Source organism: Scyliorhinus canicula, chromosome 1 (genome assembly GCF_902713615.1).
Source record: "Scyliorhinus canicula chromosome 1, sScyCan1.1, whole genome shotgun sequence".
NCBI classification, from domain to species: Eukaryota; Metazoa; Chordata; class Chondrichthyes; order Carcharhiniformes; family Scyliorhinidae; genus Scyliorhinus; species Scyliorhinus canicula.
Genome location: NC_052146.1, coordinates 164,443,123 through 165,374,443, shown reverse-complemented (window position 1 = coordinate 165,374,443; position 931,321 = coordinate 164,443,123). Strand labels below are relative to the sequence as shown.

General features: G+C 47.5%; 1 protein-coding gene across 3 annotated transcripts; it reads right to left on the bottom strand.

The window, feature by feature from the left end:
- Positions 1–118,581: 118,581 nt before the first annotated feature.
- Positions 118,582–872,854, bottom strand: LOC119969006 (potassium voltage-gated channel subfamily KQT member 4-like). 3 transcript variants are annotated; one of them, XM_038802117.1, is made up of 15 exons: positions 872,091–872,854; positions 440,732–440,822; positions 401,116–401,242; positions 354,818–354,993; positions 341,903–342,028; positions 304,570–304,680; positions 294,204–294,299; positions 263,116–263,204; positions 249,704–249,856; positions 234,887–234,943; positions 198,795–199,012; positions 196,619–196,721; positions 134,288–134,419; positions 126,117–126,252; positions 118,582–120,472 (listed from the first exon to the last, which is right to left on the bottom strand). In XM_038802117.1, exons 1-15 carry the CDS (start codon positions 872,423–872,425, stop codon positions 120,260–120,262), a joined length of 2,163 nt encoding a protein of 720 aa, XP_038658045.1. In that variant the 5' UTR covers positions 872,426–872,854; the 3' UTR covers positions 118,582–120,259. The 3 variants fall into 3 exon arrangements, with proteins under 3 accessions (XP_038658045.1, XP_038658056.1, XP_038658061.1); XM_038802128.1 differs by lacking the exon at positions 234,887–234,943; XM_038802133.1 differs by lacking the exons at positions 234,887–234,943; positions 249,704–249,856.
- Between the last annotated feature and the right edge of the window lie 58,467 nt (positions 872,855–931,321).

Sequence of the window (931,321 nt, the reverse complement as noted above, 5' to 3'; positions counted from 1 at the left end):
CCATTGTGCTATCCACAATGCTACCGTGCTGCCCTAACCTCGAACCTCTGGAAATGAATGGACAAAAGATTAAGCTCCAGGAAGATGGAATGCTCTTGTGATGTTCAACAGGACCAGCTAAGGTGTTAGGCTCAGTACCGCATGAAATCTGCCACCTTTACCAACCAGCATGGGGTTAGATACTTACAAATTGCTAACAAAGTGAGAAAAGCAGAAAATCTTTAACAAGCTCTTGAAAAGACAGGAGGGGCTTCAGTTTAGTATCTCACCTGACTGACATCACTGGCGACAGTGCAGCACTCCCTCAGAAAGGGGGTGCAGACCAAGGAGTACTGATGAGGCCTGCTGGCAGTAGTCTCATTCACCCCCTGCTGTGTGTCTGCTGCCCACAACCTTCTTAATTGGGGGTGCTCGTGCTACCAGCTGATTCAAGGGGCTCCATTTGTCTGACCTCCATCACCTGTAGGAAGGTAGATGTGTTGGAGAGATGGACATGATACCAAACATTTCATAAACATGAGTCTATTGCGGCCTATCTGGCTTTAGCTCCAGGTCCTGCTCAGTATTTTATGTGGCCTCTGAGCATTCCCAGTTTTAACCAATCTATCACTTGTGGACATGCTTCCAGCTGCAAGACCCTAAGCTCACTAAACCACTCCATTGTGCCACCCCACCCTCCCCCTTAAAACCTTTGTCCAAATATGTTCCAATGTGTTCTTATTCCCTCACTCACTTTCCGTTTAATAAAGAGCACATTATTGTTTTTTTTCTTCATTCTTTCATGGGATATGGACGTCGCTGGCAAGGCCAGCATTTGTTGCCCATCCCGAATTGCCCATGAACTGAATGGCTTGCTCAGCCATTTCAGAGGGCTGTTAAGTGGAGACCACATTGCTGTAGGCCTACATGTAGACCAGATCAGGTACAGGTGACAGATTTCCTTCCCTACAAGATCTTAATGAGCCACAAGGGTTTTTCCAACAACCAATGCTAGTTTCATGGTCACCTGGTTACCATCACTGAGACTAGACAAAGAGTCAGCTTTGACAAAGATTCATCCAGACTCAAAACATCAGCTCCCTTTTCTCTCCACAGATGCTGTTAGATCTGCTGAGATTGTCCAATATTTTCTGTTTTTGTATCCCTGAGACTAGTTTCAGATTCCAGATTTATTAATTTAATTCAAAATCTACCAACTACTGTGGTGGAATTTGAACCCATGTCCCAGATCATTGGCCACCGTCTCTATATACATCAATCCCTGTGATACTAACAGTTCCAATACTTGTTGACCTCCCACCCAGCACCTATATCAGTGTCAAATGATCACTCCTTTTGCTTTGTGTCTGCCAGCTTGTACATGGTATGTACATCCACAAGTGACGACCATCGCTGAAACAATCAGATATGTGTAAAAACTAGAGAACTGAGTCAGCATTGGTTGACTCAGAGTCAATAGACAATGTGTGAGACACGAGACATTTGTCCTGCACACTCAGCAATTTCCTAAATCCAAAAATATTCATGATTAATTGAAGTTCAGAAGTTAAAGAGTCAATAAGACCCACATAATTATACTGGTCTCCTCCTTTATCTTTGGAGCAGACCTCAGTACATAATACAATCATTCATTTATTGCAGTTTGGAAATTAAAGAGAGGCTTCACAATGATGAGTGAATTCAGGGAAATCCTGATAATGAAATGGTCTGGTGAGAAGTAATTGGAGAAAATGAGAGAATTGGTCCTATTGTTTTGTCCTAACTGATGTAGCCACCTTCATTACTCAATAACCGAGTGCTGCAGCTGATGACTAACCTGGAGACTATTGTTAACCATACACTTCCCACATACGAGAAACCAAGGGCAGGGGAGGGGAGTCCATGACCTTCACTGACTGACTACAGTAATTGTTTAAGCTGCGGAACAGATTTAGTTATGTCACATTACTGAGTGGGTTCTGTTTAATTAAGAATCATTGCGCTCAATGTCAATTCACATGAATACACAAAAGCAAGGGGCTGGGAGGGTGGAGGGAGAATACAAGTCAGGAATGTCGGGAGTTCAGAAAACAATATCAATGACATCTCAGATTACTGTAACTGTTTTCGGAGATGGGCCTTGTATTGAGCTGTAACTGAGCTGATCATGGAGTGGCCTGGAGTTCCTGCAAAGCGCCCCCCCCCCCCCCCCCCCCCCCCCCACATTCCACTACCCTGGTTTCCACAGAGCAATTTATCAAAAATTGATCAAACCAACACTAAAGAGCAAGAAGTTTCAAATCCAAGTTAGATCCAGCCCAAATCTGTGAACTTTGGTGTTAGTTTAAAAAATATTTAATTCGGGACATAACTAGTGTGCACAATGAAACTGGGGAACTATTCAGTCCGAGTTTTATTTGTTCATTTCATTTATTTAAAGTCAGGTCACTTACAGGTGATAGACAAAAGACTCTGATTATGAGTGAACATTTTGTGAAAAACCCAGATTGCATCAGGTTATGACACCTAATACAGAAATATATGGCGCGATTCAGTGGAGTCAAGTTAAACACGCTGAATGGCGCGTTTTTCGGGGTGTTTCTCAATGCCTGCAGCGTCAAGAAAAACCCCACTATTCAGCGGCACTTTGCCGGTTTTATTGGCCTTGGCGAGTTTGAGGCCACTCGCCAGTGCAGGAAGATTGCTTGTGCAACTGGGCATGTTTTAAAGGCAACCCCAATCTTTTAAGCCCCCCAGCCACAGCCACGTTACCCAACCTACCTCTTTCGGGGTCCTCGAACCCGCCTCACCCCAGCTCTTATGGGCAAGGCATGGGCAATCTGATACCTTGGCAGTGCCCATGCAAGCCTGACAGTGCCACCTGGGCATCCTGGCAAAGTCAGGTTGGCACTGCCAGGGTGCTTGGCTGGCAGTGCCAAGGTACCCAGGTGCCAGAGGATGTGTCAGGGTGGCACCTTGTCCAGTTCCCGACCAGCCGGGGGCCTCGATCCCCCAGCAAGACCCCTGAGGTGCCATCACAACTGGTTCTGAGTTTGTGAACCAGTACCAAATGGCACCTGGTTGAAGTCTCATTTGAGAGGGCGGTGAATTCCGGGTCAATTGGGTGAGCGCATATTTAAATGAGCCTAATGGATCATTTAAATTTGTGTGTCTGTATCTCGCTCAGTGAGATCCAGATTGCAATATGCGATATGATTCCACTGAATCTCGCGAGATGTTTTGAGCATCGCGAATCTCAAGGCCTGTCGCAAGATTCAACACCAAATCTGGCGTGGCGCGGCCGCTGAACAACGGCCATAGTTTAATACAAGGAAAAGTTAAATCACGTACATTTGAAAACATTTCCCAATTGTACTGCTTCGTTCTGCATCCAGCAATATGTAAATGAGTTTGAGCAGAAGCTTGAGTTTGAATAAGAAGGTTTGAGCTCCCCTTTAGTGTTTTCCGCACATCATTATAGCTGACCATCGAGGGCAGTGGTGAGGTGCTGCCATGCTGTCATTACATTGATATAAAAACAGAAAATGATGGATAAACTCAGCCTGTCTGGCAGCAGCTGTGGAGAGAGATGCTGCCAGACCTGCTGAGTTCATCCAGCGTTCTCTGTTTTTATTTCAGATTTCCAGCATCTGCGGTATTTTGCTTTAATGTCATTAAATTGAGATTCTTGCTGCTCTGAGGTGAACATTAAGTATCCCACAGGAACCTGTATTTTCATTGCACAGTTGTGGGTTTGTGTTTTTTAAAAATTCTTTCACAAGATGTCGGTGTCACTGGCTGGGTCAGCATGTGTTGTCCTTAATTGCCCTTGAACTGAGTGACATGTTCGGCCATTTCAAAGGGGAAGTTAAGAATCAACCACATTACTGCGGGCCTGGAGTCACATGTGGCCAGACCAGGTAAGGACGGCAGATTTCCTTCCCTAAAGGACATTTGTGAACTAGATGGGTTTTTATGACAATCGATAATGGTTTCATGGTCACCATTACTGAGACTAGCTTTTGATTCCAGATTTATTAATTGAATGTAGATCCCACCAGCTTCTCGTGGTGGGATTTGAACCCAGGTTCTCAGAGCATAAGCCTGAGCAACTGGATTTATAGTCCCATGGCATGTACCACCATTTCCCCTTTTTCTTCGGGATCTTGCCAGTTATTACATCTGGAGTGATACATTATGGTGCAGTGGGTAGTGTCCCTACCTCTGGGCCGGAAGTTCCTGGTTCAAGCCCTGCTTCAGGACCTGGTGGCATATGGAAGTTGTGTTCATAGCGAGGCCAAACAGATTGAATATCAGCCTGCAAATCCTTCTGATACGCCCAATGACAAGTGGGAGAGTTTCCTGGTCAGCTATGCTCCAGGAGGCAATAGCAAACCACTGCAGTAATTTGCAAAACATAATCACTGGTGAGTCCAATGAAAGTCCATGGACGCCAAGGACATTACACGGCAACATCTCAGGACATTGCTTATGATGAAGAGCTTTGGTTTAGAGTGAACATTCTGTCAGAAACTGCCACTGTTGTTGCTGCTGGCTGCAAGCAGTTTAATTGCTATTTAATAAAACTTCAGCTAAATATTATGAATGAGCCCTGCAGGTGCAAAGCTTCATATGGTAGGAGTGCGTATCAGGAATTTGAACACAAAGGTCAGTTGCAATAAATTCTTTACTGGGGGAGTGTTTATTTTTAAACATTTCCTTCCATTCCCCTAACACATGCTGCTTCCAAACTGTTGAAAGCCCAAGGCTCACAGTGTAGATCATCAGGAAAGCTCACAAGAAGAAGAGTGAAGATAAAGAAAACAGGATTTGAGTTCAATGATACCAAGTCTGATAATCCCACTACATTGTAAAGACAAATTGCTGGGGAGAATCGGGAGACGCAGCTTTTGGGTTCTGAGAAAGAGCACAGTGAGGCTGCGGTGGGAAAAACTATTGGTTGGCTGACAACGAGTTAATGAAGAACAGGAGAGCTGAGAAATCACCACAATATAATATTTGTTGTATTATGCTGCTACAGATAACACAGGCTGCTACTTGATGCAGTCTTAACTAAAGGATGCTCCAGACTCTGAAATGAGTTCAACGTGTTTATTGAACTATTAACACAGTTCTCAAATGAGTTCCACTCTCTGCTAATCTAACTGTAGTAACTCAGTCTAACTGTACCAGCTTGCTCGAAGCCACGTGCTGGGGTGTGATGCTGCTGATCAACCCTATCTAACTCTCTAGATGTCGGTCTGTGGAAAGAGGCAGGATGTGAGTGCCTCATCCCTTTTATAGTGTTTATGTCATGCCCCCTTGTGGTGATGCCACCTCTGAGTGTCCTGACTGCCCATTGGTTGTGTCCTATTCTGAGTGTTCATTGGTTGCATGTTTGCATATCATGACAGTATTAATAACAATGGAGCAGACAGGAGGCGCAGCGAAACAATGGTGTTCACAGGAGAGAGACTGGAAAACAGCAAAGAATGCATTTCTTTTCATACTGCACAATCAAAGCCTCGGGGAGTTCTCAACAAACCAATCAGCCACAGGTTACTATTTCCCCAGTTGGAGCAATTTGCAGCTTGCAGCTGACAGAAATGGGTTCAGAATTATCACTGAATCCCCCAAAATTAACAAGAGCCTGAGTCAATTACTCCAGAAATGAATAGGCGACTGGAAGCATTCAACTCAATATCCTGTGGAAAGTTACAGAACAGGGTTAGACTCAGATTAAAGTTCACTCGATGCTGTCCCCAATAAACACTCCCAGGAACGGTACAGCACAGGTTTAGATACAGAGTGAAGTACCCTCTGCACTGTCCCCATCAAACACTCCCAGGACAGGTACAGCACGGGGTTAGATACAGAGTAAAGCTCCCCCTACACTGTCCCCATCAAACATTCCCAGGACAGGTACAGCACGGGGTTAGATACAGAGTAAAGCTCCCTCTACACTGTCCCCATCAAACACTTCCCAGGAGAGGCACAGCATGGGGTTAGATACAGAGTAAAGCTCCCTCTACACTGTCCCCATCAAACACTTCCAAGACAGGTACAGCACAGGGTTAGATACAGAGTAAAGCTACCTCGACACTGTCCCCGTCAAACACTCCCAGGACAGGTACAGCACGGGGTTAGATACAGAGTAAAGTTCCCGCTACACTGTCCCCGTCAAACACTCCCAGGACAGGTACAGCACGGGGTTAGATACAGAGTAAAGTTCCCGCTACACTGTCCCCATCAAACAATCCCAGGACAGATACTGCACGGGATTAGATACAGAGTAAACCTCCCTCTACACTGTCCTCGTCAAACACTTCCAGGACAGGTTCAGCACAGGGTTAGATACAGCGTAAAACTCCCTCTACACTGTCCCCATCAAACACTCCCAGGACAGGTACAGCATGGGGTTCGATACAGAGTAAAGCTCCCTCTACACTGTCCCCATCAAACACTCCCAGGGCAGGTACAGCACAGGGTTAGATATAGAGTAAAGCTCCCTCTACACTGTCCCCATCAAACACTTCCAGGACAGGTACAGCACAGGGTTAGATACAGAGTAAAGCTACCTCGACACTGTCCCCGTCAAACACTCCCAGGACAGGTACAGCACGGGGTTAGATACAGAGTAAAGTTCCCGCTACACTGTCCCCGTCAAACACTCCCAGGACAGGTACAGCACGGGGTTAGATACAGAGTAAAGTTCCCGCTACACTGTCCCCATCAAACAATCCCAGGACAGATACTGCACGGGATTAGATACAGAGTAAACCTCCCTCTACACTGTCCTCGTCAAACACTTCCAGGACAGGTTCAGCACAGGGTTAGATACAGAGTAAAACTCCCTCTACACTGTCCCCATCAAACACTCCCAGGGCAGGTACAGAGATTTGAAGATTTTCCAGATTACCAAATTAACAACATGGAGTCGTTGAAGCCAACAAAGGGTCTCAGCTTTCATGGCAATGTGGACAGTAACTGGCAAGTGTTTAAGGGACAATTTAATCTGTTTCTTACTGCTGTGAATTTAGGAGATCAATCAGATTCACGTAAGGTAGCAATGTTCCTAACAAGCAGGGCCCCAAGCAATTGCTGTGTTTAATACGTTTAAATTTGCAAATGGTGAAGGTAGTAAAGCATTTTAATGGAGTACTTTGAAGATTTGATGCCCATTGCAGCCCCAGAAAGAATGAAATTTATGAACGCTTTGTGTTTGGATCACATTTACAGAAGACAGGAGAGTCCATAGGTCAGTTCATCACTAATTTAATGTTAAAAGCTAAAACGTGTAATTTTCTGCGATGGAATCTTCCATGATTTGGGACCAGATTGTGTTTGGTGTGAATGAGAATAAGCTGAGGAAACGGTTGCTGAGGGAATCAGAGCCGTCTTTGGAACACGATGCTCCCTCAGTGCTTCTCCCCAGCAACAATTTGTCTTTACAATGTAATGGGATGACCAAACTTAGTATCATTGATAAGGCTCACGAGCTAGCAGCACTGCATTCTGAAAAGTTTCTCAGTAATGGTGGCGTCTTCTTGGAGTAAAGCACTCTGGTTGCTGCCCTTTTTGAAAAAGGCGGGAAACCGAAAAAAGGCGGGAACGTTCCTGCGGCTCCTGTCTTGCTCAGAATTGTTACTTCCAGCTCAACCCCAGACCAGTCAGCTCAGTGAAAGACAGTCTCCAGTGATAAAACATCATTGTTGGTTGGAGTAATAACACAGAAGACATCTGTTTTGGAGACATCAAAAAATTCTCCAGCACTTAAAATAATGCAAACTGATACTCCATTTAAAATAAATGAGGTTGGTGAAGACAAATAGTTGCTACCACTTGAAGTTAACGGTACAATACATAGAACATAGAAAAATACAGCACATAACAGGCCCTTCGGCCCACGATGTTGTGCCGAAATTTTGGCCTAGATTAAGAACAAATTAATGTTTCCGACTCAACTACTTCCACGGGCAGTGGAAGTGCCCCCACTACTCTCTGGGTAAAGAACCTACCTCTGACATCCCCCTATATCTTCCACCATTCACCTTAAATTTATGTCCCCTTGTAATGGTTTGTTCCACCCGGGGAAAAAGTCTCTGACTGTCTACTCTATCTATTCCCCTGATCATCTTATAAACCTCCATCAAGTCACCCCTCATCCTTCTCCATTCTAATGAGAAAAGGCTGAGCATCCTCAACCTTTCCTCGTAAGACCTACTCTCCATTCCAAGCAACATCCTGGTAAATCTCCTTTGCAACATTTCCAAAGCTTCCACATCCTTCCTAAAATGAGGTGACCAGAACAGCACATAGTACTCCAAATGTGGCCTTACCAAGGTTTTGTACAGCTGCATCATCACCGCACGGCTCTTAAATTCAATCCCTCTGCTATGAATGCTAGCACACCATAGGCCTTCTTCACAGCTCTATCCACTTGAGTGGCAACTTTCAAAGATCTATGAACATAGACCACAAGATCTCTCTGCTCCTCCACATTGCCAAGAACCCTACCATTAACCCTGTATTCCGCATTCATATTTGTTCTTCCAAAATGGACAACCTCACACTTTTCAGGGTTAAACTCCATCTGCCACGTCTCAGCCCAGCTCTGCATCCTACCTATGTCTCTTTGCAGCCGACAACAGCCCTCCTCACTATCTACAACTCCACCAATCTTTGTATCATCTGCACATTTACTGACCCACCCTTCAACTCCCTCATCCAAGTCATTAATGAAAATCACAAACAGCACAGGACCAAGAACCGATCCCTACGGTACACCACTGGTAACTGGGCTCCAGGCTGAATATTTGCCATCCACCCCACTCTGACTTCTATTGGTTAGCCAGTTCGTTATCCAACTGGCCAAATTTCCCACTATCCCATGCCTCCTTACTTTCTGTAAGAAGTCTTACAACACCAGGTTAAAGTCCAACAGGTTTGTTTCAAACACGAGCTTTCGGAGCACGGCTCCTTCTTCAGGTGAATGGAAAGGCTTGTTCCAGAAATGTTTATATAGACACAGTCAGAGATGCCCCGGAATGCGAGCACCTGCAGGCAATCAAATCATCAAAGATGCAGAGAGAGAGGTAACTCCAGGTTAAAGAGGTGTGAATTGTCCCAAGCCAGTTCAGTCGGTAGGCCTCTGCAAGTCCAGGCTTGTTGGTGGGGGCCGAATGTAATGCGACATGAATCCCAGATCCCGGTTGAGTCCGCATTCATGCGTGCGGAACTTAGCTATAAGTTTTTGCTCAGCAATTTTGCGTTGTCGCGTCTCCTGAAGGCCTCCTTGTAGAATGCTGACCCGGAGATCAGAGGCTGAATGTCCTTGACTGCTGAAGTGTTCCCCAACTGGAAGGGAACAGTCCTGCCTGTTGATAGTCGCACGATGCCCGTTTATTTGTTGTCGCAGTGTCTGCATGGTCTCGCCAATGTACCACGCTTCGGGACATCCTTTTCTGCAGCGTATGAGGTAGACTACATTGGTCGAGTCGCACGAGTATGCGCCGCGTACCTGGTGGGTGGTGTTTCCACGTGTAATGGTGGTGTCCATGTTGATGATCTGGCATGTCTTGCAGAGATTACCCTGGCAGGGTTTTGTGGTGTTGTGGTTGCTGTTCTGAAGGCTGGGTAATTTGCTGCAAACAATGGTTTGTTTGAGGTTGCGCGGTTGTTTGAAGGCCAGTAGTGGGGGTGTGGGGATGACCTTGGCAAGATGTCCATCCTCGCTGATGATGTGTTGGAGGCTGCGAAGAAGATGTCGTAGTTTCTCCGCCCCAGGAAAGTACTGGACGACGAAGGGTACTCTGTCAGTGGTGTCCCGTGTTTGTCTTCTGAGGAGGTCGGTGCGGTTTTTTGCTGTGGCGCGGTGGAACTGTCGATCAATGAGTCGAGCGCCATATCCCGTTCGTACGAGGGCATCTTTCAGCATCTGTAGGTGTCTGTTGCGCTCCTCCTTGTCTGAGCAGATCCTGTGTATACGGAGGGCTTGTCCATAGGGGATGGCTTCTTTAATGTGTTTCGGGTGAAAGCTGGAGAAGTGGAGCATCGTGAGATTATCTGTGGGCTTGCGGTAAAGCGAGGTGCTGAGGTGACCGTCCTTGATGGAGACGAGTGTGTCCAAGAATGGAACTGAATTTGGAGAATAGTCCATGGTGAGTTTGATGGTGGGATGGAACTTATTGATGTCATCGTGTAGTCGTTTCAGTGATGTCTCGCCGTGGGTCCAAAGGAAAAAAATGTCATCGATGTATCTGGTGTATAGCATCGGTTGAAAGTCCTGTGTGGTGAGGAAGTCCTGTTCAAACTTGTGCATGAAGATGTTGGCATATTGAGGTGCAAATTTGGTCCCCATGGCTGTTCCGTGCGTCTGGATGAAGAATTTGTTGTCGAAGGTGAAGACGTTGTGGTCTAGAATGAAACGGATGAGTTGCAGAATTGCGTCTGGAGATTGGCAGTTGTCGGTGTTGAGGACTGAGGCTGTTGCAGCAATGCCGTCGTCATGGGGGATGCTGGTGTAGAGTGCCGAGACATCCATTGTGACGAGGAATGTTCCTGGTTCAACTGGTCCATGGGTGCTGAGTTTCTGTAGGAAGTCCGTCGTGTCGCAACAGAAGCTGGGTGTACCTTGTACGATGGGTTTCAAGATGCCCTCGATGTGGCCAGAGAGGTTCTCACACAGGGTCCCATTGCCTGAAACGATAGGACGGCCTGGTGTGTTGGCCTTGTGTATTTTCGGGAGGCAGTAGAGATCTCCAATGCGGGGATTACGTGGGATGAGAGCACGTAGGGTGTTCTGAAGGTCTGGATCTTCGTGCGACTCGACCAATGTAGTCTACCTCATACGCTGCAGAAAAGGATGTCCCGAAGCGTGGTACATTGGCGAGACCATGCAGACACTGCGACAACGAATAAACGGGCATCGTGCGACTATCAACAGGCAGGACTGTTCCCTTCCAGTTGGGGAACACTTCAGCAGTCAAGGACATTCAGCCTCTGATCTCCGGGTCAGCATTCTACAAGGAGGCCTTCAGGAGACGCGACAACGCAAAATTGCTGAGCAAAAACTTATAGCTAAGTTCCGCACGCATGAATGCGGACTCAACCGGGATCTGGGATTCATGTCGCATTACATTCGGCCCCCACCAACAAGCCTGGACTTGCAGAGGCCTACCGACTGAACTGGCTTGGGACAATTCACACCTCTTTAACCTGGAGTTACCTCTCTCTCTGCATCTTTGATGATTTGATTGCCTGCAGGTGCTCGCATTCCGGGGCATCTCTGACTGTGTCTATATAAACATTTCTGGAACAAGCCTTTCCATTCACCTGAAGAAGGAGCCGTGCTCCGAAAGCTCGTGTTTGAAACAAACCTGTTGGACTTTAACCTGGTGTTGTAAGACTTCTTACTGTGCTCACCCCAGTCCAACGCCGGCATCTCCACATCATCCTTACTTTCTACCATGCCTACCATGGGAACCTTATCAAATGCTTTACTAAAATCCATGTACACTACATCCACTGCTTTACCTTCATCCATGTGCTTGATCACTTCCTCAAAGAATTCAATAAGACTTGTCAGGCAAGACCAACACCTCACAAATTCGTGCTGACTATCCCTAATCAAGCAGTGTCTTTCCAGATGCTCAGAAATCCTATCCCTCAATACCCTTTCCATTACCACCGAAGTAAGACAAACTGGCCTGTAATTCCCAGGGTTATCCCTACCCCCTTTTTGAACAGGGGCACGACATTTGCCACTCTCCAATCCCCTGGTACCACCCCTGTTGACAGTAAGGGAGAAAAGATCATAGCCAACGGCTCTGCAATTTCATCTCTTGCTTCCCATAGAATCCTTGGATATATCCCGTCAGGCCCGGGGGACTTGTCTATCCTCAAGTTTTTCAAAATGCCCAACACATCTTCCTTCCGAACAAGTATCTCCTCGAGCTTACCAGTCTATTTCACATTGTCCTCTCCAATAATATGGCCCCTCTCATTCGTAAATACTGAAGAAAAGTACTCGTTCAAGACCTCTCCTATCTCTTCTGACTCAATACACAATTTCCCGCTACTGTCCTTGATCAGACCCACCCTCGCTCTGGTCATTCTCATATTTCTCACATATGTATAAAAGGCCTTGGGGTTTTCCTTGATCCTACCCACCAAAGATTTTTCGTGCCCTCTCTCAGCAATCCAAATCCCTTTCTTCAGTTCCCTCCTGGTTTTCTTGTATCCCTCAAGCGCCCTGTCAGAACCTTGTTTCCTCAGCCTTACATAAGTATCCTTCTTCCTCTTAACATTCAACCTCTCTTGTCAACCATGGTTCCCTTACTCATCCATCTCTTCCCTGCCTGACAGGGATATACATATCAAGGACACGTAGTATCTGTCCCTTGAACAAGTTCCACATTTCAATTGTGTCCTTCTCTGACAGCCTATGTTCCCAATTTATGCACTTCAGCTTTTGTCTGACAACATCGTATTTACCCTTCCTCCAATTGTAAACCTTGCCCTGTTGCACGCATCTATCCCTCTCCATTACTGAAGTGAAAGTCACAGAATTGTGGTCACTAACTCCAAAATGCTCCTCCACTAACAAATCTATCACTTACCTTGGTTCATTACCAAGTACCAAATCCAATATGGCCTCCCCTCTGGTCGGACAATCTACAGACTGTGTTAGAAAAGCTTCCTGGACACACTGCACAAACATCACCCCATCCAAACTATTTGATCAAAAGAGTTTCCACTCAATGTTTGGGAAGTTGACGTCACCCATGACTCCCTGTGACTTCTGCACCTTTCCAAAATCTGTTTCCCAATCTGTTCCTCCACATCTCTGCTGCTATTGGGGGGCCCATAGAAAAATCCCAACAAGGTGATTGCTCCTTTCCTATTTCTGACTTCAACCCAGACTACCTCAGTAGCCAGATCCCCCTCGAACTGCCTTTCTGCAGCTGTTATACGATCTCTAATTAATAATGCAACCCCCCCATCTCTTTTACCACCCTCCCTAATCTTATTGGAACATCGATAACCAGGAACCTCCAACAACCATTTCTGCCCCTCTTCTATCCAAGTTTCCGTGATGGCCACCACATCGTAATCCCCAGTACCGATCCATGCCTTAAGTTCACCCACCTTATTCCTGATGCTTCTTGCGTTGAAGTATACACACTTCAACCCATCTCCTTGCCTGCAAGTACTCTCCTTTGTCAGTGTTACCTTCCCCACTGCCTCACTACATGCTTTGGCGTCCTGAATATCAGCTTCCTTAGTTGCTGAACTACAAGCCCGTTTCCCATTCCCCTGCCAAATTAGTTTAAACCCTCCCGAAGAGTACTAGAACCCCCCTCCCCCCCCCTTCCCCCCCAGGAGATTCATCCTCTGAAACTCAGATGCAACCCGTACTGCTTGTACAGGTCCCACCTTCCCCAGAATGCGCTCCAATTATCCAAATACCTGAAGCCCTCCCTCCTACACCATTCCTGCACCCATGTGTTCAACTGCACTCTCTCCCTATTCCTAGCCTCGCTATCACGTGGCACCGGCAACAAACCAGAGATGACAACTCTGTCTGTCCTGGCTTTTAACTTCCAGCCTACCTCCCTAAACCCGTTTATTACATCCACACTCCTTGTCCTATCTACGTCGTTGGTACAAATGTGCACCACGACTTCTGGCTGTTCACCCTCCCCCTTCAGGATCCTGAAGACATGATCCGAGACATCCCTGGCCCTGGCACCCGGGAGGCAACATACCTTCTGGGAGTCTCGCTCGCGACCACAGAATCTCCTATCTATTCCCCTAACCACTAAATCTCTAATTACTATTGCTTTTCTATTCTCCCCCCTTCCCTTCTGAGCCCCAGAGCCGGTAGGTCATCCCCCGATAGGTCATCCCCCCCAACAGCATCCAAAATGGTATAATTGTTTTGAAGGGGAACGGCCACGAGGCATCCCTGCACTGTCTGCCGTTCGTTTTCTTTCCACTGACTGTAACCCAGCTACTCTTGTCCTGTACCTTGGGCATGGTTACCTTCCTGTAACTCTTCTCTATAACCCCCTCTGCCCCACGGATGATCCGAAGTTCATCCAGCTCCAGCTCCAGTACCTTAACACGGTCTCTGAGGAGCTGGAGTTGGGTGCACTTCCTGCAGGTATAGTCAGCGGGGACACCGGTGGTTTCCCTTACCACCCACATCCTACAGGAGGAGCATGCAACTGCCCTAGCCTCCATCCCTTCTTACCTTACAGAATACAGCTGCACTGTGGACCAACTGGAACTCTGCCCTCCGACTCTGCTCCCAGTCAGCTGTACTCTCCGTAAACCCCCGGCTCCCTTCATGCTCTTTGAGGAAATGTAGGAAATGAAATGAAAAGGAGCACCTTGCTTCCTCCTCACCTAACTCCCTCAGTCACCAAACTCTCACTATAGCACTCAAATGCACCCAAATTCAGCACTCAGTGCAAACAAAGTCTGCACCGTAACCAGCTCAGATTTATACTGTGAATCTAGCCTCTGAAAACTGGCCTAATCCAATTAACTAATTAACAAGCTCCAGCTGCAAGTAGTTACAAGTATAACCTTTGTTTAAAGCTGATTGAAAATTCACCTTCTTCTCAACCAAACAGCAACTTTTAAGTTAATTAACTAAATAATAGAAAGACTAGACTTTAGATAAAAATAAAAAATAAACCCTTAATATCCCTCAGTCACCAAACTCTCACTATAGCACTCAAATGCACCCAAATTCAGCACTCAATGCAAACAAAGTCTGCACTGTAACTAGCTCAGATTTATACTGTGACTCTAGCCTCTGAAAATGGTCCGATTGAAGTTAGACACTGGTGCCAAAGCCAATTTAATCAGCATGACTCACAGCAAGAATCACAAAGTATCTCTGACAGATTATAATGGTTAAAGCATTAAATGTTATGGTGCTTGTGCCTGAGTATGGTGGTGAAGAACACAGTTTATTCCGTCTTGTTTATATTGTATCCGAGGGCTTGGATTCATTAATATCATAGATAGATAGAATCTACAGTGCAGAAGGAGGCCATTCGGCCCATTGAGTCCACACCGGCCCTTGGAAAGAGAACACCACTCAAGCACACACCTCCTCCACCCCATTCCCTTAAACCATTGACCCCAATTAACCTTTTTGGACACTAAGGGCAATTTATCATGGGCAATCCACCTAACCCGCACATCTTTGGATTGTGGGAGGAAACCGGAGCACCTGGAGGAAACCCACGCACACACAGGGAGAATGTGCAGACACTGCACAGACAGCAACCCAAGCCAGGAATCGAATCTGGACCCTGGTGCTGTGAAGCAACAGTGCTAACCACTGTGCTACCATGCTGCCCTGATTAGGTGATCAGTCCTGTGGAGAATTAGGTTCAGTGCAGTTGGTATAAAGCATCCACAATGGATTGAATCCACACTCCAACGATTTTGAGAACATTATCACCAAATTCAGCGATATGCTCACTGATTTTAGTGCACTACCATTCGCCAACGGGATACAATTAAAAGAAGATGCATTGTCTAAAGCACCGATACAAACTATTCGTAGTGAAATTGCTGAAGATGTAGGTCTAATGACAGTCTCATTTCTACCCTACCACCTCTATCAGAAACAAAAGTTATCAAGAAGGTGTAAGAACCTATCAATGATGTAAGTGCCATGGTATATGTGAAACAAAAAAATGGTGATGCTCGTATGGGCATGGATCCCAAAGATCTTAACGAAAAAAGTGTACATATTGTGAAACCATCATTACAGAAACATATGGACAGCCAATCTCATCTATATCTCGCAAAATCACATTACAAAGCGTTACCATTGTCACATGGCAGAGTTACTCATGAATAGAAGGTTACGTACCATGCTTCCATACTTGGAAAGGATGAGGAGAATGCAGTAGTACTGCAGGAAATGCAAAACATTAAAGCAAAACAAAAGCAGTCATATGATAGAGCGTCTGGAACTTTACCACCTCTGAGTAGTGATGACATTGTGAGAGTAGAAGGTTCAGGCAACTGGTCGAGATAAGCTATTGTACTTGAAGAAGTAGCACCTCGTTCCTGCAATGGACAGACAGAGGACGGGTTGCTTTTAAGAAGAAATTGTTGCACACTCTTGAAAACCAGAGAAGATTTTCACAACGTGATGGATGGCGAATCTACATCAGAATCAACATCAGCTGCAGTGTCAGATAGTTGAGCAGTTCCTGAGCATGAGACTATCACGGAGAACATTGAATCTACAAGTTCTGAGCAGCACGGTCAAACTTTGAGAAGATCAACCAGTCAGAAGAAAACCTGATCGACTCAATTTGTAGATTTGGATTATTTGTACATACGAGGCTTGCTGTTCTTGTATATATTTGTTAAACCAGTTTTTAAAAATTTAAAGAAATAAATAATACTGTTAGACTCACATGCTAATGATATCACTTGTAAATATACTGATGATACTGTATTAATTTATTCCTTCAAAGGAAAGTGGATGCAGTAATATCATGGTTGTGTTGTAATTCACTTACTGACCACTTGGAGTCTCAATAGTATATAAGTGAATGTCAGAATCAATTGACCTCAGACTGACTCGTGAGCTGGAAGAGAGAGGTTGCTTGTGCAAGTTCATACTGTTATTCATCTGTTGTTTTGTATATAGTTGACCCACAGTTAATGTTAATAAATGATTTATAGCTTTAGCTACAGGTGCTCTTGTAATATAAATCAGGCCTCCAACAAGTACATCACATACACTCCCAGGACAGGTATGGGGTTAGATGGTTAGCAGTTTCAAATTCCTAGGGGTGCACATCACCACAAATCTGTCCTGTTCCACTCACGTCGACACTATCACCAAGAAAGCACAACAGCGCCTATACTTCCTCAGGAAACTAAGGAAATTCAGCATGTCCTCATTAACCCTTACCAACTTTTACAGAAGCACTATAGAAAGCATCCTATCGGGCTGCATCACAGCCTGGTATGGCAACTGCTCGGCCCAGGACTGCAAGGAACTTCAGAGAGTCGTGAATACCACCCAGTCCATCACACGAACCTGCCTCCCATCGATGGACTCCATCTATACCTCCCGCTGCCGGGGGAAAGCGGGCAGCATAATCAAGGATCCCTCCCACCCGGCTTACTCACTTTTCCAACTTCTTCCATCGGGCAGGAGATACAGAAGTATGAGAACACGCACGAACAGACTCAAAAACAGCTTCTTCCCCACTGTCACCAGACTCCTAAATGACCCTCTTATTGACAGACTTCATTAACACTACACCCTGTATGCTTCATCCGATGCCAATGCTTATGTAGTTAAATTGTATATCTTGTGTTGCCCTATTATGTATTCTCATGCATTTTCTTGTATTTTCTTGAATTTTGTTTAATTCCCTTTTCTTCCACGTACTGAATGATCTATTGAGCTGCTTGCAGAAAAATACTTTTCACTGTACCTCGGTACACGTGACAATAAACAAATCCAAACCAATCCAAGATGCAGACTAAAGCTCCCTCTATACTGTCACTATCAAATACTTGCAGGACAGGTAGAGCGCAGCATTAGATACAGACTAAAGCTCATCTGCACGTGCCCCATCAAACACTCCCAGGATAGGTATAACTTGAGGTTAGATACAGAGTAAAACTCCCGCCACACTGTCTCCATCAAACACTCCCAGGACAGGTACAGCATGAGGTTAGATACAGAGTAAAACACTCTCCAAACTGTCCCCATCAAATACTCCCAGGACAGATACAGTACAACGTTAGAGACAGTATAAAGTTCCCTCTACGCAGTCCCCATCAAACACCCCAAGGACAGGTACAGCCGGGGTTAGATACAGACTAAAGCTTATCTACACTGGCCCCATCAAACACTGTCAGGACAGTTACAGCATTGGGTGAGATCTAGAATAAAGTTCCCTCTACGTGGTCCACATCACACAGACCCAACACATGTACGACACAGTGTTTGATACAGAATAAAACTCCTTCTACATCAAGCACACCCAGGATAGGGCAGCACAGTAGCATTGTGGATAGCACAATTGTTTCACAGTTCCAGGGTCCCAGGTTTGATTCCCCACTGATTCCGGCTTGGGTCACTGTCTGTGCGGAGTCTGCACATCCTCCCCGTGTGTGCGTGGGTTTCCTCCAGGTGCTCCGGTTTCCTCCCACAGTCCGAAGATGTGCAGGTTAGGTGGATTGGCCATGATAAATTGCCCTTAGTGTTCAAAATTGCCCTTAGTGTTGGGTGGGGTTACTGAGTTATGGGGATAGGGTGGAGGTGTTGACCTTGGATAGGGTGCTCTTTCCAAGAGCCGGTGCAGACTCGATGGGCCGAATGGCCTCCTTCTGCACTGTAAATTCTATGATAATCTATGATAGGTACAGCAAGGTCTCAGACACAAATTAAAGTTCCCTCTACTCTGTTACCATCAAAAGCTCCCAGGACAGGTACAGCACGGGGTTAGACACAGAGTAAAACTTCCCCTACACTGTCCTCATCAAAACTTTGATGGGGACAGGTTAGATACAGTGTCAAGCTCCCAGTACACTGCCCCAAAGAAATCCAGGTACGACCTCCTCAAAGGTTAGGTGGATTGACCATGCTAAATTGCCCGTAGTGTCCTAAAAAGTAAGGTTAAAGGGGGGGGGGGGGTTGTTGGGTATCGGGTGGATACGTGGGTTTGAGTAGGGTAATCATGGCTCGGCACAACATTGAGGGCCGAAGGGCCTGTTCTGTGCTGTACTGTTCTATGTTCTATAAAGGTTTCTGTCCATTAATCGAGCCACTGTTGGGGCCTAGTCTGGGATTGTAATACTATCCAGAAAAAACAGCCCACTTGATTGGCACCTATTCCACTAGCTTCAGCATCCACTCCCTTCACCACCGAGGCACAATAGCATCCAGGTTATCATCTGCACGATGTACTGCAGTAACTCACCAAGGGTCTATCGAAAGCAGCTTCCGTTTGGACCAAACAGTGTGACCACTACCATTTTGAAGGACAAGAACAGCAGACACAAAATCGCAGAAATGTTACGGCACAGAAGGAGGCCACTCGGCCCGTTGTGTCATGGGATCACTACCACTACCTGGATCACAAACCACTCACCGGCCTGACTTGGAAATGTATCACCGTTCCTTCATTGTCGCTGGTTCAGGATCCTGGAACTCTCTCCCTGACAGCACAGTGGGTGTACCTGCACCACATGGGCTGCAACGGTTCAAGAAGGCAACTCACCATCACCTTCTCAAAGGCAATTAGGGATGGACAACAAATGCTGGCCTAGCCATCATCTCTTGAAAGAATAAAAAAATTGGACAAAAGACTGCAACAAAAAATTGTAAATTTGTACAGTACACTTGATCCAATTGAATTCTGAGCCAAACTATTTCTTGACAGATGAGGTCCAGCCTTATCTCAGAGACTGACTGTAATTGGAACCTGATGGGTCTTTGATGATGTAAATTAAAATAATGCCAGCAATGGCTAACATTAATCCTTATCGTCACATAGTTAGACTGTGAGTCAGTGAATGAGTTGAAGGTAGGAGATTTTCAGCATATCTCAGCCAGTCATAAGGGACCCAGGCCAATAAATATTTGATTGTAACTTTGCTTCTTCCAGTCAGCTTTTCCTTTTGATTTGTTTTATAAACTTCCCCTCTTCTCAATAAGGAGTCATGGAGACCTTTGACCCCCCATATTTACACTCACTTAAATGATGCTTCATCCAAGAGTGCATAGCAACCAAATCCTGATCGTTGTCTAATCCAAGTTAGTCATGGAATCTCACACAATTTACACGTTGAATCTGAAATGGTTCTCCTGTAATCTCACATGGATCACACATGGGGCTGGATTCTCCGTGAGATGACGGCAAAATCGCGAAACGCGATCGGCCGGAGAATAGGCTCTGACTCCGAAATCGAGCCTGACGCCGATTTCACGTCGAATTAGCATTTTCCGCCCTCCCAAAAACGACGAAAGCACGGCCCGAAAGTACAGTACGCATCTCATTATCGGTCCTGAGGACCGATTCACCAGGGCCTCAGCGATTCAGCGTCTCGGATGGGCCGAATTCCCAACGGCGTGTTTCTAATGTGGTATAAAAAAACCATGAAGCTGGCGTACTGGCTGAGGCAGCTGAGAAAGGAAATAGGAGGTGGCGTGGGGGACAGCGGGATTCCGGAAAGGACACTGGCCGTGCTTCCTGCGGTGGGGCGGGGGGGAGAAAGGCCGAGCAGCCGGGGAGCCCCCAACAGGACCGAGGCGGTGCCCAGGCACAGACCGCCATTACGATGGCCATTTTGCTGGCCACCCACCCCGGCCCCTGGGTGCACAGAGTGAAAACAGCCGTATGGGCGGGTGCCCCCCGACCAGCCCACCCAACAGGCACCACCCATCGGGGGAACCACCCAGGGCCATGCCGATGGCTGCCCCCAGTAATGGCAGTGCCATCAGAGGGTGCCCCTGGCAGCATAGACCCGCATGGTCTAATCTTCACACTCCAGCTTTCAGGCTCCTGGTCTGCCACTTCAGTGGAGGCAGCTGGTGATGTAAATGGTCAGCTGCCTTCATGAATTGCACATGTGCAAACCATGGCTAAACTCCATTCCCGCCGTGCGAAAATGGACCATGCAGGGTTCAGGAATGGGATTCAGCATTTTCGCCCATTTCGGGCATTTTTCCCATCACATCTCAAATATCTCAGCTAAAATATTTGCTTAGTTTCTCTGCCATTTCCTTATTCCACATTTAAAATCCACCTGTCTCTATCTGTAATGGGCCCACATTAGTCGTTGTGAATCTTTACCTTTTTAAAGGAAGATTTTACAGTCTGTTTTTATGTTTCTCACCAATTTACATTCATATTCTACTCCCTCCTTCTTTATCAGTTTCTTAATCCTCCTTTGCTGAACTCTGAAATTCTAATCTTCTAATCCTTGACAACATTCTTTGATCAAATACAATTGCGAACTTCTATTGTTAGTCACAGTTGGATCACCTTCACTGTCTAGTTTTGTAACCTCAGTGGAGTGTATTGCTTTGAACCATGTAAAATTCTTTAAATATTGGTCATTTCCTGTCCACTGTCATATCTTTTCATGTCATTTCCCAATTTGCCACAGCCTATTGATACTCATTCTTCCACAGTTCCCTGTGCTAAGATTGAAGACCCAAGTTTCAGATTGAATTACATCTCTTTCAATTTTAATGTAAAATTCTTACCTATTATGGTCACTCTTCCCTAGAGGGTCCTATGCAAATTAATAATTTTTTAAAATGATTTCATGGAATATGAGTGTCGCTAAGAGAAGTTGTCCTTCTTGAATGGCTGCAGTCCATGTGGCGTAGGTATACCCAGAGTGCTGTTAGGGAGGGATTTAGCATCATGCTAGATCTAAAATGGCCCATTCTTTAATTTGTTTCTCAACATACTGCTCTAGAAAATGATCCAGGAAGTAATCCATCACAGCATTTGTGTCAATTAAGTTTACCCAGTCGGGGCAGCTGTTATAACCTGTCTGCTTACCATTGGCTGGGGACTAATGACAATCCCACAATCCTGTGGGAGTATGAGCTTCCCCAATGAGGGGGGCGGAGAAATCATTAGCAGACACCCTGCATAAATAGAGCTGGCCAGTTTGGAACCAGCAGAGAGAGAGAGGAGTGAGATGCAAGGGAAGTTGCTGCTGTTGTATATATATGTTATTGTAAATAAATGTTATTTCTTTGTATCCTGAAGACTCGTGCTGGATTCTTTGTGGCCCTCAATTAAGTGACAGTACGGGTCAATGGTCACCTGCTTGAGATGGAGTTGGACACTGGCGCAGTGGTCTCCGTGATCACCCAGAGGACATTCGACCGCATCAAGTAGGGTATACAGACCCTTACATTAACCGACCCACAGGCCAGGTTGGCCACCTACACGGGGGAACCATTGGACATTGCAGGAACTATGATGACCCCTGTTGTTTATGGACGCCAGGAGGGGCGTCTCCCACTTATCGTGGTGCGAGGCCATGGGCCCAGCCTGTTGGGTCGGGACTGGTTGCGCCATTTGCAGTTGCAGTGGCAGCACATCCTCCAAACAGTTTCTGGAGGGTTGACTGAGGTGCTAGGACGATACCCAGATGTATTCCAGCCCGGTTTGGGGAAAATAAAAGGGGCTGTAGCCCGTATCCAAGTCGAACCAGGAGCCACGCCGCGCTATTTCCGGGCGCGCCCAGTGCCTTACGCACTGCTCGAGAAGGTACAAGGGGAGCTCACTCGTTTGGAGACTTTGGGTATCATCAGGCCCGTCCGTTTCGCTGACTGGGCAGCACCAATTGTACCTGTAATGAAGCCAGATGCCACAGTTCGCTTGTGCGGCGACTATAAACTTACAGTGAATACGGCTTCCCGACTTGACCGATACCCAATGCCTCACATAGAGGATCTCTACGCGAAGCTTGCAGGCGGACTCTCATTCACTAAATTAGATACGAGTCACGCCTACCTACAGTTGGAGCTGGACCCTGCCTCCCGGCCATATGTAATGATTAATACACACCGGGGCCTGTATGAATATACACGTTTGCCCTTTGGAGTATCCTCTGCCTGCACTATTTTTCAACGCGTTATGGAAGGCATTTTGAGAGGTTTACCGCGTGTTGCTGTCTACTTATATGACATTTTGATCACAGGGACGTCGGAGCAGGAACATCTGGAAAATTTGGAGGCTGTCCTTAGACGCTTTTCGGAGGCTGGAGTCCATTTACGGCACACAAAGTGCGTTTTTCAGGCGAAGGAAGTAGTCTACCTGGATTATCGGGTGGACCGTGAAGGTTTGCACCCCGTCACAGAGAAGGTGCGCGCGATTCAACATGCCCCCGCCCCGACTGACACTTCGCATCTTCGCTCGTTCGTCGGCCTCGTAAACAATTATGGAAAGTTCCTCCCCAATCTGGCAACTACGCTGCTAAAGAGGAATCGCACCTGGGTTTGGGGTCAGCCGCAAGAAACCGCTTTCTGGCGGGTAAAACAACAATTGTCGTCGTCTGGGTTACTAACCCACTATGATCCTGGAAAGCCTTTGCTCGTCACATGTGATGCATCCCCGTATGGTATTGGGGCTGTCCTGTCCCACAAGATGGAGAACGGGGCCGAGCGGCCGATAGCTTTCGCCTCCCGCACACTGACTGCAGCGGAAAAAAAGTACGTGCAGATCGAGAAGGAGGGCCTGGCAGTGGTCTTCGCAGTGAAACGTTTCCACCAGTACGTGTATGGCCGCCACTTCACTATCGTGACTGATCATAAGCCTCTGCTGGGACTTTTCAGAGAGGATGAGGCAATACCGCCCATTGCTTCCGCACGGATCCAGCGCTGGGCTTTGTTACTCGCTGCATACGAGTATTCTCTGGAGCATAAACCAGGAACCCAGAGAGGGAATGCCGACGCCTGAGCCGATTGCCTTTATCGACCAGCCCCATGTCGACCCCCACGACCGGTGAGGTGGTTGCAACCCTAAATTTTATGGACACCTTGCCTGTCACGGCATCACAGATCTGTGAGTGGACCCAGACGGAGCCAGTCCTGTCAAAGGTTCGGCACATAGTCCTGTATGGTAGGCAGCATAGACAGCTCCCAGGCGAGTTGCGGGCATTTTCCTCCAAGCTGTCCGAATACAGCGTGGATGACGGCATCCTTTTGTGGGGGACGCGTGCGATTGTCCCGGAAAAAGGACAAGATCTGATACTGAGAGACTTGCACGATGGGCATCCAGGTGTGACCAAAATGGAAATGTTAGCCCGGAGTTATGTCTGGTGGCCAGGCCTCGACACCGACATTGAGAAGGTGGCCCAAAACTGCTCCATTTGCCAGGAGCACCAGAAGCTTCTGCCAGCTGTGCCCCTACATCACTGGGAATAGCCAGGGCGGCCTTGGGCGCGCTTGCATGCGGATTTCGCCAGCCCTTTTCAAGGATCCATGTTCCTGCTATTAATCGGCGCCCAGTCTAAATGGCTAGTGGTGCATAAGATGGGAGGCACAACATCCTGCGCACCAATCGAGAAGAAGCGTTTGTCTTTCAGTACAATGGCCTCCCCGAGGTGCTGGTCACGGACAACGGCACTCCATTTACAAGTGAGGAGTTTGCGAGGTTCATAGAACATAGAACATAGAACAGTACAGCACAGAACAGGCCCTTCGGCCCTCAATGTTGTGCCGAGCCATGATCACCCTACTCAAACCCACGTAGCCACCCTATACCCGTAACCCAACAACCCCCCCCCCCCTTAACCTTACTTTTATTAGGACACTACGGGCAATTTAGCATGGCCAATCCACCTAACCCGCACATCTTTGGACTGTGGGAGGAAACCGGAGCACCCGGAGGAAACCCACGCACACATGGGGAGGACGTGCAGACTCCGCACAGACAGTGACCCAGCCGGGAATCGAACCTGGGACCCTGGAGCTGTGAAGCATTTATGCTAACCACCATGCTACCCTGCTGCCCCATGAAGATGAATGGCATACGCCACATCCGCACTGCCCCTTAACACCCGGCTTCAAATGGGTTGGCGGAGCGCACAGTGCAGACATTCAAACGAGGCCTAAAGAAGCAGTCTTCCGGGTCGATGGACACGAGACTGGCTCGTTTTTTGTTTTCCTATAGGACCACCCCCCGTGCGGTGACTGGAGTAGCCCCCACAGAATTCCTAATGGACCGGAGACTTCTCACCCGCCTTAGCATGGTTTCCCCGGACATTGGCGCAAAAGTACGCTGCACACAAGAACGGCAGGGACATGATTTTTCTCGGCATCGGCCGATTCGGCAGTTTACGCCCAGTGACCCAGTATTTGTTCGGACTTTTGCTGGTGGTGCCTAGTGGGTCCCTGGCATAATTTTTCGCCAAATGGGCCCTATCTCTTACCAGGTACAAGCCCAGGGTCGTCTCCAGCGCCAACATATAGACCATGTTCGGCCCAGAAGACTTTCACTTCCAAAGTTTCCCCGCCCCAGGAGCTCATTTCTACAGCCACAGAGACCAGACACAATGGAAAGTATTCCTCACAATCTTCCTCTGGTGCCTCACTCAAAGCCTGCGCAGGTCGTGACAGAACTGCATGGAGATAAAGACGCCGAGATGACGGAGGCAGCAGACTCTGACTCCGAGATGGAGACACAAGACACCTCAGAGGGGGAACCTCGGGCCCACGGGCCGTGGATGGACAACCGTTGCGCCGTTCATCACGGAAGTGCCGGTCTGCATCTCGTTACACGCCGCCCGATCCAGCGCCTCGTGCAAATGGGGTCCGGCCTGCGGCAAAACGAGTCTGACGCCCTCCTCTGCCAGGGTCTTCGATGGATTCCTTGGACTTTCGGGGGGAGGGATATTATAACCTGCCTGCTTACCATTGGCTGGGGACTAATGACAATCCCACAATCCTGCGGGAGTATGAGCTTCCCCAATGAGGGGGGCGGAGAAATCATTAGCAGACTCCCTGCATAAATAGAGCTGGCCAGTTTGGACCCAGCAGAGAGAGAGAGGAGTGAGCTGCAAGGGAAGTTGCTGCTGTTGTATATATCTATATATATATGTTATTGTAAATAAATGTTATTTCTTTGTATTCTGAAGACTCGTGCTGGATTCTTCGTGACCCTCACAAAAGTAGCACAGTGGTTAACACTGTTGCTTCACAGTACCAGGGACCAGTTCGATTCCTGGCTTGGGCTACTGTCTATGCGGAATCTGCACTTTCTCCCTGTGTCTGTGTGGGTTTCCTCCGGGTGCTCCGGTTTCTTCCCACAGTGGGGTGTGCAGGTTAGGTGAATTGGTCACACTAAATTGTCCGTAGTGTCCAAACGTTAGGTCCCCATTGGGGATAGGGTAGAAGTGTGGGCTTAGATAGTGTGCCCTTTCAGGGGCCAATTTAGACTGGATGCGCCAAATGGTCTCCTTTTGCACTGTAATTCTATGATTCTATCTGTAGATAACATCTTTCATTCTTACTCTGTTACTCTTTGGCGGCAGCACGGTAGCATGGTGGTTAGCATAAATGCTTCACAGCTCCAGGGTCCCAGGTTCGATTACCAGCTGGGTCACTGTCTGTGTGGAGTCTGCACGTCCTCCCCGTGTGTGCGTGGGTTTCCTCCGGGTGCTCCGGTTTCCTCCCACAGTCCAAAGATATGCGGGTTAGGTGGATTGGCCATGATAAATTGCCCGTAGTGTCCTAAAAAGTAAGGTTAAGTGGGGGGGGGGGGGGGGGGTTGTTGGGTTACGGGTATAGGGTGGATACGTGGGTTTGAGTAGGGTGATCATTGCTCGGCACAACATCGAGGGCCGAAGGGCCTGTTCTGTGCTGTACTGTTCTATGTTCTATGTTCTATGTTACCTTTGTTACATGCACCTCTAATTTTCCGATTTATATAATTCCTCACATCACCATAAACGCTTGTTTTATGTTATTATTTCACACTACGTGGGCTTCACTCGCTAGGTCATCATTTATTACCCATCTTTAATTGCCTTTGAGAAGGTGGTGCTTTCTTGAACCACAGCAATCCATGTGGTGTAGGTACACCCACAGTCCTGTTAGGGAGGGAGCTCCAGGATTTTCACCCAGCGACAGTGAAGGAATGGTGACATATTTCCAAGTTAGGATGGTGAGTGGTTTGGAGGGGAACCTCCAGGTAGTGATGTTCCCATGTATCTGCTGCCCTTCTCCTTCTAGATGGTAGTGGTCGTGGATTTTGAAGGTGCTGTCAAAGGAGACTTGGTGAGATCCTGAAGTGCATCTTGCAGATGTTACACATGGCTGCTACAGTATGTCAGGGGTGGTGGGAGTGAATGTTTGTGGAAGGGGTGCCAATCAAGCGGTCTGCTTTGTCCTGGATGGTCTTGAGCTTCTTGAGTGTTGTTGGAGCCGCACTCATCCAGGTAAGTGGGGCGTATTCCATCACGCTCCTGACTTGTGCCTTGTAGATGGTGGACAGGCTTTGGGGAGTCAGGAGGTGTGTTAGTCGCTGCAGGATTCCAAGCTTTGACGTGCTCTTGTAGAGACAGCATTTAGATGCCAAGTCCAGTTCAGTTTCTGGACAACTAACCCTGAGAATATTGATTGAGCTGGATTCAGCAATGGTAATGCAATCAAGGGGAGGTCTCTCTTGTTGGAGATGGTGAATTTTACCTGCCACATAACAGCCCTAGTTTGGTGGCCTATAAACAACTCCCACTCATGTTTTCTGCCCCTTTCCCAAACTGGTTCTACATCTTAATGTTCCGATCAATGATTCTTCCCCACTAATGTACTAAGTCCATTCTTTATTATCTACACTACCCCACCTCCCTTTCCTTTCTCCAATCCTTCCTAAATGTTAAATACCCTTGAACATTCAGTTCCCATTGGTCACCCTGCCGCCACGTTAATTTAATAAATATTTCCAGCCAACAATTAGGAAGGAAAATGGCACGTTGGACTTGATTGCATGAGGGTTTGAGTACACAAATATAGAGAGCTCTGGTGAGACCACACCTGGAGAATTGTGTACTGTTCCCCTCTGCATATTTAAGGAAAGTTATACTAGCATTGTTTTCAGTACAGCAAAGGTTCACTAGATAGGATGGCAGGGTTAACACAATCAGAGACTGAGTAAATTGTTGTAGACTGGCTGGCATTTAGAGGAATGAAAGGTGATCTTATTAAAACAGATAAGATTCTGAAGTAGCTCAACAGGATAGATACTCAAAGGTCATTTCCACAGGGCAGTCTGGGGCATGGTCTCAAACATTTCAGACTGAGATGATGAGAAATGTCTAAAAGGTTGTGAATCTTTGGGATTCTCTACCCCGGAGGGTTGTGGATGCTCCATTGTTGAATATATTTAAGGCTGCGTTAAATAGATCTTTGGTCTCTCAGGGAATCAAACGAGTGGGCAGTATAGTGCACAGTGGTTAGCACTGCTGCCTCACAGCACTAGAGACCTGGGTTCAATTCTAACCTTGGGTAATTGTCTGTGTGGAGTCCACACATTCTCCCTGTGTCTGAGTTTACTCCCACAATCCAAAGATGTGCAGTCCAAAGGTGTGCTGGTTAGGTAGATTGGCCATGCTAAAGTGCCCCTAGGTGGGATTACGGGGATAAGGTAGGGGATTGGGGCTAGGGAGGGTGCACTTTTGGAGGATTGGTGCACACTCAATGGGCCGAATGGTCTCCTTCTGCACTGTAGGAATTCTATGATATGAAGAGTAGAAGCAGGCTCGATGGGTGGAATGGCCTGCTCCCATTTTTAAATTTTAGTAGATGACCATAGGCTGCTTTCCCCTTTGAGGCGGAGAGCTGACTGGTGGTGATTTAACCTGAGGATTACCACACCTCATGCTAGGAGCAAGGTTGAGAAGGCGGGATCTCCATGAATAGCTTCAGTCAGCACGGGAATTAAACTCGTGCTGCTGGCCTCAGTCTGCATCACCAACCAGCTGTCTAGCCCACTGAGCTCAACCGGCCCCTGTTTTATTCCTATATTCTAAATGGCTGCTATGTGGTAAAACAAAAAGTGCAGAGGATACCATAGAACATAGAACATAGAACGATACATCGCAGTACAGGCCCTTCGGCCCTCGATGTTGCACCGACATGGAAAAAAACTAAAGGCCATCTAACCTACACTATGCCCTTATCACCCATATGCTTATCCAATAAACTTTTAAATACCCTCAATGTTGGCGAGTTCACTACTGTTGCAGGTAGGGCATTCCACGGCCTCACCACTCTTTGCGTAAAAACCCACCTCTGACCTCTGTCCTATATCTATTACCCCTCAATTTAAGGCTATGTCCCCTCGTGCTAGCCACCTCCATCCGCGGGAGAAGGCTCTCGCTGTCCACCCTATCTAACCCTCTGATCATTTTGTATGCCTCTATTAAGTCACCTCTTAACCTTCTTCTCTCTAACGAAAACAACCTCAAGTCCATCAGCCTTTCCTCATAAGATTTTCCCTCCATACCAGGCAACATCCTGGTACATCTCCTCTGCACCCGTTCCAAAGCTTCCACGTCCTTCCTAGAATGAGGCGACCAGAACTGTACGCAATACTCCAAATGCGGCCGTACTAGAGTTTTGTACAACTGCAACATGACCTCATGGCTCCGGAACTCAATCCCTCTACCAATAAAGGCCAACACACCATAAGTCTTCTTCACAACCCTATCAAACTGGGTGGCAACTTTCAGGGATCTATGTACATGGACACCGAGATCCCTCTGCTCATCCACACTACCAAGAATTTTACCGTTAGCCAAATATTCCGCATTCCTGTTATTCTTTCCAAAGTGAATCACCTTACACTTCTCCACATTAAACTCCATTTGCCACCTCTCAGCCCAGCTCTGCAGCTTATTTATGTCCCTCTGTGACCTGCAACATCCTTCCGCACTGTCTACAACTCCACCGACTTTAGTGTCGTCTGCAAATTTACTCACCCATCCTTCTGCGCCCTCCTCTAGGTCATTTATAAAAATGACAAACTGCAACGGCCCCAGAACAGATCCTTGTGGTATGCCACTCGTAACTGAACTCCATTCTGAACATTTCCTATCAACTTAACTCTCTGTCTTCTTTCAACTAGCCAATTTCTGATCCACATCTCTAAATCACCCTCAATCCCCAGCCTCCGTATTTTCTGCAATAGCCGACCGTAGGGGAACCTTATCAAACGCTTTACTGAAATCCATATACACCACATCAACTGCTCTACCCTCGTCTACCTGTTCAGTCACCTTCTCAAAGAACTCGATAAGGTTTGTGAGGCATGACCTACCCTTCACAAAACCATGCTGACTATCCCTAATCATATTATTCCTATCTAGATGATTATAAATCGTATCTTTTATAATCCTCTCCAAGACTTTACCCACCACAGACGTTAGGCTCACCGGCCTATAGTTACCGGGGTTATCTCTACTCCCCTTCTTGAACAAAGGGACCACATTTGCTATCCTCCAGTCCTCTGGCACTATTCATGTAGCCAATGATGACCTAAAAATCAAAGCCAAAGGCTCAGCAATCTCTTCCCTGGCTTCCCAGAGAATCCTAGGATAAATCCCATCAGGCCCCGGGGACTTATCTATTTTCACCTTGTCCAGAATTGCCAACACTTCTTCCCTACGCACCTCAATGCCATCTATTCTAATAGCCTGGGTCTCAGCATTCTCCTCCACAATATTATATTTTTCTTGAGTGAATACTGACGAAAAGTATTCATTTAGTATCTCGCTTATCTCCTCAGCCTCCACACACAACTTCCCACCACTGTCCTTGACTGGCCCTACTCATACCCTAGTCATTCTTTTATTCCTGACATACCTATAGAAAGCTTTTGGGTTTTCCTTGATCCTACCTGCCAAAGACTTCTCATGTCCCCTCCTTGCTCGTCTCAGCTCTCTCTTTAGATTCTTCCTCGCTTCCTTGTAACTATCAAGCGCCCCAACTGAAACTTCACGCCTCATCTTCACATAGGCCTCCTTCTTCCTCTTAACAAGAGACTCCACTTCTTTGGTAAATCACGGTTCCCTCGCTCTTCCCTTCCTCCCTGCCTGACTGGTACGTACTTATCAAGAACATGCAATAGCTGTTCCTTGAACAAGCTCCACATATCCAGTGTGCCCAACCCTTGCAGCCTACTTCTCCAACCTACACATCCTAAGTCATGTCTAATGGCATCATAATTGCCCTTCCCCCAGCTATAACTCTTGCCCTGCGGGGTATATTTATCCCTTTCCATCACTAACGTAAAGGTCACCGAATTGTGGTCACTGTTTCCAAAGTGCTCACCTACCTCCAGATCTAACACCTGGCCTGGTTCATTACCCAAAACCAAATCCAATGTGGCTTCGCCTCTTGTTGGCCTGTCAACATATTGTGTCAGGAAACCCTCCTGCACACATTGTACAAAGAATGACCCATCTAATGTACTCGAACTATATCTTTTCCAGTCAATATTTGGAAAGTTAAAGTCTCCCATAACAACTACCCTGTTACTTTCGCTCTTTTCCAGAATCATCTTCGCCATCCTTTCCTCTACATCCCTAGAACTATTAGGTGGCCTATAGAAAACTCCCAACAGGGTGACCTCTCCTTTCCTGTTTCTAACCTCAGCCCATACTACCTCGGAAGAAGAGTCCCCATCTAGCATCCTTTCCGCCACCATAATACTGTCCTTGACTAGCAGCGCCACACCTCCCCCTCTTTTGCCCCCTTCTCTGACCTTACTAAAACACCTAAACCCCGGAACCTGCAACAACCATTCCTGTCCCTGCTCTATCCATGTCTCTGAAATGGCCACAACATCGAAGTCCCAGGTACCAACCCATGCTGCCAGTTCCCCTACCTTATTTCGTATACTCCTGGCATTGAAGTAGACAGACTTCAAACCACCTACCTGAACACTGGCACCCTCCTGCGAAGTCAAATCTGTGCTCCTGACCTCTATACTCTCAATCTCCCGTACCCCAAAACTACAAACCAGGTTCCCATGCCCCTGCTGAATTAGTTTAAACCCCCCCAAAGAGCACTAACAAATCTCCTTCCCCAGAAGTCTGCAGAGAGGTTTGGATAGGTTAAGTCTGGCAGATGTCTTGACAAGTGTGAGGTTATCCATTTTGGTAGGAATAACAACAAAAGGGATTATTATTAAAATGATAAAATATTAAAACATGTTGCTGCGCAGAGATACCTGGGTGTGCTAGTGCATGAGTCGCAAAAAAATGGTTTATAGGTGCAACAGGTGATTAAGAAGGAAAATGGAGTTTTGTCCTTCATTGCTAGAGGGATGGAGTTTAAGACTAGGGAGGTTATGCTGCAATTGTATAAGGTGTTAGTGAAGCCACACTTGGAGTATTGTGTTCAGTTTTGGTCTCCTTACCTGAGAAAGGACGTACTGGCGCTGGAGGGTGTGCAGAGGAGATTCACTAGGTTAATCCCAGAGCTGAAGGGGTTGGATTACGAGGAGAGGTTGAGTAGACTGGGACTGTACTCGTTGGTATTTAGAAGGATGAGTGGGGATCTTATAGAAACATATAAAATTATGAAGGGAATAGATAGGATAGATGTGGGCAGGTTGTTTCCACTGATGGGTGAAAACAGAACTAGGGGGCATAGCCTCAAAATAAGGGGAAGTAGATTTAGGACTGAGCTTAGGAGGAACTTCTTCACCCAAAGGGTTGTGAATCTATGGAATTCCTTGCCCAGTGAAGCAGCTGAGGCTCCTTCATTAAATGTTTTTAAGATAAAGATAGATAGTTTTTTGAAGAATAAAGGGATTAAGGGTTATGGTTTGCAGGCCGGAAAGTGGAGCTGAGTCCACAAAAAAAATCAGCCATGATCTCATTGAATGGCGGAGCAGGCTCGAGGGGCCAGATGGCCCACTCCTGCTCCTAGTTCTTATGTTCCTCTGAGCTCTGTCTTTATTTAGATTGTGTGGGGCGCTCGCTATCAACTGATTGGAAGTAAATCATGGGATGTGACCTGATTGAGTTACTAACTCTGGACATTTACAGTCAGCCATTTGTTCTCTTTATGGAACAGAGTCCACTGATTCTTTAAAGATAATTTGATAGTTTCTTCGAGAAATGTAATATTAGTGGGTATAACGAATGAACAGGAGAGTTGGTTTAGGCTGGGTGGGATATTAAAGGATTTGGAAGTGAGCAGGAGAGTGGGTAGGTTGAAATCAGCAATGGTCAGCTCCTAGTGGCTCCACAGTGGGAAAATTAGCTGGACAATTTTACCTGTTCTGTATCTGTGGGTTAGCAAGGTTTATACACCAGCGAACTTACCCAGGAGCACTGGTCATGCAATATTCGCCTGCTAATCATTCACAGCCTTAGTCTCCACCAGGCTTCAGTCCCAGTACATTCCCCTCCTTCCCCATACCGCTGTGACTCTTGCACAACTCCATACAATAGTTAAGATCATTCATTGTGTTTCAGCGGACACAAATTCTCAGGCATTACATCAATTCCATATTGAACAAGGCTACTCTGAGGCAAGGGCAGCCCCAAGTTGTGGAATTTAATTATTTCCCTGCTCAAAATAGTCACAGTCTGTAAATATTACTTTGGTGACGTTCTAATTTGGTTACCATGGGAGTAAGATAAGTGATCTTTGGATACTCAGTTTGGAAAATTACAAGAATTAAGGAGAAAGCTTTGACACATGCAGTCACCGCCTCTGCCTGAACTTGGCACAGTCACTCCAATTCTCTCTCGTCCTCCCTTTAATGTCCCTCCCACCCAGGTAGTGTCTGCAATGGACACCAAAAATATCTAAAATATAAACCTAGCACCAAAAGAGCAATCAACTTTCCCCATTAGCCCTGGACAGATTTATCCTTGGACTGTGAGTGACCATGAGAAGGTTGGGTTGATTACCCCGTTTACCGGCCTTAAGGGATTGAAGAGTTAACCATGTGGTGGCAGATTGGAGTTGTGTCTTGATCACACCAGGTGGAGGCAGCAATTTCCTTTCCCTGAGGCCATTAGGTAGGACCATCATTGCAGCTTTGGGTTTGGATTAGAATTAAGATGCTGAGGTTATTTTGTTTGTGTTTGAAATTGGGGTTCGGGGTTAGAGTGTTAGGGTCAGAGGTTATTGTTTAGGGTTAGGGGTTAGAGTTTTCTGATTAGTGGGTTAGATCTTATTGGTTAGAATCTTGGGGTTAGAGTAAATTTTGGCAAGATAAAGTATGGCACAACATTAAATGTGAATTTCAAAATGAATTAAGTATGAAGATAAAATCTTGCTGAGCAAAAATAATGCAACATCAAAGCAATAAATTGATAATTTTTAAAGAAACAATTAATAAACATCTCAATTAGCGAGTGAAAGGGACAGTTTGTCAGCTCACTCCCAATCTCTGGATGTTCAATCGCTCACCTTTACCTACTATGTGTGGGTGTAATCATGTGTCAGTGTCTGGGGTAAGAGTGAATGGATATCCTGAGATCTGCGAGTGAGCCTGACTCACACGCAAGCAACACTCACTTACTTTCTCATGCTCACTTTCGCTATCACACATATTCATTCACTCTCTCTCCCAGGTTCACTCAATTTCTCATTCACTTACTCTCCCACACTTACTCACTCACTTTCCTACACTCACTCCCTCTCCCTCTCCCCCATCCCTGAGCAGTGAGTCTTTTCATCCTCACCCACAGCTCCTACCCATCCCATCACCTGCACCGTGACATCCAGCCTCTTCCAGCCCAGCAGCAAGTCTCTCCCTCCCACACCCAGCACGGAACCTCTCTTCCTGTTTCCCTGCCTCTGCCTCGCTCTTCCTCTCTGTCTCTCTCTTTCTGTCCCTCTGTCTCCTTATCTCTCACTGTCTGTGTGTCTCTCTCTCTGCCTCTGTGTCTCACACTCTGTCTTTCTCTCTGCATCTCTCTGTGTCTCTGTCAAAGAACAAAGAACAGTACAGCACAGGAACAGGCCCTTGAGCCCTACAAGTCTATGCCCATCATGATTCCTGTCTAAACATAACCTTCTGCACTTCCAGGGACCATGGGCGGGATTCTCCGGTCTCCGACACCAAAATCGCGTTCGGCGATTGGCGTGAGAATCCAGGTTGGTGCCGAAATCTTGGCGTCAGCGCTTTTGCGAAGCTCCGCCCCCTCCAAAACGTTATTCTCCAGGAGTATGCCACACACCGTCAGGACGGCCTCAGGATGTTGTAGTGATCTCTGTATGTAGTAATACATGATCAAGTAATGTTAAGCAAGTCTTGGCAAATGAACACTAGATGGCCACACAACAAGACCTATAAAAAGGTTTTTCCGCTCTTTCTTCAAGGAGAGGGTGTTCGGAGTGTGGAGGGTACAGAAGGGAAACAGCTAGAGAGAAGTTAACAGATCTTAGTATATAGCATTATCTTATTGAATAGTTTCATCTATAGTTATTTGTTTGTTTACTAGGTTCAGTATTGAAGTGAAAAGAGCTCACTAGTTTATTTCATATTGCTCATTAAATTATTTTGTCATCACCGGGAAGACTACATCTATATTTCAACAACTCGCCTGGACATAAAGAGTGATATATATATTACAAAATCATAATATAACATGGTACCAAGTCAGAATAAGCTTTAAGAAAGACTAATAAGTAAATTCAAACAAAGAAGATAAAGTTCCGATACTGACTATTCGACTGGTGAAGTCATCGCAGCAAACAAATCCTCGACAATAAATCAATTTTGATGGACTAAGGCTCCCAGACAGCTGAAGCCAACTGGTAACCTTAATTATAAATTAGAAACTGTTTAAGCAACAAGTCCAGCTTTATCTTGAAGCTAAAGATTTAAATATTGCTTCAGAAGCTCGACGAATCGCTTTGCTTCTGTCCCTAGCAGGACAGCAGGCTATTGAAATCTAGAACTCATTTATTTTTTGCTGCAGGTGAAGATAAAACTAAATTTGAACTGATAATCACTAAATTCGATGATCATTGCAGAATGCAGACAAACAAAATATTGGAGCGATTTAAATTTCATAAGTGAGTGCAAAAGATTGGAGAATCTGTTAATAACTTCATAACTGATCTAAAACTCCTAGCTCAGACCTGTAATTATGCTGATCTGCATGACTCTCTAGTGAGAGATGAAATTGTCTATGGTATAACAGATGAATCTTTAAGAGAAGCCTTATTACGTCAAAATGATCTTACGTCATAAATAGCTATTGAAAAATGCATCTCCAGTGAACTAAGTAAAAGTCAATATGGGCACGAAAGTCTACCACGAGACTGAGAAAATTAAAATGGTGTCGCAGGCAGCAAAGAATCCCGTTCGGGATGGCAGCTACCCAGCGCACGCATTTTCCAACTCGGGACATGTGCACTTCGCACAAAAATGCGAGACTCCACAAAAGAGGTCGACGCATGCGCAAATGTCACTGATGAGTCAGAGAGACAATGCTATGACGTGGTACAGATGTGGTAACGTCCATTTAAAGGTGAACTGTCCAGCTTTTGGAAAACGCTGTTTGGGATGTTCAAAAATGAATCATTATGCTTCTCAGTGCATCATCAGTGAATTATCTCCCACCAACGCACAAAAAGAATTATAACGTAAGAGCAATAGAAGAAAGATGAAAAAGTCAATTCACCACAAGATTTTTCCCAAGATGATGAAATCTTCTCCTTGGAAAATAGATTCTTTGTCGTAGCGATTGAAGCATCAACAAAGACAGATCTTCAAGCAACAAAGACAGATCTTCAAGCATTAAAGAAAGCTTTTCACGCAACTAAGAAAGCTCTTCAAGCAACAAAGAATCAGCAAGTCAACATCGTCAGTAAGAATGGATCACAACAGTACGTATTAACAATAGCCCAATAACATTTAAGCTAGATACAGGCGCTTCAGCAAATTTACTCATCTCTAAGGACTTGTCTACTATCACAGGTGACTATGACATAGTGCCTGTGGAATGTTCACTGAAAGATTACAATGGAAATCAAATCATTTTGCATAGTTTTGCTGGTTTAGCTCACTCGGCTAAATCGCTCGCTTTTAAAGCAGACCAAGAAGGCCAGCAGCACGGTTCGAATCCCGTACCAGCCTCCCCGGAGCCGGAATGTGGCGACGAGGGGCTTTTCACAGTAACTTCATTGAAGCCTACTCGTGACAATAAGCGATTTTCATTTCATTTTTTTCATTTCATCTAAATGCCAGCAACAGGGGCATTCAAAGAACACTAAGATTTGAAATAGTGGATCATCACCGATCTTCACTATTGGGTGCTCAGGCATGTAAAGAATTACAGCTGATTCAGGAATCTTCGTGAATACTTCTGAGACATCTACAATAGATGATGACATCCAACAATTATTGAAAGAATACCCTGATGTTTGTCATGGCATGGGCACACTGCCATATCAGTGTAAAATTCTTCTTAAAAAAGATGCCAAACCAGTTATACATCCACCAAGACAAGTCCCAGCACCTCTGAGTGAGAGATTAAAAGCTGAACTCATGAGACTATAGTCTCAAGGGCTAATTTCTAAAGTTACACAACCAACAGACTGGGTGAGCTTCCTAGTTTGTGTAAAGAAACCACCTGGTGACATAAGGATACGCATGGATCCGAAAGACCTCAACAGAAATATTCGTCAAGAGCATTACCTGATACCTAAAAGGAAGGAAAGTACCTCAGAAATGCCCAATGCCTAAATATTCATGAAATTAGATGCCTCACAAGGATTTTGGCAGATGCAGCTTGATGACTCCAGCAAGCTCTCCGGTACCTTCCACACACCTGTCGGGATGCCCTTCGGATAATTTCTGCATCAGAAATGTTTCATCGCATACTGGAGCAGATGACAGAGAACATTGAAGGTGTTCGTGTTTGTATCAGCATTATCATCTGGTCTACCACAGAAGATGAACACATGACATGATTAAGAGAAATATTCAAGAGAATACATTAGTATGGTTTATAGCTCAACCAATCGAAGTGTATGTTAGCCATGTCATCACAAAAATTTCTTCGTGACAACATAGCAGCACATGGTATCAAACCTGACGATGATAAACCCGACGATGATAAAACAATGGAGCACCGAAAGACAAGAAAGCTGTACTAAGATTTCTTGGGTTTGTGAATTTCCCAGGAAAATTCATATCAAATCTCTCATCAGAACTACTGCATTGCATCAGCTCATCAAAATAAACATTGATTTTGAATGGATTCAGCATCACAATGAAGAATGGTTCGATCTTAAGCAACAGCTGATTCAGGCTGCAAGCTTGACATTCTTCGACCCGCCAATGCCCACGAAAATATCGACTGATGCCAGTCAGAATGGCAGAGGTGCAATTCTGTTACAGCAAGGTGACCACAACAACTGGGTTCCAGTCGCGTAAACATCCAGAGCAATGACATCAACTGAGTGCAGGTATGCCCAAATTGAGAAGGAATGCCTTGGATTCGTTACAGGAATTTCAAAATTTCATGATTATGTATACGTCTTAACAAAATTTAGATCATCGTCCTCTTGTTATCATTATAGACAAAAATCTTAATGAGTCTGCATGTCCTCTCTGTGTCAGCGTGGGTTTCCTCCTGGTGCTCCACTTTCCTCCCATAAGTCCCGAAAGATGTGCTGGTTCGGTGAATTGGACATTCTGAATTCTCCCTCTGTGTACCCGAACAGGCGCCGTAATGTGGCGACGCAGGGATTTTCACAATAACTTCATTGCAGTGTCAATATAAGCCTACTTGTGACAATAAAGATTATTATTAAAAAGGCATACAAGACCTGAGACTATATAAATAGAAATATCTGGCACCAAGCAAGTGTGGTACACTGGAGCTTCCTAAAATATTGGTTAGACTCCAGTTGGAGTTTTGTGTTCAATTCTGCACACCACACTTTAGGAAAGGTGTCACGTCTTTGAGGAAAGAGCAGGGGAGATTTACTGGAATGGAATCAGGGTTGAGGGAGCTCGGTTATTCAGAGAGGTTGAAGAAGCTGAGAATCCTCTCCTCAGAACAAAAAGGTTCAGGAGAGACGTAATTGAAATGTTAATACATTTTTGCTGGATCATTCTATGATGTGTAAATTATCTTGCTGAGTTAGGGAACTTTCTGGTTGTGTTATGATTGGTTTGAAAGCACAGTTCCCTAATTCAGCAAATCAACTCCAGATGTGTTTCCTGCAATGGAGAAATAGTGGCTGCAGGAAATGAACAAGGGAGAAACCGTCAGGCTCACGTGGGGCCACGTAAATATTTCAAAACTCAATGAGTGTTCCTGGTCTGGTGACACATTGGGTTGTGCCCCTATATCTGGACCAGAAGCTCTGAGTTCGGGTTCAACACCAGGACGAGTTGGTCATAAAGGAGTGTTAATAAAAGGGTTCAACGGGCTGATAATCAGCTCAGGAATCCTTCCCCTACTTCCCCAACTATTCCCCAAAGGAAAAGACTTGGGATTCTCGGTTTGAGAAACACTGGGGACGATTTAAAGGCCGTGCTGTGGTTAAGCGGGAGCCCAATGAGGCTGTTAAATGGCAGGGGAGGCCAAAAACAAGGGGGTAGATTCCCCAATTCTGGGGCAATGTCCCCAGGTCGGTGTGGGAACGGTGGCATTTTATAGCAGAACAAAATGGGGCAAAACGGCCACCGATTCACCGTTTTGCTGGGGGCTAGCAGGGAGGCAGTGTAAAGCACCCGGCTTGAGCTGCCGCCATGCCCCGGAGAATTGCCGGGTCCGTGGTCTGCACATGTGCACTGCAGCGGCCTACAGCGGCTACGCCATGCTACATGGCGGAGGCCGCTCGCGGACCCGGCCCGCAAAATAGTGCCCCCCTTTCGGCCGGCTCATGCCCCCAGATCACACCCCTACAGTTCCCCCAGTCCCGAATAATTTCCCTTGCTGCTCGCAGATCGGTGCTCCTCTGACTGTGGCGGCGCTGGACTGAGTCCGCAGCCGCCACACCGAATTCCCGACGGATGAAACCACATGCGGCCCACGTCGTCCGGAACTCGGCTGGTCGGGGCAGAGCATCGGTTGGTGGGCGTCAGGCCATGTCCTGAGGCCGTTGGTGCGTGGCTCTCCATGTATGCTGCATTGAAGGGGGGCGGATCATCATGCAAGCGGTGCCGCCCCCATTTGGTCGGAATCGAGTATTCTCCGGCCTATTGCCCAACGCGATTTTGGCGTCGGCGACCGGAGAATCTCACCCAAGAACTGCGCTGTGCGCCAATCTATGTGCTATCTAACCAGTCCACTCCCATTGAGCACTCCACTCCCTCCACACACCCATCCCAGCCAACAGATGGCTGCATGAAGAGAGACACCCCAGTCGTCTGACACCGAGCTGGAGACCCTGCCAGACGCCGTGGAGGTAAACCGGGCTACCCTGCTCTCCAGGGTGGGAAAGAGGCTGCCACCCACCGCCATGCACCGGCCTGGATTCAGGTATCAGAGGCCGTGAATGCTGTGGGCCCCACCGCCATAACCAGGCAGCAGTGCAGGAAGAAGCTATATAGCCTCCTCAGAGTGGTTAGGGTGAGTAGCCATCACATTGCCCCTGGCACAACCCCCGTACCACACGCCTGTAACCGCCACCCCCCCCCCCCCCGACCCCCACACGAACACAGAGGTCGACTGAACCCCACCAGCCAGCAGTGTGCACGTTTCCCACCCTGCACCACATGCTAGCACCCATACCAGCCACCATGACCGGGTGCCCTGGCCTCGAAGGCCACCAGCTGCCCACCCACTGGGCTGCCCGCATCCAACTATCTGACACTGTACGTTTTCTGTCTCCCCCAACACCCAGCAGAAGGCAGTCCACAGCCCCTGGGAGAGAGAGAAGACCAGAGGGGGACCGACGGACCTGTGGTCCCTAACTGTGGCAGAGTGGCGGGATCTGAACCTGGTTGGTGAGCGCTAGAGATGGCAGTCGCCGAGGCGGAGGTCAGCATCAGGCCACCAAGTGAGACCCCGTTGCATTGAGGTTTCCCATGGCATGCGTGGCACAATACCCACTCCACCCTCCCCCACAAGGGCAGCATGGTAGCACAACTGGCTAGCACTGTGGCTTCACAGCTAAAAGGTCCCTGGTTTGATACCCTGCTGGGTCACTGTCTGTGCGGAGTCTGCACGTTATCCCCGTGTCTGCGTGGGTTTCCTCCGGGTGTTCCGTTTCCTCCCACAGTCCAAAGACGTGCAGGTTAGGTGAATTGGCCATGCTAAATTGCCCTTAGTGTCCGGAGAGGTTAGGAGGGGTTATTGGATTGCGGGGATGGGGTGGAAGTGGGGGCTTAAGTGGGTCGGTGCAGACTCGATGGGTCGAATGGCCTCCTTCTGCACTGTATGTTCTATGTTCACAACCCCGCCACACAACCCCCTCACCACCCCCTCGCCACCACCCCAACCGGCGCTCCAATCATGCCATGCCTTGTGTCTTGCAGCAGAACCTTGCAATGAGGTGGGCCCTTCTGGTGGCTCTCCTGCTAACCAAGAAGATTCCAGCGAGGAGCAGGCAACAGTCAGTGAAGAGATCCCCCAAACACCAACCCGAGACACCCCAGAGAACCAGTCCAGAGACAACACTGACTTTCTGGCACAGCTGTCACCAGGACAGGACTCACAAAAGGCCAACTCCACTCCTGAAGTACCATCTGGGGATCCACCTTGACGTAATGATAGGGCCTGTAAGGAAATCCAGTGGTAGAGACCTTAAGATGGCACATAGGATAGCATTAGGGGCTAGGGCACAGACCATTAAAAATATGTTCTTTGTAAAATAAACACCTGTGTACAAATTTTCCAACCTGCCACAGTGCTCTTTCAGAAGAGTGAGACGGATGAATTGATGAAATGAAAAATGAAAATGAAAATCGCTTATTGTCACGAGTAGGCTTCAATGAAGTTACTGGTGAAAAGCCCCTAGTCACCACTTTCCGGCGCCTGTCCGGGGAGGCTGGTACGGGAATTGAACCGTGCTGCTGGCCTGCTTTATAAGCCAGCAATTTAGCCGAGTGAGCTAAACCAGCCCCTGGTTGGGCTGAGGTGGCTGCAGAGGAGCCACTTAGGGCGGGGGAGATGGGCAGATGGTGGAGGTAGTCTTGAGCGGGGGCTCCTAGGTCGCACCCTACACATCGACCCAGTATCCGACCCTCCCCCTCCCGCTCACCCAACCCAATCCCTGCACCCATCCCCACCTCACCCAGCCCAAGGGTTCAGTGGGACCGTGTAATGGAATTGCCTGCTCACATATAGGGATCACCCAGGCGGACGGTGGATAGCACTGTGGGCAGGAGTCAGGCATTGTCAAACGTCATGGAGCACCAGAGCTCATTGCAGGGTGAGTCGTCATCATCCTCCGTCCCATGGATTGCTGTTACTGCCACCCCACCGCCCATTCCTGCAGGTAGGCATCATGGAGGAGGTTGCGGAGGGTGGTGTAGAACAGGTGGTTATGGGAGGGGATGGGCGGCTGGGGGAAGGGGTGGGGGAATGGGATATCCGTGCCGTCAGCCAGGCCCCCTAGTCGGTAAACCTGGAGGCGATCAAAGCGCCCCATGTATGGCGGCCCTGCTGCACACGTTGTGCGGCCTCCTGTGCCTGCCCGGGATAGGCAACAGGTTTAGATAAAGGATCTGGATCGGCGCAAGCTGGGAGGGCCGAAGGGCCTGTTCCTGTGCTGTAATTTTCTTCGTTTTTTGTTCTTTTTTTTCTTTGTGTAATGTTCTTGTCGGATAGCCTGATTTATATTCCAAGAACATTTGTAGCTAAAGCTATTAATAATTTATTAACATTAACTGTGGATCAAATATATACAAAACAACAGATGAATAACAGTATGAACTTGCACAAGCAACCTCTCTCCCAGCTCCCTCGTCAATCTGAGGTCACCTGACTCTAACATTCATTTATATACTAATGAGACTCCGAGTGGTCAGTTGGTGATTAACAACACAACCATAATATCGCTCGACCCTGGTCTGGCTTACATGTGACTCCAGACCCACATCAATATGGTTGACTCGTAACTGCCACCTCAAGGGCAATTAGGGATGGGCAATAAATGCTGGCACAACCAGTGATGCCCACATCCCATGAACAAATAAAAAAAATGGTGGGAAAGTGGAGTTGAGGATTATCACATCAGATCAGTCACAATCTCAATGAATGGTAGAGCAGACTTGGTGGCCCAAAAGGCCTATTTCTGCTCCTAGGTCTTATGGTCTAACTGCTCAAGGTCATAACAAAGGCTAACATTGCAGTGTAGGTCTGAGTGAGTGCTGCACTGTTTGTTAACAAAGGCTAACATTGCAGTGTACGTCTGAGGGAGTGCTGCACTATTTGTTAACAAAGGCTAACATTGCAGTGTGCGTCTGAGGGAGTGCTGCACTGTTTGTTAACAAAGGCTAACATTGCAGTGTAGGTCTGAGGGAGTGCTGCACTGTTTGTTAACAAAGGCTAACATTGCAGTGTACGTCTGAGGGAGTGCTGCACTATTTGTTAACAAAGGCTAACATTGCAGTGTAGGTCTGAGGGAGTGCTGCAGTGTTTGTTAACAAAGGCTAACATTGCAGTGTACGTCTGAGGGAGTGCTGCACTGTTTGTTAACAAAGGCTAACATTGCAGTGTACGTCTGAGGGAGTGCTGCACTATTTGTTAACAAAGGCTAACATTGCAGTGTACGTCTGAGGGAGTGCTGCACTGTTTGTTAACAAAGGCTAACATTGCAGTGTACGTCTGAGGGAGTGCTGCACTGTTTGTTAACAAAGGCTAACATTGCAGTGTAGGTCTGAGGGAGTGCTGCACTGTTTGTTAACAAAGGCTAACATTGCAGTGTGCGTCTGAGGGAGTGCTGCACTGTTTGTTAACAAAGGCTAACATTGCAGTGTAGGTCTGAGGGAGTGCTGCACTGTTTGTTAACAAAGGCTAACATTGCAGTGTGCGTCTGAGGGAGTGCTGCACTGTTTGTTAACAAAGGCTAACATTGCAGTGTAGGTCTGAGGAAGTGCTGCACTGTTTGTTAACAAAGGCTAACATTGCAGTGTAGGTCTGAGGGAGTGCTGCACTGTTTGTTAACAAAGGCTAACATTTGAAGTGCCATCTTTAGGCTGGGTCATTAAACTGAGGTCCTGTCGTCCTTTTAGGAGAATGTGAAAGATCGCCTGGCACTGTAAGAGCAGGAAAATCATTCCTGGTGTATTAACCAATATTTATCACTCAACCCAAGTCACGAAAACAGATTATCTAACCATTTCTCACATTTCTGTTTGTGGGATAATGCTGTGCACCTTTTCCTGAACTATCGCAGTGACACTTCCACAATAATACCTCTTCATTCACCTGAGGAAGGAGCTGTGCTCCGAAAGCTAGTGATTTTAACAAACCTGTTGGACTTTAACTTGGTGTTGTAAGACTTCTTACAATAATAGGAGGTGGTGGTACAATGGTATTGTCACTGGCCTAATAATCCAGAGACCAGGATGATTCTCTGGGGACCCAAGTTCAAATCCCTCCACAGCAAGTGGTGCAATGTGAATTCAATTTTAAAAATCTGGAATTAAAAGTCTAATGATGACCTTGAAACCATTGTTGCAAAAACTCACCTGGTTCACTAATGTCCTTTAAGGAAAGAAATTTGCCATCATGTGTTTAATGACCTAGGAAGCAAAAGATTTATTTTACTTTTAACGCTAATTTGCCCACGGCAGTAACTATCTACAATCACAGTCTACGTTAGGGAAACCAACACGCCGGTCCCTGCTCAGGCCGGTTTTTATACTTGGTTCTAATGAGCCCCAGCTGAGTGGGCCACCTGGGAAGCTACCTGGGAAGCTCGGACTCTATGAGGCCCCACGGGGAGATCGATAATAGTTACCCCGTGGGCCCGTGACAATGTGACTCCAGACCAATAGCAACGTGGTCGACTCTTAACTGGCCGCTGAAATGACCCAGTAAGCCACTCAGTTCAAGGGTGATTAGGCAATAAATGTTGGCCCAGCAACATGATGGATTCAGATAGCCAGGGTGGAATCTCTGTATCTGGCCCTGTCTTCAAAGGTGAGCCTGCACCAGCTTCTCAGTTTCATCAGTGAAGCAGTTCATTGTCGCTCCTTTGAAGACCGAGGCTGAAGACAAGAAATCTTTCAAAAAACTTAGACGGTGAAGAAGGTGTCTGTCATGGTTACGGGACATTCACTCCCCTTAGGGTCATTTACTGTCATCTGTACATTTCCTGGGGCCCCACAGCATCAGTGGAATGAAGAGAGTGAGAGGAAAACTGTGCGGCTTCAGAAAGTTACAGAGTTAGAGAGAGGGAAGACCATGGAGGAATTGAAATACAAGACTGACAATATAAATGTGAGGCGTTGGTATTTCAGAGCGAATGTAGGTCAGTCAGCACAAGGTTGAATGGCATCTGATGCAAATCAAATAGGAGCAGCAGATTTTTGGACGAGCTCAGGTTTACACAGAGTGCAGAATAGGAGGCTGGCAAACAAAAGGCAGGTGGCGGGATTCTCCCATCGCCTGCCGTCGAAATCATCGGGCAGCACGGTAGCACAGTGGTTAGCACTGTTGCTTCACAGCGCCAGGGTCCTGGGTTCGATTCCCGGCTTGGGTCACTGTCTGTGTGGAGTCTGCACGTTCTCCCCGTGTCCAAGTGGGTTTCCTCCGGGTTCTCCGGTTTCCTCCACATGTCCCGAAAGACGTGCTGTTAGGTAATTTGGACATTCTGAATTCTCCCTCTGTGTACCCAAACAGGCGCCGGAATGTGGCGACTAGGAGATTTTCACAGTAACTTCATTGCAGTGTTAATGTAAACCTACTTGTGACAAAAAGATAATTAAGATTATTAGAAACACACACAAAAACACAGACACACATGCACAGACGCACAAACGCATAACCACAGACACCCAGACATGCACAAACACGTAAACACAAAAACACACTCGCAGACACACAAATACACAAACATGCAGACACGCACAGACACACACACAATGACACACACACACACAGCTATATAGGCCCGTAACTTTGAGCTAGGGGTGCAAAGCCACGGGCCTCCAATTCTAAAAGGGAAAAATGCGCATTTGCTTGCACTCGGATATCACGTCCAACCTTCCACCCGGTGCGGCAGCCTCAGGCCTCTTGCGCCTGGGTCTGCACAGGCTCCAGCGCAGGAGGAGTGCAGCCCAGCCGTGACGTGACCTGCTTGGCAATATGCGCTGAGGACACGCATTTAAACTGCAGATTTAGGTAGAAAACAACAGGCAACTTTTTCAAGAAATACTTTAAAGGTATGGAGACGTTTTTAAAGGATTTATTTGAGCTCTTCCTTTAATACAGGCTTGATGCTGTTGATTTAATTTTAAAGTAATTTTTAATTCATTGTGATTAAATTTAATTATTTCTAAGTGAACATAGGTTTAGTTTTTTGTTTTAAATTTGTTTTAAATCTGTGAAAGTATTTAAATCTCACTATATTATTGTTATATACATACGCCATGCTCAAAAATGTTTGCATGTTTTAATTTAGATTATGGTCATAAGATTTTTACTGTCCTTGTAACATCTAATTTCTTTTGATTTGTGTTTAGAGAATCATAGAATCACTGCAGTGCAGAAGGAGGCCATTTGGCCCTTCGAATCTGCACTGACCCTCCAAAAGAGCACCCTAACCAGGCCGACACCCGATCCCCATAACCCACTTTGGACACTATGGGTCAATTTAGCAAGGCTGAGCCACCTAATCTGCACATCTTTGGGACTGTGGGAGGAAACCAGAGCACCTGGAGGAAACGGCAATGGCACAGTGGTTAGCACTGTTGCCTCACAGCGCCAGGGACTCGGGTTCAATTCCAGCCTTGGCTAACTGTCTGTGGACTTCTTACATTCTCCCTGAGTCTGCGTGGGTTTTCACTGGGTGCTGTGCCCGTTAGTGTCCGGGTATGTACAGGTTAGATCCCAGGGATAGTGCGGGAGTGTGGGCCTAGGTAGGGCACTTTTACATAAGGTCGGTGAAGACCCGATGGGCCGAATGGCCCCCTCTGCACTGGTTCTATTCCCTGGTTCTAGGAAATCCATGCAGACATGAAGAGAATGTGTAAACACCACACATTCACCCAAGGCCCAGGTTTAACACTGGGCCCTGGTGATGTGAGGCATCAGTGCTAACTAGTGTGCACCATGTTTAATACATTTATGCCTTGTTTACTTCAATTATCTTATTCTTATATAATTATTTCAATTAAATATTGTGTTTTGATGTTTCAGTAAGGCATTTGTAGAAGCTTGTAAAGTTTAATGTTAAACATTTTTGAAAAATAATTTCATAAATTTCGTAAAAACTGAAATCAGTTAACATTTAACTTAACGGTTAACCTGATCAGGTGAACAATTACACAAAACTACCTCAACTTTGACAAATTTCTTGCAATAAAATATATTTCCCTGCATAAGCACAATGGTTCTGCCTATTTGTAAAAGGCGAGGGGGGAAGAGGAGGGATTTGGCATATTAAATGTTAATGTTACAAGCTCAACGTCCGAAAGCAGCAGCTGCTGGAGTACAGTGTCCTGGCACACATCTCCTCTGACATCATTTTGGGATAGCCTTTGGCAGTACACACTCTTAGGGTTAGGTGATTGATTTGCTGTGATACCTGCCAGACAGATAGTTCACATTAGTTTACAGGAGGCTTGCATATATATCAACTAAGGCATTAAACTTTGTTAAAACACTTGAAGCAATCACTGAGGCTTCTAAGGATGAACATTACATCAGGCAGACCCTTAGAAAACACAGCTTAAACGACATTGCAAATCCAAATGTACTTTAGGTTTGAATCAGCAGGAAGGACAGGCATAGTAACATTAGTGTCCTTGAAGGTGTCAAGAGCACCAGTATCGACCACTCCATAAGTTCTTTATAGATTTCCGATATCTTCCCCTCCCCCACTCCCATTCTAGAAACTACCTTGTCTTGTAGCCGCTGTGGCGGTAGAAGCGGAAAAGTCGAAACCTGCCTTTGCACAAAATCCCTCACCTGCAGATAATGAAACCCATTTCCTCCCGGCAATTCAAACTCCTCCTCCAGATCCTCCAAACAAGGAAAGCTTCCATCAATAACCAGATCTCCCAGTCTCTCAATACCTGCTCTCTTCCACCTCCGAAGCCCCCCATCCAGCCTCCCTGGGACAAACTGGTGATTGTGCCAAATTGGAGCCCACACCGACACTCCCTTCGCTCCCACATGCTTCCGCCACTGTCCCCAAACTCTCAGAGCCGCCCCCTACCACCGGGATTGTGGAGTACCGGGCCGGCGAGAACGGCAGAGGTGCAGTTACCAGTGCCCCCAAACTTGTGCCCCTTTATGATGCCGCCTCTACCCGCTCCCACACCAACCCCTCCCCCACTACTCACTTCCTAATCATGGCTATATTTGCCACCCAGTATTAGTTCCTAAAGTTCAGCAGCCTCCTACCCCTAGGCTTCACTCCCACAGCACTTCTTTAATCCACTTCTTTAATCGCGGGGTTTTACCCGCCCATACAAACCCTGAGATCACTGCATTCAGTCACTTAAAGAAGGCCTTTGGGATAACAATAGGGAGACACTGGAAAACAAACAAAAATCTTGGGATAACTGTCATCTTTACGCTCTGCACCGTCCCCAGTAGTGACAATGGGAGCATGTCCCACCTCCGAAAGTCCTCCTTCACTTGCTCAACTAACCGGGCCAGATTTAATTTATGTAGCTGCTCTCATCTCCGTGTCACCTGAATTCCCAAATATCAAAAACTCCCTCCCACCAGTTTAAACGGCAGCTCCCCCAGTCTCCTCCCCCTGCTCCCTTGCCTGGATCACAAAAACCTCACCCTTACCCATGTTCAATTTATGCCCTGAGAACCGGCCAAATTCCTCTAATATCAGCATAATCTCTCCCATCTCCCCAAGCCTGTCAGAAATATACAGGAGTAGGTTATCCGCATACAACAAGACCCTGTGCTCCACCCCCCAACCCCCCCCCCCTCCCCCAGACTAGCCCCTTCCAGTCCTTTGACGCTCTCAGCGCCATCGCCAATGGCTCTATAGCTAAGGCAACAAGAGTGTTGAGAGTGGACACCCCTGCCTCGTCCCCGGTATAGTCTAAAATAGTCCGAACTCACCCGGTTGGTCCGCAGACTTGCCGCCGGTGCCTGGTACAGCAACTGGACCCAGTCAACAAAGCCTGCCCAAAACCAAACTGTCCCAGAACCTCCCAACGATAATTCCACTCCACCCGGTCAAAGGCCTTCTCTGCGTCCATAGCGACCACTACCTCCACCTCCCTAGCCTCGGAGGGCAACTTGATTCCATTCAAGAGCCTTTTAACATTGGGCATTAACTGCCTGCCTTTGACAAACCCCATTTGGTCTTCCCCTATCACCCCCGGCACACAGTTCTCTATTATCGAGGCCAAACTCTTGGCCAGCAATTTGGCGTCAACATTTAGTAGGGAGATTGGTCTGTATGACCCACATTGCTCTGGGTTCTTCTCCCGCTTCAGGATCAATCAGATCGAAGCCTGTGACATTGTTGGGGGAAGAACACCCCACTCCCTTGCCTCATTAAATGCCCTCACCAGCAGCGGGCCCAGAAAACCTCTTGTAAAATTCCACTGGGTAGCTGTCCAATCCTGGGGCCTTACCCGACTGCATGGCCTCCAATCCCTCTACTACTTCTACAATCCCGATCGGGGGTCCCAAGTGTGGGGCATTGTCCGACACAACAATCGCCGAATACTCGGAGTCTACCACCCCCGCCAGCAAAGCCCTGTCCAAAATGAAAAAATCGATCCGGGAGTACACTTTGTGCATATATTTTATTATAGATAAAAGGGGTTAAAGGAAGAAATTATTCAAAGAAATCATAATAACTAAGATTTTAAAAGTCTTATATTAAACATAACAGCAGAAAATGCTGAGAGCTTGTGAAAAGATCCAATAACGAAACTGCAAACGTTTGCAAGGCCGAACACAGAGAAAGGCTCTTTGTGTTAGAGCGATGGACTAGCATCCAGTTCCATGTCCGTGGTAACCACAGAATGACTCCATGGAAAGGATATTTTGCTGCGTAAGCTTTTCTCCTCGTGGAAATTTACTGAAATGTTGCATTTCTTAATTTGACAGACAACACATAAGTCGAATTAAAAGAATTATAGATTAGTCAAAACCAATCACTACTGTAGAGGGGACGAAACTTTATAGATAATGATCTTCTTAAAAGTTTAGATATCAGGACGAGAAAGTCGTTCTAGAATCAACGCAACCTATTCTCTAAACTCTGTTCTATCCTCTTGCTTTGCAAATCTATTTTAAACTGCACAGTCCTTTGTACTGCGTATCTTGGCTTGAAGAAATTACTACAAGCAGTCATTGTATTTTGAATTCAACTTATCTGTATTTGCTGAGGACAAACAATCGATACATCTGACTAGCTTACTGCAGAGCTAGTCGGACCTTCCTAAATTTGTACTTGTGTGAAAATTGAAACTTACCAACAGACACTAGAAGCTGACAAAAATAAAGTTGGCAATTGTCTTTAACCCAAAAAGCCGGTCTTGAATCTCTGTTATTTGGTATATGGTACGGCGTTACTGGTATATGAAGACACAGAGATCCAATAACGTGGGAAAAAAAGAACTCCTTCGCTCTTGGCCGTCCGAAGCTCCACGGATCTACCCCCTCCCATTTGCTCCATAAACCCTTTTAGTTCCTTCGCCGCGGCTGGCACCCTCCCTGTCCTTGAACTTGACCGATCCAACCTTGGATCAATGACCGTGTTTAAGACCGCCCTCTTGTCAGCTTGTGTGAGTCTAAGTCCGGGATCTTCCCCAACACCCGCTTCATAAACTTCGCGTCATCCCAGTTTGGTGCATAGATATTCATTAATCCCACCGGCATCCTCTCCAGCTTCCCAGCTACCAAAACGTTCCTACCCCTCCCCCTCTCACCCCCCCCCCCCCCAACCCGGAGTCCGCCACTATACTCCCTACCTCAAATGACATCTGCTAATTGATCAAGATCGTTACCCCCCTAGTTTTAGAGTCTAGCCCTGAATGGAATACCTGCCCAACCCATCCATTCCTCAGCGTAGTCTGATCCACCACCCTCAGGTGTGTCTCCTATAACATTGCCATGTCCACCTTCAGATTATTGAACATGCGAGCCCTCTTGTCCTGCCCATTCAGTCCCCTGTTGTTCTATGTGATCAGCCTGGTAGGGGGGCACCTTCCCACTGCCCTTCCCTCCTGCCAATCAGCCATCACCCTTCTTAGGCCTGCCTCCAGCCCGCATCCCGTGCCTCCTCTGGCCCTCCCTCGGGTGCACACCGTCATCGATCTCCCATTTGTCTCCAAGCCCTGTCAGCAGACCAATTCCCCCCCCTCCCAACACCTCCCCCCATAACAAAATAGCAATCGCAACCCCCTCAACAAACTTATCATCTGGTTGCCCTTACATAAGAACATAAGAACTAGGAGCAGGAGTAGGCCATCTGGCCCCTCGAGCCTGCTCCGCCATTCAATTAGATCATGGCTGATCTTTTGTGGACTCAGCTCCACTTTCCGGCCTGAACACCATAACCCTTAATCCCTTTATTCTTCAAAAAACTATCTAATTTTACCTTAAAAACATTTAATGAAGGAGCCTCAACTGCTTCACTGGGCAAGGAATTCCATAGATTCACAACCCTTTGGGTGAAGAAGTTCCTCCTAAACTCAGTCCCAAATCTACTTCGCCTTATTTTGAGGCTATGCCCCCTAGTTCTGCTTTCACCCCCCAGTGGAAACAACCTGCCCGCATCTATCCTATCTATTTCCTTCATAATTTTATACATTTCTATAAGATCCCCCCTCATCCTTTTCCAACGAGTACAGTCCCAGTCTACTCAACCCCTCATAATCCAACCCCTTCAGCTCTGGGATTAACCTAGTGAATCTCCTCTGCACACACTCCAGTGCAGTACGTCCTTTCTCAAGTAAGGAGACCAAAACTGAACACAATACTCCAGGTGTGGCCTCACTAACACCTTATACAATTGCAACATAACCTCCCTAGTCTTAAACTCCATCCCTCTAGCAATGAAGAACAAAATTCCATTTGCCTTCTTAATCACCTGTTGCACCTGTAAACCAATTTTCTGTGACTCATGCACTAGCACACCCAGGTCTCTCTGCACAGCAGCATGCTTTAATATTTTATTGTTTAAATAATAATCCTGTTTGCTGTTATTCCTACCAAAATGGATAACCTCACATTTGTCAACATTGTATTCCATCTGCCAGATCCGAGCCCATTCACTTAACCTATCCAAATCCCTCTGCAGACTTCCAGTATCCTCTGCACTTTTCGCTTTACCACTCATCTTAGTGTCATCTGCCAACTTGGACACATTGCCCTTGGTCCCCAACTCCAAATCATCTATGTAGATTGTGAACAATCACAAGATGGCTGCCCCCATGAATCGCACATGGCCGGCTGGGAGATCTCATCAGGCGATATATGGCCAGCTGAGTCGGGGTCCTGAGACGTCATCCATGATGGCTGCCCCCATGAATTGCACACGGCCTGTGAGGAGAGGAATGGCAGCGGGCCTGGTTCGCCGGTGGAGACAGTGGCGGCGGACTGGGCCTGGCATACTGCCACGAGGTGCCCCTTCTTCCCGCAGCCCTTGCAGATTGCAGATCGGGCTGGGCAGCTTTGCCGGGGGTGTTTGTTTTGCCCGCAAAAATAGCATCACCCCCCCCCCCCTCCCCGGGTTTCCTGGCTGCCGCACTGCACAAGCCTGTGGGGAATTTAGGGGTGCTTTGGAATCGGCCGCAGGGTGGGGTCCATCCTGTCCATGCGGGTACTGCGCGGTCGGTAACGTAGGTCTGGGCGTTACGGGAGGCTACATCTAGGGAGTGCGCAAGTTTCCGTGCCTCTTTAAGCCCTAGCGTGTCGTTTTCCAGCAGTCGCTGGCGGATTTTAGAGGACAGCATGCCCGCAACAAAAGCATCCCGTATTAAGAATTCGGTGTGGGCATTGGCTGAGACTTGTGGACAGTTACAGTTTCTACCTAACACTAACAATGCGCGGTAAAAATCGTCCAGTGATTCCCCTGGGATCTACCGTCTGGTAGCTAAAAGATGCCGAGCATATACCTGATTCACAGTGCGGATGTAGTGCTCTTTTAACAAAGTCATTGCGTCCTCGAAACCGTCCGCGTCTTCAATAAACGTGTAGATTTCTGGGCTCACCCTTGAGTGGAGGACTTGCATTTTCTGTTCCTCCGTGGGGGTAGTCCTGATGTACCCGTTGAAACATGCCAGCCAATGTTCAAAAGTTGCTGCTGCATTTGCCACGTGGAGGTTGATTTGTAGACACTCTGGCTTGATGTGGAGAGCAGCCATTCTTCACTTTTGTTCATTAAATTGATGCACGATCAATCACTACTGAAATGAAAATCACTTACTGTCACGGGTAGGCTTCGATGAGGTTATTGTGAAAAGCCCCTAGTCGCGACATTCCGGTGCCTGTTTGGGGAGGCTGGTACGGGAATTGAACCGTGCTGCTGGCCTGCTTTAAAAGCCAGTGATTTAGCCCAGTGTGCTGAACCAGTCCCTGAAGTGAGATTGTAGTCCAATTGAAGGCTTTAATGAACAAGTAGTTAGCCCAGCAGCTCCGGTACAGAATGACTGCTGTGGGTGAAACACAGACTCTTATGCTCCGCCTGCTGGGCGGAACCAGCAGGCAGGTTCTACTACTCATACTACAGTAGAAGGTACATCGCACCTGGGTACCGCGATACCCCTAATATAGCCTACCACACTCCCTCTCCCCCTCCGTCTGTGTCTGATACTCCTTCCCTTACCCTCCTCCTGCCACATCTTCAATCCTCACTGCATGGCCGTTACATCCTGAAGCTGCCCAGGTCTGCCAGTCAGGTACCTTTCATCATCTCCAAGGAACCAGCCGCTAAAGAAGCAGATAATTAGGACTTTCCATATTTAAATGATCAACCAACCTGCCTGACTCCTGTTTATTTTCATATTCACTGATGGGATGTGGGCATTGCTGGCTAAACAGCATTTATTATTGCCCAACCCTAATTTAAGAATCTCTAGGTCTGGAGACCCATGTAGGCCGGACCAGGTAAGGATGGCAGATTTCCTTGCCTAAAGGGTATTAGTGAACCAGATAGGTTTTTACAATTGACAATAGTTTCATGATCATTAGACTTTTAATTCCAGGGACTGGATTCTCCACCCCCCGACACCGAAATCGCGTTCGGCGACGGGCGGAGAAACCGTCTTGGCGCCGAAATCGGGAGCGGTGCCTGTTTGTGAATTCTCTGCCCCTTGGAAGGAACCGTACTCTCGGAGTACGCCGTGCTGATTATCCACCGCCACAGACCATTGCCTGAGACCCGCCCTGCAATGCCCCGACCGGCTGAATTCCCGACGGCGTGGGACTCTTCTGGTCCCAGCCGTTCGGGAACCTCGCAAGGCGGCTGCAGAGTCAGTCCAGAGGCGCCACAGTCGGGGGAGGACCAATCAGCGGGCAGGGGGTCTTCATTTGGGGCAGGGGGTCCGGGGTGCGCGAGTGGCAGATGAGGGGCACTACTTTGCCGGTCCAGGTCCGCAGGATGAGTTCACCATGGAGCACGGTGCGGCAGCTGCAGGCAGTTTTCCTGCCGTAAAAGACCACCATTTTCACGATTGCGTTAGCCCCCAAAATGGAGAATCCAGTCCCAGATTTTTATTTAATTCAAATTTCACCATCTACCATGGTGGGATTTGAAACCTGGTCTCCAGAGGATTACCCTGGGTGTCTAGGTTATCTGTCCAATGACGGCACCACTACACAACCTGATTGCACTCAGGCTAAAGGGGGAAATCAGAATGTTTTTACACTCTCTGTCACAAACCCACCCCAATGGACAAAGCTTCATTGCCTCAGGCTGGCAGAGCCGAACATCGGCTCAGAAGCACCCTCTAGTGAGTGACCGAAGAACAACATCACCTGACGATTGGGAGTTGCTCTCAGTCTGGACTGGACAAATTTCAAACTTTCAAACTGAACGGTCTGACAATTGGAAAGATTGATCTGCCTGTAAATGGGTCATTAAAACACAGGCCAGTCCTCAAAACTGAACTAAAAACATTGAATGTTGTAAATCCTCAGCAGGCCTGGTGGTATCAATGTGGAGAGAGTACAGTAAGAAGTCTTACAACACCAGGTTAAAATCCATCAGGTTTATTTGGGATCACTAGGTTTTGGAGCTAAATTAACTATTTTAATTCATATTTTCAACACATTTACATTTTTACAAATACATCAGACGACAACCAGGTCCCCACAATGTGAAACAAACAGGCCCTATATTGGGCTGAGTGGGCAGCATGGTAGCACAAGTGGTTAGCACTGTGACTTCACAGCGCCAGGGTCCCAGGTTCGATTCTCTGCTGGGTCACTGTCTGTGTGGAGTCTGCACGTTCTCCCCGTGTCTGCATGGGTTTTCTCCGGGTGCTCCGGTTTCCTCCCACAGTCCAAAGATGTGCAGGTTAGGTGGATTGGCCGTGCTAAATTGCCCTTAGTGTCCAAAAAGGTTAGGAGGGGTTACTGGGTTACGGGGATAGGGTGGAAGTGAGGGCTTAAGTGGGTCGGTGCAGACTCGATGGGCCGAAAGGCCTCCTTCTGCATTGTATATTCTATGTTCCATCCCTAATGGAGCCCCTCATCCGTCCCTCCCAGATCAACTTTCATCTTCTCCAAACACGGGAACTCCATTTTATCCCCTGCCACACAGAGGCACGGGGGGGGGGGAGCTGACCTTGACCCCAACAGAACCCTTCTGGGGGAAATCAGTGAGGCAAAGGCTAAAAGGTCTGCTCCACACCCATCTGCAGCTCCGGCCCGTCTGACACCCGAATATGGCCTCCAGGGGACCCAGCTCCAACCTCAGACATGGTGCTGAAAAACAACCACCAACATTTCTCCAACTTTGGATAGGGCCAGAACATATGGCCATGTTTGGCTGGGCCCTTCCCACATCACTATCCTCCACCCCCTCGGCTCATCCTCACCTTCGTTATGTGTGCCCAATACACCACTTTTGACTGAATCAATCCCAGCCTCACACACGAGATCGAGGCATTACCCATCGCACCATAATCCTTCTTCCAGCCCAATCCCCATCCCTTCCATGGACTCCTTGTCCTCCTCCATAATCCTTCTGTATAGCACTGAAACAACCTCACACTCCAGCCACCTTCCACCTCCAACAACGAGGAGGACGGTGCCAACGAGAGGTATGGTGTCGTGTTCAGCCAACTGAGATAACACGGGCTGCAACCGGATGCAACAATAACTAAAGTAGATTCCAGACCTTGAAGTTAGTTGAATTTGATTTATTGAACCTGTCACGCAGTTAGACACCTGGTAAAAAAGTCTACTGCCTTTGCGTGGCAGGCAGCTCAGACGTGGTGTGTGATGCCAGGTTTGGGATAAACTTGCCCAAGACGTTCGCCATTCCGAGGAAGCGCAGCACCGCCTTCTTGCCTTCAGGGGTCTTCATGGCTTCAATGGCCTTGATCTTGTCTGTGTCCGGGCGCACACCCTACTGAGATATCTGGTCACCCAAGAACTTCAGTGTTGACATGCCAAAGCAACACTTTGCCCTGTTCAGCTTGAGGCCATTGGCATGGAAATGGCAGAATACCTGCTGGAGACGAGAGATGTGCTCTTCGGGGGCTGTGGACCAAATGATAACATCGTCCACATACACACGAACCACTTCAATGCCCTCTATCATCTGATCCATAATTCTATGGAAGATCTCCAAGGCTGAGACAATGCCGAACGTCATACGATTATAGCACTCACTGCCAAACGGTGTGTTGAAGGTGCAGAGCCTTCTGCTGGATGGCTTGATCCCTCACAGTTGAAAGGAGAAGCACGATCTTTCTTGTATCAGAGGCACCCTCGAGGTCTGAGGCCTTGATGTACAGCAGAAACCTTTGCGTGAAAGTCCGCCAGTTGGCACTGAGATTGCCGGAGGTCCGCAGCAGTTGAGGAGGCTGGATCTTCTCCATGGTGCCGGGATGTCTTTGCTGGTCGTCACGGAACAGATTGAGGTAAACCACCTAAGGATAGCAGACTACTGGTACCATGTCATGTTAAGCACACTGAGATAACACGGGCTGCAACTGGATGCAGATATAACTCAAGTAGACTCCAGACCTTGAAGTTAGTTCAATTTGATTTATTGAACCTGTCACATAGTTCGCACAGTTAACTGTGAGTTCGACTCTCTGCTAACCTAAGTGTGATTTCTCTATCTAGACTGAACCAGACTAGCTCTTAGCCACGTGCAGTATGCGTTACGTAATGTATACACCGGACTCACTCTGTAGATGTCCCCAGTGGAAAGAGGCGGAGTGTGAGTGCCTCGTGCCTTTTATAGTGGGAAACCACCCCCAAGTGTTCTGCCTGCTGATTGGTTATGTCCTGTTCTCTGTGCTCATTAGCTGCCTGTCTGTATCTCATTAAGTGCATGTCTGCATGTCATGACACATGGGAAAGCCTTTCTTGCGAAATTCCGCACCTGCATAGACCTGAAGCCCTCCTCACACTGGAGCCAATCCTTCACCCTCAGCTCCTCCAAACTTGCCAACCACCCCTACAGAAACAGATCCTTCATCTCTCTTAGCCTTTTCTCACACCATCCCCGGAACCGCACATCCATCTTGCAAGGTTCGAACCCGTGATTCCCTCTTATTGGTATCACCCTCGACCTTGTCCTCATCTTGAAGGTGTATCGACATTGCCAGTAAATATTCAGCATGGCTACCACTGCAAGATTATCTGAATATTTCCCCGGGGAGAGCGGTAACAGTGCCGTTGCCAGCGCCCGCAGCCTTGACTCTTGACAATAACCTGCCTTCATCCACACCCACAGAGCCTCTGCCTCCTTAATCCAGCCCCGCACCTTCCCCGCATTCACGGCCCAGTAATAGTGTAACAACTTCAGAACTGTCGTCCATTTTGGAGCACCGCCTTCCTTATCCTGGCCACATTCCCTGCCCACACAAACGATGAGACCAGCCTGTCCAACCCACAAACGAGTGACTTGGGCAAAATGACCATGTAGTAGGAAAAACGGAACCTCAGAGGTATACTTAGGGCAGCAAGGAAAAACCTGCCTGGAAAGGGTTAAACCGACAGTCTCCAAAAACCTAATCAAATTAGCATAGTACAAGGCAGCATGCCACATCTTCCAATTCAGCGACAGGAGCTAATAGGAAAGTGATCAGCCTGGCTCCGGCCTATCTAGGAGAGACATTGTACAACCAGCTACACGCAAATATCAGGGACATGGAGCAGTTACCACCACAACACGGACCGATTGTTTTGACACAGACCGGGATTCTCCGAGCCCGCGCCGGGTCGGAGAATCGGCGGTTGGGGGGGGGTGCGAACATCCCGCCATGCCGCTCCGACGCTGGGCCGCCGAGTCTCCGCCGACCGGAGAATTGACGGCAATCGCGCCTGCATGGTCGCCGCGGCACCGGTCGGGGGCCATTGAAAGCAGCCCCCCCGCGGCGATTCTCCGCGCTCGACGGGCCGAGCTCCCGCCGAGCCCCACCAGCCTGGTTTACATACGGTCTCACCCGGCGGGACCTCAGCGTTCTGGTGGGGGAGGGGGTGGGGGGTCGGGGAGAGCCGACTCCGGGGCGGGGCTCCACGGTAGCCAGCCCCGCGATGGGGGGCTACTGATCGGCTGCCGTGCTCATTCCGGGAGGGAATGCTCTTCCGCACCGGGATCCTGTAGGGCTCCGCCATGTTGCCCGAAGGCCGGTGCAGAGACGGCCGTGGCGCGTATGAGTGGACCCGCGCCGGCTGTGTAGGGCCGGCTTTCGGCGCTGGAGCAGCGCACAGAACTCCGCCACCGTTCTAGCCCCCAAAGAAGAGGAGAATGGCTGGGCCTGGATACCCGTTAATGCCGGCGTCGCTCACGCCGGTTTTGACGCCAGCGTCAACACTTGGCCAGGATATCGGAGAATCCCGGCTGTAATCCTTTTGTATTACAAAGCAGGTGGGCAAAACGATTAGGAGCAATTTATGTAAAACAGTGTACCTGCGTGATATAATCGGGAATGACTGTAATCCCATCACGTTGCCAGTACCGATAACCGGCTGCATTGTACTAGTTGAATCATTCATATCATGTTGAATCATTTTGAATCACTCTGCATCGAGCCGAAGCAGTATAAAGAATTGCGTGGGGGCTTTGTTCGGGGAGGGATGCTTGAACCAAGCTGTAGTTAAGACGGCTGAGTTTCATTCTCCCACTTGCATGTGGCATTAAAAGACGTTTTGTTAAAGTTTCATACGGTGTGAAGAACTCAACTCATTAACTCCGCTGACAGAGCAGCAGCAGCAGACACTGGAACAGAACCAGAAATCGTGGCAAAATATTCATTTTTCCTGCCTGCCCGCGACCTGCCAGTGACAAGGGGAGACTGTCCCATCTCACCAAGTCCTCCTTCACCCTCCTTACCAGCTTGGGAAATTTAGCTTACAAAGTCGTGCCCAATCCTGCGCCACTCGCACCGCCAAATACCTAAAGTGCGTTGCCACTATCCGAAATGGCAACCCTCCCACTCCAAATCATATCGGCCGCCATGACCGGGTGCTCTAGCTCCACAACACTGGGAGAAGGAAAAGATTGGATGGGGACCGCCGGACCTGCGGCCCCTCACTGCACTGGGCACTGGACCTGATCAGTGGGCCCAGAAAGAGGGAACTCAACAAGGCAGAGGTCAGCATCAGGCGAGTAAGTGTAACCCCACAGAGTTACAGCTCCCGATGGTTGGTGTGTCGCCACCCTTACCAACACCCACACCAACACCCCTACCCCACCCTCACAGACCCCACCCCCACCAACACCCCACCTCACACAGACCCCACCCCCACCAACACCCCTACCCCACCCACACAGACCCCACCCCCACCAACACCCCTACCCCACCCACACAGACCCCACCCCCACCAACACCCCTACCCCACCCACACAGACCCCACCCCCACCAACACCCCTACCCCACCCACACAGACCCCACCCACACCAACACCCCTACCCCACCCACACAGACCCCACCCCCACCAACACCCCTACCCCACCCCCACCCCCACACAGACACCACCCCCACCAACACCCCTACCCCACCCACACAGACCCCACCCCCACCAACACCCCTACCCCACCCCCACCAACACCCCTACACCACCCACACAGACCCCACCCCCACCAACACCCCTACCCCACCCCCACCAACACCCCACCCCACCTCACACAGACCCCACCAACACCCCACCTCTACGCAGACCCCACCCACACCAACACCCCTACCCCACCCACACAGACCCCACCCCCACCAATACCCCACCTCACACAGACCCCACCCCCACCAACACCCCACCCCACCTCTACACAGACCCACCACCACCAACACCCCTACCCCACCCACACAGACCCCACCCCCACCAACACCCCTACCCCACCCTCACACAGACCCCACCCCTACCAACACCCCACCCCACCTCTACACAGACCCAACCCCACCAACACCCCTACCCCACCCACACAGACCCCACCCCCACCAACACCCCACCTCACACAGACCCCACCCCCACCAACACCCCTACCCCACCCTCACACAGACCCACCCCCACCAACACCCCTACCCCACCCTCACACAGACCCCACCCCTACCAACACCCCACCCCACCTCTACACAGACCCACCCCCACCAACACCCCACCACACCTCACACAGACCCCACCCACACCAACATCCCTACCCCTAACCCACTCCCACAGACCCCACCCCCGCCAACACCCCTACCCCACCCCTACAGACCACACCCACACCAACACCCCTACCCCACCCCCACCCCCACACAGACACCACCCCACCACACTCCCACACAGACCCCACCCCCGCCAACACCCCTACTCCACCCCTACAGACCCCACCCACACCAACACCCCTACCCCACTCCCACACAGATCCCACCCCAATAGAAGCCATGGAACTCGCTGAGGTCAGGGGACCCAAAGACACCATAGGTAGGTGATCCTTCATGATTTCTCATGAGAATCACAAGGAGGGTGTAGCCACCGAAGTTGGCCATTCCCTGAATACAAAATGGAGGAACGCAAAGCAGAAAGGATAAAATGGACAATGTTTGCAGCGCCAGCAGGCTGCACCTAGCAGGTGTGGATTATGTCTGCTAAGAAAGCAGACAGCACCGAAACAAACATTCCGCATACTAATGAGGCAATCTCCGAGATAGTTAGCATGTTAATGGAACGATTCCAGATACAATGGACACAAATGGGGAAGTAACTGCAACATTGTAAAGGATACCAGACACTCAGGCACCAACAGGGTTTGAAAACAAAGAGCCTGAAAGCCCGCCCAGTAGCTAAGGAACAGCCTCAGTATTGGGGTGATTCAAACATATCGATTGGGAAGAGACCCAATCGATTCCGAGCAGGTAAGGGAGTCCACCCAAAGGGGTGCAGATCCCTGGGACCTATAAAAGACAGGTCCCACACATGGTTCAGTCTTCTTGTCCAGCCCTCCTCTCTCTTTAACCAGCACTCCTCCATGGACCAGCACCTCGACCAGCTTTTGCCAAGAAGACCTTAAAGGAGAGAGAGAGAGGCTTGGGACAGCAGCCACCAGCAAGTAAGTGTCTCACAACGATCGCTACCAGTGATAGACACTCCTGACCCCTTTTAACTTATACCAACCTGAAGTCTGCAGACCAGAGCAGAGCAAGAGGCCTTGTTCCCTGACCCGGCAGTTCCTTCGAGATAAGTATTAGTTTATTTAGCGGTAGGAATAGCTTAATCCTTTTAGCGTATGCATGGTTAGTTATTATAATTGTATTATAATAAACTCAGTTGTTTGAACTTACTAATTGGTGTATGGTTTTATTGCTTTGAACTTGACCTTGAAGCTTGTGGCGGTATCTTAACGATACCTGGGGACTCCAGAGCTAAGTAAAGAAACAGAGCCAAATTGAGTGTTAAGCACACTCACCCAGAACGACCAACACCCCACCCACACCAACACCCCTACCCCACTTCCACACAGACCCCACCCCCACCAACACCCTACTCCCGCACAGACCCCACCCCCACCCCACCCACACCAACACCCCTACCCCACCCCACCCCCACACAGCCCCACCCCGCCAACACCGCATCCCATCTCTACACAGACCCACCCCCACCCCACTCCTGCACAGACCCCACCCACACCAACACCCCTACCCCACTCCCGCACAGACCCCACCCCTGCCAACACCCCTACCCCACCCCCACACAGACCCCACCCCACTACCACAGACCCCACCCACACCCCTACCCCCACCCCCACCACTACACAGACCCACCCCCACCCACCCCACTCCTGCAGACCCCACCCACACCAACACCTCTACCCCACACAGACCCCACGCCTACAGACCCCACCCCCGCCAACACCCCTACCCCACCCCCACACAGACCCCACCCCCACCCCACTACCACAGACCCCTCCCACACCCCTACCCCCACCACTACACAGACCCACCCCCACCCACCCCACTCCTGCAGACCCCACCCACACCAACACCCCTACCCTACACAGACCCCACCCCTACAGACCCCACCCACACCAACACTCACACCAACACCCCACCCCACCCCCACCCCCACACAGACCCCACCCACACCAACACCCCTACCCCCCACAGACCCCACCCCTACAGACCCCACCCACACCAACACCCCTACCCCACCCCCACACAGACCCCACCCACACCAACACCCCTACCCCACCCCCACACAGACCCCAGCAACACCAACACCCCTACCCCACCCCCACACAGACCCCATCCCCCACCCCCACCCCACACAGACCCCACCCCCACCAACACCCACATCCCACCCCCACACAGACCCCACCCCCACCCCACCCCTCACAGAACCCACCCACACCAACACCCCTACCCCACCCACACCCCTACCCCACCCCCACACAGACCCCACCCCACCAACACCCCCATCCCACCCCACACAGACCCACCACCACCAACACCCCATCCCACCCCCACACAGACCCTACCCACACCAGCACCCCTACCCTACCCCTACATACCCCACCCCCACATAGACTCCACCCCACCAACACCCACATCCCACCCCCACACAGAACCCACCCACACCAACACCCGTACCCCACTCCCACACAGACCCCACCCCCACCAACACCCCCACCACACTCCTGCACAGACCCCACCCCCACCAACACCCGTACCCCACTCCCACACAGACCCCACCCCCACCCCACTCCTGCACAGACCCCACCCCCAGCACCCCTACCCCACAGACCCCACCCCTGCCAACACCCCTACCCCACCCCCACACAGACCCCACCCCCACCCCACTACCACACAGACCCCACCCCCACCAACACCCCTACAGACCCCACCCACACCATCACCCCACCCCCACACAGTCCCCACCAACACCCCACTCCCGCACAGACCCCACCCACACCAACACCCCTACCCCACTCCCACAGAACCCACCCCCGCCAACAGCCCCACCCCACCCACACACAGACCCCACCCCCACCAACATCCCACCCCCACACAGACCCCACCCCCAGCCCACTCCCTCACAGAACCCACCCACACCAACACCCATACCCCACTCCCACACAGACCCCACCCCCACCAACACCCCCACCCCACCCCTACACAGACCCCAGCTTCACCACCCCACCATCACCCATACACCCCCCTCCATCAACACGACCCCAACCCCACATCCACACAGACTCCACCTCCATGTCCATCACCCACCACCCCGTACACATCCCTCCACCACTACCCACCACTCCAGCGATCTATTCTTGGTCATGTCTTGTGTCTTGCAGGATCTCCAGGCAATGAAGCGGGCCCCTCTGAAGTCTCCCTGCCCCGACCCAAACCTCAACCCCAACCCCAAGTGGATAGCAGCGAGGATGAGGACACGGGTAGCGATGGGAACCTCGTTCCGCAACCCAAGACATCCCAGAGCAGCAGTCCGGGATGACACAGACTTTCTGTCACAGCTGTTTCCAACACCCTCCACCAACTATCACCTTGGTTGGGCACTTTAGTGAAGTGGCTCCTGGGGCACTATCTAGTGCGCATGACACACATGCTGTGGTACAGCAGTGGAGGTAGGAACCCCTGAGGGGGCGGACGGTCAGAGGGCGGCTCGACCCAGGGACTAGCTGCCGTCCAGATGGATTTCATGCAGTCACAGAGACAGGAACTACATGAAGGGGTGTCAGCAACCATCCAGCGCCTGCAGGCGCTGTCGGAGAAGCCCAACCGCCTGCACGAGTAGGAGGTGGTGCCGACCATGCGGGCCACCCAGGCCAACAACACACGTGTCCACGGTGGAGGCCTTGGGGGTGAAGGTTTCGGCAATGCATCAAGATGTCCAAGGCCTGGGACACTCCGCGCGGGCAGTGTTTGAGGCTCAGGGCAGAGCTGCCCTGTCACAGGCAGCCATGCTGCAGGGCGACCTGGACATTGCAGCGGTGCTACAGAGGTGGGCCAGTCACAGCGGGCCATGGCTGTGGGCATCTGCGGCATTGCCTGGGCACTGGCTGATGTGGCACAGACCCAGAAGGTGGTGGCACAGTCACAGCGTGATGTGGTGCAGTTCCAGAAACCGGTGGTCCACTCCCTGTGCTCCATGGCCGTGTGCAATGAGACCCTGGTCGTGACGGGAGCCGGTCTCCAGGACTGGCCACGAGGGGGCGTGCCTCAGCAGATAGCTTTTCTCATATCTCCTCCTAAGGAGTAGTCCGGGGGGGCATTGGGCACCCCGAGGGAGGAGGAGGTGATGGAACCTGTGCCGGTAACTCCCCTATGAAGGTGCCAAAACACCAAACGGACTCCAGTTCTCCTGTCCATGGAGCATCTGATGGACAGCCAGGCCCATCCAGGCCCAGTTGCCCTGACGAAGGCCACGAAAGGGAACCGCAGCAGTTCGCCTCCACTCCTGATGTACCAAAGAACAAAGAACAATACAGCACAGGAACAGGCCCTTCGGCCTGCCAAACCTGTACTGGTTGAAGTGTTGGCTAGTGTAGACTTGAGAGATGAACAGACACTTCCAACACAGATGAAGGTTCAACTCAATTTTATTAACTACTTCTAACTAACTAACCGCAGCGTCGGGACGTTCGTCGCGGCACCGCGCATGCATGGGGCGATCGAGCGTAGCACGCACCTGCGCGAAGCGGTCGGTGACTTCAGCACGCTCGCTGCGTGTAAGCGCGGGACTCCGCGAAAAGCACGCAAAATGGCCGCCATCGTTCAGATCCAGAAAAGATTTAATCATTTGGAGCCGTTCTGCCTCGTAAGGGGCTTGCCGCACCGTCTCAGCAGCCTGGATGCAAGAGTGGCGCATGGAGGCAAGTTCATGAAGTACACAGGTCTCAATGGCCGTGGAGAGAGTGAGCTGCTTTACGTTTAGTAGCTGCTGGCGCAGGGGCTCAGATTGAACACCAAAAACAATCTGGTCACGGAGCATGGGGTCAGAGGTGGACCCGTAGTTGCAGGACTGCGCAAGGACGCGGAGGTGGGTAATAAAGGACTGGAAAGGCTCGTCCTTTTCCTGAATTCGCTGCTGAAACATGTATCTCTCGAAGCTTTCGTTGACCTCGACTGCACAGTGGCTGTTGAACTTCAGAATTATGGTCTTGAACTTCGATTTGTCCTCCCCGTCATCGAAGGCGAGCGAGTTGTAAATGTGTAGAGCATGGTCACAGGCTGTGAAGAGGAAGAGAGCAATCTTCCGTGCGTCCGAGGCAGCTTCCAGGTCCCTGGCTTCGAGGTACAGCTGCAAGCGCTGTTTGAAAAGTTTCCAGTTCGAGCCCAGATTCCCTGCGATGCGGAGAGGCGGCGGCGGGCGAACGGAGTCCATTCTGTAGGATGGCGCGAGACTGGTGGAAGGCAGGTCACTGAAGGGTAGGTCTCAGAAGTGCGAGCATCCCTCAACTCCTGGTATCATGAAGTGTTGGCTAGTGTAGACTTGAGAGATGAACAGACACTTGCAACACTGATGAAGGTTCAACTCAATTTTATTAACTACTTCTAACTAACTAACACACGATGACTATGGGTCTAAATGATGCTAACTTAAACTAGAGACCTAAGCCTTGTCCGAACCAGTTGATTCTCTCAGCACGTGGTGTGAGTCTGTGCTGGGCTGGATGAGTTCTTGTTACACTCAGAGGCAGCACCCAGAATGAGCGGGAACCATGGTGCCCTCTGCCTTTATAGTGTGTGTATTCTAACTGGTGATTGGCTGCGGTGTTTGTACATGTTGATTGGTCCCTGTGTGTGTCTGCACCATGATATACTGGTATATATTATGACACTGGTCTTGATACCATCCTTGGCCAAACCCCTCAGCACTTCTTTGTGCCGCATCCCTCTATACCCATCCTATCCATGTATTTGTTAAGATGCCTTTTGAATGCCGTTAATGTATCTGCTTCCACAACCTCCCCTGACAGCGCGTTCCAGGCACTCACCACCCTCTGTGTAAAAAAACTGCCTCACACATCTCCTCTAAGCTTTTCTCCACGGACCTTAAACCTATGCCCCCAAGTGACTGACCCCACCACCCTGCGAAAGAATGCCTGCCAATCCACTCTATCAAGGTCCCTCATAATCCTGTAGACCTCTATCAGTCTGCTCCTCAACTTCCATCATTTCTAATGAAAACAGTCCGAGTCTATTCAGCCTTTCCACATAGCTAACCTCTTCTAGAGGTGCAAATCTCTCCACAATCATTGAAGAAAGCAACCCAAATGTAACTTATCCTTCCACACCAGGCATTTTTCAAGTGCGGCCTTACCAAGGTTCTACACAACTGCAGCATGACTTGCCAGTTTTTATACTCGATGCCCTGTCCAATGAAGGCAAGCATTCCATATGCTTTCTTGACTACCTTTTCCACTTGTATTGCTTCTTTCAAAGATCTATAGACCTGCACGCCTAGATCTCTTTGACTTTCTATATTCCAAAGAGTTTTACCATTTACTGTATATTTCCCCTCTATGTTAGACCTGCCAAAATGCATTACCTCACATTTGTCTGGATTAAACTCCATTTGCCATTTCTCTGCCCAAGTCTCCAACCAATCCATGTCCTGCTGTATCCTCTGACAATCCTCAACACTACCTGCCACTCCACCAACTTTGGTGTCATCCGCGAACTTAGTAATCAGACCAGCTACATTTTCCTCCAAATTGCTTTTGGACCAAAGCATCGGTCCCTGTTGAACACCACTAGTCACAACCTTCCATTCAGAAAAACACTCTTCTACTGCTACCCTTTGCCTTCTGTGACCGAGCCAGTTCTGTATCCATCCTACTGCCTTGTTATGCTCTTGATGTAGCATAAGCTGCTTCCTTGGTGTTCACTCTGACAAAGGAAGGTTCAGACATGGAGATAAGTTCAACACTTTTATTGAACTATTTACAATTCTCCTACTTGGGTTCGCCGCTACTGTGTGTATCGTGAATGCCCATTGGTCGTGTCCTATCTTACTGACCTATTGGTTGAGTGTCTGTGTGTCATGTCTGTGGTGCTCCCTCTAGTGTCTAGCTAGTCTATGTGTACTTACATTAACCCCTTGTGTATCTACAGTGATGCACATCACCACATCCTCCCTTTTTTCGTGTTACATGTTTTCTGTACACTAATAAAGAAAATTGAACAAAAAACTGGAAGATAAGCGATGCTCTGTACAAGTTATGATAACAGTCATTAAACAATAAGTCAAAATCATATGTGTGAGTCCAAAACCCATCAATTATCATGGTCGAATGTCTTTCTTGTTGGGTTGGTGAGTTGGTGATTTTGATGGTGGCATGTCCTTGTGAACGCCATCAGTGTCCCTGTGCATCAGGAACCAAGAAGTGGTCAAATCACTTTGTTGTCTGATTTGGAGTCTTTTTTTCTTCCGATGCTTGTGATAGCGACGTTGGATGGCATCTGTCCTGAAAGCCAAGTTGCCTGTTGGTAGTGCAGCACACGTGAATTGGGAAGATGCATTGTCCTGCCATGGTGTGTCATTGTACTGAGCTGAGCGGTAACAGTGTCCCTCATGGGCAGAGTTATACCATGTCGTATCAGTCGTTGTTCCAGTGTTGTAGTCTTTGTCCTGCTTGCTGTCGACGATGTTGTCTTTGGTACGTGTCGTGTCGTTGTCTTTGATAGGTTTTCATAGGTTGTGATGTTGTGTTGGATGGTTCTGTTGTTGTGTTCGCTGCGCTCAAGTAACACACCCTGTGGATAATACGAGTCCTTCACACAGTTACTCATGTCAGCGTGCTTCGTGGCATCTGCTGCCATCTTGAGCGTGCCGTCACTGAGTTGGTAGCGCTCCCCGTCTGGAGTCATGTCCGGCTTACTTGAATCAGCTTTGGCTTGTGGTTGCTCCCCATCTGGAGTCTGGTCTGTGTCACCTGAGTCGCCAGTGGTCTCACTGTGATCGTCGAGTGCCTCTGTACACACTAGCTGAGGTCCGTCACATTGCACATCTTGTATGGGAAGTGGGATGCCGTTGTCATTTGCCTCACATACAGTAGGTAGAGCCTCAGTAGATTCTTGTTGTTCACTTGAGCTGGGTAGACTGTCAGAGTCTTCTTCGTGTGGCTCAAACAATGTGGGTGGACTGTCATAGTCGCTTTGTTGTTCACTGGAGCGTGGTAGACTGTCATAGTCTTCTTGCTGTGCACTTGAGCATGGCAGACTGTCATAATCTTTCTGTTGTTCACTTGAGCTTGGTAGACTGTCAGTGTCTTTCTGTTGTTCACTTGAGCGAGGCAGACTTGCATCGTCTGCTGCTGGTTGCTTAGAGGAGGTTGCTAGACCCTCATGGTCTTGTTCATGCAAGGACTGCGCTTTGGAGTCTTGCGTTGCTTCTGTCATGGAGGCTGTCCACGAGCTCGCTGTGGAGGCTTGTGTCACTCGAGTCACTTCTTTTTTTTTTTTTTAAATAATTTTTATTGAGAAATTTTGATTTTATACAACATTGACGCACCTTAGTAAAATACCGAAAATAACAATAATATTAACAATCATATACATTCGCCCCATCCCCAAGAACAACCCAGCATTTTAACAACAACGCAAATTAACACACTATAAAGTTACAGAATAAACACTACAATAATGCACCCCCCCCCCCCCCCCCCCCCCCGGGTTGCGGCTGCTATTGACCCAGTTACCTATCTCTGAGCCAGGAAGTCCAGAAAAGGCTGCCATCGTTTATAGAACCCTTGTATTGATCCTCTCAGGGCAAATTTGACCTTTTCCAATTTTATAAATCCCGCCATGTCACTGATCCAGGTCTCCACACTTGGGGGCCTTGCATCCTTCCATTGTAACAGAATCCTTCGACGGGCTACTAGGGACGCAAAGGCCAGGACTCCGGCCTCTTTCGCCTCCTGCACTCCCGGCTCTACCCCAACCCCAAAAATCGCGAGTCCCCACCCTGGTTTGACCCTGGATCCAACCACCCTCGACACCGTCCCCGCCACCCCCTTCCAGAATTCTTCCAGTGCTGGGCATGCCCAGAACATATGGGCGTGGTTCGCAGGACTCCCCGAACATCTGGTGCACCTGTCCTCACCCCCGAAGAACCTACTCATCCTAGTCCCGGACATATGGGCCCGGTGCAGCACCTTAAATTGGATGAGACTAAGCCTCGCACATGAGGAGGAAGAGTTGACTCTCTCCAAGGCATCCGCCCAAGTCCCGTCCTCTATCTGCTCCCTGAGTTCCTCCTCCCATTTAGCCTTCAGCTCCTCCACTGACGACTCCTCCACCTCCTGCATTACCTTATAGATGTCAGACACCTTCCCCTCTCCTACCCACACCCCCGAAAGCACTCTGTCCATCGTCCCCTGCGAGGGCAGCAAAGGGAATCCCTCTACCTGTCGCCTAGCAAACGCCTTTACCTGCAGGTATCTGAACATGTTCCCCTGGGGAAGGCCAAATTTATCTTCCAGTTCCCCCAGGCCCGCAAACCTCCCGCCAATAAACAGGTCCCTCAATTTGCTGATGCCCGCCCTTTGCCACCCCCTGAATCCCCCATCCGTGTTCCCCGGGATGAACCGATGGTTGCCACCCAGTGGAGCCTCCATCGAGCCCCCTGTTTCCCCCCGATGCCGTCTCCATTGTTCCCAGATTCTTAGGGTCGCCGCCACCACCGGGCTCGTGGTAAACCTCTTAGGGGAGAGCGGCAACGGTGCCGTTACCATGGCACCCAGGCTCGTACCTCTACATGACGCCATCTCCATTCTTTTCCACGCCGCCCCTCCCCCCTCCATCACCCATTTACGCACCATTGACACATTGGCTGCCCAATAGTACCCCAGAAGGTTGGGCAGTGCCAGCCCACCTCCATCCCTTCCTCGCTCCAGGAACACCCTCCTCACTCTCGGAGTCCCATGTGCCCACACAAAACTCAGAATACTGCTAGTCACTCTCCTAAAGAAGGTCCTGGGGATAAATATGGGCAGGCACTGAAAAAGGAACAAGAACCTCGGAAGCACTGTCATTTTGACGGACTGCACCCTCCCCGCCAACGACAATGGCAGCATGTCCCACCCCCTGAACTCCTCCTCCATCTGATCTACCAGCCTGGTAAAGTTATGCTTGTGGAGAGTCCCCCAGTCCCTGGCCACTTGCACCCCCAGGTACCTAAAGCTCTCCCCTGCCCGCCTAAGCGGGAGCCTACCAATTCCTTCCTCCTGGTCTCCAGGGTGCACCACAAACACCTCGCTCTTGCCTAAGTTTAATTTATAACCTGAGAAGGTCCCAAACCCGGCTAGTATCACTCCCGGCATCCCTCCCACCGGGTCCGCCACATACAGTAACAGGTCGTCGGCATACAACGACACCCTATGTTCCTCTCCACCACGCACCAAGCCTCTCCACCTCTCTGAATCTCTCAATGCCATCGCCAGCGGCTCGATTGCCAGTGCAAACAACAAGGGGGACAGGGGGCAACCCTGCCTGGTCCCTCGGTAAAGCCGGAAGTACTCCGACCTCCTCCTATTCGTGGCCACGCACGCCATCGGGGCCTCATATAGCAGCCTCACCCATCTAATAAACCCTTCACCAAATCCAAACCTCCCCAACACCTCCCATAGGTACCCCCACTCCACTCTATCGAAGGCCTTCTCCGCATCCAGTGCCACCACTATCTCTGCCTCCCCCTCAATCGCCGGCATCATAATGACATTCAGCAATCTCCGCACATTCGTGTTCAGCTGCCTTCCCTTCACAAAACCTGTCTGGTCCTCGTGCACAACCCCTGGCACACAGTCCTCTATCCTGGTGGCCAGGATTTTTGCCAGCACCTTAGCGTCCACGTTGAGGAGAGATATGGGCCTGTATGAACCACACTGCTGGGGGTCCTTGTCCTTCTTTAAAATTAACGAGGTCAGCGCCCGTGACATCGTCGGGGGCAAAGTCCCCCCCTCCCACGCTTCATTGAGTGTTCGCACCAGCAAGGGGCCCACTAGATCCACAAACTTTTTATAAAATTCCACCGGGAACCCATCCGGCCCCGGTGCCTTCCCTGACTGCATCTGCCCGATCCCCTTAACTAGCTCCTCCAGCTCAATCGGCGCACCCAACCCCTCCACCTTCTCCTCCTGCACCTTCGGGAAAGAAAGCCCGTCCAGAAACCTCTCCATTCCCCTCCTCTCCCCCGTTGGCTCCGACCGGTACAGTTCCCCGTAAAAATCCTTGAAGACCTCATTCACCTCTACCCCCTTCCGCACCACATTCCCACTCTTATCTCTCACTCCAGCAATCTCCTTAGCCGCATCCCGCTTACGCAGCTGATGAGCCAGCATCCTACTCGCCTTTTCACCATGTTCGTACACTGCCCCTTGTGCCTTCCTCCACTGTGCCTCCGCCTTTCTAGTGGTCAGCAAATCAAATTTAGCCTGCAGGCTGCGCCTCTCCCCCAACAGTCCCTCCTCTGGTGCCTCTGCATACCTCCTGTCCACCTCCAGCATCTTTCCCACCAGTCTATCCCTCTCACTCCTCTCGCTCCTCTCCCTGTGTGCCCGGATGGATATCAGCTCCCCACGAATTACTGCCTTCAGGGCTTCCCAGACCATCCCCACCTGAACCTCCCCGTATCATTCACCTCAAGGTACCCCTCAATACTTGCCCGGACCCTCCTACACACCTCCTCCTCCGCCAACAACCCCACATCCAACCGCCACAACGGACGTTGGTCTCGCACCTCTCCCATCTCCAACTCTATCCAATGCGGAGCGTGGTCGGAGATTGCAATGGCCGAATACTCGGCCTCCTCCACTCTCGGAATCAGTCCCCTACTCACCACGAAGAAATCTATCCGAGAGTAGACCCTATGTACGTGGGAGAAGAAAGAGTACTCGCGTGCCCTCGGCCTCACAAACCTCCATGGATCCACTCCACCCATCTGATCCATAAACCCTCTCAGTACCTTGGCCGCCGCCGGCCTCCTACCCGTCCTAGAGCTGGACCGATCCAGTGAAGGATCCAACACCGTATTAAAGTCCCCCCCTATGATCAGACCTCCCGCCTCCAGATCCGGGATCCGTCCCAACATACGCCTCATAAAGCCCGCATCGTCCCAATTTGGGGCATACACACTAGCCAGTACCACCTTCTCTCCTTGTAGCCTGCCCCTAACCATCACATACCTACCCCCCTTATCCGCCACCACCTCCGATGCCTCAAACGACACATTTTTCCCCACCAGAATCGCCACTCCCCGGTTCCTCACATCCAACCCCGAGTGGAAAACCTGCCCCACCCATCCCTTCCTCAGGCGGACCTGGTCCGCCACCCTTAGGTGGGTCTCCTGAAGCATTGCCACATCCGCCTTTAGCCCCTTCAGGTGAGCCAGTACCCTCGACCGCTTCACCGGCCCATTCAACCCTCTCACATTCCAGGTGACCAACCAGATCAGAGGGCGTCCCGCCCCCCTCCCCCGTCGACTAGCCATAGCCCGTCGACTGCCCGCCCCAGGCCAGCACCCCCTGCTCGACCCCGTCCCCATAGCGGCAACCCCTCACCTCTGTCCCCCCAGCCCCCACCAGCTCCTTCTTGAGCCTACCAGCAGCAACCCGGTATTCCCCTTTCCCCCCCTCCCTTCCCCCCCAGGCTAGGAACCCTCCCAGCCGCGAACCGTCCTCCATTGTACTTCCGTGGGTCAGCTAACTTCTGCTGACCCCGGAAACTCCCGCCAATAGCCCGACCCCTCCCGAAGTGGGATCATCCCCCAATCTATCCCTCCTCCTGGCACCGCTCCAGCGCGGGGAAGAACCAGTTAAGGCCCCGCCTCCCCCGTCACCGTCTCCGCCCCCCAGCCCTGCAACGCGGGAAACCAGAGGAAAGCCCGCGCTTTCGCACTTCCCCACCACACCCTTCTGACGCAGCTCCCAAATATCAGCCCCACTCCATACCCCCACTCCGGCATAGAATACAACATACCCCCCCGACCCTCCCCTCAAGATACACAGCCCAGACAATGTCCCACAGCACAAAAACAAAAACATAGCAGAACAACCCCTCCGTAAATAACCATATCAAAATTGCAAAAGTACTAAAACAAGAAGAAAACAACAGAAGAAAAAGAGAACACAGCAACAGCAGAATCCAGCACTAATATCTTACAGCCGACCTCGCAACCCCCAACCCCTAGTTCAAGTCCAGTTTCTCCGTCCGCACGAAGGCCCACGCCTCCTCCGGGGAATCGAAATAATGGTGCCGGTCCAAATAATTTACCCACAGGCGCGCAGGCGGCAACATTCCGAACTTTATCTTTTTTCTATAAAGCACCTCTTTCGTCCGATTAAATCCGGACCGCCGCTTAGCCACCTCCGCACTCCAGTCCTGGTAGATCCGCACTACCCCATTCTCCCAATTGCTGCTCTTCACCTTCTTGGCCCAGCGCAGCACGCACTCCCGATCACTGAACCGGTGGAACCTCACCAGCACCGCACGCGGGGGTTCATCTTCCTTGGGCCTCCTGGCCAGCACCCTGTGCGCTCCCTCCAGCTCCAAGGGCAGATGGAGAGATCCGGCCCCCACTAGCAAATTCAGCATTACAGCCACATAGGCTGTCAGGTCCGATCCCTCCAGCCCCTCTGCAAGGCCCAAGATCCGCAGGTTTTTCCGCCTCATGCGGTGATCCAGCTCCTCAAAGCGTTCCTGCCACTTCTTGTGGAGTGCTTCGTGCCCCTCCACCTTACTCACGAGGACCACGGCCTCCTCCTCTCGTTCAATGGCCTGCGTCTGCAACTTCTTGATGGCAGCACCCTGGGTGGACTGAATCTCTGACAGCCTTCTGTTCGTTTCCTGCAGAGAGCTCAGTACTTCATCCTTGAATTCTTTAAAGCAGCGCAGGAGATCAGTTTGTTGCTCCTGGGCCCACAGCCTCCAATCCTCTGGGGCTCCTCCGGCGGCCATCTTGGATCCCTTCCCCCGTTTTTTCTGAGGAGCTGCTGCTGTTTTTTCCCCCTTTCCACTCCGAGTTCGAGTCATGGACTGCAGGGAAAGTCGTTCAGCACACCTTCCCCCACCGGGAGACGTCGAAAAATTTCCGTTTTGGGCTCTCAAAAGAGCCGAAAAATCTCTTTAAAACGGGAGCTTCCAAATGTGTGGCTTACTGATCCATCACAGCCACCGGAAGTCCTCGAGTCACTTCTTGTTCATGCAAGGACTGTGGTGTGGAGTCTTGCATTCCTTTTATCGTGGAGTTTGTCCACGAGCTCGCTGTGGAGGCTTGTGTCACTGGAGTCACTTCTTGTGTGGAGACGTGCAGTTGTCTCGCTGTTGAGTCTTTCATTGCTTTCTGTGTGGAGTCGGGGACCCTTCGCGGTGCGTGGACCACTCTCTGTGTGGCAGCAGGCCGCTGTCTGTGGGCTTGTACCGCTCTCTGTCTCTTGGTGTCAGGCCACAGCATAATCCTGCACTCACGAGTCGGGATGTCATATATGCTGGGCTGAAGATTCCCCAATCCGAAGAACACATCCGCGTCTGTGCCGGATTCTTCACTGTCGAACACATCTCATTGTGGTTCGGATTTGGTACTGGGGTCGCCATCTCCAATGATGAAACCTTCGTCTGAGTCGTAGTCTTCGAGGACCATGTCATCACTGTTTGTATCGGAGCTGGCATTGGGCTTGTGATGTCCAAAGAAGAAATCAGGGTCGGAGTCGTAGTATTCAAGGGCTGTATCATTTCTTTGGGCGGTGTTAACTTCATGTTGCAGGGTTCTGCGGAGGTTACTTTCAGCTACTGGTTGAATTTCAGGCATTGTGCTGTCGTTCCAGGTGAAAGAATCGGATTTTACGGTTTAAAATTTTGTTTTGTGTGTTTTGGGACATTTCCCCTTTAAGTGGGCATGGTCTGGGGCCTCTGGGCATTTCGCCTGGGTACTGTTGCTGGTTGTCACTGTTTGCTGAGTTGTAACTATATGGATTGAAACAGCCACTCCTGTGTACCATGTCTTGTTATGCTCTTGACGTAGCATAAGCTGCTTCCTTGATGTTCACTCTGACAAAGGAAGATTCAGACGTGGAGATAACTTCAACACGTTTATTGAACTATTTACAATTCTTCTATTCGGGTTTGCCACTACTGTTAATCCTTCCATAGCTACTCAGACTGACAAACCAGTCTGCTACAATCCACGTGGTGGGTGTGATGTTGAATCAACCCTGTGTCTGTACTCACTGAGTGTCTCCACTGGAAAGAGGAAGATCATGTGTACAGTGTCCTTTAAATATGGGTTGGTGTAATGCCCCCCCAGTGGTAGTGTCAGTCTACTAGTGGTAGTCTGCCATGAGGCACCTTGTCAAAGGCTTTACTGAAGTCCATGTAAACAACATCCACCACCTTCCCCTCGTCAATCATCTTTGTCACCTACTCAAAAAACTCGATCAAGTTAGTGAGGCATGACCTCCCCTTCACAAAATAGCTGTACACGCAATGAGTCCATTTGTTTCCAAATGGGTACATATTCTGTCCCCGAGAATTCTCTCCAATAATTTACCTACTACCGACATGAGGCTCACCAGTCTATGGTTTCCTGAATTATCCCTGCCACATTTCTTAAACAGCAGTACCACATTAGCTATTCTCCAGTCCTCTGGGATCTCATCTGCAGCCAATGAGGATACAAAGATGTCAGTCAAGGCCCCAGAAATGTTCTCTTTTCCCTCAGTATTATGGGATAAATCCCATCTGGCCCAGGAGACTTATCCACCAGAATGTCTTTCAAAACACCCAACACCTGCTCCTTTTTAATGTCAACATGACCCAGACTATCCACGCACCCTACCCAGGAAGCATCTTCCACAAAGTCCTTTTCTTTGCTGAACACTGTTGCAAAGTACTCATTTAGTATCTTGCCTATTTCCTCTGACTCATAGAATCATAGAATTTACGGTGCAGAAGGAGGCCATTCGGCCCATCGAGTCTGCACCGGCCCTTGGAAAGAGCACCCCATTTAAGCCCATACTTCCAACCTATCCCCGCAACCCAGTAACCCCACCAAACCTTTTTGGACACTAAGGGTAATTTAGGCCGGCCAATCCGCCTAACCTGCATATCTTTGGACTGTGGGAGGAAACTGGAGCACCCGGAGGAAACCCACACAGACCACGGGGAGAACGTGCAGACTCCGTACAGACAGGACCAAGCAACTGTGCTAACTACTGTGCTGCCCAACACATAGATTCCCCCCACTTTCCTTAAGTGGTCCAATCCTTTCTCTGGCCACCCTCTTGCTTTTTACATATGAATAAAAAACTTTGGGATTCACCTTAATCCCACTTCCCAAGGACTTTTTATGACCTCTCCTTGATTTCCTAATTTCCCGCTTACGTACCTTCCTACTTCCTTTCTGCTCCTCAAAGATTTTGGCTGTCCCCACCCTTCTAGACCGCACAAACGCCTCCTTTTTCTTTTTCACAAGGTTCACAATATCACAAGTTATCCAAGGATCCCTGAACTTCCCATACTTATCCTTTGTTCTCTCAGGAACATGACTTTCCTGAATCCTAATCAATTGTTGCTTGAAAGACTCCCACATGTCCAATGTTGATTTACCCTCTAACAGCCGCGCCCAATCCAAATTCTTCAATTCCTGTATCATATTATCCTAATTTGCCTTACCCTGTTTAGCACCTTAACTGGAGGGTTACCCTCATCCCTGTCCAAAAGTACCCTAACATTTATGGAATTGTGATCACTACTCCCAAAATGTTCCCCTACTGAAACCTTAACCACCTGTCCAGGTTCATTCCCAATACCAGGACCAGTACTGCCCGTTCTGTAGTTGGACTATCGACATATTGCATCAAGAAGCCAACCTGGATACACCTTACAAACTCTGCCCCATCTAAGCCCTCAGCACTAAGTGAGTTCCAGTCAATATAGGGGAAGTTAAATTCTCCGCCCATAACAACCCTGTTACTTTTGCACCTATCCAAAATCTCTCTACCTATCTGCTCCTCTATATCTCGCTGGCAGTTGTGGGGGGGGGGGGGGGGGGGGGCTGTAATAAACCCCCAACATTGTGATTGCCCCCTTCCTGTTCCTGAGCTCTACCCAGATTGCCACATTGTATGAGCCCTGCGAGGTGTCCTTCCGCAGTACCACTGCAATATTTTCCTTAACTAGCAATGCTACTCCCCCATCCCTTTAACACCCTCCTCTTTTTCTCCCTGAAGCATCTAATACTCCAATATTCAGAGTTTGTGGCATGTGTACAGGGATTGTGTAGAGTCTGGTATGTGTATAAACATGGCGCGTTTGGAGTCTGGTATGTGTATGTGTGCAGGGCATGTGTAGTGTCTGGTTTGTGTGTGTACAGGACATGCGTAGAATCTGGTCTGAGTATGTCCAGGGTATGTGTGGAGTCGGATATGTGTGTGTACAGGGTGCGTGTGGAGTCTGGTATGTCTGTACACAGGGCGTGTGTAGAGTCTCATGGGTGAATGCACAGAGTGTGTGTAGAGACTGGTGTGTGTGTACAAAGCATGTGTAGAGTGTGGTGTGTGCGCGCACTAGGCGTATGTAGTTGCACAGGGTGTGATGAGTCTGGTATGTGTGTGAACAAGGCCAGTAGAGAGCATGGCATATGTGTGCACCACGGTGTGTGTAGAGTCTGGTATGTTTGTGTACAGGGTGTGTGTAGAGTCTAGTATGTGTATACAGAGCGTGTATAGGGTCTGGTATGTGTATGTACAGGGTGTGTGTAGGGTTTGGTATGTGTACGTACAGGGCATGTGTAGGGTCTGGTGTGTTTATGTACAGGGCATTTGTAGGTTCTGGTATGTGTATGTACAGGGCGTGTGTAGGGTCTGGTATGTGTATAAATAGGGAGAGTGTAGAGTTTGGTATGTTTATGTACAGGGCATGTGTAGGTTCTGGCACATGTATGTACAGGGCATGTATATGGTCTGGTATGTGTATGTACAGGGCTTGCATAGAATCTGGTTTGTGTGTGTACAGGATGTGTGTAGAGTGGCATGTCTGTGTGTGCAGGGCGTGTGTAGAATTTGGTATGTGTGTGTCCAGGGCCTGTGTAGAGTCTGATATGTGTATGTACAGGGCGTGTGTAGAGTCTGGTATGTGTCCGTGCACAGGGTGTATGTAGAGTCTGGTATGTGTATGTACAATGCGTGTGTACATAAGAACATAAGAACTAGGAGCAGGAGTGGGCCACCTGGCCCCTCGAGCCTACTCCACCATTCAATGAGATCGTGGCTGATCTTTTGTGGACTCAGCTCCACTTTCCGGCCTGAACACGATAACCCTTAATCCCTTTATTCTTCAAAAAACTATCTATCTTTATCTTAAAAACATTTAATGAAGGAGCCTCAACTGCTTCACTGGGCAAGGAATTCCATAGAATAACAACCCTTTGGGTGAAGACTTTCCTCCTAAACTCAGTCCTAAATCTACTTCCCCTTATTTTGAGTCTATGCCCCCTAATTCTGCTTTCACCCGCCAGTGGAAACAACCTGCCCGCATCTATCCTATCTATTCCCTTCATAATTTTATATGTTTCTATAAGATCCTCCCGCATCCTTCTAAATTCCAATGAGTACAGTCCCAGTCTACTCAACCACTCCTCGTAATCCAACCCCTTCAACTCTGGGATTAACCTCGTGAATCTCCTCTGCACACCCTCCAGTGCCAGTACGTCCTTTCTCAGGTAAGGAGACCAAAACTGAACACAATGCTCCAGGTGTGGCCTCACTAACACCTTATACAATTGCAGCATAACCTCCCTAGTCTTAAACTCCATCCCTCGAGCAATCAAGGATAAAACTCCATTTGCCTTCTTAATCACCTGTTGCCCCTGTAAACCAACTTTTTGCGACTCATGCACAAGCACACCCAGGTCTCTGCACAGCGGCATGTTTTAATATTTTATCATTTAAATAATAATCCCTTTTGCTATTATTCCTACCAAAATGGGTAACCTCACATTTGTCAACATTGTATTCCATCTGCCAGACCCTAGCCCATTCACTTAACCTATCTAAATCCATCTGCAGACTTCCAGTATCCTCTGTACTTTTTGCTTTACCACTCACCTTAGTGTCGTCTGCAAACTTGGACACATTGCACTTGGTCCCCAACTCCAAATCATCTATGCAAATTTTGAACAATTGTGGGTCCAACACTGAATCCTGAGGGACACCACTAGCTACTGATTGCCAACCAGAGAAACACCCATTAATCCCCATTCTTTGCTTTCTATTAATTAACCAATCCTCTATCCATGCTACTACTTTACCCTTAATGCCATGCATCTTTTTCTTGTGCAGCAATCTTTTGTGTGGCACCTTGTCAAAAGCTTTTTGGAAATCCAGATATACCACATCCATTGGCTCCCCATTATCTACCACACTGGTAATGCCCCCCAAAAATTCCACTAAATTAGTTAGGCACGACCTGCCATTTATGAACCCATGCTGCGTCTGCCCAATGGGACAATTTCTATCCAGATGCCTCGCTATTTCTTCCTTGATGATAGATTCCAGCATCTTCCCTACTACCGAAGTTAAGCTAACTGGCCTATAATTACCCGCTTTCTGCCTACCTCCTTTTTTAAACAGTGGTGTCACGTTTGCTAATTTCCAATCCGCCGGGACCACCCCAGAGTCTAGTGAATTTTGGTAAATTATTATTAGTGCATTTGCAATTTCCCTAGCCATCTCTTTTAGCACTCTGGGATGCATTCCATCAGGGCCAGGAGACTTGTCTACCTTTAGCCCCATTAGCTTGCCCATCACTACTTCCTTAGTGATAACAGTCATCTCAAGGTCCTCACCTGTCATAGCCTCATTTCCATCAGTCACTGGCATGTTATTTGTGTCTTCCACTGTGAAGACCAACCCAAAAAACCTGTTCAGTTCCTCAGCCATTTCCTCATCTCCCATTATTCAATCTCCCTTCTCATCCTCTAAAGGATCAAGCCACTCTTTTTTGTTTAATATATATGTCGAAACTTTTACTGTCTGTTTTTATATTCTGAGCAAGTTTAGAACAAGAACAAAGAACAAAGAAATTACAGCACAGGAACAGGCCCTTCGGCCCTCCCAGCTTCGCCGATCCAGATCCTTTATCTAAACCTGTCTCCTATTTTCCAAGGTCTACTTCCCTCTGTTGCCGCCCGTTCATATACCTATATACCTGTCTAGATGCCTCTTAAATGATGCTATCGTGCCCGCCTCTACCACCTCCGCTGGTAAAGCGTTCCAGGCACCCACCACCCTCTGCGTAAAAAAATTTCCACGCACATCTCCCTTAAACTTTCCCCCTCTCACCTTGAAATCGTGACCCCTTGTAACTGACACCCCCACTCTTGGAAAAAGCTTGTTGCTATCCACCCTGTCCATACCTCTCATAATTTTGTATACCTCAATCAGGTCCCCCCTCAACCTCCGTCTTTCCAATGAAAACAATCCTAATCTACTCAACCTTTCTTCATAGCTAGCACCCTCCATACCAGGCAACATCCTGGTGAACCTCCTCTGCACCCTCTCTAAAGCATCCACATCCTTCTGGTAATGTGGCGACCAGTACTGCACGCAGTATTCCAAATGTGGCCAAACCAAAGTCCTATACAACTGTAACATGACCTGCCTACTCTTGTACTCAATACCCCGTCCGATGAAGGCAAGCATGCTGTATGCCTTGTTGACTACTCTATCAACCTGCGTTGCCACCTTCAGGGTACAATGTACCTGAGCTCCCAGATCTCTCTGTACATCAATTTTCCCCAGGACCCTTCCATTGACCATATAGTCTGCTCTTGAATTTGATCTTCCAAAATGCATCACCTTGCATTTGCCTGGATTGAACTCCATCTGCCATTTCTCTGCCCAACTCTCCAATCTATCTATATTTTGTTGGATTCTCTGACAGTCCTCCTCGCTATCTGCAACTCCACCAATCTTAGTATAATCTGCAAACTTGCTAATCAGACCACCTATACCTTCCTCCAGGTCATTTATGTAGATCACAAAAAACAGTGGTCCGAGCATGGATCCCTGTGGAACACCACTAGTCACCCTTCTCCATTTTGAGACACTCCCTTCCACCACTACTCTCTGTCTCCTGTTGCCCAGCCAGTTCTTTATCCATCTAGCTAGTACACCCTGAACCCCATACAACTTCACTTTTGCCATCAACCTGCCATGAGAAACCTTATTAAACGCCTTACTAAAGTCCATGTATATGACATCTACAGCCCTTCCCTCATCAATTAACTTTGTCAGTTCCTCAAAGAATTCTATTAGGTTTGTTAGACATGACCTTCCCTGCACAAAACCATGCTGCCTATCACTGATAAGTCTATTTTCTTCCAGATGTGAATAGATCCTATCCCTCAGTATCTTCTCCAACAGTTTGCCTACCACTGACGTCAAGCTCACAGGTCTGTAATTCCCTGAATTTTCCCTGCTACCCTTCTTAAACAAAGGGACAACATTAGCAATTCTCCAGTCCTCCGAGACCTCACCCGTGCTCAAGGATCCTGCAAAGATATCTGTTAAGGCCCCAGCTATTTCAACCCTCGCGTCCCTCAATAACCTGGGATAGATCCCATCCGGTCCTGGGGACTTGTCCACCTTAATGTCTTTTAGAATACCCAAAACTTCCCGTTTCCGTATGACAACTTGACCTAGAGTATTTAAACATCCATCCCTAGCCTCAACATCCGTCTTGTCCCTCTCCTTTGTGAATACTCTCATAATCTATCTTTCGCTTCTTTATTGCTTTTTTGGTAGCTTTCTGTTGCCCCCTAAACATTTCCCAATCCTCTCGTCTCCTACTAATCTTTGCCACTTTATATGCTTTTTCCTTCAATTTTATACTCTCCCTTATTTCCTTAGATATCCACGGTCGATTTTCCCTCTTTCTACCGTCCTTCCTTTTTGTTGGTATAAACCTTTGCTGAGCACTGTGAAAAATCACTTGGAAGGTTCTCCACTGTTCCTCAACTGTTTCACCACAAAGTCTTTGCTCCCAGTCGACCTCAGCTAGATCTTCTCTCATCCCATTATAATCTCCTTTGTTTAAGCACAACACACTAGTGTTTGATTTTACCTTCTCACCCTCCATCTGTATTTTAAATTCCACCATATTGTGATTGCTCCTTCCGAGAGGATCCCTAACTATGAGATCATTAATCAATCCTGTCTCATTACACAGGACCAGATCTAGGACCGCTTGTTCCCTCGTAGGTTCCATAACATACTGTTCGAGGAAACTAATGTGGATATTTTCTATAAACTCCTCCTCAAGGCTGCCTTGACCGACCTGGTTAAACCAATCGACATGTAGATTAAAATCCCCCATGATAACTGCTGTACCATTTCTACATGCATCAGTTATTTCTTTGTTTACTGCCTGCCCCACCATAATGCTACTATTTGTGTAGAGTCTGGCATGTACGGGGCTTGTGTCCAGTCTGGTATGTGTATGTACACGGTGTGTGTAGAGTCTGGTATGTGTGTGTACAGGGCATGTGTAGAGCCTGATATGTGTGTGTACAGGGTGTGTGTAGAGTCAGGTATGTATGTGCACATGGTGTGTGTAGAGTCTGGTACGTACAGGGCTTGTCTACGGTCTAGTATGTGTATGTATAGGGTGTGTGGGAAGTCTGGTATGTGTGTGTACAGAGCAGGTGTAGAATCTGGTATGCGAGTGTCCAGGGCATGCGCAGTGTCTGGAATGTGTGTATACAGGGCGTGTGTAGAGTCTGGGTTGTCTGTGCACATGGAGAGTCTGGCGTGTGTGTCCACAGGGTGTGTATAGAGTCTGGTATGTGTGTATACAGGGTGTGTGTAGAGTCCGCTATGTGTGTGCACAGGGTGTGTGTGGAGTCTGACACACGTGTGCATTGGGCATGTGTACAGTCAGGTATGTATGTGCACTGGGCATGTGTAAAGTCTGGCATGTATGTGCACTGGGCATGTGTAGAATCTGGAATGTGAGTGTACAGGGCGTGTAGAGAGCATGGTACATGTGTGCACAGGGTATGTGTAGAGTCTGATACATATGTGTGTAAGGTGTGTGTCGAGTCTGGTACGTGTATGTACAGGGCGTGTGTAGGGTCTGGAATGTGTTTATATAGGGCTTGAATAGAGTCTGGTACGTGTATGTACAGGGCGTGTGTAGAGTCTGGTATGTGTATGTACAGGGCTTGTGTAGAGTCTGGTATGCACAGGGCTTGTGTATGGTCTGGTATGTGTATGTACAGGTTGTGTGTGGAGTCTGCTATGCCTGTGCACTGGGCATCTGTAGATGGGCATGTGTGTGTGTGTGCAGAGTCTGCTTTGTGAGTGTACAGGGCGTGTGCAGGGCCCGTTGTGTCGGTGTACAGGGTATGTGTAGAGTCTTGTGTGTGTGTCCACAGGGTGTGTGTAAAGTCTGGTATGTGTATGCAAACTGCATGTGTAGAGTCTGGTATGTGTTTGTTCAGTGTGTGTAGAGTCTGGAATGTGTGTGTACAGGGCATGTGTGGAGTCTGATATGTTATTGTACAGGGCGTGTAGAAAGCATGGTACATGTGAGCAAAGGGCGTGTGTAGAATCTGGTATACGTGAGTACAGGGAGTGTGTAGAGTCTTGTATAAGAAAATAAGAACTCAGTTCCACTTTCTGGCCCGAACACCATAACCTTTAATCCCTTTATTCTTCAAAACACTATCTATCTTTATCTTAAAAACATTTAATGAAGAAGCCTCATGGTTTGCGGGAAGCTAGAGGGCATGGCAGTGGTGAATATATATGCCCCAAATGGGATGATGTTGCGTTTATCAGGAAGGTGCTGGGGAAGATCCCAGACCTTGACTCACACCGGCTGATCATGGGGGTGACTTTAATATGGTCCTGGACCCGAGGTTGGACCGGTCGAATGCTAGGTCGGGGACAAGACTCTATCTACGCCCTGTGCACACACATACCAGACTCCACAAATATCCTGTATGCACAGAATACCAGCTTCCACACACAACCTTCCACACCATTTACCTTCGGGAACTCTAGCCTCCCCAGGAATTGATTCATGTCCTTCTCCAGTCCCTCCAAACCCCCAAGTCCAATCAGGCCCCCAGAGCCTCCACCAGCTCCTCATTTACCTTCGGGAACTCTAGCCTCCCCAGGAATTGATTCATGCCCTCCTCCCCAACCAGGAGTTCCGACTCGTATCGCTGGCTATAAAATTCCCGGAACCTTCATTCACCGCCCCGGGTTCTTCCCCCTCATATCCTTTATTGTCCCTATTTCTCTCACTGCCTCCTGTTTCCTCAGCTGATGCGCCAGCATCCTGCTGGCTTTCTCCCCATGTTCATATATTGCCCCTTTTACCTTTCTCAGCTGACCCTCCACCTTTCCTGTGGAAAGGAGCCCAAACTCCATTTGAAGTCTCTGACGTTCCTTCAGGAGCTCCTCATTTGGAGACTCCGAATATCTCCTGTCCACCTGTAAGATTTCTCCTACCAACCTGTCCAGCTCCGACCGTTCAGTTTTATCCCTCGACCGGTCCAATCTCGGGTCCAGGACCGTATTAAAGTCGCCCCCCATGGGCTCGAGTCGAAATGCATTCCCCTCTAATAACCACTTTGTGCATCCCAGACCACCCCAGCCGCAATCTCTCCCGTGTCATTGATCTTTATGTACTCCCAAATGGCCTCTCTCACTCGCTCACAGATCTCCTCATCCACTAACAGTCATGTATCTAGACTCCACTGTGGGCACTGGGACATTCCAGTGTCTGCCCGTAGGTCTATCCAGTGTGCTGCATGATTTGAGACCACAATTGTTGAGGACACAGTGTCCTCAACCCCTGCTAACAGTGTTTTATCTAACATGAAGAAATCTATTCTGGAGTACGCCTTATGTACATGGGAGTAAAATGAATATTCCTGCTCCTTGGTCTCTCAAATCTGCACGGATCCACCCCTCCCTGAACCCCCGCAGTTCCTTTGCTATTGCTGATAGCTTCCCCGACCTAGCACTCGACCGGTCCAATCTCGGGTCCAGGACCGTATTAAAGTCGCCCCCCATGATCAGCCGGTGTGAGTCACGTTCTGGGATCTTCCCCAGCACCTTCCTGATAAACGCAACATCATCCCAGTTTGGGGCATATATATTCACCAGCACCACTGCCATTCCCTCTAGCTTCCCGCTAACCATAATAAATCTGCCTCCCGGGTCTACCTCTATCCTCCACACCTCGAATGTTACCTTTTTATTAATCAAGATAGACACCCCCCTTGTTTTAAAGTCCAGACCTGAATGAAGTACTTGCCCGACCCAAATCTTCTTTAATCTAATTTGGTCTCCCAGCTTTAAGTGTGTCTCCTGTAACATAGCCACGTCTGCTTTTAACTGTCTCAGGTGTGCGAACACATGAGTTCCCTTAACCGGCCTGTTCAGTCCAGGAACATTCCATGTAACCAGTCTGGTCGGCGGGGCGTTTGCTCCCCTCCCATGTCGGTGAACCGTGACCTTTCCTCGGCCAGTTCCTAACCCGTGTTCCGGACCTCATTTGATCCGCCCCTCGGCGGCGACTGCCATCTGATCTCCATCTCCAGTCTCCTAACTGTGCCTTACCCGTCAGCAGTAACCCCCCTCCCACCTCGTCTTTCCTCAGCTCTCCCCCCACTTTGCTCCCATGGACCAGCTCTCCAGCTAGATCAGCATCACCCATCCTCTGGCATCAAAAAGCCTGCCGACTGCCAGATTCTATCAGATCTAGCAATAACACAAGCACTCAACACAGTAACAACAATCCCAAAAAGCAAACAAACCATCCCCAACGCGCAGGCAACAAAGCAAACCCCTCCCCCTTTAACTGATACTTATTAGTCCTATCACCTTTGTAGTGATCGTCGCCTGAGTGTGTACAGAAGGGGCTGATGGGAAATAGAAGTACCACCAGGAGGCAGCGCGGGGACATATAAGAAGGACACCGAAGGCCCGCCCTCGCCCACTTGGACTGGAGAGTCAAGGAGGCAAGACGCAGAAGTTGAGCTCAGGGCTGCAAGTCTTTTGGGCCTAGTTGCAGAGCATAGAAAAGCAGTATATTCACAAGTGCAATTCTGTACGTAAAAGCCAACAAAGTAATTTATTGTGGAGCACAATAAACCATCCTTCAACTTCTAAACGACTTTGAGCATTCTTTCAAGAAACATAACAACCTTCAAACAGAATCAAACACAATAGAAGAAGCTTCAAGCAGCTGAAGCAAAATTATGCAGCAGCATATTAGGGGCAGCAATTAGGGGCAGCAGGGTAGCATGGTGGTTAGCATCAATGCTTCACAGCTCCAGGGTCCCAGGTTCGATTCCCGGCTGGGTCACTGTCTGTGCGGAGTCTGCACATCCTCCCCCTGTGTGCGTGGGTTTCCTCCGGGTGCTCCGGTTTCCTCCCACAGTCCAAAGATGTGCGGGTTAGGTGGATTGGCCATGCTAAATTGCCCGTAGTGTCCTAATAGAAGTAAGGTTAAGGGGGGGGGTTGTTGGGTTACGGGTATAGGGTGGATACGTGGGTTTGAGTAGGGTGATCATGGCTCGGCACAACATTGAGGGCCGAAGGGTCTGTTCTGTTCTGTGCTGTACTGTTCTATGTTCTATGTTCTATGCCGGCAAGAATCAACCATCCTTCTTGCAGAAACTAAAACACCCCGTCACATCTTAAAAGTTCTTCCCTCTATCCAGTACTTAAAACAATAAATCAAAACCAAATCATATTTCTCAACATAAGTTGATCCAAGGGAGAGGAAAAGGAATTGCAAAGAGAGGAAAGATTTTAAAAAATCAAAACACCAAAACCCTTTTCTTCCCGAACATCGCAACTTAACTCAGAATTAAAAGAACAAAATTTTAAACAAGACTGTCCCTTCCCCCAAACTCAGACCACCACAGTTTGAGTTTAAAAGTCGTTACACCAGATTGCCAAGTTCTCCCCCTTTGACCGATTCTTATAAAGTCACATCACCTTCAAAGAGAATCGAACACAATGGAAGAAACTTCAAGCAGCTTAATCAAAATTATGCATGCAAGAATCAAACATCTTTGTTACAGAGAATAAATCTAAATCAAATCACACAAGACGAAAGAAAAGAAAAGCGAGAAATAAAAAAAAACACCCAAACCCTTATCTTCCCTAACATCGCAATTTAACTCATAGAATTAAAAGACTGAAATTTTAAACATGCAAAGCAGAACACAGAACCATTTTTCTCTCCTCCCCGCCACTCCATCTCAAACTCAGCCCACCACAGTTAGAATTTAAGAGCCCTTAAGACAGATTATTGTCATTCATGAAAGTAACCTCCTCTTCTGGAGAATTAAATTACAGCTCCCGGTTCTTGCAGGTCACCCAACGACGCTCCGGGTATAACAGTCCAAATTTAATGTCTTTCTCAAACAAGGCCACCTTAACTTTGTTGAAACTTGCTCTCCTCTTTGCGAGTTCTGGTCCCCAGTCTTGGTGCACCCAGATCTCTGATTCTTCCCACATGTACCGTTTTGTCTGCCTGGCCCACTTTGTGATACGCTCCTTGTTGAGGAATCGATGTAGCCTCACTACCATGGCCCTCGGGGACTCACAACCATGGGGCTTACGTACGAGCACCCTATGTGCCCGGTCCACTTCCAGCGGCTTGTCAAACATATCGGCCCCGACCATCTCCTGCAACATCTTCCCCACATACGCTCCCGGATATGATCCGTCCTTCCCCTCTGGCAGCCCGACGATTCGGATATTTTGCCTGCAAGACCGGTTCTCCAAGTGTTCTACTTTATCTAGCAGTCGTTTCTGGCTGTCCTGCAGTATGCTAATTTCCAAAGCCATTGCAGTGGACTCCTCCTCTCGTTCAGTCGCCAGTTCCTGCAACTTTAGAATCTCCTGTCCCTGCGTCGTCATTTTCTCCTGCACCCGGTCAGCCATCTCCTTAATCGAGGCTCTCATCTGGGTTATGTCTTCTGTACACTCCTTGTGATGCCGGGCGATCTTCTCATCCAGGTACACGACCCATTGCTCCATCGACCGGTGAGCTGGCGTGGACACGCTTTGTCTTGTTACCATTGATCTCGATGACCTCTGATTCCTGCTTTCACTCATCTTTTGGTTTCTCCTTTTTTGACTCTTATGTCGACACGATTCCATAAATTGAGGGTCACCTCCACCGGAAGTGGCAAATGCAATGTTAGCATTCATGTCGAGAGGGCAAAAATACAAAACCAGGGATGTACTTCTGAGGCTGTATAAGGCTCTGAACAAACTCCATTTGGAGTATTGTGAGCAGTTTTGGGCCCCGTATCTAAGGAAGGATGTGCTGGCCTTGAAAAGGGTCCAGAGGAGGTTCACAAGAACAATCCCTGGAATGAAGAGCTTGTCATGTGGGGAACAGTTGAGGACTCTAGGGGCAAAATTCTCCCCCCCCCACGACGGGTGGGAGAATAGGGGGAGGGCCTTCCCGACTTTTTTGACGCCCTCCCGCTATTCTCCCCCCCCCCCCGCCGAAATCCCGACAAGAATCGCTGCCGCCGTTTTTTTTACGGCCGGCAGCGATTCTCAGCTGTTAGAAGGGCCGAAGTCCCAGCCCTTTACGACCTTTTTACGAACGGCAAACACACCTGGTCCTGCCGTTCGTAAAAACGTCGTGACAAACTCGCAAAAAATAACCATGGCACCGATTGGCACGGCAGTACCACGGCCGTGCCAAGGGTGCCATGGGCCCGCGATCGGTGGGCACCGATGCCCGCGCACTATTTGTCCTTCCGCCGCCCCGCAGTATCAATACGCGGGGCGGCTGAGGGGCAACCCGGCCCGCGCATGCGCGGGTTTCGCGCAAAAACGCGATGACATCACCCGCGCATGCGCGGGTGGAGTCTTCCCACCTGCGCATGCGCGGCTGACGTCATATGACGCGTCAGCCGGCGCTAACTCCGGCAAGCGGGCTTAACGATTTTCGTTAAGCCCGACTTGTCGGAGCCTCCGACGTCGGGCTGCTAGCCCCGACGGGGGACCAGAATCGGTCCCCCGTCGGGAAGGGGCGCGCTGCCGTAAAACCCGCCCGGGTTTTACGGCAGTTTTACGATTTCTCCCGTTTTGGGAGAATTTCGCCCTGGGTCTGTACTTGTTAGAGTTCAGAAGGATGAGGGGGGATCGTATTGAAATTAACAGGATACTGCGAGGCATGGATAGAGTGGATTTGGGGAGCATTTTTCCACTTGTATGAAAAGCTAGAACCAGAGGACACAATCTCAGACTAAAGGGATGATCCTTTAAATCAGAGATGAAATGAAAATGAAAATCGCTTATTGTCACAAGTAGGCTTCAAATTAAGTTATTGTGAAAAGCCCCCAGTCGCCACATTCCAGCACCTATTCGGGGGGGCTGGTACGGGAATTGAACCGTGCTGCTGGTCTGCTTTCAAAGCCAGCGATTTAGCCCTCTGCTAAACCAGCCCCTGCAGGTGAGGAGGAATTTCTTCAACCAGAGGGTGGTGAATCCATGGAACACTGATCACAGAGTGTCTTTAAGACAGAGAAAGATAGGTTCTTGATTAATAAGGGGATCAGGCATTATGGGGAGAAGGCAGGAGAATGGGGATGAGAAAAACATCAACCATGATTGAATGGTGGAGTAGACCTGATGGGCTGAGTGGCCTAATTCTGCTCCTATATCTTATGGTTTTGTGGTCTTACGAAGCTCAACATCATTCAGGACAAAGCAGCCTGCTTGATTGGCACCTCTTCCACAAACATTCAAACCCTCCACCACAAACGCACAGAAGCAGCCGTATGTACCATCTACAAGATGCACTGCAGTAACTCACCAAGGAGCTTGGGCAACACCTTCCAAACCCATGACCACTACCATCTAGAAGGACAAGGGCACAGTTACATGGGAACACCACCACTTGGAAGATCCGATTTAAGTCACTCACCATTCTGACTTGGAGAACTATCCCCTTTCCTTCACTGTCGCTGGTAGAAAATCCTGGAATTCCCTCCTTAACAGCACAGGCCCTCTACACACAGATACCGGACTCTACACACACACTGTACAAACACAAAACATCACCACATGGACTGCAGCGGTTCAAGAAGCAGCTCACCACCAGGTTCGAAAGGGTAATTAAGGATGGGCTGACTATCCAGCAAAACCCACATCCCATAAAAAATATATTTAAAAAGCATCCTGATTACAAGCATAACAGACTCTACACACCCGAATTACACATATCAGACTTTACACATGCCCTGTACACACATACCAGATTCTAAACGTGACCTGTACACACATATCAGACTTTACACTCTCCATACACAGATACCAGACTCTACACACGCCCTGTAGACACATACCAGATTCTACACACACCCTGTAGACACATACCAGACTTTACACTCTCCATACACGGATACCAGACTCTACACACGCCCTGTACACACATACCAGACTTTACACTCTCCATACACGGATACGAGACTCTACACATGCCCTGTACACACATACCAGACTCTACACACGCTGTGTACACACATACCAGATTCTACACATGACCTGTACACACATATCAGACTTTACACACACCCTCTATACACAGAAACCAGATTCACGACACACCCTGTTCATAGACATATCAGACTCCACACACACCCTGCACAAACACACCAACCTCTACACACATCCTGTATGCACACATACCAGACTCTACACACACACATTGCACACATACCAGACTCTACACACACCTTATACACTCACATACCAAATCTTACACACTCCCTGTGCACACACATACCAGACTCTACACAGGCCCTGTGCACAGACATACCAAACTCTACACACATCCTGTATACACACATACCAGACTCGACATACGTCCTGTACACACATACCAGAATCGACACGCATCCTGAATGCACACATACCAGACTCCATACACGCCCTGTGCACACACATACCAGACTCTACACACACTGTCCACACACATACCAGAATCTACACATGCCCAATGCGCACACATACGAGAATCTACACATGCCTTGTGCACACACATACCAGACTCTACACACACAATGTACACTCACATACCAAATCGTGCATATGCCCTGTGCACACACACACCATACTCTATACATGCCCTGTACACACATATACCACTCTACACACATACTGTACACACACATACCAGACTCCACACACATCCTGCATGCACACATACGAGACTCTACACACACCCTGTGCACACACATGCCAGAGTCTACACACGCCCTGTGCACACACATACCGGCCTCTACACAAGCCCTGCGCACACACATACCAGACATCCTGTATGCACACATACCAGACTCTACAAATATCCTGTATGCACACATACCAGACTCCACACACAACCTATGCACACACATAACAAACTCTACACATGCCCTGGGCATGCACATGCCAGGCTCTATACACGCCCTGTACACTCACATACCAAATCTTACTCATACCCAGTGCACACATATACCAGACTCCATACATGCCCTGTGCACACACATACCAGACTCTACACACACTGTACACACACATACAAGTCTTTATACACACCCAGTGCATACACATACCAGACTCTACACACATCCTGTATGCACACATACCAGAGTTTACACATGCCCTGTGCACACATATACCAGACTCTACACACACAATGCACACTCACATACCAAATCTTGCACATGCCCTGTGCACACACACAACACACTTTACACACACCCTGTGCACACACATACTAGACTCTACACACAATGTACACACACATACTAGACTCTACACACACTGTACACACACATACTAGACTCTACACACACTGTACACACACATACTAGACTCTACACACACTGTACACACACATACTAGACTCTACACACACTGTACACACACATACAAGACTTTACACATTTGCAGATACCCAGTGCACACAAATACCAGAATCTACACATGCCCTGTACACACACATACCAGACACTACTCACATCCTGTATCCACACATACCAGACTCGATACATGCCCTGTGCACGCACATTCCGGACTCTACACACACACATACCAGACTCTACACACACAATATACACTCACATACCAAATCTTGCACATGCACTGTGCACACACACCACACTCTGCATACACACTGTACACACGCATACCAGACTCTACACATGCCCGGTACACACACATACCAGACTCTACACACATATCAAATGTTACACATGCCCAGTGCGCACACCAGACTCCACACACCCTGTGCACACACATACCAGACTCTACACATGCCCTATGCACACACACCAGACTCTATACACGCCCTGTGGACAAGAACACCAGACTCTACACACGCCCTGTGCACTGACACACCAGACTCGATACAAACTCTGTACACTCACATACCAGACTCTACACACACACTGGACAAACACATCCCAGATTCTACACACGCTCTGTACACACACAAACCAGGCTCTACACATACCCTGCACACACACACACACATACCAATCTATAGACGCCCTCTATACACACATACCAGACTCCACACACATCCTGTATGCACCATCTGGAGTCTGGTCTGTGTTAACCGAGTCAGTGTTGGTTCCTTGGTGTTCCCTGTCTGGAGTCTCGTTTGTGTCACCTGAGTCAGCTGTGGTTTGTCAGTGCTCCTCATCCGGAGTCTTAGCAGGTTCACTGGAGTCCGCTGAGATGTCTTGAAGCTGCACGTCTGGAGTTGGAACATGCAGGAATGCGTTGATATGTAGAGAGGTTCAAGCGAATGAGGTTGGAAGTATCGTGGTGTCACGGGAGTCACCAGTGGTGTCACAGTGATGGTCGAGTGCCTCTGTGCACACTAGCTGAGGTCTGTCAATTTGCACATCTGGCATGGGAAGTGGGATGCTCTCGTCACTCGTCTCACATACCATGGGTAGAGCCTCAGTAGCTGCTTGCAGTTCACTTGGGTTGGGTAAATTGTCAGATTCTTCATCTGGTGGCGCAAACAATGTGAGTGGACCATCACTGTCTTGCTGTTGGTCTGCACTTTGGGCTTGGACCGTCACCGTCGCCCTGTTCTGCACTGGAGCATGATAAACTGTTGCTGTTTGCTGGAGCATAGCAGACTTGCATCGTCTGCTGCTAGCTGGTCAGAGGAAGTTGTTAGACCCTCATGGTCTTGTTCCTGCAAGGAGTGCGCATTGGAGTCTTACGTTGCTTCTGTCGTGGAGTCTGTCCACGAGCTCTCCGTGGAGGCGTGTGAGACTGGAGTCACTTCCTGTTCGTGCAAGGACTGTACTCTGGAGTCCTGCGTGTCTGCAATTGTGGAGTCTGTCCACGAGCTCGCTGTGGAGGCTTGCGACACTGGAGTCACTTCTTGTTCAGGCAAGGACTGTGGTGTGGAGTCTTGCGTGTCTTCTTTCGTAGCATCGGGAGTCCTTAGCGGTGCTTAGACCACGCTCTGTGTGGCAGCAGGCTGCTCTCTGTAGGCTGGTACCGCTGTCCATCTCCTGGTTTCAGGCCGCAGCATAATCCTGCACTCACGAGTCGGGATGTTGCAGAAGCTGGGCTGAAGATCCTCAAATGCGAAGAATGAATCCGCGTCTGCGTCGGATACAGTATGGGGGTAGCCTCCCAAGGTGAAAGGTTCATCATTGTCTTCGAGGACCATATCATCACTGTCTGCGTCGGAGCTGGTATGGGGCTCGCAAGGTCCAGAAAAAATATACAGTTCGGTCTCGAAGTATTCCAGGTCGGAATCATCAGTTTGGGTGTAGGTAACTGCTTGTTGCAGGGTTCCTTGGAAGTAAGTTTCATGTTCTTGTTCAAATTGAGGCATTGTGCAGTAATTCCAGGTGAAAGAGGGTTGCTTTACAGCTTTAAGAGATTTTTTCTTCGATTTCGAACGTTTCCCCTTTAAATGGGCGTGATCCGGGGACCTCTGACGTCATGACGCATGTGACGTCAGACGTAGGAAGCGTCTGCGCAAATCGCTGTTCTTGGGTCAGTTTCCGCCATTGCGCATGCATGTGCAAGCGGACCTTCCCGCTCGGTGCGCAACTGAGCATTTGCAGTTCCTTCACAAAGATGGCCGCCGATCAAACTATTTCTCAGCTCCGGGATCTCGTCCTCGTGGTAAGTACAAACGCTTTTCTTCCAGTACCGGGTAGTGGGGGAGTGGCTGGTCTGGGAGCGGATGGAGGCAGCATCCTGCAAAGGTTTGGAGGCTGGACTGACGGCGCTCCTGCCATTCCCGCCGGCTTGGTATTCCACGAGTCCTGTGGTGTTGGCAGTAATGAGGGTGTGGGGGCAATGGAGGCCGCATATGAGACTGGAGGGGCGTCAGTGTGGTCACCGATCTGTGACAATCACTGTTTTTTCCCGGGGGGGGGGGGGGGGGGGGGATTGCTGGATGGGGGCTTTAAGGCATGGCAGTGGGCAGAGATTGAGAGGTTTGGGGATCTATTCATCCAGGAGGGCTTCCCGACCTTGGAGACATTAGAGGAGGAGTTTGATTTGCCGGGTGGGAACGGGTTTCGGTACCTTCAAGTGTGGGACTTTGTACGGAGACAGGTCCCAAGCTTTCCTCGCCTCCACCTGAGGGGACTACAGGATAAAGTGCTGTCAAAAACAACCCAGAGGTGGGAAGGTTTCGGACATATACAGGGAATTGTTAGAGTGGGAAGGGGCTTCTATCAGAGAGGTGAAGAGGAAGTGGAAGAGGAGTTAGGAGGGCAGCTGGAAACTGAAATGTGGGAAAAAGTCTTGAAAAGGGTAAATGATCCCTGGCCTGTGCTAGACTTAGCTTGATTCATTTCAAGGTAGTCCACAGAGCCCACATGACAGTAGGTCGGATGAGTGGGTTCTTCCAGAAGGTGGAGGACAGATGTGGGCAGTGTGGGGGTAGCCCGGCCAAACATGTTCATATGTTTTGGGCATGTCCGAAACTGAGGGAATTCTGGCAGGGATTTGCCGATGTTATATCGGAAGTCCTGGAAGGTAGCGTATCTCCAGAATTGGCAATATTTGGCGTGTCGGAAGATCCGGGGGCAAAGGGGGGGGGGGGGGGGGGGGAGGGAAGCCGATATCATGGATTATCATAGAATTTACAGTGCAGAAGGAGGCCATTCGGCCCATCGAGTCTGAACCAGCTCTTGGAAAGAGCACCCTACCCAAGGTCAACACCTCCACCCTATCCCTATAACTCAGTAACCCCACCCAACACTAAGGGCAATTTTGGACACTAAGGGCAATTTATCATAGCCAATCCACCTAACCTGCACATCTTTGGACTGTGGGAGGAAACCGGAGCACCCGGAGGAAACACACGCACACACGTGGAGGATGTGCGGACTCCGCACAGACAGTGACCCAGCCGGGAATCGAACCTGGGACCCTGGAGCTGTGAAGCAATTGTGCTATCCACAATGCTACCGTGCTGCCCTTCTGGCCTTCTCCACTGTGTTGACCCGGATCTTGCTGAGGTGGAGGGACTCGGAGCCCCCAAAATCAGGAGTGTGAGTCAGCGATATGATAGAGTTTCTCAGTCTGGTAAAAATCACGTTTGCTCTGAGAGGATCAATACAGGGATTCGGCCGGAGTTGGCAGCCGTTCATCGATTTCTTTAACAAAAACTGAAGTTCAGCAGTAAGGGGGGGAAGGGAACAACGGGAGGGAGGAAAACAGGGAGGCATGGTAATATTAAATAAGGACAGGGAATTTAGTATACGGGTAATTGGGGATAAGGTGGGAGAAGTGGGGTACGTGGTTTATTGTTTGATGTTATTTTAGGGGGTATTTTGTGCGTCGACCCGCGCGGTTGTTTTAGAAATGTCAATATGTTAAATTGTGAAAATTACAAATGCTTCAATAAAATATTTTCCAAACAAAACACATTGTATTTGCCTTCCTAATTGCTGACTGAACCTGCACATTAACTTTAAGAGAATCGTGAACAAGGACTCCCAAGTCCCTTTTGTGCTTCTGATTTCCTAAACATCTTCCCATTTAGAAAATAGTCTATGCCTCCATTTCTCCTTCCAAAGTGCAAACCTCACATTTTTCCACATTGTATTCGATCTGCCACTTCTTTGCCCGCTCTCCTTGCCTGTCCAAGTCCTTCTGCAGCCCCCTTGCTTCCTCAACACTACCTGTCGCTCTACAGATCTTGGTATCATTGAAAACTTAGCAACAGCGCCTTCAGTTCCTTCTTCCAGATTGTTAATGTATATTGTGAAAAGTTGTGGTCCCAGCACAGACCCCTGAGGCACACCACTAGTCACCAGCTGCCATTCTGAAAAAGACCCCTTTATCCCCACTCTCTGCCTTCTGCCAGTCAGCCAATCATCTATCCATGCCAGGATCTTACCCTTAACACCATGGGCTCTTAACTTATTTAACAGTCTCCTATGCGGCACCTTGTCAAAGGCCTTCTGGAAATCTAAAGAAATCACGTCCACTGGTTCTCCTTTGTCTAACTTCCTTGTTACTTCCTCAAAGAATTCTAACAGATTTGTCAGACATGACCTCCCCTTGACGAAGCCGTGCTGACTCAGTCCTATTTTATCATGCACTTCCAAGTGCTCCGTGATTTCATCTTTGATAATGCAATCTAAAATCTTACCAATGACCAATGTCGGGCTGACTGGCCCATAATTTCCCGTCTTCTGCCTCCCTCCCTTCTTAAACAGCGGTGTCACATTAGCCACTTTCCAGTCCTCTGGGACACTTCATGCCTGCAGTGATTCCTGAAAGATCACCACCAATGCCTCCCCAATCTCCTCAGCCATCTCTTTTATAACCCTAGGGTGTAGTCTATCCGGTCCAGATGATTTATCCACTTTCAGACCTTTAAGTTTCCCCAGAACCTTCTCTTTAGTAATGGTCACTGCACTCATCTCTGCCCCCTGATTCTCCTGGAGCTCTGGCATCCCACTGGTGTCTTGCACAGTGAAGACTGATGCAAAGTTACTATTCAGTTCCTCTGCCATTTCTTTGTTTCCTATTATTACTTCTCCAGCCATGTTTTCTAGTGGTCCAATGTCTATTTTTGTCTCTCTCTTACCTTTTATATATTGAAAAAAAACTCTTCTTGTCTTCCTTTATATTACTAGCTAGCTTGCATTCATTGTTCATCTTTTCCCCCCTTATTGCTTTTTTAGTTGTCCTCTGCTTGCTTTTAAAGGCTTCCCAATTCTCTGGCTTCCCACTAATCCTCGCCACTTTGTATGCCTTTTCCTTAGCTTTTATGCTGTCCTTGCCTTCCCTCATCAGCCATGGAAGCCTTATCCTCCCCTTAGCATGTTTCTTCCTCCTTGAGATGAATTTCTGTTGTGCTTCCCGAATAACCCCCAAAAACTCCTGCCATTGCTGTTCCACTGTCTTCCCTGCTAGGCGCTGTCATGTTATTCACCCTGGGGTAACACAGACTGCACACGATGCAGTTAACTGATCAAGTATACACCAAATGTGGGCGTCGGTTCAATAAGATTTATTGAACTTCAGCAACGAAGCAGACAGCTGCTTATGTGTTGACTCTCCACTACTCTAAGTAAACTAACATTAACTATCCAGACCAGGCTTGCTCTGATCCACGTGTAAACCATGTTGAATGATTTGTACACCCTGACTGTCACTCCAGTTGACACCAGTGGAAAGAGGCAGAGTGCTGATGCCTCGTGTGTTTTATAGTTGGAAGCCCCCCCTCTGGTGTTCTGTCTTGTGATTGGTCGTGTTCTGTTCTTGGAGCGTGGATTGGTACTTGGGTCTACGATGTTGTGGCCATTACGGAGACATGGTTAGAACAGGGACAGGAATGGTTGTTGGAAGTTCTGGGGTATATATGTTTCAGTAAGAGTAGGGAAGGTGGTAAAAGAGGTGGAGGAGTACCATTGTTAATCAAGGGCCAGACGGCAGGGCAAGGTTTATAATTGGGGGAGGGGTAACTGTGATTCGATTAGGCAAGAATTAGGGAGCATAAGATGGGAACAGAAACTGTCAGGGAAAGGCACAAATGAAAAGTGGAGCTTGTTAGTTTTTTCCATGTCGGTGCAACATCGAGGGCCGAAGGGCCTGTACTGCGCTGTATCGTTCTATGTTCTATGTTCAAGGAACAAATACTGCCTGTCCTTGATAGGTATGTCCCCGGCCAGGGAGGAAATGGCCGTGTGAGGGAATCGTGGTTCACAAAAGAGATTGAATGTCTTGTCAAGAGGAAAAAGGAAGTGTATGTAAGGATGAGAAAACAAGGTTCAGTTGGGTCGCTTGAGGGTTACAAGGTAGCAAGGAAATAGATAAAAAAAAAAGGGCTGAGGAGAGCTAGGAGGGGGCATGAGAAGTCCTTGGCGGGTCGGATCAAGGAAAACCCCAAGGGTTTTTACTCTTACGTGAGGAATAAAAGAATGAGCAGGGTGAGGTTAGGGCCGGTCAAGGACAGTAGTGGGAACTTGTACATGGAGTCAGAAGAGATAGGAGAGGCGTTGAATAAATACTTTTCTTCAGTGTTAACCAAGGAGAGGTGCTATGTTTTTGAGGATGAAAGTGTGATACAGGCGGGTAGGCTGGAGGAGGTAGATGTTATGAGGGAAGATGTATTAGCAATTTTGAAAAACCTGAGGGTCGACAAGTTCCCTGGGCCGGATGTGATATATCCTCGGATTCTTTGGGAGGCAAGGGATGAGATTGCAGGGCCTTTGGCTTTGATCTTTGGGTTCTCACTGTCCACGGGGATAGTGCCAGAGGACTGGAGAGTGGCGAATGTTGTTCCTCTGTTCAAGAAAGGGAATAGGAATGACCCAGGTAATTATAGCCCAGTTAGCCTTACTTCAGTGGTTGGTAAGTTAATGGAAAAGGTCGTGTGGGATAGGATTAATGACCATTTGGAAAGATGCAGCTTAATCCGGGATAGTCAGCACGGATTCGTGAAGGGTAAGTCTTGCCTGTCAAATTTGATTGAATTCTTTGAGGAGGTAACTATGTGTGTAGATGAAGGTAGAGCAGTTGATGTTGTATACATGGATTTCAGTAAGGGAAAGTTCCCCATGGTCGGCTCATGAAGAAAGTAAGGAGGTGTGGGATAGAGGGAAAATTGGCCATTTGGATAAGTAACTGGCTATCACATAGAAGACAGAGGGTGGTGGTGGATGGAAAATTTTCAGACTGGAGACCAGTTACCAGCGGTGTACCACAGGGATCAGTGCTGGGTACTCTGCTATTTGTGATTTTTTATAAATGACTTGGGGCTGAGGGGTGGGTCAGTAAATTTGCTGATGACACCAAGATTGGTGGAGTAGTGGATGAGGTGGAGGGCTGTTGTAGGCTGCAAAGAGACATTGATAGGATGCAGAGCTGGGCCGAAAAATGGCAGATGGAGTTTAACCCTGATAAGTGCGAGGTGATTCATTTTGGGAGGACAAATTTGAATGTGGATTACAGGGTCAACGGCAGGGTTCTGAGGAATGTGGAGGAACAGAGAGATCTTGGGGTTCATGTCCACAGATCTCTGAAGGTTGCCACTCAAGTGGATAGAGCCGTGAAGAAGACCTATAGTATGTTAGCGTTTATTAACAAGGGGCTTGAGTTTAAGAGCCATGGGGATCTGCTGAAACTGTACCACAGTGTGGTACCTTGGGATACCACATTTGGAGTATTGTGTGCAGTTCTGGTCACCTCATAGAAAGGATGTGGAAGCATTGGAAAGGGTGCAAAGGAGATTTACCAGGATGCTGCCTGGATTGGAGTGTAGGTCTTATGAGGAAAGGTTGAGGGACCAAGGGCTTTCTCATTGAAGCAAAGGAGGATGAGAGGCGACTTAATAGAGGTTTATAAGATGATGAGGGGGATAGATAGAGTGGACGTTTAGAGACTATTTCCTCGGGTGGATGTAGCTGTTCTCAGGGGGTATAACTATAAGATTCAGGGTGGGAGATATAGGAGGGATGACCGAGGTAGGTTCTTTACTCAGAGAGTGGTTAGCATGTGGAATGGACTGCTTGCTGTGATTGGGGAGTCAGGCACTTTAGGAACTTTCACGCGGTTATTGGATAGGCACATGGAGCACACCAGAATGACAGGGAGTGGGATAGCTTGATCTTGGTTTCGGACAAAGCTTGGCACAACATTGAGGGCCAAAGGGCCTGTTCTGTTCTATATTGTTCTATGTTCTGTATGATGATTGGCTCACCTGGGTGTCTGTCACTGCCTGCTTTTACCTCATGATGTGCATGGGTGTATATTATGACAGGCGCCTTTTTCAATGTATTCTGGCCAGCTCCTCCCTCATGTCTTTTCTCTCTCCTGATTTATTTTCTGCCCCACCTCCTGACTACTGCTAGGGGGCCTGTACATAACTCCCATCAGGGTCTTTTTACCTTTGCGATTCCTCAACTCTACCCACAGAGATTCTATACCTTCTGATCCTATATTGCTCTTTGCTATCAATTTAACTTCATTCCTTATGAGTGTTATTGGAGCTGCCTTCATCCAAGCAAGTGGAGAGTATTCCATCACACTCCTGACTTGTACCTTGTCGATGGTGAACAGGCTTTGGGGAGTCAGGAGATGATTTAGTTGCTGCAGGATTCCTAGCCTCTGACGTGCCCTTGTAACCACAGTATTTCTATGGCTAGTCCAGTTCAGTTTCTGATCCAAGGTAACCTCAGGATGTTGATAGTGGGGGATTCAGTGATGGTAATGCTATTGAATGTCAAGGGATGATGGTTTTATTCTCTCTTATTGGAAATGGTCATTGCCTGGCACTTGTGTGGCAAGAATGTTATTTGTCACTTGTCAGCCCAAGCCTGGATATTGTCCAGGTCTTGCTGCATTATGACATGGACTGCTTCAGGTATATCAGGAACAAAAGATTGACTAGAGTAAGATTAGGGCCAATCAAGGATAGTAGTGGAAAGTTGTGTGTGGAATCAGAGGAGATAGGGGAAGCGGTAAATGGATATTTTTCGTCAGTGTTTACACTGGAGAAAGACAATGTTGTCGAGGAGAATACTCAGGTACAGTCGACCAGGCTGGATGGGATTGAGGTTCACAAGGAGGAGGTGTTAGCAATTTTGGAAAGTGTAAAAATAGATAAGTCCCCTGGGCCAGATGGGATTTATCCTAGGATTCTCTGGGAAGCCAGGGAGGAGATTGCAGAGCCTTTGTCCTTGATCTTTATGTCGTCTTTGTCAACAGGAATAGTGCCGGAAGACTGGAGGATAGCAAATGTTGTCCCCTTGTTCAAGAAGGGGAGTAGAGACAACCCTGGTAATTATAGACCTGTGAGCCTTACTTCGGCTGTGGGTAAAATGTTGGAAAAGGTTATAAGAGATAGGGTTTATAATCATCTTGAAAAGAACAAGTTGATTAGCGATACTCAACACGGTTTTGTGAAGGGTAGGTCATGCCTCACAAACCTTTATTGAGTTTTTTGAGAAGGTTACCAAACAGGTGGATGAGGGCAAAGCGGTTGATGTGGTGTATATGGATTTCAGTAAGGCGTTTGATAAGGTTCCCCACTGGTAGGCTATTGCAGAAAATAAGGAAGTATGGGATTGAAGGTGATTTAGCGGTTTGGATCAGTAATTGGCTAGCTGAAAGAAGACAGAGGGTGGTGGTTGATTGCAAATGTTCATCCTGGAGTTCAGTTACTAGTGGTGTACTGCAAGGATCTGTTTTGGGGCCACTGCTGTTTGTCATTTTTATAAATGACCTGGAAGAAGGTGTAGAAGGATGGGTTAGTAAATTTGCAGATATGGAGGGAAGGTCTTACGAGGAAAGGCTCAGGGACTTGAGGTTGTTTTCGTTAGAGAGGAGAAGGCTGAGAGGTGACTTAATAGAGACATATAAGATAGTCAGAGGGTTAGATAGGGTGGACAGTGAGAGTCTTTTTCCTCAGATGGTGATGACCAACACGAGGGGACATAGCTTTAAAATGAGGGGTGGTAGATATAGAACAGATGTCAGAGGCAGTTTCTTTACTCAGAGAGTAGTAGGGGTGTGGAACACCCTGCCTGCAACAGTAGTAGACTCGCCAAATTGAAGGGCATTTAAGTGGTCACTGGATAGACATATGGATGAAAATGGAATAGTGTAGGTCAGATAGGCTTCAGATGGTTTCACGGGTTGGCGCAACATTGAGGGCCGAAGGGCCCGTACTGCGCTGTAATGTTCCATTCTATGTTCTATGTTCAGTGTCTGAGGAGTCGCGAGTGTTGCTGAACATTGTGCAGTCATCAGCTAGCATCCTGACATCTGACCTTATGTTGGAAGAAAGGTCATTGATGAAGCAGCTGAAGATGGTTGGGCCTAGAAACTAGCCTGAGGAACTCATGCATGTTGTCTTTGGTTCCTTGCGCTTTATGAAGTAAATCACCAAACACTTTGATATGTCCAAAGCAGGATCCTTTTATTGTGCCTTGTGTGGTAAGGTGGCAATCTGATACAGAGCACGTTATCATGGAGTCTCTTTACCCCTCTAGAACTTGTACCTACCACTGACCAATTGTATGTACGTCTTGTTACCCTCTTAATCTTAATCTTCTGAAGAGGCCAGGTGACTCCCTTTATATCCGGGTCCCAGGTCACATGACCTTAATCTGGAGATGGCATGGTGTGCCTGTACCACCACTTGCTGGTTGGAGGTCGTACACCATCCAACTATGATATAGCCTCTAGGAATATCACCACAATGTAGTGATGTCCCGGAGCTGAGGTGACTGAACTCCAACCACCACGAACAGAATCTGACATGTGTGTGCACAGGGTGTGTACAGAGTCTGGTATGTGTGTGCACAGGGTCTGTGCAGAGTCTGGTATGTGTGTGCACAGGGTCTGCACAGAGTCTGGTATGTGTGTGTACAGGGTACGTACAGGGTCTGGTATGCGTGTGTGCACAGGGTGTGTACAGAGTCTGGTATGTGTGTGTTCAGGGTGCGTACAGGGTATGGTATGTGTGTGTGCACAGGGTGTGTACAGAGTCTGGTAGGTGTGTGCACAGGGTATGTACAGAGTCTGGTATGTGTGCGCACAGGGTGTGTACAGAGTCTGGTATGTTTTTGTACAGTGAATGAATGTGCCCAAATGTGAAAATATTAGGTCACATTGAAGACTTTTGATAATAAAGACGCAATAGCCAACAATGGGTGAATCACAAGAAACTGGCAAATTCTTCATAAAAGTTTATTGTAATAAATAACATTTCATTTTCTGAGTGAGGTCCTCATTTTTTTTTGTTGAGCAAAACTGATTAGAAGCTGGTTAGGATTGTCTTTTTATGATGTATAATCATGGGTTCTTAACTCTGATTGCAAGGGGGCATTACATTATTGGAAATTGCTGTAAATGAAACAACTTGCAACTAAATGGCATTTTGAAAAAACATCTCCCCTAATTCTGTTAAGACTGACGTGCCGTGTGCCAATAATATTTGCTCAGCACTGGCCGGAAGGACATGCATCTCATGCAGACGGTGTCACTGAGATATAACCCTTCCATGACATGCAGTTTCGACGTGCGATTGGTGTGATGATTGCATATAGTACACCTTTTTCATATACCTTACATTCCAGCCCATCTTAAGGTCATCTAATGGAGCCAGGCCTAGTTAGAATTGGGCTAATGAGAATAGTATGTTGGTACCTGGCTTACTAATTAGTATTATTATTAATTAGCAATCATTAATAATAATATAACAATAATATGCTTAAATATTGTTGAATGGGTAATTTCCCACAAGAGGAAAGGCCTTCTCTGATGCCATGTTTAGGAATGGTTAAACATGCAATGACATCATTGAGATCCAACAGAGATCCGGCCCAACAGAAACTGGAAAGGGTTTTCATTCAGTTAATAATTACTCATTTCTTAATACCAACAGAGGAAGTTTGAACAGCAGGGGAGGAGAGTGCCAACACCATTGTGCCTTATCTCCACAAACGTCTGGTGAAGGTCAATGCAGAGAATTCAGCGTGTTCACAAGTTTGTATCCCCGAGAGTGCAATAAAACATCCACGTGGATGAACACCTAAGCGATAGCATTTGTGGAAACAGCAAAGGAGCGAGGTCACACACTAAAACCAAGATCTGGCGATGGAATACTGAGAGAGGTGGAGGGAAGGTAGGGGGGGGGGGGGGGGGGGGGGGGGGGTTGATTTATAAACTATTGCACCCTGTGTACATCCACTCCACCAAAGCTCATAGGTGTGAAGCAACGTCAAATGACTTGCAGTCAATTATGGGAGAAAAACTCAAGTCATTGACCTGCTGCCTGGAATTTCTCAGCAGTTACAACTCTTCACTGATTGGTCCAGAAGTTTATATGCAGCTATATTTCCCTGCGGATTTTCAGAATCAGAGTATGGAGCTGAAAGGATAGTTTACTGCTGAAACCCACAACTATGTTTCATACCTTTGATTTCTATTGTGTAAATGTGAAAATAGGTCGAACTGGCCTGTGTCAGCGCTATCCTCCCCCCAACGTTCTTATCCCAGCTTCCAGGTTAGGGGTTCTCTGTTCTCAGTAAATGAGAAGTTTGTGGATGACTAAAGTCAGAAACCCCACGAAATGAGTAAATTATTGCTCTGAACAGTTTTAATGGGCTGGGTTTTTAATCTTGCTGCCGTCTTTAACACAAACTGAAGAGGAATACAGTCAAAGCCACTCATCCTGTACCTCCATGTGGTGACACCACTGAGGACAAGGGATAATAACAATTCAATAAAGGAGCAGGGATTTTGAAGGCTGTTTTTCTGTGTGCTTTGAGGAAACACAAAGACAATTTGAGGAAATGAGATGTTGACCATGGAATTGGGCTCTATCGATAATGGAGATCTCCTTTCAGTCTGATTACTGGGGCATCATTCTGCCCCCACAATCTCAATTTCTTTCCACAGTCTCTGTTATCCCTGTCCACCTTGGGAAAGTGGACCATATGGGGTGCAGAGGAATTGAACCCAGTTAACTTCAGACTGCCTCCTGTGTCTTCCTAATTTGAGTTCATTTCTAACCTGCCTTATTACAACATGGCCTGTCTGTCAGAATATAAGAGAACAAGAGATCATTAATGCTCACTGCACCCTTTTAACAGATGGCACCAAGTTAGTTAGTGTCATAGATTCTTTATAATATATTAATAATGAATTCATGATGGGATACACCAGAGACTCGCTCTCTGGGTATGTGTCTTAGTAATTGAGTGCATGTCGGAAGCATACTTCGAATGCAAAGATGGAGATAGAGCTCTTTCCTCAGTTAAATAACTGCTAAAACTGCTGAGATTTCGGGAAACCCGTTCCCAGCACCTTACCATTTAGAGCCCGCTGGAATGTCTGACAGGGCAGAATCCCAGTCCACATTTCCCAATCCAGTCCCACCAGTCATCCAGACTAGCCATTCAGAGGGAAGCAGTTCAACACAAAAAGTGCGATGTGAAGGAGTAGTTTCCCAGCATTGCACACTGCATTTCTCCAGTATGTGCAAGGCCCTCCCCATGCCTTCGTCTGGCAACATTTACCCTTAACCATCATTTCTGGCAAGTGGGAATGGGGCGGGTGGTCGGTTAGCGGGAGGAGGTAGGTTTTGTCAGGGGCAGGATAAAACCACCTGCAAATCACTCAATTCAGTTTTAAATTCCTGATTATTATTATATATCGGTTTTGACGTCATTGAAGGACACAGTTTGTCAATAAAATGTGTCAAACGAGACAAATGCACATTTCAGATAAAAGCAAATTAATGCGGATGTTGGAATCTGAAAGAAAAACAGAAAACACTGGACAATCTCCAGTGACTTTGACAGTCATCCAGAGTCGAAACGTTAGCTCCCTTTTGTCTCTAGATGCTGTCAGACCTGCTGAAATACACACTTCAACCCAATCCACCCTTGTCCTTTGACTTTACCTTCTACCCTGTAAATAATCTGTCAATCCATATTTGTGATCATGGCTGGTAATTTTTGAGAAGGTATGCACTCTGATCGCTGGAGCTGAAAGTGGGACAGACCATGCCCAGGGGGGCAGTGGGACAGACCATGCCCGGGGGGCAGTGGGACAGACCATGCCCAGGCGGGCAGTGGGACAGACCATGCCCAGGCGGGCAGTGGGACAGACCATGCCCAGGCAGCAATGAGACAGACCATGCTCAGGCGGCAATGGGACAGACCATGCCCAGGGGGGCAGTGGGACAGACCATGCCCAGGGGAGCAGTGGGACAGACCATGCCCAGGTGGGCAGTGGGACAGACCATGCTCAGGCGGCAATGGGATAGACCATGCTCAGACAGGCAGTGGGACCTTGGGCAGTCTTTTACCTGTGGTGGCCAATTAAAGAAACACTGCTTGCACCACTGTCGAGCTGAGCATGGCAGCAAACCCCCCGCAGCTGCCGGTCTAATCAGCAAGCTGCCAGCTCTGCACCATCACTCATAGAGGTATCCTCAAAGGAAGGTGAGTTTTATTTTTCACCAAGCCAGGATTCGTATCCTCCATTAGCAACTTACTGCCCAAGGGGAATGCTATTACCCTGCAGACTCCTCTATTAAGCCAGCACATCACATTAGTCATAACGGAGGTCACCCCTCCAGAACATGCTGGGTTTACCCGCTGTTCTATGTGTCGGTGCCCCTCCAGCGCTGGCTAAAATGCCGGTGAGAGCTGGATGTGGCTGATAACTGGTCAGTAAACTGAATTAATTGGTCGCTATCTTCTGATTGGTGGGTGACCCAGCACTGAGCTTTCTGCCACAGGTAATATTCCGTGATATTAGGCTCTCCTCCGAAGCTTTCTGCTTACCAGACCCCTTGCCTCTCAGTGCCATCTCCTGAGAATGGGTAAAATTCATTCTCACTTGTGCTCCATTTTTAAATGGGAAATCTCATTAAAAAACATGTTTCAAAGCATTCAGTAGGGAGATTCTGGGACCTCTCCCCAGTTCGTGTTGAGCAGGGACATCAGCAAAGCAACAATGAGTCAATCCAATTAACTGTGAGGGATTATGCTCCTGAATATTTTCTGGTAGTCTCGGCTGGAAGCAAGGGACAGGAAATGTGTCAAATGTCTCATTAAATATCTTACTGTGGTGTGGGCATTTCCTGTTCTGCTTTGTGCTGACACTGTTCTTATCGACTTGTACATTCCAAATTCTGATATGCTGCTTAATTCGAATCTCATCCGTGTAACAATATTGGAGCAGTTTTTATTCGCCACGCTGACTTAAAACTAGCCCATGTCAGGCAGCTGTAGCAGTTGATATCTTGGTGGCAAGTTGAAAATGTATCCCACTACGTCTCTCTTTGGAAGGACACAAAGACAAGGAGAGGGTACATAAGAGGTAGATTTAAATTATCCTAGGGATCAGAGAATGAATTTATAAGCAGAGAATATAAAAACTAGGTACTTTTTAATAGAACAAAGAAATTTAGGTGTAAATCTGAGAAAAGCACGAAAAGCTAGTTTCTCTGGACGATATCCTTTAGAGGCCATGAAAGAGCAAGATTAGAGAACAATTTTTACGTAAAGGGCTATTAGGTTATGGAACAGTCACACTATAATACAGGTGAATAAATTATTTGAAAATGTATGTATTTTAAATTATGGTGGAAGGGCAGGATATTGGGACAATATTGACACTTCATTCAGAGGGCCAGCGCAGGAATGTCAGATTGAAATGAGTAAAGGGTGTGAGATTGGGACTTTGTGATTGAGTAAAGGGTGTGAGATTGGGACTTTGTGATTGAGTAAAGGGTGTGAGATTGGGATTTTGTGACTGAGTAAAGGGTGTGAGATTGGGACTTTGTGATTGAGTAAAGGGTGTGAGATTGGGATTTTGTGATTGAGTAAAGGGTGTGAGATTGGGATTTTGTGATTGAGTAAAGGGTGTGAGATTGGGACTTTGTGATTGAGTAAAGGGTGCAAGATTGGGATTTTGTAATTGAGTAAAGGGTGTGAGATTGGGACTTTGTGATTGAGTAAAGGATTTGAGATTGGGACTCAGTGTTTAGCTGAAGATGATGATTTTGATATATTGCTTTTCATTTGCTCGTTTCTCAACATCAATGAATTGATCTTCGAACTCCAACATTGTGAAGCCCACTACCAGCAGCTCTTACTTGGGTGATGTATGTGCCCTTTGATTAGGGGTGGGGGGGATAAGATAGGCATAAAGGGTTGGATATCGGAATCAACATGGATAGGATGCTATTGGAGGGAAAAGGGCCAGAGACTCCACCGAACTGTGTCCTGCCTCAAGCTTTCTCCTGACCAACCATTTTAAATTCACATAAGCAATGATATATAAGTGAAGCAGAAGAGTCTCACCTGTGGCACTCTCAAAATTAGAACAAAGAACAAAGAAAAGCACAGCACAGGAACAGGCCCTTCATCCCTCCAAGCCTGTGCCGACCATGCTGCTTGTCTAAACTAAAATCTTCTACACTTCCGGGGTCCGTATCCCTCTATTCCCATCCTGTTCATGTATTTCTCAAAACGCCCTTAAATGTCACTATTGTACCTGCTTACACCATCTCCCCCAACAACAAGTTCCAGTCACCCATTACCCTCTGTGTAAAAGAACTTCCCTCGCACATCTCCTCTAAATTTTGCCCCTGGCACCTTAGACCTATGTCCCCTAGTAATTGAGTTTTCCACCCGGGGAAAAAGCTTCTGACTATCCACTCTGTCCATGCCCCTCATAATTTTGTAGACTTCTATCAGGTCGCCCCTCAACCAAACCAATGTGAAGAAATGTTTTTCCACCCAGAGGGTGGTGGGAGTGTGGAACCCACTGCCTGAAGGGGTTGTGGAGGCAGAGACCTCCATAACTTTTGAGAAGTATTTAGATGTGCACTTGCAATGCCAGGGCACACAAGACAATGGACCTTTGTGCTGGAAAATTGAATCAGAATGGTTAGGTGGTTGGTTTTGACTGGCGCGGATGTGATGAGCCGAAGGGCCTGTACTATGCTTTAGACCTCTATGACTCTAATTATAGAGACTGCACCGGCTCTTGGGGGAGATAAATACACACATGAGGGATAAAGGCATAGAAAGATATGTTGGTGGGTTGAGTGAAGTTGGGTGGGTGGAAGCCCATGTGGAGCAGAAACACTCATAACTGAATATTTGGATTGAATGGCCTGTTTCTGTGTTGTAAATTATTGCTGAGACCAGTCAAGAAACAATTTACTACTATCAGAAAGACAAATCTCCATTTAAAAAAATCACACTCAGGATGTGGGTGTGCTGACAAGGTCAGCATTAACTGCTTGCTGGGCCATTTGGGGGGTAATTAAAACTTAACCAAATCAGTCACAGGCTGGATTCATATAAAAACCAGGCTGAATAGGAGTTTTAGGCTTCCTTCCCTCAAAGACACCAAATAAACTGATTTTTACCAATATATTAATGACAATCCAACAGCCTCATCATCATGGTTATCAATTGCAACTCTTTTAAAAAATTCCAGATGTTTTTAAAACAGATTTGAAATGTTCAAACTGGTGGATTTAACTCTGGTCTCTGCATTACTGGTCTGGTAACATACGCTACCGTACCATTACATTACATAAATCCTGCCACACGAAAGTCACTTCCTGCCTATTCATTTGTTTTGGTCACAATAATCTTTGATCTGATTGAAAGTCTGACCGATCCCCTTTGAAAAGGCCTTTGTGCTGGTTAACCTCTGACCCAGATTAATCTCAAGGTTGTGTGTCTTGGTGAGAATGCGATGATTTTTGATCCTTCTCTTATTGCTTCTCTTTTCCTCCTCAGAAGATTCAGATATAAGACACGGGGACTGCTGAGAGGAATGAAGCTACATGGTGGGTTCAGTGAGCTAGCATGGCTGTGATGGCCAAACGGCCTCCTGCAACATCAGGTTAAAACCTAAACATGGCTTCACCTAATTAGCTCCCACATTCTCTCCCACTCTTTTCAACCAGGGAAGTGTCTTGCATAATGGCTCAAGCCATTCTCAAAGCCCTTAGTGTTGAGTGGGGTTGCTGGGTTACAGGGACAGGCTGGAGGTGTGGGTTTGTATAGGGTGCTCTTTCCAAGAGCCAGTGCAGTCTCGATGGGCCGAATGGCCTCCTTCTGCATTGCAAATTCTATGATTCTATGATTCAATAAAGTAAATAATTCAAACTGCTTGGTTTTTGAAACATACAAGAAGTCAGTTTTATCACTGAAAATAGAGATCCCAACCGCAGAGGTGAGTCAGAGAACCACAAGCTAGTGGTTAGCATATGGCTTCACAGTGCCAGGGTCCCAGGTTCAATTTCTAGCTTGGGTCACTGTGCGGAGTCTACACAATCTCCCTGTGTCTGCATGGGTTTCCTCCGTGTGCTCCGGTTTCCTACCACAAGTCCCGAAAGACATGCTGGTTGGTGAATTGGATGTTCTGAATTCTCCCTCAGTGTACCCGAACAGGCATTGGAATCTGGCAACAGAGGGCTTTTCACAGTAACTTTATTGCAGTGTTAATGTAAACCTTCTTGTGATAATAAAGATTTTTAAAGCGCTTTGTGTATAGTTTTGATCTTCTTACCTAGGGAAAGATGGAGGGAGTGCAATAAAGGTTCATTCAACTCCAAGAGGGACAATGAAACAAACTGGGCCTTTATTTTCTGGAGTTTGGAAAACTGAGAGGTGATCTCATTCAAACATACAAAATCTTGACGTAGGTCGATAAGGGAGGATGTTTCCCCTGGCTTGGTGGGGGGGGGAGGAGGGGGAGGGGAGGCGAGGTAGATTTCTACAAACAGCAGACTCAGTGTCAGAATAAGGAGCAGATCATTTAGGATTGGGATGAGGCGGAATTTCATCACTCAGAGATCAGTGAATCTTTTAGAATTCTCTACCCCAGAAAGTTATGGAAGAAGTTCAGTTTTTGAAAATTTTGGGATAGTGCAGGAAAATGGTGTTGAAGCAGAAGATCAACCATGATTTCATTGAAAAGTGGCAAGGGCTTGAAGGGCTGAATGGCCTACCCTCGCTCCTATTGTCTATATTCTCAAGAGGCCTCACATTTCCTTTGTTAAGGGTTAAACATAAACTCCTTATCATTTTTCTGTCGAAATCTATATGAAGTCTGGAGGTGATGCAGTGAGTAACACTGCAGCCTCACGTCGCCGAGGTCCCAGGTTCGATCCCGGCTCTGGGTTACTATCCGTGTGGAGTTTGCACATTCTCCCAGTGTTTGCGTGGGTTTCGCTCCCACAACCCAAAAGTTGTGTAGGGTAGGCAGATTGGCCATGCTAAATCGCCCCTTAATTGGAAAAATGAATTGGGTACTCTGAATTTATTATTAGGGCAGCACGCACGGTAGCATTGTGGATAGCACAATTGCTTCACAGCTCCAGGGTCCCAGGCTCGATTCCTGGCTTGGGTCACTATCTATGCGGAGTCTGCACATTCTCCCCGTGTGTGCGTGGGTTTCCTCCGTGTGCTCCGGTTTCCTCCCACAGTCCAAAGATGTGCGGGTTAGGTGGATTGGCCATGATAAATTGCCCTTAGTGTCCAAAATTGCCCTTAGTGTTGGGTGGGGTTACTGGGTTATGGGGATAGGTTGGAGGTGTGGACCTTGGGTAGGCTGCTCTTTCCAAGAGCCGGTGCATACTCGATGGGCTGAATGGCCTCCTTCTGCACTGTAAATTCTATGATTAAATTTCTATAATTGTTTACTCACAATGCAATATGTACAGTTTAGTACATATTATTATTGCACATTATTGTACAGTTGTCTCAGAAGTGCATATTCCCTTCCCAAAAAGGGAAACTGCAATTTTCCAGAAACTGATCCTTCACCATGTGTGTCTACCTGCTTGCAATGAGCTCTAGAAAAATAAAGTCTGCCATCTTGGAAGTACAAGACTAAGTCTTAAAAACATTATCTCCTTTCAGCCACTACGCCTTGGAGTTATCTGTGAGTGAGAAATTTCAATAAACTATAGGTTCCTTTATCTGGCCTTGTCAGCTCTCTTGTGCAGCAGTTTAATTGGGCTGAGCACTTTTGCAAATGCTGTATTAGCAACTGCTCAAATGTTTGGTGATATATCTTTTTGCAATTTGTCCAGTCATTCTTTTGACAGGAACTGGCTATCTTTCTCTTCAACAATCTTGGTGGCTCACAATTCATGGAATAGATGCAAAAGTCAAAACAACATTCTGGGCAAACAACTGATATTCAACTGCAAGTCAAGAGAGTGTGACATTTAAAATCATCTGAAATATAACAGAAATGGATTATTGGTTGATGCACCTACTGAGCTCAGACTGAAGTCCCACTTGATATTATGGCTATGGGCCCAAGATAAATGTGACAAGAGCATCAGTAACACGTTCATCAGTAACACTGCTGTCCATAATAATGCAATCAGTAACATTGCCATCAGTAACATTGCCGTCAGTAACGCCGCCGTCTGTAACAGTACCATCAGTAACAGTACCATCAGTAACTCGTTCATCAGTAACACTGACATCAGTAACACTGCCATCCGCAAAACTGCCATCAGCAAAACATCCATCAGCAACACTGCCGTCAGTATCACGGCCGTCAGCAACACCGCCGTCAGTAACGCCGCCGTCAGCAACACCGCCGTCAGTAACGCCGCCGTCAGCAACACCGCCGTCAGCAACACCGCCGTCAGTAACGCCGCCGTCAGTAATGTCGCCGTCAGTAACGCCGCCGTCAGCAACACCGCCGTCAGTAACACCGCCGTCAGCAACACCGCCGTCAGCAACACCGCCCTCAGTAAAGTCGCCGTCAGCAACACCGCCCTCAGTAAAGTCGCCGTCAGTAACGTCGCCGTCAGTAACGTCGCCGTCAGCATCACTACCATCAGCGACACCGTCATCAGTAACACCGCCGTCAGTAACACCGCCGTCAGTACCCCTGCCGTCAGCATCACTACCATCAGTGACACCGCTGTCAGTAACACCGCCGTCAGTAACACCGCCGTCAGCATCACTACCATCAGTGACACCGCTGTCAGTAACACCGCCGTCAGTAACACCGCCGTCAGCATCACTACCATCAGTGACACCGCTGTCAGTAACACCGCCGTCAGCATCACTACCATCAGTGACACCGCTGTCAGTAACGTCGCCGTCAGCATCACTACCATCAGTGACACCGCTGTCAGTAACACCGCCGTCAGCATCACTACCATCAGTGACACCGCTGTCAGTAACACCGCCGTCAGTAACACCGCCGTCAGCATCACTACCATCAGTGACACCGCCGTCAGTAACGCCGCCGTCAGTAACGCCGCCGTCAGTGACACCGCCGTCAGTAACACCGCCGTCAGTAATGTCACCGTTAGTAACGCCACCGTCAGCAACACCGCCGTCAGCATCACTACCATCAGTGACACCGCCGTCAGTAACGCCGCCGTCAGTAACGCCGCCGTCAGTAACGCCGCCGTCAGTGACACCGCCGTCAGTAACACCGCCGTCAGTAATGTCACCGTCAGTAACGCCGCCGTCAGCAACACCGCCGTCAGTAACGCCGCCGTCAGTAACACCGCCGTCAGTAACGCCGCCGTCAGTAACACCGCCGTCAGTAACACCGCCGTCAGTAACACCGCCGTCAGTGACACCGTCATCAGCAACAGCGCCATCAGTAATACCGCCGTCAGTAACACCGCCGTCAGCATCACTACCATCAGTGACACCGCCGTCAGTAACGCCGCCGTCAGTAACGCCGCCGTCAGCAACAGCGCCATCAGTAACGCCGCCGTCAGCAACAGCGCCATCAGTAACGCCGCCGTCAGCAACGCCGCCATCAGTAACGCCGCCATCAGTAACGCCGCCGTCAGCAACAGCGCCATCAGTAACGCCGCCGTCAGCAACAGCGCCATCAGTAACGCCGCCGTCAGCAACGCCGCCGTCAGTAACACCGTCATCTGTAACACCGCCATCAGTGACACCGCCGTCAGTAACACCGCCGTCAGCATCACTACCATCAGTGACACCGCCGTCAGTAAAGTCGGCGTCAGTAACGCCGCCATCAGTAACACCGCCGTCAGTAACGCCGCCGTCAGCAACAGCGCCATCAGTAACGCCACCGTCAGTAACGCCGCCGTCAGCAACGCCGCCGTCAGTAACGCCGCCGTCAGTAACACCGCCGTCAGCAACGCCGCCATCAGTAACGCCGCCGTCAGCAACGCCGCCATCAGTAACGCCGCCGTCAGCAACAGCGCCATCAGTAACGCCGCCGTCAGCAACAGCGCCATCAGTAACGCCGCCGTCAGCAACGCCGCCGTCAGTAACACCGTCATCTGTAACACCGCCATCAGTGACACCGCCGTCAGTAACACCGCCGTCAGCATCACTACCATCAGTGACACCGCCGTCAGTAAAGTCGGCGTCAGTAACGCCGCCATCAGTAACACCGCCGTCAGTAACGCCGCCGTCAGCAACAGCGCCATCAGTAACGCCACCGTCAGTAACGCCGCCGTCAGCAACGCCGCCGTCAGTAACACCGCCGTCAGTAACACCGCCGTCAGTAACACCGCCGTCAGTAACACCGCCGTCAGCAACGCCACCGTCAGTAACGCCGCCGTCAGTAACGCTGCCGTCAGTAACATCGCCGTCAGTAACACCATCGTCAGTAACACCGCCGTCAGTAACACCGTCATCTGTAACACCGCCGTCAGCAACAGCGCCATCAGTAAAGTCGCCGTCAGTAACAGCGCCGTCAGTAACACCGCCATCAGTAACATCACCGTCAGCAACAGCGCCATCAGTAACGCCGCCGTCAGCAACGCCGCCGTCAGTAACGCCGCCCTCAGCAACGCCGCCGTCAGCAACGCCGCCGTCAGTAACGCCGCCGTCAGTAACGCCGCCGTCAGTAACGTCGCCGTCAGTAACGCCGCCGTCAGTAACGCCGCCGTCAGTAACACCATCGTCAGTAACACCATCGTCAGTGACACCATCGTCAGTGACACCGCCGTCAGTAACACCATCGTCAGTGACACCGCCGTCAGTAACACCGCCGTCAGTAACGCCGCCGTCAGTAACGCCGCCGTCAGTAACGCCGCCGTCAGTAACGTCGCCGTCAGCAACACCGCCGTCAGTAATGTCACCGTTAGTAACCCCGCCGTCAGTAATGTCGCCGTCAGTAACGCCGCCGTCAGTAACGCCGCCGTCAGCAACGCCGCCGTCAGTAACACCGCCGTCAGCAACGCCGCCGTCAGTAACACCGCCGTCAGCAACGCCGCCGTCAGTAACACCGCCGTCAGCAACGCCGCCGTCAGTAACACCACCGTCAGCAACACCGCCGTCAGTAACGTCGCCCTCAGTAACGTCGCCGTCAGTAACACCGCCGTCAGTAACACCGCCGTCAGTAACACCGCTGTCAGTAACACCGCCGTCAGTAACACCGCCGTCAGTAACGTCGCCGTCAGTAACACCGCCGTCAGTAACGCCGCCGTCAGTAACGCCGCCGTCAGTAACGCCGCCGTCAGTAACAGCGCCGTCAGCAACACCGCCGTCAGCAACGTCGCCGTCAGTAACGTCGCCGTCAGTAACGCCGCCGTCAGTAACGCCGCCGTCAGTAACGCCGCCGTCAGTAACGCCGCCGTCAGTAACGCCGCCGTCAGTAACGTCGCCGTCAGTAACGTCGCCGTCAGTAACGCCGCCGTCAGTAACGCCGCCGTCAGCAACGCCGCCGTCAGTAACACCGCCGTCAGTAATGTCGCCGTCAGTGTGACACCACCAACAATGTGCGAAAAACATCAATGTTATGCCACTAATTATGTGATAGATGTAACAATGTGATACTCACAACAGTATTTTAGCATTAGCTGTGTGGTATCTCCAGGTGTGATACTCTTGCTAGTATGATACAACCAACAAGCTGATGTTATCAATAGGATCGAGGTCTCTTGAGTTTTTGACCTATGTCAACATTTGGGCTGACATTATGAATGTGGTGTCCCCAGGAGGAGAGCCATATCAGTTCAGTGCATATATGGAGCACACTGCTCATGACTTTTCAATATCCCAAGCTGGTGAGCGTGGCTCCATCCTGTGCAGCACATTTGTGAGAATAAACTTTGTTTAAAACAGCGTCATCCCAAGCCTATATTTCTCAGTAATAACTTCACATTAGATGGTAAATAAATATCAAAAAAGATCAGCCATGATCTAATTGAATGGCGGAGCAGGCTCGAGGGGCCAGATGGCCTACTCCTGCTCCTAGTTCTTATGTTCTTATGTAAAACATGATGTACATTAACTTGTCACACATTGCTGAATGGTGCTTGGGGAGTGCATAGCCTTCTTGTCCTCAATAGTTAAATAGTAAACATTGAAATTTGAATTTCCCGTGAAAATAATCTGTGCATTTAACATTGAGTGATAGTTACACATACAAATTGGGAACAGGAGCAGGCCACTCAACCCCTTCATCGTGCTCTGCCATTTAGTAAGATCAAGGCTGATTTGATCATATGTAACCTCAACTCCACATTCCTGCCCACCACCTTGCTAATCAAGAATCTTACCAAGCTCTGCCTCAAAGACTCTGCTTCAACTGCCTTTCGAGGAGGGGAGTCCAGAGACTCACAAGCCTTAGAGAGAATTACATTTCTCATCCCTGTCTTAACTGGGAGACCCCTTATTTTTAAACAGTGACCCCAATTTCAAGATTCTCCCACGGATTCTCCCTTTCCAAATACACCCTGTCAAGACCCCTCAACATAGAACATAGAATTTACACTGCAGAAGGAGGCTTTTCGGCCCATTGAGTCTGCACCAGCCCTTGGAAATAGCACCCTACTTAAGCCCACGCCTCCACTCTATCCCCATAACCCAGTAACCCACCTAACTTTTTTTTACACATTATGGGCAATTTATCATGGCCAATCCACCTAACCTGCACATCTTTGGACTGTGGGAGGAAACCGGAGCACCCGGAGGAAACCCACGCACACACGGGAAGAACGTGCAGGCTCCACACAGACAGTGCCCAAGCCGGGAATCAAACCTGGGACCCTGGCATTGTGAAGCAACTGTGCTAACCACTGTGCTACCGTGCTGCCCTAAGATCTTAAAAGTTTTGATAAAGTTGCTTCTTACTCTTCTAAATTCTCCAACTTTTCCTGAGAAGACAACCTGCTCATTCCTAATATTAATCTAGTAAACATTCTACAGTTGCAAGGAAGGGAAAATGGTTTCCAGGTTCTTTCATCGTGCTCTGCCATTTAGTAAGATCACTCCCCTCCTCGAAAGGGGCAGCAGGGTAGCATGGTGGTTAGCATAAATGCTTCACAGCTCCAGGGTCCCAGGTTCGATTCCCGGCTGGGTCACTGTCTGTGTGGAGTCTGCACGTCCTCCCCCTGTGTGCGTTGGTTTCCTCCGGGTGCTCCGGTTTCCTCCCACAGTCCAAAGATGTGCGGGTTAGGTGGATTGGCCATGCTAAATTGCCCGTAGTGTCCTAATAAAAAGTAAGGTTAAGGGGCGGGGGGTTGTTGGGTTACGGGTATAGTGTGGATACGTGGGTTTGAGTGGGGTGATCATGCCTCGGCACAACATTGAGGGCCGAAGGGCCTGTTCTGTGCTGTACTGTTCTATGTTCATAAGTTAGGGCATCAGATATACTACAAACCCCTCTGTCTGGTTCAGGATTTCCCCTGACCACTGGGTAGGTTTCAATTAATCATTTGCAACAACAGATTGTAAGACTGGTTTCCATGTTATTCAACTTGCTCTGGGGAATTGTGAATTGCGAACTGGGGCCTTCTGAATTGGTTATAAAATGCAGCTGCCCGTGAACTTTCTAATCTCTTCATCACTCTTTGTGCTGTGTTTTATGCAATAGGACAGTAGTCGTTTGGGAGCTTCCTGGGAGCATATATTAAAACTTCCCCTGCACAATATCTGAATGTTTGGTTTCACTGACCTCATGAGTAGACTCCAAATCCACGATCCACAGTGTCCACTCATGTGCCATGAGGGTAGTGTAATTTACCATATTTCAGCATGTCACTCAGTCACAAGATTGTTGGCTTATATCACATACTAGTCATAGCGACAGCACAGTGCACTTCTGAGGGAGCAAACGGCCCTTTCCAGTAGTTTTTATGGACATTAAAGATCCCAAGGCACAATTTGAAGAGCAGGGGGTCCTCCCAGTGTCCTGACCAATGTGTTTCTCTCAGACAACACCACCACAGAAACAGATTAACATCTTATTGCTATTTGAGTTTTTTTGCTATGTTCTAAATGCCTGTCAGATTTGCCTGCATGACAGTTATTGTACCTGAAAGCAAATATGAAGCAACCTGAGACATTTCAGAAATGATGATAACTCTTTCTTTGTGGGCCCAGTCTGCTTCAAACCAGTTCAAAAGCATAAAACACAATAACATGACATAACTGAGGGGCACAGATATAATTTGGCACTCTTCAGAACATTTAAAATGTTAAAATGATGTGATGATTCAGTATACATTCCACTTTAAACACTTCCATAAGGAAAGGCAGGAAGGCCTTTATGATGATTAGCAAATGATGTTCTAACAGCAGCACTGCCAACTTCTGCAACTTTATAAATAATGTGTTGGCTTGATGCCAGTTAATTACAAGGGGGAATTACAAGGATTGAGAGAAGTTCAGTCTTCTCTCTGCTGTTTTGTTTCTATTTGTGTTCTCTCTTCTATCAACTGCATTAGAATAGTCACAGATTTGTAAGTGTTGGTCTCGCGGTGAGACGAGTTTGTATGTGATCTATGAAGGCTGGCACTGCCCATGAGAATGTGCATTACTGGGATGCCACCATCGTACAGCTTCAATATTTAACTAGGGTTTCTAGTTATCTACTTTTTCCATCTGTGTGTAAGATTACAGCTGTTACCCGAATCATACATAGGCTCACAGTTCGACAGACAGTTAGTAATAATGGCTCTCAAATACTGCATTTCGAAGTATGGCCAGTGGGGCCCTTATTTTCACTTAGCATGAGCCATAGGACTAGGTTAGATCTCTCTTGCATTTTACACTCCAGTGAGAAATGTCATCCTGCTCTGAAGTTTAATGTGAAGATTGCACTTGAGTTTTGTGCGTTTGCGTTTGACAGCTTTTCATTTTACAGCCCTTCATTTTGATGGGAAGACAATCACAGGTCAATATACACAACCATAGAAAATCACAGCCATAATGCATAAGAGCATTCCCATCTTTATATCTCCAACCTTCCAATAAAACCCTCTCAAGACAGGATTTGATTCAATAGTTCCTCAAGGATCTTTAACATTTTCCCAGCTAACCTAACTCTTATTGAACATCCTGCCTTGCTTCAGAGATAGATGTCACTAAAATACTGATGACCAAAGATAAATGGTTACATTACTGCCCTTGGCCAGAGTCCTGAGAATATTGAGATCTGTCTGTGATCCAGCTTCTATTGATATGATGCTATACTGTGTTGAGCCTGACCGTTCACAATGATTCCTTTGTTGCAGAAAACTAAGTGAAAATCAGGAATCTCAGACACACCTCAAATACGATAAACCATTTGCTGGAATGTTCTGAATAAAAAATAGGAATTACTCCTTAATCTGGAAATCCTATTAGCTTTTTTGGCCAACTTTACATCTTTTACTATGGATTGCCTTGTGCTGATGCACTCTTGAAGTTGGGGTTGGAAGATGGCTACAAGCCTTCTGTAAAAACATTCACAGGCCAGGCTGATGAATTGCGTTGTCTGCAGTTTTGGAATCACAGGAGATGTCACCCAATTTTATTCTCACTTTGGGTTTGTGATGGTCCTCGAGGCCATAGAAGATATTCCTTGAAGTGTTGAGATCTGTTCTTCAAAAGTTGATCATTAGTACAGAAAAGACATAATGAAATTAAAATGAAAAACAATAATGATGGCTTTTAAATGTCTTCTTTGATCTGTTAGTGCCAATCCACATAACTACATTCAGTGAGGTTAAAAATCAGCCTGGGTCACCTGGACCTTCTAATCACCTTATTCTAGATTTGTAGAGGCAGATATGTTCAATGTCTGGGTAGACATAGAGATATCTGTAGTGTCCACTGGGCTGTGATAGTCAGAGGTCAGGTCCTGGTCAATTAAAGGAATGTTCATTGCAGCCAGAGTCAATGCTGTCACTGAGCCTTTGCTTAAACACTGGGTGTAGATCATCAACAACATATCGAGCTTCTGTTCTATGGACTGCACCTGAAATATACAGAGAAAAACTGAGTGTAAATAACCAGAAATGGAATGAAACAAGGATATAGTAAAATAAAACTATAATGTCTATGGTATTCAAGTTATATTAAAGTGTGGTCAAATATCAAACTGGAAATATTGTTGGTGGCATGACTGGTGATGTGCTGATCTCTAATCACATCTTTCTTGAGGGAGATACTAGGAAAATAAGAACAGAATCCTCTTGGGTTGATCTACTATTCACTAAGACCATGGCTGATCGGTGGTCACGTTCCATATATCTTTGCCCCATCAATCGCAGGTTTAAAATTACCAATCAACATCAACTACCATTTGTGGAAGAGAATTACATACTTCTAATATCTTTTCTCTGCATCGATATTTCCTAATTTTACCCCCTACTATCTGGATTTAGATTTTAGCCTATGTCTCCTTGTGCACAACCCTTAACCAGTAGAAATAGCTTTTTCTTCAGCTGTTCAATCATCTCCGCTTAATATCTTGAAAGGTTTGATTAAAACACAGTTTACCTTGTAAATTCCAGGGAATGCTACTCTAATTCATCTAGTATCTCACCTTAATTTCACCATTGAAGTCTAGGTATTAATGATGGATTTTACTGTTGCTTCAGCGGATGGGTGTTCATCGCATATGTTATTTTAAGCCAAATATTGATTTGTAGCTCCATTTGCAAATAGTCCATATGATGTCACTGTGGGAGAGATGAGTGAAGGCACTGGCTTTTCACTTTGCTCCCTTACTCCCTTATCCTGTAGGAAGCTCACTCTGTTCATTTTGAATGTTGCGATTGCTCGATGGCAGAGATTTCTTCACATGGAACTGTCCAGCAATTATTTTTCCCAAGTAGCAGGGTCCAAACAGTATAAAGCCCATCACATTGCTACCCCTCCTCAATTCCAAAGAAGAGTCATATTGTGCTCAAATCATGAGCTTCGGCCCAGATTTTTACTCCCGGGTTGGGTGCACTGAGACAGGAGAATTTAAATTTGAAAAAGTTTAGAATAAAAAATGGGTCTCCAGCCCACGCCCCTCATCCACACTCAACCCCTCATACACACCCCATGCCCCAACCAGGCCAAACCACCTCCTATGGACCTTCATACCGCCCAAGCAAATCTATGCCCCTTTATTCACCCCCTAATGGCCTCTCATATTCTCATACACCCACATCCCAAAGGGTGAAACAACCCTTATGCCAACTTGCCGCCAATTCCTGTAAACCCACAACTCAGCACCCATTACTTTTACCTCTGCCATGTAAACTCACATAGTATCCTTTGACAGTTCCTTTACAGCTTTGACAGTTCCTTTACAGCTTTGACAGTTCAAATGAATGTGTGCTCTTTTTACATACAATCATGTTTACATTTAACAATTAGTCGTTTAGCGGTGCAGAACGTGAGCATTGCTGAAAAATACACTTTGTCGAAGCTTTTCATTTTGCATTAATCAGGACAATCACAAGAATACCAATGTCAGGGGAAACAACAACTTTATACTGTATGAAAAGAGGGGACCGATTGGTTGGCAAGTGGACTCGGAATGGTAAAATTACCTGGCCTAATCTGCACATTCTGAGTTTCACACTCCTGGCCTATCAAATCCCACTTCAGTGGAGGCAGCTGAATGGCCAGCTGTCTCTTTAAACTACACATGTATGAACCCCGGCCCAACTCCAGCCCATGACAATGCCTATATCAATCAGGATACCTTTAAGAGAGCAGAACCTCGGAACTACGTTGAGGGCGTATTTTTGATTATGACTACGGGTTCTTCAAGTTTATGATCGGGGCCAGGTTGGTACAAAATCTCTGTATTTTTCAGACTTATTGAAAGGATAAAGTATTTTGAGGTTCCGCTAAAGCAAACAAGTAGCTGGATGTTCTCTGGAGTATGTGCTTTGAGATCACAGTCTTCAGCAAACAAGAGCTCATTTCACAGAATCAGAATCTAAGAATAGTACAGCGCAGAGGAGGTCCTTCCAAATTTGTAAATTGAGTGACAATCCTGTCACAATCTAAAGATTGTTTGGGTCACTTTCTGTGTGGAGTCTGCACATCCTCCCCGTGTCTGCGTGGGTTTCTTCCAGGTGCTCTGGTTTATTCCACAGTCCAAAGATGTGCAGGTTAGGTGGATTGGCCATGATAAATTGCCTTTAGTATCCAAAAAGGATAGGTGGGGTTACTGAGATGTAGTGGATGTGTGGGTTAAGTGGGGTGCTCTTTCCAAGGGCCGGTGCAGACTCGATGGGCCAAATGGCCTCCTTATGCACTGTAAATTCTATGGGCACATGTTGGATCCAGAACAACAGAGACACCTCAAGGAATGCGCCTTAGAGGTGCTAAATGCTGGTCAGGTCATCGACTGATCAAGAGCATCGTGTCCTTGAACATAACCAAGAAAGTGCTATGACAGAGTCAATCCATAAAGGAAGCTTGATGTAATTATCTTAAAAGACTCAGCCAAGAGACAGGAACAGGAACAAAAATTAGTTGTATTCCAGAAGATACAAAGATATTGACGATTCTTGAAAGAAGTTAAGTGATTTCACTCATATCATGGCATTTGAGGTATTTGTCAAACGAAAGCACCAAGATTGGTTCCACACGAATGACCAAGATACTGCTGAGCTAACAGCAAGAAAAGCCAGACACCATCAAGTAAAATAGACACTGCAGCACAAACTAATGGAGATGAAGAACTGATGATGGAAGAACAAGGTCCTGGAAGCTTCCACAAAGCATGACCTACAGGCTCTCAATGAAGGTCCCCGCTTTGTCTGTGGGCCCAAAACCAATGCTACCACACTCAACCTCTCAGCAGATGGCAATCAGCTCCTCACAAACAAACATCAAATTCTCTCCCATTTGACAAAACACTTCACAATCTCTTGAACTAAGAATCGGCAGAGTGCAATGACGTCATTGAAGTACTTCTACAGCATCACATTATGGAGTAGCTTGCCCTGTCCAACTGAAGCTACAGTCACCAAGGTCGTAAGACAACTATGGGGAGATGTTGGGGAACCGACTGAATTATCCCTGGAGTATTCAAGTTGGACACTTTAGGAACTTTCAAGCGGTTATTGGATAGGCACATGGAACACACCAGAATGACAGGGAGTGGGATAGCTTGATCTTGGTTTCGGACAATGCTCAGCACAACATTGAGGGCCGAAGGTTCTGTGCTGTACTGTTCTATGTTCTATGTTAAGTACGAAGGAGCTCATATATTGGGAAGCTCACTAACTTACTCTAGGTGTGGATTTGTGTGGCTCGAGCAGAACTTCTATCCCCTTTTGTTTTAGTCATTTAGATTTCAGGGCAACATTCCATTAGCCTTTATGATTATTTTCTGATGTATTATTATGATGTATTTCATGATTTGTGTTCCTAGACCCCAGGTCTCTTTGGATCTCCACTTTTTCTGGCTTGTCATCATTCAGGAAGTACCCTGTTTTATCCTTTCTTAGATACAAATTGAACGACCTCACATTTTCCCGTACTGAAATTCACATGCTGGTGGCTTTGCTCATTCACTAAATCTGTCAATATCTCTTTGTAATTTTAATTTTTCAAGCACATCGCTTTATGCTGCTTATTTTTGTGGCCGAGAGCTTGTAGGCAGCCTGTCTGTAACCATTTTTTATTCTTTCATGGGAGATGCTGGCAAGGGCAGAGCTATTGGGCAGGATTCTCCGTTCTGCCGCACGAGATTTTTGGTGCAGTGCGCCCCCGGGGATTCTCCGTCTAGCCAGCCGGCCAATGGGGTTTCCCATTGTGGGCAGGCCCACGCCATCGGGAAATCCCCAGGCTGCCGGCGCAACAGAGAATCCTAACAGCGGAGAATCCAGCCCATGATCTTTTCCTAATTGCCCTTTGAGCTTTCTAGAATGCAGCCTATGTGGTTTAGGTACTCCGACAATGCTATTAAGGAGTGAGTTCCAGGATTTTGAATCAGCGACAGTGAAGGAATGGCGATATATTCCCAAATCAGGATGGTGAGTAGCTACAAGGGGTACTTTCAGGTGGTGTGTTCCCATGTGTCTGCTGCCCTAGTCTATCTAGATGGTAGTGGTCGTAGGTTCGGAATGCGCTGCTAAAGGAGCCTTGGTGACTTCCTGCAGTGCATCTAAGTACACAATGCGGTTACTGTATATCAGTGCGAGAGGGAGTGAATGTTTGTAGAAGGGGTGCCAATCAAACAGGCTGCTTTGTCCTTAGTGGTGTCAAGCTTCTTGAGTGTTGTTGGAGCTGCACTCATCCAGGCAAGTAGACAGAATTCCATCACACTCCTGAACTTGGTGTCTTGTAGATGGTGTACAGGCTTTGAGGAGTCAGGAGGTGAGTTACTTGCTGCAGGATTCCTGGCCTCTGATCTGCTCTTGTAGCCATAGTATTCATATGAAATGAAAAAAAATGAAAATCGCTTATTGTCACGGGTAGGCTTCAATGAAGTTACTGTGAAAAGCCCCTAGTCGCCACATTCCGGCGCCTGTCCGGGGAGGCTGGTACGGGAATATGATCAGTCCAATTCAGTTTCTGGTCAATGGTTACCCCCAGGATTATTTGTTAATGGGGAATTCAGTGATGGTAATGCTATTGAATGTCAAGGGAGAATGGCTGTATTCTCTATTGTTGGAGACAGTCATTGCCTGGCACTTGCGTAGCGCAAATGTTACTTCTCAGCCCAATGCTGGATACTGTTCAGGTCTTGCTGCATTTGGACATGGACTGCTTCATTATCTGAGGAGTCGTGAATGGTGTTGAACATTGCGCAGTCTTCAGAGAACATCCGCACTTCTGACTTTAAAATAGAGCAGCTGAAGACTGTAGAGCTGAGGACACTACCCTGAAGAACTTCTGCTGTGATGCCTTTGAATTGTGACAATTGACCTCCAACAACCACAACCACCTTCCTTTGTGCTTCCAACCAGCAGAGAGATTCCCCCTGATTCCCATTAACTCCAGTTTTGCAAGGGCTCCTTGATGCCATACTTGGTAAAATGCTGCCTTAACATCAATGGCAGTCACTCTCACCTCTCCTCTGGCATTCAGCTCTTTTGTCCATGTTTGAACCAAGGCTGAAATGACATCAGGAGCTGAGTGACCCTGGCGGAACCCAAACTGAGTGTCAGTGAGCAGGATATTGCTGAGCAAGTGCTGCTTGATGGCACTGTTGATGACTCCTTCCACCACTGTATTGATGATTGAGAGTAGACTGATGGAGCTGTGACTGACCGGGTTGACTTTGTCCTGCTAATTGTGTTTAGTACATACCTGGGCAATTTTCCACCTTGCCAGGTAGATGCCAGTGTTGCAGCTGTACTGGAACAGCTTGGCTAGTGGAGAGGCAAGATCTGGAGCACAGGTCTTCAGTACTATTGCTGGAATATTGTCAGGTCCTTCGAGTGAATTGAATCTGCTGAAGGCTGGTAACTGTGATGCTGGGACCTCCGGAGGAGGCCGAAATGGAACATTCACACGGCACTTCTGGCTAAAGATTATTGCACATATGATTTGCATGACAAATTTGGATGCCTGCTCCACAGATTCCAGTGTAGGCATCAAGTAGACTATCATGGGGACCAGGTGCTGCCAGCTCCTGCTCCTCTCCCAAAGGAAATTACCTGTTTTTCCACTTTTATTACCCGTCCCATCATGCTCATCTCATCAAAGGGTTCCAGTTCTGCTGGCACTTTCTCTCCTTTCTCACGCAATTTCTTGTCTGCTGGCATCTGACCTTTCCCAATGATTTGGTCAACTCTACAGAAAGGTAAAACATCAAAATCAACAAAAAACAACAGTTATGTTATATTCTGTCTATTAGGTTAATTTTTTGAAAAAAAGGGCAGTCTGTAGAAACAAAGTACCACTGCTAAGCCTATTACAGTTGGCAGTTTATAGAAAATTAGTGAATGTTGATCATGCTATTCTCTATTTATTGACTGTATTGGTCAGGAAGTACCGGGAATTTTCTTGCGAGCTGCCAGCTGCGTGCTGAACAACACTGGTTGTGAAGAGCTGGGGACATTACCCCCACGTCGTGATCAAGTAATGCAGACAACAAAGGTGGAAGGCAAAGTGGCTTAGGGAGGGAATTCCAGAGCTTCGAGCCCAAGTTGCTGAAGACACGGCCAGCAATGGTGGAGTAATAAAAATTGGGAATCTGCAAGGGGCCAGGATTGGAGGAGTGCAGAAATATCGGAGGGCCTTTGACAAGGTGCTAAATAATATAAGAGCCCATAGTGTTAGGGGCAAGGTACTGGCATGGTAGAGGTTTGGCTGATTGGCAGAAGGCAGAGAGTGGGGATAAAGGGGTCCTTTTCAGGATGCCAGTTGGCGACTAGTTGTGTTCTGCAGGGGTCAGTGTTGGGACCACAGCTATTCACGATATACATTAACTATCTGGATGAAGGAACTGAGGCATTGTTGCTAAGTTTGCAGATGATACAAAGATATGTAGAGGGACAGGTTGTGTTGAGGAAGCATGGAGGCTGCAGCAGGACTTGGACAGGCTAGGAGAGGGGCCAAAGAAGTGGCAGATGGAATACAATGTGGAAAAGTATGAGGTTGTGCACTTTGAAAGGAAGAATAGAGGCATAGACTATTTTCTAAATGGGAAAAGCCTTAGGAAATCAGAAGCACAAAGAGACTTGGGAGTCGTGAACTCTTGGGGACTCGTGGGGACTCTTAAGATTAACGTGCAGGTCGGAAGATTTGGCAGATAGGAAGGCAAATGCAATGCTACCATTCATGTCGAGAGGGCAAGAGTACAAGAACAGGGATGTACTGTTGAGGCTCGATAAGGATCTGGTCAGACCCTATTTGGAATATTGTGAGCAGTTTTGGGCCCTATATCTAACAAAGGATGTACTTACCTGGAGAAAGTCAGATGAGGTCCACAAGAAATTGTCATATGAGGAGTGCTTGAAGACTCTGGGTTTGTATTCGATTAGAAGGATGAGGGGGGGTATGTATTGAAACTTACAGAATACTGGGAGGTCTAGATAGAGTGGACGTAGAGAGGGTGTTTCTACTAGTGGGAGAAACTAGAACCCGAGGGCACAGCCTCAGACTGAACGGACGAGGAGATGAGGAGGAATTTCTTCAGCCAGGGGGTGGTGAATCTGTGGAACTCATTGCCTCAGAAGGCTGTGGAGGCCAAGTCACTGAGTGTGTTCAGAACAGAGAAAGATAGGTTCTTGATTAATAAGGGGATCAGGGGTTATGGGGAGAAAACTGGAAAATGAGGATGAGAAACATATTAGCAATCATTGATTGGCGGAACAGACTGGATGGGCTGAATGGCCTAATTAGAACATAAGAACATAAGAACTAGGGGCAGGAGTAGGCCATCTGGCCCCTTGAGCATGCTCCACCATTCGATTAGATCATGGCTGATCTTTTGTGGACTCAGCTCCACTTTCCGGCCCGAACACCATAACCCTTAATCCCTTTATTCTGCAAAAAATTATCTATCTTTATCTTAAAAACATTTAATGAAGAAGCCTCAACTGCTTCACTGGGCAAGGCATTCCATAGATTCACAACCCTTTGGGTGAAGAAGTTCCTCCTAAACTCAGTCCTAAATCTACTTCCCCTTATTTTGAGGCTATGCCCCCTAGTTCTGCTTTCACCCGTCAGTGGAAACAACCTGCCCTAATCTATGCTATCTATTCCCTTCATAATTTTATATGTTCTATAAGATCCCTCCTCATCCTTCTAAATTCCAACGAGTACAGTCCCAGTCTACTCAACCTCTCCTCATAATCCAACACCTTCAGCTCTGGGATTAACCTAGTGAATCTCCTCTGCACACCCTCCAGCGCCAGTACATCCTTTCTCAGGTAAGGAGACCAAAACTGAACACAATAGTCCAGGTGTGGCCTCACTAACACTTTATATAATTGCAGCATAACCTCCCTAGTCTTAAACTCCACCCCTCTAGCAATGAAGGACAAAATTCCATTTGCTTTCTTAATCACCTGTTGCACCTGTAAACCAACTTTTTGCGACTCGTGCACGAGCACACCCAGGTCTCTCTGCACAGCAGCGTGTTTTAATATTTTATCATTTAAATAATAATCCCTTTTGCTGTTATTCCTACCAAAATGGATAACCTCACATTTGTCAACATTGTATTCCATCTGCCAGACCCTCGCCAATTCACTTAACCTATCCAAATCCCTCTGCAGACTTCCGGTATTCTCTGCACTTTTTGCTTTACCACTCATCTTAGTGTCGTCTGCCAACTTGGACACATTGCCCTTGGTCCCCAACTCCAAATCATCAATGTAAATTGTGAACAATTGTGGGCCCAACACTGATCCCTGAGGGACACCACTAGCTACTGATTACCAACCAGAGAAACACTCATTAATCCCCACTCTTTGCTTTCTATTAATTAACCAATCCTCTATCAATGCTACTACTTTACCCTTAATGCCATGCATCTTTATCTTATACAGCAACCTTTTGTGTGGCACCTTGTCAAAGGCTTTCTGGAAATCCAGATATACCACATCCATTGGCTCCCCGTTATCTACCGCTCTGGTAATGTCCTCAAAAAATTCCAGTAAATTAGTTAGGCACGACCTGCCCTTTATGAACCCATGCTGCGTCTGCCCAATGGGACAATTTCTATCCAGATGCCTCGCTATTTCTTCCTTGATGATAGATTCCAGCATCTTCCCTACTACCGAAGTTAAGCTCACTGGCCTATAATTTCCTGCTCTCTGCCGACCTCCTTTTTTAAACAGTGGTGTCACGTTTGCTAATTTCCAATCCACCGGGACCACCCCAGAGTCTCGTGAATTTTGGTAAATTATCACTAGTGCATTTGCAATTTCCCTAGCCATCTTTTTTAGCACTCTGGGATGCATTCTATCAGGGCCAGGAGACTTGTCTACCTTTAGCCCCATTAGCTTGCCCATCACTACCTCCTTAGTAATAACAATCCTCTCAAGGTCCTCACCTGTCATAGCATCAGAAGCTTTCTGTTGCCCCCTAAAGATTTCTCAGTCCTCTAGTCTCTCACTAATCTTTGCCACTTTGTATGTTTTTTCCTTCAATTTGATACTCTTCCCTTATTTCCTTCGATATCCACGGTCGATTTTCCCTCTTTCTACCGCCCTTCCTTTTTGTTGGTATAAACCTTTGCTGAGCACTGTGAAAAATCGCTTGAAAGGTTTTCCAGTGTTCCTCAACTGTTTCACCATAAAGTCTTTGCACCCAGTCTACCTTAGCTAGCTCTTCTCTCATCCCATTGTAGTCTCCTTTGTTTAAGCACAAAACACTAGTGTTTGATTTTACCTTCTCTCCCTCCATCTGTATTTTAAATTACACCATATTGTGATCGCTCCTTCCAAGAGGATCCCTAACTATGAGATCCTTAATCAATCCTGTCTCATTGCACAGGACCAGATCTAGGACCGCTTGTTCCCTTGTCAGTTCCATTACATACTGTTCTAGGAAACTATCACGGATACATTCTATAAACTCCTCCTCAAGGCTGCCTTGACTGACCTGGTTAAACCAATCGACATGTAGATTAAAATCCCCCATGATAACTGCTGTACCATTTCTACATGCATCAGTTATTTCTTTGTTTATTGCCTGCCCCACTATAATGTTACTATTTGGTGGCCTATAGCCTACTCCTATCAATTACTTTTTCGCCTTACTATTCCTGATTTCCACCCAAATGGATTCAACCTTATCCTCCATAGCACCGATGTCATCCCTTACTATTGCCCGGATGTCATCCTTAAATAACAGAGCTACACCACCTCCCTTACCATCCACTCTGTCCTTCCGAATAGTTTGATACCCATGGATATTTAACTCCCAGTCGTGACCATCCTTTAGCCATGTTTCAGTTTCTATGTCTTGTGGTATTATGGCATTAGTATGGGCTCTGCAAATCAATGAATTTGGAATCCCGGATTCTTTTCTTAAAAGTACCGGAGACTGGGTTACCAAACTTAAGATTTGAAAATTATGAAGGTAACTGACAGATCTGCTTCTCATAAATGGGAAACCCCTGTTGTGAGGGGTTCAAATCCCAGAGTGTACAAGGTGTCATAATATACACACAAGTATATGATGGTGCACAGGCAGGCAATGATTGACACATAGGATGACTGATGAACACACATAACACAGCAACCAATCACCAGACAGGACACGACCACTATAAAGCCAGAGGGCACTAGTTTTCCCGCTCTCTTGGGATGCAGCCTCTGAGACAGTCAGAGCCCGTCAGCAACAACTAGAACATACACCATGTGGTAGTCAGTTAGTCTGGTCAGGCTAGCCTCAGGTCTCCAGTCAACTCAGCATAGTGTCAACCCACAGTTAAAGTATGTATGATAGTTAAGAGTTCAATAAAATAGAGTTGCATTTATTCAGGTATTGGAAGCCTGTCTCTCTCATTGCTGCAAGTAAAGATGTGGGGATGCCGATGTTGGACTGAGGTGAGCACAGTAAGAAGTCTTACAACACCAGGTTAAAGTCCAACAGGTTTGTTTCAAACACTAGCTTTCGGAGCACTGCTCCTTCCTCAGGTGAAGTAAATGCAGTCCTCGCAGACCCAGCTTACCCAACACATCACAAGGCTCTTATGAAAAGAATATAAGTTTGGGATCTTTTTCGCCAAATGGTAACAGAATTGTGGAGTAGGTTACCAGGGAAGGGCATTGAAGTTGATGGCATAAAGATAACGGACAATAGACTTTGGGGCTTTTCACAGTAACTTCATTGCAGTGTTAATGTAAGCCTACTTGTGACACTAATAAAGATTATTATTATGTACCTATATGTATAAATCCTTCATTTTCATTCTTTTCACATGCATATCTGAGTTTGCAGTAACAATGTCTCATTTGATATTTGCTTTAGTTTTTCACCATGTCTTTGTCTCATGCAAATACCCTAAATCTAGAAGTTTTGTACAAATGGTTCTGCAACCCTCGTGGTTTTGTTCAGAGTGCACATCAAAAACCTCCTGGGTAGCTTCAGTATGGGTTAGATACTGTAACTAGGTCTACCCAGTGAGACATCCCACTATAACCGAGACTGCCCAGGGGCTAATTGTAACTGCCAAGGATAGTGGGAGGTGAGATGGGGGTGGGGGGAATAACTTGACAGTAGTTGGGGCTGGGGGGGGGGGGGGGGTGGCTTAGAGGAGAAGATAGCAAGGTGTTAAAAGAATTCAGAAATCTGCAGAGGCAGATCCCTCTTTAAATAATTTGAAGGTACATACACTACATACTACACAGGGGCTGGTTTAGCTCACTGAGCTAAATCGCTGGCTTTTAAAGCAGACCAAGCAGGCCAGCAGCACGGTTCGATTCCCGTACCAGCCTCCCCGGACAGGCGCCGGAATGTGGCGACGAGGTGCTTTTCACAGTAACTTCATTGAAGCCTACTCGTGACAATAAGCGATTTTCATTTTCAAATGTCGCCCATTTTTCAGGTTTAATGTTGTCTAGCCTGCTTTACCAGACCTGGGTAAAATTCTGCAGCTGTAGGGGAGTGTAGAAGGCGTGTTCCCAGATGTAAGTGCTGGTTGGGGATAGGCTTAAGAAGAGCACAGGTTGCGGTGGACTTAGTCAAATAGGCATGAAAGGTAATTCATGAGCAGTGATATTGGAGAGGTCAAACACATCTGGCAGGGCTGTAGAGCCGGAACGGCTTTAAAGAGTGCCTGGAGGAAGGGTCCAGTTATGAAGGAGACTGATCCTTAACTGGTTTGCTTAGGATAGCCAGGAAGAAACACTCCACCTCTTTCTGGCCGATAACCAATGCTGGAAAGGCACTTACATCTGGGAACAAGCCTTCTACACACCCCTACAGCTGCAGATTTTTACCCAGGTCTGGTAAAGCAGACATTAAACCTGAAAAATGGGCAACATTTAGTGTATGTAACTTCAAATTACTTAAAGAGGGATCTGCCTCTGCAGATTTCTGAATTTTTAACACCTTGCTATCTTCTCCTCTAACAACTACTCCCCTACTACTGTCAAGTCATTCCCTCACCCCCCATCTCTCCTCCCACTATCTTTGGCAGTTACAATTAGCCCCTGGGCAGTCTCGGTTATAGTGGAATGTCTCACTGGGTAGTCCAAGTTACAGTATCTAACCCATACTGAAGCTACCCAGGAGGCATTTGATGTTCACTCCGAATGAAACCACGAGGGGTGCAGAACTATTTGTACAAAACTTCTAGATTTAGGGTATTTGCGTGAGACAAAGACATGGTAAAAAACTAAAGCAAATATCAAATGATGGGACAGCTTTTAGAAATGATAATATATATATTTTTTAAATAATCTTTATTGTCACAAGTAGGCTTACATTAATGCTGCACTGAAGTTACTGTGAAAATCCCCTGGTCGCCACATTCTGGCGCTTGTTTGGGTACACAGAGGGAGAATTCAGAATGTCCAAATTATCTAACAGCATGTCTTTTGGGACTTGTGGGAGGAAACTGGAGCACCCGGAGGAAACCTACGCAGACTCTGGGAGAACGTGCAAACTCCGCGCAGACAGTGATCCAAACTGGGAATTGAACCTGGGACTCTGGCGCTGTGAAGCAACAGTTCTAACCACTATGCTAATATGGGACAAAATGAATAGGCACATATACAAATGTAGATTAATTAAGAAAGACCAACATGGATTTGTTAATAGAAAACAACTTTGGATTGGAGGAAGCACAGTGTTGCTCCCCAGGCATTAGAAACTAAAGAGAAAATGCTGAAAAATCTCAGCAGGTCTAGAAGCATCTGTAGGGAGAGAAAAGAGCTAACAAAGGTCTGACAAAGGATTATCTGGACTCGAAACGTCAGCTCTTTTCTCTCCCTACAGATGCTGCCAGGCCTACTGAGATTTTCCAACATTTTCTCTTTGGTTTCAGATTTCAGCATCTGCAGTAATTTGCTTTTATCCACTGCTCCCCCCCCCCCCCCCCCCCCCCCCCCCCCAGGCCTCGGTCACTGCTTTTCTTGATACAGACTGATGTCCTACACTTGGCTATACAGGATGCGATTTCAAAATCTACAGATGACACAACATTTGGAAGTACTGTAAAGGTGCCAGGACAGGTTAAAAAAGTGAGTTAAAAAGCCATAGATGATCTTGGACTTTGAAAAAGAGGCACAGAGAACCAAAACATGGAAGAGATGGTGAACTTTCATTCAACACTCGCTCGGCCAGTTCTGGGCACCACACTTCAGGAAGGATGTGAAGGCTTTTGAGAAGGTGCAGAAAAAACTTACCAGAATGTTCCCAGGGATGAGGGGTTTCCAGGGATGAGGGGATAGTTTATAGGAGAAGTTGGGACTGTTCTCTTTGGAGGAGAAGGTTTAGAGGAGATTTGTTAGAGGTATTCAAACTCTAGTGGGGTCTGGATAGTGAAGATACAGAGAAACTGTTCCTATTGGTAGAGGGGTCAAAAGCGAGAGGACTCTGATTTAATGTTAATGGCAACAAAACTGACGTTGACAAGAGTAAAAGTAAGTGTTTAGAATCTGGAATGCAATGCCTGAAAGCGTCAAGAGAGAATGAGATAGATCCTGGAAGAGAAAAGAAAGGCTACGGAGAAAGTGCAGTGAGTGGGTCTCGCTGAGTTGCTGTTGCAGAGATCTCACAGCAAGCCGAATAGTTCTTGTGTTGTTACTAACTATTCTATGATATTAATCATTTTTACACATTCACTGATCCACCATCTGAGGAAGGGATATTGCCTGACTTGCTGTGGCACCAGACACATTGACTCAGATGAGAGAAGACATACCGTGACTGGAGGCTTTTGATTCGGCCAAGCATGTCCAGGTGTCCAGCAGAATATTGCTCTATCACATCTTTCACATCGTATGGTCTCAAGGTTTCTTTAAATTTCCTCTTGGCTACAAGAAATTTCAGGATCCTGCAGAGAAGAAGAGAGCAAAAACGCATTTGGAGAATTCAGCATTAGGTGGGTTTCAGCTTGTTTGATGTCTGTGGGTTGGTCTATGATATGAAGTTTGCAAGCTGACACAGAGCAGGAGAACTGCTGCTATGTACATATAGGTAATACCTTGAACATAAACATTCTACACCAGCATGTTCCCTCCTGTGATTGCTTTCCGCAGCTTCTGAGTTTTCCTGTTGGACTGGGTTGCTCAGCACAGAACATCACTGATCCAATACTGAGCCATTGTGGAAATGGATTTGAGTGCTTCTTTGTGGAAAGAAACTGGTCTGTGACAAGATAACAGCCTGTGATTAAGTGTGATCCTCATTCACTGTTGCCAGGAGCTGAGATTCAATGCCATGGAGCAGTGAAGGGCCGCATGAGTGGCTCTCCTTCATCTCAGTGGGCCGGAAGATTGGAATCAGGTCTGTTCACTAACCATGGCCCCATGAATAAGAATATGGGAAACACAGTAGCACAGTGGTTAGCATTTCGGCCTCAGGGCAGCACGGTAGCATGGTGGTTAGCACAATTGCATCACAGCTCCAGGGTCCCAGGTTCGATTCCCGGCTTGGGTCACTGTCTGTGCGGAGTCTGCACGTTCTCCCCGTGTGTGCATGGGTTTCCTCCGGGTGCTCCGGTTTCCTCCCACAGTCCAAAGATGTGCAGGTTAGGTGGATTGGCCATGCTAAATTGCCCTTAGTGTTGGGTGGGGTTACTGGGTTATGGGGATAGGGTGGAGGTGTGGGCTTGGGTAGGGTGCTCTTTCAAAAGAGCTGGTGCAGACTCGATGTGCCGAATGGCCTCCTTCTGCACTGTAAATTCTATGAAATCACTGCGCCATGGACCCCATTCAATTCTGACCTTGGGTGACATTCCCCCCATGTCTGCGTGGGTTTCTTCCGGGTGCTCCGGTTTCCTCCCACAGTCCAAAGATGTGCAGGTTAGTTGGATTGGCCATGCTAAATTTCTCCTTTGTGTACAGGGATGTGTAGGTTAGGTTGCAGGGATGGGGCAGGGGAGTGGGTCTAGGTCGAGTGCTCTTTTTGAGGGTTTGTGCAGTCTCAATGAGCTGGTTGGCCTCCTTCTGCACTTGTAGGGATTCTATGATTAAGTACATGCCAAATATTTCATAAGTTATAGAAAATGTTTCATCATTTATATATCAATAGAACTATCATCAACTTCAAATGGTGAAAACAAAACAAACATTTAAACTTTGGACATAGAGGGAGCGCACAGCTCTCACAGTCAATGTTGTGAGCAGTCCGAATGGACCTCACTTCATTTACCCCTGTTTTACATGCAAATCATTTCAGTCACATCGAGAGGAAAAAAACGACACGTATGTAAATCAGCGGAATGTGACAACATTGCATGTGGGCAGTGGTCAACAAAATACCTTGTGGGAATTGGCCGTATGTAGCCCCCGGGCCCCAGGTTGCCCAGCACGGCCGTGGAGCAATTACAAGCCAAGAGTGTAACTGATAGGTTCACATCAAAAATAGAGAGAGAATGGCTTGCTGAACTAGAACATCAAGAGCACATTACTGACCTGAAGTCACCCAGTACATCAGTTATCCAGAAAAAACAATCTGTTCACTGATACAGCTGAAATGATTTAATCTTACGTCTTTTGGGATTTTGTTAGCTAACTGTTGCAGTGTACTCTGTGCTCTATCAGAAATGATGGTTCCTGTCTGACAGGGGTTAAGGCAGGAAGTTCTCTGGAGGACATTACATGAGAGAATATTTGTGGAGATAGGGCAATAAAATGTTCCAGTGCAGAAATAGTGACTTGGTCCATCAACCCTGCGCTAATGATTCTCCTCTATATTGGTCTCTTCATCACACTCCTGCCCATTCTCCATACAATTTTATATTCCACTTTTTAGTCAATTATCTAATACCATATTGAAAAATTGTCTTTGCTTCAATAGCTTTGTGGCAGACGATTCCATATTCTAACCTCTGAAATAAATTTGCTCTAACTTTTTCTTTTTTTATGATCATTTTAAATCTGCGCTGTCTCATCACCGTCTCATTGTTGGAAACAACTTCTTACACTCTTGACAATTATGATGACTTCCATTAGGACAAGTTTAAATCTTATTAGATATAGAAACATAGAATACAGGAGCAGGAGGAGGCTATTCAGCCTTTAGAGCCTGCTCCGTCATTCATTATGATCATGGCTGATCATCCAACTCAATAGCCAATGTTGAAAGAGCCCTAATATCTCAAGTCTGCCTTCAAAGTTGTCACCCTGCAAATCTTCATAGCTTGTAATATTCTAGTCAACCTGCACTGCATCTTTCTCACTGCTTTCACATTCACCCTGTCATGAAGATCCAAAACATGTGCACAGTACTCCATCTGCAATTTTTGTTCATCAATAAATTCAACATTATCTCAGAAGATGCTGCAAATGTTCACTATGTCCGATGGAATCTGTGGAGATAGAAATTGTGTTAATGGGCGAGATTTTCCAGCCATTCATATTAGCAGGGTCTTCAGGTCCCACTAACAGTGCAGTTCACGCAGGTTCCTGGCGGCGAGGGGAGTGCGGGACCCCAACTCTGAGGGGGCCTGCAAAGCGAGACACTCCCCACCGTCCCCCCCCCCCCCCCCCCGCCGCCACCTTCCTGCCCGAGATGTGGAAAAGTGCAAATGTCACATTCCTATCTTCCCCTCACCTGCCAGCCTAAATATTGAAGCTGGGCAGCATTAGGCCTTTAGATTGGCCACTTAAGGGCCTTAATGGGTGAATGGGCGGGTTTCCCGCCCTAGGCCCTGCCTGCCCAAGTGTGAATTTGGGTTTGGGTGGGTGGGCTCCCGGAGAATCAAGTCCATTCAATTTTATGTTCTCCACTGTCTTGGGGGAGGAGGGAGTGTAAAATTCTGCCAAGCCTCTCTGAAAAGGAATTTCTGCTACCTGATGTGGAAGATTTCATTTCTTCAAGATTTATTATGTTTTGAGATAAGGGTGCTCCGCTGTGAGTGAGTTGAGTGCCTTTATTTAAAAATTTATCTTTCTATACTCAATCACTGAGAGCTGGAAATAAAACAGAGTTTAGTGGTCGTGTTTCTTTCATCTAAAGTAGTCAATTTTTAGGATATTGCTACTGTTGGTGAGATGGGATATTCAGTCGGCTCCACCTAAAACAACACCATTCAGCTCATCAGTTTAATGCAGCAAGTCATATAGGCCTAGATCTTCTGTTTTCTGAAGGTCGAAGCCAAGAAGAAATACCTTGGATGTTCCCATGCAAGGGCTACACAGGATTGGCTAGAAAGTTTCCTTTGCTGTCGGTCAATCGCCCTGCGTCTGGAACCCTCTGATGCTCCAATTTAAAGTCGGAGATTTGGATGGGTCCGACTCACTTAGCAGAATAGTTACCCAGGATAACTTCCGGTGGCGGCTATGAGGGAGTAGGTCGCACATTTGGTGGCTCCCGTTTCGGTCGGACTTTTGGACCTTTTCCCCTGACTTTTTTGCGCTTTTGAGCACAGAACTGGAAAGCAATAGTACTCAGGTGCTGAACCCATACAGAGTTGTATGGAATTAAGAAGCCGGAGGGACCGTAAACAGCAGAAGAAGTGGTCAAACAAGGGCACGGGGGGTGGCTGTGAGAGAGACCAATATGGCCGGTGTCCAGAGCAAGGCGCATACAGCCCAGCCTACAATGGAGCAGCTGCTACAGGCCATGCAGGAGGGCTTTTTAGCTCTGAAGCGCGAGAATTTGGAGCCACTCCAGAAGTTGATTGTCAGATTGGAGAAAAGGCTGGATGATCAGGCTGAGCAGCTCCAGAAGCTGGAGAAGACTGTCGAGGAGCAGGCCGACTTTCAAACGGTGGTGGACGTGGCGATTCGGAGGTTGAGGGATCAGCAAAAAATGCTCCTGGAAAGGCTGGAGGAGCTGGACAACAGATCTCGCCGGCAGAATGTAAGAATTGTTGGCCTCCCGGTGGGGGCTGAGGGGCTGGATGCTGCCACGTATGTGGAGGGTATGTTTCAGAAGCTGCTGGGGAATTAGGTGTTCCCTTGCCCATGGGTGGTGGACAGGGCACACCAAGTGCAGGTGAGCCATTCGCGACGAGGGGGTCCCGCACGAGCGATGGTGGTCCGGGTCCACAGGTGCCTGGACAAGGAGTGGGTTCTGCAATGGGCCAAGAGCACACAAAGCTGTACTTGGGACAATGGCACCCTGCGTGTTTACCAAGACCTGAGTACTGAGGTGGCCAGGAGGAGAGGAGGCTACAGGCAGGTGAAGGAGATTTTGTATAAGAACAAGGTGAAATTTGGGCTGCTTTTTCCGGCGCGACTGTGGGTTACATAAAAGAGTCAGCACCACTATTTCGAGGAACCCGAGGAGGCGATGGTCTTTGTTAAGAAGCAAGGGCTGGCCCTGAGCTGAGGACTCTTGGACTCATGGTCGAACTTTTAAATCTATTTTGTTTCTCTGTCGCTGTGAGAGATGCCTGCATGCTTGGGTCTGTTCTTTTCATTTTTTCGACCTTTTTAGGTTGATGTATTTTGTTTGCAATGTGTTTTTCCTGTTCTTCTTTGTGGTTTCCTTGAATATTTCCTTTTTGGGGTCTCTTGTTTGGTTGGAGTTTTGGTAGGGGGAAAATATAAAAAAGAATATAGTTAAAAAGGTGTGGTTATAATGAGGGTTTCAGGGGAATTTTTTGCAATCTTTTTCTGTGTTTGGAGGGGAAGGGCTAAGAGTGCCTGGTACTACATATCTCTATTTGTTTGATTTAAATTGTACTATTGTTGGGGATGTTTCTGACTTGTACAGATTTTTTGTTTAAACAGGGCTGGTTTGGGGAAGTGGTATGGATGGGCCGAGGGGAGGGGAGCCAGGGAACAATAGGTGAGAGACACGCTGGCATCAAAGCTGGGAGCCACCAGGCTAGCTGGGTGGGCTAGTCAACGGAAGCCAGCTGGGGGGTGTTCATATAGTTAGATTAGAGCAGGTGTTAGGTGGTAGTATGGTGTTGCTCGGGGGGTGGGGGGGGGAGGGGGAGGTTGATCTGCTGATGAGGATGGAAATTGGACATGGCAACAGTGAGCAGGTCATGGATGGAGCCGGCCAGGAGGAGGGCCAGAGGATGCGCGACACATGGCTGGGGGGCTGGCCAAGGAAAGGGGATGGCTGATTGGCAAGGGGGGTGGCGAACTGCCCCCCAACCAGGCTGATCACCTGGAATGTTAGGGGGCTAAACGGGCCAGTGAAGAGGGCGCGTGTGTTCGCGCATTTGCGGGTTCTGAAGGCGGACATAGTCTTGTTGCAGGAGACGCACCTGAAAGTGGCAGACCAGGTTAGGCTAAGGAAGGGCTGGGTCAGTCAGGTCTTTCATTCGGGGCTTGATTCTAAGACTAGGGGGTTCGTGATGCTGATTAATAAAAGGGTTCAATTTGAGGTGGAGGGCACAGTTGCGGATGGGAGCGGCAGATTTATTATGGTTAGGGGTAAGCTCGAAGGGGTGAGAGTAGTCTTGGTGAGTGTGTATGCCCCCAATTGGGACGATGTGGATTTTATCAGGAGGTTGCTAGGGAAGATCCCCGACTTGGACTCAGACAAGCTGATCATGGGTGGGGTCTTTAACACAGTCCTGGACCCGAGCCTGGATCGGTTGTCTTCAAAAACGGGCAGGTTGCCAGCGATGGCAAAGGAACTGAGAGGGTTCATGGAGCAAATGGGGGGAGCTGATCCGTGGAGATTTAGCCGGCCATCCGCAAGGGAGTTTTCGTACTACTCCCACGTACACAAGGTGTATTCCCGAATTGATTTCTTTGTCATGAGTAGGGACTTGCTGGCCAGGATGGTGGGGGCAGAATATTCGGCAATTGCCATATTGGACCATGCTCCGCACTGGGTAGATCTACAGATTTGCAAAGATAGCTTCCAGCGCCCACAATGGAGGCTGGAAGTTGGGCTGCTGGTGGACGAGGTGGAGTGTGAGAGGCTGAGGAAATGCATGCAGAATTACCTGCAGGTAAATGATACCGGAGAAGTCTCAGCAGCAGTGCTCTGGGAGGAACTGAAGGCAATGGTGAGAGGGGAGCTGATCTCAATCCGGGCTCATAGGGACAGGACAGATCAGGCAGAAACGGACCGACCGAAAGGAAATTTTACGGACGGACAGGAGCTACGCGGGGTCCCCGAGGCCAAAGTTACTCAGGAAATGACAGAGGCTGCAGGCCGAGTTCGGGGTGCTGACTACAGGCAAGGCCATAGGGCAGCTTAGAAAGGCAAAAGGCGCAATATATGAGCATGGAGAGAAGGCCAGCAGAATCCTCGCGCAACAACTAAGGAAGAGAAAAGGGGCTAGGGAAATAGGGAGTCTAGTGGATGGGGAGGGAAATCTGGTGGGGAACCCCGCAGGGCTGAACAAGGTGTTTAGGGACTTTCATAGTAAGCTTCGGAACCCCCCCAGGGGACCGGAGGGGATGAGGCGATTCCTGAACGGACTGACCTTCCCAAGAATGGGTAGGGGGTTGGTAGACGGACTGGGGGCCCTGGTCAGGATCGAAGAGGTATTAGGGGGCCTGAAGGTCATGCAGTCGGGTAAAGCCCCGGGGCCGGACAGAACTTTTAATAAAACTTCCGGTGAAGTTTTATTAAAAGTTTGCTGAGATAGTGGGGCCGGTGCTGGTCAGGGTCTTTAACGAGGCAAGAGACAGAGGGGCTCTACCCCCAACGATGTCGCAGGCCATTATTTGGCTTATTCTAAAACGGGATAAAGACCCGGAGGCTAGTGAGTCTTACAGGCCAATATCTTTGATTAACGCAGGCGCTAAGTTACTGGCCAAGATCTTGGTGACTAGAATTGAGGACTGTGTACCGGACGTAATTGCAGAGGACCAAACTGGGTTCTTAAAGGGTAGGCAACTGGTGGCCAATCTAAGAAGGCTGCTTAATGTGATCATGATGCCCCGGAGAGCAGGGAGGCAGAGGTAGTGGTAGCTATGGATGCGGAAAAGGCTTTTGACTGGGTCAAGTGGGACTATCTGTGGGAGGTGCTGGGACAGTTTGGGATCGGGGAGGGGTTCATTGACTGAGTTAGGCTGTTATATCAGGCCCTAGAGGCTAGTGTAAGGACAAACAGGTCGACATCAGATTACTTCAGACTGCACCACGGGACAAGATAGGGTTGTCCTCTCTCCCCACAGCTGTTCGTGCTGGCCATAGAGCCGCTGGCAATTGTTCTTAGAGCTTCAAGGGACTGAAAAGGGCTGGTCCGGGGGGAGTGGAACATAAAGTCTCGTTATACGCGGATGACCTGCTGTTATACGTATTGGACCCAATGGCGGGGTGGACGGTATCATGGAAACCCTGAGGGAATTTGGCCGGTTTTCAGGATATAAATTGAACATGGCTAAGAGCGAGTTGTTCGTAATTCAGGCGAGGGGGCAGGAGAGTAGGCTGAAGGAGTTGCCATTCAGGCTGGTTGGAGAAAGCTTCAGATACTTGGGGATACAGTGGCACGGGACTGGGGCAAGTTGCATAAGCTCAACCTGTCCCGACTGGTGGAACGAGTGAGTGAGGAGGTTCGGAGTTGGGATGCACTCCCGCTGTCACTAGAGGGAGGGTGCAGACTGTTAAGATGACGATTCTCCCGAGATTCTTGTTCATATTTCGGTGTCTCCCCATCTTCATCCTGAGATCCTTCTTTAAGAGGCTGAATAAAATTATCCTGGGATTTGTCTGGGTGGGGAAGTCCCTGTGGGTGATGAAGGTGATGCTCGAAAGGAACAGAGGGGAAGGGGGGGCCGGCGTTGCCGAACATCAGCAACTACTACTGGGCTGCCAACATAGCGATGATAAGGAAATGGATGGTGGGTACGGGTCGATTTGGGAGCGGATGGAGGCTGCTTCGCGCAGGAGCACCAGTTTGGCAGCAGTGGTTATGGTGCCTCTGCCGCTCCTGCCGGCACGATACTCCACCAGCCCTATAGTGGTAGCGGCTCTGCAGATATGGGGCCAGTGGAGGAGCCATATAGAGGAAGTGAGAGCATCGGTGTGGACCTCAATCTGCGGTAATCACTGGAACATGGGAACATGGTAATCACGGGAACATGGATGGTGGGTAACGACTGTGGCAAAGGGCGGGGATTGCGAGGGTGGGTGATCTGTTCTTAAAGGGAGCTTCCCGAGCATGAGGGCGTTGGAGGAGAAGTTTGGGCTGGCGGGCGGGAGTGACTTTAGATACTTACAGGTGCGGGATTTCATGTGCAGGCTGGTGCCGTCGTTCCCACGCCTCCCGCCAAAGGGGAGGCAGGACACGGTAGGATTGAGAGGAGGGGAGTGAGGGTAGAGTCTCAGATATTTACAAAGAACTAATGGGAGCAGAGGATACACAGACTGAGGACCTGAAGCTTAAGTGGGAAGAGGAGATCGGGGGGGGGGGGGGGGGGGGGGGGGGATGGAGGACGGTATTTGGGCAGAAGATCTGAGCAGAGTAAACATCACCGCAACATGCGCCAGGCTCAGTCTGATCCAGTTTAAGGTCGTGCACCGGACGGACATGACGGTGGCCTGGATGAGTAAATTCTTTGGGCTGGAGGACAAGTGTGCCAGATGTGCCAGTGAGCCAGCTAATCACGTGCACATGTTCTGGTCATGCCATAAACTCAGGGGGATTCGCGGACATCATGTCCCGGGTTTTGAAAACTGGGGTGGTAATGAGCCCAGAGGTGGCAATCTTTGGGGTGTCGGAGGAACCAGGAGGAGAAGGAGGCCGACGCCTTGGCCTTTGCTTCCCTGGTAGTCCGGCGATGAATACTGTTGGCATGGAGCGAGTCAAGGCCCCCGAAGACCCGAAGTATGGCTATCGGACATGGCGAACTTTCTCGGTCTAGAGAAAGTTAAGTTCGCCTTGGTTCACTATCGGGGTTGGCCCGGAGGTGGCAGCCATTTATTGACTTCTTCGCGGATAATTAATTGTCTGCGGGTGGGGGGGGGGGGGGGGGGGGGGGCGGGGTGGCTAGGGTAGGGTAGAGTAGAGTAGAGTAGAGTAGGTTTAGGCAGGTCCTTGCGAGAATGGAGTTGTGGTTTGTACTGTGCGTTATTTGCTTTTCTTTTTGTACAGTACTATACAATGTCATTGTTTTTATGTGCCAAAAATACCTCAATAATATTGTTTATTAAAAAAATAGTTACCCAGGATTAAAACTAGTCTCAACCCTGGGTAACAATACTACGGACAGCCCCAATCCCCTACTGGACCCCAAACTAACACTCCACCCCCAATTACCCACACATTCCCAACTAATCCCCACCTCCTGACTAACCCTCCAACACCCCAACTCTCCCCCACCCCGAGTAATCCCTCAGCTACTTACTTTACACACTCTCCGAGCTTGTCATTCTGGTTGGGACATGTAAATTTCCCTGAGATACACAGCTAGTGCTGTGAATAGAGGGCAGGATTTTGTGGTGTTCTTTGTGTGGCTAATTTTAGGATGATTGGCGTAGTGTTCACAAAGACCACAAATAGCTTTAAATTAGACAAAGCTATAAATTTATTAACACTACTTATTTGGATTCGACACTTACTCCTATATAATACGTAGTTGATAATAAACATATAATCTACACTCATCTTCTACTAATCTCCACACCGGCACGGCGGCACAGGGAGGCACAGTGGTTAGCACTGTTGCTTCACAGCTCCAGGAAGCCGGGTTCAGTTCCGGACCCCAATGACTGTCTATACAATGTCATTGTTTTTATGTGCCAAAAATACCTCAATAAAATTGTTTATTAAAAAAATAGTTACGCAGGATTAAAACTAGTCTCAACCCTGGGTAACAATACTACGGACAGCCCCAATCCCCTGTCTATGTGGAGTTTTATTGAGGTATTTTTGGCGTTTGCACTTTTGTGGAGTTTGCACTTTCTCCCCATGTCTGTGTGGGTTTCCTCCGGTTTCTTCCCACAGTCCAAAAGATGTGCAGGTTAGGTGAACTGTCCATGATAACTTGCCCTTAGTGTCCAAAAAGATTAGGTGGGGTTACTGGGTTATGGGGATAGGGTGGGGCATGGGATTAAGAAGGGTGCCCTTCCAAGGGCAGATTTGATGGGCCAAATCAAATGGCCTCCTTCTGCACTGTAAAATCTATGATTGCATTAACTATGATCTTCTCTCACTCACACTTTCGTTCAGTCTGTACTCTAGCCTTCTCCTCAACCTCTCACCCCTAAGGCTTAGCATCATAGTTGTACATCTAGCTCCCTCTAGTGGTAGAGTTAGACATTTCATTAACCCTTGCAGTTTTTACATTTATGATAATATCACAGGTTTCACTTCCCCTGATGATTCTGTACTGCTTCGTAGGCCATGAAGAGATTTGTAAACAAGGACGGGAATTTTAAAATTGAAGCATTGTTTGACCATGAGCCAATGTTGGTCATTGAACACAGGGATGAACAAGAATTATTGAACATTAGTACACAGGCATCAAACTTTTTAATTACTTCATCATTATGGTGGGGGTTAGCTCGGTAGTTTTAAGGTGTCTGCTCAGCTGCCCAGCAAGTTGAGTATTGAAGTAGCTGAGTCTTGTAATAATACATATTTGGATGAACACTACAGCAGCAGGTGAGCTTAGGTAGTAGCAGAGAGAGTGATGTTAGGGAGGTAGAAGTAGGCATTCTTGGTGATGGAGCTCAGGGTCAAATAGGAGGCCCAGACTGCAAACTGTGGCCAGGGAGAGGGACAAATTCTATGGCTGAATCCAGGGACCACGGACCCTAAACCGACTTGTACATTAATACCTGAACAAGACAAATGTCTCTCTAGCTTCATGTTGATGCACCAAGTCTACCCTCTGGTTCTATTCAGCACCTCTGAGTGTTTGGCCTTGTGTCTATTAATCCATCCAGCTCAATCAGACTCAGAAAGTGTGAAACCATGACATTTTGTTCAATTGTGAACTCCATATCTTCTCCAAATCGTCACCTTTATCAAAATCATCTTCTGCAACATTATCAGTCCCTTGAGCTGATGAAACCTAATCTTCACCTTCATCATCTCCCGCCTTTACATCTCCAACACCATCCTAGCTGGAATTCCTGCCTCAAACCTCCACAAACTTTGACTCATCCAGAGTAATCTCTCCAAAAGCTCAGTCCTCTCTGAGCTCTAGTGGCCACCCAGTGCCTCGGTGTGTGGATTTCAAAGTTCCAGTCCTTGTTTACAAAACCCCCTCAACCCGAATAATCATCATCTCCTGACAGGGGTCCTCTTGTTTCCTCTACTCCTCCAGCAATCAGCCCTTTTCCACTTTGCTCCCTTTGGCGCCATACCAATTTTTTTTTGTCCCACTTCTCTAACACGGGCAGCACAGTGGTTATCACTGCTGCTTCACAGTTCATGGGTCCCAGGTTCGATTCCCTTCTTGAATGCATATTCTCCCTGTGTCTGCGTGGGTTTCCTCCAGGTCCTCCGGTTTCCTCCCACAGCCCAAAGACGTGCAGGTTAGGTGGATTGGCCATGCTAAATTGCTCTTAGTGTCCAAAAATGTTAGGTGGGGTTACTGGGTTACGGGGATAGGGTGGCGGTCTGGGCTTAAGTAGGGTACACTTTCCAAGGGCCGGTGCAGACTCGATGGGCTAAATGGCCTCCTTCTGCCATGTAAATTCTATGATTCATCTATGATTCACCAGACTTCACCTGCTCGTCCTGCCGCTCGCTCTTTTCGGCCACAAAGCTCCTGGAATTTCTACCTTCTCTCCACATATTGCCAGCTTCCAGCATTGCTTTCTAAACCACCCCAAATATATTTTTCCACTGCCCTTGCTTTCTGTTTCCCACCTTGCCCCTGCTCAGTATATGTCTCCTGTCTCTATGACAGGATCTCAGATGACATTCTATGCAAAGATTTCTCTAAAAAAGACAGTTGTATATTTGCCAAAGTTCAAACACGAAGGATGAACACTTCGATAAAGCACCAGAGAATTGACAATGCCCGGATAACCTGCATTTCCAGAATGAGTTAATGCTATCAGAAAAATAGAAATGAAATCCTTGACTCCACACCATGTACCCGAATGCAAGCACAGGGTTAAATCGCTGGCTTTGAAAGCAGACCAAAGGCAGGCCAGCAGCATGGTTCGATTCCCGTATGAGCCTCCCCGAACAGGAGCCGGAATGTGGCGACTGGGGGCTTTTCACAGTAACTTCATTTGAAGCCTACTCGTGACAATAAGCGATTTTTCATTTTTTCATTTTTCATACAGGCAACTTGCAAACATTGCTCCACCAGCTCCTGTGTCCATCACCAGGAGGTGGCGATCTCTACCAGCAACTATGGTGCTTGGGCACTTCAAAACACAGGACTGTGAGTGCTGACCTACATTCCTCAGCAAAAAGCAGGTGTGAAGCAGAGTATTTATAAGTGACTTTGACAATAATGATCAGTACACTAGTTCCAGCTAACAGGCAAAAGGTAAGAAAAAAGAACAACTCTGGGAAAAAAGCCAACACAGCAAAACATGGCAGCAGACAGCTCTCTGCTCCCAACAACATTATAAATTACTTCACTTCACAAATCTTTGACAGCAAAGACCAAATCACATTCTATAGAAAGCACAACCCTGTCTAGAACTGTACTGAGACTTCATTACAGAACACTCAATCCCAGCTCTGTCCTGATGGACGCTACACTCATTTTCAAGCAATATTTAATTTTTTTCAAAGCTCAAAGAGCGATTTATCTTTCCTGTATATTGTGGGCTATTCCAGCACAGTGCATCACAAAGCTAAACTTGGTACCAATATCTAACATTGAGAGAGGCAGCTCCCAAGACAGAGCACTGTATACCAATCTGAAGGAGTGTTTCCAGTAAAGTTGAATCCATAGAATCTCTACAGGGCAGAAGGAGGGTCCATTCAAGTCTTCACCAACCCTCGGAAAGAGCACCCTCCCCAGGCCCACTCCCCTGCCCTATCCCCATAACCCTACCTAACCTGCACATCTTTGGACACCAAGGGACAATTTGGCATGGCCAATCCACCTAACCTGCATATCTTTGGACTTTGTCAAACCGGGGCAAATGGTAGCACAGTAGGGGGGCAGCACGGTAGCATTGTGGATAGCACAATGGCTTCACAGCTCCAGGGTCCCAGGTTCGATTCCGGCTTGGGGCACTGTCTGTGCGGAGTCTGCACATCCTCCCCGTGTGTGCGTGGGTTTCCTCTGGGTGCTCCGGTTTCCTCCCACAGTCCAAATATGTGCAGGTTAGGCGGATTGGCCATGATAAATTGCCCTTAGTGTGCAAAATTGCCCTTAGTGTTGGGTGGGGTTACTGGGTTATTGGGATAGGGTGGAGGTGTTGAACTTGGGTAGGGTGCTCTTTCCAAGAGCCGGTGCAGACTCGATGGGCCGAATGGCCTCCTTCTGCACTGTAAATTCTATGATCTAGTATCATGGTTTATCACATGCTTGGCTCTGATTTGAAAGATCAGATTCACACTCATTCTTCAACTATGAATCTGAGCTGCTGTCCTGTGGAGCCAGCCCAGACCTGGTACACAGGGGAGACGGGCCCTTTGTGGGAGTGTACAAATTTGCCCCTTTTATTTAATAAAGACGTTAGAAGCAGTTCAGAGAACACAGGAACATAGAGGAACATAGAACATACAGCGCAGAAGGAGGCCATTCGGCCCATCGAGTCTGCAATGACCCATTCAAGCCCTCGCTTCCACCCCATCCCCGCAACCCAACAATCCCTCCCAACCCCTTGGTCACTAAGGGCAATTTATCATGGCCAATCCACCTAACCTGCACGTCTTTGGACTGAAGGTTCACTTGACTGATTCCTGGGATGAGAGGGATATTCTATGTGGAAAGGTTGGACAGGCTGTATCTGTATTCATTGGAGTTTAGAAGAATGAGAGGTGATCTTATTGAAATAAGATCCTGAGGAGACATGATGTGGTGGATGCTGAGAGGATGTTTCCCCCTGTGAAACTTAGTTCAACAATGAGGGGAAATTAGCAGAATTTGTTTCTTTCCAAGGGTTAGCACTGCTGCTTCACAGCACCAGGGACCCAGGTTCGATTCCGACCTCAGGTGACTGTGTGGAGTTTGCACTTTGTCTCCATGCCTGCGTGGGTTTCCTCCGGGTGCTCCAGTTTCCTCCCACAGTCCAAAGTTGTGCAGGTTAGGTGGCGTGACCATGCTAAATTGCCCTTAGTGTCCAGACATGTGTAGGTGAGGTGGGGTTACGGGAACAGGACGAGAGAATTGGGCCGAGGTTGAGGGTGCTCTTTCAGTGGGTCGGTGCAGACTCGATGAGCTGAATGGCCTTCTTCTGCACTGTAGGAATTCTATGGTTTTCTGTTGAACTCTTCCCCACAGACAGAGATAGATAGAATCTTGATTCATAATGGAGTCAAAAGGTACGGGGATAGGAAGTAAAATGCAGTTGAGGCCACAATCAGGTCAGACATGAACTTACTGAATGCTGGGGCAGGCTTGAGACGCCAAATAGCCATAACTCATCTGTTCATGTGTAATGTAGTCGGCTGCTGGGAAAGTGAAACTGTAGCTGGCTTGCTTGTGTCCTCTCACTCGGTGTGACTCAAAACATGAGTACACAACCCATCCCTGAAATAGGCAGCTGACCCAGGCAGAGGGCCCATCCAGCCACTCTGCCCCATGGCACGTCAGACCACTGCACAGTGGTTAGCACTGCTGCCTCACAACTCCAGGGACCTAGGTTTGATTCCAACTTTGAATGTCTATGTAGAGTTTGTACTTTCTCCCTGTGTCTGCATGGGTTTCTTCTGGATGCTCTGATTTCCTCCCACAATCCAAAGATGTGCAGGTTAGGTGGAATGATCATGCTAAATTGCCCCCCATGGTTCGGTTGGGTTAGGTGGTGTTATGGGATAGGCCAGTGTTTGGCCTAGGTAGGATGTTCTTTTGAAGGGTCAGTGCAGACTCGTTGGGTCGAATGGCCCCCTTCTGCACGACAGGAATTCTATGGTTCCATGTGTTTATCTGCTCAGGACATGGTGCTCAGACTAGTGAAGTGTATCTGTCACAGGAAGTGCAAGTTACCTGGGATACAAGTCACAAGTGGACTAAATTTTTAATAAAATCCACACTTTATCGTCTGCACGTTGTTATGGGCCAGGGTTTAGAGAACCCCAAAGTATATCATGGAGTTCACCTGACCCACAACTTTTAATAGATTGTGGTATGGGGAGCACACGGGTGCACTCTGCAGGTGTGGTACAGCAGAAATGGAAAAGTATTTTTTAAAGAAAAACAATGTTTATTCTATGAACTCAAGTTAACCTTTTTAAAACATACAGTGAACGTCTTAGCAACCATCAATTCAAATACAACCCCCAAAGACTACAACCCCCAAAGACTAATCCTTTGAGCTTTCCTTTTAACATCCATACAACTTAAACCAAAACCTTTAACAGAAGCACATCAGGTTAAAGTCACTATTGAAAACATTTATAATTCTGAATTCACCAAATGATCAAGAGATAGTCTTTTGATGGCAGAGAGAACAGTAGTCCACCTGCTTAGTCTGGCTTCAGCTCCAACACTGAAAATGAAACTAAAACACACCCTGCAGCAAACAGCCCATAATGAAAGTAAAAAGCTGAGAGACAGCCCAGCTCCGCCCACTCTGACATCACTGCAGTAGTAAACACCCATTTCTTAAAGGTACTCGCACTGCAGACATTTATAGACACACCCATTTATAAACACCCATTTCGTAAAGGTACTCTCACATGACAACATTATGTCCTATAGTTCTCTTCTGTTCCAACCTGACCCTTCGAGCTCCAGAACTGCCTTGGTGCATTTCAAAATAAAATTCAGATTGTTGTTATGAGGCCATGTTGAAGAAACCTGGCTTGTAGTCCTTTGAGGTTAGATGGTGAAAGTGCTTAAAACGTTAAAAGGATTTGATAGGGAAGACACAGAGAAACAATTTCTTTGTGTGGGAATCAGGAACAAAGGTCTAGGTTTCCAAGGACCCTATTCTCCACCCAGTGGGTGACAGGGCCCATGACCTTGTCTTTCCCATTTTCTGCACTTTTTCCTCACCCCTTTCCCTCCATCCCAGAGTTATGATAGGGTTCCCCTTGTCTTCAGTTTCCACTCTACCAGCCTCCCCATTCAACTGAATTACAGAGGGGTTCTACCCCCGACGATGTCGCAGGCCATTATTCTGCTTATTCTGAAACGGGATAAAGACTCAGAGACTTGTGGGTCTTACAGGCCGATCTCCTTGACCAACGCAGACGCTAAGCTACTGGCCAAGATCTTGGCGACTAGAATTGAGGACTTTGTAGGGACGTAATTACAGAGGACAAAACTGGATTCGTAAAGGGTAGGCAACTGGCGGGAAATCTAAGAAGACTGCTTAATGTGATCATGATGCCCCCGGAGAGCAGGGAGGCAGAGATAATGGTAGCTTTGGATGCGGAAAAGGATTTTGACCGGGTCGAGTGAGACTATCTGTGGGAGGTGCTGGGAAGGTTTGGATTCAGGGAGGGGGTCATTGATTGAGTTAGGCTGTTATAGAGTGGAACATAAAGTCTTGTTATACACGGATGACCTGCTGTTATATGTATTGGACCCAATGGAGGGGTGGACGGTATCATGGAAACCCTGAGGGAATTTGGCCGGTTTTCAGGATATAAATTGAACATGGCTAAGAACGAGTTGTTCGTAATTCAGGCGAGGGGGCAGGAGAGTAGGCTGAAGGGGTTGCCATTCAGGCTGGTTGGAGAAAGCTTCAGATACTTGCGGATACAGTGGCACGGGACTGGGGCAAGTTGCATAAGCTCAACCTGTGCCAACTGGTGGAACAAGTGAGAGAGGTGGTTCGGAGTTGGGATGCGCTCCCGCTGACATTAGCGGCGAGGATGCAGACTCTCCCGAGATTCTTGTTCATATTTCAGTGTCTCCCCATTTTTATCCCGAGGTCCATCTTTAAGAGGCTGAATAAAATTATCCTGGGATTTTTTTGGGTGGGGAAGTCCCCGCGGGTGAGGAAGGTGATGCTCAAAAGGAACAGAGGGGAGGCGGAGCTGGTGTTGCCTAACTTTAGCAACTACTACAGGGCGGCCAACATAGTGATGACAAGGAAATGGATGGTGGGCATGGGTCGTTTTCGGAGCGGGTGGAGGCTGCTTCGTGCAGGGGCACCAGTTTGGCAGCCCTGGTTACGGCGCCCCTGCCGCTCCTGCCGGTGCAGTACTCCACCAGCCCTATAGTGGTAGCGGCTCTGCGGATCTGGGGCCAGTAGAGGAGGCACATAGGGGAAGTGAGAGCATCGGTGTGGACCACGATCTGTGGTAATCACCGATTTTCCCCGGGGAACATGAACATTGGGTATCGACTGTGGCGGAGGGCGGGTATTGTGAGGATGGAGGATCTGTTCCTGGAAGGGAGCTTTACGAGCATGAGGGCGTTTGGGCTGGTGGGAGGGAACGCCTTTAGATACTGACAGGTGCGGGATTTCGTGCGCAGGCTGGTGCCGTCATTCCCACGCCTACCGCCAAAGGGGAGGCAGGACAGGGTAGTCTCTAGGGGAGAGGTAGGTGAGGGTAGAGTCTCAGATAAATAGAAAGAACTAATGGTAGCAGAGGATACACAGACTGAGGACCTGAAGCTTAAGTGGGATGAGGAGCTCGGGGGGAAGATGGAGGACGGTTTCTGGGCAGAAGCCCTGAGCAGAGTAAACACGACCGCAACATGCGCCAGGCTTAGTCTGATCCAGTTTAAGGTCGTGCACCGGGCCCACATGACGGTGGCCTGGATGAGTAAATTCTTCGGGCTGGAGGACAAGTGTGCCGGTGGGCCGGCTAATCACGTGCACATGTTCTGGTCGTCCCCTAAACTCGGGGGGGTACTGGCAGGGATTTGCGAACATCATGACCCGGGTTTTGAAAACTGGGGTGGTAATGAATCCTGAGGTGACAATCTTTGGGGTGTCGGAGGACCCAGGAGTCCAGGAGGAGAAGGAGGCCAGCGTCTTGGCCTTTGCTTCCCTGGTAGCCCGGTGACAAATACTGTTGGCATGGAGGGACTCAAAGACCGAAGCATGGCTATCGGACATGGAAAGCTTTCTCGATCTAGAGAAAGTTAAGGTCGCCTTGAGAGGTTCACTATCGGGATTCGCCGGTGGTGGCAGCCATTCATTGACTTCTTCGCGGAGAATTAATTGTCAGCGGGGGAAGGGGGGGGGGGGGGTAGGACAGTGTAGAGTAGGGGGTGGTTTAGGCAGGTCCCTGCAAGACTGGAGTTGTGGTTTGTACTATGCGTTACTTGCTTTTCCTTCTGTACAGTACTATACAATGTCACTGTTTGATATGGCAAAATACTTCAATAAAGTTGTCTTTAAAAAACCCCAGAAAAGGCTGGATTAGTTCAGCAGGGTTGTCAGCATCTGTGGAGAGAAACAGAATTAACGATTCGTGGCAAAATGATTCTTCTACACAACTGAAGAAAGACAGAAATGTAAAGAATTAAATAGTTGGAAAGGATGTGAAGAAGATGGGGCAGAATAGAAGAACAGGGATAGGTTGGGACAAATAGATACCTCACCATTAGCCACTATTAGCACTCTTCATCCCTAAACGGCACCATTAACACTCCCCTTTCTCTTATGTCTATGCCAAATGTGTCCATATCTCCTTCGGCCCGAGCTGTCCCTGTTCTTCTATTCTGCCCTATCTCCTCCGCCCCCTTTCCAACTATAAAATTCTTTACATTTCTGCCTTTCTTCTGTTCTGTAGAAGAATCATTTAGATCCGAATCGTCAACTCCGTTTGGGGTTCATGTCCACAGATCTCTGAAGGTTGCCGCTGAACATAGAACATAGAACAGTACAGCACAGAACAGGCCCTTCAGCCCTCAATGTTGTGCCGAACAATGATCACCCTACTCATCCACCCTATACCCGTGACCCAACAATCCCCCCCTTAACCTTACTTTTATTAGGACACTACGGGCAATTTAGCATGGCCAATCCACCTAACCCGCACATCTTTGGACTGTGGGAGGAAACCGGAGCACCCGGAGGAAACCCACGCACACAGGGGGAGGACGTGCAGACTCCACACAGACAGTGACCCAGCCGGGAATCGAACCTGGGACCCTGGAGCTGTGAAGCATTTATGCTAACCACCATGCTACCCTGCTGCCCCTGAAGTGGATAGAGCCGTGAAGAAGGCCTATAGTATGTTAGCGTTTATTAACCGGGGGCTTGAGTTTAAGAGCCGCGGGGTTATGCTGCAACTATACATGACCCTGGTGAGACCACATTTGGAGTATTGTGTGCAATTCTGGTCATCTCATTAGAGGAAGGATGTGGAAGCATTGGAAAGGGTGCAAAGGAGATTTACCAGGATGCTGCCTGGTTTGCAGGATAGGTCTTATGAGGAAAGGTTGAGGGAGCTGGGGCTTTTCTATTTGGAGCAGAGGACTTAATAGAGGTTTATAAGATGATGAGGGGAATAGATAGAGTGGACGTTCAGAGACTATTTCCTCGGCTGGATGTAGCTGCTACAAGGGGGCATAACTATAAGATTCAGGGTGGGAGATGAGGGAGGGATATCCGAGGTAGGTTCTTTACTCAGAGAGTGGTTCGGGTGTGGAATGGACTGCCTGCTGTGATAGTGGAGTCGGACACTTTAGGAACTTTCAAGCGGTTATTGGATAGGCACATGGAGCACACCGGAATGACAGGGAGTGGGATAGCTTGATCTTGGTTTCGGACAAAGTTCGGCACAACATCGAGGGCCGAAGGGCCTGTTCTGTGCTGTACTGTTCTATGTTCTGTGTCTCCACAGATGCTGCCAGACCTGTTGAGCTTATCCAGCACTTTTTTGTTTTTATTTTGGATTTCCTTGAGGGGTGAAGTTGTTGGTTAGAGAAGAGTTATTATCGGGGACCAATTACAGTGGCTTTATTCTGCACAATGTTTCATTGGAGGAATTTTCTACTGTACTGGATGTTGGATAAATAAACAAAGTCTAGCAACAGTAGAGGAGTAGAATGAGGTGTGGTGAGGTAGTGCTGGGTGTCATCAATGTACATGTAGAAATTGTGCTGTGTTTTTCGATATTATTGATGAGGGCAGCATCTCGGTGAGGAAGAGGAGCAGCCATTTCAAGTTATTTTCTGGATTTGATTAGATCTATGATAATGGACCCAGGTGAGTGCAGTCACATCCAATGAGAAAATGGTGGAGGGAGATTAGAGGAGAATGGAATGGTCAAGTGTTAAAAGCTGCACACAGGTTGAGAAGGACAAGGACAGAATGTTTACCGTTGTCCCAATCAGACTGAACTCCGTCTGTGTCTTTGATAAGAGCTGTTTCAGAACTGTTGCAGGGGCAGAAACGGATTCAAACATGGAGTTCTGGAAAACATGGGTACAGATTTGCGAGGCGACAACACACTCAAGGACTTTGAGAGGAAGGGGAAGTTAGAAATGGGCAATAATTTGCAAGGGCAGTGGGATTAAGGGTTGGTTATTTGAGGAGAGTGTGATGACAGCAGGTTTGAAGAAGTAAGGGACAATAGCTGAAAAGAGGCAGCCAAGTTCAATATCCTCATAAGTATTGGGATTTGCGTCTCATGAGGAAGTGTCTATTGATGAAGAAACGCAGCCTGGTTATGAATAATGACCAAAAGCATCCATGAACAATGCCTTTTCCAGATACCCATGTTCCTTGTTGCCTGGCTTTTTCCTGTCTGTTTCCAGTGATGGCTGTACCACAGAGGATGGGAGCCACAGGGAGATTCACAGGTCCACCATGATGTTCTCTCTGGCCCTAACATTTGTCCTTGAGAGGTGCTGTAGCCTCTTTCTGCTGGATTTGCACTGTATGCAGCTTAGACCAAGATCGGAAAAGCACTCTGTTCCACTGATTGGCTCTCATCAGAACCACCAGTCAAGTAGTTCCTTGTACCATCCACAATTTGTGCTGTTCAGAGTCTCACAGAGAAGTGGAGGTGCTATTTCCTTATCACCCTTCATAATGGTGGGTCACAGTTGCTATTAACACAGGCGAGTCAGTGAAATGGTTAATATGCCGATTCTCGACCCCAACTGTACCATGTGTACGTCATTGCAAAGAAAGCCCTGTTATCTTTCCCTACATATCTTGTCTCAGTAATAACTCTCCAGTTATTACGTTGATGAATCTGCAAGAGACACACATAATGATATTCTCTGCTCACAGATGGATAGTGCACATTGCAGATTTTATTTCTGACGTTAAAGGCATTTTTCCAGGTACTAGCACATTGCTGCTGCTCCCCCATCAGGTACATGCCTGCGTGAAGTTCAGGTACCAAATACCAAACCATCTATTTCTGTCAGCTTGTTCCAGAAATATGCTGAATGAGCAGAAAAATTATAAACACGCTCTGCTCCATTAAATGTGTTTGTTTCCAGTGTTCTCGCCTGAAAGTGCAGACTCTAGCAATGTACAGGTTCTACAGGGAGACATAATGCCGCTTAACGTTGTCTTCATATGTGAACCTATTCAACTGTGGAAGGTACCCCTGCTGAACCCAATCCTCACCTCATCTAATCTTCACATGCATACACCTCCCAGGACAGGGCCACTGGATAACAATCTGGAGCAGGCATGCTAGGTGATTATCTTCTTTCTAAACCAAGGTACTGAGGCCATTACTACAGCCACAATTAGAACATAGAACATAGAACAGTACAGCACAGAACAGGCCCTTCGGCCCTCGATGTTGTGCCGAGCAATGATCACCCCACTCAAGCCAACGTATCCACCCTATACCCGTAACCCAAACCCCCCCCATTAACCTTATTTTTTAGGACACTAAGGGCAATTTAGCATGGCCAATCCACCTAACCCGCACATCTTTGGACTGTGGGAGGAAACCGGAGCACCCGGAGGAAACCCACGCACACACGGGGAGGACGTGCAGACTCCGCACAGACAGTGACCCAGCCGGGAATCGAACCTGGGACCCTGGAGCTGTGAAGCATTTATGCTAACCACCATGCTACCGTGCTGCCCCAATTGCTGGTCCAGGTGAGATAATCAGGTTACAGATCCAGTTTCGGACAGTAGCACATATATCCTCTGATCCAGTGAGGGGCTTTGTTCCGTTGTATCTGTAACACATTAAGTTTCTCTTTCATTTCAGGGATATTGATTGACAGTAGGGCGAGAGCAGGGTGTGCTCACTTGGCATTAGGCACTTACAGATTCATGCCTGTGATTTTGCTGTCTTGGAATGTGTTCTTCACTCCAGTTACCGTCTGAAAAATGTTGGTTGTGGCTGAGTCTGATAACTGGCAGAGTAATGGTAGATGAAAGAAAACGGAGCAGTAAGCAGCCCAATCCAGTCCTCAGCTGATGCTCACACATAAGGTCAGGGCAGGAACTGATCACTTGGCGATATTACTCTAATCCTACCTGCATTGTCAGATTTAGCACTGGTAGCATTTTAGTGGTTGCTGAGACAGGTGATTCTGAAAATTCCACCTCATATAGTCAGCTATTATTTCATGCGGTGACTTTGATTTTCAATCCTTGATGTTTCAGGGGTGGCAAACACAACGTGGGGAGTGAGGGGTATTGCTGAACTTCCAACAAATGTTTAAATTACACAGTTAGGTAAATTTCAATGTGCTAAAAGCATCAGGAAATGTAGCCCTGTTGGGAAAGGTGTGAGGTTGGTGGTTGGCTGGAGAGGGACCCTGAGGCGTGATGCTAGGTCCGTGTTCTACCAGTGGCAGGGACCCTCCAAGGCTGCAACTCTGCGGCGAGAAGCTAATTGTGTTCATTGTGCAGGTTTTAACCTTCATTTAAATGCTGCCAAATGTGATTTAGCGCAGGATTCAAATTAAGTGAGCAGCACGTGGGGATCACAGGAAAAGGAAAGAGGTCATTGCCAGAGTGAGGCAGGGGGCTTGTAAGAGGTGGGCAAGAACCTGTGCTCATGCTCAAAGGAGCTGAGAAACACACTGGGATTCTGGTCTCTCAGCAGAGTACACAGTGAGCCAGTGTTACTGAGTCTGAATGACAGCAGTGTTCAACATTGCTTCTGAGGGTAACACACAAGAAAAGGAGAGACCACCGGCCAGGGGTCTCACCCACTGGGTGAACTCTCTTGTGAAAAAGGAGTAGCGCAGAGGGAAGCTAGATCAGGCTCCGGAGGCACTGGCGCAGCCACAGCAGCAGCAACAGCCCCTGCCTGAGAAAGTCACAGTATAGTGTAGAGTGGACAGGCAGCAGAATGTCAGGTCAACCATGATCCAGTGTCTTTGGACTTTCCTAAACTGTCTGCATATGTCTGTGCAACATTGTCAACAAAGACTGCAGCTGGCGGGGAAGGCTGCCACAGACCGGTTTAGCATGCTGCAGGATGAGCTGCAACCATTTAATCCAACTCAAGGACACCCATTGGTTGTGCACTGAATTTTTACAATTCGGGCTCTTTCCAGAAATTCACCAGGGACATGTGTGGGATCTCCCAGGCAGCTGCTCATGTCTGCATTAAGGGGCTAACAAATGTGCTGTTTATAAGAGCTGAAGAGTTTGTGCATTACCTAACCAACCCTGGAGACAGGCAGAGAGGTCTTTCAACTTCAGTGCCATTGCAGAATTTCCTCAAGTGCGCAACACAATTGTACGTGGACATCAAGACTTACTCAGACCAGACAATGGCACTTATATACAACTGGAATGTGACCGCTGAAAGCACAAGTGTGTGCTTGGTACCCAGCAGTCATGATGCTAATATGCAGGATCACTTTTTGGCAAATCTGCATATTACAGCTAGCCTTACTCTAATATGTACATTCCCAAGGCACTTGAGGCTTTGGGATTCGACCCCTTTGCCTCACAGACCTTGGGCGACGCTGTTCAGCACTGGTCCCACAAACGGGGAGAACCGTGAAACCCCTCTTTGAGTCTCCACATCTCTGGTGGGAAGCAATCAAGGGGAACATCAAAAGGTTCTTCATCCTCAAAGGCGTACAAAAGGTGAGAGAGAGACGAGGGGTCATGTCCAGGCTCCAGAAAAGCATGCAAAATTTACTCCAGCTGCAGTCGATGAGGGTTGATGTCAAGGAGGTGAAGGGCCAAGAGGTGAAGGGCCAGCAAGCCTCGCTCTACACCTCAGAGGCCTCCAAGGTTATCTTCCGGTCCAGAGTCCGCTCCGTGGAGCAGGATGAAAAGTGCTCACGCTTCTTCTTCCAGAAGGTACACAGAGAGACCTCTGTGATCAGCAGCCTGAAGGAAGAAGATGGCTCTGTAAAGACATCGCAGTCTGACATCCTGAGGATCAGCCAATCCTTTTATGCCAGACTGTATGATCTGAAGCCAACAGACAGTACTGTTACCCAGACCTTCCTGTCGTCTATCACGGAGGTCTTGGACGACAATGAGGGGGAAAACCTGGACAAACCATTAACTCTGGACGAGCTGACAAAGGCCGTCAAGTCCTTTGAGATGAGTAAAACTCCCGGAAGCGACGGCTTACCGGCTGAGTTGTATTTGGCTCTGTGGGACTGGATGGGCCCAGACCTGCTGGAAGTGTACGCGAGTATGCTTCTGGAAGGCAGCATGTCAGAATCCATGAGGAAAGGCATCATCACCCTCATCTACAAGCAGAAGGGGGAAAGGGAAGAAATTCGAAATTGGCGACCCATTTCACTGTTAAATGTGGATTACAAAATCTTAGCCAAAGTCATCGCCAATCGGGTCAAGTCTGCTCTGGAGTCGGTGATCCACCCCGACCAGACCTGTGCTGTACCCGGCAGGAAGATCTCTGACAGCCTCGCGCTGCTCAGGGATACGATCGCCTACGTGCAGGACAGGAGGGTGGACACCTGCCTCATCAGCCTTGACCAGGAGAAGGCCTTTGACAGAATATCGCACACCTACATGATGGATGTGCTCTCCAAAATGGGGTTCGGGGAGGGAATTTGCAATTGGATCAAACTGCTCTACACAAACATCTATAGCGCAGTCTCAATCAATGGGTGGGAATCAGAAAAGTTTCAGATCAAATCTGGAGTCAGGCAGGGCTGCCCTCTCTCCTCGGCCCTGTTTGTATGCTGCATAGAACCTTTTGCCGAGTCCATCAGGAAGGATCCGGGTATGAGAGGAGTGACGATCCCAGGCAGTGGAGGCACGCAAGTCAAGGCCTCCCTGTACATGCACGACGTCGCCGTCTTCTGCTCGGACCCCGCGTCTGTACGCAGGCTCTTGGACACCTGCGACCAGTTTGAACTGGCCTCAGGAGCCAAGGTAAACTGCGACAAGAGCGAGGCCATGTTCTTTGGGAACTGGGCCGACTGATCCTTTGTCCCCTTCACGGTCAGGTCAGATTACCTGAAAGTGCTGGGGATATGGTTCGGAGCGGCTGGGGCATGCACCAAAAACTGGGAGGAACGCATTGCTAAAGTAAAACAGAAACTGGGCTGGTGGGAGCAACGCTCCCTCTCCTTTGCGGGCAAAACACTGGTCATCAGGTGTGAGGTACTCTCAGTGTTACTGTACGTGGCGCAGGTCTGGCCCATCACTCAGACCTACGCCGCAGCAGTCACCCGGGCCATCTTCAAATTCATTTGGAGATCCAAGATGGACCGGGTCCGAAGAGACATAATGTACAAGCCTCTAGATAAAGGAGGGAGGAACGTACCCAACGCCGCCCTCATCCTGATGGCCACCTTTGTGTGCAGCTGCATCAAGCTGTGCGTAGACCCCGGGTATGCAAACACCAAGTGTCACTACATACTGAGGTTCTACCTGTCCCCGGTGTTACGAAGGATGGGTCTGGCCCCATTGCCGCGGAACGCTCCAAGTAGTTGGACCGTGCCGTACCACCTGTCCCTCGTGGAAAAAGTTTTGAAGGAAAACACCTTTGACCACAAGGCAATGAAGCAGTGGTCAGCACGTAATGTCCTCGAGGCCCTCAGGGAAAAGGAGACTGTGGAGGACGTTGGATGGTTCCCTGAGCAGACTGTCAGAGCCATCTGGCAGAATGCCTCATCACCAGAACTTTCAAACAAGCACCAAGACCTAGCTTGGCTGGTGATGAGAAGGGCTCTCCCTGTCAGATTCTTCATGCACACCCGAAGGCTGAGCGCTGTTGCACGCTGCCCTCGGAGTGGCTGTGGGGGAAATGAGACGGTCACCCACCTCCTTGTGGAATGTGCCTTTGCAAAGAAGGTCTAGAGAGAGATGCAGTGGTATCTGTCAAGGTTCATCCCGAGCAGCTCTGTAACACAGGACTCTGTGCTCTACGGACTGTTTCCAGGGACACACACCGAGACAAATATCAACTGCTGCTGGAAGGTCATCAACTCGGTGAAAGACGCTCTTTGGTCTGCCCGAAACTTGGTGATCTTCCAGTGCAAAGAATTGTCCTCGACCGAGTGCTGCAGACTGGCACATTCCAAGGTTCAGGACTATGTGCTGAGGGACGCACTCAAGCTTGGGGCAGCTGTCGCCAAGGCGCAATGGGGAAAGGCCACTGTGTAAGGTCTTACCAGCAAATGTACACCGAGGGGTGGGTAACAGTGTAAAACCCCTCGGTCCGGGTCTTCAATACCACAATGTACGAAAGAAACAAAGCAATGTAAATATTTAAGAAAGAACTGTAACTTATAGTAGGATACGTGTGTAACGTTATCCCAATTGAATTGGAGAAAGACAAATGAATGTAACTCAGATGGAAATGTACAGCCAAGATAATCTGAAATGTTCTGTAAAGTTTATGATAAATTTTATGAATGAAGTATATTTTTTGGAAAACAAAACTGGTCCCACAAACGGGGACCAGACGGAATGGCACTCATGGGGCTTTGCCAGGGGATTGGAGGCCCCTAGCTGCATTCCCTTTGGACAGGGTGGTGCCCTGGCAATGTGGGTGCCTCCTGGGCACCTTGGCTGTGCCAGTTGGCACCTTGGCAGTGCCAACCTGGTACATTAGCAGTGCCACCTGGGTACAGCTGGGCACTGCCAAGATTTGCAGATGATATTGCCAGCTGACATTGCTACTATCATGTTGGCACTGCCAAGGTGCAAAGCTGGGTGGGGACCTCCCTTGGCACGTTCGGGCTGGGGTGGAGGGGGTGGTCGAGGACTTTTGAGGGCCTCGGAAATTGATTTGTCATTTAAAAATGGCGTCCTGATCTCTCGCTATACTGAGAAGTTCCGGAGAGCGAGCTCCCCACTGTACAAAATGGTGCTATATGCAGCCTTGGCACGCGTTTTCCAATCAGGCTCCTTATACAACACGAGTCACGTTGAATAGCCATGTGTTTCTCGGCACTGCGGGTGCCGGGAAACACACGGCTAAACGTGCTTGCTCGGGGACTTTGTTCCCTTTTGTGAGAATCGAGGACTTAGTGAAAAGCTGAAGCCACAGTACATGTCCCTGGGGAGTATCACTCACAACTTCCTGCATGTTGAGCACATACCCAGTATGACTACTGTGCCTCCTATTCCCCAACCTATTCCATATTGAAGTCCCACCATGTAATAAAAACAATCTATCGCTTCCATACAGGCCTCAAACAGATTTTCCTCCTCAACCCTCTGTTGCTGTATCTGCTCTCCTCCTCCAAGTACTATGCCCTATGAGGGTGTTGGTGACCATGAACACCAATTGAATTATGCACTGCAGTGGTTTGCTGTTGCCTTCTGCAGTTGGCTGACCAGGAAATTCTCCTGCTCTAACTACCTGCCATCAGGTGTATTGGAAGGATTTACAAGTTGGCAAGGAGACAACAAATCCTCCATCCACATACTGACCAGAGTGAAGAACCTAATTGGACACAACTATATCCTTAACACTGCATAAACTGACCGTCTCCCAGGCTCGAAAAGAAGTAGTCACTCCAGGAAGCATGGAAAACGTGCAGGCCTGCAGGTGAGAGTGAAATAACGTGGCCCCAAAGCCCCTCTGCCCAGCTTACTCCAAGCTAATGTCCAATCTCTGGAAAACAAGCTAGATTAACTTTTCAAAGATAACTGAAGGACTGCTGTGTGCTCTGCTTCACTGAGACATGGCTCACTCCTGCTTCACCGGACTGTGCCCTACAACCAGAGAGCTTCGCAATCCATCGAATGGACCGTACAGCGGCCTCAGGCAAGGCTAGGGAAGGTGAGGTCTGCCTCCTAATCAACACCTCCTGGTGCCTAGATGTAGCAACACTGGCGTGTTTCTGCTACCCGGACCTAGAATACCGGATGCTAAAATTCCGCTTCTGCTACCTTCTGTGGGAGTTCAGCTCCGTTATCCTGACGGCAGTTTACATCCCACCCCATGTGGATGTAAAAATCGCACTGGACGAAATATACACCACCACAAATAGCCTTGAAAGGAAACATCACAAGGCCTTGTTCATTGTAGCTGGGGATTTCAATCAGGACAAGCTCAAGAGCGTACGACCAAGTTACCACCAACACGTCACCTGTTCCACCAGAGGCCAAACATCCTGGACCACTGTTACATGAATATCAAACATGCCTCCCGATCTATCACCCGCCCACACTTTGGCAAAACTGACCACAAGGCTGTGCTCCTGCTCCCGGCTTTTCAGCAAAAACTGAAGCGGGAGAATCCGTCAAAGAAAGTTGTGCAATGTTAGTCTGAGGAATCGGATGATCTCCTACGGGACTGGTTAGAGTCAGTGGACTGGTCAGTATTTAAAAACTCTGTGACCAGCCTGAACGAGTACGCCACTACAGTAACTGATTTCATTAGCAAGTGTGTAGAAGAGTTTGTGTCAAAGAAGCAAATCCGCGTGTTTTCCCAACTGGAAACCTTGGATGAACAGGGATATCCACTGCTTTCTGAAGTCAAGGTCTGAGGCATTCAAGTCAGGCGACCCTGACCTATACAAGGAAGCCAGATATGATCTAAGGAGATCCATCAATGATGCCAAAAGACAACATGGTACCAAGCTCGAGTCCCAGGCTAGCCACACGGACCCCGGCCGACTATGCCAAGGTCTGCAAGACATAACAGGCTACAAGATGAAGGCATGTAAAATCGTCAGCTCCAACGCACACCTCCTTGATGAGCTCAACGCATTCTATGCCCGCTTTGAGCAAGAGGTCAGCGAGAGCACGCCTTCCACCCTGGATGATCTTGTATCTGAGGTCACCATTGTACATGTAAGAACATAAGAGCAGCCTTCTCAATGGGCAACCCACAGAAAGCCACTGGTCCGAATGGGTACCCGGACGAGCACTCAGGTTTTGCGCGGATCAACTGGTGGGGGTATTCGCAGACATCTTCAGCCATCTTTTAAAAAAAATTTAGAGTACCCAATTCATTTTTTTCAATTAAGGGGCAATTTAGCGTGTTCAATCCACCTATCTTGCACATCTTTGGGTTGTGGGGGTGAAACCCACGCAAACTTGGGGAGAATGTGCAAACCCCACACGGACAGTGCCCCAGAGCCGGGATTGAACCTGGGACCTTGGCGCCGTGAGACTGCACTGCTACCACTGTGCCATCGTGTTGCCTATCTTCAGCCATTTTGGTCTGAGGTCCCTATCAGCTTCAAGGAGTCCACCATCATCCCTGTACCAAAGAAAGGCCAAGCAGTGTGCCTTAATGACTATCGTCCTGTGGCTCTCACATCCATCATTATGAAATGCTTTGAAAGGTTAGTCATGGCACGAATCAACTCCAGCCTCCTGGATTGCCTTGATCCACTACAGTTCGCCTGCTGCTGCAACAAGTTCACAGCAAACGCCATCTCCCTGACCCTACACTCAACCCTGGAACACTTAGATAACAAGGACTCCTATATCAGACTCCTATTTATTGACCACAGCTCAGCCTTCAACACCATTATTCCTACGGAACACATCTCCAAACTCCGTGGCCTTGGCCTCGGCTCCTCCCTTTGCGACTGGATCCTAACCTTCCTAACCCACAAGCTGTCATAATATCCACTCATGTATATCATGAGATGCAGACAGGCAGTGATTGACACACAGGATAACCAATGAACACACACGGCACAGAACAACCAATCACCAGACAGGACACCACCACTATAAAGCCCACAGGGCATTAAGGCTCTCTCTCTCACAGGACACAGCTAGGGAGATAGTCGCAGTGCACAGGCCAATGAACATCATCACCATGTGATAGAGAGCTCACCTGGTGAAGCCAGTAGGAGGTTATCAGTTAGGTTAATAGAGTGTCAACCCATGGCAGATTATGTACAGCAATCAACAGGTTCAATAAAACAGTGTTGGACCATCTCCTGTGTCGGAAGCCTGTTTCACGTTTTACTGCATCCAGCTGCAGTCGATGTTAGAGCAACACAGATAACACATCATGGTACCAGAGAGCTATTAACTCTAACGAACCTACCTCGAGTGAATCTGCAACGACCAGCACGCAGCCATCCAGCGGCATGGAAAAGTTCCAACCTCCTCTGCATCTCCGGATCTCCGGTAACCTCGGCGCCAACTGGAAAATCTTCAAACAGAAGTTCCTCCTATATATCGAGGCCTCCGACCTTGAGGCAGCTTTGGATGCCCGAAAGATCGCGCTGTTCCTGTCGACTGCGGTGGACCACGCCATCCACATCTTTAACTCGCTCACGACAAGACAAAGTTCAAGACGGTTGTGCTGAAATTCGACAACCACTGTGACATTGAGGTGAATGAGAGCTTTGAACAGTACATCTTCCAACAGAGGCTTCAGGGTAAGGATGAACCTTTTCAGTCCTTCTTGACCCATCTCAGCATCCTAGCGCAGTCATGTAATTATGACTCAACAGCTGATTCCATGATCCGGGATCAGAACGTTTTTGGGGTCCAGTCCGACTCCCTGCGGGAGCAGCTCCTCAAAATCAAACAGTTGACCCTCTCCGTTGCCATCGAAACGTGTGTTGTCCATGAGCTTGCCAGGAATTGTTACTCCCGCATTAGGGCGGCAGAAAATGCAAAACTAGTCTCCCACGAGGCAGAAAAGGTGCGGGCCATCACAAACATGCAAGGCCTGAGCATCGAGGGGAGTGGCCGTTTCACGCGCTTTTCCCGGCTCCCTACGCATGTGCGCCATGACCGGATGGACGACGAGGCCGATGACCCTGATGCGAATGCGCGAACGTCGGCCGACCGCACTGCACATGCGCAATGGTGCACGGAATGCGCGAACGTCAGAGTAATGACGTGTCCAAATTGTGGCTCCGCCCATTTAAAGCGGCAATGTCCAGCCAAAGGAAGGCGATGTCTACAGTGTGGAAAGCCTGGGCAGGTCTGCTCCACCGACCAACAGCCTGCGATCCCAGCTGCAGCACAGACGTGTCCGCTGCGTACAACAAGGCATGCAGGAATCGGATCCCAACAGCCCAACGGACCCCGACGTTGACTGCCTCGAGTCTCCATACCGGGTGGGCATAATCACCATGTGCGAGCTGGCCTCCACCGTGCCTGCAAACCGCCTTTCAATCCTCACTGTGGATCCTGACGATAAGTGGTGTGCTGTCATCACGGTTAACCAGTCTCGCATCCGATTTAAATTGGACACTGGCGCATCTGCAAACCTCAGATCACAGTTGGACCTCGACAGCATCCGAGACCAACCTAGCATTCTTCCACCAGCTTGCCAGCTCCTTGACTACAATGGCAATGGTATAGCTGCCAGTGGATCATGTCAGCTAGGTGTATCTCACAAGGCAATCAAAGTGAAGTTACGATTCGAGATCGTCCGGCCTAACAAGGCATCCCTGCTCGGTGCTCGTGCATGCAAACTCCTAAATCTGGTCCAGCTTGTCCATGCCATATCCTCGACACCAGCGACTGCTGCGCCCAATGTAAATCTCCAGGCTGAGATAGACGACATTCTCACGCAATACCACAACGTGTTTGATGGAATGGGCATGCTCCCATATCGTTACAAGATATTGCTCAAACCGAATGCCATCCCAGTCATCCATGCACCACGCCAGGTGCCGGCTCCTCTCAAGGATCATCTGAAAACGCAGCTATGAGAGCTCCAAGACCAGGGTATCATCTCAAAGTTCACAGAACCAACAGACTGGGTCAGCTCCATGCTCTACGTCAAGAAGCCCTCTGGTGAACTCCGCATTTTCATTGATCCCAAAGACCTGAATCGCAACATCATGCGCGAGCACTACCCGATCCCAAAGCGTGAAGAGTGAGATGGCTCATGCCAAATTCTTTACCAAGCTGGACGCCACCCGTGGGTTCTGGCAGATACAGCTGGACGAGTCCAGTCGGAAGCTGTGCACGTTTAACACTCTGTTCGGCAGGTATTGCTACAACCGCATGCCTTTTGGTATCATATCAGCTTCCGAAGTATTTCATCACATAATGGAGCAAATGATGGAGGGCATCAAGGGGATGCAAGTCTATGTGGACGACGTGATCATCTGGTCCACGACGCCCGAAAATCACATCGTTCGCCTCAAACAAGTTTTCCAGAGTATACATGAAAACAGCCTCCAGCTCAACAGGGCCAAATGCTCATTTGGTAGGTCTGCTATCAAGTTTCTGGGTGACCACATTTCACAGCAGGGTGTGCAACCTGACGTTGACAAGGTGCTGGCAATCAATGCCATTAAGACCCCAGAGGACAAAAAGGAGGTCCTCCGTTTCTTCGGGATGCTGAATTTTCTCGGGAAATTCATTCCCAACATGGCATCCCACACCAGAGCCCGCCGGCATCTTGTCAAAAAGTGTTCCAGGGGCTTCCCGCTCATCAAGCGGAGTGGCGTGAGCTAAAGGCGAAGCTCACCACAGCCCCAGTACTGGCGTTCTTTGACCCGACCATGGACACCAAAATATCCATAGACACAAGCCAGGACGGCATTGGGGCGGTGCTCCTCCGGCGAGACGACTCCTCGTCCTGGGCTCCAGTGACATTCGCCAGTCATGGCCATGACTCTAACCGAACAATGGTATGCCCAGATCGAAAAGGAGTGCTTGGGTCTCCTGACAGGAATAGTCAAGTTTCATGACTATGTATACGGCCTGCCAAAGTTCACGGTGGAAACAGACCACAGGCCTTTAGTCTACATCATCCAAAAGGATTTAAATGACATGACACCTCGGATGCAGCGAATTCTTCTTCGTCTGGATTTCAGTAAAGCGTTTGATAAGGTTCCCCACGGTCGGCTATTGCAGAAAATACGGAGGCTGGGGATTGAGGGTGATTTAGAGATGTGGATCAGAAATTGGCTAGTTGAAAGAAGACAGAGAGTGGTAGTTGATGGGAAATGTTCAGAATGGAGTTCAGTTACGAGTGGCGTACCACAAGGATCTGTTCTGGGGCCGTTGCTGTTTGTCATTTTTATAAATGACCTAGAGGAGGGCGCAGAAGGATGGGTGAGTAAATTTGCAGACGACACTAAAGTCGGTGGAGTTGTAGACAGTGCGGAAGGATGTTGCAGGTTACAGAGGGACATAGATAAGCTGCAGAGCTGGGCTGAGAGGTGGCAAATGGAGTTTAATGTGGAGAAATGTGAGGTGATTCACTTTGGAAAGAATAACAGAAATGCGGAATATTTGGCTAATGGTAAAATTCTTGGTAGTGTGGATGAGCAGAGGGATCTCGGTGTCCATATACATAGATCCCTGAAAGTTGCCACCCAGGTTGATAGGGTTGTGAAGAAGGCCTATGGTGTGTTGGCCTTTATTGGTAGAGGGATTGAGTTCCGGAGCCATGAGGTCATGTTGCAGTTGTACAAAACTCTGGTACGGCCGCATTTGGAGTATTGCGTACAGTTCTGGTCACCTCATTATAGGAAGGACGTGGAAGCTTTGGAACGGGTGCAGAGGAGATTTACCAGGATGTTGCCTGGTATGGAGGGAAAATCTTATGAGGAAAGGCTGATGGACTTGAGGTTGTTTTCGTTAGAGAGAAGAAGGTTAAGAGGTGACTTAATAGAGGCATACAAAATGATCAGAGGGTTAGATAGGGTGGACAGTGAGAGCCTTCTCCCGCGGATGGAGGTGGCTAGCATGAGGGAACATAGCCTTAAATTGAGGGGTAATAGATATAGGACAGAGGTCAGAGGTGGGTTTTTTACGCAAAGAGTGGTGAGGCCGTGGAATGCCCTACCTGCAACAGTAGTGAACACGCCAACATTGAGGGCATTAAAAAATTTATTGGATAAGCATATGGATGATAAGGGCATAGTGTAGGTTAGATGGCCTTTAGATTTTTTCCATGTCGGTGCAACATCGAGGGCCGAAGGGCCTGTACTGCGCTATATCGTTCTATGTTCTATGTCTCCGCCGATATAACTTCGAACTCATCTACACACCGGGTAAGGAGCTGATCGTCGCGGATACCCTATCCTGATCCATCACCACGCCATATGAACAGGGTGACTTCATTCGCCACATTGAAGCACAGGTGCAGCTGTGTGCCAGCAACCTCTCAGCAACTGATGAACAAGTTATCCAAATACGCGAAGAAACTGCCAAAGATTCCCTACTGCAGCACGTGATGAAGCACCTCGCCCATGGCTGGCAAAAGGGGCAATGCCCCCAGTTCTTCAACGTTTCGGACGAGCTGATGGTTGGTTGTGAGGGGATCCTTCTTAAACTAGATAGAATCGTCATTCCCCAAAGCATGCGAAACATGGTGCTCAGTCAGATCCATGAGGGTCACCTGGGGGTCGAGAAATGTCGACGCAGAGCTCGGCAGGCAGTTTACTGGCCTCAGCCAGGACATTGCCAACACAGTCCTCAACTGCACAACATGCCAGAAGTTTCAACCAGCTCAGCCCAAGGAAACGCTGCAACAGCACGAGATTGTAACCTCTCCGTGGTCCAAGGTGGGGATAGACCTCTTTCATGCCAATGGGCGTGATTACGTGCTCCTGGTCGACTACTTCTCCAGCTACCTGGAAGTGGTGAAACTGTCGGACCTCACGTCCAAGTCTGTCATCAAAGCCTGCAGAGAGACGTTTGCCAGGCATGTGATACCACTCACGGTAATGAGTGACAACGGTCCATATTTCTACAGCCAAGAGTGGTCCGACTTTGCACAATCCTACCACTTTAGTCACATCACATCCAGTCCCCGTTACCCGCAATCAAACGGGAAGGCCGAGAAAGGAGTCCATATTGTCAAGCGGTTGCTGTGCAAGGCTACAGACCCGGCCTCGGATTTCAACCTGGCGCTATTGGCATACAGGGCAACCCCTCTGTCAACTGGTTTGTCTCCAGCGCAGTTGCTCATGAACCGCAACCTGAGGACGACTGTTCCAGCCATCCATGTTCCAGACCTTGACCACCTCACGGTGCTGCAGAATGTGCAGCGATCAAGGGACCAGCAAAACATCACGTATGTGCTCATGCCACTGATCTGCCTGTGTTGGCTCCAAACGATGTTAATAGCGTTCAGCTGCCTGAGGCAGGTTGGTCAGCCCCAGCTGTTGTCGTCAGACAGGCTGCTCCCAGGTCTTTCGTTGTCCAAATGGCAGATGGCTCCATTTTACGGCGCAACAGGAGGGCGCTGCGTAAAGTTCCCTGCCCATCACCCGACTGCACTTCTCCGAATGCCATCATGCCTCCTCCGGACATCTTGCACCATGAGGCCACCGATCTGGCTGCAATCCTGCCTGTCCATAAGGCCACCGAGATGGCAACCATCCCGCCTGTCCAGGTGCCGGCATCCCCCCCCCCCCCCCCCACCTCTGTGGCGATCAACAAGAATTTGTCGCCCACCACAAAGACTGAATCTATAGACTTAAATCTTGTAAATTTTGTTCAGTTTGCTCTGTATCTACACGATCGACACCTTCCCATGTACATATGTTCATTCATTCCCCACTTGCACATGCATATACAGTCACGTTCCAAAATTTATTTTAAAAGGGGGGGATGTCATAATATCCACTCATGTATATCATGAGATGCAGACAGGCAGTGATTGACACACAGGATAACCAATGAACGCACACAACACAGAACAACCAATCACCAGACAGGACACTACCACTATAAAGCCCACAGGGCATCTCACAGGACACGGCTAAGGAGATAGTCGCAGTGCACAGGCCAATGAACATCATCACCATGTGATAGAGAGCTAGTCTGATGAAGCCAGTAGGAGGTTATCAGTTAGGTTAATAGAGTGTCAACCCACAGCAGATTATGTACAGCAATCAACAGGTTCAATAAAACAGTGTTGGACCATCACCTGTGTCGGAAGCCTGTTTCTCGTTTTACTGCATCCAGTTGCAGTCGATGTTAGAGCAACACAGATAACACATCACAGGCCATAATCAGTGAGATAGGCGACAACACCTCCTCCACGATCATCTTCAACACTGGTGCCCCACAAAGCTGTGTCCTCAGCTCCCTACTGTACTCCTTATACACCTATGACTGTGTGGCCAAATTCCCCTCCAACTCGATTTTCAAGTTTGCTGATGACACCATCGTAGTGGGTCAGATCTTAAACAATGATGAGACAGAGTACAGGAATGAGATAGAGAATCTGGTGAACTGGTGGGATGACAGTAATCTCTCCCTCAATGTCAATAAAACAAAGGAGATTGTCATCAACTTCAGGAAGCGTAGTGGAGAACATGCCCCTATCTACATCAATGGTAATTAAGTAGAAAGGGTCGAGAGCTTCATGTTTTTAGGTCTCCAGATCACCAAAAGCCTGTCCTGGTTGCTCCATGTTGACACCAGAGGTAAGAAAGCCCACCAACGACACTACTTTCTCAGAAGACTAAGGAAATTTGGCATGTCAGCTACTACTCTCACCAGCTTTTACAGATGTACCATAGAAAGCATTCTTTCTGGGTGTGTCACAGCTTGCTATGGTTCCTGCTCTGCCCAAGACCGCAGGAAATTACAAAAGGTTGTGAATGTAGCCCAGTCCATCACGCAAACCAGCCTCCCATCCATTGACTCTGTCTATAATTCTCGCTGCCTTAGAAAGGCAGCAAGCATAATTAACGACCCACGCACCCGGGACATACTCTCTTCCACCTCCTTCCGTCAGGAAAAAGATACAAAAGTTTGAGGTCACGTACCAACCGACTCAAGAATCCCGCCCGCCGCTCCGATGTCGGCTGCCGAATTCTCCGGTGCTGATTTTTTGGCGGGAGTGGGGATCACGTCGCATCGGTCGGGGGCCGTTGGCAGTGGCCCCCCAGGTGATTCTCCGGGCCCCGATGGGCCGAGCGGACACCCGTTTTCGGTTGGTCCCGCCGGCAAGAAATACACAAGGTCCATACCGACGGGACCTGGCTCTGAGGGCGGTTAGCGGAGTCCTCGGGGGGGGGGGGGGGGGGTGTCGCGGGGGGATCCGGCATAGCCGGCGCGGAGAGGAAACTCCCTGCGCATGCGCAGGGATCACGCCAGCGGTTCTGCGCATGCGCCAGAACATGCTGCTGTTCCCGCACATGCACCAACTCGCGCCGGCCGGCGTAGGCACTTTAACGCCGATTGGCGCGGCGCCAACCACTCCAGTGCCGGCCTAGCCCCCGGAAGCGCGGAGGAGTCCGCAACTTACGGGCAGCCCGACGCCGGAGTGGTTCACGCCACTCTTTGTCAGCGGTACCGCCCGCCCGCCGGTTGGGGGAGAATCCAGGCCAGCTTCTTCCCTGCTGCCATCAGACCTTTGAATGGACCTACCTAGTATTAAATTGATCTTTTCTCTCCACCCTAGCTATGACTGTAACATTGTATTCTGCAGTCTCTCCTTCCTTCCCTATGTACGGTATGCATTGTCTGTATAGCATGCAAGAAACAACACTTTTCACTGTATACTAATACATGTGACAATAATAAATCAAATCAAAGCTGTTCATTGTTTTGTAGTGTGGATTTGGTTTTGGGTAATGAACCAGGCCAGGTGTTAGATCTGGAGGTAGGTGAGCACTTTGGAAACAGTGACCACAATTCGGTGACCTTTACATTAGTGATTGAAAGGGATAAGTATACCCCGCAGGGCAAGAGTTATAGCTGGGGGAAGGGCAATTATGATGCCATTAGACATGACTTAGGATGTGTAGGTTGGAGAAGTAGGCTGCAAGGGTTGGGCCATCTGGATATGTGGAGCTTGTTCAAGGAACAGCTATTACGTGTTCTTGATAAGTACGTACCAGTCAGGCAGGGAGGAAGGGGTAGAGCGAGGGAACCGTGGTTTACCAAAGAAGTGGAATCTCTTGTTAAGAGGAAGAAGGAGGCCTATGTGAAGATGAGGCGTGAAGTTTCAGTTGGGGCGCTTGATAGTTACAAGGAAGCGAGGAAAGGTCTAAAGAGAGAGCTAAGACGAGCAAGGAGGGGACATGAGAAGTCTTTGGCAGGTAGGATCAAGGAAAACCCAAAAGCTTTCTATAGGTATGTCAGGAATAAAAGAATGACTAGGGTAAGAGTAGGGCCAGTCAAGGACAGTGGTGGGAAGTTGTGTGTGGAGGCTGACGAGATAAGCGAGATACTAAATGAATACTTTTCATCAGTATTCACTCAGGAAAAAGATAATGTTGTGGAGGAGAATGTTGAGACCCAGGCTATTAGAATAGATGGCATTGAGGTGCGTAGGGAAGAAGTGTTGGCAATTCTGGACAAGGTGAAAATAGATACGTCCCCGGGGCCTGATGGGATTTATCCTAGGATTCTCTGGGAAGCCACGGAAGAGATTGCTGAGCCTTTGGCTTTGATTTTTATGTCATCATTGGCTACAGGAATAGTGCCAGAGGACTGGAGGATAGCAAATGTGGTCCCTTTGTTCAAGAAGGGGAGTAGAGATAACCCCGGTAACTATAGGCCGGTGAGCCTCACGTTTGTTGTGGGTAAAGTCTTGGAGAGGATTATAAGAGATACGATTTATAATCATCTAGATAGGAATAATATGATTAGGGATAGTCAGCATGGTTTTGTGAAGGGTAGGTCATGCCTCACAAACCTTATCGAGTTCTTTGAGAAGGTGACTGAACAGGTAGACGAGGGTACAGCAGTTGATGTGGTGTATATGGATTTCAGTAAAGCGTTTGATAAGGTTCCCCACGGTCGGCTATTGCAGAAAATACGGAGGCTGGGGATTGAGGGTGATTTAGAGATGTGGATCAGAAATTGGCTAGTTGAAAGAAGACAGAGGGTGGTGGTTGATGGCAAATGTTCAGAATGGAGTTCAGTTACGAGTGGCGTACCACAAGGATCTGTTCTGGGGCCGTTGCTGTTTGTCATTTTTATAAATGACCTAGAGGAGGGCACAGAAGGTTGGGTGAGTAAATTTGCAGACGACACTAAAGTCGGTGGAGTTGTAGACAGTGCAGAAGGATGTTGCAGGTTACAGAGGGACATAGATAAGCTGCAGAGCTGGGCTGAGAGGTGGCAAATGGAGTTTAATGTAGAGAAGTGTGAGGTGATTCACTTTGGAAAGAATAACAGGAATGCGGAATATTTGGCTAATGGTAAAATTCTTGGCAGTGTGGATGAGCAGAGGGATCTCAGTGTCCATGTACATAGATCCCTGAAAGTTGCCACCCAGGTTGATCGGGTTGTGAAGAAGGCCTATGGTGTGTTGGCCTTTATTGGTAGAGGGATTGAGTACGGGAGCCGTGAGGTCATGTTGCAGCTGTACAAAACTCTGGTACGGCCGCATTTGGAGTATTGCGTACAGTTCTGGTCGCCTCATTATAGGAAGGACGTGGAAGCTTTGGAACGGGTACAGAGGAGATTTACCAGGATGTTGCCTGGTATGGAGGGAAAATCTTATGAGGAAAGGCTGATGGACTTGAAGTTGTTCTCGTTAGAGAGAAGAAGGTTAAGAGGTGACTTAATAGAGGCATACAAAATGATCAGAGGGTTAGATAGGGTGGACAGTGAGAGCCTTCTCCCACGGATGGAGGTGGCTAGCACGAGGGGACATAGCCTTAAATTGAGGGGTAATAGATATAGGACAGAGGTAAGAGGTAGGTTTTTTACGCAGAGTGGTGAGGCCGTGGAATGCCCTACCTGCAACAGTAGTGAACTCGCCAACATTGAGGGCATTTAAAAGTTTATTGGATAAGCATATGGATGATAATGGCATAGTGTAGGTTAGATGGCCTTTAGTTTTTGACTTCCCATGTCGGTGCAACATTGTGGGCCGAAGGGCCTGTACTGCGCTGTATCGTTCTATGGTCAGGGTCTAGATAGGGGTTTTGGGGATTGTCTATTCTTCTAAAGTATACTATTCAAGTCTGTAGTTTCTCAAAACCATTACTCTTTATTTACAGCAAGTATTCACACATTTGGACATCTACGCGAGCTTCTCCTCCTTCCAGATCTCTCTTACTTTCAGTCGTTACCTTACGTTATTATTAAAAGCAGCATCACTTGTGCTTCTGATGTTCACACTTTATTCTACATTCCCTCCCCCTCCCATTCTTTATCCCCAGCATATTTACATCCTCCACATCTCCCACCAAAGTCTCAGACTTCCCAGGGTTAATCTCTGAGCTGCCTTGGCCTCCTTCTGATCACCTTTTGAGTTTGAGGATATTTTGTATTCTCCCTTCTGTCGATGTGAGCGCTCTTCTCTGCATGGGTGGATGCAGAACTTGTAGTAAGTCTTTCCTCTTCATTGTCAGGATCTGAGTCGTAAGCCCATGTTCCTATTAGCTTTCGCTCCAAGGATATTAAGGCACTGCAATTTTTCCTATGGTACTCTGGTCTGTCTGAATTCTGTATGATCTTGATTGTGGGGTTCATTTGTAAATTATTCTGCCTTCCTTCTTTGGTCCTGGATCCATACTCTTTCCCCGGGCTTCAGCACTGGTAACTTGCTTGCTCTACGCCTGTGATGAAAGTTCTGAGTCTGGTTGTTTCGCTGTCCTTCTTTGTGCTGTTTTACCATCTTTCCATGGTCATTCCTGGTGATATCAGCCTTGAGTTTTTGTTTCAGAGATAGAAGCTGAGTTCTCAATCTTCTTCCCATTAGTAACTCTGATGGTGAGAAACCATTTTATGGTGGAGAGATTCGATAACTCAGAAGAACTAGATTAAGGTCTTTCTTCAATAAATATTTGACAGCTCGTACTGTCTCTCAGCTTCTCCATTCACTTAACATAAGAACATAAGAACTAGGAGCAGGAGTAGGCCATTTGGCCCCTCGAGCCTGCTCCGCCATTCAATTAGATCATGGCTGATCTTTTGTGGACTCAGCTCCACTTTCCGGCCCGAACACCATAACCCTTAATCCCTTTATTCTTCAAAAAACTATCTATCTTTACCTTAAAAACATGTAATGAAGGAGCCTCAACTGCTTCACTGGGCAAGGAATTCCATAGATTCACAACCCTTTGGGTGAAGAAGTTCCTCCTAAACTCAGTTCTAAATCTACTTCCCCTTATTTTGAGGCTATGCCCCCTAGTTCTGCTGTCACCCGCCAGTGGAAACAACCTGCCCGCATCTATCCTATCTATTCCCTTCATAATTTTAAATGTTTCTATAAGATCCCCCCTCATCCTTCTAAATTCCAACGAGTACAGTCCCAGTCTACTCAACCTCTCCTCATAATCCAACCCCTTCAGCTCTGGGATTAACCTAGTGAATCAACGATACAGAATTAACGATACAGTAAGAAGTCTTACAACACCAGGTTAAAGTCCAACAGGTTTGTTTCACTAGCTTTTGGAGCTCAACTACTTCCTTAGGATTCACATGAGGAAGGTGAACCATAGTTCAAAGTACCATAGTGCTATCGGATGAGTGGGGATATAGTCTGATCATCCTTCCAGACAATATTTGGAGGCATTCTTCATCCCATTGCTGGGCTTGCTCTATTTCCTGCAATGTTTTACAGTGATTGGTCAGTGTGGAGTGATTAAAGATGTATCTGCTTCAACCTCCTTGATAAAGTGTAAATTTTCTTGTTTGGTTCCTTCTGGTGGTATTCATGACAGTGGGCGTGATCTTTCCAAAAGGGAACAAAGTCCCTTAGTGAGTGCGTTTAATAATAATATTAATCTTTATTGTCACAAGTAGGATTACATTAACACTGCAATGAAGTTACTTTGAAAAGCCCCTCGTCGCCACATTCCGGCACCTGTTCGGGTACACTGAAGGAGAATTCAGAACATCCAAATTACCTAACAGCACGTCTTTCGGCACCTGTGGGAGGAAAGCGGAGCACCCGGAGGAAATCCACGCAGACACAGGGAGAACGTGCAGATTCCGCACAGACAGTGGCCCAAGCCGGGAATCGAACCTGGGACCCTGGCGCTGTGAAGCAACAGTGCTAACGACTGTACCGCCCACTCGCAGTGCCGAGAAATACGTGGCTATTCAACGTTACTCGCTTTGAATAAACAGGGAATGCACGGCCGAGATTGCACATAGGCCCGTTTTTTTACAATGGGAAGCTCTGCTCGCTGGAACTCCAAGTTGTAGTGAGAGATCGGGACGCCATTTTCCCGATCTCCGAGGCCCACAAAAAAAATCCCCGACCTCCCCCCAGCCTAAATGCAAGCGGAACTGAAGAAAGTCAGTGTCAGGAATGGTGCTCGAGAAATTAATGGGGGTTAAAGGCTGACAAATCACCAGGGCCTGATCATCTACATCCCAGAGTACTAAAGGAATTGGCCATGGAAATATTGGATGCCTTGGTGGTCAAAATTCTATAGACTCTGGAGCAGCTCCTACAGATTGGAGGGTGGCAAATGTAACTCCTCTATTGAAAAAGGGAGGGAGAGAAAAAAAGGGAGAATTGGACGAGCTAGCCTGAAATCACTAGTGGGAAAGATGTTGGAGTCAATTACAATAGAGGCGATAACAGAACATTTGGAAAGGATCAACGGGATTGGACAAAGCCAGCATGGGTTTATGAAAGGCAATTCATGCTTAACAAATCTAATGAGGTTTTTGAGGATGTAACTAGTAGAATAGATAAGGGAGAACCAATGGATGTGATGTTTTTCGCCTTTCAGAAGGCTTTTGATAATGTCCTTCACTAGAGGTTAGTGGCTAAACGTAAGCACATGGGATAGGGGATAATGATTGAAATGGATCAAGAATTGGTTGACAGACAGGAAACAGAGGCCAGGAAGAAATGGATCTTTTTCCAAGTGACAGGCAGTGACAAGTGGGGTACCACAGGGATCACAATATATATAGACATATAAATGATCTGATGAGGGACCCAAATGTAACATTTCCAAATTTGCTGACAACACAAAACTGGGTGGAATTGTGAGGAGGATTCGAGGAGGCTTCAAGGTATTTAGACAAATTGAATGAATCGGCAAACACATGGCAGATGCAATACAATAAATGTAATATATTGGGAAGTGTGGATGTACAAAGGGATCTAGATGTCCTTGTACACAAGTGAATGAAAATGGACAGGCAGGTGCAGCACGTAATTAGGAAGGTAAATTGTATGTTGGCCTTCATTGTAAGAGGATGAGAGTTTAGAAGTAAGATGTCTTACTACAGCAACAGAGAGCATTGGTGAGACCCCACCTGGAGTATTGCATGCATTGTCTCCCGACCCAAGAAAGGATATGCTTGCCATGGAGGAAGTGCAGCAGAGGTTCACTAGGCTGATGCCGGGGTTGGTGGGACTGTCCTATGAGGAGGGATTGATTCCACTGGGCCTGTATTCACTGGAATTTAGAAGAATCAGAGGAGATTTGATTGAAACATATTCAATTCCAACAGTATGGGCAGACTAGATGCAGGAAGGATATTTTCCCTGTTTTGGGAATCTAGAACCAGGGTTCACAGTCTCAGGATACAAAGTCAACCATTTAGGATTAAGATGAGAAAACACTTCTTCAAAGGGTAGTGAAGGTTTGGAAATCTCTACCACCGAAAGCTGTAGAGGCCAAGTCACTAAATAAATTTGAGAAAGAGATGTTGAGAAGGGTGACTAGTGGCTTTTGGTCTATTTTAATTTTGAAACGCAATCCCATAACGTAGTTTGTAAACCTTTTTTCACACCCACATTGCTCCAATGCTTCTTCTTCTATTGTGGCATATCATTCTTCTGTTTCTGTTAGTGATCTAAAGGCATAGTAGACTGGTCTACTCTGGCTGTCTCGTTGCACTTGAAATAAAACTACCCCCAGAGCTGTAGGTGATGTATCTGCTGCCACTGTGATTGGTAATTCTGGATCATAATATGCCAAGATTCAAACAAAGAGATTTTAAGTTGTTTAACCCTTTCAAAAGCATTTTGCTGACCCACAGTCCAGCACCACTGTTTCAACAGCTGTCTCAAAGGCCTCTTGACCTCTGCTAAATTTGGTTGGAACTTGCCCACTTGACCATCCTGAGGAACTTTGAAGCTCAGTTATGTTCCAGGGTTTCGGAAATTCTGATTACTCTCATTTTTGTGGATCAATTGTGATTCCAGTGGTTTACACTAATTGACCTAGAAACTTGATCATAGGTTTGGTGCACTAACATTTTTCATTCAATGTGAAGCCTGCATCCAGCAAGGCTCTCAGGCCTGACTCTCAGACTCTCGTGGAGACATGTAGAAGGATGTTGTCCATGTGGCATCTCGGAGCCTGTCATCCAGGTTGTCGGACTCCCTTTCGTGGGGGTGACCAGGGACCCTTTGCCTTGTGGATCCACTGACTCGCTCAGGCACTGCTCTTGCCCTTTCCCACTATTTCTGGCTCCCCTGCGGCCTCTTGAGTTACTGTTTGCTGGCATACTACTTGTGGTGAACGTATTGTATCAACCATTCACCATGTATTATTCTGTATCACGCTGTTGCCCATGTGGGCTCCACCTATGGACCATTGTACGATATTACATAGGAGGTATCATGTTGGTGCCCTTGTGGGCTCCGCCCCTTGAGGGGAGGTTTAAAGAGCAGCAGCTCTGTAGGCGGCTCTCTCTAGCAGATCAGTCGCAGGCAGGCACTGTTCTAGTCGATTACATTGATGCAACCATCAATTCACGCGAAACAAGGAGTAGAAGTAAACTGTGGCTTTAACCGCCTACAGAGCTGCTGCTGTTTATACCTCCTGTCAAGGGGCGGAGCCCACAAGGGCACCAACATGATACATCCTATGTAATATCGTACAATGGTCCAGAGGTGGAGCCCACATTTGGCCCATTATGTTCTGACCGACTCTCCAAATGAATGTTCTGACTTAGTGCCATTCCCCTGCCACTTTCCCATACCCCTGCGCATTGTTTCTATTCAAATAATCATCTTTTGCCTTCCTGAATGCCACAATTGAACCTGCCTCCATTATACCTCCAGGCAGCGCATTCCAGACCCCAACCATTCGATGTGTGAAAAAACTTTTCTCACATCAGATTTGTTTCTTTTCTAATCACTTTTCATCTGTGCCCTCTCGTTCTTGATCCTTTTTACGAGCAGGACCAGTTTCCTCCTAGCTACTCTGTCCAGTCCACTCATGATTTTGAACATCTCTATCAAATCTCCTCTTGGCTTTCTTCTATCCAAGGAGAGCAGTCCCAACCTCTCCAATTCATCCTCATATCTGAAGTTTCTCATCCCTGGAACCATTTTTGGAACCTCTTCTGCACTCTGTCCAATGTGTTCACATCCTTCCTATAGTGTAGCACCCAGAACTGTGCACAATGTTCCAGCTGAGGTCTAACCACTGACTTGTATAAGTTCAGTATAACCTACTTGCTTTTGCACCAAATGCCCCTATTAATAAAGCCCAGAATACTGTTTGCTTTATTAACCCAGTTAATTATTTTTACTCTTAACATAGAACATAGATACAGAGTAATATATGGTGAATGGTTAATACAATACGTTCACCATACTACTCTTCTTCCTTGCCTTTTTAGATGAGGAGCTGAATTAATTCAAATTTTTCGGCTACTTTTGGCCAAAAGTGCCTATTTTGCTGTATTCTGGAGGAGAGCCACCTGATGTGCGACTACTCAGCACATCCCCGTCACTGGAAGTCTCAAATTCACATCTCTGCTTTTGAATTCTTCCATGGCCTCATTCCTCCCAATCTCTGTAAATCCCTTCATATCCACAACCCTCAGAGATGTCTGTGTTCCTTTAGCTTCTTGACCATTTTCCAATTCTAATCACTCCACAGGGAGGTCTTTTGACACGGTGGGCAGCACCCTTATCTGGACCAGAAGCTCCAGGTTTGAGTCCAATGCCAGGACTTATTGGCCATAGAAGGATTGCTCATAACACGGTTCAACGGGCTGATAATCAGTTTGGGAATACTTCCACTACTATTCCCAAAAGGGAAAACAGCATGTGTATGTGACAACACGCTTAAATTAAAAATAGCTCCACCATTGGCCATAAAGTCAGTTGCCAAGGCCCTAAGCTCTGGAATTCCCTCCTTGAACACTTTGCCTCTCCTTCCTCATTTAAGATGCTGTTTAAAATCCAGCTGTTTGACCGAGGTCATCTGCCCTGATATCTCCCCATGTGACAAGTAGTCATATTTAGCTTCATAACATTCATGTGAAGTACTGTGGGGAAATTTTATTATGCTAAACATGCTCTATATAGTTGTTGGGTGTAACATTGGTATCAGGTACAAACATTGTGACTGGGTAAAAACATGCCAGCATCTACCGAACAATGGCATGGCGTAAAATCCAGGGCATTTAAAAAAAATTCATTTATGGGATTGTTAGCTCGACCAGCAATTGTTGCCCATCCCTTGAGGAGGTGAGCTGCCTTCTTGAACTGCTGCAGATCCTGAGGTGTAGGTACACCCACAATGCTGTTAGGGAGGGAGTTCCAGTGAAGGAACAGAGATATATTTCCCAGTCAGGATGGTGAGTGCCTTAAAGGGGAACTTCGAGGTGATGGTTTTGCCATGGCCTTGCTGCCCTTGTCCTTCGAGATGGTAGTGGTCTGGATGAAAACATATTGCCACTGAGTTGCAATCACTGCCACTTATAACTTAATGAACATTAACATTGAAAATACAAAGGGCTGTAATCAGTGAGTCTATCACGGAATGTTCTAGTTTCTTAGATTCTAATTTTGCTGATTAAGATCACCCGTAAGTTTGAAGATGACAAAGTGAAATCTGAGTACATTCTGTAAGTCAGTGTGCAATTCAGGAATAAAACTCCTGGCAGACGATCAACTGCCTCACATTTCACTCCCTCGGTGATATTTGAGATACAGTTAAATTCAAGAAATTGACTTTAAAAATTCATCAGCCGTCTTACAGAGGAATTGTATTTCTTGAAATTCCACACACTTCTCAACCTCACTAACGAAGCTCTCTCAGATCGTTTTCGAATTCTACAATTCCAACTTTTAACTGTTGCCCCTATTCAGACAAACAGGGGATTACCTTGGTTCGATCACAATCTCAAACATTCCACATAATCGATATTCAAAAGGTGTGCATGTGTCAGCAGCTCAGCCTTAAATTCATGAAACAAATCTTAGTTTTTGCTCATTTTGTTCCCCAAACAGGGAGGAAGCAAGAATTTTTGGGGGCAAAGGAGGATGAGGAATGAAGAAATCTCTGCCATCTTAGAACATAGAACAGTACAGCACAGAACAGGCCCTTCGGCCCTCAATGTTGTGCCGAGCCATGATCACCCTACTCAAACCCACATATCCACCCTATACCCGTAACCCAACAACCCCCCCCCCCCTTAACCTTACTTTTTTATTAGGACACTACGGGCAATTTAGCATGGCCAATCCACCTAACCTGCACATCTTTGGACTGTGGGAGGAAACCGGAGCACCTGGAGGAAACCCACGCACACAGGGGGAGGACGTGCAGACTCCACACAGACAGTGACCCAGCCGGGAATCAAACCTGGGACCCTGGAGCTGTGAAGCATTTATGCTAACCACCATGCTACCCTGCTGCCCCTCAATCTTATCTCAACTGAAGCCTTCCACTCTAGCTCATCAGGTTCCTTGCTGCTGACAAACACATACTGATTAGCTTCCAGATTTTTGCACTACAGTTTGAACTGACTTGCAAACCAACTGTCTCAAACTTCTGAATTAAAGGCTATTAATAGTTTGAAAATCATACCCTTAGATCACAGAATCAGGTGGAGGCCATTTGGCCCATCATGTTTTGACCGACTCTCCAAATGAATGTTCTGACTTAGTGCCATTCCCCTGCCACTTTCCCATGCCCCTGCGCATTGTTTCTATTCAAATAATCATCTTTTGTCTTCCTGAATGCCACAATTGAACCTGCCTCCATTATACTTCCAGGCAGCGCATTCCAGACCCCAACCATTCGATGTGTGAAAAAAACTTTTCTCACATCAGGGGCGGGATTCTCCCCTACCCGGCGGGACGGGGGGTTCCGGCGTAGGGGAGTGGCGCCAACCGCTCCGGGGTCCGGCGTCCCCAAAGGTGCGGAATTCTCCGCACCTTTGGGGGCTAGGCCCGCGCCGGAGCGGTTGGCACCACGCCGACCGGCGCAAAAACCGGCACCAGCGCCTACCGCCCGGCAGCGGGGCTGGCCGAAAGGCTTTCACCGGTTCGCGCATGCGCCGGCGGTGACGTCAGCGGCCAGCTCCCACTGACATCACCGCCGGCGCATGCATGCTGTGGGTTTCTCTTCTGCTTCTGCCATGGCGGAGGCGGAGGAGAAAGAGTGCCCCCAGGGCACTGGTCCGCCCCCTGATAGGAGGGCCCCGATCGCGGGCCAGGCCACCGTGGGGGCACCCCCCAGGGTCCGATCGCCCCGCGCCCCCCCAGGTCCCCTGGGGCCCAGTCGTGCCGCCGATCCCGCCGCCACCAGAGGTGGTTCAAACCTCGGCAGCGGGAGAGGCCTCCCAGCGGCGGGACTTCGGCCCATCGCGGGCCGGAGAATCGCGCAGGGCCTCGCCGATCGGAGTGGCGAGATTCCCGCCCCCGCCAATTCCCGGGTGGCGGAGAATCTCTGCCATGGCGGGGGCAGGATTTTCGGCGGCCCCAGGCAATTCTCCGACCCTGCTGGGGGTCGGAGAATTTCGCCCCAGATTTGTTTCTTTTCCAATCACTTTTAATTTGTGCCCTCTCATTCTTGATCCTTTTTACGAGCAGGACCAGTTTCCTCCTAGCTACTCTGTCCAGTCCACTCATGATTTTGAACATCTCTATCAAATCTTCTCTTGGCTTTCTTCTATCCAAGGAGAGCAGTCCCAACCTCTCCAATTCATCCTCATATTTGAAGTTTCTCATCCCTGGAACCATTTTTATAAACCTCTTCTGCACTCTCTCCAATGTGTTCACATCCTTCCTATAGTGTAGCGCCCAGAACTGTGCACAATGTTCCAGCTGAGGTCTAACCACTGACTTGTATAAGTTCAGTATAACCTCCTTGCTTTTGTACCAAATGCCCCTATTAATAAAGCTTTATTAACCCAGTTAATTATTTTTACTCTTAACATAGAAAATAGAAAATGCAGCACAGAACAGGCCTTTCGGCCCACGATGTTGTGCCGAACTTTTGTCCTAGATTAAGAACAAATCAATCTACACCCCAGCATTCTACCGTAATCCATGTACCTATCCAATAGCCGTTTGAAGGTCTCTAATTTTTCCGACTCAACTACTTCCACATGCAGTGCATTCCATGCCCCCACTACTCTCTGGATAAAGAACCTACCTCTTACATCCCCCCTATAACTTCCATCATTCACCTTAAATTTATGTCCCCTTGTAATGTTTTGTTCCACCCGAGGAAAATGTCTCTGACTGTCTACTCTATCTATTCTCCTGATCATCTTATAAACCTCTATCAAGTCGCCCCGCATCCTTCTCCATTCTAATGAGAAAAAGCCGAGCACCCTGAACCTTTCCTCGTAAGACCTAATCTCCATTCCAGGCAACATCCTGGTAATTCTCCTTTGCACTTTTTCCAGAGCTTCCACATCCTTCCTAAAATGAGGCGACCAGAACTGCACACAGTACTCCAAGTGTGGCCTTACTAAGGTTTTGTACAGCTGCATCATCACCTCACGGCTCTTAAATCCAATCACTCTGCTAATGAACACTAGCACACCATAGGCCTTCTGCACAGCTCTATCTTTCAAAGAACATAGACCCCAAGATCTCTCTGCTCCTCCACATTGCCAAGAACCCTACACTTAACCCTGTATTCCGTATTCATATTTGTTCTTCCAAAATAGACACGCTTACACTTTTCAAACTCCATCTGCCACTTCTCAGCCCAGCTCTGCATCCTATCTATGTCTCTTTGCAGCCGACAACAGCCCTCCTCACTATCCACAACTCCACCAATCTTTGTATCATCTACATATTTACTGACCCAGCCTTCAACTCCCTCATCCAAGACATTAATGAAAATCACAAACAGCAGAGGACCCAGAACTGATCCCTGCGGTACGCTACTGGTAACTGGGCTCCAGGCTGAATATTTGCCATCCACCACCCCTCTCTGACTTCTATCGGTTAGCCAGTTCATTATCCAACTGGCCAAATTTCCCACTATCCCATGCCTCCTTACATTCTGCATAAGCCTACCATGGGGAACCTTATCAAATGCCTTACTAAAATCCATGTACACTACATCCACTGCTTTACCTTCATCCACGTGCTTGGTCACCTCCTCAAAGAATTCAATAAGACTCAGTTCAATTTGTGCTGACTATCCCTAATCAAGCAGTGTCTTTCCAGATGCTCAGAAATCCTATCCCTCAGTACCCTTTCCATTACTTTGCCGACCACCGAAGTAAGACTAACTGGCCTGTAATTCCCAGGGTTATCCCTATTCCCTTTTTTGAACAGGGGCATGACATTCGCCACTCACCAATCCCCTGTTGACAGTGAGGAGGAAAATATCATTGCCAACAGCTCTGCAATTTCATCTCTTGCTTCCCGTAGAATCCTTGGATATATCCCGTCAGGCCTGGGGGACTTGTCTATCCTCAAGTTTTTCAAAATGCCCAACACATCATCCTTCCTAACAAGTATCTCCTTGAGCTTACCAGTCTGTTTCACACTGTCCTCTCCAACATTATGGCCCCTCTCATTCATAAATACTGAAGAAAAGTGCTCGTTCAAGACCTCTCCTATCTCTTCAGACTCGAGATTCAATCTCCCGCAACTGCCCTTGATCACACCCACCCTCGCTCTAGTCATTCTCATATTTCTCACATATGTGTAAAAGGCCTTGGTGTTTTCCTTGATCCTACCCGCCAAAGATTTTTCATGCCCTCTCTTAGCTCTCCTAACCCCTTTCTTCAGTTCCCACCTGGCTATCTTGTATCACTCCAGTGCCCTGTCTGAACCTTGTTTCCTCAGCCTTACATAAGTATCCTTCTTCCTCTTAACAAGACGTTCAATCTCTCTTGTCAATCATGGTTCCCTCACTCGACCATCTCTTCCCTGCCTGACAGGGACATACATATCAAGGACACGTAATATTTGTTCCTTGAACAAGTTCCACATTTCAGTTGTGTCCTTCCCTGACAGCCTATGTTCCCAACTTATGCACTTCAGTTCTTGTCTGACAGCATCGTATTTACCCTTCCCCCAATTGTAAACCTTGCCCTGTTGCACACACCGATCCCTCTCCAGTACTAAAGTGAAAGTCACAGAATTGTGGTCACTATCTCCAAAATGCTCCCCATTAGCAAATCTGTCACTTACCCTCGTTCATTACCAAGTACCAAATCCAATATGGTCTCCCCTCTGGTTGGACAATCTAGATACTGTGTTAGAAAAGCTTCCTGGACACACTGCACAAACAGCACCCCATCCAATAAATATTTGGGAAGTTGAAGTCACCCATGTGACTTCTGCACCTTTCCAAAATCTGTTTCCCAATCTATTCCAACTCATCTCTGCTGCTATTGGGGAGGCAATAGAAAACTCCCAACAAGGTGACTGCTCCTTTCCTATTTCTGGCTTCAACACATACTATCTCATTAGGCAGATCCTCCTCGAACTGCTTTTCTGCAGCTGTTATACTATCTCTAATTAACAATTCTCCCCCCCACCTCTTTTACCATCCTCCCTAATCTTATTGAAACATCTATAACCAGGAACCTTCAACAACCATTTCGGCCCCTTTTCTGTCCAAGTTTCTTGATTGTCTATTGTCCTTTTCTATCAACATTCTAATCTATACAAAACAATGATCACTGTCTCCTCAATGTTCCTCCATATTTCCCCACTTTATCTACTTGGCCCACCTCGTTTCCAAGAACCAGGTCCAGCCATAGAACATAGAACAGTACAGCACAGAACAGGCCCTTCGGCCCTCAATGTTGTGCCGAGCCATGATCACCCTACTCAAACCCACGTATCCACCCTATACCCGTAACCCAACAACCCCCCCCCAACCTTTTTAGGACACTACGGGCAATTTATCATGGCCAATCCACCTAACCCGCACATCTTTGGACTGTGGGAGGAAACCGGAGCACCCGGAGGAAACCCACGCAGACACGGGGAGGACGTGCAGACTCCGCACAGACAGTGACCCAGCTGGGAATCGAACCTGGGACCCTGGAGCTGTGAAGCATTTATGCTAACCACCATGCTACCGTGCTGCCCCCTTGTATCATCTCTTGTTGGACTGGACACAAATTGCTGTAGAAAATCTTCCGGAATACAATTTAAGAACTTTTGTCCCTCTCCACCCTTTACACTATCTCTGAGCCAGTCTATATTTGGGTAATTAAAGCCGCCAATGATAATTACTTTTCCTGTAATTTCCCTGCAAATTTGTTCTTCTACATCCTTCTCACTTCTCGGTGGTTTATATACTACACCATGCATGTCATTGCATCCTTTTTGTTCCTTTGATCTAGCCGGTGTGGTGAATGTAGAAATTGTTAGATATTGCATTTTATATTTGTGGGATTGGGGAGCCAGTAGATTGGTCCATATTCAAGAAATCAGCAGCCAACCTAGACAAGTAAGCCACTACCATGACAGACTTCATCAGTATGTGTGTCGAGGACTGTGTGCCGAAGAAGGTAGTACTCGTGTCCCCCAATCAGAAACCTTGGTTTAACCAGGAAATCCACTCGCTACTGAAGTCCAGGTCTGAGGCTTTCAAGACGAGTGGCCCTGACCTATACAAGAAATCTAGGTACGACAACCGCAAAGCCATCAGAGGTGCCAGGAGACAATACCAGACTAAGCTAGAGTCCAGACCAATGATACAAACTCTCGTCGCTAGTGGCAAGACTTGCACGACATAATGGACTGCAAAGCAAAGTAGAATCTCTGGCAATATAGAACCCTTCCCGATGAGCTCAGTGCATTCTGTGCTCGTTTTGAGCAGAAAGCCAACAAACCAATGTCACCTGCCCCGAAGGTTTCGGACACATCACACCTATGCCTGTATCAGCCTCAGAAGTCAGATCGACCTTCTCGAAAGTGAATCCAGAAAAAGCAATCGGTCCTGACGGAGACCCCGGTCGTGCACTCAGATCCTACGCAGTCCAACTGGCGGGTGTGTTCGCAGATAACTTTTACCTCTCTGTACTGCGTTCTGAGATTCGCACCTGCTGCAGGAAGGCCACTATCATACCGGTGCCAAAGAGGAATCAGGCAGCGTGTCTCAACGACTACTGACATCTATTATTATGAAGCGCTTTGAGAGATTAGGCATGAGGCACATCAACTCCAGCATTCCAGACGGCATTGATCCACTGCAATTCGCCTACTGCCAAACCTGGTCTACAGCAGATGCTATGTCCCTGGCCACACACTCATCCCTGGAGCATCTCGACAACTATGACACTTACATCCGCTCTGCCTTCAACACCATAATCCCAGAAAAGATGGGTTTTGGAGTTGCATGAGAGTAATCAGAGTAGACAATGGGAGATTAACAGCGAGTGGAGTGAGTGTAATCAGAGTGCACAATGGGAGATTGACAGGGAGTGGGGCTAGAGTAATCAGAGTACACAATGGGAGATTGACGAGGAGTGGGGCTAGAGTAATCAGAGTACACAATGGGAGATTGACAGCGGGTAGGGCTGGAGTATTCAGAGTACACAATGGGAGATTGACAGGGAGTGGGGCTAGAGTAATCAGAGTACACAATGGGAGTTTGACAGGGAGTGGGGCTAGAGTAATCCGAGTACACAATGGGAGATTGACAGGGAGTGGGGCTAGAGTAATCAGAGTACACAATGGGAGATTTACAGGGAGTGGGGCTAGAGTAATCAGAGTACACAATGGGAGATTGACAGGGAGTGGGGCTGGAGTATTCAGAGTACACAATGTAAGACTGGCAGGGAGTGGATTGAGAATAATCAGAGTACACAATGGGAGATTGACAGGGAGTGGGGCTAGAGTAATCAGAGTACAGAATGGGAGATTGACAGGGAGTGGAGTGAGAGTAATCCGAGTACACAATGGGAGATTGACAGGGAGTGGGGCTAGAGTAATCAGAGTACACAATGGGAGATTTACAGGGAGTGGGGCTAGAGTAATCTAAGTACACAATGGGAGATTGACAGAGAGTGGAGTGAGAGTAATCAGAGTACACAGTGGGAGATTGACAGGGAGTGGGGCTAGTGTAATCAGAGTACACAATGGGAGATTTACAGGGAGTGGGGCTAGAGTAATTAGAGTACACAATGGGAGATTGACAGGGAGTGGAGTGAGAGTAATCAGAGTACACAATGGGAGATTTACAGGGAGTGGGGCCAGAGTAATCAGAGTACAGAATGGGAGATTGACAGAGAGTGGAGTGAGAGTAATCAGAGTACACAATGGGAGATTGACAGGGAGTGGGGCTTGAGTAATCAGAGTACACAATGGGAGATTGACAGGGAGTGGGGCTGGAGTGATCACAGTACACATTGGGAGATGGACACAGAGTCAAGGAAGAGCAATCACCGTTAACACTGGGACAGTGACAGCGAGTGGATTGAGAGTAATCAGAATAAACAATGGGAGATTGACAGCGAGTGGATTGCAAGTAATCAGAGTACAGAATGGGAGATTCACAGGGAGCGGAGTGAGAGTTATCAGAGTACTCAATGGGAGATTGACAGGGAGCGGAGTGAGAGTTATCAGAGTACACAATAGGAGATTGACAGCGAGTGGAGTGAGAGTAATCAGACCACACAATGGGAGATTGACAGGGAGTGCAGTGAGAGTAATCACAGTGAACAATGGGAGATTGACAGCGAGTGGGGCTGGAGTAATCAGTGTACACAATGGGAGATTGACAGGGAGTGGGGCTAGAGTAATCAGAGTACACAATGGGAGATTGACAGGGAGTGGGGCTAGAGTAATCAGAGTACACAATGGGAGATTGACAGGGAGTGGGGCTGGAGTAATCAGAGTACACAATGGGAGATTGACAGGGAGTGGATTGAGAATAATCAGAGTACACAATGGGAGATTGACAGGGAGTGTGGCTAGAGTAATGAGAGTACAAAAAGCAGATTGATAGAGAGTGGTGTGAGAGCAATCAGAGTACACAATGGGAGATTGACAGAGTGGAGTGAGAGTAATCAGAGTACACAATGGGAGATTGACAGAGTGGAGTGAGAGTAATCAGAGTACACAATGAGAGATTGACCGGGAACAGTGAGTGATCGGAGTACACAGATTAACCATTTGTGTACAGTGTGCAGTCCAATCTAAGCTGTGGATATAACCATTCTCAAATTAAAACCGTAATTTATTTTTAATTCACACTAATTCCTGGTCCTCTTGATAGCCAGCTTTTCAAACAGAATGGCTCCTTGATAACGAGGAAATACGTATAAAGGCTAGTTTATATTACATCCTCGCATGTCATGGGATAGTTAAGTCTTTTTGGAATTTTCAGAGCACTTTGTCCATTTTGTAGAGGCAGAAATAATGTTTGTTAATTATTTTTCACTGACAGGAAGACTGAAGTTAATAATAATAGTATTTAATAATAATCTTTATTGTCACAAGTGGGCTTACACTAACACTGCAATTAAATTACTGTGAAAACCCCCAAGTCACCACACTCCGGCGCCTGTTCGGGTCCACTGAGGGAGAACTCAGACTGTTCAGATTACCTGAACGTCTTTCGGGACTTGAGGAAGGATACAGGAGTACCCGGAGGAAACCCACGCAGACTCGGGGAGAACGTGCAGACTCTGCACAGACAGTGACTCAAGCCGGGAATCGAACCTGGGGCCCTTGTGCTGTGAAGCCATAGTGCTAACCACTGTGCTACCGTGCTGTCCAAATTAGGCTGCCTTCACTGTTTATTGGCCCTGGCAATGTCGACACCATCCCCATATGTAACTTTGGGAATTCAGACTAATCTGTGAGCTGTAGTTAATCCACGTAATCACCGCCGTAGCTGGTTTCCCAGTCTGAACTATTGTTTCTGTGAAAAATCATCATTTATGAATCTCACCACTGACAGCGCACTTCTCCCATTGCCAGTATCACAGACTGAACCAGACAGATTGTAGCCTTAAATGCTCGTTCAATGTCAAGTTGAGCTACAGATGCAATATGTCTTTCGTCACAAAGGCTACCTAGTTCCATGTGTGGAAATGTCTTCCTCCATTTCTACCTCAGGCAATGTGTCCCTGGATCCCTCATCCATCTGTTTGTCAGGTGAAGACTGATCTCCTGGCCGGCCTCCCATCCTTCATTCTCCATCAACCTCAATTTATCCAAAATGTTTCTGGCATTAATGTAATCTGTACAAAGTTCCACTTACCAATCAGTCCTGTCCTTACTACCCTACATGGACTCTGGTTCTCCAACGTCTCAAATTTAAATTCTTAGCCTGTGTTTAAATCTTTCCATCTCCTTTTCTCACCCTGGATCTGTGTTCTCATGATTCTGGTCTTAATGCATTCCCTCCGCTTCACCCAATACATGGCAGCTCTGCCAGCATCATCCAGGCCCATATGTTTAACATACTTAAGTGATTTCATAGGGTAGTTGCAAGGATGCTACTTCCTTTGTTTGGGAATCTCAAGTTATTAAGGTGCAAAATCAAAAGGAATTTTTCACACAAATGTCATTGGAATTTGGAAGTCTCTCTCAAAAAAAGGATGTAGATTCTGAGAATCAATTAAAATGAACATGGCTGGTCAGAGCCCCATGTTGTCTCTTTTCAAGAATGTCACTTGTGTCTTATGATGCTCAGGTACTTCACAGGCCAGGTATCAAGAACCCCGGGATGGAAATCCCATTTGCGAGAGGCCAGCAGCTCTTTTGTGTTCAGCAATGCAACTTAGGAGGTGGTGGCTGCTACTGGTGCTACACCTAACCAAGGTCTCAGATTGAAGAGAGATCTGGAAAAGTATTGATGAAAGTGATAATAATAACAATTGCTTATTGTCACAAGTAGGCTTCAATGAAGTTACTGTGAAAAGCCCCTCGTCGCCACATTCCGGTGCCTGTTCAGGAAGGCTGGTACGGGAATTGAACCCTGTGCTGCTGGTCTTGTTCTGCATTACAAACCAGCTGTCTAGCCCACTGAGCTATAACACTAAGTGGTGTTATAGGACACTAAGGACTGCGCAGGAGTGGGCTGAAGGTTGAGGGGGTCAGCAGAAAGGGAGTGGGATGGTACTCGGCAGGCCACCCCTGTCTGATGCCGGGTCCCTGGATCAGACATTGCGTGCATTTGAACGAGGGATAGCCCCCTCCACACCATCAGAGTTAAGACTTGCTTGTTGTGCTCCCCACCCATTAATGTCTTTGGTTTTTAAAACTCAGCCAAATACTTAGGCTGACCAAACATAAGAAGAGTTTACCAAGGCAAATGCTATGTTAACCTTCATAGAGAGAAGATTTGATTATAGCAATAGAGATGTTTTACAGCAATTGTATAGGGCATTCGTGAGGCCAGACCTGGAGTATTGTGTACATTTTTGGTGTGTGCACACACGAGGAGAACATGCAGGCTCCGCACAGACAGTGACCCAGCCGAGAATCGAACCTGGGACCCTGGAGCTGTGAAGCAATTGTGCTAACAACTATGCTACCATGCTGCCCACTTTTTCTTCCCCACTGTTACCAGATTCCTGAATGATCCTCTTATGGATTGAATTGATCTCTCCACACATCTTCTCTACTGAGTAGCACTACACTCCATGGGCGCGATTCTCCGCTGCCCACGACGGGTCGGAGAATAGCGGGAGGGCCTTCCCGACAATTTTCACGGCCTCCCGCTATTCTCCCCCCCCCCCACCCTCCCCTCTGGCCGCCCCCCGACACGAATCGCTGCTCGCCGTTTTTTACAGCGAACGATTCTCCGCAGGCCGATGGGCCGAATACCGCGGAGTTTACGGCCGTTTTCACGTCCGCGATCACACCTGCTTTCAGCGTTCGTGAAAACGGCCGCAAAGTGCCCGTCCCGGACAACCATGTCCCGGACAACCATTGGCAAGATCCTCCGCCCCGCCGGCAGCGCGTTTCCCGACAACGTGGGATGGCCTACAATGGGAAACCCCATTGGCTGGCTGTGGGAATGGCAGCAGGGAGACGGAAAATCCCACCCTCTATGTTTCCATGTTTTCTCCGGGTGCTCCAGTTTCCATCTCCAGTCCAAATATGTTAGATTATAGGTGGCTTGGCCATGATAAATTACCCCTTAGTATCAAGGGATGTGCAGGTTAGGTGGGGTTATGGTGATAGGACAGGGGAGTGGGCCTGGTAGGGTTGCTCTTTTAGACGGTCGGTGCAGATTCGATGGCCTACTTCTGCACTGTTGGGATTCTATGATTCTATGAGGGGTTTTAATTACAAGGTTAGGCTGAACAGGCTGGTGTTTTTCTCCTTAAAGCCAAGGAGATTGAGGGAAGGATTGTTCGAGGTGCACAATGTTAGGACAGCCTTAAATAAAGTAGACAAGGAAAAGCTCTTCCCATTGGCTGATGATAGAAGCCGAAGAATACACAGTTTGAGATTTTGGGCAAAACCTACGAAGGGAATGTGAGGATAAACTTGTTTTATGCAGTGAGTGGCAAGGACCTGGAACTCCGTGCTTACAAAGATGGTGGAAGCAGATGCAATTAATGATTTCTAAAGTAAATTAGATAGGCACCTGAAAGAAAGAAATTGCAGGACTCTCGGGATCGAGGGTGTTTGACTGGATTCCCTTTGGGGAACTAGTATGGATTCAATGGGCAGGGTAGACCCTGTGATAAATAGCTGCATTAAAAACAGATCTATATCACAATGTAGCATCTAATAGTGACATTTGAAGGTGTTAAAACATTTTAACTTACATTTCACAGTGTTGCCGACTCCTCAGCAGGCTTGCCCGTGGCCACAGAATCTCCAAGGAGGTGTGCTTTTTTTAGGGCTTCCAAAAACCGCAACAGTACAAGAAAAATGGGTGGAATTTACCGGCTGTTCACGCCGGTGGGATATTCCAGTCCCACCGGTAACGCATGGGCCTCCCAGTGACAAGGGGTGCAGTCAATGGGAAATTCCATTGACAGAGACAGGACGAGAAAACCCCGCTGGCAGGCCACCTCCGCTGTCGAAAAACAGGCGATGGGTTGTTCGGTAAATCCCGCCCATAGTGTGCCGGAGGAAATTCCTGTGGTCCTCACAATGGGGACCCTGACCTCTGATGCGGTGAGTGTACATTTTGCACCCAGGATCTTGCCAACACATGAAATGTTAACAGGAAAATGGTGTGGGATCGGGAAGGCAACGAAAAATTATTCCTCTGGCAAAACAATATCCAGTGTTTCATGACCTCATTCCCACTGGGAGACAAAAATCTAGCCCAGAGATTTACATTTGCAGTATTCAGTATTACATGGTATAATATATTTATATCTCACTGATTTATCTTCACATCACATAAATGTTTTGAGACACATTAATGAATCTTCATGTGTCACATATGTACCAAACTTTATAAAAACATGGCGAAGAACAAAATGCAACCATTTCCCTCTACTTTTTCCCTGTCCTGAGACGGTTTAGGAATACCTGTTATTCTACAAAGGAACATTGAAGGCAATAGAAAGTATTTTCTGATTGGCCACAAGATCTATTGACATGCAAATAATCTCATTTGACCCCAGGAAGAGAATATCTTTCACAACAATCAGGACTTTGTGCTTTAAATAAACAACTTCAACAGTTCTAACTGAGCAACAGAATAAAGTGTGTGTATCTAATCAAGAGGTTTGTTAGTAACTGAGCAAATATCCTCCATCTCCTTGTAGTACTGGATTTAACTCTATGTCTGTTATATTTCGGCTGGTGACAAAAAAAGCCCCTTGATAAAGTTAGAACATAGAACGATACAGCGCAGTACAGGCCCTTCGGCCCTCGATGTTGCACCGACATGGAAAAAAAAACTAAAGGCCATCTAACCTACACTATGCCCTTATCATCCATATGCTTATCCAATAAATTTTTAAATGCCCTCAATGTTGGCGAGTTCACTACTGTTGCAGGTAGGGCATTCCACGGCCTCACCACTCTTTGCGTAAAAAACCCACCTCTGACCTCTGTCCTATATCTATTACCCCTCAATTTAAGGCTATGTCCCCTCGTGCTAGCCACCTCCATCCGCGGGAGAAGGCTCTCGCTGTCCACCCTATCTAACCCTCTGATCATTTTGTATGCCTCTATTAAGTCACCTCTTAACCTTCTTCTCTCTAACGAAAACAACCTCAAGTCCATCAGCCTTTCCTCATAAGATTTTCCCTCCATACCAGGCAACATCCTGGTAAATCTCCTCTGCACCCGTTCCAAAGCTTCCACGTCCTTCCTATAATGAGGCGACCAGAACTGTACGCAATACTCCAAATGCGGCCGTACCAGAGTTTGGTACAGCTGCATCATGACCTCATGGCTCCGGAACTCAATCCCTCTACCAATAAAGGCCAACACACCATAGGCCTTCTTCACAACCCTATCAACCTGGGTGGCAACTTTCAGGGATCTATGTACATGGACACCGAGATCCCTCTGCTCATCCACACTACCAAGAATTTTACCATTAGCCAAATATTCCGCATTTCTGTTATTCTTTCCAAAGTGAATCACCTCACACTTCTCCACATTAAACTCCATTTGCCACCTCTCAGCCCAGCTCTGCAGCTTATCTATGTCCCTCTGTAACCTGCAACATCCTTCCGCACTGTCTACAACTCCACCGACTTTAGTGTCGTCTGCAAATTTACTCACCCATCCTTCTGCGCCCTCCTCTAGGTCATTTATAAAAATGACAAACAGCAACGGCCCCAGAACAGATCCTTGTGGTACGCCACTCGTAACTGAACTCCATTCTGAACATTTCCCATCAACTACCACTCTCTGTCTTCTTTCAACTAGCCAATTTCTGATCCACATCTCTAAATCACCCTCAATCCCCAGCCTCCGTATTTTCTGCAATAGCCGACCGTGGGGAACCTTATCAAACGCTTTACTGAAATCCATATACACCACATCAACTGCTCTACCCTCGTCTACCTGTTCAGTCACCTTCTCAAAGAACTCGATAAGGTTTGTGAGGCATGACCTACCCTTCACAAAACCATGCTGACTATCCCTAATCATATTATTCCTATCTAGATGATTATAAATCGTATCTTTTATAATCCTCTCCAAGACTTTACCCACCACAGACGTTAGGCTCACCGGCCTATAGTTACCGGGGTTATCTCTACTCCCCTTCTTGAACAAAGGGACCACATTTGCTATCCTCCAGTCCTCTGGCACTATTCCTGTAGCCAATGATGACCTAAAAATCAAAGCCAAAGGCTCAGCAATCTCTTCCCTGGCTTCCCAGAGAATCCTAGGATAAATCCCATCCGGCCCCGGGGACTTATCTATTTTCACCTTGTCCAGAATTGCCAACACTTCTTCCCTACGCATCTCAATGCCATCTATTCTAATAGCCTGGGTCTCAGCATTCTCCTCCACAATATTATCTTTTTCTTGAGTGAATACTGACGAAAAGTATTCATTTAGTATCTCGCTTATCTCCTCAGCCTCCACACACAACTTCCCACCAGTTATGCAGCAAATTTGTCCTCAGATGAAAATATCCAGGGGGTGATGTTCCAAGTGGCTCTCTTTGCTCATCCACTGAAACCTCAATGGATAAACCACAAAACCCTGTGGGCAAGCACAAGAGTTCCTCCTGTGGAGACCTACTGCCCAACAGACTCAGCCAATCGCAGCCTTGAATTTGGTCTATCAGTAATCTTATTTTCTTCACTGGCCAGGGTGTGCTGGCGTTACTGTAGCTCGAAGAGGAGTTACCTCCGCACTTTGCAATGAAACACTGACCTAATGGCTCGGATGAGGGTTTTCACAACAGGTTTTACATCTTCCATACTGATGTCACAGTGAAATGCCTTTTCATCATAGTTGTCATCACCCGCATTCTCAGCTTAATTAGAAAAAAAGAAAGAGTTATCACAGTATCTAAAACACAGAAAGAAAATAAGCTTGCATTTCCACAGCACCTTTCATGACCTCAGAGCATTACCAGGCTCTTTGCAGCCAAAGCAGCAATTAGTCACAAAAGAATTAAAGGGTCCAAAACAAAAAAAAACTTAAAACATAATTCCTGAGTCCCTAATTTCTGCCTTCCTTCCCATAACAACTGTGTGAGATTGGCCATGGAATAATGATAGACTTTACCACCATGGGGAGAGCATCAGTGAGAGGCCTGCCTTTATCCAAAATCCATAGGTTTTCGCCAACAACAGGCAAATACCCGGAAAGGGCACTCTTGTCCATCATGTGGATCGTTCTTTGGGCTCTCATTGGGGAAGTAAGGCACATTTGGTTTATGGCCTCATGCCACTGCACCTGGATTAAAGGGGCACCCCAACAGAGCTTTTGTGCCTTCACATTTTTCTGAAGGGATGTTGGGGGTGAAATTGATTAAGGCCAGCAATGTGAAAGGGCTCACAGTGAATTGGCAGCTGATTTTTCAACACATCAGTTTGATATTTTCCATTGAATTGGAAAATATTGTCAGGACTTTTAAGTTCAAACCAGCTAAAAGCAAAAGGGAGTCTAATAAATGAGTCTCAAAGAGTGATTCTGTGAATTTCAGTGGAAAGAAGTCCAGGTGCAGTGAGAAATGGGCAGTGAATTTGTATAATTTGTTGGTGGTTTAGAACAATTTCACCACCATAGTCTTGGAGTGAAATTAGCACAGTTCGACCTCAGTATTAATGGAGAAACACTAGCCAGACGTCCTGCTTCAGGGAACCGTTCAGTGACCTGGACTGTATGGGCCGTTAGGATGAATGTACTTTAAATAAGAGCTTGATTTGATCTTATTGTGATATTCTCCATACAGAATAACTGGCCAATATTCATTGTCTAGGTCAACCCTTTGAAGAACAGACATTCAGTTGACAATTAGTATCCAGAGTGTGCAAGGCTCACCTCGACCCAAAATGAAGCAAATGAAGAGCTGTCCCTGCAAAGAATCCAAGCTGCCAGAGCAGCAATCGAAACATAGTTCCACTCAGAATCAACGCTGAAAGAATGGCCCTCCCATTTCTCCAACAATGTTTAACACCATAGCAGCCTTCTCCTGCATCACTCTTTAGTTGTGGTTCTGTCGACTTGTCCTTTAGCTGCCAAATAATTACAAGGTGACTTGAGTCACCATTGATCCCAAAAAAATATTTAGGGAATTAAATAATTATTTGTAAAAGAGCACAAAAAATGTAAGGAGAAATGACAGTAAGATGTGATTAAAGTTGGTAGCTTTGGTTACAGCTACCAACAGACATAATGGACTGAGGGGCTTTTTAATGCTACAATTTCTATGATGCTATCATAGTGAAATGGAGACTTAGCATTTCAGAGAGTCAATGTTGCAACACTCAACAGGCCAGGTTCAGCGTGGTGAGTTACAGAATAACGATGTCTCTTCAATGCCCCAATGAAATCCCCGAGCTTCACTCTCAGAAAAGCATCTCTATGTTTTCATTCCGTGAGACCATGCTGTGTGAAAGGTTTCATAATGCCTGAGACCTAACGCAACTGTCCAGTGCCAAGGCTTCTGGGAGCCAGTCAATAAATTGTGCATGAAGCTCATTAGGGATGTAAAGATTGGTTAAATGAAAGGACCTGGATGGCCTTACCACCATCCCTCTTAGGTCACATCACTTTCCTCTTATTTTGCACTATAGCTTCAAAAGGCTGCTGCCCCGGACCCCACCCTCGATGAATAGGTATTTGACATCTCGAAGGGCTGGAGAACGACCAAATACCAGCCCTTGTATTGTGTTCCTTCCCTCCTCCACTGACCATCCCAGTGCATCAAGCATGGGCGGGGCCAGCAAACAACATCATTATGGAGCGAGGTTAGCTCATGAAATGAAATGAAAATCACTCAGGTACTAAAGAGTGTCTAGGTAGCAGTGTTATTGGCTCCGGGGTCTAACTTAGTAACTCAGATAATATTTCCACACCATCTTTGAGATTTCTCTCTTACTTTCCACTGTTGTTCTGGGCTTTAATCGGAGTGATGCTCGGAAACGGGTTCTGTCATTGAAACTCCAGCTCTTCTGCACCTTAGTGGGGCTGACCTGTGCCGCGTTCTCTGTACTGGGTGAGCGTTGGATACTTGGGGCTGATGCTTGCTTGTTCCTCATGCTTTGAATCCTTGGGCTATTCATCTTCATTCTGTCTCTGAAGCCTAGCTTCTGGTTACTGAAACATGGTAGAAAAGCATGAATTTCCTTGTATCCACCATTACAATGCCAAAATATATGTTTATATGTTTAAAATATATTTATCCCATTTATAGAAATAAGAACAAAATAATTGAGGAACAGGGGAAGTTCATGACCATCAAGGAGTCTATCCTTGTTGTGATTAATCTCACCCACCTATCTTCTCAACATAACTCTATTAGGCCAGAAATACATCACATTGTTTGGTAATTTATGACAAAGCTGAATCACTTTTTGTGTGAAAACGTTGCCCATGATTTCCCTTCTTACTCTAAGCAACGTTATTTTTAACTTGTCTCCATCCGAGAGTTTAACTCTTTCCAATCAACTTCACAACCTTCAAATCTTCAGTTGGCCCAGCTTCCAGTCCAATCTCTTCCAAACAAAGAGAGCTCCAATTTTCATAACCTTTCCCCAGGACTTAAAATTCCTTAAATAAATTGTTGATGGTAAATTTCTTGTCTTCATTTTGTTGATGCCGAAAACAGGTCAACTTGTACAAAAATATTTGAAATCTGTGCTAGAAGTAGCAGAGAATCTGGGTAGCCAGGGAGCTGGAATATATATATATTTGCTAACAGGAAAAGCTGGAAAACTCAGTAGATCTGGCAGCATCTATGGCGAAAGAAACAAAGTTAATGTTTCAAGTCCGTATGACTCTTATTCAACTCTAAAGAAGTCATGTGCACTTGAAACATTGGGCAAGATCTTTCAGCTGTTCACGGTGGCGGGATCTTCCAGTCCCGTAGATGGAGCACCACCTCCGGGGATTTCCCGGCAGCATCGGGTGGATTCAATGGGAAATCCCATTGACCGCGGCAGGATCAAAAGATGTTTCAAAATTACAATTTTGTTCAAAGCTTTGAAATCATAATTTAGTTGTTTTCCTTTGTTTATCTTATCGAAAATTGCTGATGGAAAAAGCAAGAGGGAACAATAGGTTTCTTAGGCTTCTGGATAATTAAAAAAAATGGTGCAAGGTTTGAACATATCTCTTTTGTTTTTGGAAAACAGAAACAAGTGTAAATGAGTCACGTTTTGAACTTGACTGATAACCTTAAATTGACAGTTAGTGCAGTTATTATCACACTCTGGGTTGTTCAGCAAGCACTGCTGAATCGTGGTTGTTTGTAAACAAAAGGAATATATTCACGCCTTGCATCTTTTCTGAATTACCTGAAAGCATGGGGAACCTCTCGTTACACATTGCTTTCTCCATTGTAATGTCTTAGTCAATCAGAGTCGATGTGCCAACCAATCAGCATCCCTTTCTTCCGGTCCTACAAATTGGCTTGATTGTTTGAAATTTGGTATTCTTGTGCTTGTCCTGATGACGGTGTCATGCGAGTGTCCCTTTAAGAAATGTTTTGTATTATCAAATGGCTTCAGTGATGTCATTGTGTGGCTGGAGCTGGGGCTCTTGGTTTTTAGTTTCGTTTTTGAGCTGGGAGCTAGCTCTGGCTCTGAGTTTTACTTTCATTTACACATTTGGAAGCTGGATTCAGACAGAGAACATAGAACAGTACAGCACAGTACAGGCTCTTCGGCCCACGATGTTGTGCCGACCATTTATCCTAATCTAAGGTCAACCTAACCTACACCCCTTTAATTTACTGCTGTCCATGTGCCTGTCCAAGAGTTACTTAAATGTCCCTAATGACTCTGACTCCACCGCCTCTGCTGGCAGTGCATTTCACACACCCATCTTGTGTGTGTCTCTCTCTCTCTGCATGTTAAGAGGTGTCTCCAGATCACTTGATAATTTAACAGTGATAACTGTTTTCTGGAAGGAATTCAAAACTACTGTTTTGGTAAAAGGGTTTTCTGGTTTATATAATGATAATGATAATAATAATAATAATCGCTTATTGTCACAAGTACGCTTCAATGAAGCTACTGTGAAAATCCCCTAGTCGCCTGTTCGGGGAGGCCAGTACGGGAATTGAACTATGGATGCTGTTACTGAATTGAAACAATTAAGGGAAGTTATTATGGGTTATATAGTACTGTAGCTGTGTGAGGTATTTATGTTTGTAGTTGATAAAAAGGCTTACTGTGTGTGTTTATAAAAATGCTAACTGAATTTGTAGAATACACTTTGTTTTAGATTAAAAGTGCTTACGGCCTCTGTTGAATAACACCTGAAAGGTAGACCCTTGTGCTCCTCATAACCAAAATCTATAAACAGTTGTAGGTCAGGGAAACTCCATGATATACTTTGGAGTTTTCTAAACCCTGGCCCATAACAACAGCAACATGTTGCTTTTCTGCAATATTTAGTTCTGTACTATGTAAGGGCCTTTCCTGTTGATTCCCTTAGATCCTATTACTTTAACTTTGTCCTAATCATTTTTGGTCCATGGATTGTCAATGGAGACATACCTTTAAGTCAAGCAGAGAAAGTAAGTAACTCAAAGTGTCAAAATAGTAAACTATGTTGTAATGTTTGGGCAGAAGAACCCAGACTTTGTGGCACCCAAGAGATAGGAGGGGTTTGTTTCAATTGGCTGGCTGGTGGCCAATGGATTGCCAGGGACAGTATTCTACCCAGCAGCCGACAGTGATTGGTTCCTGTTAGGTCGGGTTTTTCGTAGGGAACCCAGTAGAAGCCACCCTCAAGGTGGAAGCAGCTCTCTCTCTCTGCTCTGCTGCCTACTGTCTGATGGCAGAAACCTCTAGACCCTGAAAGAGGAAGCTGTCTGTCTCTCTCTCGAATGCTGTCTGCCTGCTATTTCTGTGAGTCTACAATGAAAACTATTACAAGCTGAAAGAAAGAACATCCATCTGAAAACTTCGACTGAAAAAGAAACTAACTGGAAGACGTCCATCTGAAACAAATGGCGCGATTCTCCGCAAATGCGGAGAGTCGTAAAGGCTGCCGTGAAACTGGCTGTGTTTCACGGCAGCCTCCGCGCCCCCTCCCAGGACCCGATTCTCCCCCCTGGGCGGGGCTAGCAGCGCGGCCCCGTGAAGCACGGCATCGCAGGCTTAGCGACCGTCGCTAAGCCCGCGCGGCAAGCGTCACGGCGGCTGACGCGCACGATGACGTCAGCCACGCATGCGCGGGTTGGACGGCTCCAACCCGCGCATGCGCGGATGATGTCATGACGCAGATGCGTCAAGCGTGCGCGGGCCGTCATGCCCCTCAGCCGCCCCGCGGACTGATCCTGTGGGGCGGCGGAGGAACAAATAGTGCGCGGGTATTGGGTCCGCTGCCCGCGATCGGTGCCCACCGATCGCAGGCCCATGCAACCCTTGGCCGTGCCAATCGATGCCATGGTTGTCCGGGACGGCACTTTGCGGCCGTTTTCACGAACGGTGAGAGCAGGTGTGTTTGCGTTCGTGAAAACGGCCGTAAAGGCCTGGGAACCCGGCCCATCGGCCTGGGGAGAATCGCTGTTCGCCGTAAAAAACGGCGAGCAGCGATTTGTGTCGTGGGGCGGCCGTGGGGGGGGGGGGGGGGGGGGGGAGAATAGCGAGAGGTCGGGAAAAATGTCGGGAAGGCCCTCCCGCTATTCTCCAACCCGTCGTGGGCAGCGGAGAATCGTGCCCAAAGACTCTTATCCTTTTACTTTCATCAGTAATTTACTCCCCTCTTTCCTGTCTGTGTTTATTTGCCTGTGTGTGTGGAAGGTGGGGCGAGCTGGGGGTGGTGGGAGGGGTGGGGGGGTGGAATTTAGAGATTACATAGTAGTTAACCAGTTGTATGTATTTAAATGTAATAATAATAATCTTTATTAATGTCACAAGCAGGCTTACATTAACACTGCAGTGAAATTACTGTGAAAATCCCCTAGTCGCCACATTCCGGCACCTGCTCAGGTACACAGAGGGAGAATTCAGAATGTCCAATTCACCTAACAGCACGTCTTTCGGGACTTGTGGGAGGAAACTGGAGCACCCGGAGGAAACCCACGCAGACAAGGGAGAACGTGGGGAATCCGCACAGACAGTGACCCAAGCCGGGAATCGAATCTGGGACTCTGCTGCTGTGAGGCAGCAGTGTAACCACTGTTTTTACAAACCTGGTGCCTGCAGTTATTAGACAGCTGAAGACCGCGGGTATTTTAAAATAAAAGTTAATTTCAACTGTGTTGCAACTTTGGGTGAAGTGGGGCTGGAATTAACCGTGCACTGGCCCAGGGTGTTGTAACAATTACCAAGTGGCTGTTTGTTGGAAATGTATGGTAGGAAGCACCTTCTGCTCAATCAAAAATTAGACAAAATGAGGGAATTATCACTGTCATGTGTGTAAAATAGTTCAACTATACATACACCAATCAGGAGAGAGTCTGAGTCACACACACCAACCATTAGACCATAAGGCATAGGAGCAGTAGACCACTCAGCCCATCGAGTCTGCACCCCATTCAGTGAGATCATGGCTCCTCTGATATGATCCTAAACTCCACTTTCCCGCCTTTTCCCCATAACTCTTACTGATTAAAAATCTGACCATCTCAGTCTTGAACATACTTAAAGACCCACCCTCCATGGTAAAGAATTCCAGAGGTTAACCATGCTCTCAGAGAAGTAATTTCTCCTCATCTCTGAACAGGTGAGATTATACCCTCTGGTCCCAGACTCTCCCACAAGGGGAATTACCGTTTCATCATTTATACTGTCAAGCCCTGAGAATCCTCATTCTTCTAAACTCCATTGAGTACAGGCCCAACCTACTCAACATCTCCTCATAAACAAATCCCTCCATACCGGGAATTAACCTAGTGAACCTTCTCTGACTGCCTCCAATAGCAGTAGATATTTCCTTAGATATGGGGTTAAAACTGTTCACAGTATTCCAGCTGTGGTCTCACTTGTGCCTTGTTTTGTTTTCGCAGGACTTCCCGATTTTTATACTCCATTCCCTGTAAAATAAATGTCAACATCTATTTGTCTTCCCAATTACCTGCTGAACCTGCATGCTAGCTTTTTGTGATTTATGCATGAGGACCCTAAAATCCATCTGTGCTGCACCTTTCTGCAGCCTTTCTCCATTTAAATAATATTCAGCTTCTTTATTCTTCCTACTAAAGTGCATAACTTCACATTGTCCAACATTATATTCCCTCTGCCAAGTTTTTGCCCTCTTGCCTAATCTGTCTATATCCCTTTTGTGTTATCCTCGCCACTTATTTTTGTGTCTTCCGCAAAGTTAGCAACAGTACATTCACTTCGCTCATTCAAGACATCAATATTGTGAATAATTGTGGCCTCAGCATGGATCCCTGTGGCACTCCACTAGTTACAGGTTATCATCCTGAAAATACTCTGTCTTCTGTCAGTCAGCCAATCTTCTAGCAAGGCTAATATATTATCCTCAGTAACTTCATTGCAGTGTTAATGTAAGCCTACTTGTGACAATAAAGATTATTATCATCAACACCATGGGTTCCTATCTTGTTAAGTAGCCTTTTGTGTGGCAGCTTATTGAAGGCTTTTTTGGAAATCTAAGTAATTGGTTCCCCTTCATTTACCCTACTTGTTACAACCTCAAAGAATTACAATAAATTTGTCAGGCATGATTTCCATGCAGCCATGCTGACTCTACTTGACTATATTATGCATTTCTAAATGCTCTACTATTGCATCCTTTATAACAGACTCTAACATTTTCCCAATTACAGAAGTTAAGCTAACTTGTTTTTGTCTCCCTTCTTTTTTGAATAAGGGTGTTACATTGGCAGTTTTTCAATCCCATGGGACTTTTCCAGAATATAAGGATTCTGGGAAAATTCCTACCAGTGCATCGACTATTTCTGTACCTACTTCCTTTAATATCCTACGATGCAACTCATCAGGTCCAGGGGACTTATTGGTCTTCGGAGAAAACCGAGAAAACCCACAGAAGGGCGGGAAAAAGACTGGCAGGGCTATAGTCATAGGGGATTCAATTGTAAGGGGAGTAGACAGGTGTTTCTGTGGTCGAAAACGAGACTCCCGAATGGTATGTTGCCTCCCGGGTGCTCGGGTCAGGGATGTCTCCGATCGGCTGCAGGACATACTGAAGGGGGAGGGTGAACAGCCAGTTGTCGTGGTGCATATAGGCACCAACGATATAGGTAAAAAAGGGATGAGGTCCTGCAATCAGAATTTAGGCAGCTAGGAGATAAGTTTAAAAGTAGGACCTCAAAGATAGTAATCTCAGGATCGCTACCAGTGCCACGGGACAGTCAGAGTAGAAATTCAAGAATAGTCAGAATGAATACGTGGCTTGAGAGATGGTGCAGGAGGGAGGGGTTCAGATTTTTGGGACATTGGAACCAGTTCTGGGGGCGGTGGGACCATTACAAACCGGATGGTCTACACCTGGGCAGGACTGGAACCAATGTCCTAGGGGGTGCTTTTGCTAACACTGTTGGGGAGGTTTTGAACTAATGTGGCAGGGGGATGGGAACCAGATTAGGAAGTTAGAGGTCAGTAAAGAAGCAGCAACTAAAGCCAGTAAGGTACGAGACAATAAACTCAGTGTGACTAAGGGGAAGAGTAGACAGGGAAGAGATGATGAACGCAAAGGTGGTCTGAGGTGCATTTGTTTTAATGCGAGAAGTGTAGCAGGTAAGGCAGATGAACTTAGAGCTTGGATCAGTACCTGGGAATATGATGTTATTGGTATTACTGAGACTTGGTTGAGGGAAGGGCAGGACTGGCAACTGAATATCCCAGGGTATAGATGCTTCAGGAGGGATAGAGAGGGAGGTAGAAGGGGTGGAGGAGTTGCATTACTCGTCAGAGATGATAACACAGCTGTGATTAAGGAGGGCATGATGGAGGATTCGAGCACTGAGGCAATATGGGTGGAGCTGAGAAATAGGAAGGGTGCAGTAACATTGTTGGGACTTTACTACAGGCCTCCCAAAAGCGAGCATGAAGTAGAGGTACAAATATGCAGACAGATTATAGAAAAATGTAGGAGCAATAGGGTGGTTGTAATGTGAGATTTTAACTTCCAACATTGAATGGGATTCATGTAGTGTTGGAGGCGTAGATGGAGCAGAGTTTGTAAGGAGCATCCAGGAGAGTTTTTTAGAGCAGTATGTAAATAGTCCAACTCGGGAAGGGGCCAGACTAGACCTGGTATTGGGGAATGATCCCGGCCAGGTGGTTGATGTTTCAGTCGGTGATTACTTTGGGAATAGCGATCACAATTCCGTAAGTTTTAGAATACTCATGGACAAGGACAAGAGGGGTCCGAAAGGAAGAGTACTAAATTGGGGAAAGGCAGAGTATAACAAAATTCGGCAGGAGCTAGGGAATGTGGATTGGGAGCAGCTGTTTAAGGGTGAATCCACATTTGAAATGTGGAAGTCTTTTAAGGAAAGGTTGATTAGAGTGCAGGACAGACATGTTCCTGTGAAAATGAGAGATAGAAATGGCAAGATTAGGGAACCATGGATGAGGGGTGAAATTGTGAGACTAGCTACGATGAAAAAGGAAGCATACATAGGATCGAGGCAACTCAAAACTGATGAAGCTTTGGAGGAATATCAGGAAAGTAGGACGAATCTCAAACGCGCAATAAAGGGGGCTAAAAGGGGTCATGAAATATCTTTGGCTAACAGGGTTAAGGAAAATCCCAAAGCATTTTGTTCGTATGTAAGGAGCAAGAAGGTAACTAGAGAAAGGATTGGCCCACTTAAAGACAAAAGAGGGAATTTATGCGTGGACTCAGAGGAAATGGGTGAGATTCTTAATGAGTACTTTGCACCGGTATTCACAAAGGAGAGGGACAAGACGGATGTTGAGGCTAGGGATGGATGTTTAAATACTCTCGGTCAAGTTGTCATACGGATGGGGGAAGTTTTGGGTATTCTAAAAGACATTAAGGCCGACAAGTCCCCAGGACCGGATGGGATCTATCCCAGGTTACTGAGGGAAGCGAGGGTCGAAATAGCTGGGGCCTTAACAAATATTAGAAGGGGTGGAGGAGTTGCATTACTCGTCAGAGATGATATCACAGCTGTGATTAAGGAGGGCATGATGGAGGTTTCGAGCACTGAGGCAATATGGGTGGAGCTGAGAAATTGGAAGGGTGCAGTAACATTGTTGGGACTTTACTACAGGCCTCCCAAAAGCGAGCATGAAGTAGAGGTACAAATATGCAGACAGATTATAGAAAAATGTAGGAGCAATAGGGTGGTTGTAATGGGAGATTTTAACTTCCCCAACATTGAATGGGATTCGTGTAGTGTTGGAGGCGTAGATGGAGCAGAGTTTGTAAGGAGCATCCAGGAGAGTTTTTTAGAGCAGTATGTAAATAGTCCAACTCGGGAAGGGGCCAGACTGGACCTGGTATTGGAGAATGATCCCGGCCAGGTGGTTGATGTTTCAGTCGGTGATTACTTTGGGAATAGCGATCACATAGAACATAGAACAGTACAGCACAGAACAGGCCCTTCGGCCCTCGATGTTGTGCCGAACAATGATCACCCCACTCAAACCCACGTAACCCATATCCCAACAATCCCCCCATTAACCTTACACTACGGGCAATTTAGCATGGCCAATCCACCTAACCCGCACATCTTTGGACTGTGGGAGGAAACCGGAGCACCCGGAGGAAACCCACGCGCACACGGAGAGGACGTGCAGACTCCACACAGACAGTGACCCAGCCGGGAATCGAACCTGGGACCCTGGAGCTGTGAAGCATTGATGCTAACCACCATGCTACCGTGAGGCCCCGTAATCACAATTCCGTAAGTTTTAGAATACTCATTGACAAGGACAAGAGGGGTCCGAAAGGAAGAGTACTAAATTGGGGAAAGGCAGAGTATAACAAAATTCGGCAGGAGCTAGGGAATGTGGATTGGGAGCAGCTGTTTAAGGGTAAATCCACATTTGAAATGTGGAAGTCTTTTAAGGAAAGGTCGATTAGAGTGCAGGACAGACATGTTCCTGTGAAAATGAGAGATAGAAATGGCAAGATTAGGGAACCACGGATGAGGGGTGAAGTTGTGAGACTAGCTACGATGAAAAAGGAAGCATACATAGGATCGAGGCAACTCAAAACTGATGAAGCTTTGGAGGAATATCGGGAAAGTAGGACGAATCTGAAACGCGCAATAAAGGGGGCTAAAAGGGGTCATGAAATATCTTTGGCTAACAGGGTTAAGGAAAATCCCAAAGCATTTTGTTCGTATGTAAGGAGCAAGAAGGTAACTAGAGAAAGGATTGGCCCACTTAAAGACAAAAGAGGGAATTAATGCGTGGACTCAGAGGAAATGGGTGAGATTCTTAATGAGTACTTTGCACCGGTATTCACAAAGGAGAGGGACAAGACGGATGTTGAGGCTAGGGATGAATGTTTAAATACTCTCGGTCAAGTTGTCATACGGATGGGGGAAGTTTTGGGTATTCAAAAAGACATTAAGGTTGACAAGTCCCCAGGACCTGATGGGATCTATCCCAGGTTACTGAAGGAAGTGAGGGTCGAAATAGCTGGGGCCTTAACAAATATTTTTGCAGCATCCTTGAGCATGGGCGAGGTCCCGGAGGACTGGAGAATTGCCAATGTTGTCCCTTTGTTTAAGATGGGTAGCAAGGATAATCCAGGGAATTATAGACCTGTGATCTTGACGTCAGTGGTAGGCAAACTGTTGGAGAAGATACTGAGGGATAGGATCTATTCACATCTGGAAGAAAATAGACTTATCAGTGATAGGCAGCATGGTTTTGTGCAGGGAAGGTCATGTCTTACAAACCTAATAGAATTCTTTGAGGAAGTGACAAAGTTAATTGATGAGGGAAGGGCTGTAGATGTCGTATACATGGATTTTAGTAAGGCGTTTGATAAGGTTTCCCATGGCAGGTTGATGGAAAAAGTGAAGTCGTATGGAGTTCAGGGTGTATTAGCTAGATGGATAAAGAGCTGGCTGGGCAACAGGAGACAGAGTAGTGGTGGAAGGGAGTGTCTCAAAATGGAGAAGGGCGACTAGTGGTGTTCCACAGGGATCCGTGCTCGGACCACTGTTGTTTGTGATCTACATAAATGAGCTGGAGGAAGGTATAGGTGGTCTGATTAGCAAGTTTGCAGATGTTACGAAGATTGGTGGAGTTGCAGATAGCGAGGAGGACTGTCAGAGAATACAACAAAATATAGATAGATTGGAGAGTTGGGCAGAAAAATGGCAGATGGAGTTCAATCCAGGCAAATGCGAGGTGATGCATTTTGGAAGATCAAATTCAAGAGCGGACTATATGGCCAATGGAAGGGTCTTGGGAAAATTGATGTGCAGAGAGAACTGGGAGTTCAGGTCCATTGTACCCTGAAGGTGGCAACGCAGGTTGATCGAGTGGTCAAGAAGGCATACAGCATGTTTGCCTTCATCGGACGGGGTATTGAGTACAAGAGTTGGCAGGTCATGTTACAGTTGTCTAGGACTTTGGTTCGACCACAGCACGGTAGCATGGTGGTTAGCATAAATGCTTCACAGCTCCAGGGTCCCAGGTTCGATTCCCGGCTGGGTCACTGTCTGTGCGGAGTCTGCACGTCCTCCCCGTGTGTGCGTGGGTTTCCTCCGGGTGCTCCGGTTTCCTCCCACAGTCCAAAGATGTGCGGGTTAGGAGGATTGGCCATGCTAAATTTCCCGTAGTTATCTAAAATTTAAGGTTAGGGGGGGGGGGGTTGTTGGGTTACGGGTATAGGGTGGATACGTGGGTTTGAGTGGGGTGATCATTGCTCAGCACAACATCGAGGGCCGAAGGGCCTGTTCTGTGCTTTACTGTTCTATGTTCTATGCCGTACTCCCTGAGTATCTCCCTGGTGCCGTCGGGAGCGGCGCTGTTGCTCGTGCCTTCAATCCCGACCCCCTACACAAACTCTCCTCCATTCTGACCCACTGGGAATCAACCCCTCTGACACAGCTCCGTACCTTCTCCACATTTGCCGCCCAGTAATAATACATCAGGTTCAGAGGACACAAACCCCCTGCCTGCCTTCCTCTCTGTCGTAACACCTTTCTAATTCTGGCCACCTTCCCTCCCCATATGAACGAGGTAATCATCCTTTCAATCTCTCTACAAAATGCTTTGGAAGAAAATCGGCAGGCATTGAAAAATAAACAGGAATCGCGGCAACGCATTAATTTTAACCACCTGTACCCGTCCTGCCAGTGACAGTGAGAGACCATCCCACCTTGCCAGATCAGCCTTCACCCTCCCCACCACTCTAGAAATGTTGAGCAGCTTCAGATCTTGATGGGCTCCTGATATAATAAGTCTTACAACACCAGGTTAAAGTCTAACAGGTTTGTTTCAAATCACTAGCTTTCAGAGCACTGTTCCTTCCTCAGGTGAATGAAGAGGTGGGTTACACAAAAACATATGTAGACAAATTCAATTATGCAAGATGGCACTTTGAATGTGAATCTTTGCAGGCAATTAAGTCTTTGCAGGTCCAGACGGCGCGACTGGAGAGAGGGATAACCGCAGGTTAAAGAGGTGTGAATTGTCTCAAGCCAGGACAGTTGGTAGGGTTTCGCAAGCCCAGGCCAGATGGTGGGGGGGAGAATGTAATGCGACATGAATTCAAGGTCCCAGTTGAAGCCGTACTCATGTGTGCAGACTTGGCTATGAGTTTCTGCTCAGGGGGAGGGGGGGAAGGGGGGGGGGGGGGGGGGGAGGGAGGAGGGGGGTTGTTGGGTTACGGGTATAGGGTGGATACGTGGGTTTGAGTAGGGTGATCATGGCTTGGCACAACATTGAGGGCCGAAGGGCCTGTTCTGTACTGTTCTATGTTCTATGTTCTATGAATACAGCGTGCAGTTCTGGTCGCCACATTACCAGAAGGGTGTGGATGCCTTGGAGAGGGTGCAGAGGAGGTTCACCAGGATGTTCCCTGGTATGGAAAGTGCTAGCTATGAAGAAAGGTTAAGTAGATTAGGATTGTTTTCGTTGGAAAGACGGAGGTTGAGGGGGGACGTGATTGAGGTCTACAAAATTATGAGAGGTATGGACAGGCTGGACAGCAACAAGCTTTTCCCAAGAGTGGGCGTGTCAGTTACAAGGGGTCACGATTTCAAGGTGAGAGGGGGAAAGTTTAAGGGAAATGTGCGTGGAAAGTTTTTTACGCAGAGGGTGGTGGGTGCCTAGAACGCTTTACCAGCGGAGGTGGTAGAGGCGGGCACAATAGCATCATTTAAGAAGCATCTAGACAGGTATATGAATGGGCGGGAACAGAGGGAAGTAGACCTTGGGAAATAGGAGACAGGTTTAGATAAAGGATCTGGATCGGCGCAGGCTGGGAGGGCCGAAGGGCCTGTTCCTGTGCTGTAATTTTCTTTGTTCTTTGTTCTTTGACACGGGGAGAACGTGCAGACTCCGCACAGATGGTGACCCGAGCCGGGAATCGAACCTGAGTCCCTGGCGCTGTGAAGAAACAGTGCTACCATGCCACCCAATCAAGTGTTTGTTAATGTATTTATTTCCTCTCCCATTTCTGCCCTTGACTATTAGTATTTTTTTAATTTTACTCATGTCTTCACCGTGAGGCATGATGCAAACTATTTGTTTAAGTCATCTGCCATTTCCTGGTTGGCCATCATTATTTCCACAGTCTCATTCTCCAAGGGACTTATGTTCACGTTGGCCTCTTTCTTCCTTTTTATATATTTGAAGAAACTCTTACTGTCCATTTTTCTATTACAGGTTGAGCATCCATTATTTGAAATTCCGAATTTCAAATAGTTCTGAAATTAGCACGTTTTTTCGAGCACCATGAGTGGAAACTTCGACAAGGCTCAGGGAAGGTTCCCAGGCGATACACACCACGGACGGTTCCAAGCCCTAGGTAGGGCTGCTTTGACGCTAAAATGTCAATTTGTTTTCAGCAGTCATCATATTCTGTGCTTTGTGGTATGAATATACTGTTGAAAATGCCAAAAAGGCCTGCAGAAACCCCTATGGGTAATAGTGGAAAGAAAATAAATAAACATTTGTGCATATCTATAACTCAGGACGTCACGTTATTGTAAAACGTTGACCATGGGGTAAGTGTGAGTCATCTTACAGAGGAGTGTGGTGTTGAAATGACCACGACCTTTGATCTGAAGAAACAGAAATTGTGAAAGTTCTATGCTGAAAGTGATGAGCAGAAGCTAATGAAAAATCGAAAAACATTGCATCAGGCATTCTGTGATCCTGAGGCTAAGTGTTGACGCCGTCGGAAACGCCATCGCATTTCCCGACAGTGTCAACATGGCCTCAGGATCAGCAATTCTGGCCCCTGCAGGGAGCCAGTACGGCGCTGGAGCGACCCACGCCGCTCCAGCTGCCAATCCCGGCGTCAACTGGATGCGCATGAGCAGTGGCACCGGTGCCAACGTGCAGATGCGCAGTGGCTCCCTTCTCCGCGCCGACTCCGACGCAACATGGCGAAGGGCTGCAAGGGCCGGCGCGGAAGAAAGGAAGTCCCCAGCCCGAGAGGCCGGCCCGCCGATTGGTGGGCCCCGATTGCGGGCCAGGCCACAACGGAGGCCTCCCCAGGGGTCGGATCCCCCTCGCCCCCCACAGGCCGCCCCCGGACCCTTCCATGCCGAGGTCCCGCCGGCTGAGAGCAGGTTAGAACGGCGCCGGTGGGACTCGGCTTTTTTGTCGCGGTCGCTCGGCCCATCCCGGGCCGAGAATCGCCCGGGGGGGGGGGGGGGGGGGGGGGGGGGGGGCCGTAGAGCGGGCGCAGCGCCAATGGGGCCGATTCTCCGCTCTGCAGAGAATCACGTCCCGGCATGGGGGCGGCAAACACGATTTGCACCGGTTGCAGCTATTCTCCGGCCCAGCCCTTGGCTGAGAGAATCCCGCCCCCTGATCGTGTATTGAAAGAATGGATTCATCAGCGTCGGAGAGAACAAGTGCTGCCTAACAGTAAGCTTAACATGAAACCAGCAAAGATCAATCATGAAGAACTTAAAATTGAAAGCAACTCTGTAGAATTTGTTGTAGAAATTTAGATAATGATTTGGCATTAGACCTTTAAAGATTTGTGGTGATAAAGCTTCTGCTGATCACGAGACAGCAGAGAATTTCATTGATGTGTTTGCTAAGATCATCACTGATGGAAATCTAACGGCAGAACAAATCTACAATGCTGATGAGACATCGTTGCTCTGGTGTTATTGTCCCACTGATGAGAAGGCCCCTTCAGGTGTTAAGAATGCCAGGGACAGATTGACTGGGCTGGGATGTCCTAATGCAGCAGGCACACTCAAATGTAAACTTGCTGTCATAGGCAAGAACCTGTATCCTCGCGGTTTTAAAGGAGTGAATACCGTACCAGTCTTATCATTACGTAAACATGAGAGCATGGTTCCCCAGGGACATAATTTATGATTGGGTTCACAAACTATTTTTTTACCAGAAGCTTGTGCCCACAGCAGGGAATCTGGACTGAATGTCGACTGCAAGATTTTATTATTCCTTGGCAACTATTCTGCACATTCCCCAGCTGAACGTCTTGTCAAGAATAATGTTTATGTCATCTACTTTCCCCCAAATGTGACTTCATTAATTCAGCTATGTGACCAAGGTATCCTTAAATCAATGAAGAGTAAATTTCAAGACTGTTTCTTGAACAACATGTTGGCAGCAGTGAACTGTGTGGAGTCTGCACGTTCTCCCCATGTGTGCGTGGGTTTCCTCCGGTTGCTCCAGTTTCCTCCCACAGTCCAAAGATGTGCAGGTTAGGTGGATTGCCATGCTAAATTGCCCATATGTTAGGTGGGGTTACCGGTTTATGGGGATGGGGTGGAGGTGTGGACTTAAGTGGGGTGCTCTTTGCAGGAGCCAGAGCAGACTCGATGGGCCGAATGGCCTCCTTCTGTACTGTAAATTCTATGAACACATGCATAGGTGTGGGAAGCTTCCAAAGGAGTAAAACGTAAAGAATGCTATCTATGCCGTTGCTAACCCATGGAACACCATAGATAATGAACACTTTTCCATGCCTGGCACAACCTGGTACGACTATGTTGAATGATGATGATGGACAAAGTGATGAGTTTCTAAGATTCCGTGTGACAAGTGAGGAAAAGATGATATTGGAGTTCCTTAAATATGCAAAAGGAATACCCTCAGATGCCATCAATAAGCTGGAGGAAATGGACATCGAAGAAGTTCTCAACATTGATAATGAGGCTTTAGTATTTCATTCAATGACTGATGGTGAAATAGCTGAAATGGTTCTGAACCAAGGTGATTATGATGATGAAAGTGAAGATGAAGAGGACATTGTTAACACAACGGTAAAAGTGTTCATAGACGTCATGGTGAAAATGTGTAACAGACATATTGAAGGACTAGAAGAGCGTGCATTCATAACAGAACAAGAAATCATGTTTGATTATAAAATAAAGAGAGACTGCTACGACAAAAACCATTGTTAATGATGCAGATGAGGCGTGAAGAAACATTTAAGAAAGCCGCCTAGCACAGTGTTTCTTTATCGTTTTGCATGAAATCTGAAATTAATCTCCACGTAAATTAATTGAAGTTGTGATGGTTCAATGTACATCGTATTATTTAATTAATAAAAATATTGCATAAAACTACCTGAAGGCTATTTATCTATATCTGAAATGAAAATGAAATGAAAATCGCTTATTGTCACGAGTAGGCTTCAATGAAGTTACTGTGAAAAGCCCCTAGTCGCCACATTCCGGCGCCTGTCTGGGGAGGCTGTTACGGGAATCGAACCGTGCTGCTGGCCTGCTTTAAAAGCCAGCGATTTAGCTGAGTGAGCTAAACCAGCCCCTATCTGTCAATGGATTTTGTGCTTAGACTTGGGTCCCAACTAGATGAGCTTTCACGTTATATAATTTTACCAGTGTTCCAAAATTCAGAAAAATGCTGGATCTGTGACACTTTTGGCCCCAAACATTTCAAATAAGGGATGCTCAACCTGTACTTGCTAGTTTGCTCTCATAGTTTATCTTCTTCCTCTTTATTTTTTTGGTCATTTTGGTTTTTAAAACCTTCATGGTTTAGCACTAATCTTTGCCATATTATTGTTTTTTCTTTCTGTTTTAACATTATCCTTCACTTCCTTGGTTAACCATGGTTGATTTACCCCCTTCCTAGAATTCTTCTACCTTACTGGGGTATATCTTTGTTGTGAGTCATGAACTATTTTCAGAAACGTTTGCCATTGCTGATTAACCGTCTTTCCTGTTAAAGTCTTTTCACAGTCCACTCCAGCCAACTCTGCCTTCATTCTTTTATAATTATCCTTACTTAAGTGTAGCACAGTTATTTCTGACCCACGTTTCTCACTCCCAAATTGAATGCTAAATTCTACCATGTTATGGTCACTGCTTCCTCGGGGATCTTTTACTCAGATTGTTTGCTGCCTCATTACACAGTACTAAATCCAAAATAGCCTGATTCTTGGTTAGATCCAGAACATATTGTTCTAGGAAACTATCCCGAATAAACTCTACAAACTCTTCCTCATGGCTACCTCTGCTACCTTTGATTTTCCCAATCGACATGAAGATTAAAGTTGCCCATGATTAAAGTACAGCCTTTTATACATGCGGTTAGTATCGCTTGATTATTCTGCACTCTCCATATAGTTATTGTTTGGGGGCCTACAGACTATCTCACCAGTGTTTTCTTCCTCTTGTCTTAGCTCCATCCATATGGATTCGGCATCTTCCGATTCAAGATAATTTCTTGCTATTGTACTTATTCCATCTCATATTAACAAAACTACTCCTCCACACTTTCCTTGCTGCCCTTACAAAAAGTCCGATGCCTCTGAATATTTTGTTTCCAATTTTGATCTCCTTGTAACCATATCTCTACCTGGTTGGTGTGCTGAGAATTGCTTTTCGGTTTGTGGGGCACAGGCAACAGTACTGAGGAAATTGGGGGCTGTACTGTTGAGACGGCCTACATTTGAACCATGCTGGGACCAGTGTTCTTGCAGACTATAACTAGGGAAGTAGAGAGGGCTTTAAACTAAATGGGGGGGCTATCAGTTGGCTATCTGCTCATACCGTTAACCTCACTTTGCGCCGTTAATTCATTTATTTTGTTACGTGAATTTAAGTAAAGAGCCATTCATTTTGCCTTGTTACCATCCTTCCTTTTGACTCAATTTTTTGCTGCTTTTTAATGTTTGTACATTCTGTCCCTTCCTGTCACACTCTAGGTATCATCACTTTAGTAGCTGCCTTGTAATGATGCCATATCCTTTTGCTTTGAAACTTACATATACCTCATATGGAGGCAGCCCCCCCCCCCCCCCCCCCCCCCCCCCCCACCACACACACATTTAGTTTAACGCCCTCACTTCTTCCCTAGCTATGTGGTTTGCAAGAACACTGGTCAAATATAGGCCGTCTCAACAGTACTGTTTCCTCAGTACTGATGCCTGTGCCTCACAAACCGAAAACCAATTCTCCGACACCAGAAACACCAGCACACCAATCAGGAGAGCCTGACTCAGACACACCAACCAGTAAAGAAAATCTCAATCATACTCAACTGGAACAGCATGAATATTTGAAATGGCCTCAATGACATGTGGACCAAGCATAAAAGAGATTCAATCACAAAGGGATAAACGCTTGAGTGGATCGGAGACCAATCCTTGATTCAGTCATACACATAGGCAGAACAGGAAAGAGAATTGAACATGCTTGTGAAAAATAAGAAAGGCATTTTTTCATATTTATTTAAAATGGCACGTGGGCTGCAACAAATGCCAAATTGACTCAGTTATAGTGGGGGTTGACAGTTGACAGCATAGGTTTCCTCCGGGTGCTCCAGTTTCCTCCCAAATCCAAAGATGTGCAGGTTAGGTGGGGTTATGGGGTTGGGGCATGGGAGTGGGTCTAGGTAGGGTGTTCCTTCGGAGGGTCAGCACAGACTTGATGGGTTGAATAGCCTCCTTCTGTACTGTAGAAATTCTATAATTCTATATGATTGAAAGGGGCAACATGTTCAATCATAGATAGGAAACACAACACAGGCTTACCAAATGTGGAATTCTCTGCGACTAAATGTCACTGAATAAATTCATAAATTATTTCAAAAATAAATGCTAGTTTCTTGCAAAATATGTAAGGAAATAGGCAGATAGAAGAAGAGTGGGGCGAGGCTAAATTGTTTGTGAAGAAACTCACCACTCCAGTTTCACTGGGCTGAATGGCCAGCTCCCATGTTGGTACATTCTATGACTCTATAGTATATAGACAGAGCCACGTTGAGTACATAGCTGGCAACTCACAAACACAGCCAGTGCTGGAATAGTGCACGGCAAGTCCCAAAATGATACAAAGCCAGTTCCAGTATGGAGCCTAGTTAAACCCAGAATGCTACAAGATGATATACCTACAGGTAGTGCTAGAATGGTACATTAACCAATATATAGTTGTACATCCAGGATTATAGATTGCACTAAGTTTAGTACAGTTACTAGACTTCAGGAAGGACAGAATGTTCATGAAGGGAGTGCAATACAGAACTGCCTGACCAAACAATGTTTAACTTTAGATTAGGGAGACTGAACATTACTGGATATTGTTAAACTCCTTGAGTATTTTTACAGCTGCATTCACCCAGTGCCTTTAATGTTGTAAAATGTCTCAACGTGATTTTCAGAAAAGACAATAAGACAAAACAGGCGCCAAGTTAAAGAAGTAGGTATTAGGATCTATAACTCAGAACCTGGCTGAAGAGACAGATGGAGAGAGATGTGAAAAAGCAGAGCTTTGAGGAGGAAATTCCAAAACTTAGGGGTTAGAAATCTGAAGGCACAGCCATCAAATGGATTGGGGTTGTTCAAGTGATTTAAGAGAACTGTAGGGTTAGGTGAGATTTCATAGGTGTGGCAGCAGAGTTTGAATAAGCTCTGGTTTCTGATATCTTGTGCGATATCACTCTTTGTCATTCTTGGCCTATCTGCAGTCTTTCACATAGTTGACCACATCATCCTTCTTCCAAAGTCTCTCCCTTCATTTGGCTGGGCAGAAATCTCTCCTGGTTCCACTAACCATTATCTATCTAATCATAGCTAAAGAAAGACCTGCAAAAGTTTCTCTTCCTGCTCCTGCATAGTTCAGTGAGGTGGTTTGCGCATCCAGTGTCAGATTTTATTTTGTAATGTTCCTGTAGTTACGATTCCATCCAATGTGAATGGCGCCAGAGCGTGGTGACTCTGCGAGTTCTCTCACTCAGATCAATTTTTACAGATGCACCATAGAAAGTATCCAATCTGGCTGCATCAGAGCCTGGTATGGCAACTGATCGACCCAAGACCGTAACTACTGAGATTCGTGAACACAGCCCAATCTATCATGCGAACCCTCCTCCCATCCATTGACTCTGCCTACACCTCCCGCTACCTTGGGAAAGCAGGCAGCATAATCAAAGACCCCTCCCACTCAGCTTATTCACTTTTCCAACTTCTTCCGCCTGGCGGAGATACAAAAGTCTGAGAATACGCACAACAGATTCAAAAACAGCTTCTTCCCTACTGTGAACCAGATTCCTGAATGACCCTCTTATGGACTAAACTGATATCTTCACACATCTTCTCTACTGAGTAGTATTACACTCTGTATGCTTCACCCGGTGCCTGTGTCTATGTATTTACATTGTGTATTTATGGATGTCCTATGTTTTTTTCATGTACAGAACAATCTGTCTGAACTGTATGAAGAACAATACTTGTCACTGTACCTCGGTGCACATGACAATATATCAAATCCAATTCAATCTAATCTGAATGCACTGCCTGAGAGTGTGGTGAAGGCAGGTTAAATTAAGATATTTTGATAGTTTTCTGAAAAGGAAGAATGTGCAGGACAATGGGGTCAAGGTGGAGGGGTGTACCGTTACTCCTCAGAACCAGTGCAGACACAATAGGCCAATTGGTCTCTTTCTGTGCTGTAACATTTGTGTTTTTGTGAATCAATTTTAGATAATATGGGCTCGTCCTCCAGCCCCTCCTGGTCCAGCACCTCCTCCTGCTCCTCCTCCTCGGAGGTGACCGCATGTTCCTCCCCCTCCACGTCCAGCACGTCGCCCTGCTTCAGTGCAGTGGAGGGAACAGCAGACCACTACGGTGTGGGCGATGTACCACCAACAGTGCGTTTGAGGCATTGGAACCACATTTTAAGGGGTCCGATGCACCGCTCAATGACAGCCTGGGTGGCCTTATGGGCCTCGTTGTTTTGGGTCTCCGCATCGGTTGCCACCCTCCACACAGGAGTCATTGGCCAGGTCCTTAGTGGGTACCCCTTATCCCCCCAAGAGAAACCCGCCATCCTGTGGTAGTCCACGAAGAGACGGGGGATGTCCGAATGCCCCAGGATGTAGCTATCGTGCACACTCCCTGGGAAGGGTACACATGCGTGCATGATCTTCATCGGGTGGTTGCACATGAGCTGAACATTCAGGGAATCCCTTCCTGTTGATGTAGGGCACTCCCCGACGGTCCAGTGTGCATGCCATCTCTTACCCCCTGGACCTGGGGCATCCCTGTGGTGAATCACAATCCTAATAATTCACACTGTTATATTGTATGTGTTGTGTCTATGTAAGCTCGGTATACGAGCAGTTGCGCGGCTCTGCCCATAGGGGGAGATGAGGAGTTTGTACTGGGCTCCACCCTTGGCTCCGCCCATGGCTCCTCCCACTAACCGGAAGTATAAATATCTGCAGTTGTGAGCCTGCTGCCAGTTCATATCATCGCAGGCAGGCTCAGTTGAAAGACTATTAAAACCACTGTTCACTTCCAACCACGTGTCTTGTGAATTGATGGTCACATCAATCCCGTCATTAGCAAAGAATCCTGCTGCCTGGGCAACTTGTTGGGCCTGATCCATGTCAAAGTTTATATAGTTCGCTGCCTGGGCAAACAGGGCACCCTTGACCCCTGGGATGCACTTGTGGGCTGTAGCTTGTGAGATGCCACACAAGTACCCGCTCCAGTCCTAGAATGATCTTGAGGCTTAAATGTTCTAGGCTGCGGCAACCTTGACGGCAAATGGGAACTCCTCCTGCACGTGGTGCCAAGTCTGTTGAAAGACCAGGGACGCCTGTACACCTTGGGCTATCGCTGGCCTCCCCCTCTTGGTCTCTCCCTGGCTAGGTGGACGGCCGGGTCCTCAAGCTGTGACGCTGGGCCCTGCACATGGGCTACCGCCTCCTGCCTCTGTGGACACTGCTGCCGCTGCTTTCTCCGACGCCTGGCCGACTGGCCTGCTACCATTACCGCGAGGGCAGCCTCCATGGGGTCCAAGACTTAATCCAACCCATGCAATATCTGCAAGGAATTGGAGAGGGTGAGAGACTGACAACCAGTGGTGCCTTCCATCCAAGGACCCTCCATTTCCCCCACCCCCCCCCCCCCCCCCCCCCCCCCCCCCCACATCTCCTGCCATTCCCTTCACGGTGATGGAGCCCAGCCCTTGGTGTTCGAATGTTGGCTGCTACGTCCGTGGTGTTGCTGCCTACAGTGTTCAGGCACAGTGTCCAGGCATCGTAGTCTGATTGGGTGCTAGGCTATAACTCCAACATGCTACATGGCCCACCTACCACAGGAATCCACTTAGGAGTTGTGAAGTGCTCAACTAACTATGATTGCTAATTCCCTATTAGCAATAGCCTTCAGCCACGTGGCCAGAGGCACCACGGCCAGTGGGATTTATGGGTTGTTGGTGGGATGGACAGACAGGGGCTGGGGTTGTCCCCTTTAAGGGTACACATGATCCAGGGTGTGGCATGGCAGACCGACAGGGGCTGAGACACCCCCCCCCCCCTCAGCACAGGGACAAATTTAACTTCCCCATTACTGCTGGTTATGCATCATGTGATGTATAATGGCATTAGCAAAGTGTTTGCACAAGTTTTAGGCAAATGAACCATCTAAAAGCTGCTGTGGAAATTGCCATATCAATGAACTTGTTATGAGAGAAGCTTTGCAGAAAGGGGCTTGAGCGAAGATACACAAAAAGGATACCTCAAAGAACAAGGCTGCAAATGTACAACCATGTCACTGTTGTATTCATGTTGGAAACTGAGTTGGGGAATGCTGGAGTAAATTGAATACATGAAAGAACTGCGGCAAGAAGGACCATATTGTCAAGGCATGTTGGGCTCAGAAGACTTCTACTCCAAGAACATGCAAGTAGAAAAACAATATTAAACAATCTACCCATTAAAATTAGTCATAATAATAGTCATGATCATTCAAAATGGGTAATCCCAGAGCTGAAGGGGTTGGATTATGAGGAGAGGTTGAGTAGACTGGGACTGTACTCGTTGGAATTTACAAGGATGAGGGGGTATCTTATAGAACATAGAACATAGAACAGTACAGCACAGAACAGGCCCTTCGGCCCTCGATGTTGTGCCGAGCAATGATCACCCTACTTAAACCCACGTAACCCGTATACCCGTAACCCAACAATCCCCCCATTAACCTTACACTACGGGCAATTTAGCATGGCCAATCCACCTAACCCGCACATCTTTGGACTGTGGGAGGAAACCCACGCACACACGGGGAGGACGTGCAGACTCCACACAGACAGTGACCCAGCCGGGAATCGAACCTGGGACCCTGGAGCTGTGAAGCATTGATGCTAACCACCATGCTACCGTGAGGCCCCAAGCATTTAACATTTAAAATTATGAAGGGAATAGATAGGATAGATGCGGGCAGGTTGTTTCCACTGGCGGGTGACAGCAGAACTAGGGGGCATAGCCTCAAAATAAGGGGAAGTAGATTTAGGACTGAGTTTAGAAGGAACTTCTTCACCCAAAGGGTTGTGAATCTATGGAATTCCTTGCCCAGTGAAGCAGTTGAGTCTCCTTCATTAAATGTTTTTAAGGTAAAGATAGATAGTTTTTTGAAGAATAAAGGGATTAAGGGTTATGGTGCTCGGGCCGGAAAGTGGAGCTGAGTCCACAAAAGATCAGCCATGATCTAATTGAATGGCGGAGCAGGCTCGAGGGGCCATATGGCCTACTCCTGCTCCTAGTTCTTATGTTCTTATGTTCTTATAAAAGGCAGCAAAACCGATCGACAAGAGCTAAAGCTTTAGCTTCCAGGCTTCCTGTCAGAAAAACACATCTTGTTCATCACCCTCTGCTTCCTGCCACTCAGCCAATTCTGGATCCAATTTGTCAAATTTCCTTGGATCCCCTGGGCTCTTACCTTTGCCATCAGTCTCCCATGTGGGACCTAAGCAAAAGTCTTTCTTGAATCCAAGTAGACAATGTCAAATGCGTACCTGGACTACACACTTGGTCGCCTCTTCGAAAAATTCAATCAAGTTGATCAGATGTGACCCCCCCCCCCCCCCGCCCCGCCCATAACAAAACCTTGCTGACTGTTCTTGATTAATCCCTGCCTCTCCTAATGCACAGTAAGAAGTCTTACAACACCAGATTAAAGTCCAACAGGTTTGTCTCGAATCACTAGCTTTCAGAGCACTGCTCCTTCCTCAGGTGAATGAAGAGGTGGTTTACTCTTCACCACCTCTTCACTCACCTGAGGAAGGAGAGGTGCTCAGAAAGCTAGTGATTCGAAACAAACCTGTTGGACTTTAACCTGGTGTTGTAAGACTTCTTACTGTCTCCAAATGCAGATTAATTCTGTCCCTCAGAATTGCTTCCAATTGTTTCCCCACCACTGAGGTTAGACTGACAGGCCTGTAGTTTCCTGGTTGATCCCTTCCTCCCTTCTTGAATGATGATACCACTTTGGCTATCCTCCAGTCCTCCGGTATCTCTCATGTGGCTACGGGGAAATTGAAAATTCTTGCCAACACCACTATTTTGTCTCTTGCCTCACTTAACAGCCTGGGGTACATTTCATCTGGCCCTGGAGATTTATCTATTTTTAAACCTGCCAGACCACTCAGAAACTCATTTCTATGTTAATTTCTTTAATTTTATCACAGTCCTTCTCCCTGATTTTTACACCCACACTGTTCCTCTCATTAGTGAACACCAACATAAAGTAATGGACCCTCTTCTTTCCCTAAGTATCCTTTTACACTTAATGTACTTAGACAAATAGAGTCATAGAGATCCACAGCCCAGAAAAAGCCCTCAGCACATTGAGTCTGCACCGGTCAAAAAACTACCACTTAAGTATCCTAATCCCATTTTACAGCTCATCGCCTTGTACGCCTTGGCATCACAAGTGCACATCTAAATACTTCTTAAATGTTCTGAGGGTCTCTGCCTCCACCATCCTTTCAGGCAGCGAATTCCAGACTCTCACCACCAGAGGGTGAAGACGTTTTTCCTCACATCCCCTCTAAACCTCCTGCTCCTTACCTAAAATCTATGCCCCCCGATCATTGGTCCTTCCAACAAGGGGAAATATTTGTTCCTGTCTACTCTATTTATACCTCTCAAATTTTTATACATCTCACTCATGCCCCCTGCCTCCCTCAGTCTCCTCAGCTTGAAAGAAAATAACCCAGTCTATCCAATCTCTCTTCATAACTAAAACTTTCCAGCCGAGGCAACATCCTGGTAAATCTTCTCTGCACCCTTTCCAGTGCTACCACATCCCTCCTGTAATGTGGATTCCTGAACTGCACACAATACTCTAGCTGTGGGCTATACACCAGCCCGTCTATATCCACCTGTAATCTAAGGCTATCCTCCTCACTATTTACCACCTGACTAATTTTATGTCCCCTTTTTTCTCTCCTAATTTCCTTTTTAAGTTCCCTCTTATACATCCTAAACACCTCCAGGGCTTTTGTTGTTTGATCCCTCAATGTCTGCCGTAAGGCTCCCTTCTGTTCTTTATCCAATGCTCAATATCCCTCAATATCCAGGATTTGTTGATCCCACCCTTTTTCTTTATTGGACCATGTTGGCCCCGTACTCCCCCTATATCCTTTTTGAATGCATCCCACTGTTCTTTCACAGATTAACCTAAATGAGTCTGCTCCTTGTCCACTCTGGGAAAAAGAAGAACCAGAAAGATTCGTAGGAATGGGAGTCATTGAACCAGATGCTATAAGTGATTGGGCAACACTAATATTTCCTGTATTAAAACGCAATGGCTTAGTGAGAATTTGTGGAGATTTAAAAAATACTACTAACCCAGGATTGTTTACAGATCATTATCTACTGCTGCTGATTGAAGACTTGTTTGCTGGACTTTCTGAAAGGCAGAAATTCAGTAAAATTGATCTTTCACAGGCAAGGATGCAGTAGAATGTGGCTGCCAAATCACAGCCACTACTCACCATCATAAAGGTCTGTTTCATTACAGAAGACTTCCTTTTGGAATTACATCAGCGCCTGTTCTTTTTCAAAGATCCATGGATCAAATCCTAAGTGGGTTGAATGGAGTGCAATGTTATTTAGATGATATACTCACCACTGGTTCAAGTGAACAGGAACACTTGCAGAATGTGGAAGGTACCCTGAAGCTGTTACAGAGCCACAACCTGAGCATTATAAAGGAAAAGTGTGACTTTTCCAAATCATCCATAAATTATCTTGGTCATATTATCGACAAAGATGGCTTACACAAAGTGCCAAAAAATGTCAGCAATCTCAGACGCGCCACGTCCTCAAAACGTGACACAAGAGGTAATTTATAGGATTGATCAATTATTACAACATAATTGACGTCTTCACACACTTTATTTTGTGTCAAACAGGCATTGCTCTGGTCAGAAGAGTGTGAGAAATCATACAATGAAGTGAAAGAAGCCAGAGCTGTTGGTTCATTATAACCCCAAAATGAAATTGCAATTAGCTTGCGATGCCTCACCCTCTGGGTTTGGTGCAGTTGGCTCGCACATATACCTTCAGGAGAGGAACAACCGATAGCATTTGCTTCACACACTCTTACTAGCGCAGAAATTAATTACGCTCAGATAGAACAAGAAGCTTTGAGCATAATTTCAGTTCAAGAAGGTTCCGTCATACCTTTAGGGCCGTAATTCTACGTGTTTTGACGGATCATCGACAATACACTCCAATTTTTGGGCTGTATAAATGTATACCTCTTTGGTAGCTAGTAGATTGCAAAGATGGTCATTGGAGGCACAAATATCGCAAATCAGAGCAATATGCAAATGTTAATGCTTTGTCACGATATCCGTTACAAGTCAAGCATGACCCTGGAAAACATTTAGTCAATATTTTGTAGTTTTCGCTCGTGAATTGTGTATTTGATTTCTTCTCAAGTTCAAAGATACACAAAAACTGATCCAGTGATGGGGAAGGTGATGGCAGCTCCATAATCATCCAAGGGCAGCACGGTAGCACAGTGGTTAGCACAGTTGCTTCACAGCTCCAGGGTCCCTGGTAAGATTCCGGCTTGGGTCCTGTCTGTGCAGAGTCTGCATGTTCTCCTCGTGACTGTGTGAGTTTCCTCTGGATGCTCCAGTTTCCTGCCACAATCTAAAGATGTGCAGGGTTAGGTGGATTGACCATGCAAAATTGCCCTTAGTATCCAAAAAGGTGAGGTGGGGTTACAGGGATAGGGTGGAGGCATGGGCTATATTGGGGTGCTCTTTCCAAGGACCGTGCAGATTCGATGGCCCAAATGGCCTCCTTCTGCACGATAAATTCTATGATTCTATGATAGTATGACTTGGTTGAAAAATAAATGCTGTCAGACATTCAGAGGAAAAATCCAGACTTCAAGCCCTCCATCACACGAAGACTTGAGTTGACAGCGCAGAATGGAGTTGTATTATGGCGAATCTGTGTGATTATTCCTCTGTGCTTATGCAGTAGAGTCCTTGACCACTGCATGAGGGACATCCTGGTGTGGTAAGGATGAAGGAATTGGCATGCAGTTATTTTTGGTGGCCAGGATTAGATGCTCAAATTGAAGAGAAAATTGGGCAATGCCAATCTTGTGCAAAACTAAGGAATGCTCCACCATTACAACCATTACATCCGTGGGAATGGCCGACTCAGCCATGGCAGAGAATACACATCGATTATGCTGGTCCACTGGAGGGTCACATGCTCTAAGTGATTGTGGACGTGCACGAGAAAAGGCCAGAAGTCGCAATAATGAAGTCAACAATGACTGAGCAGATAACTGAGAAATTAGAGCAAATATTTACAAGGTTTGAAACACTGGGCTGGTTTAGCTCACTGGGCTAAATCGCTGGCTTTTAACGCAGACCAAGCAGGCCAGCGGCACGGTTTGATTCCCGTACCAGCCTCCCCGGACAGGCTCCGGAATGTGGCGACTAGGGTCTTTTCACAGTAACTTCATTGAAGCCTACTCGTGACAATAAGCAATTTTCATTTTTCATTTCATTTTCTGTAGCAGATTGTCAGTGATAATGGCACGCAGTTAACTTTGAAGGACTTTGATGACTACTTGAAAGGGAACGGCATATACCCTATCAGGTCAGCTCCACAATCATTCAACAATGAATGGATTGACTGAATGTTCTTGCAATCGTTAAACCATTCTATCAAAGCATTGAAGAAGCAGGGGACATTATCAAGAAGAGTAAATAAATTTCTAATATCTTATCAGAACACTGTACACCCTACCATGCAAATCTTTCCGGCGATGTTGTTGTTCAAGAGGAAACTACGAACATAGTTCAATTTGTGCACTCCACCTGATACTTCAGCGATTGTCAAACAACAACAACAAAGACAAATTGCTAAGAAGGAAAAAGACTTCCAAAAAGTGAGTAGTCAACCAGGGAGACAGAGTGTTAGCTAGGACCTACATCACCAACGAGAAATGGGTCCAACTATGATCCTCGTGAAGGCAGGTCCAATACTATACACTGTATAGATGGATGATGAATGAGTTTGGCGACATGTTGATCAGCTACTAGCTGCACAAAGTGAGTTTGCAGAAACTTCTCAAGAGGTTCTTACCTTGAAAAATCGAGAGAGCAATACTTTGAAACAGAGACCAGAGACAGTGTCAGGTTCAGATTCTGTTTCTAAGAACTTTAAATGCCTATAGTCATAGATACTGAAATAACTACTCAAGAAGAACCATTTACAGAAAGGAAAGTGGACACTTCTGAGGTCGCAAGTGACCAAGTTCAAAAATGCCAAATTCTACCAAAAAGCAATAGACACAGATCCCACAGAGATTGTTTTATTGAAATGTACATATGTATGGAAATAATACATATAGCAGTCGCTTAAGGGTAGAACTTGAGGACTTCAGGGACTCCAATGTGGGAGAAGCGATTCATTTTGGTAGGAAGAATGTGGAGAGACGATATAAAATAAAGGTTAAAATTCTAAATGGGATCCAGAGCAGAGGGATGTGGGTGGGTCATTGAAGGTGGCAGCACAGGCTGAGAGAGCAGTAAATAAACCAAGTACAATCCTGGGCTTTATAGATAGAAGCAGAAAGTATAAAAGCTAGAAAGTCATGATAAACCTTCATAAAACATTGGTTCAGCCTCAATTACATTACTGGACACCACACTTTAAGAAGGATGTGAGGACATGAAAGGGGGCACAGAAAAGATTCAAGTAAATGGTTCCAAAGATGAGGAACTTCTGTTATGTAGATAGATTGGAGAAACTGGGATTGTTTTGTTGGAGAAGAAAAAAATAAGAGAAGGTTTGATATAGGTATTCAAAATCATGAAGGTACTGCAGAGCAGATGGGACGAAAATGTTCCCATTGGTGAAAGGGTTGAGAAACAGAGGACACAGATGTAAAGTAATTGGCAAAAGTAGTGAGGAAAACCTTTTTTATGCATTGACTGGTTAGAATCATCAATATACTGCCTGAGAGTTTCGTAATGGTGGATTTATTCATGGCACCCAAAAAGGAATTAAAGGAAAAAATAGCTAAACAATTGCAGGGCTCTGGTGAAGGGGTGGTGGGTATAGTACCAAGTTAGTTCCTCTTGCAGACAGCCAAATGACCTCCTTCTGTGCTGAACCATTCTAGGATGGGAAATTAAGTATTTACAGAAGTTTTTCTAACTGGATTAATACGAGTTGATTGTTCCATCAATATGAAATTGAGGGAGGGGTATTGGAGGAGGATTGTGAGGTCAATCATGTCAAAGGCTACAGACGGGTTAATGGAGAAAAATAATGGATAATGCACTATTGCCAAAGTAACAGAGCATATCATTTGTGACTTTGACAAAGACCATTTTAGCACTTGGCAGGGCAGAAAGCTGATTGGAGTGTTTCAAAAATGGCCTCCTTCTGCACTGTAAATTCTATGATCCTCCAGTAGGTCCATAGCTGATTGGAGGAGGCCCAGAGGCTATGAACAAAGAACAAAGAAATTTACAGCACAGGAACAGGCCCTTCGGCCCTCCCAGCCTGCGCCGATCCAGATCCTTTATCTAAACCTGTCTCCTATTTTCCAAGGTCTACTTCCCTCTGTTCCCGCCCATTCATATACCTGTCTAGATGCTTCTTAAATGATGCTATCGTGCCCAACTCTACCACCTCCGCTGGTAAAGCGTTCCAGGCACCCACCACCCTCTGCGTAAAAAACTTTCCACGCACATCTCCCTTAAACTTTCCCCCTCTCACCTTGAAATCGTGACCCCTTGTAACTGACACCCCCACTCTTGGGAAAAGCTTGTTGCTATCCACCATGTCCATACCTCTCATAATTTTGTAGACCTCAATCAGGTCCCCCCTCAACCTCCGTCTTTCCAACGAAAACAATCCTAATCTACTCAACCTTTCTTTATAGCTAGCACACTCCATACCAGGCAACATCCTGGTGAACCTCCTCTGCACCCTCTCCAAGGCATCCACATCCTTCTGGTAATGTGGCGACCAGAACTGCACGCAGTATTCCAAATGTGGCCGAACCAAAGTCCTATACAACTGTAACATGACCTGCCAACTCTTGTACTCAATACCCCGTCCGATGAAGGCAAGCATGCTGTATGCCTTCTTGACCACTCGATCAACCTGCGTTGCCACCTTCAGGGTACAATGGACCTGAACTCCCAGATCTCTCTGCACATCAATTTTCCTCAAGACCCTTCCATTGACCATATAGTCCGCTCTTGAATTTGATCTTCCAAAATGCATCACCTCGCATTTGCCTGGATTGAACTCCATCTGCCATTTCTCTGCCCAACTCTCCAATCTATCTATATTTTGTTGTATTCTCTGACAGTCCTCCTCGCTATCTGCAACTCCACCAATCTTAGTATCATCTGCAAACTTTCTAATCAGACCACCTATACCTTCCTCTAGGTCATTTATGTAGATCACAAACAACAGTGGTCCGAGCACGGATCCCTGTGGAACACCACTAGTCACCCTTCTCCATTTTGAGACACTCCCTTCCACCACTACTCTCTGTCTCCTGTTGCCCAGCCAGTTCTTTATCCATATAGCTAATACACCCTGAACCCTATACGACTTCACTTTTTCCATCAACCTGCCATGGGAAACCATAACAAACGCCTTACTAAAGTCCATGTATACGACATCTACAGCCCTTCCCTCATCAATTAACTTTGTCAGTTCCTCAAAGAATTCTATTAGGTTTGTAAGACATGACCTTCCCTGCACAAAACCATGCTGCCTATCACTGATAATTCTATTTTCTCCCAGATGTGAATAGATCCTATCCCTCAGTATCTTCTCCAACAGTTTGCCTACCACTGACGTCAAGCTCACAGGTCTATAATTCCCTGGATTATCCCTGCTACCCTTCTTAAACAAAGGGACAACATTAGCAATTCTCCAGTCCTCCGGGACCTCACCCGTGTTCAAGGGTGCTGCAAAGATATCTGTTAAGGCCCCAGCTATTTCGACCCTCGCTTCCCTCAGTAACCTGGGATAGATCCCATCTGGTCCTGGGGTCTTGTCCACCTTAATGTCTTATAGAATACCCAAAACTTCCCCCTTCCGTATGACAACTTGACCGAGAGTATTTAAACATTCATCCCTAGCCTCAACATCCATCTTGTTCCTCTCCTTTGTGAATACCAATGCAAAGTACTCATTAAGAATCTCACCCATTTCCTTTGAGTCTACGCATAAATTCCCTCTTTTGTCTTTAAGTGGGCCAATCCTTTCTCTAGTTACCCTCTTGCTCCTTACATACGAATAAAATGCTTTCGGATTTTCCTTAACCCTGTTAGCCAAAGATATTTCATGACCCCTTTCAGCCCTCGTTATTGCGCGTTTGAGATTCGTCCTACTTTCCCGATATTCCTCCAAAGCTTCATCAGTTTTGAGTTGCCTCGATCCTATGTATGCTTCCTTTTTCATCTTAGCTAGTCTCACAATTTCACCCCTCATCCATGGTTCCCCAATCTTGCCATTTCTGTCTTTCATTTTCACAGGAACATGTCTGTCCTGCACTCTAATCAACCTTTCCTTAAAAGACTTCCACATTTCAAATGTGGATTTACCCTTAAACAGCTGCTTCCAATCCACATTCCCTAGCTCCTGCCGAATTTTGTTATACTCTGCCTTTCCCCAATTTAGTACTCTTCCTTTCGGACCCCTCTTGTCCTTGTCCATGAGTATTCTAAAACTTACGGAATTGTGATCGCTATTCCCAAAGTAATCACCGACTGAAACATCAACCACCTGGCCGGGATCATTCCCCAATACCAGGTCCAGTATGGCCCCTTCCCGAGTTGGACTATTTACATACTGCTCTAAAAAACTCTCCTCGATGCTCCTTACAAACTCTGCTCCATCTACGCCTCCAACACTACACGAATCCCATTCAATGTTGGGGAAGTTAAAATCTCCCATCACAATCACCCTATTGCCTCAGTAATACCAATAACATCATATTCCCAGTAAGAAGTCTTACAACACCAGGTTAAAGTCCAACAGGTTTGTTTCAAACACGAGCTTTCGGAGCACGGCTCCTTCTTCACCTGAAGAAGGAGCCGTGCTCCGAAAGCTCGTGTTTGAAACAAACCTGTTGGACTTTAACCTGGTGTTGTAAGACTTCTTACTGTGCTCACCCCAGTCCAACGCCGGCATCTCCACATCATCATATTCCCAGGTACTGATCCAAGCCCTAAGTTCATCTGCCTTACCTGCTACACTTCTTGCATTAAAACAAATGCACCTCAGACCACCTTTGCGTTCATCATCTCTTTCCTGTCTACTCTTCCCCTTAGTCACATTGAGTTTATTGTCTCGTACCTTACTGGCTTTAGTTGCTGCTTCTTTACTGACCTCTAACTTCCTAATCTGGTTCCCACTCCCCACCACATTAGTTTAAAACCTCCCCAACAGTGTTAGCAAAAGCACCCCCTAGGACATTGGTTCCAGTCCTGCCCAGGTGTAGACCATCCGGTTTGTAATGGTCCCACCGCCCCCAGAACCGGTTCCAATGTCCCAAAAATCTGAACCCCTCCCTCCTGCACCATCTCTCAAGCCACGTATTCATTCTGACTATTCGTGAATTTCTACTCTGACAGTCCCGTGGCACTGGTAGCAATCCTGAGATTACTACCTTTGAGGTCCTACTTTTTAAACTTATCTCCTAACTCCCTAAATTCTGATTGCAGGACCTCATCCCTTTTTTTTACCTATATCGTTGGTGCCTATATGCACCATGACAACTGGCTGTTCACCCTCCCCCTTCAGTATGTCCTGCAGCCGATCGGAGACATCCCTGTCCCGAGCACCCGGGAGGCAACATACCATTCGGGAGTCTCGTTTTCGACCACAGAAACGCCTGTCTACTCCCCTTCCAATTGAATCCCCTGTGACTATAGCCCTGCTAGTCTTTTTCCCGCCCTTCTGTGCAGCAGAGCTAGCCACGGTGCCATGAGCCTGTCTACTACTGCCTTCCCCTGGTGAGTCATCTCCCCCAACAGTATCCAAAACGGTATATCTGTTTTTGAGGGAGATGACCGCAGGGGACACCTGCACTGCCTTCCTGCTCTTTCTCTGCCTTTTGGTCACCCATTCCCTGTCTCCGTCACCAATCCTAATCTGCAGTGTGACCAACTCACTGAACGTGCTATCCACGACCTCCTCAGCATCTATGGGCACAAGATATGGCACCAGCAACGTGTGGCACCGAGACCAACACTGCTCGGGTGGCGACCGCAGTGGAGAGCCTGGTGCATGGCTTCAGCAGCAATGAGTGGAGGTGTCCAAGGTGTGGCTCAGTTAATAACGGCCATGGCTGATGGCCTCGGTAGAATGTCTGCTCGCTGGGTGTCGTGACCCAGTACCAAGCGGATCTTGATGAGGCGCTGCCGGACATATGCCAGTCACAGATGGGAATAGTGAGGCAGTCGCAGGTGGGCATTGCCGAGGCACTGCAGAGCAAGGCACAATCATTGAGGAGCATCGCCAATGGCATCGACACCTTGTTGCAGACATTATGGAGCCTCGAGGGCTGGCAGAACCAGATGATGATAGGATGGCCGGGGCTCGAACCAGCTGCCCCACTTCCTGAGTTGAATCCCAGGGCCCTATGGGCACCAACCGGGAGGAGGGGGCGCTCGGTGCCAGACCAGACCCATCCTACAAAGTGGCGATGGTGGCCACCAGCTCCCTTGAGTTCCAATCCTCTGACATCACGTCTCACAGTCAGCATCCGGTGCAGTGTGGCATGGCGGGGTATGTGCCACCAGTAAGTGTGCTGGGGCCCTCCAACCCCAGAGGACGCCTGACAAGGGCATTGAAGGCCATGAGGTGTGGTAAGCAGCAGGCAACCTCCAGCTCTGATGTGCATCCTGGGGATGCACCTAGATGCAGTAGTAGAGCATAGAAGGCACGTCGAGAATCACTGAGAGGGCACAGGGGGAAAGTTGGTAGGTAGGGGGTAAGGGAAGGAATGTGTGTTGGAGGGGGATTGGGGGGGGAAGGGTGTGGGAGGGGTGGGGAATGGGGTGGCACCATCAGGAGAGTGGGGCAGTGGTGGACACTGTGTAACCTATTAAAATAGTGGCACCTCGACCAATATGACGCCTGTGGCAGATCTTTCCGGACATGGGGGTCTTGGACACCTGCCGTCACCAACACCCCCCCCCCCCTCCCCAACCCTGTCCCGGCCCACCACATGGGTCTGATTGAGTACCCAGCAGACAGGCAGGAGTCAGTCTATGGCATAAATTGAGGAATAGCAGCGCTCAGCTTTCTGTGGGTTATCATCACCCGCCCTGCCCTCGACAGCAGTCCGATGACAGTGCCGACTCAGTCCTATCACCCTGGAATGATATTACACAGACCCTGGGAGTGTTGGAAACAGCGGAGGAGGGTGGGAGAGAGGGGGAGGATAGTGAAGGTGGGGAAGGATTTCGGAGGGTGGGAGGAGCAGGGTGGGAAGGTGGGGAATGAGGGACCAGGCCATGTCCTGTGTGTAGCAGGCGAGGATGATGGCCTCTCTGAGCTTGACAGACTCTCACTCGCATTATTTTCAAACCCTTATAAAGCCTCAGTCCTCTTTATCTCTGTAACCTGCTCCAGCCCTAAAGTCTTCTGAAATACTGGTGCTCCTCCAATTCTAGCCTGTTACACAGCTCCTGGTTTAAATGGCTTGCCATTGGCTGCTGTGTGTTCAGCTGCCAACGCTCTAAGTTCTGGAATTCCCTCACTCAAATGCACCTACTCTCTATCTTATCCAAGGCATTCATTAAAGCATTTGTCTGTCCTAATCTCATGTGGCATAGTGTCAAATTTTTGTTCGATAATGCTCCTGTGAAGTACCTCGGGATGTTTTACTGTGATAAATGTACTGCACAAACACAATTCGTCGTTGCGTTGCAGGTTCACAGGATGCACTTGCTTCGGAAGGCTAGTCAGCCTATTCCAGCTTTGCCATTCAACTCCCTACACTGCAATCAACTCTTTCAAAATGCGTTCTCTTCCTCTCTTCATGACCATTCTCCACTCGGACATTGCCAGTCTCCAGCTCAAAACAAAACACATTCATGTGTACTGTAAACAGTGAATTTCATCTGAAACTAGCATCTGGATTTAAACCAGAAACTGAACAGTTGGCTCTTGGCTTTGTTTTAGTGGAGAGAAATGAGCTGGTTGGGTGCAACATCTCCAACATCATCCTTTGACACGGAGTTAAATAATTTCCCAAGTGCCTTTTGCTCTTCTCACATTATCAACATATAAAATAAAACTTTTGATGTCAGGTCAAAAGAAAGGACATTTAGAAAGCTACTAAATCAAACACTTGAGAGGTGAAAATTTCACTTCAGGGATCTCCAATGTTCTATGTCCCATCCATGATCCATGCTAAATTAACTAACCACTCTTGGTCTGATTGTGGAGACATTACCATTGGCTTAAATGTTCCCTGCTGGAACCCGCAGTTTGACTGGAAATCAAGTGAGGACTGGCTGTGATGCCTCCATACTCTAATAACCTGAGGAAACCTTCAGAGAGACATTGGGGGTCCCTGGCATTTGTACAACTATACTCAGGTCAACAATTTCAGCAAAGAAGGAAATAGAAACTAACAAATCTTCAGTTATGTGCCTTTCACTCCTTTTAAAACACCGCATATACTGAAGCAATCTCCTCTAGAATGGAGAAGATGATCAGTATTATACAAGTAGGCGTCCATCTTCCAGTATTTGGAGAGGTTTGCCAGGAGTGCGGTGAGAATCTATGAGCATCACAAAAAACAATATGCTTACACTAACAGCAGAAAAGGACATGGATATTCTGGAATTTCAGATTAACAGTAACTTATTTTGGAATTTCAGAAGATAGCCCCTTGATTATCAAAGGAATAAACCCATCAATCCATGCAAGAACAGGCACAAAAAAATCATCTAACATCAAGCATTTAAGAGTCTACCTAATGGAGAGCAGGCTAGTCTCCAATTTGTGCTGAAGCAGGACAGAGAGGGGAAGGGTTCATGCAGATTCAGTTAGCTGGCATTCCATAGGATCAGGTGACCTATCCAGGCGCTGATACCTCTGTTTCCGTGTGGTTTGCATCCGGAAGAAATTCTTTTTACTATTAAAGAGATGACTAGGAGTCAAGAAGAAGATAAAAGCATAATGTTACTGTACATATTAGTGGTTTAAAGAAGGAAAGCAAATGCAGTGTTACCTGAATCCAAAGGCAGACAAGTGAAACAAATGACAGCACCTTCATTGTGAATTGTTCCTTCATAAAGATAAGAATGTGACTGCTTACAGAGGACAGGTGATGCAATCTTATTGCTGAGGATAAGCCCATGATGGCTATTTACAAGCCATAGGTTACATTTTTATTAACGTTACCTTTGATTAATTTAGAATTCCAGATTATTTCAATACACAGTGGATGAGAAGAAACAATATAATCCATCAGGTATACAATTTAAGCGGCTGGCTGTTTTTTGACACTAATGCTATTAATTTACCGTAACATGCCCCAACCAAGGAAATCTGTAAATGGCCTTCCCTCTGCTGCTTGAAATGGGTAATGCAATATATCAGTTTGCTCCACTGGTCCAATGACTACTGAACAATTTATTTTCTGTAGATGTTATCGAGAAGCAAGCAGACCATAAAGAAATACCTCTATCCGACAAGCGCCAACAGAGAATAATAAACAACAGCCTTCCTTCTGTCAAAATTTCTGACCACATGTTCAGAAGTGTACATCTGGTTGTTCACATTAAGTAGCAAAATAGCTTATTATTTCTTAGAGATAATTCAGATGGCAAAAATTCCTGTTTTTTCTGTACTCCATTTGCACCTCAGATGTTTTAACCACAGTCTCCTGGGCAGCCTCTGACTTTACTGAGACATTACAAATTTTCCCACTTCAGGATACATTCATTTTGAACATCTTTGAATATGAGAGTGGAGTTCAGGCCAAGATTGGATCAGCCATGAGTGGCAGAGCAGGCTGGAAGAGACATATGGCTCACTCCTACTCCTTGTATACTTTTCTCAAAACACGCGTGACGGTGGCATTGTAAACTATTAGTGAAACATTAATCTAGGCAAGAGGAGTGAGATCAAATCCTGCTATGACAGCTCAGGGAGTCTAAATGCAATAAAAAAACCTGCAATAAAAGATCAAATCTTCACTAATGATGATCATGAAATTATAGGATTGTCATAAAGATCCATCTAGTTCATGAAGATCCTTTGCTGAAGGAAATGTGCCACCCTTATTTTATTTCTGTGGCCGACTTCAGCCCACAGCAATATAACTGACCCTAAATGTCCTCTGAAATGGCCCAGCAAGTTACTCAGTTGTATAAAACCATGACAGGAAAGTCAAAGAAGAATCAAACAGAGTAAACTACCTGACGTTGACCGAGGCAGCGGGACCAAAAATTGCATATCCTGCCCAGTCATCCTCATTGACATCTGGGGACCTGTGCCAAATCGGAAGAGTTGACCTACAGACATGTCATGCAGCAGCCTGACAGTTACATTCACAGAATTATACTTAGAGGTAATGTCCCAGACTCCTCCATTACCACCCATGAGCATGTCCTGTCCCACGTCAGGCAAGATGTACCAGATATGGTAGTACAGTACAGTCGGGAATGAGTGGCTGTGGAAGTCCTCAACATTGACGCTGGACCTCATGAAGTTTCATTGCATCAGGTCAAACATGGTAAGGAAGCCTTCTGCTGATTACCACCTATCGCTGCATGCCCCCCACCACCCGCCACCTCCCCCCCCCCATCCACTCCTCAGCTGATGAATCAGCACTTCTCTATGTTGAACACCACTTGCAAGAAGTACTGAGGGTAACAAGAGCCGAGTGGACTCTGGCTGGGTTTTTCACTGTTTATCATCAAGTGTGGCTCGTTAACACCACTACTGACCAAACTGGCTAAGTCCCGAAGGACATATCTACCAGACTAGGAACCAACAAGAGGAAAAAAAGTACTCTATCTGGCCCTCAGCAATTTAACTGTCGCAGCTGCATCTGTCCATGATAGTGCACATATCTTAACTTTAGACCAAGGACATCCTCAGGCCTGATATAGCCATCATTCTGCCATTACTGGCAAACCAGGTGAACAAACCTGGTTCAATGAGCAGTGGAGAGAAACTTGCCAGGAGCAGTACCTAAAAATTAGATGCTGACCTGTTAAACTACAACACAGGATTAACTCACGTTACAGTGGAGCAGCAGATCAAACAACTGATGGGTCAGATCTAAGCTTTGCAGTCTTACCACATCCAGTTGTAAATGGTGGTGAACAATTAAACAACTAACCAGAGGAGGAGGCTCCACAAATATCCCCACCCTCAATGATGGGGGAAGCCTGTATATCAGTGCAAATACAAGGCAATGATCTTCAACCAGAAGTGTTGAGTGGATGATCACAGCATCACAGATGCCTGTTGTCATCCAATTGAATTCACTCCATGTAATATCACACCAGGTAGTATCAAGAAAGAGTTAAAAACACTGAATACTGCCAATGCTATGGAGGTTGGATACCATCCCAGCATTAAAACTGAAGACTTGAGCTTCAAAACTAGTCACGTCCCTCATGTCCCAGCTGAGACAGGACATGTATCTACCCCTCCCAGGCTACTCTGTAAAAATAATAATTTTTTAAATGAGCAAGGCTTTCCCTGACTAGACATGAGGAATTTCTAACCAAGACAAACCATCAGAAACTTACCTCTGGAAAAAGCACTATTGCCTCTTCCTGGAGCTGCACAAAACCTATTTGCATATCTAAAGAAGGATTCTGGCCAAAGATGCTGTGTGTCTGAGAGGTAAAGGAATCCTGATTCCTATCAAACACCGCAAGATTCCAGCCGGGAGAAAATACACTTTGGCCAATACCGAGGAGAAGTGGTGGAAGGTATGTCACGTGACCTCCCCCAAGCTGTTAGAACTTGTAATATTGCCCTGTGGATCTGAACCCTAGCATTTACTATTTGACTCCTGAAGAGAACAAGACTCCAGGCAGCAACCTACACTGTCCACTATCTTACCATTGGACAGGCATCAGCAGAAAGAGCTCTATCCATGCCTGGCCGGCACTGGCTGGAAGCACAGTGGTAAGCACAGTTGCTTCACAGCTCCAGGGTCTCAGGTTTGATTCCCGGCTTGGGTCACTGTCTGTGCGGAGTCTGCACGTTCTCCCCGTGTCTGCGTGAGTTTCCTCCGGGTGCTCCGCTTTCCTCCCACAGTCCAAAGATATGCAGGTTAGGCGGTTGGCCATGATAAATTGTCCTTAGTGTCTAAAAAGGTTAGGTGGGGTTACTGGATTACAGGGACAGGGTGGAGGCATGGCCTTAAGTGGGGTGCTCTTTCCAAGAGCCGGCGTAGACTCAATGGGCCGAACGGCTTTCTCTGCACTGTAATTCTATGATTGTATCTAGCCTACGAACTACAGCAACATTAAGAAGTCTTACAACACCAGGTTAAAGTCCAACAGGTTTGTTTTTATTTAATAATCGCTTATTGTCACAAGTAGGCTTCAATGAAGTTACTGCGAAAAGCCCCTAGTCGCCACATTCCTGCTCCTGTTCGGGGAGGCTGAGCGCAGCTCCTTCCTCAGGTGAATGAAGAGGTGGGTTCCAGAAACATATATAGACAAAGTCAATGATGTAAGACGATACTTTGAATGCGAGTCTTGCAGGTAATTAAGGAGGCGATTCTCCCATGCTGCCATCCGGGAGAATCGATGTTGACGCCATTTTTCCGTGCGACGCCGGTCTGACGCCGTCCCTCCATTCTCCCAACCGGCGGGAACGGCTTCATCGGGGTCGGCGCCGCACACGTCGGAGAATCCGCTGAGAGAGCAATCGAGGCACTTCACACAGCGGGGGCAATTCTCCGGCCCGGATGGGCTGAAGTCCCATTCACCCCTGCAAAATAAATTTGTCAGCCAGTCATGCTGGCTGACAAAGCGGAAGAGGGAGGTGAGAAGGTGGGCCCATCCCAGCAACCAGGAAGTAGCATCCGCAGCTGGGGGTGGGGGGGGGGGCGTTTGGAGTGGGGGTGTGGGGAAGGGAGGGAGGGAGTGAGGGATTGGGGGAGCGGGGAAGGGAAGGATGTGGGGTGTGAGTAGGGAGTGGGTCTGGGAGGGGGGAGTGGGGTTAGGAGGGGGGGGAAGAGTGGGGAAGGGAGGGGGAGTAGGGAAGGGAGAGAGGGAGGGGGGAGTGGAGAAGGGACGGAGGGAGGGAGGGAGTGTGGGGAAAGGAGGGATGGGGGAGTGGGGATGGGAGGGATGAGGGGGCAGGGAAGGGAGGGATGCGGGGTGGGGTGTGAGTAGGGAGTGGGTCTGGGAGGGGGGAGTGGGGTTAGGCGGGGGGGGAAGAGTGGGGAAGGGAGGGGGAGTAGGGAAGGGAGAGAGGGAGGGGGTAAGGGGGGAGTGGGGAAGGGACGGAGGGAGGGATGGAGGGGAGTGTGGGCAGTGGGGAAAGGAGGGATGGGAGAGTGGGGAAGGGAGGGATGAAGGGGGGCATGGGGAAGGGGGGAGTGGGGAAGTGAGGGAGTGCGGAGGGGGAGGGGGCGGTCTGGGATGGGCGATGATAGGACGAAGGAGGCTAGGTTATGTGAGGGAGTAAACGGAAGGGGGAAATGGGATAAGAGAAGAGGGTGGTTGATGCACTATCAATTATGGCGAGACGAGAGTAGAATGTAATCGAGGCTTTATTACACAGAGATGTGTGGTCTCCTACAGCAGCTGACGAAATGGCTGCTGTTCAGAGAGCACACACCGCCTATAGGGATCTGTTCAGGAGCCTCACCGTAATACCAATATATACAATATAATACAACAGTGGTGACTACCGCAGCGGTGTTGTGGTCTTGAGAAGGGGGACGGAGGAGGGAGCGGGTCAAATTATCCCCATCCTGCCGGGTTGTGGGGGTGCCAAGCAATGGTTGGCCGCGGGACGGAGACCCCCAGGTGGAGTGCGGTGGCAGGAGGGTGGCGAAGACATCGTACCAAACCGGCGCTATGGTGAAGGGGTCTGTCTGCTGGCCCTGCGATGCGGAGTGACGTGTTGAGCGGTGCTGGAAACGGATATCGTGGCGGGTGGGACGGTGCGTGTCTGATTGAACATACCAATGGTACAGGGCGTCCTGGATGCTGTTCATGTCAACCTCCGTGCACCACTGCGGGACAGGGACATCTTCATGAACATACTTGATCAACGCACAGGTGGTGTGCGACCAGGGAATGAAGATTATGCACGTGTGCGCCCAGTATCCGGGAAGCGTGCATGACGCCTTTATATTGGCACAGTCGTTCATCCCCGCAGTTTTTGAGGGTCACCCACCTCAGATGAGGGGCTGGTTGCTGGGTGACAGGGGTTATCCATTGTGGCCGTGGCTAATGATGCCCATACGGAGGCCACAGACCAACGCGGAGCGCCGGTACAATGAGGCCCATGCAGCCACCAGGGGTGTTGTTGAGAGATGCTTCGACCTCCTCAAAATGAGGTTCAGGTGCCTGGACCGATCAGCGGGTGCCCTGCAATACGACCCCGACAGGGTCGGACAGATCGTCGTCGCCTGCTGCGTGCTGCACAACGTCGCCCAACAGAGGGGCGATGTGATGGAGGAGGAGGACGCACGTGAGGCCGAAGATGCCGGCGACACTGATCAGGAGGAGGAGGAGGTGGGTAAGAGGAGGAGATGGGGGGGGAGGGTGGCGGGGCACAGACACCATCGGGGAGCGGGATACGGCCGAGAGGACACGACGGAAAAGTTTCTTCCTGCCCACTCTATCTACGTCTCTCATAATTTTAAACATCTCAATCATGCTCCACCAATCTTAGTGTCATCTGCAAACTTGCTAATCAGACCATCCGGGGCTATCACATGCAGCTCAGTGGTCGTTGCTCTTAATTCCACATTGGACAGCAGTCCTCCTTGCCATGCTGCCTGCATGGACAGCCATTGCCACTGTGACCCTGCTGCTGGTCCTCCAACCCCCTCGGGGGGGGGGGGGGGGGGGGAAACAGCATGTCCCATCGCACTTCAACGGCGTCGAGAAGCCTGTCCAGGTCAGCACTCCCAAAACGAGGAGCAGCTCTGCATGCTGCCATGCTTGTGTGTTGACTGGAGTGAGTGGTGAAGGAGTGTTTAAATGTGGCTTCCCCTTGTTAGCAGTGAGGCTCGGAGGTGTGAATTTGGCGAATCAGACGGCAAGACAGCCAGTAATGGTGAGAAGCTCATTATATCATTTATAAAGAGAGAAATCAAAAAATGAAAAACACCTTATTCTGTTTACGGATATGTAATGAAAGGAGAAATCGGGGCTGTTTAAATTAATTTCCCTCCTGTCCGTAACACCGTCAAGCTGTCCCAATACAATATTGGCATATCCCCACAATGATGAAAACTCTCCAGGTAGGTTATGTCCATAAAAACCAGAAGAAATCCATACCGAGGAATCATTACCCATTAGTTTCCTCTCAATCATCAACAAAAGGTGAAAGATATCATCATGATGCTTTCAGGTGACACTACTCACCAATACCTAAATACTGATGCTCATTTTGGGTTCTGGCAGGGCCACCCGGCTCCTGACTCATTTCTGCTTTGGTCCAAACAAGGACAAAAGAGCTGAATTCTAGAGGTGAAGTCAGTGTGATTGCCCTTGACATCAAGCCAGCATGTGACCAAGAGAGGCATCAATGAGTCTGAGCAAAATTGAATCATTGAGAATCGGGGGAAAACTCTCCATGCACTTGAGTCTTACCCAGTACGAAGGAAGCCTCAGGATACCACTGTAGGAGTTCCTCAGTATACTGTCCGAGGCCCAGTTGTTTCATCCCCTGTCAGCATCAACGGGGCCAAGGGGGAGATGGTTAGCAGCTTCAAATTCCTAAGGGTACACATCACCAAAAATCATCTTGGTCCACCCACGCTGGCGCTACCACCAAGAAAGCACAACAATGCCTATACTTCCTTAGGAAACTAAGGAAATTTGGCATCTCCACATTAACTCTTACCAACTTTTACAGATGCACTATAGAAAGCATCCTATCTGGCTGCATCACAGCCCTGGTATGGTAACTGCTTGGCCCAAGACTGCAAGAAACTTCAGAGAGTCATGAACACAGCCCAGTCCATTACACGAACCTGCCTCCCATCCATTGATTCCATCTACACCTCCTGCTACCTGGGGAAAGCGGGCAGCATAATCAAAGACCCCTCCCACCCTGCTTACTCACTCTTCCAACTTCTTCCATCGGGCAGGAGATACAAAGGTCTGAGAACACGCACGAACAGACTCAAAAACAGCTTCTTCCCCACTGTCACCAGACTCCTAAATGACCCTCTTATGGACTGACCTCATTAACACTACACCCTGTATGCTTCACCCGATACAGGTGTTTAGGTAGTTACATTGTGTACCTTGTGTTACCCTCTTATGTATTTTCTTTTCTTTTCATGTACTTGAGCTACTCGCAGAAAAATACTTTTCACTACCTCGGTACACGTGACAATAAACCAATCCAATCTACGTCATTCCCATCATTAGGTCGGAAGTGGGAATGTTCACTGTGATTGCACAATATTCATTCGCGACTCCTCAGACAGTATCGAGATTTAGACTAATACGTGGCAAGTAAGATTCATGCCATGTAAGTGCCAGGCCAATGACCACCTCAACAAAGGAGAATCTGCCATTGACGTTCAATGACAATACCATCACTGAATCCTCCAATAATCAATAATAATAATCTTTATTAGAGTCACTAGTAGGCTTACATTAACAAGGCAATGAAGTTACTGTGAAAATGCCCTAGTCACCACACTCTGGCGCCTGTTCGGCTACACAGAGGGAGAATTCAGAATGTCCAATTCACATAACAAGCATGTCTTTTGGGAGTTGTGGGAGGAAACCGGAGCACCAGGAGGAAACCCAGGCAGACATGGGGAGAATGTGCAGACTCCGCACAGACAGTTTCCTAAGCCGGGAATCGAACGCGGGTCCCGGGTGTTGTGAAGCAACAGTGCCAACCACTGTGCTACCGTGCCGCCCAATGTCTTGGGGTTACCGTTGACCAGCGTTGATCATGCATGTGGTTCTTCTTCGAGGTCATCGGTCCCACTAAAAGTCAGCAGTTTTTCATCATTCATGCTACAGCCACTGGGTAGTGCCAAGTAGGATATTAGTTGACTTCTGAATGGAATATTGGTTGTTTTGGTTAGAAATGTTTGTTTTGGGGCAGCAACATTTGGGGCAGATTTTGTTAGGGGCAGCAGGGTAGCATGGTGGTTAGCATAAATGCTTCACAGCTCCAGGGTCCCAGGTTCGATTCCCGGCTGGGCCACTGTCTGTGTGGAGTCTGCACGTCCTCCCCCTGTGTGCGTGGGTTTCCTCCGGGTGCTCCGGTTTCCTCCCACAGTCCAAAGATGTGCGGGTTAGGTGGATTGGCCATGCTAAATTTCCCGTAGTGTCCTAATAAAAGTAAGGTTAAGGGGGGGTTGTTGGGTTACGGGTATAGGGTGGATACATGGGTTTGAGTAGGGTGATCATGGCTCGGCACAACATTGAGGGCCGAAGGGCCTGTTCTGTGCTGTACTGTTCTATGCTCTATGTTCTATGGTGTGGCTCTGGTAGCTTTTAATTCAGCATTGTGGCCAGAACATGTTGTAATGATGAGTGACAGAGGGAATGTGAATGGGTAACTGGGATTGCATTCACTGCCATTGCGGTCGTGGGCAGCGTAACTGGAAATATGAGTTTGCTTCCTCCTTCCTTTCTCTTACTCCTCAGCTCGATACAGGACCTGGCAGCACAGGCTGTGCACTAATGAGGGTGACCTTGTGCTTGCAGGGGGATAGTGAAGCGGAATGTGAAGCTGTTGACCTCAAAAGAACATTGAGGAACTCAAAAGGTAATTGCAGAGGTTGGAGAACCAGAAGACCCCTCAACTATAAGCGGAAGGGGGAAAAGGAGAAAATTAGAAATTTGCAACCCATTTCACTGTTGAATAAGGACTATAAAATTCTCTCCAAGGTCATTGCCAATCGGATCAGTCCTGCTCTAGAGTTGATGATCCATCCTGACCAGGCCTGTATCTGGTAGAAAAATCTCTGATAGCCTTGTGCTACTCAGGGATATGATTACTTATATATGGGATAGAGGTGTGGATACCTGCTTCATCAGGCCTTTGGTAGATTATCCCTCACCTACATCATGGATGTGTTCTCCAAAATGGAGTTTGGCTAGGAAATCTGCAATTGAATCATAAGACCATAGAACATAGGAGGGAGCAGAATTAGGCCACCCGGCCCATCGAGTCTGCTCCGCCAATCAATCATGCCTGATATTTTCTCATCCCCATTCTCCTGCCTTCTCGCCATAACCCCTGATCCCCTATTAATCATGAACCTATCTATCTCTGTCTTAAAGACACTCAGTGATTTGGCCTCCACAGCCTTCTGCGGCAAAGAGTTCCACAGATTCACCACCCTCTGGCTGAAGAAATTCCTCCTCATCTCTGTTTTAAAGGATCGTCCCTTTAGTCTGAGATGGTGTCCTCTGGTTCTAGTTTTTCCTACAAGTGGAAGCATCCTCTCCATGTCCACTCTATCCGGGCCTCGCAGTATCTTGTAAGTTTCAATAAGATCCTCTCTCATCCTTCTAAACTCCAACGAGTACAGACCCAGAATCCTCATATATTCTTCATTCCAGGAATCATTCTTGTGAACCTCCTCTGGACCCTTTCCAAAGTCAGCACATTCTACCTTAGATACGGGACCCAAAACTGCTCCCAATACTCCAAATGGGATCTGACCAGAGCCTTATACAGCCTCAGAAGTACATCCCTGGTCTTGTACTCTAGCCCTCTTGACATGAATGCTAACATTGCATTTGCCTTCTTAACTGCCGACTGACCCTGCACATTAATCTAAGAGAATCGTGAACAAGGACTCCCAAGTCCTTTTGTGCTTCTGATTTCCTAAGCATTTCCCCATTTAGAAAATTTCCCCTTCCACTTTTCCACATTGTATTTCATTTGCCACTTCATTGCCCACTCTCCTAGCTTGTCCAAGTCCTTCTGCAGCTCCCTTGCTTCCTCAATACTACCTGTCCCTCTACAGATCTTTTGTCACCTGCAAACTTAGCAACAATGTCTTCAGTTCCTTCATCCAGATCATTAATGTATATTGTGAAAAGTTGTGGTCCCAGCACAGACCCCTGAGGTACACCACTAGTCACCGGCTGCCATCCAACTGCTCTACGCAAACATCAGTAACGCAGTTTCAATCAATTGGTGGGAATCAGCTTTCCAATTAAATCTGGAGTCACGCAGGGCTGCCCACTCCCTTTGGTCCTATTTGTGTATTGTATTGAGCCCTTTTCTGAGTCCATCAGGAAGGATCCAGGCATAAGAGGTGTGACGATACCAGGCAGTGGAGGCACTCCAGTCAAAGCCTCTTTGTATATGGACAACATCAATGTCTTCTACTCGGATTTGCTGTCGATGCATAAGCTGATCAATAGCTGCAATCAATTCAGACAGGCCTTGGGAGCCAAGTTAAATCATGGCAAGAGCCATGCCGTGTTCTTTGGGAACAGGGCTGATCAATCTTTTATCCCTTTCACCGTAAGGTCAGACTGCCTGAAAGGGCTGGAGATATGTTTTAGCGGGACCAGGGCATGCATTAGAAACTGGTAGGAGGGGGTAGCTATAATGAAACAAAAACTGGGCATGTGGGAGTGATGCTCCCTCTCCGTTGCAGAAACCTGGTCATCAGGTGTGACGCACTCTCGATGTTGGTGTACTTGGCACAGGTCCAGCCCATTCCTCACTTGTAAACTCTCGGTATCACCAGAGCTATTTTCCACTTCATTTGGAGGTCAAAAATGGACTGCGTTCGCAGGGACTCTAGGTAATGGGAGATAAAAATGTGCCCAACATTGCCCTATTCCTGATGGCCACCTTCGTGTGTGGCTGCATAAGTTGTGCATAGATTCTCAGTACATAAACATCAAGTGTCACTACATGCTGAGGATTGACCTGTTCCCAGTGTTGCAAAGGATGGGTCTAGCTACACTGCCGCGGAACGCTCCAAGTAGTTGGACTTTGCTGCACCATCACTCCCTCATTGAAAAGTCTATGCAGAAAAACACATTTGACCACAAGGTCATCAGCCAGTGCTCTGCACGTAACGTCCTAGAGGCCCTTCGGAAAAAAAGATGGCAGATTTTTTCAGTGGTTCACTGAGCAGGTTGTCAAGTTGATTCGGCACAATATCTCATTACCAAAACTTTCAAACAAACACCAAGACCTAGCTGGGCTGGTGGTGAGAAAGGCCCTCCCCATCAGATGCTTCCTACTCTCCCGAGTCTCACCCCATCTGAACGTTGACCTAGAGGTGATTGTGGTGGGGAAGAGACCGTTGACCACCCCCTTGTGGACTACGCCTGTGCAAAGAATGTCTGGAAGGAGAAGAGATGGATTTTGTCGAGATTCATCCTGAGCAGCTTCGTGTCACAGGGCTCTGTGCTCTACAGGCTATTCCCAAGGACGCACACCGAGACAAACATCAGTTGTTGCTGGAGGATCGTCAATTTGATGAAAGGCGCTCTTTGGTCTGCCCAAAATGTATTGACTTTCTAGTGTAAAGAGTTGTTCTGAACCGAGTGGTGCAGACTGGCACATCCAAAGACCAGGACAATGTTCTGAAGGATATACTAAAGCTTGGGGTAGTCGCAGAGGTGCAATAGGGAAAGGTCACTGTCTAAGAGCCTTCAGCCCTAGTGCACTGAGGGTAGGGGAATTGCATAGAACGTGTATGACTCACATTGAATGTATACAGTGAATATTATATGTATCACAATTGTATTGAAGCCCCTCAGAGTATAACTTAAACTATGTGGACAACTTAAATACAATTGCACCATTTAGAATGACTATTTTGAAATGTCTAATTTCTTTTGACTATATTGAATCCATTGAAGCACTTCAGAGTGCAAAATGATCTATGTATAAAACCTGAATATTATTGTACTGTGATGGCCATTTTGAAATCTTTGATTTGCTCTTTCAGGTATTTTGTGAATAAAGGATATTTTTGCAGAATGAGGGCTTTCAGTATCGTCCCCAGTGGAATGCTCACTCACGTCTTCATTATGCACATGCTGCCATTTGTGCATGGGCTGTATAACAGTCACAAGCCAGAAGCCAGCGGATATCCTTGGTCATCAGTAATCACCCTCAAAATGGCCCAAATGTTGATGGTACAGTGGAATGCTGCAAAACACCGTGATAGTTGCCAGGTTAAAGGACATGGGCCTGTATAATTCTCTGCCCATGGTCACACACCAGCTGGACATTGAGAAAGGGGAAATGCCTTTTGATGGCTGTACATTTATGAATTTATGCATGGCACTCACAAAAGTGAAGTATGTACAGTTAATAGCACCCTGGTCAATGGGGAAGCCGCATTCCTCATAAAACTACATTCAAGCCACATGAAATGTTTTTAGTTATCCTTGCATATTGAACTTCAGTGTTCTTCCTAATGCACACAGTGGACACCAAACTGGGATATCTTGGAAACATCCCTGCTCCAGCCAGGAAGAAGCCAGTCACAAAAACATTCAAAACCACTGTCACCTTCCCAGCCCCTGACAATGCCATTCTCACCCCATTCGATGGCTGCAGTTCTGCCAACAACAAAAGGCACATTTCAGTGAGTACATAGAACAGTACAGCACAGAACAGGCCCTTCGGCCCTCAATGTTGTGCCGAGCCATGATCACCCTACTCAAACCCACGTATCCACCCTATACCCGTAACCCAACAACCTCCCCCTTAACCTTACTTTTATTAGGACACTACGGGCAATTTAGCATGGCCAATCCACCTAACCCGCACATCTTTGGACTATGGGAGGAAACCGGAGCACCCGGAGGAAACCCACGCACACAGGGGGAGGACGTGCAGACTCCACACAGACAGTGACCCAGCCTTGTACGTCCAGAGTACGTCCTTGGTGAAGCCGAGACATTGCACACGTTGTGGCTAACTGAGGCTGAGAAGGAAATAACTGCTTCTGAATACTGGGTGGATAATGTTCCCTTCTCCTCCCTCACTGAGCAATTTGATCTCTTCTGTGTCCCCTCTGCTCATCCTCATTGTTATGCCAGCAAACGAGAGGGTAGAAACTACTGGGACCAAACGGTCTGAGAAGAGCTCCTGAAGTCAGAACTAACTTGACAATGGTTAATGATCTTTTGAAATTGAGCTGGTTGGGGATGGGATGAGAGTTGTTTCTGCTGATGAACACATGCTCAGCTGTATAAGGTTAAGAGTTGGTGTTAGTTGGAATGCTCAGGTAAAAAAATGGCACAGATAACATCAAATCATGACTGTTGTCATGACTTCCCTATTCAACATTCTTCCTCTGCATGCTCCCAATGCCTCTGCTAATAACCCACTCAAAATTATGTGCAACGAATACCCCACCAGAAGTCCATAAATGAAGAAGGCCATTTCAGTGCGAAAATAGAAACTATAATGCAAAAAATAAAGGCACTGCACAACCAAATTTTCCAGAAGTCTCTCAAAAAATAATTTCAGTCTTCAGAGAGAGCCTTCACCCCATCAGCCTCAACTGAAACCTAGTTTCCAGAGATAAAAGCCTGACACTAACTGTCCCAAATTCTCAAATATCTTGAATTTTAATTCAGTAAAGAAAACGTATCTTTTATCTCTCTTGAGAGGCACAGACCAAAATATGAACGTTTCTGAACAAACAGAATAACAGGCTCATAACAATATACATTTTCAGATCTAAAACTGCTACTGCAAATACAATGCAAGGAGTACAAGGGAAGAGTTCAGAAAATGTGAGCAGCAAGCTGTCATCAGTCTATTTTGCAATAACAGTGATAAATAAAAAATAAATCACAATTTAATTCAATACAGCAAACATATATTTCACTGGGACTGAGGATTAGACAATGAATTTGAATTCTGTCCTGATAGAACAAACCTGTCATCCGACTTTTTTTCCCCACTGATGTTAATGAATGGAAGGATGGAAAGAGAAATGAAGATTAATGATGTGAAATGATAAAGACAAGAGCACAGCTTCTGGGATGAGTGACTACTTTCTCTTCCCCAATATTTTTGAACTTCTTACTTTTGTCTCTCACTTTATGCATCAGCTCACAGCCAAGTTTGGAGGGCAAGACGTTACCTAGCCACTGAATGTATCTATCCTAAAGGACGCTTCAGTTTGCAGATTTAATTCCACGTGTAGGAGGACTCTTGGGCACTTTGCTGGTGTAGATAAGTATTTTCACCTAATGTAAGGACTAAATGTCTTGCGAACAATAATCCGAGTACATAGTAAATAGAGCCTATAGCAAGCAGCCAGAACATGTCCTCATGGCAGGACCCTGAACTAATCCTCGTCATTCTCATCAGAATTTATTTCTTCTTTGGCTTCAACCCATCAATCAAGATTCCCCAACCGAGAAAGACGGTAGGCAAATTATTCTTAGATATCAAACTCAGTCGGTTGACACTTCCTTTGAGGAAGCTGTCACCCATCAGCTCTCAAATATCTGCTCTCTTACCCGATGTTTTCCAGAAGACTGGAATTCATTGGCTCGGCAACGCAATGGCATTACCAAGATATCACAAACATCGATTTTGGATTCCTCTATCTTGAGACTTAGCAAATAAAGAGATGATGCAGCCTCTCATCCCATGAGCTGACTTAAGTTACAGCTGAACAATGAAACATACAATTCTCCCCACAGAGAGACATACACATGTAAAAAGATGTGAAATTTAGCTTAAGGTAAATATATTTGTCACCTACCTCTCCCCCAAATTACAGGGGGGGACAATTAGTCTTTGACTTGAATGAAATGAATGTATCCGTGGGGATTCTTCTTGTAATTTTTTGCAGTCTGAATTTCTAAGTCCACCATTGCGCCAGCGGCTCAGTGATTCAAGCATTACTGCCAGTTCTCTAGAGTTTGGTTTTAACAAATGAAAATGATCATTCCTTTCTGATGCCAAACATTCTGATTCACTTAAAGAGACAGTATCTTTCATTTCTTTGCATGGTTTGCGTTTGCCCAGGGAAAATCTGTTCAGAATTTGTTGCAGAAGAAACTCAATTTCCTGACATCACCAAGGGATAGAATTGGAAAACAGGACCAAGGGATAGAATTGGAAACTATGCTGATCCGTGGGAACACCAACCAGCTTTAACGGAGGAGGAAATGCTACATGCTCTGGAGGTGTCACTTTCATGTATTTAGTAAAATAAAGCCTCATGACCAATATTTTGCAATATACAGCAGTCTCTAAATTGTCAGATAACTTGACTGGCATCCAGTACTGAGTGAGTTGAAATTATTTTCAATGAAATTTTGAGACAATCAAAGCCATTGTCTTCAGTTTTCACTGCAAAATGAATTCCCTTGCCACCAACTCAATTACCCTCCCTGGCAAACATCTGAGGCTGATCCAGTCTATTCATAACTTCAGTGTCATATTAGATCCAAGGGCGAGCATCCAAGCACATATCAATGCATTCACTAAAGTTGCCTAATTCCACCATCATCAACCCACCGTAGTTCCTCTGCTGCTGAAATCCTCATCCATGCTTCTATCATCTCTGGAGTTGACTATTCCATTGCACTCCTGGATGGCCTCTGATGTTCAAACCTCCATGTGATTCAAAAATACTGTATTGTTGCACCAATCCATTATCCCCTATATGCTCACTGATCCATGATCCCCTATATGCTCACTGATCCATGATCCCCTATATGCTCACTGATCCATGTTGGCTCCCAGTTATGCATGCCTTAATTTAAAAATTCTCACCTCGTTCGCACATTTGTCCGTGACCTCAACCCCCCCCCCCCCCCCCCCACTCCTATTTCTGTAATCTCCTCCAGCCCAACCCTCCATGTTTTTGCACTCCTTCAATTGAGAACCCTGATTTTAATTGCTTCACCACTGGTGCCCAAGCCTTCAGCTGACAAGACCGTAAGTCTGGAATTTACTGCCTAAACCTCTCCACCTCGCAACCGCTATTTTCTCCTTTAAATTGCTCCTTACGACCAACCTCTTTGGCCAAGATCTGCCTTACTACCTTATGTCACTCGTCAAATTCTGATTACCGTTACCTCTCGGGATGCTTTACTATTTAAAGGTGCTATATAATGTAAGTTGGTAGTGGCACTACTGTGAGTGTCAAGAATCTCAACAGTGGTAAATTTCAGATATCAGGTCCCATTACAGAGCTTTGGTGGGGACCAGACTCTATCTGCTGTTAGATTCTGAACTCAATGCTCTTTTTCAAAGGTTTCTTTCCTCTTCTTCTGAAGACACTGACTTTTGCAAGAGGCTGGTTCCACAGGTGCCAACTGCCCTCTAGTACCTCAACTAAGTTGCCACATCTCATGTGAAAATCATCAACCACTGAGAGCTTCAAAACTGAGACCAATCCTGGTGTTACTCAAAGTTCCCAGCAAAGATAATTGAGTAGACCAACAAAGCTAGAATCCTCGTTGGTTTCCCCCTTCCCTGGAACAGGATTTTTTGATCAGTTGCAGTCCTACTGTGTCATATCAACAGACAGTCAGAAATGAAACCTGCAATCTTCCTGGAGGTACTCAGCACCACACTTGCTGGCATCCGCTGAGACACTGAGTAAGGTAGACGTTAAACAAAAAATCCAAACACACGTTCAGCAAAAATAGAAATCATTCCATTCCAAGAGCACCCCATCAGATTTTTCCAGTACTCTATTTGAAAGTGGGCATTGAGAAATTGGGTGTCCAACTCTCTCGAGCAGATCTTTCTGTGTAGCTCAATCTTTCAGCTGTTCAATTCCTGGTATTGATGTTCTGGCAATAGGACCAGGTTGAGGATGCATCATTGGAGGGTTCGGATGCGTTTTTTTAAACCTAGACTTATGATATAGAAAAATATCTGAACCAGATTATTCCAATCCAACAATCGCAGCTGGTGAAATACAAGTGAAAAGAAAACTTGCTAAGTTTAGGAAAGGATTTGGGCAAAGGAAAGAAGTCAAGAATATGGATGCTGAAAAGAGAATCTCATCCATCTTCTGAATTTAGCCATACTCATGGCCTGGTAACACTGTGGATCAGGGTACTGGTGCACTCACTGGATCAGGGAAGGAGTTCCTCTTGTCTTTTCCTGAGTGGGGAATTTCTGATCATGCTGAGTTAATCATAGGTGCTTCCCAATATACGTATGTCACATACATCTACTCGTGCCTAGTGTAGAGTGACACGGTTAAGAGTTCTGGAAAGAAGTGGCCTACTTTCCTCGGGGAATTAAAAGGGTAATGAGGAATGAAGAAACCTCAGGAGACTTAAGAAAGGAAAGGCCCTATACAACACTTTTGTGGACTAGAGGCATCCTCCTACCAACAAATGGGAATTCTTATTGTGTCTTACCCAAGCAGCTCTTACCCAAGATTTGCAGAATCCATCAAGAAGATACTGTCACTTTAATCAGTAAAAAATTAAACAAAAATATAAACTGAATTATTAGCTTCTCAGAACGTGGAGTTTATGTGAGCATGTCTGTGAAAGCATTCAGAGTGAGTAGTCCTTTTTGGTGCTTTGCAAAGCAATTGGTGAAGTGGAGCTGACAGGTAGGAGACAAATACTATTTGGCCTTTGTAAAGTGATCTAGCTTGAGTAATGACATATTTCCTGGTTTTTCCAGAACAGTTTTGGAAGAACAAAGGAAAGTGCCAAAGATCATAAAATATCATCCAGTCATGCATTAATATGAGAACAGCCACTAGGTGAGGTGAAATAAGGGTTAGGGAGGGAGAGAAAGGGTTAGGAGGGAGAGAAAGGTGGAAGGAGAGAAAGAATTAGGACATTTAAGTTGATAAATTCAGGAGACTCACAAAGACAGAATAAAGTTTCAGGTGGAATTATTTTAACTTGCACTCTCCACCCCAAAGTAACAAAGCTAAATGGCATTGTGATATCACCATTAAATTGCTTCAGTCATTAATTCTGCAATCTAGAGGTTTTCATTACAACACCAGACTTGGGCATTGCACAATATGGTGTTATCCGCCATTCTCAGAGTCAATCAGTCTTCTATTCTTTCATGGGCCAAAATACTTAATCAGGGGGATGAAGAGATAGACTATTTGAGCTTTATGTAAGACAATATAGTAAAGCAAAAGAATAGGCGAGCTCCATCAACCAATTTTCAAATCAAAACATCCTGCTGAGGCACATTTATAGATTCCCCACTACCAGGTAAACTCTGGAGATTATATTTGTCCCCTGTAGGCACTCAAATGCATTTTAGAACATTTCAGTTTGGTTGAATTCTCTTCACCATCATCAACCTAACTTTTTGTTGGAAAAAAATGATCCTTTTTCATGCTCTTGTCCAAGGTTTAATCAACGGATGCAATTCCCGGGAACAAGCCCCAAACCATAAGACTAGTGAACGATTCCATTAAATACAGAGGTTCTTCTCAGGAATGGAAAGGGAAGTGCTCATCAAATGGTGCTATGCGCAATTAAGATTGATATTCAGATCACTAAAAGTGACAGCTATAGTAATATCACAGATACTATTGCTGAATGGACCTGAAACAAATTTAAAGTGGTTCGACATAAAAATCAAAGCTAACGGGGCTAGCAAGAGAAGTTTGGAAACAGGGTAAGAATGAAACAGAGCGTAGAGAAGGAAAAATAGGACTTTCAGTTGAACAATTCAAGAAGGAGCTTCTCATGCAGCAAAGGCTGGTACTGAAAGTAGAAAAAAAAAGGTTTAGTCACACTCAGCACATAACACAGGAGAAAGTGAAGGAGACAGCAACACCAGTTAATTACTGTGGTGGAGCTATGCAGTTGGCACAGTGCAGCAAAATTCCCAGTGCAGTCTCACAGGGCGAACATTGGGGCTCAATATCAACTTATCGATCAAGTTCAAGCATAATTATAGCCTTGAATAAGAAAATATTTTTCCATTTAAACCACATGACTACTCAAAAACAGATAAGAACTTTCTTTTGTTGTTCCATAACTTCAAGTAATTGTGTGATTACTATATAGATTATCCTGTAAAATATGTGCCCACTGATAATAGTTATATTCTTATGCGAATCAAAAATGCACCTAACTCTGGAACGTCAAAACTGTGGTTCCAGACCACGTACAGCCCCCGAGCACATGATTCAAGATTTTTTGTATCTATTTGCTAGATTAACCTACTTGAATTTTGTGCACCGAGAGGATTGGAAAATTATATTCTTTTGTTGTTGCCTTAGTGGTGGATAAAATATGAAAATGGCCACTAGAATCCTTTAGTGGTGGTAACATAAATAATGGTAACATTAATTTAAACTTTATATGGATCCTTAATAACAAAAAAAACTTGGACCCTGATATAATCTTATCCTGTTAGGTCCAGGATCTGAAATCCATGGTATTTTATATATTTGTTTGCGTGGTTAGAGAGTGACATAAACATGAGAGTAGTGGTGGAAGGGAGTGTCTCAAAATGGAGAAGGGTGACTAGTGGTGTTCCACAGGGATCCGTGCTCGGACCACTGTTGTTTGTGATCTACATAAATGACCTGGAGGAAGGTATAGGTGGTCTGATTAGCAAGTTTGCAGATGATACTAAGATTGGTGGAGTTGCAGATAGCGAGGAGGACTGTCAGAGAATACAACAAAATATAGATAGATTGGAGAGTTGGGCAGAGAAATGGCAGATGGAGTTCAATCCAGGCAAATGCGAGGTGATGCATTTTGGAAGATCAAATTCAAGAGCGGACTATATGGTCAATGGATGGGTCTTGGGGAAAATTGATGTACAGAGAGATCTGGGAGTTCAGGTCCATTGTACCCTGAAGGTGGCAACGCAGGTTGATAGAGTGGTCAAGAAGGCATGCAGCATGCTTGCCTTCATCAGACGGGGTATTGAGTACAAGAGTTGGCAGGTCATGTTACAGTTGTATAGGACTTTGGTTAGGCCACATTTGGAATACTGCGTGCAGTTCTGGTCGCCACATTACCAGAAGGATGTGGATGCTTTGGAGAGGGTGCAGAGGAGGTTCACCAGGATGTTGCCTGGTATGAAGGGTGCTAGCTATGAAGAAAGGTTGAGTAGATTAGGATTGTTTTCGTTGGAAAGACGGAGGTTGATGGGGGACCTGATTGAGGTCTACAAAATTATGAGAGGTATGGACAGGGTGGATAGCAAAAAGCTTTTCCCAAGAGTGGGGGTGTCAGTTACAAGGGGTCACGATTTCAAGGTGAGAGGGGGAAAGTTTAAGGGAGATGTGCGTGGAAAGCTTTTTACGCAGAGGGTGGTGGCTTCCTGGAACGCTTTACCAGCGGAGGTGGTAGAGGCGGGCACGATAGCATCATTTAAGAGGCATCTAGACAGGTATATGAACAGGCGGGAACAGAGGGAAGTAGACCTTGGAAAATAGGAGACAGGTTTAGATAAAGGATCTGGATCAGCGCAGGCTGGGAGGGCCGAAGGGCCTCTAGCTGTGCTGTAATTTTCTTTGTTCTTTGTTCTAAATGGACAGACTTTCTTGGAATTATCAGATAGCTAGAATACCTACTACAGTATTAGAGTGCCAACAAGCCTTTAGGTCAAAAGATCTGGCAGCAAGCACCATTTTTTGGTCCTTCATGTGGAAAGGACATTGCTCCAAATTTTTTCAGATATTGAAATGTAATCTTGGCAGAGACAAGAGTTGAGTCCAGACCTGTGATACTGGATTACTTGATTTATTTGATAGTGGTGTGCAAAATCATGAGTTGAAAGGGAAAAACTGTTCCCATTGGTGGAACGATTGAATAGAAGAGGGCATAGATTGAATGGAATTGGCAAAAAAAAGTGATGGAGGTTTGAGAAAACGATTCTTCACACAGCAATGGTTAGGATCAGGAATGTACTGGGTGAAAGTGAGGTGGATCCAGGGTCAATCAAGGTGTTCAAGAGGGAATTGGATTATTATTTGTAAAGAAAGAGTGTGTGGGCCAAGGAAAGAAGGCAGGGAATTGGCACATGGTAAATCGTGTTTTCAGAAGACCGAATAGCTTCATTTTGTGCTGCATCTGTGGCTTTAGGGGAAACTCCAGCTACAGGTCGGGTATCCTTTATTCGTAAATTGGAAAATTGAACACATCCAAGAACCATACTTATTTTAAACCTCAGTGACCTTGGGCACGGGATTTGTGACCTGAGCTGACACGACCTGGGCCAACATGAATCTAGTCAACCTCACCCTTCCCTTATTATTCAGTGATACATCTTACTTTTCGAGCCATTTTATTTATTCTGACTGTAGTCAGCCTCAGCTTCGGCCATTGTAATGTACGTAGACCAAGGTGTCAATGCGGTATCTGTTGTGTTCTTTCTTTCAGGATGGTGAAGGTTGTAGTGCTGTCAAAGAACAGCAAGCTGTGTTTAATAAATAAAGCTAATTTATTAACCTACACTGAATTAGTTTCGAACATATTACTAAGGAATTAGTAAAGATTACACTACACATCTATACTATTAACTACACTATTAGCTCAACTATTTCAAAACTATGCTGTCTTGCTCTCTTCCACTCTCTCCATCTATCTCCCAGAAGTCAAGGGGGCATGTGATATTTATATGGTTGCTCTATAGCAACCAGGACAGGTGTTAGATTTGGAGGTAGGTGAGCATTTTGGTGATAGTGACCACAATTCGATTACGTTTACTTTAGCGATGGAAAGGGATAGGTATAAACCGCAGGGCAAGAGTTATTGCTGGGGGAAAGGCAATTATGATGCGATGAGGCAAGACTTAGGATGCATCGCCTGGAGAGGAAAACTGCAGGGGATGGACACAATGGAAATGTGGAGCATGTTCAAGGAACAGCTACTGCGTGTCCTTGACAAGTATGTACCTGTTAGACAGGCAGGAAGTGGTCGAGTGAGGGAACCATGGGTTACTAAAGCAGTTGAAACACTTGTCAAGAGGAAGAAGGAGGCTTATGTGAAGATGAGACGTAATGGTTCAGTTGGGTCGCTTGAGAGTTACAAGTTAGCTAGGAAGGCTCTAAAGAGAGAGCTAAGAAGAGCCAAGCTTTGAGAAGTCTTTGGCAGGTAGGATCAAGGATAACCCTAAAGCTTTCTATAGGTATGCCAGGAATAAAAGAATGGCTAAAGGTAAGAGTATGGCCAGTCAAGGACAGTAGTGGGAAGTTGTGCGTAGAGTCCGAGGAGATAGGAGAGGTGCTAAATGAGTATTTTTCATCAGTATTCACACAGGAAAAAGACAAAGTTGTCGAGGAGAATACTGAGATACAGGCTACTAGACTAAAAGGGCTTGAGGTTCATAAGGAGGAGGTGTTAGCGATTCTGGAAAGTGTGAAAATAGATAAGTCCCCTGGGCCGGATGGGATTTATCCTAGGATTCTCTGGGAAGCTAGGGAGGAGATTGCTGAGCCTTTGGTTTTGATCTTTAAGTCATCTTTGTCTACAGGAATAGTGCCAGAGGACTGGAGGATAGCAAATGTTGTCCCCTTGTACAATAAGGGGGGTAGAGATAACCCCGGTAACTATAGACCAGTGAGCCTTCCTTCTGTTGTGGGAAAAGTCTTGGAAAGGTTTATAAGAGATAGGATGTATAATCATCTGGAAAGGAATAATTTGATTAGAGATGGTCAACATGGTTTTGTGAAGGGTAGGTCGTGCCTCACAAACCTCATTGAGTTCTTCGAGAAGGTGACCAAACAGGTGGATGACGGTAAAGCAGTTGATGTGGTGTATATGGATTTCAGTAAAGCGTTTGATAAGGTTCCCCACAGTAGGCTATTGCAGAAAATACAGAGGCATGGGATTCAGGGTGATTTAGCAGTTTGGATCAGAAATTGGCTAGCTGATAGAAGACAAAGAGTGGTGGTTGATGGGAAATGCTCTGACTGGTGTCCAGTTACTAGTGGGGTACCACAAGGATCTGTTTTGGGGCCGTTGCTGTTTGTCATTTTTATAAATGACCTGGAGGAGGGCGTAGAAGGATGGGTGAGTAAATTTGCAGATGACACTAAAGTCGGTGGAGTTGTGGACAGTGCAGAAGGATGTTACAGGTTACAGAGGGACATAGATAAGCTGCAGAGCTGGGCAGACAAGTGGCAAATGGAGTTTAATGCAGAAAAGTGTGAGGTGATTCATTTTGGAAGGAATAACAGGAAGGTAGAGTACTGGGCTAATGGTAAGAATCTTGGTAGTGTGCACGAGCAGAGAGATCTCGGTGTCCATGTCCATAGATCCCTGAAAGTTGCCACCCAGGTTGAGAGGGTTGTTAAGAAGGCGTACGTTGTGTTAGCTTTTATTGGTAGAGGAATTGAGTTTCGGAGCCATGAGGTCATGTTGCAGTTGTACAAAACTCTGGTGCGGCCGTATTTGGAGTATTGTGTGCAGTTCTGGTCGCCACATTATAGGAAGGATGTGGAAGCATTGGAAAGGGCACAGAGGAGATTTACAAGAATGTTGCCTGGTATGGAGGGAAGATCATATGAGGAAAGGCTGAAGGACTTGAGGCTGTTTTCGTTAGAGAGAAGAAGGTTAAGAGGGGACTTAATTTAGGCATACAAGATGATCAGAGGATTAGATAGGGTGGACATTGAGAGCCTTTTTCCTCGGAAGGTGATGTCCAGCACGAAGGGACATAGCTTTAAATTGAGGGGAGATAGATATAGGACAGATGTCAGAGGGAGGATCTTTACTCAGAGAGTAGTAAGGGCGTGGGATGCCCTGCCTGCAACAGTAGTGGACTCGCCAACACTAAACGCATTCAAATGGTCATTGGATAGGCATATGGACGATAAGGGAATAGTGTAGAGGGACTTTAGAGTGGTTTCACAGGACGGTGCAACATCGAGGGCCGAAGGGCCTGTACTGCGCTGTAATGTTCGATGTTCTATGTTCTATAGCATCATCTGGTGAGTAGTAACATTACACTAACTCTTTATGGTGCTTTACAATATCCACATATTGTGACAGTATCCAGAAAAACAAAATTATCTGAAATGCAATCAGCCCTGAGAATTATAAATAAAGGATACTCGAACTGTAATAAGGTTACTGTAACCCTGATTGTTTAATTTCCAACTGCTTTTTTCTGGGATGGCTTACTAGCAAAAAATTAAAACGTTTTTAGTGAATGAGTTCCAAATCAAACTATTTTCATTTCTCTCTAACTTGTTTGCTGGAGTCTTGTTTTCAGTTTCATGAAAATCAATTGTAATTTGCACCATCAAACCAACATGAAACTGATGACAAAAGAAGTTGCAAAGTAGAAGGTGCACACTGGCCAGATTCTGTGATGACCCATTCAGATTGTGAAATACAGTGGTGCCTTCTAACAGTAGTCAGAGTGCTACAATAAGTGCCGACAATAAGGGAATGAGAAGTGAAAGGGGTGTTACTTTAATTCCAATGTTACAAAGGGGATATAATAGAGCTGCTCCGACATGAGGGCAGGCCATTTTGTATCTAAACACAGCTTCTGGCTGAGTTCATGGAGAAGGTCTTCCCACATCAGTAACATGTAAACAGCAGCAGCTACTGATTCAAACATTGATTTAGTGATGGGGAGAAGGACATCATCCAAGGGAAATTGATCTTTGTAAAGAACTGTCTTGCTGCGTGTGTGCTAGGCGACTGTGGAAGAGGGGGAAACAAGTAAGCATTTCCCTGCAGTCCCCCTCACTGCAAGCAGGCATTGAGTGATTGGAGCACTGCTCAAACATTCCAAACACATCATGGAGACAGGGCATCATTCAACTCAGCTGCAAGCCCACACTTGAATTAATCAGAAGGCCGCCAGATGGCTGACCACACTGAAGTTTCTTCAGCATATTGGGTGTGTCAGTCTCAAGCCTCCACTCTTATAAATACAAGGAGCCAAGCTCAAACCACATCAGTGCAGTGAGTTCCAGGTATTGCAGTATAAGTTTCAAATTGCCTCTTGATTTAAAGAGGAAGAAACATCCAAAGAGAACGTTTTCCAAACAAAGTACATCGCTTTAACTCTGCTTCAAAAATGTTTGCAACAAAATAATATTTATTTTTTGGACTCTGTGTTGGTGCAGGCGCCACACTTTCTTCAAATGCTGTAGTAATATTGGGTGAATGCAGAGGCTGTTGTGACCTGGAGGAGCTCTTGTATTTAAATAGGAAGTGATGTGGGTCTGAGCTAGGATCCAACTCCAAAATATCTGGTCTTATAAAACTTTTCATTATTCAACTATGCAGTCCTCAGTTCCTGGTGCCCCAAGCTCTCGGCCTCTGGTATCCATGCTCATGGCCCCTGGTGTCCAACCCCCAGACCCTGGTGTCCAACCCTAATATCCAAGCTCTCAGCCCCTGATGTCCAATCAACCAACCCTGAGTGTACAATATCCAAGCTGTCAGCCCCTGATGTCCACCCTCTCGGTCCCTGCAATCCAAGCTCTCAACCTCTGGCGTCCACATCCTCTACTCCTGATGACCAAGCCCATGGCTCCTGGTGTCCTTTGGTCCTTCAACATCATTACTGCAACAGAAAGGTTGCAAATTCTCCCCATTCCTTTTCCTCTTGGTTATCATGGAATCTCTAAGTGCAGGAGCCATTAGGCCCATCGAGTCTGCACCCTACCTAGTCCCACTCCCCTGCCCACACAACCCCATAACCTCACCTAATCTGAACATCCCGGGACATAATAGGAAAATTTTAGCATGGCCAGTCCACCTAATCTGCACATTTTGGGCTGTGGGTGGAAACAGGAGCACCCGGAGGTAACTCACGCAGACACAGGGAGTACATGCAAATTCCACAAAGTCTCCCAAAGCTGGAATTGAACATGGGTCCCTGGCACTGTGAGGCAGCAGTGCCAACCACTGTGCCACCATACCATCCTATTGATTTCATCATGAAGAAAGAAATGTTGGGTGCACACTTTGGCGTCCCATGGCAACATCACTGGTTGAGACCTAATTTTTGCAGACCGCATCACTTTTCTGACTGAAGGACCACGTGTGCTCCAAGACACATGACCAGTCTTGTGAGTAATGGCACCTAGGTTGGTCTCTGCAGCAGACGAGAGAAGACCAAGTTAATGACAACTGGATGGCAAAAAGTCCTATTGGACAACAGATGCAACATCTCCAGGGAAGGTGATGCAGAAATTGATTTTGTCACTCTGCAAAGTAGCATCAGTCTTCCAATGGCTCCACATGGTTTGAGTATCCAATACCATCAAGACAGCCATGAAGCTGTGACTCTATGTCCATAGTACCAACTCCAGTCCATGCCCGTGAGACATGGAAGAGGATAGTAAAGGTGTCATGTAAGTTGCACATCTTTCACCAGTGAGCCTATGTAAGATCCTGGGCATTACAAGGAAAAAGAGCATCACCAATGAGAAAGTGCTATTGAGGACTGCTCAGAAGCATCTACTGGTGACATGAGGAACAGACAACTGATGTTGGGAGGGCACATTCTTCACCTCCCAGATGAGCACTCTGCTAGAGTGGCAGTAGTGTGGATACCAACAGGCGGAAGAAGACACAGCTAATCAAAGAAGACCTGGCAAAGTACACTCAAGGAGGACCTCTAAGATCAGGATACCACCTGGGCTACAGCAAAATAGATTGTGATGAGCTGGGGTTGGTGGCAAACACTTGCTGCCCAATTGCCCTGCATGGGACCAGTAGAACTAAGTTCAAATTACGGTACTTAGCCCTTTAGATCTAGTATCCGACCCTCGGGTGCTGGTATCCAGCACTTGGACCTGGTGTCCAGTCCTTCCACCCTGGTATTGTGTTTCCATAAGTTGTGTGGCTCTGAATTAATTCCTGGCTTTGATTTGAATGCTCTCAGGGGTTTCAGGAACCTTCCTTCGAATTGATGTTAGTAAACCAATAGAGACGACATGGAATGGGAAGATTTTATCATGTTTTATTATGTTTTTATAATTTATATTTTTCCTCAATCCTACAATGCTTATAATTTGCACAGAAAACCCTCTCCCTAGAAGCTGAAATCTAAAGTTTGACAGGCTCCATTCATCTTGTGTGTGCAATGACAGGTAAACTACACCAATTTCCAGCTCACAACAAGTGAATGGAAACTTGGGGTGTCCCGAGATAAACAAATTGAATTTTTCAATTGGAACAGGTTTTGAATGATTCAGTGCTCTACATGTAAATGAAAATAACACTATATTGAATTAACCTAATCTCATCACTGTCAATCCATAGGCTGAGCAATTAAAGATAAAATCTACCACTACACCACCCCTGAGTAGTCACGGGTAAATCATGGAAAATAAATGGACAAAAAGAGATTTCACACAATACCGGGACAACATGGTGTAGAGACAGTAAAACTGTGACAGAGGCTGTTGCTGTCTTTTTTCCCATTGCAACGCAATGAAAATGCACAAGGTCTTCAATTACCAGTGAGTATGGCAGTAATAAACAGCAAAATGCACAATAAAGAGAAAGGAACCTTTATTCTTGGTCTGCCGATGGCCACAAGTCACGTATAAAAAACATTAAAAAGAATACTGTTACGCCTTCCTACTATTAAAGAACCTGTTGTCATTCAGGCTCAAGGGTTGCACATTATTAATGGTCACTTGGGCAAATAATTGAATGGGTTGTGACTCATTTGCGGCACACCAGCAAATAGCCAATAAACAATATGAAAAAGGAATAAATGCAGGAGAACCAGGAGACCAGAGAAATTTTTCACTCCATATTTTTGAGGGTGTGGTTTCATGCTAGGGTATGCTTCCAGTAGCAGTCATCTGAAACCTGCTCCACGTGTGAACCCGGAGAATGAGCATCGATAAGCTAACTGACTACCAGACGAAGAATGTCAAGCCAGACCTGTGTTTAGCCACACAAATGCACCCAGAGCAGTGGAAAGAGGAGCGGAAACTTGGGCTTATTTTCTCCCTTCTGGCGCACAAAAAGCCGGAATAGATCTGTTTAAAAAAAATCACTCGAGAGCTCAAATAAAACCAATACTGGAATTTTCACGTTATAAATATATAAATTATTTAAATCCTGCAGGATCTCGAAGGACTACCTGGCAGACCAATTAAACCAAAGCTTTCTCTTCATTGGAAGTAGCACAGCTTAGACAGAGTGAATGCTGAAGTCAGGTAGATACTGAAAGGCAGGTCGATACAAAGTACTTCAGTGGTGTGTGGGTACATGCCTGAACGAAGGTAGAACACTGTCATAGTAATACCAGGTGGCCGTCAGGTAAGGCCGACTCACATCTGTAGAGTAGAGACGCCAAGCAGCCTGGATAAATAAAAACAGAGAAAGACACACACCAACAGATCAAACCATCAAACAGGACAGGACAAGAGAAAGCAAAATAAAAAGAGACACATAAACAGCATGTAAGGTAATGGGAATTTTGTGTGGAGGGGAATCTCATAGCTGAATTAAGCATTGCATCAATATGTGTGTGAAAAAAAAATACATTTATCGGCATGAGAATAAACACTAATGTCTAACATTTTTCAAATCCTAATATTAATTTCAAATCTGTGATTAAAGGGGATTAGACTCTTGGTGTAAGCAGAGTAAAAAGTGAATACTCAACTTGTATGGTTTCCAGGGGCATTGTTTCTTTAAACTAAATAGTGACTCCATCTAAACTTTCTTCTCTTGTCAGCAGCACTTCCTGGGGTAATGCTGTAAATGTGCCGTCACCCTTTGCTCTAAAGTGCCTGATATCCATTTATGGGCACTGTTTGCGAGTGCCCAAAGATTACCCTACCTTGGAGGGGTTCACATTGTTCACAGCCAATGTTCAGCAGATAGCTTTTAACATCATCCCCACAATGTGACTTTCCACGTAACCGGACAAACATAGCTTTTTATCAGCCTCACAGAAAAAATTCCCACAAGGAATCGACAGCATGGAGATGGACCCCCGAGTAATAGTGATAGAGATATGCTCACATCTTGGCGGGATTCTCTCAGCCCGTGGCCAGGCCAGAGAATCCCGCAGCCGGAGTGAATCGTGCCACGCCGCCCCAACAAGATTTCCCACAGAGCGGAGAATCGCCGCCATTGGCGCCAGCATGGTTGGTGCAGCGCCAGTCGGGGGCCGCTCTACGTGGTCTCCCCGGTGATTCTCGGCCCAGGATGGGCCGAACGGTTGTAACAAAAATCCCGAGTCCCGCCGGCGCCGTTCTAACCTGCTCCTAGCCGGCAGGACTTTAGCCGCCATCAACACTTAGCCTCAAGATCAGAGAATCCCGCCCCCTGTTTTCAGCTTTTTATGCATCAGGCAGCATTGTAATATTTCAGTAAATGGCTATCCTGGCATATATATTGTGTGAAAACCAGCACTGTAAATACGCACCACGATAATTTCAGTACTTTTTCTCCATCATCAGGAGCTGCTCTTTATGATTTGAGCGCATGATCTAGGCTGACTCTGTAGTGCTGGAGAGTGCCGAATTGTCAGTGCTGTACTTCAGCTGGATGTTAAGTCATATATCCCTTTCTTCCAGTTCCCGTGCATGTTAAAGATTTCATGGCATTTTTTTCAAAAAAGAGGGGAAAGAAGAAGTCCAATTCAGAATGTCCAAATCACCTAATAATTCTCCAAATGCCATGGCCAATTTTCCCCTCAATCATCCTCTGATGTTTTATTTCTCTCCATTATTTCCATTTAATTTTATCTCACACCTCTTTTTGTTGATCAAGGTTGTTTAATTAAACATGTAGGCCTGTCATCCTTCAGTGATTTGTACAGTTCTTGTGTTGCAGCAAATATTTATTTGAACACCTCCCACTGTTAGTCTGTGGTTGTGTACATCTTGGTTCCACTCTGTTTACTATTAATCAATTTCTATTCCATCCCTCCAAAATCAGCTTTACCTAAATTTATAGCTTTGATTTATGACTCATCCTTCTCCCTCTCAAACGTTAATACTGAATTCACTCATGTTATGGTCACCATTAGCTAGCTGTTCATTTACTGCTGGATTGTTGACTAATTCAGGTTCATTACTCAACATTAAAGTCGAATAAATAGAATAATGTAACAATAGCACTGGCATCAAAATGAAGTGAGCCAAATCTGTTCTCAAACTAATTGAAATATAGTGTAAGCTTTTCAAACAATGCACATAGAACGTAGAACAATACAGCACAGTACAAGTCCTTCGGCCCACAATGTTATGCTGACCATTTATCCTAATCTAAGGTCGACCTATCCAACACACCTTCAATTTACTGTTGTCCATGTGTCTGACCAAGAGTCACTTTAATGTCTCTAATGACTCTAATTCCACCACCTCTGCTGGCAGTGCATTCCACGCATCCATCACTCTCTGTGTAAAGAACCTACCTCTGACATCTCCCCTTTACCTTACTCGAATCATCTTAAAATTATGACCCCTCGTGACAGCCATTTCCACCCTGGGGAAAAGTCTCTGGCTGTCAACTCTATCCATGCCTTTCATCACCTTGTACACCTCTATCAAGTCACCTCTCTTCCTTCTTCGCTCCAGTGAGAAAAGCCCCACTTCCTCAACCTTTATTCATAAGACATGCCCTCCAGTCCATGCAGCATCCTGGTAAATCTCCTCTGTACCCTCTCCAAAGCATCCACATCCTTCCGATAATGAGGTGACCAGAACTGGACACAATATTCCAAGTGTGGTCTAACTAGGGTTATATAAAGTTGCAGCTAAACCTTGCGGCTCTTAAACTCAATCCCCCTGTTAATGAAAGCCAACACACCATACGCCTTCTTAACAACCCTATCAACCTGGGTGGCAACTTTGAGGGATCTATGTACGTGGACCCCAAGATCCCTCTGTTACTCCTGTTATAGGCCAGGGTTTAGAGAACCCCAAAGTGAATCATGGAGTTCACCTGACCCACAACTTTTAACAGATTGTGGTACGGGGAGCACACGGCCCACTCTGCAGGTTTGGGGCAGCAGACATCGAACAGTATTTTTTAAAGCAAAACAATGTTTATTCTATGAACTCAAGTTAACCTTTTTAAAAACACACAGTGAACATATTAGCAACCATTAATTCAAATACAACCCCAAAGACCACAATACTATGTAATCCTTATTTTTCTTTTAACATCCATAAGACAAAAAAAACCTTTTAACAGAAGCACATCAGTTTTAAATTCACTACTGAAAACAGTTATCACTCTGAATTCACCAAATAATTAAGAGAGTCTTTACATGGCAGAGAGAACAACATTACATCTTCTGTGGCTGACTGCAGCTCCGACACTGAAACAAAACAAAAAAAAAACAGACACACCCAAGCTTTTCTCAAAAAGTGAAACTAAAACCTGGCAGACAGCCCAGCTCCACCCACACTCTGACATCACTGCAGTAATAAACACCCATTTCTGAAAGGTACACCCACTACAGTTATTCTATGAAAAAACATCTATTTCTTAAAGGTACTCTCACATGACACTCCACATTTCCAAGAATCCTGCCTTTAACCGTGTATTCAGCATGCAAATTCGACCTTTCAAAATGAATCACTTCACATTTATCTAGGCTGAACTCCATCTGCCACTTCTCAGCCTAGCTCTGCATCCTGTCAATGTCCTGTTGTAACCTGCAACAGCCCTCAACACTATCTACAACTCCCCCAACCTTTAAGTCATCGGCAAACTTACTAAGCCACCGTTCCACTTCCTCATCCACACCATTTATAAAAACCACAAAAGCAGAGTCCCAGAACAGATCCCTGTGGGACACCACTGGTCACCGACCTCCAAGCGGAATACTTTCCATCCACGACCACTCGCTGTCTTCTTTTGGCCAGCCAATATCCAGACAGCCAAATTTCCTTATATCCCATGCCCCCTAACTTTCTGAATGAGCCTACCTTGGGGAACCTTATCAAATGCCTTACTGAAATCCATATACACAACACCCACTGCCCGACCTTCATCAATGTGTCTTGACACATCCTCCAAGAATTCAATGAGGCATGACCTGCCCCTCACAAAGCTATGCTGGCTGTCTTTAATCGAACTATGCTTTTCTAAACAATCATAAATCTTATCTCTCAGAATCCTTTCCAATATTTTGCTTAGCACAGATGTATAACTGATGGGACTGTAATTTCCAGGGATTTCCCGATTCCCTTTCTTGAACAGGGGAACAACATTCGTCCCCCTCTAATCATCCTGTACTACTCCAGTGGAGAGTGAGGATACAAAGATCATTGCCAACGGCGCAGCAATCTCCTCCCTCGCTTCCTGTAGTAACCTTGGGTATATCCCGTCAGGCCCAGGGGTCTTATCTATCCCTTTTTTAAAATTTAGAGTACCCAATTCATTTTGTTTTTCAATTAAGGGGCAATTTAGCGTGGCCAATCCACCTATCCTGCACATCTTTGGGTTGTGGGGGCGAAAGCCACGCAAACACGGGGAGAATGTGCAAACTCCACACGGACAATGACCCAGAGCCGGGATCGAACCTGGGACCTCGGCGCCATGAGGCAGCAATGCTAACCACTGTGCCACCGTGCTGCCCTCGGGACGTATCTATCCCGGTGATTTTCAAAATTTCCAGCACATCCTCCTTCTTAATATCAACCTGTTTGTGTCTATTAACCTGGTTCACACTGTTCTCATGAGCAATAAGGTCCCTCTCTCTAGTGAATACTGAAGCAAAATATTCATTTAGGGCCTCCCCATCTACATAGAACATAGAACACTACAGCGCAGTACGGGCCCTTCGGCCCTCGATGTTGCTCCGACCCGTGAAACCATCTGAAGCCTATCTGACCTACACTATTCCATTTTCATCCATATGTCTATCCAGTGACCACTTAAATGCCCTTAAAGTTGGCGAGTCTATTACTGTTGCAGGCAGGGCGTTCCACACCCCTACTACTCTCTGAGTAAATAAACTGCCTCTGACATCTGTCCTATATCTATCACCCCTCAATTTAAAGCTATGTCCCCTCATGTTGGTCATCACCATCCGAGGAAAAAGACTCTCACTGTCCACCCTATCTAACCCTCTGACTATCTTGTATGTCTCTATTAAGTCACCTCTCAGCCTTCTCCTCTCTAACGAAAACAACCTCAAGTCCCTGAGCCTTTCCTCGTAAGACTTTCCCTCCACACCAGGCAACATCCTAGTAAATCTCCTCTGAACCCTTTCCAAAGCTTCCACATCCTTCCTATAATGTGGTGACCAGAACTGCACGCAGTACTCCAGGTGCGGCCGCACCAGAGTTATGTACAGCTGCAGCATGACCTTGTGGCTCCGAAACTCAATCCCCCTGCTGATAAAGGCTAGCACACCATATGCCTTCTTAACAGCCCTATTAACCTGGGTGGCAACTTTCAGGGATTTATGTCCCTGGATGCCGAGATCTCTCTGTTCATCTACACTACCAAGAATCTTGCCATTAGCCCAGTACTCTGCATTCCTGTTACTCCTTCCAAAGTGAACCACCTCACACTTTTCTGCATTAAACTCCATCTGCCACCTCTCAGCCCAGCTCTGCAGCTTATCTATGTCCCTCTGTATCCTATAACATCCTTCAGCACTATCCACAACTCCACCGACCTTCGTGTCATCTGCAAATTTACTAACCCATTCTTCTACACCCTCTTCCAGGTCATTTATAAAAATGACAAACAGCAGTGGCCCCAAAACAGATCCTTGCGGTACACCACTAGTAACTGAACTCCAGGATGAACATTTGCCATCAACCACCACCCTCTGTCTTCTTTCAGCTAGCCAATTACTGATCCAAACCGCTAAATCACCTTCAATCCCATACTTCCGTATTTTCTGCAATAGCCTACCGTGGGGAACCTTATCAAACGCCTTACTGAAATCCATATACACCACATCAACCGCTTTACCCTGATCCACCTGTTTGGTTACCTTCTCAAAAAACTCAATAAGGTTTGTGAGGCATGACCTACCCTTCACAAAACCGTGTTGACTATCGCTAATCAACTTGTTCTTTTCAAGATGATTATAAACCCTATCTCTTATAACCTTTTCCAACATTTTACCCACAACCGAAGTAAGGCTCACAGGTCTATAATTACCAGGGTTGTCTCTACTCCCCTTCTTGAACAAGGGGACAACATTTGCTATCCTCCAGTCTTCCGGCACTATTCCTGTCGACAAAGATGACGTAAAGATCAAGGACAAAGGCTCTGCAATCTCCTCCCTGGCTTCCCAGAGAATCCTAGGATAAATCCCATCTGGCCCAGGGGACTTATCTATTTTGACATTTTCTAAAATTCCTAACACCGCCTCCTTTTGAACCTCAATTCCATCTAGCCTGGTCGACTGAACCTGAGTGTGCTCCTCGACAACATTGTCTTTCTCCAGTGTAAATACTGACGAAAAATATCCATTTAACGCTTCCCCTATCTCCTCTGATTCCACACACAACTTTCCACTACTATCCTTGATTGGCCATAATCTTACTCTAGTCATTCTTTTGTTCCTGATATACCTATAGAAAGCCTTAGGGTTTTCCTTGATCCTATCCGCCAACGACTTTTCGTGTCCTCTCCTCGCTCTTCTTAACTCTCCCTTTAGGTCCTTCCTGGCTAACTTGTAACTCTCAAGTGCCCTAACTGAGCCTTCATGTCTCATCCTAACATAAGCCTTCTTCTTCCTCTTGACAAGTGCTTCAACTTCCTTAGTAAACCACGGTTCCCTTGCTCGACAACTTCCTCCCTGCCTGACAGGTACATACTTATCAAGGACACGCAGTAGCTGTTCCTTGAAAAAGCTCCACATTTCGATTGTACCCATCCCCTACAGTTTCCTTCCCCATCCTATACATCCTAAATCTTGCCGAATAGCATCATAATTGCCTTTCCCCCAGCTATAATTCTTGCCTTGCGGTATATACCTATCCCTGCCCATTGCTAATGTAAACATAACCGAGTTGTGATCTCTATCACCAAAGTGCTCACCTACATCTAAATCTAACACCTGGCCGGGTTCATTACCCAGTACCAAATCCAATGTGGCCTCGCCCCTTGTTGGCCTGTCTACATACTGTGTCAGAAAACCCTCCTGCACACACTGTACAAAAACTGACCCATCTATAGTACTCGAACTATAGTATTTCCAGTCAATATTTGGAAAGTTAAAGTCTCCCATAACAACTACCCTGTTACTCTCGCTCCTGTCGAGAATCATCTTTGCAATCCTTTCCTCTACATCTCTGGAACTATTCGGAGGTCTATAGACAACTCCCAACAGGGTGACCTCTCCTCTCCTGTTCCTAACCTCGGCCCATACTACCTCAGTAGACGAGCCCTCAAACGTCCTTTCTACCGCCGTAATACTTTCCTTGATTAACAATGCCACACCCCCCCCACTTTTACCATCTTCTCTGTTCTTACAGAAACATCTAAATCCTGGAACCTGCAACAACCATTCCTGTCCCTGCTCTACCCATGTCTCCGAAATCGCCACAACATCGAGATCCCAGGTACCAACCCATGCTGCAAGCTCACCCACCTTATTCCGGATGCTCCTGGCGTTGAAGTAGACACACTTCAAACCAGCGTCTTGCTTGCCGGTGCCCTCTTTCGAACTTTTAACCCTATCCCTGACCTCACTACTCTGAACATCCTGTACACTGGGACTACAATTTAGGTTCCCATCTCCTCCCATTCTAGGCACAAGTTCCCTCCACTATCCCTGATCGGCCCTACTCTTCACTCTGATCATCCTCTTATTTCTCACTTAAGTGTAGGACGCCTTGGGGTTTTCCCTAATCCTTCCAGCCAAGGCTTTTTCATGCCCCCTTCTAGCTCTCCTCAGCCCATTTTTGAGCTTCTGCCTGGCTACCTTGTAACCCTCTAGAGCCGTGCTTCCTCAATCTTACACAAGCTTCCTTCTTCCTCTTGACTAGAAGCTCCAATTCTCTTGTCATCCGAGGCTCCTTCACCTTACCATTCCTTCCTTGTCTCAGTGGGACAAAACTATTCAGCACTCGCAGCAAGTGCTCCTTAAACAACCCCCACATTGTTGTTGAAGGAAATGAATACTGAACAGAACTATGTATGGGCGAGAGAGCAATAAACATGGGGCTTCATTTTAAATCTGGAATTGAGAAGCCAATTCCCCAATCATTTCTAGGTTCCAATCCTGTTTTACTCAGGGGGCACTATCTTTAAATGCAGATGACTTAACTGGTGTAGAAAATAAGCTTGTTGGTCAATTAATGGCATTGGGTGTTGACAGGAGATGGAAACGGACTCTGGAATGGACTCCATAAATACAGACAACAGCCACGAGTGGACTTGTCACTCACTCAAAGGAGCAGGAGATCAGAGGGTCAGCAGTCTTATGGTGTATAACAGTAGCCAAACAGCCAACAAAAAGTTGGCAGCCTCATTCTTACATAGTAACACTTTATGCCAAGAAACATAACTATTAACATAACTTGCTGGTTCCCCACACTGCACCATCAGCTATGCACTAATGTGCACCAGATAGTTTGGGTTGGCTAATCAGATTTTGAAATTCGCTTCTGGCCCTCCCCAGAAAATTAAAAAGGTCCCTGATGGATCGTAGGGCTGAGCAAGTTCCCAGCTCCCTACATTCACTTTGAAATTAGCATGGCATCTCAGAGTCATTGGGATACTAACACACCATCTAGGAGTGATATTTTCCAAGCATATTCAGACCAACTCAGCCCCTTGAATTGAAAATCAAATCCTTGATCACAAACGAAGGAAACTTTGAGCAAAGGCCATTTGAGATGCAATAGACCGAGACATGGATAAGCACGCCAAGTGGAAATAGACAAATTTCTGCCTCAGGGAACATATATTTAGTTGGAGATTAAGGTAGTGTGGACCCCTAGTGCAAGGCTAAGTCACAGTGTGCATTAAATAAGCGCTAACATTTAACATTCACAATCATGTGCAGAGTGACTCTGAAGACTATTACAGGAACTGTGGTCTCCTCTTGCTGACTATCTGTGCAAATAATAAGCAAAAAAAAAAATCAGTAACGGGCACTCAACATTTCAATCCAAGTCAGTGCCGTGATCAGATTCTGCTGGAATTTTTCTTTGTTGAAAGTAATTTTGCTGTAACAGCAAAATTACAATACAATGGGAATGAATAACAAGACTGGTCATTGTCCTATACAATAGGAGTGAATAACAAAGGTCTAGTCGCTATTCCATGTATTGGGATTATATGGCAGGAGTCTGGTCATTGTTCTGTACAATGAGTGTGAAAGGCTAAAAATCATTTCTTTCTCACTGCACTTGGAGACTAACCCACCCCCCCCCCCCCCCCCCCCCCCTCCCCGGTTCCACTCTTACCTATCTGATTGTAGTTACAACATCTCCAACAATGGTTTGAATTCCAAGCTCTGCACCGTTACATCTGGACTATCCCAAGGCATGTACTTAGCCACCCCTTCCATATCTCCATGCTGCCTCTTGGCAGTATTATTTGAACACAAGGGCACAGATTTTGAGGCATTCACTTCCTCTTTTCCTCAACAGAAAGCAATTAACTGCTTTTGATGTGGTCAAGAGCTATCAATCATAGCTAGATGTTTATAAACATTGGGGTTAGTTTCACAGCAAGGTACATGAGTTCTATTCAAGCATGAAGGGAAATAAAATTAAATAATCCAGACATCTGGCTGCCTCAAAGGATCTGAGGCGGTTTAAACTCTGCTGTTGTGGTTTTCACTTTCCAGGCATTTATAACTGGTGATTTCTCTGCCTGATGCAGCAGCTGTTAGGGACAGGTGAGTTATAAAGCAGTGATTTTTTTTTCACTGTTTCTATCTGAACTGCTGTTTAGCTTCCAGGCAGAGGTCTCTATTATGAGGGAGCTCTGGTATGGAGGGGGCCATGATGGGGTCTCTGTTATTGGGTGTGCATACTGGGGGGGGGGGGGGGGCGAAGGAAGTGACCCAGCAAAGCTTATGGTGATGGGGGCAGAAATATATTGTGGGGGGTGGGGGGGGGGGGGGCAGCTGCCGCACTTCGCTATCGGACTGCCTGCTCAAATTGGTGACCCGATAACAGGATCTGCGAAGGAATCCGCTTGCAATCCCCACCATGTGGGAAAGGATAGTAAATCACCTCTGCGCACCGCTCCCAGAGTAAGGGCAAAGCAGAGGTGACTAAACTCCAGCAGCAGAATATAGACTCATAGAACAGAGGAGAATCCTGCCCATCATCTTTGGTGGATTGACCATGCTAAATTGCCCCTTAGTGTCAAAAGATGTGCGGGTTAATCTTTCGTAGGGTTTGTGCCGCCTCGATGGGACGAATGGCCTCCTTCGCACTGTAGAGGTTCTATGGCTCACAAACTCCACTGTCACAAACTCTGTATTCTTCAAATCCCTCCCTGGTCATTGCCTGATGTTGAATCAGACTGTCCCAAACCTTGACAATCTACTCCATACCAGGCACAGCTTGCAACTCGATCACCAGGATCATTAAACAAAAATTAAAATAAAAGCCCATGTTGGAAATACTCAGAAGGAAGTTTTAGAACATAGAACATAGAACGATACAATGCAGTACAGGCCCTTCGGCCCTCGATGTTGCACCGACATGGAAAAAAACGAAAGGCCATCTAACCCTTATCATCCATATGCATATCCAATAAACTTTTAAATGCCCTCAATGTTGGCGAGTTCACTACTGTTGCAGGTAGGGCATTCCACGGCCTCACCACTCTTTGCATAAAAAACCCACCTCTGACCTCTGTCCTATATCTATTACCCCTCAATTTAAGGCTATGTCCCCTCGTGCTAGCCACCTCCATCCGCGGGAGAAGGCTCTCGCTGTCCACCCTATCTAACCCTCTGATCATTTTGTATGCCTCTATTAAGTCACCTCTTAACCTTCTTCTCTCTGACAAAAACAACCTCAAGTCCATCAGCCTTTCCTCATAAGATTTTCCCTCCATACCAGGCAACATCCTGGTGAATCTCCTCTGCACCCGTTCCAAAGCTTCCACGTCCTTCCTATAATGAGGCGACCAGAACTGTACGCAATACTCCAAATGCGGCCGTACTAGAGTTTTGTACAACTGCAACATGACCTCATGGCTCCGGAACTCAATCCCTCTACCAATAAAGGCCAACACACCATAGGCCTTCTTCACAACCCTATCAACCTGGGTGGCAACTTTCAGGGATCTATGTACATGGACACCGAGATCCCTCTGCTCATCCACACTACCAAGAATTTTACCATTAGCCAAATATTCCGCATTCCTGTTATTCTTTCCAAAGTGAATCACCTCACACTTCTCCACATTAAACTCCATTTGCCACCTCTCAGCCCAGCTCTCCAGCTTATCTATGTCCCTCTGTAACCTGCAACATCCTTCCGCACTGTCTACAACTCCACCGACTTTAGTGTCGTCTGCAAATTTACTCACCCATCCTTCTGCACCCTCCTCTAGGTCATTTATAAAAATGACAAACAGCAACGGCCCCAGAACAGATCCTTGTGGTACGCCACTCGTAACTGAACTCCATTCTGAACATTTCCCATCAACTACCACTCTCTGTCTTCTTTCAACTAGCCAGTTTCTGATCCACATCTCTAAATCACCCTCAATCCCCAGCCTCCGTATTTTCTGCAATAGTCGACCGTGGGGAACCTTATCAAACGCTTTACTGAAATCCATATACACCACATCAACTGCTCTACCCTCGTCTACCTGTTCAGTCACCTTCTCAAAGAACTCGATAAGGTTTGTGAGGCATGACCTACCCTTCATAAAACCATGCTGACTGTCCCTAATCATATTATTCCTATCTAGATGATTATAAATCGTATCTTTTATAATCCTCTCCAAGACTTTACCCACCAGACGTTAGGCTCACCGGCCTATAGTTACCGGGGTTATCTCTACTCCCCTTCTTGAACAAAGGGACCACATTTGCTATCCTCCAGTCCTCTGGCACTATTCCTGTAGCCAATGATGACCTAAAAATCAAAGCCAAAGGCTCAGCAATCTCTTCCCTGGCTTCCCAGAGAATCCTAGGATAAATCCCATCAGGCCCCGGGGACTTATCTATTTTCACCTTGTCCAGAATTGCCAACACTTCTTCCCTACGCACCTCAATGCCATCTATTCTAATAGCCTGGGTCTCAGCATTCTCCTCCACAATATTATTGTCATTTCCTTCAGGTGAAAGAATTTCCCGGAGTGGGCTTGTTTTGGAGGAAATTATACCTGACAGCACGGCATCTGTTAGTCAGGACAAGGGCCGTGGGAATTGTGAAGTGATACCAAGCGAGTGCTGGTTCAGCACATCCTTTTGAAGGTTTACAGCACCTCTTTGCGATAACTGAAGCAGACAGCAAGGGAGGTGAAGTAATTGGTAATCAATTCCTTTCGCGAGTTAAGGGGGAGGTGGATGGAGAGCCCTGTGTCCATACATGTTCGCAAAAACAAACAGTTCATGGAGCCAATAATGTATCATACGCTGATTCTAAAAGTAGAGAAGCAAAATTTAATCAGGTCAGTCTGTATTACTAATTGGAGATAAAGTCGTCCAATGAGGTGTTGAGAGTTGTCACCCAAGGAACAGGATATTTCACGTCAACCAACCCCGAGGGAACTGACCCCGAAGCTATGCTTGTTGCCGAAGGTCGCCATGTGAAGGCCAAGGCAGAAAGTGAAGCTGGAAGGGTTGAAAAGTGTCCATTGGTTAAAAGTGAACCCAAATACCTTTCTCAGCATAGACAAGCGTACTTGTAGTTTTGATGTAGGAGAGCCTCAAAATGTGGTTAAACATTCATTGGATTATCAGGGGAGACTGATGGTATTACATGAGGGACAGAAAGAGACACATATAGACAGGTACCGAAGGAGCATAGACGGAGTTTTAGAGAAGCACCAGTGGGCACTCTATTGACTACGCATGGTGTGGACCTCCGAAATGTTGAACCTCTAAAAGCCATACCCATCTCGACTAAAACCACAGAGACTAGCTCAGTTAGAGACTGAGAAACAATCCATGTTGGACATCTTTCAGAAAAAAGATCTTTCAAAAATCACTGGAGTCAGGGAAAGTCCCGAACGATTGGAAGATCGCTGTTGTAACCCCCTTGTTCAAGAAAGGATCAAGACAAAAGATGGAAAATTATAGGCCAATTAGCCTAACCTCGGTTGTTGGTAAAATTCTAGAATCGATCGTTAAGGATGAGATTTCTAAATTCTTGGAAGAGCAGGGTCGGATTAGAACAAGTCAACATGGATTTAGTAAGGGGAGGTCGTGCCTGACGAACCTGTTAGAATTCTTTGAGGAGGTGACAAGTAGGTTAGACCAGGGAAACCCAGTGGTCTATCTGGATTTCCAAAAGGCCTTTGATAAGGTGCCACACAGGAGGCTGCTGAGTAAGGTGAGGGCAAAGCAGCATGGACGGAATCATAGCGCTCCTGAAAGAGTTTGGAGCCTTCTCGGGCTACAAACTCAACATGAGCAAAAGTGAGATCTTCCCAGTACACCCGCAAGGGGGGGGGGGGGGGGGGGGGGGCAGCACTAAAGGGGCTGCCGTTCAAACAAGCCCGAAATAAATTCCGCTACCTGGGGATCCAAATAGCCCATGACTGGAAAGGGATCCACAAATGGAACCTCACCAGCCTGACGGAGGAAGTTAAAAAGGACCTGCAAAGATGGAACACACTCCCGCTCTCCCTCGCGGGGAGAGTCCAGACGATCAAAATGAACGTACTGCCCAGGTTCCTTTTCCTGTTTAGATCCATTCCGATCTACATCCCCAAGGCCTTTTTCAAAGCGCTGGACAAACATATCATGGCGTTCGTATGGGGGGGTAAAAATGCTAGGATCCCAAAGAAGGTCATACAAAAAACAAAATCCAGGGGGGGGGCTAGCCCTCCCGAATCTACAATTCTACCACTGGGCGGCAACAGCCGAGCGAGTAAGGGGATGGATCCAGGAGCCAGAAGCCGAGTGGGTGCGTGCGGAGGAGGCCTCCTGCATGGGAACCTCCCTCCGGGCCCTCGCCACGGCAGCACTCCCATCCCCACCCAAAAAACACTCCAGCAGCCCAGTGGTGACAGCCACCCTCCAATCCTGGAACCAACTGCGGCAGCAATTTGGCCTGTACAAAATGTCGGACAAGGCTCCCATCTGCAACAACCATAGGTTCAAACCAGCACTGACCGACGCCACCTTCAAAAGGTGGAGGCAGGACGGGGGGACACTGACAGTCAGGGACCTATACACGGACGACAGGATCGCAACACTGGACGAACTGACAGAGAAATTTCAGCTAGCTGGGGGGAACGAGCTACGGTACCTGCAGCTCAAAAACTTCCTACGAAAGGAGACAAGGACGTACCCACAACTGCCACGACAGACACTATTGGAAGACCTACTGGACACAAGTATCCTAGAGAAAGGGAACTGTAGTGACATGTATGACCGACTGGTAGATAGGGACGACACCGTACTGGACGCAACAAGAAGGAAATGGGAGGACGACCTGGGGATGGAGATAGGGTAGGGACTCTGGAGCGAAGCACTGCATAGGGTCAACTCCACCTCCACGTGCGCAAGGCTCAGCCTGACGCAACTAAAAGTGGTACATAGAGCCCACTTAACGAGAAACCGTATGAGTAGGTTCTTCCCGGAGGTGGAGGACAAATGTGAGCGGTGCCAGAGGGGCCCGGCCAACCACGCCCACATGTTCTGGTCTTGCCCCAGACTTGTGGAGTTCTGGACAGCCTTCTTCGAGGCTATGTCCAAAGTGGTGGGGGTGAGGGTGGAGCCATGCCCGATAGTGGCGGTCTTCGGGGTTTCAGACCAGCCAGATCTATTCCTGGGGAGGAGGGCGGATGCCCTTGCCTTTGCCTCCCTGATTGCCCGCCGTAGAATCCTGTTTGGCTGGCGGTCAGCAGCACCACCCAGAGCTGCAGACTGGCTGTCCGACCTCTCGGAATCTCTCCAAATGGAGAAAATCAAATTCGCCATCCGAGGGTCGGACGACGGCTTCCACAGAACGTGGGAGCCATTCATGCAACTGTTCCGGGACCTGTTTGTGGCCAACGTACATGAGGAAGAATAGTTGGGTGGCCAAGAACCAGGGGAAAATGGACGGGAATCGGGGGAAGGTAGCCGGGGGGAGGGGGGGGGGGGGGTGGATACGGGCTCGGTATGGGGGTTTGATGGCAAGCCAAGGCCCAAAACCAAACTATAAATAAATGCCTATAAACATGTGCCTCGGCCATATTGGGGAATGTAAAATATGTATGCTGGCTAAAGGGGGCGGCCACAATTATTGTTATGAAGATGCTTACCTGTAAATATTCATGTTAAATTTTTGTGTTTTTCCGTTTTCCTTTTTTTTTCTCTCTCTCTAATAACTTGTAATTTGTCATATATAAAATATGAAAACTCAATAAAAAAACATTTATAAAAAAAAGAGTAAGGTGAGGGCCCATGGTGTTCGAGGTGAGCTACTGGCATGGGTTGAGGATTGGCTGTCTGACAGAAGGCAGAGAGTTGGGATAAAAGGTTCTTTTTCGGAATGGCAGCCGGTGACCAGCGGTGTCCCACAGGGTTCAGTATTGGGGCCGCAGCTGTTCACCATATATATTAATGATCTGGATGAAGGGACTGGGGGCATTCTAGCGAAGTTTGCCGATGATACGAAGTTAGGTGGTCAGGCAGGTAGTGCTGAGGAAGTGGGGAGGCTGCAGAAGGATCTAGACAGTTTGGGAGAGTGGTGCAGGAAATGGCTGATGCAATTCAACGTGAGAAAATGTGAGGTCTTGCACTTTGGAAAAAAGAATCCAAGCATAGACTACTTTCTAAACGGTGAGAAAATTCATAATGCCAAAGTACAAAAGGATCTGGGAGTGCTAGTCGAGGATTCCCTAAAGGTAAACATGCAGGTTGAATCTGTGATTAAGAAAGCGAATGCAATGTTGTCATTTATCTCAAGAGGGTTGGAATATAAAAGCAGCGATGTGCTACTGAGCCTTTATAAGGCTCTGGTTAGGCCCCATTTGGAGTACTGTGTCCAGTTTTGGGCCCCACATCTCAGGAAGGACATACTGGCACTGGAGCGTGTCCAGCGGAGATTCACACGGATGATCCCTGGAATGGCGGGTCTAACATATGATGAACAGCTGAGGATCCTGGGATTGTATTCATTGGAGTTTAGAAGGTTAAGGGGAGATCTAATAGAAACTTACAAGATAATACATGGCTTAGAAAGGGTGGACGCAAAGAAACTGTTTCCGTTAGGCGAGGAGACGAGGACCCGTGGGCACAGCCCTAGAATTAGAGGGGGTAAATTCAGAACAGAAATGCGGAGACATTTCTTCAGCCAGAGAGTGGTGGGCCTGTGGAATTCATTGCCGCAGAGTGCAGTGGAGGCCGGGACGCTAAATGGCTTCAAGGCAGAGATAGATAAATTCTTGATGTCGCGAGGAATTAAGGGCTACGGGGAGAATGCTGGTAGGTGGAGTTGAAATGCCCATCAGCCATGATTGAATGGCGGAGTGGACTCGATGGGCCGAATGGCCTTACTTCCACTCCTATGTCTTATGGTCTTATGGTCTTAAAAAGCAAAACCTTTGTGGTCCATAGAATGCCAAGGAGAGTCTGGGAGAATTGCGCTACTGGATTTTACACTCGGGTTTTGAGGCAGGGTGGGGAGGGAAGCGTAAAATCACACGGAAATGATTCCCTCCAGGACCCTGCCCATCCTGACCCAGACAGGCAGGGCCTCAGATGGGTAGACTGCCCTCGCCCATTAAGTTGGCACTTCATGCCCATTTAAGGATCTTTTCAGCCCAGCTTCAATTTTCAGGCTGGAGGGTGCCTGACGACTGAGTGTGGGAAATAGATAAACTTCCCATCCTCCAGCTCAGCAAGGAAGGGGAGGAGTGGAGGGGACGTGCCTCTATCAGAAGGCCCCTTATGACTGGGGTGCATCCTCCCCTCACAGAACCAAGATCCCACCCTCCCAGTCCATACCCTAACACCGAGATCTTCCCGTTCGTGAACCCCTAAGATATTCCTTACCCTTCCCAGGACCTCAGCCAGTTACCTTAACCCCGGCTAACTACTCTTAGTCCGCCTGTTGCTAATCAATTAGAACGTGAATTGGCAGTGGGCCTGTCGAAGTCGGAATGGATGGAAGGCTATGGAGAAGTGTACAATATGTCTGCTATATGATTTGCACACATTGCAATTCTCAGCATTTGAACTGTTTCAGATCGGCCTACTGAGAAAACATTACTCCCATCGTGGCAAATGTGCCGCTTGTTCAATTTTCAGATATCCAAGGTGGGTACATTATCACAGTAGAGTTACCATGTCAAACTGTACAACTGCCTTAAAGATATACTTCATATATATATGAGAAGTTGCAGCAGGGGTACAATCAATTTGAGGCAGGAAGCAACACTGACTTGGTCAGGTCACTGGGAGGTGTGGTCACAGACAAAAAATATGGAGAAGTCAAATACTTGGTAAACTGAATCATTGCCATGAATATTTCAGTGTATTCTGACTCTACTCCTTGATTTCCACATGAAACAATTGATGCTGGAGATTTCCACAGAGTGTACTTTCAGAGAATTAGATCAGCTGACAATGGACCAAACTTATGTTAAGATGGAGAGGGTCTCCTGCTTAGCCAAAATGGTGCCGGAGCACCGATTCAGATTCCACTCCCACCATTTTGCCCATGGGTGTTGGTGGGGAGGGTGTAATTTGCGCATTTGTGGTTCATGGAAACTGCTATACAAAATCTAATTCCAATTTTCATAACTGGGATGTCCAAATCATGACTTGTGGCCTTTAGACCTTTCAAGAGAAAGTCTAAAGCTGCTGGAGTTCTTTGGAGAGATAGAGTAGCCTTTTGGATAGGTTCAGGATCATCATTGGGTGAGGTAAGATGCCCATTTGGATTCTAAAAGTAGACATCGTCACAGTAGAGACGTGAAAGAATACATATTCGTCATTAAATAAAGTCATTTTTTGTGCTTTTCAAAATGGACACTAGCTGAGCTGATAAGATGACTCAAGCTGGTCACATGCTGGTGTCAAAGGTAACAAAGGCTCCAAACATCTGGAATGTAACACACCTAGCCTAGCATAAATATTTACACACAATAGCCCCACAGATGATGGGCCTGCTCTAGCCAATTTCAAACAAAATAAAACTTTTTGCAAATCCTAATCTCCAGTAATGGTGCTAATGGCTTAAACATTAACTGTTCTAACATAACGGTTTCAAAAAGCGGGCTTAATTTAGTTAACCCAAAATCAGTGTGTCCAAGAACAAAAGGGGCATCCTGACTCCAATAAAACACCTCTGGAATACAGCCATCCTTTGTCCAACATCAAGGAGGTGTGTCACATGGCCTCCCCAAGCTGCACTGTAATACTGTCTGGTGAAACTGTACTCCGGCAATTACATTTGACCTCCAACATGAACAGAACTCCAGATGACTGCTGTGCTGTCTACCATCAAGCCAGTGGCAGCATAACTAACTCTGACCCTCATCAAACCTGCCAACTGCTGGAATCTTGGAACTCCTGCCTCCAGACTAACAACTCTGTGCCTGCTCCCATCGTGGAAGTCTCGCTCCGGAAAGACGAAGCAATTCTACAATCAGTCAACGTCCTCTCAAAAGGAATGTTCCACGAGACCTCGGATTCTGGACTCTGGATACATGTAAAACCCAAACTTGAATTTTATTGAGGCCGTGCTGCAAAACTTTTCTCCCATTTCCGCATTTATTGTGCGAACGTAAAAGGGGTGGATGTTGCAAACCCTTTCCACATGCATGAATGTGTGTGTAAAAATAACCCAATCCTTTTTAAATTTCATCTTAGCTCGCGTTTGATGTGCCCCCCCCCTCCTGTGTCTGTGGCAATATGAATGTGTAAAAAGGGTATACATTTATTGGAACCTGATTGGACCTGATTGACACAATCAAGTTGCCAAAGCATTTGAATCATTTGGCCTTTAATTTTAAAAAGAAACATGACAACTTAGCTTAAAAAAAAGTGTTGCTTTTTTCACTCTGCTAGTATACGCCTGAGAGGTATCAGAGAATTTATGCTACACGAGTGATTTCACAACATATCATTATCACCGTGGGGGAATCATCAGTTCATAATTTGTTACAGCTCTAAATGGTTAGAAAATCTTTGATGTCAAGCTGTGAATAAAAATATTGTTTTTTATAAAAAGAGATAAAACACGTGAAATTATAACTTTTATAAGGGATTGTGTAGTTGAATGAATGCAAATGTGGTGAATTCTTTTTTAGAAATGAATGACAGCGTTTATCACCGAGACTGGTGGTGCAGGGGTCTGGGAAATTTCTGGCTCGACCCTCAAAGGCGGGATCTTCATTGTTGAGGGGGCTGATGCGGACTACAGTCAGATAGGCCGAACCATGAAAGACGTTGGAGGCAGGGCAGGGACTGCTGGGTGCTGAGGCACTTTGTCCCAGTTAAAATAACAGAAAGGCACTCCAGCTTTCACCCCTTACAAAATCCTCATATCTTATCCATTCCAGCTCTGGTGTGCTGTGCCACGATGACACCTCATCCATATGCCCCAAAGCTAAGATAAGTCCCAGCCATCCCAGGACCACTCATACTCCTTCTGCAAAGGTATGCCCCTTCCCCCATCCTCATGTCCCCTCATGCCCAGTGTCAACATAAGCCCCTACCCAACCCCTATGGCCCCACATGTCCTCTATGCCAAGGTAATCCTCCACCCAAGCTCCTCTCGTCCCTTATACAAGGTTATGGGACTTCCATGCCATTCACCCACTATGCACAAAATAGAACCAACAAACCCTATAGTGATACTAGTTCCACTGTGATAAATAAAACTAACTGCAGCCCAATAAAAGTGTCAATCAATCCAAATCCTTTAAAACTATTAGAAACAGAAATTGCAGGCACTGGAAAGCTCTTAACCTTTCTTATAAATAAACATTCTGCAATTGACAGCAATTGTCAGCTGTCAATTAAGCAATGGGGCTCAGGTTTTCATCAGAGGCATGGCTGTCTGGGCTCTCAGACAAAAATATATAATGAGGCTTGGCTTGGACCTTTTAAAAGGTCCCCTCATGCAAACTATGGTTCACAACTTCTCGGAGGTGCCAGGAATCATGATTTTTTTAAAATACCTGGCCTTACTCCATGAAAATTGTTAAGGAGTAGGAGATTCCTTCCCCTACAATGGAGTCAGCCAGGTTGTGAGTGCTGGATCCACTGACTATTTTTAAAGTGGTCTAGACTCACCAAAAAACCTGACCAAAATCTGCAACAGACACGGAGAAATGTATTTAATTTGTTTCTTAGCATGGGTTCAGCGGTCTGCCCATACTGGGTGAGCTGGCATGGATGGTGTAAGGACAAAGGGTGGTGTGGGGTTGACACCAGTTGACACTAAGTTGGCATAGGGGCGAGTAGATGGGCATATAGGCTTGAGGGTTCATGGGTGGTGGGTGGAGACATGTAAATTGTGTGGCGGGATGACTGATTTTTTTTTGTTTTATTGTTTTTTTAAAAATCTATGACAAAGTCCCAGGTCACTGAGGCTGGTCTTTTGCACAGCTCACCTCTGTCCTGCCTCCAAATTGTTTCTGGGGACAATGGACCTGACTCTCATTCACACCCGTTCCCCTCTGATGAAAATTAGATCATCTTGGACTTTTTCTCCCAAGTCAGGTTTGCAGAGCCAGGAATTTTCCCAGCTCTTGGGAGTGAAAATTCAGGCCATTGACTCAGCTGACATCTGACTCAAGGCACATGGTAATGGGGAAAAGCAATGCTCTGTCACAGAGCGAGGTTAAGTTCAGGCTGATTGGGATAAATTTGGAATTCACACTCCGGACAGATTGACGATCATAGTGTGAGAACAGATTGCGGATGAGCTCAGTCAGCTCCACTTAGTTCCGAACTTGAGTCATGAAACAGGAGACGTTGGTCTGAAGCTGTAGTAGTTCCAAACAAGACAAAAGAAAAACCAGGCAGTTCCCGATTCTGTAGGATATGAGAAATTGTTCAGGAGTGGGCTATGTACCCTCCCCGTAACAGGAAAGTGTCACAGAAGAATGATGGTATATTGGAGAGTGGGGAAATTTGCATACTGGAGAGTGGAAAAATTGTAATCAGAACTATGTACCACAGCAAAAGAAAAGCCAAAACATTTCTTTCAAAACGATTGTAATCAGGCCGCTGATCCTTCTCTCATTCAGACTTTCACTCCTCTCTGCCACAAATTTTCTCCTCACTTTATTTCATTCCCATTATTTTAATCAATGATCCTCTGAATTTTCTTCACTTACTTGTACATTGCACCTCAAAGATAGAGACATATCTTCCTTCACTAGATCATCAAAATCAATGTAATTTTCTTGATCTGGGATCTGAAAAATTGAGAGTCCTGTTCTGTCCTCTATGATGTAAATAGTAAAGGGGGTCAGATAGGATAGATACAGAAAAAATATTTTCTTTGGTGAATAAAGGGACATCATCGTAGCTGGAATTCTCTGGCCACTCACAGGATTCTCTGGTCTCGATGGCAGCCATCCATGGGTTTCCTGGCACCATGGGGTGGGAATTCCTATTGACAATGGCGGAACCAGAGAATCCTTCCACCAGCGAACTGCGCACCGCCTCATGCTGCCGAGAAACACGTAGCTGGGGAACCGGAAAATCCAGCCTCTTAAAATTAGAGCTAAGCCACTTCAGAGTCAAACCAGGTAGCACTTTTCACCCATTGGGTGGTAGAAATCTAAAACTCTCTCCCCCACATGGTTGGGGATCCCGAGACAAGTAGAGCTTCAAAGGCTGAAACCGATACATTTTTATTAGGTAATGAATCAAGGGATTATGTAGCAAAGGGAGGAAAATGGAGTTAAGATGTGATTCAGGCATGAGCTCATTGAATGGTGGTGAAGGTTCAAAGAGCTGAATGACCCTGGCCAGTTCCAAATGTCATGTTCCCTCTCATTCCTCAAATGTTTTGCAAGTTTTTAAAAGTGTAAATTTCTGATGTGCGCTCCCTTTTTGCCTGTTTTCTAACTATCTGCATTTACTGTGATATAGGTCTTGACCCTCCACCTTAGGATCTCCAGAATGCAAAAGATTTGCTTCCACCCAGGATCAGTTGTAACTCTCAAGATTGAACTAAACTTAAACTTGTTCTTTATAAGATATTTCGATGCCAATTCAATCAGATCCCCGAGGGTGTCTCCGAACATCTTGTTCATGCGCAAATTAAATAAAGCAGCAGATATTTTGGAACTGTACTTGCTGTCACAGAGGTTGGCCAGAGTAGCAACGCTTAGATAAATATTGCACAATGGCTGTTCCACAACATTTGGAATTCTTAATGTCATTACAGAGCTGATATTGCCATGGAGATACTGCCATGCTAGGATATGATTGGAAAGCTAGGAAATAATTGGAAAGTTTCAAGCTGCTATGCACTTTCATTAAGATGATCACAGATGCTAAATTACAGAAAATTTAATTAGTCAGCTATTTTTATTTTCAGGAGGCAGACCTTCTGTATGCCTCCTCTCGTCGGCAGACTTGTTTCCACTCCTTAATGCCCAGCTCTCCTCCACTGCCTCTGCTTCCCATCCAATCAAACCACTTTACCATTCCATTACATAGATTTTATAGGGACACAGGGAGTCCACAACGAGTTAAATAAAGAACTTTGATTTATTTATAATCACGGTATATCAACTTCCTAGTAGATCCCTACCTGGTCTCATTCTGGTCGATGCCTTGCTGGCTGGCGTTCTATATAATGCTAAATAGAGTTCCCCCGCCCCTCACCAGGAGGGAGTGTGTACCCCGCAAGAACCCTGGGAAAGATAATCATTCCCACCCTGTATGTCCCGTGCAGAATATTACAATCCTCCCCCCCCACCCCAAAGTCCAAAGACCACATAGATGAGGAGGAGCAGGTGGAGTATCCTCGCAGGGGAATGTCGACTACGGCAGGAATGCCATGGTGGATGATCGACAGGCAGTGGCTGAACTGTGAGACCTCAGAAGATACAATACAACATCGGACATGTTGCTGTCGACATAGACTGGAGGAGTCACAGCAGGCTGGCTCAGTAATGGAGTTGAAGGCTTCCAGGACAGGTTTCTTCCCAGGTATGTCATGAGGGACCAACCTCCCTGGGTGAATATGATCCAAATGTTCTCTCATTAATTGGCCCCCGACCCGAACTTGGTAAGAGACTGGTTTTGTCTGATGGACGACAATTTCAGCGAGGTTTCGTTTGATGGATGACAATTCCAGAGAGCCTACGATCCATGAGCAACTCAGCAGGGCCACCCCAGTTACTGCGTGTGGCATGGCCCTGTGCGAGAATGTGCCAGCCTGGTGTCCATCGAGCCCGAAGTCTGCTTCTTTAGCCCCCATTTAACTGTCTGCATGGTGCTCGCTGCCAAGCTATTTGACGCCGGATGGTGTGGGGTAAGGCAGACATACTGAACCTTCTTCACTATCTGCTACAAGCACCTCTGGGATTCCATGGGTGGAAAAAGAAAGGCACAATCGCTCAATGGTTGGGAGATTATCGTCACCATCTTTTGGACCTCCAGCCAGAATAGGCATCCACTAAGACGAGAAACATCGAACTCAGGAATGGACCAGCAAAATCGACTTGTACGCGAGCAGAAGGGCAGCCTGGCCACTCCCAAGGGGTTGGGCGTGCCGCCACGGGGAGCTTCTGCTGCTCCTTACAGACGGAACACTGTTGAGCCAACATCTCGATATCCGACATAATGACCAAAATGAACATGCGGGTGAGACCCTCTGGGGTGCCCGTTGTGAAGGTCCTTTAACATAATTGCCTGTCCCTCATGCCCACAGGAGGATACCATCTTCTATAGTCAGCTCGAAGAACTTTCGAGAGATCAAATCCCCAGGAAGCTGTCGATGCTGGCTACGATATAGCACCAGGTGTCGCACCTTGGCAAGGATGGGGTCAGTTTGCGTCCAGTCGTAAATACATGATACAGTGAAGGGCAAGGAGTCCATAAAATTTAGGACAGCGACCACTTTGTCTACCATAGTAGACAAATGTAATTTGTTTGTGGACTCAGTTTGCAAAGGACGATGGCTCAATGCATCAGCATGTGCAATGTGGGTTCTGGGCGGTGCTCAAGAGTATTCCTGAGCAGCCAATAACTAGTCCCAGCGCTGAATCTTTGTGGAAGCAATTGGTGGGAGCACCATGGTCTTCACGAAGAGGACCAGCAACTGCTTGTGACTTGTGTCAATAAAAATATGGTGGCAATAGACGTACTGATGAAATCGCTTTACACCAAATACGACTGCCAGACCTCCTTCTTCTATTTAAGCATATGTTTGCTCAGCTGCAGCCAGTATCCATGAGGCAAAACCAATTGGACGCTCATGGCCATCACTCATCCGGTGAGAAAGGACTGCCACAATCCCATATGGCCATGCATCGCATGTGACGAATAATGGCTTCGAAGGATCAAAATGCATCAACAGCCCCAAAGAGGACAACCGCTGTTCTACTTTTATTGAACACATCGGGAGGGAATCTCCCACAACTGGCTGGATGGCCCGACGCTGGCGCCTAGAGCAGCGCAAACAAGTCCGGCGTCAGGCCGACCGTAAGGTGCGGAATGCCCCGCACGTCCGGGGGCTAGGCCAGCGCTGGAGTGATTGGCGCTGTGCCGACCGGCGCTGAAGGGCCGGCACGAGCTGGCGCATGCGCAGGACCACCGCCGTGGTTCTGTGCATGCGCAGACCGGCCGGCATGTTTCCTGCGCATGCCCAGGGGCGGTTCTTCTCCGCACCGGCCTCTGTAGGGCTCCGCCTTGGCCAGCACGGAAGGAAAGAGTGCCCCCAAGGCACAGGCCCGCCCGCAAATCGGTGGGCCCCGATCGCGGGCCAAGCCACCGTGGGGGCCCCCCCTCGGGACCAGATCCCCCCCCTCGGACTCACCTAGCCGGCCTACAAGCCAAGTCCCGCCCTGATGGATCATGTCCATTTCACGTCGGTGGGACTTGCCAGGAAACGACGGCCACTCGGCCCATCGGGGCCCGGAGAATTGCCGGGAGGGGGCGCTGCTAACGGCTGCCGACCAGCACGGCGTAAAACCTGCCCCGCCCGTAAACCGGCGCCGGAGAATACAGCAGCCGGCGTCGGAGCGGCGGGGTGGGATTCGCGCTGTTCCCCTGGGGATTCTCTGGCCCGACGTGGGGTCGGAGAATCCTGCCCTTCTTCTGGGTCTTGCTCCACATCCAAGGCTGGTGCTTCTTGAGGAGCAAATGAAGGGGGGCCAGGACGGTCACAAAATTCAAAATGAATTTGCCAGAATAATTGACCAATCCAAGAAAAGTGCCTCATGGAGTCTCGTGAAGCGGGACCAATTTGATGGCTCTCACTTGTTGGCGACTGTGCGCAGGCCGTCTTGGTCCACCCCATACCCAAAGCTTCCTTTGCGTGAAATATGCACTTCTGCACAACGCAAGCAAACCGCATACCAGGAAAAGTGCTTCGCTTGGAGGTTCTGTAAACACTCCTGGTCCGTGGTCCTCTTGATTAGCATGTCGTCAAATTAAACCGCAACTTGTGGCAATCCGTGCAGGATATTCTCCATGATGCGCTGGAACTCTGTGCACGCCGAGGAGACTCCGAATATCAGCTTGGTATACTCGTACAGACCTTTGTGCGTATTGAATGTGACATATTTCCGTGAGGACTTATCGAGCTCCAGATGAGCTGTGGATAAGCGTCGCTCATGTCCAATTTTGTGAATATACAGCCACTGGCCAATGTTGCATATAATCCTCCATGCAGGGAAAGGATAATGGTCTAACCTTGAAGACGTGTTCACCATCAATTTCTAGACTCCACAGAGGCGGATGGTCTTTCTGGCTTCATGATGGGGACCACCGGCACTGCCAAATCGGCAAGGTACACAGGTTTAATGATACCCAAACGTTCCAAGCAACGAAGTTCGGTCTTGACTTTCTCCACTAAATCTTGGAGACCGAGCAGGCACAGAAATATTGGGGCTGATCCACCTGGATCTGCTCCACCACAGAAATGACAGCTCCCATATCCAATTCAATCTGGAGCATATGGCCATTCACTTGTATTTGAACACGATTAGGGGCCACCCTGGATGCTGCCAAACAGTTTAACTACATCTCAGCCTGATTCTCTGCCTCTTCTGGGTCATCCAGATGCAAGGCATAGTGGTTAGCACTGCTGCCTCACAGTGCTAGGGACCGGGTTCAATTACTATTAAGTTATTTTGCTGGTAGGGACAGCTGGTTTTCAAACAGTTGTGCCAGATTGGCTTCAGCAGTCACAGGATGTGGAATTTTACGCTCGTTGAAGAGACCAGAGAGGTCACTCTCAATCTTGCTTTTTGACTTGAACAGTTTTTCATTGAAGAGCCTCGATGGAGTTCTCTCTATGGAGTTGCACATTCTCTGTGTTGGCGTGCATTTCTTCCGGGTGCTCCAGTTTCCTCCCACAGCCCAATGATATGCAGGTTAGGTGGATTGGCCATGCTAAATTTCCCCTTAGTGTCCAAAGGTTAGGTGGTGTTACTCGGACAGGGTGGGGGATTGGGCCGAGGTAGGGTGCTCTTTTTTACATAGAATTTACAGTGCAGCAGGAGGCCATTCGGCCCATTGAGTTTGCACCGGCTCCTGGAAAGAACACCCTACCCAAGGTTAACACCTCCACCCTATCCCCATAACCCAGTAACCCCACCCAACACTAAGGGCAATTTTGGACACTAAGGGCAATTTATCATGGCCAATCCACCTAACCTGCACATCTTTGGACTGTAGGAGGAAACCGGAGCACCGGGAGGAAACCCACACACACACACGGGGAGGATGTGCAGACTCCGCACAGACAGTGGCCCAAGCCGGAATCGAACCTGGGACCCGTGAAGCGATTGTCCTATCCACAATGCTACCGTGCTGCCAACTTATAGAGTATAGGCACAGATTTGCTGGGCTGAATGGTCTCCTTCTGCATTGTCGGGATTCTATGATGAGGCCCAGTTCCCAGGGCTGATGCCTACCTTGATCGGGGCGTCTGGAGCGTCTGCCTGCGGTTACCCCTACACTAGCGCCCTCCCGTCGCCTATGTGCCAGAATTTCCTTCAGCCAAGTCTAGGGAACGGTCCGTGCCTCGATGGCGACCCTTTGCCCAGGGGCTGGAGTTGTTGTGGTGGCGGTCAGGGCTGTAGTGATACCACGTGAAGGGCAACGTCCCAAAATGTTGACCTCCGTCCCTTGTATTTCTTGGACGCTATATTCCGCACTCCTTCGGATCAAAAGAAGTCTGTAGCGCATGTTGAAAATTCAGGGAGGTTGCGCCCAAAAGTTCTGCATTTCCGTGATATTGATACCACAGACCAAACAATCGCAGAGTATATCCAATAAACCTGTTCCGTACTCACAAAACCTGGCTATCTTCCGGAACCCCGACATGAACTTAGTGACTGACTCACCGGGGGCCCTCTCCACCCTATTAAAAGGACACCTTGGAACGATCACTGACGGGTTACGCCATGGTGCCACGAAGGAGTACCACTGGGTACATAAGACTCCTGAACATGACATCTCCTCAACACTATGACCATCTGTCGCACGTTCTCCGTGATGTTATTGGCTCGGAAGAAGTTACACACCCTTTCTGCATACTGGTTCCAGTCCTCAACACCGGTGTCAAATGCAACTAATCGCCCAAACAGAGGGTTCGCAAAATAATTGGTTCCAACCTGGTTCTAGAAAATTGGGGAGGTGGTTCAACCGAGTAGGTTGCAGCATCGACAGCAAACCAGTTTACTCCTCGTCGGCTGTTTTGTAAGGACACGGAGTCCACACCGAGTAAAATAAAGAACTTTGATTTATTTGCAATCACGGTATATACACTTCCCAGTAGATCTCTACTTGGTCTCTTTCTGGTGGGACCCTTACTGGCTGACCTTTTGTACATTGCTAAATGGAGTTCACCCACCCCTCAGCACGGAAGCCCGTACTCTGCGCAAATCACGTGGAAGATCATATCCAACGAGGCAGGTCATGCCTAACTAATCAGGCACATCATGCCTAACTAATCAGGCACGTCATGCCTAACTAATTTAGTGGAATTTTTTGAGGACATTACCAGTGCAGTAGATAACGGGGAGCCGATGGATGTGGTATATCTGGATTTCCAGAAAGCCTTTGACAAGGTGCCACACAAAAGGTTGCTGCATAAGATAAAGATGCATGGCATTAAGGGTAAAGTAGTAGCATGGATAGAGAATTGGTTAATTAATAGAAAGCAAAGAGTTGGGATAAATGGGTGTTTCTCTGGTTGGCAATCAGTAGCTAGTGGTGCCCCTCAGGGATCCGTGTTGGGCCCACAATTGTTCACAATTTACATTGATGATTTGGAGTTGGGGACCAAGGGCAATGTGTCCAAGTTTGCAGATGACACTAAGATGAGTGGTAAAGCGAAAAGTGCAGAGGATACTGGAAATCTGCAGAGGGATTTGGATAGGTTAAGTGAATGGGCTCGGGTCTGGCAGATGGAATACAATGTTGACAAATGTGAGGTTATCCATTTTGGTAGGAATAACAGCAAACGGGATTATTATTTAAACGATAAAATATTAAAGCATGCCGCTGTTCAGAGAGACTTGGGTGTGCTAGTGCATGAGTCACAGAAGGTTGGTTTACAAGTGCAACAGGTGATTAAGAAGGCAAATGGAATTTTGTCCTTCATTGCCAGAGGGATGGAGTTTAAGACTAGGGAGGTTATGTTGCAATTGTATAAGGTGTTAGTGCGGCCACACCTGGAGTATTGTGTTCAGTTTTGGTCTCCTTACTTGAGAAAGGACGTACTGGCGCTGGAGGGTGTGCAGAGGAGATTCACTAGGTTAATCCCAGAGCTGAAGGGGTTGGATTATGAGGAGAGGTTGAGTAGACTGGGACTGTACTCGTTGGAATTTAGAAGGATGAGGGGGGATCTTATAGAAACATTTAAAATTATGAAGGGAATAGATAGGATAGATGCGGGCAGGTTGTTTCCACTGGCGGGTGACAGCAGAACTAGGGGGCATAGCCTCAAAATAAGGGGAAGTAGATTTAGGACTGAGTTTAGGAGGAACTTCTTCACCCAAAGGGTTGTGAATCTATGGAATTCCTTGCCCAGTGAAGCAGTTGAGGCTCCTTCATTACATGTTTTTAAGGTAAAGATAGATAGTTTTTTGAAGAATAAAGGGATTAAGGGTTATGGTGTTCGGGCCGGAAAGTGGAGCTGAGTCCACAAAAGATCAGCCATGATCTCATTGATGGCGGAGCAGGCTCGAGGGGCCAGATGGCCTACTCCTGCTCCTAGTTCTTATGTTCTAAGATAATAATTCTCACCCTGTAAGTCCCATGCGGATATTACAATAGGAACAATAGAACAGGAGTAGGCTAGTCAGCCCCTCGAACCTGTTCCCCAATTCAGTGAATCATGGCTGACCTGTGACCTAACTCCATATCCCTTAATAACTTCAGATTTAAAATCATATTTAAAATCATAATTGATCAAAATCTGGCTCTTAAGTTTTAAACTACAACTGATAGTAGACACATCAACCAGCACAATTAGCTTCTCTCTATTTACCCAATCTGTTCCTCTTAATATCTTGAAACTTTAATCAAATCGCTTTGAACCATTTAAATTCCAGGAGATACAGCACTGGCTTGTGCAATCTCTCCTCATAATTTAATGCTTGAAGTCCAGGCATCATTCCGGTAAATCTATGCCACATTCGCTCTAAGATCAATGTATGCTTCCAAAGGTGTGGCGCCCAGAACTGCTCACAGTAATGCCAGGTGTGGTTTAACCATATAGGTGAAGTGACTTCTCCCCCCTTCTGTTCCAGTCGTCTAGATATAAAAGCCATTGTTCCATTAGTCTTTAAAATTATTTTCTGTACCTGTTTGGGACATTTTTATGATTCATGTACTCCCAACTCTGTTTTGATTCTCCGCTGTTTCTAGCTTTCTACCATTTAGAAAGTAGCCTATTCTATCCTTTTTTTTTAATGTCCAAAGTGGATAATTTGACATTTGCTTGCATAGAAATCCATTTACACCAGATTTGCCCATTCACTGATTCTATCAATATCGCCTTTGTAATGTTTTTACTACATTGCTTGCAATGCCACCTATCTTTGGGTCATTGATGAATTAGGATATGTGGCTATCTGTCCCATCATCCAAGTCATTAACAAATGTCGTGAATAGTTGAGGCCAGAACACAAGGGATGGGAATCACCGCCGGCAGGCTGTTCCATTTTGCCAGCAGCCAGGGGTTTCCAGACGGCGTGGGGCTGCCCCACAATGTGAAACCCCATTGACCGGCCCGCGTAACGGAGCATCTCGCCGGCCGGGTGAGGCAGAAACGTGGCGTGGCGGTACGAAGCATCCTGCCCAAGATTCTGGCCAGACACCACCAGCAACATCTTGTCCATTAACTCCTGCCACTCAGCCAGTTTCCTAGCCAGGTCAATAACTTCCCTTCCATGGGTTTTAACTTAAACTAAAAGTCTCTTGTGGGGTACAATATCAGTGCCTTCGGGCAGTCCATATCAAGAACATTGATCAACATTTCCCTGTCCGCAACTTTCATCATCTGTTCAAAAACCTGTGTCAGGTTTGTCAGGCAGACCTACTTTCTGGTTCTGTCCAATCAATTGAAAACCTTCAAGCAGTTCGGTCACCTTATCCTTAATTGTAGATTCCAGTAATTTCCTAGTAATTCTAGACCAGTTAACTGGTTCATAATTCCCTGAATTCCCTCTCTAATCATTCTTAAATGGTGGAGTGACATACATCATTTTCCAATCTAAAAAACAGTTCCCGAGACAAGATAACTTTGCAAATGCTTTCAACTGTAATATTCCAATGCTTTCACCGACTAGCATTAAAACCCTATGGTGGGAACCATTACAATATTCTTCCTGAGCTGTAATGGATTCCAGGACTAGAGGTGGGGCTGGGCAGGTAAAAAAAAGCCTTTCTTTTCTAGTCCTACTGCTGGCCTCCTGGTGTTCAGTGCAATGTAATCCATCCCAAAACTGGTGTTCAAAACCATTCTCCAGCTCGGAGCCTTAGGAAGAAAAGAATGTGTTAGACCTTTTAAACTCCTGTAACATGCACTCATCTGATGTTGCATGATGCTGACCGAGTGTGGATTCTTCACTCACCTGAATGAGATTGGCAGCAGGGGTTCTTCTTTTTTCAAAATGTTTCTGTCGATGTTGTTCTTGAACTTTGAGAGCAAAGCCTGAACCCAGAATTCCCTGCAAAAAACACATTGTAGTCAGTTACCACTTGTTGACTTAACAATGATCTCAATTGCACTGTTGGCAGGGCAGCACGGTGGCGCAGTGGTTAGCACAGCTGTCTCACGGCGCCGAGGTCTCAGGTTCGATCCCAGCTCTGGGGCACTGTCCGTGTGGAGTTTGCACATTCTCCCCGTGTTTGCGTGGGTTTCACCCCACAACCCAAAGATGTGCAGGCTAGGTGGATTGGCCTCGCTAAATTACCCCTTAATTGGAAAAAATGAATTGGGTACACTAAATTTATTTTTAAAAAACTGGCAAGTATCAGGGCAAAATATTAGTCCTCCTTTCCTGACATTGCTAACCCTTGCAGGAAGTCATCCATCCCTCAAGGCCCAGTATCTCTCCAATATCTTGTTTGAATTTTGCACACATCAGCTTGGACAGCAACTGATGACAGGCCATTTGATCGTGGAGACTGATGTGTTGGGTAAGCTGGGTCTGCGAGGACTGCGTTTACTGCAGCAGTGAGTGAGACAGGCTTCCAACACTTGAAGAAATGCAACTTTATTTTATTGAACTCTTAACTATCATACATACTTTAACTGTGGGTTGACACTATGCTGACTTGACTGGAGACCTGAGGCTAACCTGACCAGACTAACTGACTACCACATGGTGTATGTTCTAGTTGTTGCTCACGAGCTCTGACTGTCTCAGAGGCTGCATCCCAAGAGAGCGGGAAAACTAGTGCCCTCTGGCTTTATAGTGGTCATGTCCTGTCTGGTGATTGGCTGCTGTGTTATGTGTGTTCATTGGTCATCCTGTGTGTCAATCAATGCCTGTCTGTGCACCATCATATACTTGTGTGTATATTATGACATCCCCCTTTTAAAAAAAAACTTCCTTTTAAAAAATGTGTATCGGTCAATAAAGTGTGTGTGCATGGGAGCCTGACTATATACAAAGTACGTGAACGTATTTACATGGGAAGGTGTCTAGTGCAGATAGATGGCATACAACAAATTAGGAAGAAACAATATGTACAGATGTGTAAACGGATCACAAGGCAATGCATCATTCAGTCTATAAATTCAGTCTCTGTGGCGGGCGACAAATTCTGGTTGAGCGCCTCAAGGGTCAGGGGCCGCCTGCACTGGCATGGGCAGAGCTGCATCCAATGTAGAGTGCGGTAAAAGAACTGGCAGATTGGTGTCCTCGTGGAAGGGCGCGTCCTGAGGAATCAGCAGGCGAGGCGGGACATCACGTCCAGGTGGCGAGCGTGGAAGCAGCCGCAGTCCCCGCCTATTATGCCGAAGAAAGGAGCCATCGTGCATGCGAACGAGAAATGATCTCGGGGCCACTTGCTTGACCACCACAGCTGTGGCAGACCAGCCACCGTCTGGTAGCTGAACACAAACTCGGTCAGCAGGAACCAGCTCGGGGAGATCTGTGGCATGGACGTCGTACGCCGACTTGCATTGGGCCCGAGACTGCTACATCCTCTGTATGACTGGGAAGTTGTCAAGGTCTGGAATGTGGACAGCCGGCACCGTCGTCCGTAGTGTGCGGTTCATTAGCAGCTGTGCTGGGGACAGGCCAGCGGACAAAGGAGTCGCCCTGTAGGCTGTCAGCGCCAGGTTAAAACCTGAACCCGAATCAGCAGCTTTTCACAACAGCCTTTTAACAATGTGTACCCCCTTTTCAGCTTTCCCATTCGACTGGGGGTAGTGGGGGCTTGAAGTGACGTGCGTAAAACTGTACTGCCGGACAAAATCCATCCACTCCTGACTGAAGAAGCACGGGCCATTATCAGCATGACTGTAAGTGGAATGCCATGCCGGGCAAAAGTCTCTTTGCATGCCTCGTTGCTGATGTGAGGTCAGTCAGTCTGACTACCTCGGGGTAGTTAGAAAAATAGTCCATGAGGAGGACATAGTCTCGGCCCTTTGCATGAAAGAGGTCAATACCAACTTTGGTCCATGGGCAGGACACCAGTTCATGCGGCTGCAGAGTCTCCTTCGGCTGAGCCGGCTGGAACTGTTGGCATGTTGGGCAATTGAGGACAGTGTTGGCGATATCCGGACTGATGCCGGCCAATATACTGCCTCATGGGCTCGACGGTGACACTTTTCAAACCCCAGGTGACCCTCGTTGATTTGGCAGAGGACCAGCTCTCGCATGCTCTGTGGGATTGCTATCCTGTCCAGTTTCATTAGTGTGCCATCCACTACTGCCAGATCATCTTTTATATTATAGAACTGTGGGCACTGCCCCTTTTGCCAACCATCCGTGATATGGCGCATGACCCGCTGGAGTAAAGGATCCATGGCCATCTCCTGATGAATCTGCACGACCCCTTCAGCAGTGGCCGGTAAGTTGGATGCACAAAACTTCACATGAGCGTCGATCTGACAGACGAAGTCCGACTGCTCGCATGGCGTGGTGATGGATCTAGAGAGTGCGTCGGCCACAATGAGCTCTTTGCCCGGGGTGTAGACCAGGTCGAAATCATAGCGGCGGAGTTTGAGGAGGATACGTTGTAGGTGTGGCGTCACATCATTGAGGTCTTTCTGGATGATGTGAACCAATGGCCTGTGGTCCGACTCGACCGTGAATTTGGGGAGTCCATACACATAATCCTGGAATTTGTCAATCCCCGTGAGGAGGCCCAGGCATTCATTTTCAATCTGAGCATATCGCTGCTCAGTAGGTGTCATGGCTCTAGATGCAGATGCGACTGGGGCCCAGGAGGAGGATTCGTCTCGCTGGAGGAGTACTGCCCCAATGCCAGCCTGGCTCACATCGGTGGAGATCTTCGTCTCCTTGGCAGGGTCGAAAAACGCCAGTACCGGGGCCTTGGTGAGTTTCGCCCTGAGCTCACGTCACTCTCGCTCATGAGCGGGGAGCCACTGGAAGTCGGTGGTCTTTTTATCAAGATTACGGAGAGCTGGGGTGTGTGATACAAGGTTGGGGATAAACTTCCCAAGGAAGTTGACCATCCCTAGGAAGCGGAGGACCGCCTTCTTGTCCTCCGGGGTCTTCATAGCGTTGATTGCCGACACCTTATCCGCATCTGGCTGCACACCAAACTGTGAAATATGGTCACCAAGGAACTTTATTTCTGCTTGACCGAACGAGCATTTGGCTCTGTTGAGTCGGAGGCCATGTTCGTGGATCCTATGGAACACTCGTTTGAGGCGATCGATGTGCTCCTGAGGAGTTGTGGACCAGACAATGATATCATCGACGTACACTCGCACCCCCTCGATGCCCGCCATCATTTGCTCCATTATTCGGTGGAACACGTCCGAGGCGGAGATAATGCCAAAGGGCATCCGGTTGTAACAGTAACGACGGAACCGGGTGTTTAAATGTGCAGAGCTTTTGACTGGACGCGTCCAGTTGTATTTGCCAAAACCCCTTAGAGACATCCAGCTTCGTGAAAAACTTGGCGTGAGCCATTTCGCTGGTGAGCTCTTCTTGCTTAGGGATAGGGTAGTGTTCCCTCATGATGTTACGGTTCAAATCTTTGGGGTCCATACAAATGCAAAGTTCCCCTGACGGTTTTTTGACGGAAACCATGGAGCTAACCCAGTCCGTGGGTTCCGTGACCTTTGATATGACGCCCTGGTCCTGGAGGTCTTGCAGCTGCTGCTTGAGGCGGTCCTTGAGGGGAGCCGGCACCCGACACAGTGCGTGAACCACAGGGGTGGCATTCGGCTTCATAAGTATCTTGTATCTGTAGGGGAGTGTGCCCATACCTTTGATGACACTGTGGTATTGCGCTATGATGTCATCTAATTGGGTTTGGAAGTTGACATCTGGCGAGGCCGTTGCCTCAGTGGGCGACATGGTGTGAACCCGCAGCACAAGATTCAGGATCTTGCAAGCCTGAGCACCGAGCAAGGAAGCTCTGTTGGTTCCTACAATTTCAAAACGCAGGGTGGCTTTTGAAGAACAGTGGGATACCGCAAGCTGGCATGAGCCACTGGCAGCAATGGCATTGCCATTGTAGTCGGGAAGCTGGCAGGCCGGTGGAAGAATGCTTGGTTTGACGCGGATGGTGTTGAGGTCAGACTTTGAGATGAGGTTCGCTGAAGCACAGGTGTCCAGCCAGAAGCATAGGCGAGCCTCGTTGACCGTAAGGGTGGCACACCACTTGTCATCCTGATCAATGCTCATCACTGGGAGTTGTTTCACCTTTTTGGCAGAAAGCATCGTATGCTTGGTGATGATGCCCACCCGGAATGGGGATGTGAGGCCCTTGGTGTCGGGATCTGGAACCAGGTCGGAGTTGGAGTCTGCAACGGGTTACTGTACTGACCGGACGTTCCTGCGCTGCGGCTGGGATCGCTGTGTGTTGGGCAGTTGAGCAGATCTGCACAGGGGTGTGTAGTGGCCAAACTTGCTGCACTGGAGACAGCGTTGGGATTTCACGGGACATTGCCGCTTTAAGTGAGCGGATCCACAGTTGTTGCACGTCATGGCGCTGATGTCAGGACGGTCCGTGCGCCACCGCGCATGCACGGTGCGATTGAACAATGTGCGCACCTGCGCAGTTCGGTCGTCGGCCTCGCCGTCCCCTTGGTCGTTGTGCGCATGCACAGGAGCCTGGGAAAAGTGCGCAAAATGGCTGCCTTCATCCAGACTCAGGCCGTTTTACAGCCTGCACCCGCTCCGCATCGTGGGGGCCTTGCCGCGTCGTCTCTGCCGCCTTGATATGGGAGTACCGGTTAGTAGCGTGTTCATGTAGGACACAGGTCTCGATGGCGAGGGTGAGCTGCTTAACTTTAAGGAGCTGCTGGCGAAGGGGATCGGAGTGGACCCCGAAAACAATCTGGTCGTGGATCATAGAATCGGAAGCGAAGCTGTAGTTACAGGACTGCGCGAGGATACGGAGATGGGTTGAGAAGGACTGAAAAGGTTCATCCTTACCCTAAAGCCTCTGCTGGAACACATAGCGTTTAAAGCTCTCATTGACTTTGACGTCACAGTGGTTGTCGAACTTCTAGCAGGACTGTTTTAAACTTTGTCTTGTCCTCGCCTTCAGCAAAGGTGAGGGAGTTAAAGATGTGGATAGTATGGTCCCCGGCTGTAGAGAGGAAGAGTGTGATCTTCCTGGCATCCGATGCGGCTTCGAGGTCGGTGGCTTCAAGATTACTCTGGACCAGTCTCGGCCACGGAACCTCACGACCGCGATGACAATGGTGGAACTCAACGGGCACAAGACGTCCTGCCTTTGACTCCGGGAGCACGGAGAGCTTTGTTCACCCCACCACGGTAAGGCGCTGCTCCCTCACGGTACACCCCGTTAAGCAGAAAATCTCCCTGGTCTCCGGATCCCATTCTGTGGAAATCTGGGGGTACTGCATTGCGAACCTCACTATCCAGGGCGCAGAGTTTAACAACTTCCGGCTCTACGTCCTCCCCCACCTCTGTGCTGCCGCATCCCTGGGCTTGGACTTCCAATACCACCTCCAGAGCCTGACTTTTAAATTCGGCGAACCCATACGCCCCTCACTGTCTGCGGCCTCACAACCCTCAAGGTTGACCCGCCTTCCCTGTTTGTGAACCTCACCCCGGATTGCAAATCCGTCGCTACCAGGAGCAGACGGTACAGTATCCAGGACCGGACCTTCATTAGGTCGGAAGTCCAACGGCTGCTGAAGGAAGGCATCATCGAGGTCAGCAACAGCGCTTGGAGAGCCCAAGTGATAGTTGTAAAGACCGGGGAGAAGCACAGGATGGTCATTGACTAGTCAGACCATCAACAGGTACACGCAGCCCGACGCGTACCCCCTCCCAAGCATATCTGATATGGTCAATCAGATTGCACAGTACCGGGTCTTCTCGACAGTGGACCTAAAGTCTGCCTACTACCAGCTCCCCATCCGCCTGGAGGGCCGCCAATACACTGTGTTCAAGCAGATGGCCGCCTCTATCACTTCCTTAGGGTTCCCTTCGGCGTCACTAATGGGGTCTCGGTCTTCCAACGGGAGATGGACCGGATTGTTGACCGGTACGGATTGCAGGCCACCTTCCTGTAGCTAGATAACATCACCATCTGCAGCCACGATCAACATGACCACGATGTAAACCTCCGCAAATTCCTCCATACTGCCAAACTCCTTAATCTCACTTATAACAAGGAGAAATGCATGTTCAGCACCGATTGCCTAGCCATCCTTGGCTACGTAGTGCAGAATGGAGTAATAGGGCCCGACTCCGACCACATGCGTCCCCTTATGGAGTTCCCTCTTCCCCACTCCTCCAAGGCCTTGAAACGATGCCTGGGGTTTTCCCCTTATTACACCCAGTGGGTCCCCAAATACGCAGACAAGGCTAACCCACTAATCCAATCCACAGTTTTTCCCCTGTCGGCAGAGGCCCGCCAGGCCTTCGACCGCATCAAAGCGGACATCGCAAAGGCTACGATGCACACTATCGATGAGTCCCTCCCCTTCCAGGTCGAGAGCGACGCATCGGACGTAGCTCTGGTGGCCACTCAACCAGTTGGTCAGGCCGGTGGCCTTCTTTTCCCGCACCCTCCATGCCTCTGAAATCCGACACTCCTCTGCCGAACAGGAGGTCCAGGCCATTGTAGAAGCTGTGCGGCATTGGCGGCATTACGTGGCCGGCAGGAGATTCACTCTCCTCACTGACCAACGGTCGGTTGTCTTCATGTTTAATAATACGCAGCAGGGCAAGATAAAAAACAATAAGATCCTGAGGTGGAGGATCGAGCTCTCCACCTACATTATGAGATCCTGTATCATCCTGGGAAGCTCAATGAGCCTCCTGACGCTCTATCCTGCGGTACATGTGCCAGCGCACAAGTGGACCGACTCAGGACCCTACACGATGACGTCTGCCACCCGGAGGTCACCCGGTTCTTCCACTTCATCAAAACCTGCAACCTGCCCTACTCCATAGATAAGGTGAGGACCGTCACCAGAAACTGCCAAATCTGCGCAGAGTGCAAGCCGTACTTCTACCGGCCAGATAAAGCACACCTGGTGAAGGCCTCCCGCCCCTTTGAGCGCCTCAGTATAGACTTCAAAGGGCCCCTCCCCTCCACCGACCGAAACACGGATTTTCTGAACGTGGTCAATGAGTTCTCCCGGTTCCCCTTCACCATCCCCTGTCCCGACATGACTACTGCCACCGTCATTAAAGCCCTCAACAGTATATTCACACTGTTCGGTTTCCCCTCCTACATACACAGCGATAGGGGGTCCGCCTTTAGGAGTGACGAGCTGCGTCAATTCCTGCTCAGCAAGGACATTGTCTCAAGCAGGACGACCAGCTACAACCCCCGGGGAAACGGGCAGGTGGAGAGGGAGAACGGGACGGTCTGGAAGGCCGTTCTGCTGGCCCTATGTCTAGAGATCTCCCGGTCTCTCGCTGGCAGGAGGTCCTCACCGATGCACTCTATTCCATACGGTCACTCCTGTGAACCACAACTAATGAAACCCCCCCCCATGAACGTTTTCTTGTTTTCCCCAGGAAGTCCACCTCCGGGATATCATTCCCAACGTGGCTGGCAGCTCCTGGACCCGTCCTGCTCCAGAGACATGCGCGGACCCATCACTCTGACCCGTTGGTCGAGAGGGTCCACCTTTTTCATGCTAACCCACAGTACGCCTACGTGGCAGGCCCCGACGGGCGCCAAGACGCGGTCTCCCTCCGGGATCTGGCACCCGCTGGATCCCCACCCACGGCCCCCTCAACAACCCCTCCACTCGAACCATTCTTCTCTGCTCCACCCACTTCCCCACCAAAGCACCTCACCGCAGCCCCCACCCCAGGAGGATCCGTCCTCCCACTGGTTCCACCCGGAGGTAACGAAGCTGAGGACTCCAGGCTCTCGGAGTTGACAATGCCCGAGTCGGCGCCTGCATCACCACCAAGACTGCAACAGTCGCAGAGGGTCATCAAGGCCCCCGATCGATTGATTTCTTCATTGTAATTGTTACTGTGGTTGTTATTGTTACTGTTAAAGGCTTTGCCACCACCCCCGCCGGACTCTTTTTTTCAACAGGGGGTGAATGTGTTAGACCATATTTTATGTATTACGGTACCTGTGTTGGAGGTACTACTGTATTAGAGATACGTGGGTAAATCCCTGTCTGCTGGCTCTGCCCAGTGGATGGTATAAAGAGGTGTTCATCCCCGGCTGCAGCCATTTTCTGTTACCAGCTGCTGGGGAACACATCTTGTCTAATAAAGCCTTCGATTATTCTCTAATCTCGCTTTCGCAATAATTGATCATGCGTCAGTGGGTTTCCTCAGAGTGCTCCGGTTTCCTCCCAAAGACCAAAGATTGGCCATGCTAAATTGCCCCGTAGGGTGGGGTTGCAGGAATAAGACAGGGGTTTGGGCCCAGGTATGGTGGTGTTTTGAAGGGTCGGTGCAGGCTTCCTTCTGCTCTGGAGGGATTCTATGATTCTTTGTTATTTAAATCTTTTTATTGGCATTTTCAAAATTATGTACATTGACGTTCATGTTTATTTATTCTACAGTGTAACGCAAATAGGCTTTTGTTCTACTTTATTTTGTTTACAGATTGCTGCCGTCTAGTTCGATGTCCCCCCCCCCCCCCACGCACCCCGTAGCCCCCCTTTCCCTAACCTCTCCCGTTCTCCCCCCTCGCTATTCTACTTGATCAATACGGGGGGAGGGTTCCCCTTCTATTTTTGGTGGATGAGTGGGGAGGTGGGGAGGTGGCGGTCCCCCCCCCCCCGTGTTGTTCCTCCTGTCCGCCTCACACTCTCTGCCTCTGCCCCCTTTCTCCCCTCTCCACCCTGGTTGTGCATCCCTGGAGTTCCTCCTTGTCTTCTGTTTTACCCCTCCCTAATCCTTCAGTTCCCCCTCTATTGGCTGTTGTTGGCCTCACACAGGTTTTGGAACAGACCAACAAATTGCCCCTTTGCAGTAAGGAAGCCTTCCTCTGACCCTCGGATGGCATATTTGATCTTCCTCAGATGAAGAAATTCTGAAAGTTCAGCAAGCCAGTCTGCAGCTGGGGGTGGTGCTGCTGATCGCCAGCCCAGCAGGATTCTCCGGCGTGCGATTAGGGAAGCAAAAGCTAGGGTGTCGGCCCCCTTCCCCATGTGTAACTCGGCTGCTCTGATCACCCGAATATTGTCACATTTGGGCATGGCTTCACCCTCACCCCCACAACCTTGGACATTGCCTTCGAGTCCAGAACCCAGCAAGTTTGGGACAAGCCCAAAACATGTGGGTGTGGTTGGTCGGGCCTCCCTGGCACCGCTCACATTTATCCTGCACCTCCGGGAAGAACCTGCTCATTCGGGTTCTGGTCAGGTGTGCTCTGCGCACCAATTTGAACTGTATGAGGCTGAGCCTTGCGCAGGAGGAGGTGGAGTTGGCCCTGCTCAGTGCCTCGCTCCAGAGTTCCCACCCCACTTCTGTCCCCAGTTCATCCTTCCATTTCCATCTGGTCTCGTCCAGTGGTGTTCAAGCTCTGTCCAGTAGCTGTCCATATATTTTCCCAGAGAGTCCCCCCTCCTTACTGTCCGTGGTGGCAGTCTATGATTCTGTACTTGTTTTAGAAACCTGATGAAACAGAGATTAAACCTTATGTTGTGGCATCTCTGCTGAGAGATGCTGCGCACTCAAGCTCACCGGGATTTGCATTGAGAATTTGTCAAATTCATTTGAAGTCAGATCTTTGCAGCAGCAGCAGCAGCAATGTCGGGAGACGTTTACCTGTTTGTCCTGGCCAAATTACCATCTTCTAACAACAAAAGAATCACAAACACACGCAGAAACATTTTTTCATGCAGCAAGTACGTATGATCTGGAATACACCGCCTGTAAAAGGTGGTGGATGAAAATTTAGTAATCATTTTCAAAAGGAAATTGCATACAGCTTTCAAAAGGAAAAATAATTGCTGGATAATTGGGGAAGAGCTGGAAATTGGACTAATTCGAGAGCTTTTTCAAAAGCATGATGAGTCACTTGTGATCTATCTTTCAACTTTTCCAGCTGTCTTCACCAACCAGCCTCCCAAAGACAGGATTGTAATGTAGGATTATAACAGGCTGCACTCCAGGATATTTCAGCTGAGTTGGAGACAAAGCCTCAATAACCAATGTTCAAAGTAGTGATGACAATATTGCATATGAAAATTAGAATGGAGAACTGAAAATGTTTAATTTATTTCAGAACTGTTAAAGTATAGTTTGCCTCAATTTAATCCTGCAATTCCTAATTCTAGACCATTTTTTGCAGCTACTGGCAGCAATCCCATATACTTACAGCTGGTAGAGCAAAGAAGGAGACTCCTAATAGTGCAAATCCTGCTGCCAGCATTCGACCAAGCCATGTTTGTGGAGTTTTATCACCATAACCGATTGTTGTGAGTGTAACCTGAAAAAATAGATAAGTTTCTTTAAATTGACTTGTAATTCAACCTAAATATATTTTGTATCCTTAAAGTGTTTATCTGATCATCTCAATTGTGTTGAGTAGGTTTGGGGTGGCACTGTAACTCGTTAGACACTAGGCAGAGCATAACCTCTTATCAAAACTGGGAAAAGTAGTGTGACCAACAATTATGCACAATGTGCAGCTTGAGGTCTCAGGAAGAAAACACAACATAAATGGACAGTCAAACCAAACCTGCAGCAAGGTGGGGTTTTACTCATGGCATCTTGTTAAGGATTGGATGTATAACAATTGAGCAGCCAATTAGATCAAAACTCCAAAGATACTGCTGAATTTAACCTCGAATAGATGCAAAATGGATTGCTGGTAGAGAGGTTGAAAAATCCCTGAGAATGCTGATAGAGACTGGAAGGGAGGGAAAACAGGATTGAGGAATAAAGGAGGAACAGAAATTAAAGCTTTCTTTGCACAAGGCCCTGCAATTCACTGTGTGAAGGAATAGAAAAATAACTCCTGTAATCACAAGAACAACCTGCAATAAAGGTTCCTTAAGTGTGCAAGATAAACATTTGCTTCTAGAAAACGCTAATGTCTGATTTGAAGAAAAATATTAAGACAAGCAATGAGTATGGTGATATAAAGGCACAGCTGTCAATGGTTTACCTTGCCACCTGCAGGATGCGTGTGCAGGATCAGTGCAAATTGTTTCACATTCACAGAAATGCCTACCCAAGGAAGTTATAATTAATAGCAAGCTTTTGTCCAAATACTTATCCTAAAGCTTACTATTGAACCAACACTTTATTAAAAAAAGTGTAAAACAGGCGTCATTTGGTTGTTTCAGAAATGTTACTAATTAGAAAAAAAGCAGCTAAGGAAGATTGCTCATTAACTATCTGGCATAGATAAAGTAATATATAGACAAGTAATATATATGCACCATAAGAGTAATAGCAATATTCATACCGTGTATTGTCAGTCTACATATACCAAGCAGGTATATGTAGCAGGCCAGCAGCACGGTTCGATTCCCGTACCAGCCTCCCCGGACAGGCGCCAGAATGTGGCGACTAGGGGCTTTTCACAGTAACTTCATTGAAGCCTACTCCTGACAATAAGCGATTTTCATTTCATTTCATTTCACCTAAACCTAAAATTAGGTGACAAACTAGAGAAGCTGTAACCCAGGACTACATGCATGCTAAACATGAAGCGGAATGTTATAACAGAGCCAGACAATCCCATAATTAATGAAACAATTCCGAGCTCTGTAATACTGCTACAAACTGTAATGGATGAATGTGTCAAACTAAGCAACTAGCAAGAACAGGAGGCTCTAAGAATATCTGTTCCGAAACCCTCGGCTAGTACACAGTTGATTCCAGCCCCACAGATCCCAGAGTCCCAACACAAAATGAATTAACCAATAATTCATTAAAAAACATCTTTGGCCCTTTACTGCTCAATAAGTTATAGCCACCGGGCTTGTAAGTTGAACACAATAACTATTTATTTATAACAGAAACAGGAAGTTTAAATATGCAGTAATTATAACGGAATGATGGCCAGCTAATCTACCACTCCTCCTTTTACTGTCCCACTCTCTACCCAATCACACACAAGACAGACACACACAGGCGGCAGGAGGGGAGGGTGGAAATAAAATGGGATTAAGATGAAACGCGCCCTTGCTTCCAATGTTGAAGTCATTGCTGGAGGCTGTCCTCCCAGGATGCTGAGTGATCGAAGCCACCGGTGTAGTGTTAGTGATGATCCTCTGGCAAAAGCATTCAGTCAGTACTCTCAGACAACAGGACTTCATCTGGAGAGTTTAACCTGGACCTTCACTCAAAGGAACAGCCCAAGGCTTGTTTAATTCTTATTTGGTTTCCAGCTTCACGAGATGGACCTCCAGCCTTACGGAGGTAAGATCCGAGATCCCCACACAAGATTCTGAGAGGGTGTTAATTATCTGAACCCTGACTGCAGCTGATAGTTTGCCTTACTTCCCTTGCAGTTCAGTCTGGCTGTGCAGAGAGAGAGAGGCTGTTACCTTGGATGTTTAGAACGAGTCCATGTGTGTGTGTGAGAGAGAGAGAGAGCGAGAGAGCGAGAGAGCGAGAGAGCGAGAGAGCGAGAGAGCGAGAGAGCGAGAGAGCGAGAGAGCGAGAGAGCGAGAGAGCGAGAGAGCGAGACTTCTAAACGAAAACAAGTTAATCCAAACCATGTCTCACCTGAGGAACATTTCAGAACTAGCAAAGCAAATCACAGCCTGTCGCCAAAAAGAACTGTGCTATTGGGGTCCGCTCATTGGCCACCAATAAGCCAGTCAGTCCGGGTCATCATTGATGTCAGCCTAAAACAGCACATCTTGTTGGAGCTGCCTTTTTAAATTAAAAGGTAACCTGCCTGTCCTTAAAGTCATTAATCATCCATGGACCAAAATTGTAATAGCAAAAAATAACAGAACAGAGAAGGGTTAAACAGGAGGATCCCTACATCAGCACGTGAGGCTGAAACAGTCACAACCATCATTAGTGGAATTGATCCACAGCTTTGGGATCCCAGGTTCGATTCTCAGCTTGGGTCACTAGCGGAGTCTGCACATTCTCCCAGTGTCTGTGTTGGGTTTTCTCCGGGTGTTCCAGTTTCCTCCCACAGTCCAAAGATATGCAGGTTAGGTAGATTGGCCATGATAAATTGCCCTTAGTATCCAAAATAAAAAAGGTTTGATGGGGTCACTGAGATAGGTTGGAGGTATGGGCTTAAGTAAGGTGCTCTTTCCAAGGGTCAGTGCAGACTCGATGGGCCAAATGGCCTCCTTCTGCATTGTAAATTCTATGATTCCAATGGCGGTTCTGGCCTGGCTATCTCTTGATTGCCTCGCCATCGGAGATGTAAATTTTTAGCCAAACGTTTATGTAAAAAATCCAATGGCACTATTCAAAAAAGAGGAGGGGACTGCTCTCCAGATGCCCAGCTGAAATATGTCCTGCAACCAACATCAAAAGTAGATGATTCAATTGAGCTAAATTATCTTATCCTGCTGTATATTCTACCTTCCATCTCAAATCTGTTTCTGGAACCTTGTTGAACACAAATTGCATGTCACATTTCCTAATAATAGTGATTACACTTCAACAGCACTTTAATAGCTGTGAATTGCTTCAGGGTCTCCTGAGCTTATAAATGTCAACTCTTATTTAATTCAACTCACTCTATTTGATATTGTAAAATAGCTGAGTACATTGGAAACAGTGAAGACTATGTGCCACAACAACATCCCAGCTGGGTTGAAGATTTGTGCTCCTAGACTGGCCGCAGCCCTAGCCAAGCTGTTCCAGTATCGGTGCAACACTAACATCTACCCCACAAGATGAAAATTACTCAGCAGCTTCCTGTTCAAAAAAGACAGGACAAATCCAGAAATTACTCTATCAAACTCAGTCATCAGAAAAGTGATAGCAGTGCTATCCGTCGTGTTTTTATGTTGCAGAATGACCAATATCATTATTGTAAACTACTGTCATTAAGAACAGCCTGGTTTCAACTTACAGTTACATGTACTGTCTGACATCTGCCGCCCCCCCCCCCCCCCCCCCCCCCCCCCCCCGCCCCGCCAATAATATTCACCAATATTTAGTTTGGACTCTGCCAAGACCACTCAGCTCCAGGCTGCATTACAACCTTGGTCTAAGAACAGGAAAATGATCGGAGGTCACATGAGAGTGATTGTCCCTGACATCAAGGCAGCATTTTGACAAAATGTGGTATCAAGGAGTCCGTGCAAAATCAAAGTCAATCGGATTCAGGGGAAAACTCTCCACTGGATGGAATCACACCTAACATAAAAGGAGGATAATTGTGATTGTTGGAGACAACTCATCTCAGCTCCAGGACATTACTTCAACAGTTCCTCAGGGTAGTGGACTAGGCCCTTTCATCTTCAGCTGCTTTATCACTGATCTTCTCACTTTTCTTCTATCATTTAGGTAAGAAATGGAGCGGCTTTCTGATGATTGCACAATGATAAGCCATTTAACCAATTGCTCAGGTAATGAAGCAGCACATGCCTGCAAGACCTGGACCATATCCAGGCATTGGGATAAGAACATAGGAACATGGGTTGGTAAGTAACCAAGCAATATTCAAAGCGCACACATGCCACAGTATCATGTCCAATAAGAGAGAAGCTAATCTTTGGCAATTAATAGTATTGTCATTGTCACATTTCCCATGATCATCGGTAACCAGAGAGTCACCGCTAACCAGAAACCCAATTGAACCATGAACAAAGGATTGATCGATTGATATTTGTCACATGTACCAAAGTACAGTGAAAATATTTTTCTGCGGCCAAGGGAACATACACAGTATGTACATAGTCGACAAAAAGGAATAATCAGAGTACATCAACAATGGTACATCAACAAATAGTGATTGGTTAGTGCGGAACAAAGGCCGAACAAGCAATATTATGGTGAAGGCTAGTCCCGAGTGAGATACGTAGTAATAATGGAATTGCAAGAGTAAAACTCAAAAATAAAGTCAGAGTAACAGTTACTGCAATTTCATCTTGATCAAGGCAATAAATTTTGACTTCCAGCTTTAACATTTCTCAGCTGTGCAACAGGTATGATGTACTCCTGCACAATGCAATGTCTAGTGCAATATCAAGAAAGTAAATGTAGAAATGGAATTAGGTGGAGACAGGTGTTGCTTAGGTTGAAAGCACAGAACACCTAGATTCAATGGCACTCACCCTGGAATTAAATGATGGACCAAGTCAGGGGATCCAGTCAGGGGATCCAGTCAGGGGATCCTGTCAGGGGATCCTGTCAGGGGATCCTGTCAGGGGATCCTGTCAGGGGATCCTGTCAGGGGATCCTGTCAGGGGCAGGAAGGGCAGGCTTTTCCCCAAAAATGGGACAAAGAAACCTGCTGATCTTACCAAGGTACTGAGGTTACGGGTAACTGAGGAGGTGAGTGGTTGGAGCATTGTGCCCCAGACTAACTTACATTTCAGAAAGTGGTTTATTGACCACACCAGGTCAGGTGGACAGGAGATACTCGGAGGCCCCTGACGCGGGGCTACTGAGGGAGCGACAGAGGTTACAGGTGGAGTTTGGGCTGTTGACTGCAGGGAAAGCGGTGGAACAGCTGAGGAAGGCAAGGGGGGCAATTTAGGAGTATGGGGAAAAGGCAAGTAGAATGTTGGCGCACCAGCTCAGAAAAAGGGAGGCGACCAGGGAGATAGGGAGAATAAAGGGTAGAGGTGGGAATACGGTCCTGGACCCAGTGGGGTGAATGAGGTGTTTAAGGACTTTCACAGCAAATTATATGAGTCGGAACACGCGGCAGTGGTGATGGGGATGAGGCAGTTTTTGGGTCAGTTGAGGTTCCCCAGGGTGGATGAGGATCAGGTGGAAGGGCTGGGAGCCCCAATTGAAATTGAGGAAATAATTGAGGGGCTGGAGGGCATGCAGTCGGGCAAGGCCCCGGAGCCAGACGGCTACCCGGTGGAATTCTATGAGAAGTTTTCAGAGACATTGAGCCCACTGCTCGTGAGGACATTTGACAAAGTAAGAGAGAAGAGAGTGGAGTACTTGGAAGTGCATGGTCAAATAGGACTGAGTCAGCACAGCTTCGTCAAGGGGATGACACGTCTGACAAATCTGTTAGAGTTCTTTGAGTTGGTAACAATGAAGTTAGACAAAGGAGAACCAGTGGCCGTGATTTATTTAGATCTCCAGAAGTCCTTTGACAAGGTGCCATACAGGAGATTGTTAAATAATTTAAGAGCCCATGATGTTGAGGGTAAGATCCTGGCATGGATAGAGGATTGGCTGACTGACAGAAGGCAGAGAGTGGGGATAAAGGGGTCTTTTTCAGGATGGCAGCCGGTGACTAGTGGTGTGCCTCAGGGGTCTGTGCTGGGACCATAACTTTCACAATATACATTAATGATCTGGGAGAAGGAACTGAAGGCACTGTTGCTAAGTTTGCAGATGATACAAAGATCTGTAGAGGGACAGGTAGTGTTGAGGAAGCAGGGGGGCTGTAAAAGGACTTGGACAAGCTGGGAGAATGGGCAAAGAAGTGGCAGATGGAATACAATGTGGAAAAGTGTGAGGTTATAAACTTTGGAAGGAGGAATTTAGACATAGACTATTTTCTAAATGGAAAAATGCTCAGGAAATCAGAAGCACAAAGGGTCTTGGGGGTCCTTGTTTATGATTCTCTTAAGGTTAATGTGCAGGTTCATTCGGCAGTTATGAAGGAAAATGCAATGTTAGCATTCATGTCGAGAGTGCTGGAATACAAGACCAGGGATGTGCTTCTGAGGCTGTAGAAGGCTCTGATCAGACCCCATTTGGAGTAGTGTGAGCAGTTTTGGGCCCCGTATCTAGGCTGGTCTTGGAAAGGGTCCAGAGGATGTTCCCTAACAATGTCGCAGGCCTGGATTTCAGGCCTGAAACAGAAGGAGGATCTGGAGCAATGCAAGTTATACAGGCCAATTTCTCTGCTGAATGTGGACGCCAAACTGCTGGCTACGATACTGGCCACAAGGATAGAGGACTGTCTCCCGGGGGTGACAGGGGAAGACCAGACGGGATTTCAAAAGGGTAGGCAACTCGGGGCCAATGTTTGAAGGCTCTTAATGTTATTATGATGCACTCAGAATGAGAGGAGGTGGAGGTGGTGGTAACGATGGATGCAGAGTAGGCTTTTGATCGGGTGGAGTGGGATTACCTGTGGGAGGTGCTGGGAAGGTTTGGGTTTGGTGAGGGCTTTATTGACTGAGTGTGGTTGCTCTATCAGGCACCAATGGCGAGTGTGTGGACGAACCAGCTGAGGTTGGGGTATTTTAAACTACACCGAGGGGGGCGTTAAGAGCCTCGAGGAACTGGAAAGGGCTGGTGGGGGGTGGGGGGTGGTGGCTGGTGGAGAACCAAGTCTCGCTTTATGCAGATGACCTGCTCTTGTACATTTCAGACCCGTTGGAGTGGACGGGGGATGTTATATGAATCCTGGGGAATTTGGAATATTTGGGGGGTATAAATTGAACATGGGGAAAAGCGAGATGTTCGCAATCCAGGCAAGAGGGCAGGAGAAGAGACTGGGAGAGCTGCCGCTTAGAATGGTAGTAAAGAGCTCTCAGTATTTGGGAATCTAGGTGGCCCGGGAGTGGGAGGCACAGCACAAATTAAACCTATCCCGGCTTATAGAACAAATGAAAGGGGACTTTAAGAGATGGGACATGCTCCCGCTATCACTGGCGGGGAGGCTACAGATCGTGAAAATGACGATCCTCCCCAGATTTCGGTTTGTCTTTCAGTGCCTCCCCATCTTCATCCCAAGGGCCTTTTTCAAGCGGGTGAATTAGGTTATTTCGGGCTTTGTGTGGGCGGGTAAACCCCGCGAGTGAAGAAAGTGTCGCTGGAGCGCAGTCGGGGGGAGGGTGGGTTGGCACTGCCGAACTTCTGCAACTACTACTGGGCGGCTAATATAGCCATAATTAGGAAGTGGGTCATGGGGAAGGGGTCGGTGTGGGAGCGGATGGAGATGGCGTCATCTAAAGACACATGTTTGGGAGCACTGATAACGGCACCTCTTCCATTCTCGCCGGCCCGACACTCCACAAGTCCGGTGGTGGTGGCGGTTTTGAGAATCTGGGGGCAGTGAAGGAGGTATAAGAGAGTGGAGGGAGCATCGGTTTGGATCCCGATTTATAATAATTTTCTATTTGTACCGGGTAGGCTGGACGGTGGGTTCCGGAGATGGCAAAGGGCAGGAATTAGGAGGATGGGGGATCTATTTATAGACGGGAGCTTTCCCAGCTTGAAAGCCTTGGAGGATAAATTTGAATTGCCAGCAGGGAATGGGTTTAGGTTCTGGCCTTTCCGCTGCTGCCGCCACAGGGGATACAGGACAGAGTCGTCTCCAGTACCTGGGTGGGAGAGGGGAAGGTATCAGATATTTACCGGGAGCTTTTGGAGGCAGACAAAACTCCGGTGGAGGAGCTAAAGGGCAAGTGGGAAGACGAGCTGGGGGGAGAGATAGAGGCGGGTCTGTGGCCGGATGCCCTAAGCAGGGTTAATACCGCCCCATCGTGTGCCAGGCTTAGCCTGATACAATTTAAGGTAGTCCACCGGGCACACATGACAGTGGCTAAGATGGGCAAGTTTTTCGGGGTAGGGGACAGGTGTGCGAGGTGCGCGGGAAGCCCAACAAAACATGTTTTGGGCATGCCCGAAGCTTAGAGGGTTTTGCTAAGGCAGTGTCCATGGTACTAAAAACACGGGTGGTGTTGAGTCCAGCTGTAGCGATCTTTGGAGTGTCGGAAGATCCTGGAGTTCTGTGGGTGAAAGAGGCCAATGTCTTGACCTTTGCCTCCCTGGTAGACAGATCTTATTAATGTGGAGGGAGTCGAAGCCCCCGAGTGGAGAGACCTGGGTTAGTGACATGGCTGGGTTTCTCAGTCTCGAGAAAATAAAGTTTGCCTTAAGCAGGTCAATGGTCAGGTTCACCCGGAGGTGGCAGTCGTTCGTCGACTTTCTCAGGGAAAATTAAAATGTCAGCAGATGCAGTATTCCAAAGGGTGGGAAGAGGCCGGATTGTTGTTTTATGGTTGGGGTGTGAGAAGATTGGAATGGGGTGGAAATGTTTATTATACCATGTTTATGTCATTGTTATTATTATAGAAACTTGCAAATACCTTAATAAAATATATATATTTTTTTAAATGATAGAATTTACCCTGCCATTTGACGGGGAGAAGCTGGAATCAGATGTAACGGTATTACAATTAAATAAGGGTAACTACAAAGAGGAGATGAGGGAGGACCTGGCCACAGTTGATTGGAAGGGGAGCAGGGAAGACAGTGGAACAGCAATGGCAGGAGGCACAACAGAAAATCATCCAAAGGAGGAAACATGCTGAGGGGAGGACAAGGCATCCATGGTTGACGAGGAAAGTCAAGGACAGCATAAAAGCAAAAGAAAAAGCATACAAAGTGACGAGGATTAGTGGGAAGTCAGATGATTGGGAAGCTTTTAAAAGTGAGCAGAGGAAAATTAAAAAAGCAATAAGGGGGGAGAAGATGAAGTATGAGTGCAAGCTAGGTAGTAATATAAAAGAAGCTAGGAAGAGTTTTTTTTCCAATATATAAAAAGTAAGATAGAGACAAAAATAGACATTGGACCACTGGAAAATAGGCTGGTGAAGTAATAATAGGAAACAAAGAAATTGCAGAGGAACTGAATAGTTACTTTGCATCAGTCTTCATGGTGGAAAACACCAGTGGGATGCCAGAGCTCCAGGAGAATCAGGGGGCAGAGATGAGTGCAGTGGCCATCACTAAGGAGAAGGTTCTGGGGAAACTGAAAGGTCCGAAGGTGGATAAATCATCTGGACCGGATAGACTACACCGCAGAGTTCTTTTTTTTTTTTTTTTTTTTTATAAATTTAGAGTACCCAATTATTTTTTCCAATTAAGGGGCAATTTAGAGTGTTCAATCTACCTATCCTGCACGTCTTTGGGTTGTGGGGGTGAAACCCACGCAGACACGGGGAGAATGTGCAAACTCCACACGGACAGTGACCCAGGGCCGGGATTCGAACCCGGGTCCTCAGCGCCGTAGGCAGCAATGCTAACCACTGTGCCACCGTGCTGCCCCACCGCAGAGTTCTAAAAGAGATAGCTGAAGAGATTGGGGAGGCATTGGTGGTGATCTTTCAGAAATCACTGGAGGCAGGAAGGGTCCCAGAGGACTGGAAAGTGGCTAATGTAACACCGCTGTTTAAGAAGGGAGGGAGGCAGAAGACGGAAAATTATAGGCCGGTTAGTCTGACTTTGGTCATTGGTAAGATTTTAGAGTCCGTTATTAAAGATGAAATCGCGGAGTACTTGGAAGTGCATGATCAAATAGGACTGAGTCAGCACGGCTTTGTCAAGGGGATGACACGTCTGACAAATCTGTTAGAGTTCTTTGAGTTGGTAACAATGAAGTTAGACAAAGGAGAACCAGTGGCCGTGATTTATTTAGATCTCCAGAAGTCCTTTGACAAGGTGCCATACAGGAGATTGTTAAATAATTTAAGAGCCCATGATGTTGAGGGTAAGATCCTGGCATGGATAGAGGATTGGCTGACTGACAGAAGGCAGAGAGTGGGGATAAAGGGGTCTTTTTCAGGATGGCAGCCGGTGACTAGTGGTATGCCTCAGGGGTCTGTGCTGGGACCACAACTTTCACAATATACATTAATGATCTGGGAGAAGGAACTGAAGGCACTGTTGCTAAGTTTGCAGATGATACAAAGATCTGTAGAGGGACAGGTAGTGTTGAGGAAGCAGGGGGGCTGCAAAAGGAATTGGACAAGCTGGGAGAATGGGCAAAGAAGTGGCAGATGGAATACAATGTGGAAAAGTGTGAGGTTATAAACTTTGGAAGGAGGAATTTAGACATAGACTATTTTCTAAATGGAAAAATGCTCAGGAAATCAGAAGCACAAAGGGTCTTGGGGGTCCTTGTTTATGATTCTCTTAAGGTTAATGTGCAGGTTCATTCGGCAGTTATGAAGGAAAATGCAATGTTAGCATTCATGTCGAGAGTGCTGGAATACAAGACCAGGGATGTGCTTCTGAGGCTGTAGAAGGCTCTGATCAGACCCCATTTGGAGTAGTGTGAGCAGTTTTGGGCCCCGTATCTAGGCTGGTCTTGGAAAGGGTCCAGAGGATGTTCACAAGAAATGATCCCTGGAATGAAGAGCTTGTCGTATGAGGAATGGTTGAGGACTCTGGGTCTGTACTCGTTGGAGTTTAGAAGGATGGGGGGGGGGGGGTGATCTTATTGAAACTTACAGGATACTGCGAGGCCTGGATAGAGTGGATGTGGAGAGGATGTTTCCACTTGTCCAAAAAACTAGAAACAGCAGACACAATCTCAGACTAAAGGGACGATTGTTTAAAACAGAGATGAGGAGGAATTGTTTCAGCCAGAGGGTGGTAAATCTGTGGGATTCTGTGCCACAGAAGGTTGTGGAGGCCAAATCACTGAGTGTCTTTAAGACAGAGACAGATAGGTTCATGATTAATAAGGGCATCAGGGGTTATGGAGAGAAGGCAGGAGATTGGGGGATGAGAAAATATCAGCCATGATTGAATGGCGGAGCAGACTCGATGGGCTGAATGGCCTAATTCTGCTTCTATGTCTTATAGTCATGATCTAATTTCTCGGAGGTCCATGTTTGATCCCTCCAATCAGGTTCCTACCGTAGCATCGAGCCTCTTATCAAAGTCACAGATGGCTTCCTATGGGACAGTGACAAAAGATACATTTGCCATCCTTGTCCTTCTTGACCTGTCTGCAGGCTTTGACACAGTTGATCACAGAGGCTCATAGTCCGAAATATAATAAAACAAAGTCTGGTTGTGCTTGGAATCACATCTTGGCAGCTATCCAATGAAATTCAGAGATTTTGCAGCAGATGGAGAGCAGTGATTACAGTTGGGGCTCAACCCACAGCAATCGCATCTATGAGCAATCATCAAATTTGACCCTGGTTCACCAACAGTCCTCTGTCAGTCGGTACTTGTTCCTGAGCTGATATCAAGTGAAGTCTCCATTCTTGACCCTCCCATCGAAAGCATGTTGACCTGCAAAGAATTGCTTATTCCTGGCATGCAGTGGAATCACAAGCAGGTCCGAAAGGCTCAGGAATCCTTCACACTTAATACTTTCAGTCGAAGAAGATAATGCCCAAGGAAGAATGTGGCATATAATACTCTTAGCAAAAAATGCAAGAGCATGGCAAAGCATGTTTAATTTGCAATTAGTATCTTTCAATGTAAAACAAATATGAAAAAGAATTCAACTGGAAAAAAAATCCAATTTCAGTGAAAATGTACACACAAATCTTACTTTCTATCCCTTTGTGGTGCTGAGAGGTCTTCTTGAATCGTGCAGCCCATGTGATGTAGTACATCCACGTTGCTATTTGGGAGGGAGTTCCTGGACTTTGACCCAGTGGCAATGCTGCAATGGCGATATATTTCAAGATGGCGGGTGAGTTGGACGTGAACCTCAAGGTGGTTCCCATGTGTCTGCTGCCCTTGTTCTTCTAGATCGTAGTGGTTATGAGTTTGGAAGGTGCTGTCGAGGAGTCTTCATGATTTCCTGCAGGACATCTTGTAGAAGGGACACACGGCTGTCGCTGTTAACTGGTGGTGGAGGGAGTGAACGTTTGTGGAAGGGGTGCCAATCAAGTGGACTGCTTTGACCTTCGAGTGTTGTTGGAGCTGCGGTCATTCAGGCAAGGGGGAGTATTTCATCACACTCCTGACATTTGTCTTGTGGATGGGAGTCAGGAGGTTAGTTACTCGCCACAGGATTCCAAGGCTCTGACCTGCTCTTGTAGCCACAGTATTTCTATGGTTGGTCCAGTTCAGTTTATGGTCTATGGTCAATGGTAACCCCCCACTCCCCCACAGCTGGAGCAGCATGGTGGCACAGTCGTTAACACTGCTGTCTCACAGCACCCAGGGATCCGCTTTCAATTCCAACCTTAGGTGACTCGGTGTTCAGTTTGCATGCTGTCCCTATGTCTAAGTGGGTTTCCTCCGGGCGCTCGGGTTTCCTCCCGCAGTGCAAAGATGTGAGGAATAGGTGGGTTGGCCATGCTAAATTGCCCCTTAGTGTCCAAAAGGTTAGGTGGGATTAAGAGGATAGGGCGGTGATGTCGGCATAGGTAGGGTGATCTTTCAGAGGGTCGGTGCAGATCCGATGGGCCAAATGGCTACCTTCTACACTGTAGGGATTCTATGATGTTGATAGTGTGGGATTCAGTGGTGGTAATGGCATTGAATGTCAAGGAGTGATGGTTGGATTTTCTCTTGTTGGAGATGGCCATCACATGACACTTGTGTGGTGTGAATGTTACTTGCCATTTGTCAAGCCTAGCCTGGATATCGTCCAGGTCTTACGGCATTTGGACACGGAGTACTTCAGTATTTGAGGAGTCATCAATGGTGCTGAACATTGGGAAATAATCAGCAAACATCCCAAATTCTGTCCTTATGATGGAAGGAAGGTCATTGATGAACCAGTGGAAGATACCTGGATCCAGGACACCACCTTCAGGAACGGCTGCAGTGATGTCCTGAAGCTGATATGATTGACCTTCAACCACCAGAACATTCTTCCTTTATGTCAGGTATGACTCCAACCCCTGATTGTTATTGACTCCAGTTTTGTTGAGACTCCTTGGTAGCATACCCTGTCAAATGTTACTTTGATATCAGGGGAAATCGCACTCATCTCTGGAGTTCAGCTCTTTTTTCCATGTCTGAGCCAAGGCTGTAATGAGGTCAGGAGCTGAGTGACCCTGGAGGAACCCAAATTGAAAACCAGTGAGTAGGTTATTGCTGAGTCAGTGCAGCTTGATTATACTGTTGATGACCGCTTCCATCACTTTATTGATGATTGAGAGTAGACTGATGGGGTGGTAATTGGCAGTGTTGGAGTTGTCCTGCTTTATGTGTACAAGAAATACCTGGGCAATTTTCCACATTGCCAGATAGATGCTCGTGTTGTAGCTGTACTGGAAGACCTTGGCTGGTTGCGTGGCAATTTCTGGAGCACAAGTCTTCAGTGCAATATTATCCACTGGAATATTGTCCAGTGCATTCAGCTGTTTCTTGATATCAGGATCCCAGCTTAGATTCCCTGCTGGGTCACTGTCCGTGCGGAGGCTGCACGTTCTCCGCATGTCTGCGTAGGTTTCCTCCGGGTGCTGCAATTTCCTCCCACAGTCCACAGACGGGCAAGTTAGGTGAATTGGCCATGATAAATTGCCCTTTGTGTCCAAAAATGTTAGGAGGGGTTACTGGGATGGGGGATAAGGTGGAAGTGAGGGCTTAAGTGGGTTGGTGCAGACTCAATGGGCCGAATGGCCTCCTTTTGCACTGTATGTTCTATGTCTATGTGGAGTTAATCAAATTGCCTGAAGAAACTCTGTGATGCTAGGGACCTCCAGAGGAGATGAAGATGGATCATTCACTCAACATTTTGGCTGAAGAATGTTGCGAATGCTTCCACCTTGTATTTTACACTGATGTCCGTTGAATCCCTACAGTGCAGAAGGAGGCCAATTGGTCCATTGAATCTGCACCGACTCTCCTACACATCCTTGGACACGAAGGGCAATTTAGTGTGGCCAATCCACCTAAACTGCACATCTTTTGGACTGTGGGAGGAAACCTGCACCAGGAGGAAACCTACGCAGACACGGGGAGAAAGTGCAAACTACACACAGACACCCAAGGATTCTGGATTCTTGGCGCTGTGAGGCAGCAGTGCTAACCACTATGCCACCCATGCGATGTGTTGGGCTCCTCCATGATTGAGGATGGGAATATTTGTGGCACTTCCACCTCCATGAATGGATGTGGCAGGATTGCAGAGCTGAGATCTCAGACAATAATCATCCCTTTATTCTCTCATGGTATCTGATTTGTGAACACTCTTCAGAAAACATGCACATCACTCACAATTCGTTTTGCCACTGTTCAGAAAGCAATAACTCTGAGTGAGCAGGAACCCTTTCTGTTAACAAAACGGTAGAGGGCATTACCAGCAAGCACCCAGTGAATGTCGACATTAAATGCAGTGGTCAACGTTTCATCCACTGACATGTGTTTTTTATGGTTGTGGTCTGGTTCCAACTGTTGACATGGAGCTGAAAATCATAGAATCCCGACAGTACAAAAGAAGGAGGCCATTCGGCCCATCGAGTCTACACTGGACCCTGAAAAAGCACTCTAACTAAGCCCACACCTCACCCTATCCCCGTAACCCAACAACCCTACCTAACCTTTGGACACTATGGGGCAATTTAGCATGATCAATCCACCTAACCTGCACATCTTTGGAGGAAAACGGAGCACCCGGAAGAAACCCACGCAGACACAGGGAGAACGTCTCCACACAGACAGTGACCCAAGCTGGGAATTGAACCCAGGTCCCTGGTGCTGACCATTGTGCTATCATGATATTGTGCTACTGTGCCACCTCTCCAAGCTCACTGTTTCTCATTAATGTTCTTCAAGATAGGATACCAGCATTATTTACACTGTACTGGGCAGTGTTGTAACTGGAATATCTACTTCCTGTTGTTCCTACTCATCCAAAATAGGGAGATTCAGTCCACCCATATTTCAGTGTTCATAGTAAACATTATGCAACTTACATGCTAGTACATAGATAGAACAGTACAGCACAGAACAGGCCCTTCGGCCCTCGATGTTGTGCCGAGCCATGATCACCCTACTCAAACCCACGTAACCACCCTATACCCGTAACCCAATAACCCCCCCTTAACCTTACTTTATTAGGACACTACGGGCAATTTATCAAGTGGTGGAGCTTCAAAGATAGAATCTCCACAGTTTGGAAGTAGGTCATTCGGCACATCGAGCCCGCACCAACCCTCTGAAAGAGTGCACGCCCTGTCCCTGTAATCCTTTAACTCCACCTAACCTTCACATCTTTGGACACTAAGGGCAATTTATCATGGCCAATCCACCTAACCTGCACATCTTTGGACTGTGGGAGGAAACCGGAGCACCCGGAGGAAACACACGCACACACGGGGAGGATGTGCAGACTCCGCACAGGCAGTGACCCAAGCCGGAATCGAACCTGGGACCCTGGAGCTGTGAAGCAATTGTGCTATCCACAAGGCTACCGTGCTTTCACTAAATATAACTTCATATTGTCAGGTGGATGTACCTTTAAGAAATAGGTGCTGTATCAAATGGCAAGAAGATGTTTTGATCTCTCTCTCTGCAATCTAAAGAATGTCTTCAGGTCATTGGTGATTTCAAAGTAATACCTGTTTCTGTGGAGAATTTAAACTGCTGTCGTTATTTCAAAAGGGTTTAACTTATGGATGTTGTTTGGAAAGTTAAGGGTTATCTATAGAGTACTGTATCTTTTGGGGGGTGGTCAGAGTTGGTAGTTGATAAACTGTTAACTGTGTGTTTATAAAATGTTAACTGGATTCAGAGAATAAACATTGTTTGTGTTTAAAAATACTTTTAGCTCTCTGTTGCATCACACCTGTAAAGTGGGCCCTTGTGCTCCCCATAACCAAAATCTATTCAAAGTTATGGGTCAGGTGAACTCCATGACATACTTTGGGGGTTGTCTAAACCCTGGCCCATAATAAATTGGGGGCTCGTCCGGGATAAAAGTCTATCTTTCGTGATTGGGTTGGCTTAGTGAACATGAAGACAGAGGTGTGAGCCTATTTGTGTTTGCTTTTCAGGTGTGGCATTCCAGTTTAAGTAGGGAACGTGTTGTGGAAAATAGCTCTTTCAGAGGCTCAGAAGTTTTGGGGCGTGGAGAAGGTCACACGCAGTACCTTACGAACAAAAAAAAAAAGGCTTTTGGATTTGGCAAAACCATTGCAGTTCGCGTTACCTGATGGTACACGAAAAGAATAGGTACTTACGGCGGTAGCTGAGCATTCAAAATTGCCTGAGATACAGTCTGACTCATTAGAAATGGCAAAAATTCAGTTGCGGATTAAACAACTGGAACATGAGAAAGAATTAAAGCAGCTTGAATACGAAATGAGGGAAAAAGAAAGAATAGTCTTGGCAGAACAACAAGAGAAAGAGAGAGTGGAAAGGGAAAAAGAGAGAGTGGGAAGGGAAAAAGAGAGAAAGGAAAGGGAAAAAGAGAGAGAGTTCGAACTTCAGAAAATGACCATGAAACTTGACAGTCAGTTAAAATTGGTGGAGGTAAAGGGAAACGTACAGTTTGAGGAAAGTGATGAGGATAAAGAGAAAGAGCGTCATAGTCGAAGATCTATTTATTGGGGGAGATCTATTTAAATATGTCCAAGCATTGCCAAAGTTTGATGAGAAGGAACATAGAACATAGAACGATACAGCGCAGTACAGGTCCTTCGGCCCTCGATGTTGCACCGACATGGAAAAAAAAAACTAAAGCCCATCTAACCTACACTATGCCCTTATCATCCATATGCTTATCCAATAAACTTTTAAATGCCCTCAATGTTGGCGAGTTCACTACTGTTGCAGGGAGGGCATTCCATGGCCTCACCACTCTTTGCGTAAAAAACCCACCTCTGACCTCTGTCCTATATCTATTACCCCTCAATTTAAGGCTATGTCCCCTCGTGCTAGCCACCCCCATCCGCGGGAGAAGGCTCTCGCTGTCCACCCTATCTAACCCTCTGATCATTTTGTATGCCTCTATTAAGTCACCTCTTAACCTTCTTCTCTCTAACGAAAACAACCTCAAGTCCATCAGCCTTTCCTCATACGATTTTCCCTCCATACCAGGCAACATCCTGGTAAATCTCCTCTGCACCCGTTCCAAAGCTTCCACGTCCTTCCTATAATGAGGCGACCAGAACTGTACGCAATACTCCAAATGCGGCCGTACTAGAGTTTTGTACAACAGCAACATGACCTCATGGCTCCGGAACTCAATCCCTCTACCAATAAAGGCCAACACACCATAGGCCTTCTTCACAACCCTATCAACCTGGGTGGCAAATTTCAGGGATCTATGTACATGGACACCGAGATCCCTCTGTTCATCCACACTACCAAGAATTTTACCATTAGCCAAATATTCCGCATTCCTGTTATTCTTTCCAAAGTGAATCACCTCACACTTCTCCACATTAAACTCCATTTGCCACCTCTCAGCCCAGCTCTGCAGCTTATCTATGTCCCTCTGTAACCTGCAACATCCTTCCGCACTGTCTACAACTCCACCGACTTTAGTGTCGTCTGCAAATTTACTCACCCATCCTTCTTCGCCCTCCTCTAGGTCATTTATAAAAATGACAAACAGCAACGGCCCCAGAACAGATCCTTGTGGTACGCCACTCGTAACTGAACTCCATTCTGAACATTTCCCATCAACTACCACTCTCTGTCTTCTTTCAGCTAGCCAATTTCTGATCCACATCTCTAAATCACCCTCAATCCCCAGCCTCCGTATTTTCTGCAATAGCCGACCGTGGGAAACCTTATCAAATGCTTTACTGAAATCCATATACACCACATCAACTGCTCTACCCTCGTCTACCTGTTCAGTCACCTTCTCAAAGAACTCGATAAGGTTTGTGAGGCATGACCTACCCTTCACAAACCATGCTGACTATCCCTAATCATATTATTCCTATCTAGATGATTATAAATCGTATCTTTTATAATCCTCTCAAAGACCTTACCCACCACAGACGTTAGGCTCACCGGCCTATAGTTACCGGGGTTATCTCTACTCCCCTTCTTGAACAAAGGGACCACATTTGCTATCCTCCAGTCCTCTGGCACTATTCCTGTAGCCAATGATGACATAAAAATCAAAGCCAAAGGCTCAGCAATCTCTTCCCTGGCTTCCCAGAGAATCCTAGGATAAATCCCATCCGGCCACGGGGACTTATCTATTTTCACCTTGTCCAGAATTGCCAACACTTCTTCCCTACGAACCTCAATGCCATCTATTCTAATAGCCTGGGTCTCAGCATTCTCCTCCACAATATTATCTTTTTCTTGAGTGAATACTGACGAAAAGTATTCATTTAGTATCTCGCTTATCTCCTCAGCCTCCACACACAACTTCCCACCACTGTCCTTGACTGGCCCTACTCTTACCCTAGTCATTCTTTTATTCCTGACATACCTATAGAAAGCTTTTGGGTTTTCCTTGATCCTACCTGCCAAAGACTTCTCATGTCCCCTCGTTGCTCGTCTCAGCTCCCTCTTTAGATCCTTCCTCGCTTCCTTGTAACTATCAAGCGCCCCAACTGAAACTTCATGCCTCATCTTCACATAGGCCTCCTTCTTCCTCTTAACAAGAGATTCCACTTCTTTGGTAAACCACGGTTCCCTCGCTCGACCCCTTCCTCCCTGCCTGACTGGTACGTACTTATCAAGAACATGCAATAGCTGTTCCTTGAACAAGCTCCACATATCCAGTGTGCCCAACCCTTGCAGCCTACTTCTCCAACCAACACATCCTAAGTCATGTCTAATGGCATCATAATTGCCCTTCCCCCAGCTATAACTCTTGCCCTGCGGGGTATACTTATCCCTTTCCATCACTAACGTAAAGGTCACAGAATTGTGGTCACTGTTTCCAAAGTGCTCACCTACCTCCAGATCTAACACCTGGCCTGGTTCATTACCCAAAACCAAATCCAATGTGGCCTCGCCGCTTGTTGGCCTGACAACATATTGTGTCAGGAAACCCTCCTGCACACATTGTACAAAGAACGACCCATCTAATGTACTCGAACTATATCTTTTCCAGTCAATATTTGGAAAGTTAAAGTCTCCCATAACAACTACCCTGTTACTTTCGCTCTTTTCCAGAATCATCTTCGCCATCCTTTCCTCTACATCCCTAGAACTATTAGGTGGCCTATAGAAAACTCCCAACAGGGTGACCTCTCCTTTCCTGTTTCTAACCTCAGCCCATACTACCTCAGAAGAAGAGTCCCCATCTAGCATCCTTTCCGCCACCGTAATACTGTCCTTGACTAGCAGCGCCACACCTCCCCCTCTTTTGCCCCCTTCTCTGATCTTACTAAAACACCTAAACCCCGGAACCTGCAACAACCATTCCTGTCCCTGCTCTATCCATGTCTCTGAAATGGCCACAACGTCGAAGTCCCAGGTACCCACCCATGCTGCCAGTTCCCCTACCTTATTTCGTATACTCCTGGCATTGAAGTAGACACACTTCAAACCACCTACCTGAACACTGGCACCCTCCTGCGAAGTCAAATCTGTGATCCTGACCTCTATACGCTCAATCTCCCGTACCCCAAAACTACAATCCAGGTTCCCATGCCCCTGCTGAATTAGTTTAAACCCCCCCAAAGAGCACTAACAAATCTCCCCCCCAGGATATTGGTGCCCCTCAGGTTCAGATGTAGACCATCCTGTCTATAGAGGTCCCACCTTCCCCAGAAAGAGCCCCAGTTATCCAGAAATCTGAATCCCTCCCCCCTGCACCATCCCTGTAGCCACGTGTTTAATTGCTCTCTCTCCCTATTCCTCATCTCACTATCACGTGGCACGGGCAACAACCCAGAGATAACAACTCTGTTTGTTCTCGCTCTGAGTTTCCATCCTAGCTCCCTAAAGGCCTGCCTGACATCCTTGTCCCCTTTCCTACCTATGTCGTTAGTGCCAATGTGGACTACGACTTGGGGCTGCTCCCCCTCCCCCTTAAGGACCCGGAAAACACGATCCGAGACATCACTTACCCTTGCACCTGGGAGGCAACATACCAAACGTGAGTCTCTCTCGCTCCCACAAAATCTCCTATCTGTGCCCCTGACTATTGAGTCCCCAATTACTAATGTTCTACTCCTTTGCCCCCTTCCCTTCTGAGCAACAGGGACAGACTCCGTGCCAGAGGCCCGTACCCCATGGCTTACCCCTGGTAAGTCGTCCCCCCCACAAGTATCCAAAGCGGTATACTTGTTACTCAGGGGAACGACCGCAGGGGGTCCCTGCACTGACTGCTTCTTCCCAGTCCCTCTTACAGTTACCCATCTATCTCCAGTCTTTGGTGTAACTACTTCCCTGTAGCTCCTATCTATGACCCCCTCTGCCTCCCGAATGATCCGAAGTTCATCCAGCTCAAGCTCCAGGTCCCTAACACGGTTTTTGAGGAGCTGGAGATGGGTGCACTTCCCACAGATGAAATCAGCAGGGACACTGACGGCGTCCCTCACCTCAAACATTCTGCAGGAGGAGCATTGTACTGCCTTCCCTGACATCACCTCTAGATTTAAAAAAAAAACAAGAAAAAGAAAAAGAAAAAGAAAGGAAGAGCTTACCTGATATTACCTCAAACCCTGCTCCCGCTGAAAGTTAAGCAAATTTAAAGGCACTCACTCACCTTCACGACAGGCCCCTGCTCCCGCTTCCCAACCACCGTGGGGTGGGGGGGTTGGTTAGAGGAGGAGGTCGGGTGGGAAACACTCACGAAGTGTTTCGGGTTTAACTGTCACTTGCCAACAGCCCTTCCACAAACCACCTTCAACTTAGGCTGACCGCACTGCACGTATGCAAATTCCCCCAGAACAGCTGATCAGTAGCTTTGCTCTGCTGCCCTCTGCTGGATTCTTGCTTTCACTCAAACTCCTTGGGTCTCCTTCGCCGGTTCACTTTCAACTTAGGCTGACCGCACTGCACGTATGCAAATTCCCCCAGAACAGCTGATCAGTAGCTTTGCTCTGCTGCCCTCTGCTGGATTCTTGCTTTCACTCAAACTCCTTGGGTCTCCTTCGCCGGTTCACTTTCAACTTAGGCTGACCGCACTGCACGTATGCAAATTCCCCCAGAACAGCTGATCAGTAGCTTTGCTCTGCTGCCCTCTGCTGGATTCTTGCTTTCACTCAAACTCCTTGGGTCTCCTTCGCCGGTTCACTTTCAACTTAGGCTGACCGCACTGCACGTATGCAAATTCCCCCAGAACAGCTGATCAGTAGCTTTGCTCTGCTGCCCTCTGCTGGTAGGAGAGGTAGAAGCTTCTTTCATTTCATTTGAGAAGGTGGTTAAACAAATGAAATAGCCGCAGGACATGCGGGTATTACTGATTCAAACAAAGTTGGGAGGTTGAGCTAGTGAAGTGTTTGCATCACTATCAGATGAGGTACCTTGGAGGAGTTTAAAAATTCAATTTCTGATGTAGTGAGAACCTAGTGTGGAAGAGCAGAGGGTTAAAACTGTGGGGCGCGATTCTCCGTTCCAAACGGCGGGTGGGAGAATCAGGGGAGGGCCGGGCAACTCATTTCACGCACCCCTGGCGCCCCCTGCGATTCTCCGACCCGGATGGGCCGAGCGGCCTGCCGTTCGCGACCATTTCACGACGGCGGCAACCACACCTGGTCGCTGCCGGCGTGAACAGGGCGCCAAAGGCCCGTTTGAAGCTTGTGGGGGGCGGAGAGGGGAGTGAGCACCATGGCCGTGCTCGGGAGGGGACTGGCCCGCGATCGGTGCCCACCGATAGTCAGGCCAGCGTCTCAAAGCGACGCACTCTTTCCCCTCCGCCACCCCGCAAGATCAAGCTGCCACGGCTTGCGGGGCAGTGGAGGGGAAGACGGCCACCGCGCATGCGCGGGTTTGAGCCATCAGCCGTTGTGACGTCAGCCGCGCATGCGTGGGTTGGAGCCGGCCAAACTGCACATGCGCGGCTGACGTCACATAGGTGCCGCCGTCGTGTCATTCTCGGCGCGCCGCCTTGACGCAAGCATCAAGGCCCGGCCGCCGAGAATAACGGAGCGCCGCTCCTAGCCCCCCGGGTGGGGGTGAATACGGTGAGAGGAGCGGCCTCCGAGGCCGTCGTGAAACTCGGCCGAGTTCACGACGGCCTTCCTGATTTTTCCCGGGAGTGGACAATTCCGCCTGTGAGGTTCACAGCAGAAATGGCAGATGATTATGAATGAGTTCATAAATCAAAGTTTGGTTTCCAACATCAGTTTCAGCCTGTGAGGGATAGAAACTGGTGGAAAGAGAAATACTCAAGTGGTAGAGGTCAAGGTGATCTGATGGGAGATCATAAGAACAAAGAAGAACAAAGAAAATTACAGCACAGGAACAGGCCCTTAGGCCCTCCCAGCCTGCGCCGATCCAGATCCTTTATCTAAACCTATTGCCTATTTTCCAAGGTCTACGTCTCTCTGTTCCCCACCCGTTCATATATCTAGCCAGATGCATCTTAAATGATGCTATCGTGCCCGCCTCTACCACCTCCGCTGGCAAAGCATTCCAGGCACCCACCACCCTCTGTGTAAAAAACTTTCCACGCACATTCCCTTAAACGTTTCCCCTCTCACCTTGAAATCGTGACCCCTTGTAATTGACACCCCCACTCTTGGAAAAAGCTTGTTGCTATCCACCCTGTCCATACCTCTCATAATTTTGTAGACCTCAATCATGTCGCCCCTCAACCTCCGTCTTTCCAATGAAAACAATCCTAATCTACTCAACCTTTCTTCATAGCTAGCATCCTCCATACCAGGCAACGTCCTGGTGAACCTCCTCTGCACCCTCTCCAAAGCATCCACATCCTTCTGGTAATGTGGCGACCAGAACTGCACGCAGTATTCCAAATGTGGCCGAACCAAAGTCCTATACAACTGTAACATGACCTGCCAACTCTTGTACTCAATACCCCGTCCGATGAAGGCAAGCATGCTGTATGCCTTCTTGACGACCTGCGTTGCCACCTTCCGGGTACAGGGGACCTGAACTCCCAGATCTCTCTGTACATCAATTTTCCCCAGGACTCTTCCATTGACCATATAGTCCGCTCTGAATTAGATCTTCCAAAATGCATCACCTCGCATTTGCCTGGATTGAACTCCATCTGCCATTTCTCTGCCCAACTCTCCAATCTATCTATATTTTGCTGTATTCTCTGACAGTCCGCCTCGCTATCTGCAACTCCACCAATCTTAGTATCATCTGCAAACTTGCTAATCATACCACTTATACCTTCCTCCAGGTCATTTATGTAGATCACAAACAACAGTGGTCCGAGCACGGATCCCTGTGGAACACCACTAGTCACCTTTCTCCATTTTGAGACACTCCCTTCCACCACTACTCTCTGTCTCCTGTTACCCAGCCAGTTCTTTATCCATCTAGTACACCCTGAACCCCATACGACTTCACTTTTTCCATGCCATGGGAAACTAAAGAACAAGGAGAGAGTGTACCTCAGATTTAAAAAGAAATCCAGGAGGGTGGAAGAGAAACAAAAAGTTTCAAATGTTTTCACTGTCATAAACTAGGCCATGTAAAGTCACAGTGTTGGTGGTTGAAGAAAAGCACTGGGAAGGCTGATGTGGTTAAACAGGATAAGACAGTGGGGTTTGTTAAAGTGGTAAAGGAAGGCCCAAGTGAAGTGAAGGAGGTGAAAAAGGTTGTTCTGCCTGATCAAGAGGTGATTGATAAGAAGGTGCCATATCTCTTTAAAGAATTTATTTGTGTGGATAAAGTTTACTCATGTGTGCCAGGAGGAGCAGGTAAAGAAGTCACAATTTTAAAAGATAAGGGAGCTAGTCAATCTTTGATGTTAAGAGATTAGGAGTTATGTAGTTTGGGAGGAAAATAGCCAGAAAAGGTTGTAATATGTGGAATTCAGGGTGAGAAGTGTCATGTTCCATTATATAAGATAAAGGTGGAAAGTCCAATGAAGTGTGGTGAAGTGGTGGTAGGAGTAATAGAGAAACTATCTTGGGTAATGATATAGCTGGATCGCAGGTGGGAGTGATGCCTACTGTGGTGATAAGCCAGTGCAAAATCAGACAACTGAAGGACGAATATCCTGGGATTTTTCCGAATTGTGTAGTAACAAGGTCGCAAAGTCACAGGTTAAGACAAGAGGAGAAATCAAAGAGTGAAGATTAAGTTGAACTGTAATTATCAGAAACGATTTTTGATCAGATGGTTGGAAAAGAACAAGAACAGGTGGAGAATGAGGCGGATATTTTTAGTTCTGGAAAATTGGCGGAGTTCCAACAGAAAGATATAGAAATAAAACGAATGTCTCAGAAAGCATACACGGAAGAGGAATCTGATTTTATACCAGAATGTTATTACCGTAAAAGTGATGGCTTGATGAGAAAATGGAGACCTTTACATGTGCAGGCAAATGAAAAGTGACAGAAGTTCATCAAGTGGTATTGCTGGTAGGATATAGAAGGGATGTGTTGCGAGTTGCACATGAGGTACAAGTGGGAGGTAATTTGGGAGTAAGGAAAACTCAAGCTAAAATAGAAAAAACATTTTTATTGGACTGGACTACATAAAGATGTAGTTCAATTTTATTGATCATGTCACACATGTCAAGTGATAGGGAAACCTCAAGCAGTGTTAAAACCAGCGCCCTTAATATCCATTTCAGCATTGAAGGAACCTTTTACAAAGGTCTTAATGGATTGCTTCGGAACGCTTCCAAAAATGAAAAGTGGGATTCAATATCTTTTGACTATAATGGATGTGTCTGCTAGGTTCCCAGAGGCCATTCCAGTATGCAATATTACAGCTAAAAAGTTGTGAAGGAGTTACTGAAATGTTTTACTAGATATGGACTACCCACAGAAATACAATTGGATCAAGGATCAAATTTTACCTCAAGGTTATTCAAAGAAGTTATGGATAGCTTAGGAATAAAACAATTTAAATCAACTTTGTACCATCAAGAATCGCAGGGAGCATTAGAAAGGTGGCACCAGACATTAAAGACAATGTTGAGGGCTTATTGTCAAGATTATCCAGAGGATTGGGATAAAGGAATTCCATTCGTACTGTTTGCAATTCGGGATGTGCCTAATGAGTCAACCAAATTCAGTCCTTTTTAACTAATTTTTGGTCATGAGGTAAGAGCACTTAAATTGATGAAGGAAAAATTGGTGAATGAGCAGTTGGAACTGAGATTATTGCATCATATGTCAAATTTTAGGAAACGATTAAATAGAGCAAGGGAATTGGCTGGACAATGTTTAAAGGTTGCACAACATGTCATGAAACAGGTAGTAGACAAGAAAGCAAAAGTTTAAAGTTTTGCCAGTGGAGATAAAGTTTTAGTATTGTTACCAGTGGTAGGCGAACCTTAAAAAGAAAGGTTTTGTGGACCTCATCAGATTGAAAGGAAATTAAGTGAGGTTAATTATGTGGTAAGAATGCCAGTTAGAAGGAAAACTCACTGAGTGTGTCATGTGAATATGCTTAAAAGATATTTTGAAAGGGAAGGAGAGCAAAAGGAGGGGGTTTTAAAGATTCTAACTCAAAGTAAAGAACCAAATCCAGATTACTTGGAATTTGACATACCTTAAATTAAATTGGAAAATGAGGATGTTCTTAAAAATTGGGATAAGTTGTTGAGTTACCTTCCAGCGGAAAAACAAACTGACCTGAAAGAGTTATTGATATCACATGGGCAAGTTTGTGGAGATAAGTTGGGAAGTACTAAAATGGTTCTACGTGATTTAGATGTGGGAAATGCTGTTCCAATTAAACAACATCCATATAGACCTAACCGTTTAAAATTGGCACCGGTTAACAAGGAAATTGAAAGTATGCTTAAAAATGGCATAATTGCAGCCAATGGAGCTCACCCATAGTGATGGTACCAAAACCGGACGCACACAACGGTTTTGTGCGGTCTATAGAAAGGTTAATGCAGCTACAAGAACGGACTCTTATCCTATCCCACGTTTGGGGGATTGCATTGAGAAAGTGGGACAATCAGCTTTTATTTCCAAACTGGATTTACTTAAAGGTTACTGGCAGGTACCTTTATCCGAAAGGGCGAAGGAGATTTCAGCTTTTGTGACTCCAGATGGTATTTATCAATTCAAAGTTATGCCATTTGGCATGAAAAACACTCCAGCCATATTTCAACAGTTAGCGAACAAAGTCGTTTCAGGATTACCCGTTACCCAATTGTACGTTATACATCGACGATCTGGTAATTTTCAGCCAGACATGGAAAGAAGATTTGAAGCATCTGATGGAGTTATTCGATCAACTTCAGGAGGCGGGTTTGGTGATAAACCTAGTCAAAAGTGAATTTGGAAAAGCCCAAGTCACTTTCCTTGGCCATACCATCAGACAGGGTCGAATGGTCCCATGGGATGTGAAACCAAAGGTTATTGGAGAGTTTCCAATACCCTCGACACAAAGGGAAATAATGCGATTTCGTGGCATGAGTGGGTTTTACTGGAAATTTGTGCTGAACTTTAGCAGTGTGGTTGCTCCGCTGACAGACTTGCTGAAGAAGCGTAGCAAATTTCAGTGGACAGCGGAGTGTCAACAGGCCTGAAGGCTGTGTTAACCAATGCTCCTGTGTTGGAGAATTTCGAGGGGCTCTGATTGGATTGAACTAAAGTATCTGACCTTAAGGAGAAATACCAAGGCGTAGAGATATGGATGGATCGTGCATCTTGTCCAGAGATTGTCAATCAAGAGGGATTCCAGTTGGAAGAAGAAGGACTAAAATTGACTATGTTATTATAAATGTTCAAAAAGTATTTTACTGCCAGTATTTCTGAAAGGAAAGTGAAAAGGTGAAAAATGAAACCATCTTGAAATTGATGGGGTTTTTTTTCTTGGGGTGAGGTGTCAGGTGGATGTATATTTAAGAAATGGATGCTTTACCAAATGGCTGCAGTGATGTCATTGTGTGGGTGGAGCTGGGCTCGACTCTGCTTTTTACTTTTGTTTTATGCTGACAGCTGTTTTTGGCACTGTTTAATTTTGCTGCGAGTTGGAGAGCTGTATTCACTTTGGGGTCCTCCGGCGCTGAGGGATCTGGGTGTCCTTGTTCACGAGTCGCATAAAACTAGCATGCAGGTACAGCAGATAATAAAGAAAGCAAATGTAACATTGACATTTATAACTAAAGGAATAGAGTACAAAGGGAAGGAAGTGTTGTTGCAACTGTACAAGGCATTGGTGAGATTGCACATGGATTAGGCAGCGTTTTGGTCTCCTTATTTGAGGAAGGATGTAGTGGCATTGGAGGCAATTCAGAGGAGGTTCACTAGATTGATTTCAGAGAGGAGGTGAATTTGTGGAACTTACAGCCCTATAATACAGTGGAATCTGAGTCATTAAATGGTTTCAAAAAGGAGATGGATATATTTCTGATTTATAAAAAGGTTAAAGGGATATGTGCAATAGGTGGGGAGGTGGATTTGAGACCAGGAAGACATCAGCCATGATCTGATTGAATGGCAGAGTAGGCTCAAAGGGCTGAATTGCCTACTTCTGCTCCTAATTCTTATGTGAGGTTTGTTTTATGAAGTCTATACTTTTTTTGAGTTTAGAAGAATGAGGGGAGATCAAATTGAAGCTTTATAAAATAATAAAAGGAATGGATAAAGTCAACGTGGAGCAGATGCCCTCTCTTGTCGGGCATTCTGGAATGAGAATTCATTGTCTCAGGACAAGGGGTGGTAGCAAATTTAAAAATAGATTTGAGGAGAAACTACTTCTCCCAAAGGGTTGTTAATCTGGGGAATTCACTCCCCAAAAGTGTGGTGATGTGAGTAAATTTGAGGAGTTAGGCTGATTTTTAAATGGGTAATGGGTTGAAGGGCTAAGGAGAATGAGGATGACGGTGGAATTGAGGCCATGATGGGATCAGCCATTATCGTATTGAACAGTGGAGCAGGCTCGAGAGGCTAAATTGCCTACTCCTGCTCCTAGTTTTTATGTTCCAAGAAATAACTATTCTGTCTAATTTCACCTTCCAACTCTTGATCTGTAGCCCTGTAGGTAACAGCACATCAAGCACAAATCTGGTGTTCTTGATTAATTGGGGGATTCCTTGATGAATGAGGGGATCAGGGGTATGGAGAAAAGGCAGGACAATGGGGTTGAGGAACATATCAGCCATAGAACATTAGAACAGTCCAGCACAGTACAGGCTCTTCGGCCCACGATGTTGTGTCGACCACTTATCCTGATCCAAGATCAACGTAACCTACACCACTTCAATTTACTGCTGTCCATGTGTCTGTCCAAGAGTCGCTTAAATGTCCGTAATGACTCAGACTCCACCACCTCTGCTGGCAGTGCATTCCACACACCCACCACTCTCTGTGTAAAGAACCTACCTCTGACATCTGCCCTATACCTTCCTCCAATCATGGCTGTCACGAGGGGACAACATTTCCACCCTGGGGAAAAGTCTCTGGGTATCCACTCTATCCATGCCTCTCATCACCTTGTACACCTCTATCAAGTCACCTCTCTTCCTTTTTCGCTCCAGTGAGAAAAGCCCCACTTTCTCAGGCTTTCTTCATAAGACTTACCCTCCAGTCCAGGCAGCATCCTGGTAAATTTCCTTTGAACCCTCTCCAAAGCATCCCCATCCTTCAGATATTTTTTTTTAAAAATAATTTTTATTGAGAAATTTTGATTTTATACAACATTGACGTACCTTAGTAAAATACCGAAAATAACAATAATATTAACAATCATATACATTCACCCCCATCCCCATGAACAACCCAGCATTTTAACAACAACGCATATTAACACACTATAAAGTTACAGAATAAACACTACAATAATGCACCCCCCCCCCCCCCCACCCCCCGGGTTGCTGCTGCTATTGACCCAGTTACCTATCTCTGAGCCAGGAAGTCCAAAAAAGGCTGCCATCGTTTATAGAACCCTTGTATTGATCCTCTCAGGGCAAATTTGACCTTTCCCAATTTTATAAATCCCGCCATGTCACTGATCCAGGTCTCCACACTTGGGGGCCTTGCATCCTTCCATTGTAACAGAATCCTTCGACGGGCTACTAGGGACGCAAAGGCCAGGACACCGGCCTCTTTCGCCTCCTGCACTCCCGGCTCTACCGCAACTCCAAAAATCGCGAGTCCCCACCCTGGTTTGACCCTGGATCCAACCACCCTCGACACCGTCCCCGCCACCCCCTTCCAGAATTCTTCCAGTGCTGGGCATGCCCAGAACATATGGGTGTGGTTCGCAGGACTCCCCAAACATCTGGTGCACCTGTCCTCACCCCCGAAGAACCTACTCATCCTAGTCCCGGACATGTGAGCCCGGTGCAGCACCTTAAATTGGATGAGACTAAGCCTCGCACATGAGGAGGAAGAGTTGACTCTCTCCAAGGCATCCGCCCAAGTCCCGTCCTCTATCTGCTCCCCGAGTTCCTCCTCCCATTTAGCCTTCAGCTCCTCCACTGATGACTCCTCCACCTCCTGCATTACCTTATAGATGTCAGACACCTTCCCCTCTCCTACCCACACCCCCGAAAGCACTCTGTCCATCGCCCCCTGCGAGGGCAGCAAAGGGAATCCCTCTACCTGTCGCCTAGCAAACGCCTTTACCTGCAGTTATCTGAACATGTTCCCCTGGGGAAGGCCAAATTTATCTTCCAGTTCCCCCAGGCCCGCAAACCTCCCGCCAATAAACAGGTCCCTCAATTTGCTGATGCCCGCCCTTTGCCACCCCCTGAATCCCCCATCCGTGTTCCCCGGGATGAACCGATGGTTGCCACCCAGTGGAGCCTCCATCGAGCCCCCTGTTTCCCCCCCGATGCCGTCTCCATTGTTCCCAGATTCTTAGGGTCGCCGCCACCACCGGGCTCGTGGTAAACCTCTTAGGGGAGAGCGGCAACGGTGCCGTTACCATGGCACCCAGGTTCGTACCTCTACATGACGCCATCTCCCATTCTTTTCCACGCCGCCCCTCCCCCCTCCATCACCCATTTACGCACCATTGACACATTGGCTGCCCAATAGTACCCCAGAAGGTTGGGCAGTGCCAGCCCACCTCCATCCCTCCCTCGCTCTAGGAACACCCTCCTCACTCTCGGAGTCCCATGTGCCCACACAAAACTCAGAATACTGCTAGTCACTCTCCTAAAGAAGGCCCTGGGGATAAATATGGGCAGGCACTGAAAAAGGAACAAGAACCTCGGAAGCACTGTCATTTTGACGGACTGCACCCTCCCCGCCAACGACAATGGCAGCATGTCCCACCTCCTGAACTCCTCCTCCATCTGATCTACCAGCCTGGTAAAGTTATGCTTGTGGAGAGTCCCCCAGTCCCTGGCCACTTGCACCCCCAGGTACCTAAAGCTCTCCCCTGCCCGCCTAAGCGGGAGCCTACCAATTCCTTCCTCCTGGTCTCCAGGGTGCACCACAAACACCTCGCTCTTGCCTAAGTTTAATTTATAACCTGAGAAGGTCCCAAACTCGGCTAGTAACTCCATCACTCCCGGCATCCCTCCCACCGGGTCCGCCACATACAGTAACAGGTCATCGGCATACAACGACACCCTATGTTCCTCTCCACCTCGCACCAAGCATCTCCACCTCTCTGAATCTCTCAATGCCATCGCCAGCGGCTCGATTGCCAGTGCAAACAACAAGGGGGACAAGGGGCAACCCTGCCTGGTTCCTCGGTAAAGCCGGAAGTACTCCGACCTCCTCCTATTCGTAGCCACGCACGCCATCGGGGCCTCATATAGCAGCCTTACCCATCTAATGAACCCTTCACCAAATCCAAACCTCCCCAACACCTCCCATAGGTACCCCCACTCCACTCTATCGAAGGCCTTCTCCGCATCCAGTGCCACCACTATCTCTGCCTCCCCCTCAATCGCCGGCATCATAATGACATTCAGCAATCTCCGCACATTCGTGTTCAGCTGCCTTCCCTTCACAAAACCTGTCTGGTCCTCGTGCACAACCCCTGGCACACAGTCCTCTATCCTGGTGGCCAGGATTTTTGCCAGCACCTTAGCGTCCACGTTGAGGAGAGATATGGGCCTGTATGAACCACACTGCTGGGGGTCCTTGTCCTTCTTTAAAATTAACGAGATCAGCGCCCATGACATCGTCGGGGGCAAAGTCCCCCCCTCCCACGCTTCATTGAGTGTTCGCACCAGCAAGGGGCCCACTAGATCCACAAACTTTTTATAAAATTCCACCGGGAACTCATCCGGCCCCAGTGCCTTCCCTGACTGCATCTGCCCGATCCCCTTAACTAGCTCCTCCAGCTCAATCGGCGCACCCAACCCCTCCACCTTCTCCTCCTGCACCTTCGGGAAAGAAAGCCCGTCAAGGAACCTCTCCATTCCCCTCCTCTCCCCCGTTGGCTCCGACCGGTACAGTTCCCCGTAAAAATCCTTGAAGACCTCATTCACCTCTACCCCCTTCCGCACCACATTCCCACTCTTATCTCTCACTCCAGCAATCTCCTTAGCCGCATCCCGCTTACGCAGCTGATGAGCCAGCATCCTACTCGCCTTTTCACCATGTTCGTACACTGCCCCTTGTGCCTTCCTCCACTGTGCCTCCGCCTTTCTAGTGGTCAGCAAATCAAATTTAGCCTGCAGGCTGCGCCTCTCCCCCAACAGTCCCTCCTCTGGTGCCTCTGCATACCTCCTGTCCACCTCCAGCATCTTTTCCACCAGTCTATCCCTCTCACTCCTTTCGCTCCTCTCCCTGTGTGCCCGGATGGATATCAGCTCCCCACGAATTACTGCCTTCAGGGCTTCCCAGACCATCCCCACCTGAACCTCCCCCGTATCATTCACCTCAAGGTACCCCTCAATACTTGCCCGGACCCTCCTACACACCTCCTCCTCCGCCAACAACCCCACATCCAACCGCCACAATGGACGTTGGTCTCGCACCTCTCCCATCTCCAACTCTATCCAATGCGGAGCGTGGTCGGAGATTGCAATGGACGAATACTCGGCCTCCTCCACTCTCGGAATCAGTCCCCTACTCACCACGAAGAAATCTATCCGAGAGTAGACCCTATGTACGTGGGAGAAGAAAGAGTACTCGCGTGCCCTCGGCCATACAAACCTCCATGGATCCACCCCACCCATCTGGTCCATAAACCCTCTCAGTACCTTGGCCGCCGCCGGCCTCCTACCCGTCCTAGAGCTGGACCGATCCAGTGAAGGATCCAACACCGTATTAAAGTCCCCCCCTATGATCAGACCTCCCGCCTCCAGATCCGGGATCCGTCCCAACATACGCCTCATAAAGCCCGCATCGTCCCAATTTGGGGCATACACACTAGCCAGTACCACCTTCTCTCCTTGTAGCCTGCCCCTAACCATCACATACCTACCCCCCTTATCCGCCACCACCTCCGATGCCTCAAACAACACATTTTTCCCCACCAGAATCGCCACTCCCCGGTTCCTCACATCCAACCCCGAGTGGAAAACCTGCCCCACCCATCCCTTCCTCAGGCGGACCTGGTCCGCCACCCTCAGGTGGGTCTCCTGAAGCATTGCCACATCCGCCTTTAGCCCCTTCAGGTGAGCCAGTACCCTCGACCGCTTCACCGGCCCATTCAACCCTCTCACATTCCAGGTGACCAACCGGATCAGAGGGCGTCCCGCCCCCCTCCCCCGTCGGCTAGCCATAGCCCATCGACTGCCCGCTCCAGGCCAGCACCCCCTGCTCGACCCCGTCCCCATAGCGACAACCCCTCACCTCTGTCCCCCCAGCCCCCACCAGCTCCTTCTTGACCCTGCCAGCAGCAACCCGGTATTCCCCTTTCCCCCCCTCCCTTCCCCCCCAGGATAGGAACCCTCCCAGCCGCGAACCGTCCTCCATTGTACTTCCGTGGGTCAGCTAACTTCTGCTGACCCCGGAAACTCCCGCCAATAGCCCGACCCCTCCCGAAGTGGGATCATCCCCCAATCTATCCCTCCTCCTGGCACCGCTCCAGCGCGGGGAAGAACCAGTTAAGGCCCCGCCTCCCCCGTCACCATCTCCACCCCCCCAGCCCCGCAGCACGGGAAACCAGAGGAAAGCCCGCGCTTTTGCACTGCCCCACCACACCCTTCTGACGCAGCTCCCAAATATCAGCCCTACTCCATACCCCCACTCCGGCATAGAATACAACATACCCCCCCCGACCCTCCCCTCAAGATACACAGCCCAGACAATGTCCCACAGCACAAAAACAAAAACATAGCAAGAACAACCCCTCCGTAAATAACCATATCAAAATTGCAAAAGTACTAAAACAAGAAGAAAACAACAGAAGAAAAAGAGAACACAGCAACAGCAGAATCCAGCACTAATATCTTACAGCCGACCTCGCAACCCCCAACCCCTAGTTCAAGTCCAGTTTCTCCGTCCGCACGAAGGCCCACGCCTCCTCCGGGGAATCAAAATAATGGTGCCGGTCCAAATAAGTTACCCACAGGCGCGCGGGCGGCAACATTCCGAACTTTATCTTTTTTCTATAAAGCACCTCTTTCGTCCGATTAAATCCGGACCGCCGCTTAGCCACCTCCGCACTCCAGTCCTGGTAGATCCGCAGTACCCCATTCTCCCAATTGCTGCTCTTCACCTTCTTGGCCCAGCGCAGCACGCACTCCCGATCACTGAACCGATGAAACCTCACCAGCACCGCACGCGGGGGTTCATCTTCCTTGGGCCTCCTGGTCAGCACCCTGTGCGCTCTCTCCAGCTCCAAGGGCAGATGGAGAGATCCGGCCCCCACTAGCGAATTCAGCATTACAGCCACATAGGCTGTCAGGTCCGATCCCTCCAGCCCCTCTGCAAGGCCCAAGATCCGCAGGTTTTTCCGCCTCATGCGGTGATCCAGCTCCTCAAAGCGTTCCTGCCACTTCTTGTGGAGTGCTTCGTGCCCCTCCACCTTACTCACAAGGACCACGGCCTCCTCCTCTCGTTCAATGGCCTGCGTCTGCAACTTCTTGATGGCAGCACCCTGGGTGGACTGAATCTCTGACAGCCTTCTGTTCGTTTCCTGCAGAGAGCTCAGTACTTCATCCTTGAATTCTTTAAAGCAGCGCAGGAGATCAGTTTGTTGTTCCTGGGCCCAGAGTCTCCATTCCTCTGGAGCTCTGTCGGCGGCCATCTTGGATCCCTTCCCCCGTTTTTTCTGAGGAGCTGCTGCTGTTTTTTCCCCCTTTCCACTCCGAGTTCGAGTCATGGACTGCAGGGAAAGTCGTTCAGCACACCTTCCCCCACCGGGAGACGTCGAAAAATTTCCGTTTTGGGCTCTCAAAAGAGCCAAAAGATCTCTTTAAAACGGGAGCTCCCAAATGTGTGGCTTATTGATCCATCACAGCCACCGGAAGTCCCCATCCTTCAGATATGAGGCGACCAGAACTGGACACAATATTCCAAGTGTGGTCTAACTAGGGTTTTATAAAGCTGCAGCAAAATCTCGCAGCTCTTAAACTCAATCCCCCTGTTAACACACCATACGCCTTCTTAACAACCCTATCAACCTGGGCGGTAACTTTGAGGGATCTATGTACGTGGACCCAAGGATCCCTCTGTTCCTCCACACTTCCAAGAATCCTGTCTTTAACCCTGTATTCAGCATTCAAATTCAACCTTCCAAAATGAATCATTTCACATTTATCTAGGTTGAACTCCATCTACCACTTCTCAGCCCAGCTCTGCATCCTGTCAATGTCCTGTTGTAACCTGCAACAGCCCTCGACACTATCTACAACGCCACTAACCTTCGTGTCATCGACAAACTTACTAATCCACCCTTCCACTTTCTCATCCAAGCCACTTGTAAAAACAAAAAAGAGCAGAGGTCCCAGAACAGATCCCTGTGGATACCACTGATCACCGACCTCCAGACGGAATACTTTCCATCCACTACTACTCTTTTGGCCAGCCAATTCTGAATCCAGACAGCCAAATTTCCCTGTATCCCATTCCCCTGACTATCTGAATGAGCCTACCATGGGAGGCCTACTTTATCAAATGCCTTACTGAAATCCATACCCACCACATCCACTGCCCGACCTTCATCTATGTATGTACGGCTGTGGTCCATATAAATGTCTCCCAGGTCATTGGAGGCCATTAGGTGTTTGAGCTCTGGGCGGGGTGGTACCCTGTCACTCCAGCTAACATCCAGGAACTGTCGCACTGCCGGCCTGGCACCTTGACAGTGTCACCTTGGCACTGCCGGGTGCCCGAATACCACTACCAGTCTGGCTGGGGAACTGCCAGCTTGGCAGTGCCAAGGTGCTCAGGTTGCCCATGCCAGGGGGGTGCCCTGCCCTCAAGAGGTGAGGTGAGGCGGGGGGCTCGAGAATCTCCTAAGAGGCAAGTTGGGGGGATCTGGAGCCCGCGGAGGGGTGTCCGAGGCAGGTTGAGAGATTGGGGTGACATTTAAAAATGGTACCCTGATCTATTCCTGCACTGATGAGCTGAGCTGAGCTGGTCAGTGCAGGAAGTGAGTTAAGTGTGGCCTTGTCAAGGTGTTCCCAACCGAGGCCAAAAAAAGAGTCCCAATTGATAGCAGGGTTGTTCTCTGCACTGCAGGCACCGAAAAGCACCCTGTGACTTGTGCCCAAAATGGGTTTTTGGGCCCCCATGTCCGATCTGAACCTTAACTCTATTTACTTGGGTTTGATCGATTTGCCTTCCTATCTATGATGCCAATAGATATGCTCAACACAATTAGCGTACAGCATGTTTCCTGCTCACTGCAAAATTGCACACACTAGAAATCTGAAATTAAAACAGAAAATGTTGGAAATACACAGCAGAGCAAGTAGCATCTGTGGAGAGCGATAAGGTGTTAACGCTTCAGATCAATGACCCTTCATGAAAACTGGGAAAAGATGAAATGCAATAGGTTTTAAGCAAATGAAAGTGCAGTGAGGTAAAAAAAAAGAACATAATGGAAAGTCTGTGATAGGTTTTGCAGTATGCTTCAGTTCAGTCCACAAGCGTGATCCAAACTTCCGTTCGCCTGTCATTTAAATTCTCCTACTTGCTCCCACTCTCTCCTCTCTGTTCACGGCCTTGTGTAGTTCTCCAATGAAGCTCACTACAAGCTTCAGTTCTTCATCTTCCAATTCAGCATTTTAAAGCCTTCAAGATTCAACACCAGATCAACAATTTCAGACTACAACCTTTCTGTTTCCTTTATCTTTGCTGCGGTTTGTTTTGTTTTTATGCAGTAGTTGTTCTTCATTCTGCTACGGATTGTCCTATTGCCACTCCTTTTGGACTTGCATGATTAACTCTTGTTATTTCATGTGTCATTGGGGGAAGACAATGGCGTAGTGATATTGTCACTGGACTAGTAATCCAGAGACCCAGGATAATGCTCTGGGGACTCGGCTTCAAATCCCACCACGGCAGATGGTGAAGTTTGAATTGATTAACAATCTGGAATTAAAAGAAAATGATGACCATGAAACCATTGACGATTGTCATAAAAACTCATCTGGTTCACGAGTGTTCTTTGAGGAAATCTGCCATCCTTACGTGGTCTGGCCCATATGTGACTCCAGACCCCAGCAATGTGGTAGTCCCTTAAATGCACTCTGAAATGGCTGAGTAAGCCACTACGTTCAAGGGAAATTGGGGATGGTCAACAATTGCTGGCCCAGTAAGTCATTATTATTATTATGATGATGATGATGATGATGCCCGCATCCCAGGAATTAAAAAGACATGCTTTGGCATTACATTACCCAGTTCTCATGAAAGGATGTGCATTTCTCTCCACAGACATAGCCCATCCTGTCATAATTTTCTGTCCACTCATCACAGAACCAATCATTTCAAAGTAAAATAATGAACTGGAATAATTGTACTTGGACTTACTGTACCCCACCAAAGGGAATCTGCATATGTTGAAAATTGAGAATTTGCCTCCTTCTCAGCCAGATAGACGAGGAAAGAGGAGAAAATCAGGATTAAAAATCCAATATACCAGGCTGTAATCAGTTCCTGCAACAGAACAAGAGAACATCTTACTGCAGTGAACCAATCAATTAAGCACTATTTTAAAGAAATAAACAGCTCCAAATTCCTCAATTCATGTGTACATAGTAGGCGAGTCACTGAAGCATCTAAACTAGGCATGCACTGTGTGCTGGGTTAGCTGATTTCAGTTGAAGTGACCAATGTCAGTCCTCCCTGGAGTATCAAAATCAAATCAAGAATTCCTACTCCCACTTGCTCTCCAGTTGACTCCCTTGAGGAACTGTCTCTGTTGGGCAACATATGGGAGCACAGTTATGCTTGAATGTAATTGGCCTCATGATAGCAATTAGCACTGGGCAGTCATTCCTGGCAGCTGGCTGTGTGAATTGTATGCTTATTGAAGACATTTCTTTTGTTATGAACTTTCCAAATTTAGGAGCCAGCAGAGAGAGGAGAATTTGAACCTTGTGGTTTAAACGCAAGCCTTTGGGGATGAAAGGATAACATCTAAGGCACTAAACGACACAGTACTGTACTCCTAATTTCATATTGTAAAATGGGTAATGATATAAAACTCCTGATTTTAATAACATTGAGTTAACACAGTGTGGAGGTGGTACATGCTCTATTGATTGCTCTCTTTATTTGTTATTATTGATTTAAATTGAAGTAAATATCATAGAACATAGAACACTAGAGCACAGAACAGGCCCTTCGGCCCTCGATGTTGTGCCGAGCTTTGTCTGAAACCAAGATCAATCTATCCCACTACCTGTCATCCTGGTGTGCTCCATGTGCCTATGCAATAACCGTGTGAAAGTTCCTAAAGTGCCCGACTCCACTATCACAGCAGGCAGTCCATTCCACACCCTAACCACTCTCTGAGTAAAGAACCTACCTCGGACATCCCTCCTATATCTCCCACCCCGAACCTTGTAGTTATGCCCCCTTGTAACAGCTACATCCACCTAAGGAAATAGTCTCTGAACGTCCACTCTATCTATCCCCCTCATCATCTTATAAACCTTTATTAAGTCGCCTCTCATCCTCCTTTGCTCCAATGAGAAAAGCCCTAGCTCCCTCAACCTTTCCTCAAAAGACCTACCCTCCAATCCAGGCAACATCCTGGTAAATCTCCTTTGCACCCTTTCCAATGCTTCCACATCCTTCCTACAATGAGGAACTGCACACTATACTCCAAATATATTTGGAGTGCCGGAGGATCCAGGATTGCAGGTGAGGAGAGAGGTCGATGTATTGGCCTTTGCCTCCCTGTTGTGCTGGTGGGATTCGGAACCACCGACTGCAGGGGTACTGGTGAGCTATGTTACAGAGTTCCTGCACTGAGATAAAATCAAATTAGCCATCAGGGGTGCAGAGGAGGGGCTCACCTCGAGTGGAAACTGTTCATCAACTTATTTAATGAGTAGTGAGTCATCAGCAGGGAGGGGGGTTCTTTTTTCTGTTTAGATTGGGTTAAAAAGGGGGGCAGCGGCGTGCCGGTGGGTAGAGAGGGGGGCGGGGAGATTGTTGCCCCTGCATGTCCCCCTCGCCCCTCCTCAACCATCCGCACACCCACCCCTGGCCGTTCTCCCTTGCACTCAGCCCTCTGCACCGCATCCCTGGCCCTGTCGGTGACCAGCCATGGAGGCATTGACCCCAGCACCTTTCCCTGCCGGAAAGGGTAGCGGAGGCTACTCCCAGCCATGCCAGCGGTACGCCCTGCTTGGGGGGTGCGGGTTGGTGGGGTGGAGGGGGGGATGGAGTATGGACATGCATACGGCCGTTGTCACTCTGTGCAACCCAGGGCCATGGTGGACGGTCAGTGGAGTGTGCAACAAGGTCACAGGCCACAGAAACGGCAGTCCGTGCCTGGACACCCTGATCCCAGGGGGGTCACCCCGACTCCACAGCCCATTCCCAGGTCATCCCCTTCTATCCCCCCCCCCCCCCCCCCCCGGCCCTGGCAGATGGCAACCTCCGCCAGATAGGCCACAGTCGCTCCAGTGGGAACATAACCTACCTCCTCTCTCTCACTCAGCAACACCTGTTCCTCAAGTTTTAAAACGACAGGATCATAGGAATTAGGAGCAGAAGTAGGCAATTCAGCCCTTCGAGCCCACTCCGCCACTCATCTGAACTGCTATAACCTGCAAGGTGCTGAAAAATGGGATTAAAATGAGCGGCTAGTTTATATTTTCTCTTCTTTGGCCAGCACAGACACCATGGGCTGAATGGCCACTTTCTGCACCGTAACCTTCCATGGTTTTTTATGGTTCTCTGAGATATGTTAAACATGTTGCCAATTCGCTACCATTCATTTTGCAAAGTTAAAATTACCCTCACAAAGGCTTGAGTGATGCTAAGGAGAGAAAAGTGCAGAATGGAGAAAATTTCTATCAATGAAAACATATCCACAACAGAGGCAGTGCAGCAGGAACTCCATACTGCTTTGGCTGTCCCACATTTACACAGACAAACTTCCCATCCAGAAGGCAGGAAGATAAATATATATCTACATCACCTGGCTACTTTCTAAAATTATTATTTTATTTTAAAAACGGACAAAAGCTTTACCCTGACATGCCTGACTATCCATGACTCATAGATGGGTAATTCCTAACTTTCAGAAACAAGCAGGGACCTCATTCCTTCAAAGAAGCGCTAATGCCCCCTCTGCCTGCAAAACATTAAATTGCAAAGAAAAGCACCAACACCCTTTTACAGTTCTGGTCCTGGAGATGGTATGCCTGCACTGTAAATTCTATGATCAATGAACAAAAGGGACCCTGACTCCTCCATTAAATCTCTCCAGATTCCACACCTGGGAAAATGCATTCTTTGTCTAAAACGCAGGAGATGTCACGTGATCTCCTTCAAGCTGCTAGAACCTGTAATATTGCCGTGTGGAACAGAACTCAGGCAGACGCCCATTTTACCACCCAACAGGTCGCAGCAGAAAGAGCTCTGACCAGGTAAATGGCTTGACTCTCATCTACACTATTATTGGAAGCATCGGAACTCCTGTACTGGTGTCTATAAGACTAATTCATCACTCCGTGCCTTATTCCATCATGGAGGTCCTTGCTTCTGGAAAGATGGATTACCCTGTAACAACCTGAAAGAATACCCCATTGGACTTTTGATTCTGGACTCAAATGAAACAATAACTCTTAATTTTATTGTGATCTTGTCCTGTATCCATTTCTTTCCCTTCTCACTCTTTTATTGCAGGAATGCAAAAGGGGCAGACGTTGAGAAACCCTTTCCCTCATTTTCTGTGTATGTAAACCAAGTCAACCTTCTTATTTTACCTTTTCTCGAGTTTGCTCCACCCCTCCGATGACCCTGCGCCTGGCATTGCCTCCACCCCACCCCAGCACAATCGTGTGCCAATGCCCCAGCACACCCCACCCATGCCCGGAAGTGGTGCCCACGCATGTCCCCCACCATCCCCCTCACCCCGACACCTGCGATGCTTGAAGCGTTCTGCTCACAAGACCGATATCCCCGCTGGACAATTTGGTGCACAATCGGTGGAAAAAGGCCCAGACAGGCGGCGGATTGCCGGAACTCAGAGTCCTCATCCCCTACGAGGAACGGGCCCAGGAGTTTGCCAGGGTGGCTGAGGACAGATCAGCCACTGACGTTGAACTTGGCCCGCACCACAGAGGTGAATATCCACCGACCGCCACCCAGATGACCTGTCGAGTAGCAGTTGAGGTGTTCATGCCAGGATGATGCTCCTTCCCTCTCACTGATCACAAGTCAACTCTCCCACAATATCTCCAGCTGCAAGTGCCGGCTCATCCGCCTACCGAGAGAACACCTTGGAGGAAAGCTTAACGGGTGCCGAGACACAGACCTCGGTGGACAGACGTAGTGGACAGGATTCTGGGGCAGATCTGGTGAGCACCACACAGTTGCAGATGGGCACCAGGTGGAGGCAGGAACGCCCAGATGAGACAGCGGCCAGAGGTCTGCTGGACACCAGGGCCCAGCTGAGCCCCAGTCAGATGCTGAGCCTCAGGACCAGGCTATCCTGGAGCTGATGCAGTGGATAGGGTTGCTGCCGTGAGATTCAGAGAGGGATGGCAGCAACACTCCAGCAAGTCCGTAGCCGATTGGAGGAGTCCCAGAGGCTAAGTGCACAGAAGATAGTGCCGGCAATGTGTGGCACTGAGGCTAACACTGCGAAGGAGACAAAGCAGTGGAGAGCCTGGAGCACAACGTTAGCAGCATAAGTGGTGGTGTCCAAGGTGTGGCTCAGTCAGTGACGACTATGGCTGAGGGCCTCGACAACATGTCCGAGATGCTGGGGGACACGTCTTTGATGCATGTGGACCTTTCCAAGGCACTGAGGAGCATGTCCGATTATCAGGTGGGCATTGCCGAGGTGCTGTGGAGTATGCCCCAGATGCTGGGGGTGAGTCCCAGTCTGAGGTGGACCTTGCCGGGACACTGCACAGCATACCCCAGTCTCAGGTTGACATTGCTGAGGTGCTTCAGAGCATGTCCCGGTCACAGAGGGGCTTTGCCGAGGGCAGCAAAATCATGGTGTGGACATTGGGGAGCCACCAGGGCTGGCCGCAGGGGCATCCGGAGCTCAATCCAGCCGCCCACCACCCTATGGGCAACAATGGGGAGGAGGGAGCGCTGGAGATTGACATGGAGCCTCATTGCAGGGAGACGAGGGTCGTCAGCTCCGTAGAGTCCACCCCCCCTGACAACGGTGCATTTTAGGGTCAGTGTGTGGAACAGTGTGGCATGGTGAGACATGTTGCACTGCCAAGTCGCCAGGGGACCTCTGGTCCCAGGCCCTCCAGGCCAGAGGTATCAAAGCCAACAAGGCACACTAAGCAGCAGGCTACCTCCCCCTCTGATGTGCATTCTTGGGACATACGTAGACGTAACGGTAGAGCACGGAGGGCTAAGCACATTGAGGATCACTGAGAGGGCACTGGGAGGGGGGGGGGCACAATTGGATGGCAGGGACGGCACTTATACACCACTAAATCATGTTACACCTGAGACATGTGAAGACTCCGTCACATGCAGTTACCCTTCCCCACAGTTGCCCTCCGCCCTCCCCAAACCCCCTTGGGCTCTCTGCTACTCGACCTGCCCCCCACCCCGCACCTCAAAGCATACCCCCAAGACATACCACGTGGTGGCAGACAGGAGTCAGACTATGGCATAGACTGAGGAGCACCAGCGCTCAGCTTACAGAGGTTTATCACCACCCTCCTGCCTTGTATATTGACCCATTGACAATGCCAACACAGGCCCATCACCCTGCAGTGGGGACAGGGGCACGGTTGTGCCCCTGTGGGCGACATGATAGGTAAAACCATATCCTATGAGAAGTGGGGAAGGATGAGGGCCTCCCTGGTCCTCCAGGCATGCCAACCCCTCGCAGCCGCCTCCTGCTTTCCAACTTCCGGCTAGTCCCTCCTCCCCAGGCTCTTCCTCCAGCTCTTCCAGGTTCGGCTCCTCTTTGACCTCCTCCTCGGAGGTGTCTGAATATTCCGCCCCCTCCACCTCCTGCATGCCACCCCGCTGTTGTGCCAGGTTGTGGAGGGCACAGCAGACCACCACAAAGCGGGAGCCCCTCTGGGGGGTGCACTGCAGTGCACCAGCAGAGTAGTTGAGGTATCGGAACGGCATTTTCAGTAATCCGATGCACTGCTCAATGACAGGCGGGTGGCCACATGGACCTCGCTATATCGGGTTTGTGCATTGGTCTCCGGCCTCAGTACTGACATCATTAGCCTGGACCCAAGGGGGTACTCCAGGAGCCAACCAGTCACTCTGAAGATGCCGGGGATCTCTGACTGCCCCAGGATGTAGCTGTCATGTACACTCCCTGGGAAGCGTGCACAAATGGCATAGTCTTCAGGTGGTGTTCGCACAGATGTTGAGTGTTCAGTGAGTAGAATCCCTTCATGTTAATGAATGGCGCTCCCGGACCGCCTGATACGCGCATGGCCACCTGCGTGTCATCTATTATCCCCTGGACCTGGGGCATCCCAAGCGACAGTGGAGATTCCTGCCACACAAGTCCTGGAATGATCCTGATGCGTAAACATTCAGGGCTGTGGTGACCTTGACGGCCACTGGGGGCCTCCTGCGGCCCATGCTGTTAGAAATCAATGTGAAAAAACAATAATGCTTGTACACCTTGGGCCGTCGCCAGCTGCTTCTCTCGCAGGTCCTCAGGGGGTGGGGCAGGACCACTCCCCCCTACCCCCCTCACACGGGCCATCGCCTCGAGCCTCTGTCAATGGTGCTGCCGACGTCTGGCCGCTTGGCCTGACCAGCAGCACCACAAGGGCAGCTTCCAGAGGGTCCCAAATATCATCCATAATGTGATATCTGTAAGGAATTGGAGAGGGTGAGACTGACAATCAGCTAAGGCTTCCAGCCCAGATCCACAGGTCCCCTAGGCCTCCCCCATGCCTCCCCTACCCTCACATCCCAATGGCAGCATCCAACATGCCCTGCACACTTACCCCTGGCCGCAGCATGGGCCCCTGGGCAATGGACTCTAGACCCTGTGTTCCACACACATGCTGGAAATGTTACCTGGACTAGACGATGATCCCCTCCCTGGCCTATACAGCCACTCTCTGGTTGCGGGGATGTCCACAGTGCTGTGGCCCAGCTCTTGGGTGTTAAAATGTGAGCTGTGAAGTTTCCCATTACGGGAATTGCCAATTCCCTATCAGCAAAAGCCTTCAGCTGTGCAGCCAGTGACCGCCACAGTCAGTGGGAGTTAAAGTGATCCGCACCATATGGCCACGGGTGGGCTTTGTCACAGGGGGGCTTGATGGGACAGACACAGGCAGCAACTGGAATAGCCTCCATTATGGGTATGTATGATCCGGGGGTGGCATGCCAGCTCCGTGGACATGGACCACTTGCTCCTGCCCAGCCCAGAAGCGACCATTCATCGCTGGCAGCACACCTTCCTGACCGAGCCTGTTCCCCCCTCTTTCCTGGCGGCACCCCTCCCCCCTCCATGAACTTGGGCAGCTGTCCCAAAGCCCCTAGGCTGACTGCCCGATTTAGAAGGTGGCTATTTAACTCCTGGGATCCTCAGAGCAGCAATTCCACTACCTTGACATTTTTAAATAGGTGTATTAAATGGGGCCTGCGTGACTGCAGTGGTTAGATCACGGGTGCCCGCTCAATAAGGGTCTGTTAATGGTATGGAGATTGGACTGAATTGATGATTATTGGTTTCTCGCTACGCTGCGATGGGATCCACATCTTGCCAATGGCACCTGGCGTGATTCCTGATTTCGGCCTCACCCATGATCAAACCAGGCCGCTCACTTACGTGCCCGATGCGAGGTGGCCGGTAGGTCACGCCCATTATCTTTCCTTAAATAAGGGGACCAAAACTGCTCCATGTGCGGTCTCACCAGTACCTTATACAGCTGCAGCAAGACTTAACAATAATAATAATGGCTTATTGTCACAAGTAGGCTTCAATGAAGTTACTGTGAAAAGCCCCAAGTCGCCACATTCCAGCACCTGTTCGGGGAGGCTGGAACGGGAACTGAATCTGCGCTGCGGGTCTTGCTAGAACATAGAAAAATACAGCACAGAACAGGTCGTTCGGCCCACCATGTTGTGCCGAACTTTTCTCCTAGATTAAGAACAAATTAAAAACAAAGTGAGAGCGAAGAGAGCGGCAGAGACACAGTGAGAGTGAGGAGAACTGCGGGGACACAGTGAGAGCGAGGAGAGCGGCGGGGACACAGTGAGAGTGAGGAGAGCGGCGGGGACACAGTGAGAGCGAGGAAAGCGGCGGGGACACAGTGAGAGCGAGGAGAGCGGCGGGGACACAGTGAGAGCGAGGAGAGCGGCGGGGACACAGTGAGAGCGAGGAGAGCGGCGGGGACACAGTGAGAGCGGCGGGGACACAGTGAGAGCGAGGAGAGAGAGGCGGGGACTCAGTGAGAGCGAGGAGAGCGGCGGGGACACAGTGAGAGCGAGGAGAGCAGCGGGGACACAGTGAGAGCGAGGAGAGCGGCGGGGACACAGCGAGGAGCGAGGAGAGCGGCGGGGACACAGCGAGAGCGAGGAGAGCGGCGGGGACACAGCGAGAGCGAGGAGAGCGGCGGGGACACAGTGAGAGTGAGGAGAGCGGTGGGGACACAGTGAGAGCGAGGAGAGAGGCGGGGACACAGTGAGAGCGAGGAGAGCGGCGGGGACACAGTGAGAGCGAGGAGAGCGGCGGGGACACAGTGAGAGCGAGGAGAGCGGCGGGGACACAGTGAGAGCGAGGAGAGCGGTGGGGACACAGTGAGAGCGAGGAGAGCGGCGGGGACACAGTGAGAGCGAGGAGAGCGGCGGGGACACAGCGAGAGCGAGGAGAGCGGCGGGGACACAGCGAGAGCGAGGAGAGCGGCGGGGACACAGCGAGAGCGAGGAGAGCGGCGGGGACACAGTGAGAGCGAGGAGAGCGGCGGGGACACAGCGAGAGCGAGGAGAGCGGGGGGGGACACAGCGAGAGCGAGGAGAGCGGCGGGGACACAGCGAGAGCGAGGAGAGCGGCGGGGACACAGCGAGAGCGAGGAGAGCGGCGGGGACACAGCGAGAGCGAGGAGAGCGGCGGGGACACAGCGAGAGCGAGGAGAACGGCGGGGACACAGCGAGAGCGAGGAGAGCGGCGGGGACACAGAGAGAGCGAGGAGAGCGGCGGGGACACAGCGAGAGCGAGGAGAGCGGCGGGGACACAGCGAGAGCGAGGAGAGCGGCGGGGACACAGCGAGCGCGAGGAGAGCGGCGGGGACACAGCGAGAGCGAGGAGAGCGGCGGGGACACAGCGAGAGCGAGGAGAGCGGCGGGGACACAGCGAGAGCGAGGAGAGCGGCGGGGACACAGCGAGAGCGAGGAGAGCGGCGGGGACACCAGTCGAGAGCGAGGAGAGCGGCGGGGACACAGCGAGAGCGAGGAGAGCGGCGGGGACACAGCGAGAGCGAGGAGAGCGGCGGGGGACACAGCGAGAGCGAGGAGAGCGGCGGGGACACAGCGAGAGCGAGGAGAGCGGCGGGGACACAGCGAGAGCGAGGAGAGCGGCGGGGACACAGCGAGAGCGAGGAGAGCGCGGGGACACAGCATAGAGCGAGGAGGCGGCGGGGACACAGCGAGAGCGGGAGAGCGCGGGGACACAGCGAGAGCGAGGAGAGCGGCGGGGACACAGCGAGAGCGAGGAGAGGCGGCGGGGACACAGTGAGAGCGAGGAGAGCGGCGGGGACACAGCGAGAGCGAGGAGAGCGGCGGGGACACAGCGAGAGCGAGGAGAGCGGCGGGGACACAGTGAGGGCGAGAGAGCGGTCGGGGACCAGTGAGAGCGAGGAGAGCGGCGGGGACACAGCGAGAGCGAGGAGAGCGGCGGGGACACAGCGAGAGCGAGGAGAGCGGCGGGGACACAGCGAGAGCGAGGAGAGCGGGGGGGGACACAGCGAGAGCGAGGAGAGCGGCGGGGACACAGTGAGAGCGAGGAGAGCGGAGGGGACACAGCGAGAGCGAGGAGAGCGGCGGGGACACAGTGAGAGCGAGGAGAGCGGCGGGGACACAGCGAGAGCGAGGAGAGCGGCGGGGACACAGCGAGAGCGAGGAGAGCGGCGGGGACACAGCGAGAGCGAGGAGAGCGGCGGGGACACAGTGAGAGCGAGGAGAGCGGTGGGGACACAGTGAGAGCGGCGGAGAGCGGTGGGGACACAGTGAGAGCGGCGGGGACACAGTGAGAGCGAGGAGAGCGGTGGGGACACAGTGAGAGCGAGGAGAGCGGCGGGGACACAGTGAGAGCGAGGATAGCGGTGGAGACACTGAGAGCGAGGTGAGCGGCGGGGACACAGTGAGAGCGAGGAGAGCGGCGGGGACACAGTGAGAGCGAGGATAGCGGTGGAGACACTGAGAGCTAGGAGTGCAGACTCCGCACAGACAGTGACCCTAGCTGGAATTGAACCTGGGACCCTGGAGCTGTGAAGCGATTGTGTTATCCACAATGCTACCGTGCTGCCCTTAAAAAGCCCGTGCTTACCTGCTCACAGCACAGAGTCTTTATTTTTAGATTAGAGGAGGAGGAAGGGTGGGAGACACTACACGTGTAGTGTCTCAGTTTCCTCACCGTTCAAATTTATTGGGTAATACAACCTTCCCAGGTCTCCCCACGGCCGACTTCCGGTTTTCTGCTCCGAAAAAGTAAGTTAAAAATCAAAAACTCAGCTTACCTTCCAGCTCTCCCCTCCAAAAATCGCTCCCCTCTCTGCCCGCTTCGCTGGAAGAATGAGCTTGTTCTACATTACAAGCCAGCTGTCTTAGCCCACTGTGCTAAACCAGCCCCTCTCCCCTATTCTTGTACTCTAACCTCCTTGAAATAAGGGCCAACATTCAATTAGCCTTCCTGATTACCTGCTGTACCTGTGTCCTAGCCTTCTGTGTTTACAGAAGGTTATCCTTCCTGATTACCTGCTGTACCTGTGTCCTAGCCTTCTGTGTTTACAGAAGGTTATCCTTCCTGATTACCTGCTGTACCTGTGTCCTAGCCTTCTGTGTTTACAGAAGGTTATCCTTCCTGATTACCTGCTGTACCTGTGTCCTAGCCTTCTGTGTTTACAGAAGGTTATCCTTCCTGATTGCCTGCTGTACCTGTGTCCTAGCCTTCTGTGTTTACAGAAGGTTATCCTTCCTGATTACCTGCTGTACCTGTGTCCTAGCCTTCTGTGTTTACAGAAGGTTATCCTTCCTGATTACCTGCTGTACCTGTGTCCTAGCCTTCTGTGTTTACAGAAGGTTATCCTTCCTGATTACCTGCTGTACCTGTGTCCTAGCCTTCTGTGTTTACAGAAGGTTATCCTTCCTGATTACCTGCTGTACCTGTGTCCTAGCCTTCTGTGTTTACAGAAGGTTATCCTTCCTGATTGCCTGCTGTACCTGTGTCCTAGCCTTCTGTGTTTACAGAAGGTTATCCTTCCTGATTACCTGCTGTACCTGTGTCCTAGCCTTCTGTGTTTACAGAAGGTTATCCTTCCTGATTGCCTGCTGTACCTGTGTCCTAGCCTTCTGTGTATCGTGCACAACTATTCCCAAGTCCCTTTGTGTTGCAGTTTTCTGCAGTTTTACTCCATTTGATTAATATTCTGCTCTTTTGTTCTCCCTTTCAAAATAAACAACTTCACATTTCCCACATTATACTCAGTTTGTCAACCTTTTGCCCACTTAACCTTTCAAGATCTCTCTGCAAATTGCTTGTATTTCTTGTAACTTGCCTTTCCACTTATTTTTGTGTTATCTGAAAATTTGGCTACACTACATTCACTTCCTTCCTCCAAGTCATTCATAGAGATTGTACATAGCTGTGGTCCCAGCACTGATCCCTGTGGAACCCCATTGGTTACAGGTCCCCAACCTGTAACAGAACCCCTTATCCCTACTCGCTGTTTCATGCTCATTAGCCAATTCTCTATCCATGCCAACATACTACCTCCACCACCAAGAGCTCTTATCTTATTACTTAACCTTTTGTGAAGTAACTATGTAAAACGGCTTCTGGAAGTCCAAATACAACACATCTACTGGTTCCCCTCTATCCACTCTGGTTGAGATTTTCTCAAAAAATTCAAATATATTAGACACTATTTCCCTTTCATTTTTTTTTTAAATTTAGAGTACCCAATTCATTTTTTCCAATTAAGGGACAATTTAGCATGGCCAATCCACCTATCCTGCACATCTTTTGGGTTGTGGGGGTGAAACCCACGCAAACACGGGGAGAATGTGCAAACTGCACACGGACAGTGACCCAGGGCCGGGATCGAACCTGGGACCTCGGCGCCATGAGGCAGCAGGGCTAACTCACTGCGCCACTGTGCTGCCCACTATTTCCCTTTCATGAAGTTATGCTGACTTTGCTTGATTAAACTATGATTTTCCAAATGTGCTGCTATTGCTTCCTTAATAATTGATTCCAACATTTTTCCAACAACAGCTGTTAGGTTAATCGGCCTATAGTTACTTGCTTTTTGCCTCCCTCCCTTTTTGAATATGGGTGTCACATTGGCAGTTTTCTGACTCTCAGGTACTTCTCCAGAATCTAAGGAGTTTTGGAAAATTACAGCCAATGCATCCACTATCTCTGTAGTTACTTCTTTTAGATTTTATTTGATTTGATTTATTGTGACATGTACCGAAGTACAGTGAAAAGTATTTTTCTGCGGCCGAGGAACGTATACAGTACATACATAGTAGACACAAGAATAATCAACAGAGAACATTGACAAATGGTACATCGACAAACAGTAATTGGTTACAGTGCAGAACAAGGGGCCAAACAAAGCAAATACATGAGCAAAAATATCCTTGCATCCTCGTATTTTAGTATCCTAGGATTCAAACCATCAGGGGCAGGGGACTTATCTGCCTTTAGCCCCATTAGTTGGTCTAATACTACGTCCCGAGTGATGCTGATGGTATTTAATTCTTCCCCCGTGTACTTTAGTATTAATGGGATGTTCAAAGTTTCTTCCACCATAAAGACTGAAGCAAAATGTCTGTTTAACTCCTCTGCCATTTCCTTGTTCCTCATAAATATGTCCCCAGACTCATTTTCTAAGGGACTTATGTTCACTTTGATATTTGGGTGAAGGGTTGTAAACTATTCTATTCCTCTGGACCTTTACCTTTGGAAGCAGCCAATACTTTCAGTAAAGGAGAAGAGAAAATTGGCAAGGAAATGTTGCAGGACTGAAGAAGGGCAGATGGGGGAGAAAGACAGAGACCCACAAGGTTTGGACTTACCTTACTGTGAGCATACACGACAGATCCCAACAATTTCCAGGTTCCTCCCCGTCGATCCATCCGTACCATCCGGAGTATCTGTAGGAACCTCATGCTGCGGAGTGCTGAAGTGGCAAAGATATTCCCCTTGGTCCCAGCAGCTATCACTGCAACAGAGGCGACAAATACAATAAAATCTGAAAGGCAAAAAGGATATGAAAATTCAGAGCTGGGGCTTCAAGTTACCAATATCTTCTCCCTACTTTGCTGAAATTGTTGATCTGTGCCTTGGTATGGATTCCATGGAGACTTTCAGCATTCCAGGATCTTGCCAGTGTTCATGTGTGAATGTAGACAGTTAAGAGTTGGCAGACTATTTGATTATGTGTGGCCATTAAAATGGAACTCAAATGTTTTGCCACAGCACACATATGAGCTGAGCCTTTTGTGCAGGGAAGATCATGTCTTACCAACTTAATAGAAATCTTTGAGGAAGTGACAAAGTTGATTGATGAGGGAAGGGCTGTAGATGTCATATACATGGACTTCAGTAAGGCATTTGATAAGGTTCCCCATGGTAGGCTGTTGGAGAAAGTGAAGTCTTATGGGGTCCAGGGTGTACTAGCTCGATGGATAAAGAACTGGCTGGGCAACAGGAGACAGAGAGTAGTAGTGGAAGGGAGTCTCTCAAAATGTGACCAGTGGTGTTCCACAGGGATCCGTGCAGGGACCACTGTTGTTTGTGATATATATAAACGATCTGGAGGAAGGTATAGGTGGTCTGATGAGCAAGTTTGCAGATGACACTAAGATTGGGGTAGGTAGTGAAGGTAGTGAAGGGGACTGTCAGAGAATACAGCAGAATGTAGATAGATTGGAGAGTTGGGCAGAGAAATGGCAGATGAAGTTCAATCCGGGCAAATGCGAAGATCCAATTCAAGAGTGAACTATACGGTAAATGAAAAAGCCCTGGGGAAAATTGATGTACAGAGAGATCTGGGTGTTCAGGCCCATTGTACCCTGAAGGTGGCTGCGCAGGTCGATAGAGTGGTCAAGAAGGCATATGGCATGCTTTTCTTCATCGGACGGGGTATTGAGTACAAGAGTTGGCAGGTAATGTTACAGTTGTATAAGACTTTGGTTCGGCCACATTTGGAATACTGCGTACAGTTCCGGTCGCCACATTACCAAAAGGATGTGATGCTTTGGAGAGGGTGCAGAGGAGGTTCACCAGGATGTTGCCTGGTATGGAGGGTGCTAGCTATGAAGAGAGGTTGTGTAGATTAGGATTATTTTCATTAGAAAGACGGAGGTTGAGGGGGGACCTCATTGAGGTCTCCAAAATCATGAGAGGTACAGGCAGGGTGGATAGCAAGAAGCTTTTTCCCCAGAGTGGGGGACTCAATTACTAGGGGTCATGAGTTCAAGGTGAGAGGAGAAAAGTTTAAGGGAGATATGCGTGGAAAGTTCTTTACGCAGAGGGTGGTGGGTGCCTGGAACGCGGAGGTGGTAGAGGCAGGCACGATAGCACATTTAAGATGTATCTAGACAGATACATGAATGGGCAGGGAGCAGAGGGATACAGATCTTTAGAAAATAGGCAACAGTTTTAGATAGAGGATCTGGATCGGCGCAGGCTTGGAGGGCCGAAGGGCCTGTTCCCGTGCTGTAATTTTTCTTTGTTCTTTGTAGAGTACTGTCACCTCAAGCTCGAATCCTGCCTCCTTCTCCCTCCACAGGCAGTGACACCTCAACTGGCCCCTTAGAGAGATAGAACCGCTATACTGCAGAAGGAGGCCATTCGGTCCATCAAGTCTGCACTGACCCCCTGAAAGAGTACCCTACCTAAGTGCACTTCCCCACCCTATTCCCGTAACCCCATCTAAGCTGCACACCTTTGGACACTTAAGGGGAAATATATTTTTTAGCATGACCAATACACCTAACATGCACACCTTTGGACTGTGGGAGGAAACCGGAGCACCTGCAGGAAACCCACACAGACACAAGGAGAAAGTGCAAACTACACACAGTCACTCAAAATCCGAATTGAACCTGGGTCCCTGGTGCTGTGAGGCAGCAGTGCTAACCACTGTGCCACCGTGCCACCCTTTGGCAGAAATTATCCAATAAAAAACAGAAGTCAGGTATAATCCAGTACCTTACTGCCTGTTCATTCATCAACTGAGCCAAAAAGACGACATTGAAAAGGTGTACAAAATTAACCTCTATCCACCAGTATATCTATTTTTCCAAGCACAGTGGTTCAGATTCCTCTTCCCTGCCACTAAAGAGCAAGAAGTTCAAATAGAAGATGGGCCAAGATTGTGTGTTTTTATCAACAAAAGTAGTCAGCGACCAAGGGTGAATGGAGTATGTATAATAAATCTGAGGTATTAATTAAACATCGGAGGTTTTGTGGTGCAGTGGGTAATTGCTTACCTCTGAGCGAGAAGCTCTGGGCTTGAGGCCCACCTCAGACATGATGGCCATAAATGGTCAATCAGGTTGATTGTTAATCTGTGAATTCTTTCCATAAGCCAATGGCAAATGGGAAAGTCTCCTGGTCAACGATGCTTGAAGCAGAATGCGCCCCTCAAAATATAGCCACGGCAACAGGCTAGCAACTTGTTCCAGGAAAAACTAGCTGCGTAACAGATTTCAACATGTGCTTAAATGGGAAAAGGGCCAAAAGACATGGAAAGCTTTGGGATGCTGGGAAAGCAGCATGAGTAAAAAAAACTGGGTAATGAACCTTGATTCAACACAGTGAGATTGTAAGGAGCAGGAATGATTTACACAACCTTCCAAGGAAAAAGAGGGAAGAGTTCAGAGCAGCAAGGTATTGTAGTCAATGAGGAGCTCAGAAAAGGTAAGTTAAAAGAATTTATTTCCTACTCACAGCTACAAATCCCAGCCAGGGCTATCCTGAGATGCTGGTTCCTTTCTGGGCCAACCCTTATCTCAGGGACTCCTACTTCACAAGCCTCATAAGATCAATCGAGTCTCCCCCATGGGGTTCTAACACAAGATATTGAGGTTGACAGGGGAAATAGAGGCAAGGAAGGTTAGATAGAGAAAGGCTAGTGACTGGAGGTCAGAAAAGCTCATTTATCGTCTGCCCCTGCCATGGAAATCAGTATGGTCTACTGACTGAGTCGGGTGATTTCAGACACATTTATGGTGGCCCTGCCACTATTAACCTGTCATTTTTGTAATAAGGAGGCAGAAGATTAGCTAGGGTTACTGCTTGTGATGATTTTCCACTGAGATGATACGCATTTGTTAAGGTGGAATAAAAATTGCTTGAGCTGCTTTCTACCTGTACTGAGTTATTTAAACCTTTAGGGGGCATAACTTGTGTATGCTAATAGGAGACAACATTTTGAGCTATGACTATTGGGAATTCATATTTACAGCCATAGCTTTGGCAAAGGGATTACATGAATAAACAAACAAAACATGTTAAAGCCTAGAATCCTATGGAATGTTCGATTTCCATAAGGAAAGAACAAATATTGTACAGGACAGTATAATTTTTCAGTGCAATGCACAAGATAGGGTGATAAGTAATGGATAAAAGCAAATGACTGCAATGCTGGAATCTGAAACAAAAACACAAAATATTAGACGATCTCAGCAGGTCTGACCGCATTTGTGGAGGGAGAGGGGGGCTAATGTTTCGAGTCTGGATGACTGTCGAATTTTTGTCAAAGATGACAAATGGGATGTGTAACTGTGTAAATTGTATGAAGGAAAAGTGATTAGGGCAAGAGAGAGTAAAGGGAGATTTCATAATAACAAATAGAGATTAATTATGGATGTATTCTAGTTTCAATGTGAGTTTTAGCGAAAGTCTGGAAAGTGTAGATTAGATGAGCAATTTAATGGGTTTCTCTTAGAACATAGACATAGAACAGTACAGCACAGAACAGGCCCTTCGGCCCTCGATGTTGTGCCGAGCAATGATCACCCTACTTAAACCCACGTACCCGTAACCCAACAATCCCCCCATTAACCTTACACTACGGGCAATTTAGCATAGCCAATCCACCTAACCCGCACATCTTTGGACTGTGGGAGGAAACCGGAGCACCCGGAGGAAACCCACGCACACACGGGGAGGATGTGCAGACTCCACACAGACAGTGACCCAGCCGGGAATCGAACCTGGGACCCTGGAGCTGTGAAGCATTGATGCTAACCACCATGCTACCGTTATATTTGTGCCCTTGTCTATGAATTTTTTAAAAGAGATTTGAGTTTGATAGCTTTGCCACCATGCGACCATGAAGTGGGAGGACTCAGAGACCTCCAAACACATGCATACATATGTATGTATGGAATTCCTTGGTCTTTTGACAGATCATGTGATGTCCAGAAAGAATGACGCAATACAAGTGTGCTGTTTTGGTTGAATAAGTATCTTTCAGGAAAGTGTGAAATGACTAAGATGTGAAATACATGGTGAAATGCACTGAAGAACAGGCCTCAAACACAATTAGTTTCTGGACAACAGCACAGTATAGTTAAGATGGCTTCTACTGTCACAGGAAACTTTTAGATTATCAATGCATTGACACATACTTACAATTTAACTGATTGATTCGAGGGAATAAAACAAAATATGATTAAATTGTCCAAATTGATTGAAGGATTGGGTACTAATAATAAGAAGTATTCACATGATAGATCCAAGGGAGTAGCAGGAGAATTTGAGGATATAATCTGAGTTTTAGAACAGATTAGAGAGAGATTGTGAAGCGTTATAGTAGGAATGTTATTGATAAGGGTAACATCAAGAAGGAATTAGATATTATGCTTGGGGCTAAAGGGATCAAGGGGCATGGGGGTGAGGCAGGATCAGGGTATTCACCTTGATGATCAGCTATGATCATAATGAAAGGTGAAGCAAGCTTGAAGGGCCGAATGGCCTCCTCCTGCTTCTATGTTCTCTGTAAGAAGATACCTAAGGGTTCGTTTACTTAGTAACTCATCAAAATGTTTAAACTTAAGGAGTTTTGAACTAGGTTCCACAACAAAAGTCTTTGTTAATCTGACTGAGTTATAGCAAAGGTTTGGTACTGTCCTGGCTTTGGCATGGAGGTCTGATATGAAGATTAACATGATGTTTCAGTTTTAGTGTAAAAGAGGGAATATTTCCAACCCATCTTTCAATTTTGACTGGATAGAGTTAAATTAAATGTTGGTTAAGCAAGGAATGAGTGTAGTACACATTATTCCTTGAAGTGGGGACAGTAAGATATTGATAATCCTAATTTTTATGATTCGTAATATCTATGGATTTTATTCTGTAACCACAGTTTAGAATTAAGACGTTACATTTTCATTCTTTGTCGTACAATTAACAGTCAAAGAAACAGGAAAAGCAATTGCTTGTGAAGAAACAGAATGGTTATATTGTTTTATGATTGAGTCTTGAGCTGAAGCTGTTTTAATGGCCCATATACCAGCACTTTTGTGTTTTTAAATTAGTTTAAAGGAATTGCAAAAACATTGTGAATTTAGGATGACACTATGTTTAAATAAACGAAGCATTGCTTTAATTGATCTGTAACAGAGAGAAACCTTTAATCTATGATATAATGATAGAAGTAGTCATAACTGTTAATTTTAATATGTTTAGTGTGGAGCTTGGGTTTAGATTTGTTGACAAGAAAATGTGACTTTATTTAAGGCTTCTTCAAAGCCGGAAGAAAATGTGCATTTGCTGTGTTGGAATGTAAACTTCTGGAGTTTATGATACATAAAGCAGAAGTTGTTGCAAAGGTGGGGTGACACAAAGTGATTTGTGTCCCATAGCCAATTTGGGAGAAGTGAATTTGGACTATGGGAGAATGGGGGATAGAAAATGAGAAACCATAATTTCTGTTGGCACAGTGATACCTTGGCTTCTGGGGCAAGACTCTTCTGGACACAGATGAATATTACTCCAAAGACAAAGACAAAGAAGAGTGACATTTCCTATGTTGACAATATCAAGAGTTCCTGGGATCTTGAGAGATTAAAAACTTCTAAATTGTCTTCATTGCTTCTTGTTAAGTATATGTAAAATCTTGCGTAATAAATTCTACTTGAACATTTTTTTTTCCAATTAAGGGGCAAATTAGCGTGGCGAATCCACCTACCCTGCACTTCTTTGGGTTGTGGGGTGAGATCCATGCAGACACAGGGAGAATGTGCAAACTCCACACGGACAGTGACCTGGGGCCAAGATCAAATCCGGGTCCTCGGCATTGTGAGGCAGAAGTGCTATCCACTGCGTCGCCGTGCCACCCTTTAATAAATTCTACTTGATTCATAAATACTGTTTCTTCGTACCTCTGTAGGTCAAGAACAACTGAGGACCCTAGTGTTAGAAATTAAAAATGAAGACCAAAGAGTTGGAAGGGATTTATATCTCAAAATCTTAAACTGTGCACAATCTATCTACATAAATGAAACTCCTCTTCCCTGGAAATTTTCTCATGAATCTTTCCTGCACCCTCTCCAATACCTTCACTTCCTTCCTAAAATGTGGTGTGAGAACTGGATGCCACACTCCAATAGAGGCTGAACCAGTGTTTAATACAAGTTTATTATAACTTTCTTGCTTTTGTACTCAAATAATAGCACTCATCCATCTCGGGAGGTGGCAGACTGTACCTAGAGTGTATGTCAATTCTAAACTGAAGATAGTTTGTTGTGGCTGTCGAAGTTGATTTGTCAGTCACAAATTTGCAACTGACACAGAAGAATAGCGTGGCCCGAGGCCGATTGATATTTTTACTTCCTACAGGTTCCATTTTCCACCATCTGGTCATTTCTCTGATTTTTCTATGCCCTTGACTACTTGTCTCCAGGCACTCTGGTCAGCAGCGACTCCATTCCAGGTCAACTTCAAGTTCTACTTACAGTCCTTATATCGCAGATTGCGTAGCAACTTAAGGAAAAATATGTCAAAGAGAATTGGCACCAGGTCCCAGTCCTTCTTTACCCCGCTGCTGATCTTTAAAGCCTCCAATGATGATTTATTGTAACTAATGAAAGGCATGTTAGAGTGGAAATAAGAAATGGCGCCCAAGGGTTCAGGTGGGCAGCTGTTTTCCACAGTGGTTTAAAGAGTCTGTCTCATCGAAAGTTTTGGTGAGGTCTATGAAAGCAATATAGAGTGTTCTGCACTGTTCACAACTCTTCTATAACTTCTGAAGTTGATCTGCCAGCACTAAAGCCACACTGAGACTCAGGGTAGGTGCGTGATGTCAGGGTGTGTAATCTGGTCAGAGCAACAGAAACAAGGACCTTCCACACAGTAAGTAATAAGGAGATGCCTTGGTGATTGTTACGCTCACTATCAACCAAATGTTTTTGTACAATTAACTATTTTTGCATTACCCCTGTGTTTCTTTCCAGGAAAGACAAAAACATTAAAAAGCAAAGTATATAAAAGGGAAGAGAGTAGCTAAAGTGAATAAAGGCCCTTTGGTGGATGAGACCCGAAGTTAACAGTGGGGAGCACAGGAATGGCAGAGACACTAAATCAATACCAGCCCTGTTGCAGGAATTTCCAGAAAGCTGCCTGACAGATGACAAATAACCGGCTAGGGGACCCCACTCCTGTTTTTTTGTTAGTGCTTACTCCCTGGGCCTTCTTTTCTGAAACTTCAACAAGGCACTGGGGCTATTTATTTACCCATAGCTCGGGGTCTGATTCGTGGGGACCAAGGCATAGCTACACACCGGTGGATCTATATGTCAGCAATCTGGGGCACAGTCCTCCTTTGAGTTCCCCGTAATTTAGCAGGGATCTGTGAGGGACCCTTGTCATGTATGTTACCACGGATAGGACTTGCTGATGAAGAGGCAATGTACTGGTGGGTATGGTTTATGCACTTGGCTCTTTTCGCCAGCAGTGAGAACTGAAAGCAAGAGGTGACAAGTAGACACGCCGCCCACCACACTTGATGCATCACAACAGCCAGTATAAGGCCCAGGAAGTCATATACTTAATTAACTGCTCTCCCCTGCCACCTTCAATGATAGGTACACGTATATCCCGGTCCCTCTGTTCCTGAACTGCTTTTTAGAATTGTACCCCTCATTTTATCTTGTCTTTCCATGTTCCTCCGACCAAAATCAATTATTTCACACTTCTCAACATTAAATTTAATTTGCTAGTTCTCTGGCCATTCCACCAACCTGTCCTTTTCAATCTACATCCTACATGATCCTCCTCACAGTTCACAATTCTTCCAAATTTGATATCATCTGCAAATTGAGCACTGTGCAGGAAGGGTCAAGTCATTTGGGGGCAGCACGGTAGCATTGTGGATAGCACAATTGCTTCACAGCTCCAGGGTCCCAGGTTTGATTTCTGCTTGGGTCACTGTCTGTGCGGAGTCTGCACATCCTCCCCGTCTGTGCGTCGGTTTCCTCCGGGTGCTCCGGTTTCCTCCCACAGTCCAAAGATGTGCAGGTTAGGTGGATTGGCCATGATAAATTGCCCTTAGTGTCCAAAATTGCTCTTAGTGTTGGGTGGGGTTACTGGGTTATGGGGATAGGGTGGAGGTGTTGACCTTGGGTAGGGTTCTCATTCCGGGAGCTGGTGCAGACTCGATGGGCCGAATAGCTTCCTTCTGCATTGTAAATTCTATGATGATAGATATAAAGAAGAACAGGGATCCTGACCCCCAACCTCTGAGGAACTCCACTATAAATCTTCCTCCAGTCAGAAAAACAACCATTCACCACAACACTGTTTCCTGTCACTCAGCTAATGTTGTATCCATGCTGCGACTGTCCCTTTTATCCTAACCTTGGTAACAAGTCTGTTGTGCGGCACTTGCCTACAATATTTGAAATTCTCCATTGCTTTGGCACCACCCGAGTCTCGGGAAATTTATGGCCAGCACCTCTGCAATTTCCACTCTTGCTTTTCTCAATACCCTTGGCTGCTTCTTACCCCATCCTGGTGTCTTGTTAACTTTATGTACAGGCAGCCCAGCCCAACCCTTTTGAGTGTTTGAATCACCTCCTCTTTCACCATGGCCTGGGCAGCATATTTTTCCTTGAAAAAGACAGACGCCAAAGTGTGGAAGGGAAATTAACGAGTTGCCAATTTAGAAGCATGGTGGGTAACGCTTGACTATAGTTAACACTGCTTTTTAGCGAAAATGCTGAAATATTCTGGTCTTGGCCTTATTATGAAAACACATTGTCCTCCGAAAGATAATAAAATGTGTATTCGAATTGTTTTTAGCCAAGGGCAAGAACATACATCCTACGTATTTCAGTTTCCGTACTTTCCAAGGTCTATTTAATATAAACAAACTGTGATTTCAGACTATAAAAACATGCTGTCTTCAATCGAATCTCAGAGTGCAGTGCACTGGCTTTTGCAGCTGGAACACACTCTCTCCGCAAATATATTTGTGTAAATAAATTTCCTGAAATCGAACCTCGAGGAATTTGTCTTTATTATGATTCACACAACACAAAGTTTCCATTCAATATCTCCTCCATGTCCCTTGCCTTGATGCATAAATCCCCTTATAATTAATATTATTATAATAATAGCATTTACTATTATTAGTATGAAAGGTTTGAGAGGTAATTCCAGAACTTGGGGTCTTGGCAGCTGAAGGTACAGCTGCTAATGATGAGAGATTAAAGGTGAGGATGCTCATGTTCTATTCAGATAGGCTTCAGATGGTTTCACGGGTCGGCGCAACATCGAGGGTCGAAGGGCCCGTACTGCGCTGTAATGTTCTATGTGGTCTGTACATCAAGGAGCACAGGTAGTTGAGAGGATTGTTGGACAGCAGGAGATTACAGGGGATGGGAGGATTGTTGGACAGCAGGAGATTACAGGGGTTGGGAGGATTGTTGGACAGCAGGAGATTACAGGGGTTGGGAGGATTCCCAGGAGAGATGCGTCACGGTTTAGAAACAGAGAAAAAAAATCCCTCTACGCTCTCCCATCAAACATTATGACATGGTTTAGACCCAGAATAAGACTGGACAAACACTAATAGAGCAGATACACCGTGGATTAGATATTGAGTAAAGGTTCTTTAAACTGACCCACCGTGCACTGTCAGGACCTATACATCACAGTTTACATACAGAGTGAAACTCCATCTACATTCTCCCCATCACGCGCTTCCAGGGGACGTAGCACAGGTTAGATATAAAGTAAAGGTCATTTTTCACTGTCCCATTAAATATCTTTAACATGATAAAATGTCCCAAGGATTTGACACTGAACCACTTGAAGAGATCTTTATGGCTGATGAACAAAAGTCTCGTCAAAGAGGTAGATTTTAAGGGGAAACTTAAAGGAGGAAAGAAAGATAGAGAGGCAGTAAGATTTAGGAGGCAAATGGCAGAATTTAGATCTGGCTGCGAAAGCCACGGTTGCCAACGTAGCAAAGATAGTGATTAATATCAGGAGTGCTCAAGAAGTCGGTATTGGAGGAGGTCTTTCAGAGAGTTGGAGAGAGGGGTGAGATTACATAGACAGGGGGCTGAGGGCGGATCTATCAGGTCTTTAGCATTTAACTGTTTAAGCTGTTTAGCATTAAAACTCTCTCCCTTGGTGTCTGTTGGCATGGGCCCAGAGCAGAGGCACCTGCAATATATATATATATATATATATATATGTGTGCTGAATACATATTAATTTGAATACATATTATTTCCTACTAACAATGTATCAACCTTTTTTTAAAAAATTTAGATTACCCAATTATTTTTTCCAATTACGGGGCAATTTAGCGTGGCCAATCCACCTACTCTGCACATTTTTGGGTTGTGGGGGTGAAACCCACGCAGACACGGGGAGAATGTGCAAACTCCACACGGACAGTGACCCAGAGCCGGAATCGAACCTGGGACCTCAACGCCGTGAGGCGGTTGTGCTAACCACTAGGCCTCTGTGCTGCCCAACAATGTATAAACCTGATCACATATAAAATATAACAGTTTGTGAGGCATCATGGGGTTTTTAGCCAACTGGCTTGGCCACATCTGTGAATCCTTAGTTCCCATGGACATGCAGAGAAATGGCTTATTCTGCAAGACATTCCTTATCAGTAGCTCCGAGCAGTTGCTTTTTAAAAAGTGTTGCCTGTTGTACCAGTCTGTAATGAGGGTGAGATAAGAAAGTCTCAGTTTGTGAGGTAGCAAGGTAGGGTCATTCAGCTCCTGACCTCATTCCAGCCGTGCTTCAAACATGGACAACAGAGCTGAATTCCAGAGTAGGGGAGAGTGATTGCCCTTGACGTCAAGGCAGTACTTGACTGAGTATGGCATCAAGAAGCCCCGGCTAAACTGGAGTCAATGGGACTCAGGGGGAAAACTCTCAGCTGGTGGGAGTCATACCTGGCACAAAGGAAGATGGTTGTGGTTGTTAGCGGTCAATCATATCAGCTCCAGGACATCACTGCAGGAGTTCCTCAGGGTAGTGTCCTCAGCCGAACCATCTTCAACTGCTTCATCAATGATGTCCCGTCTATCATAAGGTCAGAATTGGGGATGTTTGCGGTGACTGTACAATGTTCAGCACTATTCGCCACTCCTCGGATAATGAAGCAGTCCATGTTCAAATGTAGCAAGACCTGGACAATATCCAGGCTTGGGCTGACAAGTGTCAAGTTACATTCACGCCACACAAGTGCCAAGAAATAACCATCTCCTACAAGAGAGAATCTAACCATCGCCCTTTGACATTCAACGGCATTACCATCGCTGAATCCCAACAATCAACATCCTGAGGGGTGTCCATTGATCAGGAACTGAACAGGACTAGCCACATTAATACTGTGGCTACCAGGGCAGGTCGAAGGCTAGGAATTCTACTGAGAGTAACTCACCTCCTGACCCCTCAAAGCCTGTCCACTATCTACAAGGCACAAGTCAGGAGTGTAATGGAATGCTACTCACTTGCCTGGATGAGTGCAGCTCCAACAACACTCAAGAAGCTCGGCACCACCCAAGACAAAGCAGCCCGCTTGATTGCTCGCCCTTCCATAAACATTCAAACCCTCCACCGATGAACAATGGCAGCCGTGTGTACCATCTACAAGGTGCACTGAAAGAACCCATCAAGATTCCTTAGGCAATACCTTCCAAACCCACGACCACGACCATCTGGAAGGACAAGAGCAGCAGACAGCTGGGAACCCCACCACCTGGAGGTTCCCTGCCAAGTCACTCACTACCCTGACTTGGAAATATATCGCTATTCCTTCACTGTTGCTGGGGCAACATTCTGGGACTTCCTCTCAGCACAGTGGGTGTACCTACACCTCAAGGACTGCAGCGGATCAAGGAGGCAGCTCACCACCATCTTCTGAAGGGCAACTAGGGATGGGCAATAAATACTGGCTGAACCAGCGACACCCACATCCCATAAATGATTTTGAAAAAAAGGAAGACCCAGGTACAATTGATAAGGGGGTCTGGGAAACATTGTGATGGGTCTCTATGCGTTGTGAACTGACCAGGAAGCCTCATGTTACCTAGTGACTAGTAATTATTATGTTTGGATTGTATCCAGCCGAGGTGAGCTGTGTAACTGTTTGAATTGCAGAAAGAATGGATGCTTTTCTATGTTTAGTGGAGAGGTGCATGGGTATCCAGCGACTTATTCCCCGCTGGCGCAAAAAACTGACATTTGGAGCAGACCCGAATGTTGAGTGATTCTTTTGGATTCATTCCCGCTCACAGTGTCCCATAAAATACTCCCAACGCACGTACAGCATGAGATGGATACAGAGTAGAAGTTCCCTTCAGAATGTCCCATCAAAACTTTCATGGCAGATACAAAATGTGTTTAGTACAACCTAATGTTCACTCCATACTGTCCCATCAAACTCTCCCAAGGCAAGTAGAGTATGGGATAGATAAAGAATAATGCTCCCATTTCTGGGAATAGTGTTCTGTTGACAAAAACAAAGAAGGTCATCACAGGAAACCCAGCAGAGTCGGGAGATAAAAGAGCAGGAGGATATAAAAAGACTGAGAATGAAAGCTGAGCCAGACAGATAAAAGAGTCCAAGAAGAAGCTAGACTAAGAGCGGAGTCAGGACGATAAAAGGGAGCGAGGAAGAGCGAGACTGGGTGATCTGTGTACTCACTGTTAATCTCCAATGTGTGTACTCACTGTTTATACCTATTCTGGGTGATGTGTGTACTCACTGTCTATAGGGGCAGGACGGTAGCATTGTGGATAGGACAATCGCTTCACAGCTCCAGGGTCCCAGGTTCGATTCCGGCTTGGGTCACTGTCTGTGCGGAGTTTGCACATCCTCCCTGTGTATGGGTGGGTTTCCTCTGGGTGCTCTGGTTTCCTCCCACAGTCCAAAGATGTGCAGGTTAGGTGGATTGACCATGATAAATTGCCCTTAGTGTCCAAAATTGCTTAGTGTTGGGTGGGGTTACTGGGTTATGGGGATAGGGTGGAGGTGTTGACCTTGGGTAGGGTGCTCTTTCCAAGAGCCGGTCAGACTCGATGGGCTGAATGGCCTCCTTCTGCACTGTAAATTCTATGATAATATCCACTCTGGGTGCTGTGTGTACTCAGTATATATCCACTCTGGGTGATGCGTGTACTCAGTATATATCCACTCTGGGTGCTGCGTGTACTCAGTATATATCCACTCTGGGTGCTGTGTGTACTCAGTATATATCCACTCTGGGTGCTGTGTGTACTCAGTATATATCCACTCTGGGTGCTGTGTGTACTCAGTATATATCCACTCTGGGTGCTGTGTGTACTCAGTATATATCCACTCTGGGTGCTGTGTGTACTCAGTATATATCCACTCTGGGTGCTGTGTGTACTCAGTATATATCCACTCTGGGTGATGTGTGTACTCAGTATATATCCACTCTGGGTGCTGTGTGTACTCAGTATATATCCACTCTGGGTGATATATCCACTCTGGGTGCTGTGTGTACTCAGTATATATCCACTCTGGGTGCTGTGTGTACTCAGTATATATCCACTCTGGGTGCTGTGTGTACTCAGTATATATCCACTCTGGGTGCTGTGTGTACTCAGTATATATCCACTCTGGGTGCTGTGTGTACTCAGTATATATCCACTCTGGGTGCTGTGTGTACTCAGTATATATCCACTCTGGGTGCTGTGTGTACTCAGTATATATCCACTCTGGGTGCTGTGTGTACTCAGTATATATCCACTCTGGGTGCTGTGTGTACTCAGTATATATCCACTCTGGGTGATGCGTGTACTCAGTATATATCCACTCTGGGTGCTGTGTGTACTCAGTATATATCCACTCTGGGTGATGTGTGTACTCAGTATATATCCACTCTGGGTGATATATCCACTCTGGGTGATGTGTGTACTCAGTATATATCCACTCTGGGTGATGTGTGTACTCAGTATATATCCACTCTGGGTGCTGTGTGTACTCAGTATATATCCACTCTGGGTGATGTGTGTACTCAGTATATATCCAATCTGGGTGCTGTGTGTACTCAGTATATATCCACTCTGGGTGATGTGTGTACTCAGTATATATCCACTCTGGGTGATGTGTGTACTCAGTATATATCCACTCTGGGTGATGTGTGTACTCAGTATATATCCAATCTGGGTGCTGTGTGTACTCAGTATATATCCACTCTGGGTGATGCGTGTACTCAGTATATATCCACTCTGGGTGATGCGTGTACTCAGTATATATCCACTCTGGGTGCTGTGTGTACTCAGTATATATCCACTCTGGGTGATGCATGTACTCAGTATATATCCACTCTGGGTGATGCGTGTACTCAGTATATATCCACTCTGGGTGCTGTGTGTACTCAGTATATATCCACTCTGGGTGATGTGTGTACTCAGTATATATCCACTCTGGGTGCTGTGTGTACTCAGTATATATCCACTCTGGGTGATATATCCACTCTGGGTGATGCGTGTACTCAGTATATATCCACTCTGGGTGCTGTGTGTACTCAGTATATATCCACTCTGGGTGCTGTGTGTACTCAGTATATATCCACTCTGGGTGATATATCCACTCTGGGTGCTGTGTGTACTCAGTATATATCCACTCTGGGTGATGTGTGTACTCAGTATATATCCAATCTGGGTGCTGTGTGTACTCAGTATATATCCACTCTGGGTGCTGTGTGTACTCAGTATATATCCACTCTGGGTGCTGTGTGTACTCAGTATATATCCACTCTGGGTGCTGTGTGTACTCAGTATATATCCACTCTGGGTGATGCGTGTACTCAGTATATATCCACCCTGGGTGCTGTGTGTACTCAGTATATATCCACTCTGGGTGCTGTGTGTACTCAGTATATATCCACTCTGGGTGCTGTGTGTACTCAGTATATATCCACTCTGGGTGCTGTGTGTACTCAGTATATATCCACTCTGGGTGCTGTGTGTACTCAGTATATATCCACTCTGGGTGATATATCCACTCTGGGTGCTGTGTGTACTCAGTATATATCCACTCTGGGTGCTGTGTATACTCAGTATATATCCACTCTGGGTGATGTGTGTACTCAGTATATATCCACTCTGGGTGCTGTGTGTACTCAGTATATATCCACTCTGGGTGCTGTGTGTACTCAGTATATATCCACTCTGGGTGCTGTGTGTACTCAGTATATATCCACTCTGGGTGCTGTGTGTACTCAGTATATATCCACTCTGGGTGATGTGTGTACTCAGTATATATCCACTCTGGGTGCTGTGTGTACTCAGTATATATCCACTCTGGGTGCTGTGTGTACTCAGTATATATCCACTCTGGGTGCTGTGTGTACTCAGTATATATCCACTCTGGGTGCTGTGTGTACTCAGTATATATCCACTCTGGGTGCTGTGTGTACTCAGTATATATCCACTCTGGGTGATGCGTGTACTCAGTATATATCCACTCTGGGTGCTGTGTGTACTCAGTATATATCCACTCTGGGTGATGCGTGTACTCAGTATATATCCACTCTGGGTGATGCGTGTACTCAGTATATATCCACTCTGGGTGCTGTGTGTACTCAGTATATATCCACTCTGGGTGATGTGTGTACTCAGTATATATCCACTCTGGGTGATGCGTGTACTCAGTATATATCCACTCTGGGTGCTGTGTGTACTCAGTATATATCCACTCTGGGTGCTGTGTGTACTCAGTATATATCCACTCTGGGTGATATATCCACTCTGGGTGATGTGTGTACTCAGTATATATCCACTCTGGGTGATGTGTGTACTCAGTATATATCCACTCTGGGTGCTGTGTGTACTCAGTATATATCCACTCTGGGTGATGCGTGTACTCAGTATATATCCACTCTGGGTGCTGTGTGTACTCAGTATATATCCACTCTGGGTGCTGTGTGTACTCAGTATATATCCAATCTGGGTGCTGTGTGTACTCAGTATATATCCACTCTGGGTGCTGTGTGTACTCAGTATATATCCACTCTGGGTGCTGTGTGTACTCAGTATATATCCACTCTGGGTGATATATCCACTCTGGGTGATGCGTGTACTCAGTATATATCCACTCTGGGTGCTGTGTGTACTCAGTATATATCCACTCTGGGTGATGCGTGTACTCAGTATATATCCACTCTGGGTGATGCGTGTACTCAGTATATATCCACTCTGGTGCTTGTGTGTACTCAGTATATAATCCACTCTGGGTGCTGTGTGTACTCATATATATCCACTCTGGGTGCTGTGTGTACTCAGTATATATCCACTCTGGGTGATGCATGTACTCAGTATATTCCACTCTGGGTGATGCGTGTACTCAGTATATATCCACTCTGGGTGCTGTGTGTACTCAGTATATACCACTCTGGGTGCTGTGTGTACTCAGTATATATCCACTCTGGGTGCTGTGTTTAACTCAGTATATATCCACTCTGGGTGATGCGTGTACTCAGTATATATCCACTCTGGGTGCTGTGTGTACTCAGTAAATATCCACTCTGGGTGATGTGTGTACTCAGTATATATCCACTCTGGGTGCTGTGTGTACTCAGTATATATCCACTCTGGGTGCTGTGTGTACTCAGTATATATCCACTCTGGGTGATGCGTGTACTCGCTGTCTATCTCCAATATGAGTGATGTGTGTACTCAGTGTCTATTTGCGAGTGGTGAGCCTGTCTAATCCTCGACCACAGGTAGAAGTTGAGACCAAAACATGGTATGTTTTCAAGAAAGAGTTTGTAAAAGCTCTTGGGGCTAAAGGAATCAAACGATATAGGGGAAAAGCAGAAACCGGTTATTGAGTTGAATGATCAGTCTTGATCATAATGAATGTCGGAGCAGGCACGGAGGGCCGAATGGCCTCCTTCTGCTCCTATTTTCTATGTTTCATTACTCTGGCCATCAATAACCAAATTTTAAAAGTTTCTCCACTTGTTGAGCAGGCATAGTAATCTAAGTAGAATCCCTAACTTGATTCTGAATTCCCAGCGATTTTATGCTGTGGGCTTATACGCATTCAGAACCATGCCCCCTCAACTATCATATATACAGAGCGACACGGTGGCGTAGTGGTTAGCACTGCTGCATCACGGTGCTGAGGCCCCGGGTCCATGTGGAGTTCGCATATTTTCCCCGTGGCTGTGTGGGTCTCATCCTCATTACCCAAAGATGTGCAGATTATGTTAATTGGAAAAAAATAATCGGGTGCTCTAAATTTATAAAAAAGAAAAAAAACCCAGTTGAATTTGTGAGACCGATGTTTCGGCTGAATTTCATGTGGTTGACTTGAACATGAGATTGACTTTAACGGGCCCATAGGGTAGTTATTTCAGGAAGGTGAATGATACATAAAGTAGCAATTGAAAAACAATTCTAAAGGGTGCAGTGGGTAAACATGAAATCATTTAAAGAAGTTTTCTTGGTCCCACTGTTTTGTGCTGCATTTTATTAATAAAGTCTGTGTGAGGACAGCTTTGTGTACATTGGATGAATGTCATTGCAAACTCGAGTGAAAGCACAGATAAAATGCTTTTGGCTCTGGATAAAGTTCTGGTCAGCCACCATTACACTTTCCTGTCTGAAAGCACAATGCATTACTCTGTGCACCTCTCTAGAGGATGGAATGAATTCCTGAGCAACGTGAGTACACACTCCCTCGTCCTGTGAGAGTGCCAGCTACAAACCTCAGACTGCTGCTGGTCTGCCTGTGTAAGAGCTGAAACTCTGACCTAATAGACAGACACAAAGGCGACATTGGAGTCATATGTCAGCTCACAGCTGTTCCAGTTGTGGGAAAGTGGACCCTTGCTTCTTTGGAATCAATTCTGAGAGACAGGATAAACTGGCACTTAGAATGGCATGGATTAATCAAGGACAGTCAACAATTGAATTCAACTCACTGACATTTGGTGTTGCATTGGGGAGGCCAAACAAGGCAAATGATTACACAATAAATCATAGAATCCCTACAGTGCAGAAGGAGGCCATCCGGCCCACTGACCCTTTGAAAAACCACCCTGCTGAGGCCTAATCCCCTGTGATATTCCTGCAAATTCATCTGTGCAGAGGAAGTGAGGGAGTGAATGTCCATAGATCCATGACGGTAACAGGACAGATCAATTAGTGGTTAAGAAGGAAATGGAGATTTTAATGAGCAAATAAATGGGATTTGATAGTGCGAAGGAGGTGAGCGATCCGAGTGGGAGATATGTGATTATGAGTGGGGTATTGGAAGGGGCACCGGGCATGTTGGTAAATGTGTTTTCCCCAAATTGGGATAATGTGGGTTTTATGAGGGGGTTGCTGGCCCAGTTGATCATGGGAGGAGGAGAAAGCAAAGAGGCAGGCTTTGGAGGAGTCCCTGGGGCTGAGGGAGGTGCTGAATAGTATCAGGGGTATGAAGTCGGTGAAGGCCCCTGGGTCGGATGGGTACCCAGCGGAATTTTATAAGGAATTTGCGGCAGACCTGGCACCACATCTGTTGGGGCGTTTAATGAAGCACTGGAGAAAGGGGAATTGGCGGAGACGATGACGCAGGCAATAATCGCACTAATCCCAAAAAAAGGGAAGGATCTGGTGGAATATGGGTTGTATAGACCCATATTACTACTGAAAGCGGATGCAAAAGTATTGGCTAAGTTTTTGGCAGGGAGGATGGAGAACTGTGTCCCAGGAGTGGTTGCAGAAAATCAAACAGGCTTCATGAAAGGCAGGCAGCTCACGAGTAATATAAAACGGCTGTTGAATGTGGTGATGAATCCGTCGGGGGCTCTGGTACCGGAGGCGGTGGCGTCCATGGACGCAGAGAAGGCATCTGAATGGGTGGTGTGGCGGTACTTGTTTGAAGTTTTGGGAAGGTTTGGGTTTGGGCCGAGATTTGTGGCATGGGTGCGGTTGCTGTATGTGCTGCCAAGAGCGAGGGTGAGGACGAATGATATGTGCTCACGAAGCTTTGACTTAACAAAACAGGGGTGCCCGCTGTCGCCACTGCTGTTTGCGCTGGCCATAGAGCCATTGGCGATGGCTCTCAGGGGGTCAGCAGAGTGGCAGGGGATAATGAGGGGACAGAGGGAGCATCGAGTGTCGCTCTATGGCAATGACCTCTTGCTCCATGTTTTCGGAGAGTATGGGAAAGATTATGGGCCTATTGGGGGGTTCTCGGAGAACAAGCTGAATGCAGGGAAAAGTGAGGTATTCCCGGTGAATGAGCTGGCACAGTGGGCTAATTTAGGGGGGAATGCCATTCACGGTAGTGAGGGATAGGTTTAGGTATTTGGGGATTCAGGTATTTGAGGAGTGGAGGAGGAGGCCAGTGAGGATCTTAAGAAGTGGGATACTCTACACTTAACGTTGGCGGGGAGGGTCCAAGTGGTGAAATGAATATTCTGCCGAGGTTCTTGTTTATCTTTCAGACTCTCCCGATCTTTATATCAAAGGCCTTTTTTCAGAAAGTGGACACAATCATCTCTGACTTTGGGCGGGGAAGGTGCCGAGGGTGGGGAGGACCCTGCTACAGAGGCAGAGGCATCAGGGGGGGTTGGCGTTGCCAAACTTGCTTCATTATTATTGGCCGGTGAATGTGGACAAGGTGAGGCAGTGGTGGGAAGGAGAAGGGGTAGAGCAGGTTAGGATGGAGGAGGAAACTTGTAAGGGGTCTAGTTTGAGGGCTATGGTGATGGTAGTGCTGCCAATGGCTCGGAGTAGGTATTCAGGGAGCCCAGTGGTGCAGTCCACGGTGAAGATATGGAATCAGCTGAGGAGGCATTTTATGGTGGAAGAGATGTCAGTGCTAACGTCGCTTTGCGAGAATCATGGGTTTGAGCTGGGGGGGATGGATAGTGTATACAGGAGGTGGCAGGAAGTGGGGCTGGTCATGGTGAAGCATTTGTATTTAGAGGAAGGGTTCGCCAGTCTAGAGTAGCTAAGGGAGAGGGTAGAGCTGCCGAGGGGTAGTGAGTTCAGGTATCTGCAGGTTAGGGACTTTGCATGAAAGGTCTGGAGAAGGTTCCCTAGGTTGCCGGGATACACCCTGCAGGAGTGACTGCTGCTTCCGGATGTGGAAGGGGAGGGAAAAATCGGGGATCGGGGCTGGGGGAGCAGGGAGGTGAGCGGGTGGTGAAGATCAAGGAGAAATAGGAAACGGAGTTAGGAATGGAGATCAATTGGGGAGTATGGAGTGAGGCACTGCGAAGGGTAAACGGGACCTCCTCTTGTGCAAGAATGAGCCTGATACAGTTTAAGGTGGTGCACAGAGTGCATATGACTCGTGTGAGAATGAGTGGGTCCTTTCAGGGGGCAGCAGATGAGTGTCAGAGGTGTGGGCAGGGGTCAGCGAGTCACATGCACAAGTTTTGGGATTGTGAAAAATTGGGAAGATTCGGGGCAGTGGTGTTCATTATCTTAGCCAGGATAGTGGAGTAAGAGTCCCTGTGAAAATGAGAGATAGAAATGGCAAGATTAGGGAACCATGGATGACAAGTGGAATTGTGAGACTAGCTAAGATGAAAAAAGAAGCATTCATAAGATCGAGGCAACTCAAAACTGATGAAGCTTTGGAGGAATATCGGGAAAGTAGGACGAATCTCAAACACGCAATAAAGAGGACTAAAAGGGGTCATGAAATATCTTTGGCTAACGGTTAAGGAAAATCCCAAAGCCTTTTATTCGTACAAATTATGGGCAACAGGGTAACTAGAGAAAGGATTGGCCCACTCAAAGACAAAAGAGAGAATTTATGCGTGGACTCAGAGGAAATGGGTGAGATTCTTAATGAGTACTTTGCATCGGTATTCACAAAGGAGAGGGACAAGACGGATGTTGAGGCTAGGGATGGATGTTTAAATACTCTAGGTCATGTCAGCATAAGGAAGGGGGAGGTTTTGGGTATTCTAAAAGACATTAAGGTGGAAAAGTCCCCAGGACCGGATGGGATCTATCCCAGGTTACTGAGGGAAGCGAGGGTCGAAATAGCTGGGGCCTTAACAGATCGAACGCGAGACGAGTTGCTGTACAAAAGTTAGGCTTTAATAAGCTAGAAGTTAGCCCTGCGGTCGACTACAGTAAATGGACGACCGCCGGACATTGTGGGTATTTATACCTCGCTCAGGAGGCGGGGTTAACTCAGCCTCTCGACCAATCGGGGAGCCGTCACATGACTGGTCTCAACCAATCGGTCGACAGGCACATGACCGACCAGGGCCAATGGTAAGCCAGTGTTCTGCACCAATGGCAGACAGCTATGCAAATCATACCACCACATTCACCCCTTGCGGAGAAAGAAGCCGGGGGGGTGTATCAACGAGAGCCGGGGAGGGGGGGGGGGAGAACTGGTGGTATGAGTAGCAGCCAGAGAAGGGAGAAAAAAAAATTTGGGCTTCCCACTGGCCCAGACAATTAACAATAGTACATATTGTCCATACAAGGTCCATGGAGTTGTTGAAAATCAAATAGACTCGATCAGTTTTTTCGTGGCCCGTGACGTCCTGGCAGACCGCCGCAGTGGAGTTGGTGACGTTGGTTCAGCCAATGGTGGTGGTTCTGCTGGTGTCCTGGAGTCCGGGAGCGATGGTCCTTGAACAGTCCCCGTCACCCGGGCTGGTGGTGGAGACGCCATGGATGGGGAAGGGGTGGCCAGTGTGGGGCGCTTGGGGAAAAAAAACAGGGGGGGTTCTGTGGTGAAGGGGGGGAAGGCCGCACGCCGGCGGGTGCCAGGTCCCGGAGGGAGACCATGTCCTGCTGACCGTCGGGGTACTCCACGTACGCATACTGCGGGTTAGCGTGGAGTAACTGGACTTGTTCCACCAATGGGTCGGACTTGTGCACCCGCACATGCTTCCGGAGCAAGATAGGTCCGGGGGCGGCCAGCCACGTCGGGAGAGGGGATCCGGAGGACGACTTCCTGGGGAAAACAAGAAGACGTTCATGAGGTGTCTGATTTGTTGCGGGTACAGAGGAGTGAGCGGATAGAATGTAGGGCATCGGGGATAACCTCTTGCCATCGGGAAATAGGGAGATCTCTGGACCGGAGGGCCAGTAGATTGGTCTTCCAGATGGTACCAGACTCCCGCTCGACCTGTCCGTTACCCCGAGGGTTATAGCTGGTCATCCTGCTAGAGGCAATGCCTCTGTTGAGCAGGAATTGACGCAGCTCGTCGCTCATAAATGAGGACCCCCGATCGCTATGTATGTATGCAGGGTAGCCGAACAGGGAGAAGATGGAGAGGAGGGCCTTAATGACGGTCGATGTGGTCATGTCGGGGCAGGGAATGGCGAAGGGGAAGCGGGAGTATTCGTCGATTACCGCCAGGAAGTAGATGTTGTGGTTGCTAGAGGGAAGGGGCCCCTTGAAGTCAATGCTGAGACGTTCGAAGGGGCGGGATGCTTTGATCAGATGCGCGCGCTCGGGGCGGTAGAAGTGCGGTTTGCATTCTGCGCAGATGTGGCAGTCCCTAGTGACAGTCCTGACTTCCTCGATGGAGAAAGGCAGGTTGCGGGCCTTTATGAAATGGTAGAAACGGGTCACCCCTGGATGGCAGAGGTCCGCGTGGAGGGAGCGGAGGCGGTCTATCTGCGCGCTGGCGCAGGTACCACGGGACAGGGCATCAGGAGACTCATTGAGCTTCCCAGGCCGATACAAGATCTCATAGTTGTACTTGGCAACTCGATCCGCCACCGTAAGATCTTGTCATTCTTAATCTTGCCCCTCTGTGCATTATCAAACATGAAGGCTACTGACCGTTGGTCTGTGAGGAGGGTAAACTTCCTGCCGGCCAAATAGTGCCTCCAATATTGCACAGCTTCGACTATGGCCTGGGCTTCCTTTTCCACAGAGGAGTGGCGGAGTTCGGAAGCCTGGAGAGTTCTGGAGAAGAAGGCCACGGGTCTGCCCGCTTGGTTCAGGGTGGCCGCCAGAGCTACTTCTGATGCGTCGCTCTCGATCTGGAAGGGGAGGGACTCGTCGATGGCGCACATCGTGGCCTTTGCGATGTCCACTTTGATGCGGCTCAAGGCCTGGCAGGCCTCTGTCAATGGCGGGAAGGTCGTGGTTTGAATGAGGGGACGGGCCTTGTCGGCGTAATTGGGAACCCATTGGGCGTAGTAAGCGAAGAAACCCAGGCAGCGTTTGAGGGATTTGAGGGTATTGGGGAGAGGGAGTTCCATCAGGGGGCGCATGCGTTCGGGGTCGGGGCCTATCACTCCGTTACGCACTACGTAGCCGAGGATGGCTAGACGGTCGGTGCTAAACACGCACTTATCCTTATTGTATGTGTGGTTAAGGAGTTTTGCGGTTTGGAGAAATTTCCGGAGGTTGGTGTCATGGTCCTGCTGGTCATGGCCGCAGATGGTGACATTATCGAGATACGGGAAGGTAGCCCGTAATCCGTACTTATCGACCATTCGGTCCATCTTCCGTTGGAAGACCGAGACCCCATTTGTGACACCGAATGGAACCCTAAGGAAGTGGTAGAGGCGCCCATCAACCTCGAACGCGGTGTACTTGCGGTCACTCGCGCGGAGGGGGCGCTGGTGATAAGTGGACTTAAGGTCCACAGTGGAGAAGACTTTGTATTTTGCGATATCGTTCGATGACCCCTTCCTTCAGCAACCTCTGGACCTCGGACCTGATGAAGGTCCGGTCCTGGGCGCTGTACCGTCTGCTCCGTGTCGCGACAGGTTTGCAATCAGGGGAGAGATTAGCAAACAAGGAGGGGCGGTCCACTTTGAGGGACGCGAGGCTGCAGACAGTGAGGGGGGGTATGGGCCGCCGAATTGGAAGGTCAAGCTCTGCAGGTTGCACTGGAAGTCCAGTCCTAGGAGTGCCGGTGCGCAAAGGTCGGGGAGGATAAGGAGTTTGTAATTTTTAGAAACCTTCCCTTGGACCGTGAGGTCCGCGATGCAGCACCCGGTGATGCGGACGGAATGCGAAGCTGAGGCTAACCCGATTTTGTGTTCTACAGGATGGACAGAGAGCGCACAGCATCTTACCGTGGCAGGGTGAACGAAGCTTTCCGTGCTCCCAGAGTCCAGCAGGCAGCCCGTCACGTGGCCATTGAGGTGGATCAGCATCGTTGTTTTGGCGAGCGTGCGTGGCCGTGACTGGTCGAGTTGAATGGCTGGTCGAGCCGTGGAGAAGAACCATCATCGTAGTCGTCGGCGGCCGAGTAGTAGCTGGCAGAACCTTGCGTGCCAGTCCAGGATGGTGGTGCCCAGGATCCGCACGTGGAGTCGGGGTCCCAAGATGGCGGCGCCCAGGACCCGCACGTGGAGTCGGGGCCCCAAGATGGCGGCGCCTAGGACCCGCACGCGGAGTCGGCGCCCCAAGATGGTGGCGCCCAGGTCCCGCACGTGGCGTCTGGGGCCCAAGATGGCGGCGCCCGCGGGGCCCTCGTGGTTGCTGGTGGCGGGGTTAGCGGTGCCGGCAGGCCGACCGGAGTGGCTGAGAGCGGGGGCAGAGAGGCGCGCAGGCCAGGCGCAGGGGCACGGGGGCAGTGAGGAGAGAGTTGCGCGGTGGGCTGGAAGGGCCCGGAGGAGCGGGGGAGGCGCGCAGGCCGGGCGCAGGGGCCCGGGGGCGGGGGGGAGCGATTGGCATGGCGTACTGGAAGGGCCCGCAAGGGCTCGGAGGGGGGGGGGGGATCCCCGGTTGCTGCACGGTACAGTAGCGAGCGATTTAGCCTGGCAGACGGATGAAAAGTAGCGCTTCTTCCCACAGCTTTTACAGAGGGCGGAGCGGGCCGGGCAACGTGGGCGAGGGTGTTTAGCGAACCCACAGAAATAGGAGCGGGGCCCCGCGGACTTGTCGGGGCATCCCGCGGCACAGGCCTGAGGGGGGTCGGGAGCGGCGGATGGCGGTGGGGAAGCGTGCCAGGAGGCCCAGGGTGCTGCAGCGCGGCTGGGGACATAGGTGCGGGCTTTTAAGTCGGCGACCTCCAGGGAGGTGGAGAGAGTCCATGCCTCAGTTAGGCTGATGTCGTCTTTCTCCAGCATCCGCTGGTGGATAGCGGCAGACTGCATCCCAGCCATGTAAGCATCTCTGATCAGCAGTTCTATGTGCTCCGTGGCTGAAACTTGGAGGCAGGAGCAATTCCTCCCCAGGACAGAGAGGGCCTGGTTAAATTTGTCTAATGACTCACCGGGGAGCTGTTGTCTGGTAGCCAGCAGATATCGGGCGAATACTCTGTTTACCGGTTTAAGAAACTGTCCATTCATCTTAAGCATGGCCGCATCGTAATCGTTTTAGAACATAGAACATAGAACAGTACAGCACAGAACAGGCCCTTCGGCCCTCAATGTTGTGCCGAGCCATGATCACCCCACTCAAACCCACGTATCCACCCTATACCCGTAACCCAACAACCCTCCCCTTAACCTTACTTTTATTAGGACACTACGGGCAATTTAGCATGGCCAATCCACCTAACCCGCACATCTTTGGACTGTGGGAGGAAACCGGGGCACCCGGAGGAAACCCACGCACACAGGGGGAGGACGTGCAGATTCCACACAGACAGTGACCCAGCCGGGAATCGAACCTGGGACCCTGGAGCTGTGAAGCATTTATGCTAACCACCATGCTACCCTGCTGCCCCATTTCCTCCGCAATCATCGCGTAGGCCGCCGTGGCCACGCTGGAGTGGAGGATGTGAAGCTTCTGTGCCATGGTGGGGGGGCTGTTTGCAGACGCCAGGTATCCATCAAGACATTCCAGCCAATGTTGAAAGATTTCTGAAACGTTCTGAGTTTGCGGGCTGATGCGGAGGCATTAAGGCTTGATCCGGAGCTCCATCTTCAAAATTCTAGCTTATTAAATTGATGAACCATCAATCGAACGCGAGACGAGTTGCTGTACAAAAGTTAGGCTTTAATAAGCTAGAAGTTAGCCCTGCGATCGACTACAGTAAATGGACGACCGCCGGGCATTCTGGGTATTTATACCTCGCTCTGGAGGCGGGGTTAACTCAGCCTCTCGACCAATCGGGGAGCCGTCACATGACTGGTCTCAACCAATCGGTCGAGAGGCGCATGACCAACCAGGGCCAATGGTAAGCCAGTGTTCTGCACCAATGGCAGACAGCTATGCAAATCATACAACCACAGTCCCTTTGTTTAAGAAAGGTAGCAGGGAAAATCCAGGGAATTATAGACCTGTGAGCTTGACGTTAGTGTTGGGCAAACTGTTGGAGAAGATACTGAGGGATAGGATCAAATCACATATGGAAGAAAATAGACTTATCAGTGATAGGCAGCATCGTTTTGTGCAGGGAAGGTCATGCCTTACAAACCTAATAGAATTCTTTGAGGAAGTGACAAAGTTAATTGCTGAGGGAAGGGCTGTAGATGTCATATACATGGACTTTAGTAAGGTGTTTGATAAGGTTTCCCATGGCAGGTTGATGGAAAAAGTGAAGTCGTATGGGGTTCAGGGTGTACTAGCAAGATGGTTATCCAGAACTGGCAGGGCAACAGGAGACAGAGAGTAGTGGTGGAAGGGAGTATCTCAAAATGGAGAAGGGTGACTAGTGGTGTTCCACAGGGATCCGTGCTCGGACCACTGTTGTTTGTGATCTACATAAATGACCTGGAGGAAGGTATAGGTGGTCTGATTAGCAAGTTTGCAGATGATACAAAGATTGGTGGAGTTGCAGATAGTGAGGAGGACTGTCAGAGAATACAGCAAAATATAGATAGATTGGAGAGTTGGGCAGAGAAATGGCAGATGGAGTTCAATCCAGGCAAATGCGAGGTGATGCATTTTGGAAGATCAAATTCAAGAGCAAACTATATGGTCAATGGAAGGGTCTTGGGGAAAATTGATGTAGAGAGATCTGAGAGTTCAGGTCCATTGTACCCTGAAGGTGGCAACGCAGGTTGATAGAGTGGTCAAGAAGGCATACAGCATGCTTACCTTCATCGGACGGGGTATTGAGTACAAGAGTCGGCAGGTCATGTTACAGTTGTATAGGACTTTGGTTAGGCCACATTTGGAATACTGCGTGCAGTTCTTGTCGCCACATCACCAGAAGGATGTGGATGCTTTGGAGAGGGTGCAGAGGAGGTTCACCAGGATGTTGCCTGGTATGTAGGGTGCTAGCTATGAAGAAAGGTTGAGTAGATTAGGATTGTTTTCATTGGAAAGACGGAGGTTGAGGGGAGACCTGATTGAGGTCTACAAAATTATGAGAGGTATGGACAGGGTGGATAGCAACAAGCTTTTTCCAAGAGTGGGGGTGTCAGTTACAAGGGGTCACAATTTCAAAGTGAGAGGGGGAAAGTTTAAGGGAAATGTGCGTGGAAAGTTTTTTACGCAGAGGGTGGTGGGTGCCTGGAACGCTTTACCAGCGGAGGTGGTAGAGGCGGGCACGATAGCATCATTTAAGAGGCATCTAGACGGGTATATGGACGGGCGGGAACAGAGGGAAGTAGACCTTGGCAAATAGGAGACAGGTTTAGATAAAGGATCTGGATCAGCGGAGGCTGGGAGGGCCGAAGGGCCTGTTCCTGTGCTGTAATTTTCTTTGTTCTTTGTTCTTGTTCTGAATTGGGCTGAATTCTCCGCCGTCGGATGCTCCGTTTGCCGACAGCCCGGGAGTTTCCCGATGACATGGGGCTGCCCCTCAATGGGAAACCCCATTGACCAGCCGGCGAAATGGAGAATCCCGTGCTGTACCAGAAATCTGGCGCAGCGGGGAGGAGAAACCCGCCTATTGTATCTAAACGGACTCCTAATTAGGAAATATAATTTTGGATGCAAAAGAGTTTCTCAAGGTGGACCAGGGCTGTCTCTGGCCTGACACTATGGTTAGTTCAAGAAAACTGGAAACAGAAGAGGCTGCAAACCTCATCTGCAGAGATCAGCTTCATCTGTCCAGCTGTCCGACCTGGGACCGTTCTCACCGGTTACAGGCCGTGTGTCTTCTCTTACTATTTAGCTTATATACTATATCTGTGTTGCTTCTTAATTAACTGCTTTAAAGTCACTTTAAACCCCCTTTGGGGTAACCTATGACTCCCAGAGCGAGTAAGTCCAGAAACTACTTGAAAGGCAGAGTATCGGGGGATGTACTGTTGGAGGTATTACAGGCTTGTGTTCAGATCTGAATTTCTGACCAGGAACTGCAATGCAAAATTAAACTGAAAATCCTCTGGGACAAGTAGAATAGCCATAAGCTGAATAGGTAACAGTGGTGGTGGGGGATAGGCTTTTAACTTGAAAAGGTTACCGTAAAACTTAAGCAACTGAGACTAACAGTTTAGTCCAGTGGATTAGTACAGTCTTGATAGAGAGACTCAGAAATTTGGAAGCCATGTTTGAAACTTTCAAGCAGTCAACAATGCTTGAAAACAAGAAGCGACCATGGTTAGGGAATGAGCAGGTAACTATAAACTTACAGTGGAAATCTGTAGTTAAAACTGAAATGCACCACCATTAGAGCTGAAGAGTGAAAGGAAGCAAATTGGTGGAGAAAGGGAAAAGGATAGAAATCCCATGGAAGATTCACTGCACAAATGTTGCATGTAAAATACACTTAAAAGGAAATTATTAACTCCTTGTCACCAGACTATTTTTGCAATTTGATAAAAGTTACAAGAAAGCTGCCAATTTAAGCTTGCTATCCTCTACCTGAAAAGTTCAATATCATGGGTTCAACAGAATTCATTTGCAGTCATTTGATATCAACTGCACTCAGGAGCAATATTTTAGCGATCATTTGACATCAATTACACTCAAAAGCAATCATTTAGCTACCATTTAACATCACAAGTACCATAACTTACATGAATTGCCCCAAACCGCAGTTGCATTTGGGACTAGCAGCGTCTCTTAAAGTATTTGGACACCAAAAACGATCATGTAGTTTATTTTACATATTTCTCAATTTTAACAGCTTCAAAGATCATGAAACTGAGTTAGCTTTAGAAAAGGCAGACCGTTTTCACGAGGTACTTTTATGTTTTCCTTTATAACCTATAAGTCGTGCAGCACAACCCTGCCCCCCCCCCCCCCCCCCCCCGCCCCTCCATGTTCTCCAGAAAATGGTGACCTAGAATAGGGTATGGTTCCACAGGTGTGGGGACCACAAAATAGCTGTCAGAGCATGGACAGGAAGAGATGCAGCACCAGAGCCAAGCCTAATACTGTACTCACCGAAGGACACTGGATAGTGATCAGGAAGAGGAACAGTGGCCAATTTCTCCCCCACACCTCAGTGCAGGGAACACTGAGACCTCCGTAACCCACTCGTCTGCCCTATTTGTGATCAGCTAACTCAGCCTGGGAAGGGGTTTTCCTGGTCTCTGTGGTCAAGTTTCACTATCATGATAAGTAAGCCATAAGGAGAAAGCTTCTCAACAGATATTCTCAAGATTTACCACTTCCTGGAATAATTATTAAAATATTTCTGAAAAAAGAGACATGTTACGAAAGCTTTTCATCTGGCACTTACCAGAACAAACACAAGAACACCAAATTTCAAACAATCACAACAATTTATATTACATCATTCAATTCCAGGCAGGTGTGGCAGAATGAGGCCATTTGACCAATAGAGTCAGCTCTGCCACTCAATCATGGCTGATATGTTTTTTCATCCCCATTCTCCTGCCTTCTCCCCATAACCCCTGTCCCCTTATTAAAGACGCTCAATGGTTTGGCTCCACAGCCTTATGTGGCAAAGAGTTCCACAGATTCACCACCCTCTGGCTGAGGAAATTCCTCCTGATCTCAGTTTTAAAGGATCGTCCCTTCAGTTTGAGGCTGTGCCCTCGAGTTCAAGTTTTTCCTAAAAGTGGAAACATCCTCTCCATGGTCCACTCTATCCAGGCCTCTCAGTATCCTGTACGTTTCAATGGGATCCCCACTCATCCTTCTAAACTCCAACGAGTAAAGACCCAGAATCCTCAACTGCTCAATCCAGTCCTCGGCCTCTATTTATAAACCCAGGAACAGCATGTTTTTGTTACACTTGCATTTGTGTACATGCTTCACCAGATATCTCTGTTCCTGCATTCACTATAAAATACCTTGTTCCACTGCAATTCGCATACTGTCACAACCGGTTTACAACAGACAGCATCTCCCTGGTCCTACACTCATCCCTGGAGTATTTCAACATCAAAGATTCCTACATCAGACTCCTATTCATTGACTACAGCTCCACATTCAACGACATAATCCCAGCCAAGCTCATATCAAAACTCCAAAACCTAGGACTTGGCTCCTCCCTCTGCAACAGGATCCTTGACTTCCTGACCCATAGACCACAGTCAGTAGGATAAACAACCACACCTCCTCCACGATAGTCCTCAATTCCCTGCCCGTAAGGCTGCATACTTAGCCCCCCCACTATACTATGTTATGTGGAAAAATCTGGCTCCAGCTCCATCTACAAGTTTACTGATGACACAACTGTAATGGGTCGGATCTCAAACAATGATGAGTCAGAGTACAGGAAAGAGATGGGGAACGTAGTGGCATGGTGTAATGACAACAATCTCTTCTCAATGTCAGCAAAACTAAGGAGCTGGTCTATGACTTCAGGAAGCGAAGTATTGTACACGCTCCAGTCTGCATCAGTGGTGCCAAGGTGGAGATGATTGACAGCTTCAAATTCCTAGGTGAGCACATCATCAACAACCTGTCCTGGTTCACCCACAATGATTCTATGAGCAAGAAAGCTCAACTAAAGAAACTAAAAAAATTTGGCATGTCTACATTGACCCTTTCTAATTATTTCAGATGCACCATAAAAAGCATCCAATCTGGCTGCATCAAAGCCTGGTATGTCAACTGCTCGCCCCAAGACTGTAAGAAAGTAGAGTCGTGAACAGAGCCCAGTCTGTGGTATTATCACAACTGTAAGAACTGAAAGGGTTAATGAAGTGTCGAGAATAGCCACTAGAGGGAGCTACAGTTACAACTGTATCAGGCAGTGATGCTAAGCCTTGGGGGCGAGTGTGTGCAGGAGTTAGCTAGAGGGAGTCAGAAATACAGATAGTGTAAGTGCATATCATAGTTTAAATTGGTAGTGAGATTAGCTGTGGATGAGTGTAGTTTAAATGTTATTAATCAACTGTGTATTCTTTAGGAGTACATGTCAAATCCAAGTTAATAAATGTATAGCTTTGTTTAAGTTCGAGCTATTTTGTGGTCTTTGTGAACACTCCTCCAACCATCCTGAAATAAGCAGCACAACACAGTCCATCACGTGAACTGACCTCCCATCCATTGACTCTGTCTACACCTTCCGTTGCCATGGGAAAGTGGTCAGCATAATTAAAAACACCTCCCACCAGGGTTATTCTCTCTTCCAACCTCTTCCATCGGGCAGGTGATGCAAAAGTCTCAGAACACGTACCAACAGATTCAAAAACAGCTTCCTCCCTGCTGTTACCAGACTCCTGAAAGACCCCCTTATGTACTGAACTGATCTCTCCACGGATCTTCTCTAGTGAGTAGCACTACACTCCATATGCTTCAACCAATGACTATGACTGATATTTATCTAGTGTCTTTGTCGTATGTCCTATTTTTTTCATGTATAGAACAATCTGCTTGGACTGTACGCAGAATAATACTTTTCCCTGTACCTTGGTACATAGAACATAGAACATACAGTGCAGAAGGGGGCTATTCGGCCCATCGAGTCCGCACCAACCCACTTAAGCCCTCACTTCCACCCTGTCCCCATAACCCAATAACCCCTCCTCACCTTTTTGGTCACCAAGAGCAATTTATCATGGCCAATCCACCTAACCTGCACGTCTTTGGACTGTGGGAGGAAACCGGAGCACCCGGAGGAAGCCCACGCAGACGCGGGGAGAACGTGCAGACTCCGCCCACACAGTGACCTAGCGGGGAATCGAACCTGGAACCCTGGCGTTGTGAAGCCACAGTGCTATCCACTTGTGCGACCATGCTGCCCTTGTGACAATAAGGGCAGCATGTGAACATGTGACAATAAATCAAATCAAATCAAATTGTACCTTTTGTTTATAATGTCTTTCCTCATTATTCCTGCCAAATGCAGGATTTTGCATTTTTCTGCATCATATTTAATCTGCCATTATCCACCTGTTCCAGCAACCTGTCTGCCTCTTGAAGTCTGTCATTATCCTCACAAATCACAATACTGCCAAGTTTGGTGTCATCTGTAAATTGCGATAATTTCCCTGAGGAGAATGAGACATGAGAACCCTCCAGGTGGCAGTCGGCCCCCACGCTTTTGGTTCTGTGGGTGTTGAGCTGCGCCCACAGTTGTGCTGGCACCTGCCAGTTTTACTGACCCTGCATATTGTGGTAAGGCTTGCACAGGCCAGAGAACAACTGATTAAACCTTAGGATCAACATATTTATTATTCTGCTGCTGAAGAGCGGGCATATATACATTTCTGGCTAAGTGGTGTACTTGTTCTGAAATCTTACTCCTTAAGTTGAGAATTAACTAAAAATTACTCTTTAAGTTGAGAGAAGTTATTCCAACCTTAAAACAAGGGTTTGCAATCTCTCTGAGAACAACTGCACTTAGTCTTAGGTGGGTATCTCAAACTGGTTTTCAGGTGCCTGAATCAGTTGTTTTTTCAGGGATCATAAAACCAGGCTTTCTCTAGTACTGAGGCAGCTGCTTTGGGTGCACAGCGTGTAAAGTGGAGGTTTGGTGAGTGAGCGAGTATGCATGTGTGGTTCTTTTCCTATGTTTTTGCAGTCTGCTGGCTCTTACTTCAGTGCAGGGGAAACATACAAAAATAGACATAGAAAATAGGAGCTGGAGGAGGCCATTCGGGCCTTTGAGCCTGCTCTGCCATTCATTATGATCATGGTTGATCATCCAATTAAATAGCCTAAACCTGCCTTCCCCCCATATCCTTTCATCCCTTTCGCCCAAAATGCTATGTCTAACTGCTTCTTGAAAACATTGGGCGCAATTCTCCGCACTCACGACGGTGCGGAGAATAGCGGGCGGCGTAAAAGTTTACGGCCACGCTGGTCTGACGCCCTCCCGCTATTCTCCCCCCCCCCCCCCACGCCCGCCTCCCGACACGAATCGCTGCCCGCCGTTTTTTTACGGCGAGCAGCGATTCCCAGCTGGCCGATGGGCCGAATTCCAAGGCCTTTACGACCGTTTTTATGAACGTCAAACACACCTGGTCTGACCGTTCGTAAAAACGGCCATAAAGTCCCGATCTGGGGAACCATGGCACCGATTGGCACGGCAGTACCACGGCCGTGCCAAGGGTGCCATGAGCCCGCGATCGGTGGGCACCAATCGCGGGCAGCGGGTACTTACCCTGCGCACTCTTTATCCTTCCGCCACCCCGCTGTATCCATTCGCGGGGCGGCTGAGGGGCATACTGGCCCGCGCATGCACGGGTTTCACGCAAATGCTGATGACGTCATCCGCGCATACGCGGGTTGGAATCGTCCAATCTGCTCATACGCGGCTGACGTCATCTGACGCGTCAGCCGTCGCAAACTCTGGCTAGCGGGCTTAACGAAATTCGTTAAGCCCGCGATGCCGGAGTTCACGGCCGCGGGATGCTAGCCCCGACCGGGGACCAGAATCGGTTCCCGGTCGGGGGGCCGGAGGCTGGCGTCAAACCCACCCGTTTTTGACGCCAGCCTCACGATTTCTCCCGGGTGCGGAGAATCACGCCCATAGTGTTTTAGCCTCAACTACTTCCTGTGGCAATGAATTCTGGCTGAAAAAACTTCCCATCTCTGTTCTAAATGGTCTATACTGTATCCTCAGACAGTGACCCTTGGTTCTGGACACGCCCACCATCAGGAACACCCTTCCTGCATCTACCCTATCTAGTCCGGTTGGAATTTTATAGATTTCTATGAGACACCTTCTCATTTCAAATTCAGATTGAGCGAGAGATGACAAAATGCCACACTAGAGTTTTAATGTTGTGCAGAGGTAATTATATGGGCCTGAGGAAAGAGTTGACCCAAGTAGACTGGACTCAAATAATTGAGAGCAAGACAGTCGAGGAACAATGGCAGACGTTCAAAGACACGTTAAACGCCTCTCAATTAAACTATATTCCTGAGAGGAAGATGAATTATAAAAGGGAGAAAAAAGTTCCATGGCTAAACAAGGAAGTTAAGGAGGACTTAAAGACAAAAACTAGGACATACCATATTGCAAAAGCTAGTGGTAAGTGGATGATTGGGAGAACTTTAAGAGATTGGGCCAAAATTTGGCATGAGGAGTTTAATTAGTTAAGTATGAGGCTATCGATTATGGCCAAAAAATTAGAAAGGCAAATTGTTATCTAAATAGAAAGCAGATTCAAAATGCGTCCAGGCAGAGCCAGGAGGGGACATGGGAAGTCTTAGACAGGTAGGATCAAGGATAACCCTAAAGCTTTCTATAGATATCTCAGGAATAAAATCAAGACTAGGGTAAGACAGTAGTGGGAAGTTGTGCTTGGAGTCCGACGAGATAGGAGAGGTGCTAAATGAGTATTTATTTTCAGTATTCACACAGGAAAAAGACAATGTTGTCAAGGAGAATACTGAGATACAGGCTACTAGACTAGAAGGGCTTGAGGTGCATAAGGAGGAGGTGTCAGCGATTCTGGAAAGTGTTGAAATAGATAAATCCCCTGGGCTGGATAGGATTTATCCTAGGATTTTCTTGGAAGCTAGGGAGGAGATTGCTGAGCCGTTGGCTTTGATCTTTAAGTCATCTTTGTCTACAGGAATAGTGCCAGAAGACTGGAGGATAGCAAATGTTGTCCTCTTGTTCAAGAAGGGGAGTAGAGACAACCCCGGTAACTATAGACCAGTGAGCTTTACTTCTGTTGTGGGCAAAGTCTAGGGGCGTGATTCTCCCAGAGGGGGAGAAATCGTAAGGCTGGCGTCAAATCCGGGCGGGTTTGACGCCAGCCCCCCCCTCCCCGACCGAGAACCGATTCTGGTCCCCGGTCGGGGCTAGCATCCCGACGCCGTAAACTCCGGCATCGCGGGCTTAACGAATTTCGTTAAGCCCGCTTGCCAGAGTTTGCACCGGCTGACGCGTCATATGATGTCAGCCGCGCATGCGTGGATTGGAAGACTCCAACCCGCGCATGCGCGGATGACGTCATCGCGTATTTGCGCGAAACCCGCGCATGCGGGGGCCGGGATGCCCCTCAGCCGCCCCGCGAAGTGATACAGCGGGGCGGCAGAGGGACAAAGAGTGCGCGGGCATCGGACCCGCTGCCCGCGATCGGTGCCCACCGATCGCGGGCCCATGGCACCCTTGGCACGGCCATGGTACTGCCGTGCCAATCGGTGCCATGGTTTTAAAAATCGGCACTTTACGGCCGTTTTTATGAACGGCCAGACCAGGTGTGTTTGCCGTTCGTAAAAACAGCCGTAAAGGGCTGGGAACTCGGACAGCTGAGAATCGCTGCTGGCCATAAAAAAACGGCGGCAGCCATTCGTATCGGGAGTCGGGCGTGGGGGGGTGGGGAGAATAGCGGGAGGGCGTCGGACGAGCGTGGCCGTAAAATGTTACGAGCCACGCTATTCTCTGCACCGCCGTGAGTGCGGAGAATTGCGCCCTAGGTTTATAAGAGATGGATGTATAATCACCTGGAAAGGAATAATTTGATCAGAGATAGTCAACATGGTTTTGTGAAGGGTAGGTCGTGCCTCACAAACTTATTGAGTTCTTTGAGAAGGTGACCAAATAGGTGGATGAGGGTAAAGCAGTTGATGTGGTGTATATGGATTTCAGTAAAGCGTTTGATAAGGTTCCCCACAGTAGGCTATTGCAAAAAATACGGAGGCAAGGGATTCAGGTTGATTTCGCAGTTTGGATCAGAAATTGGCTAGCTGGAAGAAGATAAAGGGTGGTGGTGGTTGATGGGAAATGTGCAGCCTGGAGTCCAGTTACTAGTGGTGTACCACAAGGATCGGTTTTGGGGCCACTGCTGTTTGTCATTTTTATAAATGACCTGGAGGAGGGCGTAGAAGGATGGGTGAGTAAATTTGCAGATGACACAAAAGTCGGTGGAGTTGTGGACAGTGCGGAAGGATGTTACAAGTTACAGAGGGACATAGATAAGCTGCAGAGCTGGGCTGAGAGGTGGCAAATGGAGTTTAGAACATAGAACATAGAACATTACAGCGCAGTACGGGCCCTTCGGCCCTCGATGTTGCGCCGACCCGTGAAACCATTTGAAGCCTATCTGACCTACACTATTCCATTTTTATCCATATGTCTATCCAGTGACCACTTAAATGCCCCTAAATTTGGCGAGTCTACTACTGTTGCAGGCAGGGCGTTCCACACCCCTACTACTCTCTGAGTAAAGAAACTGCCTCTGACATCTGTCCTATATCTACCACCCCTCAATTTAAAGCTATGTCCGCTCGTGTTGGTCATCACCATCTGAGGAAAAAGACTCTCACTGTCCACCCTATCTAACCCTCTGACTATCTTATATGTCTCTATTAAGTCACCTCTCAGCCTTCTCCTCTCTAATGAAAACAACCTCAAGTCCCTGAGCCTTTCCTTGTAAGACCTTCCCTCCATACCAGGCAACATCCTAGTAAATCTCCTCTGAACCCTTTCCAAAGCTTCCACATCCTTCCTATAATGTGGTGACCAGAACTGCATGCAGTACTCCAGGTGCGGCCGCACCAGAGTTATGTACAGCTGCAGCATGACCTCGTGGCTCCGATACTCAATCCCCCTACTGATAAAGGCTAGCACACCATATGCCTTCTTAACAGCCCTATTAACCTGGGTGGCAACTTTCAGGGATTTATGTACCTGGATGCCGAGATCTCTCTGTTCATCTACACTACCAAGAATCTTGCCATTAGCCCAGTACTCTGCATTCCTGTTACTCCTTCCAAAGTGAACCACCTCACACCTTTCCACATTAAACTCCATCTGCCACCTCTCAGCCCAGCTCTGCAGCTTATCTATGTCCCTCTGTAACCTATAACATTCTTCAGCACTATCCACAACTCCACCGACCTTCGTGTCATCTGCAAATTTACTAACCCATCCTTCTACACCCTCTTTCAGGTCATTTATAAAAATGACAAACAGCAATGGTCCCAAAACAGATCCTTGCGGTACACCACTAGTAACTGAACTCCAGGATGAACATTTTCCATCAACCACCACCCTCTGTCTTCTTTCAGCTAGCCAATTACTGATCCAAACCGCTAAATCACCTTCAATCCCATACTTCCGTATTTTCTGCAATAGCCTACCGTGGGGAACCTTATCAAACGCCTTACTGAAATCCATATACACCACATCAACCGCTTTACCCTCATCCACCTGTTTGGTCAACTTCTCAAAAAACTCAATAAGGTTTGTGAGGCATGACCTACCCTTCACAAAACCGTGTTGAGTATCGCTAATCAACTTGTTCTTTTCAAGATGATTATAAATCCTATCTCTTATAACCTTTTCCAACATTTTACCCACAACCGAAGTAAGGCTCACAGGTCTATAATTACCAGGGTTGTCTCTACTCCCCTTCTTGAACAAGGGGACAACATTTGCTATCCTCCAGTCTTCCGGCACTATTCCTGTCGACAAAGACGACATAAAGATCAAGGACAAAGGCTCTGCAATCTCCTCCCTGGCTTCCCAGAGAATCCTAGGATAAATCCCATCTGGCCCAGGGGACTTATCTATTTTTACACTTTCCAAAATTGCTAACACCTCCTCCTTGTGAACCTCAATCCCATCTAGCCTGGTCGACTGTACCTGAGTACTCTCCTCGACAACATTGTCTTTCTCCAGTGTAAACACTGACGAAAAATATCCATTTGATGCTTCCCCTATCTCCTCTGATTCCACACACAACGTTCCACTACTATCCTTGTTTGGCCCTAATCTTACCCAAGTCATTCTTTTGTTCCTGATAAACCTATAGAAAGACTTAGGGTTTTCCTTGATCCTATCGTTGATCAAATTGATGTGCAGAGAGATCTGGGAGTTCAGGTCCATTGTACCCTGAAGGTGGCAACGCAGGTTGATAGTGTGGTCAAGAAGGCATACAGCAGGCTTGCCTTCATCGGACGGGGTACTGAGTACAAGAGTAGGCAGGTCAAGTTACAGTTGTATCGGACTTTGGTTAGGCCACATTTGGAATACTGCGTGCAGTTCTGGTCAGCACATCACCATAAGGTTGTAGATGCTTTGGAGAGGGTGCAGAGGAGGTTCACCAGGATGTTGCCTGGTATGGAGGGGGCTAGCTATGAAGAAAGATTGAGTAGATTAGGATTGTTTTCATTGGAAAGACGAAGGTTGAGGGGGGACCTGATTGAGGTCTACAAAATTATGAGAGGTATGGACAGGGTGGATAGCAACAAGCTTTTTCCAAGAGTGGGGGTGTCAGTTACAAGGGGTCATGACTTCAAAGTGAGAGGGGGAAAGTTTAAGGGAGATGTGCGTGGAAAGTTTTTTACGCAGAGGGTGGTGGGTGCCTGGAATGCTTTACCAGCGGAGGTGGTAGAGGCGGGCACGATAGCATCATTTAAGAGGCATCTAGATGGGTATATAAACGGGCGGGAACAGAGGGAAGTAGACCTTGGAAAATAGGAGACAGGTTTAGATAAAGGATCTGGATCGGCGCAGGCTGGGAGGGCCGAAGGGCCTGTTCCTGTACTGTAATCTTCTTTGTTCTTTGTTCTTTGTTCTTTACATATTCAGGCAGATGAGAAATGTGCGGACGTTCATCAAGTTGTATTATCGGTGGGTTATAAAAAGGTTTTTCGGGTAGTGTATGAGGTTCCAGTAGGCTGGCATTTAGGAGTCAGGAAAACTCATGCAAAAACACAAAAACATTTTTATTGACCTGGGCTGCGCAAGAATGTAGTTGATATTTTTCGTACATGTCACACATGTCAGGTGATAGTAAAATCATTCTGGAATTTGAGGGAGCTTATACTGGGGTCCTCTGATTACATGGGACCTCTTCCTAAGACAAAAAGTGGGAATCAGTATTTGTTGACCATAATGGATGTGTCTACTAGATTTCCGGATGCCATTCCATTTCAAAATACTTGAGCTAAGAGAGTTGTAGAGGAATTAACTAAAGTTTTTACCAGATACGGACTACCAAAGAAATCCAATCAGATCAGGGATCTAATTTTATGTCAAAGCTATTCAGGGAAGTTCTGAATAGCTTAGGAGTAAAGTTTTTAAATTATCTGCGTATCATCCAGAATCACAGGGAGCATCAGAAAGGTGGCATCAAATTTTAAAGACCATGTTGAGGGCCTGTAGTTGGGATTATACAGAGGATTGGGATAAAGGAATTCCATTTGGATTATTTATAATTAGAAATGCACCTAATGAATCACCTAAATTCAGTCCATTCGAATTGATTTTAGGTCATGAGGTAAGGGGACCACTTACATTGATGGAGAAGAAATTGGTGAGTGAGCGTTCTGAGAGTATGTTGTTGAAATATATGTCAAACCTTCGGCGGAAGAATAAATGCGGTTATTGAGTTGGTTCGGAAGCATTCAAAATAATCACAGCATATGATGAAAAAAAGGTGGATAAGACTATAGGAGCAGAATGAGGCCATTCGCCCATCGCATCTGCTCCACCATTCAATCATGGCTGATATTTTTCTCATCCCATTCTCCTGCCTTCTCCCCATAACCTCTGATCCCCTTATTAATCAAGAACCTACCTATCTTTGTCTTAAAGACACTCAGTGATTTGGCCACCACAGCCTCCTGCTGAGTTCCACAGATTCACCACTCTCTGGCTGAAGAAATTCCTCCTCATTTCTGTTTTAAAGGATCGTCCCTTTAGTCTGAGATTGTGTCTTCTGCTTCTAGTTGTTCTTGCAAGTGGAAACATCCTCTCCACGTCCATTCTATCCAGGCCTCTCATTCTTCTGAACTCCATAGAGTACAGACCCAGAGCCCTCAACCGCTCGTCATGGTACAAGGCTTTAATTCCCAGGATCATTCTTGAGCACATCCTCTGGACCCCCTCCAAGGCCAACACATTCTTCCTTAGATAAGATACCCAAAAGTGCACACAATATTCCAGATTGGGTCTGACCAAAGCCTTAAACAGCCTCAACAGTACATCCCTACTGATCATGAAATCATCATTGATTTTCTAGGTCTCTCAGTATCCTGTACATTTCAATGAGATCCCCATTATCCTTCTAAACTCCAAAGAATACAGACCCAGAGTCCTCAACCGTTCCTCATATGACAAGCTCTTCATTCCAGGCATCATTCTTGTGAACCTCCTTTAATCTCTTTGCAGTGCCATTTTATGAAGACACATTCTCTTTCTTTTGGTTATGCAATTGCCACTGTCTCTCTTTCCTTCTCACGGGGCAGCACGGTAGCATGGTGGTGAGCATAAATGCTTCACAGCTCCAGGGTCCCAGGTTCGATTCCCGGCTGGGTCACTGTCTGTGCGGAGTCTGCACGTCCTCCCCCTGTGTGCGTGGGTTTCCTCCGGGTGCTCCGGTTTCCTCCCACAGTCCAAAGATGTGCGGGTTAGGTGGTTTGGCCATGCTAAATTGCCCGTAGTGTCCTAAAAAAAGTAAGGTTGAGGGGGGTTGTTGGGTTACGGGTATAGGGTGGATACGTGGGTTTGAGTAGGGTGATCATTGCTCGGCACAACATCGAGGGGCGAAGGGCCTGTTCTGTGCTGTACTGTTCTATGTTCATCTGCTATTGCCACTATCTCTCTATCTTTTCCTTATATTCCAAGTTAACCTGCCTCATTTCTTTATCAGGTTGCAGCTGTTTCATTTGTAATTTGATTTTAGCTAATTCCAATGAATCAGAATGTCTCTGGCAAATTGAAATGCGGAGCTATCATTTTAATTATCTCCACCTTCCTCACGCTTTCAGATAAAGTCAACTGCAGCTTGGCTACCAAATCAAAAGTTTTGTTCTAACAACACTTCGTAAACCAACCAGAATGACCTCTTTCATACCCAGGAAACTCTTGGCCACTGAAAGAGCCATTTTACCATTCACTCCCTATTTAAACTTCAAGGGCAGGATTCTCCCGTACCCAGTGGGGCGGGGGATCCTGGCGGGACTGAGTGGCGTGAACCACTCCGGCGTCGGCCCGCCCCAAAGGTGTGAAATCCTCTGCACCTTCAGGAGCTAGGCCGGTGCCGGAGTGGTTTGCGCCCCGCCGGCCGGCGTGGAAGGCCTTTGGTGCCATGCCAGCCGGGGCGGATGGGACTCCACCGGCTGGCGCTTGTCCGCGCATGCGCGGGAGCGTGAGCGGCTGTTGACGTCATCCCCGCGCATGCGCAGGGGGGTTTCACCTTCGGGCTGGCCAACACTGAGGACCACAAGGCTGGTGCCTTTTGCAGGAAAAGAGTGCCCCGATCGTGGGCCAGGCCACCGTGGGGGCACCTCCCGGGGCCAGATCGCTCCACGCCCCCCTCCCCCCAGGACCCCGGAGTCCGCCCGCGTCCCCAGATCCCGCCAGAAAGGGACCTAGTCTAATTTACGCCAGCGGGACCTGAATAGAACGGGCGGGACTTCGGCCCATCGCGGATCGGAGAATCACCGGGGGGGGGGGGAAGCTGCGAGCGGCTGCCGACCGGCGCAGCGTGACTCCCGCCCCTGCCGTATCTCCGGCGCCAGAGAATTCGGCAGCCGGCGGGGGCGGGATTCACACCGCCCCCCGCCGATTCCCTGACCCGGCGGGGGTGTCGGAGAATCCCACCCCAAGAGTGTCATCACCCGAAATAAAGCACCAGTTCCTCACATTCGCTGTCTTTAAATTCACTAACCCAAGCCAAACTAGGAATTATACTTTTTAATCCCGGAAAAGCCCCCAATTTTGTTCGGTTACCTGACCAGACCCCAACATTTGTTAGGATAGCAGATGAAAACCTCAAACAATTTATTTTTATTTGTAAAACTGTGAGGAAAGGATACTTCACCCCAGGAGTGATGACTCTGACCAATAGATATATTTTATGTTAAAACAAACTTTAATTTAAATACAGAATTAACCACATTAACATCAAAGAAATAGCTTTACAGTTATTAAAGTTCTTAAACACAAAACATAAAATGACTATCTATATCTGCTACTAACTTCAATTAAGCAACCTAATACAGTTCAAATTACACTTATAAATAAAGTTAACAAAACAGGTTTACTTGCTCAGCTGTGTAGACATTTTGGAGTGAATTCCTTTCAAGAGCAGATCAAGTACACTTCTGTCTTGCCAGACTCAAATCCTATGGAAAACTGCAAAACTACAGAGAGACCTGGCTCCTCCTATTAATTGCATCGTCGTATTTCACTACGTTCAATCACCTGCTTAGCTAGGAGTATAGATTATCTACACTCCACAGAATCTCCAGCAATCAAAACATGATCCCTTTAGCCTTTTATCAGTAACCAAGTAAGTGGTTAGGATCACTCATTACTCCACTGTTTTACAACTCCTCATGTATAGCTTTAGCAATGTGATGACGATATGACTTTCAGATATATATTGTATTATATGTATCTAGTGCAGTAATGGTTAAAAGCCTGGGTTAGTGTATGTATCTGCTGCAGTAAAAAATAAAAAATCCTGGTTTAAAAGGCAGGCAGACACTGTGGCTCTAGAAGCCATCGCAAGAATGAAATCATCCTTATTTCCAACCATGCTTATGTCTGTGGCCAAGTGTCCAATGGCATGAAAGCTAGGCCAGTTTGGACAATCTAAATTAAACAGCTTGAGCAGGTAGGCCTGATGGGAATTAGGACAGGCCAGATTTTAACACAGACACTAGTCAGAGATGAGCAAGAGCAAGCCTAGGCTTCTCCTGGAAGCTGAGATCGGAGGTGCTCAAATAAGGACATTCTTTTGTGTATTTGCCAGCATTTACCAGGTTCACCGGGACCTCAGTTACTATATATGGAAAGGCTATTTGCACTCCATTCATCTGAGGATGGACTCCTAGGGTGCTCCTGGAGTCAAAGAATCGGCAATCCAATTGTGTGCAGCGACCCCCAAACCCTCTGATAACCTCATTGGCTGGAAACCAGAGAACCATCCAGAAGAGTGCGAAAAAGAGAGGGAGGATGGGAAGAAGAGACCCGGAGTTCAGAAGCAAGATCATCGGAATCGGCAGAGCTCAGTGAAGACAGAGTTGTACCCGGTAGAGCAGCCTGACCAAGCTCAACTGTTTCAGAGTTTGATAGGCAGTACAGTATGTTAATAAGTTCTATTAAGGGGGCAGCACAGCGGCACAGTAGTTAGCACTGCTGCCTCACGGAGCCGAGGTCCCAGGTTCAATCCCGGCTCTGGGTCACTGTCCGTGTGGAGTTTGCGCATTCTCCCCGTGTTTGCGTGGGTTTTGCCCCCACAACACAAAGATGTGCAGTGTAGGTTGAGGCCACGCTAAATTGCCCCTTAATTGGAAAAAAAATAATTGGGTACTCTAAATTTATTTTTTTAAAAGTTCTATGAAGGAGTAAGAGTTTTTAAATATAGTTTTGATAATAAGATTCTCTAATAAAATCGGGTTGAACCACAAATCCACACTTGTCCTTGGTTTGTCTCATGAGTAAGAAGAGCACCTGGGAAAACAAGTTTTAATATAAACTGGTCAAAGTGTCGAATCTTATAGGCATAATGTGTAAAAGGACAAGCCTAATAGATTTTTGGCACGATTTCTGGGGAGTAGATAATGAGAGACATTTTGTTTAAACTTAAGTAATCAGGCCATGGGATATGAGTGGGATAAGGATGATGTACGGCAGCACGGTAGCATTGTGGATAGTACAAATGCTTCACAGCTCCAGGGTCCCAGGTTCGATTCCGGCTTGGGTCACTGTCTGTGCGGAGTCTGCACATCCTCCCCGTGTGTGCGTGGGTTTCCTCCGGGTGCTCCGGTTTCCTCCCACAGTCCAAAGATGTGCAGGTTAGGTGGATTGGCCATGCTAAATTGCCCATAGTGTCCAAAATTGCCCTTAGTGTTGAGTGGGGTTACTGGGTTATGGGGATAGGGTGCAGTTGTTCACCTTGGGTGTGGTGCTCTTTCCAAGAGCCGGTGCAGACTCGATGGGCCGAATGGCCTCCTTCTGCACTGTAAATTCTATGATATCTATGTAATTAATGGGAGAAGTCAGGGCCTGAAGCAGTCACGTTTTGAGTCAGTTTAGATTTGGCTGTGAACAGAACTGCAGCTTTTGCAAAATTCTGCAAAGTCAAACAGTAGCTTGAGACAGACAAGAGTCTGCAGGCTGTTTCCTGAAGGATCTCTCTCACCCTCTCCAGGCTGTCTTTTGGACGAGTTGTTCATCTAGAGGCTGACAAGTATTCCTGTGTTTGCTAACTATATTCAAAAGTCAGTTTTAACCTGATGTCTGTATAACATGATGGAAATGTCCACTTGTCTCCTATCTGCAGCAATCACAAGTTCGTGCCAGCCATGCTAGATTCCACCTTTAGTAGGTGGAGACATGACAGGGGACACTGACCGTTAGAGACTTGTACACAAAGGACAGGTTAGCGACCTTAGAGGAACTAACAGAGAGACTACAGCTACCCAATGGGAAATAACTTGAACACCTACAGGTTAGGAACTTGCTCCGCAAGGAGACAACAACATACTTACTGACCCAGAGATGCACAATATTAAAGGAACTGTTGGATGTGGGTAACTTGGGAGGGGCGAACTGGGGGGACTTGTATGGACAATTATTAGAAAGGGGACCACCCCACAGGAAAAACGGGAGGAAGAACTGGGGATGGAAATAGGGTGGGATTCTGGAGCAAAGCACTGAACAGGGCCTCATGCAACTGAACACCTGACAAGAACCCTAATGAGCAGGTTCTTCCAGGAGGTGGAGGATAAATGGGAATGGTGCCAGGGAGGCAGGGCCAATCACACTCACATGTTCTGCACATGCCCCAGACTTGTCGGATTCTGCCTCCTTTGAGGCAATGTCCAAGATTGTTGGGATGAAGTTGGAGTTGTGCCCAAAAATGGCAGTCTTCAGGGTATCGGACGAGCCAGAATTATTTATGGGGAAGGGGTCTGACGCCTTTGCTTCCCTAATCGCCAGCCAAAGAATCCTCCTTGGCTGGTGACAGCAGCGCCACCCACAGCTGCAGACTGGCTGGCAGATCTGTCGGACTTCTTCCACCTGGAGAAAATAAAATTCGCCATCCGAGGGTTAGAGGAGGGCTTCCACAAAACGTGGAGGCCATTTGCCAACTTGTTCCAGGATCTGTTTGAAGCCAACAGCCAATAGAGCAAGGGGAGGGGGCACATGGGAGCCAACAAGACAGCAGGGATCGGAGAGGAAAGGGAGGGGGTAAGGGAGGCCTGGGAGAGAGGAGGGGGAAGTTTGAGAATGGCTGGAATGGATAATAGGGGTCCTAGAGCAAGGCCACAAAGAACAGGACCCCAAAGAAACACCGAAAACGGGACGATGGGGCAATTGACAGGGAATCACAAAAAGGGGAAGGGAGAAGAGAAGTATCCTAAAAAAACATAAAGGGGGTCGAGGCGGGGGGGACCAAGGGGTTGAAGGGGGGTTGATCGATGCCAACGGAGAGTTCTTGTTTATCGTACCCAATCCACATAAGTATAAAATGCACTTAAGTATAAAAAAGCCTTAAGTATAAAATGAAAAACTTTTTTAAAAAAAGGATTGTTAGATGTCTGTACATCTACAAAGGAGGAGGGGAGGAAACTCCCTCATTATTGATAATAAAACTGTAAAAATGTGAATATACTTTGGCAGAACAAGCGAACAGAAGAAATCCATTCTCTGCTTCTTTAATATAAATGCTTTGTTTGCTGATATCGAGATATTTATTAAAATTTGTCACATGGTGTAGCTGCTTTTACCTATTACACAGAACGGTTTACGAGCAAATCGGAGCCTCCCCTGCAATCCTCTGTACCGGCAGCAGCAGCCAGCTGCCCAAATCCGAATCACATACTCCAGTCCAAAAACAACGATCATGATGAATTCCTAGAGAACAGGATAAATTAAATAGCATTAATACTGTGTTTTCCTCCACTCTATATGGTCATGTTTCAGTCCATCCACTCCACAACAGTGAGGTCAACCCTTCACTTGAATAATATTACCGTGTAGTTCATCTATTTCCCAATAATTAATTTCGCCTGCAAAGACAATCTATGATCTATCCACTCCCAAATTAGGCACTTAATTAGCATAAATGGCCAAGTGGATGAGCGCACTGCTGAAATTTCCGCGATTGCTAATATCCTGTGACAGCAGCAAGGTTTCAGACTCTCTTCCCAATGTCTTCCACTGCCATTTTACCATCCCTCCGCTTTCCCACTTGTGCCAACAGGGCTGGTAAAATGCAGCCATCTGCCCACCTATGCATGAACAAAGAACAAAGAACAAAGAAAAGTACAGCACAGGAACAGGCCCTTCGGCCCTCCAAGCCCATGCCGACCATGCTGCCCGACTAAGCTACAATCTTCAACACTTCCTGGGTCCGTATCCCTCTATTCCCAACCTATTCATGTATTCATCAAGATGTCCCTTAAATGTCACTATCGTCCCTGCTTCCACCACCTCCTCCGGCAGTGTGTTCCAGGCACCCACTACCCTCTGTGTAAAAAACTTGCCTCGTACATCTCCTCTAAACCTTGCCCCTCACACCTTAAACCTATGCCCCCTAGTAATTGACCCCTCTACCCTGGGAAAAAGCCTCTGACGATCCACTCTGTCTATGCCCCTCATAATTTTGTAGACCTCTATCAGGTCGCCCCTCAACCTCCGTCGTCCCAGTGAGAATAAACCGAGTTTATTCAACCACTCCTCATAGCTAATGCCCTCAATAACAGGCAACATCCTCGTAAATCTCTTCTGCATCCTCTCCAAATCCTCCACATCCTTCTGGTAGTGTGGCGACCAGAATTGAACACTAAACTCCAAGTGTGGCCTAACTAAGGTTCTATTCAGCTGCAACATGACTTGCTAATTCTTATACTCAATGCTCCGGCCAATGAAGGCAAGCATGCCGTATGCCTTCTTGACTACCTTCTCCACCTGTGTTGCCCCTTTCAGTGACCTGTGGACCTGTATACTTAGATCTCTCTGACTTTCAATACTCTTTAGAGTTCTACCATTCACTGTATATTCCCTACCTGCATTAGACTTTCCAAAATGCATTACCTCACATTTGTCCAGATGAAACTCCGTCTGCCAACTCTCCACCCAAGTCTCCAAATGATCTAAATCCAGCTGTATCCTCTGACAGTCCTCATCGCTAACTGCAATTCTACCAACCTTTGTGTAGACTGCAAACTTACTAATCAGACCAGTTACATTTTCCTTCAAATCATTCATATATACTACGAACAGCAAAGGTCCCAGCACTGATCGCTGAAGAACACCACTAGTCACAGCCCTCCAATTAGAAAAACACTCTTCCATTACTACTCACTGCCTTCTATGACCTAGCCAGTTCTGTATCCACTTTGCCAGCTCACCCCTGATCCCATGTGACTTCACCTTTTGTACCAGTCTACCATGAGGGACTTGTCAAAGGCCTTACTGAAGTCCATATAGACAACATCTACTGTCCTACCTGCATCAATCATCTTTGTGACCTCTTCGAAAAACTCAATCAAGTTAGTGAGACACAACCTCCCCTTCACAAAACCATGCCGCCTCTCACTAATACGTCCATTTGCTTCCAAATGGGAGTAGATCCTGTCTCAAAGAATTCTCTCCAGTAATTTTCCTACCACTGATGTAGGCTCACCGGCCTGTAGTTCCCTGGATTATCCTTGCATGATCAGAGTCTCAGGATCTCTGACTTCCCATGCTCAGACACCTGTCAACTCTTCAGCATTCTCATGCCAAGCATGACTAAAGCAAACAAAAGGTGGTGATCCTAAAACTTGGATATTTTGTCTACGTAACCTGAGATTCTTCTTTTAATTCTCTCACAGCAGTCTGCCTGTATTTGCATTCTGCTAGATTCCTGCTGAAGTTTATTTTTGACCATTCTGTTCCTTTCAAATCTTTGGGTTCAGGAAAACCGATGAAGGCCTAAACCACTAAGACCCATCAAGTTGCCACTGAGCTGCTTTGTGTGTACTGTCAAATCACTGCTTGTAATGTGGGTGTGTTTTTAATTCAGTGATTCATCTTAGAAATCAGTTCTGCGAAGGTAAGATGACCCTTGACCCACTGACCACTATTGTGCCGGTGTTGACAGTTACAGGCAATATAACTAGAAATGTGCGTTATAACAGCTGTAGCCATTATGAATGCTTGGCTGGGTTTCTTAAACTGATAATGGTTTCAGTTCAATTGGCTGATCCAAGAATAATTGACACTTTTAAGAAGTTGTAATAATAAAATATGTCTTTGTGTGTTATTGTTTGTTTACAAACCTAATAGACACGTATCCTATTAAAATTAAATTTGCATTGGGGGACTTTTTTTCTTTCTGGTTCCAGTGATAGTGGGTTTAAATTCAAGAGTTTTATCAGATTGTTAGAGGTTTACTTATTTTTCAATGAGTTTAAGATAATTCTCATTGCTATTACATCACTCCTGAAACTATACACAGTGCTCTGCTTGGTTGAGATTATGGAGGGTACATGGGGGGTACATAATAAAGATCATTACAAAAGGAAGCTGAGAACTACATTTGATCTACTTTAACCGCAGATGTCCAAGATTATAGAACACAATCAGCAGTCGCAGATCTTTAGAAGAGAAGATAATTCTAAAAGATGTTTTATTCAACAAGTAGAGCAGATTTTTGCACAAAGCTATACCACCAGCGAAATGTGGGTTCCTGCAACAGTATTGGCTCAAACTGGCCCTGCCCCCTATACAGTACAAACTGAAGATGAACTGTCGTGGAGGCGGTACCCATCAATCTGCCAGTACCATATATGCCAGAACTATCTCAAGATGAGATGCCACCCATACTACCAGAACACGTGATTATGACTTCTGGTCAATCAGCAGAAGCAGAGATTGCTGAAGAACCCCTTGCTGCTACTAGTCTGCAAAAGGGACCGTAATGGCTTCCTTGTTAGAGACATCCTCTGAAGACCTGGAAAGGACCTCTAAGGTCAAGACCAACCAAATCCTTGAAGTGCACTGGCAACCTGTGGGGAATAGCACCCACCAGATCGTCTTTCCTATTAACTGTATTATTACTTTGTAATGATTCATTGCCTGCCCTTGTGTATATGATTTGGTGACTATGTAAAAGTACAATGGTTAATTGTTGTTGTGGGACTTTAGTTATGGGGAGGGATGTCATATATTAGGGGTTTTTCTTGTATTGTTGCATGGTAACTTTTAAGCATCCAGTCACGTGTCTAGTCCATGACATCATCGGCTGCTTCATAGGGTTTCTCTCAGTCTAGATCAAGCCCTTGTACAGATAACAGCTATTCAATAAACTTGCGTTGTTATTTGTATTCAACCACATGTGCTTCAACTTCAAGTTATTTTGTCCCGAGAATCTAGAACATAATAAAACACATGCCACAACACAATTCATCACTTCATTCATTAAGAGGCCCAATTCCTGTACATGAAGCAAGATGGTAACATCTCAACCTTTCTAGTGCAAGGGGAATGGGTCTAGCTGAGCTGCTGTCGCCGAGAGCTGACACGGACATAATGGGTTAAACAGCTTCCTACTGTGTTCTTGCCATTTTAAGGTTCTGTGTAAAAATCATCATGTTGGTGAATGCCGGCTATCCTGGAAGTAGCAGCGGTATCTTCATCCTGCGGCAGTCTGCCGTTCCCACTGTCTTTGGACTTCCAAGCTGAACCGGGGTGGTTCTCAGAAACATGAGAAACTCCCTCTGCACCTGGTTGCACCACCTTATCAGGCAATGATAACAGGCATAGAATGTAAGCCCTACTTCTACCAGAAACATTATCAAGCAGATCACTTGGCACACTAAAGCAATGTTTCTGTGGCTAGACACTCATGGGAGCCTTAAGTACATATTGAAGTGTGTTCTCAAGCTTGTGCTGCCCTGCAGCCTTTTCCACAACATCTCCATCAAGATGGTGTCGCCATTGCCACCAGGCACACAGCAAGGATGAGCTCCAAGGTCTGCGCAATGTCCTGAGCCAAACAGTGATAGGCAAAACCAGTCTTGTAAACCAGCCAATGCACCAATCATCCCGTTTGCATGTTCATTAGTATTGTCCTGTATGCTGTCCCATCAAAGTCCTCATCTGAGATCCATATAGAAATTGTCTACAACCTCACCTGCCTGTGAGCTGAAACCATCCTTTCTCCTGGCCTGTCTGAATCCCAGTCATGCCCAGTGATTCACCACATGCTGATCCCAACTCTATCTCAGCTTCCAAACTTCATTCAGTGCCAGTATCTGAACTGATGGCTGTAAGTGTCAGATTAAAGTCATGGTGCCTCCTTACGTCTTGTCTAGTGCTGCTCTCTCCTTTCCTCCTGAGTGAGCTGTTGCTGAGCAGGTGACCTTTCTTGGGTATTTGAAAGCAGCAAGTCAGATGGGAGATGTTGAGGTCAGGAAAGTGGATGGCATGGAAAGCAAGTGGTACATGGGCACGCCATCTTGCACTTTCCAGATAGCAGGATGAAGGGAAAGTGGGACTTGAGGATTAGTGAAGAACATACTATCATCCTCAATGTTCTCAGCAATGCCTGGTACAATGGGCTCCATTGCAGCCAGTTCGATGCTGAGAGTGTGCCATCTCCACTCTAAAGCTCAGAGTTATGGGTCTCATGAGAAGATTATTGGGACCATTCGACTCCAGAAAGTGATGTGATTGATGCAGAAAAAGATCAAGTATTCCTGGTGCTGTGTTTTTAAGCGCAACATCGCTAGCCCCCTCACAATTTTTTAAAGTTTAGGTGAGTTCCAACCCAAACCTGCCAAACTTAACTCAATTGTCCAAGTAAAAACGTATGTTGGGTGAGGTACTCTGCTACCAAATGTGAGTTTGTATTATTAGTCTGATGATCACACAGTTGCACAACAAGGGCAAGAGCAGTGAACTAGAACAGAGGTGAGAGCCTAGCTAATTGTCTTCTTCGCCACTCAAACACCGTTGAGGCAAGTAATGTTAGTCCTTCTGCCAATTGAGATCAACTAACTCAGCACATGCTGGAGAGTTTCCGACTCAGTTAACTGACTGAATATCAGCAGCCCATGTGAAGGACACAGATTAGGTTCCATATTTATGTATTTTTCACAGCAGCGAGCCTGAGATGTACAGCTAATGATTTAAAAACTCAGAGTTTGCCCAAGGAGTAGCACTTGGCTAATTACCAAACCACTGTGAATGGAAACTTGCAGATTTCATCTTCTTTTTAAAGATCTAATTGGCATTTCTGATTTATTACTTAATTAGGTTCTGGGCTTCACCGGATATGCAGATTTTGAAATTCATAATTAAGGCAGAGACAAGCAGGAATGGTGCCAACACAGTCTGTGTGGTAGAGATTCCCCTTGCACAGCAGGAAGCTGGAGTAATACATTTGGAGTATTTATGTACTGTTTATTGGAGCTCCCTGAGCAGGATTTACTATTGTCAGCATAATACTTATTACGGTTAATATCTCTTACATAAACTTAGCATTCTGCTTGCTGCTTGCTGATAAACACTGGATTAGTCAGGTATTCTGCAGTATTAAAAGGATCCTTACCAATGATAATGGGGAAGAAAAGGAATGACTCCAGGCAGTTAACACACAGTGTGCACAAGGCAAAGAAAACATTTTGCTCCAATCTGGTACTTGTGTATCTCAGCAACAGCAGTACATGATTAATACAAATGGGGTTAAAGGGAACAGTTCACTGCCATCTGCTAATGTACAGCTTGTTTACATCATACTGTCAACAACATCTCATTTGTTGTATATAGTGAATGCAGGGACAATTTATGGATTATGGATTGCAATATTGAGCACTGTAGAATCATAGAATGGTTTAAACAGAAGGAAGCCAATCATTTCTACGCAAGCTCTATGAAGGTGTACGGTGATTGTCCCTTTAAGGGCAACACAGAGGAGCAAGGCTTTTCAAAGTCAGGGCCGCGACCCTGGTCACGGGTGGATGTCGGGAGGATTGTGGAGCGGTCAGTCCAGCCGCTCCCGCGGTGGTCATGATCGCACGAGATGCGCCCAACAGCCGCTACTGTCTTTTACATTGAGACTTGTGGTCACTGCTACCTTTTTAATGGAGATACAGATTAGGCTGCGTGGAGTCTTCTGGCCAGAAGCAGCATCTGAAGGTCACGCACCCTTCATGTGGAATTGACGTGAAACGCCGTCCGGGTACGTGCTTTTGGTGCCAAAGCAGGGAACAGAGTTGTTTCAATTTTGCAGCTGCCGGCAAGCAAGGCAAGTGAACTGTGAAGATTAATGGTTTTCTTTCAAAAATAAGAGACGGCCAAAGACTCAAATAGGCAGTTTACCTATGGGAGAGGGTTTCACATTAGAATCTGCTGGAGAGAGCTGCATGGGAGAGTCGAGAGCAGGACAGAGCAGTGACAGCATTAGAGCTCCAGGGGCCTCTGGTTAACGGCCCTAAAAATAGAAAAAATAATAAAGGTGATTTCTTGAGGTATGGTTTTGTCAATTGTGACAATACAAATTAGGAGGCAAAGCCCATGTGTGTTATATGCAGGGAAGTACTGGCAAATGAGAGAAGTTTCAGAAATTGAAAGAGAAGTGGTGTGCAAAAAAATTCCTTTTCAGGTTGAGACCACAGAGTCAGTTATTAACTTAGAGCTGACTTGGTCTTCTGTGGCGACATGTAGGTGGAAGTCGCACGTTGGGCGACTCCTGCGAGAGCTTTTGCTTTTTGGCCTTTTACATCCAGATTTGGAGGGAAATTTGATATGAACGGTCTCCAGTAAAATGGTGGTAATCGGAGGATGTTGAAAACCTAACAAAAGAATATGGGACGAAAAGGAATGAGCGCTAGTCCACCTTGGATCTCAAGTTCGGTGGGAGGAAAGATAGCGGGAGCAAGTCACCAGGTGGGGTTGTGCCCATTACGGTGGACACATTGGCCGAGATAATGGCAGTGGAGTTTGAGCAGCAGTTCACGAAGCATTTTGAGCAGCATGGAAAGGAGATGATGGGAACGCTCAAATAGTTGGTGGACGATACATTGGCCCTGATAAAGGAGGCTCTTGGAAAGACTTTGACAACAGTACGGGAGCAAGGAGAGGTGTTGAAGGGGGTGGAACTCACCTCAATGGGAGAGGAGCAGCAGAAGGTGGAGAAGAGTAATAAAGGGCTGAGAGCCAAAGCGGAGGCTTTGGAGAACAGGTCACGGTGGCAGAATCTGCGGATTGTGGGTCTGCCCAAGGAGCTGGAGAGCTGGTGGCCGACGAAGTGCTTTTCAGAGATGTTCGCCAAGTTGTTCGGGGAGGAGGAGAACACTTCCCTCTTTGAGCTGGACAGGGCTCATCGGTCACTCCAGCAGAAACCAAAGGCAAATGATCCACCAAGAGCTGTGTTAGTCTGTTTCCATGGCTATTAGATGAAGGAGAAGGTACTGAGATGGGCCAAGCAGAATCAAGAGGTGAGGTGGGAAGGCAGTGGTATTCAAATATACCAAGACGTCATGGTGGAGCGAGCAAGATGGAGGGTGATCTTTAGCAGGGCAAAGGCAGCGCATTACAAGAGTAATGTACAGTTCAGGTAAGTCTACCTGGCAAAGTTGAGAGTTACACATAAAGCCAAGGACTATTACTTTGAGACGACGGAGAAGGCAGACGCGTTTATTAGGGCTGAAGGATTGGGACTGAACTGAATTTGGACTTTGTTTTTTGTACGTTGTGGTTGGAGGCGATGGTTTGGGGGTGGTGGGATAATGTGTTGGGATTTTTTCTCCTTTTGTTTGGCTTTTATCATGTTTATTTTTTTTAAAGTTTGGGTGTGGGGGAAGGGTTTCTGTTGGCTTTTGCATTAGGTATGCGAGCGGGGAGGGGGCTCTGGTGGGGCCACCTTGCTAGCAAACCTGAGTTGGCTCGTGAGCGGGAGTGAGGTGGGGGAGGGGCCACCACCCAAGCCTGTGTGAACAGGTTTTGATGGGCCTGGAATGTGTGAATGTGTGTGTGTGGGTGGGGGAGGGGAGGTGATGGGAGTATACAGAGAGAAGTGGTTTTGAAAGGAAGTGGTCGGGGGGTTTCTTGGAAGGGGAAGCTGGCGATCAGGAGTAGAGGCTGGTCCTGCTCATGGGGTGGGGATGGAGGCTGTGGTCAGGAAGGGGGGGGGGGGGGGGGGGTGAGAGACCCCCAGTCCGAATGGTAACATGGAACATACTGGGGTGGGTGGACCGGTGAAGTGGGCGAGAATTTCCTTGCATTTGAAGAGCTCGAGAGCTGACGTGGTGCTGTCGCAGGAGACCCATTTGAGGGTGAAGGATCAGGTTAAAAGCAAATTACTGCGGATGCTGGGATCTGAAACCAAAGAGAAAACGATTTTCCAGCATTTTCTCTTTGGAAGGACCAGGTTAGGCTAGTTGAGTGAGTCAAGTGTTCCATCTTGTTTTGATAGTAGGGTCTGGTGGGGGGAGCGGTGCTAGTGGGTAAGAGAGTTAGGTTTCAGATGGAGAAGGTGGTCAGGTACATTTTAGTAATGGGAGCGTTGGAAGAGGAGTTGGTGATGTTCTCCACGGTAGGCTATTGCAGAAAATACAGAGGCATGGGATTCAGGGTGATTTAGCAGTTTGGATCAGAAATTGGCTAGCTGATAGAAGACAAAGAGTGGTGGTTGATGGGAAATACTCTGACTGGTGTCCAGTTACTAGTGGTGTGCCACAAGGATCTGTTTTGGGGCCGTTGCTGTTTGTCATTTTTATAAATGACATGGAGGAGTGCGTAGAAGGATGGGTGAGTAAATTTGCAGATGACACTAAAGTCGGTGGAGTTGTGGACAGTGCAGAAGGATGTTACAAATTACAGAGGGACATAGATAAGCTGCAGAGCTGGGCTGACAAGTGGCAAATGGAGTTTAATGCAGAACAGTGTGAGGTGATTCATTTTGGAAGGAATAACAGGAAGGCAGAGTACTGGGCTAATGGTAAGATTCTTGGTAGTGTGGACGAGCAGAGAGATCTCGGTGTCCATGTCCATAGATCCCTGAAAGTTGCCACCCAGGTTGAGAGGGTTGTTAAGAAGGCATACGGTGTGTTAGCTTTTATTGGTAGAGGAATTGAGTTTCAGAGCCATGAGGTCATGTTGCAGTTGTACAAAACTCTGGTGCGGCCGCATTTGGAGTATTGCGTGCAGTTCTGGTCGCCACACTATAGGAAAGATGTGGAAGCATTGTAAAGGGTACAGAGGAGATTTACAAGAATGTTGCCTGGTATGGAGGGAAGATCATATGAGGAAAGGCTGAAGGACTTTTCGTTAGAGAGAAGAAGGTTAAGAGGGGACTTAATTGAGGCATACAAGATGATCAGAGGATTAGATAGGGTGGACATCAAGAGCCTTTTTCCTCGGATGGTGATGTCCAGCACGAGGGAACATAGCTTTAAATTGAGGGGTGATAGATATATGACAGATGTCAGAGGTAGGTTCTTTACTCAGAGAGTAGTAAGGGTGTGGAATGCCCTGCCTGCAACAGTAGTGGACTCGCCAACACTAAACGCATTCAAATGGTCATTGGATAGGCATATGGACGATAAGGGAATAGCGTAGAGGGACTTTAGAAGGGTTTCACAGGACGGTGCAACATCGCGGGCCGAAGGGTCTGTGCTGCGCTGTAATGTTCTATGTATGCCCCGAATTGGGATGATGTAGGTTTAGAAAGAGGATGTTAGCGGCCATAGCAAGTCTGGTCATGCGTCAATTAATTTTAGGTGGGGATTTAAATACAGTGTTGCATCTGAACATCGATCGGTCTGAGCCGCGCTCATTGTCCTCTTTGGGGGCGGGGGGGGGGGGGGGGGGGATGTCAGCAGTGTTTATGAAGGAGATGGGTGTAGTGATCTCTGTATGTGTTAATTCATGTTCAGTTAATTTAAAGTAAATACAGACAAATGATCACTAGATGGCAACTCTAACAGGACCTATAACACGGAGTTTTCCGTTCTTTCTTAGTGTGTGTGGGGAGAACAGCTAGAGTGAAGATGTGATCAGGTCAGTGTGCAGTGTATTATAATTATAGTTGTTAATTTAATATAAACTTACTTACTTGTTTTACTAGTTCAATATTGAAGTGAAAAAACTCACTAGTTTATTATATATTACTCAATAAACATTTTGTCATCATCTGGAAGACTATGACTATTTCTCATCAGAATTCAAGACAACTCGGCAAGACAACAGAGTAATATTTATATTACAATTTAGTAATATAACAATGGGGCAAGTGGATCCGTGACCATCCTTACATCTGGGGGATAAAGAGTATTCCTTTTTCTCACCAGTACCTAATGTGTACTCCAGGATTTACTTCTTTATTCATAGAATTTACAGTGCAGTTGGAGGCCATTCGGCCCATCGAGTCTGCACCGGCTGTTGGAAAGAGCACCCTACCCAGGGTCAACACCTCCACCCTATCCCCATAACCCAGTAGCCCCACCCAACACTAAGGGCAATTTTGGACACTAAGGGCAATTTATCATGGCCAATCCACCTAACCTGCACATCTTTGGACTGTGGGAGGAAACCAGAGCAACGGGTGAAAACCCACGCAGACACGGGGAGAACGTGCAGATTCCGCACAGTCAGTGACCCAAGGGAATCGAACCTGGGACCCTGGCACTGTGAAGCAACAGTGCTAACCAATGTGCTACCGTGCTGCTTAGTTTTTAGCCGCTTTGGTTAGAAGAGTGCCTTCTGTAGGTGGTTGGGGAAGGTCAGACAGGGTTTGTAAAGGGTAAGCATTTGTCCTCGAATGTGCATCCCTTGTTGAATGTGGTACTCTCCCCATCGGGGGGGGGGGGGGGGGGGGGGGGGGGGGGGGGGAGGAGCCGGTGGTAGCGCTGGAAGCGGAGAAGGCATTTGAGCGAATAGAGTGGAGTTATTTGTTTGCAGTGTTGAAGAGTTTTGGGATTGGGCCTAAGCATGTGGCTTGGATTAAATTGTTATTTAAAGAACCAAATTCGTATTCGTACAAATGAGATGAACTTGGGATATTTTCGGCTACATATGGGAATGAGGCATGTCCCATGTCCGCCTCTTGTCTGCCAATAGAGCCCTTTGAAATTATGCTGAGGTGCTCAGATAAGTATGTTCTATGTTCTCATTGTCAAGCGCTATGAGTTACAAAGATGAGAAAGCATCAGAAGTAGTACTTGATGTGGAAGCACATGCCACATTTGTCACAGATACGCGACTTGTGTCTGATGCAAAGCTGAAGTTAATACGGGATGAAACTGAAAAACACGCAATACTTCAACGGGTGATCCAGAACCCAAGAGAAGGATGGCCGAATAGAAGCTGCAAAAGCTTTCAAAGCATCAAGGATGACCTGGCTGTTATAAATGGGGATTCCTGTTGAAAGGAGACAGAATTGTAATACCGTCCTGCCAAGAAGACGTATTCTGGGTAAGATACACGAAGGGCAGCAAGGTATAGAGAAGTGTAGAAGACATGCCAAGCAGTCAGTATATTGGCCAGGCATCAATAGAAATGTTGACAATTACATGCAAGAGTGTAGTGTCTGTCAAACACATCAACCATCCCGGTGTAAAGGAACCTTTGTGGCAAGTGATATAGTCACAAACCCATGGTCAAAGGTTGAGATGGACCTGTTCTATTTCAGAGAGAATGATTATTTAATAAACATTGTTACTATTCCAATTATCCTGAAGTTATTACATTGTCAGATTTGACTGCTCACTGTCATAAGAGTGGCAAAGTCTGTGTTTGCTCGACATGGCATTCCATTAAAAGTCGTGTCGGATAATGGACGCTGTGTCAGTTGTTGGGAATGGTTGTCATTAGCAGAAGGATACAACTTCCAACACGTCACCTCTAGTCTATTATATCCCCAATCCAATGGGAAAGCCGAGAAAGGAGTCAAAATAGTAAAACAACTGTTCAAAATAGCATTTGATGATAAAAAGGATTTTTCGCTAGTGCTGTTCAGCTACAGAGCTAATCCTTTGTCATCAGGATTGTTACCTGCCCAGATGCTCATGGGAAGGAAGATTCGTACGACATGCCTGCCACAACAATTCCAAACATGGATGAGCAATTAATGCTGAAAAAATAAAGCAACTGCAATGCAAACGAAAAGCATACTTTCATAGATTATAATAGAATTTACAGTGCAGAAAGAGGCCATTCGGCCCATCGAGTCTGCACCGGCTCTTGGAAAGAGCACCCTACCCAAGGTCAACACCTTCACCCTATCCCCATAACCCAGTAACCCCACCCAACACTAAGGGCAATTTTGGACACTAAGGGCAATTTATCATGGCCAATCCACCTAACCTGCACATCTTTAGACTTTGACAGGCATGCAAAACAATTACCGCCACTGAAAGAAGGAAATGTCGTCAGGATACGAAATCCAGATAGTGGTTGGTCAGACATTGTAAAGGTGTTAAATGAGGTTGCATCACGATGTATGTGGTACAAACTGCGGCTGGACTGATTTTTCGTAGAAATCGATGAGCATTTGTTAAAAGTAAAGAAGTTTCTGCAGTTTCCAGATCAAACTATAACAAACCCATATACCATGCTTTGTAACATTGACTTACCAACAGTGTTGTTATCGAATAGGCATAAGGAACAGACAAGAGACAATTACAGTGACACTGCAAGTGCTTTGAGAATGTCAAAAAGGACAAGAAAATCACCAAATTGGCTAAACTTGCAAAACACAAAGGACTGCAACTCTGCCATTGCAATTATGATATGTAATATGACACGCATTAACTGTAAGAACCCATTCTCGAAAATGTATGTAAAAAATGTTGGAAAGAACTTTAAACATTTGCCTCAAAGAAAGAGGGATGTGACATTATGTGAAATGTTCAGAATACAAAGGGTTAATGTCATATCATAAGTAACCGCGAGATGGAGCTAGAGGCAGTAGGGTGATCATGGCTCGGCACAACATTGAGGGCCGAAGGGCCTGTTCTGTGCTGTACTGTTCTATGTTCTATGTTCTATATAGGCTGGGGAGAGTGCAGAGGAGGGGTGTAGAGAGTGTAGAGTTCAGTTATAGATAGAGTGTAGAGACTGTCATAATATTCACTCATGTATATAATGAGATGCAGACAGGCAGTGATTGGCACACAGGATGACCAATGAACACACGACACCGAACAACCAATCACCAGACAGGACACCACCACTATAAAGCCCACAGGGCATTAAGATTCTCCCTCTCTCAGGACCCAGCTACTGAGACAGTCAGAGTGCACAAGTTAGTGGGCATTATTACGTTAATGAGCACTATCACCATATGGCTAGTATGTCTGGTCAAGCCAGTAAGAAGTCATCAGTTGGATTATTGGAGTGTCAACCCACAGCTGAACATTTACAGCAGTCCATAGTTAAATAAAACAGTGTTGGATCATCTCCTGTGTCAGACGTTTGTTTCTAGCTTCCCTGCATTCAGTTGCAGTCAACGTCGAACCAACCTGCCTAACACATCATGGTACCAGAGTGCTATTAATCCTGCCGAACCTACCTCGAGTGAATCTGCGATAACCAGCAACCGGCCATCTAGCGACATGGAAAACATCCAGCCTCCTCCGCAGCTCCGCATCTCCGGCAACCTCGCCGCCAATTGGAAAATCTTCAAGCAAAAGTTCCTCCTGTATATCGAGGCCTCCGACCTCGAGGCAGCATCGGATGCCAGGAAGACCGCGCTATTTCTCTCGACCAAGGGGATCACGCCATCCACATCTACAACTCACTTACTTTTGCCAATGGTGAAGACAAGACGAAGTTCAAAACAGTTCTGCTAAAATTCGATCGACAGCCACTGTGACATTGAAGTGAATGAGAGCTTTGAACGGTACATCTTCCAACAGAGGCTACAGGGTAAGGATGAACCTTTTCAGTCCTTCCAGACCCATCTCCGCATCCTGGCGCAGTCATCTAATTATGGCTCGATGGCTGATTCCATGATCCGGGATCAGATCGTTTTCGGGGTCCACTCCGATTCCCTGCGGCAGCGTAGTCCATGAGCATGCCAAGAATCGTTACTCCCACATCAGGGCGGCAGAAATTTAAAAACTGGCCTCCCACGAGGCAGAACGGGTGCAGGCCATTGCAAAAATGCAAGGCCTGAAACGAGCAGAGTGGCCGTTTTGCGCGCTTTTCCCGGGTCCATTCGCATGCGCGCCACGACCGGGTGGACGACGAGGCTGAAAACCCTAATGCGCAGGTGCGTACGTCGGCCGACCGCACTGCGCATGCGCGTTGGCGCACGGAATGCGCTGACGTCAGCGTTATGACGTGTCCGAATTGTGGCTCCACCCATTTAAAGCGGTAATGTCCAGCCAAAGGATGGCGATGTCTACAGTGTGGGAAGCCTGGACATTACGCGGCCTTCTGCACGTCCGCTCCACCGATTATCAGCCAGCGGTCCCAGATATGGCGCAGAAGCATCCTCTCGGTACAACACGGTATGCAGGATGCTGCTCCCGACAGCCAAACGGACCCCAAAGCTGACTGCCTCGAGGCTCCATATCGTGTGGGCGTCATAACCACATGTGAGCTGGTCCCCACTGCACCGGCAACCCGCCTTTCGATCCTTAGTGTGGATCCCGACGATGAGTAGTGTGCTATCCTCACAGTCAACCAGGCTCACATCTAATTTAAACTGGACACCGGTGCATCTGCGAACCTCATATCTCAGTCAGATCAACAGCATCTGTGACCGACCAAGCATTCTTCCACCAGCCTGCCAACTCCTTGACTACAATGGCAATGCCATAGCTGCCAGTGGATCGTGTCTCGCAAGGCAATCAAGGCAACATTACGATTCGAGATTGTCCGCCCTGCTCGGTGCTCACGCCTGCAAGCTCCTGAATCTGGTCCAGCGAGTCCACACCATGTCCCCGACACCGGGGACTGCCTCGCCCGATGTGAATCTCCAGGCCGAGATAGACAACTTTTTCACACAATACCACAGCGTGTTTGATGGAATGGTCATGCACCCATATCGCTACAAAATTCTGCTCAAGCCCAATGCCACCCCAGTGATCCATGCACCACGCAGGGTGGTTCCTCTCAAAGACCTGATCTGCAACATCATGCGAAGCGGGAAGAGTTAACCTGTGAGATGGCTCATGCCAAATTCTTCACCAAGCTGGACGCCTCCTGTGGCTTCTGGCAAATACAGCTGGATGAATCCAGTCGGAAGCTGTGCACATTTAACACTCCGTTCGGCCGCTATTGCGACAACCGCATGCCTTTCGGTATCATATCAGCTTCCGAAGTATTTCATCGCATTATGGAGCAAATGATGGAGGGCATAGATGTGCGAGTCTATGTGGATGACGTGATCATCGGGTCCACAATGCCTGAGGATCACATTGCCCGCCTCAGACAAGTCTTCCAGCGGATTCATGAAAACAGCCTCCAGCTCAACAGGGGCAAATGCTCATTTGGTCAGTCCGCTATCAAGTTCCTGGGTGACCACATTTCACAGCTGGGTGTGCAACCTGACGCTGACAAGGTGCTGGCAATCAATGCCATGAAGACCCCGGAGGACAAGAATGCGGTCCTCCGCTGAAATTAGCAAACGTGACGCCACTGTTTAAAAAAGGAGGTAGGCAGAAAGCAGGAAATTATAGGCCAGTGAGTTTAACTTCGGTAATAGGGAAGATGCTGGAATCTATCATCAGGGAAGAAATTGCGAGGCATCTGGATAGAAATTGTCCCATTGGGCAGACGCAGCATGGGTTCGTAAAAGGCAGGTCATGCCTAACTAATTTAGTGGAATTTTTTGAGGACATTACCAGTGCAGTAGATAACGGGGAGCCGATGGATGTGGTATATCTGGATTTCCAGAAAGCCTTTGACAAGGTGCCACACAAAAGGTTGCTGCATAAGATAAAGATGCATGGCATTAAGGGTAAAGTAGTAGCATGGATAGAGGATTGGTTAATTAATAGAAAGCAAAGAGTTGGGATAAATGGGTGTTTCTCTGGTTGGCAATCAGTAGCTAGTGGTGTCCCTCAGGGATCCGTGTTGGGCCCACAATTGTTCACAATTTACATTGATGATTTGGAGTTGGGGACCAAGGGCAATGTGTCCAAGTTTGCAGATGACACTAAGGTGAGTGGTAAAGCGAAAAGTGCAGAGGATACTGGAAGTCTGCAGAGGGATTTGGATAGGTTAAGTGAATGGGCTCGGGTCTGGCAGATGGAATACAATGTTGACAAATGTGAGGTTATCCATTTTGGTAGGAATAACAGCAAATGGGATTATTATTTAAACGATAAAATATTAAAGCATGCCGCTGTTCAGAGAGACTTGGGTGTGCTAGTGCATGAGTCACAGAAGGTTGGTTTACAAGTGCAACAGGTGATTAAGAAGGCAAATGGAATTTTGTCCTTCATTGCTAGAGGGATGGAGTTTAAGACTAGGGAGATTATGTTGCAATTGTATAAGGTGTTAGTGCGGCCACACCTGGAGTATTGTGTTCAGTTTTGGTCTCTCACTTGAGAAAGGACGTACTGGCGCTGGAGGGTGTGCAGAGGAGATTCACTAGGTTAATCCCAGAGCTGAAGGGGTTGGATTATGAGGAGAGTTTGAGTAGACTGGGACTGTACTCGTTGGAATTTAGAAGGATGAGGGGGGATCTTATAGAAACATTTAAAATTATGAAGGGAATAGATAGGATAGATGCGGGCAGGTTGTTTCCACTGGCGGGTGACAGCAGAACTAGGGGGCATAGCCTCAAAATAAGGGGAAGTAGATTTAGGACTGAGTTTAGGAGGAACTTCTTCACCCAAAGGGTTGTGAAACTATTGAATTCCTTGCCCAGTGAAGCAGTTGAGGCTCCTTCATTACATGTTTTTAAGGTAAAGATAGATAGTTTTTTGAAGAATAAAGGGATTAAGGGTTATGGTGTTCGGGCCGGAAAGTGGAGCTGAGTCCACAAAAGATCAGCCATGATCTAATTGAATGGCGGAGCAGGCTCGAGGGGCCAGATGGCCTACTCCTGCTCCTAGTTCTTATGTTCTTATGTTCCTCGGGATGGTACATTTTCTCGGAAAATTCATTCCCAATTTGGCAGCCCACACCACGGCCCTCCGGCATCTCGTAAAGAAGTCAACAGTGTTCCAGTGGCTGCCCGCACATGAAAAGGAGTGGCGTGAGCTGAAGGCGAAGCTCACCACAGCCCCAGTACTGGTATGCTTTGACCCAACCAGGGATACCAAGATATCCACTGCGCTAGCCAGGACGGCATTGGGGCGGTGCTCCTCCAGCGAGATGACTCCTCGTCCTGGGCTCCAATGGCATATACCTCCAGGGCCATGCGCCGACCGAGCAACGGTATGCCCAGATCGAAAAGGAGTGCTTGGGTCTCCTGACAGGAATAGTCAAGTTTCAGGACTACGTATACGGCCTGCCGAAGTTCACGGTGGAAACAGACCATAGGCCTTTAGTCCACATAATCCAGAAGGATTTAAATGACATGACACCTCGGCTACAGCGAATTCTTCTTCGTCTCCACCGATATGACTTCCGCCAGCCTGCCAACTCCTTGACTACAATGGCAATGCCATCGTGTCTCGCAAGGCAATCAAGGCAACATTACGATTTGAGATTGTCCGGCCTGACAGGGCGCCATGCTCGGTGCTCACGCCTGCAAGCTCCTGAATCTGGTCCAGCGAGTCCACACCATGTCCTCGACACCGGGGACTGCCTCGCCCGATGTGAATCTCCAGGCCGAGATAGACAACATTTTCACACAATACCACAGCGTGTTTGATGGAATGGGCATGCTCCCATAATCGCTACAAAATTCTGCTCAAGCCCAATGCCACCCCAGTGATCCATGCACGGGCAGCACGGTGGCCTAGTGGTTAGCACAACCGCCTCACGGCGCTGAGGTCCCAGGTTCGATCCCGGCTCTGGGTCACTGTCCGTGTGGAGTTTGCACATTCTCCCCGTGTCTGCGTGGGTTTCGCCCCCACAACCCAAAGATGTGCAGGTTAGGTGGATTGGCCACGCTAAATTTCCCCTTAATAGAAAAAAATAATTGGGTAATCTAAATTTATTAAAAATAAAAAAAAATAAAAAAAGTGATCCATGCACCACGCAGGGTGTCGGTTCCTCTCAAAGACCTGAACCGCAACATCATGCGAAGCGGGAAGAGTTAACCAGTGAGACTCGCTGGACCAGATTCAGGAGCTTGCAGGCGTGAGTAAGGGTAAGGAGCTGATCATTGCGGATGCCCTATCCCGATCCATCACCATGCCATGTGAACAGGGCGTCTTCATCTGCCACATAGAGGCACAGGTACAGTTGTGTGCCAGCAACCTACCAGCCACTGATGAACGAGTGGTCCAAATACGTGAATAAGCTGGCAAGGATCCTCTACTGCAGCGCGTGATTCAACACCTCGCCCATGGCTGGCAAAAGGGGCAATGTCCCCAGTTCTTTAACGTTAAGGATGAGTTAACGGTCATTGAGGGAATCCTTCTTAAACTGGATAGGATCGTCATTCCTCACAGCATGCGGACAGATCCATGAGGGTCACTTTGGGGTCGGAAAATGTCGACGCAGAGCTCGGGAGGCGGTTTATTGGCCGGGCATCAACCAGGACATTGCCGACACGGTCCTCAACTGCACAACCTTCCAGAAGTTTCAACCGGCTCAGCCCAAGGAAACACTGCAACAGCACGAGATTGGGACCTCTCCGTGGTCTAAAATGGGAGTAGACCTCTTTCACGACAATGGGCGTGATTACGTGCTCTTGGTCGACTACTTCTCCAGTCACTCGGAACTGGTGAAATTGTCGGACCTCACGTCTAGGTCCAGCATCAAAGCCTGCAAAGAGACGTTTGCCAGGCACGGGATACCACTCACAGTAATGAGGGACAACGGTCCGTGTTTCTACAGCCAGGAGTGGTCCGACTTTGCACGATCCTACAACTTCAGACACATCACCTCCAGTCCCCATTACCCGCAATCAAACGGGAAGGCCGAGAAAGGGTCCATATTGTCAAGCGGTTGTTGTGCAAGGCTGATGACTCAGCCTCCGATTTCAACTTGGCGCTGCTGGCTTACAGGGCAACCCCTCTGCCGACTGGTTTGTCTCTGGTGCAGATGCTCATGAACCGCAAACTGAGGACGACAATTCCAGCCATCCATATTCCAGACCTTGACCACCTCACGGTGCTGCAAAAAGTGCAGCAGTCCAGGGACCAGCAGAAGATCACGTATGATGCTCATGCCACAGATCTGCCTGCGCTGGCTCCGGAAGATGTTGTTCGCATCCAGTTGCCTGAGGGAGGTTGGTCAGCCCCAAGGTCTTTCATAGTTCAAATGGCTGACGACTCCATTCTCCGGCGCAACAGGAGGGCGCTGCGGAGAGTTCCCTGCCCACCGCCTAACCTGCTCCGCCGGTTATCATGCCTCCTCCGGATGTCTCCTGCCACGAGGCCACCGACCTGCCAGTGATCCCGCCTGTCCACGACACCGCCGCACTGCCAGCAATCCCACCTGTCCAGGTGCCAGCGTCTCCTGCTCCACCTCTGCGGCGATCGACAAGAAGTCGTCGCCCACCTCAACAAATTAATCTATAGACTTTACTCTTGTAAATTGTGTTCAGTTTGCTCTGTATCTGCACGATAGACACCTTCCCATGTACATATTCATTAATGTTCGTTAACTCACCACTTGTACATAGTCAGGCATGTTTGGAACCTTCACGTTCCAAAACTTATTTTAAAAAAGGGGGAGATGTCATAATATCCACTCATGTATATAATGAGATGCAGACAGGCAATGATTGACACACAGGATGACCAATGAACACACAACCAATGAACAACCAATCACCAGACAGGACACCACCACTATAAAGCCCACAGGGCATTAAGACTCTCCCTCTCTCAGGACCCAGCTACTGAGACAGTCAGAGTGCACAAGTTAGTGAGCATTATTACCATGCGGTAGCTACTAAGTCTGGTCAAGCCAGTAAGAGGTCATCAGTTGGATTAGTAGAGTGTCAACCCACAGCTGGACATGTACAGCAGTCCATAGTTACAGTGTCCTGTGTCAGACGTTTGTTTCTAGCTTCCCTGCATCCAGTTGCAGTCAACGTCGAACCAACCTGCCTAACACATCAACGACTAATGTTGGTAGAGTGTAGATTGTAGATTGTTAGATTATTGTTTACTATAGGAGTAAGTGGTTGAGCTTCAATAAGTAGTGTAAATAAAGTTAGTTTCTGTGGTCTTTGTCCTGATAAAAGAATCACAAAGAACACCACAGGCTGGTATGTGGATCAGGAGGCAGTTTGGGTAAAGATGGAGTCAGTTCATGTAGGGGGTGGGGTCTGCGTGCTTTGTTGACGGCCTCACTTCCATTCTCCCCAGGGAAATACTCAGGTAACTCTGTGCTGGTCGCCACATTGAAGATATGGAGACAATTTCGGCAGCACTTGAAATTGGGGGCGGTGTCGTAGTTGGTGCCCGATTTGTGCAAACCATATGTTCAAACCGGCAAGAATAGATGCTAGGTTTAGGGGCTGGGAGGACAAGGGGGTGGAAGGAATGAGAGATTTGTCTTTTGAGTGGTGGTTTGCGAGCTTGGAGGAGGTGTCAGAGAGGTTTGGGCTCTCACAGTCAAACATTTACATACATGCACGTTTGTAACTTTGTAAGGAAGATTTTTCCAACGTTTTCGGCAGCATCGCCATCGTCATTCCTGGAGAGTATTCTGTTGCTTGCAGGGACGGAAGAGGGGAGTACTTCGGGAAATTACAGAAGGATCCTGGAGGAAGATACCGTGTCGCTGGAGGGGGTTAAGGTTGGGAGGAGGAGTAGGGGGCGGAATTTGAGAAAGGGTTGTGGTGTGAAGCACTGCGAAGGGTGAATGCCAGATCTTTGTGCGCGAGACCTGGGCTTATACAGTTAAAGGTGGTACACAGGGCAGTATACAGCGCGCATCTAACAAAGTCTAGGATGAATTGGCTGTTTACGGGATTGGAGGGAAACTGTGAGCAGTATGGGAGGGGCTCGGCTAACTGTGTGCATGTGCTCTGGTTACGTCCTGCACTGGCAAAGTTTTGAAGCTCCATCTTCAGCACCATGTCGGCAATTCTATAAATTTATTTGGAGCCTTAGGGCCCATAATTGGAGCGTCAGACCTGCCGTCGTACCAGGGTGCAATTCAGAAGATCATTTCTTCAGTATCTTCAGACGTTGAGGGGACACTCAATCTACTTTACAATACTTTTATCCATAGAAGGAACAAAGCAGAACATGATCAGTGTTTATCAGCGGTGCTTAACTCTTACAAATTATTTCCTTCAATTTTTAAACTTTTGTTTTAAACTGGCTTCTCACCTCATCATAGTCCCTAGATACCTCCTCTGATAGTGACCTAAACACTTCACGAGCACTACCTACTAATTTTACATGAACCAACAATACCCACATGGTTTATTGCCACTACAACTATTTAGCTATTTTCTCAAATGAGATAAAATAAAAGGCTTCCACATCTTTCTCAGTAAACCTTGGTTGTGCTTCAATTATTTAAAAATACCCCCACTAGACTTTTGACAAGGAGAGGTTCCTCCTTCCTCTAGACTTCACTCAACATCTGCATTTAAATCAACATTTTAAGTTGATAATGACTTGCAGTTCCAGTTTCCAAAGTTCAAATTCTCTCTCTTTTTCTTTGGCTTCTGCTTTGCCACTCTTCTTCTGCGGTTGCTGCTCTGTCTCTATCTTTTCCTTTTAATTCCAATTCAAGCCATCTCATTTCTTTATCAGGTTGCATTTGTTTCATTTGTCAGTGAATTTGAACTAATTCCAATGATTCAGACTGTGTCTGTGGAAAATGTAACTGCTGAGCTATTGCTGGGATTACCTCCACCTGCCTCATCTCTTCAGATAAAGTCAACTGCAGCTTGTCTGCAAAATCCAAAAGCTTTGTTTTAACCACCCTTGTAAATCATCCACAGTGATCTCTTCAATGCCCAGGAAATTCTCAGCCACTAAAAGAGACATTCTACCGGGGGGGGGGGGGGGGGGGATCTGCATTTGGAGAGGTAGGGATTAATGAAGAGCAGTCAGCATGGTTTTATTAAGGGGAGGTCATGTCTGACCAACTTGATTGAATTTTTTGAAGTGGTGACCTGTGGGTAGATGAGAGCAATACATTTGATATAATCACTTGGACTTCAGCAAGGCTATCGATAAAGTCCCACATGGATGACTGATTGGCTGAATGGCAAGAATCATGGGTGATGGTGGAGGAATGTTTTTCTGACTGGAAGCCTGTGTCCAGTGGGGTCCTGCAGGGATCAATGTTGGGGCCCTTGCTGTTTGTGGTTTATATAAATGATTTAGATTTGAATGTCGGAGGGTTCTCAGTAAATTGGCAGACGATACAAAAATTGGTGGGGCGGTAAATACTGAGGAGGATTGCCATCGATTACAGGAGGATGTAGATGGGCTGACCAGTGGCAAATGGAATTCAATCCAGATAAGTGTGAGGCACTTGGGCAGGACAAACAAAGCTAGGGAATACATGATAAACGGCAGGAGCCTGGGAAGCACCGAGGATCAGAGGGACCTTGGTGTGCATGCACACCGGTCCCTTAAAGTAGCAGAGCAGGTGGATACAGTGGTTGAGAAGGCAGATGGTATACTTGCCTTTATTAGCTGAGGCATAGATTTTAAGAACAGAGAGGTTATGCTGGAACTGTATAAAACGTTAGTTCGGTCACAGCTAGAGCACTATGTGCAGTTCTGGAATCCACATTATAGGAAGGATGTGATAGCACTGGAAAGGGCGCAGAGGAGATTTACCAGGATGTTGCCTGGGCTGGAGAGTTTTACCTATGAAGAGAGACATAGACATAGAACAGTACAGCACAGAACAGGCCCTTCATGTTGTGCTGAGCCATGATCACCCTACTCAAACTCACGTATCCACCCTATACCCGTAACCCAACAACCCCCCCCCTTAACCTTACTTTTATTAGGACACTACGGGCAATTTAGCATGGCCAATCCACCTAACCCGCACATCTTTGGACCGTGGGAGGAAACCGGAGCACCCGGAGGAAACCCACGCACACAGGGGGAGGACGTGCAGACTCCACACAGACAGTGACCCAGCCGGGAATCGAACCTGGGACCCTGGAGCTGTGAAGCATTTATGCTAACCACCATGCTACTCTGCTGCCCTAGAGATTGGATAGAATTGGATAGTTTTCCTCGGAGCAGAGGAGACTGAGAGGGGACATGATTGAGATGTTTAAAAGTATGAGGTGCATAGATAGAGTAGATAGAAGAAACTTTTCCCCTTGGTGGATGAATCAATGATCATAGAATTTCATAGAATTTACAGTGCAGAAGAAGGCCACTCGGTCCATTGAGTCTGCGCCAGCTCTTGGAAAGAGCACCTTACCCGAGGTCAATACCTCCACCCTATCCCCATAACCCAGTAACCCCACCCAACACTAAGGGCAATTTTGGACACTAAGAGCAATTTATCATGGCCAGTCCACCTAACCTGCACATCTTTGGACTGTGAGAGGAAACCGGAGCACCCGGAGGAAACCCACACACACACTTGGAGGATGTGCAGACTCTGCACAGGCAGTGACCCAAGCCGGGAATCAAACCTGGGACCCTGGAGCTGTGAAATAATTGTGCTAACCACTATGCTACCGTGCTGATCGGGGGGCATAAATTTAAGGATAAGGGGCAGGAGGTTTAGAGGAGATGTGAAAAAAAAAATTTTTAACCAGAGGGTGGAGGGAGTTTGGAACTTGCTGACTGAAAACACATAAGAGATATTTAGATGTGCACTTGTGATCCGAAGGCATACATATAGGTCAAGTGCTGGAAAATGGGATTAGAATAATTATGTGGTGTTTTTGACTGGCACAGAGGCGATGGGCTAATGGGTCTTTTCTGTGCTGTATGACTCTATGAGTCACCAATTGAAACGGAGTATCAACACCTGAAAGAAAGCACCAGCTCCTCACACTCGCTGTCTTTAAGTTCAATAGTCCCAACAAAAACTGGGAAAATATACTTTTTAATCCCAGCAAAGAGCCCCAATTTTTGTTATGTCATGGGAATGTCCCTTTAAGAACTGTTTGTCTTCTCAAATGGCTGCAGTGATGTCATTGTGTGGGCGGAGCTGGGCGGTGGCTCTAGTTTTTTCTTTTGTTTTGAGCTGGAAGCTGTTGGTGGATCTGAGTTTTACTTTCGGCTACGACAGTTGGGAGCTGTATTTAGACTAGAAGGATCTTTGAGTCTCTCTCTCTGCATATTAAAAAGGTGTCTCCAGATCACTTGATAACTTCAAAGTCATAACGGTGTTCTGGAAGGAATTCAAACTTACTGTTTTGTGGTAAAAGGGATTGTCTGATTTATGGATGTTGTTACTTGAGTGAAACAGTAAAGAGAAGTTATTAAGGGTTAAATATGGAGTACTGTAGCTGTGTGGGGTATTTATGTTTGCTTACTGTGTATTTATAAAATGTTAGCTGAATTTGTAGAATACACTTTGTTTTTGATTAGAAGTGCTTCAGGCCTCTGTTGAATAACACCTGAAAAGTGGGCCCTTGTGCTCTTCATAACCAAAATCTATAAATAGTTCAAGGTCAGGTGAACTCCATGATATACCTTGGTTTCCTCTAAACCCTGGCCCATAATAGTTAGGATACTGGACGAGGGTGCAGCACGGTGGCACAGTGGTTAGCACTGTTGCCTCACTGCGCCGAGGACCCGGGTTTGATCCTGGCCCCGGGTCACTGTCCATGTGGAGTTTGCACGTTCTTCCTATGTCTGCATATGTCTCACCCTCACAACCCAAAGATGTGCAAGGTAGGTGGATTGGTCATGCTAAAATTCACCTTAATAAAAATCATTTTTATAGAGGATACCGGATGAGAAACCTCAAATGATTTGCAATTTTTAAAACTAAGAGGAAAGGATACTTCATCCGAGGAGGGATGACTCTGACCAATTTTTAGGTTAAAACAAATTTTAATATTTACACAAAATTTACCACATTATCAAAGAAATAGCTTTACCAGTAACAATTAAACAGTTCTTAAGTAACTCACTATCTACACCTGCCACAATATATATTCCAATCAAGCAACCCAATACAGATTAAAATCCATTCAGAACTAAAGTTCGCAATCACATTTACTTGCTGTTCTATGTGCACATCTTTGGAGAGAAACCCTTTCAGGAACAATCTGACAATCCTTCTGTCTTGCCAGACTCAAATCCTCTTGCCAAGCTGCTAAAATCAAACTCAGATCCGGTTCCTCCCATTAATTATATTATCTGTATCGCACAAAGATGTCCCATGACCTGCTTATCGAGGACTAAACACCATCCCTCTATCTACACTCCAGGGAACTCCAAAACATAAGCAATATTCCATTAGCCTTCTCTCTGTAAACAAGTAAATGATTAAGATTAATAATTACCTCACCTTTACAACTTCTTAATCACAGCTGGGTTTTTAATAACATTTTAAAACAAAATATAAATTATAATATGTAACAAATAACAATTTCCTACATTCATCGCAACACAAGGTGAAGATAGCATGCCCGTCAGCCCTTGAGCATTTCAATCACATGTGGAAACATGTGTCACAATGGCTGTATCAGAAAATGTGAAAGGAACTGTACTCTCACAGTACATTGAAGGAAGTAAATGATCAATCACTTACACATCACACCAGCAACTGAATGTAAATACTCATCTGGAAAGTGGGAAGTACTAGCCTGCTTGTAAACATTGGCACATGTATCTCCATGGTAGAAATATCACTTTCCACACCAATTGCAAACATTGTTAGCTACCGTCAGAATCTGGTCATCAACATTTTCATATCTAGAGTTGGTCAGTTCGTCAACTTCAAGTGTAACTTTGAGATTGTATATCTTGCAGATTCACAGTCAAGTAGCTGACATGCGGGGCCGGATTACTATTTACAACTATAACAATGATAGTGAAGTGACTTGCGACATTGAAGTCTGCACAATCGCAGTGATTTCACATTCAACCATTCATTTTGTTACGCAAATTGAGTTGAGGGCAGAATCGACAACAGAAAGTAAGCCAGTAATTAAAACTCGAGTGACATTGTGAAACAGAGACAGAGTTGATCCTGTACTACAGAGTACCGATTGAACTTGCATTGCTTAACGATAACTATAATGCATGCAGAACCCGAGTACCAAAAGAGAAAATGCTGGAAAATATCAGCAGCTCTGGCAGCATCTGTAGGGGGAGAAAAGAGCGAACATTTCGAGTCCAGATTTGATTTGTTGTCACATGTACCGAAGTACTGTGACAAGTATGTTTATGCGGCCTACGGAACGTAGACAGTACGTACATAGTAGACAAAAAGAATAATCAACAGAGAACATTGACAAATGGTACATCGACAAACAGTGATTGGTTACAGTGCGGAACAAGGGGCCAAACAAAGCAAATATATGAGCATGATCAGCATAGGACATTGTGTTCTTACAGGGAACAGATCAGTCCGAGGGAGAGTCATTGAGGAGCCTTGTAGCTGTGTAATGCATTTTGGAAGGTCTAATGCAGGTAGGGAATATACAGTGAATGGTAGAACCCTCAAGAGTTTTGACAGTCAGAGAGATCCAGGTGTACAGGTCCACAGGTCACTGAAAGGGGCAACACAGGTGGAGAAGGTAGTCAAGAAGGCATACGGCATGCTTGCCTTCATTGGCCAGGGCATTGAGTATCAGAATTGGCAAGTCATGTTGCAGCTGTATAGAACCTTAGTTAGGCCACACTTGGAGTACAGTGTTCAATTCTGGTCGCCACACTACCAGAAGGGTGTGGAGGCTTTAGAGAGGGTGCAGAAGGGATTTACCAGAATGTTGCCTGGTATGGAGGGCATTAGCTATGAAGAGCAGATGAATAAACTAGGTTTGTTCTCACTGGAATGACGGAGGTTGAGGGGCGACCTGATAGATGTCTACAAAATTATGAGGGGCATAGACAGAGTGGATAGTCAGAGGCTTTTTCTCAGGGTAGAGGGGTCAATTACTAGGGGGCATAGGTTTAAGCTGCGAAAGGGAAGGCTTAGAGGAGATGTACGAGGCAAATTTTTTACACAGAGGGTAGTGGGTGCCTGGAACTCGCTGCCAGAGGAGGTGGTGGAAGCAGGGACGATAGTGACATTTAAGGGGCATCTTGACAAATACATGAATACGATGGGAATGGAGGGATACGGATCCAGGAAGTGTAGAAGTTTTTAGTTTAGACGGGCAGCATGGTTGGCACAGGCTTGGAGGGCCGAAGGGCCTGTTCCTGTGCTGTACTTTTCTTTGTTCCTTGTTCTATGTTCTGTGGTGAAGAAGCTGTTCCTATGTCTGGATGTGCGGGTCTTCAGACTTCTGTCCCTTCTGCCTGGTGGAAGGGTCTAGAAGAAGGCAATGCCTGGGTGGGAGGGGTCTCTGATAATGCTGTCTGCCTTCCTGAGGCAGTGGGAGGTGTAGATAGAATCAATGTGAGGGTGGCAAGCTTGTGTGATGCGTTGGGCTGAGATCACCACACTCTGCAGTTTCTTGCGATCTTGGACCGAGCAGTTGCCATACCAGGCTGCAATGCAACCGGATAGGATGCTCTCTATCGCACATCTGTAGAAGTTTGTGAGAGTCGATGCAGACATGCCAGATTTATTTCGCTTCCGTAGAAAGAGACTTTGACAAATGGTCACCTGGACTTGAAACGTTAGCTCTTTTCTCTTCCGACAGACTTGCTGAGATTTTCCAGCATTTTCTCTTTTGGTTTCAGATTCCAGCATCCGCAGTAATTTGCTTTTATCCAGAACCAGAGTAGTTATCCCAAAAGCGCGACAGCTACGGTCTGTTGCATCATGCCCATGAAAGAAATCCAGATGTCGTTAAGATGGAACAGTGACCCCATGAAGCAGTCTGTTGTCCTGCAATAGATCACTGCATAGAAGATTTCCTGGGAAACTGCATAGCTTTGTAAACTTAGTGAAAAATCTGTTAAATCATGTTCTGTGTCTCTACAACTGATTGCATGGCCCTAAAACTATAGCAACAACAAGTAGAGGTTTTTGGAGAAATGTAACCAGCCCCGAGTAATAAAAGATTTTTTTCTTGTTGTTCATGATCTACAGCATTACTCTGATCATTCTCCTTCTCACTTCATCAACAAATTCAAGCAGTTTAATTCAATATGATTTGCCCTGAACAAATCCATGCTGGTTTTCCTAAAGTCAGCAGATTTTGCCCAATTTTGTCCCAAATTATCCTTTTCAAAAACTTCCCCACCACGAAAGATTAAACTGACTGGCCTGTAGTTGCTGGGCCTAAATTTCACCTCCTTTTCTTTCTGAAAGAGGATGCAGAAGTTGCAATTCTCCCGTCCTGAATCCTGGAGGCTACCTCCACAAGTTTCATTCTCGCTTCTCTCAGTTCATTGGATATATCTTAGCCAATCCTGGTGCCTTCTCAACATTAAGTACAGCAGCCTATTCAATACATTCTCCTTATCAATTTTTAACTATGACCTGGACAGAATCTTCTTCCTTTGTAAAGACAGACACCAAATATTAATTTAATTTCTCAGCTTGCTCCCTGACTCCATGTCTAAATATCATAGAACATAGAACAGTACAGCACAGAACAGGCCCTTCGGCCCTCGATGTTGTGCCGAGCAATGATCACCCTACTCAAACCCACTTATCCACCCTATACCCGTAACCCAAGAACACCCCCCCTTAACCTTACTTTTTAGGACACTACGGGCAATTTAGCATAGCCAATCCACCTAACCCGCACATCTTTGGACTGTGGGAGGAAACCGGAGCACCCGGAGGAAACCCACGCACACACGGGGAGGACGTGCAGACTCCGCACAGACAGTGACCCAGCCGGGATTCGAGCCTGGGACCCTGGAGCTGTGAAGCATTTATGCTAACCACCATGCTACCGCGCTGCCCCTATCCTTTTTGATAACCGATTGGGCACATTAGTCCTTTGACCACCCTTTTACTATTTGTATGCCTGTAGAAGAATTTTGGATGTCCTTTTAAGTCAGCTGCCAGTCGGGCAGCATGGTGCCGCAGTGGTTAGCACTGCGGCCTCACGGCGTTGAAGACCCAGGTACAATCCCGGCCGGGGTCAATGTCCCTATAGAGTTTGTACATTATCCCCGTGTCTGCGTGGGTCTCACCCCAAATGTGCAGGCTACATAGAACATACAGTGCAGAGGGAGGTCAGCAGAGGGCAGCAGAGCGGAGCCGCTGATTTGCTGTTGCGGGGAAAATTTGCATTGGTGCATTGCAATCACTTTATCCATAAGGTGGTTTGTGGAGAAACTGTTGTCAAGTGACAATTAAACCCCAAACACTTCTTCAATGTTTCCCTCCCTACCTCCTCCTCTAACCAAAAAAAAACAATAACTGTAAGGATCCCAGCCGAGTAAAATTCACGAGGGAGACTCGAGGGCAGGTAGAAGTAGAAAGAAGTTGAACTGTGACGTCACAGCCAGCAGGTAAGTGATTGGCTGGTTACTGGTATGTAGTTTTTCTTTTCCCTGATGTGTGTTGATAAGGTAACTTTTTCTATTTCTTTTTTTTTTAATTGTGTGATTGGTTACAAATTTTTCTATTTTTTTCCTTTTTCATTTATCTATTATTTGATATTATAGTTGGACTAAATTAAGTTTAAGATTAAAAATGGCAGATCTCAGACCCGTGTTATGCTCCTCTTGCTCAATGTGGGATGTGCCTGATGTTCCTGGCTCCTCCACGTGCGGGAAGTGTGTCCAGCTGTTGCTCTTGTTGGACCGCATGACAGCTCTGGAGCTGCAGATGGACTCACTTTGGAGCATCCGCAATGCTGAAGAGGGCTTGGATAGCATGTTTAGTGAATTGGTCACACCACAGATTAGGATTACGGAGAGAAAAAGGGAATGGGTGACCAAAAGGCAGAGAAAAAGCAGGACGGCAGTGCAGGTGTCCCCTGCTGTCATCTCCCTCCAAAACAGGTATACCATTTTGAATAATGTTGGGGGAGATGGCTCATCAGGGGAAGGCAGCAGCAGCCAGGTTCATGGCACCATGGCTAGCTCTGCTGTACAGAAGGGCGGGAAAAAGAGTGCAAGGGCTATAGTCATAGGGGATTCAATTGTAAGGGGAGTAGATAGGTGGGGCGCGATTCTCCCAAAGGGAGACTAAATGCCGACGCCGGAGTGAAACCCGGAGTGTTTCACTCCGGTGCGGAGGCCGCTCCTCGCCCCCTATTCTCCCCCCCGGGGGGCTAGGAGCGGCGCCGCGTGAATCCCGAGCTACCGGCCTTGACGTTTGCGTCAAAGCGGCGCACCGGGAATGACGCGGCCGGCGGCGCCGAAGTGACATCAGCCATGCATGCGCAGGTTGGCAGGCTTCCTCTCCGCTGCCCCGTAAGACATGGCGGCTTGATCTTGCGGGGCGGCGGAGGGAAAAGAGTGCATCGTTTACAGACGCCGGCCCGACGATCGGTGGACACCGATCGCGGGCCAGACATCTGCTGAGCACCCCTGTGGTGCTCGATCCTCCGTCCGCCCCCCACAGGCCCCAAACTCACCTGTTGTGCACTGTTCACGCCGGCAGCGACAAGGTGTGGTTGCCGCCGGCGTGAACCGGTCGGGTTCGGCAGGCCGCTTGGCCCAGCCGGCCTCTCCTAGTGGCCTGTGAAAAAACGCGCCACGCCATTTTTGGGGGGTGTGGGAGAATCGCGGGGCGTGCCAGGGTGGCGTGGGGTGATTCGCCCGGCCCTCCCGCAATTCTCCCACCCGGCGTGGGGTGCGGAGAATCGCGCCCATGGTTCTGTGGTCGAAACCGAGACTCCCGAATGGTATGTTGCCCCTCAGGTGCACGGGTCAGGGATGTCTCAGATAGGCTGCAGAACATTCTGAAGGGGGAGGGTGAACAGCCAGTTGTCATGGTGCATATAGGCACCAATGATATAGCTAAGAAACGGGATGAGGTCCTACAAGCAGAATTCAGGGAGTTAGGAGCCAAGTTAAAAAGTTGGACCTCAGAGGTAGTAATGTCAGGATTGCTACCAGTGCAACGTGGTAGTCAGAGTAGAAATGAAAGAATAGGCAGGATGAATGCCTGGCTTCAGAGATGGTGCAGGAGGGAGGGGTTCAGATTTTTGGGACATTGGGACCGGTTCTGGGGGAGGTGGGACTACTACAAATTGAACGGTCTACACCTGGGCCGGACTGGAACCAATGTCCTTGGGGGTGCTTTTGCTAACGCTGTTGGGGAGGGTTTAAACTAATGTGGCAGGGGGGTGGGAACCAAATGTGGAGGTTAGTGGACAGTAAGGAGGGAGTAACTAAAGCCTGTAAGGAACTAGATCATGAAGTCAGCGTGACTAAGGGGAAGAGTAGGCAGGGAGCAGATGATGAACGCAAAGGGACTGGTGGTTTGAGGTGCATTTGTTTTAATGCAAGAACTTAGGGCTTGGATCAGTACCTGGAGTATGATGTTATTGCTCTTACTGAGACTTGGTTGAGGGAAGGGCATGATTGGCAACTAAATTTCCCAGGATATCGATGCTTCAGGCTGGGTAGAGAGGGAGGTAAAAGGGGTGGAGGAGTTGCATTACTGGTCAGAGAGGATATCACAGCTGTGCTGAAGGAGGGCACTATGGAGGACTCGTGCAGTGAGGCAATATGGGCAGAGCTCAGAAATAGGAAAGGTGCGGTAACAATGTTGGGGCTGTACTACAGACCTCCCAACAGTGGATGGCAGGTGAAATTGTGATGCTAGCTAAGAGGAAAAAGGAAGCATACGTAAGATTTAGACGACTGAAGACAGACGAAGCTTTGGAAGAATATTGGGAATGTAGGACCAATCTGAAACGAGGAATCAAGAGGGCTAAAATGGATCATGAAATATCTTTAGCAAACAGGGTTAAGGAAAATCACAAAGCCTTTTATTCACATATAAGGAGCAAGAGGGTAACTAGAGAAAGGGTTGGCCTACTCAAGGACTAAGGAGGAAAGTTATGCGTGGAGTCAGAGAAAATGGGTGAGATTCTTCACGAGTACTTTGCATCAGTATTCACCGAGGAGAGGGACATGATGGATGTTGAAGTTAGGGATAGATGTTTGATTACTCGAAGTCAAGTCGGGATAACAGCGGGGCTGTTTAGCACAGGGCTAATGTGCTGGCTTTGAAAGCAGACCAAGCAGGCCAGCAGCACGATTCGATTCACGTAACAGCCTTCCCGAACAGGCGCCGGAATGTGGCGACTAGGGGCTTTTCACAGTAACTTCATTTGAAGCCTACTTGTGACAATAAGCGATTTTCATTCATTCATTTCATTCATTCATAAGGAGGGAGGATGTGTTGGGTATTCTAAAAGGCATTAAGGTGGACAAGTCCCCAGGTCCAGATGGGATCTATCCCAGGTTACTGAGGAAAGTGAGAGAGGAAATAGCTGGGGCCTTAACATATATCTTTGCAGCAACCTTGAACATGTGTGAGGTATCGGAGGACTGGAGAATTGCTAATGCTGTCCCCTTGTTTAAGAAGGGAAGCAGGGATAATCCAGGCAATTATAGACCGCTGAGCCTGACATCAGTGGTAGGGAAGCTGCTGGAGAAAATACTGAGGGATAGGTTCTATTCCTATTTGGAAGAAAATGGGCTTATCAGTGATAGGCAACATGGTTTTGTTCAGGGAAGGTCATGTCTTACCAACTTAATAGCATTCTTTGAGGAAGTGACAAAGTTGATTGATGAGGGAAGGGCTGTCGATGTCATATTCATGGACTTCAGTAAGGTATTTGATAACGTTCCCTATGGTAGGCTGATGGAGAAAGTGAAGTCTCATGGGGTCCAGGGTGTACTAGCTATATGGATAAAGAACTGCCTGGGCAACAGGAGACAGAGATTAGTAGTGGAAGGGAGTTTCTCAGACTGAAGAACTGTGACCAATGGTGTTCCACAGGAATCCGTGCTGGGACCACTGCTGTTTGTGATATACGTAAATGATCTGGAGGAAGGTGGAGGTGGTCTGATTAGCAAGTTTGCAGATGACACTAAGATTGGTGCAGTAGCAGATATTGAAGGGGACTGTCAGAGAATACAGCAGAATATAGATCGATTGGAGAGTTGGGCGGTGAAATGACAGATGGAGTTCAATCCGGGCAAACGCGAGGCGATGCATTTTGGAAGATCCAATTCAAGAGCGAACTATACGGTAAATGAAAAAGCCATGGGGAAAATTGATGTACAGAGAGATCTGGATGTTAAGGTCCATTGTACCCTGAAGGTGGCTGCGCAGGTCGATAGAGTGGTCAAGAAGGCATACGGCATGTTTTCCTTCATCGGAAGGGGTATTGAGTGCAAGAGTCGGCAGGCCATGTTACAGTTGTATAAGACTTTGGTTTGGCCACATTTGGAATATTGCGTATAGTTCTGGTCACCACATTACCAAAAGGATGTGGATGCTTTGGAGATAGTGCAGAGGAAGTTCACCAAGATGTTGCCTGGTATGGAGAGTGCTAGCTATGAAAAGAGGTTGAGTAGATTAGGATTATTTTCATTAGAAAGATGCAGGTTGACGGGGGACCTGATTGAGGTCTACAAAATCATGAGAGGTATAGACAGTGTGGATAGCAAGAAGCTTTTTCCCAGAGTGGGGGACTCAATTACTAGGGGTCACGAGTTCAAGGTAAGAGGGGAAAAGTTTATAGGAGATTTTTTTTCACTGAGTGCTGAATTTGGGTGCATTTGAGTGCTGCAGTGAGAGTTTGGTGACTGAGGGAGTGCTGAGCTTGGGTGCATTTGAGTGCTATAGTGAGAGTTTGGTGACTGAGGGAGTGCGAATTTGGGTGCATATGAGTGCTATAGTGAAAATTTGGTGACTGAGGGAGTTAGGTGAGGAGGGAGTAAGGTGCTCCTTTCATTTCATTTCCTACATTTCCTCAAAGAGCGTAAAATGAGCCGGGTGTTTACACAGAGTACAGCTGACTGGGAGCAGAGTCGGAGGGCGGAGTTCCAGTTGGTCCACAGTGCAGCTGTATTCTGTAAGGTAAGAGGGGATGGAGGCTAGGGCAGTTGCATGCTCCTCCTGTGGGATGTGGGTGGTGAGGGATACCGCCGGTGTCCCCGCTGACTATACCTGTGGGAAGTGCACCCAACTCCAGCTCCTCAGAGACCGTGTTAGGGAACTGGAGCTGGAGGTGGATGAACTTCGGACCATCTGGGAGGCAGAGGGGGTTATCGAGAAGAGTTATAGGGAGGTAGCCACACCCAAGGTACAGGACAAGAGTAACTGGGTTACAGTCAGGGGAAAGAAAACAAACGGGCAGACAGTGCAGGGATCCCTCGTGGCCGTTCCCCTTCAAAACAAGTATACCGTTTTGGATGCTGTTGGGGGGCGGGGGGAGAGGGGGGTATGACCTTCCGGGGGAAGGCCCTAGCGGCCAGGCCTCTGGCATTGAGTCTGGCTCTGGGGCTCAGAAGGGAACAGGGGAGAATAGAAAAGCAATAGTGATAGGAGACTCAATGGTTCGGAGAATAGATAGGAATTCTGTGGTTGCAAGCGAGACTCCCGGAAGGTATGTTGCCTCCCGGGTTCCAGGGCCAGGGATGTCTCGGATCGTGTCGTCAGGATCCTTAAGGGGTAGGGTGAGCAGCCAGAAGTCGTGGTGCACATTGGTACCAACGACGAAGGTAGGAAAAGGGGTGTGTATGTAATAAACGAGGTTAGGGAGTTAGGCTCGAAATTAAAAGCCAGGACACAAAGAGTTGTCATCTCTGGTTAGTTGCCGGTGCCACGTGATAGCGAGGCTAGGAATAGGGAGAGAGTGCAGTTGAACACATGGCTGCAGGAATGGTGTAGGAGGGAGGGCTTCAGGTATTTGGATAATTGGAGCGCATTCTGGGGAAGGTGGGACCTGTACAAGCAGGACGGGTTGCATCCGAACCAGAGGGGCACCAATGTTCTGGGAGGGAGGTTTTCTAGTACTCTTCGGGAGGGTTTAAACTAATTTGGCAGGGGAATGGGAACCGGACTTGTAGTCCAGCAACTAAGGTAGCTGATGTTCAGGATGTCAAAGCATGTAGTGAGGCAGTGGGGAAGGTAACACTGACAAAGGAGAGTACTTGCAGGCAAGGAGATGGGTTGAAGTGTGTATACTTCAACGTAAGAAGCATCAGGAATAAGTTGGATGAACTTAAGGCATGGATCGGTACTTGGGACTACGATGTGGTGGCCATCACGGAAACCTGGATATAAGAGGGGCAGAAATGGTTGTTGGAGGTTCCTGGTTATAGATGTTTCAATAAAATTAGGGAGGGTGGTAAAAGAGGTGGGGGGGGGGGGGGGGGGGTTGCATTAATTAGAGATAGTATAACAGCTGCAGAAAGGCAATTCGAGGAGCATCTGCCTGCTGAGGTAGTATGGGTTGAAGTCAGAAATAGGAAAGGAGCAGTCACTTTGTTGGGAGTTTTCTATAGGCCCCCCAATAGCAGCAGAGATGTGGAGGAACAGATTGGGAAACAGATTTTGGAAAGGTGCAGAAGTCACAGGGTAGTAATCACGGATGACTTCAACTTCCCAAATATTGAGTGGAAACTCTTTAGATGGGGTGGTGTTTGTGCAGTGTGTCCAATAAGCTTTTCTAACACAGTGTGTAGATTGTCCGACCAGAGGGGCGGCCATATTGGATTTGGTACTTGATTTGTTAGTGAGGGAGCATTTTGGAGATAGTGACCACAATTCTGTGACTTTCACTTTAGTAATGGAGAGTGTAGGTGCATGCAACAGGGCAAGGTTTACAATTGGGGGAAGGGTGAATACGATGCTGTCAGACAAGAACTGAAGTGCATAAGTTGGGAACATAGGCTGTCAGGGAAGGACATCATTGAAATGTGGAACTTGTTCAAGGAACAGATACTACGTGTCCTTGATATGCATGTCCCTGTCAGGCAGGGAAGATGGTCGAGTGAGGAAACCATGGTTGACAAGAAAGGTTCAATGTGTTGTTAAGAGGAAGAAGGATACTTATGTAAGGCTGAGGAAACAAGATTCAGACAGGACACTGGAGGGATACAAGATAGCCAGGAGGAAAATGAAGAAAGGCATTAGGAGAGCTAGAAAGGGCATGAAAAATCTTTGGCAGGTAGAATCAATCCCGACCCCCTACCCAAACTCGCCTCCATTCTGACCCATTGGGAGTCAACCCCTCTGACCCAGCTCTGTACCTTCCCAGCTCCCTACCTTCCCAGCTCCTTACCTTCCCAGCTCTGTACCTTATGCCAAGTGTATAGATGAGGGTAGTTCCGTTGATGTAGTCTACATTGGATTGGATTTCTTTATTGTCACGTGTGCCAAGATACAGTGAAAACTATTTTTCTGCAAGCAGCTCAACAGATCATTAAATACATGAAAAGAAAAGGAAATAATAGGGCAACACAAGGTACACAATGTAACTACATAACACCGGCATTGGGTGAAGCATACAAGGGTGTAGTCAGTCGATGAGGTCAGTCCATAAGAGGGTCGTTTAGGATGCTGGTAACAGTGGGGAAGAAGCTGTTTTTGAGTCTGTTCATGCGTGTTCTCAGCCCGAGATACAAAATGGACTTCAATAAGGCTTTTGACAAGGTCTCGCATGGAGACTGGAAAGAAGATGGGAGCAATGGAATCCAGTGCAATTTGGCAAATTGGCTCCAAAATTGGCTGGGTTGCAGGAGACAGAGAGTGATGGTCAAAGGTTGTTTTTTAGTAGAAGCCTGTGTCCAGTGGTGTACCACAGTGAACGGTGCTGGCTCCCTTGCTGTTCATAGTGTATTAATGATCTAGGCATGAATGTAGGAGGTATGATCAGTAATTTTGCAGATGGGGGCACGGAGGCACAGTGGTTAGCACTGCTGCGTAACAGCACCACAGACCCGGGTGACTGTTTGGAGTTTGCACGTTCTCCTCATCTCTACGTGGGTTTCCTTCTGGTGCTCCGGTTTCCCCTCACAATCCAAAGATGCGCTGGTTAGGTGAATTGGCCACGCTAAAATTGCCCCTTAGTGTCCAAAGATGTGCAGGTTAGGTGGACCTATAAGGGATGCTCTTTCAGAGGGTCAGTGCAAACTCAATGGGCTGAATGGCCTCCTTCTGCACAAGATGAATTCTATGATTCTATTGTATTCTATGAATCAAAAATTGGTGGTGTAGTAAATAATGAGGAGGAAAGCATTTGATTACAGGACGATATGGACAGGGCTGGTCAGATGGGTTGAACAGTGGCAAATGGAATTTAACCCTGAAAGTAGGAGATGATAGATTTTGAGAGGACTAATAAGGCAAGGGAATATACTATGAATGGTGTGTATATTCATAGTTCCCTCAAGACAGCAGGACTGGTAGATAAAGTGATGAAGAATGCATATGGCATACTTGCCTTTATTAGCCGAGGCATAGAATATAAGAGCAGGGATGTTATGATGGAGCTGTATTAAACACTCTTTGGGGCACAGCGGGAGTCCTCTGTGCAGTTCTGATTGCCACACTAAAGGAGGGAAGTGATTGCATTAGAATGGGTGCAGAGGAGATTCACCACGATCTTGTCTGGGCAGGAGAGTTTCAGTTATCAGGAGAAACTGGATAGGGTGGAGTTGTTTTCCTTGGAGCAGAGAAGGCTAAGGGGGACCTGATTGAGGTGTATAAAATTCTGAAGGGCATAGATAGGGTCGATAGGAAGAAACTTTTCCCATGAGCGGAGGGGTCAATAACCAGGAGTCATTGTTTTAAGGTAATGGGCAGGTGGGATATAGGAAATGTGAGGAAAAACATTTCACTCAGAGGGCGGTGGGTCGGGAACACACTACCTGAAAGGATATTAGAGGGGAAACCCTCACAACATTTAAGAAGTACTTAGATAAGCACTTGAAATGCCATATCATACAAGGCTACTGGTCAAGTTCTGGAAAATTGGATGAGAATAAATAGGTGTTTGATGGCTGGCATGGACACGATGGGCTGAAGGGCCTTTTTCCGTGCTGTAAAAGCTCTGACTCTATAACCTTGACCGTACTTGAATTATCTCTTCCTTAAAGACATTTTTCAGTTACTGTTTTGCCTGCTAATCTCTGAGCCCAATTTATCCAGATCCATTCTTACACCTTTGAAATTGGCATCCCCCAGTTAAGTATTTTTATTCTAGGTTCTTTCTTATATTTTTCATAGTCAGCCTAAACCTTATGATATAATTATTACTGTGTCCTAAATGTTCCCCTATTGACATGTGATCCACTTGGCCCATCTGATTCCCAAGAACCAAATCCAGCTGTACCTCCTTTCTCACTGGACTCCAAACATGCAGCTGTAAAAAAATCTTCAGCAGCTAATGAAAAAACTGCTCGTTAGCCATTCCATTAATTTACTCATTTTTCACAGGAAGTTAACATACAAAATAACATTAGGAAGGCAAACGGTGTGTCAGCCATTGTCTCAAATGGATTGGAGAAGAAGAGGAAAGAGCTCTTCCTACAATTATACAGAGCCATAGGGCACTGTGTGCAGTTTTGTCTCTTTATCTAAGGAAGGAAATACTTGCCTTAGTTGAAGTGCAAAGAAAGTTCACAAGACTGGTTCCTGGTATGCTGGAATTGTCCTGTGAGGAGAGATTGAGCAGACTAGGCCTATGTGCCCGGGAGTTTGGGAAAATAAGAGGTGATCTAATTTGAAATAAATAATAGTTTTAAGGGTTGATGAACGGGGACACAGACTCAAAATGAGAGGTCCACCTTTTAGAACTGAGGTGAGGAGAAATTTCATTCAAAGAGGTTGAGACTCTTTGGAATTCTCTACCTCACAGAACAGTGTGTGCCCAGTCATTGAATATATTCAAGACAGAGATTAGCAGCTTTTTGGGTACTCACAGGGAATTAAGAAATATGGGGATGGTGCAGTGTGGAGTTGAGGTAGAAGTTCAATCATAAACTTGTTGATTCATGGAGCAGCCTTCATGAACCTTCTTGCGTTCTTTTGTTCTGACCAGCAGTACTGTTAACCATAGTCCTGTTCTCATAGCCCCAGGGACTTACTGTGGTATGATTCAATGTCACATTGGATGGTGTCCTACAATGGGTCAATGGGGAAACTGATCTGCATTCTTTATGTCCTGGTCAGAATATTACTTGTGTTATCTGGTGTCACACTGTTCCTGATTATATTCCAGCATTCCATTCTCAATCAATTATGTTAGGTTAATAAATTATATTGAATGTAAAATGGCTGAGTATGCTAGTTAAATCTTCACCCACTCATCCTTCTTACCAGGATAAAGAGTCCGGAATTTGCCATATTCTGGTGATTGGGTATGGTGGAAAACACTGACAGGACGAGACAGCTGAAGACGAGCAGGAATCTGTTGGAGACAAAGAGAAATTGACTAAATTAAGCAGATATGGTGGGAGATAAAGCAGCTATACGGAAGCTGCAGGCATAATTTAACTGTGTCAATATTTTATCTCAATACCCCCACAGCTTCCAGCGATTTGCAAATTCAGTGGTCTATACCACAGCAAACAAGCATCAGGATGTTGTACTAACCTGGCATTATTAGTGTATAATTTCCGGTGACTATAATATACATTACAGCACTGGAGCATAATTTCAAAACATTTGCCTACCATATTTCCCCGAAGGATATTCGTGAACAAAATGTGTTTTTACAACAGTTGATGATAGTTTCATAGTCACCATCACTGGGACTAGTTTTCAATTCCAGATTTTTTTTTCATCGAATTTAACTTCCACCATGATGGGATTTGAACCCGTGTCCCTAGAGTATTTCTTTTTTAAATTTAGAGTACCCAATTCATTTTTTCCAATTAAGGGGCAATTTAGTGTGGCCAATCCACCTACCCTGCACATCTTTGGGTTGTGGGGGCGAAACCCACGCAAACACGGGGCGAATGTGTAAACTCCACATGGACAGTGACCCAGGGCCAGGATCGAACCTGGGACCTCGGTGCCATGAGGCCGCAGTGCTAACCACTGCACCACCGTGCTGCCCTGTCCCAAGAGTATTTTTTAAACCACTCAAGGAATGTGGGTGTTGCTTACTTGGTGAGCATTGATTGGCTGCAGTGTAGTGCAAAGGGGCTGGTTTAGCTCACTCGGCTAAATCGCTGGCTTTTAAAGCAGACCAAGCAGGCCAGCAGCACGGTTCGATTCCCGTACCAGCCTCCCCGGACAGGCGCCGGAATGTGGCGACAGATGGCAGATTTCCTTCCCTAAATGACATTATTAAATCAGATGGGTTTTTGCAACAATTCATGATAGGTTTCTGGTCACTATTACTGAGAACAGCTTTCAATCCCGGATTATATTAACTGTGATATCAGGGACCAGATGACCAAGAGGCTCCAAGAGAGCTAGGCGCAGAATAATGTGCGCTGGAAACTATGTGCTGACCCTGAGCTCTTTGTAAATACTTATTGATAAATTGTTTCAAGTAAACTAATAGTACAATCAAGCTTCACCTTTCATACAGAATGCCAGATCTTCGGTCATACCTAACAGAACACCACTGCTCCAAAATGCCTGCAGTAAGGAGTCACCAACCTTCGGCTGCCTCCTTGCATCTTCAGGGCCTCACTCAACCACACTTTGCTTCAAGTTTGCTCCCCACAGCTCTTTTACTTCAGAGCCTATTGCTCTACTCCATTCCCTCAAGAAAAAGGATTTCACTTTCTAAACTTCCAGCTGGTAAGTTTTTCATAGAATTTACAGTGCAGAAGGAGGCCATTCGGCCCATCGAGTTCTTGGTAAGAGCACCCTACCCAAGCCCATACCTCCACCCTATCCTCATATCCCAGTAACCCCACCTAACACTAAGGGCAATTTGGACCCTAAGGGCAATTTATCATGGCCAATCCACCTAACCTGCACATCTTTGGACTGTGGGAGGAAACCAGAGCACCCGGAGGAAACCCACGCACACACGGGGAGAACGTGCAGACTCCACACAGCCAGTGACCCAAGCCGGGATTCGAACCTGGGACCCTGGAGCTGTGAAGCATTTGTGCTATCCACAATGCTACCGTGCTGCCCCATGTTACTGTGATGAAGCTCAAAATACTTACCTAAATTGAAGTTGCCAACTGGGAAATGGCAGATTGGGTTTCTTTCATGGTCTTCTAGTCTTCTGCATATGTGCTGGTTGGAAACTGGCCACACGTGCACAATTCATAAAATGTAATTTGTTTCTGATCTTTGGCCTTGTCCCTTACCTGGACCGTCTTCTGGGGTTCTTTGTTGTCCTCCTCCCTAGTTTGGGACCTTCTTCTTGGTTTGGTACCCCTTCCTGTGTCTTGCACCTTGGGACATCAATTTTTTAAATATTAATTTAAAGTACCCAATTCATTTTTTTCCAATTAAGGGGCAATTTAGCGTGGCCAATATACCTGCCTTGCACATCTTTGGTTGTGGGGGTGAGACCTAGGGGAGACAAGGGGTTAATTAGGGCAGCACGGTAGCATTGCAGACTCGATGGGCCGAATGGCCTCCTTCTGCACTGTAAATTCTATGATCTATTTCCATGATCTAATGTGCAAACTCCACATGGACAGTGGGACACCTCTTTAATGGCAGCCCGGTTCCCGGTCACCTGACCTGCTTTTCACGCCATATAATTTTTTCCTCTTCGCTTCTTCTGGGCAAATCTGGTTCCTGGCTGAAGAATATGAATTTTATGAACTGTGCACGTGTGGCCAGTTTCCAACCAGCACATATGCAGAAGACTAGAAGATCATGAAAGAAACCCAATCTGCCATTTCCCAGTTGGCAGCTTCAATTTAGGTAAGTATTTTGAGCTTCATCACAGTAACATGCCAGCTGGAAGTTTAGAAAGTGAAATCCTTTTCTGATCGGCTATCAGGCAAAGTTGGGCAGTGGCAGCCACAATGTGATGTGGTTGCAGCTAATGGCACTCTCCATCATGGGGAAGTCTGCAATCCAAGTGAAACCATATGCATTTTCTCATTTTCTTTTTCTCTCATCTCTCATAACTGTGAACAGCAAATGGTGAGATGTTGCAAATATCTCCAGCACCAGACTGGAAAGCAGCAGATGTGTCAAGGTTAATACAAAGAACAGAGAAAAGTACAGTACAGGGACAACCCTTCGGCCCTCCAAGCCCGTGCCGACCATGCTGCCCGACTAAACTACAATCTTCTACACTTCCTGAGTCCGTATCCCTCTATTCCCATCCTATTCATGTATTTGTCAAGATGCCCCTTAAATTTCACTATCATCCCTGCTTCCACCACCTCCTCCGGCAGCGAGTTCCAGGCACCCACTACCCTCTGTGTAAAAAACTTGCCTCGTACATCTACTCTAAACCTTGCCCCTCACACCTTAAACCTATGCCCCCTAGTAATTGACCCCTCTACCCTGGGGAAAAGCCTTTGACGATCCACTCTGTCTATGCCCCTCATAATTTTGTAGACCTCTATCAGGTCGCCCCTCAACCTCCATCGTTCCAGTGAGAATAAACCGAGTTTATTCAACTGCTCCAGTCCCTTTCAGAACCACTGGAATACCTTGCCCCAAGGTTGCAGTTGTGCTGCAGTAGGTAGATCTCAGCCAGGACATTCTTATTGTAGCCTAGATGTCTCACATATTATTTATTTCTCCCTGAAAAATTAGTGTACATATAGCCTTCTGCTGAGAAACCTTTATCCCTTCTCCCCTCTTCCTCCGCCCTCTTCCTGCAGCTTTCCTGCTCTACAGATCCTCTGTACATGTTCCGAGTCATGTCATATTCCAAGGGAAATACTCACTAATTAAGGGCAACTGATTTGTGTAAAAACCTTGAAGTCAGCAAAAAGTCCTTCAACGCCTGCTACATGTCTTCTTGTAGACTTTTCCAACTTTAAATGGTTATAGAAAACAGCAAACACTTGTAGATTTGAATCAATGGCCAGAATAAATCAAATTGATTTACTTTAGAATATAACAAAGAGGACCAGGAGCTGGGCCTAATCACCTCCTTGTGCACTGGAAGGATTCCATGGATGTGGTACAGGATGAAAAGGGGGTGGTAGGATTTTTATGTGGAACATTAATACCAGTACAGAGTAGTTAGGAACAGATCATACAGCCCCTTAAGCCTGTCCAACATTATTATGACCAAAAATCACTCAGCCTTAAATATACTCAGTGTTGGTGCTTCCCCAACCCTCTCTGAGGTCAATAATTCCAGATCATAACTAGTAAAAAGGTTTCCTCATTTCTCTGTTGGGTCTTTTGCCAAACACCACAAATCCGTATCTATGGCTTTCAACGTTAGCCAGCTCTCTCCACATGGCTATGTTCTTGGCTTTGCTCAAGTTTCAACTCTTTGATTTGGACTTGAGTATGTAATTTCCAAACGTAACATGGAACCAAATTATAATGTGACCACTTTTTCCACAGAGGATCTTTTTGATGCCATTTCCAATAATCGTACCTCAGTACATAAAGCTACAGCTAAAATATCTCTATCCCTGTCTGGTTCTACAGAGTGAATGACATGAAAGTTACCATATTCCCCGAGGACTAGAGGCTGCTTTCCCCTTCTGAGAGAGAGCTGACTGGTGGTGATATAATCTGAGGATCACTTTTTTGGGCCCTGGGAAATTTCTCACCAGTTTAGCCCACACTTAGCACTGGGGAGCTGAACTCAGAGGTTGGGCTGCCATTTTGAAAGGAGACCCCCCCACCCCGGGGTGCCGTTCGCCTTGTCCACATTTGTGTGGACCAGCACTGATTGGCATCCAGCTGCAGCCTCGCTGGGGAGACCAAAGAAACGAAGGAGGCCAGTGGATCCCACGCAGGTAGGTCAGGGGCAGCACGGTAGCCTTGTGGTTAGCACAATTGCTTCACAGCTCCAGGGTCCCAAATTCGATTCCGGCTTGGGTCACTGTCTGTGTGGAGTCTGCACATCCTCCCTGTGTCTGCGTGGGTTTCCTCCGGATGCTCCGGTTTCCTCCCACAGTCCAAAGATGTGCAGGTTAGGTGGATTGGCCATGATAAATTGCCCTTAGTGTCCAAAATTGCCCTTAGTATTGGGTGGGGTTGCTGAGTTATGGGGATAGGGTGGGGGTGTTGACCTTGGGTAGGGTGCTCTTTCCAAGAGCCGGTGCAGACTCGATGGGCCGAATGGCCTCCTTCTGCACTGTAAATTCTGTGAATTCTGTGATTAAGTAGGTTTACAACCTACTTCCGCGAGTGTCATTCGGTCCCACCAATTTGGGGCGGGGTTCCGACCCCAACGGCTTGTGGGACTTTGGAGAATCCCAGGAGGCGCTGAGCCTGTCGGGAGGCTCACTGGAGGCCTTTCCTGCCATTCTCCGGCCGCGTTGCACTCATGCGAGAGCACAACACGGCTGGAGAATCGCGCCCAACGACAATATTACTATTGCCTTTGCTTGATTGATATCGATGTAAGGTTAAAGTTTCTCAGAAGAATATTGTGGCAATTTCAGAACATATTAGAATGTTTCAAATAATTGTGTTCTCTTGTAGTATTAATATTTATATTACGAAAATAACTAAACTTCTGTTTCTGGCATGAATTTATAAATTACTTATGGCATTTAAAAAATAATGTTATTCCATTTAGAAGTGAAAAAGCAGCAAAATATTTATAGTTTAAATAAGTTCCTATTAATTCTGATAGTATTTTTTGCAATGGCAAGCAACAGCGGATGGGGTAGGATCGATATGTGGTCTGCAGGTTCTCATGCCCAGTCGAAGTGAAAAGGTTTGAGAACAACTGTCATAACCTACTCCCACCAGCATTTTCTGACCCTTGTTATTCCTCATCTCCATTTATGTTGTCACCGCACTGAAACAAGAGATGTGCAAATGAACGAGCACAGGACAAGATGCCATGAAGAGCAGAGGGAATATTCTTCGATTGTTTATCTTCTAAACTGAAAAAGTAACAACGATTTAGGAATGTTTAGCTTCTTTAATATTAGCCATTTCCACCAGTAACAACCCAAGCTGCCTGGTTTAAACATCTGAGACATTCCTTGCTACAGTGGAGATGGCTGGAAGGTGACTCGATTGAGCTATTTGAAATTAGGAAGTCATGGAACAGAGTAGATTTTTAAAATGTTTCCAACGAATAAGGGTTTTAGAATGAGAGGATACAGACATGCAATTAAATATAAGCTATCAAGAACGGTAGGCAGCACGGTAGCATTGTGGATAGCACAATCGCTTCACAGCTCCAGGGTCCCAGGTTCGATTCCGGCTTGGGTCACTGTCTGTGTGGAGTCTGCACATCCTCCCCGTGTGTGCGTGGGTTTCCTCCGGGTACTCCGGTTTCCTCCCACAGTCCAAAGATGTGCAGGTTAGGTGGATCGGCCATGATAAATTGCCCTTAGTGTCCAAAATTGCCTTAGTGTTGGGTGGGGTTACTGGGTTATGGGGATACGGTGGAGGTGTTAACCTTGGGTAGTGTGCTCTTTCCAGGAGCCGGTGCAGACTCGATGGGCCGAATGGCCTCCTTCTGTACTGTAAATTATATTTTAAAAAAAAGAAACAGCTGAAGGCACTGGACACTGCAAGGCTATGGGCCCTGACAATATTCTGGCAACAGTACTGAACACTTGTTCTCCCGAACTTCCCAAATCCCTAGCCAAGCTGTTCCAGTACAGCTACAACACTGGGATCTATCTGGCAAAGTGGAAAATTGCCCATGTGTGTCCTGTACACAAGAAAGAGGAAAAGTCACTCAATTACCACCTTATATTTCTGCTCTCCATCATCAAGCAAAGTGATGGAAGGAGTCATCAACAGTGCTATCAAGCGGCCCTTACTCAGCAATAACCAGCTCACTGACGCTCAGTTTGGGTTCCGCTAGGGTCACTCAGCTCCTGACCTCATTACAGCCTTGCTTCAAACATGGACAATGAGCTGAATGCCGGAGGTGAGGTGAGAGTGACTGCCCTTGATGTCAAGGCAGCATTTGACCGAGTATGGAATCAAGGAGCCCTAGCAAAACTGTGATAATTGGGAATCAGGGGGAAAACTCTCCGCTGGTGAAGTCATATCTGGCACAAAGGAAGGTGGTTGTGGTGGTTGGAGGTCAATCATCTCAGCTCCAGGACATCACTGCAGGAGTTCCTCAGAGTAATGTCCAACCATCTTCAGCTGATTCATCAATGATCTTCCCTCCATCATAAGGTCAGAAGTGGGGACGTTTGCAAATTACTACACAATGTTCAGCACCATTTGCGACTCCTCAGATAATGAAGCAGTCCATGTCCACATACAGAAAGACCTGAACGACATGCAGGCTTGGATTGACAAGTGGCAAGTTAAATTTACACCACACAAGTGCCAGGCAATGACCATCTCCTATAAGAGATGATCTAACCATCGCCCCTTTACATTCAATGACATTACCATTGCTGAATCCCCCACAATCAACATCCTGAGGGTTACCATTGATCAGAAACTGAACTGGACTAGCCATATTAATACTGTAGCCACTAGGACAGGTCAAAGGTTAGGAATCCTATAGCGAATAACTCACCTCCTGACCTACCAAAGCCTGTCCACCATCTACAAGGCACAAGTAGGAGTGTATTGGACTACTCTCCACTTACCGGATGAGTGCAGCTGCAACAACACTCAAGAAGCTCAACACCATCCAGGAAAGAGAAGCCCCCTTGATTACTCCTCCTTCCATAATCATTCAAATCCTCCACCACTGACAAAGTGGCAACAATGTGCACCATCTATAAGATGAATTGCAGTAACTCGCCAAGGTTCCTTGGGCAGCACCTTCCAAACCCACGACCGCTACCATCTGGAAGGATAAAAGCAGCAGCTGCCTGGGAACCCGACCACCTAAAGGTTCTCCTCCAAGTCACTCAGCACCCTGACTTGGAAATATATTGCTGTTCCTTCATTGTCGCTGGGACAACATCCTGGAACATCCTGCCTATCAGCAGTGTGGGTGTACCTACACCTCAAGGACTGCAGCGGTTCAAGAAGGCCACCACCATCTTCTGAAGGCCAATTAGGGATGGGCAATAAATGGCGGTCTAACCAGCGACGCACACAACCCGTAAATGAATAATTTTTAAAAAGCAAGAGATTTTGATTTTGTATCGTGTTTTGTGACAGTGCTGGATGCAGTACCTGGCTTCACAATAGAAGCAGGGACGACATCAATAAGGTTGCGAGGTAGTTTAAGGAAGTGAGGCTGAAGGAGGTGAAAATAATGTGGGTTTAGGATTACTTGTGCGAAGGATAAACAGCAACATGAATGACTGCCTCCATTGGCCTGTTTTCATGTTGTAAACAATATATAGCTATATGTAATCCGACCACAAGTTCTGGGTTCATTTATTTAACCTTTTTGTCTCCTGCATAATCTCCTTGTTACAGCCAAGCATCCCTCCAACCAGAAGGTTCAGCCAAGGCCATCTACTCCTGATCACAGCTTTATATTATACAATCGGAGATGTATAGTAAGCACAGAGATGGGTTGAAGTGTGTATACTTCAACGCAAGAAGCCTCAGGAATAAGGTGGGTAAACTTAAGGCATGGATCGGTACTTGGGACTACGACGTGGTGGCCATCACGGAAACTTGTATAGAAGAGGGGGCAGAAATGGTTGTTGGAGGTCCCTGGTTATAGATGTTTCAGTAAGATTAGGGAGGATGGTAAAAGAGGTGGGGGGTGGCATTTCTGGCTTTGCCTCCCACAGTACCTTGGAATAGATTCCATCCAGCCCCGGGGACCTGTCTACCTTAAAGCAATTTAGGATACTCAACACTTCCTCCTTTGATATTTTTATGTTTTCAAGAGAGTTCACACACCTATCCCTGACCTTAATATCCGTCATGTCCTTCTCCCTGGTGAATACTGATAGAAGCTAGTCATTAAGGTTTTCACACTGTGGTTCCACGCATAACTTCATTGTCCTTAAGTGGGCCTACTCTTTCTCTTGCTACCCTCTTGCTCCTAATATATGCATGAACAGCCTGAGGATTCTCCTTGACCATGTTTTCTAAAGACATTTCATGGCCCCTTTTAACCCTCCTAATTCCACATTTAAGTTCCTCCCTCCACTCACTGTACTGTTCAAGGGCTTTGTTAGTTTTTAGACGCCTCGACCTATCATATGCTTCCAATTCAAACATAGTCCTGACATTTAAAAACCTTCAATTATATTTCCTGTGTCGGTCTTATTGAGAAACAGCTAAGAAGGGAATGTACCATCATAGCTTCCATCTAAAAATGCTTGGTCATGTTGACATTTCTGTTCATGACTGCAGTGACACTTTGTTAACGTCCCAAGTTGACGTACTAAAGAATATCTAGTTCAAGAGTAGTCAATTTTATTATTGTATAATAAACTGTGGGTAGGAAACTAATGCTGTCTAACTGGAACTAATACAAACATGACTAACCCCGAGAATTATCTTCAGACTCCCATCAGGTTACAGTGCCACGTGCTATTACTTGCCTGACACCTACTGTTCAGAGCCTATACATTTTTACATATACACTTGCTTATGCATTTCACTATAACAGTGAGTCTACTAAAGCTGTAATTGAGAAGTCATAAAAGGTGAGGTCATCATAGATACTCTACAGCGCAAAAGGAGGCCATTCATCTCATCGACCCTCTGAAAGAGTACATTATCTCGACTCACACCTACCTATCCCCCCGTGGCAGCACGGTAGCATTGTGGATAGCACAATCGCTTCACAGCTCCAGGGTCCCAGGTTCAATTCCGGCTTGGGTCACTGCCTGTGCGGAGCCTGCGCATCCTCCCCGTGTGTGCGTGGGTTTCCTCCAGGGGCTCCGGTTTCCTCCCACAGTCCAAAGATGTGCAAGTTAGGTGGATTGACCATGATAAATTGCCCTTAGTGTCCAAAATTGCCTTCAGTGTTGGGTGGGGTTACTGGGTTATGGGGATAGGGTGGAGATGTTAACCTTGGGTAGGGTGCTCTTTCCAGGAGCCGGTGCAGACTCGATGGGCCGAATGGCCTCCTTCTGTACTATAAATTCTATGAATTCTATGAATCAAATTCTATGAACTCCACCTAACCTATACATCTTTGAACTGTGGGAGGAAACAGTTACACCTGGAGGAAACCCACACAGACATGGCGAGACTGTGCAAACGCCACACAGTCACCCAAGGTCAGAATGGAACCCAGGACCCTGGTGCTGTGAGGCAGCAGTGCCAACAACTATGTCACCTTGGCACCCATCTGAACCACTTACTTAGTTATAGATAAGGGTGAATGGAACATTGTTTATATTTTGTGTGTTTTCCTGGGTGTTTATATTTTGGGTTGTTTCCGGGGTATAGATAACTTGAGGGATTGTATTTAGTCTAAGTTAAGCAGGTCCTGTGACAACTCAGTAGGATACAGAATATATAATTAATGGGAAGAGCCAGGTCTGTCTGTTGTGTTGTAGTCTGTTATAGGAGTTTAAGCTGGGCAGCAGTTTTGCCAAATGCTGTTAGGTTGAGCAGAATTGTACTGGATCTGCTCTTGAAAGGAACTCTCCCCAAAGGTCTGCAAAGCTAAGCAAGTAACCTGTTTGGTTAACTTTAATTATAAGTGGCATTTAAACTGTATTAGGTTGTTTAATTGTAATTAGTGGCAGGAGTAGATAGTATGTTCACCTTTCTTTCCTTTTCTTTAAGAACTTTTAGCACTTTTCCAGGAGACACATCCGGAGTGAGACTCATCCAGAGTGGCGATTGAAACTTGGTAATTTGGTGCAGTGAGGTAAATCAGCAAAGGTAAGTGGAAGTGGAAAATCTAATTCTGCTGTTTTTCAGTTAAAAGTGCAGTGTGGAGCTTAGTGTCTGATTGGTTGAAGCTGCCCCCACCCTAATTGCTGAGAGGCAGTTATCTGTCAATCACCTGAGGCCTGTTTAGGGGCACATTGTATTCTTCTCTTTGAAGTTAAGGTATTTTTTGAGTCATCGGTTAGCTGAGGTCTGTATAAAAGACAGACAGACAGCGCACACAGTAAGCTAGCACTTTTCCAGGAGACACATCCGGAGTGAGACTCATCCAGAGTGGCGATTGAAACTTGGTAATTTGGTGCAGTGAGGTAATTTAACCCTGGTAAGTGACTGGTAAGTAGTCTCTCTTTTTCTTTTCATTGTCTAATTTATTTATTTATTTTTATTTTGAAGTTCTAGTTGTTTAAGTTTACCAAGGGTTTAAGACATGGCAGGAGATCCCAGACCCGTGTCATGCTCCTCGTGTGCGATGTGGGAGCTCAGGGACACGTCCACTGTCCCTGGCTCCTTCACATTCAAGAAGTGTGTTCAGTTGCAGCTCCTGTTAGACCGCTTGACGGCTCTGGAGCTGAGGATGGACTCACTTTGGAGCATCCGCGATGCTGATGAGGTCGTGGATAGGACGTTTAGCGAGTTGGTCACACCGCAGGTGAAAATTAATGAGGGAGATAGAAAATGGGTGACCAAAAGAAAGAGCAAGAGTAGGAAGGCAGTGCAGGTGTCCCCTGCGGTCATCTCCCTGCAAAACAGATATACCGCTTTGGATACTGTTGAGGGAGATGGCTCACCAATGGAAGGCAGCAGCAGCCAGGTTCATGTCACTGTGGCTGGCTCTGCTGCACAGCAGGGCAGGAAGAAAAATGGCAGGGCTATAGTGATGGGGACTCGATCGTAAGGGGAATAGACAGGCGGTTCTGTGGGCGCAATCGAGACTCCAGGATGGTATGTTGCCTCCCTGGTGCAAGGGTCAAGGATGTCTCAGAGCGGCTGCAGGACATTCTGGGGGGGAGGGTGAACAGCCAGCTGTCGTGGTGCACATAGGCACCAACGATATAGGTAAAAAACGGGATGAGGTCCTACAAGCGGAATTCAGGGAGTTAGGAGTTAAACTAAAACGCAGGACCTCAAAGGTAGTAATCTCAGGATTGCTACCAGTGCCACGAGCTAGTCAGAGTAGGAATGTCAGGATAGATAGGATGAATGCGTGGCTCGAGAGATGGTGCAAGAGGGAGGGATTCAAATTCCTGGGGCATTGGGACCGGTTCTGGGGGAGGTGGGACCAGTACAAACCGGACGGTCTGCACCTGGGCAGGGCTGGAACCGATGTCCTGGGGGGGGGGTTTCTAGAGCTGTTGGGGAGGGTTTAAACTAATGTGGCAGGGGGATGGGAACCGATGCAGGAAGTTGGAAGGTAGCAAAACAGGGACAGAAGCAAAAGGAAGTAAGGGGAAAAGTGCAAGGCAGAGAAGACATAGTCAAATATCTAAAAGGGTGACAGTACAAGGTGCAGTGACTGAGGGGAGCTCAGTGAATAGGCCCAGTAATAACAAAAGGAATAAAACTGGAGATGTTAAGATTCAAAACAGAGGTAAAAAAACCAACATAAGTGTACTTTACCTGAATGCTCGTAGTATTCGGAATAAAGTAAATGAGTTGATGGCACAAATCTTCGTAAATGACTATGATTTAGTGGCCATTACTGAAACATGGTTAAAGGATGGTCACGACTGGGAGTTAAATATCCGAGGGTATCAAACTATTCGGAAGGACAGAGTGGGTGGTAAGGGAGGTGGTGTTGCTCTGTTATTTAAGGATGACATCCGGGCAATAGTAAGGGACGACATCGGTGCTATGGAGGATAAGGTTGAATCCATTTGGGTGGAAATCAGGAATAGTAAGGCGAAAAAGTCACTGATAGGAGTAGTCTATCGGCCACCAAATAGTAACGATATGGTGGGGCAGGCAATAAACAAAGAAATAACTGATGCATGTAGAAATGGTACAGCATTTATCATTGGGGATTTTAATCTACATGTCGATTGGTTTAACCAGGTCGGTCAAGGCAACCTTGCGGATGGGTTTATAGAGTGTATCCGCGATAGTTTCCTAGAACAGTATGTAATGGAACCTACGAGGGAACAAGCGGTCCTAGATCTTGTCCTGTGTAATGAGACAGGATTGATTCATGATCTCATAGTTAGGGATCCTCTCGGAAGGAGCGATCACAATATGGTGGAATTTAAAATACAGATGGATGGTGAGAAAGTAAAATCAAATACTAGTGTTTTGTGTTTAAACAAATGAGATTACAAGGGGATGAGAGAAGAACTAGCTAAGGTAGACTGGGAGCTAAGACTTTATGGTGGAACAGTTGAGGAACAGTGGAGAACCTTCCAAGCGATTTTTCACAGTGCTCAGCAAAGGTTTATACCAATAAAAAGGATGGACGGAAGAAAGAGGGAAAATCGACCGTGGATATCTAAGGAAATAAGGGAGAGTATCAAGTTGAAGGAAAAAGCATATAAAGTGGCAAAGATTGCTGGGAGATTAGAGGACTGGGAAATCTTTAGGGGGCAACAGAAAGCTACTAAAAAAGCTATAAAGAAGAGTAAGATAGAGTATGAGAGTAAACTTGCTCAGAATATAAAAACAGACAGTAAAAGTTTTTACAAATATATAAGACAAAAAAGAGTGGCTAAGGTAAATATTGGTCCTTTAGAGGATGAGAAGGGAGTTTTAATAATGGGAAATGAGGAAATGGCTGAGGAACTGAACAGGTTTTTTGGGTCGGTCTTCACAGTGGAAGACACAAATAACATGCCAGCGACTGATAGAAATGAGGCTATGACAGGTGAGGACCTTGAGAGGATTGTTATCACTAAGGTGGGAGTGATGGGCAAGCTAATGGGGCTAAATGTAGACAAGTCTCCTGGCCCTGATGGAATGCATCCCAGAGTGCTAAAAGAGATGGCTAGGGAAATTGCAGATGCACTAGTGATAATTTACCGAAATTCACTAGACTCTGGGGTGGTCCCAGTGGATTGGAAATTAGCAAACGTGACGCCACTGTTTAAAAAAGGAGGTAGGCAGAAAGCAGGAAATTATAGGCCAGTGAGCTTAACTTCGGTAGTAGGGAAGATGCTGGAATCTATCATCAAGGAAGAAATTGCGAGGCATCTGGATAGAAATTGTCCCATTGGGCAGACGCAGCATGGGTTCGTAAAGGGCAGGTCATGCCTAACTAATTTAGTGGAATTTTTTGAGGACATTACCAGTGCAGTAGATAATGGGGAGCCGATGGATGTGGTATATCTGAATTTCCAGAAAGCCTTTGACAAGGTGCCACACAAAAGGTTGCTGCATAAGATAAAGATGCATGGCATTAAGGGTAAAGTAGTAGCATGGATAGAGGATTGGTTAATTAATAGAAAGCAAAGAGTTGGGATAAATGGGTGTTTCTCTGGTTGGCAATCAGTAGCTAGTGGTGTCCCTCAGGGATCCGTGTTGGGCCCACAATTGTTCACAATTTACATAGATGATTTGGAGTTGGGGACCAAGGGCAATGTGTCCAAGTTTGCAGATGACACTAAGATGAGTGGTAAAGCGAAAAGTGCAGAGGATACTGGAAGTCTGCAGAGGGATTTGGATAGGTTAAGTGAATGGGCTAGGGTCTGGCAGATGGAATACAATGTTGACAAATGTGAGGTTATCCATTTTGGTAGGAATAACAGCAAACGGGATTATTATTTAAACGATAAAATATTAAAGCATGCCGCTGTTCAGAGAGACTTGGGTGTGCTAGTGCATGAATCACAGAAAGTTGGTTTGCAGGTGCAACAGGTGATTAAGAAGGCAAATGGAATTTTGTCCTTCATTGCTAGAGGGATGGAGTTTAAGACTAGGGAGGTTATGTTGCAATTGTATAAGGTGTTAGTGCGGCCACACCTGGAGTATTGTGTTCAGTTTTGGTCTCCTTACTTGAGAAAGGACGTACTGGCGCTGGGGGGTGTGCAGAGGAGATTCACTAGGTTAATCCCAGAGCTGAAGGGGTTGGATTATGAGGAGAGGTTGAGTAGACTTGGACTGTACTCGGTGGAATTTAGAAGAATGAGGGGGGATCTTATAGAAACATTTAAAATTATGAAGGGAATAGATAGGATAGATGCGGGCAGGTTGTTTCCACTGGCGGGTGACAGCAGAACTAGGGGACATAGCCTCAAAATAAGGGGAAGTAGATTTAGGACTGAGTTTAGGAGGAACTTCTTCACCCAAAGGGTTGTGAATCTATGGAATTCCTTGCCCAGTGAAGCAATTGAGGCTCCTTCATTACATGTTTTTAAGGTAAAGATAGATAGTTTTTTGAAGAATAAAGGGATTAAGGGTTATGGTGTTCGGGCCGGAAAGTGGAGCTGAGTCCACAAAAGATCAGCCATGATCTAATTGAATGGCGGAGCAGGCTCGAGGGGCCAGATGGCCTACTCCTGCTCCTAGTTCTTCTGTTCTTCTTATGTAACTGATAATTGTAAAGATACCTCTCAGATAATTAGGTTAATTCGGTGTTTAACTGAAAGTTTGTTAAATGTAAATGATACCTATTGGTCAGAATCATCACTTCTGGGGTGAAGTATCCTTTCCTCACAGTTTTTCAAATAGAAAAATTGTTTGGGGTTCTCATCCGGTATCTTAACCAAAGTTAGGGTCTGGTATCCTAACATTCATCACACAGACCAAGAATGAAGGAGTTCCCTACTTTGTGTAAATTAACATCGGATTGGGCAGTGGAGTTACAGGAATAAGTTTAAAAAAGAATAAACTAGCTGGAGGCAATACTGAATATTAATCATCTGTAATGACCCCCTCCCCCTCAACACACACACACACACACCGATCTCATGACCGATTTTCCGATTTTCATTAATTCCACAGATTTTTGAGTTTTTGTTAAATGTTAACCAGCAATAGGTCTGGAATTTTGTGAAGTAGTTTGGAAAATTTTCTGCAGCACAACACGACTTGTACATAAACATTAAAATAAGAAAAGCAAAGAGAGTATAAGGGACTGGAAGCTAACATAAAAGGGAATCTAAAAGTTTTCTAGAAGCATAGAAATAGTAAAAGGGTGGTAAGAGGAGGAGTAGGCCAATTGGGGACAAAAAAGGGGATTTGCACATGGAGGTGGGGGTATGGCTGAGGCATTAAATAAATACTTTGCATCTGTCTTTACCAAGAAAGAAGATGTTGCACAGGTTATAAGATCATAAGGCATAGGAGCAGAATTAGGCCACTCGGCTCATCGCGTCTGCTCCGCCATTCAATCATGGCTGATATTTTTCTGATCCCCATTCTCCTGCTCTCTCCCCATAACCCATGATCCTCTTATTAATCAGGAACCGATCTATCTCTGTCTTAAAGACACTCAGTGAATTGGACTCCACAGCCTCCTGCTGCAAAGTGTTCCACAGATTCACCACTGTCTGGCTGAAGAAATTCCTCCTCATCTCTGTTTTAAAGGAACGTCACTTTAGCCTGAGATTGTGTCCTCTGGTTCTCGTTATTCCGATAAGTGGAAACATCCTCTCAACGTCCACTCTATTCAGGCCCTGCAGTATCCTGTTAGTTTCAAAAGATCCCCCCACATCCTTCTAAACTCCAACTTGTGCAGATCCAGAGTCCTCAACTGTTCCTCATTCGTCAAGCTCTTCATTTCAGAGATCATTCTTGTGTACCTCCTCTGGACCCTTTCCAAGGCCAGCACATCCTTCCTTAGATACGGCGCCCAAAACTGCTCATAATACTCCAAATGGGGTCTGACCAGAGCCTTATACAGCCTCAGAAGTATATTCTTGGTCTTGTATTCTTGCCCTCTCGACATGACTGCTGACATTGCATCTGCCTTCCTAACTGCCAACTGAACCTGCACAAGAGAATCGTGAACAAGGACTCCCAAGTCCCTTTGTGCTTCTGATTTCCTAAACATTTCCCCATTTAGAAAATAGTCTTTGCCTCCATTCCTCCTTCCAAAGTGCATAACCTCACACTTTTCCACATTGTATTACATCTGTCACGTTTTTGCCTACTCTCCTATCCTGTCCAAATCCTTCTGCAGCCCCCTTGCTTCCTCAATACTACCTTCCCCTCTACAGATCTTTGTATCATCTGCGAACTTAGCAACGGTGCCTTCAGTTCCTTCTTCCAGATTGTTCATGTATATTGTGAAAAGTTGTGGTCCCAGCACAGACCCCTAAGGCACACCACTAGTCACCAGCTGCCATCCTGAAAAAGACCCCTTTATCCCCACTCTCTGCCTTCTGCCAGTCAGCTAATGCTCTACCATGCCAGGATCTTACCCTTAACACAATGGGCTCTTATCTTATTTAACAGTCTCCTATGCGGCACCTTGTCGAAGGCCTTCTGGAAATCTAAATAAATCACGTCCACTGGTTCTCCTTTGTCTAACTTCCTTGTTACCTCCTTAAAGAACTCTAACAGATTTGTCAGACATGACCTCCCCTTGACAAAGCCGTGCTGATTCCGTCATATTTTATCATGCACTTCCAAGTACTCACCTTTAATAACGGACTCTGAAATCTTATCAATGACCTAAGTCAGGCTAACCGGCCTATCATTTCCCGTCATCTGCTTCCCTCCCTTCGTAAACAGTCATGGTGAAAAGGGGGATAAATCAGACACTCCAAGTGTTTAAAATTGCTAAGGAGGTATTGAATAGGCTGCAGTACTTAAAATTGATAAGGCACCTGGACCAGATAAGAAGCATCCAAAGGTACTGAAGGAAGCGAGCGTGGAGATTATGGAGGCACTGGTCAGAATTTTCCAGTCACCCTTAGACTCAGGAGTTGTGTCAGAGAACTAGAGTGTTGCAAGCATGACATCATTGTTCAAAAAACTGTATGAAGACAAGCCCATCAACTACAGGCCTGTCAGTTTAACCTCAATGGTGGGGAAGCTTCTAGAAATGATAATTCGGGACAAAATGAATAATCATGTGGACAAATAAGGAAGTCTGTATTTATTTGTGCTGCAACAGTAGGGGGAGCCTTTACTGAACATGTGCAGTCTGTGTTAATATCAGTGTCAGCTGCTTGCATCAAAATGAGCAAGTTGGTTTGACAGAAACTAATCATAAATTTAATGCTGCCTATAAGGTATGTTCAGTCCTTAACCATCTGCAAGTTCTTGTATCTAGTTCATTGTTTACAAACTATTTCCTTGAAACATGCTTGTAATGATTCAGATGTAATCAGGAAATTTCAATAAAAGAGATTCCCAACATCCAATGAACTGAGGAAAATTGATTCTTTTTCATAGAATTTACAGTGCAGAAGGAGGCCATTCGGCCCATCGAGTCTGCACTGGCTCTTGGAAAGAGCACCCTACCCAAGGTCAACACCTCCACCCTATCCCCATAACCCAGTAACCCCACCCAGCACTAAGGGCAATTTTGGACACTAAGGGCAATTTATCACGGCCAGTCCACCTAACCTGCACATCTTTGGACTGTGGGAGGAAACTGGAGCACCCGGAGGAAACCCACGCACACACGGGGAGAACGTGCAGACTCCGCACAGACAGTGACCCAAGCCGGAATCGAACCTGGGACCCTGGAGCTGTGAAGCATTTGTGCTATCCACAATGCTACCGTGCTGGTTTAAAAAAAAAAGTAACTTAAAAGTATTTAAGAAAAAGCTATTTACCCTTAAATCCATGAACCTTGGATTGAGAATCCCATTAGCTACCAACTAAGCAAACCTGCTACAATGGAAATTCTGGCCTTCCAGTGGTGGCGTGTGAGGGGAGTTTGTGCATTCGGCAGCTCCAAACAGGTGTTTTTAAGGCCTTTTTGCCTGATTTTGTGGGAGATTTTCGCAGGAAAACATTCTGGGTCGATAATACAGTGTTCCTGCACCGGACACATGCCAAAAGGAAACAAAAAAACCCACAGAAGGTAATTCTTCAGTGGACCCGAAGGCTTTGTGCAGTTCGACAGCAGAGAAAATGGCGGCGGCAGCATTGTCGTGATGGCCACCCCGATAACAGTGGACCTGCTCTCAGGTGTGCCCGCAAGGAGCTTGAAAAACACTTCAACAAGCAATGGAAGTTGGCGTCGGAGAGTCTACGAAAATTGATTGAGGAGGCATTGGGCTCTGTTCGGGTGAAACTTGATAAGACCACTGAGGCAGTAAAGAAGCATGGTGAGGTGCTAGAGGGTGTGGAGGAGGCATTGTCGAGGCAATGTGAGCAGTTTGCATCATTGGAAGCCGATATTGGCTGTGGTGGCCGATGGAAAATAAGAGATTAAAGGTCAATGATCTCGAAAATGTTTAAGGAGGCAGGACCTCAGAGTCGTGGAATTGCTTGGAGGGGGTGGAGGACCCAAGTCCCACAGAATATCTATCACAGATGTTTGGGAAGATGATGGGTGAAGATGGTCTTGCGTCCCTTCTGGAGTTGGACAGGGCTCATCGAACACTTTGGCAGAATCCTCGGCCGAATGATCCACCTTGAGCAATCATTAGGGCAGCACGGTAGCACAGTGGTTAGCACAGTTGCTTCACAGATCCAGGGTCCCAGGTTCGATTCCTGGCTTGGGTCACTTACTGTGCGGAGTCTGCACGTTCTCCCTGTGTCTGCGTGGGTTGCCTCCGGGTGCTCCGGTTTCCTCCCACAGTCTAAAGATGTGCGGATTAGGTGGATTGCCCATGCTAAATTGCCCTTGGTGTCCAAAAGAGGTTAGGTGGGGTTACTGGGATAGGGTGAAGGCGTGGGCTTGAGTAGGGTGCTCTTTCCAAGGGCTGGTGTAGACTCAATGGGTCAAATGGCCTTATTCTGCACTGTAAATTCTATGATTAATCCCCTACAGCTTTAGGGAGAAGGAGAGGGTCCGGAAGTGGGCCAAAGAGCACTATGAGTCAAAGTGGGAAGGAAACCTCATGAGGATTTACCAGGACGTGGGGGCTGAGCTGGCGAGGAAGCAGATGACCTTTTAATAAGGTTAAGGCTGTGCTGTATAAGAAAGGGGCTCAGTTCGGGGTGGTGTACCCTGCAAGGTTCCGGGTCACATATGAATCAAATGACTACTACTTTGAGGAACCGGAGGAAGTGTGGACACCTTCATTAAAAAGCATGGACTTGGGGCTAATTTAATGTGTTTAATAAGATCTAGATATATGTGGGTTAGTAAGGGTGTATCCTGTATATATTTATAATGTTTGTTGATAAACATTGTTTTTCTGTTTATGGGGTCGATGGGGGATTTTCATGATGGGGAGGGAAGGAGTTAGCTTTCTGATGGAGATGGTAGGACTTTCTTTGTTTTACTCGGGGGGGTGCGGGGGGAGCGGCAGGTTTGTTTGGCTGCCTTCTTGGGAGGATCTCTAACCTGTACTTTGTGAATATTTGCCTCGAAGCTCCTGACGGTGGAAATGGCTGATTTTCGGATGAGTGGGGTGGTAGACTCCCAATTCGGTTATTCACATGGAACGTATGGGGGTTGGGTGGCCCTGTGAAGAGGTTGAGAGTTTTTGCTCCCCTGAGGAATCTAGATGCTGATTTGGTGTTTTTGCAGGTGACTTGCTGGCGGGTAAGAGATCAGACCAGGCTGCGGAGGGGTGGGTGGGGCATGTACTTCACTTGGGCTTTGATGGCAAGGCCCGAGGTGCAGCAATTTTGATTAATAATCAAAGCCTGAGTCGGTCATCAAGATTGTTGGATCTCAATGGTAGATATGTGGTGGTCAGTGGATCTCTGGCTGGTACATTGGTGGTTCTGGTAAATGTCTAGGCCCCAACTAGGATGATTTGGCTTCTATTAAAAATCCGTTGGTTTCCATTCACAATCCAGAAAAGCAACAGTTGATTCTGAGAGAGGACTTTGATTGTGTCCTGGATCCTAAAGTGGACCAGCCCAAACTCTATCGGGAGTGGTGAAGGTTCTTCTGGCCTTTATGAAGCATATGTGGGGGGACAGACACAAGGAGATTTCTGCACCCAAGCAATAAGGAGTTTTTGTTCTTCTCCCATGTGCTTAATTTCTATTCTACGATTGACTTCTTTCTACTGAGTAGGTTCCTGCATTCGTGAGTTAAAAGGGCGGACTGGAGGGCCAGAGGCCCAGTAGTTAGCACTGCTGCCTCACGACGCCGAGAACCCGGATTTGATCCCGGCCGTGGGTCACTGTCCATGTGGAGTTTTCACATTTTCCCTGTGTCCCCCATAACTCAAAGATGTGCAGGGTATGTGGATTGGCCACAATAAATTGCCCCTTAATTGCAATTTTTGTTTTAAATTAATAGGGCAGAATATTTGGCAATAGTAATCTCTGACCATGCTCCAAACTTTGTGGACCTGGTGCTGGAGGTGGATCCCATTTAACTCTCGCCGTGGAGAAGGGTTTGAGAGTGTGTGTCTGCGACTATCGAGGAATATATTAAGTTTAACAGGAACAATTTGGTCTCTCCCTCCATGTTGTGCGAGATCCTTAAGCCGGTTGTAACGCTGGAGATAATCACCTAGAAGGCACATTTAGATAGGGTGGAATGGCAATGATTGGTGGGTGCGATCTTGGGAGACGGATCATCGCTATTCGGAGGACCCTGCTCCGGAGTTGCTGGAAACTAGGAAGCAGCTGCAAATGCAGTTTGATTTCGTGTCCACCGGGAAAGCAGTGGGCCAGTTGTGGCGCTCAAGGGGGGTGGTTTATGAGTACGGGGAAAAGGCAGGCCATCTTTTGGCTCAACAGCTGAGGGGCAGGTGGCTTCCCTGGGATCATCCAGATTAGGGACTTGGGCGGAAGCTTGGTCTCCACTCTAAGGGAGGTCAATGCGTCATTCGTTCAAGGTTATTTACTGGGACTCTATAGTCAGAGCCCCTGGAGAGTGCGGCAGACATGTTGGAGTTCCGAGATGTGTTGTCCTGCCCAACGGAGGAGAGAGAGAGAGAGAAGGGAGGAGTTGGAGGCTCCATTATGCTCTGAGGATATACTGAAGGTCATTGGACTGATGCAAACAGGGAGATCCCTGGTCCGGATGGGTCTCCCGTCGAATTTTATAAGAAGTTTGCAGGTCAGTTGGTGCCATGATAGTCAATATGTTCAGTGATTCTTTATCTTGGGGTTCATTGCCCGACATGCTTTTGCAGTCATCTATCTCCCTCATCTTGAAAAGGATAAGGACCCCACGGAATGTGGATCATATAGGCATGTAGGTCTGTCCTACATTTTCCTTAGTGCTGCAACCCTGCCTGTTGGAGAGAATCCCATTGCTGGTGGAGTCTCGCGGGGCAGCATTTCAAATATTTATGGATAGATTATTTCAATGGACGCTGTCTCGCTGGACTAGGTGAGGAAGCAGTGGGAGGGGGAGGTGGGACCTATTTTGGATGAGGACGTGTGTGGTGAGACCCTTTGAAGGGTGAACTCCACTTCCTCCTACGTCCGGCTCAGCCTGATTCAGCTTGAGGTGGTACCTAGGGCTCACTAACTAAGGTTCGGATGAGTGGGTTCTTCGCGGGAGTGGAGGACAGGTGTGAGCGGCACTCTCGTTGGCCTCCTAACCAAACTCAAATGTTCTGGTCATGTCCAAGGATGGTAAGCATTTTAATCTCCTCCTTTACCATTGTGTCAGCAATTCTTAACAATGATCAGGAGCCTTGTCCATTGGTGGCCATTTTCGGGGTGTCGGACATGCCGGGGCTGCAGACCTGGGTGAAGGCGGATGTTGTTGCCTTTGCCTCATTGATAGCAAGGAGGCGAGTTCTGCTGGGATGGAGCTCTTACTCCACACCTTGGCCTGGTTGGGTAACCTCAATGGAATTTTTATAACTGGAAAAGGTCAAGTACATGATTAGAGGGCTAGTGGAGAGATTCTACCTGAGGTGGCAGCCATTCATTTCCCACTTTAAAGAGTTAATCACCATCAGCTGTCAAGGGGGGGCAGGGGGTAGTTATTGTTATTGTTGGTGGGTTATTTTGGTCTGTCCTTGGGAGGGGTTTATAAGCTCGGTCGGGTCTTTTTTTTCTTTTTGTTTCCTTTCGTATGATATTGTGCTATTTGATGTTCGTTTTCTGGGCTGTTTGAAGTTAATGTCATGTTTGTTAAAAATTTTAAACTTTCAATAAAAATATATTTTTAAACAATGCAATAGAAATTCTGCAGAACTCAAGGCTATGGTCGTGAGTGGAACCTACAAGTGGCTAAGCAATGCAACTTGCGGAAAATGGGTGGAGAGTAAAACAAGCTTGCGGGAGTCCCCATGCTCTGAACTCCTATGCATACACTGGCAGCCACAGTGTGGGCCAAAGGATATGGAGGCTTTGGAGAGGGTGTAGAGGAGGTTTACCAGGATGTTGCCTGGCTGGGGGTGTTAGCTATGTGGAGAGGATGTATAGACTCAGACTATTTTCATCAATGAGATGGAGGTTGAGGGGTGACCTGATAGACGTCTACAAGATTATGACGGGCATGGATAGAGTGAATGGGCAGGTACTCTTTCCCATGTGGAGGGGTCAGTCACCAGGGGGCATAGGTTTAAGGTCTGTGGGGCAAAGTTTAGAAGAGATGAGTGAGGTAGGTTTTTTACGCAGAGGGTGGCGAGTGCCTGGAACACTTACCAGGGAAGTTGTGGAAGCAGATACATTAACGGTGTTCAAAAGGCACCTTGACAAATACATGGATTGGGTGGGTGTACGCACTAGGAAGTGCTGAGGGTTTTGGCCAAGGTTGGTATTGTGACCGGTACAGACTTGGATGGCCGAAGGGCTTGGTCCTGTTCTGTATTGTTCTTTATTCTTTGATGTGAAATTTGGAATTATTGTGAAGGATGAGGAGTCAAAATGCCATACAGGTTGGTGGAATTGGTGGACAAATGGCAGATAATGCAGAGAAATGTAAAGTGACTCATTTTGTAGAAAGAATACAGAGAGACAATGTAAAGCATAAGTACAAATCTAAAAGGGGATGCAGGAGCAGACGGACATGTTGTATATGTACACAAATCTGGAAGATTGAGATTGAGAGGTGATATTATTGAAATTTATAAGATTCTAAGGGATTGACAGGCTGGTTGCTGACTGGATGTTTTCCCCTGTTGGAGAAAGTAGGAGTAAGGGGACACAGTTTAAAAATAAGCTGCTGACCAGGCAGGGGTGCCCCCTGTCCCCCTTGCTCTTTGCACTGGCGATTGAACCTTTGGCTATGGCGTTGAGGGAGTCAGGGAGATGGAGGGGTCTGGTGCGGGGTGGGGAGGAACATCGTGTATCGCTGTATGCGGACGACCTGCTGTTGTATGTGGCGGATCCAGAAGGGGGAATGCCGGGGGTGATGGAGCTGTTAGCGGAATTTGGGGGCTTCTCGGGCTATAAGTTAAATTTAGGCAAGAGTGAGGTATTTGTAGTACACCCGGGTGATCAGGAGGAGGGAATCGGGAGACTCCCATTTAAGAGGGCAGTGAAGAGTTTCAGATACCTGGGGGTGCAGGTGGCCAGGAGTTGGGGGACTCTCCATAAGCTTAATTTTACCAGGCTGGTGGAGCAGATGGAAGAGGAATTTAAAAGGTGGGACATGGTGCCGCTATCGTTGGCGGGTAGAGTGCAGTCCGTCAAAATGACGGTTCTCCCGAGGTTCTTGTTCCTTTTTCAGTGTTTGCCCATCTTTATCCCTAGGGCCTTTTTTAGAAGGGTGACTAGCAGCATCATGAGCTTTGTTTGGGCGCATGGGACCCCGAGGGTGAAGAGGGTCTTCTTGGGGCGGGGTAGAGATGGTGGGGGGCTGGCGTTACCCAATCTCTCGGGGTATTATTGGGCGGCCAATGTGTCGATGGTGCGCAAGTGGGTAATGGAGGGGGAGGGGGCAGCATGGAAACGGATGGAGAGGGCGTCCTGTGGCGATACAAGCCTGGGGGCCCTGGTAACGGCACCGTGGCCGTTCCCTCCTACGAGGTATACCACGAGTCCGGTGGTGGCGGCTACCCTCAAGATTTGGGGGCAGTGGAGGCGACATAGGGGAGAAGTGGGGGGCTCGATGGAGGCTCCGTTAAGGGGGAACCATAGGTTCGTCCCGGGGAACATTGATGGGGGATTTCAGGGTTGGCACAGAGCGGGCATCAGACAGCTGAGGGACCTGTTTATTGATGGGAGGTTTGCGAGCCTGGGGGAGTTGGAGGAGAAATTTGGGCTCCCCCCGGGGAACATGTTCAGGTATCTGCAGGTAAAGGCATTTGCTAGGCGGCAGGTGGAGGGATTCCCTTCGCTTCCCGCGAGGGGGGTGAGCGACAGGGTGCTTTCGGGGGTCTGGGTCGGAGAGGGGAAGATATCTGATATCTACAAGGTTATGCAGGAGGCGGAGGAGGCGTCAGTAGAGGAGCTGAAAACGAAGTGGGAGGGGGAACTGGGGGAACAGATCGAAGACGGGACATGGGCTGATGCCCTGGAGAGGGTTAATTCTTCCTCCTCGTGTGCGCGGCTTAGCCTCATCCAATTCAAGGTGCTGCACCGGGCCCACATGACTGGCGAAAGAGGCCGGTGTGCTGGCCTTTGCGTCCCTAGTAGCCCGGCGAAGGATCTTGCTACAATGGAAGGATGCGAGGCCCCCAAGCGTGGAGACCTGGATCAATGACATGGCGGGTTTCATTAAGCTAGAGAAGGTCAAATTCGCCCTGAGAGGGTCGGTACAAGGGTTCTTTAGGCGGTGGCAGCCTTTTCTCGACTTTCTGGCTCAACGATAGGGTACGGGGTCAGCAGCAGCAGCAACCCGGGGAGGGAAAAGGGGAGGGAAAAGGGGAGGGAAAAGGGGGGGGGCCGACAATGACTATGTTTGTTTATTTAATTTTAATATTTTTAAAGTTCTTTTGTTGTTCATTAGGGTTGGGGGGGTGGGAGGATGTGATACATGCGCCAATACGGTCTGGGGGTGTCACAGTTATTATGGGTTATTTTGTTGCATTTCATTGTTTGTCGTTATGTTTTATATTTTCTGTAAAATATTCCAATAAAAATTATATTAAAAAAAAGATAAAAAGGGTGGGGGGGGGGGGGTGGAGGTTAAGGGAAAGAGGGAGGCGGGGGCGGGGGGTTGGTTGAAATACTTAGTGGGGGGGGGACTGGGAAACTGTGTATGTAAGGCACGTTGGCTGGGTATGGTTGTTGGTTGGATGGGTGTTATTTATTTTGCTGTTTTTTCTTCTGAAAATTGTTGTAAAAAATTTATAAATGCCTTAATAAAAATATTTTCCAAAAAAAAAATAAGCTGCTGGATTCTCCGTTTTGGGATTCTCCGATGCGCCGGCAGCCCGGGGATTTCCCGACAGCGTGGGCCTGCCCACAATAGGAAACCCCATTGGCCGGCTGGCAAGATGGAGAATCCCCGGGGGCGCACTGCACCAGAAATCTGATGTGGGAGGACGGAGAACCCCATCCAAGGTGTCTCCTATTTAAGATGGAGATGAGAAAATGTTTTTTTCCCCCAGAGCTGAGTCTTTGTAGCTTTCTTCCCCAGAGACCGGTACAGACAGTGTCAGTAAATGATTTGAAGGCGGAGGGAGATACATTCTTGACTAAGAAAGGAATCAAAGGTTATCGGAATGTGAAGTTAAAGGCAGGATATTATTCAATGGCATAGCAGGCTTGAGGGATTGAATGGTCCACTACTCCGCCATTGTATGTTCGTATGCGTCATTGAAGCTGACAAGACAGGTTGAAAGCATCTGGCATCTATTAGTAGTGTTGTAGGGTATAAATTCAAGGCGGTTATGTTAAACATGTATAAAAGACTGTTTGGTCTCAACTGGTGTATTGCATCCACATTTTAGGCAGGATGTGAAGGAATTGGAGAGAGTGGAGAAAAGAATAATGAGAATGGTTCCAAATATGAGGAATTTCAGTTGTGTCGATGGTTTGGGAGAATCTGGAATAGTTTTTCTTGGGGAAGAAGATTGAGAGGATTGACAGGGGTGTTCAAAGTCATGAGGAGTGTGGATAGAGTGCACAGGGAGAAACTGTTCCCAATGGTGGAAGGATCGAGAACGAGGGCACAGATTTAAGGTGATTGGCAAAAGAAGCAATGGAGACACGCGGAAAAACTTTGAGACAGCAGGTGGTTAGGATACTGAATTGCCTGGGGAGTGAAGGAGGCAGGTTCAGTCGAGGCTTTAAAATTGAAACATTATCTGAAAAGGAGGAATATGCAGGGCTATGGGGAGTTGGTGGGGAGTGACACTCGGTGAATTATTCCTTTGGCAAGCCAGCACAGACACAATGGACTGCATGGCTGCCTTCTGCACTGTAACCAGTCTGATTCTGTGATAAGATTAATGTTATTTATCGCTTCTCGGCCTTTTGGCTAAGATGAGCGTGAGGTCAGGTGTAATGCCTGGATCTGGTATATCTCTCTTGTGGAAACCATGAATGGGAGTCAATATGAATTGGTTTTTGGAGCAGGCAAGGAGCTGTATTGGGGGTTTGCTCCTGTCCACATTCCGAGCTCTGGTTCTGTAACTCTGATAAATGTATTAAAAAAAAGATTAATGTTCTTTAAGACTCCTAATCTCAGGAAGAATTAGATCAATGTTGGTTCAGCTCCGCATTCCAGAATTACCCAATCCAGATCTGTGCTCACATCTCTCTACATTCCAATTCCCACACTCCAGCTCAGAGTTCACATCTCTATAGACTGAAGTATTCCCACACTCCAGCTCAGAGTTGGTATTCGTCCACAGCCCAGTATTTCCAAGTTCTAGCTTGGTGCTATATCACTGAACGGGTCACTGTCTGTGTGTGCGTGGGTCTCACCCCCATAACACAAAAAGATGTGCAGGGTAGGTGAATCGGCCACACTTAATTGGAAAAAAAGAATTGGGTACTCTAAATTTTTTTTTTTTAAATCACAGTACGCTCTCGCGCTAACAAACCACACCATTTCTGACAATTTCCCTCACAGGGAATTAGTAGCAAACTGGTGAAATGTGGGTGGCACAGTAGTAAGTCAATACCCTTATTTCCTCTGGTGCGATGTTCAATCACTTAACCTTACTGATATAAAATGTATAACTGCTGGCAACAAGAGGGACTGAGTAACATAGTAATATGCATCTCACTCACCAGCACTGTTTCTATGCCTACAGAGCTATGTGGAGTCCAGAGAGCAGGCAACAGGTCAGTCAAACATTCAACCAAGACATAGGATGTGGCATAAGTAGGACGGATGGACAAAGGTAAATAATTAACAATTTATTGAAGCAGTTATGGAGGAATGTTGAACAATCAAATGTCCAAAATGTGACTCCAACCTGGTGTGCACATGCAACAAAGAGTTTCATCTGACTGACATTTTTTTAAATTGAGCACAGTACATATTGGACCTCGATTTAAAATTATTTCCTGCTGCACACCTTGTAGGCAAAGAGGAGCTGGATTTATGTCCTCGGCTCCCCAAAGAAACCGTCTGCCTTCATTCTGACAATCGTAACTTTTCTCCCATCTCCATCACAAACCTCCTTCACCCTTTCTAGCCTCACGTCCACTTCCCTGCCCCCCCCCCCCCAACCCTGTTGAGATATCCAATCTTCATCCGCTTCAATTGCCAGGGACAGCCTCTGGTGTTGGCCTTTACTCTTGGCTGCCAAATGGTCTGTCAATTTGGAAACAGATTAAAAATATATATACGAAGTCCTGCATTGACCCTGGCCTTGATGGCTTCTTAAATCATTATAAGCCTCCTCCATAGTCTACCCTCTAGTGGTGACAATGCAGCACTGTCAGTATTACACTGCAGTGTTAAATTATGTTCTGAACTTCAGGAGTGAGGCTAGAATCCAAAACAATGCAAGTTAGAGGTCAGTGCACTACATCTCAGCCAAGCTGATCAAAAGTATTGTATATCTGGCCGAAGATTAGCAACCCTTGCCCTTCCAGTTTGCACCATAACATGACTGAAAATCATGCTAATTAATGACTAAGGGAGTAATTGAACTTTTGACCCAAACCCAGAAAGTTCTTTTTGCAAAATACTATTTTTCCACAGTACTCCTTTTATACAACATCCCTATTGGTATAACGAGCCTCAGAATTCTCTGTGCAACACAAAGTTCCACTGTTCAACTCAGTGTTTCAATGTGAGAGGGCTCGTTCAGCCATGATTCTGTTTTTCTAGAGCGCCTGTTGGTAGTTCTTACTTTCTTCACAGATTTTTCTCTGTAATTCTCTCCCAAACTGCTCACTCATAATCATCCATGTTGGAGTGGGACCTTTAAATGACTTTTCAAGTGAAAAGGAGCACTTGACTTTCATTTGATTCTATTTGTCTTCAGGCATCAACTAAGAGAGCTCTCACCACTTAAGTTAGAAAGTTACGTTTACAAGTACTGTTCCAGACATTTGAGAACAAAATCTACATTAATACTCGGTTGCAGTATTAAGGGAGCACTGCCCTGTCAGAGGTACTGTCTCTTGGATCAGACATTAAACTGAAGCCCTTTCTGGTCTTTCAAATGAACATAAAAGATCTTATGGCACTATTCCAAATATTAGCAGAGGAATTATCCCCAGTGTCCTCGCTAATACTTATCCCCAGTCAACATCATGAAAAAACAGATTATCTGGTCATTATCACATTGCTGTTTGTGGAAGCTTGCTGTGGTCAGATTGGCTGCCACATTTCCACAACAAATGACAGCACTGGCTCTGATAGCAGCCTTAGTTCCCAAGTGATCACCATGAGGGCCGCTGAGCTGGGTGGGAGACGAATGTGCAAGAATCAGTCACTTTTCCAACCTCTGATCATTATCCATTGACTCCTTGTAAAAAGCACATGTGTGCTGACGTTCAGATACCGTTGCATTGGGATCAGCTGTGATGAGCTCATTGATGTTTAGCACAGGGCTAAATCGCTGGCTTTGAAAGCAGACCATGGCAGGCCAGCAGCACGGTTCAATTCCCGTAACAGCCTCCCCGAACAGGCGTCGGAATGTGGCGACTAGAGGCTTTTCACAGTAACTTCATTTGAAGTCTACTTGTGACAATAAGCAATTTTATTTTCATTTTTTCATTGATTTGAATAGCCTACCATCTAAACCAGGGGTGGGCAAACTTTTCCGTGCAAGGGCCACATTCAGAAATTCACAATTTTAAAGGGCCGCATAGTATTAATAGTCCCGGTTGTAACCAATTAGCGTGCGGCATATACCTCAGCGCTTCCCCCGGCGGCATCCTGCCCTCTTTATCTCTACTTTTCAAAAATGGCGCTTCACCCGGTTATGATTCTGGGCGCCTCATATAGAACATAGAACAGTACAGCACAGAACAGGCCCTTCGGCCCTCGATGTTGTGCCGAGCAATGATCACCCTACTCAAGTCAACGTATCCACCTATACCAGTAACCCAACAGCCCCCCACATTAACCTTATAAAAAAAAAATTTTTTTAAAAAGAATTTTTAAAAAAAATTAAAAAATTTTTTTTTTTTTTTTTTATGACTTTATCTTGGTGGGCCGCATAAAGACCTTTGGCGGGCCGCTTGCGGCCCATGGGCCATAGTTTGCCCACCCCTGATCTAAACCCTTATGACAAAAAATGACACTTGGACGAGGTAGATGACATCCATGAAATTGACCATCCATTTAACCAGCCACCAACTGAGTCATAACACTTTCAGAACTATAATAGTCATGGAACCATGTGAATACACATGGAACTGTGATACCTATGAAACTGTTATATCCTTGAAACTAGCCACTGCTGAAACTGGTCACCCATGGAATGGACCAATTTTTGAAATTATAATACCTTGTGCACAAGTCACTGGGGGAACCAGCTCTGAATCAGCACCATCTAGACAGGAATAGGGAAAATGGAGATGGAGCCAAAAATATAGTTCAAATATAGGGACATTTGACTCGATGTTAATGTTAGTTAAGATCAATAAACTCAGCAGAGACTAGCAATCGAACCCAAGCTCTTCTTCTGCTTGTACAGCTCAACTTGCATCAGTTGGTGTATAATTACATTTATGTGTCTGCTGCAGCAGAGCGCACAAGAAGTAGAGCTGTACAAGACAACTCAGAGGGCTCCAGGCAACATAACATCAAGCACTACCACTCGACTCTAGAGGGGAGAAGCAGTAAATTACTGCAGGCAGATTCTAAATAATTTGAACAGCTCTTTAAATAAATCAACTGAGTCATAACACTTTCAGAACTATAATAGTCGTGTTCTGAATCTTTATTTCCATAAAATATATAATAACTTACTGATTAAGGAAAACTAAGAAAAAGTTGCAAACCCTTTTTCCCTTTGAACTTTGTCAGTTTGGCCAAACTGCAAAGCACCATGGTGTTGACATGATAGATCACTGTTGATTATCAACAAAAGTCTGAGATGAACCAAGCGCGAGAAAATCGAAGAGATTGGATAAATTCAAAATTGGTGGTTATGTGACACCAAATGCTGGTTTGAAAAGCCTGTGTCGATGTAGCAGGAAGGGAGGGCTGGAACAGCAAAAGAGTTCCATAGTTTTGTGGTCCTGGAAGGATTGACTTTGAGTAGGAGATGGTGCACAAATCGTGATTTAAACAAAGGAGGAAGGTGAAGGCAGGGCAGAGTATTTGGAACTTCAGACAAATCACGGAAGGAACCAATGTGGAGAAATTGTAGCTAAAACTAATAGGGTAATGAGCTGCAATAATACAATCATGCAGTATAAATCAAATTACATCGTTTTGACATCATACAGTCTGCTGGTCAGACTGCATCCGGATTTCTGTGCCCCACTCATCTTATGTAATTTGGTAGCCTTTGAAAAGATCCAGAGAAACATTGGAACAGGAACCCCCTTGAGCCTTTTCCGCTATTCAGTGAGATCATAGCTGGTGTGTGACCTTGCTCCATATACCAGCCTTTGCCTCATATCCCTCAATACCATTGCACAACAAAAAACTATTAATCTCAGTTTTAAAATTTACAATTGATCCATAACCAATTGCCATTTGGGAAAGAGAGTTCCAATATCTCCCGACCTTTACAGACAAACGTGATTTATAATTTCATTTCTGAAGGATCTGCTCCTATTTTCAGACTATATCCCCTAATCTGAGACTGCAAAACAAGTGGAAATAGTTTATCTATCTATCCTATCGTTCCTCCAAGATATCTTGAAAATTTCAATCAGCCTTATCTTTATAAATCAAATGCAAACTGATGTTGTCATCTATCCTCAATTTAACCTGTGGAATCCAAGTATCATTCTGGTATCATTCTGGTAAGCCTATGCTACACTCCCTCCAAGACCAGTCATATATCCTGAAGTTTGTTGCGCAGAACTGCTCACTGTAACTTCAGGTATGGTCTAACTAGTTCTCAGATCTCAACACCCTGGTATTCTAGTTCCCTAGATATAAATGTAACATGCCTGCTTAAAAAGGGTGGGAGGCAGAAGACGTGAAATTATAGGCCGGTTAGCCTGTTTGGTTGTTGGTAAGATAAGTCTTTTTTTAAAGATGAGATTGCGGAATACTTGGAAGTGCATGATAAAATAGGACTGAGTCAGCATGGCTTCGTTGAGGGGAGGTCAAGACTGACAAATCTGTTAGAATTCTTTGAAGAGGTAACAAGGAAGTTAGACAAAGGAGAACCAGTGGATGTGATTTATTTGGATTTCGAGAAGAACTTTTACAAGGTGCCGTACAGGAGGCTGCTCTTATCTTATTAGATAAGAGCCCATGGTGTTAAGGTAAGATCCTGGCATGGATACAGGATTGGCTGACTAGCAGAAGGCAGAGGGTGGGGATAAAGGGGTATTTTTCAGGATGGCAACCGGTGAATAGTGGTGTACCACAGGGGTCAGTGTTTCGACCACAATTATTCATGATTTACATTAATAATCTAGAAGAAGGAACTGAAGGCATTGTTGCTAAGTTTGCAGATGATATAAAGATACGTATAGGGACAGGTAGTATTGAGGAAACAGGGAGGCTGCAGAAGGACTTGGACAGGCATAGGAGAGTGGTCAAAGAAGTGGCAAATGGAACACAATGTTGAAAATTGTGAGGTTATGCACTTTTGTAGGAAGAATGGAGTCATAGGGTAAGAGATGTTTACAGCATGGAAACAGGCCCTTCGGCCCAGCGTGTCCATATCACCCAGTTGTTTCTATCACTAAGCTAGTCCCACTTGCCTGCATTTGGCCTATGTACCTCTATACCCACCCTGCTGATGTAACTGTCTGACTATTTTTTTAAAGGAAATAATTGTACCCACCTGTACCACTGCCCTAGGCAGTCTATTCCAGATGCTTACCACCCTCTGTGTGAAAAGATTTCCCCTTTGGTCTCTTTTGCATCTCTCCCTCTCACCTTTAACCTATGCCCTCTAGTTCTAGACTCCTTTAACTTTGGGAAAAGATGTCTACTATCTACCTTAGCTATGCTCCTCATTATTTCATAGACCTCTATAAGTTCACTCCTAAGCCTCCTACACACCAGGGAAAAAAGCCGCAGCCTATCCAGCCTCTATTTATAATTCTGACCATCAAGTCCTGGTAGCATCCATGTAAATCTCTTCTGCACTCTTTCTAGATTAACAATGTCCTTCCTATAATCGGATGACCAGAACTGAACACAGTGTTCCATGTGTGGTCTTACCAATGTCTTGTACAACTTCAACAAGACGTCCCAACTTATGTATTCAATATTCTGACCAATAAAACCTAGCATGCTGAATACCTTCTTCACCACCCTGTCCACCTGCGACTCCACCCTCAAGGAGCTATGAAACTGTACCCCTAGATCTCTTTGTAATGTAACTCTCCCCAACTCCCTACCATTAACTGAGTAGGTCCTGCCCCGATTTGATCTACCAAAATGCATTACCTCACATTAATCGAAATAAAACTCCATCTGCCATTCATCGGCCCACTGGCCCAATTGGTCAAGGTCCTGTTGCAATCTTACATAACCTTCTTCATTATCCACTATGCCACCAATCTTGGTGTCATCTGCAAACTTACTAACCATGCCCCCTACATTCTCATCCAAATCATTTATATATACATATTGGACCCAGCATCAATTCCTGAGGCACACCACTGGTCACAGGCCTCCAGTTTGTAAAACAACTCTCCACAACCACCCTTTGGCTGCGGTCGCCAAGCCAATTTTGTATCCGGTTGACTACCTTGCCATGGATTCCGTGAGACTTAATCTTTTGCAACAACCTACCATGTGGTACCTTGTCAAAGGCGTTGCTAAAGTCCATTTAGACAACGTCGACTGCACTGCCCTCCCCTCATCTACCTCCTTGGTTACCCCTTCAAAAACTCAATCAAATTCATGAGGCATGACTTTCCCCTTACAAAGCCCTTGTCTGTCTAAATGCCTGTAGATCTTGTCCCTCAGAATACCTTCTAACAATTTACCCACTACAGAAGTAAGGCTAACCGGCCTGTAGTTCCTAAGCTTATCCCTACAGCCCTTCTTAAACAAGAGCACAACATTTGCTACCTTCCAATCTTCAGGCACCTCTCCTGTGGCTTTCGACGATTCAACTATCTCGGCTAGGGGGCCAGCAATTTCCTCCCTAGCCTCCCACAATGTCCTCGGATACGTTTCATCAGGTCCCGGGGATTCATCTTATCTTGATGCGCTTTAATACCTCCAATACCTCCTTCTCTATAATGGAGGCACGGACTATTTTCTAAATGGGAAAAGGCTTTGTAAATCAGGAGCACAAAGTGACTGAAGATAATTCTGAATGAGGACTCCGAAGGTTAACGTGCGGTTAGGAAGGCAAATGCAATGTTAGCATTCATGTTGAGAGGGTTAGAATAGAAGACCAGGGATGTACTACTAAGGCTGTATAAGGCTGTATAAGGCTCTGGTCGGACCCTATTTGGAATATTGTGAGCAGTTTTGTAAGGAAGGATGAGTTGGCCTTGGAGACAGTCCAGGGGATCGTCACAAGAATGATCCCCGGAATGAATGACTTGTCATATGAGGAGTGGTTAAGGTTTCTCGGTCTGTACTCAATGGAGTTTAGAAGGATGAGGGGGATCTTATTGAAACTTACAGAATACTGAGAGGCCTAGATAGAGTGGATATGGAGAGGTTGTTTCCCCTGTAGGAGGAACCAGAACCCAAAGGCACAGCCTCTGACTGAAGGGACGATCCTTTAAATCCAAGGTGAAGGAATTTTTTTCAGCCAGAGGATGGTGAATCTGTGGAATTCATTGTCTCTGAAAGCTGTGGAGGCCAAATCACTGAGTCGTCTTTAAGACAGAGATAGATAGGTTATTGATTAATACGGGGATCAGGGGTTATGGGGAGAAGGCAGGATAATGGGGATGAGGAACATATCAGCCATGATTGAATGGCAGAGCAGACTCGGTGGGTCGAGTGGACTAATTCCGATCCTACATCTTATGGTCTTATCAAGGCCAACATTCCATTAACCTTCATTATTCAGAGAAGAGTAATATTGAGAATGTTCCGTCTAAGACTAGGTATAGTACTGTGGTGTACACATCTGGTACTGCAAAACCGAGGTGGTTATAGTTCAGCCACTGGAGAAAATGGACTCAATATCTGTGTGTTCAGGCACATAATTATATTATGATTAAAAAGTGTCTAGGAAGTCTGATGAATCACACCTGAAGCGAAGGCTTTTGTGCCCATCCTGGGCAAATTCAACATAAATGTTGTAGGTCAGGTGAACTTCATAATAAACTTTGGAGTTTCTAAACCTGGCCCATAACAATACTGATGAATGTCTCTGTGTAACTGGGATGCACAAATTACTACTGGTCACAGCTTTCCTAGAATATCCGGATGTTTTTTGTGATTTTCATAAATGACTTGGATGAGGGAGTTGAAGGGTGGGTCAGTAAATTTGCAGACGATACGAAGATTGGTGGAGTTGTGGATAGTGAGGAGGGTTGTTGTCGGCTGCAAAGAGACATAGCTAGGATGCAGAGCTGGGCTGAGAAGTGGCAGATGGAGTTTAACCCTGAAAAGTGTGAAGTTGTCCATTTTGGAAGGACAAATATGAATGCAGAATACAGGGTTAATGGTAGGGTCCTTGGCAATGTGGAGGAGCAGAGAGATCTTGGGATCTATGTTCATAGATCTTTGAAAGTTGCCATTCAAGTGGATAGAGCTATGAAGCAGGCCTATGGTGTGCGAGCGTTCATTAGCAGAGGGATTGAATTTAAGAGCCGTGAGCTGTACAAAACCTTGGTAAGGCCACATTTGGAGTACTGTGTGCAGTTCTGGTCGCCTCATTTTAGGAAGGATGTGGAAGCTTTGGAAAAGGCGCAAAGGAGATTTACCAGGATGTTGCCTGGAATGGAGTAGGTCTTAAAAGGAAAGGTTGAGGGTGCTCGGCCTTTTCTCATTCGAACGGAGAAGGATGAGGGGCGACTTGATAGAGGTTTATAAGATGATCAGGGGAATAGATAGAGTAGACAGTCAGAGACTTTTTCCCCGGGTGGAACAAACCATTACAAGGGGACATAAATTTAAGGTGAATGGTGGAAGATATAGGGGGATGTCAGAGGTAGGTCCTTTACCCAGAGAGTAGTGGGGGCATGGAATTCACTGCCTGTGGAAGTAGTCGAGTCGGAAACATTAGGGACCTTCAAGAGGCTATTGGATAGGTACATGGATTACGGTAGAATGATGGGGTGTAGATTAATTTATTCTTAATCTCGGACAAAAGTTCGGCACAACATCGTGGGCCGAAGGGCCTGTTCTGTGCTGTATTTTTCTATGTTCTATGTTCTTTGACAGGGAATGCTAGGGGCATGTTTGAAGGGATCCAAAAGGAGACCTGTCCATCAACAAAGAAAGCAGCTCCATTGAAAACAGGCGAGATGGTCATTAACTGCAATAAACAGTAGGAAAGATGGGTGGAACACTACCATGAGTTTGATTTTAGAGGGAACACTGTTACCAAGGAAGCTGTAGATGTCTTACATATTCTGCCTGTCATGGCAGAGCTGTGGATATTGAATCCACAGTGGAGGAACTTAGCGAAGTAGTAGACTTGCCTGCCATTGGCCCTGTACTGCCTGAACTCATCAAGCATGGGAATCCACTCCTACATTATCTGCAGGCACATCTTAAACCTATGTCCCCTAGTAATTGATCCCTCTACCCTGGGCAAAAGCCTCTGACTATCCACTCTGTCTATGCCCCTCATAATTTTGTAATCAAATCGCCTCTCAACCTCTGTCTTTTCAGTGAGAACAAACCGAGTTTATTCAACTTCTCCTCATAGCTAATGCCCTCCATTGAGGCTCCTTCATTAAATGTTTTTAAGATAAAGATAGATAGTTTTTTGAAGAATAAAGGGATTAAGGATTATGGTGTTTGGGCCGGAAAGTGGAGCTGAGTCCACAAAAGATCAGCCATGATCTCATTGAATGGCGGAGCAGGCTCGAGAGGCCAGATGGCCTACTTCTGCTCCTAGTTCTTATGTTCTTATACCAGGCAACATCCTGGTAAATCTCATCTGCACCGTCTCTAAAGCCTCCATATCCTTCTGGTAGAGTGGCGACCAGAATTGAACGCTATACTCCAAGTGTGGCCGAACTAAGGTTCTATACAGCTGCAACATGACTTGCCAATTTTTATACTCAATGTCCCAGCCAATGAAGGCAAGCATGCCGTATGCCTTCTTGACTACCTTCTCCAACTGTGTTGCCCCATTCAGTGACCTGTGGACCTGTACACCTAGATCTCTCTGCCTGTCAATCCGCCCAAGTCTCCAAATGATCTAAATCCTGCTGTATCCTTTGACAGTCCTTATCGCTATCCGCAATTCCACCAACCTTTGTGTCATCTGCAAACTTACTAATCAGACCAGTTACATTTTCCTCCAAATCATTTATATATACTACAAACAACAAGGATCCCAGCACTGATCCCTGCAGAACACCACTAGTCGCAGTCTTCCATCAGAAAGGCACCCTTCCATTGCTATTCTCTGCATTCTATGACCTAGCCAGTTTTGTATCCACTTTGCCAGCTCACCCCTGATCCCGTGTGACTTCACCTTTTGTACCAGTCTGCCATGAGGCACTTTGTCAAAGGCCTTATTAAAATCTATATAGACAACATGCACTGCCCTACCTGCATCAATCATCTTTGTGACCTCCTCGAAAAACTTTGTCAAGTTAGTTAGACACGACCTCCCCTTCACAAAACCATGCTGCCTCTTACTCGTTCATTTGTTTCCAAATGGGAGTAGATCCTGTCTTGAAGATTTCTCTCCATTAATTTCCCTACCACTGGCGTAATGCTCACCGGCCTGTAGTTCCCTGGATTATCCTTGCTACCCTTCTTAAACAAAGGAACAACATTGGCTATTCTCCAGTCCTCCAGGACAGCACCTGAAGACAGTGAGGATCCAAAGATTTCTGTCAAGGCCTCAGCAATTTCCTCTCTTGCCTCCTTCATTATTCTGGGATGGATCCCATCAGGCCCTGGGGACTTATCTACCTTAATATTTTTCAAGACGCCCAACACCTCGTCTTTTTGCATCTCAATGTGACCCAGGCTATCTACACACCCTTCTCCAAACTCAACATCCACCAATTCCTTCTCTTTGGTGAATACTGATGCAAAGTATTCATTTAGTACCTCGCCCATTTCCTCTGGCTCCTCACATAGATTCCTTCGCCTGTCCTTCAGTGGGCCAACCCTTTCCCTGGCTACCCTCGTGCTTTTTATGTACGTGTAAAAAGCCTTGGGATTTTCCTTAACCCTCAACTTTAAAATTCTGCAGTGCAACTGTAGCAACCAATAAATGTATTTTGAAGGACCCCTGGCAAATTTACATGTTAAAATTAGTAAAGAAAGTGGCAATTTTAAGAGTTTAAATTTCATATCAATTGCAATAAGTCAGAGAAATGTCTGTGAGAACAACATTCATTTAAAATTCCTTTTACCTCATGCAAGTTAGTGCTGGGTTGCTCTCTTGTGCTTTTCAGTGAATGTACCTTCTGTTCATTTTACATTTAGCAGGATTATACCGAGAAACCACAAAATATTTCTGTGCTGAAATCAGATCCAGCACCTCCACTTCCTCATAATTTAAAGGGAAAGTGTAAGGAGATAACATTCCATAGAATACGCTCCCCCATTTCACACTTGGAGGATTGCTGCTTTTGTTAATTTTTCTGAAGGCCCAATGGGTGACAGCACTTATTAAGGCCAGCATTTGTTGCTTATCCCATGACTCGTTTGTGTCTCCCCTTATTCTATTGGTTGCTGCCCACAAACAGATCTTGCAACAAGTTAGTGAATGGCTTCCACGTCTTGTGGAAGCCCTCTTCTGACTCTCGGATGGCAAATTTTAATTTCTCCAGTTTGAGCAATTCTGCCAGGTTGGACAGCCAGTCTACAGCCGTGGGTGGTGCTGCCGATCGGCAGCCAAGCAGAATTCTCCAGTGGGCGATCAGGGAGACAAAGGCTAGGGCATCGGTGCCCCTCTCCAGGAAGAGTTCTGGATGGTCTGAGATCCCGAAGACCGCCACTTTTGGGCATTGCTCCACCATCACTCCCACAACCCTGGACATTGCCTCAAAAAAGGTCATCCAGTACCCAGCAAGTTTAGGGCAGGCCCAGAACATGTGGGTGTGGTTGGCCGGGCCTCCCTGGCACCATTCACATTTATCCTCCACCTCTGTGAAGAACCTACTCGTTCGGGTTCTGGCTAGATATGCACATTTAACAGCGTTAGGCTAAGCCCTGCGCAGTGCTTCGATCCAGATTCCTCCCCCTATTTCTATGCCTAGCTTCTCTTCCCGCTTTTCCCTTCTCTCGTTCAACAAGATACAGAGCGAGTATATACCCCTCAGAGGAACAGGCTCCATTTCACAAAACAAAAACAGCCATGAACAACTAGAGATGTTAGGAACAGTACAAAACTAAAAGGGCTTACAAAAATGTGAAACATAGCACAGATCTGGATGGATGGGATAGATCAAGGAGCAGCAAAGGGTCACAAAGCAGCTTCTCAGACCTACTAAAAAGGGTTTTGAAAGAAAATTTGCAAGGGACATCAAAATCAATAAAAAGAAATGTTATGGTTATATAAAGGGTGGTCAAGAACAATGTACAGTAAGAAGTCTGACAACACCAGGTTAAAGTCCAACAGGTTTGTTTCAAACACTAGAATCAACAGACCTGTTGGACTTTAATCTGGTGTTGTAAGACCTCTTACTGTGCTCACCCCAGTCCAATGCCGGCATCTCCACATCAGAGCAATAGGTCCATTAAATGGAGATATTGAAAGTGACAACGGGGAAACGACAGACATGTGGATTGGCTGTGCTAAATTGCCCCGAGGTGGGGTTACGGGGATAGGGTCAGGGACTGGGCCTGGGTGGGGTGCTCTTTCGGAGGTTCGGCGCGGACTCGATGGGCCTCTGTCTGCACTGTACGGATTCTATGCTGAACAATTGCCTCAGCATTTGCAGTTGAAAAGGCAGATAACTTTCCTGAAGTCCCGAAAAAAAAAACAGTCAATAGAAGATATGAACTTAATACATTTAACTTAAGTACAGAATCAGTAACTAGGAAATAATAATAATCTTTATTGTCACAAGTAGGCTTACATTAACACTGCATTGAAGTTACTGTGCAAAGCCCCTCGTCGCCACATTCCGGCGCCTGTTCGTGTACACAGAGGGAGAATTCAGAATGTCCAAATTACCTAACAGCACGTCTTTCGGGACATATGGGGGGAAACCAGAGCATCTTGTGGAAACCCACGGAGACACTGGGAGAACATGCAGACTCCATACAGACAGTGACCCAAGCCGGGAATCTAACCTGGCTCTGTGAAGGCGCATGCTAACCACTATGCTACCGTGCTGCCTGTCTATGCTATCGTGCGGCCTGTTAATTAATGGACCTAAAGAGTGACAAATCTCCAGGACCTGATGGTTTCCATCCTAGTGTGTAAAGCAAGTAGAGGGGCATATTGTATTTACCCTAACTATAATTTTTCAGAGTTCCCTAGAGCTGGGTTTTTCAAAGTTAGGGTCGCGACCTGAAGGTGGGTCGCGGAAGGGTCATGGAGCAATTGCTCGCAGCATTTCCGATTGTGGGAGAAGTGCCCAAAGGCTGCGAAAATGTCAGCCATTCTGCACATGCATCCCCCCCCCCCCCCCCCCCCCCCGCCATTGTGGATAGCACAATTGCTTCACAGCTCCAGGGTCCCAGGTTCGATTCCCCGCTGGGTCACTGTCTGTGCAGAGTCTGCACATCCTCCCCGTGTGTGCGTGTGTTTCCTCCGGGTGCTCCGGTTTCCTCCCACAGTCCAAAGATGTGCAGGTTAGGTGGATTGGCCATGATAAATTGCCCTTAGTGTCCAAAATTGCCCTTAGTGTTGGGTTGGGTTACTGGGATATGGGGATAGGGTGGAGTTGTTGACCTTGGTTAGGGTGCTCTTTCCAAGAGCCGGTGCAGACTCGATGGGCTGAATGGCCTCCTTCTGCACTGTAAATTCTATGATGTAAATTCTATGATAACCCAGAGAGGGGCCTGAAGCCAAGTGGGGCAGACCGCATCCTCCTGACATCAGTGCGCTGTCCCAGTACAGCCGCCTCCTGACATCAGCGCGCGTGTAGAACATTGCGCAGTCATCTGTGAACATCCCCACTTCTGACCTTATTATGGAAGCAGCTCGATTGATGAATCAGCTGAAGATGGTTGGGCCGAGAACGCTAATTACTCTGAGGAACTCCGCAGTGATGTCCTAGTCCTGAGATGATTGACCTCCAATCACCACAATTATCTTTCTTTGTGCCAGGTATGATTCCAACCAGCAGAGAGTTTTCTCCCTGGTTCCCATTAGCTCCAGTTTAGCTAGGGCTCCTTAATGCCATTCTCGGTCAAATGCTGCCTTGATGTGAAGGGCAGTCGCTCTCACCTCACCTCTGGCATTCAGCTCTTTTGCCCATGTTTGAAGCAAGGCTGCAATGAGTCAGGAGCTTAGGACCCTGGCGGAACCGAAACTGAGCGTCCATGAGCAGGTAAGTGAGCTGAGTAAGTGCCACTTGATAGCACTGTTGATGACTCCATCCATCACTTTTCTGATGATGGAGAGTAGACTGTTGCTCTTTTATCTTTATTAATAATAACCATAAGACTCGAATATGTTACCTGTATTGGACAAATGACCACACAACCAGTATATTAGTTCAGTTACTGATTATTATTAGTAGCCATGATGTGGAGATGCCGGCGTTGGACTGGGGTGAGCACAGTAAGAAGTCTTACAACACCAGGTTAAAGTCCAACAGGTTTGTCTCAAACACGAGCTTTCGGAGCACGGCTCATTCACCTGAAGAAGGAGCCGTGCTCCGAAAGCTCGTGTTTGAGACAAACCTGTTGGACTTTAACCTGGTGTTGTAAGACTTCTTACTGTGATTATTATTAAACACAGGCCTGGTTCTAAGCGTAATAATCTACACGTGGCTACACATTAAACTATACCAAACAACTTAATGAAAATGAAATGAAAATCACTTATTGTCACAAGTAGGCGTCAAATGAAGTTACTGTGAAAAGCTCCTAGTCACCACATTCCAGCACCTTTTCGGGGAGGCTGTTACGGGAACCGAACTGTGCTGCTGGCCTGCTTGGTCTGCTTTCAAAGCCAGCGATTTAGCCCTGTGCTAAACAACCCCTAAATGATCTTTACTTAACTTGCAAGTGACCGGCTCTGTGCAGGTTAGACAAGGCCTTTGTCTGAATCCTCACGTGTGGCGGCTGGAAGTTGTCAGGTACGTCTAGGCTACGGCTCGTCCTTCAGGTAGTGATCATGGGTCCTTGAACTTGGCTGGTCAATGTGCTGCAGTTGATAGGGGCAGAGGCCGGTGCCAAAAAGTCAGAATATTGGTTGCGCAGTTCTTCTTATCCTCCGATCTTTTGTGCTATTTTGGGTGGTCCCAACTCAGGATCCAATGGATCGATAGGGTTTTGATCACCCTAATCGATTCTGGCCAATGAGGGATGGGTACCTCGATGGCTGGGCAGGTCTGAGCTGCTATCATCCAAGGCACGTATGCACTCCCAAATAAGGTAAATAGGCCCCCCGAGTCTGTTACTGCTGCTAGGTTTCAATCTGTGTCCCATTGTCCTGGGGAAATTGGTGATTGGCCTTTAGCAGATGTGAGTTTCTGTACAGGTCTGGTTTTCCTCTGCACAATACACAGGGGCTGTGTATCGTCTGTGTCCCAACCTGACCACAATTCCCATTATCTTTTGCGGGCAGCCATTTGAGATGGCTACAGAGGTAATTGGCTGGGTTGGATATCTTGAAACGTTCTTCAAATGAGGCTTTGTGGGTAGAGTTTAGGAATAACAACGGGACAGTCACATTACTGCGACTGAACTATGGGCTGAGAGTGTATTATAGTATATTGTATTATAGACAATTCACTGAGGTGTGTAAAAATAACAATAGAGTAATTAGGACTGGTTTAGCTCAGTGGGCTAGACAACTGGTTTGTAATGCAGAACAAGGCCAGCAGCGCAGGTTCAATTCCCATACCAGCTGAGAATTCTGAATTCTCCCTCTTCGTACCCGGACAGGCACCGGAATGTGGTGACTAGGGTTTTTTCACAGTAACTTCATTGCAGTGTTAATGTAAGGCTAATTGTGACAATAAAAGATTATTGTTATTATATTAGGGGATTTCAATTTCTCTAACATTAACTGGGTTAGTCATAGTGTAAAGGGGGCTGATTTCTTGAAGTGTATTCAGAAGAGTTTTTTATGCCAATATGAAGAAGGTCCAACAAGGGACGGTGCAGTGCTGGATCTAATTATGGGGAACGAAGCCGGTGAGATGTTTGAGGTGGAATGGGGAGCATTGTAGTGATAGCAACCACAACACAGTACAATTTAAATTTCCTACCCCTATAGTGCAGAGGGAGGCCTTTCAGCCTATTGTGTCTGCACCGATTCTTCGAGCGACACACTACCTAGGTCCAAAGGGAGCAAATCAGCAGCGGGTTTAGTGCAGTATAGAAAGTGCAGGGGAGAACTTAGGAACGCAGTCAGGAGAGCAAAGTGGAAAGGCACTGGCGGATATGATTAGGGAGAATCCAAGATATCCTCTAAGTATATTAAGAGGAAGAGGATAACCAGGGGAAGATTAGGGCTCTTTAAGAACCAAGGCAGTAATGTGTGCCTGGAGCCAGAGGACATTGCTAGAGTATTAAATTAGTATTACACCTCTGTCTTCACTCAGGAGAAAGAGGGTGTAGGTACAGAATTCTCGGAGATGGACTGTGAGTTTCTTGAACAGTTTTACATGGGAAGTGAGGGTTCAAAAGTGGGCAAATCCCCAGGTCAGGATAAGTTGTGTCCCAGGCTGCTGTGGGAAGCAAGGGAGGAAGTTACAGGGGCTGTGACCAAGATGTTTAATTCCTCTCTGGTCACTGGGGAGATGCCAGAGGATTTAGGTGGGATTACTGAGTTATGGGGATAGGGTGGGGGAATGGGCCTAGGCAGGGCACTCTTTCAGAAGGTCAGTGCAGCCTCGATGGGCTGAATAGCCTCATTCCACACTATAGTGATTCTTTGGTTTGAGGACAGCTAATGTGGTTCCACTGTAGCCATCTGGGATGGCCACTTTCAGTGTACAATATGGACACTCGCAGAGCCTATAGGGAAAAAAAGCAACAAGCAGGCACAGAGCCTGAATGTATATTTGGAATGCAGTCAGCAGACGGAATCAAAACTCTGGGTCGATTTACGTATTGATGGCCCATCTCCGGGAAACAAAGAACAAGTGCTCAGGTAGCCGATACTGTCCCAGAAATTTTGGCGCCACTACCCCAACCAAAAGACACAAACAAAGCAAGGCCAACGGCCACCTAGGATACGCCCAGCCATCAAGGCACCCGCCCCTTTACTGGTTTAGATCGATGACAATGATCAAGAAGGTGCCCAATTAATTGGGACCGAGTTTAAGGCCCGCCTAAAAGCGCGCAAAACCCCTCCAAGTAGAAGAAGGAACCCCCGCCAAAGGTTCAGCCTCTTGGATTCGGCTCTCAAGTGGAGAGACCCTTCAACCAGCACCACCAGAAGCAAGTAAGTTCAACGCTCGCTACCAGACAGACGACCTTAGCTATACTCCTGTTACCTCTTCAAACCCAATAGCCTCAGATCCGAACAACGGCCATTGTTCCTCTGACATAAGTGGGCACCCAAAGTTAAGTATAGGTGTTAGTGATAGATATAGTTTACCCTTTAGTGTTATTGTGCATGAGTAGATCTTACTGTGTGTAAATAAACTATCATTGACTTTGAACTAACTAACTGGTGTATTGGCTCTTTGATCGGTATTCGGGTTGAACCTTGTGGCGGTATCGAGTGATACCTGGCGACTCTGAAAAGTATACTCATAATTAGGATTAAGAAAGTCGACCTTATTAACCGCCATATTTATAGCAAGTAAACAGAGCAGCACCTCTTCTCAAGAAGTAGAGATGAACCAGGAAATTACAGATCAGTGAGTTGCACATCAGTGGGAGGGAAACTATTGGAATAAATTCTGAAGGGGAGAATTAATCTCCACTTGGAGAGGCAAGGTTTGATGACGGATAGTCAGCATGCCTTTGTCAGAGGGAGGTCATGCTGAACAAATTTGCTTGAATTTTACGAGGCGGTGATGGGGTGTGCAGATGAGGGAAGTTTGGTGTAGTTTACATGGATTTCAGCAAAGCCTTTGACAAGGTCCCCCAAGTGAAGATTGATAAAGAAGATGAAAGCACATTGGATCCAGCGTAAAGTAGCAAGTTGAATCCAAAACTGGCTTAATGGTGGGAGGCAGAGAGTGGTGGCAGAAGGCTGTTTTTGTGACTGGATGCCAGTGTCCAGTGGCGAGCCCTGGGATCAGTGCTAGGTCCCATATTGTTCACTATATAAACAATGTAGATGAGAATGTGGGAGGATGATAAGTAGGTTTTCAGCGACACAATGATTGTACTCATGCACAATGATAGTAAGGAAGGAAGTCTTGGGTTGCAGGAAGATATAGATGGGTTGGTCAGATGGACAGATTATTGACAGATGGAATTTAACCCTGAAAAGTGCGAGTTGATGCATTTTGGAAGGAGCAACACGACAATGAATGGCAGAATATTTGGAAGCTCAGCGGGAACTTGGGGTACTTTTCCACAGGTACCTGAAGGCGGAAGGACAAGTCAGTGAAGAAGGCGTACGGGAGACTTGGCTTTATCAGTTGTGGCATTGATCATAAGAGCAGGGAAGTTATGTTGGAGCTGTATAAAACTTTGGTTAGATCAGAGCAGCAGTACTGTGTTCAGTTCTGGTCGCCTCACTATAGGAAGGATATGATTACACTGGAGGGGGTGCAGAGGAGATTCACCAGGATGTTGCCCGGATGGAGCATTTGAGCTATGAAGAGAGGCTGGATGGGCTTGGGTCGTTTTCTTTAGGGCAGAGAAGGCTGAGAGGAGACCTGATTGAAGTGTATACATTTATGAGGGGCGTGGATAGGAAGCAGCTGTTCCCCTTAGTTGAAGGGTCAATAATGAGGGGATATTTAAAGGTGAGGGGCAGGAGATTTAGAAGAGATTTGTGGAAAGTCTTTTTCACCCAGAGGGTGTGGAAGTCTGGAATGCACTACCTGGGAGGGTAATGGAGGCAGGATACCTCACAACCTCTCAAAAAATACTTGGATGAACAATTGAAATATCATAACATTCAAGCTTTGTGCCAAGTGTTTGAAAATGTGATTAGTGTAGATTTAGTGTTGTTTTGTCGATGCTGACCCGATGGGCCGAAGGGACTTTTCCCGGCTTGGGTCACTGTCTGTGTGGAGTCTGCATGATCTCCCCGTGTCTGCGTGGGTTTCCTCTGGGTGCTCCGGTTTCCTCCCACAGTCCAAAGATGTGCAGGTTAGTGGATTGACCATGTTAAATTTCCCCCAGTGTCCAAAAAGGTTCGGTGGGGTTGCTGGGTTACGGTGATAGGGTGGAAGTGTGGGCTTAAGCAGGGTGATCTTTCCAAGAGCCGGTGCAGACTCGATTAATGGAGCAATAGAAATATAATCAGAGATCTCAGGCTGTCACAGAGTGTGTCTCACCATAGTCCCAGAGACCAGGCTGCTCTCCCCTTGAGAGTTGACTGGTGGCAATTTAGCCTGAGGGTCATCCTACCTCAGGCAGCAGCAAGGTTGAGAAAGCACGGGCTTTTTGAATAACCTCAGCCAGTACAGGAATTCAACCTGTTGGTGTCTCTCCTTATCACAAACCAGCCATCCAGCCAACTGATCTAGCTGACCCTTTTGCCTCTCTTTAGTTCTCAGCAGCTCCATGAGGGGTACACTGCAGTCAGCTGCATTTACCTTCTCCCACCACAACCCTGAAAATACTTGCAGAAATTGATAGGCCGGGTCCTGAGTTGAGACAACTGCCCCACCCACACACTGGAAGAACAATCTGGCTGCTCTTATGGTAACCTTCAAGAAGGGATCTGCCCTAAATGGAATTTGCTCTTCTTCCATCTTTAGAATTTCAGACCCAACCCTGGGCAGGATCACCAGATATGCGCACTTCTCCTGGGTTTTGCTTTCTGTCATGCACTCATGAGGTGAGGCACAGTTACCTCTGGTACAATGTTGGGCCCCGAGTAGCATTTACTCTTGACCTGTGGATTGTCTTAAGTCAGTGGCCTAATAAGACCATTCAGGAAACTTATACAGGGTATCTGCCTTGTTTGTGGCTTTTCTGATGGCTTTCCACTCATTCTGTTGCCGTGTTTTGCAAGACTAGCTGCACAATTTTGGCATGATAATTACTTGATAAAACAGATCTGCCTGGATGAAGCAATGCGTCCTGCAAATTATCATCAATAATGCTATAGGAGAGCCACCAACAAAGTCTTGAATAATTTATGGTTGGAGATAGAACATAGAACATAGAACAGTACAGCACAGAACAGGCCCTTCGGCCCTCGATGTTGTGCCGAGCAATGATCACCCTACTTAAACCCACGTAACCCGTATACCCGTAACCCAACAATCCCCCCATTAACCTTACACTACGGGCAAAATTTAGCATGGCCAATCCACCTAACCCGCACATCTTTGGACTGTGGGAGGAAACCGGAGCATCCGGAGGAAACCCACGCACACACGGGGAGGACGTGCAGACTCCACACAGACAGTGACCCAGCCGGGAATCGAACCTGGGACCCTGGAGCTGTGAAGCATTGATGCTAACCACCATGCTACCGTGAGGCCCCATGATTGAAGCATATTCATGATTGAAGCACATTAACTACACACACACAACTCTCAGTCTCTAAGCCACATTTACAGAGTGGGACATTGAGAGGGAGTGTTGTCATGTGAACCGAACAGTTCCTGACACTGATTTTCTGTGAAAGGCAGGATTAATTCTGGGAACTTTGCCTCAAACAGGTGTTTGAGTCACTGCTACAAACTTTGAAAGTGCTCCACTCTCTTAGCAGATGTGAGGAAATCTCTCACACATCAAAAGCTCTGTTCCTGACTGAGCTCTCTGGCGTTTGTCAACAGCTCCTGTAGAATCAGCCAACAAGTTTGTACTTGAAGCAAGAAAAGACCCCTTTGTCTATAAGCCAACCACATATTCTTCAGCTATAATTCTGGATAAAAGTTTAACCCAAATAAATGAGTTTAAAGCCCAGCCCTGTACAAGCATAGTAATGAAACAGTACAGATCACAGCAATTAGAATATATTGCTAGCTTTTTCCATTTCATTTCCAATCTAAAAATATACTGCCAAAACTGCAGACATTCACACAATATGGACGGGATTTACCGAGGCGGGTCGGAGAATCGGCGGGGATGCGGGAAATTCCTGCCATGCCGCTCCAACCCATGCAGCAATTATCCGGTGACCGGAGAATTGGGGCCCGCGCGGTCGCTGCAGCACCGGTCGGGAGCCGCTGAAAGAGGCCCCAGCAGCGATTCTCCGCGGGTGACCGGTCGAACAACCGCCGAGTTCCGCTGGCGTGGCTCCAACCTGGTACCACCCGGCAGGCGGTCAGACCCGCGGCCGCGGTGAACATTCTGGTGGGGGGGACGTGGGGGACCTGACTCCGGAGGGGGCCTCCACAGGGTCCAGGCCCGTGATCGGGGCTTCCGATTGGCGGGCGCCCACGATCTGGAGCGGGCCTACCTCCTTCTGCGCGGGCCCACTATTAGGTCTCCGATATGTCGATCATACCAGCGCGGAGACTGCAACCCACGCACTTACGCCGGCGCGGAGATGGCAACTAACTGCATGTGATGCCGCGGACCTGCGCCGGCCGTGCAGGGCCGCCTTTTGGTGCCAGAGCAGTGCGCAGCACTCCAGTGCCATGCTAGCCCCTGCAGACTGGTGAATTGCTGGGCAAGGAGCCCGTTGACGCCGGCGTAAACACTTGGCCGGTATTTCGGATAATCCTGGCCTATATCTTTTGATTTGTAACTGAGTTTAACAGCATCACCATGTTTGCCCTCAAATTTCTCAAGCCAAGGTCATTCCTGAAGATGCTGCATTCCACTCGGGTACAGTTCCTGAAGGTGCTACCCCTCACTCAGAGACAGTTCCTTAAGGTTCCAACTCTCACTAGGGAAAGAGTTCTTGACGGTGCTGACACTTGCATAAATTTCCAGATGGTGCTAACTCTCACTGAGGGCCAGTTGCCAAAGGTGCAGGGTGTCATCATTCTGGGGGTGTGTGGGGTAAGGCCCATGTGTGTGGGGGGTGCCATTGGCCATGGGTGTGGGGTATTGGGGACCCACAAGCCCTCTTAGAGATTGACGCACTCTTTCAAAATGGCCTGATCTCTGAGGCGTCGGTATGGCCAGTGGATTCAGCTACCCAGTGATAAAAATAATTCGAAGTGAGGGGCAGCACGGTGGCGCAGTGGTTAGCACTGCTGCTTCACGATGCCGAGGACCCGGGTTCGACCCCGGGCTATTCTCCGTGTGCAGTTTGCATATTCTCCCCGTGTTTGCATGGGTCTCGCCCCCAAAACACAAAGATGTGCATTGTCAGTGGTTGGCCACACTAAATTGCTCCTTAATTGGAAAAATTCAAATTTTAAAAAAAATTCTAAGGGTGGGCTTAGCTGGGGAGAAACTCCCCAGGACTCCAAAAAGTGACGAAATGTGGTAAGATAGCGGTGGGGAACTCGCTGACAGAGCTAGCGGGAAATTCCCAGCAAAACCCACCACAATTGACACTTAGAAACCTTTTCATTCGATCGCACCTGTGGTTCAGTACCAGAACAGTACTGCTGATATCATCTGAATCATTTTTTACTCCTACTGTACTCGTCTGAGATATTCCTGCACTTTATGCTTTAGATTTCATGTGTGCGCATTTGTATAGAGTGTGTTTAAAATTAACAAGTGCTGTGTGCATTGAACAGAGAATCTATTTTTTCTTCTAAATTTAGAGTATGAAAGAAGTTTTTTCCAATTAAAGGGAATTTAGCGTGGCCAATTCACCTAGCCTGCACGTGTGTGGGGGAGACCCATGCAGACATGGAGAGAATGTAAAAACTCCACACAGACAGTGACTTGGGGCCAGGATCGAACCTGGGTCCTCAGTGCTGTAGGCAGCAGTGCTAACCACTGCTCCACCGTGCCGCCCCACGAACAGAGAATCTAAACCATCCTGAAATTTATTGTAAAGTTCTATTGCATGGTATCCACTGAATAAGGTATTTTGAAATATTGAATTAAAAGTTTTTTAAATATATATATCATGTTCTGCTTAGAGCAGTTTATTCTCTAATTTATGCTGCCTCATTTGATTCCACAGCTCCTGTTAGCTTGATATTTACAATGTGACCGATAAGTTAGAAACAATCTTAGAAAAAATAGTGAGACAGCAAAAAGCCCAGAGGTGAACTATTCAGTACTTTATTCCAATTAATTTCCCTAATGAGTAATTGTTTCCTGCCTTTTAGCTAGTTTTGTATCATTCTCAGGGTTCACACTGAATCCCCATAGCTTTGAATTTAACTAATAACATTTTTAAGTGAACTTTGTCAAAAGCCTTTTGAAAATCAAGATCCACCCCTTCAAAAGAGCTTATCATTTGGGTTGTAATTTTCAAAAAGAGATAAAGGTTGATCAAGTAGAATGTCTCCATCTGAATCTACTATTTCTGCTGTTAACTCGGTTGTAGTTGTGTTTTGTTATGCTCTTGACGTAGCGTAAGCTGCTTCCTTGATGTGCACTCTGACAAAGGAAGGTTCAGACTTGGAGATAGTTTTAACACGTTTATTAAACTGTTAATAATTCTCCTACTTGGATTTGACTCTCCTGTTAATCCTGCTATAGCTACTCAGACTATCTAACCAGTCTGTTACAATCCATGTGGTGGGTGTGATGTGTTTCAAATCAACCCTGTGTACTCACTGACTGTCTCCACTGGAAAGATGAAGATCATGTGTGCTGTGTCCTTTTATATGGGTTGTTGTAATGCCCTCTTGTGGTAGTGTCACCTCGGTGTGTGTCGTGAATCCCCATTGGTCGTGTCCTATCTTACTGACCTTACATAGATAGAACAGTACAGCACAGAACAGGCCCTTCGGCCCTCGATGTTGTGCCGAGCAATGATCATCCCACTTAAACCCACGTAACCCGTATACCCGTAAACCAACAATCCCCCCATTAACCTTACACTACGGGCAATTTAGCATGGCCAATCCACCTAACCCGCCATCTTTGGACTGTGGGAGGAAACCGGAGCACCCGGAGGAAACCCACGCACACACGGGGAGGACGTGCAGACTCCACACAGACAGTGACCCAGCCAGGAATCGAACCTGGGACCCTGGAGCTGTGAAACATTGATGCTAACCACCATGCTACCGTGAGACCTATTGGATGAGTGTCTGTCTGTCATATCTCTGGTGCTCCCTCTAGTGTCCATCTAGTCTACGTGTATTTACATTAACCCCTTGTGTATTTACAGTGATGCATATCACCACAAGCTGTACAAGATTACTTTTGATAACCATTTCCATTATTTTATATGGAATGGAAATGACCACTAGTCTGTTGTTGGCTTTGTCTGCTTAATCCCCCTTTGGATAAGGGCACATCAGACTGTTTTGATTCTTCTGGCACATCCTTAGTGTTTATGAACTTCTACATAATGATTGTCACCGCCTCTTCACTCATCCCTTTTAGCATGCTGGGATAAATACTGTCTAGCACAGGGAATCTATTGGCTGTTAGCACATTTATACTCTTTAGGATTTCTGTACTGTATACAGTCATTAATTCAACTTGGCATTGCTTTGGAGAGGGAACATTGTCAACTTCCCTTGTGAATACTTGGAGAAAATGGTCATTCAGACTTGATACTTTATGATTCTACGAAAATTCAAAATCTCATTGGACGAGAAATTAATTTTGGCCCATTTATGGACCTGAAATAGATGATGTACTTGGAGACACACCAAGGCCCAAGACTCAACCAAAATTAGGTTTTGGGTTCATTTGTGTAATTCCAGTGAGCTACAGGTATCAATTGGGCATCTAGTTTTCTAAAGATCCAGAGAAGATACTGAGAACACAGGAACACAAAGGTTTGACTCAACAAAAAAAGCTGCTGAAAAGGACAATGCTCATAATGGCAGACAGAAAAGTACAAATCTGCAGAAAGCTACGAAATATACTGGGTGAGTGAAAATGTAAATTTTGCAAACGTTCCAATCCTATCTCCAGTCGAAATGAATGGTGATATATGGCTGAATTGGCAGTTTTTCCAATTATAATGACAAAACATTGAGATTGCAACAGATTTAATGAACGAGCCTGAAACGACGACACTCCTAACACTGCTGTGGTGGGGCTGCTACAAAGTGTTTACCACCCTGAATCTAACAGACGAGCAAAGAAAAAAGACGACAGAGATTTTGAAACTCTTGAATTCACTTCTTGAATTCACATTTTGAACCCTGGGTGACTGTTCCGTATATATTCAATACCATAGTCCAGAGTGAAACTCAGACCATTGAACAGTATGTGACAGCAGTAGCACAGCTGGCAAATCCTGCTAATTCGGACAGCTAAAAGATTTGATTTAAGATAGGTTGGTCTTAGGCGTGAGAGACCCCTTAGTGACAGCACATCTACTGAAAAATTAGAAACTGACGCTAAAGAATGTGATAGAGGTGTGTCGAAATGAAGAAGTTGTGAAATATTAGCTGGGGCATATGTATGGCAGAGCAGACCAAGAGATACATTAGGCAGACTGGGTGATCGCTTTGCTGAGCATCTTCGATCTGTGCGCATTCAGGATCCTGACCTTTCTGTTGCTTGCCATTTTAACAAAAGACCCTGTTCCCATGCCCACATGTCTGTTCTTGGCCTGTTGCAATGTTCCAGTGAAGCTCAACGCAAACTGGAGGAACAACATCTCATCTTCCGGCCTGAACACCGAATTCAACAATTTCAGATGATCCGCCCCACCTCAACCCATTTGTTTTCATTTCATTTTAACTGTCTTTTACCATTTCTTTCTTTCCTGCACCTTTCTCCTCTTTGCTTCCCCCTTCCCTTCCCCCCACACCTACACCCACAACCTCTGATGTTAGTATCCCTGCTGTTTGACCTTTCACATATTTTGTCCTCTCTGGGGACTGCCATTAGCACTCTTTCCCCTTGGTATCTGTGCCCATTATTACCCGGTTTCCCTGGGTTTCTGTGGCTATGACTCATCTTTAATTCTCACTCCACAGTATCAATATTTCCCACTCTCTCTGTCTGTTAGCTTTGACAAAAAGTCATCGGACTCGAAACGTTAACTCTTTTCTCTCCTTACAGATGCTGCCAGACTTGCTGAGATTCTCCAGCATTTTCCCTTTCGTTTCCAGCATCCGCAGTAATTTGCTTTTTACCAAGAGATACATTATGCTGAGAGACATTCAAAGCCAAAAAATTGGAGCAATCGCAATGGGCAGGATGAAAATACTGTGGAGGACAGCATGCACAGGAAACAAAGAATTGTCTAGCATGGGGAAGGCAATGTTTTAACTGCAGGAAGCAAAATCATTTCGCTCAAAAGAAGCAAAACAGGAGAGATATCAGCAGATGAGTCTGATGAATAATTATACACCATACAACAGGTTGCTTCAGTCAAGTCTTTAGGGGACAAATATCTTGTGACTGTTACATTGATGACCACCGAGGCACAGTAACAAGGAAACAAGGAGTGTTAAAATCAGGCCACTCAGATCCTCGAGTGTCTACTTGTTCCTGACTTCTATTTCTTGTGTGTTTTTTGTTTGTACTCACATGCCGGTGGCCTTCCACCCTAAAATCTGCCTCATCTATAAAGCTGCTTTTCTCTCTGGCCTCACTGCTGCACCAGCTTTAAGAGAATTCTTCTACTTGCTGAAATCCCATCACAGCTGGTTGCAGAGTGGATGTTCAGCCTCAGCTGCTGATTGTTGGGTGTGTTGTGAGGGTTATTCAATGTGTGCGTGATTTGTTCTTCTGATTCAGTGCCGTTGCACTCATTAGCAACCAGTTCATTGCACTCTATGCACCATTAGCTTACATTCTGCCCTCACTTTAACAGATTCAGTGCCCTTGGGGGTCATGTGAACCCCCTGGAAAGAATGTAGCTAAAATTTGGTAAATTATTAAAAGAAAAGTCCCTCAATATCATGGAGGAAGGGCGACTGGAGCACTGAATTCTGCAGCACTTTGACTTACGGTCTAAGCCACACTGACTGGGGTTCACTGAATGGGGGCATATCAAATGGTTATGCATTGCTGGACTTAGCTTTCTGATAATTCAATGCTTGTGCCAGCTCCTTGTGGCACTGCCAATACAAGAATGCACAGATCCATTTTAAAGTCAGGGAGAGACATAACTTCCTCAGTGTTGTCATATTCTACTTAAGATCTGGAAGCAGGATAGCTGCCGAGCTACTTGACCGAGGAACACCAGATGACATGAGTGACAAGAAGGAGGTGGAATTGTGTAATCATGTCGGTTTGGGTGTAGAACGTTAGCGCTTCATATCAGATTGCAACTCACTATGGAGGAGTCCATCTACCTTCAGTCTAGGTAATAACACTGGCATGCCAATGCACCAAAATCCACACTGGTAGGATCATCGCTGCCATTGAGACCTTGGTCCAGGACATCGGTCCTGCATTGCTGCCGGTTCGGCACTCCATTGCTGTAGCCATTGATGTCAACGTGAAAGGGCTGCAGGGGCACCTCAATCTCACTCCAGCTGCCTTATCGAGTCAGCCAGGCACCCTCAGAGGTTGGGAACAGCAGTTCAATACCCAGGGGCCATCCCAGGCAATTCATGGCATGCTCACCCAATCCGAATCAGATGCTGATTTATGCTAATAACATTCTGGACATTAGGCGGTGTGAAATGCAGCCTGCCTCATCACTTCCTCATTTTACACCAACGTAAAACTGTTTATTGTGCCTTCCCGCGAGATTTAGTTCTCACGCTTGCCATGAAACCCACCGTGGGAGGGGAAAATGCCAGCCAGAGACTTTAAACACTTTGCATCTTTTAATCTTGTTCAAATAAACATTGAGACATTGAGTAAAGAGACCACAGAAGGAACAATTTATTTTAACTAGATAAAAGCAAATTACTACAGATGCTGGAATCTGAAACGAAAGAGAAAATGCTGGAAAATCTCAGCAGGTCTGGCAGCATCTGTAGGGAGAGAAAAGAGCTAATGTTTCGAGACCGATGACTCTTTGTCAAAACTAGCAGACAGAGAGAGTGGGAAATATTTATACTGTGGAGTGAGAATGAAAGATGAGTCATAGCCACAGAAACCCAGGGAAACCGGGTGCTAATGGCCACAGAAACCAAGGGGAAAGAGTGCTAATGGCAGTCCCCAGAGAGGACAAAAGATGTGAAGGTCAAACAGCAGGGAAACTAACATCAACTAATATACATGGATGTATATTATAATAATGCTCAGTGATTCTTTGGCTCAGGGGACATTGCCCAGTACACTACTGCAGATCTCCATCTCCCTCATTTTGAAAAAGAAAGAGATCCAACAAATTGTGGAGCAAATAGCCCATTTCCCTTTTGAACTTGGACGCCAAGCGATGGCCAAGGTACTGCCGCTGAGATTGGACGCATGTATCCCAAAGGTATTTGCAGAAACCGAGGCAAGTTTTGTGAAGGGGTGACAATTATCTTCTAATTAAGATAGGGCGGGTTCTGAATGTTGTCCTCTTCCCCCTCCTCAGCTTGTGAACCAGTGATAATTATCTTGATGGATGCGGAGAAGGCCTTTGACAGAGTAGAGTGGGACTACCTCGTTTGGACTTGGGCAAAACTTTATTTCATCGGTTCAACCATTGTATAGATCACCCAAGGTACGTGTACGCAGTAACGCGGTGGGCTTTCTCTTGAATAGAGGTATGAGGCAGGGATTCCCATTGTCACTACTTCTGTTTACACTAGTGATTGAACCCTTGGCCATTGCATTGAGGTCTTTGAGGGATTGGTATTTGGATACAGTTGGGGGTGGGAGCATCAGGTGCCTTTGTATGCTGATGACCTTCTCTTGCACGTTGCAGACCCAGTCTCTGCTATGAAAGAAATATTGAAGCTACTGAGGAGCTTTGGCTCCTTTTTGGGATGCAAACTGAATTTGGAGGAGTGACTACTTTCCAGTTAATGCCCCTGGCAGGGAGCCAATCTCTGGGTATTGCCTTTTCATCTTGTCAGAGGTAGCCTCAGTTCCCTAAATATCCAAGTGACTCATGACTGGCCGACACTTCATGGATTAAATTATATAAATCTGGTGTGTCGAGTGAAGCCAGATCTGCAAAAGTGGGATAACTTTCCGCTGTCTGGCAGGCAGAGCCTGGACCGTTAAGATGAACATTTTCCCATAGGTTAGTTTTTGTTTCAGTGCCTCCCTGTTTTCTTCCTTAAATCTTTTTTACCAGGATTAACAGGTGACTGACCTTTTTTATTTGGGCGGGTATGTCACCAAGAGTTCCAAAAGAATGGCAGTCGAAGGGGAGCTGGGCTGGATGTCTGGCATTGCCCAACTTTCTCTTTTCTTACTGGGTGGCCAATATTGAAAAGGCACTCGGGTGGTTGTGAGGAATTGAACAAACGAATGTGACACAAAATGGGATAATTAGTTAGGATAATGTAGAGGATAGACCCGGGTATAGGAGCCGGAGAGTAGGGTAATGAGTTTATCAGGGAATGAACAAAGGAACTGAGCAAAGCATGGCCAGGAAGGGGGGAGGGGCAGTTGCTAGGACGAGAATGCTGAGTGAAAGGGGCCCCCCAAGGGCTGAAGAATGTGAAGTGAGCCCAGGGCTGAGGAATGTGAAATGAGCCAATCAGGATATATGGCCAGGTCAAGAACTGTATAGGGATAGCCTATAGGAATCTTGCATTCATTACTGTTGCCTTATTTGGTCGTATGTATGTGAAACTTGATGCAACTAACTTGAATGTATCTGTACAGCTTTGTGCTTTTTGGCTCACTCTCGCTGTTGAAGATTTAGGAGACTGTGGTTGTGTCCTGTGCTTTTAATAGACTGAGTCACCCCAGCTAGCTGGTTAAAATAAACAATAATTGATACCTGCAAATCCGTCTCAAATTTTATTGAGACCAGACTGACAGCAAAAGAATCAGGATTGTCAGTTGGGGGAGCTAAATTCCATATGGGGTCAGATGGAAGAGGGTTCATGTAGGGGCTCAGGATTGCGGGCTTTGGTGACGGCCTCGCTCCTGTTCTCCCCGGCGAAGTATTCCTCGAACCCAGTAGTGATCTCTACTTTAAGGATATGGAACCAGTTCAGGCAGCACTATAAAAACTGAACTCCAGGACGCTCTTGGCCCCCATCTGTGACAATTATTTATTTGTGCTGCCGATTCTGGATGTGATGCTTCAGTTGAGGAGGGGAATAGGCCTTGAGTGCTTTGGGGATCTGTTCACGGAGGGACAATTTGCCAGTTTGGATGAACGCTGGGTGAAATTTCAACTGTCAAGGACGCACTCGTTCTGCTACTTCCAGCTGCTCAGTTTTATCTTGAAGGCCTGTCCTACATTTCCTTTAGCCCCACAACCTACCCTGCTCAGGCAAATCTTATTGCTGGTGGGGTCTGGGGTGTGAGCATTCCAAACATCAATGGGCAGAGTATGTCAATGGAGGGAGCTTCGCTGGACTGGGTGAGAGCAAAGTGGGTGGAATAGGAGCATCACTGTCAGTTTGGATTTTAAAAATGGTCTTAAGGACCAAAACCTGTAAGGCATGGTAAATGGTAACTTTTCAGATGAGATAGTGAACAGTGATGTGCCCCTACATCAGTGCTTGGACTAATACTTTTTTGATGTATATAAATTACTTGCATGTTGGAATACAGAGTAAAATGTTCGAATTTGCTGGTGATACTAAACCTGGAGTTGTGGCAAACTGAAAATTATATCAATCATTTGCAACAGTACATCAATAGGCTAGCAGAATGGGCAGACAAGTACAAATGGAATTTAATTCAGTAAAGTGTGAGATGATGCATTTTGACAGAAGAGATAGGGAGAGACAATATGGACTTATTGGCAAATAGGATAAAGCGAAATCCCAAGTCTCTTTACACATAAATAAAGAGCAAGAGAGTAGCCAGGGAACGGGTTGGCCCACTCAAGGACATGATATGGAGATTCTGGCGTTGGAAGGGGTGACCACAGTAAGAAGTCTTACAACACCAGGTTAAGTCCACAGGTTTGTTTCAAATCACTAGCTTTCGGAGCACTGCTCCTTCCTCAGGTGAATAGGACAGGGGAGGGAATCTATGCGTGGAACCACAGGAAATGGGTGAGGTACTGAATGAGTAATTTACATCAGTATTCACCAAAGAGAAGGACATGGTGGATGATGGATCTTGGGAAGGATGAGTAGACAGTCTGGGTCACATTGAGAACAAAAAGAAGGAGGTGTTGGGAAAAAAATAATCAGGTAGATGGGATCTACCCCAGAATACTGAGGGAGGCAAGGGAGGAAATTGCTGGGGCCTTGGCAGAAATCTTTGTCCTCACTGGGTACAAGTGAGGTCCCTGAGGACTGGACAATAACTAAGATTTTAGTTTAGATGGGCAGCATGGTTGGCGCAGGCTTGGAGGGCCAAAGGGTCTGTTCCTGTGCTGTACTTTTCTTTGTTCTTTGTTTTGTTCTGCTGTTTAAGAAGGGTAGCAAGGATAATCCAGGAAATTACAGGCCATTGAGCCTTATGTCAGCAGTAGGGAAATTATTGGAGAGGATTCTTTGAGACATAATTTGTTCCCATTTGGATTCAAGAGCAAGTATCAGCAAGAGGCAGCATGGTTTTGTGAAGGGTAGGTCGTGTCTCACTAACTTGTTGAGAGTTTTTCGAGGAAATGGCGAAGGTGATTGATGAAGGTAGGTCAGTGGATGTTGTCTACATCGTTTTCAGTAAGACTTATGACAAGGTCCTTCATGGTAGACTGGTACAGAAGGTGAGTCACACGGTATCAGAAGTGAACTGGCAAAATGGATACAGAACTGGCTCGGTCATAGAAGACAGAAAGTAGCGATGGAAGGGTGCTTTTCTGATTGGAGGGCTGTGACTAGTGGTGTTCTGCAGGGATCAGTGCTGGGACCATTGCTGTTCGTAGTATATGATTTGGAGGAAAATGTAACTGGTCTGATTAGTAAGTTTGCGGACGACACAAAGGTTGGTGGAATTGCAGTTAGCGACCATGGAGTGAACGGTCGCACATTCAGCAGCTCTCGCCCTTAGTGGTTTTTTTAATGACTTTTAAGCCGGATTTTTCAGGAAATTTCTCAACATAAGTTGATTGAAGTGAGAGGAAAAGAGGTGACCCTCAATTTATGGAATCGTGTCCAAATAAGAGTTGAAAAAGAAGAAACCAAAAGATGAGTGAAAGCAGGAATCAGAGGTCATCGAGCTCAATGGTAACGAGACAAAGCGTGTCCACGCCAGCTCACTGGTCGATGGAGCAATGGGTCAAGTACCTGGATGAGAAGTTCGCCCGGCATCACAAGGAGTGTACAGAAGACATAACCCAGATGAGAGCCTCGATTAAGGAGGTGGTTGACCGGGTGCAGGAGAAAATGACGACGCAGGGACAGGAGATTTTAAAGTTGCAGGAACTGGCGACTGAACGAGAGGAGGAGTCCACTGCAATGGCTTTGGAAATTAGCATACTGCAGGACAGCCAGAAATGACTGCTAGATAAAGTAGAACACTTGGAGAACCGGTCTCGCAGGCAAAATATCCGAATCGTCGGGCTGCCAGAGGGGAAGGACGGATCATATCCGGGAGCGTATGTGGGGAAGATGTTGCAGGAGATGGTTGGGGCCGATATGTTTGACAAGCCGCTGGAAGTGGACCGGGCACATAGGGTGCTCGTACGTAAGCCCCATGGTTGTGAGCCCCCGAGGGCCATGGTAGTGAGGCTACATCGATTCCTCGACAAGGAGCGTATCACAAAGTGGGCCAGGCAGACAAAACGGTACAAGTGGGAAGAATCAGAGATCTGGGTGTACCAAGACTGGGGACCAGAACTCGCAGAGAGGAGAGCAAGTTTCAACTTGGTGGTTAGCATAAATGCTTCACAGCTCCAGGGTCCCAGGTTCGATTCCCGGCTTGGTCACTATCTGTGTGGAGTCTGCACGTCCTCCTCGTGTGTGCGTGGGTTTCCTCCGGGTGCTCCGGTTTCCTCCACAGTCCAAAGATGTGCGGGTTAGGTGGATTGGCCATGCTAAATTGCCCGTAGTGTAAGGTTAATGGGGGGATTGTTGGGTTACGGGTATAGGATGGATACGTGGGTTTGAGTAGGGTGATCATTGCTCGGCACAACATTGAGGGCCGAAGGGCCTGTTCTGTGCTGTAGTGTTCTATGTTCTATGTTCTAGGTAACTAAGTTAAGGTGGCCTTGTTTGAGAAAGATATTAAATTCGGACTGTTCTGCCTGTCTTGTCTTTGGGTGACCTACGAGAACCGGGAGCTGTACTTCAACTCTCTGGAAGAGGTGGTTACTTTTACGGAGGACAATAACCTGTCTTAAGGACTTTTAAATTCAAACTGTGGTGGGCTGAGTTTGGGGGGAGGGATAACGTGGGCGGGGGGGAGGGGGGGGAGAGTTCTGTTTTGTGTTGTCTTGTTTAAAATGTCAGTCTTTCTAATTCTCTGAGTTAATTCGCGATGTTCGGGAGGAAAAGGGTTTTCTTTTTCTCTCTGTGTAATTTGATTTTGATTTACTGCTTTATGTACTGGATTACAGAGGAAAAATCTTTAAAGTTGCGACGGGGAGTTTTATTTTCTGTTAGAAAGATGGTTGATTCTTGCAGGCATAATTTTGCTTCAGCTGTTCGAAGCTTCTTCTATTGTGTTTGATTCTGTTTGAAGATGAGGGGACTGATAAGAATCGGTTAAAGGGGGAGCGATGGGCCCTGTTGTCTGCGAGTTGTGGGACGGTGTGTTTGTTTTTGGGGATTGTTGTTACTGTGTTGAGTGCTTGTGCTATGCTTAGGGGAGATAGAATCTGACGGATGGCAGGATTTTTGACGCCAGAGGATGGGAGCTGATGGGCTAGCTGGTTAGCTGGTTCACCGGAGCAAAGTGGGGGGAGAGCTGTGAAAAGACGAAGTTGGGGGGGGGGGGGGGGTACTGCTGAGGGGTAAGGACAGTTCAGAGACTGGAGATGGACCACTCAGATGATGGTCGCCGCCAAGGGGCGGATCAAGTGAGGTGCGGAACACGAGCTAGGAGCTGGCCTAGGAAAGGTCATGGCTGATCGACAGGGGAGGGGGGGCAAGGGCCCCCCGACCAGACTGGTTACGTAGAATGTTTGTGGACTGAATGGGCCAGTTCGCACACCTGAGACAGTTAAAAGCGGACGTGGCCATGTTACAGGAGACACACTTGAAGTTGGGAGACCAAATTAAATTAAAGAAGGTTTGGGTCATTCAGGACTGGGCTTTAAAACAAAGGGGTTAGCTCTCCTGATTAACAAAAGGGTGACATTCGAGGTGGGGAGGATAGAGGTAGACCCAGGAGGCAGATTTATTATAGTTAGCAGGAAGCTAGAGGGCATGGCAGTGGTGAATATACATGCCTCAAACTGAGATGATGTTGCATTTATCAGGAAGGTGCTGGGGAAGATCCCAGACCCTGGCTCACACCGGCTGATCATGGGGGGTGACTTTAATACGGTCCTGGACCCGAGGTTGGACCGGTCGAGTGCTAGGTTGGGGAAACTATCAGCAATAGCAAAGGAACTGCGGCAGTTCATGGAGCGCATGGGAGGAGTAGATCCGTGGAGATTTGAGAGGCCAAGGAACAAGGAATATTCATTCTACTCCCATGTACATAAGGCGTACTCCAGGATAGATTTACTGTTAGCAGGGGTTGAGGACACTGCGTCCTCAGCAATTGTGGTTTCAGATCACGCATCACACTGGATAGACCTACTGGCAGGCACAAGAATGCCCCACGTCCACACTGGAGACTAAATACAGGGCTGTTAGCGGATCAGGAGATCTGTGAGTGAGTGAGAGAGGCCATTCGGGGGTACATAAAGATCAATGACACGGGAGAGACAGCAGCTGGGGTGGTCTGGGAGGCACTGAAAGCGGTTATTAGAGGGGAATGTATTTCGACTCGAGTCCACAGGGATAAAACTGAGCAGTCGGAGCTGGACAGGTTGGGAGGAGAAATCTTACAGGTGGACAGGAGATATTCGGAGTCTCCAAATGAGGAGCTCCTGAAGGAGCGTCAGAGGCGTCAAATGGAGTTTGGGCTCCTTTCCACAGGAAAGGTGGAGGGTCAGCTGAGAAGGGTAAAAGGGGCAATATATGAACATGAGGAGAAAGCTAGCAGGATGTTGGTGACTCAGATGAGGAAACAGGAGGCAGCGAGAGAAATAGGGAAAATAAAGGATATGAGGGGGAAGATGGTGACGGACCCGGGGGCAGTGAATGAAGTGTTCCGGGAATTTTATAGCTAGCTATACAAGTCGGAACCCTGGGTTGGGGAGGAGGGCATGAATCAATTCCTGGGGAGGTTAGAGTTCCCGAAAGTAAATGAGGAGCTGGGGGGCCTGATTGGGCTTGGGGAGGTGATAGTTGGGTTGGGGGGGATGCAATCGCGTAAAGCCTCCAGCGGAGGGGCATGAGGCTATGGTGGTAGTCGCCATGGATGCGGAGAAGGCTTTCGACCGGGTGGAGTGAAAGTATCTATGGGATGTTTTAGGCAGGTTTGGGTTTGGGCAGGGATTTGTGGAGTGAGTCCGGTTATTGTACCAGGCCCCAGTGGCAAACGTAAGAATTAACCGAGTTCGTTCGGAATATTTTAAACAAGGCAGGGCAGGGATGCCCGCTCTCCCCATTACTGTTTGCCATGGCCATGAAAGTCATTGGGAGGAGTTTTAGGTATCTGGGGATTCAAGTGGCCAAGGATTGGGGGCAGCTTCACAAGTTAAATTTGGGCAAAGCAGTGGATCAAATGAGAAGGGATTTTTGTGGATGGGACACTGATGCTGGCGGGGAGGGTTCAGACGGTGAAGATGACGGTCCTTCCGAGACTGCTTTTCTTTTTTCAGTGTCTCCCAATTTTTGTCCCAAAGACTTTTTTCAGAAGTATGAATGCGGCGATATCGAGGTTTATATGGGCGGGTAAAACCCCAAGTGTAAGGAGGGCACTCCTGGAACGGGTCCGCGGAGAAGGGGTCTTGGCTCTCCCGAGCTTTATTAACTATTACTGGGCTCCAACATATCGATGGTCAGGAAGTGGGTAGTGGGGGAGTGGCCGGTCTGGGAGCGGATGGAGGCAGCATCCTGCAAAGGTACGAGTTTGGGGGCTTTACTGACGGTGCCCCTGCCGTTCTCGCCGGCTCAGTACTCTACAAATCCTGTGGTGGTGGCAGCCCTAAGGGTGTGAGGGCAATGGAGGCAGCTCATGGGACTGGAGCGGGCATCAAAGTGGTCACCGATCTGTGACAATCACCGGTTTGCCGGGAAGGGGGGGGAGGGGGGGGGCTGGATAGGGGCTTTAAGTTATGGCAGCGGGCAGGAATTGAGAGGTTTGGGGATCTATTCATCCAGTAGGGCTTTCTGACCTTGGAGACATTCGAGGAGGAGTTTGATTTGCCGGGTGGGAACGGGTTTCGGTATCTTCAAGTGCAGGACTTTGTACGGAGGCAGGTTCCAGGCTTTCCTCACCTCCCCCTGAGGGGCTACAGGATAAAGTGCTGTCAAAAACAGGCGTTAGAGGTGGGAAGGTTTCGGAGATATACAGGGAATTGTTAGAGTGGGAAGGGGCTCCTAACAGAGAGGTGAAGAGGAAGTGGGAAGAGGAGCTAGGAGGGGAGCTGGAAACTGAAATGTGGGAAAAAGCCTTGAAAAGGGTAAATACATCCTCGTCCTGTGCTAGACTTAGCTTGATTCAGTTCAAGGTAGTCCTCAGGGCCCACATAATGATAGCCCGGATGAGTAGGTTCTTCAAGGAGGTGGAAGACAGATGTGGACGGTGTGGGGGTTGCCCGGCCAACCATGTTCATATGTTTTGGGCATGTCCGGAACTGAGGGAATTCTGGCAGGGATTTGCGGATGTTATGTCGGAAGTCCTGGAAGGTAGGGTAACTCCAGTCCAGAATTGGCAATATTTGGGGTGTCGGAAGATCCGGAGGCAAAGGGGGGGGGGGAAGGGTGGCCGATATCCTGGCCTTCTCCTCCCTGGTGGCCCAGAGATGGATCTTGCTGAGATGGAGGGACTCGGAGCCCCCAAAATCAGGAGTGCGGGTCAGTGATATGGTAGGGATTCTCAGTCTGCACAAAATCAAGTTCGCTGTGAGAGGATCAATACAGTTCCTCGATTTCTTTAACAAAAATTGAACATCAGCAGTAAGGAGGGAAAGGCAAAAGGGGTGGGGGGGGGAGGGGGAGGAGAACAGGAGGGATGGTAATGTTGAATAAGGACAGGGAACTTAGTATACGGGTAATTGGGGACAGGGCGGGAGAAGTGGGGGACGTGGTTTATTGTTTGTTTATCTTTGAGGGGATATTTTGTGCGTCGACCCGCGTGGTTGTTTTAGAAATGTCAACATGTTAAGTTGTGAAAATTACAAATGCTTCAATAAAATATTTTCTTAAAACAAAAGAGTCATACAGCATGCTTGCCTTCATTGGCCATGGCATTGAGTATAAAAATCGGCAAGACATGTTGCAATGCAGCTTTATAGAACCTTAGTTCGGCCGCACTTGGGATATAGTGTTCAATTCTGGTCGCCACAGTACTAGAAGGACAGGGAAGTTTGGGTAGGGTACAGAAGACGTTTACCAGGATGTTGCCTGGCATGGAGGACATTAGCTATGAGGAGAGGTTGGATAAACTCGGTTTGTTCTCACTGGAACGACAGAGGTTGAGGGGTGACTTGATAGAAGTCTACAAAATTATGAGGGGCATGGATAGAGTGGATAGTCAGAAGCCTTTTCCCAGGGTAGAAGAGTCAATTACTCGGGGGCATAGGTTTAAGGTGCGAGGGGCAAGGTTTAGAGGAGGGAAATGTTTTACACAGAGGGTAGTGGGTGCCTGGAACTCTGCCGGAGGAGGTGGTGGAAGCAGGTACCATTGTGCGTTTAAGAGGCTTCTTGACAAATACATGAGTAGGATGAGAATAGAGGGATACGGACCCCAGAAGTGTTGAACATTTAGGTTAGACGGGCAGCATGGTCGGTGCAGGCTTGGAGGGCCAAAGGGCCTGTTGCTGTGCTGTACTTTTCTTTGTTCTTCGTTCTAAACAGTATGCAGGAACAGATGACCTTGGGATTAATTCATGTGCATATGTCATTCAAGGTCGATTTTAAGAGAGTACTTAACAAAGGAAATATGTTCTTGGGCTTCATAAAAAGGTACTGAGTAAAATAGCAGGAAGGTTATGCTGGTGATTTATAAACCTTTGGTTATGCCACAGCTAAAGTAATCTTTAATAGTGTCACAAGTAAGCCTACATTAAAACTGCAATGAAGTTACTGTGAAAAGCCCTAGTCGCCACATTACGGCGCCTGATCGGGTACACTGAGGGAGAATTCAGAATGTCCAATTCACCTAACAAGCAGGCCTTTCAGGATTTGTGGGAGGAAACCGGAGCACCCGGAGGAAACCCACGCAATTACGGAGAGAACGTGTAGACTCCACCCAGACAGTGACCCAAGCCAGGAATCGAACCCTGATCGCTGGTGCTGTGAAACAACTGTGCTAACCACTGTGCTGCCGTGATCATTCTGGTCACTACACATTAGGACTAATGTGCGGGTCATAAAATCATAGAATTTACAGTGCAAAAGGAGGCCATTCAGCTCATTGAGTCTACACCGGCCCCTGAAAGAGCACCCTACCTAAGCCCACACCTCCACCGTATCCCCATAACCCAGTAACCCTATCTAACTTTTGGACATGCAATTTAGCATGGCTAATCCACCTAACCCACACATCTTTAGACTGGGAGGAAACCGTAGTGACCAGAGGAAACCCACTCAGACACAGGGAGAACATGCAGTCTCAGCGCAGATAGTGACCAAAGCCAGGAATCTAAACCAGGTCTTTGGCGCTGTGAAGCAACAGTGCTAATCACTGAGGTACTGTGCCGCCCATCCCTTGAGATGATGCAGAGGAGATTTACCAGAGTGGTTCCAGGAATGAGGAATTTAACTCCAAGGTTTAGGGCAGCACGGTAGCATGGTGGTTAGCATAAATGCTTCACAGCTCCAGGGTCCCAGGTTCGATTCCCGGCTGGGCCACTGTCTGTGCGGAGTCTGCACGTCCTCCCCGTGTGTGCGTGAGTTTCCTCCGGGTGCTCCGGTTTCCTCCCACAGTCCAAAGATGTGCGGGTTAGGTGGATTGGCCATGCTAAATTGCCCGTAGTGTCCTAAAAAGTAAGGTTGGGGGGGGGGGGGGGGGGGTTGTTGGGTTACGGGTATAGGGTGTATACGTGGGTTTGAGTGGGGTGATCATTGCTCGGCACAACATCGAGGGCCGAAGGGCCTGTTCTGTGCTGTACTGTTCTATGTTCTATGTTAGATTTGAGAAGTTGGGATTGTTGTCCTTGGCCCAAAGGAGATTGTGGGTACGAGGTTATGACTGATTTACATTAGGTAACAATAACAAGTTGTTCTCATTAGCTGATGGCATGTTGGCTAGGGGCAGAGACACAGATTTAAAGTTTTGGTAAAAGATACAGGTGGGATTTGTTACCGACTCAGTTTTGATGACCTAGTGTTTGCTGCCCACCAAAATGGTAGAAAGGGACATAGCCAATTACTTCAAAAGGAAATTGGATGGGTATTTGGAGCCAATGAAACCAGGATAAACCAGGGGAATGGAATGGACTGGATTACACTACAGAGAGTCAGCATGCACTCGGGTGACCAAATGGCTACCTTCTGTGTCATTAGGACACTATAAGAACATAAGTTTCTACAAAAGCAATGTGATAGTGAGCAGATAATTTTTTTGTGATATTGGTTGAGGGCTAAATGTTGGTTAGTATACTGGCTCGTGTTCAAATACATCAGTGGGATCTGGGGGCAACACCTCATCTGAAAGGTGGCACTTGTGAAAATATAGCTTGATAAAAAGCTTCATGCCATCCAGGACAAATCAGCCGGCTTGATTGTTATGTTCCACAAGCATTTAATCCCTCCATCACCGATGAACAGTGGCAGCCCTGTGTACCACCTCTAAATGCAGGACCTCATCAAGTTTCCTTAGGCAGCATCTTCCAAACCCATGACCACTAACATCTAGAAGGAGAAGGGCAGAACACCACCACCTAGAAGTTCCCCTCCAAGTCACTCATCATCCTGACTTGGAAATATATCACCATTACTTCACTGTTGCTGGGTCAAAATACTGGAACTCCTTCCCTGACAGCACTGTGGGTACATCTACACCTCAGGGACTGCAAAGTTCAAAAAGGCAGCTCACCATCACCTCAAGGGCAACCAGGGGCGAGCAATAAATGCTGGCCTAGCCAGCAATGCCCTCATCCCATAAATGAATTTTTTTTAAATTCCCAACTCTGCTTAATTGATTTGGGCGTGGAAATTTTTTTGTCTCTGTCCCTTTGAAAGAGCTAACCAAGTTAGCTCTAACAAAAAGTGTAATTCATCGGATAACGTAAGACACGAATGGGCCTTGCGAACAAAGCCGACTGCAGATTATAATGGACCTTATTTCCATTATATCAGCCCACATTTCATCATAACTCTGAAAATTTGTCTTCTTCAAGCACATGTCCAGTTGACTTTTGAAAGTTCGTATGGAATCTGACTCTGCCACACTTACAGATAGCTCTTCCTAGAATTTAACTACCCTTTGCGTAAAAACATTTCCCCCTAGTTCTTTTGCAAATTATTTAAATCAATGACGTTTGGTTATTGACTCACTTGCCAGAGGAAAGTTTCTCTTGACATGCTCTATCAAAACTCCTAATTTTCAGCATCCCTATTAGGTCTCCACTTAACTTTCTCTGCTCTGAAGGAGAATATTTCCAGCTCCACATATCTGATACTCCTCATCCTTTCTATAACCCTGCTAACCTTCCCCTGTTCTTTGACATTTCTAAAGTGTGATATGCAGAATTGTACACACTCCAGTTGAAAAGTATCCAGAGATTCATAAAAGTGTAGCATGATTTCCTTGTTTTTGTATTAAATGCCCTTATTTACAAAGCCAAGTAACCCATATGCTTTCTTAACCAGTTTAACAACTTGCCCTGCCTCCTTCAAAAATGTTTTGATGTGCACTCCAGGTCACTCTGCTCTTGTACCCCCTCGATATAATACTATTTGGATTATCTTGCCTGTCAACATGGTTTCTCCCAAAGTGCAGCATTTCATTTTTATACACATAACTTGCATCTGCTATGTGTGGGCCCATTTCACAAAACTGTCCAGAGAATCATAAAATCCCTGCAGTGCAGAAGAATGCCATTCGGCCCATCGAGCCTGCACTGACCCTCTGAAAGAGCACCCTACGTTGGCCAACTCCTTTGCCTCATCTCTGTAACCCCACTCAACCTTTGGACACTGAGGGGAAATTTAACATGCCCAATCCACCTAACCTGCACATCTTTGGACTGTGGGAGGAAACCGGAGAACCTGGTTTAAACGTGACACCACTGTTTAAAAAAGGAGGTAGGCAGAGAGCAGGAAATTATAGGCCAGTGAGCTTAACTTCGGTAGTAGGGAAGATGCTGGAATCTATCATCAAGGAAGAAATAGCGAGGCATTTGTCCCAGAAATTGTCCCATTGGGCAGACGCAGCATGGGTTCATAAAGGGCAGGTTGTGCCTAACTAATTTAGTGGAATTTTTTGAGGACATTACCAGTGCAGTGGATAATGGGGAGCCAATGGATGTGGTATATCTGGATTTCCAGAAAGCTTTTGACAAGGTGCCACACAAAAGGCTGCTGCATAAGATAAAGATGCATGGCATTAAGAGTAAAGTAGTAGCATGGATAGAGGATTGGTTAATTAATAGAAAGCAAAGAGTGGGGATTAATGGGTGTTTCTCTGGTTGGCAATCAGTAGATAGTGGTGTCCCTCAGGGATCTGTGTTGGGCCCACAATTGTTCACATTCTACATAGATGATTTGGAGTTGGGGACCAAGGGCAATGTGTCCAAGTTTGCAGATGACACCAAGATGAGTGGTAAAGCGAAAAGTGCAGAGGATACTGGAAGTCTGCAGAGGGATTTGGATAGGTTAAGTGAATGGGCTATGGTCTGGCAAATGGAATACAATGTTGACAAATGTGAGGTTATCCATTTTGGTAGGAATAACAGCAAACGGGATTATTATTTAAACATAATATTAAAGCATGCTGCTGTGCAGAGAGACCTGGGTGTGCTAGTGCATGAATCACAGAAAGTTGGTTTGCAGGTGCAACAGGTGATTAAGAAGGCAAATGGAATTTTGACCTTCATTGCTAGAGGGATGGAGTTTAAGACTAGGGAGGTTATGCTGCAATTGTATAAGGTGTTAGTGAGGCCACACTTGGAGTATTGTGTTCAGTTTTGGTCTCCTTACTTGAGAAAGGACGTACTGGCACAGGAGGGTGTGCAGAGGAGATTCACGAGGTTAATCCCAGAGCTGAAGGGGTTGGACTACGAGGAGAGGTTGAGTAGACTGGGACTGTACTCGTTGGAATTTAGAAGGAAGAGACGGGATCTTATTGAAACATTTAAAATTATGAAGGGAATAGATAGGATAGATGCAGGCAGGTTGTTTCCACTGGCGGGTGAAAGCAGAACTAGGGGGCATAGCCTCAAAATAAGGGGAAGTAGATTTAGGACTGAGTTTAGGAGGAACTTCTTCGCCCAAAGGGTTGTGAATCTATGGAATTCCTTGCCCAGTGAAGCAGTTGAGGCTCCTTCTTTAAATGTTTTTAAGGTAAAGATAGATAGTTTTTTGAAGAATAAAGGGATTAAGGGTTATGGTGTTTGGGCCGGAAAGTGGAGCTGAGTCCACAAAAGATCAGCCATGATCTCATTGAATGGCGGAGCAGGCTTGAGGGGCCAGATGGCCTACTCCTGCTCCTAGTTCTTATGTTCTTATGTAACCCGGTGGAAAAAAGCGCAGACACAGGGAGAACATGCAAACTCCACACAGTTACCAAAGGCTGGAATTGAACCCAGGCCCCTGGCACTGTGAGGCAGCAGTGGTGATCACCGTGCCCTCCTAATATCTTATTATTTTGCTCACCATTTGCTGTGTTTCCAACTTATCTGCTTAGCATAATTTTGAAGCCCATTAATGACAACATACTGCATCCCAGCAAGTCACCCAGCTCAGACTGTCAGAAGTTGGCTGAAAGTAGGACTAGCGCCTGACTTTTAAATGATGGAGCAATGTTTTAGGAGCAACATTAGTCTGATCATTTTGAATTTGAACTCATTCTTCATATTACTGAAGACTTTGTTAAAAGTATGTTGATAAGGCAGCAGAAGCAGATGAGATGCATCCAAGAATACCTAGGGAAATGAGAGTGGAGATTGCAGAGATGCCACCATAATCTTCAGTTTTTGTTAGAGTCGGGGTGATGCTAGAGGACTGGAGAATTGTAAATGTATATCTTGTTAAAAAAGGGTGTAAAGATGAACCAAACAACTACAGGCCAATCAGTTGAACTTAGGTGGTTTGAAATTTCTAGAAACAACAATCTGGGACAAATTTAATAGTCACATCGACAAATGTGGGTTGATAAAGGAAAGAGTTGGATTTCTTAACAAAACATCACTTTTAACTAATTTACTGAAGTTTTTTTGAAGAGGTAACAGAGAGTTGATGAGGGCAATGTTGTTGATGTGGTGGACGTGGACTTCCAAAAGGCATTTGATACATTGACGCACACATGGCTGACAGGAAACATTTGTGATGAATTGATGTATTTTGGGCTGGAAGAAGGTTTGCAGTGGGGTTTCCCAGGAGTCTGTGACAGGAGGTCAAGGGTCAGGTGAATAGTTCACCACCTGATTCCCCCAAAAGCCTATTCACCATCTACAAGGCACAAGTCAGGAGTGTAATGGAATACTTGCCTGGATGAGTGCAGCTTCAACAATACTTAAGAAGCTCAACACCATCCAGGACAAAGCAGCTCACTTATTGTTCCCCCTTCCACAAACATTCAAACCCTCCACCACCGACGAACAGTGGCAGCCATGTGTACCATCTACAAGATGCACTGCAGTAACTCACAAAGGTTCCTTAGACAGCACCCTCTAAACCTGAGACCACTACCACCTAGAAGGATGAGTAGCAGATACCTGGGAACCCCACCACCTGGACGTTCCCCTCCAAGTCACTCACCACCCTGACTTAGAAATATATCGCCGTTCCTTCAATGTCGCTGGGGCAACAGCTGGAACTCTCTCCCTAACAGCACGGTGGGTGTACCTACATCTGAAGGACTGCTGCGGATCAAGAGGGCAGCACGGTAGCATTGTGGATAGCACAATCGCTTCACAGCTCCAGGGTCCCAGGTTCGATTCCAGCTTGGGTCACTGTGTGTGCGGAGTCTGCACATCCTCCCCGTGTGTGCGTGGGTTTCCTCCGGGTGCTCCGGTTTCCTCCCACAGTCCAAAGTTGTGCAGGTTAGGTGGATTGGCCATGATAAATTGCCCTTAGTGTCCAAAATTGCCCTTAGTGTTGGGTGGGGTTACTGGGTTATGGGGATAGGGTGGAGGTGTTAACCTTGGGTAGGGTGCTCTTTCCAGGAGCAAGTGCAGACTCGATGGGCCGAATGGCCTCCTTCTGCACTGTAAATTCTATGAAAAAAAAAATCTATGCAAGAAGACAACTCATCACCACCTTCTGATGGGCAACTAGGGATGGGCAATAAATGCTGGCCTAACAAGTGATGCCCACATTCTGTAAATGAATTTTTAAAAAAAGGTCACTCTTGCTTTTCATATATATATTAATTACCTAGACCTTAGTGTACAGGGCACAATTTCAACATTTGTGGATGAAACAGAACTTTGAACTTCGATCATGTAGAAGTTCAGAGGGGCATAGGCGAGTTGGTGGAATGGTGGAAAGGTGTCAGATGAAGTTCAATGTAGAGAAATGTGAAGTGATTCATTTGGATAGGAAGAACATGTAGAGACAATAGAAATAAAGAGTACAATAAGGGCAGCACGGTAGCATTGTGGATAGCACAATTGCTTCACAGCTCCAGGGTCCCAGGTTCGATTCCCGGCTGGGTCACTGTCTGTGCAGAGTCTGCACATCCTCCCCGTGTGTGCGTGTGTTTCCTCCGAGTGCTCCGGTTTCCTCCCACAGTCCAATGATGTGCAGGTTAGGTGGATTGGCCATGATAAATTGCCCTTAGTGTCCAAAATTGCCCTAAGTGTTGGGTGGGGTTACTGGGTTATGGGGATAAGGTGGAGGTGTTGACCTTGGGTAGGGTGCTCTTTCCAAGAGCCGGTGCAGACTCGATGGGCCGAATAGCCTCCTTCTGCACTGTAAATTCTATGATAATCTATAAATTCGAAAGAGGAACCTGGGAAGATATGTGCAAAAGTTATTGAAGGCGGTGGGACAGGTCAGGAGATCTATTAATAAAGTGTACAATATCCCAGGCTTTATAAATAAGGGCATGGAATACAAGAGCAAGGAAGTTATGTTGAAAGCAACGAGTTCAGCTTCTGTTCGAGTAGTGCGTCCAGTTCTGGGTGCTGTACTTTAGGAAGTATGTGAAGGCATTGGAGATATTGCAGGAATAATGAGAATGGCTTACGGGGATGAAGATCTTCAGTTATGGAAGTAGATTGAAGTAGTTAATACTGAGTTAGGACTGTTTTTCCTTGAGAAAAGATGGTTGAAAGGAGAGTTTATAGAGGTATTTAATATCATGAGGGGTCTGGTCAGAGTAGATGGGGAGAAATTGTTCCCACTCATGAAAGGATCAAGATTTAAAGTAATTGGCAAAAGAAGCAATATGAGAAAAAAACGTTTTCATGCCGTGAGTGGTTAAGGTCTGGAAAACACTGCCTGAATGTGCTGAAGGCAGGTTCAAATGAAGCATTCAAAAAGGAATTAGACTATTATCCGACAAGGAAGAATGTTTAGGGTTACCGGGAAAAGGCAGGGAAATGTTCATTCTGAGATGATCAGCTGTCCTACCATCTTTATTCTGATGTTAATTAATTTATAATTAATAAGCACTAATATTCCCAATAACCTTTACTACTGCTAGTAAACCTTACAGCTAATCAAATCTTACAATTACTAACAAATTACATAAGTATTGAAGTTAACAAGCAAAATATTCACAAACTAATCACATCTATTTTCCTGTGACGTCGCACTTTGATTTGTCTCCGAACGCAGCCACTCAAATCTGGAGCCACATAGATACGTAGAAGATAGGAGCAGGAGGAGGCCCTTTGGCCTTCGAGCCCGCTCCGCTATTTATCACAATCATCATCCAACTCAATAGCCTAATCCTGCTTTCTCCCCATAGCCTTTGATCCCATTCTCCCCAAGTGCTGTATCCAGCCGCCTCTTGAAAGTTCTTCAACTCTTCAAAGTTTTAGCATCAACTACTTCCTGTGGTAAAGAATTGCACAGGCTCACCATTCTCTAACGTAGGTTCCTACCTCTTCATTCACCTGAGGAAGGAGCTGTGCTCCGAAAACTAGTGTTTGAAACAAACCTGTTGGACTTTAAACTGGTGTTGTAAGACTTTTTACATTACACAGAATGGACTAGATTAAATAGTTCTTTGAGATGACTGCCTCTGATGCTCCTTCCATCTGCTATTCAGATAACTGCCTCTGATGCTCCTTCCATCTGCTCTTCAGATAACTGCCTCCGATCCTCCATCCATCTGCTCTTCGAGGTGATCGTTTCCGATCCTCTATCCTTCTGCTCTTCAGATAACTGCCTCTGATCCTCCATCCATCTGCTCTTCAGATAACTGCCTCCAATCCTCCATCTATCTGCTCTTCAGATAACTGCCTCTGATCCTCCATCCATCTGCTCTTCGAGGTGATTGTTTCCGATCCTCCATCCATCTGCTCTTCAGATAACTGCCTCCGATTCTCCATCCATCTGCTCTTCAGATAACTGCCTCCGATCCTCCATCCATCTGCTCTTCAGATAACTGCCTCCGATTCTCCATCCATCTGCTCTTCAGATAACTGCCTCCAATCCTCCATCCATCTGCTCTTCAGATAACTGCCTCCGATCCTCCATCCATCTGCTCTTCAGATAACTGCCTCCGATCCTCCATCCATCGGCTCTTCAAGGTGATTGTTTCCAATCCTCCTTGCATTTGCTCTTCAGCACTTGTACTGAGGAAATGCTTTATAGTCAGAGGTGCCAACATTTAGATGATACAGTAAACAAAGGTCCAATCTTCCCTCTCAGGTAAAAGACCCCATAGCACTATTGAAGAACAGCAGGGAATTCTACGGTGATCTGATTGACATTTATCCCTAAACCGACAGTACCGTTATTTATTTAATTGTGCTTGTAGAATTTTGGTTGCTATGTTTCCCCACAACTGTGACTGGACTTAAAAAGAACACAATTAGCTGTGAAGCCCCTAATGGAACCCTGAGGTGGGATATACTACCTAAACATAAATTTGTCCTTTTTTAGTGTGACAAACAGAACGTAACACTGCATATTTTCCTTATTGGTATTTAAAAATTCTAAACAGGGCCTTTTGGCTAATCAAAGACCATTAAGATGGCTGTCCATGCATATTACCTGAGCCTCCAGAACAAAAGAGGCCATTTCACAGTCTTGAAAATGTCACACGTCATTATTGCTGAGGAGCTACTAATAGACCACCTGGAACAGTCTAACTTCAAGGCGAGTTCCACAAAGGCTGTTTGTATTTGATAAACCAGGCCTGCTAGCGGAGTCAGAGAGTCTATGGAGACAATGGATGGAATTCTCCCATCCCACACATGGCAGGTTTGGTGGCGGGCAGGAACGGGGAATTTAGCGGGAGTCAAAAAGTCTGAAACCCACTGTCGCAATATCACGTTGCAATTCTCCCAATAGCAGGCTAACGGTGGGTTGGTTTTCCTGTTGGCAATTGGCCATTTGCATTCATTTGCATATTATGAATGCTCATTAAAACAGCTGCCCGCCGGTGTCCTGTCAGAGTTTCCAATCTTGCATCACACTAGTGGGAAATCATGTTGGTGTTATACCTGATTGCTGAAGAGTGGTAGACACAAGATGGTCCATAGTTGGCAAGATAATTCGAGTTGAGTGCAACACTGCCATAGTGCTGTGGTGTTCCTGCCTCCCACTCCATGCCACGCTGGTTCTCATGGACAGCACCATTGCAGCTAGACAGATGGACCCTCTTGTGTTACGAGTCGGATCAGCACAGCATTTTGGGTTGTGGAGTACAGGGGCCTCCTTCCTCATGGTGCCACACACCAGTGTCAATCTGGACAGGACCGTGCTGCAGGACTCATTCAACCACTGTAACAAAGGTCCGAAGTTTGTGAAGTGGGGGGGGGGGGGGGGGAGTTGGTCTGACAAGGGAGCAAGGGGGGAAGTAATGTGGAAGGAGGGAGGTGGGGAAGGGTGAAGGCTCACAATGCCAAGCAGAGGGGCAATCAGATGAATGAAGAAGATGAACAATGGCAGGTAGAGGGAAGACCAAGGGGAGGAAAGCTGGACCCTGAAATGGCTGCGTGAAAATCTCACAAATAAGGGAGTCAAAGAGACACCACATCGTTTCTGGAAGGGGATGCACAAAGACTCCTTAATGCGAAGTATAGAGGTCAAAGTGGGGCATGGGTCCCTCGCATGTGATGGACCTGGGGTGGGGAATGGTGGTTGAATGAAGGAACGGACTTCCTCATGAGGCTGTGACCCACTGGGTTACTGACATCCTGCAAAGTCTAGTGAAGTTGAGAGTGTGGAGTCGTCTGTTTTTCAATATGGCACCAAGACTTTTGAACCTGTCAGATGAGGGCAGATGATGAATCAGCCGTCGGCCTACCAGGAGAATCAGAGAGGAACCCACTTGTATATAATTGATGAGGTTTCAAGTGCTGAATCTAACGCGCGATCCTGCCATCTGACCAGTTGGAAAGGGTTCGCTGGAGCCGCCCACCACTGCACCTAGTCTCAAAATTCTGCCTATTGACGTCCCAAACACCACACCCTCAACAAATAGCTATCTGGCCATAATGGCTGTGGCTTATTAGCATGGAACACAAAGTCAATTTCCTGGCATAAACATCCTTTGTTGAAGGCATTGTGGGTAGTTAAGGACACATTCCCTAAGGCTCTGGCTTGGTGAACAAATTAATATTGTCTTCCTGAACTGCAAGCCAGCCTGCTGATTTAACATCTGGTTAGCAAGACCACACAGAAGGTGCACTGGCCAGGTTGGATACGTGGCTCCATCTACCCTTCCTCTAAACCATTGCCTACAAACTGCTTCATCACTGCAAGCTTATTTCAACTTGTGAAGTCGTGGCGAAGGAAAAGCAAATCTTACGCCATTGGTTTTCAGACTGTCGACATCCGTGAAGGATTTCCCCATGGGACTTTGATTCTGGACCACACGTGAACCAATATTTATTTTTTTTTGCAGCCTCCTGTTCTGGTCACAGCAAAATCTAAACTGAAACTCAACACCTGACTGCTTCGGCCCTGGCTTCTCCCATTAACTACATCATCTCGACAAAACTTCATTAGCCCCACTGATAAGAATGTTTATTATTATCACAAGTAGGCTTACATTAACACTGCAATTAAGTTACTGTAAAAAGTCCTGAGCCTCCACATTCCGCATCTGTTTGAGTACACAGAGGGAGAATTCAGAATGTCTAATTCACCGAACAGGCACGTCTTTCGGGACGTGTGGGAGGAAACCGTAGCACCCGGAGGAAACCCACGTAGACACAGGGAGAACGTGCAGGCAGACATTGACCCAAAATGGGAATCAAACCCGGGTCCCTGCCGCTGTGAAGCAATAATGCTACCCACTGTGCTACTGTGCTGCCCTTGGATAAACACCGTACATAGTTGGAATGAATGATGATCTCATTCTTTTAACGATGCTTTAATCACCCCTTCTGCAGCAATGGTGCCTGCCTGTCTTGATCCCTTCAGCGACGTCTTCTCCTCTTCCAAAATAGCCCCATAAACCACAGATACTTCCCCCTTCTCCAGTCCCCCTGTCGTCAGCACATCCTCCAGCAATGTGGAAGCCAGTCTACTTGGAAGCTCTGTATCATCTTTCTGGCAAAGTCTCAAACCTGCATGTATCTAAATATTTCCCCCTGCTCCAGCCCATATTTTGCTCCCAGCTTCTTCAATCCTGCAAACCGACCCCCAAGAAACAAATCTTTTAGTGTTCAAATTCCTTTCTCCTCCCATCTTCTAAAATTTCATTCCCACTTCCCTGGCTCAAATCTGTGGTTCCCCCGAAGCAGCATTTCCCTTGACCCTGCCCCCAACCCGAAGTGCTGGCGAAACTGCCTCCAAATTCTCAACAAAGCTATTACTACCGAACTCCCTGAGTATCTCCCTGGTGACGTCAGGAGCGGCGCTGTTGTTCACGCCTTCAATCCCGACCCTCTCCACAAACTCTCCTCCATTCTGACCCACTGGGAATCAACCCCTCTGACCCAGCTCCGTACCTTCTCCACATTCGCCGCCCAGTAATAATACATCAGGTTCGGAAGACCCAAACCCCCTGCCTGCCTTCCCCTCTGTAGCAGCACCTTTCTAACTATGACCAGCTTCCCTCCCCATATGAACGAGGTAATCATCCCTTCAATCTCTCTACAAAATGCCTTTGACAGGAAAATTATCAGTCTTTGGAAAATAAACAGGAATTGCAGCCGCCCCTTATTTTTAAACAGTGAGCAAGAAATGAAGAAAAATGTGAGAAAGAACTTTGTTCACAATGGGTGAGATGACCTGGAACTCACACCCTGTATGGGTGTGAAGGCAGAAATAATCAATAATTTTAAAAAGTAATTGGAAAATGACTTTTCGTGACACCTTTTAGCCCTCCTGACTCCTCGCTTAAGTTCCTTCCTACTTTCCTTATATTCCACACAGGCTTTGCCTGTTCCCAGCCTTCTCTCCCTGACAAATGCCTCCTTTTTCTTTTTGACACGATCTACAATATCTCTCATTATCCAAGGTTCCCAAAATTTGCCGTATTTATCCTTCTTCCGCACAGGAACATGCAGGTCCTGAATTCCTTTCAACTGACATTTGAAAGCCTCCCACATGTGAGATGTTGATTTACTCTCAAACGTCCGCCCCAATCTAGGTTCTTCAGTTCCTGGCTAATATTGTTATAATTAGCCTTTCCCCAATTTAGCACATTCACCCTAGGACCACTCTTATCCTTGTCCACCAGCATTTTAAAACTTACTGAATTGTGGTCACTGTTCCCAAAATGCTCCCCTACTGAAACTTCTAGTCCAGCTGCTATACTGTCTCACGGATCCCAGACGGCACCGATCCGGATGACTCTGCAGATAAATAGACTCCCCACCAAGATGGAGCTCGACTCAGGGGCAGCGGTCTCTGTCATCAGCCATTTCACATTCACAGAAATCCGGACTAGCCTCCAGATGCTGGAATTTCAGGACATAGCAGCCTCGCTAGCCACCTATACTGATAAACCTTTGGAGATTGAGGGCACTGTCCATGTGCCCGTGGTATACGGGGATCAGTCTCTGTGCCTACCATTGGTTGTAGTAAGCGGCGACAGGTCTAGCCTATTGGGGCATGATTGGCGGCGACATCTACAACTGGATAGGCAGTGTATGCCAGATGTGCTCCCGTTGGCCTGAAGGGGTGCTGGCTAAATTTACCTCATTTTTTTCTGAAGGCCTTTGTACAGTAAAGGGACTGATGGCCATGATCAGTGTGGATGAGAATGCTCAACCCAGGTATTTCCACGCTTGCCCTGTGCCATACGCACTTCGACCCAAGGTCGACCATGAGCTGGACCAGTTGGAACAGTTGGGCATTATCCGACCCATCAATTCCGTGGATTGGGCTGCACCAGTGGACCCGGTAATAAAGCCCGATGGATCAGTGCACTATGTGACGACTATAAGATGACTGTCAACCGAGTGTTCTGTCTTGACCATCATTGGTCCCTTGAATTAAAGACCTTCACGTCCGGCTCAGTGGAGGGAAGACATTCACAAAGCTGGGCATACCTACAGCTGATGCTAGACCAGGGGTCATGAAAATACGTAACAATGAACACCCATCGGGGTCTGTACGAATACACCCATTTGCTATTCGGGATCTCCTCCACCTGTGTAAAAGTGCAGTGTACCATGGAGAACATATTACGCTGATTACCAAGGATGGCAGTTCTGACGACATCCACATTACCAGAACATCCCACAAGAAATATGGAGAACCTCACTCAGGTCCTCAAGCAGTTTGCTTGAGCCGAGGTCCACCTCCAAATAGAGAAGTGTGTTTCTCATGCGACAGAATTCACATATTTGGGCTGCCGGACAGCACAGTCCTCCATCCGGTGGAAGACAAGATATGTACGATCTGTCAGGCTCCCATCCATCGTGACCCAATGGAGCTCTGCTCTTTATTAGTGATAGAAATAGACTTTTCTAGTCAGCTATAACCATGAGAGTAAGGGATGATGATTTCCTCCCCCCCCCCCCCCCCCACCACGTTCAAACATTAATGCAAACAATCAACAGGAACAGTAAAAATAAAATAAACCAATCCCCCCATTCCTTAACAAAGAACAAAAAAGAAAAAAACTGAAGCCAAAAACAAGGGGAAAAAGAAATTGCCCCAAACAAAAGTTTGTACAGCAGCATCACAACTCCTCCACCAAAGTTCAAGGTCCATCTTCTCCTGCCAGTCCATTGTCTCTCATAAACTCCGCTGCCTCCTCCGAAGATCCAAAATACAGCTCCTTGCAGTCCACAGCGAAGATATGGAATCAGCTAAGGAGGCATTTTAGAGTGGAAGGGATGTCGGTGCTAACGCCGCTGTGCGAGAATCATGGGTTTGAGCCGGGGGGGATGGATAGTGTATACAGGAGGTGGAGGGAAGTGGGGCTGGTCAAGGTGAGGGATTTGTATTTGGAGGAAGGGTTCGCCAGTCTGGAGGAACTAAGGGAGAGGATAGAGCTAGCGAGGGTTAGTGAGTTCAGGTATCTACAGGTTAGGGACTTTGCACAAAAGGTCTGGAAGGGGCTCTCTAGATTGCTGGGATACACCCTACTGGAGCGACTGCTGCTTCCAGATGTGGAAGGGGAGGGAAGAGTTGGGGATATAAATGAGTGGCTCAGGGAACAAGGAGGCGAGCGGGTGGTGAAGCTCAAGGAGAAATGGGAAGCATAGGCGTGCCGGGTACAAAAGTCCACACTTGACCCCCTTGCAGAGGGCCGCCTTGACCTCATTAAAACTTGCCCACTTCCTGGCCAGCTCTGCACTCAGGTCCTGGTACACGCAAATCTTACTGCCCTACCAGGCACAGCGCCTCATCTGCCTGGCCCAACTCATGATTCGCTCCTCATCAAGGAACTGGTGCAGCCGCACTACCATTGCCCTAGGCGGCTCGTTCCCCAGGGCCTCCTCAACAATACACTGTGCGCTCGGTTCACCTCCAACGGCCGGTCAAACGCACCTTCACCAAGCAGCTTCTCGAGCATCTTCCCCACGTATGCGGCAGCATCGGCTCCTTCGCACCCCTCCAGCAGACCCGCAATCCGAATATTCTGCCTCCGTGGCCAATCCTCCAAGATCTTCTCCTCCACCACGTCTAGTGGCCCCATCTTCACTGCCATCGAGGCGAACTGTTCGTCGTGTTCCCCCAACTCCTCCAACTTCTGGATTGTCTGACCCTGAGCTACAAGCCTCGTCTCCACGCGGTCAACCCCCACCTTGATCGAGTCGACCGCCTTGGCCAGGCCCTCCAGACTCTCCTTTCATTGCTGGGTGAACTTCTCATTCAAGAAGCTCACCAGCTGGTCCGTCGACGATTGAGCCGACAGGGCCACTGCCTGCCCCTCCGCTATCTCCACGTGCGTTGCCAGTTCCATACCCACTTCAACCGACTTATTCCTTCTTTTTCGGGCACTTCTGGTCCTCAGCTCCATAAACTAGAGGCGTCAAACTCCTCTAGCCAAAGCCCTCCCGACTGTGCCTGCCCACTCTGAAGGACATCCTGGAGGCAAGTGTTAGAAGGCTACTCACCCCTTTCCCCCTTCGGAGTGCAAGGTCCCTGCTTATCCAGGCTTGCAGCAATTCTCGCCAGTGTGACTCCCAGCTGGGGTGGGGGAAAGGAAGGGTGGAGCATCTCAAGAGGCTGATGGATCAGGTCTCCTGCCAGATAATTACATTCAGATGAATGTAAATTGCAATTAGCATGCTCTCGCCTGCTCTGGGTGAGGGAATCTCATCAAGGCCGCATGAACCTGATCGGAGCCGGCGGAGCAGGCCAGGAGACTGGGTTTCACGCCCTGCGGAAATCCCATTTTTGCCCTCCCACCCGATTCAATAAGCCAGTGCGATGCATGACACGAGCTTGCGGGCGTGGAGAATACTCTCTCTAAATACTGAGAAGATTGACGCCATTGTTCCTGGTCCCTGCCACAAACGCTGCTTCCTAGCAGCTGCCTGGTAACTACATCAGACTGAGGCTAACTGTTTGTAAATGTCACGTTTGATACCAAGGTGAGCTTTCACATATCCATGCCATTAAAAAGATTACCTGTTTCACCTTTGTAACATCACCCGACTCCACCCCTGCGTCGGCTTATCTGCTGCTGAAACCCTCAACTATGACTTGTGTGACTTTCAGATTTGACTGTTGTGATGTGTCCTTGGCTAGTCCTCTGCTTTCTGCCTTGCATAAACTTGAATTCATCCAAAACGCCGTTCATCCAGCACCCCTGTGCTTACAGAACTATCCAGTTAAGCAAAGCTTTGATTTTGAAATTCTCATTCATATTTTCAAATCCTTCCAGGCCTTCATCTCTCTCTGTCTTTGCAAACTCCTCTGGACCCACAATCCTCAGATCTCTGCACTCCTCCATCTGTAACTTTTTGAAAATCTGAGATTTTAATCACTCTACCATTGCCTTCAATTCCCTCGGCCCCAAGCTCTAGAATTTCCTCCCTAGACCTCTCTGCTACTTCACCTCACTTTCCTCATTTAAGACACTCCTTAAAATCTACTTCTTGGACCAACTTTTTGGTCATCTGCCCTAATATCTCTTTATGTGATTCATTGTCATTTTTTTAATAATGCCCCTATGAAAAATACAAGTTACTGGTTTGCAAAAAAAAAAAACAGCAGCTCCGTACAATAATGCCACACTGCTTGCTCCCATTTAGGACATCTTAGTGACCAGCTTTAAGGAAATAATGCCAGTAACGTGTGGCCTTCTGCCATCCTACTGCAATGATCAATTCAGACTGGCAGCTGAATCCAAATCAGCAGCTTTTGTTTTGCTGAGAAGTGTTGGCTTAGAATCACAATTACAGCAATATTTACAAATCTGGTGCCCGAACCCACTGCAAACAGACTGCTCATGTGTAGTATCCTGTGAGATACTTTAATCTGTTTCAAGAGCACCAGTGACCTGAAGTTATGATGCAGTCTTACCATGTCATGGCATTCTCTGCTAATCACTTTGACCTCACTTGTTAGGATAATTAAAAACACGCTCCAGTAAATGTAAAATCTGATGTTGCATTGACCTATTGCATGATCAATACTGCAGGAAGAAGGGGAAGTTTTGGAATGGTATGTGTGAGATCCAAATCCTCTTTGAAATTTGCAATATGGCAGAATTCACTCATAATTTAAATACAGTCAGCTACTGTGAACTGTGTTACTGAAATGCACAGACCAGGATAATAATAATAGTAATGTTTATTGTCACAAGTAGGCTTACATTAACACTGCAATGAAGTTACTCTAAAAGTCTCTAGTCGCCACATTCTGGTGCCTGTTCGGCTGCAGTGAGGGAGAATTCAGAATAACCAAATTACCTAACAGCACATCTTTCGGGACTTGTGGGAGGAAACCCCAGCACCCGGAGGAAACCCACGCAGACACAGGGAGGATGTGCGGACTCCGCGCAGGCAGTGACCCAAGCAGGAATCGAACCTGGGACCCTGGCGCTGTGAAGCAGCAATGCTAACCACTGTGCTACCGATAGTCACAGGGTCAATCTCCACTCTGTACTAACAGCTGGTAATGCAAATACATTCATGTTAAATTAGGAGCTGCAATAGTTCACCAGCACTGGGTGTCAGGATTGTCACTCCTGATCACTGTCTCGTGGTTCTCAGTGAATCTCATGCACATAGACATTGATGAAACTAGATTTCACTTATTGGGATAGTCTTAATGATCAAAGACTACACTCACTCAAACCTGCAGAAAGGTTGTGTAGCTGAGATACGAGAAGATAGTCTCGGTGCAACCCAACTCAGCAAGAATGAATAGATTCTGGGGAGAAATCAGAGAAAATCGGGTGGGGATCAATTCTAAATCGTATTCCTATCGCTGAGTGAGATTTGATGACAAATTATTTGTTGAGCAGAAATTTCTGTGCAAAGGGAGAATATGAATTGTTTTGAGAGTTGTGAAAAACCAGACGAAAGTGTAAATATGGGAGGTTCGTGTTTAGATTAGACATATGGTAGAGTCTGCTGTTGACTGTGTTGTTTTGACCTGCATGTAGAGAACAGGACAGTGCAGGCATTTTTGTTGTTTTTTGGTATTATGAGGTTTTGAGAAGCTAAGTCAAATCTACACTTCAGAAAAAATGTGACCGAATTCACAAACTAAATGTCGAACAAGTGACTCCTGAATCTATCTGAAAACAAATTGAGTGTATTTCGTGCATAGAAGAATTTCAGTGCTGGGAATGGAACATGCTACATTTCAGCAATTCATTGCTATCTTAAACACACACATGCACATTCACATGCATTTATAGATGTTCAGGCATGTACACTTTCCAACAGGGGTGACGAGAGAATCCTAGCTGATTTCCTCCCTCTCTGTAGTATGTTTATGTCCATTGTACAATTGTCACCATTATGGTTGGAATATTTGTTGACACCAACACTTTGGGAATGCATTAACATCTATGTACGATTGCTATGGCGCTGTCTAGAATTATCTGATGATTAATATGTACATCATTGTACCAGGATGGTGGTACACCAGTAAAGGCATTCAATGCATTGTTGAACATAGTGTTCTCATTGATGTTCCACAGTGATAAGTGGATGAAAAGTTTATATCAGCTTTCTCCTTTAACAGGAACTGACTCCTTGGACTGTGCTGAGTTAGCTCATTTAAATCGAGATGTACCCATCAGCTTCTGAATCCCCTGGTCAAATGAAGGGAAATTCATCCAGTGTTCAGTTACTATCCCCGATTTGTGCAGCTGTAAGTGAGGACAGAGTGAGGCAAGGATGTGATAGCCTTGATAGCTAAATAATGTCACAGTTCAGCACAAGAAATAGGCACTTGAGCTATTTAGCAAAGGAGCACAAGAAAAATGTTCTACACATGAACTTGCATGCTTTAGCAGACAGGGGGAAAACTATTTTTTTAAATTAAGAATTGACAATAGCAGATTTCTTTGAAAAACCAAAAAGTGCAGAAAATCCGTAATCATCTGGTTGGATGAGATATTGCCATCATTACTCACCTGCACTTTATACTAATAAACTGTAAGAACTCCTTACACAGACCATATACAATCCACTCTGTCAGGGAATCTCAAAATCACAGAAAGTACAATGCAGAAGAAGTCTGCACCGACACATGAAATACACATGTCCTACATATCTAATCCCATTTGTCAGCACTTGGCCCATAACCCTGTATGTTATAAATCACAGAATCATTACAGTGCAGAAGGAGGCCATTCGGCCCATCAAGACTGCACCCTCTGAAAGAAAGAGGCGCACTTCTCCACCCTACCCCCATAACCTCACCGAACCGGTTTAGCTCACTTGGCTAGACAGCTGGTTGGTGATGCACAGCGAGGCCAGCACTGCGGGTTCAATCTCCGTACCGGCTGAGGTTATTCATAAAGGGCCCACTTTCTCAACCTTGCCCCTCGCCTGAGGTGTAGTGATCCTCAGGTTAAATTACCAGCAGTCAGCTCTCCCCCTCAAAGGGGAAAGCAGCCTCTGGTCATCTGGGACTATGGTGACTTTACCTTACCATTATTATATTGAAAAGCATTTCTACTCTCAGAGTTTCTATCCATACTTTTGAGCTCCAGGACTTGGAGTTACTCCCCCTGCATCCTTTCCAACACATTTCTGTGAAATGTCCTTGAGATACAAACATATAACCACCTGTAGCAAAGTCACCACAAAATGACGCTGATTTAAAAATGTATTTGAAGTTTTATACCACTCTTGGTTTATCTTTGAAGCAATCAGGTGAGCTGAATTCCTGACTTTTCTCAACATGCCCTGTCATGTACAGTTGCAAATTCTAAAAATGTTACAATCTCTGAACATTAGATTTTATTTTACAATAATGCAATAATGCTCTGGTACCTCCGTGAGAAAGAAACAGAGCAGAGCAGAGAAGAGATAATTAGAGTGGGAGGATTGTGCAAACCGGACTGACCACCGGACATCGGCCAAGGCATTGGAAATGACAGTGGCAAACCCAGCCTTGTCAGCCCTGCCAAGTCCTCCTTACTCATATCTGGGGACTTATGCAAAAATTGGGAGAGCTGTCTCATAGGCTAGTCAAGCAACAACCTGACATAGACATACTCACAGAATCATACCTTACAAATAACATTCTAGACACATCTATCACCATTCCTGGGTGTGTACTGTCCCATTGGCACAGCTGGCGACACAGAGGTATACAGTTATGAGGCAGTTGCCCTGGGAGTCCTCAACATTGACACCGGACCCCATGAAGTCTCATGGCTTCAGGTCAAAAATGGACAAGAAAACCTCCTGCTAATTACCAAGTACCGCCCACTCTCAGCTGATGAATCAGTACTCCTCCATGTTGAACACCGTTTGGAGGAAGCACTGAGTGTGGCAGGAGCACAGAATGGGTTGGGAATTCCAATGTCCATCACCAAGAGTGCCTCGGTACCTCTACTGACTGAGCTGGCCGAATCCTAAAGGACAACTGCTGGACTAGATCTGTGACAGGCGAACCAACAGAGGGAAAAACATACTTGACCTCACCAATCTGCCTGCTGCAGATGCATCTCTCCATGATAGTATCTGTAGGAGTGACCACCGCATAGTCCTTGAAGTTCTATCTTCACATTAAGGATACCGTCCATTGTGTTGTGTGGCACTGCCACCATGCTAAATGGTATAGATTCAGAATAGATCTGGCAACTCAAGACTGGGAATCCATGAGGCGCTGTGGGCCATCAGCAGCAGCAGAATTGTACTCAGCCACAATCTGCAACCTCATGGCCCGGCATATCCCCCACTCTACCACTACCACCAAGCCGGGGGATCTACCCTGGTTCAATGAAGAGTGCAGGAGGGCATGCCAGGAGCAGCACCAGACATACCGAGATAGAGGTGTCAACCTGATGAAGCTACAACACAGGACTACTTGCATGCCAAACAGCATAAGCAGCAAGTGATAGAGAGGTCCCGCAAACAACGGATCAGATCTAAGCTTTGCATTCCTGCCTGTCGTGAATGGTGATGGACAATTAAACAATTCACTGGGGGAACAGGCTCCACAAAGATCCCCTTCCTCAATGATAGAGGAGCCCAGCACATTCGTGCAAAAGACAAGGATAAAGTATTTGCTACAATCTTCAGGCTGAAGTGCTGAGTGGATGATCGATCTCAGCCTCCTCCAGACCACCCCAACATCAGTGCCAGTTGTCAGCCAATTTGAATAATTCCACGTAATATCAAGAGAAAGCTGAAGCCACTGGATACTGCAAAGACTACGGGCTCTGACAATATTCCGGCAAAAGTACTGAAGACTTGTACTCCAGAACTTGCCGCACCCCCTAGCCAAGCTGTTCCAGTACAGCTACAACACTGGCATCTACCAGGCAAGGTGGAAAATTGACAAGGTATATCTTCTATACAAAAAGCAGGACAATTCCAACCTAACTAATTACTGCCCATCAGTCTACTTTCAATCATCGTAAAGTGATGGAAGAGGTCATCAACAGTGCTATCAACCAGCACTTACTTAGCAGTAATCTTCTCACTGACATTCAGTTTGGGTTCCATTAGGGTCACTCAGCTCCTGATCTCATTACAGCCTTGGTTCAAACATGGACAAAATAGCTGAACTCCAGAGGCGAAGTGAGAGTGACTGCCCTTAACATTAAGGCATCGTTTGACTGAGTATGGTATCAAGGAACCCTAGCAAAACTGGAGTCAATGAGAATTGGGAAAATCTCTCCACTGGTTGAAGTCATCCCTGGCACAAAGAAAGATGATTGTGGTTGTTGGAGGTCAGTCATCTCAGTCAAAGGACATCTCTGCAGGATTTCCTTAGGGTAGTGTCCTAGGCCCAACTATCTTCAGCTGTTTCATCAATGACCTTCTTTCCAACATAAGGTCAGATGAGGGGTTGTTCGTGGATGACCTCACAATGTTCAGCACCATTTGCGACTCTTCAGACACTGAAGCAGTCCATGTCCAAATGCAGCAAGACCTGGACAATATCCAGACTTGGGCTGACAAGTGTCAAGTAATATTCGTACCACACAAGTGCCAGGCAATGACAATCTCAATTAAGAGATAATCAAACCATCGCCCCTTGACATTCAATGGCATTAGCATCATTGAATCCACCACTATCAGCATCCTGGGGTTTACCACTGACCAGGAACTGAACTGGACTCAGTTATGGCAACAAAGCTGGTCAGAGGCTAGGAATCCTGTGACTTCCTGATTCCCAAAGCCTGACCACCACCTACAAGGCACAAGTGTGGAATGTGATGGAATACAATTTAATGAACATTGGTCCTTGGAGGCTTTCAGTGCCTGCTTCAAGGACTAGACAAACCATTCATTGATGAGTGGTAAGATGCTGATTTTATGTGTTGCTTACCACTCATCATAGATAGTTCTCAAATTCATGAGCCATGCATTGTGGCCCATTATCACTCACAATTGGTTCTAGGGTTTCCCAAATCTGGCAAAAATCTCCTTGAACTTTTCAATAGATTGTTCCGCAGTTGTTGACTTTATTAGGACCACCTCAGACCTGGAGGGTAGGAACCCTGCAGCGAGTAACTCACCTCCTGATTTCCCAAAGCCTTTCCATCACCTACAAGGCACAAGTCAGTAGTGTAATGGAATACTCTCCACTTGACTGGATGAGTGCAGTTTCAACAACACTCAAGAAGCTCAAAATCATCCACGACAAAGTAGCCCGCTTGATTGGCACCCCATCCATAAACATTCACTCCGTCCACCACTGACGCAGAGTACCCATCTACAAGATGCACTGCAGGAACTCACCAAAGCTCCTGAGGCAACACCTTCCAAACCCGCAATCACTACCATCTAGAAAGGCAGCGGTAGCAAATACAAGGGAATCCCACCACCTGGAGGTTCCCCTCCAAGTCACTCACCATCCTGACTTGGAAACATATCACTGTTCCTTCACTGTCATTGGGTTAAAATTCTGGAACTCCCTCCCTAACAGCACTGTAGTGTACCTAAACCACATGGACTGCAGTGGTTCAAGAAGGCAGCTCACCACCACCTTCTCAAGGGCAATTAAGGATGGGAAACAAATGCTGCCCAGCCAAAAAAGCCTACATCCCATAAAAATTACTAAAAAATAAACTGCCATATTGGGCTGAATGGTCTGTTTCTGTAGATTGGATTTGGATTTGATTTATTGTCATGTGGTACAGTGAAAAGTATTGTTCTGCGTAGTCCATCCAGTTTGTTTCATACATAAAAATACATAGGACATATGATAAATACACAATGTAAATAATTAGACACAGACATCGGGTGAAACGTACGGAGTGTCGTGCTACTCAGTACAGAGGTTGAGTGGAAATTCTGTGATGCAGGTTCTGAATAATTCAGACGATCAGAATAGGAACAAAGGAGAGCACATCAAGAAAATCTCTACAGAGGGCAGCACGGTGGCGCAGTGGTTGCATTGCTGCATCAGCGGTTCGATCCCGGCTCTGGATCACTGTCTGTGTGGAGTTTGCACATTCTCCTCCGTGTTTGCGTGGGTTTCGCCCCCACAACCCAAAGATGTGCAGGGTTGGGGGATTGGTCAGACTAAAAAAATTGTCCCTTAATTGGAAAAAATGAATTGGGTACTCTAAATGTATAAAAAAAAGAAAATCTCGACAGCCCCCTGTCGCAGCACCTAACTCCATGTCAAAGGATTCTAAACTCTGAATGCAGAACTGATGTTCCCTTTGTTGATAAACAAGTGACCCGAAAAGGAATGAACTAAACGTGGGAGTCGCCTCAAGCACTTGCACACACCTGGTGCTAACCAGTTCAAAGCAGCACTGACAGAAGGCCCAGTAGCAACTGACTGTCATGTGGGCCTGATTTGGTTGCAAAGAGTTTACCTCCAAAATAACATTTTTTTGTGAAACTAACTCTCACAGGAACTAACTGTACGAATGAAACATGTGTGATACAGGACCAAGAAATCTAATTAAATCTCTGGTCTGTGTAGCAGTTGAATTTTACAAATCAGTGACCCCCAACTAGGAAAGAGTTGCTGCTTTGGACCATTATCCCAAGGTGGCATATGATCAGGTTCTGCTACATAGTTCAACAGTCTGCTGACATCCAGGTTGAATAATGGCCACTCACCTTAGGTAACTAGGTGTCACTGGAACTATGTCCAGCAAAGGTGAGGACAGAATATCAGGCAATTTGTGAGGAGCACAGAAAACAAATTGGTAAAGATGATCTCAGTGCTTATGAGAATATTTTATCAGATCTTCGTAGAGCAATCTTGAGCAACAGCAAAACCAAAATAGATCACACAAGATTGATGACGTTTGTGATTTGTTTTTAAAATAGGAAAGAAAAACCTCAGGGAAAAAGTGAACATTTTGTATACACCACGTCTGCTGTGACATCAGTTTTCTAGATTTGTTGCTGCGCTCAGCCTTTATACATTGTGCACTTGTGCTCTGCCTTAGTCGTAACCTCTATCACCTGATGCTGATAGTCCACAATTACACAATAGGCTGCCTGAGTGACCACCACAGGAGCCTTCTTTAGCCAGACACCCCAACACAACAAAAGTGGAACACACTTCAAAGTCCCCAATTTTTTCCTACGCTTTTCAACCTTGATGATGTCTTACTCTAAAGATCTAACCCTTCATCTTAGATTTCTCACACTGACAAATTAATAAAGTGTTAATAATGATAGATTCTTTCATAATTCATTTAGCAAAGAGGCATCTGTTCGAGACAGATGTAGAGAGCAATGCTGGAAGGATTCGGACACAGGATTGCTGAAATGGCTTTTAGTACAATTTAAGTATTTATAGGTATATGTCAGGTTCATTTTGTAAATGATGTTTATTGATGCAAGGGTTAGCTTGGGCTTATTCAGCAAATAAAGCTAGGCCCCTGCTTCATACTCTTTTTTCACAAACTTAATTTGTCTGGAAAAAATAGAAATGATCTGCCGTTCCCCAGAGGTTCCAATTTGCAATCCTATACAGCATTATTTTCTCATGAGCCTCTGGTACAGATAACTCTGGTGCGGCCGCTCCTGGAGTACTGCGTGCAGTTCTGGTCACCACATTATAGGAAGGATGTGGAAGCTTTGGAAAGGGTTCAGAGGAGATTTACTAGGATGTTGCCTGGTATGGAGGGAAGGTCTTACGAGGAAAGGCTCAGGGAATTGAGGTTGTTTTCGTTAGAGAGGAGAAGGCTGAGAGGTGACTTAATAGAGACATATAAGATAGTCAGAGGGTTAGATTGGGTGGACAGTGAGAGTCTCTTTCCTCGGATGGTGATGACCAACACGAGGGGACATAGCTTTAAATTGAGGGGTAGTAGATATAGGACAGATGTCAGAGGCAGTTTCTTTACTCAGAGAGTAGTAGGGGTGTGGAACGCCCTGCCTGCAACAGTAGTAGACTCGCCAACGTTAAGGGCATTTAAGTGGTCACTGGATAGACATATTGATGAAAATGGAATAATGTAGGTCAGATAGGCTTCAGATGGTTTCACGGGTCGGCGCAACATCGAGGGCCGAAGGGCCCGTACTGCGCTGTAATGTTCTATGTTCTATATAGTTGTTTGATCCCAATAGAAAAAACACCAAATATTGTTTCTGGGACTACAGCAAAGCTAGGCACAACCAATCATGTATTGTTAACACAACCATTGTCCATTCAGAATTGGAGGAGATGAATTATTCTCAATCAAGAAGTGCTTATGCTCAAGAAAGAACTGTTTGGATTTTCATTCCTGTCAATCCCAGGATTTCAAAATCCATTCTTAGTTTGGACTCTCGCTTCCTGAATGATCATGTGAAATCATAAATATAACTATTTTCATTTTCATAATTCATGTGTGACTGCAGTCAAAAGATTTATTTGCTGAATGTTTTGTTTCACGCCACTCAGTGCAGTGAGAATTGCTAGCTAAAATTTAGAGCTGGTTTCACATTAGCTCATTCATGCTTCAACAGAAAGTTCTTGACTGCCCTTGAAGCTGAAAATGGAAGAATTTAAATAGAGTATGTCCTCAAGATCAGTCCTGCCATGGACTGCTGTGAGTTTAGAGATCTTTGACGGAAAGAGTCATGATTGTTGGACATGATGTGGAGATGCCGGCGTTGGACTGGGGTGAGCACAGTAAGAAGTCTTACAACACCAGGTTAAAGTCCAACAGGTTTGTTTCAAACACGAGCTTTCGGAGCACGGCTCCTTCTTCAGGTGAATGAACCTGAAGAAGGAGCCGTGCTCCGAAAGCTCGTGTTTGAAACAAACCTGTTGGACTTTAACCTGGTGTTGTAAGACTTCTTACTATGATTGTTGGAGGCATAGATATTATGGGAAGGTAGTGGCGTAATGGTATTGGCGCTGGACTAGCAATCCAAAGACTGGGGACCCGGGTTCAAATCCCGCATGGCAGATGGTGAAATCTGAATTCAATTTAAAAGAAACCTGGAATTAAAATTCTAAAGATGACCATGAAACCGTTGTCGATTGTCGTAAAAACCCATCTGGTTCAATGATGTCCATTTGGGAAGGAAATCTGCCATCCTTATCTAGTTTGGCCTACATATGATTCCAGACCCAAAGCAATGTGGTTGACTCTTAACTGCCTACAGGGATGGACAATGGATGCTGACTCAGCCAATAACTCCCACATCCCGTGAATGAATAAAAACAAAAGGACAGTCATCACGGCCCCAACAGGGTTCTTTGGAGAAACATTCTCAGTTCAACCATCTTGAGTAATCAGTGACTTTTCCTCCATCTTAAGGTCAGGAGTACAGATGTTTAATTATGATTTCCTAGTGTCTAACTCCATTTACAACTCATCTGATAATGAAACAGCTAATTTCAGCCTTGAACAAGATCTGAATACCATCCAGACTTGGGCTCAAAAGTGGCAGGTTACATTTATTCTGATAAATGCCAAGAAATAGTGTTTTCCAAAAAGAGAAAGAACAACCACCTTCAATGGGCTGGGAGTCGCCATTGACCAGAACTTGAACTAGATCAGTATGAAGTCTTACAACAGATTAAAGTCCAACATGTTTGTTTCAAACACTGGCTTTCGGAGCACTGCTCCTTCCTCAGGTGAATCAGTGCTCCGAAAGCTAGTGTTTGAAACAAAATTGTTGGACTTTAACCTGGTGTTGTAAGACTTCTTACTGTGCTCACCCCAGACCAACGCCGGCATCTCCACATCATTTGACTAGATCAGTATTGCAGCCCACTCCCACCTTCTGAAGGAAAATTAGGAATGGTCGATGAATGCTGGCTTTGCCAGCAATACCCATGTCCCATGACCAAATTTTTTAAATCTACAAGAACAAGAGCATTACAATAATCACCTCACGTTGACTCCTCAAAATCTTCCTGCCATCTGCAAGACTCAAATCAGGAATGTGATGGAATATTCTCCATTCTTCTCAGTTGATGCAGCTAAAATGCACTAAAAAGGCTCCAGCCATCCAGGAGAGTTATTTATTTGATTACTGCGCATGCCAATGGACTCATTATCAACCCTAAATCACCAGCACAGTGTGTCTGCAATGCCTACAATCTACAGGATGTATTGCAGAAACTCACAATGGTCAGTTTGACAGCACCTCCTTTACCTGTGATTTCTAACACGAAGAAGAACAAAAGCAGCAATGGTGTGGAAACACCTCCTTGCTTCCTTCAAACAGGCACACCATCTGACTTTTGTATACATCACCATTCCTTTATTGTTCCTGGGTCAAAATCCTGGAATTCCCAACCGAAGAGGGACATCAGCATCACGCTGACTACAGTTGGTCTAAAAGACCATCATCGCCTCCTCAGGGCAATTGCAAGGGATACAAACATTGGATTGGATTGGATTGTTTTATTGTCACATGTACTGAGGTACAGTTAGAAGTATTGTTCTGCGTACAGTTTAGACAGATCATTCCGTACATGGAAAGAAAATACATAGGGCAAACATAAAATGCACAATGTGAAATGAAATGAAAATTGCTTATTGTCACGAGTAGGCTTCAATGAAGTTACTGTGAAAAGCTCCTAGTCACCATATTACGGCACCTGTCCAGGGAGGCTGGTACGGGAACCGAACCGTGCTGCTGGCTTGCTTGGTCTGCTTTAAAAGCCAGTGATTTAGCTGAGTGAGCTAAACCAGCCCCAATGTAAATACATAGACACAGGCATCAGGTGAAGCATACAGGAGTGCAGTACTACTCAGTAGAGAAGATGTGTGAAGAGATCAGATCAGTCCATAAGAGGGCCATTTAGAGTCTGGTAACAGCAGGCAAGAAGCTGCTTTTGAATCGATTAGTGCGTATCAGAGCATAGAATCTCAGATCTTTTTATTTCCTGCCTGATGGAAGATGTTGGAAGAGTGAATAATCCGGGTGGGAGGGGTTTTTAATTATGCTGCCAGCTTTCCCAAGGCAGCGGGAGGTGTGGACAGATTCAGTGGACGGGAGGCGGGTTTGTGTGATGGACTGGGTGATGTTCATGACTCTTTGTAGTTTCTTATGGTGTTGGGCCTAGCAGTTGCCATACCAGGCTGTGATGCAGCCAGATAGCATGCAAAAATAAACCAGAAGGCTACATATAGCTAATCACTTCAGTCTCACTTGCTTGACAATGATGGTTTGTACCACCAGCAACCTGACATTCATAAGCAGTAATCTGCATACCTCGATTGGCAGGGCTAAGGTATATACAGACTATCAGATACTACCTTTCTTACCATAGAATTTACCATAGAATTTACAGTGCAGAAGGAGGCCATTCGGCTCATCGAGTCTGCACTGGCTCTTGAAAGAGCACCCTACCCAAGGTCAACACCTCCACCCTATCCTCATAACCCAGTAACCCCACCCAACACTAAGGGCAATTTTGGACACTAAGGGCAATTTAGCATGGCCAATCCACCTAACCTGCACATCTTTGGACTGTGGGAGGAACCGGAGCACCCGGAGGAAACCCACGCACACACAGGGAGGATGTGCAGACTCCGCACAGACAGTGACCCAAGCCAGAATCGAACCTAGGACCCTGGAACTGTGAAGCAATTGTGCTATCCACAATGCTACCGTGCTGCCCATTATCAACCAACAGTTTAACTGTTTCAACTCTTTACACTTTAAATATTCTCCATATAATAGCAAACAAACCAGTGTGGGTTTCTCTGCAGGTTAGTTTGAAAATTGTTATGCACAGTTGAATTTCCTTGGATGGAATCCAATTTGGATGGAATTTTCAGCTGGTGTCTCGTACGCTTCCTGAAAAAGCTACAAGACACCAACACTGTCTCAGAAAGAAGGCCCGCCAAATCCTCTGCCCATCAGACACTTAAATGAACATGGTTAGTGTGATATTTGGGCAGAGGGCTGGCTATCAGCTGCCAATCTCCTTGACTATGCACAGATTAGTGTAGATTGAGAAGGGCCTTCCTCCTGACTTCAGACCCTGGAATATGACTTCTGACCCACCTTATAGCTGCCAGCTAATAAGAGGCCAGCAGCTCTTGCACTTGACAGCACCATGAAAGCTGTCTGCTGTGGGAACAACAGCTCCTCCGGTGCCCACGGGTCCCACGATCGCGCAGCAACCCAGTTATAGGGTAAGTGCTATTGAGGAGGTCTTGTGAGATGTAGGTTGCAGGGAAAATGGGTGTCCGCAGCAAGGGCAGAGGGCTGGCTATCAGCTGCCAATCTCCTTGACTATGCACAGATTAGTGTAGATTGAGAATATTTTGTTTAGTAAACTGTCAACAGTAACAAAGATTTGAAAATCAACTACGTAACTTTCCAAATATCACACTAACCATTAAACAACAAGAAAACGTCACCGTTACATACTGGTACCAATACTCATTTTCACAAAAAGAACAAACACACGTTACCACCCGTCGCAAGTTCTTCAACAGAAACTGAAGATAAGCCTGAGAATGTATTATCCTTATGTATTATCATGTGTTGTAGAAATGATCTGCCCATCTATGTACTACTTGTTCCACGTATCAGTGCAATTCTCTGTCCAGGAACCACAGCTGTGCAGGACCCCCCTCACTGCCCAGTCTCACCCAACCAAATCCTGACATTCATATATTCCACTGGTGCTCAAGGTGCTGTTGAATATGCTTGACCTCCAGAGTGTTTGACCCATGGTGACATTTCAGTTACATGCAGCACTCACCACACCAGCAATCTGTGAAAGCATTCCTTCAACAGCATCATCAAGGGCCCATTTGGAACAATGTGCGCACCAGGTAAGGCAGCATCTTCTTGCTTCAAACCGGATTGCCTTCTGGACTCATACATCCCCCTGAGACCAGTGTTTCAGAACCCAGGTATCTTAGAAAAAATTGTCTTTCTTTCCTGATGCAGAAAAGGAAGGGACCAGACATCTCCCAGGCATTTGCAGCCACCAGCAAGAGCAAACAGCAAACACAGCCTGCAGCTGTGAAATGCCCTCACAACTAACTAGGCCACCCTCCCTCAGGAAAGGCACCCCCGACCTACAGGCATCCCCCCCTCACAGGGAGTGCTCCCGACTGTCTACCAGCAGACATGCAGCTCACACAGTTTAACCCGGTCATGAAAGCCACCTATCAGCAGGCCCACCTGGAGCTGCGAAAATTGTAGCGGAGGTGGGAAGTGGCCCTTAAGTGGTTGTTAATTGGACACTTATGCGTCTCAAGTGGAGTAGGGATGATTTACCATAGGCCTTTCCACCCAGAACTTACGACTTGTGGAGGTGGGAAGATGTCAGATTTTAGTCCCCATGCCAACCCACCTAATGTTCATGCCCTCCTGCCTCCTATGGGGGCAGAAGATTCTGACCATTGTGTCAGTTACTCCGCTGGCCAAGATCAGAACCACCAGTACACCACAGTAAAAAACAAAGCCTAAAGCTTTGCATTTATAAAGCATCTTGCCTCTTGGAAGCATCTCCAATTCTTTTTTACAAATCTACTTTGTAGATGAGCACAGCAGGTATTTTGCACAGCAAGATTCCTGCAACAGCTACAAGAGAGAAGCTAATTCATCCTTTAAATAGAGCCATGCTGTCCTCAATATCCAGTCAAAAAGGTAGGTGGATGTTCAATTTAATTTCTCATCCAAAAGAAAGCACTTTCAACAACATAGCAGTTACTCGTACTGCATTGGCATGTCAGCCTAGGTTATGTGCTTTATCACTGGGGCTTGAATCCATAACTTAGCTCAACTTAACTTCTTCCATCGGGCAGGAGATACAGAAGTCTGAGAACACGCACGAACAGACTCAAAAACAGCTTCTTCCCCACTGTCACCAGACTCCTGAATGACCCTCTTATTGACTGATCTCATCAACACTACACCCTGTATGCTTCATCAATGCCAATGCTTATGTAGTTACATTGTTATATTGTGTTGCCCTATTATGTATTCTCATGTATTTTCTTGCATTTTGTTTAATTCCCTTTTCTTCCATGTACTGAATGATCTGTTGAGCTGCTTGCAGGAAAATATTTTTCACTGTACCTCGGTACACGTGGCAATAAACAAATTCAATCCAATCCAATCCAAAAGGCAAGAGTCAAGTTGACACTTAAAACAGGACTGGGCACATTCTTCACGAATGCTGCCAACAGAGAGTGTAAACAGGACAATTGAACAAGCATTAAACTGTGAACAGCCTGATGGATTTGAAACATTCAGTCTGTAATTGTACGCAGAGTCTTAAATAATAATTTTCCCAGGAATATTATTTTTTGTTTAGCACGGTGACCAAAGGTTTGTTCCTTATTCCTGTTTTTAGAGGGTGCTGGGCTAGGGGCTAAGTGGTGCATTAAGTTATCCATTATCCTTTGAAATGTAAGAAACTGGCTCAAATCCAGCCCAAATAGGAAAAATATCTCCTGTGTCTGTTCAATGTAAGAGTACCATGCTTAATTCAGTTCCCAATAGACAATGGGCCCAGATCCCAAACTGACCCATATCTGGCACTAACTTGGCAACCTCACTGTCGGGGCCACAAGCTGCTTGCGGCTATTAAGTCTCACACAAGCAGTACGCAGCCCTGCCCTGTGACATAACTGGACATTTATCACCAGATGTCACAACACACATCTTACCATTCACCGATAGTGTTGTGCAAAACCAAAGCATAATGTGTTGAATCTCAATCTATCAGATACATCCAGTTATTTTCATTCCTGATTTTAAAAGAACCAGCAACTGGTGCCATGGATCTGGGATGTGATTTAACCACCTTGTTAAATAATGGGAAAGGCCAAAATCGAGATTTGCGCCAGACACGATTCAGTTTGCTAGCTAACCGGCCCGCTCCCAATGGCGATTTCTGGATCTCACCCAAATATGGCGAGCATATCGTTAACCCCAATTTGCATTAATTTCATTCTGATTAGTGAGATTGACGTTGAATGTAACAACCTCCCGGGAATTAACTGGCTCCTCCGTGAGAAATCACTTTGTTTGGTACTCATTTTGGAAAATGTGACGCTACCGCAATGGCTGCTGAGGGGAACTGAGGAGGTGAGTGGCCATTTCTATTTTCTATTTTCTGAGGGCTTGGTCCGGGGGGGGGTGCTGAAGCGTTCCAGGTCGGGGGTCACCCCTGGGCTGGGGCGGGGGAGAGGGGGAGGGGCTGTTCGTCTCTGAGGCCTTGAAGCCATCTTTAAATATTGTGGATACCCATAACAGGGACAACCACAGCTGCTGCCAGTCTGTCCTACCAAACAATTCCCCGACAGAGCCCTGCTCGTGGTTATAGGCTGACGGTTACTTTAACTTCCTTTGATTGTGAGCAGCCTTTGTCTTCACAGCTGAAGGTTATTGCTAATAAGGAATTGGCCTAGTTAGGTGTGATAGCACTTCATAGCGCTCAAGTGTCTTCTTGTGGATACATGTGCTATGTCTCAGATGATGACTATTACATCGCATTTCAATCAAACTTTGAAGCCTGAACACTTTGCCTGACCTCTCGAAGTGTCAGCACCATAGAGGCAGCAACGAACAGTCACTCAAAATCTGGGCTACAGCACTGGGGATATCCTTGCGACCAAAGGGTGAATGTGTGGACCAGGGAAGGGCATCTGAGCACAGTCTCCCTAATGTTCCCGGCAGGGGTCTGGGGTCTAGGGACTCTTGCTGTGGCCGGGGGTGAGTGTGAAGAGCGGAGTTTTCCAGCACAACTAACTCGGTGAACGGCACTCTGCGAGAAGATAGGAGACATAAGGGTGGGGGAGGCTTGGGGGATGTGAGGGTACCGGGCTGGAAGTCCTAACTGATTGTTGGTCTATCTCCTTCTCCAATTCCTTACAGGGACCAAAATGAATTGTGGTATTGTCCCGTAGAGGCTGCCCTCGGTGGCAGCCGAGGCGGCCAGACTTCGGAGAAGGCAGCAGCATCCACCCTGGCTGAGGGTGGCACTGCCTGTGCAGGGGTGCACAGCTGCACATCCTGAAGACCCGACTGCCCACCAGGCCGAGGAAGAGCCCAGAGGGGGGACGCCAGCGATGGCCCAAGGTGTACAGGCGTCGTTGGTCTTTTGAGGAGATGACGGACATCATGTGCCGCAGGAGACTCCATCTCAACAAAGATACAGTGCTGCATCTGTGCCACGTCCTCGTGGACTTGGCACCCCATGGTGGAGGAGGACTCCCACTCCCGGTGGCTGTGAAGGTCACTGCAGCCTTGAACGTCTATGGCACCAGTTCATTCCAGGACTTGTGAAGCATATCACAAACTACAATCCACAAGTGCATCCTTTGGATTGGATTGGGGTTTATTGTCACCTGTACCGAGGTGCAGTGAAAAATATTGTTCTGCATACAGTCCAGATAGATTATTGCATACTTGAAAACATAGGGCATATGATAGCTGTACAAATTAAATACATAGATATAGACTTTGGTTGAAACATACAGACTGTAGTCCTACTCAGTAGAGAGGATGTGTGGAGAGATCAGTTCAGTCCATAAGAGGGTCATTGAGGGGTCTGTTAACAACGGGAAAGAAGCTGTTTTTGAATCTGTTAGTGCATGTTATCAGACTTATGTATCTTCTGCCCGATGGAAGAGGTTGGAAGAGAGAATAATCCCTGGTGGCAGAGGTCTTTGATTGTGCTGCCTGCTTTTCTAAGGCGGCGGGAGGTGCAGACAATGTCAATGGATGGAGGCGGGTTTGCGTGATGGACTCTCTGTGATTTCTCATGGTCTTGGGCCGAGCTGTTGCCATACCAGGTGATGCAGCCAGATAGGATGCTTTCTATGGTGCATCCAAAAAAATTGGTAAGAGTCAATGTTGACGTGCCGAATTTCCTTAGTTTCCTGAGGAAGCTGTTGTGATTTCTTGGTCGTAGCGTTGACATGGGTGGGCCAGGGCAGATTGTTAGTGATGTGCACTCCTAGGAATTTGAAGCTGCTAACCATCTCCACCTCGGTCCCGTTGATGCTGACACGGGTGTGTACGATACTTTGCTTCCTGAAGTCAATGACCAGCTCCTTAGTTTTCCTGACGATGAGTCAGAGATTGTTGTCGTTACACTAGGCTATCTCTCTGCTTCCTGTACTCTGACTCATTGTTGTTCAAGATCCGACCTACTACGGTCATGTCATCAGCAAACTTGTAGATAGTGTTGGAGCCAAATTTTGCACACAGTCGTGTGATATAGGGAGTATAGTAAGGGGATAAGTCCGCAACCTTGCAGGGCCCTGGAATTGCGGAATATCATGGACGAGATGCTGTTGTTTATCCTTAATGATTGTGGAGTTACGGATGCCCTGTATGTCTGGGCAGCATAACATATCAAATATAAGCTGCACCAAGCCCACCAAGTTGCCAGGGCTGCAGGATTCTCCACCATCGCTGGGATACCCCAGGTCCAGGGGGTAATCAATGGCTTGCATGTTGTCTAGCGTGCACAGAGGCATCAGGGAGTGCCCTTCATAAAGAGAAAGGGATCTGGCTGCCTGAATGTTCAACGAGTGTCCCTCCCACCACCTCCCCGACTACCCTGTTCCACCCTGCCAGGGTCTGTGTAAAATCACCCCAGTGGGTCGGCACTGTCAGCGGGTCAATATACAAGGCAGGAATGTGATGATAACTCACTGCGAGGTTAACTTTGGTGCTCTTCAGTTTATGCCAGTCTGTCCCCTGTCTTTCTGCAGACAGTGCGCCCACACCCATCCTCTGAACAGGGTCTGCAATGGGGGTGTTTGATCTTGGACAACTGTGCCCGGGGGTGGGGGATGGGGGAAGCAGAGGTCAACAGGGAGTGCGGGTGCAGGCAAGCCCACTGTAAAGATGAGCGTGACAGAGGCTTCACATGTATCAGGTGTAACATGTTTTAATTGTGAATATTAGACATTTCCATTCCCCCCAGCATCCCCCTACAGATAGTGCCCTCCTTCTCCCCTTGCCTAATCAGTGATCTTCAATCTTTATGGTCTTCCATGGCCTATTGATATGTCTCGGTGTGTCCACAGGATGCACATCAGAGGTGGGGGGAGCATGCTGTTTTTTGAGCTCTGTGGCCTTTGATGTCCTTGGTGGACATCTCTGGAGAACCTGAAGCTGGAGTGCCCCAGCCAACTTACTGATGTTACTGACTCCGTTGTGTCACCCTGTTCTGTTCACTGCCCTTGAGATGCGCCGGTGTCTGGAGGGAGGGGATTCAGAAGAACTGGAGACCGCCGCTGTTTCCTTGGTGGCAGGCCCCAAGTTGGCCATCAGCATTTTCTCCTCCTTGACGGTGCCCTAAGGCCCTGAGGGTCTCCATGGGATGGAGGGGCAGCTGGAATGAGCTCCAGAGATCTCTGCGTCATCTGGCCATATCAAATGGCGATCCCGGGAGAGAATGGTCAGTGAGAGGAAGGATCATTTTGCCTGACATGAACAACTCACTTGAGACAGTCATCTGGGTGAAGGGGAAGTGGATCCTCACCTCTGCGGTGCAGGCCAACCTCGCTGTTGGTGACTGCTCCTTCTCCTCAGACAGCCCTGTGATTTCAGGGCCCTTTCCTCATAGGGGTCAAGGACGTAGATCTCTGGTACTCTGCACCCCCCCCCCCCCCCCCCCCATGCCCCCCCCCCCCCCCTCCCCCGTCTTGGCCCTTTCCCACTTATTATGGGTCATCTTTTCCTGCAGGGACAAAGAGAGAGCTTTGTGATAGGCCCTCTGTAGTGGTAGTAACAAAGAGGCTATGGGAAGCGCTGGCTACATGCCAACTGCGAGATGCCTTTAAGCCAAGGGGCACCCCCACATGAAGGGAAGTTAAGGCCCACGAGCGAGCCCTCCCCCTGAGATGGTGATACTGTCCTCCCCTGGCCCCGAGTCAAGCTTTTCTGGATTCCCCATGTCATCTTCATTACCTCCTCTGCGACTGGCACCAAGAGGATGAGGGTGACCTGAGCGGTCACCTTTGATATCCCCCTTGGAAGTGAGGTCGCCCAGTTCACGTTTTTATAAAACTGTCGTAAAGATTAAGCCGATGCCCGCTGAATATGCCGTGAGGGGCAAGTCCCAGATTGTGTGCTCACTAATGATATGCTGATTTATTAAAATGAGGTTCCCGGGCTGCCGCGATGATCTTACCGTTACTTGGCCAATGGGGGGGTTTGAAAATTAGAAATCATGGCCTTGCCAGTGAGATTTGCATTTTCCTATCCACTCCAGAGTTTGAGCCAGTTCGGCAATCCTGTGCACGGCTAACGTGGGCTCAAAATCGCCCACATAATTTCCCTTTCACAAAACTATGTTGACTCTACCTGAAGACCTTGGATTTTTCTAAGTGCCCTGCTATAATGTTTTTAATAATAGCTTCTAACATTTTCCCCATGGCAGATGTTTAGCATGTTTAGCTAACTGACCTGCAGTTGCTTTCCATCTCCTTCCCTTTTTGAATACTGGAGTTACATTGGCTATTTTTCCATCTGATTAAACCTTATTTTAATCTTGTGAATGTGAAAATTAAAACCAATGATTCAACTATCTCAAGAGCCATTTTTTGTAAACCCCTAGGGTGAAATCATCAGGACCTGGGGACCTCTCAACATGCAGTTCCAACAATTTGTTTAGTACCACTTCCCTGGTGGCTGTAATTTTCTCGAGTTCCTCCCTCCCTTCCTATTCCTGATTCACAGCTGTTAATTTCTGAGATGTTGATTGTTCTGGTGGCGGCCGTAGTGTGAGTGATCGCATACAGGGCAGCTCCTGCTTGAAGGTATAGGGAAAAGCTCTTTTTACCCAAGTGGTATGCCTGATGGTGACCAAACCTAACAGAAGAAGGTGATAGGCCGGGTCAAGGAGTTGGAAGGGACCTGTGGTGCAGTAACCAGTGGAAGGATGGCTAAGGGGGAAGGGCCAGTGCAAGTTGGAAAGCCCCAGATGGAACAGTTGATGGTCTTCATCATGGAAGAGTTCCGCCAGCAGAGGAAGGAGATGCAGGAGGATCGCTCGAAGGCCATCGAAGGGGCTGTGGCACCCCTGAAGGCTTGATCGTGAGGGCGAAGAAATGCTTGGAGGAGCAGGGGTCGCAGATCCGAGTGATTGAGAGGGTGATGTCGGACCACTGCGGTTGGGTGGTGGCATTGGAGGTGGAGGTGGGCCTCTTAGGGAACCTTTGCAAGACGTTGAGCAGGAATATAAATTGAGAAGGCAGAATCTGCAGATAGTGGGCCTGCCTGAAGGAGTGGAAGGTGCGAGTGCCACGAGGTACGTTTTGAGGATACTGGCGGGGCTGGTGGCGGAGGGGGTGCTGGATAAGGCCTCTGAAGTGGACAGAGCACAGAGGTCTCTGAGGCAGAAACTTAGAGTGGGGGAGCCGCCGCGGGCAGTGATCGTGAGGCTCCATACGTTCGTGGAGAAAGAAGGTTTTGCAGTGTGCCAGGGAGAAGCTCAACTGTGAATGGGAGAGGAACAAGGTCTTGAATATACCAGGACATTGGAGCTGAGCTGAAGAAATGTCGTGCAGGGTTTAACAAAGCCAAGGCTGTGCTATATCGATGGCAGATCAAGTTTGGGGTGTTCTACCCGGTGAAAGTATGGGTGCCGTATGAAGGCTGGGAATACTATTTTGAGACCCCAGAAGCGGCCGATGACTTCATCAAGGAGCATAAACTGAGGGAGAACTGAACTGAACAATTCTGGGAACTGAGGTGCTAGCACTTTGAAATAATTGGGAATACGGGTAGCGTGGAGATAGGGAGTGGGGGGGGGGGGGTTCTTTTCCTCCGATATGGAGTTATTTTTATTTTTCTTGATTTTTATTTACTGTTGGGTTGATAAAGGGTAGCAGGGTGAAAAGTTTACATTGGGACGACTGTCCCCATCCCCCCTCCAACCGCCTGGGGCTGTGTGGGTTTTTTTCTGTTTGTTTGTTCTTGGGGAAGGTGACTTGTGATTTAAGATGAGTCTTTGTGAGGGTGGGGGAGGGTAAGGTCACAGGGCGCCTTCTTCACTGAGTAGAGAGGTGAGGGTGGAGTGGGGGGGGGGGGGGGGGAGGTCAATGGGAGAAGCCTTTGGGCAGGAGCTGACACGCTTGCAAGTAATGCTGGTGAATGGAAGTGATGTGGGGGATAAGGCGGTGAGAGGTGGCCATAGGGGGGAGGGGGCAGGGGGAGATAGGAGGGTGACGAAGCGAGGTGGGAGAAGAAACATGGTCAGGGGCGGAGAAAGGGGCCATCTTGGATGGGCCAGGTATAGGGTAATATTAGCAAGGCTGGAGCCAAAAGGGGAGGATGACAGACAGTACAGAGGAATGGAGGTGTTCGCCGCTGGTAAGGCTGATGACATGGAATGTGACCGGCCAAAAGATCTTGGATCTTTGCGCACCTCATAAGCTTGGAAGCAGGGATGGTCTTTCTGCAGGAGATGCATCTCCACATGAAGGACCAGGTTAGGCTAAGAAAAGGGTGGGTGGGTCAGAATTTTCACTCGGTGTTTGATTCAAAGGCGCGGGGAGTGGCAATTTTGATCAATAAGAAAACGGGGTTTGTGAGCGCGATAGAAGTAAGGGAGCCAGGTGGGAGATATGTGACTGTGAGTTGGGTATTGGGACGCAGGTGGTGTTGGTGAATGTATATATACCAAATTGGGATGATGTCGGTTTTATGAGGGGGTTGCTGGCAGCAATCCCAGACTGGCCGTGTACCAGTTGATTATAGGAGGAGATTTTAATTGTGTCCCAGAGCCAAGGATCGCTTCAAGAACCCAGAGGAAGGGAGTAATCCTTTTTTTCCGCATGTGTAGGGCAAGAGGGATGCAGTACGAATACAGGGAGAAGGTGAGTCGAATGTTAGCGCATCAGCTCCGGAGGCAGGCCGCATCCAGGGAAGTACTGAAGGTACAGACTGGAGCACGGGATGTGGTGTTGGAGCCACAGAAGATAAATGATGCATTTAGGGATTATTATAAGGAGCTATACAGGGCGGACCCGGGGGGAGAGAACAAGGGGACATGGGATGGTTGTTAGATGAATTGGAGTTTCCACAGCTGAAGGAAGAGAAGAGGCAGGGGCTGAGGGAGTTGTTGGACAGTATAAGGGGTATGAAGTCAAGGAAGGCTCCCGGCCCGATGGCTCCATGGCAAAATTTTATAAGGGGTTCGCGACGGACCTGGCACCAGATCTCTTGGGGGCATTTAATGAGGTGCTGGAGAAAGGGGAGCTGTCGGAGACAAGTATGCAGGCAATGATCATGTTAATACCGAAGAAAGGAAGGACCCGTTGGAATAATAATAATCTTTATTGTCACAAGTAGATTTACTTTAATACTGCAGTGAAGTTACTGTGAAAATCCTCGAGTCGCCACATTCTGGTGCCTGTGTGTGTACATGGAGGGAGAATTCAGAATGTCCAAATTAGCCCCGTGCGACATGACGAACTCACACCTTGGATCGGGCACGTAAATATAGGCCCCCCCCGAGATAGCGCGCACCCGCGGATCGGTGGCTCCCGCTCGCTAGCCTGGCGGTTCCGGTGAAGGATTTTCCCGCCCCCACCAGGGCGGCCGCAGACTGACTCCACAGCCGCCACTGGCCATTCCCGATAGGCAAAACGTGGTTAAAACCACGCCATCAGGAACTCGGCCAGTTTTTTCAGTGAATCGCCGCGGGGGCTCTGTCAACCACGACGCGTAGACCACGCACGCGTGATTCGCGGCGATTCTGCAGGGACCCGGGAACAGCATCGTGCTGGATTTCAACCTCAATGCTCATTCTCCACCCCCATGCCGATCGCGATTTTGGTGTGGAGGCTCGGAGAGTCCCACCTGTGATATTCCAGGCCTGATCTGCACATCTTTGGACTGTGGGAGGAGAAAATGCAAACTCCACACTGACAGTCACCCAAGGCCAGAATCGAACCTGGTCCCTGGAGTTGTGACGTAGCAGTGCTAACCACTGTGCCACCGTGCCACCCTATAATCCCCACACCAGAGTAAGGCTGTGTCACTTTCAGAATTTTATTAAAATTGATCGAGACCAAATTGGCAATTGTCAGAAAACATCAAGAAGGAAGGCTGTTGTCTGAAAATCATTGTGATGGAGTTGAGGGCACTGATTGGGCTGATCAGTACCGTTAGAGTCAATTACCAGCATTTCTTTAGTCTCCAGTTTATTCTGCACAAAAGCTGAACTCGAGTCACTGATGTGGGTATTGAGTCCAAAAATGGAATGTGCTCTACTCCACAGCATTAAAAATCCTCACCTCCATGGGCACCAAATAAACAGAAAAAACTCCACAAAATTGACACAGTGATTTAACAGAGTAAGATGACCTCAGTGACTTCACGTTAAGAACAGCTGTGTGTCTCAGTGCAGTTGGCAGGAGAATTGCTGATGATGTAATTTTACCACCATCAATCTGCCGTTTAAATTTATACAATAAAATCTTCAATTATTACGGTTCTATTGCTAGTCCAGCCTTTAAGTATTGCAATGGCAACCAGCTACATCTGGCTGTGTTAGCTGAGTTTTGTGGGAGAATGTTAGACAGCACTGGTTCCATATCTTATCAACACGTCAAATTATGAGGAGTGAAACCAAACCCATTGAGTTACATGCTTTTTTGTTTCTTTTGTACTCATCAGGGTGCAGGATCTCATTGCTGGCAAATGTAGCAATTTCCCATTTAAAACATTCAGTGCAGTGTCATGCACTCCCAGATGAGGTGGATTAGATGCAGAGTACAGTCTCTATACTTTAAAACCAAACATTCCCATGTACAGTACACAGTTTCGGGGCAGATTCCCCAACATTGTTACATACAACACTCCCAGGGCAGGTACAGGATAGATTATGTACAGCTCTCTCCATACTGTCCCATCAAACAGCACAGTCACACAGTGGTTAGCACTGTGACTTCACAGCGCCAGGGTCCCAGGTTCGATTCCTGGCATGTGTGAGGAGTCTGCTCGTTCTCCCCGTGTCTGCGTGGGTTTCCTCCGGGTGCTCCGGTGTCCTCCCTCTAGTCCCGAAAGACGTGCTGTTAGGTAATTTGGACATTGTGAATTCTCCCTCTGTGTACCTGAACAGGCGCCGGAATGTGGCGACTAGGGGCTTTTCACAGTAATTTTGTTGCAGTGCTAATGTGAGCATACTTGTGACAATAAAGATTATTATTAGATTAAGAAAAGCACTCCCAGTGTTACATATAGCGTGAGCACCATTTTCACATTTCGATGTATGTTCCTCAGCTACTATCTCAGAAGAATGCCTTACACCACACAGGTTGGTGTTTTATACTTCGCACATGCAGCATGCTTTCCCAAGGAACTTTACCACTCCAGGTATGCAATCACTAAAAGTAATACAAACTTCTGTCAATGAGGTATATTTTATCGCAAGCACCCAACATTTAGTTAAAAGTATCATAGATCTACACATCAATATGCCTTCTGATGTCAATGCAAACAATGGAGAGCTTCTGCACTATCCAGCAAAGCCCAATAGGTCATTGAATTCCGACTCTGTTTTGGAATGTGACGGGGAAGGATGAGACTCGGCTATATGTCCAAGAACAAGATCATGGAAACCAGCAAGTGTAAAATTGCCCTGGCTAAGAACACAAGATCAGGGGCGGGATTATCCGTTTCAGAGACTAGGTGCCGACGCCGGGATGGAATTGATGGACATCTACGACAGCAAAACTGGCACGGCTCCCGGAGCAATTAATGGGCCAGCACCGGCCCCACGTGGAACACGAGCAATTCCAATCAGTACCGGTGTTGGATACGCTGGAGTCGGGATTGGCACTCGAGAGGCTGACAAGCTGAAGCCACACATTAGCACTCCACTCCCCACACACACTCATCCCAGCCAACAAGACGGCAGAACGGAGAGTGGTACCCCAGTTTACGGACACGGAGCTGGAGACCCTGCTAGACGCTATGGAGGAGAGGTAGGCTACCCTGTTCCCCAGGGTGGGAAGGAGGCTCGTCGTACACGGGGCCCAGGCATAGGTTGCAGAGGTTACGTGCGCTGTGGACCCCACCGTCAGGATTGGACAGCAGTGCCGCAAAATCTGCATGACCTCCTCAAGGCAGCCAGAGTGAGTAAACAGCACTGTGCCCCTGGCACCAACCCCCGTCCCACACACACCTGTAACACTCCTCACCCAGAGGGTGATTGAATCCCCACCCTTCACCACATGCCAGCACCTATACAGGCCACCATGGCCAGGTACTCTGGCCATGAAGGCCACCACCAGCTACCCGCCCCTCTGCTGCATGCATCCAACTATAAAACACTGCATTTTCTGCCCCCCCCCCCCCTGAACGAGATGGTGGCTGACGACTGCAAGTAGAGGGAAAAGACGGGAGGAGGACCACCGGGCCTGCAGTCGCTCGCCACAGCAAAGCAGCAGGCACTGGACCTGGTTGGTGGGCCTGGAGAGAGGGCAGTCACCAAGGCAGAGATCAGCATCGGTTTCCCCATGTTACGTGTGTCACCATTCCCACCACCACTACCCACACACCCCCTCCACCACCACACCACCCCAACCTATCATCCTATCATGCATCATGTCTTATGTCTTGTCGGATCCCCTGGTGATGAGTCGGGCCCTTCCGGTGTCCGCTGACTCCAACCACACCCCAAGCGAATAGCAACGATGAAGAGCCGACTTCCCGACACAAATGTCTTCAGCATTAGGGCCCATACGGCCAGAAATGTAGACACCATCCCAAAGACACTCACCTCGGTTGGGCATGTTCGTGAAGAGGCTCCTGGGGCTCCTGTACCGCACCACACAACATGCTGCGGTACATCAGGTGGAGGTAGGAATCCCCAAGGGACAGGATGGCTGGAGGGCAGCCAACCCCAGAGATTAGCTGCCGTCCAGCTAGGTTTCGGGGTTCTGGAAAGGTCGGTCTCATTGATAGTGTAAATGCAGTTACAGAATCAGGGACTGCATGAGGGGCTGTCAGCAACCATCCAACCCCTGCAGGTGCAGTTGGAGGAGTCCAACCACCTGCAGTGGCAGGAGGTGGTGCCAACCATGCGTGCCAGCCACGGAAGGTGTCGGAACACCACAGTGCCTTGGACCCCCTCCTCCTGTCCCTGACGCATCTGAATTGCAGCGGGCAGAACAGGGTGGCACCATTCCACCTGGGACAGCTGAACAGCAAGCAGGCCCACTAGGCCCGACCGCCCAAGAAGGCGGCCGCCAAAGGGGACCCAGGTCACAGGGCGGGAATCGCAGCACATCACCTCCACACCTGGGCCGGGATTCTCCCCTACCCGGCGGGGCGGGGGGTCCCGGCGTAGCGGAGTGGCGCCAACCACTTTGGCGTCCTCCGCACTCTCCGCACCTTTGGGGGCTAGGCCCATGCCGGAGTGGTTGGCGCTACGCCAACTGCCGCCAAAACCGGCGACAACGGCCTTTGACGCCCACCGCCCGGCACCGGGGCTGGCCGAAAGGCCTTCGCCGGTTCGCGCATGCGCCGGTGCGTCAGCTGCCGCTGACATCACCACCAGCGCATGCGCGGTAGGGGTTTCTCTTCAGCCTCCGCCATGTTGGAGGCCATGGCGGTGGCGGAAGAAAAAGAGTGCCCCACAGCACTGGGTCGCCCGCCGATCGGTGGGCCCCAATCGCGGGCCTGGCCACCGTGGGGGCACCCCCCGGGGTCCGATCGCCCCACGCCCCCCCCAGGACCCCGGAGGCCCGCTCGCGCCGCCAATCCCACTGCCACCAGAGGTGGTTGAAACCACGTCGGCGGGTTTGGCCCCTCAGCGGCGGGACTTTGGCCCATCGCGGGCCGGAGAATCGCCGCAGGGGGCTCGCCGATCGGCGGGTCGGACAATTTCGCCCCTGATGTATCGTCTGGGGATCCAATTAGACCGAGCATTACGGCCAGAAATATAGACACCAGTTAGGTTGGTATGGGTGCCGCACACATGTAATCAGCTTGTTAGGGCACAAACCTGTATATATATGTTCACCATTTTCCAATAAACACCCGTTCACGTTTTAACCTGCCCCGGTGCTCTGTCAGATGGGTAAAGGGATATTCTGGGCTGTGCTGGCTGCAGAGGGGGTGCTGGGGAGAGGGGGGGAGGGGTGGTGATAGGTGGATGGTGGAGGTGGGCGTGGGCCAGGGACCCCAGTCCAGCCAGCGCTCACTGCTCCGGTGTCCCCGCGCCCCCATCCCTCTCCACCCCGTACCACCGTCTCCAGCGCTACCACCTCAAGGGTTTAGTGGGACCACATGGTGGAATGACCGGCTCACATGCAGGGATTACCCAAGTGGGAGTGCAAAGATCTATCGTGGGTAAGAGTCAAACGATGCTAAGCACCAGAGCTCATCGCAGAGCGGGGTGTCATCACCCTCCATCCCATGGACCAGACACATTTTTACTGCCAAACCAGGGCCTGCACCCCATCATGAGGCAGGTAGGAATCATGGAGGGGGTTGAAGGGGGAAGGCGGATGGGTGGGGTGGGGGTGGAGGCGGCTGCACAGCAAGGATATGATGCCCGTGCCACTCGCCGGGCCCTCAAGTTGGTGTACCTGGAGGCGACTAGAGCATCAGGTGCGTGCCGACCCTGGCGCACACGTTGCTTGTCCTGTCCCTGCCCGGGCCCCATGTCCTGCCCATCCTCACCCTCCTCCGCCTCCTCATCGCTGGACGAGGCCTGCTGTTCAGCCTCCTCCTCCCAGCACGTTGCCCCTCTACTGCGCGATGTTGTAGAGGGTGCAGCAGGCCACCACGCTGTGGGATGCCCTTGGAGCACTATAATGGAGGTGCCCTCCAGAGTGGTCCTAGCATCTGAAACGTATCTACAGGATGCTGAAGTATCGCTCGATAACTCACCTGATAGCTGCATAGGAGTCATTGTAGCGGGTCTCAGCGTTGATCTGTGAGCTCCGGATAGGCGTCATCAGCCATGGCCGATGGTGCTGTGGCAAACAAGACTTCAATGGCAAAACAGGTCGAAGAGGATCTGCCATCCGGAATATCCGAACGGCTGTTCTGCAGACACAGGCTGCAGCAGAACGAAACCTCCGATGGTCTTGGTTTCCTTGCTATTGAATCGAGATTTCATTCTGTCAGGACATTTGTGGAAGCTGGTATGCAATAGTTTCTCCACACTAAAAGATGTTACGCACAGGCATCTTTCTGAGCATATCTCCCAAGCCCTCTGGATACCAACAAATAGCAGCAGGTACAAAAGGAGATGACCACTGATGCACGATCAATCACTACTGAAGCGAGATTGTAGTCCAATTGAAGGCTTTAATGAGCAAGTAGTTACCCCAGCAGCTCCGGTACAGAATGACTGCTGTGGGTGAAACACAGACTCTTATGCTCCGCCTGCTGGGCGGAACCATGCATTTTCATGAATTGGATGACATCAAACATTGGGGGGGGTGTTAAACGTTTAGCTGCTGTTGTATAAAGCGTCAAAGGTTCTGCTCCTTTTCACCAACACCTTTATTTCACTTTAACAGACTCTGCACAAAACCCTATCATCACATCACCTGACACAAAGGCCACCTGAAGCCCCTTTACATATCAATGTCAATTATTGGATACTTAACATAAATGAGGCAACTAATTGGAATGTCCCTTAACCCATTACTTAACAGTCTCCCCTTCCTTGGAGAAAAAAAAAATTAGGTGAAAACAAAATTACAAGAAACTCAAAAACACACGTGATTTCCCCCCCCTTTTTTTTCATTTTTGGGGAAAAAAAGTCACAGAAACAAGTGCCCTTCATTAACAATATCCAAAAGTTTCTGTGAATTAGCCCCTCTTTTCGTAAAACAGTCTGACAATTGATAGCTACTGTTGATCCATTTAATTTTTGTTATTTCCCCTCTGTCCAACATCTTCTTCAAACTTGCGATGTCTTTCCTTAACCTTTTTTCATTGTCACACTTGGTAGAGTGTACATTTTCTCACAGGGATTTGTTGTCAATGTGACATTCAATAGGTATATTACCCAAATCCCCTCATTTCTGTCAATATCTGCGATATATAAAAGGCCTCCACAAGGCTTAACATCTCAGCAGCCAAAGTGCTTTTGACCACTCTCCTTATTTTCTTTGTTTCCCACACAACAGGGCAACATTTACCATTGTTCTCCAAAAGGAAAATTATAAAACCTCCTGCACATGAAACCCCATCACATAAATTTGCTAAGGACGCATCACTATAAATTATGAGTTTCAAGTGCCTCAGATCACCTAAAACCAGGTACCTCAAAACACACTCCTGCATTTTTAGTTTGTCCAACGCTTTATTTGCTCTTATTATGTCTTCCACTTTGGGATCATTCATTTTTGTACTTAACTCTAAAACATCAAAACTCACGTCTGGTCTAGTCTGCCTACCTTACCAATTCTGTTGCCCAATTAAACTTCAATAAATAAAAATAATACTCCATAATTTTGAATGCTTCTATTAAACATCCTCTTTACCTTCTCTGCTCTGAAGAGAATAATCCCAGCTTCTTTTGTTTTCACACTGGTGTCCCTCATTCCAGGAACCAGTCTTATAAATCTCTTCCGCGCCTCTCGAAGGACTTGACATCCTTCTGAAAATATGGTGCCACAATAATATTCCAGCAGATGCTAAAGCAGTGATTTATAAATGTTTATCATAGCTTCCTAGCTTTTCTACTCTAATCCTCCACATATAAAGTCCAGGATCCTGTATGTTTTGTAACAGCCTTCTGAACTTCACTTGCCACTGTCAAAGACTTGTGTACCTAAACCTGCAGGTCTCTCTGTTCCTGCACCAACTTTAAACATGTATCATTTAGTCTAAATTACCTCTACCAAAATGCACTACTTCACACTTTGCAGCATTAAACTTCTTCGGTCATGTGTCTGCCATTTCACTAGTCAACGGTGAGGGGTTGGGTGAGCACACGGCTAAATCGCTGGCTTTGAAAGCAGACCAGGGCAGGCCAGCAGCACGGTTTACTTCCCGTACCAGTCTCCCCGAACAGGTGCCGGAATGTGGCGACTAGGGGCTTTTCACAGTAACTTCATTTGAAGCCTACTTGTGACAATAAGCGATTTTAATTTCATTTCATTTTTCAATGTCCCCCTGGTGTTGGGTGCAATCCTCCTCTCTGCTTGCCATATTTTGGAGTTTTGGATCAGCTACAAACTTTGAAATTATGGCCTGTCCATGTCATTTAGAAAGTGTAGTGATTCAAATACTGATTTCTGGGGAACACTATACTTTGCCCCAGTCTGAAAAACAGTTGTTCATCAATACCCTCTGCTTACAGTTAAGTAAGAAGTCATACAACACCAGGTTAAAGTCCAACATGTTTGTTTCAAACACTAGCTTTCGGAGCACTGCTCCTTCCTCAGGTGAATCAGTGCTCCGAAAGCTCGTGTTTGAAACAAACCTGTTGGACTTTAACCTGGTGTTGTAAGACCTCTTACTGTGCTCACCTCATTCCAACGCCGGCATCTCCACATCATGGCTTACAGTTAAGTAATGATTGAAAGCACTAAAACATATCAAAATAGCAGAAGTGCAATGTATCTAATAGTTCCTGCAAGGAGCCTGTGATGAGTCAGCCATCCTTCACAAGAATGACTGCTGAAGAAATAAAACAGCATCTGATGGTTCACAAAACAATGTGCTAATTTCTGGCAAAGCAGCTTTAGAGTTGTTATCATCAGCTTGTATTACCTTTGGCAGCGGCATATTGTAATGTAAACTCTTGAGCAAAATGATGACATAGGCTTTTGGTCATTTCATCAAATTCCAAAAGAATTGTTGAACTCTATTAAACCGTCCTTTTATCCTCTGAATTGCTTTGAAGTGGAGATTTTTACATAAACTCATTCTGATATACAATTGACAAATGTCAACACAGCCAGGAGCAGAATCTTATGATATTTTGTACAAGTGTCAGTTTCAGCGAGAAAACTGGTGAGTAGCTGTCCAGCTGCGCAGCCGGGTTTTTTTCTTGCACTATGTGCCCCCACTCCCCTCAACTGCCCCCTCCCCCCCCCCCCCCCCCCCCCCCCCCCACCACCATGGGGCTCCCTAGAGGGCCCACTCCTGGCACTGCCTGATTGGCACTAGCCAAGCATGTCCCTCTCCTCTGGGGACTACGCTTATCTTAGTGGGGTGGCAATGCCGTTACATCACAAGTGAAGGGTGTGGAAAATCAGGAAATGAGATTTCACCAGTGAAAATCATTTTTCCTGACTCGTGAGATTTTGGGATTGCGTCGCATTTTATGCTGATGGCCAATATGAGCTCAAAATCACCTCCTAAAAGTATTACGCAGGTGTGGAACATGACTGTACTTGCACTGTTCATCTGTCATGGCAGGCATCAGAGGAAGATCCCCAGGTATGCCAACATAAAACCGATTTTTGGGTACACCCCCCCGCCCCCTACCATTGGACCCACCGGCTGGGATATGGGATAATTCCACCCGAGACTCTTTGCTTCCTGTCACTGAGCCAAGTTTTGATCTAACTTGTCAGGAATAAAAGAATGACTAAGGTAAGAGTAGGGCCAGTCAAGGACAGTGGTGGGAAGTTGTGTGTGGAGGCTGAGGAGATAAGCGAGATACTAAATGAATACTTTTCGTCAGTATTCACTCAAGAAAAAGATAATATTGTGGAGGAGAATGCTGAGACCCAGGCTATTAGAATAGATGGCATTGAGGTGCGTAGGGAAGAAGTGTTGGCAATTCTGGACAAGGTGAAAATAGATAAGTCCCCGGGGCCTGATGGGATTTATCCTAGGATTCTCTGGGAAGCCAGGGAAGAGATTGCTGAGCCTTTGGCTTTGATTTTTAGGTCATCATTGGCTACAGGAATAGTGCCAGAGGACTGGAGGATAGCAAATGTGGTCCCTTTGTTCAAGAAGGGGAGTAGAGATAACCCCGGTAACTATAGGCCGGTGAGCCTAACGTCTGTGGTGGGTAAGGTCTTGGAGAGGATTATAAAAGATACGATTTATAATCATCTAGATAGGAATAATATGATTAGGGATAGTCAGCATGGTTTTGTGAAGGGTAGATCATGCCTCACAAACCTTATCGAGTTCTTTGAGAAGGTGACTGAACAGGTAGACGAGGGTAGAGCAGTTGATGTGGTGTATATGGATTTCAGTAAAGCGTTTGATAAGGTTCCCCACGGTCGGCTATTGCAGAAAATACGGAGGCTGGGGATTGAGGGTGATTTAGAGATGTGGATCAGAAATTGGCTAGTTGAAAGAAGACAGAGAGTGGTAGTTGATGGGAAATGTTCAGAATGGAGTTCAGTTACGAGTGGAGTACCACAAGGATCTGTTCTGGGGCCGTTGCTGTTTGTCATTTTTATAAATGACCTAGAGGAGGGCGCAGAAGGATGGGTGAGTAAATTTGCAGACGACACTAAAGTCGGTGGAGTTGTAGACAGTGCGGAAGGATGTTGTAGGTTACAGAGTGACATAGATAAGCTGCAGAGCTGGGCTGAGAGGTGGCAAATGGAGTTTAATGTGGAGAAGTGTGAGGTGATTCACTTTGGAAAGAATAACAGGAATGCGGAATATTTGGCTAATGGTAAAATTCTTGGTAGTGTAGATGAGCAGAGGGATCTCGGTGTCCATGTACATAGATCCCTGAAAGTTGCCACCCAGGTTGATAGGGTTGTGAAGAAGGCCTATGGTGTGTTGGCCTTTATTGGTAGAGGGATTGAGTTCCGGAGCCATGAGGTCATGTTGCAGTTGTACAAAACTCTAGTACGGCCGCATTTGGAGTATTGCGTACAGTTCTGGTCGCCTCATTATAGGAAGGACGTGGAAGCCTTGGAAAGGGTGCAGAGGAGATTTACCAGGATGTTGCCTGGTATGGAGGGAAAATCTTATGAGGAAAGGCTAATGGACTTGAGGTTGTTTTCGTTAGAGAGAAGAAGGTTAAGAGGTGACTTAATAGAGGCATACAAAATGATCAGAGGGTTAGATAGGGTGGACAGCGAGAGCCTTCTCCCGCGGATGGAGGTGGCTAGCACGAGGGGACATAGCCTTAAATTGAGGGGTAATAGATATAGGACAGAGGTCAGAGGTGGGTTTTTTACGCAAAGAGTGGTGAGGCCGTGGAATGCCCTACCTGCAACAGTAGTGAACTCGCCAACATTGAGGGCATTTAAAAGTTTATTGGATAAGCATATGGATGATTAGGGCATAGTGTAGGTTAGATGGCCTTTAGTTTTTTTTCCATGTCGGTGCAACATCGAGGGCCGAAGGGCCTGTACTGCGCTGTATCGTTCTATGTTCTATGTTCTATTGTCACTGGCCCTTGGATCCCACAGGCTTTTAATTTTTTGACCAGCTGCTACGTGGAACCTTGTCAAAAGCCTTGATAAAATTCACAAAGTCGACATCCCTCCCCCAATCCTTGCAGCCTCTGCAAAAAGTGCAGTCAAGTTAATCAGAAATAACCTTTCCTTAAGAAATTAATGTTGACTGCCCTTGAGTAATTTGTGTCTTTACAAATGATGATTCATATTATCCTTCAAAACGTTTTCCAATAATTTTCCCATCACCAAGTTTAGGCTGGCAGGACTATAATTACTGAATCTATCCCTTCCTCCATTTTTGAACAACATTGCAGCGTTGTTGGTCCTCCAACATTCCGACATTACACCTATAGGCAAAGGATTGGAAAATAATGGTCAGAACCTCCACCATTTCTGGCCTTGCTACTCTGCAGCCTGGGTAGCATTTCATCTGGTCCTGGTGTTTAATCCAGTTGCAAAGATGCTGGGCGAAATTCTCCCCCCCCCACGACGGGTGGGAGAATAGCGGGAGGGCCTTCCCGACTTTTTGACGCCCTCCCGCTATTCTCCCCCCACCCCCCCGCCGAAATCCCGACACGAATTGCTGCCGCCGTTTTTTTACGGCCGGCAGCGATTCTCAACTGTTAGAAGGGCCGAAGTCCCAGCCCTTTACGACCTTTTTACGAACGGCAAACACACCTGGTCCTGCCGTTCGTAAAAACGTTGTGACAAACTCGCAAAAAATAACCATGGCACCGATTGGCACGGCAGTACCACGGCCGGTGGTACCACGGTGGGCACCGATCGCGGGCAGCGGGCCCGATGCCCGCGCACTATTTGTCCTTCCGTCGCCCCGCAGTATCAATACGCGGGGCGGCTGAGGGGCAACCCGGCCCGCGCATGCGCGGGTTTCGCGCAAAAACGCGATGACGTCACCCGCGCATGCGCGGGTGGAGTCTTCCCACCTGCGCATGCGCGGCTGACGTCATATGACGCGTCAGCCGGCGCTAACTCCGGCAAGCGGGTTTAACGATTTTCGTTAAGCCCGACTTGTCGGAGCCTCCGACGTCGGGCTGCTAGCCCCGACGGGGGACCAGAATCGGTCCCCCGTCGGGAAGGGGCGCGATGCCGTAAAACCCGCCCGGGTTTTACGGCAGTTTTACGATTTCTCCCGTTTTGGGAGAATTTCGCCCGCTAAGTCTCCTAATACTTCTTCTGTCTCTACACTTATCCTATCCAATATTTGACACTGTTCCTTTCTTGCATGAAAACTGATGCAAAGATTAATTAAGAAATATGCTCACTCCTTCCAACTCCACACAAGTTAACTTCTTTAGTTATTCTCTTCCTATTTATGTAATTATAATACAGCCTTCGATTTCTTTGTCAATATGTTTACACCCGTCTCTTTATTTTCCTAATTTCCCCCCTTGCACTTTTTATACTTCTCTAGCCTTTCTGCAGTATTGAGCTTTCTGTATCTAACATAACCTTACTTTTTTGCCTCATCCTGCTAGGTATTGTTTCCAGCATTCAGGAGGATTTAGATTTGGGGCTCTTTTTTTCTTTGGGGAATATAATTGTTTTGCACCCTACCTATCCACTTTTTGAATTTCTTCCATTGCTCTGACATTGATTTACCTTCAAATAGCTGTTCTAGCCCACTTTTACCAAATCATATCTCAGCCCAGTAAATACTCAATTTCCCCAATTTCAAATTTTTATTCTTTGCCTATCTTTGCCCTTTTTCGTAAGTACAGTAATTTATGAATTACGATCGCTACCACCAAAATACTTTTTCCCTTCCACATGTCAACTTAATCTTCTAAAATTAATTCTTCTTGTTGGGCTTGCTATGTACTGGCAAATAAGTTATTCTGAAAGTATTTAAAGAATTTTACACCTTTAATACACAATACATAAGTGGATAGCTCTGTGGCTTCACAACGGCAGTTTCGATTCCCGGCTTGGGTCACTGCCTGTGCAGAGTCTGCGTTTTCTCCCCGTGTCTGCGTGGGTTTCCTCCGGGTGCTCCGGTTTCCTCCCAACAGTCCAAAGACATGCAGGTTAGGTGTATTGGCCTTCGTGACCAAAAAGGTTCGGAGGGGTTATTGGGTTACGGGGATAGGGTGGAAGTGAGGGCTTAAGTGGGTCGGTGCAGACTCAATGGACCAAATGGCCTCCTTCTGCACTGTATGTTCTATGTTCTAATACCTTTCACGTTGATTTTATCCCAGTTAATATCAGGATGATTGAAATTGACTCTTATTACTACCCTATTGTTCTGCTCTTCGCAGTAATTTGCCTACATTATTTGCTTTTCTGTCTCCCTTTGAGTGTTTGTGGGTCTCAAATATACCCCCAGCAGTATGATTGCCCCTTTTTTGTTCTTTTGATCCATAGCTATTAACATCATTCCTCCTCACAGCCATGATTATATCTTAAACCTGTGTCTGTGGAGATACAAATAATTAAGTAGTCTCTAAAATAAAAGCAAAAGTTTGTGGATGCCAGTGATGTGAAATCAAAACAGTAAGCGCTGGAAAAACTCAGCAGGTCTGGTAGCATCAGTGGAGAGATAAACAGAATGAACCTTTCAAGTCCGATATAACTCTCGTGGAAGTTTCAAAGAGTCCGAGTTGACTTAAATCATTGCTGAGGTTTCCCATCACTTTCTTTAATTAAGAAGTCCTCATTGATCAATAGAATTTGGCGCGAATAATTGAAGATATGTAGTGCTGTGCTCAGACCCCACATTAAAGTTTCAGCCACTGAAGGACAAGGGAAGCAAACAAGTGCAGCAATACTGCAAATGAGAAGGAGACGGATTAGTGGCACTGACCAACTTCAACATTTTCAGTGTCAAGAGAAAGTGATTGCAAGGGGCCCAATAGGCATACATAAGCTATTAAATAGGCCAGAAAATGTAACTCTGGTGCATTGTTTTAAGGTGGCGCAGTGGTTAGCTTTGCTGCCTCACGGCGCCGAGGTCCCAGGTTCGATCCCAGCTCTGGGACACAGTCCGTGTGGAATTTGCACATTCTCCCCGTGTTTGTGTGGGTTTCACCCCCACAACCCAAAGATGTGCAGGCTAGGTGGATTGGCCACACTAAATTGCCCCTTGATTGGGAAAAATGAATTGGGTACTCTAAATATTAAAAAAAAATTATACCACTGTGCAGGACAATGGAACATCGATACATAATAATTAAAGGCAAGTTCAGGACTATTGTCTGTAATGATATGTATAATGTAGGGAGTGTAAAGGGTTAACAAGATGATGGTCATGCATCTCAACACTAGATAGCACCACAGAGCAGTCATACAAATATACTGTGACTCCTGGGATTCGGGGAAAAGGTGTCTGTGGCAGCTTGAGAAAGGCAGCGGGATTCTCCGACCCCCCGCTGGGTCTGAGAATCCCCGGGGGCTGGCGCGAATCCCGCCCCGACGCAGGCTGCCATATTTTCCGGCGCTGTTTTTCGGGCGGGAAATTCCCACCATGCCGGTCGGGGGCCATTGGCAGCGCCCCCCCCCCCCCCCTCGCAATTCTCCGGGCCCTGATGGGCCGAGCGGCCGTCCGTTTGTGGCCATTCGGCGGGACCTGGCAGGTAAGTCGGCGGGGACAGTCCTCAGGGGAGCCAGGAGATCCGACCCCGGGGAGGGTCACCACAGTGGCCTGGCCCGCGATCAGGGCCCACCGATCTGCGGGGCGGCCTGTGCCGTGGGGGCAGTCCTTCCTTCTGGGCGAGGCCCTGTAGGGCTCTGCCATGGATGGCGCGGGGAAGAGAACCCCCCTCCCCGCGCATGCGACAAACCACGCCGGTGGTTCCACGCATGCAGGACATCACGCCAGCCCTTTGGTGCATGTGCTAACTCGGGCAGTCCCTTCGGTGCCAGCGGGCACAGCGCCAACCCCTCCGTCGTCCACCTAGCCCCCGGAAGTACGGCAAATTCCACACTTTCGGGGCTGTTGATGCCGGGGTGGTTTGCGGTGGTTTTCCCGCTGCCGTGGGGACTTAGTCCCTGGAAAGGAGAATCCCACCCAGGGCATTCATTGTATTAGAGAGAGTTCAGACAGCAGAGTTAGATATAATAGATTTCTGTAGCACAGATTTAATACTGTTATTTTCTGAGCTGTGGTAAGGTGTGGTAATCATTTAAAGTAGTGTAAATAAATTAGCTTTGTTTGAAATACATAGCTTGATGTTCTTTGTCAGCACTACGACTTTTAACCATCTTGAAGGACTAAACAGAGAACATCACACTGTCAGGGAATATTTCATGCAAGGAGCAGAGTAGTGAAGAACTCAAATGAATCAAGAGGCAGTTAAATGGGAAAGTATAGTATTCCTTCATTTCCGGGAGCGTGAGAGAGAGAGGGAGTACTCCGGTACAGCTTGGGAATCAGGTAGGTGCTTAAGTGTTTTATTTTTCCCTGTATTTTAGTTGGGCGGTTGGTAAACCCAAGACACTGCACTTGTAGTGTCCCCCACCCTTCCACCTCCTCTAACCTAAGGGGCTGAGTGAATATCAGGTAAGCTCTTTCTTTCTTTTCTTTAATCCGCAAGTTATCTAGAGGGGATGGCAGGGAAGGCAGTGCAATGTTCCTCCTGCAGAATGTTTGAGGTGAGGGACGCCGTCAGTGTCCCTGCTGATTTCACCTTTAGGAAGTGCACCCATCTCCAGCTACTCAGAAACTGCATTAGGGAACTGGAGCTGGAGCTGGATGAACAGATCATTCGGGAGGCAGAGGTGGTCATAGATAGTAGCTTCAGGGATGTAGTTACTCCGAAGAATCAAGATAGATGGGTGACGGTGAGAGGGGCTGTGAGGAGGCAGTCAGTACAGGGATCCTCTGTGGTTGTTCCACTCAGTAACAAGTACTGTTTGGATACTGTTGAGGGGGATGACCTACCAGGGGTAAGCCACGGTAACCGGATCTCCAGCACTGGACCTGTGGCTCAGAAGGGAAGGAGGGAGAGCAGGAGAGCAATAGTTATTGGGGACTCGATTGTTAGAGGGACAGATAGACAATTCTGTGGCAATGAAAGAGACTCACGGATGGTATGTTGCCTCCCGGGTGCCAGGATACGTGACGTCATGGACCGTGTTTTCAGAACCCTTAAGGGGGAGGGGAAACAGTCACAAGTTGTGGTATACATCGGTACCAACGACATAGGTAAGAGTAGGGACGGGGATTTAAAACAGAAATTTAGGGAGCTAGGGTGGAAGCTGAGAGCCAGGACAAACCATGTTGTCATCCCTTGTTTGTTGCCGGTGCCACGTGCTAGCGAGTTGAGGAACAGGGAGTGAGTGCAGATAAACACGTGGCTGCAGGGATGGTGGAGGAGGGAGGGTTTCAGGTACGTGGATAATTGGAGCACATTCTGGGGAAGGTAGGACCTGTACAGACAGGACGGTTTGCACTTGAACCAGAGGGGCACCAATATCCTGGGAGGGAAATTTGCTATGGCTCTTCGCGGGGGGGGGGTTTAAACTAATTTGGCAGGGGGATGGGAAAACGAGCTGTAGTCCAGAAGCCAGTGTTGAGAGTAGTGAGGTACTGAGGAGGGTATCAAGGTTGCAGGAGTGTACCGGCAGACAGGAAGGTGGGTTGAAGTGTGTCTACTTCAGTGCAAGGAGCATCCGGAATAAAGTAGGTGAACTTGGAGCGTGGATTGCTACTTGTGACGACGATGCTGTGGCCATTACGGAGACATGGTTAGAACAGGGACAGGAATGGTTGTTGGAAGTTCTGGGGTATAGATGTTTCAGTAAGAGTAGGGAAGGTGGTAAAAGAGTTGGAGGAGTAGCATTATTAATCAAGGATAGTTTAACGGCTGCCAAAAGGCAGTTCGAAAGGGATCTGCCTACTGAGGTAATATAGACTGAAGTTAGAAATAGGAAAGGAGCGGTCACGTTGTTAGGAGTTTTCTATAGACCCCCAAATAGTAATAGAGATGTGGAGGAAGAAATTGCAAAACAGATTATGCATGTGTGTGGAGGTCTCAGGGTAGTTGTCATGGGTGACTTTAACTTTCCAAACATTGATTGGAACCTCTATAGTTCGAACAGTTCGGATGGGGCAGTTTTTGTACAGTGTGTGCAGGAGGGTTTCCTGACACAATATGTGGATAGGCCGACAAGAGGTGGGGCCACATTGGATTTGGTACTGGGTAATGAACCAGGCCAAGTGTTTTTTTGTGGGAGAGCACTTTGGAGATAGTGACCACAATTCGGTGTCTTTCACTATTGAAATGGAGAGAGATAGGGCCATACGGCAGGGCAAGGTTTATAATTGGGGGAGGGGTATTATGATGCGATTAGGCAAGAATTAGGGAACATAAGATGGGAGCAGAAACTGTCAGGGAAAGGCACAAATGAAAAATGGAGCTTGTTCAAGGAACAAATACTGCGTGTCCTTGACAGGTATGTCCCTGTCAGGCAGGGAGGAAATGGTCGTGTGAGGGAACCATGGTTCACAAAAGAGGTTGAATGTCTTGTCAAGAGGAAAAAGGAAGCGAATGTAAGGATGAGAAAACAAAGTTTGATTGGGCCGCTTGAGGGTTACAAGGTAGCAAGGAATGAGCTAAAAATAGGGCTTTGGAGAGCTAGAAGGGGGGCATGAGAAGTCCTTGGTAGGTCGGATCAAGGAAAACCCCAAGGGTTTTTACTCTTATGTGAGAAATAAAAGGATGACCAGGGTGAGGTTAGGGCCGGTCAAGGACAGTAGTGGGAACTTGTGCATGGAGTCAGAAGAGATAGGAGAGGTATTGCATGAATATTTTTCTTCAGTGTTCAGGGAGCAAAGACTTTATGGTGGAGGACTTTTATGGTGAACTTTATGTTGAGGAACAGTGGAGAACCTTCCAAGCGATTTTTTACAGTGCTCAGCAAAGGTTTATACCAACAAAAAGGAAGGACGGTAGAAAGAGGGAAAATTGACCGTGGATATCTAAGGAAATAAGGGAGAGTATCAAATTGAAGGAAAAAGCATATAAAGTGGCAAAGATTGCTGGGAGATTAGAGGACAGGGAAATCTTTAGGGAGCAACAGAAAGCTACTAAAAAAGCTATAAAGAAGAGTAAGATAGAGTGTGAGAGTAAACTTGCTCAGAATATAAAAACAGACAGTAAACGTTTTTACAAATATATAAAACAAAAAAGAGTGGCTAAGGTAAATATTGGTCCTTTAGAGGATGAGAAGGGAGTTTTAATAATGGGAAATGAGGAAATGGCTGAGGAACTGAACAGGTTTTTTGGGTCGGTCTTCACAGTGGAAGACACAAATAACATGCCAGTGACTGATAGAAATGAGACTATGACAGGTGAGGACCTTGAGAGGATTGTTATCACTAAGGAAGTAGTGATGGGCAAGCTAATGGGGCTAAAGGTAGACAGGTGTCCTGGCCCTGATGGAATGCATCCCAGAGTGCTAAAAGAGATGGCTAGGGAAATTGCAGATGCACTAGTGATAATTTACCGAAATTCACTAGACTCTGGGGTGGTCCCGGTGGATTGGAAATTAGCAAACGTGACACCTCTGTTTAAAAAAGGAGGTAGGCAGAAAGCAGGAAATTATAGGCCAGTGAGTTTAACTTCGGTAGTAGGGTAGATGCTGGAATCTATCATCAAGGAAGAAATAGCGAGGCATCTGGATAGAAATTGTCCCATTGGGCAGACGCAGCATGGGTTCATAAAGGGCAGGTCATGCCTAACTAATTTAGTGGAATTTTTTGAGGACATTACCAGTGCGGTAGATAACGGGGAGCCAATGGATGTGGTATATCTGGATTTCCAGAAAGCCTTTGACAAGGTGTCACACAAAAGGTTGCTGCATAAGATAAAGATGTGTGGCATTAAGGGTAAAGTAGTAGCATGGATAGAGGATTGGTTAATTAATAGAAAGCAAAGAGTGGGGATTAATGGGTGTTTCTCTGGTTGGCAATCAGTAGCTAGTGGTGTCCCTCAGGGATCCGTGTTGGGCCCACAATTGTTCACAATTTACATAGATGATTTGGAGTTGGGGACCAAGGGCAATGTGTTCAAGTTTGCAGATGACACTAAGATGAGTGGAAAAGTGAAAAGTGCAGAGGATACTGGAAGTCTGCAGAGGGATTTGGATAGGTTAAGTGAATAGGCTAGGGTCTGGCAGATGGAATACAATGTTGGCAAATGTGAGGTTATCCATTTTGGTAGGAATAACTGCAAACGGGATTATTATTTAAACGATAAAATATTAAAGCATGCCGCTGTGCAGAGAGACTTGGGTGTGCTAGTGCATGAGTCACAGAAGGTTGGTTTACAGGTGCAACAGGTGATTAAGAAGGCAAATGGAATTTTGTCCTTCATTGCTAGAGGGATGGAGTTTAAGACTAGGGAGGTTATGTTGCAATTGTATAAGGTGTTAGTGAGGCCACACCTGGAGTATTGTGTTCAGTTTTGGTCTCCTTACTTGAGAAAGGACGTACTGGCACTGGAGGGTGTGCAGAGGAGATTCACTAGGTTAATCCCAGAGCTGAAGGGGTTGGATTATGAGGAGAGGTTGAGTAGACTGGGACTGTACTCGTTGGAATTTAGAAGGATGAGGGGGGATCTTATAGAAACATTTAAAATTATGAAGGGAATAGATAGGATAGATGTGGGCAGGTTGTTTCCACTGGCGGGTGAAAGCAGAACTAGGGGACATAGCCTCAAAATAAGGGGAAGTAGATTTAGGACTAAGTTTAGGAGGAACTTCTTCACCCAAAGGGTTGTGAATCTATGGAATTCCTTGCCCAGTGAAGCAGTTGAGGCTCCTTCATTACATGTTTTTAAGGTAAAGATAGATAGTTTTTTGAAGAATAAAGGGATTAAGGGTTATGGTGTTCGGGCCGGAAAGTGGAGCTGAGTCCACAAAAGATCAGCCATGATCTCATTGAATGGCGGAGCAGGCTCGAGGGGCCAGATGGCCTACTCCTGCTCCTAGTTCTCATGAGAGGGGCCATGTCTTTGAGGATGAGAGTGTTATACAGGCGGGTAGGCTGGAGGAGGTAGACATTCTGAGGGAGGATGTATTAGCAATTTTGAAAAACCTTTGGGTCGACAAGTCCCCTGGGCCAGATGGGATATATTCTTGGATGCTTTGGGAGGCAAGGGATGAGATTGCAGGGCCTTTGGCTTTGATTTGTGGGTCCTCACTGTCCACGGGGATAGTGCCAGAGGACTGGAGAGTGGCGAATGTTGTTCCTCTGTTCAAGAACGGGAATAGGAATGATCCTGGTAATTTATAGGCCGGTTAGTCTTACTTCAGTGGTCGGTAAGTTAATGGAAAAGGTCCTGAAGGATAGGATTCATGACCATTTGGAAAGATGTAGCTTAATCCGGGATAGTCAACACGGATTCGTGAAGGGTAAATCTTGCCTCACAAATTTGATTGAATTCTTTGAGGAGGTAACTAAGTGTGTGGATGAAGTTAGAGCAGTTGATGTCATATACATGGATTTTAGTAAGGCATTTGATAAGGTTCCCCATGGTCGGCTCATGAAGAAAGTAAGGAGGTGTGGGATAGAGGGAAATTTTGCCAATTGGATAAGTAACTGGCAGTAACTGGAGTGGACATAGAAGACAGAGGGTGGTAGTGGATGGAAAATTTTCAGACTGGAGACTAGTTACCAACGGACTCCACGGGGATCAGTGCTGAGGCCTCTGCTATCGTGATTTTTATCAATGACTTGGAGGAGGGGGCTGAAGGGTGGGTCAGTAAATTTGCTGATGACACCAAAATTGGCGGAGTAGTGGATGAGGTGGAGGGCTGTTATAGGCTGCAAAGAGACATTGATAGAATGCAGAGCTGGGCCGAAAAATTGCAGATGAAGTTTTACCCTGATAAGTGCGAGGTGATTCATTTTGGTAGTAAAAATTTGAATGCGGATTACAGGGTCAATGGCAGGGTTCTGAGGAATGTGGGGGAATAGAGAGATCTTGGGGTTCATGTCCACAGATCTCTGAAGGTTGCCACTCAAGTAGATAGAGCTATGAAGAGGGCTTATAGTGTGTTAGCGTTTATTAACAGGGGCTTGAGTTTAAGAGCCGCGGGGTTATGCTGCAACTATACATGACCCTGGTGAGACTACATTTGGAGTATTGTGTGCAGTTCCGGTCACCTCATTATAGGAATGATGTGGGAGTATTGGAAAGGGTGCAAAGGAGATATACAGGATGCTGCCTGGTTTGGAGGGTAGGTCTTATGAGGAAAGGTTGAGGGACCAAGGGCTTTTCTCTTTGGAGGCGGAGGAGGATGACAGGTGACTTAATAGAGGTTTATAAGATGATGAGGGGAATAGATAGAGTGGACGTTCAGATACTATTACCTAAGGTGGATGTCACTGTTACAAGGGGGTAGAACTATAAGATTCAGGGTGGGGGATGAGGGAGGGATGTTCGAGGTAGGTTCTTTACTCAGAGAGTGGTTAGCGTGTGGAATGGACTGCCTGCTGTGATAGTGGAGTCGGACACTTTAGGAATTTCCAAGCGGTTATTGGATAGGCACATGGAGCACACCAGAATGGCAGGGAGTGGGATAGCTTGATCTTGTTTTCGGAACAAAGCTCGGCACAACATCGTGGGCCGAAGGGCCTGTTCTGTGCTGTACTGTTCTACGTTCTATGTTCTAGTGTCATAGACAGAATTTATGTTTTCTCACAGCCTGTGTGATCAGTATCTTTTTGCATGTGAGGGGTGTGTGATTTCTTACCCTCAGAGTGATTGTTCCAATTGAATAATTTTATCAGCAAGCTTTTTGTGAATTTAAAAATCAGGATAGTTATGTAGTATCGCACATTTGGCTGGACGTTTCGAGACGTGATGGCTCCCTAACCCGACTCACATGAACAGATTTTAGATACAAGTGCAGGTAAAAACAATATAATTACAATTCACTATTATCACAATTTCTTTTTATGACCACCTTTCTTAGACGAATTCAGGCTTTGGTTGAAATAAAGGTCTTGTAAAGCGGAGGGTTTTCAGTAAGCTGCAAAGCCTTTTGTAGTTGAATTTCCAGGAAGTTGGGCCTCGGGTGAACTTGAGTTGAGAACTGATTGGGCAGAATCCTTCTCACATTTTCAGCAGGTCTGGCATATCTGCTGAGGTTTCCCATCACTTTCTGATTTTAATTAAGAAGTCTGTTACCTTCACTACTTGGATGTCTTTGAAGCTGGTTGATAGATTCTGGTGGCAGCTTCCTCTGCAGAATAGCTTCCTACTGTTTTAAAAGCAGGCAATGGACATAGCTGTCTCACCACATGATCCGATACAAGCTCAAAGCCTTTTTCCAAGTAAGATGGATGGCCAGATCGATTATACATCAATGACGTTCATGCCCAGCAAATTTGAGACAGCTCGTGTTTCTGTATTTGAATAACTATTCAATTGGAAATTACCTTTTTGAATTAGTTTTAGGAAGAGGTATTGAATCAACATTAGTCTGGAAAGTTCTTTTTGTTCCCTCCTGAGATAGGCGAGTGTTTCAATCTACAAGAAAAGTCAAATGGTCCTTGTCGACTTTTTGTGTAATTGTTAACATATAAAGTATTGACTGAAAGTTAGGTTTCTATGAAAGAATGGGTGGGATGAATGGCCTGCAATACTTTGCATTGTCACATTGTTAGTTAGTCACAAATGCAACAAGCAGTAGAAAAACTTCTTTTGGCACCAATTAATCCAGATGGAGACTGGTTACAATGCAGCACTGATCAATAGCATTAACCAAAGCACTAACATTGGCTTCCTGAACATCGCACTGAACTGTCCACACACTGCCACAGCTACTGTCTGACATATGCTGCAACAATGCTCCTGTTTCTTATCATTGCATGAGGGGATTTGGGGGAAGGTAGTGAATGTAAGACAGACAAAACTGCACTGAGGCAGCTGTTTGAGGCTATTGCTCACTCCAGACGCTCACAGACCCACTGTGAATGTCCAGCATTTTCTCCAGCATTTGCGGTTTTCCTTTGTATTATCGCTTGGAATGCACAGTCCCAGTATCGGTCTCACGTTTGATGTACTGAATATCTGCAATTTATAATGATTTAAACTAAACTTAAATCAAGCTGCAAAAAACAAACTATTTCAATTCTGACAAGAAACAGACCACTTATTAAAATAATAATATTGAGAGATTTAAACACTTGAATGCACTGCCTGCTTCTTTCATCTCATGGCCAAATTGATATTGCGCTCAATAGAATGTTCCGATGTTGATGTCATTGACTAAATCCTGGCCATGTGTCTTTATCTGTTTGGATATTGACTTCCTGTACCTCGCCTGATTGGCCAATCTTCATCAGCTGAGCCACGACAGCGATTCCAGATTGTGACTGCTGGCATCATTGTCCACTCTCACCTGCCATCTGAACGTGTGCCGTTCCCATTAACAGTCACAGAATAGCGATTAAGATTGGGTATCTTGGCTGAGAGTAGCTGTAACACCAGAAAGAATGGGAGCAGTTAACACAATCTCAGTGGCTGAAGCTGAAAATTGGGAGAAAACATAGGTATCTGCAGTTCACAATGTGAAGATTTTATACATGTGAAGTTTGTGAATTTAAAATGGTGTCTCAGACAGTGATGCTGTTCCATGTCCTGTTTGCAAAAGCAATTAATAGTGTAACAGTGAGTTTCCCTCAGTGGTACCATGACTGACCATGTGGAGCTAAATCACCAAGATTTCCCAGGTGCCAGATTCCAAGATTATACCTCTGACCTATGCTGATTTAGCTTTAGTTGAGGACCGAGACAGTGTTACAATTAGCCTTAGCATCTAGAGACTCAGGAAAACAAAAGTCAGCCAGTGATCCTGGAAATATAAGAACACAGGAACATAAGAAATAGGAGCAGGAGTAGACCATATGACCCCTTGAGCCTGCTACGCCATCCAACATGATCATGGCTGGTCTGCCTCAACTCTACCTTCCTGTTCACTCCCATACCCCTGAGTGATGAAAAAGTTGTCCATTCCATCATCCCAGCATTAAAAACACTCAACGATAAAGCATCTACAATTCTCTGGGGTAGAGAATTCCAAAGATTCATAACTCTCTGAGTGAAGAAATTTGTCCTCACCTCAATCCTAAATAACTGACTACTTATCCTGTGACTGTGTCGACATGTTCTAGGTTCCCCAACCAGGGATAACAAACTATTGGTGTCTACCCTTTCAAATCCCTTCAGAATATTTATTTCCAATTAGATAATATCTCATTCTTCTAAACTCCAGAGAATATCAACCTAATTGCTCAACCTCTCATCATAAGACAATTCTCTCATCCAACAAAACAATATTCTTTGCCGCCTCTAGGGCACGTATATTCTTCCATGGATATGGATATCAAAACTGTGCATAGTTCCCACCGTGATGAGGTCTGTGATGAGGTCCCACCGAAGCTCTATAGAATTGTCACAAGACTTCTTTCTACCTGTACTCCAGTTCCATTGCGATAAAAGGCAGCATGTCATTTGCCTTCTTTGTTCCTCGCACAAATACACAAAAATATTTTACTTTTCTATTCTTATTATCAAATATTATTCATCACATTTACTCCATTTTCCATCTTGTTTCCCACTTACTTAACCTGTCTATATCTCTGCAGCCTTTTTGTGTCTCCTCACACTTACATTCCCACCAAGCTTTATATCTTTTGCAAACTTGGATACATTGTTCTTGGTCTCTTCATCTAAATCATTGATATTGATTGTAAATAGCTAAGATCCCAACACTAATCCTTGTGGGAATCCACAAGTTACAGGCTGCCAAGTTGAAAATGTCCATTTATCCCTGCTCTTTCCTTTCTGTCTATTAACCAATTCTCCTTTCCATGATAATATAATTAGCCCAGCTTCATGAGACTTTATCTTGCATATTAACCTTTTGTGTGGCACCTTATCAGATAACTTTTAAAAATGCAAGTAAGCTGCCTCCATTGGTACCCCTTTATCTCCCCTGGTACTTCCATCCTCGAAAAACTAATAAACTTGTCAAACATGATTCCCTTTTGTAAAACCATCTTGACTCTGTCTGATCATGCAGTGATCTCCCACATGCTTCATTAGGACTTCCTTAATGGATTCTAGCATTTTCCTGATGACTGATGTTCAGCTAACTGCCCTGTCTCTTATTTTCTCTCTTCCTCCTTTCTTGAATTGCGTAACTTCTAATCCATAGGAACTGTTCTGAAACATGCGTCAGGATTTTTTGCTCCCCCGCCAGCATGTTTGTGAGTGGACATGTAAAATCTCCCACTCCATCCCGCCCTCACTTTTATCCTGATCTATCTGCAATTTTATAATGAGATAGGCGAAGCCTAGGCTGGTCCACATGCCTTTGCCCAAGTTGAGACCTGTAAGTGGACAATTAGCTAGCCTTAATATTGAGACAGGAGGGAGCAGTTCAGGAGCAGAGGGGGAAACTTGGAAAGTCAACCTGCTCAGGCCTTGGGTGGGAAGGAGGATGAAGGCACCTCCTTCAAAGGCCTCCTTTTCATATCGAGACTTCCGGTGCAAATCTTGCCCCCCAGAGGCTGCTCCCTCCAACCCAGATTCTCCATGAGGACCCTGACCCTTCTCTCCCTGTCTCACCAGGTCTTATCTCTCCACCCACCACCCTCTTCACATATCTGGTCCTGGACTCTGGGACTTTGAATCCGGGGTTTGCTTGTAATCCAGCCGAGGACACTGCGATACTGGTACTGCTTGGGTCTACATATCTGCTGACCAACCCGATTGGCCAGCAGCTCTCTGAGGCAGGACCTCCGCCAGACGTCCTGCCTCAGAGAGCTGCCAGTGAGCAGCAGAAGCCCCATTTCCGGCCATTTAATACAATGGGTTACACTTCCAGCTGATTCTTCGGGTGGTATGGCGTGAAACCCAACCATCGGAAAACTGTTGTCCATGGGGAGCTTTGGAAATTACAATCAATAGTTCTACATTTTCTACAGTTCTCTCTAACTTCCTCATGACAATTCCTCCTGTCTCTGCCTTTAAAGGATCAATGTTTACTTTAGCTACTCTTTTTATTTACCTGTAAAATATCTTCCATTAGCTCTCCTAAACTAGATGAGGTGCAATGCTCAGAACAATGCTCCCATCTCAACCTACGTTTAAATTTTTTCTATTGAACTCAGCAGTACTCACAGCTTCCCGAGGAAAACAGTGTGTTAGCTATATTACCTGGGCACATTGTTGAGAAACAGCCCAAAAGCTTCATCGTTTGAAATATAGTTGGCATACTGAATCTACTTGAAAATCTCACAACAGCAAATGAATGAGTGACCAGCTAAACTGATTCTTCGATTTTATGAAGAATGACACTTCAACAGTGCAGCATTTCTTCAATACTACACGTGATTGGCAGCCTAGATTACTTGCTCACGTCCCAGAGTGAATCAGCTATTGACAGCTATTCAGAATTTGTGAGGGTCTTGCACAGTTTTGTGAAGTTAGTTGCTCATCGGACCAAGATCTTTCCTAGATAGAGAGGGTGCTGAGGACAGGCCGAGTGGGTGGGACAAGAGTCTGACTGGACACTGGGTGAGGGTATGAATTGCACACTGTAGAGTCTCATGAGGACAGTTCTCAGAATATAAGATCAATCTTTCCCTGACAAAAGACAGTTCTTGTCCAGGACATTTTGTGCAAATAGGAGAATCAAATATTTTTTATGGTATTCGGGCATCGTTCATATTTGGAACATGTAACTACTGAACTGAACTCTTTCCTGTCAATACATCCTAATAGACTTCATGAACACACACAGGTGCAACTCCATCTTAAACATCACAAGGCAAACAAAGGTGCTTCTCAGAATGTAGCTTCAGACCTTCACAGCATAACAGGATTATTCTGATTTAGTTACTCTTATTTTGTTACATATCCTGCTTTTTTCCGGCTCCAGGGTTTCTGACGACACTTTTTCATCACTTGCAATCTAGGCAGAGTGAAAACGCCTGGCACAGCATTCCTAGATCCTGCTGACAGCCAACCACAACGTTGAACTATTGTGCTGATGCTCGGAAATGCAGACCGATGAAAGGGCGATTTTGAACAGGCTAGTAGGTTAATGGATACTGCCCAAAAATAGACCCACCACTCAAATATCAGCTTAAGTCAAGTTCTCAAAACCCAACGACTCAGCTATTTTAATTCACTGAAACACAGAATTTGCAAAAAACAAAATATAACAGAGGCAGTTTTCCCAAGTTGCTGATGGCGCTAAAGAGCTTCTGAAGTTGCCAAAATGGATTCTTAAGATACAATACCAGTTTAGCCTGCCTTGACAGCGAGATGCCATCTGGGTAAAGGGGTTAGAGCATATCCTTGGGACTGCAGGATTGTTATGGCTTTGATGGCAATTACATTGACAGCTCGTGCTCATTAAAGAGGGTGCACACCGTTTTGGTGGATAACAGCGACCTGCTGAACAGCAACAGACGTCATTGATGTGTGGGCAACATGCTAACACAGTGGTTAGCACAGTTGCTTCACAGCTCCAGGGTCCAAGGTTCGGTTCCCAGCTTGAGTCACTGTCTGTGTGGAGTCTGCACGTTCTCCCTGAGTCTGCGTGGGTTTCTTCCGCGTGCTCCGGTTTCCTCCCACAGTCCAAAGATGTGCAGATTAGGTGAATTGGCCATGATAAATTGCCCTCAGTGTCCAAAAAGGTTAGATGGGGTTACTGGGTTATGGGGATAGGGTGGAAGCATGGACTTAAGTAGGGTGCTCCTTCCAAGAGCTGGTGTAGACCCGATGAGCCGAATGGTCTCCTTCTGTACTGTAAATTCTGTAAAAGATCGATAAAGGATTGGTGAGGAGGCATGCTCAGTTTTCAAAGTCCATCTGATGACTGAGGCCGACTGGCTACACTGCATTTGAAAAAGAGTTATGAGACACATTAAGAAAAATTCTCAAACATTTTGTCAAGATTTCATCAAACGCTCAAGAAATGTTTTTCCAGGAGATTTTCTGAGTAGTTCACGTCAACCTTATTGGACACATTTCATGAATCATTAAGAAAAAGGGAATACTTATTCTCTTCTATTATTCATTCAAGTAATTTGGGCGTTGCTGTCGAGGCATCTATTTATTGACCAAGGTCTACTTGAGAAGGTGGTGGTCAGCCACCTGTTTGAATCACTGCAGTCTAGGTACACCCATGGTGTCGTTAGGGTTGGAGATTCAGGATTTTGACCCAATGACAGTCAGGAACAGCGATATATTTCCAAGTCAGGATGGTGTATGGCTTAGACGGGGATGCGCAGGTGGTGGTGTTCCCATGAGGCTGATCTTCTAGGTGGTAGAGATCTTGGGCTTGGGAGGTGTAATCAAAGGATACTTGGTGAGTTTGTGTAGTGCAGCTTGTAGATGGTACACACTGCTGCCACTGGGTGCAAGTGGTGGAGGGAGTGAATGTTTACCAAACAGACTGCTTTTCCTCATGGGCCCACTTTTATCAACCAGCCAACCTTTGGGACCCATGTCAGCCGACCTTCGTGACCCACACTGACCGACCTTAGCGACCCACGCTACCCGAACTTCACACCACACCATTTTTGGTTACATTTAATACTACAGGTGAGTCTGTTTGGTCCTCACTATCTCACTTGCTTTATAATTTCTTGATTAATAAGGGGATGAGGGGTTATGGGAAAAGGGGAAGAAACATATCAGCCATGATTGAATTGCCAAGCAGACTCAATTGGTTGAATGGCCTAATTCTGCTCCAATGTCTCATGGTCTTATGGTCATTCAATGTTACATTTCTTACAAGGATGTCAGCTGATGATTTAAGTTTTTGCTGCACCCTTTGAAAAAAATCAAGAGATTTGTCCTCGAACTCGCCATGCTTCATCTTCAAATGCCTTTAAAGTTTTGAGGGCTTTAAACTTTCATTTACCAGTGCTTCCCAGCACGTAGCACGCATGAGCTTTGCATCACGATTAGCATGGGCACAATTAATAAAGCCATTTCTCAAGAAATCATCTTTATACTGCTTTGTTCCCGATTTCAGGTTCTTGTTAATGGATTGTTCATCAGAGACCCTGAACCTTACACCAGCACTGCTTTGACCTGCCGTGGACTCTCCTGAGAAGCTCACTCCAGCAGATTCAGTTGTGAGATGCTGGCTTGTTTATGTCTCTGGCCCTCTCTTCCTTATTCCAAAATGATCCACCTTCAGTTCTTCACACAGTCCTGTTGCTTGCTTGCTGGCAGCTACAAAATTGAGGAATCTCCTCCATGATTTTGCATCCAAAGCACGCACCACGTAGCGTCAGTGTACATGCTGGGGACGTGACCTGCTTCTGGCGGGAATATCCTGCTGTTTTAAGAAAATAATTTAGTCCTTGGACAGCGCGCTGATGTCAGGAGGAGACGGTACTAGGATTGCGAGCTGACATCAGGAGGAGGCAGCCTCCCCCACTGGGCTTCGGGCCTGCATAATGCTGGATCCGCTTGAGGGGGCATGCACCCATGGGTCACGACCTGGAGTTTGAAAAAGCCTGCATTAGATAGCCCCTTGACTGGAATAGTATTAATCACTCCCAAACGTATCTGAGTTCCTTATGTTCAGAAGTGTGTTTACACTGCCCAATACTCCAGGGATTTCACACTTGGGAACTGAACTGGACAATGTGTCTTTTGTACATTTCCAAATATGCACCGTATCGAACTTTTCCAAAGTCAGGTTGAAAACACTTAATGAGACAAAGCAGGTTGAATAGTTAAGCTGCTTTATGTCATTAACAGAAAGTGAACATATGCTCAGAGCAACAATCAAAGCAAATTCCATTTACTTTATTTAATCTTAGTTATCATCTTGGGAAAATAGGAATAAAGTATAAATCATACACCCTTGTCTCTTGCCTGGACTTGTTTTTGGCATTCGGCTATCTTCTGCAAAAATTGACCTACTGCATTTTTAGTCCCGGTTCCAAGCAGCTGGCCTGCAGCTTGACGTTTAACACTTGTCTGCACAGTGTGTTCCGGTGTCTCTTGGTCTCGTTCCTTTGTGGAGGACTGGGACATGAACTTCCTCCTTGGTCAGTAGTTTTCCAGTATGATTCTCAATAAAGTTGGTGACCTTTCCTCCCACCTTGGGGCACAAGTTCAAAGAAAATGAGCGAAGACCACACTGGGTAGTGGATTTGAAATGGTGGAGACAATTAACCCTCACTGAATTAGTTTTCAGTGGCTATCAGCTGTGGCTTTCCACAGACTGGTTTATATGGCTTCAACCCAGCAGTCAACAGCTTTCCTATTAAACTTGTATGAATTCACCTTGTTATAAAACACAGCACTTAAACGTAGCTCTAATCTAAAATCCATTCAATTAAATAAAAGGTCAAAACTCTTGAAATGTGACAGCTCCAAATATCTATGGATGCTCATTGTTGCACTATGTTGACATGAGTGCAAGGTGGAGCTTTATCCCAGCGATAGTCAACACCATCATGAGGGAGGAAGATCATCGTAATAAAAGGTGGCCAAGGAAATGTTTTAAGTTGATGCAATAGGAATAAGTTAGGTGTGTGTGAGGGAGACATAGGTTGAGTGTAAAGAATTCTGTCAGAGGAAGAATGGGAGACCATTCAAAAAGCCATGATACCAATAGCCAGATTGCAGAAACAGCATAAGAATATTCAGAGAGAGCAATTGCAAAAGAACTTTTAAATTCAGTGTTTTGATTGGAATGATTTTTGGTGAAGTTCAACATTGAGGTATTACAGATGCGAACAGTTTTTACTTTTACATCCAAGGGCCAGTTAACTGAATGTGTGTTAACAACTGGAAATATTGCCTCTCAGCCACCCCGACTGGCAGATCAAATTCCGCAATGGTCACTAAATCGTGCGAGAAGCAAAAAAAGAGATTTGTGCCGGTGGGAATTTGGTCTGGTTTGGGATCTTCCCTGCTGCCCCCACACTCCCTCTGATGCTTGCGTGGTTGTGGGGGGCGGAGTGCCCTGATGCTTGGGTGGGGAGTGGGGTGGGGGGAGGAATGACCCAATGCTTTTGAGGGAAGTTGGAAATGCCTCAATGCTTGTGAGGTGATGGGGGGCAGACTGCCCCTGCTTTCATGGTGGGGGGAGTGGGTCACCCCAAAGCTTGTGTGGGAGGTTCCTCATGTCGGTGGGGAGCAGGAGGTGGTGAGTTTATTTTTAGCACTGACCGGAGTGCATTTTAAATTTGGTGCCCCGATGTCTTGCTGGCTGAATCAGAGTGCTGGCACAAACCATGTCCCCAGATCCTCTGTGCACAGACTGCCAGAGAAACTGTAGCAAAAACCCGACTTGCAGCTGGAGAGATACACACGGTTCTCACTGAACCTGACACACTGCCAGAATATCATACCCCTTATTAGTAAGTAAAGTCGCCATAGTCACAGATGATCATTGGTTGCTTTCCCCTTTGAGGGAGAGAGCTGACTGGTGGCGATTTAACCTGAAGATTGGCATACCTCAGGCGAGGGGCAAAGTTGAGAAGATGGGACTTCATGAATAACCTCAGTGATACGGGAATTGAACCCGCACTGCAGACATTGTTCTGCATCATGAACCAGCTGTCCAGCCAAGTGAACTAAACCGGTCCTTAATACCCCTTAAAGCAGTATCAGCACTCCCAGATCAGTGATTGGGAAATAAAGGATATTTTTTTTTTAAATTTAGAGTACCAATTTCTTTTTCCAATTAAGGGACAATTTAGCGGGGCCAATCTACCTAGCCTGCATATCTTTTTGGGTATGGCAGTGAGGCCCATGTAGACTCGAAGAGAATGTGCAAACTCCACATGCACAGTGACGCAGGGCTGAGATCAAACCTGATTCTTCAGCGTGTGAGGCAGCAGTGCTAACCGCTGCGTCGCCATGATGCCCTAATAAAGGATATTAAAGGTAGAGCTGCCTGAATTACTGAAAATCTAGAGACCAAAATGAGACTGAAAAAGGAAGTTAATGACAGTTGTAAGGCTCATTAATAATAAATAGTAAAGCGTAGTTCAATGAAAGGTCGGGGTTAGTTTGGGGCCAATAAGGGAGAGGCAAGGCTGAGAGATGCAAGGCTAAGAAACTGAATAAGTACTTTGAATCTGTTTTCATGAGAGAAGAGGATGCTACCAATGTAGCAGTAAAGAAGAACACAGCAATGATACTGGATAGGATAAAAATAGATAAATGGGAAGCTCTGATAAATGGAAAGCTTGGCAGTCCTCAAAGTAGAAAATGTACCAGGCCTGGATGGGATGCATCCTTGGTTACTGAAGCAAGTAAGTGTGGAAATGGCAGGGGATCTGGTTACAATCTCTTCCCATCCTCTTTAGATATGGGGATGGTGCCAGTGGACTGGAAGTTTGCAAATTTTACACCATCATTTACAAAACCAGGGAGAGTGAGGGATGCTGACTCAAGGCCAGTCTGCCTAATATTAATGGTGGGGAAAGGTTTAGAGACAATCCAGGGCAAAATTCACAATTGACAGGTTGTTAAAGAGAAATTATGTTTGACTAACCTGATCAAGTCCTTTGATGAAGGTTAATGAGGATCTTGCTATTAATTTTGTGTATATGAACTTGCAAATGAAAGAGAAAGCAGTCATAGACCTCAGGGAGACATAGACTAGTTAAATAAGTAACCACATTACAGTTTAAATTTAAGCAGATTAAGTGTGAATGATAGAATCAGAGAGTCACGGACTGCTTACAGCATGGAAGAAGGCCATTTGGCCTTTGTTTCCACTGCAGTTATCTACAAGAGCAACTCAACTTGTCCCACTCCCTGCAGCCCTGCAACATTATATTCTTCAGATAATTATCCAATTCCTTTTTGAAAACCACAACCAAGATTTCCTCCACACAGTCTCAGGCAGTGCACTGCAAATCCTAAACAATTGCTGCATAAAATGTTTTTCCTCAAGTCTCCTTTTGTTCTTCTGCCATTCACCTTAAATCGGTGTCCTCTAGTTGTCGACCCTTCCACCAATGGGAACAGTTTCTTTATATCTACTCTGGCCTGACTCTTTATGAGTTTTAACAGCTCAATTGAATCTTTTCTCAGCCTATGGAAAGCAGTCGCAGCTTCTCCAATCTATCCATGCAACTGAAGTTCCTCATCCTTGGAACCATCCTCTTATATCTTTATGCACTCTCCAATGTCTTCAGTGTGGTACAGAATTGGATACAATAATCCAGTTGAGACCGAGCCAATGTTTTATTAAGGTTCAATATATCTTCCTTGCTCTTGTACTCCATGCCACATAATGTCCATCAGTCACATTATCCTCAGTTACTTCATCAAAAAGTTCAATCAAGTTTGTTTTAACTTGAGGGGCTGGTTTAGCACAGGGCTAAATTGCTGGCTTTGAAAGCAGACCAAGGCAGGCCAGCAGCACGGTTCAATTCCCGTACCAGCCTCCCCAAACAGGCGCCGGAATGTGGCGACTAGGGGCTTTTCACAGTAACTTCATTTGAAGCCTACTTGTGACAATAAGCAATTTTCATTTTTTCATTTAATATGATTTATCTTCCTCAAATTTGTACAGGCTCGCCTTAATTAATCCATTTTTTCCCCAGAGACGGTTAATTTTCTCCCAGATTATAATTTCTAAAAGCCTTCTGTTATGTCCTTAAGTCATGAACGAGATCATAACCTGTTCAAATCAAACCTTACCTTTTTGATTGTTTAAAAAGTGGACCTTGCTGAACCAAGTTGGCTACATTTTCTGGAAATTTCCAACAGCAGTTACATGACTAAAGCTCAACCTTTATCTTGTGGAATATCACACTTCTCCCCCACCTTATCTTGTAATAAAGGGGATCATCAAAACCCATTACATATTTTGGGCAGCACGGTAGCATTGTGGATAGCACAATCGCTTCACAGCTCCAGGGTCCCAGGTTCGATTCCGGCATGGGTCACTGTCTGTGCGGAGTCTGCACATCCTCCCCGTGTGTGCGTGGGTTTCCTCCGGGTGCTCCGGTTTCCTCCCACAGTCCAAAGATGTGCAGGTTAGGTGGATTGGCCACGATAAATTATACTTAGTGTCCCTTAGTGTTGGGTGGGGTTACTGGGTTATGGGGATAGGGTGGAGGTGTTAACCTTGGGTAGGGTGCTCGTTCCAGGAGCCGGTGCAGACTCGATGGGCCGAATGGCCTCCTTCTGCACTGTAAATTCTATGATCTATGATCTATGATCTACACCTGCAGAGGCACTAAAGGCAACCATCAATCTCTAAAGCTGAACAATGGATTTTGACCAGAGGCATAACAACTGCTTGTTAGCCTGCAACATATTTATTAATGGAAACATTTGTGGAAACTTCTGGCCTTTAGAAAGTTTTAATATTACATTTCTAAACTTGCAACTCGGTCTGCTGTTCAAACCTCAGCCTGAAGGCATCAAAGCAGCACTCAAGGCTGACCACCATCCTGCACCAAGTCTAACCCTCTTCGGAAACTGTTTCTCTGTAAGATTCCTGCTGAGCAGACCAAGTCTCTGTATACCAACCTTATGTTGCTGTGTCCCCATCAATTTTAAAGGAATTCTGAAAATCCTGATTCATTTAGTTGAACCTGCCTCAGTATCCTTCAATGCATCTCATCCAGTCCTGGTGACTTATCAACTTTGAGTACAGCCAGCCTTTCAAATGCCTCCTCATTATCAAATTATAACCCACCCAGTGTCTCAATTACCTCCATGACAGATTGAGATGAAGATATATTTTTTATTCAGAGGGTTGTGAATTATTGTAATCTTTGGAATCAGCCATGATCATATTAAATGACTGAACAGGCTTGATGGGCTGAATGGCATAATCTTCCCCTTAAATTCCGATGTTCCCTCACTGGACCCTGGAAATAACATGAACTGTTAACCACATCTGTGGCCCTTTTTCTTTAGGTTATTAAACATTGTAAAAACTACTCTTTCCTATCTTCTTATTACGTACATGTATAGAGTCATAGAGCCATAGATGTTTACAGCATGGAAACAGGCCCTTTGGCCCAGCTTGTCCATGCCGTCCAGTTTCTATCACTAAGCTTGTCCCACTTGTCTGCATTTGGCCCATATCCCTCTCTAACCACCCTGCCCATGTAACTGTCTAACTGTTTTTTAAAGGAAATAATTGTCCCCACCTCTACCACTGCCTCTGGCAGCCCGTTCCAGATGCTCACCACCCTGAGTATGAAGATAATTCCCTTCCGGTCTCTTTTGTATCTCTCCCCTCTCATCTTAAGCCTATGCCCTCATAGGTCACTTTAAATATTGAAAATATTTTAATTCAAGGTTTTGATATTTTAACATTTTAAATATACAACATAGCAAAGAAAAATACAATACAAACCTCTAGCTCCCTCCCTCCTCCCAGTCACCTCATCAAACACACCATTTTGCCCCCCTTCAACAACTGACAGTAACCAGCTCCTTGAAATGTAGCACAAACAAACACATCTCTTGTGGAACCCCTCACTTGCCGCCCTCAAAGCAAATGTCACCTTTTCCAGATACAAAAATTCCATTAGATCTCCCAGCCACACCGAGGCACAGGGTGGAGCAACTGGCCTCCACCCCAACAGGACCTGTCTGTATTTGCTGGGTTTATCCTTGCACTGTTTCTTGAACTGGTGTGTAACAGTTGGAATTCTCCAGTCCTCTGACACCACGGTCGGGATTCTCCAATCCCGCGGCCAAGTTCTGATGCCGGTGTGAAAAGTGGAGCGAGCCACTCCGGCATCAATGGGCCTCAAGTGGTAGGAATTCACCCCTTCCTAGGGGGCAAGTATGTGGCCAGAGTAGTGTCTGCTGCTCGGCACCCGAATGCCGACGCGCCACGGCCGGCGCGAGTCCAGGCACGTGCGCCACAGCCGGTGCGAGTCCAGTCCGTGCATGCACATGGCTTCCCGTCTCACGCCGGCCCCCGGGCAATATGGCGGAGCCCTACAGGGACCCGGTGTGGAGGAACATAGGCCCCCCCAATGGAACTAGCCCGCCCGCCGATCGGTAGGCTCCGATCGCGGGCCAGGCCACAGTAGAGCCCCCCCCCGGGGTCGGATCCCCCCACCTCCTCCACTAGGACCATACGTAAACCACGCTGGCGGGACTCGGCCGAACTCGGCGGGCACGCGACCTGTCAAGGCCCGGAGAATCACCGGGGGTGGGGGGCGCTTTCAATGGTCCCCGACTGGCGCGGTGACATTCCTGCGGGCACCTGAGAATCAGTGGTGGAGAATCGTCGGGGCGTCATGGCATGATTTTCATGCCACCCCTCCGGAGATTTTCTGACCCGCGCGGGGTCAGAGAATCCCGGCCCACACTTCAATCTAAAGAGGATTGAAAGAGGATTAAGCCAGTGCTTCTCCAATTTCTACCCTTCCATGTCTCAGTATCCTTCAATGCATCTCATCTGGTCCTGGTGACTTATCAACTTTAAGTACAGCCAGCCTTTCAAATGCCTCCTCTTCATCAATTTATAACCCATCCAGTGTCTCAACTACCTCCAACTTCATTATGACTTTGGCAGCATCTTCTTCATTGTTAAAGACAGACGCAGAGTACACATTTCATACCTTAACAATGGCCAATGCCACCATGTATAAATCCCCATTTTGGTCCCTAATTGGTCTCACTCATCTTTTTTACATCCTTTTACTGTTTATATACTAATAGAAGATGATTGGATTTCCATTTCTGTTACTGTCAGCCTCTTCCCACACTCATTCGTCAGCTTCTCTTATTACTTTATTTCCTTGTATTAACAACCTGACATCTGTCATACACACCGTTTCTCTGCTTCACCTTACAACAATACCCAAACCATCCCTTCTCTAAAAGGCAGCCTATTGTTCACTTACAGTTTACCTGACAATCTTTAATTCCAATTAAATTGGACCAGATCCATTCTCACCCCTCTAAAATTGGTCCTCCCCCCAATTCATCACTTATACTTTGGAATGCTCCTTGTCCTTTTCAATAGCTAATCTAAACCTTATGATAATATAATTACTGTGCCCCAAATGTTTCCCTATTGACAAATGATCCATTTGATACTTGGTATTAAGTGGTACATTTTGGTTGGAAGAATGAAGAGAGATAATATGAATTAAATGGCATAATTTCAAATTGGGTGTAATAACAGAGAGACCTGGAGTGTATTTACACAAATCTTTGTAGGTGGCAGAATAGGTTGAGGAGGCTGTACTCATAGTGGCAGAGTACAAAAGCAAGGAATTTATGACAAAGCACTGATTAAGCCTCAGCTGGAATATTATGTTCAATTCTGGTTACCACATTTTAGGAAGGATGTCAAGGCCTTGGAGAAGATACAGAGGAGATTTACTGAAATGATACCACGGATGAACGACTTCACTTATGTGGAGAGACCAAAGAAGCTGCGATATTTTTCTTACAGCAGAGAAGGTTTGATAGAGATGCTCAACGCCATGAATGTTTTTATAGAGCAAATAAGGAGAAATTCTTTTCAGTGATAGTAGAGTCTGTGAACAGAGGAAAGCAGGGCCGTGATTCTCCGAGCCTCCGTGCCAAAATGGCACTCGGCGCGGGGCGGAGAATGGGGTCTCAGACCTGCTATCGGCTCCGACGCCGGGATGCGATTCTCCAGCCAAGCACGCGCGGTCGAGGCGCCGCCGGTCGGGAGCCATTGAAAGAGGCCCCCACGGCGATTCTCCACGATCGACAGGCCGTGTTCCCACCGAGATCCGCCAGCGTGGTTCCAACCTGGTTCCACCTGGCGGGAGCTCAGACTCACGGGTGCGCTGGCCGTCCTGGTGAGGGCGCGGGGGGGGGGGGGTTAGACTCTGGAGGGGGGGGGCCTCCACGACGGCCAGGCCCGTGAAGGGGGCGACCAATCGGCTGGCACGTGCGATCCGTTGGGGAGGGCATATCTTCTTCTGCTCCGGGCCGCTGTGTGGCTCCGTCATGTTGCATGGGGGCCGGTGCGAAAACGGCCACCAAGCGCATGCGCGGACCCTCATCCTGCCGCTGTGCGCATGCCGGACCTCAGCTGGAAGTGCAGGGCCGCTTATCAGCAGCAGGAGCTGCGGGGCGCATGCCGGGGCCCTGCTATTCCTCTTGAATGCAGAGAATCACTCCGGACTTTTTGAAAAACGTCTGGAGTGATTCGCGCCCGTTTTCCGGTGGGCGTGGGGGCAGAGCCCCTTTTTCGGAGAATCCCTTAAATGACTGGCAGAAGGAAGAAGCATGGGCGCGATTCTCCCAGAGAGGGAGAAATCGTAAGGCTGGCGTCAAATCCGGGCGGGTTTGACGCCAGCCTCCCCCTCCCCGACCGGGAACCGATTCTGGGCGCCGGTCGGGGCTAGCATGCCGCCGCCGTAAACTCCAACCCGCGCATGCGCGGATGACGTCATCGCGCATTTGCGCGAAACCCGCACATGCGCGGGCCGGGATGCCCCTCAGCCGCCCCGCGAAGTGATACAGCGAGGCGGCGGAAGGACAAAGAGTGCGCGGGTATCGGACCCGCTGCCCGCGATCGGTGCCCACCGATCGCGGGCCCATGGCACCCTTGGCACGGCCGTGGTACTGCCGTGCCAATCGGTGCCATGGTTTTAAAAATCGGCACTTTACGGCCGTTTTTACGAACGGCCAGACCAGGTGTGTTTGCCGTTCATAAAAACAGCCGTAAAGGGCTTGGAACTCGGCCCATCGGCCAGCTGAGAATCACTGCTGGCCGTAAAAAAACGGCGGCAGCGATTAGTTTCGGGGGTCTGGCGTGGGGGGGGGAGACTAGCGTGGCCGTAAAATTTTACGAACCCCGCTTATCTCCGCACCGTCGTGAGTGCGGAGAATTGCGCCCCATATTTTTACATTTTGAGTTGTGATTTGGAATTTACAGCCTGAATCAGCAGAATCAGTCGTAACCTTCAAAAGTGAATTGGATAAATCCTTGACGAGAGATAAAACGAAAGGGCTATGCGGGAAGAATAAAGGAATGGTATTAGTTGGATATGTTTATAGAAGAGAAGCATAGGACAATGTGTTGAATGGTTTTTCTCTGTGTTGTATCATACTATGATTCTATTAACATGCCATTTTTAAAAGGCGATTTATGTACCCTGTACTCTGTCCCAACAACATAACTTCATTCCTCGCCGTTTAAAACTGCTGCATCAGCTCCAATAACACCATGAAGCTTTCTGAAGAGAATTGCTAATTTACTGCCAATTATTACTGAATTATGAGGACTTGTTTGTCCTGGGCCCACCAGGAACTGGCTTGAAATTGCGCAAAACGTATGTAACTTTGGGCCATTACAGAGGTAGACAAAACTTCCATTCCAGTAGCATTGGCTGAATTCAATTTCAAGCCCCAGAGGTGAGGAAGAAACTTGTTAACCTACTGTACTAAATGCACTTAGTAAGATCTTTACTTTGATAAATTTGACTGCAAGTTAGAAGATATTCAGCTTGTTATTGAGGCAAAACAGTTGGCTCAGCGAGTGTGTTACAACAAGGCTGAAGAGGAATAGTTAAACAGTAGAAACCACACACATACTGCAGCATCATCAAATTTATCAGAAAACCAGTGAGTCCAGCGAGACCGCGCTTACGTCAACACATTCACACTCGTTTATCTAAGCCTCACAGAGGAAGTGATGGAAAGGACCAAAATAAGTCCTACAGATCTAGCAGACCACTACATTTCTCAAAGTCAACCAGCTGCTGAGTGGCACTAAAACATGACTTTGTTTTCTGGTTTGATCAAATTTTTCTTGATGACATTCCTGAGAAGCACCTTCGAATGTTTTACTATTTTAAACTTCCTATATAAATTCAAATTGACGTTTTTGTATGGTGTCTAACAATATTACATGTCCTAAATTTCAGCAACAAAATTTGAAGCAATTAGTTATCTGAATCCTGAGAACTTGTGCTTGTATTTTTTCTATTCTGAACAATAATGTCCTTCCCTCCCCCACCACAACACCTCCTTCTGTCCCAGAATTGTCAACATCTGTTGAGTTACAACTCTATAGCACTGTCTCATCCAACTTATGTGTCATTTCAAATAAGTAGAATTTTATCCCATTGCTGCCATCAACATAATTGTTCAAATATCTCATGATCCCTCTTTGCATATATTATAACACACTTAGAAAGTTTCAAGAAAGGGGCTACGGAAGGAAGAACATTACAATAGGAGCTTCTGAATCCATTTGCAGCTTTTGAAAAGCTAACAGAGCAAGAGAAGGTAAGTTACAGGCAACCATAAAGAAGAAGGGGAGCTGATGCGAGGGCACGAGCTTGCATGGAAATGGCAGAACAATCCAAATCACTGTTTGATGACTGTTGAAGTGGAAATGATGTCAATCTAACTCATCTTCTCCCATCAATCAGCATATCTGCAAGGATGCAAATCATTTTTGAGGCCATAACTAACTGCTGTTGGAGGGTGTGACAGCCCTATGCTCCGTGCTGGCCGAAGGCATCTTTGCAGAAGTTAGTATGAGTGTCCATCTGACTGTGCTGATCCAGGCAGTCTGGAGGCAGATTTCCAGGGTCAATATCAATTATTGCAGATGTAACTGATGGATTCACAAAAGCAATCAGGTTATGCTGCAACAGCAGTGAAAGGAGGACATCAGTGAAGCGGGTACTTCTGAGCAGGCATTCAACATCATAGTTAATAAGACAGTTAGTAGTGCCACTTCTGAATCAGCTTCCTTCAACAATATGAACCTACACCTGCAATAAATCATCTGCCAACATGACATATATTCACACGTGACAACACATTTAGCGTGCGGGCATTAGCGATTGGCACAGTGCACCTTTTGTTCCAGCCTGTCTTTTCAGACTACACTCAGTCAGGTATCACATTTTGGTAAATGGTTTCCTATTGGGAACCACAATGATGCTGAACCAAAAAGAATCATAACTACTTGCACAAAGAATTGTGCAAGGACCAACATAAGAAAAATAAAAATGTACAAACAAATTCTGAAAATGTTTCTCATTGTATTATTGAGCAACAGGAATTAACTTCAACCTGACTCCTTACTGCAGACCAATCCTGAATGTGGTTTACACAGTGCATGAGGAAATTGAATAGATGACAGGCCACACCTACCTCTATAATTTAATGAAGTTCCTTCAGGAAACTAATTTCAAAAAAGGTGAAAATGTATCAAGGTTCACCTTGACTGAAATTTATATACTATTATGTCTCTTTGTTCCCTTTTCTGGGGCATAATGGAGACTAAAATCATCCCCATATTTTACAGGGATACAAGACTCCTGTCCATGTAATATATAATTATGAAATGACGATACACGGCATATTAATCAAATCAAACTTGGTAATATTCACTGTGACAGGATTAATCAATAACTTCATAGCAAAGGAGCCGCTAAATGACAGCAATCATAACATGAGAGAAAACCACATTCAGTTTGAAGGTGAGAAGTGTGGGTCAAAGTTTAGAACATAGAACATAGAACAGTACAGCACAGAACAGGCCCTTCGGCCCTCGATGTTGTGCCGAGCCATGATCACCCTACTCAAACCCACGTATCCACCCTATACCCGTAACCCAACAACCCCCCCCCCCCTAACCTTACTTTTTAGGACACTATGGGCAATTTAGCATGGCCAATCCACCTAACCTGCACATCTTTGGACTGTGGGAGGAAACCGGAGCACCCGGAGGAAACCCACGCCCACACGAGGAGGACGTGCAGACTCCGCACAGACAGTGACCCAGCCGGGAATCGAACCTGGGTCCCTGGAGCTGTGAAGCATTTATGCTAACCACCATGCTACCGTGCTGCCCTTAATTAGTCTAGTGCTTTAAAGCTAAATAAAGGTAATTATAAGCAAATGAAGACAAAGTTGGCTAAACAGAATAGAGAAACTAAATTAAAAGGTAGGACAGTAGAGATGGAGTGACAGATTTGTATGGAGATATTTAATGACTCACAGTAAAGTTTCATCAAAGTGAAAGATACACTGCAATTCTGTGAAGGTTAGACGTAAGGTAGAAGATTAGACAGGTTTTAGGAACCAGCAATAAGACTAAAAAAACAATAAAGAGGGAGAAATTAGAATATGAGAGAAGGCTAACCAGAAATACAGGGTGAGATTCTTTGACCTCCCGCGATTAGCTTTGCGGCAGTGGGAGGCAGTCCATCAGTGGCCGGCAGTGGGATGCCACTGCCAATGGGGAATCCCATTGAATCCACCCCACGCTGCTGGGAAACCCATGGCATGGCAGCATCACCGGCGGGCCGGGAAGACACCACTGTGTGAACAGCTGGAGGGTCTCGCCCATAAAAACAGATAGTAAAATTTTCTACAAGTTTTGAAAAATGAAAAGAGTAACTAAACTGAGTGTTGGCCCACTAGAGTGCAAGTCTGGGGAATTAAGAATGGGAAAACAAGGAAATGGTAGAGGTGTTCAACAGGTATTTTGTGTCTGTCTTCACTGTGGAAGACATTGGAAAATTCTCTAAGCCACTTGAAAATCAAGAGGTGAAAGGAGGAGCGCAACTTAAAACAATCACCATAACCAGGGAAAAGGTACAAACAAATTATTAAACAGAAAGGCTACTAAGCACAAAGACCCAATGACCTGAATTCCAGGGTTTTAAAATAAGTGGTTGCAGAGATAGTCGGTGCATTGGTCATAATTTTCCAAAATTCCTGACATTCTGGAAGGGTCTCAGTGGATTGAGAAATAACAAATTTAATGCCTTTGTTCAAGAAAGGGGAAGACAGAAAACAGGAAATTACAGGCCAGTTAGTCTATCATCTGTCAGGGGGAAACTGCTACAATCCATTATGAATGAGGTTGTGGGATACTTAGAAAATCATAATTAGATCAGGCAGCATCAATATGGTTTATGAAAGAGAAATCATGTTTAACTAATTGATTAGAGTTCTTTGAGGAAGTAAAAAGCAATTTGGACAAAGGGGAACCCGCAGAAGTGGTATAATTAGATTTCCAAAAGGCATTTGATAATGTATCAAATCAAAGTTTTCCACAAAAGAATAGGAACTCATAGTGTAGGGGGTAACATTAGCATGATTGGTTAGATAGCAGGAAGCAGAGAGTAGCATTAACAAGGCCATTTTCAGGTTGGCAAGATATATCTGACAGAATGCCACAAGGATTAGTGTTGTCTCTCAAATATTTACAATCTGTATCAATGACTTGAATTTGGCTAAATTTGCTGATGACACCAGGATAGGTAGGAAAATAAATTGTAATGAGGAGGTAGAGGGTCTACAAAGCAATTTAGATAGGTTGTGTGAGTGGGCATACATTTGGCAGATGGAGTATAATGTGGGGAAAATGAACTGGTCCACTTTGGTAGAAAAAATATAACAACATTATACCATTGAAGTGGAGAGAGATTGCAGAACTCGGTGGGATAGAGGGATCTGGGCGTCCATGTACATGAATCACAAAATATTTGTCTGCAGGCAAGTAGTTATGAAAACAAATGGGATGTTGTCATTTATTTTAAGGGAAATGGAATATAAAAGTAGGGAAGTTTTGCTGCAGCTGTACAGGGCTTTGTTAAGACGACATCTGGAATATTGTGTATAATTTTGATTTCCTTGTTTGAAAAAGAATATAATTGCATTAGAAGCACTACAGAGAAGGTTCACTAGACTTATTCTCGGGATGAAGGGTTTATCTCATGAAGAAAGGTTGAGCAGGTTGGGCATACACCCGTTGAAGTGTTGAGAAGAATGGGAGGTGATCTTGTTGAAACATATCAACAAGGGGCTGGTTTAGCACACTGGGCTAAATAGCTGGCTTTTAAAGCAGACCAAGGCAGGCCAGCAGCACAGTTCAATTCCCGTACCAGCCTCCCCGAACAGGCGCTGGAATGTGGCGACTAGGGGCTTTTCACAGTAACTTCATTTGAAGCCGACTTGTGACAATAAGCAGTTTTCTTTCTTTTCTTTCCTTATCAGTTCCTGAGAGGACTTGATTGGCTGTCTACCACCCTATGGATGCCATCACCAAATACATCTTCCCTTCCTCAGCCTGTCACTCCGTGGCACCCTGACCCACTCCTCTAACAGTCCAACATCTCATCCCGTTCCGACAGCATCTTCTCGTGCAACCCCAGAGGGTGTATCACTTTCCCCTTTACCTCCTCTCTTTCCACTGTCAAAGGCCCGAAACACTGTGGTTTACCTCATACTCATTTCCCACTTCTCAGCTGCCTGATTGTTGAGATGAAATTTTACTGTTTGATGTAATAACCAGCAAGGGGCATACGGGGTGGCAACAATTAGACTCCCTATTAACCTCGCCAAATACGAGCTCCCCGTTAAGGGGCGGGGAACTCTAAACCAGGTTCAATTATCACTTGTATAAAGTCAGCCTGTTTGGTGTCCACAAGAGAGACCCAGTAGGGATCTTTTGTGAATTGTAAATAATAATTTATTGTGATAAAAATGTATTTAATTTAACTACTCGGTGAGGATTCCTTTGAGGTCAACAAAACTGGTACTGGTGAGAATCATGCTTTTGCATTCAATATTCCCAATGGTGGGGGAGTTCAGAATGAGGGGTCACAGTTTGAGGATAAGGGGTAAACATTTTCGGACTGAGGTGAGGAGAAATTCCTTGACCCAGAGAGTGGTGAATCTGTGGAATTCACTGCCACAGAAAATAGTTGAGGCGAAAACATTGTGTAATTTCAAGAAGGATTTCAATACAGCTCTTGGGCTAAAGGGTCAAGGGGTATGGGGACAGGCGGGATCAGGGTATTAAAGTTGATGATCCGCCATGATCATAACGAATGACAGAGCAGGCTTAAAGGGCCGAATGCCCACCTCCTGCTTCTATTTTCATATGTTTCAATCTATACCTCTCTGCCAGTTCTATTGGACTGAGGCAGTAAGGCAAAACCGATTTCCCACCCAGATTCAGCTACTTAACAACTATTATTAATACTACCATCACCTAGGAAATTTTAGCCACTGCATTAATTAAAAAGCTTCATTAAAAAATGGAATTGTTTCTTTAAAAAACTTTTTATTGCACTCTATTTAGGGACCAAGTCATTGGGAATTTAAACTGTTTATATTCACAATAACTGTTTGATGTTCACTTAATTTGAAACACAGTATAAAGTTCTCGCCAATGGAAGGGTTTTCCCAGCAGGATTCACTTTTTAAATCATCAGTCTGGCTGATGTGTGAGCCACACCAATCAGCGGGATCTTACAATAGAAAGGTAACCTTTCAAATCTGCTAACGATGTGTTTTTCTCTTTCAATGGTGCTTGGCACAGCTGGAGTGCAGTGAGGCCAGAACAAAGAATGGGCATAATTATACCTGAAGCCAAACAAAAATCAAAATTAAGTTGATGAAAACTATTTTTTTAAACTGCAAGTAAAAGTGCTGTTTTCTGACAAATGCATGACTAATTTGCCAAGGATTTTTTTGCTTAGCTCAGGCCTCTGTATAACTGCAAGGTGCTGTGCTCCAAACTTTGCTGCATCGGCATATGTTGGGTGCGAAAGTCTGTGTAAATTCTGAAAGGTGGCACAGTGAGCGATACTCATAATAGGGTCATAGACATGTAACTCACTATCTCCTCACCTATGGAACCTTTGACAAAGTATCTCCTCTAAACTCAGGTCAACACTGCCCAGCACTGGGAATCATTGCTTCACTCCCTTCCTTATCTGCCCCCGGCAAAAGAAGGCACACAGGAGGCAAACATATTTCAGCATCGATACGATTTGTTTCTGTAGTTTCTCGCGATATAAAGTTAGAATGGTGATATCAGCGGATAGCACATAAACCATTCATGTGTCCTTCTTTTATTTCTGTTAATTTAACTAAACTGTTCAGAAGAATATAGATTGACATTTCCGTTCAAATAGGAAGCAGAGATTGCCTTCTAAATGCGTTAATTATTTATCTACTAATATCATAACAGTCAGTTGTAGCCTGTGCATTTTATTCTGTTGCCATGGGAAAGCATGGCCTTCGCTTGTCAATTACCCACTGGGGTATCATAGCATTTAGAGAAATGAGAATGCAGAGAATCATTCCATGCTGCAATATGCTAGACTGAACCGAGGAGACTTTCTGAAGTTATTGGGTAAAATTGTACGAACAAATACGTACAATATTCATAGGTTATTCACTGTTTGTACACCATGGGCGCGATTCACCGCACCCGCGGAAAATCGCGAAGTTGGCCGTGAAAACGGGCAACTTTTGCGACGGCCCGACACGGCCCATTTCCCGAGGTATTCACGTCCGGGAAATGGGCTAGGAACGGGGCCGCGTCAATCACGTGCGCGATGACGCCGGAACGCGGCGACGCTATGAACACGCCCACGTGACGCCGGCCGACGCTGTAAAAGGGCGCAGGCGAGCACAGAAACTAGGCCAGGATGTCAGAGCTCAGGAGATCAGCCCCGCGATTCGTTGAGGCTGACGTGGAGATGCTGCTCGAATCAATCGAGCAGAGGAGGGGCATCATCTGCCCGCGTAGAGGGCATCGCTACCCTGCCAGCGCTGTGCGCCAGGCCTGGCGTGAGGTGGCTGCTGCCGTCAGTGCTGTGGGGCAGACCCCTCGCTCTGCAGACCAATGTCGGAAGAAGACGCACGACCTCACCAGGGCTGCCAGGGTAAGTGCCAAGAGGGTGCCCCCGGGTCACAACCATCCCTCCCCCCTTAACTTAATCACCCCCCCCGGCACGGGGGGTGGAGGGGGATTGAGGCAGAGTGAGTTGAGGGTAGTTCACAAAGTAGTCAAAGACCCAGCGCTCTGGCCCCCGTGGAGAGATGCAATGGTCTTATTACAACTTGCCCCCAAACTGTGCCAGTATCTGAACGGCCTGCTGACACCTACCGTATTGTAATGATTTACCTATGCCCCCTCCCCCAACAGGACAAGACCGCTCACAACACCCGTGAGCGGAACAAGACTGGAGGGGGTTCGCCCATCCTGCGCCCCCTCACCACGTTTGAGCAGAGGGCACTGGACCTCGTTGGGCGATCTGCCACCCGGGAGATCGCGCAATGCGAGGTTGGCGGAGCTGCAACAAGTGAGACAACCCTGCATGACAAACAACCCCCCCCCTCCCCCATCCTCTGTCCCTTCACACCCTGCCCACTGGGTCACCTCCCCCATCCTCTGTCCCTTCACACACCCTGCCCCCTTGGACACCTCCCCCATCCTCCGTCCCTTCACAACCTGCCCACTTGGACACCTCCCCCATCCTCTGTCCCTTCACACACTCTGCCCACTTGGACACCTCCCCCATCCTCTGTCCCTTCACACCCTGCCCACTGGGTCACCTCCCCCATCCTCTGTCCCTTCACACACCCTGCCCACTTGGACACCTCCTCCATCCTCTGTCCCTTCACACCTGCCCACTGGGTCACCGTCCAGCGCCCGGCCGAACGAATCAAATAACCCGTTTCATTCTCTTCCCTAGGACGTGATGCCGAACGACCAGGGCCGTCTGGCTCCAGACGGACACAGGTATCTGCCCCCACCTCACCCAGGGCCGCACAAGAGAGGGTGCCCGATCAGCGGGAAGTCCCATCCTCCCCAACCGAATCTGTGAAGCAGGACGCCCAGAGGGCGGCGACAGAGCAAAAGAGAGAAATGGCCCGTGAACGCCCTGCGGCCTCTCAGCGGGCCGATGACATAGAGGAGGCGTCAACCCAAGACGACCTCGAGCTTGCGGCACAGCTATCTCCCACACCATCCACCATCCCAGAGACACTCACCCCGGCTGGGCTATTTAGTGATGAGGCTCCTGGGTCACAGTCTGGGTCGCACATCACAGCTGAGCTGGTACAGCAGGTGGAGGTCGGAGCAACCAAGGGCCCGGACTGGCGGAAGCCAGGCCAGGCCCAGCATGCAGCTGGCTCCCAGACGTTTTCCGAGTTCCTGGACTTTCTCAACCCACCAGCCCAGCCGATGCATCAAGAAACCCAGGGAAACAATGACGGGATGAGGGCTGTCTTCCAGACTCTGCAGACGCTGTTAGAGGAGTCGAACCGCGTCCACGAGCAGGGAGTGGTGCCGTTCATGGCAGCAACCCAGGCTGACACCGCACGGGTGGCATCCGCGGTGGAGGCAATGGGTCAGGTTATGCAAGGCGTTGGGCTTACTGTGCACGCGTCACCCTCGGCCCTGGACAGGGTTGCCCTCTCACAGGCAGCAATGCGCCAGAGCCAAACCGACATTGCCGGCGCCCTGCGGGCCTTGGCCGAGTCTCAGCAGGTCATGGCCCAGTCGCAGCACGCCATGGCACAGTCACAGCAGTCGATGGCACAGTCCCAGCAGTCAGTCGCGGAGAGCATCAACCGCCTGACACATGTGCTGGATGGTGTCGTGCACTCACAGGTTGAGATCGCACAGTCCCTGGCGGGAATGTCTAACTCCCTGGACTCCGTCTCTGCAAACATTCGGATCCTGGTGGATACCGTTGCAGGCCTCCAGGACTGGCAGCGCCAGGTGTCGGTGGTGCGACGGGGCACCTCCCCGCTCGCACCTCTGTCCCAAAGTGAGGCCCGGGGGCTACCGGGCTCCCCGAGGGAGGAGGAGGTTTCGGGGCCCGTCCCATTAACTCCATCACGCGACGTCCCGGAATTCTCGGCCTCCCCCCATCCCATCCCTGGTGCATCGGGTGGGCAGCAGGCAGAGCAGGGTGGCACAATGTCACCCGAGATGTCCGCAGAGCAGCCTGGCCCATCAAGGCCGGGTCGACCTAGGAAACGCTTGGCCAAGGAGAAACGAGTCGAAGGGGGCAATTCGCAGCAATCCTCCTCCACTCCTGCTGTATCATCTGGGGAGTCACTTAGACGTAGTGGTAACAAAGAGAGACACTGAGTAAGTTGGCACGGGTGAAGGGCACAGTTTAGTTGTAGGGGATAGGGCACCTGTAAATTTTTGTTCACATTAAACGCACTGTTCCACCTTACTTGTAATACCGTGTGATTGTTCCACAGGCACAGGAATCGTGATGGTGACCGAGTGTCGCTGGGGTTGACGAGCGATGAAACTTCGGTGCCGGGTGTGCAGTCCCTGCCCCTACCCCCTCCCACAGCTAGCCCACGCGGGCACGTGATGGAGTGTCAGTGACGAACTCAGCGGCCACCAAGGTGAATGGTTCAGCTATTGCCATGGGTCAGACTCTCTCTAACGATTCTGAGCTCACAGCTCTTCGCAGAGCGGGCTGTCATCATTCCACATGGCACTGATCACACCCGCTGACACAGTCATCAATATTGTGCCATACCGTCTGGACCCAGTGATAAGGGTGATGTCGAAGTGGAGCAGTGTACACTGAGAGGGGGTGGGGGGGGGGGGTTGTGGTGGTGGCTGTTATGTGCTGACCCTCTGCATGACTAGCGATGCAGGTGGTGGTTTGGTGTTCAGCGGGGACGTCGCATACGACGCGTGAACCGTGCTGCCACCAAGGCGTCGCGTGCCCGCCGTCCTCGCCGGGTCCGTCATGCCGCCTCCTGGACATCACCAGCACCAGGGTTGTGTCTGCGTGCTGCGCCCGCCACTCCGCCAGCCTCCTCCTCCTCCTCCTCCTCCTCCTCTGTGCTGGAACCACTGCCACTTGCTTCTCCCTCCACCTCCTGCAGCAGGTCATCTCCACTCTGCATCGCGATGTTGTGCAGCGCACAGCAGACCACTACAATGCGAGCGACCCTGACGGGTTGGTACTGCAGGGCCCCTCCGGAGCGGTCCAGGCACCTGAATCTCATCTTCAGGAGGCCAAGGCAGCGCTCCACCACACCCCTGGTTGCTGCATGGGCATTGTTGTATCGGGTTTCCGCATTGGTCTGAGGCCTGCGTATAGGCGTCATCAGCCAAGACCTCAGCGGATAACCCCTGTCGCCTAGCAACCAGCCCCTCAGCCGGGGGGGGGGACGTCCCTCAAACATCGCAGGGATGACCGACTGCGCCAGTATGTAGGAGTCATGCACACTCCCTGGGAACCTTGCACAGACGTTCATGAACGTCATGTGGGGGTCGCATACCACCTGGATATTCATGGAGTATGTCCCCCTTCTGTTTGTGAACACCTCCCTGTCCCCTGCAGGCGGGCGCATGGGGACGTGAACACAATCGATTGACCCCTGAACCCTCGGTATCCCGGCCACACTGGCAAATCCACGAGCTCGTGAGTCTTGAGTTGCTCGGTCCTCGGGAAAGGTGATGTAGCGATCGGCGATGGCATAGAGGGCGTCGGTCACATCCCGGATACACCTGTGCACCGATGACTGGGAGATTCCAGAGAGGTCCCTGCTCGGAGACTGGAAGGAGCCGGTCGCATTGAAGTTAAGAGCGACCGTCACCTTGATGGCAACCGGGATCGCGTGTCCTCCCCCCGTTCCACGTGGGGCGAGGTGCGCCACGAGGTGACAGATATGTATCACCGTCCGCCTACTCAGCCGGAGTCTCCTCCTGCAGGTGATGTCCGTCATTGTTAGGAAAGAGATCCGGACACGGTACACCCTCGGCCTTGGTCGTCGCCTCTGGCGCCGTGGCTGCACCCTCACTCTCTCCTCCTCCCCCTCCTCCTCCTCCTCCCCCCCCCCCATGCTGCTCGACGACTGGCGACTCCTCGGCCCTTCCCTCTGCTGCTGCAGCTGGCCCTGCATCCACTGCGGGTTGTGGCTGTGGATGCTGCTGCATCTCCAAATGCAGTGCAGCGGCCCCAACCACTGCGCAGAACATAGCCGTTCTGTTCACATACATTTGTGCTAACCTACAGAAGGGTGGTGGGGGCAGAGAAACGGGACATTTTAGACGGAGGTTAGTCGACACCTCGGCAGCCGCCTTCCACGGGATACCTGTGTGTCCCGGTGGCCTGGTCGCGCTGCTGACACGCGGGCAGCCTAACCCCTGGTCACTTTCTGCATCCAACGGGCAGTTAACTATGTCCTCCTCATGGGTGCGTCAGTGGCCTGTGGCCATCAGCCACAGGGCAACCAGCGGCCGTGTCCTCGTGACCGGCACGCCATGGCATGGTGGCAGACATTTTGTAACGGGGTTGGACGGGTCACTCGCTCATTCTCTCCCTACCCCCCCACTCCCACTCCCTCCCCTCCGTCTCCCCCACTCTCCCTCCGTCTCCCCCACTCCCCCCTCAGTCTCCCCCACTCCCTCCTCAGTCTCCCCCACTCCCCCCTCAGTCTCCCCCACTCCCCCCCTCAGTCTCCCCCACTCCCCCCTCAGTCTCCCGCACTCCTCCCTCAGTCTCCCCCACTCCCCCCTCAGTCTCCCCCACTCCCCCCTCAGTCTCCCCCACTCCCCCTCAGTCTCCCCCACTCCCCCCTCCATCTCCCCCACTCCCCCCTCAGTCTCCCCCACTCCCTCCTCAGTCTCCCCCACTATCCCCTCAGTCTCCCCCACTCCCCCCTCAGTCTCCCCCACTCCCCCCTCCATCTCCCCCACTCCCCCCTCAGTCTCCCCCACTCCCCCCTCAGTCTCCCCCACTCCCCCCTCAGTCTCCCCCACTCCCCCCCGTCTCCCCCACTCCCCCTCCATCTCCCCCACTCCCCCCTCCATCTCCCCCACTCCCCCCTCAGTCTCCCCCACTCCCCCCCTCAGTCTCCCCCACTCCCTCCTCAGTCTCCCCCACTCCCCCCTCAGTCTCCCCCACTCCCCCCTCAGTCTCACCCACTCCCCCCTCAGTCTCCCCCATTCCCCCTCAGTCTCCCCCACTCCACCCTCAGTCTCACCCACTCCCCCCTCTGTCTCCCCCACTCCCCCCTCCGTCTCCCCAACTCCCCCTCAGTCTCCCCCACTCCCCCCCTCCATCTCGCCCACTCCCCCCTCAGTCTCCCCCACTCCCCCCTCAGTCTCCCCCACTCCCCCCTCAGTCTCCCCCACTCCCCCCTCCGTCTCCCCCACTCCCCCCTCCATCTCCCCCACCCCCCTCAGTCTCCCCCACTCCCTCCTCAGTCTCCCCCACTCCCCCCTCAGTCTCCCCCACTCTCCCCTCAGTCTATCCCACTCCCCCCTCAGTCTCCCCCACTTCCCCCTCAGTCTCCCCCACTCCCCCCTCCATCTCCCCCACTCTCCCCCCAGTCTCCCCTACTCCCCCCTCAGTCTCACCCACTCCCCCCTCAGTCTCCCCCACACCCCCTCAGTCTCCCCCACTCCACCCTCAGTCTCCCCCACTCCCCTCTCAGTCTCACCCACTCCCCCCTCTGTCTCCCCCACTCCCCCCTCCGTCTCCCCAACTCTCCCTCAGTCTCCCCCACACCCCCTCCACCTCCCCCACTCCCCCCTCAGTCTCCCCCCACTCCCCCCTCAGTCTCCCCCACTCCCCCCTCAGTCTCCCCCACTCCCCCCTCAGTCTCCCCCACTCCCCCCTCCGTCTCCCCCACTCCCCCCTCCGTCTCCCCCACCCCCCTCAGTCTCCCCACTCCCTCCTCAGTCTCCCCCACTCCCCCCTCCATCTCCCCCACTCTCCCCCCAGTCTCCCCCACACCCCCTCCATCTCCCCCACTCCCTCTCAGTCTCCCCACACTCCCCCCTCAGTCTCCCCCACTCCCCCCTCAGTCTCCCCCACTCCCCCCTCAGTCTCCCCACTCCCCCCTCCATCTCCCCCCACTCCCCCCTCCGTCTCCCCCACCCCCCTCAGTCTCCCCCACTCCCTCCTCAGTCTCCCCCACTCCCCCCTCAGTCTCCCCCACTTCCCCCACAGTCTCCCCCACTTCCCCTCAGTCTCCCCCACTCCCCCCTCCATCTCCCCCACTCCCCCCTCCTTCTCCCCCCACTCCCCCCTCCGTCTCCCCCAGCCCCCCCTCCGTCTCCTCCACTCCCCCCTCAGTCTCCCCCACTCCCCCCTCAGTCTCCCCACTCCCCCCTCAGTCTCCCCCACTCCCCCTCAGTCTCCCCCACTCCCCCCTCCATCTCCCGCACTCCCCCCTCAGTCTCCCCACTCCCCCCCTCAGGCTCCCCCACTCCCCCCCTCAGTCTCCCCCCCACTCCCCCCCCTCCGTCTCCTCCACTCCCCCCCTCAGTCTCCCCCACTCCCCCCTCAGTCTCCCCCACTCCCCCCTCAGTCTCCCCCACTCCCCCCTCAGTCTCCCCCACTCCCCCCTCCATCTCCCGCACTCCCCCCTCAGTCTCCCCCACTCCCCCCCTCAGGCTCCCCCACTCCCCCCTCAGTCTCCCCCACTCCCCCCTCCGTCTCCTCCACTCCCCCCTCAGTCTCCCCCACTCCCCCCTCAGTCTCCCCCACTCCCCCCTCAGTCTCCCCCACTCCCCCCCTCAGTCTCCCCCACTCCCCCTCCATCTCCCGCACTCCCCCCTCAGTCTCCCCCACTCCCCCCCTCAGGCTCCCCCACTCCTCCCCTCAGTCTCCCCCACTCCCCCCCCCCCCCAGTCTCCCCCACTCCCCCCTCAGTCTCCCCCCCCCCCCGGCTCTGGAACCCCTCCCGATCTCGGGGATGCCTTCCCCATTGTGGCCAGACTCCAGCAGTGCGCTGAGCGGTGCGCTGAGCGGTGCGCTCACCTCCTCGAAGTTCTCGTCAGCCAGCACGACTGGTTGACGAACTTGAAAAGCAGGTGTGTTGGCCGGCGTGAAAACAGTGCGTGATGACGTCGGGACTTCGGCCCATCCGGGCCGGAGAATAGCGGGGGGCCAATAAATAGCGATTCTGGTAGTGTCGGGGGCGCGTTCGAGGCCTTTGCCGGGAATCCCGACGTGTAGTTTGTGCGGGGTTCGGAGAATAGCGGGAAGGCGTCGGACCTGCGTCGCCGTGAAAATTTGCGCGGCCCGCTATTCTCCGAACCGGCGTGAGTGCGGAGAATCACGCCACATGAATCTACTCTGCAGAGGCCAGTAAGGCCCTAGCTTTGGTCCTGGTCTCTGCTGAGTCAGCTGATCCTAGTTGAGGCTTGACAGAGTGCTACAATTAGTCTCAAGGTCACCAAGCTGGAAACAATGGCAGGTATCTCGTATCCCCTGCTGGAAGTATATGTGTGGATATTGGAAACCAGAGTCTGGTTGAGGATCATGCAGCACATTCAGCCCATCGTGCTGAAACCAGCCCATTGCAACAGCGATTTGATTAGCAATTTCCCTGCTCTTTGCCCATATCCTTGCAAAAATCTCCTTTTCAAGTATTTATCAATTTCCCTTTTTGGAGTATGTATATTGAATCTGCTTCCAGCAGCTTTACAGGTTGAGTGTTCTGGATTACTACTCACTGCATTAAAGAAACTCACATAATTTCCCTCCCTGTTTTGCCAGTTAACTTGGCCTGAATTTCACACTTGGCGCACGTGCAAAATCATCAGTCCCGGAAGGGGATGTCGAATCCACTTCCTGGTGAAATCGTGTTGTCAACGCAATTGCACACAGGATAGCTAATTAAGGCCTGCCCAATGTGAAATGTGTCTTCTTGTTGGCCTGACAGCCAACTGGGTTGCAGGCTGGGGTGGGAAGCCATCAGGCACCAGGTCCAATGATAACCCCCAGGATTTTGAAAACTTTAATTAATCTTCCGGTGGAAAAACAGACAGGTCCTACAACATGGGAACGAATTTGGTGGTAATGCTGTGGCTATGAACTGATCCTGACTAAAACCTTCGCTGACTCAATGTATTTGCACAGAATAACTCTGAAATATGCCTCGAAAATCTACAGGTCCTTCCCAGCATCTGTCACTGATCCAACTAAACCTTGTGGCAGCAGTGAGGGGGATGCGGGTGGGGGGAGGGAGAAAAAAGTTTGGGGAGGGGGATCCGTCATCTACTTACATCAGCGAAGAAAGAAAAAAAAATGAATAAGCATTTCTCCAACATCTTTCATGACTTCAGGATGTCCCAGAGCACCTCATTGCTTTTTGAAGGGCCGTCACCGCTATAATGTGGAAAAGGTGCCACCCAACTTTGCACACAGCAAGCTCCCATGGACAGCGATGTTAGATTCTTTCTTTCCATCTGGGAGGGTTGATTTGGGTTGCAATTTAACAGAAATGAAACAGCGTCCCGTGTCGAGCGCATTTAGCCGGGTGTTTCCCGATGCTGGCAACGCTGTGAACGACCCCGCTAGTAAACGGGACTCTGCTTCATTTTGAGACCTCAGTGAGGAATGCTCCGCGGAGGCCATACTTAATCCCATTTCCCACACTAGCCAGCGCCCCAATCTCTTGATCCCCCACCCCACCCGCAGCCTCTCAACCCCCCACAACGCCTCAACACACCTATTTTTTAAAAATAAATTTAAAGTACCCAATGATGTGTTGGGTAGGCTGGGTCTGCGAGGACTGCGTTTACTGCAGCAGTGAGAGAGACAGGCTCCCAACACTTGAAGAAATGCAACTCTATTTTATTGAACTCTTAACTATCATACATACTTTAACTGTGGGTTGACACTATGCTGAGTTGACTGGAGACCTGAGGCTAGCCTGACCAGACTAACTGACTACCACATGGTGTATGTTCTAGTTGTTGCTGACGGGCTCTGACTGTCTCAGAGGCTGCATCCCAAGAGAGCGGGAAAACTCGTGCCCTCCGGCTTTATAGTGGTCGTGTCTTGTCTGGTGATTGGCTGCTGTGTTCTGTGTGTTCATTGGTCATCCTGTGTGTCAATCACTGCCTGTCTGTGCACCATCATTTACTTGTGTGTATATTATGACACCCAATTATTTTTTTTCCAACTAAGGGGCAATTCAGCGTGGCCAATCCACCTAACCTCCACATCTTTGGGTTGTGGGGGCAAAACCCACGCAGAAACAGGGAGAATGCGCAAACTCCGCACGGACAGTGACCCAGGGCCGGGATTAGAACCCGGGTCCTCAGCACTGTAGTCCCAGTGCAAACCGCCTCAACTCACCTATGAGGGAGTCATCAAGCACCCTGCACCCCACTTCATAAGGACAGGGCACCTCCGGACCTAATTCCTAGCATAGGAAAAATGCCACCTTGGCACTGCCGGCCTTACATAAGAACATAAGAACTAGGAGCAGGAGTAGGCCATCTGGCCCCTCGAGCCTGCTCCGCCATTCAATGAGATCATGGCTGATCTTTTGTGGACTCAGCTCCACTTTCCGGCCCGAACACCATAACCCTTTATTCCTTTTTTCTTCAAAAAACTATTTATCTTTACCTTAAAAACATTTAATGAAGGAGCCTCAACTGCTTCACTGGGCAAGGAATTCCATAGATTCACAACCCTTTGGGTGAAGAAGTTCCTCCTAAACTCAGTCCTAAATCTACTTCCCCTTATTTTGAGGCTATGTCCCCTAGTTCTGCTGTCACCCGCCAGTGGAAACAACCTGCCCGCATCTATCCTATCTATTCCCTTCATAATTTTAAATGTTTCGATAAGATCCCCCCTCATCCTTCTAAATTCCAATGAGTACAGTCCCAGTCTACACAACCTATCCTCGTAATCCAACCCCTTCAGTTCTGGGATTAACCTAGTGAATCTCCTCTGCACACCCTCCAGTGCCAGTACGTCCTTTCTCAAGTAAGGAGACCAATACTGAACACAATACTCCAGGTGTGGCCTCACTAACACCTTATACAATTGCAGCATAACCTCCCTAGTCTTAAACTCCATCCCTCTAGCAATGAAGGACAAAATTCCATTTGCCTTCTTAGTCACCTGTTGCACCTGTAAACCAACTTTCTGTGACTCATGCACGTGCACACCCAGGTCTCTCTGCACAGCAGCATGCTTTAATATTTTATTGTTTAAATAATAATCCCGTTTGCTGTTATTCCTACCAAAATGGATAACCTCACATTTGTCAACATTGTATTCCATTTGCCAGACCCTAGCCCATTCACTTAACCTATCCAAATCCCTCTGCAGACTTCCAGTATCCTCTGCACTTTTCGCTTTACCACTCATCTTAGTGTCATCTGCAAACTTGGACACATTGCCCTTGGTCCCCAACTCCAAATCATCTATGTAGATTGTGATCAATTGTGGGCCCAACACGGATCCCTGAGGGACACCACTAGCTATTGATTGCCAACGAGAGAAGCACCCATTAATCTCCACTCTTTGCTTTCTATTAATTAACCAATCCTCTATCCATGCTACTACTTTACCCTTAATACCATGCATCTTTATCTTATGCAGCAACCTTTTGTGTGGCACCTTGTCAAAGGCTTTCTGGAAATCCAGATATACCACATCCATTGGCTCCCCGTTATCCACTGCACTGGTAATGTCCTCAAAAAATTCCACTAAATTAGTTAGGCACGACCTGCCCTTTATGAACCCATGCTGCGTCTGCCCAATGGGACAATTTGTATTCAGCTGCCTCGCTATTTCTTCCTTGATGATAGATTCCAGCATCTTCCCTGCTACCGAAGTTAAGCTCACTGGCCTATAATTTCCTGCTCTCTGCCTACCTCCTTTTTTAAACAGTGGTGTCACGTTTGCTAATTTCTAATCCATGGCATGTCTCCTGCCAGCCTGTTAGTGCTACCTGGGCACTCTGGCACGGCCAGGCTGTCACCCAGGAGGCACTGTCAGGGTGCTCAGGTGACATTGACAGGGTGCCACCCTGCCCAGACGCTGACCAATCGGGAACCTCCGATCGCCTGGGTGACATCCCAAGTGCCATTTCGCCTGGCCCTTGTTGGTTGTGGAGACCAGTGCTAAACGGCACCCAGCTGGTGTCTCCTTGGCGAGGGGATTAGATCCCTGGGGCTGGTTAGATCCAGCGAGTGCATATTCAAGTGTGCCTAACTGCACACTTTAATATGAAAATTTAGGTTCCGACCATTGTGGGTAGGATCCAGATTGCGACGTCTCGTGAGATCCTGTTCGATCTCGGGAAGTGTAACAAGCTGGATAACTCTCGCAAGATGCCTCCCGCTGTATTTATGGACCGCATCACATCCCGAGTTGGGCACCACACACCTGTTAGATCATGCCCATGGTCTCATCTCACCTGAACATTGGCACCACAGACTCTCTGGAGTGGGAGTTGAAGTCATAACGTACTGAACTCCAGAGGGCAGATGCTCCAACATGGTAGATACCCAGGTCATCAAGGGTGCATCAGGTCTATCAGCCGCTCTGGACTGGCTGGCTGAGGTCGCACAGCTAGGACTGATGGCCGTCGTGGGGGAGGGGAATGGGGTTGGGCAGTGGCGGACTGGGTCTAAAAATATTGGTTGCCAGGAGACAAAGGGGTCCCACCCACAACTACAATGCTATCATTTAATTTTCATAACGAATAAATAAAATTTTCAAAAAATACATATGGAAAAAAGGGTACAATTAAAAATTTTGTGGAAAAAATGTGTATTTCTTAGTAATTACAGTGTACATGTACTGTACATATTACTGGCAGTAGATACCAAATGTAAATACAGAATGTTATAATTGAATTTTTTTTAAAATTTAAAGTAATTGGTTGATATTTTTAAATAGTTTACTGCACAATTTACACATTAACAGATAGTTCAAAAGCACAATAGAGCATTGCATGCAGTCCACTATATTAAGAGCAATCGTTTGTGTTCGCTAGATGATTGTGCGAATCTGCCAATAATTGCTTCTGCATCCAATTCATCTAACAATTCCTTTTCAATGGATAGCAACATGTATGATTCCAAATTCTCCTCAGACAGCGAATTTCTTAACCTTGTCTTTATGATCTTTAGCTTTGAAAATGTCCTCTCACATTGGACTTGAGTAACTGATAGTGTGCAGATGACTTTAGAAAGTTCATAAAGGTTATCATATGCCTTGTCATGAAGTCTGTTGGATGCCAGAATTTTTAGTACACACGATGGGCAAGTGCTGCAAATTTTACAATTGTTGCAACTGGAATGCATATTCTCACCATCATTAAGCAATAGCTTTAATACATCAAAGTTTGAAGCAAAAGAAAACAATTCCAATATTACTTGATCTTTGCTGATTTGTGGAAACAGCTTAATAATACCTTCCAATGCATCACCTTCAAGGCCCTTCTCTGCAATAGTTTTAAACTTTGCTGGGTCCAAGCAGGACAAATCATTATACAACTGTTTGTGTTGTACAAAGCGTGATTCTAGTGACTCGACAATGCGATCCATTATTAGGTTAAACACATTTACTTGAAAATGAGCTAGAGAATCTGAAGAATTTGCTTCATCATCAATAAGCTCATCTGCCATTCTTTTCTTCTTCCTCTGCCTCTTAACTGACAATGCTGTTTCCAACGCATCAATTTCCAATGTTTGATTTTCATCCATATTCATCTGTGAAATCCTGTCATTACATTTATTTACAAATTCCAAAGCCTTGCTGTGAACGTTATCAAATGTTCTTGTCTGTTCCTTCAACTTTGTTGTAGCTGAATCTACCAAACTTCATGCAGTAAACATATCTAAACCACTTGTCTGTAGATAACTTGATAACGGGGTTGGAGTTTGAAATATATACAAGTAAGTAAATGCTGTCAATATGGTTTCAAACTTTAGAAGACTTTGAAGTAAAACATTTGCTTCATGTTTTGTTTTTGCATCAAACTTTTCTGAATCTTGTATCATTGATAAGCATGTCAATAGATTTACGAAAGTACTGGCAGCGGCATCATCAAAACGTCAAATATAGTTGTTGCTGCATTGGATTTTCCTGACCATCTGGTCTCACCAATTAGCTTTAATCGTTTCATTTTTTCTTGTCCTAGATGTTTTCCAACAACTTCTATCCATACAGCCATTCTCTTGTATGATGCTTTCACAAAAGTTGCTATATTCTGGAACAAATTGAAAAAAGAAACTGCAGGCACACAACATTTTGTTGTTTCAGTTATCACCAAATTCAAGACATGGGCATAGCACCATATATGAACATGTTGATCAGCCACATCAGCAATTTTATTTTGTAAACCATTATACTGGCCATGGTAGCTTGCAGCACCATCTGTGCTACCAGATAAACATTTTTGGGGTCATTTTTAAGATGCTGTAATGTTTCAATCAATAGATCAAAAAGTCCTTGTCCTGTACCATCATTCCTTGGCACAACTGAAAGTAGTCGCTCACAGATAATACCTTTAAGCACATACCGAATAATAATGCTAAACTGATCGATGGATGAATTATCTTGTGTTGAATCAACCTGAATAGAATAATATTTTGCTTGAGAAACTTCATGACTAATTCTTTCTTGTATCATATTCTTCATAATTTTGATTAACATGTTTATAGTTGTTTTACTCAGGTATGTAATAAGTCCACTATGGCCTTTACTTTGAGCCTTTCCTTGTTGCTCTAATCGTTTGATCCTTTGTTTAGACGTGTTTTGCACTGCAGAAACATGAGCTGCCATAATGGGGTCATATTTTGCCATCAACTGCACTGTAGCTAAAAAATTGCCATGATTCAGAACCTCATTATCTAGAGTGTAGGCTGATTCATTTCTGTGACCTCAAAAAGGAAGTGCTTGCTTGCCTAACATCTTTATGATGTCTATAATCCTCATGACAATACTTCTCTGCTTCAATACTTCTTCTTTCGTTTTAATTAGTGATGCGGCAAAAAATTTATCTAAGGTGCCATCATTAACCACACTGATATATTGCTGAGCATTCCTGACATGTGTTGTTGCCGATTCATGTAAATTCAAGCTCTGGCTAACACGCCTGTAGTCACTAAAGCCACGTACAAAGGGTGATGGATTACAAGTGTTGGGAAACTCAAAGGCTAAGCAGTATGAACAATATAAGCATATATTTTCTTTGTTATATGTTAGCCATTTTCTTGGGACTGAGTCATTCATAATTTTCCTCTCATATAAACGAGCATCAAATGGCAGATCATCAAGTGGCTGAAGTGGATGTTCAGAAAAAAACTGTTTTAGCTTTGCTCGTGATGGATATTGGAAGATTCCAGTAATTGATCTTTCATTTTCTTGCATAGGTTCATTTACAGGATGTTCTTCAGAAACCAAGTCATTTATGCTTGAAGGAATATCTGATTCCCTGTCACTAGTTGAAGCTATGTGTTCAGATGTTGCAACTACAGGCAGTACAGATACCGGAACAAGGAAGCCAGAAGAAATATTGGGCCTGGGTTGATTAGTAATGGATGCACTTGTATTTGTCTCTACATTCAAAGTAGCTCTTCTCTGTTCTTGTAACTCGCATGTCATTGCATCATCACCATGAGCATTGTTTCTTGCTTCTTGATTATTTGTTGCAGAACTGGATATTGATGTGGATTGTGCTTGTGGTATTATAAACTCTGTAATAGGCTGATTCCTTCCTTTCTGCTTCTTTTTGTTCTTTGCGTTTTAGTGACCCAGATTTATGTTTTTTCTTTTCCATGCTGGTAGGGGTAATATTCCTGAAATAAAAACTTTCAGGAAAATAGCCCACATTGGGAAAAATGAATATTGATGATTGCAAGAATAACTTGAAGGAACGCCAGATAAACCCCTACTTGATAAAAAATATAAAATAACTTACTTACACTTCAATAGACTATGTTCATTAGTCAATACTACTGTGGCCTATGCAGCTTCAGAAGAGGAGACAATCCACTGTCCAGTGTTCACACCAGCAAGCAACTGAGACAACAGTTGAAACTTAGAAGTTTGGTCTGACTACAGTAAGACATTAAGAATGGTCCCACGACCAAAGTTAACATGTCCAGTTTGATACCAGTGTAGTGTTACAAGTCGCAACCCTTTGAGTTTACCGATCACGGCTTATCACTTCAATATCTTTGACCTCACGATTCACAGTCAAAGGTACCGCTTCTCCTTTTCAGTGACCTCACGACCCTATGTACTGCTTGATATGCCAACCATCTCAAATCACGAACTGTAACTTTATCTTTAAATTCACACACTCTTGCTGAAAACGTGGATTTCCAACTATGTCCGACCCGGGTGAACCAGCCCCCCCCCACCCCCTCCACTCCTTTTCACATCCGTTTAACACTGCTTCGTTCCTTCATACACTGAGTGATTATTTTTTTGTTTCTTTATTGCATTTTTATTTGGTATTGCTCTTTTTAAAAACAATTATATTTTATTAAGTTAGAATACAAATCTCAGGAAAGAAGTTGGAGATTTATTTATCTAATTAATTATAATTTTTAAGGGCCCTTCAGAGATTCACGGGCCCCTTCTTGGCTCTCCGGGCCCCGGACCGATGTACCGGCTGAACCAAGACTACTGCTTGATATCCTTTGAAGTTGCCGACCATCTCAAATCACGAATTGTAACTTTATCTTTAAATTCACACACTCTTGCTGAAAACATGGAATTTCCTTAATTATGCCCGACCCAGGCCCCCCTATTCCACATCCTTCCGCTACCTCCCCTGCTTCGTTCCTTTTCATGCACTGCTTATTTGTGTCCTGTTCTCTTTTTTTTCTTATTTCTTTTTATTACTAAAACAGTTGTCTGTGTTTGTTTCTTTATTGCATTTTTATTTGATATAGGGGGCCCACTTCATCAGGGGCCCACTTGCCATCGAGCAAGCTGACACCCTGGCCAGTCCGCCACTGGGGTTGGGGCTGAAGTGAGGGAGGATGTTCTGGGGGCTGCAAACAAAGTGTGATTGTTTCCTTTTGTAGGAGAATCCTTTTTAAAATCAGTTCTAATTAATCGGGGATCTGGTCATATTCTGCATCTATTTTTGGGTCAGTTGGGCCACGTCAATAACAAACCAGCATGCTGGGTCATAATGAAGGCCTGGGTCATGGGGTGTCTGGCGTTCAGAGTCCCTACCCTCAGCTCAATTCACCCGCCCACCCTCGATTTAATTACAGTGGCGATATGCCAAATGGTCACGGATATTCAAGGTCAATATCATTTGAAAAAAGTTAATGTTCCCCATGGTTTGTACAGACTGATCTATTTTGTTAGAAATTTGGTACAGATTTGTAGGTGAGCTAGATTAGAAAGCAAGATCGCACGGGCAATCTAAAATCTGTGGTAATAGACATTTTGATGACCATAATTTGTCCTTTAATTGTCGGTAGGCCCAGCTTTCACTCCCGCACGAACCCTCTGACCTCAATGTTGCCTTTGTGTGTGGTGATATGGGGACACATTCCCAACATCAAATCATGCAATTCGCCGCACGTACAGGTCGGGCGCATGCCTGTTGGAGCAGCGTGAAATTCTAGACGTTAAAACTGTGCCCTCTGGTTATTGACTCTCCTGCCAGTGAGAACAGTTTCTTATTATTCACTCTACCAAAACAGTTCACAACTTTGAGCACCTCTATCAAATCTCTGATAATCCCCTCTGCCCTGAGGACAATAATCGCTGTTTCTCCAGCCACATTGCTGAAGTCCCGTATCCCTGGAATCATTCTAGTAAATCTCCTCTGTACCATATCGAAGGCCCTGACATCCTTCCTGAAGTGTGGTGTCCAGAATCGGGTACAACTGATGGCAGTAATGCTCCCATTAGCAACTTTCGGAGAAAATAATGCAAACTTGCACCTTGCATGGTTGATCAATTTCAGACAAACTCTACAACTTCTCAAGGAACAAACGTCCAATTAAATTATTTGACACAAAGTTCTACTTAAATCAAGTCAACCAGAATTTTTGCATAAATTATTTTGCGTACTTTATTGAACATATGGAAGAGCTTTTCTCCAATATCTTTATATTTAGAAAGTGTCTCTGAGGTGACCAGAGGCCTTAAACTGAAAGATCAGCTTAGCCTGAATTAGCAAACCACCATCTTGGTCAAGGAGATGAAGCCTGCATCAGGACTTGCCACCCGGAGGATTGATAGGGGCTGATTACCACTGAAATTGCCTTCACTGCATTTGGGTGAATAGTGATGGACCTAACACCCTCTCCTAACAGTGACCAAATGATTGGAAGTATTATAACCCGCACAAAATCTACGGGGTTGGAGCAATCGATCTCCCGCGAGTCTCGCCGAGTATAAGCTCCATTGCTAAAGAGTCGGGGAGCCCGTGGTCATTCATGATTGAAATCTATATAAAGTCAGCCAAGTATGCAACTGACAGAGCAGACCCGACTGGAATCTGATGTACATTGTGAATGTAATTGCTTTGCAATAAACCTAGTTTTCTTTTTACCGACTCAATTCCGACTCGTTTGTGGCCTGAAAAACTGGCAATGAGAGTGGGATAAAATTGGATTACTGTCAACGCTGCTACACCGAGGGACAAACAACCACCTCCTTTCAACTGTTGGACCAAGGTTGGAGTAATTGTTTTCTTATCGCACAAATGCCTTTTTTTTTAAAGATTGGATGTGTTCAATATGAGCATAGAGGATTGGACACAGTATGTAGTACGCATGCTTTACTTTTTCCAGGTGAACGCTATCACAGGTGATGATTGACTGACAGTGGTGCTGACTGCTGCGGACCTTATACTTATGGAGTGATAAAGAGCCTTACATATCCTGCAAATCTGGACACTAAAAATTTTGAAGAATTGGTAACTCTAGTGGTTAAACCCCCGGCTCCCGCGTCAAAAATGCCCGTAGAATGGCTGGGTGCATGGCCGTGCATGCGTATAGAAGAAAGAAAAGAACAAAGAAAGTTACATCACAGGAACAGGCCCTTCGGTCCTCCCAGCCTGCGCCGATCCAGATCCTTTATCTAAACCTGTTGCCTATTTTCCAAGGTCTACGTCCCTCTGTTCCCCATATTCCAAATGTGGCCTAACCAAAGTCCTATACAACTGTAACATGACCTGCCGACTCTTGTACTCAATATCCCGTCCGATTAAGGCAAGCATGCTGCATGCCGAGGACCAGCAGCGGTTGCACCGTTCAACTGTCGCCGGCCGTCCACGGAACTAACCTACCAAATATGGCCCCCCTGGCCACCCCCCACCAGTCACTCCAGCCCTGGCGGAAACCTCCCCCCACCCCCATGGGCAGAGGTATGACTCCCAGACGACTGTGGCAGCGCTGAATACGGTCTGCAGCCACCACAGGGCTTTCCCGACCACTCAGACCACACGTCAACCGTGTAGTCAGGAACTCGGCCCATCAGAAGCGGAGAATAAGGGGACGGCCTTCCAATGACGCGCGTTCGACTCAATGACACCATTTCGGAGGGGGCGGAGAATCAAAAACCGGCCGAGTCAAACTGCGCCCCCGATTTGGGCCAGCCCAGCGATACTCCGCTCCTGACCGCCCGAGTTCCCAATGATAAACCTAGTAGTTTTCTTTTTACCAACTCGATTCGGGCTCCTGGCTACAGATGGAAGTAAACTAGTTGTTTCAGGGGATTTTGATGGCTCTTTAAAGGTATATCACCATTTGCTATTCACTAGTTGTTGGAGGTTTTAAGAGATGATTTGAAACACATTAAGCGAAGTTCTGGGGCACTAACTCAAGACTTCACCAACACTGTTACCAACATGTATTCTCAACATTTCCTGAGAGCTTTACACGGAAAGAGTAAATGCTGTGGTACACCAACTTATTAGACACCTTAAAGGGGAACGGCAGTGCTAACTGGAGACAGTGTAAAAGGTCTATCGTAGGGCTCTAGTCCCAATAACTGCAGCTCTTTATTACTTAATCCACAAAATCAGCAATATTGTATAGCTGCATCCCCAATAACAGAGTCTCTATTACAGAGTGTCCAATAACCGTTGCATTTTATAATATAATCTATAGTAACTGCAATATTCTGTAAGACTGCCAATAACTGCAATAATCTTAAACTCTTGTTACAGTATCTTACCCAGGCTTATCCCATGTATGCTCTAGGACGGAAGCACGGTTCATTGACTTACCACTCCTGGCACCCAAATTCTTTAAGTAAATATCAGAATCACTGGAGCATTTTAGCAGTCCTCAGATCTCAGGTCACAATGGGAACCTGCCTAGAAACCACACATTGTCTCAGGTTCAGATTGATTGGGGCAGCACGGTAGCATGGTGGTTAGCATAAATGCTTCACAGCTCCAGGGTCCCAGGTTCGATTCCCGGCTGGGTCACTGTCTGTCTGGAGTCTGCACGTCCTCCCCGTGTGTGCGTGGGTTTCCTCCGGGTGCTCCGGTTTCCTCCCACAGTCCAAAGATGTGCGGGTTAGGTGGATTGGCCATGCTAAATTGCCTGTAGTGTCCTAAAAAATGTAAGGTTAAGGGGGGGGGGTTGTTGGGTTACGGGTATAGGGTGGATACGTGGGTTTGAGTAGGGTGATCATGGCTCGGCACAACATCGAGGGCCGAAGGGCCTGTTCTGTGCTGTACTGTTCTATGTTCTATGTTCTATGATTCTAAATATCGGTTATTTTGTCAGCCTGAAACTGACATTTCTCTGGTAATTGAACTCTGAAAGACACTTAAAGTCACGTTATATAGTATAACATCCCTCATTATTAATTAGTGTATTATCTTTTGAGCATTGCCATTAGTGATCTTCAGCAACTGTATTTAAAAATGAAAGTTCACACTTGTGGGAGCACATTTTAAACTGTTAATTTCTTAGACCCAGAGCTGGAAACTTAGCAGTTCGCCAGCAGGAGGATGCAAATAGGTCAAATTGACCTCAGGCAGAGAAAGCAGCAGCTGTAAATTCCTAGAAAGTGAAAACCACATCTCAGGTTTAAACCCCTTCAGATCTTTGTTATGCAAGGCTTCACATCAATGAGAAATTGTTTTTACGAGGCTGTAATTGACAGCCTCCAGACAGCCAGAAATCGGGATCGTTTAATTCCATTTTTCTCCACATAGAAAATATGTGCAGGAGTAGGTCTTTTGGCCATTTGAGCCTGCACCATCATTCAATATGATCATGGCTGATCATGCAAATTCAGTATCTCACTCCCGCTTTCGCTCCATGCCCTTTGATCCTTTTAGGCACAAGGGCCATGTACAGCTCCCTCTTGCACATATCCAACAAACTCGCACCAACAGCTTTCTGTGGTCGAGCATTCCAAAAGGTTAACAACTTTCTGAGAGAAGATGTTCTTCCTCAATTCAGTCCTGAATGGCTTACCACTTATCCTTAGGCTGTGACCCTAGTTCTGAACGTTCCCAACATTGGGACCATTCTTCCCGCATCTAGCTTGTCCAGTCTCATCGGGATTTTATATGTGTCTATGAGATCCCCTCTCATTATTCTAAACTCGTGTGAGTACAAGCCCAATCGATCCAGTCTTCCTTCATATGTCAGTCCTACCATCCCGGGAATTAGTCTGGTGAACCTTCGCTGACCTCTCAATAGCAAGAATGTTCTTCCTCAAACTAGGAGACCAAAGCTGCACACAATACTCAAGGTGTGGCCTCACCAAGGCCCTGTATTACTGCAGCACAAAATCTCTACTCCTATACTCAAACCCTCTCGCTATAAAGGCCAGTACGCCATTAGCTTTCCTCACTGCCTGTGTACCTACATGCCAACCTTCAGCAACTGTTTCACCATTGTGCCCAGGTCTCGTTGCAATTCCTCTTTTCCTAAACTGCCACCATTCAGATAATAATCTGCCTTCCCGTTTTTGCCACCAAAGTGGATAACCTCACATTTACCCACATAATATTGCATTTATCAAGTATTTGCCCACTCAGCCAGCCTGTCCAAGTTGCCCTGCAGCCTCTTTGCATTCTCCTCACAGCACACACTGCCACCCAGCTTAGTGTTGCCTGCAAATTTGGAGATATTGCATGCAATTCCTTCGTCCAAATCATTAAAGTATATTGTGAACAGCTGGGCTCCCAGCACTGAACCCTGTGATACCCCATTAGTCACTGCCTGCCACTCTGAAGAGGACCCGTTTATTCCCACTCTCTGCTTCCTGTCTGCGAACCAGTTCTCTATCCACGTCAATACATTATCCCCAATACCATGAGCTTTAATTTTGCTCATTAATCTCTAATGTGCGACCTTGTCAAAAGCCTTTTGAAAGTCCAAATCACAACATCCATTCGTTCACCCTTGTCCACTCTACTGGTCACATCCTCAAAAAATTCCAGAAGATTTCCCTTTCATGAATCCATGCTGACTTGGACCAATCCTGCCCTCGCTTTTAAAATGGTCAGTTATTTCATCCTTAATAATTGACTCCAGCATTTTCCCCACCACCGATATCAGGCTAATTGGTGGATAATTCCCTGTTTTTCTCTCCCTCTTTTTTAAAAAAGGAGCTTTCCTCCAATCCATTGGAAACCGACAGATAAAGCCCATCAAATGCTGGATAATAATCACCGTTACATCCACTATTTCTAGGGCCACTTCCTTAAGTACTCTGGGATGCAGAGCATCAGGCCCAGGGGAGTCATCGGGTTTTAATCCCATTTAATCCCCAATGCAATTTCGTGATTAATAAGGATTTCCTGCAGTTCCTCCTTCATGCGAGGCCCTCTGTCCCCAGTATGTCCTCCTTAGTGAAAGTATTTGGTCAACTGGTCTGCCATCTCGTTGTTGTCCATTATGAAATTATGCTTGAATGAATCTCATGTAGCCTTCTGTAACAATGTTTATAAACACCTAGCTATAATTGACAGCTCTTGTCCACATCAAAAGCAGCAGAGACCTATTCAACCATGAAAGGAAATTAATTTAAACAATCCAGACATTTGGCTACCTCGAAACAGTCATCCCCAGCCTAATAAAAGCCATTTCTCATTGATGTGAGTGAAAGTTGGCAGATGAAAGATCTGAATGGATTTTAAACCCTGGAGATGTGCTTCATTTTCTAGGAATTTACAGCTGTTGCATTCTCTGCTTGAGGCAGTAGGTGCAGTGATTTTCTTTTCACTATCTGGTCTGCTCTCTAGCTTCCAGACCAGGGTCTCTGTAATGGGATGGGGATTGTTATGTTTGTCTTTGTTATGGGGGTCTCTAGTGGCGGCTCTGTTGTGGGGGTCTCTGATAAGGGGTTGGGTTACCCTATTAGTGTGGGGGGTGGCTGGTGAGAGAAGGTGGTTGAATTGTGTTGCGGGGAGGGGGGCCAGCTGTCGCACCTCACTATCGTGTCACCCACTCAAACTGGCAGCCCAAAAGCGGGATTCATGAGGGAATCCCTTGCTATCCCCGCCATGTGTAAATTTGCATGGCAAGGGATAGTGAATCACCTTGGGGGCCGTTCCAGCTCAAGCACAAATCAGAGGCAATTCATCTCCGGTGGGAGAGCATCAGGCTGGATTCACTATTATTGAGAGTATGTCCCCACACTGGCGCCCAAACCGTGGAGTTTAATCCTGAAAATCCTGGAAGAAAGTTACACAAATTCATCGCCCTGCAGGGGGCTAGCAGGGACCCGGAGTAAATCTCGTAGCTTTTGCTGCAGATACGGGCCCCCGCACTTCGGGCAGATGCCGCACATGCGCACGGCGGCAGCGTCCAGCGGCTGTGCCGTGCTCCATGATGGACTCGGACCGCGGAGCTGGACCCGAAAAAGAGGCCCCCGATCAGCCGCGTGCCAACCCTCAAACTCTGCACAAGCTCTCCCCGGACGTCTGTAAGGTCCCTTCTGACCTCCGATCCAACCGCCCCCGACCAGGGCAGACTGAGTCCGCAGCCGCCACGTGAGTACCCCGACCGGCAATAGCAGGTTAGTTCCATGTGGTCTGGAACTGGGCTGGTCGGGGGCGGAGAATGTTGGAGCGGGTCTCTGGCAATGGTGCGACATACTCTCTGATGACACCGCTTTTCAGTGCTCGGACAATTGCCAGACCGGCGTTGGGTCCGATTTCGGCGTCAAACTGGATTCTGTGCTCCGGCATAGGGGTGTGGAGAATCCAGCCCTGCGTGTTCCAAACAGAAAGTCCTTTGCCGGGATTGTCCGAAATCCCTGCCATGTGTTGACGCCGGCGTCAATACCGGAGTGGTGTACGCCAGCGTCAATCAGCCTCCTGGCCCAGCGATCCTCAGGGGGCCAGTATGGCGCTCGAGTGCTGCGTGCTGCTCCGGCGCCGAAAGGTGGCCCTGCACGGCCGGCGAGGGTCTGCGCATGCATGCAATGGCCCTCTCCGCGCCAGCACATGCCTGTGGTGGCCGTCTCCACGCCGGCGCTAAGCAACATGGCGGAGACCTACAGCGGGCCCACGCGGAACGAAGTAGGCCCCCTCCAGATCGCAGGCGCCTGCCGATTGGTCGCCCCGATCAGGAGCCTGGCTGCCGTGAAGGCTCCCCCCCCGGAGTCAGATACCCCCGTCACCCCCTCCAATTGCCCCCGCGGGCGTGGTTGGCACCTATTCTCCGGCCGCTGGAGAATCGTGTCCCGGTGTCGGTGCGGCATGGCGGGAAATTCCCACATCACCGGCAATTCTCCGACCCATTCGGGCTACATTCTATACATGGCTTGCTGGACGAACCATCACAAGAGATTTACTGCGTTCCTGGACGGGGTGTGCAGGATGTTCTGAGAGCACAACATTAATGACTTGAGGTGTGGCACCATACAATATTATTAAAGGGCATGTTAATGGATTCACAGCAAATGGCTTGTTATTATAACAAAAGTGATGAGCTTTTTTATTTGAAGGAGGAATCCATTAATGGATTGGTTAATAATAGTCTACAGCACAATTTCAAGGTGCGCTCTGGGACTATGACTTTTTTTTTGATGTTAAGCATTGAAGACTTGCTGTTATAGTTCATACATACAGCTGACTATGAATAGCTTCAAAGCTGAAGTGTGGACTGACAAGTGTCTTAAACCTGTTACAACTTTGGTCTTCTATTCAAAGGGAAAAAAAGTTGTAAATTTTAACTATCTCTTTGATGTAGATATACTTTTAACACCTGCACGCTGCACCCACCCCCACCTCCAAATCTCCCACAGCACAGCAACTCCCCCTTCCCCCCCCCCCCCCCCCCCCCCGCCCCCGGCCCCCTCAACCCACATTGTTTATCTTTGGAAACACTTTGCCTGGAATGAACTAACCTGCACAAAACAAGACAGACTCCGGTTTCTTATTGGATCTCAGCCAGAGAGGACACATCATGGTAAGACAGGGATTTATTTTCATATTGAGTCTTCACTGTTTAATGTGACAGAACGCTCACTCAGAGGTTTTCAAAATGGAAAATATTATTGCAAGGTATGAAACGTTGAGTTGTGTGAAAGGATTTTACTTTATGAAATTGATCCAGCAGAGGAGTTCCAAATAAAACAAACCAAATATTGAACTGGGAATAAACCATGAGCAGTAATCACAAACTATCCAAGTAATCCCAAAATTGGTTAGTGTCTCCGGAGAAAGCACTGGACATTTGCCATGCCCTGCACACTGCCTCCTTTAGAGGAATCTTGAATTGACTTATCTCTACCCCCTCAGATTTTCTACCCTTCTTTCTGGAAGGCTTTAACTTTTCATGGATATGAGGTGCTGGTCCTATAGTAATTCCTGCAAGTGGCAACTCTTTATATTAAGTCTGTAATCTCTTTGCAGCAGTGTATAAAGGTGAGTAGCAAAAGTCCATGTAGACTTTACTCCTACCCCTCACTCAGTCGTGCTCATAAGTTCACAAGATATAGGAGCAGAATTAGGCCATTTGGCCCATCGAGTCTGCTCCGCCATTCTATAATGGCTGATTTTGTGCGAATTCCACAGATTCACAATATTTTGGGAGAAGTAGTTTCTCCTCAAATCTGTCATTTCTCATTACAGCATTGATTCCTTTCCTCACCAGCAGGGCTAGGAATGACTCCTCTATCAAACGGGACTTTGGAGTTTTTTGGGCATTGGTTGAGAGCACCACGCCGAGGCCACACTTTCCTCATTTCCTGTACTTACAAGCTCTGATTGTCAGTGCAGGAAGAGATCAGGGTGCCATTTCCTTTTCCTTTCACCCTATTTCCTTTTTCCTTTCACCCTATTTCCTTTGGGGCAGCATGGTAGCATAGTGGTTAGCACTTCACAGCTCCAGGGTCCCAGGTTTGATTCCCGGCTGGGCCACTGTCTGTGCGGAGTCTGCACGTCCTCCCCGTGTGTGCGTGGGTTTCCTCCGGGTGCTCCGGTTTCCTCCCACAGTCCAAAGATGTGCGGGGTTAGGTGGATTGGCCATGCTAAATTGCCCTTAGTGTCCTAAAAAGTAAGGTTAAGGGGGAGTTGTTGGGTTACGGGTATAGGGTAGACACGTGAGTTTGAGTAGGGTGATCATTGCTCGGCACAACATCGAGGGCCGAAGGGCCTGTTCTGTGCTGTACTGTTCTAAATTCTAAATTCTAAATTCTATCTTTCTGAAATACTGCTTACCTTTGGATATTCAATTCCCAGACCTGGGGCTGGATTCTCCCCTACCTGGCGGGGCACCTTTTCTCCGCACCTTTAGGGGCCAAGCCCTCATCTTGAGGGGCTAGGCCCGTGCCGGAGCAGTTGCCATCCCACCGGCTGGCGTGGAAGGTTTTTGGCACCACGCCAGCCGGGGCCGAAGGGACTTCGCTGGCCGGCGTACGTCCGCGCATGCGCCGGAGTGTCAGCGGCTACTGACGTCATCCCCGCGCATGCGCAGGGGAGGGGATCACTTCCGCGTCGGCCATCGCGGAGGTTATGGCCGACGCGGAAGGAAAAGAGAGCCTCCACAGCACAGGCCCGCCCGTGGATCGTGGCCGCCGATCGCGGGCCAGACCACAGTGGGGGCACCCCCCGGGGCCAGATCTCCCCGCGCACCCCCCAGGACCCCGGAGCCCGCCCGCACCGCCAATCCCGCCGGTAAGGGAGGTGGTTTGATTCACGTCAATGGGACAGGCATTACAGCAGCGGGACTTCGGCCCATCGCAGGCCGGAGAATCGCCGGGGGTGGGGCCCGCCCACCGGCGCGGCGCGATTCCTGCCCCCGCCGAATCTCCGGTCCTGGAGAATTCAGCGGCCGGCGGGGCGAGGTTACTAAAGGAGTGGCAGAGGTTCCAGATGGGCTGTGGGCAGCACGGTAGCATGGTGGTTAGCATAAATGCTTCACAGCTCCAGGGTCCCAGGTTCGATTCCCGGCTGGGTCACTGTCTGTGCGGAGTCTGCACGTCCTCCCCCTGTGTGCGTGGGTTTCCTCCGGGTGCTCCGGTTTCCTCCTACAGTCCAAAGATGTGCGGGTTAGGTGGATTGGCCATGATAAATTGCCCGTAGTGTCCTAATAAAGTAAGGTTAAGGGGGGGTTATTGGGTTACGGGTATAGGGTGGTTATGTGGGTTTGAGTAGTGTGATCATTGCTCGGCACAACATCGAGGGCCGAAGGGCCTGTTCTGTGCTGTACTGTTCTATGTTCTATGGAGTTTGGGCTGCTGTTCACTGGAAAGGCGGTGGGACAACTGCGTAGAGTCAGAGAGCGGCATCAGTTGACGAAGCAGACGGTGACGAGAGAGATTTGAATGAAGGGTGAGGGTTGAGAGGGGCAAGGTGGTATCAGAGCCGGGGGGGGGGGGGGGGGGGGGCTTTTTAGGCCTCCTATTGGAGGTTGTGTAACTCAAAGCCTCTGGTGGGGGATGAAGTGATGAGGCGGATTTTCAATGGGTTGTCGAGTTCCTGAGGGTTGAGGAGGTGAAGGGATTAGGGACCCCAATTGGGCTGAGGGAGGTGATGGATTGCGTTGGGTGATGCAGGCGGGGTAGGTCCTGAGGCCTGATGGGTTCCCAGACGGGTTTTGTAAGATGTTTTGTTGAAGGGGCCCCTTCGCGTTTCTTCGCATTAATTTCCTATGTCGCCTATCCGCCTATTCCACCAACTTGTCTATTTCCTTTCAAAGTTCTACAATCTCCTCTTCACAGCTCACATTATTCTAAGTTTCCTACAGTCTGAAAAACATCCATCAACCACTACTGTTTACTGTCATTCAACCAATTCCACTTCCATGTTGCTCCTGTCCCATTTATTCCATGAGCTTTAACTTTGTTCACAAGACTGTTGTGTGGCCCTGTATCAAACACCTTTGGAAATCCATGTACCCCACATCAATAGCATTGCCCTCATCAACCATATTTTGATAGTTCTGTTGGGGAGTATTTAAGCTAGTGTCCCAGGAGTAGGATCAGATAGGTCAAATTCAGATCAGGAAAATGGAGGTAGAGCATTTGCTAGTGATGCAGAAGATGTAGTGATAGAATTGGAATTACAGGAGAAGCAGAGGTTAAAAAGTGTCCAGCAAGAGAAAATGGTGGGGTTGAACTGTTTATACTTCAATGCAAGGAATACTACAAACAAGGTAGATTCAGCGTCCGGCGGGGGCGGGGTTCATGCCGCCCCCCAGCGATTCTCTGACCCGGCCGTGGTCTCCACATAACCACATTTCAGTAATCCCCACCAAGTCATAACCTTTTGTTTCTATTTGCACCTTTAGCTCATTAAGTTTGTTACGAATGCTTCTCGCATTTAGATTTTAAATTTCTTTTAATGTTAGAAGTTCCTACTCTTATATAATTCCTTGATGCACAAAGACAGTTATTTGTTGTGTTCCTCACTTTTATTTTCTGGTAACCATCCACCACATAAGACCTGCACTCTTACCTCCTCCTTTACATAGAACATAGAACAGTACAGCACAGAACAGGCCCTTCGGCCCTCAATGTTGTGCCGAGCCATGATCACCCTACTCAAACCCACGTATCCACCCTATACCCGTAACCCAACAACCCCCCCCTTAACCTTACTTTTTAGGACACTACGGGCAATTTAGCATGGCCAATCCACCTAACCCGCACATCTTTGGACTGTGGGAGGAAACCGGAGCACCCGGAGGAAACCCACGCACACAGGGGGAGGACGCACAGACAGTGACCCAGCCGGGAATCGAACCTGGGACCCTGGAGCTGTGAAGCATTTATGCTAACCACCATGCTACCGTGCTGCCCTAAATTGGGTTTTCTAGTTTCCCCTACAACTGAACCCACCCACCTCTATTTAGTTTAAAGTCATGTCTATAGCCCTAGTTACCCGATTCGCTCGGACTCTGGTCCCAGCATGATTCAGATGAAAACCATCCCTTCGGAACAGGTCCCCTCTTCTCCAATACCGGTGCCAATTAATTGAAACCCATTTCTCCCACACCAATCTATGAGCTGACACCCAGTGTAACACATCTAATGCTGCCAAAAACAGGGAAGCTGGAACTCAGCATAGGCCATGATTAGATCCTGAACCTCTCTGCATTGTTCCTTACCTTATGTTTTTGAAGCATCATCAGAAGTTTAACCTTGTAAATCGGGTGGTCTCAGACCCCACCATGTCACAATGTCCTTGGAAACAGGCAAAGTGCTGTTATAGATCAAGGGTGCGATTTAATGGGACAAAAACAGTCCCGCTTTGGGTGTGAATAGTGGGGTGTTTCTCAAAGCCTGCAGTGCCAAGAATGCCTCCTCTTTAAAACCGGACTTTGGGGTTTTTTGGCATTGGTTGAGAGCACCACGGCGAGGCTGCACTTGCCTCACTTCCTGGCACCCTGATCTCTCGACTGCTCAGCCACCCCACTTCAGCCTCTAGACCCCCCCAACATACCTCTTAGGTGCCCCTTCACCCCACCTCTTAAGGGCAGGGCACCCCGAGCCCGATCCCTGGAATGGGAAACCTGGCACCCAGGCAGCTTGGCACTGCCAGCCTAATGGCTCATTTGTATATGTTAATCTGGATCTCGCCAGCAAGGACGAGCAAGGACGAGACGCTAGGGGCTGGTTTAGCTCACTCGGCTAAATCGCTGGCTTTTAAAGCAGACCAAGCAGGCCAGCAGCACGGTTCGATTCCCGTACCAGCCTACCCGGACAGGCGCCGGAATGTGGCAACTAGGGGCTTTTCACAGTAACTTCATTGAAGCCTACTCGTGACAATAAGTGATTTTCATTTTCATTTTCATTTTCATTCAGATCGCAAAGTCTTGAGAGATCCTGTTAGATCTCGAGAGGCATTCTGAGCACCGTAAATGTCATGAGAGACCTCTTTCGAGGTTTAACGCCATTGTCGCATTACCGAATCAGTAAATGTACAAGGCAGAGTCATTATACAGTCCAGACCTCAAAGCATTCTCAACAATAGCTCCACAATTTCCGCGTGATTCCAATGTTAAATGTTATGCAATGACAAACCACACAAAGTAGGTGAGTCCCCATTCTAATCCTGAGTGTACCACCCAATCTCAGAATTGGCATCAGCACTGAGTTAGAGAAGGTTTGTGATGAGTCAAGTTTTCTGTTCCTTACTCTATCCAACATGCATTTGTTAATCACAAAGTATGTACTGCTAACTTTAATGGGTTTTCTGATAAGGTAACAGTGCAGCTGAATGAGGGCAGCGCAGTTTGAACTTTCAAAAGGATTTGCTAAAGGTATTCATTATTGCTACTTGAAGCCTGTGGGATAACAGAGACAGGAGACACATTGACACCAAATTGATTAAGGGATATAAACTGAATGTTGTGGTGAATAGCTATTTTTATTATTGCGGGGGTTGGGTTATTCAGTGGAGTTACCCAGGGGTAGAATTATACGCCCCCTCCGCCAGCGGGTTCTGAGGGGTAGGGAAGGCGGGGGGGGGGGGGGGGGGGGGATCATCCAGGATCCCGCCTGCCCTGACCTAGAGTCAATTTCACAATGGAGATGACAGGATCTGGGGGAAGACACCCATCTTTTCCACTATTCAGCCCCTGAAATGACCACTGAGGGCCTTTCCCACCCAGCCTCAATTTTTATGCTGGAAGGCGCAGGTCAGAGCAGGATGGGAAACGAGAAATGAAACATTTGTAATATGCGGAGACTGGCAAATCAGATTACCAACCTGATGCCATCACGCTGTGTTTTACACGTGCACAGAGAGATGTAGTGGCAAGGTAGAGTAAATAAAGGGAGACTTTTCAATATCTGAAGGGTCAATTACGCGAATGCAGATGCAGATGTAAGGCACTGAATACAGTCGTACATTATAATCCTAAAAGGTGTACATCATAAATAAAGTGCAAAAGTTGTGAATTTGGTAAAAGCGGGAATAATCTGGTAATTGATACGCATATCCCAAACTGAAATTTAATTTCACATTTTTAATTTCACTTATAACTTTAAAAACTGTGAAAGAAAATGCAAGCTGTTGAAAAGAAATGGCCTGTCATTGACAATTAACTGTCAATCTATCGTGGGTGATTTCCTGAACTTGTAACTTGGTTCAAGAAGGCTATAGAAGAAAACCATGGGTTGGATTCTCCGCCCTGCCGTGCCACATTTCCTTTTCATCCCCCCGGCGGGATGCTCTGTTATGCCGGCAGGTCAATGGGTTTTCCCATTGTGGGGCAGCCCCACGCCGTTGGGAAACCCCCGGGCGCCGGCAAAGCAGAGAATCCCGCCGGCGGAGAATCCAGCCCCATATCCGATTGCATAAATGTAGAGGTTAGACAAACATACAGCAAGGCAGATTGGTTTCAGTGGAGGATTTTAACTCTCACATAAATTGGGTCAGGCAAACTAACACATGTTGGAAAGTAGTGAAGTTTTTGAGTGTGTCCATGCCTTACAACTGATTGAACTGATTGATCAGCATGTTCACATTAACCCTTACCAACTTTTACAGATGCACCATAGAAAACATCCTATCTGGCTGCATCACAGCCCTGGTATGGCAACTGCTTGGTCCAAGACCACAAGAAACTTCAGAAAGTCATGAACACAGCCCAGTCCATTACACAAACCTGTCTCCCATCCATTGACTCTATCTACACCTCCCGCTGCCTGGCAAAAGTGGGCAGAATAATCAAAGACCCCTCCCACCCAGCTTACTCACTCTTCTAACTTCTCCCATCGGGCAGGAGATACAGAAGTCTGAGAACACGCACAAACAGACTCAAAAACAACTTCTTCCTTGCTGTTCCCAGACTCCTAAACGACCCTCTTATGACTGACCTCATTAACGCTACACCCCTGTATGCTTCACCCGATGCCGGGGTTATGTAGTTGCATTGTGTACCCTGTATTGCCCTATTATGTATTTTCTTTTCTTTTCTTTTATTTTCATGCCCTTCATGATCTGTTGAGCTGCTCGCAGAAAAATACTTTTCACTGTACCTCGGTACACGTGACAATAAACAAAATCCAATCCAACTGTTTGAACAGCTGACTAAAGTACTGGACAGGTGAACGTCTATGGGTTCATTTATAACATTTCATAAATGTCAAGCTCATGAAATTGAAGGCAAATTATTGACCTCGTTAGAAAATTGGCTGAGCAGCAGGAGACATAGAGATAATGGGCTGATATTCAAAATGGCAGCATGTGACTAATGGTGAATCACAAGGGTTTGGTGTAGTGATTTGACTATTAGAACATAGAACATAGAACAGTACAGCACAGAACAGGCCCTTCGGCCCTCGATGTTGTGATGAGCAATGATCACCCTACCCAAACCCACGTATCCACCCTATACCCGTAACCCAACAACCCCCCCCCCCAACCTTACTTTTTAGGACACTACGGGCAATTTAGCATGGCCAATCCACCTAACCCGCACATCTTTAGACTGTGGGAGGAAACTGGAGCACCCGGAGGAAACCCACGCACACACGGGGAGGACGTGCAGACTCCGCACAGACAGTGACCCAGCCGAGAATCGAACCTGGGACCCTGGAGCTGTAAAGCATTTATGCTAACCACCAGTGCTGCCCCATTCATCATATTTATTAATTACTTAGATCAAGAGTTAGAAAGTCACATCTCCAATAATGTAGATAAACAGTGTAAGATGGAAGTATAAAATTACAGAGGTACAGGGGCGCTTGATAGTTACAAGGAAGCGAGGAAGGATCTAAAGAGAGAGCTAAGACGAGCAAGGAGGGGACATGAAAAGTCTTTGGCAGGTAGGATCAAGGAAAACCCAAAAGCTTTCTATAGGTATGTCAGGAATAAAAGAATGACTAGGGTAAGAGTAGGGCCAGTCAAGGACAGTGGTGGGAAGTTGTGTGTGGAGGCTGAGGAGATAAGCGAGATACTAAATGAATACTTTTCGTCAGTATTCACTCAGGAAAAAGATAATGTTGTGGAGGAGAATGCTGAGACCCAGGCTATTAGAATAGATGGCATTGAGGTGCGTAGGGAAGAAGTGTTGGCAATTCTGGACAAGGTGAAAATAGATAAGTCCCTGGGGCCTGATGGGATTTATCCTAGGATTCTCTGGGAAGCCAGGGAAGAGATTGCTGAGCCTTTGGCTTTGATTTTTAGGTCATCATTGGCTACAGGAATAGTGCCAGAGGACTGGAGGATAGCAAATGTGGTCCCTTTGTTCAAGAAGGGGAGTATAGATAACCCCGGTAACTATAGGCCGGTGAGCCTCACGTCTGTTGTGGGTAAAGTCTTGGAGAGGATTATAAGAGATACGATTTATAATCACCTAGATAGAAATAATATGATTAGGGATAGTCAGCATGGTTTTGTGAAGGGTAGGTCATGCCTCACAAACCTTATCGAGTTCTTTGAGAAGGTGACTGAACAGGTAGACGAGGGTAGAGCAGTTGATGTGGTGTATATGGATTTCAGTAAAGCGTTTGATAAAGTTCCCCACGGTCGGCTATTGCAGAAAATACGGAGGCTGGGGATTGAGGATGATTTAGAGATGTGGATCAGAAATTGGCTAGTTGAAAGAAGACAGAGGGTGGTGGTTGATGGCAAATGTTCAGAATGGAGTTCAGTTACGAGTGGCGTACCACAAGGATCTGTTCTGGGGCCGTTGCTGTTTGTCATTTTTATAAATGACCTAGAGCAGGGCACAGAAGGTTGGGTGAGTAAATTTGCAGACGACACTAAAGTTGGTGGAGTTGTAGACAGTGTGGAAGGATGTTGCAGGTTACAGTGGGACATAGATAAGCTGCAGAGCTGGGCTGAGAGGTGGCAAATGGAGTTTAATGTAGAGAAGTGTGAGGTGATTCACTTTGGAAAGAATAACAGGAATGCGGAATATTTGGCTAATGGTAAGATTCTTAGCAGTGTGGATGAGCAGAGGGATCTCGGTGTCCATGTACATAGAACCCTGAAAGTTGCCACCCAGGTTGATAGGGTTGTGAAGAAGGCCTATGGTGTGTTGGCCTTTAGTGGTAGAGGGATTGAGTTCCGGAGCCATGAGGTCATGTTGCAGCTGTACAAAACTCTGGTACGGCCGCATTTGGAGTATTGCGTACATTTCTGGTCGCCTCATTATAGGAAGGACGTGGAAGCTTTGGAACGGGTGCAGAGGAGATTTACCAGGATGTTGCCTGGTATGGAGAGAAAATCTTACGAGGAAAGGCTGATTGACTTGAGGTTGTTTTCGTTAGAGAGAAGAAGGTTAAGAGGTGAATTAATAGAGGCATACAAAATGATCAGAGGGTTAGATAGGGTGGACAGTGAGAGCCTTCTCCCGCGGATGGAGGTGGCTAGCACGAGGGGACATAGCTTTAAATTTATGGGTAATAGATATAGGAGAGACGTCAGAGGTAGGTTTTTTACGCAAAGAGTGGTGAGGCCGTGGAATGCCCTACCTGCGACAGTAGTGAACTCGCCAACATTGAGGGCATTTAAAAGTTTATTGGATAAGCATATGGATGATAATGGCATCGTGTAGGTTAGATGGCCTTTAGTTTTTGACTTCCCATGTCGGTGCAACATCGTGGGCCGAAGGGCCTGTACTGCGCTGTATCGTTCTATGTTCTATTAATTGATCAAGTCGATGTTCAACATTATAGCAATGGGTTTCAATGTAGGCAAACAGATAGGTCATAAAGCAGAATAGGGCACTTGCTCAATGGCACAAAACTAGAAACTGTGGAAGTCCAAAGAGGCTTGGGGATGTCATGAAAATTAACTTACAGGAGTTTTTGAAAAGGTATTTGAAGTCCAAAGATGTGCGGGTTAGGTGGATTGGCCATGCTAAATTGCCCGTAGTGTCCTAATAAAAGTAAGGTTAAGGGGGGGGGGGTTGTTGGGTTACGGGTATAGGGTGGATACGTGGGTTTGAGTAGGGTGATCATGGCTCGGCACAACATTGAGGGCCGAAGGGCCTGTTCTGTGCTGTACTGTTCTATGTTCTATGTCCTATGTAGCAGATCATCAAAAATTTACAGCACAGAAGAGGCTATTTGGTCCATCTTGTTCGTGCCAGCCCAAGGACACCCAGGTGCCCTTTCTAATCCCACCTTCCTGTACCCAGTCCGTAGTTCCATAGCCCTGTATCTTACAGCACTTAAGGTACAGATCCAGGTACTTTTTAAAAGAGTTTAGGGTCTCTACCTCCACTACCAACAAAGGCAGCGAATTCCAGACTCCTGCTACTCTCTGCATAAAAAAAGTTCTTCCTCATGTCCCCTCTACACTTCTGCCACTTATCTTGAATCTATGTTCCCTGGTTCTAGAATTCTCCACCAAGGGAAACAATTTTATCCTGGCCACTCTGCCTTGTCCCCATAATTTTGTACACCTCAATTAAGTCACCCCTCAGCCTTCTTTGTCCAAGGAAAATAACCTCAACCTATCCAATCTCTCCTCATAGCTACACTCTTCTAACCCTGGAAACATTCTTGTAAACCTCTTCTGGACTCTCTCCAGAGCAATTACGTCCTTCCTGTAATGTGGTGACCAGAGTTGCACACAATACGCCAATTGTGGCCTCACCAGTGTTTTATACAATTCCAACATTATATCCTTACTTTTATATTCTATACCTCTGCCAATGAAGGAGAGCATTCCATATGCTTTCTTTACAAACTCGCCCACTTGGAACTGTTGCATTTAGGGACTGGTGTACTTGTACACCAAGATCTCTTACTTTATCTAACTCTCTTAGTATATTCCCATTTGTTGTGTAATCCCTATAACTGTTTAACCTCCCTAAATGCAATGACTTCACACATCTCTGTGTTAAATTCCATCTGCCACTTTATCGCCCATTCCATTAACCCATCTACATCATTTTGAAGATTATAGCTATCCTCTACACTGCCCACCACTTGGCCAATCTTTGCGTCGTCTGCAAATTTCCCAATTGGGCTCCCCACCCAAACGTTCAAATCGTTAATATATGACACGAACAGTAAGGGGCCTAACATTGAGCCCTGTGGACACCACTTGAAACAACTTTCCAATTGCAAGGTCAGCCATCAACCGTTATCTTTTGCTTCCTGTTACTAAGCCAACATTTTATCCAGTTTGCCACATTGCCCTGTATCCCACTGGGCTTTCACTTTCTTGACCAATCTGCCATGTTGGCCTTGGTAAAATTCATGTACACAACATCCACTGCGCTACTTGTCACTTCCTCAAATAAGACCATAAGACCATAAGACCATAAGACATAGGAGTGGAAGTAAGGCCATTCGGCCCATCGAGTCCACTCCGCCATTCAATCATGTCTGATGGGCATTTCAACTCCACCTACCAGCATTCTCCCCGTAGCCCTTAATTCCTCGCGACATCAAGAATTTATCTATCTCTGCCTTGAAGCCATTTAGCGTCCCGGCCTCCACTGCACTCCGCGGCAATGAATTCCACAGGCCCACCACTCTCTGGCTGAAGAAATGTCTCCGCATTTCTGTTCTGAATTTACCCCCTCTAATTCTAAGACTGTGCCCACGGGTCCTCGTCTCCTCGCCTAACGGAAACAGTTTCTTTGCGTCCACCCTCTCTAAGCCATGTATTATCTTGTAAGTTTCTATTAGATCTCCCCTTAACCTTCTAAACCCCAATGAATACAATCCCAGGATCCTCAGCCGTTCATCATATGTTAGACCCGCCATTCCAGGGATCATCCGTGTGAATCTCCGCTGGACACGCTCCAGTGCCAGTATGTCCTTCCTGAGATGTGGGGCCCAAAACTGGACACAGTACTCCAAATGGGGCCTAACCAGAGCCTTATAAAGGCTCAGTAGCACATCGCTGCTTTTATATTCCAACCCTCTTGAGATAAATGACAACATTGCATTCGCTTTGTTAATCACAGATTCAACCTGCAATAATTCAATCAAATTTGTGAGGCAAGACCTTTCTTTAACATATCCATGCTGACTATCCCTGACTAGTCCATGCCTTTCTATGTGACAGTTAATCCTATCTCTCAGGATTGATTCTGCCAACTTGCCCACCACCAATGTCAGACTAACTGGCCTATAATAGTTTGGCATTTCCTTCAATCCCTTTTTAAACAGTAGAACTATGTTTGCCTCTCTCCTGTACCTAGTGAGGATTGGAAAATCATCCTCAGAGCATCTGCTATCTCCTCCCCGAACTCCTTCAGTAGTCTTGTAAACAATCCATCTGGTCCTAGCGACTTATCAACTTGCAAGTGTTTCTCCTGGACTACTATATCTGCATCATCCATTTCCTTTGTAAACATGGAGACAAAATATTCATTTAAAACCCTTCCCACAGCCTCTACATTTACCCACAAGTTCCCTTCTACATCTCTGATAGGTCCCACTTTTTTCTTAACTAACCTTTTGCCATTAATATATTGGTAAAAATTATTTGAGTTTTCTTTGAGTTTTCTTTAACTTTACTCACTAATATTTTTTCATGCCCTCTCTCTGATTTCCTTATTTCCTTTTTTACTTCATCCCAGCATTTCCTGTACTCATCCAGGCTATCTGCAGTGCTTAGTTCTTCCTAACGTATGTTTACTTTTTCTGTTTGATCTTCCTTTGTACCGTGGGCAGCACGGTAGCATGGTGGTTAGCATAAATGCTTCACAGCTCCAGGGTCCCATGTTCGATTCCCGGCTGGGTCACTGTCTGTGTGGAGTCTGCACGTCCTCCCTGTGTGTGCGTGGGTTTCCTCCGGGTGCTCCGGTTTCCTCCCACATTCCAAAGATGTGCGGGTTAGGTGGATTGGCCATGCTAAATTGCCGGTAGTGTAAGGTTAATGGGGGGATTGTTGGGTTACGGGTATAGGGTGGATACGTGGGTTTGAGTAGGGTGATCATTGCTTGGCACAACATCGAGGGCCGAAGGGCCTGTTCTGTGCTGTACTGTTCTATGTTCTATGTTCTCTTGGCAACCAGTGAGATCTACATTTGACAGTACCACTCTTATTTTTATGGGGTATGTCTACTTTGTACATATAGGATCTCACATGTTTGTGCTTCCCATTGATTTCCCACTGATTTATCCTCTAGCCGTGCGGGCCAGTCCACCTCAGCCAAGTTCCTTATAGTTTCTGCAAATTTTGCCTTTCCCCAGTTCCAAATTTTTACTCCTCCTTTATCTCTGTCCTCTTCCATGGTAATGCGGAATCTGTCTGAATTGTGATCACTATTCCCGATATGGTCATCAACTGTCACTTCACCCACTTTCCCTTTTTCGTTCTCCAAGGCTCGGTCCTCTTGTTGGGTTTGTCATTCATTGGTTGAATTTTGTTTCCTGGACACATGCACAAATCTTTTTCCCTCAGTTCCCCTTCTATTATTTGAATCCCAGTTTATGTTGGGATAGTTAACGTCTCCTACTATTATTGCCCTGTTCTTACATGCAGAAATCTGCCGACATATTTGATCTTCTATTTCTTTTTGCAATTTGGGGGTCTGTACTATATTCCCAGTAGTGTCGCTGTCCCTTTTTTATTTCTAAGCTCAACCCGTAAAACTTTGTCTGTTGACCTGTTTAATTTATCATCCCCTCTCAAAACTGGAATTGATTCTTTAACCATAGGGGTGGGTTTAGCTCACTGGGCTAAATCGCTGGCTTTGAAAGCACACCAAGCAGGCCAGCAGCACGGTTCAATTCCCGTGCCAGCCTCCCCAGACAGGCGCCGGAACCCCACCAGTTCAACCCCACCATTTTCTCTTGCTGGACACTTTTTAACCCCTGCTTCTCCTGTAATTCCAATTCTATCACTACATGAAGCATAAATGCTTCACAGCTCCAGGGTCCCAGGTTCGATTCCCGGCTGGGTCACTGTCTGTGCGGAGTCTGCATGTCCTCCCCGTGTGTGCGTGGGTTTCCTCCGGGTGCTCCGGTTTCCTCCCACAGTCCAAAGATGTGCGGGTTAGGTGGATTGGCCATGCTAAATTGCCCGTAGTGTCCTAAAAAAAGTAAGGGGGGGGTGGTGGTGGTGTTGTTGGGTTACGGGTATAGGTTGGATACGTGGGTTTGAGTAGGGTGATCATGGCTCGGCACAACATTGAGGGCCGAAGGGCCTGTTCTGTGCTGTACTGTTCTATGTTCTATGTTCTATCTTCGACATCACTAGCTAATGCTCTACCTCCATTTTCCTCGTCTGAATTTGATCTATCTGACCCTACTCCTGGGAGCCCATCTCCCTGCCACACTAGCTTAAATACTCCCCAACAGAACTATCAAAATATGGTTGATGAGGGCAATGCTATTGATGTGGGGTACATGGATTTCCAAACGTGTTTGATACAGGGCCGCACAACAGTCTTGTGAACAAAGTTAAAGCTCATGAAATAAATGGGACAGGAGCAACATGGAAGTGGAATTGGTTGAATGACAGTAAACAGTAGTGGTTGATGGATGTTTTTCAGACTGGAGGAAACTTAGAATAATGTGAGCTGTGAAGAGGAGATTGTAGAACTTTGAAAGGAAATAGACAAGTTGGTGGAATGGGCGGATAGGCGACATAGGAAATTAATGCAAAGAAACGTGAAGGGGCCCCAACTCCAACCAAACTTCTTATAAAACCCGTCTGTGAACCCATCAGGCCTCAGGACCTACCCCGCCTGCATCACCCAACGCAATCCATCACCTCCCTCAGCCAATCGGGGTCCCTAATCCCTGCACCTTCACCTCCTCAACCCTCAGGAACTCGACAACCCATCGAAAATCCGCCTCATCGCTTCATCCCCCACCAGAGGCTTCGAGTCACACAACCTCCAAGAGGAGGCCTAAATACCCCCCCCCCCCCCCCCCCCCCCCGGCTCTGATACCACCTTGCCCCTCTCAACCCTCACCCTTCATTCAAATCTCTCTCTCACCATCTGCTTCCTCAACTGATGCACAAACATCCTACTTGCTTTTACCCCAGACTCATAAACTGCTCTCTGGCTCTACGCAGTTGTCCCACCGCCTTTCCAGTGAACAACAGCCCAAACTCCATCCGGAACATCTGCCACTCCTTTAGTAATGCCTCCTCAGGCTCTATCGAATAACACAGGTCCACCGTCAGAATGTCCTCCACCAACCTCAGCCTCTCAGCCAGCTCCGCTCACTCCTGTGTGCCCAAATTGAGAGAAATTCCCCCTATCACCCTTTCAGCGCCTCCCACAGCATGGAGGCAGAAACCTCCCCCATATTGTTCAGCTTCACATAATTTCGATGGCTACACTCACCCTCTCACAGACTCCCTTCTCCGTCAGTAACCCCACACACAGCCTCCACTGTGGGTCGTTAAACCTGCCCCCACACCACTCGCAAATCTATCCAGTGCAGCAATACTCAGATCCACCCACCCCGGCCAACAACATCTTGTCTAAAACAAATAAATCAATCCGGGAGTACATCTGGTGCACATGCAAGAAGTACGAAAACTCCTTCGCCCTCGGCCTTTCAAACCGCCATGGGTCTGCCCCACACCACCACCGCCATACGATCCAAAACCCCAAGTCCCTTGCCGTAGCCAAAACTTTCAGGGACCTAAGGCACCATCGGTCCAACCTAGGACCAAGAACCATATTAAAATTTCCCCCATAATCAGCCGGCACGTGCCTAGGTCTGGAATCTTCCCTGGAACCTGCCTGAAGAAATCCACATCATCCCAATTTGTGCATGAACATTCACTCGCACCACAGGCATCCCCTCTAGCTTTCCACTAACTTTTACAAACCTACCTCCAGGATCTGTGACAATACAGCAGACCTCAAAGGCCATGCACCTGTTGACCAGCACTGCCACCTCCCTCATCTTCATATCCAACCCCGAGTGAAACACCTGTCCCACCCAGTCCTTCCACAGCCTTGTCTGATCCCTCCAGCTTCATGTGTGTCCCCTGAAGAAACACAACGTCCCCCTTCAAGCTCAATCGATGTGCGAAAATGCGCAACCTTTTGACCAGGCCATTTAAAGCCTGTACGTTCCACTTGCCAACTGATGTTTCTGTGCACTTCTCCACAGTTGTAGCACTATATTCCGTATGTTGCACTCGATGTCTGTGTTTATATATTTACATTGTGTATTCATCCTATGTTCTATGTATTCATGCATGAAGCTTTTCACTGTACCTCAGTGTGTGTGGCAATAAATCTAAATCTAAAGTAATCAACTGGGTCGGAGGACTCCCTGCCCCCACCCCCCCCAATCAGCCACAATGACTCTTTATCCAGCTCCCCCATGTCCACGCCTCACTCATCCTTGAGCCATCCCTACGATATCGGCCACCCTCTCCTCTTAACCAACTGCGCCACATCAACACCACCCACGTCAGCATTCCTCCCCACCCCGCTCTCTCCCCTCCATAAACAAATACAAAGAAAACCCAATCACCCTTCCCCCTCCCGCTTACCCTCCACAGGTAGACCCCCCCCACTTAACTCCCATTAGCTAGCCAACCAGTTAGCATGGTGGCTCCCACTCGAGTCCTCCGTCTACCCCCTTCCCCGCAAATCTCCAAATCAAATAAAAAACAAAAAGACACACTCACCCACTCGCACCCACATTCATTAAATACAACAATCTGCCTATTGTGTAAAGACACATTACATACTTTAGCATCTGCAAAGTTCAGTATCCTCACACACCTCCCAGTCCATGGTCTCTGATAAATTCACTCTCGATTCTGGTGTGTGACCCACAGACGAGCAGGATACAACCACCCAAACTTCACCACTTCCTTGTAGAGGGCCACCTTGATACAATTATAACCAGCCTGCAGCTTGCCCAACTCCTCACCCAGGTCCTGGTAGGTCCTCAAAACGAGGATCTCAGGTGCACTTTTTTGTTTGCTTCGCCCATTTCAATATCATAGAATTATCATAGAATTTACAGTGCCGAAGGAGGCCATTCGGCCCATCAAGTCTGCACCGGCTCTTGGAAAGAGCACCCTACCCAACCCCACATCTCCACCCTATCCCCATAATCCTGTAACCCCACCCAACACTAAGGGCAATTTTGAACAGTAAGGGCAATTTATCATGGCCAATCCACCTAACCTACACATCTTTGGACTGTGGGAGGAAACTGGAGCACTCGGAGGAAACCCACGCACACACGAAGAGGATGTGCATACTCCACACAGACAGTGACCCAAGCCGGAAATCGAACCTGGGAACCTGGGGCTGTGAAGCAATTGTGCTAACCACCATGCTACCATGCTGTCCAATATCTTATCCTGATTAAGAAAATTATGCTACTGCATCACTATCACCCACGGCTGCTTCTGCGCCTTCAGCCTCCTCCTCAGCGCCCTGTGCGATCAATCCACCTCGGGGGGACGGTCAAAGATCCCCTCCCCCACCAACTTTGACAACATACTCGCCACATACTTCGCGGCCTGGGTTCCCTCGATCCTCTCAGGCAGCCCCACAATCCGGACATTCTGCCTTCTGGAACGGTTCTCAAGGTCCTCCATCTTTTTACTCAACGTTTTATGGCTATCCGCCACGAGCACCATCTCTGCCTCCAGCGAGGCCAGCTGGTCCTCATGCTCTTCCAAGACTCCTCCACCTTCTGGAGTGCCAGACCCTGCATCACCAGTCTCTGCTCCACTCTCTCGATAGCTGCCCTAAGCGGATCCACCAGGTCCTCTGAGGCCTCCTGCCTCTGCTGCTGAAACCTCACATTCAAAAATTCCACAAGTTGCTCAGTAGACCACTGGGTGGGCAACAACCCCCAGCACCTTTGCCATCTTTCCCTGTGTCACACCTCGAATATGCTCTCGACCAGGCTGCTGTCCCTTACTTGTTCCACTCCTCCTCTGGTCAACCTTAAAGCGGCCCCACCAATGGAGTAGTTTAATTACTCAGTGCTCACCTCACACCAGCAAACACCCCCAAAATCGGGTGGGAAAGGACCAAGAAATTCCACCTCCAGTGGGAGCCACCAATCCATGGCCACCACCGGAAGTCCCACCCCTATTATTCTATGCAGGTGTTTGGTGAGGGACAGGGTTGGGATTTATTTAATTGGCCGGATGAAACTCAATGACAAGGAATATTGACAAGAAGTGATTGGCTTACGGGGGTAATTGGAACCCAACACAAGTCACATCTCCAGGACATGGAAGAAGTTTACAGAATAAAAATTGGAACAACACTGCTCTTTTTCAAATACAATGGGATGGATTCTCCACCACTCTCTGCCAGGTGCGAGGTTCCAGATTCGGCGGAGAACCAAGGGTCGGGCTAAAAACAGGATCAGTGCCCATTCCAATGCTCCAGTACCCTGCCGGTGGCAGCAGCAAGCTACATGCCCTGCGGCAATGGGAGGATACAAATGGGTCATTTTCATCCAATTAACAAGCTGGAAGGCCGATTCTCCATGCCTCCTGATGCTCCCAGCCTCTCAGCTGGGATTCACGCAGGTATAGATTGGTGCCGGTATTTTCAAACATGGCCCTGACTCGGTGGGCCCTGCGTTGTGGTGAGGTAATGTGCGGAAGTGTAAGGTAGGAGGAATCAAAATGCAGGTGGGTAAAGGGGACACGTATGTAATGTAGGTGCCCCCAAAGTCTATCAGAGGTCCCCCTCCCCCTCACAATGCATATTCTGAGCCCCTAGTCCCCCATCCGACCCTCTTATCAGACCCCCCCCCCCCATCAGACCCCCAAGAGAGACCTCCATCTGACCCCCATCAGAGTCCCCCCCATCAGGCCACCAACAGATGGCCCCCAACAGTGACCCCACCCCCATCACTCACGCCTATCAGAGACCTTGCATCAGAGAACCCTCTCTGGAAGCTGAAGAGCAGTTCAGGTAGTAGGGTGACAAATCACTGCATTTTCACTTACCCTTTCCTAACACATGCTGCCTCAGACAAAACTGTCCAAAGCTGCAGCTATTACAAAGGTCAGAGGCCTATTGGAAAGCCCAGTACACTTCAAAGGGCCTCAAAACCCTTGACAATCTTTGAAATACAGATCTTTAATTCAATGTCACACAGCATTACATTGCATCAGCCAGTGATTAACAGTTTTATTACTCCAGAGACAGCTGCTTGATGAATTTATATTTATCTTTCCCTCCACACTTGAACCCAACTCCATTGCTAACCGCAATGTTTATAAACACTTGCTAAGATTGACAGCGCCTCACCACATCAGAAGCAGCTCAGTGCTTTCTGCTGTGAAAAATAAGTCAAAGCAGTTAAGTTGCTTTCGATATGGTGAGGACCTGTCAATCTGTCAATCATAGGAAGAGTTTTTATTAGCATTTTGTTTAGCATCAAAGTAGTGTAAATGAGTCTTATGGAGGTCACTGTTGGGGAGATCTGATGGAGGGCTGGTGGGCGGACTGATGTAGGGGTTGGGGAGTTTCTGATGGAGTATTAGTGGGGGGGGGGGGGGGGTCACCCTCATGTTGTGCGCATTGAGGTTGGAATTTTCTGCTCCCACCAGCAGCAGAAATCATGGCAGCAGGGGCACTTCATTTGATGGGAAGCAAAACTTTGGTTTCTTGTCGGAGGGATAAACTGTTGGAATTTTGTTTGCCTGACGGATTAAAGGTGGGTCATCATGGGAAACCTAATCTGGAGTGGTTCCTGAATAAGGTCAGGAACTACATTTGCATGCATTTTCACCTTACACATGTTCATTAAACAGCAACCTCACTGGAATTGAACTCCACTCCAGATTAAATTTCCCACCAGCAACATTTAGAACTTTCAGTTTTACGACTATTTATAAGTGGTGTGCTCCTGGCGAGTTTACAACTTCTGTCGATGTTGTTTTCTCCTCCTTTGGGACTTGGTATGATTTCACGCATGCTGAATGTTGTGAGCAAATGCTGCACCAAGGTAGGATAAGGGAGGCAGACGAAGGCTGGAAGGTGAGGGTTGGGGGTACGGTGTAAGGATGGAGCGAATCCTCGATGGGGAGACAGGCTTACAGGGCAAGTGTGGGGAGAATGCCAAGGCAAGAGGTGAGGAAAATGTCAGGTGAACAGGAGCAGAGGAGGAGGAGAAGAATTTCTGGGGAACGGGGTTGTTGTTGAAAATACCTGGCGGAATGGCTTTAGAGGGTGGGGTCGGAGATGTCGACCATGGGGTTCTGAGGGGGGAGAACTCAGGTACTGGTGATAGGAGGGAACAGTCATAGCTAGAGTAGGGAATGGGATGCGGTAGGGTGGTAGGTCTGGTGGGCGAAGGTCTCACCATAAGAAATAGAAGGAGGTGTAGGCCACTAGGCCCTTCAAGCCTGCCTCACCATTCAGTATAATCATGGCTGATCTATGCCGGCCTCAACTCCTTTTGTGTGCCATTTCCCCAGAGCCCTCTATGGGAAAATGGACAAACCTGTGTTTTGATTCCTCCTACCTTACACTTCCCCACATTAAACTCAATTTGCCAGGTTTTCCCTCAGCCACCCAATCTATCTATATCTCATTGCGGAATCATAATATGCTCGTCACAACATGCCCTTCCACCTATTTTTGTATCGTCAGCAAATTTGGAACTTTACATTCTGTTCCTTCATCCAGGTCATTATTGTAAATAGTGAACAATTGCGGGCCAAGAACTCATCACTGTGGTACGCCACTAGTTATATCTTTCCACTCTGAAAGGTACCCATTTATTCCAACTCTCTACTTTCTATGCGACAACCAGTTTTTAATCCATGCTACCAAACATCCTCCAATTCCATGGGCTTTTACTTGAAATGAAATGAATGAGATGAAAATCGCTTATTGTCACAAGTAGGCTTCAAATGAAGTTACTGTGAAAAGCTCCTCGTCGCCACATTCCGGCACCTGTTCGGGGAGGCTACTAGGGGAATTGAACTGTGCTGCTGGCCTGACTTGGTCTGCTTTCAAAGCCAGCAATTTAGCTAAACCAGCCCCTACTTTGTGCACCAGCCTCTTATGCGGCACCTTGTCAAATGCCTTTTGGAAACCAAAATTACTACATCTACAGGTTCCCCTCTATCTACTCTCTCTGTTGCATCCTCAAAGAATTCACACAAATTTCTTAGAATGATAGAATTCCTACATTGCAGAAGGAAGCCATTTAGTTTATCATTCTGCACCGACCCTCAGAAAGAGCACCTTACCTTACCTTCCCGTCCTATCCCCGTAACTCCATAATCCCACCTAACCATCTTTGGACACTAAAGGATGATTTAGCATGACCAATCCACTGGACCAACACCTCTTTGGAGAATGGGAGGAAAACAGAGGACCCGGAGGAAACCCACGCAGACATGGGGAGTAAGTGCAAACTCCACACAGATAGTTACCCAAGACTGGAATTGAACCCGGGTCCCTGACAGTGTGAGGCAGCAATGCTAACCATTTTGCCAAACATGATTTACCTTTCATAAAACCATGTTGACTAGGTTTGATTATATTCAACTTTCCTAAATGATGAGCTATTTCATCTTTGATTATTGACTCCAGCACTTTGCCAATAATAAATGTTAAACTAACTGGTCTATAGTTCCCTGCCTTCTGTCTTTTTCCCTTTTTGAACATTGGCTGTTCTTTAATCTTCTGGTACCCTCCCGGAATTTAGCGAATTATCAAAATTTCAATTATCTCTGCAACCATTTCCATTGAAACCCTAACGTGCATTTCATCGGGTCCTGGTGATTTGTCTGCCTTTAATCACTTGAGTTTCTCTAATACCATATCCCTTGTGATTGGGATTTTTGTAAGTTCTGCCATGTTATTTGAAATCAGCCCATCTGATATCTTAGGGATATTCGCAATGTCTTCCACGGTGAAGACTGATGCAAAAAATGAACTTGTCATATCCTCCATTTCTTTGTTTGCTGTTATTAATTCACCAGCCTCATTCAGTAGATTCCACATTTATCTTAGCCACCCTCTCCCTATTTATATATCCATATCAACTTTTACTGTTTGTTTTATACTGTATGCAAGTTTTCTCCCAAAATCCTTATGATCTTTTTAGTCCTTTGCTGCTGGATCCTAAAAACTTCACAGTTCTCTAGTCTACCACTTGCCACTTTGTAGATCCTGCTTTTCAATTGAACATCACTCTTGACCTCCTTTGTGAACCATTGATTTTGCCTCTTTCTTGTGGAGTCACTCTTTTTGATTGGGATAAGCTCCTGCTGAGCATTATGGACCGGCTGTTTGAATATCTACCACTGCTCACTACTGACCCGTGTCTTAGCTTGTTTTCCCAGTTCACCAACGACAACTTCTCTCTCTTACCATTATAATTGCACTTATTTAAGTTGAAGAGACAGGTTCTGGACCTATGGCGTTCACCCTCAAACCATGTCTGGGACTGTCATATTGTGGTCACTATCCTTAATCACAAGATTCCTTCTTCATTACACAAAACCAAATCTAAAATAGCCTGTTTGTGGGTAGGTTCCACAACGTACTGCTCTAAAAAGCAAACTCTGATGCACTCGACAATTTTTTCTTGTGTTTGTCTAACCAACATGCAGATGGTTAAAATCTCCCATGATAATTGCAGTGCCCATTAAACATGTCCCTGATATTTCCCCATTTATGCTCTGATCTCTTTACAGATCCAATTTTAGGGGTCCACAGACTACCCCTCTCCCTGTCTTCCTCCCCCTGCTATTCATGATTTCAACCCAAACCGATTCTACTTCACGGTTATATCACGGTTCAGCACTGAATTAAAGAGAATTATAGAATTTACAGTGCAGAAGGAGGCCATTCGGCCCATCGAGTCTGCACCGGCTCTTGGAAAGAGCACCCTACCCAAGATCAACACCTTCACCCATTCCCCATAACCCAGTAACCCCACCCAACACTACGGGCAATTTTGGACCCGAAGGGCAATTTATCATGGCCAATCCACCTAACCTGCACATCTTTGGACTGTGGGAGGAAACCGGAGCACCCGGAGGAAACCCACGCACACACGGGGAGGATGTGCAAACTCCGCACAGACAGTGCCCCAAGCTGGAATTGAACCTGGGACCCTGGAGCTGTGAAGCCATTGTGCTAACCACAATGCTACCGTGCTGCCCCTGAATGACCTCCTTCTGCACTATAGGGATTCTATGAAAGGCAAGACTGCTTTTTCGTGGATATCTAAGGAAATAAGGGAGAGTATCAAATTGAAGGAAAAAGCATATAAAGTGGCAAAGATTGCTGGGAGATTAGAGGACTGGGAAATCTTTAGGGGGCAACAGAAAGCTACTAAAAAAGCTATAAAGAAGAGTAAGATAGAGTATGAGAGTAAACTTGCTCAGAATATAAAAACAGACAGTAAAAGTTTTTACAAATATATAAAACAAAAAAGAGTGGCTAAGGTAAATATTGGTCCTTTAGAGGATGAGAAGGGAGTTTTAATAATGGGAAATGAAGAAATGGCTGAGGAACGGAACAGGTTTTTTGGGTCGGTCTTCACAGTGGAAGACACAAATAACATGCCAGCGACTGATAGAAATGAGGCTATGACAGGTGAGGACCTTGAGAGGATTGTTATCACTAAGGAGGTAGTGATGGGCAAGCTAATGGGGCTAAAGGTAGACAAGTCTCCTGGCCCTGATGGAATGCATCCCAGAGTGCTAAAAGAGATGGCTAAGGAAATTGCAGATGCACTAGTGATAATTTACCGAAATTCACTAGACTCTGGGGTGGTCCCGGTGGATTGGAAATTAGCAAACGTGACGCCACTGTTTAAAAAAGGAGGTAGGCAGAAAGCAGGAAATTATAGGCCAGTGAGCTTAACTTCGGTAGTAGGGAAGATGCTGGAATCTATCATCAAGGAAGAAATTGCGAGGCATCTGGATAGAAATTGTCCAATTGGGCAGACGCAGCATGGGTTCGTAAAGGGCAGGTCATGCCTAACTAATTTAGTGGAATTTTTTGATGTCATTACCAGTGCAGTAGATAACGGGGGGCCGATGGATGTGGTATATCTGGATTTCCAGAAAGCCTTTGACAAGGTGCCACACAAAAGGTTGCTGCATAAGATAAAGATGCATGGCATTAAGGGTAAAGTAGTAGCATGGATAGAGGATTGGTTAATTAATAGAAAGCAAAGAGTTGGGATTAATGGGTGTTTCTCTGGTTGGCAATCAGTAGCTAGTGGTGTCCCTCAAGGATCCGTGTTGGGCCCACAATTGTTCACAATTTACATAGATGATTTGGAATGGGGACCAAGGGCAATGTGTCCAAGTTTGCAGATGACACTAAGATGAGTGGTAAAGCGAAAAGTACAGAGGATACTGGAAGTCTGCAGAGGGATTTGGATAGGTTAAGTAAATGGGCTAAGGGTCTGGCAGATGGAATACAATGTTGACAAATGTGAGGTTATCCATTTTGGTAGGAATAACAGCAAACGGGATTATTATTTAAACGATAAAATATTAAAGCATGACACTGTTCAGAGAGACTTGGGTGTGCTGAGTCACAGAAGGTTGGTTTACAAGTGCAACAGGTGATTAAGAAGGCAAATGGAATTTTGTCCTTCATTGCTAGAGGGATGGAGTTTAAGACTAGGGAGGTTATGTTGCAATTGTATAAGGTGTTAGTGAGGCCACACCTGGAGTATTGTGTTCAGTTTTGGTCTCCTTACTTGAGAAAGGACGTACTGGCGCTGGAGGGTGTGCAGAGGAGATTCACTAGGTTAATCCCAGAGCTGAAGTGGTTGGATTATGAGGAGAGGTTGAGTAGACTGGGACTGTACTCATTGGAATTTAGAAGGATGAGGGGGGATCTTATAGAAACATTTAAAATTATGAAGGGAATAGATAGGATAGATGCGGGCAGGTTGTTTCCACTGGCGGGTGACAGCAGAACTAGGGGACATAGCCTCAAAATAAGGGGAAGTAGATTTAGGACTGAGTTTAGGAGGAACTTCTTCACCCAAAGGGTTGTGAATCTATGGAATTCCTTGCCCAGTGAAGCAGTTGAGGCTCCTTCATTACATGTTTTTAAGGTAAAGATAGATAGTGTTTTGAAGAATAAAGGGATTAAGGGTTATGGTGTTCGGGCCGGAAAGTGGAGCTGAGTCCACAAAAGATCAGCCATGATCTAATTGAATGGCGGAGCAGGCTCGAGGGGCCAGATGACCTATTCCTGCTCCTAGTTCTTATGTTCTTATGTTCTTATTGACTATAAAGTATATTGGGGTGTCCTGAGGCTGGGGCAGGCAACATTTAAATGCAAATCCATCTTCGAAGGGAGCAGTGAGATTTTTATGATTTCTGGAAGCAAAAAAGTAACACACACTTCACTGTTACACACCAAGTTCCCCCCACCCCCATCCTCCTGCTCTGACCTTCCTTGATTAACAATGCTATCCCACCTCCTTTCCCCTTTGGCCTGTTCTTTTGGAACATTGATGTGCCCTGGAATGTCTTGGTCACCCTGCAACCACATTTATACTCATATGTTGCAATCTGCTATCAGCTCATCTATCTTGTTGCAAATGCTTTGTGCATTCAGATAAAGAACATTTAGCTTTGATTCTTTACAATTGCTAACAACTCTGGATTTGCTCTGTGTTGCATATTTTTGTTTATGTTTTCTGCCCCGGCCTGTCACTCTATGACAGCCAAGTTCTCCCTCACTATCCTGTGCCAGTGCTTCCTCATATACCCCTGATTTTCTAAACCTTCCATTGACCCTCCCCCTCCTAGTTACGACTCTTGTATGAATCCTTCGTTCAATATAATGTTTATGTTATCTGTCCCTACCTGTTCTTTTCTATTGACACTCAGACTGATCATTAACCCAAACTCCTACTTTTAACTTTACCTTCCTCATTTTCCAAGCAACTAAACCCTCGGCCCCACTCTTTAATTTGAAGCCCTCTTTCCTTCCCTAGTTATACAGTTTGCAAGAACACTGGTCCCAGCATGGTTCAGATGTAGGCTGGCCCAACGGTACAGCCCCCACTTTCCCAGTACTGATGCCAATGTCCCACGAACCAATACCCACTTCTCCCACGCCAGTCTTTGAGCCACATATTCAACTCTCTAATTTTAAGTACCCTTTGTCAATTTGCTTGTGGCTCATAATCAAGAGATTATAACCTTGGAGGTTCTGTTCCGTAATTTAGTGCCCAACTCCTTAAACTGCCTTAACAGAACCTCATTCCTCGTTCTACCTATCCCATTGGTGCCTACGTGGACCACGACCACTAGATCCTCCCACTCTTACCACACGTTCCTCTCCAGCCCACAGCAGACCTCCTGAACCCTGGCACTGGACAGGCATAACAGCCTTAGAGACTCTCGATCTTGGCTACAGAGAACGGTGTCTATTCCCCTGACTGTACTATCCCCAACTACAACTACATTTGTCTTTTCTCCCCCCCCCCCCCCCCCCCCCCCCCCCCCCACTCCCCCCCCCCCCACCCCTCCTCCCCTCCCGAGCGGCTCCCTGAACCATCGGATTGCTCATGGATGGGGACTAGACAGGTGGTTTGTGGAATGGGAGGTGGTAGTGTCAGGATGGAGATGGTAGCAAGTGTAAGCTCTGAGGGTCCAGGCTAACGGCGGAAAGTTCAAGCAATACAGAGCGGAGAGGAATATTGATATTGGGTAGTGATGGGAGTGGAAGTTGGTGGGTGACAGGAGGAAGGTAGAAGGTGGTGGAGCGCACCCTTTTTCCGAACTGACCTTGGCAGTGAGTCAGTCATTGAGATCCCTCGAGGTGGGAGGAAGGTCTTTTCAGGCGGGTGGAGTTCAAGGCCAGACTAAAGAGACACCCTTATAATTATTAGGCAACTGAATATCAAAGATGCTCAGTTGTGCTCGCCCCTCGATAGTGATGCCCAAACAGCACCAGGTTTGTTCACAACACATGGGTCTCATAACATCAAAATCTCAGCAAGGTGTGGAGCTGCCTTTCATTCTGTGCCATTTGCCATCAGTGGCAGTCAGAGGCAGGGCGGGAGAGAGTTAGAATATCTCCAAGGGGCATGACTGGTGGAAGGCAGTCAACTTGCAACTCCAAATCTCTGTCCTCTTGGCCGAATGGTCATGGCTGACAAAGGATCATGCGGTTAGACACTCCAGACTTCCAATGCAATGGTCTCAATAGAGTGTCGAGAGTAGTGGAGGCAAGTGGAAAATTGTCCACTTAGATCATAGAATTTACAGTGCAGAAGGAGGCCATTCAGCCCATCGAGTCTGCACCGGCTCTTGGAAAGAGCACCCTAACCAAGGTCAACACCTCCACCCTATCCCCATATCCCAGTAACCCCATCCAACACTAAGGGCAATTTTGGACACTAAGGGCAATTTATCATGGCCAATCCACCTAACCTGCACATCTTTGGACTGTGGGAGGAAACCGGAGCACCCGGAGGAAACCCACGCACACACGGGGAGGATGTGCAGACTCCGCACAGACAGTGACCCAAGCCGGAATCGAACCTGGGACCCTGTAGCTGTGAAGCGATTGTGCTATCCACAATGCTACCGTGCTACCACTTGTAGCTTCTTGCACATGGCTCTCATCACCCTGGTCAGAGAGCAGTGTCTCCATACTCATTCGTGTATGAAATGGGAGAAACACGCATCTCTGATCCTCCAGGATGTCCTACACCTGGAAGGAGTAGGGTGGGGACACATTGTCTAAATGAAGGCCAGGTGATGGGTTTAGCACTGACCTGCTGACTTTAAGATGGAGGGAAACCTCGAAAGGATATACTCACTTAATGTATCACTTCAATTCATTCACACCTCCACTGGAGAATTCATGATGCAAGCTGCAGGCAACCCTAACTTGGCAATGGCTCTCATGCAGATGTTGAGAAGCAGGGCTCATTACAGGTTGGCAAATGGTCAGGAGATACAAGGGAGGAGGTCAGTGAACATGGATCACAGCGATGCTGAGCATTGGTCCGGCCATGAGTGTATCACAGGCAGTGTATTTATGTCGAGATGAGCAAACGACAATGCCAGGGGTGCCGTCTTATGTCCTGGGATGTGGGTCCTCACATCTACCAGCTTCTCTAGTATGAACTACGGCTGCAAGGACTCTGTGGGAATAGTGCGGAACTCTTGTATTGAGTGAATGGCTGTCCGGATGCCTTTTAAATATGGCACCAGGACTTTCAAACCCATGAGGTGATGGCGGCCAAATTCTTCCCCACCGCGTGATCAGATGCGCTGAACTCCTCCTGGGTACATAATTACGGAGCTGAAAAGGAGAAGATCACATGTATTCTCTTGCCCCACCAACCAGCGGGAATCACGGCAACTGTTCCATCTATCATCAGACTTACAAGGTGACAGTTACATCCAGAATCTCAGGACAATCTGGTAGCTGACAGCTCTACTTCTTTCTGAGCAAGGCTGTTTGAGAGAAGCAGGGCTATATATACAAAAGTAAGTAAACTCTCTTGCCACATATCTCTAACGTGCCTCTTTCCATCGAGACAGTAATATTATCTCTTGATCACAAGACTTTTGCAGATGAAAAGCTGCCCTCTTCAGAACAAATGGATTATTTCCAATCTAAAGGGACTTGGTTATTTTCAAAGAAATTCCGCATTTAGTTCTCAGTGCTATTAAACACCAAACCATGCCAGCAAAGTCGAATATTATTGCATTAATCTACTGATATGAATCAGCAGTTCAGATTTTCCACTTCAAGGATAATATATGGTCTTTAATATCTCATTATAATGAAAACACTAACATGCTGAATATTTATCTGTGAAAAACATATAAATGAGGGGACAGCCTTGGCTCAGCTCCCAACAAAAGGATAAAATAATTTACCAAAAATGGTCGCAAGCCCTGGGAAAATGGGACAAGTTCATTGAATGAAACACCGAGGTGTCCCTTTACCCCAATTTCAATTACTTGCTCAAGATATTATTTGTTAGGGATTCCCGCATTGGAGTCAATACAGTGAGCACAAAATCAGCCATCTGCAGCAGACTCTACACAGGCAGTGGGATAGCCAACAACGGCCACATCCCAAAATGAACGCTGCACAAAACAAGGCCTTTCAGCCTGTCCAAAGATGTGCAGGTTAGGTGGATTGGCCATGATAAATTGCCCTTAGTGTCCAAATTTGCCCTCAGTGTTGGGTGGGGTTTATTGGGATAGGGTGGAGGTGTTGACCTTGGGTAGGGTGCTCTTTCCAAGAGCCGGTGCAGACTCGATGGGCCGAATAGCCTCCTTCTGCACTGTAAATTCTATGATCTATGTCTGCTTCCTCTCCGACCGAGTATCACTCCCGCCCGCACCCCCACCCCCGCCGCCCCCCCCCCCCCCCCCCCCCCCCCCACCCCGCCCCCCGCCGCCTTCTCTCCATACCCCTGCATTACACATGCATTGTGTAAAAACTTCCAGCAGAACTCTCCGTCAGCAGGATCCTCCGGTCTGGTGGCAGCGCACCCACGCCTGCAGATTTCCTGATGGGGTGGGGTGGCCACAATAAAAAACCCCACTGGCCAGCTGTGGGAACGGAGAATCGCACTGCCGGCGGGGCTGCCCATGTCGGAAAATGTGGCTGGCCGATCGGAGAATCTTGCCCATTTTTCTTCATGTTGCCATTGCTTCTTTTATCAATTAGCTTAAATCTGTGTCCCCCATGTTCTCAATTTTTTTGCATGTAAGAACATGATGATGTGGTGACAAAAGAGGTCACATGGTGGGAGCACAGGAGTTATCCCGAAGCGTGCGAGCAGAGCACAAGGGTTGAAGTAGCTGCAGAGCTACTGAATAAATTACCTTGTTGAAAGTCCTTGTTGTCAATAATTCAGGGAATCCAACATATTTACATGGTGTCAGGAATTGACAGTCTGGCACAAGGACTTTGCCGCATCGATCCCTTCATATTTGATGAAAATATTGTGGATATTTGGGATATCTGGGAAAGGTTCCAGAAAAGGTGGTGTGCAGCACGGTAGCACAATGGTTAGCACTGTTGCTTCACAGTGCAAGGTTCCCAGTTTCGATTCCGGCTTGGATAACTGTCTGTGCGGAGTCTGCACGTTCTCCCCGTGTCTGCGTGGGTTTCCTCCGGGTGCTCCGGTTCCTTCCCACAGTCCAAAGATCTGCAGGTTAGGTGGATTGGCCATGATATATTGCCCTTGGGTTCACTGGGTCACTGGGTGGGGATAGGGTGGAGGGTTGCTCTTTCCAAGAGCCGGTGCAGACTCGATGGGCCGAATAGCGTACTTCTGCACGGTAAATGTTATGATTCTATGATTTACTGTGGTACTCCACACTGACAAATCAAAAGGTCTTACACCCTAGTAAACCTCGCGGTCCCGAGGCCGTCAAAAAATTTGAGTTGTTTGTTTTCCAGACGGAAGAGGGAAAAAGAAGACCCTGAGGTAATCCCGAAACAATTCGAGAACATTTGTCTCCCAGAAATCCTAGATAAGCATGCATTTCATTCAATGAACCAAAGAACGGATGAATCAATAAAATCTGACACGGCCACCCTGAAAATATTGACAAAGAAATGTGCATCCTGAACTTTCACTGAAGATTGTGGGGAGCTTGTGGAATACAATGATTTAGTCTGCAAGCAGCTGCTGTGATCAAAAGACTTAACGTGAAAAGTAGCCATCAATATCTGTATGTTAAATTTTCGCACCCTGCTCCAACTGCATTGGTCAGCACCCACCGAACACAACATCTTGTTTTATATATGGAAACATCTGGATCCAGTTCACACCAGCACTGCTTTGTCCTGCAGTGGACTTTACTAAGAAGTCTCTCCAGCAGATTCAGTTGTGAGATCCTGGCCTGTTTGTGTTCTGGCCCTCTCTCCCTTTATTACAAAATGATGGATCTTTAGTTCTTCACATAGAACCTGTTGCTTGCTTGCTAGCAGCTACAAAATGGAGGAATCGCTCCGTGATTACACGACCACAGCACGTGATGTCAGTGTATGGGACGCGTGACTTGCTCTCTGCCGCCGCTTCGGGCGAGGAGACTCCATCGATTTTGTGAAAAATTGAGTCCTGGGACAGCATGCAGACATCAGGACGAGGCAGTTTGCCCCGCAAGGGAATCTGGGCCTGCGCACTGCCAGATCCGGCTGAGGGGCCACGCACACGTGAGACGGACAGAATTCTTGAAAGTCAGTCGCGGCCGTTGGGCACTTCTTTCCGCAATTGGGAACGCCATTACCGTTCACTCCGCAACCCTCCCAACTCCCACCACAACCCAGCTGCGGGTTGCATCTCTGAGTTTGAAAATGACTGCTCTAGAAATACTACACCCAACAACGTCACCATGGGCTGGAAGCAACCAGACACAGGGTAAAGGAATCACTGGCCCTCCATTTACGCAGGCATGGAAAGGGGAATTTCCAGATGGGCATTTGGTAGTGTACTCAAGCTGCATCAAGCAAAATAATTGCTGCAGTTACATGAGATCCCCGGACCTCCCAGGGTTGTTCACAGCAGCTGATATCTTTGGAATGGTAAACAACATTTTGTCTTGGTTGATTCACATTCTGGGTGGTTTGAACTTGACTACCTGCCAAACAGGGTGAATAAAACAGTCTCACCAAGCTCAAGAGACACTTCCCCACACTAGGCATCCCTCAGAGACTCATGACAGACACCACTCACCAATTTGTGTCCCTGAGTTCTGTAACTTTGCACATACATGGGACTTTGAACATATCACGAGCTGCCCCCATAGCCACATTCAAACGGCTTGGTGGAATGGGCAGTTGGCTCAGCCGGACATCATCTGGACAAATGGTGTTTGGGATCGCACAGACTACTTTGCTGCACCCCTCAGCCTGTGGAACCTGCCACGACAGGGCCTTCCCTCGTCAGCGCAACGACTCTTTTCCAGGCACAGCAGGAACATGATTCCTATTGCCAAGGCTCTGCTACAGCCCTAACTTGAAACCAATGTGAATGATGCCCTCATGCAACGCAGTTGGAAAGAAAAACACACTATGAACAAGGTACCAACTGACCTGGCCCTCTAACACCAGGTCAAACAATCAGGATGCAGGCTACACATAGCTGTGACCAGTTGGCGGTGGTACACAGCAATGTCCTGCAACCAATCAGTAGGACAGTTCCCACTATGTACACAATCGCCGTCACCTTCTGCAAGTATCAGAACCAACACCAACAGGTAACACAGCACTTCAGTCATCGACCTCAGGAACCAGCCCCCTATACCAGTGGACCTGTAAATTCCTATAGAGGCCAAGCAACAAATCCAGCACCTGACGAGCGCATGGAAGAAACGGCCCGTGATGTTAACTGTTACGGACGCCTGGTCAGCTCTCAACAGTGGCTAAGATACTGGACCAAGAGGGCAGTATGGTGGCCTAGTGGATTAGCCCTGCTGCCTCACGGCGCTGAGGTCCCAGGTTTGATCCCGGCTCTGGGTCACTGTCCGTGTGGAGTTAGCACATTCTCCCCGTGTCTGCGTGGGTTTCGCCCCCACAACTCAAAAAAATGTGCAGGGTAGATGGATTGGGCCACACTAAATTGCCCCTTAATTGGAAAAAAGAATTGGGTAATCTAAATTTATTTAAAAAAAAGATACTGGACCAAAGCCATAACATTTTTATGCTTTAAGACGGTCCGGAAAAATGGATTTGCTCCAGGAGTGAGAATATAAGAAATAGGGCTTAACATAGAATCGTAGAATCATAGAATTTACAGTGCAGAAGGAGGCCATTCAGCCCATCGAGTCAGCAGCAGCTCTTTGAAAGAGCACCCCACCTAAGTCCATATCACCGCCCTGTCCCCGTAACCCCACCTAACCCAGGGGCAATTTAGCATGGCCAATCCACCTAACCTGCTCATCTTTGGACTGTGGGAGGAAACTGGAGCACCCGGAGGAAACCCACGCAGACGCAGGGAGAACGTGCAGACTCCACGCAGACAGCGATCCAAGCCGGGAATTGAACCTGGGACCCTGGAGCTGTGAAGCAACATTGCTAACCACTGTGCTACCATGCCGCCGTGTTTAGTTTATAAACAAATTTTATTAAAACAAAAGAAAGAAAACAATATTTAAACTTTAAACTTCAACTCTAACAACAACAGATTACACGTAGTTTTTTTCTTTAAAAATAAATTTAACGTACCCAATTTATTTTTCCAATTAAGGAGCAATTTAACATGGCCAATCCACCTAGCCTGCACATCTTTGGGTTGTGGGGGCGAAACCCACACAAACACGGGGAGAATGTGCAAACTCCACATGGACAGTGACCCAGAGCCAGGATCAAACCTGGGACCTTGGCGCCGTGAGGCAGCAGTGCTAACCACTGCGACTCCATTCTGCCCATGCACGTAGTTTCTTAACATTAACACACTAGTTCACATTAAACACCACTTTAACAGAACAAAGAGAAAATGTTGTAAAATCTCAGCAGGTCTGGTAGCATCTGAAAGGAGAGAAAAAAGCTATCATTTCCAGTCCAGATGGCCCTTTGTCAAAGCTAAAAGTCACAGATAGTAGGAAATATTTATATTGTGGGGGTGAGAGAATGAAAGATGAGTCATACCCCAGAAACCAAGGGAACAGAGTGCTAATAGCCAAAGAAACCAAGGGGAAAGAGTGCTAATGGCAGTCCCCAGAGAGAACAAAAGATGTGAAAGGCCAAACAGGAGGGAAACTAACATCAGCAGAACATGTAACAGAACATGCCACTTGCATAGGCAGGCAAAGGCAATAATTGCATTTAGGAAGCAATTTTTCTGCCTCAGTGGCAACTTTCATGACGTCTCTCAGTCGATTACCAAAGGTGGATTTCCGCCACCTGTTCAAAACAAGATTATATTTCTCTGTCTTTAAGCTCCGCCCAGCCCTCAAACAAACATTCTTTGGAGTTTCCAGACTTGAACCTTTCATTGTTGATTTGACTGTTTGATACCCCAGTCCCGTTTATACGAAAGGACAGAGCCATGCTTTTGATATGCAACTAACCTTCTATTGATGGACCAAGAGGCCTTCACACACCCTGTAATCGGCTAATGGCTGGTCAGACAGAAGCGTTCTGAAGGACAATAGATATTAGGCATCCTAGGCGGGATTCTCCAACCCCCCGCCGGGTGGGAGAATCGCTGGGGGTTGGCGTGAATTCCGCCCCTGCCGTCCTCCTAATTCTCCCGCACCCCAAAAACCGGCCCGGCGTGAGTCGCGCCGCCCACCTCGGAGAATGGCGGGGTCCGGCGCAACTCAATGGGCGCCGGGGCTGCCCAAAATATCCGGCCCGCAATGGGCCGAAGTCCCGCTCATCTGTTACTTAGAACAGTACAGCACAGAATAGGCCCTTCGGCCCTCAATGTTGTGCCGAGCAATGATCACCCTACTCAAACCCACGTATCCACCCTATACCCGTAACCCAACAACCCCCCCCTTAACCTTACTTTTTAGGACACTACGGGCAATTTAGCATGGCCAATCCATCTAACCCGCACATCTTTGGACTGTGGGAGGAAACCGGAGCACCCGGAGGAAACCCACGCACGCACGGGGAGGACGTGCAGACTCCGCACAGACAGTGACCCAGCCGGGAATCGAACCTGGGACCCTGGAGCTGTGAAGCATTTATGCTAACCACCATGCTACCATGCTGCCGGTCCCGCCGGCGTAAATTGGAGTAGATCCCTTACCGGCGGGACCAGGTGGCGCAGGCAGGCTCCAGGGTTCTTGGGGGGGGATCTGGTCCCGGGAGGTGCCCCCACAGTGGCCTGGCCCACGATCGGGGCCCACTGATCCGCGGGCGGGCCTGTGCCATGGGGGCACACTATCCTTCCACACCGGAGGCCGTGGTCCTCCGCCATTCCCGGTGCATGCGGGGGGTCGGAGAATTCCATCCCTTATTTCTGGACCTAAGTTCCTAATATCTCCCGCACATAACATAACTGAGGACACTGGCCATAGAAAGACTTTATCACCACCAACCAGTGTAATCAGTGTAATCACACACTTAGGGCTCTTGAGTAGTCTGAACTTAAGATTCCAGGACTTTATTACCAATAAGCCTGAAACTGACTTTCGCAATTCAGTTTTCTTTCCAACAGAAAAGGTTAGGGGGAGAAGGATACGTGATGGGCTGTGCACCAATTGCTACACCTTAATCCATGCCTCAATACATATATGTAAATAGTTTTGCATTGTTAGCTTGTTTTATTGTATTGACATGAGCCTGTTATTCTGGTCTGTATGTAGTTTCGCATTGGACACACTGTTACAGCTCATGTCACTGGATGGCCCAACTAAACAAGGAAGATGTGGACCGAATGGTCACGTGAGAATGTGATGACATAGCTACAAAAGAGTTTACATTGCGGGAGCACAGGAATTACCTCCGGGAGAGCAGGCCGAGTACAAGTGTTGACGTGGTTGCAGAGCTACTGAATAAACTACGTTGTTGAAAGTCCCTGTCAATGATTATGGGAACCCACAACATTTGAAATGAAAATGAAAATCGCTTATTGTCACGAGTAGGCTTCAAATGAAAAGCCCCTAGTCGCCACATTCTGGCGCCTGTTCGGGGAGGCTGTTACGGAAATCGAAACGTGCTGCTGGCCTGCTTGGTCTGCTTTCAAAGCTTTCAAAGCCAGCGATTTAGCCCAGTGTGCTAAACAAACACTATATATTCAAAGTCTCCCATTACATCTACTGTATGATTCGTGCACTTCTCCCTTACTCTGATCCCACCCATAACTCAGTCCCAGATTTGTTTAGGTGCAACCCGCCTGGGCTATACAGGTTGCATTTGGCCTCGAACTGTTTTCCAGGAATCTAAAGGCCTCCCTCCTGCACCATCTTTCCAGCCACACATTCACCTTATCCTCCTATTTCTGAACTCACTTTGGCATGGAGATTACTACTTTTGAGATCCTGTTTACTAATTTCCATGTAGCAGATTTCAGTTCTACAGGAGACATGTGCCGCTTGTTCTAGTGAGATGATCCATCCCTCTCTCTGCCAAATACCTAACCCAGCTCCTCCATCACTCCAGCAGCAAGTGCTGCTGCTGAATATGTCACTATCTTGGGCATAGTATGTACTGTATGTACAGTAGCGGACACTGAGACACAAACAGGCTGTGCATACAGATAGAGTTGATCATTCCTTTCCACCCACTATTTACTGCACATATACAGGACTGATAGTGAGACACATGGGCGTGAGCTGTAGAGCGCCAGGGATGGATTGCTAATTTTAGGGAGCATAGACCCTATATTTCCAGAAGCTGACACTAAGATTATCCATGAGCCGTAGAAGAAAGTTAGATTGTGACCTTTTATCCAGTGCACGCATTACAGAAATACCCGAGTTAAACAGGATTAGGTGAAATGTAATGACCAGCTTTTATCACGTGGATCATATAGAGGGTGGAAAACTTAGCTTAATCAGTAAATTATGTCAGAAACCCTGTAATAGTTTTTTCCAAGGATACTAGAAAATTGAATGTAGCCCAACTGAGCACAGATTCATCCATCGATACAGTATGATGTCCATTGAGATTGAGTGGAACGCCTTGGGTGTGAGAACTTGATTAGACAGGACTGGAATACATCTTCCACCCCTGCCCCCTGCCCCCCCCCCCCCCCCCCCGCCAACCATCATTAAATACCCCTACTATATTTACTACCAATATCATATCAACAACCAGCCCACTTGGGTGCAGTACCAGAAGGCAACTAAACTCCATTACAAATGTATCCTCGTATGAATGATCCCAGTGAAAGGAAAAGTGAGGCTGGGGAGTGGGCAGTTCATGGGGACTGTTTTGTGATCAATAGCGTGCTGTCATATTACTCAAAGGTTAAAGGCAAACAATTGCCAGGCAACACTATCCATGGTAAAAGTTTTGATTTCAACAAAATGGAGAAAGAATTCAGTCAGACAGAAACTTGAAGCACACAGCATGGCTCTGTGCGGACTGGGAGGAGGAGCTACTCCCATAAAATTATTCCCCTTCACTCTTATATCTTGTTGGAATATTCAACAGGTTTAATTTAGGATCAAACTGCATACAATGGCCACGATTAAATGGAAAGGTTTCTAAGTGTGGTAGCGAGCGGGAATTGCCACGTGCTTCCCAATGCTTGACCCGTTTGATTAACGTATCAAACGTTAATTGGTCGACTTAATGAGGCCCACGGGCATCATGCCGCAAATGGCGCCAGCTGATTCGCCGGTACCGTGTTCCCCAGCTCCCCGCCAACAAAGTGCAGGAGCACTTAAACTGATCAGGCATTGCAAACACCACACAGCGCGCAGCCATGCCACCGCGAAGACCACCCCAAAGACCAACTTGGCCAGATAGTTGGAAGCGGTCAAGTTCACACAGGATGCCGTGTTCTCCCGACAGTCTCGGCTATTCAGCCACAAGGCAGCAAGTGTCATCTGGGAGGAAGTGGCAGCGGCCGTCGGTTCGGGGAATGTCACCAGGAGGATCAGCACCCAGTGCTGTAACAAGATTAACTGCCTTCACCGGACCGCACGGGTGGTTTAGCACCCGCCGCCAGCCACCTCCACACGTCCCTGATGGCCATGCGCCTGGCACTGCCCCCATCAAGAACCCCATACTGTGCCCGGCCCACCCAAGTCCAGCACTGCTGCCCACGCATGCCCCCCCTTCCATCTCTCCCCACCGTCCCCTCCATCTCTCCCCACCGTCCGTGAAAAACGAAGAGTTCAACTCATCGTCCCCTCTTTATGACCCCGCAGAAGAAGTTGACCCACAACAGACGGGAGAGGGCCCAGATGGGCGGCGGGGTTCCAGACATCAGACTCCTTACCTCCTACGAGGAGAGGGCCCTGGAGGTCATGGGGGAGGCCGAGGCCAGATTGGTCACTGACGAAGATGTTGGCGTCTGGCTCAGAGGTGAAGATCCACTGGTTGCCACCCAGATGAACTGTCACACACAATTTGTTAATGCAGCTGCCTCCCAAAAGAATACCTTGGACGAGAGCTCCGAGGAGACCACCATATTTGAGGCACAGCTGTCAGTTCCACCCTCCACCAATGCAGAGACATACACCTTGTTAGGGGGAAGTGGTGGTCAAGCTTCTGGGGCACGTTCTGATGAATGCCACACAGTTGCTGATGCACTTGAGGTAAAGGCAGGAATGTCGAAGCAAGACAACAGTCAGAGGTCTGCTGAATCCCGGGACCCAGCTGTGACCCAGTCAGATACTGAGCCTCTGGAACAGGTTTAACCAGAGCTCATGCAATCGATAGGGTGCATCCATGATATTCAGAGGGGGATGTCAGCGACACTCCAGCAGGTCCATTGCTGATTGGAGGAATCCCAGTGGCTATGGGCACAGGAGGCAATGCCTGACACCGAGGCCAATGCTGCTAGGGTGGCGACTACACTGGAGAGCCTGGTGCACAACGTTGGCAGCATCAATGGAGGTCACAAGGTATGGCTCAGTCAGTGACGACCATGGCTGAGGGCCTCGGTAGTATGCCCGAGTTGCTGGGGAACGTGTCTGAGTCCCATGTTGACCTGTCTGAGACACTGCGGAGTATACCCCGGATGCAGGTGGGCATTGCCGGCGCGCTCCAGTGTATGTCCCAGTCACTGAGGAGTATTACCAAGGATGTCAACACTATGGTGCTGACATTGAGGAGCTGCCAGGGCTGGCAGAACCAGATGATACAAGGGCAGCTAGGGCTCAATCCAGCTGCCCCTTCATCCTGAGCTGACACCCAGGGCCCAACAGGCGCTAACCAATTGTAGGGGATACTGGGTGCCAACATGGAGCCATCCCCCACGGAGTGGCGATGGCGGCCACCAGCCCCCCTGAGTTCCCTCTCCATGACAAAGGTGCATCTCAGAGTCAGCCCAGGCAACAGGGTGGCATGGCAAGGCATGTTCAGCCGGCAAGTGGGCAGGGCCCTCCGGCCACAGAGGATGCCCGCCAGGGGCATTGAAGGCCACGGGATACAGTAAGTAGCAGGTTGGCTCCACCTCTGATGTGCATCCTGGAGACACGTCTTGACACAGCAGTAGAGCACGGAAGGCTAAGCAGGTCAAGGATCACTGAAGGATACTGGGGGGTAGGATGGGGTGCTGGACGAAAGAGGTGTGGGAAATGTTGGGGGGTGGGGGTGGCACCATTGATGGCTGGGGGTAGTTGGTGACACATATGTATAACGTTAAAAACATTCCAACCGCATTGCAGACCGACCACCAGTCACTTGCCCCAGCCCTCAGGAATGGTGGTCTTGGATTTCTCCCCCCCTCCCCCAGGCAAACCATGTGCAGGTGGTGGGTGTGAGCGAGCACCCAGCAGACAGGCAGGAGGCAGACTGTGGGATAGATCGAGGAGCACCAGTGACAAGCTGTGAGCGGGTTATCATCAACCAGCCCCCCACGTTCAACAGTGACCCTTTGACAGTGCCAACACAATCCCATCACCCTGGGATGATTGCACCCATCTCTGGTAATATCTATAAGAATTGCAGAGGGTGAGAGACTGACAACCAGTGGTATGTCCCACCCTGGGACCCTCCATTCCGCCATTGCTCCCTCCCACCCCCTCACATTCCCTACCATCCTACACCCCCGGCTGCAGCTGGGGTCCCTGGTCACCGGTCCAAAACCCTGGACCCCAGACATCCGCACGCAATGTTCCCTGACCCGGGCACTAGTCCCCTCCCCGGTGCACACACCCACCCTCTGGTCACAGAAATGTCCCCGGTGCTGGGGCCCAGCTCTGGGTGTTCGGATGTTGGCTGCTCCTTCTTTGGTTTTGCTTCCTGCATTGTTCAGGCATGGTATCCAGGCATCATGGTCTTTTTAGGATGCTAGGCAATAACTCCCTCATGCTATATGGCATGCTTACCCACGGGAATACACTTGAGAAATGTGAAGTGTTCACTTAACTACGATTGCCAATTCCCAATTAGCAATATCTTTCTGCCGTGCAGACAAAGGCCTCCACCGTCAGTGGGAGTTATGGGTGGTCAGTGGGACAGAAAGAAAGGAGCTGGGGTTGCCCCTGTTTGGGGTAAACACGATCCATGGGGTGGCATGGCGGACCCATGGGCACTTACACCTACCCCCCCAGCTCAGTGGCACACCCCCGCCCACCAGTGCCGATGCACACGCCCCCAAGAGTACTGGGGCAGCAATCCCATTGCCCAGGAGTGAAGATGGCTGCTCACCTCCTAGGATCCTCACAGTAGCCATTCCGCCAGCTTCATGTTTTTAAAAAGCAGTACTAATCAACGCCCGCGTCACCACTTGCTGGGGAGGCCGTTAGATCACTGATCACAGAATTTACAATGCAGAAGGAGGCCATTCGGCCCATCGAGTCTGCACCGGCCCTTGGAAAGAGCACCCTACCTAAACTCACACCTCCACCCTATCCCCGTAACCCCACCTTACCTTTTTTGGACACTAAGGGCAATTCAGCACAGCCAATCCACCTGGGGAGGGGGGCGGAGAGGGGGGGTGGGGGGGTCATTTTGTTCATTGTATGGAGATTGGCTGTAAGTGGTGATTATTGGTTTCTCGACACATCAGCGAGAGTTCGCGATCACGCCAACATGAGCAGGCTGGTTAGATTACAAAACAATCTGCGCTGATGCGCTGATCATGATTATTGATTTTGGCCTCTCCCGTAATCTTAACCACGAGTACGACCCAGCCGTAAAAGCCCACCCATCATCTCCTCTTGACCCTTTCAATCGTGAACAAGGACTCCCAAGTCCCTTTGTGATTCTGATTTCCTAAGCATTTCCCCATTTAGAAAATAGTCTATGCTTAAATTCCTCCTTCCAAAGTGCATAACCTCGCACTTTTCCACATTGTATTTCATTTGCCACTTCATTGCCCACTCTCCCAGCATGTCCAAATCCTTCCGCAGCCCCCTTGCTTTTTCAATACTACCTGTCCCTCTACAGATCTTTGTATTATCTGCAAACTTAGCAACAGTGCCTTCAGTACCTTCTTCCAGATTGTTAATGCATATTGTGAAAAGTTGTGGTCCCAGCACCAACCACCGAGGCACACCACTAGTCACCGGCTGCCATCCTGAAAAAGACCCCTTTATCCCCACTCTCTGCCTTCTGTCAGTCAGCCAATCCTCTATCCATGCCAGGATCTTACCCTTAACACCATGAGCTCTTAACTTATTTAACAGTATCCTATGCGGCACCATGTCAAAGGCCTTCTGGAAATCTAAATAAAATCACGTCCACTGGTTCTCCTTTATCTAACTTCCTTGTTACCTCCTCAAAGGACTGTAACATATTTGTCAGACATGACCTCCTTTTGACAAAGCCGTGCTGACTCAATCCTATTTGATCATGCACTTCCAAGTACTTTGCGATCTCATCTTTAATTGCAGACTCTAAAATCTTACCAATGACCGAAGTTAGGCTAACCGGCCTATAATTTCCTGTCTTCTGCCTCCCTCTTTTCTTAAACAGCGGTGTTACATTAGCCACTTTCCATCCTCTGGAACCCTTCCTTCCTCCAGTGATTTATGATAAATCACCACCAATGCCTCCACAATCTCCTCAGCTATCTCTTTTAGGATCCTGGGGTGCAGACCATCCAGTCCAGCTGACTTATCCACCTTCAGACCTTTCAGTTTCCCCAGAACCTTCTCCTTAGTGATGGCCACTGCACTCACCTCTGCCCCCTGATTCTCCTAGAGCTCTGGCATCCCACTGGTGTCTTCCACCGTGAAGACTGATGCAAAGTAATTATTCAGTTCCTCTGCCATTTCTTTGTTTCCTATTATTACTTCTCCAGCCACGTTTTCCAGTGGTCCAATGTCTATTTTGGCCTCTCTCTTACCTGTTATATATTGAAAGAAATTCTTCCTATCTTCTTTTATATTACTAGTTAACTTGCCCTCATAATTTATCTTCTCTCCCCTTATTGCTTTTTTAGTTGTCCTCTGGTCACTTTTAAATGATTCCCAATCCTCTGGCATCCCATGAATCCTCACCACTTTGTATGCTTTTTCTTTCGCCTTTATGCTGTCCTTGACTTCTCTCATCAACCACGGATGCCTTGTCTTCCCCTTAGCATGTTTCCTCCTCCTTGGGATGAATTTCTGCTGTGCCTCCCAAATAACCTCAAAAACTCCTGCCATTGCTGTTCCACTGTCTGCCCTGCTAGGCCCCTTTTTCAATCAACTCTGGTCAGATCCTCCCTCATGTCTTTGGAGTTACCCTTATTTAATTGTAATACCGTTACATTTGATTCCAGCTTCTCCCTCTCAAACTGCAGGGCAAATTCTATCAAATTGTGGTCACTGTCCCTGAGGGTTCCTTCACCTTAAGATCCCTAATCAAGTCACCAAATCCAGAATTGCTTGTTCCCTAGTAGGCTCCACCACAAGCTGCTCCAAAAAAAACATTTCTTAAACATTCCACAATTTCTTTTCACTACCAACCTGATTTTCCCAGTCCATGTGCATATTGAAGTCCCCCATGATTATTGTAATATTGCCTTTTTTACATGTCTTTTCTATCTCCTGATTTATTTTCTGCCCCACATCCTGACTACTGCTAGGGGGCCTGTACATAACTCCCATCAGGGTCTTTTTACCTTTGCGATTCCTCAACTCTACCCACAGAGATTCTATGCCTTCTGATCCTATATCGCTCCTTGCTATCGATTTTACTTCATTCCTTACTAACAATGCAACCCCGCCCCCTTTGCCAATCTGCCTGTTCTTTCGCTGGGCGTGAATCATTTTGCTATCTAACTGTCACACTCCTGATGGCGAGTTCCAGATCACACCCAAATCTGGCGAGCATATCATTCACCCTCGTTTGCGTTCATTTCCACCTCATTAGCGAGATTGAAGTTGAATGCAACGGTCTCCTGGAATTAACCGGCTACCCTGCGGGAAATCACGGGGGCATAGTTCAGTAAAATATGAAGCTGAAGCTGGTGCAATGGTTGCTGAGGAGATCTGAGGGGTGGGGGGGGGGGGGGGGGGGGGGGTGAGTGACCATTTCCAATTTCCAGCATGCAGCTCAAGGGCACTGGAGCTGCAGACCCAGTGCTCGAAGGGGGCGGTGACCTCTCAGGGAATCGGGCTTGATTGGGGGGGGCTGATCTATTCCAGTTGGTTGGGGGGGGTGTGTCAGTGAGGGGTTTTTCATCTGTGAGGCCTTCCATAACAGGGGCAACTATAGCTGCGACATGACTGTCCAACCAAACACTTCTGCGATAGAGCCCTGCTTTTGCTTCTATGCTGAAGGTCACATTAATTCTCTTTGCCTGTGAGCCACCTCTCGCTTCACAGCTGAAGGCTATTGCTAATGACTAATTGGTCTTGTTAGTTGGAAGAGCACTTCACAGCTGCAAGTTGTGTTTGCTGCTTGCTTCTGCTGGTGGCTGCAAATGCCCAGAAGCTTTTAATAAGGCACGGGGAGTTTACAGCAAATTGTAGTAAAGACATTTGTTTAACAACAATATTATTGACACGAGGCCAGGTTACACCACACCGGGCTCTCTCTCCTTTCTGGTCAGCTACACACAGGCCGAACTTTTATACTAGTGCTGCTGGCGGGGGTGCTCACAGCATCAATAAGCCCAGGAAAACAATTATCCCCAGCTTGATGTGTCCCGTGCAGGTTATTACAAGGTTGCTGTTGCTGTTTCCTTCCTTTTCAGGAGCCTGAAAGAAGAGCATTTTTTTCTAAGATACCTGGATCCTGCCTGGGGCACCAGGAGCACGGGGACGTATGAGACCAGAAGACAATCCAGTTTGAAGCAAGGAGATGCTGCGGGACCTGGTGCACAGCATTGATCCGAACGGGCCACCTGATGATGCTGTTGAAGAAATGCTTTTGTAGATTGCTGATGCTTTTGATGCTGGCGTGGTGAGTGCTGCCTGTAACTGGCACATCACCTCGGCTTAAACATGCTGGAAGCTAAGGATGTTCAACTACACCAGTGGAATATATGCATGCCAGGTAATTATGGTGAGATTGGGCCGTGTGGGAAGGCCTGCGAAAAAATTAATTGGTTATTCTAAATTTATAAAACAAAAAGAAAATGAGCTGATATAGCTTCGTATTGGCACCAATATGGAACGGTGATGTTTCCTTGTTGTTTAATGGTTAGTGTGATATGTGGAATTTTATATTATTGTTTTTCAAATCTTTGTACCTGTTAACCATTTAATAAAAAAAATATTCTCAAGCACATTCTCGTGGGTACTAATCTCACTTCTCAGACGATGATTATTACATCGCATTTCAATCCAACTTTGAAACTCGAACAGTTTGCCTGAACTCTGGAAGCATCAGCACCATAGAGGCAGCAGCTAGCAATCAAACATTCAGAGCCAGGCTTCAGCACTGGGAATATCCTCGTGACCAAAGGGTGAGTGTGTGGATCAGGAGAGGATGCCTGAGCACGGTTTCCCTAATGTTCCCGGCAGGGGTTGTGTGAGTATGCAGAGTGCGGTTTTCCAGCATAACTGGCTCACTGGATGGCACTCTGAGTGAAGGTGGGTCACGTAGGGGGGGGGGGGGGGGGGGGGGGATTTGAGGGTCCCGGGGTGGAGGCTCAATCTGATTGTTGGTCTATCTCCTCCAAGGGTGCTGCTGGCAGCCAGGGTGACCAGAGGCTGGCCTCAGGGTGCTGCTGGCAGCCAGGGTGACCAGAGGCTGCCCTCAGGGTGCTGCTGCCCTCAGGGTGCTGCTGCCCTCAGGGTGCTGCTGCCCTCAGGGTGCTGCTGGCAGCCAGGGTGCTGCTGGCAGCCAGGGTGACCAGAGGCTGCCCTCAGGGTGCTGCTGCCCTCAGGGTGCTGCTGCCCTCAGGGTGCTGCTGGCAGCCAGGGTGCTGCTGGCAGCCAGGGTGCTGCTGGCAGCCAGGGTGACCAGACACCGGAGACACAGGCGGGAGGAAGCAGCCCATGTGCAGGGGCCGTCACACATCCTTGTGTCGCAGGAGACTACCATCTCAACAAAGGGACAATGTGGCACTTGTGCCATGTCCTCGCGGACTTGGCATCCCGTGGAGGAGGAGGACACCCTTTCCCAGTAGCCGTGAAGGTCACCGCAGCCCTGAACTTCTATGCAACAGGATCGTGGCAGGGTTCAAGTGGGGACTTGTGCAGCATTTCCCAAGCTACAGGACATGGATGCTCTGTATGCCCAGGCATCAGACTTTATCAACTTTGAGCTGGACCAGGCCCACCAAGAAGTCTGAGCTGCAGGAATCTCTGCTATCGCCAGGATGCCCCAGGTGCTGAATTTAATGATCAGCCATGATCAGAATAAATGATGGGGCAGGCTCGAAGGGCCGCATGTCCTCGTCCTGCGTCTATTTTCTTTGTAAATCAACCATTGTTAAGGATCCCCTGTCGACTTAGACATAGTCGATCCCCTGTCGACATGGGCATCGTGGAGCTTGTATTCTGCACGATCCATTGGGTAGTTAATCACTCCTTCCCCGGAAGACCTGTGCAGGTTATAACACAGAGGTAGGCCCAAGTATGTGCCTTTTGCATCCTAAACAAATGAAAGGCCTGTCTGACTGAAATGAGAACAGCTGTTACATAGTGAGTATAGAGCAACCCGAGGGCAGAACCAGAACATCATTTCATAGTAAAGAGAAAATCAATCTAATTTTCCTTTTATTAATCTTAAAAATCTATGGAGTGAACTAAATAAGGGAGCAAATCATGTTTCTGCTGCAAGTAGCAAATTTAAGCCAAAGCCCAACCTAACTTTGTTGTAAAATTCCATTTCTTTTTCATGGTCATCAACATAGATGGACAAGTCCATCGTTGCACAATAAACTGTATTACCTCACTTTGATGATGTAATACATCTATGCTGCAGTAATATGCTTCGTTTTATTTTTTCTATGTGCTCAACTCCCAGAGTGACTACAGCAGGTGGTCAGGTACAGAGTAAAGCTCCCTCTACACTGTCCCCATCAAACACTCCCAGGACAGGTACAGCACGGGGTTAGATACAGAGTAAAGCTCCCTCTACACTGTCCCCATCAAACACACGCAGGACAGATACAGCACGGTGTTAGATACAGAGTAAAGCTCCCTCTACACTGTCCCCATCAAACACATGCAGGACAGATACAGCACGGGGTTAGATACAGAGTAAAGCTCCCTGTACATTGTCCCCATCAAACACTCCCAGGACAGGTACAGCACGGGGTTACATACAGAGTAAAGCTCCCTCTACACTGACCCCATCAAACACTCCCAGGACAGGTACAGCACGGGGTTAGATACAGAGTAAATCTCCCTCTACATTGTCCCCATCAAACACTCCCAGGACAGGTACAGCACGGGGTTACATACAGAGTAAAGCTCCCTCTACACTGACCCCATCAAACACTCCCAGGACAGGTACAGCACAGGGTTAGATACGGAGTAAAGCTCCCTCTACACTGTCCTCATCAAACACACCCAAGACAGGTACAGCACGGGGTTAGATACAGAGCAAAGCTCCCTCTGCACTGTCCCCATCAAACACTCCCAGGACAGGTACAGCACGGGGTTAGATACGGAGTAAAGCTCCATCTACACTGTCCCCATCAAACATTGCCAGGACAGGTACAGCATGGATTAGATAGAGTAAAGCTCCCTCCACACTGTCCCCATCAAACACTCCCAGGACAGGTACAGCACGGGGTTAGATACAGAGTAAAGCTCCCTCTACACTGTCCCCATCAAACACTCCCAAGACAGGTACAGCACAGGGTTAGATACAGAGTAAAGCTCCCTCTACACTATCCCCATCAAACATTCCCAGGACAGGTACAGAACGGGGTTAGGTACAGAATAAATCTCCCTCTACACTGTCCCCATCAAATACTCCCAGGACAGGTACAGCACACTTGAGGGATCAACATTATACAGAACTGAGTGATTAAGCAAAAAGATCATCATACAGAGGAAACTATAGCGAGAAATAATTATTATTGGCTTGTTTGTAAATCTCTTACATGTTAAAGAGCAAAGTTGGAGCTACACAGAATTAGGATGAAGAAATAAACTTTTAAATAAAACAAATTAAAGGCAAGTTGGTTGCATTTTTTCAAATCACTGATAGATAGACAAATATCAGGATTCAGCACAAGTGATGAGCTGAAGTAACAGGATCCTTAATCCAATCGAACTCTCTGAATGCAAGCCCATTGCCGGCTTTGCTGCACTACCTGTATTGCAGACAAATCAGCCAGTCAATTGTGCGGAGGGAAGGAATGGGGCTGGTGGCTATGTAACAAAGGTGAGAGGTAGCAGTAATCAAAGAAAATGGGCTGGTTTCCCCCTTTGAGTGGGGAATTGTGAGTTTGAAGATTTTTCAATGTTGCAGTCTGAACCTCTGTCCAGCAGTGAGCGACGGTGGCAGGCTGGAGGCGAGGTTGTCACTTCCTAAAGCAGGACAGATGTGGATATGGAGGTGGGATGATACCAAGGTGGGTAAGTTCGAAGCCCAGTCACAGTTCAGTGATACATTAGCCCACTTCTGTATAGGAGTATTGGACAGCTTAATCCTCACCTCCATCACCCAGAACTCATCCCTATATCTCCTCATACTCTTTCCATACTTCCATGCCCCCAAATACTGCCATGCCCCCTCTATAGACTTCATGCCCTCTCCATACTTCCTTGGCCCTTCAATTGCCCCATGCCTTCCCATATTCCTCCATGTCCACCCACCCAGTAGCCACTGTGGACAGAACTCGTAGCTTGTAATAACATTGGAAGTCCTTTGAAAAAAGACCAAAGAAATGTACAGCACATGAACAAGCCCGACAGTCCTCCAAGCCTGTGCCAACCATGCTGCTCGTCTAAACTAAAATCTTCTACACATCCTGGGTCCGTATCCCTCTATTCCTGGAAGTGGAGCTTAGTCCACAAAAGATCAGCCATGATCTAATTGAATGGCGGAGCAGGCTCGAGGGGCCAGATGGCCTACTCCTGCTCCTAGTTCTTATGTTCTTATGTTCTTATTATCACTATCGTCCCTGCTTCCTCCACCTCCTCCGGAAGCAAGTTCCAGGACCCCACTACCCTCTGTGTAAATAACTTGCCTCGTACATCTCCTCTAAACCTTGCCCCTCGCACCTTAAACCTATGCACCCTAGTAATTTATCCCTCTACCCTGGGAAAAAGTCTCTGACTATCCACTCTGTCTATGCCCCTCATAATTATGTAGACCTCTATCAGGTCGCCCCTCATCTCTGTCGTTCCAGTGAGAACAAACCGAGTTTGCAACCGCTCCTCATAGCTAATGCCCTCCATTCCAGGCAACTTCCTGGTAAATCTCTTCTGCACCCTCTCTAAAGCCTCCACATCCTTCTGGTAGTGTGGCGACCAGAATTGAACACTATACTCCAAGTGTGGCCTAACTAAGGTTCTTTGCAGCTGCAACATGACTTGCCAATTTTTATACTCAATGAAATGAAAAATGAAAATCGCTTATTGTCACGAGTAGGCATCAATGAAGTTACTGTGAAAAGCCCCTAGTCGCCACCGTCCGGCGCCTGTCCGGGGAGGCTGTTACCGTGCTGCTAGCCTGCTTGGTCTGCTTTAAAAGCCAGAGATTTACTCAGTGAGCTAAACCAGCCCCTTATCATCCTAGAGTCTCTTTCACATCCACAGAAGCGCCTATCTATGCCCCTATTGAGTCCCCTGTGACTATTGTTCTTCGGCACTTTGACCCTCCCTGCTGAACATCAGAGCAAGTCGTGGTGCCACTGCTCTGGCTGCTGCTGTTTTCCCCTGATAGGCTATCCCCCTGACAGTATCCAACGGGTTATACCTATTCGAGAAGGGGACAACCACAGGGAATTCCTGCACTGACTGCCTGCTCCTTCTGGTGGTCACCCATCTTTCTGCCTGCACCTTGGGTGTGACCACATTTATATAACTGCTATCTATGACGCTTTCCGCCACCTGCATGCTCCTGAGTGCATCGAATTGCTGCTCCAACTGAACCACACGGTCTGTGAGGAGCTGCCATTGGTTACACTTGCTGCAGATGTAGTCGACTGGAACACTGGAAGCGTCACATCTCACAGTTGGAGCACTCCACCTGCTGAGTGATATTTAAGCACTAATTAATTAATTTATAATAAACACTTAAGTTACAATTAACTATGTGGCCCTGACGCTAGATGATTCTTACTGCAAAATTAAATGCTAAATACCAATCTCAGCCCTCAGGTTTAGTTACTCCACTATCGATAGGGGCTGGTTTAGCTCCCTGGGCTAAATCGCTGGCTTTTAAAGCAGACTAAGCAGGCCAGCAGCACGGTTCGATTCCCGTACCAGCCTCCCCGAACAGGCGCCAAAATGTGGCGACTAGGGGCTTTTCACAGTAACTTCATTTGAAGCCTACTCATGACAATAAGCGATTTTCATTTCATTTCATTTCATCTAGTTCATCAATTAGATATTTTTTGCAATCTTTTTTTTTTTCAAATTTAACAGATTCCCAACCAGCCAATCAGGTCACAGCTTTACTGTGATGTCACTTATAGTTTTCCCCGCCACACACAATTTGAAACGATAATGAAAATAAAAATCACTTACTTTCCCAGGATGCTCTCTGGATCTCTCCCTGCAAATTAACAGTTACAGTCCAGAAGAAAGAGAACAAAATGGTAGGGAAAAAGCACCTTCTCCCACTCTGCACCGAATTACCAAGTTCCAATTCCCACTCTGGATGTGTCTCACTCACTCAACATATGTCTCCTTCACCTGCGCAAAGTTTACTGAGTGCGCTTTCTGTCTGTCTTTTATACAGAACTCAGCTAACCAGGGTGACTCACACTACCGAAGCTTCAAACAGAAGAATACAATGTTCACCCTTGTGTCACTAAGCAGGCTTCAGGTGACTGCTCATTAAACTGTCAAAATAAACAGCCATTCAAAAATCTCAACACCTTTAATCCTTTTAAGAACTGATGTAACAGCCAATTAAGCTCCATGTGAAAAAAACTTAATCTTCTTAAGTGGTCAAAAAATTTTCAAAATAAAAGAATACCTGTGGTGAATGTATTCACCTAATGCATGTATTGTACTGTAACTTATGACCTATGACCTGGAAGTGGTAATACGAGCTGCTTCCAGGTCCTGTACTGTAACCCCGGTGGGCCCCACCTCTGGCTCCATCCTCACCGGGGCCATATATAGACCGGCCCGCCTGTGGGCGGCATTGATCTGTACAACCGACTCTGGCTAGGCACGTTCATGATTAATAAAGCCTAATGTTCACTCGCTCTCTCTGCTTCGTGGTGAATTGAAGGTATATCAATACCTCTTCAAAAATTTCTTAAGAAAACCTTAATCTGATGAATTGCTCATTAAACTATCAATCAAAACAAAGTTCATCGTACCTTTAGCAGCTGTATCAACAGCCCCATCCACAGTGGGTGTTCCTACAAAACATGGACTGAAGCAATTCAAGAAGGCAGCTCACCACCATCTTCTCAAGGATCATTAGGCATGGACAATAAGGGGCAGCATGGTGGCGCAGTGGTTAGCACTGCTGCCCCACGGCACCGAGTTCCCAGGTTTGATCCTGGCCCGTGTGGAGTTTGCCCATTCTCCCCATGTCTGCGTGGGCTTCGCCCCCACAACCCAAAGATGTGTGAGCTAGGTTGATTGGCCACTCTAAATTTCCCCTGAATTGGAGAAAATGAATTGGGTACTCTAATTTTTTTTTTAATTTTTAAAACGGAATGGGCAATAATTGTTGGTTTAGCCAGAGATGCTCACATCCTGTGAACAAATTTTACAAAAACTCCAGCTCCTGAAAGTAGAGTACGGTTGTAGTCATGGGAATGTGGATAATTAGGGGACAGATATGTCCAGGATATTGCCTACATTGATGTATTGCTTACACAACCGAATGTCCAGGATATTGCCTACATTGATGTATTGCTTACACAACCGAATGTCCAGGATATTGCCTATATTGATGTATTGCCTATGAGGAAGACGCTGCGCTCCGAAAGCTAGTGATTCAAAACAAACCTGCTGAACTTTAACCTTACTTCTTACTGTGCCCACCCTAATCCAATGCCGGCATCTCCAGATCATGGCTACATTGTGCGCGGTTAAAGGACACCTTGGAGAAACTGGAGAGAAACTTTGAAAGTCAGGATAAGGTCCAGTTGTCATGGTACATGTCTGAATCACTGATGATGGAAAAAACAAGGAGGAAGTCCTGCTGAGGGAATATCAGAAGCTTGTAATAAAAGCAGGGCTCCATGGCTAATAATGTCCAGATTACTAAAAAGCCACATCTACTTAGCATAGGATTAAACAGATCAGAAAGATGGATGTTTGACTGAAGAATTGGTGAAGGAAGGACGTGTTATTTTTCATGGGCCACTGGAACAGAAAGGCGGTGTACAATTGGGATGGGCTCCACCTGAACTGGATGGGAGCAGTGTCCTAGCAGAAAGGATAAATACAGCTGTGGATACGGCTTTCAACTAATAAAACAGGAATAGTGGGATCTGTTGGAATTAACATGAGCCTGAAGATAAGAAGAATGGGATGAGAGTATAGGTCAGACCAAGTTAAGGATTAAGGGGAACATAAATGATCAGGGAATGATCAGGGTAACTGTACAAGATAACTCTGTACAGTTACAGAGCATAAATATAGAATAGCAGTTTCAAAATAAAGTAAGACAATCAATCAGTAAAAGTAAATGAAATTTCCTGTACATTTATGTGCACAGTATCCAAATCAAAATGGGAGAACTGTGGGCATTAACACATAGCACAAAGTCACAATGTACTCAGCATAACATTAACATAGCTCTATACTGGATTAGTAGTTAAATATTGCAGGGGATAATGTAGTTAGAGAGGATACAAAAGGAAGAAGGAGGTGACATGGGGAACATAATGGCAGTGAAATAATGGCCATACTAACATTAAGAGCATCAGAATCCATATAGATTGTGATAAAGCATAAAAAGGTATTGATCACACTAAGAGTGGCCTTCTAAAGGCCATCTAACAGTGGAAGCAAAGTGAAAGACTAAATATGTAAACAAAACCTGTTGGACTTAAAAATTGAACAACAATAATGGGAGGTTTGAACTATCTACAAGTGAGCAGGAATGAGGTAGAACATAGATAGAACATGGAAAAATATAGCACAGAACACGCCCTTCGGCCCACAATGTTGTGCCGAACTTTTGTCCTGGATTAAGAACAAATTAATCTACACCCCATCATTCTAGCATAACATAAGAACATAAGAACATAAGAACATAAGAACTAGGAGCAGGAGTAGGCCATCTGGCCCCTCGAGCCTGCTCCGCCATTCAATTAGATCATGGCTGATCTTTTGTGGACTCAGCTCCACTTTCCGGCCCGAACCCATGTACCTATCCAATAGCCGCTTGAAGGTCCCTAACGTTTCCGACTCAACTACTTCCACAGGCAGTGCATTCCATGCCCCCATTACTCTCTGGGTAAAGAACCTACCTCTGACATCCCTCCTATATCTTCCACCATTCACCTTAAACTTATGTCCCCTTGTAATGGTTTGTTCTACCCGGGGAAAAAGTCTCTGACTGTCTACTCTATCTATTCCCCTGATCATCTTATAAACCTCTGTCAAGTTGCCCCTCATCCTTCTGCGTCCTAATGAGAAAAAGCCTAGCATCCTCAACCTTTCCTCGTAAGACCTACTCTCCATTCCAGGCAACATCCTGGTAAATCTCCTTTGCACCTTTTCCAAAGCTTCCACATCCTTCCTAAAATGAGGCGACCAGAACTGCACACAGTACTCCAAATGTGGCCTTACCAAGGTTTTGTACAGCTGCATCATCACCTCATGGCTCTTAAATTCAATCACTCTGCTAATGAACGCAAGCACACCATAGGCTTTCTTCACAGCTCTATCCACTTGAGTGGCAACTTTCAAAGACCTATGAACATAGACCCCAAGATCTCTCTACTCCTCCACATTGCCGAGAACCCTACCGTTAACCCTGTATTCCGCATTCATATTTGTCCTTCCAAAATGGACAATCTCACATTTTTCAGGGTTAAACTCCATCTGCCACTTCTCAGACCAGCTCTGCATTCTATCTATGTCTCTTTGCAGCCGGCAACAGCCCTCCTCACGATCCACAACTCCACCAATCTTGGTATTGTCTGAAAATTTACTGACCCACCCTTCAACTCCCTCATCCAAGTTATTAATGAAAATTACAAACAGCAGAGGACCCAGAACTGATCCCTGCGGTATGCCACTGGTAACTGGGCTCTAGGCTGAATATTTGCCATCCACCACCACTCTCTGACTTCTATCGGTTAGCCAGTTCATTATCCAACTGGCCACATTTCACACTATCCCATGCCTCCTTATTTTCTGCACAAGCCTACCATTAGGAACCTTATCAAATGCCTTACTAAAATCCATGTACACTACATCCACTGCTTTACCTTCATCCACGTGCTAGGTTACCTCCTCAAAGAATTCAATAAGACATGTGAGGCAAGACCTACCCCTCACAAATCCGTGCTGACTATCCCTAATCATGCAGTGTCTTTCCAGATGCTCAGAAATCCTATCCCTCAGTACCATTGCCATTACTTTGCCGACCAGCGAAGTAAGGCTAACTGGCCTATAATTCCCAGGGTTATCCCTATTCCCTTTTTTGAACAGGGGCACAACATTCGCCACTCTCCAATCCCCTGGTACCACCCCTGTTGACAGTGAGGACGAAAAGATCATTGCCAACGGCTCTGCAATTTCATCCCTTGCTTCCCATAGAATCCTTGGATATATCCCGTCAGGCCCAGGGGGCTTGTCTATCCTCAAGTTTTTCAAAATTTTCAACACATCTTCCTTCCTAACAAGTATCTCCTCGAGCTTACCAGTCTGTTTCACAGTGTCCTCTCCAACTATATGGGCCCTCTCATTCGTAAATACTGAAGAAAAGACCTCTCCTGTCTCTTCTGACTCAATACACAATCTCATATTTCTCACAGATGTGTAAAAGGCCTTTTCCTTGATTCTACCCGCCAAACATTTTTCATGCCCTTTCTTAGCTCTCCTAATCCCTTTCTTCAGTTCCCTCCTGGCTATCTTGTATCCCTCAAGCGCCCTGTCTGAACATTGTTTCCTCAGCCTTACATAAGTATCCTTCTTCCTCTTAACAAGACATTCAACCTCTCTTGTCAACCATGGTTCCCTCACTCGACCATCTCTTCCCTGCCTGACAAAGACATACATATCAAGGAGACATAGTATCTGTTCCTTGAACAAGGTCCACATTTCAATTGTGTCCTTCCCTGACAGCCTATGTTCGCAACTTATGCACTTCAGTTCTTGTCTGACAGCATCGTATTTACCCTTTCCCCAATTGTAAACCCTGCCCTGTTGCACGCACCTATCCCTCTCCATTACTAAAGTGAAAGTCACAGAATTGTGGTCACTATCTCCAAAATGCTCCCCCACTAACAAATCTATCACTTGTCCTGATTCATTACCAAGTACCAAATCCAACATGGCCTCCCCTCTGGTCGGATAATCTACATACTGTGTTAGAAAAGCTTCCTGGACACACTGCACAAACACCATCCCATCCAAACTATTTGATCTAAAGAGTTTCCACTCAATATTTGGGAAATTGAAGTCAACTATGACTACTACCCTGTGACTTCTGCACCTTTCCAAAATCTGTTTCCCAATCTGTTCCTCCACATCTCTGCTGCTATTGGGGGGCCTATAGAAAACTCCCAACAAGGTGACTGCTCCTTTCCTATTTCTGACTTCAACCCATACTACCTCAGTAGGCGGATCCTCCTCGAACTGCCTTTCTGCAGCTGTTATACTATCTCTAATTAATAATGCAACCCCCCCCCCACCTCTTTTACCACCCTCCCTAATCTTATTGAAACATCTATAACTAGGAACCTCCAACAACCATTTCTGCCCCTCTTCTATCCAAGTTTCCGTGATAGCCACCACATCGTAGTCCCAAGTACCGATCCATGCCTTAAGTTCATCCACCTTATTCCTGATGCTAGGTAGTAAAAGGGGAAATGGGAACAGAGTTTATATAGTGTGTGCAGGGCTCCTTTCTTATTGTGAATGTAAGAAGACCGACTAGAGAGGCAGCGCTGCTGGATTTATTGATGAGAAATGAACCAGAGCAGATGAGAGAAACAAATGTAGAGCAACAGCAATCACAGCACAATAAGGTTTGGGGAAAACATAAGACAGAGACAAAACGGATAGATTGTCTAATTGTTAATTTTTAAGTAATAAGAATGGAACTAAGTAGAGTTGAACTAGAAAGAAATATTGAGAAGCAAAGTGTTAGAAAGCTGTCAGAAATAATTAAAAGGGTGACCAATAGAGTTCAGGAGAAATATATTCTCCTAGAAACAGAACAAAAAGCTAGCCAACAAGGAAAAATTGAAACAAATGAAAAGAGAATGCACTAAGTACATAGGCAGGAAGTAGAGAACAAAAATAAATTAAAAGAGACTCAGGATTTTTTTTTTAAAAGACAAAGAGGAACTGCAAAATTAAATGATCATAGAATGGAATCATAGAATCCTACAGTGCAGAAGGCGGCCATTCGGCCCATCGAGTTTGCACCGACACTTTGAAAGGCCACCCTACATAGGCTTAAACCCCCATTCTATTCCTGCCACCACATCTTATGGGGCAATTTAGCATGGCCAATCCATCTAACCCGTACGTCTTTGGATTGTGGGTGGAAACCGAAGCACCTGGAGGAAACCCACGCAGACAAGGGGAGAAAGTGCAAATTTCACGCACACATTCTCCTGAGGCCAGGATTGTAAGGCAGCAGTGCTAATCACTGTGCTGCCGTGCTGCCCTCACATTGGTTGTTTAAGAATGGCACTGTTTCCACACCAGAGTGCAGAGAAAAGTATTAGTGAGATACAGTAACATAAAAAGAAACAGTCACCCATTCTACAGATACATAAATAAAAAGAAAACCCAGATACAGTTAGGGCCGCTAAGGGGTAGACAAAATAAACTCACTGATTACAACAGTGAAACGGCAGAAAGTTGGAATCATTACTTTGCCTCAATATATTTCAGGGAGATTAAAGGGTGGACATGATATTAAATGAAGGGGTCAAATGATACAAGGTACAGAGAGAAAAAGGGGATATTTTTAAATAATCTTTATTATCACAAGTAGGCTTACATTAACACTGCAATGAAGTTACTGTGAAACGCCCCGGTCACCACATAATAATCGATTATTAGTGTCACAAGTATGCTTACATTAACACTGCAATGAAGTTACTGTGAAATTCACCTAACAGCACATCTTTGGAATGTGGGAGGAAACCGGAGCACCCGGAGGAAACCCACGCAGGCACCGGGAGAACGTGCAGACTCCGTACAGACAGTGACCCAGCGGGGAATGGAACCTGGGACTCTGGCACTGTGAAGCAACTGTGCTAACCACTGTGCTACCATGCCACATACCGAGCCACATTCGGGCGCCTGTTCGGGGTACACGGAGGGGGAATTTAGAATGTCCAAATTTTTGTCCAAATTACCTAACGGCATGTGTTTCGGACTTGTGGAAGGAAACCGGATTGTGGAATCAACCCATCGAGTATGCACTAAGCCTTGAAGGAGCACCCTACCTAGGCCCGCTCCAGCTCCCTATCCCTCTAACCTGTATATTAATCATGGTCAATCCACTTAACCTGCACATTTCTGGACTGTGGGAGGAGACCAGTGCACCCGGAGGAAATCCACGCACACACGGGGAGAACGCACAAACTCCACACAGAGAGGCATAAATTGAAAGATTTGGGGTACTGAGGGAAAAGTGCAGGTGGAGTTGAGGTAGTAGATCTTCGATGATTGAATTGAGTAGTGCAGCAAGCTTGAAGGAACAAATGGTCTACTATTGCACATATTTCTTCTGTTCGTCCTTCCTTAAGTAAACACTGATGGAGTTGGAGCATAAACACTGGCAAACACCATTGGGCAGAATAGTCTGTATCAGTGCTGCAAATCTATCAAATCTACTGCTTGTATAGATATAAATCTGGAATCCCGAAGCAAACCCATACTGGAACACCAAAGGAGAATTGCATTGAGGACATTGCTGTTCCTCTATAACAATGCATGACTGGTGTCCAGAAACCCAACTGAAGACATAGCAGGGGCTGCGACACATATCCCTCCATTCACCAAGTTTACCAAAACAGAAAACATGCTTTGTGCACAGAGAAAGTATTTACATTAAATGCTTTATTATCAAGCATGCTCGGGGAATAGGTGTTCCAGTTAATCAAAAGTGCTGGTTAATGGAATACAATGTAATTCTTGTAAACATGAATCAATATACAAGCACTCAGGAAATAAAGAGCAGCATTTTTGTTGCTAACCTTCAATAGCACATTAAAACATAAATTAAAATGTAAAATAATACAGTGCACAGATATGGGGTCTGCATAACTTCGTAATTACTTTTGGTTGTATTAAGGAAACAGTTCAATTCTGTTTAGTAGTGAAGTCTGGTTTAGAGTCACAAAGTGTAATGTATTTCCATCTCCTTTTGGTATTAAGAACACATGGTGTCATTTTCATCTTGTTTAAGAAAGGACCAGAGATTGTGGTGCTGTGGATCAGAACACTTGCCTTTCCCCTGTAGGACCTGGCTTTGAACGTGGAAACGGTCAGCTCTTTGAGTCTATTCCACCATTCAGTTAGATCACAGGTGGGATTCTCCATTCCCCCCAGCCGTGTGTTTCGACGTGGAGTGCCGTTCACTGGCGGCAGGATTCAATCTTCCTGCTGCTTGTCAATGGGATTTCCCATTGAAGCCACACCACCTGCGGGTGGGGGTGTGCTGCTAGCGGGAAAAGAGAATCCCTGATCGCTGAATATTCTGGCCCATCACTGATTTGTATCTCAATTAGATTTACCTGTTTTGTTCCATATCCTTTGATTCTTTAACCAACAAAATCAATCAAACTCAATCTTGGACGTTTTACTTGACCCACCAACTCCAGCAATCTTTTGCAGGAGAATGTTTGGCATTCCCACAACCCTTTGGGTATCAATACGGAATTACCTGTTTAATAATGACACGGGGAGTCCCCACTGGGTGAAATAAAGAAACATTTTATTTACAACACGATATATGCACTTCCCGGTTGATCCCTACCGGGTTCCTCTCTGGCTGGTGGATCGTCGACCTTTTATCCAATGGTTAATAGAGATCGCCCACCCCTAGTGGGGGAGCTCATACTCCGCAACGACCAAGGGGAAAATAATCATTCCCACCCCGTCGACCCCATGAGGGTTATTACAACCTGGTTCTGATTTTAAGATTGTGCCGTCTTGCTTTGCATTCTCCTTGAGGAAATACGTTCTCCTAAACTACGCTATTGAATCCCATTATTATTTTAACACATGAATTAAATTGTCCTTCAAATTTCAAAATGTACAAGAATACAAACTGACTAACTCCTCTCATTTAGCATAATGACAATCTGTATTTATATAGCACTTTTAATAAAGTCAAGTGTTCCAAGTTATTTCACAGGAGTGTTATCAAACAGAATTTCACAGCCACCCCCCTCCACCCCATGAAGTTACATAAGGAGCTTTTAGGACAGACACCATTAAGTTTGAGGAGCTTCTGAAAAGTGGAGAGGGAGGTTTCAGAATGGGACCCTGGCAGCTGAAGCCACGGACTCAAGTTGGAGGAGCACCGAGGATTATAGGGCTGGAGGAGTCAGTAGAATAAACTCCTGCTCTCACATGACTTCTCCTCCTTTCCAATTGCACTTGCCTTTTTCCCACCTTTTCAGAAGTTGATTGTATTCTTCTCAATTAACCTTTCTGAAACTTCTTTTTTCTTTATTATTTTACAATCAACTATCTTTTTAATTAATTTGACATTTTTTCAGCCTCCCCTCGTTAATGTAATGAAGGATTCACCTTGTGTTTTCTGCTGTATTCCATTTGTCCTGTGTTCATTAATTGTTCTCAGTCTGTCTGCTTAGCTGTATGCAGACTTTCCTATTCTTTCATTTTTCTCCAATAAAATCTTCACAATTCTCCTCAACAAGATACTTCCAGTTCTTTGCTTCAACTCTAACCAATTCTTGTACATTTTCTCTTTCAATTAAGAGGCTTTTGGTATTAACGTTTTCAGATCTCTACTAATCTTCCATTGTCTGTTATGTGTTTCCTCATTATGAATAATGCAGTTATGAAATATATCCCAGGCTGTTCTGAGAAGCAAGGGAAGAATAGTGGAGTCTCTGACCATCATTTCTCAGTCCTCTCTGGCTACAGGTATGGTGATAGAATCAAAGAATGCCGACAGTGCAGGAAGCCATTCGGCCCATCGTGTCTGTGCGACCTTTCGAATGAGCACTCTGCCCATTGACGCATGTCCACTTCGCCCTACCCCTGTAATCCCATAATCTAGCAAATCCCTAGACAATAAGGGGAAATTTAGCACGTCCAATCCAGCTAACCCGCTCTATGGTCTTGGAGGAGATCAGCTTACATTGTACTATTGTTTGAAAGCAGAGGAAGGAATTGTTCAAGTAATTACACATCAGTAGTGGGGAAATTATCTCTAGCCAGGAGACCATCATTTAGAAAGGCATGGATTAATCAAGGATAGTCAGGATGGATTTATTAAGGGAATGTTGTGCCTGATTTAATTTTTTGGGAAGGAGACAAGGGTTGATTGGGGAAGCATACTTGATGTACTCCACATGAATTCTCGTGAGACTTTTGACAAGGTCCCACTTGGCAGACTGTTCAGAAGGCTCATAGGATTCAAGAGTTTTGACTTTATCCACAGAATCCATAGAATCCCTACAACGCAGAAGGAGGCCATTCGGCCCATCCAAATCTGCGCCGACCCTCTGAAAGAGCACCCCACCAGGCTACTCCCCTGCCCTATCCATGAAACCCAAATAACCTAACCTAACCATTCTGAATTCTCCCTCAGTGTACCCGAACAGGTGCCGTAGTGTAGCGACGAGGGGATTTTCACAGTAACCTCATTGCAATGTTAATTAAGCCTACCTGTGACACTAGTAAATATTATTATCATTATCATTTTTGGACACTGAGGACAAATTATCATGGCCAATCCACCTAACCTGCACATTTTTGGACTGTGGGAGAAAACCGGAGCACCCGGAGGAAACCCACGCAGACACATGGAAAATGTGCAGACTTCACACACACTCACCCAAGGCCGGTTATGAACCCGGGTCTCCAGCACTATGAGGCAACATTGCTAACCACTGTGCCACCCAAGTTGGATCCAAAATTAGCTCAGTACAGGAAGCACAGGGTTATTCGATCACAGTCTGATATTGGAAAGCTGGAGCCAATGGAGTTCCACAGGGTTCAATACTGGGCCAGTTACTGTTTGCCATACATATCAATGATGAATATTTAATTCAAGTGGCATGATTAAAATATTTGGAAATGATTCAAAAACTGACTTTGTGGTTGTTAGTAGGAAGAAAGCTGGAGGGCTGGATTCTCCCAAAATGGGATTATGTCCCTATGCCAGCAGAAAAACGGTGGAGTATTACTCCAGAGGTTCTGAGAAACAAGTTGAACTAATTCAATGCCCTGCAGGGGGTAGCAGGGACCCGGAGTAAATCTCGCAGCTTTAGCTGTCGATACGGCCCCCGCACATCTTGTCTGGAGTCCGCCAGCGGCCACGCCGAGCTCCACAGCAGACTCGGACCATGGAGACACACACAGAAAGAAGGCCCCCCCCGATCGGCCGCACGCCTGAGCACCAAACCGCGCGGATCTAACGCCCGGCCGCATACAAGGCCCTCCCTCGGGCAGCACAGTGGCGCAGTGGGTTAGCCCTGCTACCACACGGCGCCAAGGTCCCAGGTTTGATCCCGGCTCTGGGTCACTGTCTGTGTGGAGTTTGCACATTCTCCCTGTCTTTGCGTGGGTTTCGCCCCCACAACCCAAAGATGTGCAGGGTAGGTGAATTGGCCACGCTAAATTGCCCCTTAACTGGAAAAAATTAATTGGGTACTCTAAATTTATAATAAAAAAATATAAGGCCTTCCCCGGTGTCCGATCCCCCCACTCCCGACCAGGGTGGCCGCAGACTGAGTCCGCAGCTGCCACGCCAGCACGCTGACCGGCAATAGGTAGTTAGTTCCACGCCGTCGGGAACCCAGTCGGTCGGGAGTGGAGGATCGCAGGGCTGGCCTCTCTCAATGGGCCCCTGGCCACGCGGCGTACTCCACGGTCAAGCCGATTTTCAGGTCCCGGAGAATCGCCAAACCGGCGCCGGCCCCAATTACAGTGTGAAACTGGATTCTCCATCCCAGTGCCGGCCGAGATTTTGGCGCTGAGCTGCGGAGAATCCAGCCAATAGACTGCAAGAAAATATCAATGGACTGGTTAGGTGGTGAACAGTGACAAATGGAGTTCAATACGGAGAAATATGAGGTAGTATGCAGGAGGACAAACAAGGCGATGGGAATACATATATTTTTTAAATAATCTTTATTGTCACAAGTATACTTACATTAACATCTAAATGAATTATTGTGAAAAGTCCTGTGATTTGATTTTGATTTGATTTATTATTGTCACGTGTATTAGCAGACAGTGAAAAGTATTGTTTCTTGCATGCTGTACTAACAATGCATACCGTATATAGGGAAGGAAGGGGAGACTACAGAATATAATGTTACAGTTATAGAAAGTGTAGAGAAAAGACCAACTTAATACGAGGTAGGTCCATTCAAAAGTCTGATGGCAGTAGGGAAGAAGCTGTTCTTGAGTTATTGGTACCTGACCTTCAACCTTGGTATCTTTTTCCTGATGGAAGGAGGTGGAAGAGAGTATGTCCGGGGTGCGTGGGGTCCTTAATTATGCTGGCTGCCTTCCCGAGGCAGTGTGAATTGTAGGCAGAATCAATGGATGGGAGGCTGGTTTGCGTGATGGGTTGGGCTACATTCACAACCTTTTGTAGTTTCCTGTGGTCTTGGGCAGAGCAGGATCCATACCAAGCTGTGATACAACCAGAAAGAATGCTTTCTATGGTTCATCTGTAGAAGTTGGTGAGAGTCGTAGGTGACATGCCTAATCTCCCTATGGGAGAATACTGTGAAATGCAGAGAAACAGGTCATTTGGAATGCATGTCCACATATACTTGAAGGTCGCAAGACATGCAGATAAGGTGGTGAAGAGGGTATACGAGCAACTTTCTTTTATTGTTGAAGGCCGGAAGTAGAGAGCAGAAAGGTTATAGAACATAGAACATAGAACAGTACAGAACAGGCCCTTCGGCCCTCAATGTTGTGCCGAGCCATGATCGCCCTACTCAAACCCACGTATCCACCCTATACCCGTAACCCAACAACCCCCCCTTAACCTTACTTTTATTAGGACACTACGGGCAATTTAGCATGGCCAATCCACCTAACCCGCACATCTTTGGACTGTGGGAGGAAACCGGAGCACCCGGAGGAAACCCACGCACACAGGGGGAGGACGTGCAGACTCCACACAGACAGTGACCCAGCCGGGAATCGAACCTGGGACCCTGGAGCTGTGAAGCATTTATGCTAACCACCATGCTACCCTGCTGCCCAGTAAGGGTAGTTATGCTTGAACTGTATAAAACACTTGTAGAATACCACAAACAGTTCTGCTTATGTAATCTTTAAACCTTTCAGTGATCCTGTTGGTGAAAGCTTGTGTTGACTAGAGCTGTGTAGTTCACCTTTTGACTTTAGAATAGTTTCAGATATCATTGGCACTGCTTCAAACACTTGAACCCAGTGAACCTTTCATGGCCAAAGGACGCCCTACTTGAAGAACATACAGCCAGCTCTTTTGATTCTCTCTTCTTCTCTAACCCTTCCCCATCACACTACACTCACAAATATGCCAAGATGGAAGATGTGCCTGACGTACTTCCACTCCCAGAAGCAAGTGAAACTTGGGTGAGGGCTCAAAGAACCTTATCCAAGCATGCACCAACACCTTCTGGAAAGTATTAAATACCTTTTAAATGCCCACAATTACTGGTGAGCTGGGTAGGGCCAGAGTGTAATGGTGGCTCCATTGTACAATACAGGAATCTGCCTTATATTGTTTTCCCTCCAAAGGTCAGGACTATATCTGATGATGTTGTGGTTATTGGAGATGATGTACACACTTGCAGACCCATGTCATGATACCTTTTTCTATTTTTACGAACAGGAATCTATTTATAAGTTTCCATTCAGCATCAGTGGAAGATTGTTAACCCTTGCTGTAATACATTCTCAATCTCTTCCCCCCCTCCAAGTGCACACATTCTGCTGATTCAATAGAAGAGGTCAAGTAAGCTTTGAGTGTGGCGCAGCGAATGATATATCCAAAATAGGCTGTGTTCCATTGTTTAATTAATTGAAGCCCATATAATGAATAACTTCCAATATTATTTAATATCGTTTGGTAATATTGAGACAAACTAATACCATTTACTGTCACTTAAAGCTACCTTTCATACTTTTTGCACAATTCTGTAAAATATCCTCAAACGTTTCAGGGGCAAAAACAATGGACGGGATTCTCCGTTTTACGACGGCGTCAACGTGCCGCTCCCACGTCTAATTCTGGCCACGACAGGGGGCCAGCACGGTGTTGCAGCGGTTTGCGCCGCTCCAGCTGCAGATCCCGGCACGAACTGGGTGCCACGGGATGCGCAGTTGCGCTGGCGCCAACGCGTGCATGCACAGTGGCCTCCTTCAACGCGCCTGCCCCAACGCAACATGGCGCAGGGCTACAGGGGCCGGCGCATAGAAAAGGAGGCCCCTAGCCACAGAGGCCGACCCGCCAATCGGTGGGTCTCAATCGTGGGCCAGGCCACATCGGAGGCCCCCTATGGGTCGGACCCCCTCCCCGCCCCCCCACAGGCCGCCACCCAACCCTTACATGCCGAGATCCCGCCGGCCCAGAGCAGGTTAGAACAGCACCGGCGGGACTCGGCTCTTTCCCTACGGCCGCTCGGCCCATCCATGGTTTGTGCGGCCCGCAATCGGCGGCGCGCCAACCACGCCGGCGCCAATGGCATCGATTCTCCGCACTGTGGAGAGTCACGTGCCAGCGCCGGAGCGGCGTGGCCCATTCGCGGGGATTCTCTGGCCCGGCGCGGGGCTGGGAGAATCCCTCCCAATAGAGTGAGATGGACTCTGAGTTTGGATGGATCATGCCCTGCCAGGTATCATACTATGCTTGCAAAAACTCCCAAGATTAACGTTAGTCATTGCTGGACTTGACAGAAACTCGATTGACTTCAGTGAATGTGACCTGGAGACGGAGGAGACCCATCTGGAAGTGCTCCCCATCCATATCATTGTTCATGACTCCCACTGGAAAGTGTGTGGGATGTCGGAAGTTACAAGATTGGGCGTAGCTGTGACTGTGTAAGTTTGTTGAGAACAATGAAAGAAAAATGGTGTTAGCTTATATCAGTATCACAAGGCCACATCTACAATAAATGATGCTCATTTGTCAGGAAGAATCTCAATGTTTCAAAAATCCTGTTTGGCTGGAGTTCAAAATCTAAAATGTTGTGAGGGGTGTCGTTGTGTCAAATCAACACAGGGTGCTGATTTTCTGGAAGTGTGATGGTAAATAAATGGACAGAGGATCATAGGCAGTGTGCCTGCAATATGCTGGATGCAGATAGTTTGAAGGTCAGACCCTACAGTGCATAAACAGGACGATAGTACTGAGACATTTTACTAGTTCCTCCTTGCCTTTGCCAATTGTTCTTCCCTCCCCTCTGGTCAATGGAACGTAGTGGAAACTAGCCAGTTATTCTAGAATGGTGCGGACAAGCATGGGATTAAATTCACACCCACAGTCTGGAGTATGAGGTGTTGCTGCACATCCAACCCTGTTTCAATTTGTGGGGCCAGTGAGCTTTGCAACAGTGAAGCCCAAGCCACCCACTGACATCAAAATAACTTCTGGGAAATGTCTGCTGGGTAAGAAAAGTCTAATGATGACCATAAAACATCTGCTGATTGTTAAAAACCTATCAAGTTCACTAGTGTTGTTTAGGAGAGGAAATCTGCTGCGCTTACCTGGTCTGGCCACAATGTGGTGACTCTCAAATAGCCTCTTAACATAGAACATAGAACATTGTTCATTGGAATTTAGAAGGATGAGGGGGGATCTTATAGAAACATTTAAAATTATGAAGGGAATAGATAGGATAGATGCGGGCTGGTTGTTTCCACTGGCGGGTGAAAGCAGAACTAGGGGACATAGCCTCAAAATAAGGGGAAGTAGATTTAGGACTGAGTTTAGGAGGAACTTCTTCACCCAAAGGGTTGTGAATCTATGGAATTCCTTGCCCAGTGAAGCAGTTGAGGCTCCTTCATTACATGTTTTTAAGGTAAAGATAGATAGTTTTTTGAAGAATAAAGGGATTAAGGGTTATGGTGTTCGGGCCAGAAAGTGGAGCTGAGTCCACAAAAGATCAGCCATGATCTCATTGAATGGTGGAGCAGGCTTGAGGGGCCAGATGGCCTACTCCTGCTCCTAGTTCTTATGTTCTTATTACAGCGCAGTACGGGCCCTTCGGCCCTCGATGTTGCGCCCACCTGTGAAACCATCTGAAGCTTATCTGACCTACACTATTCCATTTTCATCCATATGTCTATCCAGTGACCACTTAAATGCCTTTCAAGTTGGCGAGTCTACTACTGTTGCAGGCAGGGTGTTCCACACCCCTACTACTCTCTGAGTAAAGAAACTGCCTCTGACATCTGTCCTATATCTTTCACCCCTCAATTTTAAGCTATGTCCCCTCATGTTGGTCATCACCATCAGAGGAAAAAGACTCTCACTGTCCACCCTATCTAACCCTCTGACTATCTTATATGTCTCTATTAAGTCACCTCTCAGCCTTCTCCTCTAACGAAAACAACCTCAAGTCCCTGAGCCTTTCCTCGTAAGACCTTCCCCCCATACCAGGCAACATCCTAGTAAATCTCCTCTGAACCCTTTCCAAAGCTTCCACATCCTTCCTATAATGTGGTGACCAGAACTTCACGCAGTAGTCTAGCAAGCCACTAATGCCAAGGGCAATCAGGGATGGGCAATAAATGCTGGCCAACCACATCCCCATGAATGAATTTAAAAAATGATATGATGTGAACCATGGGGAAAAAAACTAATGTCAAGTGAGACGTACCAGTCACTATCACACAATCTCCATGGCAACTGAAAATTTCATGTGGCTGAAACACAAATTTAGGGCAAGATTTAATGGCCGCATTGTGCTTAAGAGAGATTGCGACGAGGCTTTCAGATCGTGGAAGAGGCCAAAATCGAGAAACGTGCCAGGTGCCAATCTGTTTGTAATCTAACCGGCCGACTCCTGTTGACGAAGTCAGGAGCTCGCCTTAGTGTGGCGCGAAACCAATAATCACCACTTAAGCCCAATCGCTATTCAATTAATGGGGGAACCCCCCTATCTAAATATAGCACAGTGGTTAGCAATGTTGCTTCACAGTTCCAGGGTAACAGGTTTGATTCCCGGTTTGGGTCACTGTCTGCGGAGTCTGCATGTTCTCCCCGTGTCTGCCTGGGTTTCCTCCGGGTGCTCCGGTTTCCTCCCACAGTCCAAAGATGTGCAGGTTAGGTGGATTGGCCATGATAAATTGCCCCTAGTGACCAAAAAGGTTAGGTGGGGTTACTGGGTTACAGGGATGGAGTGGAGGTGTGGGCTTAAGTAGGGTGCTCTTTCCAAGGGCCAGTGCAGACTTGATGGACCGAATGGCCTCTTCTGCACTGCAGATTCTATGATTCTAACGGCCTCCCCAGCAAGTGGTCACGTGGACGCTTATCAGTACATGAAGCTGAAGGAAGGCCTGCTACAAGCACCCAATAAGGCGAGTAGTCATTTTCGCTCACAGGCAAAGAGCCTGGGGGCACTGGAGTTGCTGCCCCAGTGCTCGGAGGAGAATGGGGGACCAAGAAGGGGGCCAGCCTCGGTCAGAGAGGGCCGCCATCGGTGGTAGGAGGGGTTGTGGATCAGGGGGGTGGCAGCCCATGGCCTGGACTAGGTTTCAGGGCGGGGGGGGGGGGGGGGGGGATGGATGTCTCAGCACCCACGGGTACACGATTCCAATCCCTGGACCGTGTGGTCTTGTTCAGGGGGCAACCCCAGCCTGCCTGACCCACCGACCACTCATAACTCCCATTGACCGCCGAGGCCTCTGGCCATGTGGCTGAAGGCTATAGCTAATTGGGAATCATAGTTAAGTGAGCGCTTCACTAATCCCAAGTGGATCTCTGTGGGTAGGGGTGCCATGTATCATGTGGGGGTATTGTCTAGCATCCCAATCAGACTGCGATGCCTGGACACTGTGCCTGAACACTGCAGGAGGCAACACCATGGACGCATCGGCCAGCATCCGAGCACCAAGGGGCTGGGCCCCAGCATCAGGAAATTTCCTCGACCAAAGGGTGGGTGTGTGCACCGGGCAGTGGACCACCTCCCAGTCCAGATAACAATACATGCAGGTGTCTGGGGTACAGGTTCTGGGGTCTGGTGAGCAGGGCCCCCCACTGTGGCCGGGGGTGCGTGGGCAGTTCCTTTTGCTTGGGATGGGGGATTGGGGACTGGAGGGTCCCAGGCTGAAAGAAACTGCTGGTTGTCAGTCCTGCACCCTCCAATTCCTTACAGATATTGCACGGGATGGGCAGTATCTTGGACCCCATGGAACTTGCCCCAGTGGTACTGCTGGAAAACCAGGCAGCCAGAAGGAAGCGGCAGCAGCGTTGACAGAGGCTCGAGGAAGGGGTCCATGTGCAGGGCCCCGCCCCATACCCTGAGGACTCGGCTGCCCAACTGGCCAGGGAGGGAACCAGAGGGGGAGGCCCTCGACGGCCCAAGGTTTACAGACATTGCTGCTCTTTCGAACAGACGATGGACAGTGTGTGCCACAGGAGGCTCCGCCACAATAAGGGGATGGTGAAGCACCTGTTCTGTGTCCTCACGGACTTGGCACAACTTGGGGGAGGAGGAGGGGCTGGTTCAGCACAGCGGGATAAACAGCTGGCTTGTAATGCAGAATAAGGCAGCAGCGCGAGTTCAATTCCCATACCAGCCTCCCCGAACAGGCGCCGGAATGTGGTGACTAGGGGCTTTTCACAGTAACTTCATGGAAGCCTATTTGTGACAATAAACGACTATTATTATCATCATTATAGCCGCTTTCATTGGCCGTCAAGGTCCCCACAGCCCTGAACTTTTACACCTCAGGATCATTCCAGGGCTCAAGCAGGGAATTGTGGGGCATCTCAAAAGCTACAGCCCACAAGTGCATCTATGAAGTCACGAATGCCGTATTTTCCCAAGCAGAAAATTAACCTTTCCATGGACCAGGTCCAACAAGATGCCCGGGCAGCATGAATCTCCATCATTGACAGGATGTCCCTGGTCCAGGGACTAAAAACTGGCAAGCATGTCGCCTTGTATACACTGGACTGTCAGGGAGTGCCCTACATCAACAGGAACAGGTTCCACTTCCTGAACATCCAGCTCGTGTGTGACCACCACATGAAGATCATGCACGTGTGTGCACACTTTCCAGGGAATGTGCACGACAGCTACATCCTGGGGCAGTCGGACATACCCGGCCTCTTTGAGGATCACCCCAAGATGGCCGGATAAGGGGTACCCGCTGAGCACCTGACTAATGACACCAGTAAGGAGGCTGGTTACCGATTCGGAGGACGGATACAATGATGCCCATGTGGGCACCCGGTCTTTCATTGAGTGGTGCATTGGACTGCTCAATATGTGGTTTCAATGTTCGACCACTCTGGCAGGCACTACAGTACACACCCAGAGAGTCGCCCGCTTTGTGGTGGTGGTCTGCTTTGTCCTCCACTACCTGGCACAGCAGCGAGGTGACATGCTGGAGGTGTAAGGGGTGAAATACATGGCCACCTCTGAGGAGAAGGACGAGGATGAGGAGGCAGTGGGCCAGGAGGGGCTGGAGAACGAGCCCGGGGAGGACCCGCAGCACCAGCCGGAGGATGGAGTACAGGCAGGGACAGCAAGGGTCTGGTGGGCCAGGCAGGCCCTCATCCTCGCCTGCTTCACGTAGTACATGGCCTCGTCCGTGATTCCCCCTCTCCCCCAAACACCCCTGGCCACTCCCCCATTTTCTGCCTTCCCGTTCCTCCCATCACCATCCTCTGCCCCCCCATGCCATATTCCCCATCCTCCCAGGGTCTGTGTAACATAATTTTAGGGTGATAGGACTGTGACGGCACTGTCAGCGGGGTCACTGCCAGGGGTAAGGGGGTGATGATAACCCACAAGAGCTGAGCGCTGGTGTTCCTCATTCACTGACATAGTCTGAGCCCTCCTTGTCTGCTGAATGCTTGCTCACACTCATCACCTGCTTGTGGTATGCCCGGGGGTTGCGGGGGAAGAGGAGTCCAGGACCGCCATGTCCAGGGAAATAGGGCATGAGATCCTTGCTTGGCCTGCAAAGCAGAAGAAAGTGCTAGAGGCATCATGTTAGTCAAGGTCAACAGATGTTAATGATTTACATAAGTGTCCCCCAACTGCCCCACTTTCCCAATGGTGCCACCCCACTTCCCACACCCTTCTCCCTCCAAAGCACTTTTACCCCCTCCCCCTCCAGTGCCTTCTGAGTGATCCTCGATGTGCTTATCCTTCCATGCTCTACCGCTGCATTTAGGTGTGTTCCCAGGATGCACTTTAGAGGTGGTGGGAGCCTGCTGCTTACCATGTTGCGTGGCCTTCGATGCGGGTGTCCTCTGGGGGCCTGTGGCCGGAGAGCCTCGGTGTACTTGCCGCCGGCTCATGACCCGACATGGCGCACTGTACGACATGCGGCATGTGACTTTGGCGACATGCTGCCTGCGGGACATGCCATTATCAGGTGGGGTGGACCTTGGGGGAGCTGGTGGCCGCTGTCACCACTCAGTAGGATGGCTTCAGGTTAACACCTCCAGGTCGGTGCCCATTGGGATACACCTCGGGATGATGGGCAGCTGGATCGAGCCCCGGCTGCCCCTGCATCATCTGGTTCCCCAGCCCTGGCGCCTCCCCAACGTTTGCACCACGGTGTCAATGCCCTCGGCAATTCTCCTCAATGACAGAGATATGCTTTGGACCGCTTCGGCAATGCCCACCTGAGACTGGGACACATTCCCCAACAACTGGGACATGTTCTGCAGCACCTCGGCTGTGCCCATGTTCGGCTGAGACATGCTCTGCAGTGTCATTTTTAAATGTTGCTCCGATCTCGTCCTACACTGGGGAGCGAAGCTCGTTAGTGCAGGAAATGTGACTGAGTGTGGCCTTGGTGGGGTGTTCCTTGCTGATGCCCAGAAATGAAGCAGAGTCCCATTTGATAGCTGGGTCATTCTCAGCACTGCCAGTGCCGGGAAACACCCTGCTAAACGTGCGCGACACGGGACTCCATTTCACTCTGTCAAATCTATCTCTATATTGCAGTCTATTTCTTTCTCACTTTTGTGACTGTCTCGATTTAAAGGTTTTAAGTCTGAGACCAGTGGACGTTTGATAGTCAAGGGTATTTCGCGATTATGGACTGAAGATGGGTGATGGAGTTAGGAGACAGATCAACGATGACCTCGTTCAGTAGCAGAACAGGTTTGAGGGGCTGAATAAACGACTCGTTTTCCCAGATTCCTCTCCCTGTCTCTCTGTGTCTGTCATTCTTTCTCCGTCTCCCCATCTTTTCCCCCTCCCTGTACTTCTCTGTCGTCCTCTCTCTCCCTGTCTCTCTAGCTCTTTCTTTCTTTCCCTGTCTCAGTGCTTCCCTTAAGTTCAATGTTAACCTGTACACAGTGTTTACATATTTATTTAAAACAGCTAGATTACCTGTGTAACAACTCAAGAAATAAAGCAGACGCAAGTTTATACAGAACCATTCACAACCTCAGGACGTGCCATCACTTTACAGCCAGTGAAGTGTTTTTGAAGTGCAGTTACTGTTATAATGTAGGAAACGAGGCAGCCAATTACCACACAGCAAGCTCCCACAAATAGCAACGTGATAATGATCAGATAATCTGTTAGATTGATGTTAGCCAGCTGGACACTCAGAAGAATCCCCCTGCTCATTTTCAAAATAGTGCCATGAAATCTTATACATTCACTGAGAGGATGGGTGGAGCCTCAGTTTAACACCACATGTGAAAGCAGCGCTCTCTCGGTATTATGCTAAACTTTTATTTAAATTATGTCTCTACCTTAATCTATATAACATCCTAAACTGCTTCCGAGAAGAGTGCTTTTGGACTTGAAATGCTAACTCTGTTACTCTCGCCATAAGTACTGCCAGACCTGCTGAGTTTTTGCAACATTTTTATATTTTTATCCAAAGTTGCTTCACAGGGGCAAAATAAAGCAAAATATAATACAGAGCCACAGAAGGAGATGTGACAGATGACCAAAAGCCTGGTCAAAGAGGCAAATTTCAAGGAGTGGCTTGAAGGGGAAAATGAAGTGGAGGGGCAGAAAGGTTTAGTGAGGGAATTCCAGAGTTTGGGGACCAGCCAACTGGAATCTGCATCCACTAATGGCAGAGAAATTAAAATCAGAGATGGTCAAGAGGTCAGAATTAAGAAAGTCATATAACTTTTGATTTGATTTGTTTTATTGTCACATGTACCGAAGTACAGTGAAAAGTATTTTTCTACGGCTGAGGGAATGTACACAGTACGTACATAGTGGAAAAAAGAATAATCAACAGAGAACATTGACAAATGGTACATCGGCAAACAGTGATTGGTTACAGTGCAGAACAAGGGGCCAAACAAAGCAAATACATAAGCAAGAGCAGCATAGGGCATCGTGAATAGTGTTCTAACAGGGAACAGATCAGTCCGAGAGGGAGTCGTTGAGGAGTCTTGTAGCTGTTGGGAAGAAGTTGTTCCTATGTCTAATGTACAGGTCTTCAGACTTCTGTTCCTTCTGCTGATGGAAGGGTCTGGAAGAAGGCAATGCCTGGGTGGGAGGAGTCTCTGATAATGCTGTCTGCCTTCCTGAGGCAGTGGGAGGTATATACATAATCAATGTGGGGGTGGCAAGCTTGTGTGATGTGTTGGACTGAATTCACCACACTTGCAGTTTCTTGCAATCTTGGACTGAGCAGTTGCCATACCAGGCTGCAATGCAACTGGATAGGATGCCCTTTATTGCACATCTATAGACGTTTGTGAGAATCGATGCAGACATGCCAAATTTCTCTAGCTTCTGTCGGAAGTAGAGACATTGTTGGGCTTTCTTGACTGTTGCATCAATGCGAGTGGACCAGGACAGACTTGACGATGGTGACCCCCAGGAACCTAAAGCTATCGACCATCTCCACTTCCGAGCCATTGATGCAGATGGGAGTGTGTGTCGTGCTATGCTTCCTGAAGTCGATGATCAGTTCCTTGGTCTTTCCAACATTTAGAGAGAGGTTGTTTTCTGTACACCAGGCAACCAAGTGATTTATCTCCCTCCTGTAGTCTGAACTGCCTTCAACCTGGAGAACTGCCCAACGACACACATGACAATACTGTGGAAGAAAGGCAGGATGTCATATGAAATGAAATGAAAATCGCTTATTGTCACGAGTAGGCTTCAATGAAGTTACTGTGAAAAGCCCCTAGTCGCCACATTCCGGCGCCTGTCCGGGGAGGCTGGTACGGGAATCGAACCGTGCTGCTGGCCTGCTTGGTCTGCTTTTTAAAAGCCAGCGATTTAGCCTGGTGAGCTAAACCAGCCCCTAGAAAATCGCTTATCGTCACGAGTAGGCTTCAAATGAAGTTACTGTGAAAAGCCCCTAGTCGCCACATTCCGGCGCCTGTTGGGGGGGCTGTTACGGGAATCGAACCATGCTGCTGGCCTGCTTGGTCTGCTTTCAAAGCCAGCGAATTAGCCCTGTGCTAAACAGCCTTGACTGCCATATCCACTGCCATATCTCTACTGACATTAACCTTAAACCTGCTGAGACTCCGTGGCACTACAGTACTGGAAGAAAGCTAGTGAGGATATAATCACATCAAGAAGATTGTTGTAAGATTGCCCAGTTTTTTCTGTGTAATACTACGGGCGCGATCTTCTGGCCACGCTGCGCCAGGAAAGCAGCTCGCCGGGTGGCTGGCGAAAGCCAGAAGGCTCGTGATTCAATGGAATTTCGCAAGGCATTCCAAGGTGAATCCCGTTAGCATATTAGAGTGAGGCAGTAAGCCTTATGGTGCTGAACATATATAAGGGGCTAGTTTAGCACAGGGCTAAATCGCTGGCTTTTAAAGCAGACCAAGGCAGGCCAGCAGCACGGTTCGATTCCCGTACTAGCCTCCCTGAACAGGCGCCGGAATGTGGCGACTAGGGGCTTTTCACAGTAACTTAATTTGAAGCCTACTTGTGACAATAAGCGATTTTCATTTCATTTCAAATATTGGACAACTAACCGTGGACATCCGCACTTCTAATCTTCTGAACTTATGATGGAAGGGAGGTGATTGATGAAGTAGTTGAAGGTGATTGGGCCGAGGACACTGCCCTGAGGAACTCCTGCAGTGATGTCCTGGAGTTGAGATGATTGGTCTCCAATCACCACAACCATCTTCCTTTGTGCCAGATATGACTAACCAGCAGAGAGTTTTTCCACTGATTCCTATTGACTCCAGTTTAGCTCGGGCTCCTTGATGCCGCACTCGGTCAAATGCTGCCTTGATGTCAAGGGCAGTCACTCTAACCTCATTTCTGGCATTCAGCTGTTTTGTCCATGTTTGATCCATGACGTCAGGAGCTAAGGGGCCCTGGTGAAACCCAAACTGAGAATAAGTGATCAGATTATTGCTGAGTAAATACCACTTGGCAACACTAACAATGACACTTTCCATTAATTTGCTGATGGTGTAAAATAGGGCAGTAATTGGCTGGGTTGGATTTGTCCTTGTGTACAGGACATACCTGGGCAATTTTCCCCATTGCGAGACAGATACCAGTGATGTAATTGTACTGGAACAGCTTGACTAGGGGTGCAGCTAGTTCAGGAGCACAAGACTGGTACTATTGCTGGAATATTGACAGGCCTTCGCAGTTTCCATTGCCTTCAGCCATTTCTTGATATCACGTTGAATGAATTAAATTGGCTGAAGACTGTGATTCTGGGGAGCTCCAATGGATCATCCACTCAGTACATCTGGCTGAAGATGGGTGCAAATTCCTTGGGTGGGATTCTCTGTCAGCTGATGCTGAAATCGGGAAAGGCTGAAATTGGGTGGCGAATCGGTCGTAAGGCCAAAGTCGTGGCCGGCAGCAGCCGCCCACCAGAATGCAATGCTCCAGCGTCTCGACAGCGGAGTCAATGAGTTCTACTCCACATGTATAGTAAACTCGTTGGCGTTTCATTAACGGGCCTGCCCTGGTATTCTCCGGGGCCTCCGCAATGCTTCACCTCTGCCAGGAGGAATTACTGACCGTGATTTCACTTGTAGTTTCAAAAATCAGGAAGCAGGTGCAGTCCATGACTGCTAAGGGAGGGAGGGAGTATACAAAATATCCCACATTGCCATAGTGTGCTGACAGTACTGGCCGGCGGGGGGGGGGGGGGGGGGGGGGGGGGCTTCTGCCGGGGCCGGGGAGTAACCAGCAGGTGGGCTCTGGGGTCAGGGTGGACGGACCTCATCACCGAATCCTGCAAAGCAGCCTTGCAGCTGTGCACGCTGTTCACTACCCACTGTGAGCCTAGGGCCACAGTCGTATGGGTATATTCCCAGGCCATCCCTAGTTCTGGCCCCAGCCGACCCATCAATGGGATGGACATGCTCCAACTCAGCCAGTGCCATCTTCTTGGCTGGGATGAGTATGTGTGGGGAGTGGAGTGCTAATATGCGGCTGCAGCCTGTCAGCCTCTCGAGTGCCAATCCCGACCCCGGCGAATCTGACACCGGTTTTCATTAGAACCAGTCGTCTTTTAAATGGCGCCGGTGCTAGCCCATTAAGATTCCTGAATTGCTCCTGGAGTGGAGCAGATTTTGCTGTTGTAGAAGTCCACGGGTTCTGTCCTGGTGTCAGCACTTAGTCTCTGAAACGGAGAATCACGTCCTTTGTCTTTAACACTGCTGCGCTGGGCTGCCCATGATTGAGGATAGGGACATTTGCGGAATCTCCTCCTCCAATTAATTGCTTAAATGCCCTGCGCCATTCACAGCAAGTTGTGAACTTAAGTCTGATCCATTAGTTATGGGGACACTGAGCTGTCTGGTGCATGCTGCTTCCACTCTTTGGCATGCAAGTAGTCCTGTGTTGTATCTTCACCAGGTTGATGCCTCTTTTTCAGGTTTGCCCGCTGCTGCTTCTGGTATGTCATCCGTGGTGGCATGGTCCCTTTAAGGAGCGAGCCTTCGCAATCCACGTGACCGTCTCACTGCCTATCGTGCGAGACTGTGAACCTCAACCAATGGATAAAAAGCACAGGGCCCTGGGGGAAGACGCCCAGGCAAAGTGAACCTGGGAGCCAGAGAGTGAAGAATTGGGAATTATTAAACCCATGCAGTTTTCTGAATGGGCGGCCTCTATTTCCCTGTGGTAAACCAAACCATTCAGCCAAAATATGCGGGGACTACAAGTTTACAATAAACCAGGCAGCCCAAGTAGATAAATACCCAATTCTGCAAATTGAAGACATAGAACATAGAACATAGGCCATACAGTGCAGAAGAAGGCCATTCGGCCCATCGAGTCTGCACCGACCCACTTAACCCTCACTTCCACCCCATCCCCATAACCCAATAACCCCTCCTAACCTTTTTTGGACACTAAGAGCAATTTAGCATGGCCAATCCACCTAACCTGCATGTCTTTGGACTGTGGGAGGAAACCGGAGCACCCGGAGGAAACCCACGTAGACACGGGGAGAACATGCAGACTCCCCGCAGCCAGTGACCCAGCGGGGAATCGAACCTGGGACCCTGGCGCTGTGAAGCCATAGTGCTAGCCACGTGTGCTACGGGCTGCCCAAAGACCTTTCCGCAAAGTTTGCAGGGGGCCTCACATATCCCAACTCAATCTCAGCCATTGCTTATTTGCAGCAAGACCTGGATGAAGATTCCTCAAAGTTTGCAACGATTAATATGCACAAAAGTCTGTTTCAATACACCTTTGGCATCTTCTTGGCCTATGCGATATTCCAATGTACAATGGGGAATCTGTTTCCAGACATCCCGAAGGTTGTAGTTTACCTGGATGACATTCTAGGAACAAGAACATTACCTGAAGATCACCAAGCAAGCCGAGAAGAGGGCTGAGAAGACTGAGAGATGCGGGAATCCTACGGAAGCGCAAGAAGGGCATTATCCAAGCTAGTAAGTTCAATGTGGACCCAAAAGGCCTGTACCCACTCAAAGACAAGGTCAAAGCCATAAGAGAAGTCTCAGCATCTAAGGACGTGGCATAATTAAAGTCCTTCCCGGGGATGGTAAACTACCAAGGATGGTTGATGCCCAACCTAGCAACGACATCAGTACACTTGCTCTTGAGAAAACTCTGGTATTGGCTTTGGAAGGAACCGCTGGAGCAGGCCTTCCATCATGTCAAGCAGGCCTTACAATCATCGTGTCTTTTGCTTCACTTTGACCCGGGTATCAATCATCTTAACCTGCGTTGCATCATAAAATGAAAGAATGCTCAGAGAGGCCTATGCCTCTAGAATTTTTTCCTACGCTGAATGGAAATACACATAGATCTAGAAAGAAGGCCTTGCCATAATCTACGGTATCAAGAAATTTCACCAGTATGTCTATGGCCGACACTTCACAATAATAACTGACCATAAGCCTCTATTCCGGTTCTCTTCATGCTGGAGAAATAAATGGGACTGAAAAGCAATATATCCCCAGAGTCCGATAATCTACATCTCAGGGTTCGAGAGGAGGTGATTATGGAAATAGTGAATGTGTTGGTTGTCATCTTCCAAAATTCTGTAGTTTCTGGAACAGTTCCGTCAGTTGGAGAGTGGCAAATGTAACCATGCTTTTTCAAAAAGGAGGGAGGGAGAAATTAGGGAATTACAGACATACAGCGAGCCTACCATCAGTATTAGGGTGAATGCTAGAGTCTATCATAAAGGATGTAATAACGTGACACTTAGAAAATATTAATGGAATTAGACAAAGTCAACATACATTTATGAAAGGGAAATCATGTTTGGCATACCTACTGGAATGTTTTGAAGATGTAACTATCAGCATAGATATGGGAGAACCAATGGATGTGGTTTGTGTGGATTTTCAGAAAGCTTTTTCTAAAGTTTCACATAAGAAGTTAGTGTGTAAAATTAAAGCTCATGGGATTGAGGGTAATATATTGGCAATTGGGAATTGGTTATCAGACATGAAACAGAGAGTTGGAATAAATGGGTATTTTTTAGAGTGGCTGGCAGTGACTAGTGGGCTCCCACAGGGATCAGAGCTTGGGCTCCAGCTATTCACAATGTACATCAATGATTTGAATGAGGGAACCAAATGTAATATTTCCAAGTCTGTTGACAACACAAAACTTGGTGGATATATGAGCAGCGAGAAGGATGTCAAAAGGCTTCAAGGTGATTTAGACAATTCGAGTGAGTGGGCAAATACATGGCAGATACAGTATAACATGGATAAGTATGAAGTTATCCACTTCAGATGGAGGAGCATAATGAAAGGGTATTACTTAAATAGTGATAGATTGGAAAATGTTGATGTACAAAGGGACCCAAGTGTCCTTGTACACCAGTCACTGAAAGCAAGAATTCAGGTACAGCAAGATGATAGGAAAGCAAATGGTATGTTGGCCTTCATTGCAACAGACTTGAGTACAGGAGCAAGGATGTCTTACTACAGCTGTACAGGGCCCTGGTGAGACCACACCTAGAGTACTGTGTGTAATTCTGGTCTTCTTATCTCAGAAATTATATACTTGCCATAGAGGAAGTGCAGCAAACATTCACCAGACTGATTCCTTGGATGGCAGGATTGTCGAACGAGGAGCGATTGGGTCGACTGGGCCTGAATTCACTGGAATTGGAAAGAATGAGAGGGGATCTCATGGAAATGTATAATATTCTGACAGGGCTGGACAGACTAGAATGTTTCCTCAGGCTGAGGGTCTTGAACAAGTGGTCACAGTCTCAGGATACAGGGTAGGCCATTTAGGGCTGGGATGAGAGAAACATCTTCACTCAGAGGGTGGTGAACCTGTGGAATTCTCGACCACAGAACGTTGTGGGGGTATGGTAACACAGTGGTTAGCACTGCTGCTTCACAGCTCCAGGGTCTCAGGTTCGATTCCCTACTTGGGTCACTGTCTGTGTGGGAGGCTAAACTGCCTACTCCCGCTTCTAGGTCATATGTTCTAGTGAGGAGATGCTCTGGCTGATTTTGTAATCCAGCTCTTGGCCTGTAATATTGTAGGTAGCAAACAAAGAACATATCAGCCATGATAGAATGGCGGAGCAGATGCGATGGGCCGAATTGCGTAATTCTGCTCCTATATCTTATGAACCTATGTATCGATGGCAGATCGGGCGGGATTCTCCCCTACCCGGCGGGGCGGGGGGGGGCCGGCGTAGGGGAGTGGCGCCAACCACTCCGGCATTGGATCTTCCCAAAGGTGCGGAATTCTCCGCACCTTTGGGGGCTAGGCCCGCGCCGGAGCGGTTGGCACCACGCCGACTGGCGCCAAAACCGGCACTAACGGCCTTTGACGCCCGCCGCCCGGCACCGGGGCTGGCCGAAAGGCCTTCACCGGTTCGCGCATGTGCCGGTGGTGACGTCAGCGACAGCTGCCGTGACGTCACCACCGGGGCATGCTCGCTGGGGTATTCTCTTCTGCCTCCGCCATGGTGGAGGCAGTGGCGGTGGTGGAGGAGAAAGTGTGCCCCCACGGCACTGGCCCGCCCACCGATCGGTGGGCCCCGATAGCGGGCCTGGCCACCTTGGGGGCGCCCCCTGGGGTCCGATTGCCCTGCACCCCCCCCAGGACCCCGGGGGCCCGCTCGCGCCGCCAATCCCGCCTCCACCAGAGGTGGTTCAAACCTCGGCGGAGGGAGAGGCCTCCCAGTGACGGGACTTCGGCCCATCGCGGGCCGGAGAATCGCCGCAGGGGGCCCGCCGCTCGACGTGGCGCGATTCCCGCCCCTGCCAATTCCCGGGTGGCGGAGAATCTCTGCCACGGCGGGGGCAGGATTTTCGGCAGCCCCGGGCGATTCTCCGACCCTGTGTGGGGTCGGAGAATTTCACCCCTGGTTTGGGGTGATCTACCCGGCAAAACTATGGGTGACTAATGAAGGCCGAGAACACTATTCTGAGCCCCAGAAGCAGCCAATAACTTTATCAAGGAGCATAAAGTGGGGGAGAACTGAACAATTTTGGGAGATGGAGGTGCGGGCACTTTGGAGAAATGGAGAATACGAGTGCTGATTGGAGGGAGGGAGCGGGCTTTTTTCTTTCCCTCTGATGTGGAGGAGTTGTCTTCTTTTTTCTGCTGGATCGACAAAGGGCAGCGGGCTGAAAAGTTTGTAAGGGGACATCTGTCCCCACCCCCTCCTGCTGCCTTTTTTCTGTGTTTTTTCATTTTGTTTGTCTTTGGGGAGGTGACCTGTGGTGAGTCTTTGTTTGGGTGGGGGAGAGTGCAGTCCACGGGGAGCATTCTTCACACAAAAGAGAGCTGAGGGTGGGGCAGTGGGGCAGGGGTGAGGGGGCTGGTAGGTAAGAGGAGTCTTTGGGCAGGAGTTGTCATGCTGGCAGGTAATGCTGGTGTACGGATGTGAGGTCTGGCCAAGAGAGGTGGCCAAGGGATGGTGGTGGGGGGAGGGGGGTGGGGGGGGGGGGGGGGGGGGGGGGGGGGGGGGGGTGGGGGGGGGGGGGGGTGGGGGGGGGTGGGGGGGGATGCAACGCGGAAAGGTTGAAGAAGAAAAATGGTCGGGTGGAGAAAGGGGTCATCTTGGACAGGGTGAAATTAACGGGGTTAGTGCCAAAATGGGAGGATGGCAGATGGTAGAGGGGGATGGAAGTGTAAGCCCCTGGCACAGCTGATGACATGGAACATGCAAGGGCTCAATGGACCGGTGAAAAGATCTTGCGTCTTTGCTCACCTTAGGAGTTTAAAAGCGAAGATGGTCTTTCTGCAGGAGAAGCACCTCCACAAGAAGGACCAGGTTAGGCTAAGGAAGGGATGGGTGGGTCAGTATTTCCACTCGGGGTTTGATTCAAAGTCACGGAGGGGGTGGCCATTTTGACGAGTAAGAAAATGGAGTTTGTGACCGCGAAGGAAGTGAGGGACCCGGGTGGGAGATATCTGATGGTGAATGGGGCAAAGGAGGGGATACTGGTGGTATTAGTGAATGTGTATGCACCGAATTGGGACAATGTAGATTTTATGAGGGAGTTGACGGCAACGATTCTGGACTTGGCCACACACCAGTTGATTATGGGAGGATATTTCAATTGTGTCCTAGAGCCGAGGGTAGATAGATCCAGCCCCAAGTCAATGGGTAGGATACAAATGGCAAAGGAGCTGGGTGGGTTTATGGAAAAGATTTGTATGGTGGACCTATGGTGCTTCAAGAACCTAGCGGGGAGGGAGTATTCCTTTTTCTCACATGTTTACAGGGTGCTTTAAAGAATCAACATTTTTGCGGTGAGCCAGGAGGTTTTGGTTGGGGAGGAGGGGGCAGAGTACACGGGGAAAGCAATCTCAGACCATGTGCTCCACTGGCTGGAGATTCGGCTTAGATTGAGACGGGAGCAGAGGTCAGGGTGAAGGTTCGATTCGGGTTGTTGTCAGATAGAGGGTTTTGTGACAAAGTGCGGGCTATGTTTAAAGGTTATGTAGAACTGAACCAAAAAGGGGAGGTGTCGGCAGCCACATTTTGGGAAGCACCAAAGTGGTGGTCCGAGGGAAGATTATCTCGTTCAAGGCCTATGCGGATAGGGAAAGGAGGGAGGAATATGAACGATTATTGAACAATAAAGTTGAGGTAGTTAGGGAACACTCGACGGCACCCACCATGGAGGGATTGGCGAGGAGGAAAAAGTTTCAGGGGCAATTTGATAGGTTTACAATGGGAGGGCGGTCAGACAGCTGCGTATGGAAAGAGGGGAGCAGTCCGAATACAGGAAAAGGCAAGTCGAATGTTAGCGCACCTGCTACAGAGGCAGGGCATGTCCCGATAAATATTGAAGATACGGACTGAGGCTGGGGAGGTGGTGTCGGAGCTTGCCCTGGATGCTGCAGACCATGGCATTTTCCCGAGACGTCTGTGTTGTTTTCCGTGATCTTGCCTAGCAATGAATCTACAGAACTGCTGGTGACTTAGCCAGAACTAGCATTTAGTACACGTGGTAAGGTAACAATCAGATACGGACCAAGTTATCATAGAGTTGCATTAGTCTCTCCTGGAACTACCCTTATCTGTGCGACTGTCCTCATGTACGCCTTACAACCCTCTGGTCTTAGCCAGATGTCCTCTGACTTATATCTGAGGCCACCTGCTGTGGGAGGTCACATTGCTGAGTACAGGTAACTTTATCTACAGGCATATCACCACATCACCCTTCCTTAGGAGATATTGATGTTTGTGTGCAAACATGATTACTATCTTTACTTTATACATTTGTAATTTGCATGAACAATATAAATGGATTTAACTAGGGTGTTCATAGACATTGTATGCCTGCTCGGTGTATGTCCCTTTTGCACAGCTTATTGTGCCTCCCTCACGGGATAGCCTCTGTGATCACTTGGGCTGTTGTCAGTCTTTGCGAACACTGGTTTGCGTACAGGTCTCTTGCTTCATATCCTTTGAACACTGTGCCATTTGAAAGCATGTCTCCTTAATGGCCACCCGTGGGTCACCATCTTCCTCTTTTTCCATTTCTTCCCACAACGCTGTTTGCTGCTTCGTTGTATGTTCTCTGTTTCTTCTGTCTCTGGCTTGTCAGTCACAACATCAGCATTTTCTCTTTTGTTTTTGTCAGTGGGATGCGCTAGCTCTCCCACTCTTCTCCCCTTCCTCTCTTTTGCTTTAATGATCATTGCACAAATTCTTCCCTTTTTATATTTGGGTTTGGCAACCCCTGTTTTAGTGCTGGTCTGCACCCTGTGCACACAAATGTGCAGATCTTCAGCTGGGACCTGTGGTGCTGACATGTCTCAATGGGATTGCATAGCCACGTTCAATTCTGTGCCCTCATCCCGTGGTTGGAAAGCCTCACTCTCTGGTGTCTGGGTGGAAGTAACATCTATGACATCAGGTGTTGTCCCTTCTTGGCTTGTTGCAACAACGATTAATGGCTCCTCCTCACTAGAAATGACGATACAAATGCCCTCTGCCCTGACAATCCAGGCGATGGATCATCCTGTTTTTCTCTAGTATATATGTATGATCCAACGAGTTGTATAGCGATATGGTCATTAGCTCCTCCAAGTCATCTTCCTCAAGGATAAGGGAGTCGACTACCGGAACCACTTCAGAGGCCTGAAATGATTCACCAAGTGCTTCTGGAGCAAGCTTCTCCACTTTTGGTTTTATGTCCAGTGCTATCACCTCATCACGGCCTCAAAACCATCTTTTCTCATCGCCCTTCGCTGACTCACTCTCGGAGTCGTCATTTTCGTCACCATCGGAGTTAATATCATCGTATTCATCATCAATATCCTCGTACTCATCAATATCCTCATACTCATCAATATCTTCGCACTCATCATCATCAATATCTTCCCACTCATCATCATCATCTTCCGTGATGCTCGTGGAAGAATGTGCTCATGCAGGAATTTACCTATTTTCAAATCCGCAACGAGTCTTGCTGCGGAGCTTCCATCTAACACTCCATGTTTCGGAACCTCAGGGAGGAGTGAAGAAATTGAAAAATAGAGTTATTTAGCACAGTTTTCATGACTACCTGACTACTTGACAAGCAGCCCGAGCCTCATGCGACTGTTTGAGTCTAATGGTTTTCGTTGAAACATTTTTTCCATTCTTCCAGTCAAAATGTGGCAGGATATGGGGGAAAGCAGGATTTAGACATAGACATAGAATTTATAGTGCAGAAGGAGGTCATTCGGCCCATCGAGTCTGCACCGGCTCTTGGAAAGAGCACCCTACCGCCTACCCAAGGTCAACACCTCCACCCTATCCCCATAACTCAGTAACCCCACCCAACACTAAGGGCAATTTTGGACACTAAGGGCAATTTATCATGGCCAATCCACTTAACCTCTTTGGACTGTGGGAGGAAACTGGAGGAAACCCACACATACACGGGGAGGATGTGCAGACTCCGCACAGACAGTAACCCAAGCCGGACTCAAACCTGGGACCCTGGAGCTGTGAAGCGATTGTGCTATCCACAATGCTACAATGCTGGTTGATATTGATTGGCTGGTTGACCATGCTGATATTGATTGAGCTACAGAGTTGGATGATCAGCCATGATCATAATGAATGGTGGAGCGGGCTTGATGGGCTGAATGGCATCCTTCTGTTCCTATTTTTCTATGTTTCTACTATAAGCTTCAGCTGGAGTATTGAATTCTCCATCACCATCACGCTTTGTCAAGGCCTTGAAGATTTACTAGTGTGGGACAATAGATGAGAGATTTCTGATTGGAGAAGATGTGGAGAAGAGGAGATCAAGACACACTTCAATAGAGCTGTTCAAAACCATGGACTGCTTTGATAGAAAATACAGAAAAGATTCATGGGAATGGTTGAAGGGATGAGAAACTTCAGTATGTGGATAGATTGCAGAAGTTGGGACTGTTACGTTGGTTACGCTGGACATTGTGAGGAGATTTGACAGAGGTGTTCAAAATCAGGAGGAGATTGGGTCAGAGTGGATAAAGGAAAACTATTCCATTGGCAGAAGGGTTACAAACCAAAGTGCCCTAATTAAAGTGATTGACAAAAGAACCAACGGCGACATGAAGAAACGTTTCTTCACCTGTGTGTCATTAAGGTCTGGAATATTCTACCAGAGAGAGTTGGTGGAGACAGATTGTATTGCAGCTTTCAAAGGAGAATTGGATAATCATCTGAGGAGAAAATGTGTGTAAGGCTGCAGGAAAAGGTAGGGGAATGGGCCTGGTTGAATAACTTACAGAAAGCCAACATGGGGACAATGGGATCAATGGGATAAAATCTATGATTTTATGCTATGATTCTATAAAAGGGTGATGGAAAGCGATTCAATAACAGTATTCATTGAAGATTTGAATAAGTAGTCAAAGGGAAAAAATGACATGGCACATGATCGGGGAGCAGAACTATTTTAATTGCTTTATCAAAAAGGTGATGCAGGTGGGGTGGCTGTAAAAGCTTCCTTACATGTCTCCTAGAAGTCCATGTGGACAGCATCCATAGACACTCCCCTGTTCATAATGTTAGTGATTGCCTCAGAAAATCACGCTAATTTAGATAGAAATGACCTCGGGCAAGATTGTCCGGTCACCCAGCCACGTGTTTCTCAGCGGCGCACCATTCGCTGGCGGTGGGATTCTCTCTTCCCGCCGCTTGTCAATGGGATTTCCCATTGTAACCACCCGCCGGAAAACCCACGGGCAGGGGGACACTGCCAGTGGGACCAGAGAATCCCAACGACCGGAGAATTCCGGCCCTAATCTTCACAACTGTCATTGAATTATATTTTTCACAGTGCTCAGTCACTCTGTCTATAGATTCCAGTAGGTTTCCCGCAACTAATGGTAAAATGACAGCTCAGTAGTTTTCTAGTCCAGAAAGTTAGAATTCTTAAATCTAAAATGATTCAGCTAGTTTTGACTAAAGCACCTGCCATTTCCTCACCTGTTTCTTTGAATACCCAGGGGAAGGTCCTGGAGATTTGTCAATCTTAAGTGCCATTATTTCCTCCAATATTTTTGTTTAAACTTACGTTAAATCCAACAACTTCATCGTTTTGACATATTTATAGATCGAGATTGTAAAGATTACAAACACTTATTGAATGGGATCCCAGATCCATTACCCTCAGTGATGTGAGATCTCAGAGGGTGCCTCATGCCTGTGGTACCCATATAATCATGTACAAGGAAATTATGTCTGTCTAAAATCCAGTCTTTTCTGAAATCTCCTTCTGGACACACTCAGATCTGTAACACATCTCACCAACGAAATGCAGCATTCCATCTCACCTTAAATCAACACCAAATTTATAAACTTTCTGAAGTCTTGGCGGCAGCTCACTGGTTTGATCTTATGATGAAATTATCTCACTGTGCAATTACCTCTCATACAATCTAAAATTAAACAGGATTGTGCACAAGATAGATTGCAGTCAGAGCTTGACTTTCCACAGGGAAATCATTAAGCATTCCTTTCTTTCAAATATTACCCTGAACAAAGACATTTCATTCTAAATATTTTAAAATGCTCCAGGGATGAAGAACAATTTGCCATTTGAATGTACATCAAGTAAACCCTCTCTAGGATTTAATCCAACTTGACACTCCAATGTGAGAGGTGTGAACCTTTCAAAGAGGCTCCACATCTGCTCAATACACTAGCCAGTGAACACAAGCAGAAATCCATTCCCCATGACACTAGAAAAGGAGCAGGGAGCTCTCCCAGTATCCTAGCCAACATTCCTTCCCCAACCAACATCACCAAAAAACAGATTAGCCGGTCAATGATCTCATTACCAATTAACTGCCATGTTTATCTGGAAAAACAACCAGTGACCTCGAAAGTAATGAATTGACTGAATCACTGTGGGGAGGTTTGAGGAGAGGTGATTAAACACTGTATAAATATAAGGTTTTTCTTTAAATCTCCAGTGATTAACTGTTACGTAAATCCAGTTGGTTCACTGATGTCAGAGGTTTCGCTGCACACACTGATCACTGGACCACAGCCAATAACAGCATGGCCTCACTCCAGAGACATTTGCCTTGTTTAACAAGTCGAGTTGTAACTACGTGGACTCTTCATTTATACGGGCCACTTAAAGCGTGGGGTCTCACAGTGATTCTGCAACAACTTTCATCCAACATCAGTAGAAACCATTCTCAGGGCTCAGTGAGTAAATGCACCACCTTGGAGCCACACTGAATCACACTAGATCACCTAATTGATCTCTGCTTTGTGCTGAGTTAATTAATTTCAGTTAGGGTAGTGACAGGGATTTCAATTGGCCTCAAGAACCACTAGTTGAGGAAGAGAATGAACTGCAGCCAGGGCTCTCGTTGCTGATCGATGTCCAGTGGCCCCTGCAGTTAACAGATTATTTGGGCTCAATCATGACATCCCGGTGAATAATTAACATTGCAGATTTACATACAACATCTGGTTAAGCTGCAGGACACAATGAGTGGTGTCAATAAGACCATAAGATATAGGAGCAGAGATAGGCCATTCAGCCCATCAAGTGTGCTCCGCCATTCAATGCGATCATGACTGATCTGATCTGATAATCCTCAACTCCACTTTCCCACCTTATTCCCATAACCCTATATTCCCTTCCAGATTAAATGTCTGTCCATCTCAGCCTGAAAAATGTCTGAATAAGGCCACCTTTCATTCTTCTAAACTCCAATGAGTACAGGCCCAACCTACTCAACCTCTCCTCATAAGAAACTCCCTCCAAACCTAGGGTTGACCTACTGAACCTTCTCTGGACTGCCTCCAATTACAGTATATCTTTCTTTCGAGAAGGGGACCAAAGATGTTCACAGTATTCCAGGTGTGGACTAACTAGTGCCTTGCATAGTTTTAGCAAGACTTCCCTATTTTTGTGCTCCATTCCCTTTTGAAATAAAGACCAACAGTCCATTTGTCTTCACTATTATCGGCTGAACTTGCATTCTAGCTTTTTGTGATTTATGCCCAAGGATCCCCAAATCCCTTTCATGCAGCGTTCTGCAGCCTTTCTCCATTTAAGTAATATTCAGCTCTTCTATTCTTCCTACCAAAATGCATAACTTCACACTTTCCTATATTATAATCCATCTGTCAAGTTTTTGTCCATTCACTTAACCTGTCTGTGTCCCTCTGTAGACTCTTTGTGTCATCCTCAACATTTGCCTTCCCACCTATTTTTGTGTTGTACATAAACCTCACTTCCCACATTCATTTCCCTCATCCAATTCATTAATATATATTATAAATAATTGTGGCCCCAGAACAGGGGCTGGATTCTCCTGTCGCCGACACCGAAATCGCTTTCGGCGATCGGCCAGAGAATCACAGTTCCCGACCTGTGGCCACGCCGCTTTCGAAATGCTCCAGCCCCTCCAAAGTGGAGTACTCCGAGAGGACATTGCCTGAGGCCCGCCCCCATGCTCTGTCCCCTACCGGCCGAGTTCCCGACGGCGACCCTCAGCCGGAGGAGGGTCGATCCGCGGCCAGAGGAGGACTTTATTAGGAGCGGGATGCACTGTGGGGGTGGGGGGTGGCCCTGGGCGCGCGAGCCAGCCAAAGGGGGGGCCATTATTTCACGGGTTGAGTCCGAGAGCAGCCGCCGCCACATAGCACGTAGCCAAAAAGCCAGCAATTCTCCAGGTCATATCGGCAGCTAGAGCTGGGTGCTCTACGCTGCCGGCATGCTAGCCCCCAGCAAAACGGGGAATCGGTGGCCATTTTACACCATTTTCTATGGCCGTTCCCACGTCGGCATGGGGACATAGCCCCAGAATCGGAGAATCCAGTCCCAGATCTCTGTGGCACTCGATTAGTTACAGGCTGCCATCCTCTTGTCCCAACTCTGTCTTCTATCAGTTAACCAATCCTCTACCCAGGCTAACATACTCTCCTCAACACCATGGACTCTTATAAGTAACCTTTTGTGCAGTACCTTGGTACAATCCCAGCAAGGGTCGAGAGCCTCAGCAGAGGAGGGGAAAATAAAGCACACAAAACATAGACTTATTTTCCAGAGGTCCATCTTATCACGTAAACCAACATAGCACATGACATTTGACCCAGAGAGAGCACCACACTCAAGCCAATGCCAAGAGAAAGAGAGAGGAGCAGCCTTAAACTCATGACCAATGTGCACAAAAACAAACATTCCTTTAATGTATATGCTTGTGCATTATTGTTGTGGAAAAACCTATCTTCACAGCATAATTTATGATCACAAATTGTTTCAAGTGCATTCAAAACCAAATGGTCATGGTCTGGTTACCATTCAAATGTGTTGAATATTAAGACTGACACTTCTCGAGAGAAAATTACAAATGACCCTAGTTTTTTTTCCCAATTAAGGGGAAATTTAGCGTGGCCAATCCACCTACCCTGCACATAGAACATAGTACAGCACAGAACAGGCCCTTCGGCCCTCGATGTTGTGCCGAGCAATGATCACCCTACCCAAACCCACGTATCCACCCTATACCCGTAACCCAACAACCCCCCCCTTAACCTTACTTTTTAGGACACTACGGGCAATTTAGCATGGCCAATCCACCTAACCCGCACATCTTTGGACTGTGGGAGGAAACCGGAGCACCCGGAGGAAACCCACGCAGACACGGGGAGGACGTGCAGACTCCACACAGACAGTGACCCAGCCGGGAATCGAACCTGGGATCCTGGAGCTGTAAAGCATTTATGCTAACCACCATGCTACCGTGCTGCCCCCATCTTTGGGTTGTGGGGGTGAGACCCATGCAGACACAGGGAGAATGTGCAAACTCCACATAGACAGTGACCCAGGATTGAACAAGTGTCCTCGGTGGCATGAAGCAGCAGTGCTAACCACTGCACCACCATGGCACCCGACCCTCGTTTCAATCATATGTACCACCTGAAACAAAACTTTGGGTGGGGAAAACCTTTCTTTATATGGACACATTCCTGCCCCATTGCTCTTCCCTAACCCCTGTATCTCATTCCTTTGAAATTATACATGGATTCTGTGTCCAACAATAGAGGTGAGGGGTTGCCAGATTAAGTTGGACCTATAGCTGAAGATTCCATCACACATCCTCCTGCCTCCAACAATCCAACCTCTACGCTCCCACTATTGATCTCTGCATTGATCACATGTCCATCCTTGACATGTCCCACTTTTGCACACCTTTGGAAAGCTAAGATACTGCATTGAGCTTTTCGCAATATTTTTGGAACTTATAAATAGAAATGTTCAACAAAACTGAATTTTCTTCTACTGTCTGAGGAATGTTCTTCCAAACTGTTCCAGCCACGTCCTGAACATTAACATTCAATTTGTGGAGACTCCAGGTTAATGCAGGAGGTTTGGCAATCCTAAATGTCACATATAGTGTATGTCAGGACTCTGCTGGGGATATTCAACCAATTAAATTAAATCTTGGTGTATCTGTATCAAAAATAGTCAAATTGGAGAAAAGATGAGCTTATTTTCAGACATGGAAATTGCAGATAAGTGACTTGTGGGAGAGGCCTACACGCCATGAGCTTCCTGCAGCCATAGAAAAGTAGGCTCATCATGGCAATCACTTCTCTCTGTATATTGAATATTATTAATAAGAAGGATGGTGGACAATAGAACATAGAACAGTACAGCACAGAACAGGCCCTTCGGCCCTCGATGTTGTGCCGAGCAATGATCCCACGTATCCCACGTATCCACCCTATACCCGTAACCCAACAACCCCCCCCCCCTCTAAACCTTACTTTTTAGGACACTACGGGCAATTTAGCATGGCCAATCCACCTAACCCGCACATCTTTGGACTGTGGGAGGAAACCGGAGCACCCGGAGGAAACCCACGCACACACGGGGAGGACGTGCAGACTCCGCACAGACAGTGACCCAGCCGGGAACCGAACCTGGGACCCTGGAGCTGTGAAGCATTTATGCTAACCACCATGCTACCGTGTTGCCCTTAATTACCCCTGCCATCCCTAAATTGATATACTGGGGCTTATGCCTCTTTAATTGGCTGCTCACAGTAGAGGAGGACCATGATTGGCAGCTTTCATTATGCAAAGAACTATCTGAAAGGCTGCTGACATCAGAGGAGATCCAGAGGACTGATGTGGGATAGGGGACAGACTGGTGTGGGATAGGGGACAGACTGGTGTGGGATGGGGGACAGACTGGTCTGGGATAGGGGACAGATTGCTGTGGGATAAGGGACAGATTGCTGTGGGATAGGGGACAGATTGCTGTGGGATAGGGGACAGATTGCTGTGGGATAGGGGACAGATTGCTGTGGGATAGGGGACAGATTGCTGTGGGATAGGGGACAGATTGCTGTGGGATAGGGGACAGATTGCTGTGGGATAGGGGACAGACTGGTGTGGGATGGGGGACAGACTGGTCTGGGATAGGGGACAGATTGCTGTGGGATAAGGGACAGATTGCTGTGGGATAGGGGACAGATTGCTGTGGGATAGGGGACAGATTGCTGTGGGATAGGGGACAGATTGCTGTGGGATAGGGGACAGACTGGTGTGGGATAGGGGACAGATTGCTGTAGGATAGGGGACAGATTGCTGTGGGATAGGGGACAGATTGCTGTGGGATAGGGGACAGACTGGTGTGGGATAGGGGACAGATTGCTGTGGGATAGGGGACAGGTTGCTGTGGGATAGGGGACAGACTGGTGTGGGATAGAGGACAGATTGCTGTGGGATGGGGGACAGACTGCTGTGGGATAGGGGTAATACTGGTGTGGGATATGGGACAGATTGCTGTGGGATAGGGGACAGATTGCTGTGGGATAGGGGACAGATTGGTGTGGGATAGAGGACAGATTGCTGTGGGATGGGGGACAGACTGCTGTGGGATAGGGGTAATACTGGTGTGGGATATGGGACAGATTGGTGTGGGATAGGGAGCAGAAGTCCATGGGCTGGATTCTCCGATTCCGTGGGAACGGTGGCGATTTACGCCAGGAAATCTGGCGCAAAAGGGTCACTGATTCCCCGTTTTGCTGGGGGCTAGCATTCCGGGAGCATAGAGCACCCGGCTCTAGCTGCCAATAACATGTGGAGAATTGCCGGGTCCCTGTGCGTGCATGCTCACGACGGCGGCCTGCAGCGGCCTGCAGCGGCCCACAAAATAGTGCCTCCTTTCGGACGGCTCGCATGCCCCGACCATACCCCAAAGTGACCCCAGCCCCGAATAATGACCCCCCCCCCCGCCCGCGGATCGGCCTTCACCCAACTGTGGCAGTGCTTGACTGAGTCCGCAGCAGCCACACCGCGTTCCCGACGGATGAGACCACACATGTCCCATGCAGTCGGGAACTAGGCCAATCGGGGGCGGGCGTCGGGCAATGTCCTGAGGCCGTCGATACGCTACTTACTCCTTGAGTACGCTGCTTTGGAGGGGACGGCACATCGCGAAAGCGGCGCCGCCCCCTATTCGGTCGTAAACTTTGATTCTCCGGCCGTTCATCAAACGCGATTTCGCCATTGGCGACCGGAGAATCCAGCCCTTTATCTCTCCTCTGGACGTTTTTCTGCATTGTGCAAAGTCTGGTTAAAGTGCATTCCTCACACCTCAGCCAATGTACATTCCAATAGCCGCATGCACTTTCCTAGCCTCTTTGCAATTCTGCTTCTGGTTTTTTTTTAATGTCTCTTCATGCTGCTTCCAGCTCCTGGTCCTATGTCTGTATTTTAAATGTGACAGAGGCACAAGCATAAAAACATGACGATGCACAGTGCGAGACCGGAGTTAAAAGCAGAAATCCTCATAACATTTTTAAAGTTCTTGAAATGCATTTAAGTGTTGTTGTCTGCAAGGCTACGAACCAAGAGCTGGAAACTGGGACCAGTTTGGATGGATACTTAAAAGCTGGCTTGCACAGAAACGATGGACTGAATGGCCTCCTTCTGTACAGTAAATTTACATGATTCTAAAATGTTCTCTCTATGCTGTGCGGCTGTGCAGAAATCTAGAATGTACCTTGCAGAGAACAGGCCTCACATTAGCAATGTTTCCCCAACATGTGAAGCCATGCAGCAATCTTAAGGGGATTGCAGAGTGTAACAAGGAGGCAATGTACAGCAAATGGAATGAGAGGAAAGATTGATCAAGTGTGTATCGGGCTTCGTGTGTACTGCCCAATGGTGTCCATTTGGTTGAGGAGAGAAGACTGAAGGAAACGGTGCGAGGGAGGGAGCAACTGAGAAAGAGGTTAAGTTTGAAGAGGGAGGGCAGATGGATATGGAACCAGGCAAAAGAGATATGAACAGCTAGTCTCTTCTAATTCATTGCACTCTGATTCAGGCTTAGTCTATGAGGGAGCAAAGAGAGAGGCAGACACGCTGCAAATGAGAGGGAGAATTAAGGAACAAGTAAGATGACGAGAGTGGGAAGGCCAGAACCTGAAAAAGAGAGAAAGTAAAAGAATGAGAGACAAAATGAACAAGAGTGTGAATGACAGAGAAAGAAATGGGACTGAAAAGAAACCTGAGCATGCGATTAATTGAGAGAGTAGAAGAGAGAACAATGAACTGCGCCTGAAAGAGAAGTCAAAACAATCAAAATGGGAGAGCACTGAGAGGAACACATGAGTTTCGCCTGTAACCAAGAGTAAAGATTGCACATGAGAAATAACTGGAGGTTCCTCTATCACCGATTACAATGATAACAAACTCCTTTCCTCCACACTGTCTCCCTTCCTTTCCTGAAGTTTTCACTTGCTATGGGTGCCAATCAATCAGTGCCAGTCACTCTACGGAAGTTCATCCTCTTAAGTGTTCCTCATCCATGAAACTGAACTGAAGAAGGGTTTTTCAACCATGGGACCATCACAGCAAATGGGCACTGTTACATGCAATCCATGGTGGTGGTGGGATACTTCTTTATTTTATAATTGGAGACAGGCAGCAGCAGTGTTTATGCCACCCAAGCAACTTGCATCTCATTACACAGTGAAAACTGCTACAATTGAAATATAGATAATCCTTCAATTGTAGAATAAATGGAGCGTATTATGTGAACACAGAATGAAAGGGAGCCAGGGATTACAAGCAGCTGAAAGCATTCCTGTAATGTATATTTACTGTTACAACATTTATATTTATCCAGAGGAGTTATGTAACTAGCTGTGCCTGTCTGGACTGATGGGTCACTCGGAAAATCAGGAATCCCTCTGTAAAGCATAAATCTAAAAGTGGGCAGATATCCTATTTCACCCCTTACCTCACCCCTGCCGTCGCCAGCCCCCCACCTCCTCCCAAAACCCCATTGTAGAGCAAATCACTGTTTCACATTCTGAGTGTCAAATACTGAACTTGTGCAGCATCTCAGGCCTAGTTTTATTTCTCTATGGCCTTGGCATTAAAACTGCCTGACTGACTATGTGGACAGTTTGCATTATTATCCACCACTAGGCTCCACCTGAATCTCTTGAACAACAGCAGCATGGCATGTGAAAGCTATGCACAACATGGTTAGCTCCAATAGTTGGCAAAATCACATGAGCTGGTGGCTGCACTCCAAGTACATAAGCTCTTTCCCTGGGGTTTTGAGTGTGTTGCTGCTTGTTTGTGTTTCAGATACTGTAACCATATCAGTAAGTGGTTCAGGGATGCTACTCAGTCCATTGCAGTTCACCAATTCACACATTCCCTAGAGAAACCCCCTCAATCATTCCATCTTAAGTTAGTTCAGAGCCTTGGACCTCACAAAAATACATTTACGGTATAGCCCATAATGAGGAGTGATTCAAAACTAATTGCACTGCCCCGTCTTCTTCCCCTAGTGCTATTGTGTTCTCTACGTCAATTATTTCTTCAGTTTTCCTGTCAAAGATGCCATGATGTCTGCCTTAACCATTTGCATTTGAACCACAAATGTTGGAGCACTAGTACTGGACGAGTGATCCAGAGGCACAACCTAATGCTTTGGGGTAACGGGTTCAATTGCCATCATGGCAGCTGGTGGAATTTAAAGTTAGTTTCGTTAATAATGAACATAACAACTATCATTAATTATTGTGAAAACCCATCTGGTTCATTAGTGTCCTTTATGGAAGGAAATCTGCCGTCGTTACCTGGTCTGACCGATATCAGACTCCAGAACTACAGCGATGTGGTTCACTATTAACGTCCCCCTGAAATGGCCGAGCATGTCTCACAGTTCAAGGACAATTATAGATAGTCAACAGATGCTGTCCTTGATGCCCACACACCTTAATAGAATCAAGAGCAACCAAACAAAGGCAGGGGGCGGGATTCTCCGACCCCATACCGGGTCGGAGAATCGCTGGGGGGGGGGGGGAACCGTGTCACGCTGACCCGATGCCTGGACGCAATTCTCTGCAGAGCGGCCCCCCATTGGGGCCGGCGTGGTCGGCGCGGCGCCGGTCGGGGGCCACTATATGCAGCCCCCCTCGATTCTCCGAGTGACTGTAAAACTGAGTCCCGCCGGCGCCGTTCTAACCTGGGGCGGGATTCTCCCCTACCCGGCGTGACGGAGGGTGCCGGCGTAGGGGAGTGGCGCCAACCACTCAGGGGTCGCGCCTCCTCCAAAGGTGGGGAATTCTCCCCACCTTTGGGGGCCAGCCCCGCGCCGGAGCAGTTTGCACCGGTAGACTGGCGCAAACACCCGGCGCAGTCGGAAGCGGGGCTGGCCGAAAGGCTTTCGGCGGTCGGCGCATGCGCCGGCAGTGACGTCAGCGGCAGCTGGCCGCTGACCTCACTGCCGGCGCAGGCGCGATGCGGGGTTCTCCTCCGCGTCCGCCATGGCGGAGGCCGTGGCGGCGCGGAAGGAGAAAGAGTGCCCCCACGGCACTGCCCCGCGGAGTGAGCGGGGGGCCCCGATCGCGGGCCAGGCCTCCGTGGGGGCACCCCCCCGGGTCCGATCGCCCCCCGCCCCCCCCAGGACCCCGGGGGCCCGCTCGCGCCGCTGAGTCCGCCGTTTCTGAGGTGGTGTACACCTCGGCGGCGGGAGAAGGCCTCCCAGCGGCGGAACTTCGGCCCATCCGGGCCGGAGATTTAAAGGTGAGTTTTTAAAAAATGACATCCCGCCGGCGCCAGCTGTTTTCACAGGCTGCCGGCGGGATTTGCACAACGCCGGTTTTTTACCGGCGGGAGAATTAGGAGACCTGCGGGAGCGGAAATCACGCCGCTTCCCGCCAATTCTCCGACCCTGCGTGGGGTCGGAGAATCCCGCCCCTGCTCTGAGCCGGCAGGACCTCGGCATTGAAGGGTCGGGTGGCGGCTGGTGGAGGGGGGTCCGACCCCGAGGGGGGCCTCCGATGTGGCCTTGCCCGCGATCGGGACCCACTGATCGGCGGGCCGGCCTCTCTGTCTGTACTCCTGCGCCATGTTGGGTCGGGGCTGGCGTGGACAAGGGAGACACCGTGCATGCGTGGAAATTGCGCAGGTGGGACTGCGCATGCGTGGGTTCGCACCAGACCCACTGCGCATGCGCGCATCCACCGGCGCCCATTCGGCCAGATCAGCAGCTGGAGGGGCCTCACGGTAGCATGGTGGTTAGCATCAATGCTTCACAGCTCCAGTGGTCCCAGGTTCGATTCCCGGCTGGGTCACTGTCTGTGTGGAGTCTGCACGTCCTCCCCGTGTGTGCGTGGGTTTCCTCCGGGTGCTCCGGTTTCCTCCCACGGTCCAAAGATGTGCAGGTTAGGTGGATTGGCAGTACTAAATTGCCCGTAGTGTAAGGTTAATGGGGGGATTGTTGGGTTACGGGTTACGTGGGTTTAAGTAGGGTGATCATTGCTCGGCACAACATTGAGGGCCGAAGGGCCTGTTCTGTGCTGTACTGTTCTATGGAGTGGCGTGAACCGCTCAAGCGCCCTGCTGGCCCCCTGCAAGGGCCAGAATTGCTGATCCTGGGGCCTTCTCGACGGCGTTTCCAACGGCGTCAACGCTTAGCCTCAGGATCAGACAATCCTGCCCAAGAGTTCTGGGCCACAGCAGAAAACAAACACCAGGAGAAGAAAAAGTAATCTATTTCAAAATATAATATGACACCAAGCATTGCAACTTCTAATAACCTTGAGTATGTTTGTTAACAACAGCAATACCAGAGCAATGACATCAAGACACAGAGTTACTGTGTTGCTAAGGTCATCAGTCAGCATGCTGTCAGCTGTCAGTATCTGCTACATTTCACACAGATTGACAAGCTAGGGCGAATCTCTGATCTCACCTTGGTTTCATGTGGTTTTCATTTCCCATGCCCCTCATCATTAACCATAACAACAGAACCCATTTTCAGGCTGCCATCTCACTGTATGGTTGCCTTCATTGCTGCCCCATGGCCCATGAGTAGTTATCACAGATTTTCCACATGGCTCCAATTACATGAATAAATCTGTTCACTGTGTATACACAAAGCTGTTACTGTTTATATACAAAAAACTTCACTGTGCAAAGTATAGACCTCAGTATATAAATACAGCTTTTCACTTTGTATATGACTAGCACTATACACTATGTATATAAATAGAGCTCTTGTGTATATGAATAGAGCTGTTCACTGTGTGTATTAATAGAGCTCATTGTGTATATGAACAGAGTTGTCACTGTATATATGAATAGAGCTATTTGTTGTGTATGTGAATAGTGCTGTTCGCTGTGTATATGAAGAACTGTTCACTGCATATGAATAGAGCTCTTTGCTGTGCATATGAACAGAGCTGATCACTATGTATATGTATAGAGCTGTCACTGTATATGTATAGAGTTGTTCACTGTGTATGTATAGAGTTGTTCACTGTATATGTATAGAGGTGTTCACTGTACATGAATAGAGCTGTTCACTGTTTATGTATAGAGCTGTTCACTGTATATGAATAGAGCTGTTCACTGTACATGAATAGCGTTGTTCACTGTATATGAATAGAGTTGTTCACTGGATATGAATAGAGCTGTTCACTGGATATGAATAGAGCTGTTCACTGGATATGAATAGAGCTGTTCACTGTATATGAATAGAGTTGTTCATTGGATATGAATAGAGCTGTTCACTGGATATGAATAGAGCTGTTCACTGTACATGAATAGAGTTGTTCACTGTATATGAATAGAGCTGTTCACTGTACATGAATATAGCTGTTCACTGTATATGTATAGAGTTGTTCACTGTACATGAATATAGCTGTTCACTGTATATGTATAGAGTTGTTCACTGTATATGTATAGAGTTGTTCACTGTACATGAATATAGCTGTTCACTGTATATGTATACAGTTGTTCACTGTATATGTATAGAGTTGTTCACTGTACATGAATAGAGCTGTTCACTGTATATAAATAGAGCTGTTCACTGTATATGAATATAGCTGTTCACTGTATATGAATATAGCTGTTCACTGTATATAAATAGAACTGTTCACTGTATATGAATAGAGCTGTTCACTGTATATGTATAGAGTTGTTCACTGTATATGTATAGAGTTGTTCACTGTATATGTATAGAGTTGTTCACGGTATATGTAGAGTTGTTCACTGTATATGTATAGAGCTGTTCACTGTATCTGAATAGAGTTGTTCACTGTATATGAATAGAGCTGTTCACTGTATCTGAATAGAGTTGTTCACTGTATATGAATAGAGTTGTTCACTGTTTATGTATAGAGCTGTTCACTGTATATGAATAGAGTTGTTCACTGTATATGAATATAGCTGTTCACTGTATATGAATAGAGCTGTTCATTGTACATGAATATAGCTGTTCACTGTACATGAATAGAGCTGTTCACTGTATATGAATAGAGCTGTTCACTGTGTATGTATAGAGTTGTTCACTGTATATGAATAGAGCTGTTCACTGTATATGAATAGAGCTGTTCACTGTATATGAATAGAGCTGTTCATCGTACATGAATATAGCTGTCACTATGTATATGAATATAGCTGTTCACTGTGTATATGAAAAGTTCTTCACTGTGTATACAAATAGAGTTGTTCATTGTGTATATAAATAGGGCTGATCACTAAATTTAGATTTATTTAGATTTATTGTCATGTGTACCAAGGTACATGAAAGGTATTGTTCTGATTACAGTCCAGACAGATTGTTCCACACATGAAAAACATAGGACATACAATAAATACACAGTGTGCGTGATTCTCTGGCCTAATTGTGCTCTTGCTCAAGCGTAAAGAGGTCAGTGAATAGGCCATAAGTGGAGAGGCCAAAAACGAGATCTGCGCCAGGCACCAAACAATTTACGATGCAACCGGCTCGCTTCCATAGCAACACCTGGATCTCGCCATAACGTGATGAGAAATCACTTATTACCACTTAAGCTCCATTTCCATACAATTAACGTGAGTGACCCCATATCCAACGGCCACCCGTCATTCAGCACCGGCCCTGCCCACAGCAAGTACTCACGCTGGTACCGATTAGTACTCCTTTTGAAAAACGGGAACCTGGCGGAAGGGCTTCGATGGGGAGCCGAGGAGGTGAGTAGCCATTTTTGCTCACAGGCAAAGAGCCCGGGGCGTTGGGCTTGCCACTCCCATGGAATGTGGGGACCCTCGGCAAAGGGTGGGCGACCCTCCGCAAGGATGGGCAGCCAGGGTGATGGGGTGTTCACTGGGGGTGCAACTGGTGGGCAAACACTTGCGGCACCACCATGCCAACCCCTACATCATGTTTACACCAGATAGCTTTGATTTTGCTGGATAGCTTTGTGCGCCCTGGATATTAAGGTTTGAGTGCACTCAATGGGCGGCATTCTCCCCTACCCGGCGTGACGGAGGGTCCTGGAGTAGGGGAGTGGCGCCAACCACTCAGGGGTCGCGCCACCCCAAAGGTGGGGAATTCTCCCCACCTTTGGGGGCCAGCCCCGCGCCGGAGCGGTTGCCACCAGAAGACCGGCGCAAAAAACCAGCACCCCCGGCAGTGGGGCTGGCCGAAAGGCTTTCGCCGGTCCACGCATGCGCCGGCAGTGACGTCAGCGGCAGCTGGCCGCTGACGTCACTGCCGGCGCATGCGCGATGTGGGGTTCTCTTCCGCTTCCGCCATGGCGGAGGCCGTGGCGGCCGCGGAGGAAAATAGTGCAGCCAGGGCACTGGCCCGGAGTCTGAGCGGGGGGCCCCGATCGCGGGCCAGGCCACCATGGGGGCACCCCCCGGGGATCGATCGTCCCCCGCCCCCCCAGGCCCCCGGGGGCCTGCTCGCGCCGCTGATCCCGCCGTTCCAGAGGTGGTTTAAACCTCGGCGGCGGGAGAGGCCTCCCAGCAGCTGGACTTCGGCCCATCCGGGCCGGAGAATCACCGCAGGGGCCTCTCCGATCGGAGTAGCGAGATTCCTGCCCCCGCCACTTCCCGGGTGGCGGAGAATCTCTGCCACGACGGGGGCGGGATTTTAGGCGGCCCCAGGCGATTCTCCAACCCTGTTGGGGGGTCGGAGAATTTCGCCCAATAACTTTGAGCATGCTGGATAGATTTAAGTGTGGTAGGTAGCTTTAAGTGCACTGGTTAGCTTTGAGTGCACTGGATAGCATTGATTGTGCTGAATAGCTTTAAGTGAAGCTTGGAGTGTGCTGGATATCTTTGAGCGTGCTGGATAGTTTTCAGTGTGCTGGATAACTTTGAGCGTGCTGGATACTTTTCAGTGTGCTGGATAGCTTTGATTGTGCTGGATACGTTTAAGTGCACCAGATAGCTTTGATTACGCTGGATCGCTTTGTCCACTGTAGGTATTAAGGTTTACATCACGCGATAGTTTTGAGCATGCTGGATAGCTTTGAGTGTGCTGGATAGCCTTGAGCACTCTGGGTATAAAGGTATGAGTGTACTGGATAGCTTTGAGTGTACTGGATAGCCTTGAGAGCCCTGAGTATAAAGTGATGAGTGTACTGGTAACTTTGAGGACACTGGATAGCTTTGAGTACGCTGAGTATAAAGGTTTGAATGTACTGGATAACTTTGAGTGTGCGGCATAACTGAGTACGCTGGGTAGCTTTGAATAGAACAATTAATTTGATGTCAATTCAATCCAAATTAAAACTTTTGATGTTAAATTGTAATTGAGTACACTTGAAAACAAAATTGCAGTTAAAGCTTTCGGGTAGGGTGGGATCTTTACAAATTCAGGTTCAACGTGCAGTCCCTGTAATAAATGGTGGAAGGTGAAGATTTGACAGATCTCCTCTGAAGAGCCACTTAAAGCACTGACACTTCCTTTGAAGTTTACAGCATATTCCCTTGTCCTGTCAGTTATATTAACCAATGCTTTCTAGTATTTTTAAACAGATAATTTTTCCTTTCATATGCCTACTTTGAAGTGAAGAAAGTTAAACATTTCACAAACGTATTACAAAGAATGTCTGATTTTGTTTATATACATGTCAAAAACACAACTCCGTTCAAGAAACTGTTCATTAAACCAAATAGAATCACTGTGAGATGTGGGGATGTGAGCTGTAGGCACTGAGACACTGTGAGATGTAGGGACTGAGACACTGTGATAAGTAGGGACTGAGACACTGTGAGGTGTAGGGACTGAGACACTGTGAGATGTAGGGGCTGAGACACTGTGAGATGTAGGCACTGAGACACTGTGAGATGTAGGGACTGAGACACTGTGATGTGTAAGGACTGAGACACTGTGAGGTGTAGGGACTGAGACACTGTGATGTGTAGGGACTGAGACACTGTGAGATGTAGGGACTGAGACACTGTGAGATGTAGGCACTGAGACACTGTGAGATGTAGGACTGAGACACTGTGAGATGTAGGAACTGAGACACTGTGAGATGTAGGGACTGAGACACTGTGAGATGTAGGGGCTGAGACACTGTGAGATGTAGGCACTGAGACACTGTGAGATGTAGGCACTGAGACAATGTGAGATGTAGGGGCTGAGACACTGTGATTTGTAGGGGCTGAGACACTGTGAGATGTAGGGACTGAGACACTGTGAGATGTAGGCACTGAGACACTGTGAGGTGTAGGGGCTGAGACACTGTGATGTGTATGGACTGAGACACTGTGAGATGTAGGGACTGAGACACTGTGAGATGTAGGGACTGAGACACTATGAGATGTAGGGGCTGAGACACTGTGAGATGTAGGGACTGAGACACTGTGAGATGTAGGGACTGAGACACTGTGAGATGTAGGGACTGAGACACTGTGAGATGTAGGCACTGAGACACTGTGAGGTGTAGGGGCTGAGACACTGTGAGATGTAGGGACTGAGACACTGTGATGTGTAAGGACTGAGACACTGTGAGGTGTAGGGACTGAGACACTGAGGTGCGGGGACTGAGACACTGTGAGATGTATGGGCTGAGACACTATGATGTGTAGGGACTGAGACACTGTGATGTGTAGGGACTGAGACACTGTGAGATGTAGGGGCTGAGACACTGTGATGTGTAGGGGCTGAGACACTGTGAGATGTAGGGACTGAGACACTGTGAGATGTAGGGGCTGAGACACTGTGATGTGTAGGGGCTGAGACACTGTGAGAAGTAGTGATTGAGGCACTGTGAGATGTAGGGACTGAGAAACTGTGATGTGTATGGACTGAGACACTGTGATGTGTAGGGACTGAGACACTGAGGTGCGGGGACTGAGACACTGTGAGGTGTAGGGACTGAGACACTGAGATGTAGGGGCTGAGACACTGTGAGATGTAGGCACTGAGACACTGTGAGGTGTAGGGACTGAGACACTGAGATGTAGGGGCTGAGACACTGTGAGATGTAGGGGCTGAGACACTGTGAGATGTAGGGACTGAGACACTGTGAGATGTAGGGACTGAGACACTGTGTGATGTAGGGACTGAGACACTGTGAGATGTAGGGGCTGAGACACTGTGAGATGTAGGGACTGAGACACTGTGAGATGTAGGCACTGAGACACTGTGAGATGTAGGGACTGAGACACTGTGAGATGTAGGCACTGAGACACTGTGAGGTGTAGGGGCTGAGACACTGTGAGATGTAGGGACTGAGACACTGTGAGGTGTAGGGACTGAGACACTGTGAGATGTGTAGTGACTGAGACACTGTGAGATGTAGGGACTGAGACACCGTGATGTGTAGGGACTGAGACACTGTGAGGTGTAGGGACTGAGACACTGAGGTGCGGGGACTGAGACACTGTGAGATGTAGGGACTGAGACACTGTGAGATGTAGGGACTGAGACACTGTGAGATGTAGGGACTGAGACACTGTGAGATGTAGGGGCTGAGACACTGTGAGATGTAGGGACTGAGACACTGTGAGGTGTAGGGACTGAGACACTGTGAGATGTAGGGACTGAGACACTGTGAGATGTAGGGACTGAGACACTGTGAGGTGTAGGGACTGAGACACTGTGAGATGTAGGGACTGAGACACTGTGAGATGTAGGGACTGAGACACTGTGAGATGTAGGGACTGAGACACTGTGAGATGTAGGGACTGAGACACTGTGAGATGTAGGGACTGAGACACTGTGAGGTGTAGGGACTGAGACACTGTGAGGTGTAGGGACTGAGACACTGTGAGATGTAGGGACTGAGACACTGTGAGATGTAGGGACTGAGACACTGTGAGGTGTAGGGACTGAGACACTGTGAGATGTAGGGACTGAGACACTGTGAGATGTAGGGACTGAGACACTGTGAGATGTAGGGACTGAGACACTGTGAGATGTAGGGACTGAGACACTGTGAGATGTAGGGACTGAGACACTGTGAGGTGTAGGGACTGAGACACTGTGAGATGTAGGGACTGAGACACTGTGAGATGTAGGGACTGAGACACTGTGAGATGTAGGGACTGAGACACTGTGAGGTGTAGGGACTGAGACACTGTGAGGTGTAGGGACTGAGACACTGTGAGATGTAGGCACTGAGACACTGTGATGTGTAGGGACTGAGACACTGTGATGTGTAGGGACTGAGACACTGTGAGATGTAGGGACTGAGACACTGAGATGTAGGGACTGAGACACTGTGAGATGTAGGGACTGAAACACTGTGAGATGTAGGGACTGAGACACTGTGAGATGTAGGGGCTGAGACACTGTGAGATGTAGGGACTGAGACACTATGAGATGTAGGGGCTGAGACACTGTGAGATGTAGGGACTGAGACACTGTGAGGTGTAGGCACTGAGACACTGTGAGATGTAGGGACTGAGACACTGTGAGATGTAGGGACTGAGACACTGTGATGTGTAGGGACTGAAACACTGTGAGATGTAGGGACTGAGACACTGTGAGATGTAGGGACTGAGACACTGTGAGGTGTAGGGACTGAGACACTGTGAGATGTAGGGACTGAGACACTGTGAGATGTAGGCACTGAGACACTGTGATGTGTAGGGACTGAGACACTGTGAGATGTAGGGACTGAGACACTGTGAGATGTAGGGACTGAGACACTGTGAGATGTAGGCACTGAGACACTGTGATGTGTAGGGACTGAGACACTGTGAGGTGTAGGGACTGAGACACTGTGAGGTGTAGGGACTGAGACACTGTGAGGTGTAGGGACTGAGACACTGTGAGGTGTAGGGACTGAGACACTGTGAGATGTAGGGACTGAGACACTGTGAGGTGTAGGGACTGAGACACTGTGAGGTGTAGGGACTGAGACACTGTGAGGTGTAGGGACTGAGACACTGTGATGTGTAGGGACTGAGACACTGTGAGGTGTAGGCACTGAGACACTGTGATGTGTAGGGACTGAGACACTGTGAGATGTAGGGACTGAGACACTAAGATGTAGGGACTGAGACACTGTGAGGTGTAGGGACTGAGACACTGTGAGGTGTAGGGACTGAGACACTGTGAGGTGTAGGGACTGAGACACTTTGAGATGTTGGGACTGAGACACTGTGAGGTATAGGGTCTGAGACACTGTGAGATGTAGGGACTGAGACACTGTGAGATGTAGGGACTGAGACACTGTGAGGTGTAGGGACTGAGACACTTTGAGATGTTGGGACTGAGACACTGTGAGGTGTAGGGTCTGAGACACTGTGAGATGTAGGGACTGATACTCTGTGAGATGTAGGGACTGAGACGCTGTGAGATTTAGAATTTAGAATTTAGAATTTAGAACAGTACAGCACAGAACAGGCCCTTCGGCCCTCGATGTTGTGCCGAGCAATGATCACCCCACTCAAACCCACGCATCCACCGCATACCCGCAACCCAACAACTCCCCCCAACCTTACTTTTTAGAAAACTACGGGCAATTTAGCATGGCCAATCCACCTAACCCGCACATCTTTGGACTGTGGGAGGAAACCGGAGCACCCGGAGGAAACCCACGCACACACGGGGAGGACGTGCAGACTCCACACAGACAGTGACCCAGCCGGGAACCGAACCTGGGACCCTGGAGCTGTGAAGCATTGATGCTAACCACTATGCTACCGTGCTGCCCCAAAACACTATGCTACCGTGCTGCCCTGAGACACTGTGAGATGTAGGGACTGAGACACTGTGAGATGTAGGGACTGAGACACTGTGAGATGTAGGGACTGAGACACTGTGAGATGTAGGCACTGAGACACTGTGAGATGTAGGGATTAAGACACTGTGAGATGTAGGGACTGTGACACTGAGATGTATAGAGACTGAGACACTGTGATGTGTAGGGACTGAGACACTGTGATGTATAGAGACTGAGACACTGAGATGTATAGAGACTGAGACACTGTGATGTGTAGGGACTGAGACACTGTGAGATGTAAGGGCTGAGACACTGTGATGTGTAGGGACTGAGACACTGTGAGATGTAGGGACTGAGACACTGTGATGTGTAGGGACTGAGACACTGTGATGTGTAGGGACTGAGACACTGTGAGATGTAGGCACTGAGACACTGTGAGATGTAGGGACTGAGACACTGTGAGATGTAGGGACTGAGACTGTGATGTGTAGGGACTGAGACACTGTGAGATGTAAGGACTGATACACTGTGAGATGTAGGGACTGAGACACTGTGAGGTGTAGGGACTGAGACACTGTGAGGTGTAGGGACTGAGACACCGTGAGATGTAGGGACTGAGACACTGTGAGATGTAGGGACTGAGACACTGTGATGTGTAGGGACTGAGACACTGTGAGATGTAAGGACTGATACACTGTGAGATGTAGGGACTGAGACACTGTGAGATGTAGGCACTGAGACACTGTGAGATGTAGGGACTGAGACACTGTGAGATGTAGGGACTGAGACTGTGATGTGTAGGGACTGAGACACTGTGAGATGTAAGGACTGATACACTGTGAGATGTAGGGACTGAGACACTGTGATGTGTAGGGACTGAGACACTGAGATGTAGGGGCTGAGACACTGTGAGATGTAGGGACTGAGACACTGTGAGATGTAGGGACTGAGACACTGTGATGTGTAGGGACTGAGACACTGAGATGTAGGGGCTGAGACACTGTGAGATGTAGGGACTGAGACACTGTGAGATGTAGGGACTGAGACACTGTGATGTGTAGGGACTGAGACACTGAGATGTAGGGACTGAGACACTGTAAGATGTCGGGACTGAGACACTGTGATGTATAGAGACTGAGACACTGTGTGATGTAGGGACTGAGACACTGTGATGTGTAGGGACTGAGACACTGTGAGATGTAGGGACTGAGACACTGTGAGATGTAGGCACTGAGACACTGTGATGTGTAGGGACTGAGACACTGTGATGTGTAGGGACTGAGACACTGTGAGATGTAGGGACTGAGACACTGTGAGGTGTAGGGACTGAGACACTGTGAGATGTAGGGACTGAAACACTGTGAGATGTAGGGACTGAGACACTGTGAGATGTAGGCACTGAGACACTGTGATGTGTAGGGACTGAGACACTGTGAGGTGTAGGGACTGAGACACTGTGAGGTGTAGGGACTGAGACACTGTGATGTGTAGGCACTGAGACACTGTGATGTGTAGGGACTGAGACACTGTGAGATGTAGGGACTGAGACACTGTGAGCTGTAGGCACTGAGACACTGTGATGTGTAGGGACTGAGACACTGTGATGTGTAGGGACTGAGACACTGTGAGATGTAGGGACTGGGACACTGTGATGTGTAGGGACTGAGACACTGTGAGGTGTAGGCACTGAGACACTGTGATGTGTAGGGACTGAGACACTGTGATGTGTAGGGACTGAGACACCGTGAGATGTAGGGACTGAGACACTGTGAGGTGTAGGCACTGAGACACTGTGAGATGTAGGGACTGAGACACTGAGATGTAGGGACTGAGACACTGTGAGGTGTAGGGACTGAGACACTGTGAGATGTAGGGACTGAAACACTGTGAGATGTAGGGACTGAGACACTGTGAGATGTAGGCACTGAGACACTGTGAGATGTAGGGACTGAGACACTGTGAGATGTAGGGACTGAGACACTGTGAGATGTAGGGACTGAAACACTGTGATGTGTAGGGACTGAGACATTGTGAGATGTTGGGACTGAGACACTGAGATGTATAGAGACTGAGACACTGTGATGTGTAGGGACTGAGACACTGAGATGTATAGAGACTGAGACACTGTGATGTGTAGGGACTGAGACACTGAGATGTATAGAGACTGAGACACTGTGATGTGTAGGGACTGAGACACTGTGATGTGTAGGGACTGAGACACTGTGATGTGTAGGGACTGAGACACTGTTAGGTGTAGGCACTGAGACACTGTGATGTGTAGGGACTGAGACACTGTGATGTAGGGACTGAGACACTGTGAGATGTAGGGACTGAGACACTGTGAGATGTAGGTGCTGAGACACTGTGATGTGTAGGGACTGAGACACTGTGAGATGTAGGGACTGAGACACTGTGAGATGTAGGGACTGAGACACTGTGAGATGTAGGGACTGAGACACTGTGAGATGTAGGGACTGAGACACTGTGATGTGTAGGGACTGAAACACTGAGATGTAGGGACTGAGACACTGTGAGATGTAGGGACTGAGACACTGTGAGGTGTAGGGACTGAGACACTGTGAGATGTAGGGACTGAGACACTGTGAGATGTAGGGACTGAGACACTGTGAGAAGTAGGGCCTGAGACACTGTGAGATGTAGGGGCTGAGACACTGTGAGGTGTAGGGACTGAGACACTGTGAGATGTTGGGACTGAGACACTGTGAGATGTAGGGACTGAGACACTGTGATGTGTAGGGACTGAAACACTGAGATGTAGGGACTGAGACACTGTGAGATGTAGGGACTGAGACACTGTGAGGTGTAGGGACTGAGACACTGTGAGATGTAGGGACTGAGACACTGTGAGATGTAGGGACTGAGACACTGTGAGAAGTAGGGCCTGAGACACTGTGAGATGTAGGGGCTGAGACACTGTGAGGTGTAGGGACTGAGACACTGTGAGATGTTGGGACTGAGACACTGTGAGATGTAGGGACTGAAACACTGTGAGATGTAGGGACTGAGACACTGTGAGATGTTGGGACTGAGACACTGAGATGTATAGAGACTGAGACACTGTGATGTGTAGGGACTGAGACACTGAGATGTATAGAGACTGAGACACTGTGATGTGTAGGGACTGAGACACTGTGAGGTGTAGGGACTGAGACACTGTGAGATGTAGGGACTGAGACACTGTGATGTGTAGGGACTGAGACACTGAGATGTAGGGACTGAGACACTATGAGATGTAGGGACTGAGACACTGTGTGATGTAGGGACTGAGACACTGTGAGATGTAGGCACTGAGACACTGTGATGTGTAGGGACTGAGACACTGTGAGATGTAGGGACTGAGACACTGTGATGTGTAGGCACTGAGACACTGTGAGATGTAGGGACTGAGACACTGTGAGATGTAGGGACTGAAACACTGTGAGATGTAGGGACTGAGACACTGTGAGGTGTAGGGACTGAGACACTGTGAGATGTAGGGACTGAGACACTGTGAGGTGTAGGGACTGAGACACTGTGAGATGTAGGGACTGAAACACTGTGAGATGTAGGGACTGAGACACTGTGAGATGTAGGCACTGAGACACTGTGATGTGTAGGGACTGAGACACTGTGAGATGTAGGGACTGAGACACTGAGCTGTAGGGACTGAGACACTGTGAGGTGTAGGGACTGAGACACTGTGAGATGTAGGGACTGAAACACTGTGAGATGTAGGCACTGAGACACTGTGAGGTGTAGGGACTGAGACATTGTGAGATGTAGGGACTGAGACACTTTGAGATGTTGGGACTGAGACACTGTGAGGTGTAGGGTCTGAGACACTGTGAGATGTAGGGACTGAGACACTGTGAAGTGTAGGGTCTGAGACACTGTGAGATGTAGGGACTGATACTCTGTGAGATGGAGGGACTGAGACGCTGTGAGGTGTAGGGACTGAGACACTTTGAGATGTTGGGACTGAGACACTGTGAGGTGTAGGGTCTGAGACACTGTGAGATGTAGGGACTGAGACACTGTGAAGTGTAGGGTCTGAGACACTGTGAGATGTAGGGACTGAGACGCTGTGAGATTTAGAATTTAGAATTTAGAACAGTACAGCACAGAACAGGCCCTTCGGCCCTCGATGTTGTGCCGAGCAATGATCACCCCACTCAAACCCACGCATCCACCGCATACCCGCAACCCAACAACTCCCCCCTAACCTTACTTTTTAGAACACTACGGGCAATTTAGCATGGCCAATCCACCTAACCCGCACATCTTTGGACTGTGGGAGGAAACCGGAGCACCCGGAGGAAACCCACGCACACACGGGGAGGACGTGCAGACTCCACACAGACAGTGACCCAGCCGGGAACCGAACCTGGGACCCTGGAGCTGTGAAGCATTGATGCTAACCACTATGGTACCGTGCTGCCCCAAAACACTATGCTACCGTGCTGCCCTGAGACACTGTGAGATGTAGGGACTGAGACACTGTGATGTGTAGGGACTGAGACACTGTGAGATGTAGGGACTGAGACACTGTGAAATGTAGGGACTGAGACACTGTGAGATGTAGGGACTGAGACACTGTGAGATGTAGTGATTAAGACACTGTGAGATGTAGGGACTGAGACACTGAGATGTATAGAGACTGAGACACTGTGATGTGTAGGGACTGAGACACTGAGATGTATAGAGACTGAGACACTGTGATGTGTAGGGACTGAGACACTGAGATGTATAGAGACTGAGACACTGTGATGTGTAGGGACTGAGACACTGTGAGGTGTAGGGACTGAGACACTGTGATGTGTAGGGACTGAGACACTGAGATGTATAGAGACTGAGACACTGTGATGTGTAGGGACTGAGACACTGAGATGTATAGAGACTGAGACACTGTGATGTGTAGGGACTGAGACACAGTGAGATGTAGGGGCTGAGAAACTGTGAGATGTAGGGGCTGAGACACTGTGATGTGTAGGGACTGAGATACTGTGAGGTGTAGGGACTGAGACACTGTGAGATGTAGGGACTGAGACACTGTGAGATGTAGGCACTGAGACACTGTGATGTGTAGGGACTGAGACTGTGATGTGTAGTGACTGAGACACTGAGGTTTAGGGGCTGAGACACTGTGATTTGTAGGGACCGAGACACTGTGATGTGTAGGGACTGAGACACTGTGATGTGTAGGGATTGAGACACTGTGAGATGTAGGGATTGAGACACTGTGATGTGTAGGGACTGAGACACTGTGATGTGTAGGGACTAAGACACTGTGATGTGTAGGGATTGAGACACTGTGAGATGTAGGGATTGAGACACTGTGATGTGTAGGGACTGAGACACTGTGAGATGTAGGGACGGAGACACTGTGAGGTTTTGGGACTGAGACACTGAGGTGCGGGGACTGAGACACTGTGAGGTGTAGGGCCTGAGACACTGTGATGTGTATGGACTGAGACTGTGATGTGTAGGGACTGAGATACTGTGATGTGTAGGGGCTGAGATACTGTGATGTGTAGGGGCTGAGATACTGAGGTGTAGGGACTGAGACACTGTGAGGTGTAGGGGCTGAGACACTGTGATGTGTAGGGGCTGAGATACTGAGGTGTAGGGACTGAGACACTGTGAGGTGTAGGGGCTGAGACACTGTGATGTGTAGGGACTGAGACACTGTGATGTGTAGGGACTGAGATACTGTGATGTGTAGGGGCTGAGATACTGTGATGTGTAGGGGCTGAGATACTGAGGTGTAGGGACTGAGACACTGAGCTGCGGGGACTGAGGCACTGTGATGTGTAGGAACTTAGTCACTGAGGTGGTGGAACTGAGAGACTGTGAAGTTTGGGAATTCATCCAGGCGTTTGGGCTGGAATTTTGCCCAAACCACAGAATAGAAAGCAAAAATGCGATTGACAATCCACTTGGTCAGGTAGCAACTTTGACAGAACAAATTGATTTGTTGTATCAGTTATAAACTCTATTTAATCTTCAGTGGTGTCATGAATGTAGGAAATTGCTATATATTACATTTTATATTTTGTTGTAGTAATGGTTTTAAGAATCTTTGGTTCAAATACATACAGGCAGTATCTCTGCCAATGCTGTGATTAAGGAGTGATAAAGGTGACATTATCATTGATTTTAACCATTTGCTTGTTTACATATAGATAATGGAATATTGTTGTTTGTTTTTGGAGGTTCCCTGGGGTGTAGATAATTAATGAAGTTTGGTGTGTATTCCTAGCTCAGCAAGTCATGGACCATCATAGTAGTATACAGATGATGTAATTAAGGGGAGGAGTTTGGTCTGCCTGTGGTTTTGGCAGCTTGGCCATAGTATTGAGTGACAAGACAGAAGGATTTTCGGGTTGTTCCTGAAAGGGTTTCTCTCCAAAGATCTTCACAGAGTACAACAAGTAATCCTGATTGCTAACTTTATTTATGAATGGATTTTGGACTGTATTGGGTTTCTTGGTTGGGATAATGGCAGGTGTAGATAGTGAGTTAATATTTTTCTTTTTATTTAAGAACTATTTAAATATGAATCATTGAATCTCTATAGTGCAGAAGGAGGCTATTTGGCACAGAGTCTGCACCGATCCTTGGAAAGAGCACCCTACCTCGGCCCACGCCCCTGCCCTATCTCCATAACCCAGTAACCCCAGCTAACCTTTTTGGACACTAAGGGGCAATTTATCATGACCAATCCACCTAACCTGTGCATCTTTGGACAATGGGAGGAAACCGGAGCACCCGGAGGAAACCCACGCAGACACGGGGAGAAACCTACACAGACAGTCACCCAAGGCTGGAATTGAACCCAGGTGCCTGGCACTGTGAGGCAGCAGTGGTAACCACTGTGCCACCATGCCACCCTATTTCTTTGAAGTTAATGTGGTTTCATTCTGCGTTTAAATTAAGTTTGCAAAATCTTTTGCATTGTAAAAGATTAGTCATTGTCGTCACTCCTGGGGGGAAGTACCTTTTCCTCAGTTTTACAAATTGCAAATTGTTTGTGGTTTCTCATCCAGTTACCTGACAAAAATTGTGGTCTGGTCCAGTATCCTAACAGCGGACACACCTTGGGAGTATTTGATGGAGACAGTGTCGAAGGAGCTTTATTCTCTGTCAAAACCCATGCTGTACCTGTCCTGGGAGTGTTTGATGAAAACGGTGTAGGATGAAGCTTCAAGTCAACGATCATCCCCTGGATATGTAAATCGACACAGGGGTTGCTGTCTCTATTATAGGACAACAAACTTTATCTAGGCTCCGTATGAGCATTTGCCCCGGGATTGGGTGATACCAAGGCCTGGCTGGCAACATATACCAGGAACCGTTGACCATCATCAGTACCATGGTGATCCCAGTTACCCACAGACACCAGTTGGTTAAGGTACCATTGGCAGTCTTTCAAGAAATCGGACCCAGTCTTCTAGGCCGCGATTTGTTGCAAGGACTCCACCTGGACTGGCAACAAGTCTTCCAGATGTGTAATGGCAGCCTGTACGAAGTCCTTAAAAAATATCCGGAAATTTTCTAGGAGGGCCTGGGAAAAATAAAGCAAAGATTTATGTTGACCCAGAGGCCCAGCCTAAATACTGCAGGGCCTCACCGGTCCCATACGCCCTGCTTACAAAAGTAGATGAATTGAGGTGGCCGGAGAGCTTGGGCATCATTTACCTGGTCCAGTTTGCAGAGTGGGCAGCGCCAGTGGTCCTGGTGTGGAGAGTCTGTCTGGAAATTAGAAAATTACAGTAAACAGGGCCTCTCTCTTGGATCGGTACCCCATGCCTCACATAGAACATTAAACATAGAAAAATACAGCACAGAACAGGCCCTTCGGCCCACGATGTTGTGCCGAACTTTTGTCCCAGATTAAGCACAAATTAAACCCATCATTCTACCGTAATCCATGTACCTATCCAATAGCCGCTTGAAGGTCCCTAATGTTTCCGACTCAACTACTTCCACAGGCAGTGAATTCCATGCCCCCACTACTCTCTGGGTAAAGAACCTACCTCTGACATCCCCCCTATATCTTCCACCATTCACCTTAAATTTATGTCCCCTTGTAATGGTTTGTTCCACCCGGGGGAAAAGACTCTGACTGTCTACTCTATCTATTCCCCTGATCATCTTATAAACCTCTATCAAGTCGCCCCTCATCCTTCCCCGTTCTAATGAGAAAAGGCCTAGCACACTCAACCTTTCCTCGTAAGACCTACTCTCCATTCCAGGCAACATCCTGGTAAATCTCCTTTGCACTTTTTCCAAAGCTTCCACATCCTTCCTAAAATGAGGCGACCAGAACTGCACACAGTACTCCAAATGTGGCCTTACTAAGGTTTTGTACAGCTGCATCATCACCTCACGGCTCTTAAATTCAATCCCTCTGCTAATGAACGCTAGCACACCATAGGCCTTCTTCACAGCTCTATCCACTTGAGTGGCAACTTTCAAAGATCCATGAACATAGACCCCAATATCTCTCTGCTCCTCCACAGTGCCAAGAACCCTACCGTTAACCCTGTATTCCGCATTCATATTTGTCCTTCCAAAATGGACAACCTCACACTTTTCAGGGTTAAGCTCCATCTGCCACTTCTCAGCCCAGCTCTGCATCCTATCTATGTCTCTTTGCAGCCGACAACAGCCCTACTCACTATCCACAACTCCACCAATCTTCGTATCGTCTGCAAAATTACTGACCCACCCTTCAACTCCCTCATCCAAATCATTAATGAAAATCACAAACAGCAGAGGACCCAGAACTGATCCCTACGGTACGCTACTGGTAATTGGGCTCCAGGCTGAATATTTCACATAGAAGATATGTAGACAAAGTTGGCCGGGAATCACTCGTTCAGGAAGCTCGACATGAGCCGTATGTACCTCCAGTTGGAGTTAGACGTGACATCACGACAGTGGCAGTATGTCACCACCAACACCCAAAGAGAGTTATACAAGTACACCCAGCCTTCCCTTCATGGTGTCATTAGCGAGTGCGATTTTTCAATGGATAATGGCAAACATCCTCCAAGGGCCACAGTGGCTGTCTGCCTGGACGCTATGTTCATTGCAGAAGCCACCGAGAAGAAGCACCTCGGCAATTTAGAAAAAGTCCTCCGATGGTTCTCTGACGCAGGTGTCCACCTAAACAGGGCAAGTGCATCTTCCAGGCACAAGAGGTAATGTAACTTGGATACCGTGTCACTAAGGACGACTTGCATCCGGTGGAACAAAAAGTCCAGGTTATCAGGGGAGCCCCGACACCTGACAACATGCCGGAACTTCGACCATTTTTGGGGGTTCGTGAATTACTATGGGAAGTTTATCCCAAACCTGGATCCCTTGTTGGCGCCCCTGCACATCCTATTGAAGAAAAAACAAAGTGGGCATGGAAAATCCTGCAGCAGGAAGCATTCGCCAGAGTGAAACTGCAGTGACAGTCATCTAAACTACTGGCACACTACGATCTGTCAAGAACACTCGTCCTCACATGTGATGACCCCCCTCCCCGTGTGTCTATGGGGCAGTGGGACGGAAAGGCCGATAGCATATGCGTCCAGAACCATGGCCGATGCAGAGCGACCCTATGTGCAAATTGGGAAGAGAAGACTGGCCGTGATATGTGCAGTAAAGAAATTTCACCAGTACGTCTATGGGCATCATTTCACAGTGGCCAAGGACCATAAGCCGTTACTTGGCCTCTTTGAGGAAAACAAGATGATTTCACCAATAGCCTTGACCAGAATCCAACACCGGCATTGCTGTTGGCGGCTTATGAGTACACTTTCGAACATCGTCTCGGGATACAGATCGTACTTGCAGATGTTTTCAGCTAAATCAAACTGCCTCTAAGCGCCTCGTCCCCACCAGTGGCGGACAAAGTTGTTTTGATGTTGAACTTCAAGGGGAGCTCAGTGTGGAGGATGGCATCCTCCAGTGAGGAGTTTGCATGGTCATCCAGGTTGGTGCATGATCTTACAAGTTTTGCATAGCAGACACCCGGAGTTTACAAGATTAAAATAGTCGTGATGAGCTACGTGTACTGGCCAGGACTCGACGGCAACAGCTAGTGAATGGCGCAGCAATGAGTGGCTTGCCAGGATCACCAGAAGCTCCCTCCATCAGCCTTCCTCAACGCTTGGGAATGGCCAGTGCACCCATGGATATGTTTGAACGCTGACTTCGCTGCACCGAATGTCTTCCACCACCTCACAAATCACCGAGGAATAATTACACCAACCATTCAGCACCCATAAAATTCCAGAGGCGCTTGTCACGAACGATGGAACCCTCTTGACCAGCGAGGAGTTTCAGGTGTTACTGCAAGCCAATGGGGTGAAACACGTCCGAAGTGCTCCATAACATCCATCCTCAAATAGTTTGGCAAAGCGAGCAGTCCAAACGTTTAAACAAGGTATGAGGAAAGAGAACATGGGTTCCCTTGAAATAAAGCTGGCATGGTTTTTATCCAATTAAAATGACGTCAGACTTCATAACTGGGTTAGCACTGGCTATTAGGTCTATTGCTAATAGGCCAATGCCTCCAGACCTGCCTGAGCTTAACGTTCCCAAGTGTTGGCAGGAAAGTACAAATGAAGGAGGATCTCCAGAAGACGTACCATGATCACCGAATACATGACAGGGATTTTAAACCAGAGAACATTGTTCATGTCCCAGATTTCCCATCTGGCGCCCAATGAGTCCCAGGGACTATAGTGGAGAAAGCGAGACCAGTTTCTTACATGGTCAGAATCATAGAATCATAGAATTTACAGTGCAGAAGGAGGCCATTCGGCCCAGCGAGTCTGCACCGGCCCTTGGAAAGAGCACCTTACCCAAGCCCACACCTCCACCCTATCCCTGTAACCCAGTAACCCCACCCAACCTTTTTGGACAAGGGCAATTTATCATGGCTAATCCACCTAGCCTGCACATCTTTGGATTGTGGGAGGAAACAGGAGCACCCGGAGGAAACCCACACAGACACGGAGAGAACATGCAGACTTCGCACAGACAGTGACCCAAGCCGGGAATCGAACCTGGGACCTTGGAGATGTGAAGCAAATGTGCTAACCACTATTCTACCGTGCTGTCAGGACTAGCAAGCGGACCGGAGGAAGCCATGCTAGATGAATCTGTGCCCGACCACCTTGTCTGCCACCCTTTAGTCATGATGTGGAGATGCCGGCGTTGGACTGGGGTGAGCACAGTAAGAAGTCTTACAACACCAGGTTAAAGTCCAACAGGTTTGTTTCAAACACGAGCTTTCGGAGCACGGCTCCTCACCTGAAGAAGGAGCCGTGCTCCGAAAGCTCGTGTTTGAAACAAACCTGTTGGACTTTAACCTGGTGTTGTAAGACTTCTTACTGTGCTCACCCTTTAGTCAGGAAGCACTTCCCATCAGGAACCTATGCCCAGGCTAGCAGGACGTGGATGACATGGTTTCGGATATGGACACAGAATCCTCAGTACTTGGAGGACATTGCAATTAGAGACAGGTCCTTAACATTGCCCCTGCATTGTTCTGATGGAAAAGGCACTCCCTGACACAATATACATCCCTGAGACCCAACCCCACAGCTGGTGGAAGCACAGCCAAGTGTGAAATGGCAATGGAGGCCCCTCAATATTCCACTGCAGGCGGACCTTCGAACTTGGTGAGGGGAAGGAAGAAAATAACCCTTACGAGACCCATGAGGCCATATCAATTGATCTCCCATGGGAATGGTAGAATACGAGCTTCCTCGCTCATGGAAGGTGGCCCACTCAACGAGCTTGTAAACTTGCCTTTAAACGTCAGCCTGGACTGGGACTTCAGGTAGCCCCGATTGGGATCTGTGAGCTGTAAGCTGAATTGCTTTATGTTTACAAATTAAATGTTTAGCGTACCTTCTCGGGCCTCCTGAGCATTTATATTCAGAGTCAGCTGACAGAGCCTTTGCCCATTCCAAAGAAAAAGACTTGCATTCCAATGATCCTTTCACAACCTCAATACTTCCCAAAGTGCCTCACAACTAATGACATACTTTTGAATTGGACCCCCAACGGGAACACGAATCGCATACCATTCAGTCCCGGTAGCAACACTTGGGGCTGAATTCTCCAATTTTGAGGCTATGTCCAGTTTACGACATAAAAAATGGGCAAGGCCACAAACCGATTCTCCAACCGGTGAGGGGCTAGCAGCCGCACTACGTAAAATGCATGGCCTTCCCGATATACGTAAAATGCACGGCCTTCCCGATATCCGTAAAATGCACGGCCTTCCCGATATCCGTAAAATGCATGGCCTTCCCGATATACGTAAAATGCATGGCCTTCCCGATATACGTAAAATGCATGGCTTCACGATATACGTAAAATGCACGGCCTTCCCGATATCCGTAAAATGCACGGCCTTCCCGATATAAACGGCTAGAGAATTGCCGGGCCCGTGGCCACGCATGCGCATGGTGACGACCTGCAGCGGTCGCGCTGTACAACATAGCACCAGCCACGTGCGGATCCAACCTGCCAGATAGTGCCCCCCTGGATAGCCCCTCACCCCACCCCACCAGTTCCTCCACCCCTCGCCACCCAGCAGCAAGGCTCACCCCCCCCCCACTGTGGCGGCGTTGGACACAATCTTCAGCTGACACACCGGGTTCACGAAAACTGAGTGTACACGTGTCCCGTGTGGTTGTGAACTCGGCCCATCGAGGGTGGAGCATCGTATGAGGGCCATTAAGTAACGTCCTGAGGTGGTCCCAACGTCGTACTCCCCGTGATGCCATTTTGGAGGGGGCGGAGGATCCAAAAACAGGCGCCGTCCCGATTCGATCATAATAGGGATTCTCAGCCTGATCGCCGATTACGATATCAGTGTCGGGCAATGGAGAATCCCGGCCTTCGTCTCCCAAATAGAGAATCCTGCCCATAATATTTAGCTTGTCTGAAATAGTCTGACATCAAGGATGGTGAAATATGTGCAGAGTACAATCATTCTATTCACTGTTCTGTGAACTGACCTTGTTCGCAGTGTGACAGAGTCATGTGTTCAGCAAGTTAAAAGTGAATCACTGTCTATTCAGCAAGGTAAGGATTATTTGAATCAAAGAATTATAGAAATTTATGGCAGCCATTGTGTCCCTGCTGACTGAAGAGAGCTATGGAGCCAAATCCCACTTTCTAGCCTGATGCACTATAAATTACGACATAGCCCTTGCTTTGTATCCCTGTAGATTACCACGGTCCATGTGCATATCTAAATGTATTTTTTTTAATGTGAAAAGGTCCTGCCTCTACAATGGCAGACTTTCAAACAGTGAGTTCCAGATCTTCACCACCCTCTGTGTGAAAAATTGCTCTTCAACACTCCTCTAATATTTCCACCAGTGGTTAGCACTGCTGCCTCACGGCGCCGAGTTCCCAGGTTCGATCCCGGCTCTGGGTTACTGTCCGTGTGGAGTTTGCACATTCTCCCCGTGTTTGCGTGGGTTTTTCCCCCACAACCTAGAGATGTGCAGGCTAGGTGGATTGGCCACGCTAAATTGCACCTTAATTGGAAAAAAAATGAATTGGGTACTCTAAATTTAAAAAACAAAATTCCCAGATGAGATGAAGTTAGTTTCATCTCTGCCACTTGGTTATCGACCCCCTGTGAATTGGAAATAGCTCCTTCCAGCCACTCTATCCAGGCCCCTCATAATTTTCTAAACCTCAGTTAAATTCTCCCTCTACCTGCTCTGTGCCAAAGAAAATGATTCCAGCCTTTCCAAAATTTCTTATTGCTAAAATTCTCGTTCCTCCCCATTATTCTGGAATTCCTTTTTCCAGCACGATAGCGGTTACTCGCTATGTTAATGTACAGAATTAGTCTTCACTCAGCAGATTGAACAACAGACTTAACCATTATGAAGCTCTTAATTTACATATGTCAGCACATTAAACACCAGACTGGTGGTGAGAGTGGATCACTGCTGGAGTCCTGGAGAAAAGGAACAGATGGAGGCCATTCAACCCCTCAAGCCCAATTGGTATTGTATGCCGAGTGGCCACGTGAAAACGTTATGGTGTGGCTATGAAAAGGTCACATGGTAGGAGTGTAGGAGTTATCTCCGGGAGTGCGGGCAGAGCACGAGTGTTGATGTAGCTGCTAAGCTAGTGAATAAACTACCTTGAAAGTCCTTATTGTCAATGATTCAGGGAACCCAACACATTTGCAGGGGGCGGAATTGTCTGAAAATGGGGCTATGTCCCCATGCCAGCGGGAAACCCAGTGCCAACCACTCCGGCATCAACAGCCCCCCGAAAGTGAGGAATTCTCCAATTTCTCAGGGGCTAGATTGATGCCGGAGTGGTTGGCGCTGCTCCATCCGGCCCCGAAGGGCTGGCGCGAGTTCGCGCATGCATGATCCGGCCGGCGTGATCTCGCGCATACGCGGGGGTTCCCTTCTCTGCGCTGGCTCCCGGGTAATATGGCGAAGCCCTACAGGGGCCCGACGCGGAGGAAAGAAGACCTCCCACAGAACCAGCCCGCCCGCAGATCGGTAGGCCCCGATCGCGGGCTAGGCCACAGTGGGGGCCCTCCATTCCCCCCCCCCCCCCCAGGACCGCCACCAAGCACTTACCTGCCAGGTCCAGCTGGCATGAATTACCCACCTCACGCACAGCGGGCAAAACTTACGGCCACTCGGCCCATCGGGGCCCGGAGAATCGCTGGACCGGAGTGGCGGGAAACCCGGCAGCCCCCGAAAAATGGCGCCGGAGAATAGGGCAACCGGCGGCGGGGAGGGATTCCCCCGGGGATTCTCCGACCTGGCGCAGGGTCGAAGAATCCCGGCCATGCCGTCAGGAGTTGGTAGTGTGCACAAGGACTTTGCCAAATTGACCTACTCGTCCTTAATAAAAATATTGTGAATGGTTGGGAAAGGTTGGAGATGGAGTGGTGTATTTACTGCAGTGCTCCACTCTCTGATACTCTGTTAAACTTAGCGGGTCCCGAGGCCATTGAAAAATTTGAGTCATTTGTTTTCCAGGTTGTGGAGAAAAAAGAGGACCATGAAATAATCCTAAAAATGTTTGAGAATATCTGCCTCCTGGTAGAAAAACATAATTCTAGAAGATATGCATTCAATTCGACAAGCCAAAGAGCAGATGAAACAATGCAATCTTACGCAGCCACCCTGAAAATATTGGCAAAGAAACGTGCGTTTGGAACCCTTACTGATGAACTAATTAGGGATCGAATAGTTTGTGGAATTCATAGCGGTATAGTGCTCAAGCAACTGTTGCGAGAGAAAAATCTAACATTACAAGCAGCCATTAATACCTGTATGTGAAATGAACAATCAGAAAAACAGAAGCAGAGATTTTAGGTGGGAAATTCCAACTGCAGCACCCTCTGAACAGAACAGTCTGTTTTGCATGTGGTAAAAGATGCAACAAAGCTTGGAAATTGAATCAATTTGCCAAGTACTGCAGATCGAAACCACAGCAGCCTTTTCCTGCCATTAGCAACATGGCAGCGTGTTGGTCTTCCATGGTTAACAGCATCAGTAAGGTGAATGAATTGGGCTGAAACAGGCACTCTCAGCCCCACATTGGTACTACAATACTTTGATGTTCGAACACCCATAGCAGATGCCTCCCAGAACTGATTTAGCTCAGTCTGCATCAGAATGGCAAAGCGGTGGCCTTTGCTTCAGGAGCGCTCACTGACACGGAGAATTGTTAAGCACAGATTGAATAGGAACTCTTCGCTCTAGTCTTTGCCTGTCAGAAACTTAATGACTTCATACATGGTCATCCTGAAATTGTCAAAACAGATTATCAGCCATTCATAACTATATTAAAAATGCCTCTTCACATTGTATCAGCACAGCCTCAACGCATGAAACTGAAGCAGCAATGTTACAATCTCAGTGTTGTCTACAAATGTGGTAAGGAACTTTACTTGACTGATGCTCTCTCCAGAGCTTTCTTAGCCACAATTCCTATTGCCAAGGCTCTGCTGCAGCCCAAACTTGAAGCCAAAGTGAATGTTACCCTCGTGCAATCTTGCAAACAAGATACCCACAGACTGGTCCCTTTAACTCCTGGTCAAACTATCAGGATTCAGACTGCATGTGGCCATGATGGGTTGGCAGTGGTACACCGCCATGCCCCGAAACCAGACAGTTATGTGATAGCCTCAGACGGTGCCCACTATGTACACAACCACTGGGACGTTCTATGGTATGAGAACCAGCACCAACTGATTACACGGCATTTTAGTCATCGGGTCTATACATAGGCCCCCTACACAAATAGACATGTAAATTACTCCAGTGGCCACCACAGCGTACCCTCCACTGTAGCCATGCTGGCCACGCAAAATGGACACTGAGCCAAACTAAAATGGAAGACAGCAGGGAAAGCCTGTTTAGTGAGAACAGACAGCCTGCTCTCAACTAATTAGCATTTTGCAAGCAGCAAACCAGTTTTCTGGCCAGGTGCAGATCTCCAAGCCAAAGGTGTTAATGGCAAAGCGCTTAACATCCTGATGAGGCGGCCCAGATCCAGGCACACACACAATGGCAACATTTCCATCTCAATGTAGCACTTAATTGGTGGAGCAGACAGGATGGCACCAGAGTAACAAATATCGAAACCACCCCCCAACATCGAGGAAAGCCCCGCATTGGAGGATTTCGAAGGTAGCCGTTTGGAAACGTTCCAATCGGTACCGAAAGGTAGAGCCCGCCTAGAAGGGGGCAAGGACATTAGAGAGGGGTATAAAAGCAAATTCCCCACAGAGCCCGGTCTGTTAAACCCGTGCTCCGGCTCTGACTGACATCTTGCATCCTGACTCCAGCCGTTGAGCACCAGCCGCCGAAACCGTAAGTTCAACGCTCGCTACGCGATCCAAGCCCACTAGACTCCCAAGTACCAGAACGCTTGCTGAAGGCTGCAGTGCCAGACCAGGACGAAGGCCTCGTTCTCTGACCTTGCCTGTTCCTGTTAGATAAGTATTCTGTTTGCTTAAGTTTAGTTATAGCTTAGTCTCTTAGTGTGTGCATGAGTATTTATTATAACTGTATAATAAATATTGATCGTTTGAACTTTACTAATCGGTGTATCGTCTTTATTACTTTGAACTTGACCTTGGAATACTTGTGACGTTGCCTATACGGCAACTGGCGACTCCAGAGCTAAATAATTACATAGAACAGAGCCTAGTAGTGTTAAGCACACGTCGAACTCGGAGGCGTGTTAATACACTCCAATAAACGCGTTTTACGCCCATAGTAGAACGTGCAACACCACCCACAGAACATGGTGACGGAACATTCCGGGTCACTCACACTGAGGACACCAGTCAGAGAAAGACTACAACACCACCAATCAGCTCAATCACATGCTCAGGTATCTGAGTAAACTGAACGTGAGTTCCCAGGACTTTATTACCATTTAGCTCACAGTGGTTTTCAAAATTCAGCTTTCAAAAAAGGGGGGAGGTGCAAAAGGCTATGCACCAGCTGCAACAGCTCAATCCATGTCTCTCTGTAAATGTCAATAGTTGTGCATTGTTAGCTCATTTAACTTGTATGATATATAGTGGTCTGTACATAGTTTCCTATTTTTAAATGTTATTATTCAGGATTTTTCATGACAAATACAAATAGATCAAAGGTAAACATGAACGTATATCGAAGACAAAAATATATGTACATCGGTCGGCTTCCATTATTTACAATGGTTACAGCTTCTTGTTTTACGTTCAGCAGTAGGCGGTTAGTTCTAGCTGAGTCTTCCCTCTCTCCTTTTTCTTCCTGAGCGCCCCCCCCCCCCCTCCCTTTCTAGTCGTCTGATGTGCCCGCTTCCCTCATGTGTTCTTGTATCCTGTTCCTGTTGAGTTGGCGTGATGCCATGTATTTTATTATGTGCTGGGCATGGTTGGGCTCCTTGCATCTTTATTTCCCTCCCGGCCTCCAACCCCCTTTTGTTTGTGTTTGTTATTATACCATGGTTACCCTCTCTCTTCCTCTGGCTTATTGGCTGGTGTCGACAAACAGGTCTTGGAACAACTGGGTGAATGGCTCCCATGTTTTGTGGAAGCCCTCTTCTGACCCCGGATGGGGAATTTGATTTTCTCCATCTGGAGAAGTTCTGATAGGTCGGACAACCAGTCTGCAGCTTTGATGGTGCTGCTGATCGCCAGCTGAGCAGGATTCTCCGTCAGGCAATTCGGGGGGGGGGGGGGTCAAGGCAAAGGCAAGGGCTCCGTCCTCCTCCCCATGAAGAGATCTGGATGTTCTGATACCTGAAGACTGCCACTCTCAGACATGGCTCCACCCTCATCCCCACCAACTTGGACATCGCTCGAAGAAGGCTGCCCAGTACCCAACTAGTCTGGGGGAAGATCAGAACATGTGGGCGTGGTTGGCCAAGCCTCCTTGGCACATCCGGGAAGAACCTGCTCATTTGGGTTCTGGTTAAGTGGACTCAGTGTATCACCTTCATCTGAATTAGGCTGAGGCACATGTGGAGGTGGAGTTGAAGCAGTGCTTCCTTCCAGAGTCCCCACCCTATTTCAAACCCTTGGTCTTCCTCCCACTTTTCCCTTGTCTCATCCAGTAGTGTATGTGCCCTTCTTTTTTTTTAATAAATTTAGAGTACCCAATTATTTTTTCCAATTAAGGGGCAATTTAGTGTGGCCAATCCACCTATCCTGCACATCTTTTGGGTTGTGGGGGCGAAACCCACGCAGACACAGGGAGAATGTGCAAACTCCACACGGACAGTGACCCAGGGCCGGGATTCGAACCCGGATCCTCAGCGCCGTAGGCAACAATGCTAACTACTGTGCCACCGTGCTGCCCTGTGTATGTGCCCTTCTTAGTAGTCGCCCATACAGGTCGCCACAGTTTCCCATCTCTAATTGTTGATGTCCGTATCCTGTAAGTGCTCCAACAGCGATTGTTGCTGTGGTCGTGGGCATGTCTTTGTTTCCCTGTGAAAGAGGTTTTTGATCTGCATGTACAAGAACATAAGAACTATGAGCAGGAGTAGGCCATCTGGCCCCTCGGGCCTGTCCGCCATTCAATGAGATCATGGCTGATCTTTTGTGGATTCAGCTCCACTTACCGGCCCAAACACCATAACCCTTAATCCCTTTATTCATCAAAAAACTATCTATCTTTATCTTAAAAACATTTAATGAAGGAGCCTCAGCTGCTTCACTGGGCAAGGAATTCCATAGATTCACAACCCTTTGGGTGAAGAAGTTCCTCCTAAACTCAGTCCTAAATCTACTTCCCCTTATTTTGAGGCTATGCCCCCTAGTTCTGCTTTCACCTTCCAGTGGAAACAACCAGCCTGCATCTATCCTATCTATTCCCTTCATCATTTTATATGTTTCTATAAGGTCCCCCCGCACACTTCTAAATTCCAATGACTACAGTCCCAGTCTACTCAACCTCTCCTCGTAATCCAACCCCTTCAGCTCTGGGATTAACCTAGTGAATCTCCTCTGCACACCCTCCAGCGCCAGTACGTCCTTTCTCGGGTAAGGAGACCAAAACTGAACACAATACTCCAGGTGTGGCCTCACTAACACCTTATACAATTGCAGGATAACCTCCCTAGTCTTAAACTCCATCCCTCTAGCAATGAAGGACAAAATTCCATTTGCCTTCTTAATCACCTGTTGCACTGTAAACCAGCTTTTTGCGACTCATGCACTAGCACACCCAGGTATCTCTGCACAGCAGCATGTTTTAATATTTTATCGTTTAAATAATAATCCCTTTTGCTGTTATTCCTACCAAAATGGATAACCTCACATTTGTCAACATTGTATTCCATCTGCCAGACCCTAGCCCATCACTGAACCTATCCAAATCCCCCTGCAAACTTCCAGTATCCTCTGCACTTTTCGCTTTACCACTCATCTTAGTATCATCTGAAAACTTGGACACATTGCCCTTGGTCCCCAACTCCAAATCATCTATGTAAATTGTGAACAATTGTGGGCCCAACACGGATCCCTGAGGGACACCACTAGCTACTGATTGCCAACCAGAGAAACACTCATTAATCCCCATTATTTGCTTTCTATTAATTAACCAATCCTCTATCAATGCTACTACTTTACCCTTAATGCCATGGATCTTTATCTTATGCAGTAACCTTTTGTGTGGCATCTTGTCAAAGGCTTTCTGGAAATCCAGATATACCACATCCATTGGCTTCCCGTTATCTACCGTACTGGTAATGTCCTCAAAAAATTCCACTAAATTAGTTAGGCACAACCTGCCCTTTATGAACCCATGCTGTGTCTACCCAATGGGACAATTTCCATCAAGATGCCTCGCTATTTCTTCCTTGATGATAGATTCCAGCATGTTCCCTGCTACTGAAGTTAAGCACACTGGCCTATAATTACCTGCTTTCTGCCTACCTCCTTTTTTAAACAGTGGTGTCACGTTTGCTAATTTCCAATCCGCCGGGACCACCCCAGAGTCTAGTGACTTTTGGTAAATTATCACTAGTGCATCTGCAATCTCCCTAGCCATCTCTTTTAGCACCTGATGTAGCCAGCCTAATGCTCTTATTATCCTTGTTCCTATGTTTCCCCTGTGGTACTTCCCCCCCCCCCCTCCCCATCGTCCTCCTTCTCCACCCCATTACTGCCCCTCCCCACCATCTTTATTTCCCCCCATTTCCTCCCCTGGTTATCCCCCCCCCATTGGTAATGCATACCCCCCCCCCCCCCTTTGCCATAGCCCCTCTCTCGCTCATGCTTTGTTAGCACGAGCTTTCCTGCTAGAGTGGTGGCCCCCCCCCCCTTCGCGGGGTTGGTCATTCTGTATCCATCTGTCACCTGCTGTCTGTTCTCCTCAGCCTTTCCTGCCCTCTGCTCCCCTCGCTCTTTCCTTCCTCTGCTTCAACTTCCGTCTTCAGAACGAGGCAATGCAGTCCCGCATAAGGTGCCCTTCAGGTTGGTTAAATAAATTAATAAAATCTCTTTGGAAGCTCTTTTCACCACTTCCCTACTGCCGTTTCTCCAGCCCGTTCTCCAGGACAAATTTTTCTGCGTCCGCAGGGGCCGTGAAGAAGTGCTCCCTGCCCTGGAATGTGACCAGAGTTTGGCCGGGTACAGCATCCCAAATGTTCTGCCACTATTTCAAGGGTTGCCTTCGCCCTGTTGAACTCTGCCTGATACTTGGCCAGGTCAACCCTGATGTGTTAGGCAGGCTGCGTCGACGTGGACTGCACTTGATGCAGTGTAGCGAGAGGCAGACCTCCAACACTTGACAAGATGCAACACAATTTTATTTAACGTCTTAACTACTATACATGTTCAACTGTGGGTTGTGTAGCCACCTGGGGTGACCACTGCCCAAACACAAAATGGAAGATTGCAAGGAATGCAGGGAAAATTGGACAGGTTGTAAAAAGCAAGCAGCTTGCAGAGCGCTTGTATATTTGGACTGCTGCAGAAACCAGTTTGGCTGTTGCTGAAACCAGACAACGCTATGAAAAGAAACAGTTAGCATATTAATGAGGCGATACCGGGCGATCCCCAGGCACAAAAGAAACAAGTTAGCACTAACCGATACATTGAATGGAAGGCCAGACTTTTCGGCGCCAAGAAGCCCAAAACAATAAGTCCCAAGAACCGCCCCAGTGATCAAGGAACTGCCCCGCTATTGGGGAATTCAAATCAATCGATTGGGAAGAGACCCAATCGATTGCGAGAGTATAGAGGGTCCGCCCAGGTGGGCGCAAGACCCTGAAAGGAGTATAAAACAGAGACCCCGACCCCAGCTCGCTCTCTCTGTCAGCCTCTCCTTGACCAGCTAGCCCTCCCAGCAGAACGCCGTTGCAGCAGAAGAACCTTGTGCAGGAGAGGTCTGGACAGAAGCCACCAGCAAGTAAGTCACAATGCACGCTACGGGAATAGACACTCCTGGCCCCTTTAGACCAAAACCACTGGAAGCTTGCGGACCCAGGACAAAGCTAGAAGCCATTGTTCCCTGATCCGGCAGTCCCCTTATCCAGATAAGTATTTGGCCTAGTAGTGGTAGGATTAGCCTAGTCTTATAGTTTATATGCATGATTAGTAGATTACTGTAATATAATAAACGTGTCTTGTTTGAACTTACTAATTGGTGTATGGTTTTATTGCTTTGAACCTGACCTTGAAACTTGTGGCGGTATCTTAACGATACCTGGCGACTCCAAAGCTAAGGAACGAAACGGAGCCAAATTGAGTGTTAAGCACACTCACCCAGAATGAGCAACAGTTGACACTATACTGACTTGCCTGGAGACCTAGTACTAGCCTGACCAGACTTACTAGCTACCGCATGGTGTTTGCACTGGCTAACTCATGGACTCTGACTGTCTCAGAGGCTGGGTCCAGAGAGAGCGGGAAACCTGGTGCCCTCTGGCTTTATAGTGTTCGTGTCCTGTCTGGTGATTGGCTGCTCTGTTCTGTGTGTTCACTGGTCATCCTGTGTGTCAATCACTGCCTGTCTGCACTCCATTATATACATGGGTGTATATTATGACAAAGCCCAATGCCTGGTAGATCCTGATCCAGTGACTTTCCCAATGACTTTCGCTTGTTTTGCCCAGCGCAGGATTCTTTCCCGGGTTTGATACCAATGCATTTTGGCGATTACCGCCCTCGGCTGCTCTCTGCGCGCAGTGTTGGGGGGGAGGACTGTGGGGGGGCGGGGGGATGGGGGCTCCGGCCCTGGGGTTGCCTCCGATGGGGCCTGGCCCGCGATCAGGGCCCACCGATCGGCAGGCCGGCCTCTCGTTCCCCGGGCCTATTTTCTTACGCGCCATGTTGCGTCGGGGCCAGCGCATTGAGGGAGGCCACTGCGCATGTGCGGGTCCCACGGCGCACAGTTCACACCAGGATGGGAGGCTGGAGCGGCGTGAACCGCTCCAGCGTCGTGCTGGCTCTCTGTAGGGGCCAGAATCGATACTCAGAGCAGCCCGTTCATGCCGTCGTGAAACGCGATGGCAGTTCCAACGGCGTGGAGACTCTCCCACGGAATGGGAAAATCCCGCCCAGTAACTTTCTGTAAACTGTCACACATCAGTGCTTGAAGCTCCAAAGTAACTTTGTGTGTCCATCAAGTGAAAGGCTGAACGATCCAAAGATTCCACTCATGGTTAAGTGAAATTACTTCATAGAAAATTGTTATGAGTGTTAGAAATGGCTTCAATGGCCAAGAGTTAGAACATAGAACATAGAACATTACAGCGCAGTACGGGCCCTTCGGCCCTCGATGTTGCGCCGACCTGTGAAACCATCTGAAGCCTATCTGACCTACACTATTCCATTTTCATCCATATGTCTATCCAGTGACCACTTAAATGCCCTTAAAGTTGGCGAGTCTACTACTATTGCAGGCAGGGCGTTCCACACCCCTACTACTCTCTGAGTAAAGAAACTGCCTCTGACATCTGTCCTATATCTATCACCCCTCAATTTAAATATATGTCCCCTCGTGTTGGTCATCGCCATCCGAGGAAAAAGACTCTCACTGTCCACCCTATCTAACCCTCTGACTATCTTATATGTCTCTATTAAGTCACCTCTCAGCCTTCTCCTCTCTAACAAAAAACAACCTCAATTCCCTGAGCCTTTCCTCGTAAGACCTTCCCTCCATACCAGGCAACATCCTAGTAAATCTCCTCTGAACCCTTTCCAAAGCTTCCACATGTGGTGACCAGAACTGCACGCAGTACTCCTGGTGTGGCCGCACCAGAGTTATGTACAGCTGCAGCATGACCTTGTGGTTCCGAAACTCAATCCCCCTGCTTATAAAGGCTAGCACACCATATGCCTTCTTAACAGCCCTATTAACCTGGGTGGCAACTTTCAGGGATTTATGTACCTGGATGCCGAGATCTCTCTGTTCATCTACACTACCAAGAATCTTGCCATTAGCCCAGTACTCTGCATTCCTGTTACTCCTTCCAAAGTGAACCACCTCACACTTTTCCGCATTAAACTCCATCTGCCACCTCTCAGCCCAGCTCTGCAGCTTATCTATGTCCCTCTGTATCCTATAACATCCTTCAGCACTATCCACAACTCCACCGACCTTCATGTCATCTGCAAATTTACTAACCCATCCTTCTACACCCTCTTCCAGGTCATTTATAAAAATGACAAACAGCAGTGGCCCCAAAACAGATCCTTGCGGTACACCACTAGTAACTGAACTCCAGGATGAACATTTGCCATCAACCACCACCCTCTGTCTTCTTTCAGCTAGCCAATTACTGATCCAAACCGCTAAATCACCTTCAATCCCATACTTCCTTATTTTCTGCAATTGCATACTGTGGGGAACCTTATCAAACGCCTTACTGAAATCCATATACACCACATCAACCGCTTTACCCTGATCCACCTGTTTGGTCACCTTCTCAAAAAACTCAATAAGGTTTGTGAGACATGACCTACCCTTCACAAAACCGTGTTGAGTATCGCTAATCAACTTGTTCTTTTCAAGATGATTATAAACCCTATCTCTTATAACCTTTTCCAACATTTTACCCACAACCGAAGTAAGGCTCACAGGTCTATAATTACCAGGGTTGTCTCTACTCCCCTTCTTGAACAAGGGGATAACATTTGCTATCCTCCAGATTCACCAGAGCAATATCAGACCTTAAAGGGTTACCGGCCAGACCGCAAAATGTAGAATGAGGCATCAGGGGGGGAAAAAGCAAAATGTTCCTGACACTAAATGAAGTAAAGATCTAGTTGGTGACATTAATCCTGCTAAGCTCCTGACAAAGTCCTCTGTATGTAGTTTTCTCAGAACCAAAGCCAATTGAATAAACATTTTTGTCCATTCAAGCAGAAGCCCATTGGCTGATTATACTTTGATCATTCATGATATCTAAGTACAAAAGGTCTCTTGTTAGGGATGTAATGGAATGTCACGCAGGTTTTACAAGCTCTCTCAGATATTTTACTGCCCTACATTGAAAAGCTAATTCATTTTACAGCATTTAAATAGTGAACAAATAGGAGAATAGTTTTTTTAAATGACCTTGCTACTTCATTAATACACAATCATCTATATCCTCATGCTTCAGTCCATACAAAACACATCCACACGCCATGCACATGTACACTGACATATATGTGCACGTGAGGCCAGGCATGAATACACATGCCCACGACCACTGTCCTCCATGACCTATGGCTATACATGGTGAGTCAGTGTTGAGGGGTCAGCAGTTTAAACGGAGAAGATTTATGAGCAATTTGTGTTATTAACACTTGGAATTCTTTGCAATGAAGAGTGCTTGAAGCAGAGACCATAACTTCTTTTGAGGGGAAATTGACAGCAAGAAGCAGAGTTGTGGGGAAAGAGTGGGACATTGCGTGGTATCTGTGATTGCTCGAGTGAGGAACTCGACCGATACGAATGGCCAAACATCCTCTTTTTGTCCTGTAACCTCCTATTTCAAGGTTAAATGGTTATGTATTCTTTAAAATAGCACTAAGACAAAAACAAATGTCTGTGGCAGGTCCCAGTGAGTTTATATTGTGTGGGACTGAGCCACACTAAGCAGGAATGTTCCAGCTTCTGTACTGGAAACACTGATCTCACTCGCAGTACAGCGTTACTATTGGCTTCAGGGCCCAGGATTAGGGTGGAAGCAACAAAATTCAGCCAGGGTTCCTTCTGCTGATCACCATCTGGTGACCTCGGCTAGGAATGCAAAAACGGATTAGAACCGGATCACGCTCCGTTCAATTCTTCCACTGTCTGGATGAATATTTACACAGGACTTTCTCAAGCTGCAGTCCACAGATCCCTGTCTATCAGCAGAGATTTCCAGGGGTCTGCGATTCAGAGATGGTGAATGAGTAGATAACTTCACTAACCTCCCAGAGCACCATAGTCAAAAGTAAATGAGTGAGTAGCGGCTCTGCTCCACCAATCCACCTAAATTCCCATTCTCCTGCTCTCTCTGTGCTCCTGCTCTCTCCGTACCTCCGTGCTCCTGCTCTCTCCATACCCCCATGCCCCTGCTCTCTCCGTGCCCCTGCTCTCTCCGTGCTCCTGCTCTCTCCATACCCCCATACCCCTGCTCTCTCCAAGCCCCTGCTCTCTCCGTGCCCCTGCTCTCTCCGTGCTCCTGCTCTCTCTGTGCTCCTGCTCTCTCCGTGCCCCTGCTCTCTCCATGCCCCTGCTCTCTCCGTGCTCCTGCTCTCTCTGTGCTCCTGCTCTCTCCGTGCCCCGGCTCTCTCCGTGCTCCTGCTCTCTCCCCGTGCTCCTGCTCTCTCCCCGTGCTCCTGCTCTCTCCCCGTGCTCCTGCTCTCTCCCCGTGCTCCTGCTCTCTCCGTGCTCCTGCTCTCTCCGTGCTCCCGCTCTCCCCGTGCTCCCGCTCTCTCCGTGCTCCCCTGCTCTCTCCGTGCCCCTGCTCTCTCCGTGCCCCTGCTCTCTCCGTGCTCCTGCTCTCTCCGTGCTCCTGCTCTCTCCGTGCTCCTGCTCTGTGGTAGTATGACCAGAGGTACTACGGTACCTGGGAGTGTGAGCTGCTATTGGTGGAGAAGGCTCGCTGCTCATTGGCCCAAGTGTTGCTTTCTCATTGGTCGATACAAAGGTAGCTCCGCCCAATGAGGCGGGGTATAAGAACCCGTGTTTCCTAGCAGCCATCGTTCTTTCTTTTCTCAAGCTGCTGGGTAAACATCTTGTAGATTAAAGCCTTCAATTCGGACTACTCCTTCATTTCTGTGGTTATTGATCGCGCATCAATTTAATCTACAAGTGTTAAAGGATGGAGCTCCGCATCAAGCAGGAGTGTCTACGACTCAGCCCCCACGCAGCTAATGCAACAGCCACATTCAAGCACTGGCTGGCTTGTTTTAACAGCTTCCTCAGTACAGTGGAAAACGTCCCGATGAGGGAGCAGAAGCTACACATCCTCCACTCGTGCATCGGCACCGCCATCTCCACGCTCATCGAGGACACAATCGACTACGACGCAGCCATGGAACTGCTCAAAGGACACTTCATCCGGCCGGTAAATCAAGTCTATGCTCGGCACTTACTGGCTACGAGGCAGCAGATCCCTGGTGAGTCGTTGGACGATTTTTACCGTGCCCTCCTTATACTGGGGAGGAACTGCGGCTGCCCACAAGTGTCTGCTAATGAGCACACGGAACTCCTCATCTGAGACGCTTTTGTTGTGGGCATGCAGTCCCCACAGATCCGCCAGAGACTATTAGAAAGGGAAACCTTGAGCCTCACGGAGGCACAGGCCCTCTCTACCTCCCTAGATGTCGTGAACAGAAACGCCCGCTCATACACCCCCGACCGCGCGGCGGCCCCCTGGGCAGCGTGGAATTCAGCCTCCCTCTCCCCCATGGATTTGGACTCACCCCAGGCCTGTGCCGCAAGACGCCCCGAAAAACCCGCTGGGCCCCGCTGCTATTTTTGCGGCCAGGCGAAACACCTCCGACAGCGTTGCCCAGCCCTATCAGCAAATTGCAAGGGCTGTGGGAAGAAAGGCCACTTGTTGTCCGTCTGCCAGGCCAAGGCGATCACTGCGGTCCCGCACAGCGACTGCGGGACTCCCACCCCCCCTCTCGAAGGGCCCTGTGTGGCCCGCGAACATCTCTGCCCCCATCCCCCAACGCCACGTGCGGCCTCCGGGCGCCGCCATCTTGTCCACCCCCTGCCATGTGCGATCGATGGGCGCCGCCATCTTGGATCGACTCCGAGGACCCCGGCGCGGGTGATTACACACCGCCCGATGACGACTCCGATTTTCTACCACGGCTCACTTCAGTCACTCTGGACCAGTCTCGACCCCGCACCCTCTCTACGGGAACAACAAAGGTCCTGCTCAATGGGCACGAAATTACCTGCCTACTGGACTCCGGGAGAATGGAAAGTTTCAGAACAGTACAGCACAGAACAGGCCCTTCGGCCCTCGATGTTGTGCCGAGCAATGATCACCCTACTCAAACCCATGTATCCACCCTATACCCGTAACCCAACAACCCCCCCCATTTAACCTTACTTTTTAGGACACTACGGGCAATTTAGCCTGGCCAATCCACCTAACCCGCACATCTTTGGACTGTGGGAGGAAACCGGAGCACCTGGAGGAAACCCACGCACACACGGGGAGGACGTGCAGACTCCACACAGACAGTGACCCAGCCGGGAATCGAACCTGGGACCCTGGAGCTGTGAAGCATTTATGCTAACCACCATGCTACCGTGCTGCCCAATGATCTGACTGTGTTTCATACACCCTACCACGGTAAGACGCTGCACTCTCCTTGTGTGGTAGCATGACTAGGGAGATTACGGTACCTTAGAACCATGCTTCCATTGGTTCAGAAGACTCGCTGCCCATTGGCCCAGGCAAGTCATGTGCCTCCCTGCCAATTGGCTGAGGCTAGTCATTTGACTACCCGCCGATTGGCTGAAAGGTTGGTAGCTCCGCCTACAAGACGGGGTATAAGAACCCATACCGGCTGGCAGTCGGCCTTTCTCTGTACGTCTACTGCCGGGCACACATCTAGTGTATTATAGCCTGTTGTTTGGAACTACTTCACGACTCGAGTCCAACTGATGGTGCATCACCCTATCTATCCCGTCAAGCAAAAAATTGCCCTGGCCTCTGGCTCCCATTCAGTGGAGATCACGGGGTGTATAGCGGACCTCACGGTCCAGGGAGGGAGTTTAAAAATTACAGACTCTACGTCCTCCCCTGCCTCTGCGCGGCCACACTCCTGGGGTTAGACTTCAGTGTAACCTCCAGAGCCTAACATTTAAATTCGGCTGCCCTATGCCTCCCCTCACTGTCTGCAGCCTCGCGACCCTCAAGGTCGATCCCCCGTCCTTGTTTGCAAACCTCACCCCGGATTGCAAACCTGTCACCACCAGGAGCAGACGATACAGTGTCCAGGACTGGGTTTTCATCAGGTCCGAAGTCCAACGGTTTATGAAGGAAGGGGTCATCGAGGCTAGCAACAGCCCCTGGCGAGCACAAGTTCTGGTGGTAAAGACCGGGGAGAAGAATAGGATAATCATAGACTACAGTCAGACCATCAACAGGTTTATGCAGCTGGACGCATACCCTCTCCCCCGTATATCCGACCTGGTCAACAGGATCGCACAGTACAAGGTCTTCTCCACAGTGGACCTCAAGTCCGCCTACCACCAGCTCCCCATCCGCGCGAGCGATCGCAAGTACACTGCGTTCGAAGCGGCCGGCGGCTCGAAAACTTTTTAAGGTTCCCCTTCAGTGTCACAAACGTAGTCACGGTCTTCCAACGAGAGATGGACCGAATGGTCGACCGATACGGTTTACGGGCAACTTTCCCGTATCTCGATAATGTCACCATCTGCGGCCACGATCAGCAGGAACACGACACCAATCTCCGCAAATTCGTCCAAACCGCAAAACTCCTAAATTTGACTTATAACAAAGACAAATGCTTGTTCAGCACCGACCGCCTAGCCACCCTCGGCTACGTAGTGCTAAATGGAGTGATAGGCCCCGACCCGGAACGCATGCGCCCCCTGATGGAGCTCCCCCTCCCCCACTGCTCCAAGGCCCTGAAGCGCTGCCTCGGTTTCTTTTCGTATTACGCACAGTGGGTCCCCAACTACCCCGACAAAGCCCGTCCCCTCATCCAAACAGCTACTTTCCTCCTGGAGGCCCGCCAGGCTTTCAGCCGCATCAAACCGGATATCGCAAAGGCCATGATGCACGCTATCAACGAGTCCCTCCACTTCCAGGTCGAGATCGAGGCGTCCGACATAGCTCTGGCAGCCACCCTCAACCAAGTGGGCAGACCAGTGGCCTTCTTCTCCCGTACCCTCCATGCTTCCGAAACCCGCCACTCCTCGGTCGAGAAGGAAGCACAGGCCATAGTAGACGCTGGGCGACATTGGAGGTACTATCTGGTCGGCAGGAGGTTTACCCTCCTCACAAACCAACGGTCAGTGGCTTTCATGTTTGACAATGCACAGAGGGGCAAGATAAAAAACGACAAGATCTTGTGGTGGAGGATCGAGTTATCCACCTACAACTACGACATCTTGTACCATCCTGGGAAGCTAAACGAGCCTCCCGATGCCCTGTCCCGTGGCACCTGTGCCAACGCACAAGTGGACCGCCTCCGAGCCCTACATGTGGACCTCTGCCACCCGGGGGTCACCCGCTTCTTTCATTTTGTAAAGACCTGAAACCTGCCCTACTCCATCGAGGAGGTCAGGACAGTCACGAGGAACTGCCACATCTGCGCGGAGTGCAAGCCGCACTTCAACCGTCCTGAAAAAGCGCATCTGATAAAGGCTCCACGTCCCTTTGAATGCCTCAGCATGGACTTCAAAGGCCCCCTCCCCTCTACCAACCACAACATGTACTTCCTCAACGTGATTGATGAGTACTCCCGCTTCCCATTCGCCATCCCCCGCCCCGACATGACCACACCCACCATCATTAAAGCCCTACACACCATCTTCTCCCTGTTCGGATTCCCGCCTACATACACAGCGATAGGGGGTCCTCCTTCATGAATGACGAACTGCGTCAATTCCTGCTCAGCAAGGGCATTGCCTCAAGCAGGACGACCAGTTATAACCCCCGGGGTAACGGACAGGTCGATAGGGAGAACGGCACCGTCTGGAAGACCATCCTTCTGGCCCGACAGTCCAGAAATCTCCCAGTCACCCACTGGCAGGAGGTCCTCCCAGACGCCCTCCGCTCCATCCGGTCGCTACTTTGCAAGACTATAAATCAAACTCCTCATGAACGCCTTCTTGTCTTCCCCAGGAAGTCTTCCTCAGGGACCCCGCTCCCGACCTGGCTGGCTACCCCTGGGCCCATCCTGCTCCGGAAACAAGAGCGGGCGCACAAATCAGACCCATTGGTCGAGAAGGTCCAGCTGCTCCACGCTAACCTGCAATATGCGCATGTGGAGTATACCGACGGCCGACAAGACACGGTCTCTCTACGGGACCTGGCGCCCGCCGGATCCCCTCCATCGCACCCGGCACCAGCCCCACCCACCCCCCTCCAACCGCAACTGCTCCCCGCAGGCGCTCCCCTCCCTGGCCCGCCAACCCCCTCACCCGCGCCGCCTCGAGGACCAGACGTCCCCCCCATGGCCCGGCCCTCACCAGCCCCGTCTAGAGGTGTGGAAACCTCCACGAGGACCGGATCATCGCTCCCGGAGTCATGGACGCCCGCATTTCCAACATCTCCGACGAAGCTCGACCGGTCGCAGAGGAGATCCAAGGCCCCCGATCGTCTGATCGTGTCGATATGAACTCTTAATGGACACTTTTTTTCTCTGACTCTGTAAATAAATTTGCCGTATGATAACACAACTCTGTATATAGTTACGGGCCAGTGGGCAGCCACAGTTGGAAAGATATAATCCCATATCACTAGTCATACTACCAGTAAATTGTCCCACCCGCACCGGACCACCAGTCCTGGCTGGATGCCCCCACCCCCACGGCTTCTCATCGAGCGCACCGTTCCCCCCGCAAAACCCCCCCCCCCCCCCCCACCGGTTCCTTTCTCAACAAGGGGTGAATGTGGTATAGTATGACTAGAGGTACTACAGTACCTGGGAGTGTGAGCTATCATTGGTGGAGAAGACTCGCTGCTCATTGGCCCAAGTGTTGCTTTCTCATTGGTCAAGACGAAGGTATCTCCGCCCAATGAGGCAGGGTATAAGAACCCGTGTTTCCCAGCAGCCATCGTTCTTTCTGGACTCAAGCTGCTGGGGAAACATCTTGTAGATTAAAGCCTTCAATTCAGACTACTCCTTCGTTTCTGTTGTTATTGATCGCGCATCATGCTCTTTCTGTGCTCCTGCTCTGTCTGTGCTCCTGCTCTCTCTGTGTTCCTGCTCTCTCTGTGCTCCTGCTCTCTCCGAGTTCCTGCTCTCTCCCCGTGTTCCTGCTCTCTCCCCGTGCTCCTGCTCTCTCCCCGTGCTCCTGCTCTCTCCCCGTGCTCCTGCTCTCTCCCCGTGCTCCTGCTCTCTCCGTGCTCCTGCTCTCTCCGTGCTCCTGCTCTCTCGCCGTGCTCCTGCTCTCTACCCATGCTACTGCTCTCTCCGTGCTCCTGCTCTCTCCGTGCTCCTGCCCTCTCCGTGCTCCTGCTCTCTCCCCGTGCTCCTGCTCTCTCCGTGCTCCTGCTCTCTCCGTGCTCCTGCTCTCTCCGTGCTCCCGCTCTCTCCGCGCTCCCGCTCTCTCCGTGCTCCTGCTCTCTCTGTGCTCCTGCTCTCTCCCCGTGCTCCTGCTCTCTCCCCGTGCTCCTGTTCTCTCCGTGCTCCTGCTCTCTCCGTGCTCCTGCTCTCTCCGTGCTCCTGCTCTCTCCGTGCTCCTGCTCTCTCCCCGTGCTCCTGCTCTCTCCGTGCTCCTGCTCTCTCCGTGCTCCTGCTCTCTCCGTGCTCCCGCTCTCTCCGCGCTCCCGCTCTCTCCGTGCTCCCGCTCTCTCCGTGCTCCTGCTCTCTCCGTGCTCCTGCTCTCTCCGTGCTCCCGCTCTCTCCGTGCTCCCGCTCTCTCTGTGCTCCTGCTCTCTCCGTGCTCCTGCTCTCTCCGCGCTCCCGCTCTCTCCTTGCTCCTGCTCTCTCCGTGCCCCTGCTCTCTCTGTGCTCATGACAAAGATAGATAGACACTGCTGTGAGATGTCAGCCCACCCACAACTTATTTTCTTAAAGAGCTGTTGTTAAATGATACTTTACATGCCGCAGTTTCAAACTATGAATGGTTTATAGTATTGTAAGTTAGAGGTGTGATTGTGCAAATAATATATTTGAAAAGGTATTCTTCAATCTAAAGAGTTAGAGAACCACTTGATTAAAGGATAGCCACAAGTTACTGGAAGCTTGATGGGACTAATCTTGTTATGAGAAGACTGGAGAAAAACCAAAGATTTTAAAAAGTCATGAAAACTGAGACTAATCACAGCGCATATTTTATAAATCCAAGCTGAGTCTTACTACTGAGGGTTACAAGTAGCAGAGCACCTTCTCGCTGGCTAATAATTTGCTCCTTGTAGCTAATTAGTTATTGGGCAATAAGGAAAATGAAAGCGCTCCTGGCATGATAGATAATTATCAGGTACCCAGTTATATTGTACATCATGTCAATCACCGATGATACAGCTAGGAAGGCTCACATTTACTGCATGCTTTTTATGACCTCAGGATGTCGCAAAGCACTTTACTGCCAATAAAATACTTCTGAACTATTCTGTTGTAGGGGACACAGTTTGGAGTCCCAAATGGTTGAAATAAATGGTCAGGTAATCTATTTTAGTGATCTTGGTTGAGATCTATAGGTTAGCCAGGACAGTGGGGAGAAAACACTCCACTACACTTTGGAAAACTGCCTTGAGCACGCTTTTCGTTGGTGGTATAGTGGTAACGTCATTGGACTGGTAATCCAAGAGCTCAAAATAATGCTCTGGGGACACCGATTCAAATCCCATCTCAGCAACTGGTAGAATTAAAATTCAATTAATAAACCTGGAATCTAAAGCTAGTCTCAGTAATGGTGATTATGAAACTATCATCAGTTGTAAAAAAAACATCTGATTCACTAATATCTTTTAGGGAAGGAAATCTGCATCCTTACATGGTCTGACCGACATGTGACTCCAGACCCACAGCAATGTGGTTGACTCTTCACTGCCCTCTCAATTGGACACGAGACGAAGATGAGATCCAAACGATAGGCTTTAATGCACAAGATGTGTGCCCGGCAGCAGACGTACAGAAGAATGGCCGACTGCCGGGAAGCACGGGTTCTTATATCCCGCCTTGTAGGCGGAGCTACCTACCTCTCAGCCAATCGGCTGAGAGGCACATGACTTACCCGGCCCAATGGGCAGCGAGTCCTCTGCACCAATAGCAGCTCACTTCTAAGGTACCGTAATACCCCTAGTCATACTACCACATGGCCTAACAAGGCTATCCACTCTGTCCATGCCACTCATAATTTTGTAGACCTCTATCAATTCTCCCCTCAACCTTCATCGTTCCAGTGAAAACAATCTGAGTTTATCCAACCTTTCCTCATAGCTAATACACTCCAGCTAGGAAATATCCTGGTAAACCTCTTCTGTACCTTTTACAAAGCCTCCACATCCTTCTGATAGTGTGGCGACCAGAATTGTACGCAATACTCCAAATGTGGCCTAACAAACATTCGATACAGCTGCAGCACGACTTGCCAATTTTTATACTCAATGCCATATGCCTGCTTGAATACCTTCTGAAAATGAAATGAACATGAAAATCGCTTATTGTCACGAGTAGGCTTCAATTAAGTTACTGTGAAAAGCCCCTAGTCACCACATTCCGGTGAGGCTTGTACGGGAATCAAATCATGCTACTGGCCTGCTTGGTCTGCTTTAAAATCCAGCGGTTTAGCTGAGTGAGCTAAACCAGCCCCTGCGTTCTCCACCCATGTTTCCACTTTCAGTGATCTGTGGACCTGTACACCCAGATCTCTCTGCTTATCGATACTCTTAAGGGTTTTGCCATTTACTGAATACTTCCCACCTGTACTAGACCTTCCAAAATGCATTACCTCACACTTGTCCGGATTAAACTCCATCTGCCATTTCTCCGCCCAAGTCTCCAACCAATCTATATCGTGCTGTATCCTCTGACAATCCTCATCACTATTCACAATTCCACCAATCTTTGTATCATCCACAAACTTACTCATCAGACCAGCTACATTTTCCTCCAAATACTATGAACAGTAAAGGTCCCAGCACTGATCCCTGTGGAACACTAGTCACAGCCCTCCATTCAGAAAAGCAACTTTCACTGCTACTCTCTGTCTTCTATGACCGAGCCAGTTATGTACCCATCTTGTCAGCTCACCTTTGATCCTGTGTGAGTTTTAAACTTTTACTATTGTACTTTAAAGTTGCTGTATAAATGCAAGTTGTTTTTGATTCGAAAGGTGACATGGATAAGTGGCTGATGTGCTGAGGTAATAGTGGAGTTGACAGTGTTAGGGAGATGACAATATTCAGTCATGCTGATGGGAAGGTTACAGAGTTGCAAGGTCAGCTCACATTCTAACAGGACACCAAGGATGCAAACAGTCTGGTTCAGACTATGACAGCAGCCAGAGGGAAAGTTGGAGGAGATGACAAGGGGAAGAGCAGGGCTAAAGACAATCCTTAACTGGAGGAAATAAAATGTAAAAACAAGACAATTAGTCTCATAGCACAGATGGAGCGAAGGGTGCAAAGAGCTTTGGAGAGGTAGATCTGGAGGCTCTTCAGCACATATCTGGAAGTTGACACGATGTCACTGAAAGGGACCATGCCAGTGAAGAAGAGGAATGTGTCAAGGTTAGAGGGAACTGGAGATAGTGATGGTTGTGGAGAAAGATGACTGATGAAGGTGCTTTGGCATCAATTAAAATGAAACCAAGCAGCAAATGCAGGTGGACAGCAGAGAAGAGGCATTACAGGAAGATAGTGTGGTCAACCATTTCAAAGAATGCAAAAAGGTGCAAGAAGGATAGATAGATAGAATTTACAGTGCAGAAGAAGGCCATTCGGCCCATCGAGTCTGCACCGGCTCTTGGAAAGAGCACCCAACCCAAGCCCATAGCTCCACCCTATCCCCATAACCCAGTAGCCCCACCTAACACTCAGGGCAATTTGGACCCTAAGAGCAATTTATCATGGCCAATCCACCTAACCTGCACATCTTTGGACTGTGGGAGGAAACCGGAGCACCCGGAGGAAACCCACGCACACACGGGGAGAATGTGCAGACTCCACACAGACAGTGACCCAAGCCGGGATTCGAACCTGGGACCCTGGAGCTGTGAAGCATTTGTGCTATCCACAATGCTACCGTGCTGCGGTAAGACTACATGTCATAGAGCATGCGATCGAAACCTACAAATGAAGAATAGTTTCTGGGCTGGGATAATGAAGAGTTTGGTGCACACACAGAGTCCAGGAATTAGTATCTTTGCTTCAGGGGTGCTAAAAGAAATGAATATGTGTTTGCTGTGAATAAACATGCAGCAATTGTGAGTGGCCTGGCATTTCTGGAAGCTGCTCAGACCATATTGGTGTCAGTAGATTTATTTTTTGTGATTTGGGGGATCTCCTTCACAGTTTAACTGCTGGGGTCAGCTTCCTCAAAATCTTCACCTTGTAAAAATACTGACAACAAAACTGTACTTCAATAAAGAGAGTGCAGTCAATAACTACAGAAACAAGGAATATACAAAGCAGTTTAGTGCAGGAGTCTGGCCAAGGATCAAAACATGTCTGCCTTTTGTACTTAAAAGGCAGTGTCCAGCAGTGTTTTTCTCATGGTGTGTGAGTGCTTTATTTATCCATTTCTGGACTTGCCAACACTATGAAAGGAGGTCATCAGAGTCCCTCTGCTTTTTTTTTTGAATAATCTTGAGATTATTTGATGTATCGCCTGTTTAAATTCAATTATTGGTACAGGAGCTGTAACTATAATGACTTCATACTGCCCCATGTGAGTCAGGACTCTGTAAATGCTGAAATTCCCATGGAGACCATTTCAAAACAATGTCGCAACCATAGGGAACCCCACTGCCTCTAAATACTGGCACACTCCCAGAGCACCACTCAAAATACTGGCACACTCTCAGAGCACCCCTCTAAATACTGGCATATTCCCGGAGCATCACTCTAAATACTGACATACTCCTGGAGCACCCCTCTAAATACTGGCACACACCGAAAACACCCCTCAAAATACTGGCAAACTCTCAGAGCACCCCTCTAAATACTGGCACACTCCCAGGGCACCACTCAAAATACTGGTACACTCTCAGAGCACCCCTCTAAATACTGGCACACACCAAAAACACCCCTCTAAATACTGGTACACTCCAAGAGCACCACTCTAAATACTGGCACACACCAAGAGCACCCCTCTAAATACTGGCACATTCCCGGAGCATCACTCTAAATACTGGCATACTCCAGGAGCACCCCTCAAAATACTGGCACACTCTCAGAGCACACCTCTAAATAATGGTACATACCCAGAGCACCTCTCCAAATATTAGCACACTTCCAGAGCACCCCTCTAAATACTGGCACATTCCCAGAGCACCCCTCTAAATACTGGCACACTCCCAGAGCACCCCTCTAAATACTGGCACACTCCCAGAGCACCCCTCTAAATACTGGCACACACCAAAAACACCCCTCTAAATACTGGTACACTCCAAGAGCACCACTCTAAATACTGGCACACACCAAGAGCACCCCTCTAAATACTGGCACATTCCCGGAGCATCACTCTAAATACTGGCATACTCCAGGAGCACCCCTCAAAATACTGGCACACTCTCAGAGCACACCTCTAAATAATGGTACATACCCAGAGCACCTCTCCAAATATTAGCACACTTCCAGAGCACCCCTCTAAATACTGGCACATTCCCAGAGCACCCCTCTAAATACTGGCACACTCCCAGAGCACCCCTCTAAATACTGGCACACTCCCAGAGCACCCCTCTAAATACTGGCATACTCCCAGAGCACCCCTCTAAATACTGGAACACTCCCAGAACACCCCTCTAAATACTGGCACACTCCCAGAGCACCCCTCTAAATACTGGCACACTCACAGAGCACCCCTCTAAATACTGGCACACTCCCAGAGCATCCCTCTAAATACTGGCACACTCCCAGAGCATCCCTCTAAATACTGGAACACTCCCAGAGCACCCCTCTAAATACTGGCACACTCCCAGAGCACCCCTCTAAATACTGGCACACTCCCAGAGCACCCCTCTAAATACTGGCACACTCCCAGAGCACCCCTCTAAATACTGGCAAATTCCCGGAGCACCCCTCTAAATACTGGCACACTCGGACCTCCAGGGTTGGCATGTAGAGGGGAAGTCGCACGTTGAACGGCCATAGCTTGAGTTGCATTTTTAAGAGGGTTGAAGTCCAGTCCCAAGGGTAAGTTTTGAAGGACAGAAGAAGGAAAAAGAACAAGTCGCGAATGGATGCGAAAAGGGCTGCGAGGAGCGGCTGGAAAGCATGGAGGAAATGAGGGTCTGCCGTCGAGTGAGAGGAAAAGTGCTGGCAAGATGACTGAGGCCGGACCGCATGGTGGGGCTGCCCTGCTTACGGGGGAAAAGATGACTGAGGTGATGGCTGTGGAGCTGGAGAAGCAGTTTGTGATGCACATGGAGGCGTTGAGCAAGGAGATGGCGGTCGCACTGAAATCATTGGTGGAGGAGGCAACCACCCCAGTGTGGGAAAGATATCGACTGAGGTGAGAGCACAAGGCGAGAATATGAAGGAAGTGGAGGAGGCCATGTTGCAGCACAGTGACCAGCTCACCTCAATGGGGAACAAGCTGTGGAGGGTGGTGGGGATCAACAGAGGCGGCACAAGCTGAGAATTGTGGGCTTGCCTGAAGGGGCAGAGGGCCCAAGGCCAACAGAGTACTTTGCTAAGATGCTGGCAGAGTTGATAGGGGAGGGTGAGGACCCCTCCTGGTTTGAATTGGACCGAGCTCATCGGTCATTAATGCTGAAACCCAAAGTAAATGAGCCACCAAGAGCTGTTGTTATCTGCTTCCATAGATACCACATGAAGGAGCGGGTGTTAAGCTGGGTGAAACAGAAGCGGGAGGTGCAGTGGACTGGTGCGAGAGTTCGGATTTACCAAGACTTGGCGGTGGAATTGAAATATCAGATCATGCTCCGCTTCACAGCTCCAGGATCCCAGGTTCGATTCCCGGCTGGGTCACTGTCTGTGCGGAGTCTGCACGTCCTCCCCGTGTGTGCTTGGGTTTCCTCCGGGTGCTCCGGTTTCCTCCCACAGTCCAAAGATGTGCGGGTTAGGTGGATTGGCCATGCTAAATTGCCCTTAGTGTCCTAAAAAGTAAGGTTAAGGGGGGGGGGGGGTTGTTGGGTTACGGGTATAGGGTGGATGCGTGGGTTTGAGTAGGGTGATCATGGCTCGGCACAACATCGAGGGCCGAAGGGCCTGTTCTGTGCTGTACTGTTCTATGTTCTATGTTCTATTGGGTGGATATGGTACTAGAGAAGGGGGTGGTACAGAGGCCGCGGTGGAAATTAGATGTGGGACGGTTGGGGGACCGAGGGTTCTGTGACAACATTGAAAAAGTAATTGAGGAATATGTAGGTTTCAACTGCACGGGTGAGGTGTCGAAGGCGGTTGTCTCGGAGGTTCCAAAGGCGGTGGTGAGGGGTTGATGCACGATCAATAACTCTCGAAGAGAGATTGGAGTACAATTGAAGGCTTTATTGGACTAGATGTTTCCCCCAGCTGCGCAGGTACAGAATGCAGCAGCTGGGGAGACACAGGCTCTTATACTCTGCCTTACTGGGCGGAACCAGCAGGCACTCTTCACTCTACAGAGTGAGACCCGGAGGCCAGGGAGATTCTTTGGTTAACTGGGTGTACGGGAAGAGAACAGCGCCTTACCGTGTTGGGGTGTATGAAGCTCTCTGTGCTCCTGGAGTTGATCAGGCAGGATGCTTTGTGTCGGTTGATGAGCACGGTCGTCGTGATCGACAGCGTTTGGGGGCCGAGACTGGTCCAGGGTCACCGAGGCGAGTCATGGTACAAATTGAAGATTTTCCTCGGGCGGTGTGTGGTCATCTGAATCGGGGTCCTGAGACTCCAGCCAAGGTGACAGCGCCCACGGGTCGCACATGGATGGGGGTGTGCAAGATGGCAGCGCCCACATGTCGCACGTGGTCCCTGGGGAACAAGATGGCTGCTCCCGGGCCCCGCGTGTAACTCGGGAAAACGAAGATGGCGGCGCCTCATCCGGCACGTGGCCCATGGAAAGAGTTGTGATGGCAGCCTCGGTTCACCCCCGGAGACGGCGGCGACCGCCTGGGCCTGGCATACCGCCACAAAATGGCCCTTATTGCTACACCCTTTGCAGGTGGAGGAGCGAGCCGGGAAGCGCTGCCAGGGGTGCTTGCTTGCCCGCAGAAATAACAGCGGTGCCCCTCCGTGGCTGCCTGGTGGCCGCATGGCACAAGCTTGTGGATGGATGGGTGATGCATCGGGGTCGGCCGTGGGTGGGTTCCACGCTGCCCAAGGGGCTGCCGCGCAGTCGGGAATGTACGTGCGGGCGTTTCGGGAGGCCACATCCAGGGAGCTAGCGAGGGCCCGTGCCTCCTTGAGGCCTAGCGTCTCTTTCTCCAGCAGCCGCTGGCGGATTTGAGAGGACAGCATACCTACAACGAATGCGTCCCGGATTAAAAGTTCTGTGTGGTCGCTGGCTGAAACATGCGGGCAGTCACAGTTCCTACCTAATACCAGGAGCATACGGTAGAATTCCTCCAGCGATTCCCCAGGGATTTGTCACCTCGTCGCTAGCAGATGTCGGGCGTAGACCTGGTTTACTGGGCGAATGTAGTGTCCTTTCAGCAGGGTCATCGCGGCTTCGAAATTATCCGCATCCTCAATGAGGGTTTAGATCTCTGGGCTCACCCTCGAGTGAAGAACTTGCATCTTCTGGTCCTCCGTGGGTGTAGTTGTGGCCTTCCTGAGGTGCCCGTTGAAGCACGCCAGCCAGTGTTTGAAAGTTGCCGCTGAGTTTGCCGCGTGGGGGCTAAGTTGCAGACACTCCGGCTTGATTCGGAGCTCCATTCTTTAAAATTTAGTACAATAAATTGATGCTCGATAAATGACTCCAGAAGCGAGATTGGATGACAATTAAAGGCTTTATTGAACTAGATGTTTCCCCCAGCAGCACAGGTACAGAATGCAGCAGTTGGGGAGACACAGACTCTTATACTCCGCCTTACTGGGCGGAACCAGCAGGCAGGCTTCACCAATGATCTTACTGTCTCAGGTACCTCCTACACCAATGGTCTTACAGCCTCAACCTGGGTACGTAATACCCCTAATACCGACTACCACAGCGGTGAAGTGATCTTGTTTAAGGCTCGGGAGGACAAAGAGGAGAGGTTGGAGCGTCAGAGGGTAATAGATGAGATGTTGGAGGTAGATAGGAGTTACACAGAAAATGGGGACTCAGTGAAGTTGGAAAAGAAGAAGGAACTACAGACAAGCTTTGACCAACTATCTACCAGGAAGGCGGTGCGCCAACTGAGGCGAGCAAGGGGTGCAGTTTACGAGCATGGAGAGAAGACGGGGCGAATGTTCATGGGTCAGCCTCGGAGGGAGATGGCGGCAAGGGAAATTGTTCAGGTGCGGGACAGGGCGGGGAAGTTGGTGGTGGCTCCGGATCAGATTAACAAAATCTTTAAGGAATTCTATGAGAGGTTGTACAGGTCAGAGCCACCTGGGGGAGGCCTGGAGATGCAGGAATTTCTAGATGGGTTGGAGTACCCGGGGTTAGGGAGGGGGACAGGGCTACATTAGAAGGAGCGATAGTGGAGCAGGAGATAAAAGATGCGATTGGGAGGATGCAGTCGGGGAAGGTGGCAGGGCTGGATGGGTTTCCCGTGGAATATTATAAACAATTTAAGGATAAGCTGGCACCACTGATGGTGGGGATGTTTGAGGAGGCGATAGGAAAGGGGGTCTTACCCCAAACTTTGGAGCAGGTATTGATTTCCCTGTTGCTTAAAAAAGATAAGGATCCGACGGAGTATTGGTCGTATAGGTCCAAATCACTTTTAAACGTGGACGCAAAGATATTGGCGAAGATACTGGCAGGTAGGCTAGAGTTCATATCACGCCTCCCGAAGGTGAAGATCAGACGGGTTGGAGCTTGTGAGAGGGAGGCAGCTCTTTTTGAACGTTAGGAGGGTATTGAACGTGGTTATGGCACCGGCGGAGGGGAAGGAAACAGAGGTGGTTGCGGTATTGGACGCCGAGAAAGCGTTTGATCGGGTAGAATGGGGTTACTTGATGGCAGTTCCAGAGCGGTTTGGAATTGAACCCAGGTTTGTGGACTGGGTAAAGCTATTATATACTATAATAGGAGTTATTATATACTATAATACTATTATATACCATATATAAGTACATACAAGTATTTATAAGTATTTATAAGGGATGGTCTCCCTCTGTCACTGGTGGGTCGGGTACATGCGGTTAAAATGAACGTGTTGCTGCGATTTCTGTTTATTTCCAATGCCTGCCGATTTTCCTGCCAGAGGCATTTTTTAGAGAAATTGAAGAAATGATTACCTCGTTCATATGGGTATGGAAGTTGGCCAGAGTTAGAAAGGTGCTGCTACAGAGGGGAAGGCAGGCAGGGGGTTTGGGTCTTCCAGTAATAATACATTGGGTTCGGGTGTCGAATGTGGAGAAGGTACGGAGCTGGGTCAAAGGGGTTGACTCCCAATGGGTCAGAATGGAGGAGAGTTTGGGTAGGTGGTCGGGATTGAAGGCACGAGCAACAGTATCGCTCCCGATAGCTCCGGGGAAATGCTCAGGGAGTCCGGTAGTAATAGCTTCATTGAAAATGTGGAGGCAATTTCGCCAGCACTTCGGGTTGGGGGCAGGGTCAAGGGAAATGCCGATTCAGTGGAACCACAGATTTCAACCAGGGAAGTGGGATGGAAATTTTCAGAGACACTAAAAGATTAGTTTCTTGGGGGTCGGTTTGCAGGATTGAAGTTGCTGGGAGCGAAGTATGGGCTGGAGCAGGGGGAAATGTTTAGATACATGCAGGTTCGAGACTTTGCCAGGGAGGAGATTCAGAGCTTCCCAGTGGAGCCGGCATCCACATTGCTGGAGGAGGTGCTGACGTCAGGGGGACTGGAGAAGGGGGTAGTGTCGCCGGTTTACAGGGCTATTTTGGGAGAGGAGAAAGCACCACTGGAATGGATCAAAGTAAAGTGGAAGGAAGAGTTGGGAGAGGGTGTGGAGGAGGGGATCTGGGGCTGGATTTGCCGTTTCAGAGCCTATGTCCCAATGCCATCGTGAAAACGGAGGTCTTTTACGCCAGAAACTCTGGCGTCAAAAGGCCACAGTTTCACAGCCCTGCAGGAAGCTAGCAGGTAGCTGTCATGGAGCTCGCTGCTCCAGCTGCAGATACGGCCCCCTGAACTTCCGAGTCGGAGGGCGTGCCGTGCTCCATGGCGGACTCAAACCACGGAGCTGGACCGCGGAAACAGTGCCCCTCATCGGCCACGCGCGTGACCCAGGCCGCACGCACAATAAAGGCACAGTCCCTGTATGAGGCCCCGCCTGCCCTCCTATCGGCCCGCCCCCGAACATGGTAACCGCGGACTGAGTCCGCAGCAGTCTCCCGAGTTTCTCGAACGGCTGTGACCATGTTAGAAACATGCCGTCAAGGTTTCAGCCAGTCGGGGGTGGAGAATAGCAGAGCGGGCCTCAAATAATGGCCGCAGGTGGGGGGTATGCTGCTTTTCGGGGGCCAGAGAATCGACGCACCGGTCCCGATTCCATGCGTGAAACTGGATTCTCCTCCCTGGCACCGGATGCCATTTCGACATCCGGGTGCGGAGAATCCAGCCCCAGATGTGAGGTGCACCGGAGAGTGAATGCTCTACCTCGTGCATGAGGTTGGGGCTGATACAGCTGAAAGTGGTACATAGAGCGCACCTCACGAGGGCAAGGATGAGCAATTCTTTGAAGGAGTAGAAGATGTTGTGGGGGTGGGGGGTGGGGGGGGGGGGGGGGGGGGGGGTGGGGGTGGGTGGGGGGGAGGGGGGCGCTAATCATGTTCATATGTTTTGGTCCTGTCCAAAGCTGGAGGATTACCAGAAGGAGGTTTTTCGGGTAATTTCTAAAGTGTTGCACGTGAAACTAGACCCGGGCCCCCGGGAGCCCATATTCGGGGTGTTGGACCAGCCGGGGTTGGAAACAGGTGCGGAGGCAGATATCATAGCCTTCGCCTCGTTGATCGCCCGAAGGCGGATCCTGTTGCAGATCAACCTCTCCACCCTGTGCCCTGGCGTGGCGGGGGGACCTGTAGAAGTTCTCGACTATTGAGAAGGTTAAGTTTGAACTGAGGGGAAGGATGGAGGGGTTCTAAAATTCATGGGCGTTATTCATTATGCACTTTCGAGAATTGGATTACACAAAACATTAGGGGGCGGGGGGGTGTGGTGGGGGTCGGCAGGGTTGGGGGAGGGGACTGTATGTGATAATGGTGACTATGGGTGATTTCTAATTCCTTATTGTTATTTGTTTATGTTAACATGCGGGCTGTTTGGTGGAAGGATGGGATTGTTGTTGTTGATAAGGGGAATGACAATGTATTCGTTACTGCTTATTGTTTATTGATGGGTGTAAATTGGTGGGTGTAAATTTAGAAGAAAATGTTAAAAAGGAGAATAAAAATATTTTTTAAAAATACTGGTACAATCCCGTAGCACCCCTCGAAATACTGGTACACTCCCAGAGCACCCCTCTGTGGTAGTCACCACTGATGTATATACTGCATATATATGTGTTTTACGGTAAGGCCCCTGTACTACAGGTATGGGGGTAGATCCCTGCCTGCTGGCTCCGCCTAGTAGGCAGAGTATAAATATGTGTGCTCCCCGTACAACAGCCATTTCGTCAGCTGTAGGAGGCCACACATCTCAGTGTAATAAAGCCTTGATTACATTCTACTCTCGTCTTTGCGTAATTGATAGTGCATCAATTTATTACACTGAGATTTTTCAGAGATGAAAAATGAAAATGAAAATGAAAATCGCTTTATTGAAGTAGGCTTCAATGAAGTTACTGTGAAAAGCCCCTAGTCGCCACATTCCGTGCCTGTCCAGGGAGGCTGGTACGGGAATCAAACCGTACTGCTGGCCTGCTTGGTCTGCTTTAAAAGCCAGCGACTTAGCCCAGTGAGCTAAACCAGCCCCTCCACATCAAGCCGGATTGTCTGCAGCTGCATCCTCAAGCGGACAACGTCAAAAAGGACTTCAAACATTGGCGAGCTTGCTTTGAAGCACACATCGGGGCTGCGCCAGACACAATTCCTGAAGTACAGAAGCTCCAGATCCTGTACACGTGACTGAGCTCCAATGTTTTTCCCCTCGTCCAGGACGCGCCGACCTACGCAGAGGCCATGGCACAACTGAAGGAAAACTACGCTCAGCGGACTAACAAAACCTACGCCAGATACCTCCTCTACACGCGGCGCCAACTTCCCGGTGAGTCAGTGGAAGATTTCTGGCGCGCCCTGCTCGCCCTAGTTAGAGACTGTGACTGTGAGGCCGTTTCGGCCACAGAACACTCGAATCTGCTGATGAGAGACGCATTTGTTACGGGCATAGGGTCTGACTACATCCGCCAGCGCCTCTTAGAAGGGGCCACGCTCGACCTTGCGGCGACCAAAAAACTAGTGCTCTCGCTTACGATCGTATCACGCAACGTTCAGGCCGATGCCCCCGACCGCGTAGCCCTGTGCATCGTGGACTCCGCAGACGGCCGCCCCATCGTGGACCCCAACAGCGACCGCCCTCAGCCAACCCCACGCCTGTGCCCTGCGGCAGCCAACCAACCACGGGGGACCTAAATGCTACTTCTGTGGGCAATCAAAACACCCCGACAGCGCTGCCCGGCACGGAGCGCTCTCTGCAAGGCCTGTGGCAAGAAGGGACACTTCGCTGCTGTGTGCCAGGCCCGCTCAATCGCCGCTATTCTCCAGGCACCCCCCACGTGCAGCCAGTCGGCGCCATCTTCCCCTCCTCAGACCACGTGAGGCCAGTAGGCGCCGCCATCTTCCCCTTCTTGGACCACGTGCGGCCCATGGGCGCCGCCATCTTCCCCTCCCTGGGGTACGTGCGGCCAGTGGATGCCACCATCTTGTTGGGCTCACACCACGTGCGGCCCATGGGAGCCGTCATCTTGTCCCTCCCAGGACCAACGGGCGCCGCCATCTTGCCTCCTCCAGGATACGTGCAGCTCGTGGGCACCGCCATCTTACCCGACTCAGGACTCCTGCCCGAGAGACAACTCATCAGGCCGCTCACCGCCTGCAACCGCCGCTGACCAGCCGCGTCTCGCCTCGGTCACGATTGACCAGGCTCGACCACACAACCTTGCGACCGCTTCAACAAAGGTGAAGGTCGATGGGCACGAAATCTCCTGCCTGCTGGGCTCCGGGAGCACCGAGAGCTTCATTCACCCCGATACGGTAAGGCGCTGCTCCCTCGCGGTAAACCCCGCTAACCAGAGAATCACCCTGGCCTCCGGATCCCACTCCTCGCCACCCTCACAGTCCAGGGAGTGGAGTTCAGCGGCTTCCGCCTCTACGTCCTCCCCAAACTCTGCGGTGCCCTGCTACTCGGCCTGGACTTCCAGTGCAACCTCCAGAGCCCAACCCTGAAATTCGGCAGGTCCCTACCACCCCTTACCGTGTGCGGCCTCGCGACCCTTATGGTCGACCCGCCTTCCCTTTTTGCAAACCTAACTCCGGATTGCAAACCCATCGCCACCAGGAGCAGACGGTACAGAGCCCAGGACAGGACCTTCATCAGGTCTGAAGTCCAGCGGCTGCTTCGGGAAGGTATTATCGAGGCCAGCAACAGCCCCTGGAGAGCCCAAGTGGTAGTGGTCAAAACACGGAAGAAAAACTGGATGATCGTTGACTACAGTCTGACCATCAATCGGTACATGCAGCTCGACGCATACCCCCTCCAACGCATATCTGATATGGTCAATCAGATTGCACAGTACCGGGTCTTCTCGATAATTGACCTGACATCTGCCTACCACCAGCTCCCAACCCGTAATACAGACTGCCCATACACTGCGTTCGAAGCAGATGGCCGCCTTTACCACTTTCTTAGGGTTCCCTTCGGCGTCACCAATGGAGTCTCGGTCTTCCAACGGGAGATGGGCCAAATGGTCGATCGGCACGGACTGCGGGCCACCTTCCCATACCTGGACAATGTCACCATCTGTGCCCATGATCAGCAGGACCATGACGCCAATCTTTCCAAATTTCTCCACACCGCCACTCTCCTCAACCTCTCGTGTAACAACGAGAAGTGCATGTTCAGCACGAACTGCTTAGCCATCCTTGGCTATGTAGTCCAGAACAGAGTTCTGGGGCCCGACCCCGATCGCACACGCCCCCTCATGGAACTCCCCCTCACCCACTGCCCCAAGCCCCTCAAACGATGCATGGGGTTCCTTTCGTATTTCGCCCAGTGGGTCCCAAACTATGCGGACAAGGCCCGCCTACTCATTCAATCCACCGTTTTTCCCCTGACGGCCGAGGCTCACCAGGCCTTCAACCGTATCAAGGCCGACATCGCCAGGGCCGCGATGCACGCGGTCGACGAGACGCTGCTTTTCCAAGTCGACAGCGATGCATCAGAAGTCGCTCTGGCCACCACCCTCAACCAGGCAGGCAGGCCTATGGCATTCTTTTCCTGCGCACTCCATGCCTCCGAAATGCGGCACTCCTCCGTCGAAAAGGAGGCCCAAGCCATCGTAGAAGCTGTGCGACATTGGAGGCATTACCTGGCCAGCAGGAGATTCACTCTCCTCACTGACCAACGGTCGGTAGCCTTCATGTTTAACAACACACAGCGGGGAGATCAAAAACGATAAAATCTTGAGGTGGAGGATCGAGCTCTCCGCCTACAACTACGAGATTTTGTATCGCCCCGGTAAGCTCAACGAGCCCCCCGATGCCCTATCCCGAGGTACTTGTGCCAGCGCACAGGTGGACCGACTCCGGACTCTGCACAACAATCTGTCACCAGGGGTCATCCGTTTTTACCATTTCATCAAGGCCCGCAACCTGCCCTACTCCATCGAGGAAGTCAGGTCTGCACGGAGTGTAAACCGTACTTCTACTGGCCAGACCGTGCGCGGCTGGTGAAGGCCTCCTGCCCCTTTGAACACCTCAGCGTGGACTTCAAAGGGCCCCTCCCCTCCACCGACCCAACACGTACTTCCTCAGTGTGGTCGGTAAATATTCCAGATTCCCCTTCGCCATCCCATGCCCTGACATGACACCTGCCACCGTTATCAAAGCACCAACACCACCTTCGCTCTGTTCGGTTTCCCCGCCTACGTCCACAGCAACAGGGAATCCTCATTTATGAGTGATGAGCTGCGCCAGTACCTGCTCAACAGGGGCTTTGCCTCGAGCAGGACGACCAGTTACAACCCCAGGGGAAACGGGCAAATGGAGCGGGAGAATGGGACGGTCTGGAGGGCCGTCCAGCTGGCCCTATGGTCCAGACATCTCCCGATCTCCCGCTGGCAGGAGGTCCTCCCCGACGCACTTCACTCCATTCGGTCGCTACTGTGCACCGCGACTAATGAAACCCCCCCATGAACTTCTCTTTGCCTTCCCTAGGAAGTCCACCTCCGGGGTTTCGCTACCAACGTGGCTGGCAGCTCCAGGACCCGTTTTCCTCCGTAGACACGTTCGACTCCACAAGGCGGAACGGTTGGTTGAGAGGGTACAGCAACTCCACGCCAACCCGCAGTACGCTTACGTAGCGTACCTCAATGGCCGCCAAGACACAGTCTCCCTCAGGGACCTGGCACCAGCTGGTTCCCCACACACACCCCCCCCTCTGCCCTGGCGCAACCCTCCCTACCCCCGGCACACCCCACCGTAGCCCACGCTCTGGGATAATCCGTCCTCCCCTGCTCCCACCCGAGGATGAAGAGGATTTCGACACATTCCCGGAGTCACCGAAGACCAAGCCACCGCCTGAGTCACCACCAGCAATACGGCGCTCTCGACGGCAGATCAAGGCTCTGGATCGCCTGAATTTGTAATATTATCTGTACTTTTAAACACAACTTGCTGTACATAGTTCTCCACCACCCCCACTGGACTCATTTTTAACAGGGGGTGAATGTGGTACTAACCACTGATGTATATATACTGTATATATATATATATATATATATATATATATATGTGTGTACTACAGGGGTAGATCCCTGCCTGCTGGCTCCGCCCAGTAGGCGGAGTATAAATATGTGTGCTCCCGTACAGCAGCCATTTTGTCAGCTGCTGTAAGAGGCCACACAGCTCAGTGTAATAAAGCCTTGATTACATTCTACTCTCGTCTTTACGTAATTGACAGTGCATCACCCTCTAAATACTGGCACATTCCTGAGATTGCCCTCCTAAATATTAACACATTTCAAAGACACTTATCAATATGGACTCACATCCAGGAACCTCTTCCCCGAGTACTGGTACTCCTGGTAACTCTTCCTCTTAATACTGACACTTCCGGACAGCTCTCATTTAAAATCAACAGACTGCTAAGAACCTTATGTTCTAATTACCCAGTTAGTATCAGTACAGTAAATGTTTATTGGCACTGCAGGGAGCAGTGAAAATGAGAATACTGGCATCAATAAATACTGAAAAATACTGAAAACTACTGATCTTAGTGGCTCCTATTTTAAAAAATTACCGTCCAAAAAGTGAATATGGATTCATTCCTCGCTAGCATCTTTCCTGCTGCTCTCAATTTCTCTGGTGTGGAAAATACAGTTTCCAGCCTACAGCATTGACACTCACACACAAATACAAATATACATCTTCACACACACATATATACACACACACTAATATACATCTTCACACACACATATACACACACACTAATATACATCTTCACACACATATACACACACACTAATATACATCTTCACACACACATATACACACACACTAATATACATCTTCACACACACATATACACACACACTAATATACATCTTCACACACACATATACACACACACTAATATACATCTTCACACACACATATACACACACACTAATATACATCTTCACACACATATACACACACACTAATATACATCTTCACACACACTAATATACATCTTCACACACACATATACACACACACTAATATACATCTTCACACACACATATACACACACACTAATATACATCTTCACACACATATACACACACACTAATATACATCTTCATACACACATATACACACACACTAATATACATCTTCACACACACATATACACACACACTAATATACATCTTCACACACAAAACAAATGCACACAGAAATATACATCTTCCTACACACACACACAAATCTACATCTTCATATGCACACATATACACACAAATATACACCTTTACATACAAATATACATATTCAAACATATAGCAGACACACAATATACACTCTTGCACACTCACAAATATACATCTTTACACACACGTATACACAGACGCACACATACATTCACTCTCACAAAAGCATACACATTCGATCGCACATACATACAATCACTCCTAGATACACGTACACTCACTCACTCAGTCCCACTTGCATAAACATAATCACGCCCACACAGTGAAGTGCTCACGGACACATGCAAACTCACACAAACAAGTCTTTACCCCAGCACATACCCACCCACACTCATGGGCAGACAGGAATACAAGCACAAGAACACACATACATGGACATATACACTGGTGAATACACATGAACACATACGTAAATAGAGCCTTTTTTCTTCTCAGACAGTGCCTCAGGATCAAGGGTGGCTTACTTCCACTACAGTTTTATGGGTTCTGAGATGGCTGACAATCTAATAAGTGATGCAAACTCAGCCACATGTGAGGCACATTAGCCGGGATTCTCTGACCCTGCGCCGGGTTGGAGAATCCCCGGGGGGAAGCGCGAACCCCGCCCCGATGCCGGCTGCCCTATGCTCCGCCGCCGTTTTTCGGACAGGGGCGGGATACCCGCCACGCCGGTCGGGGGCCGTTGACAGCCCCCCCCCCGGCAATTCTCCGGACCCCGATGGGCCGAGCAGCGGGATCTGGCAGGTGAGTATGCGGAGGCGGTCCTCGGGGGGATCCGACCATGGGGGAGGGGCCCCACTGTGGCCTGGCCCGCGATTGGGGCACACCGATCTGCAGGCGGGCTTGTTCCATGGGGGCACTTCTCCCTTCCGCACTGGGTCCCTGTAGGGCTCCGCCATATTGCCCGGGGGCCGGCGCAGAGAAGAGAACCCCCTGTGCATGCGTGAAAATATGCCAGCCGAACTACGCATGCGCAAACTCACGCCAGCCCCTCCGGCATCAAGCTAGCGCCCTAGAATGGATATAATTCCTCACCTTGGGGGACCCTTGACGCCTGAGACGTTGACGCCGGTTTACCCGCCGGCCCCAGAAGGGAGAATCCCAGCCATTATGGTTGAGTAGTTGGGTAAATGCGTTGTTGGGAGGTTTGTGCGCTTCTCCGATGCCTCACGTGGACTTTACACACAGCTCAAAAACATGTTAAACTAAAGGGCCATACACACAGCTCATTAACATACTGCACACAGGGGCTGTACACAGAGATTATTAGCACACTGTACATAGGGGCTGTACACAGAGACACTGCACACAGTGTTCATTAGAATACTGTACATGGGGGCTGTATACACAGCTCATTGGCATACTTTACATGGGGGCTGTATACACAGATCATTAGCACACTGTACATAGGGGCTGTACACACAGATCATTAACATACTGTATATGAGGGGTGTACACACAGATCATTAACATTCTGCATACAGAGACGGATTTGGACAGGGCTTTATTGACTGGGTGGCTGTATCAGGCTCCTATGGCGAGTGTACGGACAAAAAGGACATTGGACTATTTTAGACTGCACTGGGGGATGAGACAGGGATGCCCCCTCTCCCCATTGTTGTTCGTTTTAGCCATAGAGCCGCTGGCAATTGCACTGAAGGCTTCAAGAGGCTGGAAGGGGCTGGTCTGAGGGGGGGGCGGTTTGGAACACAGTGTCCCGCCCTACGCAGATGACCAGCTCCTTTATATGTCAGGCCCAGCAGAGGGGATGGAAGAAATCATGAGGATTTTGGGGGAATTTGGCCGGTTTTTGGGTTTTTGGGGTATAAACTAAATATGGGGAAAAGTGAGATATTTGCGGTCCAGGCAAGGGGACAGTGGAGGCGACTGGGGGATCTGCCATTTAGAGTAGTAGGGGGCGCTTTAGGTACCTAGGCATCCAAATGGCAGGGGAGTGGGAACAGCTGCACAAACTAAATCTGGCCCGACTAGTAGACCAAATGAAGGACGGTTTTAGGAGGTGGGACGTGCTCCCGTTGTCATTAGCTGGGAGGGTCCAGACGGTGAAGATGACGGTCGTCCCGAGAGTCCTGTTTGTGTTTCAGTGTCTCCCCATCTTTATTCCACGGTCCTTTTTTAAACAGGTCAACAAAGTGATCACTGGTTTTGTTTGTGTGGGCAAGACCCCACAAGTAACAAAGGGGATGCTTGAGCGGAGCCAGGGGGAGGGCGGGCTGGCGCTGCCAAACTTCAGTAATTACTACTGGGCGAATATAGCCATGATCAGGAAGTGGGTGGTGGGGGGACGGTCGGCATGGGAGAGGTATGAAGGCGGCTTCATGCAAGGGCACCAGCTTGGGGGCGCTGATACCGGTGCCTCTGCCATTCCCGCCCCCAGGGTACTCCATCAGCCCCGTGGTGGTGGCCCTGAGAGTCTGGGGGCAGTGGAGGAGACATGTGGGAGCGGACGGAGTATCGGTCTGGTCTCCAATCTGTAATAATCACCGGTTTGCCCCGGGAAGGATGGACGGGAGGTTTCGGAGATGGCAGAGAGAAGGGATTGAGAAGATGTAAGATGTGTTTATAGAGGGGAGCTTTCCTAGCCTGAGGGAGCTGGAGGAGAAATTTGGATTGGCGAGGGAAAACAAGTTTAGGTACCTGCACGTGCGGGACTTCCTACGTAAGGCAGGCTTCTACTTTCCTGCTCCTACCACCAAGGGAGATACAGGACAGGGTAGTTTCCAGAGTGTGGGTGGGAGAAGGGAAGGTCTCCGACATCTACAGGGAACTCATGGGGTCAGAGGGGACGCAAATGGAGGAGTTGAAGCGCAAGTGGGAAGAGGAGTTGGGCGGAGAGGTAGAGGATAGTCTCTGGGTGGACGCGCTGAGTAGAGTCAACGCGTCCACATCATGTGCCAGGCTCAGCTTGATACAGTTTAAGGTTGTTCACCAGGCCCACATGAGAGTGGTCGGATGAGTAGGTTCTTTGGTGTAGTAGATAGGTGTGCAAAATGTGCAGTAGGGCCAGTGAACCATGTCCATATGTTCTGGACATGCCCAAAGCTTCGGGAATTCTGGCAGGAGTTTGCAGATGTCATGTCCATGGTGCTCAAAACAAGGTTGGCACCAAGCCCAGAGGTGGCGATTTTTGGGGTGTCGGAAGATCCGGGAATCCAGGAGGAGAAAGAGGCAGATGTTCTGGCCTTTGCTTCCCTGGTAGCCTGGAGACGGATACTATCAGCATGGAGGGACTCAAAGCCCCTGAAGTCAGAGACCTGGCTGTCGGACATGGCTAGCTTTCTCTGTTTGGAGAAAATCAAGTTCGCCTTGAGAGGGTCAATGTTAGGGTTTGCCCGGAGGTGGCAGCCGTTCGTCGACTTCTTTGCGGAAAATTAGTCGTCAGCAGAAGGGGCGGTGGGGGGGGGGGGGGGGTTTGCTTAGTTTAGTATAGGGGGGTCAATAAAGGTGGGACCTGTAAGGGAGGAAGACAGCTTTTGCACTATGTTTATAAATTCATGTACATTGTTTATTTTGTTGTTGTTGTTCTAAAACCAAAAATACCTCAATAAAATGTTTATTAAAAAAAAAATTTCTGCGCACAGGGACTTTACGCACAGCACATTAACGTACTGCATAGATGGACTGTACACACAGCTCAGTAACATGCTGTACACAGGGACTATCCACACAACTCATTAGCATACTGTGCATAAGGGCCAGACACAGAGAGACTGTACACACAAGTTATTAACATACTGCACACACAGGGGCTGTACACATAGGGGGTTGGATTCTCCGATTTGCAGACTAAGTGCTCAAGCCGGTTTGAGAACAGTGGCGTTTTATGCCAGAAAAAAACGGCGCCAAAACTGCATCGATCCTCTGTCCAGTGGGGGGGCTAGCAGCCCCGCAGCTTAAATGGCTTTATCTGCGGATACGGCCGGAGAATTGCCGGGTCCATGGCCGCGCATGCGCACGGCGACCTGCAGCGGCCGCGCTGTGCAACATGGCGCCGTCCGCACACGGGCTCGGCCTGCCAAAAACTGTCCCCCTGAAACGAGCCTCGCCACCAGCGCCCGACGAAGCCGCCCCCCCCCCCCCCCCCCCCACGCCAGCGGAACGGCTCCCCCCGACTGTGGTGATCCGCAGCCCTGGGTCCATGAAAGAAAAAGGATGTGTTCCACGCTGTTGGGAACTCGGCCCATCAGGGGCGGAGCATCGTGGGGGGGGGGGGGGAGAGGTGATGTCCTGAGGCCATCATGACGGTGCGCAGTGTACTCTTTTTGAGGGGGCGGAGCATCGCAAAAGCCCCCCGGTTTCGGCACAAAAAGGGGATTCCCCGGCTGATCACCGAACGCAATTATGGCAACGCCGACCGGAGAATCCCGCAAAGGGACTCCACAAAAAAGTCACTAATGAGCTGCACATAGGGGCAGTACCACAGGGACTGCACAGATTAAGGCTAACTACTGTGCCATTAACTTTCTCTTAAGTGTATAAAACAATCAGCTTGGACATCTGGCACAGACCCTGAAAGAATGGGCACAGACTGACGCCACAGGCTGTCCTCAATATTTACACCATGCCCAACTGGGAATACATTTTTGAGGAGCAGAGGTAATCTTCTGATATGCTTGGGTAGAGGGAATGAAAAAAGGGAGGTGTGGGAAATATTAACATCTGTGACTGAAACAACAAAATTCCATCAAATTATCAAACAGGATGGTCATCTGATAAGTTTATTTTGGGAAGAAGCTAGAATTTCCTGTTTTTCCACCCTTTATCAATCTTTTATTATCTTGTGCTTTAATATCTTGCTGCTCCAATCCAATTATTACAGTACAGTGAAAGTTCAATTAGCTACAGTCTCTCTAAAGAAATGGCTGCAGAGATATTGGATGAATTGGTTTTGGCCTTCCAGAATCCCCAAGATTCTGAAAAATCCCAAGGATTGGAAGGTAACAAACATAACCCCAGTATTTAAGAACGGAGGGGGAGCAAAATAGGGCCGATAACCTGACATCAATAGTGAGGAAAATGCTATTTTTTTAAAATTCATACATATTGCTGGCTAGACCATCATTTGTTGCCCCAATAGCCCTTGAGAAGGTCACGGTGAGCTGCCTTCTTGAACAGCTGCTGTCCATGTGGTATAGTTAACCCACAGTGCTGTTAGGGAGGGAGTTCCAGTTATTGACCCAGCAACGGTGTGGAATGACAATTATATTTCCAAGTCAGGATGATGAGTGACTTGGAGGGGAATTTTCGCGTAGTGGTGTTCCCAACTGCTGTTCTTGTCATTCAGGATGGTAGTGGTCGTGGATTTGGAAGGTGCTGACTCAGAAGCTTTGATGAATTACTGCAGTGTTTCTTGTAGATGGTACACTTCTGCTACTGTATGTCAGTCGTGGAGGGAGTGATTGTTTGTTGATGGGTCGCCAATCAAACGGGGTTGCTTTGTCCTGGATGGCGTTGAGATTGTTGAGTGTTGTTGGAGCTGCACTCATCCAGGCAAGTGGAGAGTATTCTATTGCACTCCTGAATTGTGCCTTGTAGATGATGGACAGGCTTTGGGGAGTCAGGAGACGAGTTAGTCACCATAGCATTCCTCGTCGCTGACCTACTCTTGTAGCCACAGTATTTATATGGCTAGTCCAGTTCAGTTTTTGATCAATGGCAACTGCTAGGATGTTGATAGTGGGGAGATGCCATTGAATGTCAAGAGGCAATGGTTAGATCCTCTCTTTTTGGAGGTAATCATTGTCTAGCACTTGTGAGGTGCAAATGGTACTTGCCACTCGTCAGCCGAAGCTTGGATATTGTCCAGGTCTTGCTGCATTTGGACATGGACTGTTTCAGTATCTGAGGAGTTGTGAATGATGCTGAACATTGTGCCGTCATCAGGGAACATCCCCTCTTCTGATCTTATGATGGAATTGATGGGGCAGCTGAAGATGATTGGGCTTAGAATCTATTGATATCGATTGCGTAACAGGGCACTTAGATAATTATAATACAATTAAGAAGAGTCAACATGGATTTATGAAAGGGAAATTACATATGACAAATCTGTCAACACTTTTTTGAGGTTACAATTAGTAAGGTAGATAAGGAAAAACCAATAGATGTAGTGCATTTGGATTTGCAGAAAGTATCACACAAAATCCAGAGTTGTAGGATTGAGGGGTAATACATTTTCATGAATTGAGGATTCGTTAATGGAAAGAGAACAGAGAGTGGAATTAAAGAGAACACCATGACAAGGATTAGTCCTTGGGTCTTCATCAATTGAATTAGAACATAGAACATACAGTGCAGAAGGAGGCCATTCGGCCCATCGAGTCTGCACCGACCCACTTAAGCCCTCGCTTCCACCCTATCCCCATAACCCAATAACCCCTCCTAACGTTTTTGGACACTAAGGGCAATTTAGCAGGGCTAATATACCTAACCTGCACATCTTTGGACCGTGGGAGGAAACCGGAGCACCCGGAGGAAACCGACGCAGACACGGGGAGAACATGCAGACTCTGCACAGACAGTGACCCAGCGGGGAATCGAACCTGGGACCCTGGCGCTGTGAAGCCACAGTGCGATCCACTTGTGCTACCCCTAAGTTAAGTGTAATATCTTCAGTTTTGCTGTTAAGTGGGAAAGTAAGCTGTGAGAAGAGGGATATAGACAGGTTGGGTGAGTGGGCAGGAAACTGGTAGGTGGAATACAATGGCCAGGATTTTCACCAAGTCGGCATGACTTGGGTCCCGATTCTAGGATTCCCAACACCATTGCCAGGCTGTCTGATTTCAAGAGTGCCTTTAAAAGGTCCAGGTTGGTTTGTGTCAAAAGACTCGCCTGGCCTGCTCCATTGCGGAGATAGACATGTCATACTCCTCTGCAATTCCTCAGAAGAGTTGTGCACCTGATATGCGTGAAGGGACCTTTTAAAACTTAAGTTCAAACTGTCTCCTTCATGCCCCCTATGCCAAGCTCTACCCTTCCACCTACACCCTGTGGTTCCACATGCTCCCCTAAGACCATAAACTGTAGAAGCAGAAGTAGTCCATTCGGCCCACTGAATCTATTACATCATTCATTGAGATCATGGGCAGGATTCTCCATTTGGGAGACTATGGGCGGGATTGTCTGTCGGAGGGATCCTCCATTTTGCCGGCAGCACATTCACACCCGCGGATTTCCCGACGGCATGGGGGTGGCCACAATGGGAATCCGCCGCACCAGAAAACCGGTCTGGCAGGGCGGAGAATCCTGCATGATGTTCTCCCATGGGACCTGAATTACACCTGATTCAGAATTAAGTGCTTTCCAATCATCAGTTGAGTGGTTTTGAAGTGGTCGGCTGTGAAACTAACAGCATTTAACTCTGTTTGAAGTGGTCCAGGAGCTGTCAATCAAAGCTTGAAGTTTATAAACATAGAACATAGAACATAGAACAGTACAGCACAGAACAGGCCCTTCGGCCCTTGATGTTGTGCCGAGCCATGATCACCCTACTCAAACCCACGTATCCACCCTATACCCGTAACCCAAACATTGGTTAGTTTCACAGCTGACTACTTCAAAGTCACTCAACTGTGAAGGGAGATGAATGGAACAATGCTGACAGCGGGAGAGTGTGTGGAGGCTGTCAATCACAGCCTAGTAAAATCAATATCAAAGAGAAATGAACGAAAGGCTTGCAGATCAAAGATCTGAGGGGGTTTAAACCCAAATGAGTGGGTTTCTCTTTCCAGGAATTGACAGGTGCTGCTTCCTATGTCTGAGCCAGCAGGTCTGTTGTCCAGGTGAGTGTGACAACAGTGATTGTCTTTTCACTGCCTCTGTCCGGGCTGCTCTCTAGCTCCCAGACAGGGGTCTCACTTCTGGGGGTTTTCCTGAGATGGGTCTCTCTCCTGGGGGGTCCATGTGGGGGAAGGGCTCTTTATTTGGGGGGTTCCTGTGAGGGGTCTTTTCATTTAGGTCTCTCTCTTTATTTAGGGGGTCTGTGAGGGGTTTCTTTGGGCCCGATTCTCCCAAAACATTTTGAAGTTAATTTGTGGTGGGTTTTTCAGGGAGTTTCCCGCCGGATGTGCCAGCGAGTTCCCCATTGCTATTTAATGATACTTTCTCACTTTTTTAGGCCCTGATGAGTTTCTCACTGATTTAGCCCACACAGAATTTTTTTTCGCACTGGTGAGATAAACTCAGAGATTGGGCCGCCATTTTGAAAGGGTGGGCACATATGGACACTACTCCACACCCCACAAGTGAGGACATTCTGCTATGGGGTCCCTGGGTTCCCCCTCTCCAGGCCCCCACAAGCCCCATTACAGCACCCCGTTCCCTTCCAGGACACCCATCCATCACTCACCCAACTTCCCGGAGGCCCCTACTTACCCTGTTGGGTGAGTGATGTGTGGGAGTCTTGGAAGGGAGGGGGTGCTGTACTCTCCACTTTTCAAATCCTCCCTCCACCCTCATTTTATGGGCAAGGCCTCCCTCACCCCCTGGCCCATGGCAGTACCATGCTGGCATCCTTGCACTGCCACCCTGGCACCCAAGCAGTACTCCTACTGGCTTGGCAGTGCCATCCGAGTACCTTGGCAGCACCAGGGTGGCAGTGCCAAGGTACCAGCTGGGTAGTGCCAAGGTGCCCACATTCCAGGGGGAGGGCAGGGATCTACCCAGAGTTTACCCTGACCACCCTGGGGTGACCGATGGCCCGGGAGAACCCCTGTGTGCCGTTCCGCTTGGTCCACGTTTGTGTGGACCAGCACTGATCCACGCCAGGCTGCAGCCTCCCTGGGGAGGTCGGTGAATCTGGACTCCAGAGAATCTCGCAAGGCACCAAAGCTGTTGGGAGGCTCACTGGAGAGCTTTCCCGGCATTCTCCGGCTGCGTTGCGCTCTAGCGAGAGCCTAAAGCAGCCAGTGATTCACACCTTTTATTTCGGGTGTCTCTGGGGGGTCTCTATTTAGGGGGTCTCTGGATTTAGGGGGTCTCTGTGGAGGGTCTCTTTAATTAGGGAGTCTCTGGTGGGGGTGGGGTGGGCAAGTCTTGCATTGTCGGGAAGAGGGTGGTCCTCCGATGGACTTTAGGGGCAAACCCGAAAAGTCAGGAGGATATGGTGCCCGGCCCGGTAATTGGATGCAAATGAGTCTTATTGTCCCACTTGCATCCTTCCGCTGGCGCGGGATGATAACTTCAACCCCAATGCCAGCGGGGAACCGAAGCATCGGAAATGGGCTGGCGCCCAATTTCTCCCCGATGCTGGGGTCTCCGCCTCTTCAGGAAATCTTCTGCTGGTGGCGCGAGGTAGAGAATCCAGCCCCATGACTGATCTGGTATGAATTCCTCAACTTCACTTTCCCGCCTTGTCCCCATAATGGATTCCCTTACTGATTAAAAACTGTCTATCTCAGCCTTGAACATACTTTTGACCCAGTCTCTACAGCTCTCTGCGGTAAAGGATTCCATAGGTTCACTACCCTCTGAGAGAAGAACTTCCTCCTCATCTCTGTCTTAAATGGGCTTTCTCTGAGATTATGGCCTCTGGTCCTAGACTCTTCGACAAGGGGAACCATCCTCCCAGCATCTATCTTGTCAAGCCGCCCGGAAATCCTATTTGTCTCAATAAGGCTTCTTATTCTTCGAAACTCCAATGAATACAGGGCCAACCTACTCAACCTCTCCTCATCAGAAATCCCTCCATACCTGAAACAACCTAGTGAACCTTCTCTGGACTGCCTCAAATGCCAGTATATCTCTCCTTAGATAAGGGGAGTAAAACTATTTACAGTATTCCAGGTGTCATCAAACTAGTGCCTTGTATAGCTTCAGCGAGACTGCCCTATTTTTATGCTCCATTCCCTTTGAAATAAAAGGCAAAATTCCATTTGACTTCCCTATTACCTGCTGAACTTACGTGCAATCTTTTTGTGATTATGCACTCGGATCCCCAACTCCCTCTGTGCTGCAGCTTTTTGCAGTCTTTCCCCACTTAAACAATATTCAGCCCCTTTATTCTTCCTACCAAAGTGCATAACTTCACATTTTCCCATTTTATATTCAATCTGTCAAGTTTTTGCCCACTTACCTAACCTCTCTGTATTCCTGTGTAAACTCTGTGTTATCCTCACCACTTGCCTACCCACATATTCTTGTGTCAAACTTGGCAATAGTGCATTCACCTCCTTCGTCCAAATCATTGATATATATTGTCGATAATTGTGATCCCAGCACTGATCCATGTGGCAATCCACTAGTTACAGGTTGCCTTCCTGAAAAAGCCCCTCTGATCCCAACTCTCTGTCTTCTATCAGTTAGCCAATCATTTTTTTATTCATTTTGTTTTAATGAGATGTGGGCTTCGCTGGTTAGGCCAGCACGTGTTGACCATCCTTAATTGGCCTTGAGCAGGTAATGGTGAGCTGGCTTCCTGAACTGCTGCAGCCTATGTGATGTAGGTACACCCACTGTGCTATTAGGGAGGGAGTCCCAGGATTTTGACCCAGTGACAGTGAAGGAACAGCGATATATTTCCACGTCAGGATGGTTAATGTCTTGGAGGGGAACTCCCAGGTGGTGGTGTTCCCAAGTATCTGCTGTCCTTGTCCTTCTAGGTAGTAGTGGTCATGGATTTGGAAGGTGCTGCCTAAGGTGGAAGGTGCTGCTAATATACTACTCCCAACACCATGTGCCCTTACGTTATTAAATAGCCTTTTGTGTGGTCCCTTATCGAACACTTTTTGGAATTCCAAGTATATTACATCTATTGATTCCCTTTATCTATTCTGCTCATTATCACCTCCAAGAATTCTAGTACATTTGTCCGGCATGATTTCCACTTCATGAAGCCATGCTGACTCTGCTTGATTATATTATGTATTTCTAAATGCTCTGCCATTACATTCTTTACGATGGACTCTACCATTTTCCCACTGACAGCTAACAGGCTTGTAATTACCTGTTTTTATCGCCGTCCCTCATTGAATAAGGGAGTTGGCAGTTTTCCAGTCCTCTGGGACTTTTCCAGAATTGAAGATTTTTAGAAGATTACGACCAGTGCATCCACTATCTTTGTAGTTATTTCCTTTAATATCCCGCAGACGCAACCCATCAGGTCCAGGGGACTTAATGATTGTTAGCCCCATTAGTTTCCCTCGTAATTTTTCTCCAGTGATAGTTATTGTATTTATTTTCTCCCCCTTTATCCTCTTGGTTACTTTCATAGAATATCATAGAATTTATAATGCAGAAGGAAGCCATTCGGCTCATCGAGTCTGCACCGGGTCTTGGAAAGAGCACCCTACTTAAGCCCACGCCTCCACCCCATCCCCATAACCCACAAACCCACCTGATCATTCAGATACTAAGGGGCAATTCAACATGGCCAATCTACCTAACTTGCTCATCTTTTTGAATGCTATCAGTCTCTTCTACTGTGAAGACTGACACAGAGTATTGATTTAACTCCTCTGTCATTTCCACGTTCCCCATTACGTTTCCCCCAATATCATTCTATTGGGGCATTTATTCACTTTGGCCTCTCTCTTCCTTTTTATGTAATTAAAGCAGCTCTTACTGTCTGGTTTTATATTACTCGTTATTTACCCTCATAGTTTATTTTCTCCCTCTTTATTATTTTTGGTCATCTTTTGTTGGTGGTTTTAAAAACTTTTCCAATCCTCTGGCTTATCAGTAATATTTTCCACATTGTATGTTTTTTGCTTTTAGTTTAATTACGCATGTTTAATACAGGTATTTCAACAAGCAAGTTTAATACCATCCTTAGATTCCATGGTTAACGATGGGTGATTTACCCCCTTCCTAGAATCCTTCTTACTCACTGGGATATATGGGCAGAACTGTGCCTCAGGGGTCTGCGGGCCTTGGGGGTGGGTGGGTGGAGGGAGGGGGCATGGTGGCATGGATGGGGCATGGGGAGTGTTTGGACGGTGAGGGCTACAAGGCCGTTGTGTTTTTATTTTAACTGGGCCAAAGTCCCATTGTACCAAAGAGAACCATTTAAACAACCCTGCCCAAAACTCTGTGGCTGCTGCCGATGTGAGCACTTTCTCTTGAGGTGAACAGGCCGGACCACTAATTTTCCCAACTCCCACTACCCACCTCGAGGATGAAAATCAAGGTCCATCTGGTGAAGTGTGAAATTATCCACTTTGGCAGGAAAAATAAAAAAAAGGCAGAATATTTTTCGAATGGTGAGAAACTGGGAGATGTTTGTATTCTGAGCGATCAGGGTGGCTTTATATATGAATCACAGAAAGGTAGCATGTAGGTGCAGCAAGCAATTAGGAAAATAAATGGTATTTTATCCTTTATTACAAGGGGCTGGAAGTGTAAGAGAGAAGAAGTTTTACTACAATTTTATAGGGTCTTAGTAAAATCATACCGATGTGCAGTTTTGGTCTGCTTGCCTAAGGTATAATGGCCTTGGATGGATAAGTGGTTTGCGCTATGTTCCATGGAGCTTGAACCATGTGGTGAAGATCTCTGAGGAGGAGCATGAAATGTACCATCAGAATGCCATTAAAGTAAATTAGACAACCCCAATCGAGATATTCCTGCAGGTGAATGGAAGACCTTTGAAGATGGAGGTCAGTATTAGGGCATCCGTTATAGTTGTGGAGGAGCAGATGTTTGATTATATTCGAGAAGGGGCTCAGACCCTGAATTTGGGCAGCACGATGGCCAGGCTGTCAACTTATACAAGGGAAACCTTGAAAATTCTTGCGATCACTAGTACGCCAGAGGCTTACAAAAAACAAGAGACCCATCTGCCTTTAAGTGTCATAGAGGGAAGAGCAGGTTCCAGTGAATTAAACTAAATTGGCACTATAGGAAGGATGTGGAAGCATTGGAAAGGGTTCAAAGGAGATTTACCAGGATGCTGCCTGGTTTGGAGGGTAGGTCTTATGAGGAAAGATTGAGGGAGCTAGGGCTTTTCTCTTTGGAGAGGAGGAGGATGAGAGGCGACTTAATAGAGGTTTATAAGATGGTGAGGGGGATAGATAGAGTGGACATACAGAGAATATTTCCTTCGGTGGATGTAGCTGTTACAAGGGGGCATAACTATAAGGTTCAGGGTGGGAGATATAGGAGGGATATCCGAGGTAGGTTCTTTACTCAGAGAGTCGTTAGGGTGTGGAATGTACTGCCTGCTGTGATAGTGATGTCGGACACTTTAGGAACTTTCAAGCGGTTATTGGATAGGCACATGGACAACACCACAATGACAGGGAATGGGATAGCTTGATCTTGGTTTCGGACAAAGCTTGGCACAACATCGAGGGCCTGTTCTGTGTTGTACTGTTCTATGTTCTATGTTATGTTCTCTCTTTAAAATTTGAAACAGTGTTTTCTAAGATGTCCTGCGAAGATGCAAGGACGTGTTCCACAATGAGTTATAGATCATAGAATTTACAGTGCAGAAGGAGGCCATTCGGCCCATCGAGTCTGCACCGGCTCTTGGAAAGAGCACCCTACCCAAGGTCAACACCTCCACCCTATTCCCATAACTCAGTAACCACACCCAACACTAAGGGCAATTTTGGACACTAAGGGCAATTTATCATGGCCAATCCACCTAACCTGCACATCTTTGGACTGTGGGAGGAAACCGGAGCACCCGGAGGAAACCCACGCACACACGGGGAGGATGTGCAGACTCCGCACAGACAGTGACCCAAGCCGGAATCGAACCTGGGACCCTGGAGCTGTGAAGCAATTGTGCTATCCACAATGCTACCGTGCTGACCAAGTTAGGCCAGATCAAGGGCATGAAAACAAAAACTTACATCAATCCAGACTTGACACTTAAAGTTTTTTCGAGCCAGACCAGACCCTTATGTCCTGCATCAAAAGGCCAAAGCTGAGCTAAAACAATTAGAGGAACTGAGAATAATCAAACCAGTGCAATTTTCCGAGTGGGCAGCCCACATAGTCCCCATGCTGAATATGTGGGGACTAAGCTAACAATCAGGCTGCCCAGGTGGATAAAGTACCCAGTTCTCCAAATCGCAGACCTCTAATCTAAACTGGCGGGAGGTCGCACATACTCCCAGTTAAACTTCAGTGAGGCAGTTGGAATTAGATGAAGAATCCCAAACGTTTGCCACATCAGGGCCTATTTCAGTACAGAAGGCTACCTTTTAGCATTTCCTCAACCTGCACTATTTTCCAGAGTACCATGGTAAACTCCTTCATGGTATCACAAAAGCAATGGGGCTAAATTCTCCGCCATCGGGATTCTCCGTTTTGCCGGCAGCCCGGCGAAACAGAGAATCGCCCATGGTCTATCTAGATGATATTTTAGTCAATGGAATCAGACACAAAGAGCACATTTCGAGATTGGAAGAGGTATTAAAGAGATTCAGAGATGCAGGAATCCACCTTAAGAAATGTACCTTCCAGGCTACACAAGTCAACTGCCACAGGTCTGCACCCACTCAAAGAAAAAGCCAAAGCCGTACGAGAGGTCCAAGCACTCAGGAATGTAGCCAAGCTGAAATCTTTCGTAGGAATGGTAAACTATTATGATGGTTTATTCCAAAATTGGCCATTATATTGGCACCATTACACCAGTTACTAAAGAAACACTGATGCTGGCAATGGAAGGAGCAGCAGGAAGAAGCTTTTTGCTTGGTAAAACAAGATCTGCAATCTTCAAACTTGTTAATTTCCACCTGGGGATGACAATTGTTCTCACATGCGATGCGTTGTTATGTGGGATAGGGGCAGTTCTCTCTCATAAGATAGAGGACGGATCAGGACAGCCAATTGCTTTTGCCTCAGGGCTCAGAAGCTCCCAAATCAAACAAGAGGAACTAGCGATCATCTAATTTGGCAGGGAGGGTGCAGGCATGCGGGCCTACTCAAAAATTCACCATATTTCACAAAAGGGTGACAGTTCATTCCAGGTGGGTGACCTGGTTCTAGTTCTAGAAATTTCGTCTCGCGCCTACTGTGGCTAACCGGCCGGATTGTATCCCAATCTGGACCCATGTCGCATGTGGTAAATGTCAATTGCAGGATGGTGCGGGAAGCATGTCGACCACCTGAGGATCCGGGGGGGACGGCAACCCCCATTCCAGATCACATGGGTCTAACTAGTGCTGCCAACGTTCCTGTGGCTGTTCCAGAGTGTAGGGAGCCGGAGAATCCCGATGGCGGAGAATTCAGCCCCATTACTTTTGTGATACCATGAAGTTTACCATGGTACTCTGGGAATTTCAGAATCCGCCCCACCAGCGGTCCATGTGGGAGTTGGCGAAGCAGGCCTCCCTACAGAAGAGGGGGATTTTCCTGAACCGGCGCCTGCTGCAGACAACAAGACTACTCTGGAGATGGTGGAGGCGGCTGGGAGACTAAGGAGGTCCACGAGGTCGCAAAGGTTCCCGTTCAGACTGACTCTGTGATGAACTCTTTTCCCGTATACCCCTTGACCTTGTACTGAGCACATGTATATAGTGTGATGAATGGTTACTGCATCTTTAATGTAATGATCCCTTTAAGACCGGGTTTGGAACCCTGGGGGACTCCGCCTCTGGCTCCACCCCCCAGGGAGCCATATATAAGGTAATGTCCAGTGGGCAGGGTGTAGTGAGCACACTTCTCGGTAGCTGACTGGTTCTCTGCTAATTAAAGCCTTTGTATTACCAACCTTCTCTCTCTCGAGTTGTAATTGAGGGTATCACATGTAGTTTACTTTGTAAAATGTAACAAGGGTCTTCAGTGGGGAGCGATGTGGTAGAGCAGCCCCTTTAAGGGGATGGGCTTTGTGGTCCACATGACCAGCTTGGAACCAATCACACGGGAGCACATGAACCACAATCAATAGGGAGAAATTAGTGGACAGTGTGGACCTGGAGCTGAAGAGTTAATTGCTCTATGCTTGTATATAATTGCCTTTGCTGACTGTTAATAAACCTGCTTTGTTGTCTTTGTTGCCTGTGTGTTTCATAGAATTTCATAGAATTTATAGTGTAGAAGGTTGCCATTCGGCCCATCAAGTCTGCACCGGCTCTTGGAAAGAGCACCCTACCCAAGGTCAACACTTCCACCCTATCCCCATAACCCAGTAACCCCACCCAACACTAAGAGCAATTTTGGATACTATGGGCAATTTATCATGGCCAATCCACCTAACTTGCACATCTTTGGACTGTGGGAGGAAACCGGAGCACCCGGAGGAAACCCACGCACACACGGGGAGGATGTGCAGACTCCACACAGACAGTGGCACAAGCTGGAATCGAACCTGGGACCCTGGAGCTGTGAAGCAATTGTGCTATCCACAATGCTACCGTGCTGCCTGGAACCGCCACAAAAAATGTTGTGAGTCCTTCTAATTCTCTACCCCAGGGACCTGTGACTGCTCAGGCATTGAGTACATTCAACCCACTGAACAAAATATTTCTGGATACTGAGGGAACATTACGGGTATTGTGATGAAAAGTGGAGTTGAGGTTGTGGTGATCCACCACTGTGTAATTGTGTGTGTGCCTGTATTAGGGGATGTACAGCAGTACCCCTGCCGGCTAGCTCCGCCCACAGGGAGCCGTATAAATATGTATGAGTTTTCCTGAGCTGCCATTCTACCAGCTGCAGTCGGAGGATAAACATCTAACTTTAATAAAGCCTCTCTTGTACCGATTCGAGTCTTTAAGTGCAATTTATAGCGCATCAGAGGTAAAAGAACGAGCATGATTATATTGCCAGGTGGTGCAGGCTCAAAGGGCCAAATGGCTCAGTCGTGCTTGATTTTGGAGTTGTTTTGTTCTTACCATAACCATAGTCCCATGCTCCCAATGTCAGCAAGGATGTCACTTGGATAAGATGTTAAACCCATGCATCATCAATTAGATGTTAAAAAAAACCTTGGTGTTAATGACAGATGAGCAGGGAGTTCTCCTCCATATCCTGGCCATAATATATTTATGCCTTGAACCAGCAGCACAAGAAACAGATTATCTGGCCATGATCACATTGCTGTTGCTGGGAACTTGCTGTGCGCTGAATTTCTTACATTACAACATTGTCTGAACTTCAAAAGTACTTAATCGGCTGCAAAGACATTTGGGATGTCTTGACATTGTAAAAGGTGCGATAGAAATTGTTTAATCCATAGGGCAAGTATGAAACCTACTCTGAGTCAGCAACACTAATCGTATTGCTGGTGGCAGAATGCAGTCAGAGCTGGTGTGTGAAGTGAGGGATAGAATAGGAACTGCAGGGAGATAGTGAGGTCTGATGGGGCATGAGCTGTGGATCACTCCCGCCCCCCCATACCCGAGCCTCTCCTACCTGAGGGAAGGGGCCAGTCAATTATGTAGAAGATTTGGTGAAATTGACAGTGTCAGTTCTCTGCAGGATTTATTTGGACTGTGGGTGATTAAAGAGAACAAGAAGTGAGTGTGATTGGTCATTAAGCAGTGAGTAGGAAATCTGATCTAAACATAACAATTCTTGGAAAGCTTTGTTTATTTTGGACCCTGAGTGATCCAGCACCAAAGTGAGGATTGTTTTCTCAAAAATGACAAATGTAATCCTTTTGTTCCCCAAGTAAAAGATCCTGGGCCAAAGCAGCTGCAGTTATATTTTCCCAAGAGCTTGCTACAACAGTGCAACATTGCAGAAAACTAATAGAAATATCGAGGTCACATTGCTTCACTGCCAAAAGTTCCTAAAGAGCATAAACAGAACCATAATGTTAGTAAATAATAATCTCTGAAGACAGACACTGAACCAGTTTGCTCATCCAGGGATCCTTTCAATTCAGTGGCAGAATTTACAATTATTCTGGTAGGGTGGCTATGAGTCAAAGTTGCTCTGGGAACCAGCAACAGGTAGAGGTCATTCAGCCCTTCAATCCCTTTGGGGCCTCACGGTAGCATGGTGGTTAGCATCAATGCTTCACAGCTCCAGGGTCCCAGGTTCGATTCCCGGCTGGGTCACTGTCTGTGTGGAGTCTGCACGTCCTCCCTGTGTGTGCGTGGGTTTCCTCCGGGTGCTCCGGTTTCCTCCCACAGTCCAAAGATGTGCGGGTTAGGTGGATTGGCCATGCTAAATTGCCCATAGTGTAAGGTTAATGGGGGGATTGTTGGGTTACGGGTATACGGGTTACGTGGGTTTAAGTAGGGTGATCATTGCTCGGCACAACATCGAGGGCCGAAGGGCCTGTTCTGTGCTGTACTGTTCTATGTTCTATGTTCTAATCCTGTTCCACCTTTCACTTCAATCATGGCTGATTTGTTCCCTGACTCCATTTCTACATCATGATTTCACAGCCCTCGAAACACTTACCAAACCAAGACTTGATGAAAATCTTGGGCGGGATTCTCCGTTCTCCAACGCCGAAATTGTGTTTGGCGGTGGCAGATGAATCCACGTTGGCGCTGAATTCGAGGGCGTGCCGCATTTGCGATGCTCCACCCATTCCAAAACGGTGTACACAAGCCATTGGGACGGCTTCAGCATGTTACCTGAAGCCCCCCCCCCCCCCCCCCGGTGCACCACCCCCGGTGGGACGATTTCCTGACGCCATCAGTCACTCATGGCATTTATTTTCAGGAACTCGACGTGGCGGCTGTGGACTAAGTCCAGTGCCACAGTCGGTGTGGAGCTGATCCACGGGTAGGGGGGCTTTGGCAGGGGCTGGGGGCACTGGTGGGGGGTGGTCCAGGGGTGATAAGCCTGACCAAAGGGGGGCACTATTTGGACAGCCAGGTCCACGCGGGGCTGGTGCCATGATGCATGGCGCGGCCGATGCAGGCTGTCGCCATGCACAGCCACGGACCTGGCAATTCTCTGGCCCTATCCATAGCTAGAGCCGGGGCCTCCACGCTGCCTGATAGCCCCCCCACCAGATGGAGGATCGGTGGCCAATATGCGCTGTTCTTTGGGGTCATAAAACGTTACTGTTTCCACGCCGGCATCAGCACTTTGTCTCAGAATTGGAGAATCCAGCCCTTTGTTCTTGAAAGTTACAACTAACCCCGGCTTCTATTGTCCTTTGGGAAAGGGAGTTTAAGATTCCCGCTAATCTTTGTGTGTAATAGGGTGAATTACAAGAACAAAGCACCTTTATCCAACCCCATTAAACAATAAAGTCCCCTGATTCCCTCATTAATATTCCTCCCCCTTCACCCAAGTTTTGCGCTAACTCCTTTCCTTAATCCATTCCTAAACATTTAGCACACAGGACCTATCTCAGTTCACTGGCGAGATACCCCAGAGACTATGCAAGTGTCTCTTCAAGATTTCATCCCCTCTCTTGCTCTCACTTTCTGCAACTCTATGCCTCAAACAGCCTTATAGAAATGCAGAGTAATCAAAATAGTAAAACTTAACGATCTTTCCTGTGATGATTAACTTACCTGGGCCCAGTTTGTTTCTGGGGCCACTATTGTCCTTGAATAAAGAACGGTTCAGCACAGGAACAGGCCCTTCAGTCCTCCAAGTCTATATCGACCATGCTGCCTGTCTAATTTAAAACCTTCTACGCTTCCAGGGTCCACAACCCTCTTTCCCATCATATTAATGTATTTGTCTAGATACCCCTGAAATGTTCATCACCAGCACCGGCAGCAAATTCCAGGCACCCACTACCCTCTGTGTAAAATACTACCCTCGAACATCTCCACTAAATTTTGTCCCTCGCACCTTAAACCTCTGCCCCCTAATAATTGACTCTTCCAACCTGGGAAAAAGCTTCTGACTATCCACCCTGGCCATGCCCCTCATCATTTTGCAGACTTCTATCAGGTCGCCCATCAACCTCTGTCGTTCCAGTGAGAACAAACCGAGTTTGTCCTAACCATCAGGATCTTCACCTACACAGCCACTAGCACTTTGATCCCTACTGCTGCCTGAGCTTCCACAGACTTCATTGTCAACAGCTTTGCTTCAGGAAACTCAAGATCTATGGGACAATTATTGCCTGATTAACCCCTGAAACCTGATTCAGTGAGAATGACCTGATTGAAAATGAGTAATAGGCATGACCATGTACACACAGAATGGGGGATTGTGGAGTTGCAACAGTTATGCTCGCAGTCTGAAGATTACAATATTCAAGCCACATCTGTGATTCGTGTTTGCTGCCATTATAGCCTCCCTATTATGCAGGGTCTCAGGTACAAATAGCAGAGGTAAATCACTGAGATCGCCAATCACAGCGAGATGTGGAGATATTCTTTGCACATCAGGCACATAGGATTCAGATTGCCACTCTGCTCTGATTGACTTACACTGAAATGCAGCCTCTATTCTCTTGCCTGACCTTCTACCTCAATTAAACTAGTGCAATACAGCGGATTCCCGTGGCGTTCAGTAGAGGGCAGCTGAGTCAGGGGAAAAGAGCCGCACTCCCTTTTTTACAGCACTAACTGCTGGGAAAGGTCCAGCCAATTTGAGTAGTCAGGGAGAACATAAGTGCATAAAGTAAGTGGGAAGAATGGTTGTGAGGTAGGGATATAAAAATAATCATCTTTATAATCATCTTTATTGTCACAAGTAGGCTTACATTAACGCTGCAATGAAGTTACTGTGAAAAGCCCCTCGTCGCCACATTCCGACGCCTGTACGGGTACACAGAGGGAGAATTCAGAATGTCCAATTCACCTAGCAGCACGTCTTTTGGGACTTGTGGGAGGAAACCGGAGCACCCGGAGGAAACCCACACAGACACGGAGAGAACGCGCAGACTCCTCACAGACAGTGACCCAAGCGGGAATCGAACCTGGGACCCTGGAGCTGGATATAGGATGGGCCAGGGGCTCGGGTGGTCATTTTGTGGTGTGGTGGTTTGATCAGTGGGGGAGGGGGTTGCTGGTCGGTGGGGCTGATTAGGAATAGTCGGGTTAGGGAGAATGAGTCAAGGTCTTGTAGCTAAAGATTAGAAGGGCTCTTAACTTTCCTTTCCCTGGTGTCCAATGATTATTATGATCGGTGTTAGAGGATTGTGGTTCAAGTCCCACTCCAGAGACATGAGCATAAAAATCAAGGATGACACCCCAGTGCACCACTGAGGGAACCCGACACTGTCAGAGGTGCCAGCGTCTGGATGAGATATTAAACTGACGCTCTGTCTGCCTTTCCATGCCACAAGCTGAAACAGGCACAGTCTAAAACATTCTTGTAGAGCTGTGCCCTCTGCCTGCTCGGCTGAGCGTAAAAGATTCCATGGGCACTATTTCAAGGATAAGCAAGGCAGTTCTCCCTGGAGTACAGGCCAATATTCATCCCTCAATCAACATCATAAAACCGATGATCTGCCCATGATCATATTGTTGATTTTTGGATCTTCAGTGTGCAAATTGGCAACTGCGTTTCCTACATTAGGACAATGACTACACCTTAAAAATTAAAGCGGTTTAATAGATCTGGTGGTAATGAAAGGTACTATGTAAGTGCCTTTGACAAGGTGCTGCATAGGAGACTGTTAAATAGTTTAAGAGCTCATGGTGTTACGGGTAAGATCCTGGCATGGATAGAGGATTGGCTGACTGGCAGAAGGCAGGGGGTGGGAATAAAGGGATATTTTTTAGGATGGCCGCCGGTGACTAGTGGTCTGTGCTGGGACCACAACTTTTCACAATATACATTAATGATCTGGAAGAAGGAACTGAAGGCACTGTTGCTAGGTTTGCAGATGATGCAAAGATCTGTAGGGGGACAGGTAGTATTAAGAAAGCAGATGGACTGCAGAAGGACCTGGACTGGCTAGGAGAATGGGCAAAGAAGTGGCAGATGGAATACAATGTGGAAAAGTGTGAGGTTATGCACTTTGGAAGGAGAAATGGAGGCATAGACTATTTTCTAAATGGGGTGATGCTTAGGAAATCAGAAGCACAAAGGGACTTGGGAGTCCTTGTTCACGATTCTCTTTAAGGTTAACATGGAGGTTCAGTCGGCAGTTTAGAAGGCAAATGTGACGTTAGCATTCATGTTGAGAGGGCTAGAATGCAATAGAATCATGTCTTGCATCTTCAACTTTGTCTATATATATGTTTCTGGAACCTACCTCTTCATTCACCTGAGGAAGGAGCAGTGCTCCGAAAGCTAGTGTTTGAAACAAACCTGTTGGACTTTAACCTGGTGTTGCAAGACTTCTTACTGTGCTCACCCCAGTCCAACACCTGCATCTCTACATCATAGAATACAAGACCAGGGATGTACTTCTGAGGCTGTATAAGGCTCTGGTCAGACCCCATTGGAGTATTCTGAGCAGTTTTCGGCCCCATATCTAAGGAAAGATGTGCTGGCCTTGGAATGGGTCCAGAGGAGGTTCACAAGAATGGTCCCTGGAATGAAGAGCTTTTCGTATGAGAAACGATTGAGGACTCTGGGTCTGTGCAAGTTGGAGTTCAGAAGGATATGGGGGAAATCTTATTGAAACCTACAGGATACTGCGAGGTCTGGATAGAGTGGAGATGGAGACGATGTTTCCATTTGTAGGAAAAACTAGAACAAGAGGAAATAATCTCAGACTAAAGGGACGATCCTTGAAAATAGAGATGAGGAGGAATTTCTTCAGCCAGAGGTTGGTGAGTCTGAGGAACCCTTTGCCGCAGAAGGCTGTGGAGGTCTAATCACCGAGCGTCTTTAAGACCAAGATAGATAGGTTCTTGATTAATAAGGGGATCAGGGGTTATGGGGAGAATAGGGATGAGAAAAATATCAGCCACGATTGAATGGCGGAGCAGACTCGATGGGCCAAGTGGCCTAATTCCGCTCCTGTGTTTGTGGTCTATGGTCTTAAATCTTTATTTTCTCTCAGTCTGAGACACAGGAGTATGAATTCACGGCCGAGGGAGACCCCTGGTTACGCATACCATGTGGGAAAGTTGGAAACTTGCTTAACTCTTTTCCCTGTCCAGTGGGTTCTCTCAGGCTCCCATTCAGGAATTTTAACTGCTGTGACGATGCACTGTATTTGTAAAGTCTACAGAGCAAATTTGGTCCAAGCGCCAGGGGTTTGTTGCAGTAAAACTGTTCCTGGCGACCCAGCCTCAGTATTGGAGACAGCAGAAACTCTCATTCTCACCCATACGCGACTGACACATCAACCGGAATTTTCTCCACTTCTAAAGGTTTCAGGAGTCGTAATGATTTGTGGGTCATGACCCTGCTCAGGGCAATCTTACAGGAGCTGGCCAATAATCAGGCTACCTCGCTCTTCACTCAAGGCCCAATCAGAGGGCTTGCTTTTGGCAACCAAACCGGGAGAAGTAGGTGCTGTTGAGAAAGTGAGGGCAAGTGTGAGGGTCTCTCAAGATGGAGGCACTTTCAAAATTACTTTGTTGGCATTAATAAAAATGAAAGCTCAGTGCTGTTAGAGCCATCGGTGTGGAGAGAGAGAGCCTCCCTGGGCCTGTTTCAGCCTCGCGGCACGGAAACCGCCTCCGATATTCCTCTGACCTCTTCCATAAGGCTGCCGTGATCGACAGGCTGCTGACCCCGTCCAGGGACCACAACATTCCATAAGATTACATTACTGTCAGAGTTAACTGTGATTGGCTACCTGCCAGGGACAGATGGGGAGTGGCTGCCACAGAGATCCTGCATTCGGGAAAATCTCTTGAGAAGTCTCAGTCCCACTTTCCATGCTCACTCAGTGTGGTGAATGTATTGCCATTATAATTCACCACTGTATTGTACTGTATTATGTTGATGCCCTGGTGGGCTCCGCCTGTGGCTCTGCCCCCTCGGGGGTGGTATATAGATCTGCAGCCTGTAGGCGGCACTCAGTACAGAGCAGTCGCTGGCAGGCACAGATCTAGCTTATTACAACTACTGTTCACTTCCACTAATTGTCTTGTGTGAATTGATGGTCACATCACTCAGCCTCCAAATCCAACTGGAAGATTCTGCCCAGAAACCAGGCTGACACGCCAATGCAATGCTTGGGTGTGAGTGACACTGACCGAGGGACCATCTTTTATTGGAAAACAATGTATCATTGCAGGTGTTGATCATGTCACTATTGCAAGAAGGAAAGGGGGAGGTATTGCCAACACTCAACCCTCAGCCTGGTCCTCCTTCTTGTTTCCTGTTGCTGCGATCTGTTGTGGGCCAATTGGCTGCTGTATTTGCCGATGTAACAGCAGTGGGTGCATTTCCAACACTTTGTGATGTAGTTGTCAGATAAATACAAATTCTCCCTCACTCCCCCTTTAAACAAATAAAATATCCAGTGCATCTACTTCTCCAACACTTTTACTCATTCCATCCTTGTGATTCTGTCTGTTTATCTTTCAGTCTTCAGTTCCAACAGGGCAGCATGGTAGCATTGTGGATAGCACAATCGCTTCACAGCTCCAGGGTTCCAGGTTCGATTCCGGCTTGGGTCACTGTCTGTGTGGAGTCTGCACATCCTCCCCGTGACTGCGTGGGTTTCCTCCGGGTGCTCCGGTTTCCTCCCACAGTCCAAAGATGTGCAGGTTAGGTGGATCGGCCATACTAAATTGCCCTTAGTGTCCAAAATTGCCCTTAGTGTTGGATGGGGTTACTGGGTTATGGGGATGGGGTGGAGGTGTTGACCTTGGGTAGGGTGCTCTTTCCAAGAGCCGGTGCAGACTCCATGGGTGAAATGGCCTCCTTCAGCACTGTAAATTCTATGTAAAAAAAACACCATTAGCTTGTCTTTCCCCAGTGCTGAGTGACCATTTCTTTGCATTATAATTATGGTGCTCATTGTCCGACAGGGCCACTGTGCACAGCCTCAGTAATGCACCATTCACTTACTCTACAACTAGTTCTCTAGTCACAACTGACACACACAGTCTGCTGATGTTCCTGTGAATTAACGGTGGACTTTGCCAGCAGAAACCAGCCCAGAAACTGATTTTACTTCCCGTGCATACTGACACAATCCAGAGCTCACTGACTCAAACAGTTGTATTTTCAAAACATTTCCAGGATTATCTCTGATGGAAGAAGGGGAATCCCATCTGAGAGCCTTATTCAAACAACACACTAACCAAGATTCAGCTGGACAAGTACGACACGTTAGTGTACAGGAAAGCTGGACAAAGGTTCACTGATTGCCAAAAACACATTTCAAAGTGTCATAGTGGTTGGCAATTGGCAGGGCTGCCACAGAATACAGCAACAGATAATGGAACCTTCTCACACTGCATGCACCAGAGCTGTTTCTCCTAGAATTTGCCTATGAATGAAGTGAGCATTTTGACTCATATAACACAGTAAAATATCAATGGGTCGGGCCTATGGGGACAGGACTGTCACTATTTAACAATGGGGTACAATACTAGTGGGGACAGATTAATCACTGTATAACTCTGGGGTACAGTACTAGTGTGGACTGGCCTGTCCCTGTATAACACGGAGGTACAGTACCGGTGGGGATGGGTCTGTCACTGTTTAACACTGGGGTGCAGTACTGGTCGCTACAGGTCTGTCCCTGTATAACACTGGGGTACAGTACTGGTGGGGACAGGCCTGTCCCTGTATAACACTGGGGTATAGTACTGTTGAGGTCAGGTCTGTCACTGTATGACACTGCGGTACAGTATTGGTGGGGACAGGTCTGTCACTGTGACACTGAAGTAAGTATTGATGGGGACATGTCTGTCGCTGTGTAACACTGGGGTACAGTACTTGTGGCGTCATGTCTGTCGCTGTATAACACTGAGGCACAGTACTGATGGGTACAGGTCTGTTGCTGTATAACACTGAGGTACAGTACTGTGGGTACAGGCCTGCCACTGTGTAACACTGAGGTACGGTACTGTGGGGACAGGCCTGCCACTGTGTAACACTGAGGTACGGTACCGGTGTGGACAGGTCTGTCACTGTGTAACATGGGGGACAGTACTTGTCGGGACAGGTCTGTCATTGTATAACACTGGGGCCCAGTACTGGTGTGGACAGGTCTGTTACTGTATAACACAGGGGACATTACTTGTAGGGACAGGTCTGTCATTGTATATCACTGGGGCCCAGTACAGGTGGGGACAGGTATGTCACTGTATAACACTGAGGTACAGTAATGATGGGGACGAGTCTGTTACTGTATCACACTGGAGCCCAGAACAGGTGGGGGCAGGCCTGTCACTTGGAACACTGAGGTACAATAATGATGGGGACAGGCCCGTTACTGTGTTACACTGGAACCCAGCACTGGTGGGGACAGGTCTGTCACTGTACAACACTGGGGTATAGTTCTGGTTAGTACAGGTCTGTTAAATGTTTAACATAGCACTGATGGGTAGATTTGTCACTATTAAACAATATGAGATGGGCAAGTAGATCAAGTGTCTGTGGGGAATCAATTTGGTAAAAGTGATCATTGTATTATAAAATTTAAATAAGCAATGGAACAGATCAAGGAACAATCTAAAGTAAAACTTTCTAAATTGGAAGATGCCCATCGACTTGAAATGTTAACGCTCTCCAGATTTTAATTCCCTGACTGTGTGGGCCAAGACAGAAGAATTCCGAGTTCTGGAAACCCTATAAATATAAATGTGGTCCCTGAAGCTGGAACTTTCATTCTGGGCAGGTGGGCCAGATTGGGAGTCATAATTCGAAAACCAATTAACCTTCTTTCAGAAGATCCTGCCGCCCTCTCTGGTCTTAAAGAGACAGGGTTGAAAAGACAAGCTTTCCCAGCACGTGGGTCATCACAGTTGGCGAAGCTGGAATAGGAGCAAAGAACATTCTGAATGGATTGGATAGAGCTGTATAAGATTACGACATTACGACCAACTTAGACAAGGTAGGCAAAGAAAGACGGTTCTCGTTATCTGATGTTGCATGTACCAGGTGACACAGATTTAACGTTTTGGATGAAAGATGCAGGGGGAGTTCTTCAAAATTTGCTTCTGCACATGAAATACAGAGTTAGAAATTTCATTAATTTCACTATGAAATAATCTTCAATGTCACCTGATTACATACACTCCCACTGTTTTGTAAAACAGCATCTCCTGACACAAACCAGAGCAGACTATACTCATCCTGGCATTAAGCAACAAAGTAGGATTAATTAATGGCCTCAGAGTGAAGGTGCCCCTCAGTGGCAGTGATCATAATGTAATTGAATTTTACATTTAATTTGAGGGAGAGAAAAATGGGTCCATGACTAATATCTTAAATTTAAATTTAAATAAGGATAGTTCATAGAATAGAATTTACAGGACAGAAGGAGACCATTCGGCCCATCGAGGCTGCACTGGCCCTTGGAAAGAGCACCCTACTTAAGCCCACACCTCCACCCTATTCCCATAACCCAGTAACCCCAGCTAGTTATGAGAGCATGAAAGCACAATTAGCTAACGTAAACTGGCAAATTAGGTTAAAGGATATGTCAGTTGAAATGCAGTGGTATATATTTAAGGGGATATTTCCGAATACACAGAAATTAAACATTTTAACAAGAAAGCACAATTCCAAGGGAAGGACCCACCACCTGTGGTGAACTAGAAAAATTAAAGATAGAATCATAAAGGTCAACAGCACAGAACAGGGCCATCGCGTCTGCACCAGTCAAAAACAACTGTCCAAGTATTCTAATCCGAGTTTCCAGCTCTTGGCCCATAGCCTATATCAATATAAAGATAGTATCAAACATAACAAAATAGCATTAAATTATACATAGATACTTGTCAGGTCAGGAGATTGGATAGAATATAAAAAGCAGAAAAACTGACCAAAAGATTGAGAAGTACGGAAAACCAGTTGGAAACATAAAGACAGATACTAAGAGTTTCAATAGATATTTTGAAAAGAAAAGAACTAATAAAATGAGTGTTGGTCCTATAAAAAGTCAGTCTGGGGAATTAATATTGGAAAGTAAGGAGGTGGCAGCAGAATGGAACATGTGTGTTGCATCTGTCTTCGTTATCTAGTAACACAAGTAACATCCCAGAAATTGTTATAAGTCAGGAAATGGAAGGGAGGAACTCAGAAACATTACAATCACCAAGGAAGTGGTATTGTGCAAATTGTTGGAGGTGCGGGCTGACAGGTCTCCAGCTCCTGATGAATATCGGGTCTTAAAAGAAGGGCGGGATTCTCCCAGCCCTGGGCCGGGCCGGAGAATCCCCGCGACTGGGCCACGCCACCTCGATGCCGGAAGATGATTCTCTGCCGGCGTGTTTGCCGCAGCGCCGGTCGTGGGCTGCTCCACGCGGCCGGCCTGCCAATTCTCTGGCCCAGATGGGCTGAGCGGCCAAAAGAGAAAAAAAACGAGTACCGCCGGTGCCATTCTAACCTGCTCTGAGCTGGCACGACCTCGGCGTTGAAGGGTCGGGTGGCGGCCTGTGGGGGGGGGTCTGACCCCGGGGGGAGCTTCTGAAGTGGCCTGGCCCGTGATCGGGGCTCACCGATTGGTGAGCCGGCCTCTCTGACGGGGCGCCTCCTTTCCTACGCACTGGCCCCTGTAGTCCTGCGCCATGATGCGTCGGGGCCGGCGTGTTGAAGGAGGCCACTGTGCACGTGCGCGTTGGTGCCGGCGCCACTGTGTAAATACGCACAGTTCGCACTGGGATCAGCAGGTGGCACAGCACGAACCGCTCCAGCGCTGTGTTGGCGCCCTGTAGGGACCAGAATTAGTCCTGGCAGCGGCCCATTTACGCCGCCGTAAAACACGACGACGTTTACAACTTCATGGACACACTGCCGCGGATTAGAGAATCCGCCAGAAGTGTTTAGTGAAAGAGCTGATTCATTGGTTTTAATTTTCCAAAATTCCCTAGATTCGGGGAAGACTCCACTAGAATGGAAAACAGCGAATGTAACTCTTCCATCCCAAAAGGGAGGGAGACAGAAAGCTGGAAGCTTCAGCTCAGTTAACCTAACAACTGTACAGGAATAATATTGGAAGATATTATTAAATAAGTTATAGCAGGGCACTATGAAAAATTCAAGGTAATTAGGTAGAATCAACATGATTTTGTGAAAGGGTTTAATGTTTAATAAATTTGTTGGAGTTCTTTGAAGAAGTAACATGTGCTGTGGAGAAAGGAAACGGTGTATTTAGATTTCCAGAACATATTTGATAAAGTGTACATCAAAGGTTATTGCGGAAAATAAACGGTCATGGTATGGGGTAACATGTTGGCACAGATAGAATACTGACTAGCTTGCAAGAAATAAAGGGTAGACATGAATCCATCTTTTTCTGGTGGGCAAGACGTAATGGGTGGGGTGCCGCAACTTTTTACCATTTATATAAATAACTTGGATGAAGGAACCAAAGATACAGCTGCTAAGTTTGCTGGTGACATACCTTAAGTAGGATAGAAAAATATAAATAGAACACAAGGAGGTAATAAAGGGATAGAGGGGTTAAGTGAGTGAACAAATGGAGCATAATGTGGGAAAGTGGCAAATTGTCCATTTTGGCAGGAAGAATGAATGGGAATCTTATCATATAAATGGTGACAGATTATAGGGCTCTTAGATGCAGAGAGATTTGGGTGTCCTCGTACATAAATCACAAAGGCTAGTAAACAAGTACAGCAAGTAATTAGGAAAATTATTAGAATCAGATGCCAGAAATGTTTGGGAACGCAGTGTTTAGTGAGAGGGCGTAACTGAAGGAGATCAATATTAGTCGAGAAACGGTGTTGGGGAAATTGATGGGACTGAAGGCTGGTAAATCCCCAGGGCCTGATAATCGACATACCAGACTACTAAAGAAAGTGACTCTAAAAGTAGTGGATGCATTGATGGTCACCTTCCAGGACTCTACAGTCACTGGAACAGTTCCTGCAGATTGGCGAGTAGCTAATGTAACCCAGTATTTAAAAAATGAGAACAAGAACAAAGAACAACGAAAAGTACAGCACAGGAACAGGCCCTTTGGCCCTCCAAGCCTGTGCCAACCAGGCTGCCCGTCTAAACAAATCTTCTACACTTCCTGGGTCCGTATCCCTCTATTTCCATCCAATTCATGTATTTGTCAAGTTGCCCCTTAAATGTCACTATCGTCCCTGCTTCCACTACCTCCTCCGGCAGCGAGTTCCAGGCACCCACTACCCTCTGTGTAAAAAAACTTGCCTCGTACATCTACTCTAAACCTTGCCCCTCACACCTTAAACTATGCCGCCTAGTAATTGCCCCCTCTACCCTGGGAAAAAGCCTCTGACTATCCACTCTGTCTATGCCCCTCATAATTTTGTAGACCTCTATCAGGTCGCCCCTCAACCTCCGTCGTTCCAATGAGAACAAACCGAGTTTATTCAACCGCTCCTCATTGCTAATGCCCTCCATACCAGGCAACATCCTGGTAAATCTCTTCTGCACCCTTTCTAAAGCCTCCACATCCTTCTGGTAGTGTGGCGACAAGAATGGATCACTATACATCCAAGTGTGACCTAACTAAGGTTATATACAGCTGCAACATGACTTGCCAATTCTGATACTCAATGCCCCGGCCAATGAAGGCTAGCATGCCGTATGCCTTCTTGACTACCTTCTCCACCTGTGTTGCCCCTTTCTGTGACCTGTGGGCCTGTACACCTAGATCACTCTGAATTTCAATACTCTGGAGGGTTCTACCATTCACTTTATATTCCCTACCTGCATTAGACCTTCCAAAATGCATTACCTCACATTTGTCCGGATTAAACTCCATCTGCCATCTCTCCGCCCAAGTCTCCAAATGATCTAAATCCAGCTATATCCTCTGACAGTCCTCATCGCTATCCGCAATTCCACCTACCTTTGTGTCATCTGAAAACTTGCTAATCAGACCAGTTACAGTTTCCTCCAAATCATTTATATATACTACGAGCAGCAACGGTCCCAGCACTGATCCCTGCAGAACACCATTAGTCACAGCATCCTTCCATTGCTACTCTCTGCCTTCTATGACCTAGCCAGTTCTGTATCCACCTTGCCAGCTCACCCCTGTGTGACTTCGCCTTTTGTACCAGGCTACCATGAGGGACCTTGTCAAAGGCCTTCTGAAGTCCATATAGACACCATCCACTGCCCTACCTGCATTGATTATCTTTGTGAGCTCTTCAAAAAACACTTAACAAGTTAGTGAGACATGACTTTCCCTTCACAAAACCGTGCCGCCTCTCACTAATACGTCCATTTGCTTCCAAGTGGGAATAGATCCTGTCTCAAAGAATTCTCTCCAGTAATTTCCCTACCATTGACATAAGGCTCACCGGCCTGTAGTTCCCTGGATTATCCTTGCTACCCTTCTTAAAGGAACATCATTAGCTATTCTCCAGTCCTCCGGGACATCACCTGAAGACAGTGAGGATCCAAAGATTTCTGTCAAGGCCTCAGCAATTTCCTCTCTAGCCTCCTTCAGTATTCTAGGGTAGATCCCATCTGGCCCTGGGGACTTATCTACCTTAATATTATTCAAGACGCCCAACACCTCGTCTTTTTGGATCTCAATGTGACCTAAGCTATCTACACACCCTTCTCCAGACTCAACATCCACCAATTCCTTCTCTTTGGTGAATACTGATGCAAAGTATTCATTTAGTACCTCGCCCATTTCCTCTGGCTCCACACATAGATTTCCTTGCCTATCCTTCAGTGGGCCAACCCTTTCCCTGGCTACCCTCTTGCTTTTTATGTACGTGTAGAAAGCCTTGGGATTTTCCTTAGCACTATTTACAAATGACTTTTTGTGATCTCTTCTAGCCCTCCTGACTCCTTGCTTAAGTTCCTTCCTACTTTCCTTGTATTCCACACAGGCTTCGTCTGTTCCTAGCCTTCCTGCCCTGATAAATGCCTCCTTTTTCTTTTTGACGAGGTCTACAATATCTCTTTTTATCCAAGGTTCCCAAAATTTGCCGTATTTATCCTTCTTCTGCATAGGAACATGCCGGTCCTGAATTCCTTTCAACTGACATTTGAAAGCCTCCCACATGTCAGATGTGGATTTACCCTCACACATTCACCCCCAATCTAGGTTCTTCAGTTCCCGCCTAATATTATTATAACTAGCCTTTCCCCAATTTAGCACATTCACCCGAGGACCATTCTTATCCTTGTCCACCAGTACTTTAAAACGTACTGAATTTTGGTCACTGTTCCTGAAATGCTCCCCGACTGAAACTCTACCACCTGGCTGGGCTCATTCCGCAATACCAGGTCCAGTACAGCTCCTTCCCTAGTTGGACTGTCTACATATTGTTTTAAGAAGCCCTCCTGGATGCTCCTTACAAACTCTGCCCCGTCCAGGCCCTTAGCACTAAGTGAGTCCCAGTCAATATTGGGGAAGTTGAAGTCTCCAATCACAACAACCCTGTTGTTTTTACTCGTTTCCAAAATCTGTCTACCTATCTGCTCCTCTATCTCCCGCTGGCTATTGGGAGGCCTGTGGATGTGGTATATTCAGACTTCCAGAAGGCTTTTGACAAACTCCCGCATTAGAGAGTAGAGTGTAAAATTAAAATTATCTGTGGAATTTTCTACAGTAGAAAGTAGTTGAGGCCAAAACATTGTGTAATTTCAAGAAGGAATTGGATATAGCTCTTAGGACTAAAGGGATCATGGGGTATGGGGGTAAGGCTGGATCATGGTATTGAACTTGATGATCAGCCATGATCGTAGTGAATGGCTGAGCAGGCTTACAGGGCCGAATTGCCTCCTCCATTTCCATTTTCTATGTTTCTAAAGCGCATGGGATTAGGATTAGTGTTTTGAGATGGATAGAAAACTGGTTGGCAAACAAAGAGTAAGAATTAATGGTCTTTTTCAAATTAGCAGGCAGTGACTAGTGGTGTACCACAGGGATCAGTGCTGGGACCAAAACTACTCACAATATATATTAATGATTTACATGAGGGAACAAAATGTAATATATCCAAATTTGACATCACTTTGGGTGGGAGGGTGAGCTGTAAGAAGGCTGCAGAGATCCTTCAGCATGATTTGGACAAGTTGAGTTAGTGGGCAAATGCATGGCAGATGCAATAGAATTTGGGTAAATGCAAGGCTATCCACTTTGGTAGCAAAAATGAGATGGCAGCTATTATCTGAGTTGCCATAATTTAGACAAGGGAATGTGCAATGAGACCTGGGTGTCCTTGTACACCAATCACTGAGGGTTAGCATGCAGGTACAGTAGGTGGTAAAGAAGGCAAATGGTATTCTGGCCTTCATTGCGGGAGGTTTCAAGTCCGAAGCAGGGATGTCTTGCTGCAATTATACAGGACCTTGGTGAGACCACACCTGGAATATTGTGTGCGGTTTTGGTCTCCTTATCTGAGGAAGGATGTTCTTGCTACAGAGGGAGTGCAGCAAAAGTTTACCAGATTAATTCCTGGGAAGGCGGGACTGACGAGCGAGGAGATATTGAATCCATTAGGATTGTATTCGCTGGAGTTCAGAATAATGACGGGGGATCTCATAGAAACCTATAAAATTCTAAAAGGATCAGACACAGTAGATGAAATGAAATGAAAATGGCTTATTGTCACGAGTAGGCTTCAATTAAGTTACTGTGAAAAGCCCCTAGTCGCCACATTCCGGCGCCTGTTCGGGGAGGCTGGTACGGGAATCGAACCGTGCTGCTGGCCTGGTCTGCTTTCAAAGCCAGTGATTTAGCCTGGTGTGCTAAACAGATGCAGGAAGGATGTTCCTATGGTGAGGTGCCCAGCACCAGGGATCACAGTCTGAGGACATGGGTAGACCATTTAGACCAGAGATGTGGAGAAATTTCTTCACTGAGAGAGTGGTGAGTTTGTGAAATTCATTACCACAGGAAGTAGTTGTGGCCAAAGCATTGTTTGTTTCAGATGAGGATTTGTACAGCTGCCATATAAAAGTTATCATTGTTTGACCAGTCCTCCTGGTCACACTTCCCGAACTGACAGCCACTGCCACTTCATCCCAGGCAGCACTAGCTGTCCTGTGGCTCACCCTCCGTGACCATTGCGGGGAGAGGACATCCCTGAATATTACACAGCAGCATCACCCTGGCCTTTGCACCTCAAGTCACTGGAGAGGGACTGGAACCCACAACCATATGTTTTCAAGGCTCGAGTACGAACCACTGAACTCCATCCACCACCTGATCAAGATCAGACCTTTTTCTCCAATTGGGCACACACACAGCCTCTGTCAGCCGGTCTGTTCAAACAGCTTCTGTATAAAACTCTTTATTTATACTGCTGAAACTTCTAAGGAATAATGAAGAAATGAATTGAATAATTTTTTTAAAAAAGATAACTTTTATGTGGCAGCTGTACAAATCCTCATCTGAAACAACAAAATATACACTGTTCCTACAATGCAGGAAGTACCGAGGACACTGCAGCCAGGACCAAATGCCGAGGTTCGTAACAAAGAATGTGTTTTGCATGCTGGAACAGTGTTCAGTATTGTTTCCTGACAGTCCGTATTTCCCCCAGAGTGACAGAGTGTTTAACATCCATCTCTTTCCTCTTCACAATCTTCACCTTCTTTGGAGATGAGACACTAACAGAACAAAGGACAAGCAGCACACAGCCGACTGCAGGCCACAATATCCTGTTACTCTGTTTATCCAGGACAGCTGCACTGAGGGGTCAGCCCACAACTCACTTTAACCCTTTCACCCCCTCTTCTTCCAGCTTTCAATATAGAACCTCATGCCAGCTATTTTGACCTAGTTTTGTGCCAACTTGTTTTGTTTATGTGTTCCATCTGTTTCCTCCTCTACTTTTCCACTAATCCAAGTGGGTTTTCTTTTTTTCTCTTTTTAGCCTTTCCAATTAAGGGGGCAATTTAACTTGCTAATCCACCCACCCTGCACATCTTTGGATTGTGGGGGTGAGATCCACGCAGACACAGGGAGAATGTGCAAACTGCACATGGATAGTGACCCAGGGCTGGGATCGAACCTGGGTCCCCGGCGCCATGAGGCAGCAGTGCTAACCACTGTGCCACCGTGTCGCCCCATGTGGGTTTTCTAATACTGATGGCGAGCTTGAGAATCTTTGTATCAATAGCAGGGAGACATTTAATTACATTTCAGTAGCTGCTCAATTTAAGTAACTTCCAACACCTGCATCAGCTGACTGGACACCGAGAGCAGAACCAGAAGCATCTTCAGAGAGATGGGTGAATTAGCAGCAATCTCTAGGGTTGCAAGGAAGGAACTATCCTGTTCCCTTCATTGCCAGAATGTGCGCTTCTGGAAAAACTGCTGATCCCAGGAGAGGGGGGGATTGGGAATAACTATGGATGGCTGGGAAAGAAAGAGTCGGCATTGGTGAACAGGATTAATGGTGAATGGGAAGAGAAGCTGGCGATCGAGCTAGGATGGGGGATGTAGATCAAGGCAACCTCCTGATGAGCAAGGGTGAGTCTCATTCAATTTAAGGTCGTGCACATGGCACGGGCGCAGTTGAGTGTATTTTTCCCGGAGGTGGAAGATCGCTGTGAGAAGTGTAGGAAGTGTGGAAATCACACCCATATGTTCTGGGGGGGGGGGGGGGGGGGGGGGGGGGAGAGAAATTGACGTGGTTTTACGGGGGGGAGAGGGATTTAAGGTTTTATCTGAGGTTTGGGACCACGACGTGCCCTCTCGCAGTGATATTCAGTATGTCGGAAATGCTGGAGCTGCAGTGGGGGGAAAGGGGCCGATGTAGTGGCCATTGCCTCTTGATTGCCCAGCGGAGGATACTGCTGAATTGATAGTTGGCAGTCCTGCCAGGGATGGCAGCAATGATGGGAGACGTCCAGGAATTTCTTAGCCTGTAAAAGATTAAGTTTGCTCTAAGTGGGTTGGAGGAATGCACAAGATGATATCCGCTCTTATCCATGTTTAAGGAATTGTTTGTCATCGGGGGTGAGGGGGGATTAAAAAGGTGAAACATTTGTACAAACTGTGTAATTGTGTGCATGTTCTCTGTAATCATCATAATTGGTTTGAGTTTGGAATAAGATAACAATGCATTTCAAAACAAAATGATTGCTGAGGAAACTGCTATTCAGAAATGTTCACAGCGAATCCGGGGAATGAAAGAACATATTTGTTTGAGAATCTTTGCCAAGCGAAGAATATTTAATTTTAGAGATATCTGTTGAATTCAGAGGGATGTGAGGACATTAATTAATTGTTGTGTTAGTGCAGAAATATTTCCAGTCAAAGAGAGAGCAAAACAGACTGAGAGAGAGTGAGACAAAAGGGAGAGACAGAATTACAGAAAGAGAGAAAGACAGAGGGTTGAATTATCTAACTTTGAGACTAAGTGCGGTGGCAGGCAATCCCATTGGCACCTTTCCTGGTGGTCAGAATAGCGGGAACCTAGGGCAGATTTTGTACTTGGAATCTAATTAATTATACACGGATGAGTTGCCCTCCGAATCTCTTGGTGGGTTGGCAGCTAATTTGCCCGTCCACTATCAGCTGACAGGTTCAAATATCCATGCACCATATTTAAATACTTAATCTCGCTCTCTCCAGCTCACCTGTAATCACCAGACTGTGCAGGATGTCAGCAACCCAGAGGGAAAAGGCCAGCAGCTTCAAGAGGAAGTATGTTCCTCGATTCAGCCACCCTCCCTCCCCAGCCCATCACCTGTGAGGTGCCTATATCCCATTTAGACCTCTACCCACCCCATCTGGAGCCTCCATCCATCCCTTTCCAATATATGATGTGGTGTACCATTGACCCCCTTGTTTGTGAGATTTTCGTACAGCCTTGCCAAGGTCCAGCTTCTCTCCCCTTAGTCTTCCCTCTACCCTCCATTGTTCATCTCCTTCATCTACCTCCTTGCCCCTCTGCCTGCCATTGTGAGTTTTCATCCCTCTCTCCACCTCCTTGTAAACTGTTCCTTCCACATTTCCTCCCTTGAGTTCATCAGGCTACCCCTGCCCAACTCCCCAACCCTTGACACAGTACTGATCTGAGACAGTGGCATAGGAGGGTCTATGGGAAATGGAGGGCAAGACCCAATCTGCCTGGCGGAATGGTGAACAGCACTTCAGGAGCGGTGCAACACTGTGGCAAGGCATTGTTGCACTAAGGTGAACTGAGGACTGCCTCATGCCTCATTATCAATTGGGTTTCAGACCAACATCATTTCTCATTGGCAAGATTGAAAGGCTGGTGGGATGCTGACGGGCAGCTGTTTTAAGCAGCATTCATGAGATGCAAATGAATGGCATTCGTGCCACATGCAGCTCCTGTTAGACCACTTGACGGCTCTGGAGCTGCGGATAGACTCACTTTTGAGCTTCCGCAATGCTGAGGACATTGTGGATAGCACGTTTAGCGAGTTGGTCACACCGCAGGTGAACGTTACTGAGGGAGATCAACATTAGATGACCAAATGACAGAGCAAGAGTAGGAAGGCAGTGCAGGTGTCCCTTATGGTCATCTCCCTGCAAAACAGGTATACCACTTTGGATACTGTTGAGGGAGTTGGCTCACCAGGGGAAGGCAGCAGCAGCCTGGCTCTGCTGCGCAGGAGGGCAGGAAGAAGAATGGCAGGGATATAGTGATAGGAGACTCAATCATAAGGGGAATAGACAGGCAGTTCTGCAGATGCAATCGAGACTCCAGGATGGTATGTTGCCTCCCTGGTGCAAGGGTCAAGGATGTTTCGGAGCAGCTGCAGGACATTCTGGGGTGGGGCGGGAGGGGGGGTGAACAGCCAGCTGTTGTGGTGCACATAGGCACAAACGATATAGGTAAAAAACGGGATGAGGTCCTACAAGCTGAATTCAGGGAGTTAGGAGTTAAACTAAAAAGCAGGACCTCAAAGGTAGTAATCTCAGGATTGCTACCAGAGTCACGGGCTAGTCAGAGTAGGAATGTCAGGATAGATAGGATGAATGCGTGGCTCAAGAGAATGTGCATCAGGGAGGGATTCAAATTCCTGGGGCATTGGAACCGGTTCTGGGGGAGGTGGGACCAGTACAAACCGGACGGTCTGCACCTGGGAAGGACTAGAACCAATGTCCTAGGGAGGGTGTTTGCTAGTGCTGTTGGAGAGGGTTTAAACTAATGTGGCAGGGTGATGGGAACCAATGCAGGAAGTCGGAGGGAAGTAAAACGGGGCCAGAAACAAAAAGCAGTAAGAGGAAAAGTGTACGGCAGAGAAGTCATAGTCTAAAATCAAAAAGGGCCACAGTACAGGGTACAGTGACTGAGGAGAGTGTGAAAAGAGAGGTGGCCAATGCAGGATTGAGGGTATTGTACCTAAATGCGCGCAGTATACGGAACAAGCTAAATGAGCTTGTTGCGCACATTGAAATTGGCCGGTACGATGTTGTGGGCATCACAGAGATGTGGCTGCAAGGGGATCAGGGCTAGGATCTAAATATCCAAGGATATATCTCTTATCGAAAGGACAGGCAGATTGGCAAAGGGGGTGGGGTGGCATTGTTAGTAAGGAATGAAGTTAAATCGATAGCAAGGAGCGATATAGGATCAGAAGGCATAGAATCTCTGTGGGTAGAGTTGAGGAATCGCAAAGGTAAAAAGACCCTGATGGGAGTTATGTACAGGCCCCCTAGCAGTAGTCAGGATGTGGGGCAGAAAATAAATCAGGAGATATAAAAGGCATGCAAAAGGCAATATTACAATAATCATGGGGGACTTCAATATGCAGGAGGACTGGGAAAATCAGGTTGGGAGTAGATCCCAAGAAAAAGAATTTGTGGAATGTCTAAGTGATTTTTTTTGGAGCAGCTTGTGACAGAGCAATTCTGGATTCGGTGATTGGTAAAGAGGCAGACTTGATTCGGGAACTTAAGGTGAAGGAACCCTTAAGGTGCGGTTACCACAATATGATAGAATGTACCCTGCAGTTTGAGAGGGAGAAGCTGGAGTCAGATGTAACGCCATTACAATTCAATAAGGGTAACTACAAAGACATGAGGGAGGAACTGGCCAGAGTTGATTGGAAAAGGAGCCTAGCAGGGAAGACAGTGGAACAGCAATGGTAGGAGTTATTGGAGAGGCACAACAGAAATTCATCTGAAGGAGGAGGAATCATGCTAAGGGGAGGTCAAGGCATCCATGGCTGACGAGGGATGTCAAGGACAACATAAAGGCTGTATAAGGCTCTGGTCAGACCCCATTTGGAGCATTGTGAGCAATTTTGGGCCCCGTATTCAAGGAAGGATGTGCTGGCCTTGGAAAGGGTCCAGAGGAGGTTAACAAGAATGATCCCTGGAATGACGAGCTTGTCATATGAGGAACGGTTGAGGACTCGGGGTCTGTACTTGTTGGAGTTTAGAAGGATGAGAGGGGATCTTAGTGAAACTTACGAGATACTGTGAGGCCTGGATAGAGTGGACGTGGAGAGGATATTTCCAATTGTAGGAAAAACTAGAACCAGAGGACACCATCTCAGACAAAAGGGATGATCCTTTAAAACAGAGATGAGGAGGAATTTCTTCAGCCAGAGGGTGGTGAATCTGTGGAACTTTTTGCTGCAGAAGGCTGTGGAGGCCAATTCACTGAGTATCTTTAAGACAGAGATAGATAGGTTCTTGATTAATAAGGGGATCAGGGGTTATGGGGAGAAGGTAGGAAAATGGGGATGAGAAAATATCAGCCATGATTGAATGGCGGAGCAGTCTTGATGGGCCGAGTGCCCTAATTCAGCTCGTATGTCTTATTGTCTTATGCCAGCAGGAAGAAGGACTTCCTATTAATCCAAACTGGGAGAATTGCAACATAATTTTACGTCAGCAGATTTTCGGCTTTTTGGCTCTCGCCAGATTCATTGGGCGGGTATCTCCGACCCCCGCTGGGTCTGAGAATCCCCAGTAGGCGGCGTGAATCCCGCCCCGCCACTCCGATGCCGGCTGCCATATTCTATGGTGCCGGTTTTCAGGCGGGCCGGGGTTTACGCAACGCCAGTCGAGGACCGTTGGCAGCAGCACCCCGGCAATTCTCCAGGCCCCGATGGGCCGAGCGGCTGTCAGTTCCTGGTCAGTCCCGCCGGTGTGAAATAGTCATGGTCCCACACGGCGGGATCTGGCTGGGAGGCCATCTAGTGGAGTCCTTGGGGGGGGGTGGGGGGGGCACAGGGGGATCCGGACCCCGGACCCTGGTGGCCTGGCCCGTGATCGGGGCCCACCGATCTGCAGGCGGGACTGTAACATGGGGGCACTCCTTCCTTCCGCGCTGGCCTCTGTCGGGCTCCGCCATGGCATGCGCAGGAACCGCCGGGCGGTCTGCTCATGCGCGGAACCACACCGGCGGTTCTGCGCATGTGCCAACTCGCGCCAGCCCTTAGGCGCCTGTTGGCGCGGCGCCAACCCTTCCGCCGCCGGCCTTGCCCCCGGAAGTGCGGAGGATTCTGCAACTTCCGGTTGGCCCGGCGCTGGAGTGGTTTGTGCCGTTCGTGGCTCCGGCGTCAGGCCATCCCGCCAATTGTGGGTGAATCCCACCCATTGTGCCGGCTCACAACCAAACCTGTCACAGGCAGGAAAGGAGAATTCCGTCCAGAGAGAGAGACAGAGAGAAGGTGCAACAGAGAGAGAGTGGCCAAGAAAGACAAAAGAAAGAGAGAGAGAGAGACAGAGAGAGAATTATAGAGAGATAGAGAGATTGACAGAAAGAGACAAATTTAAGGAGGAATGAAGTGAATGTATTTTACGCGATGATGTTAATGTGTATACATAGAACCGGAACAATGGGAAGTTATTCCAAAAATGCATTTATGGTCACATAACAATTCTGTGATTGGCAGGGGGTGGCATGGTAGCACAGCGGTTAGCACTATGGCTTCACAGCTCCAGGGTCCCAGGTTCAATTTCTGGCTTGGGTCACTGTCTGTGTGGAGTTTGCCCATTCTCTCCATGTCTGTGTGGGTTTCCTCCGGGTGCTCCGGTTTCCTCTCACAGTCCAAAGGTGTGCAAGTTAGATGGATTGGCCATGCTAAATTGTCCTTAGGTTAGATGGGGTGACTGGGGATAGGGTGGAAATGTGGGCTTAGGTAGGGTGCTCTTCCCAAGGGCTGGTGCATTCTTGATGGGCTGTATGGCCACCTTCTGCAATCTAAATTCGATGTCTATGTCTATAACTGAGTTAGATTGCAGAGTTATGCACATTCACTGAACTTCTAGCCACGTAGTTCCAGAACTTCGTCAGTCAGACAACAGTTTTGTCAAAATGGAAAATGTTCATAAAAAGCAGGGCAAATCCAATCTGGCAATTACTGTCCCATCAGTCAACTCTCAACCATCAGTAAAGTGATGGAAGATGTTGTTGACAGTGCAATCAAACGATACTTACTCATAACCTGCCCACTGATATCAGTTTGGGTTCTGCCAAGGTCACTCAGCTCCTGGTCTCTCTACAGACTTGGTCCTGACGTGAACTCCAGAGGTGAGGTGAGAGTGACTGCCCTTGACATCAAGGCAGCATTTGACCGAGTGCGGCAACAAGATGCTCTAGATAAACTGGAGTCAATAGGAATCAGGGGAAAACCTCTCCACTGATTGGAATCATTCTGAACACAAGGGAAGGTGGTTGTGGTTGTTGGAAGTCAATCATCTCAGGTGCAGAACATTGCTGCAGGAGTACCAACTCCTCACGGACTGCAGTGGTTCATGAAGATGGCTCACCAAGGGCAATTAAGGATGGGCAATAAATGCTGACTTTGTCAGTTATACCCAGATCCCAAACAAACAAAATCTATTCCTACGGAAGAGTCCAAGAATACATTGTTCAGACAAATTCTGCTTCTTTTAAGGCATGGAGTTAAGCTAACATGTTCTGTTGGATCTATGCTGCAACCAATAAAAAGCAGCATATCCCAGAGAAAGAATATCCCAGAATCCTGAGATACAAGGTGGAAATAAAGATTCTGAGTACATGTCAGAAACTAAGGCCGAGATTCTCCGTTAGCTGGCACCAAAATCGGCAAATGTGATTGGGCGGAGAATAGGTTCCGACGGCAAAATCGCGGCAGGCGCCGATTTGACACCAAATCGCAATTCTCTGTCACCTCGAACGCACACACAGTAAACACTGTTTGCATATAATTAGCGGGCCTGACACAGTATTCTCCAGGGCATCCATGATTCTCTGCCTCCGATGGGCCGAATTCCCAATGGCGCGGTTCACTTGTCTTTTAAAAATCGTGAAACTGGCGTCATGGTTGCTGAGGGAGAGAGGGGGTCCAATATCCCCATAATTTGCTGAAAGTTGTGCCGCTGGCCGGGGGGCTTCTGCCAGGGCCTGGGGCAGTAGCGGGAGGTGGCCATTGGTTAGGCTGTGGGGTCGGGGTGGATGGGTTCTGAGCACCATTGCCACAGCCGGAAAGGCTGCCATGTAGCTGTGCACGCTGCTGACAGCCCGCTATGAACTTAGGGCCATGGGTCGTTTAGATTTCCCCCCCCCCCCCCCCCCCCCCCCCCCCCCAGGTGCCCTCTGGCCCCAGACGAGGCATCAGCTGTATGGGTGCGTCCAGCACAACCAGTGCCATCTTGTTGGCTGGGATGAGTGTGAGTGGGTATTGTAATGTGTTTGTGTGCAGCTGCAGCTTGTTAGCCTCCCGAGTGTCAATCACTGACCCGGAGAATCCGGCCCCATTTTCATTGGAATCGATTGTGTTCCATGTGGCGCCAGTGCTCGCATCTACACAGTCAATGAATCAGTCCAGGCTCGGCGCCAGTTTTGGTGTCGTGAAAGTCCTGGAATCCTGGCCCAGCAACAAACATAGTCTCAGAAATGGAGAATCCAGCTCTAAGTCTTTTTTGTGTGTTGATGATTGATGTACCCATCATTACATCCATATTCTTAATTAAGTGAGAAAGCACCAAGTACATCTCTTCTTAGAATCCCGACAGTGCAGAAGGAGGCCATTCGGCCCATCAAGTCTACACCGACCCTCTGAAAGAGCACCCTACCTAGGCCCATGCTCCCACCCTATTTCTAACCCAGTCACCCCACGTAAACTTTTGGATATTAAGGGGCTATTTAGCATGGCCAATCCACCTAACCTGCACATCTTTGAACTGTGGGAGGAACCAGACTTCTTGTACAGTTCCATTTCTATACCTTCAATAAACAACAATGTTTAATAGCAATTCGCAGAAGTGAGGGAAAAAACAGATAAGTGCAAAAGGAGGAAAGTGGAGAGGCAATGGGGTTTAGGGAGGAAATTACAGAACATGGGGTTTAGGTAACTCGAGGCACAGCAGTCAATGTTGGGATGAAGGGTGAAGAGCTGCTCATTAAAGACTACTGACGATCACAGTCAATGGGCAGAATTTTCCATTCTGTGCACAGAATGCTGGCTGAGGCGAGAGGGGGTGCAGGCAGTTCGAAGGCTGCACAGTTGGAATTTCTACCCAGATAATCCGACACTCTGTGCAGGAAAGATCTGGGCGCCAGGCCCAGGCTGTTTTGGTGACGGGGCAGGGCCAGATAGAGCCCCATTGCTGGATCTACAGAGATCGGGACTCCTTCTTAAGGGTGCTGAAATCAACCCACTTCCCTCCCCATGGATGCAGGGAAGCCCCTCCCCCCCCTCCCCTTCGCACATAAGAGGAACCCCCCACTAATGGAGATCCCCAGAGGGGCCCTCTTGACAATGACTTGTCCAAGTACAAAAATCTGAATTCACAGCAGCAATTCCCTGAGTTGAATAGAAATTGTTCTTCCTACTGTGAACTAAGCTGTCTCAAGATCTGATCAGTCCCAGTGGAGCTCAATCATTCTCCTCTTGATGCATCCCAGGTAAATACATGTAATAATAATCTTTTTATAATATTTATTTGTGATACACTTACATTAACACTGCAATGAAGTTACTGTGAAAATCCCCTCGTCGCCACACTACAGTGCCTGTTCGGGGTACACTGAGGGAGAATTCAGAATGTCCAATTCACCTAACAAGCACGTCTTTCAGGACTTGTGGGAGGAAACCGGAGCACCCGGAGGAAACCCACGCAGGCACTGGGAGAACGTGTAGACTCCGCACAGACGAGAATCAAACCCGGGTCCCTGACGCCGTGAACCAACAGTGCTAACCATTATGCTACTATGCTGCCCACATCAAATTACGCCATAGCTATCAACAACCCCGGACATTGGTCACCTGTTATCAGTTTCTCACATTTCATGAAATTGAGCTATAGTAACATTTTTCTTATCTCATCAAATGTAACCCATAGATTAATGTGCCTTATGTGCAAAATGTCAGTATTACACTCTGTCCTTCTTTCTCTCCTGCTTCTGAGCTAATCATTATGGCAGTGTAAAACCTCAAGTTGAATCCCAACATTTGGTGAGATTGACATTCCAATATTCCACACAGATCATATTGGGAAAACTGGCGCAAAATGCGCTCCGATCCTCCGTTTTGCTGGGGACTAGCACAACGGCAGCGTAGAGCACCCGGCTCGAGCTGGCGATACGGCCCGAGAATTGCCAGGTCTGTGGCCGCGCCTGCACACGGCGGCGGCCTTCAGCGGCCGTGCCGTGCTTCATGGCGGATCCTGCTCATGGACACGGCCCACGACATAGTTCCCCCCATTCGGCCGCTCGCGCGCCCCAGACCGCCCCACCACAGTACACCCAGCCCTGAATGAAGTCCCTTCCCCTTCCCGCGGATAGGCTCTCCCCCGACTGTGGCAGCGCTGGACTGAGTCCGCAGGCACCACACTGAGTTCCCAACAGGTGACAAAATATGAGTTATTTTTGTCATGACTCTGCAGGTATCCCATGACGAGCAACACTGATTTTGAAGCAGAATCAGACAATTTTATGACTTCTGAATATTTCGAAAAATAGTCAATGATCAAGACATAATCATGACCATGAAAATGAAAAAGATCAATACCAACTTTCAACCATTGAGTCTTCTCGAGATCATGAGATGTGAGTTTTTCTTTATTCTGTGTCAATTGATTTCAATGGCTTGTCTCACATTCTTGTACAAAATTGGCTATGTCATTATTTATTCCTGGCCAATATACTGCTTGTCTCACTCGGCATTTGCACTTTTCTATTCCCAAATGACCTTCACAAGCCTTCTGGAGTATCATGTGCCTTTGTGTCGTAGGAATAATAAGACAGTCGAGACCAAGTAGAAAACCATCTACAACGTCGTGGTCAGATTGAATATTTCAGAATTTCGAACAGTGTCCTTTTGGCCAACCATTTTTCATATGGCTGATGACTCTTTATGTCGCCTCTCTGATGAGCTTGAGGATTTTTTAAATCAGAAACAGGAAGAGTTTCAGCTAGATGTTGCCCTTGGGCTTCAATTAGTTGAACTATCTCAAGTTGTTGTTCACTTGTGCCTGTAGCACAAGACAATGCATCGGCAATTGTAAGATCTTTACCTGGAGGGTGGACCAGTTGAAAGTTGTACCTTTTTAGTTTCGTGAGTATTCGTTGCCGTCTTGGAGTCATATCATTCAAATCTTTCTGAATGAACTGAACTAATGGTCGGTGATCTGTTTCGACCGTGAACATCGGGAGTCCATAGAGGTAGTCATGGAATTTTGAATTCCCGTAAGGTAGCCTAAACACTCTATCTTGATCTGAGCGTGCCATTGCTTTGTGGGGTCATAGATCTAGATGCATGTGCAATTGGCATCCAAAAAGTATCATCTTACCTTTGAAGTAAGAAGTAAGGACTGACCAATTCCATTTTGACTTGCATCTGTGGAAATATTTGCTTCCCAACCAGGGTCAAAGAAAGAAAGGATAGGTGCAGTAGTCAATGCTGACTTGAGGTCTAGCCATTTTTTGTTGTGCTCTGCAGTCCACGAGAATAATGTGTTCTTCTTATTGAGGTTACGCAAGACTGTTGTTCGTGAAGCTAGGTTGGGGATAAATTTTCCTAGGACATTTACTACACCCAGGAATCTCAAAACAGTTTTTTTTTTCTTCTGGGGCTATCATCTTCTGAATGGCAGCAATCTTTATCTGGTTGCACACCATGTTCTGAGATTTAATCACCCAAAATTTTAACGTTGAGATACCAAAGTTGCACTTAGATCGATTTAGTTTCAATCCGAATTTGTGTATTCTCTGCAACACTTGCAGGAGTCTTGCATTATGTTCTTCACGCATGGATGACCATATTATAATGTCATCAACATACACCCAAACTCCAGCTATGCCTTCTGTCATCTTTTCCATGGCATGATGAAACATCTCCGATGCTGAGATTATGCCAAATGGCAGTCTGCTAAAACAGTAACGACCAAACATACACAATGTACACAATGTACACAATGTTTTGCTTGTGTCATCCAGTTGCATTTGCCAAAGGCCTCTGGAAGCGTCTAGTTTAGAGAATTTCTTGGCATTAACCATCTCACTCGTAATCTCTTTACGTTTCGGTATTGGATAGTGTTCACGTCTGATGTTCATATTCAGATCCTTCGAATCAATACAAATCCTTAGGTCACCATTGGGTTTCTTAACGCACACCATAGAACATAGAACATAGAACGATACAGCGCAGTACAGGCCCTTCGGCCCTCGATGTTGCACCGACATGGAAAAAAAACTAAAGGCCATCTAACCTACACTATGCCCTTATCATCCATATGCTTATCCAATAAACTTTTAAATGCCCTCAATGTTGGCGAGTTCACTACTGTTGCAGGTAGGGCATTCCACGGCCTCACCACTCTTTGCGTAAAAAACCCACCTCTGACCTCTGTCCTATATCTATTACCCCTCAATTTAAGGCTATGTCCCCTCGTGCTAGCCACCTTCATCCGCGGGAGAAGGCTCTCGCTGTCCACCCTATCTAACCCTCTGATCATTTTGTATGCCTCTATTAAGTCACCTCTTAACCTTCTTCTCTCTAACGAAAACAACCTCAAGTCCATTAGCCTTTCCTCATAAGATTTTCCCTCCATACCAGGCAACATCCTGGTAAATCTCCTCTGCACCCTTTCCAAGGCTTCCACGTCCTTCCTATAATGAGGCGACCAGAACTGTACGCAATACTCCAAATGCGGCCGTACTAGAGTTTTGTACAACTGCAACATGACCTCATGGCTCCGGAACTCAATCCCTCTACCAATAAAGGCCAACACACCATAGGCCTTCTTCACAACCCTATCAACCTGGGTGGCAACTTTCAGGGATCTATGTACATGGACACCGAGATCCCTCTGCTCATCCACACTACCAAGAATTTTACCATTAGCCAAATATTCCGCATGCCTGTTATTCTTTCCAAAGTGAATCACCTCACACTTCTCCACATTAAACTCCATTTGCCACCTCTCAGCCCAGCTCTGCAGCTTATCTATGTCACTCTGTAACCTGCAACATCCTTCCGCACTGTCTACAACTCCACCGACTTTAGTGTCGTCTGCAAATTTACTCACCCATCCTTCTGCGCCCTCCTCTAGGTCATTTATAAAAATGACAAACAGCAACGGCCCCAGAACAGATCCTTGTGGTACGCCACTCGTAACTGAACTCCATTCTGAACATTTCCCATCAACTACCACTCTCTGTCTTCTTTCAACTAGCCAATTTCTGATCCACATCTCTAAATCACCCTCAATCCCCAGCCTCCGTATTTTCTGCAATAGCCGACCGTGGGGAACCTTATCAAACGCTTTACTGAAATCCATATACACCACATCAACTGCTCTACCCTCGTCTACCTGTTCAGTCGCCTTCTCAAAGAACTCGATAAGGTTTGTGAGGCATGACCTACCCTTCACAAAACCATGCTGACTATCCCTAATCATATTATTCCTATCTAGATGATTATAAATCGTATCTTTTATAATCCTCTCCAAGACCTTACCCACCACAGACGTTAGGCTCACCGGCCTATAGTTACCGGGGTTATCTCTACTCCCCTTCTTGAACAAAGGGACCACGTTTGCTATCCTCCAGTCCTCTGGCACTATTCCTGTAGCCAATGATGACCTAAAAATCAAAGCCAAAGGCTCAGCAATCTCTTCCCTGGCTTCCCAGAGAATCCTAGGATAAAACCCATCAGGCCCTGGGGACTTATCTATTTTCACCTTGTCCAGAATTGCCAACACTTCTTCCCTACGCACCTCAATGCCATCTATTCTAATATTTAACCGTCGAGCTGACCCAATCTGTCGGTTCTGTGATCTTGGAAATGATTCCAAAGTGCTGCATACCTTCCAGTTCTTGCTTGAGATGGTCACATAATGGAGCAGGAACTCTTCTTGGAGGGTGTACCACTGGTTTAGCATTCACTTTTAGTTGAATCTTGTATTAAAAGGAAGAGGGCCCATACCTTCAAACACCTGAGGAAATCTAGTGAGAATTCCTTCAATACCTTCCTGCACAGGTGGAAGAGGTTTACTGGTGCTGTAGATTTGTTTCACAAGATGTAAATCCTGACAGGCTTGTGCATCTAATAGTGAAGATCTATTGGCTTCAACAATCTCAAACTGCAAGGATATCACAGAATCATTATTTGTCACTAAGAGATAGCATGACCCTAAAGAAGTAATCGTATTACCATTGTAGTCACGTAATTGGCAGTCAGCATTCTGAATCTTAGGACTATGACAAAGTTGCAATAAATCATGAGTATTTATAAAATTCACAGATGCTCCAGTGTCCAACTTGAACACAATCTCAGGGCCATTGACTTGTAATGGGAGTGTTCCATTCAGATTCCGTGTTAATCGATTGTATGGGATGCAGTATTTGTGGATTGGAAGTGTTCTTCACAGTTGTGTGGAACTTCTCAACAATTCCCACAAAGAACGAATCTGCAAGACTACAAGCGTCTATATCATCATTAGGGTTATCCATTTTGGAGGTGTCTGCACTTGCATTAATACTCTGTACATTCATGTGTTTTTTTCATTAAATTTGAAGTTTTAAAGTGTGTCCCTTTCAGTGCAATTCTGCACTGAACAGCAAAGTGATTCAGTTTGCAACATTTGGAGCACATTTTTCCTAGTGCTGGGCATTTTTTATGTGTGTGAACATCCACACATCATGACGTTCCTTTCGTCATGCGCAAATTGGTTGAGCGCAAGAGCCGAACGGTCTTCATCCAAATCGCGTAGTTTGTTGAAGCGTGCATGTGCAGGTCAACCTGCATTACCGCAACCGTCCGAAACGCGCATTTTTCTCACCTGTGCCACAGATCCAACGCAGTCGGCCCAAGGTGCGTTTTTGTGCCCTTTTCCTTAACCAGATTCACAGAATACTGAGTTTTGGATGTTTAATTCACTCGATACATCTAATTTTAATTCATTCTGCCTTAATAAAAATTCTCTGAGTTTCTCATCTTTAATGCCAAAAACGATTTGATCTCTGATCATTGAGTCTGACAATATTGAGAAGTTGCAGATTTGTGACTTTAGTCTTAAATCTGTAATGAAGCAATCTACGGATTCTCGATCTTTTTGTACCTTCGTTTTAAAGATAAATCGTTCATACATTTCATTAATTTGAGCTTTACAGTGAAAATCAAATTTTTCAATAGTGATTTCATTTTTTTTATCATCTTCCGTGGAGAATTGGAAAGAGTTATAAAGTTCAATAGCCTGTGGTCCAGCCATTGTTAAAAATAACATAAGTTTTCTGTTATCACTAGCATTATATAAATCTGAGGCAGAGAGCTATAGTTGAAATTGCTGCTTAAATGTTTTCCAATTTACATCAACTTTACCATAAGTCCGGAACTGTCAGTGTTTGCAGTTTCTCCATTAGGTCTGGACTTGTCTGTGTGTTGAAGTAAACATCTGGAAGCAGTTTTGCCATCAAAGTCTGAGCACGTGCAGGTTTTCTTGTTTCTTAGATTCAAACTATTTTCTAACTAAATTACTTCAGTAATTTCCTGGTACCATGTTATGTTCCTTGTATTGTTCTCCAAGATAGCCAAAGTCGTAGTGTTGACAAAGAACATAAAGCTATATGTTTAAATCAAAACGAGTTTATTTTACACTACTTGAAACCATGTTACGAATTTCCACTATTGGAAATGGTTTGCACACTCTACTGAATAACAGTTAACAAAATAATAGTATTGAATCTATAATACAGTAATTAATTATCTCTCTAATATATAACCTACACTCTAACTCAACTTCACACTAGATCACAAAAGATCAGCCATGATCTAATTGAATGGCGGAGCAGGCTCGAGGGGCTAGATGGCCTACTCCTGCTCCTAGTTCTTATGTTCTTATGTTCTTATGTTCTTATGTACACTATCCTTCTACACCAACGTCTCCAACAGCTTCTCCAGAATGCCTAGAGACGCAGCCTTTTATAAGACTACTCAATGATGCCATCTAGTGTTGATATACATGAACATCATCTTGTTAACCCTTTACTCACTTTAGATTATACATATCATTACACCTTATACCAAAGTTCTTCAAGGTTCCAAATGTCTGGTATTGAAAGCAAGTTCATTAGGGCTACAGTGGTTCATATGGAGGGTTCACAGATACTAAAGAAAGTATTCTACACCCTGGGACCTCCCAACTCAGATACAAAACATTCTGAAAGCCAATCTCCGAGTCTGTAAGTTGGACTCCACTACATGGAGGAGAAAAACCACCCTGGACAGATCCCCGTGGATAAATCCCTGTCAGGAAGTAATCTTAACATTTGACGAGAACAGAGTGAGGTCCCTACAGGCCAAGGGAAGACACCTAAAAGCCAGTGCCTTCACTCACTCCTCCAACAGTGATGTCATATGTAAGATTTCCAATCCCATCTGAAAATCAAGATTTGGTTTAACATCAAATATGTGACGACACCAACCTCAACAGTGAACAACTGAACATCTGTCAAAGCAACAGGAGTGCGTATTATTTCAGATTGACTGATAGAGACTGATTGCTGTGATAACCTCCATTATCGTGATATCACTAATTGCACTACCTGGATGATAGAAAAAGAATCATTTGGACCTTGGTCTTTTCTTGACCAGTAATTCCTATGTTTCTATCATGCTAAGAGCTATGACCACTTTGGGACAGGCAGAAAGCATGGCATCAATTAAAGGAAATGACAATAAATATTTGAAGCAGTGGAAGCTAGCAGATTGCAGGCCAGTCAGATTTTTCTGAACGTTCTAGCAAGGGACATGAGACATACAGAGGGTGGGATTAACCGACCAACCCGCCTCGAATTTCCGGCAGCAGAGGCGGCCTGCCATTGGAATTTTCTGGTGCCACCATTGTCAACGGGAAACCTGTGCGCCGTCGGTGGGACCAGTATATCCCACCGGCATGAACAGCCGGTACATTCCGCCCATAAAGACAAAATGCACTCCTGTGTGATGCTCCTCAGTTGGTAACCATCTCTTTTATTCATTAAATCCATCAGCCTTGCACTATGGACAGACCTGAATGTATCCCACATATTTATCCCTCTAAGATGTTCAAAATGTGTCAAAAGAGGCCTCACGGTAGCATGGTGGTTAGCATCAATGCTTCACAGCTCCAGGGTCCCAGGTTCGATTCCCGGCTGGGTCACTGTCTGTGTGGAGTCTGCACGTCCTCCCCGTGTGTGCGTGGGTTTCCTCCGGGTGCTCCGGTTTCCTCCCACAGTCCAAAGATGTGCGGGTTAGGTGGATTGGCCATTCTAAATTGCCCGTAGTGTAAGGTTAATGGGGGGGATTGTTGGGTTACGGGTATACGGGTTACGTGGGTTTAAGTAGGGTGATCATTGCTCGGCACAACATCGAGGGCCGAAGGGCCTGTTCTGTGCTGTACTGTTCTATGTTCTATGTATCCCAATGCAAAGAATAGTTGAATAGAATTTCATCTGGGTTACATCTCTGCTATTCAGCTTTGGCTAGCCATGTGCTGTAGAGATCAGTTCCATAGGTCTCTGCTGCACAGGACTCTCCTATCACACAGTAGCCATGGATTAGTGGCTAACACTTTTGTCTCTGTTTTAGTAGATGGTGGGTTCAAGTCCAACTCCAGAGACAAGAACATAAGAAATAGAAGCTGGCATAGGTTATTTGTCATCCTGAGCCTGCTCCATCATTTCATCGGATCATGGCTGATCTGACTGGGGTTTAGGGCCACTTTCCAGCCTGGCCCCATAAGCTTTGACTCCCATAATCCAGGCTAACATTCCATTTCTATACTGAGGAAGTGCTGCTTAGCACAGTTGGTGTCTTTTGTGTGGGCTGTTAAACTAAGGATCCATCTGTTCTCTCTGGCTGGTCTTCCTAATGGCCTATATTTATCCCTCAACCAACTGCTAAAAAAGATAATCAGATCATTTATCATATTGCTGTTTATGGGAATGTTCCATACACGTATTGCCTGCCATGTTTCCTACATTTCAACAATGACAGCACTTCAAAGGTGCTTTGTTTTTGGTCAAGTGCTTTGGGGCTAAGAAATGTACTTTGCAAATGCAAATTCTCTCTTTTCGATCCAAATTCTCCAATTCCATTGCTAAACTAGGGCCGGAAATCTCTGGCCATTGCGATTCATTTTTACCACTGCCAGCGTACCCCGCCTATGGGTCTCCTGCAGCGTGGGTGGCTTCCATGGGAAATCCCATTGACAAGCAGCAGGAAGAGAGAATCACGCTGTCATCGAACAGCGTGCCACCTAGAAACACGCAGCCGGGGGCCTGCAGTATCCAGTCCTAGATAATAAATATTTAAAGGAGTTAGTTCCCTATTATCAAGAGATGAAAGAGGGGATAATTCAGACACTGGAAGAGTTTAAAATTAATAAGGAGCAGTTATTGGATAGGGAGTCACCAGGACCTGATAAGGTACATCCAAAGAGACTGAGGGAAGTGAGAGTGGAAATTACAGATGCACTGGTTATAATCTTCCAATCTTCCTTCGACTTGGGCAGGTGCGGGGGGGTGGGGAAGCGTGTCAGAGGACCAGAGAATTACGAGCGTTACACCCTTATTCAAAAAAGTGCAACGGTAAGCCTAGCAACTACAGGCCAAGCTGCTTATCCTCGGTGGTGGCGACGCATCTAAAACGATAATTTGGGGGGGAAAATAGCTATTTGGGTTAGTGTGGGTTAATGGGCCAATCTGAATCCAGGGGATTTTTGGAAAATTAAAACCAATGCATTGTCTATCTCATTAACCACCTCTTTCAAGTGGTTTGGGTGAAGTCCATTCAGACCCAGGTATTTGTCAGCCTGCAGACCCAACAATTTGCTCAATACCACTTCCTTGGTGATTGCAATTTTCCTGAGATCCTTCTCCCTCCCTTCCATTTCCTGATTTGCAGCTATTTCTGGGTTGTCACTTGTGTCCTCCATAATGAAGACCTATGCATTATCAATTACCCAGGTGCACCTTTTGTAGGATTAATGCTCATTTTGTTAACTCTTTTCTTATTTAAATATCTATGCATGCTTTTACTGTCCATCATTATATTGCAAGCTAACTTTCTTTCATACGATAGTTTTTCCCTCCTTATCAATTTTTTTTGTTATTCTTTGATGTTCTTTATATTATTTCCAATCTTCTGACCTGCCACTCATCTTTGTGCAAATATATGCTATTTCTTTAAGTTTGATCAGTGTTTGAAAAGCACATTTTCCAGTTCACTTTAGCTAGCTCCACTTTCCCGCCCTCATAATTGCCCTTATTCAAGTTTAAAATACTAGTCTTGGGTGCAATCTTCTCTCCCTCATCCTGAATGTAAAATTCAATCATATTATGTATGATCACTGCGACCTCAGGGTGCCTCCACCATGAGGTTATCAATTAGTCCCATCTCATTGTGCATCACCAGGTCTAATATAGTCTGTCCTTCGGTTGGCTCTAGAACAGGGGTGGGCAAACTTTTCCGTGCAAGGGCCACATTCAGAAATTCACAATTTTAAAGGGCCGCATAGTATATTAAGTAAAATAATTAATATTTTAAATAGCCAAAATAAAAGGTCTTTAAAGAAAAAAAGCACATTTATTTGAAAAACAAAGTAACTCAGTAAGTAACAGAACAATGTCAATGAGAATGATGCATCTGACTGCAGTCATTTACCAGTTTGTTGAAATCAGGTGTCAAGTTGCTTGTGCTGATCCTTAACACTGACAGAAGCACAGCCGAGCCTAGTCAACGATAAAAACGCGCATAGTGGGGTGGATGAGTGGGGCTGCCTTATTGGTCGGTTTAGTTGGGTGTGCGACCAATAGGAGTCCAGGTTATAAACAATAATAAGGCTTATTGTTTGTAACCTGGACTCCTATTGGTCGCACACCCAACTAAACCGACCAATGAGACAGCCCCACTCATCCACCCCACTACGCGCGTTTTTATGCGGCCCGCCAATGAGGTGCCCGGAATCATAACCGGCATTTTTGAAAAGCCGCCGGGGAAAAGCCGCTGAAGTAAATGTGTTTATTGAATAAGCGCATTTACATCAGCGGCTTTACCCCGGCGGCTTTTCAAAAATGCCGGTTATGATTCCGGGCACCTCATTGGCGGGCCGCATAAAAACCTTTGTCGGGCCGCATGCGGCCCGCGGGCCGTAGTTTGCCCACCCCTGCTCTAGAACATGCTGTTCGAAGAAACTATCCCAAAAACATTCTATGAACTCTTCATCTATGCGACCTTTGCCATCTGAATTTTCCAATCTACATGTAGATTAAAATCCCCATGTTTACCGTACTTTTCTGACAAGCTCTCACCATCACTTCTTTTATACTCTGCCCCACCATGTAATTACAATTACATGGAATTGGCTGAGGAACAGGAAAGTAGTGATTTGGATGGTTTTGGAACAAAGAAAGTTTTGCCGTGGAGTTCCCCAGCGTTCAGTGTTGGGATCCCTGCTCTTCCCAATGTATATTATCTAGATCTTAATGTACAGGACACAATATCAACATTTTCAAATGCTATGAAGCATTGTGAACTGTGAGATGAATAGTGTAGCACTTCAAAGGGGCATAAACAGGTTTGCCGAATGGGTGGATAAATGGCAGATGAAATTTAATGCAGTAAAGTGTGAAATGCTTCATTTTGATGGGAAGAATGCAGAGAGACCATTCTAAAATGGGTGCTGGAGCAGAGGTACCTGGGTAAATATGTGCACAAGTCACTGAAGGTGGAGGGACAGTTTGAGAGAGCACGGTTCCTATAGCATCCTTGACTTTATTAATAGGGGCATAGATCACTAGAACAAAGAGGTTATGTTAATCCGGTATAGACATGGGCTCAGCCCTAACTGCTGTATTGTGTCCAGTTCTGGGCACGCAATCTAAGAAGAATGTGAAGTCATTTGAGAGAGTACAGAAAAGAATCATGAGAATGGTTCTGGTGGTGAGGAACTTCAGTTACATAGAGTAGAGAAGTTGGAACTGTTTTCCTTGGATAGGGAAAGTTAAGACAAGATTTAATAGAGGTGTTCAAAATCATTTGGGCGGGGGGGTGGGGGGGGGGGGGGGGAGAGCGGTGTTCTGGGTATACTGGATAGGGTGAAACTGTTTCCATCGGTGGAACAATCGAGAACAAGAGGTCATCCTTTTCAGGTCAATGGCAAAATAAGCAATGAGTCTGCATCAGGAAAACCCTTTGTCATACTCTGAGTGGTCAGGGTCTAGAACTAACTGCTGAGAGTGTGGTGGAGGCAGGTTGAATTGAGACTTTCAAAAGGAAATTGCATTATTATTTGAAAAGGCAGAATGTGCAGGGTTACAGAGAGAAGACATGGAGGTGACACAAGGTAAATTGCCTGAATGGTGAACCAGCAGAGATCTGAGGGGCTGAAAGATCTGCTTCAGTGCAGCAACCATTCTGTGATTCTGTGCTCAGCAATTTTTGCTGAACCAATTTCACATGATTTATCTCTCCATATTGGAACCTCAATTCTCGGGTCTTGTTTGAGGCTCGTTAGTCCTCTATTCTTGCTCACAGTTGGGAGCTATGAATGCCACACATTGATCCAATCACTGTGAGCTATGCTTTCCCTCTCCCAACCCAATTCCGCCAGTTTTTGCTGCATTTCTCAGAATAGTTTGTTAATGATTGCCAATATCCCTCTCCCAGAGGTCAGAAGCCAGTCTTTGATATCAGCAATGACGGGATATATTTATAAACCAGTACACACAGGTTCAAACAAAACATGCTGAATCCACATTCATTTCAAATCATTAACAAGAAGGAGAATGGTGGCACCACACGGTGCAGTGGCTAAGCATTATTTTGAAGGATAAAATTCTCTCACTTAAGATATCATCGTAAAATGCTTCCCTCTGGTACTCATAGAACATAGAACAGTACAGCACAGAACAGGCCCTTCGGCCCTCAATGTTGTGCCGAGCCATGATCACCCTACTCAAACCTACGTATCCACCCTATACCCGTAACCCAACAACCCCCCCCATTAACCTTACTTTTATTAGGACACTACGGGCAATTTAGCATGGCCAATCCACCTAACCCGCACATCTTTGGACTGTGGGAGGAAACCGGAGCACCCAGAGGAAACCCACGCACACAGGGGGAGGACGTGCAGACTCCACACAGACAGTGACCCAGCCGGGAATCGAACCTGGGACCCTGGAGCTGTGAAGCATTTATGCTAACCACCATGCTACCCTGCTGCCCTACTCAATGTGTTTTCAGGGTCAAACACAAAACTGTCCATGATTTAGCATAAAGAGGTTATGTCACTGAGACAGATGGCAAAAATATTGCAGACAAGAAATGAGGCAGGTGAAACAGATTGTTTTACTCCGCATCTAACCCCGTGCTGTACCTGTCCTGGGAGTGTTTGATGAGGACAGTGTAGAGGGAGCTTTACTCCGTATCTAACCCCGTGCTGTACCTGTCCTGGGAGTGTTTGATGGGGACAGTGTAGAGGGAGCTTTACTCCGTATCTAACCCCGTGCTGTACCTGTCCTGGGGGTGTTTGATGAGGACAGTGTAGAGGGAGCTTTACTCCGTATCTAACCCCGTGCTGTACCTGTCCTGGGAGTGTTTGATGAGGACAGTGTAGAGGGACCTTTACTCCATATCCAACCCTGTGCTGTACCTGTCCTGGGAGTGTTTGATGAGGACAGTGTTGAGGGAGCTTTACACCATATCTAACCCCGTGCTGTACCTGTCCTGTGAGTGTTTGATGGGGACAGTGTCGAGGGAGCTTTACTCTGTATCTAACCCCGTGCTGTACCTGTCCTGGGAGTGTTTGATGGGGACAGTGTAGAGGGAGCTTTACTCCGTATCTAACCCCGTGCTGTACCTGTCCTGGGAGTGTTTGATGGGGACAGCATAGAGGAAGCTTTACTCCGTGTCTAACCCCGTGCTGTACCTGTCCTGGGAGTGTTTGATGGGGACAGTGTAGAGGGAGCTTTACTCTGTATCTAACCCCATGCTGTACCTGTCCTGGGAGTGTTTGATGGGGACAGTGTCGAGGGAGCTTTACTCCGTGTCTAACCCCGTGCTGTACCTGTCCTGGGAGTGTTTGATGGGGACAGTGTAGAGGGAGCTTTACTCCATTTCTAACCCCGTGTTGTACCTGTCTTGGGAGTGTTTGATGGGGACAGTGTAGAGGGAGCTTTACTCCATTTCTAACCCCGTGTTGTACCTGTCTTGGGAGTGTTTGATGGGGACAGTGTAGAGGGAGCTTTACTCTGTATCTAACCCCGTGTTGTACCTGTCCTGGGAGTGTTTGATGAGGACAGTGTAGAAGGAGCTTTACTCTGTATCTAAACCCGTGCTGTACCTGTCCTGGGAGTGTTTGATGGGGACAGCATAGAGGGAGCTTAACTCTGTATCTAACCCTGTGCTGTACCTGTCCTGGGAGTGTTTGATGGGGACAGTATAGAGGGAGCTTTACTCTGTGTCTAACCCCGTGCTGTAACTGTCCCGGGAGTGTTTGATGGGGACAGTGCTGAGGGAGCTTTACTCTGTATCTAGCCCCGTGCTGTACCTCGCCTGGGAGTGTTTGATGGGAACAGTGTAGAGGGAGGTTTACTCTGTATCTAACCCCGTGCTGTACCAGTCCTGGGAGTGTTTGACAGTATAGTGCTGAGGGAGCTTTACTTTGTTTCTCTTTTTAATAATGGTTCACATCCTGATTGAATTACCTCTTTACTCATCATATTTATCTCCCTGACCCTAACCTATCCTAGTGGGGAATTGAAGTACAGCAAATGCTGGAAATCTGAAATCAACACAGAAAATGGTGGAAATACTCAGCAGGTCAGTCAACGTCATTAGAGGGAAAGTTCATGGTTCAGGTCAATTGTTAACTGGATTGCAAGTAAAATGGCCAGGTACAAGCCCTTTTCTACAAATCCTTATTTTCAGAATGCAGCATTATATGTCAATACCATCAACTTAAGCAGTCCCTGCAGTCCCTGTTTATATGTGCTCAATGTACTTCAGCAATCAATATCCCCACCTGTTCTACCTTAACCTTAATAACACAACATAACATTAACCCAATGATCATTTATTATCCAAGTCATCATGAATCACGTTACTAATTAGATGATCACTGAATTCCTTTTGAAAGGATCCTGTCAGTTTTTTCATCAATAGACTTTGGTGAAACTTTATTCTATCCACCAACATCGTCTTCCTTGCTCACTGACGCAATGGGTGAAAGCCCAGTCACTTTACGGGTGTGTAATCACAGACTAGCGTTTCTTTATTCAGCGCTATCATAATTCTTGTATTGCTGGAGGTGGAGCCATTCGGCTGTGCAGGGTGATAGCGGAGCAGCTGCGAGTTCCACCCTCTGCATCGCGATCATTTCCGTCTTGCGAGGGCACTTGGTAGAGCAGCGGGCAAAATATGATCATAACAGCTGGACAAAAAATAAACAATGGATCAGGTAGAGAACCTAATTCTCATTTCTGGAATGAGCGAGGAGTGGCAGAGTGGTGCCAAATTCCAGCAAGCTGGTACTCTGCATCATGGGATAGGGATGGGATATTCTGGCTTTGCTCAACAGACCAGATAAACTACATGAAGCAAAAAGAGGACAAACAGGAGAAAGAGACTCAAATGGGCAATCCCTTCAGGGTTTTTATTATTAATGTTGATATTTTGGACGTCACTGGCAAGACCTAAGTGTCATAGAATGTGCGATCCAACTGAATAACTTGCTGGGCTTCTTCACTGAACTGTTCAGTCCACTGTTCAAGGTTGCAGTACTGTCGAGGCTATGTTCCTGGATGAGTAATCCATAGGTCTAACGATCTTGAGAAATGAATTCAAATATTCAAATTCCACTACAACAGCTGGATGAATTTATATTTAATTTAATAATACCAGAATAAAAAGCTAGTCCCAGTGAGGACAGCCCAGAAACAACTGGACTATTGTACAAACCCATCTGATTCACTAATGTCCTTCATTAAAGAAATCTTCCATCCTTACCCAGCCTGAGTGATATTTCATAGAATTTACAGTGCAGAAGGAGGCCATTCGGCCCATCGAGTCTGCACCGGCTCTTGGAAAGAGCACCCTACCCAAGGTTAACACCTCCACCCTATCCCCATAACCTAGTAACCCCACCCAACACTATGTGACTCCAGACTCTCTGAAATGACCAAGCAAACCATTCTGTTGTATTGAAGAAAACATCTCACCATTCCCTCACCAAGACCAACGAATATTGGTCCTGCCAGAGATGGCCAGATCCTGCAACTTTGATATGGGACTGGAGTCATGGCTAAGGTCAGACGGGGTGAGGTTTCCTTCCTTACAAATGTATGGGAAATTTATATTGAATGCGGAAGGGAGCAAGGAATAGACGGTGGGGTGAAGTGGTTTGAGAGGATGCTCAGTTCTGATATAAACAGCCAGTATGGACCATTCAGTTGAATGGGGGGTTTCTGTACAGTCAATTCAATGTCACAGATGTTAATGAACCGTGTGGATTTTTTAATGACAGCTTTGCGTCACTTTTACTGATATCAACTTTTTATTTCCAGATATTTTCAACTGAGTTCAAATTTCTCAAAGTGGACTGGTGGGATTTAAATGGACAACTCGGGATTATTTGTTCAGCATTATTAATTCCGCCAATGCAGGTCGCCCCTAAGAGTTACATCTCTCCTTTCTAATAGGGATGTTTTGCCCCCTCGCTCAACACTCTTTCACATCAGACAAGAAGGAACTTCTCAAAATGCCCCAAGTGGAAGTAATTTGAAATCAATGGCAATCAGTAAATTAAGTGCAGGACTTGAAACAGGCCTCGCCATCGGTGGCCAAATACTGAGCTCCATCGATGTGAGCCGGAAGGAGGGAAAGAGGATGTGGGAAGGTAGAGGGAAGAAGTGAGGAGAGAGAGAAGCAATGAACCATTCACAAGAATTAAAGCACGGAATGGAATAAGAAAACTGAAGGAAGCAAATAGAAGCTGAAGTGACCCAGGATAATGCCAACAATAGCCTGATTTTGCTCAATCCATCACCCGTTTAAGTGGACTGAAGATCAGTGTCCGACCAAATGATTGAACGGGGAGAGGAGGAGCTGCTATTGCAGGAGAGGGTTAAAAATAGAACCAACAATATGGATCCCTGGCACAGCCAGGAGATGAAAACAACTTACATATATACACATATAAATAATTCTTTGTATTATGAATTTGTTTTAGCTGAGTTACCATGGTGAGAATTCACACATTGTTTATATGATGAATTATAATAAATTAAGTTTGCACTGGGAATTCTAAAGCAGCTTCTATTTTTCTCTCCTGTTCAACCTCTCATCTTTTGCTACCTCGGTAGGTCTGTTATTTACCACTCTATCTTTTGCTCTCTTTCACATGCCCCAAATTTGAATTGTAGACCAGCTGCGTGAGGAATACCCATGGACGTTTAGAATTATGCAAATTGTCAAGGATTGCCCTGGGCTCAAAACCTTTACTAATCTTTCAAAATTAGGTTTGATTTATTAACATGTAATTACAGTGAAATGTAGTACAGTCCAGGCAGATCGTTCCATACATGAAAAGACAGAGGACATCCATAAATACACAAATGTAAATATATAGATACAGGCATCGGGTGAGTATACGGAGTGAAGTACTACTCAGTAGAGATGGGTGGAGAGATCAGTTCAGTACATAAGGGGGTCATTCAGGAGTCTGCTAACAGGGGGAAGAAGCTGTTTTCGAACCTCTTAGTGTGTGTTCCACTGCTGAACATTTGCTGACCGTTTTGTGTCATGACTATTTCAGAACTGATGTCAAACAGACCAAAATGAAGAAAATAGTAACCCAACCTCATTGTACTGTTACAGGGGCCTCACGGTAGCATGGTGGTTAGCATCAATGCTTCACAGCTCCAGGGTCCCAGGTTCGATTCCCGGCTGGGTCACTGTCTGTGTGGAGTCTGCACGTCCTCCCCGTGTGTGCGTGGGTTTCCTCCGGGTGCTCCGGTTTCCTCCCACAGTCCAAAGATGTGCGGGTTAGGTGGATTGGCCATGCTAAATTGCCCGTAGTGTAAGGTTAATGGGGGGATTGTTGGGTTACGGGTATACAGGTTACGTGGGTTTAAGTAGGGTGATCACTGCTCGGCACAACATCGAGGGCTGAAGGGCCTGTTCTGTGCTGTACTGTTCTATGTTCTATGTTCTATGTTCTAACCTCAAAGGGTTTAAGGCCTACTGCTGTTGTGTAAAAAACTGGCATCGCCTTTGTGAGTCCTTCAATTTGATCATCAATCACTTCACATTATTTTATATCTTTTCCCAATAAAATAAAAACTTGCATTGATCTGGCACCTTTCACAATCACAGGATATCCCAAAATAATTTCCTGCTAATGAAGTACTTTTAAAATGTAGCAATAATAATCGTTATTGTCACAAGTAGGCTTGCATTAACAGTACAATGAAGTTACTGTGGAAAGCCCCTAGTCGCCACATTCCAGCATCTGTTCGGATACAGAGAGGGAGAATTCAGAATGTCCAAATGACCTAATAGCACATCTTTCGGGACTTGGGAGGAAACCGGAGCACCCGGAGGAAACCACGCAGACACAAGGAGAACGTGCAAACTCCGCACAGACAGTGACCCAAGCCGGGAATCGTATCTGGAACCCTGGCGCTGGGAAGCAACAGTGCTAACCACTGTGCTACTGTGCCACTCTAGTTTCTGGTGTAATGTGAGAAATGAGTTAGCCAATGTGCACATAAATGGCAAAGTGGGAGCAACCAGGTAATCTGTTTCAGTGATCTTGGTTAAGAGTTAAGCAGGGCAACCAGGATAACTCTCCTGCTCTTCTTTGAAATAGTATCACTAGATCCTTTACATCCACAGTAGACAGAGACTCAGTGTGACATCTTATTCAAATAATGTCACTCCAAAAGTACAGTACTCATTACAACTTGTAAATCCCTCCAACACAGGCCAACAGCAGGTGGTAAGAGTGGGAGAGATTCCTGGTCAGCCGTGTGATGGATAGAAGTTGGAGTCTCTACTATCACTGTCCACAGCTACAGACTACAACATGAATTTTGGAATCAATTTTGGAAAATGTCAAAATAGATAAGTCCCCTGGGCCAGATGGGATTTATCCTAGGATTCTCTAGGAAGCCAGGGAGGAGATTGCAGAGCCTTTGTCCTTGATCTTTATGTCGTCTTTGTCAACAGGAATAGTGCCGGAAGACTGGAGGATAGCAAATGTTGTCCCCTTGTTCAAGAAGGGGAGTAGAGACAACCCTGGTAATTATAGACCTGTGAGCCTTACTTCGGTTGTGGGTAAAATGTTGGAAAAGGTTATAAGAGATAGGGTTTATAATCATCTTGAAAAGAACAAGTTGATTAGCGATACTCAACACGGTTTTGTGAAGGGTAGGTCATGCCTCACAAACCTTATTGAGTTTTTTGAGAAGGTGACCAAACAGGTGGATGAGGGTAAAGCGGTTGATGTGGTGTATATGGATTTCAGTAAGGCGTTTGATAAGGTTCCCCACGGTAGGCTATTGCAGAAAATAAGGAAGTATGGGATTGAAGGTGATTTAGCGGTTTGGATCAGTAATTGGCTAGCTGAAAGAAGACAGAGGGTGGTGGTTGATGGCAAATGTTCATCCTGGAGTTCAGTTACTAGTGGTGTACCGCAAGGATCTGTTTTGGGGCCACTGCTGTTTGTCATTTTTATATATGACCTGGAAGAGGGTGTAGAAGGATGGGTTAGTAAATTTGCAGATGACACGAAGGTCGGTGGAGTTGTGGATAGTGCTGAAGGATGTTATAGGATACAGAGGGACATAGATAAGCTGCAGAGCTGGGCTGAGAGGTGGCAGATGGAGTTTAATGTGGAAAAGTGTGAGGTGGTTCACTTTGGAAGGAGTAACAGGAATGCAGAGTACTGGGCTAATGGCAAGATTCTTGGTAGTGTAGATGAACAGAGAGATCTCGGCATCCAGGTACATAAATCCCTGAAAGTTGCCACCCAGGTTAATAGAGCTGTTAAGAAGGCATATGGTGTGCTAGCCTTTATCAGTAGGGGTATTGAGTTTCGGAGCCACAAGGTCATGCTGCAGCTCTACATAACTCTGGTGCGGCCGCTCCTGGAGTACTGCGTGCAGTTCTGGTCACCACATTAGAGGAAGGATGTGGAAGCTTTGGAAAGGGTTCAGAGGAGATTTACTAGGATGTTGCCTGGTATGGAGGGAAGGTCTTACGAGGAAAGGCTCAGGGACTTGAGGTTGTTTTCGTTAGAGAGGAGAAGGCTGAGAGGTGACTTAATAGAGACATATAAGATAGTCAGAGGGTTAGATAGGGTGGACAGTGAGAGTCTTTTTCCTCGGATGGTGATAACCAACACGAGGGGACATAGCTTTAAATTGAGGGGTGGTAGATATAGGACAGATGTCAGAGGCAGTTTCTTTACTCAGAGAGTAGTAGGGGTGTGGAACGCCCTGCCTGCAACAGTAGTAGACTCGCCAACTTTAAGGGCATTTAAGTGGTCACTGGATAGACATATGGATGAAAATGGAATAGTGTAGGTCAAATAGGCTTCAGATGGTTTCACGGGTCGGCGCAACATCGAGGGCCGAAGGGCCCGTACTGCGCTGTAATGTTCCATGTTCTATGTTCTATAATGGAAAAGTGTGTATCGCAACAGTAATCAAGGCTTCTTGGGGAGCCATTTGATTCAATTTTCTGGATGGCCAGTGTGGATCAAATTGGTGCCAGGGTTCAATCCCCATTGCAGCTGGGTTGGATTCAGAACTTTCCTTCTTGTTTTACCCAAGGAGATCACAGCGCTATGAATCGGACCTGCCTTTGAGCAGAGAACTCATGAAGAAGAAAGGATTTAGGAGTCAATGTGGAATAGGTGATGAAAAGCTGTTAGAGCAGGAATTCCTGTGTAAAAAGATACAAGACAGCAGAGTTGTGGATAAAAATAATTTTATTGAATATATAGGATAGGGAGCTTGATGGGAGGATGTTGAAATAATCAAGTTTGGAGCAGAGAAATAATTGTGTGTGTCTTTTACCATTAGAATATGGCGTTGGCCATTTCGGACTGAGATGAGGAGAAATATCTTTCCTCAATCAGTGGCGAATCTTTACCCCAGGAGGTTGTGGATACTCTTTCGTTAAATATACCCAAGTCAAATGTTGATAGCTTTTGGGGTGTTAAGGGAATTAAAGGATGTGAGGATGAGCAGGATGGGTGGAGTTGAGGTAGAAAATCAATCATGATCTTACTGAATGAGGGAGCGGGCTGAGATGAGCAAATAGACAGCTCCAACTCATATTTCTTCAGTTTTTATGTCATGCTTTTATGTTCCAGATGGGTTGAGGTGAGCACTGATTGTGGAAGTAGGGAATCTTGAACATGGAAAGGATATAGAGCTGGAACCTCAGCTTAGGGTTGAGTAGAAAATTGAGACTGAGGGCAATCTCAGGATGGGGTTGGAGTCTATGGTGACTGTAATGGTGCACTTTCACAGACTACAGAAACACAAAAGGATTTATTAATAAGAAGAATTACACAACAGCAGCATGGCTGCCCCTAGGTCCCGACATGCATTGCTGATTCTGTGTCAATTTGTTTTTACATCTCCAGTTAATTTCTCACTGTCAAACTTCTCTTCTCCAAGGTCTTATTCTCAATTCTTCACTGGACTTGTTCTTATTTTCTCATTTTTTTCATGGAGTTCAGCTTATTCTACATTGTCTCATTAATTTCTCCTTAACTTTAGTTTGTAATTTTTTGCAACTTCTTTATTCTCCACGTTTGCTGTCAGTCAGTTCACCTTGTTGTTTTAATGTCTTCTCTCGAGTTTCAATTCTTTTTGCTGATTCCTCTTAATGTTCAATAGTTCTTGGCTTCTTTTGAAGTTTTTAATTTCTGTGTTTCTTCTGAGGGGAATCCATCATTTTCTTACTGGATGTATACATTTCACAACTGGAATCTTTCTTTCTACTTGTCTTGACTTCAGCCACATCGGTTTTGACTTCACTGTTAGTCAGGTCTATCTCTGACTAAATGTTGACTTGTTTTCATTCTGTCTCTTGTCCTTCATTTGGTCATTTAATGTCTTATGTCATTTCCCTCCTTCTGGGGTCTTTCATTGCCCTTCTTCTGGTGTCCTTCAGTGCCCTCCTTTTGAGGTCTTGCATTCCCTCTTCCTTGAGGTCTTCCTTGCTTCCTCTGAGGTTTACTGTTGCCGCTTCCGTGTGGTCTTCGTTGCTTATGGAATTTTTTGAGAGTTGCCCTCCACTGGAGTCTTCCCCAATTTTCCTGTCCCTAGCCACTTGTTCATTCTGGCAGTTGTTGCTTTAAATACGTTACCTCTTTAAATGTGTTGTCACTTTAAGACTGCCATTTGTTTTTACTGAGCTGTCAGCTTTCTCTGAGTTTTTTCCACGCTTTTAAAGTTTTGGCGTGAACTTGCCTGCTCTTTTTTTTAAAATTTCTAAGTTTCACGTTGTTTGAAATAACTCCATTTTAACAATCTTTAGAATTTTTTTCTGGCCGTTTGGAGACTCCATTTTTTTCATCTTTTTGACGTGCCAGGAGTTTTGTTAATTTCACTTGCACTCGAGGTCTGATGGGGCTGATGTTTTTGAACTGGTTACGAACAGAACAAAGAACAGTCCAGCACAGGAACAGGCCCTTCGGCCCTCCACCCTTGGCCAAAGCCCTCATCCTAGTGCCGTGTCCCTCTATACTCATCCTATCCATGTGTTTGTCAAGATGCCTTAAAGAGCAATAACTTGTCTTCTTTTTAAAACTTCCAAACTTCTCTGCTTGAAGCCCATCAGTGCAGCGATTGCTGCCACAGAATCCATGCGGGCTGTGCACCAATCAGGAACTTGTCAGTTTCAGACTCTTGATTTACCTGCACCTTGGGAAACCTTGCTACAGCTCACTGGGGCATTTTTTTCTTTTTCACTTAAAGCCTGTTTTCTATGTTGTCTTTAATCCCCAAAAAGCTTTGCACAACTCTGTTTTATATTTACTTAAGTTCCTTCCTTTTGTTTAAAGTTACAGCTCTTCAGGGTTATCTTTCCTTTCTTTTCTCTCTATACATTAGTAAACTTTTGACTGTTCCGGCCAATTCAGGTTTGGTGTGTGTCTGTCCCTCCAATGCACTGAGCCTCGGGGGCCGCCTTGCCTCCTAGTCTACACTGTAAGTGGAAGTACTTTTCCATACTTCACTCGCCCTTCTTGCGGATTCTAACCCAGGGGTCTTGCCTTGTTCTCTCTGTTGGAACTTAGAACAGTACAGCACAGAACAGGCCCTTCGGCCCTCAATGTTGTGCCGAGCATGATCACCCTACTCAAACCCACATATCCACCCTATACCCGTAACCCAACAACCCCCCCCTTAACCTTACTTTTTAGGACACTACGGGCAATTTAGCATGGCCAATCCACCTAACCCGCACATCTTTGGACTGTGGGAGGAAACCGGAGCACCCGGAGGAAACCCACGCAGACATGGGGAGGACGTGCAGACTCCACACAGACAGTGACCCAGCCGGGAATCGAACCTGGGACCCTGGAGCTGTGAAGCATTTATGCTAACCACCATGCTACCATGCTGCCCCAGTCTATCTTTTCTGATTCTACAATAGGATCTGACAATATCTCAAATGGATCTATTCACCCAAAGAGAGGCATTCTGGTGAGTACTTTTTTTTTAGACTTTGATTAAAACAGGATACTCACAGGTGTCAGGCCAGAGGCAGTGTCATGATAATTTTATCCTCATCGCTAGTTGTAGTGGTGCACTTTCACTGACTTCCTTGGAATTCAGAAGGACTTATCAATAAGAGGAATTATCCAGCAGCTGCATGTCTGCCCCAGATCCCTAGATTTATCCTTCCTGAAAGAGGACTCCACCCCCAGGGGTGGTTGCCCACTCTGCACCCTAATTGGTCCCTCAGGTCAGGTGACCCTCACTCTGCTGTGTTGCCCCTAAAGGGACGCTCACCACAGTGACTGAGCAATTTGAATCCTCTATCCTCTCCAGAAAATAAAGAAGTCCAGCTCGCTGTGTAGCAGGAAGAGGTGTTCTGTAGTACACTTCCACAAGAAAAACTTCAGAAGTGTTTTAATCCATACCCTGAATGATGTGGGGCTACAGAAACTGAAAAGAGGTTCATTAAGGCATTACCATTTGTAAACTAATTCTCAATTCACTTCATAATAGTTTCCTGTCCTAATTCCCTAAGTTACCTTGTCTATTCGGAAGCTTTGTTTTCTGCTTCCTCTTCTGAATTATAATGCACAGGCATTAGTGAGTGAGACTAAATTTGTTACTGTGGTTATCATTTGTTATTGGGATTATTGTTAGTTACTGGAGTTATTATCAGGTATTTGGGTTATCAATAGATATTAAGGTCATCACTAGGAATTGAGGTTATCATTCATATTTGAGTTTTTCAATTTCATCATTCGTATGAGGGACAATGGACAGAGTGGATAGTCAGAAGCTTTTCCCAGGGTGGAAGTGTCAATTATGAGGGGAGATAGGTTTAAGGTGCGAGGGGCAAAGTTTAGAGAAGATGTACGAGGCAAGTTTTTTACACAGAGGGTAGTGGGTGCCTGGAACTCGCTGCCGGAGGAGGTGGTGGAAGCAGGGACGATAGTGACATTTAAGGGGCATCTTGATAAATACATGAATAGGATGGGAATAGAGGGATAGGGACCAATTAGGGTGCAGAGTGGGCAACCACCCCTGGGGGTGGAGTCCTCTTTCAGGAAGGATAAATCTAGGGACCTGGGGCAGACATGCAGCTGCTGGATAATTCCTCTTATTGATAAGTCCTTCTGAATTCCAAGGAAGTCAGTGAAAGTGCACCACTACAACTAGTATCAGTGTCATGATAATTTTATCCTCATCGCTAGGAAGTGTTGAAGGTTTTAAGTTAGACGGGCTGCATGGTCGGTGCAGGCTTGGAGGGCCGAAAGGCCTGTTCCTGTGCTGTACCTTTCTTTGTTCTTTGTTTGTTGTTGACATTAGTTAGAAGTCTCAATTTACCCCTGCTCCCTTCCTCAATCCATTTCGCAGTCTTAATTCGAAAACCTTAACACATTTTCATTGTTCTTCAATCCCATCTGTTGAGCATCATAGCTTGCATAGTGAGATACACTGACACTCATCTCATTATTGGTGAGGAACTTAACTTTTGTTGGAAACTCCATCCTTTCCCCGTCTTTTCGCGATATGATCTGGCAGCTTTCCCAATGACATCAGAAAGCAACTTAACGGCCTTCAGAGATTCACTGTATCAACATACTTCGACCATGTGATAAATGTAAAAGCAATTTGAGTGTCTAAATGTTTATATGTGCTATAAACACAATGCACAGCAGGAAGGGTAGAGCACCAACTTTATTTAATTTGCGGCAACTTTTTAAGTCATACCTCAGTGTGAAATCTTCCTTACTCATAGAACGGGTTTATATTTCACCAGGGCTGGGAGGCACTGGTAAGTTCTTGTACTGTCTCTCTCACCAGAGTTCGAATCCAAACACTCTGAAGCATGAAAATCCTCTTTCTATGTTGGCCATAAAAACCTTCAGTAAGTGTGGGGCAGTCTCAACTAAAGCAATTTATGGATTAGGGTTCATGGGGTTATCATTAAGTATTGAGTTTATCATTCATATTTGATCAGGTTACCAGGGATATCAATAGTTTTCAAGGTCATCATTAGTTATTGACATTAGTTCAAAGTCTCAACTTACTCCCTGTTCCCTTTGTCAATCTGCTGCCAGTCTACACTGGCAGGATTCTTCATTGCATCGGCAGCGCACCCACGCCTGCGGATTTCCTGGTGGCCACAATGGGAATTCCCATTAGCAGGTGGCAGGAACGGAGAATCCCACTGCCGGCGAGGGCACACCGCCCAGGAAAACACAACTCGCGGACTGGAGAATCCCGTGTTCAATGCCATCTATTTCTCACCTTGACCATCATCGTTCCCACAGTATATAGAAGTCCCCCTCTCAGCACTAATTGCTAGTTTCTCTCGGAAAAGGCATAAATAAATGGAGCTGCTTGCTGAGGCGCTGAGGAGCAGGCAGAATGGAAGTTCTGTACTAATCCTCAGCTGAGACGTGAGCTCTTTCACTCTGCGTCAGAGGATTCTTGGTTCAAGTCTCACTCCAGAGACTCGGTCACATTGTCTTGGCTCACGTCCCAGTTCAGAACTGAGGGAGTGCTGTGCTGTTCAAAGTGTCATTTTTTTGGGTGAGAGGTTAAACTGAGGAGCCAACTGCTCTCGCAGGTAGATGTAAAGGATTCAATAGCATTATGACAAGAAGGGTGAAGACATTTCCCTGGTGTTCTGGCCAATATTTATTCCTTAACCAAAATCACTGAAGCAGATTATATTATTGTCTATGGGATCTTGCTGAATGAAAATTCGCTGTTGTATTTTCTACAGTGTAACAGTGACTACATTTCAAGGGTTTTTATGGTTTGCAGAGTATTTTGAGAAATCTTAGGGTAATGAAAGGTGCTATTTAAATGCAAATTAGCGCCAAGGAACCATTCAGGAATGCCACAATTGCCTTCACTAGGGAGGGATAAGGAACATCAGATGCTTATTGTTCTTCACCAGTGAACCTTTGATGGATGATTAGGTGTTGGGGTTGTGATCGATGGGTAAAATATGCTGTGAGTTACCAATCTCTCATCCTTAACCCAGTGGCAATCCATCACGTGTGAGGCTAGAAAGTACGGTAAATATTTTTTTTCATAGAATCCCTACTGTCATAATATACGCACAGGTATATGATAGTGCACAGACAGGCAGTGATTGACACACAGGATGACCAATGAACACACAGAACACAGCAGTCAATTACGAGACAGGACACGAGCACTATAAAGCCAGAGTGCACTAGTTTTCCCGCTCTCTTGGGATCCAGCCTCTGAGACAGTCAGAGCCCGTGAGCAACAACTAGAACATACACCATGTGGCAGTAAGAAAGTCTGGTCAGGTTAGCCTCAGGTCTCCAGGCAACTCAGCATAGTGTCAACCCACAGTTAAAATATGTTTGATAGTTAAGAGTTCAATAAAATCGAGTTGCATTTCTTCAAGTGTTGGAAGCCTGTCTCACTCACTGCTGCAGTAAACGCAGTCCTCGCAGACCCAGCCTACCCAACACATCACCTACGATGCAGAAGGAAGCTATTCAGCCCATCGAGTCTGCACCGATCATCTGACAGAGCACTCTACCTTGGCCCACTTCCCCACCTATCCCTGTGACCCTGCGCATTGATCATGGTCAATCCACCTAACCTGCACCTTTTTGGACTGTGGGAGGAAACCCTCACAGACACGTGGAAAATGTGCAAACTCCACACAGTCACCCAATCCTAGAATCGAACCTGGGCCCCTGCGCCATGATCCAGCAGTGCTAACCACTGTGCCACCATGCCAACAGGGATTTTAGTCAAAATGGAGAGCCCAGCTGAATCCAATGCTAACCAATCACATTTCAAGTCTTTACAATACATTTCCCAAGGAGACCTTCACTGATATTCCCTTTCCTTAGCCCAGGACTATTAAGGCCAATTATAGTAGCCCTACTAGTGTCTATACATTAGACAATTATTTTCGCATCTATTATAATTGCCAGAGTCAGTTAACAGAATCGGATCCCTCTGATCAGACCCTAGTCCCAGTTACAGGGAGACTGCAAATTTCACATGGACACTGACGATAGACAATCTTAGGGTCTCTGTCAATCCTGACTTTACAACTACCATTGTGCTGACCAGTGAAATGTCCAACATCAAGTGATGGATGAGCAGGAACGTCTTCCAATTTAAGACCAACAAGACTAATAATGTTTGTCTCCTGCCGAAAGGCACTCCATCTCTTCATTCTATCTCTCCCTGGTTATTTTCTCAAGCTGCATGCAGTGCTGCACTGACCCAATGACTATGGCCTTAGCTGAGTTCAATGGACATCATCAAGATAGCATATTTTCCCCTCACAACAAGTAATTTCTGTTCTTACCTCTGCCCCATGACTACATCACCCATTCTCTACTCAATTTATTTATCGCATCCCTTACAAAACGTTCAAGTTCTGTCCAACATAAACCAGGAGCTGGCCGTAGGTCTTTGATGGAAAAGTTAAATCTGTTTCTCTCTGCACAGGTGCTATTTGACCTGCTGAGTGTTTCAAGCAATTAGATTTTATTTCAGATTGTCAGCATCTGTAGTATTTCACTTTTGTGATGTCGCCGTGAGTTGGAGTCTGATTTTGACTCTCGTTATGTTCCAGCGTCAGATTGGGCTGTAGCTCTTGGGTCGGAATTTTCCGGCCATTCCCCAGCGGGATCTTCCGATCCCTCTGACATTGCGCCTCTGAAGGTTTTCCGGCGATAAGGGTGCATTCAACGGGAAACCCTGACAACGACAGGACCAGAAGAGCACTGAGTGGCTTTGCAACTGTAAGGGTACAGGACAGGTAGACAGAATCCTGCACTCACTCACCATCCACACCACACACACGGAAATGCACACACACATACACACAAATAAACTCAAACACAAACACTCCCCTATACACACACACAAATACACTCACACTCAAACACAAACACTCCCCTATACACACATACACTTACACTCAAACACAAATACTCCTCTATACACACACATGCACTCACACTCAAACACAAACAATCCCCTATTAACACACAAATACACTCATACACAAACACATCTCTATACACACACAAATACACTCAAATTCAAACAGAAACACTCCTCTATACACACACAAATACACTCAGACTCAAACACAAACACTCCCTGCACACACAAATACACTCACACTCAAACACAAACACTCACCACACACACATGTACTATCACAATCCCACACGCATGCACATACTACACAGAAATACACATACAAACTATAACAAATTTGCACACATATACAAATACACACATGCACGCAGACAATCACCATAGACACAGTCAGGAATGTACACACATTCTCACACACTCTCATGTGCAGCGAAAGGTTCCTGCACAGTGAGCATGAGTTGGAACTGTCTTCTGATGTCTTCCGTGATTCAAGCCAAATGAAATACAACCAACTGCTAACTTGGCCTAGACCTAGGATAGCCCCCTCTGCTTTCTATAACCCCACCTTATTGTATAATAATACCCTAACTACCCTACCCAGGGGTTAGTCTGTGTGTAATTCCCATATTCACATGTATCATGAACTATACTGAACCCTCTCCCCTAGACTGATAAATGGTGTTATGGCTTCAGTGTCATGAACAGTAACCAGTCCAGTATTGCTGTGTTTATCTTTGCATTGCGTTCTGAATCCTCTAAGTTAGAGCTCACATATGATAACCAGGACACTCACACAGACCAAGACCATGGCAAAGTTCCTTGTTGTACCAATCCATTGTTAAATATGATGTTATCCCCTTAACTGCAACTCACTTTACCAAGGACTGTTTCCCCTCCTGCAGTTCCACAATGCCCACTGGGTCATAGGGCAGCACGGTAGCACAATGGTTAGCACAGTTGCTTCATAGCTCTAGGGTCCCAGGTTCGATTCCTGGCTTGGCTCACTGTCTGTGTGGAGTCTGCATGTTCTCCACGTGTGTGTGTGTGTGGGTTTCCTCCGGATGCTCCGGTTTCCTCCCACAGTCCAATGATGTGCAGGTTAGGTGGATTGGCCATGATAAATTGCCCTTAGTGTCCAAAATAGATGTTAGTGCATGTTCTCAGGCTTTTATATCTCCTGCCTGATGGAAGAGGTTGGAAAAGAGAATAACCTTGGTGGGAGGTGTTTTTAATTATGCTGCCTGCTTTCCCAATCAAAGGGTTGGCATGGACAGTCGGACGAGAGTGGGCAGGCTGCATTTTTAAAAATGTTTTCAAATAGCAGTAGGGAGAGAGGGGGTACTATCGTCAGAGGTTGCCCTTTGCTGATTGGGGTGCAGAAAGTACCCCAATTTTTACCCACCTGCCTCTTAAATTCACAACACCCCGTACCCCTCCCTAAATTACCCAAACCCTCCATGCCCTCGATATACTTGGCTCTAGGATCCATCATCCTATGTACCTCTCCCCTCTTTAATGCAGTCCTGGGAGTGGCCACCGATGCACGCTTGCCGTTGCCGGGACTGATGGAGCTGCCAGCAGCTCCCACGTGTGGGGTGTCATCTCCAGTGAGGGGCAGAAGTCCCACACTGACCCTATTTCGCCCACAGTGCATTATGGCTCTAGGATGGGCTGGCATGGAGTGGATTGGTTCTACATTGACATTGATTCAGGTGGGGGGTGTAGATGAGTCATTCACCCCCCCCCCCCCCCCCCCCGCAACCATATTCTGCCCAAAGAGTTGTATTTATATCGCACCTTTCATGACCTTAGGGGGTTCCAAAGCATTTTTCAGTCAATGAAATGTTTTTGAAGTGCAGTTATTGCTGTGATGTGGAAAATGCAGCTGCTAACTCACACACAGCACATTGCTCCAAGCAAAGAGACCACATAATCTGCTTTAATGAATTTGATTTAAGAGCTAAGCACTGATCAGGATAACTCACCAGCTCGTCATCAAAAATGTAACATAAGCATATTATCCGTCAACTTATAATTTATCATTGACACATGACTATTTATCAGCTAAAACTGTTCAATATTTTCACACTCCTATTTTTCATACTGGGATTTTTTTCTAAGATGCAGTAGGTCTGATCATTTTGCACACATTGCTGAGTAAACAAATTACCAAATGGACAGGTTCACCAGGCTGCAGACCACTGCACATCATCAATCCCATGTCTCTAACTTGTACTTTCAGAGTTTCCATTGTAAAGGCGCATGAAGCCATGGGACAGGAAAGCAATAAGATATCAGATGTACTGAAGTACAGTCCAAATAGAATTTGCAATTCTTGCCGTTTCATAAAGTATATGAAGTGTGGGTCAATCAAATTTTAATTGAGTTTGAAAAAATATTTTCTGATTGCCTTGTAATATTTAATCTCACAGCTGTAATCGAAGTCCTGAGATCAGCTCTTCTGTATTCCAACACTATTAATCATAAAACTGGAAAACTCCTGACATCCACCATATCTTTTTATTAAAACAGTAAAAAATTTATACAAGGCCAAACGGTACAAACCACTAATTTTGCTTTGGAGAAACTGGGTCCACCACTCCAAATCCGACTTTATTAAACAGTTATACATCATGGAACACTGGGTTTATAAGGTTCCTATAATTGACAGAGCAGCATACCTGAGGGCAAGGAACCCACACAATGGACACCCCATAGCTACAGCGTCAAAGTCTACAACAGTTCAAAGGACAGTTACCTTTCTGAAAAGCAAATTAACGGAGCAGTGAGTAAATATCACCTGAAATCAAGCTCCGGTTATCTTAAACTCCCTATTAGGGACACCAAACAGGGTCATTTAAACCATCAGTCAGGTCAGAAATGGACAATTTAATGTCCCACTTTGGTGAAACAGTCTCATAAACCATCAATAGGGCATTAAGCAGTGTTTGCCCTGCCCTATACCACCTCCACTATACATTATGTAAGACTCCGTCTGATGAACTGTGCCAATGCAACCTGTTTATCTTTCTTGATGCACAGTATTTCACAACTTCTTTTCATCTGCATCTTTGATAGGATGCACACATTTACACATAAACAGTAAGAGCTATGTGTGTTGTTGGGACTCTGCACGCACAACACACACACACTCTTCACCACATTCCCTCGTTCTTCGCTTCTCTGTACTGCATCACCTCTCAGTGAATGTGACTCCACACCCAGATGTAGCAGGAGTGCACAATCTTTGCACAATCTTTGTACCTTCATGGGACACAGGGATAACAATTCTGCTCCCAGGCAGCCTCCGATTGCTGGAACTACAGCATTTCCAAACCTCAAAGTCTACAAACTTTAAACAGGATGAACCTGCCATTGATAGAATATTGAAGCTCAAATAGGAGCGTTACCTGTGATATATGGAGTTGGTGGATCACAGTTTGGAATCTAGGCTATCACCTTATAGAACATAGAACATAGAACATAGAACAGTACAGCACAGAACAGGCCCTTCGGCCCTCGATGTTGTGCCGAGCCATGATCACCCCACTCAAACCCATGTATCCACCCTATACCCGTAACCCAACAACCCCCTCCCCTTAACCTTACTTTTTTTTAGGACACTACGGGCAATTTAGCATGGCTAATCCACCTAACCCGCACATCTTTGGACTGTGGGAGGAAACCGGAGCACCCGGAGGAAACCCACGCAAACCCACGCACACACGGGGAGGACGTGCAGACTCCGCACAGACAGTGACCCAGCCGGGAACCGAACCTGGGACCCTGGAGCTGTGAAGCATTTATGCTAACCACCATGCTACCGTGCTGCCCCCCATAGCTACAGGTTATACAAACTGGATAATCTGAAGAAGGTGGAAGATACGGTAGGAAGTAAATGGAAATGAGTATAAATTGATTTATAACTTTTTCTATTATTTAATCATTTCTCATCCTATTCCTTTAGAAATTTTTTACCTGTTACATCTGTGGGTTGATATTGTTGTGCTGTTGCATGGTCCCTTTAAGAGTTGAGTTACGTGATAGTCCATGGCATAGTCTTTTATTTTGTGGGTATAGAGACAGTCTAGACTGAGCCTTTGTACCATTAACAACCAACTAATAAATCCCTGTTGATTATTGTGTTCAACCCCACGTGTTTCAGCATTTCCTTTCATTTATCCTGTAAGTACAATACACAACAGGATAAATTAAACTGAGGAACGGATCAGAGAGGGAAATAAACCTCAAAGTGAAAAGAACATCAAAGTTGTCGGTGGTCAATGTTGAGGCAGATTAACAGTGGGTCAGTGATTGCACCTCACATATCGCACACCACACCTGGCATCGGAACAGGTAAGGTTTTGGGGGCAAATTCAAAGCAAACACTTATTCCAAATTTAAACCTGCACCCCGAGCTGCAGAGCACACCACAGAGAGTGGAGTAAAACATGGAGGTGGAGGAGGCAGAGAAAAAAAATTGGATGTTACTAGCTGATGTGGTTTATTCACCCTATTTATGATAGACCATTGACATAAGGGAAGTTGCGAGAGGGTTCTGAAATCACTGAACAATGTTGGGAAAATATGGAACCGTGGATCCATTTATCAAAGACTCATAAAACTGGAAATGATACACAGAGGTTCCACCATTATACCCTGGCCAATAAAATTTCAGAAGATCAGATCCCTGCTTTTTTAGTACAAGTGAACCAAAAGTTTCAATTTATTCAGAGGTTTAATCCAATCTCTGTCACAGGTTTTGTCACACCACTTATCAAGAATTTGTTAAAATAATAGAAGACTATCATGCACCAAAACCATTAATTATCACTGAGAGTTTCAATTTCACCAAAGGAGTCAGCTAGAGGAGGATAGCATCGCGCGGTTCGTTGCGACCCTCAAGCGCCTTGCAGAGTTTTGCTAATTTGGTGACTCAATTGATCATAACATCAGAGATCGCTTGGTTTGTGGGTTGTGAAATTGAGGATATTTAGGGAAGGTTATCAACGGAAGTAACTCTAAATTTGAAAACAGCATTAGACATTGTCATTTCAATGCAGCTTGCTGCTTAACAGACTTCTCAGCTTGGAACAGGCATGAATATCCTTAAAAAGGCTGCCTCCCACAAAAAGTCTACCCAGCAACAGGCGTGTCACCGCTATGCAACAATAGACCATTTACAGGCTGATTGCTTGCTGGACTAAAACAGTCTTCCCAGAAAAGAATGTTCAAGGATAGTCAGATGCATATTCCCAGGGTGGAAAAGTCAATTACTCGGGGACATAGGTGTACGGTGTGAGGGGGAAAGTTGAAATAAGATGTGTGAGGCAAGTTTTTTTACACAGAGGGTGGTGAGTGCCTGGAACATGCTGCCAGGGGAGGTAGTGTAAATACATGCATAGAATCATAGAATTTACAGTGCAGATGGAGGCCATTCGGCCCATCGCGTCTGCACCGGCTCTTAGAAAGAGCACCCTACCCAAGGTCAACACCTCCACCTTATCCCCATAACCCAATAACCCCACCCAACACTAAGGGCAATTTAGCATGGCCAATCCACCTAACCCGCACATCTTTGGACTGTGGGAGGAAACCGGAGCACCCGGAGGATACCCACGCAGACACGGGGAGAACGTGCAGACTCCGCACAGACAATGACCCAAGCCCGGAATCGAATCTGGGACCCTGGACCTGTGAAGCAATTGTGCTAACCACTGTGCTACCGTGCTGCCCCAATATGATAGTGATGTTTAAGAGACATTTTGACGAATACATGAATAAGATGGGGATAGAGGGATATGGACTTCAGAAATGCAGAAGGTTTTAGTTTAGATAGGCAATATGATCGGCACAGCCTCGTGGAGCCGAAAGGCCCGTTTCTGTATTGTTCTTTGAAAAAACACAGAATACTTCTAAAAGAAGAAATAAAGTGAATTAAACTAAGAAAATTCACAATGTGGAAGAAAATAACTGAAGTTGAATGTACTATCTGTACAAGGTGAATCACATGGGTAATTCCAAAACTGAATGGACAACCTGTAAAAGCGGAGGTCCTTAATTCCTGAGACAGTCGATGAACAGAAATTGAATCACCGACCATTGAAGCCAGCAGATATCATCCTGAGGACCTACACTGATGAAATAGTGACTCTAAGAGGATATTAAGTGGTCAAACTGTGAAGCTGCCACTTGATGTTATCCGAGGAGGTTTGCCAGCTCTCTTTGGCTGCTCTTGGCGGGAAAGGGTCAATTTAAACTGGAGTGCAGTAAATAGCTTTGCCGACTCAAAGTCGGATTTACAGACCATCCTGGAAAAACACAGCAGTGTATTTGAGGACACACTGGGGTCCGTGAGAGGAGTACAAATGTTGTTAAAGATCAAGCAAAGGGGGCAGCACGGTGGCCTAGTGGTTAGCACAACCGCCTCACGGCGCTGAGGTCCCAGGTTCGATCCCGGCTCTGGGTCACTGTCCGTGTGGAGTTTGCACATTCTCCCCGTGTCTGCGTGGGTTTCACCCCCACAACCCAAAAATGTGCAGAGTAGGTGGATTGGCCACGCTAAATTGCCCCTTAATTGGAAAAAATAATTGGCTAATCTAAATTTTAAAAAAAAGATCAAGCAAAGCAGCCAACCAAAGTATTTCAAGGGTGGAGCAGTATCCAAAGGTAGAGTCTGAACGAATGAAACTTCTGGATACAAGAGTCCTAGAATGAGTCACAACCAGTGACTGGGCAACTACTATTGTGCCTGTAATGAATCAGGATGGAACTATTCACATCTGTGGAAACTTTAAAACAACAATCTCTCTCGTTCAATGCCCAGACCAATACTCGCAACCATCGAGTGATGATTTAGAACATAGAACAGAGAAAAATACAGCACAGAACAGGCCCTTCGGCCCACGATGTTGTGCCGAACCTTTGTCCTAGATTAATCATAGATTATCATAGAATTTACAGTGCAGAAGGAGGCCACACGGCCCATCGAGTCTGCACTTGCTCTTGGAAAGAGCACCCTACCCGAGGTCAACACCTCCACCCTATCCCCATAACCCAGTAACCCCACCCAACACTAAGGGCAATTTTGGACACTAAGGGCAATTTATCATGGCCAATGACCTAACCTGCACATCTTTGGACTGTGGGAGGAAACCGGAGCACCCGGAGGAAACCCACGCACACACGGGGAGGATGTGCAGACTCCGCACAGACAGTGACCCAAGCCGGGAATCGAACCTGGAGCTGTGAAGCAATTGTGCTATCCACAATGCTACTGTGCTGCCCTTAAGAACAAATTAATCTACATTGCATTATTCTACCATAATCCATGTACCTATCCAATAGCCGCTTGAAGGTCCCTAATGTTTCCGACTCAACTACTTCCACAGGCAGTGCATTCCATGCCCCCACTACTCTCTGGGTAAAGAACCTACCTCTGACATCCCCCCTATATCTTCCACCATTCACCTTAAATTTATGTCCCCTTGTAATGGTTTGTTCCACCCGGGGAAAAAGTCTCTGATTGTCTACTCTATCTATTCCCCTGATCATCTTATAAACCTCTATCAAGTCGCCCCTCATCCTTCTCCGTTCTAATGAGAAAAGGCCCAGCAGCGTCAACCTTTCCTCGTAAGACCGACTCTCCATTCCAGGCAACATCCTGGTAAATCTCCTTTGCACCTTTTCCAAAGCTTCCACATCCTTCCTAAAATGAGGTGACCAGAACGGCACACAGTACTCCAAATGTGGCCTTACCAAGGTTTTGTACAGCTGCATCATCACCTCACGGCTCTTAAATTCAATCCCTCTGCTAATGAACGCGAGCACACCATAGGCGTTCTTCACAGCTCTATCCACTTGAGTGGCAACTTTCAAAGATCTATGAACATAGACCCCAAGATCCCTCTACTCCTCCACATTGCCAAGAACCCTACCGTTAACCCTGCATTCCGCATTCATATTTGTCCTTCCAAAATGGACAACCAAACACTTGTCAGGGTTAAACTCCATCTGCCACTTCTCAGCCCAGCTCTGCATCCTATCTATGTCTCTTTGCAGCCGACAACAGCCCTCCTCACTATCCACAACTCCACCAATCTTCGTATCATCGGCAAATTTACTGACCCACCCTTCAACTCCCTCAGCCAAGTCATTAATGAAAATCACAAACAGCAGAGGACCCAGAACCGATCCCTGCAGTACGCCACTGGTAACTGGGCTCCAGGCTGAATATTTACCATCCACCACCACTCTGTGACTTCTATTGGTTAGCCAGTTCGTTATCCAACTGGCCAAATTTCCCACTATCCCATGCCTCCTTACTTTCTGCATAAGCCTACCATGGGGAACCTTGTCAAATGCCTTACTAAAATCCATGTACACTACATCCACTGCTTTACCTTCATCCATATGCTTGGTCACCTCCTCAAAGAATTAAATAAGACTTGTAAGGCAAGACCTACCCCTCACAAATCCGTGCTGACTATCCCTAATCAAGCAGTGTTTTTCCAGATGCTCAGAAATCCTATCCCTCAGTACCCTTTCCATTACTTTGCCAACCACCGAAGTAAGACTAACTGGCCTGTAATTCCCAGGGTTATCCCTATTCCCTTTTTTGAACAGGGGCACGACATTCGCCACTCTCCAATCCCCTGGTACCACCCCTGTTGACAGTGAGGACGATTGCTTCCCATAGAATCCTTGGATATATCCCGTCAGGCCCGTGGGACTTATCTATCCTCAAGTTTTTCAAAATGCCCAACACATCTTATCATAGTCATAGAATTTACAGTGCCAGAATGGAGGCCATTCAGCCCATCGAGTCTGCACCGGCTCTTGGAAAGAACACCCTACCCAAGGTCAACACCTCCACCCTATCCCCATAACCCAGTAACCCCACCCAACACTAAGGGCAATTTTGGACACTAAGGGCAATTTATCATGGCCAATCCACCTAACCTGCACATCTTTGGACTTCCTTCCTAACAAGTATCTCCTCGAGCTTACCAGTCTGTTTCACACTGTCCTCTCCAACAATATGGCCCCTCTCGTTTGTAAATACTGAAGAAAAGTACTCGTTCAAGACCTCTTCTATCTCTTCAGACTCAATACACAATCTCCCGGTACTGTCCTTGATCGGACCTACCCTCGCTCTAGTCATTCTCATATTTCTTACATATGTGTAAAAGGCCTTGGGGTTTTCCTTGATCCTACCCGCCAAAGATTTTTCATGCCCTCTCTTAGCTTTCCCAATCCCTTTCTTCAGTTCCCTCCTGGCTATCTTGTATCCCTCCAGCGCCCTGTCTGAACCTTATTTCCTCAGCCTTACATAAGTCTCCTTCTTCCTCTTAACAAGACATTCAACCTCTCTTGTCAACCATGGTTCCCTCACTTGACCATTTGTTTGCCGACTTAGAAGGAAGACAGATGTTCAGCAAGATTGATTGTGGGCAGCATGGTGGCACAGCGGTTAGCACTGCTGCTTCACAGCACCACTGACCCAGGTTCAATTACAACCTTGGGTGAGTGTCTGTGTGGAGTTTGCCCATTCTCTCCGTGTCTGCACGGGTTTCCTCCGGGTGCTCCGGGTTCTTCCCACAGTCCGAAGATGTCCAGGTTAGGTTCATTGGCTGTGCTAAATTTCCCCTTTGTGCCCAAAAAAGGTTGGTTGGGGTTACAGGGAAAGGGTGGGGGTGTGGGCCGAGGTAGAATGTTCCTTTGGAGGGTTTGTGCAGATTTGATGGGCTGAATGGCCTCCTTCTGCACTGTAGGCATTTTATGAACTCTATGACCTATTGCAGGCCTACGTGGAAATTAATATTGCAGCTGGATCTCAATACCTGCTCACCATTGTCACATATACAGGCTTTTTCTGTTATAAAAGGTTAACTGCAGCACCTACTTTAATTCAACAGTCCATGGAACAGATCCTTAGTGGTTTACAGGGGGTACAGTGTTATCTTGATGACATAGTGATAACTGGTGCCAATGAACAAGAGCACTTACATAACTTAGATACCACACTGAAATGCCTTCAGATGCATGGTTTTCTGGTGTGAGGAAAGATGTATCAGTCCACTAATAAGGGTTTACACAAGGCACCTAAGAAACTGGAGGCTGCACGATCAATGGATGTAATACAGTTAAGATTATTCGTAGGGTTAATTAATTACTATGGGAAATTCGTCCTGAGTCCAGTAACCCTACTCAAACCATTGCACACCTTATTGTGCCTGGACAAACTTGGCAATGAACACCGCCGGGTCGGAGAATCGGCGGGGGCCGGCATCAATCCCGCCCCAGCCGTGTCCCGAATTCTCCGCCACCGGAGATTTGGCGGGGGCGGGAATCGCTCTGCGGCAGTCGGCGTGCCCCCCCCCCCCCCCCCCCGGCGATTCTCCGGCCCCGCGCTGTCATGCTTCTCCCACCAGCGTGGATCAAACCACCTACCTTACCAGCGGGAGCAGGCGGTACAGGCGGGCCCCGGGGTCCCTGGGAGTGCCCCCACGGTGGCCTGGCCCGCGATCGGTGCCCACCGATCAGCAGGTGGGCCTGTGCCGTGGGGGCACTCTTTTCCTTCCGTCTTCACCATGGCAGAGGCAGAAGTGACCCCCTCCCTTGCACATGCACCGGGATGATGTCAGCAGCCGCTGATGCTCCAGCGCATGCGCAGACTTCCGCCGACCGGCGAAGTGCCTTCGGCCCCGGCTGGCGTGACGCCAAAGGCCTTCCACTCCAGCCGGCGGAGCGGGAACCACTCCGGCACGGGCCTTGCCCCTCAATGTTAGGGCTTGGCCCCCAGAGATGCAGAGACGTCCGCACCTTTGGGGCGGCCTGATGCCAGAGTGGTTCACGCCACTCCATCACGCCGGGAGCCCGCGCCCCGCCAGGTAGGGGAGAATCCCGGCCCAGAATGCGAAAAAGTATATCAGTCAGTTTAAGAAACACTGAAAAAGTTAGAAGTTGGTAAATTTCAACCTGAAGTTACCATTACAAGTTACCTGTGATGCTTCACCATACGGTGTTGGAGCAGTGGTGTCACATATACTACCTTCAGGGAAGAAAGCCCTTTTGTGTATGTGTCTCACCAAGTGTTGGATCAAATTACGCCCAGTTGGAGAATGTCACCAAAACCTGTAGAGTCGTCATTTCACATTGCTGACAGACCATAGGCCCTTAACAGCTATTTGTGGGCCATACAAAGCTATTCCTTCATTGGAAGTAAGTAAACTCCAATGATGGTCTTTGATTTTATCTGCACATTCATATCAGATCAAATATCATCAATCAGAGATCCGTGCCAATGATGACGCAGTGTCACGTTTGCTTTTGCCTGCTGCTCAGATAACACCCAGTGATCAAAAAGTATTTGATTGTGCGCAGAACACGTTCCACTGACTGCAGCTCGGGTCCAACAACATTTCAGAAATGATCCCATGCTGTGGAAGGTACTGGAAATGTTATTAAAAGGGAGGTTAGTGGGAAGGCACGCTGAATTAAAGCTGTTGATTTCCAGGAAACCCAAATTGATAGGGCAGATACCTGGAGGATGAGAGTAATTGCTTCCCTAAATTTGTGACAAAGAGTATGAGAACAATTACATGAAGGACTCCCAGGGATAGTTCGAATGAGGGAACTCACATGGAGCTACTTCTGGTGGCCAATAATTGATGACGAGATAGAAGACAAAACAAGACTGTACCAGCCGTTGTGTGCCAGTACAGAACACACCTTCATTGTCCCCATTGCATCCATGGGAGTGGTCCAAGATGCCTTGGCAACGTCTACATCTTGGGCGGAATTCTCCGACCCCCCCCCCCCCCGCCCTGTTGGAGAATTGGCGCGGCACCGTGTGAATCACGCCACACCGCACCGACGTCGGGATACAATTCTCTGCAGAGCGAAGAATTGGCGCCATTGGCGCTGACGTGGTATGCGCTGACTCTCCGGTCCAGGCTGGTGCGCTGATTCTCCGGCCTGGATTGGCCGAGCGGCCATCACAAAAAATCCGAGTCCCGCCGGCTCCCTAGCAGTCTCCAAGTGGCCTGAGGTGTTCCTGATTAAATCAAAGACCGAAGAACAAACCATTGAAAACGGTGATGAGATTTTCACCAGGTTTGGGAAACCAGAATCAATTGTGAGTGACGACAGTCCACTGTGTATGGCTCAGGAGGATTGCTTAAAGTTGAGAGGTATTCAAAAGATAAAATCAACACCTCACCAGCCATGCACGAATGGTTTCGCCAGAAGGTCGTCCAGTCCTTGAAGCAGACACTGAAAGGTTCGGAGGACCAAGGTTCATTACATCGTCATCTAAACAATTTCTTGGCGACGTATCGCAACACCACACGTGCAACTACTCAGGGTTTCCCAGCTTTACTACTACTGAAGAGGAAGCTGAGAACTACATTTAATCTACTTTAACCGCAGGAGATGTCTGAGATAGTAGAACACAATCAGAATTCACAGACATTAAGATATTCCAGTCTAAGTCAGTGGTACTTGCTGACACAGTCAGTGAGTGCTCAATGTCTTGACACCAGTACCTGCGATCCTGATGGTAATTAGGTGTGTTTGGGAATGGGAAATGGTCATTATAAGTTTCTCGCGGTCAGCTCCATTTACCAGTTTCCTCACAGTATCTCAGCAAGCATCACCTTGGGTCAGATGTTAAGACTCTTGCTACTTGAGTGAGAAGGTGATAGGTTCAAGATCCTCTCTGGGACTTAAGTGTCTGAAGCTAAACTGGCAACTTTGCTAAAGATTGCTGCCTCCTTCACTGCTTCAGATGAATATGAAGGATCCCTGGGTTCAACAGGATGAGGAGCAGCTTTGGGGAAACTTTCTTTCCAAATGCAACATTACGGATTCACTGGGCATTCACCATCCAGGTTCAATGTGCTGTATGAATACTCATTTCTCACTCAGGAAACTCATCCACCTGTTTCTTAAATTTAATTTATTTTTCTGCTTCAATGTCCTTCCCCGAGGTCATGTTTCAATTATTAGCTGGGTGAGAAATGCCCACCTGGTTTCTTTAACTGACTAATTTATAACTGTGTGCTTAGGTATTTGAAATCTTCATCATGAAATCAGACTGTGCCGACATTGAAGGTATAAATTCACCATTTTCGGGCATATCTAAGCAACCATCCATCATTGTTTGGTTGACTTTTCACTTCTTGACTGAATAATGTAACAATGTAGGTGTCAACAGTGACTCCACTGATAACCCCCTTGCCTGAGTTGGGAGGCTGGGAGTTCAAGCCCCATTCAAAACGCTGAAGCACAAAACCTAGGCTGACAGTCCCAATACAGTACTGAGAGATGCAATGTTAAAGCAAAGTCCACGTGGGTGTATGATTCAATGGTACTGTTTAAATGAGAGGTGGCTAGTTCACCCTGGTGGTTTGGCCAATATTTATTCGTCAACCAACATCAATCTTGTCATGATCTCATTGATCTTTATGGGACCATGCCGTTAGCAGCCAGAGTACCTACTTCAACCAAGATTTGTTCCTTGTCTTTATCAACCTGGCCAAAGCGTTTAGAACATAGAACATAGAACAGTACAGCACAGAACAGGCCCTTCGGCCCTCGATGTTGTGCCGAGCAATGATCACCCTACTCAAACCCACGTATCCACCCTATACCCGTAACCCAACAACCCCCCCCTTAACCTTACTTTTTAGGACACTACGGGCAATTTAGCATGGCCAATCCACCTAACCCGCACATCTTTGGACTGGGAGGAAACCGGAGCACCCGGAGGAAACCCACGCACACACGGGGAGGATGTGCAGACTCCGCACAGTCAGTGACCCAGCCGGGAATCGAACCTGGGACCTTGGAGCTGTGAAGCATTTATGCTAACCACCATGCTACCGTGCTGCCCTTCTTTGATTCTTTAAACCGTGAAGCTCTTTAAATTGTCCCCGAATACTTTGGGTGCCTGTTGCGGGTTGTCACCATCCTGAGGCCCCTGCAGGACAATATGACTGTCACCATCCAGAGTGGAGGATCTGAAACTGACACATTTGTTTTGCGCTCCATGCCCCTATTTTTAAAGCACACAGTCCCATTTGCCTTTTTAACCACTTTTTCAGCCTGCCCTGCCACTGTTCACGATTATTGTACATATTCCCCCTGGTCCCACTACTCTTGTCTCCCACCTTTATAATCATATTCTTTATTTTATATTGCCTTTCCTTATTCTACCTACCAAAACTTCACACTTCTCTGCATTAAATTTCTTCTGCCACATGTTTGCCAGCTTGTCTTTGCCGTCTTGAGGTTTATCACAATTCATAATACTTACAAATTTTGAAATTGTGCCCTGCACCCGAAGTCTAGGTCAATAATATATATCAAGAAAAGCAGTGTTCATAAGAGGAGTCACATTGTAAACCTTCCCCCAGTCCAAAAGGTATACTGTGAGTCTAAACACCTGCTTATTGTAATTTTAAAAGCTTCCTCGGAGCATGGTACATGTGTGTAATTTATAGAAACTCGCCACTGTGATTGATTCCCTCTGGGAACACGGCCAGTCCTGTGGGAGGGACTGACTTCCAGCACAATGTTTTCAAACTAGTGCAAAAGGAACTCGATTAGTGCGAGATGCAACTTGCGTTTAACATTCCTCATCTTTTGCGCTGGTTTGGCTGATTTGGGTGAATTGTAACAGTAATTGCACCCCAATATATTTTCAATCTCTTACTAATAGATCTCCCGTGGTGTTGTGCACTGGGGCTGTTAGTCGGTTAATGGTTATTCCAGGCAATGTATTATTCTGCTGCCCAAATAAAGTCAAACTGTCGTTAAGCAAGAACATTCTCAGAGCAATCAGAGTTTTATTGAGAATGGTGAGAGAACACAAGGCTGGAAGTCAGAAGCTAGGATGAAATGTCTCGCTTTCTCTCTGTTTACTGTGTTTTTAAACTGTTGGCCAGACATTTGCTGCCTCCTGTGTTAAGGTATTTCCCATTAGTGGGAGATTTTCCAGATGGTTCAAAAGGGCTTCTCTTTCCCCTTTTTTTAAACAAATGATGGATGAAATAGATAAAAAAAATCAGTTACAGGAAATCTGCTTAGAACATACTTCGTTACAAATTAAACCTGACAAGCAGTGTCGCACTGGGAAAAGGACAGATAGAAAATGTACATACTGGTTTCTTACACCCTGAAACACAGAGAGAGAGAGAGAGCTTCATCTGCCCGCTAACTATCCTGACTTCCACAGGCCTTGGAAGGTAGCACAGCCTAATTTCCGATGTGAGGGAAGGGAAATAGTGAGAGAAAAACAAAGAATGAAAGAGAGTGTGGTAGTCACCACTGTTGTATATGTATCGCATATGAGGTGTATTACGGTAAGGCTCCTGTACTACAGGTACGGGGGTAGATCCCTGCCTGATGACTCCGCCCAGTAGGCGGAGTATAAATGTGTGAGCTCTCTGAGCTGCAGCCATTTCGTCAGCTGCTGTAGGAGGCCCCACATCTCTGTGTAATAAAGCCTCGATTACACTCTGCTCCCATCTCGTCGTAATTGATAGCGCATCAATTTGTTACACAGAGATTTTACAACGATGGATCTCCGCATCAAACCTGATTGCCTGCAGCTGCACCCTCAAGCAGGCAACGCCAAGTCGGCATTTGCACATTGGCTAGCTTGCTTTGAAGCATACATCGGATCTGCGACAGAACCACCCTCAGAGGCACAGAAGCTCCAGATTCTGTACACGCGGCTGAGCTCCGATATCTTTCCCCTCATCCGGGACGTGCCTACCTACACTGAGGCCAGGCGCTGCTGAAGGAGAACTACGCTGAGAAGACCAACAAAATATACACCAGGCACCTCGTATCCATGCAGCATCAACTCGCCGGTGTGTCTGTGGAAGATTTCTGGTGTGCCCTGCACGCCCTGGCGAGGGACTGCGATTGCCAGGCCGTTTCAGCCATTGAACATTCTGAACTCCTCATTAGGGATGCTTTCGTTAGGGATATAGGGTCGGCGTACATCCTCCAGCGCCTCTTAGAATGGGGCTACCCTCGATCTCGCGGCAACCAAGAAACTTGCGATCTCACTCACAGTCGCCTCCCGCAATGTACAGGCGTGCGCCCCCGACCGCACGGCGCACCCTCCTGGACATCATGGACCCCACCAGCGAACACCCCATCGTGGACCTACCAGCGACTGCCCCCAGCCAAACCCAAGCCTGCGCTGCGCAGCAGCCAACCAACACTGGGGGACCCAAGTGCTACTTCTGTGGACAGACAAAGCACCCCCGGAAGCGCTGCCCGGCATGGAGCGCACTGCAAGGCCTACGGGAAGAAAGGACATTTCGCTGCTGAGTGCCAGGCCCACTCAATCACCGCTGTAACCAGACCCATTGTCCCTGCACCCCCCCCCCATGTGTGACCCGAGGGCGCTGCCATCTTCCTCGCCTCAGACCTCGTGAGGCCCATGGGCGCCGCCATCTCCTTCGCCTCAGACCACGCGTGGCCCGTGGGTGCTGCCATCTTCCTCGCCTGAGAACACGTGCAGCCCGTGGGCGCCGCCATCTTGCTCACCTCAGAACACGTTCGGCCAGTGGGCGCTGCCATCTTGCTTGCCTCAGGACATGTGCGGCCTGTGGGCGCTGCCACCTTTAACGCCGCCTGCCACGTGCGCCCCGTGGGTGCCGCCGTCTTCCCTGCCTCAGGACCCCTGCTCGTCGGGCACCTCATCGGGCCGCTCATCGCCTGCAACCGCCGCCGACCAGCCAGGGGTCTTCCAACACCAGCTGCGTCTTGCCTCCATCACGATGGATCAGTCCCGACCGCACAGCCTCGCGACCGCATCGAAGACAGTGAAGGTCGATGGGCACAAGACACCATGCCTCCTGGACTCCAGGAGCACTGAGAGATTTATCCACCCTGATAATGTAAGGCGCTGCTCCCTCGCGGTACATCCCATTAACCAGAAAATCTCCCTGGCCTCCGGATCTCACTCCGTGGCGATCCGGGGTTACTGCACCACCACCCTCACCATCCAGGGCATAGAGTTCAGCGGCTTCCGGCTCTATGTCCTCCCCAACCTTTGCGCCGCCTTGCTACTCAGCCTGGACTTCCAGTGCAACCTCCAGAGTCTAACCCTGAAATTTGGCGGGCCCCTACCACCCCTTACTTCTGCAGTCTCACGACCCTTAAGGTCGATCCGCCTTCTCTGTTTGCAAACCTCACCCCGGATTGCAAACCCGTCGCCACCAGTAGCAGACGGTACAGCACCCAGGACAGGACCTTCATCAGGTCTGAGGTCCAGCGGCTGCTTCGGGAAGGTATTATCGCAGCCACCAACAGGCCCTGAAGAGCCCAAGTGGTAGTTGTGAAAACTCGGGAGAAAAACAGGATGGTCGTTGACTACAGTCAGATCATCAATCAGTACACGCAGCTCAACGCGTACCCCCTCCCACGCATATCTGATATGGTCAATCAGATTGCACAGTACCGGGTCTTCTCGACAGTGGACCTGAAATCTGCCTATCACCAGCTCGCCATTCGCAAGGCGGACCACCCGTACACTGCGTTTGAAGCGGACTGCTGCCTTTACCACTTCCTTAGGGTTCCCTTCGGCATCACTAACGGGGTCTCAGTCTTCCAACGGGAGATGGACCGAATGGTGGACCAGTACGGACTGCAGGCCATCTTCCCGTGCCTGGATAATGTCACCATATGCGGCCACGACCAGCACGACCACGACGCTAACCTTTCCCAATTCCTCCACACCGCAAACTCCTCAACCTAACCTACAACAAGGAGAAGTGCTTGTTCAGCACAAACCGATTAGTCATCCTCGGCTATGTGGTTCAAAATGGAGTTCTAGGGCCCGACCCCGATCGCATGCGCCCCTTCATGGAACTCCCCCTTCCCCACTGCCCCAAGGCCCTCAAACGATGCCTGGGGTTCTTCTCCTACTACACCCAGTCGGTCCCTAACTATGCGGACAAGGCCCACCCACTCATTCGCTCCACCGTTTTCCAACTGACGGCCGAGGCTCACCAGGCCTTCAACCACATCAAGGCCGACATCGCCAAGGCTGTGATGCATGCGGTCAACGTGACGCACCCCTTCCAAGTCGAGAGCGATGCATCAGACATCGCTCTGGCCGCCACCCTCTACCAGGCAGACAGGTCCGTGGCATTCTTTTCACGCACCCTCCATGCCTCCGAAATTCGGCACTCCTCTGTCGAGAAGGAGGCCCAAGCCATCGTACAAGCTGTGCGACAATGGAGGCATTACCAGGCCAGCAGGAGATTCACTCTCCTCACTGACCAATGGTCGGTTGCCACACAGCGGGGCAAGATCAAAAATGATAAGATCTTGAGGTGGAGGATCGAGCTGTCCACCTCCAATTATGAGATTTTGTATTGCCCCGGTAAGCTCAACGAGCCCACCGATGCCCTATCCAGAGGTACATGTGCCAGCGCACAAGTGGACCGACTCCAGACCCTGCACGACGATCTCTGTCACCCAGGGTCACTCGGTTTTTCACTTCATAAAGGCCCGCAATCTGCCCTACTCCATCGAGGAGGTCAGGGCTATCACTAGAGACTGCCAGGTCTGCGCGGAGTGTAAACTGCACTTCTACCGGCCAGACCGAGCGCACCTAGTGAAGGCCTCCCGTCCCTTTGAACGCCTCAACGTGGATTTCAAAGGGCCCCTCCCCTCCACCGACCGAAACACGTACTTTCTTAACGTAGTCGATGAATACTCCAGATTCCCCTTCGTCATGCCATGCCCCGATATGACGTCTGCCACCGTCATCAAAGCCCTCAATATCATCTTTGCTCTGTTCGGTTTCCCCGCCTACGTCCACAGCGACCGGGGATCCTCATTTATGAGCGATGAGCTGCGCCAGTACCTGCTCAGCAGGGGCATTGCCTCGAGCAGGACGACCAGCTACAACCCTCAGGGAAACGATAGGTGGAGTGGGAGAATGGGACGGTCTGGAAGGCCTTCCAGCTGGCCCTACGGTCCAGAAATTTCCCAGACTCCCGCTGGCAGGAGGGCCTCCCTGATGCCCTTCACTCCATTCGATCGCTCATTTACATCACGACTAATGAAACCCCCCATGAACGTCTCTTTGCCTTCCCCAGGAAGTCCTGGGTTGCCACACAGCGGGGCAAGATCAAAAATGATAAGATCTTGAGGTGGAGGATCGAGCTGTCCACCTCCAATTATGAGATTTTGTATTGCCCCGGTAAGCTCAACGAGCCCCCCGATGCCCTATCCCGAGGTACATGTGCCGGCGCACAAGTGGACCGACTCCAGACCCTGCACGACGATCTCTGTCACCCAGGGGTCACTCGGTCCTGGGTTTCGCTCCCAACGCGGCTGGCAGCTCCAGGACCCTTTCTCCTCCGCAAGCACTTGCGGCTCCACAAGGTGGACCCATTGGTTGAGAGGGTACAGCTACTCCATGCGAACCCGCAGTACACCTATGTAGCGTACCCCGGCGGCCGCCAAGACACAGTCTCCCTCAGGGACCTGGCACCAGCTGGTTCCCCACACACCCCTCCCTCTGCCCGGCACCACCATCCCTTCCCCCAGCGCACCCCACTGCAGCCCGCGCTCCAGGACAATCCACCCTCCCCTTGGTCCCACCCATGGATGAAGATGAGGTCGACACGCTGCCGGAGTCACCGGCGACCGAGCCGACGCCTGCATCGCCACCTGTGGTGCTCAGAACGGAGGATCAAGGCGCCCGATCGTCTGAATTTGTAAACTTTTCCTAAAATGTTAACCTATACCTGTAAGTAGTCTTCCACCACCCACTCTGGACTCTTTTTTAACAGGGGGTGAATGTGGTAGTCACCACTATTGTATATGTATTGCGTATGAGGTGTATTAGGGTAAGGCCCCTGTACTACAGGTATGGAGGTAGATCCCTGCCTGCTGGCTCCGCCCAGTAGGCGGAGTATAAATGTGTGTGCTCTCCGAGCTGCAGCCATTTCAGCAGCAGCTGCGGGAGGCTACACATCTCTGCGTAATAAAGCCTCGATTACACTCTACTCCCATCTCGTCGTAATTGATAATGCCTCAGAGAGCATGAGGGAAGGGTGAGAGCCGGAAAGAGGAAGAAAAAATGAGGGAGAACCTGGGATTAGAGAGAGACTAGGAGAAAGGCAGAGACAGTGAGACAGAGAAAACATGATCGAAATAATGAGAGTGATGAGAGAAGCAGAGAGAATGAAAGAAAGATAGAGAGCGAGAGAGACGGAAAGAAAAAAAACGATTTAGAAACAAAGAAAAAGAGACAGTGAGACAGAAACTGAAAGATAAGAAGAGAGGCATGGAAAACCCCCCCCACAGTCTCCCAGGGTGGCCATATAGACTTGTTAACCTATAGGAGGAGGTGTTAACCCCTTTGCCTCTGCACTGCACCTCCAAATGCCCTGGAAGTGTCAGCGTGTACTCAATGTCTGTCTGCAAGCGAATGTTAAGACATTCACTAGCACTAGCCAGTTCACTAGCACCCTCTGCCTTATGTTTAAGGTGCAGATTGCTATGTGATGATACCTGTCTGTAACCAGTTTGTGCCATGTCCAGCACTGGGATCCTGCATCATCTCAGTACATAATCAGCGAGGAAAACACTTGTATCTTTGGAAATAACAGTGACTGGGTTTTCCCCACATATGTTTGTTTGTGATTCCTAGCCCTCTCCTAATGTGTGCACATGGAATTGTTTTCTAAAAATGGAGTTTTAATTGCATCATGTAAAAATGATGATGGAGCAGAAGCAAGGAGAGGAATTGAATGTTTGATTATCAGATCCCTGAGCTATCGTATGTTGACAGAATGTCCATGACTGTGCTGCATCTGCTGGTCAGGTGCTATTCCCAGGGCATGTTGGACATGGTGGACACAAGACAGCCTAATGAGTTCCTTCACATGGTTATAATAGGGTCAGATTAATAACGGTCACACACATTGTTATTTATATTTTATAATAATAATAATCTTTCTTAGTGTCACAAGTAGGCTGACATTAACACTGCAATGAAGTGACTGTGAAAATCCCAGAATTGCCACACTCCATCGCCTATTGGGGTACACAGAGGGAGAATTCAGAATGTCCAATTCACCTAACAAGCACGTCTTTCGGGACTTGTGGGAGGAAACTGGAGCACCTGGAGGAAACCCACACAGACACGGGGACAACGTGCAGACTCCACGCAGACAGTGACCCAAGACAGGAATTGAATGTGGGACCCTTTTCACCAATAATTACAACTATTCCCAGCAGCACCAAATGTTCAATGTGATCTGATGTTGATAGTGCACCCTCCCATAACAGCCCCTACCTCGCTCTCCTCTGCCGTTCACACCATCATTGGGCTTTGATCTCTTTTCCACCTTTCTCACTTATCCAAATCTCTGCTGCCCAAGTCTTAACACATATCAAATGCCATTCGCCGGTCAGCCCTCTGCTCACTAACCTACATTGGTTTCTGGTCTGGCAACACCTCATTTTTAAAATGCTCATGACCGAATGTGGAATCAAGGTGGTCGAGCAAAACTGGAGTCAATGGGAATCAGAGGGAACATGCAAATAGGGAACAGGCCACTTGGCCCCTCCAGCCTGCTCCACAGATTCTAACCTCGAACCCACATTCCTGCCGACCCCTGATAACCTTTCAACCCCCTTGTTATCAAGAATTTATCTAGCTGAGCTTTACAAGTATTCAAAGATTCTGCTCCGCTGCCTTTCGAGGAAGAGAGCCCAGAGACTCCCGACCCTCTGAGAGAAAAGAATTCACCTCCTCTTCATTTTAGCACAGTGGGGGCGGCATGATAGCACAGTGGTTAGCACTGTTGTTTCACAGCTCCAGGTCCCAGGTTTGATTCCCAGCTTGGGTCACTGTCGAAAGCTCGTGTTTGAATCAAACCTGTTGGACTTTAACCTGGTGTTGTAAGACTTCTTACTGTCTGCGCGGAATCTGTATGTTCTGCCTGTGTCTGCGTGGGTTTCCTCCGGCGGTTCCGGTTTCCTCCCACAAGTCCTGAAAGGCGTGTTATTAGGTAAATTGGACATTCTGAATTCTCCCTCCGTGTACTCAAACAGGCGCCGGAATGTGGTGATTAGGGGCTTTTCGCAGTGTTTACAGTAAGCCTACTTGTAACAATAAAGATTATTATTATTAGAAATGACCCCTTATTTTTATGAGTTTGACTCTGACTTTGTCTATATAAATGTTTCTGGAACATACCTCGCCATTCACCTGAGGAAGGAGCCGCGCTCCGAAAGCTCGTGTTTGAATCAAACCTGTTGGACTTTAACCTGGTGTTGTAAGACTTCTTACTGTGCCCTTATTTTTAAACAGTGACCTCTAGCTCTGGACTCTCCCACAAGAGGAAACATCCTCTCTACATCCACCCTGTCAATACCCTTCAGGATCTTTAAGGTTTTGATCAAATTGCCTCTTACTCTTCTCAATTTTCCAACCTTTCCTCATAAGATTACCGACCCATTCCTGGTATTAGTCGAGTGGAAGAAGTTCCACTGGTTGGAGACATACCTAGCAGAAAGGAAGATGGTTGTGGTTTTTGGTGGTTAATCATCTCAATTGCAAGACATCACCGCAGGAGTAGGATTTTAAGGATGGCGAGCAATCAGCACCCGTCATCTGAGAGCTGGTGCATAATGTGCTACTGCCTCCTCTCAGAAGTCCACTGCTATTTAACACTCACTTAAGTGGTGAATGGTAGTGGGTGGGACCTCCGTCCACCCTTGGATGAAAGTTACACCTGAGTAACTCACCTGCTGACTTCCCGTAGCCTACAAGGCACAAGTCAGGAGTGTAATGGAATACTCTCCACTTGCCTGCATGAGTCCAGCTCCATCAAAACTCAAGAAGCTTGACACCAGCCAGGTCAAAGCAGCCCACTTAATTATTTCCCCTTCCACAAACATTCGATATCTCCACCACCGTCAAACTGTGGCAGCAGTGAGTACCATCTACAAGATGCATTGCAGGAACTGACCAAGGTGCCTTAGGCACCACCTTCTAAACCCGCAACCACTGTCATCTGGAAGGACAAGAGCAGCAGATACATGGGGGCACCACCACCTGGAGGTTCCTCTTCAAGTCACTCATCACCCTGACTTGGAAATATATCGCCGTTCCTTCACTGACACTGGGTTAAAATCCTGGAACTCCCTCCCTAATAGCACAGTGGATGTACCTCAAGGACTGCAGCGGTTCAAGAAGGCAACTCACCACAACCTTCTAAAGGGAATTAGAGACGGGCAATAAATTCTGGCCGAGCTATGTTGGATTTTTGATGTCAAGCAGCTCCATGGCCAATGGGTACTCCAGAGCCTCCAGCCTGCGGTCATTCTTCATAAATCAACTGAGACAGGGAGCTTGCTATTTGACTGCAGCAGGTCAGTGATGTTGAATACAAACACCCACAAGAGCCGGAGTTTTCAACACGAATCAATGCACAGTACCCAGGTGCGGGATCCTTGGCTGAATTTTTTTATCCTCCCTTCTACCCATTCCCCTCGGCACAATGACCCAGCTGTCAGCTTACTAAACATCAGCATCAATCCCAGCTTTTACTTGGCTCCTTTGGAAATTGGCATTTCATTCTTTGTTCCATAGCAACCATTGCCCAGGATTCTGCTACGTTCGGTCTAACCAGTCCCAGGGGTGTCTGGGAGTGGTCAAGGACACTTCAACGTCCTCGCATACGTCAGCAAAGTGGAGCACGTGAATGGAATTCTCTCCCAATTATGGAATTGTCAATCTTTCAGGATTGACCTGGAATCTTGGATACTACTGTGAATGAACACAGGGAAACATTAGAAAACATTAGAAAAATTGCTGAATTTTTATTTGAACACTTGATGATTAGTTATAAAATTATTAGGGATGGAAAAAATTATTGATCAACTGAAAACAGTGGTTGGCGACAGATCATGTGGCGAAACCTCCAGAAATATGTCCAGTCAGAATTGGCAAGCCTATTTTGGCCATTATCCATAAATGCACTAGATGGGTGTCACAAACATCTGTCCTTCCCTTCGATCTTTGCCAAATCCCGAGACCAAGTTATGATTCATGTTGATCTTTCTAGCAGCCTGCAGTAAGCACTACCTTATCCTCTGGGTACAATTTGTGTCCCAGTCCACAGGGGAACTTTCGTTACTCTCCCTGTGATGAATACTCACCGGTCTACCATTGTCCCTTTTGAACTCGAACCAGCGCCTGGCTAATGACTGACTGTTTGCCAAAGATAACCAGAAATGCTGAACGTGTTTTCTGCAATTTCTCCTCAAAGCATTTCCATCCCATTACTGACCCCTACGCAGGAATGATCAAACTTGTACTGAATTCAGTATCAGCTGCACCTTATCAATGCAGTGATCATTTCCCATTCTATTGATGCTGATTTCAGGAGCACTCTGATAGAAAGGAACGAGAGATAGTCTCTCCACTGGGACAGATCAGGCTGGGAACCGTCCCAAAAGAGAAAGGCAGCACCAGGAATGGTTCCTCTTTCAGTTCAGTCACACTGCACTGATCCTGGACCCCGCTGATCTTCAGCCAACAGCCAGAATTACAGCTTTTAAATGCTTCAATATACCCCCAGTCTTTCCATAATACCCAGAGCATTAACACGCAGACATATAGGGCCCGACCTAACCGAATGGGAACAGAGTCCTACAGCCATGTGTTTCCCGATGCTCGCAGCACTGAGAAACACAACACGATCTAACATGACTCCAGTTAGATATGAGGCCTCAGCGGGGAATGCGCGGCCGAGGCCGCACTTAGTCCCATTTCCTTCCCTAAGGGAACTCGCCAGAACTCCTCAGTGCAGAGAGAGATCATGATGTCATTTTTAAATGGGTCCTGATCTCTCAAGCCCCCAACACGCTACCCTGCCCTAAAGGCAACACCTGGTGCCCTCCAATCTCCTGGGAGACCCCCATGAGTACCGTTCGCCCGCTCCCTGTTTGTGGAGACTCGTACTGAACAACGCTTGCCCGAGGTCTCCAAGATGAAGGGGATAGATCCCAACACCTTGGTTACCTCAGGGAATTGCACATTAAAGTGAGACTAGCTGTCTCACTCTAATCTGTAGATTTGACAAAACGTGATCCCGCCCACAGTGGGTGGGATTCACATCGCAACGCTTTGCAAGATCGTGTTAGATCTCGCGAGGCAGAGCGACCTGGGTAGATCCTGGGAGCGGGGTCTCCCTGCACTGAGGCGAGCTGCCTTTTGGGCGCAAGGACACAGCCGTTCTTAATCATTTGTGGAACAATATGAGCTCACCAAGATGAGTAAGTCAGACACGTCCTCTCTAACTCTGAATTCCCATTGCACATTGTACCAAGGAGCAATCAAATCAGGTGAAGTAACAACTATAGTTCATTTCAAATCTTTCACATGGAACTTCTGACATTATCTCAATCTGCTACACTTGAGGTCGGTGAGCTTTGATCAGTTTCCTAATCATTGGTGCAGAAATAAGTTCGGATATGAGAATTTTAAAGGACAGTGGGATGATTTGGCCCGACAAATCTATCTCTGGAGAACAGTAACCCCTCCCTCCAAGACGCCCCCCCCCCCCCCCACCCCCACACACATCCTTCCTCCAAATCGCTTCTTCATTCTCTCAAACTGGTTGGTGCCCCCTTTCGCAGTTTTCCTATTTTCACAAGGAAGATGACGACTGATGAGAGGAGATTTGTGTGGAGGATAAACAAAGGTACAGAATGGTCGGACAGCCTGTCTTGCGCCCTTATATCTATATGCTATGTTTTTTTTTAAAGCTCCTCGGCTTTCAACCAACTTCAACCTCAAAAAGCACTTGGAATATCATTACGGAAAAATCTTCAATTCCTCATCAAAGTCTTCAAGTCCAACCGTCCAAAGTGAACCCTTCACCTTCACATGGTTACTGCTGACCCAGCACCATATCCTCCAACACGCCAGTTTAAACTGCATTAAATGGGTATATTCCAGACTCTCAGCCAGAAAACAAGACATGGTGATCCCATTAGTCTGGGTTAGCCTAGGACAGGGGATAGGGCCGTCTAGAAACCATTGGGCCAATTCGACATAATGCTGGATTTCAAACTTTCTCATGTGCTCATTTTGGAAGTGAGGGAGGCAGAAAAAATCCTCATTGTGTTCATCATTCTAATAACATTTATTAATTGAGACAGATGATTGATTATGGATGCTCAATGCATGTTTAAGGCAGCATCTGCATTCTCTCAGGTAAGATCATGAGCAGCCGTTGTCAGGGCACAGTTGAGTGCAGGCACAGGGAGTGTGGGCGCAGGGAGTGTGGGCACAGGGAGTGTGGGCACAGGGAGTATGGGCACAGAGTGTGGGCACAGGGAGTGTGGGCACAGGGAGTGCAGGCACAGGGAGTGTGGGCACAGAGTGTGGGCACAGGGAGTGTGGGCACAGGGAGTGCAGGCACAGGGAGTGTGGGCACAGAGTGTGGGCACAGAGTGTGGGCACAGGGAGTGTGGGCACAGGGAGTGCAGGCACAGGGAGTGTGGGCACAGAGTGTGGGCACAGGAAGTGTGGGCACAGGGAGTGTGGACACAGCGATTGTGGGCATAGGGAGTGTGGACACAGGGAGTGTGGAAACAGTGTCATGGGAATGTCGTTTTAAGAAATATTTGGCTGCTCATATTACTGCAGTGATGTCAGTGTGTGGGTGGAGCTGGGCTATCTGTCAGCTTTTTACTTTCGTTTAGGCTGTTTGTTGCAGGGTGTGTTTTAGTTTTGTTTTCAGTGTTGGAGCTGAAGCCAGACTAAGCAGGTGGACTACTGTTCTCTCTGCCATCAAAAGACTATCTCTTGATCATTTGGTGAATTCAGAATTATAAATATTTTCAGTAGTGACTTTAACCTGACGTGCTTCTGTTAAAGGTTTTGTTTTTTAAAGTCGGATGGATGTTAAAAGGAAAGCTTAAAGGATTACTTTGTGTTGTAGTCTTTGGGGGATGTATTTGAATTGATGGTTGCTAAGACGTTCACTGTATGTTTTAAAAAAGAGTAACTTGAGTTCATAGAATAAACATTGTTTTGCTTTAAAAAATACTTTTCCATTTCTGATGTACCACACCTGTAGAGTGGGGCCGTGTGCTCCCCACACCACAATCTATTAAAAGTTGTGGGTCAGGTGAACTCCATGGTACACTTTGGGGTTCTCTAAACCCTGGCCCTTAACAACAGGGATTGTGGGCACAGTGGTAATTGGAGCAAGCAGGTGCCGCCTGAATTTTGTACAGGTCCTGCAGCCTGTTCCACAGCCAGGAAAGGAGAGACTTCCACAGGCTCTACAGTAACACTCATGCTGTCCAGTGAGACAAGACTATCCCTCTGATGCCTGGGCGGGAACTATAGAACTATAGAACAGTACAGCACAGAACAGGCCCTTCGGCCCTCAATGTTGTGCCGAGCCATGATCAGGAACTGTCAGGAACTTTCTCTCTGACTGCATTTCTCTATCTCCTTCTCAACAACAACTTTATCTCTCTAATTTTGCTGGTAAGATATCTGAGCCCTCACTTCGGCCCAGCATTACAGAGTCGAGACGCTAGAATAATCCGAATGTGAACATTGATTGAGGCTGTTGATTTTCTGCGGGGCGGTGCTCTGACAGAGTAAAGGAGCTACATTGAGCCATTATGGTTGTATTTGAAGGGAGCATGGAGTTATTCCTCACACCAATGGAATATTAAATAGTTCAACCTGCACAAACATAGCTACTGATGAGGTGCCCTGCTTATTTCTGGCTCCGAGTACAATACACCAAGTGATGGGATTTAAATGCCACACACAAGCTCAATGCTCCGCATTGACACTGTGAATTCATATCCCCACATTGCTTTAAACCGCCCAATGGATTTTTCTCACATCTAAAAGTTACGCCTCAACTCGGCTGCTGTACTTGGAACTTTGTAAAGGGGAATGAATGTGTTAAGACGGAAGCATGTCCCGGGTGAAGCCTCTCTTACTGCTTGGGAAATGTCTGAATTCCCGGTGCGCCATTGCAAACACTGACCTTGCGGGCAGACACGGCGATGGGGATGGAAGCTCCCGGCTCGGGATGTAATATTGGCCACAGCTTCAGGAGGCTGTGATGTGACATCTTCCAACTCGATGTCACATTCACAACCAAATCTTCCCACTTTTATCAGTAGTTTGGAATAAATGCTTGAAGTTGATTTCGTTAAACTTGAAGCAGTCCAAAACCAATAAATGAACATTGGTTCGTACACACACCCTGAACACCCTGGCAGATTCTAAAGTAGAAGTTGCCACCCAAATACTATACAGTCCACAAGTTCTGGACCTCCAGCTCAAAACACTACGTTACAATCTACACAGATATAGTTAAATGTACTTTAAATACAGGAAAAGTTTGCAAGCGTTGCAAATCTGATGCAATGTCAATTCACAAGCACATTGTACAATTCAGTATACTGTCTCAACATAGCATTTTGTAAAGATGTGTGGGGAATGCTGCCCAGCAGCAGCTGGGCACAGACAGGGCAGAGATTGGCGAGCTGTGTGCAGTGGGTTGTTTAGTTACTCACATGAAGACATGGTAAATGAAAGCCCACCCGCGGGGTCTCTCCAGCACGTTGTACAGACAGTTCTGCAGCTTTCGGTAGCGGGCATTCCTCTTGTTGCCGTGTTTGAGGGGCAGCGGCCTGCCCAGCAGCCCGACGCGGGCACTCTGCACACTGTCCCCGGGCACCCCGGCCAGTGCCAGCCTGTCTCCATCCCCAGGCACCCCGGCCAGCCTCAGGCGGCTCCCCTGCTGCCTCTCCCCGGGGTTAGGCGAGCCGCTCTCCACCGCCGTCAGCCCCACCAACTCCACCCGCTTGTCGTCGGCCACTCCGCCGTTATCGGCGTGATTGCGGGGCATCTCGGCCAGTAGCTCGTGATGGAGCGCCAGCCGCCCCGGGAGCACTCGGAGCCAGGCTTGACCATCCGCCAGCAAACGGGCAAGCGGCGTCCAATCCTCCCAAATCAGCAAAACTCAGGCGGCAAATCACACAGCAAACTGCCTGACTGCGAGAGAGCTGCAGATCACAGGAGTTTAAATGTCCATGGCAGAGGCTGGCAGAGCGAGGCAGATAGATTGGGAGAGGAGTTTCCCATCCACTTGCTCACTCTCTCTCTCTCTCTCTCTCTGCCTTTACCTTATTCAGCTCCAACTCTGAGCAAGTCTCCAGCTGCACCTCAGCCACAAACAGCCTTTTCACAAATCCAACTTCCACAGGAGTTGACTTGGCGGCAATGGGGCCGGTACCTCTCTCACTCCACCTGTCATTCCCAGGCTGACATCTCCTCCTCCAGGGATCCGCAGCAACTCCGCCTTCTCCTCACTGACCCCCCCACACACTGCCTCCTCGCTCCTCCCTCAGCAGCACAGTCCACACGGACTCAGCCAAACTCTAGCTGATGGGACATCTTTCAGCAACACAGCTTTCCACACTGAGACAGCCGGGTTCAGAGAGCCCAGTCTGGCCTCACAGGAACTCACAGAGGCTCTTTCCTCCTCCTTACTCACATCCAACACTGAAACAGTTAAAACTCACATGCTTGCACCAACTGTTTAATTCCAAGTCTCTCAGAGCAGGAACGTGGACCTCAGTCACCCTTTTCCACATAATTCCCATATCATTTCCACATCATTCCGGACAAATGTGAGGTAATGCATTTTGGAAGGTCTAATGCAGGTAGGGAATATACAGTGAATGTTAGAACCCTCAAGAGTATTGAAAGTCAGAGAGATCTAGGTGTACAGGTCCACAGGTCACTGAAAGGGGCAACACAGGTGGAGAAGGTAGTCAAGAAGTCATACGGCATGCTTGCCTTCATTGGCCGGGGCATTGAGTATAAAAATTGGTAAGTCACGTTGCAGCTGTATCGGACCTTAGTTAGGCCACACTTGGAGTATAGTGTTCAATTCTGGTCGCCACACTACCAGAAGGATGTGGAGGCTTCAGAGAGGGTGCAGAAGAGATTTACCAGGATGTTGCCTGGTATGGAGGGCATTAGCTATGAGGAGCACTTGAATAAACTCGGTTTGTTCTCGCTGGAACAACGGAGGTTGAGGGGTGACCTGATAGAGGTCTACAAAATTATGAGGGGCATAGACAGAGTGGATAGTCAGAGGCTTTTCCCCAGGGTAGAGGGGTCAATTACTAGGGGGCATAGGTTTAAGGTGCGAGGGGCAAGGTTTAGATCAGATGTACGAGGCAAATGTTTTACACAAAGGGTAGTGGGTGCCTGGAACTCGCTGCCAGAGGAGGTGGTGGAAGCAGGGACGATAGTGGCATTTAAGGGGCATCTTGAAAAATACATGAATAGGATGGGAATAGAGGGATATGGACCCAGGAAGTGTAGAAAATTGTAGTTTCATTGGGCAGCATGGTCAGCACGGGCTTGGAGGGCTGAAGGGCCTGTTCCTGTGCTGTACTTTTCTTTGTTCTTTGTTCTAATTCCCAACACGGGACAGCCGCGGGTAAATCGGCCATTTAACCCCCAGATTTATTTTATGTATTTTAATTCCTGCACTGGAGATATTGTAACCTTTGGTTAGATTGCAGCCTGGGAGGAAAGTTGAATTGAGACTCCATTCCTGGACACTTGCAAGAACACTGAACCCTCCACCCCTGCCAGTGTTGTAACTGGCTCCATGAACAGAAGTATGAGTTATTCAAAGTCAATGTTACTTTGTGCACTGGCCCAGCATACAGCCCTAGGAACAGCACCATCTGCAGTAGCACGAGTACATTACTGTGTTCACCACCAAGAATGATCAGGTTGTGATGTTAGTTCATGTCCACTCACAACTGAATTCAATTCATTCACACTCCAGAGCTGACAGGGAAAGTCTGCCTAAAATATTCAGCACAACAGGACTAGATTGCAACCTGTGACAGTTTAACTCACTCCCAGTCATCTGTTATTCTATTTATAAACCACGCTGAACCCCTCGATTATATTCCAGTCTGTAACTGTTATTCTAGATATAAACTCTCCAGACCCCTCAATTAGATTGCAGTCTGTAACTCACTCCCAGGTACCTGTTATTCTATATAAACCTCCCCGAACACCTCAATTAGATTCCAGTTTGTAACTCACTCCTGGGTACCTGTTATTCTATATAAATCACCCCGAAACACCTCAATTAGATTCCAGCTTGTAACTCACTCCCGGGTATCTGGTATTCTATATAAACCTCCCCGAACACCGCAATTAGATTTCAGTCTGTAGCTTACTCCTGGGTACCTGTTACTCTATATAAACCACCCCGAGTACCTCGATTAGATTCCAGTCTGTAACTCACTGTAAACATCAGGCCATCCAAAATTCTCCATTCTGTGTTTTAACTCGCAGGGTGCTGCATTGTTACAACATCCTGGGTGAGTGCACAATCAGTTCCAGCCCCACAGACCCCGGAGTTCCAACATGCATGAATTAACCAATAATTCATGTTTTTCTGAGATCTTCAACCCCTGCCTTTCCAATGTGTTACAGACATCAGATTTAGAAATGAAACAGTAACAAACTGTTTATTAACAATAAGAGGAAAAGATGAATATATAAAGAAATAACAGGAGAATGGTCTACTATATTGTTGTTTTTAGTATTGCCAGTCTACCAAATCCCAAAATCTTATTCCCCCTCTACCCAGACACACAAGACAGACATACGGTGAGGGTTGGAGAGGATTAAAAAGGGGGATTAAGAGAAAAGGTTTGCGGTCAATCTTCACTGCTCTGGGGAATAGATTCATTCAAGAGATTCAGATCAGCACAGTTCCATCCTTCAACCACTGGATGCCATTTCACACAAGTTCCAGGTTGGTGCAATTTTGCCTTTATACCACTTGGTGAAGTTTTACACAGAATTCAGGTTGATGTGCTTTCACCGCTCTCCCGCCAGGTGGAGCCGCTGCCTCCCTGAGATATTACTGGGCAAACCTTTCATTTGCTTGATTTCTGTGCAGGAAACCCGTCCATATTATAAAGAATGCTCACAGTTTAAGCTTCAATTTGAGCTCTACCCAGCCCCTGAGATAGAGAGTAGGAATGCTAATGACCTGTGGAAAAGCGGCTTGCATTTTCTCATTCCAGAGAACACTTTCACAGTTTGCTATCTGTGTCTTTTAAACAAGCGAGCCTTCTTCGGGCTGACTGGCAGCTTCTAAAAGCCTCTGGATCTGAGAGAGAACAGAGGGGAAACCTTCAAGCTTCAAAAGGGCTGAACTATTTTTAGAACTGTCAAAATGGAACTGGCTTCTCCTACTCCAGAAGTTTCTGGAAAACTCCACAAATCCCAAATGAGAATCGGTCCAAGGCCCGGATTCCAAATGAGCTGATTGGCTGCTTGCCACGTCTATCAAGCTGATATTGTGGGCTTTGCCACAGAACATAAAGCGGAGCCCTGACTAGTCCATTAGAACAGGGGTGTTTCAGTTTGGCCAAAGTCTGTTGTTAAGCAGAAATCCCAGTGGTACAGCATCTAACCAGAGGACTGTAGATTGGAGGCAGGCAGCAGGGCAGGATAAAAAGGAAACTCAGAACAGACAACGGTTATATAACAGTATCCCAACATACCTCCCCCCTAAAAGAATGAAACGTCAAAACATGGATGTTACGTTACGAGGTTTGCAAGACTCACAACACCCACACATACCTGCCTAAACTGGCCCCAATAGAATCCCTCTGCCCAGTTTCAACATTAATAACAATTTGACTTTTAAACACATGATAAAGTACTTACACTCATATTGTTGCCTCCAAGAAATATGTACAAATCTTTACAACAAACAATTGCAATAAAGACTCTGGCAGAAAACCTCTTGCGTTCTGGGTTTTAAGTGTCTCTGAACACAAGTATCGGCAGTTCAGAAAGATCCGGGGTGGCCAGCACCAATTCGTCCTCCAACATGGCTGTTGACTCCCCAAACTCCCCTCAGCATTCCTTGGACCAGTGTTTTTCAAACCTTTTTTTCCAGGGACTCATTTTTACCAACCGGTGCACCTTCGGGACCCATGCTGGCCGACCTTCGTGACACACCATTGCTTACTTTTAATACGGCAGGTGGGCCTGCTTGGTCCTCACGATCTCACTTGCTTTGTCATTCAATGTTACATTTCTGCTCAGGACTTCAGCTGATGATTTAAGTTCTTGCTGCATGCTTTGAAAAAACTCAAGAGGTTTGACCTCGAATTTGCCATGCTTAGTTTTCAAATGCTTTTGAAGATTTGAGGGTTTTAAACTTCATTTGTCAGTACTTCCCTGCATATAACACGCATGGACTTTGCATCCTGATTTGCATTGGCACAATTAAAGCCATACCTCAAGAAAGTATCTTTATACTGCTTCGTTCCCGATTTCAGTTTCTTCTTAATTGTTTATTCACCAGAGGCCCTGGAGCTCGGGATACAGCTCACACCAGCACTGCCTTGTCCTCCCATGAATTCTCCTGAGAAGCTCTTTCCAGCAGATTCAGTTGTGAGATCCTTGTCTGTTTGTATCTCTGGCCTTCTCTACCTTATTACAAAACGACCCATCATAAGTTCTTCACAGTCCTGTTGCTTGCTTGTTGGCAGCTACAAAATGGAGGAATCACACCTCTATGATTTTGCACCCAAAGCATTAACATGCCTGATGCGTGACCTTCTCTCTGCTGCTGCCTCTGGCGGAAAGACTTAAAGGTGGTCGTGGCCGGCATTCTATTTTTACTTTGAAACTTTATTTCTCAGACCTCATTTTTCCAAATTTAGGATTTTGTACGACTACAAATTATCGCAACTTTAGTTGAACTTGTGCATCTTATATTTACACACAAACTTTGTTTAAAATATATTCCAATTTCTTTAGAAATTTACCAATTATAGAAAAAGTGCAATCCTGTTTTTACTTCACAAACTACGACTTTAAGGGAGATTAAGTAACTTGCCAAACACACACAGTGTCACTCAATTTCTTATTGGTTCCACTACATTGCACTATCCAAACATCCAAGTCACCTTCTGTTCCATTTTCATCAAAAACACTTACTTCCTGGTTTCCAGAGAGTGTCAACACAAAGTGATGACTGTAGGTTTCTTCCAGTGTTCACATGTGTCAGCCCTATTGACTGGCCTCATTTAATCATTGATGTGCCATCAATTGTACGCGAGGCGAGTGCTTTACCAAAGTCAGGCTTTAATAGACTAGAACACAGCTCTGCGATCGTCTACAATGGAAAGGACGATCGTCAGGCGTCTGACCATTTATACCTCATTAATAGAGGCGTGGTTAACTCAGCCTCTCGGCCAATCGGTCGAGAGGCACATGACCGACCAGGGCCAATGGTAAGCCGACGTTCTGGCCCAATGGCAGACAGGTATGCAGATCATATCACCACATTCACCCCTTGCGGAGAAGGAAGGTGGGGGGGGGGGGGTGTGAACGAGACCCGGGGGGGGGGGGGGGGGAGAACTGGTGATATGAGTAGCCGTCGGGAGAATAAATTTTCTCTCCACAATCAGTATTCCGAAAAACCTGGCCTGGCTTCCTCTCACTGTATCCACCCCATCACAGACCACTTCCCTACCAGTACTTACCGACGTGGGAGTGCAAACGGATATTGTGCTGATAGCCGCAGGTAGCATACTGCCGATCGATGGCAGGGGATGAGCCGAGCAGCGCGCAAAGAAGGAGCAATAGAGCGGAGCTCCAAGCTGGAGCCACCACTGTTAGCATTGCGTCCACGTGGACGCCCATCAGCGCAGGTCCATCCGTCCGCCCACACCGCTCTGCACACGGTGACCAACACACAGCCCAGTCTCGCGCTGCCTGCCCCCTCAAATGCAGCAACCAATCGGGGATTGTCTCCCGCCAGCATTCTTAGAGCCGGTCGCAGCAGTTGGGAACTTCTCCCTGCGATCGGAAACGCCACAACCGATCACTCTTCAACACTCCCGACTCCCACCCGCGACCCCGAGTTTGAAAATCCCTGCCTTCAACCACAACAGGGTTTCATATTCCGGCAACATGTCTAACATGGATTTCTCCTCTGTTTCCAACTGAGCCAGTCTCTGTGGTTGTAGTCGAGACCAGAGGTGGCTTGGATGGTTCAAAAGGTTTGAGATTCACACCATGGGTAGTGAACGGAATGCCCCTGGTGCTTCCCTACAACTTAGTCCACACTCCTTTGGCACCTGCTCTAGACCTGTCTCTTGCTGTCCTTCAGGTAGCTTTAACACGCCTTCCTCAATTGTCTGATGAACTTCTACACAAACTTTGAGGGTTTCCTACAACTAGACTGTGAGTAAGATTGCCAACGCTAAATGAAGGAGTGGGTTCACTGTTAACTAATAGACTCTTTTCAACCTAGCCAACCTTACGTTCGCTCTAGGCCTTCTTAATGCCACCTTCAACGATAGGATCCACTGAGGGGTCGGTCCTCTAAACGTTGATTGACTCAACAGGTACTATTCCCGGGGTGGCAACGATTACATCCTCACTGGAGTTTTTGTAACCATCACCGGCATCTCCACTCTCAGAATCAGAATCTGGGACATCCCTGACTCTGAACAGCTTGGGTTTTCCTGGCCTCTGTAGTTGCAGAAACACTACGGGATTCGCCAACCACCTTCCCCTTAACTGCCGAAAAGGAGTGATGGCCAATTACTTCACCTTCACGCTACCTCTGCTGCCTCGAAGAGGCACTGTAACCCTTCAAAAGTTTGTGGGTTAACCAGCTGCTCACTTGGTATCACTCCCCAGTCCTTGCTGTCCTCATCCTGACTAACTGATGCTGTGCTCTCAGGTATACTTTCCTTCAGTGCAAACCTGCTCTGGGAACTTGTTTCACCTGAAGAGAGACACCAGGGCCGGGATTCTCCCCTACCCGGCGGGGTGGGGGGTCTCAGTGTGTCGGAGTGGCGTGAACCACTCCGGCGTCGGGCCGCCCCAAAGGTGCGGAAGTCTCCGCACCTTTAGGGGCCAAGCCTTCACATTGAGGGGCTAGGCCCGCGCCGGAGTGGTTCCCACTCCGCCGGCTGGCATGAACGGCCTTTGGCGCCACACCAGCTGGGACTGAAAGGACTTCGCCGGCCGGCGTAAGTCCGCATATGCGCCGGAGCGTCAGCGGCTGCTGACGTCATCCCGGCGCATGCGCAGGGGAGGGGGTCTCTTCTGCGTCTGCCATGGTGAAGACCATGGTGAAGGCGGAAGAAAAAGAGTGCCCCCACAGCACAGGACTGCCCGCCGATCGGTAGGCCCCGATCGCGGGCCAGGCCACTGTGGGGGCACCCCCCCGGGGCCAGATCGCCCCCACCCCCCACCTCCCCCCCAACCAGGACCCCGGCGCACTCCCGTGCCGCCAATCCCGCCGGTAAGATAGGTGGTTTAGTCCACGCCGGCAGGAGAGGCTTGTCAGCGGCGGGAATTCGGCCCATCGCGGGCCGGAGAATCGCCGCGCTTGGCCCACCGACCGGCGCGGCGCGATTCCCTCCCGCACCGAATCTCGGGTGGAGGAGAATTCGGGACACGGCGGGGGCGGTATTGACGACGGCCCCGGGCGATGGGTCGGAGAATCCCGCCCCACGATTGATTTGAAAATAAGGATGAGAATTTTAAAATTGCCTGTGATAATCTCCTTAATAATAGATTCCAACATTTTCCTCTGACAGGTAATAAGCTGTAATTTCCACCTTCTTATCACCCTCCTTCAGGGAATAGAGGAATTTTGAACAGAGGAATTGCTTTCACTATTTTCCAATCTGATGGGACCTTTCCAGAATCTACGGAATTTGAGAAAATTAAAACCAATGTATCGACCATGTCGGCAGCCACTTTTTTTACGGCCCTAGGATGCCATCAGGGCCTGGGGACTTCTCAGATTTTACTTCTAATAATTTCCTTGGTGCCCTTTTCCCTGATGATTGTAATTGTGTGACATTCCTCCCTGTCATTCGCCTCTTGATTTCAAATGTTACACCCTTGTTCAAAAAAAAGTTGTCAAGATAACTTTTACAGGCCAGTCAGTTTAACACAAGTGAATCATAGAATTTACAGTACAGAAGGAGGCCATTCGGCCCATCGAGTCTGCACCGGCTCTTGCAAAGAGCACCCTACCCAAGGTCCACACGTCCACCCTATCCCCATAACCCAGTAACCCCACTCAACACTAAGGGCAATTTTGGACACTAAGGGCAATTTATCATGGCCAATCCACCTAACCTGCACATCTTTGGACTGTGGGAGGAAACCGGAGCACCCGGAGGAAACACACGCACACACGGAGAGGATGCGCAGACTCCGCTCAGACAGTGATCCAAGCCGGGAATCGAACCTGGAGCTGTGAAGCAATTGTGCTGACCACAATGCTACCGTTCTGCCCTAAAAGCGGTGGACAAGCTTCTCGAGGCAATTATTTTGGATAGAGATAGTAGTCACATGGAAAAATGAGGGTTGACTAGGATGAGCCAGGATAGAGTTCTAAAGGGGAAATTGTGTTAAACTAACGAGCTGGAGTTTTTTGAGGAGGTAACAGAAAGGGTCGATGAGGCCAATGCTGTTGATGTGGTGTACATGGACTTTTAGAAAGCATTCAATCCAGTGCCACACAACAGACTTGTGAGAAAGGTTATAGCTCATTGGATTGGATTGGATTGGATTTGTTTATTGTCACGTGTACCAAGGTACAGTGAAAAGTATTTTTCTGCAAGCAGCTCAACAGATCATTCAGTACATGAAAGAAAAGGGAATTAAACAAAATTCAAGAAAATACAAGAAAATACATGAGAATACATAATAGGGCAACACAAGATAGACAATGTAACTACATAAGCATTGGCATCGGTTGAAGCATACAGGGTGTAATGTTAATGAGGTCAGTCAATAAGAGGGTCATTTAGGAGTCTCGTGACAGCGGGGAAGAAGCTGTTTTTGAGTCTGTTCGTGCGTGTTCTCAAACTTCTGTATCTCCTGCCCGATGGAAGAAGTTGGAAAAGTGAGTAAGCCGGGTGGGAGGGATCTTTGATTATGCTGCCCACTTTACCCCGGCAGCGGGAGGTATAGATGGAGTCCATGGATGGGAGACAGGTTTGTGTGATGGACTGGGCAGTATTCACGACTCTCTGAAGTTCCTTGCGGTCCTGGGCCGAGCAGTTGCCATACCAGGCTGTGATGCAGCCCGATAGGATGCTCTTTATAGTGCATCTGTAAAAGTTGGTAAGGGTTAATGTGGACATGCCGAATTTCCTTAGTTTCCTGAGGAAGTATAGGCGCTGTTGTGCTTTCTTGGTGATAGCGTCGACGTGAGTGGACCAGGACAGATTTTTGGTGATGTGCACCCCTAGGAATTTGAAACTGCTAACCATTCTCCCGTGTCTGCGTGGGTCGCACCCCCACAACCCAAAGCTGTGTAGGTTAGGTGGATTGGCCACGCTGAATTGCCTCTTAATTGGGAAAAAAAGAATTGGGTACTTTAAATATATTTTCAAAAGTGATTGACACGAAACCTGGAAGTATTGTAAACTGTGAAGAGGACTTCTTCCATGCTACCGTGCTGTTGGGGCAGCACGGTAGCATGGTGGTTAGCATAAATGCTTCACAGCTCCAGGGTCCCAGGTTCGATTCCCGGCTGGGTCACTGTCTGTGCGGAGTCTGCACGTCCTCCCCGTGTGTGCGTGGGTTTCCTCCGGGTGCTCCGGTTTCCTCCCACAGTCCAAAGATGTGCGGGTTAGGTGGATTGGCCATGCTAAATTGCCCGTAGTGTCCTAAAAAGTAAGGTTAAGGGGGGGGGGGGGGTTGTTGGGTTACAGGTATAGGGTGGATACGTATGTTTGAGTAGGGTGATCATTGCTCGGCATAACATCGAGGGCCGAAGGGCCTGTTCTGTGCTGTACTGTTCTATGTTCTATGACTGTGTGGAACTTCTGAAGAACAAAGGCAGGCAGGTGGAGTGGGCAGATAGGTGGCAGATGAATTTCAGTGTGCAGAAATGTGAGGTGATGGGCTGGATTCTTTGTTTCTGGGACTACGGTTCACCAACTCTAAAGGGGCTTGCACTATCGTCACGTGAAACGCCACCGTTTGCCGGTGAAACGGCGCCTGATTTGCCGGTTCTGTGATTACTACACAGCTGCAGCCGCACTTAAGCGATTCATCCTCCCACTCACACTGTCGCAGCCAACATGGCTGGAAGGAGAGCAGCGGTGCGGGTCCGGGACGCAGAGCTTGAGACCCTCCAGCCATGGAGGAGAGGCGGATGGTCCTGTACTGCAAGGAAGGTCATCAGGCGTTGCCATTCGCCGTGCCTGGGCGCAGGTGGCAGCACCATCAGCTGCCCGGACTGCCATCCAGTGCAGAAAGAAACTTCACAACCTCCTCAGGGCGGCCGGGGTGAGTAGGCAGCGCTGTGCCCTGGCACCAATCCCCTTACCCCCCACACACATGTAACCCAGACCCCCCCACCCCAGCAGACGCCGAACCCCCACCCTGCCCCACATGCCGGCTGCAATGGCCACTGCTGCCATATCTACCCATCCCATGGGCTACATGCGCCGGACTGCCAACAGTGTTGTTCTTTGTGTTTGCTCCCTCCCTAAAGGACAAGGCCACGCACAACCGCTGGAGCGGGAGAAGACCAAAGGGGAACCACCAGACCTGCGTCCCCTCATCGTGCCCTAGGAGAGGGCACTGAACGTGGTCGGTGGCCCGGAGGAGAGGGAGGTCGCTGAGACAGAGGTCGGCGGCGGGCGAGGATGCCAGACCCCCTACCTATTTGCGGATCTTCATGACACATGTGTGCAGAAACCCCCCCCCACCCCACTCACCCTCACCACCCCCCAATCCCCTCACACCCCTTCACACGCTCTCACCCATCCACGCCCCTCATCACCCATCCATACCCCCCCTCACCCACCCACACCCGCCCCACTCCCCACACCCTCACCCCATCCAGCTGTCTAACCATACATGCCGTCTTGTGTCCTACAGGACCTGCCGGAGATGGGGCCGGTCCATCCAGAGCCCCCCGCCCCCAGCCAGTGCCAGAGCAGGTGCCCTCCCAGGTGGCCAAGTACTGACGGGGAGAGCAGCCCGAACACCAGTCCCTGCCCAAGACTCAGGACACCCTGGATTTTGCATTGGAGGAGGACACGGACTTTCTGTCACTGCTGCCTCCTACACCCTCCACCATCTCAGAGACTATCACCTCAGTTGGGCACGTTAGTAAAGAGGCTACTGGGACACTATATGGTGCGCACCACACAGTCAGTCCGGTACAGCAGGTGGAGGAAGGAGCAGCCGAGGGGCAGGCCAGTCCCAGGAAGCAGCTGTCATCCAGACGGGTCCCAGGCTTCTGGAACATCAAGTCCCAGCCACGGTGCAGATGCAGCCAGAGACCCAGGGACCACAAGAGGGGATGACGGCCGGCATCCAATACCTGCGGGCGCAGGTGGAGGAGTCCATCCACGTGCAGGAACAGGGGGTGGTGCCGGTCATGCGTGGCACCCAAGCCAAAATCACACAGGTGGCATCCGCAGTGGAGACAATGGGCGACGGTGTCGGACATGGGTCAGAGTGTGCAAGGCCCGGGGCATTCTGTGCAGGTGGGGGCCGAGGCCCAGGACAGGGCTGCCCACTCACAGGCAGTCAGGTGCCAGATCCACCTGGAGATTGTAGCGGCGCTCCTCAGCATGGCCCAGTCATAGCAGGCCATTGCTGAGAGCATCGGCAGCATTGCCCAGGCGCAGGCCGGCGTGGCACAGACACAGAGCAAGGTGACCCCACGCCAGAGGGATGTGGCCCAGTCACTGGCTGATGTGGCACAGATCCAGAGGGTGGTGGCACAGTCACGGCATGATGTGGCGCATGATGTGTTGGGTACTCTGGATCCGTGGAGACTGCGTTTACCTCAGCAGTAACACATACAGGCTACCCAACACTTGAAATAGTACAACACTATTTTATTTAGCTAGAAACTGTTGAACATACTTTCATTGTGGGTTAACACGATGTTACATTAAACTAAAGACCTATGCCTATCCTAACCAGTCTATGCTCTCAGCACATGGTGAAGATCTGTGCTGCAAGCTGTGAGCTCTGTCCTTCCGAGAGGCTGCATCCCGAATGAGCTGGAAAACTGGTGCCCTCTGTCTTTATAGTAAGTGTGCTCTAACTGGTGATTGGCTGCGGTGTTGTGTGTGTTGATTGGTCTTACTGTGTGTGTCAATCAGTGTGTGTGTCTGCACCATGATATACTGGTGTATATTATGACAGCGCAGTCCTCGAATCCGTGAGCTCTATGGCCACTAACGTTCAGACCCTTGTCGATACTAGAGTGGACGTCCAGTATTTGAAGCGCCAGTTGACGTGGGGTTCTCATGGGGTGGTTCTGCTCGCACCCCCATCCCATGGAGTAGCCCGGGGGCAATTGGGCACCCCGATAGAGGAGGAGGTGATGGGGCCCGTGCCAGTGACTCCAGCAGGGGAGGTGTCGGAACAGCGCAGCACCTCTGACACCCCCTCCTGTCCCTGGTGCATCTGGTGGGCAGCGGGCAGAACAGGGACACCCGGGATGCCTGAGCAGCAGCCGGGCCCATCCAGGCCAGGCCACCCCAGGAGATGTACGCTAATGGGGACCCTTGTCTCAGGGCAGCAGTCACAGCAGTCTACCTCCACTCCTGCTGTACCATCTGGGGAACAACCTAGGCATAGTGTTAGGGCCCGTAAGGTCAGAAAGTTAGACACCAGTTAAGTTAACACGGGTGCAGGGCACAGTTTAGTTATAGGGGTTAGGGCACAGGCTGTATATACCTCTTCACAATAAACACCTGTTAACACCGTTGACACGTGCCTCTGTGCTCTGTCCGATGGGTGTGTGAGTGGGGTGGTCAGTGCTGGCCAGTGGGGGGTGGGGGATGAGTGAAGGCCCAGTGGGTGCGCCGTGTTACCCCCCACCCCGCCCCCCCTCCCCCACTCCCTTGAACATGTTGGGGATCACCGAGTGCGAGTGTATGTACGAGTCATGTACATAGCCCTGGTATCGGGTGCAGACGTGCAGGATGCGCATCTGATGATCGCAGGCCACCTGCATGTTCATGGAGTGGTACACCTTTCCGTTTGTGAACAGCGGCCTGTTATCCATTGGTGGGTATAGAACGACATGTATCCTGGCTGTCACTCCCTGGACCCGGGGCATACTGCTGCATACAGGCTGCTGCCTGGGCATCTTGATGGGTGCGGTCCACAGGCTACTTGATGTACCGCTCCGCCTGGGCATACAGGGCATCAGTGATGGCGTGGATGCAGCTGTGCGCCAATGCCTGTGAGGTGCAGGAAGGTCCCCACTCGGCGACTGGAACAACGACACCATATAGAAATTCAGTGTGACCGTCACATTGACGACCAACGGTAGTGAGGGACCTTCCCCATAACCCTGTGGTGCCTGATGTGCCATCATGTGGCAGATGTGTCTGACTGTTCCCTTGCTCAAGCGCACTCTCCTTCTGCATGTCTGGTCCGGAAGGTCCTCAAAGGGCATGCGGCGCTGGTACACGCGAGGCCTCATCCGTCGCATCCTTGGCACCTCCTCCTCCTTCTCCTCCTCGGCCTGTTGTCCTCCTCCATACCTGCCCCTCTGCAGCCCGCTCCTCTGCTGCAGCCTCCGCATCCTCTCTGAGCGGCCCCCGCTCAAGCTGCCGCAGAGCTTCATGCGGGGCAGTGGCCGTCACCACGGCTCCCAGCATCGCAGATTGATGACTGAAAGCCATTATTTTCTGCAGGGGTGAAAGGCAAACATGTTAGCATGGCACATACACCCATGGCCAGCCAGGTGCTATGGGCTACACGGTGGACCCGGTTGGCACCGCGGGCACCACCCATGCATGTCCCCCTCCCCCCAATCCCCGCACACTGGCCCCGTCGGTGCCCCCGGTCCTGACGCCTGTCCCTGCTGGCACTACCCTCACTTGGGGTTGCCGTCGGTATGGCCCTGGGTGGTCCCCCTGTGGGTGGTTGCCAGTTGGGTGAGGTGATCGGGGGGGGGGGGGGGCATCCATGCGGCCATTATCACTGCGTGCACCCAGGGACCAGGGTGGGTGGCTGGCAAGCTGCCCGCCATAAGGGCGGTCGTGCCAGGTCCTGTGGGGAGGCTCCCCAGCTGCTTGCCCTTTCCCCCACCTTCCCCTCCCCTCCCCCGCCCAGTTGCACAGCTGGTGTCTGAGCCGGCAGGCCACAGTCACCCCACTCCATTTCCTACCTCCTCTCTCTCAATCAGCAGCCAGGACACCAGGTTCACGATTTTTAAAAGCACATTAGAAACACGCCATTGGGAACTCGGCCCATCAGAGGCGCTGAATTGCGGAGGCCCCAGACAATCGGGCGTCAGGCCCGCTAATGATATGCCTACTGTACTTTCAGGCCGCGCGGTGAGCACCTCAATTTTGTCGTATTTTGGGGGGCCGGAGAATCCCAATTTGGTGTCAAACCGGCGTCTATCACGATTTTGACGTTGGAAGCTATTCTCCGCCCGACAGCGTTTCCCAATTTTGCCGTCGTCTAACAGAGAATCCAGCCCGATGTAGTTTAGTAGGAAGAACATGAAGAGACAATATAAAAAAATGACTACATTCTAAAGGGGACAGGAGCAGAAGAACCTGGGTGTGTATGTGTTAAGCTGATTGAAGGTGACAGGATAGGTGGAGAATTCAGTTAATAAAGCAAATAGTATTCTGGGCTTTATTAATAAGGGCATTTGGTGCAAAAGCAAGGAAGCTGTGCTGAACTTGTATAAGACACTAGTTACACCTCAGCTGGAATATTGTGCACAGTTCTGGGCGCTACACTATAGGAAGGATGTGAACACATTGGACAGAGTGCAGAAGAGGTTTACAAGAATGGTTCCAGGGATGAGAAACTTCAGATATGAGGATGAATTGGAGAGGTTGGGACTGCTCTCCTTGGATAGAAGAAAGCCAAGAGGAGATTTGATAGAGATTTTCAAAATCATGAGTGGGCTGGTTTTGTGAGGGCCACGAAGAATCCAGCACGAGTTGAAGGATAGAAAGAAATAACATTTATTTACAATAACATATATATACACAACAGCAGCAGCAGCAGCAACTCCCTTGCTGCTCACTCTCCTCGAGCCGGTTCCAAATTGGTCAGCTTTATTTATGCAGGGAGTCTGCTAATGATTTCTCCGCCCCCTCATTGGGGAAGCTCATACTCCCAAAGGATTGTGGGATTGCCATTAGTCGCCAGCCAGTGGTAAGCAGGCAGGTTATAACAGCTGGACAGAGTAGATAGGCAGAAATTGTTCCCGCTCAAAAAACAAGAGGGGACAGATCTAAAATGATTCATTAAAATTAAAAGAAGAAAATGTGATGTGAGAAAAGTCTTTTTCACACGAGTTGTTCAGGACTGAAATGCACAGTCTGGGAGTGTTGTAGCCACCAAAGTTGGCCATTCCCTAAATACAAAATGGAGGAACGCAAAGCTTACAGGTTAAAATGGACAATGTTAACACAGCACAAGCAGGCTGCACCAAGCCAATGTGTATTCTGTCTGCTAAGAGAGCAGACAGCACCGAAACGAACATTCCGCATACTAATGAGGCAATCTCCTGGATAGTTAACATAGTAATGGAACGATCCCAGGGACAATGGACACAAATGGGGAAGTGATTGCAACAGTGTATGGGAAACCAGACACCCCGGCACCAGCGGGGTCCGAAAACAAAGCAACTGGAAGCCCACCCAGTAGCCAAGGAACAGCCTCAGTATTGGGGGGATTCAAATATATCGATTGGGAAGAGACCCAATCGATTCCCAGCAGGAAAAGGGTCCGCCCAAAAGGGCGCGGAGCCCTGGGACCTATAAAAGACAGGTCACACACTTAGTTCGTTCTTCTTAACCAGCCCTCCTCTCTGGACCAGCATTCTCGACCAGCTTTTGCCAAGAAGACCTTGAAGGAGAGAGAGAGAGGTTTGGGACAGCAGCCGCCAGCAAGTAAGTCTCGCAACGATCGCTACCAGAGATAGACACTCCTGACCCCTTTTAACCTGTACCAACCTGAAGTCTGCAGACCAGAGCAGAGCAAGAGGCCTTGTCCCCTGACCCGGCAGTTCCTTCGAAATAAATATTAGTTTATTTAGCGGTAGGAATAGTTTAATCCTTTTAGCGTATGCATGGGTAGTTATTATAATTGTATTATAATAAACTCAGTTGTTTGAACTTACTAATTGGTGTATGGCTTTATTGCTTTGAACTTCACCTTGAAGCTTGTGGCGGTATCTTAACGATACCTGGGGACTCCAGAGCTAAGTAACGAAACATAGCCAAATCGAGTGTTACGCACACTCACCCAGAACGAGCAACAGTGTGGTGGAGGCAGGTTGAATTGAGGCACTGAAAAGGACATTAGATGATTATTTGAATAGAAACAATGTGCAGGGTACGGAGAAAACGGAGAAAACGCAGGAGAATGGTACTAAGTCACACATGATGGGACGAATGGCCTCCTTTTGCCCTGTAACAATTTATGATGCACCATTACTCCAGGATGTTTATTGTATTCTCTATGGTGAAGACAAATACAAAGGATGGGATTCTCCGATCTGAAGGCAGAGTGTTGGCGCCGATGTGAAAACTGGAGGGTTTAACGACGGCCTCATCGGACCACTAAGTGTAGCGATCCTTTGCCCTACAGGAGGCCTGCACGGCACTGGAGCAAACCACGCCGCTCCAGTTGCCGATACTGGCGTCAAATGGGTGCCGCAGGTCTGCGCATGCACGCTGCGACCTGAGCGAATGCGCGCATGTGTACTGCGACAGGCGTGAATGTGCGCGTGCACGGTAGCTCCCTTCTCTGCTACACGGTGTAGGGCTGCAGGGGCCGGCGCGGAGCAAAAGAGGCCCCCACCACGAGAGGCCGGCCCGTCGATCAGTAGGCCCCGCTCGTGGACCAGGCCACGGTGGAGGCCCTGCCCTGGGGTTGGACGCCCCCTCTCCCCCCCCCCCCCCCCCCCCCCCATCAGGCCGCCCCAGACAAGATGGATGTCGAGGTCCCGCCGGGTAAGACCAGATGTGAACGACGCCGGCGGGACTCGGGCTTTTTTGGGCAGCCACTCGGCCCATCCTGGGCAGAGAATCGCCGGGGGGGGGGGGGGGCCACGTAAAGTGGCCCCCGACTGGCGCCAATTCTCCACTCACCAGAGAATCGGCGGACTGGCGTCGTGGCAGTGTCACTCACGCCCGGCCCGGCGACTCTCCGACCCGGCATGGGCTGAGAGAACCCCGCCCAAAATATCTGTTCAATTCATCAGCCCTTTCCTTTTTTCCATTATTAATTCCCCAGACTCACTGTGGAGAATACCAGCTCTCACTTTACTTATTCTTTTTTTTGTTAAACACCTGTAGAAATTATCACTATCTGTTTTTTTATATTCCTAGTGAGCTTTCTCTTGTACTTGTACTCTTCCTTCTTGTATTTTAAGTCATCCTAGCTGTTTTTTATGTTTTGTCTAATTTTCTAATCTGCCACTACTCCTCACGGAATTGTCTCTTTTTTTCTTTCAATTTAATATTATCCTTAACTTCCTTAGTTAGCCGTGGATGAAGTGCCCGTTCCCCAGAGTGTTTCCTTCTAACTGGAAGGCAGCTTTGCTGAGTGTCACAAAACATCTCCTTTAAATGTCTGCCACTGACGTTCGATGGCGGCCATGGAGTGAGTGGTCGCTTATTTGGTAGTTCCCGCTCGTGGTGGACCTTTGGGACCTTTTCCCCCCGATTTACGGTGGATTTGATCGACAAAACAGGAGATTGGTGAGGTAGAGGAGAACGATTCCCCACCAGTGTATGGATTCGTGGACCAGAAGTGGTCTGAAAAGGAGAGAACGTTGGTTGAACAAGGGAGTGGAATCTGCAGCACAGGGAGAATATGGCAGAGGGTCAGGGACCAAAATTGCCGGCCCAGTGGTCAACCGAGCAACTGGTGGCCTTTCTCCAGGAGAAATTTGCTCAGCAAAGAAACTAATATAATCTGATCCGATTAAGACGGGGATTGACCATATGGAACAGAGACTGGAAGCCCAGGGCCAGGCGATCCAGAAGGTGGAAGTGCAGGATGACCAGCTAGCCGTGTTGACGGTGGAAATGGGCCTGATGACAGACCACCAGAAGAAGCTGCAAGAGAAAGTGAAGGATTTGGAGACAGATCGTGCAGGCAGGACCTGAGGATCGTTAGCCTGCCAGAGGGCAGCGAGGGATCGGACGCAGGGGCATACGTGGCGCGTATTGTTGCTATATTTTAATGGCTATAAATATACCGATTAATAATGTCGCCTTTCTTAATCTTAATTATGAATATGCTTTCAGAGTCGCCAGGTATCTCTTGATACCGCCAGAAGGTTCAACCGAATACCGATCAAAGAGCCAATACACCAGTTAGTTAGTTCAAAGTCAATACTACTTTATTTACACATAGTATGATCTACTCATGCACAATAACACTACAGGCTAAACTATATCTATCACTAACACCTGTACTTAACTTCGGGTGCCCACTTAGGTCAGAGGAACAGTGGCCGTTGTTCGGATCTGAGGTCTGTTGTGTTCGAAGAAGTAACAGGAGTATAGCTAAGGTCGGCCGTCTGGTAGCGAGCGTTGAACTTGAACTTACTTGCTTCTGGTGGTGCAGGTGGAGGGGTCTCTCCAGTTGAGAGCCGATTCCAAGAGAGAGAACACATGGCGGGGGTTCCTTCTTATACTCGAGGGGCTTTGCGCGCTTTTAGGCAGGCCTTAAACCTGTTCACAATCAATTGGGCAGCTTCTCGATCACCACTATCGATCCGAGCCAATAAAGCCTTGATGGCTGAGCATGTCCTAAGTGGCCGTTGGCCTTGCTTTGTTTGTATCTTCTTGCTGAGGTCGTGGCGCCGGAATGTCTGGGATGGTATCGGCTACCTGAGCACTAGTCTTTTGTTTATCGGAGATGGGCCATCAATATGTAAATCGGCCAAGAGTTTCAGTTCTGTCTGCAGTCTGTCTTCTAAATACACATTCAGGCTCTGTGCCTGCTGTTCACTTTGTCCATTTTTCCCTGTATGCTCTGCGAGTGTCCATTTTATATGCTGGAAGTGGCCATCCCAGGTGGCTACACTCCCTCCTTATGATCCTCAACGCGTAGCGTGAAGGATCACATTACTGAATCTTCTTTGTTCTCTGCCTTAGTCAAGCACCCTCAATCAAGGACAGGTTCTATCCTACTCTGTCCTATGGATTCGAACCTTTACCTAAATTGCTTTTATTTACATCATGTCATTATAAAATCCTAAGGGGCACTATAACATTCAAGCCTGCATTACATTTTTTTCTTTTTAAACATGGGAACCTCTAACTATCTTTCTCTAAACTATATTCAGGCCGTCTAGCCAACAAAAAGAATTTACAAACAGTATAAAACTATACAATAGCAGCATTAAATTTCTCTGTATCTTGGCGGTCAAGTACAGAACATTCACATCCTTTCTTTATTAGAACAAAACAAAAAAAATAATCGATGCACTTTATTCATTTAGAGACAGTGGGGCTTTGCTGGAGTCCGGAAATAGGGGGTCTAAGTGTGTATACTGGAGTGCGGGAGGCTTTCCTTCGCCATTTCCGAAGTCTTAGTGTCTGGATGACACTACAGAGTATCGCTATCACTAATAGGGCTTCCACGATGTATGAAAGAGAATACCATTTTATCAGGTTGTCGCACCAGGTTGGTGTGTCAGAGGCTGCATCTGGGTGTGGTGTATGGCAGAGATGGGATACATTCACGGCCTGTGTGGTGGGGGTCAGGGGGTCGCTTCCGCGCACAATTGTAGTGATCCCACGATGATCCAAATGTAGGTCATTATGTCCGTCTTCATTTTTCTCTTGGTCTTCCTCTGTCTTCTGGTGTTTTGGATTTCCTGTGGACACAAGCATAATATATTATCTTGTTAATATTTCATATGTCTGTTTGACGCTCCTTTGATCATCAATTGCCCATTAGAATTGTCACCATATGTGACTCCCTCGCTTTTTTTTAAACCAAATATTTTTGGGGACAAGTCATCCGAAAAAGAAAATAGTGTCACAGTGCGTGTGTCTCGCAGCCTGTGTGGTCGATGCGCTGAGTGGGCGGACGATTTCTCCATCCAGCAGCCAAACGTTTCACCCAAGTGTTTGAAGATGTAAATAGCATGTGGGGATAGCGACCTAAGGGTCGCCGGAAAGCAAGGAATAAAATATGCGGCAAAGAGCATTCTTTAAACCACATCCTAAGAAACAGTAAAAGAGTTTTGAACCAAAAGTGCCGAATGGGGTGCGTGTGGGCCGCAGCGGAGCAAGAATGGGTGGAATCCCCAGGTAGGGTGGTGACCAGGGTGGTGCACTACCCGAGCTTAGCTGACCAGATGGGGGTCCTCAAGCAGGGCGGGAACCAGTGCTGTACTCCACTACCTGGGTGACCGGACAAGAACGGAAAGAATTTGTGTTCAGCATGGATAAACTGGCTCTTATGACTGCCGTTGAAGCAGAAGAGTAGTTATAACTGTATAAATAAACCGTAGCGTGAGTCGAACAACATATAAACATTCAACATTTTTTAAAAACAAGCTGAAACAAGAAAGCGGGCAGGCTCCATCAGAGAGTAGGACACCGTAAATCACATTTGGCTTGGGGTGTAACTAGCATATGGAGTCAGTGCAGTGTGACCGAAGAAGAGAGGAAGGAGAGAAACAAAAACAAATTGGCGTTGCTGAGGTATCCCAGCCATGAGGAGTGGTGGGTAATCGCTCACAGTTTGCATGGGGCAGCTGGGACCTTGCAGCTGCTGTAGGTGGTGTTCTCTTTCATATCTGGGGGCTAGTCTAGCTGGTGGGGGTCTCCTGTAATCTCGGGCAAAGTGTCCTGACTGCCCACAGTTGTAAAATGACCCCTTGGGCACGTAAGGTGGAGCAGGCTCTCTGGTGCATTGTTCCCTTGGGTATGGTTCCCTGGGTGGGGGATTGGGCTGTTGGTGTCGTTGCTGGTTCAGGGGGGGCATTGGTGGGCTGATTCCCTTGCTGTTTCGGGGGCGCTTGACATTCTCGTGCGTAATGTCCTAACTGTCCACAATTGTAGCATTCTTGTGATTTAGGCTGCTGTGGGCTGTTTCTTCCCTCGTTTACTCATGCGGGGTTTTGATGTGTCCTGACTGGATGCATGTTAGCATCTGCGTGCTCTTCCTCTACTCTTCCTTGTTCTGACCTTCCCTGAAGGGACTGTTCCCAAGCTCGGGATAGTCTCTTTAATACCCATTTCTCATTATGTGTGTCGTCTGAGGGATCAAAATTGGCGCAAGCTCTCTGTCCTGCTTCGGTCGCATGGGAGACTAGGATACAAGTCCATTTGGCATATTTTCTGGTGTCAAATGGGCGTGGGCTAACTCTCCAAATACTGCTGTAAAGTGGGTCCAAAGGCGTCCAGCGAACGCTGTTGGGTGCTCGGTCTTTTTCTGTCTGCATTTATTGAATCCTTCTACGGGATCTCCCTTATTGTAGCCGATCGCATCTAGGATCACTGCATGCATTTCTTGGAGGGTGCCTCCACCTACATTTTGTGGGTCGGGAAGGGCTGCCACGATTGAGGGGTTGAGGCTCAAACTGTATGAGTTTGCTCTTTTTCGTCCAGGCCATACATAGTCGCCTGTTATTTAACTTTCGCAAAATAATGGTGCGGGTCTGATGTGGGTTGGAACGGTTTGATTTTGTCACACGCGTCCCTTAATTGGGTGACGGTTAATGGGGTGGTGTACAGAAAATCGGAGTCTACGTTTGTTGTGGCCCTGCGCTGTGTGGTGACAGGGTCCATGGGGTTGTGCACTATCTGTGCAGTCGGGGATGGGGTGCTTTCCTTTTCTGGGTTTTATCTTGAGTACATGCTCCATGCACATAGCGATGGGCAGTTTCATTTAACTCCTGCCAATTGCGGCCATTTTCCTGATCTGGCTGGGGTCCAAATGTATCTTGGATACCATTTTGTACTGAGAGCAGGATTGCAAGTCTGCAATTTGCTTTCAGCATTTGGCGTGGTCCACCGCTTCGTTCCATGGTGGAACTGTGGAGTGCTCGCAGGGCTGCCTTTAAATCCTGACATTGTTTCTTTAATTGCTCGGCTTGAAGTTCTGTGTCTTGGGAGGCCTTATGATATTGTGACCGAAAGATGCTTAGGTGAGCGAGACAAGATTGGTGTGCCCGTTTGACATCAGCCATCTCCTTGTCCTTCGCTGCTAACTGCTCTCTGAGCTGCTTATTAACTTTCTCGCACATGCTGACGTCACTCTCACTATTCTTCTCTCTGTCTCACATCTCTCTGCGGAGCGTCTTCATGACCTCCTCTGTGCCTCACAATTGTGCCAATCAGGACGCGATTGCCATCAGCTTACGAACTTTTCCTAAACTCTTTTTATGGATCTCGGTCAGGTTATCCCACCAGGTCTGTCCTATACTCCTGGGACCTATTTCCTCATTTGCGTAAAATTCATTCCAAAGGGGTCATTCTTCCCTTTTAGATACTTCAGAGTCTCGTCTTCCCATATGGGACACTGCTATGCTCTACTAGTCGCTGTGACCTCGAATTCCTGGGGGTGCATAAGGCATTCCATTGCCTTCATTGCCATCCCTACTGTAATCTCTGGGTTTCTACCGTATATTTGGAACAGGGGGGAATAAAGCGGTGATGCAAACACGGGTACGGCCTAAGCTATTTTCCGGTCTACAAAATCCCGACAGTTTTACACAACAAAATCTATCAAGGCTACCTTATATCCCTTGTTAGTACGCATGCGAATTACACACTTCCCAATCTTGGAGGTTTGATCGATATTGGTCTTACGCTTGTCGTTTTTACTTTTTCCAATTTGGGTTTCTAATTCAAAGTTGGGTTCTCTCGAAGTGACAAAGTCACTTCTAGGTCGAATCCCATCGGAGTCGCCAGTAATATTGCTATCTTTTAATGGCTATAAATATGGCGGTTAATCAGGTCGCCTTCTTAATCTTAATTATGAATATGCTTTCAGAGTCGCCAGGTATCTCTCGGTACCGCCACAAGGTTCAACCGAATACCGATCAAAGAGCCAATACACCAGTTAGTTAGTTCAAAGTCAATGATACTTTATTTACACATAGTATGATTTACTCATGCACAATAACGCTACAGGCTAAACTATGTCTATCACTAGCACCTCTACTTAAGGTGCATTTTCTCGACCCTTGGAGGTGCATAGGGCGCGCAGAGCGCTGATGAGGAAGCCGATGAGGAATGAGGCACCGAGGGCGATGGTAGTACAAATGCATCGGTTCCTGGACAAAAGGCAGATCTTGAGGTGGGCCAGGCAGATGAGGAGCTGCAAATAGGAAGGCAACAAGTTGCACATTTACCAGGACTTGGGTGCTGAGCTGGCCAAAAGGAGGGCGAGTTTCAATAAAGTGAAATCGGCCCTCTTTAAGAAGGGGGTGAAGTTCAGCATGCTGTACCCAACGCATTTGTGGGTCACTTATGAGGGCCAGGAACTTTATTTCGATCACCAGATGAGGCGATGAACTTTGTTAAGGACAGGGGACTGGCAGGTGATGGAGGACATTGAACTTGGGGGTGAGTAGTTGTGTTTTTGTTATGCTGATAAATTTATTTTCTCCTTGGTTTTGTATTTATTGTTTTGCACTAAGTTGGGCCGTTGCTACGTTTTGTTTGTGGGTTAACTTTGTTCTTAATAAAGAATGGTAGGTGGAATTTTCTTTGTTGTGTTTGTTGGGGATTGTGATGTTTTGCATATGTATGTTCGAACGGGGGGGGGGGGGGAGATCAGTGGAGGGGGTGGGTAGGATGCTTGGTGCCATGGGCGGGGTCCACCAGACTAGCTAGGCGGGGTAGCTCACGGAAGCACAGTGGGGGCGAGCAAGTGATAAGTTTGTTGAGGGGGGGTTGGGATTGTTATTTTGTTATGGGGAGGGAGGGAGGGTATTGAGCTGCTGACAGGGGAGGGACTGGCGCTTGGAGATAAATTAGGGGTCGATGAAGGTGGGCGTTGTCATAATATACACACAAGTATATGATGGTGCATAGACACACACTGACTGACTCACTGAAAGACCAATCAACACACAGAACACAGCAGCCAATCCCCAGACAGGGCACAGTCACTATAAAGCGAGAGGGCACTGGTTTTCCCGCTCATTCGGGATGCAGCCTCTGAGACAGACAGAGCCCGCAGTCAGTAGCACAAACATCTACCATGCGCTAGCAGTATAGGCTGGTCAGGTTAGCCATAGGCCTACAGTCAACCTAACATAGTGTCAACCCACAGTGCAAGTATGTTTAACAGCTCATAGTTAAATAAAGTAGAGTTGTACTTCTACAAGTGTTGGTAGCCTGTCTCTTCTACTACTCTGGTAAACGCAATCATCACAGACCCAGCATACCCAACACATCAGGCGCCCGAGGGCAGGCCTGAGGAGGCGCGGGAAGCAAGCTGGAGACTGGCCTAAGAAGGGTCATGGTTGATCGGCAGGGTGGGGGTGGGGTTGGGGGGGGGGGGGGGCAGTCTAGGCTGATGACATGGAACGTGAGAGGGTTGAATGGGCCGGTCAAAGGGCTCACGTGTTCGCGCATCTAAGAGTTTGAAGGCGGACGTGGCAATGCTACAGGAGACACACCTGAAGGTGGTGAATCAGACTAGGCTGAGGAAGTGATGGGTTGGGCAGGTATTCCATTCAGGGCTAGACTCTAAAACTAGGGGGGTAGCGATTTTGATCAATAAGTGGGTGTCATGTGAGGTAGGAAGCATAATGGCGGACCCGGGGGGTAGGTACGTTACGGTGAGTGGGAAACTGGAGGGGATGCCGGTGGTATTAGTGAATATCTGTGCACCAAACTGGAACGGCGCGGAGTTTATGAGGCGGGTGCTGGGGAAGATCCCAGACCTGGACTTACATAGGCTGATCGGGGGGGGGGGAAGACGGACTTTAATATGGTTATAGATCCGAGGTTGGATCGGTCGAATTCTAGGACAGGGAGGGTGCCAGCCACGGTGAAGGTTTATGGAACAGATGTGGGCGGTAGATCCGTGGAGGTTTGGACGACCACAAGCGAAGGAGTTTTCTTTTTTTTCCCACGTGCACAAAGTGTACTGCTGGATTGATTTTTTTCGTTTTGGACAGGGCCTTGTTGGTGGGGGTGGTAGATGCCGAGTATTCAGCGATTATTGTGTCGGCCCATGCCCCACACTGGGTGGACTTACGGGTGAGCAAGGAGGGGGGGCCAGCGTCCGCACTGGAGATTGGATGTAGGACTGTTAGCGGATGAGGAAGTGTGCGGGTGGGTGAGGGAGGCCATCCAGAACTATTTGGAGATAAACGACACAGGGGATGTATGGGAGGCACTGAAGGCAGTAGTTAGGAAGCAGGAGCTGATTTTGGTACGGGTTCACAGGGAGAAGGTGGAGCGGACAGAGATGGAGAGGCTGGTTAGGGAGATACTCCAGGTGGATAAAAGGTACTCAGAAGTCCCGGAGGCGGGACTGTTGAAGGAGCAACAGAAGCTGCAGATGGAGTTTGGTCTGATATCCACAGGGAAGGTGGTGGGTGGGGCAGTTGAGGAAGGCGAGTGGGGCGGTGTATGAATATGGGGAGAAGGCCACTAGGATGTTAGCACACAAGCTCAGGAAACGGGAGGCAGCCAGGGAGATAGAAAAAGTGAAGAATAGAGGGGAGAACACGATTTTGGACCCAGCGGGGGTTCAAGGAATTTTACAGTCGGCTGTATGAGTCGGAGCCCCCAGCTGGGGTGGAGGGGATGAGGCAATTCTTGGCGGGTTTGGAGTTTCCGAAGGTGGAGGAAGGGTTGGTGAAGGGGTTGGGAGCCCCGATCGGGATTGTGGCAGTAGTAGAGGGATTGGAGACCATGCAGTCAGCTAAGGCCCTGGGGCTGGACGGATACCCAGTGGAAGAGGTTTTCTGGGATGCTGGGCCTGCTGCTGGTGAGGGCATTTAATGAGGCAAGGCAGCGGGGTGTTCTTCCCCAACAATGTCACAGGCTTCGATCTGATTGGTCCTGAAACGTGGAGAAGGATCCAGAACAACGTGAGTTATACAGACCAATCTCCCTACTAAATGTTGACGCCAAATTGCTGGTCACGATTTTGGCCTTGAGGATAGAGGTTTGCATTCCGTGGGCGATAGGGGAAGACCAGACGGAAATTGTCAAAGGAATGCAGTTTACGGCTAACGTTAGAAGGCTCTGGAATGTCATCGTGATGCCCTCCGAGGGGAGGGAGGTGGAGATTGTGGTTGCTATAGACACGGAGAAGGCCTTCGATCGGGTGGAGTGGAAGTATCTGTGGGAGGTCCTGGGGCGGTTTGTGTTTGGGCAGAGCCTTATTGACTGTGTCCGGTTGCTGTACCAGGCAGCGGTGGCGAGTGTGCAGACGAACCGAGTGAGTTCAGACTATATTAGACTGAGCCGGGGGCGAGGCAGATCCACAATGTTGTTTGCCTTGGCTATACAGCCATTGATGATGCAGCTGAGAGTGTCAAAGGGGTGGAATGAGCTATTCCAAGAGGGGGTGGGGGGGAATGGAGCACAGGGTCTCGTTGTATGCAGACGGCCTACCCGTATATCCTATTATGGAGTCATTCATTAATCCTGTCTCATTGCACATTACCAGAATAGCCTGCTCTCTGATTGACTCTCACCGAAGCTCCTCTAAGAGTTGTCCCGAAAACACTCTATTAACCCATCCACCTGGCGAACGTTGCCAATCTGGTTCACCTAATCTATTTGTAGATTGAAATCATCCATTATTATTGCTGTATCTTTTACACAAGCCCCCAAAAGAAGCGAGCACTTTTCCAGGAGACTCATCCGGAGTGAGACTCATACAGAGTGGGAGATTGAAACTTGGTAATTTGGTGCAGTGAGGTAATTCGGTGCAGAGTGTGAGGAGGTGCTTTTTAACCCTGGTAAGTGACTGGTAAGTAGTCTCTCTTTTTCTTTTTTTTTCTCTCTTTTTCTTTTCATTGTCGAATTTATTTATTTTTATTTTGAAATTCTAGTTGTTTAAGTTTACCAAGGGTTTAAGACATGGCAGGAGATCCCAGACCCGTGTCATGCTCCTCGTGTGCGATGTGGGAGCTCAGGGACACGTCCACTGTCCCTGGCTCGTTCACGTGCAAGAAGTGTGTTCAGTTGCAGCTCTTGTTAGACCGCTTGACGGCTCTGGAGCTGCGGATGGACTCACTTTGGAGCATCCGCGATGCTGAGGAGGTCGTGGATAGCACGTTTAGCGAGTTGGTCACACCGCAAGTGAAAGTTACTGAGGGAGATAGAAAATGGGTGTCCAAAAGAAAGAGCAAGAGTAGGAAGGCAGTGCAGGTGTCCCCTGCGGTCATCTCCCTGCAAAACAGATATACCGCTTTGGATACTATTGAGGGAGATGGCTCACCAGGGGAAGGCAGCAGCAGCCAGGTTCATGGCACCGTGGCTGGCTCTGCTGCACAGCAGGGCAGGAAGAAAAGTGGCAGGGCTATAGTGATAGGGGACTCGATCGTAAGGGGAATAGACAGGCGGTTCTGTGGACGCAATCGAGACTCCAGGATGGTATGTTGCCTCCCTGGTGCAAGGGTCAAGGATGTCTCGGAGCGGCTGCAGGACATTCTTGGGGGGGAGGGTGAACAGCCAGCTGTCGTGGTGCACATAGGCACCAACGATATAGGTAAAAAACGGGATGAGGTCCTACAAGCGGAATTCAGGGAGTTAGGAGTTAAACTAAAAAGTAGGACCTCAAAGGTAGTAATCTCAGGATTGCTACCAGTGCCACGAGCTAGTCAGAGTAGGAATGTCAGGATAGATAGGATGAATGCGTGGCTCGAGAGATGGTGCAAGAGGGAGGGATTCAAATTCCTGGGGCATTGGGACCGGTTCTGGGGGAGGTGGGACCAGTACAAACCGGATGGTTTGCACTTGGGCAGGACTGGAACCGATGTCCTAGGGGGGGGTGTTTTCTAGAGCTGTTGGGGAGGGTTTAAACTAATGTGGCAGGGGGATGGGAACCGATGCAGGAAGTTGGAAGGTAGTAAAACAGGGACAGAAACAAAAGGAAGTAAGGGAAAAAGTGCAAGGCAGAGAAGACATAGTCAGAAATCCATAAGGGCGACAGTACAAGGTACAGTGACTGAGGGGAGCACAGTGAATAGGCCCAGTTATAACAAGAGGAATAAAACTGGAGATGTTAAGATTCAAAAACCAACATAAGTGTACTTTACCTGAATGCTCGTAGTATTCGGAATAAAGTAAATGAGTTGGTGGCACAAATCATCGTAAATGACTATGATTTAGTGGCCATTACTGAAACATGGTTAAAAGATGGTCACGACTGGGAGTTAAATATCCGAGGGTATCAAACTATTCGGAAGGACAGAGTGGATGGTAAGGGAGGTGGTGTTGCTCTGTTATTTAAGGATGACATCCGGGCAATAGTAAGGGATGACATCGGTGCTATGGAGGATAAGGTTGAATCCATTTGGGTAGAAATCAGGAATAGTAAGGCGAAAAAGTCACTGATAGGAGTACTCTATCGGCCACCAAATAGTAACGAGATGGTGGGGCAGGCAATAAACAAAGAAATAACTGATGCATGTAGAAATGGTACAGCAGTTATCATGGGGGATTTTAATCTACATGTCGATTGGTTTAACCAGGTCGGTCAAGGCAACCGTGAGGAGGAGTTTATAGAATGTATCCGCGATGGTTTCCTAGAACAGTATGTAATGGAACCTACGAGGGAACAAGCGGCCCTAGATCTTGTCCTGTGTAATGAGACAGGATTGATTCATGATCTCACAGTTAGGAATCCTCTCGGAAGGAGCGATCACAATATGGTGGAATTTAAAATACAGATGGAGGGTGAGAAAGTAAAATCAAATACTAGTGTTTTGTGTTTAAACAAAGGAGATTACAAGGGGATGAGAGAAGAACTAGCTAAGGTAGACTGGGAGCTAAGACTTTATGGTGGAACAGTTGAGGAACAGTGGAGAACCTTCCAAGCGATTTTTCACAGTGCTCAGCAAAGGTTTATACCAACAAAAAGGAAGGACGGAAGAAAGAGGGAAAATCGACCGTGGATATCTAAGGAAATAAGGGAGAGTATCAAATTGAAGGAAAAAGCATATAAAGCGGCAAAGATTGCTGGGAGATTAGAGGACTGGGAAATCTTTAGGGGGCAACAGAAAGCTACTAAAAAAGCTATAAAGAAGAGTAAGATAGAGTATGAGAGTAAACTTGCTCAGAATATAAAAACAGACAGTAAAAGTTTTTACAAATATATAAGACAAAAAAGAGTGGCTAAGGTAAATATTGGTCCTTTAGAGGATGAGAAGGGAGTTTTAATAATGGGAAATGAGGAAATGGCTGAGGAACTGAACAGGTTTTTTGGGTCGGTCTTCACAGTGGAAGACACAAATAACATGCCAGCGACTGATAGAAATGAGGCTATGACAGGTGAGGACCTTGAGAGGATTGTTATCACTAAGGAGGGAGTGATGGGCAAGCTAATGGGGCTAAAGGTAGACAAGTCTCCTGGCCCTGATGGAATGCATCCCAGAGTGCTAAAAGAGATGGCTAGGGAAATTGCAGATGCACTAGTGATAATTTACCGAAATTCACTAGACTCTGGGGTGGTCCCGGTGGATTGGAAATTAGCAAACGTGACGCCACTGTTTAAAAAAGGAGGAAGGCAGAAAGCAGGAAATTATAGGCCAGTGAGCTTAACTTTGGTAATAGGGAAGATGCTGGAATCTATCATCAAGGAAGAAATAGCGAGGCATCTGGATAGAAATTGTCCCATTGGGCAGACGCAGCATGGGTTCGTAAAAGGCAGGTCATGCCTAACTAATTTAGTGGAATTGTTTGAGGACATTACCAGTGCAGTAGATAACGGGGAGCCGATGGATGTGGTATATCTGGATTTCCAGAAAGCCTTTGACAAGGTGCCACACAAAAGGTTGCTGCATAAGATAAAGATGCATGGCATTAAGGGTAAAGTAGTAGCATGGATAGAGGATTGGTTAATTAATAGAAAGCAAAGAGTTGGGATAAATGGGTGTTTCTCTGGTTGGCAATCAGTAGCTAGTGGTGTCCCTCAGGGATCCGTGTTGGGCCCACAATTGTTCACAATTTACATAGATGATTTGGAGTTGGGGACCAAGGGCAATGTGTCCAAGTTTGCAGATGACACTAAGATGAGTGGTAAAGCGAAAAGTGCAGAGGATACTGGAAGTCTGCAGAGGGATTTGGATAGGTTAAGTGAATGGGCTCGGGTCTGGCAGATGGAATACAATGTTGACAAATGTGAGGTTATCCATTTTGGTAGGAATAACAGCAAACGGGATTATTATTTAAACAATAAAATATTAAAGCATGTCGCTGTTCAGAGAGACTTGGGTGTGCTAGTGCATGAGTCACAGAAGGTTGTTTTACAAGTGCAACAGGTGATTAAGAAGGCAAATGGAATTTTGTCCTTCATTGCTAGAGGGATGGAGTTTAAGACTAGGGAGGTTATGTTGCAATTGTATAAGGTGTTAGTGCGGCCACACCTGGAGTATTGTGTTCAGTTTTGGTCTCCGTACTTGAGAAAGGACGTACTGGCGCTGGAGGGTGTGCAGAGGAGATTCACTAGGTTAATCCCAGAACTGAAGGGGCTGGATTATGAGGAAAGGTTGAGTAGACTGGGACTGTACTCGTTGGAATTTAGAAGGATGAGGGGGGATCTTATAGAAACATTTAAAATTATGAAGGGAATAGATAGGATAGATGCGGGCAGGTTGTTTCCACTGGCGGGTGACAGCAGAACTAGGGGACATAGCCTCAAAATAAGGGGAAGTAGATTTAGGACTGAGTTTAGGAGGAACTTCTTCACCCAAAGGGTTGTGAATCTATGGAATTCCTTGCCCAGCGAAGCAGTTGAGGCTCCTTCATTACATGTTTTTAAGGTAAAGTTGATAGTTTTTTGAAGAATAAAGGGATTAAGGGTTATGGTGTTCGGGCCGGAAAGTGGAGCTGAGTCCACAAAAGATCAGCCATGATCTAATTGAATGGCGGAGCAGGCTCAAGGGGCCAGATGGCCTACTCCTGCTCCTAGTTCTTATGTTCTTATGTTCTTATATGTAAAAATTATGAGGGGCATAGACAGAGTGGATAGTCAGAGGCTTTTCCCCAGGGTAGAGGGGCCAATTACTAGGTTTAAGGTGCAAGGGGCAAGGTTTAGAGTAGATGTACGAGGCAAGTTTTTTTACACAGAGGGTAGTGGGTGCCTGGAACTCGCTGCTGGAGGAGGTGGTGGAAGCAGGGACGATAGTGACATTTGAGGGGCATCTTGACAAATACATGAATAGGATGGGAATAGAGGGATACAGACCTCGGAGGTGCAGAAGATTTTAGTTTAGACGGGCAGCATGGTCGGCATGGGCTTGGAAGGCCGAAGGGCCTGTTCCTGTGCTGTACTTTTCTTTGTTCTTTGTTCATTATTTATTCCTGAATACTCCATCTCCCAGCGTGGTTACTGTATATTACTGCATGTTACTATGTGGTTAATGTGGGAACTAGGTGTGCACTGGAATAGATTAATCTGGAACTAACAAAGATAGTGGGCTGGATTCTCCAATTTTCAGGCTACTCCCTGATGCCGGCATGGGAGCGGTGGCATTGTACGACCGCAAAATCGGCACAAAATGGCCACCGATCCTCCTTTTGGTGAGGGGCTAGCAGGGACGCAGCGTAGAACATCCGGCTCTAGCTGCCGATACAGCCGGAGAATTGACGCGCCGAGCGACATGGCGCCGGCCGCAGGCGGACACGGCCTGCCAAATAGTGTGCCCCCCTTTGGCCAGGATCGCCACCCCAGGATCATCCCCACCAGTGCCCCAGCCCCTGCCAAAGTACCCCCTGGCCGCGGATCAGCTCTCCCCCAACTGTGGCGGCGCTGGACTGAGTCCACAGCCGCCAGGCCGAGTTCCCGAAAAAAAATAGCATGAGAGACCCACACCGTCGGAAACTCGGCCCATCGCGGGGGAGCATCTGGGGGAGGGCCTCAGGTAACATCCTGAGGCCGGCGATACGGCATGCGGCACACTCCTAGAGTCAGCTACTGCTGGGTCAGCAGCACCATTCGTCATGCCTGGGCACAGGTGGCAGAGGCGGTCAGCACCGTGGGCAACACCATCCGTACCAGCCAGCAGTGCTGAAGGAAATTGCATGACTTCCTCAGGGCGGCCACGGTGAGTAGGCAACACTGTGCCCCTGACACTAACCCACATCCCATACACTCGTAACCCCTCCCCAACATGGAAGGTGGCAGAACCCCCACCCTGCACAACAAGTCGGTACCCAAACCAGCCGCTTTGGCCGGGATCCCTGGCCATTGAGGTCACCAGCTACCCACCCCCTGGGCTGCATGCGTCGGGCTGTCTAACACTGTTGTTTTCTGTTCCCCCCCCAACCCCCATCCCTCCCAGGAGAATGCCGCCATAACGGTCGGGAATGGGAGAAGACTGGAAGGGGACTGCCAGACCAATGGCCCTTCGCCGTGGCTGGGCAGAGGGCCCTGGATGTGATCGGCGGCCAAGAGGAAAGGGAGCTTGCCGAGGTGGCGTTCAGCCCTGGGCGACAAAGTGAGATCCTGCGCACACCAGCCTCACCCCTACACCACCCTCCCCATCACCCCCACTCCTGCACGACCCTCACCATCACCCCACCCTCACCCCTGAACAACCCCCACCATCACCCTACCCTCCCCATCACCCGCACCATCACCCCTGCACGACCCTCACCATCACCCCACCCTCACCATCACCCTACCCTCACCCCTGAACGACCCTCACCATCACCCTACCCTCCCCATCACCCCCACCCTCACCTCTGCACGATCCTTACCATCACCCTACCCTCACCATCACCCCCACTCTCACCCCTGCACGACCCTCACCCCCACCCTCACCCCTGCACGACCCTCACCATCACCCCCACCCTCACCCTACACCACCCTCACCATCACTCCCGCCACCTCCCGGCCCACAATCTAATCATGCATCTTGTCTAGTGTCATGAGGGTCCATCTGGTGTCTCCCGCCCCCAGCCAGTGCCAAAGCCGGAGCTCCACCGTGAGCTGAGCAGTGACAAGGAGAGCAGCTCGGACCGGCTCCCTCGACCCAAGAGCAGCGCCGGCCCTAGGGTTGCTGGCGCCCCGGGCAAGCTGAACTTCGGCGCCCTTCGGGGGGGGGGGGGGCAGGGGGGTAGGGGGGAGCGGGGCCGGGGGGTAGGGGGGGCGGGGCCGGGGGGTAGGGGGGGGGGCCAGGGGGGTAGGGGGGGTGGGAGGGCGGGGGGGTAGGGGGGGCGGGGCCGGGGGGCCGAGGGGGGGGCGGGGCCGAGGGGGGGGGGGCGGGGCCGAGGGGGCCGAGCCCGAGGGGGTGGGGGCCGAGCCCGAGGGGGGGGGGCCGAGCCCGAGGCGGGGGGGGGGCCGAGCCCGAGGCGGGGGGGGGGGGGCGAGCCCAAGGCGGGGGGGAGCCGAGCCCGAGGCGGGGGGGGGGGGGGCGAGCCCGAGGCTGGGGCCGAGCCTGAGGCGGGGGGGGGGGGGGGGCCGAGTCCGAGGCGGGGGGGCGGGCCCGAGGTGAGGGGGGCGGGCCCGGGGCGGACCCGAGGCGTGGGGGCAGGGCTGAGGCGCGGGGGCGGAGCCGATGGGAGGGGCGGACGGAGGGGGGCGGAGGGGGCCGCCCTGGGGGAGGGCGGCCACCGCTCATGCGCATTTGGCACCGGCCCAACTGCGCATGCGCGGGACCCGAGTCTCTGGCGCCCCCTAGCACATGGCGCCCCGGGCGACTGCCCGAGTTGCCGGTGCCTTGGGCCGGCCCTGCCCAAGAGGTAGACCCCCCGGAGCTTGAGACTGAGGACAACACTGACTTCCTGTCACAGATGGCGGCAACAGCCAACCCCGGGAACTCACTGCCGTTCAGGCGGGTTTCAGGCTTCTGGAACAGACAGTCCCATTGATTGTGGAGAAGCAGTCACACAGCCAGGGACTGCACGAGAGATTGTTGGTGAGTATCCAGCACCTGCAGGTGCAACTGGAGGATGCCCACCACGTGCAGCAGCAGGAGGTGGTACCAGTCATGCGTGCCACCCAGGCCAACACCACACGGGTGTCCAAGGCCCAGGACATTCTTTGCAGGTGGTGGACGAGGCCCAGGACAGGGCTGCCTTCTCACAGGCACACTACTGAGCGTGGCCCAGTCACAGCAGGCCATGGCTGGGATCGTCGGCGGCATTGCCCAAGCGCTGGCCAACGTGGCGCAGACACAGAGGGAGGTGGCCCAGTCCCAGAGGGAGGTGGCGCAGTCACTGGATGATATGACACACACCCAGTCAATGGGTGATGTAGCACAGTCCCAGATGGAGATGGTCCATTCCCTGTGCTCCATGACCACGAGCGTGCAGACACTGGTCGACCAGAGCGGGTCTCCAGGACTGGCAGCGGCAGGTGGCGGGGGAGCCTCAGCAGATGGTTCCGCTTACAGCCCCGTCCAATGGAGTAGCCCGGGGGCCATCGGGCACCCCGAGGGAGGAGGAGGTGATGGGGCCCATGCCGGTGACTCTCGCAGGAGAGGTGCCGGAACACTGCAGCACCTCGGACTCACCCCCCCACCCCCACCCCCTCCTGTCCCTGGTGCATCAGGTGGGCAGCAGGCAGAACAAGTGGCTCAATGGGACATCTAAGCAGCACCCGAGCCCATCCAGGCTAGGTCACCCCAGAAGACGGCTGTCAATGAGGACACAGGTTTCAGGGCAGGAATCACAGCAGGCTGTCCCCACTCCTGCTGTACCATCTGGGGATCCACCTAGACGTAGCATTATAGAAAATCATAGAATTTTACAGTGCAGAAGGAGACCATTCGGCCCATCGAGTCTGCCCCGGCTCTTGGAAAGAGCACCCTACCCAAAGTTAACACCTCCACCCTATCCCCATAACCCAGTAACCCCACCCAACACTAAGGGTAATTTTGAACACTAAGGGCAATTTATCATGGCCAATCCACCTAACCTGCACATCTTTGGACTGTGGGAGGAAACCGGAGCACCCGGAGGAAACCCACGCGCACACGGGGAGGATGTGCAGACTCCGCACAGACAGTGACCCAAGCCGGGAATCGAACCTGGGACCCTGGAGCTGTGAAGCGATTGTGCTATCCACAATGCTACCGTGCTGCCCATTAGGACCCGTAAGGCCAGGAAGTTAGACACCAGTTAAGTTGGCATGGGTGCAGGGCACAGATTAGTTATAGGGTCTAGGGCACAAATCTGTATATACGTTGTTACATTAAACACCTATGCACACTGTTACAACCTGCCTCGGTACATTGACAAATAAGTAATTGGTTACAGTGTGGAACAAGCAGCATAGAGCATCGTGAATAGTGTTCTTACAGGCAACTGATCAGTCTGAGGGAGAGTCGTTGAGGAGTCTAGTAGCTGTGGGGAAAAAGCTGTTCTTATGTCTGGATGTGCGGGTCTTCAGACTTCTGTACCTTCTGCTGATGGAAGGGTTTGGCAGAAGGCAAAGACTGGGTGGGAGGGGTCTCTGATAATGCTGTCTGCCTTCCTGAGGCAGCGGGAGGTGTAGACAGAATCAGTGGGAGGGTGGCAACCCCTCCACATGTATGATCCTCACCTGATGGTCACATAGCAGCTGCATGTTCATCAAGTGGAACAAAGGGCAGTGCCAGCCGACGGTACCCCTGGCATCAGGGCTGGGCACCAGGGCCAGGGGTGTGGGGATGGGGGGGCATGCGGGGGCAAAACCTGCAGTGCCAACCGGGGCACCATGTACCCCATTGGATCTGGTTGGGCACAGGGGTACGCACCACACTAACATCTCAGCCTTTCACCCGCTGCAGACAATGGGTATTGGAATTCAACTAGCAATGGTGGCCTTTCTCCTAGTCGCTGCAGCCCTGGGGGATGCCCTGCGACTGTACGAGCTGGAGATGCTCGAGGAGGAGGAAGCTGCAGCAGCCGCTGTATTGGGCCAGGGGCAGCACCAATTTTGCTGTCGTGGAAGTCCACAAATCCTGCCTGGAGTCAACACTTAGGGCTGGGTTCTCTGATTTTGAGATTATGTCGAGAGAATATATCTAGTTTTACGATGAAAATTTCGGCGCCAACCCGCACCGATGTGCTGCCTGGTGGGGAACTAGCAGCCGCGCAACATAAACCCCCTGACGTTCCCGACAGAAACGGCCAGAGAATTGCCAGGTCCGTGGCCATGCATGCACGGCGACGACGTACAGCATTCCCATCAGAAAACATGGCGCCAGCCACGCGTGGACCCGGCCTGCAAGATAGTGCCCCCTGTAACTCCCCCCACGCCAACCCCCACCAGTCCTCCCAGCCCCCACTGAAGCCAGCGGAATGGCTCACCACCCCAACACCCCCCCCCCCCCCGCCCGACTGTGACACAGTCCGCAGCCGCCACGCAAGGTTGACGAAAACTCAGAGTACAAGTGATCCACGCCATTGGCAAGTCGGACCATCGGGGCACAGCATCGGGGGAGGGCCTTCAGTTGACACCCTGAGGTCGTCCCAATGGCGTGAGGCATACTCCGATGCCGCCGTTTTGGAGGGGGCGGAGCATCCGAAAACAGGCGCCGTCCCTGATTTCGATCATCGAATGCGATTTCGGCGTCAGCTTGTGGAGAATCCCGCTTAGTCTCAGGATTGGAGAATCCAGCTGACCATTTTTGGGAGATGCCACAGGATCAAATGGGGACTATTAGAATGTAGAAACCATGGTCAATGGAAATAAAACAAACTTCAAATTTGACACTGGAGCAAGAACTTCAATTCTTTCAGACACAGGACAGCTAAAAGCCATCATCAACCACAAGACTCCATGGTCCAGGAAGCATTCAGCTGAAGGTCAAGGGACAATTGACTGCTTGTGATGAACGGTATTAATAACTGCCGTAAACGGTACCTGACCTTTAATACCTTGCCCCTTTAAGAGGCTTGGAACCCTGGGGGACTCTGCTTCTGGCTACGCCCCCAGGAAACGGTATATAGAACATAGAACAGTACAGCACAGAACAGGCCCTTCGGCCCTCAATGTTGTGCCGAGCCATGATCGCCCTACTCAAACCCACGTATCCACCCTATACCCGCAACCCAACAACCCCCCCTTAACCTTACTTTTATTAGGACACTACGGGCAATTTAGCATGGCCAATCCACCTAACCCGCACATCTTTGGACTGTGGGAGGAAACCGGAGCACCCGGAGGAAACCCACGCACACAGGGGGAGGACGTGCAGACTCCACACAGACAGTGACCCAGCCGGGAATCGAACCTGGGACCCTGGAGCTGTGAAGCATTTATGCTAACCACCATGCTACCCTGCTGCCCCATATAGGATAAGGCTCCATTTGGTGAGCACACTTCTCTCTGATGCTGTTCAGTTCTCTGTAGATTAAAGCCTTTGATTACCGACCTCGCTCTCGCATCGTAATTGAGAATGCCTCAATTTAATAAACAGAACACATCAAGATGGACAGCCAGGTCGCCGGAAGCCCCGAACATTTTTAAATATTGGCTCCGGTGTTTCGAGGACTATCTGGACTCCTCAATGACTGATGTCGACAGCACTCGCAAGCTGCACTTACTACATGGCCGGGTGGGCCACCGACTCTCCGCCGTGATCGAGGACGCTACGACCTATGATGCGACGGTCGAAATACTGAAGAAACGCTTCATAAAACCTACTAACGAGGTACACGCCAGACATTTGCTCTCAACCTGCAGCCAGCATTCCGGGGAAACGCTGGACGAGTTCGTGGAAATACTCACTGCGCTCGCGAGGAACTGCGACCACAAAGCAGTGACGGCAGAAGACCACAGGAACTTGCATATTCGCGACGCCCTTGTGTCTGGTATCAGGTCCTCGTACATCTGGCAGCGGCTCCTAGAAGACGGGGCAAAGGATCTCCAGGGCACGGTAACGCTCGCCTCTTCTCTCGAAAAGGCCCACCGTAACCTCCGTACCTACTCCGCGGACCTAGCGAACCCCTCTCGACCCCCTCCAGACTCGGCCACGCTACAGGCCTGTGCCGCGCGGTGATCGGCTCACTCCGGGGGTTCCCCATGCTATTTCTGTGGGCAAGGTCAGCACCCACGTCAGCGTTGCCCGGCCCGATCCGCGATCTGCAACGACTGCGGGAAGAAAGGGCACTTCACTAAAGTCTGCCTGGCTGGGCCCAAAGGCCACAAACGAAACCCTCACCAGGCCCAGAAATCAAGCTCCCGGTCTCACAGGCCCCGCAACGCGGCCGCGCTGCGGCTGGGCAAGGCCACTTCCGATGCATCATTGACCTTGTGCGAGTCATGGGAGCGGCCATCTTCGCGGCTGCCATCTTCGAAACCCGACATGCTCGGCTGGCGGCGGCGGCCATCTTGTGACTCAGGGTGGCCATTTTGTGAGTTCGACTCTGACGGCGCGCAACTAGGAGCGATCATACTCGATCAATGGCGGCCAAAGCACCTGCGGGACTTGACGATGCGGGTTCAAGTCAACGGCCACGACACTCCCTGCCTATCCGACTCCGGGAGCACGGAGAGCTTTATCCATCGAGACACGGTAAGGCACTGCTCCCTGCGCTCCCACCCCGACTCCCAAACTATCGCCCTCGCTTCGGGGTCCCACTCGGTACAAATCACGGGGTATTGTGTCGCTGACCTCGCAATTCAAGGTGCTGAATACACCCGATTTAAACTCTTCATCCTCCCTCGCCTCTGCGCCCCCCCTGCTGCTCGGTCTGGACTTTCAGTGCAGCCACCGGAGCCTGACACTGAAGTTTTGCGGGCCCCTGTCCCCACTCATGGTCTGCAGCCTGGCGACACTCAAAGTTGCGCCACCCTCCCTCTTCACGAACCTCACTCCCGACTGTAAGCCCGTCGCCACCAAGATTCGCCGGTACAGTACCCAAGACATGACTTTTATCAAGTCAGAGGTTCAGCGGCTACTAAAAGAGGGGGTCATAGAGGCCTTGGCTTAAGAGGCTTGGAACCCTGGGGAACTCCGCCTCTGGCTACACCCCCAGAAAACGGTATATAGGATAAGGCTCCATGTGGTGAGCACACTTCTCTCGGATGCTGTTTAGTTCTCTGTAGATTAAAGCCTTTTGATTACCGACCTCGCTCTCGCCTCGTAATTGAGGGTGTCTCACTGCTAAACTCCACAATAAAGGCAGAGAATTCACCGAGACTTTGTTTGCGATCCAAAACCAAGAGGTAACCACTGTTAAAAAGCTTGCACAGGTTTACAAGTCATCTATAAAGTTGATGAATTGGGAAAGCCAGAAAAATCAACAGAATTCAGGACAGAATTCCCCAAACTATTCAGAGGACTGGAGAAGCTAAAGACAGCCTATGCATCAGATTGATGTCAAACCAGTGTTCTTGTTCAGCCAAAGGCCTCAAACCCACTTTTACAGAAAGTGAAACAAAACATTGAGTCAATGCTGCTTCAGGGAGCCATCTCACCTGTAACCAAATCCACAAATTGGTGCTTAGTTATGGCTCCTGTACCAAAACTAGAAATGACTCAATGTGAACCTGTGTTGACACCATTAAAAAGCAGATCCACCCAAGGACATCTGGCAGAGTGTGGCAGAGCTAGCAAAAAAGCACCAAGTTGGGTACAAACAGTGGCCTGTGGCAACCATCTTTGGATAAAGAATCCGTAGTGATGTCATGGTTGTGTTGTAATTCACCAACTGACCACTAGGATTCTCACCAATAGAAAATGAATGATAGAGTCAGGTGACCCCTCAGACTAGCCATAGGAAGCTGGAGAGAAGTTGCTTTTGCATGATCTTACTGTTATTCATCTGTTGTTTTGTATATACTTAACCCATAATTAATGTGTTTTTGGGTTTTTAAAAAATATTTTTATTCTCCTTTTTCACATTTTCTCCCAAATTTACACCCACCAACAATAAACAATAACCAGTAACGAATGTAATGACAATCCCCATATCAATAACAACGATCCCATCCTCCCACCAAACTCCAAACATCAGCCCGCATGTTCACATAAACAAATGACAAAAAGGAATCAGGAATCACCTATAGTCACCATTAACACCCATGGCCCCCCTCCTCCCAATCCTCCCACCCCCACCACCCCACCCCCCCCCCACCCCCGCAACGTTCACACACATCTTCTACTCCTTCAAAGAATTGGCTCATTCTCTCCCTCGTAAGGTGCTCTCTACACCACTTTCAGCTGTATCAGTCCCAACCTCGTGCACGAGGTGGAGGCTTTCACTTTCCGGAGCACCTCACACCAGAACCCTTCCTCCATATCCTCTCCCAACTCTTCCTCCCACTTTGCTCTGATCCCTTCCAGTGGTGCCTTCTCCTCTTCCAAAATAGCCCCGTAAACCGTCAACACTACGCCCTTCTCCAGTCCGCCTGTCGTCAGCACCTCCTCCAGCAATGTGGATGCCGGCTCCACCGGGAAGCTCTGTATCTCCTTTCTGGCAAAATCCCAAACCTGCATGTATCTAAACATTTCTCCCTGCTCCAGCCCACACTTCGCTTCCAGCTCCTTCAATCCTGCAAACTGACCCCTAAGAAACAAATCTTTTAGTGTCTTAATCCCCTTCTCCTCCCATTTCCGAAAATTTCCATCCCACCTCCCTGGCTCAAATCTGTGGTTCTCCCGGATCGGCATTTCCCTTGAACCTGCCCCCAACCCGAAGTGTTGGCGAAACTGCCTCCAAGCTCTTAATAAAACTATTATTACCGGGACTCCCTGAGTATTTCGCCGGGATCATCGGGAGCGGCGCTGTTACTAGTGCTTTCAATCCCGACCCCCTGCACCAACTCTCCTCCATTCTGACCCACTGGAATCAACCCCTCTGACCCAGCTGCGCACCTTCTCCACATTCGCTGCCCAGTAATAATACATCAGGTTCGGGAGACCCAAACCCCCTGCCTGCCTTCCCCTCTGTAGCAGCACCTTCCTCACTCTGGCCACCTTCCCTCCCCATATGAACAAAGTAATCATTCCCTCAATCTCTCTGAAAAAAGCCTTTGGCAGGAAAATCGGCAGGCATTGGAAAATAATGAGAAATTGCGGCAACACGTTCATTTTAACCACCTGTACACGACCGGACAGTGACAGAGGGAGACCATCCCACCTTGCCAGGTCGGCTTTCACTCTCCCCACTAAACTAGAAATGTTCTACCTACGGAGCCCCCCTCCCACTCCCGGGCAGCCTGCACCCCCAGATACCTAAAGTGAATCCCTGCCCTACGGAATGGAAGCCCCCCCAACCCTGCCCTACCCTCAGCCGAGATACCACAAAATACTCACTTTTGTCTAGATTTAGTTTGTACCCCGAGAAAGACCCAAACACTCGAAGCAGCTCCAATATTCCCCCTATTGACAAACTCGGTTCCGACACGTATAACAGTAAGTCATCGGCATATAAGGACACCCTATGCTCTATTCCTCCCCCCCGCCCCCCCAGCACTATTCTTTCCATACTCCCGAACTTCTTAATGCGATGGCCAACGGCTCAATCGTGAGTGCAAACTGCAGGGAGATATAGGACATCCCTGCCTCGTCCCAAGGTGGAGAGAAAAGTATCTCGAGCTGATGTTGTTTGTGCGGACACTCGCCTTCAGCTCCTTATATAGTAGCTTTACCCAGTTCACAAATCTTTGTCCAATCCCAAACCGCTCCAGAACTGCCATCAAGTACCTCCATTCTACCCGGTCAAACGCCTTCTCAGCATCCAATGCCACAACCACCTAATTTCCTTCCCCTCCGCCGGTGCCATAACCACGTTCAAAACCCTTCTAACGTTTGAAAAGAGCTGCCTCCCTCTCACAAACCCGGTCTGATCTTCACCTATCACCTTCGGGAGGCACTCCTCTAGCCTACCTGCCAGTAATGAAATGAATGAAATGAAAATCGCTTATTGTCACAAGTAGGCTTCAAATGAAGTTACTGTGAAAAGCCCCTAGTCGCCACATTCCAGCGCCTGTTCGGGGAGGCTAATACGGGAATCGAACCGTGCTGCTAGATTGCCTTGGTCTGCTTTCAAAGCCAGCGATTTAGCCCTGTGCTAAACAATACCTTCGCCAGTGCCTTTGCGTCCACGTTTAAAAGTGATATGGGCCTATACAACCCACACTCCGTCGGATCCTTATCTTTTTTAAGCAACAGGGAAATCAATACCTCGCCCAAAGTTTGTGGTGACACCCCCTTTCCTATCGCCTCCTCAAACATCCCCATCATCGGGGTTGTCAGCTTATCCTTAAATATTTTATAATATTCCACCGGAAACCCATCTGGCCCTGCCACCTTCCCTGACTGCATCCTACCAATTGCACTTTTTATCTCCTGCTTCACTATTGCCCCTTCTAATGTAGCCCTGTCCCACTCCCCTAACCCCGGGTACTCCAACACATCTAAAAATTCCTGCATCTCCCGGCCTCCTCCAGGTGGCTCTGACCTGTACAACCTCTCATAGAATTCCTTAAAGGCCTTGTTAATCTGATCCGGAGCCACCACCAACTTCCCTGTCCCGCACCTGGACAATTTCCCTTGCTGCCGTCACCCTCCGAAGCTGACCTGCCAACATATGCCCTGCCTTCTCTCCACGCTCGTAAACTGCACCCCCTGCTCCCCTCAGTTGGCGCACTGCCTTCCTGGTAGACAGTTGGTCAAAGCTCGCCTGTAGTTCCTTCCTCTTTTCCAACTTTGCTGGGTCCTCATCTTCTGCGTAACTCCTATCTACCTCCAGCATCTCATCTATTACCCTCTGCCGCTCCAACCTCTCCTCTTTGTCCACCCTGGCCTTAAACAAGATCACCTCACCCCTCACCACCTCCTTTAGAGCCTCCCAGACACCTCACCTGTACAGTTGAAACCTACATATTCCTCAATTACCTTTTCAATTTTGTCACAAAACACTTGGTCCCCCAAAAGTCCCACACCTAATTTCCACTGCGGCCTCAGCGCTACCCCCTTCTCCAGCACTATATCCACCCAATGCGGAACATGATCCGACATTGCAATTGCCGAGTATTCCGACTCCTTAACCCCAGCCACGAAAAAGTCGATATGCGAATATACCTTATGGACTGCTGAGAAAAATGAGTACTCCCGCTCCCTCGGGTGCAGGAACCTCCAAGGGTCCACCCCTCCCATTTCCACCATTAGCCTAGCCAGCGCCTTCGCCCCCCCCTGATGGGACCAGCGAGCGCGGCCGTGACCTGTCCAACCTTGACTCCTGCACCAAGTTGCAGTCCCCCCCCCCCCCACTATCAGTTCATGTATGTGCAAGTCGGGGATGGCCCCAAACACCTTCTTCACGAATCCCACATCGTCCCAATTGGCACCGTATACACTTAACAGCGCCACTAACCTCCCCTCCAGCGCCCCTGTCACAATCACATATCTACGCCCCCGATCTGCCACCACCTTCTCCATCTGGAAGCGTACTCTTTTGCTGACCATTACCGCTACCCCTCGAGCTCTTCCGTCAAATCCAGAGTGAAACACCTGACTAACCCAGCCCTTATTCAGTCTCACCCTGTCCTTCACCCTCAAGTGAGTCTCCTGCAGCATTGCTACATCGGCTTTCAAACTTTTAAGATGCGCAAGCACTCTTGACCTCTTGACTGGACCTCCTAACCCCCTCACGTTCGACGTGATTATCCTAACTGGGGGTCTCTCACCCCCTCCCCACCCTTCTTATCCATCATCATCATACCACCGGGCCCTGCCCCATGAGCCTGACCCACCCCTATCCATTATTAACATCGGACCCCTTCCCACCCTCCCAAAATCCCCCCGCCCTACATTTCCTCTCGAAAAAACATCTCTCAGCATTGATCCCCCCCCCCCTTGCTCGCCACGTAGGCCCATCGAAACCTGTTAACAAGGCTCCAATGTCCGCAGACCGCCTCTCACCTCACTAGCCGACTTTAGTTAGCTAGCGCGGGTGGCTCCCCCCGCCAAGATATACCGTCCCCTCCCACCCGGTCCCAGAGGAAAAATCAGAAACAACAATCCAACCCATACATAGAACATAGAACATAGAACAGTACAGCACAGAACAGGCCCTTCGGCCCTCGATGTTATGCCGAGCAATGATCACCCTACTCAAACCCACGTATCCACCCTATACCCGTAACCCAACACCCCCCCCCAACCTTACTTTTTAGGACACTACGGGCAATTTAGCATGGCCAATCCACCTAACCCGCACATCTTTGGACTGTGGGAGGAAACCGGAGCACCCGGAGGAAACCCACGCACACACGGGGAGGATGTGCAGACTCCGCACAGGCAGTGACTGTTGCATGTTTTACTGTGGTTGTAAAACGCGTTTATTGGAGTGTATTAACACGCCTCCGTATTCGACGTGTGCTTAACACTACTAGGCTCTGTTCTATGTATTTATTCAGCTCTGGAGTCGCCAGGTGCCGTATAGACACCGTCACAAGTATTCCAAGGTCAAGTTCAAAGTAATAAAGATGATACACCGATTAGTAAGGTTCAAACGATCAATATTTATTATACAGTTATAATAAATACTCATACACACACTAAGAGACTAAGCTATAACTAAACTTAAGTGATCAGAATACTTATCTAACAGGAACAGGCAAGGTCAGAGAACGAGGCCTTCGTCCTGGTCTTGTACTGCAGCCTTCAGCAAGCGTTCTGGTACTGGGGGTCTAGTGGGCTTGGATCGCGTAGCGAGCGTTGAACTTACGGTTTCGGCGGCTGGTGCTCAACGGCTGGAGTCAGGATGCAAGATGTCAGTCAGGGCCGGAGCACGGGTTTAACAGACCGGGCTATGTGGGGAATTTGCCTTTATACCCCTCTCTAATGTCCTTGCCCCCTTCTAGGCGGGCTCTACCTTTCGGTACCGATTGGAGCGTTTCCAAACGGTTACCTTCGAAATCCTCCAATGCGAGGGCCTTCCTCGATGTTGGGGGGTGGTTTCGATATTCGTTACTCTGGTGCCATCCTGTCTGCGCAACCAATTAAGTGTTACATTGAGATGGAAATGTTGCCATTGTTCGTGCCTGGATCTGGGCTGCCTCATCAGAATGCTAAGCGCTTTGCCATTAACACCTTTGGCTTGGAGATCTTGCACCTGGCCAGAAACTGGTTTGCTGCTTGCAAAATGCTAATTAGTTGAGAGCAGACTGTCTGCTCTCACTAAACAGGCTTTTCCTTCTGTCTTCCATTTTACTTTGGCTCAGTGTCCATTTTGCGTGGCCAGCATGGCTACATTCCCTCCTTGTGATCCTCACAATCATACTATTGTGAAGGATCACCTATGTACGTTGCCTTCCTTGTGTTCTGACCTCTTGCCAGTTCCTGTTCTACACTATCTTAAACTATGGGAAGAAGAGAAAAATTTTTTAACTAACATTTCTACTTGGCCCTATGTCAAAGGGACATGCATTACTACAACTGGGAACCTCTACCTATCACTATTAACCTTAACCTTAACTTAACATTTCATCACTCTAAAACCTTAACCATTCACACCACAACACCACACTTCCCAACTCGGCAGTCGAGTATGGAACAATATAATACATGGCTGAACTTTTTATTTACAGAGTGTTGTAATCAGTGAGGGGTTGAGGGGTTTGGTGGAATCCGAAGATGGGGGATTGAACTCTATAGATGGGTGAGGTGCTGGAACGAGAGGCTCTCCTCTTCCATTTCCTCAACCTGAGGGTCTGTACTAGTATGATGAGGATCGCGATCACCAACAGTGATTCGATTATATAGGACATGGAGTACCACGTCATGAATTTAGTGCACCAGGTCTGAACCTCGCTGATCAGGGCTGAGCACTGGGGGTTTGCTGTGATTGAAACATTTACGGTGGGGGTTGTGGGGGAAACGTGTCTTGTTTCCACACATATACACATAACATTTAGAAACAATAGGTGGGTTTCCATCATTTTGCTGTTCTTCTTCTTTCTCTTCCTTCTTCCTCCGGTATTGACAATCCTGGCTTCGACCTCTGTCTCGACCTTTGAAACCTTTGGGATCAAGCACAGTATCTGTCAATACACAGTTTAAGACCTTTACTTGTTAGTGCATCTGTCTTTCAAAACCCAATTGACCCTTTAAAATGACTGGCTAAGTCACACCCTGTGACTCCCCTCATTTTTTTTTTCAAAAAGCGAATTTAAAGACCAGCATACACCTAACAATCCTTCCTTCTGCGAGCCGTCTCGCAGGCTTTGCTGATTTACCATCCGAATGTTTCCGGATGTAAATAGCATGTGGGATGGCGGCCGAAGGGCTACCTAACTTAAAATGAAAACAAACTTTGAAACAAACTTCCGAATGAGTTGCGTATGGGCCGCGACGGGTACGAGTTGGATGGGATCCCCGGGTAGGGCGTGCTGTGCCATACCCGAGCTTGGCTGACCAAGTTTGGTTCTCAGACAGGGCGGGTCCTCAGTGCCGTTTGTCCACTGCCTGAGTAACCTGGAAAAAAAACGGGTACGAATGTGTTCATCATGACTTGCAGCCTCTATTTGCCGAATAGAGGGGCACCTAAAAAACCAAGGGAGCCAAGATGCTCCAACTGAGGACATCACTGAAGTTCTCAGAGATATCTGTGGACAAACTATTTGGCGTGTGGCCTTACAACTTTGGAAAAGATCTCCAATCAAACTGAGTTTTTGGAACCTAAGTTCTCAAAGGTTTCGGCAGAGAAACTTATTGTGTATGTGAGGTGGTCACAATCTTTTCAGCTGAAAAGAAGATGTCCATCCTCCAGCTGAACAATGTACAATCCTGAAAACAAACAAACATAAAACGAAGACAAACATACGTGCAGGTTCCATCAGAAAGGACATCGTTTCCCTCAAACGATTCCTATTTTACATCATCTGGACACCTCACTTTGATTCTGCCTCTGTGAACAGGGTCACAAAGGGGTTGCCGTGTCGGGATTCAGACATTGCGTCGTCCTGCTCTCCCGGATCCCACACCCTTGTGTGGATCAGGCATGAAACTTTGGAATTGTGTGACCGGGGGTCACTCTCATCATTACGGACAAGTCTGTACGAATTGTCCCTGTGCCATAATGTAGTGTCGAGTGTGTTGTCGGGGTAGTCGGGGTCGGGTGGTGGTTCTGGATATTTGAGGTAGGTGACTTCCATGGGGTCACTGGAGTCGGGGTCGTAGTTGGTGCAGTGTGGGCTGTATGGCTGTGTGCTGTCGCTGTCTTCAGAGTCAGTGTCAGTCCTGCTGTCTCTGCTGTGGCAGCTTGTGGGCGTGTCGGGGCGTGGTCTGTCGTGGTCTGTGGGCGGAGTCGTGGATGAACTGGTCTGTGACGGGGATGGTGGAAAAGTGTTTCTGGTGGGCGGGGTGAAGTGTTCTGCTGCATCCAGCAGTACATGATGAGCATGGTTAGACTGTGTTCCATACGCCTTAAGCTGGTTAATATGAAACCACGCGGTCTTCCCATTAGGATACTTTATCCTGTAAACGGAGGGGCTAATTTTGTCCGAAATTGAGTATGGGCCAGAATATTTTGGAGCCAAAAAACTGCTGGGGTTGTAAACAGATAACATTACCTGTTGCCCAACCTGGAATTCTGTGGTGTGTACGGTCTTATTGAAACAGGCAGTGCGTTGCTGTCGGCGTTTCCCTAGCTGGACTGCGGCTGCGATCTGTGCAGACCTCACAGTCTCAACTAGATCTTTAACTGCCTTTTCATGTGTGAGGGCCGTCACTTCAGGGCTTGTCATGTCCAGTCCTAAAAGGAATTCTGTACCTTTCATAGGGCGTCCGGTCATGAGTGTATGTGGTGTGTATCCTGTAGATGTGGAGACAGTGTTCCTTATGAACATAAGTGCAAATGGGAGCACTGAATCCCATGTGGAATTGTTCTCTTGAACCATTTTCCTGAGGGTCGTTTTTAGGGTCCGATTCATGCGCTCCACAATCCCGCTGGACTGTGGATGATACGCAATATGGAAGTTTTGTTTTATACCGAATATTGTCAGGACGTTCCTCATGACCCGTCCTGTAAAGTGAGATCCCTGGTCCGAATCGATACTTCGGGGTAAACCCCATCTCGTGAAGATGTGGTGGGTCAGGATCTTTGCAGCTGTCTTAGCTGTGTTTGTACGTGATGGAAATGCCTCTACCCATTTTGTAAAGGTATCTATCACCACCAGAACATACTTATAGCCATTCCGACAAGGGGGCAATGGACCTATAAAATCGATCTGGAGGTTTGTCCAAGGGCCGTTAACTGGGCGAGTATGCCGAAGTTGTGCTTTCTTAGAATACCGCTCCGGGTTATTCTGAGCACAAATCAGGCAATTCTCTATATAGTGTGTGACATCTGTCCTGAGATTAGGCCACCAACAGAGTTGCCTGAGGTGCCTCGTGGTTGAATCAATTCCTTGGTGTCCGTGGTTATCGTGAAATAAAGCAATCATTGCATTTCTATCCTGCTGTGGGACCACATAAAGTTGATCCTTAATGATCACACCCTCATGTGTGGTCAGTGCGTGTTTAAAGTGCTCGTACGCAGGCACAAAGTTTCCCTTGAAAACCTCCCTGAGGTCTCCATCCTGTTTCTGTGCTGCAACGAGATCTTTAACCTCTGTTTGTGAGACTTGTACTGCGCTCACAGGGGCGCTAGCTGGTGCGCTAGCTGGGGGGGTCCATAAGTGTCCTCTCCTGGAACCTGCCTTAGCCAATGCGTCGGCTTTTACATTCCCAGGGGGTGATGACCTATGGTGGCTGCGAACTTTTATTATGCCGAAGGTCCTGTCCTTCGCTTTGTCTAGAATGTGCTGGAGTAAGGGGGCTGATGGAAGGGGTTTTCCGTCTGCGGATACAAAACCTCGTGTCCTCCACAGGGGCAGAAAATCTGTTAGACTGTTGCAGACATATAAACTGTCCGAATATATGTCTGCTGGGCTGGGGAAAGAATCGGGGTGGTCCACTATATACGCTATGGCCGCGAGCTCTGCTGCCTGCGCGCCTAAGTGACCAGGTAACTTCAGTGCTATTTCCTCGAGAGCGCGCCCCTGCGCGTCCTCGACGTAGATGCCGCATCCAGTGATACGCTCACCATTTAAAACTGTGGATGAACCGTCCACGTATATCTTGAGGGGTCCACACGTGTCTGTGTGTGGGGGGGCCTTGTGCGGGGTTTCCTAGCTTCCTGGGGGGTGTTTTTGCTATGAAGGGGCCTGTGTTATGCAGGGGTGCTACAATTTCACAGTCATGGGGCTGTCCGGGGTATTGGAGGTTGTCTGCTAAATATGTGTGTGTGCGTGTCCGTTTTACAGTAATGTCCCGTCCTTGTAAAAGTAGGGTCCACCTAGCTGCCCTAATCTGGCTAACTGAACCGTCCTTCAGTCGACCGTCTAGTAGTAGCTGTGTGGGTGTGTGTTCGGTTAGAATGGTGATGGGGTTTAGTCCGGTTATGTATGAGAAGTACTGTACTGCCCAGAAGACAGCAAGGAGGTGCCTCTCACAGGCTGAAAATCCTTGTTCAACTGGGTCTAACAGTCGGGAGGCATAAGCCACTGGTCTTAGCTGCTCGTGCCGTTCCTGAAGCAACACGGCCGAGAGGGTCAGATCTGTGCTAGCTACCTCGATTGCGTACGGGGAAAGGTGGTCTGGGACTAGCAGCGCGGGTGCTGCACTAAGGGCTCGTTTTAACTCCTCCACAGCGCCTGTATGCTGCGGAAGCCATTCCCAGGGGGCTCCTTTCTTAAGGAGGTCTGAAAGTGGGGCGGCTTTTGTCGCGAATCCGTCTATGTGGTTCCGACAATAACCAACCAGTCCTAAAAACGACCGGAGGGCTGAAACATTCTGGGGAAGGGGCAATTTGACAATCGAATCAATTCTTTTGAATTCGATCTCGCGTTTGCCGTGTGTGATGACTGTTCCCAAATACATCACTTTACTTTCCAATATCTGGGCCTTTCTGGGGTTAACTTTACATCCAATTGAAGTCAACAATTCCAGGAGTTCGGCCAGAAGCGAAATGTGCTCTGCCTTTGTGTCTGTCTGCAGTAGTAGGTCGTCTACATACTGTACCAGACATTCGGGGCGGGAAAATTTTTCTAGTCCACTTGCCAGCTGTCGGTGGAAATTGGAGGGTGAATTGTGGAATCCCTGTGGGAGGCATGTCCACGTATACTGCTGAGTTTTAAAAGTGAATGCAAATTTGTATTGGCACGCTTTTGCCAATGGTATGGACCAGAATCCGTTACTGATATCCAATACCGTGAAGTACTTGGCGTTGAGACCCTGCTTGAGCATGGTCTCGGGACTAGTAGCTACCGTTGGGGCTACTGCGGGGGTTACTTTATTGAGTTCCCGATAATCGATGGTCAGACGCCATGATCCATCGGGCTTCCTCACTGGCCAAATAGGGGCGTTGTTGGTGGAGGCTACCGTTCTAAGTACACCTTGGTCCAACAAGCTACCTATAACTTTTCCTATTTCCACCTCTGCTTCAAGGGGAAATCTGTATTGCTTTTGCGGTCGGGGGTCCTGTCCGGTAACATGAACTTGTCCAGTCATTCTGCCACAGTCATGACGGTGACTTGCAAATGCTGTCCTGTGTTTGTTCAGTAATGCTTTAATTTGTCTGTCTGTGTGGAGTGTAGTCAGGTCGAATGAGTACTCTCCCACTGCGCTAATCCGATTAGCGTAGTCTCCTACTGTGAGGGTGGCTTGTGCTCTGTCTGCTCTTGCCATTCGCCAGACACACTGGTTTACTGGGTCGAACGATAAGCTGTGTGTGTTCATAAAATCAATCCCTAGGATGTGTTCTGCTGTCCTGGGAAGATTTACTAGAACTACGGGGTGTCGTGTGGAAATGTTCCCTAGCTGAATTGCTATGGGTGCTGTAATGTGTCCCTGCTGCGAGTGTCCGGTGAACCCGCTAAGTGTAATGGTGGATGTGGTCGGCCACGTGTCTGAGTGTGCCGTGGTTGTGGAGTTAATGGTGGTGCGGGATCCTCCTGTGTCCCAAAGTAATTCTATGGGCTTCCCTTTGACTTTCGCTGTGACTACGGGCCTCCCTGATGGATCCCATAGTGTGTCACAGACCCAAGTGGGGGAGCCCGGACACCGTCAGTCCGTCTCGTCCACATTGGTGGGTCCTGACTGTACTGTAACATTATGGATCGGTTTTGACTTATTGCGGTTCAGAGTGCCTGTCTGCTGGCCTCTCTGAGATCGCTGGGGTGCATTGCACTCTTTAGCCCAATGCCCTAACTGTCCACAGTTATAGCATTCCTGTCCTTTCTGCTGAGGGCTGCTCTTGCCTTCATTTACCCATGCGGGCTTCTGGTGCTCTCTGACTGCTTGAATATCTGCAGCAGCCTGAGCCTCTTCTGGGGATCTAACTTTGCCTTTTCCCTGAAGCGATTGCTCCCAAGCGCGGGACAATCTTTTCAGGACCCATTTCTCGTTATGGGCCTCCTCTGAGGGGTCATAGCTGTTGCAAGCGCTCTGTCCTGCTTCTGTTGCGTGGGAGATTATTGTGCGCGTCCATTTAACCATGTTTTCGCGGGTTAAATGCGCTCTATCTAATTGTCCAAAAACTGCGCTGAAATGAATCCACAGCCTTCCTGCGAATGCTGTGGGGTGTTCGGATCTTTTCTGCCTGCATTTGTTTAATCCTTCTACTGGGTCACCTCTATTGTACCCTATGGCATCTAAAATGGCGGTGTGCATCTCCTCTAGGCTGCCTCCTGCCACGTTCTGTGGGTCGGGGAGGGCTGCTACTACACTTTGGTCTAAACTCAGCACTGTGAGCTTAACCTGCTCTCTCATCCAGGCCGTACATGGTAGCCTGCTGTTTTACTTTAGCGAAAAACTGGTGGGGGTCTGCGGTGGGGAGGAACGGAGTGATCTTTTCACACGCGTCCCTTAGCTGGGTTACTGTTAAAGGGGTGGTGTAGGTTATGTCTGGGGCGCCTTCTGTCTCGGCTTTTCTCTGCGTGGTTACGGGATTCATGGGTGCGGTTATGGTCTGAGCTGTGGGGGGTTGGGGTGCCTGTCGTTTCTGCTGAGCTGCTGGCGCACATGTTCCCTGAACATAACGCTGCGCTGTCTCACTTAATTCCTGCCAATCTGGGGCATTTTCCCCATCTAACTGTGCTCCAAAGGTGCTTTGGAAGCCATTCTGCACCGAAAGCAGAGATTGCAATTCCGCAATCTGTTTCCTGCATTTCGCGTGGTCAACTGTGCTTTGTCTTTGTTCGGTCGTTGCAGCATGGAGTGCTCTCAAAGCTGCTTTGAGATCAGAACATTGCCTCTGCAATGCCTCCACCTGCTTTTCTGATTCCTGTCTTATCAGAACGGCACGTTGCACGTCCTGATAGGCTTTCTCATACTGGGTCTGGGAACTGCTCAGATGAGCTAGACAAGACTGATGAGCCCTTTTGGCATCATCCACCTCTCTATCCTTCTCTGCCAACTTCCCTTTGAGATCCAGATTCTCCTTCTCGATGTCCCTGACATCGACCTTACTCATCCTATTCCTCTCTTCTAAATCTGTCCGGAGCGTCCTGATGACCTCCTCTGCGCCTCGCAACTGTGCCAAACAGGACACAATCGCCATCGGCTTGCGTGCTTTACCTAGGTTCTTTTTGTGTATTTGAGAGAGGTTCTCCCACCAAGTATGACCTATGCTCCCGGGACCTGTCTCCTCATTTGCACAAAACTCTTTCCAAAGGGGCCATCCCTTTCCCTGCAAATATTTGCGGAGTTCCAGCTCCCACGTGGGACACTGGCCTACCCTGCTACTGTTGCTGGTCGCTGCGACCACAAACCTTTCTGGGTCCATCAGACGTTCCATTGCCTGCATGGCCATTTCCTCTGACTCTCTTTGTATAATTTGGAACAGGGGGTTGTTGGGGTTGTGTTTCAAGAAACGGGTACGGCTTACGCTATGTTCCGTTAACAAAACTACCGAAAGTTTGTCGCAACAAAAAGCTTTCAGTTTTACCTTACAGCCCTGTTAGTACGCATGCACTAAACACACTTCCGAATTACGCTTATTATTTTGAACACCTTGAATACTTGTGATCTCTTTCTTTCTCTGCAATTTGGAGTTCCAATTCAAATTTCAGGGTCCTGGACGGTGTGGGGTTTCCACTTACAACCGTGTCCCGCCAGGGAGTCGCCACTAAATGTTGCACGTTTTACTGTGGTTGTAAAACGCGTTTATTGGAGTGTATTAACACGCCTCCGTATTCGACGTGTGCTTAACACTACTAGGCTCTGTTCTATGTATTTATTCAGCTCTGGAGTCGCCAGGTGCCGTATAGACACCGTCACAAGTATTCCAAGGTCAAGTTCAAAGTAATAAAGACGATACACCGATTAGTAAGGTTCAAACGATCAATATTTATTATACAGTTATAATAAATACTCATACACACACTAAGAGACTAAGCTATAACTAAACTTAAGTGATCAGAATACTTATCTAACAGGAACAGGCAAGGTCAGAGAACGAGGCCTTCGTCCTGGTCTTGTACTGCAGCCTTCAGCAAGCGTTCTGGTACTGGGGGTCTAGTGGGCTTGGATCGCGTAGCGAGCGTTGAACTTACGGTTTCGGCGGCTGGTGCTCAACGGCTGGAGTCAGGATGCAAGATGTCTATCAGGGCCGGAGCATGGGTTTAACAGACCGGGCTATGTGGGGAATTTGCCTTTATACCCCTCTCTAATGTCCTTGCCCCCTTCTAGGCGGGCTCTACCTTTCGGTACCGATTGGAGCGTTTCCAAACGGTTACCTTAGAAATCCTCCAATGCGAGGGCCTTCCTCGATGTTGGGGGGTGGTTTCGATATTCGTTACTCTGGTGCCATCCTGTCTGCGCAACCAATTAAGTGTTACATTGAGATGGAAATGTTGCCATTGTTCGTGCCTGGATCTGGGCTGCCTCGTCAGAATGCTAAGCGCTTTGCCATTAACACCTTTGGCTTGGAGATCTTGCACCTGGCCAGAAACTGGTTTGCTGCTTGCAAAATGCTAATTAGTTGAGAGCAGACTGTCTGCTCTCACTAAACAGGCTTTTCCTTCTGTCTTCCATTTTACTTTGGCTCAGTGTCCATTTTGCGTGGCCAGCATGGCTACATGACCCAGCCGGGAATCGAACTTGGGACCCTGGAGCTGTGAAGCATTTATGCTAACCACCATGCTACCGTGCTGCCCAATTCACTAAAATAAGATATAACCGTACAACACAGAATGCCAATCAACCCAACCCAACCAATAACTTGAACTCTGTGACATTGTGAAGAGAAGTAAATTACAATACACGTCAGTAAAAAGAAAGTTGTAGCATTTATACATTTTCCAGCTCCCCAATCACAGTCCACAGTCTCTCTTCCAGCTCCGCTCCTCACGCCTGTCCCAAGACTTCTCCCCTCACGAACACCTCAGCCGCCTCCACTGTCTCAAAATAAAAGTCTCTGGCGTTATAGATCCAGCAGAGGGCAGCAGAGCAGAGCTACTGATCAGCTGTTCTGGGGAAATTTGCATACGTGCAGTGTGGTCAGCCTAAGTTGAAGGTGAACTGGCGAAGGAGACCCAAGGAGTTTGAGTGAAGACAAGCATCCAGCAGAGGGCAGCAGAGCAGAGCTACTGATCAGCTGTTCTGGGGAAATTTGCATACGTGCAGTGCGGTCAGCCTAAGTTGAAGGTGGTTTGTGGAGGGGCTGTTGGCAACTGACAGTTAAACCCAAAACACTTTGTGAGTGTTTCCCACCCTACCTCCTCCTCTAACCAACCCCCCCACCCCACGGTGGTTGGGAAGCGGGAGAAGGGGCCTGTCGTGAAGGTGAGTGAGTGCCTTTAAATTTGCTTACCTTTCAGCGGGAGCAGGGTTTGAGGGAATATCAGGTAAGCTCTTCCTTTCTTTTTCTTTTTCTTGTTTTTTTTTAAATTGAGAGGTGATGTCAGGGAAGGCAGTACAATGCTCCTCCTGCAGAATGTTTGAGGTGAGGGACGCCGTCAGTGTCCCTGCTGATTTCATCTGTGGGAAGTGCACCCAACTCCAGCTCCTCAAAAACCGTGTTAGGGACCTGGAGCTTGAGCTGGATGAACTTCGGATCATTCGGGAGACAGTGGGGGTCATAGATAGGAGCTTCAGGGAAGTAGTTACACCAAAGACTGGAGATAGATGGGTAACTGTAAGAGGGACTGGGAAGAAGCAGTCAGTGCAGGGACCCCCTGCGGTCGTTCCCCTGAGTAACAAGTATACCGTTTTGGATACTTGTGGGGGGGACGACTTACCAGGGGTAAGCCATGGGGTACGGGCCTCTGGCACGGAGTCTGTCCCTGTTGCTCAGAAGGGAAGGGGGGAAAGGAGTAGAACATTAGTAATTGGGGACTCAATAGTCAGGGGCACAGATAGGAGATTTTGTGGGAGCGAGAGAGACTCACGTTTGGTATGTTGCCTCCCAGGTGCAAGGGTAAGTGATGTCTCGGATCGTGTTTTCCGGGTCCTTAAGGGGGAGGGGGAGCAGCCCCAAGTCGTAGTCCACATTGGCACTAACGACATAGGTAGGAAAGGGGACAAGGATGTCAGGCAGGCCTTTAGGGAGCTAGGATGGAAGCTCAGAGCGAGAACAAACAGAATTGTTATCTCTGGGTTGTTGCCCGTGCCACGTGATAGTGAGATGAGGAATAGGGAGAGAGAGCAATTAAACACGTGGCTACAGGGATGGTGCAGGCGGGAGGGATTCAGATTTCTGGATAACTGGGGCTCTTTCTGGGGAAGGTGGGACCTCTATAGACAGGATGGTCTACATCTGAACCTGAGGGGCACCAATATCCTGGGGGGGAGATTTGTTAGTGCTCTTTGGGGGGGTTTAAACTAATTCAGCAGGGGCATGGGAACCTGGATTGTAGTTTTGGAGTACGGGAGATTGAGAGTATAGAGGTCAGGAGCACAGATTTGACTTCGCAAGAGGGTGCCAGTGTTCAGGTAGGTGGTTTGAAGTGTGTCTACTTCAATGCCAGGAGTATACGAAATAAGGTAGGGGAACTGGCAGCATGGGTTGGTACCTGGGACTTCGATGTTGTGGCCATTTCAGAGACATGGATAGAGCAGGGACAGGAATGGTTGTTGCAGGTTCCGGGGTTTAGGTGTTTTAGTAAGCTCAGAGAAGGGGGCAAAAGAGGGGGAGGTGTGGCGCTGCTAGTCAAGAACAGTATTACGGTGGCGGAAAGGATGCTAGATGGGGACTCTTCTTCTGAGGTAGTATGGGCTGAGGTTAGAAACAGGAAAGGGGAGGTCACCCTGTTGGGAGTTTTCTATAGGCCACCTAATAGTTCTAGGGATGTAGAGGAAAGGATGGTGAAGATGATTCTGGAAAAGAGCGAAAGTAACAGGGTAGTTGTTATGGGAGACTTTAACTTTCCAAATATTGACTGGAAAAGATATAGTTCGAGTACATTAGATGGGTCATTCTTTGTACAATGTGTGCAGGAGGGTTTCCTGACACAATATGTTGACAGGCCAACAAGAGGCGAGGCCACATTGGATTTGGTTTTGGGTAATGAACCAGGCCAGGTGTTAGATCTGGAGGTAGGTGAGCACTTTGGAAACAGTGACCACAATTCGGTGACCTTTACGTTAGTGATGGAAAGGAATAAGTATACCCCGCAGGGCAAGAGTTATAGCTGGGGGAAGGGCAATTATGATGCCATTAGACATGACTTAGGATGTGTAGGTTGGAGAAGTAGGCTGCAAGGGTTGGGCACACTGGATATGTGGAGCTTGTTCAAGGAACAGCTATTGCATGTTCTTGATAAGTACGTACCAGTCAGGCAGGGAGGAAGGGGTCGAGCGAGGGAACCGTGGTTTACCAAAGAAGTGGAATCTCTTGTTAAGAGGAAGAAGGAGGCCTATGTGAAGATGAGGCATGAAGTTTCAGTTGGGGCGTTTGATAGTTACAAGGAAGCGAGGAAGGATCTAAAGAGAGAGCTGAGACGAGCAAGGAGGGGACATGAGAAGTCTTTGGCAGGTAGGATCAAGGAAAACCCAAAAGCTTTCTATAGGTATGTCAGGAATAAAAGAATGACTAGGGTAAGAGTAGGGCCAGTCAAGGACAGTGGTGGGAAGTTGTGTGTGGAGGCTGAGGAGATAAGCGAGATACTAAATGAATACTTTTCGTCAGTATTCACTCAAGAAAAAGATAATATTATGGAGGAGAATGCTGAGACCCAGGCTATTAGAATAGATGGCATTGAGGTGCGTAGGGAAGAAGTGTTGGCAATTCTGGACCAGGTGAAAATAGATAAGTCCCCGGGGCCGGATGGGATTTATCCTAGGATTCTCTGGGAAGCCAGGGAAGAGATTGCTGAGCCTTTGGCTTTGATTTTTAGGTCATCATTGGCTACAGGAATAGTGCCAGAGGACTGGAGGATAGCAAATGTGGTCCCTTTGTTCAAGAAGGGGAGTAGAGATAACCCCGGTAACTATAGGCCGGTGAGCCTAACGTCTGTGGTGGGTAAGGTCTTGGAGAGGATTATAAAAGATACGATTTATAATCATCTAGATAGGAATAATATGATTAGGGATAGTCAGCATGGTTTTGTGAAGGGTAGGTCATGCCTCACAAACCTTATCGAGTTCTTTGAGAAGGTGACTGAACAGGTAGACGAGGGTAGAGCAGTTGATGTGGTGTATATGGATTTCAGTAAAGCGTTTGATAAGGTTCCCCACGGTCGGCTATTGCAGAAAATACGGAGGCTGGGGATTGAGGGTGATTTAGAGATGTGGATCAGAAATTGGCTAGTTGAAAGAAGACAGAGAGTGGTAGTTGATGGGAAATGTTCAGAATGGAATTCAGTTACGAGTGGCGTACCACAAGGATCTGTTCTGGGGCCGTTGCTGTTTGTCATTTTTATAAATGACCTAGAGGAGGGCGCAGAAGGATGGGTGAGTAAATTTGCAGACGACACTAAAGTCGGTGGAGTTGTAGACAGTGCGGAAGGATGTTGCAGGTTACAGAGGGACATAGATAAGCTGCAGAGCTGGGCTGAGAGGTGGCAAATGGAGTTTAATGTGGAGAAGTGTGAGGTGATTCACTTTGGAAAGAATAACAAGACTGCGGAATATTTGGCTAATGGTAAAATTCTTGGTAGTGTGGATGAGCAGAGGGATCTCGGTGTCCATGTACATAGATCACTGAAAGTTGCCACCCAGGTTGATAGGGTTGTGAAGAAGGCCTATGGTGTGTTGGCCTTTATTGGTAGAGGGATTGAGTTCCGGAGCCATGAGGTCATGTTGCAGTTGTACAAAACTCTAGTACGGCCGCATTTGGAGTATTGCGTACAGTTCTGGTCGCCTCATTATAGGAAGGACGTGGAAGCTTTGGAACGGGTGCAGAGGAGATTTACCAGGATGTTGCCTGGTATGGAGGGAAAATCTTATGAGGAAAGGCTGATGGACTTGAGGTTGTTTTCGTTAGAGAGAAGAAGGTTAAGAGGTGACTTAATAGAGGCATACAAAATGATCAGAGGGTTAGATAGGGTGGACAGCGAGAGCCTTCTCCCGCGGATGGAGGTGGCTAGCACGAGGGGACATAGCCTTAAATTGAGGGGTAATAGATATAGGACAGAGGTCAGA

Excerpts from the sequence above, each read along its gene's own strand:
- LOC119969006 (XM_038802117.1), bottom strand. The coding sequence starts at position 872,425 with ATGCCCCGCAATCACGCCGATAACGGCGGAGTGGCCGACGACAAGCGG. Across the intron at positions 304,681-341,902 it reads ATTCCCTTTGGTGGGGTACA|GTTACACTCACAACAATCGG; the intron begins GTAAGTCCAAGT and ends CTATTTTTTCAG. Across the intron at positions 120,473-126,116 it reads TAATAAAAGTGGAAAAACAG|GTGCAGTCCATAGAACAGAA; the intron begins GTAATTTCCTTT and ends TGTATATTTCAG.